General features: G+C 38.8%; 7 protein-coding genes and 4 long non-coding RNA genes across 32 annotated transcripts; 4 read left to right on the top strand and 7 right to left on the bottom strand.

The window, feature by feature from the left end:
- Positions 1-15,980: 15,980 nt before the first annotated feature.
- On the bottom strand, positions 15,981-351,092 carry LOC5574316 (protein unc-13 homolog B). Of its 9 annotated transcripts, none has more exons than XM_021838873.1 (25): positions 139,684-140,982; positions 25,984-29,012; positions 25,579-25,902; positions 25,371-25,519; positions 25,203-25,240; positions 25,053-25,140; positions 24,163-24,171; positions 24,015-24,089; positions 23,795-23,946; positions 23,663-23,730; positions 23,217-23,601; positions 22,830-23,154; positions 22,489-22,761; positions 19,025-19,183; positions 18,840-18,965; positions 18,609-18,776; positions 18,261-18,542; positions 17,970-18,191; positions 17,738-17,904; positions 17,387-17,675; positions 17,184-17,330; positions 16,899-17,112; positions 16,742-16,843; positions 16,519-16,681; positions 15,981-16,432 (listed from the first exon to the last, which is right to left on the bottom strand). In XM_021838873.1, exons 2-25 carry the CDS (start codon positions 28,928-28,930, stop codon positions 16,243-16,245), a joined length of 7,062 nt encoding a protein of 2,353 aa, XP_021694565.1. In that variant the 5' UTR covers positions 28,931-29,012; positions 139,684-140,982; the 3' UTR covers positions 15,981-16,242. The 9 variants fall into 9 exon arrangements, with proteins under 9 accessions (XP_021694565.1, XP_021694567.1, XP_021694566.1 ...); XM_021838875.1 differs by having other exon boundaries at positions 17,172-17,330; positions 25,579-25,854; positions 139,684-140,980; XM_021838874.1 differs by having other exon boundaries at positions 17,172-17,330; positions 25,579-25,857; positions 139,684-140,980.
- Positions 155,737-156,370, top strand: LOC110674738. The gene is made up of 2 exons (XR_002499150.1): positions 155,737-156,007; positions 156,095-156,370. It is a non-coding gene; the product is annotated as an uncharacterized LOC110674738 (long non-coding RNA).
- Positions 351,093-363,748: 12,656 nt separating the features above from the next.
- Positions 363,749-611,437, bottom strand: LOC5574317 (plexin-A2). Of its 3 annotated transcripts, XM_021838879.1 has the most exons (12): positions 611,107-611,437; positions 610,089-610,598; positions 485,310-485,512; positions 405,614-407,288; positions 368,183-368,722; positions 367,507-368,107; positions 367,262-367,443; positions 365,234-367,197; positions 364,975-365,156; positions 364,775-364,905; positions 364,566-364,711; positions 363,749-364,493 (listed from the first exon to the last, which is right to left on the bottom strand). In XM_021838879.1, the coding sequence occupies exons 3-12, from the start codon at positions 485,499-485,501 to the stop codon at positions 364,326-364,328; spliced, it is 5,781 nt and encodes a 1,926-aa protein (XP_021694571.1). In that variant the 5' UTR covers positions 485,502-485,512; positions 610,089-610,598; positions 611,107-611,437; the 3' UTR covers positions 363,749-364,325. The 3 variants fall into 3 exon arrangements, with proteins under 3 accessions (XP_021694571.1, XP_021694572.1, XP_021694573.1); XM_021838880.1 differs by lacking the exon at positions 610,089-610,598; XM_021838881.1 differs by lacking the exons at positions 610,089-610,598; positions 611,107-611,437 and adding an exon at positions 543,454-543,566.
- A 15,914-nt stretch (positions 611,438-627,351) lies between these two features.
- On the bottom strand, positions 627,352-656,677 carry LOC5574322 (paired box protein Pax-6). 3 transcript variants are annotated; one of them, XM_021838882.1, is made up of 7 exons: positions 656,589-656,664; positions 629,913-629,932; positions 629,627-629,792; positions 629,381-629,579; positions 629,162-629,321; positions 628,759-629,108; positions 627,352-628,702 (listed from the first exon to the last, which is right to left on the bottom strand). In XM_021838882.1, the coding sequence occupies exons 1-7, from the start codon at positions 656,606-656,608 to the stop codon at positions 627,965-627,967; spliced, it is 1,653 nt and encodes a 550-aa protein (XP_021694574.1). In that variant the 5' UTR covers positions 656,609-656,664; the 3' UTR covers positions 627,352-627,964. The 3 variants fall into 3 exon arrangements, with proteins under 3 accessions (XP_021694574.1, XP_001661352.2, XP_021694576.1); XM_001661302.2 differs by having other exon boundaries at positions 629,381-629,561; positions 656,589-656,663; XM_021838884.1 differs by lacking the exon at positions 629,913-629,932 and having other exon boundaries at positions 629,381-629,561; positions 656,589-656,677.
- Positions 641,550-642,798, bottom strand: LOC110674740. Its single transcript, XR_002499151.1, has 2 exons — positions 642,140-642,798; positions 641,550-642,063 (listed from the first exon to the last, which is right to left on the bottom strand). It is a non-coding gene; the product is annotated as an uncharacterized LOC110674740 (long non-coding RNA).
- Positions 656,678-672,097: 15,420 nt separating the features above from the next.
- Positions 672,098-775,396, bottom strand: LOC5566531 (zinc finger protein 236). 5 transcript variants are annotated; one of them, XM_021838888.1, is made up of 7 exons: positions 774,774-775,396; positions 774,649-774,711; positions 714,385-714,698; positions 693,947-694,131; positions 693,742-693,889; positions 693,311-693,547; positions 672,098-673,540 (listed from the first exon to the last, which is right to left on the bottom strand). In XM_021838888.1, exons 3-7 carry the CDS (start codon positions 714,689-714,691, stop codon positions 672,420-672,422), a joined length of 1,998 nt encoding a protein of 665 aa, XP_021694580.1. In that variant the 5' UTR covers positions 714,692-714,698; positions 774,649-774,711; positions 774,774-775,396; the 3' UTR covers positions 672,098-672,419. The 5 variants fall into 5 exon arrangements, with proteins under 5 accessions (XP_021694580.1, XP_021694577.1, XP_021694578.1 ...); XM_021838885.1 differs by having other exon boundaries at positions 774,649-775,396; XM_021838886.1 differs by lacking the exon at positions 774,649-774,711 and having other exon boundaries at positions 774,774-775,395.
- LOC110674741 lies at positions 772,702-774,851 on the top strand. The gene is made up of 2 exons (XR_002499152.1): positions 772,702-774,414; positions 774,495-774,851. It is a non-coding gene; the product is annotated as an uncharacterized LOC110674741 (long non-coding RNA).
- Positions 775,397-799,274: 23,878 nt separating the features above from the next.
- On the bottom strand, positions 799,275-841,949 carry LOC5574321. 5 transcript variants are annotated; one of them, XM_021838893.1, is made up of 6 exons: positions 841,572-841,949; positions 815,454-817,052; positions 815,105-815,125; positions 814,863-814,978; positions 814,776-814,778; positions 799,275-799,980 (listed from the first exon to the last, which is right to left on the bottom strand). In XM_021838893.1, the coding sequence occupies exons 2-6, from the start codon at positions 816,910-816,912 to the stop codon at positions 799,633-799,635; spliced, it is 1,947 nt and encodes a 648-aa protein (XP_021694585.1). In that variant the 5' UTR covers positions 816,913-817,052; positions 841,572-841,949; the 3' UTR covers positions 799,275-799,632. The 5 variants fall into 5 exon arrangements, with proteins under 5 accessions (XP_021694585.1, XP_021694582.1, XP_021694583.1 ...); XM_021838890.1 differs by having other exon boundaries at positions 814,863-814,981; XM_021838891.1 differs by lacking the exon at positions 841,572-841,949 and adding an exon at positions 840,629-841,222 and having other exon boundaries at positions 814,863-814,981.
- An 18,026-nt stretch (positions 841,950-859,975) lies between these two features.
- LOC5578495 (zinc finger protein 2) lies at positions 859,976-937,501 on the top strand. 2 transcript variants are annotated; one of them, XM_021838895.1, is made up of 6 exons: positions 859,976-860,039; positions 898,719-899,166; positions 899,536-902,644; positions 902,708-902,890; positions 932,467-936,311; positions 936,375-937,501. In XM_021838895.1, the coding sequence occupies exons 2-6, from the start codon at positions 898,975-898,977 to the stop codon at positions 936,684-936,686; spliced, it is 7,641 nt and encodes a 2,546-aa protein (XP_021694587.1). In that variant the 5' UTR covers positions 859,976-860,039; positions 898,719-898,974; the 3' UTR covers positions 936,687-937,501. The 2 variants fall into 2 exon arrangements, with proteins under 2 accessions (XP_021694587.1, XP_021694588.1); XM_021838896.1 differs by having other exon boundaries at positions 859,990-860,711.
- Positions 937,502-979,553: 42,052 nt separating this feature from the next.
- Positions 979,554-1,077,849, top strand: LOC5574324. The gene is made up of 9 exons (XM_021838897.1): positions 979,554-979,765; positions 1,005,151-1,005,211; positions 1,057,601-1,057,766; positions 1,057,836-1,058,033; positions 1,076,201-1,076,547; positions 1,076,612-1,076,682; positions 1,076,754-1,076,901; positions 1,076,965-1,077,420; positions 1,077,488-1,077,849. The coding sequence occupies exons 2-9, from the start codon at positions 1,005,160-1,005,162 to the stop codon at positions 1,077,625-1,077,627; spliced, it is 1,578 nt and encodes a 525-aa protein (XP_021694589.1). The 5' UTR covers positions 979,554-979,765; positions 1,005,151-1,005,159; the 3' UTR covers positions 1,077,628-1,077,849.
- LOC110674742 lies at positions 1,016,169-1,034,794 on the bottom strand. Its single transcript, XR_002499153.1, has 2 exons — positions 1,033,827-1,034,794; positions 1,016,169-1,016,897 (listed from the first exon to the last, which is right to left on the bottom strand). It is a non-coding gene; the product is annotated as an uncharacterized LOC110674742 (long non-coding RNA).
- Positions 1,077,850-1,097,831: the final 19,982 nt, after the last annotated feature.

A 1,097,831-nucleotide genomic window follows, 5' to 3' on the forward strand; every position in this document is an offset into this window, starting at 1 on the left:
TCCAAATCCAATCCAATCCAATCCAAATCCAATCCAAATCCAATCCAAATCATCCAAATCCAATCCAAATCCAATCCAAATCCAATCCAAATCCAATCCAAATCCAATCCAAATCCAATCCAATCCAATCCAAATCCAATCCAAATCCAATCCAATCCAATCCAATCCAATCCAAATCCAATCCAAATCCAATCCAATCCAATCCAAATCCAATCCAAATCCAATCCAAATCCAATCCAAATCCAATCCAAATCCAATCCAAATCCAATCCAATCCAATCCAAATCCAATCCAAATCCAATCCAAATCCAATCCAAATCCAATCCAAATCCAATCCAAATCCAATCCAAATCCAATCCAAATCCAATCCAAATCCAATCCAAATCCAATCCAAATCCAATCCAAATCCAATCCAAATCCAATCCAAATCCAATCCAAATCCAATCCAAATCCAATCCAAATCCAATCCAAATCCAATCCAAATCCAATCCAAATCCAATCCAAATCCAATCCAAATCCAATCCAAATCCAATCCAAATCCAATCCAAATCCAATCCAAATCCAATCCAAATCCAATCCAATCCAATCCAAATCCAATCCAAATCCAATCCAAATCCAATCCAATCCAATCCAAATCCAATCCAAATCCAATCCAAATCCAATCCAATCCAATCCAAATCCAATCCAAATCCAATCCAAATCCAATCCAAATCCAATCCAAATCCAATCCAAATCCAATCCAAATCCAATCCAAATCCAATCCAAATCCAATCCAAATCCAATCCAAATCCAATCCAAATCCAATCCAAATCCAATCCAAATCCAATCCAAATCCAATCCAAATCCAATCCAAATCCAATCCAAATCCAATCCAAATCCAATCCAAATCCAATCCAAATCCAATCCAAATCCAATCCAAATCCAATCCAAATCCAATCCAAATCCAATCCAAATCCAATCCAAATCCAATCCAAATCCAATCCAAATCCAATCCAAATCCAATCCAATCCAATCCAAATCCAATCCAAATCCAATCCAAATCCAATCCAAATCCAATCCAAATCCAATCCAAATCCAATCCAAATCCAATCCAAATCCAATCCAAATCCAAATCCAATCCAAATCCAATCCAAATCCAATCCAAATCCAAATCCCAAATCCAATCCAAATCCAATCCAAATCCAATCCAAATCCAATCAAATCCAATCCAAATCCAATCCAAATCCAATCCAAAATCCAATCCAAATCCAATCCAAATCCAATCCAAATCCAATCCAAATCCAATCCAAATCCAATCCAAATCCAATCCAAATCCAATCCAAATCCAATCCAAATCCAATCCAAATCCAATCCAAATCCAATCCAAATCAATCCAAATCCAATCCAAATCCAATCCAAATCCATCCAAATCCAATCCAAATCCAATCCAAATCCAATCCAAATCCAATCCAAATCCAATCCAAATCCAATCCAAATCCAATCCAAATCAATCCAAATCCAATCCAAATCCAATCAAATCCAATCCAATCCAATCCAAATCCAATCCAAATCCAATCCAAATCCAATCCAAAATCCAATCCAAATCCAATCCAATCCAAATCCAAATCCAATCCAAATCCAATCCAAATCCAATCCAAATCCAATCCAAATCCAATCCAAATCCAATCCAAATCCAATCCAAATCCAATCCAAATCCAATCCAAATCCAATCCAAATCCAATTCCAAATCCAATCCAAATCCAATCCAAATCCAATCCAAATCCAATCCAAATCCAATCCAAATCCAATCCAAATCCAATCCAAATCCAATCCAAATCCAATCCAAATCCAATCCAAATCCAATCCAAATCCAATCCAAATCCAATCCAAATCCAATCCAAATCCAATCCAAATCCAATCCAAATCCAATCCAAATCCAATCCAAATCCAATCCAAATCCAATCCAAATCCAATCCAAATCCAATCCAAATCCAATCCAAATCCAATCCAAATCCAATCCAAATCCAATCCAAATCCAATCCAAATCCAATCCAAATCCAATCAAATCCAATCCAAATCCAATCCAAATCCAATCAAATCCAATCCAAATCCAATCCAAATCCAATCCAAATCCAATCCAAATCCAATCCAAATCCAATCCAAATCCAATTCCAATCCAAATCCAATCCAATCCATCCAAATCCAATCCAAATCCAATCCAAATCCAATCCAAATCCAATCCAAATCCAAATCCAAATCCAATCCAAATCCAATCCAAATCCAATCCAAATCCAATCCAAATCCAATCCAAATCCAATCCAAATCCAATCCAAATCCAATCCAAATCCAATCCAAATCCAATCCAAATCCAATCCAAATCCAATCCAAATCCAATCCAAATCCAATCCAAATCCAATCCAAATCCAATCCAAATCCAAATCCAAATCCAATCCCAAATCCAATCCAAATCCAATCCAAATCCAATCCAAATCCAATCCAAATCCAATCAAATCCAATCCAAATCCAATCCAAATCCAATCCAAATCCAATCCAAATCCAATCCAAATCCAATCCAAAATCCAATCCAAATCCAATCCAAATCCAATCCAAATCCAATCCAAATCCAATCCAAATCCAATCCAAATCCAATCCAAATCCAATCCAAATCCAATCCAAATCCAATCCAAATCCAATCCAAATCCAATCCAAATCCAATCCAAATCCAATCCAAATCCAATCCAAATCCAATCCAAATCCAATCCAAATCCAATCCAAATCCAATCCAAATCCAATCCAAATCCAATCCAAATCCAATCCAAATCCAATCCAAATCCAATCCAAATCCAATCCAAATCCAATCCAAATCCAATCCAAATCCAATCCAAATCCAATCCAAATCCAATCCAAATCCAATCCAAATCCAATCCAAATCCAATCCAAATCCAATCCAAATCCAATCCAAATCCAATCCAAATCCAATCCAAATCCAATCCAAATCCAATCCAAATCCAATCCAAATCCAATCCAAATCCAATCCAAATCCAATCCAAATCCAATCCAAATCCAATCCAAATCCAATCCAAATCCAATCCAAATCCAATCCAAATCCAATCCAAATCCAATCCAAATCCAATCCAAATCCAATCCAAATCCAATCCAAATCCAATCCAAATCCAATCCAAATCCAATCCAAATCCAATCCAAATCCAATCCAAATCCAATCCAAATCCAATCCAAATCCAATCCAAATCCAATCCAATCCAATCCAATCCAAATCCAATCCAATCCAATCATGATTCAATAAGATTTGCATATCGCTGGAAGGCGCATTCAAAAAATATCAAATATAAAAGTTGATGCATTCTTGCTTATCTAGTAGGCCACTGCTTCCAACCGCAGTTCAACAGGTGTGCTCTGCAGCTTCTGCAACCGTCTCTAGATCTGAACCATTTTGCAATCAACATTTGGCTTCCACCACCTTTCTCATAGCTTCCTACCAACCTTAATAATCAACGTCTAAAATCAATTATGCAGTCAACTACACTTACGACCCCGGTTCAGCCCTTCTTCCCAGGTACGAGAGCTCGTTTCGTTTCTGCACGTCTGTTAAAAGTTTTCCTCTAAGTTCTCTGCCAAACAACGAAAAAGCGAGCGGCAAAAACTCAGCTCTTACCTTTTATCCTACGATGAATAAAGGATGAAACCAAATTAAATTCCGATGGAGGAGACGCGTGCCAAAGAGGGAGCCCTGAACGCGTGAACGTGAGTGTGGAAATGATGCTCCTTCCTATATAGTAGATCTAGTAGCCATAGCCAGTAGTAGTAGGCCATTGCATACAAGTAGGCAGTTTGTGCAGTCTGCCAAGGGAAATGCTTTGCACTTTTGTCATTTTGTCTTGGCCTACTTCGAGCCCGTGTGGTGGGAACTATTTCGGAAATGAAGCTGGCGTTCTTGCACCTGCTTTTTTCCACTGCTGCTGATGAGGATGCCAGCAGCTACAGATAGTTGTTGGCTGTTGGGGCGTGATGCAGTAAAAGCGAGCAAAAAAAAGCAATTCCGGTCTCTGGGAATTGAAATACACTGTGTGCCACTCTAGGAGATGCAGGCCACTTGGTAAGTTTGCCCATCCCACGACCTCTTCGGGCAAGGGTTCAAATCGAGCGAAACGTGCTCGTCCGAAACTTTTCCTTCGAGGGGACGATCCCGGTTTGTAAGAGCTTTCGCCGTGTCGCATCGCAGCACGTGTCTGGGACGAATCGTATGCACCCGAGATAATCAGACGGAAGAACATGGATTAATCCACCTATCTAGATGGTTACGCTTTTCTTGCATCCTTTCGAAAATTTCTAAATTTCTAAGAATTTTGGTTGTATTACGATCTTGAAGACCAAAATTTAGTCTTAAAACTATCAAAAAACCTTTTTAAAACTAGAATTGAATTTCTTTATTTCGAAACGACACAGCCTTTCATTGCTACTTGAACTTGAATTATTGCAATGCAATGGTAGCAGGCGAACCACTAGACTCTTGCAAAAAGACAAGCACATGATGGCAGATTAAACTGTGGGTGTCAGTTTTGGTCCGTCGTCGTGCGGCATTGGGGGCGATGCGCAAGGACCAATTTTCGGTAGTTTTACATCTCACATCTGCTGCGTTCATGTGAGGGAAGCATTTGGTTGTACCTTCTTCTCCAGGTCAAAGGGATCCAACTTCAAAGAGAATGGCACATTAGTCTCTATGGTTGAAACAACGAGTGGAGTAATATTAGCTGTTTGGGTATTAGTACACTTCTACATGTGTTTGGGATAAGCTTTTTCTCTTAATGTGTTCTGTTTTTAAGCAACTTGTGCCATTCTGGATGCAAAGTATTACATTTGATACCTGGTTAATACAAGCTTTTAATAGGAAGCTTGAAAATCCTTTCCTTATTTCCATGAGCTTAGGGAATCATCTTCCATGCAGTTTGAAAAACTTCTTCTGAGCTTGTTTTAACAATTTGTGCCTAGAAGCATGAAAAACTTCTTTCATGAAGATTGGCAAGCTTTCTCCATATAAATTTTGAAAGCTATTAACAAGAAGATAAATAAATTCTTTGAAGAAGCTTGAGGAGCATTGAACAAAAAACTTGGAAAGCTTTTTCTTAGGAGCTTAGAAAAGCTCTCTCTTAGAAGCATGGAAAGCTTCTTCACAGGAGTTTGAAAAGCTTCATCTTAGGAACTTGAAAAGCTTGATTCTAGAAACTTGGGAAGAACAACCTAATAAACATAGGAAATTTCCTCCAAGTAGTTCGGAAACTTTTCAAGAAGCTGGGGAAACTTTCTCCAAGAAATTTTGAAAGCTTCCTCCAGAAAGATTGGAGAGCATTCATTAGAAAGACTGGGAAGCTTCCTCTAAGAAACTTGCAGATATGTACAAGAAACTAGGGAAGCCTATTTCAACAAACTAGGAAAGTTTCTTTCAAGACGCTTGTACAGTATCCTCCGAGAAGCTTGAAAAGCCTCGTTCAAGGAGCTCAGGAAGCTTTCTTCAAAAAGTGTGGTTATATTTCTAGGATGAGGTGAAAGTATTTGCAAGCAGTTAAGGAAGATTTTTTCCAAAAAGGTTAGAAACCTTAATCTAACTTCATCCGCAAGCTAGGAAAGCTTCCTCCAAGAAGTTTATTCCAAAAAGCTTTCCCATGCATCTTGGAAAGCTTCTTCCAAGAAGCTTGGAAGGCTCCTTCCAAAGGATTGTAAGGCTTCTTCCAAAATGCTAGGAAGGCTTCTTTCAATTATTCCAAGAAGCTTGAAAGGCTTCTTCCAAGAAGCTTGGAAGGCTTCTTCTTCGAAGCTTAGAAGGCTTTTTCCTAGAAGCTTTGAAGGCTTCTTCCAAGAAGCTTGGAAGGCTTCTTCCAAGAAGATTGGAAAGTTTTTCTTAAGAAGCTTGGAAAGTTTTTTTTTTTCAAGAAGCTTGAAGAGATTTTTACAAGAAGTATGGAAGGCTTCCCCAGAAGCTTGGAAGGCTTCTTCCAAGAAGCTTGGAAGGCTTTTTCCAAGAAGCTTGGAAGGCTTCTCGGAACATTCCTGAAGCTTCAGCTGAAGCTTTCCTGAAGCATTGGAAGCTTTCCTGAAGCTTCTTGGAAGCTTTCCTGGAGCTGCTCAGAAGCTCTCCTGAAGCTTCTCGGAAGCTTTCCTGAAGCTTTCCTGAAGCTTCGCGGAATCTTTCCTGAAGCATCTCGGAAGATTTCCTGAAGCTTCTCGGAAGCTTTTCTGAAGCTACCCGAAAGCTTTCTTGAATCTCCTCGAAAGCTTTCCTGAAGCTTCTCGGAAGCTTTCCTGAAGCTTCTCGGAAGCTTTCCTGAAGCTTCTTGGAAGCTTTCCTGAAGCTTCTTGGAAGCTTTCCTGAAGCTTCTTTTTAGCTTTCCTGAAGCTTTTCGGAAGCTTTCCTAAAGCTTCTCGGAAGCTTTCCTGAAACTTATCGGAAGCTATCCTGAAGCCGCTCGGAAGCTTTTTTGAAGCCGCTCGGAAGCATTTCTGAAGCATCTCGAAAGCTTTCCTGAAGCTTCTCGGAAGCTTTCCTGAAACTTATCGGAAGCTATCCTGAAGCCGCTCGGAAACTTTCCTGAAACATCTCGGAAACTTTCCTGAAGCTTCTCGTAAGCTTTCCTGAAGCTTCTCGGAAGCTTTCCTGAACCTTCTCGGAAGCTTTTTTGAATCTTCTCGGAAGTTGTCCTAAAGCTTCTCGGAAGCTTTCCTGAAGCTTGTCGGAAGCTTTCCTGAAGCTTCTCGGAAGCTTTCCTGAAGCTTGTCGGAAGCTTTCATGAAGCTTCTCGGGAGCTTTATTGAAGCTTTTCGGATGGTTTCCTGAATTTTATCGGAAGCTTTCCTGAAGCTTCTCGGAAGCTTTCCTGAAGCTTCTCGGAAGCTGTTCACACCGAAATTTAGAAATCCTTTTGCAGCAGACGAGTTTGTCGTACAGCTCAAAACTGCAAATATGTTTTATTAGAATAATTTCAAGTTTTAATTACATGGTGTCTTACATCAATGGTTTTCAATTACTTCAATTCGGGTGAACAATTTCATACGAATTCTTAATGTATTCCGGCCTGTAATTATAAGAATAATTTTCTAGCACTGTAACCCTCGCATTTAATGTTCAGAATACGTTTACTCACGTGTGCTACACAATATTAATCAAATTCAACAATTTAACCGAAATATAATTAGGATGAACGAATTCAACTTGGATTGACTCAAATGTGATTTTGTCTAACGAAACGTAATTCTTCTTTTTTCCGCATTTATAATCTTCGCTAAACTACGCTGACAGTGACAGCGTTCGCCAAAGTATCCATGACATTTGTACGTCAGACAGCAGTACTTGTCGATCTGTTGGGTTCGTCCACTAGGGTGGTACCAAGCGGTAGTGTTAACAATTCCCCCTCCCGTAACTCTGGTTCAGGGCCAGGGATTTGACCAGATTTACTCCGCAACTCCATCACCGCTAGCTTGGCGACCGCCCGGCGAAAAACGCCCTTAGACGTTCTAACTAGCGCACGTCGAATTCTTCCATCAGTCCCTCGTATCACCTTTTCTACTATACCCCGGATCCAGGTCCTACGGTTGTTCCCATCTGTAATATAGACCAGCTCTCCTTCTGCGATAGGTTCTTGTTCAGCAAGCCATTTGGTGCGATGGTTGATTGTTGGGATGTATTCCTTCAGCCATCTTTTCCATAACATGTCTGCCAGCTCTTGAGATCGTTTATAGCTGTCCCGCAACGCTTCGGCAGAACTTGTTGGCAAATTAGCCTCTTCACGCTCTCCGGCAGGCAAACCACGAAGAAAATGATTCGGCGTGAGGGCTTCGCAGTCTGCAGATTCTTGTGGCACGTATGTTAACGGACGAGAATTCACCATGTCCTCGGCTTCTGATAATATCGTCAACAATATCTCGCCACTTAATTTGCCGCCATTGTGTAAAGCCTTTAGTGCCTCCTTTGCCGACCTCACTAACCGTTCCCATACACCACCCATGTGTGGTGCTGCTGGGGGGTTAAAGTTCCAACGAGTCCTAGCGTCGGTAAAGATGTCCGCACATTCCATTTCCATACAACGAATTTCCTAGATGAACTCCTTACTCGCAGCTTGAAAATTAGTTCCGTTGTCGGAAAAAATCTCCAACGGAGTGCCCCTTCTGCAAATGAAACGCCTGATTGCCATGGCGCATGATTGGCTGCTCAAGCTATAGGCTATTTCCATATGGATCGCCCGAGTCACAAGGCATGTGAATAAACACACCCATCTTTTTTCTGAGCGACGTGCTACAGTGACGACTACTGGGCCGAAGTAGTCAACTCCTACATAACTAAATGGTCGTAATTGGGGGGTTAGACGCTGCACCGGTAAAGGAGCCATCCTAGGCGCCACAGGAATACATTTATGTATTTTGCACCAATTACAGTCCTTAATCACCTGCAAAACAGCCGCGCGAATATTTTGAACATAGAAACGCTGTCGCAGCTCGTTCACTACCGTCTCACGGTTGGCGTGACCGAATTTTGCATGATAGTGTAGTAGTAGTTTCGCTGTAACATCGTGGCCCTTCGGTAGTACAATTGGAAAACGCTGCTCGAAAGGGATGAAATCCGCGTGGGCTGCATGGCCTTCCATCCGGATCACGCCATTCGCATCTAGAAATGGAGCCAATCTATAGAGCGGGCTGGAGCGTTCAATAAGGTGCAATTTCGATTGAGGTAGTCTGTTGTTCTTCAATAACATTTTCATTTCGTCGGGGAATCCTTCTTGCTGTGCTGCTTTCCATAGAAAGTTTTCCGCCATCTGGTATTCTTCGCGCTTGAGAGGTGATTTGATTGATGGAAACGTTCGTTTTAGCAACTTCACCAACTTAGGCGAGGCTTGCAGTATTTCTATTGGCTGTTTCTTCATCCTTTTGTGACAATTAGAAATAAAACGAAACACACAGGCCATGCTTCTTACCAATATGGTCCAACGCGAGAATCGCGTGGTGTCTATTAGAGCTTTGTGAAACGAAACTTCGTGGAACAGATGATATGCTCGAAGTTCTTCTACTACGCCAGGGGGTGGCAAATCTCGTTGAGAGTACTCTTGATCTAATCGATAAAGAATGTCAGGGCCTCGTACCCATTCGCTTTCCGTCGCCAACGGTGGTCCATTTTTTCCCCATTTTCGCTCCATTGCTTTGGATTGGTGATGGTCAAAATTTCCCCGATGCGATATGCGACAAACTGTTTGTATTTCCTATGGTCGGAGCGGATCCATGAAAGAACTGTAGCTGAATCGATATGGTAGAACACTCTTTGCACCTGTACAGAGTGGTTCGACTTCACAAAGGCGGCTAATCTGGCTCCAAGTACCGCAGCAAGGAGTTCCATTCTCGGTATGGACATGTATTGCAACGGAGCTACCTTCGATTTTGCTGAAACCAGTGCCACTCTCGGTTCTCCTTTCACCAATACACGAAAATAAGCGACACATCCATAAGCTTCTTCGCTTGCATCTGCAAACACGTGTAATTCGAGGTCCTGGTAGTCTGATGCCTTCACGTCGGCGAAGTAACATCGCGGAATTTCCATGGCTCGAAGACTTGGCAGCAGTGCAATCCAACGGTACCACTTCTTCGCGGAGTGCTCATCAATTATCTCGTCCCACGAACAACCATTCCTCCAAAGATCTTGAACGATGATTTTTCCGTGCACGGTGAAAGGCGCCCACAGGCCGAGCGGGTCAAAAAAACTCATGACAACGCTCAACAATACTCGTTTGGTGGGCAGCTTACTTTCGGTCAAATATACTTGCAGATCGTCGCGCAGAGCCGTAGTACACACAAAGACATCCTTTACTGTATCCCAAGATATACCCAGAATTCTTTCCATACTATTGCTGCTGGACTTGTCGCTAGCGAAATGAACGATGTGGTTCTCCGGTTTTCTACCGAAGTGTTGTTGGAATTCTTCACTGTTGGACACCCAATTTCGGATGTGAAAACCGGCATTGGAGTGGATGTATGTAACCTCCTCTGCTCGTTTGATAGCCTCGCTCACAGTGAACGTGGAATCTAAATAATCGTCCACGTAATGTTTATTAATTATTGCATCCACAGCGTCCGGATATTCCTCCGCATAGTCCTGAGCGTTTCGATTTTTAATAAACTGTGCTGAGCATGGTGAACTGGTTGCGCCAAAGGGGGCGACGTCCATGACGTAGGTTATGGGAGGACCTGATGCGTTCGGACGATATAGAAACCTTTGTGCTGACTTGTCACTTGACCGTATTCGCAGCTGGTGATACATTTCCGCTATATCGCCACCGAAAGCGATGGGACGTTCTCGGAACGGACACAACACAGACGGCAAACTGGATAGAAGGTCGGGCCCTTTGAGCAATTCAGAGTTGAGCGACTTTCCCTGAATGGACGCGGCTGCGTCCCATACAAGCCGGACTTTGCCCGGCTTTTTTGGGTTGAGTACCACATTTCAAGGGAGATACCAGACCTTTCCAGGTTCAGCTTCAATCAGTTCAGTGTTCGTAGCGATGTGAGCGTAGCCTTTGTGTTGGTATTCTTCAATTTGCCTCTCTACATTCTGTTTCAGCTGCAAATTTTTCTCCAATCTCCGCTCCAGGCTCTTCATGCGTTTTAGCGCCATGGGGAAGCTATCTGGTAGCTGTGGGTCATCGCTTCGCCACAGAAGCCCCGTCTCGAAGCGCTTGCCGACCCGCATAGTGGTTTGTTCCAGTAGCTCCTTTGCTCTGCGATCTTCGGCTGATTCAGGCAGCACTTTGACGTCCAAACCGGTTTCCTCCAATGTAAAGTGCCTTCGAAGTAGTTCTTGCAAATCTAGTTCGGTTATGTCACCGACTGTCCAGCAAATCCTGTTGCCATGTTTTCACCACCTTGTGGGCCATAAATGGTCCAGCCTAGTTTGGTACGAACTGCTATTGGCTCACCAGGATTTCCAATCCGTGACTCCAGCGGTGCATACACATGCAAATGTTTCAAGCCGATAAGCATCTTTGGAGATCCACTTAAACAGTCCGCTACTGGTAGTCCACAAAGATGCTTGAATCGAGCTGCCACCTCAGCAAAACGAATCCTTTGCTCAGGGAGTTGAAGCTCTTTAACCGTGTGGACATTTCGTAGCAGATATTTCTCCTTTGACCCGGTGGCCGAAATTGATACGTCAACGCTCCTTGAGTCCCGTTCCAGTCTACTCATTCCCGCGGTCCATTTGACAAGAATGGGTTCCCAGGCTCCTTTCAGTTTCAGTTGGTCTGCAATAGCGCTTTCCATCAACGAATAAGAAGACCCTTCATCCAAAAAGGCAACAACGTCAAGGGTACGCCCTTCATGGTGCAACTTAATTGGAACCATCCTAAAAATGATTGGATGATGTTCCGAGTTGTGCACATGACAGTTTGTCGACAAAGCCATTGGAGGGTTTGGTGGATGAAGGAGGGAATGGTGCCGCTCTTTGCAATTTCCTACATTGCAGTGACCTTTGAATCGACAACGTATTTGCCCGTGCTCGTTGAGGCACAATTGACACATTTTCCACTTTTCAGTTATCTTTAGCCTATCGTTAAACGTCAGCCTCTGGAAATCTTCACAGGAACGCGTTCGATGCTCGAGACTGTTACATCCACGGCACGGTTTACGTATCGCTTGTTGGGGCTCAATATTATGTTGATTTGTAGAGCGTTGTGATGGAGATTGGACACCGATGTGTGCGTTGAGAAATCCTTCGTGATCCCTAGCTTTCGATTTCTTTTCTTTCTTGTCCCGGTTAGGCCGACTATCCACGTGGAAATCCGTGTAGAGCGTTGCTTCGGTAGCTTCCGAAACGATTATCGAGAGGAAATCCGAAAAAGTTCTCAAATCCACAACGTGTTGTTGACGTTTATATCTAACCCACTCCATCTTCGTACTGGGCGGTAGCTTTTCCACTAGTTCCGTGATGAGCATGGGGTTGACAAAATGGTCTATTAGTCCCGATGCTACTAGGTGGTCGCACAATTGCTGAACGACCATACCATAGTGGATGAATGTACCCAAACGATCAATACGAGGTGGATCCGCTTTCCTTGCTTTCAGCATAAGTGAATGGAGCAGTTGCTCCGGGCGGCCATAGAGAAGCCGAAGCGTATCAATGACTCGTGGGACCGATTCTGGCAACAGCAGTCTGCTCCTTACGGCTTCTAGAGCTGGTCCTCGGATACTCTCTTGTAATCTACCAAGATTTTCAAGATCGGTCCAGTTGCATGCAGCATTGCCATTATTGAAGCTGCTTATGAAGAGCGGCCACTCTTCTGGCCGACCGGTAAAAACGGGCAGCTTTGCAAACGGACCTTTTCTTGCCGCTATCTGAGCTTTGGTCAGTTCAGGCTCTCCTTGATGCTGATGTCGAATCCCCTGTTGATTCGCACTTGGGTTGAACGTCGCGGGCACCTCTATATTCGCCGTAGAGATGGGGGCCTGATATAAGGCCGAATTTCGAGGAATATTTGCAGACAATTCTGGATGCGGTGGATGCGATAAGACAGGCTTGTCTATCTTAACGGTTGGTACTTGTGGATTCTTGAGTGGCGTCGATTCCTCCAGAACATTTTCGATTGCTGATTGGCGGTTGTTGATAGTATCTCGTTGCAGTGGAGCGTTTTCAGGTGTAGAAGATTTCGGAAAAGTTCCACGGATATCATCGGCCGATTTGCCCTGCTGTTCCGGAAATTTGAACTTCTCCTTCCACGCCTTTTCTAAATCCGTTTCCAACTGTACGTGATTCGACACATAGATACCTCCTACAGCGCCCTCTTCCTGGACGAATGGGTCCATCACACCCTCGAACTCCTTGTACATCTCGTTCCGCATCTTGTGAAATTCTGCTTCCGCCTCTTTCTTCCTTTGAAGCATTTCCCTTTTGGCGAATTTTTAGAACCATCTTCTCTTTCTCCCTCTGAAGCTGGCGCTCGAACTTGGCTCTCATTTGACGCAGCTCTATTTGGTGCTGCATTTCGGCTTCTTCCTGGTCTGAATCCTGATCTTGCTCGTTGTTTGACGATCTTTTATTGACCCTCGGATCAAGGGAATCGGCCGGCTCCTTGCCGGACGCGTCTGAGACTGTGGCTTCACGGTATTGAGATTTGTCCGCAGTACCTGTGTTTAAACACTCCTTGCACGTCCACGGGAGGTTTTCAATGCCAGCAGTCACATCCGCGCACATAAAGTGGAACCAACTCTGACACTTCTCACAGCTGACCATATTGCTATTCGCATGATTCGGTCTTTCGCAAAGCGCGCAATCATACCCGGTGCTTTCGGGGTTATGTTCCTTTTCCTTAGATGATGGCATCGCATTGATTTTTGAGAATTGTTCACACCGAAATTTAGAAATCCTTTTGCAGCAGACGAGTTTGTCGTATAAGCAGCGTCCATTTATTACGTAACGCTAAAATTGGAAATTTTTGACCCCCTCCCCCCCCTCCGTAACGCTTTTTGTATGAAAAATTTCAAATTTTTGTATGAGTCGTAACGCTTGAACCTACTCCCCCCCTCCCCCTAGAGCGTTACGTAATTTGTGGATGCCGCCATAGCTCAAAACTGCAAATATGTTTTATTAGAATAATTTCAAGTTTTAATTACATGGTGTCTTACATCAATGGTTTTCAATTACTTCAATTCGGGTGAACAATTTCATACGAATTCTTAATGTATTCCGGCCTGTAATTATAAGAATAATTTTCTAGCACTGTAACCCTCGCATTTAATGTTCAGAATACGTTTACTCACGTGTGCTACACAATATTAATCAAATTCAACAATTTAACCGAAATATAATTAGGATGAACGAATTCAACTTGGATTGACTCAAATGTGATTTTGTCTAACGAAACGTAATTCTTCTTTTTTCCGCATTTATAATCTTCGCTAAACTACGCTGACAGTGACAGCGTTCGCCAAAGTATCCATGACATTTGTACGTCAGACAGCAGTACTTGTCGATCTGTTGGGTTCGTCCACTAGGGTGGTACCAAGCGGTAGTGTTAACAGAAGCTTTCCTGAAGCTTCTCGGAAGCTTTCCTGAAGCTTCTCGGAAGCTTTCCTGAAGCTTCTCGGAAGCTTTCCTGAAGCTTCTCGGAAGCTTTCCTGAAGCTTCTCGGAAGCTTTCCTGAAGCTTCTCGGAAGCTTTCCTGAAGCTTCTCGGAAGCTTTCCTGAAGCTTCTCGGAAGCTTTCCTGAAGCTTCTCGGAAGCTTTCCTGAAGTTTCTCGGAAGCTTTCCTGAAGCTTCTCGGAAGCTTTCCTGAAGTTTCTCGGAAGCTTTCCTGAAGTTTTTCGGAAGCTTTCCTGAAGCTTCTCGGAAGCTTTTCTGAAGCTTCTCGGAAGCTTTCCTGAAGCTTCTTGGAAGCTCTACTGAGGTTTCTCAGAAGCTTTTCTGAAGTTTCTCGGAAGCTTTCCTGAAGCTTCTTGGAAGCTCTCCTGAGGTTTCTCAGAAGCTTTCCTGAAGCTTCTCGGAAGCTTTTCTGAAGCTTCTTGGAAGCTTTCCTGAAGCTTCTCGGAAGCTTTCCTGAAGCTTCTCGGAAGCTTTCCTGAAGCTTCTCGGAAGCTTTCCTGAAGCTTCTCGGAAGCTTTCCTGAAGCTTTCCTGAAGCTTCTCGGAAGCTTTCCTGAAGCTTTCCTGAAGCTTCTCGGAAGCTTTCCTGAAGCTTCTCGGAAGCTTTCCCGAAGCTTCTCGGAAGCTTTCCTGAAGCTTCTCGGAAGCTTTCCTGAAGCTTCTCGGAAGCTTTCTTGAAGCTTCTCGGAAGCTTTTCTGAAGCTTCTCGGAAGCTTTCCTGAAGTTTTCGGAAGCTTTTGGTAAATTTAAAGAGCTATTTCGAGAGAAACATCCTAAAATTTTCCCTAAAGACATGCAGCTTCTGGAGTTTATTTTGGAGATTACTCAAAAAAAAAAAAAAAATTACATCGAGAAAATCAGCTAGGATTTACTCGAGGAGTTGATTCGGATAGTTTGCTAATGATTTGTTCATGATTTTATATTAAACTCCTTGCACGATATATTGTGAATTTTCAGATGTGTTGCAAAACTTTCGTAACGTTCGCTTTCTTAAACTTCTTTTATTACACTGCAAATTTATACTCAAGCTTCCATTTTAACGCTTTCCTGCACGTGAAGATTTCTGTCGAGAATTCTGCGGATAGCACTGCTTAGACTTTTATGGTGGTTTCTGTGGGGACATCTGTTGTGATCACAGTGGCGATTTCTGTGAAATTTCTTGTTTAAACATTTGTAGAGATATACTTTTGTAGACTTCTAAGCAGATCCCTGTTACGAGTTCTGTTGAAGTTTCCGCAGAGTCATATCTGGATATATTTGTAGAGACTTATTGGAAGCTTCTGTGGAGAATTCTGGGAAGGCTTTGTGGAGATCTCTATGGAAACTTCTAAAGTGATTTCTATGTAGACCTATCTGAAGAATTCTATGACCCCGTTGGGGTCCGCACGGGAGACTTCTGCAATGTCCTTTATGGAGACTTTCACATTGGCCTCAGTGAAGACTATCGTAGAGACTTCTGAATAAACTCTGTACAGACATCAGTGGAGACCTGTGTGGAGACTTTTGTAAAAACTTTTTTTGAGAGCTCTGTACAGACATCTGTAGACATTAGTGGATACTTTTGCGGAGACTTTTGTGGAAACTTCATTGAAGATATCTCTATAGACATCTGTAGACATCAGGTGAGACCTGTGTGGAGCTCCTTTGAAGAGTATTCTGGGGATAACCGAGTAGATTTATGTGATGACCTCAAAGTGATTAATTGAGATCCGCATTGGATATCTGATGATGATTTTCGATAGATGTCCTGGGAAATATTGTATGTGGATCTAGATCTTCCACGCAAAATTTCCCGATACCACAATCACCTTTTCAGGATTGGATTAAGTTTAGACCTGCAGTAACATGGCTTTTTCGGACTATTAACAACAGTTCTAATGTACAAAAAAGAGCTTTATTAGAATCGTGTTCACTTGTTGAAGATCACTATGGAGAGCCCTCATTCCACCTGTAGGTATGCTTGCAACGAAATATAAATCTGTAGAGTTAGTAGATGGCCATCATACTCACCTCAAAACCTTCAGAACTTCACCTCGTCACTCCCCAAGCTAACCTGAAAGTAAACTTCTGCCCCTCCTGACTTACCACCGGGAAAAGGGCAGCCAATGGTATTCTTCCACGTTTTCGACATCCATCTCACTCACTCAAATCCCGAACATTCCAACAACAGAAAAATGATCCCAACAATCGCCCATCCCCATACCTGATCGACTACGTCCTTCAGCTTCAGGATTGCGACCCCCACCAGGCGATCCTCACGAGCAAAGCAGTAATCTTTGACGCAGATGTGCAACTCGAAGAACTCCAACTGCTCCTCGTTGCCAATGATGCTGTTGAGACAGGACGAAAAAGTCGAAATGAGTGCCCAACTCTTCGTAATTGAATGAAGAAGTGATCTCTGGAGTCGGATACTTACAAATGGAACGACTCATTGTACTTCGGTGACCAGTTGTTGGATTTGGATTTGGTGGCGAACTTGCGCTTCCGGTCGTTCAGGTGCGGCCCGATCAGGTTCACCTCGATGAACGGCCGGAACATTCCGGACGGGACGGTCCACTTCAGATCGTTGGCGGCGATTACTGCGGATGGAAGCGAGTTAAGAAGGCGTTGATTCTGGGACCGTAGACGGAGATACTCACCTTTGACGGATATCTTCTGTTCGCCGTTCTCCGGATTGGACGAGACGTCGATTTGAATCGAAACCTCCCCGACGGAAGCATCGTCATGGTTGATTCCACCCTCTGGAAAGACCGCTTTTGATTATACGAGAAACGGACAATACTCAACGGAACTTACCTTCCGATGCCCCTTGTCCGGAGACGAACGACTTGATCAGCGTATCCGTCGTCTGCGTGTACAGACTCAGAGCGTACTTCAGGCTCTGCAGCTCGGGCGATTTCTCCAGGAACGGCTTCTTCAGTCCATTGCCACCGGCGTGGAAGTACTGCTGGATGGTGTCAAGGGCCACTTCAAGAACGGCGCACTGCTTCGGCGAGAGATTCTTTTCGATCTGAAACAAAGGCAAGCGTTATCATGGAAGGCCAGAGTGAAAGTACAGCCAACAGTTACATTTGGACGGACCTCCTTGGAAATATCCATCACCCCGCTGAGTACGTTCTTGGCGTCCGACTTGCCTGCCACGTGATTCTTGAACAGCCTGGACATGTCTTCGATCTTGGCGTTGGCCGCCAGGTTCTTGGCGTTGTCCGTGAGATGTTTGAAGACCATCTAAAATGCGGATTAATCGATGAATTCAGGTCAAGAATAGATCAACGACTGAATACCGTTCGGTCCGTCATCGGCGGCAGCACGATGGTCTTCTCCAGCGTCCGGATGACAATCTTCCACAGTTCCTTGAGCAATCGCTTGAGCACAGTCTTCTCGCATGATTGGGCGTACATTGAGAGCGATCCGTCCAGCAGATCCATCAGCGGCCGAAGGACTTCGTCCGCCTCCATGGCGATTATGTTGGCATCGTCGGTGGGTGGTGCGTGGAACAGGGAAGTCTGCTGCTTGACTTGCTGCAGCAGATCTCCCAGTTCCCGTACGCTACCGGTTATGCGTGGTTCCAAGCTAGAAATGTATTAGAACGAAAGTTAACACACACCTAGGACTTAGAAATAGGTGTAGTCTACCTGACGGCGAACTGCGTAGCCAGATCGTCTAATGCGGTGTTTAGATTCTGCTGCAGTTCCTTCAAGATGTTGGCCGCATCTTCCTCCAGCTTGTCACCACCCATCGAATCGAACATCTTCTCCAATTGGACCCGAAGTTGTTGGATATTGTTCATCAGAATACAAGCCTGAATGGTAGAATGCGTATAGTGAACACCTTGTCTACGAAGCTGAAGTCGACGAGCTGACTTACCGTCCTCTCCTCATGCATGATATCGGGAAATTCGGTTTTTACTATATCTACGTAAGCGAGCAACACTTTCACAATAGTTTTGGCGAATCGTCGCATGTACCGCTTCCAGATCTCCGGATCCGGGCAGTCCAGTTTGCTAACTACATCGAAGCACTGCGTTAACTGTGTGAACACGTCCACGACCGAGTTGGAGAACAGTGCGTGCTCACTGCTCTTTTGGAACTGTAGGGAAAAGAGTGAAGCGGTTGAAGGTTAGTGTTCACCATCGGTCGGTGAGAGCCGAAGTCTTACCCCGTCCTTCTTGTCACGCTTGAAGGCACCATGCAGGTACTCAAGCGATACGTCGTCGTTCTCGTTGAGCCACTGCATTACAAACGGCTCGAACCAGGCCGGGTACTCCGGCACGGCGCCCTTGTACGGCGGTACCTCCTTTACGTAGTTCGTATACAGCCACTTGACCTTGAAGTGCAGGTTCATGTAGGCGGATGATTTACACAGGCGGTGCTGTTCGTGCTCTTCCAGTGCGTACTTCATATCTATTGCGAACAGACTCCACATCGTTGCAGCCGAGACCTTCAAAAAGGTAAGCGAGAGTTAGAGAAATCGTTCAAATATTCCAACGCCATACTTGAGACCTACCTGCCCTATATTAAGCTCCTGTGGAAATTGATTAAGCACTGCGCTATAACTATTCTTATCTTCCTCTATTACTGATACGATAAGTGCGATTAGTTTGTGCCAAAAGTCAACATTCTCTAATTTTGGTCCATGGTCTTCGCCCTCACGTTTCGCTTCGTTGGGGTCGACCTAGAATGAAGAGGATCGAGTTTCAGAATCTTCTCCCACAAAGCATCCATCGAGGAAACTCACCTGAAATTCTCGATTATACAACTCATAACAATTCTCGAACAAAAACTGATACGTTGAGCGTAGACAAGCCTTAACGCAGTCCTTAACTACAGTACTAGCTCTAGGTGGGCTCGACAATTCTTGCACCTGTGGAATACAGTTAACCAGTAAAGCAGTTACCTTGTCGTAGTCTCCGATTAACTCACCTTCATGCGGAAAAATGTAATACTGGTTAGCAGATCGACCGTGGACTTGAGATCCATCAGTTTCTCTTGGCTGGAAGCGGGGAAGTTGTTGCGATACATCGATAGATCAATACGGAGAGAGTTGTGCAGCTGGTCAAGTAGTTTAACGAATTTCTCCTTCTGCAAAGTGGGTGAAAATGAGGCGAATTGAGTAACTCTGCTCTGAGAAACTTGAAGAATTTTCACGAAGCATAAGGAACGGTTCATAGAAGATTCAGGAAAGCTTCCAAAGAGCTTCAGGAAAGCTTCTGAGAAGCTTCAGGAAAGCTTCCGAGAAGCTTCGGGAAAGCTTCCGAGATGCTTCAGGAAAGCTTCCGAGAAGCTTCGGGGAAGCTTCCGAGAAGCTTCAGGAAATCTTCCGATAAGTTTCGGGAAAGCTTCCGAGAAGCTTCGGGAAAGCTTCCGAGAAGCTTCGGGAAAGCTTCCGAGAAGCTTCGGGAAAGCTTCCGAGAAGCTTCGGGAAAGCTTCCGAGAAGCTTCGGGAAAGCTTCCGAGAAGCTTCGGGAAAGCTTCCGAGAAGCTTCGGGAAAGCTTCCGAGAAGCTTCGGATCGGTAAAGTTTCCGAGAAGCTTCAGGAAAGTTTCCGAGAAGCTTCGGGAAAGCTTTCGAGAAGCTTCGGGAAAGCTTCCGAGAAGCTTCGGGAAAGCTTTCCGAAAGCTTCGGGAAAGCTTCCGAGAAGCTTCGGGAAAGCTTCCGAGAAGCTTCGGGAAAGCTTCCGAGAAGCTTCGGGAAAGCTTCCGAGAAGCTTCGGGAAAGCTTCCGAGAAGCTTCGGGAAAGCTTCCGAGAAGCTTCGGGAAAGCTTCCGAGAAGCTTCGGGAAAGCTTCCGAGAAGCTTCGGGAAAGCTTCCGAGAAGCTTCGGGAAAGCTTCCGAGAAGCTTCGGGAAAGCTTCCGAGAAGCTTCGGGAAAGCTTCCGAGAAGCTTCGGGAAAGCTTCCGAGAAGCTTCGGGAAAGCTTCCGAGAAGCTTCGGGAAAGCTTCCGAGAAGCTTCGGGAAAGCTTCCGAGAAGCTTCGGGAAAGCTTCCGAGAAGCTTCGGGAAAGCTTCCGAGAAGCTTCGGGAAAGCTTCCGAGAAGCTTCGGGAAAGCTTCCGAGAAGCTTCGGGAAAGCTTCCGAGAAGCTTCGGGAAAGCTTCCGAGAAGCTTCGGGAAAGCTTCCGAGAAGCTTCGGGAAAGCTTCCGAGAAGCTTCGGGAAAGCTTCCGAGAAGCTTCGGGAAAGCTTCCGAGAAGCTTCGGGAAAGCTTCCGAGAAGCTTCGGGAAAGCTTCCGAAAAGCTTCGGGAAAGCTTCCGAGAAGCTTCGGGAAAGCTTCCGAGAAGCTTCGGGAAAGCTTCCGACAAGCTTCGGGAAAGCTTCCGAGAAGCTTCGGGAAAGCTTCCGAGAAGCTTCAGGAAAGCTTCCGAGAAGCTTCGGGAAAGCTTCCGAGAAGCTTCGGGAAAGCTTCCGAGAAGCTTCGGGAAAGCTTCCGAGAAGCTTCGGGAAAGCTTCCGAGAAGCTTCGGGAAAGCTTCCGAGAAGCTTCGGGAAAGCTTCCGAGAAGCTTCGGGAAAGCTTCCGAGAAGCTTCGGGAAAGCTTCCGAGAAGCTTCGGGAAAGCTTCCGAGAAGCTTCGGGAAAGCTTCCGAGAAGCTTCGGGAAAGCTTCCGAGAAGCTTAGGGAAAGCTTCCGAGAAGCTTCGGGAAAGCTTCCGAGAAGCTTCGGGGAAGCTACCGAGAAGCTTCGGGAAAGCTTCCGAGAAGCTACGGGAAAGCTTCCGAGAAGCTTCGGGAAAGCTTCCGAGAAGCTTCGGGAAAGCTTCCGAGAAGCTTCGGGAAAGCTTCCGAGAAGCTTCGGGAAAGCTTCCGAGAAGCTTCGGGAAAGCTTCCGAGAAGCTTCGGGAAAGCTTCCGAGAAGCTTCGGGAAAGCTTCCGAGAAGCTTCGGGAAAGCTTCCGAGAAGCTTCGGGAAAGCTTCCGAGAAGCTTCCGGATAGCTTCCGAGAAGCTACGGGAAAGCTTCCGAGAAGCTACGGGAAAGCTTCCGAGAAGCTACGGGAAAGCTTCCGAGATGCTTCGGGAAAGCTTCCGGGAAGCTTCGGGAAAGCTTCCGAGAAGCTTCGGGAAAGCTTCCGAGAAGCTTCGGGAAAGCTTCCGAGAAGCTTCGGGAAAGCATCCGAGAAGCTCCAGGAAAGCTTCCGAGAAGCTTCAGGAAAGCTTCCGAGAAGCTTCAGGAAAGCTTCCGAGAAGCTTCAGGAAAGCTTCCGAGAAGCTTCAGGAATGCTTCCGAGAAGCTTCAGGAAAGCTTCCGAGAAGCTTCAGGAAAGCTTCCGAGAAGCTTCAGGAAAGCTTCCGAGAAGCTTCAGGAAAGCTTCCAAGAAGCTTCAGGAAAGCTTCCGAGAAGCTTCAGGAAAGCTTCCGAGAAGCTTCAGGAAAGCTTCCGAGAAGCTTCAGGAAAGCATCCGAGAAGCTTCAGGAAAGCTTCTGAGAAGCTTCAGGAAAGCTTCCGAGAAGCTTCAGGAAAGCTTCCGAGAAGCTTCAGGAAAGCTTCCGAGAAGCTTCAGGAAAGCTTGCGAGAAGCTTCAGGAAAGCTTGCGAGAAGCTTCAGGAAAGCTTCCGAGAAGCTTCAGGAAAGCTTCCGAGAAGCTTCAGGAAAGCTTGCGAGAAGCTTCAGGAAAGCTTCCGAGAAGCTTCAGGAAAGCTTCCGAGAAGCTTCAGGAAAGCTTCCGAGAAGCTTCAGGATAGCTTCCGAGAAGCTTTAGGAAAGCTTCCGAGAAGCTTCAGGAAAGCTTCCGAGAAGCTTCAGGATAGCTTCCGAGAAGCTTTAGGAAAGCTTCCGAGATGCTTCAGGAAAGCTTCCGAGAAGCTTCAGGAAAGCTTCCGAGAAGCTTCGGGAAAGCTTCCGAAAAGCTTCGGGAAAGCTTCCGAGAAGCTTCGGGAAAGCTTCCGAAAAGCTTCGGGAAAGCTTCCGAGAAGCTTCGGGAAAGCTTCCGAGAAGCTTCGGGAAAGCTTCCGAGAAGCTTCGGGAAAGCTTCCGAGAAGCTTCGGGAAAGCTTCCGAGAAGCTTCGGGAAAGCTTCCGAGAAGCTTCGGGAAAGCTTCCGAGAAGCTTCGGGAAAGCTTCCGAGAAGCTTCGGGAAAGCTTCCGAGAAGCTTCAGGAAAGCTTCCGAGAAGCTTCGGGAAAGCTTCCGAGAAGCTTCGGAAAAGCTTCCGAGAAGCTTCGGGAAAGCTTCCGAGAAGCTTCGAGAAAGCTTTCGAGAAGCTTCGGGAAAGCTTTCGAGAAGCTTCGGAAAAGCTTCCGAGAAGCTTCGGGAAAGCTTCCGAGAAGCTTCGGGAAAGCTTCCGAGAAGCTTCGGGAAAGCTTCCGAGAGGCTTCAAGAAAGCATCCGAGAGACTTCGAAAAAGCTTCCGAGAAGTTTAGGAAAAGCTTCAGGAGATTAACCTCAGAATACTCACGCCAAAGTTGCTAGCAGCGAAGCGATCGCTGGCCGATACAGCGGTCGAAGCCGTCGTGTGTGCGTAGTAAGCGTTAATGTTCGCTAGTAAGGTACTCATCACTGCCGGGACGCCCGCGCACAGGTACTTGGTCGATAGGCAATGGAAGTGCGTCATGGCCTGGTAGATGTTCTCGATGCCATACCGCATGGCGAACTCGTCCACTATCTCCTCGGGCGTCTCGTCAAAGTAGATCTTCCACCCTTCGTCGCCTTTTGTTTGCGGAAGATTGACCTGCACGCATCGGTTAGCTCAATCAGTGTCCATGTCTACGGAACCTACGATCTATACGGTTGACTTACCTGCCCCATTGCCTCTTCGCACAGATAGTGGAACACGTTCTCGTGCAGACAGGTGTACTGCACGTGGTACGGAGCGACCTTCTCCTCGCCCTTGATTTCCACCGAAATGTGCAACCGAATCGCACCCGACACCGCTGATTTGTCCGTTCGCTTCTCCAGATTGTACCACACGTCCATCTCGCCCGAAAGCGTTCGCACCTCGATGATTGTCTGTCCCAGAAAGTCGTCCGATTCGCGGGTCAACTTCTGGCGCAGTTTCGACTTCAGATCGTTGTCCTCGTCCCAGACGCGGACCTTGATACGATCGGAAGAATTGTGGCACTCACTGTGGAAGACAGGAAGACCATTAGTTGTCGATTAACCCCCAAGCAGATCCAAGGCACTCACAAGTTAAACTTCTCATTCCACACCGGGTTCAGCTCCTGCGGCATCGTGCGCGTTCGCTTCTTGACCTTGCTGACCTGAACGGTAACGTACGGATCGCTGGTACCGCTCTTGTCCTTCGCGATCAAACCCTGAGCGCAGATCACAGTGATGCCGATCTTGGCAGACCACTTGCTCGTACCGTCCAGTACGCTCTGCTTGATCGCCTTCATGTGACCTGCGTGGCTCTTCTCCTCCACGTTGAACACCTTCCGGATCACCTCGAAGATCTCCGGGTGGTCCCGTTCCCGTTGCTTCATCCGTTCCTTCATCGCTGCGATCACAGAATTTGCCTTATCTTCGGCGGCACCATGCTTGGAACTCTTCTCGGAAGCACCCGCAAAGCACACTGAAATGGAGTAAGGTTTTGGTTAACTCATCATGACTCCGACCTCACCCCTTGGACATACTCTGTAGGCAATCGGCGTTCAACAGGTCCTTGCACTTCTCGTGGCACTTGACGGCACATTCCGTACATCTGGGAATCGTTAGAATGACTTTTAAACCTGTTCTTCTGCAGCGGTTCATGAAGGACCACTTACCTGACACCTTGGCGGGCGATACCCCACAGCAGTCCTTCGCACTCGTAACAGTACGTCGGGGAAGTTGCCGTCCACAGGACGAAGTTGTGCGGGGTTGTCGACGAGATCGGGTAGATCAACGCCTGTAGGGCCTTCTTGTAGACATGCATTTTCTGTTGGGCGGAAGAAGAAGAGATTAGTGAAGTTGTAGCCTTTGATGATCTGATCGAGAGGGCATTACCAGTTCTTCGTCATTCAAGGTGGCCCGTACAACCGATGTAAGTCCAGCTGCTTGGCGTTTCGTAGCCAACATCGTCTGTAGAGAAGGTAAATTGACACGATTAGTGATGGCTAGGGTTCAACGACTACCGGCGTACACAATGACTTACTTTTAGGACCTGTTGGCGGATATCGTTGGTTTACGTAGTGGTGGACAGTGGTTGGTAGTAGCAGGTTATGTTGGACAACGGAAGGTACATTCAAAACATTCAGACGGTTCAGAGAGTAAGAGTGAGCATGAGCAGATATTGGAGAGATACAGGGTTTGATGCAACATTCGTTAGATCTGTCACGTTGTACCGAAAGGTGGTCGCAGAGTTGTGGATAGAACATTTTCCTTAGACGTTTAACACTTGTTCATGCAAATTCACATAAAATATTCTGACAGCTGAAGATCTAAATCTCATTTGAAGGCTGAAGTTCGAGTTTAGCCATCCATCTTGTCCTTGAACTAGATCTACAGGAAGTCTTAATAGTCGTTAATCCCGTTCTTGTTAAATAAGATGAAGATAAGCTTAAAGAGTCTCAGGGAAAGCTCAAAGGATGCTTTTCAGGCTTCTTTAAGGAAAATGTTTTCCAGCATATTGGAGGAAGTTTTTCAAGTTTCTTGGTGGAAGCTTATTGTGCTTCTTCGATCATGTCGTGCCTGAGTTATAGAAAGTTGTAATTTGTATAACTTTGAACCCCTTACAGTCTTACCTGCCCAAGCATTGTTAAAAAAAATGGAGGAAAGATTATACTAGTTATGCTACCTCGTGAACTTAATGATTAGAACTTAATAATGTATTGGAGATCTTATGATGATTCTAGAATGTGTGAGTTGATGATCTTAACGGCAATGAACAGCCTACATACATTCCACATTTTCGAGTTCGCAGCATATCTCAGAACTCTTGAGAGCTTTTTAAGACACCTAACAGACTACGGCACAATCTATCCACAATTTCATTGACCATCTTTCGGTGTGGTATCATTCTCTACGCTACTAAGCGATACCTACCAATTCCGACACCAATGGGATCGACTTCCGCCGGGGACGAATATCCGGCATACTGTCGATGTTGCTGTAAAAAGTATTGTCTCCCACTCTGTTGAACGAAATAGTTGTTAGAAATCTCCAAACACCTTTCTATAGCTTCAACAAACTCACCCATTTCCTCGTCCACTCTCGTTAGTTCCGTTGCGCTTCTGTGAAAAGACGAACGAAATGACATATTAGTTCCTATTGACCCCGAAACAGAAATTCTCTACGCTTATTCCTTACATCTAGTTGAGGTTTATTTGTCGAACAAGATTGCAAACATTTGGCATCAATTACCTCCGGTTCTTCCTTACCACCTACGTCGACCTTCTTGAACAGACCCGGTTCCTCTTCCTCGACGCCAGCATCCGCTACCTTCTGTTTCTCCTCGATTCGCTTCTCCTTCAACGTTTTGAGCAGTTTCCACTTGCTACCACCTTCACCATCTGGAAAGAAGACAGAATGGACGCTTCACGATTTCACGAATACCTCTCCCTCAACTTACCCATCGATCCTTCACTTCCCTGTGCACGAAACAAGCTCTGCTTCCGCTGCATCGGCATGCTCGGCACTTCACCGTCGACTTCGATCATCCCTTGCAGTTCGTCTCCCGGGTACGGCTGTTCCTGTTGTGCGTTCGGCGTTGTGCTGCTGTAGTCGTTGAGTGTCGGAAACTCCGAACCCGCTCCGTACGGGGACTGTTCATGCTCGCCGCTCGGGAACTGTTCTTGCAAGGGGGAAAACTCCTTCTGTTCGTGCAGGTACTGACCCTGCGCTACATCTGCTGGAGATTGTAGGGGTGGAGTAGTGGTGATGGTGGTTGTTTCTTCTGATCACGAAAGGGGTTCAAGGGTAAACACAGGGGACACACAACACCGAGAAACACTGGACACCGGAGCGGGGGACTTACCTGCTGCGGCCGGTGGCGATACCTGCTGGTGGCCGCCGGCACTCGAGGTGGACGTGGCCGTCGAAGGTGGCGTCGTCTGCGGAGGAACCTGCTGCTGCGATGGAGGTGGCTGCTGTTGCGACGGTTCGTCAACGGATTGCTTGCTGGAGTCGAGCGAGAAGGAGCTTTTCATGGTGGCGAAGAACGCTTTGGATTTGGCGCTGATTAGACTGTCGGAACTGTCCTGATGTGCGAGGTTCTTGTTGACTTTGGTGAAGAAGCCCCCGAAGAGGTTGGTGTTGGCGGTGGAGGTTTGAAAGAAGCCACTGCCCTTGGATTCCGGTTGTGGCGGTTGCTGGGGTTGAGAGGGTGGCTTCTGAATAGGCGCAGGAGCTGGTGTTGGTGCTGGTGCCGGAGCTGAAGTGGAAACGGGGACAGGCGCTGATGCCGTTGTCTGTACCGGTTTAACTTGGGCTTGGGTTGCGACTGGAGAGGACGTTGTAGGCGCTTGACTAACAATGGGTTTCACCGACTTCATCACATCCGCAGTGATCGAAGTGGTTGATGTTGGAACGGTCGAAGGGGGAGGTGCTGTCGCTTGGGCGATCGGTTTGCTATCCGCTAGGGCAGCTATCGTTGCGGGAGCTGCTGATATGGGTGGTAAAGATATCTTCTCCGGCGGTAGGAGGACTTCCTTCGATATGGCTGCGGTGGTTTGATTGAGTTGATTTGACAGCTGGGCTGATATTACGGCAGTCGTGCTCGATTCGGCTGTAGCTACTATCGGTGGAAGCGTGATACTGTCCGATGCTTCGCTGAATCCGGACGAGTTCATAGACATAACGAACGAGGACGCTTCCGATGTTTCCGGAATGTTGGAAATCGTCGATAGGGTAGAGAAATCCGGTAAACTAACGGGTGCGTCCGACGTCGACAGATTCAACGGAATAGTTGGAAACAGGGACATTCCGTCGGTAGAGTCAGCGAAACCAGAGTCGGTGATGTCCAGCGACGGGAAGAAGTCACCTAAGGTCGGTAAACTAGATTTTCGCGACAACGACTCATAGATCGCTTGCATTTCCGGGGTATCGGTGATGGTGGTTTGCCCTGGTAGTGGTGTGAACATCGGAGGGCTCGAGGCAGTTTCCGTTACACTTGGCTTTCTTGCAATTGGTTGGAAGATCGATGAGGATTCGCTCGGTTCGATTGCGCTTGGCCTTCGAGGAACCGTTGCAAACATTGATGGTTCGTAGGCTTCCGTAACGCTCGGCTTTCGTGGTATGTCCGAGACGGTCGTTATACTTGGTTTCCTAGCTAATGATGGGAGTACTTGGTCTACTATGCTTGGTCGGCGAGCTTCCGGGGTTATCAATACGGTACCCGCTTCCGTAACACTTGGTCGCCTGGGCTCGATGGCTCCATTCGTAGCAGCCGTTTCCAGAGCTTCACTAATGTTCGGTTTTAATGGCACAGCCGGAAACGGTGGAAGCTGTTCACCCTGGTTAATCATAATACCAGCCATTTGTACGGCTTGTCCAGCTAGCTTCGCTTCTACCGCTTCCTTAAAACTTTGGCTAAATATCGATTCCGTTTCCCCATTCAAGTTTGTAAAGGTCATCGCAGTCTCCGCACACGGCTTACTGTTCATCAAGTCTGCGAAACTCGGTTTGTTCAGCATACTCTCCGGAAAAACGTTACTCTCCTTCGTCTCCCGCAACATACACTTTTGCATCCCGAAAGGTGAAAATTCTATCAACTTCTTTGGCGAAACACCTCCAAACCCATTCGCTGGATGGACCATGTTCAGATTGAGCTTAAATTCGTTGTCGATGGTTCCGTTGCTATCCTGGATGCTGATTGTCCCGTTGTCCACCGTTAGCAGATCGTCGTTGTTCAACGATGCTATTCCTTCGGCGTTCGGTAGATGGATGTACTTGTTGAACTCCTTCTTCGGACTGACGCCACTTTGCTTGTTCTGCAGAATCAACTTCTCTCCACCCTTGGTATCCCGGGCCAGTGGTGAAAACTCCTCCGCAAACACCTCTCGCAAATCGCTGCAGTTCTTCGCCATGAACGTTCTAACCTTCTCGACCTCCTCGCTGCTCAGCGACGCCACATCTTCGTCATCTAGCACCCGCGTGATCAGTTGCTTCACGTCGTCGTCTCTGAGCTTCTCGATCCGCTCGGCAACGAACTGTTTGGCCATCGGTGATCCGTACTCTAACTCCAGCTGCTGGGAATGGTTCAAGAAAGAGGCCCTGAGTTGCTCTTCGATCATCGCAGCATCGCTAGCCGGTTCGATCTCCCGAAGTATTCCTCCGTTTGCGGCTTCCATCGATTGGAGGAAGGGATTGGTGGAGATCTGCTGCGGGTATCGAGGCGGGGCTTGAACTTGGGCCAGCTGTTCTTCGGGAATGTTGGACAGGTTCCTCCGCATCAGCCAGTAGTCCGGATCGTGAATGGCCATTTCTTCAGGCATCGTCGCCGGGTCGTATCGCCATCCAAGATCGTACGGCGGATAAGGCGGCATTTGCTGCTGCTGCTGGTGCTGCAGATAGGCCTCGTCGATACAATCCCGGTACTGCAGCTCTTCTTGAAGTCGTGACTGCTCTTGCAGCGAGAATTCATGATGCTTGGCGTACTCGGGAATCATATCCAGGTAGGCCTTCCGGTGCTCCTCCATGTACTGCAGGTTCTGCACGATACGCTGCTGGGACAGGTTCAACGACTGCAACTTGAACACCTTCTCCGCCATCTTGTTGTACTCCTCGTTCAGGAGATTGAGGGCAGCCCAAGCGAACTTGAGCTCCGTATCGAGCAGATCGATGTTGGTGGCGATCTTATCGGTGTAGTCGTTGATGATGAAGTCCTGATGCAAATGGTGCAGATCCTTGAGTCCATGGCTAGCATAGAGGTCCTGGGACTGCTTGCTCCACAGGTACGCCGCCATCACCTCGTTTTCGTCCATGGTGGCGTCGGCGGCACAGTATCGGGAAGCCGTGGGATCAAAGTAGGCACTGAAGTGCGGCGACGGCTGGCGGCTGCTATATCTAAAAAACGGTGAGGTAAAAAGTAGGCGATGAATGAAGAATTTTAACGAATCTGGTTGATAGGGAAAGTGTGCGGAAGGGATGGGAGAGGGAGACGGTTCCTTTGAAGCTAAATCTTTATAACAACTTAGTTTCGAATCGTGAAGACGATGCTGTCGTCGCCGGCGAAACAATGTAATAAAATATTTCATCTGCCCGTGAGCAATTGTGTTTTTCTGTTTGTGTCATGTAATTCCTCCGAAGAGTGGAGCGCACTTCTGCGGCAGGTCATAAAAGCTACCACAAGAAACATAAAACTTCGAATGCCGCGATAGTACCGGATGGCACTGGTTTGCCGTTTTTCGGAGGAGGATGGGTTAATTAAAACCACGCGGTGGCACATCCAGAATCCAGAAGGATATCTAGTGAAGTCGTTAACGGAAACGAAGCGTAAGCATTGCCAAAAGGCGTCTAGTTACGAGGGCTAGGGCTTGTTGACCTTGTGTCAAATAATCATGGCGAAAATGGTTTTGAAATCTCTATGTAGTTGGATGGGCGAGATGGGGATGCGGGAACGGCCAAAGGCAACTTCGGTAAGTCAGTTATTCATTTTGCAACATAGCAGCCCGGATCCGGTGAATGGAATTATTCACAGCTTGCTGTGTGTGTATGTTAGAGGGCAGAGTTCCTCAGTCTGCTAAACGCAGCGCATGGATGGGCAAGGAAATAACTTTCTAATTTACATGCTTTTGAATTTCTAAAATGATTAAAATTGTGAAACTATTTAACATTCCCAAAAATGTATATGAATTGACAGATACGTGTATTTCGACCTCAACTGTAGAGCCGTAATCAGTATCGTGTACTAGACTCGACTTTTAAATATATTTGCTGAAAAACAGACTCTGCTCCCGTAGGGAAATAACGCCAAGTAGTAGAAGGAGGAAACAAAGTAGAAGGAATTCCATCCGGACAGACCTCCTCACTTCGCATTCCGTAACTGAGAACCCCTAACCCAACTAATGGCGCGCGCGAATTCACATACCTCCTCGAGAGTGAGGGGAGTAGGTAACTGTATGGAATCCACATCTCAACAAAAAGCCATAGAATACCGGGGATTCCATTCCCACTCCCATCTGCACCACACTTTCATCACATCACTTCGGCACGTTAAACATTCACGCTTCTCATACATTATTACCAAGAACGGGAACCACCTGCTCGGGCAAATTTCGAATCCGATCGATTTCGCTCGTCATAATGAACCTCTTTTTTTTTTCGCCGTTCATATTTTGCGTTTAAGCTGCGTGAATTTGAATTGCTGGCAATTCCATTTGTCAAATCAATTCCGGGAATCGTTGTCATGGCGAATTTTTCCAACGTTTTGCACGCAACGCAAATACCTACTTTCACTGAATTGTATTAGAATGCCGCATGCTCCATTTGGGTGTAAGGTACATTTCGATTCCCAGAAACTCGTACCACAAAGTGCAGAAACGGTGCGTGAAATGAAATTCAACTTCAGTGGGACTTAATTTAAAACGAGTATCTAGGAGAATTCGAGTGTGCCATGCATTCGTTTATATGCAAGTGCAGACGAGTTCATCGCAGACAGACGGCATGGCCTACTGCTGCAAACTGTCTCTTCTAATGTCTAGTGTGTGTTGTTTGCCTGCCGACCCCAGGAACTTTTGCCGGAACTGTTCGACAAAAAGGAAGAAGGCAGGATGAGCAAGCATTGAGCAGCCTACTGCGATACGGTATGGGTTGATACCTTCCAGCGAAGTAAGTCAGTTAGCAAACTTTGTCATTTGCCGGGCCAAGTCGAAGAACGACCGCCGTGGGACTCGAAGATGGAATGAAGAGATTTGCGTCATTAAAATTGACAGTTTCTCTTCCATTTACAGACACACGGGCCATCCCCCACAGCTGGGGCTTGCTACCGATATGTAAACGAAGCGAACGGGGCAAAGTTGAAGGTTTTTAGCGAAACACCTACGTATGCTTACACCAATTTCTAGGTATCGAAAGATGACCCCATCCCACCGTGACTGCGGGAATCACCTCGTATGAGCATGGCGTCTATTATTTCCATTGGCTGACTCTGACGCCTCATGGGCGTTGCAAGAATTTTCATCAGAACTTGGTCACCTCAAAATCATTATACACAGCCTCAGCACCCTTTTAGCATGAAGCCTGAAACTGGGAGTTATGCATTATATGTTTTTCTCACAGTGAGCAAACTGCTTGCTTTCTGAGTAACGGGGCCATTTAGTGGCTTGATATTTTCCTGATAAGAAAAATTGTGAAATCGATTGATTGCGGTCAAGTTGACTAGTTGTTTTATCCTGACCAAAGACAAAATAAAGACCCCCATGTCCCTTGCAGTTGCTCAAAATTTTATGGCTCATAAGGTAATCTAGAATGCCGTTCAAAGTGTACTGCGATTTGTCAAACTTGGGTACCTTTTGCACTACCGAGGGACCAAATGCAGTACTGGAAGTGGTACCCAATCTGACCCCAATTGAAACGGACCTGTCCTGACCATTTAGACATCCGTGATCAAAAAACGGGATTTTCAAAAAAATCCGACAGAAACTCCCCCTGGTATTTGCCTCGGGATTTTTGAAGACATTTTTCATGATTTATTTCAATTTTACCTTTTGACAAAAAATCAATCTTCAAAGTTTTTTTTTCCAAAACACTCCATTCTGATTCAAATTCCGGACATTCTACCTTGTATAGGAAAGGTTTCTATCATGGGGTAGGACCAGGTCCGTCACACTCGGGCTCAGATTGGGTACCACTTCTAGTACTGCATTTGGTCCCTCGGTAGTGAAAAGGTACCCAAGTTTGACAGATCGCAGTACACTTTGAACGGCATTCTAGATTACCTTATGAGCCATAAAATTTTGGGCAACTGCAAGGGACATGGAGGTCTTTAATTTGTCTTTGGTAGGACACTCATTAATATTGATATTAATATTGATTAATATATATATATTAAAATCCGTAATATCATCAATTTACATCAAGGTGGCTGTGACTTTTTCGTACACAAAAAAACTGACATATTTTAAGTTACGCTGGAATACAAGATTTTTTCAAAGTGGTACACATGGTGAGAATTTTGTTACGGTATGATCCTGATTACCACAGCAAAAAAGTGAACAGAGTTTCACCAGATGTCGATGTTAAGACACCGAGGATTAAGAACAACGATGCCTAGTCAGATAACTCAGAAACGATGGATGATAACGTCAGATAGCGATCTTAGTTATCCTCGAAACACTCGGCCGCATTTTAGCAATTAAATATATAAAAATTCAAATAAAAAATCAACCTTGAATGAGCTAAAACATGTATGGTGGGGAGAAAAACTTATTTTGACGTCTTGTAAACAGATTTTGATAATTAAATTGCATGGTCTTTTAGTATTATCACTTCTGGTTTTACTTTTTTTCACGCACACCGCAAAAGAAAATTTGATTCACCATAACTATTACTTGAACTGGAGCCATTTCCTCAACTCACGGGAAATTCTTTTTTGACTAATACCTGGTCAGAACATTCATTGTTTTCTGGATTTTTAAACACAACCAACTTGCCCCCCCCCCCCCCCTGTCTGTCGCGTATGTTCTAATACCTATTATACACGTTCGTAGGCTCAATTTTATCTGAATGATGGACGCAATCGACTACATCTTTAATCATATTTCGAAAAAGCAATAGCAGAAGTAGAGCAACTCCTAAACGGGAGCTTTGCAATTAGAAAATTTGTTTTCACACAAATAACAAGACTCGTGTATTAATCCATACGTGAGGATAATTGAAGCGTTATGATTGGTGCATGTAAATATTCAGTTTGCTTTGACAACCACAATCAATAGCAAAACTCCATGCATACCTGATAATATTTTTAATATCTGTATTAATATCATTAATATATTTTAATATTTTGATACCAGACCAAGTGTCCTACCCCTTGGTTTCTATTGAAATGTTTCAAATTAGCTGTTGAAACCTCACAATTTTGAAGCTTGTTTCAATAAGCTTTTTTGAATGGTCCTCCAAGTGTTTAATTAATGATTTTAATGCTTTACCTTTGCTTATCAAGAGCTGTCCAGAATTTGAATCAAATAGTCCGAAATATGAAGCAAAAGTGAGGTGATATCCAGAATAAGAATCATGGAAGGGGCACACATTGCTGCTCTTTTAAGGTTATTCAAGTTGTGGTATCCGAATCATCACCAAACATCATTGGCGTAGCTAGGATTTTTTTCTGGAGGGGGCCCAAGGGGGGCCTAGAAAATATTGCTTTTATAAAAGTAATGTCGGTCGCAAAAATCACATTTTTTTTTCAAATTTCGTAGTTTTGACAGATTTGTATTTATTTTACTTATTTGTTATTTTGTCTCGTTTTGCGGCAGATCAGAAATATTTGCAAATTTCAATTTTTGCTACGAAAAAGATTCATTCTTTTTGTAATCCAGTAAAAAATCTTTTAAGAATTCAAGCAAATAAACTCAGAAGGAAAGTCCTTTGTGATTCTTCTACGAACTTTTCAGGTATTCAACCATATGCTTTAAAGAGATTCCTCTGAGAATTAGACATGAATGCATCGTTTTGGTGTAAAATGTCTCAAATAAACAAAACAAACAACAAACAAACTCTGAGAACTCACACAGGAATTTCTTCATGAATTTATTTCTTACTTATCAATTCTTTCTCCAAGAATTCTTTTACCAATTTCAATTGAGTTTGTCCTAGGATTCGCATGGAAAAACATTCCCAGACTTTCTGATCTCACCAGAAAATTTCTCGGAGAATCTCTATCGAATTGCTTAAAAAATCTCTTGAAGAATTCCGCGAGAGAATGTATTGGAAATTATTTTAATCATTTCTCCTGGAAGGACCTCTGGTTACTAATTACATATAAATTCCAATTGTTAGTTTAAAGTATCCTCCTGTGTTCATTAATAATTTGTTTAGGATTTTCAGAAATTACTAAGCATTTCTCCAGAAAAAAGTACAAACATTCTAGGAGCCTCATCAAAATTGTCTTCAACATCACCAAGCAAGGATTCATTCTACGAATTATTCAGAGAGCACGCCAACAGTATTTCAAACTTTGCTTTTCAAATTATTTATAAAGTTTCTCTATAGAATTGTTGGAAAAATCACAACAAAAACAAAAACGCAACAACAACTTCCTACAAAAAAAGCCTCTTCCAGGTGTTACTGTAAAGATTTCTCGTAATATTCCACAAGCATTTAATGAGCAATTAAAAATAATTCAATTGGTAATATGTTATTCATGATTTCTCAGAGAAGTTCTCCGCAGACCTATCTGTAGTTTTTCACAGGTAATTATTTTTTAGATTTATCAAAAATCTAGGAGTAACATCTCGCATTCCTTCAAAACTCTATTGAATTTATTTTTCCAAAATTCCTAACTGAGACATGTTTGAAGAATTCTAACATTTCTATAAAGTTCCTAGAAGAATACGTTCAACTGTTCTTTCGAAAACTTTTCCGAGAAAATACTCAAACACTTCTTGAGTAATCCGTTCATGGATTTCTTAGAGAATTATTGTTAGAATATTAGGATTGTGGAATATTATTGTAAGGATCCTAACAAAAAATACCAGAGATTCATCTAAGAATTTTCCAGATATTTTTTTTTTTTGAACAGTACTAACGATTCTTTTGGGATTTTTTGAAAAAGATTTCCACTAGATTTACAAAGATTTTGTTGAACTTTTTAAAAAAATTCTCTAAAAGTTCTATCAAGTATTCTTGTAGGTTCAAGAAATAAGCAATAACTCCAATTTTTTGGCTAATGCTTATCTCAGGATTCTTCAATAAAAAAATATTTAAGTATTCATCCATTCTCCATTTTTTGGTTCTAAAACTACTCCAGGAATATTTCAATATTTTTTATGGGTTTGAAAGATCTTTGTTAATATTTTTTTACTAATTGCAGCTTTAATATAATTCGGATAAATTTACTTAATTCCTGTAGTAAAATTCAAGATTTAAACCGTAGAATTTCTGAAACTTGTACCTCACAGATTTTTATTTCCATACAATTAAATAAACGTCAAAATATCATCGTTCAACATCAGAGTGACCATTTTATGCATTGAGGATGAATGAACTAGAGAAAAATCTTTCCGATATAAACAGGAAACCTTCATCATGTTTGAAACGTAAAAATGTATAGCTTTCTGAACTGAAAAACAAAGAATTATTAACGTCATCCACAACTTTAGTAACAAATTGACACACTAGGACTTTTTTCTGTTAAAATATTCAGGTAAATTATGCTGAGTTTGAAATTTAACCAAAAAAGTGATAGTCAGTAAAAAAAATTCACTGAACTCCAATCGTTAAATTCTTTGACATAAACCTACACATTGTCACAATGCATTTTAAATATGATATTTGCAGTTTGTTTAGAAAAAAATACTCTGCCAGATGTCAGTTCTATTGTTGACCATTTTTCATGGTCATATTTTCTGAAAATTAGCATACGGATATTTCAAATTTAGATACTCTCAAGTAAATTTAAAATTACCGATTCAAGATAACCAATAATTGAAGCCAAAAATGATACAATGATACTTGATCTCAAGAAGGTTGGTAGAATTTCGAAAACGTAGAAAATAAATGCAAACTTAGAATATTTTTCGTGACCCACTAGACATCAGCTCACATCGCAACCCACATATTGGGAAAATATGGTCTAAGATGCATTGTGGTAAAATTTGTATTGTGAGATTTAAATGCATTTCAATGTTAGGAGACACTTTTGCATTAGTTTGAAAATTTGTTGAGAAATTTCTGCAATTTTTCTTAACTCCTACATTTTTTATATTCTTTAAAATGTTTCTTTCTGCAGTATGGAAAGATTATTGTACAAAGCTCCTCAAAGCGTCATGCGAAGGGAGGAGAAACAACAAAATGTTGAAGCAGGCAGAACAATATATGGGCAATGATACAATAAAAGATAATTTATAATCTTTTCTATACGGGTAAATTACAGGATTGTTAAAACATCTCTAATGAATTTACAAATACAACAAATTTCTTAAGAAGGTCCATCAGAATTTTATTTAGAAATTATTCTTGAAATCTATCCTACCTTGATTTCTGGTTTTCTAACATTTCTGTCAGATCTTCTTCGAATTCCGCCCTCGTATCAGACAAAAATTCAAACCAAGGATATGGATTTTTCCAATAATTGATAAAATTATTTCTATAGCATTAGTCTCTGCAGATTCCTTTATCGATATGCTAATTTTGGAAGCAAAAGTTTTCCAGGGGGGTTTCAACAAATGTTTTCTGAAGGTTCTAAGGCAAGAGACATGAAAGAATTTTTGACGCAATAGTATTTTGGAAACATTTCTTAAGAACTTAACTTCCCATCCCCAACCATTAGCCCTCTAATTCGCCTGTTTGGCTTTATAAGTCTATTATACGGCCAATATAGGGTATGTCAGCTGTATTATAGCACTATATTAGCACGCAGGGCGAATTAAAGTGCAATTTGGTTACTTGGGTTCGCGGGAGAATTTGTAAATAAATGTTTGAGATTACTATTTAAAAAAGAAAATCACAGAAGAATGATAGAATAATAGATAATAGAATTGTCAGAAAAATATCTCTGCGTTAGATTTGACAGAATCAATTATTTTTTGGAGGAATTGCGAGAGAAAACTGAACTTTTGAATGATTAAGTAACAGTTTTTAGGTAAATGTGGGAACATAATCCGGAAACAATTTTCTAATCAAAAGTAGAAATAGAAGGAATGGATGTTCACCATGAGGAATTTATTTTGAAAGTATGAACAAGTTCCACAATATTGGTTGACTAATTTTTAAGAGGTTTGCAAAAGTTCTGAAGCTACCATTGAATATTCCTTTAGAAATTTGATTCAACTAAAATTCTATAAAGAATATCGAAAACTTGAATAATCTATGAAATAATAAGTTTTATTAGAAACATATAGTTTAAGCAATGAATTTATTCATGCGGAAATAATTCAAAAAAAATTAATCAAAATCAAAGAGAGAATTAATTGCTGGGATATAACACTATTATCAATTTTGTTATACTTTTTCACACCAGGTAAAATTTCTGCTATTCATCTAAAGAAAACTTGGCTAGGCCGAAATTCCTTGAAAGTTAAGTCTTATTGTTCGACATTCCCGCTATGTATTGTCTGAGAAATTTCTTTAGTAATTTTGTCTATTTTTTCAATTATTTTTTTGGAACAATATACGAGTTGAAGTTAATGTATGGATTTCCTAATTGAATTCTCATAAGAAAAATCATCACTATTTCAAAACATGAGAAATCTGAATGCAGTGAATATGCTGCTTTATTTTGACGCTTGTTTGTACCACGGTATGTTTTGCAACGGAGATGTCGGAAAATTGCGCTTATCGCATACAACAAGAAGCTAGTTCTATCGGCAATCAATCGATCGACAGCGGACGGTTAAGCTTTCGGTTGTTGCGTGATTCACCGAAGTCAGAACCGCCACGTTGATGCTGTGTAAGACAAGCGAGATTTTCTCACTATATTTTTACATAAAATAACGTAACTACTGAAGAGATTTTTGTCAATAACATGATTCAGAAAATTTTGTTTAATGTTTAATTGTTGTTTTTTGTTATTATCACCGAAAATTCTGGGGGGGGGGGCTGGAAGATTCTGGAGGGGGCCAGGCCCCCCTGCCCCCCCCCCCCCCCCCCCCTGTTCCTACGCCAATGCCAAACATTCGAAAGGACAGTCAAAGGATTTTCCAACCCATGATTCAACACAAAGTGACATCGTTACTACTGAATTTCAACAGTCAGCATTCCTGGAAGTATTTCGTGACAATTATCTAGAAAATGTAAAGAGAACTACCAAGAGATTTCTCAAAAATCATAGGAACAAATCATGGATTATCCCAAAACCAGTAGCATCGTGTATTTCCATGATATTTTTTGATAAATTTCACCTTTCCTGTTTGTAATTTTATTATTTTATGTTCAATGTCGTGCTATGCTAATCACTCGGACAAATATTTTTCCTGTTTGATAAATAAATAAATAAATATTGCTGAATATGCGCATCTTAACCAAAGCTCACTTGTTATACACAGCACGAGCGTAGTGCTGCTGACTATGCTCGATGATGCTCCTAATTGCTCAAGGCATTCCATTGGGCCTCGTGACCGAGCGGTTAGTGTCGTCAGCTAAGTTAAGGCAGTTCAAGACCAACAATTGAAAAAGCCTCAAGTCCAAAATGTAAACAAATCGGTTTTCTGCTGATTTCAGTGTATAAGAGCCTATTCTTACTAAAACATACAATAGTCATTTAAAAATATACATAAAAGTTGAAAAAATAACATTTTTCTAAAAGGCCCCATCTCATTTTCCGCTAACCAGGATATTCATCGCAAATGCGGCCTTTTCTAAAAAAGGCCTCATTTCTATATCTGACGGAAACCGAGTTGAGGCCTGTTAAACAAACATCAAAATTGCAATGTAGATTGCAAAAAACGTTCCAAATTCACTAAGTAGATGCAGCTTATACTACGGAGCGACTGCTCCTTTTATTGTTTTATACAGTGGTTGTCTGAACGGCGAACATTATCGGGTTCCTGTAGACTGATGTATTTTGTATCATACTACCTAATAATACCTGTGTCAGCCTGTCTGTACTTCACATATTATCAACAAAAACACGATTTGGTTTCAATTGCATGAACAATTACGTTCAATTGCAATATTATTTCAATTGAACCAATATTTCCGTACATTTTCTTGACGACAAACTCGCGTAGCACATACATAGTGTTCATGGATGACGAAGGGTTCAATCTATCACATACAATCGACCGCAAGAATCTTCTTTTGCTGTAGGGATCTCCATGTACTTTACTTCACCACTTAACACTCTTCTACACTTCAAATTTCTTATTTCATAATCAATTTTGAATGATTTTCAAAAGGCCACATCAGAAGATGATGAAAAAACAAGCCACAACTAGAAGGCCTCAACACATTTTAGAGTAAACAAAGGCGTCAACTCACAGGCCTCATCAGCGTCGGCCGGCGTCTATGGGCACAAATGAAAAGGGCTGCACAGCTTTTGGTGAAATAAAAGCCTCATTTCCTTTGACTCGTTTTTTTAGCAGGATTTTTTGCTAAAATGATAGTAATGAATATTCATAGCTATAAATCAGTTTATCCATCGACTTTCTGGACGATAAAATAACATACAATGCTCAAATTCATAATTTAAATTTGATTTATTGTTTGACAAAACAAGATTGCATTTTTCCCATTGTTTACTTTTTGGAGATGAGGCCTTTTGAACTGTTAGTCTTGAGTTAAGCGTATCGTGTCATGGGGTGTGGGCTCGATTCCCGCTGCAGCCATTGAAACTTTTTGTCAGGAATATTTCTTAGCTGTGCCACTGGAGCATGCTTGTCCGTTGTCTAGTGTTAAGTTACAGTCTGTGCAGCTAAATGGTTGAAGACGGTGCACATTGGACCGAATCGACAATTTAGCCGGAAAAAGTGTTATTTCTGTTCTCGTCGATTTTAGACGTTCGATGTCTTCAGAGAAGTTATTCGTAATTGAGTTTTGCATCTTTTGAGGAAAAATTTAAATGGGGTGGCCCATATTTAAGCTAAAATTTTGACTCAAACTTTTTTGTTTGATTAAATTTGTGGCTGCGCTCTTCTGCAAACTTTTAGAAAATGTTATTTTGAACAACTTTGTCGAAGACACTTTTGATCTAACTCTTCATTTAAGCTAAGTAAATTGATTTTGAAAATTTTAACATAGGGTGGACCCAAAAAATCTGTAATTTTAATCTAACTTTTTTGTTTTCAGTTTTACGTGAATGTGGTCTTCAGAAGAGTTGCAGAGGAAGTAAAGATACACATTTTTGTTGAACATCGCAAGTTTGTAATTCTTGTGATTTTGAAGTTATAAGCAAATTTAAGTGAAAAACTATGAAATCTTTAGATGCCCATAACTCATGGAGTTGGTTCGATAAAATTTTTCTTTAAGTGGAATTAGAAAGGCCATACAATAGGCAGCTTTTGCTGCAAAAACTGTGAGAACGTATTTTTTGTAAATTGAGAAAATTCACTTCTAAAATATACTTGAAAAACTCGAAATTCGCGTGTAACTCACAAGATTTTAAAGTTAACGGCGTGCTATATTCTATATATATATTCTATATAGTATATTTTTAGAATTTGGAAGTGTGTTTGTATTATCATTATCCATTTGATAACGGTAATGCATACATGCGGGGCTTATTGTAAGTGAAGGTGACTTCTGAATGGACGTGTCTCTCCAACCATTCTGAAATGGGTCACTGGATCTGCAATAGAGCTATCACCTTCTAACTCCTGGACTAAAGCTATCTGCAAAAGCAAAGTAGCATTGCAGATAGGTTTTTTTTTCCATAATATCACTGCCGGACAGTGGGTGTTAGATGGAATACACACACACACACAATATGGGCCACCCTATTTAAATTTTTCCTCAAGAGATGCAAAACTCAATTACGAATAACTTCTCTGAAGACATCGAACGTCTAAAATCGACGAGAACAGAGATAACACTTTTTTCCGGCTAAATTGTCGATTCGCTCCAATGTGCGGTGTACGTGCTTTTATTTGTTGAGCGATTCCTACAAAATTTCCGAAGCACACCCTGCAGAAGATCTTGGTTGAATAGCTGAATTATCGTATTACGCGTTGCAAGAAATATTATGATTCCTGGAAAATCGAGGATCATCTATGGACCAGTGCATGAGTTCATTATTTGGCGTTTGAGCGGTGCCGTGTTATTTACGTGACCATGGCAACGAATGAATTCGGCACTGCTCAAACGTCAAATTAGTGAACCCGTGCATGAACCCATTGGAAAATTTCCCATCAAATTGATCATAGTCACCTGCGACCTTGAAAACTGAATTATTTTGGTTTATGTACTGTCCTGCTGTCAACGAGCAGTTTTGGCCTGCGGCACCAAATGCTTTTTTCTGATAAGGGATAACCAATGATCCGGGTTACAGAACCTGTGTATTCAGGTTCTGTTATCCGAACCATTTGAATGAATCAATTGTCTCAACATTGCTAGACTGAATAAGAGATGAGGGAAGAAGGGTAGTACAAAAAAAAAAAAAAATATTTCTAGACAAACAAATTTAGGGAGATCAAGCGATTTAGTCCTCTCTTAGTCGTTGGATCGCTTATTCACTAAAATGATGTTTCATTTGAACTCTTAGATTTGAACAATTCCGGACCACATCGTCATTGTCAGATCTCCTTTTTAAATTCAATCAATGGCTTCAAAAAATCAAGAACTGAATAGGTTTATTTACTGATTATCAACTCGTTCAACCCGTTTTGGAAACGGTAACTCAAACGCAAAGAAATGATTTTAATTTTCACGCAGCGGCTCAGGAGAAGAAATTGTTGCAATTGCTTCTTAGGTGTCGGCCAGGGTAGACGCGTCACGCGAAGCGACGCGAAAATCCTTTGGAGTTTGACATTTCATTATTAATAATTGTTATTCCTCCCCAGGCAATTTTCGCGTCGCTTCGCGTGACGCGTCTACCCTGGCCAACACCTTACTGGCATTGAATTTAATCTACTTTCCTCAAGAGTGGCAGTGCTTGCTGTGGTTCATTTGTACTATGCGGGGATTGCTCGCTGCGCGTTATTTCCGCGAAGAAATCCAAATTTTTAAATTTCCCCGCAATAAACATTTCAGAAAGATATTTCCAAAAATTTATTGCATGAAAATAATTATATTTTATATCCATAATTCATAACAATAGAGAATATTTTGGAGAATTTCTGAAACAACCCTTGTCGGAAACACTTGAAATTCTTTCAGAATTGAACCTTTTACCAAGAATCTTTAGCTTTTTTACAATAAGCCTGGAAGCTTCTGTGAAATCCAGTTTACGTTACTGATATGAATCGCAAGCCAATTTAAGCTAATATCAGTTTTTAACATATGTGTCTTCCAATTATCTTCCAGTTGCACTTATCAGGGTTAGGAAAAAATCTGGAATTCGAATGAGTAATCAATTCAAATATTGGATGGGACTGAGTGCGGCTCATAAATATTTGTAATTTTATAGATTATTTATCAAGGACGTCTTCAGTATCTAAAATAACATTGGTCACTCAGTGGCAGGGTTGGGAAAAAATCTGAAATTCATTCTACAGCAGCCAAACAAAGCCAATCGCAGTCAGCAAAGCCAATGAAACTCACGCCTATCGCTGCGGTAGACAAAGAGCCTTGAAAATTGCAAAACACCCGTTTCTAAGGGCAACCCAAAATTACTGTAGAAAAATGTTCTATTTTCCGCATTTAGAGCCTTCAATGACACTAACGATTTAGAAAACTCATGCACCCAACATAGGCTACTTGATGAGATTCACGTTTTTGAGCTACTGTACTTGGAAAGCCACGTGATTTTCGCGAAATTCAAACCTACTACTACAGTCGACTCTCCACATCTCGATGTTCTACATCTCGATATCTCTCTCTATGTCGATGATTTTTTCAGTCCCTTCACCCTGCATACATTTTCACTCTCCATATCTCGATATCCTCCTTATCTCGATATCTCCCTATCTCGATGTGATTTTCGTTCCCAATTTTCTCTCCCTATGTCGATATGCCAATTATCAAAGGCTACTAGACTAGATTTTAGAGTTTCAAAACAATTTGCGAAGACGAAATGACATCTGTTTGTTTTTGATTTTCTTGGCAACGGAGTGATTTTCAATCTAGTATCCGTTTAAAATTTGTTCTATGTCTCGATCTCTCCCTATCTCGATGGTCCCTTCGATATCGAGATGTGGAGAGGCGACTGTATTACCATTCCCAGCACTGGCACTAATGAAACAGTGCGGTTTTTAATAATAAATTTGGCAAAAACTTCTCACAAGGGAAGGTCACGATGGTGTTACACGGGGTTTTCAACCGGACTATTTTTGTTAGATTCTACATGTCGAAATATGAAAAACCCCAAAGCCTTTCGGGTGATGGACCAGTGGTGGTGTAGGAGGGGCTCTGAAAGGGTCGATTTTGTGCGAATATAATATTATTGAGTCAATTGAAAATTTGCAAAAAAGATTTTTCTCAGTATTTATTGTGATATTAATGAACAGAATTGACATTAACGTATGTTTATAATGTATTTTTATGCGATAGGCGTAACTAGCATGGAATATGGACACCAAAGCAAATTGGGTTTAATTAGAATAGTATACCAAGAAAAAACCTACCCCAATTGGGCCTATGGCATGGAAGAAATACATCTTAAACATACATTAATATCAATTCTGTTCTCTACCATCACAATAAATACTGAACATTTTTTTTGCCCAATATCAATTAACTCAATAATATTATATTCGTACAAAATCGACCCTTTCAGAGTCCCTTGTTTTGCGAAATCAAAAAGTTAGCTGTGTCGCAAGGAAGGTTTCAGAATTGTTCAAGGAGTGGCCACTTCCCTGAAGATGCCGTCCCCCTCTACCAGGTATTCCTGGGTATCCTGGACCATCGGTGTGCGCTATGATCTTTTTTTTGTTGTCATGTCTATATATAATCAGGGTTAGTTGAAATTATGCCTTATGCCACACCTACATCCGCCCCCTCGAAAAGAGAAAGGGTCTAGAAACCATCCCGGGCATACCATCTGTTAGCCCCACTATTCCCCTTGAAGTAGCTACAATAAGTTCGTAAATCGATTGGCTAGTTTCTGAGAACTAGCCTTTTGAAGCACGCAAGTCACTTCCCGGGCTTTTGAGGGTTAAGCTACCTCAACAACTTTTGTTTCATAATTCTGCCAAGAGTCCGAAGAAAAGAAACATATTAGACGGTTTCACAGCATTTTGATGTTATAATAAGTAAATTATAAAACAATATTACTACCACTCCGCAGTTTATTCGAGTTTTGGCAAATTCTCTCTAAGTGAACTGGTCCGAAAAGGGTGTAAATTATGATCAAATGATAAATAATGAATCCCTCTACCGGCAGCTTCATTTTTTACCGCTAAATAAATATTCAAATCGCGATAACTCTTATGCCGACACTTACAGTGGCGAACCATTCAAAGTTTGTTGAATAAAGTGAACCTTTTGCAAGTCTACCTACACATATAATGTCGAACCATTCAAAGTTTTTTTTAATAACAAAAATAGAGGCAAAAAGAGTATGGTCTTTTAAAAAAAATCGTGATGCATAAAAAAATAATGAATAAGAGTTTTATAGTTTATTGAAATATCATCCCAGTAAACACACGATCGTATATGATGGGATATAAGAGTACAAATGTGGAGGCGATATACGTACATCTTGCATGCAGCCTTATGGCGCATGTACGTATATCGCCTCCACATTTGTACTCTTAAGCCTGATTCGCTGCTGACAAGTAATTTCTCGGCCTATCTTGATGCATGGGAAATTTCTGCAAGGAATCGATCAAGAATGCGCTTTTTTCTGATCGCAGTACGCAGTTGAAAAGAACTGTCAGTTCAAATGGGAGTCGCTTTAGAAAATTTCTGCAAGGAATCGGCGAGAAATTTCTTTAGCGATTCCTTTTCAGTAGCAAATCAGGCTTTATGCGCTATCGTATACGAGTTTGTGTTTACTGGGATATTTACGTTCCACCGTTGTAACCATTAACGATTACGTATTTGACAGATTTGAAATAAAAGCATGGATCGAGCTCACCAATTGATCATTCCTTCATGACTAAGTAGCCACAATCCAATTTCAGTTTAACAGACTAACTGACTATCGCATACAGATTAGCTGAGAAAGAAATCACTCTGGAGAAGCGAGAAAGATAACATGTTTGCTTTTAATGCAAAAAGTCGCGCTGACGACACAAAACAAAAACACGAGTGCTTGGGCTTCCACGAAGCACTGCCCAGCAAAGCGCGCGAAAAATCGAGAAAAAACTCACGCTTGCTCGGGCTTCACAAATTTTACTCCGAAGAAATTTCAGGAACGATGCTTAGAAAAACTTATGAAAAGTTCCCTTGTGGAACTGCTGGAGAGAAAGAGAGAATTCATAGAAGAATTTCTGGAATTATTACTGGAGTAAGTCCCTGAAGAATCCGAAATGGGCTACAAGGAGTAAGTTCAGTTGTATTATTCTTAGTCTAATTACCTGAGGAATCTTGGAAATATTCTAGAAACATTCTAGAAAAACTCTATACGCATGCTTCTAACTATTATAAGATTTAAATTCTAGAAAAACTGATGAAAGAATCGCTGGATAAATTTCTGGTTTAGTCCCTTAAACAAGTCAAGATTAATTCCTTCAGCGTTTTTTTGGGAATCATCAGAGCCATGCATTGGAGGAATTTTAAAAGAAAAATCTGTATACTGTGCGAATTGACGGAGAAGGGAAGGAATGTTAGTTAGACAACCGTTGTTACTAGAGACCGAGTATACCTCTGCATCTGCACAGTTGTCATGGAAAGGTTATTGGGTTAGTGGGATAAGGTAAAGATTTGGGAGTCCCTAATGGTTGGTGATGCGATCCATGATATAATCACGCCTAATCGGATTCGCGCTATAATACACGTTCATCACTCGCCCACGCAAGAGCAAGCGACTCGATCAATAGATCAAACACTACTAACAACCCGCGGCGCTTTTTCATTTCGACCGACGCTCGACATGTTTGATCCTGCCCTCGTCACCCGCCCCCGCAGGAGCAAGCGTCAAAGTCGAAAGATCAAACAGAACTCTGATGAGAAACTATGCAGCTCTGATGATAAGCTTTTAATCTTCTGATGAGAAGCTTTACAACTTCTGATGAGAAGATTTTCAGCTGCTGATGAGAAGATTTTCAACTTCTGATGAGAAGCTTTTCAGCTTTTGATTAGAAGCTTCACAGCTGCTGTTGATATACTATTCAGCTGCTATTGAGAAGAAATTCAGCTTTTGATTAGAAGCTTTTCCGCTTCTGCTTCTGTTAAGAAGCTTTTCAGCTTTTGATGAAAAACTTTTCAGCTTCTGATGAGTAGCTTTTCACTTTTTAGTTTCTGATGAGATGCTAGGCAGCTTCTGACAAAAAGCTGCAAAGAGAACAGGTCGCAGTGGTTGATCCCGAACAGAAATAGTTGGAAGAATTTCTCTCAGACCACTGCAACTTTTTAATTTTTTTTTTCAAGAATTTCTTTGACAACTCTTCAAAAATTAATTATTGAAGAATTGCTCTTAAAAGGTATTATGAAATTTTAACACAAATTTACCCAAGGAAAATATTCGAAAATTCATCCAGTAGCTTCTCTAAAAATTTCTTCTAGAAATACTATGGAGTTACTGGAACTCCGCCAAGGATTTGTCCACAAATTTCAATACAAATATACCTTGAAGTAAATTGTGGAATCCAAGAAGTTATATTCAAAAAAATATTCTAATTCCGTATATCAATATCATGGGGTGTTCTAATAGATATTTATAGATTAAAACCGAAGGAAGCATTTGATAATATAATATCTGAAGTCTTTGAAACGATTCCTGTTTAATTATTTAGAAAAATCACCGGATTTTGACATGTTTCAAATAATGTTTGTTATAATTGCTGGGAGCTATTAAAATATTATTGTAAAAATACCTCAATAATATTTCTAGGTAAATTTCTGGACTCTTAACCGAACCTTGGAAAATTGTAACATAACTGAGTCTTTCAGAGTGCTCGAGGGAGAATTCCTAGATTAGGTTCTTGGAAGAATCTCCAGTGAAATCCCAGAGAATTAACTTCAGAAATTATTGCTGTAATCGCTATAGGCGCTTTTTATGTGATGCTTGGAGAAATTCCTAGTATGATCTGATAATTAATGCTAAAAAAATATTGTGAAATTTCCTTAAAATTTCAATTATCTAATGTATGTTGCAAACTTTCTGGGGAAAACACAGTAAACATTGTGGCTTAAGCTACTATGGGGAAATTACTGGACGAACCTCTGAACTTATTTTTGATGGAGTTCCATAAAAAAAGCCTGGAAAATCTCTGAAGGAATTTCTCGGAGAATCGTTACCATGTGCTGTGCTTGGAGATGTCTAAAGATATGTTTCTAGTGATATTCCTGGTTCAAATCTTAAGAAAATCGTAAGATGATTCCTTTAGGTATCGGAGATAATCTTAACAATTCTGAAACATTAATTCCAACAGGAAAATTAGACACATTTTCGGAATCATTTCTAAGAGAGGTTTTGGAAATGATCTCAGATTGATACATATGATTTTTTATGAGTCTCTGGTTTCATTTTATTTTCTTTCAAAAGATCCCAACAGAACTACCAGGGGTAGGTTAGGAGGAATATCTCAAAAATAACTCAAGAAAATGGGGGGACGGACCTGGTGTAGTGGTTAGAACACTCGCCTCTCACGCCGAGGACCTGGGATCGAATCCCATCCCCGACATAGTCACTTATGACGTAAAAAGTTATAGTGACGACTTCCTTCGGAAGGGAAGTAAAGCCGTTGGTCCCGAGATGAACTAGCCCAGGGCTAAAAATCTCGTTAATAAAGTCAAACCAACCAACCAACTCAAGAAAATTTGGATGAATTGATCAAGGAGTTAGGTAACCAGGGTTACTAGAGACCGAGTAAACCTCTGCATCTCCACAGTTGTCATGGAAAGATTATTGGGTTAGTGGGATGAGGTATGGATCTGGGAGTCATATACCGTAAAATGTCTCCCTGTGATTTTGATTGTTTAACTGAACAATTATATCAGATGATTGAAACAATATTCTACGCCACCACTATGGTTAAAGCATTCTGAGTTGGTGTAAAATTCACTAAAAAAAACTGTTATTAGACTACGTTTCTCCAATGGATCCATTTTTTTAATATTTTGAAGGGTAAAGAGGATTTTAATCTACAGCTAATAACATACATACAGCAGTTATACTGAAACATATTTGAAACCTAGATCCAAACTCAAAACAAAGCTTTTGTTCATCGTAATTTTCGGCTGGATGGAGCATGAGGAGGAGTTGCTACCATCATTCATAGACGTATAAAACATCAATTTTTTTCGTCATTTGAAACCAAAGTTTTTGAATCTTTGGGGGTTTCTGTTGAAACACAGCTTGGCAAATATACTTTCATAGCTGCCTATTTGCATTTTCAATGCACTGGGCAGCAAGATAATTTGCTTCAAACTGACTTGCGGAAATTGACTCGCAATAAGCCACAATTTTTTGTCATTGATGACAATAACGCCAAACATCGCTCATGGAATTGTTCGCAAAGCAATTTTTACGGCATAATTTTATTTGATCTCTTCAGGATATTTCTCAATTAAATTCCACGATAGCCCTACTTGTTTTTCCTCTCCTAGAAACCTTTCTACGATTAATTTGGTTTTAACCGACTCTAGTCACTTTTGTAGTCAATCGATTACTCACGCTGATTTTGATTCTGACCATGTCCCTGTTATATTTCAGATATTCCAAGAACCGATTGTTAATCCTGTCAGCTCCACTTTCAATTATTTTTGAGCAGATTGGAATACTTATGAAACATATATCGATAGTAATCTTGATGTTAACATTTCTATACAAACAAAGCTTGATATTGACAACTATTGACCTATTGATCCTTAAAAACGTCTTAAAACGTGAGGAGAAGACAATTTCAACGCATTCACTCCTGATATGAAAATTATATGGCAGCATTTGCAAAAAGAAATTAAAAACGATTTTCACAATTAAAAAACAACAATTTTGAAAACAAAATTTCTCAATTGCACCCTGGCTCTAAACCTTTTTGGAAATTATATAAAATTTTGAAAAAACCTCAGAAGCCAATACCGGCATTGAAAGAAGAAAACAAATTATTACTAACTAATTGCGAAAAAGCTCAAAAACTTGCTATGCAGTTTGGAAGTGCGCACAATTTGAATTTAAGACTTAGGGGGACATGGGGCAAGAAGGACACCCGGGGCAAAAGTGCCACCTCTTATTTCACGTAGTTCAAACCAATTTTTTGATGTTTAACGCAGGATAAGAATAAATTGAGTACTAATTGAGGTTTGTGTAAATATTACAGTTAAAAGTGTTTAAAAAATTAGAAAAATGTATTAAACTCACCAACGCAAAAAATGCGAAATATTATAAGAATGTAAGACTGGAAAACAAGGTTTGACTCCCAATAAATACAAAACATATTTATTTTTCCGCACAGTATTGATGATTTTCAATTGTTTAATATAGCTGTGAGGAAATTTTTTCGAAAAAAGTCTTTTGACATTAAGTTTTACATGTATAAAAACAGTATGTCTTATGGGGCAAGAGGGACACCGCAAATTTCTCATATGAAATCAAATGAACTTTTATTTTTCTTGTTTAATATAGCATTAAATCAATGTTTCCTACTAAATAAAATTAAAATAAACCATCTTGGACATTCAAAACGGTTTCTGAAAATTTTTACTATTATTGTTACAGTTAAATAAGATGAGAACTAAATTAAGTTCGTAAAATTACTTTTTAACTATAAGTCAACTTTTATCCCTCTGTTTTAGGCGGGGAAATAATAATATACAAAATTTGTGGCATTTTGCTCTGATGGTCTTCTTGCCCCATACGAGTGGCACTTTTGCCCCGTGCCTCGTTGAAAAACCTCATAAGAAGGGACATTTTCAAAAGTCTCAAATCATCATGTTATTCTTATATTTTTGAAATCTATCGATAACAACATTTAGAGGAAGAGGTGAGCTTGCCCCCACACTGGAATAATCTTCAAAAATTGTGCTAATCAACCATGATATGAACCTATATATCTTAAGGTGTCCTTCTTGTCCCCAGCCCCCCTACTAGTCCAATAGAAAATGAAGTTACTCAGGATTTCGAAAACATTCTCAATCAATTGAATACTTTCGAATATTCCTGGGAGACTGATTTGGAAGAAGTGAGAACTATTATCAAAAAATTCAAAAATTTGAAAGCCCCTGCAGATGATGGAATTTTCTACATCCTCCATATAGAAACTCCCAGAGAGTAGCTTACCATTCTTGGTTGATATATTTAACAAATGTTTCCAGTTGGCATATTTTCCTGACAAATGGAAAAATGCCAAGGATGTACCAATTTTAGAACCAGACAAAAATCTTGCAGAAGCTTCTAGCTGTCGTCCAATCAGCTTGCTTTCCTCTATCAGAAAACTTTTTGAAAAGGTCATTTTGAACAGAATGATCCACATTAACGAAAATTCAATTTTTGCCAATGAATAGTTCGGATTCCGCCAAGGACGTTCGACCACTCATCAACTTTTACGTGTAACAAATTTGATCCGGTCTAACAAATCTGAAGGCTATTCTACCGGTCTTGCTCTTCTAGACACAGGAAAAGCATTCGACAGCTTTGAGAAAAAGAAACCTTGCTACGCCAATGCTCAGACGCCATGCCGTTTCGGTTCCCATCATCAGTGCGACGGCTTTTGACTTTCCCACACCTCATTCCACCATGATATACATACAACAGGACGATTCCAGGGGGGTGGGGGAGCCCAAATGGGACTTAAAACGCGCGCTGTCTGAGGCGTTTTAGTAGTCGCATTCGACTACATCATTCTTCCACACTGTGCTGCCGCCACGGACGATAATGGCGAACTTTTAGGGGGAGGACAACTGCTGCGTTGTTTATTTTCATTGGTGACTCGGTGCTTTTTGTGCACAGCGGAGGACGACGTCGACCGACGCCTTTTCGCGGTAATTCCCGTTGTATGCGAAATGTATGTTTTTATAATATTAGGATTTTGAGCGCTGGCTGCAGCATCATCGTCTTGACACATTTTGAGGGGTGTGACGATGCGACAGCAATTGTATGTATTCGACGGAACAAGTCGCAGGAGCCGGCTTAAAAACCCGGCTCCCCGTGTGGCGGCATGGCGTGCTTTGATGGGTTTGGCCCCCGCTCGAGAAGAGCAAACATTTCTTTTTCCAAGGAGATACCATCGTTATTTGGTAAATTTGTAGCCTGTGGAACTTTCTGACAGAGATGATTTTCCATATCGCGGCGTCAAGGACGACCAACGAGAATTTGGCAGTTTTCTTGGGAGCACAATTTGTTGTTTTGCTTGCCGTCTCCGCGCGCCAATGTTGCTACTGGATGATAAATGTTGTTTCTCTTGGCTCGGAATCGTAGATTTGCGTGTGAAATGGCACTTTTGTTGATTAATCTGTTCATAGTTATGGCGGTCGTTAGGTAACGCCCGCGATGTTTGTTCTTAACATGAGATTTTTCGACACTTGTACATATCAACATATAGGCGAAAAGTTGTTTAAAACGAAACGACAATAGAGCAGAGATTAATGAGGCACCAAAGCAGAAAATTGACACGGCACTAATGTGCCGGATGGTGCTTATTCAGATAATTTACAACTTCTGTTAGGCCCACGTTAGAATGGTGACAAACAGACGTCGCACTAACGACAATTTCATTGACTTCTCCAGAAAATTCAATTTTCCGGAGATTCTGCCAATGAAATCCCTCTACCAAACAATATTCCAGCTTCAAGAGTTCTTCAAAAGATTCCACCAAGAAATCTTCCAAAGAATCCTCCATGGACTACATTTCGCAAATTCCACTAGTTTTGTCTCATGGGATTCATCTAACAAATCCATCAGAATTTCCACGAAAAATTTAGCATGAACGTTTTTACTTCACCTTTGATATCATCAGCGTTTCCACCAGAACCAGAATAATTTTCTTAATTCCACTGGAGTTCCTACATAGATTCCAATAAGAATACTCTCAAGAATTCAACCAGGATTTTTTTTTTTCAATAATTTCACTACGAGTTCCTCTAGGTGTTACACTAATATTTCTTCCAAGGAAACCACTTCGAATTTCTACAAGGATTCTACAGGGAAGACCTCCAATGATTGCACCAGGATTTATCCAGGGATTCCACCACGAACTCCACAGGTTATTCCTCCAAGGATTCTACTAGACGGATTTCACCTGAAATTTCAACCAGGTTTTTTTTACCTGGCCCGTCACACGGGCGGTCGCATCGTGTACTGAGTACACGCGGAGTAACTTTGATTGTAAATCCAAGATAGAATATGAATATCTTCGGCAAATTTCTTCAACGGTACCAATTGGTCGGTGGACAAATAAAACTTTGGAAACATCCTCACCGTCCTGTGGCCATCGGATTGTGTCCCGGGGTAACCGATGTAGTGGACATTTCGCGATGTAACATCTCGAACATAAATATCTCAGGATCTAGATTTTTTAGCAAGATGGTATCTTCGGCAAAATTGTTGAGTAGGTCAAGGGCTAACATGTGATAGGCCGCTTGTTTCGAAATTCTGCCACCAGATGGTGCTAGTGAGCATGCAATATTTTAATCACGAATATCTCAGAATCCCGAAAGATGGGGTTTTCGGCAAAGTTGTTCAGTAGTTCAAGGGAATCTGCTTGATTCGGAATTCTTTCACCAGATGGCGCTAGTGAGCATGATATTACCTATAAAGTTGACGTCTTCGACAATAGTGTTGAATAGGTCAAGGTCTAGCATGTAATACGCCACCCAACTTGAAATTCTACCACCAGATGGTACTAGTGAGCATGCTGTAGTTTAATCGCGGCTATCTCAGGATAACGATATTTTGGCAAGATGGTGTTTTCGGCAAAGCTGTTGAGATCAAGGGCTAAACATGTGATGTGCCGTTTGAGTCGTTTTGTTTTCCACAAAACGGCACTGAAGATCATGCATTTTTGAACGCTGATATTTTCAGATCCTGAATGCTTAGAAAAATGATCCTGCGATATTTTCATTACTAAGAAACATTACATCTTCGGCAAAGTTGTTCATTAGATAAAGGCCTAAATGCAAGGGACCTCAAGTTATAAAATTCTTTCAACTAGTGGCGCTAGTGAGCATGCATATTTTGATTGACAATATCTGAGGATCCCGATAACATCGAAAGATGAAGTTCTAAATAAATAATTTAGTCAAGTACACACTTGTGATTGGCCACACACGTTTGGGAATTTTCCACTAGATGGTGCTTCTGAGTATGCTATATTTTCATCCCAAATATCTAGGATCATGATTGCTTAAACATGAAAATAACGTCTTCAACAAAGTTATTTTTTCTGTCCAAGACTAAAGTATGTTTAACATGTAATACACTGTTTGATTCGAAATTATCCCCCCAAATGGCTTTAGAATTTTAACTACAGTCAAATTTCCAGTTGATATTCAAGATATCATCGACTCATGAAACAAATATTTTTTAGAAAGCTGATTAATGGGAGCATTATAGTAATTATGATTTGTTGTTTTTGTTTGAAGTATGGTCGATATCGAGCATTCCATAGCTAATCGAGTAATACAGGTTTGACTATATTTAAAAATACCGTACACCCCCGTTAATTTGAACGGTACCTCATGCAAACCTTCGGGATTCATTTTTAATTTGAACATCTAGTCACCCTAGAAACGTGTATCTGGTTACCTCTATTACTGTATTGTTTTGATTCTGCGTTCCGTTTTACAGCGTTCCATTCCATTTTATTCCGTTCCATGAGCTCAATGACGTTTGAATCATTTTTAATCTGAACGATGTGTAAATGGATCATAAAAAAAAACCAAAACGACCGCTATGGAAAGCACAGATAGCGCCACCGTAGCCTTGTGTGTTTGACAGAACAGCAATGTTGTCACAATGTTAAATCCCATATACAGTGGCGCCTTTGTTTTGATGCGGTGAGCACTTGCAAAAACTACCTTCAATGATCCGTTAGCCAGGTACAAATTAAAAATCTGTGAATTCAACTGAATTTTCTGATAAAATTGTCAATAATATACTGCAGTAGCACGTAGTATTTAATTGCTTTCAAGTAATATCTTTCAAGCACATTTATTAGTTAAAATAATGCGAATAATAATTAACTTTTTGGCGTTAAGCTTTAAAGCTGGTGCTGGACTTAGGTGGTCGGCTTTTCAATATTACTCGCATTTGACAGTCGCTTTCCACCCTTGGTTAACAACGGTACTCCACCAATAGAAACGAATGCAACATAGAGCTGTCGCATGGAAAGGCCTATCTAATGCCTATTTAAGCTGACCAGGGGGGTGAAATGAGCCAATAGTTTGCTACCCAACATTGATTCAACATGACGTCCAGTGTCTTTGTTTTAATTCTTTTGGGACTGACAAAACATATGATTTTTTGGATAGGAGACATCAATGATACCTCACTGATGCGTAAAACATCCAACAAAATGTTGAAAAGAGGAAAAGCGTCATCAAATACGACGATTCAATGCAATATATTTAATTGCCAGAAACTTGCACTAGCAGCACATGAGCCGTATACTCGAAAATTGAGAGCAAGTTAGGGCAAAACGACCAGAAAGTGGGTACCAAATCGCGAAGTACCAAAAAAACAATGTGAGGAAGTGCTGAAATGTATGCAGGATGACAGCCAGTCTTCTGAAGCTGACAGAAAGCTGTTACACAAAAACGAAGATGGATGTGTGTTAGTGAAAAGCGATATGAGTAGCTCGGTCTCTCATGGCGACTCACGGGATGGCACGCACACTACAACATTGTATGAATCACCTCGAATGTGATATTCATTGCCTATGTTGTTAACAAATAAATTCAAAGTGCTCTTCGTGCTGTTCATAGTGGGTTAATCACTATAGTCAACGCTCCATGAGTCGATGACTGAAGAGATTATCGACTTATGGTAATATCGCGTTATGTACAGTAAAACCTTGGAAAGCTGCTGTTGAGGATCATTACAGTAAACATGAAATTTGAATTTTAGTATGGTCGACATCGAGGAAGCGGAATATTGATTCATGGAGGTTTCACAATACACCAGTGCAGCGAAAATTCAATACTTGAACATACTGATCACATTCCTGGTCGAATCCCTGGAACTACTTAAAGTGGAATCCCTGTTGGCATCTCTGATGGAATCCATGGCGAAGTCTCTTAAAGACATCTTTATGCAATTTCTAGAGAAAATCCTTGTTGGAATTCATAGTAAAATTTTTTGGAGAAATTCCAGGTTGCCCTGTAGGAAATACTGGTTTGAATCCCTTGAGGAATTACTGGTGGATTTCTTGAAGGATTGTCCGGAAGAATTATTGCTTGAATCTCCGGAGGAGTTCCTGGTAGAATCCGTAGAGAAATTACCGTAGAGGGAATTCGATGGAAAAAATTCTGGTGGAATCTCTAGTGAAATTTTGTGTGATCTTTTTAAAATTTCAAGTGAACATGTCTGGTGGAATCCCTGAATAAATGTTTCCCTATCAAACATCTTGATGAACTCCTGGTGAGAACGTTGAAACATTTCCTGAGGGAAATCATCGTAGTTTTCCTGGTGCAATATCTAGCGAAATTCGTTATTGAATTCCTAGAATGATTCCAAGATATCTGGATTTCAAGGGTTTCTGACTACAAACTTGTAGTGTACTGTCGATTTGATGGATATACAATTGATTTCTGTCAAACCCATAATAAATCACACCTTGTTTGATTACTCGTGAGTAAATGTTCGCGAATTTATTGCTATTTCTTTTGGTGTGTTCTCACGAGCAGACGGATGCAAACTTACTCACGCTAGGCCTGTTCGTGAGTCTGTCATGTTTGTTTTACATTGCTTTACACTCGTCAGGTGCTTAATGATGCGGTTTTTTTTACCACTGATGATAAAACCCCTTTTTCTCCCTTATTTACCATTGTGGGTAGGTGTTTTACAATACCCGAACATCCTATAGCAATGAGGCCTTCCTTAGCCGAGTGGTTAGAGTCCGTGACTACAATGCAAAGCCATACTAAAGGTGTCTGGGTTCAATTCCCGGTCGGTCCAGGATGTTTTCGTAATGGAAATTTCCTCGACTTCCCTAGCCATCTCTATCTCTTATCATCGTACCTGCCACACGATATACCAATGCGAAAATGGCAACTTTGATAAAGAAAGCTCTCAGTGAATAACTGTGGAAGCGCTCATTGAACACTAAGCTGAGAAGCAGGCTTTGTCACAGTGAGGACGTAATGACAAGAAGAAGATGAATATCCTACAGCAAAAGTGCACCCAGGTTTGGAACTTGTATAGATTGGTTTCATCATGTAGTATTGCCTTACTAACACAATCATAGCTGTAAAAGTAGATGATAAACAGACTCTCATGATGTGTTGCGGATCATGATTGTTTCAGAGAGCGATAAGTGAGAGATACTCTCAATTCTCTCTTCTTGAGGTATTGCACTACTATTAAAAATAAATCGCTTCTATATGGAAATTAATCATGTATTTTTAAGGTATTGTGATATCTCATACAATTATCAGTATTTTTTAAATTTGCCAATATATATGGTCCAAACAACAAATTCTTAAGTCACAGTTTATTTATTTTATTTTGTTTATTTGGACCCCCAGCAGCAACATGAGCAGAATCCGTCAACTGTTAGGGGGGCCTGAACAAGTTTGAAGTTTATATAGAAAAAATCGACCAAATTTAGTCGTGTTTCCTCAAGGGTAGTCTAAATCTGGTTTTGGGCAGATCTAAATAAAGGGAACGTTTATGCCAAAACAAAAATATACGGGTCTAATGTTTCGTTAAACGTACATCGTAGTAGTCTGGGACCATGACTGAAATGGAATACCAGGTACCCCTGTTGGTTTGACCACATGTAATCTGAACACTTTTTAATTTGTAGCCCGCTAATTTGCACATCGTTCAGGTTAAAAATGATTCAAACGTCATTTAACTCATGGAATGGAGTAAAGTGAAATGGAACGCTGTGGAATGGAACGCAGAATCAAAACAAAATAGTGAAAGAGGTAACCAGAAACACGTTTCTAGGGTGACTAGATGCTCAAATTAAAAATGAACCCCGATGGTTTGCATGAGGTACCGTTCAAATTCGCGGGGGTACATTGTAACCAAAAAACTTCCAGATTAGCCTACTATTCAATGCCTTTAAAATGTGTTAAATGGCATAAACTGTGAGTGTGTTTTTAATGGCCATCCATAATAGCGTCCATATTTTAATTCATGCAAGAATAACGAAAATTCCGAAATGATATATGAGATTCCTTTATATCAATATTATTTATCTTACCGCAATGCCTGCACATAAAATTCTCCTATTCCACAAATTGAAGAATAATCTCAACAGGAAGCACGTGCTCCTTTTCCCCCGGAGCCGTACAATAAATTCTCAATCCTTCTTCATGTGCGAATAAAAGAATGCAAATCCCCCTTTTTGCCGAGAGGCCAGCAACACAGACCGGAGCACCATCAAATTCCATAACAGTTTAGGCCATGTTTTGCATTCATTTCCCAGAGCATTTTCTCACTGTACCGCCCACAGCCTCCAAGCCTCGTCCTGAATGTAATTTTCCGGACATAATACCCACCGGAGAAAACTCCTTCCACCCCTGAAAAAGGTTTCGATTTTCGGTGTATAAAATTCGGCTTACCGGTGATGGATATCGTTTCATACATCAAGATCATACGCTCCGTCCCGCCCATGATCCCTTCCTCCGTGACACGCACGTTCCCATAGAAAAGGGTAAAAAAAAACGATGAAAAGGAAGCCCAAGGAAAATAAAATTTGTCCCGGCCTTGCAAATATGTAAATTAAGAGTGTTCGTACCCGACGGCGGTCTGTGCCGAGAGAAGAAAGAAACCATCGACGAAAGCTCGGGAACAGGGGGGTGTAAAAGATACCCCTCTCGAGGGCCCCTCGTAAATCAAATCTATATCGCCGGGTTGCTACGACGAAGGCACACGATGCTGACCAGTTGCGTTGACAACCACGTCAGGGGTGTGAGGTGCCGCCAGGGGTGTGAGATGACACAATGGCGGCGACGACGACGACGTCGACGACGGCGGAAATTGATGTAGTGTGGAACCACGCATTTTCTTTGTGAGTTACCGCCCCACTTGATTGGTTAGTCCTTCAGAACATCAAACAGCGAGCGCGCACTTTGCTGGCAGACAAAAAACATCACTTTTCTATTGAACTCATACACGCTGAAAATGGTTCAGACGAAAGTGAGACTGCGTCTTCGAGTGGGGAGCCGGATTGTATTATCGGCACTTGCGATTCACTTCGGCAGGGGGGTTTTACTTAGGCTGAGCCCAGTGGCCACAATATGTGTCATATCGAAGTGCGTCATATTGCAAGGCCTTAGCTGTATTATAAGATGAAGCAGCGTAGGGCTGGAAATCTCGATAATAAAGATAGCAAGTAAAAAAAACTCTGCCGAAGAAAAACCTCTCATGCCTAAGTCGTTTTTTACCCCTCGACACGTGGCATAGTACAATCATCTAAATGAGTGTTGAATCAACTTCCAGCGAGTTATGATTCAATTCTCGTGTGAACAATTCTAAACGTGCACACCTAGGCACTTCAAACCGCACAACTTCGAGGGCTACAGCCAACATGACGTGCGATGTGACGGAGGTCAAACTCACATCGCACAGTGGCACAAACACACGTTTCCACCGCTGCCGGCCGACAATGACGACAAAGCAAGCGCCGATCGGCGACAATAAAGCTCGCCAGGCCTCCTTCGATGGGATGGATGGATGGTTCATCAATCATTAATCACCACCTCCCTGTTTGGGCTCGCTCGCGACACTGACTGGAATCATGGCACACTTGTGACGTTAGTAGGTCCTACAGATAGGCATGACATGATTGTGTGCGTTGAGGGACTCTGCTTTTTGTCCCACTTTGTGTGTCTATGCAGTGTTGCATAGGAATCGAACCTCCTTTACATAGCTGCTGGACGGACACTTCATCCGAGTCGTTTTTTTTTTTTTTTCTGTGAGCTTCCGATATCTTCCGGTGGACGCGCTCTGCCGCTTGTTTACCTTATTCATAGGTGCACACGTTGGGTTTGCCGGGGCGCAAAGGTCAGATCCACAGTTGATTGTGTTGACACACTGCGGACTGAAGTGGCATTCACCGGGACGTGCAATTACCCATATAGATTATGATATTTGTTTCGGATTTTGCATAATTTATCTACGGACCGGTATTTATCATGATTACTTTTGTCGAGGGTATTTTTAGACACGCTAGCACGGTTTTGGAAAGTCGATTTATTAGAGGTAGCTTGGCGTAAATCAATTTGTGGGAATATGTTTGCCTTTTTCAGTGACCTTTTGAAGAGCTGTTCGTTTGTCAATCAAACTCACAGCCGAATGCTGAAAACATCTAATGGACCCTTTTTTGATAAATTGAAGTGGTCTGCAAATCAGTCTAAAAATCGGTAGAATAATGGTTTGAGAAATTATGTTAAATTCTGAGCTAAATTTAGAACCTATCTATTCATATCACATTTGGATGGTTTTGTATTGGATGGTAATCTAGTCAAATCGAAAAAAATATGGAGGTAAAAAGACTTCTTCAAAAATTTTGGGTATGCAATGTCAGAAGATTGAGAATCTTTGCAAGAATTTCGTCTACAGATTTGAATGAATTCCATCTAAATATTGTAAAGAACCGTTTTCTACAGATTGAAAAATTTTGGACTAGGGATCAGAGACAATCTTATTAGGAGATTTCAAAAATTCTTATTTAGAGATTATAGAGAAGCTTATCTAAAGTTTAAATGAACTTCATCTAGAGATTTTACAGAATCTCGTTTAGATATTCGAAAGAATCTCACGTTGAGATTCGATAAAAACTTATCTAGAAATTGGAGAGAATCTTTAACAGTGTTTCAAGAAAATATCATCCAAATTCAACAAGATCTTGCCCAAGATTCGAGAGACGATTTAAGAGAATACAATTCATAAATAGGAACAGGTTTCGTCAAAAGATTTAAGTGAAACTTGCTTAAAGGTTCAAGAGAACTTCGTTTAAAAAGAGATATTAAGACAAAAATATCGCTCGGACGTTCTAAGGATACGTTCGAGGTGGTCGACGAGTTCGTCTACCTTGGCTCCTTGCTGACGGCTGATAATAACGTTAGCCGTGAAATACGGAGGCGCATCATCAGTGGAAGTCGGACCTACTTATGGCCTCCACAAGAAGCTGCGGTCAAAAAAGATTCACACCCGCACCAAATGTATCATGTACAAAACGTTCATAAGGCTGGTAGTCCTCTACGGGTATGAAACATGGACGATGCTCGAGGAGGACTTGCAAGCACTTGGAGTCTTTGAACGTCGGGTGCTTAGGACGATCTTTGGCGGTGTGCAGGAAAACGGTGTGTGGCGGTGAAGGATGAATAACGAGCTCGCCCAACTCTACGGCGAACACAGTATCCAGAAGGTGGCCAAAGCTGGAAGGATACGATTGGCAGGGCATGTTGCAAGAATGCCGGACAGAAACTCTGCAAAGATAGTGTTCGAGTCGGATCCGGTTGGTACAAGAATACGTGGAGCGCAGCGTCCTAGGTAGGCGGATCAAGTGCGTATCGATTTCGCGAGCGTGGGGCAGAACCGAGGATGGAGAGATGCGGCCATGAACCGGGTATTGTAGCGTGAAATTCTCGCGGAACATTACTAAAGGACCTATCTAACATTGAGAGGCTCTCTTTGTTTACTTTCTCTTTCATTAACTCTCAAACCCCCAACGTCTGACTTTTCATTAAAAATGAACTTTAAAAAATCATAACTTGACCAATCATTAATTAATTTTGGATCTTTTGGCCTCAAACAAACCGCATACTCCTCAAGATTTATTGTGTTCCGGAAGAAATGGGATTGGCCACTTGGTTCCGGAGTTATTCCGAATTCAAATGGGGTATATTCGTTCCGGAAGTGATAGTTCCCTTAGATTTTTCAAGATTAGCGGTAAGAAAATTATTCATTGTGTACTTTCTATAAGTAAAAAGCTGCCAGAAGGTCGAATGACATTGGTTCTCATTGATTCTGGCCATTTCGGATACCCGGTCACCTGGCACCGGTTCCTGAATGTACCCAGAGAGGACATTTTCTGAAACTCAAAGAATACTACCGTGCGACGGCTCAAAATTCCTGATTTTTTATCCGGAGCATCATAGATATACTGCCAAAGACCAATATGAGGTTCTGGTCACATCCGGATACCCCGGAATCGGTTCCGGGAGGGCCTCAGTGGGACACTTTTGTAATCTTACTCACTCATATCATGCGACGACTCAAAATTCCTGATTTTTTATCCGGAACATCATAGATATAATGCCAAAGACCAATATGAGGTTCTGGCCATATCCGGATACCCCGGAATCGGTTCCGGGAGGGCCTCAGTAGGACACTTTCGTAATCCTACTCACTCATACCGTGTGACGGCTCAAAATTCCTGATTTTTTATCCAGAACGTCATAAATATAATGCCAAAGACCAATATGGGGTTCTGGCCACATCCGGATACCCCGGAATCGGTTCCGGCAGGGCCTCAGTGGGACACTTTTGTAATCTTACTCACTCATATCGTGCGACGGCCCCAAATTCATGATTTGTTATCCGGAACATCATAGATATAATGCCAAAGACCAATATGAGGTTCTGGCCACATCCGGATACCCCGGAATCGGATCCGGGAGGGCCTCAGTGGGACACTTTTGTAATCTTACTCACTCATATCGTGCGACGGCCCTAAATTCCTGATTTTTTATCCGGAACATCATAGATATTATGCCAAAGACCAATATGAGGTTCTGGCCACATCCGGATACGCCGGAATCGGTTCCGCGAGGGCCTCAGTAGGACACTTTCGTAATCCTACTCACTCATACCGTGTGACGGCTCAAAATTCCTGATTTTTTATCCGGAACGTCATAAATATAATGCCAAAGACCAATATGAGGTTCTGGCCACATCCGGATACCCCGGAATCGTATCCGGGAGGGCCTCAGTAGGACACTTTCGTAATCCTACTCACTCATACCGTGCGACGGCTCAAAATTCCTGATTTTTTATCCAGAACATCATATATATACTGCCAAAGACCAATATGAGGTTCTGGCCACATCTGGATACCCCAGAATCGATTCCGGGAGGGCCTCAGTGGGACACTTTTGTAATCCTACTCACTCATATCGTGCGACGGCTTAAAATTCCTGATTTTTTATCCGGAACATCATAGATATTATGCCAAAGACCAATATGAGGTTCTGGCCACATCCAGATACGCCGGAATCGGTTCCGGGAGGGCCTCAGTAGGACACTTTCGTAATCCTACTCATTCGTATCGTGCGATGGCTCAAAATTCCTGATTTTTTATCCGGAACATCATAGATATAGTGCCAAAGACCAATATGAGGTTCTGGCCACAGCCGGATACCCCGGAATCGGTTCCGACAGGACCTCAGTGGCACACTTTTGTAAATCTTCTCCTTCATATCATGCGACGGTTCAATGCCAGAGTAGGATTACGAAAGTGTCCTACTGAGGCCCTCCCGGAACCGATTCCGGGGTATCCGGATGTGGCCAGAACCTCATATTGGTCTTTGGTAGTATATCTATGATGTTCCGGATAAAAAATCATGAATTTTGAGCCGTCGCACGGTAGTATTCTTTGAGTTTCAGAAAATGTCCTCTCTGGGTACATTCAGGAACCGGTGCCAGGTGACCGGGTATCCGAAATGGCCAGAATCAATGAGAACCAATGTCATTCGACCTTCTGGCAGCTTTTTACTTATAGAAAGTGCACAATGAATAATTTTATTACCGCTAATCTTGAAAAATCAAAGGGAACTATCGCTTCCGGAACGAATATACGTCATTTGAATCCGGAATAACTCCGGAACCAAGTGGCCAATCCCATTTCTTCCGGAACACAATAAATTTTGAGGAGTATGCGGTTTGTTTGAGACCAAAAGATCCAAAATTGATTAATAATTGACCAAGTTATGATTTTTTAAAGTTCATTTTTAATGAAAAGTCAGACGTTGGGGGTTTGAGAGTTAATAACTGCGTCACATTAACCTCCTCTGTTGCGCTTTTTGTATGAAACGCTAGTCAAGGAAACTGACTTTCGATCTATAGTGAAAAGCTTCCCAAAATCTTTAGTATTCCACTGTTATAATCGAAAGAGAACGAGAGAGGAGAGAATCTCTCATTTGTACATAGGTCCTTTATTCAAGTTATCACGTATGGCGAAATAGGGAACCACTATGGCCATAACTGGTACACCTACCCTAGTTCGATTTATGCCATGGCTTGGGTGCCACGATTTTGTCGAAGCTTGAAACGCAGTTATATGAAGCAATTTAGCTTAGCCTCTAAATTATATTGTTTTTTTTTTTCCTTAGGGTGCAGAACTCAAATATGAAGAACAGCCAATGTTCTAAAGTAGGAATAACTCAAGAAAGATGCGTTGCCTTAAATGCTACAAAAATCAGTTGATACGCGGTTGATAATTTAGTAGGCTACTTTTGAACAGTACGTGTATTCTTAATCACGCGTTCTACAATTAGCAGGCATACAACAATAGGCGAATTACTCTTTCAAAAGATCTACCTTCTTTCAAACATTAACTGTTCTTTTTAGTTTGCAGCGTAATGAATCATAGGCACGACAAGAACGATGTTTATTTACTTTTGATTGCCTTGGTACCGCGTTGATTTGAATTGACGCTTCGTATACCGGCCTTAATTCACCCAAAAATCATTTTTTCGATTACTTTTATGCATGGATAATGTAGAAGAATTTGCAATTATCGACTTAAGACGAAAAAATACTTCTACTTTTTTTATGGTCAACCAGCAGCGTTCGCACCAGTTGTTTGTTTAACGTCGCCTGGGTCTAGGATCAAAGCCTTAAAATATCGACGCCCAGACACACTCTCTTGGGTTATCGAACACAGCAGTCCATGGGCTGGGACCAACGAATTTACTTCTCTTCCGAAAGAAAAAGTGATCAGAAATTTTATGTCTCAGAAAATCCCGACCGCGTCGACAAGAATTGATACCCGACCGACTGGGGTGAGAGGCTATCACGCTAACCACTATACCATCGAAACGGTTACGAGCGTCCAGCAATTCGAAACAGCGAAATATAGCGGAATTTGGGGCAAGTGTGCCACCTTAAGCAAATTGTTCTCTAACTTTGCTCAAAGCTTATGAAATCCACCAATTTTGCCTCATGATGTTAGTTTCACATCTTGTCATAACCACTGTGCCATTTGAAAAGAAAATAATTTCAAAAAGTATTAGTTTTGGAGCTTTTCAAATATCATCCAAAATAACCTTTTTTTTCGACACTATGGGGCAAGTGTGCCACCCATATGGGGCAAGACGGCCACCGAATGAACATCGCATGTAATTCTACTTGTAATGAAATTTTCTTTATTTACTATTATTATTACTTAAAAAGCAGACGCTAATCGATAATTTAAAAAATAATTTTAAGTTTACCGTAATAAGGTGGTGCTTTATAACAAGGTTCAAAACATGCGTAACTTTCTATTATTCATTCGAAAAACTAAAATGGTTATTTTTGTCTCCATTCAATACAATATAAGTAGAACCCTTAGGGGGGTCTGTAGCCTTGAGGCTACGCTTTCGCTTCATAAGCGGAAGGTCATGGGTTCGATTCCCAGCCCCTCCACAAAAAACCCGTCCAGTCACCAGAAGACGCCTCACGGAGGACCGTGCTTTGGGCAGCACATCCATCCTCCGTCAGTATCAGATGGTGACTGAGACAAACTGACCCTCTTCGCAGGCAGCTAGCCTCACTAACAGCAGAGCTCTCTCCTACCTGCTCGGTGTGAGAGTAAAAGAGTAGGAAAGAGTGAAACTAGATGTAAATATAGATAAGTTGAAAATAGATCTGTAACGGTAAAGAAGCTACAAGATCAACTGAGTCCGGCACAGTAGTGGCCACAAGCACGGAGTGCCTAAAAAAAAAGTAGAGCCCTTATATTAACCCTTATATTAGCACTAAATAACGGTAAAATATTGATTTCGATATGTAAAACGGTACCTAATAAGCCGAAAACATGTTATTATTGAATATTTTGAGATAAAATCACTTTGGTGGGCAAAAATGTCAGTTATTCCCCTACTATACTTCAGAAACCACTACCGGTGCCTCATTTTAGTTTATTATTATGATTTTGTCGATGATGTTTACATTTTTATAAATTTCACTTCAACAATTTTTATTTACCAAATAGGTGGCACACTTGCCCCAATAAGTATACATTTCAACCAAACTGGATTTCGGATGTTAAACTAGATATTTGTTTCGTTCAAATGCCACAATAACTTACACATTTGAATAGTTTCGCGATGTACAGTACGTTAGAAAAATCTGTTAATAATTTACCTAGTACCATGCTATTAACAAACAACGAAATCTTATAAAAATCCACTCAAACTTGATTGTCTTTGCAAAAGTCGATGTAAGTACGTGAAAAATAGTTCAATTTTCATCATATTCTGATCATTGTATAGTGAACTATAAAGGACCATATTGTTAAGCTCAAAGAGAAAATATATGTTGTAGTTTTTATAAAAAGCAGGGGTGGCACACTTGCCCCTATGGCACACTTGCCTCAAAGTCCGCTAAAAGTTAAGACTAGCTAAACTACATACTAAAAAGAGCAGCTCATATTTGAAAGAAGATGAAATTTATTAATCTTTGATTAAGTAATTGCTTTAAACCAACGCGTCATTATAATTTCTGTAAATTGGAAAAATATGGCTGCACAGGTAGGTTGAAGTGACTTACTACTGCCACTTCGGCTTCTTCTATAGATACATAACGTATACGTTAAATTCAATAAAATCCAGTTAAGTACACAGATGCACATGGAAACTCATAGCTTATGGAAGTCAAGGCAATTCTTTAAATTGGCCAAATTGTTCGGTGCTCTAATGTCTTTGTAATGATGTTGTATCGAAATCGATTATCCTATATGCTTGGATCTCAATCTCTACACGGTACCTCTCCAGCGAGGCATGAAATTTACACTTAGCGACGAGTGTCCCTTAATATTTCCTTGTACTTCACATTAACTTAATTAAAGTAAAAATCATTGTCAATATTTTACCCTTCTTCCAGTAAACATAATTTGTCTTAGACAAATATTTCGAACACTAAAATTAATATTTTGAAATATGAGAGAAAAATATTATTTATTTTAAATTATGCCAAATGGCCATTATGCCAAATGATCATCCCAAGTAGCACACGAAACATCTTCCAAAGAAATGCTTTTCAAAAATGGTATCAATCGCGTATCAATAAAAGCATCTGTAACTTATCTGGTTCTAGTTCGGTTCCATATCAATATCAAGGCTCATAAAGTTTCATTGCCGTTCCAATGAACAAGCATTTCACTCCTTGTTTGACGCTCAACATATTTGAAATGGGAAGATTTGCTGCGAATGTCCCTTGCAAATAGCAATAAAGTCAAATTTATCAAGATGTTTTCAGCAACATTTCAAACAAACTCTTGAAACTTCTCCCAAAATGCCGGTTTTAATGTTATGTTTCACATTACTTTCATTTAAAGCATCCGCAACTTGCTTTCAATTTTCGTTCCCATAGAAGATTCATCTCAGTTGCGAGAAAGTTGCACTAAACTTCGTGTATGACAGCTAGAAGTTTGTTTGTTTCAACCCAGTTGCAATATGGTTGAGTTGCACCTTACGTATCATTTAACAAAGAAAACATGGTCTAGCAACAGTTTGTTTGTTTAAAAGGTGTTTCTCAAGTGTTGCGCGGAAGTTTTTGCGAAAAGTTTATATTATTTCAGGCGTGGTCTAATTTCGCCAGTAATGAACTTGTATTCCGAAGGGTGCACTCAAGTTATAAGCAACAAGCTTTGATCAATGGGCCATGTGGTCGCTTGTATAGTGCATTGGCGAAGCAATTGTTCGAAGAGCTGGTGGAGTAGTGAGTAGAGGTGAAGATTGGTGATCTTGAGATCGGAAGTTCGATTCTCGTTCATGTTTTTGTTGTCATTTTTTTTTTTCTTTTATGTATTTTGCAACAAATAAGCAATTTCGATATTACTTAAATATGTTGCAAACAGACTCCGCCTCTTGCGCTTTTTGCGTTGCTATTCTGTTCAATTGTAAGTCATATTTTCACCAATTGACAGCTCTGATTAGTTTCGAGAGAGAATTTTATTCTTGAGTTGCAACAAACTGTGCTGCTTGGGATTATGTCAAATGGCATTAGGGCAAACGGCATTATGCCAAATGGCTTTATGCCAAATGGGGTAGAGCCTTTTGTGAAGGATTCTTTAAAAATTGTCATAAAGATTTCGTATGAATTCGTCCAAGACTTATTTCAAAATCTTGTTTTAGAATCTGTCCTGCTCAGAATAATGTATGAAATTCTTTGATTCAAACCCATCCCAGGATAATGTATCATATTTGGTGATGAATAGGATTCATTGAAATCTAACTACGGATTCTGTGATAGTCTTGTCCAACATTTTGTAAGATTTATTCCCAAGTTTTCTGTGAAATTTATATGAGAATCCTGCCTAAAATTGTATGAGCCATTGCTCTGACTCTAGATATTCCTTCAATATTCTTTATGATTTTTCTCATGTTAAATTTCATGGTCAAGAGTTTGTGAGAATCCATCATATTGTCACTGAGATTGTGTTTAGTCTGTCGATATAACGATCGACAAAATTTGTTTGAACTCCATATAATAGTTTTTTATGCAACAAGTTGCAAAATGATGATTTTTTTAGCACGAGTTGTACATTTATCCAGGCTTGCCGAGAGAAAATAATAATATATCAAAAGACAGAAGGTTGAAAACCAAAGGCCAAAAGAACAAGACTGCCCATAACTGCATACTTGTAACATTCGACAAAAGTAGGCATTGAGTAAATGGAATACCAAGCGTGCATTTTATGGCAGTATGTGAGGCAACTAAAATTTTTTAATATTACCAGGATCTCAAAAGTGCTTATTTGAGGCCGATATTTTGTACAACTCATAGTAGATGAATAGCCAAAAAATATTTCTGACAGAAATTTCATTGCTATAACATTACAAGGCTCATTCATAATCTCAATGTGACTGTTATGCGATAATAATTACCAATGTGACAAAACAACTTGGTATTTTTTCAAATTTTCTAGAACAATCTCACAGATTTCAGTAAGTTGTTTGAAAGTATTTATCATTTGATGACTCTCCATAGTCTTAACTCCAATTGATGATGATGATGATGATGATTATTTAGCCACCATCAGCGCAAGGATTACCTATGGCTGCAGAATCATACCGGGATGGTATGATCTACCTGATGGTTTGTGTTAGCAGGGCTAGTTAATATCTTTGAAGACCTTTGGAAGACAACACTAAGGCTGTTTTCTCATGACAAAAGGCTGGCGACCCCACGCACTTTCATCCAGTCAACAGTTCAATTAACTCCCTTAGGCTACCCCTCCCCAATACCCAATATATAGTAATATATCATATATAGTGTTATTAAAGTATCTTACCTTAAAATTATAGAAATAAAGAAATTAAAAATTATACTCAGCTTAATCCAAATAAACTCAAAAACAACGTCCGGGGAAGTATTTCAAGCTTGTAGCTTCGTGATTCCAACGTTTTGTCACCGGAAAAAGCTGTCCTTTCGAAATTTGTCATTTCGGTCTTGACGTCCCATGTTCTACCAGGTCAGCTTCGCCAACCTTCGCTCTAGCCGTCTTCATCTGCCTGAGCAAATCATTGAACGCCAGCAGATGCGGTCTCATCGGTTCTCCTCCCGTCGGATTCAGTTCGATGAGCTGAGCTGCTTCTGAATCAGGTGTCGCATTACGATCGTATTAGTTGCAAACATCGTTTTGGGGGCTGTTCACATATCCTTTGACGGCGACTTCTTCCGGATGGCTTCCGAACATTCGTTGGCCACAAAACATACGTTGGATGCTTTTGCCTTGCACCATTGACAATGCATTGCCATCCGAAAGCTTTAGTGTTTGAAATACGTTCCTCCGGTGAACTGCGCCATTCGTGGTACGCAAAATCCTTTATTATAATGGGCTTCAAGTTCGAAGTACGTTCATATTCTTGAAGGTTTGGAATACTTAGTTGCCAGCCGAATGAAAATAGTACGCAAAAACGAGAAAAATCGTGACAGCTGGTTCGAAACACGTCCACTCGCGCACGCGGCTTGCTGCGATCTCCACCATAGTCTTAACTCTAATTTGTCAAATACAGTCACCCCACACAGTTGAATCACCCACAATTTATGAACCAGCTGATTTCAAAAGACAGAATTATTATCGAACTTATCACAAAACATCACAGAATCATTTTTACTGATAAGCAACACATAGTGTTCAGTCATTTCAAGGCTTTTTATCTCAGTAAAATAGATGTTGATCGCGGTATGAACCAACAATATTACTAAATTATTTTTGTAGCTATTCGGGCTGCACTTTTGGCTAACTTTGTAAGCCGTGTGCCTATTGACGCCTAGCTAGAAACGACGTTTTAAAGTTTGTTTGACGATTTTTTGTGAGAGATTGGGCCTCAGACAACATTTACAGATTCAATAAACATAGCTATGAGAGATAAATGCGTATTTATACGGATTTGGCTGAGATTTTTGAGTAAAATACTTGATCAATAAATTGTGGGAAATATACACACACGTCACAATTTATGAATCAGCGTTCAAACTACTAGTTCTCAGTGTTTTAAAAAATGATCCTTAGTTTTAAATAATTTTCAATGTGAAATTTTGTTACGGGAGAGCAAAAGTGGTTTGGGGCCGTTCACGAACTCCGAAAATTTATTTTTTTGTGGAATTTCTGGACGTTAGTTATGTAAGGCCTCAAAGATTATAATATTCAATAATTTATGGATAAATAAAAAATTCTAAATTTGTGAGGAACAAAAAGAAACAGTATAGATGTAAAAATGTGAAGAATTTTTTTTAGTTAAATCTGCTAGGTTGTTCCTAATTTTGCATTAAAAAAGGGGTATTGCTTCTGCCGAAGGACCGAAAGCAACGAGTGGGAAAGAAAAGAAATGGTTTGTAACCTCCCTGATTGATATCAATGCCAATTGTTTGTCATTTTCAACTCCCAGGCTTAACTGTTGGTTCTTCTATTGGTCACATGGAGAAGTAAAAGGTATTCACACTCTTAAAATATAAAAAAAATCAGAGGTCATGGAGTATCGTTTACATTCATATAGTCGATTTTTTCATGTGCGTTATGTGCCACCAAATAATCGCCATATAATATTGGTATTCTCAGTAAAGGCAGTCGAAGAGTCAAGCATTTACGAGTTCTGCCATCTAGATCTAATGATTGTCTAATTACAATACCTGCCATCACCCTCCAAATAAACATGCTCCAGAAGCATATAAATCCACACATTCAATGTTCACTAGGCCCGTTCAGTTGCAAAATTAAATATCAAGCATTGTCATGCAGAATCTTGAAATACTTGGTTCCGGTACACCCCCGTATATAATAATCGGTGTCTGAGGCAGTGTTCTAATAGAAATATGAACTATATAGCATTTTATTGGAAAATAATTGAAAGTTAACAACTGATTCATAAATCGTGTTCATATTGATTCATATTTGTGGACAACTTTTTTGCCGATTCATAAATTATGGTTTTAGACAATGTTCAAATAAGTGAAAATTTCAAATGTTTTCAACAATTTTAATGGCAACATTGTGCATGAACTGCAGGTATATATCTCACTTTACCATTCGGTCTTGATTTTATAAAAAAAATATTGATTATTTTGCTCTCTATAATTTTTCAATTTTGAACAGAGCCTTAAATGATTCATAACTGTGGGACCAGTGTATGTCGAATGTGACTGTTATGCAGTTATGGGCAGAAGAAAACAAAATAAGAACAAAAGGCCAAGAAAAACAAAATCTGTTTCCAATGATGGACAAATTTCGACCTTTTGTTTTTGATCTTTTGTCCTTTTGACATTTCGTCTTTCGACCTTTTGTCGCTAAACCTGTTGAAGAATCGGTTAATGGACAAAAGGTCGAAATACAAAAGGTCGAAAGGACAAAACGTCGAAAGACAAAAGGTCGAAAGAACAAAAGGTCGAAAACGATTTGCTTGGTGAGAAATTTAACCTTCTTTGAAAATAGATTTTCGACCTTATGTCCCTCCCTTTTTCTCTCTTCGACGTTTTGTCCTTTCGACCTTATGTCTTTCGACCTTCTGTCCCTTCGACCTTTTGTCCTTCGACCTTTTGTCATAGATTGAGATTTCATAGATTTCCATCTAGTTTTTTGAGGAATACTCATCTAGAGGTTTGAAAAGAATCTCATCTAGATATTTGAGAGGGTATCATTCAAAGGTTCGAGATATTCATTCATCACTAGATTCATTCGTGAGAATCTCATCTAGAAGCTCAAGAATATATTTGCGTGAAACTTGAGAGAATTTTGTTCAGAAATTTGATAGATTATCATTTAGTTATTTGAGGAATACGAAGATTTGAAAAAAAACTCATCTAGATATCAAAGAGGATGTCACTAGAAGGTTTGAGAGAAGCTCATTACGAGGTTGAGAGGATCTTATCCAGAGACTGTCGAGGATTTCATTTAGAATATCTAGGGAATTATGTTAAGAAATTGTTTATACTTTCGTCTAAAATTCCTCACAAAAAAGGACAGCCTTACATTGAGTTATTTCAAAAGGTAATTCGTAGTATTGCAACCGATGAATCGCGTGTACTTCAAAGAAAAGATTTGATGATTTATGACTACATTCACATTCTATTAATATTCGGCCCCAGAGAGGGCATCCAACACAAACACACAAACCACTTCCCTGCTGATGGACGTTAATTATGCTCCGTCCATCCAAGGGGCATTAATTATCGTACCGGGAGAAGTATCAAGTTTAACACCCCGGCGGGCGAACAATACTACCACACGTCACACCTCATTGACCTCGGAAACAATTAACCATCGTCCGGTCCAGAACCAGATCCAGAGTGCACCAGAGAAAGTGCTTCCCCACAGAGAGCCCTATAGAATACAATACCCTTAGCAAAGGTAGCACCGGCATTTTTCGAAATTAGCAATAGCAGCCCTTCACCGGCGACCAAAACCAACGACGACCGTTCGGCGCATAATAAATTCACCCCAAAACTGGCGAAACCCTCCACCATTCCGAGCTCCCGACCGCATCTGACCATGGCGAAGGCAACACACCCATTAAAATTCCCATTTCTGCCATCATTACTCGGCCACTGGAGTGGAACAGAAAACGAAAGAAAAAAACTACACAACATGTAGAACAGTTGGTCCCAACCTTTTTGGAGATGCGATCTTTTTTGAAACTATGCATACACCGGTGGACCTTTAAATTTTGAGTCTTATGGAAGCCTTTCAAAAATTCATACAGAATCCACAGATTTTTTGGAAAACACAACAAAAGTTCTTGTAAGAATTATGTAATGCTCTAAACCAAGTCCACAAAGGATCTAGCAAAAAGTCAACCAACCATCTTTTTATGAGTCTGAAACATAACCTCTCTTGGAAATCTTGCCAGAATCTAACAAAAACTCTCCGTAACTCGATATTGAAGGGATCATTGAGTTAGGGAAAATCAACTTTTACTACGGTTCTCTAACTCAATATCGAGAAACCGAATATCGAGTAAGGGAGAGTGGTTGAGAAAATTCCAATAAAAATTCCAATCAGCCAGCAATTTGACGGATGCCCTAATGGAATTAGGAATTATGGTGAACGAATCTGAATGCCTCTAAAACTGATCTCTTGCAAAAGATTCCTTACATTAATCCATCCATCAAGAAAATTATTCCAAATGGCTCCCTAAGATGTTGTCACGCCCCCTAGGGGTCCGCGTACCACCAGTTAGGAAACCCTGACGCAGAAGAAGTAAAAGTCAGAAAATCCTCTTCACCCCAATCCAAGCAGGCCGACCACCGGAGCCATGGCAAAAACGAGGGCCCTCTCGACGCTGGACTGCCCTATTTTCTATTGCTTCAACTCATGATAATTACTACCCGATTTTGCCGTTAGCTATTCCCGTTGCGCGAGCGTCCTTCGAAGTATTTCTTCTGCCGCGGAGAGTTTTCATTCCGCAGTCATGAAAAGAAACGGGAATTTCCCCCGGGGGGGTCCTCTCCTAACTTGTCAGTCTGTGGGTGTACTTATACACTGCACTGGGCGTCCCCCACCGCGATGGAGCAGCGTAAATTTTTTGCCCATAAATTCGCATCAAGTTTAATATTTTTGCTCTCCCCCCTTTGCCACGTCATCTCCTTGGCGCGCAATTTGCCACGAAAAGTCAGCACGTCAACCCTGTGACAGCCATCAGTGTGGAAACAATAACAGCCACCAGCAGAACCACCACCAGCACAGAGAACATCAACGCAACAATCCTTCCTGTAGGATTGGCAGGCGGTCCCTCGAATCTCCGCAAAGCATCGCACTGATTGCAATGTTGATGGGTTGGTTGGTGTGGTTGTGCATGAAAATTCATCAATTTTTTTTAGCGCTAGGTTTTTTTTCGGAATTTGTTCGTTTTAAGCTTCTCTCCAGGCCTATCCCAGTAGGCTGTGGTGCGAGTTCGCTTCTGTGAAGGATTTGACTGATTTGCAGTGGGAAAGTGGTCATGAATCATGGAAGGCCATGCGTCTCCATGGTGGAAACTGTTCTGCTGATGAGAGCTTCAATTTTATGATGACAAGCATCGAAACGCTTGCTCGGTTTTCCAACTGCTTATTTTAGTAGCATTTCAAACATCACATCCATTGTTTTATAACCAGGTACCGTTTTGATTCATATTACGGACACTTAAGGCCTCAGTGAAGTATAACCCAGCAGAGAGCATACAAAATAAATCATTCTGTATAATTTTTTAGCGTTATCAAGCGTTGGAAGCCCTTAACTTTCGAATGGTGGGTAAAGAACTCGCTTCCACTACTTGAATAATTTTTAATAAATCAAAATGTGTGGCCTTTTCATGATTCTTATTCCGGACGCTTCCTCACTTTTGCCTCATATTCCGGACACTTTGATTCGAATTCCGGACAGCTCATGATAATCATTAATGGAACAGTCAAATCATTAATTGAAATTGTCAAACCACTAAAGAGACATCTAAGGTAGTTGGGCATTATAAATTTTCAAAGATATTTATGGAAAATGCTTACTAAAACGAGCCCTGAAATCAAGAACTTTTAAACGGCAAAAATTGAAACATTTCGTGTGAAATGTTTCCCATACAAAGTAGAGTGTCCGGAATTTGAAGCTGTCCGTAAAATGAATCAAAACGGTATTCTATGTAAAGCAACATCCTTATTTAGTAAAACCAATCTCTTAACATTTCTCAACAACATATTACATTTGGCTTGCTGGTTCAGAATTGTTCTTTGTTACCATTCAACGACGGATGAGCTATTAATTTTCTAACAACTAATAACATACAAACAGCAGTTATTCTTCTTCTTCTACTTTCTGGCGTTACGTCCCAACTGGGACAAAGCCTGCTTCTCAGATTAGTGTTCTTATGAGCACTTCCACAGTTATTAACTGAGAGCTTTCTTTGCCGATTGATCATGTTTCCATGTGTATATCGTGTGGCAGGTACGAAGATACTCTTATGCCCTGGGAATCGAGAAAATTTCCTTTAAGAAAAGATCCTCGACCAGTCGGATTCAAACCCACGACCCTCAGCATGATCATGCTGAATAGATGCACGTTTCCGCTATGGAGAGTTGCTATCATCATTCATAAGCATATAAAACATCAGCTTTTTTGGTCATTTGAAACGGAAGTTTTTGAAACTCTTTCAGCTCTACTTTCAATTATTTTTGAGCCGACTAGAATGCATATGAAACATATAGGGAGACAGATCCTATCCTTGGCACTTTTGATTCACTTCGGCAGTGGGGTTTTTTAAAAGCTACTGAGCTCATGTTTGGCCACAATATGCGTCGTAAAGAAATGCTTCCTTTTACAAGGTTTCAGACGATTTGGCCGAGATAAACCCCCCATGCCAAAGTGAATCATGGAAGTGCCCAAGTAGCTCTGCTCCCTATCGATAGAAATTTTGATGTTGACATTTCTTTGCAAACAAAACTTAATATGGACAATAGAGTGGTTCAAAAAATCGTTTTTGCTCCACACCGCTCATTCGATTCTAGATCAAATTCTGAGTGTCCTCCCAAAATTTGAGCTCATTCGGATGAAATCTGAGACTGCACAAGCCGTTTATAGTTTATATGGAAATAACTATGGGAAAAGCAAGCAATTCATTCAATCGGTCATAGTGTTTGTTCATGTGCTCTTGGAGATTAGAACTACATTGATACTGTGAGATACATTCATCAGCTACAACTTTGCCGAAGACTGTTTTTAAATTGGATGCCCCAGTAATTAGTTATTGATTTTTGAATGAATTGTAAAACTTTGGCTATAATTATTGGACTGCTCTGCAGGCATCACTGGATATATGCAGTTAAACATAGTAGCCATGATTTGTGCGTGCTATCTTTCGCGCCATGTGCAGCAATGTTGCCTGTTAAGAAGTTAAATAAGCACTGCTGAAGAATTTGTGACTGGATATAAATCAATAACTAATCACTGAGGCGTCCGATTTGAAAACGGTCTTGGGCAAAGTTGTAGATGATGAAAGTATCTCACAGTATCAACGTAGCTCTAATCCCCGAGAGCACATGGACAAACACTATGACCGATTGAATGAATTGCTTGCTTTTCCCATAGTAATTCCCATATAAACTTTGAAGGGCTTGTGCAGTCACAGTTTTCGTCCGAATGAGCTCAAATTTTGGGAGGACACCCAGACTTTGATCAAGAATCGAATGAGCGGTGTGGAGAAAAAACGATTTTTTGAACCACTCTAATGGACAATGCTCTTGAAACTTAAAAAAATCCAATGTTGCAGCAAGGGCATTGCAATACTTTACAAATGTGAGGCAATTTCAACGCACTCCCGATTCTTCTATGAAAATTATATTGCAAAATCTGCAAAATGTTTTTCTCAATTAAGAAACAAACATTTTGGAAATGAAATTTCTAAATTGGACCCTGGCTCTAAACCCAATTGGAAAGTATTTTGAAAAACCTCAGAAGCCAATTCCGGCATTGAAAGAGGAAATCCAATTACTACTAACCAAATGCGAATAAGCTCGAAATCTTGCTATGCAGTTCGAAGGCGCGCATAATTTAAATTTAGGACTCACTAGTCTAATCGGAAATCAAATTACTCAGGATTTCGAATGCATTCTCAATCAAGAGAAAGTTTTCAAATATTCCTGGAAGACGGATTTGGAAGAAGTGAGAACTATTATTAACTCTAATTCTACCAAAGGGGTGAAAACTTACACCAACTACCAAGGGTCCAAAAAAAGTTGGAACTATGAAGATGCATCTCTGTCGTTTTAGAAGCGATTTTCAAAAAAAATTTCAACAATAGAACAGGACACTATTTAAGACAGATCTTCATTTTTGTGTTTTTGAAATAAATGCGTCTACTCAAAGTTACTAAGCAAAACCCAGACAACCAGAAATCGCATAACAGTGTACGAGCAAAGTCGTTTATTATACAAATTGTATCATACCCGCACTATATGGTAGATGACATCGTTTGATCGCTGAGTTTCCTCGCATAAAACGCTATTGTATGAGTTCATATGTACATTTCGTTTCGCCCCGTATACTTTTACAAAGTAAGTCGGATCAATCCGTTTTCGACGGCCGAAACCTCTAGGACTCTGGATATGCATCCTAGACGTATGGTGTCTTCGACAAAGTATTTCGGAATGATTTGTACTCAATTTTGACTGTATTGGATATGATCTAGATCATTTTCATCTTTTTTTTCTCCTTGCAAAAAACTTTCTTCTGCAAAGTTGTTCATTGAGGCATTTTCCCGGGAAATCCCGGGATCTGAAAAATCCCGAATCCCGGGATATTTACGAAAATCCCGGGATTTCCCGAAATTACATGTTGAACTAGAAAATACTGTTGAATTATTTTCAAATAATGGCACAAAATAAGTTGCATGCTTTATGGGTGACTTTTGATGCAAGAATGTATTTTAGTTATTGCAACTGCAAGTAGCTTATTCAATAAGCGTTTTAATAGAGGTTTAAGGCCACTTTTGCTTATTGTTTTTTTCTGGTATGTTAGGAAAATAATTTTCAATAAACTTTGGCAGGTTTCTCCACGGTTTGTTTCATTTGTCAACAAATGCTTTGGTGGTTGAATTTTTCATTATATTAAAATTTTATCGATGCCATTTTATCTTTCCGTAACCGTTTTAGTTTGCCCGGTGTACCTTACATTTTTCCAGGACTAACATGCCTGTGGCTGTTATGCCAATAATTTTAATGACAATGCCAATAATTTTACTGAAGATTCCATATGACACAACAATGTGAATAAGTTGAGAGTAGATTTTAGTAGATTTTGTAAAATTTTGGAGTGATTGGTATCATCTGTACTTTTACTTTATGTATTACGTTTCGTTTCAAATTACTTTAAAAAAAGGCCTTCGACTTCGAAACTGTAAATTGGTGATATATCGTTGAACGAAATCTGAGATAGCATTGGTTTTGTCTATTATAATTTAACTTAACCTTCAAAAACAGGTTTGGTTATTATGACTCTGCTCTATAAAACTAAATATTGCTTCAATACCCGCTCCGGCCGTTCTAAAGTCGTTTTGGAAGCATTTGATTTTTGTCCCGGGATCCCGGGAAATCCCGGGATTTAAAAAAATAAAATCCCGAATCCCGGGATTTTTTCGAGCCCGGGAAACAAGACCCTCTACTTTAGATCTCTTTGATTTCCAGTTCCGTTGCGATTTCAGAGGAAATCTTCAATTATAGTACAAACCTTTGAATGTCTGAATGTAAAAATGTAAAAAAAATCCTTAATTCAACCACTATTGTGAGAATTTATTTTCATTTCTAAGAATTCCAGGGATACTACCAGGAAACCTACCGAAATAACGAAAATACCACAGAAATACTAAGAATCCCATATCCATCATCGGAGTTCAACATGCTGTTTTTTTTAATTCACGGAGAAAGCTTAAAATTCTACCGCTATTTCATCAAATTCTCTGTACTGGAATCTTGAAAATGTTAGGAGCTTTATAATTCCACAATTGCAATAATCTCAAGATTCCTTCATAGGATACAGATTTCTAGCTAAAATTCTCAGAAAAAATTCTTGTTGTCAAATCATTATAAAATTCACATGCACATAAAGGGAATTGTAATCGCAAATTTACTCTTCAAATCGTATAAAGCTGCATAACCAACATGAATTTGTATTCATGATCGATTACGCGATGCATGGCGGGAATGTAGTAATATTCATATTTTCACATGATTTGTCGTGTGAATAAGCGACAAAGTTGGCATATATGAATGATTTCATTGATTTAAAGTGTCACTCTGAATAGAATTTTCTTAACGTGCAACGTCGCTCTGCATTCTGAATAAAATATTCTTAACGTGCGACATCAGTCGCTGCTCATGTTCGAAAATAATAGGTACTGCATGTTCGAAAGGTTTTTTATTCATACCAAAAGTGTAGTAAACTTTGTGGATTTTGTTTTTGAGTAGATGCTACATGTAGTAAAGTTCAACGCTTTTTATTCATACCACCCATAGTTTTTTCGACATGATATTGATTGTTGCAGTCAAGTGAACATGTTCGAGCTAAAAAATGATTTTCCGATTACACTCGAAATTTATTTTACCCTCAATATTACGCTCAATTTCTTTTACTCAAAAAATATCACGAAAATTCCTATTTTTTGTCCGTAACTCAATTGAACCTGTTCGAGTAAACACAACTTTTCCGATAACACTCAACATTATTTTACTAATAAAACCACACAGAAAACGTATTAATTGCCCAAGTAACCAGTAAGCACGATAATGCGGCACGGTAACAGCATTGCATGCGCATATAGGGTAATCATTTGATGCATGTCAGTTTTATATACGCATATAATGCTATTATAATGCCAGAAAAGGATAAAAATAGCGTGCCATTATAGTGCCAAGATATAACCGTGCTTCTCTGCACCACTAATGCTGATATAAGACCACGTGAGAAACGTCAATTGTTTTCGCCAGGTTTTTAGGGCGAATATTTTGTGCTTTCGCGTACGCAGCCAGAGAGCTTTCGCGTATGCATACAGGCCAAGTAAGCCAAGCAACTGGTACACGAGGTAAATAAATGAATGAATGAAAACGGAAACCTCTAATAGTATGCAAAAAATGTTATAAAATGATACAGATAGTACTTCTTCGTATCAGACATATTCGTTTTGGTAGTTTTCATCCTTTTGAGGACTTGCAATTGCCACAATTTGATCCTCGTTTTATGATGATGCAATTCCTCATTTTGCGTCTCGAACCTGCGACACCCGTATTGTTGAGTTATTGAAGTTCTACACCTTTGCTCCTACGGCCACATAAGATGAATAGTATTGGAAAGAAAAGTGACCGACTTAAACCATCACTTTTCCCCGTCATAAAACCTGCAATTGTAGTAGTGAGAAGATTTATGTTTGACTCCCTCTTACCACTATATGCAAACACAAAGCACGTGGTATATCTGTCAAAACACTGGATGGCATTTAAACATGCCCTGTATTCGAATATAAAGCCAATATAGTGCTTATTTAATGCCTGTATGCATCAGGCTTAGAAGCATTAATGATGCTGTAATAGGGTTTCTATGCAGCGGAAGTGCTGTTATGAGGTGTGTAAACATTTGTGGTGCTATTATAATGCATGTACGCATCTATGATGCTGGTTAAGGGCTAATTATTAGTGCTTATGGTTACTTGGGTGTGTTTTTTTGTCTGTCAATCAAAACTAAAAGCTTTGACTTGTAGTTTTTCGGCATGAATTTAAGTAAATTGAAGACATAGAAATCAAGTGAATATGTTTGAGTAGAGAAAAATTTGACTACACTCAAAATTGTTTTTAACCCCTCTACCGGCAGCTTAATTTTTTCCCGCAAAATTCAAATTCAAATCGTTATAACTTTTTTGTTTTTCAATATTTTTGCACCATTTTTTCACAAGCTCTCAAAAAACTCTTCTAGTTTAGGAATCCGTGTCGATATTCATTATTAATGATCTGGTTTTAAAGATATTCCGATGATCCTTGGGGGACCGACATTTTCCATATAAAATGTCTTTGGTGGCCATTTTGTTTTTGATCAATTTATCAAAAAAATAAAATATGGGCTATATAATGTCAGGTAATAAGGAGCATCTCTGAAAAAATCATACAAATCGGTTCAGTATTCTTGGAGATATCTGAAAATTACGATATGATGGTTTTTGAAGTTTTAGAGATCTTCATTTGGCCAGCGTGGTTCCAGAAACCTAAATGGTCATTACTTCAAGACGGCTGCACCAAATTGTTTCATATTTTCACAACATACTCTCATTAATGTATTGTTCCGAAGAGTGAATATCCGAATACGATTACATTTCTGTAGCCTGAGAAATTAATGGGGGGTTCTAGTTACGGGTCGGTCCCCCAAGAAATTTTGGAATTTCTTCAAAACCAGATGACCATTGATCATCGACGCAGAACCTTAAACTAGAAGAGTTTTTTGAAAGCTTGTGAAAAAATGGTGCAAAAATATTGAAAAACAAAAAAGTTATAACGATTTGAATTTGAATTTTGCGGGAAAAAATTAAGCTGCCGGTAGAGGGTTAACCTAGAAAACAACACAAAAAAACTTATGTCTTGAATTTGTTTGTCTGTAAATAAAAACTTGTAGTGTTAGAAGTCACGTGAACATATTTGAGCAGAAATTGAAATTTTTTATCACACTAAACTTCATTTTTAAGTAAATATCACGAAAAACCCTATATTTTGGACCCGTTTGCCTGTAACTCAATATTAACAGCGATGACGTACAGTTTTACCGGTATAAAGTTGATTGATTGATTCCAGGTCACACATTAGTTTTACTTAGCTTTAGCTAATATTATTTAGATCACTTTTTTTAAAGTGAAACAAATTTGGCCCTCTATTATTTTTGATGTTCGTAAATGACTTGGGTAATCTGAAACTACGTGGAACACCAAGGCTCTTTGCAGACGATACGGCATCCTATCCTCACTCCAATATATCATCAATAGTTGAAGATATTGAATCAGACCTTGTAAGCCTCTTGCATTATTTTTACGGCAATCATCTCTCTTTGAACCTCATAAAGACTAAATATATGATCTTCCACTCGTCTCGGAAAAAAATACTGCAACACTCTGATCCGTACGTTGAATATTACAAATTGAAAAAGTGTTTTCTTTCAAATATTTAGGGTTGTACTTAGATTCGACCCTTTCCTGGGACGCACTTATAAAGCATGTTTCAAATAAAGTCTCCTGGTAATGCGGTATTATGAAAAGAGTTCGCTCCTTTGTACCCAATGAAGCACTTCTGCGATTTTATTATGCGTGTATCCACTCTATAATTCAATATTTAATTATCGTTTGGGGTCATGCCGTAAAATCGAAAGTAAGTTCAAACACTGCAGAACAGATGTGTTAAAGTAATCTTTAATTTACCACCATTATATTCGACAGTTTTACTTTATACTAGACTACAGCATACAATTATACCCATTCTTGGTTTGCGGGATACACAAACTATCATGTTTGTACATAATATCTTGTGCAATCGTAGTTTTCACCACAATATTGTTTTTTCGACCAGAGTTACCATGCAATACAGTAGACAAGCAAATGAATTATTGAGAAGCAATGCATGCACGAACATGGGCCTTGTGTGTATCAAAAATTACGAGCCATTGAAGTATAACAAACTTCCTTCCGACTTAAAGTCAATTTCAAATACCGTAATTTCGGGTGGAATTGATCATTTTTCACGATTTTTCTAGTCTGTTTTCTATAATGTTAGGAATGCCAAACAACTAAATGCAGGAAAACAAGTACGAAGGTGAGCCTCAACGACTTATGTACTGAAATTTTCTAACAAATGTCATTTTAGTGTAAACAAATATCTCTAAAATAAAAAATCAGAGGATCTCATTTCGGGGTGAAATTGATCACTTGTCAATGCCATTATTGTTAGTTTCCAAAACAACTCTATATGATAAATTTGAGCTCCCTGAATCCGAATATGCTTGTAAAATTCTTAACAATGCAATATTTGTATAAATAACGAGTAGTTAAATTTCAAGAATTACGCGGAAAACGCCTAAATGTTCTGGTGATTTATCGTTACTTGAGAAACCCGACCATAACCAAAAGTTAAATTTTGTCGTTATAGCTAAAAAAATGTGTCTTCTCTTTTCTAATGTGTGAGAAGTAGTTCGCGTTCTTCGGGGAATTCCGGAAAAATGTGATAGTCTTCTTCCTTCGCGATTTGGAAGGGATCTTTAATTCATTTGATGAAGTTCATAAAGATTCCTAAAGTTTCTAGATCCAGCAAATTCGGAAATGTGATTCCGATTGGCGGTAACTTTTGCTTTCTCACTTGAATCGAAGAGCCTGGACCAGAGGCTGCTTCGATTTGCTGCACGGAAAATTTGTCCAATGCACTTCTCACTGTACAACAACGCACCAAAACAACAACTTGACATGAGATTTATTTCAGCCTACTAGGATTAATCTTAGTCGATGTGTGACGTTGACCTTTTTCTCCCAAAACCAGAGCGATATTTTATCCTTACCGATACATGTAACAATGTCCAGAAGCCGTACACAAAATGCTCGCCTTAATACGTTGTAGGTAAATTTCATCGGCCAAAGCGCCCATAAACTATTCGGTAGAGATATTCCACAACAAATGGATTTGCGGGAGGAATAAATTTTCCATCTTTATGCCATGCAAGCTCTTTCGCAATTTTTCTCATCACAATAAACTATGTATATGTTGGTGGAGACCTGAACCATAGATTATCATGGGCACTCATCACCATTTCTCCTCATCGATGGACGCTATGGATATATCCAGAGGACATTGTTGACGGTTGCGTTTTTTTTTTCTCTGCTATCTGCTATAAGTCCACTTCTCGTTCCGACTTTTTGTCGGTTCCTCGGTTCAGCTGGTCATTGCAATAGATCGAACAAATTGACCCCGGCGACTTCGTCCTTGTCGTCGTCATTCCGACCGACCCCTCCCGGTACTGTGTGTGTGTGTGTGTGTGTGTGTGTTTTTGGTCCTCGTCAATGGCTTTTAGCTGGAGTTGAAGCCGGAGCCGGAGGCACATATACACAATTATCATAAAATGCTCCATATTGAATATCACATATTATTCTCCATTTTTACGATTATGGCTGCCGGATTTGCTCCCGGGATCTGACGAACCGTTCAACGTCTCTCGTCCGGGACCATCGTCAGGGTGGGGGGCACTGGCAGGTGGACGAGAGGTGGAAATCCAAGCAAAAGCCACAAACACAGTTATTTTCCTCATCCTTCTTCTGATCGGAGCTCAGCGCCCCGTTGGGAACGTTGTATTCTGGACAACCTTTGTGCTGTGTGGGGGAGCCAAAGGCCATCAGGCAGTGGTTTTCAATTTGATGTAAATGTGAATGAAACGTCGGAGATGAAAGTGTCAAGGGACGGATCTACAGTCGCAATAGGTAACGACTTCTAACCATCTTTAAGAAACTCGAGAATTTTGGTTGGAAAAAGAAAATTAAATATTCTGACTAGCCAAAGAATCCCAGAGGAAACGATTAGGTGTCGGACAAATTTCGAATAACAACGAAGACTTCAAAATTTCTACAGCAGTATGCAAATGTGAGAGAGTTTCATCAAGAGATTCGAGAGAATCTCATTTAGAGATGCGAAAGAAGCTCGTCAAGTGATTCAAGAGAATTTCATCAAGAGATTCAAGAGAGTCTCATCAATAGATTCGACACAATCTCATCAAGAGTTTCGAGAGAATCTTATCAAGAGATTTGAAAGAATCTCATCGAAAGATTCAAGGGAATCTCATCGAGAGATTCAAGAGAATCTCATCTAGAGATTCGTGAGAATCTCATCAAGAGATTTTGGAGAATCTTACCAAAAGATTCGAAATAATCTTATCAAAAGATCTGAGATTACACAATCAAGAGATTCGCGAGAATCTTATCAAGAGATTCGCGAGAATCTTATCAAGAGATTCGCAAGAATCTCATCAAGAGATTCTTGAGAATCTCATCAAGAGATTCGCGAGAATCTCATCAAGAGATTCTTGAGAATTTCATCAAAAGATTCGCGAGAATCTCATCAAGAGATTCGCTAGAATCTTATCGAGGAATCCGCAAGAATCTCATCGAGAGATTCGGTAGAATCTCATCAAGAAATTCGAGAGAATCTCATCAAGCGATTCGAGAGAATCTCATCAAGAGATTCGAGAGAAACTTATCAAGAGATTCGACACAATCTCATCTAGAGGTTTGAGAGAATCTCCTCTAGAGATTTGAGAGAATCTCATCTAGAGATGCGAGAGAATCTCATCAAGAGATTCGAGAGAATCTCATCTAGAGGTGCGAGAGAATCTCCTCTAGAGATTTGAGAGAATCTCATCAAGAGATTTGAGAGAATTTCATCAAATGATTCAAGAGAATCTCATCTAGAAATTCAATCGAAACGCATCTAGAGACTCGATAGAATCGTATCAAGAGATTAGAGAGAATCTCATCAAGAGATTCGAGAGAATCTTATCGAGAGATTCGAGAGAATCTCATCAAGAGATTCGAGAAGATCTCAGTTTAGATCTCAACTAGAGATTCGAGAAAATCTTCTCTAGAGATTTGATTATATTTCATCTAAAGATTTGAGAAAATTTCATCTAAAGTTTCTAGAGAATCTAATCTAGAGATTCGAGAGGATCTCATCTAGAGATTTGAGAGAATATCATCGAAATATTCGACACAATCTCATCTAGAGATTCGAGAAAATTGTATCTAGAGATTTGAAAGAATAGCAACTAGAGATTCGAGAGAATCTTATCAAGAGATTCGAGATAATCTCATCTAGAGATTTGAGAGCATCTCCTCTAGAGATTTGAGAGAGACTCATCTAGAGATGCGAGAGAATCTCATCAAGAGACTCGAGAGAATCTCATCAAATGATTCAAGAGAATCTCATCTAAAGATTCGAAAGAATCTCATCTAGAAATGTGAGAGAATCTCCTCTAGAGATTTGAGAGAATCTCCTCTAGAGATTTGAGAGAATCTCATCTAGAGATTTGAGAGAGTCTCATCTAGAGGTGCGAGAGAATCTCATCAAAAGATTCGAGAGAATTTTATCAAATGATTCAAGAGAATCTCTTCTAGAGATTCGAGAGAATTTCATCAAATTATTCAACAGAATCTTTTCTAGAGATTCAATAGAATCGAGAGATTCGAGAGATTCAAGAAGATCTCAGTTTAGATCTCAACTAGAGATTCGAGAAAATCTTCTCTAGAGATTTGAGAATATCTCATCTAGAGATTTGAGAAAAAATCATCTAGAGTTTCTAGAGAATCTCATCTAGAGATTCGAGAGGATCACATATAGAGATTTGAGAGAATCTCATCAAGATATTCGACACAATCTCATTTAGAGATTCGAGAAAATCTTATCTAGAGATTTGAGAGAATCTCCTCTAGAGATTTGAGAGAATCTCATAAGGCAGCGTCCATTTATTACGTAACGCTAAAATTAGAAAATTTTGACCCCCTCCCCCCCTCCGAAACGCTTTTTGTATGTAAAATTTCAATTTTTTGTGTGAGCCGTAACGCTTGAGCTTACTTCTCCCCTCTCCCTTGAGCGTTACGTTATTTGTGGATGACGCTTAAGGATATATGAGAGAATATCATCTCGAAGTTAGAGAGAATCTCGTCAAGAGATTTTAGAGAATCTCATCTCGAGATTCTAGAGAATCTCATCTCGAGATTCTAGAGAATCTCTTCCCAAGATTCTGAAGAATCTGTTCCCAAGATTCTGAAGAATCTCATCTCGAGATTTTAGAGAATCTCATCTCAAGATTCGAGAGGATCTCATTTAGAGATTTGAGAGAACCTTTCCTAGAGATTTGAGAGAATCTCATCTAGAGATTTGAGAGAATCTCATCTAGAGGTGCGAGAGAATCTCATCTAGAGGTGCGAGAGAATCTCATCTAGAGGTGCGAGAGAATCTCATCAAGAGATTCGAGAGAATCTCATCAAGAGATTCGAGAGGATCTCATAAAGAGATTCGAGAGAATCTCATCAAGAGATTTGAGAGAATCTCTTCAAGAGATTCGAGAAGATATCAGTTTAGATCTCAACTAGAGATTCGAGAAAATCTTCTCTAGAGATCTGAGAATATCTTATGTTAAGATTTGAGAAAATTTCATCTAGAGTTTCTAGAGATTCGAGAGGATCTCATCGAGAGATTAGATTCTCTCAAATCTAGAGGTTTGCGAAGATTTCAGCCAGAGTTTGGAGAGAATCTCATCTAGAGATTCGAGAAATTATCAACTTAGGATCTCAACTAGAGATTCGAGAGGATCTTATCTAGAGATTTGAGAGAATCTCCTCTAGAGATTTGAGAGAATCTCATAAGGCAGCGTCCATTTATTACGTAACGCTAAAATTAGAAAATTTTGACCCCCTCCCCCTCTCCGAAACGCTTTTTGTATGTAAAATTTCAATTTTTTGTGTGAGCCGTAACGCTTGAGCTTACTTCTCCCCTCTCCCTTGAGCGTTACGTTATTTGTGGATGACGCTTAAGGATATATGAGAGAATATCATCTCGAAGTTAGAGAGAATCTCGTCAAGAGATTTTAGAGAATCTCATCTCGAGATTCTAGAGAATCTCATCTCGAGATTCTAGAGAATCTCTTCCCAAGATTCTGAAGAATCTCTTCCCAAGATTCTGAAGAATCTCATCTCGAGATTTTAGAGAATCTCATCTCAAGATTCGAGAGGATCTCATTTAGAGATTTGAGAGAACCTTTCCTAGAGATTTGAGAGAATCTCATCTAGAGATTTGAGAGAATCTCATCTAGAGGTGCGAGAGAATCTCATCTAGAGGTGCGAGAGAATCTCATCTAGAGGTGCGAGAGAATCTCATCAAGAGATTCGAGAGAATCTCATCAAGAGATTCGAGAGGATCTCATAAAGAGATTCGAGAGAATCTCATCAAGAGATTTGAGAGAATCTCTTCAAGAGATTCGAGAAGATCTCAGTTTAGATCTCAACTAGAGATTCGAGAAAATCTTCTCTAGAGATCTGAGAATATCTTATGTTAAGATTTGAGAAAATTTCATCTAGAGTTTCTAGAGATTCGAGAGGATCTCATCGAGAGATTAGATTCTCTCAAATCTAGAGGTTTGCGAAGATTTCAGCCAGAGTTTGGAGAGAATCTCATCTAGAGATTCGAGAAATTATCAACTTAGGATCTCAACTAGAGATTCGAGAGGATCTTATCTAGAGATTTGAGAGAATCTCATCAAGATATTTGACACAATCTCATCTAGAGATTCGAGAAAATCTTATCTGGAGATTTGAGAGAATGGCAACTAGAGATTCGAGAGAATCTCATAAGGAGATTTGAGAGAATATCATCTCGAAGTTAGAGATAATCTCATCAAGAGATTCTAGAGAATCTCATCTCGAGATTCTAGAGAATCTTATTCCGAGATTCTAGAGAATCTTATTCCGAGATTTTAGAGAATCTCATCTCAAGATTCGAGATCTCATTCAAAGATTTGAGAGAATCTCATCTAGACGTTTGAGAGAATCTCATCTAGAGACTCGAGAGGATCTTATCTAGAGATTCGAATTAAATGGTTTCTTATTTAGCCTTTCTATTATTATCAGTTCCACATTAATCAATTCCACGTATTCTAGGAAGACGGTTTGCAAACCACTGCTCTGCCCGAGGCATGTCTTTTGCGAACAAGGCAAGTGGCTGTTGTTGATGTTCTCAGTGCCGAGTGTGCCAATGGCATCTAAACAAATACGGTTTCTTCTCTCGTAGTCCTGAACCTGTCACCCACAACCTCACCTACCATTCCATTCTAGAACGGTTCAAAATCTGGCTTACCACCTAAAAAAGTGTCCAAAGCGAGAATCGATGATTTACTTTTGCAAATTCCCCACGCCTACTGCCTGAATATTGTCGAGTCTCTCGAACCAGCCTACTGCCCGCTCGTATGGCGGTGGCGGCGGTTACCACACTCCGCACAAAATGAAATTAGTTTATCAAAGTTTTGATTCAAAGTTCGCTACCGCCACCCGCGCGCGCGCGCCTGGGAGCAGGTGAAAGCCAGGTAAGGTGAAAAGTTCTTCGGAAATGTAAACTTTCCGATCGAGATTGTTGCGAGTTTTTTGGGGGTTCGGGGAGGAAAATTATATTTTCTTTGATTCTATCGCTTTGCCCGCAGCTATATTTACGGTCTTTCGCTGCGAATCGTGCTCGATGGCTTCAGACAAGCCATTCAGATTAAAAACCAATTTGGTTGAGTGGCTCTCATCGAACTGGGTGACGACTCGATGATTCAATCCGCTTGGCGCGAGTCACTTTTGGGAGGCGGTCCAAGTCAAATCACTTCCGAGGTTTGGGAAATTCACATTTGCGCTTTAAGTGGCTCTATAAAACGGACAGCATTACGATCGATTCTAAACGAAACAAAACCTCTCCAGAGGAAACAATTGTCCATAAATTGTCTTCTCGGAACTGAGAGTCCGGTCCTCCGGCAAGAGGTCAACCGGCGAGGTCCTAAAAACCGGCTCTCCATTCGGGTCAACCGGCCATAAATTGGACCCATATGGGCAACGGAAAATTACAGTTGGTCAGAACTTGGCGTCCGATTATTACTGAGACCATCGCCATCAGCTTCAGACAGGGTTGTTAAATGATGCTGGGCCTAGGAGAGTTGCTTCGGTGAAATGCCACAGGCTTAGGAGTATGGTGTCGTAAAAAAGGGGCACAGCCGGCCTTAAAAAAAAGGGTCGACCGTGATTTGGATCCAGCCCAGGGTGTGCGGTCAGTCAGTGGCGTGGAGGAATTCCTTTCTTCGGTCAGATTATCCTTCTTAGCGTTTCGAGGAGAATTATGATGCATGGTTGAGTATCGGGAGCCTTCGGGTGGAGAAATTCCGTGATTACGGGGAGCCTTACGTAATAAACAGTTCGATGGCAGAGCTTTACAGGAAGATTTCATTTGGGAGGGGTGGATTCAGATTCTATTAAATTTGAAGGGGTGCTCTGTGGCTGGGAAATAATCTGATATAACTTTAGGATTATTTCACTTTGTTCACTTGGTTAGAACATCGGAATGAAAATATCAAGATAACAGATTTTTATGCCATGTGATCTAACAAATGTCGTTGGCCATTTACACTGTCTTACAGTTACTGTGCACGTGCTGTAGCCTTAGGTGCAGGAGCCTGATTGCTTGCAAGCACACGGACGCGGTGTACATTGTGAGACTTTTTTTTGGTGCGCCTCATTTTTCTTGAGATGTGTCTCACTGCGGTCTCATGCGCTCCGTCACATGTGCTGTTTAAAATTCAGCGCAATAATTGAATTGAAATTGTAACTCTTGAATCGCGAGTCTTCGACCATATCATGCCACACTGGGCCAGGAGCGAAATTCAGCCAGACAAAACCTCTAGCGCTTTAGGAGTGCATTTTTTCGGGTTGGTGTCAAAGGAATATTTTTGTTCTTCAATTTTGATGATAAAAGTTAGTTGGAAATTTCGACGCATAGGTGGCGCTGCGATGCAAACTGTTTTGTTTTGTGTCCTAGAGCTTTCGCGTCTTCGGAAATGTTTTAGAACGTGTAAAAATACGACAAGTTGTCGAAGACACTAAATCTCTAGGACTTCAAATATCAAAGTTATGATAAAAAATGTGTAAATCACTTAAATTTTACTTTTTTTCTACTAAATCTACTACATTCTACAAAATCGTAAAATGTTGTTTTTATTTTTACAATAATTTTGAACAAATTATTGTAAAAATTTTATAATTTTTAACATAACTTTACTCAAAAACTTATCAATGTTCCGAAATACGCTATATTTCATCTACCAAAATTCAAACAGGGTGTCTACTCGTTTACTTAAATGAAATTCCCTGATATTTCCAGGTTTTTCCAGGTTTAACAAAATAATTCCAGGTTCAAGAAATACTCTTATTTTGTATGGCCAGAACAAAATAATCACAAATTTTAAAGTGGTTTTGATTCAATAGCAATTTATACACTTTGTAGACACTTTTTAACGCTTTTCAATGAAGCTCCAATATCCAATATTCCAATATGAAGGTGCTAACAAAGCCAAAGTTTCAGTTTTATTCAACTGAATTTTATTTGCTAACGATGGAGTCTTTTATTTCGTTTGTAAGAGCTCTGTTCATCATCGTGAACTGAAGGGAACTTTTATGGGCATCAGTATGCTTTTTGTTGAAAGTTTATTTTAGTACAGTGCCTTCCCGATTTTGTCTACCCCCGATTTTAGCAACACCCATTTTTGGCAACATTTTCTTCCCGATTTTGGCAACACATAGAAAAATATTTTCAATTGATTATTAATTACTGAAACCTAACATTTTGAGTTAAAATAAAGTGAAAATAAGCCAAAATGGAAATGGTGGTAACCATTGCGTACTTATGAGTAGAACTTGTATATTTCAAAATTATTTTGAAACGTATAGCAAAAGTCTTATAAAGCAGGCAAGATGTATAATTATTGCTACATAGTTAATAGGAATTAATGTGTGGTTTCCTCCTTCTCGTCGCATTTATCCAAAATAGACATTTGGAAATTATCTATAGCAATATAGACCAGATTGACGCTTCTTCAGCACTCAAAAGTTTTTCTGACCACATCCTTGCTACAGCTGGAAGATGGTATAGGAGAATATTTCGCGCATAACTAATGATCTCGCCCTAAAAGCCATTGGTAACCGAGTGCGTAGCTCGTTGCTTCCAAGTAAATGAATGAACTAGGATAAAAACTGTAATCACTGAGAGAAAGGAAAGGATCTTCTCTTCATCGTAGCATTATTAAATCACTTGTACATCCTTTCGTTTGCTCAGTAACATCAAACTACACATTTGACTACTAATGGCTTTGAGGGCGATATCATGAATTAATCGAGATTTGGATGCTTACTATAGACATTAGCAAACGCCTCTATAATTAGAAAAATCATCAAAAAGAAATCCTTTTTTTAATACTCGTCGAATTACACACATTAATATGCAAAAAGAGGAAAAAAGTAATGATTATACATTTTTTCCACTAATTTCACAAAATATAAGCTACATTTTTTCAGCCATCCGTTTTCATTTATATGGATATTACAGAAAATCTTGCAGAAATAAAATCGAAAATAGTATCCCAATTGTATCGATTGTATTTTCACCAGAAGTATCAATTAGTGGAAATCTCGAGAAAATTCATATGTGCCGAAGAATTTTCACAAACAATTTCTTTAAGAATAAATTTAAAAATTGAACGATATTCTTGCGAAAATAAAAACTTAATGAACCAAATGAAATTTGAAATTTCAACAGCATAACTTTCAACAATTTCCACTCATATTGAATTCGAAAATTACTCCTCACGTTGCTTTAACAATTCCAGCACAAATTACTTCTTCAACTTGATATTTTTTCCCGAAATTCCTTCCAGTCCTCTGATTATTCATTTTGCTACTCTCAGCAAAATATTTCCAGAATTTCAGCAAATGAATATAATACTTGAGGAGATCTCGTCATTAACTCTATTTCTGGGTGAATGGCGGTCTCGGTAAAATGCATTGAAAAATACAATGATACAAAAAAGGCGTGTAGTTTTTTTTACGGACCTTGCTGTAAATATTTGATGGATACCATTTATCCTCTCTTTTTCTATTAATTCCTAAAATAACATTTCGAATTTCCCGTTTTTGGCAACATCCCCATTTTGGTAACATAAAAATTACACCAAATTGGTAAGGCACTGTACTACATTCTCGTGCAAAAAAAAAAATTATTTACCATTAATTTCCATGGGCTATTTGGATACCTAAGACAGCTTCATTAGCGTTAAAAGATTTTTTTAATTTGGATTTGTGACAAAAAAAAACTTGTGTTGAAATAAAAACTAAGTGTACCTATGTGTTCGCTAGTAATCATACAGTTTTGACCTGCAAAAAAAAGAAATTCTTCAACATATTTCAAATTGATTGAATCGTGTTAATGGTTGTTATAAAAATCATCTGCTACATATTTATTTTAGGTATATTCCCATCTTCATTAATACAAATAATCCGTACAACTTTTGCATTCCCCGAACCCTTTTTTCAGAATGATAGAATCATGGATTTTCAAGCCCCCGGTTAATCGTGCTCGACCTGTATAACATTTAGGTGTGGTAATTAAGATAAATGATATATTGTTACATTTCATTCAAAAATGTTTAAGAGTTCTAAATTAACCCTCTCTTTTACATGGTAACTCCATTGATTTTTGACGAACTTAAGACAAACTGTATCAGATAAATTCAATATATAAATATGATTTTCTTCTTCTTCTTGACATTACATCCTTACTGGGACAGAGCCTGCTTTCTCAGCTTAGTGTTCTTATGAGCACTTATGAGCACATAGTTATTAACTGAAAGTTTTCTTTGCCAAAGTTGCCTTTTTCGCATTCGTATATCGTGTGGCAAGTGCGATGATAGTTTATGCCCAGGGAAGTCAAGGAAACTTCCATTACAAAAAGATCCTCTACCGACCGGGAATCGAACCCAGACTCCTTTAAGCATGGCTTTGTTTTGTAGCTGTAGACTCTAATCACTCGGCTTTTTTTTAATATCAAATATGATTTTATACACATCAGATTAACTCAACACTCAATTAACTGTTTCAATAGCAAAACTATTGATAAACAATCATTTTCCTATTGAAAAACAAGATTGTTTTTAGACTGGTTCGAAAAAATAACCCATTTGCAACCCTATTTGTTTAAGCATTTTTTTTATTAAAACGTTTTTTTTCGTAAAGAAATAGTCGATTAAAATTGGAAAAGATCAATAATAATTCAATAAATAGGGTAGGTGTACCAGTTATATCCATAGTGGTTCCCTATTTCGCCATACGTGATATCTTGGATGCCTTCACATTTTGAAAAATCTTTTGTGTTTTAGCAGTAAGATAAAGGATTGATGTTAAAACATTCAGAAAGAATAAAAATGTAAAAGTTATCCATATTTTGCATATGGCCAAATAGGGAACCACTATTGCCATAACTGGTACACTTTCCCTAAAGGATCAATAATAATTCAATAAATCAATAATTGTTACGAAATTTTAAATTCAAAGTTGTTTATATTCCTGATTACTTTTCCCAAACTGTTTTTTTTTCTGAAATCCCTATTTTCCAGTAATTAAAAACATATGCATGAAGCAGCTCTGTAAGTATCTTGAAATTTTAAAGAACTCATTCCTGATAAAAGAGACTGAACAAGAACTAGAAAGTGTCCAAAAAGAGACCAAACGATAAAAAATAAAAACAAAACGATGCTGTTAGGTGTTAGGAGAAAAGAGTTTGATACGACCAGACATTTCTCAGAAAATATTTTTAAACTTGTTTTGGAAATTTCTAGTGACATTACGAAAAATGATTACTTAAGATGAGACGAATGGAGAGATAACTTTATTTTATTTATTAGATTTTCTTTTTTCTTCAGAAGTTCATTTAGTGATTATTTTCCATGAATTCTCTCCAAGAATTTTCCTAAGGAATTTCTCAAAACAATTGTTTTAGATATCCCTAAATAAAATCTGGATTTTATAAAAAAAAAAATCCGCATACAACAGGGATTCTAACAGGAATGCCTGCGTATATTATCTTCTATCTACTATATAAATAAAAATGGAGTGGTGTTTGTATGTCACGAAATAACTTGAGAACAGGATATCCAATTTGCACAATTCGTTTACTGTTGTTTTACAGGGCTCCGACGTGTTTGTGTGACGAAAAAGTTTAGGGAAGTTATCGGGAAAAATGGGAAAACGAAGGAGTACTAATATGTCATTTTGTATTGGAGATACCATGAAATTTTTCAACCGCCTACTTGATGACTTGATGACAAGACGAAGTTTGCCGGGACCACTAGTATTTTTTTCAAGAAAGCCCTCAGTCCTCCAGGATTTTATCCGGTGATTCTTCCATCTTTTCTTTTTTTTCTAGAACATCCATCAAGACTTCCGTTTTGGGTATGTTGGAATATACAACCAGAAACAAATCCAGATGCCTCCAAGGATTTGTCAGGATTTTCTACAAAATTGTCCTTCAGATTTTTTTTTTTACATTTAACTAGAAAGTTCTCTATGGATGATGCCTTTTGAAATTACTCCAGAGATTACTCCTAAGATTTCTTTGGGAAATTATCCATTAATTCTCAGAGATTTCTCAAGAAAGTTTTCAAAAACAATATATTCAAGCATTCTTCCTGGAGAAAGCTGAGAAATTGTTGAAAAAAAAAAATCGTGACGTATTCCTAGAGGAAATCTTGGGAAAAAAAATCTATGGAAATCTTTGGAAGATCTCTAAGAGTAACGACTGTAAAATTCGGTTGAAAATTTAGTGAAAAAATATTTGGAGGAAATCCAAGGATAGTCTTTGGAAAATTGTTCTAAGCTATCCTTGAGAAAATTACTACAAGTAGTAACGTTGAAGTGCTCAAGGATTTCCTGAGGCAAATTCTGGATAAATTCCTTCAAGGATGCAAATATTACTGAAAGAATTAATAAATAAATTTCTTGAAGAATTTCTGGAGAGAAACCTGTATTAGTACCTGATAGGATAGTATTTTAGATGAAATCCCTGCAGAAACTATTAGGATAATTCCTGACGCTGTTTTAAAAATTTGAGAAGAAATTTTGCATAATAATTATCTGCAAGCAAGATAAGAAAAAAGAGGCTTTAGATATTATTTTGGTTAAAATAGAGACTTGAGAGACCTTTCATCAAAAATAGAGACTTTTTAGATGTGCATGAAAATAAAAAAACAAAACTCTAAAAAGAAACCTACCGCTCCTAGGTATGTTGATCCTTAACTGATTAAAAATAGAGATATTGAAAACGTCAATCATGTATATTGATTAGTCGATAAAATTTCATACACGGAAGGATCCTCACTGCACAGCTCAAATAGTATTTTGAAAGCGGCGCAGTTGATTTTTTTCGATTGAAGAGAATTATCTTGCAAATATTGGTTGCTCTGGGTTTTGACGTAAAAATCCTTTGTCGTGAACATATAATACAGTGAATTACTTCCTCAAAATAATTTCCCTGATTGTGATCGAAATTCCCTGAGAATTCTAGGTTTTTTTCCAGGTTTCATAAAATTCCCTGATAATTCCAGGTTTTCCAGGTTTTTCCAGGTAGTAGACACCCTGTCAAAGTTTGCCAGATGTATATTTTGATATATTTGAAATATCTTAATTCAAAATAACCATCTCTTCATATAAATAGAATGCACTTATTATTAATTTTATCATTATATTAGAAGTTACATTGTTAATAAAATACTCTTATTTTGATACTTGTGATTTGTAAATAGTGATTTATGTCAGAGAGAACTGTCTCGACACGGTCATAACAGGATGTAAAAAAATAATTGTAGCAGGCCACAGCGATGTTCTAATTAGGCAGTTGCTGAATATGACAAAAGAGCCACACAACAATATGAAAATATCTAGATACTGTAACACCTGATTAACAAAAAGTATTTGATTGATAAAATTTGACTGACGCAATTTGTCAACAATCTTGTAGTACAATGATAAAATTAATAATAAGTCTATTCTATTTACATGAAAAGGTGGTTATTTTGAATTCCGGTATCTCAAATATATCAAAATATACATCTGGTAAACTTCGAAATTTGGTAGATGAAATATAGCGTATTTGGGATGATTGATAAGTTTTTGCAAAAATTTGCAACTTTTTGAGTAAAGTTATGTTAAAAATTATGAAACCAGATAATTACGGATATTTTTTACTTTCCTGACTTTGGGCCAACTTTTGAAGGCTTAAGAATGGGTTGATTAATTATACTATTGTTTCACTATTGTATTTATCAAGGACTTATGTGTTTGTGTGATTGAAAAGACCGGAAAATCTACAAGTAAAATTGTAGATTTGTGAAACATCTAAATGTATTAATGCATGCCACAAATGATCACAAAAGTATTGACAGTGTTCTAGGGTTCCATAGTTTAACCATTGCATTACTCAGCAATTAAAGTTTAAGTTCAGAGGCAGTACAAAGTTAACTGAAACAGCTGAGGGGGCAGCTAGTTGAGCTTTGTGTATAACAATATTTTATGAATAATAACATTCTTTTCTTAACCGTATTTCAGCATGTAAGTACAATGTATCATTGGAAACATTTGAACATGCTTAACTGTATAACCACGCCGAATTATCCTTATGAATTTCTTTTTGATGGTTATACCTTAAAAACGGCGTAACTTTAAATTTCGTTTGTTTCCTTAGCCCAGAAGTTACAAATATCTGTTCTCTTTTTTTATTTTCGACTTTTGCAGTCAGCTATGTCTACTGTTAGGGGAAAGGTATTATCTCTATCTGCCGATATTGAATACCTTTCCCCTAACAGTACAAATATCTGTATAAACCAACTTTGAACCAATTTTCGATGGTCTATTTCTTTTGATAATCACGGCCAATGAAAACCCGTTTAAACATCTCAGATTTTCTTTGAATTTGGGGACTAATACAAACAAAATGGCGTAACTCCAAAACATGCCGTACGATTTCTTCAAAATTGTGCCCAGACACGCAGCTTAGTTATAGGAATCGACTGGTGAGCACAGATTAGAGAAATAATTAATTGACTTCACCAGAGGTTTTTACTACTTGACCAACATCCAGCAAGAAAATGAACAACCATCGGTTGGTAATATTAAAAGGCTTACCAAATATATATCTAGGATTTTACGAGGAAACTATTCAAGGCCTCATCCACAAAATACACAAGAAACTTGCAAAGTATTTTAACAACTTTAACTGAACTTTGCCAAAAATCAAGTTATGAGTACTTCAAAAATTTTGACATTGATTTAAATATAAACTACATCGTTTAAGAACATCACTGGAGAAAACTGGAAAAACTTTTGTAGAAGTTTTTGGAATAACTGCATGAAAGCTTATGTTTGAGTCTCTACAAAATGTGTTGAAAACGCTGCAGTTTCACCAAGAAATTCTCAAAAAGGAGAAAAAGAATCGATCACATGTCAAGTGACAAAAAAGAAGCATAAATTCAAGTTTTGAGAGGAAAAGAGAAGCGCTACTTCAACTTACAAGCGTAAAGAAGTTCGAGGTTGAGAAATCCACTGGGAATTCCACAAAGGTCTCCTGAAAGGTCTTCACAGAAGCTTCAGCAAATGTTCCCACACATTTCTACACAGTAAACAACAAACAAAAACATAACATAACCAAGCATGAGAAAATTCACTCACTCACCCGAACGCCACCGATAAAAACACGAAGAGAAGTGAATACCAATACACTTGTATCTGCGAGCCACGAGTGAACGCATTTAACATCCATTCGCTGAATGCATTGAACTAACTGAGCGGATTTCTACTCACTGAATCATTCCGTGGTGTGGATTACCAGTCAGTGAATGGATGCTTTCGGCTTTCAGAATCGGTAGTGACTCAATCAGTTGCCTTTTTTTTTGTTTCGCATAGTGCTCGCCGAAGAAGTAGAATGGGCACTGCAAATTGAAACGTTCGACTTGGTGAAAGAAACGGCATTCTCGTTCCGGACTGTGCGTGGAAGCGAGTGAGGGAAATGCAATAACTGAATGAGTGTTTCCCATGCTTGAATATAACAAAAAATGGTCAAAAAATTAAGCATTAAATAGTGATGAGACTTTTTCAAATGTTCTGCAAGAATTTTTTTCCCGGAGATTTTCAACCAGGAATTGTTTTCCGGTTTCCATCTAGAATGCTATTAGAGCTTCTTTAGAGAATCCCTCTCGGAATTTCTCAAACAAATGCATTTGAATCCCTCCAATCATTTTTATATAAATATCTCAAAGTATTCGGCAAGATATTATTTTAATAGTTCCTGTAGTAAGCGGTAGTAGGCCTTGACTTAGTACTAAGAAAAAGAGTGACATTAGACTGGCTCACTATGTAATAAATGCTTAAACCTGAAAGACGTCCTTCTATTATTTGATACAGTTCTTATATAGATTTCTACAGATCTTGAATTAGAGATTCCTCCACGTATTTTTTCAGATTTTGCAGTGATTCCTTATGATTCTTGCATTAGTGTCTATGGAAATTTTCTCAAAGAATCCTCGAAGAATCAATAAAGGATATGCGAATTCTCCAAGGCATTCCTAGAGGAAATTCATAAAAAAATCGGCCAGGGGAGCTTTCAATATTTCCTTCTGGGATTCCTCCATTTTTTTCTTCAGGGGTGCGGGTTCCTTAACAAATTGTTCAAATACTCATCAGAGAATTTCATCTGAGATATCCAAAAGAATCCTACTAGGCTTACACACAGGATTTTTTTTTTTTCAAAGGATTCGCTTTAAGAATTTCTCTGGTTTGTGTTTTATTTGTCAATGAATCGCTTCACAGATTTGTTTTGAAATGCTTAAAAATGAATTTCATCAGGACATTTGAAGGTCATAGCTATAAATTCTGTAAGGGACTCTAAGCTTTCCTTTTTTTTTCAGAGAACCTCTCAGGATGCATTCCTCAAGCGATTAGTTTAGAAAACAATTCAAGCATTATTTCTAGAAATACTTCAGGGATTTCTCAAAGCAATTTTCTTACGACATCCTTCCAAGAATTGCTCCATGTGTACCGCTAAGGATTCTTCTAGAAATTACTCTAATAGTTATTTATGCAACAAGTTGCAAAATGATGATTTTTTCAGCACGAGTTGTACATTTATCCAACGAGGCTCGCCGAGTTGGATAAATACAACGAGTGCTGAAAAAATCGAGTTTTGCAACGAGTTGCATACAACTTTTTTTGCTATTTCGAAAAATGCCGTTTCAGCAGGATGAACTCTAAAAGCACAAACAAACATTTCAAGAGAACCCATATGGTTATACAGCCATGCGTGAAACTACGCATTCAGCATTTTTCAATCACGTAGGCTGTGATACAGTAGTACCCAAGAATGACACGAATTTTCTCGCTCTCATCGGTACCATGCAATTCTGTATTCCTTATTGGAGGAAACAACAATTAAGACGATCCGGATCCCACATCATAATCGCCAGCCTGTGTAGGAACAAGATCGCACAACGGATATAGACTCGAGTGAAGTGACTCGCCCTAGAAACCGAATTGAAAGTCACTTCACTCGAGCCGAAAATTTTCACCTCGCTATCCAACAATTCTCACATACGCAAGTCAAAGAAAAAACCCTAGAATCAGATGCAATTGTGCTTATTCTGTGCGGCATATACGGCAAGACGAGTCGGTGAGGCGTCAACTTGCTCCCATTTGATTAGTCGCCTCACGTCACCCGAGGTGAGAACGACTCGTCTCGATTGACACGCCGCGCAAAATAAGCACGAATGTCACGAAGAGACTGGGTTATTCGGTTGACGCCTACAAAAACAGCACTGAAAAGTGCTACTTTTCAGCACCGAAAAGAGTGCTGAAAAGTAGCACTTTTCAGCACTGTTTGTTTCGGTAGGAAAAGTAGGCCGTTATGTTCATCAACTTCTCAATGAAAAGTTGATTGATTTGCAACCGAATAGCAAAAAAATCCTTTTTGATTTCATCCTGAGACTCTTCCAGAAATCTCATTCCTCTCATCGCATAGAGTTCGGTGATTTTTTGTTTCTTATTGCTTTGAGAAGTTCTTAAAACAGAGTTGTACGAGGATATATAATTTTTTATTCAATATCCATAAACTTTTCATTGAAAATACCTTCATTTTAATCGACATTAGATGCACAATAATTGATTGGTCAAGGTTGGACCACGTGTCATGTTGGTATAATGTAAATGTATTACAGCTGTAATTCAAGCAAACTTCAAATATTGCTTCATTATATACCTCTATTTACAACGCAGAATGGAAAACTTTTTTATTATTTGCAAAATAGATTGATTTTTCGCGACATGAGCCAGTCTCGGGCTGTAGATCTCCTTAACCCGTATAGGCCTGAGTGAAAGCAAAAACTCTAAAACCCTCACCGCTCAGCGAATTCTTAATGGTTTCAAATGTTTTTTTTGTCAGTGTACTGGTTTCTATAAGTGAACAGAGGACGCGGAAATATTCCTGTGGCCCAAGTTATTCGGGTGGATCACTGCCAGTGATTCACTGGGTCAGGCCGGGTGAGAAGGGGACTGTGCGTTTGCGTCCCTTTGGATTTGGTTTTTGAAAATTTCAATTATAATGAATATGTGTGCCAATCTCCATCAAACTCCATACACAATTTGCTGAAAATATAAACTTAACCACAAAAATTACATTCCCTTGATTGGCGCCTGTTACGAGCATGGTTGTCTTATGCTACCACGGTGCTTCAACTTATAAATTCCACTACATTCTTCCGCAAGCTACCTCCTCGTTTCTCCCGATATATTTTGGAAAGCTGCACAAAGGCGATGAAATTCTTGTAGCATTTTTTTTTACTGTTTGCTGATCAAAGCAGATTTATAAGAGCGCAGGTCGAAAAAAATGATTATTTGGATAATGATTAGAATAATGATTCTGTGGAGTTTAGCTTATCCGTGATAAAGGAATCACCCTCGCGATGCACACTGAACTTACCCACGTAAGTGTCGGTTCGCAAGTGAGCCAGCATTCGGGACTACGAAGCTGCTGATGTTTTCTTCGGTTTTCTGTGAAAAAAAACAAGGAGAGATATATTTTTTGCTTTTTTTTCACGCACACGGTGACAGTCTCTTACGAGGTTTTCCATAAGTGCGAGTGCTTTGTAAATCTCTTTTTGTTTCGTAGTCGCGAATGAATGCATCAAGTGTGCAAGTGACAGAAGCTCTTCACTCAGGGATGCCAACATTGACATATGACAGTGAGTGTCACATACAAACGTATAAAACTGTTTGCTATGATCGATCCTAATGATATTCTCCATCGCAGTGGATTCTATATCTCACAGATTCTATATTTGATGATCTTCTGTTGTTAATGAAAACCATCAAATATCTAATCTATATGCAAAACTAGAATGCTAAAGTTATTTCCTATTGCTATTTTGTGGTGACCGCGAAGCCAAAAGTCATAATCATTCAAATAAACTAAATGTGTAAACTCAGTTACTAAACTGTCACTCTTTCGTTAAATGACGTATAGTTTCAAAAAGAACACGTGAAATTGCCGTTAAATATCGTTGTGCAAATAACGATAACATTGTTATATGGTCTGGATGCGGTATGTATATAAAGATTGACTATATATTTACGCAATTTCGAAAGTTGAATCAATCAAAAAAGGATCGATTCCAACTTTCTTTCACATTCCACATCGTCACGCTTGACCTACTCATGACACAGTTCCAATTCGGACAATTTATGGCCCAAGATGAGGACGCCGCCGCCAATGGTTGTCATTTTCACAGCGGGGTTATATTCTATTAAGAGGAAACGAGTCACGTCCAAAAGGCCACGTGGTCATAGCAAGCCGAAATGAAATCGATTCATCTGCAGACCACCAATAGTTGAAAGTAGTGCACAGTAGGCTCCATGAATGAACGATTCAGCAAACCCAGGACACAGAGTTGGTATGCGTATATCAAAATTAGTCGGAAATGGCAATTTTCACGTTGTTGCCTCCGACGACGACGGAAATATCCATCTCGAGGTGCCCTTCCCCGAACTGGGGAAGCCCTTTTTTATGGCATTTTGCCTCCTGTACAACACCGCGCCACCTACAAGTTGCGCTTTACGTGTTCAGTGCTCAACAAGTCCCGCTCCGGTTGAAAATTCCAAACCAACATCAGGCAACATCGGGAAATCGAATGGCAAAAATCCCCGGGAATATCGTTTAGCAGCGGTTGGGAAAAGGGGAAACGCAAGGATGGAGAGAGAGAGAGAGATACAGTGAAAGAGAGACAGACAGCATTGAACATTATTGTAAATGAAGCATGTACTACACACAGAATGTGGAAATCACTGCAGATGGGCGCTGACTGCCTGTCATCCCGAGCAAGGGATGAAAACAAATTTGAGACTTATTTTGATAATTAAAGCGCTTTAGAATATTATCTAAAATTTTGAATAAAAAAACTCAAAGGTCAATTTCTGTATTGGAACAGGAAACAAATCATTGTTACCTAATTGCAAAAGAGCTCTAGAACTTGCTATGCAGTTTGAAAGCGCACACAATTTGAATTTAGGACTCACTAGTCGAATTGGAACTCACGTTACTCATGATTTCGAAAGCATTTTCAATCCAGCCGAGTGGTTAGAGTCCACGGCTACGAAGCAAAGCCATGCTGAAGGTGCCTGGGTTCGATTCCTGGTCCAGGATCCAGTAGCGTAGCTAGGGGGGTGCGGTGGGTGCGGTCCGCACCGGGCCCCGGATTTTTAGGGGCCCCGAAATCATGATGAAATCTTTTCATAGCATTAGAAATTGAGTTCTTAACAAACTGAAATAGAGGCAAGGAAATTCAGGTTTGGAGGAGACAGAATTGATAATGGGTGTAGGAGCTATATCATCCCGTATATCGATAACGATAACGTTTATTTCAGCTGTGCAATAGTACTTTTTAACAGAACGTGGTTCTGGGTTCAAAAATACATTGTTCTGTTAATCATAGAATATTCAATTATTGCTTCAACAATTACGAATAATATTCAACATCTCTCTGAAGCATTATAAGTTTCCGGATGTCTGGAAGACTGCAACCATGTTTCCCGTCTTTAAAAAAGGATCGAAGCGCGATATAGCAAACTATCGTGGGATAACGTCTATTAGCGCCGGATCTAAGCTCTTCGAGATCATCGTAAAATTTTTCTTGTTTTAAAAAAATAAGAACTATTTGTCGACCGATCAGCATGATTTCATCCCTGGAAGATCAGTTAGGGTAAAAGCACCGGTTTTGGCCAGCCTAAGAGAAAATGTCGATAAAAATTAAATGGGAAGTCGTATTTAAACTACAAATATGACAAATGCAAGCTTTCAATCAATATCATGTGTGTAAAATGTCAAAACTGAACTAAAACCATTTTTTCGCTTTAAAAATCCCGTTGGTCAATATAAACCAGTTTCGGCCAGAGATTTAACTTTGGTTCCTTTATTGGCCAATTGCATTGATTTCTCATAAGAGTGGCCAAATTAGGAGTGCCCTGGCCAAATTAGGTATATTAGAGTTGAAATTATAAGGAAAACTAATTGTTTTTCTTGTGTTTTGAATCAATTTGGACGAGTAAATGAATGTAGCGATAGCATGTGAATGTGATCTACTGAACACAAAAGGTTTTTTGCTGATTGGCTATGTAAAACGATGTATAATCCCCTATGGCTACAACTGGCGTATGGCCAAAACCGGTGCTTCTACCCTACTACGAATCTAGTGGACTTCACCACTAAATGCCTCATGAACATAGAAAATGGATTACAAGCGCATGTCGTGTATACTGACTTGCCGCCTTTTATAGTATCAATCACAACCTTCTTCTGGAAAAAACGAAATAAAAAATTGGTGCGTCTGATGGTCTCGTTAGATGGCTCAAAAGCTACTTAGTGGGTCAGAATTTACGGGTCCCCAAGGCAGCAATTTGGGATCGCTGCTGTTCTCTTTCTTCTTCAATGATGTTTGTATTTATCTCTAAGATGTAAATTCTTGAGGCTCCAGAGATTGCTACACGGCTATTCCATAGGTTTATAAATTTTTATCTCAGAGATGTTTTCTTAAGATTCATTCAGAGCTTTCATCAGGAATAAATACAAAGACTTCTTCAGGGATCCCTCCAAAAATTGTTATAGATATTCATCTAGTAATTCTCGTAGGAATTCGTCTTCAAATTCATTCAATGATGTTTTAAGATATGGTAAATTTGTTATTTAAATTTTTAAATCCTTAAGAAGTTCAATAAGGCGCCGTCTAAAAATTACGTAACGCACTTAGGGGAGAAGAGAGTAGGCTCAAGCGTTACGGGTCATACAAAAATTTAAAAAAATCATACAAAAAGCGTTATGGTTGGGAAAATTGTCAATTTTAGCTTACGTAACGCTGCCCAATGGAATTACAACGAAAATCCTCTCAGTAAATTTTACTATTTACATCCTCAGATATATAACTTGAAAATATTCCTGCAGGAAATTTGTCAGCAAAACAACAAAGGTCTTTTCTTGGATTGTTGAAATTCGTTTAAAAATTATTTCGAAAAATTATATAAGAATTCCTCGAAAACCTTTTATGGAAATTTCTCGTTTTCAAATCCTCTAAAAATAACCGATTTAAAGATTATCGAAAGACTTGCTCCTTTAACATTTCCAGGGATTATTCCATAAAATTCATAAAAAAAAACTCTTGCAAGAATTTCACAATAAATCCAACCAGGGATTCTTAAAAAAAATATTGAAAAATTAAGAGTTCTTTCTAAGATTTCTTGAATCATTTAAATAAATTCCACATGGACTCTTCAATTTAAAAATTATTTATTGTTTAAAATCACAAAACTTTACAGCAATTATTCCTGTAATGCCTTCAACAGTTCCATTAGAGATGTTCCAGGAGTTTTCACTATAAAATTTTAGTTTGGTTAGTTTTTCAATAATTATTTTACTAGTTTCTTTCAGGACTCATCTAAGACTTTCTCAAGAGTCCAGGATCTGGAGATCTTTGAAAGACTTCTCTCTTGTAGGGATTTATAATTTGCATATTTGCTTAGAGATATTTACAGGATTTTTTCCTTGGGAAGTTTGTGGAGAATCGTTCAATGTACCGCTGAAGAAATTTTTGAATTAAAAGCTGGAGGATACTTTAAGCAAATACCAGACATTTCTGAAGAAAACCATTAAATTCCACAGAAACTTTTAGAAAGACTTGGGATTGTCTGGTCCGACTACTTTGAGAATCCTTATTGAAACGTGATTCCTGTTCAGTCTCTGTGTTAGGTCTCATTTTTCAAGTATGAGATCTCTTAAGTTCTACACTTTGCCGCTATCAGTCCTGAAGTGGTCTTATCCGTACATTACTCTTCATTAATTGACTACTTGATTTCTTAATAAAAAATTGAAAACAAATTTAACAATAGATGGACACATGACCCATTGTTTTCGATTCAAAATATTAATGTTGCTTGAAAGTGTATTACAGTAATTTCTCGATTACATCACGGATTCAACAAAATATGGCGTGGTATAGCAAAGCGTGATAAAATAAAAATGTAATTTTCTGCTGTATAATTTTCATCGAAATTTGAGATTTATGTTGCTGAAATAGAACGAACGATATAGAAAGCGCGTAGGAGATGGAGCGAATAGATTTATTTTAATTCTTTACGGTTATTTTTCAATGCAAAATGTATGAACTTCATACAACTATTGTGGCGTGATAAAATCGAACGGATACCGTGCTTAAATCGAGAGTGATACAATGAAGCGATATTAAAACGAACAATGATAAAATCGAGAAACGACTGTATTATTTCCATCAATTGACTAGTCAAAACCCCTGTTTTGAAGGGCCCTCTAATTTGACTCCGCACCGGGCCCCAAAAACCCTAGCTACGCCACTGCCAGGATCTTTTCGTAATCGGATTTTCCTTGACTTCCCTAGGCCTAGAGTATCATCGTACTTGCAAGAAGAAGAAGAACGCTTTCAAAAATTCCTGGGGAACAGATTTGGAAGAAGTGTTTCTCTGGTAAATTTTGGGTTGCTAAATTTGATGCCACTTTCAGAAATATTCTAGCTCTTCACATGCTGAGCTAACGATCGCCAAAGTTGTATAAATTATTAGTTTTTGAATGTTCACATGAAATATAAACTATGAAATGCATGCAGAATAGGACTTAAACTTTTTTTAGCATAGAGTTTGGTTAAATATCAACGATGAAATTTCGATTCAATCGATTTTTTGAACGATTCTTCCGTCCTAATATGTTATGAATAAAAACATTTGACAACAGTTTGATGAGATTTTGAAATTCTTTTCTGCTCGGCATAGCACTCTCGGTTCATATCTCCCTCGATCGAAGTAGGCCGCCTGGGAGCTGAGGGCGAGACGGATGACAACAGCATGCGACAATGTGCCGATGACAGTTGACTCGTTTTGAAATGGTAATGATACTATTTACTGAGCGCAAACTGCTGCTTCTTCGGCGAAGTGCTGTGTGGCTGTGTGGTCCGCCGGAACCCTAGATGAGAATCGGGGACAGGACAGATTGGTGTATTTACCGATCGACAACATTAATACGATGGGAAAATATGCTGAAGCAATAACATCACCGACTACTGCGATGAGGACGACAACGACGCACAGTGGTCTAGATTTAAAAAAATCATGGCAAACATTACGCATTCTACCAATTAAACATATTTTGATCGTGATAAGCATTGAGAAACAATTTTAAGGGGTTGCAGATGCTATTTTGAGCAAAGTCACCTTATTTTGGTTATCATAGAAGAGATTTTCAACAAAAATGCTGATTTTTATACATTTTGAAGTTCTGAACCACTAAAAAAAAAAAATTAGGCAATCTTCTGCGAGGTGGAGAAAAACAATTTTTTTTTTTTTTGCAATTTCTCATCGTAAAAGGCTGTTTTTCATTATGCCAATCTGTCATGAAATGGCCTACTTTCCTGCACTGAAGTATGCAGTGCGGGAATAGTCATCACGCAACTGAAACCAGTGCTGTAAGGATTCATTACGCAACGCTTTCTCATTACGCGACTGTTTTGAGTTGCGTAATGAATCATAACACAAACACTTTTCAGAAATTGTAATATGATGGTGAATGCTTTCCGATAAAATTCATGAAACCCTCAAGTAGTCTTCTACGAAATTGCAAAATAGTATTTTACGGAATAAGTTGCAGAATGATGATTTTTACAGCATGATGAGTGCTGTAAAGATCGTGTTCTGCAACGCGTTACGTACACATTTTTTTGCAATTTCGTAAAAGACCACTTGAGCGTATTAGAAATTATATCGGAATGCATTTGCCATTATTTTATAGTTTCTGAAAAATTGTTGTGTTATGATTCATTACGCAACTCAAAACAGTTGCGTTATGAGAAAGCGTTGCGTAATGAATCCTTACAGCACTGGATGTAATGACTATTCCCGCACTGCATACTTCAGTGCAGGAAAGTAGGCCGTTTCATGGAAGATTGGCGTGATGAAAAACAGCCTATTACGATGAGAAATTGCAAAAATTGTTGTACCGAACTCGTTGCAGAACTCGATTTTTACAGCACTCGTCGTAATTATCCTACTCGACAAGCCTCGTAGCATAAATTTACGACTTGTGCTGTAAAAATCATCATTCAGCAACTTGTTCCGGAAACTACTAGTAATTAATCATTTTAGATTTTTTTCAACTTTCTGATACTGTAACTGCATGTTTGGACTTCGTTTTTCAACTAATATTATGTTCAGAAATTGAAGTTCTGCCAGCTTCTTAGAGAACCGGACTTCCGTGCCACAATGCAAGGTCGACAGGAGCCAACAATGGATCACAATCGGAATTTGGTTTCGTGGAGCAGCAGCAGCAGCAGCTCTGGAATGCCTGGGCTGCTGGGATATGTCGAAGGGAAAAAAATCCATCGGAAATCGAGAAAAGTACAGAGAGATACTAAGCAGAAGGATGCTGCTGCTGCCTTACATACAGAGCGTGTGTATGCGCGTCATCATCAGGGGAAATGTTCCGTTCGCTGCCTTCGGTTCTGTGGCTGGTTATCTTTGTGGCGGAGGAAATCCTTGAAAGTTTGAGGAAAAATACCGAAGGAAAGCAGAAGGATTATTTATTGCAGCTTTGCTACTCTGCTGGATATGAGCGGACCAGCATGTGTTTGTGTCCATGTGTGTGTGTGTGTTCATGTGAGTGTGGGCTGCAATTTGAGTTTGAGGAAAAACATACGATTTATATGGATTGCGTTGGCCTTGAGTGTGATTATTGCTCGTTTGGTCAGCTGGGTTCTGTTTTTTATGTGTTTGGCAGTAAAAAACTACATTTCAATGCATTCTTAACTACAACCACACCGATTAATTCTTCTGCCCCTTTGCTTGTTACTACTAATTGAAGCATGTTCATGGATATAATGTAAATCTCAGAATCAGTTAAATTAGAAATGGTTCAGGTTATTGCATTGCATGACTCATCGACACCACAAGACATTTCAACACTATCATTTTTGCTTTGCATTTTGTTTAAATTGAAATTGAATCTGATATTTGAAAAGAGATCAGCGTGTCATAGCACTAGAGATATCTGATAATATTTGAACTTTGTGCAAATTGAAAATGAATCACACTTAGATCAACACAATATTTTTTCCGACTGATTTAACATAATGTGTCCGTCTAGGGTTTCGTCATTTTTTTTTTATTACCAAAATTATACAGAACGAGCTTACCACGTATGTTTGAGAGATTTATTTATTTTATTTACTTTATGTCTACTGTTAGTAGAAGTATCATGGGTACCATTTATTAATCTTAAAAGAATTCTGTAATTTTCTTTTGAACTTCGTCTGAGACCTTTTTTACCTTTTGAGGGTTTTGGTTTGAAGGAAGCTGTGGAATATCTTCTCTCTGAAGTTGGAAAGTCTTCTTTCAGAAGTTGAAAGAGCTTCTCTTAGAGGCTGGAAATACTTCTCACATAAGTTGGAACAGCTTCTCTCAGGAGTGGGAAGGGCTCCTCCCAGAAGTTATGGAAAAGATTCTATCAGAATTATGAAATGTTTCTACCAATATAAAAAATAACTATCACTTGAGCTTAATGAGGTTGTTCCAAAAAATATAGGAAATCTTCTCTAACAAGCTATGGAAAAGCTTGTCCCTATGAAGCTTTGGAAATGCTTCAACTAGAAGCTACGGAAAAGCTTTTCCTAGAATCTATGGAAAAGTTTTTTCCCATAAGCTGTGGAAAAGTTTTCCTTACAAGCTTTTCCAAGATGCTATGTAAGAGCTTCTTCCAGAAGTTATGAAAAGCTTCTCTCAGAAGCTGTGAAAAAACATCACCCAGAAGCTGAAAAAGCTTCTTCCAGAAGTTGGAGGAACTTTTCCCAGAAGCTGGGAAAATTTCTCCCAGAAGCTGAAAAAAGCATATGTTTTGTTTTGCTTATTTACTCCTCCTAGCTTCTCTCACAAGCTATGGAAAACCTTAATTAAGAAGCTATGGAAAAGTTTTTCCCAGAAGCTATGGAGCTTCCAAGAAGCTATATAAAATTTCTCCCAGAAGTTATGGGAAAGATTATTCCGGAAGCTATGGGAAAGCTTCTATCAGAAACTATGTAAGAATTTCACCCAGAAGCTGAAAAATCTTCTACCAGAATTTGAAAGAGCTTCTCTAAGAAGTTTTGGAAAAGTTTCTCCCAGAAGCTGGAAAAATTTTCACTTGAGCTGAATAAGTTTCACGTTAAAGTTAAAGGAAAATTTTTTTCACAAGCTATGGAAAAAGCTTCTACCCGAAGTTATGGAACAGATTATCCCGGAAGCTATGGAAAAGCTTCTTCCAGAAGATATGTAAAAACTTCACCCAGAAAATATAAAAAACTTTTTCCAGAAGTTGGAAGAGCTTCTCCCAGAAGTTGGAAGAGCTTCTCCCAGAAGTTTTGCAAAAGCTTACCCAGTTTTAAAAAAGCTTCTTTCAGCAGCTGGAAATGTTTCTCCCAGATGCTGGAAAAAGTTTCACGTGAGCTGAATAAGATTTTCCCAAAAGTTAAAGGGAAGCTTCTTTCACAAGCTATGGAAAAGTTTCTCCCTATGAAGCTATGGAAAAGCTTCTCTCAGAAGCTTTGGAGAAACTTCTCCAAGAAGCTATTTAAAAACTTCTACAAGAAGTTGAAAAAGTGTTTCACAGAAGATGGAAAATTTTCCAAGATCGAAGCTATGAACAAGCTTTTTCTAGATGTTGTAAAAGCTAAGATGTGGAGATGCTGTTCCCAAGAGATAACGAAAAGCTTCTTCCAGAGGCTGCTGAAATTTTTCACCAGAAAAGATAGAAAAGTTTCTCCTACAATTTTTGAAAAATCATCTCTCAGGTGATCTAAAAAAGTGTCTCATAACAGCTATGGAAAAACATCTCCTAGAAACTATGGAAAGCTGCACCAAGAAACTTTCAAAAAGCTTTTCCGAGATGCTTTTGGAAAGTTACTCAGAGGAGCTGTGGAAATGTTTTCCCCAGAAGCTGTGTAAAATATATGGAAAAGCCTCTACCAGGAGCTGGGAGAAAAAAAATCTACCCTCAGAAGCTGTGTAATGGTTGTGGAAACCTTGTTTAGGAAACTTTAGAAATGCTTCTCCAAAAAGTTATGGAAAAGTTTTTTTTTTTCAAAAGCTGTGAAAAAGCTGCTGTAAATTTCCCTCAGAAGCTTTTGAAAAGTTTCCCCAAGAAGATGTGAAAAACTTAAACGGTGTAGGAAAGTGTCTCCCATCAACTATGGAAAAACATCTTCCAGAAACTATGAAAAGTTTCTTAGATAAACTTTGAACACGCTGTCTCCATAAGCTTTGGAAAAGCTTTCTCCCGAAGATTTTTTAGAAGTTGGCAAAGCTTTCCCATGTGAAAAGCTCGCTGAAACGAGCACCTTGCAACGAGCCGTTTTTCTGTGGTTACCAGGTTGAATCTATTGAAAAACTTCTCCTAGAAGTTGTAAAAAACATAGCTGTCTCACCCTGCCATATGTGAGAATATTTAGTTTCTTGGCGTTTCTGGCACTTGGCTAATGTTTGCCATAGGGTAATACACGGTGTTAAATGTTCTCCAATCAAATGTTCTTCCATTTGTTAACTGAACGAACTGACGCATTTGACCAATTACCTAATACACTGGAATTCCGTTTTTGGCACCAAAGTCGAAATTTTTAATTGTCAAAAACGGAACAGTGCCAAAATCGGAACCCATATTTTAAATTTTATTTTTCAACTATTGGTTTTGGAAACATCATTAGAATATTATTATATCATCCTTACAAAACCATATGGCATCGAGACTTCGGAACGGTTTACTTCGAAGCAGTTTTCCGTAGGGTTATACTATGAATCTTAAGCCGTAATGGTCATCGTGGCAAACGTTCTACATACTTTTTACGCTTCAACGTCTTCAATGATTTTTTTTGACGGGGTTGGTGGTCTAATGGCTACCGCTTCTGCTTCATAAGCAGAAGGCCATGGGTTCAATTCCAGGCCCATCCCTTTTCTCGTACTTTGTAGTTGTATCTTTCACTTGCTTCTATCTCTATTGCTCTTAAAATATCTATCACAGTTCATAGAATTCGCTAGAACCTGAGACGGACAGAAATAAACCGTTTCCCTGCGCTTCCATTCGTTCATCATTATAGCATGCCTTCCTTTACGCCTGATACATAGGCAGTCTGCTAACCATACCAGCAAGCCTCTCTGCCATAAAAATTACCCCACCCTTTCAACCTTCCCGCATGAACTGGCGTTGACGCAGTGGTATATACGGTCAACCGTGGGAGCCAGTTGAATGCATCATCAATTCCTTCCCCTTCCCCTCATTGGTCTGCATTCTGACGTGGCAGGCACCATTGTTGCCTAAAAATAGAAGATCACCAGCACTTATACACTGAGGGTGTCTGTTAATCCCAAGCAGTCATCTGGTTGGTTCCTTGAGTAAGTGCAGCTGATCTGGCGATACTGGAGTAGCAACCACGGGTGGCCAATCAAGCCCAAGCTCAAGCTCAACGTCTTCAATGATTTTTTAAAAGCTTCATACACACTTTTTGTAAGAATGGGCTATGTAAAATCAACAATAAATAAGTGACTTTTATTCATGAACTGGGCATTTTCTTAAAACTGTGAAAGAATACGAAAAAAATAAAATAAAATATATCACTGTATTTTTACGAAGACGTAACTACAAAACAAAAGCGCTGAGTATTGCAAAACGGCATAAGATTTTTTTATAAATTTATTTAACATGAAAAATCAGTTTAACTTCTAGGCTTCAGCATGAAATTTGACCACATTTCGGTAAGTTAAAATTTGCTCCGTTGCAAGCATTTTATAATGAATGATTGATTGCTGTCAAAAAAAGCAAACACAAATAACTACATCTCATGATCAGCGGCTCGCAACTTTGTAGAATACACAAACAAGCATCTTATCATTTTTAGTTGAAATGAGTTTAAATTGAGCTTGATATATGTTATACGGTGGTTTCCTGAATAACCAGTTTCCCCGAATTGCCCGTTTCCTCGAATAGCCCGCTTTTTTTTGAGTAGTCCAGTTCCCCGAAAAGTTTTAAGTACTCATAATTGTCATTAGTTTTTGCATTTCAATGTGGTGGACGAACCGGTCATCGGATATGCACTCTTTTTTATTTGATTGGCTACTCTTTCGAGTTTTACTGTCCTCAGCATTTTCTTGCAATATGTGTTTAGACGAGAACAATCAAATATCTCCTTCTTTTGATTGTTTCTAGGTCTGTCTAGTTCAGCACCCTATCACTAAAAACTATTATTGTACCTTTGTGAACTGCATCACTTTTCTGGAAACGGGTCATTCGGGGAAATGACATTCGGGGTAAAGTAGCACAATCATACATTCTCATGATCCCACAAGAGACCCACAGTGTCCGTTAGGAATCTGCAGACATTCTCTAGAATCCGTTAAAATTTCTGAGAAGTCCTCTAAGTATTAAGAATTCCCTAAGCATTCTCCGAGGTACAGTTTGACAATTCATAGACCCAGCTCGTTAGAAACATTTTGATTATGTTGGGACCCATATCCTTTCCTTAAAAATCTTGTATAGAATTGTGAATCTGAATCTGAATGAATATAAAGAATCTTTAACACCTTCTGAATAATAGACGCAGAAAGGTCTTGTGTTTTGTTCAGACACGCTGTTCAAAATCTGAAGGAAAGTTTTTTTTTAGTGTATCACCTACTGGCAGACTCAATTGGGCTGGTCACTAAGTATGAATGCCTCAAAAAAGATTGGTCTCAAGTTGAGATACTGGTATGACCTCATGAAACGTTGCGAATGCATGATCAATGACCATCTCGAAGTCAATAAGCGCGTACTGGAGCCCTTAGAAGTGTGTGAGATTTGCGGGAATATCGATGAAAATGGAGCTCTAGAATGTAGTACATGTGTACTTAATCCGCTATTCAAATGACTAAAGGAACAGATATAATAATATTTACAATAAATTACAATTTTTATGGTATTCAATTCATTTTCCAAAAACGATTCATTTTGTTTTTTTTTTTTCTGTAAAAATGTTTGTTTTGCATAAAAGGACTGTTCATTTTATAAAGTGGACTCCTTGCGCATGCTTTATATTTTTAATTCCAAATTTTAATTACCAAAATGATTCAATTTCACACTAATAAGGAACAAAGTTTAGAATGGGCGATTTTTGAATGTTATAAATAATTGTTTTTTAGAAATTTGCTGAAAAATTCGACAATCATTTATTTTTGTTTCTCATGTAGATGTGTGTTATGCAATGGGCAAAACGATGTCTAATCTTCTTATCTTATGTTATCTCATATACATAAAAATAGAATGGTGTTTATTTGTAACGAAATGACTTGAGTACGAGTCAACGGAGTTACCTGATTTTTTTCAGTTCAATTCTTGAAGTGTTCCGTCGTGTTAGTGTGCACAACAGACCGAAAAACTTACCCGGAAATTTGAGAAAATATGGGTATGAAACTGACGCTTTTGTAGTAGAATTTTGTTTCACTTTATCACACAGCCTACTTCGGGACAAAACAAGGATTGTCGGTTCAACTAGGTGGAACAATAAGAGCCAGTTCAGTGGCACTGAAATTTACGGGTTTACCCCGTTCGGCATAATGCCATTTGGCATAATGCCGTTTGGTATACAGTCGTTTGGCATAATTTAAAAAAGGAAGATACTGCAGTGGTACAGTAATATGCCGTACCATAAGATGCGTCATAAAATTGCATGTTCCTTTTTTTCAAATAACATGGAATATCTTAAGTGTTGGATATATTTTAGTTAAAAATGCGCCATAATATCCCGGACCTAATGACCCTGGTCATGTCTGGTCATGTATGTGAGAATTAAAATTGAACATGCCTAATGAAGTGTGCATCGATTGGTTCTGTGTACCGTAATCCGGGGTAACATTGATCATTTTTTTGAATATTTCTCAAATATTTCGTTTGAATATGCAAATGCTGCAAATTTTATATTTTTAAAACAAGTACTGCCACCCATAGCTTGTGAATTTATACTGTATTTTGTTTTTTGAAAGATGTAAGCATTTTTAAAAATATGTTTTAAGCGATTTTTTAATTTAGCTGATATGGGGTAACATTGATCACCTATGTAAACAATGTTCGGTAATATTGAAAATGTCGTTACTTACTTAAATCATGGCCCCTGAAGCCGAATATGAAGGCCAAACGCTTACAAGTCATTTAATTTTTAAGTTATTTCAAAATAAAAAACACCTCAAACCACGGAATACGCCTAAAGGTAGGCAATTTCCTAAGGGAATTCTATATTCTTAACAGTAATTCGTCAATGTTGCCTAAATGAGCATACTTATGAAAGTTTTGACAACGGAATCGTTTTCGGAGTTGCCATTTTTAGTAAGAATCGCATTCTCCTTGCTCATATCGTTTGCAGAACTTATGTGAGACATGAATGTTCGGTAGTGTAATCCTTACCCATTGAAATAATTGTTTCGAAAAGTTGATAAATTTACGCATAAAGTAAACGCAATTTACGCAAAAATCTTCACTTTCATTAGTTTATGAATATAAGAAAGAGAAGAACCATTCATGATTTGAAAAGGTTCCATCAATAAATGGCGATACGAACTTTCTACGAGATGGGTCATTCCGATCAATGTTACCCCGCTGATCAATGATACCCCAGATTACGGTAGTAAATAGAATTTGGACTAGTGCAGTAGTTGTTGAATTGCCTAGCTGCGAGTCAGCTGCTGGCAGTTTTAATGGTTGAAAGTTACGAAGACCTACATTTTGGGGGGTCGTCCGGGAACCAATAGCCTCAGGATACGTGGCCGAATACTTGAAGCGATATGAACGTTGGTGAAATGGATGCGGTGATGAATTGGTGGGGTCAAGTGTACCCAAGCTCCCAATGGGAAGTGTTTGCTCCATGTCACCAAACGGAGATTTATGAACAAGTCACATATGTGAACGCAAAGGTTTAAGAGTTGATGGTTCAACGAACTATGTGATATAGTGCGCGAAAATTGTGAACTGAGAACTAAATTTGTTAATATGGAGTGCCAAAAAGTGAAATGTTTAAACAATACACAAAACACTCCAAGCTTGAATGACGATTTTAATGCTTCAAACAATGAAGAAAAGTAAAATGCGGAGCAGTGTGTACTGTATTCAGCTTGCGGCGATAATTTTAGAAAGCTTGGCTTGCCAAAAAATCGTTATCGAAACAATATTAGTCAGAATCAAGTTTTAAAGAATCTGTGCATACAAAAAACTGCTTCTAAACGCAGGCGATTCCAGCACAGCCAACGATGTTCAATATTGTTTAATAATTGGTGCAGTATGACGATTCACTTGATGAATAATATGCCTTGCAGAACGAACAAAGAAGATATACGTACTGCGAACCATAGTCGTGAGAAGCAGGAGACTACCAGGGTTTCTTCTTCGGCGGATGGAATAAAAATTGAACATGCTTTTACCCTAGCAAAGCTCGCGGGAAACTCTCAGTAGCAAGGGACCCCTCGAGCTGGGTCTCAAGGTCGGCTTACTACCGGGCAATCGGAGGGGCTTCACGACCAACGTGCAGATACTGTCACCTTACTTGGGTTATGGGATTTTAAAAAGGTGTAATTTGAGGAAACTAATGGCATTTATTGAAATTCTATTGTAAATGGGGTGTGGGTTGAATTTATTGCAATTGTGGGTGTAGAGTGGGTGTAGAAGGTTTTGGGACACGTACCGGTACTGTTGGTGATGCTGATGTCTCGATGCCGATGGACGAGCGCTCGCCGACGATGTCTCTGCGGGCCGGCTGGATTGGCCCTCCGGCGGATTTCCCAGCAGGGTGATGGCGGTAGTGGTGGTCGGAAAATTGACTGGTGGATCGGTGAGTAGATCGGCTTGACGGAATGGTGCGATCTACTTGTCTCCCTGGCGTCTTCTCTCTTTGGCAAGCATCGACAGAGCCCAGGACAAGGCCGGATTGACTCTGCCGAGAGAGGTCCTCCTTTACGGTTAGAGCACCTTTGGGCCCGAGGAATCGCTCCTTGATGATTATGGCCTCGCAAGACCAGAGCGGCACTAATCTTTTTCGGTTAGGCGTAATGGCCAACTAAGGGCCACTATGCCGAATCGTGTGCTTCACCAACTTTCGTTGGAATTCAAAATGGCGGAGTACCTTAAGGTACCACAAATGGTCCTGATCGAACACTTAATATCCCCCGTTGCACTTCACCACTCACTTGACTTACAACGTAAGGACACTTTTAATTTTCAATTTTACTATCCGAAGCACACGAACGCCAGAACTTAAGTGAGAGATGGCGAATTAATTTTGCGCCTCAATCCTTACAATCTCTCCTATTATGAGACGTGCATTGTTACCACCCCTTTTGTATGATATTCTACGCCCGCCGAATATGTATGTTGTTGTACCCACTCAGTTATGCAATATGTCTCCCACTTGTACCCACTCTACTTTGTAATGCTTTAACAATTTTTGAATTTGAAATGACTAACCCTACTAATCAACATACAATTTTTATCAATTTACATTTAAATAACCCTACTAACCAAAGAAATGTAACAGTATCAAAACATATAAAGCACACATTAAAATTCTAAAAATCCTGTAACACTCGGTTACAATGCCTAATGAAGTGTGCATCGATTGGTTCTGTGTAGTAAATAGAATTTGGACTAGTGCAGAAGTTGTTGAATTGCCTAGCTGCGAGTCAGCTGCTGGCAGTGAGAATAAAGTGGATTCGTTTCGATCGCGTAATTCAGTTTTATTGGTTGAAAGTTCCGAAGACCTACATGTATGATGCAATTCCAAAAGAGCTTTATTGGATATTGGTTTCCTAGAAAAATTATGATTAGAAGTATGTCCTATCATTAACTGATAACGGAATGTACGATCGTGAGCAGTGTATACACATCCCTGTGCTTAACGGAAGGAATTTGATCAAATTCGATGTTTTTCATAATTATGCCAAACGGCTATTATGCCAAAAAGCTATTATGCCAAACTGTATGCCAAACACCATTATGTCATACGGCATTATGCCAAAAGGGGTAGACCCAAAATTTACTATAAGTTCAGCCATCATATGTCATTTTGCAATATTCAAAACTTTATCAATGGGCAGTAATAGTTTTGCTTAAAATTTTGCTGTGGAATAGGTTATAAAATTTTTAAAAAGTGGGAGGACTTGTTCATTGAAACAGCATGTAAGTGAAACAACATAAAAACGATTACAAATCGTAACGAAATGCTTGTATTTGTCAACTACGTAAGAGATAACTTGTTCGGAAATTTACGGAAGAATTTCAAAATTGCCGTCATGTGCTAGCAGAAAATTGTCATTTCACGAAGGCACGGATGAGTCCACCTGGAAAACATATTATAGATGTTGGCCTTTCTAACGCTTATTATTTTGTTGCTACTTTTCTGCATTTCTTTGAGATATTTTAGTACCAAATAGGTAAATTATTCACAAAAAAATGCTCATGGATTAAAGAAAAAATTAAGATATTATCTTGCTATGTTCAGCAATGTTTTATTTATCTTAGAACATTGTAAGCCATGAAAATTGCAGAGGGTAAATGTTAAGTGGATATATGTGCTTTTGAAGTGGTTTTTATATGAAAATGAATATAAATCCTTCTCTATTAAAATGAAGGATTTATATCCAGAGGTAAAGTGTTTTCGACAACTTTTCTTCATTCAACATTTCCAACAATTGTGTTGAAGACACCGCTTTCATCGACAAACAGAGAAAATAAAAATTAGATGTTACTTATATTTGAATTGATCAGAAATTTCTTCAAGTCAAAAGTTGCCCCTTAACATACCAAGATCGAAACTGTTTACTATTGGAAACTCTTCCAAAGAACGTAATGGAAAAGCTTCTCCCAGAAGCTGTTGGAAATTTCTCCCAGAAGCTATGGAAAGGGTTTTCCTAGATGTGAAAAAAATCTGGTTTCGATGTAGAAAAAAGTCTGCCAATGGATAAGGAAAAGCTTCTAGAAGAAAATATGGAAAGTTTATCCAAGAAACTATAGAAAAGTTTCTCTCAGAAGCTTCAAAAAAGTTATTCCAGAAGGGGAAAAAGAAAGAGAAAAAGGAGCTTTAAAAGATTCCCTGAAGAAATAGAAAAGCTTTTTTCAAAAGCTGTGGACAAGCTTAACTACGAAGCTATGAAGAAGATTCTGCCAGATATCTCGGAAAAGCTTCTACTAGAACCTGGAAAAGCTACTGCTTGGAGCAGGAACAGCTTCTTTCCATAGCTTCTCTTAGTGGCTGGAAAATCTTCTCCCAGTTGCTAGGACAGTTTCTCTTAGAAACTGAAATGGAATCTCCCAGAAGCTTTGGAAAAGCTTTTTCCAGAAACTCTAGAAAAGCTTCTCCCGGAAGCTGGTAGAAAGTTTCTTCCAGAAGCTGTGGAAAAGCTTACCTGCCACGCCATATGTGCAAATATTTGTCTTTTCAGACGTTTGACCAATATTTTCCGTTTGTCAAAGAGAAATACTCGGAGATAAATATTCGCCTATCTCATATTTGTTCATGTTCGTCACTTGTGAACTAAACGAGGTGAATCATTTTATCTTATCTACAGTGAAACCTCCATGATGAGTCGATGTTCCATGACTCGATATCGACTCATGGAGCTATACTAAAACCAAAATTTCATGGTTACTATGATGGTCCCCTCAAACAGCTTTCCAAAGCATTGCTGTACCAGTACTCGATATTTCTATGAGTCGATGGTCCCTTCAGATATCGACTCATGGAGGTTTGACTGTAGTTGTTTTGGCATATTTGCGCATGATATAATGTTGCGGATTCGACATTTGATGGCATTGGCAAAGTAAGACAAATATATGCACAAAAATGTTTTTGCAAATATACGGTGCAGAGCTACTTAGGCACTTCCATGATTCACTTTGGCATGGGAGTTTTTCTCAGCCGAATCGTCTGAAACTTTTCATAAAGAAGCACTTCAGTGCGACGCATATTGTGGCCAAATATGAGCTCAGTAGCTTTCAAAAAACCCTACTACCGAAGTGAATCAAAAGTGCCAAGAATTGTATCCGGCTTCCTATCTGTCAAATTTAGATAGAATTTTGTAAACATGACAAAATGTGTACTGATATCTCCAGCGAAACAGTCGAAACAGTTGTAATTTAAATAAAGCATATTTATTTCAAAGGTGTGTATTTGATGCAAGCCGAGCAGGGATATTTATATTTAAGCATACCAATATAGCATATACCGTAATCAAGCATATTGAGTGAACTATGATTTCTCCAGAAATGGTGTTTCCAAGAACTTAGAATAAAAAAAAACACAACATTTCGGTCTGATGATTCCCAGAAGGGGTAATGTAGAAAGAACAAATTGGAAAGAAAATTCATTAATAACATATCCAACAATAAAAACTTTTTCAAAGCTGGAGCCATGTAGCGTTCCACTGCATTCTCTTTATCGCAATTTCATTAAAATAACCTCACAAAAGAGCCGTAAAGTAAAACTCAACCAACGTCACTCCGTCAAAAGGGGGGGGGGGGGGGGCAGAAGCAGTCCACCATGTCCCCGATGACCATGCAGATTTGCAAATTTCAAATCAACTCGGTAGGCGTTGATTCCGGCAGCCTTTTTTTGCTCTCTCTCTGTCCATCTCATTTCAAACTACCAAAAAAGGCGGCTGTGATGGCTTCACACAGCAGCGCAAGGAAGTTGCTTAATGCGGGTGACAATGCTGCACCCTGGCATACTGCGCTCGCTCTCTGCTACTTTCTTCTTCCGCAATGTCCACTGGGCCGAACCAACCGTCCGTCCGGCTATTGCTGTATTGTGTGTTGTGCACTTTGTGCAAACTTTTGACACTCTTCACGGGTTGCGACTCTTCTTCCCCATTCCTCCGCACCATGTGTCAAGGGAGCTATTCTCACGGTGTTCTGCTTTACTTTTTCAATTTTTCCTCGCTCGCATCAGTGCCACCACGCTGACGGTGGAGTACGGGTAGCGAGGTGGATCCCATACGGGGGGATGTTGATGGTACATACAGAGATTAGGGCCGGGAAAGCTTTTGAGCTAGTTTGCTGGCTCATCGAACAGAAAGGCACTGCCGATGAACGGACAGACGGGTCTTAGCGCTAATCGGGTATGAAAGTCACATTTTCTAGCTCTAGCAAGACGTCGACGATGGCGACGAGGAGGGCCGGCAAACAGAACAGAGTTCACTTCGCTAGCGCACAGTGATGTGATTTAGCTGCAAACATTTTCGTTTTCCCGACGAGCGCACACTTTCCGGACGAGATAATGGCACACGTATAGCACGAGGAGCAGCTCACTTAAGGATATGGGATAATTCAAATGATTCCGTAAGTACAACAAAAACGAAACACAAAATGAAAGCTAAAGATTTTGACTTTTGAAGAAAAATATACATAAAATATATAATATATAAAAAATAGAACAGTGTATATCAATAGTCTAGACAGAGAAGACGTCGCGTTTTTCTACTCTGGCTATTTTTCATAGTAAAGCGTTCCAAGTCGCGCAAAAATCGTCATTTCTTCGCCGTGGATGTAATTTATTGTATTGCAAATATAGTGATTGTTGGTTTTATCACCAAAGTGGTACAGTTTGGACCTTTCTGGCCGCTAGAATCGGTTCCACTTGGACTGCATCAAGTGTACGATCGGCGACCACAATAACCGCGTGGTGAAGCTACCAGTAGTAGTGCTATTTAGAACCATCCAAGCAGACAATCCCAAAAAGAACATTGTACACTGGTACTAGTGAAGATCAATAGATCAACAGTGTGTGTTGTTCCCGTTCTCTCAGTGAGTGACCAGCTTGCACAGTAGCACGTGCTTATAGGGCAAGTGTACCATTAGTGGTGCACCTAAGGGAAAACTGCTAAAACATGGTGTTAAAATCATGAAATATATGATTTTAACGTAGCTTTCGATAGATCCTTAATCCTTCTATCATTCAAATGTATAAAAATCAAGATTCATTGGAAATTTCCCTGCAAAAAGCCTTGCACCAATAATAGGAACACTGTTCCTTTAGTGGAGGTATGTTTTAAGAATGGTTCCTTTAGTGGCGCAATCCATTGATTTCTTATGGGACCCTCCACTATGGGTACTGATGCACCACTATAGGTGCAAAGGAGCAAAAAAATTAAGCAAAATAATTGTTTTAAATAGTTTTACGGTTAAATTTCATGAATATTATTCGATTACTTGTATCATTTTCGCATCGTACATAATATAAAAATATCACATAATCATTTATTAGCGCGAAACATGCCAAAACACACTACCTCCACTATTGGAGCTACCTCCACTAAGGGAGCGTTTGCCCTAGTAACGAAAAGAGAGATCAAAACAAATAAGATCCAACTCGTGATCATCTATCCATTCGCCTTGGGGTAGGTAGCAGGTGACTGCTATCATCGCCGTTTGTCGGCCTATTGCGAATGGAAGATCATGCCAATAGTGAGTAGGTAAAAACACCCACTATGACCTCCCCCACTGGGGGCGATCCGGGAGGGTCGTTGGGCCCAAGATTGCCTCTTTTCATGGACCCACAGAATGAATTTGGCAGGTTGACAATACTGCAAATGACCGGAATTGATGGTGTGAGTTTGCCTGTGGACCCGTATCTTATCGGGAAAAGTATCGAATTGGTGGTTGGGGATTCTGCTATCGAATCTGCATCAAGTGAGCAAACAAAACGGTACACTATTCGGGTTCGCAACCCTGTGCATGTTGAAAAGCTTATCAAAATGACCAAGCTCATAGATGGTACGCCAATTTCTATCACTCCGCATCCGACCCTCAACATCAGTAAATGTGTAATTTCCTCGTATGACACTATCTGCTACACAGAGGAAGAGCTGTTGGAAAATCTAGAGCCACAAAACGTGATGAAGGTACAAAGGATTACCAGAATGGAAAATGGCAATCGTGTTAACACCCCAGCAATAATATTAACATTCAACCAAACAACCTATCCGGGACACGTAAAAGTTGGGCTGCTACGAATCGCTACCCGCCCCTTTTACCCCAACCCGCTTTTATGCTACAATTGCTTCAATTATGGTCATTCGAATGTACGTTGCTCTGCTGCTAAACGCTGTCACAACTGTTCCGCTGAATTCCACGATGAGAATTGTCAAGAATCTCCCGTCTGCTGCAACTGCAAAGGAGACCACCGCTCCACAAGTCGAACGTGTCCAATCTACCAGAAAGAAGTCGCCGTAGTCAAGCTCAAGGTGGACGACAACTTAACGTACCATGAAGCAAGAAGAAGAGTTGCAGAGGGTAATTTGACCTATGCACAAGCCGCTGCCCAAACCCGATTGGATACCTCCAAAATAGAAGCTTTGATGGAAGAAAACAAGAAAAAAGATGAAATCATCAACAAGCTTATCGCGGATAACAAAAAGAAGGACGATACCATTCTCAAGCTCCTCGAGGACGTTAATCAGAAGAACCAACAATTGGAAAGCTTGGTGCACAAAGTTGACTCTCTGCAATCCAGCCTAGCTGCTCTGTCCAGGGCCATTCAGTCAGCGCCTGAAACATCACCTCAATCAGAGAAGTGCCCTCAACGTCAAGTAAAAGTCATTACCATAACTGACAAAGCTAAAGGAATCACGAAGCGCAGACTGCAGGTAGAAGATAACCTTTTGCGTCGATCAAAGCGTCTTCAGAACGCCTCACCAGAAAGCAGAAGTCCACTTGCAAAAGCTGCAAAGCCAGCTACATCGGACACCGACTTGGACCCAATAATCGAATATGATGAAGAAGTGGTGGATAACTCTGATGACGAGACCCTATCTGCACACCCCAATTAACCATCTAACAATGTCAGTAATTTCCAACAAATCATGTAAATTTACACGACCCATCAATGACCCCACAACCGATAACAGAAACAACCCCAATACATCGATCATCAACAACTCCGGTAGGTTTGGGAGCGGGGAAAGTGAAGTACCCCTCTCACTCCCACAAGCGGGAGCGCAGCTGAGTGGAGGATCTGTCCGGGACGTAATACCCCAACCCGTAGACGGAGAATCCCTCTGTGCGGCCTATGAAGTCGATGGAAAAGTAAATGAAAGAAACCCATACAGCACCTCTACGACTCCATCAACAAACCACAAGGCATCTACAAGCCCAGATATCAACAACCTCAACGCTTCCATGGGTTTGGATAACCCTAGGCCTTTCCCTACACCCACCCTGACCGGGGATGTACCACAACCCTGTGATGAGCCCCTGGCGGCAGTTGGTGTGGAGGGCCTGTTATCTCAGGCAAGTAACTCCGTAAATTTAGCAAAATCGCCACACACATACCCGCTCAACATTTCAGCTGCACCTTGCCATCAAGGATACAATCTGAAAGCAACTACGCCCTCTACTAATCTGCCGCTCCCACCTTCAGTTTTATCCGACGCTGAAGCCAACGATCGATTGTACCATCGTCAACAAGCACCCTCAACAAGTACCCAACGTAGCGCATTCACATGTTCTTCGGATAATTCCACTCTAACGAAGAATAGAAAAATATATCGAATTGCCTCACAATGCTCGGATATCAACAACCTCAGCGCTTCCATGGGTTTGGATAACCCTAGGCCTTTCCCTGCACCAACCCTGACCGGGGATGTACCATAACCCTGTGATGAGCCCCCGGCGGCAGTTGGTGTGGGGGCCTGTTATCTCAGGCAAGTACCTCCGTAAATTTAGCAAAATCACCACACACATACCCGCTCAACATTTCAGCTGCACCTTGCCTGCAAGGATACAATCGGAAAGCAGCCTACTAAAATGCCACCTCCACCATCGGTTTTATCCGACGCCGAAGCCTACGATCGATTGTACCATCGCCAACAAGCAACCTCAAGTAGTAGACAAAGAACAACGATACCAACAGCCATTCTACAAGATGACAATGGAACTCAACCATCTACCCCGCCAAACTTAGCCAGTACTCAACGTAGCGCATCTCCATGCTCTTCGGAGAATCGCTCCCTTACGAATCATTGTAAAAAATACCGGATTGCTTTACAATGGAACATGAACGGTCTGTTCAACAATATGAGCGACCTTCAACTGTTAACGCGCGATAATCCTCCTCAGACTCTTGCACTCCAAGAAGTCCACTGTCGTGATTCAAAGGGTCTCGACCGGATTCTTTCTGGTCAATACCAATGGTATGTCAAATCGGATTCAACACGATTTCAAAACGTCGGAATCGCAGTTCTTAGAGCCCTTCCCCATACTCAAGTACAATTGAACACATCCCTGACAGCCCTTGCTGTTAAGATCGACCTTCCATTCCAGCACACCATTGTATCCTTATACCTCCCTCAGAATGGAATCGGTAACTTAGAAAATGCCCTACAAAATCTGATTGGACAATTAGAAAAGCCGTACATAATACTGGGAGACCTAAACAGTCATCACTACGCGTGGGGTTCGACAAAAACCGACAAAAGAGGTACCGCCATCCTTAATGTCGCGGAGGAGAATGATCTCATTGTACTCAATGATGGAAGTCCGACCTTCTTGCGTGGCTCATGCACATCTTGCATAGATGTGTCATTAGTATCCAGCGAAATAATCAGTCTTCTTAAATGGAATATCCACGCTGATCCAATGGGCAGCGACCACTATCCGATTGAAATCCAAAGTAATGATTCTCCACCGGAAACGACTAGAAGACCCAGATGGCGTCTTGAAGAGGCCAATTGGGACGGTTTCGAACAAGACATTATATCTTCAATCAATCCGGAGTACATATATTCTCCTGAAAGCCTGTGTGAACTCATTTACGACGCTGCTAAAGCCAATATACCAAGAACGAGCAGTAAGCCAGGCCCAAAAGCCTTACATTGGTGGAACGATGACACACAAGCGGCGGTGAAAGCTCGTAGGAAGGCGCTCAGAAAATTTAAACGTACCCCAAAAACTCACCCAGACTGGAAAGCAGTCCACGAAAATTATCAACGGCTAAGAAATCAGTGCAGAGACGTCATTCGTAGAGCTAAATGCGAGTCTTGGGAAGCATTTCTCGACGGTTTCGACAGCAGCCAATCTACCACCGGAATGTGGCGACGAGTTAACGCATTAAGCGGAAAAAGAAGAGCACAAGGTATTGGTATCATTCAAAACGGAGTCGTCTCACGAGATCCAATATTCGTTTCCAATGCTTTGGGAGAATACTTCTCAAAACTTTCTTCACATGAAGCATACAGTCGTAGTTTTATAACTGCACAAACAAAAGCACACTGTACATCCACCAGTATATCAGTACAAGATGATGTAGACGATTGTGACTTCAACAAACCCTTCACAATCTCAGAACTACTTTACGCACTGGATTCTGCTAGAGGAAAATCTGCAGGCCCAGACGACGTCAGCTATCCTCTCTTCAGACATCTTCCACTACCAGTTAAGTGTTCTCTCCTGGAAAGTATTAACCAGATGTGGTCCAACGGTACTTTCCCAAAAAAATGGCAGCACAGTTTAGTCGTCCCGATACCCAAGAAAAAAATTGGATCGACTGACCCTCGTGATTATCGCCCCATCGCCCCATCTGGGGGGCCCAGATAGCCGTAGCGGTAAACGCGCAGCTATTCAGCAAGACCAAGCTGAGGGTCGTGGGTTCGAATCCCACCGGTCGAGGATCTTTTCGGGCTGGAAATTTTCTCGACTTCCCAGGGCATAGAGTATCTTCGTACCTGCCACACGAAATACGCATGCAAAAATGGTCATTGGCATAGTAAGCTCTCAGTTAATAACTGTGGAAGTGCTCATAAGAACACTAAGCTGAGAAGCAGGCTCTGTCCCAGAGGGGACGTAACGCCAGAAAGAAGAAGAAGCACTTACAAACTGTGCCTCGAAAATTATGGAGCGCATGGTGAACAGGCGCCTCACTACTGTTCTCCAAGAACGTAACCTTTTAGATCAACGGCAACATGCTTTCTTAAAGGGTAGAGGAACCGGATCTTATCTCGCAGCACTGGGCCAAACAATCGATGATGCTCTGACAAACGATTTACACGTTGATATAGCGGCCTTAGATCTATCGAAGGCCTATAACAGAGTCTGGCGACCCGGAGTTCTACGGCAGCTTATCAACTGGGGTTTTATTGGTAATATGGGGAAATTTATCCAAGGTTTTTTGCAAGATAGAACATTCCAAGTGATGATAGGGAACACACGTTCCAGGACCTTCCAAGAAGAGACCGGAGTACCGCAAGGCTCTGTGTTAGCGGTAACCTTGTTTCTGGTATCAATGAACTCCGTATTCGACAATCTACCAAAGGGCATTTTCATATACATCTATGCTGATGATATTATTATTGTTGTGGTTGGCAAGAAACCAAAGTTAATTCGACGAAAGCTACAGGCGGCTGTAAGAGCTGTTGCTAAATGGGCGGAAAATATTGGTTTCAGCATGGCAGCTGAAAAATGTTCGATCTCACACTGTTGTACGTTAAGACATCACCCATGGAATAACCCGATTACGGTCGCAGGAATGCCAATCCCTTTCAAAAAAGAACTTCGAATCCTCGGAGTGACAGTTGACCGCAAATGTAACTTCCGAAGTCACTTCAATCTCGTCAAGAAGGAAACTGAATGCAGAAATCGATTAATTAAAGCGATTAGTGGAAGACATAAAACCAATAACCGTAAATCATTGCAGAATGTCGGCCGCAGTATTGTGGTCAGTAAACTACTTTACGAATTAGAAATCATAATACGTGCCTACAGAGAAATGATAGTAGCTTTTAGTCCTGTCTACAACAAGGTAATACGAATCACCTCAGGATTACTTCCCAGTTCTCCTAGCCTTGCAACATGTGTAGAAGCCGGAGTACTCCCGTTTCCTTTCGTACTTACGATCGCAGCAGCATCCAGAACCGTAAGTTATTTGGAGAAAACATATGGTGACTGTTCCAACATTTTCATCCTAGAAAAAGCCAAAAACCTTGTCAGGGAGTATGCAGCCATGGATTTCCCTCCGGTAGCACAAGTCTATCGGGTCGGAGATCGCCGATGGAACAAATCAGGACCCAAGATCGATTGGACAATTAAGCACGCAGTTCGCGCAGGGGATTCTTCATCCAAAATATCTGCTGAACTCAATAGCCTGCTCAGCAACAAGTATAGCATGCATGTGAAAATATTCACGGACGGCTCTCGAGCAAAGGAAACCGTAGGAGTTGGTGTCTATAGTTCAACGTTTCAAATCGCACGGCGAGTTCCCAACGAATTCACCGTATTTTCTGCAGAGGCTGCTGCTATATACCTCGCTATCAGAAACATTGAAGACCCCAATGCACATACGATAATTTTATCGGACTCAGCCAGCGTCTTGTCGTCTTTGGAGAACCCTAGACAGAAGCATCCACTGAAACAGTTAATCAAAGCACGGACTCCCGCAAATACTACGCTCTGTTGGATACCAGGGCATTGTGGCATAAAAGGCAACGAAGAAGCAGATCGGCTAGCATGCCAAGGGAGACGTTCAGTAATGTGGAACCTTCAAACACCTGGGCATGATATACGTAGCGCGATTACACGTGGTGCTCATCGTACGTGGTATCTACAGTGGCTTTCAAACCGTGACATTTTCCTCAGGAAGATCAAAACCGACATTGGACAGTGGAAAGACCGCAAGGATCGCAAAGAACAAAAAATAATATCTCGCCTGAGAGTGGGGCACACCAGAATAACCCATTCGCATTACATTTCTGCAAATCCAAAACCAACCTGTACCATCTGTTCAACACCTTTAACCGTGTAACATATCTTAGTCAACTGCCCCCAATATGAAGCAACAAGAGTCAATTTGAACCTTCATACAAGTATACGCAATATCCTCCAGAACGACCCAGTTCAAGAAATTAAACTCATAAACTTTCTGAAAGATAGTAACTTGTATTCTAGTATTTAATTACAATATCTTTATAATAACCTTAAAGTGTTATATACTCCTTGTATTTAGTCTGTTTTTTTTTTTTCTATTTCAAACGAGGTGAACCAGCCTTAGGCACTGAAAACCTCTATAATAAAGCAATAAAAAAAAAAAATAGAAATTTTTATTTCAGATTTTTATATTTTTCCTGAAAAGTTGGATAGCACATATCCTTATCTAACAGCAATGGTGGCGTGGTGTGCCTTATCTGCACATACACACACTCCGACTTTCGGGCGGGCTGGTGGATTCGAGGTTTATTCGGCACGGATAGAGGTTATTAATCTTCATATAAATGTTGAATGTATGCCGACACAACGTGCGTCCCAATGATGAAAAGAATCTGCTAATTCGGTGAGTCACTCGTACTGGCCGGACGACGGATGCTCTAATCTTCTTATGCTTTGTCCACCAGAAAAAAAACAACTTCCAAACCAACCAAGTTGAAATCCTCTCGTTTCATTTCAAAAGTGTCATCGGATGTCGTCCTGCGCGCTTATGTTTCAATTTCTCTGGGAAATCAAAAGCGGCCCAAATGCTTTTCATAATTGGAAAAGTTTTCCTTTGGTTTGCTTTGGATTCGGCTTATCCCGACCAATTAACAAACATCCGCTGGAAATTGTTCCGAGCTTTGTGGGCAGTGGCTGGTGGTTCACCGCCCGCTTCGGCTGGATCAAGATGAGAAATCTTTGTGTAACTTTCTGAAAGTATTTCCCGGAATGTCTTTCTTTAGGTTAGAATGTAACAATTTGTCTGAGAGGACCACTTTTTAAAGAAGCTCCAACAGAAGTACTATTGAATTTCTCTCTGCAAAATTCCTCCAGAAGTTATTATTCCAGGCATTCCTTTATGGATATTTCAACACCGTTCAAATTATTTAGAACATCGAATTATGATCTCCTATGATCCTAAACTGTTTGGTCGTACTGTATTCTTGGACTAGGATGTTTCAATACTTGGTCAAGCGATTTCATACTCTGGGCTAGTAGTGTATTTGAAGTTCTCTTAACTTCCCGAGCAGGTGAAAAAAACTTATTAATAGTAAATTTTGATATGGATAGCTCAGCATAGTTTATTATTACACTGAATGTATGTAATGATTTGCTGCAAACCATGTTGAAAAGTTCAAAATAACCATTACACCAAATAATATGACAACTCATATTTGTGGAGACGCATGGTCGCTCATCATAGCTATTAAAAACAGCATTTTGAATGGCAAAGATTTTGCCATTTCATCCGCCTACTGTATCCATGTTGAAATCCGTAGAGATACTCCCAAGATCACAGCAGTCCTTGAAAATTTGAAATTCAAAACAAAACTGCTCCAAGGCCTTCTCATCCGATCTCACCACTAAGACAATACGCCTACTATTTTTTAACTGTCTGCTTCTCCGACAAGACTCGGTCGGTAGCCCAAAAGGAGCTGGAGTGGAGTGGGACGAATGGCATCCGCTAATGGATTTTGGATGGCGTGCGAGTCCGAAGTTATTGATCAAGAAGTGTCGAATGACGTCCGAGTTAAGTGGTTCCGGGGAGGGGGTGAAGGACATAACTTGTGGTCTGCAGCAAGGCTACTCGAGACGCTCTGTTTGTCTGTCCGTGTTGTCAATCAAGTTGCTGCACAACACAAACATGCGCGTAACATCAAATTATCTCGTTAGGAGTTTAGGTCCGAACTTCAGTCTCATAATTCTTGCGATGTGATGAAAATATGTGTGTACTATGGAATGTAGATGGGGAGGGAGAGAACAAGAGAAGTATGATGCTGTTTTCCATGTTCACAGGGCTAGTAGCGCATGAGTAACTAAAAAATGGGGTCTTTAGGACCTTACGCCTGTGAGCCTTCCTTAGCCGAGTGGTTAGCGTCCGTGGCTACAAAGCAAAGCCATGCTGAAAATCCATAGAGTATCATCGACCCTGCCACATACGAATGCAAAAATGGCAACTTAGGCAAAGGAAGCTCTCAGTTAATAACTGTGCAAGTGCTCATAAGAACACTAAGCTGAGAAGCAGGCTCTGTCCCAGTGAGGACGTTTATGCCAAAAAATGGCTCAAAACAGACCAAACAGGAACTATCAGGAACTAAAAGCTTGATAAATAACAGCAGTGAACGAGAGTCTCAAAGAGAGAGAGAGAGAGAGAGAGAGAGCGAAGATAAAACTCGCTTGTTCACTATTGAAGGTAGGTGGATTATTTTACAGGGGTGATAAACAATCCAAAAACCACCGGTAGGAATACTGTCTCCCAAGTTTGGAGCTTGATTAAATGGGTTTTATCGTGCACTTTTATCTCCAGATCTAATCAGAGCTGTAGCAGAAGATGATTAACATGTGTGTTGCGCATCATGTTTGTTACAGAGAGCAATATGTTAAAGATACTTTCAATTTCCATAAAATTATTGCTCGTTTTGCTGTATGCTTGCTTATGATTCTTTCCAGTAATTTCATCCGAAACTAATACAAAGACTTTGACAAAGTTTCTTCCTGGTATTCCTAAGGAATTTCTTTCAGATTCATGATACCTTCATGAATTAAATTTAGAATTTTATTAAGGATAACCTAAGAAATTCTTGGAGAGATACTACCAAGAATTTCGAGAGGTATTTTCCGAAGATTGTATCATGAATTCCTGGAATTCACTAAGCAATTATATCATCTTTTTTGCTTGGCTACTTTCCAAGATTTCCGCATAAGGCTTCTTAGAAAATTCAACTTCTGATTCTACTCAGCTATTCTAATATCGTCAAAACGTAGACAAACTGAATTGAGTGTGTGGTTGTCAAGCAAGAAATTGAATCAATTGAAAATTATACTTCAAAATCTCATTAGTTTCAAGTGAAGATTAAAAACTTGAGCATTGGAATACCCTAGAAGCCAGAGGGCACGGCAATGTGGCATTATAACAACATTATATTCACATAAAGGGTAGTCATTTGATGTCTGACAGCTTTACATACGCATGTTTTGCCATTATAATTTCAGAAAAGGCGAAATAGCGTGCCATTTTAATGCACCGATCTAACCATGCTTCTTTGCTCCGCTAAATGCCAATGGAGAAAAGAGACCAATTTAAACCATCACTTTTCCCCGTCAAAAAATCGGCGAATATGGTAGTGAGAAGATACAGTCGCCTCTCCACATCTCGATATCGAAGGGACCATCGAGATAGGGAGAGATCGAGACATAGAACAAATTTTTAATGAATACTAGATTCGAAATCACTCCGTTACTAGGAAAATTGAAAACAAACAGACGTCATTTCATCTTTGCTAATTGTTTTGAACCCGTAAAATCTAGTCTAGTAGCCTTTGATATTGGGAATATCGACATACGGAGAGAAAATCGGGAACGAAAATCACATCGAGATAGGGAGATATCGAGATAAGGAGGATATCGAGATATGGAGAGTGAAAATGTATGCAGGATGAAAGGACCGAACAAATCATCGACATAGGGAGAGATATCGAGATGTAGAACATCGAGATGTGGAGAGTCGACTGTATAAGTTTTGCTCCCTCTTACCACTATATGCAAAACTTAACACGTGGTATATCTGCTAAAACACGGGATAGCATTGAAACTTGCCCTATATGCGAATATTGAGCCACTATAGTGTTTATTTAATGTATGTTTGCTGTAGGTTTAGAAGTTCAGTAGAGTAGAGTAGAGTTACAAAAATAACACATCTGTAATTTTTTGATATAATATACAATTTTGTTTTGTCTTTTGAACGCCGTCAAAAGATATTTTTTATGTTTGCCCCAATCAGAGATATTCACAAACAAAGTAGGCATGTTTTTGAGAGAAAAACAACAATAACTCCTGAACGGAAGGAGATAGCGAGTTTCTTCACTCATCAAATTACGCATTTTTCAAAGCTCTAAAAGTGTTTTGTAGACTACTTTGATGAGAAATTTGAATTGAAAACTCTAGAGCCAGAAAACCAGTTTTGTTCGGACCACCCTATGTCACCGTAGGAAAAAAGCTCTAAATCGGTCAATTTAAGAGATACAAAAAATCTTTTTTGGCAAAGTTGATTGAAATTGAATGGTCCACATCTTTGCTCAAGCATGTATAATATAATTTCTACAAATAAGAAAGTTAGTTACACAATTTCTATGAAAATGTGGTCCACCCTAATTTTCAATAAAACCAAACAAAGGGCTCAACTAATACAAATAACTTTGTAGAAGACCGTTTTTGTCTAATGTTTCATTCTAAAGCTCAAAATGCATCTTTCCGCGTAAAACTGATTCCTGGACCATAGTGCAGAGGGGGGGGGGGGGGGCAGGGGAGGGACCTCTGGCCGACGAAAAATAAATAAAAAAATACTGGCCTGTCACATAGGTCAATATATTGTTTGATTTTTTTTAAATAGTTTTCTGAAATCATGTTTAGGTAAAATTGCTTCATGATAAACTTTTTGAATAACACTAGAAATTCGATTAAAAATCAGACTCCATCCGAAGATTTTACGAAACATTATTTGAAAGTTTCATCAACAGTCCGCAATGGATCTTGCTAGGAATCTTCCAAAAAGATGATATGAGACTCAAAAGGTTTTGGCCAAGCACCTGTTAACTTGACTTGAAATGAGTTCATACTGGAATTTCTCGAAGAATTTGCCAAGGTATCCAATAAGAGATAACTTATTATATTCGGCAGGTATTCCTTTTGAAATTCTTTTTTATATTCCACTACCTATATATGTTTATTTAGATTATTCTTTGAATTTCATCAATGACCATTCCAAAAATTCATTCCAGCAATCGTACTTGGGAATAACTCGAATTTCTACGAGTCCTCAGCAATATCTCAAGATATTTTTGTGCTTCTCAAATTTTTTATACAAGTTTATTTTGATTCTATCCACAAATTTCTATAAATAGAAACAATACAAATAATTATCTATGGAAGTCTGACAAAAATGTTTATCAAATAAGAAAGAATCACATCTCGAATTTTTTAAGTAATTCTAGCAAAAAACATACTAGGAAGTTTTTAGGGATTCCTCAAAGTATTAGTCGAAGATCCCACCTTCGGGAATTCTCGTCCATATTTTTATGATATCTTCTTCTACTATATAAATAAAAATGGAATGGTGTTTGTATATAACGAAATAGCTTGAGAATGGGCTATCAGATTTTGAAAATTCTCTCAGAGTTACGTTCCTGAATTACTCCGACGTGTTTGTGTGTATAAAAACGTCAGGATGTTCACCTGGACATTAAAAAAACGGGACTGGACGGAAGTTTAATTTTGTATGGGACGATTCATGGCTTTTTTCAACAGCCTATTTGATGGCAATACGAAGTTTGTCGGGACCACTAGTTTATTCATAAATTCCTACTCGAACTTGATCGGATATCATACCAATAATTACACTTTAGGAATTATATTTTCAAGAGTCAATACAAAATTTGTTTTCTTTCGTACTTAAGTAATTCGCCCTTCTGTTTTCTTCAGATATCTTCAGTGATCCATCAAGATATTCTTTTAGAAATTGATCCCTATAAATCTCACGGGATTTTGCTTTTATTCCGACTTCCTTAAGTTCTTCAAAAATTCATTTGAACCAAGTCACAACAAAAAGTTTATTCTGAGGAACGTTTCAAAAACTCTTCAAAAAATCCTTTCAGAAATTAAACTTTCTTTCTGGAATCAACACATAATTCACACTAAACCAGGAATACCACTGCGAAAATTTTCAAGTAGGCAAATATTCTTAGAAAAATCTTTCTCTATAGATTTTTCCAATAATTTGTCTTGAGTAGTTTTGAAATATTTTTCCAAGCATTCCTTCCCAGATTATTCTAGGAATTACTCTAGGTATAACATAAAAATCCTATAACGATTCCAACTAGAATATCTCCAGGCATTTTTCTGGGATTATATAAGAGTTTATTTTTTCATGAATTTTACTAAGAGATTTTCTTTTCAGTAGTTTTAAGAATATCTTTAAAAGTCCATTAAAAATTTGTACATACATTTCCGAAACTTGGAAATTTTCAAGAGTTCTATGAATTTATCCAGAAATTTCCAGATATTATTCATCTTCAAAGTTCACTTTAAACATGTTGCAATGACTCCTACTGCAATTAATCCTGTGATTTTCTTTCAATATTTTTTCTCGGAATTCCCCCAAATAATAACATATTAATTCTTTCAAATAAACATTAGGAAATCAAAGTAATTGTATAATTACAATTTGTCATCTTACTCAATGAGCATTATCAAAAAATTAACTACAGAATCCAAAGCATATTTCTCAAGATATAACCTCCTGGATTCCACACATGTTCGCAAGGAATATTCTTTGAAAAGATCCTAAATAAATCCTTGTAAAACTTTTTTCAAGAATTTCTGAAACAGAAACTGCCAAGAATTTTTAGGAAAACAGATATTCTCAAGATTTTACTCAATGCCTTCGTTATTTTATAATTATTCTTTTTTCTATGAATATCTACCAAAATTTTATCTGAAGATTGCAAAGAATATATCTAAGAATATATAATATCTCATGATATTACTTCCTGTATTCCATAAATTTCTTCAAATCAAAGATAAGTCCTTGAGGGACTTTTTGAAAAAAATCTGGTAAAAGAATTTCTTGAAGGAACTTTTGGATGGATTTTTCTGGAATTCTTAGGAAAATTTATGTAGAAAGCTATGCATATAATTCTGAAGCAATCTTTTAAATTGAATTTTAAGAAATATGTTTTAAGAAGAGCTCCGGAGAAATAATTGTTAGGAATCTCTCAAGAAATCCGTAGAGTAGCTCTTATATGATTTAGGTGATCGAAGAGTAATTCTTGATAGTTGGAGTAGTCGTTGGTAAAAGAATAGTAGAACTAATTTCTGAAAAGTATTACAAAAGTAATTTCACAGTTTTTTCTCGAAGATATTCCTGAAAGAACATTTGGAGAAATCCTTAGATTTCTTTCAATGAAAATCCTCCAAAGAGTTTATAAAAGTAAAAATAATAAAAGTAATGTTCAAAGGAACATCTAGACGATGTATCAAAAACAAAAAAAATAGTGACATTGAGAAGAAAGTTTGAATTGGTTCCAGAAATAAACATTGACAGCATCCGTGAAGCTAAAATTGGATGTAATTCTTGAAAGAATTAGGAAGAAATATTCGAAGGAATCAGCTGAGAAGAAATCTATGCGATAAAGGTAAGTATAAAATTTATGAACCTCTGCTTGGTGAGTGAAAAAACTAAAATCAAATCCTGAAGTTATCTCTATAGGAATCTAGAGACATCTTGTTGGCAAATTTCTGATGGATTGCTTAGATGAATATTTCGTAAAACTTAATCCTTGAAGATGCTGTATGAATTTAGTATATCTTTTTTCAATAGCTGGCCAGGGGAAAATTGTCATAAGGATCTCTATAATCAAGTTTCAAACTTTTCCCAAAATTTAATTTTCCAAAACGTTAATGGACATGTTAGTCAGAAAACAAATTGAACTAAGATGTGTTTTTCACTCCTGTATACCATTTAACTCCACTTGAGTTTGTATCCTTTGACAGATACGCGTAAGGCCGTCTTCAGTGTCGTGTACTAGACTCGAATTTCTGATAATAAATCTTCGAGCTGTTTAGTAGAATACCTATAAGGCTGATACAAATATTAATTTTCTTTTGTGTCCGAGACCACTTGGAAGTTACGAGGGGGTGGATAAAAATAAATAAGGAACAAAAAAATAAAAATGAAAAAACGTTATTTTTTCGAATTTTTATTTTTAACGATAGTTGTTAAACTTTTTTCCATCGTCATCTGGATCATTATTTTACCTGGTTTTCACACTAAAAAATAAAAAAAAACCTTACTGATGCCAAAAAAATGATGAATCCTTTTTATTCTCCCCTTCATAATTTTCGGATTTCTGAAGGGGGGGGGGGGGGGGATGACATAAAAGATAATTTATATTTGTATCAGCCTAAGTAGATGAAAAAACCGAATTTAGTACTATAGTAGAGTAACTCTAGTGGAATTAAATGGTATAGTACTAAATTCGGTTTTTTCATCTACTTCTCGAATTTCTGGCTTTCTGGCAAAAATCCTGGCTACGCCCATGGAGATGCAAAATTTTTTATCGCACCAGGGTAATCGTTATGCTCTAGGACAGGACGTGACAGCTCAACTAAGACTGCCCCGTTGTGTTTCAGTCGTTAAGCTTGACGATACAAAAGCCAGTGTTACCAGTATTCTTTTGAAGCAAATCTTGTGAACAAATTCAAATATAAAGGCTCATAATTTGATTGTTTCTTGTGCGATTCATTCATTTAGTGCATTAAGGATGCTATATTAAAAAAACAAATCAGGTTTTAATTCAAGACCGACGATATTTTAGAGAGAATTGCCACAATTTCCATTATATTGGTCTCAATTAGGCATTTTTATGTATTTTAACATTGAAGGAGCACACCCGCATAGAAAAACACAATTCGCCGTACATTCCAAACAGTTACATTCTTTCAACTGTTATGGTTAATGTTTCACAAACAGTAGCTTTCTTGTTGTACAATAATAAATCTGAAGCTTTAGATTATAAAAAAATCATTTGAGTAATGCATATCAAATTGTAACAGTATCTAATTTTGTCATGGCATTGTGAAACTATATGGGGGTTTAAATTCGTGCGAAATAGTTGAAGTATAAGGCCACGGTTTGCCGAATGGTAGAGGCACGCTTAAAAGTAACCAATTAGTAGTGTATGTTTCGTACAAAGATATAATAATTTTTCATAACAATTTGGTCGTAAAAGAGTTTTATTTTAGATAAAAAAAATACGGTAAAATTGATTATGTTCGATACATATGATTAAAATTGTGAAAACACATAATTTATTTCAAATATGTTGTGCAACTTCATCAATCGTAGTGATGTTTTTTAAGCGTGTATGCATTTGTGCAATTGAAAAAAAAAACAAAACAAAAATTACTAAGTTGCGTATTTCCAATCGAAGTTTTGATTGCCTGTAAAAGTATATGTTTCCCGAAATTTAATTGTGATCCGGATAAACTATAGCGCTGGTGAGTAAATCTTTTAAAAGTTCTATAAAACTGCGGCCAATTCAATGTTGTGTTTTCAACAGGATCGCGATACTCGAGCAAGCTGTTGGATGCAAAATGATGCTAGCCTACCGCTTTCGCTGCCTTCACCAGCAACTAGAGTTAGACGAGGAACAGATTCGAAAACAAACAGTGACATAAATCAGGCTAAAAAGTACGATCCAGCCTACAAAGCAGCAAAGCTACTACTTCACTTCGCCACATTACCGGTATTAGAAATTATGCAGTGCAAAGAATGCGAAATATTTACAGTTGCATTGAACAGCACGCTTTTTTGTAGTGAGGATAATTTGTTTGATAATAAAACATGATTTATTGGAGAACAGTGTGATTTCATAATTTTTATCAAGATTGAGAAATTTTGCGATGCAACAATGCAACCCCCGCCATATTTTTTTTTAGAAACTGTCCAACTGTTCCTGAACTGTTCGCCATAGTGTTAGACACCGAAATTCTGGATGGTATATCAACCATTTCCATTAACATAATTCGAAAAATTTGTTCGAGAAAATCGACGTTTTTAAATGGTAACATAACTTAACCGCCTATTTCCCACATTGTTATTTTCCCAATTACCATTTAACAAACTGTAAAAACTGTTCGGGGTACTGTCGTTTTATTGTTATTTTGGATTATTTGTGAAATTGTGTAATTATTGTCGGAAATAGTTGTGGATGTTCTGGGGAATGGTATCAATGATTCATAATTATGCGGGCATGCTTTGAACCTAACATCGAATATGAATAGATTTGAAACAAAAAGATTTTATTGAAAATTTCCAAATTTTTGATGAAAACTCTAACCAATGAACTAGCAACACGGCCGGGCTAGCAACAAAGTGCCCTGTTGCAATCAAACTCAACGATGTGAAAGTAGGCCTTTGCCATAACGACCAATGAGAAGTGGTCTTTTTTGACAGGTAATTGGTTTCATTTTTGTACTTTGACCTGTCCGGTCTTGTCTTAGGTTATGCTAAAAGTTCAAGTAAGAAATACATACATCGTACTGCTACTGCTTGAATTTGTTGTCTTCAGGTTTTACCTATTAGATTGGTTCAGCTGCATGCACAGCCTATTATACTCCTTCGCCTTCACTGTTTTTAAGGGATTCTTCTGAAATTGTCGTTCAGAATGTATACTAAGGATATGTTCAGGTAGCACAAAAGAGTATCTTATAGGAGGTCCTCTGAAAATTCTTCGGGATATTTTTTCAAGAAAGTTCTCAAAGATGTTTTTCAGCGCGGAATTGTCAATATATTTTTAAATAAAATATTGAAGACATTTTTGAAAACTTTCGGTAGTTCTTTTTTCTAAATGAAATCTTAAAGTTATCTCTAAGAAAACTTCTGAATATATTACTGATGAACTCCTGCAGAGATGTATGAAAGGACTCCGGAACTCCTGACATAGTTGTGGAGGATTTTCCAGATAAATGTTAAGAAAATTATAGTTAAAATAATCACACGACATCCCTGAAAAAAAAATGTTGGTGGCTCCATCGTCAGTGCCCAAACGCAACATTTGAAAGAATAGTTAGAACAGTTCCTTCAACAGAATAAAATCATTGCCTACTGAGATTGTACTATAAAATCTGTACGCAAGACATGTCAAAATTTAATCACCCCTTGTTGATTTATAGCTAGCGTAAAAAGCTGGATAGACATTGTCGATCAAAGTAAGCATACATATTTTAGATGTCACCCGTCGTCTGCTATAGTCATCCAGTCACATAAAGTGACTACAGTCGAAAAAGTCGAGTGATGTCGAGCGATTGTTTGGTCGGCAGTGACTCTGGTCGAGTCATTTTGATCGACTCGACCTATAAAATAGGACCCTTTATTTGTTTGGCGTCTCGAGCATTGATGATTGACAAACACCAGAATGACCCTATTTTGAAATAAAAAGCCTACTATTAAATTACTATTACCTTAAACACCTTCAAAAAGATTGTTTTTTAGTTTTTCATTAAAAATGTGAGCAAGTCTCTAAAAAGTGCCCTGCTACCAGCCCTGAACCGTTCGACGCCTACTAGGTAGATAGACGACGGCAATGGCAAATGGCCATAGACAAGATAAGCCCGGTAGAAAATGTCAGATTTCATTAGGTGTAGACCCCACTTCCGAGAGATGTTTGTTCTTCTCCCCTTTTTATTCCAGTAGGCTGTTCTTCTCTTGGAGATTGGGAGCTGAGGAGGGATGGGGGATTTTGTCCTACATCCTACAAGCGTAAAACTGTTGCCCATAAATACCTTGTCGTTTGTGCTGTCGAGGCTGCAGCCGCTGCCGTTGCTCCTTCGTCTTCTCTATACCCGGACGACCACCCCACTTGGAGGAATTCGTCCGGTGCGGGTCCTGCCACAAGGTGGCCGCCTTCTTGCTGTTGCTGGTCCGTTGGATGTCCTCGTCCGAAGCAGCACTGCAATCCACCAGAGATATGCGGGTAAATATTTTGGTTCAGGCGTAACAAGGCATAACAGCACTCCTGGTGATTCTCCTGCTGTTCCTGCCCGTGCTCCTGTCGTCTGGGGCAAAAGTGCTCCGTTTTTGCGTCCAACTCGGGAACCGTCTCCTCCTCCTCGTCCTCTGCTTCGTCCTCCAGCTCTTCCGCCTTCCCTGCCTCCCGGTCTTCCCTTGTGGTGGTGGTGTAGTACGTTAATCCTTTGGCAATCGATCCGCACTGCCTGCTGCTGTCCGTTCTGCCCCGCCACTTTTCCAACCCTGTCCACTCTGGTAACGATTCCTAGGCTCCTCTCTTCTTCCTCTTCGATTTCGCCTTATTCCTCACACACGCGTTTTTTTCACACACTCGAACACCGAAATAAAGCACGCATTTGGTTGTTTGAGCAACAAAAAATAACAACTTCGTAACACAAAAAATTCGCTACAAGACTTTTGTTAGTTTTTCTCGCCTACTACGATCGGGAAGGGCTGGCAGTAGTAGGCTTTGCACTCGACCGCACCACTTGACGCGCTTCTTCGATTCTTGACGCTCTACTCACACACGGCTCCCTAAAAAAATATTCGTCCCGCTCTTCTCGTTTCGTCGCTGCTTCTATGAAAAGGCGATTTTCCACAGATCCATCCCCTACAGGCACTCTCAGTATTAGCAAAGGCAATCCCACACGGTAGCGAGCCTCCTTTTTTTCCGAGACGGCCCTATCCGCACACACCAAAATCGAACAATCGGGAACAAACAGGGAACCGATTTTCCACGGGAAACAGGAACAAGAAAAATCAATTCTCGGGATGGCTGCGGCCGCCCTGGCTCCGACTTTAGGGAAAATGTGGGACTTTTCCTACTACTGCTCCTCCTCCTCCTCCGTCACGACTGGTTTTCACTTCACAGACCCACACTCGCGCTCACACACAGACACATCCACACCCCAAACAGTGACTATTTTCACGAAGCACGAGCACCGAACCGATGCGTTCCGTTTGCGGACTGAAGAAGTGGCCTGTCTTTCTCGGCGGACGCGTTTAGAATGTATGTTTGCGGGACACTTCCTGGATCAATCCACGGTGCTGATTCTGCTTCTGCTTCTACGGCTGCCGATTCCAGTCCAGTTGTTGGTCCCGTCTGAGAATCTCTCTCCCACTCGCCACTCTTTCTCTCTCACGGACTCATTTTCCTCGTCTGCTAGTTCAGTTCACTTCACAGACTATACAGTTATTATGGTGTGGCGATAATCATGATGGCCGGCGGGTGGGATTGAATCGAGAGAGCGCGCCCCATGCGTGGAGCAGCAGGCCATGGAAGCTTTTCGATGGGAGCGCGTTTTGATTTCGGAAAATCTCCGAGCATAAGGACGCCATGAGAGTGATTTGTTGCAGTGTGTCCAGGGTTGTTTGTGCGGAACGCCTCCCTGTTTTGCTTCGAAACATCGGAGTAGTAGATCGGTAATTGAAATGAAGTATCTTTTCCAAGCAAATTCCTTAGCCTCATGACATAATAAACATCATTGATAGTTGTTCCATTTAAAAATTATAATCATAGTAAGCCACAGTTACAAAACCGTCGCATCTCTTTTTCTGGGAGCATCACTGTTCGAGGCCAAGTTCCAAGAGCAATAACACAGCACGACTCGCAGGAAGGAGATTTCCATTCCGTCATCATTGTTGGGAGAATACTTTGTACGAGAGCGCATCAGAAAAGTAGTGCGTCTCCACAGTGACGGTATCACTATGGGACCGGGTTCTCCACCGACCACCTCCGTCAAGCAAAGTCTCCTGTGAGGGATGGGAATCTTTCTCGCGTTACTTTGGAACATGACGTGCCATGCACGGTGGGCCTCTTATCAGTGAATTCTTTCTATTATCCCATTCTTTCGCTAACATTACACCTAATGTTTAAGGAGAAGTAGGCCGTCATTGAAATTTGTAGGCGTCGTTGATGATTGTTGCTAATCCATCTCATCATTTTTCGAATCAAAAAAAGTCAGTTGGTTTTGCACTGACACAGCTGAAAAAGTATCAGCATATTTTATGCATGTTAGCGCGAACAGTGATACTTTTTCGAGTCAATATAAGCTATCAAGACTGAGTTTTATCACTTTAAAATGCAAGCTGAAAAGTCATCAATGTTGCCAAAACGAATGACGGGCTACTTAGCCTTAATATTAGAGTCCAAAGTCAGTCAAACATTTTACACCTTGTAGTTTGATTATCTTGTTATCTTTGCGACATAGAAGATTGGACCAAGATCTGCGGCTTATTTTTCGAAATGTCTCAAAACTAAAAGTTCCTGTGCTCTTCTGAATTAAATCACATAAAAATGGAAACCTCAAATTTTATACGAAAAATTTTATGATACACAGGTGGCGAAAGCGACTTGAAGGTGAATTTTAAAGTTATAAAATATGATATTCAGTGAAGCCTTCAAAATTTCATAAATTTGTTATTTACAGCCAATTTTGCAGGTTTTGGCAATATTTTCTTCTAAATTAAATTGATGAAAAGTTTGTAAAATATAAAATTTGTCTAAAATCAAAACTAGTCTTCAATTAAATAGTTTTTATTTTATCACCTACAAAATCATCTTTGTTTGACAATAACTTCGTGAATACTCAACCGATTTCAGATCTTATTACATGCTTCTGAAGCTATTTCAGTTTTTTTCACACTATCTTTACAACGGATTTAACAACAAAATTGTGTTGAGTATATTATTTTACTAAAACTACCTACTCAAAAACATGTTTTTTTATGATAAAACTAAATTTCTTCAATTGTTTTTTTTTCGCCGGAAATTACTGAATATATTGAATATTTAATATTAAATGTTTAACTAATTTAGTTATTTTTTTCGTAACAAAAAATAACTTTTAAAATCTTTCTTCGAAATTTTGAATATTTTTTAAGACTCCATGCGTTTCATGTGAAGTGTTTCGAGAAAATGAGTCACTTACTATAAACCAGTACAGTATTTGACAAAACATTTACAACTTTTTCGATTTTCCACACAGGTGACCAACTTTGGTAAGCTAGATATCAGTTATTTTTAGACCGATCCGAATGAAATTTTCACAGAACATCAGATATAACTTAAATTTTAACATATATTTTTGAATATTTTTTCCAATCACGTTATAAACTCGTGATTGGAAAAAAAAGCTCCATTTGAAATGACATTTCTTCTCAACTGCGTACTGCGATCAGAAAAATGTGATTTTCTGGACAATTTATGGGAAGAAATTTTCCACGCATCGAGATAGGCGATTCCTTTTCTTGTCAGTAGCAAACCTGCCTTGAGAAAAGAATTAAATATTTACAGAGTTCTGGTACAATTGAAAAATGAACAAAGTTGTCTCTCCGGTACATAGTCAGCGGTGGTGTCATCGTCGTCTGTTCTTTACAGAGCTGGTTTTGATCGAGTATCGTCGTTCTACTAAAAACGTGCGCCGTTGGACGTTGTTTGGGTCTATGTTAATTGGTAGTAGCCAATGTTTTTGAGAAATTCCATTAGTGATCTTTCTCTGTCTATGTCGTTGGACAGTACGTCTCTGATGCTGACACCGATTTCATGTTGGTCTCGGAGGGCTTGGTAGGCGGGGCAATTTATAATAAGGTGCTCTACAGGCCTCTGCACTGTTTTGATTTTGTATGGGATTTTGACTTTTACTGGCCTTGTTGTTTACAAATTTCACAAAAGAGTGAAAGGGAGAGGTACATTTCTGTGCAGAGCCCCACTGACATTTGGGTTGAGCAAGCTGCACATTGCTTGTGGAAATCATCCCGGGATCTGAGATCGTGGGAGAATCTGGTGTAGCCACAGCGTAGTCTAGATAAAACCCTCTGATCTTGCCAGTTTTTATTATCGGACCACCGATTTGTATCTTCTTTTATTTTCCGTAGAAAGGGGTCACGATTTTGGCTCCATTCGTTTCTCCATGCTGAAGCGAGTAACGCTTTTATCCAGATTTTTAGATCCGCTGCAGGTACTTCAGACTTTACCGGGGCCGGTCGCTGCCAGTTTGTCTTCAGCTTCGTTTCCACTGATACCACAGTGGCTGGGGACCCAGACAAATGTGGTATTACTGTTCGAAGCCATTCTAATAGCTTGCACCAAGGGGTGTCGGTTCTTAGGGTTCTCGAGAGCCTTCAGCACACTGGCTGAGTCGGTAATGATCGCCTTCCAAGTACTGCTGGATCGTTCAACAGCCGAAAGGATAGCTGTTGCTTCGGCGGAGAAAATCGAGGTGGGTTTAGGAAGGCCTCCGCTTATGCTGATGTTGGCGCCGAAAACGCCAAACCCAACTTCATTAGAAGTTTTAGAGCCATCCGTGTAGATGAGCTCATAGCCATTCAGTTTATTTTTTATGAGCTCGTTAAAGCGTGGTACCACTGTATGGGGATTCAAGTTTTCTTTGGTTGGTCTGCTCAGTGACCATAATATTCTAGGTGGAGAAGAATCCCACGCTTCGTCTCCAACCCAGTGGACTGTGGACACCGGAGGGAGGATCTGGTGGGCAATCTGCTGGAGGAGTTTGTTTGCCTCTTTGAGGAGGAACACTCCCACGTCATCCCCGCTCGTTTTTTCCAGGAAACTAATTGCTTTAGAGCACACAGCTATTGTGAAAATGTAACGGAAAGGAAGCATCCCAGCCTCAACACACGTGGATGCCGCTGGTGTACAAGGAAGGAGCCCGGAGATGCTTCGGATGCAACGGTTGAAGGTTGGTGCAAGATCGTTGATTACACTGTCAGAGTTTCTACATAGTAGTTCGGCGCCGTAGAGTAATCTACTGCAAATAATTGCTTGCGCGGCACGTAATCCCACATCTCGATTCGTGTTGGTGTGTTTGCTGTTCATGATTCGTAACAGGTTGAGGCGACTTTTGCATTGGTTTTTCATCCGGTTTCAGCGAGACTTGAAATTCAGATGGCGGTCTAAATATACTCAAAGTACGCGGATCGTAGCTTCGTAGGGAATATTTACTCCGTCGATGTTGGGAGGATGCTTTTTAGCGTGATGGTTTCCTGAACAAATATGAGAAAATTGACTTTTGGATGGTGATAGTTCGAAACCAACAGATAGTGCCCAGGCATGCACAGCCTCGATTGCGCTTTGGAGTTTCCTGCGGATCAGGACAGGTTTATGTCCTGCTACGAGGATAACAATATCATCCGCGAACACGAATATGAAGACACCTTTTGGTAAAGATTCGAAGACTCCGTTCATTGCGATGAGGAAAAGAGTTACCGCCAGCACAGAGTCTCGAGGAACACCAGTTTCCTCCGGAAAAGAATCCGATTTTGTGTTTCCGATGCACACTTGAAAGGATCTGTTTGTCAGAAAGTTTCGGATGAAGGTAAATGTATTACCGCCGATACCCCAGCTGGCCAGTGTTCTCAGCACCCTCGGGGTCCAAGTGCGATTGTACGCCTTTGAAAGATTCAGCGTTGCCAAGTCAACGTGGAGACCATTTTCGAGTGCGTCGTCTAAAACTTGACCCAGAGTAGCGAAGTAAGTGCTTGTACCACAACCTTGACGAAATGCATGTTGGCGGAGGTCGAGGAGGTCGTTAGCTCGAATGAATTGAGTTAGTCTTCGATTGACCATGCGTTCCATAACTTTACTGCAACAACTAGTCAGGGAAATGGGTCGATATCCACTCGGTTCGGTACGAATCGAGTCCTTTTTGGGAACAGGGACGACTAGACTGTGACGCCATGGTGCAGGAAAGGTTCCGTCTGCCCAAATTTGATTGTAATTTTTCAGCAAGATCCTTTTGCCGATGGGCGGAAGGTGACGAAGAATTGGATATCCAATTTCATCGGGCCCAGATGATTTTCCCTTTCCGCTTCCTAGAGCAAACGATAATTCGGCAGGAGAGAAAGGTTTGTCTAGCAGATCATCTGGTAGCGTATCAGGTGGCTGGATGGATTCAACGGTAATCGAAAAGTCATCAAACCGAGTAAAATCGGGACTGTAGCCGCTGCGGGCACTAAGCTTAGCAAAGAAGCCACCAAGAACGTTGGCAACTTCTTTCGGGTCTCTAGTAATTCCGCTTCCTGTACTGATGCCGTTAGCACTGCGTTTCCCTTGCAATGCGTTTATGTTTTTCCACAGTTGGGATGTTATACTTTCACTGCTTATACCGTTCAGAAAGTCATCCCATGACTTGCGCTTTGCGGTACGAATAGCATTTCGGTATGCATTGCGTTTTGAGTGGTAGTCTGCGGCTGTTGATTCGGCGTCAGGGTGGCTTTTTGGAGTTCGTTTCATTTTTCTGAGCGCTTTTCTTCTCATTTTAATAGGAGCCTTAATTTCTGGTGACCACCATCTTACCGCCCGGCGCCCGGCGTTCGGGCTTGTTTTTGGAATAGCTTCGGAAGCTGCGGCAAGAATAGTGTTCGTTAGATCATGTAGTAGCGTATCGTCTTCTATAGGACTGATTTCTATCATATTTTGGAAAAGCTGCCAGTCAGCTAGCTCATATTTCCACCGAGGGCGGCTGGTGGTTTTTGGAGAGGAGAAATTACAAAAGATTGATATAGGGTGATGATCGCTACCTAAGGGATCATCAGAGACCGACCACTGAAGGCGGCCGATAAGGTTTTCACTAACGAAGGACACATCTATGGCAGAGCTGATTTGCGGTCTAGAGAAAGTGGGCGAGCCGTCATTGAGTATACAAAGGTTTGCTTTCTCTGAGGCCCGGAGAATTTCGGAGCCTTTGTTGGCATTCCTTCGTGAGCCCCAGCTAACATGGTGTGCATTGAAATCTCCCAGAACAAGATAAGGTGGAGTAAGTTGATGAAGGAGTTTACTCAGCTGAAGTTCAAGATTATAGCAGTCCGATGGTGTTACATAAATACTAACGACAGTTATCGGGAAGGGAGATTCAACTCTGTCTGCTACTGCTGTCAAATCAGAGGAAAGAGTATAAGCAACGTATGTCGACGGCTTGTGGACACCGATTGCTGCGGACTGATAGATGTTCGCGCCTCCTTTCAAAATCCATTCGTATTGGCCTTGTAATGTTTTTTCCATTGTTGAGGAATCTGCTCTATGGACTTCTTGGATGGCAATTATAACGGGTGTTGACCCTGCTACAAGTAATTCCAGGTTTGCGAGATTGTTGAAGAAGCCATTCATGTTCCATTGTAGTGCTAGCAATGGACGCATCCTCTTCGGGCCACTAGCGTTGTCTTGGTGTATTGGAAGAATCCTTACTCTCTTGTCTTGTCTGAGTGCTGGCTCTGTTTGCTTTCCGGGGTCCTATGACTAGGGATAGTCTGCCACGGAACTCCGCTGATAGTGCTAGTCGAAGGAGGTCTTGCTAGTTGCGGATGGGTTGAAACCCCAGGTGTCACGGAGGAGAATGATGAAGGACCGGCCACGGGAATAGCGGTGTTGTCGGTATCGTACTTCCATTGGTCGTACTTTTGCGCGTCTGATCTAGCATCAGGAGGGATAGCCCTCTGGATTCGTAACCAAGCTGAACACCTGGTTTTGGCTTTATTGTTTAGCAGACCTGTTTTCGGTCCAAGGGCCACAGATCGCCGGGGGTAGCCGACTTCCGGTTCGCCAAAGTAGTTCGCACTAGTGAGGCTCGTACTACTCGCTGCTCCTTGCTTTTTCGTTGTGTTCTTGATTTGCTCGCTATCCTGCTGGGGGAGTATGAAGTTATCACGCGTCCCATATCTGTCTTCGCCTGGCGTAATGTTGGCTCCGTCTTTGTTCGTTCTCAAGGAATTTACCAACAAGCGCCAATCAGTTCCGGTACACCGAAATCTTCCGCACTGGTGGTGCCCCGACTGCCCGTAGCTTTGCCTTTCGTTTCCACCGTATGCTTGATTCCCTCGCTGTCCATGTGGGGGAGTATGAAGTTATCACGCGTCCCATTTTGTTCTACGTATGGTATAGTGTTAATTCCAGCTCTGTGCAGAGATTCCCATGGAGGAGGGGAAGAGTTTCCCATCAATCGCCGGGTGTTGTCCACCAGTTTCGGTCCACCAGAGTCTTCCGCACTGGTGGGGTCCCAACTGGCCGCTATTCCTTTCTTCTTGGTTGTGTTTTTTATTCCCTCGCTGTCCTGACGGGGAAGTATGACGTAATCACGCGTCCCGTTTTTGCCTTCATATGACGTAGTCTTAATTCCAGCTCTGGTCATTCCTAAGGATTTCTCCGTTAAGCGCCGGGGGTTGTCCACCAGTTCCGGTCTACTAAAGTCTTCCACACTGGTGGGGCCCAGACTGCCCAAGGCGTTATCCTTTTTGATGTCCTCTGTTTCATGCGTGTTCTTTTCATCGTGGTAGAGATGTTTTTTCGGTGTAGAAGCCATTGTAGTGATAAAATTTGAGGAAATTTGGAAATAGAGGACGTAGTTTAAGAAACTATTTATTCTGTCTCAATCTTCTGCATTGATTCATCCGACGCGGACGAGATATCGTGTTCTGCGACCTCTGGCTCGTTGTGAAGCTCATTGAAAGGTGTAATGGAGTTTTCAGAATCAGAAATGTACATCATTGATTCGTTGGCCTTGGTTCGTTTGGCGTAAAGTTCATCGCTGGTAAGTTCCGCGTTTTTTTTTCCTTAATTTCGGCTTAGTTCCCTTGTTGGTTCCAGAAACCGCAGTATCCATTGGAACTATCGACTGATTCTGCTCAACATAGACTGCCGTTGTCTTGCTTTTTTTTGTCTTTAATAGCACCTGCGGCAGTTGCACTTTTTGCTGAGTTTTTGTGGTTGCTGCACTCCTGAGTACCGAGGTTGATGTGAGAGGAAATGATTTTGGTGGTTTGTTGTCGTCCAGGCTTAGGTGTATCCGGGGAATCAGAAGCAGTTTTGTTGGTCGAACGAAGGGTTTTGATTTCGTAATCTTTCCTACTTACGGTCTCTTGCAGGGATGCCACTTTAGCGACAAGGTCCTCGATAGTCCCGTGCTTGCGGACAACGTCCAACCTGGAGCCTTTCTCTAAGGCTTTTTCCAGAGTTTGAATTCTTTCGTATTTCTTTTGTATCTCTTTTTGCAAATCGACAATCAACTTTTCAAGTCGCTGGAATTCGGTGCTGCTGGTCGATTCATTTCTAGTGGACATCTTGGCCTCGAGGGCCTTTATCTCGGTATTCTTCTCGGCCATTTGTCCAGAGAGGGCTTCTAGCTTCGTTGATAGCTCCGAGATTATCGTGTCCTTACTATGGGACGCAATGCCTGCGAAAGACCGTTGACCATTGTTAGCTTCGAAAACTCTTCTGGCTTCAGGATATGACAGGCCTCTATCAACACGGATGTGTTGTATTGTGTCTTCGTTTTGATACACCGGGCATTTACGACTGTCGACGGAATGATCGTTGGACTTACATCGACCACAGTATGCGGGGTTGTGGCATCGTACACCTTGCAAAACTTCATGCTCCTGGTCACAGTTGCCACATATCGAGGTCTGCTTCTGGCATCTTTGCCTGGTGTGACCGAATTGATAACACTGGTAGCAGAGCATAGGTGCAGGATAGTATGGTCTGGTACGAATACGCTGATAACCGATGTCGATATGCTCGGGGATTGTAGTTCCGTCTACAGTGAGAATCACTGAGGGCGTTAGCTCTCTATTCTCGCCATTTTTTTTAGTGATTCGGCGGATACCCGTGATGTGTTGGTCCTTTAAACACTCAAGGATCTCATTGTCGTCCTTGATTTTCATTAAATCACGACAGCTGATTACGCAGCGTGTTGAGTTCAGTCCAGGGTGGTAGGAAACTTTAACTGCCGTACCGTCGATGAGCTGCGTCATCTTTAGAAGTTTTTCGATGTGGTGTCTGCTCCTGACCTTCAATGCGAATGATCGGCCCTGCGCTTCGGAGATGGCTCCTTCAATCCTTCCATTTACTCTTCTTTCGATAGATTGGCTCAGCGTGTACGGGTGGTCCGGCATTTTGCCGTTCACTGGTTCCATTCGTAGCACTATCAGCTCACCGTTGTTCCCGTGGGGGTCCATATAGCTGGGCAATGTTGCTCCAGTATACGTTCCATCGAGGTAATTTGAAGGCCCTCCTCCGGGGTCACCGGGGAGTGGAGGGAAGCCCACGCTCAGCGACATTGCTGGCGGGGCGTGTTGAATATGAGGGACACCGATGGATCTAATGTATTTCTTTTTTAGTGCTAATTTATTACTTTCCTAGTTATCAGCTTGGCGGCAGGGAGAGCCAACCGTCAATTTGAGCGATACGTTGACTTGCAAGCGAAACAGAACTTGCGTGCAAGTTAAAGTGAAAGAAAAACAACTGACGTAGGTTTATTTCACAGCGATGGCGATTTTATGTAGCGTCCTAACGTCTAGACAATTGTAAAATGAACTGCGTTTTTTACGGATATGCGACAGCTATTGTCAAAATCCTCACTGTTCACTAATCACCGGTGACCAAAGGATACTATGCACTACGGCCCACGTCTTATTAGCGTAGATATTAGAGGAGAATTAAATGAAATAAACGACCGTGAAAAATCAGCAACCGAGAGCGTCGTAGTGACGTCACGAACTGGTGAACTGAAAACTTAATTTGGACAAATTTCACTATAAAATCGAATTTTCAATTTGGCATTTATTTCTAACGGGTTGATATCGGATATGAAGGAAAGTTAATAGATAACCATTTTCAATCAATTTGGGACGCATTTGGGGTTTTATCCGTCCTTTGTATGAAGATGCGCCACTGGGCAATGGTTTAAACTTCCAATCTTGAATAAGAAAGCATGAATATCGCATTTATCGGCAAACGTACCTTCACTGTAACTTGAGATTGGGGAAGGAAGTAAAGAACGTCCTATGATTTCCCTAGAAAATTCTGCATGGATTCTTTCTGAAAGTCCCCCAAGGATCATTGAGTTCTTGATGAAATCATGTAGAATATCTTAAAAGAATTCCTCCGCCTTTTGATGCCTTTTGATAGCCCAAGCAAGCGGCTACAGGTTGATGAAGTAACTCGTGACTGATCAGTCAAAGATAGATGATCGGTGAGCTCGTTTCATGCTTTTATTTTTAATGGAAAAATATTATAAAACACATTTTGCAATACAGTAACATTATGACAACCATAGGAATGTCACTTTTATGTATTTACTCAACAAAATATGAATACAGTCAGGTCTCTCATTAGACGCTGCAACCCATTTTACGCCCACCGTGATTTTTCAACCATGGTTCAATTGATACTAGTGAAATTTAATAGGTAATAAGCTCATACTATGCCTCAGTCAAACGAAAAATAAGTTTCACCCGATTGAAAACAGCCAAGAAATCGCGATGGTAGGTAAGTTGGATGCAGCGTCTTATAGGAGACCTGACTGTAGTTCTGCAGTGTAGACAAACGCTCTTGTTTTTGTTCAATATAACATTCAAAAACTCATGCCTTTCCTTTATTCTATTTTTGTCATTACAAAAAACTGTTTCGATACTAAAAGAGTCCACTCATTATAGATTCGCGTTGTGTTTAAAGGCTAATAGGTGCAGAAAACAAAATTGGGAAGACTTTTTGAACTGAAGTCGCATGTATCTCGTCACTCACCTAGGTAAAACCTGATTAAGTAGCTTTTGAACCCTTCCTAGTAACGAATTCCTCCCTGTGACAACTATGGAGATGCAGAGATATACTCGGTCTCTAATAATGAATGTCACACTTATAATCCATCCTTCCCCCGAAAACCGTAAGGACCGTGGCCGGCGCCGTTATTGACTTTATTATACTTGGGGTTCTAGAAGGTGTACAGTACAAGATGGAAAGCTACTCCCAAGCTACATAGGTTGATTCCTTGTGCAACTTTGTTTATTCTGGTCAATCACAGAGAGTGCATTTAATATTTTTTGGATTATAAAACTAATGTAAAGGATGCTTCTTCGATCTTCTCCAGATAATCCTTCAAATGTTTCTTAATTAATACCTCCAGGAGCTTGTCAAGTAATTTTCCACGAATTTTCAAGAGCTTGTCTGGTAAGACATGGACTTTTAGCTAACATGTGACCAAAGACAAAATAAATACCTTCATGTTCCTTGCAGTTGCCCAAAATTTGATAGCACATAAGCTAATAGAGCAAAATCTAGAATACCGTGAAAAGTGTAATGCGATCTGTCAAACTTGATTACCTTTTGCAGTACCAAGGGACCAAATGCAGTACTAGAAGTGGTACCCATTCTGAACCTGACTACTATGTCTCTATTCGTCTCTGATGTGACTGTTACAGTAACTGCTGGAAATTATTCACTCTTAATCTTGCCTTAGTTCGAACGATTTTTTTTTCCGAAAAGCTTAATTTTTCTCCAGAAGTTCGGATGCCTACACCAAAACGATGGTCTAAAATTATCCAGTCTTTCTGCTCCTTGAGATACAAATTCACAAACGGAAACTTTGACAATGAAAAACTCTCAATGTAAACTTGCCTCATTTTAAAAATTATTACTATCCTGCTCAACCCACCGTGCTTCCCCATCCCGAACCATTTGTGTCCCGAGCAAAACCCGTAGAAGGCCACCGGTTTTCGCTCGCAACTCTTCCAGCACTCGCTCTCTCGCTCTTGCCTGGTTAGGCCATGTGTCATGTGTTCCTCACTCTCAGCCCGTCCAAAGAGCGCTCCCCAAGTGCCTCTTTCGGGAAAAAATCAATTTTTCCAACGCAAGCGCAACGCCACATCAACAGGTCAAGTCTCGCCGTTTGGTTGTCCATGGAATCCTTCGCCATCTAGCGCCGTCGTCCACTTGCAACCGTCAAACAGTGTCTGCTGCCAAACACAGTGTTGTACAACAACTGTCGGGGAGCAACCTCGATGAGTTCAAGGAATTCCGCTCCCAGCGCCCTAACCAACTAACTATCTGATGCTCGCCTGGCAGGTTCAAAGCTGTTCTGAGCAGGCCGTGGAATATGAGAAACGGACAAAGGGAGGAATAAAACCTCACGACATAGTAGGCGCACTGGAACAACAAGGCCGTCAAGAGGATATCCTCCATAATACAATAGGGCTCTCACCAGCAGCAGGCACGGAACGCAGCTAACGGTACAGTCGTGTCTCCAATTTTATGGTATTTGCATGTTGTGAATCTTCGAAAAGATTTTCCAACTTCTTGGAGAAGCTTTTCCAGCTTCTGATAGAAGTTTTTCCCACTTCTGGGGGAAGCTTTTTCAGTTTCAAGGAGAAGCTTTATATACTTCTGCGAAAAGCTTTTTGAACTTTTGGGTAAAGCTTTGCCAGTTTCTGGGAGAAGCTTTTTCAGCTACAGCTTTTTCAGTTTCCAGCTTCTGAGATAAGCTTTTTCAGCTTCTGAGAGAAGCTCTTCCAGCTTCTGAGATAAGCTTTTCCAGCTTCTGAGAGAAACTTTTCCAGCTTCTGAGAGAAGTTCTTTCAGCTTCTGAAAGAAGCTTTTCCAATATCTGAAAGAAACTTTTCCAGCTTCTGGGTGAAGCTATTCCAGCTTCCGGGAGATGCTTTTCCAGCTTCTGGGAGAAGCTTTTCCAGCTTCTGAGCAAAGCTTTTCCAGCTTCTGAGCAAAGCTTTTCCAGCTTCTGAGATAAGCTTTTTTAGCTTATGAGAGAAGATCTTCCAGCTTCTGAGATAAGCTTTTCCAGCTTCTAAGAGAAGCTTTTCCAGCTTCTGAGAGAAGCTTTTCCAGCTTCTGAGATAAGCTTTTCCAGCTTCTGAGAGAAGCTTTTCCAGCTTCTGGGAGAAGCTTTTCCAGCTTCTGGGAGAAGTTTTCCAGCTTCTGAACAAAGCTTTTCCAGCTTTTGAGATAAGCTTTTCCAGCTTCTGAGAGCAGCTCTCCCAGCTTCTAACAAGGATTTCCCATTTTATGAAGAAATTCTCTTAGCTTCTGGATGAAGCATTCCCTGATTCTGAGAAATGGTGCGCGATAAACCCTACACGATTTCTTCTTCTGAATTGTGTCCACCAAAGTTCATTTTATTGATTGAACAAACAATAATTACAAAAGCTCGCGTCAGCTAGCCTCTGCGCTTACTTCGATCTCTATCTGCATCACCAAGCAACCCATCGAAGTGCGCGCCCTGGATTGTACCTCTTCCAATCGAAGCAACCGGTCCACTCCACAGTCGCCACCTGTCAAACGATTTATCGTCAACAATGTAAATCAATCAGCTGTCGGTTGCATTGTTACGGCGAGCATCGTTCATCGCATTTACATATTTGTTCCCTTTCATAATCCATATTCATAGGCGTCCCCCCGCACAATTTGACGTGGGAAGTGGGGTTGTGTTTGTTCGTGTAATTGATACAAACAATAAAACATAAGCCGTTTTTGAATGAGTAGCAATTACCGCTAAACAAAAGCCGCGGGCTTTTGTTGCGCTCATTGTTGGCAGTAGTGGTGTCATAACTTGAAAACCGCGGGAAGACCTCGTAATAGGTTCAGAAGGCGTAGGCGTTGAAATCCTCTTCCAAATATCCTACAAAACGATGTAATTTGACGTTCATTTAGCGTAATGAGCCAGTTGCCTGTTTCGATTCGATCATCTGTACAAATTTGACACTTCCTGGCGGGTCATGGCACTCTAGATGGCGGCCCACGCCTACCACGTCGATTAATCTCCCTCGATGGGGGTTCAACGAGTTGACTAATTTCGGAATCGTTTTCACACAAGTAACCCAAATTGATACAAAACACCCAAAAGACGACCCCTTCTGACGCCCAAAACTTCACCGGAAACACGCACATTAATAATGCGGACACGCGTGGAGCAGTGTCACTTCTTGGGCAAAGGAAAGTTCATCCCCAAGTTCGGAAAGCTCATTAAAATCCATGATCCCAAAAACCACATCCAGTGGCACATCCACTGTTGGCATATTGTTGTCGCCGAAGTCCGTCACCATTTCGCCGTTGTTAGGTTTAATCCCATCGAAACGGAGCAGATTTTCCGTCTTTTTTGCGATTCCTTTGGAGGGATGGACGAGGAGTCGTCGTCATCGTTTATTTACCATATTCAGCCGGAACAAAACACCCAAAAGCACAATCATTTTTCTTCCTATGGGGCCACAGGGCATCAGTAGGCAGTGCGTTTCCGCGAAACGGAAACCGAAGCCTACTGCGACAGTTTTGGTTCGAGTGGTGCGATGGAAATGGTTCACATTCACAATCACATTTTTTTCAATTTATGATCGTTGGAAGAGTAACTTTATGTTTTTCAAATAACAATTTCATGGTTTTTCTGAAACAAACTTTAAGGTTAAATTCATGAACTCGCAAAGACTGATTTGGAAGAATAATATCTAGGTCTTTGTAGACCACTTTCACGGTATTCGGAAGATCATTTTTTTTTATCTTTGGAAGACTAATTGTTTGACTTTAGAAATACCAATTTGTTGGTCTTCGGAAGATCAATTTCTTCGCCAATGAAACACCAACCTCATTGTCTTTGAAAGATCAATTTCTATTTCTATCAACGATCAAGTTCTTGATCTTTGGTAGACCGCTTTGTTGGTCAATGGAAGACCAATTTCTACCATTTATGTAGCCCATTGGTTTGATCTTTACAGGACCTATTACTTGATCTTAAGGTGATTATAGAACGAAGCCACAACTCAAATTTTCAAGAGCACAAGATTTGAGAACCAAACAGCGCTCCGCGTAGAAAATTTATCCCATTGGTCACCACCAGCAAGCAAGCAATTTGATTGATTTTTAATGCGAACTGTTGTCAGATTCTCCAGTCTTGTGCCCTTGAAAATTCACCTTAAAAAGAACAATTACTTGATTTTTGGACTAAGTTCATGACATTTAGATAACAAGTTTCTTGGTCTTCTACTTCTTGGCATTTCGTACTCACTGAGACAGCTTCTCAACTCAATGAGTACTTCCACAGCTGTTGCGACGATACCCCTCGTTGCAGTAGCGTATACCAGTGTTGAAGCGTACCGAACGTCGAACAGCTACCTATACTGGACATACAAACGTCAACGAGCTAGACAATGATAAGGCAATTTGGATTGTAAAACACTCAGCATTATCGAAACCCAAAATTTTGCAAGTTTATTAAAAAGCATTTTTTTTATTGATTCTGTGGCGAAATTGAAGCATAAAATTAGCAGTCTGTGCCTGATTCGTGAATTAATTCGTAGGGCGAACAGATAGTGAGTAGATGGAAATATGCAGATTAGAGAGCAAATCTCATTGTCGAAACACTAACTAATGTTTTCTTAAATTATATTACGTTATAGCTGGCTAAAACTTAAAAACTAAATCACAGGCTATTCTTTGGTTTGTTCATAAAAAGTAAAAGATAAAGTAAGTAAAAGATTGAATTCGAGTATGTTAAAAGATTCATAACCATATATTGTATAGGATTGTACCGTATTGCTGATTTGCTGCACCTAGGGTGGTCGTGAAACGATCCTTGTCTACCGAGTTGATCACCAAAATTGTAGGTATGAATAGAACACTGTAAAATCAATGTTTAAAAATGAATTAAATTATAGCTTGAAGCTGTGTCAGCACTTTCCGTGTTTGCTATCAAGATTTGGAGAAACAGCATTCCCACAACAGCTATTAATCGAGAACTTTTTTTCCCAAAGTTGCCTGAAGAAGTCAGGGATCGAATCCAGACACCTTCAGCATGGCTTTGTTTTGTAGCGGCGGACTCTAACCACTAGGCTAAGGAAGGCCCTTGGTCTATAGGAGGCATGATCTTTGGAAGAACAGTTCCTTATTATTCTGGAGACCAATTTCTTGACTTTGAGAACTTGGAAAATCCAGACGAGATAATTTATTGATTACTTCAAAGCGGTTTGAGTCGTGTGACAATCCAATATGATTCCGAGCCCTATCAAACAGATTCTCGTATCATTATCAGAAATTTCGTTTCAGATCGTGTGCTCCATGATCGAAACATCTGCAAGAAAATCGTGCTACAGATTTGGACTATCAAATTTGTTTAGCTCACAAACCAGGCAATTTGGCTCAAAGTTCTGAGCTTACTTTAACTTTATAATCTTGAGCTGGTTTAGCCCTCACTATATGAACTCTCTAACTACAGAATTCGAAGCTAGTTTTGATCAGAACTCTAAGCCACTGCAAAATAGACTCTGGAGCGTAATTTTGAACTGGTTTCAGAGCACTTACATTCGTTAGACAATCTTTCGGTAATTCAGATCGTAACTCTCTAATATCCAAATTTTTATTTTCGATCTAAATATCATTTTTCGTTATTTAAAATCGTTCTAAACACGTTTTGGGCAATAATTTATTCTTATTCGACAATTTTTATATTTTAATCTATGATTTTTATATTTTTTTATTGTTGAACATCCCTATCCTTTCTCACTTTTTTTTCGAAGCCTCTTCTAATTGTTGATTTTTGGCAATAATAAAAATTAAATTCTTAAAATACTTTTGAAAATATTTTTGATTTTTAATTTTTTTTTTCTGGAGCATATTCTATTTTCCGTGTAACTAACGGAAAAAAACAGGTTTGAAATTATTTTAATACCACTAGGCTCTTCTTCTGTGATAGGTTGATTGTAGATAAATGAAAAAGGAATGATTTTTTTGTATTACACGTTATATGAGTCCCAGGCATTTAAAGGTTACAAAAAATACAATTTTTAAAACATTCTTCAAAAATACAAAAATGTTTCAAAAGCCATAAAAAACATTCCTTTTGTGCTTGTTATGAGCCAAGGCTTAAGCCAAAAATAAAATCATTTTGATTAACAAGCTTCGAAAATATATAAAAAAAATCCAATTGAACCCCGTCTAAAGGCGGGGTTGGGTATTAGAGGATTAAATAAGCATAGATAGTTGATTGATTGTACATTGAATTCTTCGGCTGTTCCAGATCATCTAAGGGCCCTTTTAGGTTGAAGGTATCTACTTGCGTAGAAATATCACAGATATTGCATGAGAAATTCATCCATAGATTCCTCCAAGGATACAAGCAGAAATTTCCTCAGGGCCCCATGGATTTCTCCCGGGGGTCTCTTCAGAGGGGGGGGGGGGGATTCTTCCAGGAATTCTGCCCTTCACGAATTTTTAAGAGATTCCTTCGTGACCACCTTCTGAAAAAAATTTGGAAATTTCTTCAGAGATCCGTTTTGGCCTTCTAAAAATTCCGGGAGTCATCCTACAAGAATTTATCAGAAAATATTCAAAGAATTTCTCAAAGGATTACATTACAAAAATTTCAACCTAAAATTCTATTGGAAAATCCCCTCATGGATTCCTCCAGATATTTCTCGAAAAGTGTCTCTATGGATTTCAACCAGGGTTATCCGCTGTTTTCTCCAGAAATATCTCTGCAGGGCTTTCTTCCGGGATTCTTCCCGCATAACCTTCCAGTGATCATCCAAGGATTACTCCAGGCATTTCTCCAAAGATTTCTTAGATGTCCCCAGGGTTTCCTTCAGCAATTTTCCCAGGTTATCCTTCATAGATGTCTTCATCAATTAAGTAACTTTTCATTAATTCATTCAGCAATTCACCCAGGTAATCCATCAGACATTTTCTCGGGTATTCATCCAGAGACTTTTGCAAGATTTTTTTTTAATGATTTTGCATAGAATCTTCCAAGGATTATGAAAGGATTCCTCAAGAGATTACTCTAGGGGTTCCTTCATGTGATACCAAAGAGATTTCTACTTTTTTTCTACAGGAGAGGGATCCATAGGGATTACTCTAAAGATTGATTCGTGATTTTTTTTTTCCAGAGGTTCTTCCAGGGATGGCTCTAAGAATTTCTCCAGCGTTTCCTCCAGGAATTTATCCAGGTGCTTTTTTTTGGAGATATCGTTGGGAGATTTCTTGAAGGAAAATCTGCAATTAATTTCTTGTAGAATCCCTGAAAGAATTCCTGTCGAAAGCTCTATAAAAATTCTTGGTAGAATCCCTGAAAAATTTCCGGAATAATTCCTGGAGGAATCTCAAAAGGTCTACCGCTTGGAGAAATTTCTGCAGAAATCGCTGGAGTAATTATTCAAGATCCCTGGATGAATTCTTGGACAAAGATAAGAACTTTTGTAGCGATGTTCTTTGAGGAATCCTTGGAGGAGTCTCTAGTAAGATTTCTGTAAGAAGCACTATAGCAGGCCTGCCCAACCTTTTTGGCTCTTTTTCGACATAAATTGATGGTACGTTCGCAAGAATAGACCGATATGAACAAAATTAGTTTCAAATGAAAGCTTGGTTGTAGACAGATACTAATCCATGCTAAAAATTGTAAATTTATGTCAATCACTTGACTAGCGATGCAAGCAAAGGTAAAAATCAGTCTGGCCCGCGGGCCGGATCATTTTTTGGACTTAATTGCGTTGGTAGCAAAGAGGTTGATACAAATTTAAAATTTTCAGCATGGATTAGACAGATATACTACCAAGCTTTCATTTGAGACTAATTTGGTTCATATCGGTCTATTCTTGCGAACGCACCATCAATTTATGTAGAAAAAGATCCAAAAAGGTTGGGCAGGCCTGCACTATAGGAATATAAGGAGAAAACGTTTGAAGAATTCTTTAAGAAATCTCTGAAGGAAACCCTGGATCAAACCATAGAAAAATTGCTTGAAAGTTACCTGAAAAATCCTTGGAGATATTCCTGGAGGAATCTCAGTGAAGAATATACTGGAGGAACCTATAGAGGAATCCCTGGAGAAACTCCTCGCAAAATCTCTAGAAGGATCCTCTTAAAGATTTTCCTGATAAAAATTCCTGGAATAATATTTGAAGGAATTCCTAGGGAAACACCTGACAGAATACCTGGAGGAATTGCTATAGGTATTCCTGGAGCCCTATCGAAACTGGTCTAAAAAATCTAGTACCGATTAAAAGTTCTCCTTGAAGGAAATCCTTGAAAAATTCTCGGAGGAATCCCCGATGAAATCCCTAGTGGAATTCCTGGAAAAATCGCTGTGGGATTACGGTAGCGATTATCTTGGAGGAATTGCTGATAAAATCCCCAGAGAAATCTTCAAAGGAATTCTTGAAGAGTGTATGGAGAAATGGCTGGTGAGAGCACTGGAGATACTTCAGGGGGAACTCTTGATGGATTCTCTAGGGGTTTTCCTGAAGGAGTTCTTGGAGCTATATTTTAACTAGTCTCAAAATATTAATGATGACTTGTTGAATGATGCCGATTTGTTATATTATCATTTTTTTTCTTATTTGGCATATGGTTATTCCGATATAACAATGTTATGTTTTTGAGGTCAAGATAAATGATGATAAGTACCAGTTTCTTCTGAAACATGTTCCAGGTGCGCTGGGCCATTGTGTCCAGAGTGGCCATACTTACAAAATATGTCCAGAGTTCCCTCCTCCGGTTTCATATCGTTCATATAAAGCTAAAAGACCGAAAATATAATCAAATATGAATTTTTGAGAGCATTTTAAAATCATGGGTTATTCTTTACCCTTATTGCAAAATTTGTCACTTTTTTTTAAGCGTTACTCCTAGAGGTCGCTGAAAGCTTCTATTCTATCATCTTTAGACTCTCAGAAGAGAAGCCCTTCAAATCAATATCAATATCAATATCAATATCAATATCAATATCAATATCAATATCAATATCAATATCAATATCAATATCAATATCCATCTGAAAAGAATCATAGAACGAAAGTCGATTGCACATTGAATTGATCTATTATTTCTTGATCGTCTAAGAACTTGATTCAGTGTAGGATTTGATATCTACATGCGTAATCAGATTTTCAAAGCCTCATATAGTCCTAGCACAGATAACACACGTTTAACTCCAATTGCACAACTGTGTAAGAAAAACAACGATCATTTTAAATCGCAACACAAGTAGCAACAACGTGGTGGCGTTGTGATAGTTAAGTTCTCATGACGATGTCAGTGGTGAATATGAAATATTTCAAGATACTGATATTCTCCACTGTTTGAGGGGGGGGGGGGGTTTAATGTGCCCTAATTGTTTTAAAAAGTTTAATAAACGTAAATTCAGAAGATTGTTAGAAATTTTAGAAAAAAAGAATTTGTTCTATTTGTTAAAAAGATGAACATCGACCCATAATTATTCAGCAATAGAGAGCTGCTTCCTACACTTAAATGAAACATAAATCACTATACTTCATGATACACAGTTTGAGCTAAAATATGTTCATGCCTCCAACGCTTTATATATAAACACTTTAGACAAGTGCGAGTGTTCGAGTCAGGGACTGTGAGTTAAAATTTCTTTTACAGATCTTCAAAATTTGAAAAGCTTTCATCACAAAGTCATTGACCTCGGTGACTACATGATAAATTTAGAAGTTTTCCTTCCAAATCCTCCCTCATGTCCAAAACAAATAAAAAACTAATGAGGAATGATGAGTGAGGGATGTGTGAGGAATGAGTGATGAAGTGTGAGAAATGAGTGGTAAGGAATTAGGAGTGAAGAAGATGAATGAGGAGTGATGAGTAAGAAATAAGGAATGAGGATTGAGGGATGAGGAGTGAGGAATGAGGAGTGATGATTGATGTGTAAAAAGCGAGAAGTGAGGAATGAGGAGTGCGGATTGACAAGTTAAAAGTGATCATTGTAAAATGAGGAATGAAGAATAAGAGTGAGTTGGGAGTAAGAAGTGAGGAGTCGAAATAAAGAATGATGAGCAAGGAATGGGGAATGAGGAACCAGGAGTGAGAAGTGAAGAATGACGAGTGAGGAGTAAAGAATAAAGAATCTGGAGTGAGAAGTGAAGACTAAGAGATAAGGAATGAAAAAAGATGAGTGGGGAATAAGGAAAAAGGAATGATGAGTAGAGAGTGAGAAACAGTGTCTGCATATTTCAATATTCAGTCAACAACTCCGATCCTCGGTATTATCCGTCATTGTTGATTCCTTCTTTGTGTGAATTTTGCTTAGACAATACATGCACATCGGATAGAGCGTGCATAGCGTTTTTCAATTACTTTTCCTACACTGATTCTCATCCACCTACTGATATTCGATGTCAGAAAATTCAATTCCTCCCGTGAAAAAAAAAAAAACATTTTCATCAAATTACCCCACAAAAACATCCACAAATGGCAAATGTTGTGCAATTTTTTTTTTAAAGGCGATCATGATTCACCAACTGGAGGCATCACGTTACCGTTTTCTGACACCAATAATGTAAAATTTATTCAATGTCAGTGCCTCTAGGTGAAATTGAATATTGAAATGACACCACCACTCGGTGGCACTGAATGTGTGCGTGTGTTGCACCCTCTCTCTTCCTCGTTGCATTCGCTCTCATAGTCGGATTGGCTTCGTGTTAGCGGAGTTTGTTTTTGTTCGTTTTCGCTCTAATCGGGAATCATTCTGCTGACTTTTTACAACACTGGTGTGAGGTAAGCAATGAGGAAAATGAGGGATGAGGAGTGAGAAATTAGGAATGAGGTATGAGACATGAGAAATAAGGAGTAAGGAATGATGAACGAAGAGTGATTACAGAGGAATGAGGAGTAAGGAACAGGGATAGGGTGCGACTCAAAACTCTTTCGGTACAGCACGCGCTGCCGGGAGACAGCACGTCCAATTTGAAAGAGACGTGCTAGTGCAATATGAATTGTGTTGCACCCATTCTTTTTTGTGTGCTAAAACGCTAAAACTCCCATGTGCCGTTGCTGAGAATCTCTCTGAGCATTAGTCAAGGCTCTCTCAAATAACATCACTTTGCTTTGTTGACGGAGTACGGATGGACGCCACTCTCAAACGAACCACACAAACGTTTGTTTACTTCATAAATCATACATGATTTCGCCTCACACACGGGGTAGATGTACCAATAGTGGAGGTACTAAGCACGATTGATCTTCATTTAACCGCTGAAATTCAAGAAGCACAAATAATGAACATATTAATGTTCTAACGGGAAGGAACGACCATTGATTTAATGAGAAAAATGATTTCATCGCAGTAGCCAAGTAGTCAGTGAAAAATAGTACCTACACTGTTCCTTTAGTTGCGGTATATTTTTTAATTTGCGTTCCTACACTGAAATAAATTTTATTGTAGAAACTACTGAAATCATGGTAATATTAAGAATTGCGCCAACGATTTTCAACCGACTACATTATTCTGTTAACGCTACTAAAACATAGTCAACATCACTACACAAGAAAAAATATTCTGTTTATTTAACCATAATTGCGGTACTTATGACAAGAAACATTGTTCATTTGACAAGATTCGTATTGCACTTTTGACCACACTGTGTTTTATGATGGGTGTCACGGATCGGAATACAATGCTTTGTAGTGGATGCTACTATGAACATGGTCACATTTAATGCACTGCTCAGTGATTTTTACCAGATTATAGAAAACTTAACAGATTTTTGTAGTCGGTTGGAAATCGTTGGTGCAGTTCTTAATTCTACCATGGATTCGGTAGATTATACAACAAAATTAGTTTGCGTGTATAGTTGCGGTATCCGTTGTTTTCTTATGGAATCCTCCACTATAGGAACACTTCACCGCAACTATTGATACAAGTAAGAAAAGTTTCAACAAGCCAATACGTCGATTGGCAGTGGCAATTCTGTGGTTAATGCAATAAAATCAGTTAAAATGGCGTAACCACAACTATAGGAACACCCACAACCTGGGAGGGAGGCACAGATACTACACACGAAATATTGAACTAAACTTTTCCAAATTGCAAGATAACCCTCGCTCACCAACGACAATCAAGGCAGGCTTGGGAAAAATCGATAGTTTTCTTTTGCTGTGTACCTTCGATCTTTCTGGACAAACTTGGAAAAAGAGCCATAGTTTTAAGTGCATTTAGTTTTAATTTTAATTGGAATTTGATTGCTATCGTGGGATCGCTTTTGGGTGTACAGGAATTGATTTTAAACCGATTGTTGTCAACTTTGTTGAAATGCAAAAATATGTTTTGATCAATTACGCGCTTTTTTCATGTTTGTCCATTCTTTAAAATCTGGGCTCACAGTGACAGTTCGTGATAGCAGAATCTCGGCTCACTATGACGTACATAAATTTTCTATCGGTTTATCCCTCCCAGCCCACAACTAATGGATTATTTATCCTACTTCGATAATTTCGACGACTTCGGTATGGGGCTCTGCACTTTTTTCATTTTACATCGGATTTTGACGTTTACTGGCCTTGTTGTTTACTAATTTTATGAAAGAGTGAACGAGAGGGAATGATTTTTGTGCAGTGCCCCATACTTTTCGTGCTGACCAGAAGTTTTGACAATTTCCTGAACAAACGATTGCTTTGATTAGATTCAATATATCTGACAATATTTTCGTGTGATCGTTGTGTTTATTGCCGTTTTTGTTTTAAGGAACTGGGTCGGTGATCAACACATAAACAAACCAACTTCAAGCAAATTGTAGTTCGGTTAAATTGACCAGACGTCCCGGATTATCCGGAATAGAACAATTTTTAACTTTACTGTACTGTGTCAATACTTTTTATTAAAATTAACTTAGTACATAGTACATGTCTTAGATTGAATATGAATGTAAGTTGCACATCAAATGTAGGCAACGTTTCATTGGAGCTAACAAGCGTCCCCGATTTTTTCCGGGACACATCTGGTCACATTCGGTCGAACATCAATCGGGTTGGGGTTGAAACTGAACGGGTTGCGCTTGTTTCAACCTAGGTTAAAAAGCGAATTCGACATATGTTATTGCGGTGTGCGTTTGAAACGTCCTTAAGATGTTACAGCTCATACACAATTTGAAAAATATTCATACAAAATGCGTTACGAGGGGGTGGGTGGGTGTCAAAAATGGCCATTTTCGGTGTTATGAAATTTGTGAATAAACCCTAAAATGATTTTGAAGTGTAGAGCAAGCAAAAAATAATTCGACACCGCCATCAGACACATTCGTTCTCAATTATGTTTCCAATGAAAAGCACCAAACGAAGCACATTGTGCTTTACTCCAAGAGTTTTAAAGAGTAGAGCTGGAGCTATTTTTTGTCTCTCACACAGTTGCGGCAATACTCGCACCTTCTTTTGTGTCACTCAACAAAAACAGGAGACGCACGCAAAAGTCGGGTGCAGCACATGCATATTTTGCACCGCTCCGAGTTTTCTGCCATTCTCTGGTAAGGAATGGGAAATGAGAAATGAGGATTGAGAAGTGAAAAGTGAGGAATGATAAGTGAGAAATGAGAAGTCTGGAATGAGGAATGATGGATGAGTAAGAAATGAGGAGTGAGAAATAATGAATGGGAAACAAGGAGTGAGGAATGAAGAATGAAGAATGATGACTAGGATGATGATAGTGTAGAAACAAAATGTTCTCACATTTTTGGAATATACTAATATCTTTAGTATGAAAGAACTCAAGTGTCATTGGTATGGAACATGGAATTAATGAAAGATTATATGAATTTATTTTTTCATTGAAAGATAATCGAAGAACCAATCATACAATTATAACAGTAGATCAGGAGGAGAATGTAGGGATTGAGAGGGGTACTATAGATGATATCAAATAAGCAGCAGGGCATATATTTCAAGTAACAATGAAAAACTAAAAGAACGGGATCATATCAATGACACTTCAGTCTTATAAAGTGTTTCCTAAGACAAGACGTGACAGGTCAAAGTACAAAAATGAAACCAATTGCCTGTCAAAAAAGACCACTTCTCATTGGTCGTTTTGGCAAAGGCCTACTTTCACATCGTTGAGTTGGATTGCAACAGGGCACTTTGTTGCTAGCTCGACCGTGTTGCCAGTTCATAAACTAGAGTTTTCATCAAAAGTTTGGAAATGTTTCGTGAAATCTTTTCGTTTCAAATCTATTTATATTCCATGTGAAGTTCAAAGCATGTGTTCCTACAATGCTAAAATAAATATAAAATACCTAATTGAGACCAAAATAGTGTAAATTGTGTCAATTATCTCTAAAAATATCACCGGTTTTAATTTTCAACCTGATTTCTTGAAAATATAGTATCCGCTATTGCACTAAATGAATAAAGCGGGCAAGAAACAATTAAATTTTGAGCCTTGATATTTGAATTTGTTCATAAGATTTGCATAAAAAGGATACTGGTAACACTGAAAAACAACAGGGCAATCTTAGTTGAGCTGTCACGTCCTGTCCTAGAGTGTTTCGAGCGATAAGGTTGTGCTGGAATCGCTCATGGTGCAATTCGGCTGACCCAGCCTTAGATTTGCTTGCTCCGGTTTCTCACTCCGGACACTACACTCAATATCAAAGATCGTGAATTAATTAATTATTGAGTTCCGTCAATGCTAATTACCATAAAGAGATCACTTAAAATAAAAACAAAGACTTTTAGATCTGAATACATAAAGTTTTTTGGAAAGTGCTGTTGTTTGTTAAAATACTTGGTCCTTGGAATACTAATGTCTTGGCCTTTAGAAGAACAGCTTTATGATTTTCGGAAGACCAGTTGCTTAATCTTTGATAGACTAATTTCTTATTATTTAGCAGACGTATTATCTAGTCTTTGGAAGATCTATTTTTTAGTATTTTGAAGTTCAATTCTTTGAAATACCAATTTATATCTTTGAAAGAAAAAAATCTTGATTCTTCGTGTTTGGAAGACCAATTTCTTGGTTTCTAGAACATCAATTCGTTTGTTTGTGGAATGCCAATGTCTTGATCTGTGGAAATTCAGTCTTTCGAAGACTAATTTATTCGGATTTGGAATTCCCATTGTTTGCTTGGTCTTTGGAAGACCAATTTTTTTGAAGATCAATTTGTTGTTCTTTGTAGGTCTAATTTCTTGATTATTGATAGATCATTTTCTAGATCTTTGAAAGACCAATGGCATGGTTTTAAGAAGATCAATTGCTTGGTCTTTAGAAGACGAATTGCTTGGATGGTCCTTGGAACACTAATATCTTAGTCTATGGAATACCGAAATTTTTGGTCTCTAGAAGATAATCAATTTTGAAGACCAATTTAGAGCACCTGTCCATTTATTCGACACGGCTCTCGAGCAAAACGCTTCAAATCATTCCAACCTTTGACGCCATCTCTAAACAGCAAAAACAACATGTCATTTTTTCCCTGCCACTCGAATCAATCAAAAGAAACGTAAACTTTACTAATTGGTCATAAATTGTTTCCAGAAATCCATTCAATTTTTCCGCACATCACTCATTTTGCGGTCCACCACGCTTAGGATGGGGTAAAATGGATCGCTTGATGGCATGTGTAGGTACCCCTGGCATGTAGTTTTCTAGACGCCACCATCACACGTTTTCCCGTCAAGCACCACAAAAGTCAGAAGTGGATGTGGATGTGGCGAAAGAAATAAAACGTCCGTTTCCCGGTAGCAGTTTCAACCGCAGCAGCTAAGTCGTTTGCCTCCACCACTACACTGCCTTCTGGAATTGAAACCACCGACATGATGACATGAAAGTGTGACGCGAAAGGCGAACAAAAACGCAACGATATGCTTTCTGGAGGAACGGTTGCGGAAGTTTCACCTGGAAGGTGGTTGCACTTTTCTTGCTGGGAAAATTTAGTCCAAAAAGATTATTTTTTGGATAAATGTTTGCTGGAGGTGATGCTTCTGTATGTGGCCGGCAATAGTTGTTTTAAAGCTTTTTCAACATTTGACTTATAAGAAGATGCTGTTTATCTGAATTGGATATATTTAACTTCAAAAGCTGAAACACAGCGTTACTTACGCATTAAGTAACGCAGAGTTACTTTGACTTTAAGCGTAAAGTATCTCGATATCGAGTTAGAGAACTTTAGTAAAAGTTGGTTTCCATTACTACCTCGATGGCCCCTTGGATCGCAGTTGCACTGGTTTTGTGTTCTATAACTCGATATCTCCCTAAATCGATGATTCCTTCAATATCGAGTTATGGAGAATAAACTGTATCGCGAATTGTAATGAAATCTTATAGATTTGAATTGCTTGACCACTGTGATGAAACTAAAGTCTTTAGAAAGATTCTGCTCTGACGTCTCAAATCTTTCGATTTGCACCTCCATGAAGATTTCCTAATAAAACTTACTCACTTTCGAGAAATTTTAGCATGCACTACGATGTTATGTTCATTGCGGTTCAAAACCTGGGTCACCGGGTTAGATCGTTCCAATTTCGGAGCCTTTCGCTATCACAAAAGCGTAAGTTCAACATCTTCAGCAATGTCGTTTACGTTTCTTATGGTTTTTCACTGCGCCAGCAAAATCCTTTAGCGCCTATTTGCGGCTTAGCTTTCGCACTCTTAAAACTGCATCCAGATTGCGAAGAATATACCTATTTCCAACGGTAGTAATTATCCTATTCCTAAACAGCGGAAAGGTTAAACTACTGCGAACATTCAGCCCCGTCAAGAGCCACTGGAAGAAGAAAACTAGCATGAAAATAGACGTGTAAAGCTCACTCAACCTGGGCCCTGGAGAGCTGTTTTTAAAAAGTCGAAAACGGGGGAGCGGGGGCGAAATGGGATTAAGGATTTGTTGCTTTGTTGCTGCTGTTGTTTCAGCACACCTTTCCCACGGGTGTGGGTTTTCGCTTTTGGACCGAACCAGAAAAGAGGTGGTTGGTTGGATCGGTGTCGCGCTTCAAGCGAATTAGCCACCGTACCACAGTCGATGGGGATGGTTGTCCCGTGCAGGAAAAGGTATCAAATGACGATTACAAAGTTGGGAAACTTGGGTCGCTGTGATTGTGGACCGATCAATAATTGAATTAGAAAGTTATGGAACATTTTCGTGAAAAGGTAGCACTTCTTACAGAACATCAGTTGTTAAATGAGTTACTTACGACCTTAATAAGGAATCTTCAACTTGATAAAGCTTGAACTATGGCTTTTGATAATCTCAAAGCTGGAAAATCTCAATCAATTTTACTCGGGTTGCGTTGCTCCATCTAGTTGGCCATGCCACATCGTGGCATGGATGGCTGGTGCAAGGAGCAGAAACTTGCACCGAGAACAACATTACGACGACACGCGATCCCCGAGCTAGCAGGTGCAACGTGCTGTGAAAATCTTCCTTTTCACCACACGCCACCGGGCTAACTTCGTTGATGTGTTGCCTCATCATCGCATTTCCGTTCTTTTGAGTGATTTCGCTTCAAGTGCATTCGTTACCTTGAACAGTGGACAGTAGGAAAAGTGGTCTGGAAATTAGATACATTACCCGTCATAAATACGGACTCACTAAAATAAGTATTGCAACACTCAGCTGAATATTGAATAACTCTGAAAAGTTTAGCAACACCTCAAAATAGGTAAATTTACATTGCTATATTTCGAGATCCTTACGTCTTCCAAAGAAGCGATCTTCAGCAAAGTTGTTCAGGGGATCAAGGACATCCGGAAGGCAAACAGTTTGGTTCGCGATTTTGCCGCTAGGTGGCGGTAGTGAGCATGCAAAATTGAGCATTTTAAACTAGTTGTATCTTGTGATTCACAAGAGATAGAATGTTCGGGTATTCGGCAAAGTTGTTCAGAGGATCAATCAAATCTGAAACACTTGAATATAAAGTGAATGAGACCTGAATGCCTTAAATTTACTTCAAAAATCAAACATCAATCACTTGGATATTGAACTAATCAAACTTGAAACACGTACACTAAGTGATGCAAGCATGAATCACTTGAAAATGAAGTGAATCAGCCCTAACCTGCTCAAATATGAAGTCATACCTGAAAAAAATGTAAAATTCTAGATGAATCAAACCTGAACCACTTGAATATGAAGTAATTCGTACTTAAAATATGTGAATATGAAGTGATTTGGACCTGCAGCACTTGAATATAAAGCGAATCAAACCTGAATCACTTGAATATGGAGCGAATACGACATGAATCACTTGGATATGAAGCGAATCAAACATAAATCACTGGAAATAAATCCTAAATCTCTTGAATATGAAATAAATCAGACCTGAAACTCTTGTACATAAAGTGAATCAAACTTGAACCATTTGAAAATGAAGTGAATCAAGCATGAATCACTAGAAATCATTTGAACATTAAATGAATCAAACCTGTAACAGTCGTATATGAGTGAATCAGGTAAGAATCACTTGGATATGGAGCGAACTGAATCACTTGAATATGAAATGAATCAATTCTGAATTACTTAATTATAAAGTGAATCTGATGTAAAACATGATGGGTATGGAACATGAGTGAATTCGACATGATTTTTTTGGCTACATATTCAAGTCAAACCTGAATTACTTGAATATAGAGTGGATCAAACTCGAAAGACATGAATTTAAAGAGAATCAGACATCAATCACTTGGATATGAAGTCAATTAAACATGAACCACTTGTATGGAAAGAGATTCTGGCTTAGATAATATGAATATGATGAATATGAGTCCTGACTGAATCACTCGCATGGAGTAGGTCATACCAGAATCACTAGAATATGAATCAGATCTGATACACTTGAATATAGAATTGATTAGATCTGAATCACTTTAATTTAATATGATTCCGTCCCTATTTACTTCAGCTTCCAAATGCCAGAGGCTTTCTGGAGATTCCATCTTATTAAATTCATAAGGTTTAGGTACAGTCATCCCTCCAGAACCAGAGTATAAGTTGGTTTTCATGATTAATTTGGACCGTAGTAAATCAAGAGATAGAGCTAGAATAAAAAACTCATTTAAACATGATCAACAGCGCCACAAAATTCAATTATAATTCAAACTGTTTCCTGGATGCCCTTGACTTTCCGAACAACTTTGCCGAAGACCCGAACTTTCTATCTCATCTGGTTCAAAAGATATTAATTATTTCATATTTTAATTTAATATCCGTACTAGTGCAATCTAGTGGCAAAATTATGAATCAAACGGTTTGTTTCGGATGGCCTTAACTTTCTGAACAACTTTGCCAATGACCCGTGTTCGAATACTGTACCGGGACCGTTGGCGAAAGATCTTCGGATTGGCCAAACACTCGCGACACCGATATGTAGTTAAAAAACGACCGTTTATTGAAATGCACTTTGATGTAAAACTGCACTTTTATTGCTCGACCGATATATTTGCTATATTGAGTGCGACGCAGATCTACGTATGGTTCGAAACTAACTGACCTGCCTCTCCTATTTGATGCGATATGAGATGGTCAGTGGTGAATATAGACCCGAACGATACCGATCAGTAGGAATCGATCGGGGTTACCTAGCTACCTACGTATCGATGAGATAGGGTAATTATTTGATGGGTTAAAATGGGATGAAATGATTCTCGTATGTGGAACTTATTTCTGTGTTGCCAAACGGACCGACATTCCTAGCTACAAACATGCCGGCCGCCTTGAAATCGTTGGGATTTCAACCTATCATAACTAATTCAAAATTTGAACACTAGTGTAATTACGACTATGGCTAGACCACTATATCTTTCGCACTCTTTTCAATTCGTTATTCTATGGTTTGGTATCGGGAATGCTCGGGTTGTTGTTGTTCTGCTGCTGCGACTCTTGCTGACCTTGACCGACTAATGGGAGTTGTACTGGAGACAAACTGCATCTTCTGCTTGTGCGACGGTGGGCTCACCGTCCGTGAATGGTGTTGAAAAATCTACCAGAGACTTCGGAACTGAATGACTTCTATCGGCTCATCTTCGGTTCGTCTGATGCGAAGGTTTGAATGACTTGATACTACGTGGGCTTGTCCTGGTATCTCTCGACGATTGTTGACCGCCAGTTGATGTAGGCCTCCTGGCCTGAGGTAGGTGCACGATTCTACAAAACATGGGAAGCTTTTTACGATGAAATGAACAAACTTGACACAACTTGCCTGGTGCGGAGGCCCTTGCATCCGGGCCTCCGCGGGCGCCACCTGGCACCGCGATGCTGCTACATGGGAGTAGCGAAGGGATTGATGATTCTAGTATTGAACGTCTATGGTGATGATCCTGGACTGACAGTGGGCTTCGTAGCGAGTGATCAGTTCGCTTGATGACCGGTCGGGCAGGACCAACGAATCGAGCGACGGGCCCATCGCTCGTGGGATGTTCTTCGAAGATGATCTTGATGCTGTGATTGACGAAATCTTGTGAATGAAGAATGCATAAAGTGCACCAAAACCTTGGACGAACACGCTTGACGATACAGGACAACCTTCATGCGAACGGACGATTGACGGATTGGAAAACGGATGAACGTGATGACTTCGTGAAGATGACCGTCCCGGTAACCGGGAGGTAGATGCAGCTATGGGGGATGAACATTCCTTGAGTTTTTTGAATTCTATTTATACACTAATACTTAACTGAACGGCGGAGAACCTCCATTTGGGGTCCTCCGCAGTGCCGAAGCACCTCGTTGGAAGAGTTACTGCTCTTCTGATGGGGACTCCTGGTCGTTGTCCCGGATAGGAAGGACGCAAATTTTGGAAATGCCCCTTCTAAAGACACCATCCTGAGTACGGACGGCAACCACCCGGATGTTCCCATCCTGACTAGGGAAAATTTCAGTGATTCGTCCCAATCGCCACTTCTGGGGTGGCAAATTGTCCTCTTTGACGACAACCATGGTTCCGATACGAACATTATTACGCTGTCGTGTCCATTTCGTCCTATTATGTAGATCGGAGAGATACTGCGTTTTCCATTTTTTCCAAAGCTGCTGGACGAAATCTTGCGTGCGTTGCCAATGTGAAAGGCGATTTTCAGGAATCTCCCCCAAATCGGGTTCTGGAACTGACGTGAGCGGCCTACCCACCAGGAAATGACCCGGTGTTAGTGCTGAGAAATCATTCGGATCGTTGCTCAAAGGAGTCAGCGGTCTAGAATTCAGAATCGCTGCTATTTGGGAGACTACGGTATGGAGCTCGTCGTAGGTCAAAACTCTATCTCCGATGGTCTTCCGGAAATGTCCTTTGAAGGATTTTACGGCCGCCTCCCACAGTCCGCCGAAGTTGGGAGTGCGAGGCGGGATGAATTTAAACTCGATTCCTTCTTCTAATGCTGCATTCGCAATCCAATGCTGAACTTGTTGATCGTTCAACAGTCGACGTAATACTTCGAGTTCTCTATTCGCTCCAACAAAGTTGGTTGCGTTGTCGCACATCACCAACTGTGGTTTGCCACGAATGGCAACGAATCGCTTGAATGACGCCAGGAAGGCTTGTGTTGACAGATCAGCCACAACCTCCAAGTGAACGGCCTTGGTCGCCAGACACACAAAGATACACACAAAGGCCTTTATTGGTGCACTTTTTCTACCAGGGTATCGAATGTAGAACGGTCCGCACAAATCGATTCCGACCTTCAGGAAAACTGCTCCAGGTGTGACCCGGACAGACGGCAGATCGGCCATCAACTGCTCATGGACCTTTGGTTTACTCCGGAAGCATTCAACACACCGGTGGATAGTCCGGCGTGCCACATCCCGGGCACGAATAGGCCAGAACTTCTCTCTGACCGAGCTAATCAGAAGTTGTTGTCCGGCATGAAACAGCTTACGATGGTAGTAGTCCATTATTAAGCTGGTCAGTGGGTGTTGATGGTGAAGGATTACTGGATGTTTTCGACTTTCTGGTATTGGAGCATGCTGCAACCGGCCGCCAACACGAAGTGTGCCTTCTACCAGAATGGGATTTGCTGCTAATAGCTTCGATGATGGACTGATGGGTTGGTTCTTGGATAATACGGAAATTTCTGCTGGAAAGCTTTCCGATTGGGCTAACCGGGCTAACTGTAGTTCAGCTTCGTTGAGCTCGGATGTTGATAGGTTTCCACTGCGCTTGCAGGCTCGGTTTCTCGGAACTCCATTGTGGGCGAACCGACGAATCCATGCAACGAGTCGAACTAGCATCGGAAATGATGATCGGAGCAAAAATATGGGACTAGGTGGCTTGATTTGAGTGGGAAGTGATATTGCTGGCCTTTCCTCGAGCAGTGCTTTGTCCAACTCTGGTTGAACAGTAGCTGACTTAGGCCAAGTGGTTCGGTCTTGGCGTAGCCACAAAGGACCTTCAAACCAAACCGACTGGTATGCTAACTGTGCAGGTGTCATCCCGCGAGATACGATGTCTGCCGGATTGTCGGCACCAGCGACGTGATTCCAGACTCCCGACTTGGTGATATGCTGGATTTCTGACACCCTATTAGCAACGAACATTTGCCAACGAGATGGAAGTGATGACAGCCAGCACTTGACTATCATGGAGTCCGTCCAGAAGTAGGCATTGGCTGAAAGGTGGACGCTATTCCGAAATTTCTCGTAGAGATGGCTCAGAAGTAAAGCCGAAGATAACTCCAACCGTGGGATCGATTGCTTCTTCTTTTTTCGGGAAAGGTCTTCCAGCGGCGCTACGCGTGATTTCGAAGTGATGAGTCGGACGGTGACTGACCCGTCCGATGATTCGCACCGCAAGTACAGGCAAGCACCATAAGCGGCCTCCGATGCATCACAGAACCCATGTAGCTCCACCGATACTAAGCTGCTTCTGAAGCCTGTCCATCTTGGAACCGAAAGAGATTCGAGCGAGCCGGCGTTCCGACGAAACTCATTCCAGAAGGCCTGGAAGTTTTCCGGTAAAGCGTCGTCCCAATCTGACTTCTGCTTCCAAAGCTGCTGAAGAAATATTTTTGCTTGGACAGTAACCGGGCTGATGAGGCCCAGTGGATCGAAGATGCGAGCGGTGTCGGATAGAACAACGCGCTTGGTGATGATTGACTCAGTACTCCAGCATGGTACGGCGAACTTGAAGACGTCTTTAGCCGGTTCCCAAGTGAGCCCAAGCGTTTTAACAACTGACGTCGACGAATCCAGTTCAAGAGTGGTGCGTTCGTCTCGAAGTTCTGCTGGAATCGTGGACAACAGTTCGGAACTGTTCGAGTTCCACTTGCGCAGTATGAATCCTGCTGAATTTGTCAGCGAGATGAGATCGGTGGCGAGTGCCTTTCCATCTTCGAGACTGTCGGTACCAGTTAACAAATCGTCAACGTAAAAGTCCTTGCGGACGACTTTCGCAGCTGTCGGATGCGAAACTTCACCTTCCGTTGCTAGCCGTTGGAGGCATTTGGTTGCGAGGTATGGTGCTGACGCCGTGCCGTACGTGACCGTTGTCAATTCGTACGTTTTTACAGGTTGATCAGGCGACTCTCTCCATAGAATCCGCTGGAGGGGATGATCGGCTTCCGCTACTTTGACCATCCGGTACATTTTAGCGATGTCCGCGACTAATACGAACTCCCAACAACGAAAACGCAGAATTATGGCGAGCAAATCATCCTGCACCACAGGTCCTACCATCAATCCGTCGTTCAAGGATGTTCCTGACGATGTTCGACAAGAGGCGTCGAACACAACACGCAACTTCGTTGTCGTGCTCTCGGGCTTAAGAACGGCATGATGAGGTAGGTAGTATGACGGCTTGTCTTCTTCTCCGCTATCAACCTCGCGCATGTGGTTCATGGATAGGTATTCCTGGACGAAGTCAGTGTATAGTTTCCGCAGTATTTCGTTGCCAACGAAGCGTCTCTCCATCCCGTGAAGCCTTTTCAACGCGGTGGCCTTTGAGTCTCCCAACTGGTTGATTATGTGCTCTTTTTTGGGAAGGGTGACGACGAATTTTCCATCTTCTCCACGCTTCGTCGTTTTGTCGAACAGCTCTTCGCACACAGACTCTTCTACTGACATCGCACTGGAACTATGGCAGGACTCCAGCTCCCAGAACTTAGCGACGAGCTCTCGTAATTCAACAGTGGAGCAGGAGTGGGTAGATGTTGCAGGAACTTCGACGACCTTACCGGGAACTCGGCCGGACACAACCCATCCGAATACTGTCTTTTGCAGTGTTGGTCCGTCGTCGAAAAGCTTCAGCTTGTCCTCGAGAAGCAAATCGTAATAATACTCAGCACCTATTATCATATCAATCGGACCTGGCTTGTGAAAGTTTGGATCCGCCAAAATGATACCGTTTGGAATGGCCAATTCCTGAAGATTTACTGGATTTATCGGCAATTCTGAAGTTAGCTTCGGGAGTACATGAAGCTCGATGTCCGCCGAATAGGAGGAGATACGGGAAGAACGTGGGGCTATTATTGCTTCCACCTTTTTAGTGGATTTAACTACGGACCCTCCGATTCCAGCTACAGACAAGAAACTAGGTGTTTCAGTCAACTTCAGCTTTTGAGAGAGGTGTGTTGTAACGAAACAGTATTCCGAACAGGAATCCAGAAGGACTCTGGCTAGCTGAGTATTTCCATATTTGTCCGACAGACGGACAAGAGCTGTTGATAGCAAAACTTGGCGAGTAGAGGTGTGTATCGTGGCTGGTAGGGAATTGCTTGGTAGTGTGAGATCTGTGGTGGGTGGTGATGAATGCGAAAGCGAATTTGTGTTTGCGATTGGATATGAACTGGTACTGGGACCAGATGTCTGACTTTGTGTTGGTTGGTTCTGGGCATGTGGCTGTGTTTGCTGTGTGTTTGTCACCTGTGATCGATTCTGAACTTGTGGGCCGGAGGAGTCGTTCTGCGCCGTTGATGCAGCAGCCCTTGCACTGTTGAAGCCTCCGGAGTGGAGAAGCGAATGATGCTTCTTCTGGCAGTGTCGGCACACGCCAGCGGTACACGCTCGAACCATGTGTGACGAAGACAGGCAGTTCAAGCACAGCCCGTACCGTTTCACCCTCTCATACCGCTCAGGAATTTCATTTTGATGAATTTCTGACACCTGAACGCCGAGTGCATCTCTTCCGAGCAGAATGGACACCTGCTGGATGCTGGAGCGGAAGTTTGAGCATGACTTACAGTAAATTTGGGTTTCTTCGCTTCAATCGGAGGTTGCTTCGCAGGAACTAATGACTGCAGAATGGCAGAATGTTTACGCAGAAACCCCATCAACTGCTCGTATGTTGGAACTTCTGTGGAGCAATGATGAGTTTCCCAGTTCCGTAGGGTGGCTGCATCAAGTCTGGAACAAACCATATGTACAAGGATTGTACTCCACTTTGACGTATCTTCCCCAATTTTGTCCAGCATTTGAAGATTCCGATCGTACTCACTGATGAGATGGCACAGAGTTTCATAGTTTTCTCTTTTCAATGGCTCAACTGCAAAAAGAGCATCGATATGAGCTTTAACGATAAGCTTTTTGTTTTCATATCGCTTTTGCAGCAATTCCCAGGCAATAATGTAATTTGCCGCTGTGATCTCGATCATCCCGATCTCGCGAAGAGCTTCGCCTTCGAGTGACGACCTCAGATAAGTAAACTTATCGATGTCAGTGAGTTGTTGATTGCGGTGGATCAGGCTTCTGAACATGTCACGAAACGTTACCCAGTCTCGGATTTTGCCGTCGAAACTAGGCAAACGGATCTCCGGAAGCTTAACCGTGGACAAGGCAGATGGAGCTGTTTGAGTGGGAACCACTGACGATCCGGAAATTGGCTTTGTTCGCAAAACCTGCAGAGACGACTTCAGTTCGCAGTACGTGTCTTCAGCTTGCTGGATAATAGCACTATGTTCAAGCTGTCGCTTCTCGATGATCGCTGCCAAACGAGCCTTTAGTTCCGAAGGTTCCACCTTGGATTCCATCAACTCCCGTTCATCAGCTTCCTCCGTGACGACTTCAATTTTTCTTCGGAGCACATACAACTTCTGCATCGCCTCTTCCAGGATTTCCAATCTCGTATCAATCTGCGCTTCATGCTTATCTCGCTTGAATTTAACGATGAACTGCCTAACACCTTCGAATGTACTCCGAACTTGACGTTGTTGGGATTTCAGCTCCTTCAATTCACTGGACATTTTGAAAATCACTCTCGAATCACTCACTAACTTTTCAAAAGTATTTCAAACAATCGTTCAAAAGTATTTCAATCGAATTACTTTAGTCTGCTAATTCGAAAAAGTGCACTGCGCTCACCAAAGTCCAATGTTCAAATCTGATGCACTTGCACTCACTACGATGCACCTAATGCACTATGCACAATAACTCCGCGCTCGCGACTCAACTCGACGGCCCACATTGACAGGACAGAACGACCAAATTTGACTGCAATGGAGGGGAGCCAACCAGGTGAAAAAACGAGCCGAAAAGTAGCCAGCAGAACCGAAGACCAACCGTCAATGAATTCAGGGAACACAAATTTCGCATGCAAAGAAAAGATCAAATTTCGATCACCATTTTATTGAGGATCTCACTACTTCCCTTGATGGGCCTTCCATGCATTGCCCAACCACAGATAACATGCAATTTACTTCCCTTGTCTCAGCCGATATTGATCCTCGAACGGTCCTCGCTCGATCGCTGCTTGCCAGATCGCTGCTCTCCAAATCGCTCAAACGGGCAGATGCGTTCAGCCGATGTACGCCGTCAGGATGATGCCACCGATGTCAGCCACCGTGCACAATATCCTCTGCTGCCTTTCTTCACTCAGTTGAGCCACATATCACGATGGCGGTGATGGAATCGACGCCAATAGTCACTATTGTTCACTGCTTTCCGGGTCACTGACCGGCGGTACAATGCACTTTGTCCACTTGTCCACTTTGTCGATCGCCCAACGGTCATCCGGCTCGAAGGACCAAAATGTTCGAATACTGTACCGGGACCGTTGGCGAAAGATCTTCGGATTGGCCAAACACTCGCGACACCGATATGTAGTTAAAAAACGACCGTTTATTGAAATGCACTTTGATGTAAAACTGCACTTTTATTGCTCGACCGATATATTTGCTAAATTGAGTGCGACGCAGATCTACGTATGGTTCGAAACTAACTGACCTGCCTCTCCTATTTGATGCGATATGAGATGGTCAGTGGTGAATATAGACCCGAACGATACCGATCAGTAGGAATCGATCGGGGTTACCTAGCTACCTACGTATCGATGAGATAGGGTAATTATTTGATGGGTTAAAATGGGATGAAATGATTCTCGTATGTGGAACTTATTTCTGTGTTGCCAAACGGACCGACATTCCTAGCTACAAACAACCCGAACTTTCTATTTCTTGTGAATCACAAGCTACAACTAGTTTAAAATGCTCAATTTTACATGCTCACTACCGCCACCTAGCGGCAAAATTGCGAACCGAACTATCTGCTTTCTGGATGTCCTTGATCCCCTGAACAACTTTGCCGAAGACCCAAACTTTCTATCTCATGTGAATCACAGTTTAAAATGCTCAATTTTATATGCTCACTACCGCCACCTAGCGGCAAAATCGCGAACTAAACTAAACTCCTTGATCTCCTGAACAACTTTGCTGAAGATCGCTTCTTTGCAAGTCGTAAGGATCTCGAATTATATCAATGTGAATTTACCTGTTTTGAGGTGATGCTAAACTTTTTGGGGGTGATTCAATATTCAGCTGAGTGTTGCAATACTTATTTTAGTGAGTCCGTATTTATGACGGGTAGTGTAGATCTGTTTCATGATACCAACAGATTTCCAATTAAGGAGCATATTTTTATCCGCTATCTACCAGTGTTGTCAGAATTTCACGGTATAAGCTCAGAAGCATCCCATAAATCCCATCCATCTACGTGCCATTTAAAACAAGCCCTTTTTTTCGAGATTTCGGCAATAACAAAATTTTTGAATAGATTTGCTCATTATTCTAAGAAATTTGTGCTCAGAATACTGAGCATCTTTTAAATTTAAACAGAATGATTGGCGTAGGAACAGACAGGGGTGACAGGGAGGCCAGGCAAATAGTTTCCTCAAAAACTTTATTTCAAATTCTTCCGAGAAATTCACCCAAAGTCTTCTAAGATATTCCCAAAATATTGCAACAGAAATTCTGCTGTTTTTTTTTTCTGGAATCTTCAAAGAAAATTTGTTGAAAACTCCCAGGCATACTTTTGCTTCCGAAATTAGCATAGTTACTACTAGAAGTTGTGGAAAAACATTTAGCAAAATAACTGGGAAGGGGGAAGAAATAGTTTTATCATTATTGGTAGAATCCTTATTCTGGGATTTAAATTCTTTTGCAATTGCAGGTTGGAATTACTAGAGGCTTTCTAGTAAAGCTCTAGAGAATCCAAAAGTATTTAAAAATATTCTTAGGGAATTTCTTGTAAAAAACACAAGATTATTCATTGAAGGTTATAATTATCCTAAAATCATTCACCGCTAGAATAATCATGAAAAATAATTAATTATCTTTCGTTGTTATGACAATTTCTTGACGAACTTCATACAAAAATCTTTTCATATTCGAAAAACAAACACTTTAAACAATCTTAAGAAAAAAGTTGAATTCAAAGATTTTCGTTAAACTGCAGAATTCTTATGCGTATGAATCCTGATTACTGAAATTCCATCTGGAACTCCTCAACATATGTTTAAATTAGTTTAAACATTTCCTTCAAGATTCAGTAAAATTTTATATAACAAAATATACCATAAGACTTCTTTGGCAATGTTCTTCCGCCACTTTTTTCGCGTTAATTTTCTACAGTTCCAACCAGAATAATTAAAAACAAGTAGAAAACAAAAAAGTTCCAGAGTCAAACTGTACACCAAAGTATTATGAGATTTCATAGTTCATGCAAAATGTTTTCTAAGATGATAAATACAAATGCCTTCAGTAAAAACCCCTTTCAACGCAAAACCAAGAATAAAGAACAAGATTTTTTGTAGTAAATCTTATTAAATAAAAGTCTTTCCGTCAGGTGTATCTTAAGGAAAATTGTCAAAAAGTGTCTGAAATTCTAGTTAAATTCTTGAATTTTCCGACATCTTTTTTTTTCTTCTTGTCATAAATGTCCTCACTGGGACAGAGTCTGCTTCTCAGCTTAGTGTTCTTATGAGCACATCCACAGTTGTTAGCTGAGAGCTTTCTTTGCCAAAGTTGTCATTTTCACATCCGTATATCGTGTTTCCATTACGATAAGATCCTGGACCGGCCGGGAATTGAACCTAGACACATTCAGTATGGTTGGTAAATGGCTGGGTATGGGGCAGATCGTTGTTTTCGATGGCCAAAACCTTTAGTACTCTGGATATGCACCCCAGAGGTTTGGTGTCTTCGACAAAGTGTTTTGGAATAACTTTTACTATGTTTTGACATATTCAGATTTGATCTAGATAAGTGAAAACTTATCTAGATCAGTTTGATCTTTTGATAGTAGCGTCCTAGCAAAAAACTTTCTTTGCAAAGTTGTTCATTGAGGCATTTTTGACATTTCTTCGGAAGACACTTCTACTCTATCACTGACGTGGATTACAATATATGACAATTTAGTAAAAACAGTCAAAAAATTGATTTGGACCATTTTTTCATATAAAAAAATTGTTAAAAAATATTTTGTCATCAAGTATTAGAAGCTTAACTATTACAAAGTAAGTTTACATCATTTACTAGCAAAATTTTCAGATTTAATTATATTTTAGGTAAAAACAGTCCAAAAATAGTGTTTTACAAAATCCAGGATAACTCATGAAGCGGCAGATGGCGGCAGCTAATTTTTTGTATACGACTAGTCTAGAACATGATTATGTTAACGGAGTAGTCCGTGAGTTTTTGAAACGATCGTCATGTCAAATATTTTCAGTAGTACTTAACAACCAGTTGTAGCGACCAGTCGCATTTAGCACAATAAACCAGTTTTCTTAATTCTCGTTCATTCGGCGTTTAACTGCTTTTCCGTTTGCCGGTCGACCTATTCCTTTAGGTTATGGGCTCCACAGTAAAGGAAGGCGCTGGAATACCCCAGCTGGATGGAACTAATTTTGAAAATTGGAAGTTCAGAGTGAAGCTGTTTTTGGAAGCTGCTGAGGTTGCGGAAGTACTCGAAGCGGATGTTCCTGCCGAAGGCGTTGCTGGAAGAGTAAGTTTCCTGAAGATGGACCGTAGAGCAAAATCCATGCTGGTCGGATTCGTAGGAGACGAATGCCTAGGAGTCGTTCGGGACAAGGAAACCGCTAAGGGTATGTGGAACGCCTTGGAATCTACGTTTGCGAAGAAATCTGTGGCAAGCCAGACTCTCTTGCGTAAGCAACTAGCAAGGCTTCGTATGAAAGATGGAACGTCGATGAGATGTCATTTCACCGTTTTCGATGACCTGGTGCGTCAGTTGAAGACGGCGGGAGCAAAGCTGGAGGAGAGTGACCTGATTTCGCAGCTGTTCCTTACACTTCCGGACAGCTTTGATCCCCTCGTGACTGCTCTGGAAAACATTGGTGAAAATGAACTCAACTTGGAAACAGTCAAACAACGGTTGCTAGGTGAAGAATCGAAGCGTGCTGATCGATCTGATGACTACTACGATGACAGTGCAGCGTTTCTTGGAGGATGGAAAAAATCGAGGAAATTTTCCGGTAAGTGTCACCGATGTGGACAATCTGGACACATGAAAAAAGATTGCGATGTGAGCGATTCTGATAGTGAACAGGAGCTGGCTAGTAGTAGAAAAGCAGTAACCTTTAAGGCAAACAGAAGTAACGGTAATACGAGGCGGAAAATTGTTTTCTATGTCGATTCGGGATGCAATGATCATTTAATTAATGACAGGCGATTTTTGCAATATGCTCGGAAATTGGAAGATCCGTTTATAGTAGATGTAGCCAAGGACGGAGTGTCGCTAGAAGGAAAAATAGAAGGTCAAATAACAGGAGTGACGAAGCAAGGTACTCAATTTGAAATGAAGAGCGTGGTGTACCTACCCGAGCTAAGAGGTAACTTGTTATCGGTGAAAAGATTATCGAAGGCAGGAATAGATGTTTTGTTCACCAACGATGGTAGAGAAAAAGCAGTTTTGATGATTAAGGGCAGTGTAATTGCTGTGGCCTATCTCAAAAACAATCTGTATGAACTGGAACTGAACGTTAACATCGAGGCGAAACCAAAGAAGTTCAAATCAATCAGAAATGATGAAAAGAAGTGTGAACCTTTGATGATACCGGTTCGTTATCAGCAAGAGAGGGAAGATAAAGATGATTATGCTGACAATGGAATTAAAGCCGACAATGAAGATTCCGATGATGGTGCAGTAGGCGGTACGTTAACAGAGAAGTCCTTTCCGTTCGGCCGGCGTAATTTGAAGGCTACATAGAGAAGAGAAATCGAACACGGTGCTGCAACGAAATGCAACAGTGATGACGATGATTGTGGATCGCAGTTGAACACTGATGACAACAGTGAAGTTGTGAGACGTGAGGTGATGTTAGCAGTTAATATCTCAAAGAGAGCTGGAAGACAATTTTTATGTAAACATAAGGAGCAGCATGAACGAAATCGAAGCAAACTTTCTCGTGGAATAACGCTTGTGGCTTTCGTGAAACAATTCAAGAACTCAAAACGCATAGTAGGATATGTCGATCGAGAGAGGGTGTTAACGGAGTAGTCCGTGAGTTTTTGAAACGATCGTCATGTCAAATATTTTCAGTAGTACTTAACAACCACTTGTAGCGACCAGTCGCATTTAGCACAATAAACCAGTTTTCTTAATTCTCGTTCATTCGGCGTTTAACTGCTTTTCCGTTTGCCGGTCGACCTATTCCTTTAGTTTCATTGTCGCGAAGAAAGAAAAGTGGGCCCACCTGGGGCTTTTTTGTTGTGATGGATTGAAAATTTGAAGAAAATATGTTAAAAAATGCTTATATTTGAGAAAATTTTCATGAATTTATATTTTTCAAATGTATTTCTGAAACATATTGCATGTCGACGAAGTGTTTTAAAGAAGTCATCTCTAAACTGGTGTTCCAAAAAACTTTTAAACGGAATTCAAGATAATTTGTCCCATATGTATATCTACCTTTCTATCTATCCTTTGATTTTTATTAGAGTAATAGTATTGTGTTTAATAAAAGGTATATTATACGATACCAGTTTGATGATGAATTTTTCAAAACACTTCGTCAACATGCAATATGATTCAGAAATACATTTAAAAAAAATTCATGAGAAGTTTCTCAAATATTAGCATTTTTTAACATATTTTCATCAAATTTTCAAACCACCACAGCAAAAAAGCCCCACGTGGCCCCACTTTTCTTTCTTCAGGACAATGAAATTTATGTTCTTGACTAGTCGTATACAAAAAATTAGCTGCCGCCATTTGCCGCTTCATGAGTTATCCTGGATTTTGTAAAACATTATTTTTAGACTGTTTTTATTTAAAATATAATTAAATCTGAAAAGTTTGCTAGTAAGTGATTAATATTTAATTTGTTCTGGTAACCAACCCCGGTAGGAACTATGGTCGTATGCTGACAGGGAAGAGGGGGTTTGCATTAGCTTTTGCTTCAGCAAACCTAGAGCGTCTGTACTCCATTTTAGGAGCGGCTCACAAAAGCGTCTGTTCCGCATGTCAGGGACGGCTGATCATCGTCCGAGTGTCAGAGAAGGACTCTAAGCTAAACTGCGCACTATGGTCCTTCGAACATTTAGGGGTAATGGTCCTCCGGAAATCTAGGGGATTGGTGTCAGGCCCTGCAAGCCAGCCGGCGAAGACCACAGCGACGTGAAGGGACTAGCGATTGGAAGCTCGGTACGTGGAACTGTAAATCTCTCAACTTCATCGGGAGCACACGCATACTCGCCGACGAGCTGAAGGACCGTGGATTCGGCATCGTAGCGTTGCAGGAAGTGTGTTGGAAGGCATCAATTGTGCGAACGTTTCGAGGTAACAATATTATCTATGTACCAGAGCTGCGGCAACACACACGAGCTGGGAACAGCTTTTATAGTGATGGGTGATATGCAAAGGCGCGTGGTGGCCGATCAATGAGAGAATGTGCAAGTTGAGGCTCAAAAACTGATTCTCCAACTTCAGTATAATAAACGTGCACAGCTTTCACTCCGGAAGCACTGATGATGATAAAGACGCTTTTTACGCGCAGCTCGAACGCGAGTACGACAGCTGCCCAAGCCATGACGTCAAAATCATCATAGGAGATCTAAACGCTCAGGTTGGCCAGGAGGAGGAGTTCAAACCGGCGATTGGAAAGTTCAGCGCCCACCGGCTGACGAACGAAAACGACTGACGACAAATTGATTTCGCCGCCTCCAAAATATGGCCATTCGTAGCACCTACTTCCAGCACAGCCTTCCATACCGATACACCTGGAGATCAGCTCAGCAGACAGAATCGCAAATCGACCACGTTCTGATTGATGGTCGGCACTTCTCCGACATTATCGACGTCTAGTGATCTAGTGATGGTCAATCTGCGCCCAAAACTCTCCGTCGTTAACAACGTACGGTACCGGCGGCCGCCCGGTATGACCTAAGCGGCTCAAGCAACCGGATGTCGCAGCCGCATACGCGCAGCACCTCGAGGCTGCATTACCGGAAGAGGATGAGCAGGATGAAGCCCCTCTTGAGGACTGCTGGAAAACAGTGAAGGCAGCCATCAACAATGCAGCTGAGAGCAACGTCGGGTACGAGGGACGGAGTCGACGGAACGATTGGTTCGACGAGGAATGTAGGCAGATTCTGGAGGAGAAGAACGCAGTATGGGCGGTCATGCTGCAGCAAGGGACTCGGCAGAACGTGGAACGTTATAGACGGAAACGGCAACAGCAGATCCGCTTCTTTCGGGAGAAAAAACGGCGCCTGGAAGAAACGGAGTGTGAGGAGATGGAACAGCTGTGCCGGTCTTAAGAAACACGCAAGTTTTATCAGAAGCTCAACGCATCCCGCAACGGCTTCGTGCCGCGAGCCGAGATGTGCAGGGATAATGATGGGAGCATTTTGACGGACGAGCGTGAGGTGATCGAACATCTGAATGGCGCTGAGAGCACAGGCAATGAAGGTCGGGACAACGAAGGAAATGCCTTCGTCGGTACTGTGGAGGATGGCAACCAACCAGCCGCCACTTTGAGGGAGGTTAAGGGTGCCATTCACCAGCTCAAGAACAATAAAGCTGCTGGTAAGGATGGTATCGGAGCTGAACTCATAAAGATGGGCCCGGAGAGGCTGGCCATTTGTTTGCACCAGCTGATCTAGGCACAATCTGGAAAACAGAACAGCTACGGGAGGAGTGGAAGGAAGGGGCGATGTGCCCCATCTACAAGCAAGGGGACAAGTTAGATTGTGAGAACTTTCGAGCGATCGCCATTCTAAATGCGGCCTACAAAGTATTATCCCAGAACATCTTCCGTCGTCTATCACCTATAGTAAGCGAGTTCGTGGGAAGTTATCAAGCCGGCTTCGTTGACGGCCGATCGACAACGGACCAGATCTTTTCTGAACGGCAAATCCTCCCAAAAATGTCGTGAATACCAGGTCCCAACGCATCACCTTTTCATCGATATCAAGGCGGCTTACCGCGTAGAGCTATGGAAAATCATGGACGAGAACAGCTTTCCCGGGAAGCTCACGAGACTGAAACGCGTAGCAGCAAAGGTTGTACTGGTGGTGAATGCGTCCAAGACAAAGTACATGTAAGCTGGTGGCGCCGAACGCAACAGGGCTCGCCTAGGTAGCAGTGTTACCATAGCCGGGGATACGTTCGAGGTGGTCGACGAGTTCGTCTACCTTGGATCCTTGCTGACGGCTGACAATAACGTTAGCCGTGAAATACGGAGGCACATCATCAGTGGAAGCCGGGTCTACTATGGCCTCCACAAGCAGCTGCGGTCAAAAAAGATTCACACCCGCACCAAATTTACCATGTGCAAAACGCTCATAAGGCCGGTAGTCCTCTATGAGCATGAAATGTAGACAATACTCGAGAAGGACCTGAAAGCACTTGGTGTCTTCGAACGTCGGGTGCTTAGGACGATCTTCGGCGGTGTGCAGGAAAACGGTGTGTGGTGGAGAAGGATGAACCACGAGCTCGCCCAACTCTACGGCGAACCCAGTATCTAGAAGGTAGCCAAAGCTGGAAGGATACGATGGGCAGGGCATGTTGCAAGAATGCCAGACAAATATGGTGTTCGCTTCGGATCCGGTAGGTACAAGAAGGCATGGAGCGCAGCGAGCTTGGTGGGCGGTCAAGTGCGTATCGATTTGGCGAGCGTGGGGCAAAACCGAGGATGGAGAGATGCGGCCACGAGCCGAGTATTGTGGCGTGTAATTGTTGATTCAGTGTTATCTGTTTCAATGAATGAATAAACCTTCAGCATGACTTGAGTGCGAACTCTAACCACTCGGCTAAGAAAGGCCGGCTGAGCTACATTTGCTCAGAATACTGAACAACATTTGCTCACACCACTGAACAACATGTGCATATAATACTGAGAACATTTATTTAAAATAGCGAGCATCATTTCATTAGTATACTGAGCAAAGTTTACTCAGAAGACAGAGCAACATTGGTCAGAATACAGCGCAACATTTGCTTAGAAAAAAGGTAACCTTTATTTGGAACACTGAGCAACATTGGCTCATAATACTGAACTGCATTTACTCAGCATATTGAGCGAAATATGCTAATAAAACAGGGCATCATTTGTTCAGAATACTGACTTACATTTGCTCAGAATATTGAGCTTAATTTGCTCAGAATACTGAGCTACGTCTGTTAAGAATACTAAACAACATTTGCTCAGAATTTAGAACAACAGTTGCTCAAAATACTGAGTAACTTTTTTTATAATACTAAGGACATTTTACGAGCATAGATGATGCTCACTATTCATCAGAATACTAAGCAAAATTTGCTCAAAGAAAGTTAACCTTTTTTTTAACACTGAGCAGCATCTGCGCAGATTATTCAGCCACATATGACGCAAAATAGAGAGCAAAACACATTAAGAATATTGAACGATGATTGCCCAGAATACTAAAAAAGATTTCCCCGGAATACTGAGAAAGATTTTCCCAGAAAACTGAGCACGAAATGTTTCATCAGAATACTGAGGTAAATTTTCTCAGAACACAGAGTTGCTCAGACAAAATAATTTTTTTTTCTTAAATACTGAGCAATAATTACTCAGAATACTTAACATTTACTCAAAATATTAGGCAACTTTTTTTTTCGGGATACTGAGCTCTATTTGCTCAGAATTGAGAGCAATATTTGCTCGGCATATCGAACAACATTTGCTAAAAACACTGAGCAACAGAATATAGAGCACCATTTCATCAGAAAACTAATTTGCTCAGAATACAGAGCAACATTTTCTCAGAAAAAAAAAAGATAACCTTTATTGAAAATACCTTGCGACATTCGCTCGGAATATTGAATAACATTTGCACAGAATATTTCCAAAAAAAACAAAGTGACAATCAGTTTGAGCCTGAATACTGCGTCTCTATTTCGTCTTTGTTTCAATCGTTTGCAAGAAGCAGCACACATCGAATCCCAAGAATTTCTAAGGATTCTCCAAATATGATTTGAAGGAAAGGGAAGAATTGAAAGTGATTTCTGGAGATTTCGAAAGAGTTCCTAAATATCGACATAGTTCTTCAAATGTAACTAAAAGGGTTTACCAGAAGTTCCTTTTATATCTGCAAATAAAGAATAAAATAATATGGTAATTTGTCCACCGTCCGGGAAGTCTATATCTTCTGCGCCTACGGCAGCCAGTATTTAGAGCATAGAAATCCAGTAGGTACGAACAGGTAAGATGTACCAGAATATAAAGGTAGTGTAAAGAGCTTTCTTGAGATACAGTATTGGACAAAACATTTACATTTTTTTCGATTTTCCATACAAAATGACCAACTTTGATAAACTATATCTCAGTTATTTATGGACCGATTTGAATGAAATTTTCACAGCATATCAGGCATAACTTGAATTTTAACATATATTTTTGAGTGATTTTTCCAATCACAAGTTGAAAAGCAGTAACGGTTTGACTAAAGTGAATTTTTTGACGATTTTTTATAATTGACATAACTAAACATATTGAAGGAATAGCTTAATGGTATCTTCAGCAAAGTTGTAGATTTTGACGAGATAAATAAGTTTGCTGAAGACAGTTTTTGTGTAGGGCTATCAGATTTTGAGATAAAAAGTTTTGAATTTCTCGTCGAAAATTACACTTTAGTCAAACCGTTATTACTTATAAACTTGTGATTGGAAAAAAATATTCGAAAATATATGTTAAAATTCAAGTTATATCTGATGTTCTGTGAAAGTTTCATTCGAATTGGTACATAAATAACTGAGATCTAGCTCACCAAAGTTGGTGATTTTGTATGAAAAATCGAAAAAGTTGCAAATGTTTTGTCCAATACTGTAGGTAGATACAACAGTTCCTTGAAGGTACGCAGAGATCTACAGAGGTCCAAAACGGTCCCCATAAGTTCCCAGGAGCTTTCAAAGTATTGCAAGAAAATTTCAAGAGTTTTTCAGGGATTCCCAAAGCACTCATTGAAGTTCTTAGTAGCTACTACCACTCTTAACATTCCTAGAGCTTGAATTCCCCAATGTAATTCCCAAGAGATATTGAACAAATTCTCAGGGTTTTCAGAGGTTTCAGTTGCCTAATAGCCACAGGGTTTCCAAAGTTTTATATGGGTTTTGAAAATGTTTAAAATATTCCAATGCTTCAGTTTCGGGTCATTTGTCAGATCGCCATTTGAACGAAATGGTTTTTTGGCCGAATGCCGTTTGGCCGAAAAATGACATTGATTGGAAACTTAAGATAGCTGCCATAAGCAAGATGTGAAGCTCATACAGGATGATGCGAGCCATACGGAATGAATGAAACTGTGCAGAGTGCGACTGTGAGTCTTCTGGAAGAATGCATCCCTGCCTAAGTGACTACATCTCGATATCGTAGGGACCATTGAGATAGAAGAGAACGAAACAAAGAACAAATTTTTAATGAACACTAGATTGAAAATTACTAGGAAAACTGTTACTAGGAAAACAATACACAAACAAACTTCATTTCGAGTTTCCAAATTGTTCTGAATCACATAAATCTGGTCTAGCAACTTTTGATAATGTTCATAATGACATATGGAGAGAACATTGGGAACAAAGAATAAACAGGAACGCATCGAGATATGGATATATCGAGTTTAGGAGGATATCGAGATAGGGAGAGAGACATCGTATGTAGAATGAAGGGACCGAAGCAATCATCGACATAGGGAGAAATATTGAGATGTAGAACATCGAGATGTGGAGAGTTGACTATATTACTACCGGTTATTTAGATAAGTGGAGAGTGCCTATTGTTATTTTAACGCTTGAGGTTATGATAAAAAGAAGGAAAAATATTTACTAAAATATCAACTAGTACAATAATTATGAGAACAATAGACTTAACAGAACAGCTCTCGGTTACAAAAATAGGATAACTACACAGATAACAAATGTTACATTTTGTTACATCTCACTCCATCGCATTCACTATATTTTCCCATGAGTTTTTAAAATAATAGGATAGCTCCTTGCTTAAGGTGTCTAGGTTCGATTCCCGGTCGGTCCAGGATTTTTTCGTAATGTAAATTTCCTTGACTTTCATGGGCATAGAGTATAATCGTACCTGCCACACGATATTCAAATGCGAAAATGGTAAATTTGGTAAAAAAAAGCTCTCAGTTAATAACTGTGGAAGAACAATAAGCTGAGAAGCAGACTCTGTCCCAGTAAGGACGTAATGCCAATAAGAAGAAGAAAAGTCGCACTTCTGAAGTCTAAACATCAGCACTGTTGGTAAACAAATTAATTGTTGGATCATGATTCGGTCAAATGGACCTCAGCTTGATTTCGAAGCAGTATCAAAGCAAGCGATGCAAAACATCGCATCTGTATCGGCCAATGATCCGCAATGTTTCGCAATTTGTAGCAAGCGTTATAAAGGCTCCCCCAAATCTAAGCGACTTTTTACGGCGACAGCGACAAAAAATCGCCGCGATTTCGCTTATGTTTCGCTGCAAGCACTATTTGAAGAGCGCATCTAAGCCACAGCGACGCGATTTCACAGCGATTCGCGTCGTGTAAGTCAAGATGGTTACACAGAAGAGTGCTTGCAGCAACGCAACAACGAAATCGCGACGATTTTTTGTCGCTGTCGCCGTAAAAAGTCGCGTAGATTTGGGGGAGCCTTAAATAGTAGCTGCGAAAGAAAGCTCCAAAGAGAGAGAGAGAGAGAGAGAGAGCGAGAGAGCGATGATCAAAAGCATTTTTCTCGCGTTGATTTACTCTACTATCCCCGAACATTTGATAGCAATTGTGTCCCCCTGGTTGTTTAGATGGGTTTAATCATGCACTGTTATCCTCCCACTATAATCAGAGCTATAGCATTCGATGACAAACAGACTGTCATGATGTGTAGTGGATCATGATTGTTACAGAGAGCGATAGGTGAGAGATTTTTGGATAACAGGCAATATTCATGGAAAATTACTGAGGAACTCCTATGACATGTAATGGCAATGAAGTTAAAACCTTGGAAAAATTAGGATAACACGTTAATTTTGTAAGAGAGCAAAATAGTCTTCCAACGAAATCCAGTGACAATTCAGTGAAGAGTCCATGGAAAGTTTATCGACATATTACCAATATACATATACCTTTAAGGAAAAGTTGATCGAATTTTTCGGATGTTGGGATACTGGTCTCTGTTCATAAATTTCATTGAGTTACTGTCTCCCAACCTCTAACGTAACCTTGTAAAGTTTTCATCCCCCTCGGACCCCCATCAAAAACAAAAAAAAAGTTTGTTTACCAGCTGTCCCGCCAAAATTTTCCCGCCATGCAGCAAGGATTGATCACATTACTGCTGAAAGCGCGACCGCAAATAAACCGGATCTACCCAAATGAATAAATGATTACCATTCCCAAACCCACCCCCTTTATAATACCTTCGTATGTATGTTAGAAATAACCACACGGCACACGGTGAAACAAAGGAGGCGAGAATGTGAAATGAAATTTAGCACTGACGATTGACTGCCCACAACTCGGCAGTAAGGTAGGGGAAGATTGTTTGAAATGCCAAGTTAGCTTCAATCGCATTTTACTAGAGGTATCGACATATTTTAAATGCATTTCATCTATGTAAATAGAAAACATTTTAAATTAAGGTTATATGAATCGCATCACTTAGCAAGGTAAATTCAGATTGTGCAGCTTCTGAATCCTTCCCACTAACAACAAATTTTTACCGTGACAACAAAAAATATGCAGAGGTATACTCGGTCTTTAGTAACAAAATATGATATAGTAACATTCCTTCTTTTCTCCGATGACCGTAAGGTACGGGTCGGTGCCGTTATTATGGGATAAGATGGATAAATTATGGGTGAAATAATAAAAAAAAATCCGCTCAGCTGGGATTAGACCCAGGATTCTTGTATGCTAGACGAGTGCGTTACCAACTAAACTACCGAGTCACTTGGTGACCCAATAGTTCAAGAAATGATATATTACTAAGGGGTCGTCCATAAAATACGACACTATTAGGGGAGAGGGGTTGAACAAAGCTTGACGATTCATTCGATTTTTTAAGGTTTCATATAAAAAGTGCGACATAAGCCGTTTTCCACCATGAGCGTGCATTTCGAACCACTCTGCCCTAGTTTCGAACTTTGCAATCGTCGCGTATCCCTGCGCCTACTTGCGTTCAGGCATTCGCAGCCTTATTCCATCGCCTCCTTCAATCGAATCAACGCTCGGTGCTGCTGATGGCTGCAAGCAGGTGAAAAAATAGCAACCCAATCACGCTATTTCACGGTTTTGGTCAAGGGGCTCCGGCTGGTGAGGGTCGGGCAACCAGCGACGACCAGCGAGACCAATTAAATTTAAATTAGTGTCCAACGGCGGAGCGCGATGACAGAAAATTGAGTGCTTTCGATGTCGGAAATTTGAAAATATGTATACTACTGAAATGGAATGGAACCGTCTCCGAGAAGAGCATAAGGTGGTACTTACCTAATTTGATGTCAGCTGATGGCGCGCGCTACATTCGCCCTTAAGGGACCGGACCGTAAGTTGGCGTTTTAACTCATCAAATCAGAAGCGCGGAGAACACCTAATTTGCACTTTTACTGCCTTGCACTTTTCCACTCACTCTGGGTGTCCTCGAGGGCACTGTGGGACTGAAACGCGAAGGACACAGCCATTCACTGCTTACTGACCGGTGAAATTGTGTTTGGCACTCGCGATGAGGGGTGCTCGGTTTCTCACGATTTGGATGCAAATTAGAAATGGTCCTGGCGATTTTATACTTTTTTTCGTTGTTGCTTTCACGGTGCTCCCCAAACCCAAATCTACAAATCTTTGATCGCCGATCTCTACAGCTAAACCGCATGCCCGGGTAAAATTAAAAATAATCCTAGGGTCCGTTTTCGCGTCCCACTCCTTTTGATGGCAAAAGTTTACAGTTTCTAAGGAAGGAGATTTTGTATTTACCGTTATTATCAGGAAGAATATACCATCCGATTTTGATCCAATGTTCTATAGCAGGTTGATTTCATATTTTTACAAGATTGGCCATTACATACTTGATGTAGTTTTTTTTTCGGATGGTAACAATCTGGGGAGCACCGTGGCGTTCTTTTTCATTCAAAGTGGCGTGCTGAAAGTCAACGTCGACGGCTTAGAATATGAGAACATCGTTTGCTGCGAATAATTAGCTTTGTTTGGTTCGCGCCTTCCTTACAGTTGGAGCAAGCGGCCAAGTACCCTCGGAATGGCACTTTTCCCCTTGCGAGATACAACAGTCAAGATAATGAGTGAAATTATGAATTCATTACTTGGGGGGCGTTGGAATGGGGTGCTGGGTGGAGCCACGTGGTCTATACAGGCCTACAGGTGCACAGATTCAAAGGTTCGCGTTCCGAGGGAGGCTCTCGGCTGAAATAAGGAGTCGTGTTTGGACGAAAGGTGTGAAAACTTTGCTCGTTTAGGAATGATGCGATCTTGGAGAGCTATCTTAGATTTACATAATGCAACATCGCATTACATCTGCGCTTTTCACACTTCAGTCGGTGAAGTCGCAACATCCGAATAGAATCGTGCTGTTTGTTGAGGGAAGAACTATGTTAGCATGAGAATACTAAAATAGTTCCTAGGAAACTTTCATTTATTAATACCAGAACAAGGAGAAAGTTTTAGTTTTGATGGCAGAACGTCATGATACTCTTTTACTGACGGTAGCTTACACATTAACTAAGGAATGCTATAAAAAACACCTAATTGAAACAATACAATGGTAACGAAGAATTACAATGGACCTATGCACGGGTTCACTATTTGACGTTTTAGCGGTGCCGTGTTATCTAGGTGACCATGGAAACTAGTGAATTCGGCACCGCTCAAACGTCAAATTAGTGAACTCGTGCATCGGCCCATAAACAACTTGATATTCCATATATCGATATCGAGCTATGGACCAATGCACGAGTTCACTTATTTGACGTATGAGCGGTGCCGAATTCACTGGTTTCCATGGTCACGTAAATAACACGGCACCGCTAAAACGTCAAGTAATGAACGCGTGCATCGATCCATAGGCTACAGTAAAATCCGATTTTCATAGCTTCCTTGATGGCCTGTTGGGACTCAGTTGCTTTGATATGGTGTTTGAAGCAATTTCTCCTCAACTCAACCCTTCAATATCAAGTTACAGTGAAACCTCCATGAGTCGATGTTCCATGACTCGATATCGACTTATGGAACCGTAACCAAAATTTCATGGCAACTATGATAGTTCCCTCAAACAGCTTTCCAAAACATTTCCTGTTCCTCGATATTTCCATGAGGCATGTCCCAAGCAACCAATAGTTCGGATTGTACTTAAGTAGTGAACTCCATAGTTCACTTTTGGTGTAAATCTAGTTTCAGTGAAACTTTTTCGTTGATTAAGAGTATACTTCGTATAGTAACAGATCATGATTCGCGAATGAGCAACTAATGAACCCATCATAAACTAGAAAGTTCAGAACAATTTTCAATTGAACTTCTTTCCTACTTCAAGGTAAATAAAAAACTTAAACGAACATTATGTAAACTGTAATGTTCGAAAAATTACTTAAAAAATGAGCTGATATAGCCAAAACATCTCCTTGTATCCGAACTTCTGGTTGCTTGGGTCGTTCTCTTCCACTCTGACTGAACATCGGGCCCAATCCCTTATAAACGACTCATATTGTATTGTAACATGACGCTGTGAACATACATGGCCTGGACTTTGACGAACGATCATTACCTCTCATTTTTGATCATCGGAGTTGGAGAGTTGGAAGAGTTGGAGACCTGAACCGTGATACGTAAGGTGGTCTATCATAAGCGCTCGTTATGGGATTAACAGCTGAACTGTATAACTGTTTGACAGAAATAAAAATAAAAAAGTTGTAAACTAATCGTTTCAATATACACCCGATTCTGTTTTTGCACGGGTTTTTTTTACACGGCCGTGCAAAAAAAGTTTCTATACATTTTTTTTCGCCAAAACCTTATTTTTGACCAGAAATGGTGTTACTTTTTTGCACGGTTTTTGAAATTTTAAATTGAAAACATTTTTGGCACGGTACGCATCTCCCGTGCAAAAACAGAATCGGATGTAGTGCTATTTAACGGCATATTGGCATTATACCAGCCGTAAATCAACATTTTGACCCACGGCTTTTGACGGCTTATAGGATACTTGAGTAATCATGGAGAATTTGCTATAGATAAAGTTGACTGTATATGGTAGAAAAAGACACAAGGATTATGGCTGATTTTTAAACAAAACTCCAAAACATCATTGCATTTTCGCATTTGTTGTTTAGTGTTAAGGACATATCTCCATGAGTACCAAAATGGCCTCTAATATGGCACCTTACTTCCCCCTTCACTTTCCGCTCCCTCCTCCCACGCTTCTCACAGTGTTTCGGAGAGCAATCACAAAAAATGATTATTTGAAGTTACTAACTTTATTGTAGAGGGGTGGTTTCTTAACTGAAAGCATTCCATAATGTGTTTTTCACAAATTACCTGTTTTTGAATGCAAACACTTAGTTATTGCTGTGATTTGTGTTGTAAAATATTACTCACTACCGAATCACTTCTTCTTCGCGCACCGTGTTGTTGTTTGTTGACTTTTCGGTGCCCGTTCTAAAACTCACTTTTAATTGTTTTTCTACTCACCGTAGCTATCCAAAAATCTGATGCGATAGTTGAAACACTTAAATTTTCCTCGCGCCGTGCTCCTCGGAGCAATCAATCACTTAAATTCATCGATTTGTGCTCGAAAAACAAAACCGGAACGCGAATTCACTGAGCCAACATTGTTTATGAATGGGAGGCGCAGCTCTCGTTGATTGGAAGTGATGTCAGTTTTTATTTTTGGAATTAAAATTGTTTTGATATTCATTTGCTTCATTCAACCTCATAATCTACAATTTCAAAACACTCAAAAGGTGTACACAATGTCACAAGTGTTGCAAAATATTTTTATGCGTGAGAGAAACAATGTACGACGCAATTAAACAGCAAAAATGGATACAGTACAATTGACTGTAGAATCCAAATGCATACTGATGGCAACTTTCTCCGTCCGTGAGAAGCGGGAGAAGAGAGGAGAAAACTGCCAAAAAAAGTAAACAACACACGCATGGTGTGAAAAATGATTATATTTTAGTCAAAAAACATGTTTGAGCTTTTATGAAGCTTGTTGATGAATTCATATGGACAATAATACCTTTGTATGAAACGTGTGCAAGTAATACTGCCTACATAATTATGTGGGTGGAGGTATACATGGAAAATGATGATTTATTTTTGGCCGACGCACATAACATTGTGCTCCGCCTGGTTGGGTGGCTCAAGAGGGTGCTTTAGCGGGTGGCTCGAGTGGGTGGCAATATTATGTTTACGTGCTCAATTAACTTTCACCTTAAGTTACAGTATACACAGCAAATTGGCTGAAAAAGGTGTCCGTGTTTTTTTTTAAGAATTGCTAGAAACTGGAAAATTCATCCTTAGTCGATCAGTGCAGTAGTTTTTGGATGTTATAGGAAGCTGGAGAATCACGAAGTTAGCTAAGGATGTTCTTTGAAGTCCTCAACATATTGCGTTGGATTTGCTTTAGTAACGTCAAAATAAATGTTTTAGACGATATATCCAGCTATTCCAACCAAATGTTTTCCAAGGAAATCATATTTTTTAGTTCTTTCGATCAGGGTTGCGATGGATCTTCTTCGTGAACAACGATCGACGCATCTTCGCGATCCAACATTCGCCAAAATTCATTTTTCATTTTTGCGTCACGAAGAGCATCGCAAAAAGCGAACGGATGCAACGTCGAAGAAGCAAAATGAACACACCGATAAGTGGTTCGCGAAGCCTCTCCCCTCGTAGGATTCATTTATCCACGTGCTGTTCATTCTCATGATTCATTGCAAGGTTGTTTCTTCTCGTAAAGTTAAACAAACAATCCACGCTAATCCAGCTCCACGCAGCGCATGTGTTAAAACTACACAGAATGAGGCAACCAATGCAGAACTGGCTGACTGAGTGAAAATTCTGACAAGGGAAGGTCACGATGGTGTTACACGGGGTTTTCAACCGGACTATTTTTGTTAGATTCTACATGTCGAAATATGAAAAACCCCAAAGCCTTTCGGGTGATGGACCAGTGGTGTAGCCAGGAGGGGCTCTGAAAGGGGCAATTTTGTACGTATATTATATTATTAGGCTAATTGGAAATTTGACAAAAATATTTTTTCAATATCTATTGTGATGGTAGAGAACAGAATTGACATTAATTTATGTTTAAAATAGATTTTCCATGCCATAGGCGCAATCGGGATGGGTTTAGTATTGGTATACTATTCTAATAAAACCAAATTTGTTTTGGTGTCCATATTCCATGATGGTTACGCCAATGGCATGGAAAATACATTTTAAACATACTTTAATGTCAATTCTGTTCTCTACCACCACAATAGATACTAAAAAAATATTTTTGTCAAATTTCCAATTAGCTCAATAGTACAATATACGTACAAAATTGCCCCTTTCAGAGCCCCTCCTGGCTACACCACTGGTCCATCACCCGAAAGGCTTTTGGGTTTTTCATATTTCGACATGTAGAATTTAACAAAAATAGTCCGGTTGAAAACCCCGTGTAACACCATCGTGACCTTCCCTTGTGAGTAGGTCGCACTAATTCTGTGAGTTGCCGACGTTTTCGCCTTCGGCTGTCCGAGATCGATGGAAAGGGAACTGTCAATGATATCCCGCGTGGTTGGCCGTTGGTAAGATGGGGAGTTTTCTGAGATGTTTTCTAGCGAAAAGCCGGAAGGTGGTAGCAAATGCGAAAGTGTTTTCCCCATTTGCTTCCGCTTCGGATATTCAAATGAAAAAATCTCTGAAAAACTTTAAAATTGGAATGTTTTTTTTAATGTTTTCAGAAGCAAAACAAAAATGGAAACGAATTCCGCATTCCAAGCGTTCCTCCTCTGTGTGCAATTCACTCATTTAGTTATATTTACCACCGTTTGCACAAAACTGTGTACAGCCCCTTTGCACAGAATCTGTGCTGCACGAAAAGAGGCCAATTTTGTGCGCTCGGCACTCATTTTTGAGCGGAGCAAGTTTAGCGTGATTGTTGCAAGCCCACATGAAGATGATCGAAATGAATATTTTTCTGTTCTTCGTGAAGAGCAGGCGGCGTGGATCGTACCGTTCACATTACCAAGCGATGGAAAATCACCCGATCGGGAGAATCAGCGATCCGAAAATGAAACACGAACGAATGAAGCGCCCGAACGGTTGTTTGTGTTTATTCGCAGATTCTGTTTTGATGCCTACGAAAATTCATCGTGCCTCGCGTTTCCGATCGTTGTTCAGCAACATTGCTTTCGATACTGGTACCAAAATTTTCATCAAAACGTATTTGTCGCGAAAAAAAGGTTAAAAATTTCTTACTAAACATCCCTTAGCAATAACTCGTAGGGGTTCCATTCAATTAGGCCGAAGGCCATTAGGCAGGGGGGTTGTTAGGTCGAAAATGGTTGAAACAGTCAACCCTCCTTTACTTGATATTTAGTATCCTGATAACGAATTAGAGAACCATGCTAAAAAAATATTTTCATGGTTTCCTCAATGATTTCTTGGATCGCATTTCCACTGGGTTTGTATTCTATAGCTCGGTACCTCTCTAACTCAGTGGTCCTTTCAATTCCATGTTACGGAAGAAGGAAAAACATTGATAAGTGTGTTAGCCATATGAAACAGTACTTTCCATTTTTCACCTTAAATAGTCAAATGCAAGGTTCCGAATTTTCACTCACTCACCCGATAATGGATTTCTCCCTCACAACAATTTTCTGCGAAAAGCAGCCTAGCAAAATTATCCGCCAGCAAACAAAGCGGAAATAGATAATCACACACTTCCACAGCTGTGAGAAGTTTATTTTCTCTTTCTCCTATCCCTGGAGAACTTTTCCTGTATCCATCGCCACGAGCAACAGTTGCTTTTATGCACCAAATTAACCACTGTTTTCGTCAAGTTGATGTGGTCGCATGATTAACGTGCACACATCGCGATTGTTTTCAGCAATATTCTAGGTTCGAATCCCGTTGCTGGCACCAGTTTCTATTTATCTACGTGGTGATAATTTTCGGGAGAAGTTGGTGATCGAAAATATGATGGGATAAAAAAGAAATTATTCCCAGAGTGGAATGATTTTCGGTTATCCTCCATCGTAACTCTAAGGAAAATAAGTGTGAGCAAAAAATAAGGTGCTCACGTGAGGAAGCGAAAAAGCAAGGAAAATACGTGTGAAAAATCGTGAATTTCGCATCATTGATACGAAAATTAGGAACCCTAGTCAAATGTAGTCGGTTTAGTGTAAATTCCAGAGCAAAAAACGCAAAAAACTGGACGAATGTATCTAAACTGAATCAAACCTTATGATTTTGATGAAATAGAATGTCCAGAATGCTGTTCAGTAAGCCTTTGGCATTTGGAAGTGGAAGTGATTGGGACAGAATCATATAGAATTGATGTAATTTAGGTCTGATTAATTGAATATTCAAGTGTATCAGATCTATTCATATTCAAGTGATTCTTGTATGATTTACTTCATGTCCGAGTGCTTCAGACCGGACTCATATACATCAGAGTCTCTTCATATACTAGTGATTCAAGTTTGTTTGACTTTATATTCAAGTGATTAATGTCTGATTCTCTTTATATTTATGTCTTTCAATTTTGATTCCCTTCATATTCAAGTAATTAAGGTTTACCTTTGAACACAGAGTCAAAAAAAAAAAAATCATGTCAAATTCACACCATGTTCAAGTGACTTAGGATTGATTCACATCACTATTCAAGTGATTCAAGTTTTGTTCTCAAGCGATTCACGTCAGATTCACTTTATTTTCAAAGGTTTCAGGTTTGATTTCAAGTGATTCACGCCTGATTCACTGCATTTTCAAGTGTTTCAAGTTTTATTCACTTTATATTCAAGTCCCAGGTAACCAGTAAGCATTTAAAAAAGCATTTATGTAGCAGTATATGCGCCTTTACTGCAGGTCGTTAAATGCCAGCGAGCCGTATATGCGCCTTAAATGCTACCAAAATGCAGGTTTTGGCCCGATATACGGCTGCTTAAATGCTAACCCTTCAGGAATTTCGTATCGAACTGTTAAAAAATGAAAACGTCTTGAACGTAACGTCTCACTCTCACATGAAACCAATCAAAACAAAATTTCTCTCCCCACACCACAACCTCCTACTCTCCTCTCCCCCTTCTAACTTCATTTTTCATCACATTCTCACTGCTGGTCCCTGTTCGTATCGCATCTCTCTTGTACTACATATATTAGTTATTCGTCAACCCACCGGGAATTTAATCCTGCGACCCTTAGCTTGTTGAGCGCATCGCGCTGCAGGATAGTCTAAAGATGAAATGTTAATGTGAATTGATTGTTAGCTCTATTTAAACTTTGCTACCACAGGATTTGTGTTTTGGATGAGTAAACGAAATGGAACTTAGAAAAGGCATTGACTCTGGCAGCATCTCTCTCGTGTTGGTGTAATGCATCCAAAGTACATGGTTAGAAAAGTGAGAAGGGATTTGTCGTCGTTGGCGTTGGTATGAACGTGGCCCTCGTGTAGGTCACCGACACACCCTTTCATGTCGTTCAACCTAATCGTAAACACTGAACATAATTATATTATTTTGTACGATATAGGCACAATATTCAATTAATTGCTCGATAGGATTTTAATTCTTCATCAAACGTCAACATCCCACCGCCTAATCGCTAGTGTTTGGAGGGGATTTTAACCTCCAAATCATCACCTCCAAGTGAGTTCTAATAGCCTCCGTTATATGAAATATGGTGGCGCGTCGATCGTCGCAAGTTTATCGTTAAACAGTCAATATGATTTTACTGTCTTGGTCTCGTGTTTGTTGTCCCAGTGTTCTTATTTTCTACTCCCAGGGTCCCTCTTATTTCAATGCAAAGCAATGAAAATAGTATCGGAAATTTATCAGCGTTCATGTAATTACATCTATCGCATACTGTGTTTCAGTTTTCTTTGTTACTAAAACAGTACTGATTAATTATACTACTAAAATCATGTCTTCGTGATACCTCTTGGAAGGCAGGAAAGGGTGTCATGCAGGCCAGTGAGAAATATCATGAAAATATTTGTTTCTCTTAGCAGTTTCGTGGCAGTACAAAGGCAGTTGAGATGCTCTGAAACCAAAACAAATTGCGCATTTGAAATGCTGATTAACAGTTGAAAACATTTGAATAGCAGTTCTTTTGCTAATTTGAGGCACCTAAGCAATCAGTATGCTATATTAGGGCAGTGTGCACATGAAATGCAATTAGAAGACTGATTTACGGCTTATTCAAATGCTTATTGGTTACCTGGGAGTGATTCAGGTCTGATTTATTTCATTTTCAAATGATTCAGGATTGATTAACTTCTTATTCAATAGATTTAGGTTTGATTTCCAGTTATTCATGTTTTATTCGCTTCATATCCAAGTGATTCAGGTCTGAATTGCTTTACCGTTTTGGTTCATATTACGGACACTTAAAGCCTCAGAGAAGTATAACTCAGCATAGAGCATTCAAAATAAATCATTCTGTATGATTCCTTAGCGTTATCAAACGTTGGAACCCTTTAACTTTCAAATTGTGGGTAAAGAATACGCTTCCGTAACTTGAATAAATTGAAATTTGAATTTTTAAATAAATCAAAATGTGTGGCCTTTTCACGATTCTTATTCCGGACGCTTCCTCACTTCTGTCTCATATTCCGAACATTTTGATTCGAGTTCCGGACAGCTCGTGATAATCATTAACAGAACAGTCAAATCATCAATTGAATTCGTCAAACCGCTAAAGAGATGTCTAAAGTAGTTGGGCATTATAAATTTACATAGATATTAATGGAAAAAGCTTATTAAAACGAGCCTCGAAAGTAAGAACTTTTGAATGGCAAGATTTCCCATACAATGTAAAGTGTCCGGAATTTGAAGCTGTTCGTTATATGAATCATAACGGTATATTCGATTGATGCAGGTCTGAAGCTCGAACGCGAGTACGATCGCTGCCCAAGCCACGACGTCAAGATCATCATAGGAGATTTGAACGCTCAGGTTGGCCAGGAGGAGGAGTTCAGACCGACGATTGGAAAGTTCAGCGCCCACCGGCTGACGAACGAGAACGGCCTACGACTGATAGATTTTGCCGCCTCCAAGAACGTAGCACCTATTTCCAGCACAGCCTCCCGTATCGGTACACCTGGAGATCACCTCAGCAGACAGAATCGCAAATCGACCACGTTTTGATCGATGGACGGCACTTCTCCGACATAACCGACGTCAGAACCTATCGTGGCGCTAACATTGACTCCGACCACTACCTGGTGATGGTGAAACTGCGCCAAAAACTATCCGTCATCAATGATGTTGGGTGGTAAATGACTGGACAATGCGTACCATTGGTACTTCGCGTACCTGCAGGTATAAAATAGACCCCATTTGTGGTCCTTAGCCTCTTGTCCAGTAACTCCTATCCCTACCTCCCCGTGGTGCCGCCTGGGATACGAGTAACCGTAGGGAAGATCGGGTAACCAACCCTGGTGGAACCTTGGTCGTATGCTGACAGGGAAGGGGGGCTCCTCTCTTCTGAGAGTGTAGCTTATCAGAGCGTCTGTTCTCCATGTTAGGGGCGGCTCAAAACAGCGTCTGTTCTCCATGTTAGGAGCGGCTGATCATCGTCCTAGTGCCAGCGTGGGACTCTAAACAGTGCTGTGCACGATGATCCTCCGGCGAGACAGGGGGTTGGTGCAGGCCTTACAAGCCAGCCGTAAAAATCATCAGTACAGGAAGCATACAATGTAAATTCGGACCGGAACAATCGGCATAGACCCAGGCATCGAAAACGGACTAACGATTGGAAACTCGGATCATGGAACTGTAAGTCTCTCAATTTCTTGGGAAGTACCCGCATTCTTTCCGAATTATTGAGGGTCCGCAAGTTCGACATCGTAGCGCTGCAGGAGGTTTGCTGGAAAGGGTCGACGGTACATACGTATAGGGATGGTTATACCATCTACCAGAGCTGCGGCAATAGACATGAGCTGGGCACAGCTTTTATCGTGATGGGCGAAATGCAGAGGCGTGTGATTGGGTGGTGGCCAATCGACAACAGAATGTGCAAGTTGAGGATCAAAGGCCGTTTCTTCAATATCAGCATAATCAACGTGCACAGCCCTCACCTAGCAAGTGACGATGACGATAAAGACGCTTTCTACGCGCAGCTGGAACGTGAATACGACGGCTGCCCAAGCCATGATGTCAAAATCGTTATCGGAGATCTCAACGCTCAGGTTGGCCAGGAGGAGGAATTTAGACCGATTATAGGGAAGTTCAGCGCTCACCAGCTTACGAACGAAAACGGCCTTAGACTGATTGATTTCGCCGCCTCCAAAAACATGGCCATACGTAGTACTTACTTCCAGCACAGCCTCCCGTATCGGTACACCTGGAGATCACCCCAACAGACTGAATCACAAATCGACCACGTTTTGATTGATGGAAGGCACTTCTCGGACATTATCGACGTCAGAACCTATCGCGGCGCAAACATCGATTCGGACCACTACCTTGTGACGGTTAAAGTGCGCCAACGACTCTCCGTTGTGAACAACATTCGGTACCGACGCCCGCCCCGGTACAATCTGGAGCGACTCAAGCAACCCGAAGTCGCAACTGAATACGCGCAAAGCCTTGAGGCAGCGTTGCCGGAAGAGGGAGAGCTCACCGAAGCCCCTCTTGAGGACTGCTGGAGTAGTCTCAAAGCAGCCATAAGCAACGCAGCGGAAGGTGCCATTGGGTTCGTGGAAGCAAATCGACAGAACGGTTGGTTCGACGAGGAGTGTCAGACGGTTTTGGACGAGAAGAATGCAGCGCGGGCGATGATGCTGCAGCAAGGCACCCGTCAAAACGTGGAACGATACAAACAGAAGCGAAGACAGCAAACTCATCTATTCCGGGATAAAAAGCGCCGCCTGGAAGAGTTGGAGTGCGAAGAGATGGAGCAGTTGTATCGTTCTCAAGAAACACGTAAGTTCTACAAGAAACTTAATGCATCCCGCAAAGGCTTTGTGCCGCGAGCCGAAATGTGCCGGGATAAGGATGGTGGTATCTTGACGGACGAACGTGAGGTGATTGAAAGGTGGAAGCAGCACTACGATGAACACCTAAACGGCGCAGAGGAGGAAGATCAAGACAGCAGGAGGAATGGCTTCATCAGTACGGCGGATGAGGGAGACGTGCCAACTCCCACAATAGGTGAAGTTAAGGATGCTATCAAACAGCTCAAGAACAACAAAGCAGCTGGAAAGGATGGTATTGGAGCGGAACTTATTAAAATGGGCCCGGACAGGTTGGCCACTTGTCTGCACCGATTGATAGCCAGGATCTGGGATACAGAACAGCTACCGGAGGAGTGGAAGGAGGGAATAATATACCCAATATACAAAAAGGGTGACAAGTTAGAATGTGAGAACTATCGAGCGATCACCATTCTTAATGCAGCCTATAAAGTGCTTTCCCAGATCATCTTCCGCCGTCTATCGCCACTGGCAAGCAGATTTGTTGGAAGTTATCAAGCCGGATTTGTGGACGGTCGATCGACGACAGACCAAATCTTTATGTTGCGCAGATCCTCCAAAAGTGTCGCGAATATCAAGTCCCTACGCACCACTTATTCATCGATTTCAAAGCTGCCTATGATACCATCGACCGCGAAGAGCTATGGAAGATTATGGACGAGAACGGTTTTCCCGGGAAACTGACTAGACTGATCAAAGCTACGATGGATAGTGTACAGTGCTGTGTGAAGATATCGGGTGCTTTATCGGACCCGTTTGAAACACGCAAAGGACTTCGACAAGGCGATGGTCTTTCCTGCCTTCTGTTCAATATTGCGCTAGAAGGTGTTATGAAACGGGCGGGCTTCAACATGCGGGGCACGATCTTCAATAAATCCAGCCAGTTCATTTGTTTCGCTGACGACGTGGACATTGTCGGAAGAACGTTCCAGGTGGTTGCTGAACAGTATACCAGGCTAAAACGTGAAGCAGATCGGGTTGGATTGAAGGTAAATACGTCGAAGACGAAATATCTGCTGGCTGGAGGAACCGAGCGCGATAGAGCTCGCATAGGCAGACGCGTGACGATCGACGGGGATGAGTTCGAGGTGGTGGACGAATTCGTCTACCTCGGATCATTGATAACGTCGGATAACAACTGCAGCAGAGAAATTCGAAGACGTATCATCGCCGGAAGTCGTGCTTACTATGGACTCCACAAGATCTTGCGGTCTGGTAAACTTCACTTCCGTACTAAGTGTACCATGTACAAGACGCTAATAAGACCGGTAGTCCTCTACGGGCATGAGACGTGGACAATGCTCGAAGAGGACCTGCAAGCGCTAGGAGTTTTTGAACGACGTGTGCTTAGGACGATCTTCGGCGGAGTATGTGAGAATGGCGTATGGAGGAGAAGAATGAACCACGAGCTTGCGCAACTCTACGGTGAACCCAGTATCACGAAAGTCGCCAAAGCTGGAAGGGTACGATGGGCGGGACACGTTGTGAGAATGCCGGACAACAATCCCGCAAAAATGGTGTTCAACTCAAATCCGGCCGGTACAAGACGAAGGGGAGCGCAACGAGCTAGGTGGTTTGACCAAGTGGAGCAGGATCTTGGAAGTGTGGGGCGATCGAGGAATTGGAGGTTAGCAGCCATGGACCGAGTTAGTTGGCGTAACATTGTGGCGCAGGTCATGTCTTGAAGGACGTAGCGCCAGCAAAAGTAAGTAAGATGTACGGTACCGACGCCCGCCCCGGTGCAATCTCGAGCGGCTGAAACAACCGGATGTCGCCAATGCGTACGCGCAGCATCTTGAGGCAGCGTTGCCGGATGAGGGCGAGCTCGATAGGGCCCCTCTTGAGGACAGTCAAAGCAGCCATTAACGACGCTGCCGAAAGCATTGTCGGATATGTGGAACGGAGCTCAAGAAACGATTGGTTCGACGAGGAGTGCTAGGAGGTTTTAGAGGAGAAGAATGCAGCGCGGGCTGCAATGCTGCAGCATGGTACGCGACAAAACGTGGAACGATACAGACTGAAGCGGAAACAGCAAAGCCGCCTATTCCGGGACAAAAAGCGCCGCCTGGAAGAGGTGGAATGCCAAGAGATGGAGTTGCTGTACCGTTCTCAAGAAACGCGGAAGTTCTATCAGAAGCTCAACACATCCCGCAAAGGCTTCGTGCCGCGAGCTAAGATGTGCCGGGATAAGGATGGGAGCATCTTGACGGACGGACGCGAGGTGATCGAAAGGTGGAAGCAGCACTACGATGAACACCTGAATGGCGCAGAGAACACAGGCACAGAAGGTCAGGACAACGAAGGCGATGGCTACGTCAGCACAGCGGACAGCGGAAACCAACCAGCTCCCACGATGGGGGAAGTTAAGGATGCCATTCAACAGCTCAAGAACAACAAGGCCGCTGACAAGGATGGTATCGGAGCCGAACTCATCAAGATGGGCCCGGACAGGTTAGCCGCTTGTCTGCATCGGCTGATAGTCAGAATCTGGGAAACGGAACAACTACCGGAGGAGTGGAAGCAAGGCGTTATATGCCCTATCTACAAAAAGGGCGACAAACTGGAGTGTAAAAATTATCGTGCAATCACCATCCTAAACGCCGCCTACAAAGTGCTATCCCGGATTCTCTTCCGTCGTCTATCACCTATAGCAAACGAGTTCGTGGGAAGTTATCAAGCAGGTTTCATCGACGGCCGCTCGACAACGGACCAGATCTTTTCCTTGCGGCAAATCCTCCAGAATTGCCACGAGTACCAGGTCCCTACGCACCATTTGTTCATCGATTTCAAGGCGGTATACGATAGTATCGACCGCGTAGAGCTATGGAAAATCATGGACGAGAACAGCTTTCCCGGGAAGCTCACAACATTGATCAGAGCAACGATGAACGGTGTGCAAAACTGCGTGAAGATCTCGGGCGAACACTCCAGTTCGTTCGAGTCTCGGCGGGGACTACGACAGGGTGATGGACTTTCGTGCCTGTTGTTCAATATTGTGCTTGAAAATGTTATGCGGAGAGCCGGACTTAACAGTCGAGGCACGATTTTCACGAGATCCGGACAATTTGTTTGCTTCGCGGACGACATGCATATTATTGGGAGAAAATTTGAAACGGTGGCAGATTTGTTCACCCGCCTAAAACGCGAAGCAACAAGAGTCGGGCTAATGGTGAATGCGTCGAAAACAAAGTACATGCTGGTTGGCGGAACTGAGCGCGACAGGACCCGCCTAGGAAGCAGTGTTTTGATAGACGGAGATACCTTCGAGGTGGTGGACGAGTTCGTCTACCTCGGATCCTTGTTGACGGCTGACAACAATGTTAGTCGGGAAATACGAAGGCGCATCATCAGCGGAAGTCGTGCCTACTATGGGCACCAGAAGAAACTGCGGTCAAGAAAGATTCACCCCCGCACCAAATGTACGATGTACAAAACGCTCATAAGACCGGTAGTCCTCTATGGGCATGAGGCGTGGACTATGCTCGAGGAGGACTTGCAAGCTCTTAGGGTTTTCGAACTCCGAGTGCTAAGGACGATCTTCGGCGGCGTACATGAGAACGGCACCAGGACCTGGACAGCGTGGATCACAGTCGAGGATTGAGAGAAGCGGCCATGAACCGAGTGAATAGGGTCCTAAAATGTTTAATGAAATCTTGTTTTTATTTAATAACACGAAAGAGCATGTTACTGCAATTACTTCAGCAATTTTTCCCGTTCAAATAACCGCTATATCACATTTAAACTTCAATTTAAAAATTGGGCCCATAAACGAACCTTGACACTTGAGTTGACAACCGAAAATTTGAGTTTAAGCCAAGGGGTGTGACAAAATCTATGAAAACATAAAAAAATGTTTTTTGTACTTAAACAAATGGAAAACATTAAAAAATTGAGTAAACTTGTGTTCTTGGCCTAAAATTAAGCATTTTGCACTAAAATTGGGACAGGGCTTTAGGACCCTATTGGCGAAATATTGTTGGCGAGGTTTTATCAAGATAATTGATGTAAACCCAAATAAAGTAACGTACCCAAGTAACACAGCTTGCTATATAAAAGTTTAAAATTCACGTTCTAAACATATTCGATTGTATTTTTCTTGTATTATTGACTTAATATCAAGCACTTGTATAGCTAAAAAAGCGCAAAACATGGCGGCTTATATAACATCTTGCATATAGATACACAAACTCATAGAACTAAAATAAATGTGCAATGCACAATTTATTAACGTACTTCCAACATAATTGAAGCAACGGTTGAAATGAGAAAATTTATTAGTTATAATATAGTTTTTTGTTAGTAATAAATACTCACAAAAGACAAGCATATTTCAACCACTTGCTTTTGTTGGTATCGAGGTCATTTCAAGTGATATGACTTGGAAAATACAATTGTATAACAGCAAGCTATATTAGTTGAAATAAAGTTATTTGCAAGTGATTGAACTTACAGAAAACATTTGTATTTCAAACTTTGTATGTTCTCAAGTTAGAACGAATCCAACAACATGCCTAGCGTAGTGAACTCTAGAAAATTGACAAACAAAATGTTTGGAATTCATATGGCTACTGAAACCCAAACAAAAATTCTAAGTGATGAAATCGATGATCCCCATAAATATGTCAAATTACAGGAACATTGGGCAAATGCGTTATAATTAAGAGTCATATTTTCAATGCGGCTTAAGATACATGGTGCAATTTTTCGTTTCACCCTCACATAATTCATGCGCCAGTGAAGTAATTAAAAAAGAAAATACTAAATCGTCAGAATTGTAGTTTTTTCGTAATATTTGTTTTGGTTTACAAAGAAAACAATATGGCACGAGCTTACAGTGCCGTTGAAAAATGTTTAGACAGCTTATATTACCAGCACAAATTTATTGTTCAATAAAAAGATACCGGTTCATTGTACGATATAAATCCGAAGTAATAAAAAAAAACAAATAACTGAAAATTGACCTGTTACATTATATTTATAATAATGTCTCTTATCAAGATCACCGAGTTCGCATCCATTACCTCAAGTCTTTGCTACCATAGTTTAACATATTTAGCCAGTAGTGTAGTATGTATTTTCTAACTCTACTAGTCCAGCTTTAATTTGGATATTTGTTATCATAACGCTCTATTTATGTCCTGACAACAATCTAATTCGACGTTTATAAAAGAGCTTATAATATACATCAATAATACACCTTATGAGCATGATTGAAATTTTCTCTCAAATAGGCTGTTATTATGTATTGCGATTGTTGTTATAATACGAAAATAACTAAATTAGAGCATACTTTACAACGAACCGAAATCAATCATAACATCAAAATAATATTTGTTTGTAAATATTGCAGTTGAAGAACGCAATTATTGCAGTAACTCGTATTTTTTAATGCATTGAGAGCGAGAATAATCATGCAAGCCATAGATGGATTTGCGGCTTTCAGAAAAATAAATGAAACCAAACACTTAACAAGGCTGCTGGCGGACTGCTGGGAAATAAATGGACCATAGTGATGCGGCTGCAGAAAAACATGATTGAAGCTAAGTTCTATCTTTGAATGTGAGACAAACTGAGAAAGGGCAGTTCTGGCCAAACGTTAAAACTCCAGCAGGTCATTATTCATTAGAATGCTTCAAAAAGATGCAGTTTTCTATCAACTGTGGAGTTTTTAACCAGCTGATAGTAAGCTTTAATTGTGACCGCAAGATCGTTTATGAAGTGAACATTGGTAGACGGGAACGGGAGTAAACAACAATTGCGAAGGTCGAAAAGAAAAAATCGGTCATGACAATGTAGCTTCAAGATGATGTTTGAATTTTGTTGACGATCATTTTAAAATACATCTCTAGAGCTTATTTGTGATTAATATTTAGAAGACAGAATACAAAACAAATGAAGTTATATAAACGTTCAAGGAGCTATAATTTTACGTAGATAGCTTGTCAATCTTTGATTCAATGTTTGGACATATTATGTTTTGAGAATACTAATTTAAGACTTAAACATCACACAAGCTGTCACGGTATTCGCATATAATACACTTATACAACATCATTTACTATCTGTTGAATAGAAAGATGTTTTCGGTGTTACTTGGGTAAGGTCTGAATCACTTCATATTCACCTATTTCAAGTAAGAATTACTAGATATTCAAGTGGTTCAGGTTTGATTCACCTAGAATGTAGGTCATGCAGTTTTGTTTCACTGCATTTTCCAGTTCTTCAGGTATGATTCACTTCATGTTCAAGCAGTTTAGGGCTGATTCACATCATTTTCAAGTGATCCATGCCCGAATCATTTTTTAACTAATTGCGTCTGAATTTACTTCATATTTAAGGAATTTAGATCTGATTGACTTAACTTTCAAGTAAATAAGTTATAGCATAGCATAGACTGACTGTACATGTCAATGGTTGCTACTCCGTGATTGAAATGAATAAGGGATGGGAATTTCCGCCTACTCTCGAAGTGCAATTTTAGCAGATCTAATATTATTGATCAATAACGGCGCCGGCCAAGTCCTTACAGTCAGTTGGGATGGGGAAGGAATGTTAGGGTGTAATGATTGTTGCTTCTAGAGACCGAGAATACCTCTGCATCTCCACAATTACCACGGGAAGGGTGTTTATTAGTGAGGGAGGAAAAAATCTGGGAGTCACATCTGGTCGGTGATGCGATCCATAGACAAGGGGGAAATATACGACTTATATTTAAAGCTAGTTTTGTATTTTTGTCTCGAGAAGTTTTTGGTAGAAGCTTTAAAAAATACGTCAACATCTATAATGTCGAACAATTCAAAAGACGTTTTTATTAATGACGAAAACTGAAAAATACATGTATATATTTTAAATTAGTAGTCCCGACAAACTACGTCTTGCCATCAAGTAGGCTGTAGGAAAACGTTGTGGTTTGTCCCATAGAAAATGACAGTTACATTGACTCTCGTTTTTTCGGCTTTCGCGGTTAATATCCTGGCATTTTTATACACACAAACACGTCGGAACCCGTGACAAACAAAACGGAGAAAGAATCATTAAGATCCGCTGATCCGTTCGCAAGTCATTTCGTGACATACAAACACCATTCCATCCCTATTTATATAGATTATATGAAACAGGAATAATGCCGACACTTGTAGTGACGAACCATACATAGTTTGTTTGAAAATTACATATGAGTATTACTGTGCATTTTGTCTCGACATGGAAGAAGTTTTAAAAAATACGTCAACATTCACAATATCGAACAATTCAAAAGATAATTTTTAATAATGTCAAAAAGAGAAAAATATATGTATATTGAAATTGTATATGAAAAAAGCATAATGCCGACACTTATAGTGACGATCCATACAAAGTTTGTTTCAATATTACATATAAGTTACGCTTTCAAGAAAAATTGTGTTATCATAAGCATGAAACGAACTCACCAGTTGGTAATCCATTCTCGACTGAACACAAAACTGACATTGATAGCAAAACTTCTTGGCGTCCCGAAAACAAACCGTCTTGCTTGGGCCTTCCCAAATACCTACCCAGCAAGACACTCCAAAACAGGGAAAACACGCGCGAAACCGTGAGCAAAATCTATCGGACGACGCAAAACCGAACTGTCCTGCTTGGGCTTCATGAAGCACTACCTTAACTTTCAAGTAAATAAGTTATGTTCAAATATTTGTTCAAGTGGCTCATGTCTGATGCTTTTGATTTTCTAATGATTTAGGTTGAAATCGCTTCATAATCGAGACTGATTGGCTTTATATTCAAATGTTTCCGGTCTGTTATATCTCATATTTAAGTGATTCAAGTCTGATTCTTTTTATATTCTAGCAATACAGGTCTGAATTTCTTCATATTCTCGTGATTCCGGTCTGAGTTATTCACTTTTGTTTAACTCCATTTGCCACTTATTCAAGTCTTCCAATCAGTATAGTACTGATTCTCTTCATGTACAAATAATTTAAGACTGATAACTTCATTTTCAAGAAATTCTGGATTAGTCTACTTAGATTTTAGCATATCATGCCTAATTCACCTCATAACTAAGTGATTCAGGTCTGACGTCATAATCATGAGTGTCAGGTCAGATTTACTGCATATTCCAATGATTAAATTGTTTTCCTAGTGAATCAAGTCTGAACCGTTGAAATCATTAATTTTATTTTCTCACTAGCGATACCAAGCTGATTTTTTTTTTGAATTAAAAGGTCTGCTTTCTGGATGTTGTTGACATCCGGAGCAACTTTGCCGAAGACTCGAGGTGTCTAATTCATGTGGATCACAAGAAGTACTTGCTTAAAATGCTCATTTTTATCCGCTCACTAGCGCAAGCTGGCGGCAGAACTACACTGTTTGCTTCCCGATGTCTTCGACTTTCATAACAACTTTGTCGAAGATACGAACTTCTATTTCTTGTGGCTCACAAGATTGCTCATGTTAAAAATGTTCAATTGACATGATCACTTGCGTCACCTAGTGGCAAAAATACGAGCAAAACTGTTTGCCTTCCGGATGTCCTTGATCTGCTGAACTTTTATGATCACTTTTTTGCAAATCTGTGTTGGATTCAATATTCATCTGAGTGTTGCAATACTTATTTTAGTGAGTCCGTATTTATCACGGGTGTAGTGTATATTATTTTTATAATATAAATACCTTTTTCAGAGCGCCAAAAAACGCCGATACCTCACTCCGACAACTCAAAAACGCTAGCTGCTCCTATCACAATATCGATGAGGGTGGAACGTACAAATAGAAATTTCGAATCAACAACAAATCGAAAAGTGATTTTCCGACAAACTCGCAAGATTGATAGGAGCAAGATTTCAGTTTGTTCGAATTTTGCCGGGGGTTATGACAGAATGATGCTAAATGTTCAATATTGCACTTAGAGGTGTCATGCGGAGAACCGAGCATAACAGTCGAGATACGATTTTCACGAGATCTGATCAGTTTGTTTGCTTCGCGGACGACATGACTATGATTTGGGGAAAAATTGAGATGGTGGCAGATTTGTTCATCCGTCTGGAACACGAAGCAACTAAAGCCGGACTGGAAACCCAGCACTAAATATACCAAGCACTAATCGCTTTTAGGACCAGTGAAAAATGACTGCTCTTTATTAACCTGATTACTAAGGTAAAACTGCTCCATAAGAACCTTTCTCCAGACACCACTTTAAAAAAATCCACATGCACTCGGTTATGTTTGAGCAGATTCTGTAGATTTTCACTTAATTTATGAATTCTATTGAAAACTATTAAATTTCTCCATATCCGTGAACCGACTGTCGAAGATAATGGAAATAAATGAACTCACATTCGCTTAATGTACTTCGTACATTGAATTTCCAGCAAACGTCATCAATTTATTCAGTCTCCGCATGTACTGATGTCATCTCCCCATTCCATTCGCTCACTTATCTAAGTGCGAATATACGCAACCACTACTCGACACCACCAATTGGAATTAATAGGCTTCACGAGCTGTCTCGATATCCTTGAAATTAAACACACTCCAACCCCATTCCGGCTCAATTTGGCACCCTAATGGCAGTTTCCTTGAGACTCGATATTTATGCCGAACGAAGCCGGGCCGGGCCGGGCGACTCAATCTTCGGCAAATGATACATTGTTGACAAGATGAAACACAATCGACAAACGGCAGCACAGAAGTTTTTGTCGAATTTCAGCCCGCTCTGCATGTTTCTTCAAGCTTCTCCGGGAAATGGTTTCTGATTTGTGCCAGACGATATCGAGGACTACGACGTCGACAGTCAGCTGCCAATTGTCGCTTCTCGAGGAAAGTACACACAGGCGTGACCAGGACGCTCCGTTTGAGTGATGAGGAAATAGTGGACCCAATTCTCGCCACGACTCTGTGGCTCCGGATCTATGAATGATGATATCGGACAGGCCGGTCGTAAATTTTCCACAGTGCGATTTTTGCCTTTTGCCCCTGCTGCGTAGGGTTACCAGACTTAATATTTTGGGAGAACATGTTATTTTTTGCATTAAAATATTGTATACAATTCTTTTTTTTGCAAAATGCGATGAACTCAGCAGTATGCGGCGCCGCCATCTTTTCGAATCCAACATGTTCTAAGCAACCGTTGGATACTCAAATGGTTTTGGCTGCTGTCAAATCCATTAGGTGGGATTGGGGTTGCCATATACGTGGATGAACTGTATTTTTTTTTTTTTCAGATGTCACCCAGAATTGCAAATCGAATCAAATAAAAAGAACTGTACTCGCTCCACATTCCTTGTGTGCAACTTTTACTGCACGTTCAAAAAGTTTGGATAAAACTAGTTCAGAGTGTATTGTTTCGTCACAATATGTCAAGTGGTTATCGAGATGGCTTTCATCTAGCAAGAAGAGCTTCGACAAACAATTATGCGCGTTTTCGTGAAAATTTCAGGCCAGTCCCACAGGTGAATCGCGAAACAGCTGGAAATCAGCAATTTGATCGTGCTTCGTTTGGTAGAATCGTTCGAAGATACCTAGTAGACTCAGCGGCGAGTTGGCAACGTAAGAAAAGCGAAGATATGCGAAACCCGTAAAGGAAAAGAAGGCATAGAGTATCATCAAAAGTGCAATTCTCCAGTCTGGTTTGCCACACTGATAATAGACTTTTCACATGACGTTTCAAATCAGCTGATCGGGATGCTGTTTGACCAAGGTATCTAGAAAGGAGGTAGCCCAATGCGTAAGGTTTCCCATTCCGCCATTTTGAAATGCCAAGTGACAGCTGGCGAGTTTGTTTTGGTTGTTTGGATATCAGGTGCATGGTGTAACAATGTAGGTACCTATATAATGTATCTTTTACATCCATTTCTGTGTGGTATACGCGGCAAAGTATCGGAATTTCCTTTACTGTGTAATGCACTGATAGTAGTATGACTATGAACTCACGTTACAAGAATACAATCGTCACCGTGGCACATCCTCTCTTTTATCGGTGGACCGTCGGTGGTGGGTGGCTCTCACCCGCAGAGCTATTCGAAATTTCCACATTTACATGCATTACATGCAATAGTTAACCAACTTTTCAAGTTTGTAATCAAATTTTCCACGACACAAAACACAGTAATTCGCGGAATACTACATTAATGGCGAAATTTTGATTCGCGACAAAAAAGCTCATCAATGCTTGAGGAAATTTTCACTTCACTGTATTTATGTTTGCTGGAGTAAATATTCCCTAACAACCCCATAGAAACGGTAGAGTGCACACAAACCAGCCAGCTAGCCAAAAGAAGTTTCTGCGCTCGTGTACATACACGATACATGTCACCAACACTACTTAAACATTGCTGGTGGAAAATATAAACAAAAATCAGCTGTTCCCAGCAAAATCAAATGGCAGTATTTTCAACCAGCAAATTTGCGTATGTGTTCGTGACACCGCTCGGCGAGAGCTCAATTCGCCAGCTGTCACTTCCACCTTCCCCGCAGCTAACCACACAGCGCACCCACTGACTGCTTAGATCGGTAAACCTGTCATTATAAAAACCTTGTGTTTGACAGTTCTTCTATGCACGAGAAAACAGTTTACCTAATTTTTTAGTTAACTTTACCAAAAATTAAGTATATCGATTATTCCCTCAATCCAAAATCTCTCGGTATTTTCTCTCTTTCCCACCAATGTTGTCAAATTTAGAGAGAGCCCAATGGGAGTAGTTTGGCCCAATAAGCCAAATTTGGGTGAATGCATTATTCTCAAGCTTGGGTTGAATGAACTCAATTTGGCGTTGAATCAAACCAAATCTAAGTATTTTTTTCTTATGGCTTCAAATGCAAAGTACCTAATGGAGGCATGGGAAATTTAGCCAAATTTGGGTAATTGGGCTCAGCTACAGTTTTGCGTTGAAACAACTCAGATTTCAGTAGATCTGCGTTGCCTTGTGGAAATGACAACCTCGTGTTTGCACCGTTCCTCCACCGATGTGATGTAATGCAGCCCACAGACGCTCAGACGGTTTGACTAACATTGACTCCACCCCCAAGTTAGTCAAACCGATTTATGTTGATGCAACCGTTTGACCGACTGTCAAGGTTGGTTGCAGCAACACGATATTTCTTCGCATGTTTCGAATGATCTCGGCAAGTCTAGTGAATATATATTTGTTACTTTTTCGAATTGTCCCTCTGCAAATTTTTGTGGATTTTCTCCACTGATTTCTTCAAAGATCTATCCAGAAAATTATTCAAGTAATTTCTTCAGTAATTGTTCAGGGTTTACTCCAAAGCTGCCTCCAGGAATTTCTCCAGAGATTGTTATAACAATTTCTTCAAAGATTCCTTCAGGAATTCCTTTAGAAGTTTATCCAAGGATTCCATCACGCGTTACGCAGGAATCATATCACGAATTATTTCAAATACTTCTCAAGGGATTCCTTAAGAAATTCATCATCAGAAATTCCCCCAACGATTTAACCAGGACTTTTTTAGGGCTTCCTCCTAGTATCCCTCCCTCAAATCCACAAGAAGTTGCTTCAGAAATACCACCAGGAATTTCTTCAGCGATTCTTTCTAGTATTTTTTCTAAAGATTTCTCCAGGGATTTATACAAAAACTTCCCGAGGGATTTGTTCAGTGATACATTAAATGCTTTCTTCAAATATTCATCCAAATCTTTATTTAAGAATTTCTCCAGCGAAACGTCAGGCATTTCAAGACAGATTATATCAGGATTTTTTCCTGCTATTCCAACAGGAATTCCACTAGAAATTCTTTAAAAAAATACTCAAGAAATCCCTATCAAGAAATTAACTTAAATTTTTAATGAATTCTTGCTTTTATTTGATAATACAAAATAGCATATTATTGCAACTATTTTAGCAATTTTTCCTGCTCAAATAAAGGGTATAACATATTTAAACTTTGATTTCAAAAATGGTTCCAAATATGAACCTTGACACTTTTGGTCATGTTTAACATTTACTTTGTCGACAAAAATACCACAGGGTTTTAGTTTAAACACTGGGGTTGTTCCTATCTGACATTTCGGAAGGGACACGGAGAACAAAATATACCCAAAATTTGAGTTTTCTGAGAGGTTCCCCCAGGTTATACTCCGGTTTTCTTCTAGGGAATCTTCAATAAATTCATTTATGAATTCCACCAGTGTTTCCTCTAAAGATTCTTCTTTGTATCTCTGAAAGGACCATACGAGTTATTCGTCCTGGGATTTCTGCAGAAATTACTTCAATAATCTACCATAAATTTCTCCGATGATTACTCTAAGAATTTATTCATCAATGTCTTCCAGTTTTTCTTGAAGAATTTTTTACTACAACAACAAAAATCATTCAGGTCCATTTTAGGGATTCAACCTGAAGCCATTCAGAGAACTGTTTTGTATAATCCTCTGAGTAAATATCAGTTAATTTCCTGGGAAAAATTTCTAATAACCCTAAAGGAAAATCTTAGTAAACCTTTAAAGTATTTTATGGTTGAACTTCTGGCGAATCTCTGTTAGATTTTTCTAGTGGAAATTCTAGCAAAACTCTGGTAAAATTCTCAGTGTTAACCCTAGAAGAAAACCTTGTGAAATCCCTTGAAAACTTCTCTCGCAAAAAATGACAGGTGAAATAATTAGAGAAAACACTGGTAAAGTCTCTGGAGAAATTACTGGTGGAATCTTTATAGGAAATTGTGGCCAAATACCATAGGAAATTCGTTATGGGATCATTGGAGTTCATCTGGGCAGAATCGCCGGAGGAACCTATGGTGGAATTCTCAGAGGAATTCCTGAAGGAATTCTTGTTTTGAATCTCAGGAGGAACTCCTGATAGAATCACTGGATGCTACACTGGTGGATTCCCAAAATACAGGTGAAATTTTTCAACAAAAATTTTTGGTAAAATCACTTGAGGATTCGCCTAAAACCCCCAAGAATCTTTGGAGTTATTTCGCGAGAATCCCTTGAGGGATTGATTCTTTGAGGAAATCCGCGAGGAATCCTTCGAGAAATTCTAGAAAGAATCTCTCGAGTAATTCCGGTGATGAAATCCTTAAAAGAAATTTCTGATAAAATCCCTAGAGGAATTCCTGATAACCCTCGAGAATCCTTGGAGATATTCTGGGTGGAATTCCTTGAGATTAATCTCTTCAAAAATTTCGGGAGGCATCTCTTGATTAATTCCGCGAGAAATCCCTTAAGGAATTCCGTGAGGACTACCTCGAAGAGTTCCTAGATGTCTCTTGAAGAATTCTCTAGACAATTCCCTGGAAGAAAATTAGAGTATAATCTTTGAATAAATTTCTGGGAGAATTTGCAATAAACTGCCTGATGGAATCCCGAATAACCCTAGAGCAGAAGGATTCCTGAAGGAACCTTTAGGAGCATTCCTGATAGAATCCCTGACAGAACTTCTGATGGAATCCCAGAAGGTGTTCATGATGGAATCCCTGCAGGTACTCTCAAAGAAATCTGTTGAAAAACTCTTGATGAAACTTTTGCTGGAATTCTTGGAAGAACTTGTGGTGTAATCCTTGGAGTAATTCCTGATGGAATCATAAGATGAACTTTTGATAAAATTCCTGTAGAACTTCCAGGTAGAATCTCTGAAAAATCTCGTAATGGACACCCCGGAAGAACTCCTGATGGAATCAACAGAAATTTTTAATAGAACCCCAGGAGGAATTCTAGGTGCAATATCTAAAGAAAATACTAATGAAATTCCTAAAGGAGCTCTTCTTGAAATCCCTAAAACAACTCCTGATGTAATTCCCACAGCTACTCCTTGTAGAATCCCTAGAGAAACTCCTGATGGAATCCGGATAAACTCTTGATGCAATCCTTGTAGCAATTCCTAAAGATATTCTTGAAGGAACCCCAAATGGAATCATTGGGGAACCCTTGATAAAATCCCTTGAAGAATTTCTGATGGAATCCTTGAATCCCCGATGATATCTCCAGAAAAAATATTGATGGAATTCCTCGAGGAACTCCTGATATAATCTCTAGAGGAACTCCTGATAAAATCATTTGAGAAATTCCAGGTGAAGGTACTCCTGATAGAATCCCTATAACAACTCCTGATGAAATCCTTGGAGGAATGCCTAAAGATATTCTTGAAGGAACTCCTGATGGAATAATTAGAGGAACTTCCAATGAAATTCCAAGAAGAACTATTGATGGAATCCCTAGAGAAACTCCTGATAGAATCCGTGGAAAAATTCCTGGTGGAATCTCTGAAAGTACTGCTGATGGAATCCCTGGGGAATCTTCTGATGGAATTGCAAGAGGTACTCCTAAGAATCCCTTGAGGAGTTTCAGGTGCAATCCATGAAGGATTTTGGTACAATTCCTAAAGATAGGAAAGGATTACTTGGGGGAATTTCTGGTAAAATTCCTGATAAAATCCCTGTAGGAATCCCTGGTACAATCCCTGAAGAAATTGCTTGTTGAACTTTTAATGGAATCTCTGAAGATAGTTCTGTAAAAATTGCTTGAAGAATAATTAATGAATCCCTTGAGAAAACGGATAGAGATTGTTGGAAATTCTATTGAAATATATACAAACAACTCAAGAGCGCACATTTGATAGATCACCGTGGCACCGACGCTGGTAAATTCACGCATTTTGGCTTTCCACTCATCTGCATCGGCAGTTAATAGTGCGTCGAAGCTTCAATTTGACATGCTGACGTCGATGTTCGTGCAACATATCTACATACAGTACGATCAGTTGGTCAAACATTTGGCTCCGCCCACCGATGGTTTGAGCAAAATCAAACTCGTTTGATTTTGGCCGACCGATTCACCAACCATCAAATCGGTTTCACAAACTGTCAGAATGGTTCGTCAAGCAGCATCACACACGGTCAAACATAGCACCAACATGAGCACCAACCTGAGGGGCGGAGTCAATGTTGGTCAAACCGTCTGAGCGTCTGTGGGCTGCATTATGCAACCCACAGACACTCAGACGGTTTGACTAACATTGACTCCGCCTCCAGGCTGATGATTATGTTTGTGCTATGTTTGACCGTGTGTGATGCTGCTTGACGAACCTATTCGACAGTTTGTGAAACCGATTTGACGGTTGGCGAATCGGTCGGCCAAAATCAAACGAGTTTGATTTTGCTCAAACTACCGGTGTGTGGAGTCAAATGTTTGACGAACTGATCGTACCATCTGTAGGGATGTTGCACGAACATCGACGTCAGCATGTCAAATTGAAGCTTCGACGTCCCATGAACTGCGAATGCAGATAGGTGGCAACTCAAAATGCGTGAATTTACAAAGCGTCGACGACATGGTTGGCTAGACGCTATTGAGTTGGTTCCATATATTCCACTGGCATTTTCCCACAATCTTCAACCTTTTTTTTAGCAAATACGCCGGCAGTTCTACCGGTGATTCCATCAAAGTTCAAAACGGAATTCCTCCAGGGATTGTACCAGGATACCCTACAATTAATCCATCAGGATTTTTCCCTTTCATAGATCTTCCAGGGATTCCATCAGAAGTTATTGAGAACTACACCAGGAATTCCATCAGAGATTCCACAAGACACTCGATTAAAATTTCGTCTAGGAATTCTATCAGTAGAACTTCTAAAGATTCAATCAAGAATTTCTCGAAGGATTACTTCAGGAGTTACATCAGGGTTTCCATCAGGAGTTTTTCTTGAGATTCCATCGGAAGTTTCTCTATGGGTTCTACAATGAGTTCTAATGGGGATTTCATCAGATGTTTTTCTAGGGATTCCATCAGGAGTTACTTCAGGGATTCCAACTGGAATTCCTCTAGGTATTCCATCAGAAGCTCCTCTAGCCATCTTAGGAGAAGTTTCTCCAGGTATTCCACCATGAGTTCCTTCAAAGATTCCATTTGCAATTCCTCCAAGGATTCTTTCAGGAGTTCCTCTAGTGATTCCTTTAGGAGTTCTTCTAGCGATATCAAGAGGAGTTCTTCTAGGGATTCTATCTAGATTTCCACCAGGAATCTTATCAAGAATTCATCCAGAGATTTCATCAGGAGTTGCTATAGAGATTCCTTCCGGAGTTCCTTATGAGATTACATCAGATGTTCTTGCAATGATTCCAACAGGAGTTCCTTCAAGAATATCTTTAGGAATTCCTCCAAAGATTCCATCAGGAGTTCCTCCAGAGAATCCATCAAGAGTTCCTATGGGGATTCTATCAAGAGTACCTCCAAGAGTTCTTCTGAGGATTTCATTAGGAGTTCCTCCATCAAAAGTTTTTTTCAGAGATTCCACCTGGACTTTAACCAGAGACTCTATCAGGAGTTTCTCCAGAGATTATATCAGGAGTTTTTAGAGGAATTCTTTCAGGATATCTTCAAGGCATATCATGAAGAATTCCTCTAGGGATTCTATCCATCAGGAATCTTATCAGGAATTTCTCCAGGGATTTCAACAGGAGTTTCTATAGGGATTCAATCAGGAGCTCTGCAAGGGAATTCATCAGGTGTTTCTCCATGATTCTATCTGGAGTTGCTTCAATAATATCCTTAGGAATTCTGTCAAGGATTCCATCCGGAGTTGCTTCAAAGATTCCACCATGATAACTCCATGGATTGCATCTGGTTCCTGATTTCTATCAGGAAAACCTTAAAGACTTTCAGCATTGGCGTAGGAATAGGGGGGGGGCTGGTTTCGGCATGGCCAAGTTTTCTTCAGATGAATGGCAGAAATTTAACCTGGTTTCCAATCCAAACAAATCCATCAAAAAAATCTTTGGTTGATTTTGATTCAATTGTTTAGGTATTTTCACATGAATAAATTTACTGAATAATTTGACTAATTTTCTAAAGATTTCAACAACATTTTTCAGAAAACTTTTCAATATTTTTTATAGATTTTTAGTGTAGTCAAATTCCTCAAGGAATATTGAAGGGTAGCTTAAGAACTTTTGCAAATTTCTTGTAAAATAGTCAAGTTATGTTGTCGGACTTATGCAAAGCTCCATTCTTTTCATGTCTTCTTTTAATTGGTAAATTGATTCCGGAGAATGTTCCCGGAGAATGTTCCCGGAATTACCTAAAAAAAATCTTTCAACAGTTCAGTATTCCCTCGCAATTTCTCAGAAAAATCATTCATTCTGTCAAATCTAATACTGAGACATTTTGCTAAAAGTTCTACTAGAAATTCTTCTGTGAATTTCTTTTAATATTTTTCCCAAAAATTTTATTACAAATTCTTCCGCAATGGTTAATAAAAAAGTTCTTAAAAAATGTGTCCAAAATACATCACAAATTGCGTCAAAAAATCTTCTGTTTTTTTTTCTAGAAATTTTGCTTCAAATCCCCGGATTATTCCAGAAATGGAAAGAAAATTGTTTTTGAAATTTCTCTTGCCTTCGAATCTTTAGAGGAAATTTGTTGAAAACACCCATGAAAAAAAAAAGATTTATTAAGATATTCATAAAGAAATTTTATTGATCTTCACGCCTGTGTGTATCTTCCTCTACAAATAATTTCACCAATTGGTCGGTGTTCAGACAGACCGGATTAGATGATATTTAAGCCTTCTAAAGATAAGTAGAGGACTGTATAAATGGCCGATCGCAGCAAGCCGTGCGCGCGGGCGGTTGCGTTTTGAGTTTTCTGTCACGTTTACTTCGTTCCGCGTTTTTTTTTTCGGATCGGCTGATGGTGCTATGCCACTTGTCGATGTTCTATGGAAAAATGTAATTTGAAGCAATAAAAGTGTTTTTCTTCGCGGAGATTCATTTTAAAGAAAGTTTGTGTTGTTCCGCGTTCTAGATTGTTACGTGATTTCGCTGGTGGTTCGGCCTGCCCTACGCCACCCGTTTAAAGTTTATCATTCGTTTGTGATAAGTGTGATTCCGCGTTCCGCATTGGGAGTTTTCCGCAATTTAGCTTGTGCTTTAAATAATTCCTGCCGAAACAAGGCATTGTTTTGTAAAATAAGATAAAATAAAAATAGTAGTTCAAAAGCCACACAATGCAAAAACAATGTGTTTTGGTAAAAGTGTAAAAATGTGCACCTGACGTATACTCGATCGTGACCATTTTCTTGCGGGATTGGGGATGGAAGTAGATGGAAGCTTACATGGTCATGACAGCTACACCGGCCATCGATGAACTTGGTGAGATTGTTCTATTTTTTTAAGTTGTTTGCACTTCGGAACGAATAGGGAAGAGTGGTCCAAAATGCCACTCTGATGATTTGTACATACATTTTTTTTTTCAACGCAGTTCATGAAAGGGTTTCATTTATTCAGGATACATACATTATAGATTTCGGTCGGGAGGGAGGTCAGAGTTACTTTTCTTTTCGTTTCAGAGAGCGAGTAAGGGCGCTTAAGCCTAGGCTTCATAGCCAGGACATACGGAAGAAATACCTGTGTCCCATCCTTGGAAAAGAACCACAAACAACAATGGAGTGCACATTAACTTTCTTAGCAACGCCACTCCCAACGATTTTACCCGATCTCCCTGATTGGAACGGTTGGTACGGTTGTCCCCGTTTCTTCCATCACAATATTTAAAAAATATTCCGTCTATCATGTTATTCATTCGTGAATAATCTGATCGCCGGATTTTTTTTAAATTACCTTCAAACCCCAAGTCTGCACAGTGGGCCTGGCCATTTTAATATTTGTATCAAATCATTGATATGTAACAAATATTAATGCTGACAAGAAAATACTGGATGAAATTTCGGTATTTCCAATATTGGCTGTGCAAGCACTTAGAATAGAATAGAATTAGAATAGAATAAAGATAAGTAGAGGACTGTATAAATTTTGATACAGATGTGTTACGAAATTCATATGCTTCAACATTACAGCAAACAAGGCAAATATTTGGTTATTCCAAATGCTTTAAGTACGTTTTCCAGAAATCATTCAGAAATACTTGCTCCAGTCTATCTAAACACCAATTGGTCGGTGTTAGAATTGTTAGAATCCATTTTCTTGGTTTGAATTTTTGTGCGATACGAGGGCAGAATTTCTAGAGGCTTTCTGGTAGAATTCTAGAAAACCAGAGGTCAATGAAGGATATATTTCAAGAATAATTTTTAAAGAAGATTTTGATAGAACTTCTTAAAAAAATGATTTATTTGTAAAATTATTAGAGAGGTTTTAACTATCCTGTAAGTTACATAGTTTCTAGATTATAAATTATCTTTCATTGCACCGTTGCCCATCTATTGTTTTACCTGCTTCAACATTTTGTTGTTTGTCCTTCTTTGCATGACTCTTTGAGGAACTTCGTACAAAAATCAATCCATACTTCAAAAAGAAACATTTTGAAGAATCTTTAAAAAGGTAAAATAGAAGAGGTTAAAAAAATACAGAATTCTTATGCGTATGGTTCTTGATTTCTGAAAGTCCATAAGGAATAACTCAACATTTTTTTAAGTAATGCAAAAGTTTCCCCCATGTTTTAAATTCATTAGAATATTACATTATGAGTTTTACTACACTACATGTTCGGTTATGTTCTAAAAAATACCGGCAATATTTTCGCGTTAAACTTCTACAGTAGTACAAATAAAATCGATAAAAAAGTTTGTTTGGAATTTCTAAAGGTAGGGAAAATGAATTCTTTCTACATCAATATGTACACAGTAGTATCATGAAACCTTAAAGTTCATATAAAAAATCATTTAAGATTTTAATTACACACATTCAGTATAAGTTCCATCCGTTTTAACACCAATCGTGTTCTATCAAAAAATCCGAAGAAAAAAGAAACAAAAATGTCTGCAGTAAATCCTTCAAGGACCTTTTAAGCTTTTCTCAGAGGTAAATTGTCAAAAAGTTTCAGAAACTCTACGGTTTAATTCTTGAATCTACGACAGGAAATTAGTATTTTTTCCGAATTATATTAAAGCTGCAATTATCCTAAAAATTACCAACAAAGTTCCTTCGAACATTTTTTTGTATGTGTAGAAAACTGATATGGAGTGATGCGTAGAGGAATTTATAAAGCAATCGCTAAATATATTGAGATATTCCTGGAGAAGTTTTTGAACCAAAAATGTAGAGTTTGGGCAAATTTTTAAATGTTATTTATGGAAAAATCCTGAGATTACCATTCCGAAAAAAATGGAGTTATTTCTAGAGTTTAAAAAAAAATACTTGATAAATTTTCTGAAGAAATTTTTCGAGAATTTCAAGAATAAATTGCAAAATCTTAGTAAATCTGATGAAAAATTTCTTCAATAAATCCCCAATTTAATCATTAGAGCTGTTTAAAGAAAAAAAATCTCTGGAAAGTACTGAGATTAATTTTTGGTAAATTTTTCGGGATGATCCTAGGAAAACCATAATACGTTTCTCTAAGGAATCCTTTAACAAATTACTCGGGAAAACTTTGACTTTTTTCGCGGAAGAGTTTTTGAAAGAACAGTTGAACGTATTCCGCTAGTAACTTCAAAGGAATGTTAGAATTCTCTAAACACTTTCAGTTAGGCATTTTTGAAAACATAAAAAAAATATTTTCGTGAGAGTTTTGAAGGCATGTGGGATGTTGCTGTGGATGTTTTTAGAGAAATCTAAAAAATAATTATTTGTGAAAAAATGCAGATAGATCTGCGGAAAACTTCTTTGAGAAATCATGAATAACATTTTCCCAATTGAACTCTTCTTAATTGCTCTTGATATTTTTGTGGAATATAACGAGGAAGCCCTAGAGCAACACCTGGAAGTATCTTTTTTTGCAGAAAGTCTGAATAATTATTTTGCTTCTATTTTTTTCTTTTCAGCTGTTGATGAACTCTCTGGAGAATTCGTGAAATGAATCCTTGCTTGGTGATCTTGAAGACATTTTTGGTGAGACTCTTTGAATTTTCAGTACCAATTTTTGGAGAAACGTTCAGTAATTTCTGAACATTCTATACAAATTATTTATAAACAACTGGAGGATACTTTAAACTTACAATTGCAATTTATATTTGATAATTACGTACAGGGCCTTCCAGGAAAAATGATCAAAAGAATTTCTAAAGCATTCTCTGGTGGAATTCTTTGAGAATTCTCGCGAAACATTATTAAAGGACCTATGTACGAATGAGAGATTCTCTCCTCTCTCGCTCTCTTTCAATTATAACAGTGGAATACTAAAGTTTTTGGGAAGTTTTTTACTACAGATCGAAAGGCAGTTTCCATGACTAGCGTTTCATACAAAAAACGCAACAGAAGAAGTTAATGTGACTCAGTTATTGATCAAAGAGAAAGTAAAAAAAGAGAGCCTCTCATTTGTACATAGGTCCTTTAGTAATGTTTCGCGAGAATTTTCAAACAATTCGATTTTTCGAAAAAAAAATTTTGGTGAGATCAAAAAGTCTGGGAATGATTTTCTGTGAGAATCCCAGATCGAACTCAGAGAAAAAAGGAGTTCTGGAAGAAATCACTGAAAAGTACGAAAATAATTCATGAAGAAATTCCCGTACTAGTTTTAAAAGGAATCTCTTCAAACCACATGGTTGATTACCAGAAAAAATTGTTGGACATTCCTTGTGAGTTTTTTTTTTGCAAGAATTCTTAATTTTTCACTAAATTACAAAAAGAATGAATCTTTTCCGTAGCGAAAATATAAATTTACAAATATCATTGATGCGCCGCGAAATGAGACAAAATATCAAATAAATAAAATCAATACAAATCTGTTTAAACTACGAAATTTGTGAAAATCTTATTATTGCGACTGACATAATTTCTAAAAAACTAATATTTCCCAGGCCCCCCTAGGCCCCCTCCAGCAAAAAATCCTAGCTACGCCAATTAATTTCAGCTGAAATTCTCATAGGGATTTCACTATAAATTCTTTCAGAAACTCCACCAATCCTCTAGAGGTTCTTCCAAAACATTCTGGAAGAAATCCTCTAAGTATTCAACCAAGATGATTTCCAAGAATCCCGTAACGAATTTCTTATTATCTTATATTCTTATCGCTAGAATTTCCTTCAGAAAAATCTTTCAGAATTATCAGAAATTCCTCCAGGCAATTAAGCAAAACTTTCACAAATTCTCAAGATTTTCTTTCTGAGAAATCACCAATACATCCGCGAGAGAATCGACCAGGAATTCCGCGAAGGATTAAACTAGAAATACTTCCTTTCTCTACTCTAGGTATTCCATCAGAAAAGCATCAACAAATTTCCAAAATATTATTCCTCCAGGGATTCCACTGATATTTACTCCGAGGAATAAACAACGCAATCTTGTGAATGTCTTCAGGTTGAATCCCTGGAAGGATTTTTCGGAAAATTTCTGGAAAAATTCATGGAACAATTAAATGTGAAATCCTTGGTGGAATCACCCAAGAAATCACTGGAGGAATTTTCAGAAAATTCCCTGGAGAAATTCCTCAATATATCTCTGGATGAAATTTAAAAGCAATATATGAAGGAGTTCCTACACGATCTCTAATTCCTGATGAATTCCTGGGAAAAAATCAGTCGAGAAATACTGGAAGGAAATGATGGAAAAACTCCTTGAGGAATCTTCGGAGCAAATTCTGGTAGATTCTTGAAGTAATACCTTCAAAAATCCCAGGTCGAATGCTTCGTAGGGTCCCTTCAGGGATACAAGGAAGAATCTTTGAAGGAAACACTAGAAGAATCATGAGAATAACCTGGGGGAACTTCACAAAACATTGCAAGCGAAATCTCTAAACCATGAAGTCTGGTGGTATCCAGTGTAGGAAGTTTTTTTTAATTATTTTGCAGTATTTCTTAAGAATCGCCGAAGACTTCCTGGTGGAATGCCTGGATAAATCCCTTGTTGAATCCTTGGAGAAATTCTGGGTAGAATCACTGTAGTAGTTCCTGGAGTAAATCTCTGCATGTATTCCTGTACAAATTTTAGAAGGAATTTCTATCGAAAATCATGAAGGAATCCTTGAAGCAATCCCTGGAAGAATGTTTGGATTAATAGCTGAAGATATTTGGAGGTATTACTAGAAAAATCAGTACAAGAATCATTGGAAGATTTTTGATAGTAGCAATTCCTGGTGGAATTTTTGTATTAATTTTTTGGGAGGGGTTCATTGAGTAATCTCTTCAAGAATTTCTAGAGGAATTCCTGGTGGAATCGCAGGAAAAAAAATCCTTATAGAATGTGTTTAGAAATTTCTGAAAATTCGCAGGAGGAGTTCCTAAATAAATGTTCGGATGATTTTTTGGTGAAATTCTTGAAGGAAGCATTGGATGATTACTGAAGAAATCTCTTGGGAAGGTTTTATATAAATCCATGGACGACTCTGAAGGAAATGAATGAATCGCTGTAGAAATTCTTTATTGAATTTCTGAAGCCACTTCCGTTGGAATTTAAGGATGAGTCCTAGGAGTAAGCCCTAAAATAAGTCCTGGTGAGATCGTTGGGGGAATTTATGGTGATGAATTTCTTGAGAAGTAACTGAATTATAGGAATTCCTGAAGGAATTTTTGAAAAAAAAAAATACACTCCAACCTCTTTTTATGACCGTTTTTTTACCGACGGTTCTTTTTCCGACCACTTTTTTACGACCGAAATTCAGATTAACGACCGTTTTTATAAATGATCATTATCTTAAAAAGTATTCAAAATAGAGGATCATGATGTTCAGCAAAATTGTTCAGTAGTTCAAGGGCTAACATATGATGGTCATTCAATTGCGGAATTTTGCCACTAGGTGGCACTAGTGAGCATGAAACTTTTGTTTTGCGGATAGCTCAGGATTCTGGCCACTTAGAAAGATAGCGCCTTCGGCAAAGTTGTTCAGTAGCTCAAGGACTATCATTATTCTAGCCAAGAGATTCGAGATTTTGCCACCAGTTGGCGCTAGTGAGCATAGAATTTTTGTTTTCCGGTTAGCTCAGGATCCTGACCACTTAGAAATATGGCCTATGGGCAAAGTTGTTCAGTAGCTCAAGGACTATCATTATAAAAGTTATGAGATTCGAAATTTTGCCACCAGGCGGCGCTAGTGAGCATGAAACTTTTGTTTTGCGGATAGCTCAGGATTCTGGCCACTAAGAAAGATGGCGCCTTCGGCAAAGTTGTTCAGTAGCTCAAGGACTATCATTATTCTAGCCAAGAGATTCGAGATTTTGCCACCAGTTGGCGCTAGTGAGCATAGATTTTTTTGTTTTCCGTATAGCTCAGGATTAGACTGGCCCTCAAACAAAAAAGTTGTGAAACTCAACGGGGCACCCCCTAGATATGAGCCTTAGGGTAAGAAAGAAGCTCTCTCAAAATTTCAACTCAATTGGTTGCTACACCAGCTGGCGCATTCAATTTGAAGTTTGTATGGGATATTCGTCTCATATATATTGAAAATTGACCCTATGTCACTGTTTCGTTCCATATACTAGTTGATTGCGTTCAATTAAGCCCAGAATGACAAATACACTAGTTGATACCCTAATCAACATAATTGCAGAAGGTTACATCTGGATTCGATCTCATTTTGATTACCCTTTCAGTTGTTGAAAGTAAGGCTTAGATCAGCACTCCCGTACAATCACTTACAGAGGCGCGTCCACGTTCGAAACCATGGGTAGGACAAACGTTGGAAAATATTTTGTGCACATTGAAGCTAAGAAAAATTTTGACCCTATGGAATCCTACACTGGAAATTTCAAGTTACCGTATTCAAAGGGCCCAAGCGCAAAGGGGTGTAAGTGACATTTTGGTCGGTTTTGAGTTGAAGAAATTCTTCTGTTTCCAAGCGTTCTAAAGATATTTTCAAGTGACTTATCCGCTCAATAGACGAAATAACATGATTGTTAGAAAACTGGCTTGTTTTTATTTTTTGGCTTTTGTACAATTTGTATGGAATGAAAAATTTCAGTTAAAGTTCGAAGTAGATTTTCTTAAAACTGAGTTTTTGTTTTTCATTGACACCCCTTTGCTTCTAACCCCCTCATTTTCACGCCAGACTACGCAAGTGGCTTAAAATAGGAAATTAGAGACCTATTGCCTGAAATAAGAGACTTTAATAGATTCAGAAAGAGGTTGTTAAGAGTCGTAACAGGAACCAAGAAAACAGAACGAAACCTATTAGAAGCCAGGAGTTCAGGCAGTTCCTTCTTGAAGAGTTTTATTCTTCATAGCATCAGAGCAGGCATTTCAAGATCCAAGAACTTTTTGGTATTACGTGATTTCCCCAGGAATTTCATCTGCAATTTATTAAGATAAAATGTTTAGATGTTACTCCGAAAATTTCCTAAAGAGTTTGACTAGGGAATTTTGTTTTGGATGCCTCAAGAATTTAACCTAGATTTACCCAAAGAAAACCACAGAAACAGAATTTCTTCAGAGACTCATCAGAATTCCTCCTGAAATTCTTTGTGAATTTTTTCAAGAAAGTCTCAATTCCTCTAAGATTTTATCCAATGATTAATCAACCTTTCTAGGGATTTCCTATAAAACTGTCTTTGAGAGTTAATATAAAATTTCAACTAGATTTCTCTAAATATACCTTCAGCAGTTCCCTCGAAGATTTCTTCTAAGGTTTCTTCAGAAATTCCTCCTGTAATACTTATATTCTCTCCAGTAAAATGTCAATGAATTATTTTGGAAGAATAAATCCGTGAAGAACTTCTAAAGAAAATTCTGAAGTTATCTCATATAAAACTAGTGGACGTATTACAGTCACTATCAATCATCAATGATCTCTGAAATAACACCTGAACTCTTGAGTAAGTTGCAGATGATTTCCTAGATAATTTGCTAAGATAAACTTAAAAACAAAATCAATCGAGTCTCGGGATAGCACTTTGCAAGATTTTCTAAAGGAATTCCTCGAAAAACATTGGAAACAATCTCTAAAGAAGCTTGTGCAGGAATGATCGGAGGAATTATTGGGAAAATTGGTATAGTATTAGCTGGTGTGAAAACTTAAATAAACTTTCAAAAGTTGCATTAGAATTTTTGGGAAAACTTTTTTTTAAATGTTTGGAAAAACTGCAGGAGTAATACTTGGATGAAATGCTGAAGAAATTTTTAAGTAAATAATTTTTTTTGAAGAACCCTTAAGAAATTTTGGGTTTCTGGGATGAATTGTGGATGTATTCTTGAAGAAATCCACATGAACAGAAGAAATTCTAGCAGGCTTTCTTGAAAAAAACCCACAGCGATTTTTTTTTTCAAAAATCCGAAAATAAACCTTTGAGGATTTCCTCAATTCTGTAGAAACCTGTGGAAATCTTAGAGAGATCTCCTAGAAATACAACTAGAGAACTCAGTTGAAGAGATAGTGAAAAACATCTGGTGAAAACTCAATGATAGGAAATTACTGGAGGTAGTCGCAAGGAAACCTGGAGCATATTCTGAAGAAATTCTTCTAAGCATCCTTCGTAAAATAGAATTTCTGGAAAAATTGGTAGATAAATCTCCAAAACAATTTTGAAAGAGATCCCTGAAAGAGACCCTGGAAAAATCTAATTAAAAATACTATGATAATTCCTGAAGCTATTCTTAGGGGAATCTGAGATGGAATTCATGAAGAGCCTGTTGGACCCTTTATAGTCACTGAATTTTCTCTGAAGCATAGTTTAATTTATTTTACAAGCTACAATTTTTTAGCTAAATCGTGGGTAGGACAATCCTTTGAGTGTCCTACCCAGGTGTTTTTGTGCGTAGTACATGTCCTACCTGTCCTACCCACTTCCCGCGCCACTGATCACTTATATGCATGCACCGTGTGCAGCAGCTCGCCCAGCGTCATAGGTGGCTATGATCATCGCTTAGTGGCTACCAGCAAGCTATGTTGAAGAAATACAAAGCAGTATTGCATGATCTTCTTCAAATGGTTAAAACACCAACTTTATCAATTTCAATCATGATACAACCTTCTACAATATTGTTCGCTATTATTTAAGTATTGTTTTTGACATTCTGGGTTCAATTGGAAACGATCCACAATTTTCCTGAGCCAAACAGTAGATGATGTGCTGTTTCTCATATGTTTGGACTGAAAATCCCATATTAACTTCAATTCAAATGCGCCAACTCATGGAACGACCACATGAGCTGATTTTTTCAGAAAGGCTTCCCCTAAGTCTACTCAGGATCCTGACCACTTAGAAAGATGTCGCCTTCGGCAGAGTTGTTCAGTAGCGCAAGGACTATTATTATAAAAGCTACGAGATTCAAAATTTTCCCACCAGGCGGGGCTAGTGAGCATGAAACTTTTGTTTTGCGGATACATCAGAATCCTGACTACATAAAGATGGCGTCTTGGGCAAAGTTGAGCTACTCAACAAGATTACCGAAGACTCCATCTTTCTTAGTGGTCAGGATCCTGAGATATCCGCAAAACAAAAGTTTCATACTCACTAGCGCCGCCTGGTGGCAAAATGTTGAATCTCATAGCTCTTATAATGATAGCGCTTGAGCTACTGAACAACTTTGCCGAAGACGCCATCTTTCTAAGTGGCCAGGATCCTGAGCTATCCGCAAAACAAACATTCTATGCTCACTAGCGCCGCCTGGTGGCAAAATTTCGAATCTCATAACTTGTATAATGATAGCGCTTGAGCTACTGAACAACTTTGCCGAAGACGCCATCTTTCTAAGTGGCCAGGATCCTGAGCTATCCGCAAAACAAAAATACTATGCTCACTAGCGCTGTCTGGTGGCAAAATTTCGAATCTCATAACTTTTATAATGATAGCGCTTGAGCTACTGAACAACTTTGTCCAAGGCGCCATCTCTCTAAGAGGTCAGGATCCTGAGATATCCGCAAAACAATAGTTGCATGCACACTTGTACTGCCTGGTGGCGCAATTTCACTTAAACAGTGTTGCCAGCTACGAAAAAAATTTTGAACCCTTAATGAAAAACTGGATTACAGTTGAAGAGTATTGCTATGTTGCTAAGCATTTTATTTTTCTGTTCCGCTCAAATTTGATAGTTTTGATCTTTACTTTATTCTTCTTAAACAGTGTTGCCAGCCACATGAACATTTGTGATTCGGCTGACTGTATGGCACGCAACACTTCCTTCAACTTTGGAGACCATTTGGTATCGTTATCATTAAATTTTTTTGGTATTTGCATATCACACCCCCATAAAATTGGCTCTTTTGATAACAATCGAGCAGTGTTGCTATTTATTACCAAAATATGAAAACTTGAACGGCCATTTTGGAAAGTTCTCAACCCATGCTTCAACTTTGCCGAATATGTCGAATCAGTTTTTCCGCATCTAGACGTTGCATTTTTCAAAAACATAATTATAACCCTGATTTTTTTTACGTCCGATTTTTTTTACGACCCCCCGATAACGGTCGTAAAAAGAGGTTGGGGTGTATTATAGCAATTTTTGGAGGAAATCTTGGAGGCTGAATTACTGAAGATATTATTTGAGATTTTGAATGTTGGAAAAATTACCATAAACTTTCTCATATCGATTACTGTTCAAAATAATCCCCGACACAGACCCCTCATAATTTTTAAGTTTTGCCGGAATACTTTGTAAGAATTATAACTGGAATTCCTCATCAATATCCATTTCTTCCGGTCCTTAAATTTTGAAAATTCTGCTCTTCCTCACTACGATTATTACCCAAAAATCGTAGAAATGTTCCCCCACAACCACATAATTCGAAAAAATAACAATCACATATTCAATTGACTTGGCGAGATCATTCAAATTATGAGAAGAAATAAAGTGTAGTTGCAACGAACTTTGGCAGTTGGTCAAACGGTTGCAGCAACATAAATCGGTTTGACTAACTTGGCGGCGGAGTCAATGTTGGTTAAACCGTCTGAACGTCTGCGGGCTGCATTATGCATAGACGGACCTGTCACATGAAAAGGCCTATGAAGCGGGATGTCTTCATGACTTCATGGCAAGGATATCGCCGCACCGAACTGATGAATAGACAACAGTGACCAAATCACTCGAGAATGGGAAGGAAATGTTGACGTGTTGCTTGCTTTAAGGAGGTCGTTGAGTCCTCTGAACTTCCACTAGAAAATACTGGGAGTTTTAAAATGAGAAAGGGTTGTTTAAGGGGTTCTTCTTGGATCATAAGGCCGAAGAATGAATAGCCTATAATAAAAGAAGGAATAAGGGGCCTTCCTTAGCCGAGTGGTTGGGTTCGTGGCCACAAAGCAAAGCCATGCTGAAAGTGTATGGGTTCGATTCCCGGTCGGTTCAGGATCTTTTCGTAAAGAAATTTCCTTGACTTTCCTAAGCATAAAGTATAATCGTTTCTGCCACACGATATACGAATGCGAAAATGGCAATTTCGGTAAAGAAAGCTCTCAGTTAATATCTGTGGAAGTACTCATACGCATACTTAGCTGAGAAGCAGGCTCTGTCCAAGTGAGAACGTAATGCCAAAAATAAGAAGAAAAGAAGAAAAAATCTGGTTTCTGTTAACTTTCGAATGTTACAGCCTAATTTTGATTTTTCAGTATTCAGTGCACTATTTAACAAAATAAAAATGTACTCTTTCTGGTAACCCTACTCCTGAAGAAATTCAGTGGAAATCGAATGCAAAGGGTGGGGAAATTTGCCACTGGCTGTAGCGAGGCAGTGTGCCAGCTGCATGAACAATCTTCAAGTTTTTATTTTCCCGCCGAATCAGATAGGAAAGTGCCACCAAGCGCGATGCTCCTAACTTCCCACTCTGCCGCTTCATTTGCTGAAAAACTTTTATCCTGTTCAGATGAAAAAGTACAAAAAAGAAGACAAGAGACAAAAATGCTTGTTTGAAATTCGATTTTGCTTCCCAGCCGGCCTCAGATATACCTGTTAAGTTCGATTTTTAGGATCTCTCCAACTCAATCGAAGCAAGCGATTGATTATTGCCGTTGTCAGCCTCTACCAGCCAGCCAGCCAAAGTTTGTTGGCACTCTAGCCGGAAAGTGCCATCTAAGTAGGCTGGGTCAAATTGTGCTTGAAGGAAAATAGAAAACGGTCTTAGACCGGTGAAAAACGAGAACACCGACAGACGGAAATAAAACTTTTAACGAGAATCTTGGTTCGGATGTTGTTCCACCGACGAAAGCGTACTTTAATGCTCCCACACCGTCGTCGTCGTCACGATGAGGCGAAACTGCTCACCTCAATCTATGTAGCTCCCCAGAGTGTCTTTGCGTTTAGCAAATGGACCACACGGTGATAAAGGAGGTGGTGGTGGTCACCAAGGTGCTTCCAAAAACGAAAACTTTCCATCAAATCTGTGCTCACCAACTCGACCGGTTGAGTAAAACTGCATAATTATGGTTTTCCTTAGAATTTATAGATCTAAGCCGTCAACAGGGCGTAACCTCAAAACAGAGCCTGCTTTTTTAAATACTGCCAAGACATGCATTTCAGCTTTAGAATTCAACTAGTGAGCTCATATTTGATGGAGATTTTTGTCTGATAATATCGGTCTTGGCAGCACCTTGAATCGCCATCACGGCCTACTTGGAAACGATGCTGCGTGTGCAATTTAAAAGAGAACAAAAAAAATGGAGAGTAATCGCAAGAATGCTGAATCCTAGTAGGCGCCCAACTCCCCAGAATTCCGACCACCCCCAAACCAGCAGGGTGGAAAATTTGTGCCATTCTTCTTCGTCGACGTCTTTGCGGAGTATGGGCCTGCCTCTGTGTGTGTACCTCAATTACCATTTCTCGAGCATCTTAACAAGGAGCATAATTTTCCAGCTGTTTCCCTATCGCTTCGGCCATCATCCATTCATCCATCTATTCATCCGAAAACGGTTGCGTTGTCTCGCAATGATGTTGATGATGCCTTTAATGGGCACCCAAACCGATAGATATAGAGCCAGACAGATGGGAAGAAACCCGTTAATCACAAAGAAAAAGTGTTTGGGATGATCGGTTCGCCGGAAGACGTCGTTCCTCGATATTTTTCGAGGGGGAGGTTAATGTAAACAGAATTGACCCCGGAATGGCTTGGCTATGGATATCGGAATGAGGGATAAATGGCGGAAAAATTCAATTATGGAGTCGTGATGATCGGAACTTCACAATGGCAGTTCCACGATTCGATTGTGCTGCTGGAAGAAGTTCTCGGGAAATGGCAAATTTATGGGGTTGGACTTGCGGCCTGCTGCGGAGATGAACTTTTATCTGAAGTGGTTTTTCATTGGGATGTAATTTCAAGTGTTTTTATATTTGATGTGTAAATGGCCTACTTTGATTCGTAGACTTGGCAGAAATTTCAAAGGGCTTTATTCATTCAGTCGAAACGATCAATCCCAAAAATATTGTTTTGCAATTTCTCATCGTAATAGGCTGTTTTTCATCACGCCAATCTGTCATGAAACGGCCTACTTTCCTGCACTGAAGTATGCAGTGTAGGAATAGTCATTACGCAACTGAAACCAGTTCTATAATGATTCATCAGGCAACGCTTTCGCATTACGCAACTGTTATGAGCTGCGAATATAGTTTGCATATCATGAACTACTTTTTTCAAGAATTCCTTCGGGGATTTCAATTATGTATCCGTTGATATCCCCCAAGAGCTCCTCCGAGGATTTTCTCCAGAAATTATTCCGGGGCTTTCCTCCAGCAATTCCTCCAAAAATTGCTCCATAGATTACCTCCAAAAAATTATTCGGTGAATCGATTCCTTTGAGAATTTTCACTAAGAATTCCTGCGGGGATTTCGTCAAGGAATTCCTCTTGGGATTTTGTCCAGAAATTCTTTCGGGGATTTCCTCTAGAGAATTCATTAAAAAAATCATTTCATTAAAAAAATTTTGTTCAGGAATTCTCCCGGGGATTTTTTTAGATGAATTAGGAATTTATCTGGAAATTGCACGTGGAATTTCTCCGGGAATTTCCTCCCGGAATTCTGTAGGAGATTTTCTCAAGGAATTGATCGGATAATTTACTCCAGGAATTTCTCCAAAAACTTCAAGGATTCCTCCAGGGATATCATGAAATACTTTTTTCAAGAATTCCTTCGGGGATTTCAATTATTTATCCGTTGATATCCCTCAAGAGCTTCTCCGGGGATTTTCTCCAGAAATTATTCCGGGGCTTTCCTCCAGCAATTCCTCCAAAAATTGCTCCATAGATAACTTCCAAAACATTATCCGGTGAATCGCTCCCTTTGAGAATTTCACCCAAGAATTCCTGCGATTTTTTTTTTTTTGATTTTTTTTTTATTTTGTCCAGAAATTCTTTCAGGGTTTTCATTAAAAAATCCTCCTGGTATTCCGTCCAGGAATTCTCATGGGGAGAGAATTCATCCAGGAGTTTCTCTGAAAATTGCACCTGGAATTTCTCCGGGAATTTTCTCCAGGAATTCCCAGAATACCTCTAACAGTTCTTCCGAGGATTTGCTCCCTTTACTTCAAATGTTCTTCTTAGTTTCTCCAGGAATTTCTCCAGCGTTCATTGGCAATTACCCCGGAGGTCCCTCAGAAACACGGAGTTCAAGTAACGCATCCTGTGTTCTTCCAGGAATTGTTTTGTAGTTCCTCCAGGATTTCCTTTGGATATTCTCTAGGATTTTGTCCAGAGTTCCTACAGGAATTCTTTTAGAGTTTCTCTCCTGGAATTCCTTCGAATCTTCTCCGGTAATTCCTCCTGAATTGCTCTAGAGATTCGGAGTTCTTTTAGCAACTCTTTTGGATTCTATCCAGCAGATCCTCCGAAGTTCCTCCAAAGCTTTAGGATGAACTTCGGATAAATTGCTGAAGAAACTCCTGGATGAATTCTTGGAGAATATCTCCGGAGGAATATCTGAAGAATGATAATAAATCTTCGAGCTGTTTATTAAGAAAACCATCGTATGCACACATTATATATTAACACTAGGTATAAACGTATTTCCCTACCCATTATTATTATTATTATTTTTTTTTTTTTTAACTTAAAATTTATGAGCTTTAGGTACATTCCATCCCTCTTTTGTTGAAAACTTTAAATGCTGAAAGGTACATCACGGGAACGATTAGTAGGTACCAAGTTGAATAGCCATGTATTGCCGTTGCCGTTGTCTCTGTTGAGTAGCGTCGTAGGTACCTGTTTGCAAATTTCCAGACTCTCCGCCACATCCAGTTTCCAAGGAGAAGAAATATTTCTCAAAATTTTGATATCGACCGTCGTAATTGTATGTCCTTCTGAAAAGATATGTTCTGCCACCTTAGATTTGAAATCGTATGTCATCCCCTTGTCTATCGTCTTCTGAGCTTTTCCTATTTCCGCTAAGTGTTCCTTGAATCTAACCTCGAGAGACCGCTTTGTTTGACCAACGTAGACCTTGCTGCAGTGGGAACAGCTGATTTTGTAAACACCAGCCTTATTTAGTGTGTTTACCGGATCCTTGGTAGAGCCTAACGAAGTTCTAAGTTGGTTGTCTCTGCTGGAAAATACCAAATCGATTCCGAAATTCCTTAGCTTTGGGCGGAGCTGTTTGCTGATGTGTACGTCGTATGGGATGGAGACTCTCTTCATGGGTTCGGTGATAGGGGTTAGTGTCGTCAAAGCATTCCGAATTCGCTGTCTTTCCTTTTTGTCGATGATAGCTTTTATCGTCCTTTCCTTGTATCCGTTGATCCTTGCCGTCTCGTAGATATATTCCAGTTCCTTGGTCTTTCCATGTTCGCTGAGGGGTAGAGTCTGCATCCTGTGGATCATGTGGTGAAACGCTGCCATCTTATGCTGGAACGAATGATTCGATGTGTAAGGGATAACTCGCTGGGTGTTTGTAGGCTTCCTGTAGATTTCGAAATTGTAAGTTGAACTTTCTTCCCTGGTGACAAGTAGATCCAAAAATGATAGTTTTCCATCCTTCTCCTCCTCGTGGGTGAACTTGATATCCTTGTGTACGCTGTTGATTGTATCCAAAATTTTAGCCAGATCGTTCCGCTTGATAACGCTGAAAATGTCGTCGACATATCTCCACCATTTATCCGGTAATACTCCTTGTTTCTTTAAATTTTCCTCAAAATTCGCCATGAATAGTTCGCACAAAAACGGGGAGAGAGGGTTTCCCATGGGGGCTCCTTTCGTCTGTTTGTAGAAATTTCCTCGAAATTGAAAGTAGTTTTCGTCCATGCACAATCTTGCCAACCTCATGTATGTCCTGACCTTTCCTTTCCATGCTGCATCCGTCCTTTGGGGTAATAACCAGTCCTCGAGAAGATTTAGGGAATCCTTTACTGGAACGCTGGGGAAAAGAGCCGCTACGTCGAAAGAAACCATCATCTCGTCATCCTCGATGTGTCCTGACTCTAATAGTTTCTGGGAGAACTCCTGGGTGTTTTTAACTGACCTAGTGGGGAATGGATTCGGCATACTCTGGAATTCCTTGACTAATTATTTCGCCAGTTTATGAGTGGGGGATCCGTCGGCCGAGATGATTTCTCGCATTTCCTTTCCTGGTTTGTGAATCTTCGGTAGTCCTTTAATCCGTGGAAGAATGGGGTTTGACTCTTTCAAACGAGCCTCGCCAATAATTGCCTTGCAGTCCTTCAGGGTTTTGTCCGTGAGCTTGATGAGTCCGGGTAGTGGATCCACTCTCAAATGTCGGTAGGGGCCTTCGTTGATCTTTTTCGCCATTTGTTCGTCGTAATCCGTCTTGTCCATGATGACGACTGCGTTGCCTTTATCCGCCTTGATGTAGAATACTGGTTTATCCTTGAGTTCTTTCACGATCCTCGTCTCGTCCTTGTTTGCCTTGCTTCGTTGTCCTGTTGTAATGGCCTTTGCTACGATGTTCCTCGTTGTGTTCTGGTCCTTTATTGGTACGTTTTGGATGATTGCTGTTTCCATGTCTACGATTATTTTCTCCACATCAGGCTTCGTAGTCACCGCATATCCTAACCCCTTGTTGAGGTGTGTCAATTGCTCTACTGTGAACTGCTGCGTCGAACAGGTACCTACGACGCTACTCAACAGAGACAACGGCAACGGCAATACATGGCTATTCAACTTGGTACCTACTAATCGTTCCCGTGATGTACCTTTCAGCATTTAAAGTTTTCAACAAAAGAGGGATGGAATGTACCTAAAGCTCATAAATTTTAAGTTAAAAAAAAAAAAAAAATAATAATAATAATAATAATGGGTAGGGAAATACGTTTATACCTAGTGTTAATATATAATGTGTGCATACGATGGTTTTCTTCAAGTCGAGTCTAGTACACGACACTGAAGACGGCCTTACAGTTGAGGTCGAAATACGCGTATCTGTCAAAGGATACAAACTCTAGTGGAATTAAATGGTATAGTACTAAATTCGGTTTTTTCATCTACTTATCTGAAGAATATTTTGAAAGAAATTTCCTGATGAATTCGTGTAGATCATCACCGGAGAAATTCGTGCAGCAAATCCCCGGATGAATGTGTGAAAGAAGTTCTTGAGAAAATCCTCGGAATAAATGTTGGGGGATATCCCTGGAGGAATCTTTGAAATCCTCAGAGGACTTTCTGGAGGAAATCTCCGGAGAAATTTCTGGTGCAATCTGCAAAGAGATCCGATCTCCTGGAGAATTCGTGAAGAATATTCCCAAGGGAGTCTTGTGGAATATACCGAAAAATCCTTGAAATTCCTGGATGCATTCCCGGAGGAATTGCTATTTGAAATTCTCGGAGAAATTTTAGGAGTTAATCCCCGGAAGAATTCTTAGGGGAAATCCCTGGAGGAATTCTATGAAAAAATCTCTGGGGGAATTTCTAGATAACATCCTCGGAGGAATTTCTTGAGAAAATCTCCGGAGGAATTTAAAAAAAAAATCTGGATGATTCTTTGGAGCAAATCGCCAGAGGAGTTTCTGGAGGATATACTCGGAGAAATTCCTGGATGATATCCCCGGAGAAATTGCTGGGCAAAATCCCCAGAAGTATTTCTGTATAAATCCTCGGAGGAGTTGCTGTTTAAAATTCCCTTAAAAATTCTTGAAGAACATCCCGGAGGAGTTTTTTTGGGGAAATAACCGGAGGAATTCTTGGAAAAAAAAACTCCGGGGAAATTTCTGGAGATAATCTACGGAGGAATATTCCTATTAATACCTGGAGCAGCTCGCCAGAGTAGTTTCTGCACGAAATTCCTAGAAGAATTCCCAGGAGGAGTTGCGAAAGAAAATTCTCGGAGGGGATTCTTGAGGAAATCCCCGGGACAATTCCTGGAGGAAATCCCCGGAAGAATTTCTGGAGAAAATCTCCGGAGTAATAGCTACTGATAATACCCTGAGCAATTTCTCGAGAAAATTCTCGGAGGAGTTTCTGGGGATATCGCCGGAGGAATCCTTGAAATCCCCGGAGGAACTCATGCAGAAGTTCTAGGAGAAATTCCTGCAAAAAATCCCCGGACAAATTCCTGGTTCAAATCCCAGGATAAATTCCTGAAGGATGTATCCGGAAAAATTCTCTGATAAAATCCTCGAAAGAATTTCTGGAGAAAATCATCAGAGGATTTTTTTAATGAATTTCTGGACGAAATGCCCAGTGAAAATCCTGGACCAAATCCCCAGAGGAATTGCTAGCGGAAGTCCTCAGAGGAATTCCTGTAGGAAATCTCTGGAAAAATTCCTGGTGCAAATCCCCAGAGATATTCCTGAAAAAAATATTCGGATAAATACTCTGAAAAAATCTCCGAAGAAGTTTCTGGAGAAAATCCTCAAAAGGAACTTTTTAATGAATTTCTATACGCAATCCCCGGAGGAGCTCTTGAAAAATCTCCGGAGGAATTTTTGGACAAAGTCCACGAAGAAATTTCGAAGGAAATACATACCCGAAGGGATTCCTGGGGCAAATCCCCGGAGAAATTCGTGCAGCAAATCCCCGGGGGTATTTCTGCAGTAAATCCCCGGATGTGTGACTGAAAGAAATTCCTGGAGAAAATCCTCGGAATAAATGTTGGAGGATATCCCTGGAGGAATCTTTGAAATCCCCAGAGGACTTTCTGGAGGAAATCTCCGCAGAAATTCCTGGTGCAATCCTCAAAAAGCTTTGCGGAGAAATTCCTGTTTCAAATTCTCTGAGAAATCCTCTAAAGAATTTCTGGAGAAAATCCACGAATGAATATGTTAATTGAATCCTTGGAGTTATTTATTGATGAAATCTTTGGAGATGCGTCTAGAGTTAATCTCCGGAAGAATTTCTAGATGAAATCGCCGAAAGAATTGCTGTTGAAAATTCCCTTTCAAAATCCTGCAGAAAAGCTCCACCGAGAATACATTCGGAGCTCTACCGGGAATTCATTCGGAGCTCTGCCGGAATTTTTTTCCAAGCTCCGTCGTGAATTCTGTCGAGATTCATCCGGGAATTCATTAGAAGTTCATTCGTGTACTCCTCCAGAGTTCCTTTGGAATTCTTCAGGTTTAATAAAGTCTGCTGTTCAATTTGTTTGTTTTTGTTGATCACATTCGAAATGGATCGTAATAAATACAACAACCGGTGCATGCGCGTGTGATTTGGTCTATTTTTACTGGTTATTTTTGACACGTCCATTTTTTGGTATAAATTTGGACCAAAAAATGGACCACGGGGAAGTTGCCCTTAATAGAAGTTCGTTAATGTACAAAACAACATACCGTTTGCAGAACTCATCTGAGACATGAATCTTCAGTAGTGTCATCAATAATAATAAAAATCATTGTTTTAAAAAGACGAAATTACGCATGTGCTAAATGCAATTTTCGCAAAACCTCAATTTTTATTAGCTCATGAATGTTAGAAAGAGAGGCACAACATATAAACAACAATAAATGATGATTTGAATTTTTAACGAGAAGGGTTATATCGATCAATGTAGCCCCGGATTACGGTAGTTGTTAATCACCATGTGTTGAGTACAGTGTGATAAAGATAAACTGTTTTGTAATTTGTCCTGTATTTTTATAATAATTCGAAAACGTAATTAAATGATAAGGTCGTAAAAACATAATTGAACATTTCGTTGAGAATGTGTATTTTATTTTATTACTTTACGTAATTGCAAATACATTCTCTGTAAAACATTGTTGAGTGGAATATGAATGTTGAAATACATAGAAAATATTATCCACAATAAAATCATTTTACACAAAACAACATGAAAATCTTGTTTTTTCCCGGGAATCGGGGCAAAACGGGCCCCCAGTGCCTGCATATTTCAATATACAGTCAACAACGCCGACTCTCAGTAGGATCCGTCATCGTTGATTTCTTATTTGTGTGAATTTTGCTTCGACAAAAAATGCACGAATCTGCTAGAGCGTGCATTCAGTTTTTCAATTACTTTTTCTACACTGGTTCTCATCCACCTACTGACTTTCGGTGGCAGCAAATTTAATTTTGCCAGTAAAAAAATTATTTTCATTTAAATACCCCAGAAAAACATCCGAAAATTGCAAAAGTTGTACGTTTTCCGTAACAGGCATTCATGATTCATCAACTCGAGGCATTTTATTGTCGTTTTCTTACACTTATAATATGAAATTCATTTGCAATTTTTTAAATTCAATTCTCAAAGTCAGTGTCTTTAGGTGAAATCGAATATTTAACTACACCAACAGTGGGTAACACTGAATGTATGCTTGTGTTGCACCCACTATCTTTCCCGTCGCATTCGCTCTTATAGTCAGATTGGCTTCGTCCTAGCGGAGTTTGTTTTTGTTCGTTTTCGCACTGATCGGGAATCATTCGGCTGATTTTTTACAACACCAATCCCAGCGCTGTCCCACGTACATGACCAATCGATTTCTATAAAAATTTCCTCTCGAATGAGCTATAAAACATAGGTTTAATCTTCCTATTGTGAGAGTTATCATTGTTTCCACCTTTGGGTTCGGATTTCCCCAGTGTGCAATGTTTGAAGAAGTCTTCAGCGGAGTACTTGGTCGAAAACTCGGAAAACACTTCGATTGTTCCTTTGAAAAATCCTAGTAGATTTCATGAAAGGATTACTGATGGAATTCTTCAAGAATTTCTTGCCATCTCCGAAAGAATCCACTATGCCAAATCCACTGATGTGTTCAAGTCAATTTCTTATGTTTCTGAATTATTGCCTTTGTGAGCTCTATTTCAGTATGTTTCTGACCCTCGGACCCTGCTGAAATCCAATGGGTTCAAGGTACTCCAATCCCCGTATGATGGTTAAGCCACTTCAGATAAAATCAATTACTGCGCCGATTTCAATCAAAAACTTAAATAACTTCAAACAATTTACCAGCAATATTTAGTACGATAGAAATAATTTCTACAAAGCTTTTCTGAAATAATTCCAGTGAGATCTTCAAAAATACTTCTAACAGTGTTCATATAGAAATTTCTGAACGAATTTCACGAAACACTTCTGGCGCTATTGGAAGAAAAATTCTTGGAGGAAGCGTGAATTTTCTGCAGCAACTGCTGGCATAATCACTGAGTGAATTTTTCTTTAAATTATAGGAAGATTTTCCTGGGGAATAATTAAAAGAACAACTGATGGTACTGGAACTGGTTTGAGGATTTCTTCTGAAAAAATTCTACAAAATGTTTTTGGAGGAATCTTTGAAACGATGCAAAAACTGAAAGTTTGCCTTACTTTTCCCCGAAAACCATTTCCCCGAATGTTTTTTTTTTTTCAAATAAGCATTTTTTTTTCTATTTAATGATTATTTTCTATTCTATTTAGTGATTATTTTCATTCCAGTTTCCAGTACTAACATGCTCACAGTATTTGACGTTCTCGACTAGATGACTCATTAAGGATCATTTCGGAAAAAATGACAATCTGCAAAAATGTTTCTATCCAAGATTTTTATCTGGAAAACTAATATTCATTGTCGGAAAATCAATAAAAAAAGCATGTTGTCTTTAAAAAAAAGTCTCTAGAAGGCTTGAAGTTTAATTATGTAGTGCAAGATATATTGGATTCTAGGGATCAATGGACTCACTGTAGCTAATGTCACTAAATATAACGAAATTACGTTTATCCTAGTGGACATATGGCATGAGGACGTTTGACCGAATAAGGCATCTTTGCGTAATAATGCGAAACAATGTGAAATAACAGCCTATTATCAAAAGAAGCGAAAATTCAAATTGAAATATTAGAAGTTACGAGACACTAAAAATTGGATCAGTGTTTATATAAAGAACAACCTATTATTATAAGAAGGCAAAACTAACCCGAACGTTCATTCGGCCAAATGTCCATAAGCCAAATATCTATGCTCAAAAGATATCGCTTCCAATGAAACTGCCTATCATGTACTCGCTTTTTTTCATCAGGTAATCACCAAAAAATGTAATTTGCTTTGAGTCAAATGCACGTCGCACATTATATTGAACATCTGTTACTAAAAACACATGGATTTTGTAACAAATTAATCAACTAATCTTACATCAGCTAGCACGTTAAATACTTTTTGGCAGCGTTAGCGTAATTACGGTATACTTCATAGATTGGAAACTAGCGACATTCGTGTGTCACTTTGATAATATCATCCATATTGCTTAGTGTAGAACTAGCCCTCGTGCGTTAAAATACACTCAAATAAAGATTTAAAAAAAAAAAAATCCATATTGCTTTCAGGAACAAGGCTGGGGAGTGAACCGTGATCCAATCATGAACAAGAATACCAATAGCATGAACATCGCTATTCCCGACCACGCCCATCTCTACCGTAATTTGGGATAGGGGAAGGAAAAGTTGATGCAGCACTTACTAAATGAGGGGCTACCGACTCAGCAACGCCCTCATAAGTGCTATGGAGTTGGGGGTTGGGTGGGGTTAAAGGTCAGAATTCGCCAGAAAATCCAGCAATAGACCCATAGCATTAGTTGGTTAAGTGTTATATACAGGGTTGGGAAAAAATCTGAAATTCATTCTACAGTAGCCAAACGAAGCCAATCGCAGTCAGCGAAGCCAGTGAAACTCACGCCTATCGCTGCTGTAGGCAAAGAGCCTTGAAAATTGCAAAACACCCGTTGCAAAGGGCAACCCAAAACTACTGTAGAAAAATGTTCTATTTCCCGCTGCATTTCCCGCATTTAGAGCCTTCAATGACACTAACGATTAAGAAAATTCATGCAACCAACATAGGCTACTTGATGAGATTCACGTTTTTGAACTACTGTACTGGGAATGCAACGTGATTTTCGCGAAATTCAAGCCTACTACTATTACCATTCCCAGCTCTGGTTATATATAATTCAATCTCATGAAATCCGGCTATTAAAAGAGAGGATTTGTGTTATTTACTGTTTGTATAATTATGTTTTACGTAGTACTGATACGTTAACCGACGTTTTCTGCTTAAAAATACGTTAGAGCAGAATCGATCCCTTTAGGGTCATCGATTTGTTCCAGAACTATTTAACATAAAAAAAAAAACACCGAATTAAGTCAAAACCACGTCATATCAAATACTCAGAAGTACGGAGAAACGGAGGAAAGCCTCGTGAGCGCAATGAGCCGCTTGTTACTTCGTAAACAGGACCCGAAAAACACGGTTTTTACAAAAAAAAAAAAGAAAAACGTTTTTGTCCTGTTGTAGTATTGCTATTTTGGTATTGCTGTTGTATTTTAGTATTTCTATTGTACAAAGTAATAAGGAACAAACTCACCGGATCATCAAACAGGCCATAGACTGGTGAAGCTGACCTTTCCATTTATTTTCCAGGGTTTTACGGTTTATCTACAGCTTAGCGCGGGAAGCAAACATTCGAGCATCAGACTTCAAGAATATTTAAACTTTCACATTGAATACCCCGGTAGATTTTGATAGCTTTATTTCTGCCACTATCCCGGAATTGCACTTTAAAAGTTTTCCTGTCTACCACATAGTTCACAAATTATAAAACGAAATCTCCTGACCAAGGTATCTAGAAGGGAGGTATTTCAATGTGTCAGAATGTTGAATTCGCTATTTTGAAATACCAGGTGTCAGCTGGCGGGTTTGTTTTGGTTAGAAGGTGCTAACTCAAGACGTACCTCCAAGCATTTTTCACAGCCAAACTCTATCTCGTTTCGTTCGGCTTTTAATTTCACTAGTCATAGAATAAATGTAGCTTTCTAGTAGCTTTTCCTCACTTTAATTAATAAAACACTTCCATTTTACATCCTCTAAAACACACGAAGAAGGTAAACGTAACTCAGAAATGCGGGAGAAAATTTTCACTTACCGGTAGGATTTGTTTTCTGTGGTAAACAATCCCTAACATTCCCATAGAAATGATACATGAAAACATACTCGCCAGCTAGCCAGCTCACCAGCTGTCACTTTCACCTCCCCTGTAGCTGACCTCACTTCACACCCACTGACTGCTTAGATCACTGAACCTCCCTTCAATCAATCTTGCTCCTGACAATTAAAATTGCTGTCATAAAACGAAAACACGTCCACTCGCGAGCAAAGCCTTCTTCGATCTTCCCATGATAAATACTTTTTGGCAGCAGGACCATGAATAACTTTCAGTATGTCAGTTACATTACGACTTTTTCGGGGAAATAGTTCATTCGAGAAAATGTCACTCGAGAAAATTGCATTCGGGAAAATGTCGGATAATCCTGAAGATCAGTTTGACATAATATAACATTACACTGTTGAACGGGGCTGATAAATGTCATGAATGCCACGTGACTTTGACAATTGAATATTGCTAATATCAGCTAAACTCAGTGGAAAAAGTCATCGGAAAATGTTTTTCCCGGTGACCTTTTCCGAAATACTACCGGTTGGCTTAATTTGCTCATACGATATTTCGCATGAGAAGAAGCTACAAGCATTTTAGATTTCCCAGAATTCTGTCATTTAACAACACTGCTGTTGAATACTACAACCAGACAAGTATTGACACATTATTTTGAAAAAAAAGAGAGATATTTGGAGGAAATTGCAGATACAATTCCATAGATGCCATCTTTATGAATTTGTGCTTGAAATCCTGTAAGGTTCCAAGAACTAAGTACTAAGAAAAAGAAGAAAGAAACTGTAGGTTCAGGTGGAGAAGTCTGTTCATGAATAGGTACTTTCCAGAATCCCTCATATTTTTCAGAATTGACTAATAAAGATGTTGCTACGAATTTAAAAAGTATTTGTTAAAAAAATCATGGAAACAAATCCTGGAGAGTTTTTCAGTTGAGGCTGTGGGAAAATTCCAGGAGGTATCCCCGTCACGATGCAGTGGAAATTTTTTTGGAGTGTTTGCTTAAAGATTGAAGTGTCTTGCGACTCGGCTGAAAGTGAAGTTTCAGATACTCATAGAGGAAATATAAAATTTCTAAAAGCATGGATCAATTTTAAAGAAGAAGCTTGGAATTTGAATTATCCCTGTAAGTCTAGAAGTTTTCAAAATTAATATATGGAAATTTAAGTACATTTGATTCATCTTGGTTTGGTTCCCTTTGCAATGCTCAATTCCGGGCAATGAGAAAGCGGACTCGCTTGCCAATGTGGGCGCTATGGAAAGCGATGTTTATGACTAACAAATCAATTTAACAATTCAATTGCTATTTAGCATACATAGAGCGACTCGTAACATAAATGAGATGCCGGAGAATTGAGTAATGTGGTTACATTCGATTCTCCTGCAGGTATCGAAGAAGTCGTGGTTCAAGGGGTTGGACTTAAGTCGAGATTTGATTACGGAAATGTGTCGACTTATGCCCAACAACTATTCTCTAAGCAGGCCCTTATTTCTATCGAATAGGGCTCACAGATAGCAATCACTGCAGTTGCAGTGCAGATTACCAAGATACAAACCACGTAGTTTGGGAATGACTCGAGTACGGTATTGCCAGATCTAATTTTGGTGCATCCCTCAGGGCTCAAGGGAAACCAGAAAAGGAAGACATTAGCAGTGTGTTGGGTAAACTTGAGCTTGTGTACATGAAGTTTATGTTCGATTTTTTGAAACAAGCTAGGGCAAGTGTACCATTAGTGGTGCACCTAAGGGAAAACTGCTAAAACACGGTGTTAAGATCATGAAATATATGATTTTAACGTATCATTCGATAGATCTCAAATCCTTCTATCATTCAAATGTATAAAAATCACGATTCATTTGAAATTTCCCTGCAAAAAGCCTTGCACCAATAATAGGAACACTGTTCCTTTAGTGGAGGTATATTTTAAGGATGGTTCCTTTAGTGGCGCAAACCATTGATTTCTTATGGGACCCTCCACTATGGGTACTGATGCACCACTATAGGTGCAAAGGAGCAAAAAAATTAAGCAAAATAATTGTTTTAAATAGTTTTACGGTTAAATTTCATGAATTTTATTCGATTACTTGTATCATTTTCGCATCGTACATAATACAAAAATATCACATAATCATTTATTAGCGCGAAACATGCCAAAACACACTACCTCCACTATTGGAGCTACCTCCACTAAGGGAGCGTTTGCCCTAATATCATTATTCAACTCTTCCGTCTTATCGGTCCATTTGTCCGCTTTGTGCCCCTTCGAATTCCGTCTTTTTTGTATCGTTACAGATTGCCATTGTCAACTCGACGATTTACCAGCAGGAAAGCAAACTACTTAACTGAAGGCCGAATGCCAACGAAATTATCCTATTATCCTCTCCCTTCCTTAAAAATATTGTTACTCCTAATCTCGACCAATCTGCAAGTTTTATGGTTTCCCAAAGCTAACATAGAATATTGAGAAATCATTTTAGATTTGTAAAACATTCAAAAGAATTTGACTCTGTAATGCCTAATGGCGCTGGAGCCTATCAAATCAGTTATTAAATAAAACAAAATACATTTGAGGTGAGGATCTTAGAAAGAATCCAAGTGGAATTAATGTTGCAATCCCTACAAATTTCCTACATTTTTTGTCGGAAATCCTAACAATATCACAACCATTTGCGTGAGCTATCCTAGTAGAAATATAATATTCTAGAAGAATTGCTGTATGAATTGCCAAAAACAACAAAATTTTGCAAAAATCAAAAAGTGTGCTTTTTCAATACCCATTCATCCACTTTCCAGTACAGTTTCGTTGGCAATCCTGTATTAAATAGTGCTAAAGAATATCACATAAAACTCCATTCCGCACCTAAAATAACCCAACGGCAGAGGCCACAACCCCACAACCAACCACGCACTCTCATTAAGTTTATTCCGCCGGTGGCGGGCAACACAATTTGATAAATACCACATGGGGCACTGCTTCCGCTCCGGGACACAACTTCCGCAGCATCATTAGGGCCATCGTCAGTTTAGTAGACAATTCAAGTGTGTGACACCGCTCGAACAATACAATCACTCTCGAATAATGGAATCGGGCAATCAATTCGGATGCCGAGTTTGTGTTTGTTCTTGCGAATTAATTGCAGCCAACAAGCGCCATTTTCCCTCCCCTGGTACTGTCTTCTGCCAGGGGAAAGTTTTTCTCTCCGGCCTCCTGCTATGCTGCCGAATCAAAGTGGGCCATGTTTTCGTCGCTGCACCGCATCAAACACACACAATAATGGTATACCTACATATGCGGCGCGGTTGCTTTGATCGAATTACCTGGCTATCCGTTTCACACCACGCACCACGTACTATATAGCGAGCGAGCGCCATCATCAATGTACGACGAAAATAGGTGTAGGTGTATTACGGTAATGCAACGAATAAATCATGTGCCGAAGAGGGCATGGTATGTGGTATCCGATAGTAGGCAGGCAGATGCTCATGCGGTCGGTCGTCGGTCGTTATCTCGGCGATGCCGTCGCCGGTCTGCATGCATATTACCTTGTTGCAAATGATTCAAAAGGATTGGAAGCGAGATACGCGTTTCGGCAAATGAGATTTCGGTGCTTTTATTGCTAATGGTAATTGCGAATATCGTCGCCATACCGTTCGTCATAATATAGACGTTCGTAAGATTGTTTGAACTGTACCCGATTTTGGTGGGTTTTGGTTTTATCAACGGTAATGCTAACCGAGGGTACCCAAATAACTTAAGCGGTTAACGCGCTGCTATTCAGCAAGACCAAGCTGAAGGTCGTGGGTTCGAATCCCACCGCAGAGGATCTTTTCGTAACGGAGATTTTCTCGACTTCCCAGAGCAAAGAGTATCATCGTACCTGCCACACCATATACTCATCCAAAAATGGTCCAATGGCAACAAAAGCTCTCAGTGAAAAACTGTGGAAGAGCACATAAGAACACCAACATGAGAAGCATGCTCTGTCTCAGGTTGGACGTAATACCAAAACTAAAAATAACCTGTTTCATAAATTGAATCATATCATATCGGTATACGTCTGCAAACAGCCAAGTAAAATAGAGCAATTCTGTTTTACATCCTTTCACTTTTACGAATTGAAGCTAGGGTGAAGTAAGCATCAAGAACATGCACAAGAACATATGCAGTGCATATAACGTTAGGTTGTTATCAACCATGCGGCTCCATCTAAATTCCCTTGTTCAAGCTCTCGAGTATCACACGCTGAAGTCTTCACTAGCTTAATTATTCTGCAGATATCGTAGCGTCAGGAAAACACATCTATTGTGCAAGTTTTACCCCATAAAGTTAATTGAGATTCAATAACAGGTTTGTAGTGTTTCTCGGTATAGCACACGTGGTACTTGCAATGATGCATCTAGCATAGCTGCGTGATTATGTGTACAGTGGCTCATTGAGTTGGGGGCCTTCCTTAGCCGTGTGGTTAGTGTCTGCGGCTACAAAGCAAAGCCATGCTGAAGGTGTCTGGGTTCGATTCCCGGTCGGTACAGGATCTTTTCGTAATGGAAATTTCCTTGACTTCCCTGGTCAACTACTCTGACTCTGACAACTGTTCTGACCCAAATTAAGTGTGTATTCTTATGCAAACATAATTTTACGGTGAGTAAAAGGCACAAAAAGAATTGATATTGTGTGCTTCAGTCAACAAACTTTTGCCTCACACTTGATTCAAACCTTTGCCCCACCGGTGGGGTTCGTTTAAGATAATCCATTTTAAAACTTATACGACTAAGAATAGGTAAAAATTGAGACACAAGTTTGTTCAGCAACTTTGTTGCCAATATATTAAGTTCATTGTGTGATGTTCATTACTTTTAAACTGCTTTAGTTTTTCTGAAAATACCTATTGATTATACCACTAAGATCTGACTTTTGCCCCACCTCATTCTAATGCCCTACCGACCATATGGGAGTGTAGTCTTTAATATATTAAATATTTTTAACATTAATTCGACTAAAGTTAATGTTAATCCAATCCTAACCAATCATTATGGTACCTCATATTAAGGTGATTCAAAGTATGTTGCTCGATATTTGGGTGGTAAATTAGTTTTGAGTAACAGTGACAATATCAACATCGTACAACGCTAACGGTAACTCTCGTTCTGTGCGTAAATAACTTGTTTTGCTACTGAGCATGCTGTTCCGCCCAAAAAAACTAAAAAATTCTGCGAAAGAATCGGTCATGAAATCTTCTACAGTAAGCTTCATTTGAATAGGCAATTATTTTCAACTGCGTACTGCTATCAGAGAAAAAAGCTTTTCTTGAGCATTTCTTGCTAGAAATTTCCCACGCATCGAGATCGATTAGTTTTCTTTTCAGGTGCATAGTCCCTATTATCAGAAAGGCAAAACTAGTTAAGATTGTGACAAATAAAGAGAGTAATTGACGTGTAATGTCCAAATTAAAAGCCTAATTCAGATCCATCGCCATCCGCGTAGCCCGCGACTACAAAGTAAAGTCATGCTGAAAGATGTCTGGGTTGGATTCCCGTTTTTTTTTACAGTACGTTTCCATATGTTGAGCTTGAACTCTAGGAATCTAAAATCAAAACAATGCGAAATGTCACCAAGAAACCAGTGTCAACCACGATCAAATGGAATCAACCAAAGCAGTGTTTAACCCTTCTACCGGCAGCTTCATATTTTACTACTATACAAATATTCAAACCACGATAACTCTTTTGTTTCTCGATGTTTTTGCACCGTTATTTGTGGCATAAGTGACATAAGCGCCAATTTTTGTATTTAGTTTCATAAAGCGATTGAATTGAAGGCATTATCGCTTGATACCCTCCATCAAAGTCTTTACAGTGTTATACGGTACCAGTTTCTCAATTTTTTCATCTTCCTCACATGTCACTCTCGTCTGACTGTCTTCTTGCTCTTCCGAAGTTCCCGCTTCATTATTGCCCAGTACTACTCCACCGGGCGCAGCTCCGGACAGTTTGGCGGATTCATACCCTTTGTAACAAAATGGACACAATTGGCCTCATACCACTCCAGCACACTTTTTGAATAGTAGCATGATGCCAAATCTGGCCAGAATAGCGGAGCTTCGTCGTGCTGCTGCAAAAACGGCAAAAGGCGCTTCTCGAGGCACTCAGATTTGTAGATCTCGCCATTTACTGTGCCCTTTGTCACGAAAAGCTCACTCCTCAGTCCGCAAGAGCAGATGGTCTGCCAAATGAGATATTTGGAGGCAAACTTTGACATTTTCTTCTTCTTAAATTTGTCGTCCACATCGAACTTGCTCTTGCCGGTGATAAACTCCAAACCCGGAATTTGCTTAAATACTTGCTTTTATATACGTTTTGTCATCCATATTTTGTCAGCATCTTCTCGTAGAGCTACCGTGCTCGAGTTTAAGCCGTCGATTGTTGCCGCTCATCGCGGTTCGGGAAGTTCTGTACCTTGTATGTATGTAGTCCAGCCAGGTCCGTCCCACTCGGGCTCAGATTTGGTACCAATTCAAGTACTGCATTTGGTCCCTCAGTAGTGCAAAAGGTACCAAAGTTTGACAGATCGCAGTACACTTTGCACGGCATTCTAGATTACCTTATGAGCCATAAAATTTTGGACAACTGCAAGGGACATGGAGGTCTTTAATGTGTCTTTAATGGTCCAGCTCTCTTCTTTGCATTCTGGACGTAGCTCTGCGACATGCTGATCTTTTTAGCCAAATCACGGCTTGAGACGTTGGGATTTGCTTTAATCATCCGCTTCACCTTTCCCTCCGTCTATTTGTTCTCCGGTACCGGTTTTCTTCCAGCTCCTCTGCCGTGGTCCAACTTCAAACGCTCCTGGAACCGCTTCAACACTCTGAAGACGGTTGAATGGTGAATGTTCAACATTTGTCCCAACTGCCGGTGCGACAGGTCATGAAATTCCAGGTGTTTGGAAAGAATTTGTTCTCTCGACTCTCGACTTCGTTGGCTCGTTGATTCGAAAAACACGACTTCGAGCTTGACAGCATGTAAACAATACACATCAATGAGAAAGTGTACAAAATTTGGTTGATTTTTACCCGATGTTAAAAAAAAATTTGCCCTGTTGAATGTGTCGCAATAATTTCTTGTTTGCTCTTTATGCAGCATATACAGTGGGATTCCGTTTTTGGCACGCTCCGTTTTTGGCATGCTCCGTTTTTGGCACCCCCCGATTTTGGCAACAAAATGGATCCGTTTTTGGCAACATTTTTCAATATCATTAAAATTTTTATTTTTCTGTAAATATTATTGTGTCGTTTGTTTAAGTCATTTTAAAAAGAAATCCAGCTTCACGCTTACCGCATTCCAGAGTTTAATTTTCGCCGATATTTCTCAGAATGTCACCTACTTCTTGGATCACCGTATGGGCTTATTTAATTATCTGGCCGTATAGTCGTACCGTTCCATGAAGTCATTAATCTCTATGAGTATCAACTAGAGTTCCAACATCTTTTCTCAGGCATTCACGCTTCATGACCAGCCCACTTAAGTATGCCGGTAGACAATTTTAATTAGTAAAATTCAGTTTTCTTCAGATTTGGAACAGCTTTTCTTAACAAAGCAACATTGATATAAGAGGAACAAAAAGTCTAAAAACACACAGAGTTTTCATCTACAATTTTGTTTCGCCATTTCAGCTCACTGTTCTTTTTATTGTAGAATTACATGCATTGCTTATGTAGAACATACCGTAGCAAAAGAGGCAAATCACTTTTTTAAGAAACGATCCAACATTGTATTCCAGTATTACTCATGCTAGAGTATACTACGTGTCATATCAAGATTTAATTCAAGCATGCCTGCCGCATGAAATTATCAAAATGTTCCTTACGAGATCCTGGTGACCCCTGGGGTTGTCTAACTGGATTCTGGAGAATCTTTACGTTTTTTGACTCCTATGTGTTTAGAATGAGATTCTGAGAATTTTCAGCGATGTCTTAGAAATACTGAGCGAAATTTGGGAATTTCTTCTTCTTCTTATTCTTCTTGGCATTACGTCCTCAGTGGGTTAGAGCCTGCTTCTCAGCTTAGTGTTCTTATGAGCACTTCTACAGTTATTAACTGGGAGCTTTCTTTGCCAAAGTTGCCATTTTCGCATTTTCGCGTATATCGTGTGGCAGGTACGATGATACTCTATGCCCAGGGAAGTCAAGGAAATTTCCATTACGAAAAGATCCTAGACCGAACGGGAATCGAACCCAGACACCTTCAGTATGGCTATGCTTTGTATCCGCGGACTCTAACCACTCGGCTAAGGAAGGCCTAGCGGATATTACTTAGGCGTTTCTTGCCGGAACCTGAGAATGTATATTGTGGATGCTGTGCAAAATCTGTCGATTCCTTGTAAACTCCTAAGATTTCTAAGGCAGCCTGTGAATTCTTAATTGTATTTTGAATATTTTTGGTAAGATCTTGAGGATTCCGAATAGGTTTCCAGTGGAATGTGAGGATTGCTAGTGGCACTCTGGAAAGTCCTATGAAATTTTGAGAATTTAGATCGGAAACTTGAGAATTTCCAGTAATATCGCAGGGGAATCTTGAAAGTTTAAGCGCTATCTTCAAAATTATTAGTAAGCTCTTGGGTAGATGTGAATTCCTATCTGGCTCCTAGGTAAGATCCAAAGAATTCTAAACAAGATTATGTGGATTCCTAGCAAGCTATTTTAGAATACAAACGGGTTCTATACCATTTTGTAATAATTTTCAGAGGAATTTTTCATCCATATTTTAAAAAAAACAATATACACCGTCTGAAACCAAAGGCTGCACTTATATTATACAACGGACACACGGAACAACCATTTATTGAACATGAAGAATTTAAGTATGACGAAAAGATTCCTCCGACAGGGGCGAACCTCCACGAAATCGAACCTCACTCTGTAGTACAATATGCCTAAACGATTGACGCCGCTACCTCACGGCTACGAAGCCCACATTTCTATGGGAAATCCTTGCTTAGTCAATATTATGTTCCAGAAAATATAATAGTTTTTTTTTGGTACAGCAAATGATTTCAGCTGTTTTTATCTGCTCTCTGACTGTAGTCTATCATTTGATATCAGATGCTTTACTATCCAAGAAATTTAATTTAAAATAATCATATTCAACTTATCGAATATTGTCAAATTTTACGCTTGGGATTAAAATACAAACTGTTTTTTCTTTAAGTTCATTTAACTAGAATCATTCAGTTTTGTAACACCTAGAACTTTTCTTGTTAATACGCTTCCAATGAAATTTCTGTATTCTTACACTACTTTGAAGAATGGTTCTGTTCTTGAACAAAGGTCACTTATGCGATTATTGTTTTTACATAAACTAGCTATACAAATAGTATACATAAAGTTTACAAAACATCATTGAAGATAGTTCAGCTATAAAAGTGTATAGAACGCCTATCAACATAAATATGACATATCTTCAGGTTTACAGTGAAACCTCTATGAGTCGATATTGAAGGGACCATCGACTCAAGGAAATATCCTTAAGAAAGCTGTTTCAAGGGATAATGAAATGTTGTTTCTAGTATGGCTCCATGAGTCGATATCGAGTCATGGGACATCGATTCATGGAGGTTTCACTGTATAACATAGTCCTATCCTACGTAAATCTACTTCGAAATGGACCATTAGAAAGTCTGGCCATCATTTGGTTCCATAATCATGATGGAACAACGTCAAAATGATATATTTGAAAATAAAAAATGGGTTCCGATTTTGGCACGGTTCCGTTTTTGGCAACTGAAAATTTCGACTTTGTTGCCAAAAACGGAATCCCACTGTATGTCATTAAATCCTTGTGACTGTTGAAACCAAAAAAATATGCAAACCAATATGTAAACTCTTTCAACCTGTGAGCGATTTTAATCAAACAATAAAAGCAGTCAATCTAGCAGTGAAGTGCGTGGGTGTCAAAAATTCCGTTTCCGGCGTTATGAAATATGGTCCCAAATGACAAGAAAGTAAATTTTCACTGAACAAATTTAAAGCAGAACAATGCAGGTTGTTGCTAACAAATCAAAATCTATATCCATTGACCGAAACTAATCAGCAATACCTTGCTCAGAGCCGTGGTTCCTAGTCTCACCAGTTGAGAACTTTTCCGAGTTGAAAATTTCCTCCAAAAATGCATGAATGCTAAAGCAAAAATGATCATTGAGCAAAACAGCTCTCAATTAATTACAGTGAAAATGGTTATCAAAACACTAAGCTGAGCTCTGTTCCAGTTTGAACTGAATGCCAAAAGAAAGAAGTTTAGGTGTATTTCTAATAAAAAGTGCTTCTAATGCAGAAATAATCAATAGGTACAAAAGCTCTCAATGAAAAACAATAGAAATGCTAATGAGAAGTTGAGAAGTTGAAGCTGGAATCAATTTCAGTGTTCAAAAGGCATCCTAAATAAAAACTGATACAAAAATTAGTGTTATGAGATGATTTTTTGTTTTAGCTGTATGAAGTTTGCTAGTTATTTTGTTCTATGTGAAAAAGGATCTATATAGGAGCTTTACTTCTCATAAAATTCCTGTAAAAATTACAATTACTTATAGTGTTATGTATTTAATTTAAGTTTGATGCATAGGATTTTGATTACCTCTTGAGAAAATATCATAGAACAACATAAGTCGCTACAAAAAATAAATTGTATTTTGCACAAAATCTACGCCATTCAATCAAACTGTTCAACAACTTGGGTTGATCTGGTCTCATAAATAATTGATTTCACGATGTTTGATACTCATTTAACACATTTCAAATATATATAAACAAAGTAGCATTCTTGATTTGGTACAATAAATAGTTGATTTTTTTCACTTTTGTCCAAGGGACGCACTGTGCGACACGTAGTGCGACACGTATAATCCATGTAAATATCTCAGGATACAGAGATTTTATCGCATTCAAATATTCACTCTTCGTAACAATATATTGATAACAGTATGTTGTGAAACAATGAAGCAATTTGGTGCAGCCGTCTTTGAGTAATGAGCATTTATGTGTCTGGTACCACGCTGGCCAAATAAAGGTCTTGATTTTTAGTACCGTAATCCGGTGTAACATTGATCAGTTTTTAGGATATTTCTTAAATATTTCATCCAAAAATGTAAATGTTGTTTTATATTTTTAAAACAAGTACTGCCACCCGTAGCTCGTGACTAAATACTGTTTTTTGTTTTTTTTTTTTTGGAAGATTTAAGCATGTTTACAAAAATGTTTTATTTTATTTTTTCATTTAGCTGATATGGGTTAACATTGATCATTCATGTAAAACATTCGGTAATATTGAAAATGTCGTTACTTACATAAATCATGACCCCTGAAGCCGAATATGATGTCCAAACACTTACATCTCATTTACTTTTTGAGTTATTTTAAAATTGAAAACACCTCGAACAGCGGAATACGCCTAAAGCTAGGCAATTTCCTAAGGGAATTCTACATTCTTAACAGTAAATCGTTAATGTAGCCTAATTGAACATACTTATAAAAGTTTTGACAGCGGAATAATTTTTGGCGATGCTATTTTTAGTGAGAACCGCATTTTCCTTGCTCATATCGCTTGGCAAACTTATGTGAGACATAAATCTTCGGTAGTGTCATCCTTAACCATTGAAATCATTGTTTCGCAAACTTGACAAATTTACGCATAAGGTCAACGGATTTTTTGCAAGTATCTTTATTTTTAATAGCTTATATATTTAAGAAAGAGAAGCAACATTCATGCTTTGGAAATGTTTCATCAAAAAACGATGATAGCAACTTATTACGAGATGAGTCATTCCGATCAATGTTACCCCGCTGGTCAATGATACACCGGATTACGGTAGCTCCTTATCACCTAGCTTTGTGTAGCAAACATTTTTTTTTTTTGATAAATTGACGTAAAACAAAATGCCCGCCAAAGACGTTTTAATGGAGAATGTAGGTCCCCCAAGCATTATCGGAATATCTTCAAAACCAGATCACCAATAACGGATATCGATAAAGATTCTTAAACTAGAAATGTTTTTTGAGAACCTGTGGAAAATGTTGCAAAAATGTCGAGAAACCCAAAAGGTAATGAAGGTTTGAATATTTTTATTGCGGTAAAAAATGAAGCGGACGGTAGAGGAGTTAATCGCCTTTTTCGTCAACAGATGGTGCTGTTGGCAATGCTAAATGGATTGCCAAATGTATGTATGGGAAAATTGGAAATGAACCATATTGTTAATGTAATATATTTGAGACGAATCTTGCTAAATAGCTGCGCGTTTACCGCTATGGCTATTTCAGCTCATATATACACATTGATAAATTTTTCAATTTGAGCGGATGTAGCAATACCCGAATCTATGAAAAAAGTTGAAATACAAAAGGTCGAAAGGACAGAAGGTCGAAAAAGGTCAACAGCCCACAGAACAAGAATTAATGGACAAAAGTTCTTTTTTTCACAGAAGGAAAAAATTCCCACCAAGCAAATTATTTTCGACCTTTTGTCCTTTCAACGTTTTGTCTTTCGCCCTTTTGTCCACAAACCGATTTAGTAACATATCTGTCACTTATTTTGGTTCTTTCTCTGTACAATAATAGGGTAAAAGCACCGGTTTTGGCCAGCCTAAGAGAAAATGTCAATAAAAATTAAATGGGAAGCCGTATTTATACTACAAATACGTCAAATGCAAGGTTCCAATCGATATCATGTGTGTAAATATCAAAACTGAGCTAAAATCATTTTTTCGCCTTGAGAATCCCGTTGGTCAATATAGGCCAACGGAATCAGTTTCGGCCAGAGATTTAGCTTTAGATCCTAAATTGGCCAATTTCATTGATTTCTTATGAGAGTGGCCAAATTAGGAGTGCCCTGGCCAAATTAGGTGTATGGGAGTTAAAATTATAAGGAAAATTAATTGTTTTCGTATGTTTTGAATCAATTTTGACGAGTAAATAAATGTAGCTCTATCATATGAATGTGATCTACTGAACACAAAAGGTTTCATGCTGATTGGCTATGTAAAACGGTATATAATCCACTATGGCTACATCTGACGTATGGCTAAAACCGGTGCTTCTACCCAAACTAATAATTTAAGTTATGTTCAAAACCGCAACTATGGACGAAGCTGTGCAAGTTGGCGTAAAATTATCTAAAAATGGCAGTTTGATAACGTTTCTCAAACAGATCAAAACATTTTTATATTTTTAATTTTTTTTTTATTATTTTATTCTGTTGATTTTTTTTACTGTTAATAGCATAATTATCGCAGTTAATACTAAATGGACGGGGTTGGTCCCAAGCCCGTGCCTTTCCTCGTACTTTGTAGTTATATCTTTCACTTGCTTCTATCTTTCCACTCTTTATCTATCACAGTTGATCTATTCGTTCATAGCATTTGCTAGAACCAGAGACGGACTAAAAACCGTTTCCCTACGCTTCCACTCTTCCACCATTATAGCACGCCTTTCCTTACGCCTGATACATAGGCAGTCTGCTAACCAAACAGCAAGCCTCTCTGCCATAAAAATTACCACCCCTGAACACCTCTTCCCGCATGAACTGGCGTAGACTCAGTGGTATATACGGTCTACCGTGGGAGCCAGTTTATTGCATCATCATTTCATCCCCCTCACCCTCATTGGTCAGCATTCTGACGTGGTAGGCGCCATTGTTGCCTAAAAATAGAAGATCACCAGTGTAGCACTTTTACACAGAGGATGTCTGTTAATCCCAAACATTCATTCGGTTGGGTCCTTGTGTAAGTGCAGCTGATCTGGCGATACTGGAGTTGCAACCACGGGTGGCCAATCAAGCTCAAACTCAACCTCTACTTATCGCAGTTAATACTAAAACCTAGATCCAAATTCAAAAATGATCCAGCTGAGAGGCTTTAATACCAAACATGGATCTTAGCTCAAACCAATTCAAACAGCAGGATTGCTCTTCAGGATATTTCTCAATTCAATTTCCTGTCCTACTTCTTTTTTCTCTTTTAAGAATATTTGAAATTTCTCATGAAGCAATTATTAATCCCATTATTTCCACTAAGGGTATATTTTGCTGAATTGGAATCGCACATGAAATTTCTCGTTGATTCCTTACAGAAAATTTTCTACAACGACTTCAGTTTGAAGATTTCTTTTTAACTGCGTCCAGTTACGGGTCTAGATGGTCTTGTCTAATTTCGGATCTACATCTGTTCTGCTCGTTTGAAAATTCAACGGCTTAAAATACTCAAAACAATTGTTTTGACCCATTAGAGAAACGTTATCTAACTGCAATTTTTTTTAGTAAATTTTACGTCAATTTGCACTGCTTCGTCCATAGTTGCGGTTTTTAACATTGCGTCAATCATTTGTTCAGTGACAGAATATATACATTTTGTGGGTTTCCAAGTGCCTACTGCGATGAGAAAGAAACGCTTTCTTGAGCGATTCCTTATCGGAATTTGCCACGCTCCAAGATCGGCCAAGAAATGACTTGTCAGCAACAAACCAGGCTTCAAAAAATAGTGATCACGAAACTTCGGCCCTCTATAATGCTTTGTGTAGCCCGCGGACAGAATTTAAATATGAATATGATGCAGTCCGCATGGTATAATTTCTTGATGACATAAGTTATATTTCCTTATTGTTGCAACCAAAAATCATTCATTGTAAATCATAAAAAAATTGTCTGAGTTTCTCGATATTTAGCATAAGCATTCATTAAATGATAAGAAATAATTTTATTTATCAGTTCAAAAAAACAGCTAGAAAGTTTTCTAGAGACCTTAATTAGTTTCAAATCTTGATCTATTTTTCGAATTCGTGAAAGAAGTTTTGGTAGGCTTCACATTTTTTTTTCCGAACAAAAGCAGCATCGCCTAATGAAGCCAAGGAAATTTTACCATGAGTTTTAATTAATGTGAATTCAGTTTCTTATCGTTTTATAGATTTCTGGATGTTGTTCTTCAAAGAAAAGCCCTGAAGGACCTGAAAATATAATTTCAGTGTTCATCGAAAAAAAATATATTTTTTTTACAATCCCTTTGAAAGTCGTCAAAAAGGATCCTCACATACAATCCGACCCGCACCATGCTTTGAAAGTATTGAGATGACCCGCATTATCAATTACGTTGAGGGCTACTGCTTTATGACTGTTACGTTGAAAATTTGCCAAGAGAAAATTTCTTAATGTCCGTATGAAAAAATGCCCAAACACACATATGAGCGAATGTACAAGCAGTTTAAATCAGGCCTCAAGTGGACTTCAAGTTGCAAACAACGGAAAGTATGTCAAAAAAGGTCATTAGTCCATTTCTGTTAGAAATGTTTGTGTGTTTGCGGAAAAACATTAGAACGTTTCATCCGAAAGAAAAAAAATATGTACAAAAGTTGTACTTTTAAAAGAACATGTCATCTTTCCTTGAAACTCTTAGGAACATAAAAGAATTTTAAAATTGTTTAAACAGGTTTTGTTTCATTAACTATCATAAGGGCTTATTTCAAGGGGTCCGATAGCCGTAGTGGTAAACGCGTAGCTACCCCAGCAATACACATGTTATAATTGTGTATTATCAACTGATATATGACCAAAATTAGTCATATATTAGTATCATCAACTAATATATGACTAATTTTGGTCATATATCAGTTGATAATATACAATTATAACATGTGTGTTGCTGGGGTAGCTACGCGTTAGAGGAAGAAGAAAAATAAGAATAAGGGGTTTTCTAGAAGAAACAGCGAGTTATTGTAAGATGAGATATTTTTTGGAAAAACTATCAGCAAATCTTATTATTACTAGACACAACAACTCGGAAGAAACCTCTTTAAAAGCAGGGACATTTTATGTAACTTTAAATTAATTAACCTTTACGTTACCGGCCTCGGACAAGGCATTTTGAAACAGCTGCCATTTCGTCAATTTTCATTCGATTTTTTTGAAACTATCCTCAATTCACTTTAAAAGGTTTCAGTTATTGCAATTTCAGAGAAAACTTTCCGTTTTACGGTTCAACGGAAAGCTACCGCAGCTGTCACATCACTGATTTGCACTGGTAAATAATCCGTAGGCTTTAATGATATCTTGGATACCGTCTTGATGATTGTTGTTTGTTGGTGTTTTTCATAGCGCTTTCTCTTTCAAGCATACTATGATTGAATTGTTTGCTTCAATGATAGAATGATTTCGAAGCTTGCGGTAGAACTTTGACAGCTGCGGTAGAACTCAGCGGCTACCGCAAAACGGAAAATTTTCTTACCAACCGTAATATTTGTCATAAATGGACAATTCTGCATTCGGAACCATGCCGGAGATATTCCGGGTTGTACTGGGGTCACAAGAGTGCCAAATTCGGGAAATGTTATTATTTTTTTTTATTTATTTCTGATACAACACTGAAGTTTTAATGTAAAACGTGAGATAATGGTCGATTGTCATCATATCAACATCATAATTTGAATAAGCGGACCGTTCCGGAAAATCGTAGCCGGTCCCGTCAGGGCCAGTTTGGGGACATTTCCGTTTCATGTCCAAAACATACCGTGCGACGTTTCAATCTTCATGAATTCAAAAGAACATGTCAATAAAGGACGAATAAATTAAATTTCAATAGATTTGGCCACTCCAGAGCACCTGACACAGGTTACACCAGGTATCAATCTTCGTGAATTCGAGAGAACTTGTCAATAAAGAAGAAAAACCCCGGTAAAAACTGATGTGGCCACTCCAGATCCTGGCACAGGTTCCACGAGGGCCTAATTGGGGACATTTCCATTTTATGTCCAAAACATACCGTGCGACGTCTCAATCTTCATGAATTCGGGAGAACATGACAATAAAAGAAGAAAAACCTTGGTACAAACAGATGTGTCCACTCCTGATCTCCTGGCACAGGTTTCACGAGGGCCTCTTTGGGGACATTTCCTTTTTATGTCCAAAATATACCTGTGACGTCTCAATCTTCATGAATTCGGGAGAACATGTCAATAAAAGAAGAAAAACCTAGGTACAAACATATGTGGCCACTCCAGATGCTGGCACAGGTTCCACGAGGGCCTATTTGGGGACATTTCCATTTTATGTCCAAAACATATCGTGTGACGTCTCAATCTTCTTGAATTCGGGAGAACATCTCAATAAAGGAAGAATAAACTAAATATCCATAGATATGGCCACTCCAGAGCACCTGGCACAGGTTCCACCAGGGCGTCTTTGAGGACATTTCCGTTTTTTAACGGAAACATACCCTGCGACGTATCAATCTTCGTGAATTCGAGAGAACTTGTCAATAAAGAAGAAAAATCCCGGTAAAAACTGATGTGGCCACTCCAGATCCTGGCACAGGTTCCACGAGGGCCTCTTTGGGGACATTTCCATTTTATGTCCAAAACATACCGTGCGACGTCTCACTCTTCATGAATTCGGGAGAACATGTCAATAAAAGAAGAAAAAACCTAGGTACAAACATATGTGGCCACTCCAGATCTCCTGGCACAGGTCCCATGAGGGCCTCTTTGGGGACATTTCCGTTTTATATCCAAAACATACTGTGCGACGTCTCAATTTTCTTGAATTTGGGAGAACATGTCAATAAAGGAAGAATACACTAAATATCCATAGAAGTGGCCACCACAGCACCTGACACAAGTTCCGCCAGGGCCTCTTTGGGGAAATTTCCGTTTTTTGTCGGAAACATACCGTGCGACGTATCAATCTTAATGAATTTTAAATAACTTGTCAATAATTGAAAAATTACACGGTAATAAAAGATTTGGCCACTCCAGAGCTTCTGGCACAGGTTCCATAAGGGCTTCTTTGGGGATATTTCTGCTTTTGTCACAATCTTTGTGAATTGTAAAAAAACATGTCAATAAAAGAAGAATCAACTTATTAACATGTGATGTGGCCACTCCATAGCTCCAAGCACAGGTTCTACCAGGGCTTCCTTGGAGATATATTTGTTTTATTTCCATAACAAATCGTGTGACGTGTCAATCTTCGTGAATTCGACAAGACATGTCAATTAATGAGGAATAGACCCTGTGTTTCCACTCCTAAGCATCACGTACAGATTCCAGAAAGGCCTATTTTATGACATTACCGTTATTTGAAGGAAAAAATATGTCAATAAATGAAGAATGACCTCGCTACCAACAAATTTGGCTACTGCAGAGCACAAGTAATAGGTTTCGCCGAAAAACTTTTTTGGAAATTTTCCGTTATTTGAACAAAACATGATGTACCACGGGTAAAGCATAATGAAAAATCGGAAAAGCATTCAAATCAATCTAGGATAAAATAAATACAAACTGATGTGGCTTCTCTTCACTGATGCAGTCTTAGGCAGGATCTTTCTGAACAGATGTGTTCCACGATTTTTGGAAAATCTGTTATGCAGGTCTTCATGAATACGCCAGGAATGCACTGTGCAACTAGTTAAAACTCAGCAGAAAGCTGAGAAGAAAACTAACAAGGAATCCACCCGAACTTTGTTTCGAACATCATCAGAAATTCAACAAGAATCCTTAAAAGGTTTTGGCTAGAATGTTACCAAGAATCTATTGTAAACTTCGAAGCAAATTTTCTATTCATTACTCAGGCTTCTCAATATATAATTCTCAATAAACTTTAAAGGAATTCGCTTTGGAACTTCTCATGAATACACCATAAAAACAGTCTTATGATTTATGAAACCCCTTTGGCTTACTGACCTTCGGCATATTTACTGCCAATAATAGTTTTAACAGATAAAAAAGAACAACCTATTGCCCGTTTAAAGAAGAGTAAACATCGGTTCCGTCAATCGTATCGCTTATCCATGAATGGAGGAATTCCACGTGGAATAGAATAAATATTTTGCTTAGAATATGTTAAGCATCAGAAATCAAACAATAATCTAGCCAGCAATTAGCTAATTTGGAACCCATTCGAGATTTCATCTATTACTCGCAAAGGGTTTTCCTAAAGATTAGTGTTCGGTCCATCGATTGTATCACTTGCCCCTACGGGGGAGAGCGATGCAATAGAAATCAGACGTGTCCGGTTCGCAGCGCAGTGCGAAGAAAAGGTGGTGTAATCCAGTCATAAATGTTTGGTCCATCGATTGTATTGCTTGCTCCAGCTGGAGTGAGCGATGAGACCGGAAACACCCACTAGTTCCCTCGAATTCATGAAGATTGAGACGTCGCACGGTATGTTTTGAACATAAAACGGAAATGTCCCCAAAGAGGCCCTCGTGGAACCGGCTACCATGTTCCGGGACGGTTCACTTATTCGAATTATGTTGAAATAATGACAATCGACCATTATCTTATATTTAACTTAAACTTTTCAGTGTTGTAACTGCAATAAATAAAATAATAATTACATTTGCCAAATTTGTCACCCTCGTGACCCCAGTACAATCCGGAATATCTCCGGCATGGTTCCGAATTCAGCATTCTCCATTTATGACAAATAACAGAAACCTCTTTATAGTAAACTGACGGTTGTTTCAAAAAAATCGAATGGGAATTGACGAAATGGCAGTTATTTGGAAATGCCTTGTAGGAGGCCGGTATCGTAAAGGTTAAACATTCATTCAGAACAAAATTATTGAAAGTTATTTATTTATTATTAGGCGTATAAAATACGACAGTCTCCTAGAGGGGTTAGTCTTCTAAAATACTCGAGCTATTGAAAAAAAATAAATAAAAAATATGAGAACAATATTTGACAAGACATTTGAAAGAGGTCACAGATTTTCATGGAGGATATGCAAAAGCACGTTGTGAAAAATAGAGAAGCTTAAACATCAGGGAAACTGGAAAAGCACCGTTGTGTATAATTGCCCATTGCACGGTGACGTCATCAGAAAATCGCTCTCTTTCTTTCCTTTGAATAATCTGAAAACAACGGGGATCTGAAAAGTACAGTGGGATTCCGTTTTTGGCATGCTCCACTTTTGGCAACAAAATGGATCCGTTTTTGGCAACATTTTTGAATAGCCCTAAAATATGTAATTTATTGTAAGTATTATCGTATCTTTTACTTAAGTCATATAAATAGCAGGTCAGCCCTACACATCGACTACGTTCCAGAGTTCCATCCTTGCCGATATTCTCAAAGATCACATTTACTACTATGGGCTCACGTACGCGCTTATTTACTTCCGAATGGTCATTGGTCATGCATTCGCAACGTTTAATGGGTTCATTATTCTCCACTCTCAACCAGGGACCAAGCTCTTTTTCAGGCATTCATACTGTGTAACCAGCCCACTTGATTCTGCCAGTAGGTAATGTACTTGATAATAAGCAATTTTCTCCAGATTTGGAAACTGCTTGTTTTAACAAAGCACAAGCAGTGAAACAATAGCAACAACAAGTGTATGGCCTACACAGGGTTTCAATCAATTTTGACACACTTTTTTAACTCGCTGTTTTTATTTTTATGGCATTACATACATAGCGTATGTTTAAAAGCATCGCAAAAATAAAAAATAAATATACAAAAGTCGTGTATCTTTTAAAGAATTTCATAAAATAAATTGTGTTAGTGATTACGCAGTTAACAAACGCAATTTATTGTGTTAGAGATTCTGTAAGACGTTCGTTTTTTCAGATGATCCAACATTCTATACAAAATTTGTAATCATAGATGCGGGTCCCATAGAATTATCAAAATGGTTTTTACTAGCTGGGTCTATGAGTTTCCTAACAATCCCCTGGAGAACCCTCAGTGGACCCTTTGAGATGCCCCTCAGAAATTTCAACGGATTCTGGAGGATGTCTGGAGATTCTTAGCGGACACTGTAATGGTTGTATTATTGGTTATTGGAAATGCCGTGCAAAATTTTGTGATTCGTAACAAACTCTTAAAATTTCAGAGGCATCCTGTGAATTCCTAGTGTCATACTGTAAATTTCTTGGATTTTGTAAAAATTTCCAGTGAAATTCAATGAGTTTTAGTGGTTGCCTGGGAATGATAAACTTATGAAAATGTTCATTGAAGACTTGCAAATTTTCAGCCTAATCGCAGTCGAATCTTAAGATGTCAAATCATATCAGAATCCTAAGCGAGATCCTGAGGATTATAAGTGGGATCCTGTGCTTTAGAGTCCTATAAATTTCCGTAGGTTTATAACATATATCGAGCTCAACTTCTAAAACACAACTAAAGCTCATTTCGTATAAAAGTGATAAGAAGAAAATGTGCTTATTCTAAGAAATAACTAGCCGCATTTATTTATTTGCCCTTTTGACTGCAGTTATTAATTTCTTATAAGATGCTTTACTTTGTTAGAAAGAGAAATCGTAGGAGCCATTCTCAACTTACCGATTTTTTTTTTGTTTCAAATTTTACACTGAGAGTTAAACCCAAGTAACCATGGAGCATTATATCATTGCTTATATAACGCAGCTGATTGCCGTAAACCTACCATCAAAGTAGTTTAAAAATGAAAAAAGGTTCTGATATAGGGTAGGTATACCAGTTATGGACATAAGAGTTCCCTATTTCGCCATACGTGATCACATTAATGTATTCAAATTTTGAAATGTTTTGTGTGTTGTAGTAGTTAGATTTAAGATATATCTTGATGTTAAAACATTCAAAAAGATTTGAAATGTGAATATTCTCAAAATTTCATATATGGCCAAATAAGGAACCACTATGGCCATAACTGGTGCATTGATACATTTGTAACGCTACAATGCTCTTTTGCTTGACAGTTCTTGTAATTTGCCGACTAAAAGCAATCTCGCATCAGTATTGTTGATATGCTGTAGAATACGTATAAAGTTATAATGCTTGGTGTTACTTGAGAAACTTAAACTGATTTTTAGTGTTCATTGAATCACAAAACTCATACAGTTTTGTAATATCCAGTTATATTTTTTCTTACAAAGGCGTAAAGAATACAGTAATCCATTACAGTCTTTTTTGTATGAGTATAGGTCACTTATGCGATTATTGATTTCAGATTGTAATGTAATGACTTCATCGAATAGAATTCGTTCAGTGTAGCTTGCTATAAATTATGTAAACCTCTGATCACCAATACAATCAATCAGATATCAAATGTGAAATTAATAACGCCTTGTATCGATCATGAAAACTATAAAAGATAAAAGCTGCCATCGGAGTGGTCTCTTTTGGCTTTCAGCTATCAAGTACTTAAAGTGTTTTAATCGAGTCTAAGAAAGACAATTAATCTTGGTTCACCCTTACTCTACTCTGCTGCTTTCGTCTACTGCTGTTTGTTCCCCGGTCGGATACTAAAACTTGACGACGAGGCAACCGGACATCAACGCACAAGTGCTGTAAGTAAAAGCTGTCAGTCAGTGTTCCAGCTCAGTTAGAGTGCGGTCGGCTTACAGAACGGTGCGAATCAAGCGTGCGATCGGCAAACAGCGGCAGAAAGAAATACGGAGTTGGTCTGGTGGCGTAAAAAAATCCTACGAGTGTCTATCGGAGTCCGAAAAGTTCGAGGGGTTCGTGAAATCCTTTCCGTTCCACATAGGATTGGCAACGCTAGAGGGCCGGCGATCACAATCCGGTTTATGTGCATAGTGAAAACCATAGCGTCAACGCAGATTCAGTGAAATTCGACACACCCGGCAAAGTGATCGGTGCTCGCTATAGCGTCGTTGCGAGGGGCATCGCTAAGAATAATCAGCCAAGCAACAAACGAGGTCATCGTACTTCACTGGATCAACGACCGACCGACGTAACAGTGTGTGAGTGAACAGTAATCTGGTGAGTTTTTACGATTTTTTTTCCTTGCCAATCTAACGGAATTCTTATTGGAATTTTATATTTTGATTCTTTACTGCACGTATCGGCAAACTGATTGAAAAACACCCATTTTTCACAATATTTTTCGCTGCCTTTTTCTTTGTAATTTTTTTCAACCCGTGGATTATTGTTTGGCTCTTTTAAAACTATTTCTATACATCTCAATAGAATTTGATTTTGAGACAATGGCATTAAATGGAATTGCTACAATGATTGAACCATATAGAAAGGGCTCATCGTTTTGTGACTGGGTAAAGCGACTTGCCTATTGCTTTGAAGCTAACGAGGTTACCGATGAAATGAAAAAGGCACACTTGATAACATTAGGAGGACCAGTTATGTATTCAGAACTCAAATTATTATATCCAAATGGTGCCTTGGCTACTGCTGTCTATGCGGACATCGTAGCAAAGTTGAAAGCTAGACTTGATAAAATTGAGCCCGATGTGATACAACGTGCTCAATTCAATTCTCGGATCAGGCAAAATGGAGAAACTTTAGAAGATTTCGTATTAGCCCTTAAACTCCAAGCCGAGTTTTGCGGTTTTGGCGATTTTAAGAACATGGCGATACGAGATCGCATTGTAGCTGGTGTAAATGACAAGGCCCTCCAACAAAGGCTACTCAATGAAGAAAACCTGACGTTGGAGTCGGCTGAAAAGATTATTACGACGTGGCAAATTGCCGAAAGCAATGCCAAAGCATTGGGAAACAGGGAAAACAGCTGGGATCAAATTGCCTCTTTGAAAATGGCAGACCCCAACACAGTTGGAGCCGCCATGGGAAAAATAGCTCGTACTTTTGAATTTGCAAAGCAAGGTGAGCACTCTAGAGGTCCTGTTAAAAGCCGTTTAGGTCACAGACAATGGACGGAGCGTCATGGACATTTTGAGCGACGGCGTGATGAATGGGGTAGACCTAGGCCGCTGCAGCTAGAAAAATGGCGAAACCAGGAATACAGAAGGCCATCACGGTTTGCTAACTTCACGTGTGACTACTGCGGAATTAAGGGGCATATTAAAAAACGCTGCTTCAAACTGAAGAATTTGAAAAGAAATGCCGTCAACATGGTGCAGAACCTGAACCCTATTCCAACGGTAGATGAGGACCTGCAGGAGCTCATTAGGATGACTGCAAATGATTCAGATTCCGAAGACGACGATATGGACGAAGGTGAGAACGGTAGTGAAGAATTTGAATGCATGAACATCACCTCTATTAACAACATTAATAATCCCTGTTTGTTAGACTTATTTATTGAGGATAAATTACTTAGCATGGAGATAGATTGTGGGTCTGCTGTGACTGTGATAAACAAGCGACAATATTTTTCTATAATTGACAAACCTTTGAAGAGATGCAATAAAAACTTAGCAGTTGTTAATGGTTCAAAATTAGATGTGCTCGGAGAAGTGATTGTTTCGGTCAAATTGAGAGGGAAAGAAGCAAATTTGAAGCTTTTAGTACTCGATTGTAGCAATAATTTCATTCCACTTTTGGGCCGTTCTTGGTTGGACGTTTTGTTCCCAAACTGGCGAAATTTTTTCTCGAATCATACCTTGATAAACAATTTGATGAACGAAAACAAAGAAGCAGTGATTAATGATTTGAAACAACAGTTTTCTAAAGTTTTTGTTAAGGATTTTTCAACACCTATAGTAGGTTTCAAAGCTGACTTAGTTTTGAGAACCGAAGTTCCTATTTTCAAAAAAGCGTACGATGTACCATACAGATTGAAACAAAAAGTTGACGATTACTTGGATAAGTTAGAAAATCAGCGAGTGATAACTCCAATAAAAACTAGTGAGTGGGCTTCTCCAGTGATAGTTGTTATAAAGAAGAACGATCAAATTAGACTTGTGATAGATTGCAAAGTATCGATTAACAAAATGATGATACCTAACACTTACCCACTTCCAACGGCACAGGATTTGTTTGCAAAATTAGCGGGGAGTAAAATGTTTTGTGCCCTTGATCTGGAAGGCGCTTATACCCAGTTAGAGTTAACAGATCGTTCAAAACAGTTTATGGTAATTAATACAACTAAAGGGTTGTACACATATAATCGACTACCACAAGGTGCAACATCAAGCGCTGCTATATTTCAACAAATAATGGATCAAGTTTTGCATGGTATTGAGGGGGTTTACGTTTACTTGGATGACGTGCTGATTTCCGGAAAAAGCTTTGAAGATTGTGCTTCCAAATTACGTGAAGTTTTATCAAGATTATCTAAAACTAATATTAAGATAAATTTAGACAAATGCAAGTTTTTTGTAAACGAATTAGATTACCTTGGCCATGTAATAAGTGAACAGGGCTTAAAGCCATGTCCCGACAAAATTTCTACAATCAAAAACGCAAATGTGCCACAAAATGTAACCGAGTTGAAATCTTTTTTGGGTTTGATTAATTATTATCACAAATTTATACCCAATCTCTCAGCTAAACTGTATCACTTGTACAATCTATTGAAAAAAGATGTGAAATTTGTCTGGGACAGTAAATGCAATAAAGCCTTTAATGATTCTAAGAATGCACTTTTGGAAACCGATCTTCTTGAATTTTATGATCCAAACAAACCTATAGTTGTTGTGTCTGACGCTTCGGGGTATGGTCTTGGAGGAGTCATTGCCCACATAGTAGACGGTATTGAAAAACCAGTAAGTTTTACTTCATTTTCTCTTGATAAATGTCAAAAATCGTACCCTATTTTACATCTGGAGGCTCTTGCTTTAGTTTGCACAATAAAAAAATTTCATAAATACCTTTATGGAAAAAAATTCCTAGTTTTCACAGACCATAAGCCACTTGTAGGGATTTTCGGCAAAGAGGGAAAAAATTCAATTTTTGTTACGCGAATTCAAAGATATGTTTTAGATTTATCTATTTACGACTTCGAAATTCGCTATAGGCCTTCTGCCAAAATGGGTAATGCAGATTTCTGCTCCCGTTTTCCTTTGCCTCAATTGATTCCTAATGAAATACACACAGACTTTGTCAGAAGCATTAATTTCAGTAAAAATATTCCGTTAGATTATGTTAAAGTTGCCAATGCAACCAAGAATGATGAATTTTTACTCAAAGTGATTTCTTACATGAAGAATGGCTGGCCTGACAGAATAGACAAACATTTTTTCAACGTTTTTGCTAATCATCACGATATAGAGATAATTGATGACTGCTTATTGTATCAGGACCGTGTGGTAATTCCAAAAGAGTTACAAAAACCAGTTTTGAATCTTTTGCATGGGAACCATTCAGGAATTGTTAAAATGAAAAGACTGGCCAGACAATCCGTTTATTGGTTCGGTATCAATTCACAGATAGAAGAATTTGTAAAAGAATGTGAAGTGTGTAATAGTATGGCAGTTGTTTCTAAACGAAAAGTAGAATCTGAATGGATTCCTACTACAAGGCCTTTCAGTAGGATTCATGTGGACTTTTTCCATTTCTCCAGTCACACATTTTTATTGATAGTTGACAGCTACTCAAAGTGGGTGGAAATAGAATGGATGAAAACTGGTACTGAGTGTGGAAAAGTCCTCAAGAAATTGGTAGCCTTTTTTGCCAGGTTCGGTCTCCCGGACGTGTTAGTTTCCGACGGAGGTCCTCCATTCAACTCATTTGCATTTGTTTGTTTCTTAGAAAATCAAGGAATTAAAGTTTTCAAAAGCCCTCCATACCATCCAGCCAGCAATGGTCAAGCGGAACGGTTTGTGAGAACGGTAAAAGATGTATTGAAAAAATTCTTATTGGAACCAGAGTTCCTAAATCTTGAACTGGAGGATCAGATTAATTTATTTTTAATCAATTACAGAAATAATTCTATATCGGCAGATGGACATTTTCCATCCGAAAAAGTGTTTGCATATATACCAAAAACATTAATTGACCTTTTAAACCCAAAAAAGCATTTTAAAAAACTATTACTAAAACCAGCTAAAACTTTCAATGACGATAATCAACTAGAGGTCGTTTCCAAGTTGAAACGAAAAGATCCTTTAGATGATCTGATGGAAGGCGATGCTATTTGGTATCAGAATCATAAGCCTGGCCATCTAGCCAAATGGGTTAAGGCAATTTACTTAAAACAAATCTCTCAAAACTTATTCCAGGTGCTAATTGGAAGCGTTGTGGTCACGGCACACAGGGCACAGATTAGGACTACTGGAGTAACGCGAGGAGAGATAAGGCCGAACGTGGTGGTATCCAAGCAAAAATCTATGAACGTGGACGAGAGGCCGAGAGATCAAGTTTCCGACCCTGTAGATTTTGAAATGAATGAGTGCAATAGTGATAAATACCACCAGAAAGAAGAAAATTCTTCTAAGAAAAGGAAAAAACCTGCCAACTGGGTGGACGAACCACTTCGGCGTTCGAAAAGAGAAAGAAAAGCAAAAAGAGATAATGCATTTGTGTACACTAAGTGAGGTAAATACCCTATCAGAATGAATATTTAAGAAAAAAACATTTCCATCGAATTCACAATAATTTCAAATTTTTTGTCAAGTAAAAACAGATCAGAATTATTTTATTTTTATTTTTTCAATACTAGGATAAGAAATATCTAAAAGGTGAAGGAGTTGTAATGTAATGACTTCATCGAATAGAATTCGTTCAGTGTAGCTTGCTATAAATTATGTAAACCTCTGATCACCAATACAATCAATCAGATATCAAATGTGAAATTAATAACGCCTTGTATCGATCATGAAAACTATAAAAGATAAAAGCTGCCATCGGAGTGGTCTCTTTTGGCTTTCAGCTATCAAGTACTTAAAGTGTTTTAATCGAAAGACAATTAATCTTGGTTCACCCTTACTCTACTCTGCTGCTTTCGTCTACTGCTGTTTGTTCCCCGGTCGGATACTAAAAGATGGCCCACAAATAAAAACAGTGTACATTAAACTTCTAAAAAATCATTGAAGACATTTAAGCGATTAAAAGTATGTAGAATGAATATCACAATTAACAATACGGGGCTATAGATTCATAGCATAGTCCAATCCTAAGGAAATCTGCTTCGAAGTGAACCGTTCCGAAGTCTGGATGTCATATGGTTCCATAAGGATGCTGTAACAACATTCTCATGATGTTTCTAAAATAAATAATTAAAAAAAAGGGTTCCAATTTTGGCACGGTTCGGTTTTTGGCAACTGAAAATTTCGATTTTGTTGCCAAAAACGGAATCCCACTGTACCTGTCAAAATTGACAGGTACTGGCACCATTGTTTGAAGTTTCGTTGAAGAGCGAAAGAGAGAGAATTTCGCCGTGAAATGAACTATACGTCCGACACTGATGTAATTGTCAAAGCTGTTTCATAATTACATGCAAAAGATGCTTCATAACAACAATGGGAAGTGGAACTCTGCAGCTCAACATTCTGGTGAATGGATTTCTAGGGTTTGAGTTTTTCGTCAAATGACCTACAACCCCAAACATAAGCTACATGTTGGTGCTCAAATTTTAAAAACTGCTGTAGTGGGTTAAGATAGAAATGTTTCGAGGAAAGCAAGAAAATTACCGCAGTAAGCTCTTCATGATTACCAAGATATTGAGGGGATCATCGAGATAGGGAGATATCAAAGTAGGATCATCAAATCAACTTTTACTATTTTATTGTTGACTTAAAAACCCTGGCCAACTTCAGAAAATAGCTTAACTTCCAGCTGTTGATTTAGTAGCTTGTCATGTTCACCGCGTATATAGTTATGATTCATAACTTATGAATATCCCTATTTTTACCAACAACTACGCAGCGTGTTCTCATATTCCAAGCTTCTATCATATATACGCTCTATGTTAACAATTATTATAATCAAAATCGACAAATAAACCTCAAATCGCTATAATAATTTTCATATAAGAAATCTAAACAGTAGTTGTACTCACGTTTATGATTTGATCGTACGCCCAGTGCCACTTATCGCGAGCGTTGAAGTTCTCCCGCTTACCCTGCTGCTGTGTGATATCTTTTCCGATGTCGGCCGCCACTGCTTCCACTCCGGTCAGAATCGGGGGTTCCGCCTTTTCCGGCTGGCCCCCTTCGATCATCGGACTCATCTGATGCTGCTGCTGTTGTTGTTGTTGTTGCTGCTGTTGCTGCTGCTGCTGTTTCTCATTCACCGACTGTTCCAACTGCTCCAACTCCTCGTCGAAGCATTCCTCCCGTTCGTCGAAGAAGTGCAGCTGTTTCTTCTGTTGGCCTTCCTTGCCCGGCTTCTTGGTGGCCGGTTGCAGGGTTGACGAGGAGGACGTGGTGGGTATTGGGCCGTCGTCCAGCAGATGGTCATCCACTACGGATCCCATCCCGTACGCATCCGGATCGTCCTGATGGACATCGTAAGGATCCGCGCTGTCGTAGCCCATCGGGTCGTTGCGATGGACATCCCCGTACGGACTGACACGTCGATCGTTCGAGTATGAGTTCGGTTCCAGTTGGCTTGGCTTGGTCGTGGAGACCTGCGCGGACGAATACGCTTGCGAACCGCTCATATCGTACGGATCCAGGTGGTCGTCGTACGGATCGGACAACTCCGGGGAGCGACGCAGGGGAGGCTTCTTCTCCGGACTGGCCAGGTAGTTGCTGCTGGCTTTGTTGGCGCTCGAGGTGGCCGTTTGGATTGGCTTTGGCAACTGTTTCGTGGTGGTGGAATTGGAATACTGATTGGTTACACTTTGGTTGGCCGCGGATGATGTCGTTGCTACGTAGTTCATGGCGTCGTAGCCCTGGTAGCTGTCCATGTAGGCGGACGAGCTGGACGTTGTGTTGGGTAGTTGCTTTGCGTAGGGATCGCTCTTGCTGCTGGAGCTGCTCGAGACGGGCGTGGTGCTTCGACTGCTGCGGCCTTTGAGTGTGCTGACGCGATCGTTCATCAAGTTAGCCTTGGTGACGGCTTCGTGCCGTTTCTCCACGACGCCGTGATTGTCGTAGCTATCTTTGTAGCCGTTGTATTGGCTGTCGTCACGGTAACTGCTCGTAGTAGCCGTCGTCGTTGGATATGTCGTTTGCTTGTACGGATAACCGAGTCCTTGGTTTTTGCTTGATTGGTTGATTGTTGGCAACATTTTCTTTGCCTTTGTGCCGCGGTCCTCTCCGTTCATCATGATCGAATCATGATCGTTGTAGGAGGAATAGTGATTGGTCATACTCGACGAACCTCCTGCGGTCGAATAGGTGCTTCGATTACCGCTCGTGATTGCCGGTACGTCATTGTAGGTCAGCGCCGGTACGTTATCATTATATGGCAGAGCGTTATCGTCATTGTAGTAATCGGAATCATTGTACAGCGGGTTGTACGTTGTTTGTTGCGCATTTGCATTGCGATAACCGCCGTTGACGTCTGACGCGATATACGACATGGATTGAGAAGTACGCGGATATTGGCTCTGCTGCGTAACGACCGGCATTTTCGGTAGTTTCTTGATCTTGCGGCTGGAAACGGTTATTTGGGACGTTACCATGAAGTCGCTGTAGCAGTACTCGTCCATGTCGTCGTTGTCCACGTAGAACGACGAGCTGTTCATGAAGTTCTCTTTGTTCTGGGACATATCACAGAAGTAGTTGATTGAGTTGCCTATTCGCTTCAGGCTGTCTTCGTCAATCGGGCCGGATATACTCTTGCGGGCCTACAAAGTTGAAGAAGATATTAATAACTACCGAACTTAGCTATTCAAGGGCATTTCACTTACCTTAACCGAGAGATCGATGTTGAAGTTATCGATCAGTGGTGGTTGTCCGCCGACTCCGGCTTTGATCGTCCGCTGCGGCACCGGCAACTTCCTCGTCACGGGAGACTGCCTCGACAAACTGTAGTCTGGATCGGCCAGCGATGAACTGCTTCTGCCCTGCAGTGTGGGAAGTTGTCGTTTCCCGTTTCTGGTCTGTGCCATTGCACTAGAAGCCGTCGGTGTCGGCATTGTCGATGATTTGTTTGGCCCCACGTTGGGTAGCTTTCGTCCGGCTCGGATGGCTCCATCCGATCCGGTCGTCGTCGTGTTCGATTGGTACGGCTGGTGTTGATAAGAGTTGTAGCTATTGTAGGCGCCGTCGTCCATCGGATAATGTCCAGTCGTCGCCGTCGAGTAGTACGACGAGTCGCCGCCAGCCCCTCCATAGCTCCCTGTTGCACCACTGACCCCACCGCCGCCCCCACCACTACTGTCACTGAACGGCGGTGGGACACCACTGGAGGCTCGGTTCGACGACGACGACGTCGAAAAGTGATGGTGGTTCATTTTCGTTTGAAAGTTTTGATGGATCAGATTATCTGTGTTGTAGAATTCGAATTTGCCGCTTGATTTCCAGTAGCATCCATGAGTAAATCCATCAGTCGTGTATGTTTTGTTTTCGTACATGGGATATTCCATAGCTGGCAAAAAGAGAAAAAAAATCACAATCCGTTAGTCCGATAATGGCAATCAATGGGGTTCAACGGTTCGCAACTAAAAATAGAGAGATTGCTGACTTCCAGTTTCGCTCCTGTGGAACATAAGCCCGGTGCTTGTTTAGCTTTCTCCTCCTCTCAGTTCACCCTTTTTCAAATTCAGGACCAGAGGGGATGAAAATGGATACAGCTTGCGTGCGATTGTCTCAATGCCAATGTGATGATGACGGTGCCGAAAGGATTTCCACTCAGCAGATCTTGGGGATTATGTACATATATTGGAAACGGAAGACGTTGAGTGTTGTTTATAAATAGATTTGCATAAATAGGGAGCTTCCCACCACGTTGGAGGGAAATCAGGATACAAATCTGAACGAACGGGTGTTTGGATACAGATCGAAAGATTTACTTCAGATTGCTCTTTGTTGACTGGACGATGGGAGAAGCTTTCTGTCGAAAGAATTCTTATTTCAAATTTATTCGTAATGTAATCTGTAGGGGAAATCAGGGTAAAACCGACACTGTGGGTAAGATCGACACCCTTTGATTTTCTATGTTTTGAGCAGATTTTCATGCAGCTTTCACCACACTCTATCTTTACTTGTAAGATGTTGTGTTTTGGACTAAATTAAAACTGACGCTACCAATAAACTGCCAAAATAAACAATAAAATCATATTGGATAACATAGAATCAACAGCAGTTGCAATATTTCGCTGTTATTCTTTAAATATTTCGCATGTAAAATTTTTAAAATGCCATTATTTGTTCTGCGTCTACATAATCCTTTACTATTATTACGTTCATACAACATGAAGGGGAATTTGTTTTTTGGGTTTTCAGCTGAAAACGCTATTGAAGAATAAATGTCCACTCGGGGTAAGATCGACACTTTCATTTGGGGTAAAATCAACACCTTTTTTCGCTTAATAATCTAACTTCAGGAAATCTTTCTTATCGGAATACTTCCTCTATAGTTTATGTGAGTCTTTATTTTTGAATTCCAGTGCAGTTCATGGATGGCGAACTTGTTAACATGTAAAATATGACACTATATGACTTGCCACAAGCTATCATTAAGTATTAAATAAAATATTTCTATGTTTCACATTTAACCTTATTGGATAAAGCTTGAAGAAATTTTTCTCATTTGGAATTAAAGAATTAATAGAATTTGAAATGTTTTCACATAAATTAATCTTATGGTTTTTTTACAAACCATGAGGTTCGACAGTTTTAAATGACTAAAAATAATTACACTTTTCTGTCTTGTTAAAATAAAACAGTATTTATTTTTGAAACCAATCATTCGCCACAACTTCATCTTCTTAAACATTCCATGAACACAAATTAATAATATCCATGTGTATTCACCCCAACTTTATAATCTTAGCATGGAACATTTGAAATTTTCACATATATTTAGTGGATCTTTGTCATCTCCTCAATAATTTACGTAATATGTGTATAATCCTTAAGAAAAAGGGGTCATAAAATTCGAAAGTCATGTTTAAAGCATGCTTACTCAAAGTGCATGTGTCAGTTTTACCCCAACAGGGTGTCGATCTTACCCGCACACTCAATCGTCTCACCTAAAAATGATGAAATATCAATTTGATTTAAATCACTATATAACCTTAATATATCATCCAACGATCGCAAGGATTGATAGACAGCCCTGTCGTCGTAAAATTTGAGCTTCTTAGTCGTCCCTTTTTGAGGGGGCGTTGCTGTAGCCCAGAGGGCGCTTCTACTCCCAGGCGTTATGATGTCGTCTTATTAGAAATATGACAACAATTCGAATTTATAGGGATCGAATGTGATGGAGATTGTGTTGCTATTTTCGACTTTTAGTCTATACAGATCATCAACTGAAATCCTGAAACGGAAGCTGAATCAGTTGCAACATTTTAATACATAAAAATTACGAATATTACAAATACTTCAATATACAATCCTAACAAACGAAACTCAATATGCATTTTTTGTTTCTGTTTGTTTGTGTTCCATTTCAATAAGGGACAAAGAGATCATATACATGGCCTTAAACATTATTCAGCTGAAAAATTTCGTACAACGACTTGTTTACATGTGTCTATTTTATAAAAGGTACTCAAATTCAAAAGAAATGTTCAAGTTTATGGATCAATTGAATTTATTATAAATTATCAAATTATTCCTCGGGTAAGAGGTTCAATAAATAATATGAAACTCCAACGCTTTGTGAACTGAACTAAGAGCTGAACAAGCACCGACTTGGAAGTTCACTATCTACTGTACATATGAAATGAAGATTTTTTCAGCTTCAAACTTTAACATATTTCACCGAAGCTCTAGATTTGCTTGAGATAATTCGATCGATATTGTTTCACGCATACTGAAGTGTACGTCAAAATTTCAACATAATTTTGCTTTCCGCACGCAAAATGTAATTTATATACCAGGGAGCAAATTAAACATTTATTTGTGACGGTAGGGCGAGAGTCCGGAAAAAAAATGGATAAACACTACTTTTTCTTTCAACAATTCGTTCATTGACTTTCAAGTGGATCATAAAGATCCCCTGAGTTTCTACAAAACAATTCAGGGCTATGAATAAACCACATTGTTTAATTTTAGAGCTTTACGAACCCATTCGCATCCCAATCATCGTGTTTTTTGTCCATACATTTTTTTTTTTCAATTTATATGAACCGTGGTTTTGAGCCCTTTAATGATCACTTGCTTTTATCGAGAGATCTATCGAAATAATTTAACCAGAAATTTCTTCAATAATATTGAAATAATCATTTACTTAACGTTCAACGCTCCGTCATCGTAATCATCGTCATCAATCAATAGGTACTTCAAAAGCAGTTTTTCTGATCAAAAAAGAAAATTCTTCGATGAAAATGTGTTCAGTGTGTTTCGGTTGGAGAATAGAATACAGTGAACACATTTTCCTGTAAATTTTCTTGATTTTGAACGAAAAAAATTGCTTTTGAAAATTCCGAAATCAATGACGGATCCTGCCCCCTTAAGGGATTGTGCTACTTTGCCCTGAATATTTGTTCCCCAAATGTCGTTTACTCGAACGCCAGTCCGCTGAAAGTCTATTCTCCGAATATCCCGTTTTCCCAAAAAGTTTTTGGTATTCAAAATTATCAGAACTTCATACATTTCAGAGTAGTGAACCCTAGTACACACCCTTCTTTACTTGGTTGGAGGTTCTTTCGAGTTTCACCGTCCTCATCATATTTGGAAAAAGGTCAAAAATGACCAACAATGATTGCTAATCGTTCTTTCTAGTCCAACATCCTGTAACTGAGGACTATTCTCGCACCTTTATGAACTGCATTACTTCTCGGGAAAATGGCATTCGGGAAACTGCAAAAAATTGAATAAAATAAAGATATTATAAAACAATATATAACACACATTTCAAACAGAAAGAAGTAATCAAAATATTAAATAAATTGATCGGAATATACAATACGTTAATCACCATTGATCCTGATTGCGTCACTCGTTCCCGCAAGAGCAGACTTCGCAATTAAAGGATCAAACACTCTTCTTCACTTGATATACATTAGTTAAAGTCATAAAGTAAACATAATTTGATTGGTTTTCTTCAGGGCGTTAAGACGCAGCTGATCTACGTGAAACAAGGTATAATCACTACAGGGCGTTGATACAGATTATAAAATTTGATCGATTTTTTTTTACAGGGCGTTAAGAGACAATTCATCTATGCGGACTAATGTTAAATTACTGCAGGATGTTGATAAGGGCTTATTCACAAATTTCATAACGCTTTAAGGGGTGGGTGGGTGTCTTCATGATGTTAAGGCTCATACAAAATTTCTTAAATTTTCATACTAAAAGCGTTACAAGGGGGTGAGTGGGTGTAAAAATGGCCATTTTTGGCGTTATGAAATAAATGGATGAGCCCTAAAGCTTGGAATTTTCAATTAATGTCCTACAGAGGTTTGAAATGTACCTGATCTACGTAGGATAAAGTCAAATTATTTCAGGGCGTTGATATTGCTAAGAATGTGTAATTGATGTCATACGGGGCATCAAGATGATCTACATGAGACAAGATTAATCATTATAGGGCGTTTCGTAAATTTCGATTGATGTCATACAGGGCCTTAAGATGCACCTGATCAAAGTAGAAGTTGCACCTGATCTACATAGGATGAGGTCAAAATAGTTCCAGGGCGTTGATACAGTTTGGAGTTTTGTATTGATGTCCTACAGGGCGTTAAGATGCACCTAATCTACATAAAATAACCTTTAATTATTCCAGGGCGATGATAAAAATGATTTTTTTTTTCAATTGATGTCCTTGCGGACGTTAAGATGTATCTTTTATACATGAGAAAAGGTCGAAATAATCCAGCGCATTTAAAAAGCTAGGCATTTTCAATTGATTATTCAGTTAACGCCCTGTTGCGCTTGCTCTACGTACGACAAGGTCAAATTATTCCAAGGCGTTGATACATCTTGATTATTTGGATTGATGTCAAACAGTTAAGATGCACTTGATATTCATAGTATAAAGTCAAATTACTCCCCAGAGCGTTGGTACTGCTAAGAAATTTCGATTGCAAAGATCAACGTGGAATAAAGTCAAATTACTCCAGGGCGTTGATATAGCTTGACCGATTGATGTCATATAAAGCGCCAAGGTGTTTCTGAACTACGTAAAATGAGGCCAAATTACTCCATAAGGCTTGGACTTTTTCATTGTTGTCCTACAGGGCTTCGAGATGTACTTGATCTACATGGAATGAGGTCAAATTACTCCAGGGCGTAAATACAGATTGGAATTTGAATCGATATCGAACAGGGCGTTTATGTGACGCTGATTTACATGGCCCGAGGCCACATTACTCCAGGACGTTGATATATGGAATTTTCAATTGATGTCCTACATGACGTAAAGATGCACTTGGTCTACGTAAGATAAGGTCAAATTACTGCAGGGCGTTGATAAAGCTTGAATTTTCCATTGATGTCCTACAGGTCGTAGAGGTGTACTCTATCGATATAGGATTAAGTTAAAATACTCCAGGACGTTGATAGAGCTTGGAGTTTCTATTGATGTCATACAGGGCGGTAAGATGCATTTGGTTTACATGGGATGAGGTCAAATAAATCCAGTGCGTTTATACAGCTTGAATTTTTTTACATTGTCTAGAGGGCATTAAGATGCAGCTGATCTACGAGAGAAAAGTTCAAATTAGCCAAGGGCGTTTATACGTCTTGACATTTGTTCCACAGGGCGTTAAGATGTAGCTGATCCACATGCGGCAAGGACAATTTACTCCAGGGCGTTGATTAAACCTGGAATTTTTAATCGATGTTCTACAGGGCGTTAGATAAGGTGAGATTACTCTAGAGCGTTGATACAGCTCGTGAATTTTGATTAATTTTCTACAGGGCGATAATATGCTCCTGATCTCGAAAAGTTGTAGATGAAATAAGGTAAAATTACTCCAGAGCGTTGATACATGTTGGAAATTTCGATTGTTGTCTTATGGGGCATTAGATTGTTGTTGATTTTTCAAAGCTCTATCACATTATTTTTTATAACTTTGAATGAAAAATTCTAAAAACGTCTGAGAAAAGCTTCTTAGTCGTCGACTAAGCGTGACTAAGCAGGACGACAGGGCTGTTGATAGATTTATACCCAATATGTGATTCTACAACAATTTTAGGTTCGTTTAACAAGCGAAAGTACACAAATTTTATCAATAAGCTTAGGGTGTCGGTTTTACCCCGAATTCCCCTACGGACACTAACTACTAACTACATGGAACCCTAAAATATTCTTGATTTTTCGTGATTCCGGGATTTTTTTAGAGAGTTTCCATGGCGTTGTCAGGCTTAATGCTATTTTTAAAACTGACAACGCCATGGAAAAGCTTTGATAGTTCGGTTAAACATTTTACCTAAAAAGTCAAATTTTATAATGGGCTTCGTGGTCGTGTCATGAGGTGTGGGTTCGATTCCCGCTGCAGCCATTGGAACTTTTCGTCAGAAATATTTCTCAGCTGTACCATTGGAGCAGCCTTGTCCGTTGTCTAGTGTTAAGTTACAGTCTGTGCAGCTAAATGGCTGAAAACGGTGTCCGTGACTTTTTATAAAGTAGACACCATGTGCATGATGCTTCTTCTAAATTTATTGCGCAGTTCCCACCTTATTGGACCCCACTTCAGAAGTGCGGGCGGGTTCATAAGTGCGGAAACGTCAAACCCTTTGTTTTCGCCGTTGGCGGGCAAGAAAAGGCAGTGAATCGGTTTCGCGCCAACGAAAATTGTTTACGTTTTAGCAAAAGCATGTGCTCTCAGCAGGGTTGCTAGTTTGTTAGTTTTATTTATTTCACGAAAACTTGCTTGTAAAACATTTGTAAAAGTATGTCAGCCACTTGAAATAGGCTTGTTCGATTATAATTAATTATGGCAATGATGCAGTCAAGTGCAAATCTGCATTTGGATAGAAAAACAAGTGTATCAGGTATCAGGTATCAGAATGCCGGCTCCAGAGGCACGTTCCCCGCCATTTGGGAGATTTGTGCCATCGCCATATTTGAGCCTATTTCATCATCTACCCGATGGGAGAGGAAAGGGAAGGGAAAGATGGGAGGAAATAGGAGTGGGGTCCCTTGAAGAGGGAAAATCGCATAAGCGAATTAAGAGCATGTAGCTCCATACCACAATGGGTTCGAACAGCGCCCTAAAAAGGGCACTGCAAAACGCATGAGCGTAAAGAGAGCCTATAGCTCATTACCACAGCGGGTTAAGAATAACAGAAGGTCCTGAAGATTCAGGTTTCTGAAATCAGTTTCACTTAATAAGTGTTTACCAAGTAATTGGAATCGCAATTACGCGAGAACTTGACAGTTACATATCAGGTGATAAGAAGTTCCATAATCGGAATCACAACTATCACACACAAATGTATCAACACACTGAATATTTGCCATGTGATAGTTGAGTCGGCAGTAGCCATTCAAGGTTGTAACCAAGCGACTGCAATTCTGCTTTGACAGATTTGTTAAATAAGTAATGTACAGACGTCCACTCGTCTCGCGAAGGGAGTTGTGAGGAACATTTCCTATAAGCAAAGTGGCAAGCAATTTTGAGATCACTCGAAGCAAGGACAATTGTGTCCCAATTCACCGGAAGTGGAAACATCCAAATCACTAGTATTTCCAATGGACGGGGAAAATCCATGGAATTTGGTCACAACCAATTCCCAGTTTGTGAAGTATAACAAATGCAAAGTCTGCGAATTTACATTCTTATGTTCATATAGAGATGTAGGACATTTCCTACAATAAGTAATCCAAGATTTGAACTACTTAAGCATTCCATCAGACTGGAGCTTCTCAAATTGATATCTGAGCTACTCCAGATGATATGATGAATATCAGCATCACTGCCCACAATCAGCAGAAGGCCTTTTCATAGACAGTGAACGACAACTCGTTTGAAATCATCCATTGGGGATGGTTCATCATGTGGTAAATACACCACAAAACGAAAGACGTTTTTCCTATTGAGGTCACATACAGAAATATCAATTGTGACAGCACATACATCTCTGGTTGTTAACTCAGAAATGAGTGTAGCGACGTCAGCGCTATTTACGAGCACGCATGCACGAGGCATGGCACGCGAGTATGCCATTTCATGTTTCTGAAAGTATCAAAAACTGGGTCCACTAGGTTACCTAGATAAAAGTTCACAAAAGTAAGGTTTTTGAACTAGCGCCACTTGAGCTGTACCATTTACATGAGTCTACAAAGATTAATCGTTGCTGACATTTTATGCTGGAGATTGATCTAACTAAGCTATCCTAGCCGTAGCCACTACCCAAACTAGGCAGGATTAAGCTTTTCGCAATCTCAGATCGAAAAAGATTAGCAGCGAACAAAAACCAGATCGGTATCTCTTAAAAGTCGCCAAAGGCGAAAAGCACAGAATACACTGCGTAAAACGCATAATGCGATACCATAGAGGTGAAAATTTAAACTAAAATACAATGTATTAATAATCTCACCCTTATTTAGCCTCAGGTTTGACTGAAGAAGAACAGCCGATTATCTCGGAGAAACACAAGGTCACCTGCACCATTGCTCCGGGTAGCACAGGAAGGGCATAATACTGTAGAGGGCGCCCTGGTACTCCACAGGCTCCGTTTGCGGGTAGGTTTTATTTAGACCCCCCTAACCATTCATTCTTAGGCACGGTAAGCTTAAAGCCGTATGAATTAGGGGTCACCTGTGAGGTGGACTTTTACCACCGGAACAGGCAGTCCGTAGTGTTAATTCTTAGCCAGTTGAAACAACCGCTACCGACACTACGCGGCTATCTAGGCTGATTGGGAAAAGGTAGTTAACATTGATGATTAACTCCTGACGTGCCCAAACAGCCTTCAAACAGTGTAATTTGTCGCGTAAATGTACATTTGAAGAACTTTGGGTATGGATCCATTTGCATGGAAACATATTTGGAACCACTGCTTGGTGACCTTCGAAGTGCGATACACAACTTTCCCAATAATCCATTTATCAAAGCAAAGCACAATATGTATGCTTCGTTCGGCTAATATTGTGCGATCTTCTGATAATAAAAAAGCCACCAAAATAATTGAATTTCACATGATTAAAGAACAATGATTAGATCGGTCGATTCTTGAAGATTATCAAGATTCATCATCAATTATTAGAAATTGGTTGAAAAATGTAACATTCTAACATCAGCTTGTTCTTCAAAACCACCATGAATAAAAAAATAAACAATTTATTTTTAGAGCAATAATTTTGCAGACATTATGATAAAAAATTACACCGATTTTTCCTAATCCAGGGGTGAATTGAGTTTGACATGTCTTGCCCTGGGAGGGAGGCACAGATACTACACACGAAATATAAAACAACGTTTGTTTGAACTGCAAGATAACTCCAGCTTACAACAATCAAGGCAGGCTTGGAGAAAATCGCTAGTTTTTTTAGTTGTGTACCTTCGATCTTTCCTGACAAACATGAAAAAAGGGCCACAGTTTTCTATGCACTAAATATTCATTTTCATTGGAAAAAGTAAAACGATACGTTTTTCAATGCTTTATATTCAATCAGATTAAGGGTGCTCACGTGACATTATGTACATTATGTGCATGAATTGATTTTCATTCGATTTTTGTCACTTTTGATAAAATGCGAAAATGTGTTTTAATCAGTTACGCGCTTTTTTCATGTCAGTCCAATGTTCGAAATCTGGGCTCACAGTGACAGTTCGTGACAGCGGAATCTCGGCTCACTATGACGTACAGAAATTTTGTATCGGTTTCTCCCTCCCAGGTCTTGCCTATAACATTTATAGCTTGATCTTAGTAAGCTGTAATTCAAGACTGTTGATTGAGCTGTCAAGAATTTTCACTATTTACATTTGTGTGAACATTCTTTTGCAGCTACATTGAATTTCAAACATTTAACTATTTTCTCATTATCCAATTTTATTTCTTTTTAGGAATACGAAGAGAGCAATTACAAATCTGTAGAAAAAAGGAATAAGCTAAAGGATTGGTCGATTTGTTCATTAGTTTTAGAGTGCCTTCATGGTATTCTTGAACCTTTCGTGGATTTAAAGATAAAATGTAGCACAGCAAAGATCTATGTATATTTCATACAAATTGTTAGAATTTATAACAAAAGCACTAGTAAATGCGTTTTGCAAATGTTCAAAATGGTTCATGTGTGAAAGAGAGAAGGGGAAAGGTGAAGGTTTTCCCCAAAGCACAGCTTTGTTCGAACAATAGCAGAATGAAAGCAAACGCATGAGGAAAAAAAGATCAGCAATCGCTATGCTTGCCTCCTAAGAGTCTCTGATTCTGTGTATGTTCAGAAAGAAAATCGATAGACATCATTTAAACTTATTATATTCTCTAAACTCTTTACTAACGAAACAGAACAGTCAGTAGACCTGAAAGGTCCGTTTCCCAGTAAAAGATATCGCTGAAGAAACCGAAATTTGTTTAAGTCCTGTTCGTATAGCCATAGTTATAAATCGAATCTTATTCTCCAAGCTGCTGTCGTTAAACGCTCTTATTAACCCAGTGGTCACCAAACTGCGACCCGCGGGCCGCATGCGGCCCTCAAGAAGGTTTTGTGCGGCCAGCGAAAGGATTTTGAATGTTAATGTGATGCGACCCGCATGTTATAATTTTTATTCATGCTGCTGTTTAATCCTTTGCTCTTGCAACTTTGTTCTTGGAAAGTCAGTCATTGAAATCATGTAAAATGTTTCTGCGTTCATGCATCTTCATGGCATAAGGAGTAATATGAAATTGACTTTGACTCATTCAAAGGTTCAAAGTTTCTGAAAAACCTGATTTTTCTTTTAAAATCTTGAAGGCACGGCTATGGGCCTGCAAAAAGTCTTTAAGTCTCTAAAAATCTCTCTTCTGAACATATTTAAGTCTACAAAATTGAACCAGGATCTTGGTCTTGCAGAGGTGTCCGCAGAATACTGATTTTTTTAAATTTTGACTTCAAAAATGTTTCCTTTTTCTGTAAAACTTTGAAAATTATGTTATTCGGAATTTTTTACTATGGATTGCTTTCTGAATTGTTGAGGAGCCCGAACGTAAAGAAATGTACAGTTTTGGACAAAACATCTGCAACTTTTTCGATCTTCCATACAAAATGGACTACTTTTGTGGGATAAATCTCAGTTATTTAGAGCCCGATATGAATTAAATTTACACAGCATGTCGGACGTTACTTAAGTGTCAACATATATTTTTAGGTATTTAAGAATTGAATACAAAAAATAAAAAATTATATGGATTCTATTGAAGTGAATTTCGCGAAAAATATTCAAACGATTTATCTCAAAATATAAGAGACCTACACAAGTATCTTCAGCATAATTGTTAAACTCATCTAAATGTACACCATTGCTGAAGATACTATCAGTCTATTTGGTCAATTTTTTGGTTTGTGTAATTTTTGAAATTTTTTTATTGCTTTTAATTCGTAAAAGAAAATAAAAGTTACAAATATATGTAAAAATTCAAGATATGTTAAAATTTGATATGAATCAATCCATAAAAAATAGATAAAAACCTCTAAAGTAGACCATTTTGTATTATTAATCGAAAAAGTTGCAATTGCATTGTCCAATACGGTAAGAGACATATTGATCGTATTTGAGTTGAGTATATTAATAAAGCTCTGTTTCTAGCTTGAAAAAAAGAGTTCAATGTGAGTTTTTTCGTCATGAATAGGGTCCTAAGGCCCTGTCCCAATTTCTGTGCCAAACGCTTAAGTTTAGGACAAAAACACATGTTTACTCAATTTTTTGATGTTTTTAGTTTGTTTGAGTACAAAAACTTTTTTTATATATTTTTTTAGATTTTGTCACCCCTCTTGGCTTAAACTCAAATTTTGGGTGTATTTTGTTTTCCGTGTCCCTTCAGAAATGTCAGATAGGAACAACCCCAGTGTTAAAACTAAAACCCCTGTGGTGTTTTTGTCGACTAAGCGAACGTCAAACATGATCTCAAGTGTGAAGGTTCATTTATGGATCCAATTTTTTAATTAAAGTTAAAATATGATATAGCCGTTATTTGAGCGGGAAAAATTGCAAAAGTAGTTGCAGTAACATGCTTTTTCGTGTTATCAAATGAAAACAAGATTTCATTAAACATTTTAGGACCCAATTCCCTTGTATTAGCTAACATAGTTTATTGAAAACATGGCATTTTTTTCTGTCACTTATATCTTTGCTTCCAAACCCCTTTGCTTTGATCATAAAGTTCCCAGAAATGTATTATCCGTTCTCATAGAAATAGTGATTTAAAGTGAGCTGTTAAAATTAATCATTATAAATCTTGCGGCCCGCGACTGATTTTGAAAGAGTTAAGATGGCCCGTGTAATCGGTTAGGCTGAGGACCACTGTATTAACCTAAAAGAAGTAAAACAGATTAATTTGGAAATTTAAAAATATTATTTTGAAATTTTCAAAAACCAAGGATGAAGACGTCTTACATTTTGATGTCAACAAATTTTAAATATCACAGTGCTTACTTTGATCGTGTCATAACAATATTATAGTGATGGCAAGAAATGTCAGAAGGGGGTGATTCAAATTTTATGGCGAGTCAGCGTAAAGAGCTGAATAAAAGTATTATATATTTTTGATTAAAGGCTGGTTTGCTACTGACAAGGAAAAGGAATCGCCTATCTCGATGCGTGGAAAATTTCTTCCAAGAAATGGTCAAGAAAATCACATTTTTCTGATCGCAGTACGCAGTTGAGAAGAAATGTTACTTCAAAGGGGGCTCTCTGTAGGAAATTTCTTGACCCTTTCAGTCAAGGAATTTCTTTACTTTTCTTGAGCGAAACAGCATACTTAGCTTAAAGCACAATGAAAAATATAAAAAATTGGCATCACTGCTGAAATGGAATTTAATTTATTTTTCATGTTTTATTTTCATAATATATTTTTCTGAAATTACTGATCGAAATATATGGAGAAAACTTTCACGAATTGCTGTAGATCGGTAAATATACGTGCATGTTTTAAGTACTATTACTAGTACTTACGTGTCTATTTTGACCTAAGAGTTGACTAGGAAGACACAATTTCAGGTATGGGTCAACTATTGCTTGGTAAGTATGGTTTGAAACAATATTCTATTAGTTGCGGATGAGTTATTCAAAGAGAATGTGAAGTAATTCCTCAACAATATCTGTACCATAAGCCTAATATTATGGTTTAATTGGATTTTATGTAGTTCACTGAATAAAGTTACTCTGCTAATTGAAAAGTTTGAGGGGAAGACTTAATTTATCTATATTACTACTCCCTGACCGCTTTTCTAAAAAGCTTATTACTTTGATAGTTGTTGATTGACCAACTATTCCATTACTATGACATTTGTCATGCTTGAGATGTCATCGCTCTCTGCATTGCTTTGCTGGAGACTCTATGCTACATGACTCTATAGAGCATATATGCTATCCTGAGTTCATGAAGCTTGCATTTGTTATTGTCACCTACATGTTCAACTGTTTTATCTAACCCTTCAAATTTACCCTTTGCTTCTTTTATCGTCAATTTTAGATCCCATATTTCGGTTAGAAGGCTTTCCCTTCCTTGCTCGTCCTCGACGACTTCTAACTCGAATAGAAATTTTCCAACGTCTCTTATCTGTTTTTTTTTTTTTGAGTGCTACTTCGAGTGATTGGTAATCCTCTTCTATTGTGTCGTTTTTCGCACGATAAAAATCATCACGCATTACTGTTCTTTAATTTCGCTTTTCTAGTTCTCTCAGCACCATCTTTTCTGTCATGCCTTGTCGATGTAACTCCTACAAGATTTTCGAATAAGTTTTGTTCTTCTAAAAATTAACCGAACTTTTCCAATTTTGTCTTTGACTTCGTTATTCTTTGTGCGAAAACCTTCGTTTCTTATTCTAACTGACTTCTTAGTCTTTCCTCTGCGTTTTTTCTTTTACTCTCCTTTGTGTTGCGTGATTTTATCGTTTTGCATGATTTTTTCTATTACCTTATTTAAGACTAATATTTCTATCTATTTAGTAGCTTCAGAATATCCCTTAGGGAAGTTTCAAATATGACGTCCATCGTTTTTCGGGATTTCTAGACCCCCCTCCTCTTCTTTCGATACCTTATACACGTACTGTCACACTTTCGTTGACAACCCTCCCCCTCCCTCAATTGATAGACGTCATATTTGAATAACCCCTTACCTGTTAATTTGTGAAAATTTTCATCATACGTTTGAATCAAACTCTGTATCCTTCAGTTAATCAAGTCCCAAACTCTTCCAAAAACCTCTGCCTTGAATCCAGATTACTCCCTGCATCCAATACCTGATATCTATTCGCCAATTTAACGAATTTTGTCGAACAGTGTAACTGAATTTTCCAAAACATAATTACCAACTAAAAATCCGTTTCACTGCTTTTTGAATTTTATTTAAAGCAATTTCCACAAAAATGAACGTAAACCACAGAAAATCAAAAATATTTCTAAAGAAAACAATAGAAATACATAAAACCTGTGGGATGCGAAATGAAAATCAACAAGCAGCCAGCCTGCTGTCAATCTTAAATTTTCGTAAAAAATGATCTGAGTGTGCCTAGAAAGTACAGTCATGATTTTGTCACGCTAAAAAATGTTACATAATTTATGTAACACAAAGACCACCAACTGTTAAGAAAAGTTGTACTTGGTCTAAATTATGCATGAGAATTTTACAACTTTTCTGAAATATGTTTATAACTAGCATACGGCTAGCAACTATCTGATTTAATATATTTATTGGGTTAATTGCCTACACCGAAATGATGAAGATTTGTGTGAAGTATTTTAAGGATGAACTTTTACTGTGCTTTCCTGCGGGACAACCAAACAAACAACGGTTAACACTCGTGGAAAAGTTTGTGTTCAATTTGAACAACCGAAATGTTCGAGTTCACACCCCCTAGCATAAAACCACAATTTTAACATGGTCTTATTTTCAGACTCCTCAAAAATTTCAAAAAACCACTTCAACTTTACTAAAGTTCTTCATAAATTTAAAAATCTAAATTTAAACCATACGAGCTATATTTCAAATTTGCTCCATAAACATAACTACAAAAGATTTTTCAGTTGCTCGCCATTTTGTAGCCAACGGCCTTAGCGACACTCCGTTAGGAGACCGCACGACAAGACTAATCTTGCCCGGTTGATACTCATTCAGGGCGAGTCCATTCGAAATCTTCAAAGAAAATCGCCTACTAACTAGACCAAAACTAGGTACTTTACCGTACAAAAAACAACATTACTTCTCAATCATCCAACCACGCCTCAAAAGAGGGGTGAGAGATCAACCATACCTAAAAGCGGTGCGACGTTAATATGTGACGTTGCACGGTATGTTCTCATCATTGGCAGCTTCAACTACTTCCCGCCAGAGGAGCAATCAACGTGGAAGAGACAAATTAAAACGAAGAACAAAAACAACGAAAACAAAATTGTGTCAAAAATTTCTACAAAGAACAAACTTCTTTTCAGGATATAAATTTATATCATTCACACTTACAAAAAAATATTGAAGAGGAGGGGGGTTTGAAAATCCAATCTCCCATAGTTTTCTTACCATCCTAACGATAAAAATAATGTATTAGAAATTCTCAAAAACTTATTCAAATAGTCTCAAGTCAAAAAAGTGAATAAACTTACTTTATTGATCCTACGTGTTTCGCAGGCGAAATTCCACATGTTCCGCTCCTACTCAACTCGATTTTTTACTTTTAGAACGTTTAATTTCCGGATTTACAAAACGACGAAAGTAAGATTTTCAACTTTCGCAACCTAACCACTACTTTCGCCGCCCCGCTGTATAGAGAGACAGAGTGACTTAACCACGAATCAAAACAAAACACTACTTGAGCCGATTTTACACTGATAGAAAAACGTCGAAAGTAACTGTATGCAAAATTTGAGCGATGTACACGGCGAAAAAATGTTATAAAGGTGATTCATTTTAAAACAGTTTTAGAAGACAGGTTGTGATTCTTCTCAATTAGTTTTCTCAAAACCGTATGAAAGTTACTTACGTCGATTTGAAAAAGTAATCGAGAATTAGTTTTCTCTATGAGATGATCAATTTGTATATAGGGGGAGATCCCCCAGTACCGGACAACACCCAATATCGGACAAAGTCAAAAAATTGTGAAATCATGGTCCAATCAAGACAGTGTATTAGAAGGAAAGGAAGCTATTATGGAGACGAATATTTAATCTTAAAAAATTGACGTATCGCCTTAATATTGAGCCTATGTAGTAATTATTTTGAATATGAAAAAATACTTTGGATCACGCAAGCATGTTCGAAAATAATCCTTTTTTGATAGTACGAATGTATTTTGTACCATAACACTGCGGAACACGTTTTTGTCTCAAGCACCAAATACCGCTATTTACTTAATTAAGGGTTGCTGAATCCATTGCTGTTTTCAAAAATATCATAGCACGTCTAGTTTTTGAGATATTGGCTGTTGAAAACGCAAAAATTGACTATTTTAACCAACTTGCATGCAAGTTTGCCAGCTTGTATGGCAAATTATCAGCCTAATTTGCCACAGAATTAAAACATTATGTGTATATCAACACTTATCGGCAAAGTTTATAATACTTTGGATGCGGAAAATTAATTTTTTGATGGTTTAAAAAAGTATTGTATTTTTCCATATAAAAGAAACGAAGAATTATGTATGGAGACAGTAAGCATGTTGAAAAAATCGGTTTAATCTTAATTTAATTGTGCAATTTCAACCAAATTATTTCTAAAATGAAAGTTTAAGTGCAAAACAGTATGCTTGGTGGATTAGATCACAAAAAGGTTTGATAAATTATACTTTAAATTTTTTGTAAACATCAATAAAACCAGTGTTTTATACAACTTTGGCGACCTGTAGCTAAAAAATGTGACGTGCTGGAATATTTCTGAAAATGGCATCAGATTCAGCAACCCCAAATCTACTCGAGACACATGATTTGATTCTTGAGACACGCAAAAATGTCATTTTTGTTACGCAGTGTAATTGAACTAAATACGGACAAATTACAAATTTGGTTAAGCATCTCCTGTCCCCCATTTTCGGACAGCTTGATTTGTTATATGTTATCTTTGTAATTATTGCACCAGTGCCTCTAAATACATTCATTTTTCATGGATTCCGTCGATCATGGTACCAAACATGCGATAAAATTAAGAAGAATGAATATTCAGAACAACATCTTAAAATGTGCTATTTTTCATTACATATGAAAGAGGATTTTGATGGACATCTTGTAAACTAAGAAAAACTCAAATTGTTCTTGTAAATGTTGCAAATGCATTGAATTGGCAATTATATTATAATCCTATAGTAAGCACATTCAATGATATTCAAATTTACAGAATTCGAGGCATTTCCAGATCGTGTCCGGAATTGGGTGCCAGCTTTCAAGATCGATCAATTTGGTACTAAAATACATCATCAAAATGCAATGTCAAAATTCATATTTAAATTTTCAAATTTATTTTTATCTTCTATATAAATAAAAATGGAATGGTGTTTGTATGTCACGAAATGGCTCGAGAACGGGCTACTGGATTTTAAAAATTCGATCTAAGTTATGTTCCTGAAGTATTCCGACGTGTGTGTGTGTGTATAAAAAGCTCAGGATATTCAACGGGAATGTTGAAAAAACGGGAGTGAACGGAACTGTCATTTTGTATGGGATGTTCATAGCGTTTTTCAGAGCCTACTTGATGGCAGAACGAAGTTTGCCGGGACCACTAGTCTATATAAATAAAAATGGAGTGGTGTTTGTATGTCACGAAATGGCTTGAGAACGGGACAACCGATTTGCACAATTCTTTCACTGTTGTCTTCTTGAAGGGTTCCGACGTGTTCGTGTGACGAAAAAGTTTAGGGAAGTTTTCAGAAAATTTGGTAAAACGGGGGAGTACTTATATGTTATTTTGTATGGGAGGTTCCATGCTATTTTTCAACAGCCTACTTGATGGCAAGACGAAGCTTGCCGGGACCACTAGTACACTATAAAAATGATTTTTTTTTTTTTTTTATTTCTTTATTAACGAGAATTTTAACTTATAAGCTAGTTCTTCTCGCTATAAAAATGATAATATTTATCATAAATGGGTAACACGAGCTCATAAAACTAATATTTTTCGAATTACGAATTTAGTGGCTTAAGTGTCCGGTACTGGGGGATCTCCTCCTACATTCCAGTACTAACGAGTTTGGAACATTTTTCAAAATTTCTCCATAGTAATTTCCATGTAAACCTACATCGTATTTGGGCCACCTTTAAATCACCACCTAAAAAGCTGAAAATTTTACAGAACACTATTTTTATGGTAAGCATGGTAAGACAGCAATGGGAGATTGGATTTTTAAACATTTTTAAATTTTGAACTACCCTAAACTGACGTCATATGTGCTCGACATATTAAGTGCAAATATCATTAAATTTACGTAATTCCATGATTTAAACCGAGTATTTTGTAAATTAAAAAACCTAATTAAGTACTATACCATTTGATTCGACTCGAGTTCTAACTAACTTAAGTGGAATTAAATAGTATAGTACTTAATTCGGTTTCTGCATTTACTTATAGGTATTCCAGTAAACAGCGTGATGTTTTATTATCGAGTATTTTGCTTATCATGAAATTTACGTCATGTGTAATATAATCATTTTCTAAGTGTGTTTATGGAATATGGGAAATGCACTATGTCGAAATACAAGGATTCTGTGCCAATTTTTGTATTCTCATACAAAATAGGCCAAAATCATATGAATGGGTCGAAAACTAGTGTTGAGTCGAAAATTGGTGCTCTTTCCCTACAAAATATTAAATGCCTGTGATATGACGAAGTGTGCTTCGGAAAGTACAAGCAGATAAGTCTTTTTTTGCATCGTCTGATTGATTGGTTGGTGAGATCATTTCCTGTTCTTGATTAAAAAATAATATCGTGGCAACATTACGATTACATTTTAATATACATTCCTTTCTTTTTTCATATCTACTTAAGTACAACCTTTCAATAGTTCGATATTTTGAATGGCGACCTATTTTATTTTACTTTTATCAATATATTTTCATCGCGTCAAAAACTGCAACATTAGTTTTAGGTAAGAATCGTATTTTTCTCCTTATCCATGAATCGCATCACCGATCAAAGGTATGATAATCACGTTTCCCGTGGTGATTGTGGAGATGCAGTGGTATCAACGGTCTGTAGAAGCAACAATCATTACACATGAACATTCTTTTCCCATCTCAACTGACTATAAGGACTTGGCCGGCACCGTTATTGATCGATAATATGAGATCTGCTAAAATGTGCACTTCGAGAATAAGCGGAATGCCCCATCCCATATTCAATTGGATCGAAGTGCAATTCTTACCAGATTGAAAGCCCCTTTTCTGATTTCCACAACATGCCAAGGGTAACAAAACTTCTTCTGAAGGCTTGTTCTCAATGTTGACATAGCTTCTAAACATTTCAATGGCAGATATTCTTCAAGGTTGGGCTGTGCAAGATGAGGTGATCGGTGATTTCATATTGATTCATACGATTCAGTAGGGAATAAATAATACAGAGACATACTTTCACGATGTATTTCTTACTGGTTTGGTACATTTTACTGTGCCCTATTTATACTACACTACCCTATTTGACTCTCCACAATATTAATTTTACTTCTTTTCATTGCATGCAATCTTGTGTTGTGTGTTAATGTAACTGATTGTGTGTTGATGTTTATGTTTTATGTTTATGTTTATAAAGATCGGACTGATTGTACTGATAATTTTTTTTCGCTATTTGTAATTATTTTTCAGCAGTGTCCACTCTACGTTGGCATGATAAATCGAGAAAAGGTAGGTACATTAAGTTATCGAAAAGTGCGGATGTAGTATGTGCGGTTTCGGGCCACAGCATGAGGCATGTTTCCTCTCCTGGTGCGTTGTAATGACAACACCCCGGCAACTTTCTGATGGCCTCAACAAGTTGTTCAAAAGCAAAACCAACAATTACGGCTTTGTTTGTCACCAACTGTGGCATTATGGAGTCAATAACTTGAATTTTGTAGATGCCAACATTACTTACTTACTTACTTATTTGGCTTTACATCAATTTTCTTGATAAAGCCTCGCCAACAATAATTCGCCAATTCCCTCGGTTCATGGCCGCTTCTCTCCATCCTCGACTGTGACCCACACTCTCCAGGTCCTGGTGCACCTGGTCAATCCACCTAGCTCGCTGCGCCCCACGCCTTCTTGTTCCGACCGGATTCGTAGCGAACACCATCTTTACAGGGTTGTTGTCCGGCATTCTTGCAACATGCCCTGCCCAGTGTATCCTTCCAGCTTTAGCTACCTTCACGATACCGGGTTCGCCGAAGAGTTGAGCGAGCTCGTGGTTCATCCTTCGCCGCCAAAGATCGTCCTTAGCACTCGGCGTTCGAAAACCCCAAGAGCTTGCAAGTCCTCCTCGAGCATAGTCCACGTCTCATGCCCATAGAGGACTACCGGTCTTATGAGCGTTTCAGGCGGGTGAACAAATCTGCCACCGTTTCAAATTTTCTCCCAATAATATCCATGTCGTCCGCGAAGCAAACAAATTGTCCGGATCTCGTGAAAATCGTGCCTCGACTGTTAAGTCCGGCTCTCCGCATAACACCTTCAAGCGCAATATTGAACAACAGGCACGAAAGTCCATCGCCCTGTCGTAGTCCCCGCCGAGACTCAAACGAACTGGAGTGTTCGCCCGAGATCTTCACGCAGTTTTGCACACCGTCCATCGTTGCTCTGATCAATCTTGTGAGCTTCCCGGGAAAGCTGTTCTCGTCCATGATTTTCCATAGCTCTACGCGGTCGATACTATCGTATGCCGCCTTGAAATCGATGAACAAATGGTGCGTAGGGACCTGGTACTCACGGCATTTCTGGAGGATTTGCCGCACAGAAAAGATCTGGTCCGTTGTCGAGCGGCCGTTGATGAAACCTGCTTGATAACTTCCCACGAACTCGTTTGCTATAGGTGATAGACGACGGAAGAGAATCTGGGATACCACTTTGTAGGCGGCGTTTAGGATGGTGATTGCACGATAATTTTCACACTCCAGTATGTCGCCCTTTTTGTAGATAGGGCATATAACGCCTTGCTTCCACTCCTCCGGTAGTTGTTCCGTTTCCCAGATTCTGATTATCAGCCGATGCAGAAAGCGGCCAACCTGTCCGGGCCCATCTTGATGAGTTCGGCTCCGATACCATCCTTGCCAGCGGCCTTGTTGTTCTTGAGCTGTTGAATGGCATCCTTAACTTCTTCCATCGTGGGAGCTGGTTGGTTTCCGCTGTCCGCTGTGCTGACGTAGCCATCGCCTTCGTTGTCCTGACCTTTTGTGCCTGTGTTCTCTGCGCCATTCAGGTGTTCATCGTAGTGCTACTTCCACCTTTCGATCACCTCGCGTCCGTCCGTCAAGATGCTCCCATCCTTATCCCGGCACATTTCAGCTAGCGGCACGAAGCCTTTGCGGGATGTGTTTAGCTTCTGATAGAACTTCCGCGTTTCTTGAGAACGATACAGCAACTCCATCTCTTGGCATTCCACCTCCTCCAGGCGGCGCTTTTTGTCCCGGAATAGGCGGGTTTGCTGTTTCCGCTTCAGTCTGTATCGTTCCACGTTTTGCCGCGTACCATGCTGCAGCATTGCAGCCCGCGCTGCATTCTTCTCCTCTAAAACCTCCTGGCACTCCTCGTCGAACCAATCGTTTCTTGAGCTCCGTTCTACATATCTGACAAAGCTTTCGGCAGCGTCTTTAATGGCTGCTTTGACTGTCTTCCAGCAGTCCTCAAGAGGGGCCCTATCGAGCTCGCCCTCATCCGGCAACGCTGCCTCAAGATGCTGCGCGTGCGCATTGGCGACATCCGGTTGTTTCAGCCGCTCGAGATTGTACCGGGGCGGGCGTCGGTACCGTACATCATTGATGACGGATAGTTTTGGGCGCAGTTTCACCATCACCAGGTAGTGGTCGGAGTCAATGTTAGCGTCACGATAGGTTCTGACGTCGGTTATGTCGGAGAAGTGCCGTCCATCGATCAAAACGTGGTCGATTTGCGATTCTGTCTGCCGAGGTGATCTCCAGATGTACCGATACGGGAGGCTGTGCTGGAAATAGGTGCTACGAATGGCCATATTCTTGGAGGCGGCAAAATCTATCAGTCGTAGGCCGTTCTCGTTCGTCAGCCGGTGGGCACTGAACTTTCCAATCGTCGGTCTGAACTCCTCCTCCTGGCCAACCTGAGCGTTCAAATCTCCTATGACGATCTTGACGTCGTGGCTTGGGCAGCGGTCGTACTCGCGTTCGAGCTGCACGTAAAATGCGTCCTTGTCATCATCAGTGCTTCCGGATTGTGGGCTATGCACGTTGATTATGCTGAAGTTAAAGAATCGGCCTTTGATTCTTAACTTGCACATTCGTTCATTGATCGGCCACCACCCGATCACGCGCCTTTGCATATCACCCATCACTATGGAAGCTGTTCCCTGCTCGTGTGTGTTGCCGCAGCTCTGGTAGATGGTATGATTACCTCTAAACGTTCGCACCATTGCTCCTGTCCAGCATAGGGGGAGATCCCCCAGTGCCGGACAGCACCCAATACCGGACAAAGTCGAAACAATGAGAAATCATGGTCCAATCAAGATGGTGTATTAGTAGAAAAGAAAGCTCTTATGTAGACTAATGTTTGCGTAGAATAACACATCCTTGAAATATGCATGCCTTTTTAAAAAAGTAGAAAAGTTTGAAAATCTTAAAAAAATTGACGTATTTTCTTAATTTTGAGCCTATTTAGTAATTATTTTGAATATGAAAAAATACTTTGGATCCCGCAAGCATGATCGAACATAATCCTTATTTGATAGTATGATTGTATTTTGTACCTTAATTGAACTAAATATGGACAAATTACAATTCTGGTTAAGCACCTCCTGTCCCTCAGTTTCGGACAGCTTGATTTGTTATATGAAATCGTTGTAATAATTGCATCAGTGTCTCAAAATACTTTCATTTTTCATGGGTTCCATCGATCATGGTATCAAACATGCAATAAAATTAAGACATTCAGAATTAATAACATTCAGAACAACATCGTAAAATGTGCTATTTTTCATCATATATGAAAGAGGTTTTTGATAGGCGTCTTGCAAACTAAGAAAAACTCACATTATTCTTGTAAATGTAACAAATGCATTGAATAGGTAATTATAAGCTATTCCAATAGTGTACACATTCAATGATGTTCAAATTTATAGAATTCGAGGCATTTCCAGATCGTGTCCGGTATTGGGTGCCACCTTTCAAGATCGGCCAATTTGGTACTAAAATACATCATCAAAATGCAATGTCAAAATTCATATTTATACTTTCGAATTAATTTTTGTACACTATAAAAATGATAATATTTATCATAAATGGGTAACACGAGCCAATAAAATCAATATTTTTCGAATTGTGAATTTAGTGGCTTAAGTGTCCGGTACTGGGGGATCTCCCCCTACCTCCTGCAGAGCTACGATGTCGAAACCGCGGGTCTTCAGTACATCGGAGAGTATGCGAGTACTTCCAATAAAGTTGAAAGATTTACAGTTCCACGTACCGAGTTTCCAATCGCTAGTCCTTTTTCGTCGCTGTGGTCTTTGCCGATTGTTCCGAGTTCTGTTTGATCTTTCCACCTTGACGCTTGGTCCTACGGGGCGAGCGACAAAGGCAGGATCAAACATGTCGCGCGTCGGTCTAGTAAGTGAAAAAGTGGCGTGATCGGTTAGTTCTTTTTGATCCTTTGACCTTGACGCTTGCTGCTGGGTAGTGCGTCAAGAAAGCCAAGTTTTTTTTTTCCTTTTCGGGTCGCGCGCCTATTTTTTTTCTGAGTGCTTTTATATAGCCGAGCAAACGAGTGAGGCTGAGAGTGGATTGTGGCTGCACAGTGAAGAATAAAGGATCAATTGGTGAGCTCGTTTCATGCTACTATTTCTAATATATAAAATAGTCTAATCGCTTATCAAAGTGAATCCTGTGGCCCAACGATCCTTCCCATTAACAAACATCCCTCCCAGTAACCTTTGTGGAGATGCAGAGGAAAACACGGTCTCCAAATAGCAAAGGTACACACTAACATTCCTTCCCCCAATCCCACTTGACTGCAAGGACGTGGCCGGCACCGTTATTGACCCTGTATAAATAGAGGCACTGAATTATGCACATTGAAGAAGATTATGGCCAATCCCAGCCGAACTTCTAGTTGATTCTTTGTGCATTTTCACTGACTTCGGTCAATCACGGAATAGCAACCATTGATATGTGTAGTCAGTCTAAGCTAAGCTAGCTGTGGTCTTTGCCGATTGTTCCGGTCCATATTCTCTCGTTGACGTTCCTGTGCTGATGTGTTTTTACGGTTGGCTTGCAGGGCCTGACACCAACCCCCTAGATTTCCAGAGGACCATTCCCCCTAAATGTTCGGAGGGCCATAGTGCGCAGTTTAGCTTAGAGTCCTTCTCTGGCACTCGGACGATAATCAGCCGCCCCTGACATGGGGAACAGACGCTGTTGTGAGCCGCTCCTAACATGTAGTACAGACGCTCCAGGTTTGCAAAAGCAAACCTCCCCTTCCCTGTCAGCATACGACCAAAGTTCCCACCGAGGGTTGGTTACCCGATCTTCCCCAAGGTTACTCGTACCCCGGCCAGTACCACGAGGAGATAGGGATAGGAGTTGCTGGGCAAGAGGCTAAGGACCGCACAAAGAGGTCTATTTTATTCCTGCAGGTACGGTACCTCGCCAACATATATCTGAAATTTTATTGGACCTAGTTTATTTTTGTAAATATTCAACAAATTTTGTTCTGATCATCGGGCTTGTTATCGGACCGTCAATAGTTTTAATCAAAATTGGAAGATATCGGACCGAGAGATATCGGATATCATAAAATTGATCGGATAATATCGATCTTATCGATATTATTGACATTTGCTTAGCCTTACTTCAAGGTTCTTAAAGTGTTTTCTTAGAAGATCGAAACCTTCGTTAGTTAATCAGATTTCTTTTCAAGGGTCAAAAGACGGTTGTGTGACAATATGTCGAAACACAAACGTCAAACGTCGAAAAAACAAAACGTCGAAAAGAGAAATGGAGCAAAATGAAAACTATATACCGTTTTGATTCATATTACGGACACTTAAGGCCTCAGTGAATTATAACTCACAAAAAAGCATGTAAAATAAATCACTCCGTATGATTCCTCCACGTTATCGAACCTTCAAACCCCTTAACTTTCGAATGGTGAGTGAAGATTTCGATTCCAAAACATGAATAATTTTATATAAAAAGAAATGTGTGGACTTTACATGATTCTTATTCCGGACGCTTCCCTGCTTTTGCCTCATATTCCGGACACTTCGATTCGAATTCCGGACAGGTCAAACAAATCATAAATAGAAAAGTCAAATCATCAAATGAAATCGTTAAACAACTAGAGAAATGCTTAAGGAAGATGGGCATAATAAATTTTCATAGAATATCTATGGAAAATGCTTGTTAAAACGAGCCTTGATAGTGAGAACCTTTGAACGGCAAAAATTGAAATATTTCGTGTGAAATGTTTCTCATACAAACTAGAGTGTCCGGAATTTGAAGCTGTCCGTAATATGAATCAAAACGGTAGAAGAATAATTCGCTTTCGAAAGAATAAATAATTCGCGGTTTGGCTTTTCCATGTTTTGGCATTCGACGATTTGTTTTTCAACGTATTGTCTTTCGACATTTTTTCCCTAAACTATTCAGGGTTTCAACAACCTTTTTTCAATGCTTCAGGAACCTCTTCTAGACGTTTCAAAAGCCATTAAACAAGAATTAAAAAACCGCAAAAATACAATCGCTTTCGCAAGACTTGAAAAGTTTTCGAAAAACTACAGAAGTAACTCTTCTTGATTTTCGAAGACTTTGTTAAGGCTTTTAATGCCTATTCTTGAAACCTGCAAAGCTGCTTCTAAGGAATTTGATGGTATTTTTCAAAGCTTACAGAAATTTAAACTCAAAAAAGTTAGAGAATATCTTCACAGAACATTCCTGATTTTCTTTTTCTTTCTGGTGTTACGTCCCAACTAGAATCAACTGATAACAGCATAGTGTTCTTATTAGAATTTTCACTGTTTATAATGTAACACGGCTCGCCATGCATTTTTTCCCGTCCTTAGTCTCATTCTAACCATTATCATTAACACTCTTCAGAAGCAAATCTTTGAACAGTTGTTGAGTTGAAGTTTGTCTGCCCTGAAACGACACAAAGCATGCAAATAGGCTCAAGGCTCACAAAAAGCCTTCGAAATACAAAAGCATTTAATCCAGATCTCCAAAGCATCTTCTCGGAACTTATAAGGATTGTTCTCTAAGCTTCCGAAGCTTCCTGGTGTGATCTTGGATGTATATCCTAAGGACGACGAATCACGGTTAGTGTTATGTCTGCTTGCTTGTGGTCTGGTATAATGACATACTTTTGACTCTCTCATGAAACGAAGCATTTAATAGCCAATGGATCACCCTTAGGATCTTTTACAAATAAATATGAAAGCAGTAGTACCTCTAATTTTTCACTAGCGTAGATGTAGGAAAGAACAACCTGGACACTTCCATGGATGCATGGAAGCATTATTTTAATTCTAGCATGAAGTTTTATTCTCGGCCGGATTGTCTGAGATTCTGCAATAAGTATCACATTTATGCGGTTCCGGGTCATTTGACCGAAAATTAAACCAAAGGAGGAACAGTGAGTGTCCAGAGTCTTTCGATTTACTGATATACGCAAGCAAAGGAGCATACTTAATTTCGGAGAAAAATGACATCTCACCTAAGTTAACCCTTCTCCTGAAAATATGTGTTTAATAAGTCTCTTTATGAGCGTGTTCTAAGCCATATTACCAATAAACTATTAAATTTGGATATAAGAAAGCACAGCCTATGATCAAAAGAAGGAAAATAAAAACGCAAGCAAGTGTAATGCAAATAATTATTATATCAGTATAAGTACAAAGAACTGCCGATGATTTAAAGAAGGTGAAAATCCCAATTAAAATATAAGCTTAATTAAGGCCAATAGTTGTGGAACCAGAATAAATCGAAAGAATAGCCTATGTTCTAAAAAAGGAAAATATTCTGATGAAAATCACTCTAAACCCTAGCACACCGTTGGTAACCCAGAACGAACCAACCATCAGCTGGTCGTTGTTCAGAAAGACTGGACTAGATGCTATTCTGACGTTCTAAAGATACGTCAAGAACCCTATCAATTCTTTTTTTTGCTGCTATTTTGATACAGATGTACCATCAAACAGATAAGTTCCATAATTACAGCAAATCATGCAAATATTGTCATATTTCGAATACCTGGGGTACGTTTTCCTGAAACCATTAAAAGCACTTGGTCCAGTTTATCTGAACACCGACCAGCTTAGTCTTGACGCCTGAATTGACGAATCACTTTTTTTTGTTCTAGAAGCACTAATATAAGACAATATACACCGTCTTCAGCCATAGGCTGCACAGACTGAACATAACTAACATTAGACAACGGATACACGGAACGACCAGTGGACCAGTGAAGAATTTTTCGTTTGACGAAAAGTTTTCATCGGCTGGGGCGGGAATCGAACCCACACTCCGTAGCACAATACGCCTAAACGACTGACGCCGCTAACCGCACGGCTACGAAGCCCACCATATAACGACAAACAACCCAAGTAACCAAATAGCACTTTAATTCGCTCTGTGTGCTAATATAAGGCTATTATATAGCTGACATGTCCTATAATGGCCGCATAATAGCATTATAGGGCCAAAAAGGCGAATTAGCGAGCTAGTGGTTACTTGGGAAGACGTTCTGCTGCATAATAAAAACTAACAAACTAATAAGCTCTTCCTACTCGTAATTCGGCCAAACGACCAGTTCGGCCAAATGGCATTCAGCCTAAGTGAATCATATGTGTTAACAGTAGGATACGACACCCATTATTCAATTCATTAAATATCTTATACACAGTCAACTCTCCATAACTTGATGTTGAAGGGATCATCGAATTAGGGAGGTATCGAGCTGTAGAACACAAAGCCAGTACAAATGCAGTCCAAGGTATCATCAAGGTAGCCATGAAATCAACTTTTGCTATGGTTCTATAACTCGATATCAAATCACGAAATATCGAGCAAGGAAGTGTTGAAGAAGAACAAGAAGAAGGCATCGAAAATATCCTTCAAAACACGTCAACAATTTCGTATGACTCATAGATGTGTTGAAACATCGTAGGGGAACATGGTCCAAGACGCACTGATGGGGTAAAATGGCCCACCTCATGAAATCATTCCAAGAACGTTTCAATTTGTAGTTTTTGCCAAACGATGTTAAAATATGTTTACCCAAGAGTTGCCGCCACCAGCCTCGGACATAAACTTATAGATTTTTCCTTAACTTTCCTGTGAAATTCAATATTTTTCCCATTTTTGCCTAAACATTAAGGTTTTCCGATGATTTCATTAAGCAATAAGCGTTTCCATACCACAAAGCAAACTCATGGAGAAACATGGTTGCTAACTACTAGTTCTCCATACTAAATGTCATTCTACCCCATCCATTTGGTCATTTTGAACCACCCCCATTTTTAACCAACTTTTCTACACGATTTAAACCCGTTAAAAAACTTAAATTTGGGAAATGTTTTCATGATGGTAGCTAGCAAATTTTGTAAAGTTACTGTTAGGACTTCGAATGGCGTTAAAATGTTATTATTAGGAGAAAACGACACAAATCCTTAGAGTGACATTTTGAACCATTTGACCCTAATACTCATACATCGAACACCAACTCTGTATTGCATAGAAAGCCCATCTTAGTAGGATGCGTGAAGATTCGCTTATCCAATCGTTTTTACAACATCATTTTAACAGATGTCTTCAAGATTTTTATGACACCTATTCGCTACAACATTTTGCATAACTTGTCTGCCTGATTGAGGTATGTTTGTTTATTACCCGAGCTGAGTGTCCTTCAATCCCGAAAGCCATCCTTCCTAATGGGTTGCACTCTAATTAACTGCAGGCAGTTTCACATACACACCATCCGTCCGTCTTCGCTTGCAGCAGCTTCCATCAATTGAACATCCTTTTATCACCGTGCAGTGAAGCAAAAGCAAAAAAAAAAGCCATTCCCACAAGCGCCGCAATACATTATACCGGCAGCAATCCTACCGCATGCACTTGGTAATAAATTTCCGCATTAACAGAGTGCTAAGAAATGCTTTCTCCACAAGAGATCCAGTCTCCCGCACAGTTCTTTTCCGCCGCCACCACCACCACCGGCACATATGTTCGCTTCCTGTGTCCCTGTCTGGTTGGTTGGTTCCCGATCAGATGGAAGGGACAAGATTTAAATAGCATGTGATTCTCTGATCAAGCGTTCCAGAATTCGTTTTCCTTTGATTTAGAAACACGGTCGAAGCAAGCAAAGAAAAACATCCTATCTGTAGCAATCCATGATCGCAAGTTGTAACAAGTTTGATAAATAAGAGCAGCGAACGCGAGCCCCAAAATGATAACGATGATAAAATCCTTTTTTCTCTGGCACGATAAACTATTGCCGAACACCTGATAGCAAGGGTGTCCCCGTGGTTTGGAGCTTGTTTAGAGGAGTTTCAACTTGCGCCGCTATCCCCCGATCTTATCAGAGCTGTAGCAGTATGCCATACACAGTCTTCTTCTTCTTTTTCTTCTTCTTCTTCTTCTTCTTCTTGACATTACGTTCCGCTGGGGCAGAGCTTGCTTCTCAGCTTAGTGTTCAATGAGCACTTCCGCAGTTATTAACTGAGAGCTTTCTTTACCAAATTCGCCATTTTTTGCAGTGAAAGTTAAGAAAATTTCCATTACAAAAAGATCCTGAACCGACCAGGAATTAAACCCAAACACCTTCAGCATGGCTTTGCTTTGTAGCCGCGGACTCTAACCACTCGTCTAAAAGATTGCCCCATGCGTTAAACAGCCTCTCATGATATTCTGCAAATCACTATTGTTGCAGAGAGTGGTTAGATTCTCTCAAATTTCACAGGATTCAATCTCTGTCTCTAATATTATTGTTTACCAAAATTTCTAACTTAATTTGCAACCAACACATCCTATTACAATTATAACAAATATATTACATAATGTGTTCCATGATGTTCCAGAATAAAATAAAACTATTGAAAATTATGTTATTGTTCATAACTTCGGATGATACTTGCAACAAACTGACTAATACAATTTCAAAACTATAACAAATATTGTTATGAATGTGCTCCAAAAATATTACAAGTTAGGAACAAAGCTATCTTGATAACATAATTATATCACATAATTATTATATAATTATATGCTCTTGATAAAAATGCGTAATAATCTTGTTATGCGATTCTGTTCGGGCGATTCGACCGACCTACTTTCCTTTGCCGGCTCCTTGGCACGGTATTTTATCGGGTCCTAGTAGGCATCCAATAATCACCAGCAGGAGGCAGCCTGGCAACACACTTGTTTAACCACATTTTACACGTCTGTCGTTTCCAGCATCGCAGTCGTCGCACATAGGGTTAATTTGGGAAAATCACGGCCAAAATTATGTTCTGCCCTTAATGGTTTTCTTGTGCACAGATATGTTAACTCTAATAAAATGCCATGAAAAAAAAATTATATCAGAAATACTTCTATAACTTTTGAATTAAAATAGATACCAAATTTTTGTTTACATGAAGATTTGCACATCTAACGTTGATTGGGCTCGAAATTGGTCGAATTTTGAGTTACAGAAAAACAATCTGGGAACAGTTGATTAAAATTTGACGTTTTACAACATGGTCTAAAAGTGTATAGGGGGAGACCATCTAGTACCGGGCACTTAAGCCGCTTAATTCATGATTAAAAAAATATTGGTTTTATGTGATCCTGTTACCCATTTATGATAAACATTATCATTTTTGTAGCATACAAAAATAAATTTGAAAATTTGAATATGCATTTTTAAATGACATAGTGATGATGAATTCTAGTACCAAATTGGCCAATCATGAAAGGTAGCTCCCAATACCGGACACAATCTGGAAATGGTTCGATTTCCGTAAATTTGTGCATCATCGAATGTTTTTACTCCAGGAATAGTATTTCATAGCCAAAGCAATGTATTTGGAACATTTACAAGAACAATTTGAGATTTACTTTGTTTGCAAGATGTCCATCAAAAATCTCTTTCATATATGATAAAAAATAACTTGATTGGAGCATGATTTCTACATTTTACGGCTTGCTGTCCGGTACTGGGGGATCTCCCCGTATCATTAGTTTTGTAAATCACAAAGTTCATTACATTATTCACGTGAAATTTTGGACCACCCTAGATTTAGATAACACTGAATAAAAAACAAAGTTTTAAGAAACAATTTTGTAGAACATCGTTTTTGTGTAAAACTTCATTTTCATGGAATGAAAGTAAAAATCTTCAAAATAGTTTTATTACCATTTATTTGCAGATTTTTTGGAAAGTAGTCTACAAACGTCTTTTAGAAGTTTTTCATGCAAAAATATTGGTGATATCTGATTTAATTCAAAATTTATTGAAGTTTTTCAAGGCAATTTATAACGAAGCTCTTTGTTTTTCAAGGGTATGTCCAATCACAGATATTCACAATCAAAGTAGGCAGTGGCAGTGGGAAGTGGGAGGAAGAAACCGATACAAAATTTATGTACGTCACAGTGAGTCGAGATTCTGCTGTCACGAACTATCACTGTGAGCCCAGATCTTAAAGAATGGACAAACATGAAAAAGCGCGTAATTGATCAAAACATATTTTTGCATTTCAACAAAGTTGACAACAATCGGTTGCAAATTAATTCCTGCACACCCAAAAACAATGCCACGATAGCACCTTCCAATTTGATCGAATATAAAGTATTGAAACACGCATCTTTTTACACGTTTCCTATCAAAATTAAAATAAAATGCACATCAAACTATGGCCCTTTTTCCAAATTTGTCTAGAAAGATCGAAGGTACACAACAAAAGAAAACAAGCGATTTTTCCCAAGCCTGCCTTGATTGTCGTTGGTGAGCGGGAGTTATCTTGAAATTTGAAAAAGTGTGGTTCAATATTTCGTGTGTAGTATCTGTGCCTCCCTCCCAAGGTAGGATAGGTAGGACATATACTACGCACAAAAACACTACCTACGATTAAACAAAAAAAAAACAAGCTCTTTGTTCACTTCTGCAGTTTTTCCAAAAATTTATTTAAAAGTTTCTCAAAACATTCTTAAGCAATCTTCAAAAGTTTGATTTAAGTTTTCACACAAGTTAACACTACAGCAATTTTCCACATAAAATTTCTCCGATTATTCCTACACAAATTTTTAAATTTGGGAAATTTCTTTACAAAATCTTGCCGAATGCTATCTCGAAGTTCGATTGATTTTTGTTTTTGATTTATCTAGGAAATTACTTTTTCGAAAATTATCTAGGAAATCTTCTTAAAGTTCCTCAAGAGTCCAGAAGCCAAGAGATCCTTTTTCATTGAGGGTGACTTTAAAACTAACATAAGTTTTATCAGACGTAACTTTAGGATATTATTAAGAATACCTCACGGATTTATTTTTCAAAAACATTTCCTCGACATTTACCTAGATACATTCATGGAAAAACTCCTGAAAAAAACTTTCGACACTTACTTAAGGAAATCTCAAAGAATTACTGGAAGAATTTCTGTAGAAATCTCTAAAGCAATTGTAGAAGGTATCTTTAACGAAATCCCTAGTTGGAATCCTTGCAGACAATTTTATGGGATATTTCTGGAAAATTTAAAAAAATGAATTTTAGGAGATGTTTTGACCGGGAATCTTGGAGAAGTTAGGACTTTTAGAAATTAGTTACTTTTCAGTAAGAATTCAGAATATTTCTGAAATAATCTTTGGAGAAATTTCATACCTGTTCTTCTAGGGAAAATCCTGGTTGAATTCTTGGGGTCTCCTCAACAAAAAAAAAAAAACTGTCGTGAAATTTCCTGACGTTTTAGAGAAAAAATTGAAAAAATAAAAACACATTTTCTACACTGAAAAAAAAATATTCATAACTTTAAAGTCGATTTAAAAAAAACGGTCATTTCAGATTTTGATTATCCTTAAGCAAAAAGTTTCGTAATTAAATTTACTAAAAGGGCATATTTTAGGGAAAAAGTTTTTCAAACATCGAATTTTTTAAGTCCCAAAGTTTTTTTTTTACTTTTTTTATAAACCCGTATAGTTCGAAAACGGTAAGACCTACAAAAAAGTGTTGCATGGGGGACTGTCGTGAAATTTCCTGACGTTTTAGAGAAAAAAATGAAAAAATAAAAACACATTTTCTACACCGAAAAAAATATGTTCTAAACTTTAAAGTCGAGTTAAAAAAACGGCCATTTCAGATTTTGATCATCCTTAAGCAAAAAGTTTCGTAATTAAATATACTAAAAGTCATCCATACATTGCAAATTGGGCATATTTTAGGGAAAAAAGTTTTTCTAACTTCAAATTTTTTGGACGACTTTTAGTAAATTTAATTACGAAACTTTTTGCTTAAGGATGATCAAAATCTGAAGTGGCCGTTTTATTTTTTAAATTGACTTTAAAGTTTTGAATATTTATTTTTCAGTGTAGAAAATGTTTTTTATTTTTTCAATTTTTTTCTAAAACGTCAGTAAATTACACGACAGTCCCCCATACAACACTTTTTTGTAGGTCTTACCTTTTTTGAGTTATACGGGTTTATAAAAAAAAGTAAAAAAAAACTTTGACCCTTTCCAAATGTTAGTCTAAATCGATTTTGAAAAAACAAAATATGCAAAGTAACTTAGTTTCACATACTTTTGACATCCAGAAAGTTTCATTGAATTCTGAAGGGGTGCTGCCAATCGCGTGTCGAGTTGGCGTGAAATCCGTCAAATATAGGTTGAATGATGTATTTATTTACATCGTATTCAGCTTGATCAGTGTGAATCAGCAATTTTCCCAGTTTTTCAGAGAATGATGCTGACACATGCCGATGCCAAACAATCCTTGTCCTAAACGGCTTTTGCATTGTGAAATAATATTTTGATAAATCTTGATCGTTTATTGAAAACAATGCATTGAAATTATCACTATCCGTTGCCTATATCCGTCGTATCTATTTCAATTTCGGTCACAATCAGTTTTGATTCCTCTCACAACTAACGGTTCACTGTGATATAGTGAGTGATTACAACATAACAATTCAACGTTATAATGTAATGTTTTACCAGAAAATTTAGATCTACTGGCATATGGGGCCTTCCTTAGCCGAGTGGTTATAGTCCGCGGTTACAAAGTAAAGCCGTGCTGAAGGTGTCTGGGTTCGAATTCCGGTCGGTCCAGGATCTTTTCGTAATGGAAATTTCCTTGACTTCCCTGGGCATAGAGTATCATCGTACCAGCCACACGATATACGAATGCGAAAATGGCACCTTTGGCAAAGAAAGCTCTCAGTTAATAACTGTGGAAGTGCTCATTGAACACTCAGCTAAGAAGCAGGCTCTGTTCCAGTGAAGACGTAATGCCAAGAAGGAGAAGGGCATCTCCTTCCATTCCTAAAGCGTGATGAAAAATGTGGATTTCCCTTAAAACTCATTGGAGCCATCAAATTTCAGCCCAAGTAATTTCATAAAATTTCGAGAACTACAGAACATTTACGACGTGTGATTGGAATGAAATCCTTCCATGTAGATGGCAATTGGAAAATTAATCTAAATTGTACGCAAGTTCGAATATCCTACTTAGTGGAACATTTAAAAGTTAAATATGACGGGAATTAGCCCTTGCGACGAAGTAGATCGGAACCCTATATAGCGGGATAAGAAAAATCTCAAGTTGTGAAATATGAAACTATGACCATGAAATTGTTCCAGTTACTCCTGTGTGCGCCATCGCCTCGTTCCCATGTCGCCATTGCCATTACAATCAAGCCGTGGCTTTTCTTTGGGGATTTCATTCCTTCTGCATTACGAGTTTTAATTTTATCTCGCCACCAGAATCACTTGGCAATTGCAATGCATGAGCAGAATTTAAACCACCCTTCTTGGATAACCACCACCCCCTCTGATCCACCTGTTTTTCGAACTCCATTTTCCCAGCGAAATGAGCAAGTTACTAACTCACAAAACGCCGGTCGTTGTTCCCTAATTTAATTTTTATGTGTCAAACGTCAAACCGCTGTTACTATGGAAACCCTCAGCTGCTTTGTTTTTACCATTCCAATATTTCCACTTTATGACCACTAATCCACTAATGACACTTTATACTGTACTGCTAATTTTGGTTTACCACGTTGATTTCTTGTAATTGCTGAAGTAACATCCATCCCCATGTTTACCATGTCATCATTCCCTTGGGAGGCTCCATGACTCCTTCGGAAGCTGCACACGGCACTACCGGAGGTCGACCGACCGACCGGAGACTACTACTGGCGGCGCGGGTTCTCGCCAAAATCGCCAATAAATCCCGAGAAAAGGCTCCGCTTTGTTTTTTGACTAGGCCAAGCTTTACGCACTGCTTTCCGTTGGCACCGACGCAGCGGTTGTTGTCGATAGACTAAAGGTACCCGCAGCTGGACCAAGTTCGCAAAACGTTGTTGCCTCCTTGCGGACTGGTTGCCCACTCGATATCACGGCGGCCCGGATTGAATCGACCAGTGGTTCTCAATTATTTCCGATCGGCTCGTTGAGTACCGTTAAGTTTGGGACGATTTCATTTGATTTCGTTCTGAAGTTTGACAGCAGTCCAAACATTTGTTTGACTCTATCAGAAATTCTTTAGTGTCAAACAAATGTTTGGACTGCTGTCGATCGAGTCAAATATTTGACACCGTGTACTACTTACTTGAGCAAAGCGCTAGAACACTACAACTTGAGAAACACAGCCGCTCGTAGCAGTGGATAGAAGTCACGGTTAGCCGACCCTCAGGGTTGGAGGGATGGTGTTAGCTTTACTTTAGCACTTGTACATCGTACAGTTCGCCGAAAATATTTACTCCAAGTAGTTGGCCAAACACCCCCGCCTCCGGCGCCACCCACATGAGCAACGACCAGCGAGCACGCGAGTGGGTTAGTTTAGTAGGCAGCCGCGAGCACACAGCACTTAATCAATTTACATAAAAACATAGTGCTTTGTAGCACTAACACGGAGTTTGGATATGCACGGTCGATGCTACTGCCAGCACTGCTTCCCGACCTGCCGCCAACGCAACGCTTCGGGGTCCTGTTTGCTTTGATGATTCGTGTTCCTACCAGCAAGAACCACCACCATCGCAGTCTACTTTGATTTTGGGGAGCCCAGAGGATCATCTACTTACTAGAACACCGAGGAGGCGACTCGCAGACCAGACCAAATGAGGCGCTCAAAGGACTCTGCTTATTAGTATGTGAGTTGCGAAGGCTGCCGGCTGGTCGCTTGCTTTGCCTCAAGGATAAAAATAAAAGGCCAAACATGCTCGCAATCGAATTTGCAAATTTTATGGTTTACGACCGGTACTCGGTTAGACTGTGTCTACACATAGGCACAAGTGACTTCCATCAGGGATGTGGAAATGGTCGGTAAATAGAATTACATTCACTCGCTGCTAACTCATTTATTAGGGTTAGTACATAAATATGCTGCATTGAATTCATTTTCATTGAGGAAGCCACGATGTGTAAACTTGCCTATTTACGAGCCGGTCGCCCTGGAAATACGGTTTTTGTGTTGTCACTATTCACTCTCACAAAAATTATGAAAAGATGCACCATTGTAAAGATTTTAATGGATTCAAAACAGAATTTATATTGAAGATTGTGATTCTTGCAATATCTCTGCCCAATTTTCATTTAGAAGAATAATCGTCGTACTATAAAACATCCACTAAGGAAAACCTCATTTCAATGGATATTATATCACCAGTGAATTATAATATATCTTTTCGATCACGAAACAGCGAACATTAGCCTGCTAAGATGCTTGAACGATAAGTCATTGAATGTTTGGAGCTAAACTAATTAACGCTGTCGATGCATGTCCAGTATAATTCGGCCGTTGGTATTTGTGACTGAATTTTCGGGGTTCACTTCTTGTTTCAATCCCTATCTTAATCAATTAATCATTCCCAGAATTTGGGAACGATATACAACTGCTGGTCACGTTACTGGTTATAATTGTATGTTTGCATTGAGTATAACTGTAACGCTACGTGTCTGCTGTTCGAGGTCAGTTTCACACTGAAGATATACAGTCCTAAAGCAACTGTAAATCAAGGTTAAGGTGACACAGTTCGGAATCAACTCTTAAGATTGCACTGAAACTTCAAAGGCACAAATCTCGCGAAGAAAGCATCCATCAACAGTGAACTTTTTATTTTGGCTTTGTGCACTAGCAGAAAGCTTAAAATAAGAAGATCAGGAACGTTTGTCAACTATTTCTCCAGTTTTGTGTCTTTAAAAACGTGAGTAGGGGGAGAAGTCGGCCATTGTGCCATCTTTGGATTCCGAAATGTTTCATCTTAAACCATAGCAATACAATTAAAGGGTGATGCGGTCAAAATTTGGTCAATGGAAAATGCGCGTTAATTGGTGAAATCGTTCATTTAAAAAATCAAATTATATTTCTTTTTCAAGTTTGTTGCGAAGCAAATCGAAGTAACCCATTGTTATGCGTAGCTTAATTTGACAAATAAATTTTGATCATTCTTGTTCCAACCTTAGTACGAGCTAGTCGACTATTTATTGCGTACTCAATAGGTTATGGGCCTATTGCGGAACAGTTTTTTCAAGTATTCAAGATACTTCTGAACTGTTAGCCAATCAAGATTGCAAGATGACCTCCAATGCAGCTGGATCCTCAAGCGCAGCAGGCAGTAGCATAGTCACTTCAAGCCTTCCTGGAATTGAACGACTGACCGGAAGAGACAACTGGGCCACCTGGAAGTTCGCCGTGCAAACTTTTCTGGAGCTCGAAGATCTCTGGTGCGTCGTGAAGCCGAAGATGAAGCCAGACGGAACCTACGAAGCCGTAAACGCGGGCAAGGATCGCAAGGCAAGAGCGAAGATCATCCTGCTTCTTGACCCCATCAATTACGTTCAGGTCAAGGAAGCGACGTCGGCGAGAGAAGTCTGGTCGAAACTGGAGAAAGCCTTCGAAGACTCGGGTCTGACCAGGCGGGTCGGACTCCTCCACAAATTGATCAAGACGGACTTGGCGTCGTGCGAATCCATGGGCGATTACGTGAACCAGATTGTCTCGGCTGCTCATCAACTCAACGGGATCGGATTCGCGATAACCGAAGAGTGGGTCGGAACGCTGCTGCTGGCTGGCCTGCCCGACGAGTACCGTCCAATGATTATGGCGTTGGAGAACTCGGGCATACCCATCAGTGGAGACATCATCAAAACAAAACTTCTTCAAGAGGTCCAGGCGATGTCCAACGATTCCGCGTTTGCAGCGAAGAAGCGAAGCGGAAATGCCGGTAAGCAAGTGAAGAAATCGGATCCTCCCAAGGGGCCGAAGTGCCGGAAATGTGCGAAGTACGGCCACATAGCGAAGGACTGCCGAAGCTCGAGGAAGGACAACGCATTCTGTACCGTGCTTTCTACTTTCGGATCGATGCCGGACTCGGAATGGTATTTCGACTCCGGAGCAAGCGTGCATATGACGCGCAACAGCAGCCTTCTGGAGAACATCAAACCGTCAAGTGGTACCGTGGTAGCAGCAAACGGAGGTAACATGAAGATTACTGCGACGGGTTCATTTGTACTGCAACCATCCTGCAACGACGATGAGATTCCAGTCCATGACGTTCGGTTATTACCGGATCTGTCTGCGAACCTACTGTCGGTCAACCAGATCGTGAAGAGGGGCCATACCGTCGTCTTCAACAACAATGGGTGCAAGGTGATCGACCGGGACGGCGATGTAATCGCTACTGGAAGCCACCGCAACGATCTATTTAAACTTGAACAACGGAAACAAGGTAAGCAAACCGCTTTATCATGTTCATCAGCAGGAAGCTTGGAGATGTGGCACCAACGGATGGGGCACCTGAATGTCAACGGCGTGCGCAGCCTGGCCAACGGACTGGTGACTGGCGTCAATATCGTTGGAGGAAAAGCTTACATGGCTGACTGTAAGGTGTGTTCGATGGGCAAGCATAGTCGACATCCGTTTCCTAAGCAAGGTTCTGGCACGGAAGGAGTACTGGACGTGGTCCATTCCGATATCTGCGGGCCAATGGAGGTCAAGTCGCTTGGGAGAAGCCGTTATTTCATCGTTTTCGTGGACGACAAGTCGCGCAGAATGTGGACGTATTTCTTGGAAACGAAGTCGGAAGCTGAGGTCGTCAAAACTTTCCAGGATTTCCACGCTATGGCGGAACGACAATCTGGACGAAAGCTGAAAGTACTCAGAACAGACAACGGAAGAGAATACGTCAGCGCGGGCTTCAAGAAGTACTTGGAGCGACACGGAATCGTCCACCAAACAACGAATGCGTATACCCCGGAGGAAAATGGCATGGCGGAGCGTGCCAACAAATCGATCGTGGAGCGTGCGAGGTGCATGTTGCACATGGCGAAGCTATCGAAAGGATTTTGGGCGGAGGCAGTGGCTGCTTCCGTGTACCTGCTGAATCGGTCGTCAACCAAAGGTCACGACGTCACCCCGGAAGAAGCGTGGTCTGGCAAGAAGCCGGATTTGTCCCATATACGGATTTTCGGAACTCGTGCCATGGTCTTCGTTGCGAAACAGAAGCGCAAGGTGGGACACAAAATCCGAAGAATGTGTTCTTACAGGATTCGACGAGCAAACCAAGGGATACAGGCTGTACAACCTGCAGTCGAAGATGATTGTCATCAGTCGGAAGGTCAACTTTATCAACGAAGGTGAGTCCGGTCAAGAAGGTTATTCTCCTGGAGCACGAAGAGGTGGTGTCCCTATCACCGAACGATGTTGTCCAGGACAAGGTACCAAGCGAGGACAAGGAAGAGGATGAGGAATTCTACACCGATGTTAAAGCTAAGTATGCTGTTTCGCTCAAGAAAAGTAATGAAATTCCTTGATTGAAAGGGTCAAGAAATTTCCTACAGAGAGCCCTTTTTGAAGTGACATTTCTTCTCAACTGCGTGCTGCGATCAGAAAAATGTGATTTTCTTGACCATTTCTTGGGATAAATTATCCACGCATCGAGATAGGCGATTCCTTTTCTTGTCAGTAGCAAACCGGCCTTAACGATGAAACCTCCGACGACAATGAAGCGACCTTGAGATGCCAACAGTACCGTGATCAACTTGACCCCTGTGCTCCCACCGCGACAAACTCATATCCATCTAGGTCAGAGGTGTCGAGGCGCAGCGGTCGGGAGCACGCCCTTCCAGGCAAGTATAAAAATGTTGTAGTTCCAACACGAGGTCTTCCCAGTTCCATTCCTTCCCAGAAACAAAATGTAATGCCCCCGGGACCGAGGAGCCAGAGTCAATCCGACGATGGTACAACATCCCAAAGCGAAGTCCGTAGTTCACGTGATGCCACCAGACCCGAGAGCCAGGGTCAATTCAGCGGAATCGTAACGTCCGAATCCGAGGCCAGGATTTCAACATCAGGATGCACTGGCGCGTGACGACTCCGAGCGGTGGAAGGCGGCGATGTGTGAAGAATACCAGGCACTAATGGACAACAACACGTGGACGCTGACGGCCCTCCCGGAAGGAAGAAAGGCTATCAAGTGCAAGTGGGTATTCAAGACCAAGCATGACGCAGCCGGGGACATCGATCGCTACAAGGCGCGGCTAGTCATCAAGGGGTACTCTCAGCGAAAGGGGGTGGACTACGACGAAACCTACTCGCCAGTGGTTCGTCACAGTTTGCTTCGGTTCCTGTTTGCGCTAGCTGTCAAGCATAATCTTCTCGTCGACCAGATGGACGCCATCACCGCTTTTCTCCAAGGCGAGTTGGACGAGGAGATATATATGGAACAATCCCCGTGTTTCGAGCAACCCGGAAAGCGACCAATGGTGTGCCGTTTAAATAAAACCCTATACGGACTGAAACAGTCAAGCCGCGTGTGGAACTGGATGCGGCGATCAAGAAGCTTGGACTGAAGCCTTCGAGATACGATCCGTGTCTTTACTACATTGTTAGCGGCGGGAAAGTTCTGTTTGTCGCAATCTACGTAGACGACCTGATGCTATTCTCCAACGACAAAGATTTGAAGAACGAAATTAAGGCCAAGCTAAATAGCTTGTTCCGTATGAAGGATCTCGGACCTGCAAAGAGTTGCCTAGGGATCCGGATCACGCGCACGGAGGAGGGCATAGGACTTGATCAAGAAGCCTACATCGAATCGGTTTTGACCCGCTTCATGATGCAAGATTCAAAACCCACAGCGACACCGATGAACACCGCGGTCAAGCTGACGAAAGAAATGTCTCCGCAAACCGAAGAAGAAACCAAACAAATGGCGGCGGTACCTTACCAAGAAGCGGTAGGGTGCCTAATGTATCTCGCTCAGTGCACCAGACCCGATATCCTGTTCGCCGTTAACCAACTGAGTAGGTACAACACCAACCCCGGACCAAGTCATTGGCAAGCCGTGAAGCACCTGATGCGATACCTGAGAGGAACATCGACGTTGAAGCGGAGCGGTATCCTGGAGCTGCAAGAGACAACCGACCGTTGCATTGTCCACCTGCGAGGCGGAGTACATGGCGTTGTCTGCAGCGGTACAGGAGGCTTCCTGGTGGCATGGACTCGTGTAGCAGTTTGGCGGTAAACACCCAATAGATCTCTACTGTGACAACCAAAGCACCATTTGTATAGCAAAGAATGGCAGATACACCCCAAGGACAAATCATATAGATATTCGTCATCACTACATCCGAGACGCACAGGATCGGAAAATTGTGAAGATCATCTACATTAATACCGACGATCAAGTAGCTGACGGATTAACGAAACCACTCCAACGGATGAAGCTGGAGCGGAATCGACAAGCCATGGGAATCGCATAACTGGCTTATGGAGGAGTGTTGCGAAGCAGATCAAAGTAACCCATTGTTATGCGTAGCTTAATTTGACAAATAAATTTTGATCATTCTTGTTCCAACCTTATTACGAGCTAGTCGACTATTTATTGCGTACTCAATAAAGTTCAAATATTATAAAATTCAGGAAAAATATTCAGTAAGGCTTCCGCTTTTCCAAATGCGAATTGCCGGGCCTTTTACATGACTCCTGCCATCAGATTTTGTACAGCCACCTTACCTACCGTCTTCGCCGCAGAACGCCAGTTTGCCTTAGACTGCTTCTCGTCACTAGCAATTGTTTTTTTTTGTTGATCTTCTTTAGGTTCCGCTTGACAATAGCCCAATATTTCCATGGTCTTTTTACCGTAATGGCAAGATGCCAAATCCGGCCAAAACAGTACGGAACAACCGTGTTTCTGCAGGAAAGGGAGCAGGTAAAACACTCTTTTACGTAAATTTCTTGGTTAACAGTCCCGGTTGCTATGAAAATGCTGCTTTTCAATCCACAGGTACAGATGGCTTGCCAAACCGATGCGAGCTCCACCAGTTTTATATGCTGAAAGTAACTGGTACCTTTCCTCTTGCTTTTGCTGTATAAAACTTATGTCCCGGAAGCTGCTTGTAGCCGGCTTTGACGTACGTTTCGTCGCCCATTACCACGCTGTCAAATTTCGCAAGCATTGTCGTGCACAGCCTCCGTGATCGCGCTTTGGCCTTCGTATTTTGCTTAAGATATGCAATCCATGGAGTGGTGAGTGAAACAGCGCGAGAAGTGATAGGTACTGCTCGAAGACGCCCCAGAAGCGGATGGTTCGACGAGGAGTGCCAGAGGGTGACGGATGAGAAGAACGTGGCCAGTCGTCTGATGTTAGTGTCTGGTACCAGGCTGAACAGAGAGCGGTACAGGGAAGCAAGATCAACCGAAAATCGAATCCATCGCAGGAAGAAAAAAGAGTATAATGAGAATGTGATGTGAGAGCCGAGGCGCAAAACTGCATGGAACAGAACGATATGCGACGATTCTATGAAACTGTCAATGGCGTGCGGAGAAAGTCAGCGCCGTCTTCCGTCATGTGCAACGACCGTGAAGGTAATTTGCTGACAGATAAAACGATGGTGGCTGCCAGGTGGAAAGAGCATTTCGAAACGTTACTGAATGGAGGGAACGATAGAGCACCGGAGAACAGAATGAACATCGACAACGATGGACAAGCTGTAGAGCCTCCATCACTAGATGAGGTTAAGAAGGCGATTAAAGAGCTGATGAACAACAAGGCTGCTGGAAAGGATAAGCTCCCGGCCGAACTTTTCAAGCACGGTAGTCAGCAGCTGCATAGAATAATTAACCATATACTACTAAGGATATGGGAGGAAGAAGAACTGCCTGCTAGCTGGATGGATGGCCTCATTTGCCCTCTCTTAAAAGAGGGCATAGATTGGAGTGCGCCAATTACCGAGGAATAACGCTCCTCAATTCGGCGTACAAAATAATGTGAGGGCCGATCGACATCGGATCATATGTATATTCTGCGACAGATCCTCGATACATCCCGGGAGTACAACTTGTAGACTCATAATCTGTTCATTGATTTCAAGGCGGCGTACGATTCAGTTAAAAGAAACGAGTTGTGGGGAATAATGATGGAACATGGTTTTCCGACGAAGCTGATTAGACTGATTCGTGCCACGATGGAAGGATCGAAATCAAGCATACGGGTTGCACTTTCAAACCTATTGTTCAACATAGCGTTAGAAGGAGCAATAAGCAGAGCTTGCGTGCATAGGAATGGCACTATTATCGTACTAGTACATGTTCGTATATGCTCCTTGGTTTTGCGGACGATATCGACTTAATCGGGATTGATCGCCGAGCCGTAGAAGAGGCATACGTGCCTTTTAAAAGGGAGACAACGCGAATTGGGCTCATTATTAATTATTAATCGGGCTTTTTGCGGACTTCGTAACCAGCTGAAATCCCGCAGGCAGCTTACAGACGAAGACCAAACTCGCGTTGTACAAGACTCTAATTCTTCCGGTAGCTCTGCACGGCCACGAATCTTGAACGCTGAAAGAGGTCGACCGGAGAGCTTTTGGGGTCTTTGAACGTAAATTGGACAATGGCGTCGCATGAATCGCGAGTTATACCAAGTCTATAATGAAATGGATATTGTTAAGTGTATAAAACACGGCAGGCTGCGGTGGGCTGGGCATGTAGCTCGCATGTCGGAAGAACGTCAAGCTAAACTAATATTCAGCAGAGAATCAGGGAGAAGCCGTCGCCTCCGTGGAAGTCCGCGCACCAGATGGCTTTTTGCAGTTGAGGAGGATTTAAGGTCGCTTAACGTTCAGGGCGACTGGAAGCGATTGGCCCAGGACCGAGTCCAATGGACCGATGCACGAGATCACTATCTGACGTTTGAGCGGTGCCGTGTTATTTATGTGGTCATGGTAACGAGTGAATTTGGCACCGCTCAAATGTCAAATTAGTGAACTCGTGCATCGGTCCATGGAGAAGGCTTCTAGATTCAACGCAATAGCAAGGAATTGTTGCCCATCAAGTATCAAGTATCAAGTAAGTAGCATGGTTGAAGATGACACACCCAGCTTATTTGCGGCATCTCGGTGAGAGAGGTTGGGGTACTGCTTGAAACTACCGGCTACTCTCTTTGTCGTCGCAGCGGCTTCCGGTTTTCGATTTCCCCCCGATCCAGGCTTCCTGGCTGTCGACAAACGTTCCCCAAACACTTTAATTACATATGGAATGGCTGATTTGGCAACTTTTAGCGGCTTTGCTAACTTTGCATACGAGTAACTCGGATTTCTGCGATGCGCGAGCAACATTTTGATACGCTGCTCTTCTTGCTTGGACGGCATTTTGACAACTGAAGAGTTAATTTCAAAATCAAAATAGAAACAACATTCTACACACACACACCTTTAAAATGAGGGGTGTTTAGGTTTTTTGAATGCAAAATTGAAAGAAATACGTCAAGTTGAAATTGACCAAATTTTGACCGTATCACCCTTCACCTAAACAAAACTTCTGTACGCTTCCACGATTTCCGCTAAAAATCTGAATTAACGCATTTAATACACCGGATTTTCAAAAAAAATCCAAGCAGCACTCAGCGGATCCCAAATAGCATTCGAGGCCCTTTATTAAATTATAAGCGATTGTCTAGAAGTTTTAGGGCCAAAGATGTATTCTAAGAAGCCTTCCTTAGCAGAGTGGTTAGAGTCCGCGGCTACAAAGCAAAGCCATGCTGAAGGGTTCGATTACAGGGCGGTTCAGGATCTTTTCGTTTACTTCTCTGGGTATAGCGTATCATCGAACCTGCCAAACGATATGGCAACTTTGGCAAAGAAAGCTCTCAGTTAATAACTGTAGAAGTGCTCATAAGAACACTAAGCTGAGAAGCAGGCTTTATCCCAGTGAGGACATATTGCCAAGAAGAAAATCCACACGGGAATTATACAGTCGTAAAGCAGCTGTCAAGTAATGGCTTGACCATAGTAATACAAATAACCAGTCCTTGACAATTTGGTTACCTGAACAAAGCTTCTTTATGCTTTTTTCTTCATTCTCTGCTCTAAAACAAAGTAGGCTGATTTCGAAGTAATGAAGATCAGCTGGTATGGGATAATGCACAAGTCTTCCTTTCTCTTTTATTCTTACACAAAACTTATTTTCTAGGGATTTCAAGGCCAATGAAGCTGCCAAGAGGTTCTTAAAATTTCCCAAGAGATTTCGAGAAATTCTTATTGAAAAGAATCCCCGAGGGATTTTCGAAAGGATCAAGTGTATTTGAAGCTTTTAGTAACCCCTGGGACCCAGTTAGCTGTTGCGGTAAATGCGTAGCTATTCAGAAAGACCAAGAGGTTCGATTTCTACCAATCAAGGATCTTTTCGTGTTTGCTTGACTTCCCAGAGTATCTTTGTGCTTGATCCACGGTTTCCAAATGCAAAAATGAGCAATTGGCTATGAAAATTCTGAAAAGTAAATAACTGCTAAAGTGTTCATAAGAATATTTAGTTGTGAAGTAGGAAGCTTGCTTTGTCCCAGTTGGGACGTAACGCCAGAAAAAAGGAACCTCTGGTAAGCCCTTGAGAATCCCTGGTAGCATAATGAGGGAATATTCCTCAACATTTTTCGAGAACATGCAGGACACCAAAAATACTCAATGGATATCTGTTGAACTTTGGGGAATAATTTGAATATCTTTTTTGAACAATTGGCATCTCCTCAAAAACATTTGGGGATTATCTTGGAATTTCCTTAGAAATCGCAGATTCCCTGGGGTTCTTGACACCTCTTTAGTATTTCTGTGTTCTCCTTAGGCATTCATTGCTGTCTACGAATTCCTCTGAGAACCCTACGGAACCATTTGTAAACGTGGATTTCAAGGATTTCTACAGATTTTTTTTTCTTTCTTGTAAACATAGGCAATTCTTTCGAGTTATGCTGGTTTCATAACTATTGGCAATAATTTAGCTTATATTTTACTAGGAAAATTTTCCACCTTTTAATCATCGGCAAATCTTTGTTACACACAGTCTGTTCTTTTGAGAGAAAATAATTTCTCTTAACTACTCAAATTAGGGCTTACTATACGTTCACAAATTAGGGCTTACAATACGGGCACAAAGATTAACTTAGGACAGATGTCAATCTCTTCCAAAATTAAGATTGCAGCGTGTGAACTGAACTCTGCACCACTGCTTGCATATAGTAGTAAACCGAACGACTCGGTAAACACTTAAGAAGCTCACTCTTTCTCCGTTGCAAATAGTAGTTTACGGAACAAGTTGCAACATGATGATTTTTACAGCACGAGTCGTACATTTATTCTACGAGGCTTGCCGAGTAGGATAATTACGACGAGTGGTGTAAAAATCGAGTTCTGCAACGAGTTGCGTACAACATTTTTTGCCTTTTCTTAGAAGACCACTTGGTGGTATCAGAAATTATATCGGAATGCATTAACCATTATTTTACAATTTCTGAAAAATTGTGTGTGTAATTATTCATTACGCAACTCAAAACAGTTGCGTATTGAGAAAGCGTTGCGTAATGCCTATTCCCACACTGAATATGAGTGCAGGCAAGTAGGCCGTTCCATGACAGAATGGCGTGATGAAAAACAGCCTATTACGATGACAAACTGCAAAAAAGAATAAACCAAAACTTAGTTTTAGCAAAAGCTGCATGTTAATGTGATTGCTAGAACTATGAAGTAATTTAATTAGTACGATTATTTAAAAATCGAAGCAAACCGATCCTGCAAAAGGAAGCTGACCACAATCGCAATGAGAAACACCTCTGCTAGTTGCTTACGTTTAGGATGTTTTTCTTTCAGCATTGACTGTTTCTTGAACTAATACTGAAGAGCCAATTAGGGGAACTTACGTATTCTCGGCAGTCTAAGCCGATGCCGCGCTTCTTTTATAATATTCTCGGACATCAGCAGAAAAATTCCGTGTTTGTCTGCTTACATTAATGCGTTGCTCAATCCTCTATCGATTCACACCGACAGACTTGTCAAAATGCTTTTGGAACCGTTTTTACAACGCTGCGAACACCTCTTGTCAGTGTGAATATTGTGGGCAGCCTCATTCTGTTCGGCAACTTTCCCATAAGAACTGCTGGTGAATCACTTCGGCAGCTCCAAATCAGTCGCATTTTGAGGCGTGTTCATTTGAATTGATGACATCTCTGGCGGTATTGTTTGTTCAGTCTCTGAAATCTCGTCAGTGGGAAGCGGACAGAACAAAGAATCATCTAAATGTTTTCATTGACGTGTTTTGATAGAATAATACTGTGAATTTGGCGTTTGAAATTTGGTTGCCAATAATAGTCGAATGGTGCCGAAGCCGTAAGTCTCCCTATTCGTATATCAAAGATGTTTTATGCTTCTTTAAGAATGAGCTGTTCTTCTAAAAGCAGCCTTGAAATCCATTAGAAATGCATGCTCACTGTAACTGGTCAGCGTTAAGTCAAAGTGGACCAAATGACATTTTTCATCTGGGGGATGCGAACTGAAAATCAACAAGCAGTCAGGCTGCTGTCAAACAAAAATTTTCGTAAAAATAATCCGAGTATGCCTACACTCAGGCAAATGGAATATCGATAAACATAAGAACCCCTTATGAAAATTCGCTTCGTGTCTCAAGAATCAAATAATGTGTCTCAAGTAGATATGGGGTTGCTGAATCTAATGCCGTTCTCAAAAATGTTCCAGCACGTCAGAATTTTTAGCTACAGGTCGCCAAAGTTGTTTAAAACACTGGTTTAATTGATGTTTGCATGAAATTTAAAGTATGATTTATCAAAATTGCTCGTAATCTAATCCATCAAGCATGCAAAATTGGCCTTTCACTTTCATTTCAGATATAATTTGGTTGAAATCGCACATACTAACAGTCTCCATACAAAACTCTTCGTTTCTTTTATATGGCAAAATACATTTTTTTTTGTAAATCATCAAAAAATAACTTTTGAGAATCAAAAATATTAAATCCTTGTTGATAAGTTGCATGTACTGTGAAGTATGAGCTCTGAGGTAAATTAAGCAAATAAATTACCTTATAAGCTAGCAAACTTGCATGCAAGTTGGCTGAAATAGTCAAATTGAGTATTTTCAACATCCAATATCTCAAAATCTAGACGTGCTATGATGTTACTGAAAACGGCAATGGATTCAGCAAGCATTAACTAAGTAAGTAGCGGTATTTTGGTGCTTGAGACAAAACCGTGTTCCGCAGTGTAATACAATGCAGAGTGATAATCATGAAAAACACATAATCCAAACTTCTAAAACAACAATTTTTTGATGGACTAAGTGCACTAGGTTCACTCTGACTGAACAATTCATATGAAAATAACGATCAATTGATGCTTGCATAGTCAAACAGGGGTCCATATCTTTCAGAAAAACAGATTACCAACATCCTTCGTCATCAGTATCGTAAAAACTTCTAGAATCCATAACTTCAGTTCAAAAATCAGAGAAATTACGATTGCTTGCCAATTAAAGATCCATTGGATCAGGGTTTTGAAGACCGGATATTTTTAAATATGCGTTCAATCAGTGTGGACCAAGTGAAAATCTTGAGTACTGGCAAAAAAAACTATTCCAATAAGCGGGTTCTATGATATTCCATACAGATATCAAATAACTTCCATTGGAATCTGTAATCCACTTAAAAAAATGAAATAATTGATCAGTTAATTGCTTTTTGACACTTGGTCCGCTCTGTCTGCGCAGAATTTTTGGGAATTTCTGATCATCTATACCAGGGCTGCCCAACGTACGGCCCGCGGGCCGCATCCGGCCCGCGACCTCATTTTGTGCGGCCCGCGAAGGGTTCGAAGATTCTTCTCATATTTGGCCCGTTGACTTTAGTACCATTCGGAAGTTAGAACATACCAAGACTATTTAATTTTCAATTTAGTTTGAACCTAATATTTGAGTATGGTAATCATTTAAACTGCTTTTTTATTAAATCTTTTAAGATACTTAATTTTATGGATGATTAAAATTCTAAATATCAAATTCTGAGTGTTTCGTCAATGTTTCTTCCATGACTACCATGCAGCCTGAACAAAACTTATGGAAAACAGGCTAAATTTTCATACATAATATCACTGAATCATAGACTTCTTGGGAATAAATATTAGCTACACCAGGGCGTTATTCACGCAGAATCCTTGACAGAATTACAAAAGCGATAGGCTTTCAACAAAATGTTGAACAGGATTTGTTAAAAATTCTGCAAACGACTTGCACGGATATCAATAGCAAGATACTCACTGAATTTTGTGCAGCAGTCGCCAGACTTCTCGCCAGAATTTTCATCGTATTCAAAACATAATTTTCAAAAATTCTGGGCAAGATTACAATATTTATAACACTATATAATATTCAGCCAGAACCGTAAACGAATTTACAATAAAATTTTGAATAGTTTTTTTTTACAATTTAGCATTATCAAAGATTCCAAGGATGCATTTCAAAACAAAGAGTGAGATTCTGAAGAAGTCCTAGGCACGATTCTTGTGAAATACTGGACATTCTGACCGAGATTTTCTAGAAAGCTTGATCAGGATTTTAGCCCATCCCGGATCATGCTAATAATACTAGGTCGGATCCTAGCAGAATTCGGATTATGATTTTTATAAAATTGTGGATATTCTAACAAAACGCAAAATTTCTGGAGTAGATTCATCAAAATATTCTGGACTAGATTGTTCTAAAATTTGTAATATTCTTATTATTTTTTGAAGTTAAATTTATTTCATTCTCTGATTCTTGTCAGATTTTATGAACTTCATTTACAGTGGGATTCCGTTTTTGGCATGCTCCATTTTTGGCACCCCCCGATTTTGGCAACAAAATGGATCCGTTTTTGGCAACATTTTTGAATACCATTAAAATTTGTAAATTTTTGTAAATATTTTCGTGTCTGTTGGTTTAGTCATTTGAATAACAGGTCATCTTCACACTGATAACATTCCAGAGCTCCATTTTTGTCGATATTCCCCCAAATCTCACCAACTACTAAGGGCTCCCGTACGCGCTTATTAACTTCGGGTCATGCATTTGTAACGTTTCATAAGGACAAAAATCTCCACTAGTATCGCAACTGGAGACCTTTTTCTTAGGCATTAATACTGAGTGACCAGCCCACTTGGGTCTGCCAGTAGGCGATACTCTAAAAAACACTTTTATTTGGAACAGCTTGTTTGAGTACAAGCACCGACATAAGAGGAACAAAAATTCTATGACTCACACAGAGTTGCAATCATAAATTGTGTTTTAATATTTTTTGTTATTATGGATTTACATATATTGCGTATGTACAAACATGCCGCGCTAATAGATATAAATACAGAAAAATGTCGTATATCATAACTCTTAAGAAAATTCATCAAATAAATTGCGTTATTCTAGAGAATTGAAGAAATATAAATATATAATCCATGAAAAGAATGCATATTTTACTACATTCTTTATTATTTTTTCAAGAATTCCACCGGCGCCATGACAAATACGAGCACAGTCCAAACTATACTTTATTCTCAATAATATCATTGAAGCGTGCGACAAAAACGATTGACAGTGTTTAACTTTTTGTCTGTGATATTGGTAGGTATATTGATCTCTCTGCGTCAAGTATTTATAGCTGCGTTCCTTCTTTGTTAGAGATTCTGTAAGACGATTTGTTAAGCGACGATCCAGAATATTATACAAGATTTTTAATCAAGGATACGGATTTGAATATAATCCAAATGTTCCTTACGAGCTGAGTTTATGAGAATCTTTTGGGGATTCTCGGTTCTTAATGGACTTCTTAGAAATTATCTGTAGATTTATAGTGGACACTGAGAGTTTCTGGCGGGATCCTGAGAATGTATAATTGGTAACTGGGGATTGTGCCCAGAATCTGGAGATGTCTAATGAACTCTTAAGGTTGCTAGGGCGTCCTCTAATTTTCTAGCGGTATAATGTGGATTACTAGTGATATTTTGAGTATTTCTGGTAAAATCTTGATGATTTTGCAAAAGTTACTAGAGGAATTTGAGGAGTGCTAGTGGTAGCCCAATAATAATAAACTTTTGAAAATTTTCATCGGAGACTTGAGAATTTTCAGCAACACCGCAGCGGAATCAATAAATCCTACGAACCCTACGAATTCCTAGCAAGATGCTTCAGAATCCTAGCGTTTTCCTGTAGATTACTTACGTGCACCTGAATATTTCTATCAGGCTATTGAGGGTTCATAGCGGGGTCCTGTAAATTTTTGTTGATCTCATAAGGTAAATGTTAAACATATATCAAGCTCAATTATAACTCATATCAAGTAAAAATTATATTCTACAAAATTACAAGCCACATTTATGGATCACCTCATGTTTAAGTTTTTTTATGTTGGCCCTTTTGACGACAGTCAATCATTCATTATTAAATGCTTTACTTTATCGAAAAACAAAGATTAAAGGACCAATTCTAAACATATTGACTTTGTAAAATTTTCTGCTGAAGTCTAAAAGTTGCACTGATTTTCAATGTTCATAAAATTAAAAAAAAAATATATGCCGTTTTGCAATACTCAGCGCTTTTGTTTTGTAAATACGTCTTTGTAAGAACGCAGTAATACATTTAATTTTTTTTTTCGTATTCTTACACAGTTTTAAGAAAATGTCTAGTTTTTGAATACAGGTCACTTATGCGATTATTGATTTTGAGGCCCACTTATACTAATAGTGTACAAAAAGCTTCCAAAAAAACTATTGATGATTTTTATACGAAAAAAGTATGTAAAACGATTGTCACAATTAACATAACGGAGCTATAGATGCATAGCATAGTACAACCCTACGGAAAACTGCTTCGAAGTAAACCGTTCCGAAGTCTCGATACCATATGATTTCATAAGGATCATGAAATAACATTATAATGGTGTTTTCAAAACCAATAGTTCAAAAATAAAATCTAAAATATTGGTTCCGATTTTGGCACGGTTCCATTTTTGGCAACTGAAAATTTCGACTTTTTTGTCAAAAACGGAATCCCTTCTTCTTCTTTCTGGCGTTACGTCCCCACTGGGACAGAGCCTGCTTCTCAGCTTAGTGTTCTAATGAGCACTTCCACAGTTATTAACTGAGAGCTTACTATGCCAATGACTATTTTTGCATGTGTATATCGTGTGGCAGGTACGAAGATACTCTATGCCCTGGGAAGTCGAGAAAATTTCCAACCCGAAAAGATCCTCGACCGGTGGGATTCGAACCCACGACCCTCAGCTTGGTCTTGCTGATTAGCTGCGCGTTTACCGCTACGGCTATCTGGGCCCCAAAAATCGGAAATCGGAATCCCACTGTACTAATTTTTGTCAGATTTCATGCAAATATTTGTGAGTTTAAAAATGTGGCCCGCGACAATAAATTGTTTCGGCGATTTGGCCCGCGGTTCAAAAATGTACCTTTAGAAAATATATTCAATATTTCTTCTTTTCAGGAACATTGCAAGTTAAAAAAAAAGATTTTTTCAACAACTTCTGAAGCCTGGTTTGCTGCTGACAAGCAACTTCTAACTTCCCCATTTGAGTGGCGAACTCGCCCAGGGCGAAAAGCCACTATAATAAAGATTAAAAAAAACCTTCCCCAATATGATGCATGAGAGATTCCAGAAATAAATAGTCCAAGAAAGCGCATTTTTCTGATTGTAGTTGAGAAGAAATGTCAGTTTAAACAAATTAAAAATTATGTTGTTATGTGTAGGATAAAATTTTTCTTGAGCGATACATTTTCAGCAGCAAATCAGCTTAAAACCGAGAAATGCACTAAATAGTAATTCATGAAATACTCGAATAAGCTGAAGCCAGCAAACCCGTCTAGGGTAAGTGTTCCCTTAGTTGTGGGTGTTCCTATAGTTGCGGTAGTGCCGTTTTCACTGATTTTATTATATTAGCCACCGAACCGACACTGTCAATCGACGTATTGACTTGTTGATACACAGAATAGTTAAAAAGAGCGTTCAAATTACTGATGAAATATCACTAAAATTGCTAAAACTTTTCTTACCTGTACCAATAGTTGCGGTAAAGTCTCGCGGAACATTACTAAAGGACCTATCTAACATTGAGAGGCTCTCTTTGTTTACTTTCTCTTTCATTAATAACTGAGTCAAATTAACCTCTTCTGTTGCGTTTTTTTGTATGAAACGCTAGTCAAGGGAATTGAGTTTCGATCCATAGTGAAAAACTTCCCAAAATTATTAGTATTCCACTGTTATAATCGAAAGAGAACGAGAGAGGAGAGAATCTCTCATTTGTACATAGGTCCTTTAGTAATGTTCCGCGAGAAGTGTTCCTATAGTGGAGGATCCCATAAGAAAACAACGGATACCGCAACTATAGGAACACAAATTAAAAATTTACCGCAACTAATGGAACAGTGTACCAATAGTGGAGGTATTATTTTTCACTGACATGGCGTGGATTACTGCGATGAAATCATTTTTCTCATTAAGTCAATGGTTGTTACTTCCCGTTACAACATTAACATGTACACTCCCGTGCATAAGTTTGGCTTCACCCCCTAAAAAACATGCAAAAGTGTTCTGTCCATATCTCTGTGATTATACATCCAATTGAAACTCTCTAAGTCGCATTCGAAAGGCAAAGAGCTATTCTTACTTCCTATGTATTTTTCCAAAAACATTCTTTGAACTTTGTATACTAAATTTTTACCTAAAATTGTGACATTTTTCAAAAAACGCACTGAAAAATTATATCTGATTTCCTCAGCATTGGGTCGACCAAAATTTTAAATCAAAATGTCATTAGAGTCGTAATCTTATATTCTTTGAAGAGACCCTACGAAATTTTGGCGGAAAAATCTGAAAAGTATTCAAAATCAATGAAACAGTCAGTCAAGTCACCGTGCAAAAGTTTAGGTTCACCCCTCAGTATGGTGTGTCGTGCAAAAGTTTGGGTTCACCTGAACTTACTTAAATCTGTAAAATCTCAAACCAATCATGTACGCGTTTTTTTTTTTGCGCTCAAAAAAGCTTTAAACTATTGAAATCGGTTGAAAAATGGCAGAGATATTGACAAAAATGATGTGCGTGCGGCTCAGGTGAACCCAAACTTTCGCACGATTTGCATCATACTGAGGGGTGAACCCAAACTTTTGCACGATGACTTGACTGACTGTTTCATCGATTTTGAATACTTTCCAGATTTTTCCGCCAAAATTTCGTGGGGTCTCTTCAAAGAATATAAGATAACGATTCTAATGACACTTTGATTTAAAATTTTGGTCGACCCAATGCTGAGGAAATTAAATATGATTTTTCAGTGTGTTTTTTGAAAAATGTCACAACTTTAAGTAAAAATTTAGTATATAAAATTCAAAAAATGTTTTTGGAAAAATACATACGAAGTAATAAAAACTCTTTGCCTTTCGAATGCGGCTTAAAGAGTTTCAATTGGACGTGTAATCACAGAGATATGGACAGAACATTTTCGTATGTTTTTGAGGGGGTGAACCCAAACTTTTGCACGGGAGTGTACATTAATTGCGCTTTTTTTAATTTAGACGGTTAAATGAAGTAAAATCGTGCTTAGTACCTCCACTATTGGTACATATTGGTACAGAAGGTGGGCTTCGTGGCCGTGCGGTTAGCGGTGTCAGTCGTTTAGGCGTATTGTGCCACGAGGTGTGGGTTCGATTCCCACTCCAGTCGCTGGAAACTTTTCGTCAAACGAAAAAATCATCACTGGGCTACTGGGTGTCTCATGTTGTCCGTTGCCTAATGTTAGTGACTGTTCAGTTTGTGCGGCCTTTGGCTGAAGACGGTGTAAATTGTCTTTATCTACCCTATTCTGATTCATAAAATAAGGTCTAAGAAGGGGAGTGCTCTAAATCAGCTTTTCCTTTGCCGAGTGGTTAGAGTCCACGGCTACAAAGCAAAGCCATGCTGAAGGTGTCTGGGTTCGAGTCCAGGATTTTTTCGTAATGAAAATTTTCTAGACTTCCCTGGGCATAGGAGTATCATCGTCCCTGCCACACGATAACACATTTATATCAAAAGCATTTAAAAATAACAGAAGGTAATATAATTTTCTTTTTAGATGGCATTATTATTAACATGTAACATTTTCGTAACACATTCATAACAACTTTTTTTGTTTTTGACATTGCATTTGTAAGATGGTTACAATAACATCTGAAGATATGAACAGTTACAGAATTTGAAATATTGTTTTGTATCATCCTTGAAACACATTCTTCAATAATATTATTAAAGCTATAATAGAATTTACTATATTTTTGTTCTATAAATTTTGTTAGAATTTTTGTTGTTATGTTTCTTTCAACCTCGCCGACGGACCATCGTGGTATTTCGCAGATTTTCGTATACCTTTCAAGACCTTCGCAAATATTTACGTTTGTTTGCGGACCATTGCAGACTTTCTCGAAACTTCGCGGACCTTCACAAACCCCCCAATATCTTCGTGGACCTTATTCCATGGAATCATTGAAGAACCAATAACATCGATTCTAATAAATACAATACTCCGTTTACTCAACCCCTCTCTTCCCTATGGTAGCAGAAATGATCCACCGAATTGGTACGATTAGCTCAATGATGACTGGAATAAATTTAAGCGCTCATTTGTCTCATCAAACATCGAAATAAGTGAACTAAGGGTCAAATTATTGAAATACACTCAATTTGAATAATTTAGCTTATTTGCAACTACTTTTGTTCAAGCACTTCTTTCAGAAACGCCATTTTGACAGCTGAATTGTGAAGCAAAACTGCGAGAAAGAAAGGGTTAAATACATTTTAACGGGTTAATAATATAATTCTTGTTGAATAATTTGACATTACAGAGATAGATTCTTTTTTTAGTAGAGAGTCAAAAAAGTAGATTTGAGTACCAATTCCACCTTGATAGCTTATCTTTGACAGATACGCGTATTTCTGCCACTTGTAGCCTTCTACAGTGTCAGTTACTTGTATCCACAGTGGATACAAGTAACTGACACTGAAGAAGGCTGCAAGGTGGAATCAGAAGATATAAGGCACTCAAATCTTCTTTTTTGATTCTCTTTTGAGGTTCTGCTCAGAGGGTTGGATTGCATAAAAAATGTCATGTAAATGCAATGAAAAATAAAATCAATGATCCTACTCTGCCCAATGAAAATATTATTCTCCCAGCCTTCTCCACTACAAATTCCTATCCCAGCATGCACTGCAACAGCAGAAGTCATTCTTGCACTTTTCATCGCCTTCTACTAACCTATAGAGCTTTGGTAGAAGAAAACACCAAAACCACAAGAAGAAATATCCGCCCGCCTACTATCCCCAAAAAACATCATTCCGAAATGGAAAAACTCGTTCGGGTCGGCACGCCAGGCCAACCAAACAACCCACTCGCAGACAAATACCTTCGTACCTTTACCTCCTTCATCGGATGTCGTCAGCACACGGGGATGTCACGGGTGGTCTATTTTCGTTTCATGCTAATTTTCCACTTTACGCGGATGCACTTTCCACATTTCTAGCATAACATTTGAAAAGGGCCTAACTGCAAAATGTAAACATTGAGAAATTCTCGATTGAAGATTCAGTACCATATTTTTAATTCCTATTTTAAGCCTATTCACTTTTTCACTTATTTTATACTTGTGTTCGACACTCATTATTATCTATTACGTGGCCCATAACGTTTTAAATATTAAATAACACAACAACCCACAAAAAATGTTGAATTCCATCATCATCGGCAGATAGGCCCTTCTACAAATCTTCAAATCAGTTAGGCCCTTTCAGTTAGGCCCTTTGATTGGACATAGTTTCAGTTAGGCCCTCTTAGAGTTTGATAATTGAATTGACTTTTGAACTCAGTTGCATAATTGTTGAACAAAATCAAACGATTTTGTAAGAGAAACACAATATAATAGCTAAGTATTTGAAATTATCGAAAGAAGATCCGCCACCATATTGATTATTTCTATTTCAAATCCATTCACTTTTTCACTAGTTTTATACTTGAATTATAGTCTATTACGTGGCCCATAACGTTTTGAATCTCAAATAATAAAATAACTCGTAAAAATGGAAGAATTCCATCATCATCGGCAGATAGGCCCTTCTACAAATCTTCAAATAAGTTAGGCCCTTTCAGTTAGGCCCTTTGATTGAACATTGTTACAGTTAGGCCCTTATGGAATTTGTTTATTCTTCTGATTATTTAAGTGATTTGCATAAATCTTCAACAAAATCAAACGATTATGTGAGTAAAACACAATATAATAGTTAAATATTTGAAATTTTCGATTAAAGATCCACCCCCATATTGATTATTCCTATTTCAAACCCATTCACTTTTTCACTAGTTTTATGCTTGTATTCGACACTCATTACAGTCTATTGCGTGGCCAATAACGTTTCAAATCTCAAAAAACAAAATAACTCGTAAAAATAGATGAATTCAAGCATCATCGGCAGTTAGGCCCTTTTACGAATCTTCAAACCAGTTAGGCCCTTCAGTTAGGCCCTTTGATTTAACATGGTTACAGTTAGGCCCTTTTAGAATTTGCTTATTCTTCTGATTATTGAAGTGATTTGCATAAATCTTCAACAAAATCAAACGATTATGTGAGTAAAACACAATATAATAGTTAAATATTTGAAATTTTCGATTAAAGATCCACCCCCATATTGATTATTCCTATTTCAAGCCAGTTCAACAATGTTTGGATGGGTGGATAAGGGTTCATTCAAATATTACGTAACGCAAATTTTGCCAATTTTAGGGGGTCTCCCCCACGTAAAAACTTTTGTATGGAAATTTTGAATTTTTGTATGGACCGTAACACTGTGTAAGACCCCCTCCCTCCCCCTGCTGCGTTACGTAATATTTGAATGATCCCTAAGAGTGGTGTCAATGTCAAAATTGGAATGACGGTGAATTTTCATACAAATCTACGTTCCAGTTGAGCAGGAAACAACCTGTCAAAATTGGAACATGACGTCACGTCACTCTTGTTTACAGACACTCTATTTTTGGCTTGTTGGACTTGAAACTATTTTAAACTGAACAAAAATTTGTAATACCATGATAGGGCGTAACTGGAAATAGTTTTAGTAATCAGATTGGTCCTTTTTGTTAATAGGGCCAATCTGTTTCTGAGCCAGAATACATATAGGCCCTTTTATATTTTTTCATATAACTGATGCCAAAAGTTTGTATACTCAATTGTATCGTTTTGCATGTGTTCGTTCTAACGAATTACAACAGAAAACATGATAAGTAGATTTGTTTACATTTTGCAGTTAGGCCCTTTTCAAATGTTATGCTAGATTTGTGTTTTCTTTACGCTTGTTGGATCCTGGACGACGATGACACTGACGACGACGAGTCCACACGGGAGGACATCAAAGCATTATTGCTGTCGTCGAGTCGGAGAGGATCGCCTGATTGAGAGAGACAAATCGCGAGAGCGATAGACGACGCACAGAGGATTAACTGGAACGAATTCGTGGCCTTAATTTCAAATTTTAAAAGCTAAGATTATTTAACTTGCTATTTTGTTTTATTTCAAATTGTACTAAATGCTAATTTGCACTAAAGCTCATTGTTATTCAAACCACCAAAGCGAATACATCCAAAGTTAATACAAACTCAAAACGACTTATTCAATTCATCTCCGCTATCGAACAAGACCCTTCAATCGGTTACGATCATTTCAATCTGAAATCAAACCCAATACAATAAAATTTAGTTACTAGAGTTTCTTAAACATACATTCAACCTTTTCAATACTTTTTCCCATCCACCCTTTGATTCAAGGATCAGGGATTGTAATGTGGATAGTAGCATTTAAGAGTGAACTTAAGTGTGGGTCGCAAAATGTAAGTGTCGATCCTGGGATTCCAATATGGATTCATAATTCCAGTGCGGATACTGGGTCTCGAACGGAGATCCAGGTATTTCAATGTCGATCGTAGGATTGTAGCGTGGATCGTAGCATGTAAGAGCGGATACGGATTAAATTAGAAACACTTATAATACTATCGCCAGCTTTACAGGCGAATCCCGACGTTAAACCATACCCAACCTCCAACTCCGTAGCACTTACGAGGGCGTCGCTGAGTCGGTGGCCTCTCAATAAGTAAGTGTTACATCAACATATGCTATTTGTGTTCTTGCTTAAGATTGGTTCAAGGTTTACTCCCCAGCCTTATTCCTGAAAGCAGTCTGAATGAGAATAACAAAAGCAACATAAAGATTGCTACGCTAACGCTAACGCTAATCAGTCTGACCTCTTTTCTTCTGAAATGTCTGGAACGCATTATCGATCATCACATCCGTGATGTTTATTTGGCAAACATGCCTCTTCATGTGAATCAACATGCTTACCAATCTGGAAAGTCCACTGTGACTCTTTTACACAAAGTTGTATACGATATCGAGGAAGCATTCGCTCAGAAGCAATCCTGCTTGGGTGTTTTCTTGGATATTGAGGGTGCCTTTGATAACGTGTCTTTTGATGCCATATTAGAAGCCGCGCGAAACCATGGGCTACCAACAATGATTACCAATTGGATGCATCAAATGCTCAAAAACCGACATCTCTTCTCGACATTGCGTCAAGCAGCGATTCGAAAATTGAGTGTTTGCGGATGCCCCCAAGGAGTCACCACTTTTGTGGAATCTCGTAGCAGATACGCTATTGAGGCAACTCAATAATTGCGGTTTTCCAACTTATGGATTTGCCGACGACTATCTAGCCCTGATAGTTGGTATGTGCATAAGCACCCTATTCGACCTGATGCAAAGTGCTCTTCAGGTAGTCGAGAGGTGGTGTCGCCAGTATGGCCTTTCGGTTAACCCGAATAAAACATCTATTGTTCTTTTTACGGAAAGACGAACCGCGGTGGAACTTGACCTTTACGTCTTTTTGGCACTGAGAATGGTGTAACTGATCAATTAAAGTATGTCGGAGTCATCCTAGATTCCAAACTTTCATGGACACCTCACATTGATTTCAGAGTCAAAAAAGCTTGCATGGCCTTCGGTCAATGCCGGCGAACCTTTGGTAAAACTTGGGGCCTCAAATATTAAATGGATTTACACAACAGTTGTTCGACCAATATTAGCATATGGATGTCTTGTGTGGTGGCAAAAGGGCGAAGTACAAGACGAAGTGGAGCGCAACGAGCTAGGTGGTTTGACCAAGTGGAGCAGGATCTTGGTGTGGGGTGATCGAGGAATTGGAGGTTAGCAGCCATGGACCGAGTCAGTTGGCGTAACATTGTGGCGCAGGTCATGTCTTGAAGGACGTAGAGCCAGCAAAAGTAAAGTAAGTAAGCTTGTCACTTTCCTTACAGGACATTTACCACACACTTCCCTTCACGGGAAGTACAATATAGTATGTAAAACTGATGGCTCACTTCTTGAAGGTAGAGCTGGTGCAGGTTTATATTCTAGTGAGCTAAGGCTGAATCAGTTTTACTCTCTTGGTAGAAACTGCACCGTTTTTCAGGCGGAAATATTTGCTCTTATGTGTGGAGTGCAATCAGCATTTCAACAGCGCGTAATGGGTAAAGCCATATACTTCTGTTCAGATAGTCAGGCTGCTATAAAAGCTCTCGCTTCGGCCAACACAAGGTCGAAGCTTGTTATCGCATGTCGAACTCAAATTGAGGAACTGAATTCAGTCAACTCTGTAAACCTTATATGGGTACCTGGCCATTCTCCCGTCGCTGGAAATGAATTGGCTGATGAGCTAGCTCGCGATGGAGCATCGCATGGCTTCATTGGCCCTGAGCCGGCTATTCCAATTTCGAAGTGCTAGGTGAAGCTTCAGATAAATTCTTGGGCGGCAACTCAGCACAAGCAATATTGGAAGTTTGGAGTCATGTCGTCAAACAAAATTGTACATTACTGAGCCATCTCCAAGGGTGACGAAGTATTTAACAAATCTGTCAAAGTAGAATAGCGTTGACAGGCCACTGCCGACTCAACTATCACACAGCAAATATTCAGCGTGCTGACTCATTTGTGTGTGATAGTTGTGACTCAGATTATGGTACTTCGTATCACCTGATTGTCCAGTTTTTTCGCAAATGCGATTCCAATTTACTTGGTAAACACTTATTAAGTGAAACTGAATTCAGAAGCCTGAATCTTCAGGACATTTTGTTATTCTTAACCCGCTGTGGTAATGAGCTATAGGCTCCCTTTACGCTTTAGGGCGCTGTTCGACCCCATTGTGGTATGGAGCTACATGCTCTCATTTCGCTTATGCGATCTTCCCTCTTCAAGGGACCCCACTCCTATTTCCTCCTATCTTTCCCTTCTCTTTCCTCTCCCATCGGGTAGATGATGAAATAGGCTCAAATATGGCGATGGCACAAATCTCCCAACTGGTGGGGAACGTGCCTTTGGAGCCGGCCTTCTGATACCTGATAGGAGAGCAAAAATTTCAAAATTTGCATCAGTCTAGTGTATATCCTGGAAATCCAGTGTGGATCCTGGGACTCCAGTGTACATCCTAGGATTCCATTGTTGCTGCTGAGATTTCAATGTGGATCCTGGTGTTCCAGTTTGGATCCTTGGATTACAATGTTAGTCCTGGAACTCCAGTGTCGATTTCAGTGTCATTCCTGGAGTTCCAGTGTGAATCCTGGATTTCCGATGTGGATTCTGATATTTCATTGTGGATCCCAGGATTTCAGTGTGGATACAGAAATTCCAGTGTGGATACCGGCACTCCAATGAGGATACTAGAATATCAGTATGGATCCTAGGAAACCAATGTGGATTTTGGGATTCCAGTGTAGTTGCTGGGTTTTGCAGTGTAGATTCTGTGGTTCCAGTGTGATTCTTTGTGTAACAATATGGATCCTGGTAGTCCAGTGTGGATTTTATGATTAATACATAGATCCTGAGTTTCCAGTGTAGATCGTTGGATTCCAGTATGGATCCTGGGATTGCGGTTTGGATCCTGGGATTCCAGTGTGAATACTTGGATTCCATTGTGGATCTTGAGACTCCAATGTGTATCCTGGGACGCCAGTATGGATCCAGGGATTCTATTATGGATGCTGGGATTTCAATATGCATCCTGGGATATCTGTGTGGATCCTGGGATTCCAATGTGGGTACTGGAATTCCAATGTAGACCCTGGAACTGCAGCGTTTTTTTCCTGAGATTCCAATATTGATCTTTGGATTCCAATGTAGATCCTGGGAATCCTGTATGGATTCTGGGATTTCAGTGTCAATGCTGGGAATCCAGTGTAGATCATGGAATTGCAATGTGGAGCCTGGTGTTTCAGTATGGATCGTAATGTACACTGATCTTGGGATCAGTGTTTGAATCCTAGCATTCCAGTTTGTATCCTGGAATTGTGACGAGCGTCATGGAATTTTAGTGTGAATCTTGAGATTTCAGCGAGGATCTTGAGATATTAGTCTGTACCTTTATTAGTTTGTAAATTCTCGGATTCCAATGTAGATCTCTGGATTTTAGATCAGGTATTGGGGTACCAGCGCACATTGATCCAGATTTTCAAATAACTGGCAAAACCCGAATTTCCAAACTATGTTTTTACAATGCACTCTCCAAATCTCGATATCGAAGGGATCATCGACATAGGGAGAGATCGAGACATATATTGGAGTACTTGTACCTTTTAATTCCGCTCTAAATGCTTATCTTTGACAGATACGCGTATTTCGACTACCACTTGCAGTCTTCTTCAATGTCAGTTACTCGTATCCACAGTGGATACTGCAAGTGGTAGTCGAAATACAAGTATCTGTCAAAGATAAGCATTTAGGTCGAAATTTAAAGGTACAAGGTACTCTAATCTACTTTTTAGTTTCTCTATTGAGATTCTGCTCAGAGGATTCAAATACATTAAAAAGAGTAATACTAGATTGAAAATCACTCCGTTACCAGTAAAATTAAAAACTAAATGACGTCTGTTTGTCATTTCATCTTGGCAAATGGTTTTGAGCCCCTAAAATCTAGTTTGAAAACCTTTGATAATGGGCATATCGACAGACGGAGAGAAAATCGGGAATGAAAGTCACATCGAGATAGGGAGATATCGAGATATCGAGATAAGGAGGATATCGAGATATGGAGAGTGAAAATGTATACAGAATGAGGGGACCGTAAAAATCATCGACATTGAGGCGAAATAGGCCGTTATTGAAATTTGTACGCATCGTTGATTATTGTTGCTAATTCATCTCACGATTTCGAATCAATGAAAATCAGTTGGTTTTGCACTGACACAGCTGAAAAATTATCAGCATACTTTATGTATGTTGGCGCGTACAGTGATACTCTTTCAAGACAATATAAACTATCAAGAATGAGTTTTATCACTTTGAAAGTGCACGCAGCAAAGTAATCATTGCTGCCAAAACGAATGACGGGCTACTTTGCCTTAAGAGAGCTTTCGAGATGTAGAGCATCAAGATGTGGAGAGTCAACAGTAGTTAAAAACCAAGTCAAACAGTCATGTATTATATCTGATAGTTATGAATACATACGAGAATTCAAAAAGAAACATATTTTGCTGCATGCTTGGACCATAAATAGCTGTTCAAAAATCTTAATGTTTGCTTCTGAATTCTACTTATTCATTTCCACCAAAATCCGTGCATATTTGTTCTCATTGATAACTCATTATTATAAAGATTCAGTATCTTCGAATGCAAACTTATATTAAAGTGTGGCCAACCATATTAAATTAGTCCTTATTGTTGTAGGTACTTCAGACAAAGCAGAGCTTAAATCTGGACCACTGCACAGTGATGCAAAGGTGAAAAATAGTCGAAAAACTAACACTCACAATTAATTCCCAAAATATTTTTGTATTTTTATACGATAAATGAATAGTCTTTCTTCGAGATTTCTTGAAGATTGAGTTAAAATTGAATTTTTGAGAGCATTCTGAAGCACATGACCTTGGTGGTCAATATTTGTATTATATTACTGATATGCTGCAAATATTAAAGCTGACTAGAAAATACTAGAAGAAATTCCAGTATTTCCAGGTGCTTTTCAATATTGGCTGTGCAAATGCTTAGATTAGATTAGATTAGATATAAGAAATCTATTTCAAGGCTTTTTTTTCTATCTTTTGTATGGAGAGGAATCACTGCGCACTGTGCAGCGGGGGTTTTGAGTTTCCAATGTGGATCCTTGAATTTAAGTGTGGATTCTGGCACTACAGTATGGATCCTGGATTTCTAGTCTGGATTTTTGAATGGAGCTTGCCTGGCTCCAGAAATGTCTTCTAGCCACAAAATCAAGAAATATTCGAAACTCTTCAAGATCAATGTGAATTTATGCACTCCAGCTCACAAATTTTGACTACAATTCATTTTAAAATGCTTCTCTTGATGGAGCTAAGCAGGCCTTAGAAATGTTCTCCAGTCACAAAATCAGTAAATATTCGAAACACTCTTCGATTGAGCTTACCACCATAAGACCATTATTGTGAATGTATACATTCCTATTCTCAATAGCGGAATTTGGGACAAGTGTGCCACCTTAAGCAAATTGTTCTCTAACCTTGTCTAAAGCTTATAAAATCCACCACCTTAGCCTCATGATGTTAGTTTCACAAAACAGACGCTAATCGATAGTGTAAAAATAATTTTAAGTTTACCGTAATAAGGGGATGCTTTATAACAAGGTTCAAAACATGCGTAACTCCCTATTACTCAATTCGAATAAATAAAATGGTTATTTTTGTCTTCATCCTATACAATATATGTATTACCCTTATATTACGGCGAACATGCATAATATTAAACTAGATCAGCACTAAATAACGGTAAAATATTAATAACGATATGTAAAACGGTACTTAATAAGCCGAAACATGTTACTATTGAATATTTTGACAAAAAATCACTTTGGGGGGCAAAAATGTCAGTTATCCCCCTACTATACTTCAGAAACTTCTACTGGTGCCTCATTTTCGTTTATTATTATGATTTTGTTGATGACGTTTACATTTTTATAAATTTCACTCCAACAATTTGTGTTTATCAAATAGGTGGCACACTTGCCCCAATAAATATACATTTAGACCAAACTGGATTTCGTATGTAAAACTAAATATTTTTTTTCGTTCAAATGCCACAATAACTTACACATTTGAATAGTTTCACGATGTACAGTACGTTAGAAACATCTGGTAATAATTTACCTTTCACCATGCTATTTAGAAACAACGAAATTCACTCAAATTTGGTTGTCTTTGCACAAGTCGATGTAAATACGTGAAAAATAGAGCAATTTTCATCATGTTTTGATCATTGTATTGTGAACTATAAGGGAACATATTGTTAAGCTCAAAGAGAAAATAAATATTATAGTTTTTTTTTAAAAAGCCGGGGTGGCACATTTGCCCCAAAGTCCGCTACCCGACAACAAATGATCTCAAAATGCTTCTTTGGATGGAGCTTACCAGGCTCCAGAAATAAGTAAAAATTGACAGCAAACGAACTTTAACCGTGATTGACACAGCTGAGATCGGCATTCTGATTGAAGGGTGTAACTCGGGTTCAGATTGTGTACCACTTCTAGTACTGCATTTGGCCCCTTGGTACAGCAAAAAGTACCCATGTTTGGCAGATCGTAGCAGACTTTTCAAGGCATTCTACATGTTGCTCTATTACTTCATGTGCCTTAAAATTTTGGGTAATTAAAATAAAAACATAAAGTCTTTATTTCGTATTTGGTGTATATCTCGGCCACTTCTAACCGATTCTTTGAAATTTGGGTTTGATGAACTATAAATCACATTAATTTTTAGAAATACTTGAAAATGTTGCGTAAAACTATTGATTTGAATGTTACTGATAGGTTGAATTTCGCCAAGAAACAATCACCAACACAATAATTTATGTAGCATGAAAACTGTGCTTCGAATAATCTAAGTGACTTCAGCGCATTTACTCTTTCCACTCAAAGAAGTAATGCACCAAAGGCACTAAAATGATGCTTATTTTCTCTGTTACATCACTTGGTGTTTATTTTTATTGAATTCAACACACTTAAAATAAATCGCAGTATCCTGTGAAATAAATCACCGAAATTGAACTGTAAACAACAAAATTACAGATTTTCTTGTGAAATCCACTATTTTACCGACAAAATCCGTGAAATCAACTATTTTACCGGAGAAAATCCGTGAAATCTATTATTTCACCGGAAAAAATCCGTGAAACAAACAATTTTACTGTAACCCTGTGAAATATTAACGAACAGTTCGGTAACAGCATTATTTTCACCGAACTTCTGTGAAATCGTATGACAGTCGCTCTGGCAGGCATGAGCTTCCTTTTGTTGCAGTTTTTGCACACCACTAACAAGCAGTGTAAGCTAGCCTAGTGGTAGCAAGCCTACACACTTAATTCGTTTCGCCGAGGCCGGCAATATTCTCGGTAAAAGTTCAAATTGCCGATCGCGCTGCAAAATGTTAAATCTTCCCAGCTGTTAAATTTTGACGAAGATATCGGTAAACCATTGCCGAAAATCTCAGCACACCCTTGCTGAAATTCGGCAAATGATTGTTTTCTTGATTGGAAGAATAATCAGAAGAAAACGGTAAAAATAAATTTTAATAATGAAACAAATTTATTCATCTTAATGTAGGGGAACATGGTCCAATTCGGACCTAGTAACAGTTTTTCGGTCATATTTATTTAGTACATGATGAAGCAAGAAAAGTTTTATTTTTGCGTGAAAACTTGATTCAACGCGCACACTTTTCTCTCAGAGAGTTTTGGGATATCTCTTACCAGGACATGACTAGACATGTTTGAACAAAATTCTTCAGAAGGTTCGAATTGGACCAACCCTGTTGCAATTCGGACCCCCCATGTTCTAATTCGGACCACGTTATATTTTATGGGGTTTTGCTTAGGTAGTAATAAAATATAACTCTGATTTGTGTGATATCATGCTTTTTGAATTTCTCCTATAAACGGAAGCTCTAAAAAATAAACTGAATGCCCGTCAAATTTCAATTGAATTAGAGTCAAAACTAGCTTAAGTAAAATGTGGATTTTATATAAAAAAAGGTGAGTGAAATCCGAAACTGGTAAAATAATTGGTATAGTCAACTCTCACTTACTTGATTCGGAATGTATATTCATGTATCGGAGGTATCGAGATGAAGAACACATATTTTTCAATTTAGGATTTTGTTATGTTGACAAAATATATTGGAGGAAATCATTTTAATGTAGAATATAATAAAATTTCAAGACATTGAAACTTTGAATGAAAATATCGGGATAAAAAGGTGAATTTGTATGGGATACTGAAGCAGACAGCATCGAATCTGGGAAAATAAAGTTGAAGAAGTATCGACTTACATTTAGGAGTCAAAGTATGCTATATTGAAGGAACTGCGCATTCCATCGAGCAAGGGAACAAAAACACAGAGAATCACGTAAGGGAGAGTTGACTGTATTCTTCTCAGCACTCGTAAACGTGTTTTGTAATGTATTGTCATACTATTTTGGATACAGCTTGGCTGTGGTATTCATAAAGATACTTTCTAAGTAGATGATTTATTATTTTCTCTATTTTTCGGTGGTTTACCGTAATTCTTAGTTTTTCCAGAAACTATTTCTTGACCGCAAAAGAAACAAAGGCATCATCGATCAATATTGCAACTTCTACGATTTTCTACCAAGTCGAGGATACTTTCACGTGATGGAGCTCTTGGAATAGGCTGTGTTCTCGTTGGAAATCAAGAGGTCCGTATTGAACAATATCAAAAGGTCCGGTTTGGACTAACACACATGTTGTGACTTAAAACTAGTTGAGCACAAACAGTGCATAGATATTTCAAAACCATATGGTCAGATGAAAGCTTAGGCTGAGGGGGTTCGATTATAAGATAACACAGAAAAATTGAAGAATTATTGTCGCTTACAGAAGCTTGGGAAAACTGCTAATCGCCCAAGTAACAATTCAACAGCAACTTGGCATTCGTGTGGATTTATTAATGTTTTATGACAGTTACGTGAATGCTATAATAGTTAGAGGCGACATTTAACGTTGCCAAAATGTGATATTTTGTAATTCGGCTCTTGGCTGTTTTCAAAACCTTTTAGAGGCAAAACATAAAGTCAAAATTTTGTGACTACAAAACCAGCTTTGTTGCAGCATACAATACCTTATTTAAACTGCTTGCCGTGGCTGAACGACTCTTATTTATTACGGTTATGATATAAGACTCAGATAATACACCTTGTTGTCATAAAAGCTACTTTTAAACTACACGATTTCCACTTGGTTTCTGCCAACTTACCTTATTTATGTTTCTCAAATCAGTATTTGGGCTCCTAAGATGCAAAAACATTGCAACTGTTTTACTCGCCGCACCGATAAAACATCACTAATACTGCGTTATTACTAAAAACACACTTATTTTGAATGGAAATATGCAAAACTTCGCATAGTTCGCATAGTTTTTGCATCTGTTCGTCAAAACAGCACCCTCAATCTGTCAAACCTTGTTGAATGCTGCTTAGTTATCATAAAAACCGAAATAAAGCTGAATCATCTTCGATCAGCATTTATTAAGGCAATTTTACATCCACAAATGCCAAATCATAGCAGTGTGCCCTTATTTGTGTATTTATGGCAACAAAACAGCATTTGTCGATTACACTCTACCAATTATGGTTCCGCCATATTAATTTCACTCCAGTTGCCACAATTTCACTTTTTTCGAATCATATTATTACGATTGTTAAGAAAATTTTCCGTTTTGCGGTAGCCGCCGAGTTCTACCGCAGCTGTCAATGTTCTACCGTAGGCTTCGAAATCATTCTATCATTGAAGGAAACAAATCAATCATAGTATGCTTGAAAGAGAAAGCGCTATGAAAAACTTCAACAAACATCAATCACCAAGACGGTATCCAAGGTATCATTGAAGCCTACTGATGATTTACCAGTGTAAATTAGTGATGTGACAGCTACGGTAGCTTTCTGTTGAACCGTAAAACGGAAAGTTTTCTTTGAAATTGCAATATCTCCATGAATTCGTTCATAAGATGCTATGGTATGATTATTAAACTGACTGAGTATAATTTAAAGCACTATTACTGCCCAAACAAACCAAGAAATGTTGAATTCTTCACCTGGCGGTTTATTTTAGCAATCGATATAACTAGAAATATGCCACTTTCAGAGGGGGCACAGGCAAATTTACTTCTTTTCCATCACATTTCACAATAAATCTCACTTGGTACTAAAGATTTGAGCACCATATCATAATAAATCACTTCAAATAACACGCACTTTGAAATAAAATAACACAGACATGTTTTCAATCTTATTTTGTTTTGTTTACGTTGGAATAAATCCGGCAAGATCGAAGTTATGATAAAATCATTTTCAAGATGAAGCGACATTCATCTAGAATAGGTGGCCTCAAAATAGCTACCATTAATGCTATTTTGCTTTCTGTGTGTGACATAACTAAACACTTCATAGCCTCTTTCAGAGTGGGCCAACTAGCCACGTTCTAGTCTACGAGAGGTTTTGGGGGATGCGATGAAGGCAACAATGCCTTGACCGTGGTTTTATGGGCGTTTATTTATAGCACCCTGGAAGAAATGCGTAAAACTAAAATTGTTACTTGGGCGACAGTACACTAGAACACTTCAAAACAACAAACTAATATAAAAAGCAAACGAAATAACTGAAAGGGGTCAAATTTATAGTGTTATATCAAAGCTAGACGGTGGGTAGAAAAACAATATATAAGATCTTCACATTAGCGCCTGTATTGAGAAATGATTGATGGTCCGAATTAGAACAGGGTCCAAATTGGACCAGGTTCCCCTATTATTGTTTGAGCCACTATCACTGTAAATACAGTGAAACCTCCATGAGTCGATATTAAAGGGACCATCGACTCATGGAAATATCGAGTCGTAGAACAGCAATCCTTTGGAAAGTTGCTTCTAGGGACCATCATAGTAGCCATGAAATTTTGTTTTTAGTATGGTTCCATGAGTCGATATCGAGTCATGGAACATCCACTCATGGAGGTATCACTGTATCTCACTTTTTTCAATTTGAGAAAATGTTTTTGCTTTTTCATCAAAATGTAAAAGCAGCACGACCATTTTCGCTGCACTCATATTTAGGGGAGTTGAAGTTCCAAGGAATATCCCTAAAAATGTAATAAGAATAGATTTGACGATTGCTGACTCGACACAGTTATTAATCATAATACAGCGGGTATTCGCTGGTTGGAATACGACTGCCTTCCATCTAACGAATCTGACCCGTTAGTTGGAACGAGTGACATATGGTGAAAATGCTCCAGACTAACGCATCTGGAGCTCAAATCGTCACGAAAAGCACATATACATACACATTTGTTCCATATATGGAGACTTCAAGGCGACGGTACTCAGACGTCAAAGTCAGTTTGACATCTTCTCCTGACATTGGAGTGCTTTTTAGTTGGCATTTTTTCCTACCAGCGAACATCCAACCATCGAGTCATTCCATATAGCGGACCCCCAATGAACGAATCCCCACTGTACAATAAATTCGCTGAATACTTACATATTGGCGCTTTCCGCGCGCTCTTTCGAAGAACATCTCAAAATATTTCGAGCACATGTTGGTTTCTGCAGCTCTCGTTTTGACAGATGCGCTTTGCCGAAATTCAGTAAAATTATTTGTTTGCTGATTGTTGTGGCAAAATAGATTACCGAGTCTCAGTAATTTAGGTAAACTACCGATTTTCGTCAATTTGCATCTGTGAATATCGTTTATCTGTCAAAATTGAACGAGATTTCAGTAAAAATATGTTTTACCGACCGAATTCGTCATTTAGGTTTACCGAAATGAAATCCTACGATTAAGTGTGTACTTCCTGATCGGTAGGTCGGGAGTTCGATCCCCGGTCTGAGCCATTTTATTATTTTTCTTTATGATTTCGTTCAAAGATTTTACAGATTGTTCGGTGATTTTTCACCGAAGCTTCAGCTGTTGAGATTACGCTCTGCCTTGGTGATCACAAATTTGTTCAAAACAATTTTTTTTGAATCTGTTGTAACATTATTTTATATGGTCATCAAAAATGTTTATAACGATATGTTTTTCGATACAATTACTCACAGATATGTTGATAGACGTCTTGAAACGGTTCGAACAGGTCCGTCGCACTCGGACTCAGATTAGGTACCACTTCTAGTACTGCATTTGGTCCCTCGGTAGTGCAAAAGGTACCCAAGTTTGACAGATCGCAGTACACTTTGAACGGCATTCTAGATTACCTTATGAGCCATAAAATTTTGGGCAATTGCAAGGGACATCGGGGTCTTTAATTTGTCTTTGGTTCGAAACAAATGCTTACCAGACTAAAACCAAACAAGAAGATCATTTATGACAGCAAAACATTTCGCCACGATTGACCCAAATCACTCCTGTGTGCGACAGGGGAGGATTTCTAAAATTAAACTCCCATTACGGGGTCTGACGTGTGCATATTATGCTGCGATTGTCGTCCGGAGTGTTTTTCACTTTCCACTGCACACAATTTTCCCTATCGATGGACTGACCCTTGGCATTCGTTCAATGCTGGAGAATGATATCCTGATGACAGGACGATGGTTGGTGGTCAGCTGTATGTTGCAACAATTTCCTTTATAGTGGGCGCTCTCTGCCTACTGCGATGCGGTTTGGTCACGGGCGACGCAAATGTCAAACCGCACACTACATCGTCACGATGACCCAATATCCGGGGGCGAAACTGCGCTCAGTGGGTCACTTGGATCGGAATAAATTTGCACAATGCACACACACGGGACCTGTTTCCGGGAAACATCAAAGCAGTCGAGTTGTTTTCACTGTATAATGCAGTCACAGGAGCAGAAAAAGAAAAACCAGCAATCTCGTAACAAAAAGCCTAGATAAAAACGGGTTGCCCGCGGATACGACGGGGGGGAAAACCATGCAAGAAGGTGTAGCAAAAACATAATATCGATTATTTGCAATCTCGCAACGGGTGCGGAAAATTGTGTTGCAAGATAAGCCTCCGCAAAGTCGTAACACTTTTTCTCGAGGCGCGGGAGACAATTTCTTGCAAAGATACACCATTCAACTACACGGAAAACACTGAACTTAACACCGATGGTGAAGCTTACGGTAATTACTTGGCGTTCCGGAACCGCGATCCGAGCTCAAAACACCGAAAACAAAGGATTTTTATCAAATTGGTGACAGATCGACATTTTCGCTGCGCGGCATGTTTCGGGGAAGCTACTTCTACTTATACTGCGGCCAGGTGCTGGCACAGGCTGAAATGGGCAGGCCCAACACGGATCTGGGGTTGTTTTATCCGGACCTGTTTGACGGGTTTTATGTACTGGAATCTGTCAGAAATGGTGTCAGCTGATAGCATGTTATTGTGTTATCATGGAGCAGGATTGGGGAAAAGAGGAGGCTCCAAGGCGCATGTCTGGATAATAGGGGGGTGCACCGCTGTTGTTTGAATTATTCGTTTTTGCAACCACCATGTCACGTCCACCAAGGCATACTTGGATGGAACAGTATGAAAATCTAACAAACATCGTTAGTCTAAGAAGAATTCCCCATGGAATTTCCATCCTGTCAGAGTAATTGAATTGTTCTAAAATGAGCTAGTTGAAAATTAGTCTAATGATTGATTGAGAGGACCTTAGGGATGCTCTAAAAGTAGAGTTGAATGGTGAATATCACTTTCACTCTTGAACAGAACACCGTTTGCGGCGTGTTCAGAACATGGGTAGTAAGCTAAAACACTTAGCCTCTCTCTGAAAGTTCTACTAGAAATTTATCTATGAATTCCTTCAAATAGTTTTCCCAAAAAAAATACAATTTCTTTCGTGTAGTTCATCTAAAGTTCTTCCAATCACAAATCGCGTCAGAAATTCTTATACGTTAATTCTGCTTCAAATCCCAAGATTGTACATATTGTTCGAAATGCCTCTTGCCTTCGAATGTTCAGAGGAATTTTGTTGCAAACATTTCTTCAGAAATAGTTTTATCAATCATTGACAGAATCATTCTGGCAGAATTCTGCTCAATTTCAAAGATAACTTCTACAGAAGATTGTGGAATTCTTGGGAAATTTGTTTTCTTTTCCATTCGTTAGAGAGGTTTTATTTATCCTGTTATTTAAAGTAACTCTCATTGTTCCGTTGTCCAACTGTTGTTTCTATTTGCCTCAACATTTTGTTGTTTTTCCAACCTTTGCCTGACGCTTCCTTGAGAAACTTCGTTTCTTTTCAAATTCCAAAAAGCCACACATTAAAGAATCTAAAGATAAAAGGTAAATTTTAGATGTTTTGAAAATTTTCACAAATTTTTTACTTATGGTTTCTGAAAGTCTGTCAGGTCCTGGTTTAGGTCTATGAGGAATTAATAAATAGATTTTCAAAGTAATACAATTTCCCTTCCAAGATTTAAATTCAGTAAAATTTTACATTACTAAATTTACGATGATATATTTTTCCCTAATATTTTTTTTGTTAATCTTCTAAAGCTCTTCTATATCGACAGAAATTTCGTCAAAGAGTTTCAGAAATTCTACGTCGAATTCTTGAATTTTCCGTCAGGAATTCTGTATTTTTTTCCAAATTCAATTTAAGCTGAAATTATCCAATAAAATTCTATAGAAGCTCATCCTAAGATTTGTCTGTTGGTGTTAATCAAGAGATCTGGTATAAATTAGTTGAGTGATAATGGAGTGATTCGCAAAATTATTTGTAAAAAAATCATGTAGGTATTCCTGGAGTAGTTTTTTAACCAGAAATAGAGCATGGATTGGATATACTAATTTTTGGAGAATATACCATTTCCGTCAAATCAACCCCCAGTTTTTGTATTTTTCTTCGAAAGACAATCATTTTTAATGAATACTAGTGGTCCCGGCAAACTTCGTCTTGTCATCAAGTAGGCTGTTGAAAAATGTCATGGAATCTCTCACACAAAATGACATATTAATACTGCCCCGTTTTATCAAACTTCCCGAAAACTTACCTAAATTTTTTCCTCACACGAACACATCGGAACCCTTCAAGAAGACAACAGTGAAAGAATTGTGCAAATCGGGTGTCCCGTTCTGAAGTTATTTCGTGACATACAAACACCACTCCATTTTTATTTATATAGATTAACGCTTTCAGATTTTGTTTATATGCACTCCTGATTTTCTTACAAATTTCTGAAAACATGGATGCTCACCACATTTTGAAAAATAATTCGAAAGCCGGCACAGTTTGTTCAACCCTATGAGTATCAGCGTGGTGATTTTGCAACAGTTTTTCGATTCCACCCCTGCATTGGGATGCTTGATTACATTTGGAAACGTCAAATCAGGTGCGCGCTCAAACTAACCGTGATCCCAGTCAGGGCGCCCCAAACAGGAGCGCCAACAAAACTAACCTCAAATTACCCAAACAAACGTTTTTGAACCAGGCTGGAATTTGCGCAACCCGTTCTGAATCACAGTTTCAACCCCAACCCGATTTAGGTCTTCCTTTAGGAAAATATATTTTCCTCCACAGATTCAAAATTCAAAACTAATAGTTAAAGGTTCCAAAACATATCGGTTCCTTAGAAAAGTTTGTTCAGTAAATTGACAGAAAGCATATAAGCCAATAAAAAAAATCACGGAAATGGTCTATTTCTTGAAAAGTTCAAGAATGAATTGCAAAATCCTATAGTAAATCGAATGAATTATTTCTTTTAAAATCTCTAAAAGAATCACCAGTGCTATTTGAAGGAAGAAATATTTTCAAAATAATTGGAGTTTTTGAAAGAACTTTTGATCGTATTCCGCTAGAAACTGTGAAGGAATGTTTTGATTTCTTAATGTTCTCAAGTAGGCAGTTTTGAAGAAATAAAAAATATTATTTTCGAGAGGGTTTCGAAGGAATTAGCGAAGCAACATCAGATTGATTTTCAGAGAAATTTTAACAAACATATAGAGAATTTTATGTAAAAACTATGCAGATAGATTTGCGCGAACTTTTCTGACAAATCTTTAAGAACTTTTTCGCCATTGAATCCTGTTTAATTGCTTATTGAAATCTTGTGGAATACTGGGAGGAATTCTTAGAGTAACACCTGAAATAGTAATTTATTGTTTTTTTTTTGCGGGGTTATGTACAATTTTTGCTGCGAATTTTTCAAGCAATGCTTGAAGAGTTTTTGAGAGATTTTCTGAAATATTTGATGAAATAATCCAAGACAAACTTTAGAAGAACCTCAAAGGTAAAGTTGGAAAAACTGTTGGTTAACTCTTTGAAGAATTTGTGGAAAGAACCTTTGCTTGGTGATCTTGATTGTGGTGAGACTCCTGAATTTTCCTGAAGTTTCTTAGGCTTTCTGAGCTTACAAAAAAAAATCAAAAACAATCTCCTGCGCGAATGCTTTAGAAACTCATTTAAACATTTCTGCAGGAAGGTTTTCACCCAGTTGTTCAAAAATAATTCCTTCCTGCAGAAATGTTTAAATGAGTTTCTAAAGCATTCGCGGAGGAGATTGTTCCTGATTTTTTTTGTAAGCTCAGAAAGCCTAAGAAACTTCAGGAAAATTCTATGGAATAATCCCACAAATAATTTTCCGTGGGAATCCCAGGAGGAACTCCTGAAAAATGGTAAAGGAGTTCTTCGAAAAAGCACTGAAAAAGTTCGGAAATAGTCCATGAAGAAATCCCTATGGAAAAAAAAACTTAAAAACACATGGTTTAATACCTGGAAAGTTCGTGGAAGAATTACAAGAGATATTCATCATGAGTTCTTTGAAAGAACTTTTAAAGGATTTTTTTTACAGAATTCAAACAAAGAAGGAACGATTCCCGTGACGAAAATATAAATTTACAAATATCGTTATGTGCAGCGATGGCAAAATAACAAGCAAATAAAACCTACGCAAAAAAAAGGGGACGGACCTGGTGTAGTGGTTAGAACACTCGCCTCTCACGCCGAGGATCTGGGATCGAATCCCATCCCCGACATAGTCACTTATGACTTAAAAAGTTATAGTGACGACTTCCTTCGGAAGGGAAGTAAAGCCGTTGGTCCCGAGATGAACTAGCCCAGGGCTAAAAATCTCGTTAATAAAGTCAAACCAACCAACCTACGCAAACCACGAAATAGTGAAAATCGTTATTATTGTGACCGTCATTATTTCGTCAAAATATGAATTTGCTAGGCCTTCCCCAAGGCCCCCTCCATAAAGAATGCCTTGCTACGCCAATGCCCTCCTGCGTAAAAATCTGGAAGAGATCATCGCTGCAGCGGAGTTTTTGATCGCCCTCAAAGTGCAGTGTGACACCGACGTAAATATTTTTATGAATGGTGCCACAAACTATCAGTAGGAATTCGTGCAAATCATTTTTCAGAAATTCAAGCGTGTGCTGGAATGAGGGCGTAAGTCGCATGATCGATTTCTCTTCATCGATCCTCTCTTCTGCGAATAAAGTTGACAAGATGAATGTTTGTTAGCATTTTTTCACTTCATATCGTTTGGCAGCGATGCAATCTTGCGTCCTGAGGTGAAAAAATGCTAACAAACTCATCTTGTCACTTTTATTCGCAGAAGAGAGGATCGATGAAGAGAAATCGATCATGCGACTTACGCCCTTATTCCAGCACACGCTTGAATTAACTACAAACGACTTCCAGGAATTTCTATGGCAATTCTGAATCAGCCAAGAATTTCTAGAGATTGTGCTGTGGGAATAGCTCTGAAGATCATTGAGAGATTCAGCAATGCTTTGATAGATTATGTCAAGAGTAATCGCACGTTCAGAAATCGCTAGCACCATCTGACTCGTGCTGTGTATAACACGATGCGACTGGTTAATTAATTCATCAATAATGTTCTGATAATTCTCTATGCATGTTCCAAAAACTTCAACTGATGGAATACAGATGCTACTCCATGACCAATAAAAGCTGGTGGTATTCAAGACATAGAACCGCCTAGGTTCTAGCACTTGATAAAAGTGATAATTGGGTCCTAAAATTTTTAATGAAATCTTGTTTTTATTTAATAACACGAAAAAGCATGTTACTGTTACTACTTTAGCAATTTTTCCCGCTCAAATAATGGCTATAACATGTTTAAACTTTAATTTAAAAATTTGGTCCATAAATGAACCTTGACACTTTTGATCATGTTTGACGTTCGCTTAGTCGACAAAAACACCACAGGGGTTTTAGTTCGACCACTGGGGTTGTTCCTATCTGACATTTCGTAAGGGACACGGAAAACAAAATACACCCAAAATTTGAGTTTAAGCCAAAGGATGTGACAAAATCAAAAAAAAATGTTTTTTGGGCTTAAACCAACGGAAAACATTAGAAAATTGAGTAAACATGTGTTTTTGGCCTAAACTTAAGCGTTTGGCATCAAAATTGGGACAGGGCTCTAGGACCCTATTATCGATCATCAGGATGAATGTCATCGTATACAGGAGATTGATAAATGTCATCATGTAATAACAGAGATTGAATAAAGAAGACGATTGCTACAAAGAGAGTTTGAAACATGAAATGATGGACGAGCTAAGAATGATCACTTGCTCCAGAAGCGAAAGCAATAGCTATAATCCTATCAACCCTGTCTAATTAACATTTCAGTCGTCGTCGCGCTGTTGTATTTTGTACAACAGTGGTGAAAAAACCTCGCTTATCGTACACAACATCAGCGTGGTGGTTCTGACGGCGTCAAACCACGCGACGACTGAGAGGTTAAACTTTCATACAAGTTGAGAATCAACTGAGATGAAAGCAATTAGCGTAGTTAAGGAGTGTTTCGAAAAAAAACTTGAATAGTTTTGAAATAAGACGTGTAGAGCAATTTTAACTAATTCGGATAGTTCTGATTAAAGGTCGTCCATGGGAGCAGGGGGGTGTTGGACAAATGCCCACGAAAAGCAGCGATGGTTGGGGTGGGGCTTAGCAAGGTTTTATTGCATTTAAAAAAGTGTTGTTTTGGCATATCCAGCTTTTTACGCTGGCTATAAAACACCGGGGGTGATTTGTGTTTGACAGTTCTTACCTGCAGATTTTATAGTTAGGTCTTAGTAGGCAGTCAAATAAGTTTGTTGATATAAACGTCAAACATTTTCACGGCACTTTTTTGATGTTATCCGTATTCTGATTTCACATACTTGCCATATTTATTTGATTATTTTTTATTTTATCTCGTTTTAGGTACCTAACTCATCCTTTTTCTGAGCGCTGTATGTACATAAAAATATAACGGATATTTTATTAATCAATGAAAATCATTACAATATGAATCTGTGAACAAACCATGCTCATGAATACAATTCCATCTGGACGCCGGAATAATTTACATGCAAAAACTATTTCCCTAGAATAATGCACATGCATTGGCAGGGATCTTGTTATCATAATATATTGATTCTTGTGCAAGATTTTTTACGAAAAAAATTAACGATGTTCTCACGAAACCCTTAGAGTAAAGTGGGGCAAAAGTTCGAGTGGGGTAAGAGTTTCTTTTCAAGATTTCTAGCTCAATCCAAAACAAATCTTCTAAATGTCATGGTGATTCGAATACTATTCAAGTAAGAGACTTTCAATCCAAATATCATAAAAATTGATTGAGATTTGGAAAAGTTATGGCTATTTGTTGTTTTTCGACGTGAATATTGTAATATTTGGTCAAAATTTCGTTGCATGGAACCAAATGAAGATAAAATCTTTTTCTATATTTTTTGTAAGGGCGTTTCTAGACCTATCATAAGGTTGCTTTGAGGTGTATTAGTTTTTTGCATAGATGCTTGAAAACAATTTTTGGCCCATAGTGGGGCAAAAGTTCTAATCAGCGGGGCAAAAGTTCGACCCATGTATAAAATCACGGAAAAATTTGCAAATAGCCTAAAATCCACATAATATTTTCAAATTCAGTTAAATTTGTCTGATCGTGTGAAAACTGTCACCAAAATTTTACCTTTCCACTTAGTTTTGTGAAAAACTGCTATTTTTGAGTATATTACAATCAACCCGGTTTTGGGCAATTTTTTGATGAAAATTTAGTGTGTATTTTTCGTTAAACTTAAGTTTACGGCTGGTGTAAAGTATGCCTGTCATAAAAGGATCGATATTTTGTGTTTTAGCCAGCAAACTTTTGCCCCACCGGCAAAAGTTCGAATAAGACAATCAATTTTGAAACTGTTATAACTAAAAATGGGTAAATATTTTGACACAAGTTTGTTCAGCAAAATTATAGCCAATATGTTGAAGGTGCACTGTATGGTATTTGTTTTGTTTTAACTGCTATTGTTTTCCTGGAAACTTGGATTATACCACTAAGGTCGAACTTTTGCCCCACCTTACTCTAACAAGATATTTCAACAATACTGGGAAATATTTCCATTGAGTAGCAACACAATCTATAGAATTCGACCCAAGTATCTCACAAAATATAACACAATTTTAGATTATAGGTAATAAATGAAATAATTGATTAGACCTTCTAACTAAAACGGCGGTCGCAAAGTCGTAAAGTTATCCAATGCATTACAATAAAATTGTAATGTTAAATACAGAAACGATTGAAATATTATCAGTTTCAGTAGTAGCTCATGATTTAATAAACACAGAGGCAAATTAAAGACCCCCATGTCCCTTGCAGTTGCCTAAAATTTTATGGCTCATAAGGTAATCTAGAATGCCGTTCAAAGTGTACTGCGATCTGTCAAACTTGGGTACCTATTGCACTACCGAGGGACCAAATGCAGTACTAGAAGTGGTACCCAATCTGAGCCCGAGTGGGACGGACCTGATACAAACATTTCATTCAAAAGCGTTGATCCAAATTTTTTTTCAGCCGTTGGGTTTTAGAGCGGCATGGTCAGCGGTCTATTGTCTGACGACATTTTTTTTTTTTTCAATTAAAACCATTTTACCAAATTTGTTTCGGTACCTATAGATTTGTAGCAAATGATACTATCATGAATTAGGCACTTATCACCGCTCCTTATAAACCTAAACTAGAAGGAAACGCATTAGAAAAGTAAGCAAATACATACTATAATTTGAATATTCAGAGAACAAGAAGGGTAAAGCTTATTGTCAACATAAAAAAATTCATCTCTTCGAAACTTGCTTCGATTGAGATAGAAGAAAATTATATTGCATGCAAAACATGTCAAAAGGAGGTGATTCCAATATTATGGCAAGCTAGCGTAAAAAGCTGGATATAGTAGGCTTGAATTTCGCGAAATTCACTTGGCTCTCCTCACTACAAACGTAAATCTCATCAAGCAGCCTAGGTTTGAGTTGTCTTTCAATGGGTGTTTGCTACTTCCAAGGCTTTTTGCCTTCATCAGCGAAGCTTGGCCTATCTAGTGTGAATCTCAATACTCCAACTCTGGCTGTCAGAAGTCCTTAGCGTCCACAAACAACCATAAATAATTATAAAACTTCTTTAATTATGCCAACTATCCGATTACAATTATCATAATTTTTCGAAAGTTCGCAGAAAAAAAGGTAATTGTAAAAAAAGGATGGGTTTAGTTTTATTTTGCTTACAATTATACCGCTATAAATATCGCAATTCAACTCCTGAAAAAATTGTAAACCCCGGAAAAAACACCACCAGAATAATGATGGGTATTGTATCATTGAAAATTTCTGTACATAATGAGTAGGAAATTTAGATTCAGAATTTTTCGTAGTTTTTTTTTTCTTAAAAAATCCTGTTTTGAGAGTTAGGAATAACTGTTAGGTGGATTAGCCAATAGGAACACGACGTGGCGCATCACGCCACGCGGTCAGGTGTTAGGGCACGGAATGCGCTAGCTAAGCATAATAATTCAATAAATGCAACCCGGCATCGGAGCTCGGCCTCTTTTATCACTTGTCAGTGTAAGTAGTTGGTTTTCAAAAACGTTAGCCGGAAAAACAATTCCCTGACTGAGAATTTCATTAAGAAATAATTAAATAATGCATCATTTATTTATACACAATCCTAAACTTTTTCAAAATCTTTTGGATTCCGTAAGCTTTAACCAACAATTCTAAAATAATATACCGTTTTGATTAATATTACGTACACTTAAGGCCTCAATGTGAAAAGTCATCAAAAAGCAGGAAAAATAACCCATTACGTATGATTCCTCCACGTTATCGAGCTTCCAAAACACTTCTATTTTGAATGGTGATTGGAGATTTTGATTTCACAACATATTTCATACAAATATAAATGTGCGGACTTTCCATGAGTCTTATTCGGACCGCTCTCACACTTTTGCCTCATACTCCAGACAGAAAAGTCAAATCATCAATTGAAATCACCAAACCACTAAGGAGACGCATAAGGTAGTTGGGCATTATATATTTTCAAACTATGGAAAATGCTTATTCAAACGATCGTTTGAATGTCAGAAATTGACACATTTTGCTTGAAGTATTTCATGATAATTTTCAAAGGTAGGGTAAATGATGGCTTCGGCACCCTGAGGGTATTTTCGGCAACACTAACTTATCGTCCTTGTTTAAATTTATCTATGGAACAAGAGTTAACTTCAATGTACTCAACAAATTCCTTGAACTATAATCTTCCATGTAAATCACATCTTTCACAAAAATATTATATAACATGGGTTTTATCATTAAATCAAATAAATACTTATGAAATTATCGTCATTCGTGAGCTGCCGAATAAAACAACACAAGAACAGCTTACAAAAACTCACCACTTTAAAAGGTCCAATTCTCAGCTCCAATGCCAATTTTTTCACACAAGCTACGCACCGATCACTTATGCACTATTGAACTTTTGATTTGTATATAAAGCACTCGAAAATACTTAATTTTTATGCTTTAAATCACAAATTGAAATTAATGCACTTTGATTTCCTCGGCAATCAATTTTTATTGCTGGACTAGGTTGCCAGAAAACCATATTCAATTGCGGTGCATTTATTATTCACGATTTAAATTCACCGAAAAAATAGAACACATCTAATTAATTTATTGGAATTAGCCAACAAAGCATGCATTGGTAACAATTGATCCTTTTAATACTTTCTTATTAGTAGATTGTAGGGCATAATCTTCAATATACTGGAATACATATAAAAGATACGTCTTTTAATAGTTGAACTATTTTGGCAACACTCCTGTTGTTCTACAGGCAATCAGAGGATGATGTTTTTGTGTCAAGTCATAAGTGAATTGATTTGCAAAGGGCCTATTCTGATTTTCTCATACACTGAGAATAATAGGAACGCAAATCAATTTTACTGGCAAAGTTGATCCGAATGGATCGAACAATATTCATAAACCAGAAAAACATCGTGGAACATTGAAAACAAATGTGCAAGTACCGTCATTGGGGCTGAGATTTGGCCAAAAATGCGTAAGTCCTCATTTATTTTTGAACAAATTTCGCAATTTGACTTGATGTGTTCGGCTAAAAAAAATATGTATTCTCATTGAAAAAATATATTTCACGGGCAGGCATCAAAATTATCAGATAGACGATGATACTATTCATCTATCTGATAGACAACTGATACTACCAGTTCAGCCAGATGATACTATCACTTCTTGTCCATCCTGATAGTATCACTGAGAGAATGGTTCCTATCAGAGAAAGAGGATAGAGTGATAGTATCCTGGGATAGGGATAAAAAAACATAAAATTCTTATGATGATACCATCAGTACAACATCTCTCAAATAACAATGATAGAGGTTCTATCTTTATCAATTGATAAAAATAGAATAAAAATTGTTGGACGATGGGTATTGAAAATTAACTAAATTCCATATTTAGCAATCCAATGTGGCGGCTTCAGGAGTGTAAGAATTGTTGGAAACCCATGCATATGGGTATTTTCGGAACGGGCACGACGAGGGGATGATGAACATCGATATTCGACGCCATTTTGAAATCCAAGATAACGGCTTCCGGATTAGTAAAAGTACAGAAAATACCCATATTGCATGGGTTTTCAATGAATTTACCAAACCAGAGCCCACCATTTTAGATTTAAAAATGGCGTCGGACATCGATTTCCGTCATCCCCTCGTCGCGCCCGTTTCGAAAATACCCATATTGCATGGGTTTTCAATGATTTTACCAAACCGGAGGCTGCCATCTTGGATCTTGGATTTCGTCATCCCCTCGTCGTGCCCGTTCTGAAAATACCCATATGGGTTTTCAACAATTTTCCTTGACCAGATGCCGCCATCTTGGATTTCAAAATGGCGTCGAGCATCGATTTTCGTCATCCCCTCATCGTGCCCATTCCGCAAATACCCATATTACATGGATTTTCTACGATTTTACCAAACCGGAGGCCGCCATGTTGGATTTCTAAACGACGTCGGACATCGATTGCCGTCATTCTCTCGTCGTTCCGTTCCGAAAATATCCATGAGAACATACCTTGATTTATTTTCATTGGCCTTTTCCCATTATGCGCAAGATTTTGGTTGCAGTATTTGTATCAATGATAGGATAGATAGGGATAGCTATAGAATTTTGCAAATAGTATATTTTTACCCAAAGATAGATGATAAAGATATGCTTGATCCAACAATGATAAAAAATTCTGATAGTATCTCCATCCGTCTATCAATTGATAGAGATAATATAGTCTACCTTCTATTCATCATTTTTCAAGAAGTGATAGTATCCCTATCACTACCCATAGTGATAGTATCATTTGATAGTATCAAAAGATAGACGTGATAATGGTAAATGAGAGGGATTTTGAATCCTGTTACCTGGAATCGAACCAAGAACCTTCTGATCGATAGGCTCGTGCGCACTCCCCTCGTCTATCGCGTTTATGGACAAAAGGTCGAAAGGACAAAAGGACGAAAATTTGCTAGGTGGGAAATTTTTCCTTCTTTGAAAAAAGATTTTCGAGCTTTTCTATAGTCCAGATCGCCGCATATATAATTGATACGCAATAAGAACAAATCAAGAGAACCGTGTTCGACCATTCCCCCCTCCGCAACAGTCCTCGTATGAAAAAGTAAATTTCGTGTTTGAGCCGCAACGTTACGTAATTTGTGGACGGCGCCTTAGTCTGCACAAATTTAGTGACGTTGTGTATTCAGTATGACTCTCAGCTATTCTATTTATAACTGCAATGCTGTTCTCAGTGTAGTCTGTATTTTTCTGCATTGGCCCTTTCAACGAGTAGATCATAATGAGTGACGTTCAATTGCAGGCATTGTCAACAAATACGAAAAGTTACCAATACATAACCTAGTTTTTGTACTTTTTTGGATTGCCGAAGAGAACAATTTTGTTGCCGACAATAGTAATTGCATTGCCAATAAAAGAACAAGTGCCTCGTGACTTTGGTGAGGAGAAATAGACGATTTAGAGAACAAAATAGTGTTTTGTGCATAATAATTAATAAATTAAGTGTGCTCAAGCGTAGTTCAGGTGTCTCCTGTTAATTGTTGTGCTTTGTTGTTGTGTATAATTGCCTTCCTAAAAGTTCAACTGCTTAGGCTGCCGACAATACGTAAGTTCCCCTAATTACTTGGAAATTTGATGTTGAATTATAAACTATAGAATAGATTTAACAATTTCCCATGTTCATATTATTTATTACCAGTACAAATAAGATAGCTTACATACGAATTTTCAACTTTATGTTTCGTTCATATGAAAGCATCCACGCAGAGCCACGAGGTGGAGGAGAGGTTGAGAAATCAGAAAAAAATGATCACGTGGTTTACGGACGACCCCTTATCTCAACAAGTTTGCCAAAATAGTGAGAAATACTTTGAAGGTAATAATTAGGTCTGAGAAATCCACCAGAACGTTTCTTTCTCGCAATGATCAGCCAAGCCATGTTTGTAGTTTTACTAATAAAATCATCAGCTTATATTTTAGTAATAACTTATAACACATCAATTACACAATTTTCATTTTTATTACATTTAGACTTTTCTTGTTTTTTTTTTTTTGAGCTATATGAGATATTTTTATTATTATAAGAATTTGTCCACGTTTTTCGTCTGGTTGTTGTTGATGTTGTGTTTGTTTTTTGATGTTTTTGTTTGCTGCTATGTAAAGACTTTTGCTGTTTTCCGTTTCTGAACCGCGCGTATCATAAACGATGATGCGCGCTTTTAATTACACGTACGTTTACACAGTGACACAGTAATTGTGGTGGCTGCTTTTTGTCCAATTTTTTTTCTGTTTCGCATCCCTAAGTTTGCTCCGAGAGGAATGCATTCCAATTCGTTTTTTTCTCAATTAAAGCGACTGTTAAAAATAGAATATACGACACTGTTGTATGCTTATGTTTTTTTTTTTGCTTGGGTTTGCATTCGACAATAAATTTCACACTCTTTTTTCCACTTAATAATGTTTGTTACTTGTTTTTTGTTTAGCTTACAGTTTCACATGGGTTTTCATCGATACTTTTTGTTTTTTGCTTGCAGTCACTTTAGCGAACCTAGCCTAGCAAAAATTACACAGTTGTTTTCGCTCAGTGTTTGGTGGTGAGGATTGGAGGATTGCACAGCCTACTCAGCCGACATGATACAGTGCACCTGTTCCAGCTTGTAGGCCAGCCGCTGCTTCTGGGAGAATTCGTCCTCCTCCAGGGTGACCGTCAGTTGCTCGTTGTATTTGACCGCGTACTGGTAGAGCTCGTGCAGGGCGCAGTTCGTGTTAAATTCGGTCGTGTGGAGCTGAGAGGGGATTGAGGGAGGGTTGTTATAATGAGTAATGCGATCATTCGAAGGATCTTCACTAACACTTACCCTCGACTCTTCGGCCAGCATGGCGTTCATATCCTGATCCGATATGGCGGCCATCTCTCGAATGTCACTATAATATCGCTCCACCCATTCGCGGTACGATGGAATATCCTTAGCGTATAAAAGCTTAGAACTAGGTGAGTCTTTCCCTGTGGATTGGAAGAAGAACGGTTAGAACGACCTTTCACGATCACTTCAATCGATGAGCTTACCTAGCCTATGATCAGAGGTTGAACATGAGTCCATGAAGGTTTGAGCCACAACCGATAGGCAAGAATCCACTATGTTTGACTTATGGATGTCAAACACAAAGTTAGGATTTTTGATGAGATTTACCCAGAATCTGAAAAACACAGAAGTTCAAAGACGTTAGGATCATCAACATTTCCTTAAGGTTTCGGTTGACACTTACCGCAACGGTAAACTGTTGCTCTTCCAGGTGTGCACCACCTCCGGATCGGTGATGCCGTGCAAGAGAGCCTGATCGTCTAGGAAATCGAACATGTACTTTATTGCTAGTGGTAGTGCGGAACCTCGATGTGCGGTGCTGAAGATCGTCTCGAACAGATCGTCGACGAACTTTTGCAGGGTGCCCTGGAAAGAAAAGAAGAGATTTATGAATTGGTATACCTCTTCTGATAAAAACGGGTAATAAAAAACCGTTTAAATACCTTGGTGGCCAGCAGCCGGGTCAGGTAGATCTCCGAGACCATCTTGTTGACCCGTTCGCCCTCCTTCGAGCCGTCGCTGTCGTGGTGCTTGACCAGGTGCCAGTACTTGATGCTGTTCTCCTGCATGTCCACGTTCATGGGGCTGCCGGCTCGGCTGAACGGCGGCGACGGGGACACGTACTTCGATATGTTTAGTGTTTCGTATTTGTGGATTTTCTCCGAGTATTTGTCGTTCCCGATGAGGGTGATGTTGTAGATGGAGCTTTCCTTCGGCACCAGGCTCAGGCAGGCGCCGTCGTTTACGCGATAGTGATGCAATGTGTTGAGCTTCTTCCACTCGCCATCAGTCTTGGAGGTAGAGTCCTCGTCGTAGAGGATCACGCGCCCAGAGCTTCCGGTGCGCCATTCGAGGTCCAGATCTTCCTTCCGCGGCCGTTGACTCCACGGAATCGCCTTGTAGATCGTATCCAAGCACTTCTCCTTAACTTGGCCGACACTGTCGCAGTCCAACACCTTCACCGGAATGTTCTCCGTATTGGTCGGAATCATTTCGATATTATTGCACAAAATTGGAGGTTGCGTTATGCTGGCGTACACCGTCAAAACCTTGAACTCGATCATCTGCCGGATCAACTTCTCTTCACTCAGCGAATACCTTGCCTCGTGCGTGATCGAATCCACTGGACCCTTATCAATCTGACCTTTAACCGCCCGGAACAGCATGTACAGCGGTTCGCCAGCGCATTCCTTCAAAAACTTGTACAACAGGAATGTGAACCACGCCGACAGCATCTTCTCCGCTACGGACTCCGTTCTCCGTAGAAGCAACTTCGGATGACTCTTGCCGTCAATACACTTCTCGATCAGCTCCGCTAGCAGTGTCTTCAAAATATCCGTGCAGTATTCCAGCTTGCTCTGCAGCGTCACCATGATCAGTGAAGCCACGTTGACGCGTTCTCGCATCGAGAAGTATCGATTGCTCTCCAGCGTCCGGATGAACAACAGCAGGAAGGTCTTGTTCATAACCAGCTGTCCGAATAGCCTCAATCCCTTCTCCTTGCGGAGAAGTTCCGGTTTCTCCCACTGCAGAACCACGTGATCGTCATGATTCGGGAACAGAATCTTCATCGCGTACGTCCTGTAGTCCAGATATGGAATGCCTCCGGAAGTGATGTCACCTCCAAGATCCGTCATCTCGGTCTGCAGTTCAGCGAAGGCTTCCTTACACTCGGCCGCCACTCGCAGTTCCAAAATGTCCATCTGCTCCTGCATGTTCTTCAGGACCCGATTGTTTTCGCTGGTCTTCTTCTTGAACGCAATGACGAACGCGAAGACGATCAGGAAGAAGATCACCAAACTGATCGCGACGGCCCACACCATGACCTTATTGTTGATGCTCGGCAGTATGCTAGCCGAGGAGTAGCTCATTTGGCCGATGTCGTACTCTAGTGAGCCTCCGATGATCACCTTCACGTTGACCTTCTTGTTCTCCTGGTTCATCGGCGGTCGGCAGGTTAGCTGGTGCCGCGACAGTGAGGTAATGTTACAAATGGCATTATCACCGATCTTGACAACCACGTCACTCTCCTTGCACGCCCGATCCAGATTCCGTCCGTTGATCGTCAGATACTCGCTGTTGAAGTGCTTCAGGTTTTCTTCGAATTCGAAATACACCGGATTGGGATACAGTTCGAACTTGCTGCCCAACTTGGTGGAGAGGTTCTGAACCGACTTCACCTCATCCATGACGAAGCCGTACTCCAGCTGCAGCGGTTCGTCCGATTGGAATGTATCGTCCTCCTGTAGGTCGATTTCCGGCGACAGGCAGTGCATTTCCTTGTTCGAGACCGATTTGCATTCGTTCAGGAAGATCTGATTGCGGTAGTAGACGTAGATTCGCGGTTTCTCGATCGAGAAGAAATTCTGACCCATTACGTAGATCTTGATGCCTCCGGCGGGGATTCCTGTGAAATGAGAATTGCGTTATGAATATAGCAGTAGAATTTGAAAGAAGATATATGAACGAACCTCTAGCGATCCTCGTTTGTCCAGGGTCCCCGGAAGTGACGTAGTCAATCGACGGGTTCGCAACGTACTCGAACAGATCGCCGTTGAACTCACGGGCGCCGTTGTCGAACTCCATCCGCAGCTTCGCTTGCATCTGATTAGACACTTCCGTGGTCTGACATGTAGCCTCGTTTTCATCAGTACTGTTGAAGAGAAGATCGATTATCAATTCTTCATCTATCAAAAGTGATCGAAGATCAACTTACCTTAAAATCTTACACGGATGTTGGTCGAGGAACGCGTTCACCCGGCTGCCGGTGTTCAAGTCCTTTCCCACGATCTTGATGATCGTTCCACCCGCGATCGGCCCAAACTTGGGCCCAAAGTCTGTGATCTCCGGATCGACAAACACGAAATCATACGTTGACTCACCCCTGAAATCTGAAATCTGCACCACGACCCGCCCCGATCGATGGCTCTTCACCCCTGGTCCATCCACCTTGCAAACGATCTCCTTCGTCTGCACGTACAGCTCCCGGAACGGCATACAGTCGATGCCGGCGATCTTGATCCCTCCGTACACGTCCTCGAACTTCTTGCCCAGATTGATGCCCCGAATGGTGATGTTGGTACCTCCTTCCCATGGTCCCGTCTTCGGGTCGAACGAGTGAATCTCCGGATTGGGACACGTCTGCTGATTGTTCAACCAGTCCTTCTTCTCCTGACCTTCCACCTTGCCCGAAATGCCACAATGATCCTCTACCTCACACGTATTAGACGACGAACACCAACCACACTTATACTTGTCATCTAACGCCAAACAAACACCACAGCTATCGGCCATTTCTCTACAGCGATAAATTACGACTGGAATGAGAGAAGAATACACGATCCGTTAACTCAGTTACCGTATTATGTGCTAAGCTTCCAGCTTCAACTCACCATGAATATTATTAGGATTGTCCAGGGGCTTGGAGCCGCCCCAGATGACGGCAAAGGTGGCCGTCAGCTTCGGCGTTTTGGCCGCGTACGTGAAATCCATGGCATCACAGTAGATGGTATCGCCGAGCAGTTGCGCGTTGACGCTGGTCACCCGACCTTCGACGTTGAATTGACACACGAACCGCGTCTGGACGATGAATTGACCGATGATATGCACTTTGACCTTGACGGACTTTTTCGACTTGGCCGGCACCAGGATCTCCGGCCCGTCGCTGGTGACGTTGATGGTCGGGCAGAACCCGGGCCCGGACCGGTAGCTGGGCCCGATCCGGCTGATGCCCGTCACGAGGATGTCGTTGCGGCAGTTCTCGGCCGTGTCGTGCGTACAGCGGTGGGCTTCCACGCACCAATCGCACGGGAACTGCGAGGAGACGCACTGCGTACAGGACAGGTGGGTGCTGCAGTCGAAGAACGTGAACTTGGTCGACACGATGTCCGGCCCCTGGGAGGTTTTGATCGAGAGCTGCGCGTTGAAGTGGTCTGGAAAAAGGGAGAGAGGTTAGGAATTAGATATTTGCTTTTTAATCCATAAGAGGGCAGACTTGATAGTCATGTGTTTTTGTAAATTCAAATAAGCTTTAGAAAGAAGTTCAAAAAAAAAAGTCACCAACAAAAAATCACCGAAGTTCGGCATGCTACGCCGATGAAAGCAATTCTTATGCATCGGCGAAGCACATAATTCCGACGCCGAACTTTGCCGAAGTTTTGACTGTCAATCTTCTAATTGACACTCGGATTGTCAATATTGTCTTCTGATACTACAACTCAGATAATCATAGGCTCAACTATCAGTGAATATCTTATATTTCCTAACAATATTAAATCATCGTGCAAATATGTTGAAGTTATGGAATAGTTAATGGGATTATGAGGTTATTTGTTCTATTCTATCAGGTAACAATATTATTTTACGAGTGACGTCATGGCACATTTCACATTCAGATTGATTGTCCAATCAAGCAACTCTCAAACTCACTCGAAGCCACATGCAATGTTACATTATATTACCACTGTGAGTCATCACCTTCAAGCATTTAGGAGACGATTTCGACTACTTGAGTGCATCTCGAGAGACTTTTTTGAAGGACTATCAATTTGTACTAATTTCCTATGAATGTGAAATTTTCGCCTATTAAAGACTAGTGGTCCCGGAAAACATCGTCTTGTCATCAAGTAGGCTGCTGAAAAATGCCATGAAACATCCCATACAAAATTAATATTAATTTACTTCCGTTTTTTCCGAAAACATTTCTAAACTTTTTCTTCGCCTGAACACGTCGGAACCCTTAAAGAAGACAATAGTGAAAGAATTGTGCAAATCGATTGTCCTGTTCTCAAGCCATTTCGTGACATACAAACACCACTCCATTTTTATAAAAGAAGATAGAAGATAGATAGATACAACAGAGAAGAAGCAAACAGTATGAATAGTAGACCAATACTAGCAAACCATCGTATAACTAGGTAGTTATACAAAAAGCTACTATAATAAAGTGAGTGATGATGACTTACTCGTAAAAATAATGAAAATTACTAATGACGTACCTCATACTGTGACTAAATAACACCTGATGCAAGTGATAGTACAAAAATGTGTTCCTAGCGAAGTATTGAACAAAAAACGTAATTTTAAACGTTAACGGCTGGTACGCTGATCATAAGTACTGTGCAAAAGGATAGGGCAAGAAACGGTAAAGGAATGATTCCGCTACCGAAATTACTTTAGCTGTGCGCTGCTGAAAAGTAGAGCCGATTTCATAACGTCGGTAACGCCTGTCGTACAAATCAAAGGGAGCTGTCACGTTTCCGAACGGAAAAATGTGCCGCTCAATTATTCCGCAAGTAAAAGCGGCATTTCGCTCATACTGGATCAGCTGTCAAAATTACTTTGGTAAAAAGGAGAAACTTTACTTGAGTGCTTTACGTTCCAGGTCCGTACTTAGCTTAAAGCGTAGTTCGCAGGTGGAAAGTACTGTGCAATTTACATGCACACTAGCGCCACGTAGCGGCAAAATGGCGCATTAAAAATTTCAGCTGATGAACGCCGTAAGGCTTCTGAACAATTTTGCTGAAGACCGCAGCTTTCTAGAAAGTAAGGTTTCCAAGATATTGCGTCATTAGTGTAATAGCTTACGGGTGATGCTAAACTTTTTGGGGTGCTGCAATATTCAATTGAGGTGTTGCAATACTAGATGATGCGATTCCATACTTATGGCGGGTAGTGTACATGGCACAGAAGATTCGGCCATCGTGATCCAGCGGTTATTGATCGGATTCAACGACAGCAGTTGGCCACGGGATTTAAGTTGGTGGACTGCGGGCAGAAGATCGTCTGCGAGTGTTGCCTAGAGGGGAAGTTTTCCCGTCCCCCTTTCCCTCAGAAGGCCGATCGGAAGACTACCCAGCCTTTACAGCTCATTCACACGGATTTGTGTGGGCCAATGGCCAACGTCACCCCAGGAGGCAATCGATATTTCATGGTACTGATTGACGACTTCAGTCGGTACCTGGTGCTGTATCTACTCAAGGATAAGGGGGAAGCGAAGGACTGTATCAAGAACTTCGTGAGGCTTGTCGAAAACCAGTTCGGCAGAAAGCCACAAGCCATTCGTTCGGACCGAGGAGCTGAATTTGTCAACAAGGAGCTCAAGTCGTTTTATAAAGAGGAAGGTATACGGATGGAGCTTACCGCTGGCTACGCCCCTCAGCAAAACGGCGTTGCTGAGCGCCGGAATAGGTACCTGCAGGAGATGGCAGTGTGTATGCTGCTGGACGCCGGACTTGAGAAACGGTACTGGGGAGAAGCCATTGCCACAGCGGGTTTTATTCAGAACCGGCTTCCTTCGAGATCGGTTGGGAAGACTCCGATTGAGTTGTGGAACGGACAGAAGCCCGATCTAAGCGGTCTGAAAGTGTTTGGATGCGACGCCTATGTCTACGTTCCGGAAGTCAAGCGTAAGAAGCTGGAGAGACGTGCTGAGAAGCTGACCTTCGTCGGATATGAATGCGGAGCGAAGGCGTATAGGTTTCTGAACAAGCAAACTGGCAAAATCATCATCGGGACGCCAAATTCCTTGAACTTGGTGCGAAGATTAAGGAGGAGCTGGAACCGGTGGTTCGACCAATTCCCAGCCAGCAGTTGACGACGACAGTATTCAGCGATGACAGCAACGATGATCGAGATGCGGAAGAACCAGTGACGGGAAGTGATGATGAATTCCTGGGTTTTTCGGATCAAGAAGAGCCCGTGAACGAAGAAAGTGATGAAGAAGAGAGCCATGGAGAAGAAAGTGGTGAAGGGGAAAGTGCTGGAAGGCCTAAGCGGAGCACCGCTGGGGCTTTGCCTAAGAAACTCAGTGATTTTGTTGTGGGCGTTGCAAAAATCGAGGAACGAGATCCAAAGGACTATAAAGAAGCAATTGCAAGTGTTAACAAGAAACAATGGCGTAAAGCTATGGACAGTGAATATAAGTCGCTTCTTTCGAACAATACTTGGAAGCTTGTTCCTCTGCCAAAAGGACGTCACGCAATCGGCTCGAAGTGGGTGTTCAAACAGAAAAAGGACTCTTGTGGACAAACAGTGAGATTTAAAGCGCACCTGGTAGCTCAGGGTTACGCGCAACGCTACGGTGAAGATTTTGGTGAGGTGCATGCTCCAGTTGCATTGCAGCAAACGTTCAAAGTGCTTCTAACAGTGGCGGGACATAACAACCTGCAAGTGCGTCATGTTGATGTCAGGAATGCGTATTTGAACGGAGTGCTTCATGAAGAAATCTTCATGCGCCAACCGCCGGGGTACGCATCGGCGGGCAATGAAGCGCTTGTCTGCAAACTGAATCGTAGCATTTACGGCCTTAAACAGGCCGCCAGGGTCTGGAATGCGACCATCAAGGAAGTTCTCATTGGTCTTGGATTCCGGCAGTCGGAGGCGGATGCCTGTCTGTTCAGTAAGAAGCTATCAAACGGTGAGTGGATTTATTTATTAATTTATGTTGATGACATGCTCCTGGTTTGTCGAGATGGACATCAAATCGACGTTGTTGAGAACGCACTAAGGAAGCATTTTGAGATTACCTCACTAGGGGAGATAAAACAGTTTCTCGGTATCAACGTCACTAAAGACAAGGACGGAATGTACATGCTGAGCCAGAAGGCCTTGATTCGGGAAGTATCAGAACGGTTTGGGTTGACAGACGCAAAACCGTCAAAGTATCCAGTGGATCCTGGTTACTTTCGTCTGAGCGGTGGAGAGAAACTTCCTGATAACACACAGTACCACAAGTTAGTTGGAGTGCTTCTCGACATCTCCACTAACTCAAGACCGGACATATCAGCCGCCATCTCTATTTTGAGTCGAAAGACCAACTGTCCAACCCAACTGGACTGGTTGGAACTGAAGCGTACCGTGCGATATTTGATCGGTACCCAAGATTACAAGTTGAGGCTTGCCAGCGATCGGACGAAGAATTTGGAATTGGTCGGATACAGCGATGCAGACTGGGCCGGCGACACCGCCGATCGTAAATCTACCAGTGGATTCGTTTTTCAACTAGGGGAAGCTAGTGTCAGCTGGGCTAGCCGAAAGCAATCGTGCGTAGCAACGTCGACGATGGAAGCCGAGTATATCGCGCTATCCGAAGCAGCTCAGGAAGCAACTTGGCTCCGTCGCTTACTGGGAGAACTAGGTCAAGAGCAACGACAACCTACTATGCTAAACGAAGATAATCGCAGTTGCATTGACTTCGTTTCTTTGGAGCGGCAGAATAAAAGAAGCAAGCACATTGATACTAAGTTTTATCATGCTCGGGATCTATGCAGTCGTGAGGTCATCCAGTTACACTACTGTCCTACTGATAGAATGATCGCAGATGTGTTCACTAAGCCTTTGGGCGCTACCAAGATGCAGTTGTTCGCGGAGAAGCTTGGTCTGTGTCCTAAGCGGAAGTCTACAAATGAACTCCAGTGATCAGCGAGGAGGAGTGTCGGCATATCCAGTCGCAGGGCGCTGATGCACTGGCAACTAGAAAATGCCCGAGCCACAGGGTCAGCGAAGAGAAGAAGAACAAAAACATTATTCCTTCATCTGTCATTCTTTTACTCGAATTAAAGTTCACACGTGTTAAACATAAGTTCTCCGGTTAAACGTTATTTTATCCGATTCCCACGCATTTATTGGGTTGCCACTCTGCTAAGTCCGTTCCCTGGTTCCAACAGTCTAACTGATAATAATCAAAGAACAGAATTTAACATAGTGACATAAGGTTAGCAAAGCCTACTGCTCTGCTACATCTCCCCTTTTAGAATATGTCGTATGGGGCCAACCAAGCTGGCAACTTCTCGGAGCGAAGCGGTCGTGGTTCAACATCGGTATCAACGGATGGCTCTTGTCCAGTCGCTTCATCTGGTTGGATCTCATCAGGTTCGGCAACAGCTATCGCTTCAGGGTGGACCAGTTCAGGTGTATTACATCGTAAGCGGTCATCATTTGCTGAAGTGGTTGCTGAAACTTCAGGAACTGGTACGACATCGGGTCCAGGAGGGAAGGTTTCTTCTTCTAGGTCATTTGTTTCGATATGGGTGTAATCTTGATGTTCTTGTAGGAGGATTTGTCGTGGAAGATTAACTGGTTGAGCAACGGATGGTTCTTTGGCTTCAAATCGTTCACGTAGCTGATTAGTGTGTGACCGTATAAGCTTCTCACGGGATCCGAGGTGCAGGAACACGTTGTAGTTGACTGAACCTTTCCGCTCTACAATCCGTCCAGGAATCCAGGATTTCTTGTTGTTGCTATGGTACTCGGCGTACACCAGATCTCCAGGTTGAAACTCACGTTTGATAGCACCGTGTCTTCTGTTGAACTACAGATTCTGTTGATCATTACTGCTCGTAGGTGTTCGAACGGGCTTCTTCAAAAGGTCCAAAGTCGTCCGGGCTGGTCTACCAAGAAACAGTTCTGCTGGAGTCTTCGTCTGCGGACTGCACTTATTCGGTGTATTGCGGTATACAAACAGGAAGGTTTGAAGATGCTGTAGTGTTGGCGTAGATTCCCCTTCACTTAACTTCTTGAGTCCGTGCTTGAGAAAATCGACAAAACGCTCTGCTTGACAATTCGATTGGAGATGGTATGGAGCAGTACGCATGTGATTGATTCCGTTCTCTTGGACGAACTGCTGGAATTTTTCGCTAGTGAATTGGGTTCCGTAGCGAGCGATGGTTTCACGTAGTATATCCAACGTTGCAGTTGCGATTATGTTTCGAGTTCGAAAAATTTCTGGCCACTTGGAATATGCGTCCGCTATAACCAAGTAATAGTATCCGCCGATTGGACCTTCATAATCTATGTGTACACGTTGCCATGGTTGGGTGCACACGGGCCAGGATTCCAGAGTAGTCTTCGTCGGAGCCTTCGCTGCTTGAGCACAGAATCTGCACTCACGAACAAAGTCTTTAACGTCCTCGTCAACGTTTGGCCAGTAAATGTAGCTTCTTGCCAGTGATTTCATTCGGTCCATGCCAGGGTGTCCCTTGTGGAGCTGATGAAGTACTTGCTTGCGAAACTTTTCTGGAATGACGATGCGGTCACCAAACATCAAACAGTTGTCGAGTATCTGCAATCCATCGCGTCGGGAGTTGAATTTTCTCACAGCAGGGTCAGTAATCTTTTTACTACTTACGAGCCAACCTTCTTTCAGGAATTGCATAACTTGCTGCAGAACTTGATCTTTTTGAGTTTCAGCAACAATCATCTTGAATGTCAGGGGGAGTTTGCTCACCGTGTCTGTGACAACAGCTTTGACTTCGTTTTCCAAGTGTACTGCAGCGAGAACGTAATCTTCATCTGGTCGGGTTTGAGTTGACATGAGTCTTGACAGGACATCTGCGCAACCGAACTTGTCATTCGAAATGTGCTGGATCTCAAAATCGTACAGGAGCAAAGTGAGGGCCCAACGTTGCAGTCTGTTGGCAGTATACACCGGTATACCCTTCTTGGATCCAAAAATCTTGATCAGCGGCTGATGATCCGTCTGGAGGATGAATCTACGTCCGTACAGCATTTTATGAAAACGAGTAACTCCAAAAACTAGGGCGAGTGCTTCTTTCTCTATCTGTCCATAGTTGGCTTCTGCTGACGTCAAAGATCTTGATGCATGTGCGATAGCCTTGATTTCGCCGGTTGGAAAACGGTGCATGATTCCATCCAGTCCATTCTTGGATGCGTCCGCCGCGACAATGATTTCCTTGGCTGGATCAAAATGGGTCAGGAGCAGATTCGAACAAAGAATTACCTTGAATTTGTCGAATGATTGTTGACACTCGGATGTCCAATTCCAGTGGGCGTCTTTCTTGAGCAGATTGTCGAGAGGTGCTCTTAACTGTTTCATCTGCTTCACAAATCGTCCATAATAGTTGATAGCTCCAAGGTAAGAACGAAGCTGTTGAACGTCCTTCGGTGGTGGCATCTGGGAAATCGCTAACGTCTTCGATGGATCTGGGCGAATACCGTCTTTGTCGACTATGTGCCCGAGAAACTTGATTTGGGAAACGGCGAACTTGCATTTTCCAATGTTGAGGTGAAAGCCATATTCTCGAATTCGCTCAAGGACAGCATGAGAATATCGTCCAGATAAGGTTTCACTCCAGGTATTCCGGCAACCATGCTATCGATGATGCGTTGAAAAGCTCCTGGGGCTGATTTGACTCCAGGCGGTAGGCGGTTATACTGGAACAAGCCTCGATGTGTGTTAACCGTAAGCAGCTTTCTTGATGATTCCTCAACTTCTACTTGTAGATAGGCATCTGACAAGTCCAGGTGGGTGAAAAACCGTGCTCCGGATAGTTCAGCGAACAGATCATCAGGATGCGGAAGAGGGTGCCGGTCAGATTAGAGAGCGTCGTTCAAGCCAGTAGAATAGTCACCGCATACACGGACAGAGACATTATCTGCCTTCCGTACGACGACTATCGGTGCCACCCAATCTGAAAATTGCACTGGAGAAATTATACCTTTGTCCTGGAGCCGCTGGAGTTCTGCTTCCACCTTCGGAAGCCCCGCGTAGGCCACCGGTCGCTTCGGACAGTATACCGGACGAGCGTCTTGCTTCGGGTACAGCTTAATTTTCGCTTTCGTGCATCGGCCCAGCGTACTCTTGAACACTTCTGAAAACTTCTGCTTGAGCTGCTTTGTAAAATCTTCAGGACGCTGCTGGATTGCATTGACAAGACTGTTGATTGGAATGGACCAAAGATCGAACAGGTCCATGGTTTCAATTCCCAGCACGTTCAATTCAGGATTGTTTGAAGTGAAAATGCGCCCTGACTTGCTCACGTTGTCGATGGTGATGTCGGTGTGAAATTCTGCTAGAAGCTTGAGATTATCTCCAGAGGCGGTGATTGCTGCTTCGGCAGTTCTCCGAGTCGCTGGTTGTCCTATTTTGATCCAGTTTTCTTCCGAAATGACTGTGATGTCCGATGCCGAATCATGTTGAAGCTTGACCGGTACTCCGTTGAGTTCCACTGTGACGAATTTGCGCTTGCTTTCCACGTTCCGGATTGAGAAAATTCCTTTTGTCTTCAGATTTTCCTTTGGCTTGAAGTGGAATGGCTTTGGTTTGGTTTTGTCGTTTGAGCAGTACCCTTCTTTGTGGCCTTTCTGCTTGCACTTGGTGCAGGTGTGACTGGAGAACGGGCAAAAGCGAGTGTAGTGCATTTCACCGCATTTCCAGCAAGGCGTCTTGGCTTTCTTCGGGTTTGAATCTTTATGGTTCCGAGTGATGGCGTTGATGGTCTTGCTATCCTTGTTCTCGACCATTTGAGTATCGTGCTTCAGGTTAACAATACGATGACACTCCTCCACCAGATTTTCCAAAGTGATAGTACTTGGACCATCTGGCCGCGCCGGGGCTGATTCTTCAGCTTCTAGCTTGGAGACCAACCTGGCACGAATATCGGCATCGCGTGGTGATTGCAGGCCGCAAATGAACTGGAGAGCCTTGAACTGGTCGTTAGATAGCTTTGACAACTGGAACGCTTCGCAGTGTTTGTTAATCTTCGCCGCATACGAGGTAAAATCGTCTGCTTCACTCTTGAAGTACTGCAAACACTGGTGCCTCGCATGGAAAATTGACTTCCGACGTCCGAACAGCTTCTTCAGTTTGCCAACGGTTTCATCTAGGCTGAATTCCCTTGGGTGCTTCGGAAGGATGCTGTCCACGTATCGCTCATGGACCGTCGTACTGAGTTTTCGGAGAAGCAACCTCACCTTGGCAGCGTCGTCCAGGCGTTTTCAGTCCTCTTTAAAAACATCTTCGTATCGAGAATACCATGCATCAAAGAAAAGGCCGTCGTCAGGATCGAACTGGAACTCTTGAATCCCGGAGGCGAGCGATTCTATGATTTTCTCACTTCCGTCGGTTGGATCGGGTCGTTCCAGTGCAGTAATCCGCTCCTGCTGTTGCACGATTAGCTCCGTCAGACGTAGAATAGCGTCCTTGAGATCGTTGTCGGACATTTCTTCTTACGGTACTTCGATAGATGTTCCGTCGAGAGACTTGAGGTTGACTTCGGTTCGTACTTCTCGTCGCCAAAATATTGTAGACTCCGGATTGAAGGAAGACGAGGTATTTGTAAGGAACAAAGTATATTTGTGTGCTTCTTCTTTGGAGGTCTAACTGATAATAATCCAAGAACAGAATTTAACATAATTACATAAGGATAGCAAAGCCGTAGTTCGCTGGTGGAAAAAACTGTACAAAACGATAGGACAAGAAACGATCAAGGAATGATTCCGCTATCGAAATTACTTGAGAAGTCCGCAGCTGATCAGTAGAGCCGATTTCGTAACGTTGGTAACGCCTGCCATGCAAATCAAATGGAACTGTCACTATTTCGTGCGGGACTGTCATTTCCATAGAAGAACTGTCAAAGTGCTTCCGAATCAGCTGATTTGAAACAACTCGTTAAAAGGGACATAGGCCTTTTCAGGAGACGTTTCAAATCAGCTGATCCGAAAACTGACAGTTTTTCTTCGGAAATGACAGGCCCGTGTATGCAACGCTCGCCGTCAAATGTAAACAAATGCATACACGGATCTGTCACATAAAAAGGCCTATTATTCCGCAATTAAAAGTGACATTTCGCTCAGAGGAGATTGTCGTGACCAAGGAAGCAATCCGGAATTGCGGCATATTTTTCATTCAACAAATAAATAAAATCAAATTGATTTTTTCATCTTTTATGTTTCACTTCCGTTACCTATCAACATCGTCACAAAACTAGCTTCGTTTATTTTCCTAAAAATCAACGCCTACTTACGAAATCTTAATTCTGCCTATCAAACATATTTTTATATAACAATATAAATATTTCATAAATTCTGATAATTCATTCATCTCATTCTCAGGGTGTCCATTCTAAATCAGTTTTCCAAATCCCGGATTTTTCCCGGACGTCCAATAAATTGAAAAAACGGTTGACAATCCTGCGGATGATCATCCTGCGACTTGCATAAAATGTGAACAAATTTGGAAGACTTGATTTAACTTATTTTTGAATTATTTTTAATCAAATTTATAAAATACTGTGAGTTTAAAAACGATTTGAATTTTGGAAGAGTTTTGGACTAAGAGATTTAAACTATTTGTTGAAGTATCTAAAAGATCGTCCTCTCTTACAATTCATAGGAAGTTCAGGGAGATTTAGGAATTATACACAAATTTCAGCTCTGTGTATCTGAACTACCACAAAAGAGCAAAGTTCAATAGCCAAGCCATTTAACTTTTAAGAATGCCTTCGGATATGCGTTAGACATGAACCAGTGATTGTAAGATTGCATCTTCCAAGTAATCCTTAAAAGATTTGGTCAAGAATCTAGTCAAAAATATAACAAAAAACTGGCCAAGAGTACATAAAAAACCTTTATTCATCGAAGATCTTGCCATGGAATGTGTTGAGCATGATTTGTGGAATTCGTTGTAAATCTCAAGGCTGGTAGCGGCCATATAGCTGAATAACTGAACTTACTGACTAAAATTATCAAAAAAGTTACCTAATAGCCACAAACATTAGCTCAAATTTGAAGTTTAAACACAAAACATAGTCTACATAGCCAAGAATATTACCAAGACTTCACAGTATATAAAATAAAAATGAAATTACCTTTAATAATTCGAAATAGACATTTCGACATTGCCTCAAACAACAGTTAGTTGCTAATAATTTCACCGAATTACAGTAGATATCAAACATCATCAAGGGGCAGAGAGTGTCTTTTAAAAAACTGGTAAATCTTGTACGATGCGCAAAAAAGCTAGGTCGCAGAGCTAGGCGTACGCAGCAACTTTAAATTTCCAGTCAGTAGAGAAAATCTCCTTGGAGTGGACCAAGTGACATTTTTGATATTTTGAGAAAAATGGGCTTAAAGTCTAACGCTTTATAATTTTTTAACTCGTTAAAATTTTGGTTAAATATTTCAACACATCTTTGTGCTACTTTCAAACAATATAATGTGATATAAAGTGATAACCACGAAAAATCATAATCCAAACCTCGGATAGAACGATTTTTGATGGACTATGTCTACTTGGTCCACTGTGACTGAACTAAAGACCACCGTTCACTCTGACTGAACAATTTGTAGGAAAATAACAATCATTCAATGCTTGCATGGAAGACGAAGCATTTCGATAAGGATCTTTTCGTCGAAGCACTCCGAGCAGTAAGCGACGCTCCAAACATGGATGCAGGAGAGCTGACAGAAGCGTTGGCGAGAGCGTGTGACGCAACTATGCCGAGAAAATTGGAGCCAAGGAATCAACGGCGTCCTGCATACTGGTGGAACGACAGACTCAGCACCCTTCGCGCAGCCTGCTTAAGAGCCAGAAGACGCGTGCAGAGAGCTAGATCCGAAGCCAGCATGGAAGAGCGTAAAGTGACCTACCGACTGGCCAGAGCCGCGTTCAGACGGGAAATATCGACGAGTAAAACGAACTGCTACAAGGAGTTGTGCCGGGAAGCTGACGCAAATCCCTGGGGCAACGCCTATCGAGTAGTGATGGCGAAGATCAAGGGCCCAGTTACCCCAGCTGAAATGTGTCCCGACAAACTGAAGGCGATAGTGAACGGTCTCTTTCCTACGCATGCTCCAACAGCGTGGCCGCCCACACCGTACGCTGACGTAGATGAGGAAAATGCCGGTATACAAGTGTCTAACGCCGAGCTGATAACGGTTGCGAAAGGATTGAAGCTGAACAAAGCTCCCGGACCAGATGGTATCCCTAATGTTGCGCTAAGGGCAGCAATCTTGGCGTTCCCAGACATATTCAGGACAGCGTTGCAGAAGTGTCTAGCGGAAGGCTGCTTCCCAGACAGATGGAAGGTGCAGAAGCTGGTGTTACAGCCAAAACCGGGAAAACCGCCAGGAGATCCTGCTTCATATAGACCAATATGCTTGCTGGATACTCTTGGCAAACTTTTGGAGAAGGTCATCCTCGGCAGGCTGACGATCTACACGGAAGGCGAGAACGGATTGTCGAAAAGGCAGTTCGGATTCCGTAAAAAGACTTCGACGGTGGATGCTATTCGGGCAGTCATCTCGTGTGCGGAGAAAGCGTCCAAGCAGAAGAGGAGAGGCAATCGATACTGCGTCAAGAACGCGTTCAACAGTGCCAGTTGGGAGGCTATCGCCGCAGCCCTACACAGAATGCGGGTTCCAGGATATCTGTGTAAAGTTCTGCAAAGTTACTTTCAGAACCGGGTACTGGTCTACGACACAAACCAGGGACGGATGTCAATTGAAGTCACGGCGGGAGTTCCACAAGGATCCATACTTGGTCCAACATTGTGGAACATGATGTACGATGGGGTGCTAACCTTGTCACTGCCAAATGGAGTCGAGATCGTCGGGTTCGCAGATGACGTCGTTCTTGCGATAACTGGTGAGACTGCGGAGGAGGTGGAGATGCTGACGGCGGAATCGCTAGACACCATCGAATCGTGGATGACTGGAGTCAAGCTGCAGTTGGCTCATCATAAAACGGAGGTGGTGCTGGTCAGCAACTGCAAGGCGGTACAGCAGTTGGAAATCAACGTCGGAGGGCACGCAATCCCATCGAAGCGCTCTCTAAAGCATCTCGGAGTAATGGTCGACAACAGGCTAAACTTCAACAGCCACGTAGACTATGCCTGCGAAAAGGCAGCGAGAGCTGCTAACACCGTAGCCAGGATCATGCCCAACATTGGAGGACCAAGAAGCAGCACGAGGCGTCTTCTAGCGACCGTATCATCGTCTATACTGAGGTATGGAGTCCCGGCTTGGGCTGCAGCGTTGGGAACCAAACGTAATCGAGATAAGCTGGCAGGTACGTTCCGGCTCATGGCTATACGGGTTGCGAGTGCCTACCGCACTATATCATCGGAGGCAGTGTGCGTTATCGCCGGAATGATCCCCATCTGCATCACTCTGGCTGAGGACATCGCATGTTACCAGCAAAGGGACACAAGGAATGTGAGGAATACCATTAGGTTAGACACAATGGCCAGGTGGCAGCAGGAGTGGGATAACTCGGAGAAAGGAAGGTGGACCCACAGGCTCATTCCTAACGTGTCGGTGTGGACGACCAGAAAACATGGAGAAGTTAACTTCTTCCTGACCCAGTTTCTGTCAGGCCATGGATGCTTCCGGAAATATCTGCACAGATTCGGACACGCAGAATCTCCACATTGTCCGGCCTGTCCAAATATCGAGGAGACACCGGAGCACGTTATATTCGACTGCCCTCGATTCAGGGATATACGAAGCGAGATGATGCCAGAAACCGCAAGCGTTCTAAATCCGGACAACATCGTGCAGAACATGTGCCAGCATGAAAGCACCTGGAATGCGGTGAACAGGGGAATAACGGCGATTATGTCGTTGCTGCAAAGGAGATGGCGTGAAGACCAGAGAGCTCCGGGTCGCGATCGGAGTAGGCTAGATCCTCCGTCGGGGACTAGACCGAGTAGAGCGGGCGTAGCGTAGTATCGGTTAATATTCGTCGGGGCGCCTGCAAACCGGAAGCCATCCTCCAACCGGAATTGCAGAACCGACCCTGGCACTTGGCCAACCAACGTCGAGTCGGAGTAGGCTGAGTCCACCGCCAGGGTCCAGCTGAGTAATTCGCGAAATAGCACCGGCAAATAGTCGTCGGGGCGCCTGTGAACCGGAAGTTTCCCTCCACTGGAATCGCAGGACCGACCTCGGCATCTGCCCGGATAGCATCGGTTCGGAAGATCTTCCGCCGCCGGGGAAATCTTTGTCGGAGTAGGATAGATCCACCGCCGGGGACTACTCTGAGTAGTACGTAGCATATCACCGGCTTGAGTCGTCGGAGCGCCAGTGTACCGGAAGCCATCCTCCAACCGGAATCGCTGGACCGACTTCGGCACTCCACCGGCCAGTATCGAATCATGAAGAAGCGCGTAGCCGGAGTAGGCTAGCTCCACCGTCGGGGACTAAGCCGATTAGCGTCGATCGTCACAAACCAGTTTTGGGTCGTCTGGGCGCCAGTGAACCGGAAGTCATCCTCCAACCGGAATTGCTGGACCGACCTCGGCATCCAACTGGTCAACAAGGAGAGCTCGAACAGCAGCAGCGGAGAACGAGTCGTCGTAGAGCAACGAAGTGCACATGAGCGTCCAGTAGAAGATCAACAGAGCTCTGATGCGAGGCCAGCCCAAGGGAAGTATGCGTAGTCGCACAGAAAGCTGTCCAAAGTCCTGGCGAGATGTTCAACCGCCAATTGGGAAAAACGCTCCAACAGCGAACTAGCAGAACAGTTAGAGGCTGAGATTGAAGAAGTGCATGAGCACAGCCCTCCCCCGATGAAGTTGCCTGATGTAGTTCCGGGGGGGATCGAGGCACAGGAGCAGTAGGGAAAGTTTTTTAGTGGTCAAGCACGCCTAACGTGAGTCCCACACCGTGCCAACACACAACAGGCCTGGCTTTTGAAGCTTTTTTGTACCCTACTATAAAAAAAAAACCATAGAACTACTATAACCTTCTTTCGAACTCTGAAATTGACTAAAAAAAATGCAATAATCAATCAGTTTATTGCTTTTGCTCTCGTGTAGGAAATTAATGAATTGATCGCTGCAAATGTTGATGGTTAGGGAAATCAAACAGCCCTTGGTGTATGGAATACCAAAAACATATCTTTGGCAAAGTTTACTGTAGTAATCAGTCAAAATTAACTGAGTTCAATTTTCGGCTCGCACCGGTTCATATTTTTGAACTGCACAATGTTCAAGCCTACTTGATCGCTGCGTTCAAAAAATTGAACTGGAACGCGAACTGAACGCGTTCAAATGCATCACTGAATAGAAGAATCATTCGATGTCGAAAAATCTGACAAATCTCTTGAAATTTTTTTCATTTCCTCGCATTCATCAGCGCGCTGATCATTTTCGCTGTTATGGTAATAAGCACTTGGTCCTCTCTGACTGCACACTTTTATCGATTTTTATTGATCATCCAAAGTAAATTCATTACATATCTCTCGCAGTTTACACAATTCATCAAATCTGATCAAAGTGTAACGGAGGTAAGGTAATGTCCCCTCTGACTTAACGGCGACCAGTTGTGTAACAATTATCTTAAAAAAAAATGCTATATGAATTTTTTGGGGGATTTCAGGAAGAGTTCGGGAGTAAGTTTACGATGATAAAAGAACATTGTTTAACAAAAAAATTTCAGATAAGTTCCTAGATATTCTTGTGAAAATTCCGGCAGAATCAAGAATTTGAAATAGAAGAGGAAACACACGAAAAAATATATTAAAACTTTACCCTCACTCACTGACAAGGTAGCCTTATCTGTTTTCGATGAACTCAAGAAAAACTAAATGAGGTGATTATTAGGCTATAATAATTAGAGAATGATTAGACTAGATATTGTTCAATACTTGAAGTATCCAAAACAACCGTATCATTAACGCCTCTACCGGCAGCTTCAACTTTTTATCATAGAAAAATACTCAAATCGCTATAACTTCTTTGTTTATCGATATGTTTGCAACATCAATGATTAAAATCAACACAGATCCCAAAAGTGGAAGATTTTTTTATTAACTTGTGGAAAAATGATGCAAAAATATTGAAAAAGGTCGTCGGAGTCGTAGAGATACAAGGGTAGGTTTAATCCGCAAATGAATGCCTGGCGGATTGGTTGAAATTTCTTGTTCAATTTTTGAATCTTTTTTTAATAAATTACTGAACTAGTTTCTTGGTTAGTTATTAAAGGACTAATTCCTGAATAAGTTCATTACAAATATGATAAAAAAATTGTTGGTCGAAATTTCAGAGATGTTTCAGGTTGCTTTGTTGAGCTTCTTTCAAAAGGAAGGTCAAAGATCCCTTAAGGCTATTCTCCGTAGATTTCTCCAGAAATCTATCTAAATAATCTCAGCAGGTCTGTCAGGAATTATACTGACATTTTTAAACTTTATCAGAATACTTATCACAAAACCCAGCAAATAAATTCCAGTTATTCTGTTAGATATGTCTGTGCATTATTAACCTCTCCAGGAACTTAAATGTACTGATAAAAAAATGTTTTCATTAGAATATTAAAAACCAGTAAAACATCACTATTCTGCTGTTTAAAAGTGACTTTAGTTATATTTTTTTTTTTAAGAAAAAAAGGGAATTTAGTGATTTTTCTTGCAAATAGTGGCTTGCTAGTGACCAGAATGAAAAAAGTGACTAATTCACTAAAAATTGACTTGCTACCAGGCCTGAAATCTGCAGGAATCCATACAAAATCTCGTCAGGGGCCTCATAAGAACTTTGTCATAGTCAAACTAGTACCTAATCCAGAAGAGGCTTCATCAAGAATCAATTTCATAAATAATCCCAGAAATCCGCCAAACGAAACTTTTCATGAATCTGTCCAGGATAACAGAAGATCTCCCAAGAAACATGCCATGTAGTTTTTTTTTAGCTTAGCTTTTCATCAACAACTACGAATCTACTAGAAGTTTCAAGCAGAATCAGCCTAGGATCTTTTCTAGAATCCACTAAAACCTTATTAGCAATTTACTAATAACGATTCGAATCCCGTTAGGATTCCAGGAAAAATCTCATTAAAATTAACTATGAATTTGAACAGAAATCAAACAAAAAATTTGCCAAGAACCTTGCCATGAATCACTAAGTACCCCACTAAAAATGTTTCATAGATCTTAATTGATAACTATCTTACCAAAAGTTCATGATAGTGGGAAGTACAAGTGTAAGGCAGTTGTGCACCTTCTAGAAGATATTTCGCCAACAGCGCTTAAAATTTAAAGAGACCGGTAGTCTTACGTTTGGAATACATATTTTCCCGGGGTGTTCTTTAAATTCCCGGGTATTTCCCGGTTCCCGGTGGACACCCTGCATTCTCTACAGATATCAGCTGTCAGAATTTCTTTAGCGCTATTATTGTTAGCTGCGGACCACGCTTAAAAAACACGAAAGCGATGTCACTACGATCGGCATTTTCCGAAGCAAACGCTGTTGTATTTAAAACGTGACGCTAATTTACGTCATCCAAGTCGCTTCTTTTATGTGCTTCCAAAAGATGTAACATCACATGTTTTTTTGGGAGTATATCTAACTCACCACTTGTTCGTTCATTTCCCGATATTGAACTGTAACATTAAATTATCTTCTATGTTTAATTCTTCTTGGAATGTTCGTTCAAAAATGTTGATGAAATTCATGAAAAATGTCTGAAGTAATTCTATTAGACACGTGTAGAACTGCTGACGAATTGTACATACATTCTCCGAAAACTTATGGTGGATTCACTTCATTAGGAGTCTCGGAGGCAATTTTCTAACAATTACAGGGAGGTTTGCTGTTTAAATTTCTTGAAGAATTTTTAGGGAAAATGTTGTCGAATTTAAGGTGATTATTCGTCAATATTTTCTCTAAGAATTCTTCTAGAAATTCAAACAGCATTACCTCCGAGATTCCTAATGAAGTAAATCCACCATAAGTTTTCGGAGAATTTATGTAAAATTCGTCAACAGTTCTACACGTGTCTAATAGAATTACTTCAGACATTTTTCATGAATTTCATCAACATTTTTCAACGATCATTCCAAGAAGAATTAAACATAGAATTTTCTCAAAGACTCTATAAATGAAACCAACCACAAGGATTTTTTTCCATTTTTCAAACATTTCTCCAATGAAGAATGCCTTCAATAACATATTGATATTGATATCCTCCACTAGGAATTTAGCTAAGGAATATGACCCATAAAGTGGCAAGATAATCAATTCTTAATGTGTTATGTGGTTGAGATCTACGACCGAATCCTATTTTTGACTGCTCCAAATTGATTTGTTTCAAATTGTTGAAATTAACTTGTTTACGAGAGCAATATTGTGTAAAATAATCCTTTTTCAACTAATCTCGACCATCTAAAAAGCATACCCCAATCCCATTTTACTCGCTCTTGCAATCACTGAACCAAATAAAGCTCTGTCTGCCCATCACTGTTACCGCTGCCCGAATAACAAATTTATTTCCACACTTCATTGTGTCCTTCACCATTAAATTCCTTATCAAACCACTTCCGATTAGAATCGCCGCCCTCGGTTTGCCGCCCACTTTCACACGAACAGAACTAACTACCTATACATTTTATTGGATGAAAACACATTAACTTCCCATCTGCGTCAATCGTTCTAGCCCCGAAAAATCCAATCAAACCCCTTTCATCGAAGAGCAAATCAGCACTAATGGACATCGATTTCCTCCCCATCCCATCCCGTTCAGGGTGGAACACTGTAACCTCAATTTACGTAGCTTAAATTGGTTCAGATCGTTGAACGAGGTTTTGCCTTTTGAAGTCTACTTTTAGAAAATTAGGGGTCTATTTTGTAAATCGAGCAGATTCATGTGATTCGTTTGTAGTCATTGTCGATCAAAGTAAGCATGCATATTTCAGATGTCATCCGTCGACTCCCATAGTAATCCAGTCACATAGAATGACAACTGTCGATTAACTCGAGTGACAACGCCGAGTCGAGCAAAATTTTTGATCGACAGTGACTCCAGTCGAGTTGTTTTTGGTCGACTCTACTTATAAAATAGGGCCCTTTATTTTTGTTCGACAGTGACTCCAGTCGAGTCATTTGGGTTTATTCTACGAGTGGTGACAACTGTCGGTGTCGTATAGCGAGGTGACAATACTCGGCTCGAGTGAAGTGACTCTCCATTTGGTTTGCACGGCGAGTCACTTCACTCGAGACAAGAATTGCCACCTCGCTATACGAAACCGACAGTTGTCACCTCACGCCACTCGTAGAATCAACCCAAATTTGATCGACTCGACTTATAAAATAGGGCCCTTGATGTTTTCTACGGAGAGTTGACCGTAGCTTGATATTAGAGGGACCATCGATTTAGGGAGGTATCGAGTTCAAGAACACAACACCAGTGCAAATGCGATCCAAGGGACCATCGAGGTAGCCATGAAAACCAACTTTTGATATGGATCTCAAACTCGATATCGAGATACGAAAGTTAAAAGTGATAGGGAGAGTTGACTGCATTTGGAAAAAAAATCTTTTTTAGTATCCTCAGAATATTATTGATCTACAAGGTTCTTAATGAAGCTTAAATATTTGCAAGTTGAGGTCTTCCAAGAACTCCCGGTAGTTTCGGCATAAAATTCTTCATTAGTAAATGGAGATCTTATCGTCATGTCTAAGTAGAAGAACAACTCGCAGTTCTGATTCCTAGATTCCTTGTTATTGTTGAAGAATCATTCGTTTTGACACGATCCCCGTTCTGGTAATACAATTATTTTTATGACAAATGCTTTAAGCATATCTTCGGTAAAGTTGTTAGAAAGCTCAAGAGGAGTTTAATGGTAGGAGTTTTCATTCAGATTTCTTCCACTAGAATGCGCGGGAAGCATAAAATATTTAAATATTTTGAACTGATTTGTCAGTAGCTCCTGCTGGCAGCACCACGCTCGCGTTATGTTATGATAAGGGTGGTTTCCAAGCCAGATCTTCTTGACAAAAATCCTGAGATTCCAGAATGGATTCTAAAAAGCCAGTGTGAACCCTGATATTTCAGTGTGAGTTCAGGTATTCCAGTTTAGATCCTGGTATTAGAGTGTGGATCTATATATTGAAGCGTGTATTCTCAGATTATTCTACTGCGGATCCTGGAATTTATGTATTTATTAACATCACAACAGTATTAACATATAATAGCGTGGGATTACAGAGTGGTTTCTGGAAAGCATTAGCATTAGAACCTTTAGATTCACGTACACTATGGTCCAGAAACCAGTTTTATGCGGAAAGATGCATTTTGAGCTGAATGAAACATTAGACGAAAATGGTCTTATACTAATTTGTTTGTATTAGTGAAGCCTTTGTTTGGTGTTTGTGAACCACCCTATCACATTTTCATATAAATGATAAAACTAACTTTCTTCAGCAAAGTTATCGATCATTTAATTTCAAGAAACTTTGCTAAAAAAGTGTTTTTGTAGTCTCAAATTTACTGATTTAGAGCTTATTTCCTATGGTGACATAGGAAAACTGGTCCTACGAAAACAGGTTTTCTGGGTCCAGCGTTTTCCATTCTAAGGGATGGTACACAAAAAAACAGGTCACGCTAAATTTCGACTTTTTCGACCGCCTCCCCCCCCCCCCTTTGTCACGTTTTTTGTATGAGTCCTCTGAAAATTTTGTAAGGCTTGTCACGCTTGGCTTGACCCCCTCCCCCCTTGGAGCGTGACGTAATTTGTGCATGACCCCTAATATCTCATCAAAGTAGTAGGAAGGGGTGGTAGGTTATTTGGCATAAAGTCATTTGGCATAAAGCCGTTTGGCATAAAGTCGTTTGGCATAATGGTCGTTTGGCATAATGAGTCTGAAACCAAGAATTTCTCAATTTTTCGTTTTTAAGTTTCTATTGAATCTTTCTGATGACATCAGGCTTGTTTTGGAGTCAATTGATACAAAATGACACTTTATTCAACAGTCTTTCGCTCTTGAATAAATTTAAGCATATTAGGAAATTATTGCCAATAGTGTTTTATTATTTATCCAGAAATTACACTTCTTTCAAATATTAATTCCTCTTTTGAGTTTCGCTATTGGAACTAATTTTTGCACTGAACATTTTTATATATTTAGCACAAGTTAACCCTTCTTTTAATTGATCTATTTCTTTCTAAATATGATGTAACCATAATTATAGGTATGAAAACTGTTGATTTAAAGTGTCAATAAATTTCTCCTTCTTTTATGCATAGGCTGTTCTTTGGAGCTATATTTTTTTTGTTCCCAACTGACAAAAGGGCGGAAATCGATAACATTGATCTGCTAAAATTATTAGCGAAAAGAGAAATCGATTACTGTAGTTGCTTCGATGGGTTGTGCTATTTTTCCCCGAATGTCGTTACCCCGAGCGCAAGTTCCCCGAATATCCCGTTTCTTCGACTAGCCCACTTCCCCGAAAAGTTTTTAGCCCTCATAATTGTCGTAACTTTATACATTTCAGGGTGTTAAACGAACTGACCATCTAATATGCACCCTTCTTTATTTAATTGGCAGTTCTTTCGAGTTTAACCGTCCTCAGCATTTTTGCCAACATGTGTATAGCCGAGAATGACAGAATACTTCCTTATTTTGACTGTTTATCGTTCTTTCTCGTCACCACTTTTCGGGGAAACCAGTTATTTGGGAAAATGGCATTCTGGGAAAAGAAGCACTATCACTTCGATGATTCTGAACGCACTTTTTTATGTCTTTTCGTTTTATTATGCCGCAAAAATTTTTGGCGTCCATTCTTCTATTGGTTCAATTATAAATTTTGCCTACTTCTAAAAATAAGCTGTTCTTTATATTTATACTGTTTTAAATTTATTATTTAGTAAAGCTAAATGTTAACCATTTTTATATTTTGCTGTTTTATCAATTCTTGCCAGATGTGTTGTTAGAATGATAATTACTTTAGAACCTTCCAATATTTAACATATACTTTTTTGGGGCAAACGCATGATCTCCTTTCGATATATGCTGGAATAAATATCATTTTAAACACAATTTTTTTCTTATCTCGACAATAGACGATGTTTTTGATGTACATTTCCAAAATTAGAATTTATATTGAACCGTAGAAAAGTTTTGCCACTAATATTTTCTTTTAAAGATGTGTTGTTTATTTGAGCTATGCTTTGAATTTTTTCTTTGCGTTAGAGCCTTAAACATTTTAATCGAAAAATAATCTGCTCTCGTATATAGGCTATTTTTGCATTAAGCGCATTGATAGATCTTTGGATTAGAGCTTTTGATATTTTACAAAAAAATCAATTCTTTTATCAAGTTATTTTCATCGAGTGTTACGTCCAAACTGAGACAGAGCTTGATCTGCAGCGAAATATTCTATGAGCGTTCCTTTGATGAATAACTGCGAACTTTCTTAACCAATTTACTTTTTTTTTACATATTTATATCGCAACAAGCTCAAAGATACTCTATGTTTTGAGATGTAGAGACACGTCACGAGTTTTATTTAGTAATGCTCTCTAATGTCACAACAATTTTTGAAATTCTTAGCTTGGAAAATCTCTGAACGAACATTGCGCTTGTTTAGAACCTACCAAAATTCTTTGCTATGGGCTCAATGGCGTTCATCTCGGTAAAAGCTTAAAAATACCGATATTTATTTTAAGTCAATCATTATGCCAAATGACCATTATGCCAAACGACCATTATGCCAAATGACTTTATGCCAAACGGCTTTATGCCAAACGACTTTATGCCAAACGGGGTACAATCAAAACTGCTTTCTGGACCACTGTGCAGTGGGAGTCCTGGAATTCCACAGTGGTTCTTGAGATACCAATGCACATTGGTCCCAAAGCCATATCTAGGAAGACAAAAATGATTGTGCCTAAACCGTCAATTTTAGATATATGGTGTCTTCGGCAAAGTTTCTCCATATTTTTCAGACATTTTTTTCAGAGATGTGAAATTAGGGTGGCCCACATGGTTTACGAGATCAGCACATAAACTTTTTTGCTGACGTATTTAGGACTACACAATGTTCTACAATGTTTTAGAACAATCGATTTGGAGCAACTTTGCCGAAGAACCCAAATTTCTATCTCTTATGGTTCGTGAGTTATGATTTTTTTTATCGAAAAAGTTAGGGTGGTACTGAAAAATCAGTTTTTTCTCAATAACTTTTTATACGATAATTTCTCGCAAAAACTTTGTTCCGAGCACTTTTAGAACTTTTGATTGCGCAACTTTTTGCCGAAGAAACTACTGTTCTATCTCTTATGGTTACAGAGTTATCAGAAATTTTCTTCGACAAAATGGTTGTTTTCAAATGCCGATATCTCCGAAAGGCGCAAACGGATTATCAATCTTTTGTCATCATTAGAAAGATTATGTTTTTGTCTATTTATGGTGAAAAAACTGTGAGGACGTTTTTTGTTTGAAAAGATTGACAAAATTTTGAAAATAATATGTTTTTTAACCTAAAATTGTCCATAACTTGAAAAATATTCGAGATAGCTCTTTGATGCCTTCAGCAAAAATGTGCAAAATTAAAAGTTCAGAAAGTGCTTCATACAAAATATTCATAAAAAATCAACGCTCTAATATATATTCACCATAAACCGAATTTTATATGGTGAAGAAAGCGAAAAAAGAGATATTTGCTAGAACAACTGTATGTAAAGTCATTTAAAATTGAATTATCATGTATTGATATTGATCATAGTAAGCGGAATCTGAGCAGTTGAAAAAGAAAAATTATTTGCTGAAGCAGTTTTCGAGTGATCAAGACCCACCTTCTGGTTCGTTACCTTAGACAAGTATTTGGGATTTACATCTGGTTCAAATTCAAGCTTCATGCATTCTTCAACACGCGAATGCTGCCCTGACTAATTCCTTGTGGCAGATTTATTGGATTTGATTGAATTGAATGGGATAAGATGGATGCTCAGATAGAATAATTGCAGATATTACTATATTTCTATGGGAGGATATCACGGGAAGTAAGGTTTTGGTAATTTGAAGGAATTCTTCAAAGTATACGTTTTGTTATTGTTTGGGGTTGATAATATAATAAATGGAACCGGTATTGAACGCATGACCTTCTTCTTAGTAAGCCGAAGCAGTAGCAATTTATAACCAACCACGGCATAGGTTAGCGGGACAAACATTATGTCGCGAGAAATAACAGGACTTCGTTTATGGATTAATGTTCCTTGGATCACTGTTAACGTTCAACGCGTCGTCATCGTAATCATCGTCATCATTGAAACTTCAAAAGCAGTTTTTCTGTTCGAAAACAAAAATTATTCGATGAAAATGTGTTCACTGTGCTTGGAGAATAGAATACAGTAAACACATTTTCCTATAAATTTTCTTGATTTTGAACGAAAAAACTGCTTTTGAAAATTCTGAAATCAATGACGGATCCTGCCCCCTTAAAACTGCTTCAGCAACTAACTTTCCCTAACTCCTAAGATTTCGCTTACTGTGATCATCTTATTTCATTACATATATTTTCAATTTTAAATGATTTTACATACAGTTATTCCGGTTGTTCCAGCAAATATCTCTTTTTTCGCTTTCTTTATCATATAAAATTCGGTTTATGGTGAATATATCTTGAAGCGTTGATTTTTTATGAATAGTTTGTATGAAGCACTTTCAGAACTTTCAATTTTGCACATTTTTGCTGAAGGCACCAACGAGCTATCTCGAATATTTTTCAAGTTATGGACAATTTTCGGTTAAAAAACATATTATTTTCAAAATTTTGTCAATCTTTTCAAACAAAAAACGTCCTCACAGTTTTTTCACCATAAACAGACAAAAACATAATCTTTCTAATGATGACAAAAGATTGAAAATCCGTTTGCGCCTTTCGGAGATATCGGCATTTGAAAACAACCATTTTGTCGAAGAAAATTTCTGATAACTCTGTAACCATAAGAGATAGAATAGTAGTTTCTTGGGCAAAAAGTTGCGCAATCAAAAGTTCTAAAAGTGCTCGGAACAACGTTTTTGCGAGAAATTATCGTATAAAAAGTTATTAAGAAAAAACTGATTTTTCAGTACCACCCTAACTTTTTCGATAAAAAAAATCATAACTCACGAACCATAAGAGATAGAAATTTGGGTTCTTCGGCAAAGTTGCTGCAAATCGATTGTTCTAAAACATTGTAGAACATTGTGTAGTCCTAAATGCGTCAGCAAAAAAGTTTATGTGCTGATCTCGTAAACCATGTGGGCCACCCTAATTTCACATCTCTGAAAAAAATGTCTGAAAAATATGGAGAAACTTTGCCGAAGACACCATATATCTAAAATTGACGGTTTAGGCGCAATCATTTTTGTCTTCCTAGATATGGCTTTGGGACCAATGTGCAATGTGGATCATGGGATTCCAGTGTGAATCCTGTGATATCAATGTGAATCCTGGGATTTCGGTGTGAATTCAGAGATTCAAGTGTTAATCCCAAGATTCTAGAGTGATTTCTTTGATTCCAGTGTGAATTCTGGGATTTCAGTTTGATTCTTGGGTTTCCAGTATGGATCTTAGGATTGCAGTGTCAACCCTGAGCTATCAGTGTGGATCCCTTGTAGATCTTAGGATTCCATTGTACATCTTGCGATTCCAGTGTAGATCCTGGAACTTCAGTGTGAATCCTGGAATTCCAGTGTGGATTTTGGTATTCCAGTGTGGGTCCTAAAATTCTAGTATGGATCTTGGGATTCTCAAACGGACCCTGGGATTACAGTGTGAATCTTGAGATTTCAGTGTGGATCCTAAGATTATTACAGTGCGGATCCTGGGATTCCAGTATTGATCCTAAAATTGAAGTGTGAATCAGGAAAGATTATGAGAATCCAGGGTGGTAAATGTCTGGACATTGAATATCATTTGTACTCCGCGTACCTGCAGGTATAAAATAGACCCCATTTGTGATCCTTAGCCTCTTGTTCAGTTACTCCTATCCCTACCTCCCCACGGTGGCACTTGGGGTTCGAGTAATCATAGGGAAGATCGGGTAACCAACCCCGGTGGGACCCTGGTCGTATACGTCTGTTTTCCATGTTAGAAGCGGCTGATCATTGTCCTAGTGCCAGCGTGGGACTATAAACAGTGATAAGCACGATGGTCCTCCGGTGAGACAGGGGATTGGGGCAGGCCTTACAAGCCAGCCGTAAAATATCATCAGTACAGGAGCATACAATGGAAACACGCACCGGAACGATCGGCATAGATCCAGGCATCAAAAACGGACTAACGATTGGAAACTTGGATCATGGAACTGTTGAGAGACTTCTTGGCAAGTACCCACAGTCTTTCCGAATTATTGAGGGTCCACAAGTTCGACATCATAGCGCTGCAGGAGGTTTGCTGGAAAGGGTCGACGAGCTGCGGCAACAGATATGAGCTGAGCGCAGCTTTTATCATGTTGGGCGAAATGCAGAGGCCAATCAACAACAGAATGTGCAAGTTGAGGATCAAAGGCCGTTTCTTCAATATCAGCATAATCAACGTGCACAACCCTCACCTAGCAAGTGACGATGACGATAAAAACGCTCTCTACGTGCAGCTGGAACGTGAATACGACGGCTGCCCAAGCCATGATTTCAAAATCGTTATCGGAGATCTCAACGCTCAGGTTTGCCAGGAGGAGGAATTTAGACCGATTATAGGGAAGTTCAGCGCTCACCAGCTTACGAACGAAAACGACCTTAGACTGATTGATTTCGCCATCTCCAAAAACATGGCCATGCGTAGTACCTACTTCCAGCACAGCCTCCCATATCGGTACACCTGGAGATCACCTCAACAGACTGAATCGCAAATCGACCACGTTTTGATTTATGGAAGACACTTCTCGGACATTATCGACGCAGAACCTATCGCGGCGCAAACATCGATCCAGACCACTATCTTGTGGCGGTTAAAGTACGCCAAAGACTCTCCTTTGTGAACAACATGCGGTACCGACGCCCGCCACGGTACAATCTGGAACGATTCAAGCTACCCGAAGTCGCAACTGATTAAGCGCAAAGCCTTGAAGCAGCGTTGCCGGAAGAGGGAGAGCTCACCGAAGCCCCTCTTGAGGACTGCTGGAGTAGTCTCAAAGCAGCCATTAACAACGCAGCGGAAGGTGCCATTGGGATCGTGGAAGGAAATCGACGGAACGGTTGGTTCGACGAGGAGTGTCAGACGGTTTTGGACGAGAAGAATGCAACGCGGGCGATGATGCTGCAGCAAGGCACCCATCAACGTGGAACGATACAAACAGAAGCGAAGACAGCAAACCCATCTATTCCGGGATAAAAAGCGCCGCCTGGAAGAGTTGGAGTGCGAAGAGATGGAGCAGCTCATGAAACACGTCAGTTCTACACGCTCAAAAAAGAGTTCTGGAAAATGTGAACTGTCAAAAATAAACCATGAACTACCTTCATGTCTACACATAACATGATCTAGTTCACGGTGTATTTTTGCTTGTTGACGAGTTCACGTCTGCTGTTCACGGATACGAGAACGGATTTTTTTCTGTGTACAAGAAACTCAATGCATCCCGCAAAGGTTGTGCCGCGAGCCGAAATGTGCCGGGTTAAGGATGGAGGTATCTTGACTGACGAACGCGAGGTGATTGAAAGGTTGAAGCAGCACTACGATGAACACCTAAATCAAAGACAAATTAAAGACCCCCATGTCCCTTGCAGTTGCCCAAAATTTTATGGCTCATAAGGTAAGGGGTCATGCACAAATTACGTCACACTCCGAGGGGGGGAGAGGGTCAAGCCAAGCGTGACAAGCCTTACAAAAATTTCGGAGGACTCATACAAAAAACGTGACAAAGGGGGGGGGAGGGGGTAAAAAAGTTGAAATTTAGCGTGACATAATTTGTGTACCATCCCTAATCTAGAATGCCGTGAAAAGTGTACTGCGATCTGTCAAACTTGGGTACCTTTTGCACTACCGAGGGACCAAATGCAGTACTAGAAGTGGTACCTAATCTGAGCCCGAGTGGGACGGACCTGCCTAAATGGCACAGAGGTGGAAGATCAATACAGCACGAAGAATGGGTTCATCAGTACGGCGGATGAGGGAGACGTGCCAAATCCCACAATAGGTGAAGTTAAGGATGCTATCAAACAACTCAAGAACAACAAAGCAGCTGGAAAGGATGGTATTGGAGCGAAACTTATTAAAATTGGCCCGGACAGGTTGGCCACTTGTCTGCATCGGTTGATAGCCAGGATCTGGGATACAGAACAGCTACCAGAGGAGTGGAAGGAGGTAATAATGGGTATATACAAAAAAGGTGACAAGTTAGAATGTGAGAACTATCGAGCGATCACCATTCTTAACGCAGCCTATAAAGTGCTCTCCCAGATCATCTTCCGCCGTCTATCGCCACTGGCAAGCAGATTTGTGGGAAGTTATCAAGCCGGTTTTGTGGACGGGCGATCGACGACAGACCAAATCTTTATGTTGCGGCAGATCCTCCAAAAGTGTCGCGAATATCAAGTCCCTACGCACCACCTATTCATCGATTTCAAAGTGGCCTATGATACCATCAACCGCGAAGAGCTATGGAAGATTATGGACGAGAATGGTTTTCCCGGGAAACTGACTAGACTGATCAAAGCAACGATGGATAGTGTACAGTGCTGTGTGAAGATATCGGGTGCTTTATCGGACCCGTTTGAAACACGCGAAGGACTTCGACAAGGCGATGGTCTTTCCTGCCTCCTGTTCAATAGTGCGCTAGAAGGTGTTATGAAACGGGCAGGCTTTAACATGCGGGCACGATTTTCCATAAATCCAGCCAGTTCATCTGTTTCGCTGACGACGTGGACATTATCGGAAGAACGTTCCAGGTGGTTTCTGAACGGTATACCAGGCTGAAACGTGAAGCAGATCGGGTTGGATTGAAGGTAAATACGTCGAAGACGAAACATCTGCTGGCTGGAGGAACCAAGCGCGATAGAGCTCGCATAGGCAGACGCGTGACGATCGACGGCAGGGCTGGTAGCAAAAAGTGGTACCGAAAAAAGTTATTTTAGTGACCAGATTTGAGAAATAAGTGACTAAATAGTGACTTCCGATTCTCGAAAAAGTGACTAAAAGTGACTTGAAAATCAAAACGTAATCAGTTTTATTTCAGTTCTATTACACTGAAAAACAAAAAAGATTGGAGTATCTTGTACCTTTTAATTCCGCCCTAAATGCTTATCTTTGACAGATACGCGTATTTCAACTATCACTTGCAGTCTTCTTCAGCGTCAGTTACTCGTATCCACGGGATAACTCAAATCGAATAAGTAGATTAGTTCTATAACAATTGGAATAAACTTATAACTTATACACTTATTTGTCTCATCGAACATCGAAATTAGTGAATGAAAAACCGAATTTAGTACTATACCGTTAAATTACTCTAGAGTTTGTATCCTTTGACAGATACGCGTATTTCGACCTCAACTTTCATTTACTCATAGGTATTCCACTGAACAGCTCGAAGATTTATCATCATCAAGATTAGTGACATAAGGATCCAAGTATTGAAAAACAACACCACGGAACAAGTTTTTGCCTCAAGCACCAAAATACCGCTATTCACTCTATTAAGGGTTGCTGAATCCATTGCCGTTTTCAAAAATATCATAGCACGTCTAGTAGAGTGGTTCAAAAAATCGTTTTTTCTCCACATCGCCCATTCGATCCTAGATCGTCTAGTTTTTGAGATATTGGCTGTTGAAAATGCAAAAATTGATTATGTTAGTCAACTTGCATGCAAGTTTACCAGCTTGTAAGGCAATTTATTTGCTTAATTTGCCACAGAATTCAAACTTTATGTGTATAACAATACTTATCGGCAAAGTTTATAATACTTTCGATGCGGAAATAGTTATTTATGCAACTAGTTGCAAAATGATGATTTTTTAGCACGAGTTGTACATTTATCCAACGAGGCTCGCCGAGTTGGATAAATACAACGAATGCTGAAAAAATCGAGTTTTGCAACGAGTTGCATACAACATTTTTTGCTATTTCGAAAAATGCCGTTTCAGCTGGATGAACTCTAAAAGCACAAACAAATCTTTCAAGAGAACCCACGTGGGCATACATCCATGCGTAGTATCAATGCAGTATTTTTCAATCACGTAGGCTGTGAAACAGTACTACTCATGAATGTCAGAATTTTTCACGCTCCCATCGGTATTATGCAGATTTTTATTCGCTATTGGAGGAAAGAACAGGTAAGACAGCACTAGCAGCAACTGACTACAAATGCTACAACATCATCGTCTCTGGACGAATCGATTCCAGCTAGCCTGCGTCGGAACCAAATCTCACAACGGATAATGAATCAGATGCAATTGTGCTTTTTCTGCGCAGCGTGTGAGGCGAGCTGAGTCGAATGAGGTGACAATTGTCGACTCGCTCCCATTGGATAAACATTAGTTGCCTCACGTCACCCGAGGTGAAAACGACTCGCACACCGCGCAGAATAAACACAAATGGCATGAAGAGACTGGGTTGTTCGGTTGACGCCTACCAAATCAGTACTGAAAAGTGCTACTTTTCAGCACCGAAAAGAGTGCTGAAAAGTAGCACTTTTCAGCACTGTTTTTTTTGGTAGGAAAAGTAGGCCGTTATGTTGATCAACTTCTCCATGAAAAGTTGATTGATTTGCAACGGAATTGCAAAAAGTTATTTTTTGATGGTTTAAAAAAGTATTGTATTTTTCCATATAAGAGAAACGAAGAATTTTGTATGGAGACAGCAAACATGTCGAAAAAATCAGTTTAATCTAAATTTAATCGCGCAATTTGAACCAAATTTAATCCAAAATTAAAGTTCGAGTGCAAAATAGCATGATTAGTGGATTAAATTACACAAAAGTTTGATAAATTATACTTCAAATTTCATGTAAACATCAATAAAATAAGTGTTTTATACAACTTTGGCGACCTGTAGCTAGAAATTGTGACGTGCTGGAACACTTCTAAAAATGGCATCAGATTCAGCAACCCCAAATCTACTCGAGACACATAATTTGATCCTTGAGTCACGCAAGAATGTCATTTTTGTTACGCAGTGTAATCAACCAGATATTGATCTACAATAAAAAAAATTATAGTGATTTTGAATGATTTAGCTTATTTGCAACAAGTTTTGTCTAAGCACTTTTTTGAGGAACGACATTTTGACTGCTAAATTGTTGAACAAAGGGGACAATTTGTGGGAAAATAAGAATTACGCTTCTACCAAATAAGGTCAATATTTTGTGTAACTAGATCAAGATTACGGAACATGTAATATTTGGCCTTTAGTCAATATTTCAAATTAAAAATGACAGAAGATCGAATATAGTTGAAATAATGCTTAAAACTAATGTATCATAGACGCTTCCTTGGAACGCCGACTAATGAAATTGAAATTTTCCATCAGTAAGTTAAATGGAAGGTACGTTTGGCGTAATGGACATTTAGCATAAAGACGATAGGCTTAATAGGCTGTTAAGCACTAAGCTTCTAATATTTTAATCTAAATTTAATGGACACTCATGGTTCACTTGGGATTGGGGATTATAGTCGGTCGAATTGTCAAACTATGTAATAAAAAATACTTCAATACCGCGCATATTCTTGTCAAATATAAACGCAGTGGCTTTCAACACATCTCTTGCCGAAGTGAATCAAAAGTGCCAAGAGGAGGATCCGAGACCCTACATTTCTTTGAAGAGAGCATCATGCATGATGCCATGAGCTATTCAATGCTGCGATCGATAATCGATGTACTCTTCCCGCACCATCCCATAAGCCCATGGCCCCAAGCGCCGTATGCGGCAGATGAAGGAGAAGAAGTGGCGAGAGTGACGAACGAAGAGCTGGCAGAAGTCGTGAAATCATTCGCGTCAAACAAGGCACCGGGACCCGATGGTATCCCTAATGTTGCCTTAAAAGCGGCAGTGAACACGGATCCGGACATGTTCAGAACCACGATGCAACGCTGCATTGATCAAGGAATCTTCCCGGATGTATGGAAGCGACAGAAATTGGTGCTACTACCAAAGGCGGGGAAACCACCAGGTGACCCGTCGGCGTATAGACCTATCTGTCTACTAGATACGACGGGCAAGTTATTGGAGAGGTTGATTCTCAACAGACTAGTACCGTATACGGAGAGTGCGGACGGCCTGTCCAACAACCAGTTTGGATTCAGAAAAGGTAAATCTACTCTGGACGCCATCCAGTCGGTCGTTCAAACAGCTGAGGTGGCAATCGAGCATAAAAGGAGCGGCATCCGTTACTGCGCGGTTGTCACTCTGGATGTGAAGAATGCGTTCAACAGCGCAAGCTGGGAAGCAATAGCACACGCGCTTCACCGCCTCAAGGTACCGGTGCAGTTGTGTAAGCTTCTAGAAAGCTATTTTGATGGTAGGATTCTACTGTATGACACAGAGGAGGGGCAGAAAAGCGTTCGAATTACCGCGGGAGTACCTCAAGGTTCAATCCTGGGCCCGCTGTTATGGAATGCGATGTACGATGACGTACTGAGGCTGCCCCTTCCGACGGGTGTTAAGATTGTTGGCTTCGCCGACGATATCACCCTAGTGGTCTATGGTGAATCGATGGAGGAAGTAGAGTTGACAGCAGCGCACTCTATTTCCCTGGTTGAGGAATGGATGAAGTCTAGGAAACTAGGACTGGCCCGTCACAAGACTGAGGTGGTGGTGGTCAACAACCGCAAGTCCGAGCAACGGGCGCTTATCTCGGTAGGTGATTGCACCATAGAGTCCAAGCGATCCCTTAGGCATCTTGGGGTAATGATCGATGACAAGCTCAGCTTCGCTAGCCACGTTGAATATGCCTGTAAAAGGGCATCTACGGCTATAGCGGCGCTTTCGAGGATGATGTCTAACAGCTCTGCTGTAATTGCCAGCAAACGCAAGCTGCTGGCAAGCGTGGCGCTATCCATACTAAGGTATGGAGGACCAATCTGGTCAAAAGCGCTTAGAACGAACAGAAATCTAAAGCGGTTGGAAAGCACGTACAGGATAATGTGCTTAAGAGTAGCAAGTGCATACCGGACGGTATCTAAAGAGGCCGTGTGCATCATAGCCGGGATGACGCCCATCGGGCTCATCATCAAGGAAGATGTTCAATGCTTCAACCAAAGGGGTACCAGAGGAGTCCGCGACACGTGTAAAGAGGAAACGCTCAGAAGCTGGCAGCAGGAATGGGATAACTCCACTAAGGGTAGATGGACCCATCGACTAATACCAAATGTGTCAGATTGGCATGGTAGAAGCCATGGGGAAGTGAACTTCCACCTGACGCAGTTTCTGTCAGGACATGGTTGCTATAGACAGTACCTGCATAGGTTCGGGCACTCAGAATCTCCTGCGTGCCCCAATTGTGCTGGTGTAGAGGAAACAGCGGAGCATGTCGTGTTCGATTGCCCCCGTTTCATTGTTGTGAGAGGTCGCATGCTCACTACATGCGGAGGGGACACGTCCCCCGACAATATTATAGAGAGAATGTGTGCGGATGCCGAGTGCTGGAATGCAGTAAATACGGCTGTCACTCACATTATGTTAGAATTGCAGCGTCTATGGCGCGCCGACCAAGAGTTGGCTGCAGAGGATTAGCCCTGCCGAGGCTGGTCCCTTGTAACATTGTTTAAGTCGGCTAGGAGAAGCAGTTTGCCTAGGCTACTTCTGCTACACGTGTTGTGCTATATGCACTGGTCCCTTCCCGAAGAAATACCGTAAGGTGGTTCCGGGGAGATGAGGGTCTGAGTCCAAGGGTCATGTCGATGCACTGTTCACCACTTGAGCAATTCTAAATGAATTGCTCATGCACAGTGCATAGGCTGGTTTTAGCGGGTCGTCGTTGGTGCGTCATCCCCGCATTCCCTGAGTTATCTTCTCAGGGGATCTGTTTGCAGATTTCCCCCTTGTAAAAAACAAAAAAAAAAAAAATGAGCTATTCAATGAAAACGACGAATTCTTTGAAGCATTCTCAAAAAGTTTCGAAAAAGGTTCTTCCAAAGTTTATTCCTAACAACAATTGATAATATCCATTTCTAAATAGATACTTAAATACATGCATCAGAAAATAAGGAAGTACACTCTAGCCAAGATCTATCCGGCCATTTTTAAAGGTTTGGTTTGCAAATGAAGTTTGTCTTAAAAAGTATGATGAGTTTTTATTCTCAAATAGAACACTAAATACTAAACAATTATTCTTTGTTTGCGTTTTAGTGTGAAAAACCTAATATAGATTTTGGAAATGTTTAAAACGCTCATGTGCTCTATACTAGGCTGGTATGTGTAATAAAACGAATTTGGAAGACAAAGAAAATAAATAGGATGAATATTTTGAAACGTAGTATTCGAAAATAAACATCTAATTATCCACCACCAGATATACAAATTCCTATTACCTAAATGAGAATGTACGAGACATTCAAAAGAATACTAAACATTTACTGTTATGATAATACTATAACAAATTACGTGGAATTCTATGGAAGATTAACCTTTTTCACAAGAAAACCATGAATCAATATTTTGATACTGACAATGATGTTGTTTTTACTTAAAATTTAGCATTCATAATTTTATCTCGAAAATTCAGCTCAAAATAGTTGAAAAAAGTGACTTTTTGGCGAAAAAAGTGACTTTAGTTATAATGGCTTCAAAAAAGAGACTTTAAAGTGACTGGCTTCAAAAAAGTGACCAAGTCACTAAAAAGTGACTCGCTACCAGCCTTGCGACGGGGATGAGTTCGAATTTGTCTACCTCGGATCATTGATAACGTCGGATAACAACTGCAGCAGAGAAATTCGAAGACGTATCATTGCCGGAAGTCGTGCTTACTACGGACTCCACAAAACTTTGCGGTCTGGTAAACTTCACTTCCGTACTAAGTGTACCATAAACAAGACGCTGATAAGACCGGTAGTTCTCTACGGGCATGAGACGTGGACAGTGCTCGGAAAGGACCTGGAAGCGCTATATAGGAGTTTTTGAACGACGTGTGCTTAGGACGATCTTCGGCGGAGTATGGGAGAACGGCGTATGGAGGATAAGAATGAACCACGAGCTTGCGTAACTCTACGGTGAACCCAGTATCTAGAAAGCCATTAAAGCTGGAAGAACACTATGGGCAGGGTACGTTGTGAAATTACTGGACAGCAATCCCACAAAAATGGTGTTCACCTCGAATCCGGCCGGTACAAGACGAAAAGGGACGCAACGAGCTAGGTGGTTTAATCAAGTGGAGCAAGATCTTGGAAGTGTGGGGCGATAGAGAAACAGGAGGCAAGCAGCCATGAACAGAGTTCGTTGGTGTCACATTGTGGCGCAGGTCATGTCTTAAGGGACGTAGCGCCATCAGAAGTAAGTAAGACACTATTCCGTATTAAACAGGTATGGTAATCATTTGCTCTTGGTTTAAGGGGAAGTAGGCCGTCATTGAAATTTGTACTGAGTATCGATGATTGTGGCTATTTCGTCTCACCTTTGCGAATTAAAGAAAATCACTCGGTTTTGCACTGGCATAGCTGAAAAAGTATCAGCATACTTTCTGTAGGTAAGCGCAAGTAGTGATACTTTTCTGATACCAATATCTATTTAGGGCCGTACATTTTCATTTCATTGGAAGCATTGTCAGTCGCCTACTGACTGACTCAAGCTTGCCTTTCAATTGGAACTCCTCTACTGTTTCGTTTCAACCCGACAAATCTGTCCTTTCATCACAGCAAGCATAGTCTCTCATTTCTTTCGTGCTGCTTGTGCATCGCGCGTCATAAATCGGAGCCTCACTGAAGCGAGCTGGTCCGTCAATCGGTAGTCTCTAACTTTAGGAGCGTGAACGATGTGTTGGCCCGCATAGTTTCTCTATCTTAATTTATTTATTACATTACTATTGCAAAAAAAAACAGGCAAAATTCAATTTCAAACTCTTTAATTACACCTTTCTTGTTCGTTGCTTTCAATCAAGCAACAAAACGAATGAGTTTTTAACGAAGAACGATGCGACGCAGTTGTTCATCACCATTGACAGGACACAACCAAGTATTCGTGTTTCACAAAATGCTTTCGAAAATGCACAACCCTCCTATTTGATCTGGATTCTGGGACATATGAGTTTGCAATTTAAATGCCCAACTAAGCAAGCAATTTGTAGCATTTGAACAAATGAACAACTTTGTGAAACATACTAGTCTTCTAACATAACTCAACTCTGAGATACATACGTTCAAAACATATGATGCCCACCAGCCCTTCATAGTGGCAGTTTATTAAATTTAACAGACATGCTGCGTCCCAGATAGCCGTAGCGGTAATCCCACCGGTCGAGGAGGATCTTTTCGGGTTGGAAATTTTCTCGACTTCCCTGGGCATAGAGTATCTTCGTACCTGCCTCACGATATACACATGCAAAAATGATCATTGGCATAGTAAGCTCTCAGTTAATAACTGTGGAAGTGCTCATTAGAACACTAAGCTGAGAAGCAGGCTCTGTCCCAGTGGGGACGTAACGCCAGAAAGAAGAAGAAGACATGCTGCGTTATGCTCTTGATTCAATGAGCAACTTTGCCGAAGTAATCGTACATCCAAACCCGCAGTATCTTGAGGTATAGAATGTCATAACTAATGTATAGGTTCCATATAGTAACATTTTATGTGCTAGTGCCATCATGCGGTGAAATTCCCAACTAATCAATATGTACTATAGTGGCCTTTTCTTTGTTGCAAATTTTTATCAAGGGAAGTACGATTTTCTATATTATTGTTTCTGAGATATAAGCGTTCAAAGTTCAAAAAATAGTTGTTTTATTCACAATAACCCCTCCCCGGGATGAACCATCCCTCTTTTTGAATGTTGTTATATATTTTTAGTAAAACCGAATTGAATTTCTTTTCCAAAGCTGCTAAAAAATTGAAAATCCGTTTAAATTCCGCGAAGACACTGACAACATTTTATGAAAATTCTTGTTTCATGCTTAAACGCATGCAGTGATCCCGCTTGTTGATCTGGAGTCTATGTTCCAGAGTACTCTGAAGTTGTGGCAGGTATGACCAATCATATGTTATAATATATCATACGTTGAACACGTCTGAACTAAACGACAAAGCAAATCAGTTGAAAACAAATCACATTATTTCCGCGAAACTTATCATTTCAATACATAATTTCCCATTCAATCGTTTCAATTCATTTCAAGAACTTCGTAAAACAAGTTACGTAAGTTTAATTTACATTAAAAGACTTCGTAATACGAGGTATCAGTGTACTCACTCTTTCCATAGCCAATCTGCGGCAGTAGGTCAGTCCGGGGCGTGGTACAGTTGACGCCGTTCCGCTTCTTCGTTGCATTGGTAATGATGGGCTTTTCCATGTTGGCAAAGGTGAACGCACACACCAGTGGTTCCTTCAGATTCGGCAGATTTTCGATCATCAACTCCAGGGTCCGGGCCGTCGTCCGCTGCAGCTGACTCGGACTAACGCTGGTGATCGTGGTACACTTGCCGGACTTGTAACTCAGCCACGACAGGGGATCCTTAAAATTATCTTGACACTCACTTTTCGGACTACACTTATTCTCTAGGGAACACCACCCGCAGAAGGGATCTTTCGCTGATAGACACGCAACACACGTTGTATACACCGAACAATCATAGACCTTAATCTTAAACAGCTTATGCGTTGACATCAAGTACAGATCATATTTTACAGTGTCCAGATACATATCCGGTTGGATTTTGGAGCCGACGTCCACATTCATCAGGGCGTACTGTTGGGCCGAACCGGACGATTCGACGACGACCTTCTTGAGCTGACCGGTCAGCGTCCCGATGAAGACGACGGTGAAATTGGAGGTCGTTGTCACGGCTATCGAGGTCATCTTCAGCTCGGACAACAGGACCGGAATGGAGGCGATCGCTTGTTCACCCCCGAGAGGAGAGTTCACGTCGAGACCGCAGAAATCTTCACTAATGGTTTGCAGCTTGGTCGGAACACAAGGCATGTTGACCGAAATGTAGTCGAGCCCTCGTTGACCGATTCCGTTGAAGCAGGACTTGATGTTCTGCATGAACTTCCGACGGATGGCCTTCAACGAGTAGATGCACAGGGCGGACTTGTTGGCATTTTTCGAGTCATTGCTGTCCGAGAACACCGCGAACAGAACATCGTCCTCGGTGGTGATTCCGAGATTCTCCGCCAGATCTGGACCAGGCTTCCCCACGTGTGCAGCGTTCACGACGTTGAACTTGGTACTCTCACTGATACAGTCCACGGGGATCTCCGTGTAGGAGTAGTAGTTCGAGTCGTCCTGACATATCCTCACCAATTTGGTGATGAGTTCTTTGGGAGTGTTGTGGGCACTGCTCTTGTGCTGCGTGGTCAGGAAGTACGAGAACCGTTCCGAGCTGAACCCGTACACGTAGTTGATCAGGAACGACTCCCTGGCGTATGAATTGACGAATATCCGCGTACCGGTTGTCACGGCGGACGATGCTATCTGGAAAAGCTTATCCCGTGCCAGACTCCGGGAGGCCACCGCTGGGATTTCGCTCCGGTACGGAGAGTTCCCCGTGAAGGTCACTCCCACGTAGAAGACGTTGTTCTCCGACGGGACCGGTGGCCCCGGAGCGATGAACGCCACCGTACTGGCATTGGGCACGTTGGCCACGACCGCTTCCTGCATCTCGTGCTCGATGATGCTCACGTTCTGCAGCGACCGGATGTGGCAGATGCCCTGGAAGAGCGACCCGCACACGATCAGGTTCCCCGCCGAGTGGTCGATCAGGAGCACCTTGTTCCAGTTGTCCGTCGGCCGGCGGACAATGTCGATGGGACACTCGAGGATCGAGCACTCATTGGAGTCGTTGTGCGGACCGGTCGTGACGGCCGCGATGATGTTCAGATCGCTGGAGATCTGGTACAGTTTGTTGACGGCGCCGACATAGACCTGCGGGGATGGAGGAGAGAAGGTGGAATACGTTAATGAGTTATTTTTGTAAATTGTTAGAAGTATAATGTAGATAAAATGTATGTAGCTTATGATTCCTAACGACAATGATTAATTTCCAAAACTGATACTCTTATGGACACACCGAGGAGTGAAATTGTTTGTTTGCAGGTGCCTTGAAAGGGCAGAATTTTAGCAATTTTAGTACCAGAACGAAATCCCCCAGAAGACATAAGACATCTCCAATTAAGCATTTTCCCCAATGAATTTAGCATTTAGCATGAATCTCGAAGCTCCCTTGTGACGATAAACGGCACATAGTTCTCACGAAAAGTCAACCGTAATGACTTCACTTCCCAAAGTCCAAAAGCAACATATTTGCCGACTACTCGAAAATAGTTTCCCCATATTGCGTTCGAACCTAATGATTGAACTTCTCTGCCGTCGTCAAAATCGACAACAACCGCTTTTGATTGCTCAACAAGTTCGTTATGTGCTTTCCATCATTCCACCCACTTCCTCCCAATACTGACGATGATGACGATGATGATGAGGATGCGAGATGTGACGGCGAAAACAGCATCCGAATCGTATTTGATTAACTGCCGGGCTGGCTGGCTTCGAATTTTGCAACAATTTCAATCAAAAATATTTTGACGTCCGCACATTCCACCCCAAATTACGGGCCCCGTTCCACAAACGCTCGCAGTACATCATCACCATCATCTTCTTTCAGTTGGGTGGTCGGTCGTCGAGGGGGTTGCCTGTGTGTAACATTACTCCCCACATGGGAAAGCCCCAAAAACCTGCGAAATGAGAGCCACCGCCATGAGAGAGAGAGAGAGAGCAAGGGTGCTTCATTACTTTGTGTTACATTGTCGTTTGACAACTGGGATGAGAGAAAGAGAGCGATCGGAATCTCACTATCGGGAGCGACGTTATCGTCTGTGCACGGTTGAAATATTTCAAACAAAATTGTGTTTGATGCACAAACATTAGAGAACCAAAGTTGAAGAAACGTTTTGTTTTCCATTTAGAGAAATCATTCTAAGAGTAATCAAAGATGCAAGATAAATATTCAAAATGAAGGAACGTTTGATAAATTATAAAGAAATTGAATTGTATCATGACATTTGTAGGACTTAGAAAAACGGGGAGAACATTATGAATGTTTTCGAAAATTGTAAACAAGCGGATTCCCTATTGGACAATCTCGAACATTTGACTTCGATAGAACCACTGAAAACCGCATAAGTCATTGAATGGTTCTTTTTTTCTACCTATTGATCCCCTTCGATCCCTGTCTGGTCCCGTGTCTTTGATTTTTCGATGGACCCGCCGTTAGCGAAAGCTAGGCAAACGGGTCCATGGGAAAAAATCTCTTAGAAGGTTACTTCTTCTTTCATTTTTTTGAATATGTTTGCAATTACGATCAGAAGAAAGGGCGTTTCTCTGAATTCACAACTTCCTTCTAAAAAAAAATGGGATTTTCAACTGTCACTATATGTGGCAAAAATGGAAGAAAGGATGTTTCTCCGGAATGCGACCTTTCTTCCAAGTGTGAAATGGTTAATGGTGATAATTGCATCGAAATTAGCAATCAGTTCGATGCTCTACACTAATTTTCCGAACACCAAATCGAAGCAGTCTCTAGCCCAGGCTCTTTGATTCAAGTGAGGAAGCGGCCGCCAATCGTGGTCAGTTATTCCGAGTTTGGGGGATTTAGGCTGGAGATCTTGAACTCTATTAGGGGAATCAAGGTTTCCTACCAAATCGCAAAGAAAGGAGACTGTCGCGTATTGTCGGAAGATCGCGAACTTCTTCTCAAACATCTTGAAGAGAAGAAGCACCATTTATTTACATATGACGACAAAACTGAACGTTTGTTCAAAGTCGTCTTGGAAGGTCTCCTGAAGTCACCTGAAGGGATCAAAAATGAAAAAAAAAAGATTTACTTGGATTTTCTTCGGTCCAATCAATCATTATGAAAAAGAGAACCCAATCTGGCATTCATCGGAAAGAGCCTTCTCAAGAATAAGTTCACTTTAACAAAAGTTATCTAAATAATATTGAAGTTTTATAAAAAGCAAGACTTATGTTCGATGTACGTGTGACATGGGAATATTTACAGAAACCTAAAATAATTTTTCAGAATCCCACTCAGTGTCGTCGGTGCCAATATTGGAGTCATGGTACCAAACATTGCCGTACGGATGCTGATTCGAGGTGTCTACTACCTGGACAAAACCTGGAATTCTCAGTGAATTTTGATAACAATCAGGGAAATTTCGTTGACGCAGTAATTCATGCTATAATATGTTCATGACAAAGGATTTTGACGTCGAAACTCCCCAAAAAGTTTTGGCTGCGCCAGTTTCAAAACGCTTCTTGAGCTGTTCAGCGAGGATCTTTTCGGGTATGATATTTTATCGACTTCCCACGATAAGATTTATTTTAGGGAAAAATATATCATCAGTAATTAATTTACATACCTTCATGCAACTAGAAGGCAGGTAGCGGATCTTTTTTTAGAGACTTGGTCTCTATTTTTGATGAAAGGTCTCTGAAGTCTTTATTTTTTTTTTAAACTAAAATTGTCTCTTTTTCCAAATCTTGCTTGCAGTGAATTCTAATAAAAAATTATGAAGGTTCCAGAGAAACGTTCAGAGACTGTTACGAGACTTTGCAATTGATTATTTAAAAATTTCATCTCAGATTTCTCGAGGAAAAGCTTCAGAAATTATCCTAGTGGTTTCTCCAGAATTTTCATCTAGAATACTTCCCGGAATTCCAGGATCTCTCCAGAAATTCTTCAAGAGTTTCCTCTACCAATTCCCTTAGATATTCTTCCAGCGATTTTTTAAAGAATATCTTGAGAAATTTCTCCAGAACTTAATTCAATAAAATTTAGACGATTTCCATCCAGAATTAGTAGAAAAAATAAAATCGTGCTTGATAGCCTTTAATAACTCAAAAGTATAACTGTTGAGAGTGGCCTATAAATGTTTGCATGCAGCTTATTTGAAAACATTTACTCCGAAACTGTAGATTTTAGAGAAGAATGTTCTATGAAGAAGTTGTAGTGAACCGTATGAACTATAAGAAAAAAATATACACTGAAAAAATATTATATTTATTTTCATAAAAAAATCAAAAATAAAACTTAAATTTTTAATTACACAAAAACTCCATTTTTATTTTTTTTATTTTCACCATAGAATCTTGATAGTAAACAGATGTTTGAGACAAAGTTTCATGATGGAGAAGTTTTGATTAAATAAGTTTTTCTAAGAACCGGCCGTGTTTTCGCGGATACGATCCGGTAGGGAATAATTACACGAAGGAGATGTGTGTTCACGTTTATTTCAGACTGATTTGGTATATCACATGGTGTTGTATTTATAGTCCTCTACCCTATTGTACTTGCATAGAATATTCTCGATGTGCATTGCTGTATACAATAATGTGTTGTGTCTAAACTGTTATACAATTGACGGACTAAATATTCTGGAACTGTCAGACAATAGAGAGAATGAAAATGTAAATGAACAATCGTTGGATTGTGTTCGGTCTGGAAAGATCGAAAGGTAAGTTGATTGCTTATGATGAAATTATAATGCTTTACTGATGTTTTCTGTTTTGTTTCAGGTATGCTCGATTGTTATGGTATGCTCTACAGGTAAGTAGTTTCAGTGTTGCCAGAATGGCAGAATTTATGGAGTGTTTGTGGCCTCAACATGGGGCATGTTCGTCCAACGGTGTGGTGCGGCATGATGCACCCCGGTGGCTTGTTGTTGGCCACAACAGGCCGATTGGCCGATTTTCAACTTTTTGATATTTTGTCAATGGATTATTTTCTCTAGAAGTAGCCATTCTCGAATATTATCGAGTTCAAAGCAAAAAATATTATTTAATTATTAAAATAGGCCATTTTTATTATTTATTCGCGATTCTCCATCAATGAAAATAAGCAAGTGGAAAAAATATGGTCTTTACTTTTGAAAAAAGTATTTTTATTGATGGAAAAACGTGAATAACTAATAAAAATGGCCTATTTCAATATTTAAATAATAATTTTTGCATTAAACTCGATATAATTCGAAAATGGCTACTTCTAGAGAAATTATTTGTGTAATCATTATGGCTCAGAATCATTTCAAGATTTTTAATGTATCATCAGAACGTATTTTGGCAACCCTGCTGAGCTCTGCTAGAATCTTAAACCGCCCCCGTATTTACTGACTGTTTTCTAAGTGTAAACCGCCTTATAAATCGCGAGTGACCTTTTAACAGTTTGTTTAATCGGTGAAGTGAGAAGATTGATTGCGGAAAGGTAAGGGAATGCATCTTTTAGCGTTTAATTAAGAGATCATTAGTGCTGGAAAAAGTACCCCGTTATATTTCTATACACTGAGAACAGCGTTGCGGTTGAAAATACTATATCAGAGGGTGAAATTAAATACACAACGCCACTTGATTTGTGCAGACTAAATTCGCATTTATTTAGAATATTTTGTGCATTGAATTTTACCATGGCACCATTTGTATAGTAAAAATTACTATATCATGGTTAAAAACTTGCAGCAGACCAGAATCGAACCGAGGATCTGGCGATTGCCAAGCGCGAACGCTAGCCGCTCGGCTATCGACGCGGTTGGATTGAGAAGGAACAAAATGCAAATAAAAAGCGTTCATGATAGCTCAATCGTGGTTGGAATAGTAAATTTAAAAACACGTTCATGGTTCTCATTACTGCAACGCTTGTTTCAGTGTAGTGGCACAAACAAAAGCCACAAAACGAGCGAGAGACGCTGAAATTGAATCAGGCCTTGCATGCAAGTTTCCACTGTTACCAATGGTGTGTGTGTTTTCAACATATTGATTTGTATGGCATAAATAGGTGAGGTGATGCTGCTAATGTGTGCCTCTTAATACTTTTAATAGTGAATGAAGAGCTTTCTGTGCTCACAAACTGCTATTTAAAAAACAAAAATAATTAGAAGTAGTGTAGTGTAATAGTAAATATTACCGTAATTTCTCTTTGAACACATTACCGGACAATCCATAATATTCAAGTGCTACGGAATACAAAATGCCTAATACCAATGCCTGTTTTTGCATAGTAAGGGTAACTGGTATGCAGTTTTGATTTTTTTTTCTCTCTTTTTTTTTCAAGTTATTCCAATCCTTTTTTTTTTCTCTTTGCATAAAAGCTGTTTATCTACCTGCCTAATTTAAATTAAATGTTTTTGCTACTTCCTTTTATATCAATTTCTAACAAACTGATATTTTCATGTTTTTTTGTCTCTTATCTCCATTATAAAACTAAGCTGGCATAATAAATTACCCAAAATTACGTACTTTTTTCGTCTCTGCTGATTTTCTCCGATTTCTCTTTTTTTTTTTTCGCTCACCTTCCCCATATTTTATGTATACCTAATGCAGCAATCATGTGCGATCTGTTCGAATTTCACAGCAACTGAAAGTAGATTCCCCTCATTGTTACAGAATCCAACTACGTATTAAAATGGAGATTGATAAAGAAAGCGATATCGTCGAAAGCAACTCTTTAGAGGAAATAGAATCGTGTTCCTCATCTATTCTCGATACCCCAAATCGGGAAGATATGTATGTCGATGATGATGACTATGATGACGGTATAAATGTCACTATTTTATCGTCGTCTGCAACTCTCGAATTCAACAAGAAAGCTGTTGAGAATAGCATGGTGGAGAAGAAGCTAAATGCTTCTGCCACATCTAACTCAAACGGCATTACAGAAAATAATAGTGGCAATAAAACGCCATTTACTGGTGCAAACCCCAAAGATAAGAAGCATAAGCGTCTTAACGGAGCTGCTAAGAAGAGGTTTAAGTACCTTGTTGACCATGGGCACAGTCGAGACGAAGCACGTCTTTTGGCGGAAAAACCTTTCCGAGTTCTGGAATCTGATCCACATAAGCGTCGCAGAAATGCCGACCTAAGCGAATCTAATTCTAGCGAAACCAATCCACCTAAAAGGCTTGCCCGTCAGCTTGATAGAGGACAATCTTTACAAGTTAGGTCCTCAGTTCAAAACAGACTGGAACAAGCTAGGAAGGGGGAAGGGTCGTCTGTACGCAAAGAGGCTGCTGGAAACAGTGGGCCTCATAAACCATTATACTCGGAAGTAGCGAACTATATAAGGATTGGCATTCTTCCCGAAGGCTTCCCTAATATAGAACTTTCTACCCAACAACTTACTGCGACGCAAAATGAAATTCTTAAAAAAGTTGCTGAACAAAGAAAGGAACCAATCAAGCCTAAGTTCGGCAGCCGCGTGTTTAGGCCAGGGCATATGATTGTCACCTGCAAAAACCAAGATACTGCTAACTGGTTAAAGGAAACAATTTCCCAAATTCAACCTTGGGAGAACGCATGCCTAATTGCAGTGGATGAAAAGGACATACCCAGGCCTGAAATTTTGGTGGGATTTTTTCCACTAAGTGAACAAGACTCAAATGAAGAAATCTTTGCTCTAGTGGAAAGTCAGAATGAAGGCTTGCTAGTTGATTCTTGGAGGGTCCTCAAGAGATACACGGTAAAGCAACATCACGTGGAACTTATGTTCACCGTTGATAACGTTTCCATGAAGTCTCTAGAATCCAACAAGTTCATAATCGACTACAAATTTGGAGTAGCCTATATAAGGCACCGAAACACTAATACGGAGAGTACTGAAGGTAGTCATAACGAAATAACGAGAGGTGAAAAAACGGCTTCAGACAGTGTAGGATATACCAGAGAAGATCCTCAATTCAGCGGAGCTGTAGAGGATGCACAAATGGCCGATCCTACTCAAAAAGATGAAGCTGATGGACTTGAACTCGAAAAAACAATTATCATGGAAAATGGTTGTGAAGGCTCTTCAAAAACCCATAAAGATAAGAGCGACAAAAACCTAAACAGATCCATTAATCCTCTACCGGGTTCCAGCAAGGGTGGAAACAACTCTCTGCCATACCGGCAAATACGAGGGCAAATACTACCCGACAGACCAAAACAGTCAACAAAGGCTGAACAATCTGCCTGCAAAACATTAGAAACAAATAAACACGAATAAAATGACGCAGAGAAGCATAAAATTCATTCAAGAGAACCTTCACCATGCAAAGGCAGCTTCAGCAATCTTATCTAGAACTTTTACAAAGGACAAAATAGACGTGGCGCTTTTACAAGAGCCATGGACGAAAAACCACAAAATTTTAGGAATCAATATATTAGGATGTAAGTTAATCTATGATAATACTCAGCTCGTCCCGAGAGCTGCAATTCTAGTTAACTGCAATGCTAAATTTACACCAATTACAGAATTTATCGGAAAGGACATTGCTGCAATTTCTTTAGAGGTGCCAACCGCGAAAGGAAATACGCTAATATACGTTGCGTCCGCCTATTTTCCTGGCGATGTTGAAGAAGTACCTCCTCCAGAAGTTGCAGCTTTCGTGTCCCACTGCAGGAGACAAAACAAAGGGTTCATCATCGGATGTGACGCTAACGCCCACCACACTATCTGGAGCAGCACCGATATCAACAGTAGAGGTGAGTCTCTTTTCAGTTTTATATCTCAAAATGATATTGACATTTGTAATAGGGGTAACGCCCCTACTTTTATTAATGCTGTGAGGGAAGAAGTGTTAGACTTAACTCTCTGCAATTCAACAATATCGGGTAGCATTGAAAAATGGCGGGTATCTGATGAAATATCGCTATCAGATCATAGGCAAATTTTATTCGAATTTGCTACCAAAGATATAGTAAGGGAAACGTTTAGAAATCCCCGAAAAACCAATTGGGAACTTTATGATTCTCGGTTACGATTACAAAATGAGTCAACTTCTAACATCATTAATACATCCGTTGAACTTGAAAAGGCAGCTGACTGCCTTACTACTTCTATTATGGTGGCTTATAATGAAAGCTGTCCAATAAAGGTACGCTCTACTAGTAGAGATGTTCCTTGGTGGAATGATAGATTAGATAAACTAAGAAGAAATGCTCGTAAACTATTCAATCGGGCAAAACGTACATCGAACTGGTCTCAGTATAGAGAGGCCTTAACCAATTACAACATAGAGATAAGAAGATCAAAGCGGAAAAATTGGAGACACATGTGTGAAAGCATAGATAGTACTCCTGAGACTGCAAGACTTCAAAAGGTTCTTTCTAAAGACCATACCAACGGTCTCGGAACACTTAAAAAGAACGACGGGTCTTTTACTGAAAATACACAAGAAACTCTAGAATTAATGATGGAAACTCATTTTCCAGGGTCACTACCATGTTCATCTGATCAAACTAGCACATTTAGCTTATCAAATGGATCGGATATGTCCAATGAAGAAGCTTCAGATCTAGCGGATCATATATTTACATATTCTAAGATAGAATGGGCATTGGACACTTTTGATCCATTTAAAACCCCAGGATTAGATGGAATTTTTCCAATACACTTGCAGAAGTGCAAGGAAAAAATTATTCCTACCCTGCTGACCCTATTCAAGTGCAGCTTTCTATTAAGTAAATAAAAAGGATAAAACATTGCCGAAATCATTTAGGCCAATAAGTCTTACGTCCACATTTTTAAAATTAATGGAGAAATTAATTGATGAGTATATTAAATCAGATATAATTAAGCATAAACCGTTAAATAGAGCTCAATTTGCCTATCAGACTGGCAAATCCACGACAACGGCTCTCCATTCCTTAGTTACAAAAATAGAGAAAACTTTTGATTACAAAGAACTACTTTTGGCAGCTTTCCTTGATGTTGAAGGTGCGTTTGACAACGCTAGCTTCACATCGATGAGAAGAGCCATGAGAAGTCGGGGTTTTTCAAAAAGTATTATTGATTGGATAGAAGAGATGCTGTCAAAAAGAGAGATATCAGCATATCTTGGTGATTCAGTTGTAAGGGTAAGAGCTGTTCAAGGCTGTCCCCAAGGCGGAGTTATCTCTCCCCTCCTCTGGTCCCTAGTTGTTGATGATCTTCTTATAAAACTGCAGCATCAAGGGTTTGAAGTAATTGGATTCGCGGATGATATCATCATTATTGTTCGTGGAAAATATGATGCAATCGTTTCTGATCGAATGCAATCTGCGTTGAGCTACACTTTAAGGTGGTGCCAAAATGAAGGGTTAAACGTTAACCCTAACAAAACCACAATTGTACCGTTTACTAAAAGACGCAAAATCTCCATATCGAGTCTAAAACTAGGAGATGTTAGACTGTCTCTGTCTTCAGAAGTAAAATTTCTTGGAGTTATCTTAGATAGTAAGCTCAGTTTTAACAGACATGTTGAACAACAGATAGAAAAAGCAAGAAATGCTTTCTGGGGCTGCAAAAGAACTTTTGGTAGAAAATGGGGACTAAAACCAAGGATGATACTTTGGATTTATACAGCCATTGTGAGACCGACTATTACATATGCATCTGTTATTTGGTGGGAAAAAACCAAACAAATCTCAACTCAATCCAAATTGAACAAGCTGCAAAGATTGGCTACAGCTGCATTAACTGGGGCGATGCGTAGCACTCCTTCTAAAGCTTTGGACGCAATGTTGAATCTACCTCCTTTGCAAGATTTTATACAAATGGATGCTGTTAAAAATGCTTCACGACTCAGAAGGTCCTCTACTATTAATGATAGCGATCTCAAAGGACATATGAGCATCGTAAAAACATTAAATATAAATCCAATATTTTCAATAAGCGAAGATTGCATGATGAAGCGAAACTTTTTCGATCATCTCTTTTGTGTTCCTGATATAACTCGTCAGGACTGGGAAGTGGGACAACCGAACTTCCGTTCTGGCTCAACAATCTTTTTTACAGATGGCTCGAAGCAAGATAACCTTGTTGGTGCGGGAATATCTGGCCCGGGAGTAAACGTTTCACTACCACTAGGTTGTTGGCCAACAGTTTTTCAGGCGGAAATTTTTGCCATCTTAGAATGTGCCGACATCTGTCTAAAAAGGCGCTATAAAAATGCTAATATCTGTATTTGTTCGGACAGTAAGGCAGCTCTCAATGCTTTAAAGTCGAACGTTTATACATCTAAACTGGTCTGGGAATGCACCATGCTACTGCAGCAGTTGTCCTGTCGCAATAAGGTCAATCTTTATTGGGTTCCTGGTCATTGCGGAATAGAAGGGAACGAGAAAGCTGATCAGCTAGCTAAAATAGGGTCATCCACTCAATTTATTGGACCTGAGCCTTATTTTGGAATAGCTCCATGTGGTTTTAAACTAGAATTAAAGAATTTAGAAAGGACAAAGATAAAACTTACCTGGACCAATACATCCGATTCCCGTCAGGCGAAACGATTCATAGAACCGGACGCCAGAAAAACACTAAGGTTAATAAACTTGAATAAACATGAGTTAAGTACTTATACTGGACTAATCACAGGTCACTGTCCTAGTAAATACCACTTAAAAATAATTGGAAAGTTGCAGGAGGATAAGTGTCGTTTCTGCAAGTTGGAGAGTGAGAGCTCTGAACATTTAATGTTGCACTTTACCGTAAGCGTTGTAGATATCTTGAAAAAGGCTTATTAGAGCCTTGGGAAATCTGGAACTCTCATCCCAAACAGGTACTAAGTTTCATACGAAATGCAGTACCTGATTGGGATACACGCCAACTGATGGGTGGATAGTCACTTCTTATAGTGATGAGTCCTCTCATCGCGGCAAAAACAAAGAGGATGACACCACAAAAGATCAAATAAATGGTCGCAGTGGTAATATGTCCCCGACACTGGAAAAAAAAAACGTATTTATTTTGACAAAAAAAAAAAAAACAAAATTTTAAAGATCGTTCATAAGTTGTTTCTAGAAAAACTTTTTTTTTTATTAAAAATTTCTCCATCATGAAACTTTGACCCAAACATCTGTTTACCATCGAGATTCTATGGTAAAAATTTTAAAAAAGTTTTAAAATGGGGTTTTTGTGTAATTTAAAATTTAAGTTTTATTTTTGAATTTTTCATGAAAAAACATGAACAAAATTTTCAATATATATATTTTTTTCTTGTAGGCCAAATGGTTCGCTACAACTTCTTCATAGAACATTTTTCTCTAAAATCAAAAATTTCGGAGTTGGAAATTTTAAAATAAGTTGCATGCAAAAATGTATAGGTAATTTTTTAAAGTCAATGTGAACAATTTTTATATGGAACACAATTATTGTATCATACCAAAATCATGTGCAAAATTTACTGCGAATCGACGATGGTCAAGTTCTGTGACTGACCGATTTGACATGGAATTCGTCGATATTAAGAACTTTTCAGAGAATTCCTCAAAGTCGACCCTGCAGTGCTTCCAAACATTTCTCAAAAAAAAAAATCCCACGGAGCTTATTTAAGGTTCCATATTAATTATCACTGCAGCATTTTTCCAGAAAATCCTACACATTTTTTTTGCTGTTTTTCAATCATCCCAACAATTTAATTTAAAACTCTTCTAAATAAATCCTTTAACGGTCTTTGAGTTCTTCTAGTAATCGTTATTCATCGAGGTTACCTCAAAATTTACACACATTCCATCATCACTTTGAAATTTGCTTTAGAAATACATCACGAATTTTTCTGAAAATTTTCTCAAATTTCGGAAGAATTTCATTCACATTTCCATGGAGAAATGTCTAGAAAAAAAAAACCCTGGACAAATCTACAAAGACTTGCTTGAGAAATCTTAAGGAATCACTGTTGAAATTCCTTAGGAAAATTCTGAGTAATTCCTGGAGATATCCTTAGAAAAAATCCTAGTCAAAATCTTGAAAAAATATGAAGAAGATTTCTTAAGAAACCCCTGGAGGGATCTTTGGAGAAACTTCTGGTTGAATTTTTGATGAAATTCTAAACGGAAGTCTTACAGGATGTCTTGGGAAAATCGATGGAATAATCACTGGATAAAATCCTGGAGGCTCTCAAGGCTCTCTTGAAAAATATCCGAAAGAATCTTTGGAGAAATTCCTGACGATCTCTGAGTTAATTTCTATGGTTATATTTGGCAAAAACCAGGTTGTGTTTTTGAGTAACCTTAAACAAAATTCTTTTACGAGTTCCTAAGGGAAATTTTCGAAGGAATTCCATGGGAAATAATTACTACATGAACTCCTGAATAAATTTAAGAGGTGAGCTAGTCTTGGGAAATCTCACGAATAAAGAAATCTATTCATCTTTTCTAGCCTTAGTATATCTTTGGAGTAACACCTGAATCTTTGAACAAATACTTAAACTAATTTCTGATAAAATTCCTTGAGAAAATAATTGAAAAAATTGTCGTAAATTTTATTGTCGTAAATTTTATTGTGAAATATTGTCACAAACATCTGTAAGTATCTTTTTTCTCCTTTTTCGCACAATTAGCTGTCTTAAGTATCTAAACAGCCCAAGAATACCATTTGAGGTTTCTTCTTTCTTCACTAAACGTGGGTCAAAAATGAATAGTGCATGATCTGTTTTCGCACGAAATCAACAAATTTCAAGGGTTAACCATACTGATGCACTTGAAAGTTCCATTCAGTTTACAATGATGATCAGAGCTCACACAAGGGATATAGAAATGAGTCTTCTTATGAAATACAATTCAGTCGTACAAAAAACGCAAGCTTCGATATTGTTCCACCTTGAACTAGCTTCAACATGTATTAAAAAATTCTAGAAGCTTGTAACACTATAGAATCAAATTATTTTGTCAATAACTTTTTATCTATCTGAAATAGAGTATTTCTCGAACCTGAAATTATTTTGTAAAACTTGGAAAAACCTATAAATATCAGGAAGTTTTATTTATGTAAACAAGTAGACACCCTGTAAATGCATGATTTGCGGAGGATCTTCTCATGTTAAGGACGTCTATACTTTGAAGAAAAATACCAAAAGTTGGTACCGTAATCCGGGGTAACATTGATCAGTTTTTAGGATATTTCTTAAATATTTAATTCAAAAATGCAAATGTTCTGAGTTTTATATTTTTAAAACAAGTACTGCCACCCATAGCTCGTGACTACATACTGTATTTTGTTTTTTGAAAGATTTAAGCATGTTTACAAAAATGTTTTATGTGATTTTTTCATTTAGCTGATATGGGGTAACATTGATCATCCATGTAAACAACGTTCGGTAATATTGAAAATGTCGTTACTTACTTAAATCATGGCCCCTGAAGCCGAATATGATGTCCAAACGCTTACATCTCATTTACTTTTTGAGTTAATTTAAAATTAAAAACACCTCAAACTGCGAAATACGCCTAAAGGTAGGCAATTTGCTAAGGGAATTTTACATTCTTAACAGTAATTCGTTAATGTTGCCTAATTGAACATACTTATAAAACTTTTGACAGCGGAATCGTTTTGGGCGATGCCATTTTTAGTGAGAACCGCATTTTCCTTGCTCATATCGCTTGCAGAACCTATGTGAGACATGAATATTCGGTAGTGTCATCCTTAACCATTGAAATCATTGTTTCGCAAACTTGACAAATTTACGCATAAAGTTATCGCAATTTTTGCAAAAATCTCAATTTTTAATAGCTTATTAATATAAGAAAGAGAAGCAACATTCATGCTTTGGAAATGTTTCATCAATAAATGATGATACCAACTTTTTACGAGATGAGTCATTCCGATCAATGTTACCCCGCTGATCAATGATACCCCGGATTACGGTATGCGCAAATTGCGGGGGCAATCATAAGTCTAACTTTCGGGATTGCCCTTCGTGCAAACGAATCGTTGAGGGTCATGCTGTGCAGGTGACGTTAGATGTAGCCGGAATTTCCCGGGCTGAATCTCCAACAATTCTCATTTGTCAGTTAACGATCGCTTGCTCAATAATCATACCCATCATGTGGATTATAATCATGTTCATCAACAAACTAATTTTCTTCCGTTGGGTAACCACCCGAATCTTTTAAATTCGAACGGAAATACCCAAGAAAATTCCTGTACTAATGTTGTCGCAGGTCATTTCAATTTTAGGTTGGTGTTAAAATGCTAATAAAATTGTTATTTGATTGCATTTCTCTAATGGACCCAAATACTTTATTGGAATGCTTGTTCTTTGAATGGTAAAGAGGACACCATACATATAGCAGTTATTTCTGAAACTTATTTGAAACCTGGATCCAAACTATTTTGTTTATCATAATGATCGACTGGATGGAGCAAGTAGTGGAGTTGCTATCATCATTCATAAGCGTATAAATCATCAAAATTTTTCCTCATTTGATACCAAAGTTTTTGAAACTTTGGGTGTTCCTGTTCAAACACAGCTTGGTAAACATACTTCCATAGCAGCCCATTTGCCTTTTCAATGCTCTGTACAGCAAGTTAATTTGCTCCAATATTGACTCCGGAAATTGACTCGCAATAAGTCAACATTTTTTGTCATTGATGACTCTATTGCAAAACATCGATCATGGAATATGTAATTCGCAAAGCAATTCCAACAGCACATTTTTTATTTTTTATTTTTTTGTGAGTGCTCTTGAGGATATTTCTCAATTTAATACCCTGATAGCCCTACATGTTTTTACTCTTCAAGAAACCCATCTACGATTGAGTTGGTCTTAACCGACTCTAGTCATTTTTGTAGCCAACTGGTTACTCATGCTGATTTTAATTCTGATCATGTCCCTGTTACATTTCAAATATCCCATGAAGCGATTCTCAATCCTATTAGTTTCAAAGTCAATTATTTTCAAGCCAATTGGAATATATATGAAACATACAGCGATAGTAATCTTGCTGGTAACATTTTTTTGCAAACAAAACTTGATATTGACAATGTTCTTGAAACTTTAACAAATTCCATTGTTGAAGCAAGGAGCATTGAAATTCCAAACTGCGAAGTAAAATTTGAATCCGTGATTATAGACGATGATCTTAAACTCTTGATCCGTCTTAAAAACGTGAGGAGAAGGCAATTTCAACGCACTCGTTATCCTGCTATGAAAATTATATGGCAGGATTTGCAGAAAGAAATAAAAACCGGTTTTCTCGATTGAGAAACAAAAATTTTGAAAGCAAAAAGTCTCAATTCGGCCATGGCTTTAAGCTCTTTTGGAAATTATCTCAAATTTTGGAAAAAAAAAAAATTGGGGGCCAATCGTGGCATTGGAAGAGGAAAATAAACTTTTACCAACTTTGCTTTGCTGTTTTAAAATACGCACTATTTTAGATTTAGGACGAAAATTAATTGTATAATATGCTTTGAAAAATACGCTTCAATGGAAAAATGGCACAATGTTTGTGTGAAATATTCAACCAGTGCGGGTGATTTACTGTCAGCCACCCATCAAACCACCCAATCGGCAAACGCACTTCAATTTCCCCGTCGCCTACTTCTCCAAACACTCCAGCCCGTCGCTATCGAAGACTACCTACCGATCTAGCTCTCTACGTGAAAGCGAAAACAACCACAGCAGCAGGCCGGTCCGAAGCCCAGAAGAGACCGAGACCAATGCGGCGATGGAATGGGCAATGAATGGAAAGAGCCCCTATTCGAGAGATTTATCACGAAACGGAATTAGAGACTAAAAGTGCAATATGTATGTCGATGGTTGCCAGAGTCATTCAAACACATAAAAGCGAGGGCGTACGATACATGGTAGTTCTCGTCGCCGTCGTCTAATGGTGAGCATCCCATCCCGGAACATGACGTGGCTCATCGCTGGGAATGGGACTTTATGAGGGAAGTTTTTCCTTATTTCGAGCATCCGAGAAGGATACAGCGCTGTTTATATGGGCGTAGCTGAAGAGGGGCATTCTCCCTGCTAAATTTTGCAATCCCAAATCGACGGTCATGAAGTCAATTCTACATAACTCGATATCGAAGGGATCATCGAGTTATAGAACACAAAACCAGTGCAAATGCGATCCAAGGGACCATCGAGGTAGCCATGAAAACCAACTTTTACTATATTTCTCTTACTAGATATCGAGAAACGAAATATCGAGTAAGGTAGACTTGATTGTATCACTGAAGATATTTTCGATTCCTCCAGGAATAGTTCAAAAAATTATTCTATGAAGGAAATACTTCAAGTTTCTCCAACGAGCTGTCAGAAATACTCTCAGGTATTTTCTTAGGAATCCATTTAAAAATTCTTCCAGAAGTTTCTTCTTTATTTTTGAAAGCCGAGTTATTGTGGAAATTTATCGATTTTTTTAGCGCAGATTGAAATAAGATATTGAAATTTGTTCGATTCGAGATATGAACTTGAAATTCTCGTCTGCCCCGGTCGCCTCCTCCAGAAGGGAATCCTGGCTACACCCACGATGCTATTTATAAGCCGAGTACGTACCGAGGGGACCGGAGCAGGTGTGATCCCTGGGCTGGGGTCGGTACTCATAAATTTGCAGAATTTAAGGGGTTGCTTGCTTTTGGGAACGAAACCGAAGGCCGACAGGGACAACCGGGGCAGACTTTAACAAAGTATCAATCGAAATTAATTTCATGCTACTTCTTATGCTCTTCGCCTTTGCACCATCTCAGCAACCCTTTTGCTTGAGCGGCGGCAAAAGCGGCCTTCTACGATGAGTTGTTGTTATTTCAGCAGAAGATGCGATGCCCGACTCAACAAAAGTCTCGGAACAAAAAGCGGCCGGCAAATTGAGTGGTTGGCTTTTGGTCCTCGAAGCCGTCCGTGCACCGAATTCCTAAATCGTACGTTCCGTGGGGGATTTTAGATCAAAAACAGACATTTAATAATGTCGACGGTGCTGTTGTGTTGTGTCCTGGGGGGGAGGGGCGTTGAGATATTTTGGCCGCAGGCAACAACTCGCGAAGGGTTGAGCAATCGGGAGCAATGAGTTTCAATCGAGGCGCTGATTCCGGTTTCCTGGGTGTTGTTTGTTCGAGATGAAAAGTTACAATTTCGAGTGGGATTTTCCAGAGCCGGAATGGTAAGTGGGTGGATGCAACAGGGCGACACAAGTGGGGGGAGGGGATGGGGAAGATGAGTGCGTGTGAGAGGATTACAGGGATGGCTGGTGCGCCCGGAGAAGAATGAGGGCAGGGGAACCACTTGTCTCGGGTGGATTGAAAGGAGTCCTTCAACAGGGAGATAGAAGACAGAAAGCGACGTTTAATGGGTGGGCAAACCGGCGAGAGGATTCCTTTTGATGACGCTGGTGCCAGAGGGTAATCCAATTTGCGTGATTTCTTTCGGGTGGGATGTTTTGTGCCGAGGCCGACGATTCACCGTTAGAGGTGAAATATTTCTTGAATACGTGTCGTACTTTGAAGGAGGAACCGGCACTGGCAAGCTTCAATGGCTCTGAGCTTCATGAAAAGCTTACAGATGTGCTTCAATGTGAACTGGAATATTTTTTGAGTGAAGACGTGTATGCTCTTTGATTTTTTTTTGGTTTTCCATAGATTTTCACCTAAACATACTACGAATAATGATTAGTAGGTACTTTAATTGCGTTGCAGTAGTGAGCAATGGCGTCAGGATCAACCTAGATCCGATAAGGCTTGAATTATCGTCGATCGCATCATCAATCTAAGATGACTTCCAGATCATTACCTTATCTCACTAACCCCAAAATGTCTCCATGACAACTGTGGAGATGCAGGTCTCTAGTAATAATACTTGTCTAACTAATATTCCTTCCCTTTCTCGATGACTGTAAGGACGTGGCCGGCGCCAATTTTAAATTTTAAATTTCGAGTTCTCAATTTCTGCATATGAGAATGGTGCTCAATCAATGCTCATGTACAGGCTTATTATAACCTACGCATACTCAACATTTGTTTAAAACAGCCAAATAACATGGCGCTTTAATATAAACCTTCTTTAGCGAGCATATTTCTCCTTAGCAAGATTCGAGCGGGTTATTAACTGTGGCAAACATTAAACACCTCGCATAATGCAATTACTCAATGTAAGAAATTACAGTCGACTGTTCATAATTATTTATTACGTATATCTGTATCGAGTTCTAGAACCATAGTGAAAGTTGATGTTTATGGCAATCACGATGATTCCTCAATCCGTAGTTACACTGATTTTCTCCCGAGTTCAGCGGTCCCTCCGGATCGTAGTAAACTAGAAAAGTTTATCCTAGAGGCTGGGAAAGCTTCTTCCAGAAGCTGGGAAAGCTTCTCTCAGGAGCCGGGAAAGCTTCTCCAGAAGCTGGGAAAGTTTCTCCGAGAAGCTGGAAAAGATTCCCCCAAAACCTGGAAAGCTTCTCACAGAAGCTGGTAAAGCTTCTTCAAGAAGCTGAGGAAGCTTTTCCAAGAAGCTGGGAAAACTTCTCCAAGAAGCTGGAAAAGCTTCTCCAAAAAGCTGGGAAAGTTTCTCTCAGAGGCTGGGAAAGCTTCTCCCAAAAGCTGCGAAAGCTTCCCCGATAAGCTGGCAAAGCTTCCCCCAAAACCTGGAAAGATTCTCACAGAAGCTGGTAAAGCTTCTTCAAGAAGCTGAGGAAGCTTTTCCAAGAAGCTGGGAAAACTTCTCCAAGAAGCTGGAAAAGCTTCTCCAAGAAGCTGGCAAAGCTTCTCCCAGAAGCTGGGAAAGCTTTACCCAGAAGCAGGGAAAGCTTCTCCCAGAAGCTGGGAAAGCTTCTCCCAGAAACTGGGAAAGCTTCTCCGAGAAGCTGGAAAAGCTTCTCGGAGAAGCTGGAAAAGCTTCCCCCAAAACCTGGAATACTTCTCACAGAAGCTGTTAAAGCTTCTCCAAGAAGCTGGCACAGCTTCTCCCAGAAGCTACGAAAGTTTCGCCTAGAAGCAGGAATAACTTCTCCAAGAAGCTGGGAAAGCTTCTCCCAGAAGCTGGAAAAGCTTCTCCAAAAAGCTGGGAAAATTTCTCTCAGAGGATGGGAAAGCTTCTCCCAGAAGCTGGCAAAGCTTCTCCCAAAAGCTGCGAAAGCTTCCCTGATAAGCTGGGAAAGCTTCCCCCAAAACCTGGAAAGATTCTCACAGCAGCTGGGAAAGCTTCTCCAAGAAGCTGGCAAAGCTTCTCCCAGAAGCTACGAAAGTTTCGCCTAGAAGCAGGAATAGCTTCTCCAAGAAGCTGGAAAAGCTTCTCCAAAAAGCTGGGAAAATTTCTCTCAGAGGATGGGAAAGCTTCTCCCAGAAGCTGGCAAAGCTTCTCCCAAAAGCTGCGAAAGCTTCCCCGATAAGCTGGGAAAGCTTCCCCCAAAACCTGGAAAGATTCTCACAGAAGCTGGTAAAGCTTCTTCCAGAAGCTGGGGAAGCTTCTCCAAGAAGCTGGGAAAACTTGTCCAAGAAGCTGGTAAAGCTTCTCCCAGAAGCTGGGAAAGCTTTTCCCAGAAGCAGGGAAAGCTTCTCCCAGAAGCTGGGAAAGCTTCTCCCAGAAACTGGGAAAGCTTCTCCCAGAAGCTGAGAAAGTTTCTCCGAGAAGCTGGGAAAGCTTCCCCCAAAACCTGGAAAGCTTCTCACAGAAGCTGGTAGAGCTTCTTTCCGAAGCTTGGGGAAGCTTCTCCAAGAAGCTGAGAAAACTTCTCCAAGAACTATCGAAAAGCTAAACATTACATATAATTTGCAATTGGATTAGATGGACAAATTGATGTGACGATTTGCGTAAAAGTTACACGTCTTCTCAATGTGAATCGAACTCACGACTCCCCGATCTCTAGTTGGGGCGCGTTACCACTACGCCATGAGAGGATTCATGAACGCAGAAGTTAACCAGAATTCGATTTCAGCTCAATAATCACGTGGTCCTTTTTCGCAAAGTGCACCTCTTTCGGAAGAATTAGATGCCCATCCAAACATAACGCTTTCTATATATATCCAATGCCTAACCCGAGAGCGCATTGTTTTTAGGTGATTATTGAGCTGAAATCGAATTCAGGTTAACTTCTGCGTTTATGAGTCCTCTCATGGCGTAGTGGTAACGCGCCCCAACTAGAGATCGGGGAGTCGTGAGTTCGATTCTCACTGAGAAGACGTGTAACTTTTTCGCAAATCTTCACATCAATTTGTCCATCTAATCCAACTGCAAATTATATGTAATGTTTAGCTTTTGGGTAGTTGTTAAACTTCCACTCGGCTGGTTGGCCGTAAACCACGATTCATAATTAAAAACAAGTATTCTCCAAGAAGCTGGGAAAACTTCTCCAAGAAGCTGGGAAAACTTCTCCAAGAAGCTGGGAAAACTTCTCCAAGAAGCTGGTAAAGTTTCTCTCAGAGGCTGAGAAAGCTTCTCCAAGAAGCTGGGAAAGCTTCTCCCAGAAGCTGGTAAAGCTTTTTCAAGAAGCTGGGAAAGCTTCTCCCAGAAGCTGGGAAAGTTTCTCCGAGAAGCTGGGAAAGCTTCCCCCAAAACCTGGAAAGCTTCTCCCAGAAGCTGCGAAAGCTTCTCCGAGAAGCTGGAAAAGCTTCCCCCAAAACCTGGAAAGCTTCTCACAGAAGCTGGTAAAGCTTCTTCCAGAAGCTGGGAAAACTTCCCCCAAAACCTGGAAAGATTCTCAAAGCAGCTGGGAAAGCTTCTCCAAGAAGCTGGCAAAGCTTCTGCCAGAAGCTGGGAAAGTTTCTCTCAGAGGCTGGGAAAGCTTCTCCAAGAAGCTGGGAAAGCTTCTCCAAGAAGCTGGGAAAGCTTCTCCAAGAAGCTGGCAAAGCTTCTGCCAGAAGCTGGGAAAGTTTCTCTCAGAGGCTGGGAAAGCTTCTCCAAGAAGCTGGGAAAGCTTCTCCAAGAAGCTGGGAAAGCTTCTCTCAGAAGCTGGCAAAGCTTCTCCGAGAAGCTGGGAAAGCTTCCCCCAAAACCTGGAAAGATTCTAAAAGAAGCTGGTAAAGCTTCTCCAAGAAGCTGGCAAAGCTTCTCCCAGAAGCTACGAAAGTTTTTTTTTTTTTGTATGGTATTCAGTTGGAGCTGCCTGACAGCTTAACTTGTCAAGGCTGAACCCTCGGTCTGGCTTTTGCCAAGTTTCCCCTCTACCAGGACCAATACTCAGACGGACTAGGCAATGGCGCCCACATGAACACTGTTTTTTATTAGTAATGTGACGTGGTAGTTTTTGAAAAGTACCCATATTCCCTTGCTTCTGAGAAAAGGAAGCATTATGAAAATCAGCAGCTCCGTTAGAATTTGTTTGAAATAGTAGTGTAGAATTTGTTTGAAATAGTAGTCCTTTACTAATACTGTCTAGTCGAAATGGTTTTGAATAATTTGTCATTCTAGTGCTATTCTGATTACTATTGTCTTTTACGTAAGATTAGAGTCTTAAATGTCAAGTGTCGTCAAGTCTTAACAAAATTAGGCTGTTTAGTAGTAGTTCTAGTTAATTTCATTTTTGTTGTTAGAAGTATTTATTGGTCATTACGTTCATATATCCTTAAAGAAAAAAGTCGCTTTCCTTGTCTGTTCAACAATTTTTCGAAACTAGCAAGTGTACCCTAATGATCGATCTCAGCGTCTTAGTTTCCATAGTCATTTTTATAGTGAATATTGAAGAGTAAAGTTACCTTAGGCTTCTATTACAGTCTCCTACAAGATTCACTTTTCGGTGGCAAATGCAATGCTTCACAACGCCTACTTTCTACTTGTAAATTTTGCGAAAATGAAGCTGGAATTAGATTATTTATACCGCTGTTATACAAAAGAGGAATTTCTTATTATGGCAATGTAAAAACCATGTTAAAATAAGATTGTCGCCACTCATTTCTACTCAGTGAATCTACTAGTCATTTTCCTAAGAGTTCCTAAGTATTCCCTACGTCGTATATGATAACGATGTATCTAGCTAGCTAATAGTAAGAGTGGCTACGGATCATTCTGGTTAGCAAAAGGCAAACTGAACGTCACCAATAGTATTAATGTACACTTCGAATAGATTAATTATTTGAAATGGGCATCAATTCTATCAATGGCGCAGAATGTCCGTTGGATCACATCCGAGATATTATTGCGTCTATGCCATATGAATTATGACGCGGCTTTAAGCAAAAAATGCCAAAATGTGATACCACCACTACAGGTTACGCCTTTGGTTTCCATCATATGGGCTAATGGATTATGCCCTCCCATCGCGGCAAGGTCGCATAACCAAGGGGAGGGATATGCTACAAATTATCTGAAATGCAACGGCAATGTAATTTGTTTTATTTTTCTAAAATATTGCATTTGTTACCAGTGCTACTTGGGAAGCTTCTCCCAGAAGCTGGAAAAGCTTCTCCCAGAAGCTGGTCAGGGTGTCTACTCGTTTACCGAAATGAAATTCCCTGATATTTCCAGGTTTTTCCAGGAATCACAAAATAATTCTAGGTTCAAGAAATACTCTATTTTGTATGGCTACAACAAAATAATAACAAATTTTAAAATGTTTTCAATTCAATAGCAATTCATACACTTCAAGACATTTTTTAACGCATGCTGAAACTATTCCAATATCAAATATTCCATTATGAAAGTGCTAACAATGCCAGAGTTTTGGTTTTATTCAAGTTAATTATGTTTTCCAATGATGGAGTTTTTTATTTCGTTTGTAAGAGCTCTATTCATGATCGTTAACTGAACGGAACTTTCAAGTGCATCAGTATGCTTCTTCTTGAAAGTTTTATTAACAACTAGTGGTCCCGGCAAACTTCGTCTTGCCATCAAGTAGGCTGTTGAAAAATGCCATGAAACGTCCCGTACAAAATGACAGTTCCGTTCACTTCCGTTTTTCAGACTTTCCCGGTGAATATCCTGAGATTTTTATACACACAAACACGTCGGAAAACTTGACGAACAAAACGGAAAAATAATCATTCAAATCAGTTGACCCGTTCGGAAGCCATTTCGTGACATACAAACACCACTTCATTTTTATTTATATAGACTACGTTCTCGTGCAAAAAAAAAAACTATGCACCATTCATTTCCATGGGTCTTTTGGATACCTTAGACAGCTTCATGGGCGCAAAAGTAAAATTTTATATGAATAACTCAAATCGATTGAATCGTGTTATTGCAAAAGTCATCATAAGCTACATATTTGATAAGGTATATTCCCATCTAAATTATTACAAATAACCCGTAAACTTTTAGATCCATTTTTTTTTTGCGGATAATAGAAACATGGATAATCCAGCCTACGGTTGTTCACGCCCGATCTGTGTAACATTTAAATGTGGCAATTAAGATAAATTATGAATAGTAACATTTCATTCGAAAATGTTCAATAGTTTTAAATTAACCCTCTCTTTCCCATGGTAGCTACATTGATTTTAGACGAACCTATAACGAACTGAATCAGATAAATACAATGCAATATTTATATACATATGTTTACACATACATCTTTTTTCTATGAAGTTCATTTAGTAATTATTTCCAGAGCTGTTACAAAAAAATCAAACTTTTATCCGCGAAAATCGCGACTTCTAAAATTCGATCCGCATCGGGAAGCACCCATCCGCGACAGACAAAAAATCACTCAATTTTTTTTATGTCGATTACATGTTTGCTCATGAGAAAAACAATCATTTTCGATACCTGAAGTAATTCTTTCAATCTTGACTTTACGCAAGCCAAGTGCTAATTTACTGCGCGTATTTTGCCAAAAACTGCGGTATGCCCCCGCATACCGCAGGTGACCTTCATTACCCATGCGACAGGTCTATATTTGAGCTGCTTCATAGAGGAATAATTAAAATGTGTTAAGGTGAAAATAAATCGAAGTCACACCTTCAACTTTCCTCAAGCACGTGACCCATCGATCAAATCAAATACAAATTGCTTGTCAAAAATCTAAAAAATATCTTGGAATATATGTACAACTTTTTCTCTGTGTTTCTTAATTTATAATATATTTTCACAAAACGGCAAAGTTGAATAGCCAACTCGCCAAAAACGATGAATTTATTTAACCAAGAATCTCATCAAGAACTCAAAAAAAAAAAACCTGCCCAAGAATACCTAAAGGACCTCGCTATTTGTTTATCCATTAAAGATCTTCCTAATTTGTCGAGAATGATTAAAAGAATTCACTGTAAATCTGCAGAAATTCATACTAAATTAGGGGCTTCATAACAGCTCTGTCATAGATTAGGAACTATTGAAACAATTAATACGGACAAGGCTTCATCCTGAATCAATTGGAATCAATGGAATTCCTAATAAATTTGCCCGAAAGGATCTTTTCTAGAATCCACTAAAAACCTTATAAGCAATCTACCAATTACCTTTTTAGTGGTCTCTCAAAGAACTTTTAACAAACTGGCTAATTACTGCCTCGATTCCTGTAAAGATCCCTGCAAAGATCTTATCAAAAATTTGCCATGAATCGAAATGGAAATCTATCAAGCATCTCACCAAGAACATTGCCAGGAGAATGTTGATGTTTTATAAAATCTCCTTTGATTTTGTTCAATATCTTTCCGCAATAAATCTACGAAGCATTTCACAAGAAATCGGTAAGAATTGTTAGAATAATCTACAATCGAACAATTCCCTAGGAAACTACCGTTTTTTTAGGATTTTGATAAAATAAATAACAAGTTTCGAGTTGTCAGGCAGTTTTTTTTTGTTTTTTTTTTTCCATAAGCTTGAAATTGTTGTTCGTTCAAATTGCCGGGTATTTTCCAAATTTTTCGCAGCCTTTTGTATTTCCCGTTTTTTTTTCGTTTTTTTTTCAAAGTCATTCGACACATTCATAGTCATTAGCAAAAATTAATCTTGAATGATCAGAGAAAACTTCAATTGACAGAAATAAAATTTAAAATTAGATTTATCATACGGTGATCTTGGCCTGGAAATGTACTTAATTCATACATTGTGCAAACCAGGCATAGGGTAAAAGCACCGGTTTTGGCCAGCCTAAGAGAAAATGTCAATAAAAATTAAATGGGAAGCCGTATTTATATTTCAAATATATCAAATGCAAGCTTTCAATCCATATTATGTGTGTTAAATATAAAAACTGAGCTATATCCATTTTTCGCTTTGAAAATCCAGTTGGTCGATTTAGGCAAACGGAACCAATTTCGGCCAGAGATTTAACTTCGATTCTTAAATTGGCCAATCGCAATGATTTCTCATGAGAGTGGCCAATATGGGAGTTAAAATTATAAGCAAAATTAATTGTTTTTCTTATGTTTTGAATCAATTTGGACAGGTAAATGAATGTAGCTCTATCATGTGAATGTGATCTACTGAACACAAAAGGTTTCATGCTGATTGACTATGTAAAACGGTGTATAATCCCCTATGGCTACAACTGGCTTATGGCCAAAACCGGTGCTTCTACCCTACTAGTACTACACACTTAAAATTTGTTCGCGAGCTCGGCATTTGAAATTGCTGAGTTAACTCGGCTTTCAAGCATGTTGCTGAAAACTCGGCTAAACAATAATTGTAACCGAGTCTCGGCAACACGTGAAACTGAAATCTCGGTTAACTCTATATTTTAGCCGTAGCTCGGCAACATTGTGTGCCGAGCACATACGTTAACAATGTTTTCACCGAACTCAGTTGTATTGAATGCTGATATATCGGTTTTTCACCTATGTTTACCGAGATTCTCAGCATTTTGTTTGACAATCTGCCATCTTGTTTTTCTTCATATTCGGAAGTGTTTCAGTCTTGTTTCTAAGTAAAAAAGTAGTGAAAATATTGCGTAAAAGTTTTGTAAAATGAATCAATCGCTGGGAAGGAAGTGAGATTGTACAAAGCAAATTCATCAGTAAGTACGCTCAATGATTTTTTGTGTTATTTTTAGGGCTCAATGTCCATACCAGAAAGGTGCATTTTCTGTCGATAAGCAAACATGGGATACTTAGGATTATAAACATATTCGTATATTATCTATGAATAGCTCCATAGATGCCACTACTCAAAAATATAAATGAAACTAAATTAAATAATCTTAAAATCAATAATGATTGTTTTTCAATTCTGCTGAGATTTCAGTTTATGTGATGCCGAGATTTTCAGTTAAACACAGAAACTAGCACCTCTCACACAAACCGAGTTAATCGGTTATATCTATTTAACCGAGATGATAGCCGAGCGCTCGGCTGTGCGGATCTCGGTTTTCGAAAGCCGAGATTCGGCATATTATTCTAAGTGTGTATAAAAATTGATGAAATAATATAAATAATCCATCAGAATGTCTTCTCGCTTCAACACCTCAAGAGTCGTACTGTTGTATTTTTAACAAAATAGTGAGAAGCTTGCTATTCGTACCCAGCATCAGCTAGGCGTTTCTGGTGGTAGCCAACCGCGACTACCGAAAGGTTAATTAGAGTTATACTTCCAAAAAATAAAGACAGTCTCGCCGCAACATCAAGGATTTTTAAATATTTCTAGGAAGCCAAACGGACTGGAACTCCAAAGTTGTGTCCTTAAAATCTAAAGATGTATTTATACAAAAAGAAAATCCGAAAGAAAATTACAGCTATACTTGAAGGGAGATGTTCAAAATTTTCTGCACATCCAATATAAACAAAGTGTGGCTCTTTTTTGTAAAACAGACATTTGCGACTTTCGTGTTATGATTTGATAAATCCGCGATTTTCGCGACAGTATTTCATGCACTCGTGATTTTCGCCACTGGCGAAACAAATCCGTGACAATCGCAAAATTCACGACTTTTATAACAACCCTGTATTTCCCATGAAACCTCTCCAAAAATTTTCCTAAGGAATTCCTCAAAAAAAAAATGTTTTGGATATCTCAATATAAAACCTGGATTTTTCCAAAAAATACCACAAACAATGCCTCAGGGATTCCAACAGGAATTCCTAAATATATTATTTCTGTTTTTTTTTTTCAATAAAGCCCTTAGTCCTCTAGAATTAAATCTGGGGATTCTTTCATCGATTTTTCTAGGACAACCTTCAAGACTCCCGTTTAAAACATGTTGGAATATTCAACCAGAAATTACTCCAAATGTCTCCAAGGATTACTCAGGATTTTCTACAAAATTGTCCTTCAGAATTTCTTTAAGATTTAAAAGCAAATTGTGAAGTATTCCCGAAGTAAATCTTAGGGTCGCATCTGTTAAAACTTGTGTAAGTTCTTAAGCCACCCTTAATGAAAAAGTATAGAAGAACAAGAAGAACTCAGACTTGAGGAAATTTTACAAGCTTTTGTAGATTATTGCTAAGATAAGGTACCGTGGGGCAAGTGGGTAATGGATTTCGCATAGTTGGGATTCTTAAAATTCTAGAGACCTTGAATTAAAACAAATGAGGCCGTATATATTTTTTAGCTTAACTCCCACCAAATATAAGCAATATGCTGAAATTGATATTTATATAAAATTGAAGAAAAAAGTACATAAAAAGTTTTTGAAAAACTTCTCTTTACTTTTCACCTGCCCCATAAGTGGGGCAAGTGAAAAGTTTATCGTTTTGAACAATAAATTCAAAAACTAACAGTTATATTCACGATTTCTATTACCTTTAACATTTGTTAAGGCGTCCCAATGAAGAATAACATAAGTAACATGTAAACAAAGAGAATTTTATTAGTGTTACTTGAATTTTCTTCTGCTCAGTTATGTTTATTGGAATGATTCGACAACATTATAACTGCAACATTTCCAATGTTAGTTCATGGGACAGCAATTGCATTTATACTCTGTAGAATTTACACCGCTCGTTATTTGTTAAAAAAATCGGATATGACGTCGGATAACTCATCGGGAGAATTCAAACGGAATACTTCAATAAAGTGGTTAGAAACCTTTTTATGTGGATACACCTATACCCCATTTTTTAAGTTTTGACCTAGCTTTACATAGACATTCCACGAGATTTCCATGCGTTCTTTTATATTAGAACTTTTCAATCAACGTCTTCCTTTTAATCGGCTGTCCGAAGTAAACATATTAATATCGTAATATTTGGCAACCTTTTTTTAGAGAAGTTCCATGGTTAGGTCATGATAATAGATTTTAACGCTCTGAGTATAGTGTTTCTTGAATTATCACGTTCTGTTGTTCTAGCACGTTCTGTTGTTCTATGATAATTGCGAACCTTGTATACTTATAGCTACCTAAAGAGAAAAAACAAATTCAATCTCTAAAGAGAAACTTTTTACTTGCCCCACGTGATTAGGAAATTTACGGTGTTCCAATTTAGTTATTTTAAGGTCTACGTCGAATGAATTCTAAAACTTTTTTTAATGCAGTTTAAAACTGTCAGAGGAGACAACTTAGAAGTGGTACAGAAAATTATTTTCCGCATTTTTTTCCGCTGAAAATATTGAAATAAGATTGCACGCCGCCAACTTGTAACGGAGTGATAGTTGACAGGTTAACGATTTTTCGCTCTAGTATGCAATAATGGCTGAAAATTTTCAGAAATCTCTTACCTATCGTAATGTTCTCAATGGCCTCAATGGTTTACACATGAGTTTAAAGCGTTAATTCACATATTGAGTTAAAACCAATTATTTTCACTTACCCCATTTACCCACTTGCCCCGCGGTACCTTAATTAAAAAAAAAAATCAATTGAATCTCTGCTAATATCCCGCAGGATTTTGTGGAGGATCTCCTGGAAAAACATTGAACGAAATTCCTTAAAAATGTGAAGGAATGATCGGGTGAACTCTTGAAAAAAAAATGCTGTAGTGTTAACTGGTGGAGAACCTTGACTGAATTTTTGGATAAAATGCTGGAGAAATGCTTAGAAAAAAGTCTAGGGAAACATCATTATTGAAACACAGGTCAAATTTAAGGAATTGTTTGAAATGTTTTTAATACATTCACTCGGATAACCCGTCGAGAAACTTTAGGAGCAATTCTTTGTAAATGTGAAAAAAAAATGTGAAAATCTTTGGAAGGTCTCTTAGAGTAATGACTGCAGATTCTGAAAAGTTAGTGGAGGAAGTCCTAGAATAGTCTTTGGAAAATTGTTCAAACTAATATCTGAGAAAATAACTGTAGGTAGTAACGTTGAAGTGCTCAAGGATTTCCTTAAGCAAATTCTGGAGAAATTCCTTAAAGCATCTTTGAAAAATTACTGAAAGAATTAATGGAAGAATTTCCGGAGAGAACCCTGTTTTAGTTCTTGATAGTATTTTAGATAAAATCACTGGAGAAACCCTCTAGGCTAATAGACCATTTCCGTCAATTTTTTTTATTGGCCCATATGCTTCCTGTTATTTTACTTAACAAACTTTTCTAAGGAACCAATGTGTTTTGAAGCCTCTAACTATTAGAAAACAATGAAAAACTGGCGGCACGTTAGTTCTCCCCTCGGTCCCCTACAATTTATTTCACCTCGAAAAAAACGCAGACCCCTTTTTACCCTATGATTTTGCCATCACGTTGTGGTGAGTTTTTGATCAGCTGGCATGACAGATGATTTTTGTTTATATTTGCATTTATCATAATGGGCTTCGCAGGTTTCGCTACCGGGTCACAGAAATCTCCGCGGAAACAGCCTTTATGGACTCCAAAGCATCGTTTTATGACCGTCAACGTCGCCAGAATTATTTCCATCTTCTCCCGCACCCGGGGCACGATACATGCCGAATTCTACATTGTGGCTGCTGTTAATCAACGCAAGGAGTGTGCTACTCAAACAGAACAGATGCCTGATCTATTTCTGTTTCATGTCAAAGAGATCGAATGATCCGGAAGATTTTCGATTTGAGACAGCAGCAGACGCGCAAAATGTGGCTGCTGCTGCCTCAAGGCGCAAATCTTCCGGACCAGCAGCCAACAATTTGGTCAGGTATTTGTCAGCATGAGTAGCAAAAGTTATGGTACCTAAAGTCATTCATTATAAAAAATAGCGGTACCGCAACTATTGGGCGAATAAAAGTTTAGTTTTTTGGAGATTTTTTTAAAATTTCGAATCTGTGGAGGGAAATATTATAATTTCCCGCTAGAAAACGATTTCAAGGCTATAACTTAGTATAAAGGGTGGAAAAATTCATACTGAATGTTCTACAATTGCTTGTTTTCCATATTATTCCAAAGTTTTCAGAAAAATTGAGATCCGGCCGGTGAGAATTCTAAGTTGAGATCTGCAAACTAAGTTATTTGAGATTAGTTTCGACCGGGATCTCAGTCAGTCCGAGCGCGGACCTGATTTGACGTTTCCAAATGTAAATAAGCATCCCAATGCAGGGGTGTGATCTTAATTTACCACGATGTATACCCATAGGGTTGAACAAGCTGTGCCGCATCTCGAATTATTTTTCAAAATGTGGTGAGTATCCATGTTTTCAAAAATTTGTAAGAAAATCAGGAGTGCATATAAACAAAATCTGAAGGCGTTAATATTCATTAAAAATGATTGTCTTTCGAAGAAAAATAGAAAATCTGGGGGTTAAATCTGACGGAAATGGTCTATTCCTGAAGCTGTTCCTGAGAAATATTGGAAGAAATTTTGCATCATTATCATCTGCAAGCAAGATAAGGAAAGAAGAGACTATAGAGACCGTTTTGGTTACAATAGAGACTTCAAAAACCTTCCATCAAAAATAGACTCTTTTTAGAGACTTGGATAACAATAAATACCAATTCTCTAACAAGAAACATGCTACCGGCTCTAGATAATCATTTACTGTTAATCTATGTTAATCCTTTACTGAGATATTCAAAACGTCAATCATGTTTTAGAAAGTCGATAAAATTTCATACTCAAAAGTATCCGTACTGAACAGCTCAAATAGCGTGTTGATAGCGGCGCATCCCAATTTTTTTTTCGATTGAAGAGAATTTTCTTGCAAATAATGGTTGCTATGGGGTTTTACGCAAAAATCCTCTGTCGTGACCATATTCTACCATGAATTACAGCCTCAAAATAATTTCCCTAATTGTGATCGAAATTCCCTGAGAATTCCAGTTTTTTTCCAGGTTGAATAAAATTCCCTGATAATTCCAGGTTTTCCAGGTTATTCCAGGTAGTAGACACCCTGCTGGTAAAGTTTCCCCGGGAAGCTGGGTAAGCTTCCCCCAAAACGTGGAAAGCTTCTCACAGAAGCTGGTAAAGCTTCTTCCAGAAGCTGGGGAAGCTTCTCCAAGAAGCTGGGAAAGCGTCTCCCAGAAGCTGGGAAAGCTTCTTCCAGAAGCTGGGAAAGTTTCCTGGAATCCTGGAAAGATTCTCAAAGAAGCAGGTAAAGCTTCTCCCAGAAGCTGGCAAAGCTTCTCCCAGAAGCTTACAAAGCTTCTCCCAGAAGCTGGGAAAGCTTCTCCCAGATGCTAGGAAAGCTTCTCCCAGAAGCTGGGAAAGTTTCTCCGAGAAGCTGGGTAAGCTTCCCCCAAAACCTGGAAAGCTTCTCACAGAAGCTGGTAAAACTTCTTCAAGAGGCTGGGAAAGCTTCTCCAAGAAACTGGAAAAGCTTCACCCAGAAGCTGGCAAAGCTTCTCCCAGAAGCTGGGAAAGTTTCTCTGAGAAGATGGGTAAACTTCCCCCAAAACCTGGAAAGCTTCTCACAGAAGCTGGTAAAGCTTCTCCAAGAAGCTTGGAAAGCTTCTTTAGAAGCTGGGAAAGCCTCTCCCAGAAGCTGGGAAAACTTCTCCAAGAAGCTGGGAAAGCTTCTCCCAGGAGCTGAGAAAGTTTCAAACAGGAGCTGAGAAAGCTACTCAAAAAAGTTGGGAAAGTCTCTGCCAGAATCTGGGAAAGCTTGTCCCAGTAACTGAGGAAGCTTTTCCCAGAAGCAAGGGAAGCTTCTCCCAGAAGCTGGGAAAGCTTTTTCGAGAAGCAGGGAAAGCATCTCCTAGAAGCTATGGAACCGCTTCTTCCAAAAGTTGGAATAGTTTCTTCTACAAGCCTCTTCCAGAAATTGGAATATTTTTTTCCAGAAACTGGAATAGCTTCTTCCAATAGCTGGAATAGCTTCTTCCAGGAACCGGAATAGTTTCTCCCTGGCGCTTGAATAATTTCTCCCAGAAGCTGGGAAAGCTTCTCCTAGGAGCTTGAAAGCTTCTCCCAGATGCTTCATCCAGGAGCTCGGAAAACTTCTCCCAAAAGCTGGGAAATCTTCTCCCAGCTGGAACAGCATCTACAAGAAGTTAAAGAAATAGCTTCTTCCAGAAGCAGGAAATGCTTCTGCAGGAAGTTTATGTTTTGATTTTATGTCAGTAACTAATAAACGAAAGTAACTTGTAACGAGTAACATGTAGTAGTAAACTGCACTGTAGTTTCCAAGCGTGCATGCTGTATGATACAAACTTGTATACAAGTTAATTTTGTATGTGGCCGGCAATGGAAGTTGTCAAGCTTTTTCATTTTACGTAGCTGTTCCTTTCCGAATGGTTTCCATAAAGGATTGGAACAAGAATGGAAACGTAATCAACATTATAACTTCCGTTATGAAGTATTTCCATGAAGAAAACCTAAAACACAACAGACTCCAATCAACAATCTGGTTTCAGCTTGATTGTCAATCAAGATTGTCTCCATTTACTCTACAAATTATGAACACTACAAACAAACAATGAAATATCGAATCGCTAGAGAAGAAGCTATCCAACACAAGACAATCCTTCAAACTTTCACACAATCTCTAATTTCCATCAATTAGCCGTGTTTGAAAGGGGAAAATCCTCCTGCCGTCGTCGTCGCCGTCTCTAAACTCGACAAACAAACAGCAGCCACCCAGTCTCTGTCTTTACTTTTGCTTCCACTTTTGCTGCTGCATCCAAAGCCCCAAGAATCCGAACCAATAACAAACAATTAAAACTCCCATCAGAGAAATCCGATCCACCTGATTTAATGATTCCCGGCGAAACGATTTTCCACTGCCTCCTCCGCCGCCGCCAATAACGATGCGCCAATTTCCTCCTCCCGTAGTTTGCCATCGCAACCGTCCATCCCGACCGGCCTTCTACGATGATCAAGAGGACGACGGCCATATCCAATATGGCTCCTTCGAGTGGAAGGTATGGGGCGAGATGGGTCCCCCCCTCCTCTTAGTGGAAAATCTCAAAAATTCCAAACTCATATCCCCCGGCTGCACCGGATCCTCATCCACTTCCGTCACGGAATGTGTCGCCATCGAAGCATCTTCTTGACGACGACGACGACGACGACGACTAGGACTGCCGTTTTTGGTCCTGATGGGTAGATGGATGGGTGGCTCGTCGTCGTCGTCATCGGCGTCGCGAAAATGCTTGAGATGGTATTTGTAAAAGGTTTTCGCTTGCTTCGTAGTTGTAACCGGCGGCGGCGGTGGCTGGACGTATTGCCGGGCCACGGAATTCCCCAGAGAACGAGAGAGAGTCTGCTATGAGGTGGGTGCGGTGTTACAAGCGAAATGTGGGTGGATTGTAAGTGGCTACTAGGATCGGCACATGTGTACCGAATGAGTCGCGAAATGCTCAGCAGTCCTCAATGGTTGCTGCGATATCTGTGTCGGTCTTTGTGGTTTTTACTGCACATTGACAGGTTATATTTGTTCAATGAATTTCACACAGTTTCACACAACGGGATCTGATCTGATCATCAAATTAGTCAACTATTTATTCAGTTTTTATACGATTTTATCTCGAAGAGTAAGTTTATCTCTACAGACTTTGATTCGTTGGTTACAGCATATTTTCACATTCACGTCATTATACTTAATTTATTGGACGGCAACGTGATGAATTGAAATTTGAAAATGATAATTTTTGTTCTTTAACTTTTCTTAATGATTAATGATTTGAACTCTTCTTGGCATAACTTCCCCAAGAAGATTCTTAGATTCCGAACACAAAAGATCTTGGACAATATGTTTAACATGAGCTATTCTGTGCTTTTTAGACTTCGACGTCTTTCAATCGATAACACATTGTAAAGGTTCTCTTGATGCATTGAGAAAAGGTTTCTGGAGTAACAAAAATACTTTCAAAACCTTTAGAAAAGGGCCTTGAGCTATGAAAAAATATTGTTCAAGGTCATAAAATGTGATTGTACAATCTTTAGCAGTGAACAAGTCTTCGTAGCCCTAAGAAGAGGTCTGTACTTTGAAAAAAAAAAAGAAGAGTTTGGAGCCTTAAGAAGATTATTTTGAATTCTTGTAAGCTGGATCTGAAGAATGAAACGTGATTTTCGAAGCATTAAGTTTCCTTGACAGTTATAAAAGAGGCATCTAAATGAGATAAGGCTCAAGAAGTCTGAGAATAGAGCGGTTCCACGCCAAATTGGTAAACGATGAAACTCGACTACCTTGGATTCAAATGGAATTTTGCACATAGTTTCGATATAATAGAATAAGTTTTTTCCACTGGTGGGGGCGTAAGTATTTTTAGCATCACCATTAAAAATAAATTAATGTACCTCGGAAACCGTTTGTTATAGAGAAAAAGTGTCTGAGGAGGGATGGTAGACAATCAAATAGGCTTTGTAAAAAAATATACACTGAAAAAATAAATACTTTCATGAAAAAATCGAAATTAAACCTTAAAACACAAATTGCAAAAAATAGGTATCTTCGATTTTTTTCAATATTTTTCTGTAAAATTTCAATGTAAAACCAGATGTTTTAAGCACAGTTTCAACATGGTGCAATCTAAAATAAAAATGTTTTTCTAGGAGCAACTTTTGGTGCATTTCTGAAAATTCAATTTCTGGCCGTAGAAAAGACGTTTTGATGCTGTAATATGATTCTTCACCCAAAAACAATTCAAAATGCTAATAACAATGATCTTCCTTAAACTAGCCGTTTTCAAGATATTTAGGATTCAATTATACAGGTCGGACTCGATTATCCGGGGACTCGTTTATCCGGGATTCGATTATCCGGAATTTTAGACTCGATTATCCGGAATTTGTTTTTCGATGTTCTTGTTTTTAAATTTTAATGCATGAATCTGAAATAATTTGGTATTGCAATATACAATATGAATGGTTTTGCAGTTTTGAACGTATTTAAGAAAAAGGGGGTTTGAAAAAGTGGTTTTTTGTGTATGCTGGTCAAAATTTTGTTTTTCTTGTAAAAACCCCTACTGTTCCTAGAAATAATTTCTGGCTACGCCACCGCATCATATAAATAAAACAACAACAAAAAGATAATATTTAAGTTCATTTATCGAAGATTTCAATTTTTTCCTAAGTGATTCGATTATCCGGAGGATTCGATTATCCGGAGTGAAAAAAAAATCGATACTCCGGATAATCGAGTCCGACCTGTATTAATATCATAAAACTTAAGAAAATACGCCCGTTTCATAAGTTACTCCAGATGCTCCACCAACAATGTTACGTTTATCTCTTTCCACATTTATATCCCATGTTTTAAGGGCATTTTCAACATGGTGCAATTTAAAATAAAAAAGTTTTTCTAAGGGCAACTTTTGGTGTATTTCTGAAAATTCAATTTCTGGTTATAGAAAATGCGTTTTGATGCTGCAATATGATTCTTTATCCAAAAACAATTCAAAATTCTAATATCAATGATCTTCCTATAAGTAACCGCTTTAAGATATTTGGGATTGAATTATATTAATATCATAAAACTTAAGAAAATACGCCCGTTTCTTGCATTATTCCAGATGCTCCATCAACAATGTTACGTTAATCTCTTCCCACATTATTGGGTATTTCGTTCACCACTGGACTGCGCAGTCAGTTTTCATAAGTGCGAGAATGTAAATAAAAGTGCGATCCTGCATCAAATCATGTTGGTGTCTTCAGCGCACTTATTCTACGATTTATAATGAATGAGTGCGCTGAAGACATCAACAAGATTGGATGCAGAATCGCACTTTTATTTTCCTTCTCACTTATAAAAACTAACTGCGGAGTCCAGTGGTGAATGAAATGTGCAATAATATCCCATCAACTTTATCTTTGACACTTACACAAATAAACGAATTGTTGAGAAGTAACAATAACAATATGTAACAATATTATTGGCCGCCACCAATCCCTCCAAAATGTAGCTTTGTATGAGTGGGCTAGTAAGCGGAGAGAAGAATACCTGACAAAATTGCCATTTTGTTTTGTGTCACAGGAAGATAACGAACAAGGATCAGAAGAACTAAGAACATACATCAACAAGCAAAGCAAATTCCAGGAACACAGAAATTCCATTGCTTTGTACCCATTTCCGAAAAAAAAAATCGCAGCAAAACTGTATTCAAGTGATGAGGCAGTAAGCTATTATAATGTTTATAGGAAGGTAAAAACATAATCAAATAAGTTGACATTTAATATCTGTTCTATACCAATATATATTAAAACAAATAAAAATATTAAAATGATATACAATAATCGTGAGAATAAATAAATAAGGTTAAGCAGTTTGAAGGCGTTTTTCCTTCTTCTCCTCCTTAACATCATTCATATTATCATCTTTCATCGTAATACCACAGACAAACAGAAGTAACACCTAGAACATTTTTCACAAAATTCTCTCGACCACAAATACTACCACCATCTAGTGAGCTTATTGAACGAAATAACTTTTTGTGCCACATGTCCAACAGGTGGCGGTAGTGTGAAATGTCAAACACGAAGGAAAGCGACGCGCGCGCCTCTGGTTGTGAACTTCACAACTGTTGTATTTTAAACTGATGGTTAAATTCGTGGGCGATGGAAATTTATCCAGTGTTACGTCTGTTTGTCTATGGTAATACTTATATTAATTCTCAACAATATTCCAACAATCATCCTGTATCTTTCGAACAGTTCATCCAACCGTCTAAATGTCAAAGAAAAAGTAGATGGGATATTAATGTGGGAAGAGATTAACGTAACATTGTTGATGGAGCATCTGGAATAATGTAAGAAACGGGCGTATTTTATTAAGTTTTATGATATTAATATAATTCAATCCCAAATATCTTGAAGCGGTAACTTATAGAAAGATCATTGATATTAGAATTTTGAATTGTTTTTGGATAAAAAATCATATTGCAGCATCAAAACGCCTTTTATATAACCAAAAATTGAATTTTCAGAAGTACACCAAAAGTTGCCCTCAGATTTTTTTTTTTATTTTAAATTGCACCATGTTGAAACTGCCCTTAAAACATGGGATATTAATGTGGAAAGAGATAAACGTAACATTGTTGGTGGAGCATCTGGAGTAACTTATGAAACGGGCGTATTTTCTTAAGTTTTATGATATTAATATAATTGAATCCTAAATATCTAGAAAACGACTAGTTTAAGGAAGATCATTGTTATTAGCATTTTGAATTTTTTTTGGATGAAGAATCATATTACAGCATCAAAACGTCTTTTCTACGGCCAGAAATTGAATTTTCAGAAATGCACCAAAAGTTGCTCTTAGAAAAACTTTTTTATTTTAGATTGCACCATGTTGAAACTGTGCTTAAAACATCTGGTTTTACATTGAAATTTTACAGGATAAATTTGAAAAAAATCGAAGATACCTATTTTTTGCAATTAGTGTTTTAAGGTTTAATTTCGATTTTTTCATGAAAATAAAAGTATTTTTTTTTTAGTGTATGTTTTTTTTACAAAGCCTATTTGATTGTCTACCATCCCTCCTCAGACACTATTTCTCTAAAACAAACGGTTTCCGAGGTACAATTTTTTTTAAATGGTGGTGCCAACAATACATACGCCGTTATCAGAAGTTACTCTCGATTCTAAACGATCCCCAATTATATGAGATAATTTTCGTCTCATATACTTAATACATCTGCGCAGTTTCATCCAAATCGGAATGGTGCATGTCAGATTTCAGCATTTTATGGACGATTTCGCGTGGAACCGCTCAATAAGGCTTTCAAACCCTTTTTGAGCCTTCAGCAAAAGGCATTCTGATCGTTGACAAGACACTTTCAAAACCTCGAGAACGGGATTCAAAGGCCCTAATGAAATGCTTATGACGACTTTATATCGTCCCCTTAATGCTACAACTAGATAACTCGAAAATCAAAATTTTGAGATGTGCTACTTTGAAAGTATGACCGTTTAACAAGGTGATGGTTAATCGCAGTGATTATGATTTAAAAATAATCTTTAACTTGTGTATTTTGAATCACACGCTTAAGACCTGTGGATATTATGCAGATCTAATTAAGAAAAATGTTTTGACATATTGAAGTCAAAAATTTCAAATTTCGAGTTATCTAGTTGTAGCATCAAGGGGACGATATAAGGCTTTTGAAGACTTGATACGATACTATTGAGTACCAAAAATTAGTCTCTCGTAGTTTTTAGATTCAAGATTTCGAAGCCTTGAAAAAAGGGGATTGTTCTGGCAGCCCTGCCACCCCGGTGCGACGTGAGCCGTGAGTGACAGTTGACAGCGAGAGGTGAGTTAGAAAGAGAAGAAGAGATGACAGATGTCATCAGTAATAATGGGAAAATAAAAACATAAATAAGAAACGCAAAGGAAGATTTAGTTGAAAGTTTGCAAGTTCGCAATAAATTATTAGTTGAAGGTGAAAATAGTTCGGTTTGTGGTAAAGTAGTTTGTGAAGACAAATTGTAGGTGAAAGGTGTTAGACGACTGCTGTATTAAGAAAGGAATTGGAGTCAATCACCCGTAAGTTTGAATTGAACAGTTAGAAACAGAACCAACAAATCAAAATTTTTCTAATTGAAACTGTACACCGCCGGAAAATCTTTGTGCGAAGAAAATAGCGAGCATGGAAAGGAGGGAAAAGACAGTCATAGTGAAAAGAACAAATTAAAATTGTAAGTGGAGATTTGTAACGCACTAAATTTGTGCACACTAAAACATGGAATTTGATTACAATTGCAGTGTGATCTGCGTAAAATAAAACGAACTGATCTGCAAAAAATGTTTTAGCCGACTTTATCCAAACAGGGGTGTTTAATTCTTCTGAAGCAATGCAACATTCCAAGTTATTGGCAACAATGAACGCCATATGCCTCTAATGAAACTTTCGGAAACATGCGAATAAATATATGTTTTTGCAATCATCAGAATCCTTCAGATATCGGAGACTATAACAACAGTTTTTAATCTACTTATAAAATGACTTTGAAGTCTCAAAAGTATCCTTTTGACACATTGAAAAAGTATTCTCGAAAGCAATGAGTAGTGGCTTTTAAATCATGAGAAGTAGATTCTGTAACTTTGTGAAAAGGCCAATGATCAATTAAAAGTTTGTGCAGCCTTAGGGCAACTTCACCGGTGGTCGAAATCACTGGTTTGGACCAAAATACACGCTAACTGCTCGGTTCATTTTTGGTCGGATTTGAACTGTTCAAAAACTGGTTCAACAATTGTTTGTTTACCAGTTCGGATTTTTCTCGTTGAAACTGCGACCGTCTCTAGTTCCTACTAATTTGAGGTATGTAAAAACAGGAACCATATTCCGTCACAGTTGTTTTCAAACAATATATATATTCCTCTTCCAGCGATGTCTCCGGCAATTAATTCGGCTATTCCTTCGGAGACTCCACCAGAAACTCATACAGGACACCTCCAGGAATCATCAGGGTATTTCTACGGGGAATCCTTTAGGAATTTGTCGAAGGATTCCACCACGAATTTCTACGAGAATATAGTTGAAGATTCCATAACGGAGTCGGCCTACAGATATCTCCAGGAGCTATTCCAGGAATTCTACTGAAGTTCCTGCGATGTGTCCAACAGAATTTTCAACAGGAATTCCTCTGGAGATTTCTTTCAGGCATTCATCCGGAAATTTGCTGCAGGAAATCCTTCGGGGATTTGCTGCAGGAATTTGTCTGGGGATTTACTCCAGGAATCATTCGGGTATGGATATCGTCCAAAACTTCCTCCGGAGTTTTCCACCAGGAATCCCTTTTAGGATTTTCACCAGGAATTTCTCTGGTGATTTATACCAGGCTTTTTTCCGAAGGTTTCGTCCAGAAATTCTTTTGGGGATTTTTTCCGAAAATTTGCTCCAGAAATTCCTTCGAAAACCAGGAATTCCAAGAACTGATCCGGGGATTTTCTTTCGGGAATTCTTCTGGGGATATCGTCTAGAAATTCATTGAGAAGTTTCTCCGAGGATTTTCTCCAGAAATTTTCTCAGGGAACTCATCTTTCAGGGATTTCTTTTGGGATTTTCTCCAGGAATCCTTCCGGGGATTTCGGCCGGAAATTCCTCCGGGAATTTCATCCAAGAATTTATCTCCGAGGAAATCCTCCAGGAACTCCTTTTGCGATTAGCTCCAGAAAATCCTTCGGAGATTTTTTCATAGAATTCTTCCGGGGATTTCCTTCAAGAACTTCTCTGGGATTTTCTCCAGAAATTTTTAAGGGAATTTCCAATAGCAATTCCTCCGGAGATTTTATCCAGGAATTCCTCTGTGGATTTCATCCAGAAATTCTTCCGGCGATTTACTTTAGAAGCACCTCCAAAGGTTTCTTCAGGAATTGATTTAAAAAACACTCCGGGGATTTTCTCCAGAAATCCCTTCGGCTATGTATTTCCTTCAAAAGCTTTTCTCCAAGGATATCGTCCAGGGATTCCTCCGGGGATTTCCTCCAGGAATCCCTTTTAGGATTTTCCCCAGAAATTTCTCTGGGGATTTGCTTCAGGATTTTTTCCGGAGGTTTCGTCTAGGAACTCCCTTGGGGATTTTTTCCGGAAATTTGCTCCTGGAATTCCTCCGCTGACTTTCTCTAGACATTCCTCCGATGATTTTTCCAAGAACTGCTCTGGGGATTAGCTCAGGAGATTTCGTTCAGGAATTCCTCTGGGGATTTCGTCTAGAAATTCATTGAGTAGTACCTCCGAGGATTTTCTCCAGAAATTCATTCGAGGATTTTTTTTCAGAGAATTTATCCGGAGATTTTCTTTAGGAATTTCTCTTGGGATTTAAACCAGGAATTTCTCCTGGGATTTTCTCCAGGAATTCCACCTAGAATTTCTTCCGGGAATTTTCCGAAACTTCTTCTGAGATTTCCTCCAGAAATTCTTCCGGGAATTTCATTCAGAACTGCGCAACAATTCCAAAGGAGCTATGAAGGAAATCCAAAGTACTTCCCGGTGGAGCTTTGGAGGTAATTCGGAGAATATGCTGGATAAAATTCAGGAGAATTGCTGAAAGAACTCCTAAAGAATTTCTGGAGCAACTCAAGAGAAATAACCGTTGAAACTCCGAAGGAATACCCAGAGAACTTTAAATACTGGAAATAATACTGGAGGAACTACGGAGTAATTCATGGATGAACTCCGGATGTGTTTGTGGAGGAACTCCAGAGGCGTTTCTAGAGGAACTCCGGGGTAATTATTTGACGAACTCCGGAGAAATTCGTGGAGAAATTAAGGAGGAAATTCGAAGGAATTCCTGGTGGAGCTCCAAAAGAATTCCCAGAGGAAGTCTTGGAGAATATCTTCGGAAGAATTTCCGGAGGAAATCTCTGATGAAAATCTTCGGCCCTAGAGGAAATCTTTGTGAAGCATTAAGAGGAGTTCTTGGGAGAAATCTTCGCAAAAATTTATGGAAGTAATCCCCGGAGAAATTCCTGTTGCAAATCTCCAAAGAACTTCCTGGAGCAAATCTCCTGAAGAATTCCTGGAGAAAATCCCTTTAGGAGTTCCGGGAGAAAATCCTCGGAGGTGCTGCTTGAAGCAATTCTGGGAGGAAATTCCCGAAAGAATTTCTGGAAGAAATTCCCCGAGGAATTTCTGGAATTAATTCCAAAAGTAGTAGCTATTGAAAATCCCCGAGGAAATTCCCGGAGGAGTTCCTGGGGATATCGCCGGAGGAATCTTTGGAATCCACGAAGAAATTCTTCGAGAAAATTCCCGGAGAAATTCCTGGTTTGAATTCCTAGCAATATTCATGGAGGAAATCTCTGGAAAAGTTCTTTGAACAAATCCCTGAAAAAATTTCTGGAAGATATCCTAAGAGGACGTAATTCCCAGAGAAAATCTAGAGCTAAATCTCCGGAGGTATTGCTATAGGAAATCTTCTGAGGAAAATTCTTGAAGGAACTTCCTAATGAATTTCTAGACGAAATCCCCGGAGGAATTCTTGTAAAAAACCCCGGAGGAATTTGTGGAGAAAATCTTCGGAGGAATTTCTGGACGAAACCCCCGGAAAAAAAATTCTGGTGCTAATCCCCAGAGAAATTTCTGGAGAAAATCCTAACAGGAGTTTCTGGACAAAATCCACGGAGATATTTCTGAAAGCAATACATACCCAAAGGGATTCCTGGAACGAACCTCCGGAGAAATTGCTGCAGCAAATCCCCATTCCTGCAGCAATTCCCCGGATGAATGCCTGAAAGAATTCCCCTGCTGAATTCCTGGCAAAAATCCTCGGAGTATATGTTGAAGGATATCACTGGAGGAATCCTTGAAATCTCCAGAGGAATTCGTGGAGGAAATTTCCAGAGTAATTTCTGGTGCAAATAGCCAAAGAGCTTCCCGGAGAAATTCCTGTAGGTGAATTCCGGCACGTAGTTTCTTTGAAGAAAAGAAAATTTTCTTGCTGGTGAGTAATGGAAGAAAATTTCTTCTCTTCGAAGAAATTGTTCGCCGGAATTCACCTACTGGTTTAAATTCTCTGAAAAAATCCTCGAAAGAATTTCTGGAGAAAAGATTCACAGGAATTTCTCAAGGAATTTCTGAACAAAATTCCCAGAGAAAATCCTGGACCAAATCCAAGAAAGGAATTGCTATCGGAAATCTTCTGAGTAATTCCTGGAAGAAATCCACGGAGGAATTTCTTTTGGAAATCCCGTGAGAAATTTCTGGAGAAAATCCCGGAGTTCTTGGTGGAAATTTTCGGGGGAATTTCTGGACGGCTCTATCGGGGATTCCTTCCGAGTTCCACCAGGAGCTCCTCCGGAAATCCTTTTGGAGCTCCACCGTATTTTCACCATCTAAGAATTTAATCGGAGTTTCTCCAGGAATCCACCAGCAATTCGTCAAAAATCCTCGGAAGTTCCACTAGGAATCCTTCTGGAGTTACTCCGAGAATATCCTTAGATTTCCTCCAGGAATTTCTCACGAGTTATCTTCCCTTCGGAGTTCCACCTGGAATCCATCCAGATTCCTAACTTTCAAAATTTCCTCTAGAGCTCTTCTTGAAATTCCTCGGAAGTGCCTCCGGCGTTCCACCAGGATTGCTTCAAAGTTCTTCCATAAATTTCTCCGAATTTCCTTTATGAAGTTACTCTAGGATTTTTTTAGATATTCTCCAGAGTTCCTCCGGGAAATCCTTCACAGCTCCACCGATAATTCCCTCAGATTTTCTTCATGGTTTCTTCAATAATTTCTTCGTAGTTTGTCCAGAAATTGTTTCGGGGTTCCTCCAGGAATTCCTCTGGAGTTTCTCTCAATATTCCTCCATACTTCCTTCTGGAAATCCTCCACAGTTTCTTAGTGAATTCCTCCACAGTTGATCCGGGAATTCTTCTCTACAGTTGATCTGGGAAAGTTCCTCCGCAGTCCTTCCGAATTCCTCTATACATTCTTTCGGAGTTCCTCCAGTAATTCCTCCGAAGTTCATCTGGAGCTACACCGAAAATTTCTTAGCATTTCTTCCGGAAAAATCTCCGGAGCTCCACCGAGAATACCTGCGGAGCTCTGCCGGGAACTCTTCCGAAGCTCCGCCGCGAATTCTATCGGAATTCATCCGGGAATTTCTTTGGAGTTCATCCATGTACTGCTTCGGAGTTCCTTCGGAATTCTTCAGTTTAATCAATTCTGCTGTCCATTTCACTATTTGTTTGTTTTGGTTAATCACCTTAGCCTAATATTATCATGAACACTTACACAGCTGTTAACTGAAAGCTAGCTTTGCCAATTGATTATTTTTGCATAAGTATGTCATAATCAGCATAATCTTATTGCACGGTTAGTGCTGGTTGTTAAGCTTCCACAGCAGTATTGAAGACAGTCAGGTCTCCTATTAGACACATGGTTGGGGGGCGTAATAGGAATCTGCGTTATAGGAGACCCAGGGCTTATGGGATTTCATCACTTTGGGGATGTTGTTGAATATCTCGTATGCCAAAAGAGATAGCACAGTACTGTCTTCGGCGAAGTTTCAGTGCTAAGTACGATCTACCTTTAGGAGTTGAGGATCATCCGTTTAGTAGAGAACTTGGCCGGTAGGGGCGCTTTTTCTGATTTGATCTATATGAACCATGAGGGATAAGAATGCAAAATTTTGTAACATATGATATCTCTAGATCCTGATGTTTTGGAAGGTTGGTGTCTTGGGAAGAGTTGTTCAGTAGCTCAAGGGCTGACATGCGGTGTGCATTCTAATACGGAATTACGCCACCGGGCGGCGCTAGTGGGCATGGAATTTTTGTTTCGCGGATAGCTCAGTAGCCTGACCACTTAGAAAGATGGCGTCTTCGGCAAAGTTGCTCAGTATCACAAGGGCTAACATTATTTGAGCCGAAAGTTTCGAAATTTTGCCCCTACGCGGCGCTAGTGAGCAAAACATTTTTGTTTTGCGCATAGCTCAGTAGCCTGACCACTTAAGGCGTCTTAGGAAAAGTTACTCAGTATCACAAGAGCTAAAAATGATTTGCACCAACCTTCCAAAACATCAGGATCTAGAGATATCATGGCTCATATAGTGCAAATCAGAAAAAGCGCCCCTACCGGCCAAGTTCTCAACTAAAAGGATGAATCTCAACTCCTAAATGTAGATCGTTCTTAACACTAAAACTTCGCCGAAGATGTGATGAAATCCCATAAGCCCTGGGTCTCCTATAACGTTCTGGTGTGTCTTATAGGAGTGAGCGTAATAGGAGTGTACGTTATAGGAATGCGTTTAATAGGAGACCCGACTGTATCTAATTTATTAAAATTCCACACAACAATACTCCACAATTATCAATCGATGTAGTGACCTATTCGAGCTAGTGTCATAGAGTCCCTATAATAGCCCTACAAGTAAAAAAGGCGAATAAGCGGACTAGTGGTTACTAGTGGATTTTCGCTTATCCGAATGCGGCGTTTTTGATTCCATCGGAGTGTCGAAAATTGTTCCTACATGGTCTTGTTCCATGTTCGGGTCTCAACCACTCATTCTTACATTGTCGGAAGGCAAACCGCCGCTCATTCCGTTCAGAGAGCAGTCATCTGCATATTTAAGTACAACACTGATGATGGGTGGGTGGAGGAGAGTGGGGGTTCATGACGTCGCGTCGCGTCGCTCGTCGTCGGAGACTGCATGGTGACTTCCAAACCAACAAACACCGACGCTGGCCTCTACTCTGGTGCTAGACTCTGGTCCGCTGGTGCGGTTTGGCAACTCCGATCCGAGCAACAGCGGCCAGCTACTTTGTGTGTTATGCTGCGAGAGAGTTTCGCTCCGATGGGTTCACTTTCTCCCATTCTCAAACATAAAAGAATGGTGATGGCTTGGGGGCGGGTGGTTCAGACGGGCAGGAGTTCTTGGGGAAAATTTTACCATGATTCTGCGCAAAATAAATGCATGCATGCTGAGCGAGTGTGGAATGCAGGTCTCGCTCTGGGAGCTTTGCCCCATCCCTCCTGGTCGTCATCGAGGGTGGTTTGGCTTATTACATGTACAGCTGGACCAGCAAAGGAGCCAGACTGAGGTCGGCGGGTCAGGGAGGTTTGCTGACTCGCCTGACTCTGACTCTGGAAGCATTGGGGCGGTAAGGGGAGAGCAGGTCAGACTCTGAAAAGCGGATTTTCCCGACCATTCGTTGCTTCTTTTGGTTTGCCGACCACCACCGGCTGCTGTTGTTGTGGGGTGTTGTTCTGTGGTGGAGTTTTGTCATTAATGGGATGTTGTTGTTTTAATCTTGGAAATCTGGTGGATTTAGAGGAATAATGCTAGGAATCGGTGAGGGTGGTGATGAAAATTGCTAGCATGGTGCATGTGAACAGTTTTAAGGGTGGCTATGGCCTAGGATGTTTTCCAAAGAATGCTTTTCGGATCAGCCGAACGATTTGAATGGAACAAGATTGATTGGGGACTTTTATGAGTTGTATCCAATCTACGCAGAATATTTGGTTCAGCCTGTTTAGGTGAAATTTTCCTTCGTTAATTCCTCCTGGAGAACAACCATTCCTCATATCCACAAATATCCACAAATTCACAGATTTAACAACAGTTGACATTTAGGCTTCATACGAAACAGACGTGTATTGTTTGCCAAGTGAAAACACCGCATATATTTTCGCTAATCGGACTTTGTCCGAAAGGCTTATTCATAAAGTTTTCGTGTAAACGACTAGTTATCATCCTTAAGGATGGCTGGATTCCGCAAGAACTCAACCGTAATTGACTTTAGCGTCATGCCAGTACGACCAAAGCTGAACGTTGTGCAAGAGTTCCTGTTCAAGCAGATGTCCCTAGACATGTCGCTAGTCAAAAACCTGCAGACAAGCATTACTAAGTCCCATGTCATCATCGAACTGGACTCAGCAGCAACAGCTGAGAACGTCGTTATGCTGCACAACATGAAGCATATACTTGAGCATGACAAACAGCTCTACCATATCCCAGTACACCCGACAGACAACGCCATTGAGGTTAAGGTGTATGACTTGCCTCCACATATGCCAAACAATCTCATCTCAGCGCAGTTCTCAGCTTATGGGAAGGTTCTCTCCGTGAAGAACGATGTCTGGAAGGACTATTTCCCAGGCATCCCTAACGGAGTGCGAATAATTCGTATGGAAATCCAAACGCCGCTTCCTTCGTATGTCCCCGTGGCCGGAGAGCTGTCATACGTCCTGTACAGTAACCAGGTTAAGACCTGTAGGCATTGTACCCGGAAGGTCCATATCGGAAAGACATGTTCGGCTGCTGAAAAGGAGTCTTCCCAGAACGCTGGAGAGAAACCAACATTAGCCGAAATTGTCAGTAACTCGCAAGCTAGTACCAACGAGTCCCCGATAGAACTCATGGAGGCCACAGATAGTGAATCTGATGATGAATCAGTCGCGTCAAAAGAAGCTACTACCACCCAGCTCTCCACGGCCGAATCATTGGCCACAACGATGAAAAAACCAGCAAATCTCCTGAAACGCCCAACTTCAGTCAACCCGTCACCTCTACATCGAATTCGACGAAAATTGTCACCTTGGAAACCGAAACAGATCCTCTTGGAGGTCGCAAACGAACTCTGTCGCCGAAGCAAGCTGAGCAAGAAACACAACGACCTCAACGCCGAACAAAATCACAGCGACACACTTCAAAGTAAGGATAACTTTCTTCACCATCGAAGCCAAACATTCCGTACCATGCTATCTACGCAAACCATCGTTGGGGCACCTTAATTTCTCAAAGGTAAAAATACATAGTATATGTCTAGCCGTAGCGCCATCAGATACTGCCGTCCTGAAAATTTCAATAAACTCCTCAGAACTCCACCTGCAAAATCGTGTCATCAACTGTAATTCAAAACATTACCACCGACCAAAATCTATTTCACCGTTGGAGCAACACTTCCCTTCCAAGGTAAAAACAAAAAGTATATGTCCTGTCGAAGTGTATTTGGATACTACCGTCCTGAAAAGTACAACAATCTCCGTAGAAGCCGTACCGAGTTTTATATGCCCTTGGGATTGCGATGACTGTCCATGCCGGCTGGAAGGTCTCTCATCGTTGGAGCATCGCCCTTTCCGTAAGGTAATAAAACATAGTATATGTCCTGCCGTCGCGTTTTTGAATACTGCCGCACCTGTCAAGCAAATTTCAACATCCGTAGGCCAAATCACAACAGCGGCTCTCTCTTCAGCAAAATCCAGCGCACGAGTGTGTCGACAGAAGGATACAATATCGGAGACACAACTACCACGATCTCGATGCTTGACAAACATCAGCAATAACCAAATTGTTGTTTACGGTAGGACACCAACAACACAGGTGAGCGATAACAGAGATAAACCGGCTGACAATAGACAACTTGTCATTAGAGTCACTATTATACACACTGCAAATGGTGTAACAGCAAACGATAAGTCTCAGCGACCGGGAACGCTTTTGAGAGCTCACTTCACGGCTAGGGTACATTTCGTATACTTGACTCTTTAAAATACAAATGGATTTATTGAGCTTCAATTTAGCAACCATAAACATTGCTAATATATACAGTCCAACTAAAATAGATGCTCTCAATTCCTTCCTACGGTTAAACGAAATTGATATAATTTTTCTGCAGGAAGTCGAAAATACGTCTATACAACTGACAGGTTACTCAATTGTTTTCAACATTGATAATAGAAATAGAGGAGTAGCAATCGCTCATAAGCCCAGTATTGAATACACAGCAGTTCAAAATTCTCTGGATGGTAGGTCAATAATGATAACACTGAAAAATGGGGTCACGCTGTGCAATATTTATGCCCCTACCAAAATAGGGCATCATGAGAAGACTTTTCCAACTTCACTTGTGCACATTATCTCAGAAATTGTACAGGACCGATAATCTTTGGGGGTGATTTCAATTCCGTTGTTAATCCCAGAGACGCGACTGGTGCTACCTCACGGAGTAATATGACCTCACGGCTAATGAGTTCCTTAGACCTGATCGATGTTCGGCGTGTTCTACATCGAAATGAGACCGATTATACTTTCGTGCGTGCTGGATCGTCCTCGAGGCTAGATAGGTTCCTAGTTTCTAGATCGTCCACTAGCTGGCTACGAACCATCAATCATTCAGTTACGTGCTTCAGCGATCATAAAGCAGTGTTAATGCGAATGGTTTTACCCATAACTGGTCCCATCATCGGGAGAGGCCTATGGCGACTCAACCCTCATGTTTTAGAGGATGAAGATACGCAAAACCGTTTTCAAGCTAGATGGAACTACTTAGTCCGACAAAAGCAAAATTATCGTTCCTGGTCTTCATGGTGGTTAGATTACGCAAAACCTAAAGTTGCATCCTTTTTTCGTTTGCGGACTTCTCTTCAGATTCAAGACTTCCGTAATACCATGAATCTCTTACACGGTGAACAACTGGCTAACTGTATGCCAATGATGCAACACAGTTGACACGAATTAATAGGATCAAAAGCATTATGCTTTTGAAGCAGCGTGAGTCATCAAGCAACTGGCGACAACTTAAGGAAACTTATCTGAAAGGAGAGCCAACTACCTTATTTCATTTGTCGGAAAAGAACTACAAGCGTTCAAAAACCTTGAAAACGGAATTGGATGTTGGAGGTGATATGATCAACGACAGTGGTCAAATAGAGCAATGCGTTGTCACATATTTCGAAGATTTGTTCCAAGAAAATAGGCAGCAACCGTCAGGAAGTACCTTCCTACCCACTCTTCGCCTACCCGATCAAAATGTAGCAAACGAAATACTAATGAAACCAATTGAAGTCAATGAAATTCATAGCTGCATTAAAAATAGTTCTGCTAGAAAATCACCAGGAGCTGATGGACTCCCAAAAGAGTTTTACCTGAAATGTTGGAACACGATAAGACGTGAATTTACCGTGATCTTGAACGAAATGCTACATGTTCCTAATATAGATCCACGCATGATGAATGGAATTGTCGTTCTAGTTAAGAAAAAGGGAGTCTGCAAAACAATGAATGGCTATCGTCCAATTACACTGCTGAATTTCGACTACAAAATTCTAACTAGGATTTTGAAGCAGAGAATGGCTCCATTATTGGAATTTGTCTTATCCAAACATCAGAAATGCGCAAATGGGAAACGCAACATTTTTCAAACAACTAGCAAAATTCTAGATACGCTTTCCGCTCTAAAACACTCCAAAAAATCATCACTGTTAGTGTCCTTCGACCTTGATCATGCTTTTGACAGGGTGAAGCATAGTTTTGTTCTACAAACAATGCAACGGATGAACTTCAATGCACAACTTGTAGAACTTCTGAAAAGAATAATGGAAAACTCTTCATCGCGAATACTCATCAATGAAAACTGTCAAGGGCGTTCCAAATACACCGGTCGGTGAGGCAAGGAGATCCGCTCAGCATGTTCCTCTTTGTTATATATATGCAACCATTGATCGACAGGATAGTAGAATCAGGGGACGCTGTTGAAGGATTGAACGTTTACGCGGACGACATCAGCATATTTGTTCCTAATATGCAGACCTTACAACGTGTAGTTCAGGTAATCCGGGAGTTTCAAACCACATCTTGCGCAATCCTAAATCTGCAGAAAACGGTTGCTCTGAAAATAGGAAATATCTCGTCAGGAGATCAGCTGCCTTGGCTAAACTTCTCTAATTTCGTAAACATCCTAGGCATTAGGTTCTGCTGCAATGTCAAACAAACTATGGAATTAACATAGATCAACGTTATCAAAAACATGAAATGGCGTTTGTGGATAAGCAGATCGCGCTCGTTGAATTTGATACAAAAGATAATCTTGATAAACACCTTCGTATCCTCCAAAATGTGGTACACAGCGTCAAGGCTTCCATTACCAAAAAAGTTTGAACAACAAATCCTTAAGGAATACAGGAATTTCCATTGGATTGGTGGCAAAAATCACATACGCCTTGAAACTCTTTTTCTGACGAAGAACCGTGGTGGTTTAAACCTGCATTGCAATTCTTGAGAATTTGTACGGTCTGCCGTTTTTACGTGGACTTTTAAATACGGACCAGATTCTTCAGATTCCAGCTGCTTACCCTCAAGTCAAAGTATTTGCTTTCGAAGTAGCAACACTGGCCAATAAAACATTGAAGCACCATAGTTCTTCCAACATATATTCAGAACTACTTTTGGCGGAAAATGATTCTGAAGTGCTGAGCGTTAATCGTCGTTGGAAGGTGATTTTCAAGTATATAGCAGATCATCGAATTCATTCACAATATCGCTCAGTTTGGTATACGGCAATCCATGGGATCCAATCATAACGAATTATTCTACAAACAAAGACGCCGAGACTCGCCTTTATGCGACCGTTGTCCAGGTGTCATAGATACCGTTGAGCATAAGCTTTTTTCGTGTCTTGTGTCAAAACCTGTTTGGATTTTTGTGAAATCAATAATTTCAAGAATGAAGCCAGCTCTTCAACGAAAGTCACCGAATTATTTTCTTTTTCCTGAGTTAAGAGGCATACCATCCAGAGAAGCACTCAAAATTAATCTGCTTTTTGCAAAATTTGTATACTTCATATGTTGTACTCCAGAAGAACAAATTAATGTTAGTAGTTTTAAGCTTGAATTGTAAATCTAAAAGTTTTATAAGTCAGTACTCTAAATAAATTCAGACCAAGATAAAAAAAAAATTCTAACAACTACCGAAAAGCTAAACAATACATATAATTTACATTGGATTAGATGGACAAATTGATGTGAAGATTTGTGAAAAAGTTACACGTCTTCTCAGTGATAATCGAACTCACGACTCCCCGATCTCTAGTTGGGGCGCATTACCACTACGCCATGGAAGGACTCATGAACGCAGAAGTTAACCTGAATTAGATTTCAGCTCAATAATCACGTGGTCCTTTTTCGCAAAGTGCACCTCTTTCGGAAGAATGGGCATCTAATTCAGGTTAACGTCTTCTGCGTTCATGAGTCCTCTCATGGTGTAGTGGTAACGCGCCCCAACTCCCCAACGGGGAGTCGTGAGTTCGATTCTCACTGAGAAGACGTGTAACTTTTTCGCAAATCTTCACATCAATTTGTCCATCTAATCCAATTGCAAATTATATGTAATGTTTAGCTTTTCGGTAGTTGTTAAACTTCCACTCGGTTGGTTAGCCGTAAACCACGATTCATAATTAAAAACAAGTAAAAAATTCTCCTGAAATTTCAAAAGTTTGTGGGCTTCGTAGCCGTGCGGTTAGTGTCACCAAGGCATTTAGCCGCATCGTGCTAAGGAGTATGGGTTCGATTCCCGCCTCTGGCCGTAAAACTTTTCGACAGGAATGTTTTCCGACTGTGCCACTGGGTGTTGCATGCTAGTCCGTTGTCTAGTGTGGTGCTTCCTTCAAAGGGCAAATAGCCCACTGGGAGCATTTAATAAAAAAAAAAGTTCCAACTTTTCTTTCGCATTTCCTCCAAAATATCATTGATTCAGTCAAACTATTTTATATAGGTTTCCCCCCCGTCAGAAACATTTTCCAAATACGTCACAAATTGCGTCACCAATTCTCCTGTGTTTTTTTTTTTGTAGATTTTACTTCAAATTCCCGGATTATACAGGATTTACATACGAAAAAGTATTTTCGGCATGCGCCTTCGAATTTTTAGAAAAGTTTGTTGACAAACTCCAGGCATATTTTTTTTTTTGATTTCCTTCCGAGATATGCTGGAAAAAATATTATTTCAATAACAAATTTTCCCTTCTTTCGATAGACGGTGTTTTTGATGTACACTCCCAAAATTAGAATTTAAGTTGTGTCACAAATATTTTCTTTTAAAGATGTTTTTTTGCGTTAGAGCCTTAAACATTTTAACCGAAAAATGATCTGCTCTCGTATATAGGCTATTTTTGCATTAAGTCGCATTGGTAGATCTTTGGATTGGAGCTTTCGATATTTTGCAAAAAAAAATCCATTCTTCTATCAAGTCGAGTGTTACGTCTAAACTGGAACAGAGCTTGGTCTGCAACGAAATATTCTATGAGCGTTCCTTTGATGAATAACTGCGAACTTTCTTTGCCAATTTACTGTTTTCAAATATGCATATCACAACAAGCTCAAAGATACTCTATGTTCTGAGATGTAGAGACCCGTCACGAGTTTTATTTAGTAATGCTCTCTAATGTCACAACAATTTTTGAAATTCTTAGCTTGGAAAATCTCTGAACGAACACCACGCTTGTTTAGAACAAACCAAATTTTTTTGGTGGTGCTGATCTCGGTCATTATGCCAAACGACCATTATGCCAAACAGCCAGTATGCCAAACGGCTTTATGCCAAATGACCTTATGCCAAACTACTTTATGCCAAACGGGGTACGTCGCTACAATACAGTGACATGTGACTAGTCAACAAGGCTGGTAGCGGCTAAGTATCTTGGAATATGAATCTTGAGACCTCATGCCTGAAAAAAGAGATCAAAAAGAGACTGATCAAGAATTACGTTTCGATAAGGATTCCTCAGAGAATCCAACCAGTCATCTCTCAGAGGGTCTTTCTAAAAAAATCTGTTGGGGATTTCTAGTGACGTTACGTCAAATATTAAAAAAAAACTCCTAGATTTGATTTGAAATACATTATGCCATTCCTTCATAAATTTCACAAGGATTTCCCTCCAGATTTTCGTTCAAAATCTCCAGAACCCCGTTGAAGCGCATTAAGCGCTCCTTGGAACCTTCTGGGAATCTTTTGAATATCTCCAAGTAAAATAACAAAATAACAAGAATTTTTGTATTAACCCACACAAAACCACATAAGCGTTTCTGTGAGGTACATCGTTAGGCAGTTTGTCCATAAGAATTTAGTAAAGTTTTACAAATGCAATTTGAAGAAATTCTTCCAAAACTCTATAAACGTAATATACAGTAATACCTGGATATAACGTAACTCGATGTTTATTTTCGTTACGTTAAATCGAGGTTACGTTATATCGAAGTATTATTTTTTTCTAAATTTCATTCAACATGTATATTTTATTAGAAAATGATTCTAAAATTAATGTAGTCACCTTTATTTTCATTTTTTTATTATTACGTCTCTATTGGAATAATCCATAAATAAATGTACTGGGGAAAAATGTTTGGATGAATTCTTGAACACTCGAAGAAACTCCAAAAGAAATTCATAGATGAGATTTCTCAGGAATCTTTAAAAAGATCATGCTCATTAATTCATGAACAATTATGGAATTTCAAGAGATTGATTAAGAGAAATTTATAGTAGAATTCCAAAAACAAATTCTTTGTAATTTCTTGGAAGATTTCTAGAATAAATTTTCCGCGAATTATTCAATACAAAGAATAAGAGAATTCATGAAGAAATTGCTATAAAACTTCATCCAAAAGTAGAACTATCCTTGAGAGAAAACTATTCTTCCAAGAAAAAGTTTCTGAACGAATACCTGTTGGGATTATCAGCGGAGAAGTCTCGGGGGCATCTAGGGGAATTGTTCAGTTTTGAAAGAATCTGCGCATAAACTTTTGTAATAAAAAAGATCCGTAGAAAAATCTCTAAACGAGTACCTGAGAAATGACTTAGAGAACCCACGGAAAAAATCAGAGAGAACTTTCTTAAGAAATTCCTAATGTTATGAAAGAAGCATTTTTTCCACATAGAATCCTTGAAGAAATTTAAGTAGTACATAGAATGGTTCTTGGGAGACTTCTGCAGCAATTCATGATTAAATTGCTGGAAGTGTTCCGAGAAGATTGCTTTTCAGGTTTATGGACAAATACCTGTACGATTTTTGGATTTTTGGACAAATACTTGTACGATTTTTCGGAAACTCCGAATATCGAAGATATCGTTGACTGAATGGTTTGAAGAATAGAATTTACTTAATGTTCTGGAGAAATTACTTGGATGGAATTCTTGATCAAAGACACAGTTGAATTTATAGATATATTAAAAAAAATGTTGGAAACATTCAAAATCCTTGAATTTAAAATTGCTAGAATCCAGAACTCATTGAAAAACAGTTCGTGACATATTTTGAAGAAATTCCAGGAGAAATATTTGAACCATTTTTTGGTGGAACTCAATGAGAATTTTCTGATAAATTTCCTCCAGGAATCCTCAAGACAGGAATCCGTTAAGTCAATACTGATCAATTGTTCCTAAGAACTCATGAACGAATATCTGAAATCGCTTTGGAAAAAAAACCTGGAAATATTTCTGAAGAAAATCTCAGAAGTTTTTATACATGAAGGTCAGGAGGGTTAACTAGTAGATTTTCTGGGAGATCTCTGTCGGAATTATTTGAGAAATATGTTATAAGATTTATACATGAATATCAGAAGGGTTCATGATGCATGCTCATGTCAAAGAGAATTTATTGAAGGAATCTCTGAAGGCGCCCTAGGAGTGATTCTAGCAGGATAAATTCTTCGAGAAATCATTTGAAGAAAATCTGTAGAAATTACTAAAGCTATACCTAAATATTTCCTTGACCATTTTTATAAAAAAAAAAACACAATTAAACGTTTAATAGATTTTGATCTATTGTTTCTGAATGCAAATTCTAAATCAAAACACATAGAAGTTTTCATAGAAAACTAAAGCAAGAAGCAGGCTTGGTTCTAGTGGGAACGTAAACAACATAAAGAAAAAGGATGTTTTCAAATGTACAGCAATGCCAAATGTTTAATTTAGTTCAGGAAGCATGTTTATAACAAAACTTTGAAAAATAAATGAGAACCAAAAACAAGTTACGTTGTATTGAGTTACGTTATATAGAGGTTACGTTATATCGAGGTATGAATGTAAATTGGATATGGATATTGAGTAGTAATTTGTAAAGAAATCCATAACAAAAATATTGAGGTATTTCTGGAGTAGTTTTTGAACCCAATATGCTGAGTGTATGAATTTGTAGAAATTATAATTGTGAAAGAATCCCTGAATGAACATTCGGAAAAACATGGAGGAATTTTAAGAACACTTAATTAAATTTCTGGAGATTTTTTTTCTCAAGAAATTCGAGAATGAATTGAAAAATCCTACAGTAACTCTGTTGAAAAATTTGTTCTAAAACATCCCCATTACAATCGCTAATGCTGTTTTAAGTAAAAAATCTCTGGAAAGCACTTGGTTTGATTTCTGATGAATTTATCGGAAGAGTTCTAGGATGAATCCCAGGGGAAAAAATAATGTTATTCTCCAAAGGAATCCGTGAACATATTGCTTGAGAAACTTTTGAGAATTTTCGCGGAAGAGTTTATGAAAGCCCATTTGAACGTATTCCACTTAAAACTTTATAGAAATGTTTGAACTTCTAAAAACTTTCTTAGGGAGGCTTTTTCTCTAAATTCTATTATTTTATTATTATTTTCGTGATAGCATTTTGTTGCAATGCGGGGAGTAATATCAAATTGATTTTTAGGTAAATAACTTATAGAACTTATAACACTTTCAGAATTTTCTGTGAACAAAAAAAATGCACATGTATCTGCGGAGAACTTTCTGGATAATCGATAAGAAAATTTTCCCGATTGAATTTTGTTAGATTGTTTATGAAATATTTAATATTTTCTGTAGAAAGTCTTAAACAATTTACGCTGTGATTTTTTAGTCAACCCTTAAAGAATTTTTGAGAGATACTCTGAAAGATTTGTTTAAGGAATCTGAAGAGAAAGTTTAGGAAGAACTCCAAAGGCAAAGTTGTATAAACTGTTGGGCCAATTTTTGATGAATTTGTAGAAAAAATGCTTACTTGGTGATCTTGTAGATGATTTTGGTGAATATTATATTATCAAGGAACAACTGGATAATATTTTAAACAAACAATTAGAATTTATATGTAATAAGTACTTATAGGAGAAATGATGAAGATTGTAACCGACATTTCTTTGATAAACCATGCATTTGCTAGACTCCCCAAACCCCATCAAGAAAAAAATCGTAGCTACGCAAGTGACATCTATTCAACAAAATTCAAGGCTTACTTTCCAAATGTAGAGCTTATCTTATTATTAAAATAGAACAAAAAAGGTAAATTTGTACGAAGATATTAAAGATGTTTGAATAAAACACCCCTGTTTTGCAGAAGCCTTTTTCTCTATCAGAAAATTCTTATTCTATCCGAACATCTCAAACTACATGAACTCACATCTTCGTTTGTCCTGTACTGTGTACACAATTTACTCCAAGCAATATATTACAATTTGACGACGACCCAGTCACATAGTGGCTCCTCCCTACTCCATTACTTTTGCAAAAAAAAAACCTAAGGAAAAACCTAAATAGACGACAGAGCCGCGCACCGGTCGGTAATTTATTTCTAAATCTCCTGAGAGCTCTCCTTGTCAGACCAGCATTGCCATAAAAGATCGTAACCAACAACAACAGCAGCAGCAGCGGTGACGGTGACGGAAAAAGAAGTTGGTATTTCCTTTTAGAGTTCCGTTTTCCGGAAAGCCTACAACTCTCGCAATCAACAGCGGAACGGGATCGGCTCGTATTTCGTCTTCCCTTTCGACGATTACTACACATAGGTAGTAGGCGCTTGTAAACGGGACAGGGCGTAACGCACACCATCGCAGCAGGCGTCGTAACAAAAACCACCCCCGTCAGTCAGCGTCGTCGTCATCGGCATCGTGGCCGGTTACAAACACTCACCTCCACGCACTATGGGCTAGAAATTCCAACGTACGTTATTTCAATAATCCAAAGTTATCTGTCAAATCGTACATATCTGGTTAATTATCAGAACTCCAGGACTGAAAAACTTCCTGTAAGAGCTATGTTCCTCAAGGCATCATTTTGGGACCAATATTATACAATATTTTCACATCTGCCTTACCTGAGTTCGCTCAGGGATGTCAAAAATCTTTGTTTGCGGATGATACAGGCCTCTCCGCCAAAGAACGAAGCCTGTCTGTCATTTGTAGTAGATTGCAAAAAAATTGGCTATTTTTTCTTCGTACTTGCAAAAATGGAAGATTTCTTCTAATGCTTCCAAAACTTAACTAATAATATTCCCACATAAACCAAAAGCTCTTTATTTGAAACCTTCAAGTAGACATGTTGCCACGATGAGAGGGGTTCCAATAAATTGGTCAGATGAAGTAAAGTATCTAGGGCTCATGCTAACTTTCAAAAATCACATTGAGGGCATTTATGCCAAATGTAACAAATATGTAAAATGTCTCTATCCCCTTATCAATAGAAAATCAAAACTTTGTCTTAAGAACAAGCTTTTGATATTCAAACTAATTTTCAGGTCGGCCATGTTTACTTGTACTGTACCAAAATGAACTAACTTTTGTAATACCAGGAATAGAGCTCTGCAGAGGATTCAGAATAAAATTTTGAAAATGATTTTGAAGCTCATTCTCTGGTATAGAACTAATAAGATTCATAGAATATCTTCCGTTGGTTCAAACATTGAAACATACGTCGTTAAAAAAAAAAATTAGATAAAAATCATTGCAATCTTCTTTTACCATAATAAGTTCGTTATATTTTTAGGTTTAGTTAATTAAAGCGTTTTTTTCTCCTATTAGCAGGTGAAATCAACTCACCTATAAAAATTCTGAACTGCTACGGCAAATGAAATGTAATATGTTGTTAACATAATGTTTAAGAAAGCTAAATTCAGTTTTACCAAATTTGGATGATAGTGTTGCCTTACACAGAACACCTAGATATAAGAAATTAATGTAATGTTTGAAATGATATAAGTATCATAGAATTAGAAAATATCATGTGATTCATTTTCCAAAACAATGCGACTTATGTCCCGAAATTCCGTTTTCTAACCCACAGTGCCACGCGATGCATTTAACGACGTTACCACGAGCGACGCTCTCGTGGTACCGATTCATGGCCTGCTGCTTCTGCTACCACAAATTTTCACCACCCCCTTCGAACAAGAGGGAAATCTCTCACGCTCCCATCGAAGAAGCTCAATAGGGGGAGCTGAGTTTGAGTGTTCAGTTATGTTGCTCTTTGACTCACTCTCTCTCTCTCTCTGGCTCTAGCTCCTCTTCGTCCGTGACTAGCTGTCATGCTAAAGCAAATAGACACGACATGAGAGACGACACGGCGGCAGCGAAAACACAGAGAGGAGGAGTGTGGAAAAATTTTCACAAACTTTCCAGCGAGCGACAATAGCTGCTGCTGTAGGGATGCCTACAGAGAGGGGTGCCATCTGTTTACGGGCCATGACCGTTCGAAGGGACATATGGGAAACAGAAGGGAGCCGATTTTCGCGTCGTTTTGCGCTGGGTGTTGATGGCCACTGGATGGATCCGATAAGCGTCTCCTCGGTGTTGACGTCAAGTTTATGATTTTTCTCATGGTAAAAGGGCACGCTATTTGGTTTCGAGTTTCGTCGAGTTGGTAATGTGAGTCTGGGAGTAATGTCTCTCATTGCCGTCAGCTAGAACGATGTCGATCTGAACTCGACTCGGCATTGGATGGACAAAGTGTGCAGCGAAAAATGGTTTATAGTTTTAATTGTCGTTGGAACTCGAAACAAATTTTATTCAATTAGGAAAGTTTGATACACCGACAGGGCATATAGTTACGGTAACTAGCACTCCCTCCAGAGCCACAACAGATGATTCGCGAATAATTCAGCAATGAAATCAGTTTTAAAGAAGCCCATTGGAAGACATGTCCACAATTGGACGACATATGAGACATTGTGAAGACATTTGGAAACAATTTTAAATTATTGTTTTTATTCTCAAATTCCTAAATCAAAAAGATTACAGTCAACTCTCTATAACTCGATATTGAAGGGACCATCGAATTGGGGAGGAATTATAAAACTTAAAAGCAATGCAAATGCGATCCAAGGGACCATCGAATTAGCCATGAAATCTAACTTCTATGGTTCTCTAATTCGATACAGAGATACGGAATAGCGAGTACGGGAGCATAGACTATATTTAGAAATTAAATACAATAATGTTCCGATTTTGTCAGCCCCATGCTACATTAAGGGTTGACAAAATCGGGAAAGAGCTAAAATCGGGAAATTTTTTTTCGACAGGATTCTTTTAACTCAAGGACTTAGTTTTACGATTTTGTTAACTTCCGTTTTCTATTTACCGTAATCCAAGGTAACATTGATCAGTTTCTAGGATAATTATTAAAAATTTCTAATTTCAAAATTTCGGGCTTTAGATGATTGTATAGACGTGGCCAAGGTCATAATTAACTTTGTGCGCTCAATATTGCCAGTATAAACGTGTATACTCTGATTAAAACAAATAAAAATTTTAGGCTGACAAAATCGATTTGAGCTAAAATCGGAGGTAGACAAAAACGGGTCAAAAAGGGTGTTCAAAACGTGGGTGGATAAAATCGGGGGTAGACAAAATACTGTACTGCAAAATTTATCTTAAGAATTATGCAGAAGCTTATCTTGAAATCTCTTCACAAATTCAACCAGTAAAACCTCATAGAATCCTGCATATATTAATCTAGGAATTCTTTCAAAGATTCCATCATTAATTTTCAAGGAGTTCTTGCATTGAATTCTCGATTTTTCGGGAAGTTCTTTTACACTGCGGCAAAAATACCTAAGAATTTTAGAAGAAATACTTATGAAACTTGTAAGTTTGACTTGTGATATGTGTTGAAATTCTTGTTACTAATTTTCATAAATTGTTCTCAAACTAACGCTAAGAGTAATAACACGTAACTTTAAGAGGCTAAAGAGATTACATACCTACTATTTCAGGTCATTCCAAAAATCAGTATATTTTAATAACATGGAATTATAATTTTTCGAACAATTAACATCGAAAGCGGAGTTATTATTTTAGTGACAGGTATGAATATTATTCCATATCATGATCCTTGAAGAATTAATAGATCTCACTTAATCTTTCAAGGATCACTCCAGACATTCCTCAAATGACTAATCCAGGGATTTCTACACAGATTTCTCCTAAAATCTTCTTTAGTGGTTTTTCAAGATTTTTTTTTCTAGAAATTCACATAAGAATACCTAGACTTTAATTTCCATTTTTTTAATTAAACTTTTCCTGGAATTCTTACAAGGTTTGCTTCTGAAGCTCTTCATGAGCATTTTTCCAGGTTTTTACTTCTCTAGGTTTCTTTTGCTTAAAGATTCCATGGAATTCTTTCACAGGTTTCATCAGAAATTTAATTGAGAATATTTTGAAGAATTCCATCAATATCATCAATAAATGTGTATGAAATTACTTCAGATTAAAAAATAAAACAATATTATTATTTAAATATATTTGTTGGAACTTAATTGAGTCAATACTTGTAAAAATCTAGCAAAAATCCTCATGGAAGTTCTTGAAAGTCGTGGAAGAATTTTTCAACTATTTCTTACTAGTGGACGCGGCAAACTACGTCTTGCCAACAAGTTGGCTATTGAAGAACGCCATGAAATCTTCCATACAAAATGACAGATTCGTTTTCTCCCGTATTTCCAACTTTTTCGGAAGCATTTCTTAACCTTTCCGTCACACGAACACGTCGCAGTACTGGGCGTCAACAGTGGAAAAATCACGCAAATCCGTCGACCTGTTCTTAAGCCAACTCGTGACAAACACACACCATTCTATTTTTAATTATGTAGACAGAAATTCGTTATGGCATTTTTTTTAAATATGCATAAGGTTATAGAAATTTCTTCATGGTGGGGTTCCAAAAGTTATGGAGACATTTCTAAAACCCTATAAATGTTCCGGGGCGATTCTTTGAGAAAGCCATGAAGTAATTATTTGCGGTACTTCTGAATATCTAAAGAATTTCCAAAAAAGATTCCTTGGTTATTTATTGAGGAATCTTTGGAAATACTTGATTGTGATAAAACGGAAATAATTTTTTGAGATAAATCTGGAGAAACAAAAGTTTTATGATAAATCTTTGCAGCAATTCTCGATATTGATTTCGAAATCGCTACCTGAGTCTGCACAATATTTTTTGAAAAACGAATCTCAGTAAAAATTTTTGAACGAATTCCCAGAGGTATTCCTGGTTACTTGGAAAAATCCCATGGAAAATTCCGGAAGCAACTTATGGAAATTTTTGGATGAACATGTACATAACTTTTAGACGAACTGCTAACTCATTGATGAAGAACTTTTAGAGAAAGTCGTAGATAAATTCCGGTTGAAATTGAAGTTTCTTTTACGAATGATGAAAGGAATCCAATCAAAATATTTCGGAAGAAACCCTCGACAATGCTGTTGATAAACTGCCATAAACATCACGGGAGAATTTTGTAGATATATTATTAGTGAGATCATTGTAAGCATTAATATGGCAACCTGTGAAGGAATTCATCGAAGAATATCTAATTGAACTCCCGGAGAAATCTCAAGAATAACAATTCAAATCCTGGGGACTGAGGACTACTTCGATATTTTCACAGCCCTAGTGAAAACAATGTACAATGGTTCAAATTGATAATTTAGCAGGAATAAGTGTTTTGTCTATTGTCGTCGATTTCAGATGTATGTTGTCTTGAGAGAAGTTATTCGTTATTGAGTTTTGCATCTTCTAAGAGAAAAAGCCCTTATTCAAGTTTCTTTGACTCAAACTTTTTTGTTTGATAAAACTTGTGGCTCCGCTCTTGAGCAAACTTTTAGAAAATGTTGACTTGAAGAGTTGGTTCGATAATTTTTTTTAGGCAGCCTTCAAAAGACCATACGCTAGGCAAGTTTCAATGTCAAAACTGTTAGAACGTCATTTCTGTTAATTGAGAAAATTCACTTCAAAAATGGACTTAAATTCGCCTGTAACTCACAAGCTTTGTAACTTAGGTACTCCATTTTTTGTTTCACATTTCTCCATAAAGTTACATTTTACATAGTTGTAGATCTAGTTCAACCTACAATTTTGCCGTTATCTTTACAATCTTGTGAGTTACACGCGAACTTCAAGTATTTTAGGAGTATTTTTGAGAATTATACCAGTAATTCCTCCAAAGATGGCTACAGGGATTCCTTGAAACTCTCTACAAAACAATCGTTCAGGATTTTCACAAATTCAAAATGGAATTTCTACGGATACTTTCTGGAATTCATCATCATCAAATCTCTGGATAATATCTCGCAGGATTTTCTCAAGAAATTCCTCGCAAAAATATCGGACGAAATCTCGGAAGAAATTTGTGTAGGAATGTTCGGATGACCTACTTGAAAAATGGCTGTTATGTGAAATGGTGGGGTACCTTCAATGGATATTCAAAACACACATGAAAATTTTAGCTTATAAACGACTGAGGAACTTCTAGAGGAATCTCGGGTCGAATTAATTGAGGAATTAGAGTTCGTAAAAGTTTTCATCGAATAACATCTGGATATATTTTTGGAACAATCCCTGGGAGTTTTTGTGGATTTCTTGTACACAGTTCGAACGAAACGTGTAAATTTCTGAGATATATAATATGTGCATTGGAGCGTGGAATATCATGGATATTTGCATGATATGTCTTGTAAACTTCAATTATATGTCATGTGATCCAGCAGGATCCTGTGTGATTACATGACATATAACACATTTTTACATGATTTCAGACTTAAATTTACATAACATCATGTTTACATCGCATAAATGGATGTAAACTTTGTGTAATCTTCATTATTTTTAACTGTGTAGGATCACAATCAATCTTCTGTGGACTTTCTTGAAAGAACTTCCATATGAATCTCTTGAAGATGTCCTAGATCCTAGCTGTTTTGGTAGTGTTATTCGAACAATACGTCAAGCTATTTCCATAGGATTCGTTATCATGAAAAAAGGACGTTTCTAGTAATACTGTTTCATATGGTATACCCTCTTCAACATCTAATCCAATCCATCTAGTGTTCATTACTATTTTTTCTCCTTGCTCCCTATTACTTTGAGCAAAACAGACCGATATGCCGGTAAACAAATTAAATACCTTATAAGGTGGAGGATGTAAAAGGCTTACAGAAAAGATTGTTACCAACCCCTATTATACCTATGCTCCTATTGGAATCCTGCATGCCTGTCCCTGAAAAGTGACAAACAATTTTGGTATGAAATTTTGGCTACTCCTTGGACATTATTACACTTCTTCTGAACTTCATAAACATTGCTTTCAAAGTGCCTTAGCTCTCTGGAGTGCCAGTAAAATCCTGATTATGATATATTGGTCACAGCGCAGAACAACGAACAGGACACGGATTACGGATTGGATACCCCGACTAACAATCGTGGGCTGGCAGTGTACTTTACTGTACCCTGAGTAAGGAAGGATGACACCAATTTGAAACGGCGAATGGGACTATGAGTAGAATGCCTCCCTCCTGATAAAACCTTGGCAGGCCTTCGTGTACGTTCGAAACCTGAGACGAGACTCGCGAAGACGGTCTTCTTTTTCTGTGATTGCTGAGTTTTTTTGTAATTCCCCTTTGTGTTTATACCAATTATGCGCTAGCCGTTCAAACCCTCACATGAACCTCAGCAAAAATGATTGAGTTTGCATCACATCGAATCATAAATAGCCGTTTGAGTGAAATTTCATGCCAGCAAACGTAGCAGACATTAGACATAATTAATCTTCTGCTTAGATTTATCAGCAACTTTGTAAAAAACTGCTCCGCTGACTGAGGTTTTTAATAACAATTTACTTTGAACACAATACTTTTCACTTTTTCAGCCATAAAAACGGTGGGCTGCATTTGACGTTTCGTGAGAGGGGAATCTGGGCTGCATATGACGTTGATATTTTTCCTCTTCGCGAGTCTCTCTCAGTTCGAAACTCGTCACCAACCTCGGTGAGTAGTAGGCTCAGATGCAACATTCCTGACTTACGCCGATTTGGCCTCTGAACACAAGCTCCATGAAGGATTGTGGCAACCCTATCATGGCCTCCCTTCCTGATTCAAGTGTTTATAGTAAACACGGGGAGTAGCACTGTTCAAGACGACCGGCAGCATGAGAAGTCGGAGTTGTTGTAAGTAATGTATGAGCTCGTAAACACCAAAAACAATGTCCACCTCACACAGTGCGCATCGCCTTCGTGCTGGGTACACGAATTCTCTCTGCTCTTGGAAGTTTTTTTAAAAACTACTAAAGCAATAAAACAGTAGTTTTCAGTGCTAAAATTAAAAACGGTACTTTTCAGTGCTACTAAAACTGATAAAGTACGTCTTACTCAGGTGAGGTTCGGCAAAACATTATTTATTTGAAAATAATTCATGGCTTACTATTAATACGATCTATAATTCAATGATTACTTAGTTTTTAAAATTCCCCCTTAATCTTGAATTACAGAATTCCAAGGGTCTTCATCACTCCTTCAAGCTTCGCTACTGGAATCGCCTTGGTAAGAGCATCCGCGATTTGCTCACCTGTTCCAACGTGCTCAAGTCCGATGATGTTCTGCGCCAATTTCTCTCGCACGAAAATGGTGTCGGATATCAATATGCTTGCTGCGGGGTGAATATCCGACCTCCTTCTTCGCCAAATGCACAGCGCTGAGATTATCGCAACGGATTTGAACAGCTTCGGATATCCCTTGGAGCTCTTCACGTAGTCCACGCCACCACAGGGCTTCTTAGGTCGCCGCTGAAACAGCCATATACTCCGCCTCCATTGTGGACAAAGCAACTGTGGCTTGCTTCCGACAATTCCACGAAATCGCACCACCTGCTTGCTTGAAAACATAGCCAGTGATCGAACGACGAGTATCGGGATCGTTTCCCCAGTCCGCGTCACTGTAGCCGACGAATGCTTCTGCCGACTCCTTCGAATACGTTAGTTTCCTCGACTTCGTACCTTTCAAATACCGCAGTATTCGTTTCGCTGCTGTCCAATGTGCCTTTCTTGGATTTTGGCAGAACTGGCTTACCATGTTGACCGCAAAACTAATGTCCGGTCTAGTCGACTGCGCCAAGTACTGTAGACTTCCCACCAGCTTCATTTGAAATTTAGCCATCAGGTCCTTCTTCAGCCTATCCACCCAACGCTGGTTGTTGGAAAACCCCAAGATGTCGTCCACGTATACGGCTACAATCAAAATCATACCACCTTCAACTTTGAAGCACACGCACGTATCGTAGGATGATCGCTTCAGTCCTATCCGTTTCAACTCAGCTTCCAATTTTTGGTTCCACACCCTACTGGCTTGCTTGAGGCCATAGAGTGCTTTACGCAGCCGACAAACTTTCCTGGATGAACTTGGATCGACGAATCCTTCCGGCTGTACCATGTAAATGGCTTTATCACCTAGATCTCCTTGCAAAAACGCCGTCGCCGCATCAAGCTGATGGATTTGGAGGTTCATCTTGGCAGTTATCGACATTAGGTACCGGATGGTAGCATAATGAACTACAGGTGAAAACGTTTCGTTGTAGTCGACGCCTTTCACCTGGGAAAAGCCCCTTTATCACCAAACGAGCTTTGTATCGCTCTAGAGTTCCATCCAGGTTCGTCTTCACCTTGTAGACCCACTTGCATTGTAAGGGTTTCCTCCCGCTCGGCAGATTCCAGGTTTCGTTCACCGCCAGGGCCTCGAATTCCGCCACCATCGCTTCCTTCCATCTGTCGCTGTCATGCCTGGTAATTGCCTTACGAAATGTCTGTGGTTCGATCCCCGTGTCATCATAATTTATCTGCTCGGGTTGGGAAACGCTATCAGGAAAAATATTACAGCTCATGATATAATCACGATACTTGCCTGGGGTAACGTGCTCCCTCGCACTGCGCCTTACTAACAATTGTGGGTCCTCTGATTGTAGAGGGAGCACGGAAGGTTGTTGCTCCTCATCGAAAATCGAATCTGCATCGCTGTAGATCGATTCGTCCAACCGATTCTCCTCATTTGCAGCGCCATCGGATGCATCGTCAGCCTCCATTGGTTCCCTGTGGATAATCAACTCACTCCCTTCCACGTTGTCTTCTGGCTCATCTATCGTGTTGCGCTTCGATTGGCATTCATCAAGGAATATCACATCCCTGCTAACAAACACTTTCTTGCTCACCTTGTTGTACACCCTGTACGCCTTGGAGCCTTCGCTGTACCCAACGAGAATACACGCTACAGACTTCTTGTCCCATTTCTTCCGCTTCTCCTTCGGTATATGCACCATCACATTGGTTCCGAATATGCGAAGATGCGACACATCCGGCCGTTTGCCAGAAAACTTTTCCTCCGGGGTTACCGATAGTCCCTTTGTCGGCGAACGATTGACCACATGCGATGCAACTGCGACTGCTTCTGCCCAAAAACTGTTATCCAGATCCGCATCGGACAGCATACTCCTCGCTCTCTCGACCAACGTCCGATTCATCCACTCTGCCAATCCATTTTGCTCCGGGTTGTAGGGAGCAGACGTCTCGTGCTGGATTCCTTCCTTTCGCAAAAAGTTTCGGAAATTTCGATTGACACACTCTTTGCCATTGTCTGTCCGTATTCGCTTGATCCGTTCTCCAGTTTGGTTCTCCGCAAAAGCATTATAGTCTTGCAACGCCTCGAGCACTTCCGTTTTAGACTTCAGGAAATAAACGACGGTTTTTCGACTAGCGTCGTCGATAAAGGTCAGAAAGTAACGGCTGCCTCCAATCGACTTGGTTTCCATAGGGCCGCACAAGTCCGAATGGATCAGTTCCAATACTCGGTCTTCTCGGTTCCCCTTCGCCTTGAACGGTTGACGACAATGCTTGCCTTGAATGCACGGTATGCATCTCTCCGAGGTTTCCACATCATATTCCAGTCCGGTTACCATCTCCTTCAATCACTTCATTCCACCTGCGGATAGATGCCCCATACGCCGATGCCACATCTCGTACTTGTCGTCCCGAACCAAATTCGCAATGGGCTTCTTCACTTTGGATAGCTTGTAGAGGCCATTCACTTCAAGGCCAATCGCAACTACCTTGTTGTCGGGGTTGACAACTTTGCACTCCTCCTTCGCAAACACCACCTTAAATCCCTTTTGGCATACCTTGCTTACGGAAAGTAGATTAATCACCAAATCAGGGACGCAAAGAACATCGCTCATCGTGAGGTCCACTGTCGCTTCACCGCAATCTGCCTCCAGCTTCACCGATCCTTTCGCCACAACGGCTACCTCTGCATTGTTGGCCACGTTGATCCTCGTCGACACATTCAACGGATTTTCCAGCATATATTTGTTCCGGCACAAGTGTGCGGTTGCACCAGGATCAAAAAACCAATCGCTGTCGTTCCGCTCAGATGACTGCACTGCACGTGAAGCAAAGAATGCCGCATGTCCTTTTTGAGTATCACGCTTCTCTTTCTTCTTCCCGCTCGCTTCCTTCTGGCATTCCGACGCAAAGTGTCCCAGCTTCCTACAACGGAAGCACTTCATGCCAGACTTCTCGACTTGCTTCTTCGATGCGTTTTGCTTGCTGAAAAACGCATTATTGTTTTCGGACGCTTTTGAACCGCCCGTGACCTTCACCTCCTGCATGATCTTAGCCTTGACCATGTCCGCTGTCAGTGCCACTCCGGATGACTCCAGACCCAAAATCATTGGATCGTACTTCTTCGGCAAACCTTTCAGCAGCAAACTGCACATCCAAGTGTCGTCCACCTTGAAGCCGATTTCCGCCAGCTGGTTACACGTGAGCATAATTTCGTTCACGTACTCCTGTGGGGACTGGCAAATGACATCATCGTCCCTCTCGGCACCTACCAGTCGAATACCCGTTAACTTCAGAAGGCCGGCTCCAAAGGCACGTTCCCCACCAGTTGGGAGATTTGTGCCATTATCCGTTAACTTACGAAGAAGACCAATCCTGCGGGTAGAACCGCTGTCCTCGAACGTGTTCCGCAAGTTGTCCCACGCTTCTTTAGCAGTTTTCGCATTTGCCCGCCCGTAAATGCTCCGATCGATATTCAGGCAGATGGTTGCCAGAGCTTGTTCTGACAATTCGTCACTTACTTCCGGATCTCCTTCATTACGCTCCTTCACGGCACACCAGGTCCGCTCCTTGATGAGGACCATCTTGGTGCAAAACGCCCAAGAATTGTAATTTTCCGATCCACGAAGCACTTCTCTCGCTTGCAACGAAACCATACCTCCGGGTAATCTCGTTCCGCTTGCGCACCGGGACGTCTTCCATCTCCAACGACTTGATCTTGAGCACCTACGGCACCATCAGCGGCTTGATTGGACATCATTCTTCACGAAAGCCCACGAAAATTTTCAAGATTGAAAAAAAAAATCCTCCGCCAAACAATGCCGTTTCTATGGAACAGTTTCCAATAACTGGGCCAATAACCGTATTACTCAGGTGAGGTTCGGGCAACTAATGAACATTATTTACACGGCATAAAAATTAACAAGGCAGGCTCTTCACTGATGTAAATATCAAGTTTGATTGTAAACATGTGACGTCACTCCTATCGTAACATATATCTTTCGGACCACTAGATCATTTTTTTCGAAAATTTGTTCGAGGTGGATAGAAATGACGTCGTTAAGTAGCTGTTAGTTTTCGGAATATATCACCTTCTTAATTTTGTCCACCGTGATTATTTATTTGAAAATAATTCATGGCTTACTATTAATACGATCTATAATTCAATGATTACTTAGTTTCTAACAAAAACACTTTTACGATCCCTGTTTGGACCCGTGCCTTCGATTTTTCCTTGGACCCGTTGGCGAAAGCTAGCGGTGGTAATCCTTCTTGGACACCGTCTTGGGAAAAAAAACCTCTCGAAGGTCACGTTTTCTTATTCACTAAACATAGTTGCAACAACAAATAAAAGGAAGGGTGAATCTCTGAATTCACAACTTCCTTCCAAAAAAGTGGGATTTAAAACTGTCACTAAACGTGGCAAGAATGGAAGAAAGGACGTTTCCCCGGAATGCGAACTTTCTTCCAAGGGTGAAATGGATAATTGTATCGAAATGAGCAAACAGTTCGATGCTCTAGACAAATTTTCCGAACACCAAATCGAAGCAGCCTCTAGCCCAGGCTCTTTGATTCAAGTGAGGAAGCAAAGAGTGCCGCCTATCGTGGTCAGTTGTTCCGAATTTGGGGGATTTAGGCAGGAGATCTTGAACTCCTTAGGGGAATCAAGGTTTTCCTTCCAAATCGCAAAGAAAGGAGACTGTCGCGTTTTGCCGGAAACTCTTAAAGATCGTGAACTTCTTCTCAGACATCTTGAAGAGAAGAAGCACAATTTTTTACTTATGACGACAAAACTGAACGTTTGTTCAAAAGTTGTCTTGAAAGGTCTCTCAAGTGACCTCAAGTCACCTGAAGAGATCAAAAATGGAATAAATGATTTACTTGGATTTTCCCCAGTCCAAGTAATCCAGGGTGTCTACTCGTTACAGATATGAAATTCCCTGATATTTCCAGGTTTTACAAAATAATTCCAGGTTAAAAAATACTCTAATTTCAGATGGATAAAAAAAAGACAAAACAAAATTTGATTAATTTCTGCCCGCCCGGGCGGAAAAAAGGCTAATGTTTGTAACAATATTTTACAATAAACTTTACGCTGTTTTCTAAAATATATTCATAACATTAAAATCATATAACCTATGAAAAAATATTTAAAATATAATCACTTCATTGCATCGTATTAATGATACAAACATAATTTGTTTTATATATTATTCCCATCTGAAACACAAACAAACCATAAAACTTTTGAATCCTCGGATGATTTATTAATTTCTATCTGGAAAATAGCATCACGGATAATTCAGACCATAGTTAATCAAACACTTGTATATTCCAGTCCGACTTGTATAACATTTAAATATTGTACAGTGATACCTCCATGAGTCAATGTTCCATGACTCGATATCGACTCATGGAACCATACTAGAAACAAAATTTTATGGTTACTATGATGGTCCCTTAAAACAGCTTTTTATAGCATTGCTGTTCCATGATTCGATATTTCCATGAGTCGATGGTCCCTTCAATATCGACTCATGGAGGTTTCACTGTATTTCTGATATATGATGAATTGTTTGCTGATTTTTTGCCTGAAAATGAGACAAAATAGGCCAAACAGGAATAACATGTGATTATTTCGAAAATTATTACAAGGAATTTATCAATGACATTTGTTTTAGAAACCTCAACAATACAACCTGGTTTTTGCTAAATATAGCTACATGATTAATTAAGAGATCATCAGAAATAATTTAAGAAAGCCAAATGTTCTCCAGCATTTTATCCGGTGGTTCTTCTATCGATTTCTATAGGATATCCTCCAAGACTCCCTTTTAGAACTTCTTTAAAAAAATAACCAGAAATATCTCCAAAGATTAAAATAAAAATGTCGTCCTTTGATTTAAAAAAAAAATTGTCGTCTATAACTTCTTTAAGATTTTAACTAGGAATATCTCTAAGAATGTCTTCAGGAAATACTCGGACATTTTTTAAAGAGTTCCTACAGTATTCTTTCAAGAATTTTTGCAGGCATTTGTACATTGATGAATAAGTGATTACTATAAGAACTCATAGACTCTTGAGTAAACTTTATTTTCTAGTTCAATTGTTAGTATGATTGAAAAATAACGAATCAATCGAAACTCTGGATAATATTCTGCAGGATTTTCTGAAGGAACTCCTTGAATAACATCGGAGTCCCTTATAAAATGCGTAGAAGTAATCGGAGGATCACAAAATCACAAAAAAAATATTGCAGAATTAACTTGTATGGAATTCTAAACACACTTTAGAGGATTCTATGGCATTTTTTTAGAAATGTTTGAAAGAACAACAGTAGTAATTCTTGGGTGAAATTCTGGAGAAATTCCTAGAAACATCTAGAGGAACTCAGTAATGAAACACAAAGTTAAGTTTGCGGAACTCTCGAGAACTTTCGAGGAATTTTTGGAGTTAACGTGAATGAAATGACGTAGACATTCTTAACGATTTTCTTGAAACAAAAAGCCTGGACATGTATTTTTATTTAAAAAAAAAACTCGGAAATGAATCTTTGCGGGTTTCATTGGAAGAAATTTTGTAAAAATCTTTGGAAGATCTCCTAGAGTAACTACTGGGAAATTCAGTTGAAGAATTAGTGGAAAAATATCTGGAGGAAGTCCTGGGATAGCGTTTGAAAAAAATAAAATCAAATCAATACCTGAGAAAATTACTGAAGATAGCCATGTTGAAATGCTCGGGAATTTCGAAGGGCAACTTTTGGAGAAATTTTTCAAGATATTCTTTGAAAATCGCTGGAAGAATATCTGGAGGAATTGATAGAGGTATCTCTGGAAGAATTTTTGAGGAGATTCCTGTAGAAGTATCTGAACGTATTCTAGATTAAATCTCTGGAAAGCCACTAGGATAATTACTGAGGCTTTTCCTCGAGAAAATTAAGATGATTATTTTTAAAGAATCAGTTGAATAGGCTCGTAATAGTCTCAAAAGGTTACTCTGGAACTTACTGAATTTTGCATCAAAATTCACTGCAAACAAGATAAAGAAAAATGAGATTTGTGATTTAGTTAAAAGAAAGATCCTATCCTATCAAAATAAAACCCGAATTTCTAAAAAAAAACCTGCTACCAGCCCCGAAATTGATAAATTGATTGTTTCAACACTTTAAATTGACAGCTGGTAAAATTCCAGATTACTTTCTCAAAATCCAATTATTTTCCAGTTTTTCAAATTTCGACTAATTTAAAAATCGTGCTTGAAAATGTGTGAATTTATTAATGATCGAATTTAGACATATTCATAAAATTGAATCATATCTTGGAGAGCCGATTAAATTTCATACCCGAAAAGATCCTCAGCTGAAGAAGCGTTTTGATAGCGGCGCAGCCGAAATTTTTTGGGGGGTATAAACGCGAAAATCCTTTGTCATGAACATATTCTATCATGAACTACAACCTCACTGAAATTTCCCTGATTGTTATCGAAATTCCCTGAGAATTCCAGGTTTTCCAGGTTTTTCCAGGTAGTAGACACCCTGTAATCATTAAGGACTGTTAATTTTATAAAGTGGACACTTTGTTTATGCTATATCTTTTTTATTTATTGATAAAATCGTAATCGGTTTTCTGTGTATCGTTGACCTATTATTCTAAAATGCTATGAAAATATAAAATCTTTGAAAATGCTTTCGGTTGAAGAGCTAAAAAGTTTTTCCAAAAACTCTTCAAAAAAGCTGTCCGTCAAAGTTTAACATTATTTTTCGCAAAACAAAAATCCTTATTTTTATGAACAAATTGTATGTTTGTATCCTTTACTATTCTACAAAAGGTAAAGCTTTAAAAATATCAATTATATTCCACCATTCTATGACATTAGGTAACTTTAGTGATTTACCCATTTATGGTCAAATTTGCTGATACACCATCCTTTCACTCCCAGCAAAAGAGAAAAGTAAAAAGCGTGTTCAAAACTAGTTTGGATTACTAAAGAAACTATATTAGTATAAACGAAAGCTAAATCGTGAGATTAAACTACAGTCTTAAGTATAAATTTTACTGTTTATGGTAGTTTTACTAAAAAGTCTCATACTTTTAAAATCATGTACGTATATTTATCGATCTACAGCAAATTGTAAACAGTTTTCTCCGAATTTTTCAATTGGTAATATCAGAATAACATATTATGAAAATAATATGTGGAGAATAAAATCGATTTTATTACAGCAGTGTTGCTAATTTTGATGATTGTCAATGTAGTTTGATGGGTCTTCTAAGAATAAAACAATTGTGTTTCTGTTGTGCTTTGAATGTGACGTGGGGACTTACTAAGTAACTCTATGAAGGCGTAAGTTATTTTTCATATTAATACTATATTAGGACTTCCGTCAGGAGGTACTTTTACACAAAAAATTCTACTCATATCAATTCCCATCAAATTTAAAAAAAAATTCTTTAAAAATATACGGGAAAATTGATTTTATTATATCTGTATAATTGTTGCTCCAAAAATAACTTGATTTTTTCCATCAGGCTTCTGATTGATGATGCTTTCGAAGAACAAGCCTTTTTTGAAAATAGAAAATATAAATTATCGAATTTTCCAGCCAATTTCTTACAATCATTGATTTTGATAACCTCAAAAAATCGACCGATCTAATCGTTGTTCCATATTCGTGTGAAATTTAATTATTTTGGAGAATTTTTATTATCGCAAAATTGTACAATACTAGTCGAACGATGTGCAAAAAACCGATTGAAATTTCATTGATTAATAAGAAAGATACAGCATGCACAAGGTGTCCACTTTATAAAATGAACAGTCCTTATGAAAAAGAGAACCCAATCTGGCATTGTTCGGAAAGGGCTTTCTCAAGAATAGTATTTAGTACACTTTAACGAAAAAGAACTAAATAATATTAAAGCTTTAGATAAAGCAAAACTTACGTTCGATGTCCGTTTGACATGGGAACATTTCCAGAAACCTGGAGGAAATTACCAGAACCCCACTCAGTGCCGTCGGTGCCAAAAGTGGTACAAAAAATTGTCGCATGGATGCTAAATGCATGATTTGCGGAGGTTCTTCTCACGCCAAGGACGTCTGTCCAGTGAAGGGAAATATCGATAAGTTCTTATGCGCCAATTGCAATGGCAATCATAAGTCAATTTTTTGGTCATGCCCTTCGCGCAAGAGAGTCATTGAGGCTCGTGCCAGGCAAATGAAAGATAATATCCGTTACGATAACGGTCGTTTCCGGAATTTGCCTGGTAGAGTATCTACCCCGCTTCTTCGTCTACCGAAAATTCTAATGGGAAATCATCAGATAATGTACCCACTTAAAAGCGATATGTCTGTCTGTGATTTGAATTTTCTAACTGAACAATTGAATCTAATGATTGATGCAATGTTCAAAGCCACCACTATGACCAGGGCTGGTAGCAAGAATTGGTACCGAAAAAAGTTATTTTAGTGACCAAATTTGAGAAATAAGTGACTAAAAGTGACTTTCTATTCTCGAAAAAGTGACTAAAAGTGACTTGAAAAGCAACCCGTAATCAATTTTATTTCAATTCTAGTATACTGTTTTACGATCAATATCATTATTATTATTGTGCTTCCAAATTTACAAGATATCGCCTAGAATTTTTTTAAACAGGGTAGTTTATATTTACGTAAATAATCCTTTTTAGTAGATTTTAAATATTTTCAAAATGTTGTGTCTTTTATATTACCAAAGTATTTTATATTGTAAATTTTAATAAGAATTTGGAACATTTGTAAAATTAAAATTTTTGTCATTTCACATTTCCATTTAAACTCCAGCTTTTCTACCTAATAAGGTCAATATTTTTATGCATTAATCGATATTTCAAATAAAAAATGATGACAGAAGATCAAATTTGATTGGAATACTGCTTAAATCGCGTCCTTTAAGGTGATTATAAAAAGAAGCCAAACTTTGAACTTTCAAGTGCACAAGACGAGAGTATCTGACAACAGTTCACGTTGAAAATCAATCAAATTGGTTGCTTGCTGGTGGTGACCAATGGGATAGATTTTCAACGCGGAGCGCTGTTCAATTCTTAAGTCTTGTGCTCTTGAAAATTTGAAGTATGGCTTCGTTCTTTAATCACCTTAAACGCCGACTAAGGAAGAAATTTGCCATCAGTAAGTTTAATGGAAGGTATTCACATTCTAAGACTTCCTCGTAAAATTACGACAAGTAAATTTTCGTTTTGCCGTAAATTATATACCTTCATGTATTCAATCTGTTTTTTTTTAAGAAAAACCACGAACGAAAAAAAAAATTAAAAAAATCATATTTTTTATGAGAAATTTTGAAAAATTTACGAGGAATTTCTAAAAAAAATCTTAGTGTAATTTCTGATGAAACTTGTGTGAGTTATAATGATGAATACCTACAAGGATAACTGAAAGATCTCTCGAATTCTTGATGAATATATTTCTTGATAAATTGCTATGATAATAAAAGCATATTAATTCATCAATGATCCGAGCAATAACTGTAATAATTGCTGTAGTATTAACTAGTGTGGAACCTTGATGAAATTTTAAAGAATCTATGCAGGTCTTGTATTTGAAAAAATATCAGTGAAGTGTTTGAGCCGCAGTAATAATATTTTGAAGAAATGCTGGACAAATTTCTAGAGGAATCTAATGAGGAATCCCAGACGCAATTCATCGAGCAATTTTTGGAAAAGATTTTATCCAATAATACCTTAAGTAAGTTTTGAGAAATTCCGAAGAGTAATTATATATGAAGTTTTGAGAGAATCCTTATAAAAAGGCCTGGATTTAATGAAAAATGCGTAGGAATTATTGTAGGGTTTCTTGTAAAAATGTCGATTTTTTCGAAAACTCTATAATAAACCTTTGGGTAAAAACTTCTGTAGGGATTGCGGGAAGAATCCTAGAAGTAGCGATTTAAGAAATCTGTGAAAGAATCAGTGATCTGGAGGAAATACTGAAATTTTTTCTTCAGAGTAATCTCTGTGAAAATTACTACAGGTAGTAGCGTGGGAATGCTCTAAAATTTTTAGTATAAAATTGAGAATAAATTCCTCTGAGCTTCTATTGAAAAATTGCTGGTGGCATTCCTGGTGGAGTTCTTGAAAGTATTCCAGAAGGAATCTCTGGATAAATAGTTACGTAATAGTCTCTGAAGGTTTCTCTGGAGCCAGCCTCTAGAATGTTGCACCAGAATTCATTGCAAGCAGATTAACCATCTATTTCCGACGACTTTAATCGCACCTTCTTTATGAAAAAGCGTTTTTATAAAAGGTAATGCAAAAAACAATATTTCAAGGGGTCTACTTTTTTTAAAATCAGTTTAAAATTTGTTGGTTGTTTTACAATAGTAAACTGATTGCTTTCCAATAGTTTTACTATTCAAAAAGTTAGTTGACTTTTGGATTAATTTGATAAGTATAGAATCATAATCTACTGTTAACTCTCCCTTACTCAATATTTCGTATCTCGATATCGAGTTAGAGAACCACAGTAAAAGTTGGTTTTCATGGCTACTGCGATGGTCCCTCGGATCGCATTTGCACTGGTGTGTTCCATAATTCGATACCTGCCTTACTCGATGGCCCCTTCAATATCGAGTTATGGAGAGTTGACTGTAGAAACTAATGCATAGTATTCCTCTGGTTCGGTTTGCCTCAAGTTCGTCAAAAATAATTGAGCTCTGGAACTACCATGGGAAAGAAAGGGTTATGGCAAAAAAGTGACTTTAGATACCATATTGATTATAATGTCTTTAGAGACCCTAACTAAAAATAAACACTTTTTAGAGATATGCATTGCAATAGTATCCAAGCCATTAAAAAAGATCTGCTTACCTGAGAATATACTATTTTTACTAGCTTTCATCGTTTCCTACAAATATTATTTATTTCATATGCTCATGAAAGATACCTAACTAGAACTGGGAATCGTATTTGCCTTTCCCATTTTAGCAATCCTAATTCGGCACCCTGCTAACTTAAAACTTAGCCTAAATTAAGAAGGCCGATTCAAAATTTTCTCCCGAAAAATTAGCTCAAAATAGTTGAGAAAAGTGACTTTTTGACGAAAAAAGTGACTTTAGTTGAAATGGCTTCAAAAAAGAGACTTTAAAGTGACTGGCCTCAAAAAAGTGACCAAGTCACTAAAAAGTGACTCGCTACCTGCCTTGTAGACTATGACTGAAACAGTCCAAGTTGGTGTAAAATTTACTAATCAAATTATTATTGGATTACGTTTTTCTAATGAATCCAAATAATAATTTAAATATTTAAAATTGGAATGCTCGTTCTCTGAATGGTAAGCTGCTTTAATGGGATAACAAGATTTGTTCGGAAAAAGTAGGAAAAACAGCAAGTCAAATTATTCCATAATGAAAAGTAGCCACATGTCAGTCCCACTACAAATTTCCGCACCGTTTAACACAAAAATGAACCGTGTTTTGATCATCTTTATATTTTCCTCAGGAAGATGTCGTAGGAAAAAGCATGTTGTGAAAGTTTCATCAAAATTTTAACATGTTCCAATCCTCTGGATTTGTTTGAATATTCCTATGGAAAACGAGTTTGAAAACTTCACAGCCCATTTCTCAATGCTTACTTTTACAGAAGGACTGACTTGCAGTATAACAGTCGTTAAAAGCGGTTATGGTGTATCACCAAAAATGCGATCGATGATCACCTTCTGATTTTGACAGAGCCGCTTACAAAGTTAAAATCCATATTCACCGGCGCCACTCATTTGAGAGTGCCGTATGAGTTCCCACCCAACAATCCATCTTCCACGGAAACGACCCGGGAGCCGTGTTTGCCAACCTCTGCCAGAGCGTGTTAAATAGAACCATCCCCGTCGAACGTCGAAGCGGGTGAAACACGACAAAGTTTCGCCTGCTTTTATGCACAGACTGTTGTGGTTGAGCCACGTCGTAGCTCAGAAAAGGACGAAGACAACAACGATACTGGGGAGAGAGCGAAGCAGGCCTTGATGGCGTGTGTGTTGACTGTCATTTTACGAGTTCTCGAGGGATTTATTGTGTATTCCTAGGAATGAAGCCACCGCCTCACCCCCAATTCCCCAGCTCCCACTCCTGTCACTTTCAGTTTGATGACTGTTGATAGTAAAAGGGCAGCCGCTGGGATGAATGGGATTTATGGGAGTTGGCGTGAATGGGCGGAAAAGTGAAAATTTCGAACATTTTTTTCGGAGCGTTGATGCTTTAAAAGAAAAATAGATAAAATGAGAGACACTTACCATGCCAGTGGTCCTGTCCACCGCCAGATGATTCAGGGTAGAATTAAAAACTATTTGACTAACTAGTCGACTGCTAAGGTTTTCTGTGCCATTTGCTCCCTTCAGCGGGAAGTTGCTGTTGGCCAGTGGCTGCGCGCACAGAATTTTAATGAGGATGATAAGGATGATACCGCACCACTGGATTCGCTCCATTGCTATGATTTCTGTAGAGGAGAGAGAGAAAGAAGAGGAAATTTGTTACATTTTGTATCACAGTTGGCGGTGAGATCGAGCGAAAAAGGGTGCAGCTGATTGTATCGAAACGGGATTTACCGGAATTTGATTTGCGTTTTTGAATACCTAAGCTCATATTGATATGGAACTCTTTATCTTGAATACTATGAATCTATCATCTATTCCAATTGATCTTCTTCTTCTTGGCATTACATCCTCATTGGGACAAACCCTGCTTCTCAGCTTAGTGTTCAATGAGTTCTTCCACAGTTATCAACTGAGAGCTTTCTTTGCCAAAGTTGCCATTTTCGCATTCGTATCTCGTGTGACAAGTACGATGATACTCTATGCCCAGGGATTTCAAGGAAATTTCCATTACGAAAAGATCTTAAACCGACCGGGAATCGAACCCAGACACCTTCAGCATGGCTTTTCTTTGTAGCCGCGGACTCTAACCTCTCGGCTAAGGAAGGCCCCAACATAATATGATATATAATACTAGAATAACTGTCATGAAATTGCAATGGGAACAGTAAAGTTTATCAAAAATAAATAATTTCGTTCATATAAGCTGCACCCTAATCTACTCGATTGTCTACATTCTAGTCACTCCTTCCGGTGAATTGTGCTTGGCATGTGCATCGGCAGGGTCCCGTGTATTTCTTCAAATCCCCTTTTGCTGGCAAACGACAACTCCCGGTGATGTCGTCATCGTCTTCACCAGCCCTTGAACGGCTTCTTCGACTGTAGTAAACCAGGTTACCACCTTCAGCTCCCTCCTCAGACACACTCTTACCGCAGTCTCATTCACTCACAATCGAACTCGCACGCCAATCGAAGAACGGACACTCCCACACAATCATAAATCGAACCTGAACTGCAGAACTGTAAAAGCAATTGCTCAACCAAAAACTGCTGAGACGTTTCCTCTTGCAGAATAGATATTTGCTGACTCTGGATGTTCACACATCATCACCAGCACCATCATCATCATCATCGACATCGGCATCAGCCAGCATCAACTTGAGCAGCATGGATTGCTTTGATTCGACGATATCAACCACCACCGCATACGAGAAGAGTCGGCCATTGACGACGACGATGGATCGGAACGGATCGAAGTAGGCTTTCAATAGGCTTTCGGTATATCGCACAGGCAAGAGCAACAACGGCGGCAGTCAATTACGAGTAATAATTCCCGAACAAAAGAAGCAAAATCGGCCTCCTGCGATTGACTGACTGCCAGAGTGTGCGAGGCGAGCATCATTCGGGTGATGGGGATGAATGGAGTCTCTGGCGGAGTTTTTGGCCGCCGCCGCCGCGTACAACCCAGCGGCAGTCGACGACCCGAAAAGCCTCTTCTCGAAATGCAATAATACACCAATCGTTTGTTGGTTGGTTGTGTGGCGTGATTCGTATATTGTAGGTATATGTACAAGACGTATTATGACCATGCCATGCCATCGCCGCCACCAGCAGCGATGCCAGATCTAGGGAATTGAAGATTCGGAAGATCTATTGATATCGAGGACGAAGGCTACGGAAATTGATGTTTGCAAAGTAATTTTACCTTGAACAAACAGACATTCTTCTTCTTCTTCTTGTTAGCATTACGTCTTCAATGGGACAGAGCATGCTTCTCAACTTAGTGTTAATATGAGCACTTCCACAGTTATTAACCGAGAGCTTTCTTTGCCAATGTGGCCATTTTTGTATTCGTATATCGTATGGCAGGTGCGATGATACTCTTTGTCCAGGGATGTCAATGAAATTTCTATTACGAAAAGATTCTGGACCACGAATATTATTGCCCAATGCACACAATTCTGATTTTCGCCACCGATAGCGCGCATACCTCAAATTCGAACAAAAGCGATACGAGCGCCACGAGTGAGCATAAAACTACTAAATATTAGAATTTATTTATATTCAGAAAAACGATGAAAAAAAATTCGATGGTTATGCCTTATTGTGATTTTATCGATTTTTTTTCCATAAACTTGTTATTGAAAATTGTTTTTTTTTTTACAGGATCAGTGCCGTATTTCTAGGGGAACCAATGAAACCATGCACCAGGGCACCCACATTTTAGGGGTCCAACAAATTACGAAAAGCCAAGAAATTGCTGAAGAGATATTAACTTTTTTGAATCACACATAAGATTGCAAAGAATCAAAATCCCAAGTAACAATGAAAGCTGAACAGCAAGAGTATTTGCTGAATATTGGCTGATCAATGGTGTACAAGGCTGAACACCTTGACAGCTGAACAATAATTTGAAGAAAAGCTTATTAAACACTCTTATTCAGCAGTATACTTAAAGCTGAATATTGAGTTGAACAAACTATTTTTCATCTACAATTTTAACTTTTGTTCAGCCAACCTGAATGATATTGATTAAAGGTTATTTAAAGCTTTAATCAAATCAACAGCCATTGTCGAAAAATTGTTCACCTGTATGTTGATAAAAATATACTTACCGAAATATATACCTACATTGGGTCGAACACTAAATTAATTATTATAAAACTGTTTCATCGAACAACAAAATTTTCACATCCCGAAGCAGACATGCTGTAAACGCACACGGGCCTATCATTTGTCGAAAAAAATCCTGAATCCGGCATCGATGACCTTGTGTAACAACAAGATAGAACACAGATTTCTTTGTAACATTTTTAATTAACTTTACGAAATCGAAATCATTACTAACTTGCGTTGACAACAATTGAATAGCAGAAATTGAAAATTACCGAGGAATTTATTTTGAAACAAAAATCACAACACACTTTGACGGCTAACTCAAGTGTTTTTGCATAGCACTTCTTCAGCCTCAATGCAGCCTTTAAAATAGCCCTTATTCAGACAAAATAATATGTTAGTCCCTTGCTGTTGATGATGTTCACACAGTCTCATATGGAGCAGATGTCAAGGTAAGTGGTTATAAATCAGCAAATCCCAGTTCAAATCTCAATGGCACATATTTACTAATCTTCATCTTTAAATTCCAGCACTTTTCTACACTATGTGTTTGAAATTGTTAGTTGCGTTGATAAAACCCAAAACTATAAACCTGTAAATACTTTTTATTTATTTTTTTATTAATTGTTGAATAATGGATGAATAAGCGATCGATAAGCTTTCGAAGATTGCCATCTGTTCTAATAATAGAATTATGGTTATTGAAAGAGGCCTGAATAAGCGCAATAAATCGCCAGAATTAGATGTTTAACAGCTGAACAACAGTGAATGCAGGCTATGAACAGCTTTTGTTCAAACAAAGGCTGAATTAAATTAGCTATAAAAGCGTTTGAGCAGCTTCAAATTGGTACCTGGGATGTTTCTATGAATCAATTAATGATTAATCTGATATTTAATCCACAAAGTAAATTAAATGATGTAAATTCGATTATAAAATAACCCATATCCCATATACTTTCAGTATTCTGAACCAAAATTACGGGTTCAGGTTTTTTCAGGGTAGTGATGCCATTTTATACTGGCTGCTGATAGAATTGAAACCATAACCAAAATATTGACTGAATAAAGTATGTTAGAAACTATTCTTATTACATCAATTATCTTGATGAAGCCTCGCAAACAATAATTCGCCAATTCACTCGGTTCATGGCCGCTTCTCTCCATCCTCGACTGTGACCCACGCTCTCCAGGTCCTGGTGCACCTGGTCAATCCACCTAGCTCGCTGCGCCTCACGCCTTCTTGTTCCGACCGGATTCGTAGCGAACACCATCTTTGCAGGGTTGTTGTCCGGCATTCTTGCAACATGCCCTGCCCAGCGTACCCTTCCAGCTTTAGCTACCTACACGATACTGGGTTCGCCGTAGAGTTGAGCGAGCTCGTGGTTCATCCTTCGCCGCCACACGCCGTTCTCCTGTACGCCGCCGAAGATCGTCCTTAGCACTCGGCGTTCGAAAACCCCAAGAGCTTGCAAGTCCTCCTCGAGCATAGTCCATGCCTCACGCCCATAGAGGACTACCGGTCTTATGAGCGTTTTGTACATCGTGCATTTGGTGCGGGGGTGAATCTTTCTTGACCGCAGTTTCTTCTGGAGCCCATAGTAGGCACGACTTCCGCTTCGTATTTCCCGACTAACATTGTTGTCAGCCGTCAACAAGGATCCGAGGTAGACAAACTCGTCCACCACCTCGAAGGAATCCCCGTCTTTCGTAACACTGCTTCCTAGGCGGGTCCTGTCGCGCTCAGTTCCGCCAACCAGCATGTACTTTGTTTTTCGACGCATTCACCATTAGCCCGACTCTTGTTGCTTCGCGTTTCAGGCGGGTGAACGAATCTGCCACCGTTTCAAATTTTCTCCCAATAATATCCATGTCGTCCGCGAAGCAAACAAATTGTCCGGATCTCGTGAAAATCGTGCCTCGGCTGTTAAGTCCGGCTCTCCGCATAACACCTTCAAGCGCAATATTGAACAACAGGCACGAAAGTCCATCGCCCTGTCGTAGTCCCCGCCGAGACTCGAACGAACTGGAGTGTTCGCCCGAGATCTTCACGCAGTTTTGCACACCGTCCATCGTTGCTCTGATCATTCTTGTGAGCTTCCCGGGAAAGCTGTTCTCGTCCATGATTTTCCATAGCTCTACGCGGTCGATACTATCGTATGCCGCCTTGAAATCGATGAACAAATGGTACGTAGGGACCTGGTACTCACGACATTTCTGGAGGATTTGCCGCACGGAAAAGATCTGGTCCGTTGTCAAGCGGCCGTCGATGAAACCTGCTTGATAACTTCCCACGAACTCGTTTGCTATAGGTGATAGACGACGGAAGAGAATCTGGGATAGCACTTTGTAGGCGGCGTTTAGGATGGTGATTGCACGATAATTTTCACACTCCAGTTTGTCGCCCTTTTTGTAGGGCATATAACGCCTTGCTTCCACTCCTCCGGTAGTTGTTCCGTTTCCCAGATTCTGACTATCAACCGATGCAGACAAGCGGCCAACCTGTCCCATCTTGATGAGTTCGGCTCTGATACCATCCTTGCCAGCGGCCTTGTTGTTCTTGAGCTGTTGAATGGCATCCTTAACTTCCCCCATCGTGGGAGCTGGTTGGTTTCCGCTGTCCGCTGTGCTGACGTAGCCATCGCCTTCGTTGTCCTGACCTTCTGTGCCTGTGTTCTCTGCGCCATTCAGGTGTTCATCGTAGTGCTGCTTCCACCTTTCGATCACCTCGCGTCCGTCCGTCAAGATGCTCCCATCCTTATCCCGGCACATCTCGGCTCGCGGCACGAAGCCTTTGCGGGATGTGTTGAGCTTCTGATAGAACTTCCGCGTTTCTTGAGAACGGTACAGCAACTCCATCTCTTGGCATTCCACGTCTTCCAAGCGGCGCTTTTTGTCCCGGAATAGGCGGGTTTGCGCTTCAGTCTGTATCGTTCCACGTTATGCCGCGTACCATGCTGCAGCATTGCAGCCCGCGCTGCATTCTTCTCCTCTAAAACCTCCTGGCACTCTTCGTCGAACCAATCGTTTCTTGAGCTCCGTTTTACATATCCGACAATGCTTTCGGCAGCGTCGTTAATGGCTGCTTTGACTGTCCTCCAGCAGTCCTCAAGAGGGGCCCTATCGAGCTCGCCCTCATCCGGCAACGCTGCCTCATGATGCTGCGCGTACGAATTGGCGACATCCGGTTGTTTCAGCCGCTCGAGATTGTACCGGGACGGGCGTCGGTACCGTACATCATTGATGACGGATAGTTTTGGGCACAGTTTCACCATCACCAGGTAGTGGTCGGAGTCAATGTTAGCGCCACCGCCACGATAGGTTCTGACGTCGGTTATGTCGGAGAAGTGCCATCCATCGATCAAAACGTGGTCGATTTGCGATTCTGTCTGCTGAGGTGATCTCCAGGTGTACCGATACGGGAGGCTGTGCTGGAAATAGGTGCTACGAGTGGCCATATTCTTGGAGGCGGCAAAATCTATCAGTCGTAGGCCGTTCTCGTTCGTCAGCCGGTGGGCGCTGAACTTTCCAATCGTGGGTCTGAACTCCTCCTCCTGGCCACGCGAGGTACCAATGGTACGCCATGCCCAGCCATTGACCGCGCCATGTTAGAAACTATCTTGTAGTCCATTTTATAATATCGAAAAAGCTTTCCTGGGCCCGCACATTCATAAATTCGGCTCTGAACAGGATTATAATGATGGTTTACATTTTCATGCGTTCAAACACAAAATAAGCTTAAAATGTTAAAGAGAATCATTAAAAAAGTAACTGACACTGAAGAAGTCTACAAGTAGTAATCGGAATACGCGTATCTGTCAATAGATAAACAATTTAGGATGGAGTAAAAAGGTACAATACTCAAATCCAATCTTAATTTCTTTATTTAGATTTTACTCAGACAATTTGAATACGTCAAAAAGCTTAAACTGTCGTTTGATCTTGTTTGTTTGTTTTTTTGTTCTCCGTGTTCCTCCTGAAATGTCACACGGAGAGAACAAAATAGAGTTTACCTTACCCAAAATTTATTCAACCCAAGATCTCTCGGTATGAGCCTGTGCATGCTATAGAAACGTTTGACTTTTACCGTGCGTGATGGTTTCAAGTTGCCCGTGAGAGAGAGCGAGACAGCACCAACACACGGTGCACAGTAAAAGTCCAAAGAACAAAATAATGTATAGCACGTACAGAGGCTCATCCTCTTTTTCCTCAAAATCAAAATGTAAACAACTGCATCGATGCAATGGGGGTGCTTTGGCCCTAAATGCCAGTTTTGGAGTAATGCACCTTTTGTTATGTTTGGGTTGATAGAACTCAATTGTCCGTAAAATCAACCCAAAGTCAAGTAAACTTTTCCAATGGAAATATAACAAAAATTGAGTAATTGGGCTCAACTACGGAGTTACGTTGAAACCACGTCTCCGTAAAATTCGTACAACCTTCGGTCTATCGTGTTATCAAATAAAAATAAGCATCAATCAAAGATTTGTGGACCCTTTTGATCAGTGAGATACCGTAAAATCGGGTGTAATTGATCGGAAGGGTGAAATTGATCATCGTATCACACGATTTTATTTATTCGTAATGGAGCACAAATATCAATGTAAGCTGCAGTAAATGAACGTTTTTTGTCGTAACTTTTGTGGGATTGTGTGTTGTGAAGTTTTTTGCGTTAAAGAATGTTTATTACTATGAAAATAATGTTAAATATCAAAATCATGCACGGTGCAGTATTGACAAACACCTATGAATTTCTATTTCTAAGCAAGGATTTAAACATGGTATACATCTGAAAGTTTGTGAGGATACTTGAGATGTATCCCCAAACCAGATTTCATCACCAAAACTCGTACCAACTTGCTTATATGGTTGAAATAATTGAATTTCTGTTAGATATCATTGAATTCCTTAGGAAATTGCAAACATTTAGGCGTTTTCCGCGTAATTCTTGAAATTTAGCTATTCGTTATTTATATAAACATTGCATTGTTAAGAATTTGACAAGCATATTCGGATTCAGGGAGCTCAAATTTATCATGTAGAGTTGTTTTGAAAACTAACAATAATGGCATTGACAAGTGATCAATTTCACCCCAAAATGAGATCCCCTGATTTTTTATTTTAGAGATATTTGTTAACACTAAAATGACATTTGTTAGAAAATTTCGGAACATGAGTCGATGAGGCTCACCTTCGTAATTGTTTTCCTGCATTTAGTTTTTTGGAATTGTTAACATTATAGAAAACAGACTAGAAAAACCGTGAAAAATGATCAATTTCACCCGAAATTACGGTACCAAGGTTATTTGAATTGTTTCTCAAAAATTTCTTCATAGGGGGGTCTGTAGCCTTGAGGTTACGCTTTCGCTTCATAAGCGGAAGGTCATGGATTCGATTCCCAGCCCCTCCACAAAAAACCCCGTCCAGCCACCAGAAGACGCCTCACGGAGGACCGTGCTTTGGGGAGCACATCCATCCTCCGTCAGTATCAGATGGTGACTGAGACAAACTGACCCTCTTCGCAGGCAGCTAGCCTCACTAACAGCAGAGCTCTCTCCTACCTGCTCTGTGTGAGAGTTATAGAGTAGGAGAGAGTGAAAGTAAGATGTAAATATAGATAAGTTGAAAATGGATCTGTATCGGTAAAAGAAGAAGCTACAGATCAACTGATTCCGGCACAGTAGTGGCCACGAGCACAGAGTGCCTTATTAAAAAAAAAAAAATTCTTCAAGTTCCTCAAAAAACTTCATCGATAGTTTCTCTTGTAAATTTATTAAATTTTATCGTCTGTTTTCTAAAGGTAAGTGCCCAAAAATTACCGATTCCATCTCTGTAGAACTTAACCGTCAGTTTTTTTTCCAGAAAATCATAAAACACAGCCAAATATTTTTTGAAGATTTTTCGTTCAGCCTTCTTTGTATTTTTCCACACATTTTTTTAGATTTTTTCCACAGTATTTTTCAAAATATTTCCAAGCAGTTTTTAGCATTTTTTCATGAATTTCGGTTTTAACATATTAAAAAGAAACGTTTATTCTTGCAATTTGTCATCGTAATAGGCTGTTTTTCATCACGCCAATCTGTCATAAAACGGCCTACTTTCCTGCACTGAAGTATGCAAAGCGGGAATAGTCATTACGCAACTGAAATCAGTGCTGTAATGATTCATTACGCAACGCTTTCTCAATACGCAACTGTTTTGAGTTGCGTAATGAATCATTACACAACAATTTTTCAGAAATTGTAAAATAATGGTGAGTGCATTCCGATATAATTTCTAAAGCTCTCAAGTGGTCTTCGACGAATTTGCAAAAAATGTTGTACGTAACTTGTTGCAGAACTCGATTTTTACAAGCCTCGTAGGATAAATTTACCACTCGTGCTGTAAAAATCATCATTCTGCAACTTGTTCCGTAAACTACAATTTTGAAATGAGGGAATCTGGGGTAACATGCACCCTTTAAGAAAAACGACCCAAAGTGCTCTTTTTGGCTTCTTGCAAAGTTATTGGGAAAAAATTATCAACAGCGACTAAAAGTGAGGATCCCCATCATACGATTTGACAAGAAAAAAAAACAAATACAAGAGGGACCCCATGGTGGAATTCCGATCTGACTAGACTCAGGAAGCAATGTAGAAGGAGTTGGAACAGACGCCGTTCAGCTGGATCAGAGTCGTTCAAATCGGCTCGCAAGGCTCTTCGTTCTGCTGAACGATCCGACTGGAAAAACCTTTATACAAATACTTGTTTTTTAATTATGAATCGTGGTTTACGGCCAACCAGCCGAGTGGAAGTTTAACAACTACCGAAAAGCTAAACATTACATATAATTTGCAATTGGATTAGATGGACAAATTGATGTGAAGATTTGCGAAAAAGTTACACGTCTTCTCAGTGAGAATCGAACTCACGACTCCCCGATCTCTAGTTGGGGCGCGTTAACCACTACGCCATGAGAGGACTCATGAACGCAGAAGTTAACCTGAATTCGATTTCAGCTCAATAATCACGTGGTCCTCTTTCGCAAAGTGCACCTCTTTCGGAAGAACGATTCATAATTAAAAAACAAGTATTTATCGAGCAACGGACTCATGTTCCGTAACCGGTCGTTTGAGAACGTCGCGACCCATTGGAAGCCCACACAATAGAAACCTCAGCCAGCGCAGTTGCTGGCTAGTGTAGTGTGCTATTCCTATATCTAAAAAACAATGCGCTCTCGGGCTAGGCATTGGATATATATAGAAAGCGTTGTGTTTGGATGGGCATCTAATTCTTCCGAAAGAGGTGCACTTTGCGAAAGAGGACCACGTGATTATTGAGCTGAAATCGAATTCAGGTTAACTTCTGCGTTCATGAGTCCTCTCATGGCGTAGTGGTTAACGCGCCCCAACTAGAGATCGGGGAGTCGTGAGTTCGATTCTCACTGAGAAGACGTGTAACTTTTTCGCAAATCTTCACATCAATTTGTCCATCTAATCCAATTGCAAATTATATGTAATGTTTAGCTTTTCGGTAGTCTTTATACAAATGTTTACAGTTTGAGTGAGGTCAGTCGGCTGAACAAAATTCTTCTTCTTCCGCTTCAAATAATCCTTTTAATTACCAGTTTCACAATGTTCCCGTTTCGATAACTCTGATAACTTGAAATTTAGACTATATTTTTCAAAAGTTTTGATGGTTTTATCCGCCGACAACATCTTCCACTCCTTCGATCCAAGATTTCAATACCGTGTCCAAAGGCTTCGTTGCATAGTTTTGTCAATCATCATTCCTGAATTCTTGTATGCCCATTTTGATTATCATAAATTTTTACATCAACCGTAACACCTCCGCGTTCTCCAACAACCATGGAATTTTCGTTTTCGTTTCTCGTTTGAAATAAGCTCGTCATTCTAGAAAATCACGTAAGATCTTGATCCCACTTCTGAATTATAGGAAAATTGAGGAACTGAATTCAGTCAAATCTGCAAACCTTGTATGGGTACCTGGCCATTCTTCCATCGCTAGAAATGAATCGCGATGGAGCATCACATGACTTCATTGGCCCTGAGCCGGCTATTCCAATTTCGAAGTGCTGGGTGAAGCTTCAGATAAATTCTTGGGCGGCAACTCAGCACAAGCAATATTGGAATAGTTTGGAGTCGTGTCGTCTAGCAAAATTGTACATTACTGAGCCATCTCCAAGGGTGGCGAAGTATTTAACAAATCTGGCAAAGCAGAATTGCAGTCTCTTGGTCAGAGCGTTGACAGGGCACTGCCGACTCAACTATCACATGGCAAATATTCAGCCGGCTCACTCATTTGTGTGTGATAGTTGTGACTCCGATTATGGAACTTCGTATCACCTGATATGTAATTGTCCAGTTTTTTCGCAAATACGATTCCAATTACTTGGTAAACACTTATTAAGTGAAACTGAATTCAGAAGCCTGAATCTTCAGGACATTCTGTTATTCTTAACCCGCTGTGGTAATGAGCTATAGGCTCTCTTTACGCTCATGCGTTTTGCGATGCCCTTTTTTTATCTTTAAAATTATTCAATTTATTTCAAAACAAGCAATTTAGCTACTTTGCTATGTTTATTCAATTCATGGCCTTCCGGTGAAGTTACCCTGATACGTTAATTTGAAGTGCTGTTCAATCGACATTATAATAATTTATGTTTTTTCTTTTTCTGCTTCTTGGCATTACGTCCTCACTGGGACAGAGCCTGGTTGTCAACTTAGTTTTCACTGAGCACTTCCACATGTATTCGTATATCGTGTGGCAGGTACGATGATACTTTCTGCCCTGGGAAGTCAAAGAAATTTCCATTACGAAAAGATCCTTGACCGACCGGGAATCAAACCCAGGCACCTTCAGTATGGCTTTGCTTTGTAGCCGCAGACGCTAACCACTCGGCCAAGGAAGGAATTTATGCATTGAATCGATGCTCCGAAGATCTGGCATCTCTGTCCACCATTCTCAATATGAGGAGGTACGTTTGGTTGGATATGATGCTGGCGCGCACGAAGATGATGTCTGCGAAGCAGATCATCGACAGACACACAAAAGAGCGTACACCGAGTGGGGGATACGAGTAGGTGCTCGCTCGCTTGCTTGTGGGGTGTATCGTTGTGGCCTGACTTGTTGTCCTACATCACTTTTGGGGCCTTGCCACTGGGAAATTGGAGGCTGTGTTTTTCAGGCCGAGCGAGTGGCGTTCGTGTTTCTGTTTCTGCCGGTCCAAAATGGGCGATGATCTTTTATTGCGGCGAAATATTAGGTTGACATAGGAGGCCATGTGCCCTGGCGGCATAAATTTTCCGAAAAGGAACACGCTGCGCTGAATGCTGTGGGTCGTAGGAACGTTTTACGATTTTGTTGGGATTTCCGGACATGTTCGGAATACATATATTGATGGGCCGGGAATACAAGTTGACGACAATGCGATTGGGAAGTCCTAAATAATTCAAGTGCACATTGTTCTTCGTTTTGACATTACATCTCCTCTGGGATAGATTTTGTATCTAAGCTTAGTGCTCTTAAGCTTTACCACAGAACAGTGCAGTATAAGGTGTTAAGGTCATTTGGTTCTAGATCAAATTCTGATTGTCTTCTTAAAAATTGACCTCATTTGGATGAAAACTGAGACTGCACAAGCCTTTCAAAGTTTGTATGGGAATTGTTATGGGAGAAGCAAACAATTCGTTTAATCGGTCATAGTATTTACCCATGTAGACTTGAGGATTAAAGCTTCGATGATACTGTCATGCATCCCACAGACGCTCAGACGGTTTGACCAACATTGACTCCGCCCCAGGTTAATATGTTGGTGCTATGTTTGACCGTGTGTGATGCTGCTTGACGAACAAATCTGACAGTTTGTGAAATCACTTTGACGGTTGGCAAATCTGTCGGCCAAAATCAAACGAGTATGATTTTCCTCAAACCACCGGTGAGCGGAGCCAAATGTTTGACGAACTGATTGTACCGTCTGAAGGGATGTTGCACGAACATCGACGTTAGCATGGCGAAGTGAAGCTTCGACGTCCCATGAACTGCGGATGCAGATGAGTGGCAAGAATAGAAATATTAGTAGTAGAACGCTAGTGGCGCTGTTGTCACAAAACTGATTTAACTAATTATTATCTTTATTCGTTATTTTTCCTTAATTGATCGATCCCACGATTTGATCGATTTGTTTTGGCGTTTGACACTTTGAGGCCCGGTGCTCACGCTGTCACATCGCAGCAAACTAGATGTTGGTAACACGAACAGCAGCGACATTAGCATTCTTAGGTTAATGCTTCTACTGTGGCAAGTCAAAATGTGTGAATTTACACAGCGTCGACGACAACGGTAGAAAAAAGCGTCAAAATTCTGTAAATTTGATTTCTAAAATTATTTTTTTTTAATTATCCAAATAATGCTGTTTGAGCATTAAGCAGCATATTCACTGCATTGTGTTTTCTCATGTGTTCGGTGATGATGATTTCCCCTATGAGAATTCACTAAAGAATATATATTACTAAGATTACAAATACAAGAACATTAACTTCAACTCGTAAAATGTCCGAAAAAATAGACAAAACTACTAAAGAAATATTTTAGACAATACATAGCGGGAATTTATGTCGAAAAATGAGGCTTAACCTTTAAGGAATTTTGACATGGCCAAGTTTTCTTCAGATAAATGGCAGTAATTTAACCTGGTGCGAAAAAAAAATAACAAAACCGACCATAGTGTTTTATTCCAACGATAAATTTTTTTTGATTCAATGTTTGAAGTATTTTCGCAAGAATAAATTTATTGCTCAATTTAAAAAAAAAAATATTATTTCATAGATTATTTGAATGATTTTCAGCAGATTTGTAGCAAAATTTTGTCATAAAACTTTTCGATATTCTCAATAGAATTTAAGTATAATCAAAATCCTCAAGGAATATTGAAAGGTGGCTTCAGAAGTTTTGCAAATCTCTTGGAACTTAGTCAAATAATATTGTGGGACATGTTCATACTTTCAAAGCTTCAATTCCTCCTGGTGGACATCCTTTCCAACTATGTCAGATTTATTCAAAAATTTGAAAGAAAAATGTTTTTGAAATATCTCTTGCCTTCGAATATTCAGAGGAAATTTGTTGAAAACCCCCAGGAAAACTTTTGCTTCCGAAATTAGCATAGCGGTAAAGGAATCTGTAGAGAAACGTGTACCGAAATAACTGGGAAGAGGGAAACGATTTATCAAGATATTCATAAAGAAATTTGTATTGATCTTCCTTAAAACACTTCTCTAGAAATAATGTTACCAATTATTGTCAGAATCCATATTCTTGGTTTGAATTTTTGTGCGATACGAGGGCAGAATTTCTAGAGGCTTTCTGGCAGGATTCTAGAAAACCAGCGGTCAAGGAAAGATAGATTTCAAGGATAAATTCTCAAAAAAAATTCTGATGAAACTTCTTGAGGAAATTGTTTTATTTGTAAATTCATTACAGAGGTTTAACAGTCATGTAATTTACCTCTAGAGAAAAGATTATAAATTATTGTTCATTGTTATCTTTTGTTCTCCAAGCTTCAACATTTCGTTGCTTCTCCTTCCTTCGCATGACGCTTTGAGGAACCTTGTACAAAAAGCTTTCCATACTTCATAATGCATCATTTTGAAGAATTTAAAAATGAGCTTAATTATAGCAGTTTTGAAAAATTACCGAATTCTAATAGTACGGTTCCTGTTTTTTTGAAAGTCCATCAGGAATTCCTCAACAATTTTGCAAAGTAATGCAAAAGCTTCTCCTAAGATTTAAATTCATTAACATCTTACACTACAAATATAATCTCAATACATCTTTGATAAACCGGCAATATTTTCGCGTTGCACTTCTACAGTACTACAAAATAATCGATAATAGACACTTTGGAAAAGTTTGTTTGAAATTTCTAAAGGTATGGTTCTTTCTACATCAATATGTTCATGAAACTTCAACAAATTTACCAACAAATTTTTTTTATTTTTTTTTACATTTGTTTCCCTGGAAATCTGGCATGGAGTGATTCGTAGAGGAATTTGTAAAGCAATCCCTAAAAATATTGATACTTTCCTGGAGTAGTTTTTGAACCAAAAAATAAAGAGTGTACACATTTTTAAATAATATTTATGGAAGAATCCTGAGATTACCATTAGGCTTATTTATTGAACCTGATAGAATTCCCGACGAAAGTTCTCAAGATTTTTTTTAAGAAGTTCAAGAATGAATTGCGAAATCTTAATGAAAATGATGGAAAATTTCTTCAAAAATTCCCGAAAGAATCCTTAGTGTGATTTAAAATTCACTGGAAAATACTTAGATAAATCTCTGGTAAATTTTTCGGGAGAATCTTAGGAAACAAAAGTGTAGCTTTCTAAGAAATCCCTGAACAAATTACACCGGAAATCTTTGAGTATTTTCACAGAAAAGTTTTCGAAAGAACTGTTGAACGTTTTCAGCTAGAAATTTTATAGGAAAGTTAGAATTCAATAAAAATTTCTTAGTCAGGGTTTTCGAGCGGGGTTTAAAAAAATGCGGGATGTTGCTCATTGATGTTAGAGAAATCTAAAAAAATAATTATCTGTGAAAAAACGCTGATAGATCTGCGGACAACTTCTTTGAGAAACATGTTCCCAATCGAATTCCTTTTAATTACTCATGAAATACTTGAGGAATTCTACAAGGAATCCTTGGATTAGTACCTGGAAGATTCTTTTTTTTTTTTTTGCAGGAAGTCTGGATAATTTTTTCTGCGATTTTTTCAAACACTCCTGTAGAGGAACTTTAGCATGAAGTTCAAAACCAAAGTTGTGAAAACTTTTGGCAAACTCTTTGAAGAATTCGTGGAATGAATCCTTGCTTGGTGATATTGATGACATTTAAGGTGAGACTTCTAGAATTTAGTATACTATTTTGTTTGGAGAAATCCTCAGTAATTCCTGAAAATCATTAACAAATTAATAATGAACAACTGGAGGATACTTTAAAGTAACAATTGATAAAAAGTAAATTGTAACAAGTACGTAGAGGACCTTCCAGTCGAAAATATTCAAAGAATTTCTAACGAATTTCTGGTGGAATTTTTCAACAGATTTTAAGCAAATCAATTAATTCGAGATTCTTCGACAAATTTTATAGTGATCAGAAAGACTGGTAATAATTTTCTGTGGGAATCCCAGGCAAACTCAGTGAAAACTGGTAAAGGAGTCATGGAGAAAGCACTGAAAAGTACGAAAATAATTCATGAAGAAATTCCCGTAAGAAATTCACAGAGGATTTTTTTCAAAGCATATGGTTGAATACCTGAAAAAATCGTGGAAGCATCACAAAGGACATTCCTTGAGAGTTTTTTTTTTTTGTTAGAATTCCTAAAGGGTTTTAAACTGGATTACAGCCATAATGAATCTTTTCCGTAGCGAATTTACAAATATAAATGATGTACCACGAAATGAGACAAATGAATAAAACAATACAAATCTGTTAAAATGACGAAATTTGTAAAAATCTTGATTATTGCGACCGACTTCTGTAAAACAAGTATTTGCTAGGCCCCCCCTAGGCCCCCTCCAGAAAAAAATCCTAGCTACGCCAATGGAGTTCCATCATGAATCTTATCAGGGATTCCTCCAGGGATTTCATCAAAAGTTCCTATAGGAATTCCATCAGGATTTCTTCTAGGAAATTCATCACGAATTCCACCAATGATTTTAGAAAATGACTTTAGAAAATCCATCAGGAACTCTTCTAGGGAATTTATCAGAAGTTCCTCCAATGATTTAATCAGAAGTTCTTTCAATAATATCTTTAGGAATTCCTCCACGTATTCCATAAGGAGCTCCTCCAGTGATTCCATCAGGAGTTCCTATAGGGATTCTATCAAGAGCACCGTCAGGGTTTCCATCAGAGTTCTTCTGTGGATTTCATCAGGAGTTCCTCCAGGGATTCCATCAAGAGCTCTTTCAGAGATTTCACCTGGAACTCCTCCAGAGATTCTATCAGGAGTTCCTCCACAGCTCTAAAAATTCTACCAGGAGTTCTGTCAGGAATTTTATCGGTGATTTCATCCGAAATTCCTATAGGCATTTTATCAGGAACTGTTCTAGTTAATTTATCGGAAATTCATCCAATGATTCCATCAGATGTTTCTATATGTATGCTTTCAAGAGTACCTTTAGGGCTTCCATCAGAGTTCTTCTGGGGATTTCATTAGGATTTAATAGTTCCTTCCTTTATTTCACCTAGAATTCTTCCAGATATTCTATCAGGAGTTCTTAAAGAGATTATATCATGAGTTCCGCTAGAAATTCCATCAGGATTTCTTCTAGTTATATCATAAGGAGTTTTTCTAGGGATTCTATCAGGAATCTTACCAGGAATTTCTCCAAGGATTGCAGAAGGAGCTCCTATGGGAATTCCATCAGGAGTTTTTCTAGAGATTTCATCAGAAATTTTTTCAGAGATTTCTTTTAGAGATTGCATAAGGAGTTCCTCCAGGGATTCCATCAGGAATTCCTTCAGGAATCTTATCAGTAATTTCTTCACAAATTTCAAGAGATTTCCGAAGAAGTTCCTTTAGAGATTACATTAGAAGTTTCTTCAGAAATTCCACCTGAAATTCCTACAGGTTTTCTTTTTAAAAAGTTTTGCTAGGGGTTCTAGGGAGGTCTTTCGGTGATTGCAACTGGAATTTATTCTTCTTCTTTCTGGCGTTACGTCCCAACTTTGACAAAGCCTGCTTCTCAGATTAGTGTTCTTATGAGCACTTCCACTGTAAATTAACTGAGAGCTTTCTTTGCCGATTGACCATTTTTGCATGTGTATATCGTGTGGCAGGTACGAAGATACTTCTATGCCCTGGGAATCGAGAAAATTTCCTTTACGAAAAGATCCTCGACCAGTGGGATTTGAACCCACGACCCTTAGCATGGTCATGCTGAATAGCTGCGCGTTTACCGCTACAGCTATCTGGGCCTAAATTTTGAATTTATCTAGAGATTATATCAGGGATTTCTCAAGGAACTTCATCAGGATTTTTTATGAGATTTTATAAAGAGTTTCGTCTGGCATATTATCAAGAATCCCCTTAAGGAGTTCCTATAAGGATCCCGCCAGAAGTTCCTTCAGAGATTCTATTAGGTGTTCCTCCAGGCATTACATCAGAAGTCCTTCTAGGGATTACTGCAGGAGTTTTTCTATGGATTCTATTAGGATTCCTTCTTGGGATCTCCTTTAGAAGTTTCATAAGATATTCTACCTGGAATTTCTACAGGTATTCTATCAAGAATTCCTCCATGGATTACATCGAAGCTTTTTCCAAGGACTCCATCAGAAGTTTTTCTAGGCATTTCATCAGTAGTCTTTCAATAGATTTCATTCGGAGTTTCTGCAGGGATTCCATCCATGGATTCCTCTTGAAATACTTCTAAGATTTCATTATAAAATCCTCTCGGGACTCCATCATAAACACCTTCTGGGTTTCCATAAGAAGTTTTGACAAGGATTATATCAGGAATTTTTCGAAAGGTTCCTTCGGGAATTCCCTTAAGGGTTTTCTGGGTTCCATCAGGCTATTTACGACGGATTCTACCCGGATTTTAGTAAGGCATTCTACCAGAATTTCCTTCCAGGGGTTTTTTTTTAGGAAATTCTTCAAAGGAGTCCTCCCGGAATTGATTAAGGGATGCCTCCCGAAACGAATTAATATCTCCAAGGGTTATCAGGAATTCCATCTGGGCTTTTAGTTTAAACGTATTTTTTGGTGGAATACTTGAAGGAAGCATTATAAAACCCTTGCGAAGGTTTTGGGTAAATCTCTGGAGGACTCTGTAGAAAAAAAAAGAACGGTTGAAGAAATTCCTTTTGGAATTTCTGAAGCAACTCCTGGAATATAAGGAGGAGTCCTAGGTGGAAGCCCTGAAAAAGTCCTGGTGAAATCTTTGGAGGAATTTCTGGTGATGAATTTTTTGAGAAGTATTTGAAAGAATTCATTATGTGATTCCTAAATAATGCATGATGGAATCCTTGGAACTAACTTGAAGAATTCCTGAAGAAATCTTTGAAGAAATTGTTACAGCAATCTCGGGAGGAATTCTTTGAGGCAACCTTGGAATAAGCTCTGAAAAACCACTTGAAGTATTTTTTTATTGCTGGCCCGAGATAAGCCAGCATTGGGCTGCAAATCTTGTTAATAAAGATAATAATTAAAATAATAAATTAATAAAATCATGCGTTCAGAACTTTCCTCGGAGAAATTTCTGGTTAGAACCGTGGATAAATTTCTAGAAGAATTACTGGTAAAACTCCTGATAGAATCCCATGAAGCATATCCCTAGTATAACTCATGGATTCATGGAAAAACTTCAAAGTAGAATAACTAGAGGAAACCACTAAAGATGTTGGAGAGAATCTTTGAAGAAATTACCAAAGCCATTTCCATATCGATGACTGTTCATAATAATCCCCGACAAAATCCCCTCATAATTTTAGAGTTTTGCCGTAATTCTTCGTGCGAATTATAATTGGAATTCCTCATCAATTTCAATTTCTTCCGGTACTTAAATTTTGAAAGTTCTGCTCTTCCTCGCTACGATTATTAGCATAGCATAGCATAGCATAGACTGACTGTACATGTCAATGGTTGCTACTCCGTGATTGATCGGAACTGGTAAGAATTGCACTACGATCCAAATGAATAAGGGATGGGAGTTTCCGCTTACTCTCGAAGTGCAATTTTAGCAGATCTAATATTATTGATCAATAACGGCGCCGGCCAAGTCCTTACAGTCAGTTGGGATGGGGAAGGAATGTTAGGGTGTAATGATTGTTGCTTCTAGAGACCGAGAATACCTCTGCATCTCCACAATCACCACGGGAAGGGTGTTTATTAGTGAGGGAGGAAAAGATCTGGGAGTCACCTCTGGTCGGTGATGCGATCCATGGACAAGGGGGAAATATACGACTTATATTTAAAGCTAGTTTTGTATTTTTGTCTCGAGAAGTTTTTGGTAGAAGCTTTAAAAAATAGGTCAACATCTATAATGTCGAACAATTCAAAAGACGTTTTTATTAATGTCGAAAACTGAAAATTACATGTATATATTTTAAATTATATGAAACAGGAATAATGCCGACACTTGTAGTGACGAACCATACATAGTTTGTTAGAAAATGACATATGCGTATTACTGTGCATTTTGTCTCGATATGGTAGAAGTTTTAAAAAATACGTCAACATTCACAATGTCGAACAATTCAAAAGATAATTTTTAATAATGTCAAAAAGAGAAAAATATATGTATATTGAAATTGTATAAGAGAATAGCATAATGCCGACACTTATAGTGGCGAACCATACAAAGTTTGTTTTAATATTACATAAAAGTTACGCTTTCAAGAAAAATTGTGTTATCATAAGCATGAAACGAACTCACCAGTTGGTAATCCATTCTCGACTGAACACAAAACTGACACTGACAGCAAAACTTCTTGGCGTTCCGAAAACAAACCGTCTTGCTTGGGCCTTCCCAAATACCTACCCAGCAAGACGCTCCAAACAGGAAAAAAAAAAGAAATTCTCCGGCGACGAAAACGCGCGAAATTGTGAGCAAAATCTAACGGACGACGCAAAACCGAACTGTCCTGCTTGGGCTTCACGAAGCACTACCCAGCAAGACGCTCCAAACAGGAAAAAAAAAAGAAATTCTCCGGCGACGAAAACGCGCGAAATTGTGAGCAAAATCTAACGGACGACGCAAAACCGAACTGTCCTGCTTGGGCTTCACGAAGCACTCCCTTGAAAAGTGAGAGACTGTTATAGAAGCCTAAGGTAACCTTACTCTTAAATATTCACTATAAAAATGACTATGGAAAGTAAGACGCTGAGATCGATCATTAGGGTTCACTTGCTAGGTTCGAGAAATTGTTGAACAGACAAGGAAAGGACTTTTTTCTTTGAGGATATATGAACGTAATGACCAGTAAATACTTTTAACAATAAAAAATGAAATTAACTAGACTACTACTAAACAGCCTAATTTTGTTAGGACTTTATGACAATTGACATTTAAGTCTCTAATCTTATGTAAAAGTCAGGAGTAATCAGAATAGCACTTAAATGAAAAATTATTCAAAACCATTTTGACTACACATTATTAGCAATGACACTGCTACACTACTATTTCAAACAAATTCTGATGGAGCTGCTGATTTTCACAATGCTTCCTTTTCTCAGAAGCAAGGGAATATGGGTATTTTTAAAAAACTATCACGTCACAATACTCAATACTCAGCTCTTCCTCGCTACGATTATTGCCCAAAAATCGTAGAAGTTTGCCCACCCACAGACACACAATTCGAATAAAAATAACAATCACATATTCACTAGACTTACCGAGATCATTCAAAACATGCGAAGAAACATAGTGTTGCTGCAACGAACTTTGACAGTCGGTCAAACAATTGCAGCAACATAAATCGGTTTTACTAACCTGGGGGCAGAGTCAATGTTGGTCAAACCGTCCGAGCGTCTGTGGGCTGCATTAGATAATATTTGGCTATAATTTTGCCGAAGACTGTTTTCAAATCGGACGCCTCAATAATTAGTAATCGATTTATATAAATTCGGAAACTTTTGTAGGAATATTTTTACAATTTCATAGAGTAGTTACTATAGACGATTTATCGGAAGAATCTTTGGATGAATCCTTTGCAAAACCCATTAAGTTACTAAAGAATTTAAAAAAAATGTTATAGGAATCTTTGGAGGAATTTCTGAAATGATCTCTGGAGCAGTCCCTGAGTGTATTTTTTGAAAAAGCGCTTGAAGAATTCCCGAGTATTTTGCACAAGGAATCTATGAAGTGACTGCTGGAGCGTCGTTAAGTTCATTGGAGGCTTTAAAACATATCCCAGGGTTATGAGCATAAATTGTTATATAAAGCAACCCCTAAATCACGTGACAAAAAGAGCCGTTTAAGCATATCGGAAGTCATTTGTTACCCAATTCCAGGACGAGGCCAATGCGCCGTTCAAAAACCATAGCAAGTCATGATCCGCTTATCACATCTAAAAATCGAATAAATCGTCCTATAACCTTTCACTTCGCGGGTTCGACTTTTGCACGCTATCTGCGAACAATAATTATCTAAAAAAAAAGAATGCTGAATATTTAACCAGCTAGCATTCCACACGCCAAACCGTGTTCCGTCAGACAACAAACGAAACAACAACAACAGCAGCCAACGTGCAGAGGGCGAAAATTTATTCACTTTCAATATGTAAAGTAACTGTATCAGATAACATTGTCATGTTTATAGTTTTTTCCTCTTTTTTGTACACTTATTCCTTCCTATAGGTTCCTCCACACCGCCTGCTGTGGTTTGTTGTCACGTCACGTCGCCTTCGTCGTCGTCGCAGGCAGCCAAAGCAAAGCAACCCATACACATAATAAATTTATCACAATCGCACCGCTTACTGCCATCACAACTACCCAGAAGCGCACCTAGCGCAAGAGCAAAAGCAACAGCGGCCAAAATCCACCAACAACGATTTCGCTTCGTCCGTCGTCTTCGGTGCGGTAACAATGCTCTTCTCGAACCCGGCGAACAAAATGCACTTCCATCCGAAACGATTCGTTCGAAAGAAAAGTATATCGTCAAGTGAAATGATTGAATGAATGAATGCATGCATACATTATTAGCAAAGACTCGCAGCAGAGGAGGCCAGGCAGCAACAATCAGTGCAACAGCAACAAAGACGACGACGACGACGACAACAACAGCAAGGGGAAGCAAGTATAATAGGGTAACAAAAGACCGATACCGAAATCGCTCATTGGCGTTGTTGTGCAGAAGGAGATGCGGCGCGGATTTCATCCATCAGCAGCAACCCCGCCAAGAAGTCAGGTCGCGGCGCGGTGCTCCCCGGAGCGTTATTATCGTTTTTTGCCACTAAGGCTGTGAACCGCTTCATTGATTCGTTTCAAGTTTTAGTTAAAATTTGACAGCTCGATAGTTATTTCCCCTCCCGTTAAAAATAACCCTGCTCTGGAGCAGTTCGAAAGTTATTTTCTGCTTTTTTCGTTGTTACAAGAACCATCGGGAATTTACTTAACGGGAAAAATATTTCATCGCAGTAACCAACGGTATATCAGTGAAAAATGATACCTCCATTATTGGTACAGTGTTCCTTTAGTTGCTATATATTCTTAGTTTGTGTTCCTATAGTTGCGGTATCCGTTGTTTTCTTATAGGATCCTCCATCATACACACTTAAACAGACTTTGTGAGTTCGGTAAACGAAATCACCGAAACCGATCAGTAATTCACAAAAATACTGATGATTCGGTAATTGGCCAGCTTTTGATAGTGCGTCACGAACAAAATTACTGAATTTCGGTAAGCTGTGATTAAAAATTACCGAACATTTTGTTAATCTACGATATCACCGAAGTCTGTGAAATATTTAACTGACTATTCGGTAATCAATGAGTTAGACTACCGACAGCTCAGTAATCTGACCCGATCGAAACGTCAAAACAAACCTTTAGCTAATTACCTAAGGAGTTCGAATTTTGATTTTTCCTAGCATTTAGTAGAACAATTATTTTAAAGATTTAGTGTGGATGCTGATATTATGTTAAGGTAAATAGAGCAAATTATTTAGGTTATATTGAGTATACAATTTTAAATCGTTTACAGCTTATGATCACGTCCGTCTGCAGCCTTTCCACTGCTCCTTTTCCAGCACAACACAGAAGATTCCATGTTACAGCTTCACTTGGTTGAGTCCGACGTATGTAGCATGGACATGTCCCCAATAATTGCCAAGCCTAGTGGCAATAGTTAATTACTTTTGTTAATAAAGTGTAGTGAAAGAATCTTATATGTTTGTTTTTTTCATGCTTAAAACAATCTTCCGGGAAAAAGACGCCGGTCCGAAGTTACAGATTTTCGGTAAATAATTACCGATCGCTCAGTAATTTTGACAAATACCATCCGAAAAGAAAATTTCGGACCGTTCGGTAATCTTTTCATTTACCGAACTGATTACCGATCGTTCAGCTGTTGAGATTTCGGTAAATAAATTACCGACGTTGGTGATTTGTTCTAAGTGTGTAGAAACACTTTACCGCAACTATTGGTACAAGCGAGATAAGGTTAGACATTTTTGGTGGTATTTCCTCAATTTCTAAGGAATCAACGATGTTTTAAATTACTTCAGGTGACAACAAGCCAATAGATCGTTTGATAGTGCCGGATCTGTATCAAATTCAATGAAAGTAGTAGAAATGGCAGTACCGCAACTATAGGTACACCCACAACTATTGGATCATTTACCCTAACCATCTGGCAACTTTGTTCTGAAATAGCTACTCGACTGTCAAAGTTCAAGTAGGTCGACCGTGAAGTTCAATTTCACAATTTGAGTAAAAAATAGCTATCTAAATGTCAAATTTTAACTAAAAGTTAAACGAATCGGGGAATTTGTCACAGCCTAAGTGCATGTCTGGACAAAATTAAAAAAAAAAAAAATGGTAGTACCTATTTTGTAGTAACAACCTTTTGATGGGGTAAGTTAACATATGCAAAGTAATCCAGTTAGAGTAAGGTGGGGCAAAAGTTCGACCTTAGTCAGGGTGGCCAGTGAAAAGTCAATTTCAAATTCCCGGTTTTCTCCCGGTTTTTTCCCGGAATTTCAAAAATATTCCCGGTTTCATTATAAGCAAAAAAAAAGGTAATTACAAATTTTTTTGCCATTCCAAACGACTTCAAGTACGAGTTTTAAACCGCAGGCAGGTGAAATTTTATTTCGAATTGAGCTCGCAGTAGAAAATTTCTTGATCAATTCTGTCGCAGAAATTTTTACTTTTCTTTATGGGAACGGCAAACTTAACTTAACCGTGGAATTTATTATTTTTATGAAAATGTTTAGTATCACTAACAGTTTGACCACTTGTTTGCATGATATCTAGCCAACTGTAAAATAAATCATAATTTCAATTCAAAACAGCCACACAGTGCCGGTAGACTTTAAAAAGAGTTTATCAATTGTCAACAATTTCGTTCATCAGCATGAAAATTTATAAAGCATTCGAAACTAATTCTATATATCATATGTCCCCAAAAGCATGAAAAGTTTTTCTCTGAGCAATTATTTCTGACAAAATAACACAGATAGTTATGATTCTGGAATGGATTAAAGTTTTATAATATTTTTTACATTATAAAACAAGAAGCGAATATCAAATCTTTTATGATCATAGGTTTAAATATTCCAAATATATTCGGAAAAATATTTTTCAAAATTCCTACGAGAAGCTTTGTTAAATCTACATACACTCCCGTGCAAAAGTTTGGGTTCACCCCCTTAAAAACATACAAAAGTGTTCTGTCCATATGTCTGTGATTACACGTTCAATTGAAACTCTCTAAGCCGCATTACAAAGGCAAAGAGCCTTTGCCAGAAACATTTTTTGAATTTTATATACTAAATTTTTACTCGAAGTTGTTACATTTTCCAAAAAAAGCGCACCGAAAACTCATATCTAATTTCTTCAGCATTGGATCGACCAAAATTGTGAATCAAAGTGTCATTTTAATTTAAGAAAATGTAATTGATAACACCCCAACATTGTATTTTGTAACAATTAATTTCATGAAAAAACACTATTCGCAAGAATTTTCTTCATTTAAATTTAACTTATTGGCTAATTAATTACTGGATTGATACAAGTCTTCGTTAAGACTATTATGTTTCCATATTCTATACCCTGACTTTATTGACTAGCTAGATTCAAATGTTAAATTTATAGTAAAAATCCACAAAACAGTATGTCATAAGTACTAGTATGCAACATTTTCCCGGAGTTAATTGAAATTCCCGAATATTTCCCGGTTTTCTCCCGGTGATTTGCGATTCCCGTCTTTTTCCCGGTTTTCCCGATTTCCCGGTGCGCTGGTCACCCTGCTTAGTGGAATAAGCAAAAGTTCGCTGATTAAAACACAAAAGACCGATATGTTTTTATGACAGGCATACCCTTCTTCTTCTTCTTCTTCATCTTCTTCTTCTTCTTTCTGGCGTTACGTCCCAACTGGGACAAAGCCTGTTTCTCAGATGTTCTTATGAGATGTTCTTATGAGCACTTCTACAGTTATTAACTGAGAGCTTTCTTTGCCGATTGACCATTTTAGCATATGTATATCGTGTGGCAGGTACGAAGATACTCTATGCCCTGGGAATCGAGAAAATTTCCTTGAGGAAAAGATCCTCGACCAGCGGGATTTGAACCCACGACCCACGACAGGCATACCCTATACCAGCCATAAATTGTTGTTTGCAGTAAAATACACACTAAATTTTCATTAAAAAATTGCCCAAAACAGTTAATTGTAGTATACCCAAAAATAGCCGTTTTAGCAAAGCAAAGAACAGCCGAATCTCCACATCTCGATGTTCTATCTCTCGATATCTCTCCCTATGTCGATGATTTCTACGGTCCCTTCATTCTGCACACATTTCACACTTCATATCTCGATATCTCCCTATCTCGACGGTCCCTTCAATTTCGAGATATGGAGAGTCGACTGCAAAGAAAAAGTAAAAACGTGAAATTTTGGTGCTTAATTTTGTAAAATTTAAAGATAATACGTGGATATAAGGCAATTTGCAATTTTTTCCTCGAAATTATAGAGACTCGATGCCAGTTATGAACCCTTTGAATATTATGAACCCCCACAGCAAACCATAAACCCTACTTCTATAAAAATCCATCGGGGGAACTTCATTTGCATTGTTGGGCAGCAGCTTCAGGCAAAATATTTGATCTAAGGTGCATACATACAGATAATTGTTTTGTAAAAGAAACAACGCAAGATGTTCCATAATTAGCATTTCCATGTGGGTCCATAATAATAAGAACGTCGGATGCGAGCCGGAAAAGGGAAACGTCAAATTTGTAAACATTTCGATTATGAACCCCGGGAGGGTCCATAATTGGCATAAGAAAACACAGTTTTCCAAGTATGTATTTCGCTGGAAAAATCGAATGAGTTTGAGTATTTCAAAGGCGTACTATGAATTAAATACATGGAACGTGTTGTTAGACTGCACAAAACGTATATCCGTCTGAGAAATCATTGCAGAAAAGAGTCGAGAATGGGTTTCAGCTACTAAGGGATTCATTAGCAGCATTGTACCCTATATGGATCGCACTTTTATCCCGCTGATTTGAACTTTTGCCCCACTATGGGCCTAAAATGGATTCCAATCATTTATGCAAAAACTTATACACCTCAAAGCACCCTTTTGGTAAGCCAATAAACGCCTTCACATAAACAATCAATTTTTTTTAATTTTGTTCCATGTAACTTATGTTCGACCGAAAATTACAATTTTTACGCCTAAAAACAACAAACAGCCATAACTTTTCCAAATCCCAATCGATTTCTATTATATTTGGAGTGAAAGTCTCTTACTGGAATAACATTCAAATCACCATGACATTTTAAATATTTTTATAATTTCGTCTCAGATTTACCGAGGAAAAGCTTTATAAATTATCATAATGATTTTATTTATAATACATTCAGTGTCTCCCAGAATGATATATCCTTTAATTCTTGTAGAGATTTCTCTGCGAATTCTCCCAGAAATTCTTCCAGCGATTTTTTCAAAACATGCTTAGAAGAATTTCTCCAGAATTTGCTCCAGGAAATTCATGAGAACTCCAAAGCCAGTGCCTCCCAGGAGTAATTTCCTCAGGTATTATTTTGATTTTTTCTGAAAACTATCCTAGAATTTTCTCCAGATATTTTATCACTTATTCTTCAACCGAATTCTTCCAAAGATCTTCCAAAGATTTCCACCGAATTTCTCCCGAGGTAATTCACAAAGGTTCATTCAATAGTTTTGGAAATAATAGCTTAAGGGATTGTTTAAGAAACCCTCCAAGAATTTCTCCACTCGTTCATGTGGACTACTTAGAAATTTCATACACGTTTCCTCTCAGGAACCTAGGAATTGCTTGAGGGGTTCGAACTTCGAACAAATCTATTTCTCTCTAGGAATTTTCCTTGCATTACATCCAAGTGTTCTCCAGCATGCAATCCAAATATTACTCAAGTCATTTCCATGCAATCTTCAAAAGTAAATTTAACTATTTTTACCAACTAATACTACAACAATTTTCCCAATAATTCCTCCAATCATTCCTGCACAATTTCTTTCGATATGCTGTTCAATGTTTTTCAAGAAATTTTTTTAGAAAATCCTGCAAAATACTATCCTGAGATTCGATTTTTTTTTTCGATTGTCTCAGCAACTTATCTATTAAATCTTCTAAAACGACCTTGAAAGTCCAGGAGCTGTTTCAGAGGTCCTACTCCATTAAGAATGGCTTCAAAACTTATATAGGTTTTATCAAAGGTTACTCTTTCTGCAAAAATACCTCACGGATTTCTTTTTCGGAAAATTTTTCTTCGCATTTCCCAAGAGACATACCAGAAAGAATTCCGAAAAAATACTTAAAAAAAATCTGTAGACATCTTAAAAGAAACCTCGGGAGCAATTGCTAAAGTTATCTTCAGATAAATTTCTCGTAAAAATCCTATATAAATCCTGAAAGACATATAGCACATAGCGAATCCCTAGAAACATATGGAGGCATTTCTGGAGAAGCTATTGAATGATTTTCAGAAGACCAAGAATCTTGGAGGATTTCCTAGGGAAATCTATGGATAAATCACTGGATAAAATCTTGGATGAATGAAGATTTTCTTGGAAAATTTATCAATGAATTTTTAGAGGAATTTATGTGACTTCCGAAATAATATTTGTAGAAATTCCACTTCTGTGGTACTCCTTGGAAAAATTCAGACTGAATGCTTGAGGTATCCTTAGCAAAATACTTGGAGAAATTCCCTAGGAGTATTCGTGCAGAAATTTCTGAACATACCTGAAATAATTTCTGATGAAAAAACCCATACATCAAATAATACGAGCAATACTTGTCGTAATGTCACGAGGAATTCTCAAAAAAAGGTCCTAGATCTTAGAGAAATATCTGATTGTTTAATTTCCCAAACTTGTTTGACTTTCGCCCCCTTGAGCCCAACCTATTTCAGAATCGCCCCCCAAAATTAATATATGTATAAAACGCCATTTTGAGTTAAATTTTCGGAGTTTGTCAAATTATCAGGTTTACTATTGTAAATAGTATCACCCATAACGCGGGTAGATCACCTTTTCGTGGTGCGATATGGGGTAAAGATCTACTAGTGAACCCTAGTCCTGAGCCCTGACTGCTTCAAACGATATAGGATAGGATAGGATATTATAGTAATCAAAGGAACATTTTTTAGTCCTTGTTTCATTTGTAAAGCTTGTTGAAAGTGACAAGTCTCGGTTTTCTCAGTTGCCGAGAATGATCTTGACACATTTTCGTCAAAATTAAAGTCATTTTTCAACGAATTGTCCATTGATCTTTCAGCTTCACTAACAATACTACAATATTTGTTCAGTAAGATCAGGAAAACCACTAAATAAAATTGTCCCGTAACGAAACGTATCAGCCCATCCATCACATTACAGATTTCCGAAACTGAAAAATTGAAAGCAATAAGCTAATTCAAAGAGCTTTTATTTTTAGTTCTATGGAACTAAGTCCTGATAAAAAAGCGTTTTTATTTGCTTCATTTTCGATCGTCTTTTTACCGGGCTTGGTGACTTTAAAATTTCCAATATCTTATGGGAGTCAAAAACATAAAACATATTTTTCTCCGTTTCATAAAAGAGTTGGATGGTGCATGACATAAAAAAAATTTAAGCCCTATTTGAAATTTTAAGTTTCTTGCAATAAGTGATTTAATCCATAGCACCCGATTTTTGTCAGTAAAATTTGACAAAAGTATTAATATAGTTGGTATCATGATAAATGGCAAGATTATGTGTAACCAAAATTTCAAAATGAACTTGTTTTGTCGATTTTGTTTTGTGAAAAAACAGATTCCACAAATAAAAACTTTTATTGACTAATTTTAAGTAAATGTCTCACTTCAAAAATACTTCCAATGATATCTGTGAGTAAAACTATTCAAATCTACGATATCTTTTAAAAAAATCTCAGCATCTGATTCATATTTCAAAAATACAAACATTTTGTTTATGACATTCATGAATTTTTTTCTATCATAATTCAATAATGAGTATACTTAAAAGTGCAAGCAAATAGAGGTAACATAGTAAGATCTACTATAATTTGCATGATTCTTTAATTTCATTACTAGTACTTTCGCCCCCTTTCTATGCGTTTTCGCCCTCCTGAAATCGCTGGTTTAATGAATGAAACTTGTATCCTGTTTAGTCTCCTTTAGGCCTTTTTTGACTCCTTTTAGGTATCTTTTTTAGGCAACAGGTCTTTATCTCATTTTTAAGGCACTCAGTCGCCTTGTAAAGATGGAAAGTTTAATCTTGTAACAAGAACCGTTTCGATTCATATTACGGACAGCTTTTAATTCCGGACACTCCTCTTTGTATGGGAAACATTTCACACGAAATGTTTCAATTTTTGCCGTTCAAAAGTTCGCACTTTCGAAGCTTGTTTTAATAAGCATTTCATAAATATCTATGGGAAATTACAATGCTCAACTTCCTTAGACGTCTGTTTAGTGGTTTGGCGATTTCAATCGATTATTTGACTTCTCTATTTATGATTTTCATGAGCTGTCCGGAATTGGAATCAAAGTGTCCGGAAATCAAGCCAAAAGTAAGGAGCGTCCGGAATAAGAATCATGGGAAGTCCACACATTTCCATTCATTTAAAATTATTCATGTTGCGGAATCAAAATCTTTACCCACCATTCGAAAGTTAAGGGTTTTCAAGACTCGATAACGCGGAGAAATCATACAAACTGATCTATTTTATATGCTTTTTGATGAGTAACACTTCACTGAAGCCTTAAGTGCCCGTAATATGAATCAAAACGGATGCAAAAAATTTTAACCTTTCGGTTGTCACGCGAGTAGTCGTGCGTTATATTTTGTACAACACCTTTTGTTTTTTTCATGTTCAACATAAAATGCCTCACGATCTGGATTAAATATAGAAAAACCAATTTGGACAAAGTTCTTTAGGAGATCAACGGCTGACATGCGGTGGTCATTCAGATACGGATTTCTGCCCGCCTGGTGGCAGTGTGGATTAAAGTTTTGTTTTGCGGATTTTCCTGGATCCCTCTGCAAAGTTATTCAGTAACTGAAATATATTTGATTTTCTTTTAATTTGTGGACTAATATCATCAAAGGGCGTAACCTCAAAACGGGCCTAAAATTGCTACTAAGCATACAAAACGGCTAATGAGCACATTTGATGGATTTTTTTCTAAACATATCGGACTGTGGAGCACCGCGTAGGCAGACGAGCAGCGTGCAAAAGCCAAAGACGATCGAAGCAGGCTGACGACGACGACGGAAATCGCAATTTCTCGGCTGATGATTATGACAATGACGAACGAAGACGGCTTCGGCGGCGATGGGATGGGAATTTTAATTGAACTGTTAAGAAGATGTGCAGTTTGGTTGCGCTTTTTACTGCCAAAGTGAGGGGATTATTACCCAGCGTGCCTGCAAGAGAATGTAACTGTTTTGCGATGGGAATTTACATAAAATTATATGTTCGCGTTTTTTTTTCGGGTTATGAGATGAATGGTAGCAGGTTACAACCCACAAAACCGTTTTGCATAAACGAAGAATGTGCAATTGAAGCGCGTGTGTTGTGTTGTGGTCGTCCGGAGCTTTTGTGACCGAAAGGAAGATTTTGCTTTCACGAAATCCGTCGACAATGGTTGTTTCTGCCGAGAGATCAAACCTTCCGGGAACCCATTTTGGGCAGCTGTTCTCTTGCAAAACATCCCCGAAGAAATCACTTCCAATCAATCTTTCGATTGCCACAACAATGCTCCCCCTCGAAAAGGGAGAAAAGGGATCAAACGATTCCCCCAATCATCAAAGTAAGCGCAGAGCAAGCAGAAAAAAAAAGTCGAAGATATCTGCCATCATTTTCAGTGAACCAAGTCCGCAGAAGATCCTTCAGCAAGTCTCGAGATTTTTCCCGATTTACATTTTTCGCACGGGTCGATGAACTTTGGCTCCCTCTCCGAACAGGGATGCCAAATGTTGGAAAATGTTTGAGATCGTTTTAGATGGATGGATTGTGGAATGTTCTTTTAAAAATTGTTAAAGAAGTGTTCATTCTTAACCATTTTTCAAGCACCAGGGGTTAACACTGACAAAATTCAGCACAGTTCCTGAAAATAGACTAATGTACTTGCTTTTGAAAGATTGTATAACACTTAAGAGTAGAGAGATTTTTCTTTAAAAAGCAAGGAAATGTCAGTAAACTCTCTATAACTATATATTGAAAGGTCCGAACAGGTAGAACACAATATTAATACCACTCCAGTTAAAGGTATCATGGAAATAGCAATGAAATAGTAATTTAACCCTCTAATACCCAAATTTTTATTTTCGAACTAAATATCATTTTTCGTTATCTAAAATCGTTCTAAACACGTTTTGGGCAATGATTTATTTTTATTCACGAATTTGTGAATTTTGGTTTTTGATTTTTATAATTTTTATTTTTGAACATCCCTATCCTTTTTCATTTTTTCTTGAAGCCTCTTCTGGTTACTGATTTTTGGCAATAATAAAAATTTAAGTTTTCAGGGTACTTTTAAAAATATGAAATTTTTAATTTTTTTCTGTGATATTTTTTATTTTCCGTGTAATTAACGGAAAAACAGGTTTAAAATTATTTTAATACCACCAAGCTCTTCTTCTTTAATAGGTTGATCGTAGAAAAATAAAAAAGGTTCGCATTTTTATATTACACGTTAAATGAACCCCAGGCATTTAAAGGTTATATAGGAAAACAATTTTTCAAACAATTTTCAAAAATAGAAAAAAGTTTCAAAAGTCATAAAAAACTTTTCTTATATGCATGTTATGAGTCAAGTTTAAAGCCACAAATAAAATCATTTTGATTTCTGAGCTACGAAAAAATACACAAAATTCCAAAGTGTACCCCGTCTACAGGCGGGGTTGGGTATTAGAGGGTTAATTCGATATCGTGACACGGACATCGAGTTATGGAGAGTTTACTGTCAATTTAAGCGAATAATAAAAGAAAAAAGACAATTTACACCGTCTTCAGCCAAAGGCTGCACAGACTGAACGATCACTAACATTAGGCAACGGACAACACGGAACACCTAGTAGCCCAGTGATGAATTTTTCGTTTGACGAAAAGTTTCCACCGACCGGAGCGGGAATCGAACCCACACCCCGTGACACAATACGCCTAAACGACTGACGCCGCTAACCGCAAGGCCACGAAGCCCACAACACGTGGGCTTCGTGGCCACGTAACTATATAGCGAAATTATTAGAAATCCGTAGGAATTATAGCGTATTACAGTCAAATCTCCATGAGTCGCTATCTGAAGGTACAAGTAGTTTATCTTGATTTAATCAGACAGAATATGTAGAAGATTTTTTGTCGTAGTATCTTTTTACACTGGGAAAACCCATATCATTGGAAATTTCTAACGTAACTCTACTAGAACTTTTGTAGCGCCCTACAAAGTTATCATAAGATTATCTCTGGTGTGCCTCCGAACACGCTCCAGCAGTTTTTGCTTTTGCTTTGATAGTTCTACATTTGAACTTCTTGTAAAAATTCTTCTGATAAATCCTGCTGAATGAGACAAAATTTGTACCAAATATTCATATAGAAAATCCTGTCCCTAAAATTACTCCAGGAAATTCACAACAGTTACGCGGAAGTTTTGCAAAAATTTGCTTAGCAGTTTTTTTTTTTGGTTTTTTTTTTTATTTGAATTTTATAGGAAATACTTGTGGATTCCTGAAGTTCTGCCTTTTTTATTCAGAGATTTCCACAAGGATGCTCACAGAGACACAGAGAGGGTTGAAGAATTTCTTCATAGATTTTATCCGAAAATGTGAAGAATTCCAAAAACTCCTGTTTAGATTAAAATTGGTATTTCATTGAGACATTTTCAAAGGCATTATTTTGACAGTCACTCTAGGAAATGGAAAGAATATCCTAAAGTGTACAAAACTTGCCTATGAACCATAGCATTATGATTCCTCCGTGAAATCATTCACAAACTCTTAGAGGCATTGAGCTTGACTGATTTTTTTTTCTAGAAGTTGTTTTCCAAATTTTAAAGGATTTTTTTGTAGAAAATGTATTAGACATTTTTCTACGCTTTCCATAAAGAATTCACATATTCCACAAAAAAATTCCTTCAGTAAAGACAAAAAATCTTTTGCAAAAGTTCCTCCTAATGTTCTTCTTAAATTTAACATTTTCTAAATTGATTTTTTCGGAAATTTGTCTGAGGATCCTCTGGATACTTCCCACTAGATTTTTTTCGAAGATTTTTTCATAAGTTCTTTCAAAATCACTTCTAGGATGCTTCTGGGCATTCCTCCTGGATTTTTCCAGAAATCTTCGTGTGCTTATTCGTTCGAGTATCTCCCTAGGACCCTTCCGGAAATCCTGCAAGAATGATTCATAATATCTTTGAAAGATACTCCCAGATTTTTTTCTGGGAGTATTCCTGCTCTTCCGTAAAACCTTTTGAGATTCATCCGGAAATACCAAATCATCCAGATATAATTCACGGATGCTACCGGAAGTTTTAATGAGATTCTACCGTGAATCGTTCTGGTATTCTTGCGGTAATAACATTGGGATTCTTCAGACAATAATTCTAGGATTCTTCCGAATATCTTTCATGTATTCTTCTAAAAATCCTTCTGGGCATTTCTTTGGGATTGTAGAAGGATTTTCGGAAGAATTCTGGGATAATTTGCGAAAGATTCATTGTGAGATTTCTGAATGAATGTTGGGGGGATTTCCGGAAAAATCTGAAAGAGTTCCATGAGGATTTATGAAATAATTACAAATAGGTTTTTGGATGTATTTCATAGTGATATCCAAAATAATCCCAGAAGTTATTTCGGAGGAATCCCTGTAAGATTTTCAGTACCTGGGACTGAAAAGGAACCCTGGGAATTGGTTTTTGGAAGATTTTACTTAGCCTTCCGGAAGAACTCCTGAAAATTTTCCGGAATAATTCCAGAGCGATGTTCGAACTCCAGAAAGATTTGCGGAAAAACAAACGGAATTTCCGGAACTATTTCAGGGTACCTTTTATAAGAGCATTAGAAACATTTTGGTCTCAAGAATCTCAGTGGTAGTTTATAAAAGTCCCGAAGGGCCGCCCGGAAGTTTTTTTTTAATTAACTGATATATCACAAAAAAAATCAAGAACATTTCCCGAAGAATCTCCAAAAGATTGTATCAGAATATCTGAATTCCAAATGGATGTTCGAAAATGTCCATGAAAGATTTCTGGAAAACCTCAACTAGGATTCCATTAGAATTGAAGAAGGATTTCTAGAACAGGGCCAGGAGATCTCCAAACAATTTCTGATGAGTTTTCGGTAGAACTTCTTCAAAAAAAAAATTGAAAAATTTCGGATTGATTTCCATAAAACAGCTTGTTAATCCACGAAAGATATCTGGAAAAAAAATCCGGACAGGATTTCCGAAAGTATTCCATAGGGAAGAATTCCAGGAATTTGAACAAAATAATCTGACAGTGAAAGAATAGATTTTTTTATTATAGTTTCAAACCGATTTCTGGAAAGAACCGCAATAATCCTGAGAGAATATGAGAGATATCCAAAAAAGTTCCAGGAAAGAATTACTGATGGTTTTCTGGAAAACTTTAAGGTGATACAATGTAATAATTTTGGATAGATTTCTGGAGAAAATCTTCAAGAGATATTCAGTAGAATCACAGATCTTATTACAGAATTCGATCCCTCTAGAAAGCAGTTATAGAAACATTTTCTGCGGAATTCCAGGGAAATTTCACGAATGTAATCCGGAAAATTTCCATAAAAATCCAAGATGAAGTTGAGGGATAATCCAAGAGAAAGTCTTCCTGGTACTTTTTGTTCGGAAAAATCACAGAGCGATCAGAGAGATAACTATAATATTTTCAGAAAGATTTCCCAAAGAAACTAAGAGGACTTCACGAGAGATTTTTGGATGAATCCCAGAAGGGTTCTTCTGAAGAATCCCACAGGGATTCTTGGAAGATTCTCCGAAAGATTTTCTGTCGTATCATAAATAAATTGCAAGAGGAATCTTAGAAGCATTTCTAAAATAATACAAAAAAGTTTTTTTGGACGGATCAGCTCGAGATAGGTTTATGAATGAGCAACAGAGGGATTTCCTGATAAATTTCAGAAGGATTTCGTATAAAGCATTCCACGAGGATTACCGGAAGAACTTCAGAGCGAATGTTTTGGAATGAAATTTACGGAAGAATTGATGATGGATTCTAGGAAGAATCTCAGAAAGATTTTCCGAAAAATCCCAGGAGAAATTTCAGAACTTCTTGAAGAATTCTAAAGTAATTCAAATTATAATCTTAAATAATATTACCGACGAATCCCATAATAAATTAAAGAAGATCCAAAAATAGTCACTAATGCATAAACTTTAATTTTTTTATAACTATTTTTTTAGTGTTATTTTTTCCGTGTACGCGCTCAAGAAATGAATCTGGCCCTGATGGTGCAACAACCGCGCTACATTCGATGAATCCTATGTAACAAAAATTGTTGGCGCTATCCGTCAAATTCCAGAGGGATGACGTCCTATTTTTTCACTATAGCATTTGACAGCTTGAGCTGTGTAAACAGTACAAAACGCATGGAGCGCAACAGTATCTGCTAAGCCTGTTACCATCAAACAGCTACAGAAAAGCAAATGTTTCTTCGGGTAATCAACCCATAGATAACAGACAAAAAATAGGAAGTGTGAATCAAGGTTGGTTCATTTCACTCTATCCAGAGTAAGCTTATCTGACTTGGCGAAAGTGGCTAGGAGGCCATCTTTAACTTGCTGGCCGTTTTGTTCACAAACATTACTGCCTGGCCTGGATAGCGCTCAAATTGAAACTAACCGTGCTGCCAATAGTGCGAACGAAATATTTAAAAAGAGAGATAAAGTATAGAGTACGCTACGCGCAGATGCGGCTGCAGTAGAATAATTTCTGACACCACTTTTTCTCCAACCAATCAGAAGTCATTACTGCCTGGCCCGCAAGATGCTGAAACTAAAACTAACCGTGCTGCCATAAGTGTGGACGAAATTGTAGAAAAGAGAGCAAGAAGTATAGAGCACACATGGAGCAGGTGCGACCGTATTAGAATAATTCTTGATAACACTGTTTCTCCAACCAATCAGAAGTCAATTGTCCGACTACCTGTCTCAGATGTTTGTAAACAAAACGGCCAGCCCATCCTCATCTACCCTTCCTGGTTTTCTCCACAAAGTGAGCATAATGTATCACCTTAGGAAGAGCTGAACCCGCCTTGGTGTGAATCAATTTCATTAGAATGAAACGCAAGTAACGAAAACGAAATTTTAGTAAACGTGTGTTTCTGGTCTAAACTTAAGCGTTTGGTACTAAAATTGCGACAGGGCTTTAGGATCAGAGCTGTTAAATGTCATGAATATCACGTGACTTTAACAATTGAATATTGCTAATATCATCCTTCAGTGACCCTAGTTCAATTAAAAGACATTTTGTATGATAATTTTTCAAATTTCTAACAGATGGCTATGAAAATCTTGCACATCTCTAATAAAATTGAAATGTCAAAATCAAATTTCATGAAAATATTTTCATTTTGTATGCTAATATATTCTTTGGCAGAATTATCTTGACAAAGTATTAATTTCTCTTTCTACCATTTTTATTGCAAACATTCTATACATAAATTATGAAGTGAAGCAGGCAAACAATGGTGCTCCACATAATTACAACTGCCTTTCACATTCATTCCGTTTTACGTAATGTATGAAGTAAACGTTTTTTTTCCTGATAGAATTACATTTTCGTCTTATTTCGTTTGTTTTAAATTTTGTTTTAAACAAATAATCGAATCTTCAGAAACCACCATAACATGTCTTTTTGTGTAAGATTTTGTTTTAATGCTTTACAAATCTTGTTGTACGTATTTTGAGAGCGTGAATTTTTCAATATTTTTCAATACTCAATGACGGCTATCTTATCTAATCATAAGGCTAATTTGGTCTGAAACCAAGTTTTTACGTTTCAGGAAACACGTTGTTGTTATTGTAGAACGCTTATGGAGAACATCGCTGTATGCAGTTCTGGTGGAGGCAAATCATACGGCAGCTAGAAGGTTAAGTCTTTCAATGAATGTTATCATTCTTAAACATAAGAAACAAGTATTTTTGGAATTGATAATTAGTTTTAAAATGCTTAAATGTCATTATTTTTGTCCACATTATATTTTGGTTTGCTTAAGGTCCAAACGCAATGCATTGCAATGGTTGCGGAGCGGAACGCAAAGCGGAATCGGTTCATCAGCATTAGCGATAACATGTTTGTCGACCTAGTTCACTTTCATTCGTTGGTAGCTCAGTCGAGGTTCTGTGATTCATTCTGGCAAAACCGGTTCCGTTTGTGTTACCGTTCCGCTGCCATTGCGTTCAGTCCTTAAAAAATATCAAAACTGCAGTATTATTTGTCGGATTACTAAAAAACTTCCGGTACTGACTTAGCTCAAGTTGCCGGTACTGGAAACCCTAACTTAGACTGTTTACCTAATTACCTTGAATTTTTAAGATTTACCGAGATTTTCAATATCATATCATAATCCTTTACTTAGTTTTGAAATCCTTTTTCACCTTCCTCTGAAATCCTTAATTTCTTCACGATGCCGGAATATCTTTCATTTTCTAGTATCTTCAATTCAATAGGGTCCTAAAGCCCTGTCCCAAGTTTAGTGCCCAACGCTTAAGTTTAGGCCAAAAACACATGTTTACTCAATTTTCTAATGTTTTCCGTTGGTTTAAGCCCAAAAAATTTATTTTGTAGATTTTGTCACGTCCTTTGGCTTAAACTCAAATTTTGGGTGTATTTTGTTTTCCGTGTCCCTTACGAAATGTCAGATAGGAACAACCCCAGTGGTCGAACTAAAACCCCTGTGGTGTTTTTGTCGACTTAGCGAACGTCAAACATGATCAAAAGTGTCAAGGTTCATTTATGGACCAAATTTTTAAATTAAAGTTTAAACATGATATAGCCATTATTTGAGCGGGAAAAATTGCTAAAGTAGTTACAGTAACATGCTTTTTCGTTTTATTAAATAAAAACAAGATTTCATTTAAAATTTTAGGACCCAAATTGAAATTCTCGAGATTCCTATACAAAATTCCCGGTCTGTTACAAAAATAGTTGGCTCAATATTATTCGGAACAACTGGTTCAATCCCAGTTGAGACATGGTACCTGACCCTTCTTTGGAGGAGTTGCGAATGTGCGCCAAGAAGGATTCCTTGAGATAATTCTGCCAGAATTAGTAAATATTGGTCTAAATTTTTCTTGAAAATACGCACCTAAATTTTTAATTTTGTCGTGTTTCGAAAATCTGATTAATTTCAAAATATTTTTTTTCTGACTTTATTTGTGTGAATTTTAACTCATCAGGCTAGTTCTTCACTCGTTCAAGAGGGCCAGATGGGCTCCTCACAAAGAAAGAGATAATTAAAGGATTGACGTTTTGTCGCAAAACTTAAACAGTCCATGCGACGCCTAGTTGTGGCGGATTGAAACGAAAAATGATGATTGTTGTTTGGTTTGCTAACTTTACTGATCTGAACAGCTGGAAAAATCGCGTTTTTTTCGCAAAATTAATCGAAAACCAGTGAAATGACTTCTGAAGCAGGTAAGAATTTATTTTTTCTTCAACGTTACGGTTATATCGCATTTCAAACGGTCAAGAATTATGGGAAATCTTCGAAAAATCAGAGTTTACAGGAGGTTATGGTGGTTTGTTTGTGTTTTTTTTTTATTAATTCCAGCCGACCGCTCAATGGCTGGAGCAAATCAAACTGCATCGGTGGATGATTTCCCAGTACATGTGAAACTGATCGATATAATCGATTATGTAGGAGATTCCGTTCGACCGATCAGAGAGGGTTCCGCAGTTCACAGATCCGGCAAAAACATTGAGACAAGACGGCACGATACATTTCACAGCACGGTCAGCCGCCATAGAAACGAAGCACAAAATTGCAACAAAAACACCTTTTGCGAACGTTGTTAATTCAATCCGCATGAAAATTTACAGAGAGCAACAAAAATCTAATGTATACAAGAAATAGTTTTAGAATTTAATCAAATAATTACACCAAGAAAGACAAATTTTCGACAATTTTCTGCGAAACACTTGTATTTTGACAAATTGAAAACAAAACATCATCATTCATTTAGCAGTGCCATCTGGTTGTCGTTCCTTCGTAAAATCATCAATAGGCCGGAGGGACCTACCTTCGAGCCCAACCATGGGGTCTCGCCATTCATTAATGCTAAGAGTGCTTCATACAGAGTTGAGATTTTAACAAAAAACATATTACGATCAACACTAAATTTCGAATACAACTTTTCCGTGTGTAGATTTTTACTTTCTCCTATTTGCCACTAGATGGCCACTGAATGTTGTAAACAAGATTTGAAGTTTCGTTGCTGGTGTTTCAACTTTGACAGCTTGGCATTTCCTCTTCCCACTGTCAATTGATCAAAAACGTGACAAAAGTGAGAGTGATTTCCAGCAGAGATGATTGGTCCAATGTTGGAGGAGCAGAACTTGGAGGAGGCGAGCATCGTTGCCGCCGGAAGTTTGTCGACGAAAGGCCATTCCACTGTAGCCCTCATGATCAAACATCGTGACCGCAGGAGAAACACCCAAATATTGAAGCCACTGCGTCACAAATCGAAGGATGACTCCCCGGAAAACGTGGTTCAGCAAGCAGCATCGTCGTCGCGACATCTTCTATTTGCAAGGATTCAATCGAAGGTCCTTACCAGCCGTTCCTCTGGCACCCTAGCACAGATTAGCCGATGTAAGAAGCCGCGTAGAAGCACCGACAGATCTCATCGATAGAGACGCAGTTCATGGATGCAGAGAGGAAGTTGCTTCGGGGGCAGTGTCACCTTCGAAGCTGGAGGCTGCCAATCCCTGTCCATGGGCAGATGGGGATGTAACGGCAGTCCGGGTAAGTCCTTATTTGGTAGCTCTGTTTGACTCAATTCAATTTCAAAATAGTTTTTTATGCGAAAGGTTGTAAATCATAATATTTCCAGCACGATTCGAGTGATGATTCTGAGAAATTTTCTAATCTATTAGCTGGAAACAACATGAGAAATACAAAGGAGAATTAAGTTCTCCTTTAAAAAGCGCTAGCCAAATTGCTGGCGAATTCTGTGGAGAAAATGCAGGAGAAAGCTCTGCATACGTAAATTAAAGTAAAGAACTTGCTCAAAAATGTGTCGCCCTGTTTCAGAATTTGCAAAACCTTGTCGTGATTAAGTAGTAAAAGTGCTAATGAAGATTGAAAGAGTGTCAGCTAAATTTCTTCGAATAAATGTTGATACTAAATTGGTAAGAAAATTGAAAGAATTCCCATATAAATTGATAATTGAATTGATAAATGTATCCTTTGAATTCAATGACGATATTTGAAATAAATAAATAGGTGTGACTGTAGTCATAAAGCCTAGAGAAATTCTAGGAAAAGTTTATTGGATAATAATTGCCAAGTGGATCTGCTTACCCAAACTTTCTGGTAACACAAAGCTAAAATATAAATTGGAAGGATCGGCAAAAGGTTTTGAATCCACCATTCCACCGTATCTCGCGTTGTGAAGATGTTCCAGGAGACGAAGAACATCGAGCGGCGCGCTGAAAGCGGCCGAAACCCGAGAACGGAATACCCAGAGAAGGCGCGGAAGATAAGGCAGTACTTTAAGAATTACCTGAACCTTTCCATAAAAAGTGGCCAAAAAGGTCAATTCGTCGAAGTGGTTCGTCCAGCTGACCATGAAGCGGGCTGGGCTACGTGTTTTTATGGTTAGGAAGGCGCCAAACCGGACTGACCAGCAAAACACGGTGGCCGAATTGCGTGCGCGGAAGCTGTACCGTGAGTGGCTGGTTAAGCCAGACTGTCCCATGGACGACGAGACATACATCAAGGCGGACACCAAACAAATCCCCGGCCTGATTTTTGTCGGTACGTCAAAATAGAGGTTCTGGAAAAGTTCCTGAAGAAAAAGATGGACAAATTCGCGAATAAGTACCTGTCGTGGCAGACGATCTGCGAATGCGGACGGTACAACCAGCCGTTCGTTACAATCGGTATCATAAACGGGCAGATTTATCGAGAGGAATGCTTGCAGAAGCGCTTGCTGCCCTTCCTCCGCTGTCACCGTGGTCCCACGCTGTTCTGACCGGATATCGCTTCGTGCCATTATGCCAAGCCTACAATGGATCGGTACTAAGCGAAGGGCGTTAATGTGGTCCCGAAGGAGGCGAACCCGCCAAATACACCAGAACTTCGTCCGATCGAGAAGTTTTAGGCGATAATGAAGAAGAAGTTGAAGAAAAGCGGAAAAACATTCAATACCGATGAAGCTTTGAAAAACTGGGAGAAATTGCGTATCGACAAAAAAAACTCGAGGCCGGGGATTTGTTTGATGTCCGTCTTGATGTATGTCTCGTCGTACAGCTTCCGCGCACGCAATTTGGCCACCGTGCTTTGCTTGTCAGTCCGGTTAGGAGTCTTTCTGACCTTAAAAACACGTAGTCCATTCCACTTCATGGTCTGCTGGACGAACTACTTCGTCGAATTGACCTTTCTGACCACGACTCGGTTGGAAAGGATCGGGTTATTCTTAAAGTACTGCCTAATCTTCCGCGCCTTCTCTGGGTATTCCGTTTTCGGTTTCCGACCGCTTCTAGCGCGCCGATCGATGGTCTTCCTAGAACCAGGACACGGTGAAATGATGAATTCCAAGCCTTTTGCCGATCCATCTTTGCGACTGATCAGGATTATCGATCACCGCGCGCAAGATTTGCTGGCGTAGCTCTTCTTGTTTCGAAGACATCTTGAAAACTACTTGACAGATCGTGATAATATTTTGCATACATAAACATAACACTCTAAACTAATATTACTCAAAAAATAATTTATTTCTACCCACGCGATAAAAAGTTACACCCAAAACGAAGTGTCGCATTTTTTCCGAGTCCAATCTTTATGCAACAAGTTGAAAAATGAAGATTGTTAAGACTCGTTTTATTTATTCCACTTTGAAAGTCTCGCTGAATAAATGTACGATTCGTACTGGAAAAAGCAGTTTTGCCTCGAGTTTAAACTTTGAAACGGCGGTAACTCTTGAAACTAGCAGAACGCCATATAAAAAAGTGAGAAGCCTGAGAATGCAAGACATGTCCATTGATACTTCGAGAACATTTGAAAACCAAATCATCTGGCAACCCTGCTCTCGAAACTCCCGGGAACAAATGAAGCAGCGCGGGCGGGCGATGGAATCACTTTTTGATGAAGTGGGAACAGCGACAAATCGCAGCCACGGCCGGGATCGAGAATCTTTTTCCGCACCCTGATTGTCCCTCACAGAGTATGGATGCTACAGGCAGAGGAAGACACACACACTCCGACAACCGAACGGAAAGGAATTCGATGACGAAGTTGGTTTGGCGCTGGCGACGGCCTCGCCAAGGCAAAGTTTTATTGCTTCCGGAAGGAAAAGGTACGAGCGAAGGAATTTGCGCGCCCTGAACTCCTCGTTTCTGGCGTATTTTTCGCCACGGTGAAAGGGATGCGTAAGGACTGCATCAAAAAGATTCTATCAAGATGCTTGTTCTCCAAGCTTGATGCCTTTTTTTTCAAGTAACTTCGCAGACATCTTTCAAGCATAACACAAATATTTATGATAGTATCGAACGTATACTCAGTAGTAGATAACTACTTTTCGGCACAGTCCTCAGACGCATCTGGGAAGGATCCAAGAATGCCATGCCTTCGGGCTGTTGCTCCCCGACAGCTCCGAAAAGCTCCCAGCAAAATCCTTCGCCTCGCTGTTCGAACGAACGAAGCAAGCTGAGTAGGCAGATTGTTGTAATTTGTTTTCCTGCGGAATTAAAACTATGGTTACTGAGATTAAGGGTATTTTCAGGGAAAGGAAAAGAAAAAGATTCGCTTAGATTGCTTCTTCGCCTATTCTTTTTCCATTCATCATACAGAGAGAGAGAGAGAGAGAGAGAGAGAGAGAGAGAGAGCGCTGATGTGCGGGTAAAAATAAACTTTGATGCATAATTCAAGGTTGGGCAAATGAGGAGAAGAGCAAACAACAGCAAGCAGCAGTTAAGTTATGGGCAAAGAGGGCTTTCGTGATTGAGCTTGGTTCAATATTTGAGTGTTAGAGGTACACACTTTCCGGAAAAAGAGCGTTTGCAAGGGCATCGCGCCTTCGGAAGCATAACGTATCGGTCTTTAGCAGAGTTCCAATGTGTATTCTAGCGTAATATTTAAAAAAGGTGTATCTGTAAAACGTGAACATTGAGAAATTCTTGAATGCCGATTCGAATAACACAACAATGCGTGAAAATGAATCAGTTGGAACGTTATCGCCAGATTGGCCCTTTCACGAGTCACCAAATCAGTTAGGCCCTTCCAGTTCGGTTCTTTAATTGATCATGGTTTCAGTTATGTCCTTCCAGTTTAACTTTTTGATTAAACGTAGTTTGAGTCTTTTTGCAATTTGTTAATTTTATTGATTGTAGAAGTAATTTTCATAATTTCTGATTCTTGTTTTGATGGAAATTTTCAGTTAGGCCCTTTTAAGTGTCAAATTATCAGAAAGGCTTTTTCAAAATTCAACTAAAATCACCTCTAAACGTGCATTTCGCTTGCGCGTAAGGGTATGAAGAGGTATTTTTCGTTGTTATTAATACAAATAACGAAAAATCGAATTGCTCCTCATTTAGAAGTCAGACCCTTTTCAAATATCACGCGAAAATTGGTCTCAAAGCGGCCAGCAAAAGTCTCCGGATGATTGATGGGGCTGCCACCGTGAGCGCGCGAGAGAGCCGTTATCGACGATAAGAACCGAGCAGCAGTAGAAAGGGGCGCAAATAATAATAAATGAACTGAATGGAAGCATTTATGGCACATAAGTTGCCAGAATACGGTACGGAAGTATGATTGAATGGACATTGGTGCTACTGTTGCTGCTGCTGCAAGGTGTATTTATGGGCTGTTTGTTGGTGATTTGATCAAGTGTACTGAACTGACTGAGGCATTCGGAGGTGGAGTAATAGTGTTAGAAAGTGTTGCGTTGCAAGAAAGTATCGCTAATAGGCCATTGATCACGCTTAAACGACGTTACACAAAATTTAGTACGATTCTGGACCAAAATCCTGTCCCAATTTTAATACCAAATTTTCAAATGTTTTCGTTGACATAAGTCCAAAAACCATTTTTTTTATCTTTTTGAGATTTTGTCACAACCCTCGCTTTGAACTCAAATTTTGTGTGTATTTTGTTTTCCGTGTCCCTTCCGAAATGTCAGATAGGAACAACCCCAGTGTTAAAAAGTTGAACCCCTGTGGCGTTTTTGTCGGCTGAGCGAACGTCACACATCTGAGCTGAAGAGTGATTGAAGTTTTTACTGCAAAACAGCTGAAAAGTTTCTCGGAGAGCAGCAGGAAAGCTTATTTTAGTAGAAATTGGGAAACTTCTCAGAAAGAGGCTGGAAAGCTTCTCAGGAAGCAGCTGGAAATCATCTCAGCAGAAGTTGAAGAGCTTCTTAGGCAGTTGCTGGAAAGCTTCTCAGACAGAAGATGGAAAGCGTCTCTCAGAAGAAGCTGGAAAGCTTCTTTCAGTAGAAACTGGAAAGCTTCTCTTAGTGAATGCTGGAAAGCATCTTTCAGTAGAAGCTGGGAAGCTTCTCTCAGTAGAATCTAGAAAACTTCATTCAATAAAAGCTGGGAAGCCTCTCTCAATAGAAGCTGGAAAGCTTATTTCAGTAGAAGCTGAAAAGCTTCTCTCAGTAGAAACTGGAAAACTTCTCTCAGTAGAAGCTGGAAAGCTTCTCTCAGTAGAACCTGGAAAGCTTTTCTTAGTAAAAGCTGGAAAGCTTCTCTCAGTAGAAGCGAGAAAGCTTTTCTCAATAGTAGCTGGAAAGCTTCTCTCTTGTAGGAGCTGAAAAGCTTCTCTCAGGAGAAGCTGGAAAGCTTCTCTCAGGAGAAGCTAGACAGCTTCTCTCAGAAAAAGCTTCTCTCAGTAGAATTTGGAAGTTCCTTTCAGTAAAAACTGAAAAGCTTCTCTCAAAAGAAGCTGGAAAGTTCCTCTCAGTAGAAGCAGGAAAGCTTCTCTCGGTAGAAGCTTGGAAGCCTTTCTTAAAAGAAGCTTGGAAGCCTCTTTTAATAGAAGCTGGAAAACTTTTCTCAGAAGAAGCTGAAAAGCTTCTCTCAGAAGAAGCTGGAAAGCTTCTCTCAGTAGAAATTGGAAAGCTTCTTTCAGTAGAAGCTAGAAAGCTTCTATCAAAAGAAGCTTGGAAGACTCTTCGATAGAAGCTAGAGAGCTTCTCTCAGGAGAAGCTGGAATGCTTATATCAGTAGAAACTGGAAAGCTTCTCTCAAAAGCTGGAAAGCTGGAAAGCTTCTCTCAGTAGAAGCTTGAAAGATTCTCTCAGTAGAAGCTAGGAAGCTTCTTTCAGAAAAAGCTTGGAAGCCTCTCTCGATAGAAGCTAGAGAGCTTTTCTCAGGAGAAGCTGGAGAGCTTCTCTCAGGAGAAGCTGGAAAGCTTCTATCAGAAAAAGTTGGAAAGTTCCTCTCAGTAGAAGCTTGAAAACTTCTCTCAGAGAAAGCTGGAAAGCTTCTCTCAGAAGAAGCTGGGAAGCATCTTTCAGAAAAAGCATCTCTCAGTAGAAGTTGGATTTTTTTCTCAGTAGAAACTGAAAAGCTTCTCTCAATAGAAGCTGGAAAGTTCCTCTCAATAGAAACTGGACAGCTTCTTTCAGAAGAAGCTGGAAAGCTTCTCTCAGAAGAAGCTGGGAAGCTTCTCTCAGTAGCAGCTAGAAAGTTTCTCTCAGTAGAAGCTGGAAAGCTTCTCAGAGAAAAATCTTCTTTCAGAATAAACTTCTCTCATTAGAAGTTGGAAGTTTCTTTCAGTAGAAACTGAAAAGCTTCTCTCAAAAGAAGCTGGAAAGTTCCTCTCAGAAGAAGCTAGAAAGCTTCTCTCAGTAGAAGCTGGGAAGCCTCTCTTATAAGAAGCTGGAAAGCTTCTCTCAGTACAAGTTGGAAGTTTCTCTCAGTAGAAACTGAAAATCTTCTCCCAAAAGAAGCTGGAAAGTTCCTCTCAGTAAAAGCAGAAAAGCTTCTCTCGAAAGAAGCTGGAATGTTCTTCTCAGAAGAAGCTGGAAAGCTTCTCTCAGTAGAAGCTGGGAAGCCTCTCTTATAAGAAGCTGGAAAGCTTCTCTCAATAGAAGCTGGAAAGCTTCTTTCAAAAGAAGCTTGGAAGCCTCTCTTGATAGAAGCTGGAAAGCTTCTCTCAGAAGAAGCTGGAAAGCTTCTCTCAGTAGCAGCTGCAAAGTTTCTCTCAGAAAAATCTTCACTCAGAAAAAGCTTCTCTCAGTAGAAGTTGGAAATTTATCCCAGTAGAAACTGAAAAACTTCTCTCAAAAGAAGCTGGAAAGTTCCTCTCAGTAGAAGCTAGAAAGCTTCTCTCAGTGTAAACTGGAAAGCTTCCTTCAGAAGAAGCTGGTAAACTTCTCTCGGTAGAAGCTGGAAAGCTCCTTTCAATAGATGCTGGAAAGTATATCTCAGAAGTTTTCAGAATTGCTGTTAGAACGATCTACGCTTCTTGGAAACGCAGTGCCGGAATGCATTTCTCCTCTATCTGGCAGCACTGGCAATCAACATTAGAGCCAGTTTTTTTTTACTATGGAAATCCCCCAAGTTACACTAACCCGCCAATTCGAAAAAAAAAATGTTTTACTACTAGGCATATAATAGCCAAGTTTATGTCAGAAATAACTTCTACACAAAATTAAAAGCCATTTTCGCTCGCAGTCAACCCTCGCGTCGGACTTCATTCCCGATTTTCATTTGATTAAAACCGTCCGATAAGAATGTATGCCAGCCACGACGACGGCTTCCATTCGGAAAGAAGTAGGAATGTTGCACATACATATAGTAGGCGGCGCAGTCCAGTATATGAGTCCATAATCAGCCGTAGATACTGCACAGCCTGCTCGGCGAGTGTACGACTGAAGTATAGCGTTATCAGTTGACCGCGTCATGCAACCCATGCAGCGCACTGTGGGCGATCGGGTGGTCAAAAATAGACAAAAAAGAACTTGTTCTGAAGAGTTTCTCTTGTTATCATATATTATAAGAAATCAAAATTCAATTCAACCACAAGGTTTTTATTGAATGAATCATACAGCATTTTGTAAAATCTTTTACAAATTACTGCATACTGATCGAGAGCTTACTCAAATTTCTATTCTAAAAATATAATAAGAAATCGTACTTTAGTGCAAGAAAATGTAAGTACATGAGATGGATTTGTATCCTAGAACTCATAAATATAACATTTTGACCGCCCAGCTACATAAAAACTGTCCATAGTGCAGCGCAGCGTATTCTGTGCTGGGATACTGCGGGCGGGAAATGCGTGGTTATCCGGCATGGCCCAGCTGCGAAGTTGTGTCATCATTACTTGGAGACGCAAAAATAGGACTCCGCGTCAGAACTTTTCGGAATCCATTTTCCCGGGGAATAAGGCTCGTTTCTGCACAGTCAGACACATTTTGTCATCCCTCGACTGCGCCTAATTTCCCACCTGACAGCCATGAATCAAAACTGACAGCTGCCAACCCTATTTCCTTCGACATTCCCAACTCGCCGTCTAAGTGAATGCAATTTCCATCTGGAGAATTGACTTTCTTTGCGTGTGGTACACTTACACAGCGCGCACACATACACAGAGAGTGACGGTGTAGTTTGTCTGTTTTGTGTGCCGTGTCGCCCCGCCACATCCGTCCGAGCAAATGCAACGGCGCGGCCTACTATGAGTGAAATGAGAAGACAACGAAACTGATTTAGATTGAATGTTACCTTTCCCTTGACGACCGACACGGTGACGACCACGACGAAGTAGGCGACGCGGCGACAAAGTCGCGGGATCCGCGTGATGCAGGGATGCCAGATTGGAGGGGTTTTGGATGATGGAAGATATTTGGAAGACATTTGAGAATTTATAAAGACACGTGCTATTTACTTAATTTAGGGTTGTAGAATCCAGGGCCATTTTCAAAAATATCATAGCACGTCTAGCTTTTGAGATGTTGGCTATTGAAAATGCCTGATTTAACAATTTCTTTCAACTTGCATACAAGTTTGTCAGCTTGTATAGAAATTTATTTGCCTCATGTACAAAGCAATTTGAACTATATGGGATGAATATTACTTATCAACAAAGTTCATAATACTTTCAATGCTCAAAAGTTATTTTCGATACTTTGGAAGAGTATTGCATCTTGCAATATGAAAGAAACGAAGAATTTTGTGTAATTTTGCTTGTTGAAGAAATCGATTAAACCAAAATGTTATCGAGAAATTAAGACCACATTTTACCCTACATGGATGTTTAAGTCCTATTCTGCATGATTGGAGGATTAAATTACTAATAAGTTTGATTGATCATAGTTTAAGTTTCATGCGAACATTATTTACCGAGTACTTAATACAACTTTGTGCGACCTGTAGCTCAAAGTTTTTACGTGCTGGAACATTTCTCAGAGCCGCATAAGATTGAACAGCCCTAAATTCACTAGAAGAACTCAATTTGATCCTTAAGACACGGCAAAATGGTGTTTTCTGTTACGCTGTGTAACAGGAACATTTCAAAATGTTTTCATAGTGGTTTATCTAGCAATCCATCAGTGGATTCAACCAAAAAAGCCATATATACGGAGATGAACCAGCCATAGGGCTGAAAATCTCCTTAATAAAGATAATAATAATAAAGATAATAATAAAGCCATATATGTTCCTTTAGATCTTCATCTGAGAGCTCTTGAAAGGATGCTTTTTTTAGAAGAAACTCTGTTCCAGAACTCCTTGGAGAGATTTCTCATAAAATTCTTCTAAAAATGTTTTCAAGTCTTGGTCCAAATTAGATTCCTTAAAGCAATCATCCAGGGGATCTTAGAAATATTGCTTATGTAAAATCTCCTCTAGTATTTTTTTTATTAATTCTTAGACAGACCCTTATATAAATTTAATAGTAGATTCCTACAAGGGTTCCTTCTGATTTTATATCAAGCGATCTTTTCAGAAATTGTTGATGGTGCTTCGTGAAATTTCTCAATAATTTTCTCAAATATCCATCTGGAACACTTCCAGAACTTTTTGCCAAAAAAAAACCGAGTTTTCTTCGAAAAATCGTGTGCATTTCAAAGAATTTTTGATGGAATATCTATCTATATTCTATCTTCCTATCTTCTTACCTTCCTATCGTTTATCTTCTAGCTTATAACTTCTAGCTTCTAGTTTCTAGTTTCTAGCTTCAAGCTTCTAACTTTTAGCTTCTAGTTTCTAGCTTCTAGCTTTTACATTCTAGCTTCTATCTTCTACGTTCTAGCTTTTTAGCTCTAACCTCTAACTTCTAGCTTTTAGCTCCTAGTTTCTAACTTCTTGTTTCTACTGTCTAGCGTTTAGCTTCTAGCTTATAGTTTCTCGTTTCTAGTTTCTAGCTTCCAACTTTTAGCTTCTTGTTTCTAGCTTCTTGTTTCTAGCTTCTAGCTTCTAGGTTCTAGCTTCTAGCGTCTAGCGTCTAGCTTCTAGATTCTTGTTTCTAGCTTCTAGTTTCTTGCTTCTAGCTTCTATCTTCTACATTCTGGCCTCTAGCTTCTATCTTCTAAGTTCTAGCATCTAGCGTCTAGCTTCTAGTTTCTATCTTCTACCTTCTAGCCTCTTGTTTCTAGTTTCTAGCTTTTAGCATCTAACTTTCAGCTTCTAGTTTTTGCTTCTAGCTTCTAGCTTTTACATTCTAGCTTCTAGCTTTTATCTTTTACGTTCTACCTTCTAGCTTCTAGTTTATAATATCTAGCTTCTACGTTCTTTCTAGCTTCTAGAGTCTAGTGTCTAGCTTCTAGTTTCTAGCAGCTAGCTTCTAGCTTCTATCTTCTACCTTCTAGCTTCTAACTTTTGGCTTCTATCTTCTAGGTTCTAGCTTCTAGCGTTTAGCTTCTAGTTTCTAGCATCTAGTTTCTTGCTTCTAGCTTCTAACTTCTAGCTTCTAGCTTCCAGCTTCTTGCTTCTAGCTTCTAGCTTCTAGTTTCAATCTTCTAGCTTTTAAATTCTTGATTCTTGCTTCTAGGTTCTATCTTCTAGCTTTTAGCTTCTAGCTTCTATCTTCTACCTTCTAACTTATATCTTCTACCTTCTAGCTTCTATCTTCTAACTTCTAGTTTGTAACTTCTAGCTTCCAGCTTCTAGCTTATAACTTCTAACTTCTAGCTTCTAACTTCTAGTTTCTATCTTCTACCTTCTAGAATCTAGTTTCTAGCATCTAAAGAAGATATAATTTCTAGCTTTCTAGCTTCTAGCTTCTAGTTTCTAATTTCTAGCTTACATCTTCTAGTTTCTTACTTCTAGCTTCTAACTTCTACCATCTACCTTATAGCTTCTAGCTTCTAGTTTTTAACTTCTAACTTCTAGCTTCCAGCTTCTAGCTTTCATCTTCTAGCTTCTAGCTTCTACCTTCTAACTTCTAGTTTCTAGCGTATAGCTTCTATCTTCTAACTTCTAGCTTCTAGCTTCTATCTTCTAGCTTCTAGCTTCTACTTTTTAGCTTCTATCTTCTAGCATCTAGTTTTTAGCATCTAGTTTCTAGCTTCTAACTTCTAGCTTCAAGCTTTCATCTTCTATCTTCTAGCTTCTAACTTCTAGTTGATAGCTTCTATTTTTAGCTTCTATCTTCTAGCTACTAGTTTCTAGCATTTAACTTCTGGTTCCTAACTTCTAGCTTCTAGTTTCAAACTTCTACCTTCCAGCTTCTAGTTCCTAGCTTCTATTTTCTAGTTTCTATCTTCTACCTTCTAGCTTCTATCTTCTAGCTTCTATCTTCTACTTTCTAGCTTCTAGTTTCTAGCGTCTATCTTCTAGCTTCTAGCATCTAGTTTCTAGCTCCTAGCTTCTGGTTCCTTGCTTCTAACTTCCAGCATTCATTTTCTATCTTCTAGCTTCTAACTTCTAGTTGCTAGCTTCTACTTTTTAGCTTCTATCTTCTAGCTACTAGTTTCTAGCTTCTAGCTTACATCTTCTAGCTTCTTACTTCTAGCTTCTAGCTTCTAACTTCTATCATCTACCTTCTAGCTTTTAACTTCTAACTTCTAGCTTCCAGCTTCTAGCTTTCATCTTCTAGCTTCTACCTTCTACCTTCTACCTTCTAACTTCTAGTTTCTATCTTCTATCTTCTAGCTTCTAGTTTCTAGCGTATAGCTTCTATCTTCTAACTTCTAGCTTCTAGTTTCTACTTTTTAGCTTCTATCTTCTAGCATCTAGTTTCTAGCATCTAGTTTCTAGCTTCTAGATTCTAACTTCTAGCTTCTAGCTTCCAGCTTCAAGCTTTCATCTTCTATCTTCTAGCTTCTAACTTCTAGCTTCTAGCTTCTAACTTCTAGTTGCTAGCTTCTATTTTTTAGCTTCTATCTTCTAGCTACTAGTTTCTAGCATTTAACTTCTGGTTCCTAGCTTCTAGCTTCTAGTTTCAAACTTCTAGCTTCCAGCTTCTAATTCCTAGCTTCTAGCTTCTATCTTCTACTTTCTAGCTTCTAATTTCTAGCGTCTATCTTCTAGCTTCTAGCATCTAGTTTCTAGCTCCTAGCTTCTGGTTCCTTGCTTCTAACTTCTAGTTGCTAGCTTCTACTTTTTTGCTTCTATCTCCTAGCTACTAGTTTCTAGCATCTAGCTTCTAGCTTCTAGCCACTAGCTTCTAGCATCTAGTTTCTAGTTTCTAACTTCAAGCTTCTACTTTTTAGCTTCTAGCGTCTAGCTTCTACTTGTTAGCTTCTAGCTTCTAGTTTCTAGTTTCTAGCTTCTGGTTCCTAGCTTCTAGCTTCTAGTTTCTAACTTCTAGCTTCCAGCTTCTAGTTCCTGGCTTCTAACTTCTAGCTTCTATCTGCTACCTTCTAGCTTCTCTCTTCTAGCTTCTAACTTCTAGTTTTTATCTTCTACTTTCTAGCTTCTAGTTTCTAGCGTATATCTTTTAGCTTCTAGCATCTAGTTTCTAGCTTCTAGTTCCTAGCTCCTAGCTTCTGGTTCCTAACTTCTAACTTCTAGCTTCTAGCTTCTAGCTTTCATCTTCTATCTTCTAGCTTCTAACTTCTAGTTGCTAGCTTCTACTTTTTAGCTTCTATCTTCTAGCTACTACTTTCTAGCATCTAGTTTCTAGCTTCTAGCTTCTAACTTCTAGCTTCTACTGTTTAGCTTCTAGCTTATAGTTTCTGGCTTTGATCTTCTAGCTTCTAGTTTCTAACTTCTAGCTTTGATCTTCTTCTTTCACAGTTGGATTCGACGAGGGATACGACGTGTTTGCAAGTTGAATTATTTATGAAAATTAACCGTGAAAAAGAGAAAAACGTTAGCAGCTATACAGCCATTCCATGAAAAACCGATCTAGTGGATCACCGAATTCCGCGAAAATTTGCTATTTTGTTCCTTATCCGAAATAAGGATACACGTATTTTTGGATTTTTTGATTAGGGTGACCATTTCCAAAATAGGGTGACCAGAAAAATCGCGATTTTGCAAAATGTTTATTTTTAAAATAATCATAACTTTTGAACCGTTCAACCGATTTTCAATCTTTTTGGACGAAATGAAGGCTAGAGATTTTGACTTTTCAGGAAAAATATAAAATTTCACAAAAATTGTGTTTTTTACATGGAAAAACTCAATAGTTTCCGTTTATCCGTGTTTTGAAGGCCTCGGGACCAAAGGGGCTATTGCTGTTCTCATTTTTTCTTGAAAGTTTTTTTCTGAAAGCGATGTATGTTTTTTAGTTTTTGAGATATATTTTCTTGAAAATAAAAAATCAGTCATTTTTTATCGGCACACACTGCAGATCTCAGCGCATTAAATTTTTAATGTTTAAAAAAAATCATAACTTTTGAACAGCTCAACGGATTTCCATACTTTTTTATGGAATGAAAGCTTTAGATTTCAACAGAAAAAATAGAATACTTTGAAAAGTAATTTTTTTTCCATTAAAATATATGAAATTTTCAAAATAAGAAGAAATTTTTATATTTTTTCACGTTCAAACATATTTTTAAATTTTGTCTGAAAAGTTGAAATTTTAAGCTTTCATTCCATAAAAAAGATTGTCCAAAAGTTATGATTTTTTTAAATAAAAAATCTAATGCGCTGAGACCTACAGTGTGTGCCGATGAAAAATAACTGATTTTTTATTTTCAAAAAAGTATATCTCAAAAACTAAAAAACACACATCGCTGAAAATTTGACAGTAGACGTAAAATTTTCTGAATTTTCAAGAAAAAATGAGAACAGCAATAGCCCCTTTGGTCCCGAGGCCTTCAAAACACAAAAAAACGGAAACTATTGAGTTTTTTTTATGTAAAAACACACACTTTTTGTGAAATTTTATATTTTTCCTGAAAAGTCAAAATCTCTAGCCTTCATTTCGTAAAAAAAGATTGAAAATCGGTCAAACGGTTCAAAAGTTATAATTTTTTTAAAAATAAAAATTTTGCAAAATCGCGATTTTCCTGGTCATCCTATTTCGGAAATGGTCACCCTAATCAAAAAATCCAAAAATACGTGTATCCTTATTTAGAATAAGGAACAAAATAGCAAATTTTCACGGAATTCAGTGACCCACTAGATCGGTTTTTCATGGAATGGCTGTATACAGACATTTTCTTGGTGATTTTGGCATGGCCTGCTTCATAGTATTCTACTTAGCAATACAAAAACTATAATTTCATATATATCGATCGATAAATATCGAAACTTAAGTACTATTTTTTGATAGAATTTGTTAATAAATGCTTAGAGGAATGTATTTCAAAAGTTAGAGATATCTTTGTATAAATTCCTGTAGAAATGCTCGAAAAAAATCTCCAAGGGATCTAAGCACAGTTTTCGAAATTCTTGGAGATTACCCTAACTGCATTTCCGAGCATATTCTGTCCCATGTCGTTTTTCATTTGTGTTTTTCTCACTTAAGAAACCATTTGCGATCAATTTGACAATTTTATTATTTTAGTTTTACAACTAAACTTCCTTTCAAAGCTGTGAAGTGAAATCAAAACTCTTTTATTTCAAATTGCTTCCAATAGAACTTTTTCTCTAATTGAGACTCCCATCGGATCAAGGGCAGTGCACAAAATGTGATTATTAATGATTTTTCCAGCGTAAATTATAACGAAATAACGGGCGATGAGAATCTTCCCAGAGATTTTTCGCAGTTTATCAAGACTATAGACATGTACCTACAGCTCGTCCCAGAAATTACCCTAAAACCTTGCTAAGAATCCGCAGAAAATTCGTCATGAATATCCTCATATAAATTTCCCAACTTCATGAAATCTTTCAGAAATAAGCTCATGAATTCCTCAAGAGAATCATAAAAGTTTCTCCAACACCCTTCTCTTTTCAATAATCCATCCTGAGTGTTCTACTGAAATTTTCCCAAGAAGTTTTGAGAAATTACAGCAAGTCCATTCTCTATCACAACTTTGGTAGAGATTCTTCAAAAAGTCGCTTTTGAATTGATTTTTTTTTTTCAAAAATAGCACCCACAATCGGGTTCTAAAACTTTTAATAAAATCTTGTTTTAAATTAATAACACAATAACGCTCGTTATTGCTACTACTTTGATAAAATTCCAGCTCATATAACGGCTATGTCAAATTTGAACTTTAAGAATTGATAAATTAATAATAAATTAATAAATAATAATTAATAAAAATTATTTTACAAATGGGTCCAAATTTGAACCTCGTCACTTTTAATCATGTTTGACGATCGCTTAGTCGACAAAAACGCCACAGAGAGTGTTCCTGTTTGATTTTTTAAAACTTTCGTTGTTCGTACCTGACATTTCCGAAGGGACACGGAAAACAGAATACAGCCAAAATTTGAGTTCTAGCCAAACGGTGCGACAAAATGACACAAAATTTGAGTAAAATGTTATTTGGGTCTAAACAAACACACGATATGACAATTCTATGAGTACAAAAAAGACTGGCTGAAAAGCTTTTAGAATTCAATCCAAAAGGAATACAGATTATCCGAATAATCATTACAAACATCCAGGAGCAGGAATTGAATTCTAAGAAAATTGAGGTTATCTCTCACTTATCGCTCTCCGTAACAACCATAATCCGTTACACTTCATGAGAGTAAGTATGTCGTCTACTGCTACAGCTCTGATCAGATCGGGTAAAAACAGTGCATGATAAACACCCATCTAAAACAAGCCTCAAAACAGGGGACACTATTGCTATAGGATGTTCGGGGATTGTTTATCAAGTCAGTAAGATAAAACACCTACCCCTAATGGTAAATAAGCGAGAAAAATGGGTTTTGTTATCGCTCTCTCTTTGAGGCTCCCTTTCGCAGCTGCCATTCATCGAGCTTGTTACAAACTTTCTTGTGCTTCAAAATCAATGTTTGTTGGAGGAATTTTTTGATAAATCAAAGCTATTGCATGCATTTTTGAAAACATTTGTGATAACTTCCTCGACAAACGCTTGAGAAAATTTTGGTAAAATTCCTGAAGAAATCAGTGGAAAATCATACATCTAATGTTTGCTACAGTTTCCAAAGATTCTGTGTTTAGAATTCCTGAAAAAATAGTGAAAACATATTGATAAACTATATGAAGGATTGAATCCTTGTGAAAAATTCAAAAGGAATCTCTGGAGAAACTTTTTAAGATATTACGGCCCTTATTCTTAGAAAAATCCTCGAAGAAACTTCTAAGGATATTCGTATAGGAATACATAGAGAATAGCTTGGAGTGATCCTTAAAAACGGGGGCCTTCCTTAGCCGAGTGGTAACAGTCCGCGGTTACAAAGCAAAGCCATGCTGAAGGTGTCTGAATTCGATTCCCGGTCGGCCCAGGATCTTTTCGTAATGGAAATTTCCTTGACTTCCCTGGGCATAGATTATAATCGTACCTGCCACACGATATACAAATGGGAAAATGGCAACTTTGGCAAAGAAAGCTCTCAGTTAATAACTGAGGAAATGCTCATTGAACTGTTGAGAAGCAGGCTCTCTCCCAGTGAGGACGTAATGCCAAAAAGAAAAAAAAAGAAATTCTCTTAAAAATCACATTGGTAGGTAACGAAAAAAACACACCTGGCACCCTTGCCGTAGTTATCCACTCCGTTGTTACCGCGTCTCGCAGTCAAAGCAGGCTAATGATGCAAGGCACCGCTCACAAAAACCAATTGGATGATGGAGGGTTTTACATTTCACTCAGCGCAGTGCCTTCTTGGATTTCCGAAAGATACCTACTCTCTCTCTCTCGCCTCTGGGCGCTTGTATGGGTTTTGCCATATTTAGACGGTGTACTTAGAGGCTTTTGTGCGAGTTCATCAAGGTTGATTAAGTTAAAATGATCACACTTATGTTGCTGCGTGTTTTTGTTTCTGCTGCAAGCACAATTTCAGATATTTTTTGGCGTGGGTGTCCCCCGCCAACTTCCCGTTTTTTTTTTTATTCCGGTGTTGCAATCAAATTTATTGCCTGAGTAATGAGGCAACCCTTCGCCCGGGAGACGGACACGTTCTCTGACGGATGACAAATTAACAACGGTCCGGAATTTGATTGTATGACAACCCGGAGAGATGATTCTTGATAAGCTGTCCGCGTGGGCGAATGCCCCACAGGGAAGTCATCCGATATGTCGGACCGTTTAAGAGATGGGATCATTCTGATGGAAGAATGCTTCCATCAGAAAGAAGGAAAGTTAAGTTTATGCAAAGATATCCGATTTAATAGATGCGATTTTTTTGTAGGAAAACAAAACTACCTATTACATTTACAGTCAACTCTCCATAAATCGATATTGAAGAGATCATCGAGTTAGAGAGGTGATTATAAGATACAGTCAGTGAACGGCTTCAATCCTATAGCAAAAATTTGACCTGTGCTGTAATTACTTTTCATTCAATGCTCAAGCTTACTTCCCTAGAAACGTTTAGGGTGAAGATGAATCGAAGTCATACTTCGAATCTTTGAGAGCGTAAGTCCGAAGAACCATGCCGTATTTAAAGCGAATGATCAATCGATCAAGTGTTCAGCCTGGACAACCGCTTGGCTCTCTAGATTCGTGCTCTTGAATAGCTATACTTGACAAAATGCATATGTTTTTCAGTTAACATGTTGACGTGATACTTACCTTGAGTTTTACAAAGAGTTTTTGTTGATACGTTTTGATAGTTATCAGTTTAATTACACAAATTCAATCTTTTTTTTACATAAATCCGACACATCACTGCACCTCACTTCTATTTGTTTGTTTGTTTTGACTCACAGTCAAAACATCGCACGGAAAAGGTATGGCGGCACCTTCTGTTTTGGAGGTTTTGGAGCTTCTCTATTGTAGACAGTAGTGTAGCTAAGAAGGGCAGGAGACGTGCACGCTTTTAGGGCGAGATCATAAATTAAACGAGAATCAATCAAAAAGCATATAATACAATTTATTATTTAAATTTGCACAGTGTATTTAGTATTTATCAGCCGATTTAGTAATTTACGTTTGGTCTTCAACTTTGCGAAAACACTAGACACACATTTAATTCCTAGCACGTAAGGGAAATCAAAGTTCTACAGTCAACTCTCCATAACTCGATATTGAAGAGACCATCGAATTAGGGAGGTATCTAATTACAGCACACAAAACCAGTGCCACTGCGATCCCAGGGACCATCGAGTTTGCCATGAAAACCAACTTTTTCTATGGTTCTCAATTCAATAGCAAGATACGGAGTCAGGGAGAGTTGGTTGCATTTGATTACTTGGAATGCAACTGAAAAGTTTGGCATCCGAAAAAAAAGAAGTTCTATGTGACCGAACATTACGTCATTTTATTCGGGCACATATATTTGATTAGCTGCTTCTTCTGAAGGAAATCATCTAGAGGTTTCTCCAGATTCCTCAAGGAATTCATCCAAGGATTTACCCAAGAATTCCACCAGGGATTCCTCCCTGAATGTCTCCAGGAATAGCTTCCTTAACGAATGCCTCCAAGTAATCTTTCAGAAATTCCTCCATGAATTTCACCAGGGATTCCCACGCGAATTAAAATACATTCACAACGATTAGGTCACATGTTTCTAATAAAACAGTTTGTTCGATAAGATAACGATTCCGCGATCCGATAAAGGTTTATTTTTACTTCACGTTCGAGCCTCCAAAACAGCTGACTAGGAACGTTTCATGTAGAGGCTTGATTGGCTATTGAAATTCGCAGAAAATTTAGATAAGATTAGTTCAAAGCGACATTTGGATCATATAAATAGAAGTGCTTTTAATTCTAGGTCTAAGTTCGTATCCCGGGCAATCCACAATCTCATCGTAATATGCAAAAATGATAATTTTGGACAAGGAAATTTTCAATTAACTGATAGCCCTTGGAACGCTAAGCGGATAAGCAGGCTTCGTCCCAATGGAGACGTAATGTTTCCAAAAAGAGGAAGACAAAGCAAGCTATTAATTTCTACGTGATCGGTTCTGATACTAACCTGAGCGAATTCGCTATAAACCGTGATAACAGGTCGTTGTTTCATTAGTCATACACAAGTAGATAAATATGATAAGCACGGTGACAGCGCCGTCTGTGTTTTGAGCATTCGATCGGTGCCAGTGGTACGACTTTTACTAGAAACGGCTCAAGTGCTTGACCACTTTTGTGCCCATGCATATGCACATGTGCTGATGTGAGTGTGTTTGTGTGTGTGTCTACACGCTGCACAACTTCCAGCCATGTGTCATATCCTTCACGGTAAAAAATAGGCACCATGCTATCAATAGTTCTGCACTTGGATTTGCACTACTGTTGAATCTTTACAAAATCAAGGTAACAGCACTTGAATTCAACGTTGCATGTTTTGATTTGAAATAAAAAAAAGTTAAAATAAACATTTCCGGCTGACCCAGATTTGAACCACCAACCTTCGGAGTGCAAGTCCAGTGTCTTACCTCGACACTAACTCGCATCTGTTGAAAGGGGTTGAATTGATCTCAATCAGTTTCTACAACGAGCTGTCAATGATTGCTCTCATACAAAAGACATGATGTTCAAAATCAACGACTTTTCACTTCAGAGTCTAGTTCTAGAGACAGTAGAGCAAATCCAAAGTAGAAACTCTTCAAATCATGGTGATTTGTGTTTTGAATTGAGTCAAGTGATCAATCTATTCAATCGAACGTGCTGATTTTTTACCGTGTTTGGCCCTCGATGCTCATTTTTCACGACACAGAGGGCTGTATCACAATCCGAGTATGCCATGCACGCTTGCTGCCACTCGCACACACGACTCTCACATTCTCGGAATGATTATCAAAAAAAAAAAAAGAGTAGGTATCATTCCATTCATTTTCGTTCAGCTTCCCATTTGGTATGGTTTTTGCAGCCAGCGCAAGAGTTTTACAATTATTACTCTGACTTTTGGTTAGCCACCTAGCAACCATCCAAACCGACCGACCAAAACGACCGGTATGAACGTACAGTGCCTTCCCGTTTTTTGGCAACATTCGCTTTTGTGTACCCCTGATGTTAGCAACACGCGTAAAAAGGCAACAATCTCGCATACTCTGAGATAACGCCCTAAAAGCCATTGGTAGCCAAGTGTGTAGCTCATTGTTTATGAGCAAATGAAAGAATAAGCATCCAAACCAACATTACGGGCAGGTAGATAATGATCCTTTCTTCCCCATAGCATTGTTAAATAACATGAAAATCCATTCAAATGCTCAGAGACAACGTGCTACACACATGGTTACCAATGGCTTTTAGGGCGAGATCAGAAGTTATGCGAGCAATGGATCATTAAGGCCCAAGTAAAAATGGTGCAAAAGTAAAAACTGAAAAAGCAGTTTTCTGTTTTTAAATAGACAAATCGAAGAAAATAAAAACACACAGCTTTTTTGTTTTCTAAATAAAATGGCTATGTGTTTTTATTTTTATCAATTTGTTGTTTTAAAAGGAGAAAACTGCTTTTTAAATTTTGACTTTTGTGTCATTTTCTCTTGCGTCTTAAATTAACCACAACGGCCGCGAAGAAAAACAGATAGCGCCCGAAGTACCATATACGGTTACGTCGCAGTTTTGATGCGGTGAGTGCCGAAAGAGTTACCTTCAATGGTCCATTTATTTCAGGTTTTGACAACACATTGACAATTTTTCTATAGTCAATTCTCACTCACTCGATATTTTGTATCTCTATATCGACTTATAGAGAACCATAAATATTGGACTCGAAAAAAAGGGACACTTTGTTTTTGGTGTAACTTATTATCGCGTGACTAAAAATTAATGTAATTTTGGGTAATACTAGTTTAGAGTGTTATGTTTAGGTGTGCAAATTATCGTGATCTGTCAAGTAGTTTTCAAGATGTATTCGAAACAAGAAGAGCTACGCCAGCAAACCTTGGGCGCGGTGATCGATAATCCTGGTCAGTCCCACAGGATCGGCAAAAGTCTTGGGATCCACCATTCTACCGTGTCCCGTGTTGTGAAGATGTTCCAGGAGACGAAGACCGAAAACAGAATTACCAGAGAAGGCGCGGAGGATAAGGCTTTAAGTACTTTAAGAATAACTCGAACCTTTCCACCCGAGACGTGGCCAAATCAATTCGTGGTCAATTCGTCGAAGTGGTTCGTCCGGCACACCATGAAGCGGGCTAAACTACGTGTTTTTAAGATCAGGATGGCGCCAAACTGGACTGACAAACAAAACACGATGGCCAAATTGCGTGCGCGGAAGCTGTACTGTGAATGGCTGGTCAAGCCAGGCTGTCTCGTCATAGACGACGCGACATGCACCAAGGCGGCCTCGAGTTTTTTGTCGGTACGTCCCGCATAGAGGATCCGGAAAAGTTCCGGAAGAGAAAGATGGACAAATTCGCGATGAAGTACATGTTGTGGCAGGCGATCTGCGAGTGCGGACGGTACAGCAAGCCGTTCGTCACAACCGGCACCATAAACGGGCAGTTTCATCGAGACGAATGCTTGCAGAAGCGCTTGCTGCTCTTCTTCCGCTCTCACCGTGATCCCACGCTGTTCTGGCCGGATCTTGCTTCGTGCCATTAGGCCAAGCCTGTAATGGATCACGGTAAAAAATAAGCACCATGCTATCAATAGTTCTGCACTTGGATTTGCACTACTGTTGAATCTTGACAAAATCAAGGTAACAGCACTTGAATTCAACGTTGCATGTTTTGATTTGAAATAAAAAAAAGTTAAAATAAACATTTCCGCCCGACCCAGATTTGAACCTCCAACCTTCAGAGTGCAGGTCTAGTGTCTTACCTCGACACCAACTCGCATCTGTTGAAAGGGATCGAATCGATCTCAATTACTTTCTACAACGAGCTGTCAATGATTGCTCTCATACAAAAGACATGATGTTCAAAATCAACGACTTTTCACTTCAGAGTCTAGTTCTAGAGACAGTAGAGGAAATCCAAAGTTGAAACTCATTAAATCATGGTGATTAGTGTTTTGAATTGAGTCAAGTGATCAATCTATTCAATCGAACGTGCTGATTTTTTACCGTGATTGATACGAATCGGATGGTATTAATACCCCAGAACTTCGTCCGATCGAAAAGTTTTGGGCGATAATGAAGAAGTTGAAGAAAAGCAGAAAAACATTCAAAACCGATGACGCTTTGAAGCAAAACTGGGAGAAATTGTGTAAGAAAGATGGGCAAAGCCTCGCCCAAGATTTGATGAGCACTGAGAAATGTACGAGCATTCAGCTTGGGAGAGAAAATTCAATGAATAAGTTATGAAAAAATAAAGCTAATATATAGTTATTTAATTCCTGCAAATTTTACAAGTATCCGATTAAAAATGAATTTTCGGTGATTATTTTTGTGTGTCAGTTTTTTTCGAGTAAAAGTTGGTTTTCATGGCTACCTTTCTGATCCCTTGAATCGCAATTGTACTGGATTTATGTTCTATAACTCGATACCTCTCTAACTCAATGGTCCCTTCAATATCGAGTTATGAAGTGTTGATTGTATTCCAAAATGACTGTCTTTGGTAAATGCGACGGAATCGAGGGAACCTCATAGAAATAACAACAAGGAGTTCACTACAAATTTATCCAGGTCCGGTTGTTGTACCAGGCTTCAGAACTTCTGTTTCAAATTACTTGGAAATCAGTCAAGTAATATTGTGAGACACATACATTTAACGTGAATTCCTCTCGGAGAACAACCATTCTTTATAAAGTCTGCTTTTTTATCTGCGAATTCACAATTATGGAATATGTTCCCGGATTCAACTTAAAGATAAATGAAAGAATAAATTCAAAAGTTCAAATTTTTGCCTCGTAAATTCTTCAAATAATCATTGATTCTGTCAAATCTTCAACAGAGATTCAAATAGTTTCCCAAAAAATATTACAAATTCTTTCGCAAAATTTCATCAAAAGTCCTTCAGAAATATTTTCAAAATACATTACATTTTTGTCTGTAAATACTGCTTCAAATCTGCGGATCATAAAAGTATTATCTGGGAAAGTGTTTTTTAAATGTCTCTTTTCATCGATTCTACAAAGGAAAATTATTGAAAAAAAACAGGAATACTATTGCTTCCAAAATTAGAACGATGGTAAAGAAATATGTATAGAAACATTTAACAAAATAACAGATATTCCAAGGTGGAATTCTGGCAGTATTCTTAGAAATCCAGAAGTCAAGGAAAGAATTCTGCTAGATTTCAAGGGTAATTTCTAAATATTCAACATTTTGGATATTTGCTTTTTCATATTTTGTTACCGAGATTTTCATTATCCTGTAACCAAATATCCATTAATTAATAATCATTTTTCGTCATCACGTTGTCCATCTGTTGTGCCTTTTTCCTTCGCATGATACTTGCTTGAACTTCATACTCCAAAGAGCTACACTTTAAAGAATTTGATGCGTCCTGATACCTGAAAGTTCATCAGGAATTCTCCCCAGCAACACACATGTTATAATTGTGTATTATCAACTGATATATGACCAAAATTAGTCATGTGTGTTGCTCGGGCTTCGACAAATTATCAAAGTAATGTAAAAATTTCGCCCAATATTAAATTCTGTTAAATTTTATGTAACGAGTTTTACCATCAATACTATCACGTTAAATTTCCACAGTTCTACGTTCAAACACAATAATTAAAATACGTCCCTCCAGAAAAGGTTGTTCAGAATTTCTGTAAGTAGGAAAAAAAGGTTTCTACGTCAATCTTCAGAGTTCCAGCAAAAAAAAAAAAGATGTTAAAAACAAATAACTTCAGTCAAAATATCCCAATCAGTTTTCCGTTATAGAAGAGGAAGAAAATAGAACAAAATAATTTGTAGCAAGTCCTATAAAAATCACTTGAGCGATTCTGTGAAATATATCGTCAGAAATTTCGTCAACAAGTTTCAGAAATTCCACGGTGAATTCTTGAAGTTTTCGGCAACAATTTAATTTAGGCTAAAATTATCCAACAAATTTTGTTTATATGTTCTCCAAAAAATTGTTGTATGTGCTACGCTAAATATCTGATATAAATTGGACATGGAGTGATTCGAAGAGTAATTTGTAAATAATGTTGGAATAAAGGTAGTGTCGCACCTCAGGTAGAAGAATCGTCGGTTGAGAAGCATGCGTCGTCGTAGGTAAAAAAAGTGTGGAAGATTTATCGAGAGGTATGATATTTGGATAAGTGTGATTGAACTGTAAATATATACCTGGAATGAATAAAGAGAGTTGCAGCTGCTGATTGAGGTATCAGTCAGTTAGCTGCCCAATTGAAGGAGACATCTGCTGTATTGTATTTCTTTATGATTTGCAATCGGATGTGCACGGGCTAGGATCTGCGTGGTCTTAGCGGACTAGCTCTTCAACAAATAAATCCCTAAAAAATAATGAGGTTTTCCTAAAGTAGTTTTTGGATCTATAATTTAGAGTGGATTCTAGAATTGTAGATGTTATTTTCGCAAGAATTGCGAGATTAACATTCGAAAAAAAAAATATAGAGTGACTCAAGATTTTTATAATGACAGGTTTACCGATCCAAGTAATCAGTGGGTGCGCGGTGTGGTTATCTGCGGGGAATGTGGGTGTGACAGCTGGCGAGTTGGCTAGTTTCTATGGGGTTGTTAGGGAATGTTTACTTCAGCAAACATAAACACAGTGAAGTGAAAATTGTCTCCAGCATTGATGAGCTGTTATGACGCGAATCAAGTTTTCGTCGTTAATGTATTATTCGCGGAATTCCGGTGTTTTGAGTCGCAGAAGAAATGATTACAAACTTGTAAAGTTGGTTAGCAATTACATGTAATGCATGTAAATGTGGAAATTTCGAATAGTTCTGCGGGTGAGAGCCACCCACCGCTAACGGTCCACCGATGAAAGAGAGGATGTGCCACGGTGTTGCCGTCGGACGGTGACGGTTGTATTCTTGTAACTTTAACTCGTAAGTTCATTCATTCATTCTACTCAGTGCAATACACAGTAAAGGAAATTCAGATGCTTTACCGTGTATACCACACAGATATGGGTGTAAAAGAAACATTCTATACCTACTTTGTCACGCCATGCACCTAATATCCAAACAATCAGAACAAACTCGCCAACTGTCATTTGGCATTTCAAAATGGCGGAATGGGAAATCTGACACATTGGACTACCTCCCATCTAGAAACCTTGGAATGACTTCTAGAACCTAAAAGATACCTGATGGAATTTCTGGAGAATTTCTTTTAGAAGTTCAAAAATGAATTGCAAATGCAAACGAGAAGTTCAAAAATGATGAGTAAATCTATTGAAAAAAACATCTTTAAAAATTCCCCAGAAAAATCGCTAGCACTGATTATAAAAAAAATCTCTGGAAAATGCTTGGATTTATCTGTTTTTTTTTTTTTTTTTTTTTTTTGTTGAAGAATCCTTGGATGACACTCCGGCAATAATATAATTCTCTTACGAAATCCCAGAACAAATTTTTTGAGTATTTTCTCAGAAGAAATTTTGAAAGAACAGTTGAATGTATTCCGATGTTTTCAAAAAAAAAAATGCTTTTACATTAAAAAAAATATATCACTTTATTTCTGAGATAGCTTTGAAGGAATACGGGGAGCAACATAATCAAAATATCAAAAACCCCAAGAACGTTTTCCTAATCGAATACTGCTTAACTGATTATGAAAATATTGTAGAATATTAGGGGGAATCCTTGGAGTAGCACCAGGAAGAATCTTTTTTTTTTTTGCAGAACATCCAGGATAATTTTTGCTGCGGATGTTTTAAGCAACCGTTTCCGAGAGATCTGAAAGCTTTGTTGAAGATATTTGGAGAGAATTTTCCAGAAGAACCTCACAGGCAAAGTTGGAAAAACTGTGTTGGTGAAATCTTTGAAAATTTCGTGGAATGAATCTTGCTTGCGAAATTGCTTGGTGATTCTGAAGACAATTTTGGTGAGACTCCTAGGATTTTTTTTTTTGTAGTTTTTTTTTCTATCTTTATTAACGAGATTTTTAGCCCTGGGCTAGTTTATTTCGGGACCAACGGTTTTACTTCCCTTCCGAAGGAAATCGTCACTGAAATTTTTAGTGACTATCTCGGGGATGGGATTCGATCCCAGGTCCTCGGCGTGAGAGGCGTGTGTTCTAACCACTACACCAGGTCCACCTCCTTTTTTGTAGTTTTTTCTTGGGAAAATCCTCTGTTATTCCAGAAAATCATAAACAAATTATCTGTTCATGGATGAATGATCTTTAAAAATAACAATTGGAATTTATATGTATGACAGGATGCCTAAAGAAGCTTCAGGAAAAATCTGTTGATTAACAAATATTAATCCCATGCATGATTTTCCGTGCGAACTGCAGGAGGAACTCTGTGAATCCAGGTAAAGGAGTTATTGGAGAAAGCACTGAAAATGCACGGAATAACTCCTGAAGGAATCCCAGTGGGATTACCTAGAGGACTCTCTTGAATGCATATAATTGAATACCTGAAAATAATCACAAAGGATATTCCTCGTGAGTTCTTTGGACGAATTCTTGAAGGATTTTTTTTACTGGGTTAGACAAAGAATGAATATATGTATATATTTAGTAAACAAATTCATGAGTAAGGGTGGAACGATGCCATCAAATGTATTTAATGTATCGATACCTATTTGAGTCAGATGAAAACTTCTTATTTCAAACCTAAACATCGAACGATAAAGATCACATAACATATGTGGAACTCAGAAGCCACAGCACGTTGAAAAGTTGTACCCACTTTCAGCTGCTGGCAAGTGGTAGGTATATCTAGTATAGAAGACATCGAACTGTCATTGCCAACGGCAAACAAAATCCATATGATTTGAGCAATAGACCAGTTGCTGCAAAGATTACAGACATTAAGATCGGGGAACGCTGAAAAGCAATGTCTGACGATAAAACACTTTTTTTTATAATATGTAAATGTTTTCTTTCATAATCTTTAATATTCATGTTTCATAACCACAGAATGTGATCTCATCGAAAAGATTATATCCTGTCAAAATAATTCCTGTTTACTAACGTGAAAAAGCTTTTGTTTTTCAAAATCCTTCCGTTCATTCATCTAAAAATGCTTTATGTTAGAAACAACATAGATAGCTTATACATTAACTCAATTATCTCGGATATGAGAGGCCGGAATCTTATTCTAAAGCTGCACCAAAAATAATTTTTTCCATTCCCTTCGTAGCCATTCTGAATGAATGTCATCTTTGATTCATTTCAATACAACACGCTAAACTTGTTCCGCACAAAAATGAGTGCCGAGCGCACAAAATCGGCCTCTTTTCGTGCAGCACATATTCTGTGCAAAGGGGGCTGACACAGTTTTGTGCAAACGGTGGTAAACAAAACTGAATGATTGAATTCCGTACAGAAGAGGAATTCGCTTCCATTTTTTGTTTTGTCTCTGAAGACATAAAAAAAACATTCAAAGTTTTTCAGGGATTTTTTCTTCGAATAGCCGAAGCGGAAGCAAATGGGGTAAAACTTTCTCATTTGCGATCATCTTTCGGCTTTTCGCTATAAAAAAAATTCCAAATTATCAACGGCCAATGGATTACCTGCTTTGCTCATGTCCACAGTTGATCAGCAGAAGTTTTCTTATTTCATTTTGTATGGGGAAAGTTATATAACTGCAAATATCTCGTAAACGAAAGCTTTAATCGAAAAAAATATTTGGTAGACGTGAAAGCCATAATCATTGCGCGCAACCGGTACCAAATATTTTTTCGAAAATAGTTCCCAATTTTAAGAAATTCGTTAGATGCATTTCGCCATACAAATATTTTCCGCGTTACCTTTTAGCGATTTTTCGTACATAGACACTATCGCAAGTGCGTTACTGTGTGACGAGTAGCGAATCAGGGCTTGCTTGTAACCCATTGTTTGCTGCCGCGTGGGAGATGATTGACAGTTCCGTTTCCATCGATCCCCGCACAGCCGAAGGCCAACACGTTGGCTACTCACAGAATGATTGCGACTAGAGATGGGCGAACCGTTCGCGAACGGTTCAAAAGAACTAGTTCTTTGCGGTGAACGAATGAGTCATAGTTCTTTTTTTGAGAACGGTACACTCAGAAATAAAAATAGTCACAGAATTACTACAGTTTATGCATTAATTTTCTAATCTGCCTCTCTTTCATTCTGCTGTGAATTTTTACACTAACTGTCATTTCGACTGGGTTCAAGCTTAGCAACGCTTCAACCCAGGTGAATTGGCAAATAGGAATAAAATTCCCTGCAGGATGAAAGAGAGGCAGATAGAAAATAGTCATAAATTACTAAAATTTAGTCATTCTGTGACTTGAGTACCCGTGTTTCTGAGTGTAGTTCAGCAAGAACGGTTTACTGAACGCGAACTGCAAAATGAACGAACGCAACGAACGTGAAAAGGGAACCGTTCGGTATGCATTCTTCCATCGTCCTCGTCAAACGAACGGCATAGAAAAACGAAGCGAATGATGAGCGCTACACTCCGCTCTTGGCATGCTACGTCCACAAGACGCTGGTTATGTTTCGGTGCGCCGAATGAGCAACGAATGAAATGTGTTTGTGTTAATGGTGATTCCTCGTCGCTTCGCTTTAATCATTGCATTCATTCAATATTTGTTTGAATAAGCTGGATAAGGCTAAATACGGACGGACAAGGCTTGGCGCGCGAAGGAAAGCGCAAGGAATGAGCTTATTTTTTCATTTTATACTACTTCATACTAGTTTCAAAATAAATGCATTCTGTTCAATTTTCTCTTGTCAAATTTTTTTGATTGATAATAGAATCATAATTTAGCAGAAAATTTCAGCGTTGACTAAAAAAATCTTTCATCAGTCGTAATAAATATATTATTTTAAAGGCGATAATAATAAGATTTTTTTAAGAACGAAATAATGGTTCAAAAGAACTAGTTCACTTTCGAGAACGGAACGAACGGGAACTGTTCATTGAAAAGAACTGTTTTTCCCATCTCTAATTGCGAGCTACGCAGAATTTTCACTCAGTCAGCCAGTTCTGCACAAGATGTGTGCATTTTACTCTGTAGCCAGAGTAAGGTATATCCCATTAAACATTTGACAGTTCAACAGTCGACTAAATTGATAAAAAATCAGTCGACTGTTGCACCGACGCTTATAGAAGATTAACACAGTGATCAAACGAATATCACCCGATTTAATAGGGTGGGCCGACGTAATCCTACTAAATAGGTGAATAAATCAGTATTTCAAGTAAAATCCAAGCTTGTTGATCTACTGAACACCAGATTCCGTCGATCATCCGACTTAATCTGGCGATTAGCCAGTTGATCGCTGTGTTAAACTTCCATAAGCGTCGGTGCAACAATCGACCGATTTTTTATCAATTAAGTCGGCTGTTGAACTGTCAAATATTTAATTGGGTAATCACTTGGCGAAAATGGCTAGGAGGCCAACTTTAACTTGCTGGCCGTTTTGTTTACAAACATTACTGCCTTGCCTGGATGATGCTGAAACTGAAACTAAGTGTGCTGCCATCAGTGCGGACGAAATTGTCAAAAAAGAAAGAAAGGAGTAGAGCACACAAGGAGCAGTGGCGACCAGATTAGAATAATTCTTGACAACACTGTTTCTACAACCAATCAGGAGTCAATCTCTCGACTACCTGTCTCACATGTTTGTAAACAAAACGGCCAGAACTTCCTCACCCACCCTGTCTGGTTTTCTCCACAAAGTGAGCATAACAGGACACCTTGCGTGAATGTCGATTGATGTATTGGTGGTATAACTCTTTTGACATTTCGATGTCCTTATACCAGCATGCAAACATTAAAGTGGATATCACTTCTTGAGCTCGAGCTCTATTTATGTTATGTGATAAAGATGTTGATAATCAGCAAATAAAAAAATAAGTTCAAAATACTGCCAATTCAGCAAATTTTATCAGATCTCCTTCGTTCTGGTTCCAATAAAAAAAATTGGGGGGTGAATGTGTATCAATTCCGAATATAAGACTCAACATGACAAGTAGAGCGGTCAAGTGCAATTTGCTGATAATTACCAAAGTAATTTTGACAGCTGATCCAGTATAAGCGAACTGTCACTATTTTCGTTGCGGAATATTGCGATTTTTTACCACTTAGACTTTAGTGATCTGAATTTCGTCTTTCTCAGATTTCGCCTTCGATTTCGCTGCCCCTTTTCGATCACCGCCGCCCATGCAACTATCCTGATGTTCATGACAGTTTTCTCCGGCCGGCTCAATGTTTACCATTTTTTCTTTGTTCTCGACTCACCAGCTGGTCTTGTGTACACAACAAAACCAGCTGGTCCTCCGATGTTTACAGTTATCGTCGTTGTTCTCATGCTCCAGCTGATCGTGTTCTTGTGTCAAAACCAGCTGGTAGTGACTGAAATCAAGAATGAAAGGTGGATGGTGTTTGCAAATGTACCATCAGTACATTATTGGCAGCATCTCCATTTCGTCATGGAAGTCTAATCATTCGTGAAAATTACAATAATCGAGCGGAACATTTTTCCGTACGGCAAAATGACAGCTCCATTCGATTTGCACGGCAGGCGTTACAGAACGTTACGGAAATAGGCTCCAGTTGCAAACTGGATACAGCTCAAGTAAATTGGACAGTTGAAGCACTCCTTGGCCATCACTTGTCCTATCCTTTTGCACGGAACTTGCGAAGTGGATACTACCCATCCATTACTAGGTATCGAATTAAAAGTATCGAGTACTCACTTGTATTTACTTGGATTGACTCCGAGAATGTGTCCAGGTTATGGTGTAGTTATGAAGTTATCATATTTTATTGCAAAATGATTGAATTTCGCATATACTTTCAAAGACCAAATCCTCAGTGCTAAAATCTATGTGGGTCGGTACCTGAATCAAATGATTAGTTTAACTTCGCTAAGCAATCCAATTCGGCAACATAAAATGAACGCCTTGTTGCCAAAATCGGTAAGGCACTGTAGCGATTATAAGCTTTTGTTCCGAGTGAACATCGCATCGCACCGCATCACCGCTTCGTGCCATACATGCATGCACCACATAACCTAAGCAGCAGGCTACGTCATAGAGCGCAGCCAGCGGCGAATTCTGTTCGAAAGTGCGTTGGAAACGCGACTACCCCCACCCCAAGCCTTTTCATGGCCTTCTTTGGCTTTTTATTGTTCGTCGTCGTCGTCGTCGCGGGAATCGGACGACATTGCACACACGTGCAATCGATGCTGCTCATCCGATCAAGGGCGCCTACTGTGACCGATGACGAACGAGAGCGCGTGCGGGTGGGCGAGGGCTAGTGCTCGGATTTGCGCCGCGAGTATCAAACGGTATCATGTTCGCACCAACGGACGATCGCAAGCTTCGCCTTCGGTGACTTGATGGAACGGCAAAGAAGAAGCGGCAAGCGCCGAACACGAAGCTCACATGCATACGAGTATGGTGGAGCAAGAGCACATGGCAAACCGGAAGTTGGGGGCCCGTGTCACACGGGTAGAAAAACCCGGGGCGCGCAAACGAACGGACGATCCGTTTTTGCAGGAAAGAGGCATAAGAGGAACTTCCTCCATGTCACATAGTGCACCTACAGACTTTTTTCCCTACACGGTTCTGCTTTTTTCCCCGCCACAAGGCACAAGGCAAGCAAACGAAACTAATTACGTTAGTTTCTGTGTGGTGGTGCGCCCCTTCCCCTTAGTCAAACCTCTTTTCTTCCGAACCAAATTTGACTCATTCATATTAATAGAGGTTTTGTTTGTTTCATTAATTAGTTACTTTTACTTTTCCGACGACGAACGAGCGAGTGACCGGCTTTTGTTCTTGTTCCTCCGTCACTCGTCATCGTTTCCATCGTCGTCTTCGTCGGTGAGGGTGGGGGCACCACAATTGGAAGTGACGTCTGTCGCTGCTGCTGTTTGCAAAAATGTCATTTCTTCGTCAGAGCTTCGCTCGCATCTAGACGATAATGGAATACCGTTTCGCACGTTTTCCTCCGTTTTTTTTATTTGGAATAGGTTGTATATTTTTTCTCTGACAGTCATTCATCGTTTCGGTCTAGTAGGCCAAGCAGCCAAGCACGCCTGCTTTGGTTTTAGCAGGTCCCCCTGCAATCCGAAATTGTTATAGAAGTGAGTGTGCGACTGTTTAAAATTTCAATTAGAACTGTCGTGTGGCCTTGAATAGTTTTGCAGGGTGTCCATCCATCCGGGAAATCCGGGAAAAGCGGGAAAAACCCGGGAATTACAAATGGCCGGGGAAAATACGGGAAATACCCGGGAAATTGCACAACACACCGGGAAAAGCACTAGAAGTTTTTTTCAAGGGATGCATGACTAGTACATGTTTAACCATAAGATTCAAAGAACATATTGCATCAGAGGTAAAAAAACTAGCAAGGAATTAGAAAAGGGTTTAGCGTATGACTTTAACCCATATCCGCCCAGCGTCCTAAAATAGGACAGAAGCCCCGAACGCCCAGCGTCCTATAAATAGGACAGTACTTGTAGTGCAAAAATCTTGAAAATAAAGAGGTTTAGGAGAAAACTGTCTTCTGCAAAGTTGATCACAGGACTGCTGACTTCCACTTAGTAACTATTTTAATTCAGAATTAACTCACCAGGTGGCGTACAGACGCCTACAAATGTCGCATTTATAAACATCATATGAAACAACTTTCCAGCGTACAAATATTTGCTTCGTTTATATCCCAGTCCAGCGATGAGATACAAAATTGGTGTCTTCGACAATGTTGAACAACTAAATAATACCTATTCGCATAGAACCTTGTAAATTCGGAAAACACTCCCAAGATGGCGCTAGTGAGCCAAAACTTTATTTGCTTATATCTTAGTTCAGTTGTGAGATACAAAATTGGTGTCTTCGATAAAGTCGATCAACTAAATGAGAACTACTCGCCTAAAACCTTATTTGTTTGGAAAACACTCAAAAGATGGCGCTAATGGTCGAACATTTTGATTGTTTATATCTCAGTTCAGTGATGAGATACAACATTGGTGTCTTCGACAAATGTGTTCAACTGAATGAGATCTATTCTATTCGAAAACTTATTAGTTCGGAAAACATTCACTAGATTGCGCTAGTGGGCATATATTGTATTTGCTTGCATCTAAGTTCTGTTATGAGATACAAAATTGTTGTCTTCGACAATGTTGAACAACCAAATGATACTTAGTCACATAAAACCTTATAACACTCATAAGATGGCGCTAGTGAATGAGACTGAATGAGACCTATTCGCATGGAAACTTATTACTTCGGAAACCACCTAAATGACACTACCAAGCACACATTTTATTCGCTTATATATCAGTCCACTAATTAAATCCAAAGAAAACTATTCGCCTAAAACCTTCTTAGTTCGGAAGTCATTCTCATAATTGAAGTCCAGTGATGAAAAATTTGGTATCTTCGAAAACGATGATCAACTAAAGGAGATAAGTAGATGGAAAACCCGAATTTAGTACTATACCATTTAATTCCACTAGAGTCTGTATCCTTTGGCAGATACGCGTATTTCAACCTCAACTATAAGGCCGTCTTCAGTGTCGTGTACTAGACTCGAAGTCGAGATATTTTCGCAAAAAAAAAAAACATATTAGCTGGGAATTGCTATTATGTGCGAAACATCAAGGAAACAGACAATAAGAAATTGGTCTGCCTAGATCAAAACAATGGATACTTACAATCGAGTCGAGCAACAATCGCTTATTTCGGATGCAATGCTTTTTACATTTTTAGATGAACCTTGACACTATTTAGATCTTTTGATCTTTTGGAGGGAGTGAAGAACGAAAAAACCGACAAATTGACTTATCCATTCATGAACTGAACTCCAAGGGTGAAGGGCGGCTGTCAAATGAGAGTAAAATTGAATAGCCGTCAACCCAAGTCCAGAACCAGTTTTATGACCTCAACGTGAAAAAGTAAAAATTATTATTCGCAAAATTACAGGTAATAAATGCGCTTGCAAGCAGTTATTTACTATGCGCTACTGCAGTGCGTTGTTGCCAATTTAATCAGAAAATTCTACTTAATTCCCAAAATGAATGTTTTCGAGAAAATTGATTACGCCTTCACCATTTTTTGGTCGTAGTTTCGTATGGTTGTTTACTTTTTAGAACCAGCGACGCGTTGAGGTAGCAGTAAAGAGCCTTCCTTGCTAAACTCACTCGGACCAAGAATTGTGACATTTGAGCGGGCACGCTTCAGTATGCTCTCCAGGTATTCTGGCCAGCTCTAGTGTCAAAAATCTTGGACCGCGTGGATTCGGTTCTATCGGTGAATAAGACTATATGCATCAGTGATGCAGTAACTTCAACGTTATAGCCGAATAATGTTGGCTTCAAATATTCACATCTGTAAAGCATGTAATAGTTGGAGTCCAATATTTGATTGTCATTGGACTGAAGGACTAACTTTTGATCAGCACTAACGAAATTCTGATATTGCCAACTATATATTTTGATCACTGTCAGATCCGAGTCACATTGTATACTATAGATTGACCCAGAAAAAATATTTTGATAGTTATGTTTCCATTATCAGCTGGCAAGTTTTATGTAATCTTTTTGAAGACTATTCTGAAACATCTGTAGGTTTTTTTTCTAAATCAAAATATTTGATGCGAGATTTTATTTTGTTTTTGGTATAAATGGTTTAAACGTGCATAATTGTACATGTACAAGTATGGAAATGTATGTATGTCTGTATCTTACTTACGTGGTAGAGCAGAAAATTGAATTGAAGTTAATAAATGATTTAGTTCTGGCATGCACCTTTCACCACTGAAATTTTTATTGTTTATGTTGCAATTTCTTTATCAGGGTACGTCCATAAATTACGTCACGCAAAGTTTTGCCATATTCATCCTCCTCAATTTTCCTCTGTTTCACACTTTTTGTATGGATTCCAATTTTTGTATGGGTAGTCACGTTTCATTGTAACCCCCTCCTTCCTCTTCTGTACGTGACGTAATTTATAAGTTACCCCTCACCAGCAGTTTTTTTCCAACTGGTTTACATTGTAATGGGTCGAACTACATGAAAATATATTTGATTAATCTCGAAAATAAACTTATAGAACAGCTAGATATGGACGACACACTTTCAAGAATTTTTTTGGATCCCCACCATAGACTTGAAATTTTTTGATGAAATAAGGTTTAATTTATGGGAATACGACTATGAATAACAAAAACGGAGCTGGATTCCAGTTGTGAGATACCTTGGGCGTTAACGGATCAAATCAAAAGTGGCTGAACATGTATTCCAGGATGGACACCAAATGACAAGCGATGACGTAGACATCGTACGAAGCGTATTTTCATCTTGGAAACTAGACGTCGCTGAAAGTTTAGAAATTTACAAACAAAAGCCTTCACTACTTCTTAATCGGGATCAAGGAAACGGACAGTCAAGGCTGCTTAAGTTTGTACCTAAGAAATATGAACGAACTTGAATATATGGGTATATAATTAAGGATTAGTATAGTTATTATTATCCTTTTTCTATTTTCGACCACGACATAGCAGGTCGAAACTTTCCTAGGTAGATTGATTGTGTAGGTACCCATAATTTGTCCATCTTTACAACGCGTAATGAGTTAATTAATTGAATAACCATGCGGATTGGATTACCGAACAGCTCAATATAAGTGTCAATTTAAAGATAAGCATTTAGGAGCGGAATTAAAAGGTACACGGTACTCCATCTACTTTTTAGTTTCTCTATTGAGATTCTGCTCAGAGGGAGTTCTGTTTGATCTTTCGACCTTGACGCTTGCTTTTGCCGGAGCGAGCGACGAGGGCAGGATCAAACATGTCGCGCGTCGATCTCGTAAGTGAAAAAGTGGCGTGATCGGTTCGTTCTTTTTGATCTTTCCACGACCTTGACGCTTGCTCCTGGGCAGTGCGTCAAGAAAGCCCGAGCTGTCGTCCGTGTTTTTTTTCGGGTCGCGCGCCTTTTTTTTTCTGAGTGCTAGCCGAGCAAACGAGTGAAGCTGAAAGTGGATTGTGGCTGCTCAGTCAAGGATAACGGATCAATTGGTGAGCTCGTTTCATGCTACTATTTCTAATCTATAAAATATGTATGACTGCACATTTAATCGTTACAATGGTGGGATGTAAATATGATGTTTCAACAAACTATGGATGGTTCGTCACTGTGAGTGTCGACACAAACTCTGATTCATGATTTATTTATGTTTAACATTTTTTTTCAGAACACCCCTTATATACCTTTATTTTTGTAATTAAAAAAAACTTTGAATGGTTCGACACTACAAGTGTAGACTTGCGAAAGGTTCACTTTATTCAACAAACTTTGGATGGTTCGCCACTGTAAGTGTCGGCATAAGAATAAGAGTGCTCTATGATGTCCCAACCAATTGAGTCTTTTGTTTCTTTTCAAATGAGTAAAATATAATAACACATGCTTTCGTACTGACAGCTGTAGGAATGTTACATTTAGGTATTTGTTCAACAAACTTTGAATGGTTCGTCACCTCAAGTGTCGGCATAATTTTCCTCTACATAGAAATTATATGAACAATTATATTTACGTATAAGCATGTATATATCTCACAAATCATTGTTTATCATGGTCTAATCGCTTATCAAAGTGAATCCTTTGACCCAACAATCCTCCCCATTAACAAACATCCCTCCCAGTAACCTTTGTGGAGATGCAGAGGCAAACACGGTCTCCAAATAGCAAAGGTTACACACTAACATTTCTTCCCTCAATCCCACCTGACTGCAAGGACGTGGCCGGCGCCGTTATTGACCTTGTATAAATAGAGGCACTGAATTATGCACACTGAAGAAGATTATGGCCAATCCCAGCTGAACTTCTAGTTGATTCTTTGTGCATTTTCACTGACTTCGGTCAATCACGGAATAGCAACCATTGATATGTGTAGTCAGTCTAAGCTAAGCTAAGCTAAGCTCTCTATTGAGATTCTGCTCAGAGGATTCGAACATTAAAAAGGGCAAACAAAAAGTTGGTTTCAAGGAGAGATCTTTGGCGTTTTTTCACAATTGTAACCGAATTCTTGTAAGATGTTTTGCGAATTTTTGGCTGAAGATTTTAAGCACATTCAAAACATTGTTAAAATTCTTGAAAAGCCTAAGCTTTTAGGCATTCCTGGGAAGGTTTTTGATTAGATGCTTTACCTATTGCTTTATTCTATTAAAATTCTTGGCACATTTTTTCAGGAACCCTCAATGGAATCGAGGCGATAATTGAACTTTTACTTAGGAAAATCACTGAAAAGCTACACTTCAAATTGCAAATAAGTTTTTAATAGATTCTATAAAAGAATTTGGGTGTTTCTTTTTCTTGAAATTTCGGGCGAATTCTTAGCGGTTGGTAAAAAGCTAAGGTAGAAGATTTGTGAGAAATTTATAGGAAGATCCAAGTGGTTTTCCATCCAACCGAAATGCTGGACACATTAATTGAGAATTGCTTTTTAGCGGATTTCTGGAGGAAATTATACGGATTCTTGAGGAAAATTTGTTTGGATTACTAGATTGACTAATAACTGCAGATTTATGGCGAATTTTTCCTGACATTCTGAGCGTATTGCTTGTGAGATCCCCAATGAATTCTAGGACAACTTTTTGATGAATGGGCAAAGTGCTTTAGGTATTCTTAGGCAAATTTTTGTTTATTTATTGACGCCATCCTTGGCAAAATCTTTAATGGATTCCTGGGAAGATGCTTGTTTGGAGTAATGTTATGATTTTTTGCAAGCAAGCAGATATATCGTTTCTATAATAAAGATCTCTTTTTGGATCCAACGAAAGTTGTTCCAGATCAAGAATTTCTCCAGGAATTAGCTATTGACCGTTTTAAATTTTCCATAGTTTCAAAACGAATACTTTGAAACACAAATCAAACATGTATGTATCAAAACTTTCTATTAAAATTGTTCAAACAATATGAAGTTGCAGAACCATGATGTCATCCGGTTCTTAACATTAAGGCATCCGGGAAAAATCCGGGAATTGGAAAGCTGATTTCGAATGGACACCCTGGTTTTGTCGAATGCTTTTCGCGCATTGATAAGATAAGATAAGCAACGGTTAACGGCAACGGTTATGGATTTTACTAAAATCCAGTGATGTGCATATACATGAGCAAAAAAAGTGGTCAAGCACCAATGTCATATATAACAGGTCCGGCTCTTAGTATGTGTTTGCTTGTATTAGTCACAGACGGCGCTGGCACAGTGCTTATCATTTATCTACTTGTGTACATATGACTAATGATATAACGACCTGTTATCACGGTTTATAGCGAGTTTGCACAGGTTAGTATCAGCACCGATCACGTAGAAATTGATAGCTTGCTTTTTAGCCATTATTAGAAAAATATAGGCAAAATTGACAACGGTATAGCTCTTCAATTCATATGACAAAAACGTCGTTTTTAATCTTATCTCAATTTGTCAACAGGTATGAAGGCTCGAACGTGAAGTAGAAATAAATCTCTATCTCATCGTGGATTCGGTATCTTATCTCGAACAAACTGTAAAAACATGTGTCCTAATCGTTGTGAATGTATTTTAATTCGCGTGGGAATCCCTGGTGAAATTCCTGGAGGAACTCCTGAAAAATTCCTTGGAGGCATCTGTTAAGGAAGCAATTCCTGGAAAAATTGAGGGAATTCTTGGATGAATTCCTCGAGGAAACTGGAGAAATCTCTAGATGATTTCCTTCAGAAGAAGCAGCTGATCAATGCGTACACACTTAGAAATAAAATACACATTAACGAAATATATGTGCCCGACGTATTAAAGCGATTAAGATGACGTAATTTTCGGTCACATCGAATTGAGTTTAATTCGGATGCCATTTGTTCAGTTGCATTCCAAGTAACCAAATGCAGTCAACTCTCCCTAACTCAATATTCCGTATCTTGTCATCGAGTTAGAGCACGGTAGACACAACAAGGTAGGCTATTCCCACGTGTGAACAACGATTTTCCATCAAAACATGTGTCGTCATTCCTATCGTCAAGCATGAGGCCTTGAGGATAGTAAAGGAGAGCAGGCCTTGCTTTCTTTTGCACTCGTTAGAGTTTGCGATAGGAATGACGTCACTGCCAAATGTCATTTTTCGGAGTATAATACCTTGCTTCTTTGTACCGTGAGTTAGAGAACCTTAGTAAAAGTTGGTTTTCATCTGTTTTCATGGCTAACTCGATGGTCCCTTGGATCACAGTGGCACTGGTTTTGTGTTCTGTACCTAGATACCTCCCTAACTCGATGATCACTTCAATATCGAGTTGGGGAGAATTGACTGTAGAACTTCAATTCGCCTAAGGGTTAAACATTAAATGTGTGTCTAGTTTTCTCACAGAGTTGAAAATCGCACGTAAATCGGCTCGTAAACTATACTAAATGCACTCTGCAAATTTCAGATTGATTTGCGCACGTCCAGCAGCTATAATTGCGCATCTTCCGATTATCGTACGATCAATACATGCCCATTTCGATAGTAGCTGTGATGGTAAATCCACCAAAATGGCTTTGGTGAGTGATTTTGACGGATAGCGCCGACAATTTTTGTCGCATAGGATTCATCGAATGTAGCGCGGTTGTTGCACCATGGCCAGATTCATTTCCCGAGCGCGGGCACGGAAAGAAATAACAATTGTGATATAAAAAAACAGTAGCGGAAAATCAACTGATGATCATTGTCGTTCTACTATGATCAAACGTTTTAATAATAATACAATGCTTTTAGAAGTGCGCAGCAATGGTAAATCGGTCTGATGTATTCTGCGCAGTTCATATGTATTTTCCACACGTTCTCCTATAATTGTTTTTAATCCACTTCGATACCGTCAATCCGCCCCCAAACTGGATGGCGCACACTCAGCTTAACGCAATTTATAATTAAGTATTGAGTTGTATATATTAGTATATATTAGTTGTGGTGCTAGAGGACATCTTGAAAATCCACTGAGATTCTTTCAGAAACCCTTCTGAAATTATTATATGTAGTTATTTCTTTGATCGCTCTGATTTTTCCAATAACCTGCTTGGGACTTCCTATTGGACTATCCCAGAAACCCATCTTGGGTTATTATGGAAATCCTTTCAGGATTCTGCTGTAAAATTCTGGAATTCTGCCGAAAATGATTTAATGGTTGCTTTCCAGTGTAATGGAATCTATTTTAAAAATCTGGGTTCGGGGATTCTCACAAAATTTCTCGGGATTTCTTCTGGAAATCCAATCGAAATTATTATTTAAATTCTGATATTTTCCTCGTAATCCTTCAATATTTCTTCCGTGAAACTCTTTGAAAGTTCTTCAAAAATCTTTTTGAGATTTTTTCCGAAAAATGTCTTAGATTATACCTATTATTCTGGAATACTCTCGGAAAGTCGCCTGAGACTATAATTAAAAAAAATCTATTATTTCACTTCACTTTCTTCCGTGCAAATTCTTGGGATTCTTTCGGAAATGCCTCTGGCATTCTTTTGTAAATCCCAATGGAATTCTCCCAGAAATCCCTGTGGAATACTTCCGAAAATCCTGCTAAGAACCTTCCAGATGACGGGGATTTTTTTTAAATCTTTATTTATGGAAATCATCCAAAAATTCCTCTGTAATTGTTTGGAAATTCTCTTTATATTCTTACAGAAATCCTTCTTATATTCTTACAGATTTATTGCTATTGATTTTATTGTTTCAGCCTGAGATAATTTTGTATATCCAGAATTTTTCCGAAAATTCCTTCGTGATTCTTCAGAATTTTTTTCTAAGATTTTTTGAGAAAAAAAAACTTATAAGGAAGTGTTTTTGATTTTTTTCGTGATTTATAAGTGATTTTCCTTGAAAATTTTCTTAAATCCTTGGCAGAATTTTCTGAAAATCCCTCTTGAGTTCAAATGGAAATCCTCCAAGAAAACTACCGGACAGCCACTGGGACTTTAAAAAAATACCTATGAGATTCATTGATTACTGATTTCTTTTTCTGAGCATCTTTTGAAAGTGACTTCTAAATGGTTCTGGAAATTCCATTTGAAATTATTCCGTAAATCTGTCTGGAGCTCTTCTGGACATCGTAATTATTCTGGAAAATATTCATGAAATCGTCTGGATGTCTGTGTCTTTTCTTTGAATCTTCAGGGATTCTTGCGAAATAACTTCTGGGATTCTTTTGGATATCACTGTAAAAAAAAACATTCAAAATCCATTCGAAATTTTCCTGAGATTGTTTCAGAAGTTTACGAGAATCCTTAAAATAATTCCTTTAGAAATCTCCCTGATAATATCTTAGTGATTTCTCTGTGGTTCTTCTGTTAATCGACCTAGGATTTTTCCGGAAATCCTCCTTGAATTCCAAAGCAATTTCCAGAAGGATATTTTTAAGAATCCTGTATATTTTTACTTAAGAATCTCAATGTAATTAAACAAAATACCAGAACAATTTATGGTTGAATCCCACAAAAACTTCCGGTGGAATTCTTGAATGCTTATCATTCAAGCAGAATTCCAGTCGTTTTTCTGGATGAATTTAGGCAGGTTTATGGAAGAATCCCAGCAGAATTTCTTGAAAAATTCCAGTAAAATTTCTGGAAGAATCTTTGAAAGATGTTTCGAAGTCCTCCAGCAGGATAACAGAAAGAAATCTGGGGGTATTTTAGAAGAATTTCCGAAAGGATCCTAGAGAGATAGTCGAAAAAATAACAGTTTTCTTAAAAAATTCAGGATACTCCCAGATTCTAGAGGTAATTCGGGAAGAATTTCTGCAAGAATCCTTAACAGAAGGATTTGAAGGATCCTCAGAAAGATTTTCGAAAGAATCCCAGAAGGCTTCCCGAAAGAATGCTAGAAAGATATCTGGAAGATTTCCTACAGGATTTTTGGAAGAGTCACAGACAAATTTCAAGAATATGGACGTAAAAATCTCAGTGACATTTCTAGAATAATTTTAGAAAGATTTTCGGAAGCATCCTCGAAATTATTCTAAAGGGATTCCGAAAGCATCTCAGGTAATTTCCGGAAGAATACCAGAGGTATTCTCATAATAATCCCAGAAGTATTTCCGGAAAAAAAATCAGAGTTATTTCCGGAGGAATTCTCGAAGAATATCTATTAGAGTTTTAGTACCTTTTTTGACAAAATCCTCTAAACATATCCAGAAGAATTGCATCAGGATTTTTGGTAGAATTTCCATTGAATTTCCTAAAGAATCTTCAAGAATTTCGAAGAATTTAATTTCCAGGATTTTAAAAGTAATCTTTAAAGAGATAAACGCAAAATCACATACAGAGTTCTGCATAAATTCCAATAAGATGTCCAGAAGAGTTACAAAGGATATCCGAAAGAATCTCAGAAATAGTACCGGAATGCTAACGATTTTTTTTAGATGAATCAAAAAGCGATATCTGGAGGCATTCTGTGATTTCCAGAACATAGAGAAAAATCATAAATAATCTCAAGATTTCCAGAACAATCCCAGAGAGGATTTGAAGGATTCATGAGTGATTTAAGGAAGAATCCCGGGAGAAGCTCCCAAAGAATTCCAGAGTAATTTTTGGAACAATTTTTTTTTCATATGATTTATATGTACAGTCGACTCTCCACATCTCAATGTTCTACAATTTCATGTTCCCAATTTTCTCTCCATATGTCGATATGAACATGATCAAAGGTTACTAGACCAGATTCAAGAGGTTCAGAACAATTTGAAAACTCGAAATGTAGTTTGTACTCCACCACATCATCCCTCTCAGGAGAATTTTTAATCCCAATATTTTTTTTCGGTGGTTCAGAAATGAAAATATCCAAAGTCAATTGTAATCACATCCTACTTGTTCAATTGCATGTGGTGTTATTCGATATTTAAAATAAGATTCGTTAAGCCGAACATGTTGATCCTTCCACAAGAACCAACAACGATCATTGCTTAAGTTAAGTAATGCACAACCAGCATAAACGTTTTTTCTCTTTTGTTTATGTACTAATTATAACTTCAAATCTTTTTATTAAATAAGTTATGTTGTCTACTATTGTACACGGCAACATGTTTCAAAATAAGTGGAGCTGCTTTTAAAACAAACTTTTACATCGATGAATCAAACCATAGAATATCCAATAGGGTACCGACTGTTTATTTCGTTCATAACCGCTAATAGTTGGCGCCAGCGACAAAAAGTACAGACAACAACCTTTAGAACATTCAGTTTCTTCCACTGGCCGCCGAGCGACGACACTGTTGTTTGTATTCCTTCCACTGATCGCGGTACACTGGATTCTCAAATTTCTCAAACTTTCAACACAAACGCATGGAAGAATGGTAGTCGGAGAACTGTCAAAACGTATGGAAAATAATGAAAAACGTAAATTACTTGCAATTAGGAAACTGGATCAAAAAAGTAGTGATTAGAAATCAAAAGTAAAGTGAATACATAACTGTTTGTGTTTAGTTCATCTTCCGTGGTGCTTTCTTTGCTTCAGGATTTCGTTTTTACTACCACTGAAAAACAGCCATCTATTGCCTTTTCAGTTTTGAATATCGCCCTATAGCGGAGTAGTAATAATAATAACCGATCATTGCAAATCGAGCCGAACTGGCGCTCTTTCCGTGCGCAGCGCTTTCCACAGAGCTGTCGAATCAGACTTTTGTGCCTTACTTCTTTTGCTCTCCTTCAACTTAACAACTCAGCACGATCCACCTCGAGGGTGGATTGGTGAGCTGTCTGGTTGTTGCAGATGAACACTTATCGTGTAGCGCGACATCATCATTGCCACCAAGCTTGCAACTCACCAGACAAACGATAGGTGGAATTAACAACTGCCCTAGTGTGTTCTTGCTTTGTGTGCGTGTGTGTGCGATTAACTTCAGAACAAGCATGATCAATAAGCCTATAAAATCTTTGCACATGCAAATATGTTCTAAGTCATGCAAGAACTTTTAGGAATATAGGTCTTAGAATTTACATATTTATTACGATAAGTAACATAGTAGACCATTATTGATGCAGTGCGTGCTATCAATAATTCAATGAAGTATGTTCCATGTAATTTGAATGGAGTTCCTTTGGAAAAATGTTTGTGGCCAATCACGGTCATCCAACAACTTCCTGAGTTCTTCGAGTCAACGAGCATAATTCTAGGCAAATTGAAGAATTTTGAATTTGATACATGCTCAGAAATGTTGGTAGAATTGACCTGCGAGTCTTGTTGAATACAACGGAAGGTCTAAGTCATCCGAGGAACATCCGGAAAGGTAGTCCATCTGCACTCAATCTTCTGACGGTTTCAAATGCCGAACAGACCTTTCGCAAAACAGCTGTTTTGGAGACTCGAGTGGGATGTGAAAATATCATTATCGAACCGTGATCACAAAAACGTTTCACTTTAATCATATTGCGTAATCGTTGCCAACGAAGAAAGTGATAACGTCATGAAAACGTGCTGTTTTCTGCAGGGTAAAAATTTTAGGGTTTTTCAAATCTCACTGCTTATCACACATCAAATAGACAGGTTTTGCAAGGTATAGTAAAAGATAAGAACAAATTTTTAGGACTTTTCAAAACCCACTGCTTATCAAGAGCTCTACACACATCAAATAGACAGGTTTTGCAAGGGTCAACTTCATGTTCGTCGCAATCGTTTGCTATGGTGTGCGAATCTTCACTTTTCGCAACTCTTCCATTTCCAACATTCTACGGTTTACCCTCCAGGAGTCGATATTGAAGGGACCATGAAACAGAACTTCTTTGTACAGCTATTTGAGGAACCGTCATAGTAGCCATGATATTTATTTTTTGCAAATCCGTTGCTTATCAGCCTACACAGTACCAAAAAAAAATGTGATTTACGTCTTTTGGGATGCACATAAAAGAAGCGAGCCGAATTACGTAAATTAGTGTCCAATTTCAAATACGTTAGTGTCAGATTCTGGAATTGTCGATCACAGTTGCTCCGTTTTTGTGTCCCTTAACATGTAAAATTACATTTTTTGTTCAATACATCTTCAAGGACACGTTTTTGTGTCGGTTTATCATTTACATCATGTGTCATTCAGTCATAACCAGAATTACGTCTAGAGTAATTTTCATTATTTTCAATAAAAAGTGTGAACATTATAATATTTTTGCAATTTCTCATCGTAATAGGCTGTTTTTCATCTCGTCAATCTGTCATGAAACGGCCTAAGCACGGCATAAAAAATTAACAAGGCAGGCTCTTCACTGATGTAAACATCAAGTTTGGTTGAAAACATGTGACGTCACTGCTATCGTACCATATACCATCCGGACCACTAGATCATTTTTTTTTGAAAATTTGTTCGAGGTGGATAGGAATGACGTCGTCAAGTAGCTGTCAGTTTTCGGAATATATCACCTTCTTAAATATAGTACACCGTGGGCCTAAGTAGTAGTAGGTATTCTGTTCCGTTTTAGGAGCTGTCAAACTAATATCTGAGCGCCTCCATCGGATTGCTCTGGATTTCTCGATCAGTCAGACAACTAGCTTCAGATTCTACATCCGTTGGACGATTCGAATTCCACTCAGGTGAGGGATTCTGAGTGAATATAGTATAGGATGCTCTTAGAAATAATCCAACTAGGGTAGAAGCCATCTAGGGCCATATCGGTAGTCGTAGCCATAATGGTTTGTACACCGTCTTACATAGTTGATTGGCATGAAACATTTCGTACTCAGTTGGTCACTTTCATATTGTATAGCTTCATTATTTTACTCGTCCGAATTGATTCGAAATATGAGAGAAATAATTCATTTTCCTTGTAATTTTAACATTCGAAAACCTAACCTGACCAGAATGTTCTCAATTTAGCCACTCTCATAAGAAATCTATGTGATTGCCCAAGCGAAAAACCAAACCTATATAACTGGCCGAAACTGATTTTGGTGGCATATACTGACCAACGAGAATTTAAATGCGAATGCACAGTTCTATTTTTCATACATAGGGAAAGTGTACCAGTTATGGCCATAGTGGTTCCCTATTTGGCCATATGTGTTTTCTTGAAAACTTTCACATTTTGAATATTTTTAAATGTTTTAACATCAAGATTCATTTGATATCAAACTATTATATCACACAGAGAGATTTAAAATGTGAAAATAATCAAATTATCACGTATGGCGAAATAGGGAACCATTATGTCCATAACTGGTACACCTACCCTAATATGAATTGAAAGCTTCCATTTGACGTACCGGCAAAAAAAAAAAATTACAGAACCGAATGAATTTTTTTTTTTTTTTTTTTTTTTTTTTTTTTTTTTTTTTTTTTAATTTCTTTATTAGTATCATTCCAAACATTACATTCATTATTTCTTATATCTAGGTGTTCTGTGTTATTAGACAACACTATCATCCTAATTTGGTAAAACAAATCTAAGATTTTATTAACATTTTGTTAACAACATATTACATTTCATTTGCCGTAGCAGTTCAGATTTTTTACAGGTGAGTTGATTTCACCTGCTTATAAGAGAAAAAAAAAAGTTTTTAATATACTTAACCTAAATTAACCTAAACATATAACGCATTAATCGTAGCAATAGTAGATTGTAACGATTTTTGCCTGAAATTATTGATTATTTTATTTGACATTTGTTCCAATGTTTCAACATTGGATATTCTAAGTAACTCATTGGCACTATACCAGGGAGGAAGCCTCAGAATCATTTTCAAAATTTTATTTTGAATTCTCTGCAGAGCTTTCTTCCTGGTATTACAACAGCTAGTCCATATTGGTACAGCATACAACATGGCTGGCCTGAAAATTTGTTTGAATATCAAAAGCTTGTTCTTAAGACAAAGTTTTGATTTTCTATTAATAAGGGGATAGAGACATTTTACATATTTGTTACATTTGGCTTGAATGACCTCAATGTGATTTTTGAAAGTTAAATTCTTATCTAGCATGAGTCCTAGATACTTAACTTCATCTGACCAATTTATTGGAACCCCTCTCATCGTGACAACATGTCTACTTGAAGGTTTCAAATAAAGAGCTTTTGGTTTATGTGGGAATATTATTAGTTGAGTTTTGGAAGCATTAGGAGAAATCTTCCATTTTTGCAAGTATGAAGAAAAAATATCCAAACTTTTTTGCAATCGACTACAGATGACACGCAGGCTTCGTCCTTTGGCGGAGAGGCCTGTGTCATCCGCAAACAAAGATTTTTGACATCCCTGAGGTAACTCAGGTAAGTCAGATGTGAAAATATTGTATAATATTGGTCCCAAAATGCTGCCTTGGGGAACACCAGCTCTTACAGGAAGTCTTTCAGATCTGGAGTTCTGATAATTAACCTGAAGTGTACGATTTGACAGATAACTTTGAATTATTCTAACAATGTATGTTGGAAAATTAAAATTTTTCAATTTTACAATCAAACCTTCATGCCAAACACTGTCGAATGCTTTTTCTATGTCTAGAAGAGCAAGACCAGTAGAGTAGCCTTCAGATTTGTTGGAACGGATCAAATTTGTTACACGTAAAAGTTGATGAGTGGTCGAATGTCCATGGCGGAATCCGAACTGTTCATTGGCAAAAATTGAATTCTCGTTGATGTGGGCCATCATTCTGTTCAAAATAACCTTTTCAAAAAGTTTACTGATGGAGGAAAGCAAACTGATTGGACGATAGCTAGAAGCTTCTGCAGGATTTTTGTCTGGTTTGAAAATTGGAACAACCTTAGCATTTTTCCATTTGTCAGGAAAATATGCTAATTGGAAACATTTGTTAAATATATCAACTAAAAATGATAAGCTACTTTCTGGAAGTTTCTTGATGAGGATGTAGAAAATTCCATCATCGCCAGGAGCTTTCATATTTTTGAATTTTTTAATAATAGTTCTCACTTCTTCCAAATCAGTTTCCCAGGCATTTTCGAAAACGTTCTCTTGATTGAGAATATTTTCGAACTCCTGAGTAACTTCATTTTCAATTGGACTAGTAAGTCCTAAATTAAAATTGTGCGCACTTTCAAACTGTATAGCAAGTTTTTGAGCTTTTTCGCAATTAGTTAGTAATAATTTGTTTTCCTCTTTCAATGCCGGTATAGGCTTCTGAGGTTTTTTCAAGATTTTAGATAATTTCCAAAAGGGCTTAGAGCCGGGGTCCAATTGAGAAATTTTATTTTCAAAATTTTTGTTTCTTAAATCTGCAAAACGTTTCTTGATTTCTTTCTGCAAAACCTGCCATATAATTTTCATAGCAGGATCACGAGTGCGTTGAAATTGCCTTCTCCTCACGTTTTTAAGACGGATCAAGAGTTTAAGATCATCGTCTATAATCACGGATTCAAATTTTACTTCACATTTTGGAATTGCAATGTTTCTGGCTTCAACAATGGAATTTGTTAAAGTTTCAAGAGCATTGTCAATATCAATTTTAGTTTCTAAAGAAATGTTAACATCAAGATTAGAGTCAACATACGTTTCATATATATTCCAGTCGGCTCGTAAATAATTGAAAGTGGAGCTGATAGGATTGAGAATCGCTTCATGCGATATTTGAAATGTAACAGGGACATGATCAGAATCAAAATCAGCATGAGTAACTAATTGGCTACAAAGATGACTAGAGTCGGTTAAGACCAAGTCAATCGTAGATGGATTTCTAGAAGAGGAAAAACATGTAGGGCTATCAGGGTATTGAATTGAGAAATATCCTGAAGAGCACTCATCAAATAAAATTCTGCCGTTGGAATTACTTTGAGAATTATTCCATGACCGATGTTTGGCATTAAAGTCACCAATGACAAAAAATTTTGACTTATTGCGAGTTAATTTTCGCAAGTCAGTTTGAAGCCAATTAACTTGCTGTCCAGAGCATTGAAAAGGCAAATAGGCAGCTATGAAAGTATATTTACCAAACTGTGTTTCAACAGAAACACCTAAAGTTTCAAAAACTTTAGTTTCAAATGACGAAAACAGTTGATGTTTTATACGCCTATGAATGATGATTGCAACTCCCCCACATGCCCCATCAAGTCGATCATTACGATAAACAAAAAAGTTAGGATCTTTTTTAAATTTGGATCCAGGTTTTAAATAAGTTTCGGTAATAACTGCTATATGCACGTTATTAGCTGTAAGAAAATTAAACAGCTCGTCCTCTTTACCATTCAGAGAACGAGCATTCCAATTTAAAATATTTAAATTATTATTTGGATCCATTAGAAAAACGTAATCCAATAACAATTTTATTTGTAAATTTTACACCTACTTGGACTGCTTCAGTCATAGTGGTGGCTTTGAACATTGCATCAATCATTAGATTCAATTGTTCAGTTAGAAAATTAAAATCAGAGGCAGACATATCATCTGATGATTTCCCATTGGAATTTTCGGTAGACGAAGAAGCGGGGTAGGAGTTACCTGTGGCGGTAGGGTTTTTTCCATTTGATTTGAAACAAGTAGAATGGGTACTCATGGAACGAACAGGGGAAGAGTTCAAATTACCTGCTACGATATCGGCAAAGGATTTACCGTGGGTAGATACATTCGAAATTGAAAGATTCGAACGGCTACCCGACGGATTAAAATTTGTTTGTGAATGAGCATGATTATGATCTTCCTGGTGGGTATGATTCCTAATCAAGCGATCGTTAACTGAAAAATGAGCATTGTTCGATACTCTACCAGGCAAATTCCGGAAACGACCGTTATCGTAACGGATATTATCCTTCATCTGCTTGGCACGAGCCTCAACGACTCTTTTGCGTGAAATGCATTCCCAAAAGTTAGCTTTGTGAGGGCCCTTGCAATTGGCGCATTGAAATTTTCTGGTATCTTCTTTCACAGGACAGTCGTCCTTAGCGTGAGAAGAACCTCCGCAAATCATGCATTTAGCATCCATGCGACAATTTTTTGTACCATGACCCCACTTTTGGCACCCACGGCACTGAGTGGGGTTCTGGTAATTTCCTCCAGGTTTCTGGAAATGTTTCCATGTCACACGGACATCGAACGTAAGTTTTGATTTTTCTAAAGCTTTAATATTATTTAGTTCTTTTTCGTTAAAGTGAACTAAATACTATTCTTGAGAAAGCCCTTTCCGAACAATGCCAGATTGGGTTCTCTTTTTCATAATGATTACTTGGACTGGGGAAAATCCAAGTAAATCATTTATTCCATTTTTGATCTCTTCAGGTGACTTATAGTCACTTGAGAGACCTTTCAAGACGACTTTGAACAAACGTTCAGTTTTGTCGTCATAAGTAAAAAATTTGTGCTTCTTCTCTTCAAGATATCTGAGAAGAAGTTCGCGATCTTTAAGAGTTTCCGGCAAAACGCGACAGTCTCCTTTCTTTGCGATTTGGAAGGAAATCTTGATTCCCCTAATGGAGTTCAAGATCTCCTGCCTAAATCCCCCAAATTCGGAACAACTGACCACGATAGGCGGCACTCTTTGCTTCCTCACTTGAATCAAAGAGACTGGGCTAGAGGCTGCTTCGATTTGGTGTTCGGAAAATTTGTCTAGAGCATCGAACTGATTGCTCAATTCAATATAATTATTCATTTCACCCTTGGAAGAAACTTCGCATTCCGGGGAAGCGTCCTTTCTTCCATTCTTGCCACGTGTAGTGACAGTTTTAAAACCCACTTTTTTGGAAGGAAGTAGTGAATTCAGAGATTCACCCTTCCTTTTGTTAGTTGTTGATACCATGTTTAGTTAATAAACGAGAAAGACGTGACCTTCGAAAGGTTTTTTCCCTAGACGGTGTCCAAGATGGATTACCACCGCTAGCTTTCGCCAACGGGTCCAACGAAAAATCGAAGGCACGGGTCCAAACAAGGATCGTAAAGGGATCAATAGTAGAAAAAATAGTACTGAAAAGTACTGTTTAAGTAGCACTGAAAAGTACCGTTTTTAATTTTAGCACTGAAAAGTACTGTTTGTGTAGCACTGAAAAGTACTGTTTTATTGCTTTAGGTAGTTTTTAAGAAAACTTCCAAGAGCAGAGAGAATTCGTGTACGCACAGCACGAAGGTACGATGCGCACTGCCATTTGACGTACCTGTTTGCAGTACATAAGGACTGTGATATGCATTGTGACGAATATCGTATTTTCCATACCGATTCATAGTATATAGACACCGGCAACTGGCTTTATCTTTAAAATTCGGCAATGACATCAACGGGCAGGTAAGTATCGAATCAATACTCATTCCGTCCAATGTACTATTTCGCTTATCAATCAATGTGAGTCATTGCGATATGTTTGGTTCGATTTTGATTTTGCGACACTAAGGCGCCACTCTGACGTCAGTTTCATGCGTCCAAGTTTAAGGTCACATTGAAACCGCATGTTCTTACGAACATTTCCCAGTTGTGAACTGAAGAGCTAGCTTTGTATGTTTAAAAATGATTTCCATTAATTTGATTAGATTCTAGAGATGTCGCAAGAGACTTTTCTTGAGATTTTTTCGAGTATTGCTTTGATTATACTTCAAGAAGCTCTTTATGGATATTCCCTTAAAACCTCCTGGTATTTACGTAGATTTTTTCCAGATACACCTCTAGAAACTCCATCCAAATCTTTTATACGGTTTACGCTTGGGGTATTTCTGTGGGGATTCCTACTTGTGTGAGAGAGAACGAGACAGCATCAACGCACCAGTAAAAGTCAAAAGAACAAAAGAATTTATGGCACGTGCTGCGGCTCACTGCACGCAAATTTCAAAATTTAACGAATGTCATTTCTAACAGGTTTCCTAAAGTGTTAGGGTTCACTCAAATATTACGTAACGCAAAATTTGCTTATTTTAGACCCCCTCCCTTCCCCACGTAACAGCTGTTGTATGGAAAATTTAATTTTTTTGTATGGACCGTAACACTATGTAAGACCCCCTCCCTCCCCCTATTGTGTTACGCTATTTCGCCCTCTCTGTCATTATAAATGCATCTAATAACTACTCTATATGCGCACGTAATGCTGTTATCATGCCGCATTACCTTACTTAAAATGTACTTGGGCAACTGGTTGAATAGGGTAATGACTGTTCATTTTGTTCTTAAACGCTAACAGTTGGCGCCAGCGACAAAAATTACAGACAACAACCTTTCAAACATTCAGTTTCTCTTACCGGCCGCCGAGCGGCGACACTGGGTGATATGAATAAAAAATTTTGAACTTTACTACATGTAGCATCTACTCAAAAACAAAATCCACAAAGTTTACTACACTTTCGGTATGAATAAAAAACTTTTCGAACATGTAGTACTTACTACTTTCGAACATGAGCAGTGACTGAAGCTGCACGTTAAGAAATTTCCATTCAGAGTGCAGAGTGATTCTGCACGTAAAGAATAATCTATTCAGAGTGACGCTTAAAATTAATACAATCATGCATATGAAGAAAATGCATGGAACCTAATCGATTACGCGACAATTTGCACAAATCATGAAGGTGCTGTTATTTGACAAGATTTGTATTGTAATTTTGCGATTAGTCTGGTATTCTCTCTATGTCTATGATTTTATGATGATGGTACATCAAAGAATTTTCTGGGTGGTTTTCGGCCTTCGCCAACGCCGATGATTTTTTGAATACTAGCTTAACATTTATGAAGAGATCTTGAGATTACAGCTATCAAATTTGGAACCACATATTTTCTAGCACCAGTACTGAGATTCTGGTGAAATTGCGGTAGAATTTTGATGCTCCTCGTGTGTTTTCTTAACAGCATGTTGAATTCCGATGTTCTAAAGCCCTCAGTACACTGTTTGTCAAGTGTGCAAATTTTTCCGCACGCATAAACCAACATGCAAACATCGGTCTCAACAATGACAAAACATCTGAAGTGTCAAGTGGATATTGAAGTGTTAGTTTATGCGTGTGGAAAAATTTGCACACTTGGCAAAGAGTGTACTGAGGGCTTAAGTGTTTCTGTGATATTCTCGTTATTTTGGTGGGGTTTCTGATAGTATCCTTGGAATGTCTAGAACTTAGAATGTAGAGATTTTTATGAGAATTGTAGTGATTCCATTGGTAGTCGTTAGAATTCAATGAGGATCTCCCCTAAAACACCAGGGTTCCCTTTGAAATTATTAAAATTCTTAACGATTCCACAAAAAATCCCATTGAAATCTATAAAATATTTACCGACATTCAAAACGTTTATATTAAAGCTTTGCTTTGAAATTCCAACGGAACTGGAGATCAACGGAATCTTAAAGGTTTTTACAATAATTACAAAGATTGATTTTCAGAATTACAAATATTCACACAATAATTCGCAGGAATCCCACCGCAATCTCATAGATTCTTACAGAAATACCGTCTCAAAGATACCCACAGAATTCCAAGAGATTAATATTCGGAATCCCATTCCCACCCCAATTCTAGAGTTTTTAACAGATTCCTAATATTTCCACAATATTCCTAGAATGGTATTTAAATTTTCAGAATTATCATAAAAAAACCGACATCCCTATCGGAATCTCAAAGTTCCTACAGGAATTCCGGAATTCAAAAGGAAATCTGAGATGTCAGAATTTACACGTAAAATTCAGAATTACTTTATCAATATCTGAATTCCTACCGACATCCTAAAATTCCTAGAAAATAACATAATTATCGTAATGCCAGAATTCACACGGATATTACAAATTGCTACTGCCGGTAATCTTACCGGAATTTCAGAATTGGCGGGTTGAATGTTTTCGTAACCTCAAAATTTCTAAGCAAAACTCAAAATACCTTCCGAAATATCAAAACTCATATCGTTTTCCCATGATTTTTACTCAAAAGTAAATTACTCCATTCAATTCCGCAATCTCAAAGCATGTGTAGCAACGTCTTAAGCTAACTACCAGTAGCTTTGTAGTAAATGCTACCTTTATTCATAGCAATGCGTTGTTTGTAGTATGTTCGAAAGGTGTAGAAATGAAAATGACACAAACATGTTCCACTCGTGTTCCACATATAGCGTTTACTACCGAGAATGTAGTAAACTCAACTTTACTACATTTTATTCATACGGCCCAATGGGTGGTATGAATAAAAAACTTTGAACTTTACTACATGTAGCATCTACTCAAAAACAAAATCCACAAAGTTTACTACACTTTTGGTATGAATAAAAAACTTTTCGAACATGTAGTACTTACTACTTTCGAACACGAGCAGTGACTGAAGCTGCACGTTAAGAAATTTCCATTCAGAGTGCAGAGTGATTCTGCACGTAAAGAACAATCTATTCAGAGTGACGCCTAAAATTAATACAATCATGCATATGAAGAAAATGCATGGAATCTAATCGATTACGCGACAATTTGCACAAATCATGAAGGTGCTGTGACAAGATTTGTAGTGTAATTTTGCGATTAGTCTGGTATTCTCTCTATGTCTATGATTTTATGATGTACCAAAGAATTTTCTGGGTGGTTTTCGGCCTTCGCCAACGCCGATGATTTTTTGAATACTAGCTTAACATTTATGAAGAGATCTTGAGATTACAGCTATCAAATTTGGAACCACATATTTTCTAGCACCAGTACTGAGATTCTGGTGAAATTGCGGTAGAATTTTGATTACACTTTTTTTTTTTATTTTGATGCTCCTCGTGTGTTTTCTTAACAGCATGTTGAATTCCGATGTTCTAAGTGTTTCTGTGATATTCTCGTTATTTTGGTGGGGTTTCTGATAGTATCCTTGGAATGTCTAGAACTTAGAATGTAGAGATTTTTATGAGAATTGTAGTGATTCCATTGGTAGTCGTTAGAATTCAATGAGGATCTCCCCTAAAACACCAGGGTTCCCTTTGAAATTATTAAAATTCTTAACGATTCCACAAAAAATCCCATTGAAATCTATAAAATATTTACCGACATTCAAAACGTTTATATTAAAGCTTTGCTTTGAAATTCCAACGGAACTGGAGATCAACGGAATCTTAAAGGTTTTTACAATAATTACAAAGATTGATTTTCAGAATTACAAATATTCACACAATAATTCGCAGGAATCCCACCGCAATCTCATAGATTCTTACAGAAATACCGTCTCAAAGATACCCACAGAATTCCAAGAGATTAATATTCGGAATCCCATTCCCACCCCAATTCTAGAGTTTTTAACAGATTCCTAATATTTCCACAATATTCCTAGAATGGTATTTAAATTTTCAGAATTATCATAAAAAAACCGACATCCCTATCGGAATCTCAAAGTTCCTACAGGAATTCCGGAATTCAAAAGGAAATCTGAGATGTCAGAATTTACACGTAAAATTCAGAATTACTTTATCAATATCTGAATTCCTACCGACATCCTAAAATTCCTAGAAAATAACATAATTATCGTAATGCCAGAATTCACACGGATATTACAAATTGCTACTGCCGGTAATCTTACCGGAATCTCAGAATTGGCGGAGCGAGAGTTTTCGTAACCTCAAAATTCCTTTGCAAAACTCAAAATACCTTCCGATATATCAAAACTCATATCGTTTTCCCATGATTTTTACTCAAAAGTAAATTATTCCATTCAATTCCGCAAACGCAAAGCATGTGTAGCAACCTCTGAAGCTAACTACCAGTAGCTTTGTAGTAAATATTACCTTTATTCATAGCAATGCGTTGTTTGTAGTATGTTCGAAAGGTGTAGAAAGGGAAATGACACAAACATGTTCCACTCGTGTTCCACATATAGCGTTTACTACCGAGAATGTAGTAAACTCAACTTTACTACATTTTATTCATACGGCCCACTGATGTTTGTATTCCGCTCACTGATCGCGCTACGCTGGATTCTCAAATTTCTCAAACTTGCAACCAACCCCCCCGCGAAGTGACAGATAACGCAATTTTCGCGTACCTACTTTCAACGTAAACAATGGGGCCATCTACCGCTGCCGGAACAATTTTTCACTATGGCAGATCGGAATTTTGTTTCGTTGTTGACGGGTGCAAAACAACGAATGGAATGAAATGAAATAAGGGCGAGTCTGATATTTTCGTCTGCCAATGGAAATAAATTTAATAAAATCACCAAGTTTAAGCACCAAATGAACTTAAGAGCGTACCAATTCGTTCGGTGAAAAGATTAAATGACGTGTTAGTGCTTTGTTTTACGGAAAAGTAATCTATAAGAAATAACTGATTTTCGGATTGCTTTTATGCCCTCAAAAGAAAGCGCTGGCCGTAACATAAAATAAAATAAAATATTGTGGGCCTCGTGGCCGTGCGGCTAGTGTCGTTAGGCATTTAAACGCATCGTGTCATTGGGTGTGGGTTTGATTTCCGCTTCAGCCATTGAAACTTTTCGTCAGGAATGTTTCTCAACTGTGCCACTGGAGCATCTTTATCCATTGTCTAGTGTTAAGTTCCATTCCGTACAGCTAAATGGCTGAAGACGGTGTCCTTATCTTTTTATTTGAGGTCGAATCAAGTCGAAAAGTGATATTTTTTTTATTTGCTGTTTTTTTCTATGCGGATTAGAACACTTTTTCTCATACTCACCACCAGAGGTCTAATTTTCAATCAAATAAGCCTATGAACTAATATACGATGACGTCACGCTGCAACTTTCAGCGTGAAGAAAACCTTTACTGCGGGCAATGTATACTTAAAAATAAACGATTTCGTTGCACATTCATCCACGCATTGTTCATCCGGTGAACATTCGTGTTGGCGTGGATGTCATTTTAGGTAAACATATTTAGATCGGAAAAAATCAACATGAAAAGAAGACCGTGGATAAATCCATTGGATGAACTATTCAGCTTTTTAAAAGCGGTAATAGCCACCAAAAGTTAGCTTACTTTCTGGTAGGGATCCAACATATTGACGTTTGGCTTTGGTCCGGTCAATTGACTTGTCCACCGGTGTGATAAATTCACTCGGTTAACCCGTATAGGTCAGGTGACAAGGGTTTTGTGCTTCTGTGCACCTGGAGGAAGGCAAATTTTAAGTCACAGATAATTTCTAGAATCGGCTATAATATGGCTACTATATCAAGAAGTTTTAAGAAAAACGCATCAGCGTAAACCTTCTGATAATCGATTTAATTTAATAATTATGTCAACTGCATTTGATTGATCCTACAAATGACCATTTTCGGGTCCTCGGGATGCCTAAAATTTATGATAAAGTTCACAACTTGTATCTTAACAACTGTGTCAAGCTTATGGGAATGCATTTTAGTGAACTGTTATGTTCGATCTATTCTTTTAGAGATTTGAAACGGTTTAATACCTAACAAATCTAGAGCCGGTTCTTCAGGACATTAAGCCCGAGTGGCCGCATCTGGTTCACTCTAAATGGTGCAAAACTATTAATTTATTATGCTGAATATCAGATCTTGATGATTTATGCAAAATAAAATAAATGTAATTGTAAATAAATTATGATTATTTAGAATGTCCCAAAAAATCGCCTTTTTCTACCCGACTTGACCCAGTGACCCACCGCAATAACTCCGGCTACAGGAGTATTCTCGAGTTTCTCCGGCCATTTCTAGAATTTAGATATGTGGGCCAGTATACTTACAAAAAATATTTAAATCCGTTAAGTATTCGCTGAGTGTTAAGGGTTTTAGTATTTTTGCTTTCACTCAGGCCTATACGGGTTGAAGAATTTTGACACTTTAACGGGTCACGTACATGCTTTCCACGTGTTTCGGTCAAGTATCAAAATTCTTGAACTGAGTAAATTTAGTGCACCGGTGGATAAGTCCATATCAAGCGACCCAAGTCAAACGTCAGATCACTAGATCCCTTTTTGTAAAAGTGGGCTAATTTTTGGTGATATTAGCGTTCGTAAAAGCGGGATACTTCATCCAATAAGCTTATCTGATTGAAACTTAGACATCTGGCGGTGAGTATGAGGAAAAAAGTGTTCATATCCGCAAAAGAAAATGTACTGCGAGTTGATATGATCTCAGATTGGTTTCAAGCTTATAACTACAGTCAATTTCCCATAAATTGATGATTATCGTAAATATCTAAGGGATGATTCAAATATTACGTAACGAAGAAATTTGCCAATTTAAACCCCCTTCCTCCCTGAAGTAACAGATTTATATATAAAAAATTCAATTTATTGTATAGACCGAAACACTGCAAAATATCCCTTACCTCCCCTTGTTGTGTAACGTAATATTTGAACGATTCCTAACAAATTTGTCTTGCTTTGAATTGATAAGTGGTCAAAAAATAATTTCGCAAACAAAGGAACGGTTACTATAAGCACCTTCAGCATGCGGACCACATCACACCACTATTCAAAACTCGCTCGTGGGTCATACAAAATCTTCCCGATAACCATACAAATCCTTTTAGAGAATCGCTATTTGGTGATCACTCGTTTATAATGATGTTACAAATGCCAAACAAAAAATGTAAAACTATTTTTATGTCCATCAAGCATAATTCTAGGTTACGCCCTATTTTGAGCACATTCCATGATTTCATTGAGTTTGACAGTACCACGGACCAAAATTTTTCGGTACATTGACGTTGTACTGCAGCTGTCATGATGCTCCCGGGTTGCTTGCAACACAAGCACATGGAAGAATGGTAGTCGGAGAACTGTCAAAACGTATGGAAAATAATTAAAATCGTAAATTGCTTGCAATTAGGAAACTGAATCACAAAAGGAGTGATTAGAAATCAAGTGTAAAGTGAATACATAACTTTTTGTGTTTAGTTCATCTTCCGTGGTGCTTTCTTTGCTTCAGGATTTCGTGTTTACTACCACTGAAAAAGAGCCATCTATTGCCTTTTCAGTTTTGAATATCGCCCTATAGATGGCTCTTTTTCAATGGTAGTAAAAACGAAATCCTGAAGCAAAGAAAGCACCACGGAAGATGAACTAAACACAAAAACTTATGTATTCACTTTACACTTGATTTCTAATCACTACTTTTTTGATTCAGTTTCCTAATTGCAAGCAATTTACGATTTTAATTATTTTCCATACGTTTTGACAGTTCTCCGACTACCATTCTTCCATGCGCTTGTGTTGGAAGTTTGAGAAATTTGAGAATCCAGCGTAGCGCGATCAGTGAGCGGAATACAAATATCAGTGTCGCCGCTCGGCGGCCGGTAAGAGAAACTGAATGTTCGAAAGGTTGTTGTCTGTAATTTTTGCCGCTGGCGCCAACTGTTAGCGTTTGAGAACAAAATAAACAGTTGTTACCCTATTACTCTAATGAAAAAATTAGACCGACAAATGTTGCTCCTACAATAGCCAGCGTGTCTAGCGTTATCATCCAGGAATGCTAACGCACGTGAATTATAAACTCTTATCAGTACGCTATTTTCCGGGAATATCGAGCAGCAGGTAAAATGTGTTGCAGCCAATCGCTTCGTAATGCGTTCAGGTTACCTTGGTACGTAAAACCCATATCGTCTTTTGCGCAGAACTTGCTCACTGGATATGAACATTCCTCAAAGGATTCAACCCGGAGCTTATCTGGAGAATCTTCCGGGAATTTCTGTAGGGATTTTTCGAGGAATTTATCCCGGGATTCGCCCACTCTCGGGCATTTCTGCGGGGTGGTCCCCAGAAATTTTGTTCAAATATTTCTCCAGGAATTCCTCCCAGGTTTCTCTTGTTTTCAATTGTTCTGCCAGTAATTTTCCAGTATTGGACAGGTATTCGTTTAATAATTACTTTAACGAAACCAAGGAGATTTTTTCAACACTGAATCATGCGTAAGATGAGTTTCCGATGGAAGAGCATTGCTGAAGGGGGTTGTGACTGTCTTGTGTTCTGGGAAATATTGCTGTTTGCGTTTGACATGCACATCCAGTTCAACTGGGCTTCAAATGCGGTAACACGAAGTAACCAAAGGATACTTACTAAGTATTACTTAGCCACCATGATCCATATCACCGTCAGCCTAGCAAAGAAAATCAATCTTTGACTTCGCTTTCTTTGTGAAAAATCTTACCGCGTTTGGTGTTCCCGCATTTGATATTTAAAATACAACTTACATCGTCTTCAGTACATTGACTGCACAGACTGAACGATTACTAACATTAGGCGACGGACAACACGAAACACCCAGTAGCCCAACGATGAATTTTTCGTTTGACGAAAAGTTTTCACCGTCTGGAGCGGGAATCGAACCCACACCTCGTGGCACAATACGCCTAGACGACTGACGCCGCTAACCGCAAGGCCACGAAGCCCACAAAATTGATATTTGCATTGCAAGCGCACATAGCAATCCTCGCAAATGATTTGCTGATAAGTTCGAATTTTGTGCTCACAAAATACATACGCCTACTGATTTCACAATTCGTGGAAATGCCGGGTGATTCACCTCACTTCGTGAGAGCTTTACAAAAAAGATTTCATTGAATTGAGACCCGTTTCAAGAAAGAAGGTCGATTATCTATAATATCGAAGAGGAATTGTGCAGAAAGCTGATTACCACCGGAGTTCCTTTGCCCTAGATCTAGCCAAGTGAATTATGAACGAACCATTCGGTAGACAATGGAAAGAAACCCTGTGTAGAACACGTCTAAAATCATGAATCACTTCATTTAATTCGTCTGGAAGTTTTAGTTTATTACCTATTGACTGTTTAACGATAAACTTGCGACGATAGACGCGCCACCATATTTCATATAACGGAGGGTATTAGAACTAACTTGGAGGTGATGATTTGGAGGTTATTTGGCAATTTGGAGGTTAAAATCCCCTCCAAACACTAGCGATTTTGCGGTGGGATGTTGACGTTTGATGACGAATAAGTAAAACAAAAATCGTAATAAATATTTTTATATTTCACTGGTTTTATTTTATTCACAGAATTACAGGCTTTGGGCAACACGTATTTCATCACACCACATCGGCGCTCCTGAATTTTCTTCCGTCGAACCTATGGTGATTGATGAACTTCGTATCAGATCGTAAAATATTACACTGAATTCTTCTGGAATTTTCGAGAGATCTCTCCGGAAATGCTCTACGGTACACGAAAAAAAAGTAGACACCAATAATTTGTTGGTTTAGCACCTATGGGTAAAAGAAAAACCGAAATAAATATTTTATACTTCATTTTGGTTTCAATTTACTCACAGAATTAAAGACTCAGCTCAACCTTTCAATTTGTAGAAATTTGAGCTACACGTATTTCATCACACCACATCGGCGCTCCTGAATTTCCTTCCATCAAATGGCTAGTGACAATTTTCAACTTCGTTGTCCATCTAACACATAACTAATTATTCACAATCACTAAAAATTTTAGTAATTTGTGCTACACGTATTTCATCACACCACATCGGCGCTCCTGAAAGATCAGATCGTAAAATATTACACTGAATTGTTCTGGAATTTTCGAGAGATCTCTCCGGAAACGCTCTACGGTACACGAAAAAAAAAGTAGACACCAATATTTTGCTGGTTTAGCACCTATGGGTAAAAGAAAAACCGAAATAAATATTTTATACTTCATTTTGGTTTCAATTTACTCACAGAATTAAAGACTCAGCTCAACCTTTCAATTTGTAGAAATTTGAGCTACACGTATTTCATCACGCCACATCGGCGCTCCTGAATTTTCTTCCATCAAATGACAATTTTCAACTTCGTTGTCCATCTAACACATAACTAATTATTCACAATCACAAAAAATTTTAATCATCCGTAGCTGGTTGATTGAAAGCTCCTATCGATCGCACTACTTAACACCAAATGACAGGAGCTTCGTGGTGCGATCGGCTTTTATCGGTTTCTGTCGCGCGATTTTCCTTCGGCTATAAAGTTTTCCAGTACCTGAGCCAGACCTACTCTGAATGGAAATCGCTTAGAGTGTTCGAAGTTAGCAGTAAGCGTTAGGTAGCGTAGCGCACATACAAAGAAGAAATATTTCATCTTTTCGCGCTTTGCGGCGGAAGTGACGTTGCGGAAGTGGGCAGTTCCTACCAGAGTGGATCTAGATAAGAGTGGCATCAATGTCAAAATTGGAACAGCGGCGAACTGTCATTTCCATACAAATCCGCGTTCCAATCGAGCAGGAGACCTGTCAAAACTGGAACACGACGTCACTCTTGTTTACAGGCACTCTAGTTCCTACCTACTTCATTCTTGTTAGTGTACTGGTGTGTTATTGCGTAAAAATTTACCTCCCAAATTGTGTGCAACGGTGGTAGGTCATTTGGCATAAAGCCGTTTGGCATTAAGTCGTTTGGCATAATGGTCATTTGGCATAAAGTCGTTTGGCATAATGGTTGTTTGGCATAATGGTCGTTTGGCATAATGAGTCTGAAACCAAGAATTTCTCAATTTTCGTTTTTACGTTTCTATTAAATCTTTCTGATGACACAAGGTTTGTTTTGGAGTCAATAGGGCGATATTCAAAACTGAAAAGGCAATAGATGGCTCTTTTTCAATGGTAGTAAAAACGAAATCCTGAAGCAAAGAAAGCACCACGGAAGATGAACTAAACACAAAAAGTTATGTATTCACTTTACACTTGATTTCTAATCACTACTTTTTTGATTCAGTTTAATAATTGCAAGCAATTTACGATTTTAATTATTTTCCATACGTTTTGACAGTTCTCCGACTACCATTCTTCCATGCGCTTGTGTTGCAAGTTTGAGAAATTTGAGAATCCAGCGTAGCGCGATCAGTGAGCGGAATACAAACATCAGTGTCGCCGCTCGGTGGCCGGTAAGAGAAACTGAATGTTCGAAAAGTTGTTGTCTGTAATTTTTGCCGCTGGCTCCAACTGTTAGCGTTTGAGAACAAAATAAACAGTCGTTACCCTATTAATCTAATGAAAAAATTAGACCGATAAATGTTGCTCCTACAATAGCCAGCCTGTCTAGCGTTATCATCCAGGAAAGCTAACGCACGTGAATTATAAACTCTTATCGGTAAGCTATTTTCCGGGAATAACGAGCAGCAGGTAAAATGTGTTGCAGCTAACCGCTTCGTAATGCGTTCAGGTCACCTTGGTACGTAAAACCCATATCGTCTTTTGCGCAGAACTTGCTCACTGGATACGAACATTCCTCAAAGGATTCAACCCGGAGCTTATCTGGAGAATCTTCCGGGAATTTCTGTAGGGATTTTTCGAGGAATTTATCCCAGGATTCGCCCACTCTCGGGCATTTCTGCGGGGTGGTCCCCAGAAATTTTGTTCAAATATTTCTCCAGGAATTCCTCCCAGGTTTCTCTTGTTTTCAATTGTTCTGCCAGTAATTTTCCAGTATTGGACAGGTATTCGTTTAATAATTACTTTAACGAAACCAAGGAGATTTTTTCAACACTGAATCATGCGTAAGATGAGTTTCCGATGGAAGAGCATTGCTGAAGGGGGTTGTGACTGTCTTGTGTTCTGGGAAATATTGCTGTTTGCGTTTGACATGCACATCCAGTTCAACTAGGCTTCAAATGCGGTAACACGAAGTAACCTGAGAGAGAGGAGACAGCTGGCTTAGATTGCGAGCTCCCAAAAGTCAAGGAAACCTGTCATCAACTGTCACTGGAAAACCGCACATTCGAAGGGCAGAGCGTAATAAACCGTCAAAATTTGGTCAAACTAAAACTGGATGTGATTGAAAATTTGGGTTTTTTTTCCTGTACTTTCGCATATAAAATCGTTGAATATTTGAATATTGTAGATTGAACTCAAATTGCTATTGAAATGTTTTAATTTTATGATCTTTTTGATAACAAATAGGATGTGAAAATGGTTTTGACCCAGTTTGTGTTCTCTGAACCATTGTGCACAACCCAAACATGAGAAGAAGAAATCAAAGAAGCCAAGAAAACAAGCCAGTTGTCAGTGAGCTGTCTCCTCTCTCTCAGGAAGTAACCAAAGGATACTTAGCCACCATAATCCATATCACCGTCAGCCTAGCAAAGAAAAACAATCTTTGACTTCGCTTTCTTTGTGAAAAATCTTACCGCGTTTGGTGTTCCCGCATTTGATATCTAAAAGACAATTTACACCGTCTTCAGCACATTGACTGCACAGACTGAACGATTACTAACATTAGGCAACGGACAACACGAAACACCCAGTAGCCCAGCGATGAATTTTTCGTTTGACGAAAAGTTTTCACCGTCTGGAGCGGGAATCGAACCCACACCTCGTGGCACAATACGCCTAGACGACTGACGCCGCTAACCGCAAGGCCACGAAGCCCACAAAATTGATATTCGCATTGCAAGCGCACATAGCAATCCTCTCAAATGATTTGCTGATAAGTTCGAATTTTGTGCTCACAAAATACATACGCCTACTGATTTCACAATTCGTGGAAATGCCGGGTGATTCACCTCACTTCGTGAGAGCTTTACAAAAAAAGATTCCATTGAATTGAGACCCGTTTCAAGAAAGAAGGTCGATTATCTATAATATCGAAGAGGAATTGTGCAGAAAGCTGATTACCACCGGAGTTCCTTTGCCCTAGATCTAGCCAAGTGAATTATGAACGAACCATTCGGTAGACAATGGAAAGAAACCCTGTGTAGAACACGTCTAAAATCATGAATCACTTCATTTAATTCTTCTGGAAGTTTTAGTTTATTACCTATAAGTAAAAGAAAAATCGTAACAAATATTTTTATATTTCACTGGTTTTAATTTATTCACAGAATTACAGGCTTTGGGCTACACGTATTTCATCACACTACATCGGCGCTCCTGAATTTTCTTCCGTCGAACCTATGGTGATTGATGAACTTCGTATCAGATCGTAAAATATTACACTGAATTGTTCTGAAATTTCCGAGAGATCTCTCCGGAAACGCTCTACGGTACACGAAAAAAAAGTAGACACCAATAATTTGTTGGTTTAGCACCTATGGGTAAAAGAAAAACCGAAATAAATATTTTATACTTCATTTTGGTTTCAATTTACTCACAGAGTTAAAGACTCAGCTCAACCTTTCGATTTGTAGTAATTTGAGCTACACGTATTTCATCACACCACATCGGCGCTCCTGAATTTCCTTCCATCAAATGACAATTTTCAACTTCGTTGTCCATCTAACACATAACTAATTATTCACAATCACAAAAAATTTTAATCATCCGTAGCTGGTTGATTGAAAGCTCCTATCGATCGCACTACTTAACACCAAATGACAGGAGCTTCGTGGTGCGATCGGCTTTTATCGGTTTCTGTCGCGCGATTTTCGTTCGGCTATAAAGTTTTCCAGTACCTGAGCCAGACATACTCTGAATGGAAATCGCTTAGAGTGTTCGGAGTTAGCAGTAAGCGTTAGGTAGCGTAGCGCACATGCAAAGAAGAAATATTTCATCTTTTCGCGCTTTGCGGCGGAAGTGACGTTGCGCGAAGTGAGCAGTTCCTACCAGAGTGGATCTAGATAAGAGTGGCGTCAATGTCAAAATTGGAACAGCGGCGAACTGTCATTTCCATACAAATCCGCGTTCCAATCGAGCAGGAGACCTGTCAAAACTGGAACACGACGTCACTCTTGTTTACAGGCACTCTAGTTCCTACCTACTTCATTCTTGTTAGTGTACTGGTGTGTTATTGCGTAAAAATTTACCTCTCAAATTGTGTGCAACGGTGGTAGGTCATTTAGCATAAAGCCGTTTGGCATTAAGTCGTTTGGCATAATGGTCATTTGGCATAAAGTCATTTGGCATAATGGTTGTTTGGCATAATGGTCGTTTGGCATAATGAGTCTGAAACCAAGAATTTCTCAATTTTCGTTTTTACGTTTCTATTGAATCTTTCTGATGACACAAGGTTTGTTTTGGAGTCAATAGGGCGATATTCAAAACTTAAAAGGCAATAGATGGCTCTTTTTCAATGGTAGTAAAAACGAAATCCTGAAGCAAAGAAAGCACCACGGAAGATGAACTAAACACAAAAAGTTATGTATTCACTTTACTTTTGATTTCTAACCACTACTTTTTTGATTCAGTTCAGTGCAAGCAATTTACGATTTTAATTATTTTCCATACGTTTTGACAGTTCTCCGACTACCATTCTTCCATGCGCTTGTGTTGAAAGTTTGAAAAATTTGAGAATCCAGCGTAGCGCGATCAGTGAGCGGAATACAAACATCAGTGTCGCCGCTCGGCGGCCGGTAAGAGAAACTGAATGTTCGAAAGGTTGTTGTCTGTAATTTTTGCCGCTGGCGCCAACTGTTAGCGTTTGAGAACAAAATAAACAGTCGTTACCCTATTACTCTAATGAAAAAATTAGACCGACAAATGTTGCTCCTACAATAGCCAGCGTGTCTAGCGTTATCATCCAGGTATGCTAACGCACGTGAATTATAAACTCTTATCAGTAAGCTATTTTCCGGGAATATTGAGCAGCAGGTAAAATGTGTTGCAGCCAACCGCTTCGTCATGCGTTCAACCTTTCAATTTGTAGAAATTTGAGCTACACGTATTTCATCACACCACATCGGCGCTCCTGAAAGATCAGATCGTAAAATATTACACTGAATTGTTCTGGAATTTTCGAGAGATCTCTCCGGAAACGCTCTACGGTACACGAAAAAAAAGTAGACACCAATAATTTGTTGGTTTAGCACCTATGGGTAAAAGAAAATCCGAAATAAATATTTTATACTTCATTTTGGTTTCAATTTACTCACAGAATTAAAGACTCAGCTCAACCTTTCAATTTGTAGAAATTTGAGCTACACGTATTTCATCACACCACATCGGCGCTCCTGAATTTCCTTCCATCAAATGGCTAGTGACAATTTTCAACTTCGTTGTCCATCTAACACATAACTAATTATTCACAATCACAAAAAATTTTAATCATCCGTAGCTGGTTGATTGAAAGCTCCTATCGATCGCACTACTTAACAAAAAATGACAGGAGCTTCGTGGTGCGATCGGCTTTTATCGGTTTCTGTCGCGCGATTTTCGTTCGGCTATAAAGTTTTCCAGTACCTGAGCCAGACATACTCTGAATGGAAATCGCTTAGAGTGTTCGGAGTTAGCAGTAAGCGTTAGATAGCGTAGCGCACATGCAAAGAAGAAATATTTCATCTTTTCGCGCTTTGCGGCGGAAGTGACGTTGCGCGAAGTGGGCAGTTCCTACCTACTTCATTCTTGTTAGTGTACTGGTGTGTTATTGCGTAAAAATTTTCCTCTCAAATTGTGTGCAACCATTGTGTCTCATTGTATTGATAGTCTTATCTTTTTTTTTTATTTCTACGAATTGACACCCGCAGGGCGAAAAAAATGAGCAAACTTCCCGCCTGACACGTGGTTTTTGCAGAGTTTTTAATGCATTGGTAATAGCTAATCAGGTAGCCAGAAGCAACTGAACGCGATGCGTGAGTGTGCTTCAACTGCCTACTACGATAAAAAAGCCTTCTTGGATGATTCATTGACTGAATCTTTCCCGTACCAAAATAGGTAAATAATATATATGCATTACTAGTGGCCCCGGCAAACTTCGTCTTGCCATCAAGTAGGCTGTTGAAAAACGCCATGGAACGCCCCGTGCAAAATGGAAGTTCCGTTCACTCCTGTTTTTTCAACTTTCCCGTTAAATATCCTTTGCTTTTTATATACACAAACACGTCGGAACACTTCAGGAACATAACTATGGAAGAATTTTCAAAATCCGTTAGCCCGTTCTCAAGCCATTTCGTGACATACAAACATCATTCCATTTTTATTTATATAGATGCGACACCAGATCGTTCCAGCACACTGTGTTGACCGGTTGTCTCCGTTCACGCGTTCGAGTTAAACCAGGTGTTTTCCGAGTTTTTCGCGGTTTTTGCGATCGAAACGCGTGTGAATCTGTGGTTGCGGTGGTGAAGAATAAGTGCATAGTGAAGGTTTGGTGAAAATCGGTGTTAAACCGGCTGAAAACGGCGAAAAAAGTGACACCCACGTGCTTTGAAACGGCCAAACAAATCGCCGTCAGTTGGAATTGTAAAATGAGCGATTCTCATCAGGGGTTCACTACAGTAGTGTACAGTAGTGTCTACAGTGCGGCACAAAATTTTGGGAACGCCTGGGCATCAGGAGAAAATAAGGTAGGATCTTTCCTTTTATTTTTTCATCGCCAATTGGAGTAGGTAACGGGTGACCGTTGCCAGTGGAAGTTTATTCCACGTGAATCAACATGGCGGCGACCCAGGTGGGACTGTCAAACGTAGAGTACCGGAGTACATGGACCCAACGAACCAATTTGGTGAGTTGACGTTCCTGCAACTGTCTGGAAAAAACGGAGTAGCGTTACCGATTAACCCATACATTACCGGGAAATCGGTTGAGGCATGTGCCGGCGGACCTATTGAGAGCGCGAAATCCGAAGCGCAGGATGCAAAATACACCCTAAGAGTTCGCGACCCAGCCCAAGTAGCCAAGTTACTTAAGTTAACGAAGCTAATTGATGGAACTGTGGTAGAGGTCGTCTCTCATCCCAATTTGAATATTAGTAGATGCGTCATTTCCTGCATGGACCTAATTCAGATGGAGGAAAAGGACATCTTGACGGAGATGATTAGCCAGAAGGTGATTCATGTGCAGCGTATCACCCGAAATGAAGGTGGCAAAAGGGTCAATACACCGGCGCTGATCCTTACGTTCTGTAGGACCACGTACCCGGAGTATATGAAAGTTGGCTTGCTCCGTGTCGCTACTCGTCCCTACTTTCCGAACCCGATGCTCTGCTACGGCTGCTTCAGCTACGGGCACACTCGTGTTCGTTGCCCTGGACCGCAGCGCTGCGTCAATTGTTCGCAGAACTTCCACGGGGAAGAATGCGGTGAAGCTCCGTCGTGCCGTAATTGCAAGGGGGATCATCGGCCAACCAATCGCCAGTGTCCAGTATATAAAAAGGAAGTGCAAGTGATTAAAATTAAAGTGAGCGAAAACCTGAGTTTCCCGGAGGCCAGAAAACGTGTGAAGCAACAAGCTGGTAGCTTCGCCCCGGTAGCGGCCCAACAGAGCGTTTTTGAGAGGAAGCTGAAGGAGCTGGGAGCGGCCATGCTCCAAAAAGATAAAGAAATCGCCCGGTTACAGGAAGACAACAAAAAGAAAGAGGAGAGGATCGAGCAGATGATGGCCTTCATCAAGCAGGTCAAGCAGCAGTCTAACCCAGAAAGGGTGCATCATGTCAGCGAAACCGTCGTTGTTGAGAAGCCCCGCCACAGCCGAGAGCAACGAGTGGCCCAGTCGACGGCTGGCCCGATGACACGCTCAAGAAACAACTCCCCGGCCGTTCAGGAGACCAAGCGCGGAAGACCTCCAAAATTCGTTTATCCCAAACCAGCCTCCTCGCCAGATATCAGCCCGCCCCCGAAGAAGACCGCACCCACCACCCATGACCTGACTCAGATGGAGTATTCCGGCGAAGAGTCTGAGGTATCGGAGACACCCCCTAACCAGCGTCTTCGATAACCCCACTCTTGAACAACGTTCGGAATACAACGACGACCCTCGCACGAAAACGGACAACGAGACTTTTCGGTTCGGAAGTAGGGAAAGTGTAGTACCTCTTCCGACGCAAGTACGGCAGGCTGAAGGATTGGTTTGACTTTATTAACGAGATTTTTAGCCCTAGGCTAGTTAGGCTGAAGGAGTCATCCGGGACGTCTTACCCCAACCCGTTGATGATGAGTTCACCTCCGTAGCCGATGGAATCCCACACGACACCACGATATTGCAGAACCACCGAGGTAACATCCACTTTGCACCAACATCAAGCAACAGCATCGAAACCAGTAGTAGTAGTACCGTATACGGAGAGTGCGGACGGCCTGTCCAATAACCAGTTTGGATTCAGAAAAGGTAAATCTACTCTGGACGCCATCCAGTCGGTCGTTCAAACAGCTGAGGTGGCAATCGAGCATAAAAGGAGCGGCATCCGTTACTGCGCGGTTGTCACTCTGGATGTGAAGAATGCGTTCAACAGCGCAAGCTGGGAAGCAATAGCACACGCGCTTCACCGCCTCAAGGTACCGGTGCAGTTGTGTAAGCTTCTAGATAGCTATTTTGATGGTAGGATTCTGTTGTATGACACAGAGGAGGGGCAGAAAAGCGTTCGAATTACCGCGGGAGTACCTCAAGGTTCAATCCTGGGCCCGCTGTTATGGAATGCGATGTACGATGACGTACTGAGGCTGCCCCTTCCGACGGGTGTTAAGATTGTTGGCTTCGCCGACGATATCACCCTAGTGGTCTATGGTGAATCGATGGAGGAAGTAGAGTTGACAGCAGCGCACTCTATTTCCCTTGTTTGAGAAATGGATGAAGTCTAGGAAACTAGGACTGGCCCGTCACAAGACTGAGGTGGTGGTGGTCAACAACCGCAAGTCCGAGCAACGGGCGCTTATCTCGGTAGGTGATTGCACCATAGAGTCCAAGCGATCCCTTAGGCATCTTGGGGTAATGATCGATGACAAGCTGAGCTTCGCTAGCCACGTTGAATATGCCTGTAAAAGGGCATCTACGGCTATAGCGGCGCTTTCGAGGATGATGTCTAACAGCTCTGCTGTAATTGCCAGCAAACGCAAGCTGCTGGCAAGCGTGGCGCTATCCATACTAAGGTATGGAGGACCAATCTGGTCAAAAGCGCTTAGAACGAACAGAAACCTAAAGCGGTTGGAAAGCACGTACAGGATAATGTGCTTAAGAGTAGCAAGTGCATACCGGACGGTATCTAAAGAGGCCGTGTGCATCATAGCCGGGATGACGCCCATCGGGCTCATCATCAAGGAAGATGTTCAATGCTTCAACCAAAGGGGTACCAGAGGAGTCCGCGACACGTGTAAAGAGGAAACGCTCAGAAGCTGGCAGCAGAAATGGGATAACTCCACTAAGGGTAGATGGACCCATCGACTAACACCAAATGTGTCAGATTGGTATGGTAGAAGCCATGGGGAAGTGAACTTCCACCTGACGCAGTTTCTGTCAGGACATGGTTGCTATAGACAGTACCTGCATAGGTTCGGGCACTCAGAATCTCCTGCGTGCCCCAATTGTGCTGGTGTAGAGGAAACAGCAGAGCATGTCGTGTTCGATTGCCCCCGTTGAGAGGTCGCATGCTCACTACATGCGGAGGGGACACGTCCCCCGACAATATTATAGAGAGAATGTGTGCGGATGCCGAGTGCTGGAATGCAGTAACTACGGCTGTCACTCACATTATGTTAGAATTGCAGCGTCTATGGCGCGCCGACCAAGAGTTGGCTGCAGAGGATTAGCCCTGCCGAGGCTGGTCCCTTGTAACATTGTTTAAGTCGGCTAGGAGAAGCAGTTTGCCTAGGCTACTTCTGCTACACGTGTTGTGCTATATGCACTGGTCCCTTCCCGAAGAAATACCGTAAGGTGGTTCCGGGGAGATGAGGGTCTGAGTCCAAGGGTCATGTCGATGCACTGTTCACCACTTGAGCAATTCTAAATGAATTGCTCATGCACAGTGCATAGGCTGGTTTTAGCGGGTCGTCGTTGGTGCGTCATCCCCGCATTCTCTGAGTTATCTTCTCAGGGGATCTGTTTGCAGATTTCCCCCTTATAAAAAACAAAAAAAAAACAGCATCGAAACCAACAACTAGAACACCGACAATACTACACAAAGTCTTTCCCCAGTGCCGGTTATTGCCGGTGTTTCTGTAAGCAGTCGTGTAGTAGTTTCGGCAATGGCTGGCACTGTGGGGCAAGACGTCCCACAGGTCAGTCTTTCTAATTCCCCATCGCAAACGGTTGCTGCTGCGCCTGATTATCTTTCAGGGTACGCCGCATCACCACCATCCCCCGGAGAAAGCCCTTCGAGAGTTCGCCGCAGAAACATTACACAAAGCGCTTCCCCAGTGGCGGCTGTTGTCGGTATTGGCAGAACTAGTGTAATGGTTTCGACAGCAGCTGGTACTGTGGGACAAAGCGTCCCACAGGCAAGTGACAGTTTGGTTCCTTCGTCGTCAGAGGCTACCGCATTCCCTCTTTCTCCCACAACAGACCCGCCGATCCGAAGATTATCAACCCCGTCATCCACCACACGATCAGCTACGGATAGTCGCTCCGGCGGCTGCTTCGCCTTCCAGTGGAATATCCGTGGTCTAAGGGCCAACATAAGCGGCGAACTAAAGCTGTTAATCTCCGACCTCGAACCGTGCTTCGTAGCTTTGTAGGAGGCCAAGGTGAACCAGACTGTTGTTCCGCCAGACTCCGTTGGCAGAAACTACACGTTGCTGCTACAGTCAACGAACGCTAACTACTGGCAACATGGTGTAGGCCTTGCCATCCGGGAAGGCATACCGTTCGAACACATCCAAGTCAATACCTCTCTGCATCTCGTTGCTGCTCGCCTTCACGCGCCGATCCAGGCAACCGTTGTGTCGATATACGTCCCGCCGAGTTCAGCTCAGTGCCAGACCGCACTGGATGAATTGTTTGACCAGCTGGAAGGTCCGATTTTACTCCTCGGAGACTTCAACGCTCACCACATCGCATGGGGATCGCACCAATCAAGCGCGCTTGGGCGATTCATAGCCGAAACAACCCTGACGAAGCAAATGGTGATCTTGAATGACGGCTTCAGGCAACACTTCGGCGATCGATGTGACCATCTGCACAGAGAGTCTGGCTCGGAGGTTCACCTGGCGGACCTTAACAGACACGCACGGTAGCGATCACTTCCCGATTGCAGTATCCATACCTGGGTGGTCGAATCAGCAAACAACACGACGAAAATGGCTGTACGATCGGGCTGATTGGGAGCTATATGAACGGATTACAGCAGAAACCATCCGCCCAGAGGTCGAGTGGAATGTAGGAAGCTTCACCTAAAAACTAATTGAAGCAGCGTCTAAGTCCATCCCACGGACTAGTGGCCGAATCGGTCCGAAAGCGGTACCATGGTGGTGCCCCGAGGCAAAGGCGGCAATTCGTCGACGACGAAAGTGTCTTCGGTCGCTCCGACGTTTACAGCAGGTCAACCCAGACCAACCCGAAGCATTGGCGGAATTCCAGGCAGCGAAAGCGGAGGCGCAAAAGGCGATTAAAGAAGCGAAGAAGAAATCGTGGGAAAGCTTCGTAGGGAAGATCTCCCCGCACAGTACAACGACCGAACTGTGGCGCACGGTCAACACCTTGCGTGGAAATCGACAGAAACGCTCAGTTATCCTCAAACGGCCTAACGGTTTCACGGACAACCCCGAAGAAGTAGCGGAAGAACTGGCGACGTACTACGGCGAAAGATCGGCGACGTCCAGCTACCCTCCATCGTTTCAGATGGCGAAAATGGCAGCTGAGAGAGAGCCCATAGATGTTTCGTCTAATACCGGCGACACGTACAACGTTGACATCACCCTAGCCGAACTTCTGTGGGCTCTCGATAAAGGGCGAGGTGCCTCGACAGGTACCGATGGGATAGGGTACCCGCTGCTTCAACGTCTTCTATCTCACTTACTAGCTGCATGGCGAAGACACTCGAGCGAATCATCAACCGTCGTCTTATCACGGAGCTAGAGTCAAACGGACGACTTGACAAGCGTCAGCACGCTTTTCGTGAGGGACGCGGTACCGACACGTACTTCGCCGAGCTGGAGAGGTCGATACCGAACGCCGACAAACACTCTTTGATAGCGTCTCTGGATCTGTCGAAGGCATACGACACCACCTGGCGACACGGTATTTTTCACACCCTGAAATCATGGCGAATACGTGGTCGGATGATGAACCTTCTGCAAAGCTTCCTCTCGGAGCGAACGTTTCAGGTGTCGCTGGGTGGTTACACGTCTAGTGAACAAAAGCTGGAAAATGGTGTGCGGCAGGGATCAGTTTTATCCGTAACGCTGTTTCCGGTGGCGATGCAGCCCATCTTCCGGGTACTGCCGGATGGAGTCGACATACTCCTGTACGCCGACGACATCCTCCTCGTCGTAAAAAGGGCTAAAAGCGAAGGAGTGCATCAAAAATTGCAGACTGCCGTTAAGGCTGTTTGTAAATGGGCGAAAAGCGTCGGCTTCTCAATGTCTGCAGCAAAGTCGCATATCTTCTACTGCAGCCCGAATGCGCGTCGAGAACCGGCGTGGAATGTGGTCGTTGATCAAGTCTCCATCCCGAAAACCAACCGGTTGAGGGTTCTAGGAATCACCCTGGATCGGACCTTGACGTTCAAGCCCCATTGTAAGATGGTGAAAACAGCATGCGAGTCGCGTCTAAGAATACTGAAGATGATCGGAGCCAAACTGCCACGAGGCAATCGGACAAGTCTACTGCAAGTCGGATCGGCGTTTGTTACTGCAAAACTGACATACGGTATCGGATTGCTGAGCCGAGGAGGACCAGCCACGTTGCAGACCCTCACTCCGGCATATAATAAAATGGTTCGATATGCGTCCGGTGCCTTTGTCACCAGCCCTATAACTTCGGTCATGGCCGAAGCGGGCACTTTACCTTTTGAGCTGCTGGCGGTTCAATGCATAACGAGGATAGCCATCCGCATTCTAACAAAGAACAATCGAAACAACACTCTTCCTTTGATTCGGCGCGCTTCGGGTCGTTTAGAAGAAATCACAGATACGGCACTCCCTCCTGTTGGCCATCTTGTGAGATAAGGAGATCGTACGTGGAACGGACGGAAACCCTCGATTATATGGGACGTGAAGAGGAGTATTCGAGCCGGTGACCCACCGGAGAAAGTTCGCCCCGTCGTCCAGCAACTTCTATCGACTCGCTTCCACAACTCCACCGTCGTCTACACTGATGGGTCAAAGTGCGGAGACACGGTAGGAGCCGCATTTTTCAACAATGGTCTTTCCGGGATGTTCAGTCTACCGAGAGAATGCAGCGTTTTCTCTGCAGAGGCGTATGCTATTAAGATGGCAGTTTCTATCCCCAACATCCGGAAAGAAATGGCGATACTTACGGATTCAGCCAGTTGCCTGCAGGCCCTGGAGGCAGGAGCATCCAAGCACCCGTGGATCCAAGAGATCGAGGACATAGTACGAAATAAAAATGTAAGGTTTTGTTGGATCCCGGGACATGCCTGCATTACCGGCAATGACGAAGCTGATCGCCTGGCCAACGTAGCAAGGCAGCAATCGACTATCGACACTCCCATCCCCGGCGAAGATGCATTGAGAGCAACAAAGCAAGCCATACGGTACCGATGGAATAGTCAGTGGTTCGAGACTAGGGGCAACAAGCTGAGGGAGGTTAAACAGGATACGCGAAGGTGGTTAGACAGTGGCAATGCGGCCGACCAACGCGTCCTAACCAGGCTGAGAATCGGACACACCCGGCTCACACATACTTTTCTCCTAAAAAAGGAACCTCCACCAAACTACGACTGTTGCGGAACTTTACTTGATGTGCGGCATATTATTCTGCACTGCAGAAAACATGAGCAAGAGAGACGGAAATACGCCATGGATTCATTTAGCCTAAATGAAGTTTTGAATAATACTAAGGAAAATAATGCAAAATTACTAAAGTATCTACACGATACAGGATTGTACAGAAAGATGTTAAATGTTATATGTATGTCATGTGTGAATTTGTAAATCAATAAATTAGGTTTCTTTTTCCTTGACACGAATGCATCCTTCTGGTGTAAAGTTTTGCAGATTATTCATTTTACATCGTATTTTATTTATCCCGGAAGTACTTGAAAATGACCCTTTGGTGCATAAAATTACACATTATAAATTTTTATACTCCCTTTGTTAAATCTTGAAAATTGATGCGTCGCATGATATGGTTTGTGGTGATCAAATATTTATTCTCGATCGATGCCCCAGGAACTGCTTCCAACGAATCCGGAACAAGGCCAGAATGGTTCCAAACGAGTTGAAAAAGTGGGACAATACTAATGGTTTACGATTCAGTTACAAAAACTGTAGTATTGTTTGATCTGCGCAAAATAATTATGGAAATGTGTCCAATAACCTTCGGACAGACCCCACGGGACATTCGTATAAATCCGGAATCGTCCACCCGACATGGGTTCCCAGTGCCGGTCATGAAACTTGAAAAGTGTTTCATTGTAATCGGCAGAGAATTTAGGAAGTTAGAGCCAAAAGATCACTGAACTTATGTTGTGAATGATAGGTCAGGGACGCAAAGGTTAATATTTGTGGAAAGCATATGAAAACTGAAAATTTAAGTAGGAAACAAATAATTTCTTCAAGAATCAGTAGTTTCCAAGTTAGAAATGATTTTCCACAATAAAATTGGGGATTTTAGGGGCAAACTAACATAAATTTGCGGAGGGACTGAAATAGTCAATAGTAGAGTATAGAAGGAGGCTAAATTCCGTCAGTCAGGAATTCTGACAAGGAACGATCACACATTTGATAATAATCACATTTCGCAGGTGGAAAAATTCCACAGCAAACGAGATTTGTCAAGATGATATTATGAACATAAGCAGGCATTGTAGAATTTGTTTTCATTTGTTTTTGAAGCACGATCAAAGCAAGCGAAAAATTACATCCTATTTATATCGATCCATGATCGACAATGCTCTGCAACTTGTAACAAGTTTGATCAAAATATGATAAAACCCGATTTTCTCGATCATTTACTAGGTATTAGGTGTTTAATTTTGCTGACATTATAAGCAATTCTGGATTATCCTATAGCAATAGTGCCCCCTGATTTTGAACCAGTTTAAATGGGTTGCCATGCACTGTTATCCCCCCGAATCATTCATAGCTGTAGCAGAAGATGGTAAACAGACTCTCTTGATGTGTGGTGGATCTTGATGATTGCAGAGAGTGATGAGGGAGCGATATTCTCAATTTTCTCAGAACTCAATCCCTGAACATGAGTTATTCCTTTGTAACAAGAAGAAGATGAATAAGATGTTATTCTAGGGATTTAAACACGAGTTCGCCCAGGAATTCCATCATGATTGTTTCTAAAGATTCTATCATGAAATCCACGAAGGATTACATCAGGAGCTCCTTCCTTTCCATCGGGAGTCCCTCTAGGGATTCCATCAGAATTTCCTCTAAAGATTCAATAAGGAGTCCCTATAGGGATTCCATCAGATGATCCATACATTCTCCAGAGCTTTACATAATCAGTTTGCCCAAAGCTTCTTCCACAGTTTTATCAAAGCATTGTTTCAGAAAATTGCTTGATTCTACCAATAATTCATTCAGAAAATCCTTCAGAGCTTTCTCCAAAAATCCCCGAGAAGTTCGTCTCTATTGATTCTCGGGGCATCTCTTTAAAACTTTCTTAGGAACCACTGGAGGAAAACTTGGAGATAATTCTCGGAGGAATTCCTGGACAAAATCTTCGGAGAATCCCCGGAAGAATTATTGTGAATCCAGATTAATTTTAGACCGAAATTCATAAGAGAAATGAAATATCACCGACAAAAGTTCGCCGAAGTTCGGCGTCGGCATTCTACAGAAGTGCTACGCCGAGAAAGGCAATCCTTATGCGTCGGTGAAGCACCAAATTAGAATGCCGACGCCGAACTTCGCCGAAGTTTTAACTGCCGAACTTCTAATTGTCACTCGAATTGTCAATACTATTTTTTTTTTCTATTTTTATTAACGAGATTTTTAGCCCTGGGCTAGTTTATCTTGGGTTGTCAATACTATTAAAAATCCCCTGAGGAATTCCTGGACAAAATCCCCGGAAAAAAAATCTCCGTAGGAATTACTGGAGGAAGCAGAAAAGCAAATCGCCGGAGGAGGAGTTCCTGGGAGAAATCCCCGGAGGCATTCCTGGAGTTCTTGTTTAAATTCCTCAGAGATTGATAAACATCGAATGTTTCATTATCATCATGCTGCTATTCACACCCATCAGTCAAGAGACTTACATCTCAGCGAAGACGCGCCTCTTATCAGACATAATCGATTTAATTTCTGAGGAACCAAAGAGGCTTTGTTCAAGCAGCAAAACCGAATGAAACTAGAGCCTTTGTTTAGTAATCAGTGTTCACACGAGTCCTTAAATTACCAGTATTTGACAGTCCTTGTTCAGTTAGTATACATGATTTTTGTCCTGGGTACAAGTGTAATCTCGGAACTGACAAACTCCGAGTATTTAAGAGTAAAATAACCATCATCGTTGTAAAAATTTCAAAACCAGTTTTTTGCTCAATATTTAAGCAATGTTGAAGATAAGCTATCATTGCATTGCACTTGCTATCTGTAATGCGATGATAGATTTTCATGAGGATTTAATTGAATTTGAACGAAAAAACTGTTTTTTCATTCTAGATTATTGCTGTTGATTGAATGATGGGTTCTTGAGCCTCAATCATCTGCTAAGTAACATAGGTTCAATTTCAGAAACTGTTGTCAGTAACAAGGACTTTGTACCGCGAATCCTTGAATAGTCAGAACATATTACCCTAGCCCGACAAACAACATGAGACTAGGGTTCAAATTGATAGATACCTCGTAACGCACTACGAAAAGGTGATCTACCCGCGTTACTGTTATTTATTTTACAAGTCAAGATTCTTCAAAAAGACGAATATCTCTGTACAGTCAACGTTCGTTTGTTGCACTAAATCAGTAGCCCACCTAGTGAAAGACTTTCAGCTGTCAAAATATCTATTACAATAAGCCATTTTACGAGATGTTTCGGAACAGCTGATTGCCGCAACGGCGTCAATTGACAGGAGACCTGGGATAAAATTTAGCGTGATTTCTAACAACGCCTCATCTTACCAAACGGGGACATGAAGAAAATGACAAAAAAGTTAGTGCAACATTACACCTAGTTATTGCATCAGCTATCTCTTTTTTCCCAAATTGCACATAAAAAGGCACTCCATTTGAGTTCTCGTCTGTATGAAAAGCTACGCTAGAAATGCGCAGAGTCATCAACCCATCAACGTGAAAACTGATGACGGTGATTGAATTCTCCCAGGTCTCCTGTCATTCAACCAGCTTCGTAAAATGGCTCATAAGCCATTTTACGAAGCTGGTCAAATGACAGGAAACCTGGGATTAAAGTTTTCTTTTTCAATCATCGTCATCAGTTCTCGCGGTGATGATGGTTGATGACTGTGCGCATTTCTAGTGTAGTTTTTTATACAGGCAAAAACTTAAATGGAGAATAATTTTTAAAATATTTCTGGTCACAAAAGCCATTTTTTAAGTGAAAAATAAGTAACAAAGTGGTAGCTGATACAGTAACTAGGTGTAATCTTGCAGTAACGAAAAATTTTATCTCTGTTTTGCCTTTTTCTTCATGTCCCTGTTTGGTAAGATGGAGCGTTGTTAAAAATCACGCTGGATGTTAGGGATTGTATCAAAACAAAATCCCTGGTCGTTTTATGTGAAAAAATGACGATTGTCTTCGTTTTATGTGAGCTAGAGCCAGGGACGCCAGGTTGGAAGACATGTCTTCCATTGGAAGACATTTGAGTTGTGTGGAAGACTTTTGAAAGACATTTCAGAATTTGTGGAGACATTTGGAAGACAATTTTACATTCCTTAGATAAAAAAATAAAACAACTTAGTTGTTAATAACAGGAAACAACTAAGTTATAAAAACTTACGTAGAAATTCTTTTAGTTACGCTTGCAAGGATTATTCCATAGATTTCTTCAAGGAGTTATCTAGAGATCTCTTAAAATAATTTATTTTAAAATATTTGTGTGTTGGTTTTCCGAATTCATCATTAGATATAAACATTTTTTTTCTTTTGGTTGTAGGAGGTTGATTCTCCTAAGAATATCTTGTCAAAAATTTTAATGTGATTTCTTTGGATTTTATTTTACATTGAATCCTCCTGAATCTCCTCAAAAATTCCATAAAACACCTAGGAATCTGGAAAAAAAATTGTTGACAGTACTTCAAAGGACATCTACAGGAATATACTCAAATGAATACTATGGAATTCTTTCAGATTCATCCAAGAATACTTTGAAAGTTTTCCCAGAAGAATCCATTGAATATTTTAGATACTTCAGAAAGAATCTGAATGAAGCAATCCTTGTGCAGAAATTGTTCTGTAAATTCTTAAAATAATCGCTGAGGGAATGGTAAAAGAAGTTTTAAGTAGAATTTGTAAACTATTCCTTATAAAAGTTCATAGAGAATTCTTCAAAAAAGGATATAAAACTATACAAAAAAAAATCAGAAAAGTTAAAAAAAGGAATCTATAGCTAGTCGTGTGAGAAATTCTTGCGGAGGATCGTAAAGTAAATATTGGTATTACTAAAACAATGGAATCAAAATAATTTTTAAGTTCAAATTTTAAGTCAAATTTGACGGTGATTTAAATAAACATCGGGTCATAAGCTGATGAAAAAAATGCTACTATTTTGTTTATCAAATATTTTCTTCAGCATTGTAATTATATAACTCCTTTGGAGTAATTCACTCGTTCCATCGATACTCTTCAAAGATCCTGTTGAAAATCCTTCAAAAGTTTATCATGAATTTCTAACTATCTGACCAGCAAAACAACACAAAGTAAATCTTTGAAGGACTTATTTGAAAACTGCACGTATTCTTTTCGGTATATTTTCCAAGAATCCGCATGCGAATCTCAACCATTCTCCTAACAAATTGTTACCAGCAGTTGATAATGAAATTATCTTCTTAAATTCAAAAAAAAAAAATCTTTCGAATTTCTCCAAGGTTTTTGATTAGAGTTTTACAAGAATTTCTCTTGTGAATGTTTAAGAAAAACGGCCAAAATTTCTCATGAACTAGTCCAAAAGATCATCAAAGAGTAAATTTTAAAAATCATCTGAATTTTTCTCTTGCATGTCCTTCAGTGATTCTTCAAGATGTTTTTATAGTATTACTTATATTAAAACTACTGCGAATCTGTCATGAATTCAACCAAGAATTCTTTATGAAAAATAAGAAGGAAATCTTTTAAAAATCGTCCTGATAATATGCCCATAATGCTTTATAGGGCTTTCTACAGACATCCTTTTAAGATTCTTGTTTTAATCTTTCAAGATGTTTTATGTACTTTTTGAAGAGCATACCTTATTTTTTCATTAATTTCTAGAGAAATTAATGATTTCTAGGATTTTGATAAATTTTCTCCAAGACTTTTTACAGCAATCTTTAAAGCATTATTCTTTTGCAAAATCATTAGTTCTTAGAAATCTAAGGCAGAAAACCACTTCAATAAAGCTGAATATAATTTTGACGGTGTCTATTTGAGAACAAGTCGCGAATTCGTCAATCAGTGTCAATTCCACCAGGATCTGAAAAACAAACGATTTCTTCCAGAATTATTTTTAGAAATATTTTTAGGATTCGTCAATACATTATTTTAAAAACGCCTTCAATTATTTATCTGAGAATTTTTTATAGCTCGATATTATGTTATTGCTGTGTCCGAGGTCTGCTTTTTCCGACATTCCGCACTTCGAAAAATTCGCGTAAATATTGCAACGAACCGTTCGCTATGAAATTAGTCACCAGAATGAATGCTCATCCCGTTCCCGCAAATCCAAACCCCAAGTCGCTGTTTCTATCTCTTTCCCGCTTTCTTCAATCGCTCTCCTCCTCTTTCTCCTCTGTAAATTTAGTTAGCCGGAAATCCACACTCCTATATACGGTCCATTTTCCGTTCACTTCCATGTATTAAGCCCTTTTCAAAAGTCATTCATAATTGGTAGCCAAAATGTTCAGGCCCGGTAGCACTAAAACCTCATGCATATTATTTTCATTGGGGTGAGAAACGTCATCTATAATCTTATTTACTTTTTTTTACGATGTTAAGTTTGTTTTGATCCCATCACGAATTGAGTGGAGAAACTGGTTGCTAGGGTAAACCTTTTCAAAGTGATTTTATCACGAGCATCAAATTCAGCTGTTAGTACGTTTTATGTATTTATTCAACAGTTGTATATTCTACACATTACTCTAAGATATTCCTACTAGAATTGGGTTGTTTAGTGATGAAAAATTCACAGTTTTTGTAACTTGATCGAAATATCACATTTTTCTAAGTGTAATGCGATTTTATTGCGCTTCAATATCTTAATTTTGATATAATAACTGATTAAAAAAGATTTCAATCCATCAACTCAATGACATTTTTATTTACATAATGACAGTTTGTCACGAAGTAAAATTAGCCGAGGGGTGATTCAAACGCGATTTCCATACTACTAAATTCAAACGTGTTTTAAAAACAGTTCCAGGGCACGGAAAATTATGAAATTATTCTGGCTTAGTTTTTAACGTAGAATCAGAATGTGTAAAAAACAGGGTACCCCTAAACAAGCCAATTCCTCCAAGGGTTCTTCCAAGAGTTAACGTAAAGTTTCCTCAGATATTACTCAAAAAGTTTTTGGAAATTTCCCAGAAGATTTGCAAGCATTCCTCAAATATTAGAAAACTCTGTGAATAAGACTTCATTTTTTTCAGAAGTCCTTCCTCGAATTATCTAGGAGTTACTCAAGGATTTCTTCTGTGGAATCAATTAGGTAATCCTTACAAAAAATCAGGAGAAAGTTATTTTTGTTTTGAGTATTCAGATATGTTTTCTTGACAAATCCTTGGGAAAAAAATCATGATAAACTTTTCGTAACAAACTTTTTAGGAAATCCGTTATAAATCATTTGGAAGAAATTTATAAAAAAATAAACGTATCATTAGATAAGATTTCCAAAAAATAAAAACAGGGCTGGCTAGAAAACTTGAGGAACAAATATCAAAAATAAAAAAAAATGAAATACAAACATCCGGGAGAAATATCAAAAAATATTGAAATCTAAGAAAACTTTTCAAAATCATGATGTTATTCATGAAGAATTGTAATAAAACTGCGCTAGAAACATTTGAGAATTTGTCAAAGGAATCGTTTGAAGAGTTCTTGGAATAGCTGGTGCTGTGAAAAATTAATAAGTTAAGAAATATAAAGGGATTCCTAATAGGATTTCAAGTTTAGAGAAAATCTTTGGCGAAGTTTTTGGAAAAGAAAAGTTATCTATGAACAATCATTCAGCATAGATTTAAAACCCAGAAAAATAAGTTTCTGTAAAAAATTTGGGAAGGCGTTGCAAAATTCCAGGACGACTAATCAGAATAATTTCTTTATTTAGCCCACCTAACTGGAGCCCAATTAAAACAAAGTCCACCTAAAGATAGTGCAATGAACGAAATTCGACTGTAATAGACAATCAAACAGAAAAATAATGTGTAAATTCTATTTTTATACCAATTCAAAATACAATTTTTCGACTGCATGCAGTATATGTAACTAATATTTTTGATGTCCATAAAGTTATTAAAGCTGTTTTCATTCTGATTACATTCTCTCAAATATAAATTTTAGGTAGAAAGAGAAATTTCCATCAAATTAGCTGTTACGGCAAAGCTTTTCAGTGAAAATGACTATTTTTGCCCTCACTAACGAAGCATAAACCTTACTAACGAAATCAAAGTAACCCTTGCATTCAAAACACCAAGCCTACTGCGTCCTCATCGGTTTCACTTTTCCAGACCTATCGAATAACTCGTTCCGTCGAAAAAATAGCTGACATACATTAGCAAACTTCGTTTCGGAACTGCAACCTAGACAAATTCCGCTGGAAAAGTGACACCGACCGACCAATCGACTGAACCACCTTCGAAACAAAGCGATTTATCGCTGCTCCAAAGTGAACCATCATATTGAGGAAATTATTCACTCTCCGATCTGATGTCAGACACGGTAAACAAAACCATTCCCCATAATTAAAAACTGTATACACCCTCGTTGGAACAATGTTTTGCACGCGGCAAAGTCATCACCCCGCTTATGACTCACACACATGGTTGTTTTGAGATTAGCCCGAGTACCTCTCGATTCGAAAATACCGGGAAGGGTCTGGCAATTGAGAGCCTTACGTTTTTTTTTTCGGAATTTTATTGTCCGAATCGACGAGAAAACGGTACCGACGCCGCTCGTCGCCTACTTTGACGTTTTCGGAACATGGCCTACTGGCTATACATATTATGGCAGCGTTGACTGTTAGCTATTACTCTGAATGGGGCAGGGCCGGGCGCCAGGAGCAGAAGAGTGATATACGCGTTTTACTCTTTCTCTTTTGCCGTGGTTTCGCGTTTTCTGAAGGTAATCCAGTTTTTTGCTTCTTATTGCGCTCGGTTGTTGTTGATGCTATTGCTCTTTTCGTAAGTTTACGGCTTTCTTTCCGATACTCGTGGGGATAGTTGGGAGTTTCTGCACTTTTCGATTGTGATGATGATGATGATGATGACCGATGGTGATGATGAGATTCGGCGATCGGCAGAGATGGAAGAAAGTCCGAAAAAATGGGAACTGATGGATGCGAAAATTCCGCTATTTCCTCTCAGATTAAGGCAATCGCCGAACGGAGGAATTTTGGGGGGAGAAGGGGTGGGCTCGGAAAAAGGCGAGCCAATTACCTTATCGAGTCTAGTATGCGAATTGGACGAATTAGCGGGGCCAACGGCAGTAGCAGCAAAATTTCCGGCACAACTCCAGTGCATCATCGGCCGTAGATGTATCAATCAAAATTTGCTTCTCTTCTTTCACAATCACTCTTCTTCGACACTATTCAATGCAATTTAATCACTACACTCCAAACGGAGTGCCCCTCGGAGGATGGCCCCTTGCACTGAGGGTATGTACTTTCATTCACTACACCAAAACATAAAGTGCCCTGTCTGGCCATGTCGTGCCAGGCTCCCTCTAAGGGGGCAACATTTTGCATAGGCACACTTTGATCCGAATGCAACCAATATCCAACCGCAGGGTCTGGCTCTGATTCCAAATTTGCTGTCTTCTTCTCCAGGGTCCCTTCACCAAATTCAATCGCTTCGGACCCGAGCCAATTCTTCTCATTCACATAATTCAACACACTTCACTACTAGCTTGTCTCGCCCATGACACTTCCCAACCTGGGTGTTTCCGTACTGCAAAAACGCAAATTTTACACCATTTTTACATCGAGACAAATTTTCTGTAACTTCTACCCGACAAGACAAGAAAAAAGCTTCTCCAAACGCAAAACGCCCTACACACAGATTCCTTTTTCTCTCACTAAAACAACTCACGTTCGGTGCTCCCGCTCATACCAACACAAGCGCTCGCTCCAGCATGCATCCATCCCTTTTGCACCATCCAATCAAACTCTCTCTCATTCTCGCGCTCACAAACTGTTCTCGCCTCGCGAATGGACCTCCAGCCACTCCGTCCCGACCAGACCATTCCACACCCCTTCCACTCAATATCACCCCTCTCCCTGCACCCAGGAATCAAGTCTGCTTCTTCGTACGTTCGTTCGCTTGCTCGCTCGGCTCGCATAGCTCTAGCCCCCGTAATCTGTTGCTTTTGGGGCCGTTGTTTTCGCCGTTTTCCCATTATCCCGAATTCGGACCCCGCCAGCACATGCCCGCACAGGGAAATTACTCGCTGCGTTACCTTTTGATTCCACTACTAATTACACGATATTACAAATTCCTAGCCTACTACGACGGGTGTTGTACATTGTTCTTGCAAATGGTGCACATCTCAACAACATTCTGTCGTGGTGGTGCTGCTGCTACTGATGATGATGTTGCTGTCATTGGTTTGTTGCTTTGTTGATTTCATCACTCTGCACTATTGGCCTGTTGCCTGGCCTTTCTCTCAACTACTTGTCTTGAACACACACTCACGAAACGCGCGGTTACACGACACACGATTACCGGACACAGACTGCACCCCGACACGGTGACTTCCTCGACTCAACTGAACTCGCGACTCGAACTGTGTCTCCCACTGAGCGAGTGGGTAGCAGTAGGCTATGGACAATGCTCGCGCAGTAGCACTAATGAAGCGAACGGGAGTGAAATGCGCAGGCAAACAGCGTGTTGTTAACGGTTGTCGTCCTGTTGCATTAGAGCGAAAGAGAAGTAGGCATTTTGATTGGAATGTTAAGCGATTCACTGTGAGCGGAACAAGAAAGGATGAAGTGTCAAACTATCGTTTGACAGTCTGGAGCATTTTCTGCTGGAAGCAGATTGACAGAAGAAGTAGCGTTTGTGTCAATAAGGATTGTAATAGCGTTTGCATTTATTTGATGTACAAGATAGTTGAAGAAGTTAAATGTTTTTCGGAAAATAAAGAAGGAATTTCTCAATTTATAATTGTCTGTGGTTGAATCTTAGCGCAAAAGAACAGCTAACTTTCGTTCTTGATTAATGAAAGCATGTTTGGAGGAATACAGACTAGCATGTGGTTTTGTGCATCAAGGGCATTCTGATTGTTTTCATCTTTGGTAAACATTGTATTCCAATCAAAACAAGGCATGCTTTTCAATACAGCTTTATAGTCTTCTGCAAATATCAAATTGATAATGTTTGGCGAATATGACTAACTGTACATCGACTCACTTCACGATAATCTTCGCGGTGATGATGTCCTATTAGTTGTCGCTCAAAAAAATCTAATAGAATCACCCTCTCGTTTTTTGTTAAACCTGTTGAGAATATTTTTTTTTAATTTACAAATTAAATGATCACCCTTATGCAAAACTGTACAACAATAGCCCTAATGAAATATCACATATTATATGTTAACAGTGGCCTACGATGACATAGGAGATGTTTAATTACTCTTGAATTTACTATTCCATTCGAATTCCCATGTTTTTTTAAAGGACTACCGTAATGGAATATAAGTGAGCCTTCCCAATGAAATATCACGAATCTAAAGGAGGAAATACCCTACAATGATGAAAGAGGTGATAAAATACTATTGTTTTTAATATCCCATTCAAATTATGATTTTTCGACAAAAAGGCCCACCCTAATGGAAAATAAGTGAACCACCCTAATAAAATACCACATATTAAATGTAGAAAATGGCTTACGATAATGTGAGAGATGTTCTTCAATATTCAATTAAAATTCTATTTTTTATTTTTTAACAAAAAGGACCACCCTAATGGAAAGTAAATGAACCACCCTAATGAAATATCGCATATAATATGCTTTCAGTGGCCAATGTTTCATTACTATTGCCTTGAATTTCTCAGCAATTGAATTCAAATCGTTCATTTCAAATTCAATAAACCATTTCCGTCAGACCTTACCCCCAATTTTTATATTTTTCTTCGAAAGGTGATTATTTTTAATGATCATTGACGCTTTCAGATATTTTTAATATGTACTCCTGATTTTCTTACAATTTTTTGAAAATTTGGGAATTTGAGGTGAATTTCATCATGCGGCACAGTTGTTTCAACCCTGTAGGTATAAAAAGTGGAGATTTTTCCAAAACTTATACAACATCCCTGCATTGAATGTTTGTAGACCCAACAACATGTCAAATCCAGCACACAACACTCGCTGGTTGGTTTGTTGTTTGTCAACCTCACGCTAAACTTGTTCCGCTCAAAAATGAATACCGGGTGCACAAATCAAGACTAACAATTCAAAAGGCCTCATCTCCAAAAAATAAACAATGAGAAAAATGCAATCTTGTTTTGTCAAACAATAAATCAAATTTAAATTATGAATTTAAGCATTTTATGTTATTTTATCGTCCAGAAAGACGATGGATAAACTGATTTATAGCTATGAATATTCATTACTATCATTTTAGCAAAAAATCCTGCTAAAAAAACGAGTCAAAGGAAATGAGGCTTTTATTTCACCAAAAGCTATGCAGCCCTTTTCATTTGTGCCCATAGACGCCGGCCGACGCTGATGAGGCCTGTGAGTTGACGCCTTTGTTTACTCTAAAATGTGTTGAGGCCTTCTAGTTGTGGCTTGTTTTTTCATCATCTTCAGATGTGGCCTTTTGAAAATCATTCAATATTCATGATAAAATACGATAATTGAAGTGTAGAAGAGTGTTACGTGGTAAAGCAAGGTACATGGGATCTCTGCAGCAAGAGGAGATTCGTGCGGTCGATTAGGTATGTGATTTATTCAATCATCGTCATCGATAAACATAATGGATGTGCTAAGCGAGAGTGTCGTCGAGCAATTATATGGAAATATTTGTTCAATTGAAGGAATATTTCAATTGAACGTTATGTTTCATGTAATTGTAACGAAATCGTGTTGTTATCAATAAGTCGTGAAGTACAGACATGCTGACACAGGTATTATTAGGTAGTATGATACAAAATACATCACTCCACAGGAACCCGACGAAAAATTTGATTATGTTCGCTGTTGAGACTATCGCTGTGTAAAATAATACATGGAGCGGAGCGGCTGAAGTATAACTTATATCTGCTTAGTAAATTTGAAAAAAAAATTTCGTAATTTTAGTTGCAATTTTGATGTTTGTTTAATAGGCCTCAACTCGGTTTCAAGTAAATATAGAAATGGGGCCTTTTTGGGAAAAGGCCGCATTTGCGATTAATATCCTAATTATCGGGAAATGAGATGGGGCCTTTTAGAAAAATGATATTTTTTCAACTTTCATGCATATTTTTGCATGACTATTGTATGTTACAGTAAGAATAGGCTCTTATACACTTAAATCAGCAGAAACCCGATTTGTTTACATTTTGGACTTGAGGCCTTTTCAATTGTTGGTCTTGAAATATGGCCTCTTCTCATTCAGTACATTATCTGTGCAAATTGGTTGTATTCATTACTGAGCAAGGGCTTGTAAACAAAAATTAATGAGCACAACGAAGGAACGCTCGAAATGCGGAATTCGCTTTCATTTTTCTTTTGATTATAAAAACATAACGATTTTTAGGGTTTTCAGAATTTGTTTCCATTTGAATAGCTATAGCTATAGCTATATATTGCGGCGCTTATATTAAATCCACATCCAGCGGCGGCGGTAACGCGCAGAAGATATGCGCGCAATTCAAACGCAACGTTAAAATTCAAGTAGGCTTGGATTTTTTCGTCCTTCAAGGACACAAATGTTTCAAATTTGCTAAATCTGAAACATTTGGTGATTTTCATTATCACTACGACAGTATATCGACATTTTCAGATAATCGCATTACGTGGATATATCTTGCAGAACACAATATTATAATGCGGAAGTAAATCAAATTTCGCATCTGTGACCATCTTTCATTTTCCGATGGAAAAAAAATCCTGTTTGCTGCCACGTGGGAGATGACTCACTCACAGAATGAGTGCGAATTGCTCAGATATCTGAATAAGTGAAAAATTCAGACTGTTTTGCATTCGATGCCTTATTTTGTGTAGATCGAATGCGATGCGTGAATCTGGTTTAGCGTACAGCTAACAGCACTAACTGTGCAAAGCCGAATACTACCGAAAAGGAATCATCCAGGTGTATGCTGTGGCACGTCCTACCTCCACGCTGGGCAGCAATCGAAAGAGCTGGAATGAGCGTTGTCTGTTTGGATTACAATATTAGTGTGGCACTCGCAGCCTACTGCGATGCCGACTGGGTTGCTAGTTGTTAGAGCAACGGAATGTTCAGCTCAGTACTCACTATGCATGTTCGTACTTACTCACACCCACACATCCACCTTCTTCTCCAAAAAAAAGAAGAAATTGTTCAAACATAGTTTTTTTTTGTTTCAATAAACTCAGCATGAACTAAAAGATTTCAAAATTTTGAGTAACGTTTGATTATAGTGTGATAGTTTACCACTATGCACTGACATAATCTTTGATTACCATATTTACCAATTTTGATGTCTCCATCCCAAACTAAAGTTTTTGTTTTTCGGCATCATAAAATTCAAACGGCATCAACAATTTCTAATTGGGATTTCCATTTCAAACAGGCTGCTTCCTTCCGTAATTTTTGATAAATGATATGTATTTGAAGGGAAAAAACAATAATTGACACATAGGGCGGAACGTATCTACTTTATCAGTTCGCACTCATAGAACAAAGAGGAATTGATCGATCGTAAATAACACAAACATTCATAAAGTACACATACTTTTAAAATTTAGACAACACATAAAATTTCCCAATTTCCCTTTATTGATAGATCTGTCGTCATGAACCTCAAGGAGAGCAATGAATTTTTTGTTGCGTTCTATGAATAGATCGTGCCCGTGCGTAGATAATGGTTGAAACATAAACGCGGGTAACATTCGCAAGATGGTGCTTGATTTATTTCATTTTATGTTGCATTGTCATTGCTAGAGGTAAGCTCACTGGAATTTAAAGGCATTCCACGGTGCAACTTGTGCGCAAGAAAGGTAAATCATGTTTCAGACATTTTTCTTTTGAAATCAGTTCTCTATATCAACCTCCCTCGTGATCATGCTTTTCAATGTTCATCTTTTCGGATTTTTCCGTATAATTTTACTTCGTATTTCTTGTTTTTTTAACTGATCTTCAGCGAAATTCGACTTGCTCGTGATGTATAAAATATTTGTCGCGTAATATTGTGTCCACACTTCCCTTCTTTGCTTGGAACATTATTCACACTGGCCTGCCACACTAGCTACTACCATTGCTTTTTTCAGCGAGATAGAGGTCTATAATCGAACAGCCACAAATATTAATGCACGATCAATCATACACAATTTCCTCAGATTTAAGACGTATCGATGTTTGTTTGACGTCATTTGAGCTTTCGGTCAACATCAGTCCAACCAGGAAGTGAATTCTCGGCAGCATATCTGTTCATGTTTGTTTTCACACAGCAAACAAAAGTAAAGCGACTATATATGTCCCGTGAAACGCGGGACAGCCTGTCAGTTCTCGTTCCAAAATAAACATGATTCGGATTGGATGTGTATTCTACAAACATTTTAGGTCTAAATCATGATTTATTGCTCAGTTTATTCAAACAATAAGAATTGACGCAGTAATATCATATTGAAAATCGCGTTGTCCCGCGGGACGCCTGGTCACATTAAACAAAAGCAATGTTGTGACAGTTCTCACAGCAAACAAAGATTTTTTTTCAACATTGCACTATTACGCCGGCAATTGGATTGGTATATGCTGAATTAAATTGAATTTTGTTTACAAAACGGCCTTGAAAGTTGTTTGATTGTTTTATTCTAAAATTCTGCTATAGAATGGTCGCTTAGATAGTCAACCAGCATGCAACGCCCAGTGACACTACGGACTAGAAAATTCGAATCGACCCCACATTCCCAGGCACAATTCACAAAAACTTAGCCGACTGTTCTTGACACGTGATTGTTGTTCGCTCTTTCCCAGCGCAACAATTGTGCTTGCAGTTTCATTTTCGCGACTTTCGACTATTTTATCGCAGCAGTTTTGCTCGCTAGTTTAATGCTTACGTGATTTTTCTAGTCCACTTCAACTAAGCGCGGTAATCTCACCCGCATTTTGCTGCGCGAATGTATCATTCCGCTTCATCTCTGCGCAGCAATTTCGCTCGCTTATTTAGTGCGCGACTTTTCTAGTCCGCTTCTTTCAAGCACGGCCATTTTGTCCAATCATTATCTGCGCGTCTTTTTCAGACCGCTGATGCAAAACGTGGCTTTTTATTAACTTTTCTTCGTGCGCGACTGCTGTCCGCTTCTTCCAAATGCAGCAATGTGCCCGCTTTTTCAAATGCGCGACTTTAAAGTCCGCTTTTCTCTAGCGCGGCGATTTTGCCCGCTATTTTATTGCGCGACTTTTTCAGCCCGCATCCACCAAGTACAACAATTTCACTTGTATTTTGAAGCTGTATTATAATTCCTAGATGATTCCTTTTCGAGATATTTGTTTGAAAATGAACTCAGGTTCAAAATTACTGCTGCAAAATAAGCAGCGCCTAGCAAAGGATCGCCATTGTGCAAAGCCGAATACTACCGAAAAGGAATCATCCAGGTGTATGCTGTGGCACGTCCTACCTCCACGCTGGGCAGCAATCGAAAGAGCTGGAATGAGCGTTGTCTGTTTGGATTACAATATTGGTGTGGCACTCGCAGCCTACTGCGATGCCGACTGGGTTGCTAGTTGTTAGAGCAACGGAATGTTCAGCTCAGTACTCACTATGCATGTTCGTACTTACTCACACCCACACACTAACCACTCGCCGCGAGTATAACGAATTGGCGAATGTAACGCTCTCACGCCGTGAACGTGAGAGTTAGAGCAATGTACACGCAGAAATAAAAGCATTCTAAATAGCTTAATTGTCATACTAAAACCCTATTTGATCTATTCACCCCTAGTAAGGCATTTATTATCAAAATACATTGCTAGTATAAACGGCGTTTATAAAATCAAATGCATATTGTGCAATTATCTGCTTGATGCTTAACAGCCTTTTATATTCAATTGAGCATAAAACATATTTTCAATCTCAAACAAAAAACAAAATGAAATCTAAATGAAAACAAACAAGAAGAAACTTGTTTCTTTATTTCACACTTTAACATCTCATGTAAATAAAATCATTTATTCGTGCGATACTCGCCATGCGTCGTTTCGTTTTCCTTAAATTTTACTGGGGTTGGAGCTACTGTCGTCGTTATCTTGCACCGAAGCCGGCACTGGATAATTTCACGACGAACACCATTTCGATCCTGATTTTCTGCGTCCTCCATAATGTACCGGGAATGATACGGTTCTCTGAAAAGTTAGCCCAACAGCCTACTCGATCCATACGTTGAAATTAATTTTCTTGAATCTCCCAGTCAGCTCCACCTCCTGCTCCTGCAGAGCTGTTGGTAGAATAAACAGTTTGATGCATGGGGTATTCATTAAAATAATATAATAAATCGAATGAATCAGATTAACTCACCTTTAACATAGCTGTAGATCTAAATTTCCAATCCCGAAATTCACCAAACACTTATTTGATTTTCTGGGAGCTGCCGTTGAACTTGGCGCTAACAGTGAAGTAAACTCACTAAGTTCCAAGAGTAACGCTTGCACCAAAAAATTCAATTAGAAATATATTTTTTAGATATGCATTGTGAAGTATAAACTTTTATGATTTCCAATGATTATAAATATAAAATATCATGAATGTAATAAAGAATACCGTACTTAGTATTTTCATTTCTAACCGTGTAGTGTTAAACAGGGTTGTAGAGAAGTTCAAGAGCTACAAGTTCACCATGCATCATATTTCAAAGTACAGCTTCCGAAACGAGCTATTTGCAAACGAATGATGAATCGAAGCAGATGAGTGGAAGCAACAATTTGTTATAAAATTTTGATTTACTCTTTCAGATCTTGAGAGAGCTAACCGGGTATTTTCCAGAAATTACCTTTTTAAGCTAATACAGCGATGTTCTGACCGCTCAATAGACAATAAAATTCTTTTTATGGAGGATAAACTAAAAGACGCTCTCAAATGTCCACCGGACCATTATCAAACTCTAAAACACCAGCTGAGTTATTTCAAGACACAATTCAAACGCAGATGGGCTGCTGCTTAAAGCCATAAGGACCGGTTCGTCTTGAGTAACAAAACTTGGTTAAGTTCGACAATCAAGTTGTCTTCTTGAGCTAAAACGTCATCTGCAGGTCGTCCACTAGCGAGCGTAGAAAAACCCAGGCGCTAAGAGAAAACGTGCCAGTTGCAGAGTTGAGCTATGCAGCTCAAATGAGTCAGAGAGCTGTGGGAAATACGGCAGTTTCAAGTATTATTAAAGACTGAAAGTCCCGCAAAAGCGATAGATTACAAAAACGCAATTACTACTGCACAATCAAATGTTGTGCAGAAACATTCGGCAGAACAGGCTCTTGCTATATTTGTCGAAGCCAATCTTTTCAAAAAGCTGTACAATATTATTGATTCTGCTAACAAGAATATATATCCTTGCTATTCGCTTTTGAAAAACGCTAAACGGAATTGCTATCCACCAGAAGAGGAATTTTTGGGGACAGATACCTGTGCTGAGATCAAGTTGTAGCCGCTATGGTCTAATCCACCGGTGTACTAAAATCACTCGGTCTTAAAATTGTGACACTTGAGCGGGGCACGCTCCCGTATGATCCCCACGTGATCTGGACCCGCTCTAGTGTCAAAATTCTTCGACCGAGTCAGTTTAGTACACCAGTGGATAAGACCATTGGACCACACAGCTTCACGCTTGTGTAAATATTTGGATGAAGTTATCATAAACCTCCCTGATGTTGAAAGGCAGAACTTGGAGCTGCTCAGCAAGTGGGGGTGCGATGGCTCTCAACAAGTCCAATACAATAAAAAATTCGAGAACTCGTCGGATATTGATTCCAATATTTTTTTTAAGTTCGTTTGTTCCTCTACGGTTGATAAGCAACGTTAACGGGCAGAAGAAAATTGTATGGCAAAATCCAACTACTTCTTCGTCGAGGTTTTGTCGTCCAATTAGAGTTAGATTCGTGCGTGAAACCAATGATGTTACTACCGAAGAGATAGTATACATTGAGAACCAAGCAAACTGTCTTGCAAATACTGAAATGCGATTATCCTCAGGAGATTTAGCAAAAATTGCACATACGTTGATTCCAACTATGGCTGATGGCAAGGTGTGTAATGCAGCTCATAGTACCGCCTCGACCATGAGGTGTTATATTTGTGGGGAAACATCTAAGGATTTCAATAATTTGACAAAGAAGAAAGCGGCAAATCCGGAGACCTACAAATTTGGGCTTTCTATATTGCATTCCAGGATAAGATTTTTTGAAATGATTCTACATATTTCCTAAAAATTGCCAATTAAAAAATGGCAAGCAAGAACCGAAGCTGATAAGCTTATTGTATCACAAAATAAGCTCAAAATTCAACATGTATCGTTGGTAGTTCGACTGTAGTTCCTTGTTGGTGATATATTGGCTTTTCAGTCTTGACAAAATTAAAAACTGTTATTTTATTTTGTCCAACGTTTCGGTCCGTTTGGGACCTTCCTCAGGGACTCTGGAAATTTATTATGTTTTCATATAATATTATGTTTAGTTTTAATGTTATTGAATTTTTACCAATTGTTACAGTTCTTTCGTCCAGTGTGGTTCGGTAGAACCTGTAACTGTCTGGTGGATCGATTTTCTGTTTGAATTACAAAAAGTTAATATCGACACTTATTTTACGCCTACGCATTCTTTCCGTGTACTTACTCCCGCACGACCGAAGCCAGTTTAGGATGCTTTTTCGGTGGGAAAATCGAACTTAAAGCTGTGCACCGGAATTTAGTACCTGATCCAATATCGATCACCATTGCTTTTCGTTTTTGTTGTAGTATTCGTGTGGCATGTCGTATTTGTCAGTGTGTGTAATTAAAATCTAAACTCCAGTGTGCGTGTGGGGATTTACAATTTGTTTTTTATGTTTGTTTTGATCGATCTGTTCCGTCTCTCTTTCAATTACACCCGAATATATAGAAATAAATGGCAAAAGCACTTTTATGCTTTTTTAATACATAAGCTAAAAGAAATTAAAGGAAAAAGTGTCTATCAGAAAGCCCTTATGTCACTGTTCGATGAAGACAAAACGTTGTTGACGAGTTTAAGCATGGAAAACAGGTAAATAAATAGTTATTTATACTTTTGGATGTGTTTACTGAATTTTAAGCCATAAAAATAGTTTTGGCCACGATTTTGCACTACGTACTCTTATGTGGGATGATGGGATTGCAGTCACTGCCATTCAAATCAGAAGTTCTACAAAGTTGAGACCAATGTTCTGAATGTACTTAGGTGGCGCAAATTATAGATTCGTGCCACTATTTGTTTCTTTTATTTTCCGGCTGACGTCACTATTTGTTCTGCATAAGAATAGCGAAAGAATAAAGACGAGAACTAGTGTCACGTTTCAATGATCTGCACCACCTGAGTAAATGTTAATCATTGGAGTAAATCCAGAAGCTTGAGTGGAGACCGTAGAGGAACAGCGGGAACAGCTGATCATAAATTCACCACAACGTGGAGATAAAATCAAAGGGGAAAAAGGGGTCTGATAAAAATCGGAGAGAAATAAATAGTAGGGGACCGTGAGGCGAACTGTCGTGCCGCCAGTTTTTCATTGTTTTTCAATAGTTAGGAGCTTCAAAACATATGGGTTCCTTAGAGAAGTTTGTCCAGAAAATTGAAAGAAAGCTCATGAGCAAATAAAATTTTTTGACGGAAATGGTCTATTCACTCCCCCAACTCAAAAAGTCCCAAAAGGTCGATCTTTTCAAAAAAAAAATTTCAGAATAACACCAGATCTCGACGTTTCATGCATTTCTAAGACATCTGGCATCAAAAAAAAAATCGATTTCGGAAATTTCATGTACCCTCCCCCTTGGGAGATTTTTCATGGGTCAAAAAAGCCAAACTTTGACCGCTTTGGGGGTCCACTTAATGAAGTCCGATTGAGCTCAAATTTTGCATGGGGACTTTTTTCGAGGAGACAAAACTTTTGAGCATTACCATTTTTTTGAAATTCGAAAAATCGATTTTCATTGGCACCCAAGTGTGCAGTGTTGTGTAATTACTTAAATCTAAATCTACTCAACCGGGCGGTATGCTCGGGATCTCTGGAGGGATGGTGGTACGGTAGACCGTGGAACTCTTTCGGTGGAGGTGGCAGCGTGGAAACGCCAAACGGGTACTGAAAACTGACGTTCGTTGGACTCAACTACTAGGACCTACCCGTCCTAGGGGTTCCGTCCACGCGGATTTGCTGTCCTTCGGAACCGGAACGTCGACCAAGGAGTTCTGTGGATTCGGTCGCTTGGAGTTTGGAGAAGAACCAACTCGTAACTGGATCGTAGTTTGCGGGATAAAACTACACGGGCCTTAAATACATAAATATTCCTGTTTAAGGTCTAACCTTTTAGGTAACAGGCACAAGCATACCTGATTCGCATCAATGCTCCTCACTTCACTTATTAGCTTCAGCTTAAATCCTACTTCTTCAAATATCTTCAACTTCTCAACTCCTGGTAATATTTCTTCAATCTTCCTGATCACTTCTAACGTCCGCTTTGAATGCGATCCTCGTGGGAATTAGACCGACTCAATCCTTCTTCGTTCCCTAATCCCTCTACCTTTGGGTAGTCTGTTCATCTTTTTTTTTCACTGAACTCTAACTGTTCTACTTTTATTTATGGCTAATTTTATTGTAGTGTAGTGTACTTTTTATATCAGGTGTAGGGATGTTTTTATGGCATGATAGAATTTAAATTTAAAATTTCACGGGGATATATAATAATAATAATAATAGAAAAAACAAAAACTTCCAAACTAACAGTCCAATAGGGTCCTAAAGCCCTGTCCCAATTTTAGTGCCAAACGCTTAAGTTTAGGCCAAAAACACATGTTTACTCAATTTTCTAATGTTTTCCGTTGGTTTAAGCCCAAAAAAACATTTTTTTAGATTTTGTCAAATCCTTTGGCTTAAACTCAAATTTTGGGTGTATTTTGTTTTCCGTGTCCCTTACGAAATGTCAGATAGGAACAACCCCAGTGGTCGAACTAAAATCCCTGTGGTGTTTTTGTCGACTAAGCGAACGTCAAACATGATCAAAAGTGTCAAGGTTCATTTAGGAACCAAATTTTTAAATCAAAGTTTAAACATAATATAGCCATTATTTGAGCAAAAAATTGCTAATGTAGTTACAGTAACATGCTTTTTCGTGTTATTAAATAAAAACAAGATTTCATTAAAAATTTTAGGACCCAATTGTTACAAACGGTAAACATTATCAACTAAACGCAAAATAAAATGAATTAGAACAAGTAGGTACACAAGTTAACAAATACCTTTAAAGTTGGAGCAAATGTCAAAAATTAAAAAGCAGTTGTCTCGAAAATAATCGACAAATCGTAAAAGATAAAACCTACACAGCCTTTTTATTTCGTATATAAAAACACAGTTAAAAAAGGTCTATTTTTAACCGTTTTTTCCATTTGTCGATTATTATCGAGACAACTAATTTTTGAATTTTGGTATTTGCTCCAATTTTAATTGGGCCTAAACTGCCGTTCTACGCATATTTGTCCCGCGGTCCATAAGGTTTGCATAGAATTGAGCTTCTCGAGAATTTTTAGCATTTCGATCACTTCCTCTTTATTTCGAATGTTACGCGCCATGGTCCGGTACTACACTGAAACAAGCGTTGCAGTAATGAGAACCATGAACGTGTTTTTAAATTTACTATTCCAACCACGATTGAGCTATCATGAACGCTTTTTATTTGCGTTTTGTTCCCTCTCAATCTAACCGCGTCGATAGCCGAGCGGCTAGCGATTCTGGTCTGCTGCAAGTGTTTAACCATGACATAGTAATTTTTACTATAAAAATGGTGCCATGGTAAAAATAAATGCACAAAATATTCTAAATACGCATCGAATTTAGTCTGCACAAATCAAGTGGCGTTGTGTATTTAATTTAACCCTCTGATATAGTATTTTCAATCGCATCGCTGTTCTCAGTGTAGTTGGGCACTTTGCGAATCTTTTCTCAAAACCGCAGACCACCAAATAAGTTGCGCGCCGATCGATTATGCGCCGAGTTGTGGGTCGGTCAAAACGATTTCAATCGGTTGCAACTTGAACACAAGAAGGTACGAACAATTTTATTCCATATGTTTTGTATCGATAAAACAATTATGATCACTCTCCAGTTTAGGACTCGAGCCCTAAAAGTGATTCACTTCCTCGGCGAGATATTTTGACATTTCTTTAATTACTTTTTGGCTGGCGCACAACTCGGCGAATGGGCTACCGGCACGCAACTTGTTGGACAGTCTGCGGATTTAAGTAAAGATAAGAGAAGTATAGGCGTAGAAGGGCAGCAAAGGTATTTGTTAACTTGTGTAACTGCTTGTCTTTATTAATTTTATTTGGCGTCCAACTGATAGTTTTTAATTTTGGCTTAACATTACATCCAATCTCACTGAAAACACGCTTTTCAACGTAGATTCGTCTTCGTCAGTTTCTCCACTTGTATGAATTAAATCTGATTGGTGAGTTTATTTGCGGATTATCTTCGAGGAAACTGCTTTTGCAGTTTTGACATTTGCTCCAATTTTACTTAGGCCATATCTCTATTAGAGTGGTTCAAAAAATCGTTTTTGGGGGGTCCGTAGCCTTGAGGTTACGCTTTCGCTTCATAAGCGGAAGGTCATGGATTCAATTCCCAGCCCCTCTACAAAAAAAATCCGTCCAGCCACCAGAAGACGCCGCACGGAGGACCGTGCTTTGGGGAGCACATCCATCCTCCGTTAGTATCAGATGATGACTGAGACAAACTGACCAACTTCGCATGCAGCTAGCCTCAAACGACTCAGGAACACGCAAGAGCAATTGACTATGGCTTATGGAAATCGATTTGACTAACAACAGAGCACTCTCCTACGTGCTCGGTGTGAGAGCAAAAGAGTAGAAGAGAGTGAAAAAGTTGATGTAAATATAGATTAGTTAAAAATAGATCTGTATCGGTAAAGAAGATACATATTAACTGATTACGGCACAGTTGTGGCCACGAGCACAGAGTGCCTTAAAAAATCGTTTTGGCTCCACACCGCTCATTCAATTCTTAATCGAATTCTGGGTGTCCTCCCTAAATTTAAGCTCATTTGGCAATATGAGTAGATTTTTTAACTGTCAATGCTTCTGAAAATGACGCTACATGTTCTACATTTAGATTTAGCAATACTTACATAAATCAGTCGGTTATTATATATCATCCACAAATAACCGTATCAATTTGCTGACACCTCTGTGATAATAGTTTTTTTAAGGTTAGAATCACTAATTTATAGAAATTTAGGTCACTTACTGTGAAGAATTCTGTGATTTGTAGGATAGTTTAACTTTTCTCAAATTGGCATTTTTACCATTAGATCTAAGCAAATTTAGCATTTAAACAAATTATATCAATTATAGAATTCAATGTTAACGGCATTACAATCTCATTAGCTTTAATTCACTCAATTAGTTTAATTTGACATCTCTCTTCTCATTCGTTCTCTTGAATGACAATTTCAATCCGATGCTACGGCCCAGCACAGCAGCGTTGGCAGCAACAGCATCAAACCATTTTTTGTCGAAAAAGAGCCAAAAAGGTTGGGCAGGCCTGCATTACCTTAACTACTACCGTATTATAAATACCTTGAAGTTGAATTGCCTTCCTACCCCCACTATAATAACCTTGTTCATTCTCGCTAGTAGTTAGAAGAAAAAGTACACGTGAATACATAGGGAAAGTATTCCGGAGTGTTTTATTGTTTCCCGGTTCCGTAAAGTGCTCTCGGTCACAACAAACTTTTCGTTAATAACTGTAGAAGTGCTCATAGGAAGACTAAGCTAAGAAGCAGGATCTGTCCCAGTGAGGACGTAATCCCTAAAAATGAAAAAAAAATAAAATAAAAAACAATGGCGTTATCATTTGTATTGAAAGAAAAACCATTTAATTTATCCAGGTTTCTTAAGATTGCCTTCCTTTCGCTTTCTATGACATTGAAGTAAGTCGCATTCCTGGTGTTTCTTCCACATAAGATGGCTGATCTGACTGACAGTCTCCCAATTTGTGATTGTTGAGTATTTACAACTGCGTCAGGTTGAAGTTTCTTTACATGCTCCCAACCTTTAAGGTGAAGATGAATCGAAGCCAAAGTTCAAATTTTCAAAAGCACGGATCTGGAGAACCAGCTTGTGGTGACCAATCGATTAGGTTTCCAGCTCAAACGGATGCTGGGTTCTCCAGATCCGTGCTCTTGAAAATTTGAACTTTGGCTTCGACTCATCTTCACCTTAAGCGGGCTCCTCAGCTATGATGTACACGGCCTCTTATGAAGCCGTTCTCTAAGCGCTTGCTATTTTTAAGCTCATGATCCTATACGTGCTTTCCAACCGCTTTAAGTTTCTGCTCGTTATAATCGCTTTTCACCAGATTGGTCCTCCATACCTTTAGTATACATAGTGCCACGCTTGCCAGGAGCTTGCGTTTACTGGCAATTACAGTAGAGCTGTTAGACATCATCCTCGATAGCGCCGCTATAGCTGTAGATGCCCTTTTACAGGCATATTCAACGTGGCTAGCGAAGCTGAGTTTGTCATCGATCATTATCCCAAGATGCCAAAGGGATCGCTTGGACTCTATATGGTGCAATGCCTACCGAGATAAGCGCCCGTTGCTCCGACTTGCGATTGTTGACCACCATAATCTCAATCTTGTGGCGGGCCAGTTCCAGTTTCCTAGACTTCATCCATTCCTCAACTATGGAGATAGAGAGCGCTACTTCCTTCGTCGATTCGCCATAGACCACTAGGGTGATATCGTCGGCGTAGCCAACCATCTTAACACGTTTCGGTAGGGTCAGCCTCAGTACGTCATCGTGCATCGCATTCCATAACATCGGGCCAAGATTGAACCTTGAGGTACTCCCTTGGTAATTCTAACGCTTTTCTGCTTCTCCTCTGTATCAGCTTACATAACTGCACCGGTACCATGAGGCGGCGGATCCACAGTGACAACCACGCAGTAATGGATGCCGGTCGTTTTATGCTCGATTGCCACCTCAGTTGTCTGAACGACCCACTGGATAGCGTCCAGAGTAGATTTACCTTTCCTGGATAGGTTGCTGAAGTTTGCTGATCGAATAATTTCTTGCTTAGAGTGACTACAACCCCCGTGAAGTCCTTCGGGCCAACGAATTCCCACGTCTTCCAAGATATAAGATCGATGTGCCAGGCATCCTTTTTTCTGATATCCAAATCTGATTGATTTTTGACGATTTTGGCGGAACTTAATTTCTCAATTATCCGGTGATATAAGCCTTATAAAACATGTTCTCAACTTCCTCTAAAATAAATGAAAACAACAATTTCAAGTTTTAAAAATTGATTTCATGTTCCTTCAATAATAATGTGCTTAATTTATTGTACATTTCAGTTTCTCCTGTCCCCATTGCGATAGTACGTCATTATATTGTTCTAGTATGAGATTTCCTCATTATCATCAGTAAGATTGCCCACAATCTGGCATTTTTCATATAATTAAAATATTTAAATTTTCCTAACACTCTCGTCCTCACTCTCTTCTGCAATCTCCTCCATCTCTCGGTCGGTAATGTTTGTATGTTGTTTCACAGCATCGTATCCTAAAATCGTACTAAATGGTTAGACGCAAAAATAATACTTTCAATACCACATTTTCAAAGATATATACGTGTATGCGTGTATTTGTGTTTCTGTTCATTATATAATAGCTAATATTACGGACAACCATCACTTTTAGCATTAAAAACTGATCACGTTTGTGTTTCAATTGTTCAATAGTTTTAATAATAGAAATATTTTCCGAGTCAACATTTAGTTATCGTGATTTTCAGCTTATCGCACCACAAATACTGTTATGGCTTGTTATCGTCAATCGTAGTCATCAATTGTTAAACGAATCGGGGAAGCCTTCGGTAGCGTCGTAACCCCGCGGAGCCTACCATTAACTCTTGTTCCAGTCGAGGGTCGACTGGAAGCTGAGGACGCCATTGGTCGGCAAGTTATAGAGCTGATTCTTCAGGTACATCCCATTGTAGGACTGATGATGATGGTGGTGGTGGTGATGATGATCGGCTGCCGCAGCCGCAGCCACCGAGTACGCAGCCGAATGGTGCATGTTGGCTGCGGCCGCAACGGCTGCCGATGACGCCGAGTAGGCAAAGTGATTGTACAGGGACTTGTCGTCCGAGGTAGGTACGTGTGAGAAACCGCCGTTGTTGGACAGGGCTACCGCGTCCATCAGACTCGGCTCGTGCAGAGATCCAGAAGACGTGAGGGTAGCACTACTTCCACTGGCACCACCACCACCGCCGCCGGATGATCCAGGAGTTACCGAACCTCCGCCAGCGCTATTGCTAGGGAAGAGCTTGAAGGACATTGGCGAATGAGTTTGAGGTTGATGGGACTGCGGAGACTTCATTGGATCGAGGTTCTGGAAGGCGGTCGGTTCCAAGGGATACGTTTTGCTGAGATAGTTGCTGTTCGAGTCCTCGACGCACATATTGGAATCGTAGACATGGGAAACTAGGGGCGATGTGAGGTTCATGCAGGATGATACGCCGGACGGAGGTTGGGCAGTAGCTGCTGATACGGAAACAGCCACAGAAGATCCCTCGGAGGCAGCCTGCGATCGTTGCTTTTCCTCGCGGCGCCACTTGGCACGACGGTTCGAGAACCAAACCTGGAATTTGAAACTCGTGAGAACAAGACACAGGGATAAGATCAACCGACACTTACTTGAATTCTCGCCTCAGGTAGATTAGTTTTGGAAGACAGCCGTTCCCGAGAGAATACGTCCGGATAGTGCGTTCGTTCGAATTCTTTCTCCAGGTACTCGATCTGATCGACGGTAAAAGAGGTCCGATTGCGTTGCAGTTTGCGCTTGAGGCTGAGCCGTTCCGAGTCCGAATCGAAGCCAACAGAGGACGGTGGTTGCGTCGGAGGTGGTTTACTTCCTAATCCAAGGACTCCGCCGCCACCACCACTGCTCCCACCCCCACCTCCTCCGCCCCCTACCGGGGAATCCAAATTCGTGAAGCAGTGCTTCGCAAACGGACTCTTGTTCTCCTCAGCTTGCGGCTTCATGTCTGAAACGGAAGAAAACTGTTGAAAACGACCCAAGACACCATATGGAGCATACCATTTTCTGCGTATTTGTAGTGCACAAACGGCGAACTGTCGTTCAACGGCTTCGTGGACAAGTAGCTTGAGTCATCGGATGAAGATTCTTGTGCGTGTGGCTTCTTGCTGAACTCCTTCTGGGCAGCCAAATTTCTCAAGACGCGATTGATCGATGAAACCTGAAAAAGAAACGATGTAATGTAACTCATCAACTTCTCTAACGAATTTCAGGTCTTACGCTTGGAATGTTCTCCGGTGTGCAGATGCGTTCGTTCAGCAGCTTGTCGCGAATCTCCCACGCAAAGATATTCGGGCAGTTCTGCTTGAACATCGAGATCCGGTTGACCACTTCTGGCGTGGCAACCCGCGGCTTCGATCCCCCGATCGCTCGCGGTCGAATGCTTCCCGTTTCATAGTACCTGCAAATATCCACGGAACTGCTCCTAGTTCTTTGAGTTTACCCTAGGCAACGAGCTCAACTCACCTTCCCAGGATTTTACTCACGCACCCATTGGAAACCTGTAGAATCCGTGAAATGTCGCACGGTCGAGCTCCGGCGTGGGCCAGCTCGACAATCCGCTGCCTCGTCGAGTCCGGAAGGGGTCTCCCACCGACGAAGACGCCACCCAGCTGGTTGATGCCGCTGTGGCCTAGGGATGTACAAAATAACAGTTACTCTCGAACAACTCGATGGACTTTATAGAAAACGAAAATCAACAGAAATCTCAAATGATCGAACTCAAGGCCATCCAACATCGCTAAAGGGTTACCTTCGTTTTTGTAGTCCATGCTAAACGTCCACGATTGGTCAGATTTTCAAGAAGGGAATAGAGAGAAGAATGCAAATACAATCAGGGTTAATTGTTCGGCGACGTATCGTTCCGTTTCAAACCAAACCAACTAAAGAATGAAGGCGCTTGTGAGCATTCCAGCGAACGCGACCGATAACTCATCTCCCAATCGTAGAAAAGGCCAGTCCGAAACCGGTGATGAGTACTTACGCTGCAAATGGTTCCGGCCATTATCGGAACGCCTGCCACGTGGCTCAGATTGAGGGGCATTTTGCAAAATTCAGCACCGCTGTGTAAATTCGTTGTAACGGGGGTGAGAAAGAGAGAGAGAGAGGAAGAGAACAGAAAGTTTGAAACCATCAAAGCATGCCATGTCTGCGGTGGACAGATGAGTTCTCCCCTCGATTCGGATTGCTGCGATCGGAACGCGTGGCTCCCCAAACCACACGATGACATGGCATGCTTGTTGCTGGCTAACAGGTTGCGAGGGAACGTGGAAGGGTGCTCTCTAACGTATTCTGCAAACATCTTTCATTTTCACACATTTTTTTTTTTGACGGTGGTGTGCGTATTCTTAGGGGAATTCATCTGTTCGATTTGATGCGGGGGCAGCGCCTCATCAGTAATTCATGTTATGGATATAAATATGTATGCAGTTGATATGATTATGATTATCCGACAGAAGATAGTATAGAATGAGGATGAATAATGAAGTGTGAATATTACTAACTTTCTTATCATTGGGTATAGATATTAGCAACAATGAATAAATTTTGTATTTCTTACTTCTTCTGAAGGGTCTTGAACAAATTATGTCACAGTTTAAGAGGAGAGAAATGATGGACAATCACGGATCCTAATTATCCAATTATTTACTGAAAATTATATAAATAGGGTAAATGATGGCTTCGGCACCCTGAGGCTATTTTCGGCAGCACTAACTTATCGTCCTTGTTTAATTTTTTCTATGGAACAAGAGTTAACTTCAATGTAATCAACATATTCCTTGAACTATAATCTTCCATGAAAATCACATATTTCACAAAAATATTAGATAATATGAGTTTTATTATTAAATGAAATAAATGCTTACGAATTCATCGTCATTCGTGAGCTGCCGAATAGAACAACACAAGAACAGCTTAAGAAAAACTCACCACTTCGAAAGGTCCAATTCTCAGCTCCAATGCCAATTTTTTCACACAAGCTACGCACCGATCACTTATGCACTATTGAACTTTTGATTTGTATATAAAGCACTCGAAAATACTTAATTTTTATGCGTTAAATCACAAATTGAAATTAATGCACTTTGATTTCCTCGGCAATCAATTTTTATTACTAGACTAGGTTGCCAGAAAACCATATTCAATTGCGGTGTATTTATTATTCACGGTTTAAATTCACCGAAAAAATAGAACACAACTAATTAATTTATTGGAATTAACCAACAAAGCATGCATTGGTAACAATTGAGCCTTTTAATACTTTCTTGTTAGTAGATTGTAGGGCATAATCTTCAATACACTGAAAAACATAAAATATACGTCTTTTAATAGTTGAACTATTTTGACAACACTCCTGTTGTTCTACAGGCAATCAGAGGATGATGTTTTTGTGTCAAGTCATAAGTTAATAGGCCTATTCACATGACGTCTCAAATCAGCTGATCAGGAAGCACTATGACAGTACTTCTATGAAAATGACAGGACCGTGTTAGCAGCGGTCCTCCACCGATGTAAACAAATGCATAGACGGATCTGTCACATGAAAAGGCCTATTGATTTGCAAAGGGGCTATTCTGATTTTCTCATACACTGAGAATAATAGGAACGCAAATCAATTTTACTGACAAAGTTTGGATTTTGATCCGAATGGATCGAACAATATTCATAAACCAGAAAAAAAATCGTGGAACATTGAAAACAAATGTGCAAGTACCGTCGTTGGGGGTGAGATTCGGCCAAAAATGCGTAAGTCCTCATTTATTTTTGAACAAATTTCGCAATTTGACTTGATGTGTTCGGCTAAAAAAAAAAATGTATTCTCATTGCAAAAATATATATATATATATAATTTTTTTTTTTTTTTTGATGATACTATCAGTACAACATCTCTCAAATAACAATGATAGAGGTTTTATCTTTATCAATTGATAAAAATAGAATAAAAATTGTTGGACGATGGGTATAGAAAATTAACTAAATTCCATATTTAGCAATCCAATGTGGCGGCTTCAGGAGTGTAAGAATTGTTGGAAACCCATGCAATATGGGTATTTTCGGAACGGGCACGATGAGGATATGACGAAAATCGATATCCGACGCCATTTTGAAATCCAAGATAGCGGCCTCCGGATTAGTAAAATCATTAAAAACCCATGCAATATGGGTATTTTCTGTACGGGCACGATGAGGGGCTGACGAAAATTGATGTCCGATGCCATTTTGAAATCCCAGATGGCGGTCTCCGGTTAAAGAAAATCGTTGAAAGCCTATGCAATATGGGTATTTTCGGAACGGGTGCGACGAGAAGATGACGAAAATCGATATCCGACGCCATTTTGAAATCCAAGATGGCGGCCTCCGGTTTGGTAGAACCATTGAAAACCCATGCAATATGGGTATTTTTGGGACGGGCGCGACGAGGGGATGATGAAAATCGATGTTCGACGCCATTTTGAAATCCAAGATAACGGCCTCCGGATTAGTAAAATCATACCTCGATATAACGTAACTCAATATAACATGAACAAAAACATGATTTATGAATGATTCATAATTTCCGCCATCCCCTCATCGTGCCAAAAATACCCATATTGAATGGGTTTCAATGATTTTACTAAACTGGAGGCTGCCATCTTGGATTTCAAAATGGCGTCGGATATCGATTTCCGTCATCTTCTCGTCGCACCCTTTCCGAAAATACCCATATTGCATAGGTTTTCAACGATTTTTCTTAACCGGAGGCCGCCATCTGGGATTTCAAAATGGCATCGGACATCAATTTTCGTCAGCCCCTCATCGTGCCCGTACAGAAAATACCCATATTGCATGGGTTTTCAATGAATTTACCAAACCGAAGCCCGCCATCTTAGAGTTCAAAATGGCGTCGCACATCGATTTCAGTCATCCCCTCGTCGCGCCCGTTTCGAAAATGCCCATATTGCATGGATTTTCGATGATTTTACCAAACTGGAGGCCGCCATCTTGGATTTCAAAATGGCGTCGGTCATCGATTGCCGTCATTCTCTCGTCGTGCCCGTTCCGAAAATATCCATGAGAATATTCCTTGATTTATTTTTATTGGCTTTTTCCCATTATGCGGAAGATTTTGGTTTCAGTATTTGTATTAATGATACGATAGATAGGGATAGCTATAGAATTTTGCAAATAGTATATTTTTCCCCAAAGATAGATGATAAAGATATGCTTGATCCAACAGTGAAAAAAAATGCTGATAGTATCTCCATCCGTCTATCAATTGATAGAGATAATATAGTCTATCTTCTATTCATCATTTTTCAAGAAGTGATAGTATCCCTATCACTACCCATAGTGATAGTATCATTTGATAGTATCAAAAGATAGACGTGATAATAGTAAATGAGAGGGATAAATTTGAAGCCTGTTACCTGGAATCGAACCAAGAACCTTGTGATCGATAGGCTCGTGCGCACACGCAAACAAAGTTTTGTAGTATAATCTACTGAATCCATGGTAGAATTAAGAACTGCACCAACGATTTTCAACCGACTACAAAAATCTGTTAAGTTTACTATAATCTGGTAAAAATCACTGACCAGTTAAGTGGCCATGTCCATAGTAGTCTCGACTACATACCATTGTATTTAAATCCGTGACACTCACCTTACAACACAGTATGGTCAAAAGTACAATGCCAAACTTGTCAAATCAAGAATATTTCTAGTCATAAATGCTGCAACTGTGGTTAATTAAACCGAAAATATTTTCTTGTGTGGTGATGTTGACTATGTTCTGGTAGAGTTAACAGATTAGTGTAGTCGGTTGAAAATCGTTGATGCAGTTTTTAATTTTACAAAACGTCGAAGGACAAAAGTTCGAAGGACAAAAGGTCGAAGGACAAAAGGTCGAAAATGATTTGCTTGGGGTGGGAAATTTTTCCTCTTTTGAAAAAAGATTTTCGAGCTTTTGTCTGCCCTTTTTTTGTTCTTTGATCTTTTGTCCTTTCGACCTTTTGTCTTTCGACCCAGAGAATATGATTATACTAGAGAAACGCGGAGAGAATTTTGACTTTGTTTATAAACAACATTTGCAATGACTATCAATAATTGAGGTCATTCAAGCAATTTTTTAGTGTACGTCATCCTGTCAGTCGCCATAAGAAACAAACCTTAGCAATGACGTCACTTACGTATCGCTTTTCACTAACACACATCCATCGTCTCTTTTGCGTAACATCTTGTTGAGTCTCATTGAATTTGCTCGATTGGAACCACGTTTGACGGTTCAATTGGAACCTTTGGTTTCAGAATTCGCGCTTCTCTAAATTAACAAATTCTCTGTTTCGACCTTCTATCCTTTCGACCTTTTGTCATAGATTCCGTCTATCGACGCCTTGATGTGGGGTGATGCTAAAACGATAAATAAATCTTTCGTATTGCAATCGTTCCATCTTTCTTAAGGCAAAATGTATGAATTTCTATAGTCCAGATCGCCGTAGAATTGATACGCAATAAGAACAAATCAAGAGAATTGTGTTCGACCATTCCCCCCTCCGCAACGGTCCTTGTATGAAAAAGTAAATTTTGTGTTTGAGCCGCAACGTTTGAGCCTACTCCCCCTCCCCCTAGAGCGTTACGTAATTTGTGGACGGCGCCTTAGTCTGCACAAATTTAGTGGCGTTGTGTACTCAATACGACTCTCAGCTATTCTATTTATAACTGCAATGCTGTTCTCAGCGTTTTCTGCATTGGCCCTTTCAACGAGTAGAACATAATGAGTGACGCTCAATTTCAGGCATTGTCAACAAATACGAAAAGTTACTAATACATAACCTAGTTTTTGTACATTTTTGGATTGCCGAAGAGAACAATTTTGTTGCCGACAATAGTAATTGCATTGCCGATAAAAGAACAAGTGCCTCGTGACTTTGGTGAGGAAAAATAGACGTTTTTGAGAACAAAATAGTGTTTTGTGCATAATAATTAATAAATGAAGTGTGCTCAAGTGTAGTTAAGGTGTCTCCTGTTAATTGTTGTGCTTTGTTATTGTGTATAATTGCCTTCCTAAAAGTTCAACTGCTTAGGCTGCCGACAATACGTAAGTTCCCCTATTGATATTGAAATATTGAAGAATCCATCACGGTTTGCCTCGCATTTAGTGATGATTGAATGATGCCGTTGTTGTCGTCGCATGCTAGTGCGATCAGTATTAACTTGGGAACAAAGAGCTAAAACTTATCAGCAACAGCTTTGTTGACGTTTTAATTTGGTAAGAAATTTTATTTTATTTTATTTATTTATTTATTTCGTCAATCAATAGTAGACTACACATTTGCTTAATTCTATGTTGTATTATATCTTAAGGAATTAAAATATTGTCTTAGCTTTGGTCGCGACATGGTCAGATCAATTTCTGTGCAATACTGATTATAAAGAGACATCATTCGATTCATTGGGCCGAATTTTGCATAGTTAGTTCGATGATTATTTGATGCAAACAAATTCCGATTTCTTAACTGTCTAGCGGGCGTGTAGAAATTCAAACATGATAAAAGATTGGTGGAATCAATACGCTGCGATACAATATCATTGATAAATGAAATCATGGCTATTTCGCGACGCTCATTTAAGGTTTGAATATCGATAAGCATGCATCGAGCCTCGTATGATGGCAGTGGAAACGTTGTCCAGCCTAATTTGCGTAAGGCATATAAAAGAAATTGCTTCTGTACTGATTCGATTCTATCACCATGTATTTTTATATGCGGAGACCACACAATACTACAATATTCTAGAACTGATCTTACATAAGCAATGTACAAGGTTTTAATCGTATATGGATCCTGAAAATTGTAGCTAAAACGCTTAATAAAGCTCAACATATTGGTTGCTTTATGGATAATCGTATTATAATGATCAGTAAAGGTAAGTTTAGAATCTAATATGACACCTAAATCTCTAATCTTATCGCACTATTGAACAATTTGATTTCCTAAAGAGACAGTAATCTGTGGTGTATTCCGTTTTCTGCTATATGTGATTAAATTACATTTTTTGACGTTTAATTGAAGTAAGCTTTTGCTACACCATTTATCAAATATACTTATTTCATTCAGATAAATGTCGCTATCTTTGTTGCTATTGATTTCCATATAAAGTTTCATATCGTCGGCATAAATCAGAATTTTAAGATGTTTAAGCACATATGAAATATCGTTAACAAATAATATAAATAACAATGGATGCGAATGCGAACCTTGGGGAACTCCTGATGTAACATGAACAGGTTTAGACATTTTTCCCTCAAATCTAACTATTTGTTGGCGATCTGTTAAATAAGATTCAATCCAGTTGAGGAGTCTCATCGCAATTCCCATTTTATTGAGCTTGAAAATCAACATAGGAATGTCTAGTCTGTCAAATGCCTTACTAAAATCGGTGTAAAGTGCTTCGACGTGGTTACCTCTATCCATTGCATTCAAAGTGTAATTTACAAATTCCAAAAGGTTTGTTGTAGTAGAACGACCTTTATAGAAACCGTGTTGTGTATTCGTTATTCTATGTTTTATTTGGCTGAACACATTTTTATTTATAATTTATTCAAATAGTTTTGGAATGGATGAAATAATAGCAATTCCACGATAATTTCGAACATCAGATTTTCTACCAGACTTGTAAATGGGTATGAGATACGATCTTTTCCATTCTTTTGGAAATCTGTTCATTTCAAGTGACTTGTTGAATAGCCAAAATAATGGTGCTGTAAATTCATTAGCTAAGTTTTTCAGTAAAATAGGTGGGATTCCATCTGGCCCTGATCCTTTGGTGGAATCTAAATTCTTCAGTCCTGTTAAAATGTCCTGTAAAAGTATTTGACTTACACCGATATCGCTTGTAAAATCAGGAAAACTAGAAAAATATTCAAAGTCACGATCTTTATCCGAAAAGTTAGTAAAAGTCTCTTGGAAAAAAGTAGCAAAAAGATTGCACATACCATCTGGATTATCAGCTGCTCTATCATCCAATGTCATTTTAGATGGAAAATTGTTAGACTTCATCTTCAATTTAGCATAATTGAAGAAATTCCTAGGGCAAGATTTTAAATCATTTTCTATTTTTGTGTTGTACTCTTCAAGCGCAGCGGATATTGCTTGATTAAGTTGGTTGACAATATACAAATAATTTTCTAAACTTTCTCGAGATTTTTGTTGCCTGTAAATTTTATGAGCCTTTTGCTTACGATTTTTTAAATTAGTTATTTGCTTATTAATCCAAACAGGGTTTTTCGACCCATTTCTACGACGTCTTCGCAATAAAGGAACTTCCATTTGAATAATTTCCGACAAAATTGAATAAAAATTTCAAAACGATCGAATCGAAATACACACATAGAAAAGACTGCAAAAATGCTACCGCCGCCCGACACGAGCTGTCTTAATCAAGAAGTCCTGATCAATTTCACCGCCAGGCTCTGAAATGGCAACTTGCGGATCAGCAGTTCCGCAACAACGATTGCTGTGGCACACTAGATTTGCAAACTCTGCTTGTCAGATTATTATGGTGATATTTGCGCTGCCGAGATCACTATAATCTGAGAGAGACTCGCGAAGAGGAAAAATATAAACGTCATATACAGCCCAGATTCAGCTGTCACAAAACGTCAAATGCAGCCCGCAATTTTTTTCGCTGCAAAAGTGAAAAATATTGTATTTACAATGAACTGTTATTAAAAACCTCAGTCGGCAGAGCAGTTTTTGTCAAAGTTGATGATAAATCTAAACACAAGATTAGTTATTTCCAATGTCTGCTACGTTTGCTGGCATGAAATTTCACCCAAAAGGCTGTTTATGATTCGATGTGATGCAAACGCAATCATTTTTTGATGAGAGATTCATGTAAGGGTTTAAACGGCTTGTGCATGATTGCTATAAACACAAAGTGGAATAAGAAAAAACTTAGCAATCACAGAAAAAGAAGACTGTCTTCGCGAGTCTCGTCTCAGACTATAATGAATTGTCGGGCATTACTGGTTTGCCTCTACATTTCTCCGGATGCCACAATGAAGCAGAAGAAGTTCTTCATGGCGCGGAACTTCTTCGAGTATCAAAAGGAGACCATGCCAATCATCGTGACAAGTAACTTCAACATCGATTTGAGCAAAGAGCGTACACAGTATTAGCGTGTACACAGAGTTAGCGGACTTCATGGACAAGAACCTCAACCTCAAACTGGCTTCGGAATCCACTAAAGCAATCAATCTTAGTGGATCATGCGTAGACCTAACGTTCAACCGGTATATTTGTTTGGAGAGCAAAAGTTACCGCTCATGCTTCATCTTCCATCGACCGGTTCTATCGGTGTTGAAGTGTTAACCGAACCAACCAAATAATAACACTCAATGTTCATAATAGATCAGAATTGACATAGTTTGAAAATTGATTAGATTGTTTGTCAGTACCTAGAAATCTTTCATAAGTTCGTGACGGTCCTAAATCAGGAAATAGAAGAAGCTAACGTTATCCAACGTCAACTTGGCGGTCGTATCTCGGAAACAACCTCTTACTTTTTCGATGACATTTTCCAAGAGGAATGATAATATTGGCAGTATTAGAATGTCAAAGTCACGTGACATTCATGGCATTTAACAGCACTGCTTGTAATGCTTGGCTGACCCCCTTCTCTCTTAGATCGTGACATTATTAGTGCATAGAGTTACTGTGCACGTACTGTAGCCTTAGGTGCAGGAGGCACATTGCTTGCAAGCGCACGGGCGCGCTGTACATTGTGAGACCTTTCTTGGTGCGCCTCAATTTTATTGAGATGTGTCTCACTGCGCAACGCACACAACGCAATAATTGAAGTGATTACAAAAAGTTTTCAACGAGGATCTAAATTGTAACTCTTGGATCGCGAGTCTTCGACCATATCGTCGAGATCATCTAGACACCTGCATAATGAGCCGAAAATAGTTGTAGAGGTTCTTCGTTACTAAGCAGTTGTTTAACAACTTCGATACCGATGCCGAGCCGTAGCGCCGAGCAGCACATGAGTCGGGTCTCCCCGAGAGCACATCACCTAGCGCACGCTTTTAGAATTTTCGTGAGCCTCCGTCTAGCGCAGCACACTAGGATTCCGATTAATGTGCTCCTGAGAAATATGTAACTTTATTTGTGCATGACCCCAATAATAAATAATCAAAAATTATCTAGCAAAATCGTTTGCAATACTTCCAATTTTAGAAGTTTTTAAAATATTCCTAGGGGCTTCACAAATTCTACAAACTACAAGGTACAAAGGCAGGCCCAAGTTATGTTTTCATTGTTATGACTCAAGTATTATGATTATAATCATTTTGGGAACTAAGTTATACAATAAAAAAGTAACAACTCTACTTTCAAATTACAGTTATCCTGCTATACAGCCCTATTCTCGTTAACGTTCAAATGCACTTTCGATCGAAAGTGGGCCATGGATTCGTTCGAAAGTTGGATCCGTTGTATTAATGTTGCCATGGTAACGAGTAAATTTGGCACCACTCAAACGTCAAATTATGTAATGAACACGTGCATCGGTCCATTGACGATCAAAAGTGAGGTTAGGTTGCGAAAGTTTTTCAAAGTTAAATGAACATGTATGGTTTCCTGTGCCTTAAATTGCAAAAATCTTGTCAGATAAATGATTGTGATGATTTTCCTTCCAAAGCTATCACTAGAAATTTTGATTAAGATGCACTTATCCCTATTCTAGAAGAGCGTCATCTACGCATTTTAGATTTGCGTTAGATCACCAATAGGGGTGATAAAGTCTACATATTGGAAGTACGCTTTAGGAAAAGACGATATACAGGCCATATAGGAGGTTAGTATCTTTGGAAATGTAATTTTCAATATTGATTAAATTTGTTTTTTTTTTATTGGTTTTTGGTTTTTGAATATTGAATTGCGGGCTCTGAGTTCAAAGTTCGCAAAGTTCTGCAAAGTTCTTGCAAAGTTCTTGCAAAGGTCTGTGAAGGTCAGCTATGGTTCGTGAAGCCTTGCAGAAGCCCACGAAGAACACCAAAGAATCATGAAGGTCTGTGAAGAACCACGAAGGTTCTCGAAATAAAATTTAGCAAAGCAAATCCTATAGCAAAAACATTATTCTTTAAACTTTGGGACATATTTTCTCAATGCCTAGTTTTTCCCTATGGGACAGTTATGCTTATATGGGCAGAGTGAATCTATGGACCAATGCACGAGTTCATTAATTTGACGTTTGAGCGGAGCCGAACTACCTCGTTGCTATGGCCACATAAATAATACGGCACCGCTCAAACCTTCATCCAATGAAGTCATGCATTGGTCCATGACAAAATGTCAAAAATGTCGAGAAGTTGATCGCTATCGTTTTTTTTTTATATTCGTAGAAAAACAAATAGCTAATGCGTGGTATGCACAGCTAAAAATATGTTGTAAATTTCAGTTTATTTTCATGCACATATTTGGAGTATCAAAATAAATTGAAATGTAAACGACAAATCGCTTATTTTTCAATCGAATGCACTTTAAATTTACATGATCATGTAACGTTCAACCATTTTTAAGTGAAAATCAAACGTGTTGCTGTAACAATAGATAAATTTGATTTACTTTTACTATACTCTTCTGTCTACGCTACATTGAAATTTAAATATTTTTGGCTGTGTGCACCTGAAACGTAAAGCGCTCAAGTAAAATTTCTCCTTCTTATAAAAGTAATTTTGACAGCTGATCCAGTATGAGCTAAGTGTCACTTTTACTTGCACGCTCGTTCAGATCTACTCAAAAGTGAGTAGATTTCGACTCACTTCGGAACAAAGTGGAACTGCTCAAAAGTGAGTAACACAATCGTTACTCACTTTAGAGTAACATAGTCAAATGTCAATATGGGAGTAACACTTACTCACTTCGTTTAATCTGAAATTTTCGAAAGTGAGTAGATGTCACTCATTTCAGGAAATAATAATTTTGGAAATAAATGTATTATGTTATTTGTAAAATCAGAAGAAATATACAAAGAGCATAACATTTATTCATTATCTCATACATAATACATAATAGTAATACATGATAACAAGTAAAAAAATGTGATATTTGTGTTGAAATTTTCGCTGCTCTGGAATGGATCTGGGGCATTGATGAAAGTCATGGAGGATGTAGTTTGACTGATCCAGTAGCCTTCCCGGTTAGACTGTAAAGAATTGATAATTCTGGATACTTTATTCAAAAGGGCGAAACTAACAAAAAACAGCAAATTGAGTTAGAAGCTGAGCTGGCATCATTTTGCATCGTACTTGCCAAAAATTCCATAAAATTTCATTTTTTTAGATTCCACATGAAATAAATTAGGAAAAACAAATGGGCGTAATTGAATTTTGATTGTTTTTTTTCTTTGCGTGCAATTTCGCCCATTTCCTCCCACACAAAACAACGATGACAAAAGGGCTAATTTGAATTCTCTTTTCAATTCAGGGCTCTTGATGAAATATGAGCTTATGGTCAAAGATTGTTAAATAAATTGTATCATATTTTTTCCATCAGTTACTATGAGTGTTAATTCAAGGCGCTTGCATTATTTACCCTAAACTGAGAGGTAGAAAACATGGTATTGTGCGACGAATTATGATGGAATACTTTGGTACATAAATCGCACTTAGCCTTGCTAGATAACACATAGCGCGGTGAACGTAGTCCTTTATTCTGTTCACTGCTCATCACACTGCACCAAATAAACAAAATAGTAAAAAAAATCGTAACATACCTTCGCCGCTATGGGGTTTAAAAAGTTGCCCCCGTCTGAATTTCTGACGCAGGTGATCCGTCACCTTCCCATACAGACGAAAGTATATGCAAAGACGCTTCATCCTCTGGCCCAATACGATTCCTAGAAGGAATTCTATATGCCTGGCTGGAAAAAAAACATGTTCTGTAGATGTTGTCTTCGATGATTTGGGTGGTATCCAATGGTTTGTGAGACCACTTACCTTCGGCTTCTCCTGACAACAGCTAGCCTGTCCAAGCGGGCTGTTCCTGCTGCTGAGGACGACGAGGTGATTTTACCAGCGCATAATATTGATTTTTCACAAAAACTAATAGTTTTCCTTCGGAAAATGTACCGCAAAACTGTTTCGTGCAGAAGGGCGCAATTGAAACTGTTTCCAGCAAAAAGGAAAACAAAGAGGCGAATTTGACAGATGGTTTTCCAATTGGACTCGGTAGTGGGGCGCAATTAGATTTATGATTTGACATAAGGCGGTTATGCTGAAGGGCGCAATCACAACCTATGTTCAGGAATGGGCGTTACTATTTTTTTCTCAGAATTGTAACGCAAAATTAAAATTAATAAATGTTAAATTACTTTGAATGATAAAACACCTTACAATGAATGTGGTTAACAGAAATGAGGGTCAAACTATTTCTTCTTAAGAAATAGGGAATTGATTATCTGTTGGAAAATTTCATTCGATGGTTTCTCATTTTGGCGTCGATGTCAATTTCGCCCATTTGAAAAAAGTGCACAGAATTAGTCCAATAAAAAGAACGACGATAAAACTTACAGTTTATATTTTTGCGGATATTTGATCAAAACCTCGCTTCACTTGATATCAGAATTATTGACTTCGCAGCACTCATCTGGAGTTCGCCGGTTGGACTTCCGAAGCGCTCTGCCGGCTCGGCTTTTATCTCGACTGTTTTTGAAAACAGTCCGACATCACGGCGACGGAAGAAATTTCACCACAACGGAGGATTTGTCAGTTCGAGCGCGCGAAATTTTCACAAGTCTTTGACGTTTACAAAGTGAGTCAAATATGTTTGTGTTTACTCAAAAGTGAGTAAGATCGTTTTATTTCATGGTTGAGTAAAAAGTTACTCACTTTTGACAGCTAACTTGAAACTTCAAAAGTGAGTCAAAGTTACTCTCTTTTGAGTAGATTTGAACGAGCGTGTGAGGAATAATTGAGTGGCACATTTTTCCGTACGGAAAAGTGACAGCTCCATTTGATTTGTACGGCAGACGTTACCTACGTTATGAAATCAGCTCTACTTCTCAGCAGCGTACAGCTCAAGTAATTTCGGTAGCGGAATCATTCCTTGACCGTTTCTTGTCCTATCATTTTGCGAAGGGTTCATTCATTTAATTCATAACGCTGTATTTGGCCATTTTGGACACCTACCCACCCCCTTGTAACGCTTTTTGTATGAATGTTATTGAATTTCTGTATGGGTACCCGAGATGCTAAAAATCTCGTCAATAAAGATAGAAAAAAAATGTATGGGTCGTAACATCGCTAGGACACCCACCCACCCCCTCTAGCGTTATGAAATTTGTGAATGGGCCCAAAGTACTTATGATCAGCGTACCGGCCATAAGATGGTCCAAATCTGGGAGAGAGATATCGATGCTACACACGAAATATGAAACCTACTTCAAGATAATTACTGCTCGCCAACGACCACCAAGACAGGCTTGGTGAAAACCACTAGTCTCGCTTTGTTGTGCACCTTCGATCTTTCCGGACAAACTTTGAAAAAGAGCGCCCTCCCACACGGAAAAAATCCGTTGCCGGAATCATGAACAAAAAGTCATGAAATCATAACATTTTATGTTTCATGATAGCATGACTACAAGTCATGAAACCATGTCTATTAATCAAGAATTTGTGTGCTCAGGGCGTTACATAAATCCAACTGTCACTTTTTTCATTTAAGTCAACACGTATTTTGCGATCGGTAGTATTTTTTAAGTGAAATTATGAATAAGTTTTGTTTACGGAAGAAGTTAATTTGAATACCATGCTCGTCGGAACTTTGCCATCTTATCGATGACATTACCGATAACCCAATTAAACTGCCGGTGCTATTAGATGTGCGAAAATGTACTTACCAGCTTTCACACGGATTATTCCATACTGGGCAATGATTGACGAAGGTTTTGCTTGACAAATTCGTCGGCGATTTTCAATGTTCGAATGTGATGCATTCTCCACATCTTACAATAGAGCAGCTCACACAAAACTTCAGCAGCTGGCTGATCTTTACCACTCTACACGCCTGCAGAGTCGTTTAGGATTTTTCCATCGCCAATACAATCCAGCAGCCTTTTGCAGCCCAGGGACGATGTGCCGATTCTTTGATGTTCGAACTGACATTTTTCGTGCAAACCTAACCACCGGATGTTCGCGTTCCTGCCCAAGATGTGGCACTTGTTGACTCTTCTCACAGTTTATTCCGAAACTACTGGCACAAAATACATCTTGATGTTATTTGTTTACCTTTGACAAATATACTGGCATCATAATTAACATTTGTATGTTTTCATGAAATTTGTTCATGATTTCATGATCCTGTTTCATGATTTCATGACTCAAATTTCCACTTTTCATCGCCAAAACTGGAATCATAAATGACAGGTATCTAAATCCATGAATAGTGTTCATGTTTTCATGAATTTTATTCATGGTTCCAGCATATATAGTTTATGATTTGATGATTTGAATTTACACTTTGGAAACGTAACGTACAGCTGGCGTTACAGTAAAAAGATTCATGATTTCATGACTTTTGGTCATGGTGTATTTTCATAACATGAAAATACACCTTTTTCCCAAAATCATGACCTTTTCTGCTTGTTTTGAGTGCCGCATTTTTACCCGTGCAGGTTCATACTGAGCATAGCGCGATTATTTCGATTACAGCGATCTTGAAAACTTCTTAAAATGCTTGTCGATCGCCTCGGCTACTTCATAACGCTTTGGTGTCTTCTGTGCGATTATTCCTGATAATTTGTGGTGGTGGTCTTCAGTAAACTTTTAAAACATGTTATTATAAACATCTTTACTAAAGATACTATTGATCTAGCATTTCATTTGAGGTTATTGGAGTAGAAATTGGTTTGCCTAAAAGATTATTTTTTTAGGTTTGGAGCAGGCATTGCAGAATTTGTTCTAAATTGATTTCGAAGCACGATCGAAGCAAGCGAAGAAAAACATCGCATCTATATCGGTCCATGATAGACAATGATTCATAAGCGGTAACAATTTTGATAAATAGCAGCTGCAAAAGAGAGCCCCAAAGAGAGAGCGATGATAAAACTTATTTTTCACGCTTATTTGCCATTGGGGTAGATTTTATACTTTACTGGCATGATAAACAATCCCCAAACATCCTATACCATTTGACCTTCCTTTTGATTGGTGCTGATTTACTTTGCGATATGATTTATTATCTGCTATGACAACAAATAGTGAATGGCCATTACTGGTGCCTCAACCCTAAATTGATTCAGAAAGTTTCAATTTAGGGTGGACTCAAAAACCATCTTTTTTCTATACATTTTTGCCGAAAATTGAAATTTTAAAATTCTTTTTCAGATCTTGTGTAGTGATTGGAATCCACACAGACGATCTGGGATCAAATTGCAACCGGGATAGAATCTAAGCTAAAATTAACTGAGCTTAAATAAAGAGTTAGATCAACAGTGTCTTCAGCAAAGTTGTTCACAATAATATTGAAAGTTTTGTGAAAAGCGCAACCATAAGTTACTTCAGATAAAAAATTTCAATATGTAAACCATGATAAGGACAACCCTGTCCAACTGAAAAAAAAAAATCGAGGCTTAATTGCAACTTTTCTGAAGAAATATGTCGTCCATAATCAACGAGAATAGTAAAGAACAATTCCCTGCTAAATTATCGATTCAGATCTTTGCCACAATGTTCCCAAAGCCATATCTGGGAAGACAAAAATGTTTGCGCCTAAGCCCTCAGTTTTAGATGTACGGAGTCTCCATATTTGTTTCAGTGGTGCGAAATTAGAGTCGCCGGCATGGTTTAGGAAATCAGAATTTGAACAGTTTTGCTAATGAATTGAGACATATACAATGTTCTACAGTATTTAAGAACAATCAATTTGGAGCATCCTTGCCGAAGAACCAAAATTTCTATCACTTAGAGTAAGGTGGGGCAAAAGTTCGACCTTAGTGGTATAATCAAAGTTTCCAGGAAAACAATAGCAGTTAAAACAAAACAAATATCATACAGTGAACCTTCAACATATTGGCTATAACTTTGCTGAACAAACTTGTGTCAAAATATTTACTCATTTTTAGTTATAACAGTTTCAAAATTGATTGTCTTATTCGAACTTTTGCCCCACCGGTGGGGCAAGAGTTCGAATCTAGTGTGGGGCAAAAGTTCGCTGGCTAAAACACAAAATACCGATCTTTTTATGACAGACATACTTTACACCAGCTGTAAACTTAAGTTTGCCGAAAAATACACACTAAATTTTCATCAAAACATTTCCCAAAACCGTGAAGATAATATGTGGATTTTAGGCAATTTGAAAATTTTTCCGTGATTTTATACATGGGTCGAACTTTTGCCCCGCTGATTCGAACTTTTGCCCCACTATGGGCCAAAAATTGTTTTCAAGCATTCATGCAAAAACTAATACACGTCAAAGCAACCTTATGATAGGCCTAGAAACGCCCTTACATAAAATATTGAAAAAGATTTTATCTTCAATTGGTTCCTTGCAACGAAAGCTTGACCAAAAATTACAATATTCTCGTCAAAAAACAACAAATAGCCATATCTTTTCCAAATCTCAATCGATTTGTATGATATTTGGAGTAAAAGTCTCTTACTTGAATAGCATTCGAACCACCATGACATTTATAAGATTTGTTTTGAATTGAGCTAGTAATCTTAAAAAGAAACTCTTACCCCACTCGAACTTTTGCCCCACTTTACTCTATGGTTCCCGAGTTATATATTTTAAATAAATAAATTAGGGTGAACTTGAAAAATAAGTTCTCTCTAACTTTCTGTACGATACTTTCTCGCAAAAACTTCGTTACGAGCACTTTTAGAACTTTTGATTGCGCAGCTTTTTTTCCAAGAAACTAAGGTTCTATCTCTATTGAGTTCAGAGTTATCAGAGATTTTCTTTTTAAAAATGGTTGTCTTATTTTCACGCTATTAGAAAGATTTTGAAGAAAATGAACGGTTTAGCTCTTTAGTGACTTAAACAAAACAAAAGCATAAAAATTGTGTTTGCTAGAACAACCAAAATAACTGTAAGGAAAGTCCTAAATAAAAAAAGCTGATTAGAGAGTTCTACTTGTGTGTACCGAAGAGAGTGCTGAAAAGTAGTACTGTTTTTTAAAGTAAGAAAAGCAGACCGCTATACTGTTCATTTACGCGATGGAAAGCTGATTGATTAACAAAAAAACACGGTTTACAATATTGATATGGTTATATATTCCGATAACTGACAGCTACTTGACGACGTCATTCCTATCCTCCTCGAACAAATTTGTTGAAAAAATAATCTAGAGATCCAGGTCGTATAAGCTACGATAGGAGCGACGTCACATGCTTACAATCAAATTTGATGTTAACACAAGTAAAGAGACTGCTTTGTCTTTAGAGTTTCCAATCCCGGGAACATTTCCCGGGAAATGGGAAATTCCCGGGATTCCCGTTTCCCGTGAAATGATTTTCTGTTTCCCGGGATTCCCATATTTCCCGGGATTTCCGTATTTCCTGGGTAGTTCTATTAAAAAAATAAAATTGACCACGTATTTTCAAACAAAAACTTTCGCACAATTTACTTTTCATATAATTCTAACCAGGGACCTTCGTGAGCCGAGTGGTTAGAGTCCGCGGTTACAAAGCAAAGCCATACTAAAGGTGTCTGAGTTCGATTGACTCATCGTACCTGCCACACGATATATGAATGCGAAAATGGCAACTTTGGCAAAGAAACTTCTCAGTTAATAACTGTGGAAGTGTTCATTGAACGCTAAGCCAAAAAGCAGTATCTGTCGCAATGAGCATGTTATACCAAGGAGAAGAAGATCATTATAAGCAATAACCTCACTAGGGAAATTGTACCAGTTATGACCATAGTGGATACCTGTTTGGGCATGTGTGAAGTTTGAATAACTTTCAAATTTTAAACCTTTTTGTATAATTTAATATCAAGATTGATTTTAAATCTTACTTACTTACAAAACCTTCCAAAATGTGAAGATAGTCAAGTAATCACGTATGGCGAAATAAGGAACCATTATGTCCACACAGAAAGAAAAATCCATGTGAATTTCAGCGTAAAATCATGCACATAAGAGGAATGCCAGATTTGTCGCAAATTTACATGGCACATCGTGTAATATTACATCAACATCATGTTAGAGTCCATGCTAGATTACACGATATATAGCGGAAACTTATATGATGCCATCGAAATGACGTGTAAATTTGCGACATATCTGGCATTCCTTTCATGTGCATGATTTTACGCTGAAATTTACATGGATTTTTCTTTCTGTGCATAACTGGTACACCTATCCTAGATCACTAGTTTTATTTGGATGTTGGTTTGTTGTTTTCCGAATTCAAATGGTTATAAAATAAATATACATGTAATACGAATAATTAAAAAAAAAATCCATCAAATTTGCTTTATTTTTACGTTGTCTCAAGTTTCCCGGGATCCCGGGATTTCCCGGGAAATAGCAATTTTATTTCCCGTTTCCCGGGAAGTAAAATCCCGGGAAAATTGGAAACTCTACTTGTCTTGTTTATGCCGTGAAAAAAATCTTTTACTCCGTCGTTAAGAAAAACAAACCGGCTTGATTGGGCTTCACGATGCACTCTCAGCTATTGGTTTATAGGCGATAATGGATAAAGAACAATAATAATATCAAAAAATAGATCTTTCCCGCTTGAAAATTGTCCATCTTCCCAGGGCAAAGCATATTTTCGTGCTAGCTGACACTAATGTTATAAACTAAACACGGTGTGCCAGATACCGTTATTAACGAAAAAAAATGTCCAAGAATTTGGCACCTACCATTCGAAAGATATAGTATTCAAGCATCTTCTCCGTGAATTTGAAAATATTTTAACGAGGGTATCGAAAGTTATTGTGATTTGTAGGATTTAAGCTATTTTGGAAGAGGTTTTTACATACTTCACAATTTAACCCACCAGTGCATCATTATTAATTTGTAAACTAGCCAAGTAACCATCAGCTTTTCATTAATCATTCAAAACATATGATATCTAAGCATCTTCTCTGAAAATTTGAGATAATTTCTCCGAGAAAATCAGACATTACAGTGATTTGTATATTTATCATTATTTCTATAAAGTTTAAATGAGTGCTTATTTCTATGGCTTTGTTATATTAATGTACATAATTTACAAATAAAAATGTCCATAGGACTGACACTCGGCATTCCAAATATACACATACTAGCTGACTAGCATCTTCGCAATTGGTTTAAGAAAACTTTATCATAAGACAACATAACTAGAATTCTTTGAAGTTTTGGAAAGGCAAATTATGGATATTTTCGATTAGCACGTTCAATGTTTTTACCATTACTAAATCAAAAAAAAAAAAATCTTGTCAATATGTTAATCAATGTGATTAAAGAGCGTCATTGACCGCCCGCTGCTGCTTCTTTGTTACTATAGTAACAAGTAGCAAGAGCAACTATACTTGCACAAGGAACCAACAGATGCTACTTAGGAATTGTTGCACCACCATCTGTGTGTAAGTAATAAAATTCTCATTCGTTGTACTAAGCAATAAAGGCGCCGGCTGCGTCCGAATTGAAGTCAATTTGGGTTATGGAATAAATATATTACGAAGTAGCCGTTGAGGTCATCTGTACTTTCACAAGAAATCATTGGGAGTTTGGAAAATGAAAAGGGATTGTATTGCAGGATTTGTCTTGGTAAACAAAACGCTTAATTATATGAGTCCTAGAATTCATCGCACCATATTCACTGGTTACATCTCCTCCCAAACATAATAAAGTCAACAAAACAATAATCAAAATGAAATGAAAAAAAATTCTGTCATATGTACTAAACATGACTGAAGACTCAACATGACGAAACTTTTGATGACGAACCATTCAGAGATTTTGCATGAAGCGAATCACGCAACATCAATCAAAAACGTAGTCTAACAGTATCTAGAGAAAAAGTCTACATTTATAGTATCTAAAAATTCAAGGATCATGTGTTGTTATGTAAAACTAAACCGAATATGAGACTTGTTGTATTTAAATATTTGAAAACATGAAACAAAGTTTATTTCGGTAATAATCGACTACCTACTATTATATGAATAAATATATAAACGTATCCCCTTTGTTGTCCAAATAAATTCTGAACAATCATATTAAGCACATTTAGAACAGTAGCATAGACCGATCTTACCAGCTAATAATCCAACCTCGACTGGTCAACAAGGAACGACTTTTAAATTGTTCAGGTTCACCAATACGCTGATTTGAACCATAACGAATCATTGCCCAGCAAAACGCCGAAAATTAAACAAAATGAAAAATGAATACATTTGCATATGTTGTAACGAAGCACTGACTTTTTTGAATGAAAGTTACAAGTTCAATACAACTCTGTTAAGTTAATTTGTGTCGCTATGATGAAATGCGTGTTGCGAACATTATTTTAGACGGTTGAGAAATAAGTCTTTAAGACAGGTCCACAACTTCAAAGTACTCTAGTTATGTTGTCTTTGGATAAACTTTTATCAATCTAACTGCTAAGATGCATAACTAATATATTTTTTGAATTCCGAGTGTTAGTCCTATAAATATTTTTATTTGTAAATTATTTACTTTAATGTGGCAAAGCCATATAAAATAAGCTCTTATTAAAAATTCATAGAAATAATGGTAAATATACAAATCACTGTAACTTCTAATTTTCTCGGAGAAATAATCCCAAATTTTCAGAGAAGATGCTTAGATATCATATGTTTTGAATGCTTAATGCAAAGCTAATGGTTACTTGACTAGTTTATGAATTTAAAAATGATGCACTGATGTGGAAAATTGGGTAGTATGTAAAAATCCCTTCCAAAATAGCTCAAAACCTACAAATTACGATAACTTCCGATTCCCTCGTTAAAATATTTTAAAATTCACGAAGAAGATGCTTGCTTGCTTTCGAGTAGTATGTGCCAAATTCTTGAACATTTTTTTTCGTTAATAGCGGTATTCGGCACACCGTGTAAAACTATCAACGATTTATCGCAGAATCATATTTTTCAATTGGAGTCCACAATCAAATTTCATTAAGAAGCTATACGAATAAACAGTCTAATGTCGTTTTCGTTTTTAGGAACTGGGTCGGTGATCAACACATAAACAAACCAACGTCAAACAAAGTGTTGTTCGATCGAACCTGAATCGGGTTGGGGTTGAAACTGTGATTCAGAACGGGTTGCGCCAGTTCCAACCTAGGTTCAAAAACGAATTCGACATAAAAAATTTCAGCAGCCCTTAAACATCAGTACACATTAGCGTAGCTAAGATTTTTTCTGAAGGGGCCTACGAGGGGCCTAGCAAATTCTTATTTTACAGAAGTAATGTCGATCGTACTTATTACGATATTTAAAAATTGCATACTTTGCATGAATTTGAATTAATTTTTATTTGTTTGATGTTTTGTCTCACGATTTCTTTATGAATTATTTCTGTACTTTTTGGTGCTTTCTCAAAGAACACCTTTAGCAGTTTTAACTAAGTTCATCCTAGGATTTCAATAGAAAATAATTCCCGGGTTAGTAGCTTTTATTCAATAGATGTTTCCTAAAGTTTGTTTAGACCATTCTGATCTGAAATTATTTAAAACATTTCTCCAGGAAAGTCATAAGCGTACTCATTATATTCCAAATGTTAGTTTAAAATATCATTAGCCCATTAGTAATTTGTTTACTATTCTCTTGAATTACTTAAGATTTGTCCAAGAAATATTACAAGAAATACCGGGAGTCGCACAGAGAGCTCACTAACTGTTTTTTCAAACATTGTCTTTGAGGTTTTTCCTAAACTTCAGCTTCCTTCAACAAATCTTTCTGAAAATTTCTCCTGGAAATTTTTTGATGATTCTTCAATGATCGCAGCAAATAATGTTCAGGATGTACTGTACAAAAAAACATTAAATCATTCTTCCAGTTGTCACTCTAAGGATCGAAATGTTCTTAGGGATTTTTCAGAAAAGTCCTCTGCACATCCATTTGTTTTTTTTTACAGGAAAATTTTCCAACTGTCTTTAAATTTCTCTTGTAATTATTTTAATGTTGCTCCCCTCATCCCTCATTATATTTTAAAATTTATTCAGCATTTCTATAAAGTTTACCGTTTTTTCTCAAATTCCGAACAGACCAATATTCCGAGCACTCGTTTCTTGCATGGGGATTTGGTTGAAATGTTTCGCTGAAATATGTCATCAAATTGGCAGGGAATGACAGTCTTTGGGAATCAAATTTTAACGTCTTTAAATACTTATAAATTTCCCTACCATTTTATTGAAAGTTTTTTTTTTCAGAATTCTAGGATGTCGCCCTGAGATTAAACTGAAAAATTCACCAGAGATTCATCAAAGTATTTTCACTAGAGTATATTTTTTTCGAATATTATGGAAGCTCATTGAAGAAATTTTCAACAGATTAATAGAAGGATTTCGCATTTTTTTCTTGAACATCTCATAAAAAATCTATCAGGTATTTTTAAAGGTTCTAGAAATCTATCCATTTTCCATTTTTTTTTGGTTCAAAAACTTCTCCAGGAATACCTTTAATTTTGTTTTAGATATTTCTCCGCATTATACTCTACGAATCACTCCATATCCATATCCAATTTATATTGGATTTCTAGAGTAAAGCATACAAAAAAGTTTTGAAAAAACTTCAACAAAGAAATGTGTTGGAAAATTTAAGCTTTAATTGAACTCGTAAAAAAATACTAAATTCCTGTCGAATAATTTTGACGAAATTTTATTTTTATTTGTTATTTTTCTTCGTCTTTTATGATAGACCAATGATTGGCGTTGAAAGAGATAGAATTTTGATTAAAGATTTTTGTTTTAACATATTAGAAAAAAAATAAATAACATGATGGTTTGACAAACAAATTGGTACAGAAACCTATTCTTCCTTACTTGCAGAAATCCCAATCAAACTTTTTTGGAAGGACTTTTTTAAATATTGTGGTAGAACTTTTGGAGTTGAACTTGAAAATATTGGCTTTTTTTAAGACAATTGTCAAGAAAGTCTTATGGTAAAATTGCTAAGGTATTTTTTTACTCAATTTAAATCTTGGAGGAAATGGTCGGGGTTCTGCTAAACCGCACCAAACGCCATTTTTTAAAAAATGATTTATTTACACTAGAGGATTCAGATTATCATAACCTATTTACATATAAGATATCGAATAATTTGAACCATCCCTAATTCAAAAAAAAAATTCAAAATTTTTCTCTAGCAGGATATGTAAAACTGAAATTGTATCCAACCAGAGCGAACCATAAATCTTAGCTTTTCATTGGAGGTAATTTAGAATTCTGATTAAAGACGGCATTTTTTTTAATTCTTCCTCAAATATTGCTAAGTGGCCATTCTGGACAACATACAGTAACAACACCAACGAATTTTAGTATGTCATGTAAGTTAACGGCTTTGTAAAATACAGTATTGTTTCGGTGGTGCTGATCTAATATCATTCCAATTTTTTTCAGCCACACCGCACCAAGTACCATTTATATAAAAATCGTGTTTTTGTATGAAGAAAAGATATCAACATTCGCTAAACGCTTGCCTTCGCTCTATATAAAATATGTCGATGGGTCCATGGAAGAGCCGTGATGAAATAACAAGACATTTAAATTTAATGTTGCCTGAATAATTTGAATGCACTTGGTGCGCTTTAGTTGTTCATAAAATGACGATTTCACCTGTTTTCATCATTAAGCCTCCTTGATCAGATCGCGCACAGCTTGTTTCGAGTTATTCGCCCTCAATTCAACAGTTCAAAATGACCGAGAGGTAGCACGCCTAATCACCACTCGAAGGACACGAGTTCGAATCCCGATTAATATTTTTATTACGTTGTCATAAAAAATCAATCAACTTTCAGCTTTTATGACTATTTTTGAACAATAAAGCACAATCAGTTTCATGTACAACGGGAATGATGAAATGCATGCCATTCCTGGTATGCACTTCACATAAATAATCGTGAACTTGTTCAGCCAAAGTGTGCTAAATGGGAGTAACTTGGTGCACTCTGGCAGATCAAATTCATGGTTTTCTTCGATCATCACATTCTTTAACTATATCATTATTGTCTTTTTCAAATCTTTGAATGCGTGAGGAACTCGGTTCAATAACTCTTCTGTTGAAATAGATAATCCATCAAGAGAAAGTCGGTTGAATACGTTAGAATACGAATTGGCTTGTACCATTTCATACCATTACATTGTGGCCAGTTCTATGGAAAATTACAAAACTTTTCCGTTCATAGTGCATAAACATTTGTGACAAGCATTCCAACATGTATGGCGATGATATGAACCCTTTTATTTCCTTTTTTTTTCTTTGTTCTTGGAAATCATGAAACACATTCAGCCATACCGAACTGAAATCCATTTTCTTCAATTTTTGTTCAGCCAGAGTGAACTGAGTACCTCTTGATTTGAAATCAAATCTAATTAAATGGAAAATATTTGATGATTTTTTTGAATATTCTATCTTGAGTTACTAATTGGACCCTGTTAGTCATTCATGAACGGTGAAATTTTCAAAAGAGTCATTTGCGATTCACTCGCAGATGAGTGAACTTCAAACTTAAATATCTCAAAATAATACTTTTGGCACTTGGTAACACTTGGTTAACAATTTGTTGAGAAATTCTTGAATTCTTCTTCTACAGTGAATATGCTGATTTACGCTAAAACATTGAAAACAGAATTGTTTCCAGAATGTTGACGCTTTGTTGTACCACAGTATTTTTTTGCAACGGAGATGTCGAAATCTTACGCCTATCGCACATAATAAAAAGCTAGTTCTAGCGGTAACCAATCGAACGACAGCCAGACAAGTGTCTCGCGACCGAAGTCAAAACCGCCGCTGATAATGTGTACGACTAGCAAGATTTTCCCTCTATTGTTGTTCAAAATAAAATAACTAAGCTACTGGAAAGTTTTTCCTTTATTAATAATAAAAGTCCCGTGAATTTACTCAGAAGATTTTTCTTCACTTTAGAATAAAGTTAATTGTCATCCAACATTCTGGAGGGGGCCTAGCCCCCTGCCCTCATCATCCTACGCTAATGTCAGTACAGTTCCAGTGTGTATTTTCTTGTTAAAACTGTAATTTTATTTTCAGATTTGCAAAATATTTTGTCTATAAATGTTTTTCCGGGTTTGTTTATATCAACTTATTTTTTGAACGGTTCTGTTTTTATTGCCAATCTTGTTGATGAACACAGAACAACCTCTATCTCTGAATCAGAATGGAATTTTGAACAGGCGTTTAAGTTTTATTCAATGTAAATGTTTCTTAATGGCTCGGTTTAGTTGGTTCAATGAAATTATTTTTGCGTAGTAAAGTTCACTCGTTGCACTGTATCCATGCATTCATATATCTAATGAAAGCAAACGTAAGCAATCTCTCAAATCTCCACCAACACATCACCCTCGAAGGGCAGCAACAAAGGAAGCGACGAACTTCCCCATCACATTATCGTCCTTAATGAGTCACCTCTTTGGCAAAGTCGAAAAGAATAGCCACCGAACAATATTCCAGACTCTGGCAGCATCCACACGTATAGATATCAATTAGGGTAAGTGCCGCTTTCGGAAGAGCATGCACGCGCTTCACCGCCACCACTTCACTACGCATGTGCACCATTTGAATTCCATTAGCTGTTTGTTGTATCACATTCGGTCGCACACTTCGATTTCGGATGTTTCAGAATCTATCTAGCGGGATTACCTTAGCGAATATTTTTGCGATCTCGTGTGCTTAATCGCCCGGACATAATGGCCTGTGGCAAACCGCAGTAACCGTAGGAATTTTTGTACTCCCTTTCGACGACGACAAAGCAGGCTGGTGTAATTCGATATCCTTTCTTGAGGTGAACCTTCTTGTGCAGAGTATGCTAATGTGAAGCAATGGTGTCGAAGAAACGGTCAGCACCTCCATGTTGGTTAATTTTTAGGGACATTTGAGCTTATTTCACTTATAGAACCACTAAATTTCTACTTAAAAATCATAAAATTCCACCATCATTATGAATTTTGAACGAAACCGAATCGCAGGACACGAGAAGCAACGGCGTAGCAATACGCGTCCATGTCTGCTTCTCTCTCGGATGGCTGCTTGCTTTGCCTGTTTGCTTGCCAGTCCGAATTATCGAATGCAAATCGGACGTGAAAATCAGTCATGCGGAAAAGGAATCTTTCGGAGCGTTTTCGACCCCAACGCCGATTGGAACCGGGAAAACTGCATCGAAACGCAGTTCCCGGCCCGGTCCCCGTTCCGACCGATTCCGGTTAACCGCCAAAAAGATCGCTGTTTAGGGTTCTACGCACTGCTGTTTACCTTGCGTGTATCAGAGCCATTAGCAGTAAGGTTGCACCACAATTTCACTACTGAGCACTACTGGCGGGTGGCTGAAATGCGCAGGGCTGCGATGCAGGTTTCAACGCAGTGTGAGACGCTCTGGGTGGTACTGAACACAGTGGAATCGAAGCAGGCGGTGTGATGTGAGAAGCTTGGAGCTCACTTTTGTGATGTGAGAATTGGATTTGATGAGAAAAAGACCAACGGTAGAAAAGAAATCAATATGAATAAATTTAATTTAATTTTACAACAGTTTTGGAACTTTTAATTCATATCTAGAACTACCGATTAAAAACTAGAAAACCGATTAAAAAAATCAATCTATTTCATCTATGCGAGAGGATGCCCCACAACTTTCTTATTTTCGTTATATCAAAAACTTTTGTTACTCTCTTCGTAGAATTATTCAAATCGCAATAACTTTTGTCGATACTTTAACGTATATACTTTAACGTATATGCAACGTATTGCGTCATCGTCATCATCGAAACTCCAACAGAAGTTTTCCTGCTCAAAACTAAAATTTATAGGTCGAAAATGTGTTCACTGTGTTTCGGTTGGAGAATAGGATGCTACTTGGGCACTTCCATGATTAACTTTGGCATGGGGGGTTTTTGTCGGCCAAAATGTCTGAAATTTCACAATAAGAAGCACTTTAATACGACTCACATTGTAGCCAAATATGAGATCTGTAGCTTTGAAAAAAAAAACACTACCTGCAAATACTCAACAATCACACAACATAACAGAACAGCCATTTCATAACACTGGGCCCCAAGCACAATGTGAACGGCAAAACGGCATGCCCATCTTGATCTACACTTTACTTATCAATCCCATGTTGACTAAATCCTTTTCAACATTGACTTGACAAGTAGAGTGTAGCTCAAGATGGGCTTGCCGTTTTGCCGTTGTACCGCGCTGCCGCTCACATTGTGCTTGGGGCTTTACTTCACGGGAGATCTAACACTAGTGGCGCGGGAAGTGAGTAGGCCAGGAAGGACATGTACTACGCACAAAAACAGCTGGATAGGATAGTTAAAGGATTTTCCTACCAATGATTCAACAAAAAAAAAAAACAAAGATCAGCGAAAACTACTTATTGCCTGTTCAATATACAGTGCCTTACCGATTTTGGCAACAAGGCGTGATTTTTATGTTGCCAAAATGGGGATGTTGCCAAATTCGGGAATTTACGAATGCTCATGTTTTTATCATTCTAATCTTTAAATGTAAGACATGGAAACTTAAACGATTGATGTGTAAAATTTCCTTCTTCAGTTCAGTTTTTGACTCCACATTGGTCAGAGGATTTTAAGAAATTTCGGGAAAAAATTATGTTAAAAAGAAATGTGTGACGAAATTGTTGTAGCAACGTGTGATATTCGAATTAAAAATTGTTGTAAGTTTTGCTGCGTCAATTTCAAATTTAATTCATTTCATTGCGTTTCCCATTTCACGAGAATACCGTTAGATTTTTTTTACGAATTTTTGAAGAAATTGCTTGCAAAATCTCTTTGGCACATATAAATTTTTCCAAGGATTTCATCTATTGATGCTTCTGGTAAAAATTCAATCGGTACAAGCTAGGACAGGACGTGACAGCTCAACTAAGAATGCCCCGTTGTTTTTCAGTCGATAACTTTGACGATACAAAAGCCAGTGCTACCAGTTTCCTTTTTAAACAAATCTTGTGAACAAATTTTAACATTAAGTCTCATTATTTGATTGTTTCTTGAACATTTATTTAGTGCAATGGAGGTTGCAGGCTATTTTAAAATTCAGGTTTATATTCAAAACTGGCAATATTTTTAAAGAAAATTGACCCGATTTCCATTATATTGCTCTCAAATAATTATTTTCAATAATTTTAGTATTGTTGGAGCACATGCGGTAAACATAAAATCGAATATAAATAGAATTGAAACAAAAAGATTTTATGAAAAGTTTTCAAACTTTTGGTGAAAACTCTAATATATGAACTAGCAACACGGCCGTGCTAGCAACTAAGTGCCCTGTTGCAATCCAGCTAAACGATGTGAAAGTAGGCCTTTGCCAAAACGACCAATGAGAAGTGGTATTTTTTTTGACAGGCAATTGGTTTCGTTCTTGTACTTTGACTTGACACGTCTTGTCTTAGGGTACAAGTAAGGATACAATTTTCGATGTTATACCTGCAGATTTTCTTCAATATCCGTGATAATGAAAACGGATAACAGAAAATATGTAGCTAAGATTTTGAGATTAGTAGTAAAAAAAAGTAATCATTATTTTATCTTCTTGCAGAATAATGTGTAAACTTGGAAGTTTATTTTTAATTATAGTAAACATTTTTTGTTGAAACTTTTCAATTGTACAGGTGCCTTCAAATATCTAAAGTAGGTATCAAAATATTCTGCTATACCACTCTTCAATTGTCGCAAAGATTTGATCATAAAAACTTTTGACTGCTGAAGAAACGTCAATCAGGTCTAGATTACTAGAGATAGTTTTGAAATATCTTTATTGGATGAATGTGACAGGAAAGAGGAAACCACACAAATTTGAACAATGTCCAAAGAATTTTAAACAAAGGCTATTCTATTACTCGCTCTTAGAATTGCTCTATAAACGTGTTTCAATGACTACGTCAAAATCTATTCTCAATATTTAGCTCAAATTGTCATCTAGAGTTATGAACAAAGTTTCTTAATGTTTTCCTCAACAACTGTTACTGAAATGCCTACAGAAATACGTAAAAGAAATCACTCACTATTTATTCAATAAAATCTTTTACGGATCAATGACAATGATGAGGTAATTCCAAAACATTTTCAGGCTTTTCAGACCGCCACACACAATCCGATTGATATGTTAAATAAAACAAGCACATTAACAGCAAAATATTTGTGATCAACAGACTAAAGTTGATCATCTTTACATTTGATGCTTTTACTACACTTGTTTTAACTGTCGATTATCGTCATATTCCACCAATTTCCTAATGACAAAATGATAATAATTTAGACTTCTTTCGTTAAACAATATTTTTAAAATATACGATTTCTACTCACAAAAACGTCTTACATTACCTTTCTTAGCTCGCAATGTTCACCACCATTTTCAGATTGACTTATTTTCACTTTGTTTTCACTCACAATGTAAGATTTCAGTACCTAATAATCAATTGAAAATATTTTTCAATGTGTTGCCTAAATCGGGAAGAAAATGGTGCCAAAAACGGGTGTTGCTAAAATCGGAGGTAGACAAAATCGGGTGTTGCCAAAATCGTACTTATTCTTATGAAGTATGGATGACACTATAACCACAGACAAACAGACGTAACACTGACGAAATTTCCATCGATCACTATTTTAACGATCATTTCAAATTCGCTATGTTACAAATCTCACAACCAGAGGCATGCGCATCGTTTTTGTTCGCGTTTGACGTTTCCCACTACCGCCATCTGCCGGTCTTGTTGCACGAAACACCTTTTCATGCAATTGTTGCACGAAACACCTTTTCATGCAACATGCTCACCAGATGATGATGGTATAACTGGGTGATGGATTTTGAAGAAATTTGTTCTAAGTGTTACGTCTGTTTGTCTGTGCAATCTTCTATGGCATTTCTGAATGAATCAATGTATGTATACAGCCACGGTGTACTAAATTAAGAAGGTGATATATTCCGAAAACTGACAGCTACTTGACGACGTCATTCCTATCCACCTCGAACAAATTTTCAAAAAAATGGATCTAGTGTTCCGGATGGGATATGGTACGATAGGAGTGACGTCACATGTTTACAACCAAACTTGATGTTTATATCAGTAAAGAGCCTGCCTTGTTAATTTTTTATGCCGTGGTATACAGCCATTCCATGAAAAACCGATCAAGTGGGTCACCGGATTCCGTGAAAATTTGCTTTTTTGTTCCTTATCCGCAATAAGGAAACACGTGTTTTTAGATTTTTTGATTAGGGTGAACATTTCCAAAATAGGGTGACCAGAAAAATCGCGACTTTGCAATTTTTTTTTAAGAAATCATAACTTTTGAACCGCTTGACCTATTTTCAATTTTCTTGGACGAAATGGAAGCTAAAGATTTTGATTTTTCAAGAAAAATATAAAACTTCACATAAAATGTTTTTTTACATGATAAAAATTAAAAAAAAAGTTTTTTCGTGTTTTGAAGACCTTGGGACCAAAGGGGCTATTGCTGTTCTCATGTTATCTTGAAAGTTCAAAAAATTTTACGTTTACTTTCAAATTTTCAGCAATGTTTGTTTTTTAGTTTTCTTCTTCTTTCTGGCGTTACGTCCCCACTGGGACAGAGCCTCTTCTCAGCGTATTCTTATGAGCACTTCCACAGTTATTAACTGAGAGCTTACTATGCCAATGACCAACCCGAAAAGATCCTCGACCGGTGGGATTCGAACCCACGACCCTCAGCTTGATCTAGCTGAATAGCTGCGCGTTTATCGCTACGGCTATCCGGGCCCCATATGGAGATATATTTTTTTGAAAATAACAAATCAGTTATTTTTCATCAGCACACATTGAAGGTCTCAGCGCATTACAAAAAATCACAAATTTTAAACAGCTCAGTCGATGTCAAATCTTTTTTTTTATGGAATGAAAGCTTAAGATTCCAACTGTTGGAAAAAGCTTTGAACGTTGTTTTTTTTTTTAAAAAAAATCTAATGCGCTGGGATCTACAATGTGTGCCGATAAAAAATGATTAATGTTTTATTTTCAAAAAAAAAGCAGAGAGAGAGAGAGAGAGAGAGAGAAAGAGAGAGAGAGAGAGAGAGAGAGAGAGAGAGAGAGAGAGAGAGAGAGAGAGAGAGAGAGAGAGAGAGAGAGAGAGAGAGAGAGAGAGAGAGAGAGAGAGAGAGAGAGAGAGAGAGAGAGAGAGAGAGAGAGAGAGAGAGAGAGAGAGAGAGAGAGAGAGAGAGAGAGAGAGAGAGAGAGAGAGAGAGAGAGAGAGAGAGAGAGAGAGAGAGAGAGAGAGAGAGAGAGAGAGAGAGAGAGAGAGAGAGAGAGAGAGAGAGAGAGAGAGAGAGAGAGAGAGAGAGAGAGAGAGAGAGAGAGAGAGAGAGAGAGAGAGAGAGAGAGAGACTTTCTTCAAACCGGGATCGTCTGTGAAATTGGTTGCGTCGTAGTTGAAAATGTTTTGAGCCGGAACATTGACCAATTCATTTTTGATATTCTCAAAAAAAATTTCAAACAATCGTAGCCAACATCTGCTCTTGATCGCTTGATATTGTTTGCGATACGGTATGACAAGTCTTTGTGACGATTTACAAACCCGCGGACATAGTCGATACCTGGTGTGTTATTGAAGAACTGAGAAATTACAATTTGATTGTTTTTCAAAGAATCGGCGCTACTCTTTTGAATTTCTTTCTTTTCGAATGGATAACCCCAGTCAGCACATCTAACAACCCGTCTTGCTAGGAGTTTTTCCAATTCAGGAGAAATCGCTGATATCGGCCCGGAATATTAGTCGGTGTTTGGTTAGACTACTCTTCGGTTCAAAACAGTCTTACCGATGCCAAACGTTTTACAGGCCTCAACTTGCCTCATTCCCTTCCGAACAGCTTCAAGTGCACGTTGTAGCTGTTTTTTGTCAACTCTGTTCCTTTGTTGTGTTTCAGGCTTTTTCATCCAAACTCGCGGCATCTGATAAAAACAATAAATATGATTGAAACAACACATATTGGCAGCAAGTGAAATAGTCAGATCAATATCATACTTCCAAATTTTCAGATGGTTTGCTCCTCTAGGATAATAACGGTACTTTTAAGCTGATTGGTGATGAGCGGTGTTTTACGTTGAATAACTGTTTTCGTATCTGGGTGTAACAATAACAACTATGGCGATACTCCAGCTAGGCTAGCGAATGAAATATACTGAAGATAACGATGACCAGGGATGGGAAATGTACTGCCGCAAACATTTACCACCTCGACATTCACATTTTTCTACACGACTATCAAAATCCACAGCAAACCATGACCGTTCAAAACAAAAAAAAAATGTCATGGCTCTTCAAAACTGTAATCTTCTTCTTTCGAACGTTTTTTCAAACCCGAATGCGAAATGACTCGAGCACAGTGGTGACACGATTTTTCCGGTTTTCGGGGTTTTGCATTTATGCTCGATAAAGGCAGCATAAAATTGAACTTGTTTATATGTATCGCAACGGATTTGTAGAAAAATGCAGTGACTGGATGGAAATGGTTGTGAATTATGACATACCATATATGGTGTTCATTCCTTCTCGCCAAGAGTGGCAAGAAGGTGGACCGAGTATTCCTCCAGGCTCAATCAAATTCTACACTGATGGATCGAGAATGAACAATCGTTCTGCATCTGGAGTGCACGGACCAAGAACCAAAATCTCTGTCCCTCTCGGACAGTGGCCTACAGTTTTTCAGGCTGAAGTGTATGCTATCATTGAATGTGTGCAGCTCAGCGTAAAGAGGAATTACAGAAATGCCACAATCTGTATTTTCTCCGACAGCCAAGCAGCTCTTCATGCTCTGAAAGCTTACTCTAATCTAATCTAATCTAATCTAAGCGCTTGCACAGCCAATATTGAAAAGCATCCTGGAAATACCTAAATTTATTCAGGTATTTTCTTGTCAGCATTAATATTTGCAGAATATCAGCGATATGATACTAATATTAAAATGGCCAGGCCCACTGTGCAGACTTTGGAGTTGAAGACAATTAAAGAAATCGTGACGATTAGGTTATTCACGTATGAATAAATTAATAGACACAAAATCTTCAATTCATTGAAAGAAGAAACGGGGCCAAAAATCAAATCCAATCCAGTCCAAATCCCATACAAATCCGATCCAAAATCTAATCAAAATTTAATCCAAATCCAATCAATATCAAAACCTAATAAATTTCCGATTCTTTTGAAAATCTGCTCAAGCATTAACAGATGTGACAAGCATCCAGTTATGTGCATGAGTAGATTGACAAACTTCACCATGAAACAGAATTCCTTTCACACACCAATGGATGTGGCAAGCGTTCATTGGACAGTGTGAGTAAATTCAATTCCCCATTAGCAAACATTAGATATTATAAAACTCGTCATTAACTTAAACTTTGTGTTTATTTTTTGTTTTTGGTTCAGTTTCAGAGACCTCTCGCTCCGGCACTTTTTTTCTGGGAGACCTCTCGCTCCCTATTTTTTTTTTTACTTGCTTTCCACGCTACGGAGACCTCTCGCTCCGGAAATTGTAGTCATTCTATCAAGCCTCATAGACCGCTCGCTATGATATATTTTCGGAAAACTATCGTTTAGAAATTCAGTATTTTCGTTTGCATGTCACTTTTCCAATGCCATTGTCTATATATTTCTTCTGCACTATCATATGTTTTATAGCTAATAAAATCTAAATGATTCATCTCCAATTTTCTACCCACGTGGCTTGCAAACAGGCCGCCATTTTTTTCAGATCCACAAAACTTCTTTATCCGATTTTTTTTTCAGTTCCAGTGACGATTGCTTTAAAAACTCACTTAGATACTTACAAGAAGGGAGCATCCCCTGCGCCATTGTCGTAACAAAACATCATTTTTTTTTTTAATCTGCCGAATCACACTTCGATTTTTGGAACACGCAACTTCAATTAAATACATCCGATAGAGCTAACATTCGCCAAAAGAATCGGCTCGTAAATAATTGAAAGTGGAGCTGATAGGATTGAGAATCGCTTCATGCGATATTTGAAATGTAACAGGGACATGACCAGAATCAAAATCAGCATGAGTAACTAATTGGCTACAAAGATGACTAGAGTCGGTTAAGACCAAGTCAATCGTAGATGGATTTCTAGAAGAGGAAAAACATGTAGGGTTATCAGGGTATTGAATTGAGAAATATCCTGAAGAGCACTCATCAAATAAAATTCTGCCGTTGGAATTACTTTGAGAATTATTCCATGACCGATGTTTGGCATTAAAGTCACCAATGACAAAAATTTTGACTTATTGCGAGTCAATTTTCGCAAGTCAGTTTTGAGGAAATTAACTTGCTGTCAAGAGCATTGAAAAGGCAAATAGGCAGCTATGAAAGTATATTTACCGAGCTGTGTTTCAACAGAAACACCTAAAGTTTCAAAAACTTTAGTTTCAAATGACGAAAACAGTTGATGTTTTATACGCCTATGAATGATGATTGTGTCGTAACGAAACATCCTTTTTTTTCTTTAATCTGCCGAATCACACTTCGATTTTTGGAACACGCAACTTCAATTAAATACATCCGATAGAGCTAACATTCGCCAACAGAATGACTTCCCTATGCCTTCGTGGTGACTTCCAACCTTTCCCGATGCTCGGTACCGATTCGCGATCGTTTTCTAACTTCGTTTTTTTTTTTCGTTTCAAGCGAATCGCTCGCTCAACGAATGTCACCCCAAAGTAGAATGCGTTGTTCGTTTTCTTTCGAAGAACCGAAGCCATCATCACATCCGCACACTATACACCCCACTTTCAACTTCTGAAACAATACATAGACCGGCGTCGTTCCAACCGTTTCCATTCAGGGTTAAAGGTACAATCGTTGGGAGTGGCGATGCTAAGAATGTTATGGCACACTCCTGGGAGGGAGAAACCGATACAAAATTTATGTACGTCATAGTGAGCCGAGATTCTGCTGTCACGAACTGTCACTGTGAGCCCAGATCTTAAAGAATGGACAAACATGAGAAAAGCGCGTAATAGATCAAAACATATTTTTTCATTTCAACAAAGTTGACAACAATCGGTTGAAAAGCAATTCCTGCACACCCTAAAGCAATGCCACGATAGCACCTCTTAATTTAATCGAATATAAAGTATTAAAACACGCTTTTCCAATCAAAATTAAAATTGGATGCACATAAAACAATGGCCCTTTTCCCAAGTTTGTCCAGAAAGATCGAAGGTACACAACAAAAGAAAACTAGCGATTCTTCGCAAGCCTGCCTTGATTGTCGTTGGTAGTCGGGAATTATCTTGCAATTTGGAAAAGTGTTGTGTCATATTTCGTGTGTAGTATCTGTGCCTCCCTCCCAGGCACACTCCATTGTTGTTCCTGGGATGGGACATGGACATTTCTTTCCAATGTCCTGGCTCTAGAGTAGACTGGCCCTTAAACAAAAAAGTTGTAAAACTTAACGGGGCACCCCCTAGATATGAGCATTAGGGTAAGAAAAACGCTCTCTCAAAATTTCAACTCAATTGGTTGCTCCACCAGCTGGCGCAATCGTTATGAAGTTTGTATGGGATATTCGCCTCAAATATATTGAAAATTGGCCCTGTGTCACTGTTTCATTCCGTATACTAATTGTTCGCGTTCAAATAAGCCCAGAATGACAAATACACTAGTTGATACCCTAATGAACATAATTGCAGAAGGTTGTATCTGGATTTAATCTCATTTTCATTACTTTTTCAGTTGTTGAAAGTTAGGCTTAGATCAGCACTCCCGTACAGTCACTTATATGCATGCGACATGTGCCTCAGCTCGCCCAGCGTCATAGGTGGCTATGATGCGCTTAGTGGTTACCTCCAAGCTATGTTGAAGAAATACAAGCAGTATTGCATAATATACTTCAGATGGTTAAAACACCAACTTTATTAATTTTGATCGTGGTACAATCTTCTACAATATTCTTCGCTATTATATCAAGTAGTGTTTTTGACATTCTGGGTCCAATTGAACGCGATCATCAATTTTCCTGAACCAAACAGTAGATGATGTGCTGTTGCTCATATGTTTGAGCTGAATATCCCATATTAACTTCAATTCAAATGCGCCAGCTCATGGAACGACCAAATGAGCTGAATTTTTCAGAAAGGCTTCCTCTAACCCCAAGAAATAATCCTGGGGGTGCCCCGTGGAATCATACAACTTTATTTTTCTCCCATACTGAGCTGGGCCAGTCTACTCTAGAGCCTTGGTTTAAGCGCCATTGCTCGCTCTCTGAAACGAGATGAAAACTTATTTTGCCCCTCTTCCGCTATACAAGGATCGCACACTGTTTTCCATAGTATATAAGGTTAATACAAAAATAAACTAATAATAACAATAATATGAATACATTTAGATTAAAAATTATAATATTGAGTAACAAAAACGATCTCACCGGATTTCAGTAGTTTACCAACGTTTGAGGTTTTTGAACTCCTGGATTGTGGATCCCACTGTTACCGCCAATGATTGCATGTTGTGCTTGAAGCAATCGACGGGAGCTTTTCGGTGGTCAGTAAAGACAGCATTTTTATTTTCTTGAAGCCTTGTTCTTTTGGTGCATTGTTCCATCTGCTATGGATGTCTCCGGATGCCAAAACTGATACTTGTTGGCCAATCCTCAAGTCTACTTCCTCCGACATAACTCGGGCTCACAAATTGACCGAAGTTTACCGTTTTGAAAACAGCAGCAACACTGCATTTAAAAAATCTTCACAGTAAAGCAATTTGCACTACTACTTTTCAATATTCAGTTTAACGTAGGAAATGCAGCAAATACTCAAATTACTATACATAAAGAAAACTGGAAATTCTTCAATTTGACGGACGAAATTTTTTCCCGTCCTTCGTTGAGCACAGCACGCTTCGATCCCAGCTCTTCATGCTCTGAAAGCTTACACTTTTAACTCAAAATTAGTGTGGGAATGTGTTCTTGCTCTAAAAACCCTAGCCATCCGCAATAGAGTTAAACTATATTGGATCCCCGGGCATATGGGTCTAGAGGGTAATGAAATTGCCGATGAGCTAGCCAGGAATGGATCAGCCAATACATTCATTGGTCCTGAGCCATTCTTTGGTATATCAAACTGCTCACTAAATATTGAACTGAACAGCTGGTTGTCCAGGCAAATTATATCCAATTGGAAAACAGTTTCCAATGCGAATCAGTCTAAAAGATTCGTCTTCGAAACAAACACAAAAGCTCATTGGTCTCAACAAAAGGGACCTCAGCACCTACACCGGTCTAATAACTGGACACTGCCCCAGAAGATACCATTTACAAAAGATCGGAGCCATCCAAAACCCAAATTGCCGTTTCTGTAGTGAAACGTGCGAAACCTCTCAACACCTTCTCTGCTCTTGCAGTGCACATATACAACGAAGATCCAAAATATTTGGAAAGCCCTTTTTGGAGCCGGCCGATATTTGGAACGCATCTCCCAGGGAAGTGGTCGGCTTTATCAGGCTGATCGTACCAGATTGGGGGATTCACAATGCTGCAACTTAGGACTTCTGCCCATCAATGGCAGATGTCTAAAAGTTCAGTCACCGCGCAAAGTATTCCGGTGGCGTTCCCGCCACTGAGAGTCTTTGTAAAAGCAAAAGGGTATATCACAATAGTTCTAAAAAATGGACGCAGTGATCTCACACCCGACAGAAGGAGGATCGCAACGGAATGATTGTGCTCTTGCTATCAGCGCTAATACATTTCAATTAGTTGAAAACACAAGCGAAATATTTGCGATTGACTTATTTAACATTTTTTTCGATCATTCATCTCGGGATGGCTGCCCGAAAACGGTCAGAGTGGAGAGACGAAAACATTCAAGCAGTGTGTGAACCGTCGGCAGCACAAAGCCTGATGGTATTGATGCTGCTGCTGCTTTGTGTTTTGGTTGACTGGCAGAATCGATGAACTGTTATAAATAGTGATCACAGTTCTCAAGCCTGACGATGACATTCAACTGCAGGAGCGCAATACTTAAAGTATGTGTGGCTGCTTTTCTATTCAAGACGTTTGGTTGTATTGATAGAGCTGATCGTTCCCAGAGTCTAATGATATAATTTCTAATCGAATCCCATCTGAGTTATGTTATGTAAAAAAAATGTATCATTTTTTATCTTGAAACGAACACAAAAAAATAAATTCCTTAACACCCCACGTATTCGAAAAAAACGACTTTTTTCCACCTAAAAAGCCAATACTCTAAATGCTGCTCAAATATCGTGGAGATTTTGCTTAAATTTGGTTAACAATCGATTTTACAGTGTTTGTATATATGTCAGAAAATTTTCCTAATATTATTTCATCATTTTTCAGATGAATCTTTTTACCCTTAAAAAATCGAATGCATGCAATGTAATTTGTTTTTGAAATCCAGTGACCAGATAGAATTTCACATTTGCATGGGCTGTGGGGGGACGGACCTGGTGTAGTGGTTAGAACACACGCCTCTCACGCCGAGGACCTGGGATCGAATCCCATCCCCGAGATAGTCACTGACAAAAAGTTATAGTGACGACTTCCTTCGGAAGGGAAGTAAAGCCGTTGGTCCCGAGATGAACTAGCCCAGGGCTAAAAATCTCGTTAATAAAGATAGAAAAAAAAAAAAAAAAATTTGCATGGGATCACTTACATAATATTCTACAACTTTAACGAATATGTAACGCGAACCAGAATCCAAAAATTTTACTTGGGATCGATGCTGCAATTAGTTAAAGTTGGGTTTGAAGTTCAATCCCTTAACACTCCATTTTACGGTACTGATATACTGATTCAATAAGCGGGTTCTAGCACATTTCATACATACACCATAGCACTACCATAAACTTCTATCGGACTCTGAAATTGACTCAAAAAATGCAATAATCAATCAGTTTATTGTTTTTCAACACTTGGTTCGCTCTGTCGGCACAGAAATTGTTGCAATTTCTGACCACCCATCCAAATATGGAAAATGGTCAAAAATCATAATCAAATGCATTGAATTAAGTTATATTTATTAATTTCTATTGATGGGTAAGTAGAAGAATCATTCGATGTCGAAAAATCTGACAGATCTCTTGACATATTTTTCATTTCCTCGCATTCCTCAGCGCGCTGATCATTTTTGCTGTTATGGTAATAAGCACTTGGTCCGCTCTGACTGCACACTTTTATCGATTTTATTGATCATTCAAAGTAAATTTGTTACATATCTCTCGCAGTTTACAGCATTCATCAAATCTGGTCAAAGTGAAACGGAGGAAAGGTAATTTAGCATCTAATGAGAGAACAATCCAATTTTCCCAAGTTTTGTACTTGGTCCCCTCTGACTTAACGCCGACCATTTGTTGATTGTACCGCATTATAAAGGGCCATACTGTAAACAAAAACTGTCGAGTACAAATCTTAGGAAGATTCTTGAGGAATACATTTTGGTTTGGTGTACATATATCTTTGTTGCAAAATGATAGCATATAATTCATAACACTACTTTGTAGAACAGCGCGACATCCCGAAGGTTAAGCAAAGACCGGTCACTACAGACTAGACTATATAATTCTGTATACAGTCATTATAAAAGCTGTATGTTAGACAGTTTAATGAAGAGTAACTCAAATCGATAAAATTGCTTGAAGTTTGACCTTATTCCCTGGCCTTGTTCGCTTGAACAAATAAGTAGAAACTGATCAAAAGTAGGATGTATCAAATGTCGAAGGTTTTGGCGGTGCTAACGTGTTGGTCCTAAAATGGTGCAACATGTGGTACCTTGCGTAAAGTTGCGTTGTATCAAGAACAATCGCTTGGGAGTCAAATGACCTTCCAGGATCTTATATAAGGGCCCAGATAGCTGTAGAGGAAAAAGGGTAATGTTCGTGGGTTTAAATCCCGCCGGTCGAGGATCTTTTCGTGAAGGAAATTTTCTCGACTTCCCCGGGCATAAAGTATCTTCGTACCTGCCATTTGATATACACATGCAAAATTGGTCAATTGGCTATGAAAGCTCTCAATTAATAACTGTGGAATTGCTCATAATAACACAAAGCTGAGAAGCAGACTCTGTCCCAAAGGGAAAGTAACGCCATAAGAAAGAAGAAGAATCTCTTAACAAAAAAATAATAAAAATAAAAAATATAAAGAGATTGAAATAGGTCAATAAGTATATGAAGGTTAGAAAATGCATCTCTCATTATGCAGCCTACTGATTTAGAGAATAGAATTTTCTTAACTAGAATTAGGTACATTTAGACGTTTGATATCGGGGAAATGTAGAATATTCGGGATAGTTAACTCCAGAATTGTACTCTGGTAGCATCAATGTAAACATTTTCCGCATTCTTCAAATCATTTTGCGTACCGTCGATGGGGGTGACAATGGGTCTAGGGGGTGAGATTGGGTCAAAACGGAAAAATATGTTTTGTGAAATATTTCAGCTAATAACGCTGATATTACTAAAATTAATAATTCGTATGTTAGGGAACATATTATTACACATAATTCATAACAATATACATTTTTAGAAATAGTAGTTTTTGTTTACTACATCAATAAACTTGCATGTTGAAACTAGATAAAATTTACAACATTAAATTTCTCCTGTACAAAGTATCACGCATGTACTCTAGCCTCTATCGTTGTATTAGTAGAATGTTGAAAGTCTTTTCATTACACATCACAGGTATTTTCCGGAATCTGTTCGATTTTCCTACAAAAAAATATTTTTTTTCGGTACGATGTCTAAAACATTGAAAATGGGGGTGAGATTGGGTCAAACAAGAACGATAGTAAATAAAATTCCAAGTCCACTTTTTTGACATTTTACGGTGCCGGGTGTTCTCTTTTTTCATTAAGATATGTTTATTCTTTCTAAATACAGCATCTCTGAAACATCAAACAAGTCTACTTAAGTATTCCGTGCTTTAAATAACAATACAACACATTTTGACAAGTTCTCAAACCAGCAACTGTGTTTCGTGCGCAGCAACATCGTAAATTTTTATCAAAAGGGTGTTTTTTTCTAAATTTGATTATTTATTAGTGTTTTCATATTATAGAAACATCTCACGGAAGTATATATGAGTTGGATCGCTGAAATACTGGGATTATGACGTCAACTTCTGCCTGAAATTTATTGATCGTGGAATGTCGCACCGAAATTTAACTATTTGCGAAGGTTTAAAATAATCATTGGTTCAGTACACCTTTGGGGAAACTGAATGGCCTTTATAGCAATGGGGATGAGACTTTGAAGACAATTTGAGGAAAAAACCAAGAAAATGTATGTAAACTTGACGATAAATGTTGGGTTTACATATTTTTTCTCATAGCTCTTCAATTTTCAGTATAATCTTTCTTTTAAGTGGATTTATCATACTTGTGAAACATCTTAGATATCTTTTTGTCTTGTTTGCATCGTTTTTTGTCAATATTTTTCAGTTCCGAATGGTTTAGAAATCATATTCTTAAAAACAAGTTATTTCAATTACAGTGACCCAATGTCACCCCCTCTATGGGGTGAGATTGGGTCATTTTTCATTCACTTGTGGTGCCGCTGTGAATAAATATTTGTCTTTAATTTTTTGAACAGTTGTTTATGTACCATCAAAGTACATACACACCAAATTTGAAGTTTATTGGAGTTAAATTGCGATAGTTATTCAAAAAATAAATCGCACATATCCCTTTTTGACCCATTGTCACCCCCAACGACGGTACTGAGGAGTGTGACATTGAATGAACAAAACCGAACAAGACCTACCTTCATAATATGGCATAATGCATCAGTTGTTCTTTTGTTTTATTTTATCATTTAGTTATTGATTCACACATTCAAGTCCCAGATTATCGTAATCATGTAATCAACGTGCTGTGGTTGGTTTGATTCATCTTTGTTAGCTGTTTGTTTGTCCCCAATTGCATTATTTCCCTCGCCCAATTACATCGAGTTTTCTTTCAACTTTCCCTTTTTCTTTATTTGCTATTCAGAACCATTTCTCATCTGATGATTTTTTGTTTTGTGTTTTGCATTGATTTAAATTAAATATAATATGGCATCAAAATTTACAATCTATTTACTCTCACCCTTTCAGTACGTTTTCACTTTTTAGGAACTCGTCGGTAAGGTCTAGGCCGTTCCTCGGCACCGGACTCTGCGAGAATTGATGGCACTCGTCGTTATTCTGCTGCTGCTGTTGCTGTTGCTGATGTTGGTGGGCGTGGTGTTCCCTCATGACCGCCCTCAGATGTTCCCCATTTGGGTCGCCAAATGGGGGACAGTTTTCATTGGATCTACTCTCTTCATTGCACCTGCCCATGAGGGGGTTCCCAAGGGGTCCCAAGTGACCACCGCCTCCTCCACCTCCTATTCCATGACTTCCTATACTGGCGTTGGACGAGACTACGGCCTGTGCCTGGGAAACTGCCAACCTTAGAGCTGCCTCGGCTTGAGATCGTAGAATGGCCTCCGCCTGTTGAATCCGAATCGCCGTTTCCGAGGAAGGACCACAAGCGTTCTGACCACCACCCAACCCTGCCCCTCCCAGAGGCGAATCCGCTGAAGGTGGATAGTTCTGCCGATTGGACAATGGGTACTTCATTTCGTTAAAATTGATAAAATTACTCTTTTTCTTCAGCGGACCCAGATTCGATTGGCCCAGATGGTCTCCGTGGATCGAGTTGTTCTTGAACGTCTGCCCTATTCGCATCGCGGTGGCCAAATTGACGACGGCGGCCTGCACCGCGGAAGACGTTCCATCCGTCGGTAACATCAGGTCCGGATCGAACTTCGGTTCCTGCAGCATCATCATCCTCGAGAATTGGCTATTGTTGTTATCACCGGGAACGACCCCGAATGGGTTGCCGTGACCTCCCGAAGCGGCCACGGCCGCCGCGGCCAACCGATGATTGTCAAAAGGTCCTACACCTACCCCACCACCAGCTCCGCCCCCCTCGCCATTCTTCTCCGATCCCATAGTGGACGAATTCTCCGAGTAGTTCAACGGCGAAATGCTGTTCTGATGAGTTAGCTCCTTGACGGAGATCATGGCGTTCGATGGACCGGACCCGCCACTTCCACCCATGCCGCCGAGGACGTTCGATTCCTTTTCCCGCTGCTCGGCCACCGCCTTGCTGAACATGTACTGCGCTGCAAATTGATGCTTCGGATCCATCTTCATGTGCTCGATGTGAGTGATGAGACCTGGTGGATAAGGGAAGGACGAGGATTAGAAGATTTTTTTTTTGTATTTTAAGATTAATTAGATTTCTTTTCAGAAGAAGGCTCGATTCTGAGTCGAAACATCGGGAAAAATCTTGGAGCATTGATTCCTCTCAAGACTGCGGTGCCAATTTTCGTTTTAAATATCTACAAGACGTGTACCATAAAGTGAAGTGATGATTCCTTATATTACGCTCCTTATTCAAAACCCAAAATATTAACTCACCCTTCCTTATTTGAAGCTGTTTCACTATTCAATTTTTATCGCTTTTTGTGCGGACTACTTTAATTATGTAAACACATAAGGCTCCATGCACAAACCATTATTAAGGTTTTTTTTTTAGAGAGTTTCGTGGACATTTTATAAAGTCTTTTGTGGAGCTAGTCTTAGATAACTACTTGAAGAATTTTTGGAGTAATCAATTGGGAATCTTTTGAAGATAACTAAGGAGACACCTTTCAAAATCATTGTAATTTTTTTATATGATAACTTCTACGAAGCCTTCTATACGCTTTCTTCAAAGCTATGTGCAAATTGCTGTAGATGATGATGAACTCAGCAAACACTTTTTGAAAACTTCCTCTGTATGAGTTGTGTTTGATCCTTCGACCTTGACGCTTGCTCCTGCGGGGGCGGACGATGAGGACAGGATCAAACATGTCGCACGTTGTTCGCGTAGTGAAATGAAAAAGCACCGCGGATCGTTAGTGGTGTTTGATCTATTGATCGCGTCGCTTGCTCCTGCGTGGGCGAGTGATGAACACTTGTTCGGCGTACAATGCGATAATCGAATTATTACGCGATTCCGATTAGGCGTGATTGTATCATGGATCGCACCACCAATCATTGGTGACTCCCAGATCTTGACCTCATCTCACTAACTCAATATCCTTTCCATGACAACTGTGGAGATGCAGAGGTATACTCGGTCTCTAGTAACAACGGTTGTCTAACTAATATTCCTTCCCTTCTCCGATGACCGTAAGAACGTGGCCGGTGCCGTTATTGACTTTTAATATTTGAGCTCTCGATTTGTGCACATTGAAGAATGGTGAGCTAACCCCAAGCCCCATTCATTAATTCCCTGCGCATCTTCGATTGTTCTGGTCAATCACGGAATAGCAACTACGAATTGTACAGTCATCTATGCTCATGCTCATTAGTGTGGTCAAAATTAAGATTCTCGCTCCAGTCCACTTTTTGGATTGCTTTTAGGTCTCATAACAACTGTGCAAAATTTCAGCTCGATCGAAGAAACTATATTTTAGCGCCAGCCGTTCAAAGTTTGTATGGGATTTACTATGGGAAATCTTACTATTTCAAAAAAATGGCCTGAGGTCGCCCATTGACCTCCATAAAAATTCTGAACACAGACCTCGATAGGTATTTTAACGATGAAGAATATTGCCGAAGACCGCGAAACAATCCGACACATGTGAAAAAAGTTATTCAATGAAAACCTATTAGCAAGGCGACGTTGATTAACACGTAAAGGAATAACAATAATAACAAAATCAGGCAAAATTTCCGAATAGTCTATGCTTAATAACTTTTTTCACAAGCATCGGATTGCTTTGCGGTCTTTGGCAATGTTGTTCATCATAAAAATACCTATCGAGCTCAGTGTTCAGAATTTTTATAGCGGTCAATGGGCGACCTCTGGCGATTTTTCTTTGCAAAAGTAAGTTTTCTCATAGTAAATCCCATACAAACTTTGAACGGCTGGATATAAAATATAGTTTCTCCGATCGAGCTGAAATTTTTCACAGTTGTTATGGGACCTAAAAGCAATCCAAAAAGTGGACTGGAGCGAGAATCTAAATTTGTCATATAATCGTGTCCCAGGCTAATGCTCATGCTCCATTCTGTGAACACCTCTATATGATTTTTGTTAATCTTCTTAGAATAAATCTGTTGAGCCTTTTAACAATTCTTTGGAGACATTGTCCCTGTGAAGATCACACCTGTGGATCTCTGTGTAAACTTCTGTATGAATTTTCCTAATGAATTCTAATGAACTATTATGATTAAATTTACGGTTTCTCTCTGGAATTGTAGCAAAATTATCTCAATTGGTTCTTATGAAAGATCTTTGCATAATTCTTATGAATTCATTCAAAACATTGTATAATAAAATGAAGTTTCATTTCCGAATATTTTTAGGATTAAATTACTCCCACTGTTTTCAAAATCCTTTCAAAACTGTTATTTTTTTCTTTTCGTTTGCTTTTTATTTCTGAACCCGATCTTGAATCAATATCTGGGTTGGTCCATACTCTGCAATATTTGAAAACCCTGAATGAAATGAACATTCTGGGGAATGAGTTAGGGTCGTGTCACATGTCCAGTTATTTTCCCTTGTGAGCCTTGCTGTTGAGTTCGACCTATAATTAGAGATCTTGCTGTAGCTGTGTGCATTAGATTGCTGACAGATATTTCGAATTTCTTTTGAATTCCCTGGACAGAAAGTCTTTATGAAAATTAATTGCAAGAAGTTCTTTAGAGAATTTAATTTGTTATCTGAAGTTTTTGAGGGGTACCTTGGTACTCTCGAATGTTTCTTATTGTTTTTTTTTCCAGGAATATCCAAAAGGATTCAAGAGGCTTACAGGGGATTTTAGATGATTCTACGTTTCCTCAAGGATTTGTCGGTAGATCCCAAGAAGATTTCAGATTTTCCAAAGCAATCCTATAGATGCTTTCTGAAAAGTTGTCATTCATCTCTAATGTGTTTTCTGCGGTACCCACAGGTTTCTAGCAGTTACAAAGGTATTTTCAAGATGTACCGTAAAACGGAGTAACTTTGATAGTGCGGGACCCACAAAATACTAAACTAAATAAAATTATTTCAGTTAATTAGTTAGGCAATTTGAATGCAACGTAAAGAATATTAGTTTTACACTTCATGTTTGAGCTGTTTTTTGATTAAATCGAGAACATTTTAAGGCTGCTGCACGACCAAATCTAAATAGCTTGTCACTTATCCTTGACAGCCTAGTTATAGTAAAACATGTATTCGGTCTCAAATCTCTTAGCGGAATGCATTTTTACAAATTAAGGTAATTTTTGTAATTAAAGTCAGAAATTTACATAAAACGTTAAACGCCTAGAGGTAAGCAACGCCCTATATACGTTACGTGATTCATATAAAATTTGTTCGATATGTACTTATTTAAATTCCAAAATAGACTGATTAAAGTTGAATTCGATGTGAAAACGTAAGAATTAATTACAATCTATCCAAAAGCAATATTTTACAAATTTTTTAGACTAATGATTATGTTTTACATGTGTGTATCAATTTACACGGTGTGTTTCGTAGAACAAGTTTATTACAAAAAAATAAGTAAATCTGAAACTTCGCCACAATAAAATTTAGGTCTCTCGCGTTCATTTGCTGCAAAAACCAAAATAATCGGTCGGGGGGTCTTGAGTAAATTTTTTTTGTTTGATTTCGAGAGACTTGCACATATGTTTTGCGTATCCGTGTGTTTATGCACATTGGGGTGGTTCAAAATTTAAAAATGTTTGAGAATCCAATCTTTCATATGTTCCTTGTCATCCTTACTATATTGTAAATTTTGCACCCAATCGGACGCGATGATTTGTAATCGTCGCCGGTGAAACCGTCGCCAAAATCGTGGCCAGCCAAGCAACCGCGGTGAATTTGACGTTACACCAGTCTTTCCAACACAATGGCAAATCACCTCCTTTGATTTATTTTCTGGCATTTGACGTTTCCCCAGTCTTGCCAACACAAAAGCAAAGCACCTCCTTTGATTGGTTTGCTAGCGATGATTTTTTTTTCAGTCTGTTCGAAAGTTGGCGGCGCGTTTTGTTGTGAATGAAACAGACAATATAATTAGTGTTCTGTGAAATTTTCAGCTTTCTAGGTATTGATTTAAAGGTGGCCCAAAGACAATGTAGGTTTATATGGAAATTACTATGAAGAAATTTTGAGATATGTTCCAAACACGCTTGTAATGTAATATAAGTACCAACTTATTATCCCATTATAAAAACATAACATAACAAAGAAATTTGCTCAAGAGAAAAATTCAATCCAACGGATAGCAGAAGAGATATTCATGAGTTTGTTTGCTATTATTTAGCTTAATATGGGATTAGAGCCCTGCAAACATGTACAAAAATCCCAAACAAAATTAGCTCAAAGGGATTTGTTTCTTTAGCAACATCCTTCATTAAGATTTGAAGAATGAGTTTTCAGAATGGGATGATAAGTTTTTTCTTACATTACAGTAATAGCGTGTTTGGAACATTTCTCAAAAATTCTCCATAGTAATTTCCATATAGATCTACATTGTCTTTGGGCCACCTTTAAATCATCACCTAGAAAGCTGAAAATTTCACAGAACACTATTTTTATGGTAACGATGCTAAGGATCATATGGGAGATTAGATTTTCAAACAGTTTTCAAATTTGAATCGCCCTAATGTACATATGTTTGGATGTATATTCAAATGAATGTACGTATGTATATCTGTAAGTAAATATTTAAGTATACTAGGATTACTGGAAAATGGATATAAGTAAAGATTTCAGCACTTTTTTTCAAATGCGACCGGTCATTTTATAAAACTGTTATTCCTCTATAAGTATTCACCTATTAGAATAACAAATAAAGCAACTATTTCCAATAAAAAAATTAAATTGTCAAGATTTGTAATTTATGTGCAAGTATGTAATACATTTGAAAAGATTCCGGTATTTCACTTTTGTATCTACGAGTAAAAAGAGAAAATTCGCATAATGTATGATCTCGTCCTAAAAACCATAGGTGACCAAGTGTGTAGCTTGTTATTACTGAGCAAACGAATGCATTTACACTTTATTTCACAATGCTACGATGAAGAGAAGATCCTCCTCTGTCTCCCAGCGGTGACAGTTTTTTTTTTTTATTTTGGTTCGTTTATCTGCTTCATAACAACGAGCTACATACTCAGTTACCAATGGTTTTAAGGGTGAAGATACATAGAGGCCAAACCTCGAATTTTCATAAGCACAAGTCTAGAGAAGCAGACAACCGGTAACTCACTGGCAGTGCCGTAGCGTGCGGTTGGCCAGGTTGGCACCCGCCAAGGGCGCCAGCCATTGGGGGGCGCCAAAATGCGTAAAGTATTTTGTTAATTTTGAAAGGCATTTATTAAATAAACAAATTTCCAACAGAATTTTTTCAACATAATAATGGAAAATTTGAACAATTCCTGAATCGCTTTCAAATACTTTTCAGTATTTTGGATGATTCCCATACATTAATTTCAAATTCTAACATCATGGTTACTTGCTTAATCTCTAATGGTTTTTAATAGCCATTAAAACTGGTTTGAGCAAAAATCAAGTTTGTGGTATTTATTTGGAGGTTCTCTTGGAAATAAAAAAAAATTATTCAAATAAACTTGATAAGAATTAAACAGTCTTTTTGAAAGCCTAAGAGCATCTTGAACAGGGTTCTCAGAGTACGGTAGATCATTATGACAGATAATCTTGAACAGGCCTTTCATTACAGCTCACAGTGATTTATCACCATACAAATGGTATAGAAAGTCTTGAAATGGATTGTTCATGCCCAAATGAAGATCCCTTACTATGAATGACCAGATAATTGCCGTCTGAAACTATTTATTTTCATCGCATGATAGACTCTTCTTTGATCATGATAACCTCATCATCATCATGATCATCATATCTGTCAAGTTATATGACGCATCAGCCAAGCAACAACAAAACATGATACAAAGACCTTCAACTTATTTGCATTATAATTTTTCAAATGATTTGTTCATTAAATCTATTTAAACATTTTGGCCATACAGATTTGTAGCACCTAAATTCTTCAACCAACCGAAAATTATGGTGTGCAAGTTTGCTCAAGATGAACCTTTGATTTTCTGAAGGTAGGTATAAAAATGAATAGTTTAAGCGGAGCATGTATTCGAGTGTGTGCTCACATTTGAAAATTTAGTCGAAGTTGATTATAATTCCCCATACATGTTACTAGGGAGCACAAACACAAGAATTTTAATAACGTTTTTTGAGGAAATGTAAAAAAATCAGTTTTTATTTAAACTTCAAAAAATTCTGGGTTTGAATTTAGAAGAGAAATACAAAAATACTTTCAAAATTGTTAGTGAAAGTTATTTTTAACTTTTCCCCGCCGTGACATCACTGTGCAGCTGGGCAGAATATTCAAAAATTTCTACACGTGGGAGGAACTCTTACAGAATCCTGAACAACATTTTCAGAGAATTTCGTGTCAGTGATAAGCAAACATGAGTTAAAAATATTGAATTTATTTTTTCCCTAATATGAACATATTCCACGCTGACTGACTATAGTTTTTTTTTTTTTTTGATTCGCCGGAGATGATTTAGCATTAATAAATTTTAGATCACATTAAATACCATTTCTGAAATTCAACTAAGAAGGGGAAGTGTTGGAGTTTCTAGAACAGTTGTAATTTTCTTTAAGTAAATTACTAACACGAGTATCACTGAAACAAGGCTATTGAGTAAGGGATGCTTATAAATTCGTTGCAAATTCCATGAACTTTTCATTAACTAATAAAACAAATTCATATTTTTCCATGTTACTATTTAGGAATTAAATTTCAAAATGGTATAACGAAACACATATTATCTTATTATTTCCTCTGATTCCACTAAAAAAATGATAAAAAGTTTTTTTTATTGCATTTTATTCTAAGAATTTGACGAATTTGCTTCCACTTATTGGAAGACTCTTGCGAAAACAACTAAAAAAAATGTTTTCTTAAGGAGTTGTTAGGCAAAATCAGCCGCATGGTTACTTGGGATGTTCAACGAAAACTTCAATCACAGATAACAGATGTTTATGCTAGAACAAAAATTTCCTGAAACCCTGTGTAAATATTCAAATTGGAACTCCTTGCAATCACTAGCGCCGCCACACAACAAATTGCGTGAATCAGTGGTGAATATCAGTATCTTGAAATATTTCATATTCACCACTGACATCGTCATAGAAACTTAGCGATGACAGCTCCACCACGATGTTGCACTTGTGTTACCATTCAAAATGACCGTTAATTGTCTTACACAATTTTACAAACGGACATCAACGTCTGTTATCTGTGCTTCAATCACATACAAAATTTCATCATAGGGGCGCCCAACGGGAGGTTTGCCAAGGGCGCTGTGAGGCCACGCTACGGCTCTGCTCACTGGCCACTCGCTGGTGGCGACCAATCAATAAAATGTTCGACGTAAAAGTTTGTCTGGTTCTCTAGATTTGTGCTCTTGAAAATTGGAGGTTTGACTTCGATGCATCTTCACCTTAGGATGAGATCATAAGTTAAGCGAGAAATATTTCCTGATAACTTCTTACATCATTATGATCAACTTAGGTACGATTTTCAAGGGTTTTCGTGGAAAATAATTAAATTGATGCTTGAGACAGTTTTGCGATTATGCGTATATCATATGTCATTTATGCTTATTACAGCTGTTTTGACCAAGAACAACTTTAATTTCCATGCCAAGGTTTTCAAATGGTTTGATCTTGCAGTTTGTCCCGAACCTCCATACGTTTCACGCAATGTGCGTCGGTACAACAACACATATCCATAAACACTTTACACAAAATTAAAAAAAAAAAAATGTTCTAGACCCCCCGACCGATTATTTTGATTTTGGTCGCAAATGAAAGAGAAAAATCTAATTGTTTTTAGTATGAAATTTCAGACTTACCTATTTTTTTTGTAATAAAGTTGCTCACCGTGAATTTGTGTTTTCTTTTCGATGAATTCTGTACACTGATGTTTAGAAAATATTCTACGTTCATTATAAATATTCTCCAATTCAGTTCCAAATGAATAATGTCAATAAGTAGATTTGTTGTGGATTTTTTTTTGTGTTTACATACCCACTATCAAAGTTACCCCGAAGCAGAAAACCGACTATCGAAATGGGAAAACTATATGAAAAATATAGATCCATTCAAAATTAACCTTTATGAAACCTTTAACTGCAATTGATAGCTAAGATAGCAGTACTTGTTTCAAAACATAAAATGAAATATTTTAAACAGAATGCAAAAAATATTCAGATTTTCTTCTTAAAAAACTATTAAAGTTACCCCGTTTCACGGTACCTAGCTAGATGTTTTTAGGGGCATCCAAGGGCTTATCATGAGCGTCTGATAAAGTTTTAGAGGTTCCGGGGGTTAAGCGAAATGTTCTCTATGGGATTTCCGGAAGATCCTCAGAAAGTTTCTTGTATTTGTCAGATATACCAAGAAGATCACGGGATATCAAGTTCATATGACATACCTAGTGTTTCACCAGGGGTCACCAGAAGTAGACAATTAATTTCCTTGAGGCTTCCAAAGAATCCAAACTCAAAAAAAAATCAAAATTTACCAACGGGTTTGTAGAACCAAGGATTTCCAAGGAATTTCAGTGGCCTGCAGAGTTTTTAAGAGGGTTGATGTATTTTCGCGGGCAGCATAAGCAGCATACTCTACTCACCGAAAGTCTGTTATTATCGCAATACTCAGTATTGTAGCACTCTAATGTGGAACCCAGCAAAAATGGTATTCTAACTACAGCCGACTCTCCACATCTCGATGTTCTACATCTCGATATCTCTCCCTATGACGATGGTTTGTTCGGTCCCTTCATTCTGCATACATTTTCACTCTTCATATCTCGATATCCTCCTTATCTCGATATCTCCCTATCTCGATGTGAGTTTCATTCTCGATTTTCTCTCCGTTTGTCGATATGCCCATTACCAAAGGTTACTAGACTAGATTTAAGGAATTCAGAACACTTTTCAAAGACGAAATGACGTCTGATTGTTTACAATTTTCCTAGTACCGGAGTGTTTTTTAATCTAGTATTCATTATAATTTTTTTCTATGTCTCGATCTCTCCCTATCTCGATGGTCACTTCGATATCGAGATGTGGAGAGGCGACTGTATAATACTAAAATTTAGTGACTCAACAATCTATTAATATCTATAAGATGGTCTCATATAGATCTACCACCTCAAAATCCTGAAATTATATTCATTTTATATGATGTTCAACTTTTCAAAATATAATATTCAGTTTGGGCGTTTTCGAAGTGTTTTTTTTTTCGGAGTTTACGAATTAACGAGGTTCTCAACATGTTTCCTCAGATTCCCAGATTTGTTAAAATTAATTCTTTCGGGACTACAAGACGATTTCAGGAGTTGCTATGGGTTTTGAAGACCTCTCCAATTGATTTGGGATAAGTTAGTTAACCCACTGAAAACCTTTGAATAGACCATTTCCGTGATTTTTTTTTATTGGCTTATATGCTTTCTGTCAATTTACTGAACAAACTTTCCTAAGGAACCGATATGTTTTGGAGCCTTTAACTACTAGAAAACAATGAAAAACTTGCGGCACGTTAGTTCACCCCTCGGTCCCCTACAATTTGTTTCACCTCGAAAAAAAGCAGACCCCTTTTTCCCCTATGGTTTTGCCATCACGATGTGGTGAAATTAAGATCAGCTGGTATGACCAGATGATTTTTGTTTATGTTTCCATTCATCATAATGGGCTCCGCTGATTTCGCTTCCTCCTTCCTTCACGGTTCCTGAAGTCCCGTAATCACCGCGTAAATCACCTTCTCCACTATGACCGCACCCGGCGAACACTACACGGCTCTGTAACGCAAGGATTGTAGTCGACAGATGCCTGATCTCTACGTTTTGTGCCGACGAGGATTGAATAAGCCGGAAGATTCCCGCCTAGAGGCAGCAACAGCCGCTCAAAATTTCCTTGCGCGGCTGTTGCTGTCTCAAGGCGGAAATCTTCCGAATCAACAGCCAACAGATAGATTTAGGCATTTGTCGCCATGAATAGTAAAAAATAGCCTTTAATAGAACTAGCGGTACCGTAACTGTTGGGTGGATGAGAGATTTGTTGTGAGGGGGTGATTTTGAATTGTGAATCTGTGGAGGAAAATATAGTTTCCTAAAGGAAGACCAGAATCAGGTTGGGGTTGAAACTGTGATTTAGAACGGGTTGCGCAAGTTCCAACCTGGTTCAAAAACGTTTGTTTGAGTAATTTCAAATTAGTTTCGTTGGCGCTCCTGTTTGGGGCGCCCTGACCGGGATCACGGTCAGTTTGAGCGCGCACCTGATTTGACGTTTCCGAATGTAAACAAGCATCCCAATGCAGGGGTGGAATCGAAAAACTGTTGCAAAATCACCACGCTGATACCCATAGGGTTGAACAAACTGTGCCGCATCTCGAATTATTTTTCAAAATGTGGTGAGTATCCATGTTTTCAAAAAATTGTAAGAAAATCAGGAGTGCATATAAACAAAATCTGAAAGCGTTAATATTCATTAAAAATGATTGTCTATCGAAGGAAAATACAAAAACTGGGGGTTAGATCTGACGGAAATGGTCTATTCTCCCTTGAAATCTCCTGAATAGGGGAACTTACGTATTCTCGGCAGTTTAAGCAGTTGAACTTTTGGGAAGGCAATTATACACAACAACAATGCACAACAATTAACAGGAGACACCTGAACTACACTTGAGCACACTTAATTTATTAATTATTATGCACAAAACACTATTTTGTTCTCTAAATCGTCTATTTTTCCTCACCAAACTCACGAGGCACTTGTTCTTTTATCGGCAATGCAATTACTATTGTCGGCAACAAAATTGTTCTCTTCGGCAATCCAAAAATGTACAAAAACTAGGTTATGTATTGGTAACTTTACGTATTTGTTGACAATGCCTGAAATTGAACGTCACTCATTATGTTCTACTCGTTGAAAGGGCCAATGCAGAGAAATACAGACTACACTGAGAACAGCATTTCAGTTATAAATAGAATAGCTGAGAGTCATATTGAATACACAACGCCACTAAATTTGTGCAGACTAAGGTGCCGTCTACAAATTACGTAACGCTCTAGGGGGAGGGAGAGTAGGCTCAAACGTTGCGGCTCAAACACAAAATTTACTTTTTCATACAAGGACCGTTGCGGAGGGGGGAATGGTCGAACACGATTCTCTTGATTTGTTCTTATTGCGTATCAATTCTACATGCGGTGATCTGGCCTATAGAAATTCATACATTTTGCCTTAAGAAAGATGGAACGATTGCAATACGAAAGCTTTATTTATCGTTTTAGCATCACCCCACATCAAGGCGTCGATAGACGGAATCTATGACAAAAGGTCGAAAGACAAAAGGTCGAAAGGACAGAAAGTCGAAATACAAAAAGTCGAAAGGACAAAAGGTCGAAGAACAAAAAAGGGGAGACAAAAGCTCGAAAATATTTTTCCAAAGAAGGAAAAAAATCCCACCAAGCAAATAATTTTCGACCTTTTGTCCTTTCGACCTTTTGTCCTTCGACCTTTTGTCCATAAATCCGATAGACGAGGGGAGTGCGCACGAGCCTATCGATCACAAGGTTCTTGGTCGATTCCAGGTAACAGGCTTCAAATTTATCTCTCTCTCATTTACCATTATCACGTCTATCTTTTGATACTATCACTATGGGTAGTGATAGGGATACTATCACTTCTTGAAAAATGATGAATAGATAGACGGATGGAGTTAATATCAGCATTTTTTATCACTGTTGGATCAAGTATATCTTCATCATCTATCTTTGGGGAAAAATATACTATTTGCAAAATTCTATAGCTATCCCTGTCGATCCTATCATTGATACAAATACTGAAACCAAAATCTTGCGCATAATGGGAAAAAGCCAATAAAAATAAATGAAGGTATGTTCTCATGTATATTTTCGGAACGGGTACGACGAGAGAATGACGGCAATCGATGTCCATTTTGAAATCCAAGATGGCGGCCTCCGGCTTGGTAAAATCATTGAAAACCCATGCAATATGGGTATTTTCTATACGGACACGATGAGTGGCTGACGAAAATTGATATCCGACGCCATTTTGAAAACCAAGATGGCGGCCTCCGGTTAAGGAAAATCGTTGAAAACCTATGCAATATTGGTATTTTCGGAACGGGTGCGACGAGAAGATGACGGAAATCGATGTCCGACGCCATTTTGAAATCCAAGATCGCAGCCTCCGGTTTAGTAAAATCATTGAAACCCATTCAATATGGGTATTTTTGGAACGGGCACGATGAGGAGAGGGCGGAAATCATGAATCATTCATAAATCATGTTTTTGTTCATGTTATATTGAGTTACGTTATAAAGAGGTTACGTTACATCGAGGTATGGTTTTACTAATCCGGAGACCGTTATATTGGACTTCAAAATGGCGTCGAACATCGATTTTCATCATCCCCTTATCGCGCCCGGGGGGCGCATGGGTTTTCAATGATTCTACCAAGCCGGAGGCCATCATCTTGGATTTCAAAATGGCATCGGATATCGATTTTCGTCATCCCCTTGTCGCGCACGTTCCAAAAATACCCATATTGCATGGGTTTTCAACAATTTTCCTTCACCAGATGCCGCCATCTTGGATTTCAAAATAGCGTCGAGCATCGATTTTCGTCATCCCCTCGTCACGCCCGTTCCGAAAATACCCATATTACATGGGTTTTCAATGATTTTACTAATCCGGAGACCACCATCTTGGATTTCAAAATGGCGTCGGATATCGAGTTTAGTCATATCCTCATCGTGCCCGTTCCGAAAATACCCATATTGCATGGGTTTCCAACCATTCTTACACTCCTGAAGCCGCCACATTGGATTGCTAAATATGGAATTTAGTTAATTTTCTATACCCATTGTCCAACAATTTTTATTCTTTTTTTTATCAATTGATAAAGATAGAACCTCTAGCATTGTTATTTGAGAGATGTTGTACTGATAGTATCATCATAATTTTTTTTTTGGCATAGGGATACTATCACTCTATCCTCTATCTCTGATAGGAACCATTCTCTCAGTGATACTATCAGGATGGACAAGAAATGATAGTATCATTTGGCTGAACTGGTAGTATAAGTTGTCTATCAGATAGATGATAGTATCATCGTCTATCTGATAATTTAGCCAAACACATCAAGTCAAATTGCGAAATTTGTTCAAAAATTAATGAGGACTTACGCATTTTTGACCAAATCTCACCCCCAACGACGGTACTTGCACATTTGTTTTCAATGTTTCATGATTTTTTTTTCTGGTTCATGAATATTGTTCGATCCATTCGGATCAAATCCAAACTTTGCCAGTAACATTGATTTGCGTTCCTATTATTCTCAGTATATGAGAAAATCAGAATAGGCCCTTTGCAAATCAATTCACTTATGACTTGACACAAAAACATCATCCTCTGATTGCCTGTAGAACAACAGGAGTGTTGCCAAAATAGTTCAACTATTAAAAGACGTACATTTTATATGTTTCTTAGTATATTGAAGATTATGCCCTACAATCTACTAATGAGAAAGTATTAAAAGGCTCAATTGTTACCAATGCATGCTTTGTTGACTAATCCCAATAAATTAATTAGTTGTTTTCTATTTTTTCGGTGAATTAAAATCGTGAATAATAAATACACCGCTATTGAATATGGCAACCTAGTCCAGTAATAAAAATTGATTGCCGAGGAAATCAAAGTGCATTAATTTCAATTTGTGATTTAAAGTAAAAAATTAAGTATTTTCGAGTGCTTCATATACAAATCAAAAGTCCAATAGTGCATAAGTGATCGGTGCGTAGCTTGTGTAAAAAGATTGGCATTGGAGCTGAGAATTGGACCTATTAAAGAGGTGAGTTTTTGTAAGCTGTTCTTGAGTTGTTTTATTCGGCAGCTCACGAATGACGATAATATCGTAAGCATTTATTTGATTTAATGATAAAACCCATGTTATATAATATTTTTGTGAAAGATGTGATTTACATGGAAGGTTATAGTTCAAGGAATATGTTGAGTACATTGAAGTTAACTCCTGTTCCATAGATAAATTTAAACAAGGACGATAAGTTAGTGCTGCCGAAAATACCCTCAGGGTGCCGAAGCCATCATTTACCCTACCTCTTAAAAATCCTTTGAAATACAAAGAAAAATTTTGAAAACCCCTGGTACACTCTAAAATTGCTTGAATACTTTTTGAGGGCCAATTAAACACCTCTAAACATTCTTAAGGACTCACTGGAATCCTTGGAACCCTTCAAGGAAACCGTACGATTATTTGAAAACCCGTTTGATCTACTAGGAATCCTCTGAGAGCCCCACAGACATAACAGGAATCGCCTTACGAACCTTCGGCTTTCCTAAAGAATCTCAGACACTGGTGGTTCCACTATGGAAAATCAAGTGACCAAATATCGATGAATTACTAGTTGTGATGATTCTAGTATGCATCTTGGGATTCCAGTGTAAATCTTGGGGTTCCAGTGTGGGTCTTGAGATTTCTATGTGTGGCCTGGTATTCTAGTGTGGGTAAAATCATTCGGGCGTTAATGGAATGAGGAGCCACATGGGTCATAGATGATCTCTAGAAGATTCCCAAAAAGAGGTCAAACGTTTTCTCGATGTTTTCTGACTTATCCACATCTTCCTAGTGTTTCACAAGGGTTTCAGACGACCATAGTGGTTGCAAAAGTATTACTAGAAGATGGGATTACATATAACAATTTAGAGAATTATCTGTGATATAAAAGGTTGATACCACTAAAGAATTTCAACAAACTGTGATTATAGGTTCTCATGGTCTTGGTCTTCAGATGCTCCCAGGAATTGCCACAAGTTTCCAGAGGTTTTCATAGGGGGTTTGGAGAGGCCTAAGAGTTAGCTAAATATTTGCCTGTTCGCATTTCAAACTGCATTCTTGAATGCGTGGGATATTCATACGGATTTCAATTTTAAAAAAACACCGAATCTTCAACTTCAGGTATCACAGGTAACCTTATGAGAACCTCTGGAACCCCTTAACTACTTCTGAAATTTTTAGAGGATACTCTGGAAACATTAGCTAACCTCTGAAACTATTTAAGAATCTTTTGGGTATCATTGGAAACTCTTGGAAGTTCCTTAAAAAAAAACTCTGAAACACAACCGTTTGGGAGCTTCCGATACTGACTCAAAAACTTTGGATACTGCTTTCTAAACCAATGACCCTTTTGAAACCTCTAAAAGCCTCTTGATATTCCAAGAAAACCATATGGAAAGCACTGAATGTGCTCTAAAAATCCATACGGCTTGTAGCGGTAGTATATTCCATGGTAAAAAGGCAAGGAATCAAACGGTGACAGTTACATTCACCGGCATCGTGTGAAAATACCAGTTTTGCCCTAGAAATGCTAGTTTTCTGTAATAAACAACAATTGTAACTGACTATGGTTATCCTTACATAATTTTAAGAGCCAATTCGCGAGAGCCGCTACCCCATTTTGTATCGATGTTCTTCGATCGGGCTTAAATTTTCAGGGTTTGCTCTTTCATGTTAAAGCAGATATTTCACAAATTTTCAGATTTTTAATTTAGGGGTCCCACCTAATGCTCTCATGTCACAAAACATGCAATATAAAAAAAAATGCTATGAGCATACTAAAAATGTACGGATTGTGTTGACATTTGGCATGATAACTCAAAGTCATATGAGATTTCAACTAAGCATGGCATTTGGATTCAAAAATGCTTCAAATCGAAAAAATAAAGAAGAAAATATTTGTAATTTTCAAATCGACTTTTTTCTTACCAAAAGAACTAGGTCAAAAAACTAAATATGACATTTTGTAGAGCACCTTATGGTCTTTCATTTGAGATGTACACTTGGAACGCCACTTCAAAAATTAAAAAAAAAGTTTTTTCGGCTTAGTGTTTGAACACACTCAGTCCGCGATGACCGCAACCCCTTATTAAATTGATGTTTTCAGATTGGGCTGAATTTTCCTAAGTTTCACAAAATTTAAGATTTTGGCGTTAGGGGAAAGTAGGATAAAAAAGCCTCCAAAATATTACGTCGAGAAATCCTCACAAAAATGCTATAACTTCCGCAAAAATGAACGGGTTAGCGTTATCGTAGTTTCGGTATACTTCGTAGATTGGATACTAGCAATATTAACGTGTCATTTGATAATTTCATCCGGACTGCTTTCAGGAGCAATGCTGGAGAGTAGACCTTGGCCCATTCTTAAACAACATTACCAAAGTCATGAATATTGCTATACCTGGACACGCTCATCTTTACCGTAACTTTGGATAGGGAAAGGAAATGTTGTTTTTTTTTCTTATGTTTATTTTAAAAGCACTCTGTGCTCGTGGCCACTACTGTGCCGGAATCAGGTCATCTGTATCTTCTTTACCGATACAGATATATTTTTAACTAATTTATATTTACATATACTTTCACTCTCTTCTACTCTTTTACTCTCACACCGAGCAGGTAGGAGAGTGCTTTGCTGTTAGTTCAATCGATTTCCATAAGCCATAGTCTATTGCTCCTGCGGTGGTTCATTTTTGCCGTGTTCCTGAGTCGTTTTGAGGCTAGCTGCCTTCGAAAAGGGTCAGTTTGGAGGGGTATGAGGGAAACAAATGTTTTATTTACAGTTTAGTTGGTTCCACTTCGAAAACGGTTGTAATTTTCTGCTCAGAAAACTGTAACAAGCAGAACTGATCCCTCCAGAATCATCAAATAATTCAAATAAAAAAAAAGAAGCGGAATAAAAAAAAAAAGTGAAATGTAGACTATCGAATACAAGACACTATCAGCTGGGTATCAATCGACACGCAAAAAAAAAATAAAGACTACGTACGACCATTTTCACGACATGCGATAGGCCAAAACGCGTAAATCGAACAAATATACCGTACTTCGAATAAACGAGAGAAAATAAAATGGAGAAAATGCGGAAACTGTGTCATATTTAAAACAGATATCCATTCAGGCTTGGACCTCTTGCTTCCGTCATCGCGAACCGACGATACATCACAAACATAATAACATAAACCGAATCGTTCCGGTGGTATCTATCAATGCAAACTGAATTTCAAATAATAATACGAAACTTCGGACGTTCGACACATCACAAAACACATTTCTAATCCGGCAACCGCAGTTATAATCAACGGAAACATATTTGTTTTCAGTCGTATCAAAAATTGACAAGCGCGAGAAAAAAGGCAGCAAGATTTTTTAAACGTCCGTTGGCGGTCACCGCTTGCTGCGATCTTCTCTCCGCAAAAATGAACGGGTTTTGCAGGAATACTCTATTTTCCATGTTTTTTCGGTTGGGTACAGTATTAATATTAATAAATATTCACATGTGATAAAAAGTTATTTTTCATGAAGCGAATTATGATTTATAATATTTTTCCTCTGCCAATGAAACTAAGTCAAAAGACTAAATACTTCATTTTGTAGCACAACTCGTGGGCTTTTATTTGAAATATAATCTAAAAACGGTGCTGTTGAAAAGACCTAGAAATATTTTATTCATGCGTCGTGTTTTAACTTTAATATTGAACCCATTTATCATCAATGCAATTGTAAACTGTGTATGTAAATATGTTGTCCTTTTAAATTAACAAAAACACAATTTGGAAATTCTTTTGGACGGCATCTTATAATACACCTCGAATAGAAGCCCTTGAGTTGCCATAAAAAACGTTATATTTAGTTATTTGAATTTTTGCTATAATTATAGCAGTTATAGTGATTATGCATGTTTTGGGGCATAATATAACTGAGGGTTATTTTGTTCCCCTTCCCCCTAAAATAAAAATCTGATGATTTGCGAAAATTCTCCTTTTGTTTAGAAAAAAATTCCCAAATTTCATCTAGATCGGAGAACATCAGTACAATCTCTCTTGGCAAGGGGGTGGCGGTTCTCGCAAACACCTCGCATATTAAACTTCAAATAAAAGCCCATAAGTTGCCCTACAAAATGTCGTATGTGGTTTTTTTTTTACCTAGTTCGGTTGGTATGAAAAAAGTCGATTTGAAAATCTCAAAATATCTCACGAATAACAGATATTTCTTGATTGAAAGTATTCATTGGGGGTTATTTTGTCCCACTTCCATCTAAAATAAAGATCTGAGATTTTGCGAATCTTCTTTTAAATAGAAGAACCACCCCTGAAAATTTCAGCTCAATCGAAGAACATCAATACAACGTCCCTTGGAAAGGGGGTTGCGATTCTCGTGAACTGACTCTTAATATCAATTACTGAAAAAGCCCGTGTTCCGTACGGAACGTGCAGAAAACCCACGAGAAGAAATAGTTAGCCAACGAAGCACTACCCGCATTAGCAATAGAAACGACGACAACCGCAAACACAGCCGAATTACAGAACTCACACATTTTAAGCCCCCAATGAGTCCCACCCTAACGACGCCGCTGAGAGTGTGAGTTCCTTCCACGACTGTGAGTGTCATCCGTGAGTGCCGTTGAGCGATTCCCGCCATCATCATCGTCAGAGCTGCCAGATGATTTGATAGAAAATCTGTTTCCAAGAGGTTAAAAAATCTGTGTTAATACAAAAATTGTTGAAAGAAAATCTGTGTTCCATACAAATTAAATCTGTGTCAGAATAAACATATCTGTGTAATACAGAAAAATCTGTACATCTGGCAGTCCTGATCATCGTCATCATCATGGTGCTCACCACAGCGACAGCGTGTGCGTCTCGAACATTCGACGCGCATCGAGAACACGTGTCGCGCTAGCTCAAGAACGTTCGAGAAGGACTCAAATCAGGTTTAAATACACGGAGGGAATTGCGTACCGGATCAGTTTTGATTTTATCGCCGCAAAGTATAATTTGAGTGTTGTATCCAAAAGTGAAGTGTAACAAGTGTAAAGTAATAGAAAGTTCAGAGAACAAAGTGTAGTGTGTAGTAGTGTGAAATGTAGTGTGTGTTTCCTTTCATCCGCCCCGAAATACAGACCACCCCGACCCGACCGGAGTTGGCCACGGGTTAACGCGCCATCAGCCCGTTTTGCCCTAAATTTTTGTTTACGTTTAGGAGGAGTTACAACTGATTGCGGCAATTAAAATAATACTTTAAATAACATTCCTTTCTTTTCTTGATGATGATGGTTAGCCTTATTAAATCGAGCAATTTAAATTTAAATTTTAAAATTGTACCTCATTCACTCTTTGTGCAATTCGATTGTTCTGATCGAATGTTGTTCACGGAGTAACAACTACGAACTACCGTTCATCTACGCTCATGCTCATAATCCACTTAAGAATGGGAATCATTGATCTTGAGATCTACATCTTCTATCATTTTTACAATATAAATTAAAAGATTCACGAGTAGTCTCTTAGATTGTATGATATAATACAATATATATATATATATATATATATATATATATATATATATATATATATATATATATATATATATATATATATATAATATTTTTAATACTTCATAGGATCCAAATGGCACCTAGGGGCTGTCCATTTATTACATAAGACATTTTTCGGGGTTTTTCAACCCCCCCTTCCCCCATGGTAAGATTTTATGTATGAAAATCAAAAATAAATTGTATGGCGCGTAAGAAATCTCAGACTCCCCCTCCCCCATAAACTCTTACGTAATTAATGGACCACCCCCTACTTAGGACTGAGATCGAAACCTATCCCCAAGGTAGCCAACGTTTTTCTTCAGAAGGAAAGTGAAGTTATTGATTCTTATAACAAATGTGTAACATACCAGTTTAGAAAAACTTTTTACAAAGACCAAAGATCGTTAACGAATGCTTGTTTTGTCCCATCTTATATCACACCTACCTGTCTCGTGCGTGAACACGGCCTGGCACACCGAGCAGGGCCACATCTGCAGGTTGGACCGGAAGGGGGCCCCCGGGCCGCCCGGCGTCCTCGGATGGGTCAGCAGGTGCTTCCGCAGGCAGCCCTCGTTGACGTAGTGCTTGCCGCACATCGGGCACGGGTGGTTCGCTACCCTTCGCTTCACTGTAGTGTAAGAAATTCTATGTTTCAGTTCCTCAAGACATTTAGTGCTGTAGTCTGGTGAATACGAGGGATTGTTGGTGTGATTCGATTCGATTTATTGGTTGGAATGTTTGGATAGTAGTAGTAGTAGGTGGTAGTAGAGCGAGTAGTAGATGGAGATAGTTGTAGAAGGTCCGGGAAGGGAACGAATCCATTAGTACCAGTTCACCCATCAATCAATTGAAGTCTAGATGGGGTTCGATACCTACCAGCCACTTCTTTGTGCGAGTATTTGATGTGTTCGTTGAGGGCATCCACGCCGAGGAAGATCTTACTGCAGACATTGCACGTGACGCTGTTGGAGTTGCTGATCAGGGCGGCGTGTTGTTGCAACACTCCAAGGTGCAGTTGGAGCTCCTAAAAGCAAGAGAATCATTGAAACCTTATGGTTTAACAACTCTTGGGGTGACCTACCTTGGACGTGTGCGTCCGGAGACTAGACTCGGTGGCGAAACCCTTGCCGCAGAGATTGCAGTGGAACGGGCGGCTCTTGGCCCGCTCGACCTGGGCGTCGTGGTTGCGAAGGTGCTGCTGCAGGTTCGACAGCTGGATGAACGCTCGGCCGCACTCCGGCAGGTGGCATTTGTACGGGCGCTCGCCTACAGATGTGATTAGTGGGGCAAGATATTTGTTATGGGGTTATGTTATATTTCAGTCAAGTATTATCAATGATTTGAAGAAATGCTTGCATTTCCATCATATGCCTGTATTTCGTGCAATTCTTTGTATTCATAGGAAAATAGAATCTTGGAAACCTTTTAAGATGAAGATGAATCTAAGCAAAACTTATAATTTTCAAGAGCACAAATCTGGAGAACCGAACACCCATTTGAGCTGAAAACTTAATTGATTGGTCACCACCAACTAGTGACAAATCGATTAAGTTTTCAGCTTAAACGGATATTCGATTCTCCCGATTTGTGCTCTTGAAAATTATAAGTTTGGCTTCGATTCATCTTCACCTCTAAGTTCCCTTCCAGCATTCATAATACCCATGTCCCCACTAATATTTCATGCCGTGCTCTCATCGCAATAGCCGATTTTCCATGACACAAATTCATCATTAAACGGGCTACTCTCCCGGACTAATTTATTTATTTATTTATTTATTTATTTTTAAATAATAATTTTGAAAGAGGGAAAAAGGGGCTTTTTAAGTGTTTTTAAGTGAAAATCTTCTCAAAAAGGCACAAAACCTTTTTATCTTTTCTAAAACATTATAAAATAAAAAATTTAAATCTGAAGGTTCATCCGGAATGGATCCATTACAGAACCGAAATCACCAATACAAGGATCATCACGTAGAATGCCAGTTCCAAAGTTCCCGAACTAATTTAAAATCACACCTTTTTTGTGTTCCGCAATGGCTAGTTTTATTATTTTTCATATCAAGAGGCTGTTTTTATCATGCCAATCAATCATGGAACGGCATACTTTCTCACATCGAATTATGTTATGTAATGACTCGTTATGCAACGCTACATCATTTCGTACATTTTTTGTGTGGCGTTATGACATTACGAAACGTTTTGTAAACAATTTGTAAATAGTAGTTTACGCAATAAGATTTTTACAATCCGCATCGTAAATTAAATCAACAAGGCTTGCGAGTCAGATAATTACAACAAGTGCCGTAAAAATTGAATTCTGATTTAAGTACAACACTTTTTGTAATTACATGCAACGCCTCTTGAGGTTATTAGAAATCACATCGATATGCGTACAACAGACTTTTATAAATTCTGAAATAGTAGTTCACGGAACAAGTTGCAGAATGATGATTTTTACAGCATGAGTCGTAAATGAGTCCATCCTACGAGGCTTGCCGAGTAGGATAATTACGACGGGCGCTGTTAAAATCGAGTTCTAGAACGAGTTACGTACAACATTTTTTCGCAATTTCGTAGTAGACCACTTGAGGGTATCGGAAATTATATCAAAAAGCATTCACCATTATTTTACAATTACTGAAAAAAAAATGTTATGATACATGACGCAACTCAAAACAGTTGCGTAATGAGAAAGCGTTGCGTAATGAAAAATTACAGCACTGGTTTCAGTTGTGTAATGACTGTTCCCGCATTGGAAAGTAGGCTGTTTCATGACAGATTGACGCGATGAAAAACAGCCTATTACGTTGAAAAATTGCTAAAATTCTATTATCCAACTGTTAAGAGTTTGTATGTTGCAAGTTTTGTTAATTGAGTTATAATGCTACTGAAATGAATGATGGAAAACAGCCTATTACGATGGTAAATTGCAAAAAGATGTTATGCGTAAGTCGATATATGTCCTGAACTAGTTTTTTTAGCTATTGGTATGCCTTGTTGGAGAAATTAACAACCCGTACTATGAAAATCACCATTCTGCATCTTGTTCCATAGTAATAGTTTGGTAGGAGAATTACACTGCACGAATCGTACATTTATCCAACGAAGCTTGCTCAGTTCGATTATTACGAATATCATCTGTTTCTTCTGGAATCCGTTATGAAACGACTTACTTTCCAGTACCGGATGGACTAATGCAAACACGGTGCCCCGACAGACCGTTATTATGAAAAAAAATCTCGTGGCTTAAGTATATTTTTACATGGCTTAAACCAGTAGGCTTAGTTTAATAAAATGAAACCTAAGAAACAATTGATGTTACGTTCGATAAACGTGGAACATTCAATGCTGAATATTATTAATTATCAGCTTAAATTTCAACTTTTACACTAAGTGACCAGCCCACCAAAGTCTGCCGTATTTATGTTGCTTAATAAAATTTGCTTCTTCGTACATCTGGTACTACTCTTGATGATTACGTCTAGTTTCCACCGAGTAATGCCCTCAGAACATCACATGAAAAATATCCTGTTCAATATTCTATGCTATAACTGGATTATAACTACACGGAAAACATGATTGTCATATGTCACACCTGCAATCATATACTTAGTTTTAATGGAATTCATCGTCAATCTGTTTATTGATTTCTAGGTCGCATTCGACTCAGTAACGAAAATCTAACTGTAGCCGGTAATATCAAAGAATGAAAAATAAGACTTTAAGCTGATTAAGCTGAAAAACTCAATCAAGTGTAAGAATTGTAGACGAGGAGCATATTTTTTTGTTGAATAACATGGAATGAAAACGAGATGAGTTTCCGAATTTACTGTTCAATATTTTGTTTTGTCCCATATACTCCTTGATTTTGCAGACGAATTTATTGGAATCGATCGCAATGCAGTAAAGCAGGGTTCACTATTTCAAATATGGACAACTAGGATAAGCTTGTAATGCCAATTACTCTACCGAAACGTATACGGTTGCATGTGGAGAAAGAAGCATGTTCAAATGTGTTGGTGCAGGAGCAGTGCTTGATGGAGATTGTGACGTACCGTCGATGGGGGTGACAATGGGTCTAGGGGGTGAGATTGGGTCAAAACGGAAAAATATGTTTTGTGAAATATTTCAGCTAATAACGCTGATATTACTAAAATTAATAATTCGTATGTTAGGGAACATATTATTACACATAATTCATAACAATATACATTTTTAGAAATAGTAGTTTTTGTTTACTACATCAATAAACTTGCATGTTGAAACTAGATAAAATTTACAACATTAAATTTCTCCTGTACAAAGTATCACGCATGTACTCTAGCCTCTATCGTTGTATTAGTAGAATGTTGAAAGTCTTTTCATTACACATCACAGGTATTTTCCGGAATCTGTTCGATTTTCCTACAAAAAAATATTTTTTTTCGGTACGATGTCTAAAACATTGAAAATGGGGGTGAGATTGGGTCAAACAAGAACGATAGTAAATAAAATTCCAAGTCCACTTTTTTGACATTTTACGGTGCCGGGTGTTCTCTTTTTTCATTAAGATATGTTTATTCTTTCTAAATACAGCATCTCTGAAACATCAAACAAGTCTACTTAAGTATTCCGTGCTTTAAATAACAATACAACACATTTTGACAAGTTCTCAAACCAGCAACTGTGTTTCGTGCGCAGCAACATCGTAAATTTTTATCAAAAGGGTGTTTTTTTCTAAATTTGATTATTTATTAGTGTTTTCATATTATAGAAACATCTCACGGAAGTATATATGAGTTGGATCGCTGAAATACTGGGATTATGACGTCAACTTCTGCCTGAAATTTATTGATCGTGGAATGTCGCACCGAAATTTAACTATTTGCGAAGGTTTAAAATAATCATTGGTTCAGTACACCTTTGGGGAAACTGAATGGCCTTTATAGCAATGGGGATGAGACTTTGAAGACAATTTGAGGAAAAAACCAAGAAAATGTATGTAAACTTGACGATAAATGTTGGGTTTACATATTTTTTCTCATAGCTCTTCAATTTTCAGTATAATCTTTCTTTTAAGTGGATTTATCATACTTGTGAAACATCTTAGATATCTTTTTGTCTTGTTTGCATCGTTTTTTGTCAATATTTTTCAGTTCCGAATGGTTTAGAAATCATATTCTTAAAAACAAGTTATTTCAATTACAGTGACCCAATGTCACCCCCTCTATGGGGTGAGATTGGGTCATTTTTCATTCACTTGTGGTGCCGCTGTGAATAAATATTTGTCTTTAATTTTTTGAACAGTTGTTTATGTACCATCAAAGTACATACACACCAAATTTGAAGTTTATTGGAGTTAAATTGCGATAGTTATTCAAAAAATAAATCGCACATATCCCTTTTTGACCCATTGTCACCCCCAACGACGGTATATGATAATTATGTTTCCCGTGTAGTAAAAACACGTGTACTGGCTGAGAATATCTCCTTATTCGGATTACGTAACCAGCTTAGGGACCCGTAACTTGCAAAGGGAAACGACATTTCTACACTGTTGCTTGGCTTATCTGACTTCATAGATCCATTCCCAATAATAGCTGAGTAAAGGCTTAGTAAGCTAAAATGCGATTTATACATCCTCTTTACAGCTGAATAAACCGTAGTTTAGCTACCAATGTTACCGTTAACAACTTCGCAAAAACACCTCGCGATCCTTTATTGTACAACAGTGTAAAGTTTTTCGAAAACTAGATCAGCTTTCAATAGTAATGCAAAGAGAGCAACAATGAATGCAAGCATGCTTTAATGAAACATCATTGTCAATTTGCCTTGTATAAAACGCTTATTCTTAGCTTTAAGCACATTTTTTTGCGAACAGTAGAGAAAAGTATTGAGCGAATAAAGTAAGAAACCTTCAGTGAGCTGGTCATTTAGTGCGAATGCCGGAAGAAAAAGTTGCATCAATCAGGTGGAGGTCAGCGGCCCCGTTGAAGATATGCGCGTATGTTCATTCTAATATTGACGTGAGCGCACTAGAGCAACCAAATTATTCCAGTTTTGAAAAAAATAGATTGATACTAGCTCTTATCGACTATAAAAGTATTAACATGGCTTATCTTCTTACTATTTTGTGCTACATTTATTGTCAGCTTCTTATTTTTTCGAAATAACAACATTGTTGATTGATAATTTATTTATTTTTACACTTTAAGAGCTTTAAAAAAATGTGAAATTTGTTGAGTTATTGTTGTTTTTTTTTTCTCAAAAACATGCCTACTTTGATTGAAAACATCTCTGATTGGGGCAAACATAAAAAATATCTTTTGACGGCATTCAAACGACAAAATAAAATTGTATATTATATCAAAAAATTACAGATGTGTTATTTTTGTAACTCTAATACACAACAAATATTTTTTTATCACAAAAACTTTAATAACTTTTGAACTAAAATACATATAATCAATATTCTTGCATTAAAAGTTGCATTGTGTAAGTTCTTAAAGTCATTCATATATTGCTTTGACGAGAAATTTTAAATAAGAAAGATAGAGCTTTAAAACTATTTTGAAGATTTTCATGGTAACTATTTTTTTATTATTTTGCATTTTGCTTGAAAATAGAATTTTATACAAAAATAATCTTCTACAAAATTGTCTCTAAAAATGTAAGCTTCCATACTGTGTCATTTAAAACTAGGGTGGTCCACAATATCACACAAATCATATAATCAACTTTTTTATTTGCAAAAATACTGGTACCGTAAAACGGGGTAACTTTGATAGTTTTTTCGAAGAAAACTTGAATATTTATGCATGCTGTTTCAAAGATTTACAATTTATATTTTTAAAACAAGTACTGACATCCTAGCTATCGATTACAGTCGATATATTGGTAAAAGATTTGTAATGAATGGATATATAATTTTTCATATAATCGAAAGTTGGTTTTCTGTTTTGGGGTAACTTTGATAATGGAGTATGATTCGAACAAAATTGAATGAATAACGAACATTTGTAGGGCATTGCATACCTCTAGGCGTTTAACGTTATATGGAAATTTCTGACTTAGATTACAAAAATGGACCCAGTTTGTGAAAATGCTTTTCGCTAAGAGATTTGAGACCGATTTCAAGTTCTATGATAACTAGGCTGTCAAAGATGAGTGACCAACTATTCAAAACTATATCAAATAGTGATCGTAGAACAGATTGTTTGTAAGCGTTTCGAAAATGCTAAAATTGTGTAATTTTTTTAAATTCGTATAAAAAGCCTAAAATGTTCTTGATTCAAATGAAAATCGCTCTTACATGAAGTGTCATACTAATATTCTTTAGTTTTGCATTCGTTTTGCTTAACTGATTAACAGAAATTATGATATTTCGTTTAGTATGTGGTGGGTTACGCACTATCAAAGTTACCCGCATTATCAAAGTTACCCCGTTTTACGGTATATACTCTTTGGCAAAGCGGTAGAACTTGAAATTTTGATCAACCTTTCCAGAAAAAGTTTTTCTGTAGCTCAAAATTTGTCCAATCTAGAGCATTTTTTCCTAATCATCACAGGGTGGTCCAACAAAAATAAGTTTTTCAACTCTAGTTTTTTAAATATTAGTTTCTCATCAAAGTCGTCTATGAACGACTTTTATAACTTAACAAAACGCAAATTTTCTTTCAAAAAGATTGTTGATATCTATTTTAGTTCAAAAGATGTGATAAAAAATATTTGTTTTTCAAGACATTTTATTAGAGTTACAAAAATAACACATCTGTAATTTATTACATAATATACAATTTTATTTTGTCTTTTGAATGCCGTCAAAAGATATTTTTTATGTTTGCCCCAATCAGAGATATTCTCAATCAAAGTAGGCATGTTTTTGAGAGAAAAAACAACAATAAATCCCAAACGAAATGAGATAGCGCCAAATTACGCATTTTTTAAAGCTCTAAAAGTGTTTCATATACTACTTCGATGAGAAATTTGAGAGCCAGAAAACTAGTTTTGTTCGGACCACCCTATGTCACCGCAGGAAAATAGCTCTAAATCGGTCAAATTAAGAGATGCAAAAAAAAACTTTTTGCAGCAAAGCTGCTTGAAATCGAATGGTCTACAACTTTGCTGAAGCATAATATAATTTCTACAAATAAGAAAGTTAGTTACACAATTTCTATGAAAATGTGGTTCACCCTTATTTTCAATTACACCGAACAAAGGACCTTACTAATACAAACAACTTTGTAGAAGATCGTTTTTGTCTAATGTTTCATTCTAAAGCTCAAAATGCATCTTTCCGCGTAAAACTGATTCCTGGACCATAGTGCATTGTTGGAAGAATAAGCGAGAAAATGAGTTTTACTGCCGCTCTCACTTTGGGAACCTCCTTCACAGCTGATATTTATCATGCTTGTTACAACTTGGGAATCATCGCCGATCGTGGATTGATACAGATGCGATGTTTTTCTTCGCTTGTTAAGATCGTGCTTCAGAACGAATTCGGCAATGCCTGGTTCTGATACCTTATAAGAGTCGATTTGATACATGTTAAGGATTCTCCGCACCGGCTAATCTACATCTTTTGGATGGGAAACGATTGAAATTTCTATAAATATTAACTCTTTTTGGTAAATAACCGCGATTTTGAGATGTGTTCCCGAAAACAACTATATTCTGAAATGTTAGGGAGGTAATTTTGCAACCCGGTGCTAGGTTGCCATGTTTTCGAGGTCAGCATCAAACTCAAGAGCAACACTGTACATTGGCGTAATCATATTAGAAACACAAATTCTTATATTCTAAGATTTACAAAAGTGTTCCACGCAAATTACTTCAACTTAAATTGACTTTCTGTACCGCAAACGAATAGTTTGCAACCGTTTATTTATTCTAATATAGGGTAGGTGTAGCAGCTATGGCCATAGTGGTTCCCTATTTCGCTATATGTGATATCTTGAATGCTTACACATTTTGAAAAATATTTTGTGTTTTAGCAGTTCAATAAAGGATAAATCTTGATATTAAAACATTCAAAAAGATTAAAAATGTAAAAGTTATCCAAATTTTGCATATGGCCAAATAGGGAACCACTGTGGCCATAACTGGTACACTTTCCCTAACTGTTTTCGTGGGGAAAGAAATTTTTCATCTAGAATGATTAGGCCGTCATCGATTGTTAGTCATCAAGCGATTATTTGTTTACAAACATTGAGTTGCCAGTGGAAACCAGAGATGTTTGCTCGTTATTTTGCAATGTGATTGAATGGGCGGTGTCAGGAGGCTGCAATTTTGTTTTGTACAGTGTCACCATCTTTTTAATCATATTTTATTCTAAGTTGATTCATAATTGTAGGTTGACTATATCACACTAATTTTAAAAAATCGTTTATCAAATCGTGGTTATAATTATATAATTCATGGATTACGAATTATTCAAGCATAAAGCATAGACAAACAGACGTCACACTCTCATCATTGTGCATTCACCACCTTTTTAACGGTCGATTCAAAAATATGGTAGGTGGCCAATCCGACACCTGCAGCGCTCGCATCGTTTTTGTTCGCGTTTGACGTTTACACACTACCGCCATCTGTTGGCCCGTCGGCCAAACATGCTGATTTTAGCATTGGGCGTACATGTCCTCGTGACTATGATTTTGATCGAGATTTGTTCTAAGTGTTACGTCTGTTTGTCTGTACATAAGGTTTATAATCTACTTTCCATGATTTAAAAAACAGTGACTCAAAGTCATATTTGTACAGGGCACTGTTTTCACATCAAGTTGGTAAAAAAAACTATTAGGATCAGTGTGCGATCCTGGAGTGCCCTAAAAATGCAGAACAACAGCATCAGGAGGTCCAAAAGTGTAGCAAATTGTTGGTCTCCGCTTCATAAAAGGCCCTAAAAAGTGAAACCCTAAATATATCCCAACCGCATGGGCCGGGCCCGAGCCATCTTTCAAGACCCCAGTGTGTGTGTGTGTGTGTGCGCGAGCGAGTGTGCCTATCATCACCAAGGAAGCATCCCTCAGCGACGTGACGGTCTAGGGCCACCCTAATGATAATCTCTCAACAGCTAGAAGCCCCTGGGATGAGACTAAAAGGTAAGTCGCATGATTCCTCTTATTAGTCGACTGAAACTCGAACTTACAAGTCAGACGAAAAGTTTGTTCAGTTCTCTGTACTCAGTCAGGTAATATTTTACGAGAATGAAGAGTGCTTATTTCAAGGGAAATTGCCTACATTTAGGGTAGTTTCCAAAGTTAAATTAAATGGTCAAATATATGACTCGAAAAAAAAAATTACGTCCTTTACCGAATCAAAGGACTCAAATTTAGTAGATAAGGAATTAAAAAAAAATGGAAATTAAGTGCATAGAAAACTGTGGCCCTTTTTTCATGGTGGTCCGGAGAGATCGGAAGTATATAAAAAAAAGAAAACTAGTGATTTTCATCAAGCTGATTGTCTGGAGTTATCTTGCAGTTTGTTTCATATTTTGTGTAGAGACTCCCTCCCACACGGAGAAAATGAAGTACTCAAAAGTGAGTTAATTCCACTCATTTCAGAGGGTTCGTGCGTTAACCTAATTTTGAGTTAATGGGGTAGAATCAGGCTTGATAGAAACTCCTCTGCGATGCAAAGAGGAGGTTATTTTGCCGTTTTTCTCTGAGGAGAAAAAATTTAATTCAAAATTTTCAACACAGATCCTCAAGCGATTCGAGTGAGAGTGCAAAAAAATGGGAGGATTTTTTCAGGTACTCTCGCTCTCTTGTTGCGATGCTCACCTTTATCCACACTTCAAAAGAACTCTTGAGTCTGCCGCCCGAACAAGACAGTCCTCGGGGAGTTGTGATGGCACCCTTTTTTTTGATGGAATTTTACTCTGTTGTGTTTTGTGCTGCATTTTCCTCGCTCATTTTTCGTTGCATCTCTCTTAGCATTTTTTCGCTCCCTCGCAAAGAGGCAAAGGCAGCACGCTGCTCTAGAGTATGTCACCGAACTCTGATGATGGTGAAGAGAATTATCAAGCCTGGGTAGAAGTTGTTCTCATTTGCTGCCATGCGAAAAAATACCTACTGGCTAAGTTCTTTTCACTCGACCGGCAGATCAAATAACTCAACTTTCAGTACTGTGCTACTTACTCAAATTTGAGGTAACGCACTAAGGTTCGGTTTGCTCTCCGCGCTCTGACAACAATAGCACGAGCGAATGAAATACACGCTAAACTTCATCCGCTCAGAAATGAGTGCCGAGTACACAAACTCGGCCTCTCTTCATGCAGCACAGATTCTGTGCAAAGGGGGCTGTACACAGTTTTGTGCAAACGGTGGTAAACAAACCGAATGAGTGAAATGCGCACAGAGGAGGAACGCTTGGAATGCGGAATTCGCTTCCATGTTTGTTTTGCTACTGAAAACATTAAAAAACATTCTGATTTTAAAGATTTTCAGAGATTTTTTCATTCGAATAGCCGAAGTGGAAGCAAATGGGGGAAAAACTTTCTCATTTGCGACCATCTTCCGGCTTTTCACTGGAAAAAATCCCTGAAAACTCCACATCTTACCAACGGCCAACTTTTTGCTGCCGCGCGGAAGATGACTGACAGTTCCATTTCCATCAATCCGCGTACAGCCAATGGCCAACACATCGGTTACACATAGCATGAGTGCGACTTACACAGAATTTTCGCTCAGCCAGAGAGTCCTGCATTGTTTGCCTCATTCTGTGTAGTTTTAACACATGCGCTGCGTTGAGCAGGCTTAGAAAAATAACTCAAAACTAAGCTAAAAAATTCTCATGTATGGGTTTTCCATTTTCTCCGTATATAGTAAATTTTGCCGAGGGGTGATTCAAAAGCGATGTGTATACTAATTTCAACCAAGTTTTAAAAATAGTTCCAGGGCACGAAAATTTCTATATTCTAACTTACCACAAAATATCTTTATACCCGGGGTAAGTGGGACCTATCGAAACAAGCACCAGAATCAATCTTTTTCCTACACGTTTCAAACATTTTCCTGGAAAGTAGCACTAAAACATTGTAGGATCGCAGTAATCATTGATTGTTATACATTGTCACATTGGTTCAATAAATATTCATTCTAATACTAACACTAAAGCTCGAAGGACGTTTCTTCATTTGGCGACGACAAAAAAAACGGAATTTTGAAAAGGTAGATAAAATATACAGAGGAATCGGAGAACACGGAATTGAATTGGGAAAAAGGAAAATTTATCTGCAGAAGCAAGAAGAAACTAATCGTATTTGAAAGTTGAGGTTGAAAAATGGCTTGGTCAACGGTATGTATTATTTGGAAAAATAACATTTCCATGGTTACGGCGCAAATATTGAAAATTTTATAATGTACCTGAGATGTGCACCTATATAAGGCAATAGTTTTGGCACCCTTGGCGATCCTTGGGATGCAGTGAAAATTTAAAATCTAGGGCGATCCCTGAGATAAAGGTAAAACCCGAAAGCGGGGTGTTTACCAAATCCGTAGGCGATCCTCGGATGTAAAGAAAACCTGGAGGCGATCCACGGGTTAAAGTAACAGTTGAAAAACTTGCTGGCGATCCTCAGGTTATAAAAAAAAATTATTGTAAAAGAGTGAAACATAAAACAATTTGTGTATTAAATAACGTCTTGTACAAACTAGGTAAACCAACTCATACCTCCATTCGTCGAGAATGAAGAAGGTCCGGTGTCCATCCGATGGGAGAAATGGAGGGAGCAGTTCGATGCCTACCTGCACTATGGGCGGTTTTCACACAGACTGACGGCCAAAAATATTGTTTCCATCTCATGTCGTATTTATGAGTTTTATGTTACAAATTTGATGTTTTATTTTCAAAAACAAGTTTTCGAGACTAACTTTTGAATAGGGCCTATAGCGAAATATTAAACTTTGTTGCTTAAAATGCATATAAGCCATTTATGCGATTAACGTTGTGCAAACCATTATAAATATTAAAACTTACATAGAAATGATTATATGAATGATTTAGCGAAATTCAGTTATTTTCTTAATTAGTTTTTAGCTGTTTTCAATAGAAAATGGTTAAAAATATTGGACAAATTCAAAAAGCCTTAAATTAAAAAAGTGCAAATTTGTGCAGCTAAATTCTTCACGATCCTTCAGTTTACATCTCAAAGTACCCTTGGAACTAAATTTAAGCCTGGGACAACTTGGGACAAAAAAGTATGTGTTAACTATAAGCTTATTCGATTTTTTTAACCGCTTTACAAAAAAACGTCATAAAAGCCACTATTTTGAAGCTTTTTTATATTTTTTTTTTTGAATGTTTCTAGGAAGCCTTTTTTGTAAGCTTTCAAATGGTGTTAAAACATTTTGCGTAAGTATTAAAAGTAAAAGTTATAATCATTTGAGTAAACCATAGTTTTTATTAATAAAAACAAGTTTTTCTCCATAGGCTCAACTTTGGCACCTCATATCTGAGTGTGCAATGCAAATCATGCCCTAATATTTTGGGGATTTCTTGGCAGACATGTTTACAATGAAATGGCGAACAAGAATTGAAATTTGGGGCACATCACTTTTTTGATTATTGGCCACCTGATAAGCCATAGTGACCTGTCGTGGAAGGACATTGACAATCACGAGGAGAAGTATAAGACACTTATGATGTTCGGAGGTCCCGATGTACGACGAATCACCTCAAAAGTTGCTGAAGTTAGAAGCGGAACAATTGATAACCGATATCGTATAGCCGTGAATTTGCTGGTTGAGTATTTCGTGCCACGAGTTTTAAAAACTTTCGAACGCCAGAAGTTTAGAACAATGACACCAATGCCACAAGAAAAGCTGGACACTTTCGTCGTACGGCTGAACCATCAAGCGATCAATTGTGATTTCGGAAACCAAGTAGAGAACATGATCGTTGACCAGATTGTAAGTACAACACAAGATTTGAAACATAAACGAAGATGCCTGGAGAAAGACTTAAAACTAAAGGAAGTCCTCGACATAGCACGAACGCACGAATCTGTCGAGTTACAGCTGAATAACTGGGACGGAAAGCAAACACCGAAATTGGACCTGAATGCTGTGGATGAAAAGTCTGTTGCTGCCAGCGAAGTTTTGAAGGTGACGGACTATGTGGGACGTAAATGTAACTGATGTGATGGAAAACATGATGTTTGGGATCCTTCCTGTCCAGCCAAAACCCGTAAGTGTAATATTTGTGGCAAAACAGGACATTTCGCTCGTTGCTGTTACCGGAAGAGAAAGCAAGATGCTGAATTCAAGTTTGCAGATAGATTGAATCAACCGAAGATAAAACGCTTCATTCGTGAAATCGAAGATACTAGCGCTGATGACGAAGGAACTGTTTTCAACCTATTTCACCTTGGATCTGGAAAACGATTTGTGATCGTGAACATCGGAGGCCACCCTGTGAAACTCATAGTGGATACTGGAGCAGACGAAAATGTGCTAGCTGAAAATGATTGGAAGAAATTAAAACAAGCTGGTTTCGAAGCATATGCAATAAGGACAGGGAGTAAGAAGAATTTCAACGCTTATGGATCAAATACACCGCTTAGTGTTTTGGGAGAACTTGACGCTGAAATTACGTTCAATGGGAAATCAATTGATTCTACGCTTTACGTGATTTCTGGAGGGAAATATTCGTTGCTTTCGGGAGATGCCGCTATCAAGCTAGGTATCCTGCAGTTCACTTGTGCGATTGAAGTTGATCCGTTTCCATCAATCAGAGGTAAGTAATAATACTTTGATCAAAAAAAAAAATAATATTGTTTGGATACTTCATAAAATGTGGTTGCAAACATTAAAATTGATAAAAATGTGCCACCCGTGCGACAAAGCTTGCGAAGGATTCCATTTCCCTTAGAAGAGTTAGCAATAGCGAAACTCAAAGAATTAGAGAGGCAAGACATAATTGAGCGAGTCTTTGAAGCTTCAGAATGGGTTTCTCCAATGATAGTCAAAAGGAAAAGTCAAACAGAAGTACGTATAATTGTTGATTTACGCGAGGCAAATAAAGCTGTCATTCGCGAAGTACATCCTCTACCGATGCTTGAACAAATGACTAAAAAAATAGGTTGGGATCAATAATGATATTGATTATATTTTCATGATTTATAATTATAACCATAAAATTTCAGGTGGCCATTCCATTTTTACGAAGCTTGATATTCGTCAAGCATTTCACCAAGTGGAATTGAACAAGAAATGTAGGTATATAACGACCTTCATTTCTCCACTTGGGTTAATGCGTTACAAAAGATTCATGTTCGGTCTCTCGGCGGCCCTGAACTTTTCCAAAAAGTGATGGAAACAATATTTGCCGATTTTCCTTGGCTGATAATTTTTATCGATGATATTTTAATACCAGCCAAGAATATCGAGGAATTGCGGTGTAGAATGGATCTTGTGAACCAAAGGCTACAGCAATACAACATTTTGATCAATGCAGATAAAACTGAATACGGCGTAACAGAACTTGATTTCATTGGTTACCACATAACCCCAAATGGTATATCAGTTTCTAAGAGCAAGTTGGAGGCAATTGATAAGCTCGATGCACCTAAATCGACTAAAGAAGTTCGAAGTTTCCTTGGATTAGTGAACTTTGTAAATCGATATATTCCACACATGGCAACAATAACAAATCCTCTAAATCAACTTACGCACAAAGGAACAAAGTTCCATTTGGATTCTGTTCATCAACAAGCATTCGATCAAATCAAAAATATATTAAAGAAAGACGAGAGCCTAGGATTTTATAATCCAGATTTTGAAACATATGTAATTGCTGACGGAAGCCCGGTTGGACTTGGTGCAGTATTGGTTCAGAAAAATGACACTGGTCAGTTTAAGATAATTCATTATGCTTCAAAGACCCTCACAGCTACTGAGAAGAAGTATGCACAAACTGAGCGGGAAGCATTAGCTCTAGTGTGGGGGTGCGAAAAGTTCTACTACTGTTTGTATGGTAAATCATTCAACTTAATAACCGATCATAAACCACTTGTGGTAATTTTTGGAGATCGGGTTAAACCATCACCTCGAATAGAAAGATGGAAACTACGACTGATGTCTTACGACTACAAAATTATGTATAGACCAGGAAAAGGAAATATAGCTGACCCTCTTTCTCGATTATGCCAAACTATACCCGATAACGGACCTAGTTTTGATGAAGAAACGGAAAGAATAATCTGATATATCACTCAAGATACGTGTCCCATAGCTCTGTCGTTACAAGTAATAGAAAAAGCAACTTATGCTGATGAGGAACTTCAAGAGCTTATCAAATGGTTACCATATGCAGCTCGACGATGGCCTAAAACATTAATGAGATATAAGAAACTTTCAAACTGCATTACTACAAACCAGAAAGTTGTGATGAAGGATAACAAAATAGTTATTCCTAGGGTATTGCAAAAGCGAACGTTGGTTTTAGCACACGAGCCTCATCTTGGCATATCATCAATGAAACGACGGCTGCGATCAAAAGTTTGGTGGTCTGGAATGGACTCCATGATTGAACATTTTGTAGGAAATTGTTCAGGATGCGTTTTAGTTTCGATTCCGGAGACACAACCAATCACACGAACAGAAATACCAGAAAGACCATGGGTGAAAATTGCAATGGATTTCACGGAAATTCCAGGAGGGCACCATTTGTTGGTTGTAACTGATTATTTTTCTAGATATTTAGAAGTAGTTATCCAAAACTCCATGACAGCTAAACTAACAATCACAAAACTGAGAGAGATATTTGCACGATTTGGATATCCTGAAGAAATAGTTTGTGATAATGGCCAACCATTTGCGTCTGAAGAGCTTTCTACTTTCTGTAAAACAAACGGAATTGAAATAAAACATTCTGTTCCATATGCAGCTTTCCAAAATGGACAAGTAGAAAGACAAAATAGAACGTTATTAAGATCTATCAAAATCAGCGATGCAATGGGTCGCGATTGGAAATGCGACCTACAAGACTTCTTACATGCGTATCGATCAACACCACACTCAGTTACCAATTTCTTTCCTGCTGAACTCATGTTCGGTTGGAACTTGCGAGATAAGCTACCACGATCCACACGTAAAGTAAACTTCGATCAAGCAAAACAAAACGATGCACGTATCAAAGAAAAAGGAAAACAATATATTGACGAAAAACGGAATGCAAAACAATCCACTATCGATGTTGGAGACTTGGTAGTGGTAAAGAACTTCATTCGAAAGAATAAACTATCTCCAAATTTCAACCCTCAAAAACACAAAGTAGTCAAAAGAGAGGGGACGCGCCTTCATTTGGAAAACCTTGAAACAGGTGTTTTATCCAACCGACATGTTAACCATACAAAAAGGATTGGTAATCAAAACCCATTTATGTGTTCAAAAGAAGGAGATAGAGGTATAATCTAGCAATTATTTGATTATTATAAATCTATATAGATATATTCCTATTCAAATATTGGTATAAAATGTATTTGAATTTCAGATGTGATTTCAAGCCAATTGCCATCGAATGAAGAAAGAGGAAAACGTCAATATCAACCAGAGTCCAGAGTAGCCGAGTCAAAAAGACCAAAACGTCTCCCTAAGCATTTTCAAGATTTTACGTTATATAATGTAGAAAGGCTTTAATCAATAATCCTTGTATTCACACTTACTATTTCATTAAACAAAATGTTAACTATTAGAAAAAGGGAGAGATGTAGGATCGCAGTAATCATTGATTGTTATACATTGTCACATTGGTTCAATAAATATTCATTCTAATACTAACACTAAAGCTCGAAGGACGTTTCTTCAAGCATCCGAACGAATGATTTTTGTCAAAAAAATATCAATCTTATATTACGTATTTGTTGAATAGAAAGAAAATGTGACTAATTTTTTAATTTTTTTTATATATATATTTTTGAAATATGAATTTAAAATTGAACAAAGACAGAGATAAAGTTTCAAATACATCATAAAAACGATTACTATACTAATTTTATTGAACTTTATTTGATATTTCTACCAAATTCAGTAGTTGCGGGAAACAGTTCCATCCCATTAAGTGGTTTTCAGCCATGCATAACAAATAATAATAAAATATTTAGAAATGCGTCAATTATTGAAAGTTTACGTGCTGCATTTCGATTGATAACTTCTAAATGATACATTTGAACATGTTTTATACCTCTTTACGCTTTTAAGGCTGGTTTGCTACTGACAAGAAAAGAAATCGTCTATCTCGATGCGTGGAAAATTTCTTCCAAGAAATGGTCAAGAAAATCATTTTTTTCTGATCTCAGTACGCAGTTGAGAAGAAATGTCACTTCAAAGGGGGTTCTCTGTAGGAAATTTCTTGACCCATTCAGTCAAGAAATTTCTTTACTTTTCTTGAGCGTAACAGTATACTTAGCTTTAGTGAGGAATTTTCAGTTAAAATCAAATGCGATGTGACATAACCTTACTTTTACGTTTTCTTCCTTGAACGTTACGTATTTTATCCTTTAAGTACATACATCAAATATGTACTCAAAATTGAAAATCTATGATTTATCAATCCAATTATTGCAGGGATTGAATCCTGAGAAAATTGAGAGAATCTCTCACGTATCGCTCTCTGTAACTATCATAACATGCTGCACATTATGAGAGACTGTTTATCGTATACTGCTACAACTTTGATCAGATTGGGGGGATAGTAGTACATAATAAAACCCTTCTAAATATGCTCCAAGCCTGGGGGACACTTTTCCTATTGGAAGTTCGTGGATTGTTTATTGTGCCAGTAAAGAAAAACACCTATCCCCAACGGTAAACAAGCGAGAAAAATGGATTTTATCATCGCTCTCTCTTTGGAGCTCTCGCTCGCTGCTTCCATTTATAAGACTTGTTACGCCTTGCGATACAATGACGATCGTGGACCGCAACAGATGGAATGTTTTTCTTCGCTTGCTTTGTACGTGCTTCATACTCAAATGAGAGTGAATTCTGCAATGCCTGAATTATTGCAATGGTTGAGTTACTGACGTGGTTTGACGCATGAAACTGGATGTGTCCCACTTGCCCCGTTTAGCGAGGTAACTGCGTCTAATGGCTCATTGTCCATCTTTCTTCTAAGGTTTTCACAATTTCGAAATTATTTGATCAAATTTATGCACAGCCCAGCAAATATGTTGCCAAAATGTGACCGTGTTTTGTTAAATGCAATATATTGACATTTTAAAATTATATTGAACAATCTGTTTGAACTATCGTTTTTTTATGTCCCACTTGCCCCGGGGTACCTTAAATATGATTACATATTATGAACATGCACAAAAAAAAGGCATATATGTGCTTTCCGAAGTAATAGAATTACCACAAATATCGAATACCTGATTTTAATAAAAATCCAAAAATTTTGCAGATTTTGTTTTCAAGTAAAATTTTTTAAAAGCATCAATTATTTGCAGACAACTAGATTCACTTTCTGCTAACTCACGTTAGACGCCTTTCGTTACACTGCACAGTGGACTTTTCTACAAAAAAATGTCTTTAAATTCAATATCTCTGGATCTTCGCTGGAATAAAATCGATCTTTTTACCGCAAAAGAAAGATTTTTTCATGGACTAAACGATAGTGAGATGAGTGTTCACTGCACGTTAATTTTTCGTAAGGTTTTGACCAATTAAAGTCATTTTACCCTATTTTCAATGGAAGTGAAATAATCATAATTCAATATCTCTGGATTCCGCTGGAATAAAATCGATCTTTTTAACCGCAAAAGTAAGATTTTTTCCATGGGCAAAACGATAGTGACACCTGCGTAGTTAGACATCTGAACTCAGTATTTACTAATTTTGATTCTTACGAGGTACAAAGATATACTAACGATCTTTGTACCTCGAAAGAATCAAATATTTCAGCGGAATCAAAGCAAACGATTAATGAATATCTCAATCCTATAAAAAATAGGATATAAAAAAATAACCTTGAATTGTCAAAAATCGTACTCAAAAATCACGTTGCCCACATTTTCACCTCAATATTGTTTTGCTATTGAGAATGTCTTTCTTTTGAGGCAAAAATATCGGTTCTATCTCTGCAAAATTCAGAGATATTGATTAAGAAGCATATAATTTCTAATAAAAACAGAAGTATGACAATCGGTCGGACAAACTCGTGCAAAAACTCGTTTGCCGTGAATACTCATCCCACCATCAATTTAAATATGAAATAATCTTTCTTCAGAGGCAAACAGATCGTTTCTATCTCCGCGGAGTCTATAGATATACATTTATAAACATCTATTTCGCATAAAAAATAGAGTTAAATTACCTTTAATAGGTCAAAACCGTACGAAAAAACAACGTGCAGTGAACACTTACCTCACTACAGTTTAGCCCATGAAAAAGTCCTTCTTTTGCGGTAAAAAGATCGATTTTATTCCAGCGGAAACCAGAGATATTGAATTATGAATATATCATTTCCATTGAAAATAGGGTAAAATTACCTTTAATAGGTCAAAACCGTACGAAAAAATAACGTGCAGTGAATTTTCACCTCACTATCGTTTAGCCTATGAAAAAATCTTTCTTTTGCGGTAAAAAGATTGATTTTATTCCAGCGGCATCCAGAGATATTGAATTTAAAGACATTTTTTTTGCAGAAAAGTCCACTGTGCACTGTGATGTATGGACGAAATTTTATGGCTGAATTCCATAGTTTTTTATGTACCGAAGTACTCCACGGCGTGAACGCAGTTTACGTTAGAGCTGATTTAGAAGCGACTAAACCATTGTTTGGCAAATTTTTAGTTGAATTAAGAATCACAAATTTTTAGATGAAATCAAAATCCAATAGTCGTCTATGTATAGTGTGCCATCACGAGGATCGTAAGATTTCGGGAATGAGTTTGCAACAAATAAATTTTCGAGCTGTTTGGTGGAATACCTATTAAACCATTTAATTCCACTAGAGTTTGTATCCTCTGACAGATACGCGTATTTCGACCTCAACTGTAAGGCCGTCTTCAGTGTCATGTACTGAAAGTCGAGTCTAGTACACGACACTGAAGACAGCCTTACAGTTAAGGTCGAAATACGCGTATCTGTCAAAGGAAATAAACTCTACTGGAATTAAATGGCATAGTACTAAATTAGGTTTTTTTTATCTAGGGGAAAAGCACCAATATTCGACCTACAAGAAATCTGTGCAAATTTTCGGATTTTCATACAAAGAAGGCCAAAATCGTATGGTGCTAGTGCTAGGTCGAAAATTGATGCTTTTCCCCTACTTTAATAAATGTGATTTTCTGCAAATGATCGTTTGCATCCTTGAATCAAACTTATATGCGATAATTTTTTCCTAAAGAAAGTTTTTCAAGTAAGGGTCAAAATGTGTACGGCCAATTTATACTAACCTTAACACTAAATAGATATTTGATTTGTGCAATTCTGTTTTGGTAACCTGTTTGCCTGCCTGCTTGTTTGAAGGGATTTAAGTAATGATTATTATAAGTTCAATGTTAAAACAATAGAAAATGGAAATAAAAGTCTCTCCTACCAGTATGCAACCGGGTGTGCTGCTGGACGTGCGACAGCTGCTTGAACTTGCGATCACAGTAGGAACATTTGTAGGGCTTCTCGCCGGTGTGGACCCGGATGTGCTGCACCAGCTGGTGGTTGGAGGAGAAGCTCTTCAGACACTGCTGGCACTGGTGCGGTTTGTTCTCCGGCGGTGGGGCCAACTGGGGCAGCAGGTTCTGCACCGACAGGATATCACCGGTGCAGTTCAACTCGGCGGCCGCCGCGGCTGCTGCTGCTGCACCGCCCGGAACGGCACACAGGTCCCTCACGTGCTGGATCTGCATTCTGACTCTGGAAGGGCAAGAGACGAGCGAGAGAATACGTTCCCCGAAAGGACGATGATTAATACTGTCGGGAGGAGGGTGCGGGGGGGGAAACCCGCCGAATTTATTCTAAGTTGGATATAATCTTATATGATACGGGGATAGTTCTTTTTTCGATCTTAATATATATAGCATATTATGTTTGTAGATTTTGAGAGCCGATTTTTGCAATTTCCGTTTTGAGCCGATGCCGGGAATCAGGTGTTGTTTAAAACTTTCGACTTCCCTTGTATGCCGCTTGAGGAGAGCTGAGTTACACCCAACGCACAGTGGCGCGCCTTCATACGGAGGTAGGACAGAATCTCAAATGCATCCCATATCGCTTGAAAGCGACAATCTAATTACTTTCTTCGATACTCGATTATCCCATCATATATAAAATTTCAGAGATGTCTGCTTGTCACTAATGCTTTGATATGTTTCACCGAAATGTTTCATAAAACTCTACGACATAAACTTAAGAACACTTCAACGGTTGTTGAACAGAAGTTTCGAGAATTTTCAGTCACATTCATCTCATTAGTAGAATGTTCTGAAGTATTCGAAATCATTAAAAAATTTTGGTTTTGATTTTTGGTATTTTGTCTCCAATTACCAACTTTTGAAAATGCTGGTATTGAATTTTAAGACATTTTAAATTTTCTGCTTCAGAAATTTTTGAGATTTCGTCCGGCCATGCGCCACTGTGCAACGTAGTAGGCGGGGGATTTGTCGTTCCGATAACAATACTACTAATAATAATAGTTATAATAATAGCCAGCGCTGGCAGCAACCGGGAATAATACCCCTGTATTAGTAACCATCCCCCCACCCCCCCGCTTTGCTATTGGTAGTAGTTGTCTTAGCCCGGTTGGTAGTGGTAATTTGCCTGCGCGAAAACTTTTCAACTTCGCGCGACCGTGATTTGTTTAAAAACCACCCGTAATTAGATAATTAGAAGCGCGTTCGTTGTTTAATGAAAACTTTTGCTCCGGCGCCGAGAGTCGCCGCGAAACGCATGCCCTGCTGCCGAAGGGAAGGCCCAAGAAAAACACCCTCCCGGGGACCGGTTTCTTAATAAACCACCCCCAAACCCAAACCCTGGGAATGACAAAAAGCGTCCCAGGAAGAAGAAGCAGCAGCATAAATCTCGGAAGTTTATCCAAACAAAAACCTTTCATTCATCTTGCTTTTTTACGTTCGGAACACCCCCTGGCAAAAAAAAACAAAGTAAGCTTCGGTGATGCACACAAGAGTAATTTGGACCGAGCATGGCCAAAATTAGTTTCTGCCCGCAATGATCTCATTATGCCTAATTATTAAATTAAAAACGGTCACAGCTTTATTAGGATTAATTTTGAAGGAACAAGGACACCCATCAACCAGACAAACAGTTCTTGAATGTATTTTTGAGGACCAATCGTTTAATCGCATTAAATAAGCACTATATTGACTCTTTATTCACATATAGGTTATGTTTGAATTCTATCCAGTGTTTTGACAGATGCACCACACTCATGTAGTGGTAAGAGGGAGTAAAACGCACAGTCGCAGATTTGATTTCAGGCTCTTTGATTCCAGTGAGAAAACAAAGAGTGTCGCCAATCGTGGTCAGTTTTTCCGAATTTGGAAGATTTAGGTGGGAGATATTGAACTCCACTAGGGGAATCAAGGTTTCCTTCCAAATCGCAATGAAATGAGACTGACGCGTTTTGCCGGAAATTTTTTAAGTTCATGAACTTCTTCTGTGTGAAGAATCACACTTTTTTATTACTAGTGATGACAAAATTGAACGTTTGTTCAAGGTCGTCTTGAAAGGTTTATCAAAAGAATATGAGGCATCTGAAGAAATCAAAAATGAAATAAATGATTTACTTGGATTTTTCCCGGCCCAAGTAATTATTATGGAAAAGAGTACCTTAAATGGCATTCGTCGGAAAGGGCTTTCTCATTTTAACAAAGGTGACCTAAATAATATTGAAGCTTTAGAAAAAGCGAGACTTATGTTCGATGTCCGTGTAACATGTGAACATTTCCAGAAACCTGGAAGAAATTTCCAGCACCCCACTTAGTGCCGTCGGTGCATGATTTGAGGAAGTTCGTCTCACGCTAAGGACATTTGTTATGTGAAGGGAGATACCAAAAAGTTTGTATACGCAATTTGCGGAGGCAACATAAGTCTAACTTTTAGGATTTCCTTTCGCGTAAAGGAATCGTCGAGGCTTGTACCAGGTAGAGTACGGAAACGTTTTTCGTTCCTGGAATTCCCCAGTCTAAATCATCAACAATCCTCATTTTTCAGTAAACGTTCGCTTGCTTAAGAATCATACCCACCAGGTAAATTATAATGATGCTCATACGCAAGCCAATTCTCTTTCGACGGGTAACCGTTTGAAACTTTTCAAATCGAATGGAAACACCCAAAGAAAAACCTATGCTAATGTTGCCGCAGGCAAATAATCGTATCGGTGAACACTCATCTCGATTTTTTGGCCGATAAGGATCACATATCTCAACGCGCCTTGTTTGATCGCTTCGGTCACGAACACAGCTGTCATATTTTTGCAGCTGTGAGCTTCCGTCGGTTTCAGCATTGTTTGTAACAAAAAACCTCTCGAACATTCATTCTGGTTCATTCAATGGATCAATGCACGAGTTCACTAATTTGACGTTTGAGCGGTGCCGAATTCACTGGTTTCCATGGTCACATAAATAACACGGCACCGCTAAAACGTCAAATAGTGAACTCGTGCATTGGTCCATTGTCAAAACTATCGGTCTCTCAATCGGCAATAACAAACGTTCATTCTCAGTGAAAATCGGGAACTGATTATCGCGGTTTCTTTTTTTCACATAATCAGGTGATAATTAGTTACCATGAGTGAAAACGGACAGTTTTTTAGCGATAGGTATCGGCAGCGTTTCTACTATTGACTCAGGATGTCTACTACCTGCAAAAACCTGGAAAACCTGGAATTATCAGGGAATTTTATTCAACCTGAAAAAAAACCTGGAATTCTCAGGGAATTGCGATCACAATCAGGGAAATTATTGTGAGTCTGTAAATTATGATAAAATATGTTCGCGACAAAGAATTTTGGCATCAAAACCCAGAGCTAACTATTATTTGCTGGAAAGTTATCTGGAATTGAAAAAAAATTCGGCTGCGCCGCTTTCAAACCACTATTTCAGCTGTTCAGTGAGGATCATTTTGATTATGAAATTTTATCGATTTACCAAAACATGTTTTTTTTTTAAATATCTTTACATTTGATCAGTAAAGGATTCTCATTTATAGGATTGGTAGCAGGTTTGTTTTTGGAAACTTGGTCTCTATATTAATGCAAGTCTTTATTTGTGATGAAAGGTCTGTGCAGTCTTTATTAGTCCCTCTCTTCCTTATTTTGCTTGAAGTGCAAAATTTCATCTCATATTTCTCGAGAAAATGTTCAGGAATTATCCTAGTGATTTTTTCAGAGATTTCATCTGGAATACTTTCAGGAACTAGTACAGGGTTCTCTCCAGAAATTCTTCAAGAGATTCCTCTATTAATTCTTCTAGCAATTTTTCTAAGGATGCTTAAAGTATTTCTCCAGAATTTGCTTCAGCACTACTACTTTTATTTTTCACTTGAGTATTTTTCACTTGAACACTTCAACATGACTACCTCCAGCAATTTTCTCATGGGTTAATTGAACAATTTTTCAAAGACTACCTTAGGACTTCCTATTTCACTCTCTCTAGTTGTTGCTCTAAAAGATCTTCCAAAGATTTCCACATATTTTCTTCCAAGAAAATCCGCCAAGGTCAACTCCAGAGTTTTTGATAAAATTCGTTTAAGGATATTTTTTCCAAGGATCCCGACAAGAATTGCTATGCTATTTCATTCACGGTTACTGTAAAGAATTACTTCAAAAATTCCACAAGGTGTTATTCGAGTAAATTATTGAGTTTCTCTACAAATTTTCTTGGAAAACAGGACAACTGCAGTTCTTTCAAACTTTAGTCAACAAATCTGTTGGAATCTCCAAAAGGTGATTAAATGTACCACATCAGATAACACTACAGCAATTTCGCCAAGAAATCCAATTTTTTAGGTATTTCACCTGATGTTTTTCAAGAAACAAAGATCTGCAATATGTTATCAAGAGATTCAATTGATTTATTTATTTTATTATCTTAGCAAAAATCTAGAAAATCTTCTAAAATTTCATCAAGAGTGAGTTCTTCTAGAAATCCTCATTCATCAAGATTGACACAATAACATACACAAGTTTACCATTTGCTTTAGGAATACGTCATGAGTTTATTCCCAAAGAAATCTTATGAGCAACCTCTGAAAAAAATCCTGAAGGTGACGTTAACAAAAATCCTAGCTAAAATCTTAAAGAAATTCTGAAGAACATTTTTGTAAGAAATCCTGAGAAATTCCTATTGGCATCTGGAAAAGTTTCTGATTGAATATTACAACAGTTTTTAAACGGGAGTCTTGAAGGATGTTCAAGAAAAACCGATGGGAGAATTGCCGGTTAAAATCTTGGGAGACTAAGGGCTTTATTGAAGAATATCTGAAATAATATATGAAGAAAGTCCTGATAGAATCTCTTAGCCTATGAGGTAATTTCTGTGGTCTTCTTTGGAAAAACCCAGATTGTATTTTTAAATATAAAAAATAATCTTGGAGGAATTCTGTCCATCTATCTAACCTAAAGAAATCTTTGAAGTTTTATCTGAATCTTTGAGCGAATACCTAAAATAATTTCTGATGAAATTGCTTGAGAAAATCATTGAAATTGCATACAGTAATACAAAATGTTTTATTTGTCGTAATGTCACGAAAAATTGGAAATAATTTTAGAAATATTCTCAGCAAAATGTCTGATCTGATTCCACGAGGAATCAAACACTTTGCTACTGATTACTGTAACCATTTTTAAAATTATTGGAAAATATTTGATATAAAAAAAATCCAACTTTGCAAAAACAATCTGGTATTAAACAATTATTGATGTAAAAATTTCGTAACAATTATTCAATTAAGAACTCTCGAAACATCGGTAAACGGAATTTTTATGTTAAAATATTGTCACTAATTAAAAAAGAATTAATTTTGCATATCAGGTGTTCAAATAACCCATGGAAATTAATAAATAATCCTTTTTCGCACGAGAACGCAGTTCACAATGACGAACAGAGAATTTACAAACGAAATAGAAAACATCATCATGATCAAATACAATTCAACTGAATAATATTTAAGCTTAGATATATTTAGCACCTTATTATTAGAATATTGGATATTGTAATAGCTCCAGATTGCTTTAAAAAATGTAAAGAGTAGAGCAAATAGCTATTAAATTATAAACACTTTAAAATTTGTCATTAGTTTGTTTAAGCCATATAAAATAAGAGTATTTCTTGCACCTGGAATTATCTGATAGAACCTGGAAAAAATCTGGAAATATCAGAGAATTTCATTTTGATAAACGAGTATGCACCCTACTGCTCCACTGGATAGAATTGGAACCAATACCCGAACAGCAAATACCCGAATGCAATATTCACCCGAATGGGGTCTCCAGTTATTCTAGATACAATCATTTTGGTTTCACTATAATCAGAAATCTTACCGGGAGTTTGATTTTATGGACTTTGAGTTCTGAATACTGAATGGATGCATTGATCGAATATTCAGAGTGACATTTTCCTGAATTGTTTATGGTTCATAAGAAACCTTCCTAGTGCCAAATTTGGTCTTCGGCTGTTAATTTGACCCCATTTTTGATTGAACGAATCATGAGCTAACAAACAGTTTGATTGTCAACAGTTAGTTGACTGGTTCCCGTTTTTTAGTCAAAACGCGCCATATTTGACACTCGAAAAGAATTAAGAGTCTCTAGCTTGAATCTACACTTTATATTAAGACTTTTATCCGATGACTAAATCATTTCCGAACTATCAAATAGCGGAAAATCTTTCGAGTTCTGTTGTTGCAACAATTTAAAATGTTGAAACTGACCTTTGGTTTTCATTCATCCCACCCATTGCAAAATATTTTGTACAGAATCTGTAAAATATGAACATACACGATTATCCATCCTCTCTCCCCCTCTCTCTCTCTCTCTCTCTCTCTCTCTCTCTCTCTCGTTATTTATGGTCTTCCATAATATGATTTATTTTTTCTATTAATCGTTGATTATTTGAGTAGTATCTTCCTTCTTTATGGAGTTACGTCCCAACTGGGCCAGATCCTGATTATCAGCTTAGTTTTCTTATTTGCATTTCCAAAGTTATCAACTGAAAGATTTCTTTGCCAATAGGCCAGGAGAAGTGGATGAACTTGTCATTCATTTTCCTGTCAATTTTCATACATAATCTACTCTTTCTCTGCTATAAATTCACTCTGGGTGAACCACTTCCACTGGCCTATGGATCATTTTTGCATTTGTAGTGCCCAGGAAAGTCAAGAAAATTGTCTTAACGAAATGATCCTTGACTGATGGGATTCAAACCTACGATCCTCAGTTTGGTCTTCAACTGTATAGACGTATTGGTGATTTCATCGGAAATTCACCCTTTTTTTTAAAGTTACTGTTCTATCGTGGCATACTGTTGTAAACGCAATGGCTTTTAACCTGCTTATGTTTGCTTGCATGTTTTTGTGAGAAAAACAACAACATCTCCCAAACGAAAGAAGATAGCAAGTTTCTTCACTCACCAAATTACGTATTTTTAAAAGTTCTAAAAGTTTTCCATAGACTACTTTGATGAGATATTTGAATTGAAAACGCTAGAGCCAGAAAACCAATTTTGTTTGGACCAGCCTATGTCACCGTAGGAAAAAAGCTCTTAATCTATCAATTTAAGAGATACCCAAAACTTTTTTTGGAAAGGTTGCTTGAAATTTAATGGTCTACAACTTTGCAGAAGCATGTATAATATAATTTCTACAAATAAAAAAGTTAGTTAGGGGGGTCGGTAGCCATGAGGTAACGCTTTCGCTTCATAAGCGGAAGGAGATGGGTTCAATTCGCAGCCCCTCCACAAAAAAAACCGTCCAGCCACCAGAAGACGCCGCACGGAGGACCTTGCTTTGGGGAGCACATCCATCCTCCGTCAGTATCAGATGATGACTGAGACAAACTGATCCACTTCGCAGGCAGCTGGCCTCAAACGACTCAGAAACACGGCAAAACGAACCACCGCAAGAGCAATGGACTATGGCTTATGGAAATCGATCGGACTAACAGCAGAGCACTCTCCTACCTGCTCGGTGTGAGAGCAAAAGAGTAGAGGAGAGTGAAAGTAGATGTAAATATAGATTAGTTTAAAATAGATCTGTATCGGTAAAGAAGATACAGATCAACTGATGCCGGCACAGTAGTGGCCACGAGCACGGAGTGCCTTTAAAAAAAGTTACACAATTTCTATGAAAATATGGTTTACCCTAATTTTCAATAACACCAAACTAAGGGCTTAACGAATACAAACAACTTTGTAGAAGACCATTTTTGTCTAATGTTTCATTCTAATGCTCAAAATGCATCTTTCCGCGTAAAACTGTTTCCTGCACCACTGTGCACTGGTTGAGGATCTTTTCGGGTTGGAAATTTTCTCGATTTCCCAAGGCATAAAGTATCTTCGTAAAAGCCACCAATATAGACGTGCAAAAATGGTCAAATTGCAAGGAAAGCTCTTAGTTAATAACTGTGGAAGTGCTGAAAAGAACACTAAACTGAGAAGCAGACTCTGTTACAGTTGGGATGTCACGCCACAAAGAAGAAGAATTTTTATTAATTCTATTAGGTTCATATTAATCAGGTTAGAAAAAGCGCTCTTATTAGTCAAATTTTCAGCTATCAGAAGCTCAACACATCCCGCAAAGGCTTCGTGCCGCGAGCCGAAATGTGCCGGGATAAGGATGGGAGCATCTTGACGGACGGACGCGAGGTGATCGAAAGGTGGAAGCAGCACTACGATGAACACCTGAATGGCGCAGAGAACACAGGCACAGAAGGTCAGGACAGCGAAGGCGATGGCTACGTCAGCACAGCGGACAGCGGAAATCAACCAGCTCCCACGATGGGGGAAGTTAAGGATGCCATTCAACAGCTCAAGAACAACAAAGCCGCTGGCAAGGATGGTATCGGAGCCGAACTCATCAAGATGGGCCCGGACAGGTTGGCCGCTTGTCTGTATCGGCTGATAGTCAGAATCTGGGAAACGGAACAGCTACCGGAGGAGTGGAAGCAAGGCGTTATATGCCCTATCTACAAAAAGAGCGACAAACTGGAGTGTGAAAAACATCGTGCAATCACTATCCTAAACGCCGCCAACAAAGTGTTATACCAGATTCTCTTCCGTCGTCTATCACCTATAGCAAACGAGTTCGTGGGAAGTTATCAAGCAGGTTTCATCGACGGCCGCTCGACAACGGACCAGATCTTTTCCGTGCGGCAAATCCTCCAGAAATGCCGTGAGTTGTTCATCGATTTCAAGGTGGCATACGATAGTATCGACCGCGTAGAGCTATGGAAAATCATGGACGAGAACAGCTTCCCCGGGAAGCTCACAAGATTGATCAGAGCAACGATGGACGGTGTGCAAAACTGCGTGAAGATCTCGGGCGAACACTCCAGTTCGTTCGAGTCTCGGCGGAGACTACGACAAGGCGACGGACTTTCGTGCCTGTTGTTCAATATTGCACTTGAAGGTGTCATGCGCGGAGAGCCGGACTTAACAGTCGAGGCACGATTTTCACGAGATCCGGCCAATTTGTCTGCTTCGCGGACGACATGGATATTACTGGGAGAAAATTTGAAACTGTGGCAGATTTGTTCACCCGCCTAAAACGCGAAGCAACAAGAGTCAGGCTAATGGTGAATGCGTCGAAAACAAAGTACATGCTGGTTGGCGGAACTGAGCGCGACAGGGCCCGCCTAGGAAGCAGTGTTACGATAGACGGGGATTCCTTCGAGGTGGTGGACGAGTTCGTTTACCTCGGATCCTTGCTGACGGCTGACAACAATGTTAGTCGGGAAATACGAAGGCGCATCATCAGCGGAAGTCGTGCCTACTATGGGCTCCAGAAGAAACTGCGGTCAAACCACCAAATTCACGATGTACAAACGCTAAGACCGTTAGTCCTCTATGAGCAGGAGACGTGGACTATGCTCGAGGAGGACTTGCAAGCTCTTGGGGTTTTCGAACGCCGAGTGCTAAGGACGATCTTCGGCGGCGTACAGGAGAACGGCGTGTGACGGCGAAGGATGAACCACGAGCTCGCTCAACTCTACGGCAAACCCAGTATCGTGAAGGTAGCTAAAGCTGGAAGGATACGCTGGGCAGGGCATGTTGCAAGACTGCCGGACAACAACCCTGTAAAGATGATGTTCGCTACGAACCCGGTCGGAACAAGAAGGCGTGGGGCGCAGCGAGCTAGGTGGATTGACCAGGTGCACCAGGACCTGGAGAGTGTGGGTCACAGTCGAGGATGGAGAGAAGCGGCCATGAACCGAGTGAATTGGCGAATTATTGTTGGCGAGGCTTTATCAAGATAATTGATGTAAAGCCAAATAAGTGAGTAAGTATCAGCTACCATGAGCTTCTCGTTCTCATTATGCCAAATGTTGTCCGGCCATTTGGTCGAATGGGACGTTTGGCCGAATTACGAACAAAAAAAAATATTGTTTCTCAATGCTCAATTTGAACCCTGGCGTACGATTCTTAAGTGTGGCCTGCTAGTTAATTTGTTGATCTTTATGATGTGACGGGACGTCATGTTTGTCGTTTTATAAATGCTCCAAGAGAAAAATCAAAACTTTCCGCTTATTCAGGATGAAGTTGTGAACTCGTTTAAAGACTCTGAGCTCATGATTTGTTCGTCGATGGGCTACCAATTTCATAAGAAATTTGGTCTTTCTGTAAACATGGGCTAATATTTCAGCTTATACTAGTTTAATTACTATCTATCTATGTAAATAAAAATGGAATGATGTTTGTATGTCACGAAATGGCTTGAGAACGGGCCAACCAATGTGCGTGATTCCTTTGCAGTTGCGTTCCTCAAGGGTTGCGACGTGTTTGTGTGGAATAATATTAGCAAAAAACTCACCGAGAAAGTGGGAGAAATGGGAACTAAACTTTGACACTTTGGATAATGATCTTCCATGGCCTACTCCAAAGCCTACTTGGCAGTACGAAGTATGCCGGGACAACTAGTTGGTAATAATTATTTGGGAATTTTACCTTCTTTAAATCATTGGCTTTATAATTTTTCTGATACATTACACTTGCATAAATTTTTATTAGGGATTTTTCCTTCTTTGGATCAAAGGCTGTTCTTTCATATTTGAATATTTTTCATAGTTATTGGAATTAAAGCTTACAATACGTTCATAGATAGTTGTATTAAAAATTAAACCGAACGACTCGATGCACACTTCCGTTGAAGAAACTCACTGTTTCTCCGTTGTGAAAAGATAAAGCAAAACGTGTGTTTGCTATAAATTAATCAATTAACTAAGTACTATCAGAATAATTGAAGCAAATCGATGCTACAGAAAGACGAATAAATCGTAAACTTTTTGATTAACTGTCAAAATCTGACTACAAATGGAAGACAAAAACCTATTCTGGCAGCTATTATCGCTAGCAGAGAAGTGAATAATTGCTTACATTTAGGATGTTTTTCTTTCAGCTTTTACTGTTTCTTGAACTAACACTAAAGAGCTGTATATCAATGATGATTTATCATTCTTTAAAAATAAACTGTTCTTTGAAATTTAGCTTTGAAATTCATAGCAAATGCATGCTAACTGTAGTTCACCATTGTTTTCAATTTCGGACAAACGGCATTCGGCCAAATGACCCGGAACCGTTAATCGAGCGACAGCTGGATGGTTAATCTTCCGGTTTTCGCGCGATTCATCGAAGTCAGAACCGCCTCGCTTATGCTGTGTATGACAAGCGAGGATTTTCTCACTTTCGTTGTACAAAATTGAAGAACGTTACGACTGAAAAGGAATTTGTCAATAATAAGAGTCATGTGGATTGATTCAAAAGCCAATGTCGCTCATGGAATAATTCGCAGAATTTTATTTGATGAGTGCTCTTCAGGATATTTCTCAATTTAATGTCCTGATAGCCCTATTTGTTTTCCCTCTTCTAGCACCCCTTCTACGATTGATTTGGTCTTAAGCGACTCTACTCACCTTTGTAGCCAACTGGTTACTCACGCTGAATTTGATACTGATCATGACCCGTAACATTTGAAATATCCCGTGAATCGATTCTCAATCCTATCAGCTCAACAATAAATTATTTTGAAGCCTACTGGAATACATGCTATGAAAAGTGCTTGGCAGGATCTACAAAAAGAAAACAAAAAGGTTTTCTCAATTGAGAAACAGAAAAAAAAACTTGAAAATAAAATTTCTCATTTGGACTCTTGCTCTAAGCCCTTTTGGAAATTATCAAAAATTTAGGAAAAACCTCGGAAGCCAATTTCGGCATTAAAAGAAGAAAACAAACTATTACTAACTTATCGCAAAAAAACTCAAAACTTGCTATGCAGTTCGAAAGCACGCACAATTTTAATTTAGGACTCACTAGTCCAGTTGAAAATCAAGTTACCCAGGATTTCCAAAGGATTCTTAATCAAGACAACGTTTTCGAAAATTCCTGAGGGACTGATTTAGAAGAAGTGAGAAGTATTATGAACAAATTCAAACATATGAAAGCTCATAACGGAGGTGGAATTTTCTGAATCCTCATCAATAAACTTCCAGCTTATAATTCTTGGTTCATATATTTAACACATGTTTTCAGTTGGCATATTTTCCGGACAAATGAAAAAATGTCAAGGTTGTATCAATTAAAAAAAAAACACACAAAAAATCCTGCCGAAGCTTCTAGTTATCGTCTAATCGGTGGTAGGTCATTTGGCATAAAGTCGTTTAGCATAAAGTCGTTTGGCATAATGGTCTTTTGGCATAATAGTCGTTTGGCATAATGAGTCTGAAACCAAGAATTTGTTAAGATACCCTTCTTTCAAATATTAATTCTTCATTTGAGTTCCGCTATTGGAATAAAATTGTGGTACTCATAAATGCCGTAACTTTATACATTTCAGGGTGGTGGACGAACTGGCCATCTATTATGTACCCTTCTCTATTTAGTTGGCGATTCTTTCGAGTTTTACCGTCCTCAGCATTTTAGCCAACATGTGTAGAATAACAAAATACCTCCTTCTTTTGATTGCTTATCATTCTTTCTCGTTCACTATCCAGCCACTGAAGACTATAATAGCATCTATTTAAACTGCACCACTTTTCGGGGAAACCGGTCATTTGGGGAAATAGCATTCGGAGAAGAAAGTCATTCGAGGAACTGGCATTCTTGGAACCGACATTCGGGGAAAAGTAATACAATCCCTTCGATGATTCTGGACGCAATTGTTGATATATTCGTTTTATTATTTCGCAATAGTTTTCGGCGTCCAATCTTCTATTGGTTCAATAATAAATTTTGCCTTCTTTTAAAAAGTAGGCTGTTCTTTATATTTATATTGTTATAAATTTTATTATTTAGTAAAGCTAAATGTTAACCATCTATATATTTTGCTGTTTTATCAATTCTTGCAAGACGTGCTGTTTTAATGATAATTACTTTAGAACCGGCCAATATTCAACATATATTTTTGTGCAAGCTATGCTGGAAAAAATATATTATCTCAATCACAAATTTTCCCTTCTTTCGATAATACACGGTGTTTTTGAAATTTATATTGAATCTTTGAAAAGTTTTGCTTCAAATATTTTCTTTTAAAAATGTGTTGTTCATTTTATTCATGCTATGAGAAGATTTGTTTGCGCTAGAGCCCTAAACATTTTAAACGAAATATAATCTGCTCTCGTATAAAGGCTATTTTTGCATAATGCTGCAGTAATAGAGCTTATAATATTTTGCAAATAAATTCTCCCTTTTTTTCAAGTAATTTTCATCAAGTGTTACGTCCAAACTGGGACAAAGCTTGATCTGCAGCGAAATATTCTACGAGCATTTTTTTTACTAATTACTGTGAACTTTCTTTACCAATTTACTATTTTCAAATAAGTATATCGCAACAAGCTCAAAAATATTCTATGTTCTGGTATGTAGAGAAAATTATTATTCCGAAAAGATCTTCCACCAGACCCGTCACGAGTTTTATTTAGTAATGCTCGCTGATGACCCAACAATTTTTGACATTCATAGCTTGGAACATCTCTGAACGAACGCCACGCTTGTTGAGAACCTACCAAAATCTTTTGCTATGGGCTCGGTGGTTTTGATCTCGATGAAAGCGTCAAAAATGCCGATATTTATTCTAAGTCAATCATTGTGCCAAACGGCCATTATGCCAAACGACTTTATGCCAAACGGGGTGCAATCCGTCCAATCAGCTTGATTTCCTCCACCAGAAAACTTTTTGAAAAAATCATATTGAGTAGAATGATGGTCCACATTAATGAATACCCAATTTTTGCCGATGAACAGTTCGGATTTCGACATGGGCATTCGACCACTCACCAACTTTTAAGTGAAACATGCAAAAATGTTTGATTCGTTCCAAAAAATCTGAAGGCTATTCTACTGGTCTAGCTCTTCTAGACATAGAAAAAGCATTCGACAGTGTTTGGCATGAAGGCTTCGTTGTAAAATTACAGAAAACTACAATTTTCCAACATACATTGCAAGAATAATCCAAAGTAATCTGCCAAATCATACACTTCAGGTTAATTATCAAACTTCAATTTCGAAAGACTTCCTGTAAGAGCTGGTATTTCTCAAGGCAGTTCTTTGAGACCAATATTATACAATATTTTCTCATATGATTTACCTCAGGGATATTAAAAATCTTTGTTTGCGGATGACACAAGCCTTTCCACCAAAGAACGAAGCCTGCGTGTCATCTGTAGATTGCAAAAAAGTTTGGATATTTTTTTTCAGACTTTTAAAAATGGAAGATTTCTCTTAATGCTTCCGAAACTCAACTAATAATATTCCCACATAAACCAAAAGCTTTCTGTTTGAAACCTTCAAGTAGACATGTTGTCACGATGAGAGGGGTTCCAATAAATTGGTCAGATGAAGTTAAGTATCTAGGGCTCATGCTAGATAAGAATTTAACTTTCAAAAATCACATTGAGGACATTCAGGCCAAATGTAACAAATATGTAAAATGTCTCTATCCAATTATTAATAGAAAATCAAAACTTTGTCTTAAGAACAAACTTTTGATATTCAAACAAATTTTCAGGCCAGCCATGTAGTATGCTGTACCAATATGGACTAGCTGTTGTAATACCAGGAAGAAAGCTCTGCAGAGAATTCAAAATAAAATTTTGAAAATGATTCTGAGACTTCCTCCCTAGTATAGTACCAATGAGTTACATAGAATATCTAAGTTATCAAAATAAAATTTAAAAGGAATTAAAATTTTAATTTTAAAATTTAAAATTTTGGCCACGATTTTTCCCTGGTTACTCCCCCGCGTGGCGACGGAATGTTTAAAACAACTGCCCTCCTAGGAAATCGTAGATCGTAGCAGGCTAGTAGTTGCCACTAGTTCTGTGCATAGGAAACGAATAATTCGCGCCAAGCACAGTGCACATGGCTTTCCCAACTATGGGGGGGTTCGAAATTTTTATTAAACAACTAACACCTCACCGACCGACTTGACTCTGCTCTGTAAGGAAGGAGGCGAAGAAGAGGTGGCTGACTCAAGAAACGCACACACGAGAAATGAGGGGGGAGGGGTTCTTCCCAACAGAAAATGTGGGGTGGTTGGTAAGATTACTCCTTCTCCGCTAGGGTGGTGGCGCCATTGAGAGGAAGTTCGAAGGAAGCTGATGTCCCTTTCGCTCATCGAAACGGGTGGGTGGGTGGTTGGTGTTTCCGTGGGGGAGAAAGAAACAGCAACACAGAGACCGAAACACCGAAGACGAAGAAGAACACACACTTTGTGTGTTGTGTCCTGTGCCGACGAGCTTGAAGAAAGTTGTTTTAATGAGGCGTCGTTTTCCAGTAGTAGAGGGCACTAGACTTGGGTCCAGGAATCGGGAATGTGGGTGAGAGTGGGGTGGGATGGAGTGGATGTTGCAGGACATACGAAGATGGTCGTGAATGGCAGAATCCAAGCCTGGGCAGATTTGGGATCGTCGTTGGATACGATTTTGCTGTTAAGGTGGTTACGATTACTGAGATTTCTGGAGGCATTGTGGTTGAATTAAGACAAGAATTTGTTTGGTTGAAATGATCAAATTGAACAACGTTTCTGTCAAAAAGTGATTGGTTTTTTGAACGTATCTTAATAGTTCTAACTGATTATTTCGAACTTCGATATCCTAGAAAGATAGAATTGTTACAGTTGTTAATTTCCAAATGAAATAACGTAAAACTTAAAAAAGTATAACTGAGATAAGTTTTGGATTTATTGATTGCTATATAAGCTTATCACTATGTGCAGGAAATTCAAAAGAGCTACTACTTCATCTGACTGACTGACTGACTGAAAATGACTTGACTAGAGTCAATGTAGACTAAAAATTTCGCTCGAATCTGGCTTTGTAAAAAAAAAACAAAAATAAGATTTAGCCTGTGCCGAACTGTACAGGTTTGCGCAAATTACTCAAAGATTATATACTAAAAGTTGTCCAAATGTATAAAGCTCGAGACTGATGCAAATTTTAAAGTTATTTTCTTGAAATTTGGCTGAGCGCTCATCAAAGTTTGTATGGAAATCACTGTGGAAAAATTCAACCTTCTATATTATACTATGCTGTTCGTCATTATATACCGCACTCTCTTGGATCGAAAATTTTAAGACAAGGTATCATTAGAATCGTAATCTTATATTCTTTTTGAAGAGCACTCTCGAAATTTTTGCGGAAAAATCTGAAAATTCATCTGAGTTGCACACAAATCATTTTTGTCAATATCTCTGCCATTTTTGAACCAGCTTTTAAAGTTTATAGCTTTTTCGAACGCAAATAATGGCGCGTATATGATTGGTCTGAGATTTCACATAATTTTTATGTTTTAATTAAGTTCAGGTGAACCCAAACGTTTGCACGATGACTTGAATTACTGTTTCATTAATTTTGAATAGTTTTGAATCAACTTGCACGCAAGTTTGTCAGCTTGTATCAAAAGAATGAACCGTTATGACCTACTTTTCCAAATAAAAGAAATAATATTAAAAAGTTCTACATTTCAGCACTGTTAACGGTGCTGAAAAGTAGAACTTTTCAGTTCTATTTTTGGTGTCGTCAAAAATATATCGTATTCTCCTCATACGCGATTCCTCTAATTTTTATGGATTTCCATTTGACCTAGTCGATTGGCTTCAGACTATACATTCGCTGGGTGATTCAGAGTTTGTGAAGTAATAGTAGTTTACGGAGTTGCAGAATGATGATTTTTACAGCACGAGTCGTAAATTTATCCTACGAGGCTTGCCGTACAACATTTTTTGCAATTTTGTATAAGACCTCTTGAGGGTATCAGAAATTATATCGGATTGCATACATCTTTATTTTACAATTTCCGAAAAATTGTTGTGTTATGATTCATAACGCAACTCAAAACAGTTGCGTAATGAGAAAGCGTTGCGTAATGAATCATTACAGCACTGGTTTCAGTTGCGTAATGACTACTCCCGCACTGCATACTTCAGTGCAGGAAAGTAGGCCGTTTCATGACAGATTGACGTGATGAAAAACAGCCTATTACGATGAGAAATTGCAAAAAGTTTTTTATATAACATTGTCATGAAAAGTTTGATAGACGAATATAAGAGGAGAGCCCACAAAAGAGGTGTACTCAGTCCAAAATTTGGTGAAGAATAGGGAAAGCGTTCGAACATAAGGGAGCAAACACTTCAAAATTTGCAGCAGTCTGATTCACGGTGTCTATGACAAAAAAACGAACATTACTTTTAAAAAAAGTATCTCCGGACACCCACAAAATGAAATCCTGGACTCTCACCTTCTATGGTGCACCCCGATCTAAACAATTCTCGCGTAACTTTTCAAAACGGCCTATCTAACAATTCACACATTTCGAGTAAATCGAGCTTGAAGGTTGTGAAAATATATTTTGAAACTGTATCAAAATGAAACAATTTTTCCCCACTGTGTTGCTTGTAGAGGGAAGCAGTGTAATAGAGTTCAACGTATGAAATGAAATTTTGTCAATTTATTTGGAAATTACACTGAAATCTATAAAAACATCAGATAGGACGTTTTGACCAAAAATATGTACATAGGATAAATCACATAGGTCATTCTGTTTCAACAATTGTTACATTGGACATTCATTTCGGTCATTTTGTTTCAGTTATAGTAACATCAGACATTTTGATTTGAGCACACAACAAGCATGTTTTATTTCATTTTGAATCCACGTGCGTTGAACTGCTTCAACATTCAAGTTGAACTGCTCATTTTGTTGCGGTGTGATAATCGCACGCACCAGCTGTGCTTTGTTTTGATTCATTTGAAGAGAGACGAATGACCTTCGGGTTAAAGTCTCTCGCGAACAACAACAATTTGATTCATTCAATGCTACGCCGTCAGTTTTTACCCTCCGTCTATGTGTCCTATGTAACAACAGAAGGAGGGAAAACGTTGAGCTGTATTTGGGACTTTTTGCTTTCTCGCTGTTTCTCTCTCAATATTCCCCCCGTTTCAATGCTGGTTTCGCCCACACTTGTTCGTGTGTGAGTTACCCACTGCACGACGGGTGGTGACGACTGTGTTGCATTCGGCATCAGCCGTCGGCGCAAACAAGAAATAGCGGTGGGAAATGATGACGATGACGGCGCCGTCGATTGTGTTGTAGGAAACCAATGCCAAACAAATACATGTAGCTTCTCCGCTCTTCGGTGAATGATTGCTCTGCAAATATATGTGCGCAAGTCGCGCATGCACGTTGCTCGTGTTGCTGCCGTGAAGCATCTGTATATGCTTCATCGACCATGGATCTGAATCTGATTGATACTATATGATCATGATGCTCAATATCATTTCCCTACATGCACTCAATACGCTGATAACAGAGAACTGGCAGCTGAGCGAATGCTGATCCAATCCAGCGTAAGCCTAAAACATGATTTGGCAAAAAGACCAAAATACAGTTTTGTGTACCTCGTTCTCATTTTGTTATTTGAACGTATTCAATATTGCGAGGCAGAGCGACTCTGAAAATATCAACATTTTGTTGCGGTGTGCTAATCGGAGACACCAGCTGTGCTTTGTTTTGATTCATTCAATCCCACGACGTCACTTCTTCCCCTCCGTCTATGTGTCCTATGTAACAACAAAAGGAGGGGAAACGTTGAGCTGTATGTAGGACATTTTGCTCTTTCTCTGATTCTCCCTCAATTTTCCCCCCGTTTTTATGACGGTTTCGCCCACATGATCATGTGTGAGTTTCCCACTGCATGACGTGGTGGTGGTGACGGCTGTGTTGCAATCAGCACCAGCCGTCGGTTGAAACAATAAATTGCGGTGGGGAATGATGACGATGACGACGCCGTCCATCTTGTTGTAGGAACTCGAGAAAGGAGCCCACGCCTAACAAATACATACAGCTTCTCCTCTCTTCGGTGATTGATCGCTCTGCAAAATGTGTGAGCAAGTCGCGCATGTACGTTGCTCGTGTTGCTGCCGGGAAGCATATTTATATGCTTGATCGACCATGCATCTGAATCAGATTGATACGATGACATCATGATGCTCAATCTTATGCTCAATATCATTCCCCTATATGCACGCAATGCGCTAATAATATGAAAAGAGAAGTTGCAGCTGATCCAATCCAGCGAAACGGTAAAACATGGTTTGGCAAAAAGACCAAAATACAGTTTTGTGTAACTCATTCTCTTTTTGTCACTTGAGTGTTTTCAATTTTGCGAGGCAGTGCGACTCTGAAAATATCGACTGAAATGATTGAGAAGCAGTTATTATGGCATTCTATACATCTAAGTAGTGTCTCAGACACGCTTCTAAAAATCATTCTACCTTTTAAACTCCATTCCGAAGCTTTATTCAGGAATGTCCAATGTAACATTAGAATCGTGTTTATTCATAAATGATACATAGGACATGTGATTGGTTCTCTGATCAAAGGTCCAATGTAACAATTGATTAAAAGCGATGCAGTTTTGAACATTGGTCATTTTGTTAAGCTTTTAATAGATTAATTTGTTGTTAATATATCAGAACGAGTGTTCTAGTGTGCTGCTAAGTGGTGCAACGCAAATGATTTGCAATGATAATCTCGATTTGTTTACATTTGTTACTTAGGACGTTTTGAAAAGTTACGCGAGAATTTTTCGTGATTTCTAGAAAAAAAAATCCAATTTATAGGGTACGAAAATGACTCCCTACAGATCATATCCGTTTTAGCATCAATCTAAAGAAGGGCGAATGTTGAAATTGAAGTGTTCGAAACAAGTGTCAAGAGGGTAAAAATAATAACTGACTTTGTTCCAACAAGAACAAGGTAATATCTTCTTTGATATCATGGGAACAAAACAATGGCAAAAGTTTGATAAAAATAAAATGGTAACAATCTTGACGTTTGAGCGGTGCCAAATTCACTCGTTACCATGGTCACATAGATAACACGGCACCGCTAGAACGTTCACGAGTATGCATAATTTATACTGCAGCACAAAATTCCACTCAAACACGTATATTTTTCGGATGTTTAACTTTCCCTACTAGAGAAAGCAGTACAAAACGCATGGAGCGCGACGAAACCAGCTAATGCTGTTAGATGGTAATCAACAGCAGAAAACTAAATGTTTCTAGGGATAATCAACCCATAGATGACAGACAAAAAAAGAAGTTCGAATCACTTTTTCATAACGAAACGCAAGTTATGCGTTGAATTTGTGTGCTATGGTTCATTTCTCAACATTCGCACCAGCGTCTCTGTTGATGAGCACATTCGTATGGGTAAGCTTCGCAATCATTGTATAAAAGACAACCAAAAGAGATCCTCGTGGCAATCTTTTGGTTTATACACTACGGTTTCCTAGTCAAGATGGCTTCGCTAAACCTTAAAATGTCAGGCAAAATCTCATTCCTATCAAAGGGTCTGGAATTCAGTTTCTAAAATAGATCATCCACCATTACTTTCAAAAGACTGCTTAGCCAAGATTGTTTCAATAACGTAAGCTTATCAAAGCAATGTCTAATGACACATAGGGGCTTAAGGGGGGTCTGTAGCCTTGAGGTTACGCTTTCGCTTCATAAGCGGAAGGTCATGGGTTCGATTCCCAGCCCCTCCACGAAAAACCCGTCCAGCCACCAGAAGACGCCTCACGGAGGACCGTGCTTTGGGGAGCACATCCATCCTCCGTCAGTATCAGATGGTGACTGAGACAAACTGACCCTCTTCGCAGGTAGCTAACCTCACTAATAGCAGAGCTCTCTCCTACCTGCTCGGTGTGAGAGTAAAAGAGTAGGAGAGAGTGAAACTAGATGTAAATATAGATAAGTTGAAAATAGATCTGTTTCGATAAAGAAGCTACAGATCAACTGAGTCCGGCACAGTAGTGGCCACGAGCACGGAGTGCCTATAAAAAAAAAAAAAAAATAAAAATAAAAAAAAAATTAAAAAAAAACACATAGGGGTTCCTGGGGTAATGTCAATTTCTAAAACGTAAAACGCAGCTTGTCAATTTCTCTGAAATAAACGAGTTTTGAGAGAAAAACACTCTGTGGATTGATGAAACGTTGCAAATTGTTGACACCCTGAGAATTTGATTATTTTGAACTACTTAACAGGGAGATAGAACAATAAATTCAAAAAGCACTATTCTGATGCAATTTTCCCGATCTTTTCACTTGTTGTTTTGAAAGCGATGAATTGAGAATGTTTACAACCTTTCACCATAAAACAGATGACTGGGTTAATTGTTGATGAGATGATTTGACGAAATAACACAACGATTTCTAATTCCCATAATAGTTAATGTTAAGCGCCCGGTTGGGGCAAAAGTTAGGTCATTTGAAGTCTTTACTAACGTATTTATGCACAATTGTATCATCTTTTAGGCGAAAATCATCAAAAATTCGTATTTTTGCGATAAATAAAATTACGTTTAAACACGATCGTGCGTCTTGTCTAAATTTGAGTTACATATTTCTCAGGAGCACATAAATGTATTGACGAGTCTCCAATGAAACCGTCTCTCAGCTCATCGGAATCCTAGTGTGCTGCGCTAGACGGAGGCTCACGAAAATTCTAAAAGCACGAGCTAGGTGATGTGCTCTCGGTGAAACATGCGCTGCTTGGCGCTACGGCGGTATCTAAGTTGTGAATCATCTGCTTAGTAACGACTAAGCCTCTACAACTATTTTCGCATCACTATGTAGGTGTCTAGATGGCCTACAAGATATGGTCGAAGTTTCACGATCCAAGAGTTGCAATTTCGATTCTCGTTGAAAACTTTTGTAATCACTTCAATTATTGCGCTGAATTTTAAACAGCACATGTGACGGAGCGCATGAAACCGCAGTGAGATACATCTCAAGAAAAATAAGACGCGCCCGTGCGCTTGCAAGCAATGAGGCTCCTGACTAAGACAAGTTACAAAAATAACACATTTGTAATTGTATTTGTAACACACTTGTATTATTTTGTCTTTTGAATGCCGTCAAAAGATATTTTTTATGTTTGCCTCAATCAGAGATATTCTCAATCAAAGTAGGCATGTTTTTGAGAGAAAACCAACAATAACTCCCAAACGGAAGGAGATAGCGAGTTTCTTCACTCTCCAAATTACGTATTTTTCAAAGCTCTAAAAGCGTTTCATAGGCTACTTTGATAAGAAATTTGAATTGAAAACTCTAGAGCCAGAAAACCAGTTTTGTTCGGACCACCCTATGTCACCGTAGGAAAAAAGCTCTAAATCGGTCAAATTAAGAGATACAAAATAACTTTTTTCAGCAAAGTTGCTTGAAATTAAAAGGTATACAACTTTGCTGAAGCATGTATAATATAATTTCTACAAATAAGAAAGTTAGTTACACAATTTCTATGAAAATGTGGTCCACCCTAATTTGCAATGACACCAAACAAAGTACCTTACAAATACAAACAACTTTGTAGAAGACCGTTTTTGTCTAATGTGTCATTCTAAAGCTCAAAATGCATCTTTCCGCGTAAAACTGATTCCTGGACCATAGTGCCCTGTAGGTTAGCAATTTTCAAGTCACGGATAATTGGAAATTATCACGGAATCGGCTATAATGTAGCCATCAAATCATGAAATTTTAACGAAAACGCACCAGCATAAACCTTCAGAGAAACAGTTGAATTAGATGACCATGTGTCCTGTGTTTGATTGACCATACAAATTATCATTTTTGGGGCGCCTCAAAATTTACGACAAAATGACCAATTTGCTTCTAAACATCTATGCCAAGCTAATTGGAACACCTTTTTGTGAACTATTATGGTTGATTTCTACTTTTGTTGAATTGAAACAGTTTAGTATCCATTGAAACTATAGCCGGTTTTTCAGGACACTAAGTCCATGTGGCCACATCAAGTACTTTCTAAATGGTGCAACCCACATTATATTAATGATAATGGATATCAGATCTTAAAGATGTATGCAAATTAATTAATCTTATAAATGCTAAAATAATATAACTAATTTAAAATGATCGTCATTGAAAATAAAAAAGATACCTTGGCATGTTCCAAAAAATCGACTTGACCCGGTGACCCACCGGAATAACTCCGGCCACAGGAATATTCCCGAGTTTCTCTGGCCACTTTTGGAAACTAGATATGAGTACAGGTATACTGGCAAAAATATTTAAATCCGTTAAGTATTCGCTGAGAGATGAGGGTAATAGCATTCTTGTTTTCATTCAGGCCTATTCGGATTAAAAAATAGACTCGTCGGGCCTCCCATAGACTTGACAGATTCCGTTCAAGTTTCCACTGTAGCTTCTGGAAAAGCTAGTGAAAAAGTTGACTAACACTGGCATCTAATCCAAGATTTTCTAATTTCAAATGACGTTCAAATTACATGCAAGTTATTTTCGTTATTATCTCCACAATTTTTGAACCAATTTCAATAGCTTATGATTTATTTAAAAGTAAATTATTGGGGCATGATATTTTCAAGAATTTTTGTGTTTTAAGTGAATTGAATGACTATTTAATTGATTTCAAATAGTTTTAATATTTTCCGATAAATTATGTTATTTTTTATAGAGATGTATGCTATAGAACAACAGGCTTATACTCTAACCATTTAAAATTTTTATCCATTTTTATTATTTTTCTTGGCGTTAACGCCCTCACTGGGACAGAGCCTGCTTCTCAGCTTAGTGTTCTTATGAGCACTTCCACAGGTATTAACTGAGAGCTTTGCCAATGTTGCCATTTTTGCATTCGTATATCGTGTGGCAGGTACGATTATACTCTATGTCCAGGGAAGTCAAGGAAATTTCCATTACGAAAAGTTCCTGGACCGATCGGGAATCGAACCCAGACACCTTCAGCATGGCTTTGCTTTGTAGCCGTGGACTCTAACCACTCGGCTAAGGAAGATCCCTTAGAAATAGTTTGTATTCAGCTGAAAAGAGGCTGTATCAACAATATTTTCGCTGAACAAGCTGTTGTTCAGCTATCTATGTTACTACGGTTATTAGAGAGTATATTAATTTCGAATCCAAGGCAAAGGCAAGCGATTATTAGTACTGCTTTTAATGGTTTCTAATTATCTCAAGGCTCATGTTGTGATTAATTATGTGGAAATAGATATGAAAGTTATTGAAAAAAGACCTATTACAAATCCAAATACAGCAACAGAGGCTTTTATTTAGCTTAGTGCTAAGATGTACGGATTTCGATCCCACACGATAACTTTTCACAGATTGGTCAATGCTAATGTTCAAGGAACATTCGAGAATCCTTATTTGGAAAACTTTCGTTGTTCTTAATGGTAAGTCACGGATTTTATGTAATTCATGGGGATAATTTAACAGCTGTGCGAGAATAAGGCTAGGTTTCTGACGCATGGCTTAGTGTCAATACCACAATTCTCAGAAAATTAATCAAACAAATATTATAATATTATTGAGAGACAAACAAATATTAAATATTATTGAGAGACGTGCTCTCGTTGAGGCAATTCTCTAAAGCGGAATATTTTGAACTTATTTGATGTCTTCAGATACGATTAATGTCATAAAATATCTAAAACCTGATCACAGTGACGAATAAGAACATGAATGAAAAAAAATGTTTTGGCCTGAGTTTAATTGTAATTTAATTTAATTGTATAGTAAATATACATAATTAAATCATTTTTTAGCGGAAAATGCCATCAACAATCAAAACAATAAATGACAAAGAGAGATTTCGTTTTATGGGTAATCTGTTGGGAAACAAAGTATTGTTTTTTAACGATATTTTTCTATCAGGGAGCTCACGACAATTGCCATCAACCATGTGCAAAATTCACAAGTCAAGCCATTAGAGACATAAATAGCAATGATTTGTTTGAAAACATGAGATACAATTCAAAAAAGGAAAGAAAGGACATTTTTGTGATTTTCGGAAATTGAAGGGGAGATAGTCCGATTCAAAAACGTGTAAACGACTTGACAACTACATTAAATATTAAGAGTTATAAATCACATAAAAATATAGGCGACAGTAAGCAAATATGAAGAAAATGTTCGATTTTTCATGTATAAACGAATAAACGGGGGTTTATAGTAGTATAGACGGACATAATAAAGCCCAAGATAATTGCTCAAAATCTATTTTATAGTATAGAAGTTTACACAGTGTACCAAAAATATCAATTCTATCAAATCATGTGTGTCTGGTAAATTTGCTGATCCAGAAAAAACACAATTTTGAGCAACATGTCCCCAAAGTGGTATAAAGAAGGTTTTATGAATGTTAGCATGAAATTTTATCTATAATTTATTAATATTTCCATGGATCTTTTCCACCAAGCATACAAAATTAGACTTAAACATTCATGTAAAATATACAGTGCTGTTCTGAATAATAGCAGCGCATGTCGATTTTAATACAAAATGCTCAACTTCGACATGCTGTATTGTTTTGTTCCCTTTCAAGCAATCGAGCTGAAATTTTCTCCACAGAACTACAAATATGATCAATTTTGTAACTATAAAATTTCAGTTTTTTCTGAGTCCCTGCCGAAAAGTGAGACACTAGGTGAAATTTTTCGAAAAAATAGCAGTTTTTCATTTTAAAATTTTTCTTCTACAAATATTTTAAACATTTTCGGTTTAGGTGTAGGTTTGATAAGTAGGAGGAGATTGTTCCAATGGTAAGTGATATACAATTTAAAACTATAATGTCAAGCCGAAATTCAAATTTTTAAAACTGCTATTTTTTCGAACAATTTCACCTAGTATCTCACTTTCCGGCAGGGGCTTAGAAAATTTTGAAATTTTGTGTTTACAAAATTGGGCATATTGTAGTTCTGTGGAAAAAATTTCAACTCGATTGCTTGAAAGGGAACAAAACTTCAGCATGTCAAAGTTGAGCATTTTGTATGAAAATCAACATGCGCTGCTATTATTCAGAACAGCACTGTAGGTTAGTTAAACTGTACGACTAAATTTCAATCGAATCGATTTTTCTGACATGCATTCAGTCTCCATATCAAATTCTTCGTTTATTTTATATTGAAAGGTACAATACTTTTCTAAAACACAAACAAATACTTAAGAACATCGAAAGCACTATGAACTTTGTAGAAAAATATTCCTGACCACTTAAGTTCAAACTTCTGTGGTAGATTGAGTAAATATACAAGCTACTAAATTTGCACGCAAGTTGATTGAAAGTTAAATGATCTATTTCCAACTTCCAATATTTGAAAACACGTGGACGTCTTATGATATTTTTGGGGATGGATTGAGCATCCCTTAACGAGCTAAGCTGCGGTATTTTAGAGCTTCAGCAAACAAACAAAAAATGTTTCACAGTTTTATCTTTGACAGTATAAATCTTTTCTCTGTGATTTTTTTTAACATGGAAACAGGTAGGTATATGATAACGCTTCAAACCAACGGTTTCTACAAGTTACGGTTTGAACTCCGTTTGGGCCAACTATGCAACGCATGAAAACTGCAAATAACACCAGGTTATAGAAAATGTAGAGTTTCTTATAAAATATCAAGTGAGGGTGGGTCATTTCGCATAAGGACGATTCCCATACGGAAGTTTAGCATAATTGACATTTGGCATAATGAGAATTAAATGCCTTCTTTAAAATGCTACCTGTTCTTGTATGAAGGTGCTTCATGCGAAATGTTCATTATTACAAACGTCCGTATGCGAAACGTCTTTATGCGAAAAGGATCACCTCCATATCAAGTAGTGTAGAATGGATTGTTTATTTCTCCACGTTAAAGATGCTAACACAAACATTTTATCTGTTTCTGTAAGAAAAATGCCAAAAATTCAGAAACAACCTATGTCAACCTGTGCAGGTTTCAGAATTGATTGATCTCTTCTTCTTCTTCATGGCATTACGTCCCCACTGGAACAGAGCCTGCTTCTCAGCTTAGTGATCTTAAGAGCACTTCCACAGTTATTAACTGAGAGCTTATTGTGCCAATGACCATTTTTGCATGCGTATATCGTGTGGCAGGTATGAAGATACTTTATGCCCTGGGAAGTCGAGAAAATTTCCAACTCGAAAAGATCCTCGACCGGTGGGATTCGAACCCACGACCCTCAGCTTGATCTTGCTGATTAGCTGCGCGTTTACCGCTACGGCTAACTGGGCCCCGCATAATTGATTGATATGTCTTGTTATTCACTACAGTGGCTCATCCCAATATGGAAAATATCATATATTCAGTATACTACCTTCCTAAAAGCTTCGTTTGATTTAAATCATGGCTAGTGTCTCCGCAAAAGGCTCTAAGATTGTACTCGACACCAAATGTTTAATGCATATCAACGCTGATGTAGATTTTGAAGTTTTTGCTCCATTACATTCAAAAGCTGTTGATTATGATAAAAATCATTCTCCTAAAGTTTCAAATGATTTTTAAGAAATTTGGCAGAGCGTACGTGCTTTAACGTTTTTACGGATATACAATGGAAGAGACCATTTTGTTTTGAGCCCTCCGATTCTTCGTCTTAATATTTTACGAAAAATCTCGCTTAAAATGCTTTTTTCCAACTACAACTTGGTATTAGACTGTGGTAGCCTTGAATGATTTGATACATTTTTGGCGAAATGAATTCCATTGCTGCCAACCAGTTGATGCGTTCTCGTAAATCGATCATGAATAGCAATTTCTATTTGCGTGCTAGCAAACATAGTCCTTCAGCAAATAAGCTGCGAGGGAAATTTCCTCAGAGAAGTGAAGCCGTTTGTTTGGTGTTATTCAAAATTATGATAGCCCACATTTTCATAGAAATGAAATTGCACGTTTTCATTTTTAGAAATTATGCAGCAAAGTTCAATGCAAAAAGTCCCCAACAAATTTTTTTTTCGTAGATTCCCAGTTTCCCAATTCAGAGTCTATGAAAGACTTTAGAAATTAAAAGCAGATAAATTTCACGCAAAAATGTTATTAAAATCAATTCTAGTCTTTGTTGATTTTTTTTCGGATGCAAATGAACCATAAACTAAAAGAGATAAGAGTTCTTTCACTCCCCAAATATCGCATAGAAGTGGTTCATAGTCTAGTAATATATCTGTTTTGTAATCAGAAAATCGAAAGATCAGCTCCCAATTCGACACAATTACATACACAGAAAATGTTAGGTTTTATACAGTGTTTGCATTAGCGTTGGGCAAATTTGTCCATAACATCGATGTTATTGAATCGATTCAAATTTAAACTGTCGAATCGATTCATCGATTTAATCGAATCCTTCGCATCGATGTTTTTGAATCGATTCGAATCGAAATCAAATTGAAATTTATGAAACTTGAAATGTGACCAAATGCATTTGCATTAATTGTTACCCTCTTTCAATACAATCAGTTTGAAATTCAATAGGAAATACTACATATTTCAAGGCTCGTTCAAAATTCTATTTCGTTTTCATCGACACATTCAAAAATACTCATAGATTTTACCAAAATGATTCGAATAAAAAAATCAAATGAGGAGAATCGATTCACCCGATTTTAGATGCTCCAAACATCGATTCCAAAAATCGATTAATCGTTATCAAAACATCGATTTTCGGAACATCGATTCAAAATCGCCCAACGCTAGTTTGCATTGAAATAAGACACTTTTTCACACACAAGTTCGTTACATTTTCACATCAGATATCATGGTTACTATGATGGTTTTCTCGAACAACTTTCTAAAGGATATAATTTACATTACTTAATATTTCCATAAGTCAATATGCTCAAAGCAAAGCCATGCCGGAAGAGTCAAGGGTCGAATTCTGGTTGGTCCTGGTTCTCTACAAATCAGTTTTGATAGATTCTGATAGAAACTCCTAAGATCACAGCTGAAATACCATAATTTCTAAAATTATATCCAAAATGTCGTATAAACTTCGACAATAGAAGCGTAAAAGTTTCGAAATGTAGTATTTAATACTTCTAATGGAGAAACCCCATAATCTGGGTTGAATGCTAAGATATCGGCTGAGACAGAATGCTAGCGGATCCTCACATATAGACTCAAACTGTTCAGTAATATTCTGAAACCATAGTGTGGCGGGGACCTCTAAAATTCCTGAATGTTATTTGAAAATAAGAATAATTATTATAAACTAATTGATAGCACAGCACAATTGTGAATCATGTAAAGGAAGACATAGAAAAGCCAGTGTCCAAAAAAACCGATCGAATCCGACAGACACCATTCAATAATTGCGTAAACATTATGCGCATTTACTCTAATCCATTGCTGTAAAGACCAATTTAGGTAACCATAAGTAACAGAACTTTTCATCAACATCAGCTTTTCAAAATCCCAAAGCGCCGAACCGGTGTTGAAGCAAACCACACTACAGAGAAGTTCAATCACCTTAACCACTAAACCAACGGTGCGCAACTCTTCTAGCAAAACTCACAAATCTAGTAATCCTTTGGCGTCGATCATATGGCACAGCCTACTGATCTGCACCCATAGATCAAACTACTCAGTGGAACTACACTTTTTTAATACTCGTTAAGACCAATTTTCATTAAAAACATTTCAAAGGGGACCATTGTTTTCTGATCTTTGTTGTAGTTTGTTGTTGTTGTTGTTGATCATTTTCCTCACCTCGACAGCGTTCGATTGCTTGTTTGGCCGCGCTAGTGGTAGTAGTGGTAGAGTACCGAAAGCTGCTGAAATACTAGCATACAACATTGGGGGGGCCCTCGCAAGGGTCCGAGTCTTCATCAAATGCCGTTGGTAAAACACAAAAATCATATCCCGCTCTCGGATTTTTTTTGTGGGGCTTTGTCCTGCTTATTGTATTATCCTATATATGATTTGGCACTCGAGTTTCTCGTTTGTTGGTTTGTGTTCTGCTTAGCTTAATGTTGCTTAGGATTGGTTTTTGTTTTATTAACTATAAGAGGAGGTGTTCATTTTGGTTTGATTTTGGTTTCGTTTTTTTTTTGTTTTCTTACAAACCAATGCTAACCCTGGAATCTTTTGTACACTACCTCTGGGAGATTTGAGATTTTAAAATTGATTCAATCGAAAACATTTTGCCTTCTTTTTCTTGTATCACAATTCACATCGGTAACTAGATTGGTGCACTGACGGTTTTTTGCTTTCGTCTGTTTTTTCGCTTTGCCGATGGAGACGCGCGATATTTTTTGATTATTGAGAAAAAGGGGAGTAAATTTTGAATTTTTCCAAAGCACTCTTTTCTTGCACTTGATTTCTGTTTCTGTGTTGTGTTTTGCCGTTGTAAGTTAGAATGCCGAAAAGCGAGGGACTTTTGCGTTCATCCCTCTTGGTATGCCAAAAAGGGGGGTCAAGAACTTTCTTTAATCACGTTTTCTTTTTTTTCCGGCGAGGAGGGTCCTCTGGAGTCTTGACCGGAGGAGGACCAACTCCTTGAAGCACTACTTCAACAAAACTGGGAACTACTATCTCACGCACTTTTCTTCCTCGAAAGTCGGCGAAGAAATGAAGGCGCCGCGCGTAAGGAGCCAACCTTCGAGTCCCGACTGCTCGTCGTCGTCGTTTTCGTCGTTTTCGCTTGGCGTTCGGGAGTGCGTGAAAAGAAATTCATACATGTGACGAAAGTTGTTTAATAACTGCATCACAATTTTACAACAAGTTAATCTGCTGCTGGCCGATCAAGAACGAAAAGGGGAAGAAGAAAGTGTGGAAAGTCGGAAAAGTACACTCACTCACACAGACGCCGATGGGTTGCACAGTGGTTCGATCCGGAATAAACGTCAGCAGAAATCTCAAACTCTCATACAAATGGTAAATATTGTTGTATTTTTGTTCAACTTATATATCTGATATAGTTTGTCTATAAATGTAAGTCCCGACAAACTTCGTCTTGCCATCAAGTAGGCTGTTGCGAAACGTCATGTCCCCCTTAAAAAATGACACATTTGTCTTCTTCCAAGTTAGTGTCTTCTTGATATCGAGTTACTTAAGTTACAAGTTACTTAATACTTAACTCGATGGTCCCTTGGATAGTAATTACACTGGTTTTGTGTTCTGTAACTCAATTTCTCCCTATCTCGATGGTCCCTTCAGTATCGAGTTAAAGAGTGTTGTCTGTAGCTGATGAATGATGGACTGCCAATATGAATTTTCTTAAAAATCACGTCTACGGTCTATTCAAAGAGTTGTAAAAAATTCAAAATCTGATGAATCTGCTTCAAATTTTGTATTTAAACTAAAAAAGTATCGAGGCGGTCGTTCGAAGAAAACTACATTTAGTTTTGAGATTTTTGCCGCCTTCGAACCGCTGTGAATTGGGACGAAGAAAGCGCGAAGCCAAGCAAAGGAGGCCTGGATCAGTAGTCCGAGCGAGCAGTGAGCGACGGTGGATCGAAGTGGGCAGTGCACCAACACAGGTAACCGAGCGGACGCAATGCACGGCACGCACATTCACGGTTGCTTCGATTTGGGCAGGGAAGGACGGAAGCACGAAACAACAAAAGAGAAAAGAAGGGATGTGCGTGTGCAAGATGAAAACGGAAAACACCGGGGCAAAACGCAAACCGAAACGAACACCGAAATGGATGCAAGAAAGTTTCCCAAATAGCCGCGGGGAGGAATGGGTAATTGCAACGTGTGCAGCGAGTGTGTGTTGCCACCCGGAACCTTGTGGCAGTGTTTGGGAATGGGGGAAATGTTGCCAGCGTTCTAGTTTCGATTTGATTTTATATGGGTAATAAAACTCATATAAATTCTCTGTTTTAGACATTTTATCTAACTCCCTATCTTTCAACTGTCTCTTTACCAAACCAACCAATTCTTGAAGCGCACCCTCTGTATGTATTACGATAATAAGAACAAAAGGACGCTATCCAACGTCAAAATCAAGCCAAAACGATTTAGGCCAAAGAATTCAGCGGAGCAGTTGCACTATGATAAAAATAAATAAAATAAAAGATTCATAGTGCAACTCTAATCAGATCTTTTGACACACTCATATATAGTATTCAAATGATTTCTTGTATGATTATTGGGGGCTCCATGATTCTTGGCGTTTCTATCCGGTCATCTGTTAAAGCAATTCACCCCTATTCTTGTCTACGTTCGAATGCTCTTTCGATCGAAAGCCGTTTTGCATTCTTGTTAACGCAGGCAAAATCAAGTCGGATTCGAATGAATAGGATTCGATCGAAAATTGAATCCGCCGTAAACATGAATGAGGGTGATTCATAGATTCATCACAAGCTATTTAGTGGAGAACGTCCATGGTGGTTAAATGGTAATCACTTCGGTTTTTGAGAGGTTCCTGATAAAATCTTTGAAAAATTCTTGTGAAACTCCCTGACGGTTTCTCAAAGAAGCTCTTGATGGATTTTAATAATCTATGACTATTGTTCGATGTAATTTATCCATTGGTGATTTAATGTCAATAGGTTTTAATGCGTTCTCCACTCACTTTCTGAGTGGATTATTTGTGTGATCGTCGGCTGATGAAGGCGAGATTTTAAATTTTTAACTAAACAAAGCTTATTGCAGGTTACCCAAATTATCGACGAAAGCTTCAAGAATCCTGCCTTAAAGAACAAAGAGCATATCTCGATCAAGCATAACAAGAGCAAAGAGCATAGGCTCGTCTGGTCTTAACGAGTCTGTAATTTGTAGCGATTAAATGTATGGCAAAACATACTCCTAGAGTTACTGTGCACGTGCTGTAGCCTTAGGTGCAGGAGCCTCATTGCTTGCGAGCGCACGGGAGCGCTGTATATTGTGAGACCTTTTTTGGTGCGCCTCATTTTTCTTGAAATGTGTCTCACTGCGGTCTCATGCGCTTCGTCACATGTGCTGTTTAAAATTCAGCGCAATAATTGAAGTGATTACAAAAGTTTTCAATGGGGTTCGAAATTGTAACTCTTGGATCGCGAGTCTTTAACCATATCATGTAGACCATCTAGACACCTGTACAATGAAGCGAAAATAGTTGTAGAGACTCTTCGTTACTAAGCAGTTGTTTCACAACTTGGATACCGATGGTGAGCCGTAGCGCCGAACAGCGCATGAGACGAGTCTCCCCGGGAGCACATCACCTAGCGCGCGCTTTTAGAATTTTCGTGAGCCTCCAGCAAGCGCAGCACACTAGGATTCCGATGAGCTGAGAGACGGTTTGGTTGGAGGCTCGTCAGTACATTTTTGTGCTCCTGAGAAATATGTAACCCTACATACTCCAAATACATTTTCGAGCATAGGTGACGTGATAGTGATCGATGATAGGTGATCGATGAATTTCTATTGTTAGTTAACCTTCCGTCAGTCGCTCAAAAAAAAGTTACACCAGCGGTCGCATCGTGTACTGAGTACACGCGGAGCAATTTTGATTGTCAATCTAAAGCTAAGCAAGATAGAGTATTGATGTCTTCGGCAAATTTCTTCAGTTCAACGGTACCAGTTGGTCAGTGGACAAATGAAACTTTGAAAACATCCTCACCTTCCAGTGGCCACGGATTGTGCCCCAAGGGAACCGACAAAGTGGTCATTTCGCTATGCAACATCTCGAACACAAATATCTCAGGATCTAGATATTTCAGCAAGATGGTGTTTCCGGCAAAGTTGTTCAGTAGGTCAAGGACTAACATGTGATAGGCCACTTGTTTCGGAATTCTGTCACCAGATGGCGCTAGTGAGCATGTAATTTTTCACACACAGATATCTCAGGATCCTGACTACCTAGAAAGATGCGGCCTTCGACAAAGTTGTTTAATAGGTCATGGACTAACATATTTTAGGCCATCTAACTAATACAATATTTCAATCGCGAATATCTTAAGATCCCGATTTTTTAGAAAGATGGTGTTTCCGGCAAAGTTGTTCAGTAGTTCAAAAACTAATATGTGATGATTCATTTAATTCGGAATTCTTTCACCAGATGGCGCTAATAAGCATGACATTTTTGGAACACAGATATCTCAGGATCCCGATTACCTAGAATGCTGACGTCTTCGACAAAAGTGTTGAGATGGCGCTAGTGAGCATGCTGTATATTGATCGCGGCTATCTCAGGATAGCGATTTCATAGCAAGATGGTGTCTTCGGCAAAGCTGTTTAGTAGATCAAGGACTAAACATTTGACGTGCGAATCACCTCGAATGTGATAGAAGAGTGCATGGTGACGTCACCTTCTCTGTCCCTCTCTCATCACGCTCAATTAACTGTCCAGCGCTTTGACATTCACTGTTAGAATTATTTCGATATTTTATATGGAGATGACATCCACTGCCGGAATTGTTAACATTTTTTTTTTATAGGGAGTTTCGAGGTGATGTCAGGCGTACAACTATCAATAGTCATTGCCTGTGTTGTTTATAAATAAATTCAAAATGCTCTCAGTGCATCTCAAGTTTGATCATACTCTCTGGGTTTATCATTATAGTCAACGCTCCATGAATGCTCCGAAGGGATCTTTCTTAAAATCATAGTCACAAGAACATGTACGCTAGAGTGGTTCAAAAAATCGTTTTTTTTCCACACCGCTCATTCGATTCTGGATCAAACTCTTAGTGTTCTCCCAAAATTTTAGCTCATTTGAATGAAAACTGAGACTGCACAAGCCCTTTATAGTTTATATGGGAATTACTATGGGAAAAGCAAGCAATTCATTCAATCAGTCATAGTGTTTGCCCATGTGCTCTTGGGGGTTAGAGCTACGTCGATACTGTGAGATACATTCATTGGTTACAACTTTGCCGAAGACCGTTTTCAAATCGGACGCCTCAGTAATTAGTTATTGATTTATATCTCACATATTCTTCAGCAGTGCTCATTTAACTTCTGAACAGGCAACATTGCTGCACCTGGCGCGAAAGATAGTACGCACAAATCATGGCTACTATGTTTTACTGCATATATCCAGTGATGCCTGCAGAACAACCCAATAATTATAGCCAAAGTTTTACAACTCATTCAAAAATCGATAACTAATTACCGGGGCGTCCGATTGAAAAACGGTCTTCGACAAAGTTGTAGCTTATTACTGTATCTTACAGCATCAACATAGTTCTAATCCTCAAGATCACATAGGCAAACACTATTAACGATTGAATGAATTGCTTGCTTTTCCCATAGTAATTCCCATATAAATTATAAAGGGCTTGTGCAGTCTCAGTTTTCATCCAAATGAGCTCAAATTTTGGGAGGACACTTAGAATTTGATCCAGAATCGAATGAGCGGTGTGGAGCAAAAACGTTTTTTTGAACCACTCTAATGTACGCCCAATGCTAAAATCGACGTGTTTGGCCAATCGACCAACAGATGGTGGTAGTGAGCAAACGTCAAACACGAACAAAAACGATGCGATCGCTGCGAGTGGTGGATTGACCATATACCATATAATTTAATCGGCCATCCAGCTTTTTACGAGCGCTAATGGCTGCCGCTAATAGGCTCACTTTCTGGTAGGGATTAAACGATTTGACGTTTAGCTTGGGTCCGTTCAATAGAAAACGACCCAAGCCAAACGTCAAATCGACATGTCCCTACCAGAAAGCGAGCCTGTTAGCGGCAGCCATTAGTGCTTTTAAAAACCTGGATTAAGGGGGCAGGATCTGTCATTGATTTCGAAATATTCAAGAGCAGTTTTTCCGTTCAAAATCCAGATAATTTACATGAAAATGTGTTCACTGTATTCTATTCTCCAACCGAAACACAGTGAACACATTTTCATCGAATAATTTTTAGATTTTGACAGAAAAACTGCTTTTGAAGTTTCAATGATGACGATGATTACCACGACGGATCGTTGAGCGTTAAAAAGGTGGTCGATGAACAGTGATTAGAGTGTGACGTCTGTTTGTCTGTGGTAATACCTTGGAAATCTGTTGTTGAGGATAATTACAGTAAACATGAAATTTCAATTTTAGTATGGTTCCATGAGTCGATATCGAGTAGCAAAAAATTGACTCATGGAGATTTCACAATATACCAGTGCAAAAAATATTTAATATTATTTATGTTGCTATATAAATGAAGCATGCCGAAATGAAACGATCTTTTTTGACTAATTTTTGTAGTCAAATTATTTAGATATTGAAATAGAAAATCATCCTTCAACATTGATTTTGTTACATACATTGTTAATAATTAATGCTATATCATAACATGTTTAGGAAACCCTTTGCATTGGGGTCGAAAACGAATGTTACCTAAATCAAACAGTACTTATGTTGTGGAAAATTTGGTTTACCGACATCTTGGTAGAATATGTTCCAAGATTAGATTTTGAAAATAACCGAATCCTCAGCTCTTGGGTTCTTGGCGAAATGTTTCGCTGAGGTCGAAGACATAATGTAAGTTCCATTTACCCGGTTCACCGTATCATGAGAACTTCCGAGATCATACAACCTGTAAACCGCGTAGATATAGTGCGTCTTATGTGTGGAGACTGTGCGTTTAACCTAGTCTTTTCACGCAAACATAATGAATGTATTTATCAGAAGCTCGTTTAATGGGCTAAATATAAAGAAGATTAATTAATTTGAATCTAGAATTTGAACGAGAATAAACTTTATATCTAGCATTTTATGTTGTGCTTGCCTATTAATTCATTGGTAGCGAAATATTTTAACATTTGCCAAAACGTGAACTGATAGCCCAAATGATCAGCATCATAAGATGTTCAGAAAATAAAATGATCACTGGCGCCAAATTATATAATTCCGAATATAATTGCCCATAACATGTCAACAATTTGCTTACTGAATAACTTTGACGAAGACGTCAAGTTTTAAAATAATCGGGAACTCGAGATTCTGTATTAGAAAAATTTGAATCAGGAATTCTAGTGTAGCCTGATGGAAGTTTTTGAAATCTAGCAACCCACTGCATTTAAAATTGACTGAAGAAGGATTTTAAGTATATTTCACCCCTCACACGTTGGTCCGTGATATACAGAACAACTTCATCAAAGACATCATCTCTCTAATTCAATTTTATTTTCCTTATCAAGATCCTGAAATACCTGCATTCGAAAAAATACATAATCATTTGCACCGTGTTGTGGAAGAATTCCTAATCAAGCACATCACATGTTTAGTCCTTGATCTACTTAACAACTTTGCTGAATACACCATCTTGCTTTAATATCGTAATACTGAGATTGCCGATCAGAATACAGCATGCTCAGTAGCACCATCTGGTAGTAGATTTTCTAGTTGGGTGGCCTATCACATGACCTATCACCTAATCAACACTTTTGTAAAAGACGTGAACTACCTAGAAATCTGAATAATGAGATACCAGTGTTCGAAAAACGCCATGCTTACTAGCGCCATCTGGTGAAAGAATTCCGATTTAAATAGATCATCACATATTAGTCATTGAACTACTGAACAACTTTCCGGAAACACCATCTTTCTAAAAAATCGGGATCTTAAGATATTCGCGATTGAAATATTGTATACTCACTAACGCCATCTGATGGCAGAAGTTAGGTGGCCTTAAATATGTTAGGCCATGGCCAACTAAACAACTTTGTCGAAGACCGCATCGCAGACAGACGTTCAAGTTAGACTCAGCCACTTGTGTAAAAATATGGCCGCCACGAATCGCCAAGTGGCAATAAGCTAACAGATGGCGTTAGTGGCGTATGCGTCCCACCATCACCCCAATCACATTTCGTTGACTGCGTGACACACAACCGCTCCCACAGTTGACGTACTCAACGCTAAAAACGATGCACATTTTTTACGCTGGGTGGGTGATGTTCCTTTTTGGATCTAATTTCTCATGTAAAAGTTAATTGAATCCATTGTAATTTTTATCATAAGTTTTAATTAAATTTACTCACAGATTCATGCTAGTATAACACCCCGACTAGAGGCTTGTAACAGAAATATAATAAAATTTTATCAGAATATGATATGCATATCATATTATGATATAATTTTATTAGGCTCCGTTATCCATAGAACATAATAAAACAAAAATATAACATAATGTGTTTTATTTCCCTTTAAGATATATTTTTGTTCATTTTTAACAACTTTATAACAAAATAAATAGATAGTTATGCATTTCAATAATATACAATATTATCATATATCAAACAGTATTATAATTTTGATACTTTGTATCAAACATTATAACTTGGTTTGATATGTTTTTGATAGAATTAAAACACATTTTGTTATGTTTATGTTACTTTTCATACACTTTTTGTTATAATTTTAGTTATTTTAACAACATCCTGCATCAAGTTTGTAACAACATATGTTCGAAAAAACTTATAACATAATAACATATGCTGATATAATTTTGTTATGTACCCTTAGTAAAATAAATTTGCGTGAAAATATCACAATCGTGTGAATAATTTTTCAAGTGATTTTTTTGATATTTTTGTTCAGTGGGTGGTGGACTGGGTGGCAAGCGAGAAGATGAAGCCACGTGCTTTTACGAACTGTCACTGTACTGCAGCAATTTGCTCCCTAGGTGACACCACGGTAGAATTTACACAGGAATTTTGAATAAATTTGTTCCTGCTTAAACGTCTGTCTGCGACCGCATCTTTCTAGGTAGTCAAGATCCTGAGATATCTGTGTTTGATGGTGTTAGGTTAAAAACACAATGTTTTCGAATACTTTTCGTTGATTTTTTTTTTGAAAAATTTCTTCTGTACAAGCAAAAAGAAGAGTAGCTCTTGGAATAGGACCAACACCCGGATGAATTTGAAGAGATTTCAACGTGTTTTTCGGCTTTTCACAAAGTGCGTGTACTCCGTACACTAGGCGACTGACGGTGGGTTAAGATGCATCGAAGCCAAACCTCTATTTTTCAAAAAGACAAATTTCGAGAACCAGACAACCGTTTGTGTTGAAAATTTAACTCATTGGGCCAATCGATCAAATTTTCAGCGCGAACAGCTGTCTGGTTCTCTAGATTTGTGCTCTTGAAAAAAAGAGGTTTTCTTCGATGCATCTTCACTTTAAAAGAAAGTTCTAGCCGTAAATCAGCATCAGAAATACGTACGTATTCCAATAGCAAGTTACTGATGTAGACTAATACCTGTAGACCACTTGTAGAAATTCAGTGAACATCTTTGGGAAGAAATATTAAATTATGAAAACACTGAAAATTTATTTTACTAAGAATAAATATTGAAAAAAATTATTTTTTATAGTTGTATGCCCACCTATCGGATTGCAAAGTATAGGCTAGTAGTTCTTAGTAATAAATTAGATTGTACAAGAACAGTGATTGTATTTCGGAAGAAAGATAATTTTTCTATTGCACTAAAAATTTATTTTGCTTAAAAAAAACTCCAAGTTTGAACTTATTAGCCTAAAAATCGGAATTCAAAGCGATTACATATATTTTTTTGTATTGATTTACTTTTAGAAGTTTGGTTAACATGTTTGTGGTTGATTAAAAATTTCAGATTACACTCAAAATTTATTTTGGTAAAAAATTGATGTTGGCAATTATTTGCTTGTATCATTCTAAAAGTCTAGAAAATTAGTTTGGGCAGAAATAGATTTTTTGGAAAAAAAAATCTCAAAATTTATTTTATGTAAAAACTACATTATATCTTTTTTTACTGTTTGACTGTAAATTCAAATAATGGTATAAATACATGTATTTTTTTCTACAATGCATCAATTTTTGAATTCTAGTCAACGCGTCAGAGCAGAAATAAAGCTTTTAGTTTACGCTTATTTTTTTACTTTCAAAACAACTAAAACTCAAGGTTTTAGCCTGTTAGTCTGTTAATTCAAAATGTAAACCAATGTTGTTTTAGATGTCTAGTGAACATGTTTGAGCAATAATTAAATTTCAAATAATACTCAAAATTTATTTTACTAGGAAACGTCCAATGTTTAACCTGTTTATACGTTAAATCAAATTTCAAAGTGATGACAAGTTTTTTTTAACCTAAGTTTGTTTGCACAAGATGTTGGAACAGAAATGAACGAATTCACGAGTCACATTAAATTTTGCTTTGAAAACAAACAGTTACAAAAATACTTTTTGCATAATTCTTGTAAAATAAATTTAAGTACAATAAAAACTAACTAAAACCATACATTTTCAATGAACTTCTACTAGCTGACTGATGTAAAAAAAATCACAGGTCTTTGTTGTGGAAGTCGAGACATTTGTTTTTAATTATTGATTTACAGGCAAAAGTTTAAAAAGGGGTTTTTTGTAGTTTTTGAAATGAAATAAATATTTAAAAAAAAATATTCTGGCCAAACTTATTCAAAAGACATCTATAATAAAATTAATAGCGACAAAACATGTTGTCATCGCATCAAATATATTTTGATTTATTGGCAAATATGATAAAAAATGGGATTTTCGTAATTTTCAAAACTGAAATCAATTTAGAGTGTAATCAAAAAAATATACTTGTTTTAATTAATTATGATACGTGGTTTACGGCTAACCAGCCGAATGGAAGCTTGAAAACTACCGAAAAACTAAACATTACATTTAATTACATGCAATTGGATTAAATGAACAAATTCATGTGAAGTTTTGCGAAAAAGTTACACGTCTTGTCGGTGAGAATCGAACTCATGACTCCCTGATCTCCATTTAGGGCGCGTTACCCCTACGCCACGAGAGGACTCATGGACGCAAAAGTTAACCTTAATTCGATTTCAGCTCAATAGTCACGTGGGCCTTTTTTGCAAAGCGCACCTCTTTCAGAAGAATTAGATGACCATCCAAACACAACGCTTTCTAATGCCTAGTCCGAGAGCGCATTATTTTTTAGGTATTGAAAGAGGTGCGATGTGCTAAAAAGGACTACGTGATTATTGAGCTACAGTCTTGAATTTTGCGTGAAAAAAATAAATTTTTCGTAGTTTTTTTTTTATCAAAAGATATTTTGAGTGTAATCACAAAATTCTATTTCTGCCCAAACATGTTTGCTGGGCTTTTATAATAAAATTCATGTAGAAAGATGTAACATATCTTAATTTGTGCCATAAATCTGTGCCAGATAATAATAAGAAGAATTTTTTGTTTAAAAATGGGTTTAGATATATTTCAAATGGATATAGATATATTTCAAATGGATATAGACCTTGAATAGTATCAAATTCCTCTGCTGCAAAAATCTTGAAAATCCCATAGAAATCTACGGAGATATGCACTGTTAAAGTTGAACTTTTAACTTTTTCTGAACCCTTTGTTGTAAGCGTAAGTTTTCAAATAGTTGAACGTTTTCTAACGAAAATATTTTTTTACAACATTTACTGTTTCTGAAGGATCAACTAGCATTATTTTCTCCTAAAGAGCTATCAGTTATCGACGACACACTTTAAAGAATATTTTTGGATCTTCACCATAGACTTTATTCTATTTGGCTAAAACTGTATTTATTTAATGAGAACGTAACTATCGATAACAATTTTGGAATCCAAGCACAATTGTGAGACACCTTGGGCGTTAACGGGTAAATTAACAAATTATGAGTAAAAATATGAGAATAACCCTCGTACTTATGTATGTGGTACTTGATGGTGTAGTGGTGAGGTGTTGGATTCTGAATCCAAAGTTCGCGTATTCGAGATGGGTGAAAACTTTTTTCTTATTTTCATCGAATGTTTGTGGCATTGTACTTCTGATTGCAAAAGTGTTGAAAAGTAGGACAAAGTGTGTAAATAGCTTCCACTTTGATAGGTGTCAAACGATTTGTAAAGTTTCTGCCGGCTGAACATTGTATTTATCCCACCTTTAAAATTTTGATTTCAAACTTTCACAAACTAGTTTTAATTGCATTTTAAGTGCATACATTTTTAAAACGATCACATGTGTGGTTCAAATTGGTTATTTTAACGTTTATGAAGCTATTATAATACCTTGGCAGTTTGTTTTATTTCTATTTCTTATCTTGTCTCTTATGTAACATAAGATGTTATATATTACACAAAAAATGCTTCGGCATAAATAAGTCTATTGTACGCTGCACAAAAAAAAACGTATTTTGTGTCACTTGGGAGATTTCTTAATGTACTCCAGAAACAACTTTATTCAAAAAACTCCTTATAAATCTTCTATAGAATTTCTTCCGTAAATTCCTTTTAAAAATCTTCTAGATACACATATTTATAAAAAAAAGACTGCAACAATTCATTGTACAACACCCTTCGTTTTGTGAATATCCCAAGAGCCTGACCACTTTGAAAGATGACGTCTTCGGCAAAGTTGTTCCGAAATTTGATAGTCCTTGAATTGTTCGAGTTAGTTGATTCAAAATTTTGCCACCAGGTGGCGCTAGTGAACATGAAACTTTTGTTTTGTGGATATCCTCCGAGCTTCAGTAGCTCAAATGCTTTCTTTGTTTATCATCAGGATCATGAAATATTCGCAAAACAAAAATTTCATACTCACTAGCGCCGCCTGGTGGCAAAATTTTGAATCGATATACTCGAACAATGATAGTCCTTAACCTATTCAACAACTTTGCCGAAGACCGGTCAGGATCCTGAAATATCTGCAAAACAAAAGTAAAAGTTCTATGCCCACTAGTATCACCTAGCGGTCGAATTTCAAATAATTGAGATTGACGTTACGAAAACCGATTTGTATCAACAATGAAACATGCAAAAAAAAATCTTTCGTTAGTGACTTGAAGAATTTCCTATCAATCAAATCAAAAAAACTGCTAAATAAATCAGAAGTTTATTTGCTAAAATAGTCGACAAATATACCTTGGGAAACTAAAATTCAGGTTTCCCCTAGAGTGCTAACTTATATCGAAGTTACTAGTAATAGAATATTGACAAACTTATGCTAATGTTGAATAATTTTAACAAAAAACTTACTGTCTCTGGTATTATTCTCAGTTTCTTGATGAGATATGCAATTTTCAACTACAATTTTTATTAGTGACTTTTTCATGAAAGAAATTGCATTGATTCGGAGGCGATTGACACTAGTTAAAACCTCTGTAATAAATAATAATAATAATTGCATTGAAAATCTAATTTTCCTTCGGAATTTTTCAATGTGCAAAAAATTAATTTAAATCGAAATGAAATCTAATTCTAAGCGTCTTAGTTCTAAGTCGATTTTGCGCTCATCGGCACCCAACCAACGAAACGACGCACCTCGCGCCGGAGCATTATTCTATCCAACTTTATTATTTTCAATGCCGTCGCACGTTTGTACCATTTTTAAGTCGCAGTAACTTGCACTGCACTCCGCAGTCGCGCCAAGCCGCGAGATTCAAATAAATTAAATAAACATTACTACTTTTTACTTGCGCACACTTTTACCTTCCTAACCCATGTGGAGAGGAGGACTTTTTGCGCGATTCGCTCATCCATCGGTTTTCCGTCTCTGTCCAGCGCCAGTCACGGTGTGTCTGAAACCGATATTGGCGAAAAAATTGTCCACTAGGGTAGGTGTACCAGTTATGGCCATAGTGGTTCCCTATTTCGCCACACATGATATCTAGAATGTCTTCACATTTTGAAAAATCTTTTGTCTTTTAGCAGTAAAATAAAGGATAAATCTCGATGTTAAAACATTCAAAAAGATTAAAAATGTAAAAGTTATCCAAATTGTGCATATGGCCAAATAGGGAACCACTATGGCCATAACTGGTACACTTTCCCTAATTCGACACCCACCATTCGTAAGATATAGGAATCGAACATCTCCTGAAAATTTGTTTTAATAACGAAAGAATATTTTTAAGACATTTTATTTATTTGGTTACATTTGGCTTGAATGTCCTCAATGTGATTTTTGAAAGTTAAATTTGCATCTAGCATATACCATATACCTTGATACTATCATCTGACCATTTTATTTGGACCCCTCGCATCCAGTCAGATGGAATTGAGGGACACCAGCTTTCAGGAAGTCTTTCAGTTCTTGGAGTTTTGATAATTAACCTTAAATGCATGATTGAAAATGTATATTGAAAAATTAAAGTTTTTTTTTTAATTTACAATCAAGCCTTCATGTCAAACACTGTCTTCTATATCTTGATGGCATGATCAGTTGAATAGTCTTCAGATTTGTTGGAACGATTCAAATTTGTTACACGTAAAAGTTGATGAGTGGTCGAATGTCCATGTCGGAATGCGAACCGTGAATTGGTGAAAATTGAAATTTCATTGATGTGAATCATCATTCTGTTCAAAATGACTTTTTCAAATAGTTTAATAATAGTTAATAACGGTTTCAGACACACCGTGCCAGTGCAATAGGCTGCGAGTGCAACTGTGTCGGAGTGCATTCTGCGCGTCTGATGCAGATGAGGTAATAAAAAACAACAAACGACTCTTCCTGGATTGCCTTCGCACTGCTTTTTCTGCCAGCACTGGTCTCTTATGGCTTCCTTTCGAGAAACCGTTCGGACGGACATTGCAGAAACGCATCAGCCCGTGGCGAAGCCACCCACTTTTAGGGATGCAGTGGGTGGCAAAGCCAAAAGGATCCTTCAGGACAAGAGCCACCACCCCACACACCACCCATAAAACAAGACCAAAAGCGAACGTCTTAAAATGAAAGGGGAGGGGGGCCTTTCGGCGTTCCTCTTCTCCTCTGCTGCATTTCCCTTTCGTTTGGAGAACTTTTCGCTTCGTCCATGTGTTCGAGCGAAGACAATGCGTCGATGCACTTTTCGCTATGTGTAGGTATATGAACCGATCGGGAGGAAATGTACGAACAGGAACAAATATGATTATGCTTTGCAAAATGTTCACCGGTTGACCATTCAGATTTGAGCCTACTTCCTTTTCTTCCTGGCATTACGTTCCTACGGAGCAAGAAACCTGCTTCACAGCTTAGTGTTTTCATGAGTACTTCTATAGTTTTTAACTGAGAGTTTTCTTTGCCAATTGACCATTTTTGCATGTGTATTTCGTGTGGCAACCACGAAGTGTTCTATGCCCTGGGGTATTGATAAAATTTCCAATCCAAAAAGATGCTTGTCCGGTGATATTTGATCCGATGACTCTCACGACTTGTCTTGCCCAATAGCTGCGCGTTTACCGTTATGACTATTTGGACCCTTTGGATTTTGACCAGAAGAAGCAGATAAATGAACTGAAATCAAAGTAAATGAAGTAATTAACCATAACAATATAGGGAAGATGTACCGGTATTCCATGTACCAGTTATTCGCCACCCCGGCTTATATACCGTTTTACAACATATATGGTTGCCAATCGTTTAGTGTTCGCTAAATTGCTTTAAGATTTCTCAGAAATAATAGAAAAAAAACATTTTTCTTAAAAATGTTGCTCCTTTGCTCCTATTTTTCGCCATGGTGTTCCTGATTCGCCACCCTCCATAAGAAATCAACGTAGGTGGCGAATTCAGGAATCGAAATTAAAATCGAGGCGAATACTGGTGCAAAAGGTCCAGTATTCGCCATTCCCATTTTTAGCTTAGCTTAGCTTAGACTGACTACACATATCAATGGTTGCTATTCCGTGATTGACCGAAGTCAGTGAAAATGCACAAAGAATCAACTAGAAGTTCGGCTGGGATTGGTCATAATCTTCTTCAGTGTGCATAATTCAGTGCCTCTATTTATACAGGGTCAATAACGGCGCCGGCCACGTCCTTGCAGTCAGGTGGGATTGGGGGAAGGAATGTTAGTGTGTAACCTTTGCTTTTTGGAGACCGTGTTTGCCTCTGCATCTCCACAAAGGTTACTGGGAGGGATGTTTGTTAATGGGGAGGATCGTTGGGTCATAGGATTCACTTTGATAAGCGATTAGACCATGATAAACAATGATTTGTGAGATATATACATGCTTATACGTAAATATAATATTTTCATGTGATATGAACAATTTCTATGTAGAGGAAAATTATGCCAACACTTGAGGTGACGAACCATTCAAAGTTTGTTGAACAAATACCTAAATGTAACATTCCTACAGCTGTCAGGACGAAAGCATGTGTTATTATATTTTACTCATTTGAAAAGAAACAAAAAACTCGATTGGTTGGGACATCATAGAACACTCTTATTCTTATGCCGACACTTACAGTGGCGAACCATCCAAAGTTTGTTGAATAAAGTGAACCTTTCGCAAGTCTACACTTGTAGTGTCGAACCATTCAAAGTTTTTTTAATTACAAAAATAAAGGTATATAAGAGGTGTTCTGAAAAAAAATGTTAAGCCTAAATAAATTATGAATCAGAGTTTGTGTCGACACTCACAGTGACGAACCATCCATAGTTTGTTGAAACATCATATTTACATCCCACCATTGTAACGATTGAATGTGCAGTCATACATATTTTATAGATTAGAAATAGTAGCATGAAACGAGCTCACCAATTGATCCGTTATCCTTGACTGAGCAGCCACAATCCACTTTCGGCTTCACTCGTTTGCTCGGCTATAAAAAAGCACTCAGGAAAAAAAAAATAAGCGCGCGACCCAAAAAGAATAAAAAAAAAACTGTTCGGGCTTTCTTGACGCACTGCCCAGGAGCAAGCGTCAAGGTCGAAGGATCAAACAGAACTCCGTATTCGCCACCCCCATTTTTAATACAAAAACAAAGTTTTTGATTAGTTTTCACATTTTTCCCTGAGCATGGATTGAAAGCTTTCGTTTAATGTATTGACAGTAACCAAAGGTCTTTTGATTAATGTGTAAACAATATTTTCTTTAGGGTGGCCAAAACTGGTACACCTCCCCTAGCATAGCATAGCATAGCATAGACTGACTGTACATGTCAATGGTTGCTACTACGTGATTGATCGGACCTGGTAAGAATTGCTCTACGATCCAAATGAATAAGGGATGGGAGTTTCCACTTATTCTCGAAGTACAATTTTAGCAGATCTAATATTATTGATCAATAACGGCGCCGACTAAGTCCTTACAGTCAGTTGGGATGGGGAAGGAATGTTAGGGTGTAATGATTGTTGCTTCCGAGAATACCTCTGCATTTCCACAATCACCACGGGAAGGGTGTTTATTAGTGAGGGAGGAAAAGATCTGGGAGTCACCATTGGTCAGTGATGCGATCCATGGATAAAGAGGAAAAATACGACTTAAACTTAAAGCTAGTTTTGCATTTTATCTCGAGAAGTTTTTGGTAGAAGATTTAAAAAGTCGTCAAAATCCATTATGTCGAACCATTCAAAGATGTTTTTAGTAATGTCGAAAAAAAATATATGTATATATTTTAAATAACATGAAACAGAAATGATGCCGACACTTGTAGTGACGAACCATACATAGTTTGTTTGAAAATTACAGAAGAGTAACGCTGTACATTTTTGTCTCGAGATGAAAAATTTTTGGTAGGAGTTTTAAAATATACGTCAACATCCATAATGTAGAACCACTCAAAAGATGTTTTTAGTAATGTTAAAGAGAGAAAATATATGTATTTAGAAATTATTTAAAACAGGCATAATACCGACACTGGTAGTGACGAACCATACAAAGTTTGTTTGAATATTACATAGAATTAACGCTGTCATGAAAAAATGTGTCATTATAAGCATGAAACGAGCTCACCAGTTGGTAACCCATCCTCGACTGAACACGGATATCTTTTCGCACTCACACAAAGCGAACCGTAAAACTACTCGGCGTCCCAAAAACAAACCGTCTTGCTTAGGCTTTCCGAAGCACTGCCCAGCAAAACGCGCGAAAGCGAAACACAAACTCCCGGCGTTCCGAAAACAAACCGTCGCGCTTGGGCTTTCCCCCAAAACTGGTACACCTCCCGTATAAGACTAAGTCAAACTCAAATCATCGATATAAACGTTCAATTTTTTTGCATTAGCGACGGATCACTATTCTTGATCGACACGAATGCATCCTGGTGTAAAGTGTCGTTAATAGGGTTACCATATTTGCTCGCACCGGAAAGAGTACATTTTTTTAACTCTGTAAAAGAGTACTAAAGAGTACACTTGGACAAATTTGAAAATGCACTTTTTAATAATGTGTTTGACTTAATTTACTTGTCTTGAACTTTTTAATTATTTCTTAATTCTGAAGTTGTTGGTCACATTAACACTACTGGCAATTAAATGAGAGATTTGATAAAATGAAAATGTTTATAAATTACGATTTTTCTTCGCCTACATATTGCAAACAATTATGAGATTCATAAGGACAGCCACTTTTCGTACATTTCAATCACAGTAAAATATGCAGGGATACAATGTTATCAACGTTTCATTCTAGGTATAGCAAAAATTAACCTATTTACGCCAATCCTCTAATATACTTACTTACTATTTTGAACACTGACTCTGAGTGAATCAATATTTTTTTTATAACGGCGTATATTATGAAGAATATTTACTTTCAAAAAGGTTTTGTTCTGCATTCATCAAGAATATTCTTATGCAAACCAGATGAACTGAGAAGAGTGAATTTTAACACCTTAGATCGCAAAAGAAACTGTAGCGTTTTTTTTCAGTTTTACATTAAGATTATGTAAAAACTTTAAGAAAAGCAACTGCTTGTTTGATCGAACAGTTTCCTTTGATCTTTAGATGCTATACCGTTTCATTTCCACAGCTTTGTTCAACAATTGCATCATCAAAATGAGGTTTTCAGAAAAAGAGCTTGAACAGAAGTGTTTTGAAATAGGCTAAACTATTGAAAAAAAAACTCGAACAATGTTCATCTAAAAATAAACAATTACAGTCGACTCTCCACATATCGAAATCGAATGGAAAGATAGAGACAAAGAACATACTTTTGATTAATACAGGATTGAAAACCGCTCCGTTGCCAGGAAAATAGGGAAAATAAGAAACAATTAAACGACATGTGGTGTTCCTACTTTATTCAGAATCACGAAAATCTAGTCTAGTATCCTTTGATAATGGGCAAAATGGAGAGAAAATCGTAAATGAAAATCACATCGAGATTTGGACATATATAGGAGGATATCGAGATGTGGAGAGGAAAATTGTATGCAAACTGGAAGAAACTGAAGAAATTATCGACATAGGGAGAGATATCCAGATGTAGATGGGAAAGATTTTAAACTGATTTCTTAGTCAAGTTATTTGATTTGATCATCATTCGTCAGTAACATCTGGAAAAGAGTACACTTGAGCCCGTTGAGCAAAAAAGAATAGTACACATTTCTTTAAGGCTAAAAAGAGTACGTCTGGTAACCCTAGTCGTTAATACTTAAAAAAAACTATTCTTGAGGTGCAGGTTTTCAATATATAGAAAAATATAGACTTCAAAACACTTCGAAATTATGTCCGGTTTTGGAGGCCACCTTTGGATTTGAATGATTTTTTCTCCATTTTGTTCATCAAGGTTCCGTAGTGTTTTTGTGTATTAAAATCCCAGGATATCACCGGTAAAATCGGAAAAATGAGAGTGAACGGAAAAGATATTTTGTATGGGACAATCCATAGCGTTTTTCAACAGCCTACTTGACGACAAGACAGAGTTTGCCGGGAACGCTAGTATTCATAATAAGTATGTAACAAGATTGAATAAGCAACCAATAATTTCTGAGTTTTGAGTCACTCAGGTGTCAGGTTCTGGGGGATCTTCCCTAATATTACATCCATACATTAATGAAAATCAGAAACAGGTTGATGCACTTTGCTATATTTCTTATATTCTTCGAGAACTCATTGGTTTCTATTGTGTGGGCTTCCAATGGGTCGCGACGTTCTCAAACGACCGGTTACGGAACATGAGTCCGTTGCTCGATAAATACTTGTTTTTAATTATGAATCGTGGTTTACGGCCAACCAGCCGAGTGGAAGTTTAACAACTAGCGAAAAGCTAAACATTACATATACTTTGCAATTGGATTAAATGGACAAATTGATGTGAAGTTTTTGCGAAAAAGTTACACGTATTTATCGAGCAACGGACTCATGTTCCGTAACCAGTCGTTTGAGAACGTCGCGACCCATTGGAAGCCCACACAATAGAAACCTCAGCCAGTGCAGTTGCTGGCTAGTGTAGTGTGCTATTCCTATACCTAAAAAACAATGCGCTCTCGGGCTAGGCATTGGATATAAATAGAAAGCGTTGTGTTTGGATGGGCATCTAATTCTTTCGAAAGAGGTGCACTTTGCGAAAAAGGACCACGTGATTATTGAGCTGAAATCGAATTCAGGTTAACTTCTGCGTTCATGAGTCCTCTCATGGCGTAGTGGTAACGCGCCCCAACTAGAGATCGGGGAGTCGTGAGTTCGATTCTCACTGAGAAGACGTGTAACTTTTTCGCAAATCTTCACATCAATTTGTCCATCTAATCCAATTGCAAATTATTTGTAATGTTTAGCTTTTCGGTAGTTGTTAAACTTCCACTCGGCTGGTTGGCCGTAAACCACGATTCATAATTAAAAACAAGGTCAAATACGGTTCTAATCGAGCAAATCCAATTATCGTCAAAAAGCTGAATCCAGATATCAGCGGTGCCACATACAGTATGTGGCAATTATGAAAAAGGGTAAAAAATAACGCAAAAAAAGTTTATCCACCCCCAATCGGATACTAAGATTTAAGTGTGTATTACAGAGTTTTAGTGTGTATTCTGCAGCTTTCTCGAATGTAAAGATTGTGTCTAGCATCCATTTTGTGCTCTTGAAGTTTTCGTTCTCAAAATTTAAGTTTCGTGTTAAAATTGGAGGTTTTTTTGTTGCAAAATGCCCAAAAAAGCACAAATTTCGATCAGCATCCGAAATTTGATTATTGAACATCACAAAACTGGCAAAAGCTACCGTGATATTGCCGGAATTGTGCAGCTCCACAAAGATACGGTCGCTAGGATTGTGCAGATGTACAAAAAGCGTGATTCTATCTTACCAGCTAAGCGATCGGGACGTCCTTCAAAGACAACTGGCCGAATTGACAGAGCTATCGTGAAGAAGGCGGAGCTGGATCGGGGACTATCAGCTCCGAAAATTGCGAAACAAATTGAAAGCGAGTTTTCCATTCAGCTGACATCACAATCCGTACGAAATCGTCTTCATAAGAAAGATCTTAAGGGCAGAGTAGCACTTAAGAAGCCATGGTTGTCCGCAAAAAATATCAAAATAAGATTGAATTGAGCCAAGGACCACATTTCATGGACCAGTGATGACTGGAATAAGGTGATTTGGTCAGATGAGACGAAAGTAATGCTATTTGGATATGATGGTATCACAAGAAAATGGCGGCGAACCGGTGAAAGTTTGAAGGAGGAATGTTTGCGGCCTACAGTCAAGCATGGCGGTGGTGAGTTACTTTACCAACATTGATTTTTCAACCAACTGAGCATGACTTTGATTTTTTTCGTCAGGTAGAGTCATGGTGTGAGCATCTATGGCTACATCCGGCGTTGGAGAACTTGAGTTTATCAATGGAATTATGAACAAGGAGGTTTACTTGGACATTTTGAAGCGAAAACTACCAGCGTCTGCCCAAAAGCTTAAGTTAAGGCACAGATATACGTTCCAACAAGACGGAGATCCGAAACATACCTCAAAGCTGGTTTCGCAGTGGTTCAAGGAAAAGCGTATTAAGGTTATGGAGTGGCCAGCACAGTCTCCTGACCTTAATCCGATAGAACATCTCTGGTCAATCTTGAAAATTAAGGTCCAGGAGCAAAAACCAACAAGCTTCCAGCAATTGTGGCAGGTAATCTCAAGTGAATGGGACAAAATCACCCCGGAAACAACTGCTAAGCTTGTTGAATCAATGCCTCGGCGATGCCGAGCAGTTATTGAAGCCAAAGGTGGTCACACAAAGTACTAAAACTATGTGTGTCAGAGGGGTGGATAAACTTTTTTTGCGTCATTTTTTAACTTATTTTTAACATCAGCTCTCAAATGCAAGAGAATTTATTTTTTTACATCGAACTCGCACGAATTGAACTTGTGTTTACCTAAATAATAAGAAACTGAACAACCAATAGCCGTGTTTTAATTTTTTAGTGGGATTTTTGGAAGAAATCTAATTTTCCACTGGGGGTGATAAACTTTGTTTGCATACTGTATCAGCAGTACAGCAATCTAAATATTTTTTATTTCGCAATGAATCATTGAAGGTAACTTTTGTGGCACTTATCGCATCAACAAAATGGCACCACCGTATATGCGAGTTAACATTGTGACAGCTTTGCTGTTATATCAAACACACAATTTATGCTTTTCATACGTTATTTTAATGATCCATTCGGATGGCTTCTGTCCAAATGGCGTTCGGCCAAATGGCATTCGGCCTAACGACATTCGGTCAACTGGCCGGATAACGTCATTAACAATGTTATTTATTGTAGGATAAAGGTGCCAATAGTGGAGACAGAGCCATAGCGTTGCCTCATGGCGCCCTTGGCAAACCTCCATCTATGCGCCCCCAGCTGGAATACAACATATAATTTCAACTTTCGTCAAACGGAATTAAACATTTTGACCTGAATTCCAAAAGTAAAACTACCAGAATTCTGTAACAATTTTATCTGGGATTCCATAAGGGGTGGTCCATTGATTACGTAAGGCAATTATGGCAGTTATTAGAAATCCCCTCCCTCCCTCTAAGAAAAGATTTTTTGTACGAAAATTGTAAATAATGTGTATGACGCGTAAGGAATCTCAAGCCCCCCCTCCTTCCATAATCCCTTACATAACTAATGGACCACCCCTAAGAATCTATCAGAAAGTATGTTTTATTTATTCATTTCATTAATTCGTCATCAAACCGTATCTTTATGCCATATAAAAGAAGACTTTACTTGTAAAGAATACCATTATTAAGAGAAAAAACTGCCTGAAATACACGTTTTTCTATGTTCTGGTCAACATTTACCCAATTTAGTGATACTATCCCAAAATAAAAACGTATTTTGAACAATGAAAATTTATTGAATAAAGCTAGCTGACATAATTAACAATTACAAATAAAGTACTCCTCTATGCTGACTACCACCGCGCACAGAAGTTGTGGCTTTTCGTACTCAAGATGCGTCTACTAGAGCAGCGAGCTCAATTTTGCACACGGGGGTCATTTACATCCGATACCTTCAGGCCCGTTGGGGGACCACTTACGTACGGACTTATAATTTTTATCTGATTTTTTTCATACCAAAACGAGCACTTTATAACAACGAACTTTTAACATATTGCATTTTCGAAAAATAAGGAACGGTCTAATGTACATATTATTGTCGTAACCGGGAGTAACGACCTGGGAGGGATAAACCAATACAAAATTTCACTACGTCACAGTGAGTCGAGTTGCTGTCACGAACTGTCACTGTAAGCCCGGATCTTAAACAATGGACAAACATGATAAAAGCGCGTAATTAGCCAAAGCATATTTTTGCATTTCATCAAAAGTAGCAAGAATCAATTCATGCACATTCAAAAGTAAAGTCACGAGAGCACCGTTTATTCTAATTTATTATAACGCATTGGAATGAGGATCTTTTTACTGTATTCAATAAAACTGAAAATTGAACGCATGGAAAACTGTGGCCCTTTTTCAATGTTTGTCCAGAAAGATTGAAGGTACACAACAAAAGAAAACTAGCGATTTTCACCAAGCCTGCCTTAATTGTCGTTGGCAAACTGAAGTTATCTTGCAGTTTGGAAAAAAAAATTGTATCAAATTTCGTGTGTAGTATCTGTGCCTCCCTTCCAGGTAACGACCATTGACTTAATGAGAAAAAATAATTCATCGTAGTAACCAACGGCATGTCAGTGAAAAATAATGGACCGATGCACGAGTTCACTAGTTTGACGTTTGAGCGGTGCCGAATTCACTGGTTACTATGGCCACATAAATAACACGGCACCGCTCAAACGTCAAACAGTGAACTCGAGCACTGGTCCATATCTCAACTATTGGTACACTGTTCCTTTAGCTGCGGTATATTTTTAATTTGTGTTCCTACAGTTGCGGTATCGGTTGTTTTCTTATGAGATACTACATTATAAGCAACTATTGGTACAAGTGGGGAAAATATGGGGAAAAATGGTAGTGTTTCATCAATTTTGAAGCAATTTCAGATAAAGATAAATCGAAGCAAAACCCTACATTTTCAAGAGAACAAATCTGGAGAACTGAACATCCGTTTTAGGTATAAACTTAATTGATTGGTCACTCGTTGATCGACCAATCGATAAGGTTTTCAGCTTAAACAGATGTTCGGTTATCCAGATTTGTGCTCTCGAAAATTTTAGGGTTTAGCTTTGATTGACCTTCACCTTGAACAGTCTTTTCAACTTTTTCGTGTATCAACAAACCAATACATCGACTAGAAGTGTCGGTAATGCAATAAAATCAGTAAAAATAGCACTACCGCAACTAATCGATCACTTACCCTAGATACTTTAGCAGTTGCTCCAATTGTCAACCCAGATTCACCCTACTACACTGTCGTTCTACGCATACATATTTGTCCCGCGTTCGATTAGGTTTACATAGAACATAGGACTAGTAGGCATAAATGGGCATCTTTCGTCAACTATAAATGGAAATTAAAGTTGCATAAGGACGATTCGCATAAGGATGTATGGCATAATGGACAGTTGGCATAATGAGAATTACAGGTATGTTCCGTTTTTATCACGTTCCGATTTTGTCACGCTCCGATTTTGTCACGTTCCGATTTTGTCAACAAATTATTCCGTTTTTATCAACACGCAAAAATTGTTTTTTTTTTTTAATTTTCAAAATGTTTAGAATACTTATTTTGAAGCAATTTAAATGCTTTTCAATAGCCTCAGAGGTTCAATTTTCGACATTATGTTAATGTTGAGCACCTACGATACGTAGTAGGTGTCAAGTCATATACGAATCAATAAGATTTGACTCCTTCTTATCCACCAATCAATTGGAGTTTTCAAACATAGCATGGTCTGTTGGATAAGATTAACCAATCCTTCAACAATCGAGAGTTGCTCTGGCCACGTCCTAGCAACAAGTGGAATTTGTGATTAGTTGAATACGTACCTAAGAGAGTTGCAGAGACCTCTATTTTTTTCTTATCTAACATGACATCAAAGAGTTTTCTATGAAAATTTGATAGACATAGTCCTACAATTACGGACTTTCAAACTCGATAGCAATGCACAAATTATAGCAAACAGCCATTGATTAGATCCTGTTCAAGGGGTAGGGGAAGAGGTCCAGCAAAACTAAGCAATGTATAGAAAATTTTGGAATCTTCATATAATAAGTTTGCATCGAGGAAGAGGGTAAAGGGCTGAAATGGCTGGCAATTTGAGAATCTGTTGATACTGGACGTTGCATGTCACTCATGTTACCATCCAAAATTTACTGGGATCTTGATCTTTGAGCAGACATGAACTCCTTCCCACATGGAGACAAAAAGATAACTTAAGAGTCTTATACCAACAGCCATACGCTTTTTCATGAAACTTTACAACAGAGTTGCTTACCAAAAAGTTTAAATTTGGTGATGCTTGTCTAAAGTTTATACACTTTTGTATTTTTGATGAACTTCTATATAAATTGAAAATGGAATGGTTTTTGCACAGACAAACAGAGATAATTGTTCTAGCTGTCCATAGAACAACACTTGCAGCGATAATATCAGGGTGATCTTAAATTACCACAAAATATTTTGGAAAATTCGAATGCTAGTAGACTGATATCTAAAATAATATTAGTAAAGGAAATGGGTAGCAGCGTCCAAAAGGAGACTTTACTTCATCTTAATTGTTTGCATATTATAACTATCCTTTTCATAATAAATTTATCCTTCTTTTTAAAGTAGGCTGTTCTTCAGAGCATTGCAGTGTGGTTTTGTAAATCTCACCAAAAATAGAGGACAAATCCAAACGAAACTTTGTAAGTAAAAATTATTTGCTGAAGCTAGCTCCATTTTTTATCTCATAATTTTTTAAAATACATTGTAAAGCTAAAATTGTTTAATACTCCGTACAGTTATCTCCCCACCTTCAAATCTAAATTAGTCTCAAAAGGTTATGCATTTGGGGTAATGGCGTTCGGGGTAGTGACCTATTCGGGGTAGTGGCGTTCGGGGTAATGACCCATTCGGGGTAATGGCTTTCGGGGTAATGTCGTTCGGGGTAGTGTCATAGAGTCGGCTAATTAGTTCCAACCTAGGGGGTGCCGACTAGAATATTTCAAATTGAACACAATCATTTCCGCCAGTGCTAACCGTTGTTGGTTTGCTTGTCTCGCAGGAAACTACATCCAAAGTGCACTCTTAAAAAACTTCACACAAAGTATCAATAATTCAATGCTGACGATATTCCCAATAAACAGACTTAATCAGAAAATTTCTGGCCTTGTGCTAAAAAGAAACATAGTTGTAAAAAATTTCTGCATAATTTGAACCAAGCAAATCTTTTCTTCGCATCCCCAGGTTCCAAAATGTTTTAGGTTTCTTTAAAACGAAAGGTGATTTACCAATTATCTGAATTCATAATATAATGAATTGGATCAGACTTCTTGTGACACCGTATGCAGGATAGTTTATACTACATCATGTTATTCGTTAAGGAAGTGTTACTGTATCACGTTTGGATCATTAAACTAAAAAACACATGCTTTACCATCCAAATAACGATTAGATATTGCATCTGTGTGAAAATTATTGGCCACTTAGTTTGTCCCTACTTTCCATCCTGCTTGATAGATAGATAGTTAAATGTCCATTATTATTTTGGAAGCTTCAGTTATGACAATATTAAAAAAAACTGTTCTACCATTTCCATCAAGTTTGACCCTTGTTCATAGTTACTGAGCCTGTTTCAATACGCAAAAATTATGCTGAAAGTTATAACAAACAAGACTTCGCTTGTAATGTTATATGATGTAAATAAGTGAATTGAAGTTTTTTTTATAAAGTTTCTATTTATTGCAAAGGGTTATTCTTACTTATTGATACCCAATTTTATTGAAAAGATTATTTTCCTAACAAAACTCACATTCTGAATTCAACTAAAACATACGGTTAAGGATGGAAATGCTGATGTCATTAATGTATCTCGTGTATTAAAAAGAACTATACACGGTATTACCTAATTCAAGGAAAAAATGAGGGATACTGTAGCACTAGCGAAGGCGTACCCCAGACAGCTTGTTGAAATTGGATGAGAGAGGAAAGGCACCGTCTTAAATTATGCTCAAAAGCTGATATGGTAATAACCCAACCGAGGCAAATTCTTTAAATGCTGTAATGATTTAAGCTGCTGTCAAAAATTGTTAATATTCATCTTCATTACAAAAATCACCGCTCACTATGAACAAATTTTCTCGCATGCAAGTTAGTTGCATACAATCCCATTGTCAATTTAATGAAAATGCCTAATTTCGAAAAACTCTTTGCGATGCTTGAGATTCAAATGAACTGAGCTGAAATTTTGCAGGGAGCTTTTGAATATCAAAAGGAAACTTAAAGATCGCAGCATGCCACGTGCGCGGGCGGCTGCGTTTTAAATTTTCTGTCACGTTTACCTAGGTTCCACGTGTTTTTCAAAATTCAGCTTGTGCTTTGAAACAATTCTTTCCGAAACAAAGCTTTGCGTAGTAGAATTTAATGAAATAAAATCAGTATTTAAAAAGCTATATTATTTAGTGCAAAATTGTGAATCGGAAAAAGTGGAATAAAAGTGTACCCGACGTGAGTGTTTTCTGGCATGAGAGAAAGGGGACGAAAGCGCAGTAGATGGAAGCTTACATGGCGATGACAGCTCCACTGAGGCCTTCGATCAACTTGAGATTGTTCTGATTATTATTATTATTATTTAAAGTTTTATTTATATATCAAAACACATAGGGGAAAGTGGTCCAAAATGCCACTTTGAGGATTTGTGACGTTTTTTTTATGAAATTCACTTTCAATTTACGTACATAAATTGCTTTTTTACGGAAGGGGATCAGAGTAACTTTTGTTTTCGTTTCAGAGAGCAAGTAAAGGCGCTTAAGCCCAGGCTTCAGAGCTAGGACATACGGGAGAAATATCTGTGTCCCTTCCTAGGAAAAGGACAAACAACAATGGAGTGCGCATTAACTTTATTAGCAACGCCACTCCCAACGATTTTGCCTATCCCCCTAAATGGAACGGTTGGTACGGTTGTCCCCGTTTCTTCCCTCAAAATATTTCAAAATTTTCTGTCTATCATATTATTCATTCGTGAATAATCTGATCGCCGGAAATTTTTGAATTATCTTCAAACCCCAAGCCTGCACAGTGGGCCTGGCCATTTTAATATTTGTATCAAATCATTGTTATGCTGCAAATATTAATGCTGACAAGAAAATACTGGAAGAAATTTCAGTATTTCCACATTGTGTTAGTTTTTGTATAGATAGTATATATTAAAACTTAAATGTTGCGGTGAAAAAAGCTGTTGGTTCGAAACTCCAGAAGTGACAGTTATAATTTATGGACAGTATAACTCGATATCGAAATCCGGTATTTTGAGCAATGGAAAGTATTACCATGAGAAAACGACATTGATTTTTCATAAGGGCATATCTGCATTCATCGATTCCGCTTCATCGATGCTCTCTTTGCATGATTACAGAACACTAATTCACTTTTCGTAACATTTTTTCGTCCTGTAGGATAAGGAATCACTATATCTTGCTTTATGAACAAGACGAATTTCAGATTTATTTAATTTGGCGAAGTTAGTAGCAAAAGAGAGTATCGTTGAAGAGAAATCGTTCATGTCAGTTAACCCCTAATGAAGGAGCAGTGTCAAATTGTCATTTTTATGCAGTTCTTTTCAATGGTTCTCCTTCAATGTGTAAACTTTGTTCAAAATCACGTTAGTTTAGTTTGCTTGAAATTAAAACATTGTACATATAAAGCAGCCCTGCCCAACCATTTTGGTTCTTTTTTGACACAAGTGGTTGGTGCGTTCGCAAAAATAGTCCGATATTAGAAATGTTTACCTCAAACGAAAGCCTAATAGTATATCTATCTGATCTATGTATAAATATTTGAATTTGTTTCAAACATTTTGCTAGCGAGACAAATAAAGGCAAAAATCAATCAGGCCGCACGTTTTTTTCAACCAAATTTCATCGGTAGCCAAAAATATAAGATAAATTCTAACTTAACTTCAAGAATTAAATAGATATACAACAGAGCTTTCATTTGAGGTAAAAAATGTCACACCGGACTATTACTGCGGACGCACCAACTTTTCACGTAAAAATGAGACAAAAAGGTTGAGCAGGCCTGATATAAAAAGATTTAGTCGACCAATTTTGATGAGATTCGATGAATTCTTTATCTTAATCTAAGAAAAAATCACTGATTCCATAATTCACACAGTCCCATTCATCACTATCCCGAAACAGCTCTGTGCCGTTGTTTAACACATCCCCTTCGGGATACGGCACAGAAGAACACTGAACGAAAGGTGCCGCCGTCTTCGTTGCGAATCTTCCCTCCCATTCTGGCCTACTGTGATGCAAGTCGCGAAAGACAACTTCCACCCGTGCGGCATGCTGTGCAATTTCATTTCCATTCGGCAATGCACACATCGTTCGTATGTGTGGTGTTATTTTGTGTACGAGAAATGCGCTTGCATTATATGAACTGACCATCTCATCATCATCATCATCATCCTCCTCCAATCTCCGCACACTACAGCGACTACGGAGACTACGTAGACGCTGTGTTTGCTTTGAAGTGTTGCTGTTGATGTTGTTGGTTCCGTTCTTGAACGCATTCACCCACACAAGAAGCCTTTCTCCCCGTACACGTACGACACATTGGAGCGAACATATATGCATGCTTTGGCCTGGTGCGAATAATTTAGGAAGGCAAACACGAGGACCAGGGGAACATCAACAAGACGGTCCCCGGTTGTCCAGTTCGTCGTTTGCCGTGGCCTTCTTACCGATTACGGCAGGGATTACGAACGAATCCGAGTCCGAGAAAAGGGGTTTGAAGATGTCGCACGCAGATGACATAGGCCTTGAAGACCTTCTTCTTCATTCCGAAACTGACCATCGCACTGGACACAGCGAAACGGCCTTCACTGCCTCACCTCAATTCGAGGTTCTTTTTTTGGAGAAGTTCAAACCAAGTTCAACAACCAGTACAAAGTAAGATTGGGAGGTCCCCCTGAACTAAATTGTGATTTATGACTTTCGCTATTGTTTTTTTCTTCTCATCGTCATCGCAGTTGGCTGTTACCAAGAATAAAGACTACGAAATGGACACACCCGTTGACCGGACTGGAATTGGATGACCCTCGTCAAGGATGGACCGACTTCACGAATCATACTCAAATATATCACACACGTGCAATTGCTGTTTTCGGCTAATGCTCAACTCACTCTGCGAATCATAGCCGCCGTCCGAAGTTCCGAAATGCCTGTATTTCCACGTTGATGCGGGTCCTCACCGCGCAAAAATTACAGCTAGTAGTTTCTCAAAAAACATAAATTGTAATTCTAAATACTTGTAGGTTCTCGTTCGTCTTGACTCTCCTGCCGAAGCCTCCTTCACCTCTTCTGTATCGCACACACTCTCGGCACTTTAAAAAACTTCGGTCACCACAAATCACTGTTCTTCAAAGACTCCCCAAGAAATCTCCAACCTCCAGAGCGACCAGCCACACGGGAGGATCTACCTCAAAAAACTACTCCCCGAGAATATGCGAAACGCACAGCGATTTTTTTCTTCTAAAAAAACTTAGTTGATCGATTTTCGCGAGCCGTCGTCCGTCGTTGTCCTCGCACACTATGACCGCTTGCTCGCGGTCGGTACACAACAGTAGCGAGCAGCAGTCAAAGCAGGCGACGGCGGCGTGTGTATGTTGTTTAATAGAACTGCTGCTGCACTGCACTCTTTCTCTCGCGCTCGCCGTTGCTTCTCGTGCCACTAGTCTAGAGGAAGGATGGCCAAGCAGCAAGCCGTGCGAAAACATCCCCGCAACGCGAAAATGACAACTGGAGGAAATCTCTCCGCTAGTAGAAGCAGGCGGCGCGCGGCAGTCAGCGATGCGAAATGCATGGGCGTAAATAAGGGGGGACAGGTCACCCGCACACTTGAAATTGGCCCTTCTACACGTTGAATATATATTTTCAAAATTTCGGGATGGGCATTGCACAATTTTCCTATTTCTTATTGTTTTAAAACATAGTCTCATGATTCATGATTAAAGTTGTACTAAATTTCTTTGATTTTTTTGTTGTCAAATTGGCTACAGTCGAAATATTAAAAAAAGTACAAAATTCTGTAATTCTGTAAAGGACTGTAACATTTCCCTAATGCTATGCACCATCTGAAAGGTTATGGTTAACAATGTTATTGCACGTTAGTATGGACAACAACTGATTGCTACAGTCGTTTCTAATATTCTCAAATCTTGTAATTGTTCAGCATAATGCATTGGTGTTTGAATTATATGTCACCTATTTTTTTCTCTTACTTTTGTAAGAAAGTGAGATGTATGCTTCACAGGTTTCGTCGACCGGAGTGCCTCAATTGAACTGAGGCTATCCGAGAAGATGAAGAAGTGGTCTGCGGGCATGTCTGAGATCATCCCCAAAGCAAAGTTGATTGTACAGCAACATAAACCGTGCGAGGTGCCTGAAGTTTTCGGAAGGTGGAAATGTCACACCGTTTATCCATTTATTCTTCTTTTTTCACAGAATGAAAACTTCGTAGTTCATCTCAAACACAAAATTTTTGAAAAGTTATTAAATGATACTATTGGAAAGAATTGATTCTTAGCTTTTTATCATTGCGGTTTTCAACTTTTCCCTCATTGATAAAAAAAAACAAACAAACAAAATAGGCATAACAAAGTTTAACCGGGTGACAGCTAATCATTCATGAGCCTGATTTGCTGTTGACATGCAATATTTTAGCCTATATTGATACATGGGAAATCCTGAAAAGTAATTGCCCAGGAAAACACTTTTTTATGGCATTACGCAAAAAGAAAAAAAAAAGAAGTCTCTTTAAACGAGAATCTGTAGAAATTTTTTGCAAGGGAATCAGCGAGAATTTTTTTTCAGCGAATTCTTTTCAGCAGCAAATCAGCCTTTAATCTTCACAATATTTATAACAACCCATGAGCATCATGACAACTGCAGTACAATGTCAGTGTACCGAAAAAAATTGGTCCGTGGTACTGTCAAACTCAATGAAACATGGAGTACACTCGAAATAGGGCATAAATCAGAAAAATGCTTGATTAAAAACAAATAGGGGAACCTACGTATTGTCGGCAGCCTAAGCAGCTGAATTTTTAAGAGGGCGATTTTTCGCAACAATAGAGCACAACACTAAGCAGGAGACACCTTAACTACACTTGAGCACTCTTCATTTATAAATTATTATACATAAAACACTATTTTATTATGTTAATCTTCTATTTTACCTCACCAAAGTCACGAGGCACTTGTTCTTTTATCGGCAATGCAATTACTATTGTCGGCAATAAAAATGTTCACTTCGGCAATCCAAAACTGCGCAAAAAACTAGTTTATGTATTGGTAACCTTTCATATTTGTTGACAAATCCTGAAATTAAACGTCACTCATTATGTTTTACTCGTTGAAAGGGCCAATGCAGAAAAATACAGACTACACTGAGAACAGAATTGCCGTTATAAATAGAATAGCAGAAAGTCAAATTGAAAACACAACGCCACTAAATTTATGCAGACTAAGGCGCCGTCCACAAATTACGTAACGCTCTAGGGGGAGGGAGAGTAGGCTCAAACACAAAATTTATTTATTTTTCAAACAAAGACCGTTGCGGAGGGGGGAATGGTCGAAAATTGTACATTTTAACGTTATGTCATAGATGGACGCTGCCTAATTTCGTTTTCATTTATTTTAACGAATATTTTTTGTATTCAATCTCACTATGGCAGCATTTTGGCTGTAAAAATTGCCATGTCATGGTTATAAACTTGAAGCAAGTGCGAATCCAGCCTAGAAGTTGCAGCGTGACATCATGGTTAATTGATTCATAATATTGTGCTCTGCAAGAAAAATACACGGACCACGATTATCGGATTACTTGAATATTAGAGTTGCGTTTGAATGGGTTACATGCATGCCTCTATTCGCTACTCTCACTACTGTATATTAGGGTGCGACTTATTTTTCAAAAGCTCTCAAAACCAAAAATCCTTGTACTCTTATGAATTCGAATCATATTAGAAGAGAAACCTCAAAGTTCGAGCCAAAAATATTAAGATTTAGAGGGGCGCAAGCGTCTTAAAGGTAAATTTTCAAGTTATAAAACATGGCCTTCAGTGAAGTCACCATAACTTCGGTAATTTCTAACCAATTTTGAAACTTTCACCATTGTCATAAAAACTAAATTTATGAAAACTTTGTAGAATATCAAATTTGTGTAAAATCAAAACTATTTTCAATAAAAAGTAGTTTACTTCAAAAGTTTCCTCATTTTACTAAAATAATATCTTTATTTGACCATAACTTCATGAATACTCAAACGATTCCAAATCTTTTTGCATGGTTTGGAAGCATACTTAATTGTTTTCAAACTTTTCATACGCCACATTTCACTAAAAAATGTTTTGATAACTTGATCAAATCAAAACTGACCAAAATAATGATTCTCTAACGAAATACGCATTTTTTTTATATATTTTTCTGTCAAACAATATTTTTAAACTGGTTCTCCTCATTTGTTAAACCTTTGAAAAGGACTTGTCAACAATTTTTAAATAATTTTGAAACAATAATATTTTTGCTCATGACGAATTCCACCCAGAATGAGTCGAAAAAAATAAAAATCGTACTCGATAGTCTTCGATTTGGATTAAATTTTGCACATGTTTTTGGGTTGGTAGATTAAGTGTTTTCCATAGAAAAATTGATCATTTTGACTCAAGTGTAACTTTTGAAAATGGCGTATACATTTTTGCATGCAACTTATTTGAAAAATTCTCACTCCGAAACTGTTGATTTTAGAGAAAAAAAATTTTATGAACAAGTTGCAGGGAATTATTTGGACTATAAGAAAAAATATACAACAAAAGCATGTTTTTTTATTTTCATAAAAATATCAAAAATAAAACTTAAATTTTAAATTACACAAAAACCCCATTATTAATATTTTTCAAAATTTCACCATAGAATCTTGATAGTCAAAAGATGTATGGAACAAAGTTTCATGATAGAGAAATTTTTAATAAAAAAGCTTTTCTAAGAACAACTTTTGGTCGATTTTCAAAATTTTGATTTTTTGTCGAAATAAATACATTTTGATGATACAGTAAGCATCTTGAAATGATTCTAAGCCATGATGATCATATGAATAATTTCTTTAGAAGTAGGCATTTTCGAAATATATCGACTTTAATGCAAAAAATATTATTAAAATACTAAAGTAGGCCATTTTCATTGATTATTCGCGCTTTTTCTTCGCGGCTATGATGAAAATTTAAAAAAATATCAAAATTGGGTTTTTTGTATAGTTTGAAATTTTAGTTTTATTTTTGATTTTTTTTATGAAAATAAGTAAAATATTTTTTCGGTGTATATTTTTTTCTTATAGTCCAAACGGTTCACTACTACTACTACTACTTCTTCATAGAACGTTTTTCTCTAAAATCAACAGTTTCGAAGTAAGAATCTTTCAAATAAGTTGCATGCAAAAATTTATAGGCCATTTTCAAAAGTTACACTTGAGTCAAAATGATCAATTTTTCTATGGAAAACACTTATTCTACCATATCAAAAACATGTGCAAAATTTAATCCAAATCGAAGATGGTCGAGTTCTGTGACTGACCGATTTGACATGGAATTCGTCTCATGTTAAAAAATATACGCACTATTCAACTCACAATTTAAATAAAATGCTTTATACACACAAGTTTTATAGGAAAAATGTAATTGTTTTTGGGAAGTATTTGTTACAAAAATAAGCCAATACCATTATTTTAAGGAAAATGTGTTGTATGAACAGTATGAAAACAACTATTTTTTGCTTCAAAAACATGTACGTAGAAATATTTGAAATAGGTTAAGTATTTATGAAGTTATGGTCAAACAAATATGAATTCTTCAGTAAAATGCAGAAAAATTTCGATAAAACTACTTTTAACAAAGACTTGTTTCGATTTAAGACAAGTTTGATGACTTTGTAGAAGTTTTCATAAATTAAATTTTGAAATTATTGATGCTAAAAGTTTCAAAATTGGTTACAAATAACCGAAGTTATGGTGACTTCACTGAAGACTATTTTTTATAACTTGAAAATTCACCTTCAACACCCCTAAAACTTAATATTTTTGGCTCAAACTTTGAGGTTTCTCTTCTAATATGATTCGAATTCATAAGAGTACAAGAATTTTTGTTATGAGAGCTTAAATCTTAATATTTTTGGCTTAAACTTTGAGGTTTCTCTCCTAGTATAATTTGAATTCATAAGAGCACACGAACTTTTGGTTTTGAGAACTTTTGGAAAATAAGCCGCACCCTAGTGTCTATGCGCAAAAAATCGCTAAAAGGTAACGCGAAATTGAAAATTCTACAGGCCATTTTTACATTTTTTTTTTACGTTCATATTATGCTGTGGGTAAGAGAAAATCAGAATAGGCCCTTTGCAAATCAATGCACTTATGACTTGACATAAAAACATCAACCTCTGATTGCCTGTAGAACAACAGGAGTGTTGCCAAAATAGTTAAGCTATTGAAAGACGTATATTTAATATGTTTCTCAATATATTGAAGTTAATGCGCTACAATCTTCAGAAAAGGAAAGTATTGAAAGGCTCAATTATTACCAATGCATGCTTTGTTGCCTGATTCCAATAAATTAATTAGTTGTGTTCATTTTTTTTCAATGAATGTAAATTGTGAATAAAAAGTACACCGCAATTGAATATGATTTTCTGGCAACCTATTCCCGTAATAAAAAGTGATTGACGAGGAAAGCAAAGTGCATTAATTTTAAATTGTGACTTGAAGCATAAAAAATCAGTATTTTAGAGTGTTTTATAGACAAATCAAAAGTTTAATAGTGCATGAGTGATCAGTACGTAGCTTTTGTGACAAATTGGTATTGGAGCGGAGAATTGGACCGTTTAAAGTGGTGAGTTTTTCTTAAGCTGTTCTTGTGCTGTTTTATTCGGCAGCTCACGAATGACGATAATTTCGTAAGCATTTATTTCATTCAATGATAAATCCCATGTTATATAATATTTTTGTGAAAGATGAGGTTTACATGGAAGATTATAGTTCAAGGAATATATTGAGTACATTGAAGGTAAATCTTGTTCCGTAGATAAATTTTAACAAGGACGATAAGTTAGTGCTGCTGAAAATACCCTCAGGGTGCCAAAGCCATCATTTACCCTACCCTACGATTTTTGTTTGGCATTTGTAATTTTGTTGTAAACCAGTGATTACCAAACTGCGGCTCTCGGGAAGTTTCTGCGTGGTTTCCGGGGAGATATTAATAGACCGAATTCCTTTCATTTAAAGTCTCTTTCAGAGCCTCATCTTTGTGGGCTCTCAGATAAATGGCGTGGAATCTACATTCCCTAGCTAGGTTGAAGAATCGCTTCATTTTGGTCCCATTCATAAAACTAATTCTAAGCAAAATCATCATTCAAGTTTTCGGCAGATTCAACTTTCGGTAAAATACTATTCATTCGAATTCATAGCCCACTTGATTTTGCTGACGTAAACGGGAATTTAAATTGATTTTCGATCGAAAAAGCATTCGAACGTAAAAAAAGGGCTGACCCTCATTCTTGTTTACGACGGATCCATCTTTCGACCGAATCCTATTCGTTCGAATCCACGGCCCATTTGATTTTGATTGTGTAAACGAGAATGTAAAACGGTTTAAGTTCAAAAGAGTGTAGCGGGCATTCCCCCCGGCTAGGTCACTGGTTTTTCTTTCGGAATATTGATCACTCTGTTTCCTTCTAACAATTTTATTTATTACTAAAAGGTCGTCACAATTCACTAGCTTTCCGCCCTTAGAATCGTTCTTAAGGAATCGATGGAGACACTTTCACTTTTCCCTCGATTCTGATAGCGTATGTGGGTGGTTCCACCAATTTCCCGAAATATACTTTATCCACCTATACTTTATCCACCTTATATCACTACCAAACACTCTCGACCCGAATTGGCCCGCTCGTCAATTTGGCAGAAAATGCCCACTGAACTTTTAACGAAAATGTTGAAAAACGAACGGCACACCTCGTCCGAACTGGGGGACCGTCAGAACTGCGGACGTCGTACACTTTCTTCACACCGAGGCTCTTCCATCTTGGCGGGTCGGTTTTTAAAGGGTTGATTCCACCCCCTGGCGAGGAACTCACTCTCTTAATTGGTAGAACTTGTCGTCTTGTTCTAACGTTCCGTGAGCGATGAGCGTAACAAAATCCGCATGTGAGTCACCGTTCTTCGCGGTTTGTGGTGTGGCTGAAATGAAAAACTTAAGCAAAACAATACGATTACCCGCCGCCTATAGGGCTAAGCAAACCAGAAAGCTGCGTAAGTAAAAAAGTTCTCGCGCACGTTTGTTTGCTTTACTCCATAGCGGTAAAATTATGTCACTTTAAATTTGGCACTGTCGGCCAAGGTAAAACAAACAAAAGCAAATTGACTTCTGGTTATTTGCAGTTACGCAACAAACCACTGCAACGAGGAAGCATCCGTTACTTTGCTTCGTCAGGCTAATTGCAAGAAAACCATCATTTCCCGGATACGTAGAAAGTACCGTATCATGATGCTAGGCTGGTACAAGAGCATTCGAACGTAAACAATAATATTGGTGTTTGACTTGAAATTTGAACTTCTAGGTGCTTTTCGATAATTTATTCGCTATTCTCTAACACCGCTATTCCTGTTTATGTTCGAATGCGGTTTCGATCGTGAACCGTTTCTCACTCTCGTACACACTAGCAAAATCAAATAGGCCTTTTCATGTGACAGGTCCGTATTTGCATTTATTTACATCGGTGGAAGGCACCGGTATGCACCATTCACGGGGCTGTCAGTTCCACAGAAAAACTGTCAAAGTTCTTGAAGATCAGCTTAAAGAAGCGTCTCGTGAAAAGACCTATGGGCCATGGATTCGAACGAATAAGATTCAATCGAAAGTTGGATCCGCCTTAAATAAGAAAGTCTTATGTGTATGGCTTCAAGAAAACGCATTTCACTGAGGGCTAGCGATGGCGATTTTGAATCGATGTTCCGAACATCAATTTTTTCATTTCGATTAATAGATTTTTCGAATCAATGTTAGGATCACTCAAAATCGAGTGAATCGATTTTCTTCATTCGATTTTTTATTTCGATTCAAAAGTATGAAATTGATTAGATTTCCTCCCTCAATTATAAGATTTTTAGTAGGATAATAAAAAAAATGTATGACGCGTAAGAAATCTCAGACCACCCCCCATAACCCCTTACGTAATCAATGAACGGCCCCTTATCGTGCATAGCCTGCTTAGGAATTGCACAGGAAGCCATGGCGCGAGGATGAAGACAAGATTGTCTGAACAAACATGGATGAACTTTTTAGTTTAGTTTGCCGTTTTGTCAGAACATTGTTATCTACAATCAAATTTTTCTTAGAAAAAAATCAAATATTGCTTGACTCTTCTAAAATAGATAGACAATTTACACCGTCTTCAGCCAAAGGCTGCCCAGACTGAACAATTACTAACATTAGGCAACGGACAACACGAAACACCCAATAGTCCAGTGATGAATTTTTCGTTTGACGAAAAGTTTCCATCGACTGGAGCGGGAATCGAACCCACGCTACGTGGCATTCACAGTACGCCTAAACGACTGACGCCGCTAACCGTACGACCACAAAGCCCACTTGGATCATTTTGATCAAACTTGATCAAATTTGAGTGCATTTCTAATAAAAGCATGTACATACATATACTGTTACGTAGTTGAAAAGAGTCCCTTCGAAAACAATAAAAACACCTAACTGTTATATCTACGACCTAGGGATTAAAAAAGTTATGGCCGAGATTTATTTTTTTAAACATTGTGCATTGGTTGACAGGTAATAGCAATATAAAGCACGTTTCAGAATTGTTAAGATCCTTTTGATCAATTTGTAGTCTAATTGTAAATAAGAAAACCAAAGCCTCTTAAAGTTTTAGGTATGATTTTAAAACAAGCTCCGATCGATCAATGAAACTTTTTTTTAGTTCAAATCAATGATTTTGAATTATAACACAGCATTTTAAAATAGAAAAATAAACAAAAAACTTGTTTTGGTCTCAAGCATAAAAATATCGGTATTTACTCACTTTAAGAACATGAAATTCATCACAGTTTTCAAAAATGTCGCAGCTTGTTTGTTTTTTTTAGATATTTTATTATTATTTTTTCAATTTCAGTCAACTTACATGCAAGTTTATTGTTTTTCGATGTATGTGTTTAATCGTCAACAGAAATCAGTTTTTAGGTGCATATTATCGAAACAAAAACGTTCTAAATACTTTCCTTCTTAACAATCATCGACTGATCGACATATTTTGTCCAAAAATTCGATTGAATTGGTATTATTTCTTGCAATTTAAATTAAACTATATCTCTTAGAAAGGTTTAACTCCTGTTTTGCATACTTGGTGGATTGACTTACAAAAATAAAATATGAATCATCAATTCAATACCAACATCTATAAAGGCAGTATTTGATGCAACTTTGACAAAATATTAATTTATATTGGTACTGGAAAATGGTATACTGTTTCGCGACTGAAAATGGATGAACCAACGCGCGAAGTTCGATGTCTGACCAACTTCGCCGCGTCGCGAGTCACTTCGCTATAGTGCGTATCTATGCCCTACGCCGTGGTTAACCCATTTTCTAACGCGAAGTAGTATGTACGAACTATATCCATCTCTAAACGAGTGCTTATGACTGCCACCTCCAAGAATATGGCCATTCGTAGCACCTACTTCCAGTACAGCCTTCCATAACGATACACCATAACGACAGAATCACAAATCAACCACGTTCCGATTGATGGACGGCACTTCTTCGGCTAGCATCGACTCTGACCACTATCTGGTGTTAACCAACTGCGCCAAAACAATCCGTCGTTAACAACGTACGGTACCGACGGCCGCCCCGGTATGACCTAGAGCGGCTTAAGCAACCGGATGCCATAACTGCATACGCGCAGCACCTTGAGGCTGCAATACCGGAAGAGGGTGAGCTGGATGAAGCCCCTCTTGAGGACTGCTAGAGAACAGTGAAGGCAGCCATTAACAATGCAACTGAGAGCAACGTCGGGTACGAGGGACGGAGTCGACGGAACGATTGGTTCGACGACGAATGTAGGCAGACTATGGAGGAGAAGAATGCAGCGCGGGTGGTCATGCTGCAGCAAGGGTCCGAACAGAACGTGGAACGATATAGACAGAAATGGCGCTGAGAGCATAGGCAATTAAGATCGAGACAATGGAGGAAATGCCTTCGTCAGTACTGCGGACGGTGGAAACCAACCAGGCCCCACTTTTTAGGAGGTTAAGGATACCATTCACCAGCTCAAGAACAATAAAGCTGCTGGTAAGGATGGTATGGGAGCTTAACTCATAAAGATGGGCCCGGAAAGGCTGGCCATTTGTCTGCATCGGCTGATAGGCACAATCTGGGAAACAGAACAGCTACCGGAGGAGTGAAAGGAAGGAGTAATATGCCCCATCTACAAGAAAGGCGACAAGTTAGGTTGTGAGAACTTTCGAGCGATCACCATTCTAAATGCGACCTACAAAGAATTCTCCCGGATCATCTTCCGTCGTCTGTCACCTGTAGTTAACGAGTTCGTGGGAAATTATCAAGCCGGCTTCGTTTATGGCCGATCGACAACGGACCAGATCTTTGCTGTACCGCAAATCTCCCAAAAATGTCGTGAATACCCAACGCATCACCTTTTCATCGATTTCAAGGCGGCATATGATAGAATCGACCGCGTAGAACTATGGAAAATCATGGACGAGAACAGCTTTCCCAGGAAGCTCACGAGCCTGATAAGCAGGGTTGGGAAAAAATCTGAAATTCACTCTACAGTAGCCAAGCAAAGCCAATCACAGTCAGCGAAGCCAGTGAAACTCACGCCCATCGCTGCTGTAGGCAAAATGCCTCGAAAATAGCAAAACACCCGTTGCTAAGGGCAACCCAGAATTACTTGAGCTTGAGCTTGAGCTTGATTGGCCGCCCGTGGATGCACTCCAGTATCGCCAGATCAGCTGCACTTACACAAGGAACCAACCGAATGACTGCTTGGGACTAACAGACATCCTCAGTGTATAAGTGCTGGTGATCTTCTATTTTTAGGCAACAATGGCACCTGCCACGTCAGAATGCAGACCAATGAGGGGAAGGGGAAGGAATTGATGATGCATTGAACTGGCTCCCACGTAGACCGTATATTCCACTGCATCCACGCTAGTTCATGCGGGAGTGTATGGATTGGGGGAAGGCATGGCAGAGAGGTTTGCTTTTGTGGTTAGCAGACTGCCTATGTATCAGGCGTAAGAAAGGCGTGCGCGTGGAAGTAGGAAGCGTTAGGGAAACGGTTTCTTGTCCGTCTCTGGTTCTAGCGTTTGCTATGAACGAATAGATTGAGTGTGATATATTTAGAATGGAAGATAGAAGCAAGTGAGAGATATACAACTACAAAGTACGAGGAAAGGGACGGGCCTGGGATTGAAGGTTGCTAAGGGCAACCCAGAATTATTGTAGAAAAATGTTCTATTTCCCGCTGCATTTCCCGCAATTAGAGCCTTCAATGACACTCATGATTAAGAAAATTCGTGCACCCAACATAGGCTACTTGATGAGATTCACGTTTTTAAACTACTGTACTGGGAGAGCCACGTGATTTTCGCAAAAATTCAAGCCTACTACTATTACCATTCCCAGCACTGCTGATAAGAGCAACGATGGAAGATGTGCAAAATTGTTTGAAGGTTTCAGGCGAACATTCCAGATCGTTTGGATCCCGCCGGGGACTACGACAAGGTGATGGACATTCGTGCCTATTGTTCAATATTGCTCTAGAAAATGTTATGCAGAGAGCCGGGGTACAAATTTTACGTGATCCAGTCAATTTTTTTTTGCTTAGCGGATGATATGAACATTGTCGGCCGAACATTAGAAATAGTGGCAGATCTGTGCACCCGCCTGAAACGAGAGGCAGCTAATACGGAGCCGCATCATCAGTGGAAGTCGGGCCTACTATGGCCTCCACAAGAAGCTGCGGTCAAAAAAGATTCACGCCCGCACCAAATGTACCATGTACAAAACGCTCATAAGACCGGTAGTCCTCTACGGGCATGAAATGTAGACGATGCTCGAGGAGGACCTGCAAGTACTTGGAGTCTTCGAACGTCGGGTGCTTACGACGATCTTTGGCGGTGTGCATGAAGAAGGTGTGTGGCGGCGAAGGATGAACCACGAGGTCGCTCAACTCTACGACGGACCCAGTATCCAGAAGGTGGCCAAACCTGGAAAGATATGCTGGGCACGGCATGTTGCAAGAATGCCGGACAGAAACCCTGCTAAGATGGTGTTCGCTTCGGATTCGATTGGTACAATAAGGCGTGGAGCTCAGCGAGCTATTTGGCGAGCGTGGGGCACAACCTAGGATGGAGAGATGCGGCTCCGTACCGAGAATTGTGGCGCGAAATTGTTGATTCAGTGTTATCTGTTAAGATGTTAACTAAATAAATGACATAAAACTAAGACACCAGTACTGGTTAAAAATATAAAATAAAGTTCTTCAAAACAGAATTGAGATAGAATCAGATTATCTTCCAAAATTACCCCGTTTTACGATAACATCCTTTGTTTGAAAGTGCGCCAATGTAATCGGATGATAAATATGATGGTATCGATACTCCACGATCTACCACCTCCATCAAATGCAAAAAGGCCGTGTCCCCCTCTAAATCTGATAGCTATTTACGCCTATGGCGAAATGAGGCGGTGTGATGGGTGGCGTCCTGGATGGGTGGGTGAGAGCGGGGACCCAGCGATGACGATGAAAAAGGAGCAGCGAAAGAATCTCGCGCTTTTGATGGTAAACGAACATGTTGGGATGTAGGAAAAGGCCGATGACGGCGAGGGCGACGACGACGCGACGCAACGTAGCGATAGCGAATGGGAAAGTTTCAACAGGGATGGCACACATCTCTGGACTGGAGTCGAGTAAAAGCGCGTGCGGCTGCTTCGTCGAAATTTTTCGCTGGTTCGATGTTCGCGGTTCCTTTGATTGTTGTTCGAAGTCGGTTAGAGACGAAAACCGATAGTATGATTTGTAAGTGCAGAATCATATTTTTCATATAGAAGGAATTGCACGGAACATCTAAAATGCTTGCAAAATACTGTAGCAGATAGAAAACTACACACAATAAACCATACATCACACTATGTTTTCCATATTGTAAGGGGAGATTTATTAAATATGTCTTGGGAAAGTGTAGCTTTTTAACGATCATCAAATCTAGGAGCGTACCAAGATAAAAAAAACTAGTACAGTGCTTCCCAAGCAGGGTTCCGCGAATCCCTAGGAGCCGTGACGAATTCTCAGGGGGTTTGCGAGGCCATTGTAATCAATATGCTTATTTTAGTCCATTTTAGTCCATTAAAATGGCTCGAGTAGAGTCAATGCCAGAGGAAAAATTCATTCGACACGACTCTGTCGCTAGATTACTTTGGGAATAGACAATTACTTGCAATGCCATTGTGTCAAAAGGAGATAACAGGCCATATTTGACTTCATCGGCTTTGCATGATTGTTTTTTTTTTCAGTACGAGCATGATCCTTCCTAAGGACAGATTTGAAAAAAATCTCAAATTTCCATATTTATCGCTCGATAATATTCACACTTGGGTAATCGCTAACGCAACACAACAGTCCTTGAATCATTGGTGAGTTGGTTTGTTCATTTGACTCATTGTCTTGTTTTTTTGCAATTTTCTCGCATAAAAGAGCAATTCTTTGTTTGTCTTGTGGAATTAAAACAAACTACTCGAACAACAAAACGTTTTGTTGGGTTTTATTAAAGAATCATAACATTATCCTTATTGAGTGATATTAAATGAAATATATAAAGTGAGATCATAAGACAGAACTCAAATTGTTGTTCTGCTCAGGGAGAACAAACTATTGATGGGATTTAAGAATTTAAAATTCTTCACTCAAAGGAAAATTTGGATTTTCAACGAGAATTTTTTTATCGATATCTGTATTAGTATGATCCTTGCAAGATTTCTGCATAGATTCTTGACGAATATCCAACTATGTTTTTGTCGATATTTTTGAAGAATTCTTCCAGACGTCTTTAGTTGGCTTCTAAGAAGTTCATTAGTAAGGTTTTTCAAATATACTAAAAACAAACAGGTGAGGTAATGCTTGGTAAATATCTAACCAATCTTTGGAGAACATCTCCAAGAAATCTCCATCGTATATCGTATATTAATCGCTAGCTTCTCCACTACTTGTTTTTTGATAGCTTTTGGCCTTTTCAGAAGCTTGGAAGATCTTTGATAGACTGCTTTGTAGGGTTTGTAAATCCATATGATAGTGACGTGACTGTCGAGTAACCTAACAATAACATCTTTCAACATATAATGAAAGCTACTAATAACATTAATTTCTAGGGGTCCGCAGGATGTTTGTGGAACTGGTGGTAAAGGTTGAAAATTACTGATATAATACTTTACATTGGATTTCAACTATAAACCTCTGAAGCTACATGACTACCCTAAGGGAAGCCTTGGGATATAGGGAATTCTTTGGAATTCTTTGAAAAATACTATGAACCGTTGGTAACTTCTGTGAATCGTTTGGCATTATGTAGGAACCTCCTACCATCTCATGAGCGTCTACATCTTTTAAATACATCTGAAAACCTTATGGGAGCTTCTAAAATCTTTTTAATTCATGATAACTGTTATGTTTGAGAAGGTGTAAGATATAATATATTATTTAAATTCTAGATATCATATCTTCTAGCATTAGTATCATGCCAAAGTTCCCTTGAAAACACATATAATCTTTAAAGAAACGTTTTGTCTGGAAAGGATGAGATGCCCCTGAGCGGTTCCACAGAAAATGACGACTTTTTTCCCAAATTTCATTTTTATATTTTTATGATTTGAATGAAATTTTGCACATGCTTTCTTTATGCCCAAAAATGCCTTTTTGCTACATCGATTCGCCATTTTGACTCTAGCCTTACTTTTGAGAAGGGCCTAAGAAAAAAATCCTTAATAATTTTCAAAAAATTATAACTTAGAAACGGTTCGTCCGATCAGTTTGGTATCTTCCGCAAAGTTTTAGGTTATTGTTGGGACTATCTGAAAAAAATCTACACTTTTAAAAAGTGTTGTAATTTTTTATATTTCGAAAATAAGGCTTAAAAATCAGGTTTCTCAAAAATCCTATTTTTGATTTTTTTATTTTTTTTTTATATGTTAAAGTAGACAAAAAATGAAGTCTTTTGCACAGTGGGTCAAGATGGAGAAATCATAGACAAAAAAGTTATGATGTTTTAAAAAAGGTGAATTTTTGAAAATGGTCATAATAAACTTTTTAAATGTTTTTCAACTCGATTTTATGAAAGTACGCAAAATTTGCAACAAAAAAGGTACACGGGAAAATCAGGCTAACTTTTACCGTTTTAAAGATACAGCGATTTTAATACAAAATTATGATATAATTTTCAATTTTCGGTCATTTTCGAATGTTTTTCGAGGCTCATAAGCCTAGAAATTTGTTCATTGTCTGAAAGAGCAAATAATTTTTGACTAAAATGTTTGGAAAAAATTTGATTTGGAAATTTTACATGGTATAAGGCGAAATAAAAAATGTGACCTGTAAAAATGATTTATTTATTTTTTTAACGAAACACAACTTCAACATTCAACATTGTGATATTTTGATATGTAATTATCAAGAAAATATGGAACAAAATGTTAAAAGTTAAAAAATAACGAATATAAAGCAATCAATACGTGAAGTGCATTTATATCGATTTTAGATAATGAAATATTTCCATTCGAAAACAAAAGCTTTATGAGTAGAGGAGTAACGTGCACAGTTGTCTCACACAAATATACCTGATGTTTTCTTAAAGTACAGCACGTTGGTATATTTTTGTGGTCGGACAGAAACGTACCTAATAGTAGATTCAAGTACCCATGTTGGTATAAAAAAGAGCTGATGCAGCAAAGACACAAGCAAGTGATAAACAAGCAAGTGATAATCAAGTGAAAAGTAAAAGCTGAGAACAATGAAGTATAAAATGAAGACCATCAACAAAGGTTGTGTAAATGTGTTTTCAAAAAAGTGTTCAAAAAGTTACCGAAATCTCACGGAAAGTAAGATTGCCAAACTAGTTGAACTAGGATTTGCAGAAATCAGCTTAATAAACAATTCAAAATTTGCGATTCGTGTCGTTTACAATTGGCCAAAAGAACAGCATTATCAAGCAGTGATGACTTATCAAGTAGTGAAGAGAAAGATGTTTGCATGGGAGAGGAAACAATATAAGCATCAGCATCAGCAACTTCAATACAGTCAACGGATTGCAATATGAATAATCCTAGTCAGGAGTCAGTGACAGCAACGTCGGCAACATCAATAGAATCAACGAACTCCAACTTGAATGTTTTAAGTAAGGGCCCTAGCCATAGGGCCCTGCGATGCATTAGGGGGAACAACAAAACGCATGGCTACAAGGGTTAGTCTAGCTAAAGAACGTGAAAATCCCATCAAAAATGCCAAGGAATTATTTGATTGGGCTCAAAAGCGAAAGGAGGAGCAACTAACACAAATTTTCATTTCTTATGCAACTACAACAGAGTATGAACATATCAAGGAGCAGCTTAATAAACAATATTCGAAAGCAATAACTATTCAGGGAACACAAAAATACCATTCATTTATTCCAGTTTTCGTAGATAAAATAGAAGTTAGGAAATTTTCAAACTGTAATGATAGTAAAAAAATGTAAACATTATGAAAAAGTAATAAATCTGTATCAGAATAGGATGCTCCATCATTGTATAAGAACATGAAATAAAATGCTTTCAGAAAAAAAATATTCTTTATTTTATCAACTCGAAAAACATCCGAAAACAACCAAAAGTTATGAATTTTCAGTAAATTTAATTTTAAAATCGCTGTATCTCGGAAACGGTAGCAATTAGCAAAATTTTCTCATAGACCTTTTTTGTTGAAAATTTTGCGTAGTTTCATAAAATCGGGTCGAAAAGCATTGAAAAAGTTTATTTAGACCATATTGAAAAATCAACCTTTTTTTTAAATCCTAACTTTTTTGTCCATGATTTCTCCATCTTGACTCACTGTGCAAAAGACTCCATTTTTTGGCTACTTTAAAATATAAAAAATAAAAAAAAAATTAAAAAAACGATTTTTGAGAAAATGGATTTTTAAGCTTTATTTTCGAAATAAAGAAAAATTACAACATTTTTTTACAGTGTATATTTTTCTAGATAGTTCCAACAATAACCTAAAACTTTGCGGAAAACCGATCATACAAATAGTTTCTGAGTTTTATTTTTTTTGAAAAATGTTAGGGCTTTTTTTCTTAGGCCCTTCTCAAAAGTAACGCTAGGGTAAAAATGGCGAACCGATGATGCAAATAGGCTTTTTTTTGGGTATAAAGAAAGCATATGCCGAATTTCAGCCAAATCATAAATTACAAAAGTAAACCAAAATTCGAATTCAAATGGAACCGCTCCCCTGAACAATTTTTATTGGGATCTCCTTGAATCCTCTAAAAACTTTGGGAAATCTTAAAAATAATAGTATATATCTCCTGGGGTCACCCTTTAAAGCCCTAAAGAACAATTTTGAAGTTCCTCGAGATGTATTAGGATCAGTGCTGTAAACATTCGACATTTTTCACGACGATTGTTTCGCTTCCAAGATCAGCAGTCAATTGATTGTTCTACACTCACTGTTGGATTGTACCTTGACAACCAAAATATACGCATAAGACACATTCCACGCACATCTACGCCAGGATATCAAAAATTCAAACTCTGAAATATTTCCAAAGCTATGCAGAACATGAAAGACAATATGTTGAATTGTATAAAAAGCATAAATTTGATTGAAAATACTGTGAAAAATATACCTGAAAAGTTATATAAAGTTTATATAATTTATTGGTGAGAAATTGAGACATTAAACAACTTTTTTATAAAAGCCCTGTACCATAGTTTATCAAGTGCAATATGATTATCTTATCCGTTAATTAGAAGGGTATTAGATGACATTGTTATGTGCGGGTTTAATTTTTTCAAACAAATGATTGGTTCTTTGAAAACGTATTTTTTCAAATAGTCACATTATTATGGTGTCGCGTTACTAAAATAGCCTTATTTTTGACAATGTAAAATAAATACTTCTTATAGAACTCTTATATTTTGGATTCTCTTCCTACTCGTCAAGATACGTGTTTCCATAAAAAAAGATTTAAAATTGGACCATTCTTCGAAAAGTTACACTAGGTGCAAAGTTTTGGTGTCGCGTTACGTCAATTTTCACCGTATATTTTCAGGATGAAACTACAAATTTCAAAATGCTCGTTCTCAGCAATGCTACAACCGATTTTCGAAATTTTTGATTTTTAGTAGATGGAAATAGTTATAATAGCTTTCAGTGTTGGTGCCACCCCACTAAAACCCTCCCCGTTTTTGTGAAATGTGGTTATGTCTGTTTTCTCTTGTTTTTCTCTCAAATCTGATCAAGTAGCTATGGTTTTTAATGGCTAGTGACCCAAATCTTGTCAGACAGGTGCCGTTTAGTGCAGGAATAGTCTCTTACATGTTGTGAAATACTTGGCTTCGATGGTAAACAACGTGGTTCTCCAGCGGATAATCCGGAATATCCGTAAAAATGGTCAATTCATGAAAATAATCCAAGACAGTTTTTTTTTTTGCAAACTCACCAGAACTCCTTATTATAAAACGCAATAGATTATTTGAATTGTTCATGGACCTAGGTGGTTACAATAATGACCTCCGGAAGATCCGGAACATCCGTAAACATGGTCATTTCGTGAAAATCATCCTGGATCACTGCGCTGTTTTTCAAACCATATCAGAAATCAATAACTAAACATAACGGATGATTGAGATTGTATTTGGATATAGGTGGCCATTATAAAGCTTTTAAGAGGATCTGCAGCAACCGTAAAAAATGGTCATCTCGTAAAAATCAACTTAGACACGTAGTTTTTTTTTTTTCAAATCTTTTGGATGTCTTGTCATGACATTTATCTATGTTGACATTCATCTTTACGTTGTATAATAATTAATTTGATTAATTTTGCAATAAACTTCGGTGATCAAGGTGGTGTTTAATTTCAATAAAAATTATACTTCTTCTTCTTCCTGGCATTACGTCCTCACTGGGACAGAACCTGCTTCTCAGCTTAGTGTTCTTATGATACTTCCACAGTTGTTAACTGAGAGCTTTCTTTGCCAAAGTTGTAATTTTCACATTCGTATATCGTGTGGCAGGTACGATTATACTCTATGCACAGGGAAGTCAAGTAAATTTGCTTTACGAAAAGATCCTGGACCGACCGGAAATCGAACCCAGACATGACTTTGCTTTATAGCCGCGGACTCTAACCACTCGGCTAAGAAATGCCCTCAATTATACGTGTATTAAAAATTTTATATGTTCTATAATTATGATTTTTTACGTGTTAAAAAAAAACGCACAGTGGTCAAGGATGATTTTTACGACCAGTTTTGTGGATTTAACAAAGGGAGTTGTAGTGGCCCATGGCAGCCCTGATTGGATGATTTTATAAATTGATAATTTTTATGAATATTAACCAACCATTCTTAAAACCAGACCTAAAACCAGAGCTTTGTGCAAAAAAGAAAAAAAGAAACATACCTATTTACCTCTCACTAAAACGTGGAAGGTTTCAGAAGAATTGCGCCAACGCTTAAATCTGGTACAACTATTTTCTTTCAATGAAAGCTCAAACAATCGGTTGAATAATTGAGGAACTGTATTTTATGAGTTAAAATGAATTCACAATTTCGCCTAGTAATCTGATTTAATAACTCTGCTGTGCGGTAGAATTCCATGATATTCAGATCACTATTTTGAGACCATAAACGTCCTTAACAATTTTGCTAAAACATGATCTTCAAAATACTACATGGCTACGTTGAAATTTTATTGGCCCAATATCTGGTTCAATTACACCCCTGTGCCACAAATTCTGTATCCTTCAGACCGCCATTAGTAAATCATAAACACTTGCACACGGTATGTCTGAACCAGCAGATTATAAAAATCGAATGTGCATCGGATATTCTCATCATCTTCAAAAGAGATCAAAGGAACGGTTAAAAAATTGAACCCAAGAAAAGTGTAATTACCCCACTGTACAGCAGCTCTACATATTTTTCGTCCCATCATTGGGAAGCTTTTATGGTCGTCTACAAATTTCTGAAACAATATTCTCAAAATAATTTATTGAATCTCTTTATAATTTTACCCATTTATCAGATCCATTAACTCCACTGTGTTATTGAACTTCAGATAGTTCCGACAATCATACATGTCTGCTTGTCGACTTTGCCGAAAGCATACTTTTAAAAGTACATCGTTGAAAGGTTTACATATTTTTATTTTACAATCAAATTCAATCATTCTAACATGTATCAAAGCTCAAGATTATTCGCGCCGCCATCCGAAAGTACTGTACCGGAAACATTCTTAAAAAATCACAGAAATATCTTAACATTATTGCAAAGAATTTAGTCAAATTTATATGGTGACCACAAGTGCCATCTACGCTTTTACAAAGCACGACATTCTCAAAAGGTTTCACAGAAACATTAAATTAATTTTAACCAGTGTCGGATCAAATTACCCCACTGTGAGGCAGAATGTCGAATGTATTAAACAAATAACAATACTAGATATACATTTTTTCTGAAACCCGAAAGCAACATTACCGAATTTATCAATAAAAATAAAAAATGCTTTTTGCGTAACGCGACACCATTTGCAGAACCCTGTTGGAAGATAAACGTAACGCGGCGCTCATAAAATGAAACCAATGATTTCTGTAATTATTCAATATTTCCATCCAGTTTGAAGTCACACTCTGATTCTTATCAATACATAGAAGGATTGCCTAGAACAAACCCGGATTGTAAAAATTATAGCAGAGCAGATATAGGCGATTATAGAGTGACGTTTAAAAAAGTGCATTTCAGCGATGGTGTCGCGTTACGAAATGCAACTGCTTCTAATTACCATATATGCAGTGTTATGTTTCAAAATGAATATCACAACATCAAGTACATTTAATATGCATGATATAAAACCAGTTTTATCACATGGTCACAAGGCATATTTCCGAGAACATGCCTAATTTGATAATGAAAGTCGGTTCCTCGTGGTGTCGCGTTACGCTGGAATGTGTCATAACGAAATCACCCGGAGGCTTTGTATGTGCAAAATTTCACTTATAAGATGTCACGAAAAGGCCTTCTACGTACAAAAGTTGAGGCGATATACGTGCATATATTATAGGGACGTTCCGATATTGCGAAGTATCGATATTTCATTCGATACGATTATCAAATCGAAGTATCGATACCACCGCTATATTGAATCACAATATCGATATATCGCAATATCATTTGATATATTTGAAGGGCACAACATTTTAGTATCGCTTAGTTACCTGACTTTGAGTTTCCTACGATTCGCAAACAATTCTTTGAAACCTCAATATTATCGGCATTTTGATCGATATGGACGTGGACATCTTAATTTATGTTACATCATATAACAATTGGTATGTGAGCTGCTTTCAAACATTAGAAAATCTTCGAGAAAACCCTACAATTGTTATCCAAATATTGGTTTACGATATATCGGAAGGAAATATCAATACCAAAATATCGAATATCGAAAGCAAAATATCGATATTCCGATATATCGGAAGTATCGGAACGTCTCTAATATATTATGTGATGAAGAATAGCATACAATGCGAGTGTATAAATTTTATACCGAACTAACCTGTGATCTTATGCGACTTAACTTATGATAACAAATGTTGATTTGACAGCTGCTACGGATTGATTCGACTAACTTTGTACGAGTGTACGAGACGAAACAAAAGGTACAAATGAACTCAGAAAAAAGAGGTTTTATGCGAGAAAACTCGTCAATTTGACGAGTTTAACCACGGTGTTTTGCGGGTTTGATGTTATTAGTATGAATAAACGAGTTATAACGTGAACTTTCATGCGATTTCTGGTTGTCTGGGTAGCATACCTTACTTTAATCAGAATTGTTTTGACCTGCAGTGTAGACACTCAAATTAGTACAGTAAGAAAACTTCGTAGAACTTCGTCTTTCATTATCCACGAAAGTATCTAGGCTACAAATAGCAAGGAAGGTCGAAATCAGTAGGTTTAGGACTATTATGTATGTAGAACGCGTTTTTAAAATGTTAACTGTCATTAGAAGTCCTGTAAATATATGTGGAAATTAAGCGTAAATATAGTTTGTTTTTAACTCCAAAAAATGTTAATGGACATCATGGGTGCAATGGAACATGAGAATAGGAAGAACTAGGCCTGGTCAACATTACCGTCAAGGAAACTCTATGACACCAAGCGATGTTGGGAAATACCTCACCAACCCACATACAGTCCACTAAACCCTGGATCGGTCACTTCCCAACAGTCACCTTTCACACACAGCTCGAGCGGTAGAATGAACATTGCGAAACACAAAAACTGTGGAATGAATGTCGTCTGACACGATGATATTTTCATAAATCATATATTTTGCAGAAATGTCCCATCATATACTACAAGAATAATTTAATATTGCTTGTTGTTTCGAATGTAACAAACATACAATGAAAGCAGCTCTTATTTCGAAAAATGATACACAACCATACCGTTTTCTGGTGACGCCATCGTAGTCTGTGGCATTCAATTGACATTTTTTTAGTACGTTCGGTTGATCGCTCGTGTTGTGAATGCTGAATGCAAAGACTGTCAAATGTCAACGAAAACGTGTCGACTACCGTGATTGCAAACGACACTGATTAGTATCGTTAGGTAACTTTTTAGTAACTCATTGGGAACCTATGAAACCTTTTGTGTTAATTTTTTTTGGATAAATCTATTGCAAACATAATCATAACACAAAAGTTTTATTTCAAGAACTGATTAATTTACTAATCCTTGTCTGCTCGGTGCTGGAATTTCTAATTCCCTTATTGATAGCTTCATCTATTAAAATTATTATTGCATATTGAGGCATGAAAATATACTGTTTCATGTGCTTTAGGAGTCAAAAGAATAAAAGAACAAAAGATTCAAGTGACAACATAACTGAAACAAACAGGCATAATAGGTTGAAACGGCAATATTCCAAATGATAGTACCCCGTTTGGCATGATGACGTCAGAAGAAGAGAAAATCCCTGACGAATTCCAAAAGATTCTCGGAAATAATATTATTATGCTTTTCAAAGCCACAAACTCGTTGTTAGCTTTCTGGTAAAATTTCTATTCACCTAACTTTATCTGTCTCCAAATATGATACTCCATCCACCGGGGATCTAAGTTGTACTATGATCATTGAAAAATAGAAGCAGTATTAGGCTGAACAGCTGAATGGTGCTGACACTTTTCCATATTATGTTTTATCTTCTATCTCTTATCTCCAACAAACCAATTGCTGATTATGATCGTCAGTATTTACTTTAGAAGTACTAATTATGATCATGGTCAGCTTTTTCCACCTGCTCGGGAAAAGTGACTTAAAAAAGATTTCAATACTACAAGTATTAGTCATAAAAATAACTAGAAACGAAAATACATTCTATGTAGATATTAACCAATCTTTTCGGGATAAGAGTTGATTGCCCTACATATTAGCTTGGTATAGGCTTTTATTTTTAGAGCAATTTCTAATCATAAGGAACGTTCTGGTCAGAATTCATTGAAAATTTAGAAGAAGAAGTGCAAAATGAATAACTTGTAACATTTTGAAAAAAAAAATGGAATTATTCGAATAAAAATTTTAGGTATATTTGCCAAATCTTGCTTTTCAAAGACACCAAGCCTACCTCTATCTCTACCTGCAATCATGTACTACCTTCAGAGGCACGAAGGCATCCTTCACCTGTGCAACCTGATGATTGTGCCGTTCCTTTGCACGCCCAATCTACTAATGGCACTCGATAGTACAATGTTGAAAAGCAAATTCGAAAGTGCGTCTCCTTGCTTCAATCAGTCTATTTTCACAAATCCGAGAAACTTGATTGCGAACCATGCAGCGTTGCACTTAACAGCCTAATTTGTTTCGCAAGAGAACCATGTTCAGACTTTATCTGCTACTGAGAATCTCAGAAGTCTTATTTATAAACCGAAATGTAAGCATTTACGACAACTGGGCATTTTGTACAATGTGTTATCTCAGATCGTTTTCCATCGTTTTCCAACAAAAGTTCGTGAAAAGTTATCAAGTCCATTTCAAAACGGTACGTCACTAACCATAAGTTGCTCATCCACTTCGAAGCGGGATACGACCGAAAACCGCATAGAATTATAGGAACAACATTGCCAGAACTCTCCCAAGACTGACCTGAGCTACAACAAACAGAGTGCGGAATTGTAATACAAATGACGGAAATAAAACACCATCGCTTACTTTTTTTTCAGTATTTGAAATCATTTAATGATAGGGTTCAACTTTACAGTACATGTACAGTGTTTGTCTTAGTACTTACTTTGTTTTTTTTTTCGAAAGAACAGACTAGATTTTGTTTTCCTTTACTTCTTCAGTTAATAATTTAAATTAAATTAAATTTGGTTTAAAATGCAAAGAAAACCTACTAATCCTTACTCAGTTACTTGTATTTTCATTATTTACTTTTTTGTTCTGTTTCTCACAAGCTTTCGTGAATAGCCACACACCTACGATTTTTTGTTACTTTTTTCTTATTTTTTTCTTGTAGTACTCTGATTAATCCTACTAAATGTGTTTTCTTGTTTTCCTCATATTGTTGTGATTTTTTATTTAACTAGCGTTTGCATTTCCTTATTTGTTTTTTTCGCGTGTGAATTTATTTAATTCTCCTCCGTCCACCGTTTCCGTCGACCGTTTCGACCGCTCTTCCCCCATTTTGCTACACTGGCTTGCCTTTGCTGCTTTGTGACTGTGTGTGTGTGTGAGTCGCGACTGGGCGTCCATATTGAATTCAAATTAAATAATTAATTTATTAGTTGAGAACGTGCTGCTGATAGTTATGTTCCATCGGGCCGCCATCGGACGCAAACGAACTATCGTAACCGCCGAGTGCGTCGTCCGACGAGTCGTCTTTCAGGTGCTCCAGGATAAGGTTATCGTTGCTACTACTGTTACTTCCGCCGCCGCCCATCATTCCGAGTCCCGACAGCCCACTGCTTCCTCCTCCGCCTCCGTTTCGGGCCGCCTTCATCGATTCGTCCTTCCACTTGTCCATCGATCGGCGCCGGGCGTTCATGAAGAAGTTTCCCACCGTGGTCGGTTCCAGACCGAGCTGCCGGGCAATCGTCACCTGCATCTCCTTCGAAGGTCTCTTAGTTTCCTGGAATGGACGGGAAAAAAGGGGACACGTTTGCTTGCGGGTCGTACTTTCTTGGTGAACCTCTCTGAGTCTGTGGAGAACTATGCAGTATTATTCGTAGATTGCTGGTGTTTACTTTTCATAGATAACTGCATAAAATATTACTTTCATACCATTATGACAATCAATGAGGTTAACCATATTTATGCCGAATAAAGTTACCATTTTTTCCAACAGAGGAAGGAAAAAGTCATTACTCAAAAATTTTACTAAAAATAACCATTTTTAATGCACTTCGCACCCATGACCACTATTTACATAAGTAAACAGTGCATTGTATGGTTAAGTACTGATGTTTTTGGTCCTCTAAGCACTCAAATCTCAATCAATACGCTCTCCCGTGAGAGCAAACTCATTAGAGATCTATTTCGCAAATCTCACGATTGAGATTTCGATGAAAATCACTCAATCAACTCAAACCGTAAAAAATGATTCAGTCGCAAAACCAAAGCCATGCTGAAGGTGTCTGAGTTTGATTCCCGGTCGGTCCACGATATTTTTGTAATGGAAATTTCCTAGATTTCTCCGGGCATATAGTATCATCGTCATTGGAGTAGCTAGGATTTTTTTCTGGAGGGGGCCTATGGGGGACCTAGCAAACTCTTGGTTTACAGAATTAATGTCAGTCACAATAATCACGATTTTCACAAACTTCGTGACTTGCATAGATTTGTATTGATTTTATTTGTTTGTGATTTTGTCTCGTATCGCTGCACAATGATATTTGTAAATTTCAATTGTCACTATGGAAAATATTCATTTCTTGTCTAATCGAATAAAAAAAACATCAAGAATTCTTCCAAAATCACATGAGGAATGTCTCTTTGTTATTCTTCCATAGATTTTTCAGGTATCGAAGATTGCTTCATGAATGGTTTCCGTACTTTTCCAATGCATTTTCCTAGAACTCCTTTACCTGTTTTCTCTGAGTTATTCCTGGGATTTCCACTGGAAATCATTTCTGGGATTAATAGTTATTATTTGACAGATATTTTGCTTGAAGTTTCTTTATGCTTTCTGACCTTACCACGAAATTTCCCGAAGCATATGTATCAAATTGCTTAAAAGAATCTCTTGTAAAATTCAGAATTCAAATCATTTTTCCCTGAAGGTCCTCTACGTACTTATTGCATATAAATTCTAATTGTCAGTTTAAATTCTTCACCAACAGTTTTTCCAACTTTGCCTTTGAGATTCTTCCTAAAGTTTCTCTTCATATTCCTTAAACAAATCTCTTAGAAATTCTTCAAAGATTGCTTGAAAAAATAATAGCAAAAATTTTCCAGGATTTATTTATCCAGGTTATTCTAAGGATTCCTCCTAATATTTCACAAGATTTTCTTAAAGAATTAAATAAGATTCAATTGGAAAAATAGTTTTCTAGGTGTCTCAGAGAAGTTCTCCACAGATCTATTTGCATTTTTTCACAGAAAGATTTCTCAGTGATTTATTAAATTAATCCAAAAATCAATTCAAATTCCTCGCATTCCTTTAAAGTTCTCTTTGGAAAATTTCTTCAAAAATAACTAAGACAAATTTTCATTATCCAAACATTCATATAAAGTTTCTAGTGAAATGTACGTATTCTGTCATAAATTCTTCCGCGAAAACTTAAAAAAAATTCACGAGTGATTTGCATAGGGATTATGTCGGAGAATTATATAATTGTTACTCTGGAATATCGTCCTACGATTCCTCCAAAAAATTCACCAGAGATCCATCCAAGTATTTTCTAGAGATTTTGTTACTTTAAACTGCATTAGCGAATCTTCTGGGGATTTTAAGAAGACATTTTTCAACACATTTACTTAAGAATTTTGCAAATTCATTCTTGAACTTCTCGAAAAATATCTTTAGTACTTTCACCAAGTATTCTTTCGGGTTTAACAAATCACTCCATATTTTTCCGAATGTTAAATCAGGGATTCTTCCAGAAATATCAAGGAATCTATCCACTCCCCACATTTGGTTCAAAAACTACTCCAGCAATAACTATTTTTTTAGGGATTTCTTCACAAATTACCCACGAATCACTCGATGTCAATATTCGATTTGGAAACCCTTTTTTTGTTTGAGATTTTCAGCTTAAATTAAATCTGGAAAAAATACTAAATTATTGTCGTAAATTTCAAGGTTCAACGTAGAATTTCTGAATCTTTTTGACGAAATTCTTGACGGTGTACTTCACAGAAGGGCTTAGTTGGTTCTTATAAGATTTACAACATTTTTTTTTTTGTTTTATATTTATCCGTCTTTTTTAAATCCAAATCAATTTACGTTAAAAAAGGATGAAATTTTTACTGAAGGTATTTTTACCTATTTCATGATACTGTGGCTAACAAATTGATGTAAAACTCAATTTTTCCTACTTGCAAAAACTCCAAACAATCTTTTTGGGGGAACTAACTATTGTGCTACAACTGCAGAAGTTTAACGTTAGTATATTGCCAAAGATGTCTTATGGTAGAATTCATAATGTAAGATTTTACCTAATATAAATCTTGGAGGAATTTTTTGTATTACAGTCATCTTTCCCTTACTCGATATTGAAGGGACCATCGAGTTAGAGAGGTATCTAGATACAGAAAACACCTTTTAAAAATTTTTAAAATTTCGTAAATTTTACAAAAAAAACATTTAAATTTGTTATTTCAACGTGAAAAATAGTATTTTTTGACACATTTTGACACATTCAACTACTGTACACCTTTTGAACAGTCAACAAAAATTTAAAAGTTTTACCACTCTGAAATAAGTTTAAACCCATAATATAACTGTAAGCATTATCATAACATTGAAATTTAAAACATTTATTTACATTTGGAATGGGAAACTCAAACATATCGCATCGAGTTAGAGAACATCGAGTTAGAGAGGTATCGACTTCCAGAGGGATCAAAGTTTGCTAAATTGAAGGGACCGTGCACATTCCATCGAGTTAGGGGGAATAGCGAGATACAAAATATCGAATAAGGGAGAGTGGACTGTACTTTGAAAATTTGTTGAGGAATTCCTGACGGGCTTTCAGAAATCGGTAACCATACGTACTTAGAAAAATTCTGCAATTTATAACGATTCCTACATTTTTTTTCTTTAGATTCTTTAAAATGTATGAAAAAAAAATTGGTAGGAGTTGTTCAAGAAAGCGTGATGTGAAGGAAAGATTGACAAAAAATGTCGAAGCAGAACAATCAGAGATAGGTGATTATTTCTTATCTTCCTTCTAGAAATGGATAAAATGCTCCATCAGAATCTTTTTTAAAAATTATCCTTGAAATCTAGCAGAATTTTTTCTTCGATTTCGGGATTCTTCAGAATTCTGCCAGAGAGCCTTTTGGAATTACTTACGTATTAAAATTACACATGAATTCAATTCTAGAAAATTTATGATTGGCAGAATTGACAGAACTATTTCTAAAGAAATGTTTTAAATGTGTTAACATATTTTTTAAGGTGAAAATAAACCGAAACCATAGCTCAAGTTTTCAAGAGCAGAAATATAGAGAACCAGACGACGCTTTGAGATGAAAACTTGATCGATTGGTCACCACCAACAAATGACCAATCGATCAAGTGTTCAGCTGGAACGGTTCCAGATATTTTGCAAAATGTTGGTCAGCAGATTCCTTTACCGCTATGCTAATTTTGAAGGCAAAAGTATGCCTGGGGTTTTCCAACAAATTTCATCTGAAGATTCGAAGGCAAAAAAAAATCCAAAAATACTTTTCGATGATAATTCTTCTATAATCCGGCGGTTTCAAGTAGAATTAACAGAAAAAAAGCATAGTGCAATATGTGATGTATTTTGGAAATTTTTGAAGGACTTTTGATAAACTTCGCGATATAATTTTTAAAACATGGTTTTGTGAAACTATATGGAAAAAAAATGACAAAATCAATTATTTTTTGGAGGAATAGCGAAGGAAAAGTTTGAATTTAATTAGAACAACATTATTTTTAGTCGTATCCGGGAACATATTCCGCAATCAATTTGTGGATTGAAAGTAGACATAGGAGAAATGGTTGACCTCCAGGAGGAATTCACGTTGAAAGTATGAACTAATCGCACATTATTATTTGACTTATTTCTGAAAGATTTGTAGCAAAAGCTATGAGTCCACTCTTCGATATTCCATGAGAAATTTGATTAGAGTAAGGTGGGGCAAAAGTTCGACCTTAGTGGTTTCCAGGAAAACAATAGCAGTTAAAACAAAACAAATGCCATACAGTGAATCTCATATTGGCTATAATTTTGCTGAACAAACTTGTGTCAAAATATTTACCCATTTTTAGTTATAAAAGTTTCAAAGTTGATTGTCTTATTCGAACTTTTGCCCCACCGGTGGGGCAAGAGTTCGAATCTAGTGTGGGGCAAAATTTCGCTGGCTAAAACACAAAATATCGATCCTTTTATTACAGGCATACTTTACACCAGCCGTAAACTTAAGTTTGCCGAAAAATACACACTAAATTTTTATCAAAAAATTGCCCAAAACCGGGTTAATTGAAATATACTCAAAAATAGCAGTTTTTTGCAAAACTAAGTGGAAATGTAAAATTTTGGTGACAGTTTTCACACGATCAGACAAATTTAACTAAATTTGAAGATAATATGTGGATTTTAGGCAATTTGAATTTTTTTTTGTGATTTTATACATGGGTCGAACTTTTGCCCCGTTGATTCGAACTTTTGCCCCACTATGGGCCAAAAATTGTTTTCAAGCATCTATGCAAAAACTAATACACCTCAAAGCAACCTTATGACAGGCCTAGAAACGCCCTTACATAAAATATTGAAAAAGATTTTATCTTCAATTGGTTCCATGCAACGAAAGTTTGACCAAAAATTACAATATTAACGTCGAAAAACAACAAATAGCCATAAGTTTTCCAAATCTCAATCGATTTTTATGATATTTGGATTGAAAGTCTCTTACTTGAATAGCATTCGATCCACCATGACATTTATAAGATTTGTTTTAAATTGAGCTAGAAATCTCAAAAAGAAACTCTTACCCCACTCGAACTTTTGCCCCACTTTACTCTATACTAAAGTTTTTGAGAATATAAAACTTTTTATTGGAAAAACGTAGCCCAGAGTTTAAGCAATAACTTTATTCATGAGAAATTATTTTAAAAAATTGATGCGAAATCAAAGAAAAAATTTAGTGTTGGATAAAAAAGTATAGCTGATTTTGTTGGACTTTTCTAAAAAGTCTTAGCTAGGTTGAAATTCCTTGGAAAGATCTGTAACGAATTCGCCAAAAATCCCATATATCTTTTGACTAAGAAGCTCCGGTCTGGATCAGCGAAACCTCCAGATTTTCCAGCAAGATGTTAATGTAGGAATCTGCCGTCATTATTCCGTCGATTTTCACGACGCTTCCTACTCCACTCCATGAAAAACACCCCCAGACCATCACATTTCATCACATCACACTTCCATGCGTCACCGTTCCTTGGATGTGGCGCTCCTGAAGCTCGAGCTGTCTAACCGAGAGCGGCGGGCTCGTGTGTGATGCAGAGCACCACATCCAAGGAACGGTGAAGCATGGAGGAGGAAATGTGATGGTCTGGGGGTGTTTTTCATGGAGTGGAGTAGAAAACCTCGTGAAAATCGACGGAATAATGATGGCAGATTCCTACATTAACATCTTGCTGGAAAATCTGGAGGTTTCGCTGATCCAGACGGGCCTTGAAGAGAAATTCATATTTCTCTAGAACAACGACCCGAAGCATACTGGAAAGAAGACCAAGTCTTTTTTCCGGTCTTGTCGGATTAAACCGCTGGAATGGCCTCCACAAAGCCCAGACCTCAACCCCATCGAGAATTTGTGGGCGATTCTCGATGCCAGGGTTGAAAAAACTGGTGTTACCAACAAAAATAATTATTTTGAAGCCTTGGAGCGCGCCTGGGAAGAACTAGATCCACAACACCTACAAAACCTGGTGAAAAGCATGCCGAAGAGCCTCCAGCAAGTCCTTAAGGCCAAAGGAGGACACATTAACTATTAAATTGCTTTTTATTTTTCTTAAATCATCTTTTCTGGGGCCAAGAAGGAAGTGGGCACTTATTTTTGTCACTACTTTTTTTTCAATACAAATTGATTTTCTTTTTCTTTAAGTAAAATTCTTTTTTTTATCAAAATTTCGTAAGTGCAACTTTAAAAGAACATCAAAAATAAAATATCACAAAAGATTTAGGTGTGTTAACTTTAATTTGAACCAAATCAATGAGAGAAATTCGAAAACTGGTAAGGTGGGCACTTTATTTTGCCTCTCACTGTATATTACGGCACAAATTTAATGAGTTTAGCTACTTAGAAAAGTTAGAATAGATAATTCCTTAACACCCCACTTATTTTCAGAACGAGACTTTTTTCATAAAAGTTTCTAAAAATCGAAACCCAGACATAATTTTAAGAAGTTTTCCTTATCTTCTACCTTACTCGCGAATTTTTCTCATATTTTTAGACCATAAAATTTGAACAAAAAAGTTTTGAAAGGTTTTCAATTTCTAGAAACCACAATACTTCATATTAACCTTCATCCAGCCAACATACTTTTCACATGCAAAAAACACACTAAAATGTGCATAACTTTTTTGTTTCTCGATGGATTTTGCTGAAATTTTCAGAACTTCCCGAAAAACTCTTCTATTTTATGGTCCAGGAAACTTGGAAATATGGTCCTCGTGGTTCCGGAGTTATTCCGGATTGTCTTGGGGTACCAAAATTGGCCACATCGTCCATTCAACGGATATCTCAAAACCCAGATGAGCTAGAAGGTTGGTTTCTTCGGCAAAGTTGTTAAGCAGACTGAATTTTGCATCTGCAAAACTAGTTGAGAATTTATCCGCTAGGTGGCGCTAGTAACATTTTATTCAATCATCTATGTCTTAAAATTTTGATAAACTAGAGGGTTGGTGTCTTCGGCAAAGTTGTTCAGCAGATCAAGGGCTATCTGGCAGCAACAAACCTAATTGAGAATTTATCCGATAGGTGGTGTTAGTAACAAATTAAATTCAATTTTATGTATCAAAAGTTAACAAGCAGATCAATGTTGGGTGGCTCCAGTTTGTCTGCGACAAAAATGTTCACATCTTGGCGAAAATTTTAAATTCTTATATTTTATGTTCGAGATTTTTCACGCTTGATTTGTAGCTTATGTGGCTTATCAGCCACAATACATGAGTTGGTTCATCAATTTGTTTTAAATGCTGTTTTCACTCAAAGCCTTATATTTTATTTACGAGATTTTTTGATGGAGCCTTCCTTCACCGAGTGGTTAGAGATCGCGGCTATAAAGCAAAGCCATGCTGAAGGTATCTGGGTTCGATTCCCGGTAGGCCCAGGATCTTTTCGTAATGGAAATTTCCTTGACTTCTCAGGGCATAGAGTATCATCGTACCTGCCACACGATAAATATACAAATACGAAAATGGTGAGCAAGTGATTTTGCATCCTAAAAACGATTTTGCTTTTGTGGGAGAACCTCATGGTTGAGATTTGAGTGTCAATTTACCTATACTGGATGTTCAATAGATCTAGGGCCACTTGAAATGGAAAACTGAACCAATATTCATTCGCTATATGGTGCTAGTAACCTCCTCGAAATTCTGAATTTGGTGGTCCTAAATAACTAAAAAATGATTTACTAAACAGTTCAGAGTTCCAATATGTGTCTGATAGTGATAAAATTGATTTAAATTTTGTTACCTAGATTTCACTAGTGATATTTTCATAGAACTATCTAATCTAGCTTATCTAATTCAACAATATGAAGCAGGAAGGTTAGTTTTTCGGCAAATAATATTGGATGGCTGAAATTTACCTAATAGAGATCAAGTTGGTTCGAGTTTTAGTGGTGCTGCCGTATTTTTTTTAAGAAGAATTTTATTCCAAGATCCTCGTACTCTAAAATATCGGTCTTTTAGGATTTTTTTCAAGCAACAAAAATCTTCCTTAAAACAATCCAACCGAAATGTTATAGACAACGGTATAAATGCTCTACTTGCTGCTCAACGCTAAGGTTTACAGTTAGAGCAATCTGAGTACCAGTAAATGCTAAAGTAATAACAAATAATTTCACAGATAACAAAACATGTTGAATTTGTCTTTTGAGTTATTCAAAGCTTCCATGAGGTGATGTTTCTTAACTCGATATCGAAAACATTAATTTACTGGGATTGTGTGAAAAGTTATTTCCATGAATAATCAAAATGCAAGGGGATTCATGTACCGAAAAAATCGATACTCAACGCGTAATGCTTATATATATATATATATATATATATATATATATATATATATATATATATATATATATATATATATATATATATATATATATATATATATATATATATATATATATATATATATATATATATATATATATATATGTATATATATATATATATATATAAAAAGTTATATGGAATAATTTTGTATGGCAAAAGTCGTCTGATAAGCTATGTACTTCACGATAATGAAAACTATATTCAGGAAAGTATTTTTAGTACCGGTTGTACATTATAAGCATAAGCATATGCATAGATGACCGTACAATTCGTAGTTGCTACTCCGTGCTGGACCAGAACAATCGAAGTTGCACAGAGATTTAATGAATGGGGCTTGGGATTAGCTAATCATTCTTCAATGTGCACAAATCGAGAGCTCAAAATTTAAAAGTCAATAACGACGCCAGCCACGTGCTTACGGTCATCGGGGAAGGGAAGGAATGGTAGTGTGACTACCGTTGTTACTAGAGACCGAGATCACCTCTGCATCTCCACGGTTGTTATGATATAATCACGCCTAACCGGATTCGCGATATTATTCGATACTCGCATGTACGCCAAACAAGTGTTCATCACTCACCCACGCAAGAGCAACCCAAGTAGCAAATTTAATTTTATGCTATTCTTGAAGTATTCTCTTACACCAATTCTATAAAACTAGAAATAAAACCAGTAATTCTATAAACCTACACTAACCCAACGATAAACCTCTCATAAGACTAAAGTGGCCCATACTAGAGACGGTGTTGGAGAGCAGCTGTCAAGTATCTCTTAAAACTTGTAATCATGCACTTATGACAATCTTCAACACTTCAATAAACCTTCCACAAGTAGTTCTCAAGACAAGTTAAACTCGCAATATGTTTATCATGTTGGTTTGGCTAACGAACTTACAAATTCTTGTTCATAAAATTATCAATCAATTATAAAGCAAAATGCAAAACATCTGTGACGATAACTTTTCGTATTTTTTTTCGATACCTACCTGTGTTTTCGGTTGTCACGCTTATTACATCGTGAATAGGGCTGTGCAAATATCGATATTATCGATAATATCGATATTATCGGATCGATTTTATCGATACGATATCCGATATCTGTCGGCACGATATTTTCCGATATCGATAAACCCATTATCGATCCGATAACAGTTCCGATAAATCAGAACAACATTTTTTGTTTATAATACAATTGAAAATCCATTGGGTATGGCAAAATATCACTATGAAATTCAAGTAATGGACTTCATAATGCAACAGTTGGTGTCAAACAAAGCCGATATTGTCGGTTTTACTTTCAAACATCTCTTTTGAAAATTATCGAATATCGGTTCGATATCGATAATGTCAAATCCGATATATCGCCGATACCGATATTGATTCAATATGATATCGCCGATACCGATAAATCTTCATAGTGCACAGCCCTAATCGTGAATATCATGCATAAAACACCCGAAACGCACAATGCGCCTCGACAATATTGCATTTTCAGAAAAACATTTTCATCAATTTGGTGTCCTAAAATGTTGAACAATCCAGCATATATGGATTCTCCCATCATGGCTCCCTTGCCAAAGCATCGATAATTACAATCATGGCGCTAGTTTTACTCAACACCATCATAGAACCATGATAAATTTTGCTGAACTTGAGCAAGCGTAACAAATATCACTTGAGAGTTCTTAGGCTTAAGGCGATCTTGATGAAGACAAACTAATCTTCTTGAAGAACGTGATAAGATTCGTTCGTTTTATTCAAGAGAAACGCATTTTGACGTTTGTTTATTTACATTTTTCGTTTTTGGAGAAAAGCGCTCATGCTAGATTTTGTTACGGCATGAAATTGAAAGCTACCAAACGACTAAAGGTAAGTATTTCCAGCTGTGGATAACTTTTTAGTAAGGTCCAGATGTTGAGCAGGGAAAGCAATCGGATATTTAATCACATCTAGAAGTACGCCTTGCAAGGAGGTGTCCAGTGGTCCAGTTCCGCTCCTATATCATGGCCAAGGGGAGAAAGACCACTGGAACTGGTTAACTGGTTAACAATATTGTTCGCGTTATTAGTAAATTGTGCACTGTGAAATCAACAACTACTGCCGTGAATAACAGATCGAAAATCCATGCAAGGCGCCCCCTTAAATGATAGGATTCATAATACTACAATCAATAATGTATACAAGTGTTCTTACTCTCGCTCGAGCGCGTTCTTACAGATAAGTACTAGAGTTTCATAAAATTGTTGCCAAGGTCACTTGTTCTTATTGAAAATTAAGTGTTATGTGATGCATCCGAAGTGTTCTTGAAGAAGTATTTAAAACTAAAACGGTTAAAGATCATTTCTACTGGGTCAAAATCATTGTAAAACCTAGAAGAATATGCAAATATACGATAAAACTATCATAAAAATAAATAAAGCCAGTTAGAATCTAAATTGTTACTTGGGAAGCGACGCGATCAATAGATCAAACACTACTAACGATACGTAACGCTTTTTTATTTCCCTACACGACGTGCGACATGTTTGATCCTGCCCTTGTCACCCGCTCCCGCAGAAGCAAGCAACATGGTCGAAGGATCAAACACTCTTTTAGTACCGGTTGTACATAATGGAGAAAAACCAAAATCCTCACAAATGTCTTTGTCAAACAAACGTTTTGATATTCGGGAAATTTCTAGTGAAATATCTTTCTCCATTAAATGAAACGATTGTAATTATTTTGCTCAACTGTAGGTATAATCGTAGCCGATAGTATATTCTTAAAATATTAGGAATTTTATCAGGATTATAGGATAGCAAAAAATAGCTCTTGGTCTGCTGAACAACTTTTCCAAAGACACCAACCCTCTAGCTTATCAGGATTTTGAGATATATAAGATTGAAGAAGAATTGTAACTGGCGCCACCTTGCGGATAAATTCCCAACTAAGATTGTTACTGCCGGATAGCTCTTGGTCTGCTGAACAACTTTTCTGAAGGTACCAACTTTCTAGCTCATCAGGATCTTGAGATAAAGAAGATTGAAGAAAAATGCTACTAGCGCCACCTAGTGGATCCCCCCCCCTAAGATTGTTACTCCGGAACCACGTGGACCATTTTCCCAAGTTTCCTGGACCATAAACTAGAAGAGTTTTTCGGGAAGTTCTGAAAATTTCAACAAAATCCATCGAGAAACAAAAAAGTTATGCACATTTTAGTGTGTTTTTTGCATGTGAAAGGTATGTTGGCTGGATGAAGGTTAATAGACAGCTCCTATTACATAATGCAGTTCACAATCCTCTGAACAAATCGAGCATTTCAGATGACTTATATATCGACTTTCTAGGTTTCAGTGATTTGCCGAACTTGGTTGAGAAGTTCAATCCCTTAAAACCCCACGAGTCCTTAACACCCCATTTTACGGTAGTTGTTTCTGTTGGTTTGCTGCAAGAATGGTGTTTATAGTGCCAAATAGCGGACGAGTTTGCTGCTGGAGAAAAGATTTCAATTGCCCTTATCAACACTGGATTTTAATTGCCTTGCCTTCTTTCTCCGAATTCACAGTTTTATTCATTCGACTATGACAAAAGTTATTTACATTCGTACGTTTCAACTAGACATAGATATTTTGTAAAAAGTAGTACCATGGCCCCACAGTTATGGATCAAATAGTGTGGAGTTCAACCTATAAAATTCAATAAAACGACATGGAAAACGTAAAATTGTAATTTAAAAGCACGAATGGAATCGTTTCAAATTGGAACTTTGGTTAGTAAACTGTTTTGAGTATAATATTTACATAGGATTGCATAAAAACTAAAAATTCTATCGGTTTTAGAAAACCATATTACGGATCAATTTTCATATTATGGATCAAATTGTGACATATTACGGATCAGTGCACATAATCAAGTGATTTTCAACTCAATGCATCTGTATTGCATGATATGGCGAAAGTTAACAATGTGTCACACATTACTGCAAAAAACAGCAGTGTAAGAGCTGAAAACAAGGGTAAAATACCCTTTTTTTGTGATACTGCATTGTAGTAACTGAAACATAAATTGCTTTTGCTCCACACCAAGTTTTCCACCCATTTTTGTCTGCTAAAAAAAGATTTTTTTCAAACCTTGACGTTTTATTAGTTTTATCCTTAGTGCTATTGTCTGAAAATGTCGAATCCAATGCTTAAAATGGCAGAAAACTACATTCTTTGGAAGTAATCCATAACCGTGGTAAACCATCATTTCCTGGTCCATATTATGGATCACTAGTTAGGCTGATACAAATATTAATTTTCTTTTATGTCACCCCCCCCCCTTCAAAAATCCGAAAATTTTGAAGGGGAAAAAAAAAGATTCATCATTTTTTTGACAATAGTTAGGGTTTTTAAATTTTAAAATAAAAAAACAGGTAAAATAATGATCCAGATGACGATTGAAAAAAGTTTATCAAGTATCATTAAAATTGAAAATTCAAAAAAATAACTTTTTTTTTTATTTTTATTTTTTTGTTCCTTATTTATTTTTATGACCCCTCCTCCCCCCCCCCCCCTTGTACCTTCCAAGTGGTCTCGGATATAAAAGAAAATTAATATTTGTATCAGCCTTAGTAGTGCTAATTAGCGTTGGGCAAATTTGAGTCAAACATCGATGTTACTGAATCGATTCGAATTCGATGTGTCGAATCGATTCGCCGATTTAATCGAACCCTTTGAACCGATGTTTTTGAATCGATTCGATTTTCAAGTTTGTTAGAAAACCATAACATCAAGCTGTCAACATTTTACCAAATGGTTTTGATTCCTACTATTGAATTGCCTCTAAGAAATTAAAAAAATACTCATTAATTAAAAGTAAGGCTTATTGTTCAACAAATTAATGACAAATTCTAATCATCCTCACCATATCGAATCAAAACAAAAAACCTAATCAAGAAAATCGATTCACTCGATTTTTGGTGTCCTTAACATCGATTCAAAAAGTCGATTAATCGGAACAAAAAAATCGATTTTCGAAACATCGATTCAAAATCGCCCATCGCTAGTGCTAATATTCGGTATTTAGAATCAACAATCAAGAAAAATGTTTTCCAAAGATGAATTCATACTAAATCGAAGCGAACGAGCATGTTTTATGATATAACATTTGAGTTTTACCACCTGTGGGAGCTTATGAATGCTGACGGCACTTCTTACAGAAAACGACCATATAATGATAGTTGTATGGTACCAACTAAACATTTGTCAAATACGCCGTTATTTAGCGGTTGAATGTTGTGCTTAACATTACAAATGGTAGAGTACAAATAGTTTAACATGGGATATATTATACGTCAACGTTTATGTTTTGAGCGAGTTATCCGATGTTGAACGCCAAACTGATCCGTAACTGTGTGGGTATGGTAGTTGAAAAAATCTTCTAAAGGAAGAAGGACATAATAAGTATCTTTGTTTTTAAAATTTGGTAATTAAAATACACAATTTTGATTTACGAAACACCGTTATGAACAGTATTTCAGTTTCCACATTTTTCACTAACGGTTTTGTTTTGCGTGAACAGTAATAACTGAAAAACATCTTGCGAATTTTTTTTCAGATTTCCTGGTTTAACTGCCAGAGATATGCAGAATAGAATGCCATCCGAAATCCTGGAATCCCTAAGGGAACAGTTGGAGCTACGTTTGCCCTTGACAAATCAATTGAAAAGTTGATAAATCAATTGTTGCGTAGAAGAATCTAACTAATGAACATTGGAGAAATTTTTGATAAAATGTAATGCTTCTTCAGGCAATTTCTAGTAAGTTTCATTGAAAATCTGTTGAAAAAACACATTGATATTTTCTAATGGGCAAAACACATCAAAACATTAATCAGAAACCCATTCCTTAAAATATTTCTAACAAATGCTTTTATTTGTAAACCCCAAAAACTATCTTTTGGAGCAAAGCCCGGATAAATTACGGGGTCGAAACGTCTATATGCGAAATGTCCCACCCCCGATAAATTACGTATTTGGGTAATTTTAGTAAGAAGGTATTGGACAATTTGAGCAAGTGAGTTGAATGGCATGGTTTTATACGTATATTCATGGTTAACTTAGAATCATTCGAGTGGGTTGTTGGGTGAAAGTGACACGAGTTTTGGGACTAAGAAAAACTTGAGTCACTTTCTTGCTCCATTACAAAGGTTCTTTCACCATGAGTATGGAGATTCGCACACTAGCAATATGCATAGTTTAACGTATAGAAGAAATCGTATAGAACATGGGAAAGGTTTATGATAGCGCCAGTATTGCTCTGTAATGATTGTACTCAGAAGACAACAGTTTGTGAAATCGTCAAATAAATTTTGAGCCAACTATGGCATCAATATTGTTTCTGTAGATGAACATTCCGCGGTTGCTATGAAACAGATCGTCATGAATCCACCCGGGCGGGATCTTCCATCCACGATCTTCTCGCCCGCACAATGTACCTTCTGCGCCCCATTTGAAACAAAAAAGAACCACATTAACAAACCGGTACGATTAGTCGAATGAATAAGCAATTCGTAATAGCATACTTTGAATATCGCCTGAAGCGTCCTTCTCTGCAGATCGGTGAACACTAGCCGCGGTTTCTTCGAGTGTCCCATCATGACGCTCTGCGGTTCCGGTTCCTCGTGCTTCTTAGCGTTCACTGCTTGGGGGGTTAGTCGTTAATGGTGGCGTGAAATGAGGGAAAATGCCGGAGAAATTGTTTGTTAGTATGGTTAGTAGGTTAGAAACGTGATTGTTTGAAGAATTGTTGTAAGAATCAATTAACCTGGTTTCGCCGATTGAGTTGCTTGAAAAGAGAAGAGAAACACAGAACCGAGTTAGTTGGTTTCAGTTTGAAATGGAATTATAGGTAACATCTAAAACATCTACTTACACGATAAGCAACTAAAAAAACGGCAGCTTAAGCCTACCTTAAGTTGAGCTTACAAACTAAAATAACAACAACGAAATCAGGGTAAATCATAAACGGTGTTCTTTAATCACAGCATTTGAATCACAGATAAGTCTGCTCTAAAAAACTAATTGAATAAAATCATAGTGCCAACAAAATCAGGAGTGCGGTATCACTACTTCACGACATCGAAAACCGGGGGAACAAGGGACGGTCGCAATACCTGCTAGCCTGAGGGCGGACATCCTCTGGTACTCGGGCTCCTGGATCCATTTGTACATTCGCCGGAAGGTTTCCCGGCCGGACTTGAGCTTGGACCACGGTTTCGGATTTCGGAGCAGATCGGACAGCGTGCCCTGTGACCGACAGAGGACTCGCTGCGCAAAGATGGCCTGCGGGATGCTGTAGCGCTTCAGCTCCGAACTGATCCGATGGGCCAGCTCCTTGGTGTTGATCTCCTCAACGTCCCCGTTCATGCAGCCGACGTCACCCATCGAACCACACTTGCCACCTCCGTTCGTTAGCGACGAATGGTGCCCTCCGGTCAGCGAATCTTCTAGCTTCTTCTCCTCCAGCTTGACGTGGTCCAAGTCGGACTCTTCGTAAACATCATCTATAACAATTTCTTTACACAGATTAAGGTCGCTTATGTTTGCTTTTGAACTGAAAGACTTGTTGAGAAAAACGGTCGAATGGTGGTGATCTTTGACGCTGGATCCGGCCCCGCCGGGTCCTCCCACGCCACCACCGTGGATCACATCCGAATCGCTCGGATGATCCAGATATTGCACTGTACTGGTGAACTGGTCGGTGTCGTCCTTCTGTCGGCCAAGATCCGGCTTCGCCGCCGACGTCAGAAAGCGATCGTCCACTGAGCTGAGATTCGAGGGAATCGGAGAGGCACGTACCAGGATACACTCGTTTTTACAGTCCGCCACGTCCACGTCCTTATCCGAAAGGTGGTCCAGCTTGGCGTCCTTCAGGACGTGATTCTTGTCTAACCCGTGATGAGGGATGTCCGTGGGAGACAGCTCCTGGACCGAGTTGATGTGTACCGGCGAATGGATCACGCCCAGCTTTTCCAGGTTGTAGCACGAGTTGATCTCGATATTCACCCCGACGGAACTGTTGTTCATCCCGGGAAACGGCTCACAGATATTGCCTCCTATAGAATACGCGAACTTGTCCGACATGGTCGATATGGGTGGCAGGGGTTGCAACGGGGTCAACGTGGCGTACGACGTATTTGCACTGATACTAACAGGCGAGTCCCGATCGTGCATCGGCGACAGGGTTTGGAAGTCCGACGACATGATCGAGTCCAGCGAACCGGGATTTCCGGAACCGCTCAAGCACATGTTGATCTGCTGCATGCCCTCCTGAGGGTGAATGATCACCGAAAGCGCGTCCTGCTTGTGCTGTTGGACCAAGATCACCTCGATCTCGCCCAGTGACGACTGATCGTTGGTCGGACTGTGCAGGTTTGGGTCATGCTTTTGCGTCAGGTGCTTGCTGATCGGAGGCGGGGAGTGGTGCGGGTGTTGATGCTGATGCTGCCTTTGCTTGTTGTTGTTGTTATTATTGTTATTGTTGTTGTGGTTATGTTGCTGATTCGGCGCTCCATTCGGGAAAAAGTTCCCGCTGCTGATCACACAGGGACGATCGTTATTGCATTGCTCCATATTACACGTTTTGGTCGATTGCGACACCGAGCTCCGGTCTCTCTCTCTCTCGTTATGTCTTGTATTTTTGGTTTGTTAAGCTTAGTTTAGCTTTGGTAGATCGCTGATGCTTCTCTGTATTTGACTAGATTCTCATGTTTCTGAAATAAGAAGTAGAAAAAAATGTATTATTACGACACATTCAAGAGTGCAATGGATAACGAATAGCATCTCTAAAAATCTCAGAATTTTCAGAGGTACATTAAACAAAAATCGTGTTTCAAACAGACACACAATGATGTTTTGTGCATCTATCTACAACTGCAATTCACTAAAGGGTAATGCACAAATTACGTCACGCTCCAAGGGGGGGAGGTGGTCATGTCAAGCGTGACAAAGCTCACAAAATTTTCGGAGGACAAAAAACGTGACAAAGGGGGGAGGGGGTCCAACAAGTTGAAATTTAGCGTGACATAATTTGTGAACCATCCCTTATAACCAATATTCGACCAATCTTATTCTTTACCATTAAACTTGTTGCCTATAGTTACTCCAATGTCGTGGCTACAATCTCCACTGCTTTGACTTTGTATAAAAATGTGCTAGGGTTCCTCATAGCGCTCCTTCTACTTCTCAACCACCACCTGATTCTCTTTTATGATCCTTTTTATTTCTTATCTGTGTTCATTTCAGCTCTCAATACAATAACTTGTTATAGGATGAATTCAACAGGTTTTGGAGACTGTCGCTATGGACCGTGTTATTTGACGATAAACCATTGGTTGAAAACCAATGCTCCCTGGCGCTAACCTATCTGCTTGGTGTGGCTAGCGAAAAAGCCTCCCTGTAGCAAGCAGCAGCAGACCAACCGCGGCAATGGGTCGCAATCGCAAGCACAAGGCGGATCCCGCCTCGAACCCTGCCCCGCTGGCCGACAACGGGCAAACAAGTGCGCCGAAGCACGCGCGAAACGAAAACACCAACCCGACGGCGTACAACAACAGTTTGCTGGCAACCATCCAGTTAGCGTCCCTGCCAGTGGACAAAGTTTTCTACAGGGCGAAAGTTACCCCCCTGTTCACGGCGATGAAGGACATCTCGGCACTGCGGACTGAACTAACGGCCCACAAAATCAAGCCGCTGTTCAAGCTGTGCCACACCGGCACGAAGATTATGTGCGACTCCCGCAGTGACTACGAGAAGGCTGACAAGCTACTGAAGGCAAAGGGGCAGGAATTTAACACCCACGATGCCTCCGGTAGCAAGCCGTTGAAGGTAATCATCCGAGAACTGCCGAAAAACACCCCGGAGGCAATCATCGACGAGATGGAGGTGGCTGGACTGAAGCCAACGAATGTGTTCCCCATCCGGCGAGTGCAAGGAGGAAGGCATCGGGACAACCTCTATCTGACCCACCTGGAGAAGGGATACATCACCATGGCGGGCCTGACGAAGGTGAGAGCACTCTTCAACATCATTGTTGAATGGGAGCGTTACCGCCCGATGAAAAAAGACGTGACGCAGTGTGGCAACTGCCTCGCGTTCGATCACGGAACGAGGAACTGCCACATCACCCCAGCAACACACATGTTATAATTGTGTATTATCAACTGATATATGACCAAAATTAGTCATATATTAGTTGATAATACACAATTGTAACATGTGTGTTGCTCGGGGAAGCCCCGCTGTGCACGGAAAAAAATCCTTTGCCGGAATCATGAACAAAAAGTCATGAAATCATAAATTTTATGTTTCATGACATCATGACTACAAGTCATGAAACCATGGCTATTATTCAAGAATTTGTGTGCTCAGGGCGTTACATGAATCCAACTGACACTTTTTTTTTCATTTAAGTCAACACGTCTTTTGCGATCGGTAGTGTTTTTTTTTCAGTGAAATTATAAATAAGTTTTTTTTTGCGCAAGAGGTTAATTTGAACACCATGCTCGTCGGAACTTCAGATGTGATGCATTCTCCACATCACACAAACCTTCGGCAGCCGGATGATCTTTACCACTTTCCATGCCCGCAGAGTCGTTTCTTCCATCGCCAAAACAATCCACCAGCATTTTGCAGTCCAGGGACGATGTGCCAATTCAATTGATGTTTGAGGTGACATTTTGCGTGAAAACTTAACCACCTGATGTTCGCGTTCCTGCCAAAGATGTGGCACTCGTTAAGTTGACTCTTCTCACAGTTTATTCCAAAACTACCGGCACAAAATCCATCTTCATGTTATTTGTTTACTTATTACAAATATACTGGGATCATAATTGACGTTTGTATGTTTTCATGAAGTTAGTTCATGATTTCATAATCAAGTTTCATGATTTCATGACTCAAATTTCCACTTTTCATCACCAAAATTGGAATCATAAAAGACAGCTATCTAAATCCATGAATAGTGTTCATGTTTTCATAAATTTTATTCATGGTTCCAACCTACATAGGGTGCAGAACCACTTGGGCACTTCCATGATTCACTTTGGCATGGGGGACTTTAGGCGGCCGAGTTATCTGAAACTTTGCAGTAAGAAGCGCTTCAATGTGACGCATATTGTGTCCAAATATGAGACCTTTAGCACAGAACAGATAGGAAAGATTACAGCAAAAACAGATGCCAAAATTAACGCGAACACTAGCGCACCTGGTGGCGGCGGGCAAGCTTTTTACACTGTAAATTTTTCGAAAAATGTACATAATTAGACAAGAAAACTCGTCTAAATCTTTTTTAAGATTTTCACCCCAAGGTTGTTGCAAAACAAGGGTAATCTTCAGAGGGAGTGGAATATTTTCGTTTGATTTGAGGGTAAAAAAGTGGTTTTGCATTTTCTTCCTGTTTTAGCCATCAGATTCTACAATAGTTTATTTAATTGAATTCAAATATGAATGATAAAAGTCCGTTAAAAATAGTGTTAAATTCCGAAAAGCTAAACATTACATATACTCTGCAATTGGATTAGATGGACAAATTGATGTAAAATTTTGTGAAAAAGTTACACGTCTTCTCAGTGAGAATCGAACTCACGACTCCTGATCTCTAGTTAGGGCGCGTTACCCCTACGCCATGAGAGGACTCATGAACGCAGAAGTTAACCTGAATTCGATTTCAGCTCAATAATCACGTGGTCCTTTTTCGCATATCCAATGTCTATCCCGAGAGCGCATTATTTTTTAGGTAATGAAATAGCACACAACACTAGCCAGCAACTGCGCTGGCTGAGGTTTCTATTGTGTGGGCTTTAGGGCGTATGCGTAGGGGTAACGCGCCCTAACTAAAGATCAGAGAGTCGTAAGTTCGATTCTCACTGAGAAGACGTGTAACTTTTTCGCAAAACTTCACATCAATTTGTCCATTTAATCCAATTGCAGAGTATATGTAATATTTAGCTTTTCGGTAGTTGTTAAACTTCCACTCGGCTGGTTAGCCGTAAACCACGATTCATAATTAAACACAAGTAGTGTTATGTTATTTTTTAAGAATATATGGATATGAGGATATGCTCTTAGAGAAAAAGTAAGAATTTCAATATTAATTATTCTTCATTTCTAATGACTTTAATGACCGGCATATAACTAGTGGTAACTTACGACCGGAAATTTTATTTATATGAGTGGGCGGAGTAAAGTACGTATTGTCGTTTTTTCGGCATTTAAACACAATTTTAGATAACATTACCTCAACTATTAAGAATCTCTTTTTTTTGTGATTATCAGAAGAAAAAGAGGGTAAAGCAGAGTGAAGAAAAATGTCCTAAAATTTAGCAGGCTTGAATTGCGAGCCCCCAAAAGTCAAAGGAACCTGCCACCAACTGTCACTGGAAAACGGTACATTTGAAGGGAAGAGCGTGAAATACCGTCAAAATTCAAGTCAACGTATTTAAAATTTCTAGGTGTTTTTAGATGATTTTACATTTGAAAAATTTGAATACCTAAAAATAGTTGTGTGTTGGCAAACTGCTATTGATTTTTTATATTCATTTCATAGTCCATCTGTGTGTTGTGCACATGCCAAGAATTAAATATTGAAAACAAAGAAGGCAAGAAGCATGTAGACAGTTGAGCTGTCTGCACTCTCTATAAGTGAAAAATTATGGTATTAGGTTCAAAATTACCATTAGGTAACATACAAACAATTCTATAAATAATTAAAAAAAGTCGTTTTTTTAGAGTTTGCGACCATTATGATACAATCACAGATCATATTAGGGCTCATTCATTTATTTAATAACGCTAAAATTTGCCATTTTGGACACCCACCCACCCCCTTGTAACGCTTTTTTTATAAACATTATTCAATTTTTGTATGAGCCGTAACATCGTTAGGACACCCACCCACCCCCTCTAGCGTTATGAAATTTGTGGATGGGCCCTTACAGTAAAAAATCTTGATATATGCGATTTATGTCATCTTCAAAACCGAAAATTCCGAATTGCGCAAACAACCAAAAATCGCCTAAGAATTTACGTAATAGTTTGTACTGGATTGGCTTAAATTTTGACCCATCTCCAGAATAATATGTCAGTAAGGATTTTCATCCGAAATGAAGGAAACTTTTTACACTATGTTAGAATTGTACAATGTAACACAAACATCGTAATAACCGTTGGTATTTTATAAGTCATGAAGCAATTTAAATTTTGTTTACAAAAAATTGCATTTCTTATAGTGCGCACTTATAAAGTCAAGGATTTTTTAAACATAATAATTTTAGAACGCTTAACATGTGCGGTTAAGGCAAAGTAGGCCGTTACAATTTCGAATTGAAAAAAAAAACAGTTGGTATTGCACTGACGCATCTGAAAAAGTACCAGCATGATCTCTGCAATTCAGCGCATATAGTGATACTTTTCCGGATGAATATGAGCTATGAGTACTGAGTTTGTTCAATTTGAAATTGCGATCTGCAATGTCAACATGGCTGCCAAAACGAATGACGGGCGACTTGTCCATAAGGGCCGATTTCTTAACACCCACTTAGGCCTTGTAAAACGTGACTCTGATTGAAAACTCTGATTTTCCATTTCGACAATCGTTTCTCTACTCTGGCTATGAACCAGACGTCAGCCATTTACTCTGGGAAGTGGATCTGATGCGCCATACCGGGCGCTAAGGGTTTTAAGAAAAATCTTTTTCATGCATTCCAAACTAGTGGTGCCGTAGTAAAGAAGATTTGTTTTAATTTTTTCAACGAAAAAAAGAACATAACACCACGACAAGTTAACCAACCTTGCACTCGTCTAAAAATTTCCACATCTGACTGACAGCTGTTTTTCCTGCTGTACTTTCATCATAGCAAACCATTGGTGGAAAATTATACACAAAACAAAACAGTGGAATTGAAAATTGGATAATTTAAATGACATCCTTCCCGATAATGTAAAAGCAACACGATCGGAAGAGGTTTGGAGGCACGTTAAGCAAAAACAGTGTTTGCGGCACACTGTACATGAAACAAAACATTTTTTCGTCATCTTTTTCTTTCATTTATCGTAAGTTAAAAAACAAATTCATTAACTTTGAAGCAAGGTGTCGGGTCGAGCTTGATAGTGGTTGGTACAGGTCGATATCTTCGGTCACACATAGCAGTTACCAGTTACTACACCATTTTATACCTACACATTTCCAAAGAAAATTTAAACCCAACAGCGGGGAATCGTTCTTGTTAGCCTTTCGGAGCCTATCGAGCTTTTGTTGGCATATATTTTGATTTATGTAGGGAAGATGAACCGGTATTTACCTCCCGAATTAAATACCGTTTTACGAAACACATAAGCAAAAATCGTTGAGTGTTAGTCAAATCGTTTTGAAATCGTACGGAAACATTCTTAGAAATTTCAATTTTTTCTCAGAAAATAATAGAAAAAAAAATCCTCAGAACGTTTGCTCCTTTGCAACATGGTGTTCCTGAATTCACCACCATAAATAAAAGAATAAACGTAAATGACGAATTCAGATACTGAAATAAAAAAAAACACGGCATTATACTGGTGCAAGTGGTCAAATCGTCACCCTCGTACCGTCGTCAACTCGTCACCCCAATTCTCAAAACAAAAACAAATTTTCTGACCAGTGCTTATATTTTTCCTGCTAAACATGGACTGGAAGCTTTCGTTCAACGTATTAACGGTAATCAAAGGTCTTTTGATTTATTTATAAAACATATTTTACCTTATAGTGGTGAATACTGGTACACCCACCCTACCTTCTTGATGCAAGGCTTACTGTGCTGGCAAATCAACGACGTTTACATAACGTCAAATAACTTATACGAGCGGAGTAGATCTTTTTAGACGAGACTAACGTCAATATCCTGTACTGTAAATTCGAATTGGGCAAACAATGTTTTATTCGCCTACTCTTCTACACATTTTCCCGTACTCTAGCCGAAAATTGCTTATTGTTCTAGGATGGCTATCTGTTCTGTGCCTTTAGCTTTCAAAAAACCCCACTGCTGAAGTGAATCTAAAGTGCCAAGAATAGGATCCGATTCCCTAGTTTATGATTTGATGATTTGAATTTTCCTTTTTGGAAACGTAACGTACAGCTGGCGTTACGGTAAAAAGATTCATGATTCCATGACTTTTGGTCATGGTGTATTATCATAACATGACAATACACTTTGCTCCCAAAATCATGACCTTTTCTCCTTGTTTTGAGTGCCGCATTTTTACCCGTGTGGCAAATGTACCGGCGCGCACGCAACGACGACAAGCCGAAGTGCGCTAACTGCGGTTCCAACCACGAGAGTATCAGCCTTAATTTCCCCAAGTGAGTTCCTGGCGATCCGCCAGAAAGCATTCATCAAGAAGCAGGGACGACAGCGCTGACCACCCCCACCGCTGACTGAGGAGCACTTTGCAACTCAACGATAACAGGAGCCCAATCTACCACAGGTTCCACCAAACCGGCAGGCATCCCCCCAGACGACCTCCTCCGCTCATCGTCGCCTAACGGCCACCACCGTTGCTCCACAGGTGCAGAAAGCATCCCCTCCTGGTTGGGGAAATCCTGGACCCAGTGCCCCCGGCGTTCTTCCTTCCGATGACGGCTCCCTGTACACACCGGAGCAAATGTTGGACTACACCATTCCAACGGTTGCGAGCCTGCCGTTCCAAGTCGGAACAGATCGACGCCGCCAACTCGGTGGTATTTACGTTCCTATCAATATATGGCCCGTGAAGCAATCACTAGAACCGCTAATTGGAACGCTTGGGACCCGGGAACTGTTCGCTTTACTAGCCCAGGAAGGCATCGATTTAGCCGTGATTACAGAGACGCACCTCAATCCGGAAGTTAGGAGGCGTTGCGATTGCTTTGCGGAGCAACATAAACTGCACCCTGCTGCCGAGCTGCCAGTTGCAAGTCTTTGAGGCCGTTAATGTTCTGGTAAAAACCTCCATCGGCCCAAGCAAGATCATCGCGGCGTACTGCCCGAAGCAAGCTACCATCAACGACGGAACATCGGTGGCCCAAAAGCAAGACCTCACCAAGCTGACACGGTGGCAGGGGCAGTTCGGCGAAACAGGAATGGCGTCATCCTACAACAGGACCTAGAGGAAGGCCACTACACCATCCTGAGCCCGGATTCACCCACCCACCTGAGCGAGTCCGGGGCCCACTCAACCATCGATGTCTTCCTGACCAATATGGACGGCAACTTCTCCCAGCCTGTCGTTCATCAGAACCTCAGCTCGGACCACTACCAGGTGGTGGCTGAAATTGGTTCCCTGGTCAACCGGCATCGAGTCACCCGGCGCAACTTCCACCGTGTCGACTGGGGTCGATCTCCGTGGCCCGTGAGCAGCACGTACCAGCATCTGGTCAAATGAACAACACTCTATCTATCGACCGAATTACCAAAGATCTCATTCGTTTACGCAAACTAAATTCTCAAAACCAAACCCAGACAAATTCCACCGTTGATCCCACTAGACAAAATCGACTCTAAGGATCACCTGATAACCCCTGCGGAGAAGGCTGCTGAGATAGGTCGGCATTTCGTCAGCTCACACAATCTAGGGCTAAACATTCTTAGCCCATACGAAGCTGCTGTCTCTGAACATGCAGTCAACCTACACCGATCTCCCAACGATTTCTCGGAGGGGTTGGAGATCACTGCTGACGAATTGCTGGCTTATGTCAAAACTTTCAAAAACATGAAGGCCCCAGGTTTCACCAACATCCTGAACTTTTCAATCAATGCCTCCGATTTAGCTACTTCCCCTCGCCGTGGAAGTCAGCGAAAGTCATTCCCATCAGGAAAACTGGGAAGGATCCTTCTTCCTCCAAAAGCTATCGCCGTATCAGCCTTCTCTCAGGGTTATCGAAGCTTTTTGAAAAAGCGATCAACAGACGGCTGCTTTCGGCAGCCGATCAAAACAACATCTTACTCGAAGAACAGCTTGGCTTTCGACGCGGTCGTTCAACCGTGTACCAACTGACTCGAATAACCAACATCCTCAGACCAAACAAGTCCCTTGCCAAATCCTCCGACATGGCGTTGCTCGATGTTGAAACAGCATTCGGCAACGTCTGGCATGACGGCCTGGTGTACAAGCTGCACCGATATAATCTTCTCACCTATTTGGTGAAAATCATCAAAAACTATCTATTTGACAGGAAGTTCAGGGTTTCCCTCAATGGAGTCAACTCAGACCTACTCAACAACCCCGCAGGTGGTCCATAGGGAAGTATTTTAGGTCCCCTATTATACAACCTGTTCATCTCGGACATGCCTCAGCTCCCTGAAAGCGGCTCTCTATCGCTGTTCGCTGACGACACCTCAGTCGTCTACAGCGGTAGATACACGAGAGCGTTAACATCTCGACTTCAGAGAGGCCTGAATGTCTTGGTCAGATTAATTAAACAGCTGGAAGATCTGTAGCAACGCAACGAAGACCCAGGTCATCCTCTTCCCCTATTCCAAATCCGCCAGACTTGTTCCGCCTGAGGATTGTAAAATCACCGTCGGTGAAATGGTCTGATAAGGCCGACTACCTTGGTTCAACATTAGACAGCAAGCTTGTCTTTCGACAGCAGGTTGACGAAACGGTCACCAAATGCAACATCTTGCGTAAAGCACTTTACCCACTGATCGACCGAAAGTCAACCTTGTACATGAAGGACAAGCTTGCTGTTTACAAACAGCTCATTCTTCCGGTCATTGAATATGGCGTTCCAATCTGGGAGAGCTGCGCCGAAATCCACCATCTGAGGCTCCAAAGGACTCAGAACAAATTCCTCCGGATGATTCTCAACAGTCCTCCGAGAATAAAAACAACTGAGAGTCTGGCCGAGATAAAAACACTCGATGAGCGCTTTGGTGACTCGATCGCTAGATACAGGGCTCGTTGCCAACAATCTGGCCAGCAGGTCATCCGGGAACTCGTTCCTCCCTAGGTTATCAAATTTTTATGAGTAAACTTGTAAATAGTAGTTATACGATATACGAATGCAAAAATGGCAACTTTGGCAAAGAAAGCTCTCAGTTAATAACTGTGAAAGTGCAGAAAATGTAAAATATTCACGTCTGTTTATTGATCAGAACGAGAGTGTGTCAGCGAATATTACAGTTGATGCGCACGAAACAGTGAGTAGTGTATGTCTTCCTGCGACCAATGGTCATAATTTAGAGAGCCTTATCGTCGTAGAAATTTCGACTAGGGTGATGTGCTAGTATCCATCGTATTAAGCATTGATCAATGAGAACTGCAAATTTCCCAGTATTGCAGTGAATTATGCTGATACAAACCGATGCCAAACAATTCTTTCTTAAGGTGATTATAAAACGAAGCCACACCTCAAATTTTCAAGAGCACAAGACTTGAGAACCAAATAGCGCTCCGCGTTGAAAATCTATCCCACTGGTCACCACCAGCAAGCAAGCAATTTGATTGGTTTTCAACGCGAACTGTTGCCAGATACTCTCGTCTTGTGCACTTGAAAATTCAAAGTTTGGCTTCGTTTTATAATCATCTTAAAACGGCTTTAGGATTATGCAACAACATTTTAAAAAATCTTGATCTCTTTTTGGAAATAATGCAAAGAAAATGCATCTTACCGTATTCTCAATCCGTCGTATCGTTTTCAACTCCGTCGCAATCAGTTTCCAGATTCGTCTCACAACTTACGGCTCACTGTGTGTATTGAGTGGTTAAAACACAACATATCTTTGCTATAATAAAATGTTTTACTAGAATATATAGATCTATGGGCATCTCCCTCCATTCCTTGAGCATGATGGAATATACTAATTTCCTTTAAAATTAATTTTTCGTCATCAAAATTCAGCCCGAACATATGAACACAACTTCTTTTGACCGTACAATTATGGCATTTGCTCACAGTACAGCGAAAACAACACAATCAAAGGAACCGTAATTTTACGTCGAGCGTCGCGCACACATTGATGCGCACAAGCTTTTTTTTCTCAGTACGACGGATTGAACTTTGTTTACTTTCTCAATTATACGCGGCGGTTGAGGAAATTTCGTAAAATTTGGTGATTTATTGAAGTTTTACGGCATGTGATTGGAATGAAATCCTTCAGTGAAGAAGTACGAAGGTTTTCCATAGTGAAAATAAGTACCCGGCGAAGTAAGTCACCCACGGGGGCGGGAAGAAACTTGTGTTGATGATCGTAAGCTGATCAAACAACAAACGCAAGCAATGGACTTCTCACTGGATTCCGATCTTCCGTTCTTTAGGATTCCAAACCGAATTAGACCGAAGGAGACTTTAACCGACGGCAAATGCAAATGGGATGTCGATAGCGGTACTGATGGATCAATATTCAGCACAATTAATTTTTACGCTGTTCCTGGCTACAATCTTATTAGTAACGTAGACCATACTAAACGAAGTACCGTAATCCGGGGGCAAATTGATCACTATTTTACAACTTTTAGTTGTGTTATCCTTTGGAATTCAAACATTGTCAAATAAATTTTGACAAAATCGACGATGTAATCGACTTTTTATGATATAATATTAAACATATCATAAAAAATAGTTTTAATATAAAAAATGACACGATTGGGCGAAATTCATCACCATATAACAAAACAGGTTTACGAATACAAATATTCCTATCTACTAAATTTGAGTCTCCTGAATCTGAAAAATATTTAGATTTAATTTTAATTATTTTAGAATAAACGGTTTTATGAGCTAAAAATTTGGGGTGGGTAATGTCTATTACATTACCGTGGGGTTGACGTAGAACTACGATGATTAATAATTTGATTTGTCATGTGTATGAATTTGTAAGTGTACTAGTTTTGTGTTGTTATTGATCGGATGAAGTTTTCAGAAGTTACCCCATTAAACATTTGACAGATAAAAAGCCGACTAAATTTGTTGAAAAATCGATCGATTGTTGCACCGACGCTTATGAAAGATTAACACAGGGATCAACCGAATATCACCCGATTTAATAGGGTGGGCCGATGTAATCGTACTAAATAGGTGGATAAATCGGTATTTTAAGTAAAATCCAAGTAAGTTGACCTACTAAACACAAGATTTCGTCGGCCACCCGATTTAATCTGGCGATTAGTCAGTTGATCGCTGTGTTAAACTTCCATAAGCGTCGGTGCAACAATCGACCGATTTTTCAACCAATTTAGTCGGCTGTTGAACTGTCAAATGTTTAATGGGGTAACTCTTTTTGGACTCATTTTGGTAGTCCTGAAAAGAACCATTTGTCGTTCTGTGATTCCGAGAACCAGTGTTTGGTGTTCCAGTAATAATGCCAGATGATTGAATTTGTTTGTTTGGTCGTTGCTTCCTTGTGTTGCTTGGTTGGGTGATCGGTTTCTGGCTCCAGCTGTAGCTCGCCAAATTCCTCCAGTAGATTAGATGTTTGATAGCTCGGGTGCTTCGATCGAGAGAATCGATAAAATCAGTCCAGTGCTTTGGTCTGTAGCAATATCCATTGCATGAGCATTTAGGCTCTGTACATTGATACTCATCAATATGCAGGCTTGGCCGCTATGATCCAGTATTTCACGCAGTTCGTCTTAAAGCGTCACTAATCGATGATTGCCTAAGCGCAGCAGCTCATTCCTTAAGTCAACCCTCTTGGGAGAATTGCTGCCTTTGGCGTGATGGAACTTGAAAAAAGTAGAGTTTGTCAAAAATAGTCAACATATACCAATTGCTGATCCTGGCTTTTGTCATAGTCGTACACGACCTCGGGGAAAGTTCCACCTTGCGACTTATGAACAGTAAAAGCACAGGCACTAACCATCGGGAACTGAATGCGTTTGCATTTGATTATGCCGCACAGTTTGAAAGTAAAATAAAAATTCTCTATACAGGAGTGAAATTGATATTTCAAAACCAAGAGCCTTACGCTGGCATGAAATATTTTGAAATATTATAACTGTTTGCTGGTTTAACGAAATTCCTTGAATGGCACCTCAATTGAAAGACAAGACATCAAAGGGTCATGTCGTTTACTTACTGAATCCCACATAACTGTCCAAATAGTTTAATTACTGTTTTGAAAGAGAACGTTGATTTCAAGCAAATTTATAAATAGGGGTGCTAGAGAAAATTTGACGTCATTTTCTTTCCATTCTCCGCTTGGATCGCATCTCAGCAGGCAATAGATCGTCTGGCTCTGACCGGGCGTGCTTCTCAGGCACAGACATCGATAGCGAAGGACCTCCCCGTTTGTCTTGCTTCGCTCAAATCAAACTGTCGAGCGAGCGAGAGAAGATGCCGTCCGAAGCCAAAGTCATCACCACTGCCGCCGCCAAGAAGAAGAAGAAGAAGAGGAAGCAGTCCACAGGAAAATTTGCGGTCGAACTGTGAACACAGTCGGGCAAGTCATTCTCGCTTTGTGCTTCACCGCTTGTTTGCGTTCACCCAGCCATCGTCATCGCCGCCATCATCAGATTTCGACTTAAGCCCGGTGATCCACTACCTGTTACTGTTGTGCGTCATCCACGCCACGAATCTTTCGGTTCGTCGTATAAGCAAATAACTTGCTCAAATTTATACATTTGAGTTGAGGATTCCCCGTTTGACCATGGCAATCAACTGATAACATCCCGCAGTGTTATTTATCTGTAAGAGCATCCCCAGTAAACACACCATCGTTTATGATGGGATATAAGAGTACAAATGTGGAGGCGATATACGTACATCTTGCACGGAGCCTTATGGCGCATGTACGTATATCGCCTCCACATTTGCACTCTTATGCGCTATCGTATACGAGTTTGTGTTTACTGGGTCAAAGCTAACAAAGCCATCGGCCCTTTTCAGGGCCATCAAATTAGTGGAAAAGAGTTAAAAGAGAAATATTTCCGACTTTATATAGGGTAGGTGTACCAGTTATGGCCATAGTGGTTCCCTATTTCGCCATACGTGATATCTTGAATGCCTTCACATTTTGAAAAATCTTTTGTGTTTTAGCAGTAAGATAAAGGATAAATCTTGATGTTAAAACATTCAGAAAGATTAAAAATGTAAAAGTTATCCATATTTTGCATATGGCCAAATAGGGAACCACTATGGCCATAACTGGTACACTTTCCCTATAACTTCTAATATTCCTAAATCAATTTCACAGCTTCATACAAAATTTCATTTGTCATGAATAATTTATGACTAAACATTTTGAGACTGTAATCGCGGACGCTTCTGCAGTGCCGTCGGGGTGAGTGCTCAACATTCCACAACAATTGTAAAATAGAGTGGCATTTCCAACAGCGTCTTTGATGTTCCATATTTTATGGGAACACTTTGATTAGGAAAATTATCACATGTAACAAATTTGCGACATATTTAGAATGCTTTTGAAAAGACATTCTCATTGAACAATTGTAATAATTTTGGCACCCATGGATCAGAAATTTACCTTCATAATAAAGAAAACTATTGATTATCAATAGCTCGTATTGAATATTTAGTTGATGTCAACCTTTCCAGCAATTCATGTTCGACCAATTTCTCACGCATTAGTATTCTCCGCAATTTTCAAGTAATTCCAAGCCCAACACATTATTGGCACATACCCATTTCCCAGATTGGTCGATCAGAAAGCGAAGAGCACAAAAGGGAGGAGCATCATTCCAATTCCGCTTTCGAGCTGGTAAGAGCTCCTCCGAACTTGCTCAGCGAGAAGTACCTCGCTGCTAGAAATCTGCTGAGTTGTTAATCTTCAAGCTGCCAATCCAGCATCTGGTTTGTGAAATCGCTCAAGATTTCTAGGTTGACCGATCCGCGCTTCTAAATTTCGACTCGTGGTAAACTCGTGGTCACAGCATTCAAGCTCAATCGGCCCTTTTCAGGGCCAACATACGTTCATAAAAGGGTTTATTGGATGATATTTACTGATTTATCTATAATGATCTAAATATCGCGGTATACTATAATTTGGTTCACATAATTTACCCCACATAATTACCTGAATTTGAGAATATACCGCTGCAGCACCGTCGGACCGTAATAACATCATACTACTCAGCATGGAAATTGGAAAATGTATCAAAATTGCGACAGATTTTAAATACTGTTCAATAAACTGTTTCCTGACCAATTGTAATGAGCAACTATTGATCTGAAATTTTTCTACAGGTTAGTCTATTGCAAATGTCATAGTATATAAATTAAAACACATTGAACATTGATCAGAAATATTTAAAATTTGCACGAAACCAAAACATGCGTGATTTTAATTTATTGTAAGCTGTTAAAATAATGTTGATATTTTTACTGTCCATACGAACGCGCATGTGAATTTTCCATGATATGTAAATCCCTAACCAAGACATCAACTTCATGTATCTTATCCTAGATTGGTCAATCAGAAGAAGGCGAAGAATACGAAAGGGAGGAGCATCATCTGCAATTCAAATTATGTAAAACATACTATCTTCGACAGATTCGGTTCATTTCATTTACACTTTCTAGCTAGTATGAACTTCTCGTGATAAACACAGTATAGCTAGTAATATTTTTTAATGTGCTTACCACATACTTGCTATAATCTCTTAATTCATCTCGTAGCATCATACAATATCTGATTTATCACGAATAATCGACAATACTACAATTTGAGGATGGTCCGAGAACACTGCTGCAGTGCCGTCGGGATGCAATAACAGCATAATGCTCATCTTGTACATCCCTTGCCAAGACATCAATTTCATATAGCCTATTTCTCAGATTAACGCAATAGACAACATGTAGAAAAATCAATTCAGATCAATAGTTGCTCATTACAATTGGTCAAGAAACAGTTTATTGAACAGTATTTAAAATCTGTCGCAATTTTAAAACATTTTCCAATTTCCGTACTCGAGAATTTTGGAAGCGGGGACCATGACTGGTCCTGGCTGGAAATATTCGTGGGGAGAAACTCGACCCTTTGCTGCAGGAATTTCATTAACAACTCTTTGGTAAAGCATAAATTTTCCGAGGAAAATTCTACTAAAAGTGAACTTTTTCAAAACAACTCTTTTTTTTTTCTTTTTAAAGGCACTCCGTGCTCGTGGCCAATACTGTGCCGGAATCAGTTTTATCTGTATCTTCCTTACCGATACAGTTCTATTTTTAACTAATCTATATTTACATCTGCTTTCACTCTCTTCTGCTCTTTTGCTCTCACACCGAGCAGGTAGGAGAGTGCTCTGCTGTTGGTCCAATCGATTTCCATAAGTCATAGTCCATTGCTCTTGCGGTGGTTCGTTTTGCCGTATTCCTGAGTCGTTTGAGGCTAGCTGCCTGCGAAGTGGGTCAGTTTGTCTCAGTCACCATCTGACACTGACGGAGGATGGATGTGCTCCCCTATGCACGGTCCTCCGTGCGGCGTCTTCTGGTAGCTGGACGGGTTATTTATTGGAGGGGCTGGGAATTGAATCCATGACCTTCCGCTTATGAAGCGAAAGCGTAACCTCAAGGCTACGGACCCCCCTAAAACAACTCTTTTTGATTGGAATATTTACCAACAACTCTTTGTCAAGTAAAATCATCCTAAATAACTCTTTGCTCCATCGCCACACCAAACCATTTCATTGAATTCATCCAGTATAAGAATATGAATGGTAAGGAGAGACAGATGGTGTATATTTCGCTGGCGTTAGTTTCCAACAGGTCGCTGGTTGGCGCTGACTACTAATCCGTCCACTGAATGTTTTACAGTTGTTGCTTTCGCTTCGTTGCTCTCTGGTTCCGTTCGCTACTCGCACACTGCTGTGGCCTTCACGCGCTCTTCTTTGCTGCTCCGCTGCTTGATCCGTTCGTTATGCCGTTCGATTTGTGAATGAGCTGGGAGCAGAACAACCAGTGGTTATATTTGCTCGAGCTCCGTTCACCGATGGCGAGTGGTGGGGTTCTGGTTGTTTCGTCACTCCGTTCGCTACTCGCACGCGATTGGTTATTGCTTTCGCGCTATTTTCGTTGATGGTGTGATTCTTCGCTGAGAAAAAAAAAACTGCAACTCTTTTGATTTTTCATGCAAAATGACCAACATTGATAAACTATATCTCAGTTATTTATGGACCGATTTGGATTAAATTTTCACAGAATATCAGACATAACTTAAATTTTAACATATATTATTGAGTTATTTTTCCAATCACACGTTGAAAAGCAGTAACGGTTTGACTAAAGTGAATTTTTTGACGATTTTTTGAAATTGACATAACTAAACATATTGAAGGAATAGCTTCATGATATCTTCAGCAAAGTTGTAGATTTTGACTAGATGAATAAGTTTGCTGAAGACAGTTTTTGTGTAAGGCTATCAGATTTTAAGATAAAAAGTTTTGAATTTTTCGTCGAAAATTACAGTTTAGTTAAACCGTTATTACTTATAAACTTGTGATTGGAAAAATTATTCAAAAATATTTGTTAAAACTCAAGTTACATCTGATGTTCTGTGAAAGTTTCATTCGAAAATATTTCCATAAATAACTGAGATCTAACTTACCAAAGTTGGTCATTTTGTATGGAAAATTGAAAAAGTTTCAAATGCATGTGAATAAGTTGGGGCCTTCCTTAGCCGAGTGGTTAGAGTCCGCGGCTACAAAGCAAAGCCATGCTGAAGGTGTCTGGGTTCGATTCCCGGTCGGTTCAGGATCTTTTCGTAATGGAAATTTTCTTGACTTCCCTGGGCATAGAGTATCTTCGTATCTGCCACACGATATACACATGCAAAAATGGTCATTGGCATAGTAAGCTCTCAGTTAATAACTGTGGAAGTGTCATAAGAACACTAAGCTGAGAAGCATGCTCTGTCCCAGTGAGGACGTTAATGCAAAAAGAAGAAGAAGAACAAGAGGATGTGAATATGTTCTCAGTTTATTCGACAAACCAGCTAAATATTTCATGGGTGCACAACAGCAACAGGGTAGCGGATCACAGGGATTTAGTTGAAATCTGGAAACGTAGCTCAATTTTGAAATCTTGAGCGATTTCAAAAACCAGATTCTGGATTAACAGCTCAGCAGGCTTCTAGCAGCGAGGTACTTACTTCTCGCTAAGCAAGGGCTCTTACCAGCTCGAAAGCGGAAATGGAATGAAACTGAATCCAACGAAGGCAGCATGTTTTATAACCTTGGAATAGCAGATGATGCTTCTCCCTTTTGTGCTCTTCGCTTTCTGATCGAGCAATCTGGGAAATGGGTATGTGCTAATAATGTGTTGGGCTTGGAATTACTTGAAAATTGTGGAGAATACTAATACGTGAGAAATTGGTCGAACATGAATTGTTGGAATGATTGGCATTCCCTAAATATTCAATACGAGCTATTGATAATCAATAGTTTTCTTTATTATGACGGTAAATTTCGGATCCATGGGTGCCAAAATTATTACAATTGTTCAATGAGAATGTCTTTTCAAAAGCATTCTAAATATGTCGCAAATTTGTTACATGGGATAATTTTCCTAATCAAAGTGTTCCCATAAAATATGGAACATAAAAGGCGCTGTTGGAAAAGCCACTCTATTTTGAAATTGTTGTGAAATGTTGAGCACTCACCCCGACGGCACTGCAGCAGCGTCCGCGAGTAAAATGGTTGAGTCATAAATTATTCATGACAAATGAAATTTTGTATGAAGCCGTGAAATTGATTTAGGAATATTAGAAGTTATAAATAAAGTCGGAAATATTTCTCTTTTAACTCTTTTCCACAAATTTGATGGCTCTGAAAAGAACCGATGGCTTTGTCAGCTTCGATGTTGTTACGGATAAATAACACTGCTCGGACCAGCAAAACTCAGGGGGCTTCTGGTATTTGCTCCTAACGGGATTGCTTCTTGACCACCAATGATGATTTCATCACGAGTCGAAATTTTGAAGCGCGGGTCAACAGCTCCTCGGCCGATGAAATTTGCGGCGGCGATGACGATGGCTGGGTGAACGCAAACAAGCGGTGAACAACAAAGCGAGAATGACTTGCCCGACCGTGTTCACAGTTCGACCGCAAATTCACCTGTGGACTGCTTCCTCTTCTTCTTCTAGGCGGCGGCAGCGGTGATGGCTTTAGCTTCGGACGGCATCTTCTCTCGCTCGCTCGACAGTTTGATTTGAGCGAAGCAAGACAAACGGGGGCGTCTTTCGCTATCGATGTCTGTGCCTGAGAAGCACGCCCGGTCAGAGCAAGCCAATCTGTCGCCTGCTGTGATGCGAGCCAATCGGAGAGTGAAAAGCAAATGACGTCAAATTTTCTCTAGCCACCCCTATTTATAGATTTGCTTGAAATCAACGTTCTATTTTAAAACAGTTATTAAACTATTTGGACAGGTATGTGGGATTCAGTAAGTAAACGACATGAAGCTTTGATGTCTTATCTTTCGATTGAGGTGCTAATCAAGAAATTTCGTTAAGCCAGCGAGATGTTATAAACGTTTAAAATATTTCATGCCAGCGTAACGCTCTTGGTTTTGAAATTCCAATTTCACTCCTGTATAGAGAAGAAAGACGTACTTCTACGTCAAAACTATACTTGCTGTGCTGTTTGATATCAAAAATGAGTTTAGTATTTCATACTTAAGCTCACACAACATTTTAAACACCTCAAGTTGACATGTAGGCATATCACCAGTGGATTGTTTAGTACCGACATTTCCAACTGTATTGCCTGTACCTGTAACTGTACCTTCAAAAAGTGTTAATATTTCTATGCATAACTGACCCTGATAAAAATATAACAGTTCAAAATTATCATTATACATCTATAACCTAGAAAACACGAAATGTGTCTGTGGTGCCAACGAAACTTTAAGCATTCTTGAGAGGAAATGTTTTTCGGTACCGACCTGATCAAATTCACCCCTGTGATCAATTTTCCCCCGGATTACGGTACACATAGAACTCTGAAAATTCAATTCACACACATTTATAAACTGAACTGGAATTTTGTTTACCAATCAATAACGTTTTAACAAATATTCAAAAGAATATTTACACAGAATTAAGAAAAACGCTCTAAAATCCAATGCCAGCCAATGCTTATTGTTTCTGAGCATTCCCAAGTAACATTACTAGCTGAACAATAGTTTGTTAAACTTATTTTAGTTGAGGAGTGATTTTTTCAGCTCTCGTTCGACAAAAATGTTTATTGGGTTGTTTAATATCGTGTTAATCTTTTATCTCTCCAACGATAAATACTATGAACAAAAATCATCCTGTTTTAATCTATTTTTTTTTTAACTATGTAGTATTTCTCGAAGCGAAATTGTTTTATTTTTGATATTCTTATGCAATGAACATCATACTTATGAAATACGTTTGACAAAAACAAGTACCCTCCAACCTCTTTTTAAGACCGTTATCAGGGGGTCGTAAAAAAATCGGTCATAAAAAAATAAGGGTTGTAATTATGTTTTTGCAAAATGCAACATCTAGATTTGGAATTACTGATCCGAGATATTCGGCGAAGTTGAAGCATGGGTTGAGAACTTTCCAAAATGGCCGTTCAAGTTATCATATTGCGGTAATAGATGGCAACTCTGCTCGATTGTTATCAAAAGAGTCAATTATATGGGGGTGTGATATGCAAATACCAATAAACTTTGAAGGTAACGATACCGAATGTTCACCAAAGTTGAAAAAATGTTGCGTGCCATACAGTCGGCCAAAGCACAAATGATCCTGGCAACACTGTTTAAGAAGAATAAAGAAAGGATCAAAACTATAAAACTTTCGCGGAATAGAAAAATAGAATGCTTAGCAACATAGCAATACTCTTCAACTGTAATCCAGTTTTTCATGAAGGGTTCAATATTTTGTCGTAGCTTGCAACACTGCTCGAGTGAAATTGCGCCACCAATCAGTACCACTTGGAAAGATGGCGTCTTCGGCAAAGTTGTTCAGTAGCTCATGGGCTACCATTATTTTAGTCAAGAGATTCGAGATTTTGCCATCAGGAGACTTGGGCAAAAGGGAGCTACTCAACAAGCTTACCGAAGATGCTATCTTTCTTAGTGGTCAGGATTCTGAAACAACCACAAAACAAAAGTTTCATGCTCACTAGTGCCACATGGTCGCAAAATTTAGAAACAACTGAACAACTTTGCCGAATGCGCCATCTTTCTAAGGGGTCAGGGTCCTGAGATATGTATCCACAAAACAAAATTTCGATGCTCACAAGCGCCGCCTGGTGGCAGAATTCCGCATTTCAATGAACACATGTCAGCCCTCAATCTACTGAACAATTTTGCTGAACAACATGAACCGCTATTTTGAATATTTTTTAAGATATTTATCATTTATAAAAACGGTCCTTAATCTGAATTTCGGTCGTAAAAAGAACCGGCGTAAAAAGAACGGTTGTAAAAAGAGGTTGGAGTGTACCAACACGGAATCGAATAAATAAAGTCGGGATCATAGAATGCGTGATTTTCTTATATGTGTGTCGACGTTTCGTTAAAATATTTGATAAAATTTATATAAGTGTTTTTGGTGTTAGATTTTTAACATGATCCTCTGAATATCATGAGAGCTCATTTATGAAGTTGTCCATGAAACAGTTGTAAGAAAATCTAATATGACGTAGTTTTTGCTTATCGGATAAATGAACGGAAATTTATTTCAAAGATTCAAAATAAAGGAACCACACTCCCAAGATAGTGGCATGCACTACTACTCTGATATATATTTGTATTTTGTCGCACTTTTGCAGTATCAACAAAGAGAAGTTGTGTCAATATCGTTATTTCAATTGTATGTTAACGTTGGGTCAATCATATATATGATTGGCTCAATAAAAAAACCTTAGTGTATTCTCTCAGACGAACACTGAACGAATATCTGAAAGCATTTTTCGAGGATTTCAAGATTGTCCATTTCAGAATCATTCGCACGTTGCACAGTAGGGTAGAAGCACCGGTTTTGGCCATACGCCAGTTGTAGCCATAGGGGATTATACACCGTTTTACATAGCCAATCAGCATGGAACCTTTTGTATTCAGTAGATCACATTCACATGATAGAGCTACATTCATTTACTCCAAATTGATTCAAAACATAAGAAAAACAATTCATTTTCATTATAATTTCAACTACCATACACATAATTTGGCCAGGGCACTCCTAATTTGGCCACTCTCATGAGAAATCAATGCGATTGGTCAATTTACGAACCGAAGATAAATGTCTGGCCGAAACTGGTTCCGTCGGCCTATATTGACCAACGGGATTTTCAAAGCGAAAAAATGGTTATAGCTCAGTTTTGATATTTTACACACATAATATGATTTGAAAGCTTTCATTTGACATATTTGTAGTATAAATACGGCTTCCCATTTAATTTTTAATGAAATTTTCTCTTAAGCTGGCCAAAACTGGGGCTTTTACCCTAGACTTTGAAATATATAGAGTAAGATGGGGCAAAAGTTCGACCTTAGTGGTATAATCAAAGTTTCCAGGAAAATAATAGCAGATGAAACAAAACAAATACCATACAGTGAACTTTCAACATATTGGCTATAACTTTGCTGAACAAACTTGTGTCAAAATATTTACGCATTTTTAGTTATAACTGATTCAAAATTGATTGTCTTAAACGAACTTTTGCCCCACCGGTGGGGCAAAAGTTCAAATCTAGTGTGGGGCAAAAGTTCGTTGGCTAAAACACAAAATATCAATACTTTTATGCCAGGCATACTTTAAACCAGCCGTAAACTTATGTTTGCCGAAAAATACACACTAAATTTTCATCAAAAAATGCCCAAAACAGGGTTAATTGTAAAACACCCAAAAAATAGCAGTTTTTCGCAAAATTAAGTGAAAATGTAAAATTTTTGTGACATTTTTCGCACGATCAGGCAAATTTCGCTAAATTTGAAGATAATATGTAGATTTCAGGAAATTTGAAAAATTTTTCGTGGGTTTATTCATGGGTAGAACTTTTGCCCCGCTATGGGCCAAAAATTGATTCCAACTATTTATGGAAAAACTAATACACGTCAAAGCATCCTTATGATAGGCCTAGAAACACCCTTACATAAAATATTAAAAAATATGTTATCTTCATTTGGTTCCATGCATCGAAAGTTTGACCAAATATCACAATAATTACGTCGTAAAACAACAAATAGCCATAACTTTTCCAAATCTCAATAGATTTTTATGATACTTGGAGTGAAAGTCTCTTACTTGAATAGCATTCGAACCACCATGACATTTCTAAGTTTTGATTTGATTTGAGCTAGAAATCTTAAAAAGAAACTCTTGCCCCACTCGAACTTTTGCCCCACTTTACTCTACCATATGACTTGTTGTGGCAGTTGAGCTCCCAACTGATTTTACTGATGACTTTTATGCATTCCCACTGATTGGTTAAACACGTGATAACCAGTGGGCTAGTTCATTTCGGGATCAACGGATTTACTACCCTTCCGAAAGAAGCTGTCGCTATAACCAGTTGTTATAAGTGACTATATCGGGGATGGGATTCGGTCCCAGGTCCTCGGCGTGAGAGGCGTGTATTCTAATCACTACACCAGGTTCGTCTCCAGCAATCAGAAGTGGTAGTAGTTTAGATTTGATTGAAACCGTTTTTATTGTTCAAAAAGATCTTTTATTGAGGCAATCAAAGCTATTTTATACGGTATTCTAACAAAAATATCAGGCACAATTTGTATTACAGTGAAACCTCCTGAAATATCGAGTCATGGAAAAGAAATGATATGGAAAGCTGTTTTAAGGGACCATGAAATTTGGTTTTTAGTATGGTTCCATGAGTCGATATCGAGTCATGGAACATCGACTCATGGCAGTTTACCTGTAGAACAAATAACATCAAGACTTGTTCATGTAGAGCCAGCCTTGGGTAACTGAGTCTTGCATTGAAAGTTTATTTTTTTAGCGACAATAAGACACTTGAATTTTCCCTATTCTGCCATTCTACGCATATTTTTCCCGCGGTACATAATGTATACCTTAAACATGGGATAAGTAGGCACAGAAAGGCAGTATACTGAAATAAACAATATTTAATATTTAATATTAGTTATAAAAGTTCATAATTAGAGATTACTATTACTACAAAAAGACTCAAGATGTCTGACCAATATATGTTTAAAAAGCTGCAACTTGCATGTGCTTAAAACGACAACCAAGCTTGCTTTGATCAGTCTTCTCCATAGTTACCCAATGCAGCTCCTCATTCAAATAACACATAGCAGGCCGCGTTCTTCCACACATGTACTAAATAAAGGCTAATCCTCCACAAATGGAAACTCATAATCCGCAGTTTATTTTACCTTTCCCCTTCAAGACACCATAATCAGACTACGGTACTAACACCGCGCTCTTGTTTTTCCATTCCACTAGTTTAACTGCACGACAATGTACAACATATTTTTGGCATTGCGTATCCGCGAAACTATCGTTAATCCATTAATCATCCCACCTTATTCATCGGCACTAATCGCGAAAAAAGAATAACAAAAACAAACTTGTCACCATTTTTGAAAATCGTCCCCCTTCAAGGCACAAACGAGAGCGCACACACAGAGTCCTATATTTCATTCACCAACTTGTTTTGGGCACCATTTTTCCCCCGTGTTGGTTCACGAGATACGAACTTCACCACCACCACAAACTCCCTATGAATTACTGCCAGGACTAATGGCCTGCTTGACTGCCTGCCCGACTGACTGATGACGGTAGCGCTAGTACAGCAAATGTAGCAATGAACTTTTCCTCAGGTGCATTGAATTGTTGATGATTCGTCGTCCCTCTGCTCGGTGCTTGTTGGGATTTACATAATTTCCTGCACCACCCCCTCGCTTCCCCCATTTCCCACACTTACGCTCGCACGCACACGAGATTCGTCTTCGTCATATTTTTCATCGCAGGACACCATGAAAAAATTGAAATCACCTCAAAAAACACTCGCGCGGATTGCTTGGATGATTCCCGTCCGAGGCGAATCCTCGAGAAAAGTCTGTTTCAGTCCACTTTTCGCTGTTTCCAGAACACCTGACCTGCCGTTCGTCCCTTTTTCCACGAAAAAGGCAAATACTACAACCCCTTGAAAAACACTAGCTCACTCGAGAGGGGGACCAGGACCCTTCGTCTTTGCACTTCGGTGGAGGCCATTGAAAGCCTTATTCCCTTCCCATCATTAACAGGGCCCTTATCCAGCAAATCTAAGCAAGCGGGGTGCACTCTACTCAATTCGGTGGAAGTGATTCCGCCTACCTGGATTCATTTTCCTGCTTTCTTCTCCTGCTTCCGGGGCACTAGAAGCGACCGTCTCCACGACTGCAAAGTTCTCTGCTGCTGCTGCTGCTTCTGCTTCTGATGGTGGTGCCACAACACTCAATCACCATCACCATCTTCTGCACCAGTCCCGAGTTGCCAATTGGGTTGCAGGTCGGGAAACTCCGAATCGCGAATCAGGGGCCTTCAGGTACTTTCAGTCTTTCGGTCCCCGAACCGTCGTCGTCCTGAGGGAGCCTTCTGGTGTCGTACGTGAGGAGTCGCGAGAAAACGAGAAAATGGAGTCGTCCGATGGAAAGTCGAGTTTTTCCTTCTTGGTCACTGTGGTTGTGTCCGTATGTAGATGGAAAGTGTGGTGGAGGATGGGTGAAATGCGCAGGGTTCGGCGTGGGAAATATTGCGACTTTCGAACGGTTGGTGATTGTGTCATCGTCGTGCGGGGTGGTTGGCTTTTGGTTGTGTGCGTGAGCATGTGCTACGATAACCCATCGTTTTTCCTTTCCGCAATGGGAAATGCTGTACGGCTTATGAGGGGTTGATTGGTGATGTTTTGCGACTGCGGGGGAGAGATGTTGTGTTAGTGAAAAGGATACAACTGTCAGATCCTAACGAGGGGCGATTTGTGAAGGATTCTATGATGAAATGCGCCAGGTAGTAATGAAAGCTCTTCATTTCAACTGAATCGTTAACTTTGATGAATGTCGCACGAAAACGACTTTCAAAAAAAGCCATTTTTTTCATTGAGATGTACAGAAGACATAGACATTACTCTTGGCCTCAGACTCTTTTCTCTCGGGAACCACCTTATCGTATTACTTCAGGGCCAGAAAACATGTAGCAGATGAAATCTCAGAAAGCTACTTGTCCTAGCCAACTTAAACATTGTTAAAGGGAACTAACTTCGTCATGGCTAAACATCTGCAGCAGACTTTTGGTCGGAGTGCCATACGCGTTGCAATTTCAGCAAAATCCGAGTGACAGCCGTAGCTACTGCATTCCAGCACTAGGAATTTCTACATACCTTCTGGATTATATTGTCCTATATGTAGCGACCATTCATTCGATTTCTCACAACAATAAAACGTGGGCAATCGAATACGACATGGTCCGCTGTTTCCTTCACACCAGCACAATTGAGGCATGCAGGAGATTATATGGCAGGAACCATGTCCTGACAGAAATTACATCAGGTGGAAATTCACTTCCCATGGTTTCTTTTAAACTAATCTGACATATTTGATATTAGCCAATGGGTCCATCTACCTTTAATGGAGTTATCCCATTCCTGCTGCCAACCTCTGAGCGTTGCCACTTTACACGCGTTGTAGCATTGAACATCTTCCTTGATGATAAGCACGATGGGCGTCTTCCGTGCCATGATGCACACGGCCTCTTAAGAAATCGTTCGCTATACGCTTTCTACTCTTAAGCACATGATCCTGTACGTGCTTTCTAACCGCTTAAGGTTTCTGCCCGTTCTGAGCGCTATTGACAAGATTGGTCCTCCATAGCATAGATAGCGCCACACCTGCCAGGAGCTTGCGTTTACAGGCAATTGCTGTAGAGCTATTAGACATCATCCTCGAAAGCGCCGCTATAGCCGTAGATGCCCTTTTACAGGCATACTCAACGTGGCTGGCGAAGCTGAGCTTGTCATCGATCATTACCCTAAGATGCCTAAGGGATCGCTTGGACTCTATGGTGCAATCACCTACCGAGATAAGCGCCCGTTGCTCGTACTTGCGGATGTTGACCACCACCACCTCAGTCTTGTGACGGGTCAGTCCTAGTTTCCTAGACTTCATCCATTCCGCAACTAATGAGACAGCCCAGTCAACATTTTGGTTGGTATAACTTTTGTTATACATCATTCTATATGAATCAATTCAATCGTATAGAATGCATGAAAAGGCTATATACCTACCAAAGTGGAGGCTATATACGTACTTGGCACGACTTTTTCAGACTTTCTGCGACCAGATATACGATGCCATAAAATTTGGATGAAAATTAAAAAAAAGTTCTCAACAAGCTTCGAACACGGGATCTTTGTATTCGAAATCGGACACCTTACCACTGTACCATCAGGGGTTTCATATCTGAAGAGTGATTATATGCCAATATTAATGCATGTTCCATGCACAGCGAAATTTGTTGCTTTGTTGTTCTTTGAGACCCATCGTCAGTAGATACCAAGTTTGGGTGGCAATTTTTGCTAAGTTATTGCGATTTCATATGATGCTTTCTAGATTGATATATGATCTGTCAGTTTATCCAACTTCACGCGATTCTAAGTTGCACTATATACGACATGTTTTGCTGTCAACATAGATTGTCGTTTATGAATCGCATTGGGGATTTATATACAACTTGTGTTGACATTGATATCGCCTTATTTGGCATGTTGTGCGATTTTGATTTTTGACGCACGAATATGCGATTTTGGATGCACATTCTTATACGATACGTGGTTCACTGGGAGAGTGCACTGCTGTCAACTCTACTTCCTCCATCGATTCGCCATAGACAACTATAGCCATCTTAACACCCTCAATATATCATCGTGCATCGCATTCCATAACATCGGGCCCAGGATTGAATTTTGAGGTACCGTAATCCGGGGGCAAATTGATCAGTGGGGCAAGTTTGATCAGGTCGGTACCAAAAACCATTTCCTCCGAAGGATACTGAAAGCTTCGTTGGCACCACAGATATTCAATGTTTTCTAGTTTATGGATGTCTAATGATGATGTTGCACTATTTCATTTTGATTAGGCTCAGTTTTGCATAGAAATATTCACACTTTTCGAAGGTGTAAGCAATACCGTTGGAAATGTAGGTGCTAAACAATCTACTGGTGCTAAGCGTACATGTCAACTTTGAGATTTTTATAAGGTTGCGTAAGCTTAAGTATGAACTACTGAACTCATTTTTGATATCATACAGCATAGCAAGTATAGTTTTTTGCTCATAAAACCGTTTATTATGCTTCTCGAGAGTTTTTAGCATTTCGATCACTTTCTCTTTACTTCTTGTGTTACGCGCCAGGGTCTGGTACTAGTTGGGCACTTTGCGAATCTTTTCTGAAAAATGCGAACCCTCGAAAAAGTTGCGCGCCGATCGTTCATAGTGGTTTCTGCGCTAGTGTACATACACGTTACATGTCACCAACACTACTTAAAGAGTGCTGGTGGAAAATATAAGCAAAGATCAGCTGTTCCCAGCAAAATCAAACGGCAGTATTTTCAACCAGCAAATTTGCGCACGTGTTCGTGACACCGCTCGGCGAGAGCTCAATGCGCCGAGTTGTGATCAGTTAAAACGATTCAAAACGCTTGCTACTTGAAAATAAGAAGGTACAAACCAAGGTATTTAGAAGGGAGGTAATTCGATGTGTCAAATAGAGCATTCCGCCATATTGGAAAAAAGGTGACAGCTGGCAGGTTTGTTATGCTTGATCAGGTCAGCAAGCCATGAAATTAAAAGAAAGTGTTTCCTCTCAATCCATTTTGTTTTCGAAAACGTCAATTATGTTTTCTGTTTTAAATTCTCTGGAACACTTCCAGGATATTGTACACACCCAGCATCATACCATTCACGAATACAAAAAAAAAGCTGCGGTTTAAGTGGATTTTCAATCGTCGCGCGAACCACACCTTCAGAACGCAGGTGCAGTAAAGAAAAAGCCGGTGTTGTTCAAAATACAGCAGCGAGACAATTGAAGTGTTAATGAATAAATTTGTGAATATTGACAACCGGAATGCATTCAAAAAATTCAATTCCATTTTATTGAGTAATACATGCACTACATGCCAAATATTTTTAACTAAGCCATAACTAAACGTATTACAGTTAATCGTGTGACCGGCATCCATTCAGAGTGAGAACTAGCGCAGTACATACTCGAAAGATTCATCGGACAAGTCGTGTTTCATTGCTCTCTGTCTGTTACGATCAAATTTCTTTGCTAAAAAGTAAGAACTCTGGTTAGTGTATGGTAGTGTCGATAATTTTAGAGCTCCTCATCCTTTGAATTCCGTTGATCAGCCGATGGTACGCGATACTTTGAAATTTCGGCAATATTCCTCTTTCTATCGACAGACCTTTGTCGCGTGTCTACGGGTAAGAGCCTCCATTTGCTCATGCGGTTCTTCTGGCTGGTCCCCTGGATGAAAGCAACTCTAAACTAGATTTATTTAGTTTACGGAATTCATTTGACGTCTGAAAACAGCAAAGTTAGACTTATATATAAGATAATACTATCAAAGAACTTACTTGCAAATGCTCTCAGGTTTTCCTTCTCATTTTCAAATCATTACGACTAATAACAAACAATTCTATGGAAACGATAGCAACCACCAAAGGGAAAAATTACATCAAAAAACTCGCCAGCTCGCCGACTCGACAGCTGTCATTTTCCACCCCCACATCCCCGCATCCACTGACTGCTTAGATTGCTGTACCTTTCTTCAATATACCTTGGTACACACATTTTTATTCCATATGTTTTTTTATCGATTAAACAATTATGCTCGCTGTCCAGTTTAGGACTGAAGCCCTAAAAGTGATTCACTTCCTCGGCGAGGTATTTGACATTTCTTTATTTACTTTTTGGCTGGCGCACAACTCGGCGCATGGGCCACCGGCGCGCAACTTGTTGGACAGTCTGCGGATTAAAGTAAAGATTCGCAATATTCTAAAAAAATGAGCTCATATCAAGTGAAATTGCCTACATTTAGGCGTATTCGGCAGATTTTCAAAGTTTAATATTGCAATAAAATGATCAAAAACATGAGTTGCAAGAATTTTGACATCATTTTCAGATTGAGGAGACCTAAATTTAGTAGATACGGACATTTTTCATTCTTAAACCTGCTCTTTTATATGGTGATCAATTTCGCCCCAGTGTGTCATTTAATTTTTTGATATTAAAACTATTTTTATGATATGTTAAATATTATTTCATGAAAAGTCGATTACACAAACTGATAAAGATCAATGGAGTACTGATTTTGTCGAAATTTATTTGACAATATTCCCAAGCGTAACACAACCAAAAGTTGTAAAAAAGTGATCAATTTTCCCCCGGATTACGGTACTGTCGCGGTAATTCAAACACTTTTCTGTCCTTCTTCTGTGTCATACAGCAGAATCCCACCATCAAAATAGATTTCCAGAAGCTTACACAACTGCACCGGTACCTTGAGGCGATGAAATGCGTGGGTTATTGCTTCCCATCTTGTGCTGTTGAACGCATTCTTCACATCTAGAGTGACAACCGCGCAGTAACGGATGCCGCTCCTTTTATGCTCGATTGCCACCTCAGCTGTCTGAACGACCGACTGGATAGCGTCCAGAATATATTTACCTTTCCTGAATCCAAACTGATTGTTGGACAGGCCGTCCGCACCTTCCGTATACGGTACTAGCCTGTTGAGGATCAACTCGTCCATCGTATGTAGTAGTACTGCCTTCGGTAGTAGCACCAATTTCTGTCGCTTCCATACATCCAGGAAGATTCCTTGATCTATGCAGCGTTGCATCGTGGTTCTGAACATGTCCGGATCGGTATTCACAGCCGCTTTTCGGGCAACACTCGGGATACCATCGAGTCCCAGTGCCTTATTTGACGCGAATGATTTCACGACTTCTGGCAGCTCTTCGTTCGTCACTCTCGCCACTTCTTTTCCTTCATCTCCCACATTTGGCGCTGGGGGCCATGGGCTTGTGGGATGATGCAGTAAGAGTACCTCGATTATCGATTGCAGCAACTCGGGCGACTTCTCTTGAGGCGCTATAGCACCTTTGGTCTTAGCCATTACTGGCATAGACTATCGAAGCACGCTCGTTTTCGACTCTTGATTCCCTTTTTGAGAGCTAAGTTTGTCCCTCTGAATGCTGCAGCCGTGTTCTTCTCTTTGTGCTTCTGTTTGTGCACGTCTAGCCCAAAGGCAGATTGCTCGAAGATTTGCATTTGATTCGCACCACGGGTACACCAGCGACCTGTTCTCTCTGGGAAGGACATTTCTGCGACAAATGGCAATACAGATAGAGAATTCCAAATGAATTATTCAAACACTTGTAAGCTTTCATCCAGAAAGTCTTCCAAAATATTGACAGATATTTCATCATGATGTCATCCAGACACTTCTTCATAATTTGCTACGAAATAAATATGTACATTGACTTCTTCAGGCATTCAAGCAAAATCTCCTCTTAAAACTATCTGAAGAAAAGCTTCGAAGAATCATTGCGCAAGTATACAGAAATGCTGGGAGTAATCTTTCGACTAGTTTTAAATTTAACTTTTGCAGATATTGCTGTAATGTTCGAGAAGACGCTTCTGAAGGGTATCAAAAACATTTCCTATGAAAATTTCAAAAAAAAATGTTTGAAAAATATGTTGTTGCTTTTGCCGGGATGGCTCCTAGATAGAAGAATGTTGAAGTTTCGCTGACAATTTTGCACAGTAACTACATAAAGTGTTCGGAAAATGCCAGCAGAAATACACCATCTATACCATAATTAATTATTATCATTTAGAGTCTACTGAAACTTCTTTAAATTTGCAACAGCAGTTTCCCGAGGAATTCTTGAAATATCTTCATTAGGAACACCCTGAAGGAAATCCTCAAGAAATTCAGGGTGAAATCTCTTGAGTAGTTACACGAGAAACTTGAGCAGATACTGCTGAAGTTTTCCTGCAAGATTCTTATTTTAACACGATACTCCAACTAATCTCTCCACTCAATTGTCTTCTCATATAGATACCTATGATTTCTGGACGAAAGTAGCAAGTGCAGGACGGAAATCAAGAATTTGCTTTCTGGGAGGAAAAATGTTAAAGTCTAAGAGTGAGTAGTCTTTAATCTTTTGACTTTGACGCTTGCTCCTGCGGGGGCGGGCGATGAGGGCAGGATCAAACATGTCGCGCGTCGGTGGTTAGAAGTGAAAAAGTGCCGCGTTCGATTAGTTCTTTTTGATCCTTCGACCTTGACGCTTGCTCCTGGGACCTTGAAAGCCCGAGAAGTCGTCATTTGTTTTCCCTCTCGGGTCGCGCGCCTATTTTCTCTGAGTGCCCTTTCTCTTACCTTTATTTTTGTAATTAAAAAAAAACTTTGAATGTTTCGACACTACAAGTGTAGACTTGCGAAAGGTTCACTTTATTTAACAAACTTTGGATAGTTCGCCACTGTAAGTGTCGGCATAAGAATAAGAGTGTTAGGAATGTTACATTTAGGTATTTGTTGAACAAACTTTGAATGGTTCGTCACCTCAGGTGTCGGCATAATTTTCCTCTACATAGAAATTGTTCATATCAAATGAAAATATTATATTAACATATAAGCATGTTTATATCTCACAAATAATTATTTATCATGGTCTAACCGCTTATCAAAGTGAATGCTGTGACCCAACGTTCCTCCCCATTAACAAACATCCCTCCCAGAAACCTTTGTGGAGATGCAGAGGCAAACACGGTCTTCAAACAACAAAGGTTACACACTAACATTCCTTCCCCCAATCCGACCTGACTGCAAGGACGTGGCCGGCGCCGTTATTGACCCTGTATAAATAGAGCCACTGCATTATGCACACTGAAGAAGATTATGGCCAATCCCAACCGAACTTCTAGTTGATTCTTTGTGCATTTTCACTGACCTCGGTCAATCACGGAATAGCAACCATTGATATGTGTAGTCAGTCTAAGCTAAGCTAAGCTAAGCTAAAGAAAAATGTGAATGTCTAAGTGTCTTAGGAGAAACGAAAGTTTCTTGGAGTGAGGGAATGATATCCAAAAGAAACTGTGATGTTTTGATGATATAAAAATTGTTTTTTTTTTTTTTTTTTTTAATTTTAATTGTATTTTTAAAGTACATATTTTTGAATCGTTATCGGCTATTTGAACTCTGTTCACTCAAAACTTTGAGTCTGTCTCATTAAAAATTCAAACACTTCCTTTCAATCACTGTAAACAACGATAAACGTATTACAGCGTTTTAATCCAGAGGATTGTTTGTTCAGTGGAAAAAAAATCATCAATGTTCGCACACATTTTCAAATGGAACATGTGTTCAGTACAAGAATCGTTCAAAATGTTGCTCCTAATTTTGTATAAGAATTAGTTTTTTTTTTTGCAAATCGTTTTCTCCCTAATATAAAAATCTCAAATTTTGCAAAATATCTTCTTTTATATTTGAAAACAACTCCTGTAAATTTCAGCTCGATCGAAGAACATCAATACAACCTCTCAATGTAACGCAACCCTTACTCGCAAAATAGCTCAAATTCAAACACTACCCCAAAAAAATTTTTTTTTCGAAATATTTTGAAACGGCATATTTAGATTACACCTCAAATGAAAGCCCATGAGTTGCCCTACAAAACGTCATATTTAGATTTTTGACCTAGTTCGGTTGGCAAGCAAAAAATCAATTTGAAAATCACTAAAATTTTTATGAAAAACTAGTTTTTCTCGATTTGAAGTACTTTCAAAATCCATATACCATGGCAATCTTTATGCCAAAGTTTATATAACGTTGAGTAATCATGACAAATTTCAAAATAATCCATGCACTTTAACTATCTTCTTGGCATTTCCGTCCTCACTGGGACAAGGCCTGCTGCTCAGCGTAGTGTTCTTATGAGCACTTCCACAGTTATTAACTGCGAGCTTTCTTTGCCAAATTTGCCGTTTTTGCATTCGTATATCGTGTGTACGATGAAACTCTATGCCCAAGGAAGTCATGAAAATGTCCATTACGAAAAAATCCTGGACCGACCGGGAATCGAACCCATACACCTTCAGCATGTCTTTGCTTTGTAATCGCGGACTCTAACCACTCGGCTAAGGAAGGCCCCAAGCACTTTAACTATGGTTGTATCAGTTTTTGTGATTGTACATGTTTAGTGACATGAAATCACTGGGGGTCATTTTGTCCCACTTCCGTTAATAAAAAAAAATATATACAAGAACAATCCCTGAAAATTTCAGCCTGATCGGAGCACATCGATACAAGAAGGGGTTATGACTCTCGCGAACTGGCTCCTAATATTCTTTCTGCACAATTTCCACTCCTGTGGAAAATTCCACCCTTTTTCCAATTTCCAATCAGGAAAAGGCTTCTTAAAAATGGTACAGCTTGCAGAGAAACTGCGTCGCCGCTTTTAAGTCTAAACCAATTCGATCCAACGGAAGTACGGTGCTGCCATCTGGAAAAAGTTTACTCGGTGCGTGAAGCTTCGAAAATTTTACCCGGCAAGGTATAGGAAGTGAAATTTCAAATGCTTATATAAAATTAACTACAATAGCTATTTAAAATCTTTTCAGTACATGTTGATAAACTTTTGATGGGCTACGTTATAGACACTGTTCGGGATTATTTAGCCACTTGACAAATCACTCCGATATTTATTCCGCACTGTGTTGGGTTTCGGACGCGCAAAGAAAAACGTGCGATTGATTTGCTGGACAGAATATAACTAACATTTTCTCATGAACTACATAGGGGAACTGGGGGTAAAATGAACACCCTAAGCAATTTTCATATTTTCTTGCTTATGAAGCTGTCAGATTCTTTTTCAATTGCTCAGAATTGAAGAAGGATGTTAATGCAATGTAACAAGTAGAAATATTGTGATGGAAATAGAAATTTATCAACATTCTAATAATTTTGAAAATTTCTCTCCTCAGAGTCAATGTTCCAAACCTGTGGGTAAAATGAACATGTAACGGGGGTAATATGAACATATACATGGGGGTAAAATGAACATATAATGGGGGTAATATGAACATATACTGGGGGTAAAATGAACACATGGTGGGGGTAAAATGAACATGTAGTGGGGGTAAAATGAACACCATTCAAATTGAACGGATTGCAGCATGATTCTAGGCATCTGGTACATGATCAATTGGGTCGGTGGGTTCGATTCCCGCCCCAGTCGGAGAAAACTTTTCGTCAAACGAAAAATTCTTCACTGGTCCACTGGATGTTCCGTGTGTCCGTTGTCTAATGTTAGTTATGTTCAGTCTGTGCAGCCTATGGCTGAAGACGGTGTAAATTGTCTTTTATGAAGATCTCAAAGACATTCCAGAATCGATGGAACGTTTAGCCGCGACCATTTAGATGGCGGTCGATGTCTGTCTTTGTATTTTCTCTGGAAAACTCTCGGCATCTGAAATAAAATCCAGTAGTATTTGCTCTGCCATGGTGTTCATATTACCCCCATCTCGAGTGGTTCATTTTACCCCCATTGAATCAACATATTCAAATTATTTGTTCTAGAAATTAAGAAGATAAGAATACCTCAAATTTCCGTCTACTTATCATAAATAATTTAAAGATATGATGTGCTACGCAGTTCAATAGATTTTTGATGGTTTTAGTCATATAAACCTTAAATTCCACGAGTAAAAATTTACATCATATAAGAAAACGGAGAGGTGTACTTTGTTTTTGTTTACTTTTACAGCTTTTGACAGTTCTAGATCGCACTAGAGTTGTTGAAATAGTTCCCTAGTCTGAGGATTAAGGATGGTGCTATATTTTACATAGAACTGTAGCATAATTACCGTAAAACACAAACCTGTTCATTTTACCCCCCCCCTGTTCATTTTACCCACAGTTCCCCTACTACAATAGCGTGATTGAGCAGGTTGTTGGAGACGGATATAGTGAGTGCAGGAAGTGAGTGTACAATATGATTCAAAATTCAATTAATAAAATTACAATGTAAAATATTCTCAAATATTGTTCAAAATGTCTTCGCGAACAGACACATTATTTTGATTTTTATATTTGTTCCTTAATATTCTGCGGATTCTATAGCTTATCATAAATCTAACCCCGTAAACTTAACATAATTTAATTAAAGTGTGTTTTGAATTTTTTAGAAACATTTGAAAATTGACTTCCTTTTCGCGTCTACGAAGGTAATTACCACAGTTGACCCTATGCGTGAAGCTCCGATTATTTAACATGGCAAAGCATAGGAAAGTCAATTTTCAAATGCTTCTTAAAAATTCAAAACACTTTTTAATTAAAATCTGTTCAGTGTACGGGGTTAGACTATTGATCAACTATAGAATAAGCAGAATATTGAGAAAAAAATATAGAACTCAAAATTATATGCCTATTATGTAGCCCATTAAAAGTATATCAACATATACTGAAAAGATTTTAAATAACTATTGTAGTTAATTTTATATGAGCATTTAAAATTTCGCTTCCTATACCTTGCCGGGTAAAATTTTCGACGCTTCACGCATCGAGCATACTTTTCCCAGATGGCAGCACCGTACCTTCGTACACCCGAATGCTTTGCCATGTAAAGTAATCGGATCTTCACGCATAAATGTGGTAAATGCTTTCGTCATCGCGAATTTGTATCGCGAGCGTCGTTTCATTTAAAGTGGAGTGCTCGAATTGTCGATATTTTGTCAGAGTGAATCCAGAAGAAAATTCAAATAATAAAGTTTCAAGATTTAAATTAGCGAATGCGTTAAATTTATTACCTTCAATTGCAGGTTTTTGTAAGTTAATTCAAGTTTAAAGTAGTTCTGAAACCACGTGTGCTTACGACCTTTCGAGTGGAGCAAGAAGTGAAATTCCAACGTTGAAAACGCTTTGCCCATTCAACGTGGGCGGTTCGTCCGGGGCACATTTTCCACGGTCGTAGCCAGCCACTACCAGAACTATCAATCCATGTGGTTCGAGTTGGCTGGCGCGCAGAAAAGCTAGGCATTTCTCATTGAGCGGAGACACTAGAGCACCGTGGCCACTGTGCAGATTTAGTATAGGGCACGCAATACTGCTCGAATTCCGATCCGTTTCGTCAAGTGGAACGATATCGAGCCTCCTCCACGTGCTCGTCACTCCACTCGTCATGTACGCATCTACCCTGATTTACCGTTACCCTCGGATCGAGCTAGTGTTCGCTCTACATCGGACGAAGGTAAGCTCGCTAGTCACCGCCAACCACTCGAACTTCGATGGGACTTCCAAGCATGACAACGAAACTCGCTGTTAGTGGACGCCCAAGAACAGCGTGGGAGCCTGCACGTCTCCTAAATTATTTCCATAAGAACAAAGAAAAATCTTTTTAGTAAAAGGTCCATAAATAATTTAATACCAAGTATTCGTGACGTCCTAAAATCAAGAGTAGGGTTTTCTTAAACTAACTTGTTTTATTTGAATAAAAATTAGCTAAATCTCTCTGTGAAGCTCATAACGAACCAGATCAATAAATTTAACAGGCGAAAACTGATGAAAAATACAAGTTGCTTCGAAATCAGTTCTCCTTCCATTAGTTCGTGGCGTCATTTAAATTAAAACTTTCACTAATTCTTTTAAGCAAAAACACAATTCGACTGCTGACTGCTCGACTATACAATCTCTCCAGTTATCCACATTTTGTCGAATTTATTTGCCAGTAGCTAATTTTGCTTCATTGGTTGGATCAATTTGTATTCAATTCGATCCGTTATTACCCGTTTGGCCTGCTCTGTGATAGGGGTCTCATACCGGGATCTATATCCGAGTTAATGGTCTCTCAAATAGAAAGTGGCGCTTAACCAGTTAGTTTAACGATACAGAAAGGATTGTTACATATTTATAGAGTGTCCCAGAAAGTATATTAGTGCAGATAATAATCTGATTTTCACACATTTTATTCTTGCACTTATCAAGAGCATTTTAAGCGTTATTTTCATAACCTGTTTATTGATGGTGTTACATTTCTAGAAGATCCTCTAAATAGTTTTGCACAAATCGCGCTATATTTGAGCGACTTTGTTGTACGAAATGTGTTATAAAGGAAGTCCACGATGAAATTGCCACACTAAGAAATTGCTCTAACTTTTTAATCGTTGGGTAGAATTTAATGATTTAGTTCATAGTGCATTATTTACATCCTGCAAGTTTTGAGGTCCTGTGATCAAAACTCGCGGAAATGGAGTCGAAAGAACAGCTCGTGCGTGATAAAATCTTGCGCATTCATCACGAGAACAAGGATCTCTCGCATCGTTCCATCGCTAAAACTTTGGAAATCGCAAATTTCACGGTGTCGCGAGTGATTAAGCGGTTCGAGGAACGATTGACCACCAATCGGAAGCCCAGAAATGAAGGAAAAAGTATTCCGTACAACGCCAAAAATCACAACCGCGTAGTTGGGGCCTTCAACTGAAACCCGAACGCTTCCGTTCGGGATGTGGCTAAGAACCTGCATCTAAGCCGAAGTTTTGTCCAGAAGGCCAAAATTAAGGCTGGGCTTTGAACGTTCAAGGTACAAAAGGCCTCTAATCGCGACGCGAAGCAGAACAAGTCTGCCAAAAACTCGTGCCAGGGAGTTGTACCTGCTGACGAAAGTTGAATGCTGCATCATGGACGACGAAACATATGTGAAGGCCGACTTCAAACAGATCCCCAGCAACCTGTTTTTCATGGCCAAGTTCAGCGTTCCGGAGCATGTCCGCACTCAGAAGATGTCCAAATTTGCGAAGAAATTCCTGGTTTGGCAAGCCATCTGCACGTGCGGGAAGCGGAGTGCACCTTTCGTGACCCAGGACACGATGAACGGACAAGTGTACATGAAAGAGTGCCTCCAGAAGCGGCTGCTTGCTCTCCTGAAGTTGGACGTTGTGGGCCACAACAATCTTCTGGCCGGATTTGCCCTCATGCCACTACTCCAAGGACGTGCTGAAGTGGTATGCGGACAATAAGGTCAATTTCGTGCCGAAAATTTTCAAACCTCCCAACACTCCGGAGCTCCGCCCCATCGAGAAGTACTGGACGATTGTGCTGCTTCCTTCTTAAATGACCTAAGGTAGTGAAGACAGTCGAGGAACTGAAGAAAGTATGGGTTTACATGCAAGAAACGGTTGATTCACAGGTTGTGCAGAATCTTATGCCCGGTGTTAAGGCCAAGGTGCGGGCATTTGCGTATGGACTGTAAATAAAATACGAGTAAAATGGTAAAATGAAGTTTAATAGTTATTTTTCAATCCCTGAAAATTTGATGGCAATCCGATGAAAACTCGAATTTTGCGAATCAATTTTGTGTGTGGCAATTTCATCGTGGACACCCTTTAGGTCATGAAGTACGTACAATAAAAATCTTAAAACAATATATTTACCATTTACGATACGATAAATGATCAGATTATCACTAACTTGAATGGTCTGTGATGGCTAGATAAGAATTGATTTTCTAAAATCAAGAAGTTCAAAGTAAAAGGTTTTATTGCCACATCAAATTTTCAAACGCAGCATTTAAAACACCCCAAGAAAAAATACAAAAATATAATAGTTATTTACGCAACAAGTTGCAAAATGATGTTTTTTCCTGTATGAGATGTACATTTATGCAACGAGGCTCGCCGAGTTGGATAAATATAACGAGTCCTGAAAAAATGAATTTTGCAACGAGCTGCATACAACATTTTTGCTATTACGGAAAACACCGTTTTATTGAATTATTTCCTACAGCACAATCATATTTCAAGTGTATCCACATGGCCTTCCATGTGACGCATGAACTCAGTAATTTTCAATCAGGTAGGCTGTGACAAAACAGCCTGATCTTGAGTATGACGGACACAAATTTTCACGCTTCAATCGATATTCTATTGATCTGATTTCGACGACAGATCAGGTAAGACGCCGCATGTAATTTTCGACTTCTTTTGGCCTATTTTGGTTATTCCTCATGTGCCAAACTGTCTGTCTGAATCGTGAAGAAGAGTGAAGCCAGGTTCCGGAAATTTTGGAGTTCATTCTACAGCAACCTTTACGAACACTGTGTGACCTAATTCTAAATCAGAATGGCTCCCTGGGCTCCCTTTAGTCGAATACGAATCGTCCAATGATTGCATCATTGAGATACACAGGGCAGTACCATAAATGGCGTATGAAGAGACGCAGATATTTAGTTGGTGACTTCCAAAACAGAACTGAAAAGAGTGCTGAAAAGTAGTTCTTTTCAGTTCTGTTTTAGTTTTTTTAGGAAAAGTAGGTCGTTATGTTGATCATTTCCTTGATATAAAGCAGGTTTATATGCAACGTAATGGCAAAACAATATTTATTGGTTTCAAAATAGTAGTTTACGGAACAAGTTGCAGAGTAATGGTTTTTACAGCACGAGTCGTGAATTTATCCTACGAGTTATCAGAAATTATATCGGAATGCATTCACCATTGTTTTACAATTTCTGAAAAAAATGTTGTATTATGATTCGATACGCAACTCATAACAGTTGCGTAATGAAAAAGCGTTGCGTAATGAATAATTACAACACTGGTTTCAGTTGTGTAATGACTTTTCGCGCACTGCATACTTCAGTGTAGGAAAGTAGGCCGTTTCATGGCAGATTGGCGTGATGAAAAAAAACAGCCTATAACGATGAGAAATTGCAAAAAGTATTATAATTCTCGTTATCAGAGTCGTGCCCATACTTTCTGGGACAGCCTTTGAATATAAACTATCTGTATATACTATCTTACGCATTTTAGGACCTTATAGGACCATTGTTGTCACATGGTCATCTGGTACTGGTTCCAATAGAGCTTCCCCCTGAGGGGAAGCTTTGGCAATTATTCATATTGGTAACGTTCGACGACTTAGGGGTCATGATTTTCATCTATAAGTGAATAGACATGGTGTTATAGATTAATAACATGACATGGTCATATCCGAATGTTCCGATATCTGTTCGAGTAGACCTCTAATAGATCGCTTATAGATATTTCGGTACCAGAGTATTGTGAGGAACGTGGTTGTAGATGAATGTTTGACTATGTCTTCAACCATGTTTGAATATAGGGTTTGTTTTACAATAATAATTGTTCTAACTGTTACGTCTGTTTGTTTGTACATCGCAAGTTGTCCAAAACTGTTGCAAGATAGCGCATCAGTAGCTTCTCCCAGCAACTTCTTTGAAATGGTCAAGTAATTTCTTCCGAATTCTTCCAAAAGATATCTACAGAATTCCCAGATAGAAATTTTTTATAATTTATATATTTTCCTAGAACAGTTTCTAAAAATTTTCCACTTTTAAACGTACTAAACTTTGGACGAGCTGACATTCCTGTTGATTGCAAAACTGCGTCCTAAAATTAACTGAAAATTCATGCGCCGATGGTCTCCAAGAAAAGCGCCTTGAACTTCTCGAACTCTTATCCGATAGAATTGCTTCCGAAATTCCGATGAAATGTTTCCCACTAAATCTCCATTTTTTCATTTACAGTACTCTTAAACCGTTATTAAATATTTCAACACTGTTCACCCGAAACTTCTCTCTATATTTTTCTTCTAGTCATTCTTCCAAAAGAGAGTTTTAAGACTGTCCCACTTGAAATTCAATCGATTTTTTCAATAACTGTAAATAGCATGATACTTATTACAGTAAAACAGTGGTCACCAAACTGCGGCCCGCGGGCCGCATGCGGCCCTCGTGAAGGGTTTGTGCGGCCCTCGAACACATTTTGAATGTTAATGTGAAATGGCCCGCGTGTTACATAAATTAAATAAATATATTCTTTTGTCTTTGCAACTATGTTTTCGAAAGTTGATCATTATTATATGAACAATTTTCCTGTGCAAATTTATGGAATATCGACTGTATTTATCAGCTCAGGAATAACCAGTTAAGTGACAGAAGCTCCTATTCGATACAAAAATGAGATGGTTTCGAGGTTTTTCTGAGAAGTAAAAATTTAACTCAAAATTCACAACACGAATCCTCAAACGATGAGAGTGCATCGAAATGCAAGGATTTTTACTGATACTCTTTCTCTCTTGCTTCTATGCTCACTCCCCAGGTAACCATAAGCCGTATATCGGGCCCTTTCAGCCATATACGGCTAATATAGTGCTATTTAAAGGCTTATTGGCATTATATCAGCCGTAAATCGACATTTTGGCCCAATATACGACTTATTGGTTACCTGGGTCTTACTGACACTTTAAAATAACTCTTTAGTGACTCGTCCAAACAAAGCCTCGCGGAGTTGTGATTGCACTCTTTTTTGATGGAATTTTCCTTCGTTGTGTTTTGTGTCGCGTCTTCCTCGCTTATTTTTTATTGCCTTCCTGCTCAGTATATTTTCGCTACCTTACAAAGAGGCAAAGACAGCAAGCTTTCGAACTCTGGTGATGCTGCGGAGCTTGGAGATAACTGGAAGTCTGTCTGAGACCGTATCTCTTGAATATATCTTGAATCAAAAAATCCTAAATAAGCCAAGGGTTTAAAATAAGTTTCAAGTGCCCATAAATTTCTTCGCATCGGTTTATTGATAAAACTATAGTTCCTTTGAAGCAGTGTAATCTTCAAGATTCATAAGCATCCAAATTTAAGGAAGGATTTCAGGGAGCCCAGCTCCAGCCCGTATTAATTAGGAGTCTGATTTTGTTTTTATGGGACAATATTTTCTGTATTGTTTCGGTTAAGAACTTCTTCAACAACAGATAACCGAAGGACCACAAAACTAATTTCCGTGTTAATAGAAAAAGATTCATATTTTTTGCATTCTCATTGAAAATTTAAAAAAATCTCAAATAGGGTGCAGAACCACTTGGGCACTTCCATGATTCACTTCGGCATGGGGGGTTTTTCTCGGCCGAATTGTCTAAACTCTGCAATAAGATGCGCTACAGTACGTACGTATTGTAGCCAAATATGAGCGTTGTAGCTTTGATAAACCCCCACTGCCGAAGTGAATCAAAAGTGCCAAGAATAGGATTCGGCTCCCTACGTTGTGGCCCGCGCTATGTTTTGAAAACACCTAAGTGGCCCGCATAAGCATATAAGCTGAGGACCACTGCAGTAAAATATGATCAAAGATGTAACGAAAAATACAGAATTCTGCACACTCACAATGAAAATCCAACATTGTTGGAAGAAATAATTGCAATATATTCTTAAATTTTCAAATTCCAAATCAAAAGTTTTACCATGTCAAATGTTAGGTGGATGCGGGTAAGTTCGAATAGGTTTCTCCAGATAAATTCTCTCACAAGCTGATAATTTGATAAGTTTTCTGCAGTTTTATGAAAATTTTGGCTAGATTGAAACTTATAGATATTTTGGAAGAATTCTTACCTTTCTTACTCTTACTAAATTATGAAAAGAAACACAAAATATAAATTTCACAAATATGCAACACTTAGTTTCTATACTAAACCTGTTCAAAAATAATAAATAGCCAGTCAAGGCATGGTTGTTTCCTGAGAGTTAAATCCATCAATCAATTAATATTATTCCAACAGAGGACTCTGCTGTTCGCCGTGGTCTGCACATTTCACTCGTTCACACCTACCCTGCCCATTTGTGAGTGCCCCGAGTCGCGACCACTCCCGCACTCGGCCCCGAGCTGGAAAAAAGTCAATGTAATCTTAAGAATAGCAAACTCAACAGCTTCATTCGTGCTATCGCTGCAGAATTCGAATGGTTCTGGATTACTTTGGCTATTGGCTAAGTAGAATTAGTGCGTAGTGTGTAGTGCAAGCCGCGGGCTATCGAAATTTGGTAAAATCCACCGGAAACGCTCCCGATACGGGCCATTTGGGGGCGTTTTTCTGTCGCGGTCAATTCCGAAGATTGTCGCTTTTTGCTAGGAAGGAAATGTCGTCCGTCGTCTCTTGTTGAAAAAATTACTGCGCGAGTGCCTGGCTGGTGGTGTGCGTGTGTACGGATGGGACCTGAACTCAAGCATGCGTCAGCGTGTGTGTGAGTGCGAAGGTGTATAGGATAGGGAAAAAGTGGGGTGGTGTTTGCGATTTTTTTTTCGGTTTTGGTTTCTCTTGGAAGCAAAGGCAGGAGCTGGAGTAGAGAAGATAGCGTCGATGGATGTGGGGGTGGCCCGCTAGGAAGGGAAGCCGAGCGAACGAGATTCAATTAAAGCATCATTTGATAATGGATGACACTTTTTTCTCCACGCTTTCGGTGTGTTTGTGATTCGTGTGTCGCGTGAGACAGGTTTTTTTCGGGGCTAATGGATGCAGAATGAAATCACAAATTAGTGCGATCGGACGGACGGAACAGGGAACAGTTATTCACGCGAAAGCAGAGACCAAAGAGCTGCTTCTGCCCTTTAAAGAGCACAAGTTCCAATTAGAATGTGTAAGTTTGAATCGGTGTGAAATCAAGTGCATGTGAAACACGAGAAGATACGAACAGAAGAACAGCGCAGTGCAGAAATACAGCAGAAGAAGGCAGCTGCACCTTTCCGGAGGATTTCTTTCTTTCCGTCATCTTGATTTTTTTTTCGCTCCCTCATTATCATAAAAAGAGTCTTGTCGCGTCCCACGATATAGAAGGAAGGAAAAAAAAACGAGGCTGCTAGGGCTGCTGTTTTCCGAGATTCCGAGAGGGGGCCCCCTACCGACTGGAAGACGAAGCAGGCTACGGTGATGGCGACGATGACGAGCAGAGCAAAGTAGGCGCGCTGCGGTGGGTGAACAGCAACTGACGGTGGGTGCTCGCTAATTAGGGTGGCTACTTTGATGTGTGGTGGTTATTTTACCTTGAAATGGTATAATTACATGTTTGTCACAAGTGGCGCACAGTGATTGAGCGATGATGGCGAAAAATGGGCCAGATACCAGTATGTTGGAGCACAGAAAATCAAATCGAATGACTTGATGAGGCTGCTGCTGGCGATGAAAACTGTGATTACTTTGACGTAAGGTGCTATTGTTGGCGGATGGCTAGGAGACGGATACGATTTGAAACGCAGGGGAACGTTCAGCTGGAGCGTAGTGCACTGAGAGCCATGCGTGCTCAGCGCTAATGAACAATGTACTTGAGTGGTTGATATACATACGGGTTATCTGCAATCAGTACATAATCAATTCAGTCAAATTTAGGAACGTGATTGAATCACAGTGAGTGTTTGAAAATACATTTTGATGGAACTTGTGACATTATAAGAGTGTATATGCTCTGAATAGGGTTCTAAATGTTTCGATAAACTTCACTTTACAAAAAAACACGACACTTGCTACTTTTGCAAATGCAAATTTCCCCGCTCAAACTATAATATTTAGACTTAAAATTTAAAAATTGTTCCAAATTTGATCATTAACACCTTTGATCATGTTTGACGTTCACTTCCACCGACAAAATTTCACTGGGGTTTACTTAAAAAAAAGTACTAAAACTGGTGTTGTTCTTATCTGACATTTCGGGAGGGACACGAAAAACAAAATATACCCAAAACTCAATAACCAATAGGTATGACAAAAATCTCAAAAATAAGAAAAAATATTGTTTTCTGGATCTAAATCAACGAAAAACTCTTCAAAATAGAGTAAACACTGGTTACTAGCCTGAACTTAAGCGTATGGCGTATACTTAAATTTATACAGGGCTTTACTGCCCATAACTGCATATATGTCACATTCGACATTATTGACAATTTCGAGTTAACGCCGGGAAGAGTCAGCAAATGACAAACACTTTCGAAAAACTTACTGAAATCTGTGAGATTGTTTTGGAAAATTTTAAAAATACCAAGTTGTTTTGTCACATTGGTAATTGTGACCGCTGAACAGTCACATTGAGATTATACAGAGCTTCATAGTGTAGTAGCAATGAAATTTCTATCAGAACTTTTTTCTGATTATTCAGGCAAAATGCGATATGAGTTTTACAATATTGCAGCGTCAAATAAGCACTTCTAAGAAATTTCAGTTTCCTCCCATACTGCAATAAAATGCACATTTGGTATTCCATTTACTCAATGCCTACTTTTGTCGAATGTTACCAATATGCAGTTTATGGGCAGTTTTATATTCTTGGACCCTAGTATATTTTCGGTTATTAGAGAACAGTTTTCAGTGAGAATATAAATTAAGGTGTGCAAAATGAAGCAATAGCTACGTATAAGCATAGAGAAAAATGTAAACAAAAATAAAACCGTCACTAATTTACACGGCTTCTTATGAGAGCTCGCTCGTTTGTAGTTGTGGAACATTTTGCTCTGTACACGGGTGTCACGCAAACTGAATGTCTTCTTCCTCACCTCGGTATATATTCTTATTGAACAGTTTCATTAGATATGATATATATCTTGGTTCATATCTTAGTAAAGTTATGGTATAGTTCTCATAAATAGTATATGCCAATACATCATATTCAAAAACAAAACTGAAGATAGCATGACAGATATTCGAAGTGATTACAAAATTACCATGAAAAAATCTCCCTTATGACATTGAACGCGAAATTCAATGTTTTTCGAATGGATAGCTACACTGGGGCTGACATAGTTGGCTTTTCCATAAATCACGGCTTATGAACCAGTTAAATCATGGTTTCAATGAAAGATGTACGATTTCGCATATGCAATTATAAGTTTTATAAGTGAGATCTATGAATTCTTTATAAGTCAAATAAGTGACAAAAATCTGCTTTTGAGAAAAAACGAGTTTAAAGTCTTCTCAGCAATTTTTCTTTCTATACAAATTGTGTAAACCATAAATAAAAGCGAATAATGTTTTTCTTTCGTTGGACGAAAATATTACCTTAAAATTCCATTGTTAAGCTTGGAAACAGTCGACTTTTTTTAGTATCCACAACTTAGAACCCACCAAAATGTCACTTACACCTTTTTGCGTTCGGACCCCTCAAATGAATTTCATAGCAAATCTAGGGGCCCAGATAGCCGTAGCGGTAAACGCGCAGCTATTCAGCATGACCATGCTGAGGGTCGTGGGTTCGAATCCCGCTGGTCGAGGATCTTTTCGTTAAGGAAATTTTCTCGATTCCCAGGGCATAGAGTATCTTCGTACCTGCCACACGATATACACATGCAAAAATGGTCAATCTGCAAAGAAAGCTCTCAGTCAATAACTGTGGAAGTGCTCATAAGAACACTAATCTGAGAAGCAGGCTTTGTCCCAGTTGGGACGTAACGCCAGGAAGAAGAAGAAGCAAATTAATTTCGCTAGCAAACCAGCTCTCGAAGTTGGGCAAAAGATACGCGAAATCTGATCATATGTTGTCGAAACATGTAAGTTTTTGATCACGCCTGTTTGTAATAGGTAAATGTTTTCAATGCTAGATAATTCAAACTACTTAATTATCATTGCGTTTATTAGAAAATTCCATTGAATAACTTATGAAAACCAGAAATAAAATTCTTCATCTTCATTACTTACGAATCGTAATTATTTCTTAAAGAATAATTAAGTTTTTTTGCTTCAGTGTAAAGCAGAATGAATTTTTACAGCAATAATGATTTTTACAGCACGAATCGTAAATTTATCCTACGAGGATTGCCGAGTAGGATAATTACGACGAGTGCTGTAAACATTGAGTTCTGCAACGAGTTACGTACAACATTTTTTGCATTTTCGTAGAAGACTTGACTTGAGGGTATCAGAAATTATATCGGAATGCATTCACCATTACTTAACAATTTCTGGAAATGGATCATTACGCAACTCTGAACAGTTGCGCAATGATAAAGCATTGCGTATTGAATCATTACAGCACTGGTTTCAGTTGCGTAATGACTATTCCCGCACCTCATACTTCAGTGCAGGAAAGTAGGCCGTTTCATGACAGATTGGCGTGATGAAAAACAGCCTATTACGATGAGAAATTGCAAAAAATACTGCAGTTAGTATTTTTGAAAATCTCAAATGGGATTGCTTGATGATCACATTTGGAATAAGTTAAACAGAAAGCTTAAATGTATTTAAAAATATTTAAATTAAATTTTAGTTGAATTCTTAGTCACAATAAACATTATGGTATTGACAAACAGACATGACGGTTAGAACAATTAACAATTTAAAACTTAGTACAGCGAAATCAACACAAATGCAAAAAACACTGCTATCGATCACTCGGAAGTATTTTTCCGCGTTTTGCGATTTTGTCACACACCTTGGGTTAAACTCAAAATTTGGGTGTATTTTCGTTTCCGTGTCCCTTCCAAAATGTCAGATAGGAACAACCCCAGTTTTAATAAGTTAAGTTGAGTGAACGTCAAACATGATCAAAAGTGTCGATGTTATAATTTATACTATTTTTTAAAATAGTTTAAATATGATATAATCGTTATTTGAGCGAGACAATTTGTCAAAGTAGTTTGTAGCAAGAACACGCTCTGTTGTGTCATTTTATAAAAAACAAATTTAATCAAACATTTTAGGACCCTATTAAACGCTATTTTGCTGAACGACGAAATTGTAAGTTTTGCACCTTATCGGGCGCGTCGATTAGTAATCGTCGCCGGTGAAACCGTCGCCGAAATCGTCGCCAGCCAACCAACCGCTGCGAATTTGACGTTTCACCAGTCTTACCAACAAAACGGAAAATCACCTCCTTTGATTTGTTTGCTGGCGACGATTTTGTCGGCTCGATTGAAAGTTGGCGGCGCGGTTTTGTTGTCCATGAAACAGACAGTAGTTAAAATTTTACGCCTGTTTGTCTGTTATTAGGGTAACCTTCGCAGAAATATGACTGAAAACTAATTCATGTAATTCAAATGTCGAATCGGTCAGTTACAGAACTGGACCATCTTCAATTTACAGGGAATTTTGAACATGTCTTCGGTATTGTACAATAAGTGTTTTCCATAGCAAAATCGACCATTTTGACTCAAGAATAATTTTAAAAAATGGCCTATAAGTTTTTGCATGTAGTTTATTTGGAAAATTCTATCTCCGAAACTGTTGATTTTAGAGAAAAATGTTCTATGAAGAAGTTGTAGGCAACCATTTGGGCTACAAGCAAAAAAAAAACACTGAATAATATTTTATTTTCTTCATTGAAAATTTAAAAATAAAATTTCAATTTTAAATTACACAAAAACCCTATTTTTAATGTTTTTAAATTTTCACCTTGATAGGAAACAGATGCTTGAGACAAAGCTTCAAGAAAGAAGAAATTGGAGAAATTTTTAATAAAAAAGCTTTTGGTCGATGTACAAAAATTAAGTTTTTTGTCAAAATAAATACTTTCTGATGATACAATAATAATCTTGAGATTATTCTAAAGCATAATGATTATCATGATCACTTCTTTGAATGTCGTAATTTTTAATTATATCAAGTTCAATGCAAAAAAAATGAATTTAATAATAAAATAGGTCATTTTCGTTATTAGTTATTCGTGATGCTCCATAAAAAATACGTTTCCGAGAGTATAGGCCATATTTTCTCCACTCACATATTTTTCTTAATTGAGAATCACAAATAACTGATGAATATGTACTATTAGTATTGAATCATTTTTTTTTTGCGTCAAACTCGAAATAATTTGAAGATGGCTTCTTCTAGAGAAGTGATCATGATAATCATTATGGTTTGAAATAATTTTGAAATTCTTATTGTATCATCAAAACGTATTTATTTGGACAAAACACTACAATTTTGAAAATCGAACATAAGTTGTTCTTTGAAAGGCTTTTCTATTGAAAATTTCTCCAACATGTAACTTTGTCTCGAGCATCTGTTTTCGAACAAAATTATCTGGTGAAAATAAAAAATATATTATTAACTGTCACGCTACTGTGAGAAAAAAAAAACCCGTAGACGACGGTGACCCCAAAACAGCGTTACACGGACTTTTCAAAAAATCATAACTGAAAGTTTTTCACTAACAAAAACATTGTGGTCAAACGCTTATAGAAAAATAACACACATGGTCCTAGCAAGGTAGACGGTCCGTGAGGGGCTGAGCAAAGATGGTCAAACTCAGAAAAAACAGCGTTACAATGGTTCAGAGCTCATATCTCAGCCATCAGACATCAACATTATAATTTTATTTTACCGTTGGAAACATTTAAGACCAGCATTGCAGGGAAAAATAGCAAACATAGCCGTAGCAAGGAAAATAGAGAATGGGGGGCTTCTATTTGGAATGTTTACCAAATCTATGAAAAAATATTTCAGGGCCGCTATGCAATCAATTTTCGATTTTGTTTCAGAAATCGACACTTGTAGTGCAGATATTTAAATGAAAAATACTTTACAGGGTCGTAGCGTGGAAAAACAGGAATAAGGGGCTGCCATTTAAAAAATGCCCAAAAACTTTAAAAAATCATAACTTTATAATGAGCAAACCGATTTTCGATTTTCTTTCACCATTTGAATGCCTACAGTTGTGTCTTTCAGAGAAAAAAAATATTACACATAGACGTAGCAAGATATAAGGCTTTTAAGGGGTATCCCCTATTTAATTGTCCAGTTTGCCTGTAAATTGAAATTCATAGCTATGACATATAGTTTTTTCTGCATATCGTTGATTGTCGAAGTGAACTTGAAAAATTTTAATGAAGATAAATATTTTTGAAAACACTTTAAATTTATTTTACCTAAAATATAACGGAAAAACTTTTTTTAACTTGATTGCCTGTAGCTCAAAATAAAAAGCAACTACATGTACGTTTTTCACAATTAAACTAATTGCACAAGTCAAGTGAAGGTGTTTGAATAAGAGAAGAAACTTCTGATTACACTCAAAATTTATTTTACCAAAGAAACTGCTAAAAACTCAATTTTATGAGTATGTCTGCCTGTAGATCGAAATCCAAAGCAATGGCATATAGTTTTCTCGACATGAACTTGCTTGTGAAAGCTAAGTAAACATTTTTGAGTAGAAATAGACATTTTCTGATAACATTTCAAATTTGTTTAACCTAAGAATCTACGAGAAACCCTATTGCATGAGCTTGTTTACCTGTAAATCTGAATTCAAAGAGGGTCATAGCTATTTCGGAAAACAATGTAATAGATAATTTATAGATGTTAGGTTAGCATGTTTGAGTAGAAATAGATATTCCTAAATACACTAAAAATGTATTTTACCCAAGAAACTTCGTGAAACCCTGTTAACTGAATATATACGATTGTAAATAAAAATTCAAATCGATAGTTTTTATGTTTTCCGACATTAGATTGATTTTAGAAGTCAAGTTTACATGTTTGGAAGTAATACAATTTTTTGATTACACCCAAAATTTATTTTACCCAAAAAACTACGCAAAACCAAATTCAATAGATATTTATGCTTGTAAAAAATATTCAGAGCAATAATATTTCATTTTTTTCAACATCAAATTGATTGTAGAAGTGTAATTACCATGTTTGAGTAGAAATAGACATTTCTGACTTCATTCCAAATTTATTTTGCCAAAGAAACTACGTAAAACCCTGTTCAATAAACATATACGCTTGTAAATTAAAATTCAAATCGGTAGTATATTGTTTTCAAACATAAAATTTATTTGAGAAGTCAAGTTAACATGTTTGAGGAGTAAAACTATTTATGGATTACTCTTAAAACTTATTTTAACCAAAAAAACATACGTGAGACCTAGCCCAATACATAATTATGCTTATAAGAAACTATTAAAAGCAATAATGTTTTGTTCTTTCAACACCAAATTGATTGTAGAAGTTAATCTATCATGTTTGAGAACTATTATTATTATTATTATGCTTTATTAGAGACATTTTACCACATATCTGAGTGGCATTCGTGTCTGAGGTTGAGAACTATTGGAAATTTTTCATTACACTCAAAATTTTGTTCACATGCGAATCTAAGTAAACCCAGTTATCATGATTCTGTTTTCTTGTGAATCAAAATTTAAAGCGATGACATTTAATATTTACGTTATGAATTTATTAAAAGAAGTTTTTCTTACATATAATGCTTGATTACACTTAAAATTTATTATACTTTAAAAACTATAAAAAATATCATATTTCAAATTGTACTTCTCTTAACAAAATCTAAGGCGATGATATGTACTTTTTTGACAATAAATTGATTGTACAAGTCAAGTTAACATTAATGAGTGGAAATATAAATTTTTCATTACATTCGAAATTAGCAAGTTATTCAAGCAGTTTCTTAGGTAATATAAGAAACTGCTTAAAACCTGATTTCATGAGACTGTTTGCATGTGAATCGAAATCCAAAGCAATGACGAGTAGTTTTTTTGGCATTAACTTGCTTATAAAAGTAAAGCGAACACTTCCAATTTATTTAGCCTAAGTAACTACGGGAAACCCTATTTAATGAGCTTGTTTGAGTGTAACTCTAAATTCAAAGCGATGACACTTGGCATTTTCAGATTGAATTTGCTTATAGAAGTTACGTTGACATATTTGAGTAAAAAAAGAACTACACTCACAATGTATTTCACCCAACAAACTACGTAAAACCCATTTAATTTTTAATTTTTTTATTAAATTCAAATCGATATCATGTTATTTTTTTAACGAAAATTTGATTTTAGAAATGCAGTAAACAAGTTTGAGAAGTTATACCATTTTTTGAATAAACTTAAAATTTATTTTACCCAAAAACTACGTAAAACTTAGTACAATGCATATTTATGATTGCGAAGAAATATTCAAAGAAATATTTTTTGTTTTAACATAAAATTGATCGCAGAAGTTAAGTAAACATGTTTGAGAAGTAATGGAAATTTTTGTTTGTACTCAAAATATATTTCACCTTAGTATCTAAGAATACCCCTCTATCAATACCCTATTTTGCTTTGAATAATTTTTTTTTATGTAATTACTATATTACTATATTTTAGTTAAAATCATATTTTTTTATTACACTCAAAATTAATTATACTTTAAAAACTATGAAAATCCCATTTTGTTTTCAAGTTAAGGTTCAAAATCTGGGATTTTTTTTCGTTCTAGGTCAAATAATTTTTAAGTGTAATTTCCTCGTTCTTGTTAACTAAACTGCAGTGAAGAAATTTATGTCGGAAAAAATTGATGTCATCTCTTTGAATTGTGCTTTACAGTCAAATAGGTCGTGCAGCAGGGTTTTTTCATATTTTCTTAGGTGAAATAAATTTTGAGTGTAACCAAACATTTATATTTCCTATTTAACATGTTAAGTTAACCTCTACACTAAATTTTATGCTGGAAATCCAACATATCATTGCCTTAAATATATCTTCACGGGCAGAAATGTTTATTGAACATGTTCTACGAAGCTTCTTAGGTAAAATAAAATTTGAGTATAAATAAAAATTTCTATTACATCTTAAACATGTTTACTTGACTTCGATCAACAATTTTATGCTTAAAAACATAACATACTATCTCTTTGAATTGTCATTTAAAGGCATATATGTTCATGGAGCAGGATTTTACGTAGTTTTTTGGGTAAAATACATTTTTAGTGTAATCAGAAATGTCGATTTCTACTCAAACATGTTAACCTAAATTCTATAGGCAAAAATTATTTCGAATAAGCTACGAGTTATCGCTTTGAATTTATATTTACAGACAAGCTCATGAAATAGGGTTTCTTGTGGTTACTTAGGCTGAATAAATTTGAAGTGTTATCAAAAAATGTCTATTTCTTCTAAAAAATGTTCACTTAACTTCTACCAGCAAGTTCATGTTGAAAAAATACTTGTCATTGCTTTGGATTTCGATTAGCAGGCACACATACTCATTAAATTGAGTTTAAGTAGCCCGTCATTCGTTTTGGCAATAATGATGACTTTTCAGCTTGCATTTCAAAGTGATGAAACTCAGTCTTGATAGTTTATATAGACTTGAAAAAGTATCACTGTACGCGCTAACATGCATAGAGTATGCTGATACTTTTTTAGACGTGTCAGTGCAAAACCAACTGATTTTCTTTGATTTGAAATCGTGAGGTGAATTAGCAACAATCATCAACGACGCGTACAAATTCTAATGACGGCCTACTTCGCCTTAAAACAGTTTCTTTCGTAAAATAAATTTTGTGTGTAACCAGAAGCTTCTTTTCTTATTCAAACATCTTCACTTGATTCGTGCAATTAATTTAATGGCGAAAAAAGTACATGCCACTGCTTTGAATTTTAAGCTCCAGGTTAAAAAAGGGGTTTCTGCAGATTTTTAGGTAAAATAAATTTTTAGTGTTTACAAAAATGTATATCTTTACTAAAATTTATCAAGTTCACAACGACATGGAGAAAAAATTACATTTCATAGCTATGAATTTTGATTTACAGGTAAACGGGACCAAGAAATAGGACATACCCCTTAAAAACCTTATATCTTGCTACGACTATGTGTAATATTATTTTTCTCTGAAAGGAACAACTATATGCATCCAAATGGTGAAAGAAAATCGAAAATCGGTTTGCTCATTATAAAGTTATGAATTTTTGAAGTTTTTGGGCATTTTTTTAATGGAAGCCCCTTATTACTGTTTTTCCTAGCTACGACCATGTTGCTAATTTTTAGCACCGTTTCGTGACAGTTAATAGGGTTTTTGTGTCATTGAATTTTTATTCTACAACTACAACTTCTTTATACACCATTTTTCTCTTAAATCATCAGTTTCGGAGTAAGAATTTTTCAAATAAATTTCATGCAAACACTTATAGGCCATTTCCCAAAGTTATTCTTAAGTCAAAATGATCGGTTTTGCTATGGAAAACACTTGTTCTATCATACCAAAAACATGTGCAAAATTTAATTTAAATTCATTTTTTTTTCTGATCATTCTGGATAGAAAACTAATATTCTAGAAGTTCAAACGAATATTGATAGGATAAACACAATTGAAAGGCTTGGATGGACTATAGGTTTTCTGAACGGTTCTTCAATATTTCTAGACCAATATTTGAAAACACTCTCATGTTAAAATATATATTGATGAGTCTTCATTGCAACTCTTACAAAGAGCATTTACGAAAACTATAATTTCATTATAACTTTTCGTATATCAAATAAAATTATGAGTGCAACGAATTCCATCACTTCCTAACAAAATCTAGTTTCCTTTCCATTTGCGACATACTGTGCTTTCAAATGTTGCTCTTGATTTAAATGACACTAACAAGTGCTCCTTTACTGATTTGAATTATTCAGATGATTTCTGTTGTAGCTCCTTCATCACTCTTCAATGCTTTTTTCATGTTGTTCATGTGTTCATGCTTTTCATGGCATTCGTACAAAAAATTGGCCACGGAATCGATGAAGATTCATCAATGGAGCTTCGATTTTTTTTTTCAAGGATTCTGACATTAATTTCACATTTCAAAGGTACCTCCATAATTTTCTTCAACAAATCCTGTACCATTTCAAATATTAATCCAAAATAGTCTTCACTTGTTTTGGCAACGATCATCCCAAGAATATTTCCTCTAGGAATCCTTTCAGTGGTTTCTATCTTTTATGGGTAATTATTTAAGGGTAACTTACAGAAACCATCTTAACAATTTTCCAGTGTTGTCTTCTGATGATTTCTTCACCAATGCAGCACAAATCAGGATTTCTTTCATGGAATCTTAGGGATATCTTCTTCAAGGAATCCAAATGCGATTCCACCTACATTTCGATCGGAAATTCTCCAGAAAGTTCCTTCGATCAGTGAACCCGTAGTGACAAATCTTTTGAAACTTTTCGCAAATTACTTCCTAGGTATTAATCCATGGGGCCTTCCTTAGTCGAGCGGTTAGAATCCGCGGCTACAAAGCAAAGCCATGCTGAAGGTGTCTGGGTTCAATTCCCGGTCGGTCCAGGATCTTTTCGTAATGGAAATTTCCTTGACTTCCCTGGGCATAGAGTATAATCGTACCTGCCACACGATATACGAATGCGAAAATGGCAACTTTGGCAAAGAAAGCTCTCAGTTAATAACTGTGGAAGTGCTCATAAAAACACTAAACTGAGAAGCAGGCTCTGTCCCAGTGAGGACGTAATGCCAGAAAGGAGGAGATCCTTATTGAAATTTTTGAATATATTTTTGAATATTTATAGTTTTGTGTCGACAGGATAGCTCCTTGCCCTGAAGGTAGCAATTTACGTTTATAAAATATGTTATAAAATCATGTTTTGCCACACTTTTATCTATTTTAATAATATAAATCGAACAACATACATTTAAAAGATACCTTAATCATGTTTGAAGGGGAACAATATGATATTTTCAAAAAGATTTGCATCAAAATCAAATGAAAATCAATTAAACACAATTAAATTTAAAAAAAAACATAATTTCATCTTGTTTATTAGACGTTTTTTGTTCGACAACATTTTGCTTTCTAAAGCTATTTGGTCCAAACCCAAAATATAGCATTTAATAGTTTATAAGTCTACATCTATATAAATAAAAATGGAATGGTGTTTGTATGTCACGAAATGGCTTACGAACGGGTCAACGGATTGGAATGATTCTACCTCCATTTTATTCGTCAAGGTTTCCAACGTGTTTGTGTGTATAAACATCCCAGGAGAGTCACCGGGAAAGTTGGAAAAACGTGCTTGAACGGAACTGTCATTTCGTATGGGACGATCAATATCGTTTTTCAACAGCCTACTTGATGACTAAACGAAGTTTGCCGGGACCACTAGTTTCTTATATAAAATTCTCACCTTCGTTAAAACTTTTCTTAATACCAACAGTGCAGATTCACTCGTTAGGGAACCGCTAGATGGAATGACTCGTTAGTTGAATGTTCATCAGTTGGGACAAATCACAACCAAAAAGCAGATGAATGTCAAAATAATTTTGGCCGTCGCACGGAAGTCTCCATATGTAGAACAATTCTCGCTTAACCTAATTATAACCGCTCTCTCTTGATTATAACAGTGAAATACTAAAACTTTCATGAAGTTTGCACTATAGATCGAAAGATAATGTCCTTGACTAGCGTTTTATACAAAACAAAACATAATAGAAGAGGTTAAAGTGGCTTAAGAGAGCCTCTCAATGTTGTATTGATCCTTTTGAAAAGTTACGCGAGATTTGTGCATGCTTTTGTGTGTTTTGCAATGATTTGCACTCCATATGCGTGATTCTTGAACATTTTTGCGAGTTGTTGTTTGGACGCGAGTACGATTCGCGATTTTAAATGCATTCGAGATCCAAACAGCGAATGGCTCTCAGTATAAGAGAGTTGCACACATTATTACGGGATTATTTGCGCTCAAAGAAAACAGCCCAAAGGCTGGTTTGCTATTCAAAAGAAAAGAAATTGCCAAGATGCGTGGGAAATTACATGGCAGAAATGCTCAAGGAGTTCAAAAGAAATGCCATTTCAAATTGAGCTTTCTGTAGAAAATTTCTTGATCAATCTTGACGAGAAATGTTTTTACTTTCTTGAGCGAAACAGTATAGAGTCACCATGGATCAACCAAGAGTTTTAAAAAAGTGTAATACGCCCTTCCTTAAGGAAAAACTGCTCTATCGCAGTAGCAAATATACACTTCTAGAGTTTTTTTTTATGTCAATGTGTTGCCTATTTAGTTGGTCATACTCTGCACGCAGCTTTCTCTTTCCAGGTTGCTTCAAAAAAGTGTACAAGATGTTGTTTTGTAAACGTTCCTAATGTGTACGTCTCAAAACAACCCGGTCAGTATGCCCTTCCAATTTAAAAAAGATCCACAGCGTTGTAGAAATGTTTCCAAGGAGAATTCCACCACCTGCTAAGCTAAAAAGGGTCTCTTGGCATTCGTTTTCCGGTAAAAGTTTTTGTACTAAGTACAATAGAAATAAATGGGCTTCATTCACCCTGATGCTTGCTTATCAGAAGTAAAATTTTAAGCTAAGAACCTGATTTTCGATATTTTTAAAATTACCATGGATTGTTTATATTTTTCAAAGAACTTTTATGCGCAACATATTTTTTTCGCAAATATTTAAGATATGTAATAGGTACTATTTACGTGTAAAAGAAGCCTCAATCCCGTTAAAATGAAGAGGGGCATATTGCCCCGTTGGGGCGTATTACACCGAGTTACCCTATATTTTAGAGCAACATTTTCATTCATATGTTTGCTACTGTAAACCAAGGTACCTTTAAGGTACAGGTACAGCAATCTAAGCAGTCAATGGATGCGGGGTGTGGTAAACAGCGAGGTGAGGAAAATGACAGCTGGCGAGACGGTGCAATTTTCCCCTCCATCGGTTGCTATCGTCCCCATAGTGCCGTAATATTTATTATTACGTGTTGAAAATTCGAAAGGAACATTTTCTGCAGATACCAACGAAAGTTTCAGAATACAGGTAAAATATAAATTTATTCCTTAGATTAGGTTTAAGTATAAATTCAATTGTTCTGTTTCAGGATGCTGTTATTCCACAGCGCGAGAAATTAATTGAAAATAAAACAAATTCCTAATATGAGGATGTCACAGGCGATTGCGTAGCGTAGCTCAAGATTCGTTCGGCTCGAAAAGGACAGTTTCAATTACGGATTATCCTCCGTACTATGTACTAAAAACTAAACAAATTCATCTATTTCAGATGCTTCTCCACAACGTGCGTTTTGAAGATGCGAATTGGGGCAAACAAAGCATTTGCTATTTATTATGAAGAGTTGTGATATACTCGTGAAAGTCCAGTTATATTTATGAATAATTTATTCAATTTTTGTGTTGGAAGTGTACGAATAAAAACTTTATGTTAGAAAAGAAACTTTAAGTTACCAGAATTGTGTAAATGAGTACAACTTCGTTATATATTTCTTCAAAAAACCAGAGGTTGAGGAAAAATCCTTATTCTCTTTATGTCGACGATAAAAGGACAGCTGAAAAATTGACGAATGTGATTTTCATTTAAGTTGCTTGTGGCTTTTTCTAACCTAATTCTCATATTGTCATCATAATGAATTATTTCTTTTGATTTTACGAGTTGACTGGTCCAAAGTCATTTAGGTTATTTAACGAATTTACCGAAACAAGTTGGAAGTATAAAGTTCTATACTTGGTTGTTGATTGACGTTCACGAAAAAATACAAATTGAGGGGATTGCTAGGATCTCATGGCTTGCTGATCTGATGGAGCACCACATACTTGCCAGCTGTCAAATATTTTTTCCAATATGGCGGAATGCTATAAATGAGAGATTGCATTACCTCCCTTATAAATACCTTGCTGTAAACGCTATTTAAAAAGACGAAACGTGCGTCAAAAAAATGCTGCAGACAAACGAAAACTTATATTAAAATAGCTATAACCACCCCACGGCCAAGGGGCCACCCAACAAAGCCGCCACACCGTTCGCATTATTGCCCGTTGCTCCCATTCGGAGCAGAGTCACCCATCGCAGCGCACCACATTTGTGCCGACATAAGTATCTCCGAATGTGTCATTGTACGGGACCACGACAACGACGACGAAGACGACAAACTGTGATTTAAAACTTCATGGCTAACTTTGTTGGTACAACACCAGCCAGCACACCACACCGCGATTACCGACCGACCGGGAGGAGTATCAAAGCAAGCAGCGAACAAACGCGGAGCCACAACAACAACAAGTTGATAGTCAAAGCAGCCCAAGCCCAAGTGAGAATGAATGGGAATGGGTGAGTGAGCGAGTGTGTGTGTGTGTGTGTGTGTGAGTGCGATGAGAGACCCCAAGTGTGCGCGCAAGGCAAATTATAATAGGGCGCGTTCAATTAAAATAATTTCTTTGTGTTGTCGGAGATTATTTCCAGTTCGGTCCGTTGCTCGTTTCACCCCACTTCTCCGCAGGCAGGCCCAGCCGTAGTAGTTACTCGTTGTCGTCTCGTTAATGTTCGGTTTAATTACATTTCATATTTTTTCCGTTTCTCTCTCTCTCGGTCCGCCGTTGTTCACCGTGACGAGCTCGGCTATCTATGGCAACAGAAGCAGCGTTGATGGGTTTTGATTTGGTTCGGACTCCGTTCCCGGCTCTGGCTGTGATTGTAATTAGGGACTTGTGTGGATGAGGGGTCGCCCCCCTGGTTGCCTCTCGTAATTCGACTATAATTAACCATTTCCTGCCAAATTTCAGCTAATGCGTGCTTAAAATAGAATTCTTTCATTCAACAAGACACGGCTGCTGCTTAATAAAGACTGTTTCTCGAAAAACGCTAAAAACCTGTGTTTCATTTATTTGTTATATGTCAAAAATCATATTCTTCCCTTAGGTACCTTATTGTAAAAATCTGCTGGCTGCTATATAAAAATGTGTTTTCTCCAAAGAACAAAAGTAACAAGCAACTCAATTCAAAACCATAATCATAACGCCTGTCCTCATTTAAAAAGTTTTAAGAATTTCAAGTCCAAACTAGGGCGGTTTAAAATTTAAAATTGTTTGAAAATTAAATCTCCTATATCATCCATATCCTCTTACCATAAAAATTAAGTTCTGTAAAAATTTCAGCTTTTTCGGTGATGATTTAAAGGTTGCCCAAAGACCATAGGCGTAAATACGGGGGGGCTAGGGGGCGGCTTAGACCCCCCTAGAAAAGTTCTAGCCCCCCCTAGAAAATTTTTACTCTCATGTTAAGCATACGCTTTACTTAAGGGATTTTTTCGATCAGAAGGGACAAGCCCTCTCTAGATTTGAGTTCAAGTTACGCTAATGCCAAAGACGTGTAGGTTTATGTGGAAATTGCTTTGGAGAAATTTTGGAAAATGTTCCAATCACGTTAGAACTGTAATGTAAGTACAAGCTTATTATCTCATAGTGAAAACTCATTCTCCAACCCTAATGAAGAATTTTTTGGTAGAAACAAATCCTTTTGGAGCTAATTTTGTTTGGAATTTCCGCAGAAGTTTGCAGGGCTAAAATCCCATATTGAGCCCAATAATAGCAAACAAATTCATGAATATATTTTCTCCCATTCATCGGATTGAATTACTCTCTCCAGCAACTATGGATTGAAGAATGAGTTTTCACTATGGAATGATAAATTTGTTCTTACGTTTCACTACTAACGCGTTTGAAACATATTTCAAAAATTCATTTATCTACATCATATTCAGGCTATGTTTAAATCACCACCAAAAAAGTAAAAAAAATCACAGAGTGCTATTTTTATGGTAAGGATGATAATGAAGATTTGGGAGATTAGATTTTCAAACCTTTTCGAATTTTGAATCGCCCTAGTTCACACCCGTATCATGACTGGCATTCTAAAAGAAGTCTCTTGTCCATTAAATTATGTTTATATTTTTGGACTATTTACAAGATTAAAAATAAAAGGTAAGTAGGCACAAAGGTTACAATAAATTATCTTTCGACCACGAAATGATAACTATATAGGTCTACAAGGTGATTAGTTTTTCCTGTCAGTAAGAAAATGATTTTAGAAAATATGCTTTTATGAAAGTTTATTTCCAGTGTACATTCAATTTTGTACATCTAGAACATTTTCCTTGACTATGTTTAGATATCTTATCTCTTTTTTTCTTAACTTTCAGCCATATGCGTCAAAGCATTTCGATTGACACGCAAGTTATCTAGAATTGCACAGGGCATATTTTTTCACAAAAAATATCCATAATTAGTTTCTTGGGATTCCCTAGTTGATCCTTAAGATTGTGGCACCATGCTGTTTCAATCTTTGACATTTTTATGCGGTGTTTAGTTGAAAATATATATCATAAGATAACGTGAGTGTCACTTTTGGAAGAATTCGTGTGACTAAAACTTACTTTTAGTTTAAGAAAGATTCAATTTATAATTTGTCAGAACGAATGTTCTAGATTTGAAAAACTTGTTATACACTGAAAACAAAATTGAAACAAGCATAATTTTCCTACAACAAATTACTTTGCTAACAGGAAATAGTAATAACCATGTACTAAAAAGTATTACTGTAAAAAGTATTATCGATAAAACAAAGTTTTCTACGTTTGATTCTATTTTGTTATTAAAAAAGATCTTGAAGTTGCGATTTTTTAGAACACTTTGCATTGTGGAACCACCATTCACAATTCCAATTTGTATGTAATCACAGACTCGTATCCTCTCAGGTCTCCCAAGTGTTTTGTTCTTTTACACGAATGGTATAGGAATTGAAGCAAAATTGGTATCAAATATTGATACTTTCCCAATAAATAAAGTGCTAAGGTGTGGATAGGCATATACAAAATACTGACACCGGTATGTAAAAAAGTAGGCTTTGCTTTTTCATGATTTGCATGGATAGGACTTGCGTCATTGCGGCAAACAAGAAGTAAATTTAGAGCGTTGCAATTCTCCAAACTGTACGCCAATTCTTACAGCCATATTTTGCTTTCCAAGTTTTGAACATTTTTTATTCAACAAATAAATATGTATTTGGAAGAGAGAAAATGCGATTCTGCTAATTACAAAAAAAAAATCAAAGTCTCACGGTGAATAATGTTCTAAAAAATCACATTTTATGGTATAGTTTTTTTTGAACAAAACTGAATAGCGCTTTCCGGTTTTTACTTACGTTGCCTTTCCTACATATTCAATATAACGTTCCTTACAGCACACTCATTTCGACTTTTTTTTTTCAACATTCAGAAAAGGCAGTACTAGTAAAAAAGTGGAAGGCGCTATTTGGTTCAGTTCCAGAGGGACTATGCTTTTGAGAAAAAAGAAACAAATGAAACATGAACAAAATTCTGTTTTATTAATATTGATCACAAAAAAGTACAAACATGCACCGATTTTAGGGTCATCTTTTCATTTTCTTAATGAGCAATTCTCGCTGAAACCAAGGTGCCATCGGCGCACATCGTTAGAATTCCAATTTTTTTTTTCACTGATCGTTAAGAGCCGGATCCTATTATTGGCTCTTATGATTGATTCACTTAGGCAGTGAGGTCACAATTGGTCACATTCTGCGTCGTATCGAAGTGCATCTTGTTTCAAAGTTTCAGACAATTCGACCGACAAAACCTCCCATGCCAAAGTGAATCATGGAAGTGCCTAAGTAGCACCCTATATGCTAAAATTAAAGGTTTTCTCAAATTGGTGGACCCCTCGTACGCCAGATAGCTTAACAGATTGCGTAAGCCCATTTTTTGAAAAAAAAAAATATAAAGTATTTCTTAGCGTGATATGTCTCATGTTTCCCTTAGAGTACAAGTTTTCAATCGTTGGGGTTTTCTTCGAATTAGAGAATTTATTTTTACGTGGAATAAGCTGGTGGCCATCTTGGATTTTGACGCTATCTTAATTTTGTGTAGTTGAACTATTTGTTCACCTTATTAACACTGATCATGTTGAATTTCGAGCATTTATTGTTTCATTTATTTGGTCTAAGCCTGTTGATTGAAGTGAACAATCAATTGAACAACTGAGATAAGATAATAATGAAAGGAACAATGATATTTTTTCAACGAAGTCCTCATAGTTCAACATAATGAGCGATAAGATGGTAAACAATTCATTCAACGGTTCAAAACCAAAATGGCGTCAGAATCCAAGATGGCCGGTAGATTTTTTCACTTAACGTTCAAGAATCCGTCATCGTAATCATCGTAACTTCAACATCAGTTTTTCTTATCAAAAGCAAAATTTATTCGGCTGGACAATGAAATATAGTGAACACGTCTTCATGTAAATTTTCATGATTTTGAACGAAAAAACTGCCTTTGAAAATTAAAATTCTCAAATTGATGACGGATCCTGCCCCCTTAAATTAATAATTTTATTCTTCATTCGAAGATAACAACAACAATCGAAAACTAAATACCATTACTCACCTAGTTTTTGTTGCCTGTCTTGCTCAGTTTATACACAGCTTTCTAATGGTGATCTCAGAATTCAAAAGGAGCGGTGCAAAATTCAAGATGGTGCCACATTTTTTTCAGCTTCAGATGAAAGTTATATCCTTCTTCTATACGATGACACTAAGTTTGCTATGTGTTCGAAGGCAAATATGAGACATATCGCGCGAAGAAATACATATGAAAAAATAGGCTTTTTGCAAACTGTTTAGCTAGCTGGCGTACGAGGGGTCCACCAATTTGAGAAAACCGAAAGGCCCACCCTGTAGTTTTAGCATATACAAACGATCCGTGACATAAAATTGGAAATCTAACAATGGGTGCCGTTGGTGGCCTGATTTCAGCGAGAATTGCTCAATATATGTTAAGAAGTAATTTTTAAAGCCTATCGGACCACCCCTTGACGCATGGAATCGATTCGCGATCCGTGATTGAAAATTTTACAAGAACCCATAATTTGGCATACCTTCTTCAATTAATATCTTCCTTAACGCCTAATAGTTGTAAAGGAAAACTATTATGCCATATTCACTTATTTTCAATATTAAAACTTTAAATCAATTTTTCGTCGAATGATTATTTTTTTATTTCAAATTTTTGATTCATTTGGATATCAGCCATTTTTAGCTAGAAACACTCAAACTCCTTGAGATGTTTTGAGCCTATCCTGAATAATTGCGGTTTAAAGTAAAAAAGTTCGATTTTTCATACACAGCCATCTTGCATTTCAAAAATGTATTGGTTAATGCGAACTTTCCATATAACAAATATGGAATATGACCTTCAGTGAAGTCTTCATAGCTATGTTATTTTTTAACCGATTTGAGAGCTCTTAGCACCATGCTCTTAAAAAATAAATTCCTAAAAAGTTTGTAGAATATCGAATTTATTAAACAGATTCCAAATCTTTATAGATGCTTTCGAAGTAAATTTAGTAGTTTGTTACTGTGGGTGTAACAACCTAATTTTGAAAAAGAAATAAATTATTTATTTATTTAACAAAAACCGCCCAACACATAAATTTTCAACGGAAAATACTACATTTGTAAAAAAAATTATCAGTTCAACGTTAATACTTAAGCTGAAACTGGTTTTTCCCACTTCAAAGAGGACATGGAAGTATTTTTTTTAAATTTTAAAACAAACATATTTTTTAATTTTTTTAATATATGTGCACTTTTTAAGACGCTTTATTAACTTCAATCAAAGAATAGGTATGTTATTTACGGCAAAAAAAATAAGGATACTTTTTGTTTTTCATTTAAAAAAAACATATTTTTTGATAGTTTTTGTTAAATAACTATTTCTGAAATAACTTTGTTGCATACAAAGTTTAAACAACTAAATTGGTTCCAAAAGCATGCAAAAAGATCTGGAAGCATTCATGAAGTTTTAACCACAACTTCATGAATGCTTCTAGATTATTTTTTTCAATTAAAAGCGGAAAAATTTAGAGCAAACTTCTCTTAACGAAGACTAGTTTTGATTTGAGACAAATTTGGTATTCTAGAAAGTTTTTATCAATATGATTTTCAAAGTCACTTGCGCCACCTCTAAATCTCAATAGGGTGCAGAGCTACTTGGGTACTTCCAAATTTCAATTCAGCCTAGGAGGTTTTTCTCGGTTGAATCGTCTGAAACTTTGCAATAAGAGGTACTTCAGTACGACGCATATTGTGGCCAAATAAAAGCTCAGTAGCTTTCAAAAAAAAAAAAACACTGCCGAAGTGAATCAAAAGTGCCAAGAATACGGTCCAGCTCCCTATTTTGGCTTAAAATTTAAAGTGTGCCTGTTTATGTGATTTGAATTCAGAAGAGGACACGAATTTTTGATAATAAATCTTCGAGCTGTTTAGTAGAATACCTATCAGTAGATGAAAAACCGAATTTAGTACTATACCATTTAATTCCACTAGAGTTTGTATCCTTTGGCAAATACGCGTATTTCGACCTCAACTGTAAGTCGCTTTCAAGTCGAGTCTAGTACACGACACTGAAGACGGCCTTACAGTTGAGGTCGAAATACGCGTATCTGTCAAAGGATACAAACTCTAATTGAATTAAATGGTATAGTACTAAATTCGGTTTTTTTCATCTACTTACGAATTTTTGGTTCTGAGAACTTTCGAAAAATAAACTGCAACCTGATGGAAAGTTAAGGTATTCTTGGCTGTTAAGGAATTTGTTGAATAAAAGACAACACAAAATCTCAATAGTGCCGAAGCTTCGATTTATAGAATTGTTTTTAAGCTAATTTTTCGATCAATTCATCAACAGACTAAAGATCTACTTCTAAAATTCATCCTTTTAAGACACAGACAATCAAACGTCACACTCTGATCCTTGTCCATCGACCACCTTTTTAACAATCGATTCCGATATATGGTAGGTAATCAATCCACCACCAGCAGCGCTCGCATCGTTTTTTTTTTGTGTTGGGCGTTTACAAAACTCCGCCACACACTGGGCAGATCGCTGTTTTCAACGGCCGAAACCTCGAGCGCTCTGGATATGCATCTTTTGTCTTCGACAAAGTATTTTGCAATAATGTGTACTATATTCTGGCTTCTTCGGCTTGGGTCTAGATAAATTGTTACAAATCTAGATCAGTTTTATCTTTTGATAGGAACGTTCTAGTAAAAGACTTGCTTCCGCAAAATTGTTAATTTTTTGACATTTATTTCGAAGACTATGATGCTCTAACACTGACGTAGATGGTGCTGTAAGGCACTTTATTAAGAACACTCAAAAAATTAATTTATCCATTTTTTTCATTAAAAATAAACTAAACAATAACAAAGTAAAATAATAACATTTACTCGTGAAAACAATACAAAACAGTGTTTTACAAAATCCTCCAAGACTCATAAAGCTGCAGACGACGGCTCACGCTATGTCTGAACCAGACGATTATAAAAATCGAATGTACATCGGATTTTTTTCTCGCTAGAGATCAGTATTTGGTCTATATTTTCATAATCGGAAAGTTTTAAAATATTCTATCGGTGATTTTTTTTTTCCATACATTTTGCATAGGCTGAAATGCGTCGAAAAGGTGGTTTTCATGGGATTTTGTATGAAAAATGGATAAAAAGTGAAAAAAATCAAAATTTCACCGATGGAATATTTTAAAACTTACCGATTATGAAAATATAACCCAAATACTAAACTCTAGTGAGAAAAAATACCATGTACATTCGATTTTTATAATCGTCTGGTTCAGACATAGCGTGCGGCTGCTAAATTTTTGATTACGACTAGTCAAGAACATGAGCTTCATTGTCGCGAAGAACGAAAAGTGAGGCTTTTATGTTGTAACAGTTTGAAGTTTTGAGAAAATACGTCGAAATACTTGTACTCGGTTAGATCTCTATGAATTTGTATTGTCAAAAAAAATATAAAAAAAAAACATTTTGAATTTAAACAAAGCGTGTTCGAAAAATAACTCAACAAATGTGAATTTAAGTTTCATTAAACATTCAAATAAAATTTCAGCTAAAACTCTGTTTTTTTTTTGTTGAAATTTATAGTTTTTCTGATTCGAGAAAATATAAAATGATGAATCGCTCATTTTCACATGCTATAACAACTTTTTATTCAGACCTTGAAACTATTACAATACCCCACGTGGCACACTATCCTTTCTTTGCGATAAGCTTCTGTTCTGCCACTTCGGAGTTATTAAAGATTTTGTAATAAACTGTTGTTGGAATGTTTTCGCTAGAAGTACCACGAACCTAAAAATTTTAGAAGTAAAATGTTTTTACAATTTTTGTATGAAAAAAAACTGTGAAAATCAAAATGCCATACGGCACCATCTTCGTCAGCAATAGAAAATGTGTTCGGAAGAAATGTCAAAAACGCCTTAATGGACAATTTCCCAGAAGAAAATGTATTGCTGTGACGCTCCTATCAAAAAAGAAAACTGTTCTAGATTAGTTACAACTATGTAGATTCAAGCTGAAAAAGTTTAATTATAGTACGCATTATTCCAAAATACTTTGTCGAAAACACCAAACTTCTATCATATCAAGAGCACTAGAGGTTTTGGTTGTCGAATAGTACGATTTGTCCTAGTGTGAGCCATCTTTTAGCAAATCTTTAGTCAACCGGCCCAAAGTTTATTCATTAGGCGTCCTCGCGACTATGATTTTAATCGCGGTTTGTTATCGTTTCATATAATTGTCTGTGTTTTAACTAAAAATCACTTTTTTTGTTTCCAAGATGAATCTAAACACCTCGAAGTATTAAGTGTTTTCTACTGGATAATGTCTGATAAACACAATGCAACCAAACTTTTTGAAATATAAATCTCATTCGATGGTGCATCGATATAAAGTTTTATATAATGAAAAACAAATATATTTGGCAACACTAAAGGGACACGGGGCAGTACGGACGCTTTAAGGAATTTGCCAAATTTGACTGGCAGTATAGTGGCCTTGAATTTCGCGAAAATCACGTGGATTCTCTCACTAGACTAGCTTAAAATCGTGAATCTCATCAAGTAGCCTATGTTAAGTACATGAATTTTCTAACTCAATACTGTCATTGATGGCTGTAAATGCGGGAAACATTTTTCTACAGTAGTTTTTAGTTGCCCTTAGCAACGAGTGTTTTACTATTTTCAAGGGATTTTGCGTACAGCAGCGATAAGCGTGATTTTCACTGGCTTTGCTGACTGTGATTTTTTACGCTTGCCTACTGTAGTGTGTACTTTTGCCAACTCTGATTGAAGCATTTGTTGAACATTGTTGTATAAATATTATAAACTTTTTTTGTCTCTAGAATCTAGAGTCTAGATAATTGAACCTAAAGCTTATATATGGTAATCACCTTTAAGCGGGACATCATGCCACTAAAAACGATTTAACCCTCTAATACCCAACCCCGCCTTTAGACGGGGTACACTTTGGAATTTTGTGTATTTTTTCGTAGCTCGGAAATCAAAATGATTTTATTTTTGGCTAAAACCTTGACTCATAACACGCATATAAGAAAAGTTTTTTATGACTTTTGAAACTTTTTTGTATTTTTATAAATTGTTTGAAAAATTGCATTCTTATATAACCTACAAATGCCTGGGATTCATTTAACGTGTAATATAAAAAATCGTACCTTTTATATTTTTTCTACGATCAACCTATTACAAAAGAAGAGCCTGGTGGTATTAATTTAATTTCAAACCTGTTTTTTCGTTAGTTACACGGAAAATAAAATACGCTCCGAAAAAAAAAATAAAAAATTAATGTTTTTAAAAGCACCGTAAAAATTTAAATTTTTATTATTGCCAAAAATCAACAACTAGAAAACGCTTCAAGAAAAAATGAAAAAAGCTAGGGATGTTCAAACATAAAAATTATAAAAATCAAAAACCAAAATTTAAAAATTTGCAAATAAAAATAAATAATTGCCCAAAACGTGTTTAGAACGATTTTAGATAACGAAAAATAATACTTAAATCGAAAATAAAAATTTGGGTATTAGAGGGTTAAGCTAATCGACGCTATTTTTAGTTGTATGCCTTCAAGTTCGTTTTAATTCCCAGTTGATTTTATATCATAGGCCCGAAAAGTGAGATAGAAAATTAGGTACAAAACAAGGCTAGTAAAAAGGTATCGGGGCAAAATGAACACTTGCATGAAATTTAATGATTCCAAAATATTCAATGTCTGTCAGTCGTTCCGATGTGTAAAAGGGCTCTCCCTCCATCAAAAGAGCTAAAAAGAACCTTTCTGGGTTCGTTATTTTGCTCAAAAATTAGATTCTCCCACGATCTTGCTTATATGCCAATTTAAAGCGGAGAAAAACTTAAAGTCAAATTTCAAACGACAATTGAAGCAAAAAATAAACATTTTTCGAACATTTCAAATGCAATACATATTTCATGCAGTGTATGAACTTTTGATGAAGTATGCATATTCTTAGAAATTGAGGGGGTGTCAATTTCGCCCCGGGTGTTCATTATGCCCCTAATCCCCCTATAATAAAAATTTGGTTGAAATCATCGTTGTATACTTAGTACTTTCTTCAGCAAGCTGCTAACAGACAATATATAGCCATAATTTCTTAGTTTTTCTGCTTAGTTTTAACCTTTATTATACCGGGTACCGACATCGAAGATTCAAAATTCAGTATCATTGCCATCGTTCGACAACTTTGACGAGATTTCCAGGAAAAATCACAAATGAGTTGATTTTTTTATGCATGCATTAAACATTTTGAATTCGGTGATACTTCCGGATTTGGGTCCAAATTCGTTGGGGTACCCACAGTTGTGTGCAGAGAAAGCCAATTTTCATACAAAATTATATATACTCAACTTTGGCATGTTCTAACCTTGTTTCCATGAAAACAATCGCCATGAAATGTCAAATAGATCAATTTGCAATGAATTTTGTAAATTAATCGAACTCAAAATATTTAATGCATGTTGAAATAATTGAACTCATTTGTGCCATTTCCTGAAAATCTCATCAAAATCGAACGAACAAAAAGAATTTTGAAACATCGATGTTGAATATAACTAAGCCAAAATACAAAACCGATTTTATGCACCCTTTCAATCTTAATGAATTAGCTTCAGTTTGAATCAAATACTTCTTTTGGGATGCTAGTGAAGACACTAGTAAGGATTTGAAAATCGAATACCTATTCAAAAAAACTGAACAGACCTTACAACCATCTTTTATGCATACCTATCTCTGGAGGAATTATCCTGAAACAATCAAAAATGGCTGCTTTTCGCAAATCCCTCGACAAACGGGGGAACCGCATTTATAATAACACTCATTATATATTCTGGCCGCTTCAGCGGCACTTGTGTGTGCGAAGATCCTTATTCCGACACCTACACTAGCGCATCGTCCCAACCACCCCTCGCAGATTTTTTTAATTCGTTTCACTTTCTTGCCATTACCGTTTTATTTTTCTTCTTTTCGCTATTTCGCGTTAAATTTTCCCGTTCATTTGCGTTTCCCTCTTCCTCTCTGAGGGATCGCTTGCTTGGATGGGTTCTGCCACCCTCGCAGTTTTTTTTTTGTGTTCTTCTATATAACTGACGGGTTCTAGGGACATCGTTACTTGCAGTTTTTTTTTGTTCTTTTTCCCAAGCGAGGGGTGAAAGGAATAAGGGAAGACGCTTTTGTGTTTTTATGTGGAGGATTTTGTGTTAATTTATTTAATTTGTTTCAGTTTGAATTTCCTTCATGTGTTGATTTTTTTCATCATTTTACTGGATTATATTCAATCGGAAGATCAAAACTTCGAAAATAGTGAACCAATTATTATATCTTTAGCAAATATTAACATCTGAGAGTTTTTACATTATTATCGTAAGAGGCTGGTTTTCATCAGGTCAATGCTTCATTAAACGAATTATTTACCTGAACCAAATTAAATGCGTCGCAAGAGTTTATAACGAAACTGATTTTATTTGCGTAATGACTTATTACGAAACTAGTTCATTACGTAACTTATTTGAGTTGCGTAATGACTCACTACAAATCAATTTCCAGAAATTGTAAAATTAAGTTGTACGCAAATAACATACTTCACAAATAAAAAAAAACATGTTGAGATGCGTTCACCAATATTTTGCGATTTCTGAAAACTGTTTTAAAACGATCCATTCCACAACTCGAAAGAGTTATGTAATGAAAAAGCATTCCGTAATGAATCATTACGCAACTGAAATCAGTTGCGTAATAGCTTTTTGTAATATATCATCGTAATAGGCTGTTTTTCATCACGCCAATCTCTCATGAAACGGCCTACTTTCCTGCACTAAATTGTGCAGTACCGGAAAAATCTTTACAGAACTAAAATCAGTTATGTGATGAATATTACGTAATGCTTTTCAATAACGCAACTGTTTTCAGTCGCGTAATGATTCATTTCACAACAATTCATAGAAATTCACAGCATTCACAATACTCCACTGCACTGTGACGTCACGCATCAATTTTGACAGGTACTGGTCCTGTTGTTTACAGTTTGGACTTAGTACTTTTTTCGAATCATTCTTAATTTCGTGAAAGTTTGCTGCGAGGAGAGGTCAAATCCACTGCAAATACCCACGGATCGTATTATTCTATCTTCCCACCGTGGAAAATCGTCACCATCAGCATGCTGGTGATAGAAATGCGAAGATAAAAAAATGATGAAAAAACGACTAAGTCAGCAACGTAAACAACAGGACCAGCAGCTGTCAAATAAGTGAGGTTAGGCTCGTCATATGCAGCGCTCTATGACTTAAAAGACAAATAGAAATAAGGTGGTTAAAAAAATCGATTTGGCATCTCGACTCTATTTTGGTTTGAGATAAAGATTCTGAGGGTTTCCTAAATGTTGAGCATTTGGATAAAAAAAATGAGATCAAAGAGGAGACTGTACCTGATGAATTTTATATTGAACATATAAGGAGCATTAAACTGCCCTGATGGCATCACTAGATAAATGCAGTGATGCCGTGTGTGCTATCTTTTGCGCCAGATGCAGCAATGTTGCCTGTTTAGAAGATAAATGAGCACTACTTTAGGGTTTCATTTGGAGATACTGGAATTACTGGAACGTCCGATATAAAAACGGCCTTCGAAATAGTTGTAGCCGATACATTTTTTTTGGCACTTTCAGCACAATGTGAACTCTCGAGTGAACATGGGCAAAATATTGAATGATTACTTTGGATTTTTAATAGTAATTCAGACACAAGGGGTGGAGCTAAACAATTTTCAAGCAATCAAGCAAAACAATGCTGTAGGTGTCTGGGTTCGACTTCCGGTCGATCCAGGATCTTTTCCTTATTTAAATTTTCTTGACTTCCTTGGGCATAGAGTATGAATGTATCTGGCACACTATACACTGGCACACTAAACACTGTAAAGACTATACAGTACAGGACGGAATAAAGTACGCATTGGCCTTTTTTATACATAAAGCTCTGGTTTGGAGAGCTGGATCTCAGCTTCTAGTAGTCCATTGAGCTGAAATTCTCACCACAGTTCAGAAATAACATGAATTTCATTCAACCGGTGGTAGGTCATTTGGCATAATTGTCGTTTGGCATAATGAGCCTGAAACCAAGAATTTCTGTTGATTTAAAATTTCAATAAATTTCTCCTTTTTTATGCATAGGCTGGAGCTATATTTTTTGGTATTTTTGTTTTCAACTGACAGAAGGGCGATATCGATTACTGCAGTTACTTTGATGGGTTGTGCTACTTTTCCCCGAAAGTCGGTCCCCGAATATCGTTTCCCCGAATATCCGGTTTCCTCGACTAGCCCACTTCCCCGAAAAGTTTTTAGCACCCATAATTGTCGTAACTTTGCACATTTCAGGGTCGTGAACGAACTGATATCTAATATGCACCCTTCTTTATTTAATTGGCATTTTTTTTGGTTTAACCGTCCTCAGCATTTTTGCTAACATGTGTATAGCCGAGAATGACAGAATACTCCTTTCTTTTGACTGTTTATCGTTCTTTCTGGTCACCACTTTTCAAGGGGAACCAGTCATTGCCGCAATAAATTTTGGTGTCCATTCTTCTATTGGTTTAATTGTAAATTTTGCCTTTTTTTTAAATAGGCTGTTCTTTATATTTACACTTTTTTTTTTTTAAATTTTATTATATAATAAAGCAAATTGTATCCCATGTTTATTTTGCTATATAATCAATTATAGCCAGATGTGTAGTTAGAATGATAATTATTTTAGAACCTGCCAATATTCAAACCATACTTTTTTTTGGGGCAAACGCGTGATCTCCTTCCGAGATATGCTAGAAAAAATATTATTTCAATCACAAATTTTCCTTTCTCTCGTTTGCCACACATATTTTCTTTTAAAGATGTGTTGTGCATTTGAGCTATGATGTGAAAGATTTTTTTTGCGTTAAAGAATAATCTGCTCTAGAATAAAGGATATTTTTGCATTAAGTCGCATTGATAGATCTTTGGATTAGAGCTTTTGATATTTTATTTTTTCTTTGATATCAAGCAATTTTCACCGAGTCCAAACTGGGACAGAGCTTGATCTGCAGCAAAACATTCTATGAGCATTCCCTTGATGAATAACTGCGAACTTTTCTTGCCAATTTACTGTTTTCAAATATGTATATCGCATCAAGCTCATGGATACTCCATGTTTTGAAATGTAGAGACCCGTCACGAGTTTTATTTAGTAATGCTCTATAATGTCACAACAATTTATGAAATTCTTAGCTTGGATGATCTCTGAACAAATACCACGCTTGTTTAGAACTTACCATTTTTTTTATATGGGCTCGGTGGTTATTATTTTATTTATTTATTTTAAGTCAATTTTTATGCCAAACGGCAATTATGCCAAACGACCATTATGCCAAATGACTTTATGCCAAATCATTCAACCACAGTATTTCAATCAGCAACTTTTGAATTATTTAAAAACTCTATTTTGTAAAAAATGAAATGAATTAATTTTTGAAATATTTTGAAAATTATCATTTTTTTTTGAAAACTGCTATTCTACAAACATGTGTGTCAAGACACACAGATTATCAAATTGCACAATTTTGCAAAAAGATATATTTCTCTAAATATTTCCATTTTAAATTTATTTCCAATACAAAATTATATCATTTTTGTCGAAATTTGATATTTGCGATAACTCAAAAGTTTGTTTATGAAAAGCTTATCATATTTGAAGTACCTTTCAAGCAGAGTGCCTGTAAACAAGAGTGACGTCATGTTCCAGTTTCGACAGGTTTCCTGCTCAATCGGAATGCGGATTTGTATGAAAATGACAGTTCGCCGCTGTTCCAATTTGGACATTTACGCCACTCTTATTTAAACCCACTCTGCTTTCAAGCTGCGGTGAGAATTTCAGGTCAAACGGACCATTTTGTATGGAAAAATGACCAATGCGTACTTTATTCTGTGCAATACTCTACATGAGGCAACATTTGTTACAAAAATCATATTTTTTTTCTCAAATGAAAAAATTTACATTGAAAAATTAATAATTTGTCTGTATTTTTGTACGTGCCTGCTTGATTTTGGCAACTTTATCGTCCGGCTTTGGCTACATGGAAATGCAAATATGTACAAAAAAATGGATCATGGGTCAGTCACGAATGCTGTTAATCTCAACGCGCTATGGGCCAGGGACGCAATCTGGCGGGATAAAATTAATAACTCGGCATTAAGTTCTTTCGGCAATGTTTTTGTAACAACAAGGACCACATACTGACATAAATGGATAGTTCGTAAATCGTTCGCATAAGTGGCGCCAAAATCTAACCTTTCACTGTGACGTTCTAGAGATTTGGCGAAGTTGTTCATTTTGTTAAAATAAACAACTCTCTCGAAGAAGTCAAAATTCCACAGCCTACTGTTTTCGAGTTATTAGCATAATAAGACTAAATTAGAGTAAAAACGGTTTCATTTACCGATTTTGACATGTTTGTTAAGAACCATGTCTTATAATATATTTTGCTGATAAAAATATGAAGCAAAATAATTGTTTTAAATAGTTTCACGGTTAAATTTCATGAATATTATTCGATTACTTGCATCATTTTTGCATCGTACATAAAGAAAAATATCACATTATCATTTATTAGCGCGAAACAGGCCAAAACACACTACCTCCACTAAGGGAGCGTTTGCCCTAGTGGGGAAATTTTAAAAATACGACGCATAAATATTAAGGCTAAGTAGCCCGTTATTTTGCGATGTGGGCAATCTAAATAAAAAAATATTCTTTTTTGCCATCTTTTTAGCTAGCTGTCATACGAGGGGTCCACCAATTTGAGAAAACCGAAGAGACCACCCTTTAGTTGTAGCATATACTAGCGATCAGTGACATAAAATTGGAAATCTAACGATGTATGCCGATGGCGGTCTGATTTCAGCGAGAATTGCTCCTATTCAAAACATAAAAAATAAACTTGATAACAAAATAACTGAGAATCTTAAAAGTAGATGGAGTACCGTATACCTTTTAATTCCTCCTTCCTTTAGAAGCGGAATTTAAAGGTATACGGTACTCCATCTACTTTTAAGTTTCTCTATTGAGATTCTACTCAGAGGATTCGAACATTAATTAAAGAGAAAATAACTGAGTTATTCATGATATTACACACTTATATAACCAAAAAAAGTTTTATAACTGCAACATTTGATGTGTTAAATCAGAATGTTGCATTTTCGAACCATTTTTTCTGTATCCAAATCCTTTTGTGTTCCCAGCCCTGTCGTCGTAAAATTTGAGCTTCTTAGTCGTCCCTTTTTAAGGGGGGCGTTGCTATGGTCCAGAGGGCGCTTTCACTCCCAGGCGTTAATGATGTCTTCGCATAAGAAATATCACAACTATTTTAATACATAGGGATCAACTGTGATGGAGGTTATGTTGCTATGGGTTTTCGACTTTCAGTCTATACAGATCATAAACGGAAATCCAAAAACCCTTAGCAACATTTTAATATATAAAAATTACATTATCACAAATACTTCAATATACATTCCTAACAAACGAAAACCAATATTCATTTGCACGTATTTAGTTTGTGTGCCATTTATATTAAAATATGGAATCAAGAGATCAAGTACATGGGCTTAAACATTATTTAGTTAAAAAAATTTCTAATGTAAAAAGTGATAGTTATTATGTCCTTATATCAATTGAATCTACTATAACAATGCCTTTTATACTACTGTATATGCTATGTGACTAGAGTCTAACAACTGAGACTATTTCGATGTGCCCTTTAAAAAGAAATCTTAATCCATGAATTGAACTCAGTCTTGTAGAACCTATCACACAGTGTAAAACGGATCACCTAATGCCAATCCAATAACCACATCAAACCGTTTATTTGTAAACATTTTTGTGTCTGCCTCAAATTTCAAAATTTTTCTTGTGTTCGGCATTTCGCTTTTAAAACAAAATGTTGTTATTGCATTTCGCTTTTTAAACAAAATTGTGAAAAATTTAAGCAAATTGATGCAACATTTTTTGAGTAACGACCATTTATGTTTCTGGAACCATTCTGCCCGTAAGCTCTAAGTCAAGAGCATAATTTTGAAAATTGTATGATTTTTTTAATAACTTGATACTTGTGGGGGATATTCGACCAAAGTCTCGATAGCAAACTCCGTATTTGTGTGATAGTAAGCTTCAAGCTGAAATTTTATTTAGATTAGTTCATAGTTTTTGGCTGTTGGTTGGTTTACTCACAAATTTTGGTGAATCTATGCAAGCACAGAGTGATTCTTTCGCTTCAGCCGGTCTACTAGTAAGCCTATCTAAAATTTAAGTCCAAATTTAGCAATATTTCATTGAATCTTCATATATCATACCTACTATTTGACTAATTCGTTAGGAATTACAAATTAGCGAATGATGGGACACCTTTTTAGGTTATTAGTGCAATCAATACAACTAAAATTTAGAAGTAAGTTATCTTGTACAGATTTAATAAATGATTCGGTCTTTACCTATATGCTTTCGAAACTATGGTGTGAATATATATATATATATATATATATATATATATATATATATATATATATATATATATATATATATATATATATATATATATATATATATATATATATATATATATATATATATATATATATATATATATATATATATATATATATATATATATATATATATAAAATAAAAGATTTCAATTCACTGATTTTCAATATAAACTAGAATAATTCAATAATTTGGAGTCTTCACTTCATGTGGTTTTTGAGCACATCACATTCTTCTCTTACGCCTTTCCATACAGTTCAGCAGTCGTTGACGTGGATGCTTGACGTTTCGTCGGTTTGCATGAATTTGACGGCACTGTTGTAGAGGCGCCGCTTCTACGAGGGGTCTCATCGTAACAATACTGTATTTATTTATTTTTTGATAAATTGACCTAGAACAAAATGGCATTGTACAAAATATGATGTTCGTATTTAATTAGAAATTCGTTCATCCGGTAAATATTATAGGACAGTTTTGCAGCTGCTCGAACTCAGTGTTTTCGAAGCTTATTGATTCTGATCTCAGAATTCAAAACGAAGCGCTAACGGCGAAACACGTTTTTCTGAAAAAAAAATCAAGATAGAGCCAAATTCAAAATGGTCACCAACATTATTTCAAATTGGACTATATCTTTCCTCCATGCGATGACCCTAAGATTGATTTGTGTTTCAGCGAATATATGAGAAGAAAAATACGTGAAGAAATACATAGAATTTATCAAAAAACTGAGCTTTTTGAAAACTGTCAAGCTAGGGTCCAGCAGTTTGAGTTTACCAAAACGCTTCTCCTCTAGTTTTATAAAATTCAAGCAAACTACGATGCAAACTTTAATTATAATAATATATGCCTATGGTAACCGCGTTTCAGCGATAAATACTCAACCATAGCTCGAAACATTTTTTTGAAGAAATTTTATGCGTATGCTCAGCCATGTAAGACTAGGAAAATTTGTAGACTTGACTAGAATGCAAAGAAAAGTTTTAAAGTTAGACATAAATAAATTAATACTTAAGACTCGATGTTTCGAATGTTTGAACGTAAAGTAATATATGAAGCACACATATAGAAATATATTATATTAAAAAAATGAATCAAATAATTAAGTGTATAAAGATTTTTTTGAGTTATCTAAAAGCAGAACATCTAGAACGTTTGAACTGCTTTTTTACTTAAAGAAAAGGTGTTCGATTTTCAGCCAAATTATGGCTTAAATTAAAAATGAAATATCGCTCTTGAAGTGATATCAAAATGAAAAAAAGTCAACAATTTATCGGGATTTCAATGTACTTATCTTTTGTAGTTTTACGTTAGATATATTAGTGGATCTTGTAATTGCCAAGTATCAGTTACAGAAGGGTTTCAAACTAATTTCATCAAATTAAAAACACGAAAATACTGTTCTTAGTGTTTACTTGATTATGAAAGTTTATCACTATCACATGAAAATTATTGGTCCAAAATAAACAAGGGTATGAACTGACTGTCTATAGAACATATATATAATAATATATACAATTTTTCAGCTTTAAACTTTAACATATTTTATCAAAGTTCGAGAGTGGTCTTGGGCCCCTTAATGATCTCGTGCTTTCATCGAAGGATCTCTCGAGATAATTTAACCAATAATTTCTTTAATAATACAGAATACTAAGGATCAAGTGCATACAGCCCTGTAGGCAAATGCTTTTTTATCGCAATATCCATTTTATTAAAGGATTGTGCTAGTTTGCCCTAAATATTGTTTCCTCGTCGTTTCCTCGAACGTCAGTCCTTTGAATGTCTGTTCAGCGAGTATCCCGTTTCACGACTTTCTACATTTTAGAGTTGTGAACTGACCAGTCATCTGGTACGCATCCTGTTTCTAAGAACTATTTTTGCACCTTCATGGACTGCATCACTTCTCGAAGTGGCACTTCATTCGGAAAAATGAGATTCGAAAAAAGTGTTATTCGGGGAACTTTCATTCGCGGAAACGACATTCGAGGAAAAGTAGCACGTTTGATAAGTAGTTTGGAAAAATAATATGAGACAAAATATAGATATTATAAACAACAAATAAAACGGGTATAATTCACCAATATGATAAATGAATTGCTTGACATACACAATTCGCTAATTAACATTGATCCTAATTGCATCGCTCGTTCCCACAAGAGCAGACGACGTAACTAAAGGACCAAACTACTATTACTCTTCACTTGATAAACGTTAGTTATGGACATAAAGCAAACACAATTTAATTTCTTTTTTAGAGGGCGTTAAGATGCAGATGATCTACGTGAAACAATGTATAATCACTTCAGGGCGTTAATACAGATTGAAAAATATTCATACACAGTAAAAAATAATGAAGATTACACGTCATGTAAACTTCATTTATGTCATGTAAACATGACGTCATGTAAATGTAAGTCTGGAATGATGTAAATTTGTGTTATATGTCATGTAATCACACAGAATCCTGCTGGATTACATGACATATAATTGAAGTTTACATGACATGTCATGTAAATATCCATTATATACCATGCTCCAATTATGTGCATTATATGTCTCAGAAATTTACACGTTTCGTTCGAACTGTGTAGGATAAGGTCAAATTACTCCAGGGTGTTGATAATGTTCAGAATGTATGCACATTTTAACATGCAATTAATATTCAACAAAGCGTTAATATGATCTACATGAGACAAGATCAATTACTATATAGCTTGACAATTTCGATTGATGCCATACAGGGCGTTAAGTTGCACTTGCTCAATGTGGAATACGGTCTAATCCAGGGCATCTCGGAATTTACGATTCATGCCATACATATCGTAAAATTGTACCTGATCTACATAGAATTAGGCCAAATTACTACAGAGCGGTAACACAGTTTGGAATATTTCCTGAAGGGCGTAAAAATGCACCTGACCTACATAAGATAAGCTTGAATTATTTGAGGGCGTTGAAAAGGCTAGAATTTTCTATTGACGTCCTAGAGGACGTTAAGATTTACCTAATATACGTGAGAAAGGAACAAATTAATCCAGGGCGTTGATATATTTTGACAATTTCGATGACATCAATCAGAGCGTTGAGATGCACCTGATCTTCAAAGGATATAGTCAAGTTACTCCCGGGCGTTGTTTGTGCTAAGATATTTCTATTGATTTTCAACAAGGCGTAAATATGCTCCAGATCTCGCAAAGATCAATATGGATCAAAGTCAAATTACGTCAGACCGCTAATTTAGCTTGATCGGCTGATGTTATACAAAGTGTAGGGATGTTTCTGAACTACCTGAAATAAGGCCAGGGCGTTGCTAAAGCTTGAAATTTTTAATTGATGTCCTATAGGGCGTTGAGATGTACTCGATCTTCAAGGAATGAGGTCAAATTACTCCAGGGCGTTGATATGACTTGGAATTTTCAATGGATACAGGGCATTAAGTTGCACCTGATCTACGTAAGACAAGGATTATAGATATCGAACAGGGCGTTAATATGAAGTTGATTTACATGGCACGAGTCTAAATTGATACAGCATGGAATTTTCAATCTATGTCCTACAGGGCGTTAATATGCACTTGATCTAAAATCTACATGAGAAAAGGTCAAATTACTCCAAGGCGTCAATACAGATTGAAATATTCAATCAATACAGGGAATTGAGGTGCACCTGTTCCACGTAAGACAAGGTCAAATTAGTGGAGAGCGTTTATACATCTTGACATTTGCCCCACAGGTCGTTTAAATACAGCTCATTTACATGGAACAAGGTCAAATCGCTTCAGGGCGTTATTGAATCTTAGAATATTCAATTGATGCCCAACAGGGCGTAAAGATGCACTTGGTCTACGTAAAATGATATCACATTACTCCAGAGCGTTGATAAAGCTTATATTTTCAATTGATGTCCTACAAAGCGTTGAGATATATTTGATCGATATGGGTCAAATTACTCCAGGGCGTTGATAGAGCTTGGAGTTTCTATTGATGTCATACAGGGCGTCAAGCTGCACTTGATTTACATGGGATGAAGTCAAATTAATCCAGGGCATTTATATAGCTTGAATTATTTAAATAATGTCCTACAGGGCGTTGAAATGTAGCTGATCTATTACTCTAAAGCATCGATACAGATTGGAGTTTTTAATCCATGCAGAGCATTGAGATGCACCTGATTTACGTAAGACAAGGTCAAATGAGTCAAGGGCGTTTATACATCTTGATATTGTCTCACAGAGCGTTAAGATGCAGCTGATTTACATGACACGAGTTCAAACTACTCCAGGGCGTTAATAATGCTTGGAATATTCAAATTATGTGGGGCGTAAAGATGGGCGTCTACATAAAGGAGGTCAAGTTATTCCTAGTCGTTGATAAAGCTTGAATTTTTAATGATGTCATACAGGGCGTTAGGATCTATATGGGACAAAGTAAAATTACTTGCGTAAGTAAAATTAATTACTAAAGCGTTGAAACAGCTTAGAGTTTTCAATTTTGATCTTCGTAGAATAAGGTAAAATTACTCTAGGGTATTGATAAATTTTCAATCGATGTTCTACCGACCGATAGATATGGTGAAATTACTCTGGGGCGTTGATACAGAGCGGTAATATACTCATGTTCTATATGAAGTACTATATGAAATAGGGTCAAATTACTCCAGAGCGTTAGAAGGAACAGGTTGGAAATTTCGATTGATATCTTATGGGGCGCTAGATTATGTTTATGACCGCATGTTTATGATTATGGGCGCACATTATGTTTATGACCTCAGGTGAAAAATTCTAAAAAAAATCTGAGAAAAGCTTCTTAGTCGTCGACTAAGCGCGACTAAGCAGGACGACAGGGCTGTGTGTTCCTTTATTACACTGTCTTTCAGCAATTATTTCACCATTTCAGCAATCAAAAGAATTCTTTCAACATGTGACTGACCCCGCAGGACCAGAAAGGCTGCAAATGGTTCTGTCGGGGTCACACCGAAAAGTCACATAGGCGTCGATCGATAAAATCGACGCCCCCTTCCAAGAGTAACAAGCTTTGGCTGCGTCCTACAAAGGTGTTTCCCCCGCGGTCCCACGGAACCACAATCCTAATTTTCCCTGTTCTTGCACCACTTCTCTTCGTCTCTCGCCATGTTTTTCTTACAGATATCCCGTTCGATGAAACAAACACACCTAGCTATAATGAAATTACGAGAAAAAATACATTTTAAGATTTAAACTTTAGAAAAAGTTTTACAAAATCATAAACCTCGCATTATTTATAAATTAATTTTAACTATAATTAAATTTTAAAAACAAAATTATTATATATTAAATTAATTAAACAACAATTGTAAACTAACACACGTAACTCGCAAAACAAAACATTTTAAATCAAAAAATAAACAAACACAAACACAAAATGGCTTCTCGGAAAAACGCAAAATTCTCCACCAAAATCCAGTTCTATCTGAAACACAGGGAATCGCGGATACTGAAGCTATGCAACGACACAATCAGCCCGGTACCGAACGATTCGCTCACCAGAGCCATCTTCAAGCTGCTGTCGAAACCGGTGGACAACAGGCGGATCATTCAGCTTCTCGCCGACAAGGTGAGTATCGTATAAAATATAAAAGAATACATTTTGGGGATTAATGGACTTTCGGAAAAGCTGCTGAAAGTTGTATGTGGGGTGCTGGATCACTTTGGAAAAATTCTTGAATGAAATTTTGGAATGAAAGAGTAGAATAAACTGCTGACAATCTTGAGGAACTCAAAGAGGAAGTGTAATTAATGCTTTAAAAAAATTAAACTTAACATATTTGATCATTTTTACGTTGACTTCGTCTACAATAACCTATTGGGAGTTAATTTTGGCAATGGGTTACAAGGAAAGCTTGATTCACACAAAATCTGAGCAAATTTTTATTAGTACGCCAATGCTTTTAGGATGTTTATTCAAAGATTGCTTCCATTACAGAAACGCCCGTCCACCAAATCGACTGCCTCGCACAGCACCCTGAAGACGCCCCTGCAGCAGACGGCAACGACAGCGACCCCAACGACAGATTCCACAGTCACGGCAGCACTGACAGCGGCCCTAGCAGCAACAACTGCAGCCACAGCGTGCACTGCCTCCTCCACACCTGTCTCCGGACTGTCCCTGTCGCTGCCCTCAGAGTATCAGAAAGATGTGGAACGGTTTCGGGGCCGTATCATATGCCAGGACAACACGTGCATCATCGACCCGGCGGCATCTCCTAAGAACGACAACAATTCGAATCCTCGCACTCATTCCTTCCGAATTGTCTCGTTCAGCAAGGAGACCACCGGCAACAAGTCAGAAACTTCCTCGTCGCCACTTGGCGGTAGCGACGGTGGGCGAGATTCGGTTTGCGAAGAGCAGGCGCAGAATCTCAGCTCGTCGTCGCCTACTTCGACCGCATCGACACAAGCTGGCCACAAGGCTATTCTGATGTGCTTCAGCTGCAAGCTCAGCTTCGGCACTTGCCGGTCCTTCATCGCCCACGCCAAGATGGAGCACAGTCTCACCCTGAACGACTACGAGCGAATGTTGCTCGAGAAGAACTACAGCAGCGCCATCATCCAGACCAACACGGAGAGGCAGTTTTACTTCCTGGTTCCTTTCGAAGAGAAATCTTCAGCCAACAGCACCAACAACAACAACAACATCAGCATCAACACTAGCACTAGCATTAAGACGACGATGATGGATAGTGAAGAGCGGATGAGGAGTGGGAGCGGTATCAACAGCAATGGCGGAAGTCAACAAACATCTCCACAGCAACAGCAGTCACTTCAACAACAACAACAGGCGGTGCAGCTGCAACAACATCAGCAGCAACAACAACACCAACAACAGCAACAGCTATCGCCGCAATTACAAACGCCGGACAAAAGCCCCGGTTCCATCAACTTCGACGGCGGCTTCCCGAAACTCACCCCCAGCAGTATGCTCTACGACATGGACAACAAGCTGCAGGCGAGTTGGAAGCTGGCCGCCGAAAAGTACAACAACGCCATGAACGAAAGTGTAGCGGTTGCGGCAGCAGCTGCAGCCGCGGCTGCGGCGCAAGAAGAAAAGAACGCAGCCAGCGGTAAAGCGTTGGCAGATTTTCTGACTCAGCAAAAAATGCTGTCGGCTGCGGAAAATCTGTACAGCAAGCAGAACAAGTTCCTGGAGTTGATGAACTCGAATCCACTGGCAGCAGCAGCCGCCAAAGCCGCAGCTGCCGGTACGGGCGTTGATGGAACTAGCGATTTTCACCTGGCCAAAAAGTACAATGCAATGGATCTTTACAAGCAGTTGATGGCTGCCAACAACTTCCGACCGGAGGGCCTGGATACGCTCAAAGAAGAACTCAAGCCTGAGCACCAGATAAGCGTTAAAAAATTGGAGACTGAACCGACGGGAGCGTTCCGCGGCAATTCCTTCGCACCAAATATTTCCACGAGGAATTCCTGCAAAACGCTCAAATGTCCCCAGTGCAATTGGCACTACAAGTACCAGGAAACGCTGGAAATTCACATGCGGGAGAAGCATCCAGACGGAGAGACAGCCTGCAGTTACTGCCTGGCCGGTCAACAACATCCCCGTCTGGCTAGGGGCGAATCCTACACCTGTGGCTACAAGCCGTACCGTTGCGACATTTGTAACTATTCCACCACCACGAAGGGTAACCTGTCTATTCATATGCAAAGCGACAAACATCTGAATAACATGCAAGATCTGAACGGGATGATGAACAAGGGTAACCAGAACTTCCTGAATCTTGCAACCCTTCAGCCGAACGAGAAGGTTAACACGTCTCGCAACCAATACATGCAAGCCACCTCGCCATTGTCCCTTACCACAAAGCTCACCCAGCAGCAGGTCAAGGAAACTCACCAACCCAACTACGATGCCAACCGGCCGAAGTCCTTCTTCAAGTGTGACATCTGCAACTACGACACCAACATAGCTCGAAATCTCAGAATTCATATGACTAGCGAGAAACATATCAGCAATCTGAATTCTCTGCAATCGAGCTACAGTCAACTGAAGAACCTCCAAAACATGTCTTCGCCGGAAGGACTCGACTATCTGAGCGCCCTCAACCTAAACGCCCTCAAAGAGGACAACCCGCTGAACCGCGTTGAAGACTACACCAACAGCTCCCTCAAATCCCTATCCATCCCAACGTCCCCCTTCGCTCCCATCGACCCCACCCCAGTCAGCACCGCCAACAGCACACCCACCCCAGAATCCCTCTTCCTGAACAACCCCTCCCCCTTCTCCACCAGCAGTGATCCCGAACGCAACGCCTCCGCCCCCCTCGACTTCCAGCAACAGCTGGACGAAGACAAGAACCCGCTCCACTTCGAACCTCCGATCAGACTCACACTGGACCCATCGACTTACTACACCTGTCTGATCTGCTCGGACTTCGACACCAACAACCTGGAAGAGCTGAAGAAGCACGTGATCAAGGATCGCCTCACCTCGAACATTGCAATGGATAGTATAGTGATCGCGGCGGCCAGCTGCGAGTGTCTTCTGTGCGGCTTCCGTTCGCCAACCGTGGACAAACACGACCTCGAACGCCATCTCAAGACGGAAGCGCACCTGAAGCGACTTGATCTGATGATTCATCTGCTCGAAGGACGGGACAAGGCCATCGGCAAGCTGAAACAATTCTGCGGGCCGGAGCTGTTCAAGAAACTCTCGATGATCTTCCCGCTGCCGGAGGAAACGAAATTTCCGTACGAAGAAATGCCAAGCATTGGTGAAATTTCGCGTTCTCCCCTGACGCTGCTGCTCGAGCCGAAAACGGAACTGGTCGAGCGAGAGTTCAACGGGGACTGCGAGGGTAGCCAACCGCACCCGGACAACGTGCAGATCAAGTGCAACTGCTGCAACTACTACACCACCTCGCTGGAGAAGATCGGCATCCACAGCCTGTCGGAGAAGCACATTTTCCGGCGGATCTGTTTCGACTACTTGCTGTTAATCTCCAGCGAGAAGAACGCTTCTGGTGGTGGCGGATCGCTCAGTCCGTTGAACCTGCAGCAGACCATCAAAGGTGAAGGTAGGTTAACTGGTCGTTGAATATTGGAGAACACCGCAATGACCTAATTATGATCGGTTTCAGATGGACGTCCGGGAAGTGCTGCGATGCTGTTACGTGGTAGTCAGTTGATGTTGACATGTGTGCCGTGTGGGTTCAAGACCGACCACATCTACTATATGATCCACCATTTGAAGAAGTCGTGCAAGGTCGAGCAGAACATCAACCTGCTCGGGTTGCGGAACATCTTCAAGTTGACCCCGAAAGGTAAGTGCCAAGCTTTATTTGAGTGGAAAAGGACATACAAATAATGTGGAATGATAGGGCCTAAAATCAATCAATTTGCTGTAGAGATTCGAGCAAGATTTTTCTAAAGCAAGGAGTCAATTTTCTTCATAGTACACCCCAACCTCTTTTTACGACCGTTATCGGGGGGTCGTAAAAAAAATCGGTCGTAAAAAACATCAGGGTTATAATTATGTTGTTGAAAAATGCAACGTCTAGATGCGGAAATACTTATTCGAGATCTTCGGCAAAGTTGAAGCATGGGTTGAGAACTTTCCAAAATGGCCGTTCAAGTTCTCGTATTTTGGTAAAAGATGGCAACACTGCTCGATTGTTATCAAAAGAGCCAATTTGATGGGGGTGTGATTTGCAAATACCAAAAAAATTAAAAGATAACGATACCGAATGTTCACAAAAGTCGAAGGAAGTGTTGCGTGCCATACAATCGGCCAAATCACAAATGTTCATGTGGCTGGCAACACTGTTTAAGAAGAATAAAGTAAAGATCATAATCATCAAACTTGAGCGGAACAGAAAAATATAATGCTTAGCAACATAGCAATACTCTTCAACTGTAATACAGTTTTTCATGAAGGGTTCAAATTTTTTTCGTAGCTGGCAACACTGCTTAAGTAAAATTGCGCCACCAGGCAGTACAAGTGTGCATGCAACTATTGTTTCGCGGATATCTCAGGATCCTGACCACTTAGAAAGATGGCGTCTTCGGCAAAGTTGTTCATTAGCTCAAGGACTATCATTATAAACGCTATGAGGTTCAAAATTTTGACACCAGGCGGCGCTAGTGAGCATGAATTTTTTGTTTTGTGTATATCTCAGGATCCTGGCCATTTAGAAAGATGGCGCCTTTGGCAAAGTTGTTCAGTAGCTCAAGGACTACCATTATAAACGCTATGAGGTTCAAAATTTTGCCACCAGGCGGCGCTAGTGAGCATAGAATTTTTGTTTTGCGGATATCTCAGGGTCCTGACCTCTTAGAGAGATGGCGTCTTCGACAAAGTTGTTCAGTAGCTCATGGACTATCATTATAAACGCTATGAGGTTCAAAATTTTGACACCAGGCGGCGCTAGTGAGCATGAAACATTTGTTTTGCGGATATCTCAGGATCCTGGCCACTTAAAAAGATGGCGCCTTTGGCAAAGTTGTTCAGCTCAAGCGCTACACTGAAAATAATCCACACGTTTGACCCTAATTATTTTCAACGTGGATCTGTCGTGTCGAATTGCAAGGTGAAATGACGTGTAAAACTTGTGATTCTGTGAAGGATTGACTTGGTTCGATAGCAAAGTCTTTTACACATGATTTGAACGTTTTTTACAATGGCGATATCCATCACTAGTAGAACTAGTTTTCCTATCATGCCAAGGACTCACATTTGCCGTTCACGCGTTACAGGACATGTTATTTTTGGAGAAACCGGGTGCCCGTAATGGGTGCCTGGAATCAGAAAATCAAGCAATAAAATGATGAAAATGATTCTGAGGCTTCCTCCCTGGTATAAAACCAATGAGTTACATAGAAAATCCAATGTTGAAACATTGGAACAAATGTCAAATAAAATAATTAATAATTTCAGGCAAAAATCGTTACAATCTTCTATTGCCACGATTAATGCGTTATATGTTTAGGTTAAGTTAGGTTACGAATATTCAAAGCGTGGTTTTTTCTCTTATAAGCAGGTGAAATCAACTCACCTGTAAAAAATCTGAACTGCTACGGCAAATGAAATGTAATATGTTGTTAACGAAATGTTAATAAAAGCTTAAATTTGTTTTACCAAATTAGGAGATAGTGTTGTCTAATAACACAGAACACCTAGATATAAGAAATGAATGTAATGTTTGGAATGATACTAATAAAGAAATTATAAAAATAAAAAAAAAATCAAGCAATCGCTAATAAATCCTACTGCAAAGTTAACGATAAATTGTAAATTAACGTGTTTTAAATTTGAATTTGGAGCCGAAAGCGACTCGTCTTCGGCAAAGTTGTCCAGTAGGTCAAGTGCTATCATTATAAAAGCCATGAGATTGAAAATGTTGCCACCAGGCGGCGCTAGTGAGTATGAAACTTTCGTTTTGCGGATATTTCAGGATCCTGACTACTAAGAAAGATGGAGTCTTCGGTAAACTTGTTGAGTAGCTCAACTTTGCCCAAGACGCCATGTCTATGTAGTCATGATCCTAATATATCCGCAAAACAAAAGTTTCATGCTCACTAGCGTCGCCTGGTGGCAAAATTTTGAATCTTATAGCTTTTATAATGATAGTCCTTGAGCTGATGAACAACTTTGCCGAAGACGCCACCTTTTTGAATAGTCGTAATCCAGAGCTATCCGGAAAACCAAAATTCTATGCTCACTAGCGCCGCCTGGTAGCAAAATTTTGAATCTCATAACTTGTATAATGATAGCGCTTGAGCTACTGAACAAATTTGCCAAAGGCGCCATCTTTTTAAATGGCCAGCATCCTGAGATACCCGCAAATCAAAATTTTCATGCTCACTAGCGCCGCCTGGTGGCAAAATTTTGAACCTCATAGCGTTTATAATGATAGTCATTGAGCTACTGAACAACTTTGCCGAAGGCGCCATCTTTCTAAATGGCCAGGATCCTGAGATATCCGCAAAACAAAAAAATCATGATGAGAGGATTTTTGATGAGAATCTTGAGAGGATTCTGTTGAGAATTCTGAGAAGATTCTAATGCGAGTCTTCTAATTTAAAAGACTTTTTTTTTCAAATTCGATTGAAAACTGTTAGATGAATCTAATATGAATTCTGAGAGGATGCTGATAGAATAGGTGGTTTTAAGGGATACTAATGAGAATTCTATGAGGACTCGGATAAGAACTCTTAGAGAATTTTTGTGAGAATCTTCGAATAAAAATAAGATTTTTCAACTTTTTTTTTCATAAAACATTTAAGACGATTCTGATGTTAATTCCGAGAGGATGCTGATGAAATACCTGTGAGGATTTTGATGTGAACCTTAGATAGGATTCTGAAGAGAATTCTAAGAAGATTCTGTTGAGAACCCTAAGAGAAATCTGATGAGAGTCCTGAGAGAATTCTTAAAAGAAGCCTGAGAGGATTTTAATAAGAATCCTGTGAGTAATCTGATGTGATTACTGCAAGAAATCTTATGCGAATCCTGCGATGATTTTGACGAGAATCTTGCCAGATTCATGCATAGATTCTGATGCGAATCCTGAGATAAAATCGAAGGGAATCCTGCAAAAAATTGTATGGGGCCGTTAATTAATAACGTAATGGTTTATGGGGATGTCCCTTTCATCCCCATAAACCATTTGAGATATCTTACCCGCCGTACATTAAATTTTTGGTTTTCATACAAAGAATCTTATCATGGAGGTAGAAGAGATTTGAAAATCTAGAAAATTGTCTTAAGTATTAAATGGCCAGCCCCTTATGTGAATAATGCGAGGAATCCAATAAGAACCTTGAGAGGATTCTGATGAGAATTCTTTGAGGATAGATCCCTAAGAGGATTAATCAGAAATTTTCTAGGATTCTCTACCTTTCTTCCAGGATTCTCAATGGAATACTTACTTTACTTTTGCTGGCTCTACGTCCTTCAAGACAATGTTACAATGTTACGCCAACTAACTCGATCCATGGCTGCTAACCTCCAATTCCTCGATCGCCCCACACTTCCAACCTGCTCCACTTGGTCAAACCACCTAGCTCGTTGCGCTCCCCTTCGTCTTGTACCGGCCGGATTTGAGTTGAACACCATTTTTGCGGGATTGTTGTCCGGCATTCTCACAACGTGTCCCGCCCATCGTACCCTTCCAGCTTCGTGATACTGGGTTCACCGTAGAGTTGCGCAAGCTCATGGTACATTCTTCTCCTCCATACGCCGTTCTCACATACTCCACCGAAGATCGTCCTAAGCACACGTCGTTCGAAAACTCCTAGCGCTTGCAGGTCCTCTTCGAGCATTGTCCACGTCTCATGCCAGTAGAGGACTACCGGTCTTATAAGCGTCTTGTACATGGTACACTTAGTACGGAAGTGAAGTTTACCAGACCGCAAGGTCTTGTGGAGTCCATAGTAAGCACGACTTCCGGCAATGATACGTCTTCGAATTTAGGGCCCAAATAGCCGTAGCGGTAAACGCGCAGCTATTCAGTAAGACCAAGCTGAGGGTCGTGGGTTCGAATCCCACTGGTCGAGGATCTTTTCGGGTTGGAAATTTTCTCGACTTCCCAGGGCATAGAGTATCTTCGTACCTGCCACACGATATACACATGCAAAATTGGTCATTGGCATAGTAAGCTCTCAGTTAATAACTGTGGAAGTGCTCATAAGAAGCTGAGAAGCAGGCTCTGTCCCAGTGGGGACGTAACGCCAGAAAGAAGAAGAACGTCTTCGAATTTCTCTGCTGCAGTTGTTATCCGACGTTATCAATGATCCGAGGTAGACAAATTCGTCCACCACCTCGAACTCATCCCCGTCGATCGTCACGCGTCTGCCTATGCGAGCTCTATCGCACTCGGTTCCTCCAGCCAGCATATTTCGTCTTCGACGTATTTACCTTCAATCCAACCCGATCTGCTTCACGTTTCAGCTTGGTATACTGTACTGGAACGTTCTTCCGACAATGTACACGTCGTCAGCGAAACAAATGATGGCTGGATTTATTGAAGATCGTGCCCCGCATGTTGAAGCCCGCCCGTTTCATAACACCTTCTAGCGCAATATTGAACAGGAGGCAGGAAAGACCATCGCCTTGTCGAAGTCCTTTGCGTGTTTCAAACGGGTCCGATAATGCACCCGATATCTTCACACAGCACTGTACACTATCCATCGTTGCTTTGATCAGTCTAGTCAGTTTCCCGGGAAAACCATTCTCGTCCATAATCTTCCATAGCTCTTCGCGGTCGACGATATCATAGGCCACTTCGAAATCGATGAATAGGTGGTGCGTAGGGACTTGATATTCGCGACACTTTTGGAGGATCTGCCGCACCAGTCGATCGCCCGTCCACAAAACCGGCTTGATAACTTCCCACAAATCTGCTTACCAGTGGCGATAGACGGCGGAAGATGATCTGGGAAAGCACTTTATAGGCTGCATTAAGAATGGTGATCGCTCGATAGTTCTCACATTCTAACTTGTCACCCTTTTTGTATATTGGGTATATTATTCCCTCCTTCCACTCCTCCGGTAGCTGTTCTGTATCCCAGATCCTGGCTATCAATCGGTGCAGACAAGTGGCCAACCTGTCCGGGCCTATTTTAATAAGTATCGCTCCAATACCATGCTTTCCAGCTGCTTTGTTGTTCTTGAGCTGTTTGATAGCATCCTTAACTTCACCTATTGTGGGAGTTGGCACGTCTCCCTCATCCGCCGTATTGATGAAGCCATTCCTCCTGCTGTCTTGATCTTCCTCCTCTGCGCCGTTTAGGTGTTCATCGTAGTGCTGCTTCCACCTTTCAATCACCTCACGTTCGTTCGTCAAGATACCTCCATCCTTATCCCGGCACATTTCGGCTCGCGGCACAAAGCCTTTGCGGGATGCATTTAGTTTCTTGTAGAACTTACGTGTTTCTTGAGAACGATACAGCTGCTCCATCTCTTCGCACTCCAACTCTTCCAGGCGGCGCTTTTTATCCCGGAATAGATGGGTTTGCTGTCTCGCTTCTGTTTGTATCGTTCCATGTTTTGACGGGTGCCTTGCTGCAGCATCATCGCCCGCGCTGCATTCTTCTCGTCCAAAACCGTCTGACACTTCTCGTCGAACCAACCGTTCCGTCGATTTGCTTCCACGAACCCAATGGCACCTTCCGCTGCGTTGTTTATGACTGCTTTGAGACTACTCCAGCAGTCCTCGGTGAGCTCTCCCTCTTCCGGCAACGCTGCTTCAAGGCTTTGCGCGTAATCAGTTGCGACTTCGGGTAGCTTGAGTCGTTCCAGATTGTACCAGGGTGGGCGTCGCTACCGAATGTTGTTCACAACGGAGAGTCGTTGACGCACTTTAACCGTCACAAGGTAGTGGTCCGAATCGGTGTTTGCGCCGCGATAGGTTCTGACGTCGATAATGTCCGAGAAGTGCCTTCCATCAATCAAAACGTGGTCGATTTGCGATTCAGTCTGTTGAGGTGATCTTCGGTGTACCGATACGGGAGGCTGTGCTGGAAGTAGGTACTACGTATGGCCATGTTTTTGGAGGCGGCGAAATCAATCAGTCTAAGGCCGTTTTCGTTCGTAAGCTGGTGAGCGCTGAACTTCCCTATAATCGGTCTAAATTCCTCCTCCTGGCCAACCTGAGAATTGAGATCTCCGATAACTGTGCACGTTGATTATGCTGATATTGAAGAAACGGCCTTTGATCCTCAACTTGCACATTCTGTTGTCGATTGGCCACCACCCAACCACGCGCCTTTGCATCTCCCCCCTCACGATAAAAGCTGTGCCCAGCTCATGTCTGTTGCCGCAGCTCTGGTAGATGGTATAACCATCCCTATAAGTATGTACCGTCAATTCTTTCCAGTAAACCTCCTACAGCGCTACGATGTCGAACTTGCGGACCCTCAATAATTCGGAAAGAATGTGGGCACTTTCCAAGAAATTGAGAGACTTACAGTTCCATGATCCGAGTTTCCAATCGTCAGTCCGTTTTCGATGCCTGGGTCTATGCCGATTGTTCCGGTCCGAATTTACATTGTATGCTTCCTGTACTGATGATTTTTACGGCTGGCTTGTAAGGCTTGCACCAACCCCCTGTCTCGCCGGAGGATCATCGTGCACAGCATTGTTTAGATTCCCACGCTGGCACTAGGACGATGATCAGCCGCTCCTAACATGGAGAACAGACGCTCTGATAAGCTACACCCTCAGAAGAGAGGAGCCCCCCTTCCCTGTCAGCATACGACCATGGTTCCACCAGGGTTGGTTACCCGATATTCCCTACGGTTACTCGTACCCCAGGCGGCACCACGGGGAGGTTGGGATAGGAGTTACTGGACAAGAGGCTAAGGACCACAAATGGGATCTATTTTATACCTGCAGGCAGTGTTGATAGACTCACACTCAAAATCTCAATCAATACGCTCTCCCGTGAGAGCAAACTCATTAGAGATCTGCTTCGCAAATCTCACGCTTGAGATTTTGATGCAAAATCAACTCAATCAACTCAAACCGTAAAAAATGATTCAATCGCAAAACCCGGCAAAAGTTCGTGAAACCCGAATGTTGTTGTTTACGTTAGAAAGGATTAAAATAATTTTACCAGACTAACAAGAAATTATTGCCGTGTGTGAGTAAACTGTGGAAATATGAGACAATGAGTTAAACAGGTGAGCCAACTCATCCATGATTTTTTGACTGCTGAGTTACATGATTGACAACTCACACATGAAAAATCTCAAGCGTGAGTTGTGAGAAATTGAGTTTTTCACAACACTGCCTGCAGGTACGCGAAGTACCAATGGTACGCATTGTCCAGTCATTTACCACCCAAATGGAATGGAATCAAAACTTTAAAAATTTATTATTGAATTTTTATGAACTGAGTTTCAGCACAATAATCAAATATATCCAAAATACTCAAATTTAGCAGCCGATAGTTTTACCTGGCCTGATAATTTTAGTGATCACGGTAATTAATAAGGTTCATATCCAAACAGGTTCAATACAATATGTTTGAGTGAAGCCGTTCGAATCTAAAAGCTCAACCAAAGATCTCTTGGACGTTTATGAATGAAGTTTATACTCAACCACACTCGACAAACAAAGTAGGCCAAAATCACATGGATTGGTCGAAGTCTAGTACTGGCTCGAAAATTGGTGCTCTTCCCCTATTAGTTTAGAGTCCAATATCTTTCTAGGGTTAACCAAGGATTCCAAAGAGTACAGGACTATGATCAACAAACGTAACCAGTAATATTAAAAAAAAATAAAGTTTACTTTCATATGGATTTTCATAATTATGTTAAATAATGTTTTGGTTTCGACTACGTATTTTTCATCGAACTACTTTGAATGCAGGTCTTTTGATCTACAAGCGTAACAAGCAACTCCTTGAAGATTCTTAATGAGTTATACCAAAACAGACCAATAGAACATGTTTTATTTTAGCGAAATTATAGGCTTGAATTTATCAGTATTTGACAAAAATAACTTGACATAGCATACCTATATAATCCAGTATAATTATATACCTTACCTAAAAACTTTCTTTAGCTCACTGATTATGTTTATAGGCCCTATGACCTACACTTCATTTAGATCTTGGATAACATTGATCGGTCTTTGAACTCAAATCTTGAATATAACATAGAAATAAATAAGAAGACAAAACTTATGATCAATGTTCTCAAATCTCAACTCTGCTTATCGAAAAATTAAGTATGTGTGCAAAAACATGTTATTCAAGAGAGCTGGAAATTTGTTTTTCATATGAAATTTAACAGTATAAAACTTATTAACAACCAAAAACAGTGCAGTACCCTACTAATGTTAACATCTTTTACCAGCGATACACCGTAACCTCGCTGACAGCCTTGTATGAAACTGGCAGCATACCCAACAACCGCATGTTCATTTTACAGAAACTGTAGGTTCCGTACGTTCGCCACCACCCAAACCAGCATACCAAGCTGTAAGCTCTATAGTCTCCCAGAGCATAGTTCCTAATGCTGCCTACCGACCATCAATCCCGCACAACTCGAACTCGAAATCATTTTTGTATTCATGCTCTTTCTATTATGATGATGTTTCTCGTTCTGCTTCTTTCTCCTCAATTCCGTCTTCGACTCCGTCCCACCACCCCGTTTCCTACGCCCTCCTGAGGCCAACCATAGCACCCATCGCTCCCTCTCTCTCGTATCTTCCCATTGCCCATCTGTGTGTACATTTCATACAATCCATTCATACAAAAAATATCACGCATTCATATCGAGAGACCTTACATCGTGATGGTATGCGATATTCCGAACGACTACTCGTCATGACATGCGGCAAGACAAAGTTTCGATTATCTGATTTCCAACTGAAAACATTTGTTAAATATATCAACTAATGATAAGCTACTTTTTGGAAGTTTCTCGATGAGAATGTAGAAAATTCCATCATCTCCAGGGACTTCCATCTTTTTTATTTTTTTAATAACAGTTCTCACATCTTCCAAATCAGTCTCCCAGGAGTTTTCAAAAACGTTCATATTGGCATGACTAAATTGTCTATCGCATACCTTTATTGCATCGAAGCAAACCAAGAAAAAGCAGAAGCAGCCGATCCCATCATATCCCGGTCTGAGCGTAGCACAAGCCTGGTGCGATTGCCTGATGGTTTCGCCCTAAACCGAAGCGAGACAGACATGAGGCAAAGCAGGCCGCGCCGCATCGCATACCAGTCCTTTTGTTTACCTTTGTAGCAACCAAAGCCCGAACCCAAAGCCATGTACGAAGAGAGCCAAACGCGCAAACGATGTTGTGTTGGCCTGCCTGCTTCGATCTCTGATCGGGTCTTGGACTTTTTGAATTTGCTCCTCGTTGGTGCGTTGTTGCTCAATCATATTTAGGAGTTTAGTTACCATACCAACTAGCAAGCGCGCAACACCCGTTTCCTGCGATGGACACTAGTTTTTAGGGAGACATTGTCCTAATTTAATGGTTTCAGTGGTTTCAATCAATCGAATTTCGCCTGCCAAAAGGATCGTTTCATGACCCGACTGGATTACGATGCGCTAAGTGAGTTTTGTTCTTGAGTGATTAAGTTGGGGGAAATTTTGGAAGACAATCCGGATTCGAGAGAGCACCCAAATTCAAACAGTTACCTATTGGGGAGAGGAGCAGCAGCAGCAATCGTTTCCTCTAATGAGGCACATCCGATTCGATATCTGCGTCTAATACGTGATGAATGCAGATAATAAAACGTAGTTCATCAAACGTCGAAAAAAAGAAAATGGAGAACGTTCAGTTAACACCCTTGTGCAAGCGCGTTTTTGTGTATGTATGACGAATGGATTGATGAGTCATTGACGAGAAATTGGAAAATTTAATCGAATTTTGTGTGCTCGATATCGATAAAACCGAAGTGCTAAGTAGGTATTGCCCCGTTCGATGGTGTGATTAATTTTTGAACCGGTTTCTCCCCATTTATGGGGGTTGTCACGTCAGTACTTAACCGCGTCGTAATTTGCATCTGCGCCAACTTTTAAAGTCCGAAAGATTACCGAAACGCGTGAGAGTGCGAACTGGAATAGGAAATCACGTGTGGGGCTTTCGAGTCGTCGGTGGATCGCGCGCCAAATCCGCTCTCAACGTGGAGCAGTCCTTTGTTTTTGTTGGCGTTCGCTTTTGTTTTAGCGATTCGTCGCCGCCTTGGATGCAACTACCTACTGCTCATGAGGCTCTCAAGTGGAAGCGTCGCACCGCCTGCTGTTCCGCTTCTGGATGTTGTGGAAACGGATAATCGCATTCACAGCGGGCGATGGTAGCAGTCGGAATGGCGACTTGTGGACAAAATGCGCAATTGATGAAAATGGACAAATCTACTACGCTCTTCGATTATGTTTAGTACGATCACCGTCAAAAAAGTGTTCACTTTCGTGCGAAAAACCTCAAAAACTTGGTATGCAGTTTGAAAACGCGCTGTAAGATTGACAAGTCCAATTGAAAATCAAGTTACTCAGGTCTTCGATACTATTCTCAATCAAGAGAACGTTTTCGAAAATTCCTGGGAGACTGATTTGGAAGATGTGAGAACCATCAATAAAAAATCAAAAATATGAAAGCCCGGAATGTTTTACATTCTCATCAAGAAACTTCCAGAGAGTAGCTTATCATTCTTGGTTAATATATCTAAAAAATGTTTTCAGTTGGCATATGTTCCTGACAAATGGAAAAATACCAATGTTTTACCAATTTTAAAACCGGACAAAAATCCTGCCGAAACTTCTAACAATCGTCCATGTAGCTTGCTTTCCTTCATCAATAAACTTTCTAAAACGGTAATTTTGAACAAAATGATGGCACATCAAATCAATTTCTGCCAATGAATAATTCGAATTCCTACATAGACATTCGATTTTCCATCAACTTCTATGTGTAACAAATTTGATTCGTTTCAACCAATCTGAAAGCTATTCTACTGGTCTTGCTCTGCTAGACATAGAAAAAGCATTCTACAGTGTTCGACATGAAAGCTTGTTTATAAAATTAAAAAACTTTAATTTTCCAACATACATTGCGAGAATAATCTATCAAATCGCACACTTCAGGTTAATTATCAGAACTCCAAGCCTGAACGACTTCCTGTAAGAGCTGGTGTTCCCCAAGGTAGCATTTTGATACCAACATTATACAATATTTCCACATCTGACTTACCAGAGTTATGTACCAAAGGGATGACACAGGCCTCTCCGCCAAATTACGAAGCCTGCCATCAGATATTTTTTCTTCATACATTGCAAAAATGGAAGATTTCTCCTAATGCTTCCAAAACTCTATAACTTACAATATTCCCACATAAACCATTAGCTCTTTATTCGAAACCTTCAAGTAGACATGTCTCGATGAGAGCGGTTCCAATAAATTGATCAGATGATGTTAAGAATAAAGGGCTCATGCTAGATAGAAATTTAACCTTCGAAAAACGCTTTGAGGGCATTCAAGTAATATGTAACAAATATATAAAATGTCTGTATCCACTTATTAATCATAAAATCGAAATTTAAGAACAAGCTTTTGATCTTCAAACAAATTTTCTTTGCCTGCTTCTGCTATTTAAAGTGTTTTTTTTTTCAAATTATTTCATTAAATTCTATGGTATAACGTGGAAACTGAATGAATATTATTTAAATCGCAAGAACTGTCCAAACAAATCAAAAACTGAAAAAAATATATGTTGTTTGTAACCTGGAACTTTTTCACGCGAATGTCACATAACAAGATATATGATATTGATACCAGTATTAGACTAACACCGATATCGCTTGTAAAATCAGAAAAACTAGAAAAATATTCAAAATCACGATCTTTATCCGAAAAGTTTGTAAAAGTGTATTGTAAAAAAGTAGCAAAAAGATTGCTCATGCCATCTGGATTATCTGCTGCTCTATCATCCAATGTCCTTTTAGATGGAAAATTGTTAGACTTCATCTTCGATTTAGCATAATTAAAGAAATTCCTAGGGCAAGATTTTAAATCATTTTCTATTTTTGTGTTGTTCTCTTCAAGTGCAGCGGATATTGCTTGATTAAGTTGGTTGACAATATACAAATAATTTTCTAAACTTTCTCGAGATTTTTGTTGCCTGTAAATTTTATGAGCCTTTTGCTTACGATTTTTTAAATTAGTTATTTGCTTATTAATCCAAACAGGATTTTTCGACCCATTTCTACGACGTCTACGTTCCACTATTGAACTTCCATCTGAATAATTTCCGACAAAATTGAATAAAAATCCGTCACTGCACCTTCTAAATCTCCTTGGTTTTTCAAAACGGATTGCCAATCTATTCTATTTAATTTTTGTTTAATTCCGTCATAATTAGCGTTTTTATATTCAAAGAAATTCTCAAAGTCACAGTTGTCAAAATTGTGATTATTGTGAACAAAAATTGAGTACTCAATAGCTGTGTGAAATGCTTAATTTTTCCATGGTGGACAAAGAGATTCATTCACACAGAAATCATCCAAAATTTTTGAGAATAAGAAGTCCAAATAACAGTTTTGCCGATTTTTCACATGATTTATTTGATTTAAACCTAAAAATGCAGGTTTGTCAAAAATAAATTGTAACGATTCGCTTTCACCGACAACCGGAAGCAGAATGCTTTCGTTTTTGGAATCACGAATAAAATCAGCATTACGCTGATTGAAGTCGCCGTAGATATGCACTTTGAATTCTGGAGATAACTGGGATACAATTTCTTCAGCAGTTTGAAAAAAAAATTTCATACGATGATTTGCAAGCTTGGTCTGGCGGAAAATACACAGAAGCAAATATATGTGTTTCACCGGCGATGTGTGCTTTCACCCACACATGTTCAAATTCTTTATGTTTTGATGAAATAATTAATTCTGAATTGAATTTCGTAGATATTGCGATGAGAACTCCACCACCAGAATTCTTTGGACCAGATCTCGGTCATCTCTGAATACCGTTAAGTCACCAGTCACCGTGCGGCCTCCATTCACCGTGCACTTATACAAAATCCTACAAAATTTCCATACAATTTTCACAAATTATTCTTTTGTCAGCAAAATAAGATAAAACTGATAAAATGAAGTAGTTTTAGTCATAAAGCATTCTGGAAAACCTAGAATATGTAGTCAAAATCATGTGATTTTTTTTTCGATAATGAGATTTTTCAACACTCTTAGTAGAAACGGCAAAAAAATCACATTTTTCATTTTTACCTTAAAGCATGAATTTTTTTAAAATTTCAACAAGTTTTCACTGTGGATACTATTAGTAAGATGTATTTAACTCAAGAGCGGTCGCGCATTCAACCATTGCCGACACCACCCCGCTCGAGCTGTGTATGATAAGCGAACTTTTTTCAGGGTGCGTGTACTCAGTACACGCATGCGACCGATCTTGGGTTAATCGTATTAGCAATGAGATTTTATGCAAATTAGAATTTTTTATTGTGTCTTAGTCAGAACGCAAATGTACGGCGAATGGACCCTTTGCAATATGTATGGTTCCTATTACCGTGCATTAGTTTAAAAGGCATGGAATTATTCGGTAATATTAGATTTATTGTTATGTCGTGATTAAACAACTTCATATTCTGTTTTTCAGTGAATATGGAATGGTTTGGACAGTACAGTCAATCCTCATATAACGGTTTTAATAAAAATATAATGATTCAGCCAATTTTTTAACATTTTATGGTTTTTATTGTAAATGAAGATTGGAATACTCTTAAAACTGAGTGCGCACACTACTAGCAACATAGTTGCTCCATCAACAACGTTTCTTCAAGATACGAAATAAAATCATGAACAAAACTATATGCACGGTGAATGGTGCACTAGCGTGCACGATAAATGGTGACATAGAACGGTGTGAGGCGACCTTAACATGACATTTTCAAACATAATTTTTAAGTAATTTTTTGTTATGCATCACTAGTTTTAGATTTTTCCCTGAATAATGATATAATTGCACGCTATGTAGTGGTATTCTAGTACTCTTCAAATCATTTGGATAAGTTATATATTTTTTTGAAATGCAGATTTTTCTTAAATGCACGGTGAATGGTAGCTTGACGGTACATTAAAACTATTACCAAAAACATCTTCGCTTTTATTTTTTTCATTCCAACTAGTTTCAGTGCCCAAAACAACTGAAAAGGATGAAGTTACAATTCTTTTACAAATTTCGTTCATTTTAGATGCATTCTTCATGCGATTAAAATTTTGGCAATATACTAAAATTTCGGTAGCATTTGCTTCTGAAGAAGTTGATGGTAACACATCCCTTTGCATAACACTATTTGAAAGTTCAGATCTATTATTAGATACATTGTCATTATTTAAAATATTACTAACTGGTTGTTCATCAGCCACGATCGGATCGTCAGGGTCTACGTCTGAAGACTGCGTCAAGTTGATCGAAAACACGTTTTTTCACAGGAGCACGAGGAGCAATGCTGCGAAAAGGAGTTTCTTAAGGCAGGACCAAACAACCAGTTCGAACTAGAGGTTGAGCACGAAGGGAATCCATCATCGACAGGATATGGATTAAGAATTTCGCCTCTCTGAAATTTGATCCTACGTTGCTTATCTGGGAGGGAGGGAAGACCATTAGAAACCGCTCCATTGCTTCTGCGCTTCATGTTGCTGTCGTTGTAGTTGAACCATTTTTGTGAGGTATTGTTTTTCATATTGTCGCGTACATTTTTACTTGTGGTGTGCTTGGAGGGATTTTTTGAAAATATGAAGTTTGTTTTTCGATTGGTACTGTTGTTATGGCCTCTGTATTTATTGGCTTTCATCCGTTTTTGGGCCTTATCCTTGGTTTTTGCTGTGATGCACGATGCTGCTGACGATTGTCATATTCTGTCCAATCAGAGCGCCAAACCTTTTTTGTTCCTAGCAAACGCCAACCTGCAGTGCCATTCAAAAAAATAAATAATTTGAAATAACTACGGAGCGCTTAAAAATGCGTCTACACCCGACGACTGACTCAACTGCTGTTTGATACTTGGACAATCTTTAACGAAAAGGCCTGCTTTCATGCATTGAATTATGCAGTGTGGTAAGAATCATTACGCAAATGATTTCAGTTGCGAATTCCGAGAAAATTGAGAGTATCTTTCACTAACCGCTCTCTATAACAACCATGATCCACAACACATAATGAGAGTCTGTTTGTCGTCTACTGCTACAGCACTGATTTTACGAGGGGGATAACAGTGCGTGATAGAACCCATCTAAACAAGCTCCTAGTGGGGGGGGAGGTCACTATTGCTATAGGATGTTCGGGGATTGTTAATCATGCATGTAAAGTAAAACACTTACCCAATAAGCGAGAAAAAGTTGTTTACGTAACAAGTTGCAGAATGATGGAAGCATATTAAGATGATAAATTGAAAAAAATGGGTATTATCCTCGCTCATTACAACTTACGAAACATTGCCGATCATGCGCCAATACATATGGGACGTTTTTCGTCGTTTGCTTTGATCGTGCTATACTAAATTACATAATATGCAAGGAACTCGTTACAGAAATCGATTTTACAGCAATCGTCGTAACTATCCAACTCAGCAAGCTTCTCGATGGATAATTGTACGACTCGTGCTGTAAAATTCTCAATTTGGTGAGCGCGTATACGAATAAACTAAAGGGACCTGGATCCCATTCTTGGCACTGTTGATCCACTTCGGCAGTGGGGTTTTTTTTTTGAAAGCTACAGGGCTCATTTTTGGCCACAATATGCGTTGTATTGAAGTTATTTTTGCAAAGTTTCAGACAATTCGGCCGAGAAAAAAAAACCATTTGAATCATAGATGTTTCCAAGCAGCTCTGCACCCTAGTCGATTTTTCGTCTGTGATCCGTATAGAAGCAAGCATCAGGGTGAATATATTAATTAAGTTTTACATGGAATGGTTATAATTTCTCAGTGATCTGACCTGAATAAGACCATACATACCCACATTGTGATATGATTGATTGGAAATATTCCTCATATAGATGTCTGAGTGAACTACTGAAAGATAGTTAAGAGAATTTCCTTAAAAAGTTTCAAAACAGATTTAACAGAGACGTCTGAGAGTATATTACTGCTACAGAGACATATTGGAATTAGTTAGTTTTAGTTACCGACAAAATTTTTGAATCTCGTCAGATCTCAGATCAGAATGTAGCGTCATAAGTGATCTGTTTGTCAATCGCCTGAAAATTACACTAAGCTTTCCGCGATTTCATGTGCATTGTATAGGTGCCCATAGACATATTATATACAACAGAGTTTTGCTGTCGTTACCGGCTACAGAAATGGTTTCTTGTCCGTATCGAGAGTGAAATCATAAAATCAAATCGCTGACAAGGATCGTTAAGAATCTCTGAAGTAGATATCATAAAATCTCTGAAAGGAAACTCCAAGAAATCACTAATTGACATCGATAATCTATAGGAACTTTGAAAGAGCTAATAAGTCTCTGAAAAAGGTTCCAACTAATCTCAAAAAATCATTCCAACGAAACTCTGAAGAGATTCAAATGAATATCTGAAAATGATTCAAACAGAATTCTGAAATAGATTTGATTCATTTTTTGAAAGAGATTCCATCAAACAGCTGATGGATATTCAATTGAACATGTGAAAGAGATTTCATCGAATATCTGATAGAGGTTCAATTCAATTTACATAAAAGAGTCTGTCCATCGAATCTCTATAAGTTTCGCTATAGGTTACTGCTTCGGAAGCATAAGTCATTATAACTTGACAATCAACCTCAATCTCGCTATTCTAATGCACCTCGGATTTTTAAAAGTACGCTCAATATCTCTGGACTAGACTGGTTCAGACTAGAGCTGATATTACGTGATATAGACTTACTTGATATCGGATATCATACATCTAGTTTTCAAGTATTACATTTGATATCAAGTTGGCCTGTATTAGCTCGAGTCTGAATGTAGCATTAGATATAATTGATCTTTATTATGAACAAACCTCAGCACGTGAATTTTCGTACGGTTTTGGACAATTGAAAGTCATTTTACCTTATTTTTATAATAAATCATTTCACCCTATTTTTATTATAAATCAAATATTTATATAATTCCTGGATTCTGCTGAGCTAGAAACGATGCTTATATCACAGAAGAACCATTTTTCATGAGTAAATCGGTTGTGAGTAGAGCATTCAAAATACACTATGTTATCGCACGTGTTTGTATGATCATTTGCCATTTTATCCTGTCTTTTGTTGATTGTTAGTTAAAGATTAGTTTGTTAGTTAAAAACATTGGCGTAGCTAGGATTTGTTTCTGGAGGGGGCCTAGGAGGGGCCTAGAAAAATCTTGTTTTATAGAAGTAATGTCTGTCGCAAAAATCACGATTTTTGCACGAACAAATTTCGTAGATTGCATAGATTTCTACTAATTTTATTTAATTGTGATATTGTCGCAAGTCAATTTTCACTTATTAATTTTTTGTCTAGTAAATACATCCTTCGAAAATTCTTCCAAAGAGCTCACGAGGAATATCATTTGTGATTCTTTTACGATCTTTTCATGTAGTCAAACATGTGCTTTTAAGAGATTCCTCTGATAATTTTCACGGGATTTCTTTATTTATTATTTCCGTACTATTCCAGTGCTCCAAGAACTTCTTTACCAGTTTTCTCTGAGATCCTCCTGGTATGCTCACGGACAACCATTCCCAGATTTTACCTGAAGTTTCTGCAGGCTTTCTCGAAGAAAGTCTATCGAATTGCTCAAAGAATCTCTACCCACTTGATTTAAAAAAATCTTGCCAAAGAATGCTTTAGATGTTTTTTTTCTTAATATTTCTCAAGGAAGGTTTCTCTACGTACTTTTTAATTAGAAATTTTAATTAAGGATTCTCTGGAATTACTTAGGATCTCTCCAAGAAGTAATATCTGCAAGAAACCAAAATACTACAAGATCACCAAACTTGGATTCTTTCCACAAATTCTTCAGAGAATTCACCAACAGTTTTACAAACTTTGTCTTTGAGATTTTCATATAAGTTTCTCTTCATATTAATTCAACAAATCTTTCAGAAAATCACTCAAGTTTCTTCAAGGATTACTTTAAAGATTACTTTAAATTTTGACAACAAAAAATATCCAGGACTTCTTGAATAAAAAAAAAATTGAATTTTTATTATTCTTCCAAATGTTACTCATAAGTTTCTTCATAATATTCTACAAGACTTAAGGAAACTAAGAGGGTTCAATTGGCAAAATGTTCTTAGGGATTTCTCACAGAACGAAGACCTTTATTTATGAGATTTTGGTGCATTTTTCACAAAAAAAATCTGTAAGTGTTTCTTTCAATTTCTCTTAAAATCAATTTGATGTTATTCTTTTAATTCTTTCAAAACTCACTCGAATTCCAAGTAATTTTCCAAGTAATTTCCTCTGAAGATTCGAAGGCAAGAGATTTCCAAAAAAGATTTTTGATAATAATTTCTTTTGAATCAGAATTTTAGAAATTTAAAAATAATTCTGAAGCACTTTTGATGAATTTCGTGAAAAAAATCTATGTAAATAAAAATGGAGTGGTGTTTGTATGTCACGAAATGATTTGAGAACGGATCAACGCATTGACATAAATTTTTCACTGTTGCACTCGATAAAGCATCCGTGCGAGGAAAAAGTTCGGTAATGTCACCGAAATAATCGGGAAAACGGGAGATGACTAAAGGGTCATTATGTATCGAGGAATACATAACGTTTTACAACAGCCTACTCAATTGCAAGACAAAGTTTGCCCGGCCACTAGTTTGTAATAAAAAATTTGGGAAAACTATTTGAAGTTATTCACACACTCATCAATATTTTTTAGAGGAATTTCGAGGGAATTTAAGCTTTTTGAAGGTTGGGTAATTTTTAAGTTGAATGAATTTGCATGAAAAGTAGATATATAAAAATAGGTTGTCCTCCAGGATGAATTCACGTTGAAAGTATGAATTCCGCAATATTATTTAACTAATTTCCAAGAAATTTGTAGCAAAAGTTCTGAAGCGTCTCTTTGATATTCGTTGAAGAATTTGATTATACTCAAAATTTTCAAGGAATATCGAAGGAAGATTTGAAAAATTTGCCACAAATCTTTTGGAAGTTAGTAAAATAATTTTTGGAGTTTCTTAAAAATTGAAAATAAAATTAGTTTGCTTGGAAAATGTAGTTTTTATTTTAGGCAATCAATTTATGCTTGCAAAATTACATGAAAAATTAAGCAATATCAAAGAAATAATTTAATGCAGATAAAAATACGGAAGATTTTGTTGTAATTTTTCAAAACCAAGTTAAGTTTCTACCTTCCGTCTGAAGAAAACTCAGCCAGGTCTGTTATGTATTATGGATTATTTTTCACCAAAAAGTCCCGCCCTACATTGTCTAAGAAATGCCTTTAGTAATTTAGCTTTTTTACAAATAATTTTGTTGGACATTAAATGAGTTTAGTTAATGTATGGATTATTTGGTGAATTTGGATATCATCACCGACACCTCGAGCAAGGCATCTTCCATGAGAAATTCTAATGCAGTGAATATGCTGCTTTAAGCCAAAACATTTGAAACAGTATTGTTTACATTATTCAAATTTTAAGGATATTGAGGTTTTGTTTGTACCACGGATTTTTTGCAACGGACGTATTGAAAAAATCCGCTTATCGTACACCTATCGAACGACAGTCGGACGGTTGTAGCACGATTCATCGAAGTTTGAACCGTCATGATGTTTACGATAAGGGAGATTTTTCCACTATTGTTATATAAAATAAAAGGACGTAACTATTGATGAGTTTTTTTTTGTCAATAAAAAGAGACAGATAAAGTGATTCAGTGATTCACGGTGGATTCATGTAAATTGTTTTTTTTTTCTTCATTATCATGCAAAATTCTGGAGGGAGCCTGGATGACTGGGGGGGAAGGGGGGCCTGACCCCCCTGTTCCTACGCCAATGGTTAAAAACATCTTATTTCTGCTGAATGGAAGAAAAAACACCTTATATGACGTTATAGGTATTGCATTAAAAAAGAAGTTGAATATTATTTTCCGATTTCAGAATTTCAGGATTATCAAGTATATTATCTACTAGTGGTCCCAGCAAACTTCGTCTCGCCATCAAGTAGGCTATTGAAAAATGCCCTGTAACGTCCTGTACTTTTTATACATACCGTTTTGATTCATATTACGGACACTTAAGGCCTCAGTGGAGTATAACCCAGCTTAGACCATACAAAATAAATCATTCTGTATGTTTTTTTAGCGTTATCGAGCGTCGGAAGCCCTTAACTTTCGGATGGTGGGTAAAGAATACGTGTCCGCAACTTGAATAATTTTAAATAAGGTACAGTGGGGGAAGTGTATCAGTGGGGTAAGTGGATCATTTGTCCATATTGAGCATAAATACTTGAATATGTTGAATGTTTTCGCACCATTGCTTCGTTTTAGGTTATGTTCTTACGTCCACACTGATACTAATGCAAAACTGGTACTACACGTACACTAACACATGCATACTTGTTGGCTGCAAAAATCAATTAATTTCAAAATTGTTTTCCGTAAATGAAAAATCCATTGTATCTCTGCCTTAAATCAAATTCTACTAGGTTTTTCAACGCATGGTGAACATTTCAGTTCTAATTGAATGAATCAAAATGAAAAATATGTGACTTTTATAAATAAATACAGATATATTGGACATGGTACACTTACCCCCACTTTTTAATGGGGTGGGGTAAGTGGATCAAGTATTATTATCATTTATTGACAGACTGCTTACGATAACTTGAATAAATTTGAATACTAGCAAATATTGTTTTGTTTTTACTTTTTTCTCATTACTAGCTTAAATTTGTCTAATTGACTATAGGAAATTTGAATTAATCCACCTAAAATTTATTTGAATCTTTCTGGTATAAGAAAATATGAAAGAATAAATATTGCAAAATTCAAACAAAACTTTTCGTGGTTTATTAAAGCTGAGTTGCAAAAGAGCAAAATATACAAATTTTCCAACTGAAAACATATTATCGTAACTTATTTGACCTTACAAATTGTTCTAGACAGATGATAGAAATACATTCATGAATAGAATAAGAAGATTTCAGTTTGTTATACAAAACTAAATGTATCTAATATTTTTAAACTACCAGTGTTTTTCGAAAACATCGTTAGGAATAATCCTACAATATTTCAGTATAACTTATGTAATTATATAGAAGAATTTTCTCCAAATAATTCTAGCTACAATGTTTTTTTATTGGCATTAGTGTGGACTAATGTATAAATATTTTTAATAATAAAATAAAGACACTTAATTATTTAATTAATTTTAAAAGCATCAAAACATGCCATAACTAGCACTAATAACAAGAACGAGAGCAATATCATTTATGGTATATTTAGTTACACCATATATGTTTTGAGAGTAGATTTTTTTTAGTGGTGATCCACTTACCCCACCATGGTGGGACAAGTGGATCATTTGGCGCAAATTTCCAAGTGCCTCATACTCAATACACAAAAATCAGAAAAATCTAAATAAATGACGATTTGAAGTATATTAGTCCCTCATTTGTTATCCACACAAAAAAGTTTGAATTAAATTATTCACGTAAGCTGTACATAACAATGAAGTTGACTATTGATTTTTCTGTATCCACTTACCCCACGGTACCTTAAATCAAAACGTGTGTCCTTTTCATGATTCTTATTCCGGACTCTCCCTCACTTTTGCCTCATACTCCGGACACTTTGATTCGAATTACGGACAGTTCATGATAATCATGAATGGAACAGTCCAATCATCAATTGAAATTTTTCAACCACTTAAGAGACGTCTAAGGTAGTTGGGTATTATTAATTTGCAATGATATTTATGGAAAAAACCTAAACAAACGAGTCTCAAAAATGAGAACTTTTGGACGGCGAAAATTGAAACATTTCGTGTGAAATGTTTCTTATACAAAGGAGAGTGTCCGGAATTTGAAGCTGTCCGTAATATGAATCAAAACGGTACATGATTATCCTGTACTTTTTATACATACAAACACGTCGGAACTCTTCAGGAACATAACTGTAAGATAATTTTCATAATCCGATTACCCGTTCTCAAGCCATTCCGTGACATACAAACACCATTCCATTTTTATTAATATAGATAATTCCTTGAACATATTTCAACCAAAATACAGAAATAGGGCCAAAACTGTACCGTTTTGATTCATATTACGGACAGCTTCAAATTCCGAACACTCTCGTTTGTATGGGAAACATTTCACACGAAATGTTTCAATTTTCGCCGTCCAAAAGTTCTCATTTTCGAGGCTCGTTTTATTAGGTTTTTTCCATAAATATCATTGCAAATTTATAATGCCCAACTACCTTAGACGTCTCTTAAGTGGTTGAACGATTTCAATTGAAGATTTGACTGTTCCATTAATGATTATCATGAGCTGTCCGGAATTCGAATCAAAGCGTCCGGAATATGAGGCAAAAATGAGGGAGCGTCCGGAATAAGAATCATGAAAAGGCCACACGTTTTGATTTATTTAAAATTATTCAAGTTACGGACGCGTATTCTTTACCCACCATCCGAAAGTTAAGGGCTTCCGACGCTCAATAACGCTAACAAATCATACAGAATGATTTATTTTGTATGGTCCAAGCTGGGTTATATTTCACTGAGGCCTTAAATGTCCGTAATATGAATCAAAACGGTATCGACGATCGAACTGATAAACTGATGCAGTAGCCAAGACAATATCTCATTTGCGCGTCCCATGCAAGAGAATAAACCAAATGATGTATTCTAGCCTTGGTCCGATACATAATTTCCAAAAAGGGCTGAAACCTATCGTTCGACATTGGTTTCGTTGTTAAAGTTGTAAAATATGTGACTTGGGAACACAAAAACATGTCCAAACCTGAACTTCCGGTTTGAAAACCTCACTCGCAGGAAGTCTAACTCATGCCATCGATCATAGTGAAAACCGCATTTCGATAAACTTTTTTGTTTATGAGCACCAGTCGATTGAAAATAAAAGGTCTGTCCCAGGCACGGGCCCTCCAAGCTTGTCAACCACATATTGATGCACCGTGGCCAACATGATTAATGACATTTTTGGGAATCTGACACTTTTGGGAAATCTGACAATTTTGGATTGTACACGTTAGCTCATAAGTACTCATTAACGTGGGTTTAAGCTGGGTAAGGCGCATAATGACGGAATTGATTTTAGTGTGTTATTGCTTAAACATTACACGATTCCTAGGAATACGCAAGTAAATGAGTAAACAATTGTGTAAGCCACTAAATAAAAGGAGAAACTATCTTCAACGTGTTTTTGTTGTAAGCTACGGAGAAATCGTCTTTTGATGCCCCCTTGGTCCCAGGGCTTTTAGGGTTAAACAATGAAATGGAAACTGCTCGCAAGGTGCGTAATAAGAAATGAGGTAATGCGAATTCATCTGCAAGGTATATCAACGAGGTGGTCATCCTTCCCCATCACTCCTCCTGGATGAACACCTAATCTAAGGCTTCAGTCCAACTTGATCGATGAACTTCTGTATTCCTGATGACCCAATGGTATAGTTAGGATTCTACCCCATTACCCCGAAATTCATTACCCCGAATGCCATTATTCCGAATGCCACTACCCTGAATGTACCATTACCCCGAATGTTGTTTCCCCGAATGTTCAATTGCCTTGAACAAAATTGCCCCGTGATATTGTAATTCGAGGTAATGTCATTCGGGATAATGGGTCGTTCGAAGATATGGAATTCAGGGTGATGGCGTTCGGGGTTATGGCATTCGGAATAATGGCATTCTGGGTAATGGAGTAGAATCCTCGTAAGTAGTGTCTCTTCGTGTCTATATCCCTTTCGGGACGAAGCAGCACAATTGTGCTGAACATGATTTTTTGAAACGGCTCATTTACGGCAAATATGCTTTTTTGCCGTCTTCAATAATCCATAGTCAATGAGTTACATTAAAACCCCATGAAAAGTACAATCCATTCTGGAGCGTTAACACATAGCAAGAGAAATTGGATCATAAAGGTGAAAAATCGTCCGTCCTGAAAGGGATATGCTTCACACGACCGCTGGTTCTCTCCGACGTTGTGAAGCTGAGAAACCCCTAGTTATCTACGAAGTCGACGATTGCTCTACCTTCGGGTTCATTATACTCGGCCTCAAGTAATGAAAGAGCCACAAAACGTTGGCCCTTCAGTTCAGTGATCTCCGGCCAAGTCAGAATCGGAGAATCCTCTTAGACACCAACCCTCGCCTGGTCCAAAACGCAATCGCCAATCTCTTGTCGTTCTTAAGTACTGCAGCACGCGTTTAGCAGCAGACCAATCCATATTGGTAGGCTCGCTCACTTTCCTCCCAAGCAATTCTACGCTCAATGATAGGTCAGGCCGAGCGTTGACGACCAACAACGCACCTTCGACGTTTCGGTACTGCGTCAGATCATCGAATCGCTCACTGTCTTCGTGAGCTAAAGTCTGCCCATGATCCATCGGTGTCTTGGAGGGACGACAGTTCTCCACATTGAACTTGCCGAGCAAGGTGTCAGTGTACGCTGACAGCCTTAAAGTGTAGAAGCATCCCTCTTTCCCAATCTCGTATCCCAAGAAATGTCGTGCAAAGCCGAGCGAACTAACATCGAATTTCTCGTGGAGACTCTCGTAAACTTTGTTTATCTCGGATCCAGTTGCGCTACTTATCAACAAGTCGTTTAAATAGACCAAAATGATGATCGTCGGCTTCTCGTATCGTATGTAGAGTCATGGATTTGTGGTGCTTGGCTTGCACTTCAGTTCTAGGAGTACGGCGTGTAATGCTTTGTTCCAGCATCTGGCAGATTGACGTAACCCGTATATACTTTTATGGAGTTTACATACCTTTTGCTTGTGACCTGGGACCGCAAAACCTTGAGACTACTGAATATACAGCTCTTCTTCGACCTGCTTCCAGCACAGCCTTTCATACCGATACACCTGGAGATCACCACAGCAGACAGAATCGCAAATCGACTACATTCTGATGGATAGACGGCACTTCTCCGACATTATCGGCGTCAGGACCACTATCTGGCGATGGTTGAACCATTTTTTTTTTGTTTATAGTAGGGTACAAAAAGCTTCAAAAGCCAGGCCTGTTGTGTGTTGGCACGGTGTGGGACTCACGTTAGGCGTGCTTAACCACTAAAAAACTTTCCCTACTGCTCCTGTGCCTCGATCCCCCCCGGAACTACATCAGGCAACTTCATCGGGGGAGGGCTGTGCTCATGTACTTTTGTGCTCATGTACTTTTGTGCTCATGCACTTCTTCAATCTCAGCCTCTAACTGTTCTGCTCAGTGAATAAATTGTCACCCAACACGCAGCAACAAAGACATTTTCATCTCCTATTCTTGTTGCAACAATTTTATTCCGCAACATCAGTTTATCACCACTTGAACAGAATATGACAAAGATTGATCACCACAGGCGCAGCGATATTTTGGACTTCGCTTTGCAATTTTCGAGAACTTTCTCTGTGTTGGTAAACATTGGCACAATGTCGAACAGCATGCATAAAAAAATTTGGTTTTGTGTTCAAAATAACTGATTAATCGCGAGTTGAAAAGGTTGCAACAATGTTGTGCCCTGTGATTGTCATGACAATTTTACTTCTGATTGTATCCCAATCCGCAAAAGTATGGACAAACGGGTTGTGAGCGACTTGCTTTGTTGTTTGTTTTTCGTCTCCTTTGATGATAATTTGATTCACTGGTTCTGCTAGTTCGCTGTTGGGGCGGTTGAACATCTCGCCGGGACTTTGGACAGCTTTCTGTGCGACGACGCATACTTCCCTTGGGCTGGCCTCGCGTCAGAGCTCTGTTGATCTTTTACTGGACGCTCGTTGCTCTACGACGCCTCGTTCTCCGCTGCTGCTGTTCGAGCTCTCCTTGTTGACCAGTTGGATGCCGAGGTCGGTCCAGCGATTCCGGTTGGAGGATGACTTCCGGTTCACTGGCGCCCAGACGACCCAAAACTGGTTTGTGACGATCGATGCTACTCGGCATAGTCCCCGACGGTGGAGCTAGCCTACTCCGGCTACGCGCTTCTTCATGATTCGATACTGGCCGGTGGAGTGCCGAAGTCGGTCCAGCGATTCCGGTTGGAGGATGGCTTCCGGTGCACTGGCGCTCCGATGACTCAAGCCGGTGATACGCTACGTACTACTCAGAGTAGTCCCCGGCGGTGGATCTATCCTACTCCGACGAAGATTTCCCCGACGGCGGAAGATCTCCCGAACCGATGCTATCCGGGCAGATGCCGAGGTCGGTCCTGCGATTCCGGTGGAGGGAAGCTTCCGGTTCACAGGCGCCCCGACGATCATTTGCCGGCGTAACAACGCGATCTACTCAACTAGTCCCCGGCGGTGGACTTAGCCTACTCCGAAGCAGGCCGGGCAGATGCCGAGGTCGGTCCTGCGATTCCGGTGGAGGGAAACTTCCGGTTCACAGGCGTCCCGACGACCATTTGCCGGTGCTATTTCGCGACTTACTCAGCTGGACCCCGGCGGTGGACTCAGCCTACTCCGACTCGACGTTGGTCGGCCAAGTGCCAGGGTCGGTTCTGCAATTCCGGTTGGAGGATGGTTTCCGGTTTGCAGGCGCCCCGACGACTATTAACCGATACTACGCTACGCCCGCTCTACTCGGTCTAGTCCCCGACGGAGGATCTAGCCTACTCCGATCGCGACCCGGAGCTCTCTGGTCTTCACGCCATCTCCTTTGCAGCAACGACATAATCGCCGTTATTCCCCTGTTAACCGCATTCCAGGTGCTTTCATGCTGGCACATGTTCTGCACGATGTTGTCCGGATTTAGGACGTTTGCGGTTTCTGGCATCATCTCGCTTCGTATATCCGTGAATCGAGGGCAGTCGAATATAACGTGCTCCGGTGTCTCCTCGATATTTGGACAGGCCGGACAATGTGGAGATTCTGCGTGTCCGAATCTGTGCAGATATTTCCGGAAGCATCCATGGCCTGACAGAAACTGGGTCAGGAAGAAGTTAACTTCTCCATGTTTTCTGGTCGTCCACACCGACACGTTAGGAATGAGCCTGTGGGTCCACCTTCCTTTCTCCGAGTTATCCCACTCCTGCTGCCACCTGGCCATTGTGTCTAACCTAATGGTATTCCTCACATTCCTGGTGTCCCTTTGCTGGTAACATGCGATGTCCTCAGCCAGATGAAGATAGGGATCATTCCGGCGATAACGCACACTGCCACCGATGATATAGGCACTCGCAACCCGTATAGCCATGAGCCGGAACGTACCTGCCAGCTTATCTCGATTACGTTTGGTTCCCAACGCTGCAGCCCAAGCCGGGACTCCATACCTCAGTATAGACGATGATACGGTCGCTAGAAGACGCCTCGTGCTGCTTCTTGGTCCTCCAATGTTGGGCATGATCCTGGCTACGGTGTTAGCAGCTTTCGCTGCCTTTTCGCAGGCATAGTCTACGTGGCTGTTGAAGTTTAGCCTGTTGTCGACCATTACTCGATGGGATTGCGTGCCCTCCGACGTTGATTTCCAACTGCTGTACCGCCTTGCAGTTGCTGACCACCTCCGTTTTATGATGAGCCAACTGCAGCTTGACTCCAGTCATCCACGATTCGATTGTGTCTAGCGATTCCGCCGTCAGCATCTCCACCTCTTCTGCAGTCTCACCAGTTATCGCAAGAACGACGTCATCTGCGAACCCGACGATCTCGACTCCATTCGGCAGTGACAAGGTTAGCACTCCATCGTACATCATGTTCCACAATGTTGGACCAAGTATGGATCCTTGTGGAACTCCCGCCGTGACTTCAATTGGCATCCGTCCCTGGTTTGTGTCGTAGACCAGTACCCGGTTCTGAAAGCAACTTTGCAGAACTTTACACAGATATCCGGGAACCCGCATTCTGTGTAGGCTGCGGCGATAGCCTCCCAACTGGCACTGTTGAACGCGTTCTTGACATCTATTGTTACCACTGCGCAGTATCGATTGCCTCTCCTCTTCTGCTTGGTCGCTTTTTCCGCGCACGCGATGACTGCCCGAATAGCATCCACCGTCGAAGTATTTTTACGAAATCCGAACTGCCTTCTCGACAATCCGTTCTCGCCTTCCGTGTAGATCGTCAGCCTGCCGAGGATGACCTTCTCCAAAAGTTTGCCAAGAGTATCCAGCAAAGGGCAAATGGTTAAACTGTGTCCAACGTACAACATACGGTACTGACGGCTGCCCGATATGACCTAGAGCGGCTAAGGCAATCGGATGTCGCAACTGCATACGGCAGCACTTCGAGGCTGCATTACCGGAAGAGTGGGCTTCGTAGCCGTGCGGTTAGTGTCACCGAGGTATTAAGCCGCATTGTGCTAAGGACTATGGGTTCGATTCCCGCCTCAGGCCGAAAAGTTTTTCAAGAGGAATGTTTTCGACTGTGCCACTGGGCGTTGCATGCTAGTCCGTTGTCTAGTGTGGTGCTTCCTTCAAAGGGCAAATAGCCCACTGGAAGCATTAACGTGTAGTGTTTTTTTTTTTCAAAACACTGTTTCATTTGGCACTTCCTGTTCAATTTCGCTCCTCACGCTGCATTTCCAGAAGTATACTTGCATCCTCCTGTTGCTCAGAACCATTAACCTGTTCCAGGAACTCTGCGTTCCGGCTGATGATTATGCGATTGGTTTCGACATTGAGGAAGCAATATCCCTAGTGGCAACCGGAGTAGCCCACAAACAGAAGCTTTTTTGAACTGGGATCTAACCTTTTGCGCCTGCAGATATTCGCAAAAAGAATTCCTGAAGTGGTTCCTGGTGTAAATAGTGGAAGGATCACAGAACGAATTCATGGAATAGTTTCAGAAAAAAACGTTTGAATGACTCTAGAAGGAATTCCGAGAAGAAGAACTTTCACTATGGTTCTCTAACTCGATATTGAGATATGGAATAACAAACGTATTCCAAACATTCAGAATAACAAATTATTTGCCTTATTTGCTGTAAGATTGAAACTTGTCTATTTGATTAGGCATCTGCATCAAAATAGCTTCGGAAAACTCAATATTGATGGAGTTCTTGTATCTTTACAAGGGTAAAATGTCCCTAGTCAGGTCTGTCCAATTTTGCCATTGAAAAATCAATTAATTGTAAAATTATACTGAAAATATACAACATGAATTTTGCTCCGTAAAGCGTTAACCGCAATTGAGCCCCAAATAAACCGAACAAGTAAAAAAAACAGACATTTGAAACACTGAATAATACCAATTTTCTATCCATTTCTCGTTTCATCCCGCACAGGCGCCGACTCCCAAGATGCAATGGACTCGGCCTCGGCGGCTACCGGGGACAACAACGGTGCCACCACAGTCAACGCCCTGTGCAGCATCCTCCAGGAGAAGAAACCCTGGAACGGTGAGAACTGCAACGGCAAGGGAAACGCCGGAGGAGGCTCTGCCGGTAGCAATGGAAACGGCAGCGGCTCATCCGACTCGTCCCAAGAGGGCAACACCTGCAAGGATCGCTGTCTGGTGTGCAGTGTGTGCAACAACTTCTCCTCCAAGAAGATCAACGTCATGCAGCACCTGCTGCAGAATCACAACGTGGGCAACGAGCTGCTCGCGCAAGACTATCCCAACTTGAATGTGCCATCCGCGATGCAGAAGAAACCGTTCGACTACCTGCGCACGTTGACGGAGGCCAGAAGCGCCCAGAACCTGCGACTGATCGAGAAGGTCACTTTCATGAACGATACGTTCGGCATGAAAGAGAACTGCAACGATCTGAAGCACGGAAATTTGGCGGAAATGTTGGAGAACTTCATGGGAGGTAAGGACGATGGAGAGAAGGTGGAGAAGAATTCGATCCAGACGGTTTCCTGTCCACTGTGTCCGGAGACGTTCCTGGATCAGGTAAACGTGGAAACGCACGTGATTCGTGTGCACAACATCAAAATGGAAGGCTTGAACAGACTGCTGAAGTTGGTTGATACCTCGCAATTTCTTAAGACCACCAAACAACAGCAACTCGGCAGTCCGGACAAGTCACCGAAGAAGGAAACCTCTCCCTCGCCGGAGATCAAATGTTCCTTCTGCAAGGTCTGCTTCGACTCTATGGTAGACCTGAAAATCCACTGCAACGAAAGCAATCATTTTAAGCGAAACGCGGACTCGGAGGATCTCGCATGCTTCTTGAACGACTGCAAGGACGCATTCGACAATCTGTCCGATCTGCACCAGCACTTCAAGGCGAACCATCTGAACTTTTTGATCTCGGAGAACCACACCTACAAGTATCGCTGCAAGTTGTGTCCGTTTGCGTTCAAGACGCACGAGAAGTTGAACAGACACCTGTTCTACCACTCGCTGCGGGAGTCGACGAAGTGCTTCTACTGCGATGCCCACTTCAAGAACATCAACTCGCTGACCAGCCACGTGGCGGAGAAACACCCGCAGGAGTCAGCTGCTCAGAAGGGTGCCGATGGTCAGCAGGAGTCGGCATCGATCTTGTTCTTCAAGGATCTGAAGAGGAAGATGATGAACCACAAGAACGGGATGAGTCCGAAGTCAGACCGTAGTCAGACGCGGGATAGCGCAGATGAGGATCGACTCAGTGAGAAGTCGATGAGCAGCAAGAGCAGCTTGTATTACGAGAAGAGCTTGGATGGGTCGGATGGAGGTGGGGTTAAGTTCACTTGCCAGGAGTGTAAGTTTAGTTTTATGGATGCGGCGGCTCTTGAGCGACATGTGACTACGGTGTTCCATATGCCGAAGGAGAAGGATAAATCGGGAGGAGAGGGCATGGGTGGAATGGCGAACAAGCAACAACTGTTCTACGATATCAAGTCGGAGAAGTTCACCAACCCGAACCGGCCGTTCAAGTGTACGATCTGCATGGAGAGCTTCACGCAGAAGAATATTCTACTGGTGCACTATAACAGCGTGTCGCACTTGAACAAGTTGAAGAAGTTCAAGACGGAGAAGCAACAACAGTTTCCGTTTGCGATGGACAGTGGAGGAGATGCGGGTGAAATGGGAGGTGCGAAGGACATATTGGGTGGACAGCAGCCCGACTTCAAGGCGTTTGGTTTGCCAATGATTGGGGATGTTGGAGAGAAACGGAAGGATATCGAGGAGAAGGAGACGGCTCGGAAGAAGTTCAAGTGTGACATATGTAACGTGGCGTACACTCAAGGCAGTACCTTGGATATTCACATGCGAAGTGTGCTTCATCAGACCAGAGCTTGCCGACTGCAGGAGAGGAATATGTTCGGTCAGCTTCAGGTGACAGACAAGAAGAAATCAGATTTCCCGCTAATTCAAACTATTCCGGAAAGTCACGAGTCACCGAACTTCATAGATGACATCCCGTTACGAAAGATCAAATCTCCGGCTGAACAGCAGCGGCAGCAGCAGCAACACCAACAGCAACAGCTTCAACAGCAGGAACCGCCACAGCCTCCGCAAATTCCACAGCAACCACCATTACTCAATCCCATGCTGGGTGCTTTTGGTTTGCAAGCTGCTGCTGCCGCTGCAATCGATAAGCCAGAAATCGTCATCTGCGAATGCTGCTTCCAGCTGTTCCCGAATAAGGCCACGTTGGAAAATCATCTGGATCTGAGCCCGGAATGCTCCGCCATCAAGAAGAAGATTATGGAAAATAATGCTCCGCCGGAGACTTTCAACGATGCATTCCAACAGCAAGCCCTCAACGAGCTCGCAAAGGTGAACAATACGCTTCCAGGGTTCGACCTTACTCCGGAAGCTCTTCTCGGAAAGACTCCCTTCCCGCTCGATCCAACCGCCAACTTAATGGATCCAAACTTTTTGAAAAACGCCTCGCTACTTCAGTTCGCTACCGATCCCAACAACAAACTCGGTCCCAACGCCCTAAACGTACTGAACTTTATGCATTTCCACCACCTTATGTCCCTCAGCTATTTGAACCTCGCACCGCAGTTGAACTTTGGGGCTGTGCCACCGAAAGTTCCAGATATCAACTCAAAGACCGACCTCGAAAAGGTCATCCCAGTCGATAAGACCAAGTTGCCACAAGTCGTACTCCCGCCTAACCTCAATGGCAAATCTCCCCTCGAAATGAACCTTATGCAGCATAGCATGGAGTCCAAGCTTCCTCCTCAACCTCCGCAGCAGCAACCGTGCACTCAGAAGCGCGCCAGAACTCGCATCACAGACGATCAGCTACGCATTCTACGCTCACACTTCGACATCAACAACTCGCCCAGTGAAGAAAGCATTCAGGAGATGTCCCTCAAGGCCAACCTACCGCCCAAGGTTGTCAAGCATTGGTTCCGCAACACGCTCTTCAAGGAACGTCAACGCTCCAAAGACAGTCCGTACAACTTCAGCATTCCTCCCTCGACCAAGCTCAACGTCGAGGAATACGAACGCACTGGTGAAACCAAGGTAACCGATCTCCAGTCCAACGACTCCCAGGACACCTCGCAAAACTCCACCGACACAAAAATGAACGAGATCAAGCAGAGTTTCTCCAAATCATTGATGGAGTCCCTGTCGAAGCATCAGGCCAGTCAGGAAATGGGAAACCTTCAGCTCAGCAAGAATCTTTTTCCTGACCCTTTTGGGACCCCGGACCCTTTTCAGGTCCAGCACGAGCAAGCTGCCCAACTTCAAGCCAACGTAGCCAATTTTTTCTCGCAAGCTCCCGAAGTAACTCCAAATAAGAAGAAAAAGATCAAATCCGAATCCTGCAATGCGTCGCCCATACCGGCTGATCTCCAGATCGATTCCACCAACTCCAGTCCGCTCCCGATGCGTCCTCCCAGCGCCATCTCCCTTAAGAAGCACATGACCGATCCTCGTCCACCCCTCGGCACTCCCGTCATGATGGAGGAGATGAAGAATCCCAGTCCGATCGATAGCCCGGTTCTGTCGCCTCCCTCTTCAATGGCTGGCGGAATGTTGTCGCAGCAGATGAGTCAGAATCAGGCGGCGATCACCTGCTCGAACGGGAAGCGTGCCAACCGAACCAGGTTCACCGATTACCAGATCAAGGTGCTGCAGGAGTTCTTCGAGAACAATTCCTACCCGAAGGACAGCGATCTGGAATATCTCAGCAAGCTGTTGATGCTCTCGCCGAGGGTCATCGTCGTGTGGTTCCAGGTAAGGATTTGGGGATTGCAAGTGGAAAGAATGAGGTTGTGATCACTTCTTTTCCGTTTTCAGAACGCCCGTCAGAAGCAGCGTAAGATCTACGAGAACCAGCCGAACCCGACCTTCGAGACGGACGACAAGAAGGGCATCAACATCAACTACACCTGCAAGAAGTGCAACCTGGTGTTCCAGCGGTACTACGAGCTGATCCGGCACCAGAAGAACCACTGCTTCAAGGAGGAGAGCAACAAGCGTTCGGCCAAGGCTCAGCTGGCCGCCGCGCAGATCGCCCACTCGTTCACCAGCGGCAGCGAAGATTCCGACTCCAGCATGGACGTGAGCCGCCGCGACTTTCAACCGCGCGAGAACGATTTTCCCCTCTAGGGGTCAGCCACGGACACTCGAGTCCTCGAGTGTTCCAATTTCTTCGGTAACTTTGGTTAGAGAGAAAGAGAGAGAACAGAACCCCTCGCAGTATCTGTAGATCCCAGTTTATCCCAGTGATTCCACGCAGCATACGTCTTCTGTTAAACTGTACTACTACTACTACTACTATTGAGCTATTGAGTATCACGTACCGCCGCCAGTCCTAAGCTGTTTACTCTTAGTTGTCTGAATTCCTCAGGAGTTAATTTTAAAATCCTTGCATTCCAGTGATTTCGTACATTCCCAAAATTTTCCTTAGTTAGTAGCGCTGGCGCCATTTTATGTCTTTCTTTTGTTCAAAATTATCCATATTTTTCGGCATGCCTTAAAATTTAAGTTCTAGTTTACTTCCATTTTCGTTTCCAAATCTAATCTAAACTATTTTATATACAATTTATTGAGAGATAGAAGAGCGTAACGAAAACAATTCCCCGCATCAAATGTAATGTGAAAGTTCCTAAAAAAGAAAGCAAAAGCAAGCAAAACTGAACGAGAACGTTGTAGAAAGAGTGCTAAACGAGAGCATTGTTTATAACTCATTTGCCATAATCGAAACGAATGAAAGCGCGTCGAGAGAGTAAAAGCAAACAAGAAAACAAATGAAACAGCAAAACACAGCAACAACTAAAAGTAACAAGAACTGCTAAAACATATAGATAATTATATTGTTTTTGTCATTTTTATTATTGATAAATTTTATTGAAAAGCAGGCGAATAAATCCAAGCAACATCATGGAGATTGTTATAAAAAAAAAACCTAAACAAAAAACGAAGCAGGCGTTGATTTTTTAATTTGATCGATCCGAAATGTCCATCCCGTTCGATTCTAGTGATGTAAGATGTTTAGAGCGTTAATTTTGTAGACTTTACTTACACGGTAGATCCTGAGAAACCGATACAAAATTTATGTACGTCATAGTGAGCCGAGATTCTGCTGTCACGAACTGTCACTGTGAGCCCAGATCTTAGAGAATGGACAAACTTGATAAAAGCGCGTAATGGACCAAAACAATTTTTTTTTGCATTTCAACAAAGTTGACAACAATCGGTTGAAAATCAATTCCTGCACACTCAAAAGCAATGCTACGATAGCACCTTATAATTTGATCGAATATAAAGTATTGAAACACGCATCTTTTTACTGTTTCTCAATCAAAATTAAAACTAAATACACTCCAACCTCTTTTTACGACCGTTTTTTTTACCGACGATTCTTTTTCCGACCACTTTTTTACGACCGAAATTCAGATTAACGACCGTTTTTATTAATGATCATTATGTTAAAAAGTATTCAAAATAGAGGAACATGATGTTCAGCAAAATTGTTCAGTAGTTCAAGGGCTAACATATGGTGGTCATTCAATTGCGGAATTCTGCCACTAGGCGGCGCTAGTGAGCATAGAATTTTTGTTTTGCGGATATCTCAGGATCCTGACCACTTAGAGAGATGGCGTCTTAGGCAAAGTTGTTCAGTAGTTCAAGCGCTATCATTATAAAAGTTATGAGATGCGAAATTTTGCCACCAGGCGGCGCTAGTGAGCATAGAATTTTTGTTTTGCGGATATCTCAGGATCCTGACCACTTAGAGAGATGGCGTCTTAGGCAAAGTTGTTCAGTAGTTCAAGCGCTATCATTATAAAAGTTATGAGATTCGAAATTTTGCCACCAGGCGGCGCTAGTGAGCATAGAATTTTTGTTTTGCGGATATCTCAGAATCCTGACCACTTAGAAAGATGGCGTCTTCGACAAAGTTGTTCAGTAACTCAAGGACTATCATTATTTTAACCAAGATATTCGAGATTTTGTTCAAGGCAAGGAGATTTAAAATTTTGCCACCAGGCGGCGCTAGTGAGCATAGAATTTTTGTTTTGCGGTTAGCTCAGAATCCTGACCACTTAGAAAGATGGCGTCTTCGACAAAGTTGTTCAGTAGCTCGAGGACTATCATTATTCAAACCAAGAGATTCGAGATTTTTTTCAAGGCAAGGAGATTTAAAATTTTGCCACCAGACGGCGCTAGTGAGCATAGAATTTTTGTTTTGCGGATATCTCAGGATCCTGACCACTTAGAGAGATGGCGTCTTCGACAAAGTTGTTCAGTAGCTCAAGCACTATCATTATAAACGCTATGAGGTTCAAAATTTTGCCACCAAGTAGCGCTAGTGAGCATAGAATTTTTGTTTTGCGGATATCTCAAAATCCTGGCCACTTAGAAAGATGGAGCCTTAGGCAAAGTTGTTCAGTAGCTCAAGCGCTATCATTATAAAAGATATGAGATTCGAAATTTTGCCACCAGGCGGCGCTAGTGAGCATAGAATTTTTGTTTTGCGGATAGCTCAGAATCCTAGCCACTTAGAAAGATGGTGTCTTCGGCAAAGTTGTTCAGTAGCTCAAGCACTATCATTATAAACGCTATGAGGTTCAAAATTTTGCCACCAAGTAGCGCTAGTGAGCATAGAATTTTTGTTTTGCGGATATCTCAAAATCCTGGCCACTTAGAAAGATGGAGCCTTAGGCAAAGTTGTTCAGTAGCTCAAGCGCTATCATTATAAAAGTTATGAGATTCGAAATTTTTCCACCAGGTGGCGCTAGTGAGCATAGATTTTTTGTTTTGCGGTTAGCTCAGGATCCTGACCACTTAGAAAGATGGCGTTTTGGGCAAAGTTGTTCAGTAGCTCATGCGCTATCATTATAAAAGTTATGAGTTTCGAAATTTTGCCACCAGGCGGCGCTAGTGAGCATAGAATTTTTGTTTTCCCGATAGCTCAGGATCCTGACCACTTAGAAAGATGGCGTCATCGACAAAGTTGTTCAGTAGCTCAAGCGCTATCATTATAAAAGCTATGAGTTTCGAAATTTTTCCACCAGGTGGCGCTAGTGAGCATAGATTTTTTGTTTTGCGGTTAGCTCAGGATCCTGACCACTTAGAAAGATGGCGTTTTGGGCAAAGTTGTTCAGTAGCTCATGCGCTATCATTATAAAAGTTATGAGTTTCGAAATTTTGCCACCAGGCGGCGCTAGTGAGCATAGAATTTTTGTTTTGCGGTTAGCTCAGAATCCTGACCACTTAGAAAGATGGCGTCTTCGACAAAGTTGTTCAGTAGCTCGAGGACTATCATTATTCAAACCAAGAGATTCGAGATTTTTTTCAAGACAAGGAGATTTAAAATTTTGCCACCAGACGGCGCTAGTGAGAATAGAATTTTTGTTTTGCGGTTAGCTCAGAATCCTGACCACTTAGAAAGATGGCGTCATCGACAAAGTTGTTCAGTAGCTCAAGGACTATCATTATTTTAACCAAGAGATTCGAGATTTTGTTCAAGGCAAGGAGATTTAAAATTTTGCCACCAGGCGGCGCTAGTGAGCATAGAATTTTTGTTTTGCGGTTAGCTCAGAATCCTGACCACTTAGAAAGATGGCGTCATCGACAAAGTTGTTCAGTAGCTCAAGCACTATCATTATTTTAACCAAGAGATTCGAGATTTTGTTCAAGGCAAGGAGATTTAAAATTTTGCCACCAGGCGGCACTAGTGAGCATAGAATTTTTGTTTTGCGGTTAGCTCAGAATCCTGACCACTTAGAAAGATGGCGTCTTCGACAAAGTTGTTCAGTAGCTCTAGGACTATCATTATTTTAACCAAGATATTCGAGATTTTGTTCAAGGCAAGGAGATTTAAAATTTTGCCACCAGGCGGCGCTAGTGAGCATAGAATTTTTGTTTTGCGGTTAGCTCAGAATCCTGACCACTTAGAAAGATGGCGTCTTCGACAAAGTTGTTCAGTAGCTCGAGGACTATCATTATTCAAACCAAGAGATTCGAGATTTTTTTCAAGGCAATGAGATTTAAAATTTTGCCACCAGACGGCGCTAGTGAGCATAGAATTTTTGTTTTGCGGATATCTCAGGATCCTGACCACTTAGAGAGATGGCGTCTTCGGCAAAGTTATTCAGTAGCTCAAGGACTATCATTATTCTAGCCAAGAGATTCGAGATTTTGCCACCAGGCGGCCCTAGTGAGCATAGAATTTTGTTTTCCCGATAGCTCAGGATCCTGACCACTTAGAAAGATGGCGTCATCGACAAAGTTGTTCAGTAGCTCAAGCACTATCATTATAAACGCTATGAGGTTCAAAATTTTGCCACCAAGTAGCGCTAGTGAGCATGAAACTTTTGTTTTGCGGATATCTCAAAATCCTGGCCACTTAGAAAGATGGAGCCTTAGGCAAAGTTGTTCAGTAGTTCAAGCGCTATCATTATAAAAGCTATGAGTTTCGAAATTTTTCCACCAGGCGGCGCTAGTGAGCATAGAATTTTTGTTTTGCGGATATCTCAGGATCCTGACCACTTAGAGAGATGGCGTCTTCGACAAAGTTGTTCAGTAGCTCAAGCACTATCATTATAAACGCTATGAGGTTCAAAATTTTGCCACCAAGTAGCGCTAGTGAGCATGAAACTTTTGTTTTGCGGATATCTCAAAATCCTGGCCACTTAGAAAGATGGAGCCTTAGGCAAAGTTGTTCAGTAGTTCAAGCGCTATCATTATAAAAGCTATGAGTTTCGAAATTTTTCCACCAGGCGGCGCTAGTGAGCATAGAATTTTTGTTTTGCGGTAAGCTCAGGATCCTGACCACTTAGAAAGATGGCGTCTTCGACAAAGTTGTTCAGTAGCTCAAGGACTATCATTATTTTAACCAAGATATTCGAGATTTTGTTCAAGGCAGGGAGATTTAAAATTTTGCCACCAGGCGGCGCTAGTGAGCATAGAATTTTTGTTTTGCGATTAGCTCAGGATCCTGACCACTTAGAAAGATGGCGTCTTCGACAAAGTTGTTCAGTAGCTCAAGCGCTACCATTATAAAAGTTATGAGTTTCGAAATTTTGCCACCAGGTGGCGCTAGTGAGCATAGAATTTTTGTTTTGCGGATATCTCAGAATCCTGACCACTTAGAAAGATGGCGTCTTCGACAAAGTTGTTCAGTAGCTCAAGGACTATCATTATTTTAACCAAGATATTCGAGATTTTGTTCAAGGCAAGGAGATTTAAAATTTTGCCACCAGGCGGCGCTAGTGAGCATAGAATTTTTGTTTTGCGGTTAGCTCAGAATCCTGACCACTTAGAAAGATGGCGTCTTCGACAAAGTTGTTCAGTAGCTCGAGGACTATCATTATTCAAACCAAGAGATTCGAGATTTTTTCAAGGCAAGGAGATTTAAAATTTTGCCACCAGACGGCGCTAGTGAGCATAGAATTTTTGTTTTGCGGATATCTCAGGATCCTGACCACTTAGAGAGATGGCGTCTTCGACAAAGTTGTTCAGTAGCTCAAGCACTATCATTATAAACGCTATGAGGTTCAAAATTTTGCCACCAAGTAGCGCTAGTGAGCATAGAATTTTTGTTTTGCGGATATCTCAAAATCCTGGCCACTTAGAAAGATGGAGCCTTAGGCAAAGTTGTTCAGTAGCTCAAGCGCTATCATTATAAAAGATATGAGATTCGAAATTTTGCCACCAGGCGGCGCTAGTGAGCATAGAATTTTTGTTTTGCGGATAGCTCAGAATCCTAGCCACTTAGAAAGATGGTGTCTTCGGCAAAGTTGTTCAGTAGCTCAAGCACTATCATTATAAACGCTATGAGGTTCAAAATTTTGCCACCAAGTAGCGCTAGTGAGCATAGAATTTTTGTTTTGCGGATATCTCAAAATCCTGGCCACTTAGAAAGATGGAGCCTTAGGCAAAGTTGTTCAGTAGCTCAAGCGCTATCATTATAAAAGTTATGAGATTCGAAATTTTTCCACCAGGTGGCGCTAGTGAGCATAGATTTTTTGTTTTGCGGTTAGCTCAGGATCCTGACCACTTAGAAAGATGGCGTTTTGGGCAAAGTTGTTCAGTAGCTCATGCGCTATCATTATAAAAGTTATGAGTTTCGAAATTTTGCCACCAGGCGGCGCTAGTGAGCATAGAATTTTTGTTTTCCCGATAGCTCAGGATCCTGACCACTTAGAAAGATGGCGTCATCGACAAAGTTGTTCAGTAGCTCAAGCGCTATCATTATAAAAGCTATGAGTTTCGAAATTTTTCCACCAGGTGGCGCTAGTGAGCATAGATTTTTTGTTTTGCGGTTAGCTCAGGATCCTGACCACTTAGAAAGATGGCGTTTTGGGCAAAGTTGTTCAGTAGCTCATGCGCTATCATTATAAAAGTTATGAGTTTCGAAATTTTGCCACCAGGCGGCGCTAGTGAGCATAGAATTTTTGTTTTGCGGTTAGCTCAGAATCCTGACCACTTAGAAAGATGGCGTCTTCGACAAAGTTGTTCAGTAGCTCGAGGACTATCATTATTCAAACCAAGAGATTCGAGATTTTTTTCAAGACAAGGAGATTTAAAATTTTGCCACCAGACGGCGCTAGTGAGAATAGAATTTTTGTTTTGCGGTTAGCTCAGAATCCTGACCACTTAGAAAGATGGCGTCATCGACAAAGTTGTTCAGTAGCTCAAGGACTATCATTATTTTAACCAAGAGATTCGAGATTTTGTTCAAGGCAAGGAGATTTAAAATTTTGCCACCAGGCGGCGCTAGTGAGCATAGAATTTTTGTTTTGCGGTTAGCTCAGAATCCTGACCACTTAGAAAGATGGCGTCATCGACAAAGTTGTTCAGTAGCTCAAGCACTATCATTATTTTAACCAAGAGATTCGAGATTTTGTTCAAGGCAAGGAGATTTAAAATTTTGCCACCAGGCGGCACTAGTGAGCATAGAATTTTTGTTTTGCGGTTAGCTCAGAATCCTGACCACTTAGAAAGATGGCGTCTTCGACAAAGTTGTTCAGTAGCTCAAGGACTATCATTATTTTAACCAAGAGATTCGAGATTTTGTTCAAGGCAAGGAGATTTAAAATTTTGCCACCAGGCGGCACTAGTGAGCATAGAATTTTTGTTTTGCGGTTAGCTCAGAATCCTGACCACTTAGAAAGATGGCGTCTTCGACAAAGTTGTTCAGTAGCTCTAGGACTATCATTATTTTAACCAAGATATTCGAGATTTTGTTCAAGGCAAGGAGATTTAAAATTTTGCCACCAGGCGGCGCTAGTGAGCATAGAATTTTTGTTTTGCGGTTAGCTCAGAATCCTGACCACTTAGAAAGATGGCGTCTTCGACAAAGTTGTTCAGTAGCTCGAGGACTATCATTATTCAAACCAAGAGATTCGAGATTTTTTTCAAGGCAATGAGATTTAAAATTTTGCCACCAGACGGCGCTAGTGAGCATAGAATTTTTGTTTTGCGGATATCTCAGGATCCTGACCACTTAGAGAGATGGCGTCTTCGGCAAAGTTATTCAGTAGCTCAAGGACTATCATTATTCTAGCCAAGAGATTCGAGATTTTGCCACCAGGCGGCCCTAGTGAGCATAGAATTTTTGTTTTCCCGATAGCTCAGGATCCTGACCACTTAGAAAGATGGCGTCATCGACAAAGTTGTTCAGTAGCTCAAGCACTATCATTATAAACGCTATGAGGTTCAAAATTTTGCCACCAAGTAGCGCTAGTGAGCATGAAACTTTTGTTTTGCGGATATCTCAAAATCCTGGCCACTTAGAAAGATGGAGCCTTAGGCAAAGTTGTTCAGTAGTTCAAGCGCTATCATTATAAAAGCTATGAGTTTCGAAATTTTTCCACCAGGCGGCGCTAGTGAGCATAGAATTTTTGTTTTGCGGATATCTCAGGATCCTGACCACTTAGAGAGATGGCGTCTTCGACAAAGTTGTTCAGTAGCTCAAGCACTATCATTATAAACGCTATGAGGTTCAAAATTTTGCCACCAAGTAGCGCTAGTGAGCATGAAACTTTTGTTTTGCGGATATCTCAAAATCCTGGCCACTTAGAAAGATGGAGCCTTAGGCAAAGTTGTTCAGTAGTTCAAGCGCTATCATTATAAAAGCTATGAGTTTCGAAATTTTTCCACCAGGCGGCGCTAGTGAGCATAGAATTTTTGTTTTGCGGTAAGCTCAGGATCCTGACCACTTAGAAAGATGGCGTCTTCGACAAAGTTGTTCAGTAGCTCAAGGACTATCATTATTTTAACCAAGATATTCGAGATTTTGTTCAAGGCAGGGAGATTTAAAATTTTGCCACCAGGCGGCGCTAGTGAGCATAGAATTTTTGTTTTGCGATTAGCTCAGGATCCTGACCACTTAGAAAGATGGCGTCTTCGACAAAGTTGTTCAGTAGCTCAAGCGCTACCATTATAAAAGTTATGAGTTTCGAAATTTTGCCACCAGGTGGCGCTAGTGAGCATAGAATTTTTGTTTTGCGGATATCTCAGAATCCTGACCACTTAGAAAGATGGCGTCTTCGACAAAGTTGTTCAGTAGCTCAAGGACTATCATTATTTTAACCAAGATATTCGAGATTTTGTTCAAGGCAAGGAGATTTAAAATTTTGCCACCAGGCGGCGCTAGTGAGCATAGAATTTTTGTTTTGCGGTTAGCTCAGAATCCTGACCACTTAGAAAGATGGCGTCTTCGACAAAGTTGTTCAGTAGCTCGAGGACTATCATTATTCAAACCAAGAGATTCGAGATTTTTTTCAAGGCAAGGAGATTTAAAATTTTGCCACCAGACGGCGCTAGTGAGCATAGAATTTTTGTTTTGCGGATATCTCAGGATCCTGACCACTTAGAGAGATGGCGTCTTCGACAAAGTTGTTCAGTAGCTCAAGCACTATCATTATAAACGCTATGAGGTTCAAAATTTTGCCACCAAGTAGCGCTAGTGAGCATAGAATTTTTGTTTTGCGGATATCTCAAAATCCTGGCCACTTAGAAAGATGGAGCCTTAGGCAAAGTTGTTCAGTAGCTCAAGCGCTATCATTATAAAAGTTATGAGATTCGAAATTTTGCCACCAGGCGGCGCTAGTGAGCATAGAATTTTTGTTTTGCGGATAGCTCAGAATCCTAGCCACTTAGAAAGATGGTGTCTTCGGCAAAGTTGTTCAGTAGCTCAAGCACTATCATTATAAACGCTATGAGGTTCAAAATTTTGCCACCAAGTAGCGCTAGTGAGCATAGAATTTTTGTTTTGCGGATATCTCAAAATCCTGGCCACTTAGAAAGATGGAGCCTTAGGCAAAGTTGTTCAGTAGCTCAAGCGCTATCATTATAAAAGTTATGAGATTCGAAATTTTGCCACCAGGCGGCGCTAGTGAGCATAGAATTTTTGTTTTGCGGATAGCTCAGAATCCTAGCCACTTAGAAAGATGGTGTCTTCGGCAAAGTTGTTCAGTAGCTCAAGCACTATCATTATAAACGCTATGAGGTTCAAAATTTTGCCACCAAGTAGCGCTAGTGAGCATGAAACTTTTGTTTTGCGGATATCTCAAAATCCTGGCCACTTAGAAAGATGGAGCCTTAGGCAAAGTTGTTCAGTAGCTCAAGCGCTATCATTATAAAAGTTATGAGATTCGAAATTTTGCCACCAGGCGGCGCTAGTGAGCATAGAATTTTTGTTTTCCCGATAGCTCAGGATCCTGACCACTTAGAAAGATGGCGTCATCGACAAAGTTGTTCAGTAGCTCAAGCGCTATCATTATAAAAGCTATGAGTTTCGAAATTTTTCCACCAGGTGGCGCTAGTGAGCATAGATTTTTTGTTTTGCGGTTAGCTCAGGATCCTGACCACTTAGAAAGATGGCGTTTTGGGCAAAGTTGTTCAGTAGCTCATGCGCTATCATTATAAAAGTTATGAGTTTCGAAATTTTGCCACCAGGCGGCGCTAGTGAGCATAGAATTTTTGTTTTGCGGTTAGCTCAGAATCCTGACCACTTAGAAAGATGGCGTCTTCGACAAAGTTGTTCAGTAGCTCGAGGACTATCATTATTCAAACCAAGAGATTCGAGATTTTTTTCAAGACAAGGAGATTTAAAATTTTGCCACCAGACGGCGCTAGTGAGAATAGAATTTTTGTTTTGCGGTTAGCTCAGAATCCTGACCACTTAGAAAGATGGCGTCATCGACAAAGTTGTTCAGTAGCTCAAGCACTATCATTATTTTAACCAAGATATTCGAGATTTTGTTCAAGGCAAGGAGATTTAAAATTTTGCCACCAGGCGGCACTAGTGAGCATAGAATTTTTGTTTTGCGGTTAGCTCAGAATCCTGACCACTTAGAAAGATGGCGTCTTCGACAAAGTTGTTCAGTAGCTCTAGGACTATCATTATTTTAACCAAGATATTCGAGATTTTGTTCAAGGCAAGGAGATTTAAAATTTTGCCACCAGGCGGCGCTAGTGAGCATAGAATTTTTGTTTTGCGGTTAGCTCAGAATCCTGACCACTTAGAAAGATGGCGTCTTCGACAAAGTTGTTCAGTAGCTCGAGGACTATCATTATTCAAACCAAGAGATTCGAGATTTTTTTCAAGGCAAGGAGATTTAAAATTTTGCCACCAGACGGCGCTAGTGAGCATAGAATTTTTGTTTTGCGGATATCTCAGGATCCTGACCACTTAGAGAGATGGCGTCTTCGACAAAGTTGTTCAGTAGCTCAAGCACTATCATTATAAACGCTATGAGGTTCAAAATTTTGCCACCAAGTAGCGCTAGTGAGCATGAAACTTTTGTTTTGCGGATATCTCAAAATCCTGGCCACTTAGAAAGATGGAGCCTTAGGCAAAGTTGTTCAGTAGCTCAAGCGCTATCATTATAAAAGTTATGAGATTCGAAATTTTGCCACCAGGCGGCGCTAGTGAGCATAGAATTTTTGTTTTGCGGATAGCTCAGAATCCTGACCACTTAGAAAGATGGCGTCATCGACAAAGTTGTTCAGTAGCTCAAGCACTATCATTATTTTAACCAAGATATTCGAGATTTTGTTCAAGGCAAGGAGATTTAAAATTTTGCCACCAGGCGGCGCTAGTGAGCATAGAATTTTTGTTTTGCGGTTAGCTCAGAATCCTGACCACTTAGAAAGATGGCGTCTTCGACAAAGTTGTTCAGTAGCTCGAGGACTATCATTATTCAAACCAAGAGATTCGAGATTTTTTTCAAGGCAAGGAGATTTAAAATTTTGCCACCAGACGGCGCTAGTGAGCATAGAATTTTTGTTTTGCGGATATCTCAGTATCCTGACCACTTAGAGAGATGGCGTCTTCGACAAAGTTGTTCAGTAGCTCAAGCACTATCATTATAAACGCTATGAGGTTCAAAATTTTGCCACCAAGTAGCGCTAGTGAGCATAGAATTTTTGTTTTGCGGATATCTCAAAATCCTGGCTACTTAGAAAGATGGAGCCTTAGGCAAAGTTGTTCAGTAGCTCAAGCGCTATCATTATAAAAGTTATGAGATTCGAAATTTTGCCACCAGGCGGCGCTAGTGAGCATAGAATTTTTGTTTTCCCGATAGCTCAGGATCCTGACCACTTAGAAAGATGGCGTCATCGACAAAGTTGAGCGCTATCATTATAAAAGTTATGAGTTTCGAAATTTTTCCACCAGGTGGCGCTAGTGAGCATAGATTTTTTGTTTTGCGGTTAGCTCAGGATCCTGACCACTTAGAAAGATGGCGTTTTGGGCAAAGTTGTTCAGTAGCTCATGCGCTATCATTATAAAAGTTATGAGTTTCGAAATTTTGCCACCAGGCGGCGCTAGTGAGCATAGAATTTTTGTTTTGCGGTTAGCTCAGAATCCTGACCACTTAGAAAGATGGCGTCTTCGACAAAGTTGTTCAGTAGCTCAAGCGCTACCATTATAAAAGTTATGAGTTTCGAAATTTTGCCACCAGGTGGCGCTAGTGAGCATAGAATTTTTGTTTTGCGGATATCTCAGAATCCTGACCACTTAGAAAGATGGCGTCTTCGACAAAGTTGTTCAGTAACTCAAGGACTATCATTATTTTAACCAAGATATTCGAGATTTTGTTCAAGGCAAGGAGATTTAAAATTTTGCCACCAGGCGGCGCTAGTGAGCATAGAATTTTTGTTTTGCGGTTAGCTCAGAATCCTGACCACTTAGAAAGATGGCGTCTTCGACAAAGTTGTTCAGTAGCTCAAGCGCTACCATTATAAAAGTTATGAGTTTCGAAATTTTGCCACCAGGTGGCGCTAGTGAGCATAGAATTTTTGTTTTGCGGATATCTCAGAATCCTGACCACTTAGAAAGATGGCGTCATCGACAAAGTTGTTCAGTAGCTCAAGCACTATCATTATTTTAACCAAGATATTCGAGATTTTGTTCAAGGCAAGGAGATTTAAAATTTTGCCACCAGGCGGCACTAGTGAGCATAGAATTTTTGTTTTGCGGTTAGCTCAGAATCCTGACCACTTAGAAAGATGGCGTCTTCGACAAAGTTGTTCAGTAGCTCTAGGACTATCATTATTTTAACCAAGATATTCGAGATTTTGTTCAAGGCAAGGAGATTTAAAATTTTGCCACCAGGCGGCGCTAGTGAGCATAGAATTTTTGTTTTGCGGTTAGCTCAGAATCCTGACCACTTAGAAAGATGGCGTCTTCGACAAAGTTGTTCAGTAGCTCGAGGACTATCATTATTCAAACCAAGAGATTCGAGATTTTTTTCAAGGCAAGGAGATTTAAAATTTTGCCACCAGACGGCGCTAGTGAGCATAGAATTTTTGTTTTGCGGATATCTCAGTATCCTGACCACTTAGAGAGATGGCGTCTTCGACAAAGTTGTTCAGTAGCTCAAGCACTATCATTATAAACGCTATGAGGTTCAAAATTTTGCCACCAAGTAGCGCTAGTGAGCATAGAATTTTTGTTTTGCGGATATCTCAAAATCCTGGCCACTTAGAAAGATGGAGCCTTAGGCAAAGTTGTTCAGTAGCTCAAGCGCTATCATTATAAAAGTTATGAGATTCGAAATTTTGCCACCAGGCGGCGCTAGTGAGCATAGAATTTTTGTTTTCCCGATAGCTCAGGATCCTGACCACTTAGAAAGATGGCGTCATCGACAAAGTTGTTCAGTAGCTCAAGCGCTATCATTATAAAAGTTATGAGTTTCGAAATTTTTCCACCAGGTGGCGCTAGTGAGCATAGATTTTTTGTTTTGCGGTTAGCTCAGGATCCTGACCACTTAGAAAGATGGCGTTTTGGGCAAAGTTGTTCAGTAGCTCATGCGCTATCATTATAAAAGTTATGAGTTTCGAAATTTTGCCACCAGGCGGCGCTAGTGAGCATAGAATTTTTGTTTTGCGGTTAGCTCAGAATCCTGACCACTTAGAAAGATGGCGTCTTCGACAAAGTTGTTCAGTAGCTCAAGCGCTACCATTATAAAAGTTATGAGTTTCGAAATTTTGCCACCAGGTGGCGCTAGTGAGCATAGAATTTTTGTTTTGCGGATATCTCAGAATCCTGACCACTTAGAAAGATGGCGTCTTCGACAAAGTTGTTCAGTAACTCAAGGACTATCATTATTTTAACCAAGATATTCGAGATTTTGTTCAAGGCAAGGAGATTTAAAATTTTGCCACCAGGCGGCGCTAGTGAGCATAGAATTTTTGTTTTGCGGTTAGCTCAGAATCTTGACCACTTAGAAAGATGGCGTCTTCGACAAAGTTGTTCAGTAGCTCGAGGACTATCATTATTCAAACCAAGAGATTCGAGATTTTTTTCAAGGCAAGGAGATTTAAAATTTTGCCACCAGACGGCGCTAGTGAGCATAGAATTTTTGTTTTGCGGATATCTCAGGATCCTGACCACTTAGAGAGATGGCGTCTTCGACAAAGTTGTTCAGTAGCTCAAGCACTATCATTATAAACGCTATGAGGTTCAAAATTTTGCCACCAAGTAGCGCTAGTGAGCATGAAACTTTTGTTTTGCGGATATCTCAAAATCCTGGCCACTTAGAAAGATGGAGCCTTAGGCAAAGTTGTTCAGTAGCTCAAGCGCTATCATTATAAAAGTTATGAGATTCGAAATTTTGCCACCAGGCGGCGCTAGTGAGCATAGAATTTTTGTTTTGCGGATAGCTCAGAATCCTGACCACTTAGAAAGATGGCGTCATCGACAAAGTTGTTCAGTAGCTCAAGCACTATCATTATTTTAACCAAGATATTCGAGATTTTGTTCAAGGCAAGGAGATTTAAAATTTTGCCACCAGGCGGCGCTAGTGAGCATAGAATTTTTGTTTTGCGGTTAGCTCAGAATCCTGACCACTTAGAAAGATGGCGTCTTCGACAAAGTTGTTCAGTAGCTCGAGGACTATCATTATTCAAACCAAGAGATTCGAGATTTTTTTCAAGGCAAGGAGATTTAAAATTTTGCCACCAGACGGCGCTAGTGAGCATAGAATTTTTGTTTTGCGGATATCTCAGGATCCTGACCACTTAGAGAGATGGCGTCTTCGACAAAGTTGTTCAGTAGCTCAAGCACTATCATTATAAACGCTATGAGGTTCAAAATTTTGCCACCAAGTAGCGCTAGTGAGCATGAAACTTTTGTTTTGCGGATATCTCAAAATCCTGGCCACTTAGAAAGATGGAGCCTTAGGCAAAGTTGTTCAGTAGCTCAAGCGCTATCATTATAAAAGTTATGAGATTCGAAATTTTGCCACCAGGCGGCGCTAGTGAGCATAGAATTTTTGTTTTGCGGATAGCTCAGAATCCTGACCACTTAGAAAGATGGCGTCATCGACAAAGTTGTTCAGTAGCTCAAGCACTATCATTATTTTAACCAAGATATTCGAGATTTTGTTCAAGGCAAGGAGATTTAAAATTTTGCCACCAGGCGGCACTAGTGAGCATAGAATTTTTGTTTTGCGGTTAGCTCAGAATCCTGACCACTTAGAAAGATGGCGTCTTCGACAAAGTTGTTCAGTAGCTCTAGGACTATCATTATTCAAACCAAGAGATTCGAGATTTTTTTCAAGGCAAGGAGATTTAAAATTTTGCCACCAGACGGCGCTAGTGAGCATAGAATTTTTGTTTTGCGGATATCTCAGGATCCTGACCACTTAGAGAGATGGCGTCTTCGACAAAGTTGTTCAGTAGCTCAAGCACTATCATTATAAACGCTATGAGGTTCAAAATTTTGCCACCAAGTAGCGCTAGTGAGCATAGAATTTTTGTTTTGCGGATATCTCAAAATCCTGGCCACTTAGAAAGATGGAGCCTTAGGCAAAGTTGTTCAGTAGCTCAAGCGCTATCATTATAAAAGTTATGAGATTCGAAATTTTGCCACCAGGCGGCGCTAGTGAGCATAGAATTTTTGTTTTGCGGATAGCTCAGAATCCTGACCACTTAGAAAGATGGCGTCATCGACAAAGTTGTTCAGTAGCTCAAGCACTATCATTATTTTAACCAAGATATTCGAGATTTTGTTCAAGGCAAGGAGATTTAAAATTTTGCCACCAGACGGCGCTAGTGAGCATAGAATTTTTGTTTTGCGGATATCTCAGTATCCTGACCACTTAGAGAGATGGCGTCTTCGACAAAGTTGTTCAGTAGCTCAAGCACTATCATTATAAACGCTATGAGGTTCAAAATTTTGCCACCAAGTAGCGCTAGTGAGCATAGAATTTTTGTTTTGCGGATATCTCAAAATCCTGGCCACTTAGAAAGATGGAGCCTTAGGCAAAGTTGTTCAGTAGCTCAAGCGCTATCATTATAAAAGTTATGAGATTCGAAATTTTGCCACCAGGCGGCACTAGTGAGCATAGAATTTTTGTTTTGCGGTTAGCTCAGAATCCTGACCACTTAGAAAGATGGCGTCTTCGACAAAGTTGTTCAGTAGCTCAAGCACTATCATTATAAACGCTATGAGGTTCAAAATTTTGCCACCAAGTAGCGCTAGTGAGCATAGAATTTTTGTTTTGCGGATATCTCAAAATCCTGGCCACTTAGAAAGATGGAGCCTTAGGCAAAGTTGTTCAGTAGCTCAAGCGCTATCATTATAAAAGTTATGAGATTCGAAATTTTGCCACCAGGCGGCACTAGTGAGCATAGAATTTTTGTTTTGCGGTTAGCTCAGAATCCTGACCACTTAGAAAGATGGCGTCTTCGACAAAGTTGTTCAGTAGCTCGAGGACTATCATTATTCAAACCAAGAGATTCGAGATTTTTTTCAAGGCAAGGAGATTTAAAATTTTGCCACCAGGCGGCACTAGTGAGCATAGAATTTTTGTTTTGCGGTTAGCTCAGAATCCTGACCACTTAGAAAGATGGCGTCTTCGACAAAGTTGTTCAGTAGCTCTAGGACTATCATTATTTTAACCAAGATATTCGAGATTTTGTTCAAGGCAAGGAGATTTAAAATTTTGCCACCAGACGGCGCTAGTGAGCATAGAATTTTTGTTTTGCGGATATCTCAGTATCCTGACCACTTAGAGAGATGGCGTCTTCGACAAAGTTGTTCAGTAGCTCAAGCACTATCATTATAAACGCTATGAGGTTCAAAATTTTGCCACCAAGTAGCGCTAGTGAGCATAGAATTTTTGTTTTGCGGATATCTCAAAATCCTGGCCACTTAGAAAGATGGAGCCTTAGGCAAAGTTGTTCAGTAGCTCATGCGCTATCATTATAAAAGTTATGAGTTTCGAAATTTTGCCACCAGGCGGCGCTAGTGAGCATAGAATTTTTGTTTTGCGGTTAGCTCAGAATCCTGACCACTTAGAAAGATGGCGTCTTCGACAAAGTTGTTCAGTAGCTCTAGGACTATCATTATTTTAACCAAGATATTCGAGATTTTGTTCAAGGCAAGGAGATTTAAAATTTTGCCACCAGGCGGCACTAGTGAGCATAGAATTTTTGTTTTGCGGTTAGCTCAGAATCCTGACCACTTAGAAAGATGGCGTCTTCGACAAAGTTGTTCAGTAGCTCTAGGACTATCATTATTTTAACCAAGATATTCGAGATTTTGTTCAAGGCAAGGAGATTTAAAATTTTGCCACCAGGCGGCACTAGTGAGCATAGAATTTTTGTTTTGCGGTTAGCTCAGAATCCTGACCACTTAGAAAGATGGCGTCTTCGACAAAGTTGTTCAGTAGCTCAAGCACTATCATTATAAACGCTATGAGGTTCAAAATTTTGCCACCAAGTAGCGCTAGTGAGCATGAAACTTTTGTTTTGCGGATATCTCAAAATCCTGGCCACTTAGAAAGATGGAGCCTTAGGCAAAGTTGTTCAGTAGCTCAAGCGCTATCATTATAAAAGTTATGAGATTCGAAATTTTGCCACCAGGCGGCGCTAGTGAGCATAGAATTTTTGTTTTGCGGTTAGCTCAGAATCCTGACCACTTAGAAAGATGGCGTCATCGACAAAGTTGTTCAGTAGCTCAAGCACTATCATTATTTTAACCAAGATATTCGAGATTTTGTTCAAGGCAAGGAGATTTAAAATTTTGCCACCAGGCGGCGCTAGTGAGCATAGAATTTTTGTTTTGCGGTTAGCTCAGAATCCTGACCACTTAGAAAGATGGCGTCTTCGACAAAGTTGTTCAGTAGCTCTAGGACTATCATTATTTTAACCAAGATATTCGAGATTTTGTTCAAGGCAAGGAGATTTAAAATTTTGCCACCAGGCGGCACTAGTGAGCATAGAATTTTTGTTTTGCGGTTAGCTCAGAATCCTGACCACTTAGAAAGATGGCGTCTTCGACAAAGTTGTTCAGTAGCTCAAGCACTATCATTATAAACGCTATGAGGTTCAAAATTTTGCCACCAAGTAGCGCTAGTGAGCATGAAACTTTTGTTTTGCGGATATCTCAAAATCCTGGCCACTTAGAAAGATGGAGCCTTAGGCAAAGTTGTTCAGTAGCTCAAGCGCTATCATTATAAAAGTTATGAGATTCGAAATTTTGCCACCAGGCGGCGCTAGTGAGCATAGAATTTTTGTTTTGCGGTTAGCTCAGAATCCTGACCACTTAGAAAGATGGCGTCATCGACAAAGTTGTTCAGTAGCTCAAGCACTATCATTATTTTAACCAAGATATTCGAGATTTTGTTCAAGGCAAGGAGATTTAAAATTTTGCCACCAGGCGGCACTAGTGAGCATAGAATTTTTGTTTTGCGGTTAGCTCAGAATCCTGACCACTTAGAAAGATGGCGTCTTCGACAAAGTTGTTCAGTAGCTCAAGCACTATCATTATAAACGCTATGAGGTTCAAAATTTTGCCACCAAGTAGCGCTAGTGAGCATGAAACTTTTGTTTTGCGGATATCTCAAAATCCTGGCCACTTAGAAAGATGGAGCCTTAGGCAAAGTTGTTCAGTAGCTCAAGCGCTATCATTATAAAAGTTATGAGATTCGAAATTTTGCCACCAGGCGGCGCTAGTGAGCATAGAATTTTTGTTTTGCGGTTAGCTCAGAATCCTGACCACTTAGAAAGATGGCGTCATCGACAAAGTTGTTCAGTAGCTCAAGCACTATCATTATTTTAACCAAGATATTCGAGATTTTGTTCAAGGCAAGGAGATTTAAAATTTTGCCACCAGGCGGCACTAGTGAGCATAGAATTTTTGTTTTGCGGTTAGCTCAGAATCCTGACCACTTAGAAAGATGGCGTCTTCGACAAAGTTGTTCAGTAGCTCAAGCACTATCATTATAAACGCTATGAGGTTCAAAATTTTGCCACCAAGTAGCGCTAGTGAGCATGAAACTTTTGTTTTGCGGATATCTCAAAATCCTGGCCACTTAGAAAGATGGAGCCTTAGGCAAAGTTGTTCAGTAGCTCAAGCGCTATCATTATAAAAGTTATGAGATTCGAAATTTTGCCACCAGGCGGCGCTAGTGAGCATAGAATTTTTGTTTTGCGGTTAGCTCAGAATCCTGACCACTTAGAAAGATGGCGTTTTGGGCAAAGTTGTTCAGTAGCTCATGCGCTATCATTATAAAAGTTATGAGTTTCGAAATTTTGCCACCAGGTGGCGCTAGTGAGCATAGAATTTTTGTTTTCCCGATAGCTCAGGATCCTGACCACTTAGAAAGATGGCGTCATCGACAAAGTTGTTCAGTAGCTCAAGCGCTATCATTATAAAAGTTATGAGTTTCGAAATTTTTCCACCAGGTGGCGCTAGTGAGCATAGATTTTTTGTTTTGCGGTTAGCTCAGGATCCTGACCACTTAGAAAGATGGCGTTTTGGGCAAAGTTGTTCAGTAGCTCATGCGCTATCATTATAAAAGTTATGAGTTTCGAAATTTTGCCACCAGGCGGCGCTAGTGAGCATAAAATTTTTGTTTTGCGGTTAGCTCAGAATCCTGACCACTTAGAAAGATGGCGTCATCGACAAAGTTGTTCAGTAGCTCAAGCACTATCATTATTTTAACCAAGATATTCGAGATTTTGTTCAAGGCAAGGAGATTTAAAATTTTGCCACCAGACGGCGCTAGTGAGCATAGAATTTTTGTTTTGCGGATATCTCAGTATCCTGACCACTTAGAGAGATGGCGTCTTCGACAAAGTTGTTCAGTAGCTCAAGCACTATCATTATAAACGCTATGAGGTTCAAAATTTTGCCACCAAGTAGCGCTAGTGAGCATAGAATTTTTGTTTTGCGGATATCTCAAAATCCTGGCCACTTAGAAAGATGGAGCCTTAGGCAAAGTTGTTCAGTAGCTCAAGCGCTATCATTATAAAAGTTATGAGATTCGAAATTTTGCCACCAGGCGGCGCTAGTGAGCATAGAATTTTTGTTTTGCGGTTAGCTCAGAATCCTGACCACTTAGAAAGATGGCGTCATCGACAAAGTTGTTCAGTAGCTCAAGCACTATCATTATTTTAACCAAGATATTCGAGATTTTGTTCAAGGCAAGGAGATTTAAAATTTTGCCACCAGGCGGCACTAGTGAGCATAGAATTTTTGTTTTGCGGTTAGCTCAGAATCCTGACCACTTAGAAAGATGGCGTCTTCGACAAAGTTGTTCAGTAGCTCTAGGACTATCATTATTTTAACCAAGATATTCGAGATTTTGTTCAAGGCAAGGAGATTTAAAATTTTGCCACCAGGCGGCACTAGTGAGCATAGAATTTTTGTTTTGCGGTTAGCTCAGAATCCTGACCACTTAGAAAGATGGCGTCTTCGACAAAGTTGTTCAGTAGCTCGAGGACTATAATTATTCAAACCAAGAGATTCGAGATTTTTTTCAAGGCAAGGAGATTTCAAATTTTGCCACCAGACGGCGCTAGTGAGCATAAAATTTTTGTTTTGCGGTTAGCTCAGGATCCTGACCACTTAGAAAGATGGCGTTTTGGGCAAAGTTGTTCAGTAGCTCAAGGACTATCATTATAAACGCTATGAAGTTCAAAATTTTGCCTCCAGGCGGCGCTAGTGAGCATGAAACTTTTGTTTTGTGGATATCTCAGAATCCTGGCTACTTAAAAAGATGGCGCCTTCGGCAAAGCTGTTGAGTAGCTCAAGCGCTATCATTATAAGAGTTATGAGATTCGAGATTTTGCCACCAGAGATATCCGCAGAACAAAAGTTTCATGCTCACTAGCAACACCTGGTGACAAAATTTTGAATCTCAGAGCTCTTAAAATGATAGTCCTTGAGCTACTGAACATCTTTGCCGAAGACCCGATCTTTCTAAGTGGTCAGGCTCCTGAGCTATCTGGCAAACAAATAATCTATGCTCACTAGCGCCGCCTGGTGGCCAAATCTCGAATCTCTTGGCTAGAATAATAATAGTCCTTGAGCTACTGAACAACTTTGCCGAAGACGCCATCTTTCTAAGTGGCCAGGTTCCTGACATATCCGCAAAACAAATATTCTATGCTCACTAGCGCCGCCTGGTGGCAAAATTTTAAATCTGATAGCTTTGATAATGATAGTCCTTGAGCTACTGAACAACTTTGCCCAAGACGCCATCTTTCTAAGTGGCCAGGATCCTGAGCTATCTGGCAAACAAATATTCTATGCTCACTAGCGCCGCCTGGTGGCTAAATCTCGAATCTCTTGGCTAGAATAATGATAGTCCTTGAGCTACTGAACAACTTTGCCGAAGAAGCCATCTTCCAAGTGGTCAGGACCCTGAGCTATCCGGAAAACAAATATTCTATGCTCACTAGGGCCGCCTGGTGGCTAAATCTCGAATCTCTTGGCTAGAATAATGATAGTCTTCGAGCTACTGAACAACTTTGCCGAAGACGCCATCTTTCTAAGTGGTCAGGATCCTGAGATATCCGCAAAATAATAGTTGCATGCACACTTGTACTGCCTGGTGGCGCAATTTCACTCAAGCAGTGTTGCCAGCTACGAAAAAAATTTTGTACCCTTCATGATAAACTGGATTACAGTTGAAGAGTATTGCTATGTTGCTAAGCATTATAATTTTATGTTCCGCTCAAGTTTGATGGTTTTGGTCTTAACTTTATTCTTCTTAAACAGTGTTGCCAGCCACATGAACATTTGTGATTCGGCCGACTGTATGGCACGCAACACTTCCTTCAACTTTGGTGAACATTCGGTATCGTTATCTTTAAATTTTTTTGGTATTTGCATATCACACCCCCGTAAAATTGACTCTTTTGATAACAATCGAGCAGTGTTGCCATCCATTACCAAAATATGAAAACTTGAACGGCTGTTCTGGAAAGTTCTCAACTCATGCTTCAACTTTGCCGAATATGTCGAATCAGTATTTCCGCATCTAGACGTTGCATTTTTCAAAAACATAATTATAACCCTGATGTTTTTTACGACCGATTTTTTACGACCCCCCGATAACGGTCGTAAAAAGAGGTTGGGGTGTATACATAAAACTATGGCCCTTTTTCCAAGTTTGTCCAGAAAGATCGAAGGTACACAATAAAAGAAAAGTAGCGATTCTTCCCAAGCCTGCCTTGATTGTCGTTGGTGAGCGGGAGTTATCTTGCATTTTGGAAAAGTGTTTAGTCATATTTCGTGTGTAGTATCTGTGCCTCCCTCCCAGGGTAGAACTATTATGTGGAATAATCAACCCAATAATTTAGCCAGTGTTGTATGTAGTCCAGTCCATATTGAATAAACAAAACTCAGAAAACGTTAGACCAGTTCAAGCGTTGATAATAAAGAATTTTAATGTTTAAAAGAGTACGCTAAAACATTCAAACAGCGGAAAAGATTCCTAAATCAAACACTTTATAGGGTTTTCTAGATATTATTTCAAAAAATTCTCAAAGAAAAATTAAAGATATTCGTATATCGGTCAAATGATATAATTTCTGGTTGGAATAAGATGATTAAGTACTATATTAGATTTTTTTTCCACAAAAAGAGATGCCATTGAACAGCTTGAAGGTTTAAAGATATTCTCTAAAAAAATGCTTTTATGGTCTCTTTCAGAGGGTTTTCTAACAATTCCTTCTTTTTTTTCGAGGAATTCATTTACTGTATCCTGTAAAAATACTGTCAGGTTTGCTTTTATCAAGTCCTCCAATACTTTTGAATATTTTTTTTTTTTATTTCTGAAAAAAATCTGCAGCGATTCCTTAAGAAATCATTAAGGAATTCTAAGAAATGAAAAAAATTCTAGAGGTATTATTCGATGAGTCCTCAAAATCATTTCTATGTTATCACCTGGATTGTTTTTTTTAATTTATTAAAGAGGTTTTACTCCTGGATATAAAAGATAGGTTAAGGTAAGTTTGAGCACTACTGTTGGTATTTGATCAATTTTTAATTCAAAGATTTTTTTCAACTAGTTCATGTGTTGCGGTAACGATTTTATTTAACGTCCCTCAGAAAACTCGCAGTTTGTGTTGGGAACAGCTTTAGCTGCAAATGTATTTTAATTAGGATTTTCCAATTTAGATTTTCACATAGTACTTACAATTTTATCAGTGTTCTCCTTTCCAATCCCTTTAGGTTTATCAATTTTAATCCCCAACTTTAGATTAAAGCTAAGTATGCTGTTTCGCTCAAGAAAAGTAAAGGAATTCCTTGACTGAATGGGTCAAGAAATTTCCTACAGAGAGCCCCCTTTGAAGTGACATTTCTTCTCAACTGTGTACTGCGATCAGAAAAATGTGATTTTCTTGACCATTTCTTGGAAGTAATTTTCCACGCATCGAGATAGGCAATTCCATTTCTTGTCAGTAGCAAACCAGCTTAAGGCGAAGTAGGCCGTCATTGAAATTTGTACGCGTCGTTGATGATTATTGCTAATTCATCTCACGATTTCGAATCAAAGAAAATCAGTTGATTTTGCACTGACATAGCTGGAAAAGTATCAGCATCCTTTATGTATGTTAGCGAGTACAGTGATACTTTTTCAAGTCAATATAAATGATCAAGACTGAGTTTTATCACTTTGAAATGCTAGCTGAAAAGTCATCATTGTTGCCAAAACGAATGACGGGCTACTTAGCCTTAAAGTTGGTAGATATCTAATAACAAATTTTCATTAGGCTACAAATTGTAAATAGTATTTTTCACTTTAGGATAGAACTTCTTCGCTCCCAATTAATGATATTATAGAAACTCCTGCATGCATTCTTTTCTTCGTTTCACTTCTATCAAAAAAATTGCTTATCATCCTTATCATTCCTTTCTGACATTCTCCCTTTCGACGGGTTGCCTTGTTTCTCAATGCCAGGGCCACCCCTGTGGTAACTATTGATCGCCACGCGGCGAGGCGAGTACTCGTCGTCACATCCATTGTGATCATTGTGACCATTGTGATCAGCTTCCGGTTTACTTCCTGGTACGACGTCGAGTAACACCAACTTTACCACCGGTCTTCGCAAAATTTCGGTCGCTGTTCTCACCCATGCTTGTCGTACTCTCCCATCTTTTCCTTGTACGACTCACTCTACTCTTCCCCGCATCCACTGATTCCGTACTGTACCGTCCACGACCAACACCAAATCTCCCTCAGCTTCCTCCGTTACTTCGTCGAACCACTTCGATCTTCTCGATATCACGGGCAAGTACTCCTTTATCCATCTCTTCCAGATTCCGTCCGACAAGTGTTGCGCTAACTTCCATCCGTTTCTCAGCGTTGCTTGATAGTCCGTTTATTGCACCGGCATCTGCCCTACTCCGCTTGAGCTCCCCAACATGAAGTGGTTTGGAGTAAAAGATTCCTGATCCGCCGATTCCATCGGTATATATGTTAGCAGTCGTGAGTTAATCATCGCCTCTGCCTCGATCACCACCGTTTCTAACACTTCATCGTCCGGACGTCGCTGCGTCTCCAGTATGCCACCGATTGCTACCTTCACCGAACGGACCATTCGCTCCCACGCCTCACCAATGTGTTGTGCACTAGGTGGGTTAAACGACCAGCGGGTTTTGGTGTTGGTGAAGGTTGATGCTAGATGGTGGTTCAGCTCTTCAATCTCCTGCTTCAACTGATTGTTTGCACCAAGGAAGTTTGTGCCGTTGTCGCTGAAGATCTCAGCTGGTGCTCCCCGTCACGACACAAATCTTCTGGCGGTGAGAAGATGACTCCTTCGACAAACTGTGTACAATTTCCAAATGTACTGCACGGATCGTCAAGCAGGCGAAAAGAGCTATCCACCGCTTAACGTTGCTGCGTCCGACTTTCACCAACACCGGACCACTGACCGCAGCCTCGGGATCTCAAAGTATTGCCATATTTCGCTTACAATAGTCTCGCGGTTGCGATGGTGGAGCCTTCGATGAAAGTAGAAGATCTGTGATGGGGTGTTCGCGAGGAAGAATTATCGGATACTTGGTATGGAAAGGTATCCATTCAGCATTTCCTAAATGGTTTCGTTTTCGCATCACTCCGGAGTCATCGGCAAACGGCCACAGCTTGTGTAGTGTGCTAGATGTCGGTAGGCCTTCGTGGACACCCTCCGGGCTGCTCTTCGTTTTCTGCAACAGCTTCAATTCCAACATAAAGGACTCTGCTTGGGCTTGGAGCCATAGTGATCTCTCGGCAACTACCAACTCCTCCTGCGTCAAAGCTCCAGATTGCCGTGCTTCGTTTCGATGAATTCGCTGTACATTCTGGACGAAGCGATGCACGTACGACATGCTGCGATGTAGTTTCTCCCATTTACTAAACCTGGCTACGTCCATCAGCGCTGGCTGTATTGCGTCGTGAATGTTACACGCCACTATCTCTTCTTCCGTGGGATCAATCTGAACATCTCTTCCGGACCAGAACTGTTCAGGCTGTCGGAGAAACTGGGGTCCTTTGAATCATCGGCTGTCGAAACTCATATTCGCTCCCCACTTCGTCGCGTCGTCGGCTACATTCTCTTTTCTAGGTACCTTCCGCCACTCGTTGACGTCCGTCAGCGATAGAATTTCGCTGATCCTAAACCCGATAAATTGATGATATCGCCGCTGGTCGGACCGAATCCAGGCCAGGACGGTGTTTGAATCGGACCACAGTACCCGCTTTGTCACTAGGAGAGCGTGCATGGCAATGACGCTGTTGAGCCGACGGGATCCCAAAACAGCTGCATGAAGCTCGAGTCGTGGAATTGTCAACAGCTTCAACGGTGCTACTTTGGACTTCGCTGCTACGAGATTGACCACCGGACTCTCCGGCGTTTCCGCTCGGAAATACGCGGCAGCTGCGTATGCTGACTGGCTTGCATCGACGAAAACGTGGACTTGCAACTCGGAATAACTGCTTTCTGTGGCTCCACGGATGTAACAACGCGGAATGCGGAGATTGCTCAACTCTGGGATAAGATCGATCCACTTCTCCCACTGCATGCAGATCTTCTCGTTGATCAGGTCGTCCCAACCAATACCAATCGCCCAAATATCTTGCATCAGGATGCGCCCGTGAACCAGATAGAACGAGATCAGTCCCAGCCGGTCGAAGAAACTCATTACAGTGCGCAAGACTTCTCGTTTCGTGGGAACATTCGACCTATGTCTCGTAGGGAAACGGTGAATGTGAAGGTGTCGCTGCTTGGGATCCACTTCATGCCCAGTACGGATTGGATCCGCTCGTTCTTCTCTACATGGATACGCTTCTCCACTTCTGATGATTCGTCGCCAACTCGTGCTGCAATCGTTGAGTCGTTGAACAAGAAATTGCAGATCTCGAACCCACTTTCGACGTGGATATTCTTCACTTGACGTCCAATCTTCACTGCTTCTTCAACTGTTCCGAAGCTATCCAGGTAATCGTCCACGTAAAGGCGATGAACAATGGCTGCTGCTGCTCGTGGATACTCTGCTTCGAATTCTCTGGCGTTCAGGGTTTTAATATACTGCGCACTGCTCGGTGAACAGGCCGAGCCAAAGATGGCTACGTCCATGACGTTATTACTGGCTCCTCAAGTGGATGATCCATGAACAGGACCTCGTCAACTGTGGCCGCTGCGTCCCAGATCATCCTCAGCTTGTTGGGCTTCTTTGGATTTACGATCCCCAATGGCAAGTACCAGCACTGGTCCGATCTAGTGGTGGAAAGTTCATGCGGCGTTGCTTTGTGCGCGTACTGCTTCACCTCGTATTCTCGAACCTGCTGCCTAACACGTTCGTAGAGTGTCGAATCCTTCTTCAGTCGTCTCTTCATTGGCACCCATCCGTTTGTAGGCCATGCCATAGCTGCTCGGGAACCGTGGATGGTCCACCTTCCACAAAAGTCCCGTTTCGATGGCACTTTTGGTAGTTGACACCAGCAGCATTCTCGTCCGTTTATGCTTCTCGGACTCTAAGGACGTATTGTAACACGTTACACCGGCATTGTCCAGCGTAATGTAGTAACGAACCAATTGATTGAGGTCTTATTCCTGATCGGTCCATCCTTCAAAATGAAGCCCACACACTACCGTCGTTTCTGTTGTCGCCGCGCATCCATAGATGCTCCATCCGCTGCGACTCTTGGTGGCTATCGGCTCCGTCCACCTTCCTTCTCGGATTTTCAGTGGTACGGTAAGCTTCAAGTTGTCAAGACCAATCAAGAGTTTTGGCGAGACCTTCTCGTAGCTGCGTATCGGCAGGCTTCGTAAATGCGGATATCGAATGCACATTTCTTCGTAGTTCACCGTTTGGGATGGAAGCAGCAATCCACCGACTGTACGAGCGTTGGTCAGTTGATACTGTTTCTATGAACCTGTTACGGAAATCGCAGCTTGTATTTGATACGTCTTGAATTTAGCTCACTACGCTTGATGTTTCCGGTCCACTGAAAGTTCAAAGACTCCGTTGGCCCCTCGACTCCAAGTTGATCCGCCACCGTGTCTTCCAATAGCGTAATCATTGACATATGTTCACCTCGCAATCCTTGCCGTACACTGTCACAGGAACTATTCTGAAGAAAAGCCCTTCACTTGTGGTTTTCTCGCTCAGATGACTTGTTGGCACCACAGCATGGGTTGCCGCAGCTGGAGAATGCAACAGTGGATGATGTTTCAGGCGACAATCATTGACGCCACATTCCTTCACCGTCTTGCACGGCCATTTTCCGTGAAAGTTTAAACAAGATCGGCACTCTGCAGCAGCAGATTCAATCTTCCGCTGACGTCCATTGTCTGGAACCGGCTGCAATCCGCGACCCGGTGTCCTTCCACTTTGCAAACGGCGCACAGTTTCTTCGTAACGCGAGTGCCAGGAGTACCGCTGTTAGTCGCGCGACCCACTGGTGACCCAGTAGATTCCGTGTGCGTCTGCACAAACGCTCATTTCTTGGGTTTTTGTTTTTGCTTTTGGATCTTTTCGATGCTAGGGAAATCATCAGCTACTTCATATGCCAGCTCCACTAAAGTTGGCATAAACTGCCCGAACATACTCAGATCCACGTCAAGCCGCATACTCTTGTAAGCGGACCATTTGAGCTTGTAGTCAACAGGCAACTTTCCAACCAGATCGTGCAGCAACGATGGATTAGTTAGATGTGCCTGCTGCCCTGCATTCTTCAGGTGCTGAATCAGATTATCGACTACTAAGCCGAATTCGATGATCCCCATCCAGGTCATTGATCCACAGAGAAGGCTGCCGACGAACTCGTTCCGTCATGGAACGAATAAGTGTCTCCAGCCGACCATACCGCATCTCCAACTAGCCGGACATAACAGTCTGCTGAGAACTGCTTCGAGGGCTAGACCTTTGAGACAGCGTTGAAGACGGATCAGGTTTTCATCGTCAGAGAATCCACAAATAGATGTTGAACGACAAAAATTTCTGACCCAAATCGGCCATTCTTCTGGATTGCCAGAAAAATTAGGCAAATCCTTGGGCTCTCCACAAATTCTTCTTCGTTGTAACGCCCTTGGTTGATGGACTCATCAGTTCTCGAAACCGGTTGCCGAATCCTACCACCGATTCCCGCTCCGCTTTGGCCCGTGGCTGCTTGATCGCGACGGTTGTCGCCCATATTTCGTACTGGTGGGTCGTTCCGTTGGTGGTAACCACCGCCTTCAGGCAATGGTGCCTCACCCACATTTTGCAAACGACATGCCCCTTCATCGCGTTCACGAGCACTTGCTTGATCACGTTTTCCCCAACCATCGATGTTACCGCCCACTCGCTTCTGGTTTTGACCGGCAGAATTGGCCTGGTTACCCGAAGCACCGCCCACATTGAGAACGTCAAACTCATCAACAAAGTATCGAGCCGGATCCTATTCTTGGCACTTTTGATTCACTTCGGCAGTGGGGTTTTTGAAAGCTGCTGATCTCATATTTGGCCATTGATGTGCTTCTTATTGCAAACTTTCAGACAATTTGGTCAACAAAAACCCCCCATGCTAAAGTGAATCTTTCAAGTGCCCAAGTAGCTCTGCACCCTACTTATAATTTTATCATTGTTCTCCTTTCCAATTCCTTTAGGCTTATCAATTTTAATCCCTTACTTTAGGTTAAGTAGGTAGATATCTAATAACAAATTTTCATTAGGCTACAAATTATTAATTTTAAGAAATTTTACTTACACTAGGTTTACAATAAATTCATCACGATTGTAAATGGTATTTTTCACTTTAGGATAGAAATTCTTCGCTCCCAATTAATTAAATTATAGAAACTCCTGCATGCGTTCTTTTCTTCGTTTCATTTCTATCAAAAAACTACTTATCATCTTAATCTTTTCTTTGACATTCTCTCTTTCGACGGGTTGCCTTGCTTCTCAATATCAGTGCCACTCCTGTGGTAACTATTGATCGCCACGCGCCGAGGGGTACTCGTCGTCACATCATGTATCAACAAAAATATAAATCGTTTGACTACTTAAAAAAAAACAGCATGAATGACGCTACCATTGCTATAGAAATTTCTTAAACTACATTGAAAAAGTTTTAAGCTTCAAGAATTACTTGGAAAAAATTGACAGAGTTTCTGGTCAAATTCTTTTAATTACACATCGTAACCAAACTGGCAGTTTTGCATGTCTCAAGGATCAAATGATGTGTCTCTAGTAGATTTGGAGTTACTGAATCTGAGCTGTTCACAGAAATGTTCCAACACGTCCCAATTTTGAGCTACAGGTAACTAAATTTGTATAGAACACTGGTTTCATTGATGTTTACAACAAAATTTAGGTATACTCCATAAAATTTAATAGTGATCCAATCCACTAATCATGCAGAATGAGACTTTAATTTTCATTTAAGGCGACGATGCATCGAAGCCAAATCACAAATTTTCAAAAGCACAAATCTAGAGAACTAAATAGTCGTTCAAGCTGAACACTTGATCGATTGGTCACCACCAGCATATAACCAATCGATAACACAGAGTCACAAAAATTACATTTTTGCGTGTCCCAAGGATCAAAATATATGTCTCTACACGAAAGAAAAAATCTGATTCCCAAATCATGATTTACAAGTTATAAAATTCATAATTTGGTTAGATCATGATACCAGGACTAGCGTTGGGCGATTTTGAATCGATGTTCCAAAAATCGATGTTTTAATTTCGATTAATCGATTTTTTGAACCGATGTTTGGAGCACATATAATCGGGTGAATCGATTATCTTCATTCGATTTTATGATTCGATATTTTTTATGTAATCAATAAGTATTTTTTAATGAATTAATTAAAAGAAAAATAATTTTGAACCAGCCATGATGTAATTAATATTTTATATTGAATTTCATACTCTTTCAATGGAAACGTGTTGAAAACGAATGCAAATGCATTTGGGTACATTTCAAGTGTCATAAATTTAAATTCAATGTCGATTCGAATCGATTCAAAAACATCGATGCAAAAAATTTGATTAAATCGGTGAATCGATTTGGGATCAGGACCACAACTCATGGTTCCTGGAGTCATACACTCAGGCAAATGGACTATCGAAATACATAAGAACCACTTATGAAAATTCGCCACAATAAATCGAGTTGTAATGGATGGGTGGATCACTTGTTCGATGCACATCTAATGTACATCAAATTGCATTAAATGCATTTTTTTCGACATATTCATCAACTTAGCCCTGGCCCGTATCATAGTATCGTGCTATAGCAACACATCATTGTTTGTTGTGAATGTTTTTGAACTGATTTCCTTCAACTAATCACATTCAGATAATCAAGCTATAGCTTTGCAACAAGAAAATATGTTAAATTTAGAAGTCTGCATAGTGAGGAAAACATGATTGATTGCAAGAATACATTGTCCTTCCCCCTGTGGATTAATCAGGATTGATTGGCACTCTCGGAACATCCATCTCGAGAAATTTATAGTCTTTGGCTTACTGATAGCAAAATAAATTCCGCATTGATTCTTTCATCAAGAATAAGTAAAAAACACATACAATTATTTGTCCCAATAACTTTTTTTATTTCCTCTACCTAATGTTGGTCGGGTAACTTGGGGACGGCTCTAAGGAACAATTAGCTTTGAAGGTTGGTAATCTCCTCCTTCAGCATTTTCTTGCATAATGAATACGAATGGATTCGGAATTATGTCCATTGAAGGTGAAGGGGCCAACTTGTTTATGGTTCGTCGAATAACAGACTTTGTCTTGAAGACCACAAATTTCACTATAAAACTCGTTTCTGGATACTCTGCAACTGCAGACGGTACTGAATGTTCAAGGACATTAGCGGTTAAAATATTAGAATATTTTACATAGGATAGTGAAGCTTAAAATGCCAATATCCGATGCTCCCCGAAGAGTCCCAGCAGCTGGTCAGAGGCGTCCATTTCGGAGCCAGCCAATAGAAGAGTTTTCCTCGCTGTGGCTGGCATAAGAAACTAGCGCCTTCGCTTCGTGTGGCACCGTCAACTTTAATTCAGAATGAAGGATTGTCATGATCGGTTACGACACGGGATCACAGGAAGTGTTTTTTTTTTTTTGACTGGCCAGCAGCTTTTGTTGAGCTTGTGGAAGAAGAATGAATTGACATTCCGACAAGGATAGCTAATCGACATTGGAGCAAGCCATGAGAGACAAATTTGTTGAGTGTGCATTTAAATGCATTTGAATGCATGAAATAATTTTGCATTCATCAAATGCATCAGAAGTGATCCACCCCTTGGTTGTAATTCATTGCTTTGCCTTATGAAACCGAAATTTGAAAACAAAAATTGTTTTCACGGCAGCCTGGAATCAAATCAAGGACCTTGCGATCGATAGGCTCGTGCATACACCAAGATGTGAGTTGATGCTAAAACGATACATAAAGCGTTCGTATTGCAATAATCGTTGCACCATTCATAAGGAAAAATGAACACTAAACGGAATGCATTGCATAATTTCATTCGTTTCGAAACCCTTCAATTCAACATGTTATAGTGGTGATGTGGTATGGCACGAGACTCTCAACCAGAAGGTTCTTGGTTCGATTCTCGCTTTTATTTTTTAAATATTGTCGATCATAAACGGATGCGTGGCTCATGATTTTAGGCAGGGTAGACAATCGTCACCGTCAAATGGAAAAAGTCGGCGACGAAACTAAAAGAAGCATCGTCATCGTCACTCAACCAGCGTCGGATGACGATTTGCTGCAGAGATCCGATCACATAGGCTCGGCGTCGTGACGAACAAATACGATTCATTCGTTAGGGGCGAATCTTCGTTCGGGAGCACTGAGCCGACTAAAAATATGAATCGTATCTTCGACAGATTAAGAGCATTTTTTGGTAAAAATAAAACAAAAACGCAATAACAAAACACGACTGGAATCGAACAAACAATCTCTGAATCATCAACTCCACGCGCTTACCAACAGAGCTATTATAGAATCATGAGAAGAGCGGGTTCATTTGCCAATACAAGCAATTATGTGACGGCATTCGTTGGTTGGTGCGAAGCAAGCGAATATACAGTAAACGCCTTCTTCTTGTGAGTAAAGGTAGCGATTTTTGATTGAAGTTCGTCGTGCAATCTTTCGTCGATGACAAGACGACGATCTGCCAGAGTTATTATACTGGATGACGATGCCTTTTTTTTATTTCGTCATCGCACTGTGACGAATCTGACGATTTCCTGCCCCGATTTTAGGCATGTGATCCATGATTCCGCAACAAAAACATAACGCGTGTGTTGCTTTACGGTAATCTGACTCATGATATCATGAGTCCAAATCATGGTGTATTTTCGTAAGCTGAAAACACTCTGAAACCATGATATCATGAGTCATAATCTTGTTTTTGATTCTGATTTCTACCCGTATAGTTGATTATAAGCTGCTTTATCTAATGCCGTTCTCAGAAATGTTCCTGCACTTCACAATTTTTAGCTACAGGTCACCAAAGTTGCAAAAAACATTGTTTTCATTGATGTTTACATGAATTTTAAAGTATGATTTATCAAACTGCAATATATCCAGCTTTTTACGAAAGCTACGAGGGATGAATTGATTTTGACATGTTTTACCTTCAGTTTTTATGGTTTGATCATAGTAGGCAATGAGTTGCGTTTGTTGATTAATTTGTCAAAAATTTTCACCTCGTTCATAAAGATTGGACGGATGCACGAGTTCACTATGAATCAATGCACGGGTTCACTATTTGACGTTTGAGCGGTGCCGTGTTATTTATGTAACCATGGCAACCAGTGAATTCGGCACCGCTCAAACGTCAAATCAGTGAACTCGAGCATTGGCCTATGAACCAGTGCATGAGTTCACGAATTTGACGTTTGAGCGGTGCCGAATTCACTCGTTGCCATGGTTACGTAAATAACATGGCACCGCTCAAACGTCAAATAATGAACTCGTGCATTGGTCCATACTTGGAAATTTCCAAATTCTCTTTTGTTTTTGTTATTCAAATAACTACATTTCATTATATATTTTATTATATTATTTTAGGCACCGTATTGTAGGAATCATCGTTTCATTCAACTGATGTCAATCGGAGTATGAGAAAATTTTGGTGCTGCTTGAAAAATCCCTCGATGAATGAAAACCAATAACTTCATTTTTCCCGACACATGCAGCAAATTTGCAATCGTATTTTTTTTTTAATTGTAGGCTGACATACGTTACAAAGCATTGGGCAGTGAATTCCTAAAAAAAATCAATAGACACATTCCCCGTGGCACCTGCTTGTAGTGAAGTAAATAAAATAAAAATAATAATAAATACTTGTGAATTTATATTTGAAATAAATCTGAATTATTACACTTTGTTTTGTTTGCATATCTGGCAGCACTGATCGGCGTGACAAAAATATGACGAAGCCTTGTGACATCTTTTGTACCTTTGAGTATTTTTCGGAGAAAAACTGAGAGAGATTCTTATTGGAAATATGCTGAATGGTATGCTTACGTATTGAGCGTAGGACGATAGCGGTACTTCTATTGGAATGTATGTGTAAGAGAGAAGTACCGTTGCTTAGCGACGAGCCGACTGAAAATCATTCTTCAGACGATTTTTGTGTCGTACAGACGCGTTTGAAAAAGTGTAAAAATAATTTCAAAAAAAAATGTATTCGGCCGGTTACCACAATGGCGCAGCTGACGAAGTTCCAGAGTAAGTAATTGAAAAAAAAAAGTGAATAAGTTAAATTTTTGGCAAAATGAAAAATCTAGCAATTTAGTTTTGAAGTCTTTAATTGCAATAAACCAAATGTGAAAATGTACGCTTGCGATAGGACAAGCTTTGAAAAAAAAAATGGCGTCCAAGCATGTGCAAATTTGCGCGAGGACAAATTTCAAACTTGCGATAGGACAAGTGCTAATACTTATACTTGCGAGAAGGACAAGTTGAAATAATTAATTGAATATGATTCGACCGTGCACAAAAAAAAAAAAATTCCAACGAAATTCGTTTTTTTACAGAATCGATCAGACGACATTGGTAAAGAAAGGAGTGAAAACCAAAAAGAGCAAGGAAATTGAATCGCTTCGGAGTGATCTGAATGCTGAAAGAGCCAGATGCGAACAACTCGAGAAGGAACTAGTTCGCCTTCGTGAGAAAAGTGTGTCGTGTGACGTCAATGGTGAACAGGACATGGAATCTGTGTTGGATGAACCAATGAGCGATAGTAGTATTGAGTTCCGACGTGCTCTAGGTCCAACGAGCACTCAGCGGATGAACGCATCAGCCACGATAGGTTCTGCAGAAGGCTCGCGGTTCATAGCATCTGTAACCCAGTTGTCCTTATCCTCGATCAACATACCAGAATGCAAGCCCTTGGACGGCGATGATGAAATCTACCGTTACTCTTATGAAGCATGGAAAGAATTGTTGGAAGATACGATGAGGCTCGCTGGTGTTGAGGATGAACAGACGAAATTCACCTTATTCAAGATTAAGGCGGGCGCTCGATTGTTGCAAATCTTTCGAAACACAAAATCACATGGCGAGTGTCCAAATCCAGAAACTGAACCATTCGCCAACGCCATGCATCGACTGAAAACATATTTCGGATCAGGCTCCGATGTCATGTTTCAGCGCCGTAAGTTAGCTCTCATGATGCAGAATCCGGGAGAGTCTAGTCTTGCGTTTATAACACGTGTTGGAGCAACGGCTCGACTTTGTGAGTATGATGAAGATAAGGAGATGGAAGAAATTGTCGGTACCGTCGCAGAACATGCTGTAAGCAGAGAGGTGCGGGTAGCCGCATTGAAAATGCTTAACAGAAAGGGCAAGTTCTCAAGCTTAGTTGACAAGGTGAGGGAGCTTGACGCCATTCAGATGAATGAGGAATATTTCAAGCTTAAGCATCAGAGACCGGAGACAGCTACGGTTGCCGCAGTGAGCGCAGCATATCCGATGAACGATCGATCGTCATTTCAACGTCAAGGATCACGCGGAGGAAGATACCAATTTATCAGTGCACGTAGAAGAGAATCTCGATACAATCCAACAAGAAACCCCAGATCTGCCGAAGCTACGAATTCATATCGTCGAGGATTTCGTGAACCTCCGAAGAGCCGACCCGACCGATGCTGGAGATGTAACAGTGTCTACCACCATCCTTCGGAGTGCAATGCAGTAGACAAAGTATGTATCGGCAGTGCGCATCGTACCTTCGTGCTGTGCGTACACGAATTCTCTCTGCTCTTGGAAGTTTTCTTAAAAACTACCTAAAGCAATAAAACAGTACTTTTCAGTGCTACAAAAACAGTACTTTTCAGTGCTAAAATTAAAAACGGTACTTTTCAGTGCTACTAAAACAGTACTTTTCAGTACTATTTTTTCTACTATTGATCCCTTTACGATCCTTGTTTGGACCCGTGCCTTCGATTTTTCGTTGGACCCGTTGGCGAAAGCTAGCGGTGGTAATCCTTCTTGGACACCGTCTTGGGCAAAAACCTTTCGAAGGTCACGTCTTCTTTCGTTTATTAACTAAACATGGTTTCAACAACAAACAAAAGGAAGGGTGAATCTCTGAATTCACTACTTCCTTCCAAAAAAGTGGGTTTTAAAACTGTCACTACACGTGGCAAGAATGGAAGAAAGGACGTTTCCCCGGAATGCCAACTTTCTTCCAAGGGTGAAATGAATAATTGTATCGAAATGAGCAATCAGTTCGATGCTCTAGACAAATTTTCCGAACACCAAATCGAAGCAGCCTCTAGCCCAGGCTCTTTGATTCAAGTGAGGAAGCAAAGAGTGCCGCCTATCGTGGTCAGTTGTTCCGAATTTGGGGGATTTAGGCAGGAGATCTTGAACTCCATTAGGGGAATCAAGGTTTCCTTCCAAATCGCAAAGAAAGGAGACTGTCGCGTTTTGCCGGAAACTCTTAAAGATCGTGAACTTCTTCTCAAACATCTTGAAGAGAAGAAGCACAAATTTTTTACTTATGACGACAAAACTGAACGTTTGTTCAAAGTTGTCTTGAAAGGTCTCTCAAGTGACTATAAATCACCTGAAGAGATCAAAAATGGAATAAATGATTTACTTGGATTTTCCCCAGTCCAAGTAATCATTATGAAAAAGAGAACCCAATCTGGCATTGTTCGGAAAGGGCTTTCTCAAGAATTTTATTTAGTTCACTTTAACAAAAAAGAACTAAATAATATTAAAGCTTTAGAAAAAGCAAAACTTTTGTTTGATGTCCGTGTGACATGGGAACATTTCCAGAAACCTGGAGGAAATTACCAGAACCCCACTCAGTGCCGTCGGTGCCAAAAGTGGGGTCATGGTACAAAAAATTGTCGCATGGATGCTAAATGCATGATTTGCGGAGGTTCTTCTCACGTCAAAGACGTCTGTCCAGTGAAGGAAGATACCACCAAATTCATATGTTGTAATTGCGGGGCTAACCATAAGTCCAATTTTTGGAATTGTCCTTCACGCAAGAAGGTCATTGAGGCTCGTGCCAGGCAGATGAAAGATAATATCCGTTACGATAACGGTCGTTTCCGAAATTTGCCTGGTAGAGTATCGAACAATGCTCATTTTTCAGTTAACGATCGCTTGATCATGAATCATACCCATCAGGAAGATCATAATCATGCTCATTCACAAACTAATTTTAATCCGTCGAGTAGCCGTTCGAATCTTTCTATTTCGAATGTATCTACCCACGGTAAATCCTTTGCCGATATCGTAGCAGGAAATTCGAACTCCTCCCCTGTTCGATCCATGGGTACCCATTCTACTTGTTTCAAATCAAATGGAAAAAACCCTACCGCCACAGGTAACTCCGCTTCTTCGTCTACCGGAAATTCCAATGGGAAATCACATGACATGTCTGCCTCTGATTTTAATTTTCTAACTGAACAATTGAATCTAATGATTGATGCAATGTTCAAAGCCACCACTATGACTGAAGCAGTCCAAGTAGGTGTAAAATTTACAAATCAAATTGTTATTGGATTACGTTTTTCTAATGGATCCAAATAATAATTTAAATATTTTAAATTGGAATGCTCGTTCTCTGAATGGTAAAGAGGACGAGCTGTTTAATTTTCTTACGGTTAATAACGTGCATATAGCAGTTATTACCGAAACGTATTTAAAACCTGGATCTAAACTCAAAAGAGATCCTAACTTTTTTGTTTATCGTAATGATCGACTTGATGGGGCATGTGGGGGAGTTGCAATCATCATTCATAGGCGTATAAAACATCAACTGTTTTCATCATTTGAAACTAAAGTTTTTGAAACTTTAGGTGTTTCTGTTGAAACACAGTTTGGTAAATATACTTTCATAGCTGCCTATTTGCCTTTTCAATGCTCTGGGCAGCAAGTTAATTTGCTCCAAACTGACTTGCGTAAATTGACTCGCAATAAGTCAAAGTTTTTTGTCATTGGTGACTTTAATGCCAAACATCGGTCATGGAATAATTCTCAAAGTAATTCCAACGGCAGAATTTTATTTGATGAGTGCTCTTCAGGATATTTCTCAATTCAATACCCTGATAGCCCCACATGTTTTTCCTCTTCTAGAAATCCATCTACGATTGATTTGGTCGTAACCGACTCTAGTCATCTTTGTAGCAAACTGATTACTCATGCTGATTTTGATTCTGATCATGTCCCTGTTACATTTCAAATATCCCAAGAAGCGATTCTCAATCCTATCAGCTCCACTTTCAATTATTTACGAGCCGACTGGAATATATATAAAACGTATGTTGACTCCAATCTTGATGTTAACATTTCTTTAGAAACTAAACTTGATATTGACAATGCTCTTGAAACTTTAACAAATTCCATTGTTGAAGCCAGAAGCATTGCAATTCCAAAATGTGAAGTAAAATTTGAATCCGTGATTATAGACGATGATCTTAAACTCTTGATCCGTCTTAAAAACGTGAGGAGAAGGCAATTTCAACGCACTCGCGATCCTGCTATGAAAATTATATGGCAGGATTTGCAGAAAGAAATCAAAAAGCGTTTTGCTCAATTAAGAAACAAAAATTTTGAAAATAAAATTTCTCAATTGGACCCTGGCTCTAAGCCCTTTTGGAAATTATCTAAAATCTTGAAAAAACCTCAGAAGCCTATACCGGCATTGAAAGAGAAAAACAAATTATTACTAACTAATTGCGAAAAAGCTCAAAAACTTGCTATGCAGTTTGAAAGTGCGCACAATTTTAATTTAGGACTTACTAGTCCAATTGAAAATGAAGTTACTCAGGAGTTCGAAAATATTCTCAATCAAGAGAACGTTTTCGAAAATGCCTGGGAGACTGATTTGGAAGAAGTGAGAACTATTATTAAAAAATTCAAAAATATGAAAGCTCCTGGCGATGATGGAATTTTCTACATCCTCATCAAGAAACTTCCAGAAAGTAGCTTATCATTTCTAGTTGATATATTTAACAAATGTTTTCAATTAGCATATTTTCCTGACAAATGGAAAAATGCTAAGGTTGTTCCAATTTTAAAACCAGACAAAAATCCTGCAGAAGCTTCTAGCTATCGTCCAATCAGTTTGCTTTCCTCCATCAGTAAACTTTTTGAAAAGGTTATTTTGAACAGAATGATGGCCCACATCAACGAAAATTCAATTTTTGCCAATGAACAGTTCGGATTCCGCCATGGACATTCGACCACTCATCAACTTTTACGTGTAACAAATTTGATCCGTTCCAACAAATCTGAAGGCTATTCTACTGGTCTTGCTCTTCTAGACATAGAAAAAGCATTCGACAGTGTTTGGCATGAAGGTTTGATTGTAAAATTAAAAAGCTTTAATTTTCCAACATACATTGTTAGAATAATTCAAAGTTATCTGTCAAATCGTACACTTCAGGTTAATTATCAGAACTCCAGATCTGAAAGACTTCCTGTAAGAGCTGGTGTTCCTCAAGGCAGCATTTTGGGACCAATATTATACAATATTTTCACATCTGACTTACCTGAGTTACCTCAGGGATGTCAAAAATCTTTGTTTGCGGATGACACAGGCCTCTCCGCCAAAGGTCGAAGCCTGCGTGTCATCTGTAGTCGATTGCAAAAAAGTATGGATATTTTTTCTTCATACTTGCAAAAATGGAAGATTTCTCCTAATGCTTCCAAAACTCAACTAATAATATTCCCACATAAACCAAAAGCTCTTTATTTGAAACCTTCAAGTAGACATGTTGTCACGATGAGAGGGGTTCCAATAAATTGGTCAGATGAAGTTAAGTATCTAGGGCTCATGCTAGATAAAAATTTAACTTTCAAAAATCACATTGAGGGCATTCAAGCCAAATGTAATAAATATGTAAAATGTCTCTATCCCCTTATTAATAGAAAATCAAAACTTTGTCTTAAGAACAAGCTGTTGATATTCAAACAAATTTTCAGGCCAGCCATGTTGTATGCTGTACCAATATGGACTAGCTGTTGTAATACCAGGAAGAAAGCTCTGCAGAGAATTCAAAATAAAATTTTGAAAATGATTCTGAGGCTTCCTCCCTGGTATAGTACCAATGAGTTACATAGAATATCCAATGTTGAAACATTGGAACAAATGTCAAATACAATCATTAATAATTTCAGGCAAAAATCGTTACAATCTTCTATTGCCACGATTAATGCGTTATATGTTTAGGTTAAGTTAGGTTAAGTATATTAAAAACGTTTTTTTCTCTTATAAGCAGGTGAAATCAACTCACCTGTAAAAAAAAACTGAACTGCTACGGCAAATGAAATGTAATATGTTGTTAACAAAATGTTAATTAAATCTTAAATTTGTTTTACCAAATTAGGATGATAGTGTTGTCAAATAACACAGAACACCTAGATATAAGAAATGAATGTAATGTTTGGAATGATACTAATAAAGTTTAAAAAAAAAAAAAAAAAAAAGTATGTATCGGCTGTGGACAAATCGGGCACATAAGGAGAGCTTGCAATAACTCAGGACATGAATCAACACGATACCATGGACAAAGAGAATCCGATCCGAAACCTTTGGATGTAAAACCGATAACTTCTTCGGCGGTGAACAACGTAGAAGCTAAAACAGAGCACAACGAAGATCGATCAGAAGTGAGTGAAATTTTGGATATTTAAACATAGATGAATACCTCCTTATGGCACGCATTAATATTGATCAGCTAATACTTTCTACTGAATTTGATGTACTCATTAATAGAATTGGGTGAGTTAATAAACATGTAAATGAAGTAAACATATTACTTTTTTGTCCGATCAGTAAATATGACGTGGCATAAGGGTTTACAACTATATCCTCAATTGATTCCAATTGATAAATGTTTTATTAATTTTTTGTTAGATTATCGTTCAAGAACGAGACGAATCAGATTTGATGGCGTTAACGGTTTATCATATCGGTACGAGCAGAAGGGATGGAATAGTAACAGCAACGGTAGCAGGCATGGCATGCGAGTTTTTAATTGACTCTGGGCACAGGTAAACACGTTCACTGAAGACTCTTTCAAACGTCTCATGAACGATGGTCGTTACAACCATGACGTCTTCAACGTAAAATCGGGATCAGATCGATCATTGAAGGCGTATGCGACGTCTAAGCAGATACCTGTATCTGCAACGTTCGAAGCTAATCTGTTCATAACAGACGATAGACCGGTGTATACGGTTACCACACTGCTATTCTCCGCTTCGCCACAAGCATTATTTTGTGGACTATTTGATTGGGGTTGAATATTCTGGATGAACGCTAGTTTGTATGGACCGATGCACGAGTTCACTATTTGACGCTTGAGCGGTGCTATGTTATTTACGTGACCATGGCAACGAATGAATTCGGCACCGCTTAAACGTCAAATTAGTGAACTCGTGCGTTGGTCCATAAAAATAAAATCAAGTTGATGGTAATCTTTCTGTAGAATATTAAAATTGTAATTCTAATTTGTCTAGGATTACAACATTTAACAAAAAAGGTAGAAAAAGTATTACATTAATTAGTTCTTAGGAAGTTTTCTTTTCTAAGGGATATGCGACGAACCTCTATGTCAAATACTTTCCATATATAAAAAGTAAATCAACTATCACAAAACTATTCAATGCAGTTCTAAAAATACGAATAGGGGCGATTTAACACTGTACGTTTTGAGGAATAAAATGACTCTTCCGTGGAAAGGTAAGCGAGACTCGGTGGTTACAGCGCATTTTCAAACGAAAACCGGAATTATTCCTGCATAATGTCACTTCAGCTACTATTGGCATAGCTACTGTCAACTGCTCCTCATTTATCTAAAAAGAATAGCAAAACACTAGAAAAATTAGAAACATATTCGATATTTTAAGGTCCTGGAAACAAACTTAAAAATATCTGACATCAACAACACAAATTTTCATTTCCACAAAGCTTGCTTCGATCGAACTATAAAAAATTAAAGTGTACGCAAGACATGTCAGAAGGGGGTGAATCAAAATTTATGGCATGCTAGCGTAAAAAGTTGGATTACTTTAACTTTCATTTCAGATATAATTTGGTTGAAATTACACGATTAAATTTAGACCAAAACTATTTTTCCAACATGCTGCATACAAAATTTTTCGTTCCTCTTATGTGGCCAAAGAGGGGCCTTTCTTAACCGAGTGGTTAGAGTCCGCGAGTAGAAGCATTAACCTAAGAATGCTAATGTCGCTGCTGTTCGTGTTACCTACATCTAGTGTGCCACGGACTGACAGCCTGAGTACCGGGCATCAAAGTGTCAAATTAATTATAAAAACATAAACAACAACAAGGCATTGAACAAACAATTAAAAACCATAATTAAAGGTAATAATAATTAAAATCAGTTTTGTGACATCAGCGCTACTAGCGTTCTACTACTAATATTTCTATTAGTCCGCGGCTACTAAGCAAAACCATGCTGAAGGTGTCTGGGTTTGATTCCCGGTCGGCCTAGGATTTTTTCGTGAAGGTAATTTCCTTGACTTCCCTGGGCATAAAGTATATTCGTACCTGCCACACGATATACGAATGCGAAAATGGCAACTAAGGCCTCTCTCAGTTAATAACTGTGGAAGTGCTCATAAGAACACTAAGCTGAGAAGCATGATTGACACTCATCAATAATATTATTTTTACCGTTACCTGATATGTATTTGATATGATTTTTATCATCATCAATAAATGAAGTACGTTGTACATTAAACTTTAAAATTAGCCGAAGATAAATAAAAAATATTATCCCAGTAATTAACTTAATCCTACTGATCAACTACACCCCGAATTAGGGTACCTATATGTATGGAAACTGTAGAGAAAATTATTTATATAAGTTCTGTTTGATTTCGTAGAGTGATGGCGATTCTCGTAGACTTCATCTACAGAATCCGTAGATCCGTAGAAATTGTCCAATCCCGTGGATATTCGGAAATTTTCGTAGGCCTGACATCATAGATCGCATCGATACCATGGAAACGCATGGTTGTTTGGTCTTACAGTGTTATACGCCCGTTTGTTCAAACTGGCATACGAAGCGAAGTGAGAGAACAGCCGCGCGCCAGTGGCGAGAGAGGGAAATCTGGCGAAGAGAACCGAACTCGTCGCGCCGCTGCCGTCGCCGACACGCTTCGGTTGCGATTCCGAATCAAAACAACTGAAGCGTAAACAAACCGAAGAAAGTGGTAGTGGTGATGGCCGTTCGCATTTTCCTCCCTCATAAACCAATACCAACGCGCGATCCCGTAGTGAGTGAGGAAAATCGTACCACACAGTCAGAGCAGAGCAGTCAGTGCATTGGTGGTGAAGAGAAGACACCTTTCAGGATGAGCAACGCTTTTTAAATCGAAAGAAAATCGGTGATCTTTTGACGGTGAATTGCGATTCAAATACATTAATTCGAGTGAAGGTTTTGCCCGGTGAAAATCAGTGCTAGTGAAACTGGAACACATTTGTGCAAAGGTGTGAAAATTCAATTTATTCGCTTGCAGTGAGTGAAGCCCCTTCCGAATCGACGACCCCAAATCGATTCGCTAAGCAAAAATTGCAGCAGCCGAGCCGAGAGAGCTGTTTGAAAGATGCTTGCAACGCGTTGAATCTGAATGAATAAAAGTATCTTTTCCAAATTCTGTCAATTGAGTTTTATTTTCTGTCGATTGTTGATGAGGTTCTGAAAATTTTCATAGCATAAAACTTTGTCGAAAATCTTTCGTCCTTTCGCAAGGATGACACACAAAGTGCGAGTGGTTGTCGCAGCAGCAGCAGAGGAGCAAGCACGTGTTACGGTTGAGTGGCACTGGTACGCGCCTGTCAGATTGCGGAATCCTTGGACGGACGGTCGAATGGTGCGCGCCATGTCAACCAACCAACAACACACCAGCTCCCGAGTGGAGAGCCGTTTGTGTCCGGGACATTTAAATTTGATTATCCCGCCCGAAGGTTTCGACAAAGGGGATACCTTTTGTGAGTGGATATTTTATCAGGAGCTGATATCTGCTTTGGACGTTAAGAGCTTGATTGAGATTAGACCTGTGCGCCAAAATATGTTTAATCAGCGGCGGCGTGAAAGCATTTTTGTACCGGCGGCGGCGGCGTGATCGGCGTCACGCCGTTGACTACTTTCGGCGGCGGCGACGGCGGCGTACATCGGCGTGGAGTAAATTGGACATCAAAATGTTTGAAAATTGTCTTTTTTTTTCGGCGTTGAGTTCATACTGGGACAGGGCCTACTTCTTAACTTATTTTTCTAGAAGCACTTCCACAGTTGCTAACTGAGATGTTTTTTTTTGGTAAAATTGCCATTTTCGCATTCGTGTCTCGTGGGGCTTGTACGATGATTCCTTATAACCAAGATAGGCTTAGGCAGTTTTTTTTTATTCGAAAAGATCCTGAATTGAACGCATACACCTTCCAGATATGCTTTGTCCTTAACCGTCGAGAAAATTACGAAACATACTCTCGAGCGGTGGGATTTGAACTGACAACCGATCAACCATGATCATGCTAGATATTTTCGTAATTTTACGTGCATAAAGATAAACTACAGTTAAAACGATGAAACAGCGATTGGAATCGTTGTCTCGTTTTTGCTTATCTGGAATAATCTTTGAATGGTCTTGAATACCTTGAAAAATCTCCTACGAAGCCTGGAAAAAATGGAGGAATTTATAGTGAAATGGTTGCAAGAAAACTTATAGAAATATTTTTGGCAGCAAATTCCTGAAGCATTGGATATTACCAGAATATATTTGGAAATCTTATTCATTATTTTTAATCTCCAGACAAACTTGTTTGACTTTTGGAAGAGCTCTTCGGAAAATTTTTGCACGAATGATTAAAGAAATTCTCAAAGTTATCCTCATTGGCGTAGCTAGGATTTTTTTCTGGAGGGGCCTAGGGGGGGCCTAGCAAATACTTGTTTTACATAAGTAATGTCGGTCACAATAATCACGATTTTCACAAATTTCGTAAAACTACGAAACTACTACTACAGATTTGTATTGATTTTATTAATTTGTTCTTTTGTCTCATATCGCGGCACATATTCGCAGATTTAAATTTTCGCTACGAGAACGATTTGTAATTCAGTCAAAAATACTTTTAAATTCTAGCAAAAAAACTCACAAGGAATGTCCTTTGTGATTCTTCCGCGAACTTTTCAGGTATACAACCATGTGTAATCTCTCCTCTAAGAATTCCTACGGGATTTCTTTCACGAATTATTTTCGTACTTTTTAGTGCTTTCTCCAAGAACTACTTTACCAGTTTTCACTGAATTCGTCCCGGGATTCCCACGGAAAATCATTCCTAGACTTTCTAATCTCATAAGAAAAATTTCTCGAAGAATATTATTAACAACTACCGAAAAGCTAAACATTACATATACTTTGCAATTGGATTAAATGGACAAATTGACGTGAAGTTTTGCGAAAAAGTTACACGTCTTCTCAGTGAGAATCGAACTCACGACTCCCTAATCTCTAGTTAGGGCGCGTTACCCCTACGCCATGAGAGGACTCATGAACACAGAAGTTAACCTGAATTCGATTTCAGCTCAATAATCACGTGGTCCTTTTTCGCAAAGTGCACCTCTTTCGGAAGAATTAGATGCCCATCCAAACACAACGCTTTCTATATATATATATCCAATGCCTATCCCCAATGCCCCAATACCTGGGGGGGGCTGGATGGTTCTGGAGGGGGCCAGCCCCCTCTGGCCCCCCTGTTCCTACACCAATGGTTATCCTAAAAAAAACAAAATTTAGCAAGCAATGCGTGTGCTTTATTATAGCATTTTGATTTGCATGAAAGATGTCCTGTAAAAAACTCTGGAGGAATCACTTCAGAAATATGGGTATCATAGTAAGTATTACTGAAGAAGTTCTATGAGCATGTCTTGTTAGAAACCGTTGCGGAATCTTGTTGCATTGAGCATTTTCTGGAAAAACGCCTGGAGTATTGCTTAAAGAAGTGAATTGAAGTATCTCTAACAAATTGTTTGAGGAGTTCTTAAACGCAGCTCTGGTTTAGTTCTTAAAAAACACAAACAAGATTCTTAATAAATATCCCGTTGAAAAAAAAATTGAGGATACATGGATAAACTTTTAGAGAAAGAATTAGAAGAAATTTTACTTTCTTTAAGAATTGATGTTTAGTAATTCATGAACTAGTGCATCATGATCATTTCTGAACCAATTTACATGCGGTATCATAAGATATACTTGCTAAGGAATGCTAGAATACATGTGAAAGGAATGCTGGAATCAGTTCTGAAAGAGCTCTAAGAGGATTATCTACAGTAGGCGGTACTCCTCATGACGATTAAAAGTGAGGTTACGTTACGAAAGTTTTTCCAATGTGATTCAAAATGTGATAAATTTTACATGTTAAATTGTTACATTTTTCTGATGAAAAAACAAGCTGTGTGTTTAGTGATTTACTTTCCTTAGCAATGGTCACTTATTTAGTTAATCGATTCAGTTAAAAATAGCATAGGAAATACTGGTGCGCTCAGAGAAATTTCAATAGTCACCAGAAAGGAATTAAAAGCGATTTTTTCAAAAATTTAAGAAATTTCTGGAAAGAATTCTTTTTGAAATTACCAAAGGAATATTGAAAGTACAATATCGGAAATAGTGACGAATTTATTAGAGAATCCAGAGCAAAATTTAAGATGTACAATGGACGGAAGTCGAAGGAGTATCTTTGGTGATATTCCGAGAGAAGTCGATGTTGGAGATCCATGTAATATTTTCTGGAGAATCTCCAGGAGATTTGTTTGAGAATGCTCTGAATAAATTTCAAGAGTAATCCTTCGCGTATAACTTACTCATAAACTCGTTGAAGAAATGTAGATATCCTATACCACGTAATCCTTTGAGAAATTCCAAAATAAAACCGGTTTCAGAATACTTCAAAGAATGAATCGATGAATCCCAATAACAATATTCGGAGGAATTGCTGAAGAATATGGTTAAGCGTTTCTTAGTTTAATGGTTTAGGTTTATAGAAGAATTTCTTCAGGATTATTTTGAAGCAATCCCTGGCTTATTTTTCATAACACGATTATTTTTTTTTCAAAAGAGACTGCAGGGAATCTCTTAAATAATTTATGGGAGAATATTTTGAATAAATCCTACAAATTCCCTGAAAATACTAAAAGTATCCGAGAAGAAACGAAAAAAAAATATATTAAATGAGTTCCTTAAAAACGCCAGAGGTAAAAAATCTGTGAAATTATTCTTGAAGAAATTACTAGAAGATTCCCTTATACAAACATATGAGATAAAACTGTGAAAAAACTTCTTTGGTAACAATTCCTGGGCATACACTTGCTACAATTCATCGAGAAATATATGATGGAACTCCTATAAATATTCCTTGGTAGTGTCTTGGAGGAACTCCTGGAAAAAATTCAATTGATTTTTATCGAGGAATATTTTGAGATCCGTAGAGTGGTTACTGAAGGAATGTCTGTAAGCATTATTACACTAATTGCTGGTCTAATAGTCATTCTGAAGTAATATCTAAATGAATTCCTACAGGAAACACTGAAGGAGTACAAGGAGATATCCGCGTAGGTATTCCAGGATAAATCCCTGAAAAATCTCTGGAATATATCAAGATGGAGTTGATAGAGAAATTCTTGAAGTCCTAGAGAAATACATAGAGGAATTGTTTGATTAATTAATTGGTGAATTATTGTAAGAATCTCTAGAGGAATTTCTTAAGCAATACAGTCAACTTTCGCTCGTTGCATAAAGCTGTAGCCCACCTAGTGAAAAATTTTCAATAATCGGGCTGAGTTTTGAGCTGTCAATTCATCTAGAACAAAAGAAAATCAGAGCTACCAACATTGACAAAATACGTTTGATGTCAGAAAGTGACGCTTGTCTTCGTTTTAGATAGGCTATAACCCACCTAACGGGAGCCCAATTAAAACGAAGTGCAATTAAACATAGTGCAAAGAACGAAATTCGACTGTTTTGAATTATTTTATAGAGTATTCAATTGTTGTTATAAAAGTATCAAATTTTACGAGCCGAATTATCTATTGGCGTGAAAATACAAAATCGGCGGCGTTGTGCTGATCGGCGTATGGCGCGCCGCCGATAGCTCATTCGGCGTCGGCGTGACGTAAAATGGTTCGGCGGCGGCGGCGTGGCGTGGCGGCGCACAGGTCTAATTGAGATATGGTTTTGAAAAGAGTTGAAGTTAACTTGTTGACTATACAAATTCACTTAAATTTAAATAGTAGTTTACCCAGCTTCTTTCTCGTTATAAGCTGCTCCTTTTGTAAGTTCAATTCGATCTTTCAAAATATTAAGATTATTTTCTCAAAATAAATAATAATTATTTTGAAACAGTTTTCGGCAACCTTTTACAGGCTATTAACATTGCTACTTTTCAGCACTGTTTCATAATGGTGCTGAAAGGAAGTACTTTTCAGTTCTGTGCTGGAAGTTGTCAAATTTATATATGAGTGCCTCCATTGAATTGCTCTGGATTTCTCAAATACAATGTGGACAAGCTTCTGATTCTACATCCGTTGGACGATCCGAATTCTAAGTGAAATTGTAGTCAACTCTCCATCTCCATAACTCGATATTCGAGGGACCATCGAGTTAAGAAAGGTATAGAACACGAAACCAGTAAAATTTAAAATCAACTTTTACTATGGTTCTCTAACTTGATATCGAAATACGGAATATCGAATTAGGGAGAGATGACTGTACTTTTATTTAAAGTAGACCTATATACAACGGAATTGCAAAAAGCACATTGGTTTTAAAGTAGTACGCAGAAGGTATTATCGATTTTAATGAAGATTTACGTCAATTTTTATGGTGCTATCGGTAGGATATTTTTATATTCTTGAACTAAACTGCATACTGAGCTTAGCGTTTTACAAACACTTCCTTTTTAACCTGTATCCGCTAAGCAAATGGAAATAATATACATTGCCCATAAAAGCATACATGTCCCATATGGATATGGATTTTCAAGCCAGCACCTTACCCCTTACCAACCCCCCCCCCCCCACCTTTTGAGGGGCATCCAGCCCTTCCCAGAATTTTGGATGATAAATTATAACTATAAAAGTTTTTACTTAATAATTTACATGATGAAATTCTTCTGAACCAATTGACAAATACTCTTCAGTAGTTACATTCTTTTGTACAAAAATCGTGGGAAACCTCGCTTGGACTTAAGCCTTGATTACACAGTGCGCGCAATGCACGAACGTTCGCTCGACAAAATACGTTCAGAGTTCGCGCGAACTGTTCGAGCCTCTGTAAGAACGAACTGTTCGTCCATATATTACACGGTTCGAGCAAAGACGTATTTGATTCTATGACTGATGGTCGTGGTAACCAATATGTGGTCAATTCATTTTCCGTCAAAATGTCACTTCAATTAGCTGCTGTTGCTGCATTCAAAGTATTTTATTTACATTCAATTTCGTTTAAATAATCTTTCTTTACTTTCAGAAAATAATTCAAAACATTTTCCAACCGTTCAGGAATCTACTTAGGAGACCCTGCTAAAACACATGCAGGATTATTCAAGATTGCCTTCAGGAATGACCTAATTAAATTGTCGAAGGGATCATTCAGGATATTTTTCAATCAATATTGCAGCAATTCCTCGTGAAACCCATCTACTGATTTCATTCGAAGTTTTTCCAGCGTTTTCTTTAAGGGTGTTTCCAAAAAGTATAGCTGGGATTTAATGTATTTTTCAAATGAATCCACCCAATAAATCCGTCAGAAATTTCCTCAGCAAATCCTCAAGACATAATAGAAAAAAATGTATCGATGGGTTCAACAATATATGGCAGTTACACCTAGAAGTGACCTCACGGATTCATTTTTATAGACAATCATCATGAAAACTATATATAATTTCATTCAAGGTTTTTTCCAAGAGATTCCTAAACGGGAATATTCCTACAAAGTTACAGAAGGATCTTATTGCCTTTTTTATTTACGGAAAATTTTATAAAGTAAAAAAAAAGTTACACTAGTAAATCCTTTAGAAATTTCTACATCGTACTCCTATAAAATTAACTCGAAAGGCTATAAAGTTTTAAAGTGCCTTCTCCCATGCTTCGCGCTGTTGGATAAATCGTTTCAGTTGGATTTCCTTCTATATTTTGTTTCGAGTAGTCGAAAGCATTTCTCATAAATATCCCATAGTTTACAATGGCTAAGCTTCTCTAGGATTTGATTCTACGAATACCACTATCAGGCTTTTAATTAAAAATATTTAGAAATATTTTTCGTCGTAAAATGTGACTTTTCTAACAATTCATAAAGGATGGATAACTCACTTCCAAAACTCAATTTAAAATGTTTTGAGTTAACTTAATTTTCAATGTTTTTGGAACAGAGAATCTAACATTACAGATCCAGAATTTTGGATGGATTCTTTCAAAAATTTTTTAGGGGGCAAAAATTTTCAAAAATTTTAGAATTTTTAAAAGCAGTTTTTTATGTTTGAAATCGACAACGTTTACATGAAAATGTATTTACTGCATTCTATTCTCTTCAAGACGGGGTTGGTGGTCTACTGGCTACCGCTTCTGCTTCATATGCAGAAGGTCATGGGTTCAATCCCAGGCCTGTCACTTTCCTCGTACTTTGTACTTGTGTCTTACACTTGCTTCTATCTTCCACTCTCAATCTGTCATACTCACATTCTACTCGTTCATAGCAAAAACGCTAGAACCAGAAACGGACAAGAAACCGTTTCCCTACGCATCACTATATCTCATCATTATAGCATGCCTTTCCTTACGCTTGATACTTAGGCAGTCTGCTAACCAAAGAGCAAGCCTCTCTGCTATGCCTTTCCCCCAATACATACACTACCGCATGAATTGGCGTAGATGCAGTGGTATATACGGTCTACGTGGGAGCCAGTTCAATGCATCATTAATTGCTCATCCTTTCCCCTCATTGGTCTGCATTCTGACGTGGCAGGCGCCATTGTTGCCTAAAAATAGAAGATCACCAGCACTTATACACTGAGGGTGTCTGTTAGTCCCAAACAGTCATTTGGTTGGTTCCTTGTGTAAGTGCAGCTGATCTGGCAATACTGGAGTAGCAACCACGGGCGGCCAATCAAGCTCAAGCTCAAGCTCTCGTTCTATTCTCTTCAACCGAAACAAAGTAAACACAATTTCAATGAACCAATGAGCTTTTGAAGTATTGATCATTACTTTGACGAATTCTTGAACATTAACGGATTACAAAGTTCTTGAAGACAGCTTTCTCAAAGCACTCCTTCGAGAATTCTAAAGTGTTTCTTCTGATTCCAAAAAATACTGCATGAATTTCGCCACATGTATTAGATAATATGAACAGATAAATCCACAATTGTTTCTTGGAAGCCTGAAGGAATTAATCATTGAATAACTACTTCCGGCAATTTCTTAACAAATTGTTTTATACATTCAGTTAAGACTTTTCCACTAGTTTCTCGAGATTCCCAAAGATATTTTGGCACATATATTATGAATTTTTCAAAAGATTTCGTCAAGGATTTTTCAATGAATTGTTGTAATTAATAATCTCGCCATTTGCCTTTGGGCCCTTCCAGAAATCACTTTAGCATGGAGAGTTTTTCTCGGCAGAATTGTCTGAAATTTTAGAATAAGAAGCGCTTCAGGATGATGCATTTTGTAGCCAAATATGAGCTCTGTAGTTTTCAAAAAATCCTACTGTGAAGTGAATTGAGAGTGCATTTTATTTAACGAAATTGTAGCAATAACTTTTTAATTAGAATACTGTTATGAAATTCCCCTACGTGTGGTGACTTACAACACTTACCTTTCAAGAAATTTAGTGTTCTAAAAAGTGGAATATTTTTTTGCAGTCTACTTTATAATATAAAAGGAAATAGTTCATCAATAATAACTAGAAACACTAAGTAGAAATATTGTTCGGTATAGATAACTTGTAAATATATGAATAACAATACTTGACAAATGCGACTAATGAAAAATACCAACATTTCACCAGAGATTTCAGTTCCGATTATGGCGGAAACTTTTTCTGAAATTCTTCCAAGAATTCATTCAGAGTACCATCAGAGTTTTCCTCAAGTAATCAAATCCACCAAACACCAAACCATACTTCTTTTAATGTAATGTATTGAAAAGTCATGAGATTCCTTCAGAAATTTTTCCAAAGATTCCTTCATAAATTACTCCAGAGATTCCAGGGATTTGTTCTGAAATTCCTCAGGGATTTTTCGAATAATGTCTCCAGAAATTTTCAAAGGATTCATGCAGAGATACGATCAGGGGATTTTTCCATAAATTTCTCAAAATTTCTACAGTAGCGATATCTCAGGGATTCATCGAAGAATTATCTCTTTCTCCAGGGAGAACTTTCGATCACAACCGTATTTTTCAAAGCGTTTCCGATAGAACTCTATTTCATTACTCCATGAATTTCTCTAGTGTACACCACCAGGTATTCCTTCAATGATTTCTCTAGAGATTATTCCAGAGGCTCCCCGTTCCTCCAGAATTTGGAAATTTCCATAACAATTATTTCAGGGATTTCTCTAGGGATGCCTCCAGCATCAGAAGGCGGGCTCCAAAAGTACGTTTCCCACCAGTTGGGAGATTTGTGCCATGCATAGTCTTTACATTTAAGAAATTCTTCAGGAATTCCTCTGAAGATGCTTCCACAGATGCCATCGACGATTCCTTAAGAATTTACTCAGGTAACTCTTCAGATTCCTACAGATTTTTACAGGGACTCCTCTAAGGATTCATATGGAAAAGTCGCTGCAAGGAGATTTTTCAAGCATTTTTTTCAGGAATTTCTTCAGGGATTACTCCACAAAATTCTGTTCATGGGTTCCTTCGAAAATAATTCCAGATTTTTTATCAGGAAGTCCTAAAGAGATTTCCCCGGGTATTTTTCTAAAGACTCCGGTTTTTTCCAGTGCTTCTTTCAGATATTTAACCAGAGATTCTCGCAAAAGTTGCTCTAAGGATTTTTGTAGAGATTCCTCCATGAGATTTCCCCACATTTTTTTCTAGAGGTTCCTCTAGGAGTCCATCCAGGTATTTTTCCAAAAAATTAAAAATCTTCGAAGAATCTTTGAATGAATTCTTGAGGTTATTTCTGATGAAGGAATTCACGGGAAAATATCCGGAGGAATTTCTAGAACAATTCTCAAAGATATTCTCAAAATAAAGGATATACAATTCTCCAGAAAAAACTCTGGATGATTCCCTGTAGGATTACCTCGAAAATCCCTGGAGTAATTCTTCTGGGAGAATTCATGAAGGAAGTTATTGAGTAATTCGTGAAGTTATTACTCGTATAATCCTTGAGATAATTTCTGCAAGAATTCCTCATAGAATGCTCCGAGCAATTGCTGCAGGAATCCCTGAGGAAATCTCCGGAATTTTTCTTGGAGTAACTTCAAGAGTACTACCTGGGAAACCCCTGCAAGTGTCCCTGGAGGAATTTCTGGAGAAATATATTTAATAGTTCTAAAGAAGTTGAAGGAATTCTTGGTGTTAACTCTGCTAGAATTACTTCAGAAATTTTCTAGAGACGTCCTCTGAAAAAAGCAGTCTCTGGAAAAATTTCAAGAGAAATCTGAAAAATCTCTGAAAGAATCTATGGAGGAATCCCTGTACCAGCTGCTGGAGGAATTCTTGGATGAATCTCAACATGAGTGTTGTGTGAGCAATCTATGGAGGAATCACTGGAGGCATTCCTGCATGAACTCCTCCTCTCTAGAGTTTTTCCTGGAGCAATCTTTGGAATAATCCTTGGTGAAAACCTGGAGGCACTCCTAGTAGAATTCCTAGTGGAATTGTCACAGGTACTCCTGGAGCTCTATCTGAGTCGGTCTGAAAAAATGCGGTTGAGAGCTCTTCTTGGAGGAATCGCTGCCAAAACCTCTAGTGAAATCCCTGGAAAAATCGCAGTATCTCTGTCGAGATTATCTTGGAGGAATTTCTGGTAGAATCTCAGGAGCAATCTTCAAAACAAATCCTGGAGAAATCTCTGGAGAAATTCCTTTCTGGCACAAATGGTTTTGTTTATCAATCTGACCTGGGAGGGAGGCACCGATACTACACACGAAATATGACACAACACTTTTCCAAATTGCAAGATAACTCCCGCTCACCAACGACAATCAAGGCAGGCTTGGGGAAAATCGCTAGTTTTCTTTTATTGTGTACCTTCGATCTTTCTGGACAAACTTGGAAAAAGGGCCATAGTTATATGTGCATTCAATTTTAATGATGATTGGAAAACAGTAAAAAGATGCGTGTTTCATTACTTAATATTCGATCAAATTAAAAGGTACTATCGTGGCATTGCTTTTGGGTGTTGCAGGAATTGATTTTCAACCGATTGTTGTAAACTTTGTTGGAATGCAAAAAAATGGTTTTGATCAATTACGCGCTTTTATCAAGTTTGTCCATTCTTCAAGATCTGGGCTCACAGTGACAGTTCGTGACAGCAGAATCTCGGCTCACTATGACGTACATAAATTTTGTATCGGTTCCTCCCTCCCAGAATCTGACCAAGGTAAATGAATAATTTGTTTATTTTTCACTACACAACTTTCTATCATTGCTATGCAACACAAGTTCGACGAACCAACATGATTGAATGCACGAATATGTTTCTACAAAATGTTCGCTAGTAGTTCGAAAACCGAAAGTTTAGCTGTCCAGCTGTCGCTTAATTGATTACCGCTAGAACCAGCTTGTTGTTTTGTGCGCTAAGCTCAATTTTTCTACATCCACGTTGCAAAAAATAGCGTGATACTAAAAAAGCGTCAGTATCTTGGAAACTCGGTTCCCTAAATTCGATTTTTCTGAGCAACTATACGGTTTCAAATGTTTTAGCATAAAGGCTGGTTTGCTACTGACAAGATGACAAGAAAAGGAATCGCCTATCTCGATGCGTGGAAAATTTCTCCCCAGAAATGCTCCAGAAAATCACATTTTTCTGATCGCAGTACGCAGTTGAAAAGAAATGTCAAATCAAATGAAGCTCACTGTAGGAAATTTCTTGACCATTTCTTGGACAGAAATTTTTACTTTTCTTGAGTGGAACAGCATACCTAGCCTCAAGTCTGATTTGCTACTGAAAAGGAATCGCTAAAGAAATTTCTCGCCGATTCCTTGCAGAAATTTTCTACAGCGACTCCCATTTGAACTGACAGTTCTTTTGAACTGCGTACTGCGATCAGAAAAAAGCGCATTCTTGATCGATTCCTTGCAGAAATTTCCCATGCAGCAAGATAGGCCGAGAAATTACTTGTCAGCAGCGAATCAGGCTTAAAGCAGCATATTTACTGCAATATGATTTTCCATGTTTTTGGAGAGTGCCCTGCTTGAGGTTTCCGGTGATGGTGATTGCCCTTAGGGGCGATCCATTAATTACGTCATACCATTTTCGGGATTTTTCGACTCCTCCTCCAGCCATGGTAAGATTTTTTGTATGAAAATAAAAATAAATTGTAAGCTGTGAAAGAAAACAGAAACCCACTCTCCCTTAAACCCTTACGGCCCCTTATTAGAATTCTCTAAAAAAAAATCCGTACATTAACTACAACTCGTATAATGTACGATTAAAATGATTGAAAAACAGGCTTATGTTTTGGCGAAAAATAAATCCTATTTGATCGTTTCAAGTAATTTAACTTAAGCTTTTAAGGCTTCTAAGAAAAGTTCACCAAAATCGGCCATAGTTTTCTATCTCAGAAATAATTTTTTTCTATGATTTCGATTCATTTATTTAAATGTAACATGAATAAACTTACTGCTTAAACTCTAATCTACGTTTTTTCAAGAAAAAAAATCTCAGGTAATTCAAAAAATAATTCGAATTATTTAAATCAGATTTGTTGCAAAGTTATTGAAACCACTCTTTGATACTCATTGAAAAAAATTAGTATGATGATATTCCTCAAGGAATATTGACGAATAGAGTTAAACCTTTTGCTACAAACCTCTTGGAAATAAGTAAAATAATATTGTTAGATATGTTCATAGTGAATTCCTATGTCTATATTTTATCCACAAATTGAACACGGATTATGTTCTCCCAGAGGCGCGTCCACGTTCGCAACCATGGGTAGGACAAACGTTGGCAAATATTTTTGCACAGCGAAGCAAAGCAAAATTTTAACTCTGGACTGGAAATAGAAAGTTACTATATTTGAGGGGGTCAAACGTAAATGGTGTAAGCGACATTTTGGTCGGTTTTGAGTTGAGTTGAGGAAATTATACTTTTTCCAAGCGTTCTAACGATATTTTAAGGTGATTTTTTCACTCAATAAAAAAAGAAATACAATTCTTAGAAGACCGACTATTTTCTTCTTTTTTTTTTTAAACACAACCTAATAGGAGCCAGGAGACATGAGTTTGATTCTTCATAGTATCAGAGCAGGCATTTGTCTAAGATCAAATACTATTTTTAGAATTCCTAGTGACATTACGTCAAGTATTACTGTATGTGTTTTTGAATGATTTTCTCTAGTAATTTCAGCAGAAATTTATAAATGTGTTTTCCCAAACGTTCAGATATTACTCCGGAAATTCCTTAAGGATTCCTCAAGAATTCGACATGGATTTTCCCAAGGTGAACCCCAAAAATAGAAATTCTCCAAATATTATTTCAGCAACCATCCGAATTCCTCCTAGATTTTTATGAGAAGTTTTAAAAGAAAGTCCTAACTCTTACAAGATTTTATCTTTCGATTTCTCTGGGACATCTTCTAATATTCCCGGTCAAAACATCTTCTAAAAATCAATCAATAACTTCACCAGAAATTTATAGAAATTTCCTTTGAAATGGTTCTTCAAGATTTATATAGGATTTCAACTAGGGTATTCTCTAAAGATAGCAATTGCTCCAGAGATTTCATCTAAGCTTTCTAAAGAAATTCCTCCAGTAGTTCTATGGGATATTCTCCAGTAAAGGCTGGTTTGCTGGTGACAAGAAAAGTAATCGCTTTTCTCGATGCATGGTAAATTTTCTTCCAAATATGTTCGTGAAAATCACATTTCTTTGATCGCTGAACGCAGTGTCATCTCGAATATGCCTCTATGTTGGAAATTTCTTGACCCATCCAGTCAAAGGATTTCTTTACTTTTCTTTATCGAAACAGCATACTTAGCTTAGGTCTTTAAAGTTTTTTTTTCAGGAATTCTTTCAGGAATGTCTCCAGGGAAATACCTAGGATTTTTTTCTGGAAAATAAATCCATGTGGGGTTTTTAAAGTAATCCCTAGAGTAAACTCTGGTAAAACTGGGGTAAGTTTTAAAGTCACCCTTAATGAACAAGGTTCTCTGAAATAACTTCTGGGCTCTTGAGACAATTGAAGAAGATTCCCTTGATAATTTGCCAAAATAATCTTATTTCGGGATAGTGTTCCTCACGCTTTTCTAAAGTAATTTCTCGGAAAACATTGGACAGAATCTCTATAAAAAATTGTGTAGGAATAATTGGAGAAAACATTGGGAAAATTGCTGTAGTAAAAATTGATGGGAAAACTTATAACAAAATTTGAAGATTGCGTGGAAATTTTTGGAGTACTTGATAAATACTTTTTAAAACTGGTTGTTTGAAGATCCCGTCAAGAAATGTTTTATTTCTGAGAGAAAAATTGGTGGATTTTTTAAGGAATCAACATGAACAGAGAACGAGAGAAATTCTGTTAAAATCTTTGGAAGATCTCTTAGAGTAACAACTGGCGAATTAGGTTGAAGGATTAGTAAAAAAAATATCTGGCGGAAATTCAAAAATAGTTTTGGAAAAAAAAATAAAAGTAATACCTGAGGTAGTAGCTTAGGAGTTCTAATGGATTTCTTTGATCAAGTTCTAGAGAATTTCTTCTAAGCATCCTTTGAAAAATCGCTGTTAGATTTTCTGGGAGAACCAGTAGGGAAATGTTTGGAAGTATTTCTGGAAAGATCCCTGTACGAAACCCTGAAAGTATACTAAATAAAATCACTATGATAATTCTTGTAGCTTTTCTTCGGGGTACCTAAGACGTAATTCTTGAAGAGCCTGATGATCCCATTATAGTCTCCGAACAGATAAAAAATAGTTTGTTATTTTTAAATCCTTCTGACGATCTTGTTTTTTTTTTTTTTGTTGATTCGTGGGTAGGACAATCCATTTACTGTCCTACCCAGGTATTTTCGTGCGTAGTACATGTCCTACCTGTCCTACCCACTTCCCGCGCCACTGTGTTCTCCGATGTAACTAAAAAAATCACCAAACCATTAAAAAGTTCAAAATTTTTCCACGCAATTCCTCCAAAACATTGATTAAGTCGAATTCCTCCCGAAGTTCATCAAAAACCCTTCAGAAATATGTATTTAAAAAAAAACGATTGAGTCACAGACTCCCCTTTGTTTTTTCTTCTGAAAAACTTCTTCATATCCTCGGATTTCACACGAACAATATTTTTGGAATGTCTATTCCTTCATGTTTTTAGAGGAAATTTGCTGAAGAACCTCTGGTTTTCCTTCCAAAATAATCATAGTGGTAGAGAAATCCGTAAAGAAGCATAAAACTAGGGACGGATTTATCAAGAAATTCTAAAAAAAAATGTAAATATCTTCCTAAAAACATTTGTTTTGTCAATTATTGACAGAACCCATATTTTGGAATTGAATTCTTGTGCAATTCCAAGGCGGAATTCCTAGCGGCTGGCTTTCTGTCAGTATTCTGGAGATTCCAGAAGTCAAAGGGTGAATTTTGCATGATTTCAAGGATAATTTCTGAAGAAGATTGTGACGGAGCTTCTTATGAAATTTGTTTTATTTCATTAGAGAGTCATTCAAATAAACTAAAACATCTTACATTACGAATTTCACCATTACACATCTTTGGCAATGTTCTTAAAAACCGCCAAAATTTTCACGCTTAACTTCTACTGTAACAGTTCTACTACAATAGTTAAAAATATTCCCTCTAAAAATTTTACTCGGAATTTCTGCAAGTGGAATAAATTTGATATTACATTAATCTGTTCGCCATAGTATCATGAAACTTCGGAGTTCATGCAAAACATTTTCAAAGATTTTAGAGATAAACACCTTCAGTGAGGATTACATCCTTTTTAACGTAAATTATTGTTAATCGTACAAACTTGATCTGAGAGGTACATCGCCAGGAATTTCTTCAAAAAAATCCAGAAATTCAAAGATGAATTCTTGAACTGTCCGACTAGAATGCAGTTTGTTTTCAAACTTGATTTAAGCTGAAGTTATTCAAAAGTTTTTCCAAAAATCCATAAATCTAAATAAGAGCGGTTCCACGCCGTTTCGCAAACCCGATTATTTTTGTATATTTTGAATCGCCTGAAAATTGGCATACAGATTCTTTATGACCAAAAATGCCATTATGCACCTTCAGACCGCCATTTTGAACCTCGCCTTATTTTTGAGAAGGGCGTATCGGAAAATGCATGGCAAATCTTTAAAAAACTGTAACTCGAAAACGGTTTGTCCGATCGATTTGAGATCTTCTAAAAAGTTGTAGGTATTGCTTAGGACTATATGGAGAAAAATATGCACGGTAAAAAAAGTTACAGATTATTTTTTATTTCAGAACCAAAATTTAATAATCGATTTTCTCCAGGAACGCAGTTTCGATTTTTATTTTATTTTTGGATATGTTTTAGGACAACTTATATGATTTATTGCACATTGTTTCAAAAGTTGGACAAAAAAGTTATGATTTTTAAAAAAATTACAGATTTAGAAAAATAAAATCGAAATAGAGGAAAACAATAATTTCTTATGTGATTATTTGAAAGTACAGAAAAATTGCAATCGAAAAGTACTTAAGTAATTTTTTTCTAGGTTGCATCAATTTCGAGATATACTCATATTTATATAAAATTTTCAAATAAAAAAAAGTAAAATAGGCCCTTTTCAAACATATTTCGTGTTTCTCCATTCTAATTTTTTTTTATTTTGATTGAGTGAATCGTAGCTGAATTGTTTATTGGTTGATGGTTAAAAAAGTATGCACGGCGATTCAAAAAATACAAAAATTAAATTTAAAAAAATTCGTCATGTTCGGTGGAATTGCTCAGAAAGATTCGCAATAAAATCCCTAAAAAAAATATTGCGGTATTCCTGGAGTACTGTCTAGATATTATTAATGGAAGAATCCCAGAAATAACACTTGGACGAAATATGGAGTATTTTTTAGAACCTAAAAAAAATACCTGATGGAATTTCAACATAAAAAGTTCAAGAATTATTTGCAAAATCTATTAGTAAATCTGTTGAAAATTTTCTTCTCAAAATCTCCAGAAGAATTGCTAATGAAGTTCAAAATAAAACATTTTGTAGAAAATTCTCGGATAGATCATTGGTGCATTTTTCGGAAAAATCCTCGAACGACATCCCAGGGAAACAAAGTATGATTCTCCGAAGTGAACAAATTTCTCAGGAAATTCTTGAGTATTTTCGTGGAAGAGTTTATGAAATTACGCTAGAGACTTTGTTAGAATGTTTGAATTTTTAAAATTGTCTTAGGTAAGCATTTTTATGACATTTAAATATATTATTTTCCAAAGAGAATTTGGAAGGAATGCGGGGAGCAATATCAAATTGATTTTTAGATAAATTTTTTAGATAATTTTCAATGAAAAAAAAATGCATATAGGGTAGAAGCACCGGTTTTGGCCATATGCCAGTTGTTCCCACAGTGGATTATCCACCGTTTTACATAGCCAATCAGCATGAAACCTTTTGTGTTCAAAAGATTACATTCACATGATACAACAACATTCATTTATTCGTCCAAATTGATTCAAAACATAAGAAAAACAATTCATTTTCCTTATAATTTTAACTCCCATACACCTAATTTAACCAGGGCACTTCTAATTTGGCCAGTCTCATGAGAAATCAATGCGATTGGCCAATTTAGGAACCAAAGTTAAATCTCTGGGCGAAACTGGTTCCTTTGACTGATATTGACCAACGGAACTTTCAAAGCGAAAAAAATGTTTTAGCTCAGTTTTGATATTTTACACACATAATATGGATTGAAAGCTTGCATTTGACATATTTGTAGTATAAATACGGCTTCCCGTTTAATTTTTATTGATATTTTCTCTTAGGCTGGCCAAAACCGGTGCTTTTACCCTAGATCTGTAAAAAAAATTCACTGAGAAATCGCTAAGAATCTTGTTTAATTGTTTATAAATATCTTGTGGAATATGAGAAGGAACCATCAGAGTAACCTTGGAAAATCATAGATTTTTTTTTACCTATCCTTGAGAATTTCAAACAGCTTCTTTTTGTTCTTGGCATTATGTCCTCAATGAGACAGAGCCTGCTTCTCAGTTCAACTTTCACTTCCACAGTTATTAACTAAAAACATTCTTTGCCAAAGTTGCCATTTTCACATTCGTATATCGTTTGGCAGGTACGATGATACTCTATGCCCAGGGAAGTCAGGAAAATTACAAAAAGTCCCTGGACTAACCAGGAATTGAACCCATACACCTTCAGCTTAGCTTTGCTTTGCCAACCAATCGGCTCAAAGGCCGCATCTGAAAGATGTGTTGAGGGAATCTGAAGAGAAACTTCAGAAAGAATTTTGCAGGCAATGTTGTGGAAACTCTCTGCACTCTTAAAGACATTTTTTGTGAGACTACCAGAATTTCTTCTATCCTCATTAATTCCAGAAAGTGGTGAACAAATTATTAATAAACAACTGGATGATAATTTTTAGAATGAAGTTTATGTGGATAAGTGCAAAATGAAGGAATGTTTAGAACTGTTTAAATGAATTTCGAAGGCATTCTCTGGCGGAATTCATCTAGAGATTTTGCAAGCAATATGATACAGATTCTTCGAGAAATTTTCTGGTGAGTTAAGAAGGCCTAAAAAATTCCAGGAAAAAAATCTGAGTCTACTTATCCTCGGAATGATTTTCCATGGTAATCCCAGGAGGAACTCAGTGAAAACTGGTAAAGGAGTTCTTGGAGGAGTACGGAAATATTTCGTGAAGAAATCCCAGATTCCTGAATGGTTGGAAAAATTACAAAGGAATATTCTTCATGAGTTCTTCGGAAGAATTCTTTAAGGATTTTTTCACTAGATTAGACAAAAGCAATATGTGACAAAAGTAACAAATAAAACCAATACAAATTTTTACAAGCTTAAAAATTAGTGAAAATCGTGATTATTGTGACAAACGTTACTTCGGTAAACCAAGTATTCGCTAGACCAAATCACCCCCCCACCCCCAGAAAATCCTAGCTACGCCAATGCTAGTCTCATCTGTTTGACTACCGAGACAATTTAAGGTTTTAACAATGTTAAATCGTAATAGGCTGTTTTTCATCACGCTTATCTGTCATGAAACGGCCCACTGTCCAAAATCGAATTCTATGGGTTGAAAGAGTTCATTTGGAAACTGATTTGAGTTACGTTATGACTCACAACGCAATTTTGGTTCATTACACAACGCCTCTAGATATTATTTCGAATATCCCTAAGAAGCGTGTTACGAAACTTTCAAATTATAGTTTAAGCACCAAGGCACAGAATGATGATTTGTACAGCACGAGTTGTAAATGAAGTAAGGCGATTGGCGTTGGCGTTTTGAAAAAACAGCCTGTTTATCAAATGAGTGAAAAATATAGCCCTACTTTTCAGCACTGAAAAGTGTTACGGTGCTGAAACGTAATACTTTTCAGTTCTATTTTGGGAGTTGACAAATTAATGTCTGCGTGCTTTCATCGAATTGCTCTGAATTTTTCAATGACTTAGTCAACTAATTTATGATTCTACTTCCACTGGACGATCCGAACCCGGCTCAGGTGAGAGATTCAGAGTGAAAATAGGATCGATGCCCCTAGACATAACCCAACTACTCGACTCGATTTTGTCATCACTAATGGCATTGAAAAAAAGTTGAAAACAAAAAAACAAATAACTACAGTGCCGCTTCGATTTTATCACGTTTACTTTTTGACAAATTCTGAAATCTATAATTTTCTTAATTGTTCCATCATCCAACCATCGAGCCATTCCATGTAGCGGACAACCAGCGAATCTCCATTGTATAATAAAAAGATAACAAAGAACATATTATGACAAAAAATTTGAAGAAATATGTAGATAGGTATTCTCGAGAATTCAAAATATGTTCGATATGTGATAAAACCGAAACGGAACTGCATTTTGCACTTGCTCATCGTAATAGGCTGTTTACCATCACGCCAAGCTGTCAAGAAACGGCCTACTTTACTTTATTGAACTATGCAGTCATTACGCAACCGAATTCAGTTATTCAGCTTGAATGATAATTCATTTGGAAGCACATAACTCATTATTTTTTGCTTTAACCCTTTCGGGACGAACCAGCACAATTGTGCTGTTCGGCACCCATAACATTGAATGATTCTTAAAGCCAAAAAATCATTGTTTTACCAAACATTTTTGATTTCGATTATTGAATTATCATTGATACTTGTAATTAAGCGCAAAAACTTTTGTTTACATCGTGTTTAGAAAACATCAGCTCAGGGTAAACATCGTAAGAATTGAAAAAGTTTTATCTGTCGCAATTTTTCAACTATTCGTTTTTTCTAGGTATGCAGATACTAATCGAGAGTGAAAGAGTCATTCTTTGAAATGGTGAAGACCAAATGTGAATTGATTTACACAGTAAAAATTTCTGGAGAGACAAAGTGGGACCAGCACAATTTTGCTGGTGCCGCCCTTACCCGGTCGATGTTCGTTGAGGACTACCAATGTTCATTTTCAGTATTTTGATCAAGTTAAGTGGTTGAATCTGGTTCTAATGTCCACAATAGTGCAAAATATAGTATTGGAACATGAATGAGTGATTACATGCGAATCATAAAAATTATGTACCGTACAAAAACTATGTAACAGAAAACCATAGCTTTGGTTTAAAACCTTTTTTTTATAAGTTCATATTTGAAATAGATTGGGAATCACATTTATTGTCTTAAATCGCCTATAGCAAAGTTTAAGAAGCAGTAAAATTTTTGGGGAACGTTCAAAAATTACGTCTATCATTTAGGGGAGTGGGGGTGTACGAAAGTGTGACAGTGCATGTACTAGGGGCTTGGGAAAAAGTGTGATAGTGAGCATAAGAATGATTTAGATAGACTTAAAAACAATGGACGTAATATTTGAATGTCCCTTTGCTTTGATAATCTGTCAATACCATGTTGAATCGATAATCCATTTCGGTGTTCTACAATGCATGCTGGTTCAATATCTGCTATTATATTTATGAAGTTGGACAACTGGAGCTTAAAACCTTTACTTACTATTTGCTTCTGAACTGCAGAGTCTTTTAAATGGCGTACTATTGTTGTATGCAGCCCATGCTGGTATTACTTGCAAAAATATTATTTATTATGTTGATCTACGAAATGCGTTTTAAACTGGCAAACTTTAAGCTTTTGCAGTACTATGAAATACTCAACTAAACTATAAAGGAATGCATGAAGTTCTGGAGCCAAGATTATTGTTGAGACTGATATATTAAAAATTAAAACACAGCTTAACAAAAATTACACTTTTGCGTGTCTCAAGGATCAAATTATGGGTCTCTAGTTGATTTTGGGTCGCTGAATCTGATGCCGTTCTCAGAAATGTTCCAGCACGTCACAATTTTTGGCTACAGGCCACCAAAGTTGTATAAAGCACTGGTTTTATTGACGTTTATATAAAATTTAAAGCATGATTTATCAAGCTTTTTTGTGATATAATCTACCAAACATAATAAATAGGACTTGAACTTTCAATTTAGATACAAATCAGTTGAAATTTCACGATAAAATTTAGTTTAAATCGATTTTTTTCAACATGCATGCAGTCTTCATATAAACTTCTTCGTTTTTCTTATATGGCATAATACAATACTTTTCTAAACCACCAAAAAATAACATTTTACCATCGAAAATACTATGAACTTTGTTGATAATTATTGTTTTATACATGAAATTTGAATACTGTGACAAATTGAGCTAATATATTGCCGTACAAGTTGACAAACTTGCATGCAAGTTGGCAGAAACAGTCAAATTTTGCGTTTTCAACAGTCAATATCTCAAAAACTAGACGTGCCACGATATTTCTGAAAACGGCAATGGACTCAGCAACCCTTAATTTAGTAAATAGTGGTATTTTGGTGCTTGAGACAAAACCGTGTTCCGCAGTGAAATCTGCACTTAATGGAATTCCGCCTCAGGCGGTAAAGATAAATTAAAAACAACAAAATCTGGACTTCATTGTCGTGTGTATAGTGTTGCAAAGTAACAAGCTGCATCGATCAAAGAAGTGTGGGCTGAATTCCCGCTTCAGCTCGTTTTTTTTTTTGGTCAGGAACTGTGCCATTTGGCGTTGCATGCTAGTCCGTTGATTCGTTTGATGCTCCCTTCAAAGGTCATAATCGTACATAATGCTTACCAGGAAACTTTCCATGGTAGGGTTGACAGCTAGAAGTACCCATGTAACCGAAACGAAAAGGAAAACAAAACTTACGAGTATAGTCAGGGGTCATTGAAAAATTACGTTCATCATTTAGAGGGGGGGGGGGTCAATGTGATTAGGTTAAAAAAAGTTAGGTATTCAAAAAGCGTGAAAGATGGGGGAGGGGGTGGGGTGTCTAGAAATCCCGAAAAACAATGAACGTCATATTTGAATCGTCCCTCAGAGCTTTACATTTTCCTTTGTAATCTAACGGTCACACCGATTGTGCAACTTTAAAAATTCATGGCAAACAAAAAAGCCTGCTGATCTCAGCTGTCGTATGGATTGTCTTATTAGATGCATTGTCAGTTTATTTATTTTTAAATATGATCATTTCCAAATAATAGAATACATTCGAAAAAAAATTGATTGCTTCATGTAATTTTTCAAATAGCTGAAATATATGTAACTATTTCAAAGAGCAAATTCATGCTTTAATATGGTTAATGACCTGATTTTGACAATGCGTTTTCAAAAGGGTTTTTGAATTCTCTGTTATATGTTAGCTATCCGTCTTAGTTCTTTCACTCCTACCAAGTACTTAAAACTAATATTATAATGACATAAATGCAATTTCAAGCAAAATACTCGATGTATAAAATAAAATAAAGTAAATTTGATATTGGGGCTAGGTAGCCATAATAGTAAACTCAGCAAGACCATGCTGAGGGTCGTAGGTCAGAGTCCAGCCGGTCGAGGATCTTTTCGTAAAGGAAATTTTCTCGACTCCCCTGAGCGTAGAGTATGATCGTACCTGTCACACGATATACACATGCAAAATTGGTCGATTGACAAAGAGAGCTGTCAGTTAATAACTGGTTGGTTGGTTTGACTTTATTAACGAGATTTTTAGCCCTGGGCTAGTTCATCTCGGGACCAACGTCTTTACTTCCCTTCCGAAGGAAGTCGTCACTATACTTTTTACGGGGATGGGATTCGATCCCAGGTCCTCGGCGTGAGAGGCGAGTGTTCTAACCACTACACCAGGTCCGTCCCCCAGTTAATAACTGTGGAAGTTCTCATGAGTAGTTGAGAAGCAGGCTTCTGTAACGTCATAAAGAAGAAGAAATTTGATGGTAATTATTTGCGCTTAAAAATGCGTCTTGGTAATCAACGTCCAAGCTGTCGGGCAAGGGTCCAAGTGTTTCTAAAAAAATAAACTTACTTTTCGAGTCTAGTACATGACTCTGATAACGGCCTTATAGTCCTTATAGGTCAAATTACGCGTATCTGTCAAAAGATACAAACTCTAGTAGAATTAAGTGGTACAGTACTAAATTCGGTTTTCATTTATTTATAAGTATTCCACTAAAAAATTCGAAGCTTTATAATTATTGTCAATTTTAATTTTTATTCCATAAATTATTTTTGAGAAATAAATCTTATACAATTTTTGAGGATATAAACAAACATAGCATAACCAAGATGGTTTGGTTGAGACAATAAGTTTTCACACATGTATGTTTACCCATTTTTCTATGACGTAGACCAGTTCTTGAATTAAAGCGATAAACGTCATCGTCACCTAATGCTTTGAATCTTAGAGATAATATGAAGTATTTTCATATCTCGTACATTGTTTTCGATCCATTTATAAAAAAAAAAATCATCTATATTAATCACATGTAATTAAAGTATTTTTTTAAATTTTAATGCCCATAAAAATAAACAAAATTATTTCTGAATTTTTGGGTCACCCTATTCCACGAAAGAGCACCCTAATGACGATATAAAAAAAATACGGGTCCAAAATTTTTCAAAAAGGTATGACTGGAACAATTTAAAAAGAAAATAAAAACAAATATTTTTTTTCGAACATCGACCGCCTTGGGGACGGACCAGCACAATTGTGCTGGTCTGAATTTGACCCTAAAAAGTTCATAGATTGATAGAATAGCCAAAATAAAGAAAGTTTTGTTCTACGAGATGATGAGTTTATAAGGTAAATTTTGAAATAATCACTCAAACATGGTCCGTCCCGAAAGGGTTAAACAATACGTATAAATAACTTTCATAATATTTTCGATGCTCAAACGTTACTTTTCAATGCAATTAAAATTCGAAACGATAAATTCTGCATGGAAACTGCAATCATGATTAAAAAAATCGACTCGATCGAAATGTAAGCTTGTACAGTGAATCCACAATTAAGAATCACCCACAATTTATGAATCAGCTGCCTTTAAAGGACAAAATAACAGTAAAAAATAGCACAAAACATCACGGAAACATTTTCGCTTATAATTTATTTTGAGTAAAATTGTTTACGTGATGTTTTGTGTTGATTTTTGTTGTTATTTTGTCATTTAAAATCAGCTGATTCATAAATTGTGGACGATTCTTAATTGTGGATCCACTGTATACTACAAGAAAATTTAAGTTCCACATAACATTTCTTTTGTTCTGTATCATAAGGACGTTTCTACAATGATCACTTTCTTTTCGTAGATTTTCTCATTTGATAATTACTTAGCCGAGACTTTCTTCGTCTGCTTTCGTCTATTGAGTAGAAAAAACTCCAACGTCTACAGTTTTTTTTTTGTTTCAAAGTACAAGGTGATCGACAATTTTTAAAAATCTAAAAGGTTGAGCAGTGCAATTTATTTTTTTTTTATTAAAAGCAAACTTTCGTTTACAGTCGATTCTATGTTGGAAGGACCATCGAGTTATGGAGATATCGAGTAACAGAACACAAAACTAGTGCAACTGTGACCCTTGAAACCGTCGAGGTAGTCATGAAATACCGAGTAACTTTTTGACTAAAATATTCAGACCTAGCCTGATTCATCTCGCAACTAAACAGTTCAGGAACCGACTTGTATTAGCAAAAAAAAAAGTTTGGCTGAATCCAGCCATAAAACGATGTTTGTCCGATATCGTGAGTCAAAGCCCTGGCTGCATCCAAACCCCTAACCCCGTTTAATGAAATCAACCGTCCAAGTCAAGTCCCTTTAAATTCTCCGCTCACGATCCCGCTCAAAAATCCACCTTTCCCTCCACGAAAATCAACAAGTCAACGACACCACCGATGCCCCCAGCAGCATATGAAAGGAATATCCGATTACCATCGAATTGTCGGTCGGTCGGCCGTTTTTCGTTGTCCCTTCTCGGCTTGGCAAACACATAAAAAGAACAATGATGAAAACGACGACGACGACGACGATGATGACGATGGCACAACGATGAGGTTCTCTCTAGATTAACATACACATTATGTTCCCCCACTGAACGCCTAGAACCGGATAGAGAACAAACCGCAACCTTTTATGTCCCCTTATTCTTCTTCTTCCATCCACAGCTGCAGACAATGCATTACAATTCGTTCAATTGTAAGCAAAACATCCTGGAGTACTACACCTGTACGTATGATCGCAAGCACACAACTATCATCATCGTGATCATCTCTCTCATAATAAGTATATAAATAGGGTAAACACTCCTTCAGTTGAGGTAGTGTGTTCTAGCATGTTTCGCACTAATGAAGGACTAACTCATTTATCATTTGGAAACTTAATGTTTTCATACAAAAAGTGTACAGACCAGTTATTTGTAATAAGTTACGATGCGCCAGGAGATTTAAAAATGTATAATTATCCTAGAGTAATGCTAAGGCCTCCTGAACATTCTGAAATTTTGACCATAATCTACACAGGTTCATAAATTATTTAAAGCGGATGATGTCTATGTTTAGTGGTTAACAGCACTCATTAAGCCTTAACAAACGTGTCCACAAATTTTGACAAGATTTTGGATATTGGAAGCCATCAATATTGTCATTGAGTTGAGGTCCTTTTGATCTATCAGATCTATTACAGTCTATACTCATCCAAATCCCGTGAAACATTTTAATTCATATCCATAAAGCTTCATATGGGTCGGAAAGTGTACTACCGTTATACGCATAATTGTCCCATGTTCCAAAATATGCAATTGAGAAAACGCGTTTAAATATTTCAGCACATACATGTGCCGTATGAACAAGGTTTGTGATAAATCTAAATAAAATTGTTGTAATAATAAGAAGTATAGCGTGATAACTAGAATCAAGCGTTCGTATTATGGGAAAAAGCGAATTTTGCTACGAAATTCAAAGTGGGGCTGTTGTTTCAAGAAATATAAGGTTTTGGGTGAATTTGTACGCAAAACAGTCCCACTGATAGTAGTGATCTATTATGTGCTAAGCTTACCTGAACGCGTTCTTATGGCACCGAATATAGAGGATGTATATCCTCAAAACTACGCTGAGGCACCTAATGAAGGCTCAAGTGGCATAAGCCAAATGGAGCCACATGTGGAGAAGTGCGAAAATATGAGTTTATACTTTAGGACGGAAAGCAAAATTTGCTTTATGTGAGATGAGAAAATGCATGAGTTGGTGAAAGAAAGAGTAGATGAGTAATTTAGAGAGTTAAGATTGTGTGAAGATATGTGTTGTAAATTCCGAGTTAAATATTTAAGTACTCCACAGAACAACCTTGAAATATCAGATAAGTTTCTGTCAAGCCTGCAGCTGGAAATGTCAATATAGCAATTAATCAACTTCACTATATCTCATTAAAGCTAAGTATGCTGTTCCGCTCAAGAAAAGTAAAAAATTCTGCCCAAGAAATGGTCAAGAAATTTTGTACGGTGAGCTCCATTTGAATTGACATTTCTTTTCAACTGCGTACTGCTATAAAAAATAAATGCTTTTCTTGAGCATTTCTTGCAAGAAATTTCCCACGCATCGAGATAGGCGATTATTTTTCTGTTGAAGTGCATACTTCGCTTAACTCTCTAACAAAATTCACTTTTTCCCAAAATACAAACTCTTGATTATAGTTGTGGGATGTAGAATCCACTGCAATGGGAGGTAGCAAAATAATGGATCGCAGCAGGGGATTTTTTTTATTTCCGTACAGAGTTGTCCGAAGGGTCTCAGATTTTCATGAAACTTTTTCCACAGGCAGGGCTTATCAATATATGAATAAAAAAAATTGAGAAAAATTCAGGGTCGCTTATTTTCCCAGAAAACTCAGTTGGAATTTTTTTGTTTTCCTCTGACACTACTTACTTTGAAAAATCATAACTCAAGAACGAAGCATCGTAGAAACAAAGTTTTTTTATGAAAATGAAAGCAAATTTTCTCAGGAATAAAAAAAAATATTAACTGGAAAAAGTTTTCCACAAAACTTTCCACCGTTGAGATGATTGATGAGCCCTGCCTGTGAAAAAAGTTTCATGAAAATCTGAGACCTTTCGGCCCAAACCCGCACGGAAATAAAAAAAAATCCCCAGCAATCGGTTTAGACATGTTGGCATCCCTACTGTCACTTGCAGACTGGATGCATTCATACCTCACTCTCGAACCGACACTTGGCTGGGTAAGCTGTGTGAGTATTGCGTGGAGGGTGATTCCTTTCCCGTTGATAAACGAAACTCCACAATAGTAAACATGCTATACTTCTTACTTTTGCACTAATTTCATTTAGATTTATCACAAACCTGGCCAATATGACACATGTATGTGCTAAGATATTTAAACGCGTTTTCTCAATTGTATATTTTGGAACATGGGACAATTATGCGTATAACGGTAGTACATTAGAATGTGTGAAATAGTGAATTAGAATGTTTCACGGGATTGGGATGAGTATAGACTGTAGTAGATCTGATAGATCAAAAGGACCTCAATTCAATGATAATTTGGATAGCTTCCAATATCCAAAATCGTGTCAAAATTTGTGGACACGTTTATTAAGGCTTAATAAGTGCTGTGAACCACTAAACATACCTATAAAAGGATACCTTTATAACATGAAATACGTGCTCAACATCAAAGTTGATTAATCGTGAAATAAAAACGATTAAAATTTGAGGAGGATTAAAATAATAGAAATACAATGGTCCCATTCGCCTCACAGATCGGGGTAACTGTGACTAATAACCCTTTTTCATATTTTCATTTAAAGTTGACAATACTTTGTCGCCATTACTTGCCATTCATGCGCCGCACGGTGTGCTGGAACACAGATATTATCGAGCTTGCATGAACCTCCGATCTTTTTTCACTAAAAGCTAGCCTTGATAGCCTTGGTAGTCAAGCTTGCGGCATATTAAAAAATCTTTCATCGGCAAAAATTTGAAAAAAGTCGATTTTTGTGTTTTGTTCTCCACTTATATAAGGGTTTCATAGGAGAATAATAGGGGAATGTGGGGCAAGATGAGCACCCCTAGTTTATGTCCTTTCTACCGATTTTTTTTCAATAAATTCTTTGGGGTTCTGATGAATATCATTAAATTGATATGACGGCCACAAATTTCAACTAAAAAATCAACAGCACAACGTAAATATTGTCAAAAATACATAGTAGTCCAAAAGTTTACCTTTTTATATAAGATTTGATCATTTAAAAGTGATATTTTTGTTGCGTAAACAAATTAATTCATAAATTTTTGGCCGTATAGTTATAGTATAATCTTCTGTAGATAATCAAGAGCAAAACTTTTAACAAATTTAAAAAAATATTTTAATTGTTTTGATTATAACAATAAGTTTTCACCTTTGGGGCAAGATGAGCACCATGTTCAAAATAAAGTAAAACTGTGAAATTATAGAACCACATTTAGCTGTGGGCTTGACTTATGGTATCCCCTTTGCACAAAACTATTTTTTCTAAAAAATATACAAACAAACAACAAATTTAATCATTTTTTAAGTAAAATCTTAGTAATTTATGAAAAGTTATTTATTTTTTGATTAAAGTTTTAAAAACTAAGCTAGTTGAACATAAATACCATCAGAAATTAAAGATAAAATCTTCGGATATTACAAGCATTGCAAAATAATAGTTTTCTTTAGTAAATTGCATCTTTTTATGGGGGTGCCCATCTTGCCCCGAAGTATTTTTGACCGATAATAAAAAAGCTATTTTTTAACGTGTTTTTTGGAAAACTATTTATCACTTTTTAAAACTTTTAATGGTTGGAGGTCAAAGTAATAATGTAATAGATAAGGATGAATACCAATTTTACCAAATTAAGAACGTTTAAGTAGGCTTAAATCGCGCTTATCCTTAGGGTGCTCATCTTGCCCCGCCTGACCCTAGAGTTACAGTAACTTCGATGGATTTGAACCGCCTAAAGACCAATGTTGCACATCATGAACCCGAATTAATCATAAGACGTTCCAAATTAAGGATAGATATAACATACATCCACACTAGAGTGATGCAAATTTTGAAATATTTGCTCCCCTATACTCAAACGATGTCAATTATGGTGAAAATCATTCTCCCAAATTTTTAAGTGATTCGTAAGAAATTTGACTGTGCACACGCCATTTGAAGTTAGATTACTATGGAAAACGCCAACCTTTTGTGTTCAGCCAAATATTTCTTCGTCATAATATTTTATGGAAAAGTGAACAAACTCTTCTCATGCGAAATCTTTTCAGCTACAACTTTGCCGAAGACCATATTTTAATTGGACGTCAGGAAAAATTGTTATTCATCATCATAAAGTGAGTTTGCATTTCACATGCTCCACCAACTGTTCGGCAGACAACATTAGTGCTCCTGGCGGGCAGAATGGATCAATGCACGAGTTCACTAGTTGACGTTTTAGCGGTGCCGGATTCACTCGTTGCCATGGTCACGTAAATAACACGGCACCGCTCAAACGCCAAAAAGTGAACTCTTGCACTGGTCCATTGGTCCATAAATCAAAGTAATCCAGGCTACTATGTTTTACAGCAAAAAAGCAGTGTTGCTCTGAAAGTAATTGAATGATCATCTCAGCATGATTTAGATTTTGCTATCAATAATAACAAATTATCCTTACATCCTATCAAAATATGGTCTTCGAGAGTTTGTTCACTTTTTCATAAAATATTACGACGAATATATAGAGGGCTGAACACAAAAGATTTGCCTTTCCCATAGTAATTTCCATATAAACTTCAAATTGCGTGTGCACAACCAAATTTCTTCCAAATCACTTCAAATTTTGGGAGAATGATTTTCACCATAATTGACATCGTTTAAGCATAGGGGAGGAAAAACGTCAAAATTTGCATCAGTCTAATCCACACAATATGACCAGCCCATTACAGTATCCCGTATTTTATCGACTTCACATTTACTGATGTTTTTATCAATATAAACTTACAGTGGACATCGTACGGCACATCATTATTATCAATGATCTAAATTTCTCTAAATTATTTAATCCTTTAAATTTGTTTTCAAATAGATAAGGAGTTTTCTTAAGATAGTAGAAATGTTCAATAGCATATAGCTATACGAATATTATAGAGCACTGTACCGTTTTAATTTTGTATGTGATATTGATTTTTACTGGTCTTGTTGTTTACAGATTTTATGAAAGAGTGTAAGAGTGCATCCGCTGAAAGGGTGTACTTTCTAGAACCTCACAGCATTAACACATTACCATAGTCAATTCATCTGGCTAAAACTAAAATTTATGTTTTCAAAAAAGAGTACTAAAAAGTGTTGCTAGTCAAAATAGCGCTATTCCGTTTGGTGCCAGTAATATATAAACTCTTATTTCTTTTGCAAACTTTCAAGAAGATATATAGAGGTATTTTTGCTGGATAAATGTAATCAGATTGGGATAATTCATTGCATTCATTGCCAATTGGACATAAAGAAATCATAAGATCAAATATTTTTGAAGGTAGCCGCTAAAGACCAAAGGTAGTATAAGATAAAAGAATAAGAGGTCAAAATTATCGAATGTATTTGATTGATAGGTCATGTATTAGTTCGTTAATGTAGGAGAACATTGGACTGTGATGTCATTTCCTTAATTAAGTGTTGTTTGACTAATTCAATGTTCGTTCCCATTATGGAAATTAAATCCTATCTTATGTTTCAAATGCCCAAAAACAAAATTAAGAAAAATATCTATGTAAAGCTGAACCAATTATGTCGTACTGTTCAAGATCTGAAGGAAGTCAAGTGTCCCATTCACTGTCATATATGGCCCAACAGTAACACTCATTCTTGCGTTCCGTTAGTTATATAACAGTTTACAGCATAGCTGAGCCTTTCGGATCGTAAGATAGATGTATAGAAATATTTTTATTTTTCGGAATTGTATGCGTGGTTCTCCTGTACACCTATTAGGTAAGAATGCTCGCCATGACCCTATGGCTAAAATTTGTATATGTATAGACTTAGCTGACGTGGCTGTCCTAATAGGTAGTTCTTTCACTCATTGATTATCTTCAAAACCTACGTAAGTATAGAAAATTGATGATATTTTGTTTATTACTACAGTGAAGTTACTTTGAACCAATCAGGTATTAGGTTTTATTACTCTTATTATTAATTGATAGTGATATTATCAAGGTCAGAATTCCCAGTGAGTGAAAAACTTTATAGTACTAGAACACCATAGGAGATCGCTAAACATTACCTATTCACAGAACGGCAAGGGGCCCATTTAGCCATAGCGTTAAACGCGCAGCTATTTAGCAAGACCAAGCTGAGGGTCGTGGGTTCGAATCCTACTAGTCGAGGATCTTTTCGGGTAGGAAATTTTCTCCACTTCCCAGGGCATAGAGTATCTTCGTACCTGCCACACGATATACACATTAGACTGATGCAAATTTTGAAGTTTTTGCTCCCCTATGCTTAAACGATGTCCATTATGATGAAAATGATCCTCCCAAAATTTGAATTGATTCGGAAGAAATTTGGAAGTTTATATGGAAATTACTATGGAAAAAGCAAATCTTTTGTGTTCACTCCTCTAACTGCTCGTCAAAATAATAAATGGAAAAGTAAACACACTCATCTTATGTGAAAACTTCCCAGCTACAACTTTGCCGAAGACCACATTTCGATGGGACGTAAGGATAATTTGTTATTTTTGATAACAAAGTGTAAATCATGCTGAGATGATCATTCAATTACTTTCAGAGCAACACTGCTTTTTTGCTGTAGAACATAGTAGCCTGGATTACTTTGATCTATTCTTCCCGCCAGGAGCACCACTGTTGCCTGCCGAACAGTTGGTGAAGCATGCTACATGCAAACCAACTTTATGATGATGAATAACAATTTATCCTGAGGTCCAATCAAAAAGTGGTCTTGGGCAAAGTTGTAGCTGGGAGGATTCCACATTAGAAGAATTTGTTCACTTTTCCATAAAATATCATGACGAAGAGATAGAGGGCTGAACACAAAAGATTGGCATTTTCCATAGTAATCTCCATATAAACTTTAAATGGCGTGTGCACAGTCAAATTTCTTCCGAATCACTTCAAACTTTGGGAAGATGCTATTTACCATAATTAAAATCGTTTGAGCATAGGGGAGCAAACATTTCAAAATTTGCATCACTCTAATACACATGCAAAAATGGACATTGGCATAGTAAGCTCTCAGTTAATAACTGTGGAAGTGCTCATAAGAACACTAAGCTGAGATGCAGGCTCTGTCCCAGTGGGGACGTAATTCCGAAAAGAAGAACGGCTTTTTGCTCTTTTATTTTAAGTATATGCTATTGATCTCCTTTTGCTCCTATCCGCAACCCGCTGCACGCGCCCTGTTGGGTCTCATAAAACTTCGTAGAAGATTGCAAACCGTCAATGACGTTCCCATATACTAACCCACATTCCACATTGAAGGGTCTGACTGTGCTCATAACCCACGCTTATTTGTATTTTGTTCGGAAGCTTGAAATAATGTATTCCGAAAGTATAAGTGATTTTGATGAATGATAATCGTATTATGCAGTAGTTTGGCCAGAATCTTTTGGTCAGAAGATAAAATATGAATTATATAATCTAAAGGTTACCATTACTTTGAAATTCATCCATACTAACAAAAGCGATCAAATAACTAAAATCATCGCACCTTTGAAAACATAATTCCAAGCCCAGGGGATTCATTGCATTGGCCTTGATTTTATCTGTAAATTATTATTTTCCTTCGCGGTCTTCGGCAATGTTCTTCAACGAAAAAATACCCTGCGAGGTTGGCGTTCATATTTTTATAAAACCTGTCCACGTTAAATTTCGGACACCCAAATAATGGCAGCAAAAAAAAGTTACTCATAATTCAACAAAAACAATTGTTTATTTCAGAATAAAAGAGTTATATCTACAAAATAAACAGTTGACAAGGATGTTAATCCTTCTTTCTGTAAAATTCTCGAACTTTCTGTGGTACACCCGCCATCCGTGTCCAAAATTTATCGTGGACAGGCTTTAATATTTAATGGGTGACCATTGACTATTTTACATTGCATAAGTATGTTAACCTACAAAAAATGTCGTAGGCATAAACTTTGAACGACTGACGCCTAATTAAATTTTCACCCATTGAGCTGAAATTTTGCACACTTGTTATGGAATCCAAAAAGTGGACTAAAGCGGGTATCTGAAACTGATGGTTCAATAGTGGTAGTAGTTTCACTGATGGCAGTCATATTTGCAATGGATGTATTAATAGAAAAAAAAGTATTAGGGATTATTTCTATGCAAACGTTAAACATTCACATTTAGAAAATTTATTATTTTATTTGAAACTTTTTGCACCATTTCTGAACTTTAAACAAACTTCTGAAGCAGTATCCAAACTACACGTGAACCAGTAGTAGCTCAATTGGTTTCATATACAAAACTTAAATTTGGTACTGGTATCCTAGCTGTTCTAAGGCGATAAGTGAAGTTTTTGATTATATGAAATGCAGCAGACTGCCATGGGCTGGTCGTATTGTGTGGGTGTATGTAATATTTATGCTTTATTTGGTACGTCTAATGATTCATTCGTGTTCAAGACACGTTCAATTGGTCTTTAGGCGGTTGAAAACCATCTAAATTAGTGTAACTCTATTAATCTCGTATGAACTTCAACTTGAAACAAATCGACTTTTTTTTTTATTTTTGCCGATGAAATTTTTTTTTAATATGCCGCAAGCTTTTCTTATCTACCAAGGCTAACTCTGAGTGAAAAAATATCGGAGGTTCATGCAAGTTCGATAATATCTGTCTTCCAGCACACCGTGTGCCGTAACCTTACTGAGCTATTAGATTTAAACAATATTAGTTTTTAAAAATTTTATAGAACAATTTGTCCGAACTGTAATTTTCTCAGAAGGGATACCTTATGAAATATTTCTTGGAGAATCAAGAGTTCAAAAAAATAACCTCATTTTCAAGAGCGTTTACGGCATGTAATCTAGAGAAAACCCTGACAAACAAATATGAAGAATTTTTCTTAAGTAGATACAGGAGGTAACCCAAAGAATTTTTGATAATATTTCCGAAGAAGGAACTACATAAGAAATTTTAAAATCACTGAAATTATTGGAAATAATGTGTTTTTTTTTTTTTTGCTGGAAATAGTTATAGAACTTTTGGAGGAAGAACAAAGGTATTTTTGCAGTATTTATTGGAAAATTGATGGGTTAATATCTTTCAAAAGTTTCTGAAAAAAAGTCTTTAGTCAATCTGTAAATAAAATTCAAAAAAATTTTCAAGGTCATTCATGGAGAAGTTTCTGTGCTTTTCCTAAAGGAACTAACAGAGGAATTCCTAGAAAATGGATGAGTTTTTGGAGAAATTATTCCGAGGGTCTCTGAAAGAATTCCCGTAGAAATATTTGAATATTAAGGGGAGATCTTCCAGTATCGGACATTGTTAGAAAATGAAGAAATTATGATCCAATCAAGATGGTGTATTAGAAGAAACTGAAACTACTACAGAGAGTAATATTTGCCTGGAATGACAAATCTTTTAAAAAATGCAATAAAACATGCATTTCTCAGGAATTACTAATATTTAGAATCGGATGAAAAGTCCAAGTATCGACTTATTTTTTAATATAAATTTATTTCAGACAAAACGAGCAGAATATTATTGTTATACATTAGTGTCTCAATATATATTCAATGTTCATTGTTCGGCATTGTGAAATGGGATTTATTTCATCATATGTTAAGCTATTATTTGATAGCCGTCTTGAAGGAAAAGTATAACAAAAATAGCCTATATCAATATTCAGATGCTTTGAATTGACAATTAATTACATTTGCTGGTATGGAAACATGTAATGGGGCACAAAGTTAATACGTCGAGACATTAAAAGAATGTTTTCAGTACTTGTGGACAGCTTCTAATATTGATAAATTTGGTACTAAACTTCATAATCGATAGTGATCATATTTCGAAAAAATATGTAACAAGTTTGGATAAATTCAATAGTTTTGGAGTTTATAATTAAATGACTCAAGTGTCCTGTACTGGGAGATAGTAGGCGGATGATTTCCATGAAATTTATAAGCAGAAAAACTAAAAAATACTGAAAAATTACTGGGAGATCAATGATAGACTTGCAGCAAAACAACTGTTTCATTTAGTTCTTGTGTTTTGAGGTGACACACTGTACCAAATTCAACTTCTGGCAAGCTTAAATGGACTGGTTACACAGTGTCAATGTCTGAGAAAATATGTTGATCCAGTAGATATGCATAAAAATCGTCCATTTCGTGAAAATTTGCAAACACATGGCCATCCTTCAGTGATAAAAAATGCGTATGGGAACCCCAACAGCTCAGATAAATGAAGAGCATATTGATGTGATCGGCGTGCAATGACAAAAGCAAATCCACGAAGATAACTTCGATTAAATACAAATTTTAATAGTATTAAAAACTGTTGCAAAAATAAATCTATTCTGTGGTCAATAACGGGGAATGCATTGAAACGACCATGCCACAAGTTAAGCATGTCGAAAACGGAATCCCATTGTATGTCCACATGTTTGGTTCCAGAGGTTAATATCCAAGCAATCAAAAGTCTAGATTTTACCTAAGCAAAGAACTCAAAAGTTCACTTCTATTAGATTTTGAGTTCCAATGAAACTATATCGCTTAACAAAAGATTAGAACGGATACCGACTGAACTTGGTTCTAGAAAAAGTAGCTCATGCACTTATTAACAACTAGAAAGTTCAGAATAAGTTGGAGTCGAACTTTTGCCCTACATTATGGTAAACATCATTCTATTAAAGCAATGAACTGAAGTTTGATTAATTACCTAAAAAAAAGAGGTTAAGCCAAACCATGACCTTTTATCTGAACTTTTGATTGCTTGGATAGTCAATTGAAAAAATGCGTTCGATGTACTGCCAAAAGCCTGATTCGCTGCGATTTCTCGGCCTATCTTGATGCATGGGAAATTTCTGCAAGGAATCGATCAAGAATGCGCTTTTTTTCTGATCGCAGTACGCAGTTGAGAAGAAATGTCACTTCAAAGGGGGCTCTCTGTAGGAAATTTCTCGACCCTTTCTGTCAAGGAATTTCTTTACTTTTCTTGAGTGAAACAGCATACTTAGCTAAAATCGGAATGAAATGGTTGCCTACAACAAGTGTTGCTGAAACTGGAGGCAGAATCGGGAAAGTACTGTCTACGTATATAAAAAAACAGTCATAAAAAAAACACGAGGGGCTCAACAAGTCCTTCGGCTTTCACACGCTCCTAGCTCTAATTATGTGTAAATAGAGTGAAGGAATGCGCGCCTACCAACCAACTGAACACTTGTTCCTTTCAATCGCGTGCGCGCGAAAGATCCCTCCACTCGATGTTCCAACGGACTTTTGTGTCCTAGTTATATCCTTGCCAGCCCGAAGGGAGAGGTTCCTCGCTTGCAAGTCGCTCTCTCGGCTCAGCGCAAGTCTCTTCCCTCGTTGCCTTTTTTCTTCTGTTGTTACCGTTAAGTCTCCTACGCATACTGCGATGGGGCGAAGGCGATTGTGTTAGTGCGAAGGTGAGAGGGATCCAAGTTTCGGCTTTCAGGTTCGGGACAGCGCCATTTTAGCGGGCTCTCCGCCGCTCGCGCAATTCAGCCAGTCAGTCTGTCGTAGTAGGCGCGCGGTGGCGGTGCAACAGTAGGCAAAGTCGAGTTCTCCGTCAGTCTCGTTCGTTTCGCCCGTTCCGCTTGGTGCGTTTTCGGTACCTACTCTTGCTCTTCTCCATTGCTGACTATCGGCCCTGGACTGGCTGGCAGGTCTTACAAAGATCCAGTCGAGCAACTGTGAAATAAAACAGTGAAGTGTTTTCTTGGATTGAAGTGAAGAATATTCGAGTGTGGTTTTCGGTTTATGGGGAAAGGATTGTGTGATTGAAAGTGCCAACCCGAGATGGACACTTTTGCGGATTCAGGGATCGCTGATGGGAGATATCACAAAGGAGCGGACAATTTCACACGAGAGGATCAACTGACGATGGCAGCAGCAGTAACCTGAAGCAGGAAGCCATTTCCGAGCAGAGTATACCGAGTGTGGTCTGAAATTTGCATATGGCTGTGGTGCTTAAGCCATACGCCCGAAGCCCATAGAAAGGTCTAGTAAATGTTACATTCTGCTATTGCTAACTATTGCCAACAAATTCGGAATAAGATCCACATTGTAACGGCTATGATCGTAAAACATATTTTGACTCTCCGATGGGCAAAGGCAACAAAAGAAGCGCGATCCTTTCCTTCACGACACGCCGCCTCTGCCTCAGAGAGTGGGTACGCGGGGGAGTGGTGTGGTGATCGCTTGATTCTTGCGGCAGTTCGCTCGGTGGATGAATCAACAGGTCAGCCACAAGTTCAAGGTCCAGAGCCAATCCACTCTAATAGCGCTCGCTACCCGACACCACACTCTGCAAGCACTGCGCAGAGCGTCGTCGTCGTTGTCGTTGTCGCCGCTTTTTTTGCCTTTCCACATCCTCTCTACACCTTGCTGTGCCATCCAGCGCACAGTGGGAAAATGTGGATGCAAAACAGTTTGAATTCATGCGGCTGACTGCGGTTCTCAAAAACATCAATATTCCACGTAAAAAAAGTTAAGAAATCGAAAGGTGTATTTCTCCTGGTGTAGAATAATCTGGGTAATAGGACACAGTGCAACATTTTTGAAATCATCAAATGGTAACCAAATTCTATTTTCTGATCCTGAAAGTGGTTTTGAAAGATGAGTTCAAAATTCAAAGTTACGCCCTTTTAAATTTTTAGCTAGATTTTTCCTCAATACGTGTATTTCTCTCAAACTATTGGGAACTTCTCAATGCTAACCTCGGACAAAATGTTTTTCATTCGAAAACACAATTTTTTTGTCATAATTTATAAACCATTTTCATTTTAGCATGACTGTCTACTACAAACCTATGCTCCTAACTATCAACATGTTTAGCAAAGTTGATTATGTTGATTAGAAGCAATTTTTGTAGTAGACAGTCATGCTAAACTATAAACGGTTTATGATCAAACAATTTGATAAACTGCCATTAAAACACTACAAAAAATAAGAATGCTGTCATGACATGTTCACGAGAGATGTTCCTTTTGGTGTAAAGAACATTTCGTCTAAAGACTATATTGAGGAATTCCCTCTAGTTTATGAGATATAGCCGTACCAAGCAAAAATCTTGCTAAACATTGAAAAGGGTTAAATTCCAGATTTCGAATTATTTAATCTATCAAAACGCTAGTATGGATGTGTACTTTCAAGAACTGCGGTCAGAATCTTGTTTACATTTTGTGTGTTGCACTGTGAGATAAAACACACTTCATTGAATGTCCATGACAGGGAGGGAACGTTTCGTCCCATTTGCCCTTAAAGTTTTTTATGTAGTCATCGCCAACATGAAATTGATTGCAAATTAACGAAAATCGTGCGTCAAAAATAAGATATTCATCAGATTATTTTCCTTAACTACATATTTAACATAGAACCTTTATGATACATAGCAAAAAAATCTCACTTTGAAGTAATACTTGGATTTTCTCAAATACGAACAAATGTGTTCAAAAAAGGTTTGTTAAAACTAAGTGCCTTTTTTGCGTCAAAAACATGTTTCCTTAACTATTCAATACTTCTGGAAGGCAATTTGGAAAGATTTGTGATTATTCCCAGGTAAAATTAGCCGTAACCTAGGAGGGAGGCACCGATACTACACACGAAATGTAAGACAACGTTATTTTGAACTGCAAGATAACTCCAGCTTGCCAACAACAATCAAGGCAGGCTTGGAAAAAATCGCTAGTTTTCTATTGTTGTGTACCTACGATCTTTCCTGACAAACATGGAAAAAGGGCCACAGTTTGCTATGCACTAAATATTCATTTTCATTGGAAAAAGTAAAACGATGCGTTTTTCAATGCTTTATTTTCAATCATATTAAAAGGTGCTCTCGTGACATTACTTGCATTATGTGCATGAATTGATTTTCATTCGATTTTTGTCACTTTTGATGAAATGCGAAAATATGTTTTAATCACTTACGCGCTTTTTTCATGTTAGTCCAATGCTAAAGATCTGGGCTCACAGTGACAGTTCGTGACAGCGGAATCCCGGCTCACTATGACGTACAGAAATTTTGTATCGGTTTCTCCCTCCCAGGCCGTAACCTGTATAAAAGAGCTACTGTATGGTATAAATTTGGTTTGATTGGTTGGTTTGACTTTATTAACGAGATTTTTAGCCCTGGGCTAGTTCATCTCGGGACCAACGGCTTTACTTCCCTTCCGAAGGAAGTCGTCACTATAACTTTTTACGTCATAAGTGACTATGTCGGGGATGGGATTCGATCCCAGGTCCTCGGCGTGAGATATGGTATAAATGTATTTTAACCAGTAATACTGGGTATATCAGTAATAGAAATGAATTGAGTAAGTCTTGTTATGAAACATTTCATGGATTAACCCAAGAGCAGTGGCATTGTGTACAGAGCATACGCATCTTAAACAAAGCTCGCTTGTGATACACACTACAAGCGTAGTGCTGCTGGTGATTGGCGGTGATGCTCTTGATTTCTCGAGGAATTGCTGGTAGAATCTTTTGACGATATGTTGAGCAATTCGTTCAGAGCTTCCAAAGCACACTCTGTAGAAGTTTTTGGCTGGATTATAGTAAAAAAGAGTATATTTTGAAAAAAAAAATAAAAAAATGTGGACGATGCACTTAGAATGCTACTGGTAGCATTGTTGAAGAAATTACAACGAAATATTCTGCACGTTGAACCATTTATCAAGAATCTACAGCTTCTTAAGTAATTTTACAATTATCCCGGAAGTTTCTAGCTTCGGTGATATCCAGTTTGCTCCACTGCTATGAATCGCAAGTAAAATTGGGCTGATATCAATTTTCAACATATCTTTCTACGAGCTTTCCCTTGCACTAATGATACAGCACGACTTATTCTGTTAAATTAGCTTTTGAGTAAATTTTTTTTCAATGCTTTCAAATCTCTGCTAAGCTATCCTGGGACTCTTTATTTCACAATTCGAAGAAGAGTCCATAGAAAAAAAATAAACAGATTTAGAGCGTTTTTATGTTTTAATATGGAAGTTACAGCGTGGATTTGTTGGTTGGAACACGACTGCCTTCCAACTAACGACCCTTTATTTGGGATGACTGTTCTTTGTATGGAGACTTCAATGTACTCTTGACATTAGCATGTAGCGGAGTCAAAATGAGCTGATCCCCACTGAAAATATCACTGACTGTTAAGTTTTACAGCCGAAAAAGGATATGAATTTTGATCAAATTTTAAATTGCTAATGAAGTTTATCTAACTTATGTTCGAACAGCTTTCACAGTCTTGTGCTAATAATCGGCATGGAAACAGTCACTTTGAATAAGCTGTCTAGGATTCCACAAAATTGAAATTTTTTCTGGACTTCCTTAGCCAACATTTGCTACTTCCCAGTAAACATATTGGTTGGTATAACTTTTGTTATACACCCTTCTATATGAATCAATTCAATCGTTAAAAATGCATGAAAAGCCTATTTACCTACCAAAGTGGAGGCTATATGCGTACTTGGCACGACTTTTTCAGACTTTCTTCGATCAGATATACGGTGCCACAAAATTTGGATGGAGATAAAAAAAAAAGTTTCCAACAAGTCTCGAACTCTGGACCTTAGGATTAGTAGTCGGATACCTTACCACTGCACCACCAAGGGTTTCATGGTGGACAGGTAATTATTTGCCAATATTAATACATGTTTCATGTACAGCGACACATACTGTGTTGTTCTTTGAGGCCCATCGTCAGCAAATACCAAGTTTGGGTGGCAATTTTTGCTAAGTTATTGCAATTTCATACGATGCTTTCTGGATTGATATATGATCTGTCAGTTTATACAACTTAACGCGACTCTATGTTCCACTATTTACGACATGTTTCGTTGTCAACACAGATTGTCGTTTATGAATCGTATTGGGGATTTCAACTTGTGTTGACATTGATAGTGTTTAATTTGGCATCTTGTGCGATTCTGATTTTTTACGTACGAATATGTGATTTTGGATGCACATTCTTATACGATACGTGGTTCACTGGGTTCCACAGTTATTAACTGAGAGCTTTCTTTGCCTAAATTGCCATTTTCGCATTCGTATATCGTGTGGCAGGTACGATGATACTCTATGCCCAGGGAAGTCAAGGAAATTTTCATTACGAAAAGATCCTCGACCGACCGGGAATCGAACCCAGACACCTTCAGCATGGCTTTGCTTTGTAGCCGGGGACTCTTAACACTCGGCTAAGGAAGGCCCCTAATGTCTCTGATATAGTCAGTATTACCGTTAACAAAACATTCACATCAGAAGTACAGAACTAATTAGCCAAAATACACGGAAATTATCAAAAATTAATCCAACAAGTCTTCTATATGCTATGCACAGCTTAAACAACATGTTTTTGATGAAAAACAAGAGTAAAATATTCATAACAATTCTTTGAGCTGTTGGTGAAATACTGTACACCTGTAAATGAAAACCGAAGTCAGCACTAAACATTTGATTTCAACTAGAGTTTGTATCTTTTGACAGATACGCGTATTTCGATTTTGACCCCAAGGTCGTCTTCAGTGTCGTGTACTAGTAGTAGAGTCTAATGCTCGACACTGGAAATGGCATTACAATTGAATTTGTAATTTGGGTATCTGTCGAAGGATACGAACTCTAGTTTATATACGGTAGGGTCGGTGTTCCATTAGTAGACAGTTCCCTATAGTCTTACTAGTGGCTTTTTATAGCCATTTTGCTATAAATTGTTGCACAATGTTTTTTAACATGAAGGTCCGGAGCTTTTTGTCTAAGCAGCATTGATACATAGCTCGATTTTATTCAAAAAATGATCGAAAAATAAATAAGTTTTGTAAAAATACGGCTTTGATTGGTATTTTTCCTACGCCGTGAAGCTAGTACTACTATAGGAGCAGAAATTAGAAATAGTGCTGCTTTAAGTATATGTGTTCCTATAGTGGCACAAACCATAATAAATACAAACATATGAGTTTTCGTGGTTTTCATATTTTTCCGCAAAACCAAAATAAAAAGCTTTCAGATGATGTAAAATTAGCGGCATCAACTTCAATTTTCGATTTTATATGAATATTTGTTCTTAGCTATGCGCCTATTGGTACATCAACCCTACTAAATTTGGGTTTCAGTAAAATAAGGCTAAGGGAAGTAAACGCCAAGTGGGCACTTAATTTTGACACCCTTTTTCTATATACATTCGATTCGGTTTTGTAAAAATCAAAGTTTTATTCAAAATTAAGTATTTTTCTGCTATGTATCACAAAGAAAATATGTTAGCTATAATTTAAAAACATTTCAAAGAAATATTTTTCTGTTTCATCATTCGTTGTTCAACTATTTTCATGATTGCAAACAAGTGGCTCTTTATATTGACGGTGCCTTATTTAAGAGCAGTTATAACTGATTTCGATAATTCAATTCCCTCATGACGTAGAAATATCTGGGGATTACAATGTACCATAATTAGACCGGTCTCAGTACCCGATAGGATTCAATTGGTCCCATTTTAATACAAAAACAAATCTCGCGTAACAGTTCTAAAAGTCCAATGATCTAATTGTAAACATATTGGGTTTCGATACCATTCGATAGCATCTCCCAACACCCACTAACCACTTTTTCCAGGTCATTCATTGCCCCCGCTGCTTAAAACAGCCAATGATCGGATCTATCTCTATCAAAAAAGCTTACAATCGAAAAATTTCGTAAACTGGCATGGATTCAAAATCAAAAGGGCCTATTCTTGAGCCAAAGCACGCTAACAAAATTCAAATTGGCCAATGTCGAGTTGAAAATCGAAAATGGGCCAAGCATTTAAACTTTTTTGGCAGTTTTCAGAATAAAATTGATTGTTGACGGGTAGTAACAGTAAATCTTCACTCATCGAGCAAGAAATTACATTGATTGATTTGAATATTAAGAAATAGAGATTGAATGATGAATGAATGTGGTGAACAATATTCACGTCAAATTTTCTCAGAATCAACGATCTAAGGATTCGCCCTTTTGAATTGTAATGCGAGAAAGGCAATTTTTATATCATTAATCAGACAGATTTATGTGACTCGCCGATTAAAGTAAGCATATATATTTTAGAAGTTATCCGTTGATCATTATAGTAATCACTGTGTGACATTGTGTGACAATTCCCGAAAAAAACTCGAGTGACAGACTGGTATTAGCGAGTTTTGCGGTCAACAGTGATTTCAGTCGAGTCATTTTGATCGACTCGACATATACAACAGGCTCCTATATTCTTGCTTATAAAGAATATGCTCGCCGTCACTATCAACACTAAACATTTGCTGATTTATAGGCCGACTGCGAAACAATTTGGATCATTTTATATCACATCAGCATTATGCTTTGATGTAGAGGAATTAGGGGCATAATGGACACGTTAAGCAAATGTTCATTTTAAGACCCTTAAATGGCAATGCTTTTAATTTACCCCCCGCTAGTTTTCAAGTTTGATGTTAGTACGACGTGCCACATTCATTCATAATGATAAAAATCATATCATATGTCAGAAAAGCGAGATAGAAAATTGGGTCGAAAACAAGGCTGATAAAAAGGTATCGGGGCGAAATGAACACCTGCATGAAATTTAGTTATTCCAAAATATTCAATGACTGTCAATCATTCCGATATGCAAAAGGGCTCTCCCTCAATCATAATAGCTAAAAAGAACCTTTCTGGGTTCGTTACTTTGCTCAAAAATTAGATTCTTCCACGGTCTTGCTTATATGCCAATTTGAAACTGAGAAAAATTTCAAGTCAAATTTTGAAGAACAATTGAAGCAAAAAATAAGCTTTTATACCGTCAAACACTTCAAATGCATTACAGATTTCATGCAGTGAATGAACTTTAGATGAAATAGGCGTATTACCAGATATTGAGAGGGTGTCCATTTCGCCCCGTATGTTCATTATGCCCCTAATCCCCCTAGATAGACTATGGATAGCACTGATGGGTTATGTTTAGCCTTAAAATAGACGAATAAAATGAAACTATATGCTGGTCACTTAAAAACATCAAAAGCTTGGGTTATTACCACGTGATCAGTGATCATATAGCATATAGATCACTGATCACTCATTCTGCAGTGATTATAATCTAGAGTGCAATGTCGCATCACTGCTGCTGGTTGTCAAATTAAGGTGATATTGATAGCTCGCAAGTGATAATGATAGTTTTAGTACATCAGCCATCAGCTGATATGACTGATATTCACGCTCAAAAAAGCGTTCTGGAAAATGTGAACTGTCAAAAATACACCGTGAACTACCATGATTGGTCTCGTATACATGATCTAGTTCACGGTGTATTTTTGTTGTTGACGAGTTCACGCCTGCTGTTCACGGATACGAGAACGGATTTTTTTCTGTGTTGAGCAACTCTGAATAAAAGGGGCACACTTAAAGGAATAGAAGAGCCCGTTTTAACATATTTTATCTGGGCAAAATGTTATATATTTAGGCGTAGTTATAGCTGATTTGGGTAACTCACTTATTTCTTCTCTGATGTAGATTTATTTGCAGGATACAATGTATCACATATGAACTGGTCTCGGTGAGGGAACTGCTCATTTTGCCAGAAAAAAAGCTAATTGAACAGTTGAATCTGATTGTAGATAACCATATATTTTTTTCTTATGTAGAGTAATCTGGGTAGAGTGTCCATCCCGGGACATCCCGGGACAAAAAATCCCGGGATTTGACAAATTTCGGGATTTCCCGTTTCCCGGGATTTTATTTCTGATATCCCGGGAATCCCGGGATTCCCGAAATGTACGTAGAGTTTGATGAAAACCACTTAATTTCAATGAAAAACAATGACATTTTTTTTCAGAATACACAAGTAATTAGTTTCATGAAAAGATCCATTTACCAAGTAAGAAACACATATTTTTATTTGTCTAGTTGCGAAATTTTAATGCTTTTCATTCAATACTAGCCATTTTTATAAGCCTATACTGAGATAACAAATTTGAAAGTACACCTAAACTGCCGTTCTACGCATATTTGTCCCACGGTCATAAGCTTTATATAGAACATGGGACAAGTAGGCGTAGAAGGGCAGTAAACTGCCGCAAATCGCAAGTCGGTACCATCTGCAAAAAAGTAGGCATTGAGAAAATTGACTGAGAAGTTTTCAATCTCGTTTTCCATACAAATATTCAAAAAAATCCAGGAGGTTGGAACATGTTTCGATTCCAATGAAACATTCATAATTTGCTTTTCACTCCGTTACCTTTCCAACGAAAATATAAAGATGACCAAATAACGATTCATTTTTGTGTAACACGATGCGAAAATCTACAGTGGGACTGACATGCGTTTACTTTTCATTATGGAATAATTCGACTTGGTGTTGTTTCCTAATTTTACTGAACAAAAAGTGATTTCTTGTTAGTGCAGCTGAAAGATCATTAGAAAATGTAATAAAAACTGATATCAACTCAATTTTGACCAAAATGCAGATACCACTGACTTGCGATTCACGGCAGTAAACTTCAGTAAATAATTTTCAGTAATTAACCTTTAGCATGATCTACACTACCTTCAATGATCTTTGATTGTTTCTTTTGCCCTAAAGTGTTTATGGCTTTTCAAATGTTTGAAGCAAATTGCTTTAATATCATGACTTAAGTTTTTATCATACTTCCATTTATAAGTGTTATAGAGAATTTGAAAAAATCCATAGCAAACCCGTAATTAGTCAAGCTAAGTTTTGATTTTTGTTAGATTTCTTCATCAGAATATCTGAAATGTGATTTGCTATAATTAACATATTATTTTGAAAAGTTACTTTATCTGTTTATTTCATTAAAAAACATTGTATTGTTAAATTTGAACATCCATTTCAACCGAAATGCTAGTTTTTATTATAAAATTGATAAATCCCGGGATCCCGGGATTTCCCGGGACAAACATAGATTTTTGTCCCGAATCCCGGGACGAGCAAAATGGCCGGGAAATGGACACTCTAAATCTGGGTAATAAGATGGGGCAAACTTTATTCAGTTGCATTTGCTAGAAAAATCCGATTTGCCCTATCTAGCCATAAAATTCGATTTTATAACATGGAAGAGCTAGGGCGTGTGTTACATATGCTTGAAAAAGGCAAGCATTTTTGGATAATTACAAGTGTTTGAAAAGCGATCAAAATAGATAAGTTCAAATTCAACTTAAATAACAATTGCTTTAGACAAGAAAACTTGTTCTGGATCACACAAGCATGAATAAAAACATCGATATTTGGAAATTGTGAATGTGTTGTACACTATATTTGAACTAAGGGTGGACGGTCCCTAATAAGGTAAAACACTTTTGGTGGTTTTTCGACCCCCGAAGTTGTATGGCGCTTAAGAAATTGCAAAGCCCTCCTTCCCCCATAAATCCTTACGAAATCAACGACCCTTAACTGTAGACAGGCTTGAATATGAAGAAGGAAACAAGGGGCAACTTTGAAAAATGTCCCAACGAGCAGTTTTCTAATGTTATTGCCCTGAACGCTAATTTATTGAAAAGGGACAAAAACAAAAAAGCTTCATGAATATTTTTTGTGACAATGTAGAAAACTAGAAACTCAGAAGATAGTATAACTTGAAGGAACTGTCTTTCAATCGAAAAAGGATGTATAACAGATAATCGATACATTTGACATCACAAAGTTTTTGAAACTATAATAACCAGGGATTGAATCCTGAGAAAATTGAGAGAATATCTCACGTATCGCTCTCTCTAACTATCACAACATGCAGTACATTTTGAGAGACTGTTTATCGTAAACAAGCTCCAAACCTGGAAGACACTATTGCTATCGAAGGTTCGGGGATTGTTTATCGTGCCAGTAAAGTAAAACACCTACTCCCACCGGTAAACAAGCGAGTAAAATGGATTTTATCATCGCTCTCTCTTTGGGGCTCTCATTCGCTGCTCCTGTTTATCAGACTTGTTACAACTTGCGATACATTGCCGATAATGGACCGCAACAAATGGGATGTTTTTCGTCGCTTGCTTTGATCGTGCTTCAAAATCAAATGAAAGCGAATCCTGTAATGCCTGACAATAACTATGATTGCCAGATACTTTATCTGGGGATACGTATCTCGCGTTCACTATCATAAGGTCGTATTTGCAGTCATCGATAACTCTTTGTCAATTTTTCTTTTTACAACTTACCTGGCCGGGCGACTGATTTAGCCTTCCTTTTTATGTTTTAGTAGGAAGTAGTTATCGTCGTTCGTCATACAGCATACATCATCGTAAAATTTCCCAAATGTCGATTAAGATTCGTGTACTAAGCCAAAGAGAAAACAATCACTGTAGATACAAATGTATGATGCACAACGCGAGATATCAGTGCTGTAGAATGTCATGAATCTTTTCCCTATGGAAAATATGTGAGGAGCTCAAACTCAAAGGGATTTAAGTGGAATCTTGGTCGGTTTTGAGTTGAGTATACAGAAAAGTTCTACTGTTTCTAAGCTTTCCGACGATATTTTCAGGTGATTTTTACATCCAACAGAAAAAAATAACGTAATTCATAGAACATTGGTTTGTTTTTTTATTGATTCCCATACAATTTGTATGGAATTGAAAATTACTGTGAAAGCTTCAAAATTGATTTTCTCAAAACTGGATTTTTGTCACTTACACCCCTTTGCTTATAACTCCCTTATATGTTTCCATTACCAATTCTAAAATACTATCATCTGGGCATACTAGCTGATGTCATATATTGCTTACATGCACGTTATTAGCATTACAATTAAAAAAAAATGCATGAAACATCATTGGTCGTGATATGTCCTTCGCAAAGGTTTTTTTTTTCCTTTGAAAATTCCTTTATTCCTCTACAGCTTAAGCAGAAATGTGTGTAATAGTATAAAAATAATTTTGTTCTTTTAGCTCTAATGGTGCTAATAGGCGCTTAGTGTTAACAATGCCATTTTCATGTATTTTTGTACCTACCATCCCATTCAAAATTCAAACTTAGTGTACGTACCTCAAAATTTGGATTGTTTTTTTCGGGCCCCATTGTGAAATCTGGCCCGGGCTTCCAAAGCCTCAATCTGGCACTGACTGTGAACAAAAGGGGTCATGTACAAATTACGTCACGATACGTAGGGGGAGACGGTCAGCCAAGCGTGACAAGCCTTACAAAAAAATTCGGAGGACTCATACAAAAAACGTGACGAAGGGGGGGGGGCGCACAGTGCTTCGAACGTATGGCACTTGGGGACAAAAGTCATAACGGGACGTTTTGTGCGGTTTTGCTCTACGATATTGAGGAGGATCTCGTTATACACAAAAAAACTCATTATTGGCATAAATAACACATATTACATCAGTAATGGCACGAGTGGCTTATACGTCAAATTTTACATTCGACACCATAGAACAGTGCTCGCTTGGAAGAAATGTTCAAAATAAAAATGCATGAAAAAGTACTTGAGTCGTTTGCATGAACGATGTATGTGACATGCGTAACCATAAAAGTGTCTCAATAACCAATTTTTTATAAAAATATTGAAGTACGGATTATTCCAATGAAGAAAATGAAATCCAATAAAAAAGGTTGAATAAAGTTTATTTTTATTAGCAACACAATTTATTTACGAGCTATTAATCATCCGAGAACTGAATTATTGCTACAAAAGAAAATTGAAATGTCGCTTGACCAGAAGGTTTTATTTTCTTTTATTTCGATCATTTTCAACGGAACATCGCAATGGTTCCGGTCAGCGAACTTTCATCCGATTTTCCTGCTTTCGAAAATGTTTGTTTGTACATGCTGTGTCCTGAACTTCCATCGAAGCCCCACTTGCAAACCAATTTTACAGCAGTAGAAGCTTACAACAAGATATCCTTCATGATACTGGATGCAGTACAATTCATGAGCTGTTGTAGATCGACTGTAGCAGCTGTTTCTGATGCAGAAATCGGTTTCGGAATTATTTTTTGTTTCTCTTGCTTTAGCGCATAAAGGCTGGGAAGCAAGTTCGAATGTAATTCGTTCAAAGTGGTTCGAAGCAAATTGTACTTTCGTTCCGACAGATCTAAATCAATGTTCAAAGCTAATGCCTGTGCTGCAGTCATGACCTGTACTTGATCCCCACTCGAAGAATTTGATAAATTGTCAGCGAATGCGAGCTCTACGTTGATAAGATCTGCAACACGTCCTTTTTTAGTTTTTCTTGAACATTCATTGAACGGTTTGTGAGGCTCCATGCCAGCCTTTGCAGCCGAGCTGGAAATATCTGCATCGTCAGTTTCCTGATTGCGCGGGAGCTGAACTGGTTTTGCTAACCAGTCGGAGTTTTGTTAACCAGTCGAAAATTTTGTATGATCTTCCACATTTAGCCCACTTTTGGTTGATTTTGCAACAATAAAATTTGCAAAACGTCTTTAGCTCGTTCTCAAATATTTTGAAGAAAGAATCAGTGCCATAAGAACTGTACATGAAATTCAGAACATGATTTTTCCGGTTGGGTGGAGCGGCAGAAAACTAATGCTCGAAACAATCTTTATTGATGGTTGTGGCAGCATATCCTAAAAATCATAAGATGACATACAATTGGCAAACATATGCAGCTGAAACCACTTCCAGAATTTAAAAAATACTTCATATTTTATTTTCAAGTGGATTTCAGAAAGGTACTTTGAGGTACTTTTTTGTATGGGCAAAAAGAAGATAAGTGTTTTAATTTTCTTCTGTATTAAAAAGCATGTAGCTCAGAAGCATCTTTTTCAACAATTGTTAAAATATATCACAGAAAATTGAATGGAATGACTCCTACTTACTTTTTTCAATACGGTCCATAACGATTTTCATTTTGAAAATATAATAAGGATGGGAATGAAGCGAATTGTAGAGGGACTGGATTGACACGAAAACAATGAATAATATATAACGATGAAACAACTTGTCAACACGTGGTGTTTTGGTTTGTTTTGAAAACTGCACGAACTTTCTAATATCCGTACTACATGCTCAAAACATATGTTAACATCATGGCTTACTTGATTCGGTCGTATGTGAAAGTTGATTTTTTGACTTTTGTCCAAGGAACGAAGCACTGTGGGGCGTCAAAAAAGTTGAAATTTAGCGTGACATAATTTGTGCACCATCCCAAATATGATTCTGGCAGCTACTGTCTTCCTTTTTCCGACAATTTGATTTGTTTCCTTATTCAAATGAGAAAAATGGGCGATGATTAATGGCAGTAAATGAAGTGTATATTGCCTAGAGTATTGTAGAGCAGTAAAATATATGTTTCATTTAAATCAATCAATTATCAAACTGTTATTAACCCCTCTACCGGCAGCTTCATTGTTGTACTACAAAAAATATTCATACAGCGATAACTTTTTCGTTATTCGATTAGTTTGCACTATTTTTCACAACCCCTCAAAAAATTCTTTTATTTTAAGAATCTGTGTCAATCTTGATCACAAGTCATCTAGATCCGAAGATATTCCGAAATTTCCTTAGGGTACGACGTTTTTCTATAACCTACGTTAATATCTCGAGCTACAGATTTGTTGCCATGTTTGGTCAATCGCTGTTCGAAACAATACTTCAATGAGAGTTTGTTCTGAAGAAATGAAGCGAATTAGTGTAACCGTTTTGGAGTAATGAACATTTATGTGTCTGGTACCAATTTGGCCGTATGAAGATCTTAAAAACTTCAAAAACATCGTTTTGTAATTTCCAGATTTCTTGAAGACAAGTCAACCGACTTGTATGATTTTTTCAGAGTAGCTCCTTTTTACCTGACATTGTATAGCCCACATTTTATTTTTTTGATAAATAGACTAAAACAAAATAGTGGGCAACGAATTTTTGTATGGGGAATGTCGGTCCCCCAAGGAACATCTGAATATCTTCAAAGCCATGACCAATGATCAATTTTGACACAGACTCTAAAAATAAAAGAGTTTTTTGAGGGCTTGTCGGAAAATGGTGCAAAAATATCGAAAAACAAAACAATTATCGTAATTTGAATATTTTTTTTTTTTGTGGTGAAAAAATGAAGCTGCCAGTGGAGGGTTAAACTATCATTTTTAGAGAAAATGGTCTTTCCTAGTCACCGGGACCGGATAAAATGTCCATTGTATTCTGAGATGGTTCTACATTAGAATACGATTATTTTGACTGTTGCAATATTCTTTAATATCAAATATTACACTGTCCACCAAAACTCGATTTCTGAGGTCATTCTGCACCTTTGGAATAATTTCTAATGAAAATCCCTAGGAGGAATCTCAAGAAATCTTGATTTGATGTTTTTGACTAAAAATTTCAATACAACTCATGTTAAAATAGCACCAAAAGCACCAAAAAATAACCACAAAAACGTTCAAAAAGTCGGCCAAACTCTTATCAACTAATATATAATTGTTGATATTGGTACGTTATTATAATTTGAAATGATTACAACTGGCATTACTTACAAGAGTGACTTAAACATGTTTTTCCTGTGCTATTGCGTAATTTTCATATGTATAATACTGAAACTTTTAGTCAAACTTTCAAATCAAGACTCTTAGAGATTTTTCCTACAGATTTTTTTTTAAATTGGTTTTGAAATGCAAAATGACCTCAGGAATCAAGCACTGCACTCAGTTTTGTTGGACATTTTTTTATAAAAACGGTCTGTCGGAGCACCGTGATTTAGATATTTAACAAAATATATTCCACCAAAATTATGCGGCTGATACGGCTTTTGGAAACAATAATACAAGGAAAAAAACGTCAAGGATTCGAATAGTGACAGTTCATTAACAGGATTCAAATAGTAGTGTCCGTTTTGCCCCAAACATATTTTTCTAGAATAAAAAGCAGTTGTAACTGATTGTGGCTAACTAAATATAATTTTCCTGTTTTATTTTTTGTTTTATTTATGTTATCATTCTAAAACAGGAAAATTATATTTAGTTAGCCACAATCAGTTACAACTGCTTTTTATTCTAGAAAAATATGTTTGGTGCAAAACGGACACTACTATTTGAATCCTGTTAATGAACTGTCACTATTCGAATCCTTGACGTTTTTTTCCTTGTATTATTGTTTCCAAAAGCCGTATCAGCCGCATAATTTTGGTGTCGTTTTGCATCCATTTTTTCCACTGTGCATCTTCTCCATTGTATTCCGCACTCCGTCCTCGCGGTGCCTTGCTGGAGAGCTGCTCGTGCTCTAGTGTTACACCACGGGGAATGGGGAGAAGTGATTTTATTTTTTTTTTTCCATCCACACAAACTGTGCTTTATTATACGTAGTAGGTAGGAACATTACCTACACATAATTCGCTTTCCTGGTGTGTTGTTTCGCTCTCCGATCTATCCATGGGTTCCCCCTTTTCGGCTGCTTTTCCGGTGTAGATCGCCGATGCCATGAAGGGGTACGGCACAAAATGCGATCGCTCGGTTGTTACCACCACCTACCTTAATGTGGAAGTCGGGTTTCACTCCGGAATGGAGTGGAAAAACATCGGGAGCGAGAAAAAAACAAGGGGAATTATGGTGCGGTGATTAGTGAAGGTATTTTTTGTTCCTTCGTTTTTTTTTCTATACACGTATCCATACATAATGGTTGAATTTTAAAACTGAGCTTTTACGATGCTTTAAAGTTGTATGAGATGCTCGAGTTTGAATAACTGTGCTGCTTCTTATGAATATGAAAATTGCTTGAAACTGCAGGAATTATTACTTGTATGATTAAAAAGAATTACAACTGTTAAACTGCTGTTTAGGTCGCTTTACACTGTCTTTCTACGCAGAACTGCCTCGCCGTGTCATTGAGCATAAGGGAGCAAAAACTTCAAAATTTGCATTAGTCTCATATATCTTCCTTACGGTAAGATTGTTATACCGTCAATTCCCCATAACTCGATATTAACAAATCTAGAGAGCCAGACAACCGTTTGTGCTGAAAATTTAACTCCCTGTCTCTCGCTGGTGGTGATCAGTGAGTTAAATTTCCAGCACAAACAGTTGTTTGATTCTCTAGATGTGTGCTCTTGAAAATTTGAGGTTTGGCCTCGATGCATCTTCACCTTAAAGGGACCATCGAGTTATAGAAAACAAAACCAGTGCAAATGCGATCCAAGGGACCATCAAGGTAGCCTTGAAAACCAACTTTCACGATGGTGATCTTACTCGATATCGACATATGAGATATCGAGTAAGGAAGAGTTGACTGTAGAAGTATTGTTTTCGAACTTCAAAGTTTCGCATAAAACGATAATCGTCGCGAAAGCAGGCGTTATTCTATATTCAACATGAAGTACTCAGAAGTAGGCGCACCAAACCCTCGTGAATATAATTTATGATCTTCGAACTACATAGCAATCTATCATCACTGACCACCCCTAAGAATGATCGCCCGAGAAGAGACTTCCCTTCGTTTGCCGACTCATCCCCAGGCAACTTCGATTGACTTCTTCAACTGCAATAGCTAGGCAGCAACAAGGAAAACTGTGCTCCTCTATCTTTTGCATTAATCTCGCACACAACTACATGCCCAAAGTCGAATCGTCGAAACCCAACAACACACGGCTGCCGGAATAATTGGCCGCATGTGTGTTATTAGGCATTTACTGGGGCTTAATTCATGAAAATATACGATACCTGATGCTCGTCGTCCCTCCTTGCGCACCTTCCTTCCGCCTTCCTTCTTGGCGCCCGCTGATGTTGCGATGGAACGGAGTAGGCTTTGAGCGCGCGCGCAAGCGGTACTAACTTAGCAACCGTCGTCGTCGTCGCCGTCGTCTCCGAGGATCGTCCGATGATGAGAGGAGACAACGCGACGCGACGGGACGAGGTTATTGTCGTTCGTTTGTTGCTTTGTTCCAGAGCCGTTGCGACGACGACGACGACGAAGGTGGACTAAAATTGTAGCCTTCTTCGATTCGATTGTTGCTCAGCTCACAAACCACACACACCGCAAAAGAGGAAGCGCACGGCGGCGCGCCGCTCTCGGTGTGATGTGTGCTTTATCGAGACGATACGACGCAGAGTTGAAAAAATCAAAACCGAAAAAAAGGTGGGCTTCCTTCCGTCATAAATGATGGTCGTCGTCGTCGTCTTCTCGGCTTGTGTCGATTGTCACTGCATGTGGTGGGCTTGTGGCGTAGAAAAACAGTAATCATACATAGGTGAATGCAAAGTGCTCTAGAAAAGATCAGGTATTAGAGACTCGAAGGCGTGACAGCTTCGAATAGTACAGGGCGCAGCGCCGGATTTACGAATGTGGGTGCCCCTTTCCCCAGAAAACTTTTTTTCATATTTCATACGAGATCATTTCCATAATAATTGAAAATGGACCAAAGTGCATATGTCCAAATTGATTGTAGAATAACTCTCTTAAATTGATTTGCAATATTTTTTCCAGTATGGGAATACGTTCATGGGTAATTTCTTTGTATATTTCTTAAACAACTTTTTGAAATTTGATATTTATAAATGTATGAAAATTGACCCATTCTCACCACATCCGAGGGAGTGACATTGGGTCAAAGAGAACCATGGTGCTCCCCTGACCGTTATTATCAGAAGAAAATTCATCAAATCTGTGCTCGCCAGTCGTTTTCAATAGCTAAGCTGCATGTTTGGGCAAAATTTTAAAAACATCGTAGGGCCCGTTTTAAAGTTACGCCCTTTTGATCGTTTAAGTTCACAAATTCAAAGGAAATCTGAAACATTTGAACGGGGTTTCACTTACCGTGATTATCAGAGTAAACATAATGTTATAATTTGAATCAAAGTTGGTTAATATAGTCATTTGTAACTTATGGGCGAAGTTTTGGATGAGAAAATCCACAAATTTTGGAGTTACGCCCTTTTGGAGGTGTAATCATTAAGAACACTAGAGTGAAATAGAATAATCAGGCATTCTAATATCGTTAATCATGTTCAAATGTTTTCAATGACACATTGTGCTTGTATGCCACAAAAATATTTCACAATTAGCTGATTTTGCTTAGGCTCAAGTGCTATAAGGAATTACGGAGCCAATTTCACCATGGAACCAAATTAGTTTTTGTAGCACAATATTCTGGCTAACTTGGTGAACCCATGTACGATGCAGATTAGTTTTCATGCAAATCATTGGTACATGTTATGTAACGAAACGTATGTATACGTATACGTCAAGGAATACTTTCAGACTTTTAGGTTATGGGTAGCAGTAGTAGAACAAAATTAACAACGTAAAAAGCATCGATACAAAATGAAAGAAAGAAAGTTTAGAACATACGTTATCATTTTGTTTAATGGAATTCAAAATCGTAGCACTTACAGAGCTTAATTTTAATTGTTTTGTCTTCGTCAGCTTGGGAAAGTTTGGATCGCTCTCCAAGTATGATTTTTTTCGTTTGTGTAGGGTGCTTTACATAGAAATCTTCAGTTTATGTAGGATTCGAACCATGTTATGTTTGGTAGACCAGCAGGTAACCAACAGGGCCACAGAACAATTTACGATTTTCCGATAACCAAAACTAGGATTTACGCAGAATTCATGAAGAACTCTGTTTTTTACCATATATTACAAATCTTTTTAAAAATATACCCCTTAACTCTGAATTCCATTACCCTAAATACCATAAACCTGAAGACCATCACATCGAGTTCCAGTTCGTTGTTATCACGGGGCATTTCAAGGTATTTGTATATTTGGGTCCATATCAGTCAGCGTTATAGTGCGTTCAGAGTGATAACACTTGGGTTAATGACATTCGGGGAAATTAAGTCCGAGGTTTAGTTATAGAATCATCTCAAGAGAATTTTGATTGTTAAGGCAGACAAGTAAAATAAGGCTTTTACTATTGCATTGTTTGTGTAATTGAAAAGACCGGGGAACCTTTAGGTGAAATTGTAGATTTGTGAAAAATCTAAATGAATTTGTGAAAAATACTACAAATTATAACAAAAGTATTGACAGTGGTCTTGAGTGACATAGGTTGGTCAATACTTACTTAGCAATTGAAGTTTATGTTCTGGGGTAGTACAAAGTTAGCCGACAAAGCCGAGAGGGTAGCTAGTTGGGCCATAGAAGTTCATGAATAATAGTACATACACAGACAAACAGACGTAACACTCTTTTTTATTCATAACACAGCAGATAGCGCCCAATTCTAATATTTTGTAGTTAGCCGACATGCCAATCGTGGCGCTCGCATCACTTTTGTTCGAGTTTGTCGTTTGCTCACTACCGCCACCTAGTTCGCGGTTGGCTAAATGAAGTATTTTTAGCATTGAGCGTAAATGTTCACGTGACAATGTTTGAAATTGATAATTGTTCGAGTTATTACGTCTGTTTGTCAGTGGTACATAATATGCTCCGTAATGTCTTATAGCACTTGAGCCTACGAAAAATCAGTTGATGGTAAAACACTTTTGCTGCATGTAAGTGCAATGTGCCATTGAAAACATTTGAACATGCTTGACGGTATTAGAATGTCTAATTATTCTATTTAAAATTGATGATTTTAATTATTACCGCTCCAAAAGGGCAGAACTCCAAATTTTGTTGATTTCCTCATTCAAAACTCCGCCCATAAGCTACAAATAACTATATAAACCAACTTAAAACCAAATTTTAATGGTATATTTCTTCTGGTAATCACGGCTAATGAAAACCCGTTCAAATATTTCAGATTTCCTTTGAATTTGTGGACTTAAACAAACAAAAAGGCGTAACTTCAAAACGGGCCCTACGATTTTTTTTTAAATTTTGCCCAAACACCCGAGCAAAGCTTGAGATCATATTGAAAACTAATTTTGATGTTGTGATGTCGTGGATTTTGATAACTCAGTTTGTTGTCATTTTGGTCGTTTTAACGGTTAAAATATCAAAAATGAGAGCAGAAAAATGTTCCCATGATATCAAATTGAAAACTCTCTTTGGTGTCAGTGGAAGCAAATTGAAAACAGTTTCTATTATCATTGAGAGCAAATTGAGAACTCATTGAGATATACACATTTTTGATTGATATGGAAATGTCCCAAGTAACAATTTAAAGCTGCTCAAGCGCTTTTATAACTAAGTCAAATCAGCCTTTATTTGAACAAAAGCTGTTCATAGCCTTCCCAAACTTTTATTCAGCTTTTAAACATCTAGTTCTGGCGATTTTATTCAGTCTTAAGCTGAATTGAAGCTATATGGAAGGTTGAATAAAGGTCTAGCTTGCTCTTATTCAAGTTTTTTTCAATAACGATAGTTCTATTCTTAGAACAGATGGCAACCTTCAAAAGCTTAATAATCGCTTATTCATCCATTATTCAACAATAAACCAAAAAAAGTTAAAATATATACAGGTGCATATATTTGGGTTTTGTCAATGCCGCTAATCCTTTGAAACACATAGTAGAGATATTAGCTGGAATTTAAAGATTATTAATAATGATCAATTGAGAATTGAACACAGATTCACTGTTTTATAGCCACTTACCTTGACAACTACTCCACATGAGACTGTGTGAACATCATTCAGAACACGAGAATAACTTGCCGACATGTCTGAATAAGGGCGATGTTAAAAGTTGCATAGAGGCAGGAGAAGCAATATCAGTGCTTCGCAACTTTTCAATTAGCTGTCAAAAGTGTGTTGCGATTTTTGTTTTAAAATAGAATCCTCGATAAACTTTAATCTGTTTAATTGTTGTCAACTAATTTTATGGTGGTTATAGTGAAAAATCAGTTATTTCTAACGCTTCGTTCAGTTAATGAAAATATCTCCGTGATCGAGTGTAGTATTTCATCTTGTTGTAACCCAAACTCATCGATGCAAAATTCAGGTGTTTTTTTTTATCGAGAAAAGAAATGCCTGTGTGCGTTTGAAGTATGTCCGCTTCGCGATGGGTGGATTTGTTGTTCAAAAAGTTTAATGAAACGGTTTTCAAATAAGCAGGACGTACATACATGAACGACCAAAACTTTGGTTGGTGTATTTTTGTTCCCGTACGATATGACAATTTTTCGACAGTAGATTTTAATTTGAATCAAGCTTTAAATAACCTTTAATCAGTGTAATTATTGCTTACTGAACAAAAGTAAAAACTGTAGATGAAAAAAGTTTGTTCAACTTGATATTCAGCTTTGAGTGTATTGCTGAATAAGATTGTTTAATAAGCTTTTCTTCAAATTATTGTTCAGCTGTCATGATGTTCAGCCTTGTACACTATTGTTCAGCCAATGTTCAGAAATAACTCTTGCTGTTCAGCTTTCATTGTTACTTGGGGTGGCTGTGACTAGATAAATGCTTTATTTTTATATTCTCATAGTATTTAAACATGTAGCACGAATAAACTTATAATTAAATAAAAAAAAAATATAAACAAAAATTTAAAATGATAGCCAAAACGAAAACAAAATATGATATCGAATATTTCATTGATAAATTGATATCAAATTATGATATCAACTTGATGCTGAAAACAATATATATTTTCAACTTGCTTTCATTTTGATGTTGGACTTTGCTCGGGCATGCAGCTTAGCTATAGAAAACGACTGGTGAGCACAGATTTGATGGAGATTTTTTTCTGATAATAACGGTCAGGGGAGCACCGTGATAACATAATCGGAAACATTGATATTTTTTCTTTGTTCTTTCTATTTGGTCAAATTAAAAATATCAATATGATTCGCTAATGGCCGGATTACATTAACAAAATTCGATCATGCTTGGATTTGAGTCAGAAATGTTTGCACTAATTCTTAAACTGATTCCACAGACAAACAGACGTAACACTTAGAACAAATCTCGATTAAAATCATAGTCACGAGGACATGTACGCCCAATGCTAAAATTAGTGTGTTTGGCCGACAGGCCAACAGATGGCGGTAGTGTATAAACGTCAAACGCGAACAAAAACGATGCGAGCGCTGCAGGTGGCGGATTGGCCACCTACCATATTTTTGAAGCGACCGTTAAAAAGGTGGTCGATGCAAAATGATGAGAGTGTGACGTCTGTTTGTCTGTGCTGATTCCTCCAGTTGCTACTTTACGAAATTTTCCAAAGATTCCTACGACAATTGGTCGAATGACATTTGATCGTAAGAACATTTGGTCTTCTTTCGTCTTCGTTTTAACCTTCGAGCTGTCGCGCTGTTGTACTTTGTACAACAGTTGTGATTTATATGCTATCATTTTGCAACGAAGAATTCTATCGACATCAAACTAAAATGTATTCCTCAAGAATCTTCTTAAGAACCCTTCTCAACAGGTTTTATTAACAGTGTGGCCCTTTATAATACGGTAAAATCAACAAATGTACATGGAAGTCGCATAATAATGAACGCACTATATACGGTTCAAGTAAACCACAGTTTGAAATAGATATATCTCAAAATCCAGATAATATAGAAACTTGGGGTCTTTAGTGAAGTTGTTCTGGTAAAAGGTAAAGGGCTATTGGATGGAACCTCATTTAATTCGGAATTTGATCGCTAGGTGGCACTAGTGGGCATGGAAATTTTACTTTTGTTTTGCAGATATATCAGGATCCTGACCATTTAGAAGGATGGCGTCTTCGGCAAAGTTGTTCGATAACTCAAGAACTATCATTGTTCGAGCTAATTGATTCAAAATTTTTCCACCAGGTGGTGCTAGTGAGCATTAAACTTTTGCAGATATCTCAAGAGCCTGACCACTTAGAAAGATAGTGTCTTCGGCAAAGTAGTTCAGTAGATCAAGGTCTATCATTGTTTGAGCCAAGAAATAGGATATTTTGCCACCAGGCGCCGCTTTTGCGGATACTGCTGGATCTTGATCTTAAGAAGTTCAAGGACTATCATGATTTTACAAAATATCGAACTTTAAGAATTAAACAAAGAAAGAATTAGAGCTACTGAACAACTCTGCCGTGGACACCATCTTTCTAAGTGGTCAGGATCCTGAGATCTGTGAAACACAAGTTTCATGCTCACTAGCTCCGCCTAGAGGCAAAATCCCGAATTTCTTGGCTAAAATGATAGCCCTTGAGCTACTGAACAATTTTGCCCAAGACATCATCTTTCTAAGTGGTCAGACTCCTGGGATATTCGCAAAACCAAGGGTATTGTACAAATTACAACGCGTGACTACTCGCGTTACAAAAATTCGCGCGACTACCGAAAGGATAAGCATCATAAAGAATGTACTCGAAAAAAAAATGAGACACAGAAAAATGATCGCCAAAAATTCATTTTAAATAGGATACAGCAGTTTCTCGATTTTATCACTGCTCGTTTTAATTTATTACTCGATTTTAGCACGATTTTCTGTTCGATTTCATCACGCATCAATAATCCCAAAGAATCCACTTATATCAATTTGACCCACCTCTTGCTTGCTTTTCATGTCATTCGCTTTATTTTTTCAACAAAAAGCTGAATATTATATGGTAGAAAAATACATTTTCATTATATCACGTTTCGGTATATCACGCCAAAAAATTTTGGATTCGTGATTTAATCGAGATATTACTGTACTTCTCAAATTTTCAGGGATTAAATAACTATATATTAGCTATGTTTCGGCGTAATTTATTTATTGAATTACCTCCCCCAAGCTGAATGCTCGTACATTTTTCTTAATACTGCTCATGACATCTTGGACGAGGCTTTGGCCATCTTTCTTACACAATTTATCCCAGTTTTTCTTCAAAGCATCATCGGTTTTGAATGTTTTGCGCTTCTCTTCAACTTCTTCTTCATTATCGCCCAAAACTTTTCGATTGGACGAAGTTCTGGTGTATTTGGCGGGTTCGCCTCTATCGGGACCACATTAACGCCCTTCGCTTCGTACCAATCCATCACAGGATTGGCGTAATGGCACGAAGCGAGATCCGGCCAGAATAGCGTGGGACCACGGTGAGAGCGGAGGAAGGGCAGCGAAGCGCTTCTGCAAGCATATCTCTCGATAAATCTGCCCGTTTATGGTGCCGGTTGTAACGAATGGCTTGCTGTACCGTCCGCACTTGCAGATCGCCTGCCACAACTTCTTCGCGAATTTGTCAATTTTTCTCTTCCAGAACCTCCAAGCGGGACGCACCGACAAAAAAAACTCGAGGCCATGGATTTGTTTGGTGTCCGCTTCGATGTACACCTCGTCGTTTATGACAAGACTGGTTGTACTGGTTGTTGAACTTGGTTCGAACTTCTCCAAAAAAAGAACCTCGAAGCCATGTCTCGGGTGGACAGGTTGGGGTAATTCTTGAAGTACTGCCTTATCTTCCGCGCCTTCTCTGGGTATTCCGTTTTCGGGTTTCGGCCGCTTTCAGTGCGTGGTCTTCGTCTCCACAATCATATTCACAACGCGGGACACGGTGGAATGGAGGATTCCAAGCCTTTTGCTGATCCATCTGTGCGACTGATCAGGATTATCGATCACTGCACCCAAGATTTTTTGGCGTAACTCTTCTTGTTTCGAATGCATCTTGAAAACAACTTGACAGATCGCAAAAAAAAAAATTGCTCATGTAAACATAACACTCTAAACCAGTATTACTCAAAGTTTCATTATGTTTTATCCACGCACGATAAAAAGTTACACCCAAAGCAAAGTGTCTCATTTTTCCGAGTCTAATCTTTACTTCATTTGGTTTGTCATTCGAAGCTAAACAAATGTCGAAAATTTGGATGGTTATTCGAATACACTTTGTACATGTTTTTTTTTCACATTGTCTGAAATATTTTTGCTTGTCTCAAAGATCAAATTATGTGTCTCTAGTAGATTTGGGATTGCTGTATCTGATGCCGTTCTCAGAAATGTTTCAGCACGTCACAATTTTAGGCTACAGGTCGCCAAAGTTGTTTGAAACACTGTTTTCATTGATGTACACATAAAATTTAAAGTATGATTTATCAAACTTTTTTGTGATCTAATCTACCAAGCATGCAATATATAACATTAACTTTCATCTAAGATAAAATTTGGTTGTAATTTCACGATTAAATTTATAATTAATCGATTTTTCCGGCATGCTTGCAGTCTCCATACAAAATTCTTCGTTTCTCTCATATGGCGAAATACAAAAATAATTTTTGAGCATCGAAAGTATTAAGAACTTTGTTGATAATAATTGTTATGTACATGAAGTTTAAATTCTGTGGCGAATTAACCGAATAAATTGCCATACAAGCTGGTAAACTTGCATGCAAGTTGGATGAAATAGTCAAATTTTGCAAATTCATCAGTCATTGGGTCGTATGAATAAAATGTAGTAAAGTTGAGTTTACTACATTCTCGGTAGTAAACGCTATATGTGGAACACGAGTGGAACATGTTTGTGTCATTTTCCTTTCTACACCTTTCGAACATACTACAAATAACGCATTGCTATGAATAAAGGTAGCATTTACTACAAAGCTACTGGTAGTTAGCTTCAGAGGTTGCTACACATGCTTTAAGATTGCGGAATTGAATGGAATAATTTACTTTTGAGTAAAAATCATGGGAAAACGATATGAGTTTTGATATTTCGGAAGGTATTTTGAGTTTTGCTTAGGAATTCTGAGGTTACGAAAACATTCGCCCCGCCAATGCTGAGATTCCGGTAAGATTACCGGCAGTAGCAATTTGTAATATCCGTGTGAATTCTGGCATTACGATAATTATGTTATTTTCTAGGAATTTTAGGTTGTCGGTAGGAATTCAGATATTTATAATGTAATTTGGAATTTAACTTGTAAACTCTGACATCTCAGATTTCCTTTTGAAATCCGGAATTCCTGTAGGAACTTTGAGTTTCCGATTTTTTATGATAATTCTGGAAGTTTAAATACCATTCTAGGAATATTGCGGAAATATTAGGAATCTGGTAAAAACTCTAGAATTGGGGTGGGAATGGGATTCCGAATATTAATCTTTTGGAATTCTGTGGGTATCTTTGAGACGGTATTTCTGTAAGAATCTATGAGATTGCGGTGGGATTCCTGCGAATTATTGTGTGAATATTTGTAATTCTGAAAATCAATCTTCGTAATTATTGTAAAAACCTTTGAGATTCCGTTGATCTCCAGTTCCGTTGGAATTTCAAAGCAAAGCTTTAATATAAACGATTTGAATGTCGGTAAATATTTTATAGATTTCAATGGGATTTTTTGTGAAATCGACAAGAATTTTGATAATTTCAAAGGGAACCCTGGTGTTTTAGGGGAGATCCTCATTGAACTCTAACGACTACCAATGGAATCACTAAAATTCCCATAAAAATCTCGACATTCTAAGTTCTAGACATTCCAAGGATACTATCAGAAACCCCACCAAAATAACGAGAATATCGCAGAAATACTTAGAACTTCCGGAATTCAACATGCTGTTAAGAAAACACACGAGGAGCATCAAAATTCTACCGCAATTTCACCAGAATCTCAGTACTGGTGCTAGAAAATATTTTGTTCCAAATTTGATAGCTGTAATCTCAAGATCTCTTCATAGATGTTAAGCTAGTATTTAAAAAATCATCAATCACTGGCGTTGGCGAAGGCCGAAAACCACCCAGAAAATTCTTTGATGTACCATCATCATAAAATCATAGACATAAAGAGAATACCAGACTAATCGCAAAATTACACTACAAATTTTGTCAAATAACAGCACCTTCATGATTTGTGCAAATTGTCGCGTAATCGATTAGATTCCATGCATTTTCTTCATATGCATGATTGTATTAATTTTTGGCGTCACTCTGAATAGATTGTTCTTTACGTGCAGAATCATTCTGCACTCTGAATGGAAATTTCTTAACGTGCAGCTTCAGTCACTGCTCATGTTCGAAAGTAGTGAGTACTACATGTTCGAAAAGTTTTTTATTCATACCAAAAGTGAAGTAAACTTTGTGGATTTTGTTTTTGAGTAGATGCTACATGTAGTAAAGTTTAAAGTTTTTTATTCATATCACCCATTATCTTAGAAACTAGACGTTCTATGATATTTTTGAAAACGACAATGGATTCAGCAACCCTTAATATAGTAAATAGCGGTATTTTGGTGCTTGAGAAAATAACGTGTTCCGCAGTGTAATTTATTATTTTCTTAAAATAACACCACTGCTTCTGCTCAACCAGATATCTTGTTTCTCATCGACGTGAACATAATGATTTTCTGAATTCATTATTCTTTCAAAACGTTAATGTTCTTTGTAATGACCTGCTGATTTGTATCTGATGGAAGCATTCGAAAAGGGTGCTCTGGAAGCTAACGGATGTGAGTAAGATTTTGGAATGCGCAAATCAGACTTAATACGGCAGAAAAAAGGCTTTTAGGAAAACCTTCATGGCGAAGTAAATTTTAAGTGTCGACAACAGAATACATTCTGCGTATTGTGACTTCCAGCTTAGCAACATTCCGTGAGCAAATATATGGTTTCGCTGACTGTGTGAATGATTTCGGATGAATAACAGAGTTTGCAGTGGAAGCTTTGAATGGTTATGATGAGAGCACGGAGAAAAAGATTGATCGAAAATAATAAAACCGAAAAATGTGCTTATTCTGCACAATGTGTTCAACATCTCTTCCTCAATGCCAACAAAGCAATTCTCGATGAAGATCTGGTAATAACACGACTAACTAACTGGATTTCTTTTACGAAGCGACACTATTCCCTTTGCTTTTATTCATTTATTTGCATTAAGTGTTGGTCAAATATTTCAAAAATATTGGAACCGTCTTTGAAGACTCATTATATTTGTTTGCCTTTTCTTTCTGTAGTTTTTGAATGTTCTATTGCATTGGCAATGCTTGTTTAATTTAAGGACTTTATGGACTCTCGCAATTTTTGACAGATTTTTTTGTAAAATGTGTGTGAATTTATAGTGCCATATTTGACTGTGGCTTGATTAAAAGAATCACTCAACTAGGGTTGTCATGTCTATTACGGCTTAACCAGCCGACGGTGTTTTGAAAATACCTGAAGGTCGTAGACACAAAAGTCAATTTGGACAAATTGAGATGTAAAACTGTGAAAAATAATAGAATCGTTCTGGTGGGCTTCGATCCCACGACTGCCAATACGCTAGACTGGGCGCGTAACGATTCTGCAGCGCAATCGGCCAACCTGAAACCAAAGTCCGTCACGACCCCATTTTCTCCTTCACAACCCTACATCTCCTTCGGCTCTCTAAGATGCCCAATTCGACTCTCCTAAGCGTGCTTACGAACAACAGTGAGAGATTTTATTTTAAGCGTCGCACTGTTGCCTTGTTTGTGCCACATGCACATGCAGAATCGTTACTCGTTATGTGGCGTAGTTGGTTAACGCGCCAAGTCTAGCGTATTGGGAGTCGTGGGCAAGCATGGAAAACACTCACTCAACTATTTCGTTTCCCTCACTCGCTTCCATGCACGGTCGGGAGCGAGAAAGCCGTTGCTTTAACCAAGCTGGACGTTTCAATTTCCAGTACCCAATCTGCTTCTTCGGCGAGCACGAGAAAAACGAAAAACGGCAACTGATTGAGTCGCTACCGATTCTGAAGCCGAAAGCAGCCGAATGCAATACCGAATGATTGTTTACATTCTGATCCCGTTCGAGTGGCATTCGGGTTTGAGTGCTGATGAGCGTTCACTGACTGGCAATCCACACCACGTAATGATTCAGTGAGTGGGAATCCGCTCACTCAGTTCAATGCATTCAGCGATTGGGTGCTAAATGCGTTCACTCGTGCCTCGCAGACACATGTGTTTTGGTATTCACTTCTCTTCGTGTTCCTTCCGATTCTCGCTTTTACACAATCGATTTCGATGCTTTCATGCTACATTTCACCCAGTACGATTCAGCTATTTTCCCATGCTTGGTCGTGGGATCGAAGCCCACCAGAACGATTCTATTATTTTTCACAATTTTACATCTCAATTTGTCCAAATTGACTTTTTAAAAGAATCAGTTTTTTCTCTAACTTCTATATACATATACATAAATTCTACGATGCAAAACCCAATGGTGCTTTGCGTATTATTTTAAGATCCTTGGAGAGTTTCAAGGGTGATCCTAAATATGAAGCAGCGTAAGATTTTTGAACAATTCATGGTATGTTCATGACGACTTTTTTGTAAGATTATTCGTCGAGGTTTATGTTTGCCACTATGACCTAATAATAAGATTCTTTATTTTGATGATTTGGAAGCTCAAAGAGACTGCAACTCTGAAAAGTTTGGGAACCACTGAATTAATTGAAGTGACGAAAGTCGGCTTGCTTCGATTTGAGATCAACTCTTCTCGACTCGCAGAACAAGTCTGAATGAAAAAGTTGTATAAAACGTAAAAAACGCAAGGAGTGGATCAATATGTTGGGAGTGTATAGTTCATTAAATTGGATAACAAAATAATGCTAAACACATATTAAATGCTGGACAAATGAATAGTACTGTTCCCAATTATTTATTCATTCTATGTATAAGAGACAAAATGGTAATCTCGACGATAATTCGAAGTACGCGTTAAACTTTCTTTTTATCCGATTTAGATTCGAGAAAAAGTTCTTTCGATAAAATGTCGGTTCGACCAGATGTAATATGTTTTCTATTGCAATTAAACTTTTCGACCAAATGTCCATTCCCGAAATGTACGTTCGACGAAACATACTTTCTACTAAACGTCATTCAAGTAAATGTCATTTGGCGAAAAGTCTTTCGACCTTATGTCATTGATTCGGAATTTTCATTTAGGTTTCTACAAGAATTTTTCTGTAGATACTCCAAGAAATTGAACTTAAAATTCCTGGAGGGGTATTCGAGGAAATCTATTAAGTACTCTTCCAGGAATTCCAGAGCTTTTCATTAAGTTACTCAAGACTTTTTCCTAGGATTTTCATTAGTATTTTATTACTTTTGCAATTCGTTCTATTTCTTTCTTTTTTTCAATTTTTTTGTTTCAGCGACAGTTTTTTTAGGGTTTTACTCCAGATCATACTACAGCAATTATGCCAGTCATTATTCAGAAAATTCTACAGTATATTATCCAGGGATTCGACTGTTGCTTTTTTTAATTATTTAGATAAATTGTTAGTATCTAGTAAATCTTCTAAAAGTTCCTCAAAAGTATAGAAGTTCTTTCAGAAACCTCTGTTTAACAAGGGTTGCTTTAGAATCAACAAAGCTTCATAGAAAGTCTATTTTATGATTTTGTAGAAATACTCACAAGATTTTTTTCAAAAATCATTTCAATATTTTGTGAAAATAATCTGCGTAATTTCCTTGGAAGAATTTCAGAGAAAAAACCTTCATTGGTCTCTGAAATTAATTCTTGAAGGAATTCTCGGAGAAATTCCTGATTCAAGCTTTAAATAAATCCTAAAATAAAGTTTCGAAGGACATCCTAAAAAAAACCGGAGACATCTCTGGAAAAATTACCAGGTGAATTCTTGAAGTTTTTTAAGGTAATCTTGAAAGAATTTCTAGGGAAACAGATTTTAGAATTATTAGAGAAACTGTTACTTCGAACTCTCTTGTAAAATTTCTGAATTTTTAAATGTTTCAAACAAAATTCTTAGAGGAACTTCTTGGGAATTCCGTAAAAATACTTGATGAACTACTGAAAAAATCTTCGGAATACTTTTTGAAATGAAAAAAAAAATTGTTAACGAGCACCTGCATTAATTTCTGATAAATTTCTATGAGAAATCGTATAAACATACATACAGTATTTTTAAAAAGAAAAAGAGAATATGAATATTTCATCAACATTTTCAAAGCTGTATGAAATCTGTTTTATATATGGCAGTATAAATTTGTTTCCTTCCATTGTCCTTTAAAACTTCACTTTACCTTTCTAGCACCTTCGAATTGGTGTAGAAGTCGATGGATGAATCTAACTTACAAAGTAACAAACCTAGAGAATTTTTTTCTTACTAGTGTGATTGAGGAAGAGCCTTTTTACAAATAAGAACGAGTTATACTATTGAATAAAATTGTATGCACTTCATCCCACGGAAGTATTCAATTCGCCTCGATAGGGGTATCTGGGGTAAAATGCGCCTCGGGGCAAAACGATGAATATTTTAGAAAAACTGAAACATTTTCCGAGGATTTTTTTTGTCAAATCAACAACAACCTTACCATAAGTATCTGATGAAAAATTGTTCCTAATTACATCACAAGTAGTCTTGAAGGGTAATATTACCCCCCATTCTCTAACCTTTTTATCTTTCAACCCAATTTTTTATCTCGTTTTCCGATATTTGATATGATATTATCATCATGAATGAATTCAGCAAGTCAAACATATATAGAACTCGGAAACTAACTTATTTTAACTTTAATGTGTTGTCATTTTATTGCCTTATCCCAAAAATACTTTTTGTATTGTCACGAAATAAATAATCCAAGAGAAATGTCAGATTCTACGAGAAATAAAACTCTTAACTGTTTATTCCTTTAAGGTGAAGCTGAATCGAAGCCAAATACCAAACTTCAAGAAGCAAAAATCTGGAGAACCGAACTTCCATTTGATCTGAAAATTTGATTGATTGGTCACTCGCTGATGGTGGCCAATCGATCAGGTTTTCAGTTCGCCGGTTCTCCAAATTTGTGCTCTTAAAAATCTGAGTTGCAACTTTGATTCATCTTCACCTTGTTCGTGTTTGTTGTTTTCGAGACACTAACAAGTCCTGAGAGAGTCAAACAGAGTATAAACAGAGATGACAACTTATCGAATAGAAATCAGGAAGTTCTCACAGAACTACGTTAAACTAACCCTCTCGTACCCAATGTTTGTTTATGAGTATTTCCGGATTTTCCGGCAATTTTCACAGTTTGCGAGGGTCACATTAAGGAACAAAGTTCACCTAACGGTTCCGGAGTTATTGTGTATTCTGGGAGGGTCAAAAATTGCTGTAATACTTACTTACTTACTTATTTGGCTTTACATCAATTATCTTGATAAAGCCTCGCCAACAATATTTCGCCAATTCCCTCGGTTCATGGCCGCTTCTCTCCATCCTCGACTGTGACCCACGCTCTCCAGGTCCTGGTGTACCTGGTCAATCCACCTAGCTCGCTGCGCCCCACGCCTTCTTGTTCCGACCGGATTCGTGGCGAACACCATCTTTACAGGGTTGTTGTCCGGCATTCTTGCAACATGCCCTGCCCAGCGTATCCTTCCAGCTTTAGCTACTTTCACGATACTGGGTTCGCCGTAGAGTTGAGCGAGCTCGTGGTTCATCCTTCGCCGCCACACGCCGTTCTCCTGCACGCCGCCGAAGATCGTCCTTAGCACTCGGCGTTCGAAAACCCCAAGAGCTTGCAAGTCCTCCTCGAGCATAGTCCACGCCTCATGCCCATAGAGGACTACCGGTCTTATGAGCGTTTTGTACATCGTGCATTTGGTGCGGGGGTGAATCTTTCTTGACCGCAGTTTCTTCTGGAGCCCATAGTAGGCACGACTTCCGCTGATGATGCGCCTTCGTATTTCCCGACTAACATTGTTGTCAGCCGTCAACAAGGATCCGAGGTAGACGAACTCGTCCACCACCTCGAAGGTATCCCCGTCTATCGTAACACTGCTTCCTAGGCGGGTCCTGTCGCGCTCAGTTCCGCCAACCAGCATGTACTTTGTTTTCGACGCATTCACCATTAGCCCGACTCTTGTTGCTTCGCGTTTCAGGCGGGTGAACAAATCTGCCACCGTTTCAAATTTTCTCCCAATAATATCCATGTCGTCCGCGAAGCAAACAAATTGTCCGGATCTCGTGAAAATCGTGCCTCGACTGTTAAGTCCGGCTCTCCGCATGACACCTTCAAGCGCAATATTGAACAACAGGCACGAAAGTCCGTCACCCTGTCGTAGTCCCCGCCGAGACTCGAACGAACTGGAGTGTTCGCCCGAGATCTTCACGCAGTTTTGCACACCGTCCATCGTTGCTCTGATCAATCTTGTGAGCTTCCCGGGAAAGCTGTTCTCGTCCATGATTTTCCATAGCTCTATGCGGTCGATACTATCGTATGCCGCCTTGAAATCGATGAACAAATGGTGCGTAGGGACCTGATACTCACGGCATTTCTGGAGGATTTGCCGCACGGAAAAGATCTGGTCCGTTGTCGAGCGGCCGTCGATGAAACCTGCTTGATAACTTCCCACGAACTCGTTTGTTATAGGTGATAGACGACGGAAGAGAATCTGGGATAGCACTTTATAGGCGGCGTTTAGGATGGTGATTGCACGATAATTTTCACACTCCAGTTTGTCGCCCTTTTTGTAGATAGGGCATATAACGCCTTGCTTCCACTCCTCCGGTAGTTGTTCCGTTTCCCAGATTCTGACTATCAGCCGATGCAGACAAGCGGCCAACCTGTCCGGGCCCATCTTGATGAGTTCGGCTCCGATACCATCCTTGCCAGCGGCTTTGTTGTTCTTGAGCTGTTGAATGGCATCCTTAACTTCCCCCATCGTGGGAGCTGGTTGATTTCCGCTGTCCGCTGTGCTGACGTAGCCATCGCCTTCGCTGTCCTGACCTTCTGTGCCTGTGTACTCTGCGCCATTCAGGTGTTCATCGTAGTGCTGCTTCCACCTTTCGATCACCTCGCGTCCGTCCGTCAAGATGCTCCCATCCTTATCCCGGCACATCTCAGCTCGCGGCACGAAGCCTTTGCGGGATGTGTTGAGCTTCTGATAGAACTTCCGCGTTTCTCGAGAACGGTACAGCAACTCCATCTCTTGGCATTCCACCTCTTCCAGGCGGCGCTTTTTGTCCTGGAATAGGCGGGTTTGCTGTTTCCGCTTCAGTCTGTATCGTTCCACGTTTTGCCGCGTACCATGCTGCAGCATTGCAGCCCGCGCTGCATTCTTCTCCTCTAAAACCTCTTGGCACTCCTCGTCGAACCAATCGTTTCTTGAGCTCCGTTCCACATATCCGACAACGCTTTCGGCAGCGTCGTTAATGGCTGCTTTGACTGTCCTCCAGCAGTCCTCAAGAGGGGCCCTATCGAGCTCGCCCTCATCCGGCAACGCTGCCTCAAGATGCTGCGCGTACGCATTAGCGACATCCGGTTGTTTCAGCCGCTCGAGATTGTACCGGGGCGGGCGTCGGTACCGTACATTGTTGATGACGGATAGTTTTGGGCGCAGTTTCACCATCACCAGGTAGTGGTCGGAGTCAATGTTGGCGCCACGATAGGTTCTGACGTCGGTTATGTCGGAGAAGTGCCGTCCATCGATCAAAACGTGGTCGATTTGCGATTCTGTCTGCTGAGGTGATCTCCAGGTGTACCGATACGGGAGGCTGTGCTGGAAATAGGTGCTACGAATGGCCATGTTCTTGGAGGCGGCAAAATCTATCAGTCGTAGGCCGTTCTCGTTCGTCAGCCGGTGGGCGCTGAACTTTCCAATCGTCGGTCTGAACTCCTCCTCCTGGCCAACCTGAGCGTTCAAATCTCCTATGATGATCTTGACGTCGTGGCTTGGGCAGCGGTCGTACTCGCGTTCGAGCTGCGCGTAAAATGCGTCCTTGTCATCATCAGTGCTTCCGGAGTGTGGGCTATGCACGTTAATTATGCTGAAGTTAAAGAATCGGCCTTTGATTCTTAACTTGCACATTCGTTCATTGATCGGCCACCACCCGATCACGCGCCTTTGCATATCACCCATCACTATAAAAGCTGTTCCCAGCTCGCGTGTGTTGCCGCAGCTCTGGTAGATGGTATGATTACCTCTAAACGTTCGCACCAATGCTCCTGTCCAGCACACCTCCTGCAGCGCTACGATGTCGAAACCGCGGGTCTTCAGTACATCGGAGAGTATGCGAGTACTTCCAATGAAGTTGAGAGATTTGCAGTTCCACGTACCGAGTTTCCAATCGCTAGTCCATTTTCGTCGCTGTGGTCTTTGCCGATTGTTCCGGTCCGTATTCTCTCGTTGACGTTCCTGTGCTGATGTGTTTTTACGGCTGGCTCGCAGGGCCTGACACCAACCCCCTAGATTTCCGGAGGACCATTCCCCCTAAATGTTCGGAGGGCCATAGTGCGCAGTTTAGCTTAGAGTCCTTCTCTGGCACTCGGACGATGATCAGCCGCCCCTGACATGGGGAACAGACGCTGTTGTGAGCCGCTCCTAACGTGGAGTACAGACGCTCCAGGTTTGCAAAAGCAAACCCCCCCTTCCCTGTCAGCATACGACCAAAGTTCCCACCGGGGGTTGGTTACCCGATCTTCCCCAAGGTTACTCGTACCCCGGCCAGTACCACGAGGAGGTAGGGATAGGAGTTGCTGGGCAAGAGGCTAAGGACCGCACAAAGGGGTCTATTTTATTCCTGCAGGTACGCGAGGTACCAATGGTACGCCATGCCCAGCCATTTACCGCGCTGTAATATGATGCATTATATCAGATTACTTGTCAAGAGACATGTAAAGTGGCGAACATGTCTGCTGAACCGGAACAAAATCGAAATGCTCGCGAGCATCAGAGAGCGGATTTACTCGTATCTGTCATGCTCGTGAGTAAACGAAGCTAACGAGATTCGTGAACGTGTTCGAAGCTGTTCAGAGTTTATTGCGCTTTTGGGAAAACAAAGCTATTTCCATTACGAGATTTCTGGTTTTCAATAATTGTTGACTACAAACTGGTAGTTCACTGTCGATTCGATGTATACACAATTCATTTGTCAGACAAAACCATAATAAATCACACCTTGTTCAGTTATTCGTGAGTAAGTGTTCACGACCTTTCGACTATTTCTTTTGGTCTGTTCTCCCGAGCAGGCGGGTGCAAACTTACTCACTTCAAGCCTGTTCGCGAGTCTATCATGTTTGTTTTACGTTGGTTTCCACTCGTGAGGTGCTTCGTGATGCGAACATTTCCGCCACTGTTTGTTAACTGATTAAATTCCATACACTATCGAAGTATTCAACCATTTAAAATTAACTAGGGTAAATGATGGCTTCGGCACCTTGAAGGTATTTTCGGCAGCACTAACTTATCCTCCTTGTTAAAATTTATCTACGGAACAATAGTTACCTTCAAAGTACTCAATATATTCCTTGAACTATAATCTTCCATGTAAACCTCATCTTTCACAAAAATATTATATAACATGGGATTTATCATTGAATGAAATAAATGCTTACGAAATTATCGTCATTCGTGAGCTGCCGAATAAAACAGCACAAGAACAGCTTAAGAAAAACTTACCATATTGAAAGGTCCAATTCTCCGCTCCAATACCAATTTGTCACAAAAGCTACGTACCGATCACTCATGCACTATTAAACTTTTGATTTGTCTATAAAACACTCGAAAATACTGATTTTTTATGCTTCAAATCACAATTCAAAATTAATGCATTTTGCTTTCCTCGGCAATCACTTTTTATTACGGGTATAGGTTGCCAGAAAACCATATTCAATTGCGGTGTATTTTTTATTCACAATTTATATTCATAGAAAAAATTGAACACAACTAATTAATTCATTGGAATTAGGCAACAAAGCATGCATTGGTAATAATTGAGCCTTTCAATACTTTCCTTATCTGAAGATTGTAGCGCATTAACTTCAATATACTGAGAAACATATAAAATATGCGTCTTTCAATAGCTTAACTATTTTGGCAACACTCCTGTTGTTCTACAGGCAATCAGAGGTTGATGTTTTTGTGTCAAGTCATAAGTACATTGATTTGCAAAGGGCCTATTCTGATTTTCTCATACACTGAGAATAAAATGAACGTAACAAAAAAAATGTAAAAATAGCCTGTAGAATTTTCAATTTCGCGTTACCTTTTAGCGATTTATTGCGCATAGACACTAGGGTGCGGCTTATTTTCCAAAAGTTCTCAAAATCAAAAATTCGTGTGCTTTTATGAATTCAAATTATACTAGGAGAGACACCTCAAAGCTTAAGCCAAAAATATTAAGATTTAAGCTCTCAAAACCAAAAATTTTTGTACTCTTATGAATTCAAATCATATAAGAAGAGAAACATCAAAGTTTGAGCCAAAAATATTAAGATTTAGGGGTGGCGCAAGCGTCTTGAAGGTGAATTTTCAAGTTATAAAAAATGGTCTTCAGTGAAGTCACCATAACTTCGGTTATTTCTAACCAATTTTGAAACTTTTAGCATCATTAATTTTAAAATTGAATTTGTGAAAACTTTGTAGAACATCAAATTTGTCTTAAATCGAAACAAGTCTTTGTTAAAAGTAGTTTTCTCGAAATTTTTCTTCATTTTACTGAATAATTCATATTTGTTTGACCATAACTTCATATATACTCAACCTATTTCAAATATTTGTACGTACATGTTTTTGAAGCTGTTTCCATACTGTTCATACAACACATTTTCCTAAAAAATGGTTTTGGCTTTGTTTTGTAACAAAAACTACCCAAAAACATGATTTTTTTGAAGAGAAAATCAAATTTCTTTGGATTATTTAAGTTTTTTTGCCAAAAATTACATTTTTTCTATAAAACATGTGTTTATAAAGCATTTTATTGCATTATAAAGCAAAAATATTGTTTAACTGACAAAAATAAAAAATCGTTAGAAAATCATGGTTTTGGTCAGTTTTTGTTGAATAACTTGATCAAATCATTTTTTTAGTGAAATGTGGCGTATGAAAAGTATGAAAACAATTAAGTAAGCTTCTAAACCATGCAAAAAGATTAGGAATCGATTGAGTATTCATGAAGTTATGGTCAAACAAAGATATTATTTTAGTAAAATGAGGAAACATTTGGAGTAAACTACTTTTTATTGAAACTAGTTTTGATTTTACACAAATTTGATATTCTACAAAGTTTTCATAAATTGTGTTTTTATGATAATGGTAGTGAAAGTTTCGAAATTGGTTAGAAAATACCGAAGTTATGGTGACTTCACTGAAGGCCATGTTTTATAACTTGAAAATTTACCTTCAAGACGCTTGCGCCCCCTTTAAATCTTAATATTTTTGGCTCAAACTTTGAGGTTTCTCTTCTAATATGATTTGAATTCATAAGAGTTCAAGAATTTTTGGTTTTGAGAGCATATGAAAAATAAGCCGCACCCTAATAAACAGTAGTGTGAGTAGCGAATAGGGGCATGCATATAACCCATTCAAATGCAATTCTAAAATTCAAGTAATCCGATAATCGTGTTCCGTGGATTATTCTTGCAGAGCACAATATTATGAATCAATTAACCATGACGTCACGCTGCAACTTCAAGGCTGGATTCGCACTTGCTTTAAGTTTATAACCATGACATGGCAATTTTTACAGTCAAAATGCTGCCATAGTGAGATTGAATACAAAAAATATTCGTTAAAATAAATGAAAACGAAATAAGGCAGCGTCCATTTATGACATAACGTTAAAATGTACAATTTTCGACCATTCCCCCCTCCGCAACGGTCTCTGTTTGAAAAAAATAAATTTTGTGTTTGAGCCGCAACGTTTGAGCCTACTCTCCCTCCTCCTAGAGCGTTACGTAATTTGTGGACGGCGCCTTAGTCTGCATAAATTTAGTGGCGTTGTGTATTCAATTTGACTCTCTGCTATCCTATTTATAACTGCAATTCTGTTCTCAGTGTAGTCTGTATTTTTCTGCTTTGGCCCTTTCAACGAGTAAAACATAATGAGTGACGTTTAATTTCAGGATTTGTCAACAAATACGAAAGGTTACCAATACATAAACTAGTTTTTGCGCAGTTTTGGATTGCCGAAGTGAACATTTTTATTGCCGACAATAGTAATTGCATTGCCGATAAAAGAACAAGTGCCTCGTGACTTTGGTGAGGAAAAATAGAAGATTAAGAGAATAAAATAATGTGTATAATAATTAATAAATGAAGACTGCTCAAGTGTAGTTAAGGTGTCTCCTGCTTAATGTTGTGCTCTATTGTTGCGTAAAATTGCCCACTTAAAAGTTCAGCTGCTTAGGCTGCCGACAATACGTAAGTTCCCCTATATGTGACCTCTGTAGAAAAAAAAAACATTCTACACATAAAAATAGCTACACCGAAAGACCTGAGTAGCATTTCTGGTCTTATCGTGGATACATATATGAATGGTCTGAAAATCTTATTAAAACCAAAATTATTACAAAAACCTGTTAAATTCCGTCCTATTTGCTTATCTTTCGGCAGATAGATACACATATTTGAATACTGATTGTTGATCATTTAATTCATTATTTGGCAAATCATAAGGTTTGAGGAGTCACACAAATTCTTTCGATAACATCGTGGGACCAGAACATATCTAGCACAAATAGACAAATTATCGTGCTTTCAGAGGTCACAGATTCTTAACTATGTATGATTGTGCACATCGATAGTATTCATCTATAAAACTATCGAATATAATCAGCCAATAATTCAAATTATTGGACACATCGTAATCCAACAGTGGTTTTCCCCAACGAAATCCGTAATAACTCCGGAATCGTTAAGTGAACCGATTCCATAATGAGGTCCAAATTGTTATTTGAAAATCTTTAATAACCGATGTTCGGTTAGAAAAGGTTAAACTAACTCTTGAAATTCCAACGCTAAGAGCAGTTATCATAACGATCATCACAATGCATGCTTTCCGTTAACGATGAGCAAAAATCGATCATCAACAAAGACGACCTCTGTTAAATTACATTTACACCAGGAAAAAAGCGAAAACAGGGGGAATCGTCGTTTCCTGCTGTTCCTCTCAGCACATCATAGCAGGCTTATTTAAAAATCAACCCGAGGCGCGTACTGAAATGAGCAACCTGTAGGTACGCAATGTGAACGGCAGCATGATCGAACGAAGGTGGCGGTGACCTTCCGACTGTTCACCACGACTACTGCGATCGCTCCGGGTCGATCCCTTGCGTTTAAATCCCCCTTTAATGAGTTTGAACTCTTCCTGTCCTGTCGGACCTGCTTTTCGTTCGTTGTGTTGTTTCTTTCAGTTCGATAAAATTTACGATCACCGACCGACCGGACGATGGGAATGTGTGTTGCTTTTTTTTCGTATTGCTTTTGTAGCCACATCCGTCGTTTTGGTCGTCGAAGTCACTCGATTTTACATGCAAACTCCCCCGAAAGGCTCCTCGTTTGTAAATGCGAACATCTTGTCTATTGCGCCTTTGTTTGTGTGTATATTTCGTTTTGATTAACATTTTTTGAACTTTTATCTTTTCCGTTTTTCTAGCCACTGGCTCCTCATTTACATACATGAATATGTGTTTTTCTTTAATTTTCTGTTTCTTCCCACAAGGAAAAGCCGTTACATTATATTTACTAATGCGTTCCCTCAGATTTCCCATATGTTCGCTTGCATTTACCTACGATTTCAACTGTTGTTTTAATTTATCTAATTAACTCGAATTTTATTCAAACCTATCTGGGTCGAACTGTCACTAATCGAACTTTCTTCCCCGGTGCGTTTTGCGGGCTGCGATTTGTCCGCTTGTTTGTTTTCGTTTTCGTTCTCTTTTTTCTCTGTTCGCCGAATTTCCGCACTTTCCACGCAACAGGTCACGGTGGAGTTAACCAGTTGGGTGGAGTCTTCGTGAATGGGCGCCCCCTACCGGACCTGGTCAGGCAACGAATCGTCGAACTCGCCCACAACGGAATCCGTCCCTGTGACATTTCCCGGCAGCTGCGCGTCAGCCATGGTTGCGTCTCGAAGATTCTGTCCAGGTTGGTTCATGGCCTACTGATATGATGAATTACATTTCAATTAACGATCGAACGCTTATTCGCCTTCAGATATTATGAAACGGGAAGCTTCAAGGCGGGTGTCATCGGTGGATCCAAACCGAAAGTGGCCACGCCTCCAGTGGTAGATGCAATAGCTGCCTATAAGCTGCAGAATCCAACTATGTTTGCGTGGGAGATTCGCGATAAGCTGCTTGCGGATGGAATCTGCGTCCATGACAACGTTCCCAGCGTTTCGTCCATCAATCGGTAAGTAGGCGAGTCTATTTTTTTCAAATCGGTTTCTGAAAGAATTTTATTATCAAATTTGGCAACCATGCGAATTTAATTCATTCTCAAATCGAATCAAAATCTAAATTCTTTCTAGTTGAAATCGAAATTGATCTGGATTTGGATCTTTATTCACATTTGAATATGGATTTGGTCCAAATCATTTGGATTTGTATTAACCTTCCGGTTGTCGCGCGATTTATTGTAACGCGAGTAGGGTAAATTATGTATTTTGGACAGGCTAAGGATATGTCTGGAAACGGCGATCGATTAACTGCCTTAGATACTAATATTTTATTATGTTATGATACTTATATGCTTAATGTATCATTGTTTTCTGAGTTTCTGAAGCGAAAAAGCTTACAAACTGTAGCAATAGGTGCCAAAATAGCGTTTTTTAATTGCCTGTCTGTTATACATTTCGGACATCAAATATACATTTTGGACACCCTCATGTGAATATAATTTGGACAGGGGCGTTATCTCACTATCTATTCAATGGTTTCTTAAAAGAACGATCATATCATAATGTTTGAAGAGTTTACATGTGACTTATGCATTTTTTCGCTTATTGGATGTGTAGATTAGTGATAATCTATAATTTCATTTCATGGAAGCAAATATCATCAGATCCACGAAATACGCCTGCAAGTATGCATGCATGCGACATTCCAGTGCGTTTCATCAGATGGCCAAATTAAATCAACTGAACAAAAACCGTAATCTATTTTGGACACCACCTGATTGATGCCTCATATACTAATGTTAAGATTTTAGATGAACTTAGCTTCAAGTTTAGACATATTTTATCATATTGCCGCCTTTAAACTTTTTATGAATGCTTATTCTGAGCGCTATTATTGCGTTTAAAGTATGTTCTTGAAACATACATCCTCTTGCATTCGTAGGTTTCACAGGTGTTCTTTTGATACAATTTACAGTTTTGATATTTTTGAAGCCAATTTGTAATTGTTATGAAATTGGTCATCATTATTAAGTAGCATAGTGTATTAATAATGCAATACATGATTTTCCATACATAAATTCCTTATCATCTCATTGTAAATGAGCATAGAACAAGCAGCCTGTCCAAATTATATGCATGTCCAAGTTATATACGTTACCCTAGTCGCGCGTTGTACTTTTGATGGCGTCTTCGGCAAAGTTGTTCAGTGGCGCAAGGGCTATAAGTGATTGAGTTAGTTGATTCTTAATTTTGCCAACAGGTGACGCTAGTGAGCATGAAATATTTGTTTTGCAAATCTCACGATCTTGACCACTCAGAAAGATGGCATCTCCGGCAAAGTTGTTGAGTGGCTCAAATCCTTTCTTTGTTTAATCCTTGAAGTTCGAGGTTAGCTAACATAATGATGGTCCTTGAGCTACGCATCAACTATGTCGAAGATATCATCTTTCTAAAAGGTCAGGATCCTGAAGTATCAGCAAAACAAAAGTTTCATGCTGACTAGCACCGCCTGGTGGCAAAATTTTGAATCAACTAACTCGAACAATGATAGTCCTTAACATACTGAACAACTTTGCCGAAGATGCCATGCTTCTAAATGCTCAGGATCCTGAAATATCTGCAGAACAAAAGTAAAAGTTCCATGCCCACTAGTGCCACATAGCGGTCAAATTCCGAAATAAATGTGGTATCATCAGATAGCGCTTTACCTCCAGAACAACTTTACTGAAGCCCCTATGTTTCGAAATTATATGGATTTTGAGATATACCGATTTAAATTGCGATCTACTCATTATTATGCGATTTCTATGTACATTTGTTGATTTTACCGCATTATAAAGAGCCATACAGTAAACAAAAACTATTGAGTATTGTTCTAAACAGTGTTGATTGACTCACACTCAAAATCTCAATCAATACGCTCTCCCATGAGAGCAAACTCATTAGAGATCTGCTTCGCAAATCTCACGCTTGAGATTTTGATGCAAAATCAACTCAATCAACTCAAACCGTTAAAAAAAGTTTCAGTCGCAAAACCCGGCAAAAATTCGTGAAACCCGAATGTTGTTGAAAGGATTAACATAATTTTACCAGACTAACAAGAAATTATTGCCGTGTGTGAGTAAACCGTGGAAATACGAGACAATGAGTTAAAAAGGTGAACCAACTCATCCATGATTTTTTGACTGCTGAGTTGCATGATTGACAACTCACATATGAAAAATCTCAAGCGTGAGTTGTGAGAAATTGAGTTTTTCACAACACTGGTTCTAAAGAAGATTCTTGAGGAAAACACTTTGGTTTGGTGTCGATAGATATCTTTGTTACAAAATCATAGCATACACACACCCCAAAAATCGTGCGATTTTACGTCTTTTGCGAGCCAAAGGACGTGAATTTGTGTCACATTTTAAATACGATGGTGTCTGATTCGGAAAATGTCAATCATACGGGCATCGCTTTCATGGCCTTCATCAAGTAAAATTACATTTTTCTTTCAATACATCTTTCAGAACCCATTTTTACGTCATTTCATCGCTTACATCATGTGGCATTCAGTCATAATGTGAATTACGTCCGGAATGATTCTCATTATTTTTAAGAGTGTATGAATCACAACTGTTGTACAAAATACAGCCCGAAGGTTAAATTTTGAATATGGATCTAAATTATAATCTGAATTTGAATCTGGACTTAAGTCTGGATCTGTATTAGAATCTAAAAGGACTTCAGTTATCGATTCGGGACTGACATTAGTTCTAGTTCTTGAAGATAGTCTGGATATGGAAGTAGATTCAGATTTCATTTAAATATGGAATAATATCTGAATTTGGATTTGATCCTAGATATGAAGTATAGTTCGTACTAGATTTGAATCTAGATTTTAATATGATTTTAAAACTGTATTTGTATCTGTATTAGGATATGGATCTCAATTAAGACCTAGATCTGAACTTGGATTAGGCATTAGATTTGATTTTAGGAATGGATTTGAATTTTAATCCAGATCAGGATATGGATCTAAATTTTAATTCGAACAAAGATCTAAATCTGATCTTGGAATGAATTGGATTTGGACTTGGATTTAGATTAGGATTTAAGAGTATGTGTTGGGCGGTGGAGTTTCCAAGTTCCTTTAACATTCAACGCTCCGTCATCGTAATCATCGTCATCATCGAAGCATAAAAAGCAGTTTTTCTTTTCAAAACTGAAAATTATTCATTTTCATCGTGTTCACTGTGCTTCGGTTGGAGAATAGAATACAGTGAACACATTTTCCTGTCAATTTTCTTGATTTTTAACGAAAAAACTGCTTATGAAAATGCTGAAAACAATGACGGATCCTGTCCCCTTAAGCAAACACAGTTTCTTGCGTGAGCAAAAAGCTATTAACTTTTTATTAATACATATATTAGTTTCATGAGGAATTTATTAGGGCCAATTAGGCCAAAAAAACTGTAAATGGTATAAAAATGTAGTATAAAGGGCAAAATTATTTTTCCAGCGATATATTAACCTCAAACTATTTCTCGAGCTCAAATAACAAATTGAGAACAGTCGTTTTCTGGCTATTTGTCACCAAACAGAGATATTCTACATTAATTTGAACAAATTCACAAGAACTACAATAAACTTAATGCTATCAAATGAAGGAAATAATTCACTAATATATCTAATTTCGGAAAAATAATGTGTGTAGCTTCAGTGGCTTTTGATTTCAATTTTTGTTTTACCTTTTTTTTATCGACGTCTCGTATTATGCGCAGAGCCGTAGCGTGCCCTCATGGCGCCCTTGGCAAACCTTTATACAGGCGCCCGTTAGCCAAAGCCTTATTGCGGTTTATTTGGCAAAATACCTACAAGTTTGTAGGAGAAATAAGTCTTCGTGAAGTATGACATGCATACGTATTCCAAAAAAGATTATTTGAATGCTAGAGTGATGAGATCTTCAAAAGATATCAAGGTGTATTTACATACCGTCGATGGGGGTGACAATGGGTCTAGGGGGTGAGATTGGGTCAAAACGGAAAAATATGATTTATGAAATATTTCAGCTAATAACGCTGATTTTATTTAAATTAATAATTCATATGTTAGGGAACATATTATTACACGTAATTCATCACAATATACATTTTTAGAAATAGTAGTTTTTGTTTTATATATCAATAAACTTGTATGTTGAAACTAGACAAAATTTACCACATTAAATTTCTCCTGTTCAAAGTACCCAAACTTTTGCACGATGACTTGACTGACTATTTCATTAATTTTGAATACTTTCCAGATTTTTCCGCCAAAATTTTGTGGGGTCTCTTCAAAGAATATAAGATTACGATTCAAATGACACTTTGATTTAAAATTTTTGTGGATCCAATGCTGAGGAAATAAGATATGGTTTTTCAGTGTGTTTTTTTTTTAAATGTCACTACTTTAAGTAAAAATTTAGTACACAAAGTTCTAAAAATGTTTTTGGAAAAATACATACGAAGTAAGAATAACTCTTTACCTTTCGAATGCGGCTTTGAGAGTTTCGATTGGACTTGTAATCACAGAGATATGGACTGAACACTTTTGCATGTTTTTAAGGGGGTGAACCCAAACTTATGCACGGGAGTGTACTTTTTCTCATAGCTCTTCAATTTGTTGGTATAATCGTTCTTTTATGTGGGTTTATCATACCTGTGAAACATCTTAGATATCTTTTCGTCTTGTTTGCATCGTATTTCATCAATATTCCTCACCTGTGAATGGTTTTGCAATCATATTCTCAAAAACAAGTTATTTCAGTTACAGTGACCCAATGTCACCCCCTCTATGGGGTGAGATTGAATCATTTTTCATTCACTTGTGGTGCCGCAGTGAATGAATATTTTTCTTTAATTTTTTGAACAGTTGTTAATGTACCATCCATATCCATCCAAACCAAGTACATACACACCAAATTTGAAGTTTATTGGATTTTTTTTTCTTTTTTTTTTATTGAGGGATTTTCTACCGTAGGCAGGTTTATCCCCCAGTTTATTGGAATTGAATTGCGATAGTTATTCAATAAATAAATCGTACATATCGTTTTTTGACCCATTCTCACCCCTAACGAAGGTATTTAAATAGGTACATTAGACTACAACCTACTAGTCAAGACTCATCCGTTGATTAACAAGAATTGAGACAAATTCCTTGAGTAAGGAAAAAAAGCCTTGTTTTTAAGAAAAATTGAGATGAATAATTTCAATTTTTTTATGGAAAATGAAAATTTCCGGAAAATTAGTTAAAAGCTTTAATTCAAAATATTTACATAAAAGTAAATGGAAAAGGGTAAGGTAATTATTAAATAATATCTGTGAAAATGTTACGCAGAGTTCTTCGTGAATTTTTAGGCAATTTTCACTCCTAATAATAAAACATGTTTTTATAATAAGAGTAATTTACAGACGAATGCACTTTCATATGTTATCTCTCCTTGAAACGAATGATTTATCTTTACCAGGCCCACCCAAACTTCTGAAGGGCGGATTTAATCACGGAAAGAATTGATTTGAAATAAATAAAAAAAGAGTAAACCTTGTTGGCGCACAACCATCTCAACTAAACATTTTGAACATTTTCGTAAATACGATTGTCAGTTGTTGGAAATATTCTGATCAAATTTCTCATGTTATAAACAATATTCAAATTTACAGTCTATAACTCACGTTGTTTGTTACTGTAATGAAATTCTCTCATTCTCAAATGAAAACTTGATATTATGCCTGTTTGATTATTTCAAACTTTTTGCCAGCAATGCAATAGGTAAAAATTAGTCCGAGCCACGGGTTAACTTTTTTTCAACTTAACTGCATTACTAGCGTTGAGTTTGTTATAAAGTATTTTTTACACGAATCAATCAGATACAATATCAAGCTTTTACTTGAATAGCATGACAAAGATCTTGTAAGAATCTCACTCAAAGTTTTGTGAAAATGTGGCTAAAGTTTTCTGGAATCCAAATAATCCAATTGTTCATTCGAATCTTGTTAAGCATTCTGAAGATTTCTTTCTGGATTGTTCAAAATTGTTCTTTGAAAATTTCTACAAGGGTTTTGTAAAAATTGTAATTGTGACTATTCATATTCTGCAATCTCATTTTTTTTTTTCAAATTTGTCGTGTATTCTGGCGCCCCCTTAAGGCTGGCGCCCTTGGAGGGTGGCAACCTGGCAACCACACGCTACGGCACTGATTATGCGCTACTTGACAATTCGTTGTCAGTTGTCATTCATCGCTCTCCTTCCGAGAGGTATTCAATTGCGATTAACCGCACGAGATCTGTGCAAAATACCGTAACAGTTCCCCGAACCGTAAGGCTGGTCCGGTATCTCCGGTTCGGCTTTACTCACTGCTACATCCAACTTCGCTAGCTTCGCAACCGTTCGATGAACCATGCCATCCGCAGTCTTCAGCTTCTCGTACTCGTCCATCACGTCTGAGATCTTGGTTACACGTCCTCGTATCCACGCATTGCGTATCTGCTCCTCAACTATAACGACCAAGTCCCCGACTTGGATTGGATTAGCCTCCTCAAATCACTCCGTCCGATGGGCGATAGTGGGAGGGTATTCTCTTACCCATCGGCGCCAGAATTGATCTACCATCGTTCTGCACAGGTTCTAGTCAGCTTCTGCACAGGTTCTAGTCAAGCTTGTTTCGGGTCTGTCAATTTTCGTGGAGTCTGCGCTAATCTATTCGAACTTATAAGTAAGAAGTAGTTCGGTGTGAGAGCTTCTCGTTGCGTCGTCGTCTCCAGAGGGATGTCTGTAAGCGGCCTAGAATTAACTACACCCTCAGCCTCTATCAGTATTGTTGCCAACGTCTCCTCATTCGGTATTCGTCAAGTATCCATCGCGGCAAGTACGGTTTTCACAGACCGCGCCAAAGGCTCCCACGCCTCACCCATGTGCGGTGTACGTGGCGGGTTGAATACCCGCTTTGTATTTGCATTGATGAATGTTTTGGCCAGCTAATGGTCGATTTTGCCCATTTCGTGCTTCAATTCGTTACTTGATCCCACGAAATACGTGCCCCTATTACTGCGGATCTCAACTGGTGGTCCTCGACGTCCGATAAAGCGCCTGATGGCCATCTTGAAAGACTCTGCTCATAGCGTATGGACAACCTCCAGATGGACTGCTCGAGAGGTCATACAAGTGAACAATCCGACCCACCGTTTGACGATGGTACGATTTACTTTGATGCTCATTGGTCCAAAGTAATCGACACCGACGAAAGGAAATGAATGCACGTAGGAATGTGGAGACATTCGTGGAGTCGCTGGATTCTTCCATGAACGGCGGCAACTTTCGGATTAAGCTGGTCTTTTCCAGCCGCACCTGTTGATTGGTACGCTTGTCCCTTCAACCAAAAAGAACCGCCACTTCATTCGAGTGAATTTCGCTTTGCGTCCAGCGGAAAATTGTGGCTTCAGCGTTACTTAGCTCTTTTTGCGTAAGTGATCCTTCTATACGTTGCTTTTTGTTTGAAGTACGCCGCTAATTCTGCACATAACGATGAATACACGCTTCGTTGCAATCGCGTCCACTTTGAGAATCTATCCCATTTCACAAGTATACCATGCACCATCTCAGTTCTTCATCCGTCGTCTGATTGGCCGGAAGCGCTTAAGATATCCACTGTTCTTGCGGCAGATACAAATCTTCCTCTGCCCGAAACCATCGGCTATTGTTAAACATACAGGGATCATTTTCCCCACTTGGTCGCTTCATGTACAATGCCCTTTTAGCAGATATCCAATGCCATTGTTCTGCTCTCGACTTTGACAGGATCTCTCCCACTCTGCAGGCGACAAACTGCCGGTAGTTGCGATGGTACGAGTATATCCAAGTGAGTACCAGCCTTGAATCATTCCAATACTTTATCGATTTTTAGCGAGTGCCCGTTGAGTATGGTCTTGGCTGATGTGATCCATTTAGTGGAACAAATTTATCCACCGGTTCCACTCTCCTAACATTTTTTTTCGGTATCGGCTGATCCCATTCTGTCTTCGCCACAAATCCTGTATCAAAATCTTGCCGTGTATGAGCGAGAAACTCAACAGTCCGGCCGAATCGAATGGACTCATGACTTCTCGTAGCGCTTGTCGTTTTGTTGGGTGATCTGCTTGCGGTGGAAAACGTGAATACGTCTAACTTCCAGAACATCCCAAGTGGCGCTATTCTTGTCCAGCTGTAAGCATTTCTCCGCGATGAGGTTTGGGACTGGCTCGCCCTCCCCGGCTCGTGCGAGAACATCTTTGGTGTTCGAAAGCCAGTTCCATCGAATAAATCCTCGGAGTGAGTGAACATGCTTGACGTCTTGTGCCAAGTTTCACAGCCTCTTCCTCGTCGTCAGCACTGTCTACACACTAAGCTCACTTCACCGGAATCCATGAATTCCATCGTAATCTTATCAGCTGAACAGCTTGGTACACACTTAGTTTTTTTCTCGTTGTTCGGTAATTTTTTTTACCGGAAACGAACTGTAAATAAATATTTAACTGAAGCTTCGGTATTACAAACGAGATTTACCGAACACCCTTGAATATATAAAAAATCAAAACAATATTCGTCCTCTTTTACCGAAATCGTCGTTTTATTTACCGAAAAAAACTGTAAATCGTTTAGATTCGCCGTAGACTGTAATTTTTTACCGTATTTCAGTTCTTAGTGCTTTACCGAACCAATTGTAATTTGATATTTTTGTGGCCGCCATATTATTTGCTAGTCAACACGATAGTATCGAATTCAAAACCTTTAATTTCTGTGATTGTGGCCATAAACACTGTTTTTTGAGAAAAAAAAAATGAGACTACGACAGCAGGATGAGCGTCTGGAACTACTTTTCCGTAAGTACAACCTCGGGGATTTTATTAAAAAACCTATTTTTAAAAATTGAATAAAATATTTTCGTTGTAGTATCCAACTGCCCAATTACGTTTCCGGATAGAATCGTCACATAAACGAGGATAAACACCCATGACGGAATCGGTGGTGATGGTGGTAAAAGGGATCAACAGCTGCAAATGAGCCAGGATTGTAGCCCAAGATTTGAAGCGCGCGTTCGAGTTGTTGGTGATGCCACTGGTGGTATCAACTTCCATCTCCATGAAAAAGATAAGCAGTTCATCTTCAAACGGTTCCAAAACAAAAACGCGAAATAAATCGATGAACATTTGCTATCAATATGGTTTTTGCTTTGTTTTGATCATCCTTTTCTATTCCGACTGCCTGCTGTTACGAACAATGCGTTCGGTAGTTTATTTTACAATACGTTCGGTAATAATTCACGAGCATATTGTAATTTTTTGACAGCTGCGAGTCGATTGCAATTACAGATTGTTCGGTAATCCTTAACTTTACCGGAAGCATTACCGAGCGCTCAGCGGTTTATATTTCGGTAAAAAAATTACCGGAGTCGGTGATATTTTCTAAGTGTGTAGCATAACAGGCGCAGCGCATGTCAATCTGCTGGTCGTGTTTTAATCTGGTGGAACATTTCCTTCAGATCTGCGCCCAAAGCAACACACTTTTCTCGGAAGGCGAAGAGTACAGAAAATTCGGATTTTGGATGGCTTCTTGGGGTTGATTATCACTCCCAACGGTAAATACCACGTACGCCTTGGATCCGATTCTTCGAGCTCTGTTCGCTTTGTGGATGTATCCCTTCTTCTGATACTCGGACATTTGTTTCCGAAAACTCTCTTCGATAACTGTTTCGTTCTGCTTGCACCTCGCCAAACACTGCAGTTGCCGAACTGCCATGTGGTAGCTATCTGGGAATTCTAAATAGTCAAACTTCCAGAGAAGACCCGCTTCAAATCGCTGACCAATCCGTTTGGTTGTTTCTATAAGAATCCGCTTGGATCGTTGAATTCCAGCGGACTCTACGGCCGGCGTCTCGGATATTCACAGACTTTCCACCAAAAAAAATTGCTAAACCAGTCCGTGTAACGTCTGATTGTCTTCCTGACATTTGCAAATGTGGAAGCTGAGAATTGTCCATTGTCCACTGGTTTTTCTAGCCTGGATCCATAAACCGGCAATTGGGTTGCTCGGCTGTCTATCCCTTAACTTCAATGTTGAAGTAACATGCACATTATCGTTGCCAATGAGGATACGAGTTTGGCCAATTCAGCGTATCGTAACGACTGCCGTGGTAGTTCCCGCTTGCTTACAGTGTGCACTAGAGATGGTCGGGTCTCGGGTTTTCAAACGGGTACGGGTTTGATAATTTTAAATTATTCGGGTTCGGCTCGGGTTTGAAGGCTACAAAATTATCGGGTACGGGTCGGGTTCGGGCTTGAAAAAAGTCGGGTTTGGGTCGAGTTTTGGTCGGGTTTGATGAGAATTGTGAACAGAGCAACAACCTGAAAGCTCCCTTATGCATCAGAAGCGATGAATTCATCATCTTGTTGACCTCGGGTTTCATTAGGATTTTTCTTACGAACATTTTTTTGGGTTTCGGGTCGAATAGTGAAACTTTTTCGAGTCCGGGTTTGAAGAAATAAAATAAGTTGGGTACATGCACATCGGACAAGGAATGCTTGGTTGAACATGAGTGCCCCGCAATTTCTAAAGTGACTCGTTGCGAATTTGCTTCCGTACTCTTCACGTTTGCTGTCCACTGGAAGCACAAAGGCTGTTTTTCTCCTACAACGCCGAATTGCTTCACCACTTCTTCATCCACCAATGTCATCTCCCATCCGTGGTCTAAAAAGGCGAATACAGTCCCGGAACAGTTGTTCCCGTGGAGTGTTACTGGGACTATCCGAAACAGCGTCGTTTTCCCGCTGAAATGGTGACTGGTGGCGACTTTTGATTCACTCGGCTTCGCTTCAGATGGTTCAAGCACGGAATTGCTTCGTTTTATATTGACGCCTGGTGCTATTGAGTTGTTGTCTCGTTTGCTTTCTATCATCCCTTCTTCGTTCGCCTCCCTGTTTCTGTTCAGAATGCAGCAACGGAAGATGGCGCAATTGACACCCAGACATGTCACATTGCTTGCGAATTTTGCAGGGTCTCCTTCCGTGTGCTCCCAGACAAAGACAACATAAACTGAACTGTTGTATTAGCTTCCAGCGCTCATCTACGCCTTCCTTGCTGAACTCTATACAATCCGTAACTCGATGGTTTGGATTGTTGCAGAACAGACAAGCTGCCTTTGATGAGTGCGTCGCATCTCCAACTGCTTCGGTTTTCTTCGCACCCTCTGCAGCGTGGGCACCACAGAAGTTCTTATCTGTGCTGCTCTTCTCCTTATTATTTTTTTAAGGCGCTCTGTGCTCGTGTCCACTACTGTGCCGGAATCAGTTGATCTGTAGCTTCTTTACCGATACAGATCTATTTTCAACTAATCTATATTTACATCTACTTTCACTCTCTCCTATTATTTTACTCTCACACCGAGCAGGTACTGATACTGACAGAGGATGGATGTGCTCCGCAAAGCACGGTCCTCCGTGTGGCGTCTTCTGGTGGCTGGACGGGTTTTTTTTTTGAGGGGCTGGAAATCGAACCCATGACCTTCGCTTATGAAGCGAAAGCATAACCTCAAGGTTACAGACCCCCTTGTTCTCTTTAGTTGTCCGCTGCTGTCTTGGATCGTACTGGAGAGTGACGTCAGTTGCAGCACTTATCAAAGTATGCATGTACTTGGAGAACGAGTTGCTAATACTGCGACCAATCCAGCTTCATGTGTGCTGTATGCTTCTCTACCAACTCGAACAATAAAATCGGGTTGTTGAGATGCGATTTATGTCTTCCAGCTTCTAAATGATCGCTGAGGTTCTGCATCGCAATAACCAAAATCAATCAACGTGTCAGCAATCTGTCCTGCTTCGGTGCAGGAACTCGTCGAAGCTTCTGCAATAGCGCATGAATAAACAACTCCAGTCTACTATATAGTGTCTCCAACGTAGCGAGAATATGTGGAACACTTGACGGCAATAGCAGTCGGCTCTGCACGGATTCAAGAGCATGACCTTTCGGGCACCTCTGCAACCTTGCCAGATTTTCCGCGTCTGTAAAGTCGCACACTTGGGCAGAGTTGAAGTAAGCGCTTATGAATAGCGGCCAATCCTCAGGATTACCAGTGAAAATTGGCAGCTCCTTACGTGCCTGGCAGCTAAGAGTTGTGGTGTTGGTCCGCGGTACGCCGTTAGACGCCTGTCTAAATCGATTATAGTTTCTACTTAAGCTAAACCTTAGGGGAGCCACAGAAAGACCCGTGTGGCTCATACTACTTGTCGGTGCAATGGTGCTTTCTATCCGACCAGTTATTCCTCGATGGCTTCATGCCAGTTGCCCAAACGAAATACCTGATACCGCCGAGGGCGTAGCCTCTTCCAGAAATCCCTGGTTGCTAGTTGATTGCTTGCTGCCCAGCCGGCAACTGATCGTTGTCCTAGTTTCGTAGGTGCAATTTTCGGAGCCTTTCCCGTCGAGAACACCATTGTCGAATTAAAAGCTCGCCATTGTCGAACCTTGCCGGATGAGCTTTGCACGGATTCAACACTCTCGTTGTCGTCCTCCTTCTCCTCCTCTTCTGCGGCGATAATCTCCCGAAGGCGGAATGATTCGTTCATCACCGTTTACTCCAATTGTAGCTCCAGCTGTTGGAGTGATGCCTCTTCCTGCACCTTCTTTCTGTTGGAATAGTAACTCCGCTTCCTTATGCTTGCGCTCTTGTTCCCGTCGCTAAAGTTCTAAACCCTTCATGGTCAAAGCTTTTTGGGCCTTGAGTTTCGCTAGCTCTAATCGTGCCTTCGCTGCTCTGCTAGAACTCGATGAATTTACGCTTAGTGCCACCTTTCCCACTGTACCTGTACGCATGGTTTCTAGCGCTTTGAACAATTGAACACCCGGTCTGGCTCTGCGATGCTATCGTTGACGCCCACGTATTCAAAATGCAGCCAGGAATCGCATTGACAGCAACTGATTTTCCGATTTTCACACTCTAGGTGCTTCACACTGCTTGGTGCTGTCGGTAAGACTTGAACAATCTTTTAGATTTGTTGGGCGGTGGAGTTTCCAAGGTCCTTCAAGCAAGTTTTACGTTCCTTGCGTGAGCTAAAACCTATTAACTTTTTATTATTTACATGAGGAATTCCCTACTTACCGTTTTGATTCATATTACGGACACTTAAGGACTCAGGGAAATATAACCCAGCATAGAGCATACAAAATAAATCATTCTGTATGATTCTTCAGCGCTATCGAACGTCGGAAGCCCTTTACTTTCGAACGGTGGGTGAAGAATACGCTTCCGCAACTTCAATAATTTTAAATAAATCAAAATTGTGTCGCTTTTTCATGATTCTTATTCCGGACGCTTCCTCACTTTTGCCTCATATTCCGGACACTTTGAATCGAATTCCGGACAGCTCATGATAATCATTAATGGTACAATCAAATCATCAATCGAAATCGTTAAACCACCAAAAAGTCATCTAAGGTAGTTGGGCATTATAAATTTTCAAAGATATTTATGGAAAAAGTTTACTAAAACGAGCCTTGAAATTGAGAACTTTTGAACAGCAAAAATTGAAACATTTCGCGTGAAATGTTTCCCATACAAAGTAGAGTGTCCGGAATTTGAAGCTGTCCGTAATATGAATCAAAACGGTACATCGGTCTCTTGCTACTCTCCTAGTTGCTCCCAATTGACCTTGAAAGATTTAATTATTGTTTTGGATTTCAATGTGACTCGTGGATGCGCCGGATTTATTTTTTTATGGGGAATATGGATTTGAATATGAAATGCATTTGGATTTCAATCCAGATATGGATACGGATCCAGATTTGTTTCAGAGTTTAAATGTATATGAATCCAAATTCAGATCTAGATTTAGATTTGCAAACTGGAATCTATAAAACTGAATTTGGATTGGATTTCAATTCGATTTCGATTTGAGTTCAATTCAGGTGCGTCCCACTCGGGTTCAGATTTGGTACCACTTCTAGTACTGCATTTGGTCCCTTGGTACTGCAAAAGGTACCCAAGTTTGACAGATCGCAGTACACTTTTCACGGCATTCTAGATTTTGCTCTATTACCTTATGAGCCATAAATTAGACAGCTGCAAGGGAATGGAGGTCTTTATTGCGTCTTTGATTCAACCTTGGTCCTGTTTCGTTTACGATCCAAAGCTAATTCAAATGTAATCCAAATCCAATCCAAATTTTTGAGTTGACAGCTTATTAAAATGGAAGAGCTAGGGAGAACTTGGATTGAAAGAGAATGTTCTTGATGGAAATAAATGACAGAACGATCTTAGTTGAAAAATCAACAACCTTGTATATCAATACTCCACTGCACTGTGACGTCACGCATCAATTTTGATAGGTACTGGTCCTGTTGTTTACAGTTTGGACTTAGTACTTTTTTCGAATCATTCTTAATTTCTTGAAAGATTGCTGCGAGGAGAGGTCAAATCCGCTGCAGATACCCACGGATCGTATTATTCTATCTTCCTACCGTGGACCAGCATGCTGATCGTCACCATCAGCATGCTGGTCATAGAAATGCGAAGATGAAAAAATGATGGAAAAAACGACTAAGTCCGAAACGTAAACAACAGGACCAGCAGCTGTCAAATAAGTGAGGTTAGGCTCGTCATATGCAGCGCTCTATGGGTCACTGCACAAAAATCTTCCTCTCTCTTTCACTCTTATTTGTAAACAACAAGGCCAGTAAACGTCAAAATCCCGTACTAAATCAAAACAGTGCAGAGCCCCATAGTTTGCAAAGCTGGTTGTTTGATTGTTAACGTTCAACGCTCCGTCATCGTAATCATCGAAACTTCAAAAGCAGTTTTGCTGTCCAAAACTGTAAATTATTCGATAAAAATGTGTTCACTGTGTTTTGGTTGGAGAACAGAATACAGTGAACACATTTTCCTTTGATTATTATTGATTTTGAATAAAAAAAACTGCTTTTGAAAATTCCGAGATCAATGACGGATCCTGCCCCCTTAAGGCGGTTTTTGTTCTGCTAATAGATGAAGTGCGCCACATCGCTGAGGCTGATAAACTAGGGACTGTTCATTTAAGAAAGTGGACACGTGTTTTTTACCGTAAACTGTTTATTTTCGAACAAATTCATGAGTTTACCTAAAATACATGGAAATCAACGTAATTTCGATCAAATTCACATAAATTTGAACATTTATTGAGCATTGCTGGAGAATGTTCTTACATTTCTTTTGATACCTCCCATAAAATTCTGCACAACTTTTTTCGGAACTTTTCGAACTGCTTTTTGAACTGCTGACCACATTTTCTTGAAAAAATCGTTGGAGCTGGCTTCTCTTTCATCCTTCTTAAGATGCCGTTTGATTATTGCCCAATATGTTTCAATGAGGCGTAGTTCTGAGCAATTTGATGGATTCGATCATTTTTCTACAAATTCGACTTATTCCTTCTTGAGCATCTCCAAAGTAGCTGAAGCATAGTGAGCCGATGCTAGGTCTGGCAAAAACAATGGAGGCATGGTATTCTTTCAGTAGATGGGCAGAAGCCATTTTTTAATGCATTCAGTTCTGTAATTTTCGCCGTTGATTGAACCCGTCGTGAAATATGTAGTACTTTCATACCGCAGGAGCAAATTCCTTGCAATACCAAATCATTTTTCCCAAATTTTTCTGTTGGCATGTATCGTACGTCGTCAGGAATATCTGTTTTGGCCACAGCGTTGAAAAAATTCAATTTGGACACTTCGCGATTTAAGCCAAATCTCGGAACGGCAGTTTTTCTGTACACCATTTGTGCAGACAAAAAATTGAGAGTCGCCATGTCAATTCGACCCATCGTTTAGAATTTATAATTTTTTTATGTCAACTTTTGTCTGCTGTCAAAATAAACACTTGAGATCACACTGAAACAAAATTTTATTTGTTTTTATGGAATGTTTACACCAAAATGCTAATATTTAGGTGTCCACTTTCTTAAATGAACAGTCCATAGATGCCTATTTGATTAAAAATCTAAGATTCTAATCAAAATTATAAATCTAGATTCAAATCCAGAATTACACTGAAAATATATATTGTTTTATATTACGAAATCGTTCGTTTGAACTACGAAATTATTCGTTGTTTTCTGCAACGAAACAGTTTCGTAAAATGTAATGAGGGGCGGTTTGAGATTTCTTACGCGCCAATGTATCTTTAATTTTCATACAAAAATCTTATCATGAAGGGAATGGGGAGTTTATTATCATATTAAAATCCAAATTCAGGTTCAATCCAGAAGTACTCCTCCTCCTGCATAATAATTCAGTACGGTGTCAAATTTTATAGGGTGTCCGCAAATTATCCGAACAGCAAAATATTTAAAAGATGATCTCGCATTGAAAACAATGAAGAATTAATGTCCATGTACTTTTTTTAATACATCTATATGTTAACACAAAATGTAACTAAAAACAAATCGAAATAATTGCTTGTTACTGAGATAGGCGAATTTAAATTTTTCGAAGACGTTTTTCCTGAGGGCCGCTAGTCATACTGGAGATGTGTTATCTCTAAAATCTAAAAGAGATGAATCCAAATGTCATACTATTATTTGATGTAACCTATAGCTTAGTGGCTTCAATTTAGACTGGAAATAGAAAATTATACGGTTCAAATCCAGTGAGTTCTATGGACATTTTTCTTCCGTCATGAAGCTCAAAAAACAGCTCCCTATAAAACACCTCAATAAATTTTGCTTAGTTTTGCAAATATTTGAAATCGGAAATGTGTCAAACTTGCTTCTTAAGAATATAATAAGCCAATGTTTAAAACCATGCACAAATATTGAATTTATTATGCTTGATTGTATAGAGCAGTGATTCCCAAAGTGGGCGAATTCGCCCCCTGGGGGGCGATTTTTGGGACGAAGGGGGCGAAAATTTTCAAAACAGAATTTGGGGGGCGAAAAATCCAGTAAAGGGGGTGAAAAGTCTAGTATGGGAGAAATTGAAAAATGACTCATAACGTTCGGAGGACACACGATTCGATAGAAATTAATGCTAATGCTTCAATTTCATTCTAAACTATTTCTAGTTTCACCTTAGATCGAATATACCTCTGATCTAAGCATGGCCATTTTAATTCATTCTAGATAACACTTGATGATTGTCAAAAGAAAATATTTGTATTATGCATTCAGATTTTTTCCATATCATATGAGTTTTAAGAATTTTAGGTTTTCTCAAGATCAGAATGATTCAAGATACGGAGAGCATTGATAACACACATTGACACCGTCTCCAGACATTTAGCTGCACAGACTGTAACTTAACACTAGACAACGGACAAGCATGCTCCAGTGGCACAGTCGCGAAACATTTTTGGCGAATAGTGTCAATGGCTGAAGCGGGAATCGAACCCACATCCCATGACACGATGCGATCACTGCTTGATGATGCTATCCACTGGACACAAAGCCCACAATACTCAATCTGTATAAAAAAGTGAAAAAAGTTTTATATGCCATGAGTTGGCTTGAGAACGGATCAATGGATTCGAAACACTTTCACTGTTGCATTTGTTCTGGACTTTAAAGTAATCGTCCGAAGAAAAAGTTTAATAAAATCTCTAGAATAGTCGGAAAACGTAAGAAAACTAATCTGTAAATTTGTTTAGGAAATTTTATGACTTGATGGCAAGATGAAGTTTACCAGGATCTCTAGTATTTAACATGAAGATTTTTTTAATATTTCTATTGTAAGCATCCAGTTTTTCACAGAGAAAAATATGTTGTACCCGTTTTTTGGTATTTAGGTTGCACTTTTTATTACCATTCTTACTTCTTATGGTACAAATATTTTAATTAACAAATCTCTGAAAATTTGGCTGACAAAATCAGGTTCCAATGATGAATTAAAGCCATTTTGTGGAGTGTATATTTTTTCCAAAGCAAACACTTTTGTAGTAATATACGAGTAAACTTGATAATTTTCTTTTTTTTTAGTACAGTTTATAGATTAATTCAAATATATGAATTTGTATATGAACCATTCATCAGGGGGGCGATTCCTAAAAATATTGGCCTCGAGGGGGCGAAAGTCGAAAAAGTTTGGGAAACACTGGTATAGAGCCATGTCTTCAAAGTTTGTACGGATAATTTGCGGACACCCTGTAAATGTACTATCTTCTCCCTTCCAGAATCGTTCGCAACAAAGCGGCGGAGAAGGCCAAGTACAGCTCCCGCATCGATTCCAGCATGCAGGACAGCGCCCCCCGTGGCGTTTCCCGGCAAAGCGGAGGAAGTCAACAGCAACAGCAGCAGCAACAACCGAGCCAAGGTCCACCACCGCCCCAATCGCAATCGGCCCAGGAATGCATGAACCAATCCATGTCCGACACGGAGGGAATGATGAAAAGCTCCCAGTCGCAGTCGGCCGATAGTGTGGGGGCTTCGGCTTCATACTCTATCAACGGGTTGCTTGGATTGTCGCAGAAATCACTGTCTGGGACTAGTTCCAAACGGCGCAAAATTAAGGAAGAGCCAGGTTACTTCGATGATTTAGGTTAATCATAAGATCATGATTTTAACATTTGATCATTTCTCGACAGATTTACGAAGCGGTCTCTTGGGCAGTATTAAACGTGATAAGGTACTAAATCCGCACGGATGGCATCAATCAGTAATTTTGACCAATTTTCCCCGTTATTCCGGGAAATTCCATGACTAATGCGTCGATTTTTGAACTTTTAGGACACCAAAGATATTTCGGACTATGAACACATGAAACCAATTGACCAGGACAAGAGCAACGATCTTTATACCGGCGTGGACTTTGTTAGTTCGATGGCAATGTCCAGCGAGGACAACTCCGACAATCAATCGAGCTTTTCCATTAGAGGTTCTTCTGCGATTTCGAGTTCAAATCAAAAGGATTTTTTTTAACCTTCCCCATTGTTTTTAGGTGAGAAACCGCACAAATACCATCGAGCGGAGGACGCCCTCTCGGTGGGGGTGATCATAGAAGACGACACGTCCGCCCGCAAGCAACAGCAACATCAACCGCATCCATCCGAACTCACCAAAGTCCCGGAAGGTTACGAGAAGATTCTTACCAGCGAAATGATTGCCGCCTCTTCGGCTGCCGCAGCAGCAGCGGCAGCGGCCGCCGCTTCCATAGGTGGCAGTAGTGGCGGCCTTAAGCGATCCGAAGCCTCCCAAATGACGCAGTCCATCGAATTCCTCAGCGACATGAACAACAACATTTCGCAAAATCAGAACCAGAGCTTCCCCACGACGAGCTACGAGGCGGCCACCGGGTACAGTACCGGCGAACCGTCCGAAGCAGCCGTCCTCAATCCGCACATTGCCTGCTCGTCCAACTATTCGGCGTTCCTGCAGAATACCGATCAGTTTGCAGGTAAACCTAGAATGAGCCTTTAACGTTTGAAACGTTGAACTCAACATCTCTCAACCATCTATTCTAGCGGCCAATCCGGAACTGATCTTCCCCACAGCTTACACTCAATACGCCCCAGGTTACGGCTCGTTCAACTACAACACGGCATTCACGAACAACAACCTTTGTCGAGACTTGGGACAGATCCACTACCCGGAGGAGCAGTAGCCCTAATGGAGCAACGGCCGACCCTGCATACGACGAATACATGGCAATGAAACGATTCTACAAAACAACAAGAGTAAAACGAATTTCACAACCGCTACAAAGAAATTTGGCATTTAATAGCACACACACAAACATCCAAAACACAACTTTAGAATGATTTGAGAGATGATGAGTAACTAATATTTGAGAAACATGACAAATTATATAAGTGACATTACAGAACTGTGCGAGTTTGGCAACCGATTTAGAAGTTAAAGAAAGTCAAAAATCCTATATCAGAAAATTCAATTCTAAGCTTCCTTCTGCCGAATGGTTAGAAGCGAACATCCTTTTAACAAGGTTGTTGTCCGGCGCTCTTACAACATGCCTCCAACACGTTCTCCGGACACATCGTCACAAAAGATAGTCTAGACGATGTTCAAAAACTCCAAGAGCGTGTATAGTGCTCGAGCATAGTCCACGTTTCATGCCATGGACTCCAGCTTTGGGGACTGGATATTGGGCTCACTATCGAGTTGCTCAAGCTCGCTATCAATCGGCACATACAACCTGTCCGGGTTAATTTTACCAAGTTCCTCTCCAATACCACCACTCTCAGATACTTTGTTAAGTGTAGAACTAGCCCTCGTGCGTTAAAATACACTCTAATAAAGATTTAAAAAAAAAAAAAAAAAAAAAGATACTTTGTTGCTTCTGGTTTGATTTTGTTTACTAGATCGTTTATTTGAGGCTCAATCGCGTTTAACGCATTACGGAGCCAAAATTCATTTTTTGTATTATTTACAATTTATTCACTTTTCCAGTGCCAAAGTTAGTATTTGAAGGGATGAAGCTAAAGTACTCGTGGCAACTCAAGGCTAATGGTCACAATATTTGGAAGGAAGGACGACATGGTAAGTATTGGGTTCAGGGTTCCCTTTCCCCCCGATGCATTGGTGTTCCGTTTATATGTCATTCAGATGTTCACCGTATAGCTGCTTCAACATTTCAATCACCTCACGTTCCTCCGTCGATATACCTTCATCTTTGACATGACAAAGTACATCTCTTTTATGCAAATACCACAAGCATTATATCATTGCATTGATTTGACCAAGAGCCTACATTTTCGCATTACGAAAGTTTCGTTGCACTGATACAATAACTGTCGAGCAATGATACATCTTTTCGACACTATGAATGCTTTGCAGCATGACTTTAACCTTTACTATCAGAATGGCGTTTCTAAAACAAGTGATTGAACAAAAGTTGTTGCAAAAAACCTAAATTATTCAAAACCACTGTACAAATTTTTGATTGTTTTTCAATAGTTTGAACCTTAGGTCGTTTATTTAGATGTTTGATGAGACAAATGAGTGCATACATTTATTCCAATCATTATTGAGCAATATCGCACCAATTCGGTTTAGCTAGCGATCGTCGAAAATCGATGGATCACCTGTGCTACGGGCCGATCCATTAACTACGTAAGACAATTTTCGCGATATTTCAAAACCCCCACCCCCCATGGTAATATTCATTGAAAATAAAAAATAAATTGTGTGGCGCGTAAGAAATCTGAAATCCCCTCTCCCCCATAAACCCTTACGTGCCATGGGAAAGCGAGGGTTAATTCGACAATGTGTTAAGCATTCAGGGTGAATACAAAGTTAGTTAAATGTTTAGGATTGCAGTAGCTTAAAAATGCTTCTTTGCTAATGAAAGTAGTCTTTACTGAAATAGTCAAAAGTTGTCTTTACTAAAATAGTCAATCACTTGTCAGAAACCCAAATTTCTTCCACCAGCTACACTGATCAGAATATAATTTTGATCTTTAGGGAAAAGCAGCAGACTTTGCTTTTAATAGGGAGCCGGATCCTATTCTTGGCACTTTTGATTCACTTCGGCAGTGGGGTTTTTTGAAAGCTACAGAGCTCATATTTGGCTACAGTATGCGTCGTACTGAAGCGTTTCTTATTGCAAAGTTTCAGACAAATCGGTCGAGAAAAACCCCCCATGCCAAAGTGAATCATGGAAGTGCCCAAGTGGTTCTGCACCCTATTACACATATTTATTAAATGGCCATCATTTATACATTAAAATATTGGATATGATTTATCCGTGTGGTTTCCTCGAAAAACACGACAGGGGCTTTATGGGTAAACAAATAACGGTCTTTGAAAACCACAGCGACAAGGCGTGGGCATAAATAGAACATTTATAAGTCTATAACGCTATAGACAGAAGCGGAAGCATCAGACCCGTCTGTTCCAAGAGAAAAAGGGCCGCCTGGAGGAGACGGAATGCGAAGAAATGGAGCTGTTGCACCGCACCCAAGAAACGCGAAAGTTCTAAAAACTCAACGCTTCCCGCAGAGGCTTCGTGCCACGAGCCGAAATGTGCAGGGATAAAGATGGGATCATTTTGTCAGACGGACGTGAGGTGATCGAAAAGTGGAAGCAGCACTACGACTAACACTTGAATGGAGCTAAGAGCACAGGCACGGAAGTTCAAGGCATTGAAAGAAATTACTACGTCGGAATGTTGGACAACCAACCAGCTCCCCCTTTTTTGAGGGAAGTTAAGGATTCCGTTCAAAAACTCAAGAATAACAAGGCAGGTGGAAGGATGGTATTGGAGCGGAACTCATTAAGATGGGCCCGGAGAAGTTGGTCGATTGTCTGCATCGGCTGATAGTCAGAATCTGGGAGTCAGAACAGCTACCGGAGAAGTGGAAGCAAGGGGTTATATGCCGTATCTACAAAAAGGATGACAAGCTAGAACTATCGAGCGATTACTATTCTAAATGCCGCCTACATAGTATTTGGGTTTCTTCTACGAGTGGCGCGAGGTGAGAATTGTCGGTCTCGTATACTGCCCATACTCGCAATACAGTCCCATTAGGAAAATCATCATGTCGAGAAAAACGCATCTGAACCTTACTGCAATTTTTTTTCGTAACGCCGCTGGTGGCAACATAAAATTCTGGTGTCATTACTCAACACATTATCATTACAGTATAAGAAAATGCTCAACAAATAAAATATTGTTAATGCAGTTGATTTTACTGTAAAATTTCAAGATAATAGCAGGTGGGACACGTTATCCGAGTACTTTTCTCACCAAATGCAAATATACTCGCATACCAGTCCCATTACTTGGGACTCGCTTACTTTGTTATCGCGCACCTTGACACATTTGTTGGCAAGTTTACTACATCTTCCAAAGTACTTTTCCTTTTGCTAATATTAGAGTTATCATATTTTAATTGCAATAGCTCCTATAATATAATCAACTATACGGAGATGATAGTGACAGTGTTCAAGACATTCCTGGGCTGGATGGTAGTGTTGCGGCCAGCCAATATGAATAGCACCCTGGATTCATAAACAATACATTTATGTTGGGTTGGAAACATAGTTAATACTAATAGTTATCAAGGTATAAAATCGGACAAGCTTTGGTAAGCCTGATTTCGGCAAAATTACAAATTTCTAAGATATGCCTTCTTATTTACAGCATTAGTTATCGCTACAACACAGTTTGACCCTTCGACGATACCAGTGGGAAAAGCTTTCCACTCCACGTCGTTGGAAGATGAACCTACTGGAGGCGGAGATGTCGTTACTAATTGGCTGGATGATGAGAGATGTAACAGGTATAGCTTTACTTGGAGGAGAGCTGTTTAACTTATTTATTGTTTAGACTTTCGCAAGAATTAAAAACTTAATATGTTTCAACCATTAATATCACAAGTCATGTCAAGAAAAAACTACATTTTTATGGAATAAAGGTGACTTAAAATACTCAAATTAATAGTATTTCTTTTTCTTTTGAAATGATAACTACAATGCAAGATTACAGGAACCATAACAGAAAATAGTTGGCTTGAATTTCATTGTAATCTACTAGTGGGACTGTTATGCGGGTACTTTCAATATGGGACGCACATAGTTTGGTATTTTTTCTTATTTTATCCATACAAAAATACAATTTTAGGTATGCTACCAAGAAGTACACTATTAATAAGTACGATTCATGAAGAAAACTAAGAAATGATGAAAATTCAAATGGGACTGTTATGCGAGTATGGGCAGTATAGCGCGGTGATAATTCTCGACTCGAGTGTAGTGACTCGCCGTGTAAATCAAATGGAGAGTCACTTCACTCGAGTCGACTATTGTCATCTCGCTATACCGACAATGCTCAACTTACGCCACTCGTAGAATAAGCCCAATTATCCCAGATCATCTTCCGTCGTCTACCAAAAATAGCAAAAGAGCTTGTGGGAAGTTATCAAGCCGGACCAGATCTTTACAGTACGGCAAATCCTCCAAAAATGCCGGGAATATCAGGTCCCTACGCATAACCTATTTATTTATTTAAGAGCGGTATACAACAGTATCGACTGCATAGAGCTATGGAAAATCATGGACGAAAACAGCTATCCCGGGAAGCTCACAAGACTGATTAAAGCGACGATGGACTGCGTAATGATTTTAGGCGAACACTCCAGTTCGTGAGAATCCCGCAGGGGGTTTAGACAAGATGATGGACTCTCGTGCCTGTTGTTCAACATTGCGCTAGAGCGTGTAATGCGGAGAGCCGGGTTTAACAGCCGAGGCACGATTTTTACAAGGTCCAATCAATTTGTTTGCTCTGCTGATGACATGAATATAATCAGCAGAACATTTGAAACGGTGTCAGAAATGTACACCCGCCAGAAACGCGAAGCAACAAGAGTCGGACTGGTGGTGAATGCGTCGAAAACAAAGTACATGCTGGTGGGTGGAACCGAACATGACAGGGCTCGCCTAGGAACCAGCGTTACGATAGACGGGGATACTTTCGAGGTGGTAAATGGATTCATTTACCTCAGATCCATGCTGACGGCGGACAACAATGTTAGCCGTGAAACACGGAGACGCATTATCTGTGGAAGTCGTGCCTACTATGGGCTCCAGAAGAACCTGCGGTCAAAAAAGATTCGTCCCAGCACGAAATGAAACGTGGACGATGCTCGAGGAGGACCTGCAAGCACTCGGAGTCTTCGAACGTCGGGTGCTTAGGACGATCTTTGGCGGTGTGTGGCGGCGAAGGATGAACCTCGAGCTCGCCGCACTCCACGGCGAACCTAGCATCCTGGAGGTAGTAAAAGCTGGAATATAATGCGTTTGAAATTTCCAACTAACCTTAATCATCAAATTAAAGAACAAACAAATTCAAGATAAGTCTCCTTTGACACCAACTCGAAAAAATGCACTCCTAAAGCGCTAGAGGTTTTGTCTGGCTAAATTCTGCTCCTGGCCCAGTGTGCAATGTAATACCAATAAATGATGATGACTTCAGAAAATCTTACAAGAATCCCTGTGGGATTCTTTAGAAAACACATTCTGGGATTCATCCAAAAATCTCTCCGAAAGTCCTCTTAGTTTCTTTAGGAAATCCTTCTGAAATTATTATAGTTATCACTATGACCTTTTTTGTGATTTATCAGTTAGGGGTCTATTTTGTAAATCGAGCTGTTTCATGTGATTCATCTGTAGTCATTGTCGATCATGTTGAAATAGAGATAGTGTCGCACCTCAGGTAGAAGAATCGCTGGTAGAGAAGCATGCATCGTCGTAGGTAGAAGTGTGGAAAATTGGTTGAGAGAGGTATGATATTTGTGTAGAATATTGAATTGTAAATGTATACCTGGTTTGAATAAAGAGAGTTGCAGCTGCTGATTAAGGTATCAGTCAGTTAGCTGCCCAGTTGAAGGAGACATCTACTGCATTGTACTGCCGTTATACGCATAATTGTCCCATGTTACTTTTCGTGCATTTTTACTTTTTGTCATCAAACAGTTTATTTTTACGTATAGTTTTAGAAAACACTTACCAAAAAATAACTTTGTTCGGAAACTCAATGAAAAGCAAGCCAAGTCAATTTGTCCCATTGTTGAATTTCCACGCATAACTGTCCCACTACTGTATTTCTACGCATAGCTGTCACACTATACAATTCGCTGCGCTGATCTCGAACAAAATAGTCAGTAGGGTTTTGAATTAGATGGTGTTTGGAAAAATCGTTTTGAACACCTTTTTACGTTGGCTTTACAGTCCATGTAGAACACAACCTGTTTTATGTGTTTGTATTATCGGGATGCATTAATCATTCATGCGGGCCTGACGTCAGCTTTTATTGAAATTTTCAATATCAACATTTTATTTCCCATCCATTTTTCAATGAATTTCAGTTGAATTTTCAGGGTCGATCACAAAATTTTTCTAGTTTTTAGAACCAGGGGCATCGATTAAAAATTTACCGTAATTTTGGAATCATCACGGGGAGTACTGAAATAATCCCACTTGAAGAATCAGTAACCACTTTAATTTCGAGTCCATGGCTTGCGACAAATCAACTACATGATTTAGCAAATCAAGTCTAAATAAAAATAGTTCGACCGTTTTTGGATGACTTGGCCACATGCTGGGTTGTTCCGAATACCGGTTCATTGGCTGAAGTGGCCATATTATATTGGCGAATCTGAAACCTGGCTTACGACATATCAATTTTCATGAATTTGCAAATCAAGTCTAAAGGTGGTTCAAATGTATTTGAATGACTTGACCACATGTAGGATTGTTCCGAATTCCCGGTTCCCTGGGGGAATTGGCCTCTGAACCATCAGTTCTGAAACCTAGCTGGCAACATCAAACTACATAAATTCCCAAATCAAGGCTAAATAAGGGTAATTCAAAGGTTCTTGGATAACTTGATAACATGCCAGGTTGTTTTGGATTCTCTGTTCTCCAGGAGAGGTGGCCATTATATTGACGGTCGTGAGACCTATCTTGCGACATATCAAACTTGATGAAGTCAAAGTCAAGTCAAAAGAAGAATAGTTTAAGGGGTTTTGGGTGACCTGGCCACAAACTGGGTTATTCCGGATAATTGGTTCTTCGGTACATGTGGCAAATATGTTGGTGGTTCTAAAGCTTCATTTGCGATGTATCAAATATCATGTTTTTGCAATCCAAGTCCAAAGAAATGTCAAATCGTGTGAAGATTTGTGTCGTGAATTTTGAGTTAAATATTTACTTCGCAGAATAACCTTGAATTCACAGATGAGTTCATGTCAAGCCTGCAGCTGGAAGAGTCGATATATGAATTTATAACATCTTATAAACTCTCTTACTCACTCATCCACTCTTTCTTTCAATAACTCACTAACTCATACATTGCTTTCCATCCCAAACTGTAAAATCGTTTTTTTTCACTTCCCCACACGTGGCTCCGTTTGGCACATGTCACTTGAGCCGTTATTAGATGCCTTAACAAAGTCTTGAGGATATACGTCCTCTACCTTCGGTACAATCTATGCGTAAGAACGGTCATCTACAGCAGTATGCTTAGCACATAATTGGTCACTATCATCAGTGGGACTGTTATGCGTAGAAATTCACCAAAACCCCCGTATTTCTAGGCATAACAGTCCCACTATGAATTTCCTAGCTAAATTTACTTTATTCCCGTAATAAAAACTCTTGACTCTAATGAACACGCCATTCTTTATACTGTTGTAAAGATTTTAATTCAATTTACCACACACCTGGACAATACGAGGCCTAAATGTGTTAAAATCTTTAAACGCGTTTTTCTCGATTGCATATTTTGGAACATGGGACAATTATGCGTATAACGGCAGTGTATTTCTTAATGATCTGCAATCGAATGTGGACGGGCTAGCCTCGCTAGGATCTGCGTGGTCTTAGCGGACTAGATCAAAGTAAGCATGCATATTTCAGATGCAAAATTTTTACGGAAATCTTTCCGCCAACTCCCATAGTAATGGAATAGTAATATCTTCAGAAAATCCCTCTTGAGTTCAAATGGAAGTCCGTTGAGAAAACTTCCAGATAGCCCTCCGGAGCTCTTCGATACTAAGATTTTTACGGAAATCTTTCTAATACTTTTATAAAAGTTTAGAAAGATTTTCGGAAGAGTCCTAGAATTATTTTATGAAGAATCTCAATGTTATTTCTGCAAGAATACCAGAACGTTTCACGGAAAACTTTCGGTACTTAGCATCCTTGAATGATATCTGGATGATATGGTATTTCCGGATGAATCTCAAAGGTTTTATGGAAGTGCCTAAAATTATTCCTGCAAAATCGCAATGGAATTCCTACAAGAATATGTTACCTGTTTACGCTATGGTTGTTGTAAATGCCATGCATAATGGTATAGCTATTGCACTATTCAAGATAGCTAAAACCATATTCATTTTTCGCCACCATTTATAAACGTTACTCTACCATAATGGCTGATGTACTTGAAGCTGGCTGGAAGTACCGCTCTAGATATGGTTGAAACTGGAATGTAGACCGTATTTGATGATGTTCTCTTACGGTTTGGGCTTATGTGGGTAGAAGAATCCCAGAAGTAATGCCAACTCATGGGGCTACATTTAGCGAATAGGGAGTCTTGGGTTCGATCCCCACCGGAGCACATGGTTTCTATCCGCTTTCAATTTGTACATTTGACACGTGTTCATCGCGTACATGTAAACTTCAAAACGTTACAACAGATCCGATGGATGATGTTGTCAACGTTGAAATCGTCTCTAACAATGGATACCGTCTCGTCTCTCTCCAGATCGAACCGCGAGAATTCAAAAACTCGAGAGTTTGAATTCAATTGTTGCGCTTGGACCAGGATGACGACCTTATGTGCAGTAATATCTCAAATACCCGTGTTCGAACATAAACAGTGGTTTAGGTGACGCTTTGCCTAAACTGTAAACTAATGCTGAAAATACATATCTAAGACTAAGAATCTACGATGCCATACTAGCATCTGCTTCTTACTGCTCCAAGTCGACGACTTGTAGGCAATGATTAGAGACGCTTAGATCGCCTTTGTCGCCATTCCACGTGTCTGTTGAAGCTGATCGTCAATTGTCCGCCAGGTGGTACGCTTCGATTTGAAAATGCATTCACAATTCATGATATTTACCTGCTGCGTCACCTTTCGGCGTTTCCATCTCCATTTTGAAGTGGGAAATCACCGTTAGTGTAGGGTAGGGTGAGGCACGATGAGTACCTTTAGAAATAGTTCTATTTTCCGAATGTGACCACTATATTTCATTTCAAATGATGGTGAAAAATGTAGTAATAAATGGATAATAATCAAAGTAGGCAACGACTCAAGACAGACATGAAAAAAATTGTAATGAGAATTGTACAAAAATTGTATCGAGAATGTAGTGAAGCAATTAAAAAAGGTTTTCAAGATCGACGATGAAATACTGAAGTTGCTCATTTTGAAACGCTTAACGAGAAACGCACAGCTTTGGTCCACGGCTCATCCAAATTTGATGCAAATGGATCTTCAAGATTTTCTCAGCAACATGAAGGAAGTATTTTCGGTTCCAAAAAGTTCATTACAACTATACAAGCATTTGGAGTCAAGAAAATGGAATTTCGGTGAGCGTTTTAGACAGTATTGTATTGAAAAACAGATACTTGCGATGCCATTACATCTTTCGGAGTCTGAACTGTACCTTGTGGAAGAGATCCCGTATCTACAATTGTAGACTCAGGCAAGAATGCAAAAGTTTTCAAAAGTTACAGATCTCAAAAAAAAACTTTTCGTTGATCAACCTTCATCAGCAAGTCATGCCAGCTTCCGTTGTTCATCATAAGCAGCAACAAGATCGTCGTCGACAAGAACATCACATTGACCACCAATTATCTAGGAGAAATCAAACTTACTGTGGATCAAACCCGATTGGAGAAATTAACACCACAAAGGACAATCTGACTAAGCTGGACGTATTGAATGGACTGGTAGATTTAAAAGTTATTGATATTAAGCAACCGTTAAAAGCTCTTTTTGATACAGGTAGTCCTGTTTCTCTGATACATCTTAAATTTACGAAACCTGAAACAATTACTAAACATGATAAACGAAAAATGTATAAGGGTATCGGAGGAACACGATTGACCATTTTGGGTAGTTTCAGTACTAATGTTTATGTTCAAAATGTTTCATTCAAGGTTAACTTTTTGGTTGTTCCTGATTCAACCCTGTCGTCATACGATGCAATTATTGGCCGAGATATGATAATGAAACCTGGAGTTCGAACAATTATTGAGAGAAACCACATGAAAATTTCTAGAACACCTGTAATTGAAAAAATAAATGCTGGACATCTTGATGAAATGATACCCGTTAATTCTGTTCTTGATGATTCAAAAATTTCGGTGAATGTTGGACACGTAAGTAATGATCAATTTGTAAAATTTATGGATGTTTTAAAAAGGCATTATTTATTTTCTGACAAACCTTTGCAACCTAAAACAAAATGTGAAATGAAAATAGATTTGAAATCAGGTACTCAGTTTCATTTTAAGCCAAGACGGTTATCATTTGCTGAAAAATCCAAAGTAGATGAGAAAATTAAAGAACTTCTACGCGATAACATTATTGTCCTCGACACTCGCGGAAATGGACTGTAACGAACAAGTTTCGGTTTTTTCGGAGGAACGATTCTCGAACGCGTCTGTTTAGTACAACAGTCAATTTTACTTTGAACAAATGTTTGAAGAATACATGTGTGTTTGTGTGATGGGTGTTTGACAAAGTATGTAATGATTTTCTATTTATTTCTAGTCGTGTTCATGATGATTGCGTGTTGTCCGTGTTGCCAGACCAACATCTTCCCGGGCGTTGTAATTGGAAATTTCAAGATTCCAACTACATATTCTGATCATCTTTCTCGTCGTCTAGAGGTAGCAAGCAGATCTTCTTCACGGCGCGCTTAGTTGTGCCGTTCTCAGTCCGCAAGCTCACTACACGTGTGTTCCCGTCCTTGCCTGGATGCAGTTCAATTATGCGGGCAAGAGCCCACTTCAGCGGCGGTGCGTTCTCGTCGATGATGACTACCATGGCTTCAACCTTGAATTCGGTAACCTTGAGATCTCGCTGGCGTTTCTGGAGTTCGTGCAGATAATCATTCATCCACCTTCTCCAGAACTTCTGCTTCATGTCTTGGATGAATTGCAAACGTGACAATCTACCTTGTGGAATACTGGCATACGAGGGTTCCGGTATGGCTTGGAATTCCCTCCCGATAATGAAATGTGCCGGAGTAATGGCGTTCAAATCATTGGGATCGTCGGAAGCAGGTGTGAGAGGACGGGAGTTCAGAATTGCTTCAATCTGTGCAAGGACAGTTGACAGTGCTTCAAACGTCAGACGATTTTCGGCAAGGATTAACTTCAGATGCGATTTTACCGATTTAACTCCCGCCTCCCAGATTCCACCGAAATGCGGGCTTCGTGGAGGAATGAATGACCATTCAATTCCCCTTGGTGCGCAGTATTCATTCACAGCACGAATGTGCTGCTCGTCGTGGAATAGCTCAGCTAAGCGACACATTTGATTGTTGGCTCCTTCAAAATTGGTTGCGTTGTCGGAATATAGCTTCTGCACAAGCCCTCGCCGACTAACAAATCGCTGGAGTGCGGCTAAGAAGGTGTCTGAGCTCAGATCCGAAACAGCTTCGAGGTGTATTGCACGAGTGGCCATGCACACGAATACACAAACATATCCCTTGGTGGTTGTTGGGTGTCTGGAAATTGCACTCGATCGAAGATTGAACGGTCCTGCGTAGTCTAGACCGGTATGCGAGAACACCGGCGATGGTTTGACGCGATAATCTGGAAGATCACCCATTAGCTGCGTGGATTTCTTGGGCCTCATGCGAAAACACGGAATGCAGTGGTGCAATATCTTTCTAATGACGTTCCTTGCCTTGAGCGGCCAATACTGCTGCCGGACGACTCCAAGTAGACTTCGTTGGCCAAGATGTAAATTGGTGTGGTGCAAGTAACGTATCAGATTGATCGTGAGTGGATGTTTCTCTGGAAGGAATGCTTGATGACGATGTTGATAGGGTATATCTGCATTCCTCAAGCGTCCGCCGACGCGTAGTACTCCGTCATCCGCATCAATGAACGGATTCATATTCTGGAACGGTAGCTTGATTTGCTTTCCGTCCTTCATCGCCTGTATCTCTTTGTGGAACACTTCGGCCTGCACCAAGCGCGTAATCAAGGTGGATGCTCGCTGCATTTCGGACACCGTGGGTAATCCTTTGGTCAATTGGCTTCGACTGCTTCTGATGTAATCACAAAACCGAATCACATATGCCATTGCTCGCTGTATAATCATATACCGACTGATTCGATCGAATATCGGTAATCTCGAATGTTCGGGTGCAGAAACAAGTGCTGTCCTTTTGAGCTCTGGCAGTTGATCTTCCGAAAGTGCTGGGGGTTGATCATAGAATGGCTGTGAGCTGGCTAATCTTGGAGGCCCGTGCCACCAAAGCTTCTGGTTTCCCAGTTTCGAGGGTGCTGTGCCACGGGAAATCAAATCCGCGGGATTTTCATTCGAGGCAACATATTGCCAAGTGTAACCGACAGTCAATTGTTGGATCTGTTTGACTGGGTTTCCCACAAACACAGTCAGTGAATCTGGAGATTTTTGCATCCAACAAAGAACTAACTGTGAATCCAACCACAGTCTAACAGAATTGAAATTAGTGTCGATAGCTTCCAACACCTTTGCAGTGAGTTGCGAAAGCAATAACGCTGCTAACAGTTCGGCCTTCGGTGTTGTGATCTCTTTCTGTTTGTTCTTCTTTCGTGGAAGAATCCGTGATTTGCTGCATACAAGAATCATGTTTGCTGTTCCATCGGTACGTAATGTGCGAGCATACAGACAGGCGCCATATGCCATGTCTGACGCATCAGCAAAGCCGCAAAGTTCGTACGCATGTACTCCGTCACTATAGAGCCATCGGTCAATCTTCACGTTGTTCAAGCTGTGTAGTTGGTCACGATAATCTGTCCACAACTTCGCCAATTCATGCGGAACCGGCTGGTCCCAATCCAAATTCATACTCCAGACTTCCCGCAAAATGAGCTTCGCAGCGATGATTGCGGGTCCTACGAATCCTAACGGATCGAAAATTCTTGCAATTTGGCTGAGAATCGATCGTTTGGTCAGTTGCACGGCTTGGTTCGTGTTATCTGGCACGACGAACGTGAAACTGTCTTCTTTGGGACTCCACGAGACGCCCAATGTTTTCATTATCGCGTTTACAGTGGGATCTGTTATGTCTACACAGCTCTCCCGTTGATCTTCAGCAAGTTGCATCATTGCAGCACAGATATTTTGAAAAGCATGCTTTGAAAATATCAATGCTTCGCGAAGGATTCGCGCCTTTTCAATTCAATTGCTCCTGTGCTCACTTGATCAAAAATAATGCATCATTGATTCAAATCATTTCAACGCAAACTGCATACACTAGACCTCGCATTGCCAGCCTTGGTAAGCATAAAAACAACCCCTTGCAAAACAGCGGTTTTCAACGAGCTTTCATTTGGAACTTCTTGGTTCACCTTTCGAAAAACCCATCTAAAGGGCTATGTAAACAGTATCGTAAATAAATGAAAGTGTTGTAGTTAAATGTACTTACCATGGGTGTAAGCTTATAATAGGTATATGTGAGTAATATCATTCGTTTAAAGATTAGCCCTTTATACGAAAACCCAGTTTAGTGTAAAAGGTCAGTCATATTTTCGCTAGTTGAGGTCATTTATTTCGCCAGTATTCTGCTGGAACACCAGTATTAGCTTATTACCACATAACTCAGAAACATATTTCCTATTGGCAAGAGACAATTTATATGTTTAAAAACGTTGCAGGTAAGACTTAACCATCCGAGCAAAACAGAACTTGCTTAACGGATACAATGGACTTAAATAGGAAAACTTTCGATTTGTTTGTTTAATTTAGAGTAAGAATATAATTTGATTTTAAGACTATCAATAATTTTAATTGCTTTGGTTTGGCACTCAGTCTTATGAAATTAGAAGAATTACATTGCGCCAGAACGCTGCAAAATAGTAAATCGCTGTTTTTAAAACTTATTTTTTCGTTATGGTAGAACTCTCCCAGGCAATACAAAGAGATTTTTATTGTCATTAATCATACGATAACATATTATTAATTACTGAATTAAAATTTGTCGAAGATTAGGGTCCATTCCATAAATCACATGCAGATTTGTATCGATAATCATACCGCCAACAGCGCTACAGAGTTGATGCTCCTGTTCGTAAATGACGCCAATGTAGTAAGAATGCATATATGTATGATGAAACATCACATCATTTTCTTCGGGAACTTTGATTGTGGCTATACCGTGATGCATCAATACCCGGACGCTTAAGGTGACACAAATGTACGAACTCTAATATAAGAGTGTTGTTTTAGGAAATTCTTAATGTAATATTGTTTAATACATTGTTTCAAGCAAGATCTTCACGAAAGTGATGAATTTTTTGGTAAAAAAACATGATTTTAATATGAAAATCATTCAAATATTAGAGCATGTCTTGTCTATAAATCCGGACACCTGATGGAAACGATGCCTTTAAATCCGGACACTTTTGAATCAATATCCGGACATCGGTATTATAGTAGGTAATATTCGTTCAATTCAAATAAAATCATATCAACACACAATGAAATATCAATGTTCAGTAAACTTGATGTCCATGTTGACCGCACAATTTCAAAAAGAATGGCACGTTTGTAATATAAATGGTTTGATTACCTGAAACGAAGTACATGTTTCTTGAACTGCACTCCATGTGGATCGAAAAGTTATTATGATTGTTGTGCACAATTTATTTCACATTTAATTGAATTCTGATAACTCACTATGCTTCCCCTAGTTATTTTTCAAGTTTTCTTTTACTTGTCTTTCTAAAAACTCACTTACACTAGTTGTACGTTGGTCTTCTAGACAATGTTCGGATCTTAAAACAATGGCTCGTAATCCCGGACAGTCTTTTAAAACACCGATAAATATATACTTCCAACCTATTTTGTAGCAGTGGAGTCCCCAAACAGCCAATATATCACTTCTCAAACACTCATTTTTATAAAAATATAGTGCATAAACTTTTTCTGCACTCAATCGATTTTCGCGCGTTCATCGATCGTAAAATTTGAGTTGTAGTTGGACCGCGACGAGATGACGTCCAACACGAACAAATTATTTGTTTTTATTTTTATTAATTATTTGACGATGGTTACTAGATCCGAAATAAATGTTAAATGATTAATATTGTTAAAAGTAAAGAGAGTGAATAAAAACCAAACATATTATCACTTAATTTTAACTTTAATTTATTAATGGCACCAGAGTGTCCGGATATTGGTACCGTTCGGATTTTGATTCACCACGGTAATAAAAAAAAAGATAACATTAACATCTTCTTAAGACTTTTGCAATTCAGCAAATTTATTGATACTAAACAACAGCTTCAGGAGAATCCCTTTGTTCACATAAGATAGCTACTGGCACGCACTTTGTGACCTTGCAATGAAGAGAAAACATTGTTGGTTGCTAAGCCTACCAACAATGTTTGTTACCCTCCTGCAGTGTAGTGCGCTCAGTCCAAGGAGCAACAAATGATTCAGAAAAATGATGCAGTATTTTTGCCGAAATGATTGGAGCAAATCAAAGCCTTGTTGGATTGGAAAATAAGGATCGTACATTCTCTTTCTCCTTGGTTTATGAATCAAAGCAGCAAAATGCAAAGGCAATTTTGAAGACTGTCAGCAACCGTAGCCAACAATGCTTCGGAATTCGTATAGAATTTGTGCGCCTCGAAACCTCCTCGCTTTAGCAGTCCAATGATTTGATCCTTTAGTTCAATCGCCTCTTCCAAAGAGCTTGCTCCAGTAAGTACGTCGTCGATGTAGAAGGATTTTATAACCGCCTCGGCAGCAAGCGGGTATCTGTCCTTCTCGTCCTCTGCAAGTTGCCGGAGTGCCATCGTTGCCAGAAATGGGGAAGATGCGAGTCCGTATGTTACGGTTCGCAGATCATAAATGCGGATCGGTTGATCCTGCCTTTCACGCCAGAGTATCCTTTGGTAACGGACATCGTCTTCATGTACCTCCACCTGCCGATACATTTTTGGAATGTCGGCAGAGAAAGCGAACTTGTATGACCGAAAGTTTAGCAATATCGATATCAGATCGTTCTGCACCGACGGGCCGACCAATTGGGTTTCGTTGATACTAATACCAGTGTCACTCGGAGCCGAACCATCGAACACAACACGAAGTCGAGTAGGTGTGCTGCTTGGTTTCAGGACGTAATGATGCGGCAGATAATACGCTGGTTGGAAATCATCGCCTTCCTCCTCATCGATCTGTGTCATATGTCCAAGCGCTTCATATTCCCTCAGGAAATTAACGTATTGCGTTTTTACTTCTGGAGCCTTATCAAGCCGCCTTTCCAGGCCGAAGAACCGCTTCTCCGCCATAGTCTTCGAATCGCCGAGCTGATCCTTCGCATCGTTAAAAGGAAGGCGGACGACGTATCTTCCTTCGGCGGTACGTTGGTGTGTTTCACGGAAATGGTCGATGCAAATCTCGTCATCAGATCCAGTTTTCACCTCGGGTTCGCAACATGATTCAATTTGCCAGAAATTTCGCACGATTTCGTTGAGGTTCTCTTCAGCCGTGATGAAGAACGATTGTTGTTGCTCCAAAGCCTTATTTGGAATAGGACCGCTCAACACCCATCCAAATTGGGTGTCCTGAAGAACCGCAGAAGTGTTTGGAATCCGTATACGGCCTGATTTCAACATCTCGAAAAATACTTCAGCACCGAGGAGCATGTCTACACGGTCGGGAATGCTGAAGTTTGGATTTGCGAGCTGAATATCGTTCGGAATAGTAATGTTGGAACAGTTCACTCTCGACAGGGGTAAATGTCCTGTTATTCGGGGTACGACAAAGAAGTCGAGGCACGCCGTGAAATCGCTGATACGAGATTTGATCTTCGTATGAATCTTCAATCGAACCGTTGTATTGATGTCATTCAGCCCACAAATTGATACGTTGGCAGAATCCTTTTTCACAGACAACAAAGTAGCAAAATGTTCCGAAACGAAGTTCGAATGGGAACCCGAATCCAAAAGGACTCTGCATGGGTAAACATCAGCCTTTCCGTAAACAAGAACTATTGCTGTTGAAAGCAGAACTTGTTTCCCTTCTCCTTTCGAATGAGTACAAAGGGCAGTTTGCACTTCGGTATCGTTGGTTTCTGCTATTTGCTGTGTCGATGGTGTCGGTGTTGGCTTCTTCTCAGGCCTCGGTTGCGGAGTTTCAGGTGTAGAATCCTCCGCCTTCCTTTGCTGTTGGTCTGCTGCATGAACAGTCCGTCGTGCGATGCCCCTTTTGCAAGCAATTGAAGCAGGCGCCGACCCGTCGGAGTGTATCATACCGGTCAGCGATGCTTGCCTTCTTGAAGACATCACATTTCCAAAGCTCGTGACTTCCGGAACATTGTGGACAAATCTCCGTTGTAGTGACTATGGAGCTGGCACGGACCTGCGATCCTACAGCACTTCGAAGTGGGGGTTTCGATGGAGTTTTCACCGGTGGCCTGAAGAGGGGACGAATCTTTTCAAGCACGCGACATCTCTCGCGCAAGAAATCCAATGTTGATTCGTAGGTGGACAAAGTCGTCGAAACTTGCGATGCGGTTCACCAACATTGTTTCCCCAAGACCTGAAACTGGTAGACCTAGGTTTTTCAAGGCGTCGACGTTCTTCGTACAAGTATCCAGTAGCTTTCTCATCCCAGTCGCGTTTTCGTCGGTGAGCTTCGGCAAATCGAAAAGGGCATCGATATGCTTATTAATTATCAGTCGACGGTCCTCGAAACGCTCTGTCAATGTTGCCCAAGCTGCGTCGTAATCGTTGTTATTTATCACTTCCTGATCGATGATACCCGAAGCCTTGCCCACTAAGGAATTACGGAGGTGATAGAGTTTTATTGCTGGTGACTCGGAGCTGTAGCGGGCCATGATGGTCTCAAACATCGACTTGAATGCGTACCAGTTCTCGTACGATCCATCGAACGTAGGCAACGGTACTTTTAACGGTGGCAGCTAGGACATGTTCGCAGTGGGTGAAGCGGGTAGCTGAACCGAAATCACGTCCTTTTTCAAAGACGTTTCCAACAATTTATTAAGAGGAAAATAACCATCATCGTTTTTCAAATTTTCAAAACCAGTTTTTTTGCTCAGAACCGAAGCAATGTTTATGAAAATCTACCATTGCATTGCACTTGCTATCTGTAATGCAGTGATACATTTTTATGAAAAAATCTTTAAAATTGAACGAAAGAACTGGTTTTTCATTTTTGATGATTGCTGATGATTGAATAATGGATTCTTGAGCCTTAAGGACAATATACAACTCACCATAAAGCTCCTCGAAATCGATGCAAAGCGTCTCTAGCTCGTCACGGTCATCATCGATGATGTTAAGACCGTGAGCTCGTTGTTGATGGGTGTTGTAATCGTCGTTCACGCTTTCCACAACCTTTAGCTGGAGCTGCAAAAACTGTTTGCAATCCAGGTTCTGGTTGGGATCGTCGGTATCAGCTTCCATCGCCGCTTTCACACGCACTAATTTTCTTTTTAAAGCACTCATTTGATTTTTCAACACTTTGTATTCAGCAGCCATCTTTTTCATCGCTTCTTTATTCTTTTTGTTTTTCTTTTGCTCACTAATCGACACTTGGTCACTGTTCTGGTTGCTCGCTTTCACGGGCGTAGCATTTCCATTGACGGAATCTTCACCGCCAGTGGTTTTATCTTCGCAGACGGTGTCTTCAAGGGCACTGCTCTTCTTTTTTCCACTTCGCGTCACGATCGGTGTACGTGTCATGCTCATCTTGCTCATTCATATTCGCACCAAATATGCGGATCAATTCCGCGACACTGAATACCGCTCTTAACAAAATCACTTGCGTTCCTCTCGAGGGAAGCAGGTTTGAAAAACACTATAGCTTTATCAATCTTCATGTATAGCGGCCATTTTGTTTTCACTCAATTCTCGGTACATGAGCATGCGCGTACACGTTGTGATCGTATCACTAGGCGAATCAAATCAATTTGGAAAAGCACTTAATCCGTGGGAATTCGCTTATTCCCAGAGGCACTTTTCTTCGCTGCTAGCATCGACGCCAGCACGTCCAAAAACTGCAAACACTTAATCCGAGGGTAGCCGTTTTGCCACGGTAATGGCGTCACTGATCGGCAAGCTGCTACGAGCGTTCAATATCTAGAGGAAGTTCTATAATAGTTTTGGAAAAACAATCAAAGTAATACCTTAGGAAGTTACTGGAGGTAGTAGCTTTAGAGTGCTCAAGGATTCCCTGAAGCAAATTCTGAAGAAATTCTTCTAAGCGTCCTTTTGACAAATCGTTTGAAGAATTCCTGGTAGAATTAGTAGAGAAAACTCTAGAAAAATTTCTATAGAAATCCCTGAAAGTGTTCTAAATTAAATCACTATGATAATTCATGAAGTTTTTTCTCAGGGAATCTGAGTCGAAATTCTTCAAGAGCTTGTTGAACCAGTTATAGTCTCTAAAGGTTTCTTCGGAGCCTGTACAATTCAATGCAAGCAGGATAAGTAAATAAGAGACTTTAGAGACCATTTTGGTTACAATATATACTTTAGAGACCTTCCACTAAAAATTGGAACTTGCATTAAAATAGAGACCAAGTCTCTATAAAGAATCCTACTATCAGTCCTGTCTTTAGGATTCATTGGATCAACTTTCGTTATCTTTCATATTAAAAGATATTTAAATCCCTTTTAAAACAATTTTATTAAACAAATTTGACAAAAACAGACCAAACTGCTTTTATTTAACAATTAGTAAGGTTGTTCTAATTTCCTCATCTATTTCTAACATGGATAAACAGCAAATATTCTGTGAATTTGTATAGTTTTTATTCTCGTCTAATCGCAAAAGTATTCAGAAGAAACTAAAGATGTTTGGAAAATGTTTCATCGAGTCATATATTACGCAGGAATTTCTTCAACAATACTCAAAACAAAATTTCAAAAAATCGTCATCATCTGCTCTAAATATGTTAAGGATTTTAATCAAATCATTTTTCATGAATTTACTACGAACTACTTCCATAAATAACTATGGAATAAGTCAAGAAATTGTAGAGAGTTAGAGACTGTTATGCCTTCAATTTTTCAATATGGGACTACACTAATTTCATATTTTCCACAACATTTTCAAACAAGGTGTGGTAATTTTATGTGCAT

Source organism: Aedes aegypti, chromosome 1 (assembly GCF_002204515.2).
Source record: "Aedes aegypti strain LVP_AGWG chromosome 1, AaegL5.0 Primary Assembly, whole genome shotgun sequence".
In the NCBI taxonomy this organism is placed as follows: Eukaryota; Metazoa; Arthropoda; class Insecta; order Diptera; family Culicidae; genus Aedes; species Aedes aegypti.

What these genes read in the sequence shown, in the direction of transcription:
- LOC5574316 (XM_021838871.1), bottom strand. Translation starts at nt 28,930, where the DNA reads ATGGACGAAAACGAGGTGATGGCGGCGTACCTGTGGAGCAAGCAGTCC. An exon ending in ATCGCCCGCCAAGGTGTCAG is followed by an intron (nt 23,731 to 23,794) that starts GTAAGTGGTCCT and finishes AACGATTCCCAG; the next exon opens with ATGTACGGAATGTGCCGTCA. An exon ending in GCTACGCAGTTCGCCGTCAG is followed by an intron (nt 17,676 to 17,737) that starts GTAGACTACACC and finishes ATACATTTCTAG; the next exon opens with CTTGGAACCACGCATAACCG.
- LOC5574317 (XM_021838880.1), bottom strand. Translation starts at nt 485,501, where the DNA reads ATGGAGCGAATCCAGTGGTGCGGTATCATCCTTATCATCCTCATTAAA. An exon ending in CCCGGCTGCTGGCCACCAAG is followed by an intron (nt 365,157 to 365,233) that starts GTATTTAAACGG and finishes TTTTCTTTCCAG; the next exon opens with GGCACCCTGCAAAAGTTCGT. An exon ending in AACCTCTGATCATAGGCTAG is followed by an intron (nt 364,712 to 364,774) that starts GTAAGCTCATCG and finishes TCCAATCCACAG; the next exon opens with GGAAAGACTCACCTAGTTCT.
- LOC5574322 (XM_021838882.1), bottom strand. Translation starts at nt 656,608, where the DNA reads ATGGCTCTGATACACGCAAG. An exon ending in CATGGACTACAAAAACGAAG is followed by an intron (nt 629,793 to 629,912) that starts GTAACCCTTTAG and finishes GTACATCCCTAG; the next exon opens with GCCACAGCGGCATCAACCAG. An exon ending in CTACAAATACGCAGAAAATG is followed by an intron (nt 629,109 to 629,161) that starts GTATGCTCCATA and finishes CTTCCGTTTCAG; the next exon opens with ACATGAAGCCGCAAGCTGAG.
- LOC5566531 (XM_021838888.1), bottom strand. Translation starts at nt 714,691, where the DNA reads ATGCAGATCCAGCACGTGAGGGACCTGTGTGCCGTTCCGGGCGGTGCA. An exon ending in TCCGGACGCACACGTCCAAG is followed by an intron (nt 693,890 to 693,946) that starts GTAGGTCACCCC and finishes TCTTGCTTTTAG; the next exon opens with GAGCTCCAACTGCACCTTGG. An exon ending in CTCGCACAAAGAAGTGGCTG is followed by an intron (nt 693,548 to 693,741) that starts GTAGGTATCGAA and finishes CGTATTCACCAG; the next exon opens with ACTACAGCACTAAATGTCTT.
- LOC5574321 (XM_021838890.1), bottom strand. Translation starts at nt 816,912, where the DNA reads ATGGAGCAATGCAATAACGATCGTCCCTGTGTGATCAGCAGCGGGAAC. An exon ending in GTCCGCCCTCAGGCTAGCAG is followed by an intron (nt 815,126 to 815,453) that starts GTATTGCGACCG and finishes TCTCTTTTCAAG; the next exon opens with CAACTCAATCGGCGAAACCA. An exon ending in AACTCAATCGGCGAAACCAG is followed by an intron (nt 814,982 to 815,104) that starts GTTAATTGATTC and finishes TAACCCCCCAAG; the next exon opens with CAGTGAACGCTAAGAAGCAC.
- LOC5578495 (XM_021838895.1), top strand. Translation starts at nt 898,975, where the DNA reads ATGGCTTCTCGGAAAAACGCAAAATTCTCCACCAAAATCCAGTTCTAT. An exon ending in GCAGACCATCAAAGGTGAAG is followed by an intron (nt 902,645 to 902,707) that starts GTAGGTTAACTG and finishes GATCGGTTTCAG; the next exon opens with ATGGACGTCCGGGAAGTGCT. An exon ending in CTTCAAGTTGACCCCGAAAG is followed by an intron (nt 902,891 to 932,466) that starts GTAAGTGCCAAG and finishes CATCCCGCACAG; the next exon opens with GCGCCGACTCCCAAGATGCA.
- LOC5574324 (XM_021838897.1), top strand. Translation starts at nt 1,005,160, where the DNA reads ATGCATTACAATTCGTTCAATTGTAAGCAAAACATCCTGGAGTACTAC. An exon ending in GTCTCGAAGATTCTGTCCAG is followed by an intron (nt 1,057,767 to 1,057,835) that starts GTTGGTTCATGG and finishes ATTCGCCTTCAG; the next exon opens with ATATTATGAAACGGGAAGCT. An exon ending in AGCGTTTCGTCCATCAATCG is followed by an intron (nt 1,058,034 to 1,076,200) that starts GTAAGTAGGCGA and finishes TCTCCCTTCCAG; the next exon opens with AATCGTTCGCAACAAAGCGG.